At 36.0% G+C, this 1,153,433-nt stretch overlaps 1 protein-coding gene, 1 long non-coding RNA gene, 1 other non-coding gene and 2 pseudogenes across 4 annotated transcripts; 2 read left to right on the plus strand and 3 right to left on the minus strand.

Moving 5' to 3' along the window:
• Positions 1-251,976: 251,976 nt before the first annotated feature.
• GALNT13 (polypeptide N-acetylgalactosaminyltransferase 13) lies at positions 251,977-864,273 on the minus strand. Of its 2 annotated transcripts, none has more exons than XM_033231450.1 (13): positions 864,024-864,273; positions 836,090-836,161; positions 790,111-790,356; positions 594,489-594,657; positions 478,667-478,833; positions 477,980-478,187; positions 474,888-475,058; positions 461,523-461,640; positions 418,705-418,885; positions 311,100-311,239; positions 297,554-297,652; positions 267,235-267,369; positions 251,977-255,563 (listed from the first exon to the last, which is right to left on the minus strand). In XM_033231450.1, exons 3-13 carry the CDS (start codon positions 790,250-790,252, stop codon positions 255,423-255,425), a joined length of 1,671 nt encoding a protein of 556 aa, XP_033087341.1. In that variant the 5' UTR covers positions 790,253-790,356; positions 836,090-836,161; positions 864,024-864,273; the 3' UTR covers positions 251,977-255,422. The 2 variants fall into 2 exon arrangements, with proteins under 2 accessions (XP_033087341.1, XP_033087340.1); XM_033231449.1 differs by having other exon boundaries at positions 863,897-864,273.
• LOC117095210 lies at positions 425,332-432,720 on the minus strand (annotated as a pseudogene).
• On the minus strand, positions 815,128-815,234 carry LOC117095574. Its single transcript, XR_004442091.1, has one exon. It is a non-coding gene; the product is annotated as a U6 spliceosomal RNA (small nuclear RNA).
• Positions 864,274-977,004: 112,731 nt separating the features above from the next.
• Positions 977,005-980,973, plus strand: LOC117095396. Its single transcript, XR_004441956.1, has 2 exons — positions 977,005-977,062; positions 980,894-980,973. It is a non-coding gene; the product is annotated as an uncharacterized LOC117095396 (long non-coding RNA).
• Positions 980,974-988,429: 7,456 nt separating this feature from the next.
• On the plus strand, positions 988,430-989,618 carry LOC117095397 (annotated as a pseudogene).
• The last annotated feature ends 163,815 nt before the right edge of the window (positions 989,619-1,153,433 follow it).

Raw genomic sequence — 1,153,433 nt, forward strand, 5'->3', positions numbered from 1 at the left:
TCACCCAGCGGGAGAGGGCAGGAGGCGGCGCAGCGGGCGGTAGCGGCAGCCTGGCCTCGCACTCTGCGCTCACGGCTGTTTTCCTCGTTCCCACTTTTCCTGGTGTATCACGATGGGCGCCAATGCAGGTCCCCCAAGCTCCGCACCTCCCTGAGGGCACCGCGCTGTCCCTGCCAGAAAGATCCTTGGCGCACAGACCACAGAATGACTCGAGCGGGGGCTCGTGGGTTTCTTGGCGCTGTGCCCTCCTTCCAGGCGACAGCGGTGCTGCTGGACGGGGCTCGAGCCTTGGGCTGCCGGTCAGACTTTCAGGTTAAACAGTAGCGCCGCTCTAGCTTTTCCTCTGCCTCTTCCTTCTTCTGTCCCCCACTCCTTTTCAGCGCCTCGGTGGCCCCGGGTGGAAGATGCGAGGCGCAAGCTGGGGCAGCAGGAATGTGGTGTGTGTGGTGGTGCGTGTGATCAGCTGCAGAGCCGCGCTAGCCCCGCCTGTCCCTGCCTTCCCCCGCTGCTCCACCAGCCTGAATTGCACCTCCGAGCCTCAGTTGAGCCTGCAGTGTCTGGCAGCTCAGGAAAAGCGAGCCCCTCCAATGAGAAGCGGCTCTAAATCTGCTCCCAAACGCCCGCCAACTCTCCTTCCTCGCCCCCTGCATCAGTCAGAAAGCCCCCAGCAAAAAGCAAATGCTGCTCTCTGAAAGAAGAGAAGTACAATATGTCTCTATAACTGGGCACTTGTTTAAACGGATGCCTGGATTTGGGGTTGCATCATAAACAGAGATCCCAACTGGCTCTGAGGTAGGCATATTCAGAACTCAAAGTTGCAGGAAGCAGGAGGGGCCTTAGGATGAGAACAGAAAGGAGAGAGACACTAATAGAAATCCTTTCTGGAAATGGCTCTATTAGAAAGGCTCAGAATATCTAGAGTTAATGTGTGCCTGTAATTGAAGGAAGAAGGCTGGATTTTAATGGCCTCAGCCTGGCAGTTAACTTAATGGAGGGGCAAAGTGCAGAAATAGCTAATAGAGTGCCCATGAGTAAATACCAGCTTGTTTACCACATTTCACGTTTGCTTTAAAATGCCATGGTATCTTACGGCATATTTCAGTCAGCCCAGATACATGAAGTTGATTTTGTTGGAAATTCATCAGATCATGGCATTATAAAAGCAAAGGGCTGCTATAAGTTTCCCATGGAAAGGAAAATAAGTACATAATTTACTCTATTCATTCTCTGCCAATAGGTACTCCTCTCTACCTCTCTACTTATAAACCAACTGCAGGAAAGTGCATGTCAGGTTGTCAGCCATAAGCAGGGGACTCTTTCACTGTTATTTGGTTAAAACATCTATCCTCAGTTACAGATGCTTCTCCTGCTAGTTCGCTGATAAAAGGTCAGTAACTCTCTGTTCTCTTAAGATTACATAAGAAGGGAAAGTGACACCGTGGGAAGTGGAAACTTCTCTGGTCCTAGAATCATAAGACCTGATTTGAGTCGCATCTGTGCCATTTACAAGCTGTGTGACCTTGAGCAAGTAGCTGAACAACTTTGAGACCTAATTTTCTCCCCTGAAAAATTGGGAGTTTGAACATTTTCCTAGTGTTGGTATGAAAAAAGAGAGTAAATATGTTTTTTTATTTCTGCTATGACGGATGTTGTATAGTGGACTATAAAGTTGCAACGAGGCCAAGAAGAGATTACAAATGAGCTTTATGCTGTGAACTAACACCTATATTCTCATCTCATCCCTGACTACTCTCTCCCAAGCTCATTATGCCCTTGGCAGCCTGGCTTCTTTCAATTCCTGATACACACCAGAGCATAGCTCCAGCCCTGGACCTTTGCACTAGATCTGTTCCCTCTACCTGGAAAGTTCTTGCTCTGTCGCTCCATGTTGCTCACTCCTTCACTCATTCAACTCTCAATCTAAATGCATCCTTCTCAGGGAAGCCTTCCCTAGCATCTCAGGTATTCCCATCACATCAACCTTATCTATCTTCCTCATCAGGCTTTTTTTTACAGCTACTGCTTTCTTCATTTGTTTGTTGTCTTTCTCTTCCACCATTATCAGTTGTAGAATGTAAGCTGTACAAGAGGAAGGACCTTGTCTGTCTTGTTCTCTGCTATGTCTCCAACACCTAGAAGAGTATCACATACTAGGTCCACAATAAATATGTATTAGATCAATAACATGTGCCAATCTATATCACTGGAAACTCTACATGCATTGAAACTCTCTGAGTAATATGGAACTAAATAAAAGTAATCACTAAATCAGATCACTTATATGACAATAAAAAAAACACGTGGCCGGGCGCGGTGGCTCAAGCCTGTAATCCCAGCACTTGGGGAGGCCGAGACGGGCGGATCACGAGGTCAGGAGATCGAGACCATCCTGGCTAACACGGTGAAACCCCGTCTCTACTAAAAAATACAAAAAACTAGCCAGGCGAGGTGGCGGGCACCTGTAGTCCCAGCTACTCGGGAGGCTGAGGCAGGAGAATGGCGTAAACCCGAGAGGCGGAGCTTGCAGTGAGCTGAGATCCGGCCACTGTACTCCAGCCTGGGCGACACAGCGAGACTCCATCTCAAAAAAAAAAAAAACTTAAGTTTTTGTTTAAAAAGCGTAATACTTCCTATGCTCATTAGCTTTAGAAATGATAATCGGTTTCCAAGTCTTTTTTATTGTTATTGCTGCAATGTCTCTCATAATTTCCCCTCTTTAAAAAAATGTCATTACCCTTCTTCAAATTCTCATTTCAAGTTAGGCCCAACTTGAATAACTTTCTTGCCTTTATTCAGTTTTCCTCTCCTTCAGACTGCCCGGGATAGTAGTGCTAGATCTCTCGCCTTAAACCATGTGTTTAGCATTGCCATATAAAATAAAAGTTCTCCAGTTATTTCATCTGGAAGATTTTAAAACATTCCCACTTTTTGAAAAACACTTTTTCATGAAAAACCTTTGCCATTTTCTAGCAACCAAATTTATAAACAAATAAGTTTATACTTCAGGAGACTTCTGGTCTAATCCTCTCATTTTACAAGTGAGGAAATTGGGGATAGAAAGGCAAAATAACTTGTTCAATGTCACAGAGTTGATTAAGTGGAAACTGAGATTTGACCACAGAACAATATGACTGTAGAACCTGGATGCTCTGCCATCCCTTACCAAGTAGTGGCAGAGTAAGAAAGGGACCTAGGTTTCCTGATTCATAGCGAAGGTCTTCTTCCTTTATAGGGCTAGCTTCTCATACAGGTGAAATCTAAGATCCTCCAACATATGGCATAATCTAGCTTTCCAAATTATCTCCTATCTTCCTTTTAATGGGCACTTTGCTCTAGCCAACTTTCACTATTAGGTGTTTCTCAAACATGCCCTATATTATCTTCATTTGCTCGCTTTTTTTCTCATCACTTAGAATATCTTTTTTCTACACCTGCAAAGTCCAAATAATAGGCACTAGTATGTAAGGAAAGGGAAGGATTTCTTCATGTTTTATTTCAATTGCTATTGCTGTCATAAAGTTTTTCCTTATACTCTCACTAAGAGTAATGCATCCCTCCTCTGAACTCTCATTTCCCTAGATTTGCAATGTGGCATTTTTCACATTCTAACTTATATTTCAGCTTAGAATTTACCCAAATTCCCTCTGAGCACCCTGAGCATTGACTTCTTAATAATTTGGTACCATCCATTATTCTATGATCCAAACTGACCTTGTGCATGATAAACACTTGATAGAGTTTTAGAGAGAACCAAAATTTATTAAGAGCCTACTTTAATGTGCCAGGTAATGTGCTTAGAACTTTACAGGTTAGTATTTATATTACATAGATAGAAAGGCAGTGAAGCGGGCATGCCAAAGCACATCTGCTTATTGTCAAGATTTCTATTCTTTTAATGACACAGTCCTGCCAGGGAAATTAAATATTTTTAAGGATGCCGTTGTATCACACTTTAAATGTGACTGAGGCTTTGACCTATTTGTGACATTGAGTCCAACTCCTTGAAAATGTTCACAGATGAACCAAACGCATCTTTTCCTGTGAGGGCAGCTGCTTCCAGGATGAGGTTCTGGAGGGCAGCCAGCCCCGTGGTGCAGAGGCCAGGCGGATGTGTGGGGAATGGATGATAGAAGGCCTCCTAATCAGGTGCTGTCTGATGAACTGAAGTGAAACACTGCAAGCAGAATGGGTCAAAAGAGAGAGAGGCATACAATTTCAGGCCAAGTCACAAAGCCAGGAAAGATCTGGAAAATGTAACTGCAGAATACAAAATCATCTGGAGTCTAACATTTAAAGATAGGGTGGTAGATTATGAGAAAACTACCATACAGTTCATGAGGGTGGGGGGGATCAAAGCTATATTTAACAAACTCGGCTAGGAGCAAGCTACATATTTATTCTGCCTGGAAAGTACTTCTGGCAATGTCTTATTTGCTGTGTCCAAAATTAGTAATATCATGAATAACTATAACTTCAAAAATGAATATGATTCTGTGTTTTATACTAAAAAGGCATGACTTTGTACAAGCACTTATCCTATTATGTAACTGAATGGTATGGGGAAAAGAGTATATCTAATATGAAAGAAAAAACCTCTGCCCCTAAGAAGTCCAAATTCTAAAAATGACTTAATCGGCCAACTGTGACAAAAGCAAGGCTTTGAACATCTCAGTATCCCTGGAGTCTGTCTTCTCGTCATTCACTTATTGCCACTGTGACATACCATGTGACAGTCTGCATGGCCAGAAATATTAATTACTCTCTGGGAAGATGATATTATATTTAATACTCCTTTACTCCTAATCCTACCATTCTCCAAAAGTACAATGAAGAGATGGGCAGGCCTGGGGATCTAATGCTTTCATACTTCAAAAGGTGACACATTCCCATTGCTACCATAAGTTTTGCTATATCTGGGAAGAGGTCACTCTTTGAAATTCTATATGCAATTTTGGGAAATAGAATGGTGTTCCTTTTTTTTACCCTCCTAAAAAAGAATGCTGAAGTTATTTTCTCTCTTGCCAAAAAGAGAAGAAAAAAACGAGAAGGAGAAATCAGTTTGAGATTTGATTGCGCAGACGTGAGAACAGAGGCATTGCCATACCATGGCAGATGACTCATCCAGCCTTTAATCTTGGCTCCAAACCCTGGCCTCTGCCTGAGGATTCAGAGAAAGGCAATATGCCATTCTAACTTGTAGACCATTTATTTAGCAAGGTTTTCCTGACTTAAACCCTCTCTTTACTGCAAAGCTGTACATTGGAGTATTCTGATTTATGAAAGAATAAGGACTTTTAAAGTCTTCAACAGCTCGACATCTGTTTAAAAAGAAATAACTTTTATCAGACCTAAAGTTTTTCTGGCAGGGCTTCACAGAAAAATAACAATTTCCTATTCTCATCTATGTACATGGAAGTTATACTGAGGATGTCTCCCCTGAGAACACCAATGAAGTTGCAAATGTCAAAACATGTGTAAGAATTTTGCCTAATTCAGTACAATAAACACTTAATGTGCACAAACCATGTATCTAGCACTATGCCAAGGTTTGTGCAGATCAGAAATGAAGAAATTATGCCACAAAATATATTATGACAACATGTATTTTTTCAAAATAATAATCAATACAATGTGGTAAGTACCTAAAGGAAGAGGACTGCTTTATTTGCAGTCAGAGGAACTAGTAAGTCCCTTCAGGAAATATGGCTCTGTCTAATGGGAGTTCTCCAAACCTATCAAACTGGAATCACTTACATTTGGTTCAGCGTTAAATTCTCTCTGCTCAGACTACTTAATTTTAGAACTCTGAAAATGGATTTTTAATGACAACATTTTTAAGAGGTAAGATTTTTACACAATTAGAATAAAACAAGAAATAATTTGTAACCACATTATAGAACCTTTCAAACATGTATTAAAATTCTGGGAGAAAAATACAAACAGTAGATTTTAGAGGTGGTAAAATTTTCACTCTAATTTTCTGTGTGTATATATATATATATATATATATATATACAGAAAAGATTGAAATTATTTTTCAATAATTGGAAAACAGTAATACAACTTTTAAACAATGTTTAAAAATATTAAGGCAGATAATAATGTCAACACAGCTTATCTGGGAAGCAGATGCTGAGAGAAAGCTAAGAGGGGAAATTTCTCAGGGTTCAATGCCTAAGAAAGATAAAAGGGGGAAAAAGAAAATGAAGCAAAGACAGCCTTCAACTCTGATGCAGAGCTGACACCTGTGAAAGGAAAGATGGAGAGGTGTAGGAAGAATTGAGTAGAGAGGGACTCAGACTATGATGTAAATCAGATGTAAGTCAGATAAAGTCTTGGCTAACTCAGTCGGGAGCTCCCGAGCCCAGCTTGCCTGTTAGAAGAGTACCACATTGGGAAAAGATGGCCTGGTCCTAATGGCCCACCGAGTTGTCAGTGTCTGGGAGCTGCCCTCGTCAGTCCTTGTCTTTAGCTGAATGCTGCTTCAGATCTGGAAGGGTGCTGTAGCTGGAGGCCGTGAGCTAAGGGCCTCCAGCTGAAGGACAAGCTCTTCCTGAAGGAAGATCCAGTGGCATATCTCCATGGCTGCCAGACAGAGTAGAGAAATGGAACTTACGGGTATCTCTTCAGAAGTTTTGTTACGAATTTCCAGAAATGTTTCTATAATCTAATCAGCGGATTAAGAATGTATGCATTAGATTTTAGTTTTGGTGCAATCACATGAATTCCATTTTGTGGAGTGAAGGGTGACAGAGATATAGGGCATAACCCATAGCCATCCATGTTCATCTTTGTTTTGATTATAATTGGCTAGAAGATATACATGTATCTATGTAACTTCCTCTAGCATCCTCCAGTACAGAGGCGGAGAAGGGAGAAACAGAATAGTTGGACAATAGGATGTACGGGGAATAAGGGAGAAGCCAGAAAGGCAGGAAAGACCCTCAGTGACAAAGCAGTAGGGAACAGAACTCAAACATTTAATGGCAGGTAATACAGGTTAGAGTGGTAACCAGAATGGTGGATATAAAGGGAGAATGGTGAAATGAATGTTCTGAAATTAAATTGCTGTGTTTATAGTTTTTAGCCATGCATTGGAATCACCTCAGGACTCCACTCCCAATCAATTATACATCTGGGGGAGGACCAAGGCATTGGTATTTTTCAGAAGCTCCATTGGTGATTCTGACAACACAGCTAGGATTAAGAAACTGATCAATGGGAACGGCATGCCTGTTAGCAGAGGAGCTTCCCTGGGAAATGTCACACACAGAAACACCATCAATCTTCCTTCCTCACTGCTGAGAGCCCTCATTCTTTGGCAGCAGGAACAGATGAGATTAGTAAACCCTGGTTCCCTGCTCTCTCACAAATTGCAAGAGTCCAACGTGTGGATATAAACTTTCGTTCATGGGAGGATCTTCCCCTCAGTGGAAAAGCAACTGGGAAAAGCAGGACACACTGTACAGTGACTGCAGTTTCATCCAGTGCCACCACCCATGCAGGCATAAATAACGAACATGGATTGGGGAGTCTGGAGCCGCTGAATTGTAAAGACCATACATGTTTAAACTTTTTCCGTTAGTAATATTTCTGCTTTCTCTGTATGTGTGTGGAGAAGTTCTGTCTTTATAATTCCCACCACTATGCATCATACTTTCCAGGAGGAAGGAAGAACACAAAAATTAAAATTCTCACAAAGGCTACCGTTAAGCTGGAGGAAGACCACATCACTGTGTGTCCACAAAGATACAGAGCCAAGCCGGGTTCAGCCATGCTGGTCATCTGCTCTATATAATATGATTATTTAGATCTCTAAATAGTGGGTAAAAAACAACTACAGAAAAAAAAAATGCTAGAAACTAGAATGTCATTTTTACACACTCATTTGTAGAATTCCTCCCAGTTTTTACTCAAGGGAACTTTAAAATATTTTCATTTGAGGAAAGAACTGTTTTGAGTTTACCCTATAAAATGGCCACTAAAACTCACCCACTTTCATGATTACCCAGTCATCCTCAAATCATCTTCATGATTTTCCTGGAAATAACGGAAGAGGCCCTGGGGATGATTTTATTGGGAGAGTGGGAATGTATTAAAATTCTCTACTTCCTTGTTACATGGTCTTTCCTCCACCCTACAAGATGCGTGCTTGTAACTCAAATTTCCATTTGAGTAATTAACAATTATTATTTAAAAGTAACCTGAAAATAAAAATTGTATTCAATTCATTCATAGGGAGCATCTACCCATTTATTATTACCACATAGGTGATGTGACTCTAGAAACATCTTGGTATTCAAATAGCCAATTAAAATATAAAATGTAATGATTTTCAAAAGCTACTCTTTTTCCTTCTCTCATCTCTATCTACTAATTGGAAAGTCTATTCGCCAAACACAACAAAGATGATTGACAGAATTTTAAAAATACACACATTTCCCTATTAAAGAGGGTGAATGGATGTTAGCACTGTATCAGACACATAATAAGGAGACACCTATTGTTTAACATTAACATTCTGTGTAGTTAATGTTACAAACAGACATCAAAAAGTGAATAAAAACATGTCATGAAATTACCAAATAATGAATTAACTTCCTGGATAGAAGGAAGGTTCTGTTAGCAAGTTCTTTTTAATAAATCAAAGAATGGGGAAATGTGGAGGAAAGCATAAGGAATCTGGGAGAGGGAGGTCAAATCTCACTTTCAGTTATCAGTAAAGTGCACATTCTTTTTTGCATTCTGTGAGGCTGGAGGTGCTGCTGATAAAATGTCCTCACATATTCTGTCAATGTCAGGATGCAAACATCACTAAATAAACCCTCGTGTCAAAATGTCACCTAGTGATTATTTATGCTTCTTGACGACACCAATAAATGACAAGGCTGCCTCTATGTCTGTGAAAGGTTGCGTACCAATTGTTATAGGTAACACAGATGAAGTACAAAGTAGTTATCAGAATTCATTTAAACTGTGCTATTAAATTAGATATGTTTGCAGTAGCCATCACAGTAAATACTACTGTGATTCTCCTGAAGGAATATTGCCCAAACAATTTAATGCAGAACATTTCCTAATTACCATGCATTTCTGAATCTCTGCTACCATGAAGATATTCACACTGAAAGAGAAGTGTCATTTCTTTTTCTTCTTTAATTTGTCATTGTTTCCCAGTGTTCTTGCTTCTGGAATTGAATTTGGAGTCTACATTTTTTAAGGGTACTGCAATTATTAACGTAGTCTGGGATGATAATGTCTCAGCAAAATGTACACAACGTGAATAAGATAGTTAACGCCTTAGTTGTTCCAATTCCATATTGCTTCCTGTTCCAAATCTACTAATGAGTAATAAGAGATGTAGCACTACTCAATGGAACAAAAGCATGCATTATGAAAATACTCTATCAACTCCATCAGTAAAATTTGTAAGGTAATTATAAATTTGTTATCAGACATTTTAAATTGTTACGGTATAATTAAAAGATATTGTTTTATTTGGGATAACCTTCCACTCTGTTAATCATACTAAAACACTTGATGCTCAAAACACAATTGAAAATCGTCTTAATCAGTGTGAACTTCAAGATCTTCTTAAAAATGACTTCTGATACTACCCTGAGATTATTGGAGTGTAAATCCTTGCTTTGCACTTTCTGGCTGTGTGTACTTAGGCAAATGACTAACTTTTGATCAATGATCAAAAGTTGTCACTGAGGGTCTTTCCTGCCTTTCTGGCTTCTCCCTTATTCCCCGTACATCCTATTGTCCAACTATTCTGTTTCTCCCTTCTCCGCCTCTGTACTGGAGGATGCTAGAGGAAGTTACATAGATACATGTATATCTTGTATTTTCTCACTGTTAAAATGAAATAGAAATAGCACCTGCCTCTATGAGGTAGTTTGATAAAAGGATTACATGAGAAAATCTACATAAAGCATAGTGCCTAAGATCTGTCACACAATATTTTCAAGACACGTGAAAACAAATTCTAAAATTATCATTACTTGAAAATGAAATCCACATGAAGAACTTCTAATTTGCTAATAAGCCTACAGATGATTTTGTAGCTATAGAAATAAAGTGAAATTAAAGTAATAACTAAGTTCAAAAGAGTTCTGTGTCCTCCCTTCTTTATAACATTCTATATTTATAAACTGCAAACTATGTTTTCTCAGCTCAACTCAACAGAAATAAGAATGTGCTTGCTTTTTCTCTTTACGTTTTACTATTTTCCTGTTACTTTTAAAATGTTAGCTGTATCTGAAATTCTACTACTCTGACTTTACTATCTCTGGTTTAATAGATACATTAATTCATTCTTATTCATGATATTTTTGCATATTGATGAAAGGGAAAATCCACTTATGACCATATTCCACAACCTAGGAAATCCTTTCCTTTATATAAAGAAGTGGCTTAGCAACCCAACAAAACTATCACCCCCTCCAACTCTCAAGAACTACAAAACTACTACAAGAAGCAAAATAAAACTTTCCTTAAGTTTTTCCTGTAATGAAATGGTGAAAGACTTGTTCACCAGAACACTTAAGAGGCGAGCCTGGCCAGGCGTGGTGACTCACGCCTGTAATTCCAGCACTTTGGGAGGGCAAGATCAGGAGATTGAGACCAGCTGGCCAACATGGTGAAACCCCATCTCTACTATAAAGTACAAAAGTTAGTTGTGGTGGTGGCCACCTGTAATCCCAGCTACTCAGGAGGCTGAGGCAGGAGAATCGTTTGAAACGGGAGGGGGAGGTTGCAGTGAGCTGAGATCACGCCATTGCACTCCAGTCTGGGCAACAGAGTGAAACTCTGTCTCAAAAAAAAAAAAATAAACAACAACAAAAAAAACGGTGAGCCTGTCAGACTCTGGGACATTTGACAGCGGAGAGAACTGTCTCGGGGGAGACCTGAAGAACTGCCTTTTACTTCTGAGAGGAAGAAGGATAAGAGGAAGAGAGGAAGAGTTGGAAGAGGTGTCAGCACTAGGAGCGGAGGCCTGTCACTCTGGTAGGTGATTCTCCCTCATGATAGTCTTCAATATTCACAAAGCTAAACTGTCTCATGATTTTTCTGAAGCCAATGAATTACCTAGACTTCACATTCACCCTGATATGAGGCAAAGCTAAGGCAATATTTATAGGTACAACAGCTTAAAGGTAAGGAGTCACAGGAGGAAATAAACCCTAAAAACTCAAATACCTCTCTTTGAGGGTTTTAGATTGGATTAGGCCATAGATTCAAGTCGAGTTGGAATAGTTCTCTAAGAGACAAGGGGATTCCCAGATGACTCTTGCTTTATAAATTGATTTCAGGGTTTTGTTTGTTCGTTGCTGGTTGTTTGGTTGATTCATTTAGAAATATTTTCCTCACCAAGCCAGAGACCAGGCACTGTACCAAATCAACTTTTTCACCATTAGCCTTTCACTGTGCTCTATGTAGGTTACACAATAACACAATAGGAAAAACATTTTGAAATTAGGAGATAAAGGTGGACCTGGCTATTAAAATAACTATGCAGATAACAACCTAGCAACACTCACAGAGTATTTCAAATAATGACTTTAGAAACTAAGACCACCAAAGGTAATAATACACATTTAAATTGGTGCTATTTAAAGGCAAAATAACTGTAGTATAAAAAGTGTCACTGATACTTCAATTCTACGTGCCTTTCAAACAGTATGAAAAACTGTAACTATAGTGTATGCCTCAACAAAGCAAAGACTGTAGCAGTGATAAATACATTCAATCTCCTGAGAAAAATCTTTATACACATATTTTAGGGCAAGAGAATCTAATTTTCAAAAGTGTATTAGTCCATTTCACACTGCTATAAGGAACTACCAGAGACTGAGGAATTTATTTAAAAAGTGAGGTTTAACTGACTCATAGTTCTGTATGGCTGGGGAAGCCTCAGGAAACTTAACAATTGTGGTGAAAGCAGAAGCAGAAGCAAGTACTTTCTTCATAAGGGGGCAGGAGAGAAAGAGAAACTGTGCAGGGGAAACTGCCACATGTAAATTATCAGATATCATGAGAACTCCCTCACTATCATGAGATCAGCATGGGGGAAACTGCCCCTATGATCCAATCAATTTCCACCAGTTCCATCCCTCTACATGTGAGGATTACAATTTGAGATGAGATTTGGGTGGGGACACAGAGCCAAACCATATCAAAAGGCAAGGACACTTACAAGTAATGTTAGTTTTATGCAACTGTTAATAATGAAAGTTTAGGGAGAAGACAAATTTTACCCTGAAAGTATGTTCTCCTGAATTGCCTGATATTCACCATCTATTTGCAAAAAGTTAGGATTGACTACACTAATACCAGTTACAGCTAATAGCTATCAATGTTGAATAACTTACCACTCTGACCACTTTTTAGCACTGATTTGGGATTGGGAAATAATAAAATTCTTGGAACTCTTCCTTACAAAGGAAGCTCATGAGGGAGAAAAAAATAAAACAGATAAAAGCAGAGCTACTATTGTTGAAGCTGGGGCACAAAACGCCACCAACTTGTACCCTTTCTCCTTTCTCATGGTGGCCCCAAGGGAAAGCTAAAGAAACTAAAGGGTTCTGAGGGACAAAGTTCATCCTCTGTCATTTTCTGGAGTTCGGTAGATGGAATGGAAGTGGGATTGGGTTGAGGCAGAGATGCCAACTTCATCCCAAACTCTGCTCACTTACGGGATTCTCTCAAATTTGGATGAATGATGAGGCAGACTGCAAAAGTGAATTCCTTGAGGGACTTGAAAATCTCATGAAAGACCTAACTCATCCCCTTGAAGGGAAGAGAGAATAAGGCAGAGAAGCTAGTAACAAAGTCTAATCACACAGGGAAGCGCCTCGTGTTACTTGTTTTATTTTTTGTTACTTGTAGTTTGAAATATCTGTCATCTAGGCACTAATGGTCTAATATGATACATGAGTCTTGCAAATGTACAGATATTGGAAAGGATTGGTGGGATTCTAAATAAAAAGGGAAATGTTTCATTAAGATTTCTGTTAAAAAAAAAAAAAAAAAAAAAGACAAACGTTGAGCATAAGCAGCATGTGTTGGTTCCCCTGCGGAAAAGTATAGCAGTGCAGAGGAAAGGGTTGTTTTTTATAAAAAAGAAAAAAAAAAACAAAACCTGGGTGTCTGAGCATTTGGAATACCCAAAATATGCCTAGCCCAGCTGCTATGTGATGGAATGCACTTGATTTCAGTTTCAGAATGGTAAGAGTGGGAGCGGGGATATTATCACATCTGGAGCATGTGATGCCCAGTAAAGGTAGCTCCACACTTAATTCCTCAGGCAAGACCCAAGAGAAGCCAGAGAGCTGGAAGCATACAGAGGTTTCTTCTCTGTGTGGTATATTCCCTTCCCTTAGTGGGCAGAACAGGAAAAAAGTGAAAAAAAGGTTATGTTACTGGACCAGACATCAACTTATATATTAACAATAATGTGTGACCACCAGAAGATTTAAAAAAAAGTGATGGACAGTGGAAGTTACATTAATTAAAAAATAAAATGTTGGGATCAAGTGGCAATGAAAAGGAGCTTAGTAATATAGAACGGGATTGCATAACTTTTACTCTCTTAAATTTTGAGAAAAGAAATGTTTACATTCCTCCTCTACTCATTGCCACATCCTATCATTGCCCCTCTTGAAATTTTTCAGTCACTTCACATTTTGCTAAGTAGAGAGCCATGGTCCTCTGTAGTTCACACGTAGCGGGTGCCCTTCCCCCCCCCCCCCCCAGTTGCCTAACAAGAGAGTGAATGTGTAGATTTCCCCCTTTCTTTGGTAGGGAAAAAAAACCTGGCACAATGTTACGGGCAAATAAAGATGAGAAATTACTGTAGAATCACTGAGGGCAGCTCTGGTTAGATGGATAATACATCTTTAAATCACTGGGAGTTGCTCTCTTTAGTAATGGCTAAGAGGCCACGGCCTTGGTTTGTTAAAGGTTGTGGCCCCACGTGGATGACAGATGGGACACTAGGAGCTTGGTGTTCTGGGTTCATAAGGTGGCAGAGAGCTGGCTTCTGCCCTGACTTTGTGTTCATGGGACTAGATTTGTCTTCGTGGAGAGGGAGCTACATATATAATGAGACAATCTTACTCATCAGAGCTGGAACTTTGGGCAGAGAAAACTGTGTCCCAGATGTGTTCCAGATGCAACCATCAGGTGCTGGTTCAGGCAGTGCCTCCCTTTGAGCCACCTAATTCTCCCTGAGTGGCTGCAATGTGCCCTTTTGCTAGCATGCACCAGAGCCTGCATCTAGGTCCCTCATATTCATAAAGTGGCAGAGAATTAAAAGGACTTGAACCTTACAGGCATTAGCATCTTTGATGGAAGATTTTCCATTTTGAATATATTTTGAGTACGTGGTTTTTTTTTGTTTGGTTTTTTTTGTTGTTGTTGTTTGTTGTTGTTGTTTTTTTTTTTTTTTTTGAGTACTTTAGAGTTCCCTGATGTTACTCTCCTATTGCAGATGGGACAGGCTAGCTGCCTGTGACTCCTCCCTTGGCTTCCTGCCTTTGCCAGTACAACTCCTGCTCTCCATTCAAGAGAATCCTTGGGGTCCTTTATGAAAAGGCTCAGAGCCAGCTGCATCCCCCAAAATGCTTTGCCCAAACAAGCATAGCTTGTTCCACATGAAAGCCCTTTTCCCAGGCTTCCTCAGTACTCCACTCAGGCATAGCCCTTTCTCTTTACACTTTGCAAGCGTGATGCAAGTCCTTGTTTCAGTGGTCTTCAAGCTCCAGTGGACCCATATTAACAGCTCCAGAGTATTATCTTGAATTTTTTTCCATTTGGCTTTCTCTTCTTCTTCCTCCCATGGACAGTTGAGAGGAGGTCATATCACATTCTGTCAACTCTTTACAAAGCAATTCTCACTACAGAATTTTTAATCTCAGATAATTCTTTGTTTTCTTATATTCAGCTGGAAATGGCTAATGGAACAATGTTGACTAAGCCTATTTCACAATCTCTGAATATGTCTTAAAGACTTCTAGCACCTAATTTTAGAAGTGTAGGGACTTTGTCACATTGTTCGTGACTTTTGAGGTCCATGTTGAATGAAACGCAGATATAATGATAGTATTACCCATTAATCACTTTATATATTTATGACATTATATTCATATACTCATTATATTGGTCACATATTGTCTTAGCCCACTTTGTGTTGCTATAATAGAATACCACAGATTTGTCAATTCATAAACAATAGAAGTTTATTTGACTGAGAAATCCAAGACCATGGCATCAGCACTTGGTGAGGGCCTACACGCTTCATCTACCATAGCAGATGGTGGATAGGTAAGAGAGGTCAACAAACCCACTCTTCTGATAACTAACCCACTCCTGAGATAACATTAATCCATTAGTGAGGGCAGAGCATGTTAATAGATTAATGACTCAATCACCTCCTATTACATCTACCTCCCAACACTGTCACATCAGGGATTAAGTTTCCAACACATAAACTTTGGATGACACATTGAAACCATGGCACATATATTGATCACGTTAATAAATGATCAGTATGATAACACAATATGATGGGATGATAACACAATATGATGGGATAAAGTAAGAACGTTTGGAAAATAGTAATAGCTCAGAACACAATACCCTAAATTATGGCATTTTAGAATACTGTTTTCAACTGAAAAAAATAAGAAAACCACAGAAGCAGGAAGATGTCTCTCCAGGCCCTCTGCAGTGGGTCACAGAAACTAGAATTCTTCTACCCTGACCAAGCCATAAAACCTAAAAAGGTCATTGTCTGACTTCTTTCATCTCTTATCCCCTGAAGACCCTCATATTACAGATGTCCTGTTTCATACCCAAGAGGAAGGAATGGCACACAGAGATGCAAAAAAAGTCTGAACAAGCCGGGCGCAGTGGCTCACACCTGTAATCCCAGCACGTTGGAAGGCCGAGGCAGGTAGATCACGAGGTCAGGAGATCGAGACCATCCTGGCTAACACAGTGAAACCCTGTCTGTATTAGATACACAAAAAATTATCCAGGCATGTTGGCAGGTGCCTGTGGTCCCAGCTACTCAGGAATCTGAAGGAGGAGAATGGTGTGAACAAGAGAGCAGAGCTTGCAGTGAGCAGATATCATGCCACTGCACTCCAGCCTGGGTGACAGAGTGAGACTCTATCTCAAAAAAAAAAAAAAAAGTCTGAACAAACAGATACTGCTGAGTACTCCCAGTTTATTATCATTAAATCATACCCCTTTTTGTCTAATCCTATTTCTTCATAACTATCCATGTCCCATGACTTTCATCAAACTTAGCATACAAATACATGTATTTCCCTGAGTCTTTGAGTCTTTATTTCCAAATGTTCTTGTGTCACATAAAACTTCTAATAAATCAATGTATATGTGTTTCTCTTTACTATGACTTTTTCAGTTTTGTTTTCAGGCATACCCAGAGACACTAAGCGGATTGAGGAAACCTTTCTCCCCGTTTCTATTCCGTAGACAGAAATGATCTGTATGATATTAAAATGTGTTATATAACAAAAATAAGCTAACTACAGAAATGTCAGCTGAACAGATTACACACCCAGAAACCCACCTAATAACCTATTATGGTATAAACAAGTTACAAACTAGTGAGAAAAGAACAGGTTCATAATAAATGTTGATGCTGTTGCTATTGATGAGTAATGTTAGGTAAGGCAAAGACTTGTACAGTACCCCTTTATTAAAGAGCATAATCCAAGACAGTAAGAGTGAAGGGAAGGGGAATAAGGCAAAGAAAGAGAAAAACCAATAGAGGGAGCAAGAAAGAATGACTGAGTTGACTGACTGCTCCACCTTGGAAGACCACTTTCTAAGAGGCTATAAAAGCAACTGCTTCTCACCACACTCCACCTGGGGTCAGAAAGCAGAATTAATTTTTAGGCCCACTGTCTGTCACGGATTAGTCAACAGTGTGCCCCAAGGAGATTAATCAATCCAAACCCCTACCTCTGTCAAACACATTGTTACACAAAGAGAAATGGTGACCTCTCACTTCTCTACATCAATAGGGAAGCCTTAGAGTAGGAGGCAGGAGTCCCGTATTGGGAAGTTGGCCATAGGCTACCCCCAGTGGGTCCTGACAGTAGTCACTGGGGCCGAAACAAGTAAAACACGTGCAACAGAACAGTTGAGGCAGAACCGTTGTAAAGTGATGCCTGTCTGAGATAGATAAATTGAATTTGGATGGGAGTAGGGCATTAACTTAAAAGTATATGTGACATTATATTCAGAATAAATGCCAATGGTTATATATTTACATTTAGAAAAATGAAACTATTAAAAAGAAGCGCATTGCTTAATTGCACCTTTGCAATTTGCAATTGGTAAATTGATGCATATTTAATATCTCCAAAGAAGAGCTTCTAAGGACACCAGCAACAGAAGAGACTCCAAAAGAAAATGAGAAGGGAAATACAATCTCTGTGCTTCACTAAGGAATGCTTAGATGTACTTCTTGAAAGTTTTTTTTTTTTTTCACTATCATCCAGAATACTATTTCTCTCCTTGTTCCTCTTGTATGTTTTTGAATTGCTTTATCTTGGTCTCCTTCAAGGACTCCCCCCCAGTAGTTTGTACTATACATGTTAGTCCTAACCAGATCCCTGTCTTGTTTCTGTTTCTTCCTCATTCTGTATGCTCTCTTAATGTTCTTGATGCCACACTCCAGAATTAATTATCTATAGGCTAATGAGCTCCAAATCAATTTTGTCAATTCTGATCTTTTTTGAGTTCCATATCAATATTTCTATCTCTAACTGGATATGCCCATCTTTTTTCATTACAGGAATATCAAACTCTGTGAATTTGAAACTGAAATCAATACTTTCTTTTCTAGGATATATCATTGTCCCTTCCTTCCTGTCTTGCAAAGTATTGGAATTAACATCCATGTAGAAATATAAGGTAGAAATTTTAGAGTAATATCTTTGACACCCCTTTCTTCCTACCTTCCTTCCCCATATTCAACAAGTCAATTTCTCTTGGCAGTTCTTTCTCGGAATGTCTCTAAAATCTGGCCTGTCTTCAATTCCACTGCAAATGCCTTAGTTCAGAAACTCAGGATCACTTATCCGAAATATTGCAATAGCTTTCCATCTGTTCTTTCTCACACCAGGCCCTCCCAACTACAGTCTCTCCACCAGATTCCTGCCAAATTATCTTCCCAAAAGCATTTTTAATTGATCTTGCCCCTATCCTGCTTTGAAACCTCTTCTTGTTTCCATTCCTCATCGTCAGACTTTAGTTTTTGAAGCAATAGTTTTCTTTAACCTCATGTCTACCTAAAAGACAAATACATAACCTCAAACCCTTATACCACACTGTTTGGGCTTCTCTTAAACATCTAGGTCATAGTTTCACAATTTATCCATGTATGTGTCCAAAAATTCCAAACTGTGGGTTCTCTCACAGTAGAAACTCTGTTATTCACAGTTTTATGTCTCAGAGTGTAATACATTGCCTAGAGCTGTGTAGGAGTTCAAAAAAGGCTATTGTTGAATGAATTAATCATTAAAGACAGGATCTGTTAAATCAGCATTTTCCAAAACATATTCAACAAGTATGTTAAATAATGTAGTATACAATTGTGGCTTTATAGACAAACAACTCTGAGGCATTTTTGGAAAATAAATAAAACATTTTTTAAACTGGAGTACTTCCCAAAATCATTAATATTCTTTAATGCGTATTATGACTCTTTAAAAAAGCAATGTAGCATAAAATATGAAATGAACTTTTTGACTACTGAATGAGTTTTTGAAATGAGTAGTGCTCTAACAAAATGACTTTGGAAATGCTTTTATAAACAAATACACAAATTCACTGTATGAAGGTAATGAAGACACCTTTCTCTCATGTATATCTTTATTCTTCAGGATAATACATCATATGACCCAAGTATACAATTTTATTCTAATTAAATTTCGGATATTATGCAAGGGAAGTGAAAGCAGCTTAGGCAAGGTTATTTTTCCAATGGCATTCCAGGCAAACATTATGGATGATGCCCTATTCCACACAACAACAACAACAATAATAAATTAAATAAATAGTCATGTAATATTGCTTTTGGATTATATTCTCACTTTTAATGAAAATGTACATTTAAGTCCTTGAGAACCCAGGGCAATGCTGACACCAGAAAGCAGATAAATGGATTGTAATTCTGTACATAGTAAAGCAAACATTCCAAGGAAATAATTGTATCTGTTATATGATTTTTTTTTCTTCCAGAACAAATACAAACTATTCTCAACTTTTCGTAGGTGGAAAATGATTTGTTGTCCTCATTAAAAGACGCAAGTCCTGATTCCATCAATCTGTGTTGGTTGTACAAATACCTTGATATGCATTCACAGATAACAGTCTATTTAAAAGCTACATGGAGGAAAGAGGACAAATGGGCTATGATTGTTAATTTTATGTGTCACCTTGCCTGGGCCACAGTGTTCAGATATTTGGTCAGATATTTTTTGGATGTTTCTATGAGGATGTTTTGAACTAAATTTACACTTAAATTTCTGAACTTTGAGCAAAGAACATTGACCTTCACAACGTGAATGGGCTTCATCCAATCAGCTGAAGTCCCAAATAGAACAAAAGGCTGACCTCTCATGAGCAAGAGGAGATTCTTTAGCAGGCTACCTTTAGACTTTATCTGCAACATTGGCTCTTCTTGGCTTGCCAGTGGACTGGCTTTGGAACTAAATTGCAACTCTCCCGAGTCTCCAATGTTTTAGGCTCCTCCATCAGATTTTGGACTCACCAAGCCTCCACAATCATGTGAAACCATTTCTTCAAGTAAATCTCTGTCTATCTATCCAAGCCCCCTCCTTCCGATCCCCAGCTCCTGCCCTTCTGATCTCTCTCTCTCTACACACACACACAACACACACACACACACACAGAGACAGGAAACCATGGCAGTAATTGCATAATCACTCTAGTGCAAACATTTCCCAAGCTGGGTTATGGAATTTCTATTGATTCATTTGCAAGCACTATATAATATTCTGGGAACTCCTATCCCATTTATTCCTCTGCCTGTCCACTCTAACCTATATGTCTGGTTAAGTCAACCAGATTCTTTCTCCAGAACACTACAAATAAAGCAGAGGAAGTGATGTCTTCCTTGGGGCATGTGGAATACCCTAAAAGAATTCCAGATGTTTATAATATGAAGCCAGGGTTGAGAACCCAAGATACAGGACCTTATGTGCTGAGGACCCATGGTACAGGATCATCGATTTTAACCTTATTTCAAAATCAGTGGTTTTTTTTGTTTGTTTTGTTTTGTTTTTAATCCTAAGAGCTATAGGAAATCACTAAAAGCTACTAAATTTTAAGTGTTCTTACCAGGGTTGAGGTTTTTAAAATGCATATCATGGCAGCAGGGAGAGAATGAAATGAGTGAAGGGGACAGGTGTGGATATAAGAAGATTTAGTGACTTAGATCAGAAAAGTAGCAATAAGAAATGAAAAGCTGGTAGATCTGAGGTACATTAGGAGCTGGAACTGACAGGAAATTACCAATTGATTGTCCGGGTGTAGGCATTAGAAAGAATGAAAGGTCAGACTTCACTCCTAGGTGTCGAAAGCAACAGATGATGGCAACAAAATGCTGGCACTTACTAAACAGGAAACAGTGAAGAGGATCAAGTTTTGACTCCATTTTTGGCATTTGAGCTTGATGTGGAAGAAATTTTATATGTATGTCTAGAATACAAATATAAATTTGGCAGTAAGCATTAAAGTGATAAACTCAGTAATCTCTTCTTTGATAACACTTATGCTGGTTGCAAGGACTGTGAATTATTACAGAGATGAGATAAGGGCTGAATTCAGAAGTAAATATAAGATGTTGCAGTGGGAAAAGATTTGTGTGTGTGTTTACTTACTCAAAGTACAGGTAAGATGTGTCTCTTTTAACTACACTTAAAATAATAATCCTACTCTCTTTTCTGTCTCTATAACAGAATACCACAAACTGGGTAATTTGTAAAGAAAATAAGTTTATTTAGCTCACAGCTCTGGATGCTAGGAAGTCTAAGACCATGATGCCAGCATCTGGTGAGGGCTTTCTTGCTGTGTCATAATATGGCAGAGGGCATCACACGGTGAGAGGGCAAGTACATGCCAGCTTTCTCTCTTTTTGAAAAGCCGCCAGTCCCTTCATGGGGGCACCACCCTGATGACCTTATCCAATTCTAATTGCGTTCCAAAGGTCCCACTTCCAAATACTATCAACATGTGAACTGGAGGGGTAAGTTTCTAACACATGAAATTTGGAGGACACATTCAAAGCATAGCAGTAGTGCATGGCCTGGTCTGAAAAGGAGAAATTAAAAAGAGATGACTAACATTTAGAAACAATCTTTCAAACAGTTTTTTTTTTTAATGTTTTGTTTTGTTTTGTTTTGTTTTGTTTCAGAATTTAAGAGAGGCCACAATTAATAAACACTTGCTAGTAATACTTAAAGTCAATAATAATCTAGCTCTAATCATTTTGATAAAAGTTTATTTGATTAAGATATTAATACATCTCCATAGGCTGTTACGATTTATTCTTGATGCACCACAGAAATATGTCTACATGTTGTGTGACCTATCAAAAGGACTGATTTTCCTGACTCTAGGGTTTTAACTTCTGTGGTGAATCTGAAAACAGTGAGTATGCCATCAGGAAATTTTGGGTGCCTGGAAAGCAGTGGTCACCAATCGTTTTCCAGAAATTGTCAACAGTGCCTCTCCGAGAATTGTTGAGTTTCCCAACAAAATCAACATTCTCTTATGGCTTGGTGGATCTGGATCTCAGATATGGACCCTGTAATCACTCATCTATGAGTTTGATAGGGCTGCGAATTGGTGGATGGCAACCAAAGACATGGTGACTTTCTTTCAGCAAATGCATTCTCCCAAAAGGTAAAATAAAGTTATTGATATAGGAGCAACAGATGACAAACAAAACAAAAAAAGGAATAATTTATAATGGAAAAGTTTATCTGTTCTTACAGGTCAAAAAGCTAATATGTTTGAGAACCATGTATTTAAAGAACAGCAAGTTTGGACCAATAGTAAAGACCAACGGTGAAAGCAGGCAGCCCCAGAATAACTAGAAAATGCCAAAAGGAGGACCTCCTACTCACAAATGTCAAACCATTTGACAGCAACTTTCAACACTAGGTTTGCATTTTTTAAATAACTTTTCTTTAGGCTTTAAGACTCATCCATAACAACTCAAGGATTTCCTACAAAATGACCTAACCAGGGCTGTCATTCAGCCACAACTCACAGGTTAGTGACATCAGCTGGCAATCCATCTTCCAGCTTTGCTGGGGACATTATAATTGCCAGAAGTTCACAAAATAGCAGTTGTTAAATAATTTGAATATTTCTCCTAAGCCTACCTAAATCCTGGAGAAATAGGTATACCTTATCAAAAAGATATTGTTAATCCAAAGTGATACATGGTATAAAAAGTATTCACATTTGGCTTTGAAGTGTATTTTTGTACTAACATTTGAATGTGTGTCTGATGTTCTGAGAAACTACTTCAAAGAGATTAATGAAGCCATACAGTGAAGACCTGACTCAGGAAAGCTAGGAAATTGTCCAGCTTTTTCTTCATTCTGTTTCCCTGCTGAACTCCTCTTTGACACCCACTCTCTGACACCAACAAGGAATAGCTAAAATATCTTTTAAAATAATATCAATCCTTCCTTATAGAATGGAAGATGGCAGTTTGAATACTGCAGACTTTTTTTTTGTTACAGCAGACAATGCAGATTTTAAAAATGCATCTATAATCTATCTTTGTTGATTATATCTTTATTACGCACTTTCCTTTCATCCTTTTGAAAGAGGCTCTGGTTTTATTTAGAGATCCTAGTGCTTTCAGGAAAACTGGGTTCCATCTCAGCTTCAGGTGTGGAAAATGTGACCTGGGCATCCTCCAAGCTTGAAGTGTGGGAAATGTGACCTTGACACAGTGCATCCCATTTCCTTCATCATAGTCATTGGGTTCAGACCTGAATATTCATCCTAAGCTTACTTAATAACAGTAAATCCCAGAATTATTGAAGGATTGCAGCTAAGCTCTCTTTCTTTGGATGATGTCATACATAGATATGAAGCTTAGGCCTGCTGTAGACATTTTAATATAGTTATTGTGAAGATAAACCAATGTAAAAGATGCACAGAGCTGAGAAATACAGAGCTGGATCTCTCATAATACTGTAAACCTCTCTAAGAAATCATGCTTGAGCCCTTCCCCATCCATTAACACATGCACTTAACCAAATATTTTTTTCATTTTTTAAGTCAATTAAAGTTGAGTTTTCTGTTATTTGCAATTTATGGCCTCCTAATTGAAACAGTAAGTCAACAAACAGGTAATTAAACTGATTAGGAACTGTCAATTATGTGAAAATATAAATGCTTCCAATTAACATGAAAGAAAATTTCACCATAGATAATGACAAGTTGATAGACACATTTGCCTCTCTCTGTGTTGTGTCTTTCTCTATCTCTCTCTCAGCATTTATATGCAGGCACACACACATATCACCAATCTATGTTGCCTGCTATATTTTAATTCAGCTGAGCTGTATATTTTCAAAAATTAAATGATAAAAAAAAATCTCTATGTTATGAGCTAAAGTCCACTTGATCCTGGAAGAGTAGCTTGTGAAAAGGCCAATGTATATCAAATATCAGAATGTTTGGCACCAAAAGTTCCAGTAGCTTAAGCTTCTGTGTTTTAATCAGATGTAGATTGTATCTTTTTGTACAAAGAAGTAAATAAATTTTGACTAGAAGAAGGATAACCAGAAACGGTACTAGCAATAAATGAAAATAAGAAATCAAATACTATGAATTAGACTTTTTATCCAATCCTCGCATTGACATGACATCATTGTCAATATTTTAAAGTATTCAGAAGAGGCTAATGTACTTTATTATTACACAGTAATAATTTTCTTATGTATGTTAGAACCAAGGCAAAAAAAAGAAGTCAATAGTCAGCAAAATTAATGTAAAAATAATGCTTTATCACCTTTTAGAATATGGTGATGAATATAAATATATAATAAGAGTCTTGTATAAAATTTTGCTACAGCAGTTTTTTTAACCTATGATTCAGGGGTTGCACAAAAACAAATTTACTAGATAAAATCTTGTCAATATTATTGGGTATCTGCATAGAAGTAATTAAAAATTAATAAAGAGAGTGTCATAATCAAAGGTCATGTTGCTGTTGTTCAAGCCCTTATAGCTAGGTAATTGCTTTCTCTAAGAAAAAATCTTGGCAATGCATCATTAGCCTTTCCCTGTAGTCAGAACAACTGCAGCGAGGCTGTTCTTAAAAGTGCTCAATGATACATCCTGCCAGGGCAATGGCTTGTGTCGGCACTCTGCTTTCTGCTGCAGAGATGTATAGGACTAACCGACAGGCACATCATTAGCAATAACTGGGAAACAGGAATTACGACACAATGGAAAGATAAATGCATTCCACCCAAAGCAACCTGAGAGAAAGGTAGAAAGAAAAAGCTTAGTGATGGAATAGGTGGTTTGAGTGGCTTCAGTTACAACCATATAAGGTTGAGTTAGCAATTGAAATTGTCTTCAACAGAATCTGAGAGATATCAAGGGAAGTCCCTCACTAGCAAATCAACAGTTGATACTGGTACAAAAGAGCTCTGAAGAGAGAAGCTGTATTTACTCTACAATGAGACAAAAGAAAAAATGCTCTCACCTGTAGAGTCTTAATTTTTTTTTAATTCAAAAGAAAAGACATTTATGATACCATAGGATATTATGTCATGTCAATGTTATACTGATAATCAAAGAAATGGTTTAATATGATGGACTTTTTAAAAGTACCTGGAAACAATGTGATGCACCTGCCTTAGATTACTGCCTTCTCACTGTGTCCTCACGTGACCTGTTCTGTGTATGTGCACATGTCCCTGCTGTCTCTTCATCTTCTTAAAAGGAGGCCAGTCATATTGGATTGGGGTGCAGCCTCGCATTCACCTCATTTAATCTTAATTACCTCTCTGAAGGTACAAATACAGTCACATTCTAAGGTACTGAGGGTTAAGGCTTCACCATATGAATTTTTAGGAGACACAATTCAGTTTATAATAATAGCTATTCTAATGCACTACATAAACTACAACTTTGAAGAGAAGTTATTTATTTTAGTTTGATGAAATCAAAGCAAATAACTTATAAAACAGCACCACATGGCCAGGATAATATGTGTACTACAGAAACTCAGCATGGTATTTTTGAATATCAAGACCAAAATGTTAGATGAAGGCTGTTAAAATATTTTTATCAGGTAAAAACTACTTAAAATAACATCCAAATAAATTTATCAGAGTTAGGACTAGGGAAAAAAATCTGTTGTAAACTACCAAATGACGACCATATCTAGTGGAGGAAACAAAATTATCTATTTCTAAATAAAACTAAATATTTTTACTTCTTAGCAACTAGTTGGTAATTAAAAATAGGTGAATATTACATACAAATTTAAATTTATAATAAACTAAAAACCTAAAGTATAGAATTGGAAGCTTTTACTAGCTTATGAAGGAAAAGGCATGTTTTGTCTTCTGCATCATCACTACTCCAAAATAAATGATGCAATGAGAACTGTCTACATGAGGAGAAGCATAAACATTGACCACTATATTAGTTTGAAAAGATTTTTCTTTATCATATTTGTATATCTACAGTAACAGGTGTATTGAAGTTTTGAATTCGCTACAATATACAGAATTTATTTTTGCTGTTGTTCATATTCCTAAGAAAAATACGAACATAAGACCAGACAAGGCTAGTCTACTTATATAAGGCCTGATTTTTAATCCTTTTCAAGAATCATCTTCTTGTAAATATAAGACTATGAAAAGAAATGACTTTAGAACCCAAATGTTGCTGGTCACAAATTTTGAAGGGTCCAGGTCAAGTTTCTCTATTTGTTAAATTGGATAGAAATAGTATTTACTATTTTTATGAAGATTAAACAAGTTACTGTAAAGATTAAGTAAGATAACGCCTGTTAAGTACTTAACACCCACAACAGGATTTTTAAAAAGGGCTTTCACTCCTTCAGTTCCTTCTCATTTTCATTTTTATCTAAAAACTAGAGAGAGGTAATATTTCAAGTTTTGAAAACAAAAAAAAGTAGAAATCATATTTAAGTTCAAAATTACTATTATTGCCATTTTCATTATTATTTTCATTGTGTGCTTTTCTTTTTTATTGTAATATATACATTTACCTTGTACAACATGATGTTTTGATATGCATATTCATAGTAAAATTACTACAAGTAAACAACTTAACGTATTAATTACTTTGCATTGCTACCACTGTGTGTGGTCAGGTGGGGGGATAGGGAAGTACAACTCAAATCTACTCACTTAGTAAATTTTAAATATAAAATACAACATTTTAACTATAATCTTCCCGCTCTACATTAGGTCTCTAGACTTACCTATTCTACATAATTGCAAGTTTGTACCATTGGACTGACATCTCCCCATTTCTTGCCCCTCTTTCTCCCTTGCAACCACTAGTCTACTCTGTTTATATGTACTCAACTTCTTTTTTAAGATTCACATGTAAGTGAGATCATGCAATATTTTTCTTTCTGTGACTTATTTCACATAGCATAATATCCTCCAAGTTCATCCATATTGTTCCAAATGGCAATATATCCTTTTTTAAAGCTGAATAATTGTCCATTACACACACATACACACACACAATACTTTCTGCATTCATTAATTGATAGACATTTGTTTCTATATCTTGGCTATTGTAAATAATGCTGCAATGAACATGGCAGCTCAGATATCTCAGATATTTCCTTTGGGTACACACTCAGAAGAGGAATTGCTAGATCATATAGTAGTTTTATTTTTACTTTTTTGAAAAACCAACATATTGCCTTTTCTTTCTGTAAAAGCTGTCTCAATGCTTCCTGCAGGTTACAAAGTTTGTCTCTGGTGCAAAATCCATCAGAGAACCAGAAATACCATCTTTTAAAAAACTGCATCTACTTTTCAAGTGTACTATATTATTTTCCTGAACTTTCACATTCTATAATTCATCAGTTGATTTCAAAAATTGATCTGTCTCCTTTAAAATAAAAATATACTTGAAAGAGTAGGTTTTACAACCCAAATGTTGATCAATGATAGACTGGATTAAGAAAATGTGGCACATATACACCATGGAAAACTATGCAGCCATGAAAAAAGGATGAATTCATGTCCTTTGCAGGGACATGGATGAAGCTGGAAACCATCATTCTCAGCAAACTATCACAAGGACAGAAAACCAAACACCATATGTTCTCACTCATAGGTGGGAATCGAACAATGAGAACACTTGGACACAGGACGGGAACATCACACACCGGGGCCTGTCAGTGGATGGAGAGCTGAGGGAGGGATAGCATTAGGAGAAATACCTAATGTAAATGATGAGTCGATGGGTGCAGCAAACCAGCATGGCACATGTATACCTATGTATCAAAACCCTGCATGTTCTGCATACGTACCCTAGAACTTAAAGTATCATTTTAAAAAAATAAATAAATTTAAAAAAAAGAAAGAGTAGGTTTTAAACCCTTTACAGTGGTAGCACAATGCCTTCTCAAAAACAAAGCACTAATAACATTTGAAAATACAAAACAAGTAAAAACTGAGCTACTATGGTTGAAGCAGAGTCTGGAAACCAAGAGCTTAGAGCACAAAAGTAAAATAGCAATTTAGAAAATCATTAGCTTAGAGACTGTCAAGATTTCCAGTGAAAAAGTTTAGTAATTCATTTTACACAGATGCCATAATAATGTTGAGTGTAACCAAATTAGAAAGGCAACAGAAAATGAGGTGTCTTTGAAATTGAGGCTACTCCTGACTGGCCTGAGTCTTTTTTTCTGAGGATGCTCCTGTCTGTAGCTCAGCTACAGTTATAGGACGTAGGCAAACAGAGCTTATTTACTTTCCCACTAACCGGTCTGTTTTTCCTAGAAACATTTTATTGGTGTTTCCAGTCACTCACCAAACCATGTAGTTGTCCATCTTCAAAAAGTTCACTATCACACAGACTTATTTAGGATTATAGAATATTATAATTTGCACAAATAAATGTTTCAAATAGGCCTAGTGATTTTAAATGCTTAGGTGGTACTGTAGCACTTACACTAAGAAATTAACAGCCAACACTTCATTGATTGATCTGGAAATTATCTACTCAATTATAAGTCATGTAGCCATTTCCAGATGTTTGTTCATTAGTTAATGCTTATTCAGAAGATTGGCTATATTGGTCCTCATATATTTTTAGGTTTATTAGAGTGTGAACGAACATATACTGTAATTACAAGATGCAGATGAGCAACCATCTGCAGACAGTTCTCCTCTCAAGGACTTTTAGATCAAACTGAGTCATATTCCACTGATGAGTTTCCCCTGGATTAAAGCTTTACAGCACTGTAAATGACAATAATTATGGTGCTGAAAATATAATGTTTTTTTGGACTGGAAACTTCCTTTTCTGTTCTTTCATGCTTTTAAAATAACTTCTAAAATAAACAACTTCTTGTATGATATGTTAATAAGTCCTTTAGGTCAACATTTTTGTGAGGTTGTAAATGGACTATTATTGATAAAGGAACAATTTATTTTTAGGTCACAATTTGGGCTCCAGAAACTGTAAGTTAAATATTTGACAATAATTTTCAAAGATATATCTTCATCCATTAGTCATCTCATCATATTTCTTCCTTTTTAGTGCAAAGATTCATCCTATCTCAACTACGGTGTGTTTTTGTTTGATTTGTTATTTTAGGAAAATATTTATTGGACATGTCTACAGTGGAGAAGTTCTCTGGAGTTTCTCCAGGTATTTCTGCCATAAACTAACATTGCAAACGGAACATTCAAATTGTATTAGCAAATTTTTCTCATGCAAAGTTGATTCACAGAGATTGTTGGAAATACTGATATTTTTCTCACTGTGGTTTTTCCTTTGTCTTGCGGATTATACAGTCAGCGAACTATTATTTTAATATTATGAAGCAAAATAATACAGCTTTGTATGGTCTCTCTGAGAACAACAGATTTAGTTTTGGATTATACAAATATTAATAGGTTTTGGCAAGTAAATTCAGAGACTTTTAAAACTAGTATATCCAGTTTGAAAGATTTTCTCCCATTTTTAATGTTACATTACTCAACACATATTTCCTAAATGTCTAAAATAGGCAGAGCTCTATTGTATATTTGCTAGTTCCTGAATAAAGTAATAGAACATTTTTAATGTTGTGCTTACTAACTAGTAGGAGTTGATAGACGTAAAACTAGCCAACTGTAGTTGTAAGCAGAATTAAATTGATGCTAAAATATAGACTCGAGCAACATCCTGGAAGAAGAAAAATGAATGGAGAAAATGAACTCGAGCTGGTATTTTTCAGCCTCTGTTCTGCGAAGAGGCTGTCTTCTTATTTCCTGGCTTAGGTGTTTGTGCATTTATATGTTCTTTTCTATCATGTTTATGGATTGAATATAGGGAGTAGAAGACTGCAATGTAGACTGTATCTTAAAATCAGAAGGCCAAACAAATGAAAAACTCCTCACCATGCCCATGGAAATTCAGATTAAAACAAGAATGTTATGGCAAACAAAGAAAAAAAAAAAGGTTGACAAGTTTGATGAAGGTGTAAAGAAACTGGTACCCTTAATACTGCTGGTGAGAGTATACATTTGGGGTGGTAAAATTGGCGATATGTATCATAATTGAAATAATAATATCCTATTTTACAGCAATTCACCTTCTGCATATTTACATTGGCTAAACAGACATAATGTACACAGAAAACAATGTATAAGGGTGTTTGGTTTAGGCTTTTCTGAAAGAGCAAATAATAGAATCAACTTTACTGAGTGTTGATCAGCATGTGAAAAACTATCTTCTCCAAGAGTGAGGTAGATCTCATGTAAACACAAAATAAATTATTATGTGAAACAGTTTACCCTGATAAAGGAAAACATCGTTAGAGACAGTGGTAAAATTGGATTTTAGCTAATATCTGACATTTAACATATTATAAAAGTATAATACACACATATAAAAGGGCATGCCATAGTGTCCTGCTTGGTGGTTTTTTTTAAACTGAATACATCTCTGAAATACTGATACCCTACGAAACACTGATACCAGAGAAGTCTGTCTCATGTCCCATTCCAGTCATTAAATGTCCCTCAACAGTAACTTCTACGTGGTTTTCTAACAGCATAGATAAATGTGTCTGATTTGTATTTCAGTTAAATAGAATCATACAAAAAGTTCTTTTCTGTGTCTGCTTTCTTTTGCTCAACATTACGTTTCTAACATTTATCTTCAAGGACATATGTAGTTGCATTTTATTCATCTCTTTGCTGAATAGACATTTATTCCATGTGTGAATCTGCCACGTGTATTTATTCATACAATTAACACTTGCATAGGTCTCAGTTTGAGATGATCACATACAGCATTTGTATGAACACTTTAGGATTCATCTTCCGGTTAACATAATGCATGCATTTAAGGAGAGAGCATATACCAAGGTGTGCAATGGATGGGTCACAGTGCGTACATGTTTAGCTTTAGCACACCTTCTCAAATATTTGTCCAACCAATTAGTATTTCAATCAACTGTGTATAAAAGTTCTGGTTGCTCTACATCCTCACCAACATGTTTTCAGACTTTTCATTCTATTCATTCAGGTGGGTGTGCAGTTGCATCCTATTACCATTTCAATTTCTGTTTTCTTGATAAGCGATAGTTGAATAGCTATTAAAAAGCATTTTTAATAGGCTTATTTGTATTTGAAAAGACTCTTTTATGAACTCTCTGTTAGGATCTTCTGTTCGTTTTTCTCTTGTGTGTCCCTTCTTTTTGTTATTGGTTTTAAAGAGCTGTCTATATATTCTGGTTTTGTGCCCTTTATCAGAAATAGCACATATGTGCTACTCTGAGGGTTACAAATTCATTCTTGTGATTTTTGATGACAGAAGTCCTTAATTTTAATATAGTCCAATTTATCAATATTTTTTTCTTTTATAGTTAGTGATTTGTAGCCTCTATTTAATAAGTTTGCCTATTCTAAGGTCACAAAGATGATTTACTATGTTTTCCTTTGTATCATCTTTATTGTTTCATATTTTATGTTTAGATCTGTAATCCATCTAGAATTAAATTGTGTATGTGGTGCGAGGAAGGAGTCAAGACTCATTTTTTTTTTTTTTTTTTTTTTTTTGAGGCGGAGTCTCGCTCTGTCGCCCAGGCTGGAGTGCAGTGGCGCAATCTCGGCTCACTGCAAGCTCCGCCTCCCGGGTTCACGCCATTCTCCTGCCTCAGCCTCCCAAGTAGCTGGGACTACAGGCGCCCGCCACCTCGCCCGGCTAGTTTTTTGTATTTTTAGTAGAGACGGGGTTTCACCGTGTTAGCCAGGATGGTCTCGATCTCCTGACCTCGTGATCCGCCCGTCTCGGCCTCCCAAAGTGCTGGGATTACAGGCTTGAGCCACCATGCCCGGCCAAGACTCATTTTTTTCCAGATAAATATCCAATTGATTTAGCACCTCAAGAACACTGCATTGTTATAAATCAAACAATTGCGTGTGAAGGTATTTTCTTAGTCCATTCAAGTTGCTATAACAAAAATACTGTAAGTGGATGGCTTATAAATAAAACAAAGTTATTGCTAACAATTTTGGAGGCTAGGAAATCGAAGATCAAGTCTACAGCAGATTTGGTGTCTGGTGAGGGCCCTCTTTCCCATAGTCTGACATCCTTTTACTATAGTCTCACATGGAAGGAGCAAACAAGCTCCTTAAAGTCTTTTTCATGAGGGCACCAATACCATTCGTGAGGGTTCTGCCCTCACTTTCTGAAGGCCTCACCTCTTAATAATGCCTTGAAGATTAGGTTTTTTCACATAAATTTGAAGGGATACAAACATCCAGACAATAGCAAGTTATCTCTAGATTCTATTTTGTTCTGTTGGCCATTTGCCCCCTCCCAAACGTGTACCAAAACCAAATTGTCTTAATTACTATAGCTTTACAGTATGTCTTGGACCTTGGTTGTATAACACTTCCAGGTTTGTTGCACTTCTGCATGATGGCTTAGGTATCTTTGACCTTTGCATTTCCATGTGAATTTTAGAATTTCCATGAAAATACCTGTTCTAATTTATATTGGGATAGTATTAAATGTATTGATAATTTAGGGAGATTTGGCTTCTTCACAATATTGAGTCTTTCAATCCATAAAGTATATCCCTTTCCTACTTAGGTCTTCTATAATTTGTCTTAATATGTTTTATATATTTTAATATAAAGATATTTCATATGTTTTAGTATATATAGTTATAGGTATTTATGGGCTTAGCTGCTATTGTAAGTTATAATGTTATTTGTTTGAGGCTGTCATATGGAAATTTAATTGATTTTTTTCTTTTTTTTTGGGACAGGGTCTGACTGTGTCACTCAGACTGGAGTACAATGGCACAGTCACAGCCCATTGCAACTTCAACCTCCTAGCTCAAGTGATCCTCCTGCCTCAGCCTCCTAAGTAGTGGCATTCTAGCTGCATACCACCACACTCAGCTTAACAGATTTTTTTAACATTGACCTTGTATCCAGAAACCCTACTAACTCACTTAATAATTCCCATAGTTTGTAAACAATTAGAGATACAAACATGTCATTTTACAATAATGACAGTTAATCCCTTACTTCTAATTCATGTATTATTTATTTCTTTCGACTTTTTGCACTGGCTCAGACTTCCATAGGAAGTTATAGTGGGCTTACTCATCTTGTTGTCTCTGAGGGGAAATAATTCAATTCCTCATTATTACATACACTATTTTTATACATTTATTGGTAGACATTGTGTATCTATTTGCTAAAATTGGTTCATTTAGTAATATAATAAGTTTATGTTGAATTCCATTGAAACCTATTTTCTGTGACTATCAAGATGATCACATGGTTTTTCTGGTTTTTTTCCTAATAGCGTGAAATTCATTGATTGATTCTTGAATGTTAAACCAACCTTGAATTCCCAGAATATAAGATACCTAGTCATGACACAGTTTCCTTTTATAAGTATTCCTTGATTTGATTAGATAAAATGTTTAAATTAAATCTATTTAGTTAGGAAATTAATCCATAATTTTCATTTTTTTAACATTTTTGCTAAATTTTGAATAAAAGTTATGCTGGACTAATTAAAAATGATAGTATTCCAAATTTTCCTTTTCTCTGGAATATTAAAATTTTTGTTATTTCTTCCCTGAAAGTTTGGAATATATCACTGGTGAAGCCAGACTTTTGGTTTCTTTCGTTAAAATTTTCTTAAATAATTGATTCAATTTCCTTAATAAACACAAAATTCTTCAGACTTGTTTATCTACTTCGGATGTTTGTATTGTTTTTAGAAACTTGTCTTTTTTATACATATTTTCAAATTCATTGATATAAAGATGTTATTAATGCTTTCTTATTTACTTTTTGAAGTCTCTAAAATTTGTGGTAAATCTTTTTCAATTCTAGATATTGGTGATTTGTGTATTTTTATCTTTTTTAAAAAAATTCAGACTTGCTAGGGTCTATTTATTTTTTTCAAATAATCAACTCTGTTAATTTTTTCAATAAGAAATTTATTTTCTGTTTTATTGAATTCTGAACTTATTTGCATTATTTCTTTTCTACTGCTTTGCCTAAATTGGATGTATAATTGTTTTACAACCTTCATAAAAGAAGTGTCATTTTTTCCTTTCTAAGAGATGCATTCAAGCCTATACACTTCTGTGTAACGTTTCTTTAGCTGGACCTCACATGATTGATGTCTTGTGCCTTCATTAACTTTCAGTTCAAAATATTTTATAATTTTTGTTTTGATTTTGTGTTCAATCAGCAGATTATTTAACAGTATACTGTTTAATTTCCTGGTAGTTTTGATTTTCTAACTTCTCTTTTTGTTATTTATTTCTAGATTAAGTTCACTGTAGTAAAGAGAACATACTTAGTACATTAGGAGTGTGATTTATTTATTTTGGATTGGACTCTTTATGATTATGTATTATCTCTGTGTATAACTAGTAATGCCTCTTGACTGAAAGGCTATTTTATCTGATATTAGAGTACAAATGCCAATTTTCTTTTGGTTAATGTCTAGGTTATATATTTATTTCAACCATTTGCTTTCAAATATTTTTGTCCTATTTTTAAAGTGTGGCTTTTGTAAACAACATATATTTGAGTTTTATTTTCTTACCCAGTTTGACAATCTTAATCTTTGACTTAGAGTACTTAGTCTACTTACATGTAATATACTACCTAATATATTTTAGATTGTACCTACCATCTTAGCATCTAATTTTAATTTGGTCCACGTAGGCTGTGTCCTTTTCCTCTTCTTAATTGTTTTATTTGGATAAATCATTTTTTATTATTCCATTTTTAGTTTCTATTAATTTTTTAGTTATACATTATTATATACTAGGTTTTATGTATATATTATTTATATATTATACACTTTGATTTGAATATATATTTGATTTGATTTCAAATTTCAAATATTAACATTAATCAGAATTGCCTGGAGAGCTTCTTATATCACAGAGCTTTACTAAGCCTTATCATCAGAATTTTTTATTCAGTAGTTCTGGGATGAGGTCAAGAATATGCATTTCTATTATATTTTCAGTTTATGCTGATGCTGCTGGTCTGAGGACTATGAGTACCACTACTCTAGACATTACAGAATGCAACCTTATCGTGCTACAGTGTATTAGTCAGAGTTCTCCAGAGAAACAGGACTCATAGTGGATATAGATATAGATATAAATACATAAAAGGGAATTTGTTATGAAACTGCTCACACAATAATGGAAGCTGAGAAGTCTCACAATAGGCCATCTGTAAACTGGAGAAACTGGGAAGCCAGTAGCATCATTTGGCTCTCAAGTCTGGAGGCCTGAGAACTAGGTGAAACTCTCAGTCCAAGGCAAAAGGTCTGAGAAACTGGAATTCTGATATCCAAAGGCAGGAAAGGATATGTGTCCTAGCTCCAGAAAAGAAAGTGCAAATTCACCTTTCCTCTTTTCTTTTTTTTTTTTTTTTTTTTTTTTTTTTTTTTTTTTTTTTTTTTTTTTGAGACGGAGTCTCGCTCTGTCGCCCAGGCTGGAGTGCAGTGGCCGGATCTCAGCTCACTGCAAGCTCCGCCTCCCGGGTTCACGCCATTCTCCTGCCTCAGCCTCCCGAGTAGTAGCTGGGACTACAGGCGCCCGCCACCTCGCCCGGCTAGTTTTTTGTACTTTTTAGTAGAGACGGGGTTTCACCGTGTTAGCCAGGATGGTCTCGATCTCCTGACCTTGTGATCCGCCCGCCTCGGCCTCCCAATGTGCTGGGATTACAGGCTTGAGCCACCGCGCCCGGCCTCTTTTCTTTTTTTTCTACCTAAGCCCAATCTATTGGATGATGTACACCCACACTAGGTGATGGCAGATCTTCCTTACTCAGTTCATTGATTCAAATAGCAGTCTCTTCTGGAAACATCCTCATAGACATGCCAACAAATAATGCCTTACCAGCTATCTGGGTACCTCCTAGCCCTATGAAGTCAGCTTGTAAAGTTAATCATTACTTACTGTCTCATACAAAACACTGCTTTAACATTTCCCTGTTATCATTAGAAACTTAGACTCTTTTAACTTTACATTATTCTACTATTTGTATTATTATTACTATGCAGTTTGTTTCTGGATATATTTTAAATTTTAGAAAATATTAAAAATAATTGTATACTCTCAATATTCATTTATATTTATCTACACAGTTACCCTTTCTGTTGTTCTTACTTTCATTTGAAATTTCTGAACAGGATTTTTTTTCCTTTAAATAATTCCTCTTAGAATTTCTTTTTATTCAGGAATCTGGCATTTTGCTCAGTTTTTCTCTTTTTTTAAAAAAAGCTTTATTTTATATTTATTTTTGAAGCGTATTTTTTTTACCAAGTATTGAAATCTAAGTTGATTTTTAAGCCTTTTAAAGATACCATTTCATTTTCTTCAGGCTTCCAGTGTTTTTCTTGAGAAGCCAGCTGTCTGTTTTATTATTGCTCTTTAAGATCATGTGTCTTCTCTGGCTGGTTCTGAGATTTTCTCTTTGTCTTTGATTTTTAGCAATTTTACTATGATGTAACGGGGTGTGGTTTTCTTTGTGTTTATTCTACTTGGGGTTCATTAAGATTATTCAATCTGTGCGTATACATAATTTAACATTTGAGGAAAATTCTTAGTCATTTACATTTCCAATATTGCTTCTGCCTCATTTCCTCTCTGCTCTCTTTCCAAGAATCCAATTTTACATACAAAGTCTTTGAATAGATACCAAATTTCTTATACTGTGATTTTTCTTTTCGTTTTTTTCTCTCTTTGCTTCAGTTGGACAATATTTACTTAATTGTCTTCCAGTCTATTAATTCTGTCTATTGCTGTATCCAATCTGCACTTAAACATGTATATCAAGTTACTAACTTTACTAACATATTATTTTTCTAGAATGCATATTTGGTTATTTTTATAAATTTAACATATCTAGTAAAATTGTCCATTGTTTTATTCATTTTGTGCAACTTTCCACCCTTTACTTTTATATAATAAACACAGTGATTTTAATATTCATTTCCATTTTCACCAGTATCAAGGTCATCCATGATTTTACTTCATTTACCTTTATTTTTATGTTGATTATTTTTGTATTTTTATACATGTATATGAGATATATACATATGATATATTTATATATATGATATTATTCCAGAAAACAAGATATTTCTTTGCTCGGTTAAGCAGATAGGATTGATCAGCTCAATCATATTAGTAGTTGAGATGAGAAGGGGCTGTGCCATGTTATTCTCGTGATATCATTCCAGAAAGGAAGATATTTATTTGCTCTGTTAAGCAGATAAGATTGATCAGCTCAATATTAGTAGTTGAGCTGAGGAGGGGCTGTGCTACATTATAGTAAGGTTCTGTCTACCTCTAATTTCCTTCAGTTCCTAGGGTGCAGCTCTTCTGAGCTTTCTCCAGTCCTGAAAGACTATGGGAAATGCACTTCAGATGCCCTTCCCAGGTATGTGAACTTCTGAGTCCAGCCCTTCTACCTCCAGCCCCATGGAAGTTATCTGACTAACATTTTGAGTGAGTCTCATCATGGACTTAGACCAACTTATTTTCCCCAGAAGAATTTTTCCTAAATACCATGGAACTACAAGATAATTGCTTTTGTCATTCAGAAGCATTCAGGCTAACTTCCCAACTTCTCTTGAAGCCTCGTGACAAAGCAAGCATTCAGTGCTTAAAATCAACCATGCATTTCGGGCATTTGTGGCCCATCAAGATCAAATTGTTCACTTCAGTCTTATCCACCACTACACACTTTTCTGTTTTCTCTTGTTCTCAGTAGAGGCCCTTGACCTAAGTATGTAATCTCTAGTATTCTCAAAAGCAAAGTGCCAGGCAATCATCAGTTCTCCTCAGAAAAGTTCTCCCCCTATCTAGCATTTTTGTTGATATAGTCTACATTGATTTAACAGCTCTCTGATTTTTTTTTAAATATGGGATTTTTTTGTATAATTCTGTGTTTTTTTTTTTTGTTTTTTTTTGGTTTTTTTTTTTACAGGATGTAGAGTGAACATTTCTTTGATACAACACACTACATCCTACTAGAAAACAGAGATCCTGTGTGTAATATTTTAAGCTTATAAAGGATATTATTCTATGATTATTCTTTTGCAATTAGAAGTAAATACAAAATCCTATCTTAGGATAGATCACAAAGAGTGTGCAAGAATAAATGACATCTGAGCTATCCTTTAAAAAGTATGTAGGTTTTACAAACCCTGGAAAAAGTTTAAGGGTTATTGGAAGCTACATTTAATCGTTTGACCAGTCACTGAAGTATGAAAGTTGATGTAATAAGAGATAACCAATGTGATGAGATAATACTGTAATAAGAGATAATTTAGGTTTATATTTATCTCAAATTATGTTAATTTTGAGGAAGATGTTTTAATTCACCTACATAATTCTTTAAAGGTACAAGGTTTGTTAACATATTGCCAAACACTTTGGAAATCAAGTAAATACTTAGAAATATATTGAGTTCTTATAACCATTTTTGGATTAGTTTATGTACAAATTTTCACCTTCACATTTTTATTTAAGTTTCACATGACATACTATTGGTGATTATTCTTAGTTGGAAGGTCATCTGAGAGAGTCATGAATCCTATCTGTTACAAGATAAGAACTTTCCCACAAATGCCCTGAAAAATGTTATCCAACCAGCAAATAATTCATTGTTTGGATCTTACCAAAATGACCTATTTGTTCTATATTAGCAAGTTTTATGGCATACGAGATCCTGACAACTTTGCTACTTTTTTTTTTTTTTTTTTGAGACGGAGTCTAGCTCTGTCGCCCAGGCTGGAGTGCAGTGGCGGGATCTCAGCTCACTGCAAGCTCTGCCTCCCGGGTTTACGACATTCTCCTGCCTCAGCCTCCCGAGTAGCTGGGACTACAGGCGCCCACCACCTCGCCCGGCTAGTTTTTTGTATTTTTTTTAGTAGAGACGGGGTTTCACCATGTTAGCCAGCATGGTCTCCATCTCCTGACCTCGTGATCCGCCCGCCTCGGCCTCCCAAAGTGCTGGGATTACAGGCTTGAGCCACCGCGCCCGGCCAACTTTGCTACTTTCTTTCACTCATCTATAAAAGTAAAATCATTTATTCATAGTTACAAGGATAATTCAGGGAGGGAAAGAAATTCAAAAAGCATAAATGTGATAAGTATAAATAAAATAATTCACCACTCAGAAATGTATATTTCTCCTTGCAATATCCTTTCTAAATCAATTGGGTAAAATCAAAATTGATCTCAACGGTCAACACAAAAGTTATTTGATTGTGAACTTCGAGCAACTGAAACTATGATTGCAACGAAAATAAAGCCCCATGTGTCAAATGTGGAAGAGGTTGATAATCAAAATCTACCTAGTATATATTTTGCAAAAATGCTCTGGGATTATATGTAAATGACTGTTCTGCCAGTTAAGTAATCCATGTTTCAATAGTAAATAGAGAAAATAAATAGGTAGCTAGAATAAAACACAAAAACTCTTTCAGAGTTCAAATCATTTAGTCTAATTCCTTATCACTTCAAACATCATCTAATGTAATGGCCTGGCCTCCTGTGTGAATGTAGTCCTCTCAAATTTTCTTTAAATTCTATGAATACACACTTCACTCTATGGAACTTTTGCAGTCATCTCTCAAATCAAATCCAATTCTGCCTACTATTTTGAAACCCCATCATTTTACAGCTACCTACCCTGAATTGTTGGTCTGTCACCACGTTCCAGTTTATCCTCTTTCGGGAAGCTGGCATTAAGAGATATTGCTGGGTTGTGCATATGGTCATTTTTAGGTGATGTGTGTGAAATGGAAGAGAAAGGTGGTGAGTTGCTGAGGTTGGGGAAGGCAAAAAAATTGCTGTGAATGTCAGACAGTGAGATGTGAGAAAAATATTGAGTTTTCATTCCCCAGTGGTGGTTACATAGAGTTGCCAGAAGCAAATGCAGTGGCATCAGAAATACTATCATAGATAAGAGTTTAAGAGATCAAAAGCAGAAAGCTGTTCCCAGGGTAAAGAATGAGACACAGAGTCTTAGGTTCAGCATTCAGTTAGACACAGGAATAGAGAAAAAGATGATAAGAAATCGAAGTAAAGCAATGAGACTACAGTAATAAACAGATCTGCAATCCCCAGAGCTAGTTTTTAGTGGGAGTGGCACCATGTTGTGTAATTGTGATTTCCATGTGTGGGATTAGAGTGCATTGTCAATGTAGTGAAGATGAGTGTACAGCAGTAAAACTCTCCCTCTCCTGGTTCCTCCTCATTACAAAAACACTTAAAGACAATAAGGCTAAATGCACGTGAGTATCTGATTAACAAGATCAGATATCTAAACCCCATCCCCACAATTGCTAATGACAGATCCCTAATGTTTGCTTGACATACCTTTCCCTCTATTCACAACAGCCAAAATATGAAATCATCAACAAATGATCAACAGATGATTGAATAAAGAAAATATGTTATATATACACAATTGAATACTATTCAGACATGAAAAAGAAACAAAATCTTATGTGTAACAGCATGGATGAACCTGGAAGACATTATGTTAAGTGAAACAAGCCAGGCCCAGGAAGACAAATATCACATAATTTCACTTTTATGTGGAATCTGAAAAAAAATTGGTCTGATAGAAGTAGAGATCAGGATGGTGGTTATCAGAGTCTGACGATTACAGGGAAGGCAGGGTGAGGAAACAGTGGTCAAAGGATATATAATTACCGTTAGATGAGAGGAATAAATTAAAGAGATTTATTGTACAGCATGGTGGCTATAGTAATGATGATATATTGTATTCTTTAGAAATGCAAAGGGAGTAGATGTTAAACCTTCTCACCACAAGAATAACTGTGAGAGTTAATACATTTATTAATTAGCTAGATGTAACCATTCCACTATGTATATAGACTTCAACATAATGCTGCACATGATAAATCCATACAATTTTATCTGTCAATTTAAAACATAAAATAAAGAAAAGAATGGTGGTGGGCACCTGTAATCCCAGCTACTTGGGAGGCTGAGGCAGGAGAATCACTTGAACCCGGGAGGTGGAGGTTGTAGTGGGCCGAGATCGCATCACTGTACTCCAGCCTGGGTGACAGAAGGAGACTCCATCTCGTAAAAAAAAGAAAGAAAGAAAGAAAGAAAGAAAGAAAGAAAGAAAGAAAGAAATAACAGAAAAACTCTTTTTTTTCACCAGTTAGAGCTTTGAGACTCAAGGCACCAGTAAAATTTCTGATGTATCATTACACTGTAAAGAGAATTTTAAACCATCTCGTATCCTCTTTCATTGGTTGGTGAGCTCCTTGAAAGGTTACCCCACAAATCAGAATCTGACTTCTGCTCTTTGACTTGTTTCACTCTATTGGTAAATCTGAGATTTATTCAAGCCAGTAACTTCTTTTCTTTCCTTTTTTTCCACTGTTGCCCATTTTGGAAATTTTTTAGTGATATTCACATTAATATTCATGAGAAGGTGCACAAAATTTGAAATTCAGATCAAATATATGTGTAGCATTATAGCAGAGCTAGTAAGCATTTATGTGAAAAGGAGGATTTTTACAACTAAAATGAAGACATTGAATTTTTCAGAAGTTATATTCTCATTTTTTATAGTTTTTGTCCCATCTTTCCAAAGATATCCAAAAGATCACTCATTTGTAAAACTCATGACATTGATATTTATTTTTCTCTTAAATTCATTAGTAGTCATATCTGCATTCTCATGATGGACACAATCTATTGAATATAGTAGGAGCCCATTAAATATTTTTTAATCTAATGAGTTACAAATGAATGCATATACAAATTGGATCCACTCAAAACAAGAATATACATTTACCAACATTCTAAATTAACTGGTTAATTCATCCAGGATGACTCTAACTGCAATGACATATAATTGCATCTGATTTAATATCTGTGTTTTATCTTCTAATAAATGTTATAGCTATATTTTTGACCAAGGCCACCTTGTTAATTTCATTTTAAATTTAATGCTAAGCATCTCTAATGAGGGATTCTATACAGTCCTATAAATAATTTTATTTGGAAAACTAGCAGTCTGGTAAAACCTTAATTCTGGGAAGGCCGAGAAGCAAAGCCTTAGGACCTACAAAATCTCAGAATAAAGTACAAAAGTGCCAAACACTTGGAGTCTTCTCGAATGACCCAGAAATAAGGTGGACTAATGAACAGTTGTTCTCATTTATCCCCTCTCATCTTTTTTCTATCCTGGGAACTGGAACAAAACGGTGTCAGCTAGAGTGGAGAGAAGATAAAACACTATTTACCCAAGTTTACATTTGAATGGTTAAGTGCATAGGCTCGGGAATGGGAGAGAAATTTGGAGATGTAGATCTGCAAGTACTAAAAAATCTGGAGCAATACAGTTAATCTTTCTAAGTTTTCATTGTCTTAGCTGAAAATCAGAACAATAGTAGTACCTATTTTATGATTCTTCTATTAAATAAGATGATACATGTAAGGTATGTATCATCTCAATGTACTTTGGCCCAAAGCATGTGTTAGCTATTAAAATTATGTGGCATTTACCAGATTGTCTTTTTCCTTTTGTGATACCACTGTTCAGCTAGTACCCTTTTAATGTTAACTTTAGGTATAGTAAATGGTTTTATTTCACTTGTCTGTAAAATAGGAAAATGGCTCTCTCTACCTATGGTGGTTCAATTCTCTATAGATAAATGATAGATAAGATTTCTTTATTAAAAGTTTAATATTTAAAATGTGATTTAAGGCCGGGTGTGGTGGCTCATGCTTGTAATCCTACCACTTTGGGAGGCTGAGGCAGGCGGATTACCTGAGCTCAGGAGTTTGAGACCAGCCTGGGCAACATGGCGAAATCTCATCTCTAATAAAATACAAAAAATCAGCCAGGCATGGTGGCGTGTGGCTGTAGTCCCAGCTACTCAGCAGGCTGAGGCATGAGAATTACTTGAACCCCAGAGGCAGAGGTTGCGGTGAGCCGAGATCGTGCCACTGCACTCCAGCCTGGGAGACAAAGCAAGACTCTGTCTCAAAAAATAAAACTACATAAAATGTAATTTAAAATCCACAAGTAAAATGTGATTATTTTATTTTTACTCCAGTAGACAAAGAGGATCAGGTACCAAGAAAAAATGTATGTGTGTCACTGCTGTTTAAGCATTGTCTTCAACCACTCTTTTTAGCTACATTTCTTGATATTCAAGAAAAGAGGGTTCACTCCACTCTTAAATCTCAAAATAATGTTCTGTTCCCTGAATATTAAGAAAGGGTGAGGGAACAATAGTGGGCTGCTAGAGTATAATTTTATAAGTCCGAAGCAATATGAAATTCTTTATGTCTATTAGAACTGTAATATTGTGTGCTCTATCAGAATATACTAAATTCCATTCATTGCTGCATGAGATCCTAAGGCTCAATACCTCTGAAATAAGCCATACTAAAACTTACATTTGGATTATAGAGGCATTTTAGGAAATTACCCAACCAAGTAAAAAACTGAATTGCTTAGCCGTGTCTACAAGAACGGGATATTTGCTGAGAATGCATATTCAGAAAAAATAGTTCTTAAAGGAAGAATGATAAACATTAAAATTATCCCTAAGGCACACTTGTTGTTTTGCATTTCATAGTTTGCTAATGAAGGTAAAAGAAAGAATCCTTTTTAAGTGTTATCCAGTTTTATCTCAGGGCTCTTGGATCTGTTGACCTAAATGTCCTTCATTGTTAAACATTATGCCCATGTCATATTATGGCAGAGGCAACAAAATTCAGAACTATATAAAAAAAGAGAACACTTGAACAAAATTATCACCAATCAATCCACAATATCTCCAAGCACTTATCTTTCTGCATGTACTGTAATAATTAATCAACGGTGAACTACTACAAGTTTTTATTATTTTAAGAAAATTATGAACTTTTAGAAATGTGTATGGTCATACAAATTGAAAGTTAAAATGTCAGCCATAATAAACACAAATTTGCTTATAATACTTCCTGTAAATACTTTAAACAACTTCTGAAGAAGTTTTACATATTCTCTACAGATCCTTACCAAAACTAAAAGAGCTCAGTACCATCTGGTACCATGTCCAAATCCAAGTTATGAGGTCAAGAAAACTCTATATTTCTCTGTGTGTGTGTGTGTGTGTGTGTGTGTGTGAGAGAGAGAGAGAGAGAGAGAGTGAGACAGAGACAGACAGAGAGAGAGAGAGGGAGGAGAGAGAGAGGGGCCTATATTAGTAAGGGTAAGTGGTGGTAATACAGAAATATCTAGATTCTTCAAACAGGGATGGAGGACAGGGGATGTTTCGAGAATCTCTTAATATTCTTACCCTTTCATTCTATACTGATAACCCTAAGCCTTCTTTGCATTCATTTTCTCATCTATTAATTATGTGGTCAGTATATAACCATCCCATTCAATTAACGGTATTATTGCAATAATGAGTGTTTATTCTATGTACAAAGAAATTTTGCATCCATATAACACATTAAATATTATGTCATATTATAATTGTTTAGAAAAGTGTCAGACAGGTTCAGGATGTACAGTTTCCAAAGGCTTTACATCAGGAATGTCTTAATAGGAACTCTGGTTTTGGACATACTGATTTGATTATCTGGTATCTTATTGTAGCAGGAGCATAGCTGAAAGGGAAATGTCACAACTCTAGAGCTAGAACTTTCATGTATTAACACTGAAGCTCCAAATTCATTATACAATTTTACACAAATTGTATAGTACTTTAGCTTAAGTTTCTTTGTTTGATAATGGATAGGATAATTTTCATTCATATCATTAAATGTGTTTATAAAAAATACCTAGCTTACCAGAAAGCAGATGCTTAAAAAATATTGGTTGTATCTAGTGGTCTATTGAATAAAACATTACTTGCTTTATAAAAACACATAAAAATCTCTTTCTTGGTTAATTTAATAACTCTCATTTCAACCTATACATAAGAGAGCAAATTAGGAGAAAAAAATGCTTAGAAAAAAACAAAAACTTCCCACCTGATGATTCTTGCATGAGACTGGCGGTGTTGACCTTTCATTTTGTCACATCAAGGGTGAAATAAATTAACTGTTACACAATGTAGTTTTAGAATTGCATCTTTTCTCTACTCTGCTTTGTCTTTATATGTTCAAGGAAGGAAAAAAAAAAAATCCTAAATCTCTAAATATGACTTAAGGATCATAGAATCTTGGCAAGAAGTAAAATTACCATGCTGCAGGAGTACCATTTTTACTCCATTTATTTAACTGTAAATTTAAAAAACTGTAAAAATGGGTAACTAAATAAAATGTCCTCTTTCTAAAATAACAAATACACTAACCTCCAGCTAAACACTATATTTATAAAATAGGCATGTTCAGTTCAGGTAGTGTTATACTTTTAGTACATTCCAAAATAAAAATCAGGTTAAAGATAAACTGCCAAATATTTAGGAGAAGTACTTCAGATTCCATTTCTGACCATTTTTGGCAGTTTAGTAATCTTTGGAACCACTGTGTATAACAGTGTTTGCAAAAGCAAACCTACCAGCAAGATAACTATGATTAGTAAACTGTGTTTTCTATTATTCAGAGCTCTCCAAAAATTCTCCTGCTGGGCTGACATTTGCAAGGTTAGTGAAACAAAAAGCATTTCTCCTTTCAGAAGTTCAAAAAAATTAAACATAAATTTTACAGATACAAAAGAGAAGATAAAAACCTCATTTTCTATAAATTGGAAGCTTGTAACACTCCCTAATATGCACATCATATGTAGTTAATGACAGAAAGTGCTTTCAAGATATTTCAACTGCAAACTTAAGTTTAGTTTTGAATTTACATTTAAATTTTAAAACAGAAAAAATGTATTTATTAATAACATTAATTGAAATAATTTCTTTACATAATATGATGAAGCACATTAAAATTAGAATCCTAAGATGTATAAAAGGTAGTCATAACATTGTGTGTAAATACTAGATTATTTCCTCATGGTTGAAGTTACAAATAAAACAGACATGCACATCCATAGACACATTGTTTGATTAGGCTTGTTTAAAATCCCCTATGGTAAGAGTGAAGGGATATTTTTCTCAGGACATGTTAGAATTACTGGTGCAGCTTCAGAAGGCAGAACTGGAATCAATCGATGCCCATAACTGGGAGAGAGATTTAAGTTCGGCAGGAGACATTTTCTAACCATTAGAACTCTCTGACCTAGGATGAGTAACTTGGAAGCATTCACCAGGAGATTGAAATACCTTTTAAGGATGGTCGAGAGAGGATTCGTGCAGTAACACTAATCTAGAGTTCTCCTAAGGGGAGTTTCACTGCACATTTTCACTGAACAAACTGAAAATGAAGTTGGGCTTAATTTATTGGTAGGTGAGGAAGATTCATTTAAAAGCAAGGAGAGACTATGACTTTTTACAATTAAGACAATAATGTATAAAATATTATAATTAGGAAAACTCCATGGTAATAAAACTGTGTTCATGATTGCAAATAGCTATATGGTTTTTTACCTGCTGACATGTTTTATATAGTTGCATTAAGTACTACATTGTAATTTTTCCCAGTTATTATAACCATTTTGTGAATTTCTATCTGTTCTTTACAAAAGTGTGTGATAATATAATGATTATAAAAAATTACAAACATGAAGATGGTGATGAGGATCAATTATATCAATTGAGTGCTCCTTATATGCCAGGCACTGTTGGAAACATTTTGCAGTGTTTATCTTATTTAATCCTTACAACCCATTTGAAGATGGGCTTATCTAGGCAGAAACATGAAATATTTGTTCCAGTATAGTCCTATTATGTGATGTAAACCAGGCCTTTATACCAGGTATATTCTCCATGCTGTTATCCGAGAATTTCCTAAATAATGAAAACTTGCTATGGAGACCTAGCGGAAGCGACTAACCACTAGAATATGATGGGTGGAGAGGGAGATTTCTGATGTCAAATGTTATTTAAAGAGTACTTTTCCCTATCTTCAAAGAAATAAGAATGTAGGCATTTTTGTATAACACTACTTTCTAATAAACAGAATTAAAAGATGATAATCTAGATTTTAAGAATCTTCACCTTGACGTGCAGGAATTATTAACCTAGTATTCCACCCTAGGAACACCCTTGGAGCCAAGGTGTCAGAGACCCCAGATAGACCTAGAACATTTTCCAGGGTGGAAGGAATAGCACTGTGTGTCATAACATTTCAAACTTTCACAAGAATAAGGCAAGATTCTTCACTGAGAACTACAAGAGTAGATACCCGTGATGGCACAAGGTGAAATGAAGGGCTCTTTATTTGCCTCCAGACAGTGACAATTATAGGTTGGTATTTTTTATTACTATGGTAGTGGAAAGGGACTAAACTAGGACAAAGGTTGTCAAGTGTTACTGTGAAAGAATTGTTTAGAACTTAGAGAAAACTCTGCACCTAATCCAATGTAGCTAGGTGACTTCGTGGAGGTAATATATGCAGTTTTTCTTTGTCCTCAATATGATAACTGGTAATCCCAAGGACTGAAATTACAAAAGAGGATTGTTTCTAATTAGTTGGTTTGTTTACAGAGTTCGGGGGAGAAAAAGGAAATTTGTTTGCAAGCCTTTAGAAGTATTTTTATTTTACTTAAATGTATTTATTATTTTCCCAATGCATTTACACTATTCATACCCTAGAATAATGCCCCAAGATGTCATTAATTTGCTCCCACAGAAACAAAAATTTGTCTAGAAAGCTTTCTATCTGAGGCAAGATTTCCTCCATTTTCAAGACTTTGCTTTTCTTTGCTGTCTTTGTTTCTGAGCATTTTTTGACCTAGACTTAAATCCACAACTCTAAATTTAATTCCAAGTTCCTGGCTTGTGGACAAGTCTCTTGACTTGCTCTGAACACACCCTCCTGTGGATTCCTGCCTTTCTTTGAGGGGAAATGGTGAGACTAGGAATGGTCATGAAGGTAGTGAGTGTACATAAAAACCAGGTCACTGAGCTCTGAGACCACAGAGTACTTAGAGATTTGGGAAATAAGAAAGAACTAGCAAAACAGACCATTAAAGGTCAAGAAAGGATTCCAGAAGTAATAAACTAGAAAGAGAAGGGATATTGGTCTGAGGTTGAAATGCAATTCTTAGTAATGACAATATCTAGGTAAGATACAATCATAAAAGTGATCAGTGGATTCATGGTGGAGGACACAATCACTGGCAAAAACAAGGGCAAGTGTCTGAGAGGCCAGTATATTGGAAAAATAATATATATTAATTTTGCAGTACAAGAATTATTGACAGTGAACCAAGAAATCTTCAAGGAATGAGAGATCCTGACCACAGATGACTACAGGGGAGTAGAGGTGTTTCAATTTCAATAATGAAAGATGGGGGAATACGGAATAACTCTCTCACTGAGAAGAGTTAGAACTGCTCAAAATATTTAAAAACAACAACAACAAAACTTCTTAAAAAGCGTTAGAGAGCTACAAAGACAGTGAAGAATTATGAGCCAAGACCACCAGAGGTAGGAAGAAAACCAAGAGGTAACCCGGAACTTGGGATTGCTTTTCTCAAAGAGATACCATCAATATTTGAAAAAATGAAAAAAGAAATCCTAAGAGGATGAGTAAGGACTTATAATACTCCCAAGAGTATTTGGGAGTATAAGTATTTGTAACCTTTGTCGTAGGCTACAAATTTAAAATTAAATTCCACTAAGGATTGGAGGAGGTACTGAAAAACTTCCCAGGCTTTGGATAGGAGATTTCCGAGTCTCCTATCAGAACTATATTGGCTCTCACAGAGACAGATGCTCAGCTTTAAATTATCTCAATCCCTGATCTGATTAAAATTATCTTGGATTGCAAGTTCCTGTAGACCAGATGTCAGGACACTACAGATTTGTCTACAGGTAGATTCTGGCCTTCTACCTGTCTTTAAAAATTATGTATGCAGTGGCTTATGCCTGTAATCCCAGCACTTTGGGAGGCTGAGGCAGGTGGATTAGCCGAGGTCAGTTCAGGACGAGCCCGGCCAACATGGCGAAACCCCATCTCTACTAAAAAATACAAAAGTTAGCCAGGCATAGTGGCAGGTGCCTATTATCCCAGCTACTTGGGAGGTTGAGACAGGAGAATTTCTTGAACCCGGGAGGCAGAGGTTATAGTGAGCTGAGATCAGGCCATTGCACTCTAGCCTGGGCAACAAGAGCAAAATTTCGTCTCAAAAAATAATAATAAAATAAATAAATAATGTTTCACTGGATAACAGCCATATTCATTTTTTTTTTTTTTTGTATTGTCTATGGCTGTGTTCTTGGTACAGCTGTAGAATTGACCACATGGACTTCAAAGACTAAAATACTTACTACCTAGGCCTACACTGAAAAAGTTTGGCAGTATCTGCTTTAGACAAGTTTCCTTGCCAGCAGATAACTTAGATCATCTTTAAAGGAAGGTAACATCATTCACAACCTCAGTTTTTTTTTCTTGTATTTTTAAATATATAATGTCTAACTCTCAATCAAAATTAACTAAGTACAAAGGAAGAGGAAGCAAAGTTATATGGGTTTCTCTCAGAACCAGATCCTGAGAAAGTGCATCAAGTACAAATATTTTTGAGAGCACCCACCTGTTCCTAGAAAACTTTTTTAGAGTACTGAAAAGGTAAGAAAGAGGGAAAAAAGAAAACTCATGCCAGATGCATTACTGAAACAATTCCCTTTAAGGATAACTGGAGTTCAATCTCTCTGGGAAACTTAAGGAGATATTTTAAAACATGTCTCAGAGTCATCCCAACCAAGGGATGAGAAAGCTGTTGTATTTGTCCATCAACTTCCCAACAATCACTGGATGAGGGCTACTGCTACAGGCATTCCCTCTCCAATGTTTGCAGCTTGCACTGTGTATAAGCCAAGCATATACCAACTGGCAAAACAAAGGTGAAAAGCCTGGAGGAAGAGATGTTTGAAGAGTGCTTGGATATTTAGAGATAAATACCTAGGGGATATGGGCAGGGTATTGATAGCACCTGCCACACAAGAAAGACATATAATGGAGTTACCATAACTACTTAATATGCTCAAGGAAATAAAATATAAGATTTAGATGTCTGGAAGAAGCTGGGCCATAAAACATAACCAAATGCGAAGTGCATAACCAAAAAAACCACATTAACTGAAATTAAGGTCTCAAAACTACTGGTTTAACAGTGAACTCCAATGGCTGTAAAGAGATTATTGAACTAAAATACAGAGCAGAAGAAAATACTCATAATGATGCCCAAAGTGACAAAAGGATGAAGAATACCAAAAAAATAATAATAATAAAGTATGAGAGTAAGTGAAAATGTCTAACATAAGTGCGACTGAGGTCCCAGAAAGGAGATAAAACACAATGCTGGAGAAATAGACGAAGTGATAATGTCTAATAATTTTCTCAAACTGGTGAAAAACATGAAACCACAGACTTAAGAAGCAATATAACCACAAGCACAATAAATAAAATCGCATTAACAGCACAGCAAAATAACTGAACATAAATGCCAAGGGGAGAATCTTGAAAAGAATTGTATGTAAAAAGAGACACTATATTCAAAGGGGCAACCACAAAAGTGACAGCTGAGTTGTCAGCAGATAAAATGGAAGCTAGAATAGTATAGATTTATCTTCAAAGCACTGAAAGAAAAGAACTTGCAACCTAGAAACTGGTACTCAGAGAATGTAGTTTTCAAAAATGAAGATAAGTTCTGCTCATTGAAATGATGGGATAACAGAGCTAGACATAAACAAAAAAGTGGGAAAAATACATAAACAACTATTTTAAAACAACAAGCAACACACAGCACAGAACTGCAATCCTTGCAGGAAGAGACACAAATGTAATGAATCTTCTATTTGTTTCAGTTTTCGACCTGGTGGCAATTTCTGCAATGCAGAATAGTCTAGGGGAACCAAAACAGAACTAGGCAATCTTGACGTTTTGCAGAGACAGAGGTTGGAGCACTAGAGGTGGTTAAAATTTGCAGGGCAGTGTACTAGAAAGGAGGTAGCTAGTCAGACACAGAGCTCCAGAAATCTACATTTGGATTTATATTTGTTTTCTATTCTACATAATGAATTACCACAAATATAGTGGCTTACAACTATGCACATTTATTATCTCACAGGTTTTTTAAGTAGGAAATGCAGGCCCTGCTTCATGGTGTTACCAGGCTGCAATCAGGGACTACTGGGGCTGTGGCCTCATCCAAAGCTCAACTGGGGAAAAACATGCTTCAAATGGGTCTCAGGCTGTTGGCAGAATTTATTACCTTGTGGCCATAGAACTGAGGACCCTGGCCTCTTACGGGATGTTGGCTAGAAGTTACTCTCAGGCCCTAGAAGCCACCCGTAGTTCCCTTCCTGATGGCTCTCTGGATAAGGAGTTCCCCAGAACAGTTGTTGCCTTCTTTAAGAGCAGTAGGAGAATGAGTCTCTTCTCTAGCCTGCTAAGAGAAAGTCTTATGTAGCATAAATATTTGTGGGTTTGACATCTCATCACCTTTGCCATATTTTATTGGCTAGAATCCAGTCACAAGTCCTGCCCAAGCTCAAGGACAGGGGATAATAAGGGCTTAACACCAAGAAACAGAGATCATTAGGACCACAGAGTATTCTGTAGTTCATGGATGAATATTAACCTTCTTACATATAGAGTGAAAGCCTACAAGCCTGAGTAGAAAAGAACTTCAAGAGAAAGAAAAATAATGTAAGTCAAATAATTTCAAGAACTCACATAAGGTTAAGAGTCATTCAAGTTTCCACCAATCAGAGTGAAGAGATCTTGTTGGACACATGGGACATCCAGTAAAGATTTGATTAGGGTCATTCCTTGGGACTTAAACCAGCCTTAGAGTAAATGCTACTCTAGAGTCTACTAAAACTCTTAAAAACAAAGGTTGAAAGCATGACATCCATAACAAAGAATCTGACCATAAAGGCCAGGTATATGTGACTGGACCCAGATCTTTCCAGGGCCTCTGCCTGCCCAGCTTTTTAAAGTTTACTTGAGCAATAATAGTGACATATTGATTTTTGCCTCAATGCATTTACTTCATTTTATATAATTAACAAACATTAATTACTGTGAGCTCCTGGAAATTGGTACTTAGTATGAAAAGCACACTATGGGGATGAGTGTGCCATCTTAGGAGTAATATGAGCAACAAGGCTCAAGAAACCACTTAATAAATGTAAGTGATTCTGCCAAGCATGAAGAAAATGAATTGTTTCTGAGCTCCATCTCAAAGATGTGAATTAAAAAAGCAGTTACTGTTATAAAATTACCTTTCCTCTACTACAACCAATTTTCCATGTTCTTTTACCTTCCTTTTCTATTCCTTGTTCCCATCTCAAACACAAAATTTTATCAGATATTTCTTTAAAGGAAAAGCTTAAAATGAAAGTTGAACAAGTAGAAAAAAGAAACTGGGAAAAATATGTAATGAGACATCATCAGTTGGCAGTGCAATATTAAAGCCATAGTGAAATTCTCTACATGTAAAAATTCAATAATCATTATAACAGGAAATGTTCAGAACTCAATATGTACATGACATGATTCCTTGAGTAGATTACCTCTGACATAACTAAATGTATATCTTTATGTATTTCAAAACAAAGAACAAACTTTAGAGTTTGTTCATTAAACATCTTTGATGCAAATTCCCTTTGACACAGCAATGCCATATCGAGAAAATTACAAACATCTTTATATTCACATGTGTGAAATGACATAATGCAATAACACTGATGAATTGTTTATAATAAAATATTGGAAATAATCTAAACTGGGTGAATAACTTATGTGCATTTATTAGTAGAACACAAAGCAGCAGTGAAACAAAGTAAATTAGGAAACAATATAGTAATTTTAGCAGACTTCCATACAACAACCCAACATGTTATTATTATTTCCATTACACTGGGGAGAAAACTGAGGCGTATAGAGACTAAGCAACATTTCCAGACAGGTTATACCACCGGAAACAGTTGGAATGGAACTTTAGCCTAGGCAGTATTTGAAAATACCTTTGCCACCTAGGATGAACATACATGCCAGTTTGTCTGTAGTAACTGTTAATAGTACTTCAATTCATGATCAGATGTGTCCTGGTATACATGATAATTTTGGGTAACCTTATATACAGCATATACTTGGAATCTATTCCTAGGAGAGGAGAAATGACAGAAAAAGCAATTCTCCAAGTACGAAGTATTGGCTTTTATTTCAGTAGTTGTAATTGTTCTCATTACTATCTTTCTACCATACTAAAATGATATTTTCATCTTCCACCATAGCACTTCAATAACCATTCATTTATTCTAATCTTCCAGATAACATTTTAGATATTCCAAGTTCTCCAAGGTTGGTGGCTTTGGTTTATAATAATTACCTCATGTGTGTTTAAAATCAATCTCTAAATATTAATGTGTCTCTTCCCTTCTGTTCTCTAATAGTTATAGTGAATTTCGTATCTTGGAAAAGAAACCTTTAAAAATTTGCATCTTGCACAGAGCATGAAGCAAAGCTAAATGCATTCATTTGACTTTTAGAGACTATTCTGACTTTATAGTTGTTTTCTTTTAACATACGCATTATGACTTTTTTTTTTTTTTTTTTGGGATGGAGTCTTGCTCTGTCACCCAGGCTGGAGTGCAGTGGCGCGATCTCGGCTCACTACAAGCTCCGCCTCCTGGGTTTTTACGCCATTCTCCTGGCTCAGCCTCCCGAGTAGCTGAGACTACAGGTGCCCGCCACCACGCCCAGCTAATTTTTGTGTTTTCAGTAGAGACGGGGTTTCATCGTGTTAGCCAGGATGGTCTCGACCTCCTGACCTTGTGATCCGCCCACCTCAGCCTCCCAAAGTGCTGGGATTACAGGCGTGAGCTACTGCACCCCGCCGCATTATGACTTTTTTAAAGTATTTTATGTTTCTGTATTATAATATTGAACAGAAATCAATACTGTAACTACATGCTTATTATCACGTGAATGGAAACATTTGCTAAATAATTTTAAGACTTCCAATCGTGAGATATTGGAGTTCAAAGACTAAATCTGGTTGGTTTAAGGAAAACATCAAATAAAAAGTATAGCATATATAAAAATTAGAGATTACATTGTAAAGTTGAAGCTGAGTGAAAGACATCTTCTCTTATGGTTTTGATACAACAATCCGTGTGTTTATCATCTACTATATCAAAACTCTGATGTAAAAATATAGTACATAGTTCCATGAAATTAGCAATTCTGAGGGGTCGCCATTATTCAAGTCTTCCTTATAAATTATGATAAAGTGTACCTACTTTTTTCGTATTTTAATAACAAATTTGATTCTCCTAGTTATCTTTGTATTGCTAACTTCCAACTATTTTTCATCGACATTATGTCTGTGGGTGACAAACTAATTAATGATCTATGTTATATAAAATAACGCACTGTTTTTCTTGCTACTCTTATAATTCACTTTTGTAATGCATTTTTGGATTAGGACTGCTTACTGAGAAAGGTAGTTTTCAAGACGTAGGTACATCAACATATGATAAAAAGTGCTAATTTCTCATAGCATCTCAAAAATTATCACTTTTTACAGTTTCACAATTTCCTTTATTCTTGCTATATGTAATACATTTACAATTAGAATAAACTAATTTATTTTATTACCTACCTTCAATATTCAAGAAATTATTCACTTTGTCTGCCAAATCAGAAAGATAAACATTTGTTCAATATCTTCTCACAGTGGTCAAGAAATATAACATTTTTCACTTTTATTCTACTGTAAGAAGACATAATCACCTGTAATTATGATGAGTAATACACCTGAAAATAAAAATGTATATGTACAATCGCATGCAGTAAGTACTTACAGAGTTGCCACTTGGATCCCGAGATAGCAAACCACAAGACTTTATGAGAGGGATAAATTAATAACATTAATATTCTTCCACTTCTTTCTCAAAGCTTTAGAGAAGGTAAAAAACACACAGAGTGGATTCTATTACAATATACAAGGCAATGTGTAATAAAAGGATATGGGAAGAATTAGGCCACAAAAATTGATGTGTGCCTATGAAATGAAGAACAAATATTGAACATGTATAACAATATCTGTGTTAGTTCTCTTCAAATTGTTTGTTACTACATGCTCACATATGGCCAACTTACTGAGTAATACATGTTTTGAAGTGTTTGATTCTTTTTGAACCATCTGTATATAAGGTGGAATAGGGAGAAGAAAATTATTAAAAAGAGTAGTTTAAGACATTTACCTGGCTTAAAAAACATAAATCAAGCACAATCAATAGTAAGAACAATGTCCCTATTTGATATAAACATAATTTCTCTAAAACGTTTCACAAATAATTGGCTTCCTGACAGCCTCAGAATCACAGAAGAGCTAAAGTTATTGCAATCAGAGTTCCTGTCAAGCCAGAGGCAATATAGATTCATCTGTAACCAAGTTAGTGACATAAATTCAGATTTGCAGATTGGAAATACTAAAATGGTTTGGAAAATGTATCTTTTTCTTTATAGATGGCATCTAGAGTTTTTAACTTGCTTTTTTTTTTTAACATTTGCTAGCTGCTAGATATGAATAGTCATGATTCTTCAATAGTATTAGGTAGGCTGAATTTTGTGTTAGCTCTAAAAATTGCATAATTACTCCATTTTCAACTACATAAAGTAAAATTAACTAATAGATTGAGTTTAAGTAATACATTAATTTCTTCTCAGTTATTTTTATATATTTCCTGCCTTTGATTTAAAAATCAATTCAATTCTATGCAAAACATAAATAAAATATTAAGCCACTAGTATATGCCAAATAATATATATTCTTTAAAATCAGTGATATAGACACATTTTTGAATCATAGAACTCTGTGAAAATCTGTTTATGGTTACAGAGGCAGTGGGGTTGACAATGACATGTGCTTTCTCTTAGGGTTCATCTATGATGCAGAGTAGTTTATTTATTGTCAGATATCTCAGATACAGAGAAGAGCCTAGGCTTAGCCTTAGAATTGCCCACTGAGATAATAGGGGTACTTAGAAGGGGCCTGAGGGGTAATGAATATTCAATATAGCAGGTGAGCTGTTTGGTAACCTCCATTCGCTATTCAGACCAGGGGCAAATTGAAATACACTTATGCACCCATAACTATCTTTCTGTTAATGATGGATCACATATGCAGTGGTACTATACGATTATAATATTGTATTTTTACTGTACATGTTCTATGTTTAGATACACAAATACTTCCCATTATGTTACAATTGCCTATATAGTACAGTACCATAACGTACAGATCTGTAGCTTAGGAGCAAGATATTTTACCTAGATATGTAGTAGGTTACACCACCTTGGTTTGTGTAAGTACACTTTATGGTGTTCACACAACAACAAAATCACCTAAAGACACATTTCTCAGAATGTATCTCTGTTGCTAAGCAACACATGACTGTGGTAGGAATCAGAATTCAAGTTCCTAGGGAGAGGGCCAGAAGAAGTCTAGTTCTTAAAGGAGTTTGAGGAACAATAGAAGTTTTTTGAAACAGAATCTCAAAATAAAGTCTGAACCATGGACTAGAGGATATAGAAAAATTCAGGCTGGGAACGTGAAGGAGGGGCAAGGATGCCAGAGGAGCCTATCTTGGCCCCTCCTTCATGTTCCCAGCCTGAATTTGCAACTCAGGTAACAATGGAGGACTCAGTGGATAGCATTAGCATATTAAGTTACAAGTCAGAATTACACCAAAAAAAAAAAAAAATCCTTACTATGGGATTGAAAAAGGGCTCATCTTACTTGAAGTAAGGAAGTTAAGAGGCTGAGAAAAAGTTAGTGTGTTAAAAGGCTTGATTTGGGAACTGGCATGGTTTTGAACCTGTTGGTGAGGTTATCAGTAAATTCCTCTATAGGGGAGGATAGAGGCTGGTGACTGGCAATTAGTCAGTGTTGGTGCAACTGGTGACTGAGTGCATTATCAAAACTCATCTTCCCTACATCTTTGCAATCATACATACATATTTATGTTCTTTACACGTAAGTTCTCTCCAAGTTCTTGAGTCAATCCAAGCTCAGACTGGAACTTCCATCCCTCAGCAGGTGGGTTTGACATTACTGTTATCAACTACTGACCTCAAATATGGGGCTAAACCCTGGAAATCTCTCTGCAGGTCACACAGTGTCTTTCTCTTAACCTCAGCCATGTTGGCTGCTACTCCTTTTGTCAGCTGGGGTTCTGTCCAAACCATCTTAAACTTCAACCCATTTGTTGGGGTATCCAATAACTCACATAGTTTTTAAACTCCTGTTTCATTGGCGGTGAATGGTGGTGGAACACGATGACAGGAGTGTCAGAAATAAGAACAGACCCTAATTCTTTGATCTGGACTGAGTTCAAATCTTGATTTTATCATATGCTGGCGATATGGTCCTATGCAAAGTTGAGTATCTGTTGCATCGTAGTGTTAAAATGATTAACTATGATAACCCATGTAAAGAACTTTGCAAAATATCTAGGATTGAGACAGCACTTAACAAATGTGAAATATTATCTACAAATAGTGCTTGAAGTCTTGCTCTCAGAAAACCAATGTGGTGTCATGATGTTATTGTCCCACATACAGTCCTATTTCCTTTCTGCCCTAAACATTTTTTAATCCCTGAAAGAATCCCTAATGTTATATATAGAGTGCACACCAACACAACTGCATTTTAGTAACTGTTGGTAAGCATAAAGTGCACATTCTACTCTTTACAATACCAGTATGGTAGAGACTGTTGTTTGCTTATCTAAAAACCATTGCCTTTATTACTCCTTTCTAATATAATCAACATTTTATCCAGGAATCTACCCCTCCCAGTGCGTCCTATGTGACTCAAGAAAAGTTGACATCATTTTCATCTCTACTGTACATTATTTTCAGTAGGTCCTAATTATTCCCAATTATGTTAATCCTATACCACCTGTCAATGAGCTGAAATGGCCTTTCCCTAGTGATTGTTATTTGACCAAGGATGACTGGATTGTTTAATTGTTTCTATCCATCTGAAGGGAAGATTTTATTTTCATGGCTATGGGAGTGTTTCTGTATCTCTCTCTTCTCACACATACAATCCCAATTGCTTCTAGCAGCCATTTTTTACTGATAAGGGAAGCCAGACTGGGAAAGAGTTTAAAGTTGAAAAATCATTGTGACAAAAATTGGGAAGTTTAGGTAGGGACTCTCTCCCATTATAGATAATTCCTCTCATGATTAAGCCAGGTTAAATCAGGATTTTTGTTCATTGGATACAAAAACACCTCAGTTAAGAAAACCATTCTCTGCATTTCTTTCTAATCATATGATTAGATCAGATCATTCTGTTCACAGTCATTATTTTGTTCTTGATCTAAGTACCTCCTTGGTTGATATCATATATTCCTCCCCACTCTAATGACCCTCTTTGTGTTGACATATCCATGTCAGGTGTCACTACTGAGCACCGAATTCTTATTTGTCTTTTCTACTTCCAAAAATATTTGTTTTTTCTACTTCTGAAAATATTTCTGAATTTCCTCTCTGCCTTGTGTTATGTAACTCTATATGCCAAGATCTTTGTCATCAATCACATGGAGTGTGGCAATAACCTGTTGTTTGAACATCTAACCGTGATTTTTTTTTTCCCTTCTATCTATCTTTCAGTCACAATTGCTGCCGTGATCTTTCTAAATCAAAATGTTATTCACTCTTTTTGCCTACAGGATAATCATACTGCTCAGTATGTCTTCCACAGCTCTTCATAACCAGAACCTGTTCCACCTGTCTAAGCTGATTTTCTTCTACTACTATTCTTTCACACGTTTCTAGATTCTGACCACTTTGAATGTCTCACTGTTGTTACAAGCATGCCATGTTTCCTCTTGACTCCATGCAGTTATATATGTTTCTTCCTCTGCTTTAGTTGGCCTGGAAAACAGTTCCATTCTTTTGCCTAGAAAACAATTACTCATTTTCAACACCTAGCTCAGTAGCTTCTCTGAAAACCTCTCCACAGCAACAACTTCACCTCCCAGGCAGAATTCATCTCTCCTTGTATTGCATTCAAATCACATCGTTCTGTATCATACTATTATTTAGGCTTGTGATTCTAGATCTGTTCTTAAATCATGAATGCTCTGAAAAAGACAGAATGCATTATTCACCCGTGAATCTCTCACACCAGTTAACACAATAGTGTTTTAATAAAAATTTGTGAAAGAAAGGAGTTACAGAATCTCTCAGGGCACTATCCAGAGGGAGACCCACACTTTTTCAGGAAAGACTCAGATTTTGTATTGATTTTAGTTTGTGGACTACACTGGTACTTTATCATCACTCTATAAGACCTGGCAATCCTACTTCACCCTCCAGGTTATCCCCAAGGACAAATAACTTGGAAACTTCTCTTCCAGCCAAAACCTCAAAAAGTACATAGCTATCTCCTAGATCTAAAGGAAAAAATTAAGATAATCATGAACTCATTTCTAAAAAATAAACTATCACATCCTAAGGCTGTTAGAGGTGAAAATAAGTCAGCATATCTATGAAATGCAATGAAGGTTGAAATAAAATCAATAAAAATATAAATGGATAAAATGCCTTTTATGTCTCTCTGCTACAGCTGTATTGGGATATCTTTTTCCCAGAATAAAATTATTTTACAATAATGGGGACTGTTTGCCAGAGCAGAGTAGAGAAGGCAGAGCCAAACTTATCTTGACCCAAACACAGATCACCTCTCAGGAGCCTTCATAAAGAACAGTTACCATATGTGCTATAACACTTTGTGGGACACAGTGATATTCTGCTTCTAAGCTTCCTAACAGAGATGATGGTTTGCAGCCAAATATTACTTGCTGTACTTCTAAGTAGCTCTGTAATGGTGCTAAATTCTTTTGAAGTGTTGCTTTGCCCTTTCTTGCATGAAGGTCTTGGCACAAGGATCGGGAGCCTTTTTATGGTTTATGAGAATATAATTTGTGAGTTCCATGTAGGCCTGGCACATTTATGAAAATGATGAAATTAGCCTGATGGAAATGAAACCCAAATTGTTATCACGAGACAGTTCTGAATAAAACACATGTTCCCTCATGAATTGATGTTAGAATACAGCTGTAAAACTCCATAGCCTATACGAGGCATATTTATATATTGTAGCTAAATTCTAAACACTTTTAGTAAGAAAAATAATTTGGAAAATCTAGACTAGATTCTTTCTGCATTCATAATAATAATAATAATAGTAATAATAACTTATTAAATGCTTCCTATGTGTCCAGTAATGTATTATTTTAAGCACTTTGAATGGTAATGTTTGAATGTTAAATTTCATAAGAATCTTCAGAAATAAAACATTGCTACTATAGATATTTTAGAGAAAGGGAATTATGGAATATGTAAACAACTCATCCAAGGACACGCAGATAGTGTGTGACAGAACTAGTAATAGAATTCAATCTGGCTTCAGAGCCTACTGATTTGACCACTATGCAAATTGCCTCTTCTTTACTATTATCCAAGGAGAACTATTGACATTCTGAAAAAGGTGAAAAAATTCATTGTCCATTGCTGAAGTCAACACGTGGTCTCCAATTATGCAATGTATTTTAGCCTTTACTCATACCGTTTGCACTTGTGCATAACCATCTTAAATATTCAGAAACTATCTACATGTAAATTATATTTACCTAATTTCTATTAATTTAACATGATCTGATCATTGAATTATATATTCAAAATGACTTTTAAAAATACGCAAGAACAAAGACCTGAATGTCTAAAACAGTAAAATTTTGCACTTCCTAAAAATGATACATGAGTAAGTTATCAAAGGTTATTTTGAAGTCCAACAGAAATCCAACTTCATCAGTAAGTCATGGTCAGGTCGACAATATTTCATGATACAAATGAAACTGCAAGGAGTAGTTCCCAGAGAAGGCAGAAGTAGGTTATACAGTCACCACACAAGGGAGCCTGGAAGAGATTTATATGTGATTGAATCATCTAATTAAAAGTATAATTAATGTTTTTTAATGATCAGTTTGCCCCGATTTATATGAGCAATGAAGAGGTTACTCTGAGGAGTAAGCAGAAAATTTCATCGTAGGGGGTATGAATTAAAACACTATGCTTTCACTGCTAGAATATCTCCGTATCAAGTGAAGGAATCCTTGCCAACTCACCATGAGAGGGAATGCTATCCAGTTTTCAACTTCCTACAGGAGCTGAGAAGTAAAATATGTTCAGAAGGCAGAATGAAATCAACCTCTTAGCAACAAAAATTAATCTTTCGTTGGCAAATAAAAATCACATATCCTCATCCAATCTCAAAAGCTAAATAGTAAAAATCCCAGGAACTTAAGATAGAAAACATTCCATTAAAGTTTGAAAATCCCATTTATCAGTAAAAACAAGTTCAGAAATCCAACGCTTAATGCTTTCATAATTTATCAAGTCCAACTTCCACCTTCAGTTAACATATTAGGTAGGGAAAACCTCTTTATGTGAGTCATGCTGCAGAAGAGAATGAAACATCCATACAATAGAAAGCTTGATACAAAAGAAGAGAGGCTAGAAATTGAATCTCCTCACCAACACTGCAAGCAAGAGGAGAAGGCACTGTACCACAGAAACTTAAGTAGGTCCAAAAATTATGGGAAATACAGACACATTTTAGAACTGTTTAATACGCTATAATCTCTCCCCTTTGATTTGGCTAAACCACCAAAGGAGGCAATCTGGACTTTTTCAGAAGAAAAGAAAAGGAAAAGAAATACACACACACACAGAGAAACTATGTGTGTGTAAATATATATGCCTATACATATAATATGCCTATATTAATATATGCTATTAGGCATATATAAGTATATATATTTATATAATACATGCAGGCAATCTGGACATTTTCAGAAGAAAAAAGGAAAAGAAATATGCACAATATATATGTATTTATGGCATATATAATAGGCATATATAATGTGTGTATTTCTTTACCTTTTTATACATGACATATAGTAATATGTATAAAATATAGTATATAGTACTATATACTTATATATACTACATAAGTCATATGTATATACTTATATGTATATGCCATATATATTATGTGTATTTCTTTTCCTTTTATACATATTACTTAAATTGTAATCTGTATTACTTATATTGTAATATGTATAAAAGATAGTATATAGTACTATATAGTTACATATACTATACAAATAATATGTATACATTTTACATATGTGCGCATAGTCCATACAGTTTTAACTGCTATTTTAAAAGTCATATAAAGAATGCCAAATTGTTCACTAAGGCTTTCAGGTTTTGTAGTACCCATCACCATAAATATGAGATTCAAGGTGAAATTGGCTTTGTATGCTGTGATAGCTCATGAGGCAGGAGCCAAATGTGATGTGACAAATCTGTGCCTCAATATTTTACAGATTGGCATATTTTGTTACCTATTTTTTCAAGAGTATTGTTCACCTACGGTCTTTATATGAACGTTGTAACACACTACCTGCTCTGTGGTTGAGAGAGCCTTGGAACTGGAAATCACAGACATAAGCTCTGCTTTGCCACGTTCTATCATTTACCAACAGGGTATTTTTACTTTTAAATGGGGAAAATAGAACAAAAACAACATGTTTGTGGTGATAGTTAAGTGAGATTGCATGTGTGAAACCAACTTGTAAACTATTAAACGCTATGCAAAGAAATAAGAATAAAACCACTTTTTGGTTACCATTTGTCAGTTGTAACTTATAAGACATCACTACCTGGGTGTAAAACATGGCTTTTTAACAGTGAATTTATAATCAGAAAAAACAAATTACCTGTATATATGGTGTATTTTTGTACAGAAATATTGACTCCCTAGTTAATATGGTAGCAAGATTTTCCAGTTTTATTACTTGTCCTCTACACTTCCTTTAAAATGTCTGTGAATATATCCAAAAAGCCAAAACCAAATAGTAGCACTGGAATGAAAGATAAAATTAAAACCTTGTAACAATAGGCGGAAGGAAGTTCACTAACTTTATTGTTGATAATGTATTGAGAAGCAGTGGCTTGAGTTATGTATCAAGTATCCCATCTCTGGGAAACAAAAAAACAACAATAACAAAAAATCACACCCCAGAGGTTCTCAGAGTGTGCACCTAGAATCACAGGACCACCAGCAGCACCATCTCCTGGGAACTTGTTAGAAATGCAAATTCACCAGCTCACTTCAAACCCGCTGAATTAGAAACTGTTGGTGGGGCCCAGCCACCTGGGGTGGGTGGTGGTCTAACAAGTGCTCCAGGTGGTCCTTATGCCTGCAAACATTTGAGAATCACTGTCACAGACAAACTAACAGAAGATGGGAAAAATATTTTGATTGCTGCCCACCTTATGAAAAAACTTCAAAAGAAAACTTTACAGTGGTCCCAAGCAGATAAGTATTATTATTCCCACTTTCAGGTGAGAAAATTAAGAAATTTGACCCAACCCAGCACAATTAGGAAGAGTCAGAGGTCATGTTTTAGTTATTTGACCTTGAAGACCATCTCTTTCTTAACCATGGTTTTATAACGTTTCCTTAGTGTTGTAGCTAGTAGTTTTAAAAGTACTTACATGAAGTAAATAGGAAAAAAAAAAATTGGAGATTTCTGCATGATGCTCTCAAAACCATTGTAAAGCACATAGTCTAGGTAATGGTAAGATGAAAACAAAATTAAATGGGATTAGGGAGACTAAAAGAATGGGTGATGAAGCAAGGGTGTAGGAAATCCCAAAAGACAGTGGCAGAATTAAATTTACCTTAATAAGAGTAGAATAAAAGTACACAAACCGTTTCAGAGAGAAAACAGAAAAGAATATAAAAGTAAAGGACATGTTGAAACTATGACAGAGAAGATAAAAGATACAGAATTCTGAGATTTAAGACCTAAACAAGAACAACACTTGCTTGCAAGTAAGAAATCTAAAAACAGAAAGAGAAGCAACAATATGTGACATGCTATTGGAAAAAATGTATACAAATCAAGAGGAATCACAGAATTCCACACAAAACTAACGATAAAAGACCAATCTATAGCCGGACATATAATGATAATTTTATATGGTTCTAATTTCAAAACTCCACAAAGTATTCAGGTTCAAGACACATGTTACAACGAAAAGAAATGAAGATCACAAAATGGGAAGAGAACCTATTTATTCAGAGCGTCCTATATCAAAAGAGCCAGCCTTTGCCAGAGACTCAAAACAAAGGCAGTCAGGGAAGTGAGAATACAAAAAGGTTTTTGTTTTTATATTTGGATAGCTTTTCAGTTTTTCATTTTATTATTTTAAGTTTTACATTTCACTCAATCTCACTATAAATTTCCAATTGATAGAATATTATGCTGCCTCTTTTCATTGTTTCAAACAATGTGAAAAACCATAAGAAATTATTAATGTTACACTATTAGATGAAAATAAGTAAAACACAAAGATATTATGTAACTTTAATCTGTGTAAAGATTTGTAATGATAGATGTATGTATACATATAATCCTTTGATGATTAAAATTAATGTATTTTCATAAAGTATATATTCACATATTATTTATAATATATACACATTAAAATGTATACATAATTTTGATCTATTAAAACATATATATCTTGTTATATTAAAGTATATATATCATTCAGTATAACACTATGAGGATCAAAAACATAGAAATTCAATTTATGGAATTCATATTCATAAATATACAAAATAAACAGCTTAAATGATAACTAAAACAAAATGAGGTATAGTTTTTAGTTTGCAATTGATAATATGAGCACATTGTGAGATAAGCATTCTCTCAAATGTTGGTATAATCATAAATCAGAATATTTCTGGAAAGCAATTTGCCAAATAACACAGACTTTTAAAAAATGATCATATACCTTATTCTACAAATATACCTAGAAAATAATCAGAAATTTGTGCATAAGTATGTTTATGAAAATATGCAAGTTTTGTTTGTAAGAGCAAAGTTGGAAGCAATCTAAATAGAATTTCCAGTTGATGGAATATTATGCTACCACTTATTCAATTGTAAACGACTATGAGATCATGAGGAATTGCTAATCTTATTACTCAGGTGAAAATAAGTAGGGTATTAAGTCATAAATATAGTACAGTGTAGACTGGAAAAAGAGGGAGAGCAAGAAACGCATATACACAAATAATTGTAACTGCTCTGTTGTATGCTTTTCCAAATTTCCCAAATTTATTTGATAAAATCAGTTTCGAAATAGAAAAACAAAAATGCCAATAGTAGTTTAAATACATATTTATATGGAAATAATATCGCATATGGAGAAAATAGAATAGAAATGCAAAATATAATATATTCTTTGAAGCTATAGAAATATGTTTTTTCCTAAGAGGGAAAGTGTTTTTAATTTGAATTTGAATGTTTTTCCATCCAATGAGATACATTCCTACTTTTGAAAACAAATCTGGAAACAGCTTTCAAAATTAATATGATTAATATCCTTAATCACTATTCGCTTACAAACCAAAATAGCTAATGCATTTGATTTTTGGAAGCTGAATATTTCATGATGTTTAACTTATCCTTTTTTATTTGATGATGGTTTATTTATACCTGACTTTTATTATTAGTAATTTAATCAAGAGATTCATCTCTAGATAGAGTAATATGAAACAGATTTAAATGTTGATGGGAGGAGATGTAGACAACATTTCAGGATTAATCTCCAGACATTTCAGAAATAATTTTAAACCATACTTGCTCCAAGAAAAGCAATGACACATATTTTTATCCTTACCCAAGCTTTTACTTTTGCCAGAAATTTCCCTTCTGAAACTCTGTCTTCTTTTGTGCAGTGTACTATAAAATCCCTCCAGAAATTGTCATCTGTTCAACTACTTAATAAGAATGCAAGTGTAGATTAAGGCTAATTATAAACTGAAATAAAAAGAAATGCTGCTTAAATGAATGAAGACATCTTGAGTATAAAATGTAACATTAGAGATACTCACAAAGTGAAAATAAGTGACATTAGATCTGTCCACATTGAGAAAACCTGAAGACCTATTTGTCAAGACTTTCAGTAAAATATCTGATATTAAATGTTTAAAAAAATTATGGACATTTAAATATGTGGTTTTGCTTCTCTGATATTGTTACTGGTAATTTTAGAATGTCTCCTTGGATATTTTCCCTCAAAATAGAATTCCTTGACCTGGAAGAGAAAAGTGAAATATTATAAATTACCTTTATTATTTTTCAGGACTACATAGGTCATTCTATTCAGGAACAAAAAACTATTAAAATTTATTTTTCATATATTTCAAATTTTGAAAAGTCATAATAAAAGAATCAGACAAAATATGCACAGGTTTTCAAAATTTCCTCTTTTCTTCATTGTATACCCAAGATACTCAAGTTTTTAAATCAATATAACGTTTTTCAGGACATCTGACTTCCATCCATATACGAACCCCTTCATTTATCCATCCACATATTCTAATATGAAGTGTGTGTTTTCTGCCATATATTATGCTAGCTTTTGGATGTACTGGTGGAGCTGAGATGAGATGTGGTATAATCTCACTAGGCCATGCTGAGTGTGTGGCACTTCCTGATTGTCTTTGTGTAGAAGGAATAACTCCTTTGTCTTTCCAGAATAAATTTGTGTGCTGACAACAAGACTCTACTGCTGATTTGAACAGCCTTTTGACGATTTGACCATGACAGGTGGGTGGAAATTGTTGAAAAGGCCTAGAGGATTACAATGTACATTTTATCCACTTATTTATCATACCCAAGTTAAAGACCCTTAGTATGGTATTCATATTGTCAATTGCAATATTGTTTCTGTTTTTATCCTTAGCTTTCCCTTCATAATAAGAGATTGTTTCACATAAAATAATTAAGCAGAAGAACCCACTGATGCTGTTACAAGAAGGAAAACAAACACATATTGATTAGTGGTGAAAGTATAAAATTGTACTACCTTTCAAATGGGCAGTTTCAGAAAATGAATAAAATGCTTACTTAGAAGTATCCTTTGACCCAGTGATGAAAACCACTTCTAAAAATGTATCCTAAGATTGTCTTCTCAAACTTGACTTTCCTGCGTATCTATAAGACAGTGAGATGGCATACTAAAATACATTCAAATTATCAGCATCTTGATTTGATATAGAATTCATTTCTTTTCTTGACATCAAAAAAGTAGCATTTCTATAAACATAGATTGACAAATGTGGAACTTTCATATTAGTGAACCTGCAAAACGCAGTCAATATGAATTGGGCTAATGGCTAGTCTCCACTTCTTTGTGCAATTACTCTAGACTGTGTGATTTCTTAGTGAGTACTAAGAATTTACTAAAATTCATATTTTTATATATCCCTGTCATTTACAATCTTTCTCTGTGTGCTGATTCACCTCGCCCTGGCCCCGCCGCCAAAGAATCATATATTCAAGTAAACCAATTCAACCCCTTGTGAATGTTGCAATTTTTTACAGTTTTTACTTTTTGATTTTATTTTCTTAGAGACAGGGTCTAGCTCTGTTGTCTGCGCTGGAGTGCAGTGGCGTTGATAGGTCATGGCAGCCTAGAACTCCTAGACTCAAGTCATCCTCAGACCTCAGCTCCGGAGTAGCTGAGACTTTAGATGTGCACCACCACACCTGACCTTTTTTTTGTTGTTGTTAGATATGGTCTTGCCATGTTGCCTTGGCTGTTCTTTATCTCCTCACTGCATCCCACCTTGGCCTTCCAAAGTGCTGGTATTACAGGCCTGAGCCACTGCACCCAGCCTAGTTACACTTTATCTTTGAGTTACTTATTAATGGCAAAGATTAAAACATGTGAGGTTAGCAATTTTAATATCAATATTTATATCCATTTTAAAAGTATGATTTAATCGAGAAAGTAGATTTGTGGTTAAAAATAAAAATTGGATATATAACTGAAAACTCTGACGGAAAAGATAGGCAGGAAAATGCAGTACATAAAATCATAAATCTTGTCATCATTGTCTTGACCTGAGGCTTCTAGATAATGAACTTGACACTAAAGAACTGTGGAGTGATCGTTTTTATCCCAACCTTTATGTATCAGAATCCACCTCCTAATTTTTCATCAAATATATGTTGCATCAAAGTTTTTTTTTTTTTTTTAATTGTGCTCAATAGAAATAAACACAATGAAAAAATATGCTTTTTCTTTGGGGTAAAAAGTCTTGAATATTTATTTTAAAGTAATATTTAATTAAATGGAGAAAACTTTTAAGAATAATTTCTCCTAGGAAGCTATATGCTGATGTAATGTGAAAGAACGTTCTGATAAAAATGTTAAATTATCTGTTGTATTTTTTTTTATGAAAGAAAGAAAAGAACATTTAAAAAAAGAGAGAAAACATCTACTTAAGATCAATAAGCATTTTGCCAACCTTAATAAATTATAAGTATTGAATTAACTTATTTCATAAATTTTAAAGTTTTTTTGTTGAAATTGTGCATGTTAAAAGTGACAAATGCGTGGCTGTTTTTACTACACACGACAAAACACAATGAAAGCAAGTTTGATTTATAAGTGATAAATCTTGCAGATGGATATCATGAATTATTAGTGAATTTTGGCTTATTTGCATAGGGAAAAAAAAGAGAGAAGACTTTGGATTTTGAAATAGACTGACAAGTAGATCAGATATTCTTTTAATCCACCACAATACCCAAGTGTCTTCACATCCAACCAAGATGAGACCTATCAATGTTCTCAAAGAGTAAACCGAAAAGATCGTACTTTGTCCTTCAGCAGCAATCTGCCATTTCCCTTCATGATTATAAAAGAATAAAGTAATGAAAATATTATTGTCATTTGTACATACACATACATATGAGTTTAGTTTCTTGAAATATCATAACACAAAGAAGAATACAAAAGTTAGCAGGATGTTGGATTTTATAGGCCATGTAATTTGGTTCTGTTTTCAAAAATTTATAGACTCAATGCAATAATATCTTACTAATTACACAGTGAAGTCACAGGCAATCATTAGTATTTTTTGTAAAGTTTCAAATGTATTGTCAGAACACACAGATTATAAATTGAATTTCAAATTTATCTGCTTTTATTTAAAGAAAATATTACATATGTATGCACATATAACATGCATATAATGTAAATATAATATAGGTATATTATGTATGTGTGTATGAAATCCTCCATTATTATAAGAGCCACTTCAGGTGTGGCTGGCATTCTTCTATTCTCCTCTGCTTTAGGGATACACCAAGTAAACAACCTGTAGAACACTGCCCTTGGAAATGATCAAGGTAGTACACAAATACATAGTTTTCTGAATGATTATGCAATTGTTTTAATAAAAAAATCACACAAAACAGGTTAAAAAAAGTAAGAGTATTCAATTCCTATGATTAACTTCTATACAGTTTATAAAAATCGATGCAGATTTTTGTGAGAACATGTACATATTGACAATTTATTGAATTTGCAGGTGAATACAACAGGTTATAAATGGTATGTACTGTATAATTCTATTTTTATAAAGCTCTCTTTTACAGGGATGGATGATTGTATCCTATGTTGAGACTTGTCATCTATAATGCAGTACACATTACCAGCTTACCAATAGGTGGTTCTTCTCTACTTCTACAGTGGACTTAATAGTTAATGCCTGTTGGTGAATGAAATGGACACAATTCCCTCTTCAGAGAGCTTCTTATCTAATGGAAGTAATATGTTTATGAATTATAAAATATTTAGCACTTTGATGAGTTCTGGCAGATTAAGATATTATATGAAACAAGCAGAGTGTATAACAGCATCTTGCTCTAATACAGAGTCTCAATAGTCTCCCCTAGCTAAGTGCTCCTGGGGTGGACAGCAGAAAATAAGCAGAAGTTGAGTAGTAAAAGTAGAATGGGATGAGCTAATGTGATGCTGACAGAGAAGAGAATACCAAAAGACTCGAGACATATGAAAACATTGCATATTTGAAGAACTGAAAGACATCCAATATGGAAAAATGAAGAAAAAAAGATGACTAAATGTACCAAGATAGAAGTGGAGAAACAGATAGGAGTAGGAATAGATTAATTAGAGTCTAGCACGACCAGTTAACATAGCTGTTTTTTTTTCCCCAATGCGGTGTTTCAAGCAGAAAACGACATGAGCAATTGGAATTGTAGAGGATATCTCTGAGTACCATTTAAGAGGAGATTGGAAGAGAGTAACAGATTCAAGGAGACCCCCTTAGGAGGCTACTGCAATTTTCCAAGCAATATATGATTATGGATTGGACTATTATGGAGAAATGGATATAGACCATAGGTAAGACATTGAGGAATAAACTCAAACAAGAGTCAATAACATATTAAAGATGAGAAAGAGAGGACGGTTTCAAGAAATACTCTTTTTCTGACTGATGAGACACTGTGAATGGTGAGGATAATCAGTGAAAGAACGAGTAATGGAAGAGCATTGAGAGTCAAACTGAAAGGTAATCATAAGTTTAAGATGAATTTATACTCAGAATATGGCAATTAAAGCCCAGAAGCTGTTGTGCAAAAACAATTCAATTGAATCCCTCACTTTGCAGGTAAGGAGGTGAGGGCCAGAGATGATAAAAGTATGGCTTTTTAAGCATTATATAAAATATGAATACATATGTACATATATTTGCAAAAACCTAGAATCATATTACCAAATTGTCCACTTTAGAATGAATATGTACCTATAATCTGTTATTCTGAAATATTTGAAAATTCATGATCAAAGAAACAATTTATGATGTTTATATAATTTCCTAGAAAAAAATGTGTAATGGGAAAACAAACATCACAACCCCAAATTTAATAATTATTGAAAAATGGATGAAGGAGAAATAAAAATTATAAATTACAGAATTATAAAGCTCATTTTCCTGCTAGCTATCAATTGCCAGCACATAGGACAACACTGCTTAGATAGCCAACACATCAAGAATATTCCAATGGAAGATATTTTTGAACAGCAAGCACTAAATTTATATTTTCTGAAATCAAAATTGAAGCCAGGCATGGTGGCTCAGGCCTACAATCCCAGCACTTTGAAAGACGAAGGTTAGAGGACTATTTGAGGCCAGGAGCTCGAGACCAGCCTGAGCAACATAGTGAGGCCCCATCTCTAAAAAAAAATTTTAAATATTAGCCAGGTATGGTAGTGCCTGCCTGTAGTCCCAGTTACCTGGGGGACTGAGGTGGGAGAATCACCTGAACCTGGGAGCTGGGATCACACCACTGCACTCCCATTTGGATGATAGACCAAGACTCTGTCTCAAAAAGATAAATTTAAAATTAAAACTAAACAATTAAAATAGCAATTGTATAATTCTGATATTGATAAAGTTTGAAGGGAAATGGCTTACTTTATAATTTAAATGGTTAGTTAATATTAGAACATCAACACAAAGTTTATTTTTTAATATATATTGAGATATTTTAAAGCTTTTTGTTATATTAAACTCAAAAGAATTGAAAAAGTGAAGTTTATACTGGCAGGGATCTATTATACAAGTGTCAGTAAAGACAAATTATTTAGGTTAGCCATTCAATCAGTCCAAAAATGTAGAACAAATATTAAGATGAACTGAATTAACTTCCATATATATATGAATTTTCTCGCATATATATATATGTTCTGTCTACATATTTATATATAATATATAAATATATTATATATGTAAATATATATTAAAAATGTGTATATTATATTCATATATATGAATTTTCTCTCATATATGAATTTTCTGTCTACATATTTATATATAATATATAAATATATATTATAAATATATAGTATATGTAAATAAATATGTATTATAAAAATGTATATATTATATATTCTATTCATTTATATGAATTATATATATATGAGAAAAAATGTCTCACTCTGCTCACTCTGTCACCCAGGCTGGAGTGCAGTGGTGTAATCACAGCTCATTTCAGCCTAAATCTCTCCAGGCTCAGGTGATCTTCCTACCTCAGCCTCTCAAGTAGCTGGGACTACAGGCGTGTGTCACCACACCCAGCTAATTTTGTATTTTGGGGGGTTTTGCCAAGAGACGCGGTTTTGCCATGTTTCCCACGCTGGTCTCAAACTCTTGGGCTCAAGCTTCCCTTCTGCCTTTGCCTCCCAAAGTGCTGGGATTATGCTTTACAAGGGTAAGTCACCACGCCTGTGTCCCCTATGTAGCAGTGCATTTGATGCCACTGCTACATGGCAGACACACTGTATTGCACATTGTTAATTCCAATGGACATAATACAATGGTTATGATTCTTTAAAATTATGTGTATAGCTGGGCGTGGTGGCTCACACCTGCAATCCCAGCACTTTGGGAGGCCGGGGAGGGGACGGATCACGAGGTCAGGAGACGGAGACCATCCTGGCTAACACGGTGAAACCCCGTCTCCAAGAAAAATACAAAAAATTAGCCAGGCGTGGTGGCGGACGCCTGTAGTCCCAGCTACTCGGGAGGCTGAGGCAGGAGAATGGCGTGAACCTGGGAGGTGGAGCTTGCAATGAATCTAGGTGCTGCCACTGCACTCCAACCTGGGGGACAGAGCAAGACTCCATCTCAAAAAAAAAAAAAAAAAAAGATAAAATTATGTATACATAGTATCTGTATTACCTTCATTACAACACACAACAAAGCATTTACCAGGTGCCTTTAATGTGCCAGATCCTGTGCTACGGTATGTTAAAAATGAGAAAGCTATAACTTCTCTTCTCAGGAATTCTCGGTCTAGTGCACCTAAAAGTTATGAGACTCTAAAGACACAGGCTTGAAAAATGTAGACCATGAGGGTAAAACAGAGCCATGAAAAAGAAACCATAAGGAAGATTCACTTTAAACCTTTCCCACCAAAAGCAATATGTAAATTCCTTAGTAAGCTCTACAATTCTCTGAATGAGGAGTGTGTGTTTGTGTGTTTGCATGTGCCATAAACACCACTGGTGGTAGAACAAGAGAATTCCAGTTCATAAGTAGAAGCTGTGGAAATGAAGGAAAAGAAAAAACTACAGAAACTACAGAAGGCTAGACTTCACTTTCCATATTCCTATTTCTTGATACCTACCTGAGAGTCACGGTCAGAAATCACAGCTGTTCCGTAACACTCTGAGAGCATGATGGTCTCAGACCATGCAGAGTGTTACATGACAGATTCATCTAAGAGAGGATCCAGTACACGTTCTATACATGGAAGTTTAGCTTCACAAAGAGTAATTCGGAAGAGGAAAAGAAAAATTATGAGCAAATATTTATTGAAGACTAAAGAAAATAAAGAGAGAGACATTTATTATATAGCACATATTGAGAAATACACTTGAGAATAATTGTACCAGATGCCGACCTGCAGTATGCTCTAGGGTAAAAAGGAAAAAAAAAAAATGAAAATGGTTCTCCAAACCCAAGGTAAAAGTAAACACAAAGAGTAATAACACTAATAATATTTGTAAATAATGAACTCAATTACAGAATATTTTTACACTCAGAGTCCTGGTGCTCTAACATTTTTAGATATAAATTTGGTTAAATTTCTTTCTATTTTAAAAATGATGGCTTCTATAATCTACCTTAATATATAGTAATAGAACAGCTCAAAAGCTTCCTCACAGAAGGTTGCCACAGCAACAACCCTTCGATATACATGCACAAAAATTGAGGGGAAAAATACAGGTAAAATGCAATGGACTGTGAAATAAAAGTTGATTTTCAAGGGAGGAATAAGAAGTCAGAGGGAGATGGAGAAACAGGAAAGGATCAGATTGCAGCATAGATAAACTATTTTAGCACTGGTCGTTTCTGGTTCCATACAGCTGTGGATACACCTCCAAAAAAATCTAACACAGAGGAATGATACTCCTGAAAGATAGGCAAGGCTAATGGACACAATGATGATTTTTGAGGTAAGAGCAGGGGAAAAATTGCGTCCAAAGGGCTGGCCCATATCGAAACAGAGCTAAAATAAGATTGATACACACAAAAAAAGGAAGCTCAATCTACATTTGTTCCTAGTTGCCGTTGATGCCAAGTATTCATATGCCTTTGCCAACATTTTAATGTTTTGTACACTCCAGAAAATTTGACTTGAAGAAAGCTCTGCATTGAGTTTAGTTATTTCACTCTCTTTTTGAACCCTTTGCCCCTAGTGAAAGAAGACTTTTGTGGCACAATCAAGCCAGATTAAATGTGTAAATGAGGCAGTACTTGACTTAAATACTATTACTTCCCGCTGCTTCTGGTGACCTCTCCTGCCCTCACATTTCTACTCTCTGGTGCCTAATATCAGTGGATGCACACTGGGCAGCCTCCAAAATTCAAGATCTATCATTTTATCTCCTCCCTATAATTTTCTACCTGTATAATTTTCCGTTTTTCATTATTTGCCCTGGATTTCACATTAGTCTGTTTCTTTTCCTGAGGGTCATGGTAAATAACTTTAATCAATCGAACAAGAAGGGCTAACATTTACTGAGATACTATTGATGATTTATGCTAAGCCCTTTTATGATATTTAATACTTATAACTTTACTGTTATGTTGATGTTATTATCCCCACTTTTAAGGTAAAGAGTGGAGTGTGAGTGTTCAAGGTATTATATCACTTGAATAAAGTCACATAGTTAATATGTGAAAGTCAGGAATTGAGTCCACAGCATGACTCCAAAGTTTAATTTGCTAGTCTTCATACTCACTGCTTCCTACTGACTAACCCATTTGAAGATTTTCATCAGTTGTAATTCACAAGGGTGGCTTTCTCTTCTTCTGAACAATATTTTCTTTTTTTCAGAGGAATCTTCAGTGCATCAATAGAGAGAACTGATTATAAAGCAGATGTTGATTGAGATGTGTTTGACTCCGTCTCTCAAATTTCACTGTGTATGTGACTGTCCTTTCCATTTTCACTAGCATTTTTGAGTCTCTGCTCTCAGCTTATGTCAAGGATACCTCTCACTGAAATCCAAGCATCTGTCTGTCTCATAGAATCCAGGGCTCAGGTCTGTGTGTGGCTGAAGCTTTTCTGGGTGACATACTGCTCCCTCTGCTGGACTGTGGAGGACAAAGAAAAAAAGCATTTTCAAATTCTAAAGTTTTACATGGTGCCTAACTTACTTTATAATTATGGAAAAATTAAGAGAGGCAATGATCAAAAAAAAATATTCAAGGGTATTTTGGCCCCAGATAGCTGAGAAGTAATAAGGGATTCCAATGAGGTCTCTGCCTAGCACAAATATGTCTTCTGTGACTCGGTTTTATTTTTATGTAGGAGGCACAGCAAATGTATGTTTTCAACATCAACAGCAGAAGCTTGCAATTGTCATTGTGATCTGTTTTGCAGATAAAGCTGGCATTACTAGCCTAAACTTCTGCTATTTGTGAACCATTCCTGGCATGTAGACTGCACGTGCTTTAATCTCCTGGGAATGTTTTTACAATCTAGAAAAATATTAACATGAAAGAATATGTACTGACACGGTAAAGCAATTTATAGCAAAGATAATCTAGGTTTACTACAATATAGACAAGATACTGAATAACATGTAGTGCAAAAATATGGCAAGAGTAGTAGCTGAGTTATTTAAAACCTTAAAATACAGTTTAGCTCACATGAATTCAAGTAACATGGCAAGATTCATGATTTGTTAATTTTATTCATTTATTCATTCAACAAACACTTATAATGTTCTATGCGATAGTCTCAGAGTTGGGTGTAGAAAACATTTTTGTTTTTTTTACATATCCCTGAAAGCAAACCCTGACACTGAGATTTGTTTGCCAGTTATTTCCTTGGGAAGTGATCCAGGGAAGCACCTGGGTAGGGGAAGTGGAAAGCAAAGAGAAACAGGGAAAAGGTAACAACTGATGAAAGGTACATTATTAAGCATTACTGTAGGTCAACTAGAATTGAATCAGACTGATGAATTCTGGTAGCCAATGTAGAGCACGTTCATCCTAGTTATCCTGCCTGAGGAGCAAGAGGGCTGGAATATTTATATACCAATTTTTAGAAGTCATCATTTGAGAGCGGAACCTGGGTTGGGGAAGGGGGGGATTAATCATCTAGGATCTCCATATGCAGTGCATGTCAGTAGAGTGAGGTACTTGGGGTGCTAGAGCAACCCCAAGCAAAGAACGTCCAGTTTAGTCATTCAAACGGTAAGGCCCAGGGGATAGAAGGAGGCCATCTACACACCTGCTAGAGAAGACCAAAGTGGTTAGGACATAATCACTGACCTTGAAGAGCTCACAGTCTCTTAAGAGACGGAAGTCAGGAACACAGAAGATTGACCTGGGTTGACCTGGTTTGACCTGAAGAAAGAGAAGTACCCTGCACCATTTGTGATTAAAGGCAAGGAGAGAGAGATAGTTGAGAATCAGATAAGTTTGTAGTTAGAAGTGTAAGTCATTGATGAACTAAGGAACACAGGCCTGATCTACTAAGGACCTAGGTAATCACTGAGGGTCATGGAGAGAGTACAGAGAGAGATGCTCCAAGAATGAGAAAGGGAGACAATCAAAGACAATTAAAAACAAATCAAATGTAATGACAGATAAAGGAATGTAGAAAAGCTATTTGTAAAACTTTTATTAAACACATTTTGGGATTCTCTTGAATCATTACCATTATAAATTTTATTTTATATGACTGAAAGTTGCTTAATAAAAAAGTAAGTATAAATGAATTATAAAGTGAAAATTATTTTTGAAGCAATGTAATTTTTTAAGGAATGACAAAATACAAATATCCAAAGGGATACCCATCTCCTCCTGCCCATGGCTATATATAGAATAAAACCACTTCTCCTACTTATATTAGCTCCATGGCATCACAATCACTGTACTGCTATGTCCTTCACCAAACACCTTCATCATAGCAATGTGATTTACAGTCCTCAGGGAATCTACAACATAAATGTGTCTGCATTAGAGCATCATGAAGCAGTTTATTTCCCAAAACTACACACCTAAGAGTGGGACCCAGATTCGGTAAGACCCTGTTTGCCACTTTAAGCTTATCAATTTATCATATCCTCAGAATAATCCCAAAAGGTAAAACCCATTTCATGGAAACTAAGTAAACTTGCTAGTAAGAGAATGGGTCAGGATTCAAACATAGGTCTGTCTGAATTTAGAGTATACTACTATCAAAATACTTTATTATGACTTTTACTTTCTGCCTGAACAGATAATGGTATGAAAGAAAGAAAGAAGGAAGGAAGGAAGGGGGAGGGAAAGAAAGAGAAGGAAAGAAAGAATAAAAAAGAAAAGAGGAAGGAAGGAAGGAAGGAAGGAAGGAAGGAAGGAAGGAAGGAAGGAAGGAAGGAAGGGGGAGGGAAAGAAAGAGAAGGAAAGAAAGAATAAAAAAGAAAAGAGGAAGGAAGGAAGGAAGGAGAGAGGGAGGGAGGGAGGGAAGGAAGGAAGGAAGGGAGAAAGGGAGAAATGAAGAGAAAGAGAGATGTGGTGTTGTGAGAGTTAAGCTTTTGTGTCAGTTTGGATGAGCTAAGAGATGCCCACATGGCTGGTAAAACATTATTTCTGGGTGTGTCTAAGAGGGTGTTCTGGAAGAGATTAGCATTTGAATCAGTGGACTGAGTGAAGAAGATCTGCCCTCACCAATAGGCACCATTCAACCGATTGAGGGCCTGAAAAGAATAAAAAGGCAGAGAAAGGGCAAAGTTGCTCTCTCTGCTTAAACTGAGACATTCATATTCTCCTGCCCTCAGACATCAGTCCTCTTGGTTCTTGGGCCTTCAGACTCCAGCTCCCTGCTTCTCAGGATTTTGGCCTTTAAAACTGGGAGTACATCATCAGCTCCACTGCTTCTCAGGCCTCAGGTTTTAACTGGAACTACATCACCAGCTTTCCTGAGCCTCCAGCTTGCAGAAAATTGTGGGACTTCTCAGCCTCTGTAATCTTTCATGAGCCAGTTCCTCCTAGTACGTCTCTTCTTTATATCTTTATATCTTTATATATATATATATATATCCCATTATATATATATATATATGGGTTCTGTTTCTCTGGAGAACTCTAATACACACATGTATTAATACATATTCAATGAATGACTGATGACTAAAAATATGAAAAGCCTCACTATGGCAGTTCTAGCACAGACCATTAATTGTGTCACATCACTATTCTTATCATGCAATGTGATATTTCATTCTTAGGTGCCTGTAAAGAATAATTTATAAGTCTCTACAGGGCTTTTTTTTTTTTTTTTTTGCCAAGTCATAGGGAATTATTAAACTTGTACATGTCTATTTTCTATGGAAATAGAGACTAAGTCAGCTAGGTAGATGGCTCCAATAGCAAGGCTGAGGCACATGAGGAGGGGGGTAACAACTGACTATGCTGGCAGAACTAAAAGCAAAAAGATGAATGCAAACAAAAGCGCATATTAGCATTAAATGGTCTCAGCAAAGTAATCATATAACTAATAGAGTGAAAGCATCTCTCCTCTGCAGTTTGGGTGAAAAGGAATGTTAGCTAGTAGACGTCTCTAATTTGCGCATCTGCAAATCAGTATATGAAAGAAACAGTACATAGTCATTTACACTGAGATAATAAGTATAAATATAGCCACTGACAGAACATCTCATCACAAGAAAGTGTTGGTGACTAAAGGTAAATGGTTACTATTTTCCAAGGTCAGATGATTTCTTTCATCCTTTCACTGATGGTAATAACAGTTTCACAGGTCATGGATAGTGCAAAGAAGCATAACTTAAAACACGTGCTGTCCTTGTTTGTAAATTATTTTTTTAAAAAGTAAAATGGTCATAACAACAGTATTGTGGGTAATGAATGTTTCTTTTTCATTGATAGCAGTTAAAATTCTAAAGCTCCAGGACCCCAAATCTCACACCATAAGCTAATTCTCTTATTTTAGAAAATATAATGAAAACATTCTAGAAAACATAATAAGTAAACCTCTGTATCTTTCCAGCAAAAGCTATCATTTTCACAAATTATCCTTGCCTCCCTTTATACCAACGAGGACTTTGGTAATTTTTGTTACTGGTTTATCAGAGGACTGAGCAAAAAATTCTGCCAGTCTGATTAACATGGTTATGATTAAACCATATTCTTTAATTGTGGGTTCCTGGATGGCTAATCTTGCCACTTGCTATTTGTCAAGCTAACATAAAGGGAAATCAACCAAGTACTATACAATCTAATTTTCTTCTGGAATTCTGAGTAAATGTATATGGCCAAAACTGACTAAGATGCCTATAGGTAGAGTAGGTGATAATTAGAAAGATTGGAAAAAAAAAAAAAAAACCACTAAGAGAAAAAAGTAAAACAAAGAACTAGTAAAAATGCTGAAGTCTTTCTGGTAACCATCTTAATGGTGTGATAATTTTATTATAAGATTGTTTTAACATCTATATCTCTCAAATAAAATTTTAATCAATAGAACTACATGAAGATTTCGATATTGTTTTTTTACCTGAGAGTTACAAATTATAGATTCATTTTCAGAAAGGACGAGACAAAATTAAATGAACAGATCGTGATAGAATTTCTAGTCATTCACTAGCTAATGTCCAATTTAAGTTCTTCATGTTCTTATCAAATAGCCGTTTTTAGAGTATTAGTACTAAATGTCAAACAATATCAGTATAACACCAGATTCAAAAATTGTATATTTACCACATGCCATCATTACTATTCTATGTAATTATAATATAATTATAATTATAATGGAAATGCAACACTCATTCTTCTACTGCTTCTCTGAGCCATATACAAATCCTTCTAATAAATCAAGTTGTACTTATCAGCCAGAGTTTGTTTCTTCTACCTACAACTGTGAATCCTAACATACCTATCTGGCCAATTCCTTTGTTTCAGGTCACCCAGATAGCAAGTAGAAGAAAAAGAAATTGAGTGAGTCTATCTTTCCTTATATGAACTCTTGTACCCTTTTCACTAAGGCATTCTGCTTCCCCAAGAAAATATTACCCAACCCCTCCTTCACATTCAAACTCTTGCTCTTTGAACTCTTACTATCCCAAACCCTAGAACTGAATAGTTTTAGTTATATCCACTTCTATTCAAATTGTTTATCTAAATATTTATTATTCACACTAAAGATAACATTGATTTGGATAGACAGGGATATATGATAGAAAACAGACCTGTTCTACAACATTACCCAGATTAGGTAGCAAATGGATAGTTACCAAATAGATTTTCCGCATAGGGAGCAAATTTTGATATTAAGACTTATACAGCAACTGTAGAATAAAAGACATGTAAAAAATTGAGTGAAAGAACAGGGCAATATCCTCCCAAATAGCTTTTATTCCATCAAAATGTGTACTATATTCTCTAACAAAATAAACATTGTAAGTAACTGACCCCATCATAAGCTTCCCTAATATAATTTCTAACTCATTATGGAAAACTGCCTAAAAATCTGCAACCTATGATAAGATTCCTCTGCACCATAATTACAAGTTTGTGCTTTAGGATTTGTTTCCACATAAGAGGAGGAAGCATTCCACATTAATGCTTTTATTAAAAAGTCCATTTCCAATTAAGATAAAAATAAAATAACCTATTATTATATTGATAATCAAGATCATTTGACCTGGAAGGGGTCACAGTGATCATTTAGTTCAAGATTCATATATTTCCATATACTTATAAATGCGGAAGCAGATGACGAGGCTGAGAAAAGCCTTGTATAAGTTTATAGAGCTTATTAGGGGCATCTTCTGACTCTATGGTAAACATTTCTTCTATTACACTATACATATGGTTGATTAAAAAATGTACAACTCTATTCTGTTTTTGGTAATTGTAATGGTTACTTCTCAGGTTTCATTTATTTAATTTTATAAAACTTTATAATTCATAATCATGTTTTGACTCTCTGTGCCAGCGGTCCCCAAACTTTTTGGTATCAGGAACTGGTTTTGTGGAAGACAATTTTTCCACGATGGTCTGAGTGGGCAGGGGAGATGGTTTTGGGATGAAACTGTTCCATCCCACATCATCAGGCATTAGGTAGATTCTCATAAGGTGCACGCAACTTAGATTCTTCACATGCACAGTTCACAGTGGAGTTTGTGATCCTCCTAGAATCGAATGCCACCGCTGGTCTGACAGGAGGCAGAGCTCAGGCAGTAACACTATCTTGCCTGCTCACCTCACCTCCTGCTGTGCAGCCCAGTTGCTAACAGGCCACGCACCAGTACCAGTAGGCCCAGGGTTTGGGGATCCTTACTGTGTACTATACCATCCTATTATAAATAGTCATGGTTTCAGACACTTAGTGCTTTTGAGAGACCTATTTCCCTGAACAAGGCCAGGTTCCAAAAAGATAGCGTGGGCACCTAGAGTGACGGAGCAAATGAACCTGATGTAAGAAGCAATGCGGAAACCAAGTAAAATAGAAATATACTCCAAGCAAAAAGAAAATACATTAAGATTTAACTCTAAAAGAGAATAAAGTGGATTTCTATTTGACAGGGAGAGAAAATGCTCCATGGGAAACATTAAAAAAGAAATAATTCATGGCACTTCACTTTAGTCTTTATACATAAAAGATGTCGTTCATGTTCAGATAAGTGGAGAAGGCTACACCATGGGTAGGAGGGCAGGACGTCATTCTGAAATAGTGAAGAATAAAATGGCATAGATACATTCTTTATACCTGCAGGAACTACATTTTAATAATTTAAATTATTTGTGAGACCCTATCAAGTTAACATCAATTACTTTCGGTATTCGGAGAAGAAAGACAGATGTGAAATGCAGAAAAATTAAGGTAGATAAAAGGATGAAAGAAATGAAAACTTTAACTTTTCTGCCATCAAAACCCTTTTAAATAAAGTTTTCTTCTTGTTTTAAATGCTCAGGACACAGAAGACATGCTTTCTGTTGAATTTCAGGAAATACATAGATTGTAAAACTAAAACATTTGTTACACTAGCGTGAGATTTCATTAGAATTTCTTTGTGGCCCCACACATATACAGAGCTGGTAAGTCCCAATTGTTTTAATGCTATATTCCTGCATGAAGAGATGACATTTGCAGTAATCACTAGAATATTCTTTTTTTTATTGTTATCACTATACCACAACTTTTCACTCATAGAAAGTAATCAGATCATTCTTGGGTAACTGGAGATCAAAAATTAATTGTTTGTAAAATATTTACTCCATGGCTTCTGGGAGATATAGAGAGGATGATCACTCCATAATTTAAAATTTTCACCACTCTGACTACCTGGAATTTCAACACTTTGGTTCCTCCAAAAATGGAAGCTAGCTAGTGTCTGAAACAATACTCATCATTTTCATGGTCTTCTAATCTGTAGCTTCTGCCCCAGGTCCTAAGAACTTCTTGGAGCAGCCCTCACAATGTCAGTGCCCTCTCATGTGTATTATTTCAATGGGATAGTACAGAAATGGAGGTGGGAAAGTGCTACTTTTGAGATGTGATATAATCAGTGCATGGTCAAATGTCAAATAGGCAGCAAACTAGAAAATGCTGCTTCAAACAGTGTGCTCTTTTGAATAATCTTTAGAACCTTCAGATCGTTGTCAAAATACATTCCTATTGCTTGAGAAATGAATGTTTTTAACCCATTACTTCCAGTGAACACAAAGATAGAGCTTAGCTTCTTATATGAATCAGAAATGCTTCTGAGACTAGAAGACAGTTACACTTTGGTCAAAATAGATGAGTTTGAAACAGAAAGCTACTAATCGGAAGAAAATACTTAAAGTTCTCCTAGGGAGTTTCTGAGCAGCCACAGAACAGCATGTATGGACCAGATTCCTAATAGCATGATGGATGGCACTGGAAGGGCAGTTGAACAAGGGCCAATATTGAAATTTGCCAATGCCCAGTTCAAATTCCTGAGACTGTGTCGCAGTCTAAAGTAGTCTAAGCCTGAAGCTTTATAAATTTCATTAACGTCACTTATTCTTGCAGATAAACCTGATTCACATATGAACCCTATCATTTCTACACCAACATCATTCTTTAATTCATCCCTCTTCCCTATTGGATTCCATCTCTCATTGTCCAGCCAATTAGCTGATCTAACCTAGATCACTTCAAAGACTTCTAACAGGTTTTCCTGCTGCTAGTTTCTTACCCTTTTGCTCCTTCAATCCATTCTTTACACTCTTCCTTAGCAATTTGGTGGTCACGCTGATGCTCAAAAATTATTTGCTGACTCTCCATTAAAGGCCTGAAAAATTAATGCTCATATGCCTTACCATGGGTACAAACAATAAATTGTTTCATTTTATTTGCTACCACTGCCAGTGCCATAAAAATCTTCACTTTTTCTGATGAAGTCATATGCTTTTCCATTTATTTAAAAATCATATATGATCATACTTACATGCTCTAATTCATGCTACTTTTCCTTGTAATTTAGAGAAAATTTTATATTCATATTTTCTCTTCCTAAAACCACTTTAGATGTCTTTAGGTCTCACTCAAACACAACTCTATACAATCTTCCCTAATTTCCCCAAGACAGAAGTATTCTCTCTCTTCTGTCTGTCTTTGTTTGCAATGTGTTCACACTATGGTATAGCTCTTACTGCAGAGTACACTCTGCAATATTTTTGGTTGTGAATGAGGCTGTGAACTCTTTGAAACAAATGCCCATAGATTCCCAATTTGTTGACTGGAATTGGTGGTGGAATAAGAGGAAAGTTTGCTAGAGACATGAACCAACTAACTGGTCCCTATGCCACTGGGTGAAAGCTTCTCCCTGTTCTGGCATGAAAGGCTAGAGAGAAATGAAAAGGATATCTTAGTAAAGCCAAGAGATAAGGAACACTCTTGGAGGTTTCTGACTGAAACTTCTTTTTCTTACCTCTAGTATGAAAGACTGTACAAAGAATCATACTAACACAGCACATTGTCTTTTAAACTGAAACAATGCTAGGATAGATTAACATAGTTAAATCTACACCTTACCAGAGTTAGTCCATTTTCCATTTAGTTTAATTAGAGCTCGCTTTCCATTTGATCTTTTAAAGTATACATCAGATCCCATATTTCCTATGATAAAAATCCTTATTATAATATTATTAGAAATGAAAATAAACAAACAAAAATTCCCTTCCTTCCTTCTAAGGCCTATAAGATCTTTTTCCATCTGACCACTACTGTCTACATCTATCTCTTACCTTGCACCAGTCTCAGTTTAGTTCTTGTAGTTTCCTCTATCTGAAGACATCTTACATCAGACATTTGCTTGGCTGGCTTATTTTCCTATTCACGACGCAGCTGAAATGCATTCTTCTTAAAACGGCCTTGCCAGATTATCCTGGCTAATGTCATCCAGGATTTTTTTAATATCTAAAATTATTTTACTTATTAATTTGTATACATGATCATAACATATATAAGCACATAAAGATATAAACATATTTGTTTATATAAGCATATAAACAAGTGTGAATTTCCCTGATTAGAGTATAAATCCCTTGAGAGCAAACTGATTTTGTCTTTCTTGTTAACTGCGACATCCCATACACAGAACATAGGATGTAGCTGGAGCTCAAAAAACATCTGTCAGATCAATTGAAAGGATGAATGAATAAATGATATACTCAAAAATGTTTTTTGAAAATGTTTAGAAGGAATGGACCTCAGCATTCTAATGCAAGTGGAAATTAGAGCACTTCGTATATTAGCCTTTCCAAGCAACCTCCTGAATTAGAAACCTTCTGATTCAGGGAAACTTAGATATGAAGGGTATATATGTTGAATAGTTTTTCCTTGATAGAATTAAGTATACTGCTTTAGGATCTTTAAAAATATTGTGTATTTGATTCCAGCATGTAATCACAAGATATTTGAGGGTAAGATAATTAAAATTTTTCAAGAAATATTTTTTTCTTAGCTGCAATAGTTATATTTAAAGTAAATGATATGCATACTTTGTCTTAAAAGACTTATTTGGGGTTTTTAACTTGGAAATAATATAAGTAGAATATAAAAACTTCAGAAATAAAAACATTAAACTTTTCAATGTTTTCACAGATAACAGGAACCACATTTAATTTGGAACGAGTCCTTTTTTCTTAAAAACAAAGCTGAAATCATATAATTATTATTCTACTTACCTTTTAAACTACTTTCTTTTTGCCTTTTTTTCATTCTTTCCGTTGTTATCACAAATCTCCTTTAGGCTGGGCGCGGGTGGCTCACTCCTGTAATCCCAGCACTCTGGGAGGTCAAGGGGGGCAGATCACAAGGTGAAGAGATCCAGACCATCCTGGCTAACATGGTGAAACCCCGCCTCTACTAAAAATACAAAAAATTAGCCAGGCGTGGTGGCCTGTGCCTGTAGTCCCAGCTACTTGGGAGGCTGAGGCAGGAGAATGGTGTGAACCTAGGAGGCGGAGCTTGCAGTGAGCCTAGCTCATGCTAGTGCACTCCAGCCTGGGCGGCAGAGGGAGACTAGATCTCAAAAAAAAAAAAAAAAAATCTCCTTTATCTAGCGAGCTCCCAGGTACACCTGATTTGAGCAGTAACCAGCTTTTCAAATTATATTTTTACTGGAAGGAAAAATTTCTGCCAGGGAGTTATGTAAGCAGAGTCAAAGGCATTACTTCCCAAGCCCTTCAATTCCTGCAACAGTTTTATGTGGCTTATCACGACATACAGAATTGTAACAGGTAGAATAGATCCCAGATATTACTGAGAAACATAATTGCCTCATATCAAAGCTAAAAGGTTGCTTTTTTGTTTAAAAAAGAACATGGTTTCCATATAGGTAGATTTAAAATTACTATGCTCTCACTATTGAATCATGTTGACTTAGGAGGACAGAAGGATATAATTGGACTGCTAAATTATTGAATATGTAAAGGCTCTCATTACTGTGTTTTGTTTAAAACCTATACCTAAGTACTCAAAGTTTGATTTTTCTTAAAAAAGGAAAATAGTCGTGATTTTAGGTAATTCAGATAACACAATATCCAGCTGTAATTTGGGGCAGGAGTCAAGAGGCTACTTGAAGACACAGTGTCAAGACTTGGTCATAAATATGAATCCAAGAATACAAAAGTGAGATGCTAAAGAATTAAATATTTATGGGCAGGCACGGTAGCTCATGCCTGTAATCCCAGCACTTTGAGAGGTCAAGGCGGGTGGATCACACACAAATATTCTGTGTCTAAAGTGTGAAAGCCCAAAGTTATTTCTTTATTATTTCACTTTCTTAAGGTCAGGAGTTCAAAACCAGCCTGGTTAACATGGCAAAACTCCGTCTTTACTAAAAATACAAAAATTAGCTGGGTGTGGTGATAGACGCCTGTCATCTCAGTTACTTAGGAGGCTGAGGTAGGAGAATGGCTTGAACCCGGTAGGCAGAGGTTGTAGTGAGCTGAGATCGCAACACTGCACTCCAGCCTGGGTGACAAGAGTGAAACTCCATCCAAAAAAAAAGAATATTTAATAGCCTGGCCACTGAAGCCAAGAAATTTGTCGATTTATTTTTCAATGAGTTATTTGAATATGCCAAGTGCATATTTTGACATCATGTTGCTGAAGGACCTGATAATTAATATCTGTGGTAACAAACACAAGCATTTCCGGGTTAGGGGCAGCGATGTTAAAATGGCCTCACAGAGCAGGAATTGGCTGCCCCTTCAATGATACTTGACCATGTCTACTCAAAAAAGTAGTATAAGATGCAAATCTCTTAGAAAAGACAGAGAAATGTATTACTCATAAATTTAAAATTTTTAAAAAGCTGTAAAGGAAGCTAATATTCCTGAAGTAGCTAAAGAAGGGGGAAAGAATAAAAAAGACAAGTTATCAAACTTTTATTTCATTAACTCTGAAAAACAATATAATGAAATAATTTGATTAATTTTATTTTCAACCAGTATGTATTGGAAAGAATAAAAAAGTGTTGTTAAAAATAACTACTGAAGTTTTTCAATGCATATCAGCTACTGCTTTTTAGTTTCCCTAGAGCCGTCAGTGGAAACATTTTTGGGAGCAGAGTTGCTCCTGTTTTTAATAACTTATATGAACAAGTGGTATAGCAGTGAAGCTCTTGATGATAGCTCCTTATTTATGTATGCTGGGCATATAGAAGAATTGGGCAGCATGGATCTTATATCTATTCATCTGAATGTGGAGTGAGTTGATCATATGAGGAAATCTGACAGGATTTCAAGACTGTGCAGTAGAAAAGAAGAAATATATTAGTTGAAAAATACCAAAATGCTCTAAAAGTATTATTGTGGTAAAAAAAAAAAATGGCATAAACTATCAAAAGATTTTGAAAAGGCACACATTTACTGTCTTCTGCAAAGAGCAACATTCAATTTCAAAGAGTCTTAGGATGTTCATAACATGAGAAAAAGAAAAAGAAGCCCAATATATTTTATAGCTTAGTGTTTCAAACCCCACTTCTGGGGGCCTAAACACTGGTGATGGCATTTGTTGCTTAAAGCATTCTGAGCATATATTAGAAACAATTTCTGGCTAAATTAAATGTAAAATTGTAATACTTGGTACAACTTGTCAAGCACTGCCATGTATCTATTTATATTGATATGAATGTTATGGTTACGAACATATATTTAATAAAAACAATTCATTAAACTGTTTTGTAAATTTAAAATACAAGTTATTTTTTATTATTTGATTATTTTATGATTCCCACCATTTTAGGTACTAGCAACCTGATATAACTAGTTGCCAGTAATTTTCTTTTACCTTTTATACTGGGTTTCAGGAATTAATGCTTAATACATGTTTATTAATGAATAAAGAGTCTATAGGCAAATAACTGAATACCCAAATCTTCATCGTTTTGCCATAGAAATAACAGCCTCAGGTATTCTCTAAGAATTTTCTAGCAAAGTCTAATAGGTTTTTTTAGATAGATCTTAATACACTTTTTCATAAGGGTTCAGCTTTTTAATTGCTATTGTTATTTTGTTATTTTTGAAACAAATATTATGTTTCTACAGTTTGAAAGCCCAAGGTTATTTCTTCATTATTTCACTTTCTTAGGAGGCAATTGGTTACAGAAAATCAGTCTTCTCCCTTAGCATGGTCATATCTGATATACCTCAGCCTACTGAATTTTAAAACTTCAATCTACTCTCAAAGGAAATTATGCAATTGGAATGTACTTCAATTTAAGCTAGCTTAGTTAAATATTAGATTGCCAGTCAATAGGGAAATAGTGTAGACATCCATGGATAAGTTATCATTTGCTGCTTTAGGAAAGATTCTAAATCATCATTTCATACATACTAACAAGTGTCATATTGACATCTACACAATAAAATAAATATATAGATTTCTGTTAGGCTTTTGCATTTGGAAGACTTACTTTGCTATACTTGATATTGGTATAGCATTTGCATTTTGCTAAATTCTTGATATATTCTGGTGCTGTCTCTTTTTGCTAATAACTATATAACTTATTTAATCTTCTGGGGCTTCATTTAAAATCTCTGCAAGCAGATGTTGGACTGAAGGAGACAATTAGTCTGCTGAAAAAATGGAAATGTACTTTCAAGTAGGTTGACACCAGTTTTGCTAGAAATACCATGGTTAGTTACGATAAGGCAGGATGCAAATCTGAGGGCAACTTAAGGCCCTATGTTAGAAGCATAAATGGGGGAAAAGAAAAGTGAATGCATGACCTGAATTTGCTTGAAAACCTGCACCAACTCTGACAGCTATAATATGAATTGATGCAGAGTGCAGGAAAAATAACTTAATGGGCATATGCAGACTATTTTCTACTCTCATCAATAGTCTGATACTACCAAAACAAGAGCTCTCCCTTTTGTTCCTTCGTCAGTTTTATTTTTCTTAATTAAAAACACTGTGACACTTATCCCTGTATAATTGAAGTAGCTCTTTCTCTTCCCCCATCTTTTTTAATGCTCACATAACTCAGAAGGTACACTCTGCAGAAACATAAATCCCACCTTTCTGCTGACAGGTTTATTTTTTACTACATAGAATGTCATGACTACTTTTTAGGTATTTTATTTGCTTTGAAATATTTCCCTTTAAAATGTGAAGTGCTAAGCTGAGAAATGGCAAAACAAATAGCATAAAGGAAATATTTCTGTCTTTTTTACACAGGTAGAGTTCAATATTGAGTTTTGACTCCTAAATTCTGCCAATATCATTTCTGCCCTAAGCCACGCCTACAGTTATACAAAAAAACAGGATGGGGAAAATAATTTCCATTTAGCTATTTTTGAATTGAGAATTAAGCTAAGCAGCACAAATAATCCACAGGAAATTCTCAGACATCCTCAGGCACAGGGCTGATGAATGACAGGGTTCCCAGGTTCTAGTACAATATGGAGAGACATACGTGGCTCAACCACAACTGGACTCACTAGAGGGGGATCTCATACCCTGCTGCCTCTTACGTTTAGAAACACATGTTTACAAAGAGTTGGATTTGGCAGCGGGGACCCAATCAAGTTGGAAAACCTTGAGCTTTATGATCAATAGTTGGGCCTTACTAATATGAGAAACCTGCTATTCTAGAACCCTACTCATCTGGGAAATTTGGGTGTCAGAAGTGTTCCTCCTGGCTTGGCCACCTGATAGGAACTACTTGGGTCATACAGCCCACAGATACGTTTGTTTCTCTGTGGTTACACAACTGTGAGAATTCCTCGGGTGGTAAATAATTTCACAAAGAAACAAGGAGGCCTTAGTCAGTGTTCCCATAAATATTTGCTCTTCTCTCACTGCAAGAAAATTTCAGGGAAGAAGAGCCTAAGAATGATCAAGAGAGAAGCTATTTCCCTCCAGGAGATGGTGCTGGGTAGAAGACACTAAGTAAGGAGGCTGGCACGGTCCCAAGTAAAAGAGCCCATTGTAATTTATATCTCTGAATTTCTCTTACAGGTAACTCTAGAAGATCATCTATTGTATAATAGGAAAACGTGTTTAATTCACATGGCTACTATGGAGATTCCATAAATGTGGTATATAAAGTACCTGCTTCAAATCTTGGTAAATACTATCAGTTAAATATGTATACGTTTTTCTTTCTCCTGTACATGTTCAAAGCACTCTCTGCATCTTGACTTACATCTCCACATCTAAATTTTATCTAAATAAGGCTATGGGTTTAGGAGAGCAAATGAATCTCTATGGCCCTCCTTCAAATTATCCAGTTATCCAGAATTAAATCTTTGGGTTAGTATCTAAACCATACCATATCTCATAGCCACCTTTGAAAGAATACCTTGCATTGGCCAGGTGCGGTGGCTCATGCCTATAATCCCAGCACTTTGGAAGGCTAAGGCAGGCAGATCACAGGGTCAGGAAATCGAGATCATCCTGGTTGACACAGTGAAACCCTGCCTCTACTAAAAATACAAAAAATTAGCCAGGCGTGGTGGTGGATGCCTGTAGTCCCAGCTACTCAGGAGGCTGAGGCAGGAGAATGGCGTGAACCCAGGCGGGCAGAGCTTGCAGTGAGCCAAGATCTTGCCACTGCACTCCAGCCTGGGTGACAGAGCGAGACTCTTTCTCAAAAAAAAAAAAAAAAGAAAGAATATTTTACATTTAATATCCAGTAGATACTGGATAAATATCCTGTACATTATCAGAAAAGGTGTTATTTTACTTATGAGAGCAGACACTGCTTAGACCTAAGTGACAATCTAGGATCTTTTCTTCTCAGCTTAGCAATTTGCTAAGCAATTTTTATGACCTTAAGGATTTAAAAAAGCTTAAATTATTAAAACTATACTCTGTGACCCTTTCACCAATGAAATAAAAATAATTATAAGTGGGCTTTCGTTTTATTTTATACGACCTCAGTGATGCTAAAGAGAGACATGACAACTGCTGTCTGATTGTTTCTAGATCTCAGAAAACATGTAGAGATTCCTTCCACATAATTCACTTAAAAGGGCAGCAAAGCCAATTACTACTTCTCAAAACACAACAACAAAAATCACCATAATTTAGATCTTTAGAAGTATTCCATTGAAGAAAGATTTATTATAGTGACCTTTGAATAAATCATGCAAATCACCACATTCATATTTAAATATAGGAAATGAAATTAAACACATTTATAATTCTAGAATGTTCTTATTCTTTGTCATGAATTAAATGGGATATTTAATAAATACTTAGTGTTGGAAACAATGTTTTGACCTTTCAAAATAAAGCATACATTTAATTTCCTGAACATCATACATAATTTCTAAGTATAATTATGAATAAAATTATGTTTCTGGGGACCGTATCTTGGAAAGGAAGAACTGTATTACTCCTCAAATAATGTTCTTTTTGAAGTCACGATGACCCAGGTACTAGCAACACATCTTTTATCATATTAAGTAGATTTTTACTGAAAAAATGTTTTGATTTCCAAGCATGGCCACATGGATAAAAATGCCTTAGAGATAATGTAATGCCAAACCCAACCAAGTTCTGTATTTCTTTTGAAAAAAGATCAGGGCCGGGCGCGGTGGCTCAAGCCTGTAATCCCAGCACTTTGGGAGGCCAAGACGGGCGGATCATGAGGTCAGGAGATCGAGACCATCCTGGCTAACATGGTGAAACCCCATCTCTACCAAAAACTACAAAAAACTAGCCGGGCGACATGGCGGCGCCTGTAGTCCCAGCTACCCGGGAGGCTGAGGCAGGAGAATGGCGTGAACCCGGGAGGCGGAGCTTGCAGTGAGCTGAGATCCAGCCACAGCACTCCAGCCTGGGTGACAGAGTGAGACTCCGTCTCAAAAAAAAAAAAAAAAGAAAAAAGAAAAAAGATCAGTCCTAGCTATAATTCTGTAGCAGCAAGTTGTGGTGTTGTCCTGTCCTCCACAGTCCCTGGACTCATTCTTTTCCACAATTAGGACACAAGCAGCACAAATTATTCCTAAGAGATCAAGGAAAAACAAACTGAACACAGACCTTCACTTTTATGTTCCCTTTCTCAAAACCTCTCTAAATCTCATCTCATACCCTATTCATTGATGATAATTTATCTGGCAAACCAAGCTACTGTGTCAATGAATATTATTTAGTTACCAGCTAATCATCCTATTTTCATATGATATTTCCAGAAATTCTACCTCAAATAATTTGCTATCCCTCAAATTATTTTAATTAGTGGGATATCAATAATATAAGATACTGTGTCTGAGCTGACTGACTTCCCATTAATCATGGTCACCTAAAGTGCCTGGCAAGTTCACTGTAGTCAAATTTGTAGTTGATAGAATGGATATTTCTCTGATTTTCCTTGGGGAGCTGGTTTACTGCTTAGCTATATAAGCTGAGAGTAGAAAAACAAATGATCCAATGCCTACTGTGGCTCAGGGTTCCATACCAGAAAAAAAAAAAAGAAAAAAATCGAACATAGACAAATTCAAACAAAACAAAACTTCATGGGAAATTTTAGAGTCATTCTTAAAATGTTCTTCATTTGACCTCTAAAACTACTACTATTCTTGTTCTTCAACAATTATTTTAAGCATTAGGTAGAATATATAAGTCTAAGGGAGATTCTGGCTTCAAGATATTAAGCAATAGTATTTACAGTGGAAAGAATTCTAAAATACATTTCCAATAAAGACAACATAATAGAAAAGGATTTTAGGGGAGGTGGAGCAAGATGGCCGAATAGGAACAGCTCCAGTCTCCAACTCCCAGCACGAGCGACAAAGAAGACCGGTGATTTCTGCATTTTCAACTGAGGTACTGGGGTCATCTCACTAGGGAGTGCCGGACAATCGGTGCTGGTCAGCTGATGCAGCCCGACCAGCGAGAGCTGAAGCAGGGCGAGGCATCACCTCACATGGGAAGCACAAGGGGGAAGGGAATCCGTTTTCCTAGCCAGGGGAACTGAGACACACAGCACCTGGAAAATCGGGTAACTCCCACCCCAATACTGCGCTTTAAGCAAACGGGCACATCAGGAGATTATACCCACACCTGGCCGGGAGGGTCCCACGCCCACAGAGCCTCCCTCATTGCTAGCACAGCAGTCTGCGATCTAACCGCAAGGCAGCAGCGAGGCTGGGGGAGGGGTGCCTGCCATTGCTGAGGCTTAAATAGGTAAACAAAGCCGCTGGGAAGCTCGAACTGGGTGGAGCTCACAGCAGCTCAAGGAAACTGCCTGTCTCTGTAGAATCCACCTCTGGGGACAGGGCACAGCTAAATAACAACAACAAAAAAAGCACAGCAGAAACCTGTGCAGACACAAACGACTCTCTCTGACAGCTTTGAAGAGAGCAGTGGATCTCCCAACACGGAGGTTGAGACCTGAGAACGGACAGACTGCCTGCTCAAGTGGGTCCCTGACCCCTGAGTAGCCTAACTAGGAGACATCCCCCACTAGGGGCAGTCTGACACCCCACACCTCACAGGGTGGAGTACACACCTGAGAGGAAGCTTCCAAAGGAAGAATCAGACAGGTACACTCGCTGTTCAGCAATATTCTATATTCTGCAACCTCTGCTACTGATACCCAGGAAAACAGGGTCTGGAGTGGACCTCAAGCAATCTCCAACAGACCTACAGCTGAGGGTCCTGACTATTAGATGGAAAACTATCAAACAGGAAGGAGACCTATACCAAAACCCCATCAGTACGTCACCATCATCAAAGACCAGAGGCAGATAAAACCACAAAGATGGGGAAAAAGCAGGGCAGAAAAGCTGGAAATTCAAAAAATAAGAGCGCATCTCCCCTTGCAAAGGAGCGCAGCTCATCGCCAGCAATGGATCAAAGCTGGTCAGAGAATGACTTTGACGAGATGAGAGAAGAAGGCTTCAGTCCATCAAACTTCTCAGAGCTAAAGGAGGAATTACGTACCCAGCACAAAGAAACTAAAAATCTTGAAAAAAGAGTGGAAGAATTGATAGCTAGAATAATTAATGCAGAGAAGGTCATAAACAAAATGACAGAGATGAAAACCATGACACGAGAAATACGTGACAAATCCACAAGCTCCAGTAACCGACTCGATCAACTGGAAGAAAGAGTATCAGCGATTGAGGATCAAATGAATGAAATGAAGCGAGAAGAGAAACCTACAGAAAAAAGAAGAAAAAGAAATGAACAAAGCCTGCAAGAAGTATGGGATTATGTAAAAAGACCAAATCTACGTCCGATTGGGGTGCCTGAAAGTGAGGGGGAAAATGGAACCAAGTTGGAAAACACTCTTCAGGATATCATCCAGGAGAACTTCCTCAACCTAGCAGGGCAGGCCAACATTCAAATTCAGGAAATACAGAGAACACCACAAAGATACTCCTCCAGAAGAGCAACTCCAAGACACATAATTGCCAGATTCACCAAAGTTGAAATGAAGGAAAAAATCTTAAGGGCAGCCAGAGAGAAAGGTCGGGTTACCCACAAAGGGAAGCCCATCAGACTAACAGCAGACCTCTCGGCAGAAACTCTACAAGCCAGAAGAGAGTGGGGACCAATATTCAACGTTCTTAAAGAAAAGAATTTTAAACTCAGAATTTCATATCCAGCCAAACTAAGTTTCATCAGTGAAGGAGAAATAAGATCCTTTACAGATAAGCAAATGCTTAGAGATTTTGTCACCACCAGGCCTGCCTTACAAGAGACCCTGAAGGAAGCCCTAAACATGGAAAGGAACAACCGGTACCAGACATTGCAAAAACATGCCAAAATGTAAAGACCATCGAGGCTAGGAAGAAACTGCATCAACTAACGAGCAAAATAACCAGTTATATCATAATGGCAGGATCAAGTTCACACATAACAATATTAACCTTAAATGTCAATGGACTAAATGCTCCAATTAAAAGACACAGACTGGCAAACTGGATAAAGAGTCAAGACCCATCAGTCTGCTGTATTCAGGAGACCCATCTCACATGCAGAGACATACATAGGCTCAAAATAAAGGGATGGAGGAAGATCTACCAAGCAAATGGAGAACAAAAAAAAGCAGGGGTTGCAATCCTAGTCTCTGATAAAATAGACTTTAAACCATCAAAGATCAAAAGAGACAAAGAAGGCCATTATATAATGGTAAAGGGATCAATTCAACAGGAAGAGCTAACTATCCTAAATATATATACACCCAATACAGGAGCACCCAAATTCATAAAGCAAGTCCTTAGAGACTTACAAAGAGACTTAGACTCCCATACAATAATAATGGGAGACTTCAACACTCCACTGTCAACATTAGACAGATCAACGAGACAGAAAGTTAACAAAGATATCCAGAAATTGAACTCATCTCTGCACCAAGTGGACCTTATAGACATCTATAGAACTCTCCACCCCAAATCAACAGAATATACATTCTTCTCAGCACCACATCGCACTTATCCCAAAATTGACCACATAATTGGAAGTAAAGCACTCCTTAGCAAATGTAAAAGAACAGAAATTATAACAAACTGTCTCTCAGACCACAGTGCAATCAAACTAGAACTCAGGACTAAGAAACTCAATCAAAACCGCTCAACTACATGGAAACTGAACAACCTGCTCCTGAATGACTACTGGGTACATAACGAAATGAAAGCAGAAATAAAGATGTTCTTTGAAACCAATGAGAACAAAGATACAACATACCAGAATCTCTGGGACACATTTAAAGCAGTGTGTAGAGGGAAATTTATACCACTACATGCCCACAAGAGAAAGCTGGAAAGATCTAAAATTGACACTCTAACATCACAATTAAAAGAACTGGAGAAGCAAGAGCAAACACATTCAAAAGCTAGCAGAAGGCAAGAAATAACTAAGATCAGAGAAGAACTGAAGGAGATAGAGACACAAAAAACCCTCCAAAAACTCAATGAATCCAGGAGTTGGTTTTTGAAAAAATCAACAAAATTGACAGACCGCTAGCAAGACTAATAAGAAGAAAAGAGAGAAGAATCAAATAGATGCAATAAAAAATGATAAAGGGGATATCACCACCGACCCCACAGAAATACAACTACAATCAGAGAATACTATAAACACCTCTACGCAAATCAACTAGAAAATCTAGAAGAAATGGATAATTTCCTGGACACTTACACTCTTCCAAGACTAAACCAGGAAGAAGTTGAATCCCTGAATAGACCAATAGCTGGCTCTGAAATTGAGGCAATAATTAATAGCCTACCCACCAAAAAAAGTCCAGGACCAGATGGATTCACAGCTGAATTCTACCAGAGGTACAAGGAGGAGCTGGTACCATTCCTTCTGAAATTATTCCAATCAACGGGAAAAGAGGGAATCCTCCCTAACTCATTTTATGAGGCTGACATCATCCTGATACCAAAGCCTGGCGGAGACACAACAAAAAAAGAAAATTTTAGACCAATATCCCTGATGAACATCGATGCAAAAATCCTCAATAAAATACTGGCAAACCAGATTCAGCAGCACATCAAAAAGCTTATCCACCATGATCAAGTGGGCTTCATCCCTGGGATGCAAGGCTGGTTCAACATTCGCAAATCAATAAACGTAATCCAGCATATAAACAGAACCAAGACAAGAACCACATGATTATCTCAATAGATGCAGAAAAGGCTTTTGACAAAATTCAACAGCCCTTCATGCTAAAAACGCTCAATAAATTCGGTATTGATGGAACGTACTTCAAAATAATAAGAGCTATTTATGACAAACCCACAGCCAATATCATACTGAATGGGCAAAAACTGGAAGCATTCCCTTTGAAAACTGGCACAAGACAGGGATGCCCTCTCTCACCACTCCTATTCAACACAGTGTTGGAAGTTCGGGCTAGGGCACTCAGGCAAGAGAAGGAAATAAAGGGTATCCAATTAGGAAAAGAAGAGCTCGAATTGTCCCTGTTTGCAGATGACATGATTGTATATTCAGAAAACCCCATTTTCTCAGCCCAAAATCTCCTTAAGCTGATAAGCAACTTCAGCAAAGTCTCAGGATACAAAATCAATGTGCAAAAATCAAAAGCATTCTTATACACCAATAACGGAGAAAGAGAGAGCCAAATAATGAGTGAACTCCCATTCACAATTGCTTCAAAGAGAATAAAATACCTAGGAATCCAACTTACAAGGGATGTAAAGGACCTCTTCAAGGAGAACTACAAACCACTGCTCAGTGAAATAAAAGAGGACACAAACAAATGGAAGAACATACCATGCTCATGGATAGGAAGAATCAATATCGTGAAGATGGCCATACTGCCCAAGGTTATTTATAGATTCAATGCCATCCCCATCAAGCTACCAATGAGTTTCCTCACAGAATTGGAAAAAACTGCTTTAAAGTTCATATGGAACCAAAAAAGAGCCCACATTGCCAAGAGAATCCTAAGTCAAAAGAACAAAGCTGGAGGCATCACGCTACCTGACTTCAAACTATACTACAAGGCTAAAGTAACCAAAACAGCATGGTACTGGTACCAAAACAGAGATATAGACCAATGGAACAGAACAGAGTCCTCAGAAATAATACCACACATCTACAGCCATCGGATCTTTGACAAACCTGAGAGAAACAAGAAATGGGGAAAGGACTCCTTATTTAATAAATGGTGCTGGGAGAATTGGCTAGCCATAAGTAGAAAGCTGAAACTGGATCCTTCCCTTACTGCTTATACGAAAATTAATTCAAGATGGATTAGAGACTTAAATGTTAGACCTGATACCATAAAAACCCTAGAAGAAAACCTAGGTAGTACCATTCAGGACATAGGCATGGGCAAGGACTTCATGTCTAAAACACCAAAAGCAACGGCAGCAAAAGCCAAAATTGACACATGGGATCTCATTAAACTAAAGAGCTTCTGCACAGCAAAAGAAACTACCATCAGAGTGAACAGGCAACCTACAGAATGGGAGAAAATGTTTGCAATCTACTCATCTGACAAAGGGCTGATATCCAGAACCTACAAAGAACTCAAACAAATTTACAAGAAAAAAACAACCCCATCAAAAAGTAGGCAAAGGATATGAACAGACATTTCTCAAAAGAAGACATTCATACAGCCAACAGACACATGAAAAAATGCTCATCATCACTCGTCATCAGAGAAATGCAAATCAAAACCACAATGAGATACCATCTCACACCAGTTAGAATGGCAATCATTAAAAAGTCAGGAAACAACAGGTGCTGGAGAGGATGTGGAGAAATAGGAACACTTTTACACTGTTGGTGGGATTGTAAACTAGTTCAACCATTATGGAAAACAGTATGGCAATTCCTCATGGATCTAGAACTAGATGTACCATATGACCCAGCCATCCCACTACTGGGTATATACCCAAAGAATTATAAATCATGCTGCTATAAAGACACATGCACACGTATGTTGCGGCACTATTCACAATAGCAAAGACTTGGAATCAACCCAAATGTCCATCTGTGACAGACTGGATTAAGAAAATGTGGCACATATACACCATGGAATATTATGCAGCCATAAAAAAGGATGAGTTTGCATCCTTTGTAGGGACATGGATGCAGCTGGAAACCATCATTCTTAGCAAACTATCACAAGAACAGAAAACCAAACACCGCATGTTCTCACTCACAGGTGGGAACTGAACAATGAGATCACTTGGACTCGGGAAGGGAAACATCACACATCGGGGCCTATCATTTTGGGGGGGTGGAGGGATTGCGTTGGGAGTTATACCTGATATAAATGACGAATTGATGGGTGCTGACGAGTTGATGGGCAGCACACCAACATTGCACAAGTATACATATGTAACAAACCTGCACGTTATGCACATGTACCCTAGAACTTAAAGTATAATAAAAAAAATAAAAATAAAAAATGTACAAAACAGCAAAAAAAAAAAAAGGAAAGGATTTTAATCTTAAGATTTTACTATTTACCCTCATATACTAATGACATACATACACAAGTGTGTTTAACAATTTTTAGGATCTATACTCTCCTGAAAGTGTGTTTTTGCATATATTCTGGTATATATGTTAAATAAGACAGTACTAGTAATTGCATTAGCTACACAGCTTCAAATCTCCACAGCTTAGTATTATTAAAGTTTATTACTTGCTCATTTTAGAGTTCACTTAGAGACAAGGTATGTGACATGCTCTGTTAGTAATTCAGGAACTCAGATGGCTGGAGGCTTTGCCATCTTAAACACATCTCCCCATCCCCCATCCCTTGGTCAACCCGGGCATTGACATCCAAGCAGCCCACGGAGAAAGAGCAAGCCTGAGGATTGTATGGGAGATCAGGCTTGGCAGTCACATGCATAATATCCATGAACATTTTATTGGCATAACCTCGTAACAACTCTCTCAATAGAGGTAGGCTGGGAAATGCAGTCTAAGAAGAAAAGAAAGAACAGGAAAATAGTTCTGGTAAATAGCTAGCCAGTGTCATTTGTAGCCTCTTAATTCCATTAATACCCTATTAATTTACATTATAATTTCAATGTATGTTTCTTTAAAAATGTTTGTACCCAGGGCGTAATTTTTAAACCCATGTAAGAAACCAAAGAATATCCTTCCAAAATTATGTATATCTTCAGATTAATAAATTTCTTATAAATCAATTCATACAATTAAAAAATATTAAATACTATGAGAAATCATGGTTAACAATAAGATCAGTATTTGCTATAAGCAGTGTTCATGTAAAAGAGAGCTCACAAGGGAATAAAAGACGTAACATGTGATATTGGCTCCAGGATAAATCAACTGGGAACCTTTGTACTTGCTGAGTGTCCATCCCCACAGTGGTCACAAGGCTCATACCTGTAACTACCCAGCAACTTCAGAGGTTCACCCTTGGGCATTTGGTGCCACTTCTCTGGGAGTTGTCTTAGGGTTACACAGCCAAGGGTATATTCAATGACAGAGTAGTCGGAATTACAAAAGTCCAGCCTCCTTGCCTACAGTTGGAACATAACCTGCATTGCAATGTGAGCATCAAAGTTTCTGGATAAATCAGATGGAAGCTAGATGTCCCCTGACACCTTTCTCTTGTACTGCTGTTTCCCAATTCTCTCTAGTTCCCCTCACTTCCTTGCCGATTTTCCCTAAGATCACCCTTAATAGATATCTTTCATGCACACAAATTCTCACTTCAGTCTGTTTTTAAGAGAATAAATCATTTAAAAAATATTTTTTAAGTCTCTGGCATCTGTAAACATATTTAGTACAGGTAGTGAAGCTGCAGAGATTCTGCACTTATGTTCTAGAAAATATGTCTGTATTATGTCTTTACAAATCAGTCTTTTCTTGTTTTGCAACTTTGCTGAGAGCCTTTGCTTTCCTTTATACTCATCAGGAGCACATACAAAAAAGCTAGGAATAAATATAAATGAAAAGAATAAAGTTAGACAACCAAGATCCAAGGAAGAAAGTTGACCTCAGCAAGTTGGTGAATAGAAAAGATGATGATGTAGGTTTACCAGCAGGAACTATTTCAAGTTAACATTGAATCAGTAAGTGTATGTGTAACTGGAGTCAGATATATTTAATGTTCTAAAACAAATTGTGCATGTTCTGAACAAGTCTGACCTCCCCAAGGCTAGCCTGCTTTAAGAGAATTTGGTTTTCAAAATAGATGTAATTATTGAGAAATTTAAATGTACCTTCTAAATCCATGCAATTATTAAAGACAAAAATGTGTAGGTGCTAAAGTTTGTGAAATTAATATATGAATGTTATGCATTCAAAACAAATATCTCAGTAGGTAGAGCAAAAAATAACACAATCTTGAATAAGAACAGTTTTATCACTCTTGAATATTGAGATCTATTATAAAGCTCTAGTAAGTAAGACACTATGATGGAGAAATAGATCAATAAGATAAAATGGAGTTCATATACTAGATTATGCCCCCCAACCACTCTGTCCACATTTTAATTCCTGAGATTAGTACCATATATGTCAAAAGTGACTGTGGAGATGTGATTATGGCACAAACCTTCAAAGAGATTAATAATGGAAAGATATTCTCAAAATAAGAGTAGAAGGTTTAAAAATCTAGAGAAACAAGAATAGAATAGGCATTGAAAATGTACCATTTAGAGTCGAACATGGTGGCTCACGCCTGTAATCCCAGCAGTTTGGGAGGCTGAAGGGGGTGAATAACCTAAGGTCAGGAGTTCAAGACCAGCCTGACCAACATGGCAAAACCCTGTCTCTATTAAAAATACAAAAATTAGCTGGTTGTGGTGGTGCATGCCTGTAGTCCCACCTACTCTGGAGGCTGAGGCAGGAGAATGGCTTGAATCTGGGAGGTGGAGGTTGCAATGAGTCGAGATTGCACCACTGCACTCTAGCCTGGGCGACAGAGTGAGACTCCATCTCAAAAAGATAAAAATAAAAACAATAAAAGAAAATGTACCATTTAGATGTTGGAAATGTTATACATTTCCACCTTAAAATAGCAAAAGACAAAACAATCTCCATGAATATTTTGAAATGAAGAAATTTCAAACTTCTGTCATGAGTTTTAGATTGAAAGAAAGAGTATAGCACAAAGAGAAACTTGAAAAGGTAATGAGTGATCATTTTACAGAACTGAGAATATTAATGTTCAAACTGAAATGATCCAACAAAAGCCGCCTAGCGGAAACATATTTATATTTAGGGCATAAATATAAAAGTAAATAAAATAATGTACAAAAGGAAATAAAACATGAAAACTATTGATCAGAAAAGCCGGATTACTTAGAAGGGAAAAACCTCATAGTTAATAGCCTACATCCCAGAAAAAAAAGCCTCAAATGCCGAGGAAAAATAATTCTGAACTGAAATTTTATATCAAGCTAAACTAACATCAAGAATAAGGCTACTATAAAGATATTTTCAGACAATTAAGAGCTGCAAGCACTTAGTAACCCAGACATTTGTTGAGAAAATATTAAATAATATACTTTAGCAGATCAATATTGGTGAAACAGAGTGGTGAACTTGAGCTTTGATGCTGATGAGCTCCAGGGCCAATGCATGACAGAAGCCAAAGTCCAAGACCTGCCTAAGAAAGGGTCCAGTTGAGCCCCCCAGTCATCCAGGCAGCAACCTTAAAAAACATCTCCTATATTCTTATGCATAGGCAACACAAAAGCATAATCAGTTACATAAGGATACAGAAAACCATGAATAAGTGGGGATTAATCCAGTTCATTCAGATTGTTGGCAGAATTCCGTTCCTGGCAGGTTTATGATTGAGGTTTTTTGCTAGCTAACAGCACAAGCAGCTCTCAGCTTATTGAGGTCATTTTCATTTCTTGTCACATGGGACCTCTCCATCTTAAAGCTAGCAATAGCATATTAAATCATTTTGGTGTTAGGAATCTACCTTCCCTTTCTACCACTAGCCAGCAAAAATTCTCGGTTTTAAAGCGCTTACCTGGTTGGGTCAGGTTCACCCCAATCATCTCATCACCTGAAAGTCAATTGACTTGGGATTTGCATTATATCTGCAAAATCTCTTCACAGTAATGCCTAGATTAGTGTTTGATTGAATAACCAATGGTAGAGAATGTTGAGATCTCTGGGAATGATGTTAAAATATTCAAAGATATTTGTAACATCTGAGAAGAGTAATATATATTAACTACCATGAGAAAATATTAAGTTAAGCATGCATGTTTTAATTTCTACAATAAAAACAAAAATAAAAGGAGATATTATAACTTTGTACAAGCAGCAGAAGAAAAAAAGTAAAACTCAATATAAAAGAAAAATTTTGAATGGAGACAAGCACAGCTCCAGGGACAAATAGGGAACATATAATAAGATGGGTAACGCAAATGGAAATAGGTCATTCATGCCACCCATCTCAAAGACAAGAATGAATGGACTAGCTAAAAAAGCACAGAATATTTAATTTAAAAACAAAATTACATGTCCTTTGTGAGAAATATATATGAAACATTTTCATACAGAGAAGTTTAATGTGAAGAAATAGAAAATAACATTTGAAGACTGCTCAAATTAAAGCTTTTTTAGTTATATTAGTAAAAAAGAAAAATAGGTTTGATCCCAAAAAGCATAATTAGAGTTTAGAATGATACTACTAATTTAAAAAACTTTCAGTTCACCAAAGAGATATAACATTGCTAAATGTATATAAACATAATAAAATAGTTTCAAAATCAATGAAGCAGTTTACAGTACTATAAGTCTAAAGAAATGTTACCCATAAATTTATGTTATATACAAAGCTATATAAATTATACAAAGTCTATAAGGCCACAGTCATATAAAGCTTAAAAACAAATCCACAAAATTACTGAATAAACACATAACACACAACCACAAATCTGTGAATACCCAAATGCTACCCATAGAAAGAGTAAACAGATTTGTATATTTATGTGGTAGAATATGTACCACATGGTTTGGGTTTTTTTTTGTTTTTTTTTTTTTTGAGATGGACTATCACTCTGTCACCCAGGCTGAAGTGCAGTGGGGCAATTTCAGCTCACTGCAACCTCCACCTTCTAGGTTCAAGCTATTTTCCTGCCCCAGCTTCCCTAGTAGCTGGGATTATAGGCATATACCACCATGCCTGGCTAATTTTTGTATTTTTAGTAGAGACAGCGTTTCACCATGTTGGCCAGGCTATTCTCAAACTCCTAACCTCAAGTGATCAGTCCCCCTCGGACTCCCAAAGTGCTGGGATTATAGGAGTGAACCACATGTTCTTTATTCAATCTACCATTGATGGGCACCTAGGTTGATTCCATGTCTTTGTTGTTGTAAATACTGTGGCAATGAACCTATGCCTGCAAGTGTCATTTTGGTATAATAGTCTATTTTCCCTTGGGTATATATCCAGTGATGGCATTGCTGGGTCTAATGGTAGCTCTGTTTTAAGTTCTTTGAAAAATCTCCAAAATGCTTTCCAAGTGACTAAGCTATTTTACATTTCTACCAATAGTGTATAAGCATTCCCTTTTCTCTGCAGCCTTGTCAGCATCTGTCTTTTTATGACAGGCAAAAAAATATATATATATATTAATAAAGCATTCATCTCAAGAGTTAAAGCAGAAGAAAAATCCCAGCACACAAATCCTAAAAGAAACTAGAAGGAAGGACATAATAAAAATGAAAGTAGAAAATAATAAAATGGAAACAAACATATAATGAAGAATCCACAAAGCTAAAAGTTTATTTTTTTGACGTTATAAATAAGATTCACACCCCTGTGGTGAAACAAGGTGCCAGTTGCGGTGCTTCACTCCTGTAATCCCAGTACCTTGAGAGGCCAAGGCAGGCAGATCACTTGAGATCAGGAGATTGAGACCACCCTGCCCAAGACAGTGAAACCCCATTTCTAGTAAAAATACAAAAATTAGCCAGGCATGGTGGCACGTGCCTATAATCCCAGCTACTCCAGAGGTTGATGCAGGAGAATCACTTGAGTCCAAGAGGTGGAGGGTGCAGCAAGCTGAGATCACACCATTGCATTCCAGCCTGGGTCACAGAGTGAGACTCCATCTCAACCAAAAAAAAAAAAAAAAAAAAAAAAAGAGAGAGAGAGAGAAAAGGAAAGCAAGGAGAAAAAAAAGGGAAACATTATAAAACCATTTCAGAAAGGAAATGAGTAAATTACTATGGATTACATATTATATAGAATGTTTATACATATTTATATATACATATATTACAGATTATATATGGATTACAAACATATCAAAATATGATTTGAATGAACATTATACAAAGAAATTTGAAAATGTATATGAGTGAAATGGACAAATTTCCAGAAATATCCAACATATAAAAACTGACTTAAAGACAAATAGAAATCTTGAAGAAATCAAGGATTTACAGAACAATAGCTAGTCACTATTCTAGTCATTGCCCACAAGTATTCTGCGTAGTAACAGTGAGAGGTTTTTTTGTTTTTTGTTTTTTTTGGTTAAATGTGATTCATATCAGTCTGTTTTGACAATTCAATCTTTTGTGTAAACATGGTTTTATTTCTTCTAGAATAAAATACTAGATTTAAATGTCACTGAGGTGGATGGATCATAAGGTCAGGAGATTGAGGCTATCCTGGCCGACATGCTGAAACCCCTTCTCTACTAAAAATATAAAAATTAGCCGGCATGGTGGCGTATGCCTGTAGTCCCAGCTACTCAGGAGGCTGAGGCAGGAGAATCACTTGAACCTGGGAGCTGGAGGTTGCAGTGTGTCAAGATTGCACCACTGCACACCAACCTGGAGGACAGAGCACGACTCCATCTCAAAAAAAAAAAAAAGTAACCAAATATTAACAATAGCTTCTGAAGGGAATGGGTGCTTTACTTATAATATTTAGTGCTATAATTTCTACAATAACATTTTAAAATAATATCTTATGAGACATTAAGTAATCTCATTAACACACTCAAAACACTCCATTTTTAATTTAAGCACATTGAAAATTTATTTAGAAGAACTAATACTGCATAAAATTATTTAGCAACTTGTGTAATGTTTAGCGACTTGCAATTGTAAGAACTTTCAGTACAGCAAGTTGTGATGAATAACTCTCAAAACCTGAAAGTAAAAGTATATTACAGAAACATTTATTCAGAGCTGGTGTTTCCAAAATGTAAAGTGGTTTTCAAGGAAAAATCAGGGACACATTTAGAAAGCCATTGTCACATGTAATCATTATGCAGTGTCAACTGGTCTTTAGTGTTATAACATTAGTCAAGCACCAAGGATAGAGAATCATTTGTTTTATAAATGTCTCAATTTATAAGGCCAGGAGCTACTCTGGGGATTAAAAAAAAAAAAAAATCATTTAATGTACTGAAAACCAGCCTTCTCCTCACTCTTCTTATGTAAATGTTGTTTCATCATTTATACCCAGGAACTTGGTAAGGAAGTCTTTTTTTAAAACTTTTTAAAAAATTTTAAGGGAGGTTTATTGAGATATGATATATACAGTAAAATTCCCCCTTTTAAAGTATACAGTTAGATTGGTTTTGACACACAGACAGTTAGGTAACCACACCAGAATCAAGACATAGAATATCTCCATTACCCCAAAATTTCCCTTAGGCCACTGTGCAGTCAATCTCCTTCCCCCATCCCAGCCTCTGGCAACTACCGATTTAATTTCTGTCTCATTATTTTGCCTTTTCTAGGATACCATATAAATGGAATTACGCAGTATCTACCCTTTTGTGTTATTCCTCTTCTTTCAAAGAAAGTCTTTATGCAAAAATATATGTACATACAAAGATTTAAGTATAAAAATGAGGTCAATTTTGAATTTGCCATTTTAATTAATAACTTTTTTGTGTGTGTCTGACTAATAAATGTAAGCACTATATTTTGTTCAACCAACATAGATTTTTATTTCTTTGTTTCTTGAGCGACAAGTCAAACTGCAATATTATACAATGCTTCAAACACAATCCTAGACATCCTTCATATATACACATCATAATGACAATCGCACAACTTAAATTACCTTTTATTTAACAAAGTTAGTATAGCACAACTGAATTTTTTTCTGAAAACCACAAACTTGGCTTTTTGGAGAATTCCAATGCTATTCTCATCCCGCTTCAGAAATTGCCTATCTAGAAAGAAACTTATCTAGAAAGAAAATTCTTCATTATAGAAATATATAATGTTAAGCGTAAAACTGTCAAGTAAAATAATGACTTCACAGCTTTAAAAGAAATAGGCCACATATTTAAAAAGTTCTCAAAGAGGATTGAAAATATTGGGAAGCTAAGTCGCCCTTGTTCAATTGTTTATGTTTGTATAAACTGTCATAAGCTTTTTGGAGGGAAAGTTAGCAATATCTGTGAAATTCTGTATATACATGTCTTTGTCCCAGAAAGATTATTTAGGAATATATTCTACACAAATAGTCAATTATGCACAATAATACAAGTGTGCTCCTTGTCACATTGTTTCCAGTAGTAAAAATACAGAGATAGCTTCAAAGTTTATTAATAGGGAAATGGCATTAAATCATGTGAAATACCTAAGGTCATTCAATTTTTTTAAAAAGGTAAATAACTTTGCACAGGAAGAAAAAGATAGCTTAAATACACTGTTATACTTTCAAAAACCCTCTTTACCTTTTATTATCTTACGTCTTTGGGAAACAGATTACTCACACACTGGAAGGACAAGGAGAATACAACACCACAAGAAGAAAGTGCAAACAAAAGAGCAGAGAAAGGCATCAAGTTTTCCGTTTATATGTTGTCTCTGCTCTTAAAGAAACTAATTCTTACAAAGTATATTTTTAAACTATTTTCTAAGAGAGAAATGAGTCATTTAGGAAAGTTACTGTGTCCCAGTGACTTGCCTGATTTTACCATTCCCTATGAAGTATACTAGAGATTAATCTCACTGCATTCTACAATCTGCTACCCCTTACATTCGCAACTGCTCTCATCATAGTTAAGGTGTCTTATCAATGTCCTAATGGTTTCCCTACAGCTAAACACAATAATAATTGACTTGTTAATGCAAACTGAAGAGTTGAGGTGAAATCTACCTTATGTAAGCTTATCAAAATGTCATTTTAAAAAATGAAATAATATAGTATATATTATAGATCATTTTTATAGTATCTGAATAAAAAGATTTATGTTAATCTCAATTTGAAATTCATTCCTATTATATACGTTTATTCAAACAATAGATGTATTTTGGTTCAAATAATGTCCAAAGTCATTTTTCCCCATGAGCTGGTTATGACACATGACAGTGTACTTCCCCAAGTTTCTTTCTTACTGCAAAGGAGTATCTGTACAAGTTGCAATGAATACAAAATCAACAAGACTAGAATGAGAAATTTAGTTTAAAATATCTGTTTCTGGCTGGGCACTGTGGCTCACGACTGTACTCTCAGGACTTCAGGAGGCCAAGGCGGGTGGACTCCCTGAGGTCGGGGAAGACCAGCCTGACCAACATGGAGAAACCCCATCTCTACTAAAAATACATTAGTTAGGTGTGCTGGCGCATGCTTGTAACCCAGCTTCTCAAGAGGCTGAGGCAGGAGAGTTGCTTAAATCCGGGAGGCAGAGGTTGTGGTGAGCCGAGATTGTGCCATTGCACTCCCGCCTGGGCAACAAGAGGGAAACTCCATCTCAAAAAAAAAAAATCTGTATCTTAGGCTCCACAATTTAAATATGAACAATGCCGTCTCTCCTATTCACAAGTACCTCTTTTGACAATTTCAACTCTGTTGAATATCTAAACCCTCAATCAGGTTAAATGATTCAATGTTCCTTAAATCACTCATATAATCCATCTTAAATGATGCATGATTAGTTATTGTTACAATGAAAAGGGGGAATTGTAAGTAAATATTTATAAATTATAGTCAAGGTGTGATCACTCTGATAAAATTCATTTTTCCACAAAAAGTGATGAAATAGTCATCTCCATGTTGACAGCCTCTTTTGGATATAACACAATAACAAATAAATATTAAACTATCAAGATCCTAATGTATTCATCTGTGAGCTTAAATTGTTGCTCATAGTACAAGACACTTGTATGTAAAAACCTGCATTTTAAGGTGTTTTTTGGTTTTCTAAAAAAATCTTTTTTTATGATGTTATTGAATTCTCATAAAACTCTCTTAAATACATTATATAATCTTTATATTAGAGATGAGGAACCTAAACTTTGGATAGAACAAGGAGCTTATATGTACAAGACACTATGGTACAGATTAATAAATTATGGACATAGTAATGTAAGACATTAGACAAACAACAGATTAAAACATGAACAGAAATTAATAACAGAATAATGAAAATTCACAAATTTTTTTAGTGTTGTAACAAATATGAGTCACTTCAGGCTTCCCAGAATTCAAACACACCTTTCCCACGTTGGAGAAATATGAGAAGTAGATAAAGTGTAACTGCACGGTGGGTTTATTTTGCCCACTGCCCAGATAGAGGCATTTATCAAGACAAGAAAATTGCAACAGAGAAAGAGTTTAATTCACGCACGGTAGGCTGAATGAGAGACCTTATTATTACTCAAATCAGACTCCCACAAAAATCAGAGGCTAGAGGTTTCAAGAATAATTTGGCGGGCAAGGGAATATCTGTGTCTGATTGGTTGGCAATGCAATCATAGGGGTGTGGAAAACGGTCCGCATGTGCACTGAATCAGCCTCTGGGTGGGGTCACAGGATTTGCTGGTGGTCTGGGTGGAGCCATTGGTCATCAGAAATACAAAATCCTGAAAAGACATCTCAAAAGGCCAATCTTAAGTTCTACAATAGTGGTATTACCTGCAGGAGTAATTAGGGAAGTTGCAAGTCTGACAACTTCTGGAATAATGGCTGGTAATCCTTTATGTCTACACCTTAGCAGAATTCAGGCTCGTCTCATCCTCCTAACTTGGGAGGCCTTTCATTAGCTTTTCAAAGGTGGTTTAGTTTTGGGGAAGGGCTGTTATTTAAACTATAAACTAAATTTCTCCCAAAGCTAGCTTGGCCCAAGTTTAGTAATGATTAAGGGCAGTTTGGAGGCTATAGGTAAGTTGAGGGCTAGTTAGATCAGGTATATTCCACTGTCATCCTTTTCTCGTGCCTATAATTTGTGCAAAGGTGGTTTCAAAGGTTTTCTTATTTCTAAATAGAATTGCTTCCTCACTAACTTACTGGATGCTAGGCAATTTTCTTTTTCGTATCTGTGTGCTCAACATCTAGCAGAAGACTTGGCTCATAGTGAGACAGGAATAATACAGGGTGATCGCCAGAGAATAGAAAATTCTAGGCAGCAGTTTCACATGACTAGCAAAAGGAAACTGTTGAAATAGATTCACAAGCTAGGGGCCTATAAGATCCTGAAAAACAAGATATGGGCCAAGCTGGCTAACACCCACTGGACCCAACATGGCGTTGCATTTGACCTAGGTTTCATCTAGGACCTCATTACACAGTCATTTTTATGCTAAATTACCACACTCACCAGCATCATAACAGTTCTGGAAACATCTATAGTTGATGTAAAAATGGGCGGCATCACAGTTCCAAAAAATCTTCACCTTTTTCTAAGAATCTTCATCAATATTCCACCCCGGGTTGAAGAAACCCATAAAGGTAGGAAGTCTCGAACCCCCTTGTATGAGACTCTCTCTGAGTATACCCTCACTCCCTTTTCTTGAGTGTGTACTTTTCACTTTGCAATAAATCTTCATAGTTTCACTATTTTTTGACTCAGCCTGGAATTCGTTCCCATAATTGTGTCAAAAGCCTGAACACTAACTGGGGTCGAGGTCCCACTGGCATTTGGGGACCTTTTCAAGCCCACCAATATCAACAATAAGCACTCAAGCATGATTATTTAATTGATTAATTGCTACTCAATGTGATCCATCAAGACATTACTTATAATCTCAGAATAGGGGCTTACTAAACATAATTTTAATAGTCTATATAGTGGTGATTTGTTAGTGAAGAAGTTGTTTAAAGGTAAGTATATTTAATGTGTAAGACTTAGCTTTTTTATGTAACTGTCTATTTCTTAATACGTTATTATTAAGGTACTATTTTTCCTCTATTGGGAACACATTATTTGAGGAATACAGAGTGACTGTCAGAATATGTTATTTAGAGATGTAACAGAAATTCATTTAATTTGTAAATGAAACTAGGAAAAATTCGAAGAGTCACACATGTGAATTTTTTTTTTCCGTTTTATAAGCATACATGGCCCTTTCCCTGTCACAACCTTCCTATGTTCAAATGCCAGTGAAACATCTAAGCACAGTAAGATGACTTCCTGAATTAAAAATCAAAATGGTTTTGCAAAGCCAGGAAGACTTAGCTTTTTCTTTTGTAAACTTGCAGTAAGTATTCCATGGCATACTCAGGGAGATCAATATATCTTCAGCTTTGTTTTATACAGCTGTGCAGGCGCAATGGTGAGTGAAATCTCATCTGGGTTCTTAATTGAATATTCTCCTAGAGATGCACCAAAACAGATCAAAATGACTTGCTTTTAATTTCCTGAGGGGACAGCTTGCTGGCATGGCCAATGCTGAATTTCCATCTTGCCTCTTTCTCTTCTTTTTGAGTTTCTTCCTTTGAGCAACACTGTAATAGCTGCTGGCTATGCAATTAGGCATCTCTGCTTCCCCTTCAATCTTTTTCTCCTTGTTAAGCTAGTAGGAAAATGTTAAGCCCTTAGGCACCTGCATCTATTAATAGGAAAAGAAGATTAACTGTCGCTGTTGCATAGATTCATGATTAGTACACTGTTGACAGAGCTCTCTTTTATTTCCTCCTTTTTGGCAACAAGAAAGCCATAGGCATCATTGCAACATCATAAAGTAACTCTGCAGTAGGGTCTCTAATCTCCTGATGAGAGATTGTTGGTCCTCAATCCTGAATTGTTCATTTATGGGATTAAGACAAAGGGAAAGAGTAAACTTAGTCGAAGACTCTCATGTAACAGATAAAGAAATAGAGGTCATGTGATCTTGCACGGGGCATGAAGATAATTCATGACAAAACAGAAACAAGTAGAGTGTCAAGGTTGCCTGCTACTTCTAACTCATCATACTGAAATCGTTATATTCCCTAATATTTCAGAACCAGAAATTAAACTTTGTATATATCAAATAGTCAAATTCTTCTTTCTGGGATAAAAGAAAAAAATTCAGAACAGAATTGCCTGAATAGAATTACCAAAAAAAGGGTTAGCTGTAAAGAAAAGGCAATGAATTGTTCATGGTACAAGCCACTCCAAAAGATTTGCTTAATTAGAAAATGTTAGGCCGGGCGCCATGGCTCAGGCCTATAATCCCAGCACTTTGGGAGGCCAAGGCGGGCGGATCACGAGGTCGGGAGATCAAGACCATCCTGGCTAACACGGTGAAACTCCATCTCTACTAAAAATACAAAAAATTAGCCGGGCGTAGTGGCGAGCGCCCATAGTCCCAGCTGCTGGGGAGGCTGAGGCAGAAGAATGGTGTGAACACGGGAGGCGGAGCTTGCAGTGAGCCCAGATGGTGCCACTGCACTCCAGACTGGGCGATCTTAGAGCGAGACTCCGTCTCAAAACAAACAAACAAACAAACAAAGAAAATGTTTTCTTCAAAGCATCTGGAAATTCTCAGTGCATATCATTTATTTGGGTCTAGTTTTTATTTTTCTACAAAAAGGCTATTTTAAAACATAATTAGGTAAGCTAAAATTTATCAAACATAGAGAGGTCATATGTAGCATAATTAAGTGATCCTCAAAGTGTGATGCCTGGACCAGCAGCCACAGGATCACCTTGAAAATTTACGGAAATGCAAATTATTCAGCCCTATTGAATCTGAAATTCTTGGGAAGGCAGATACCTGTGTTTTAACAAGTTCTCCTGGTGATTTTGATGCATGCTACAGTTTCAGAACAATTGGCAGAGTCATTAAGAAAACTGTCTCTTAAGTCACTGAGTTTGAATCCAAGCCTGCTACTTAGGTGTGTGACTATAAGCACATCACTTAATTTTTCTATTCTTCAGTTTCTTCTTTTGTAAAATGTAGGCTACATTTTCATAATGTTGTCTCCCATCCAAGTACTAACCAGCCCCAGCTATGGTTAGCTTCCAAAGTCAGAGGAGATCAAGCACATTCAGGGTAGTGTGGCTGCATACGTATTTCATAATATTGTTATGAAGATTTAGCGAGTTGATATACATAAAGTGCTTAAGGGAGGAGACCACCCCCATATTGCCTTATGCCCAATTTCTGCCTCCAAAGAAAGAAGCAGCAAAAACTAAAAGGCAGAAATGAAATCCACAGGCAGACAGCCCGGTGCCGCACCCTGGGCCTGGTAGTTAAAGATCGACCCTTGACCTAATTGGTTCTGTTATCTGTAGATTACAGACATTGTATAGAAATGCACTGTGAAAACCCCTATCTTGTTTTGTTCTGATCTAATTACCGGTGCATGCAGCCCCCAGTCAAGTACCCCCTGCTTGCTCAATCAATCACGACCCCCTCACACACACCCCCTTAGAGTTGTGAGCCCTTAAAAGGGACAGGAATTGCTCACTGGGGGGAGCTCTTGAGACAGAAGTCTTGCAGATGCCCCGGGCCGAATAAACCCCTTCCTTCTTTAACTTGGTGTCTGAGGAGTTTTGTCTGCCACCCATCCTGCTACACTCAGAACAGGGCTTGGCATGTCATAAGATTTATGTGTATGATCACTTTTACTATTACCATTAACATTGTCACATGACAACTAATCTACCAGTTTAGCTAATTGGAATTTAGCTTCAAAATGGCCTTGAGGAACAAGACTGCTAGAAATAATGGGTTAAAAAATTATTTGAAAAAGGTTCCCATGAGGAAGATAAACTTCAGTTGAAGGACACACTGTAATACCTGAGAATTAAGGCTACTCGTGGACTTAGGGATCTCTGCACATACTAGTTGATATATTTGCCACAAAAATGCAATAGAAAACAAGTTTCATTGCAGCACATTTTTCCATGAGCTGTTTAAGGATATGCATCCATTCTATGGATAAGGGGCTTTATTTTCCACACATGCACCAATAATCTCAATTATTTCCATTTTTCTTTGCGAGAACCAATGGTTCACCTGTCCCTAGCCTACAGTCACTTCACAGGAATCAGTAAAGGAATCTGTAAAAGAAGGAAATATTGAGAAAGCCTTTGATTAAAAAACAAAGGATTGAAGCTTGTCATCTTATACTCTTTCCTCTTCTTTGACCAAGGATTCTCAAACTTGAATATGTATACAACTCACTTGGGGATCTTATTCAAATGCAAATTTTGATTTACTGGGTTTCCAGTAAGGCTAGTAATTCTACACGTCTAACAAGCTTCCAAGAGATGCTGATACTGGTAGCTCAACCTCCACACATGCTGTAGCAAGGATTTATATCACAGCTGATTATTAACAAATCCTGTTGAGTCTTTCTTCATGAACTTTTCCACATTTCTTCATTGCCATCCTGGTTCAGACACTTAACCATGCTTCTGTTCTTCAGTCTTCCTCACTTTAATTCACCTGTCCTACCACTGCCAAAGTCATTTTTTTCCAAGCAGTGTTTTGATCACATTTCTCCTGTGTTCAAAAACTTTCAGTAGATCCACTGCCTAAGATTCATGTACTGAACATCAACCACATGTTGGGAGCTCTGTTATATCCTGGCAATATAAACATAAATAAAATATTGACTCTATCTTTGAAAAGCTCAGAGAACTAAATAATTTTAAAACAATAAAAAAGGCAATAGTACATACATACCATGAAATACTGCAAAAGCATCAAGAAAAGGAGTTTAGGAATTGCTTACATAGGCAACACATTACTTTTACAGGATGAATGAGGACCTTTGAAAATTAAACCCAGTGAAAATGGCAAGGAAGATCATGGAAGAAAAGTGAACAAAGGAATAAAGTCAGTGGTGGGCTGCTAAATGTCTAACAATGGGCTCTGGGAAAGGAATGTGCACAGTTGGCTCTTGCAAGCAGGTGGACTGCAGCATATCACTGAGTAGAGATATGTAATAATGTGGAAAGGTGAGCAGGTAGTAGTTCGGTGCAATAGAATATGGAGTATAAATTTGGTTGTCGTTATTTAAGATTTTTTTAATAATATAAACATTCTAGACCTTCAAAAAGTCTTGTGATTTTTCTTTCCCACAGTCACCTTAGAAAAGTAGGGATACACCCCGTCTCTACTAAAAATACAAAAACTAGCCGGGCGAGATGGCGGGCGCCTGTAGTCCCAGCTACTCGGGAGGCTGAGGCAGGAGAATGGTGTAAACCCGGGAGGCAGAGCTTGCAGTGAGCTGAGATCCGGCCACTGCACTCCAGTCCGGGCAACAGAGCGAGACTCTGCCTCAAAAAAAAAAAAAAAGAAAAGAAAAGAAAAGTAGGGATACTAGGTCCTCAGCCATGCTAACTGGACAAAATATATAAACAATAGTGTGATTGAAGTTCACTTTTATTAGAGCAACCATTGCTACCAAAGCTGGGATTGTTGTCCTTTCAGCTGGCTCAGCTGCACTCAAAAAAACAAGCATAATAGGGTCAGTTAGTCCATAATAGTTGAGTCAGCTCTGGGGCTAGACAGATGTTCCTCTACTTGGAAGTGTGATCTTTGGAAAAGATTTAAGTCAGCTTGCACTGCTATAAAAAAGAATACCATAGACTAGGTAGCTTAAATATTTATTTCTTAAAGATCTGGAAGCTGGAAATGCAAGATCCAGTGTCTGGTGACGGCCTTCTTCCTGCTTTGCAGATGGCTGTCTTCTTTTATCCTCACATGAACCAACCAACCAAACAAACAACATCATCTCTCTCATGTCTCCTCTTAAGAGAGTGCTAATCCCATTCACAAGAGCTAATCCTAACACATTGTGGGTTAGGATTTCAGCATATAAATTTTAGGTGGGGATTTGGGGGAACATTCAGTCCACAACAATATTTAACAACATTGTACTATTTGTCACTGAAAAAGTGGGGACAGTAATTGTACCTTATCTTTCAGAGTTTCTGAAATTATTAAATCAAATATAATAGGACTAAAGTCCAGCCTAAGTGACAGGGATATATAGGGTTCTCAGTAAATATTAGTATGATAGTTGATTGTTTTGGCTACTTGACTAGGCCACAAGGTACCCGGGTATTTGATTAAATGTTATTCTGGGTATGTCTATGAGGGTGTGTCTGGGTGAGATTAACATTTGAATCAGTAGGCTAAGTACAGCAAATTATCTCCCTCAATGTGGATGTGCCTCACCCAATCTGTTGAAGGTCTGAAAAGGCCAAAAGACTAAGGGAGAATTTGCAGTCTTTGAGCTGAGAAATCAGTTTTCTCTGACCTTCAGACTCAGACTCAGACTAGAACTTTCAACATCAGCTCTCTTGCTTACTAGGCCTTTGGACTGTGACTGGAACTATACCATTGGTTTTTCTAGGTTTTCAGCTTACTGGAGCTGGAATCACATGAATCAATTTCTGATTGTAAATCTCTTTCTATAATATATGTATATACACCGACACCACATGCCCCTTCCCCTACAACACATTTCTTATTGGGTTCTGTTTCTTATTGTTCTGTTTCCCTGGAAAACCCTGATTTATACAATTAGTTATTATTGTTATCAGAAAGACAGCTCAGAGAAACTAAGATTCCAAATCATCTGTTCACAAAGTTGGTGGTCAGAGTGAATGCTGTAGAAAGTCAGGTTAGAACCCTAAGAGTCTTCAGTGATTATGATTAAGACTTCTCATTTTCCACAACCTTTTATGCCAGCTTGGACCCACATTTAGGATGGATGGCCATGAAGCTTAAAGGATTCATGCTTTGTTACCTTAGACCACAATGGATATTTAGAACTCTTTGGTGTCCATGTTGGTTATTCAACCCATGTTTCTGCAGTACTAACAGTGTGGCATTTGATTGCTAATAGGTGAACAAGATGAGTTTCCCTGAATGCCCCGAATGTTCTGCAAAGTGTAATATGGTCACTGAACAGGTGGAGAACTTCTGTGTACAGAATCATCGTTCTATTTCTCAAGCTTCTCATAGTTGAAGCCACTTATTTCATATTATATACATGAACCCCTGATAATGACTTGAGCATAAGTTTTCTGCTACAGAAAATAGCTTTCATTACCCCCCCAAAATTTTACATGTCCTTCAATGTCTAGCTTTAAACCAATTTCTCCATAAAGTCTTCTCTATATCAGGTTTTGAAGTGACCACTGGTTCTTCTTAATTCCCAGAGGATTATATGGCTAGACATTCAATGGGAGTTTATCACGTCTCATTATTTTAAAATGGTTTTATGAAGTTTTTAGAATATAAAAAGCAAAGATATTTTTGACATTTTTATGTAATCTGCAAACCCTCCATATGCTAGTTAGTATTTTACAAGCATTGCAATCAAGTTAGCAAATTAATAAGCACTTACTTATTGATGAAGATGATAATTATGGGGGTCAGCAATGGGATAAGGTCTTGCCTTTAGAGACCATATGCAAATGGGAGATTGTCAGGCTTCTGAGCCCAAGCTAAGCCATCATATCCCCTGTGACCTGCATGTACACATCCAGATGGCCAGTTCCTGCCTTAACTGATGACATTCCTCCACAAAATAAGTAAAAATGGCCCGTTCCTGCCTTAACTGATGACATTACCTTGTGAAATTCCTTCTCCTGGCTCCTCCTGGCTCAAAAGCTTCCCTGCTGAGCACCTTGTGACCCCCACCCCTGCCCACCAGAGAACAACCCCTTTTGACTGTAATTTTCCTTTACCTACCCAAATCCTATAAAATGGCCCCACTCCTATCTCCCTTTGCTGACTCTCTTTTCGGACTCAGCCCACCTGCACCCAGGTGAAATAAACAGACTTGTTGTTCACACAAAGCCTGTTTGGTGGTCTCTTCACACGGACACGAGTGAGCTTTTGGTGTTGTGACTCAGATCAGGGGACCTTTCTTGGGAGATCAATTGCCTGTCCTTCTGCTCTTTGCTCCGTGAGAAAGATCCACCTACGACCTCTGGTCTTCAGACTAAGGTAAACGGCCTCTCTTTACTCTCTTCTCCACAACCTCTCTCACTATCCCTCAACCTCTTTCTCCTTTCAATCTTGGCGCCACACTTCAATCTCTCCCTTCTCTTGAAAGAGATCAAATAAAAAGACTAAAAGGCAGACATGAAGTCCACAGGCAAACAGCCCGGGCGGTGCCCTGACAGCCCGGGTGGCGCCCTGAGCCTAGTTAAAGATCGACCCCGGACCTAACCGATTAGGTTATCTATAGACTCCAGACGCTGAAAGGACAAACGTTGTGAAAGTCTCTGTCCTGCTCTGTTCTGTTCTAATTACCAGTGTCTACCATATATCTTAGTCCTGGGCCCAGTACAAACATATTCCTCTATTTGTCCCAAACTTCCTGAGCCCAGTACAAACACATGCCCCCATACATCCTAGAAACACCACCTAGAGAGCCCCTGATAAGGTCACAACCGTTTGTAGTTTTACTAAATGCGCGGGAACAAATAGAAACTGTTAATTGTATAACTTAGAATATTAACCAATTACCAATTGTGATACTGTGACCAAAAGAATTTCTTTGTACCTCTGTAACCTTACCTATCCTATCCTGTATGCATCGAGCTATAAAAAGCAGGCGCATGCATCATTCGAGGCCCTCTTGTATGTTGTAGAACGGAGGGACCAAGTTCGAACTTGCATTAAAGATCCTTGCCACTTGGCTTTGACTCTGGACTCTGGTGGTCTTCTTCGGGGAACAAACGGTCTGGGCATAACACTCTTAATTTCAGTTCCTTTCCTTTTCTGGTAGAGACAAAGGAGATGCGTTTTATCCGTGGACCCAAAACTCCAGCGCCAGTCACGGACTCAGGAAGACAGTCTTCCCTTGGTGTTTAATCACGTGGGGATGCCTGCCTGATTATTCACCCACACTTAAATTGGTGATCAGCACCGGGATGCCTGCCTTGGTCATTCACCCACATTCCCCTGGCGGCAAGTCAATTGCAGGGATGCCTGCTTTGGCTGCTCACCCAACCCCTTCTCTCCATGTCTCTACCCTCTCTTCTCTCCACTTTCCTGATGGGCAAGCACCCCCCACCCTTCTCCACTTTCCTGGAGGGCAAAGAACGCCCACCCCTTCTCTCCATGTCTCTACCCTTCTCTTTAAACTTGCCTCTTTCACTGTGGGCAACCTTCCACCCTCCATTCCTCCTTCTTCTCCCTCAGCTTGTGTTCTCAAGAACTTAAAACCTCTTCAACTCTCACCTGACCTAAAATCTAAGCATCTTATTTTCTTCTGCAACACCACTTGACCCCAATACAAACTTGACAGTGGTTCCAAATAGCCAGAAAATGGCACTTTCAATTTTTCCATCCTACAAGATCTAGATAATTCTTGTCGTAAAATGGGCAAACGATCTGAGGTGTCTGACGTCCAGGCATTCTTTTACACATCAGTCCCTCCCTAGTCTCTGTTCCCAATGCAACTCGTCCCAAACCTTCCTTCTTTCCCTCCTGCCTGTGCCCCTCAGTCCCAACCCCAAGCCTCACTGAGTCTTTCCAATCTTCCTTTTCTGCAGACCCATCTGACCTCTCACCTCCCCAGGCTGCTCCTTGCCAGGCTGAGCTAGGTCTCAATTCTTCCTCAGCCTCTGCTCCCCCACCCTATAATCCTTTTATCACCTCCCCTCCTTACACCTGGTCCAGCTTACAGTTTTATTCTGTGACTAGCCCTCCTACACCTGCCCAGTAACTTCCCTTAAAAAGGTGGCTGGAGCTAAAGGCTTAGTCAAAGTTAATGTTCCTTTTCCTTTATCTCCAATCAGATCGCATTTAGGCTCTTTTTCATCAAATATAAAAACCCAGCCCAGTTCATGGCTCATTTGGCAGCAACCCTGAGACACTTTACAGCCCTAGATCCTAAAAAGTCAAAAGGCTATCTTATTCTCAATATACATTTTATTACCCAATCCGCTCCTGACATTAAATAAAGCTCCAAAAATTAAATTCCGGCCCTCAAACCCCACAACAGGACTTAATTAACCTCGCCTTCAAGGTGTACAATAATAGAGTAGAGGCAGCCAAGTAGCAATGTGTTTCTGAGTTGCAAGTCCTTGCCTCCACTGTGAGACAAACCCCAGCCACAACTCCAGCACACAAGAACTCCAAACGCCTGAACCGCAGCTGCCAGGGGTTCCTCCAGAACCTCCTCCCCCAGGAGATTGCTACAAGTGCTGGAAATCTGGCCACTGAGCCAAGGAATGCCCGCAGCCTGGGATTCCACCTAAGCCATGTCCCATCTGTGCGGGACCCCACTGAAAATCGGACTGTTCAACTCACCTGGCAGCCACTCCCAGAGCCCCTGGAACTCTGGGCCAAGGCTCTCTGATTGCCTTCTTCCCAGATCTTCCCGGCTTAGTGGCTGAAGACTGACACTGCCTGATCGCCTCAGAACCCTCCTGGACCATCACGGATGCTCTGGGTAACTCTCACAGTGGAAGGTAAGTTCGTCCCTTTCTTAATCGATATGGAGGCTACCAACTCCACATTACCTTCTTTTCAAGGGCCTGTTTCCCTTGCTTCCATAACTATTATGGGTATTGATGGCCAGGCTTCTAAACCTCTTAAAACTCCCGAACTCTGGTGCCCACGTGGACAATATTCTTTTATATACTCTTTTTTAGTTATCCCCACCTGCCCAATTCCCTTACTAGACTGAGACATTTTAACCAAATTATCTGCTTCCCTGATTATTCCTGGACTACAGCCACATCTCACTGCCCCACTTCTTCCCAACCCAAAGCCTCCTTCATGTCTTCCTCTAGTATCCCCTCACCTTAACCCACAAGTATGGAACACCTCTACTCCCTCCTTGGTGACTGATCATGCACCCCTTTCTATCCCATTAAAACTTAATCATCCTTACTCTGCTCAATGCCAGTATCCCATCCCACAGCATGCTTTAAAAGGATTAAAGCCTGTTATCACTCGCCTGTTACAGCATGGCCTTTTAAAGCCTATAAACTCCCCTGACAATTCCCCCATTTTACCTGTCCTAAAACCAGCCTTACTGGTTAGTTCAGGATCTGCACCTTATCAACCAAATTGTTTTGCCTATCCACCCCATGTTGTCAAACCCATATACTCTCCTATCCTCAATACTTCCCTCCACAACCCATTATTCTGTTCTGGATCTCAAATATGCTTTCCTTAGTATTCCTTTGCACCCTTCATCCCGGATTCTCTTTGCTTTTACTTGGACTGACCCTGACACCCATTAGGCTCAGCAAATTACCTGGGCTGTACTGCCACAAGGCTTCACAGACAGTCCCCATTACTTCAGTCAAGCCCAAATTTCTTCCTCGTCTGTTATCTGTCTCGGCATAATTCGTGTTCTCCCTGCTGATCGTGTCTGGCTAATCTCCCAAATCCCAATCCTTCTACAAAACGACAACTCCTTTCCTTCCTAGGCATGGTTAGTGTGGTCAGAATTCTTACACAAGAGCCAGGACTGCACCCTGTAGCCTTTTTGTCCAAACAACTTGACCTTACTGTTTTAGCAGAGCCCTCATGTTTGCATGCAGCAGCTGCCACTGCTTTAATACTTTTAAAGGCCCTCAAAATCACAAACTGTGCTCAATTCACTCTCTACAGTTCTCATAACTTCCAAAATCTATTTTCTTCCTCACACCTGATGCTTATGCTTTCTGCCCCCACCCCCCCCCCCATACCTCTTGGCAAGCCAAACTCATTGCCTTAACTCGAGCCCTCACTCTTACAAAAGGACTAAGCATCAATATTTACACTGACTCTAACTATGCCTTCCATATTCTGCACCACCATGCTGTTATATGGGCAGAAAGAGGTTTCCTCACTACGCAAGGGTCCTCCATCATTAATGCCTCTTTATTAAAAATGCTTCTCAAAGTCACTTTACTTCCAAAGGAAGCTGGAGTCATTCACTGCAAGGGCCATCTAAAGGCATCAGATCCCATCACTCAGGGCAACACTTATGCTGATAAGGTAGCTAAAAAAGCAGTCATCAAAAGGCATCAGATCCATCACTCAGGACAATGCTTATGCTGATAAGGTAGCTAAAAGAGCAGCTAGCATTCCAACTTCTATCCCTTGTGGCAGTTTTTCTCCTTCTCATTTGGCCACTCCCACCTACTCCCCCACTAAAATTTCCACCTATCAATTTCTTCCCACAGAAAGCAAATGGTTCTTGGGCCAAGGAAAATATCTCCTTCCAGCCTCACAGACCCATTCTGTTCTGTTGTCATTTCATAACCTCTTCCATGTAGGTTACAAGCTGATAGCCCATCTCTTAGAACCTCTCATTTCCTTTCCCTCATGGCAATCTATCCTCAAGGAAATCATTTCTCAGTGTTCTATCCGCTATTCTACTACTCCTCAGGAATTGTTCAGGCCCCCTCCCTTCCCTACACATTAAGCTTGGGGATTTGCCCCTGCCCAGATCTGGCAAATGGACTTTACTACATGCCTTGAGTCAGGAAACTAAAATATCTCTTGGTCTGGGTAGATACTTTCACTGGATGGGCAGAGGCCTTTCCCACAGGTTCTGAGAGGCCACCGTGGTCATTTCTTGCCTTCTGTCAGACATAATTCCTCGGTTTGGCCTTCCCACCTCTATACAGTCCAGTAACGGACCGGCCTTTACTAGTCAAATCACCCAAGCAGTTTCTCAGGCTCTTGGTATTCAGCGAAACCTTCATACCCCTTACAGTCGGTCCTCAATCTTTAGGAAAGGTAGAACAGACTAATGGTCTTTTAAAAACACACCTCACCAAACTCAGCCACCAACTTAAAAAGGACTAGACAATACTTTTACCATTTGCCCTTCTCAGAATTCAAGTCTGTTCTTGGAATGCTACAGGGTACAGTCCATTTAAGCTCCTGTATAGACACTCCTTTTTATTAGACCCCAGTCTGATTCCAGACACCAGACCAACTTGGACTGTGCCCCAAAATCTTGTCATCCCTACTATCTTCTGTCTAGTCATACTCCTATCCACCATTCTCAACTACTCATAAATGCCCTGCTGTTGTTTACACTGCCGGTTTACAGTTTCTCCAAGCCATCACAGCTGATATCTCCTGGTGCTATCCCCAAACTGCCACTCTTAACTCTTTTTTTTTTTTTTTTTCTGTTTTGAGACAGGGTCTCGCTCTGTCATCCAGGCTGGAGTGCAGTGGTGCAATCTCTGCTCACTTCAACCTCCGCCTCTCGGGTTCATGCCATTCTCCCGCCTCAGCCTCCTGAACAGCTGGGACTACAGGCACCCACCACCACTCCCGGCCAATTTTTTGGTATTTTTAGTAGAGATGGGATTTCACCGTGTCAGCCAGGATGGTCTCGATCTCCTGACCTTGTGATTTGCCTGCCTTGACCTCCCAAAGTGCTGGGATTACAGGCGTGAGCCACTGCGCCTGGCCCCGCCACTGTTAACTCTTACAGTAAATACATAATCTTTGCTGGCAGGGCTATGTTGAACCTCCTCAGGCACTCTCTAATTAGATGTCCTGGGTCCTCCCAATTCTTAGTCCTTTAATAACTGTTTTTCTCCTGCTCTTATTCTGTTTAGTTTTTCAATTCATATCATACAAAACCGTATCCAGGCCATCACCAATAATTCTATACAACAAATGTTTCTTCTAACAATGCCACAATATCACCCCTTACCACAAAATCTTCCTTCAGCTTAATCTCTCCCACTCTAGGCTCCCACGCCACCCCTAATCCTGCTCAAAGCAGCCCTGAGAAACATCGCCCATTATCTCTCCATACCACCCTGCAAAATTTTCACCGCCTCAACACTTTACCACTATTTTATTTTTCTTATTAATATAAGAAGACAGGAATTTCAGGTCTCTGAACCCAAGCTAAGGCATCATATCCCCTGTGATCTGCATGTACACATCCAGATGGCCATTTCCTGCCTTAACTGATAACATTACCTTGTGAAATTCCTTCTCGTGGCTCATCCTGGCTCAAAAGCTTCTCCGCTGAGCACCTTGAGACCCCCGCCCCTGCCCGCCAGAGAAAAACCCCCTTTGACTGTAATTTTCCTTTACCTACCCAAATCCTATAAAATGGCCCCACTCCTATCTCCCTTTGCTGACTCTTTTCGGACTCAGCCCACCTTCACCCAGGTGAAATAAACAGCCTTGTTGCTCACACAAAACCTATTTGGTGGTCTCTTCACACGGACACGAGTGAAAGAGATGTTCTTTATGGAAGTACAATCAAGGCTGTGGAAGTCCAGAAATGCACATAATTAATCTGGAGGAAAGCCATTTCTGGATAATGACTTGAAAAATATTTTCAAATATTGAACAACCCTCATGGGAAACTGATATTAGATTATTATCTGTGACAAAATATTTTGCTCTCTATTTTTGTCATTACTTCCACTAAGCCTGAAAGCATTATGGTATTTTGGTCATATGGGCAATTTTGGAAAGAGAAAGAAGACAGTACTTGTGGGAATCAAGTCTATGGGAACTGACTCGCTATCTAACCATGCTCAAGGCTCCATAACTTGTACTTTACCTTGCTGATATCAGAAGACTAACAAATTAGGACTGGCTCAGAAATGAGGCAGTACTGAATCTAGCACTCAGCCTCAGTGCCTATGACTGAACACAGCTAGAAAAGGCAAGGCCTAATATGAAAGAAATGGATATAAAGAAACATTCTGGTCTATTTTTTTTTAAAGTGCTTTTTCACTATTAAGAAAGGTTTCTTGCTTTTTGAAAAAGGGGATGAAATTTTATAACAGAATTTCTAATAAAACAAGATAAGCTTTCAGTAGAATACAAATACCAACAGGGTTTCCTAAACTGTTCACTTCCTCTCTACCCAAAAGTGATAAACAAAGAAGCACAGCACCTTGAAGGTAGAGAACCTCTGAGCATGGACCAAAGTTGATAGAAAATTTACTAGCAAGCAAAGGCATAATCTGCGATAAAGACTTACAAGTGAGGAAAGAGACACTCTCATATTGTTTAATATCATTTTATGCTCAGTACCTGTTTTAAGAAAAAAAAAAAAAAAGTCACTGAAGTAAAACCAAAGACAGGCAGCCTGGCACCAAGCCCGGAACCAGGCCTGGGTCTGCCTGGCCTAAACCCGGTAGTCAAAAATCAACCCATGACTTAGACGCCAATGTTCCTAACATTGTATAGAAGGACATTGTGCAACTCCCTGCCCTGTTCTGTTTCTCTCTGACTAGCAGTGCATGAAACCTGTCACGTATTCCCTAGATTGCTTACTCAATCACAACCCTTTCATGTGAAATCTTTAGTGTTGTGAGCCCTTAAAAGGGACAGAAATTATGCACTCGGGGAACTCGGATTTTAAGGCAGTAGCTTGCCGATGCTCCCAGCTGAAAAAAGCCCTTCCTTCTACAACTCGGTGTCTGACAGGTTTTGTCTGTAGCTCGTACTGCTACACAAGCACAACACTGAAAAATATTGAGGTTAATATCTGATACCTTTGATATATTTTCTAAAATAAACTTTCCTTTTAGAAAAGTTTTAGATTTACAGAAAAATTACAATAATTCCGAATTCCAATTTCCACAGTTTCCCTATTATTAACATCTAGAACCTTAGTATATATATTACAATTAAAGAACAATATTGAATTTTATTACTAAAGTCCTTATGTTATTCGGATTTTCCCAATTTTTCCCTGCTCTCCTTTGTCAGCTCCACGATTCCATCCAAGATGCCACAAGACATTAGTCATCATGTCTCTAGACTCCTTTAGACTGTGATGGTTTCTCAGACTTCCCATGTTTTTTATGATCTTGAAACATTTGAAGAATACTAACCAGCTATTTTGATACATTGCTAGATAAATGTTCTGATATGTTATCGAGGATTTTTACATCCATATTTATCAGATGTAAATATTGTCTTTCCTTTTCTCAGAATATCTCTATTAGGTTTTAGTATTAGGATAATGTTGGCCTCATAGAATGAATGTGAATATGTTCCCCCCACTTCTAACTTCTGGAAGAGATTTGGAGAATTGGTATTATTTAATCCTTAAGTGTATGGTAGAAATCACCAGTGAAACCATATGGGCCTGTTGCTTCCAGTTTTGAAAAGTTATTAATTTTTGACTCAATTTAACAGATATGGGTCTATTCAGAATATTTATTTCTTGATTCATGTATGTTATACCTTTTGTAAATGTTCCATAGTGCTTGAATATACTGTTATTTTCATTCTTCCCTTTGCATTTCAGTTTGGAGAGTTTCTATTGGCATATCTTCTTTTTTTTTTTTTTTTTGAGACGTAGTCTCACTTTGTCGCCCAGGCTGGAGTGGCCGGATCTCAGCTCACTGCAAGCTCCGCCTCCCGGGTTTACGCCATTCTCCTGCCTCAGCCTCCCGAGTAGCTGGGACTACAGGCGCCCGCCACCTCACCCGGCTAGTTTTTTGTATTTTTTTAGTAGAGACGGGGTTTCACCGTGTTGACCAGGATGGTCTCGATCTCCTGACATCGTGATCCGCCCGTCTCAGCCTCCCAAAGTGCTGGGATTACAGGCTGGAGCCACTGTGCCCAGCCTCTATTGGCATATCTTCCAGCTCACTGACTTTTTTGTCTTGTTCATGTCCAGGCTATTGATAAACCTGTCAAATACATTCTTCATTTCTATTACAGTATTTTTAAAATTTCTAGCATTTCCCTTTGATTCTTAGTTTCCATCATGTCTCTTCTCACATGACCCATGTGTTCTTGCATGTTGTTCACTCTTTCCATTAAAGCCCTTACCATATACATCATAATTTAAATTCACTGTTTGATAATTCCACATTTGTTTCCTATTCAAGTCTGTTTCTGATGTTTGCTTTTCTCTCCAGACTATTTTCCTTACCTTTAAAAATGGCTTGTAATTATTGGTTGAAAGCTGGATATAATAAACTGGGTAATTGGACTAAGATAAATAAGTATTCAGCATGAGGTTCTTATGTTAATCTGACAAAGAGACAGCCTATGGCTAATGTTTTCTGTAGCTGTCGGTGCCAATAATAAGAGACTTCAAATACCTGTAATGTCCTTGTTCTTTTTTTTTTTTTTTTTTTTTGAGACGGAGTCTCGCTCTGCCACCCAGGCTGGAGTGCAGTGGCCTGATCTCAGCTCACTGCAAGCTCCGCCTCCCAGGTTTACGCCATTCTCCTGCCTCAGCCTCCCGAGTAGCTGGGACTACAGGCGCCCGCCTCGTCGCCCGGCTAATTTTTTGTATTTTTAAGTAGAGACAGGGTTTCACCGTATTAGCCAGGATGGTCTCGAACTCCTGACCTCGTGATCCGCCCGTCTCGGCCTCCCAAAGTGCTGGGATTACAGGCTTGAGCCACCGCGCCCGGCCTCCTTGTTCTTATCTTCCCTATTGTTTCTGGGCTTTCCTTGGAAGTCCTGCTCAAATAGAGTATATGTGTAAAGTACTTTCAGTTGTAATCTACTGTTTTTATACTGAAGGCCTCTTAGTATAGCAGTAAGGTATGGGAGTGGGGAAGCACACTATAATCTTATAGTTAAATTTGACTCTTTCAATGGGCTTATCCCCCTTGGTTATGACCCTCACAAGTGTTTTTCAGCTTTGTCTTCTCCCCTTCCCCTTCTCTCTCCCATTTTGGGGAGACAAGAAGGCTAAAGGGCACTGGAGTTGGAGAAATTCCCTTCTGCAGCAATGGATAAGGCCCTGGTCAGGTCTTTTTCCCCGGCAAGTAGAACTGTTATTGAGAATGCTTTGGTCTATTTCTAATGGTTACTTTTCCACTCCACCTGCCAGAGTCACTGTGGGATTCTCTGTTCCTCCCCACAAGAAGCCACTGTGGCTGCTTCATCAGGTGCCCCCAGCAGTTTGTCACCGTCAGTCTAGTCCACACTCAGCCTCTAGGAGTCTAGTATCCTGTTTAAGTGTTGTTACCAGTTCGTGGCTTGTTTTAAAACATACAGTGTTAATTTTTTAAATGAGGTACAGTAACATATCAGGAGATGTTTGCCACTGACAAGACAGTTACAGTTCCCAAGAAGAGAGAGTGTGCCATGCCATAGGGGCCACATGAAGAAGAATTAGGGTCAGTCAAGGGGTAGCGGGAGAGGAGGAAACTATTGGCAAAAGACTTACTGTGTTTTTTCTGTGGAAAGGAACAGGAAACACAGAGCAAGCAGTTTTAGGATTGGCTAGTTTGAATAATTTCAGCAAACTCTGAACATAAAGGCTGTTCTTTCCTGTCTAGTATCCAGGCCTGTGGCAAACAGGGCAGGAGGATAGTCATTCTGTGTAAGAGACTTCAATTAAAGGGAGTGGTTGGGGCGTGGGCTCTGGATTGGTTGTTTTGTGTTTAAAAAGTGCAGTTGTTAACTGTCTAAAAAAGAGTTGTCAACTGTCTCTAGGAATTGATGAACCCTGAGGGTGGCAGTCCCTCCATGGCCAGCAAGGCCCCAGATGTCAAAGAATCAGAATACAGACAATAAAAACATATGGGTCCAGAGCAAGCCAACCTCAGCTGTGACTCTAGTCACCTGTCTTTCCAGATTTCAGGGCGGCGATTTTCCCTGTGACCACAGTCCCCTGACAGGTCCAGTAAAAGATGTTATTTTCAGTTTGTTCAGGTTTTTCTTTGGGCGTGATGACTTCTAAGCTTGTTACATGTCAGAAGTAAATCCAGAAGGCTCCAATCAATTTTTAATTGTTCTGTTGATTTTAGTTCTATGCCAAACCTAAAATATTTGCAGTAGCTTCCAGATTCTAAGGAATTACTCTGAGAAAATTATTCTAATGAACATTTTTGCTGAGCCTAAGACTGGGATGGCAGGTGGTTTATTCCTCTGGTACCATGTGCTTTTATTTTGCTTTAAGATTTAAGATAAAACAATAGATAAATATTATCTTATGTTTACTTTTTAAAGGAAACTGCCAGGAAATTATTCTCCCTAATAAATTAGTTATTTAAACATTATTTAGGGCAACTAAGAAAGAAATGACCCCATACTACAGTAACTTCTTCTGTTGTTGTATGTGACCAAAAGCACTGGACTAGGTATTTGAGATGCAGATTTGCATACTGATCATTAATTACCAGCTGGATCTCTTTAAAAGTAGTTCACACCCAAATTTCTCAGCATGTGATTTTGAATAATCATACTTGCCTATCTAATTTTCAGGGTAGTTAGGACTGTGAAAGGGCGTGTGAAACTTAATTTTGCCAAACACTACAGAAATGTAGAAAGGAAACATTAATAACTCCCATGTACATCCACCCAAGTGTGGTCAATTAAAAGAAGCAGAGAGTTTCTACTACTGGCTGAAAGAAACCCCATTCTCAGACCACATTCATGTTAAGAATGAGTAAATTGAGAGGCCAAACAAAACAGAACGCAGAGAGAAAGGGGACACAGGTTTTATATTCTTGACTCTCTTGCCTTCAGCTGGGCAACAAAGCCTAGATGACTCTGGTGAGAAAAATAAGTGGTGCATAAGCAAGTGTAGGATGACCAATAAGGCTCATCAAAATAAGCAACCGAGTGCCCAGTTTCTCCAAAAAGTTAACTAAATAAGGAGACTTAATTGTCTCTATGATAGCATACTCTTGTTGGTGGCTAATAAAGGCAAGTGGGGAATCCCAGCACATATTACCATGTCTGTTGGCCAGACCAATAGACAACTTATGTTCCTGGCTTGACAGTATGTCTTTTCCTTTAGTAAATCCAGCCAAAAATACTATAGGCAGAAAATGCTCATAGACTACATTTTGGTAATAACACTGGGTAGATAACTTAATTGACCAATAAACATTTAGCGTTGGAAAGGAATGAGGAAGGCACCCAGCATTTCTTGAGCACCTGCAATGTACCTAGCTCAGTAGAAGCGGATGCATGTTAGAGGGAAGTAGATGGCAAGGCAAGCTAACTTGGATTTGGATCCTTGATCACACATGCTATGTGAATTCAGGCTATGAGTTTACTCTCTCAGTACGTCGTTTTTCCTCCTCATGTGTAGACTGGGAATAATAAATGCAGTTTGCCTTAAAGGATTTTGGAAAATTGGTAAATCTAAAACACATGTCACTATCCCAGTGCAGAGATGCCAGCTATTTTTTTTATTTGCATATATTATTTCAGACCATCCTTTTTGGAGCTCTATCAATTAGGTATATTCCATTCCAATTTTATTCAAAAAAAAAAACAAAAAAGAAAGAAAAGTTAAGAAATGTGTTCATATGAGAAATATGGCAGAATTTGGTGAGGGTTTTTCCGGCTCCCGTATCTGGGCTTTTTTGTTCTCGTCTGGAATTTTGGAACGGCATTACTAATATAAAATATTATTATATATTTTATGTTATATAATATGTATTAACATAATGCAAAGGACATATATGTTCTTGTACTTTTAATTTTCTCTTTAATTTAAAATATTAGCTTTACTTATATCTTCCTTAAAGCCAAAAGTTTTGACCTTTAAGTGAAGTGGTAACTTCTCTCTCAATTACATTTCTTTCTTTGTGAAAAAAAATTCAGACTACAGTGAGAAAGGGTAAAAAGTTCAGCAATTACCAATTTGGTTTATGTGTTCTGACCTTATATGGATCATTGTATTGTATGAATCAAAAGGTGAATCGTTGAAACAAATTGCAAACAGATAGCAAATTAATAAAATACCCATCTGCATTGCAAATAAAATGTGGATTCGTTTTTGAAAAACTGATATCATTTCAATAAATTATAATTATTAATATTCATTTGATTGCTTTGTATTTTTTTTTGCATCACAAAATTATAACTAGATCTGAATATCAATCAATTTTCAAATACAAGGAAAATGTAGATCAGGAAATTAAATTCACTAAAGAAATAGCCTATATACTAAATTTTAGGGAAAAACAGTTTTCAAAAATTATCATTATACCTGGGGCTATAAGCTTAACTTTTAGAAAGAAACTGATTTTTTAAAAAGATGTAATTTCAAAAAATTGAAATAAATTGTTTGCTTTCATTTTGAAATTTGACTGCAAATTGAGTATAATCATACGAATTTTATTTAATTCCCATAACATGCTAAAAAAAAAAGTAAATGAATAGTATATGGAATGTTGTCATATTTTGAATATATAAATTAAAATTTTTGATATAGAGTTACTAAGGAATTTTCTCAGATGCTAATGTTTAACAGAGCAATACTAATTTTCTTTTTCTTGCCTTGATTAATTAATACTACTTTTATAGAATTTTTTAAAGATTCTTGCTTAAACTTTTATGAAGTCAGTTAGTTCCCAAAAGACAGTAATATGATATCAGCTGTTGAAAGATAGGTAAATGACTATTTCAGTAAAGCAAGCTATTTCTCATACATGGGCACTAACGATAGTAGAAAAACTACTACTACCTTTGAGGGTGGGATGAAAGACAGCTTAATGTGTGAGAAGATTTTGAAGACAATGGCTAAGATGAAAAGAATAATATACATTGTAAATTTACCTGCTTTGTATAAATATAATAAAATAAGAGCAATAATAAATGAGCTTATTTTTGTTTGCTTTCTAGAAGACAATTTCTAGTAATTTTCAATGTTTCAAATTTAAAAAAGCAAAGAACTGAACAGTTCATATGGTAGTTACATATTCCATATTAAAAAAATTATATAAATTAAGAATATAATAATTATAAGTATACAAAATATAGGCATACTTGTCCATTTTTGCAAACACACACTCACACACACACACACACACACTGGAAGTATACACCAAAAGCTAAAATAGACAACTACAGAGGGCAGGAGGAAGCGTGTGGTAAAGATAAGAAAGGAAAAGAGACTTCCCTAAATACAAGGTTTTATATAATTTTGACACACGTGTATGTCTTATGTACTCAAAAATATAAAGTTATATGAAAAACCAAATGCTAAAAATAAGAATAATGAATGGAAATAAACAATCCTAGCTACTTATCAACTTGGACACATTAATACAGAGGTGCAATCTCAGAAACATTATTTCAAGAGACTTTAAAATACTGTAGTCTGTATATTCTTGGTGACACATATGTTAAGGATTTAAAAAAAAAAAAAAAAAAAGAAAGAAAAGAAAATCCAGCAAAGAAGTCTTTAATCTAACTCAATAGGTATAATGCTAATAATATTATTACCATGGTAACTTTGAAACTATTCCAAATATACTACCTGTGTAAGATAAAGAAAACAAATAATTATGTTAATATATTATTATTAACCAAGGTTTTCAGTACAATGAAAAATAATGCAGGCTGGGCACGGTGGCTCATGCCTGTAATCCCAGCATTTTGGGAGGCTGAGGTGGGCGGATCACTTGAGGTCAGGAGTTCAAAACCAGCCTGGCCAACATAGTGAAACCCCATCTCAACTAAAAATACAAAAATTAGCTGGGTATGGTGGCACATGCCTGTACTGCCACCTACTCAGGAGGCTGAAGCAAAAGAATCATTTAAACCCAGGAGGCAGAGGTTGCAATGAGCCAAGATTACACCACCGTACTCCAGCCTGGGTGTCAGAGCAAGACTCCATCTCAAAAAAAAAAAAAAAAAAAAAGCAAATATAAAATCAACCAAATTAAGTAAAAAATATCAATACGATCACAAGGTGTTGATTTAAAATTTTTTCTAGCTCTGGTCTCTGAATGTAAAAATTGAAGTTATCTCAACAGCAATGAGCACCCCTTGTACATAAATCTTGTTTTGTTTGTTTTTTGTTTTTTGATGGAGTCTTGCTCTGCTGCCCAGGCTGGAGTGCAGTGGCATGATTTCGACTCACTGCAAGCTCTGCCTCCCAGTTCATGCCAGTCTCCTGCCTCAGCCTCCCAAGTAGCTGGGAATACAGGCGCCCGCCACCATGCCCAGCTAATTTTTTTGTATTTTTAGTAGAGACAGGGTTTCACCATGTTAGCTAGGATGAAATCTTGGTTTTAAATATTATTCTTAACTAAAACAAATCAGAGCTTCCTGGAGAAATTATTAGTATTCCATGTAAGGGGGGAAAAAAATACCTTAATTGTAGGACATCTTGTTATGCCAGAAAACAAGGAAAAGTTCAAAGACTGCTGATACTATATCAAATGGAACCAGGACCCAGGTGGAATTATTACTGGAATTGTCACTGGCCAATGTAGGTACAATATAAATATCAAATAAATAGCATCTACAATTGATATTTATACACTCGATCCTTAAAAACTCATAATGAAAGTCAGGAAGAAAGAGGAAAAAATTCATATGCCATTAATGAAATTATTACAGGATCTCCTTACACTGAAATTGAAAATTAAAGAAACAAAATCAACTATTTAGTCTGCATTTTCATAAGACTTTGGAGTTTACCACAGCAGCTGATGATCAAACTCTATCAGGTAACAATGTCAGCTAAAATGAAGGGGGAAAATGACAGAATTAGAAAAATCACAATTTTGTAACACCCAATGAAATAACCGATTCATACAAAAATCATTAATGGACGCTAAAACCATTAGGTGAAAGGTTGAGTGAAAGTGGATATTTGCAGAATATTATCCAGCAGATTATGTTCTAAATGCAAAAAAAAAAAAAAAAAACTTTCCAAAAAAATAATAATCTGGCTATCACTATCATAGTCAAGTGATCAAATCTGTTACCACTAATAGTGGGGTCACCTAACATTGTCTGCTATCTGATATGATATAATATGAAATATACAGTATGACCTATGAAATATTCTTGCCAAAAATATATTTTAAAAAATCAAGCTTTCAATTCTAATTTACGATGCCTGTGTAATATATTAGAGATGTAAGCTAAATGAAACCATGTGCAAACAATCACATGATTCCAATAATGTTATCACTGCAAGATAATTGACCTGTTCTCTTAAAAAATTATGATCATGAAAAAAAAAGTGAGAGCCATTCTAAAATGATAGAAATGGAAGCAAAATCATGGCCAAATTAAATGCATGAAACTTATAAGATTTATTGAAAAAAATTAATAAAAATTTTTTGTGCAATGGAGAAAATTTGAATATAAACCATGATTTAAATGATATTGTAATCAATTAAGATTATCTTATGTGACATAATGATGTATGATCGTATAAGAGCAAGTTCTTATTTTAGGAGTGGCAAAATGTAATTTTAGAAATTAAGTGTGATGTTTGCAACTTGCTTTGAAATGTTTCAGAAAAAATTATAGATATAAATAAAGCAAACGTGGCAAACTGTTAAAAATTGGATGTATGGGTGTTCATTACACTACTGTTTTAGTGTAAATAAATGTTTTTGAATATTAATATTAAAATATTTAGAAAATACTGAAAAAATAAATTATGAATAAAGCTTTCATTTTGAGTAATGTATAATTTTAGAAAAACGTTTTTTGTGTTACCTATCAGTTTCTTTTAGTGCTTGAAATGCCCTGATTTGAACTAATGAGAATCCCTTTGCATAGCATGAGTTAAACTCAGCTGATTTGGACTAATCATGGGCTTTGCTCCAGAAAAGCCTGAGATATGATAATCCCTTGGCCAATCTATGAATTGCATTAACCACAGATAAGTGATGCCCTTTAACTACAGGTCTGCAGGACATACCTGTCTGTCAGCATAATTTGGCAATGATAATTGGACTCATGTTTTGCACATGGTTTTAGTAGAGACTCAGGGGTTTTGATGGTTAAGGTTGATTATAGAATTGGAATGTACATATAAGACTTACTTGATATAAGAGATTCTTCTCACAAGCAGAACTGGGTTTCCTGCTACCAAGCTGCTTCTCAAGCATGCCACTCATGATCCAAAGTTGAAGATTTGTCTTGATTTGTCAGTGCTTCCTCCGCGACCCAGTGGTGGAAAAACAAAGAAGCCTAACCCTGAGATCTCCATATCCCTTTTCAATCCATATCCTTCCCCTGCAGTCGTTGTACTGCCTCCTTTGCCTATAAAGGCTATTCCATGAGTGAAACCACTGGAGTCCTGGGAGTCTTTTCAGGATCCAACACTTAAAGCAATTAACATGTAGTTAAACTTACTTCTATATGCTTTTGATATACTCCCTTATTCTTTGAGCATTTCCTTGCTTTTTGGCATAAGTTATCCACGTATATCTGTACCTTTCCTTCTCTAGATCTGGAATCAACTATTTCTTGAAGGAGTTCTAATTGCTTTCAATGGAATATTACGTTTAAAAAAACAAGATTGGGGCCCGAGGGATGCTTTACTGTTTCTAGGCCCTGTCAGTGACAAAACTAGAATATATATTTTTAAAAATAGAATAATGAGTTTACATCAGTATTTCCAATTCACTTTCAAACATCAAAATGATTTTTCTGAATTTTGTTGATTTTATATTAGCATATATGTATAAACATGTTAGCACAATGATATATTAGTGTACTAGTATATTAATATGTATTTTCTCTTTCTCTGAAACATTGTTTCCAAAATATCACAACATAATTTCTGCAATTTGCCTACAATATATGAATCAAATGGTTTAACTCTATGATATTAGTCATATTAAAAATAAGATACTATCTGAGGTTTAAGATTTCTTTGTTGTTTATGTCTTCAGGATATATTCCTCTAAGAATGTACAGAGTGCAGTCTTGAAATTTTTTCTCTGTGTGGTTATGTTACAAATGTGGTGTATTAGGCCATTCTTACACTGCCATAAAGAAATATCTGAGACTGAGGTTTAATTGACTTATGGTTCTGCAGGCTATATTGGAAGCATAGCAGCATCTGCTTCTGGGGAGTGCTCAGGAAGCTTACAATCACAGCAGAAGGCAAGTTGGGAGCAAGCACATCACATAGAGAAAGCAGGAGCAAGAGAGAGAGTGCTGGGGGAGGTGCCACATACTTTTAAATTATCACATCTCACAAGAACTCACTATCACAAAGACAGCAAGCATCAAGCCATGAGGGGTCCCCTCCATGATCCAAACACTTCCCACAAGGACCCCGGCCTCCAGCATAGGGAATTACCATTCAACACTAGATTTGACAGGGACAAATATCCTAACTATATCACATGGTAAATAGGCTATTCACTTATTCACAATTCTGAAACCTCAAAAGCTCTAAATCCAAAAGTTTGCTATTTTGTTATTTATAAATTTGAGATCAAAACTAGTGATTTGCTTCCTCTTGTATTCAATAGTATGGGGTTTGATTTGTTTTCTTTTTAAACTAAGTTTACTATTTAACTGAAAACAACATTTAAGTGGTTGTAGTCAAAGCTATATTGAAGTCTATAAAAAGAAGTATTGCATCCATTGCTATTCCACTTTGCCTACCCCCTCCCATGACATAGACAGGTGTTCCTTTTTGAAACTAAGTGAATTATGTGGGTCTATAGATTTCATTGTTTCCTTTTCTTTTTTTTTTTTTTTTTTTGAGGCAGTGTCTCGCTCTGTGGCCCGGACTGAAGTGCAGTGGCCAGATCTCAGCTCACTGCAAGCTCTGCCTCCCGGGTTTACGCCATTCTCCTGCCTCAGCCTCCCGAGTAGCTGGGACTACAGGCGCCCGCCACCTTGCCCGGCTACTTTTTGTATTTTTAGTAGAGACGGGGTTTCACCGTGTTCGCCAGGATGGTCTCGATCTCCTGACCTCGTGATCCGCCCGTCTCGGCCTCCCAAAGTGCTGGGATTACAGGCTTGAGCCACCGCGCCCGGCCTGTTTCCTTTTCTTCTGTTATCCAAAAGAAAGTATGGTGCATATATTATTCTACACTTTTCTTTCTCTCCCAGCAATATGTCTTAAAGATCTCACACATTCAATATATAAGATCTTTCTTCATAATTCTCATGGCTGCATTTAATCACAGTTAGAAAGCTTTTATCCACTCTCAGTCTATAAAATAATCCATTTTTGAAGTAATTGTTTGGCTTATTACAAGTGGAATTTCTGACTTAATTGGGTTTTATTCTAGTGTGTGGTATGAGGTATGTGTGTAGTCTGAAGTAAGGATCTAATTTTCCAATTTTTTTCCAATGGCCATCAAATTCCTCACTCCATTTATGTAAAAGTATGACTTTTCCCTAGTGATTTGAGATTCACATCATATCATACATGATATATTATATAATAAGCTTCCATCTCTACTTATTTGTATTGCTTTAGATTGTTTTAAAATAATTTTCCTTTTCTATTTACCACAGTCTGATTTCTCACTGTTTTTCTTTTCAGAACTAAGTACCCCTTTGAAATTTGTATATATTATTTCAATTTGTATTTTTATATTTTAATGCACTTATATGTATAAATTATTTTGTCTGATTTTAAGATTATATATAAATGTTAAACTGTGATAAGTATCTTTATCTTTATGTGACTTGCTTTCTTTCATCTAAACTATGGTTTTAGGCTCTATCAAAGTTGGTATATATTATCAACTTCATTTATTTTTAACTCATGTTTAGAAGGTCCCAAATCACTTATTCACAATTCTGAAACCTCAAAAGTTCTAAATCCAAAAGTTTGCTATTTTGTTGTATGTTTGTAAATTTGATATCAAAACTAATTTTTTAACAAAACTCCTGAATTACATTGATGGAATTTATTACCTTTATCAATAGTTATATATTTTACTGTATGTTAATGAGCTTGATTATAGAGAGCTATTCCAGATTCTGCTTGAGGTCTCAGGGGATATTTAACACATGCATTTCATCACTTTTCTAAAATGAAAAATTTCTGAATTTGAAGACACTTCTAACCCCAAGGGTAGATTGAAAAAAATAGCCGCAATAATTTGCAACTTCTCATATGAGAAGGTAGTGTGTATTTATCTACAACTTGAGTCTGGATTGGCTATTTGATTGCTTTGGCCAGTAGCATGTTAGTGATGGATCACAAGCAGAAGCTTGAAAGGTGCCCCCATATTGGATCCTGATTAGTAGCTGTTCATAGAAATCCTGTGACTACCACCATGACAAAAAGCCTGGGCTTGCCTGATTGCTGACAGAGACACACGGACTCTGCTACTCTCTCTCCAGAGCCAGCAGCCTGCCAACTTCCAGACTTGTGAACAAGGTCACACACCAGCAGCTGCCTGCAGATGCATGGTTGAGCCCAGTCACAACCAAAAAGAACTTTTCAGGTGAACCCAGTTTAAATTGCCTACCCACAGAAACATGAATTAAATAAATAGACATTGTTTTCAATGATTAAATTTTAATCATTGCTGTATTATGATGCAGCAAAAGCTAATACAGATAAGAATCAGATCCATATATGACTATGTAGGTATTTATTTCCTTATTGATGGATATTAAGCTGTGTCCAATTTGCCACCTCTAAATAATGCAATGAGCATGACTCCTTTGAGTACATGAATAAGAACTTCTCTGAAGTATATGCTTAGAAAGAAAACTGAGTTCTAAAAAATTTTAATTTCACTATATATACTTACATTGGCTCCCATAATTTCATTACATTAGCACCAATAATGCATAAAATTTCTATTTCTTCAAACTTTCCAATTTTAACCTGTTTTTTTTCCTACTTATGAGTCCTTGAAAATGAATATTTCAACAGTGTTTTAATTTTCATTTCTCTGATTACTGGTAAATTGGAATATATTTTTATATACTTTCACTTTATGAACTTACACATTTTCTTTTCTCTGAAATGTTAGCATGAAGAGTCCATGTTTCTATTTGTAGAAGGTGTTTTACATGTATGTTACATATTTACTTAAATATATTAAAAATAACTTTTGCTAGTCCCATGGTTCTCAACCTTGGTAATATTAAAACAATAGATTAATTTAGGAAACGTTAAAAGCTATCAATGCTCAACGCTGTTGATCTCACATAATAATCACAATCTTTTCATATTTCTTGCACAGGCCATTACTGCCCTGTTTTCTGTAAATTTCCTCTTAGGTTTGGACATTGCCACCAAAATGTTGCTTTTGAGCTCCCTTTTACCACCCACCTCCATCTTCTTTTAAGCTTGGAGTAAGTCTAAAACATTGGCCAAGATTACTGATATATGTCTTTTTCTACTTTTGGTCTATGTAAGTGTTTAACTTGTTGTATTATTGATTTTTGTTTAGACCACTAATCCTTTTTATTGTTTATATGCTTTACATTTCACTGTTTTTTTTTTTCCTGATGTTTTATGGAGAGATACCAAAATAACTGCAGGATGCTATGTTGACTGGGTCCTCTTCATTGTTAAACATAACAACTACCTAGATAATTAAAATCAGTAATGATTTTCAACCCTTATTTATTATTCAGTCATTGAGGTAATAAATACCTTTTTTTCCTATTTATTGTGTACTCTACTAGTCACTACTTGTAGGATGATAAAATCACCCTCTTGCCTCCCAACTCCCACCAAAAAAAGAAAAGAAAACCAAAGAACAAAATGCCTGCGGTGTAGCTCACAATCTGGTGGGGGAGCCAGTTATCAAATAATTTCATAAAATGTAAAATTACAACTTCAGTAAATATTAAGAAGTGAATATCATTGAAGCTATAATAATATAACATTTAGATAGCTGAATTGGCATCTTATGTTAGGTAAATGTTTTCTGAGTTATTGGTAGTTGACCTGAGATAAAAAATTGCATAGTGCAAGGAGTTAGTCAGCAAGATTTCAATTTAAAAGATACCCCGGATCACTCCCTCCTACAAAAATACAATTAGAAACTATTCAGGCCGGGCGCGGTGGCTCAAGCCTGTAATCCCAGCACTTTGGGAGGCCGAGACGGGCAGATCACGAGGTCTGGAGATCGAGACCATCCTGGCTAACACGGTGAAACCCCGTCTCTACTAAAAAATACAAAAAAAACTAGCCGGGCGAGGTGGCGGGTGCCTGTACTCCCAGCTACTTGGGAGGCTGAGGCAGGAGAATGGCATGAACCCGGGAGGCGGAGCTTGCAGTGAGCTGAGATCCGGCCATTGCGCTCCAGCCCGGGCGACAGAGCGAGACTCTGCCTCAAAAAAAAAAAAAAAAAAAAAAGGAAACTATTCAAATATAAGACTACCATGGGAATTCACTGGAATTTGGGGAGAAGTGAAGAAATCCCTGGGCCCACAGAATCAAGAGAAGCCATGAGGAGTAAGAGAAATGGTTATTTTAGACTGTGTCACCCTTCCTCAAAACTGGCATAATTCCACTCAGATTTTCCTAGACTGATAGTTTCTAAGCAAGAGGAGAGAATTAGAGGTGAATGTTTAATCTCCCCTCTGTTCTCGGAATATTCACAGGAAGCCTACTTCAGTCCTATTCCATTTGAACCATTGAAAGTGTCAGGAGGGCTGAACCAAGTGGGGTGAATTGGGGACAAAGAGTGGGGTGCTGAGCTAAGTGACTAAGATGTTGATGGCTACTTGCACTCTAATCAATGGAGATACAACTCTTTGAAGAGATTGGCCAGTGCTATTGCACTCCAGGGTCACAATCCATGAAAATACCTAATAGGATTTTCCACAATTCCCAGGTGCTCACATGGAGCCTTCTCAGGCCTGGAAACAACTGAAAGGTCAGGATAAAGTTCTAGTGTCCACTTAAGTCTTCCCAAGACTGGAAACAATGGCAGGGCAGCAATATAGTTCTAAGACAACATTTAGGTTCTGGTGCTCACTTTAAGTCTTTCCCAGAATGGGAAACAACAGAGATACAGTAATTTTGTTCTGGAGAAGTATTTAAGTTCCAGAGTTCCCTATAAGTCTTCCTCATATTGGAAAACAACATCATGGCAGCAAGTTAATTCCAGTGTAGTAGGGTTTAGTTCCAGCACTCACCATAAGTCCTGCCCATAACAGGAAGCAAGAACAGATCAGTGTTTAAGTTCTCACACTAAGCAGTAAAGCTCTAACACCACCCAAGAACACCTTCAAAAACTGGGAAAAATGGCTCTTTTCTCAAATGCATAGGCGTTAATGTAAAAATTCAAGGATTATGAAAACTCAGGGAAATAATTATACCACCAAAAGAAGCCAACAAAGCTCTAGCAATAGACCCAGAAGAATTGAAGATGCATGAAATATCTGACAGAAAATTCAGAATAATCCTCTTATAGAAGATCAGAGGCCGGGCGCGGTGGCTCAAGCCTGTAATCCCAGCACTTTGGGAGGCCGAGACGGGCGGATCACGAGTCAGGAGATCGAGACCATCCTGGCTAATACGGTGAAACCCGTCTCTACTAAAATACAAAAGTAGCCGGGCGAGGTGGCGGGCGCCTGTAGTCCCAGCTACTCGGAGGCTGAGGCAGGAGAATGGCGGAAACCCGGAGGCGGAGCTTGCAGTGAGCTGAGATCTGGCCACTGCACTCCAGTCCGGGCGACAGAGCGAGACTCTGCCTCAAAAAAAAAAAAAAAAAAAAAAAGAAGATCAGAGAATCACAGGAAATAGAATTAGAAAACAAAATAAAATTTAGAATGCAATTCAGGAGCAAAATGAAAACTTTGGTAAATAAATATAAATAATTTTCAAAAAAATAGAAATCATAAAAATAAAGAATAAAATAACTGAACTGAAAAACTCATTAGAAAGCTTCAATAGCATACTTGGTTAAACAGAGGAAAGAATTGGCATCTTTGAATCGGAACATATAAAATTAACCATAGAAGTGAAAAGTAGGCCGGGCATGAAAAGTAGGTGGCTCACACCTGTAATCTCAGCACTTTGGGAGACAGAGACAGGTAGATCACTAGGGCAAGAGATCAAGACCAACATGGCCAAGGTGGTGAAACCCTGTCTCTACTAAAAATACAAATATTAGCCAGGCATGGTGGAGGATGCCTGTAATCCCAGCTACTCGGGAGTCTGAGGCAGAGAATTGCTTGAACCCAGAAGGTGGAGGTTGCAGTGAGCTGAGATCGTGCCACCGAACTCCAGCCTGGGTGACAGAGACTCCATCTCAAAAAAAAAAAAAAAAAAAAAAGAATTTAAAAAAGTGAAGGCCTACGAGAATTATGGGACATTGTCAAGCAAATTAACCTCTGCATAATAGTAATTTTCACAGAAGATTAGAGCAAAAATGGCCTAGAAACATACTTAAGGAAATAGTGCAGAACATTTCCCAAATGTAGAAAAATACAGCAGCATACAAATATAGAAAGCTCCTAGGTCATCTATCAAATTCAACTCAAAGAATAATTCTCCAAGACGCATCATAATCAAAGTAGCAAAATTTGAAGGCAAAGAATACTCAAAAGGGCAACAGAAAAGAAACATGGTATTCAGCAGAGCACCAATATGGCTTTCAGTAGATTTCTTAACAGACAATTTGCTGACCAGGACAGAGTGGATTGCTATATTTAAAGGGCTGAAGGAAAATAACTGCCAACAAAGTATAGTCTGCGCAAAAAAACCAATCCTTCAAATATGAAGGAGAGCTAAAAACTTTCGCAGAAAAACAAAAGCTGAGGGAACTCATCAGCACCAACACTGGCTTACAAGCAATACTAATGTGAGTTCATCATTCTGAAAGAAATGAATACTGAAGCTTAACAAGAAAATAGCTGAAGGTATTAAACCCACTGGTAAAAGAAAGAAAACAGATAACTTTGTAAAACTCTAATACTGTAATTGGGGTAAGTAAATAACTTGTATCTTAAAGACTAAAATACAAAATTATTAAAAGCAATAATAACTACATTGGTTAAAAAGAGGCAATATAAAAATGTAAATAAAAACATCACAAAGGCAAAAGGTGGGGATAAACTAGTGTTAAAGCATAGAATTTGTGTTACTTTTCTTTGCAATCAAAGTTAAGTCATTTTCAGTTTAAAATAACTTGTTATAACTATGTACTTTTTTGTAACCATATAATAACCATGAGGCAAAAATCTATAATAGACACAAAAATAATGGCATGTAATCAAAACATACTGCTACAGAAAATTACTTAACTGTGGCCGGGCGCGGTGGCTCAAGCCTGTAATCCCAGCACTTTGGGAGGCTGAGACGGGCGGATCACGAGGTCAGGAGATCGAGACCATCCTGGCTAACACTGTGAAACCCCGTCTCTACTAAAAAATACAAAAAACTAGCCGGGCGAGGTGGCGGGCGCCTGTAGTCCCAGCTACTCAGGAGGCTGAGGCAGGAGAATGGCGTAAACCCGGGAGGCGGAGCTTGCAGTGAGCTGAGATCCGGCCACTGCACTCCAGCCCGGGCGACAGAGCGAGACTCCGTCTCAAAAAAAAAAAAAAAAAATTACTTAACTGCAAAGGAATATAGCAAGAAAGGAAAAAAGAAGAAAGGATCCACAAAGCAACCAGAAAACAAGTAACACAATGGCAGTAGTAAATCCTTACCTACCAAAAATAACTTTGGATACAAATGAAATAAATAATTCAATTAAAAGATATATGAAGGCTGAAAGGATTTCTTAAAAAAGGAAGGCCCAAGTATGTGCTTTCTTCAAGAAACTCACGTCACCTATAAAGACACATACAGATTGAAAGTGAAGAGATGGAAAAAGATAGCCATGTAAATGAAAAACAAAATGACAGAAGTAGCTATACTTATAACAGATAAAATAGACTTTAATTCAAGAACAAAAAAGGAAAAATAAGGCCATTATATAATAACACATAAATACAGCAAAATAATGTAACAATTGCAAATACACACACACACACACACACACACACACACACAGCCATAACATCAATACACCCAAATACATAAAACAAATATCAATAGACCTAAAGGGATAAATTGACTGCAGTATAATAGGGAACTTCAAAACCCCATTTTCAGCATTTTCAGCAATGGACAGCTCATTTACAAAGAAAATCAACAACAAAACATTGGACTCTATACAACTGTACTCTATAACAAATGGACCTAACAGACATTTATAGAACATTCCATCCAATAGCTGCAGAACAAACATTTTTCTCCATGTCACAATGAAACCTTTCCAGGAATACACCATATGTTTGTCTTCAAAACATGTCTTAACAAATTTTGAAAAAACAAAATAATATCATGTATTTTTCTGACAACAATGAAATAAAACTGGAAATCAATAAAAAAAAGTTGGAAATTGTATGAATTCATAGGTATTAAATAACTTGTTCCTGAACAACAAATGAGTTAATAAAGACATTTAAAAATATTTTTAAAAATTTCTTGAGACAAGAGAACATGGACACAAAAGCTACTGAAACCTATAGGATACAGAAAAAAAAAAGTTATAAAAGGGAAGTTTACAGCAATAAATGCCTATATTAAAAATTAGAAAGACTTCTAACAAAAAGCCTAACAATGCACCTCAAGAAACTAGAAAAGCAAGAACAAACCAAACCCAATATTAGTAGAAGGAAACAATAAAGATCAGAGCAGAAATGAATAAAATTAAGTCAAAAAAATACAAAAGATCAACAAAACAAAAAGTTGTTTTCTTAAAAAGAGATAAAATCGACAAAATATTAGATAGACTCAGAGAAAAGAGAGAAGACCCAAATAAATAAAATTAGAAATATAAAAATATATTACAATGAAACAACAGATAAATAAAGATCATTAGATATTATTATAAACGATACACCCACAAATTAGAAAAACCTAGAAGAAATGAATAAATTCCTGAATACATAGAACCTATCAAATTTGAACCACAAATAGAAAACCTGAACAGACCAATAATTATAAGTTTAAAGAAATTATAAAAAGTCTCCCATCAAAGAAAAGCCTAGGGAAGGACCAGATAATTTTACTAATTAATTCTACTTAACATTTAAAGAAGAACTAATACCAAATCTACTCAAACTATTTCAAAATTTGAAGAGAAGGGACTACTTTGAAATTCTTTCTATGAGGCCAGCATTACTCTGAAACAAAAGCTAGACAAGGATGAATTTTTAAAAAAAGAAAACTACAAATATCCCTGATGAACATAAAAGCAAACTTTCTCAGCAATATATTAGCAAACAAAATTCAACACAACATTAAAAATATCATTCATCATGATCAAGTGGGATTCATCCCAGGAATACTAGATGGTACAACATAAGCTATCAATAAGCATGAAATATCACATTATCAGAATCAGAAGAAAAACCATATAATTTTATTTCAATGTATGCTAAGAACGCATTCAATACAGTTTAATATCCCTTCATGATAAAAACTCTCAACGAACTCAGCATAGAAAGAACGAACTGCAAAATAATAAGGCCATATGTGATGAACTCAGAGTAATGCACTAAATGAGAAGAAATTAAAATTATTTCCTTTAAATTCTTGAACAAGAGAAGTTTGCACACTTTCACCATTTTTATTCAACACAGTACTGGAAGGCCTACCCAGAGAAAATAGGCAAGCAACGGAAATAAAGGGCATCCAAATTGCAAAGGAAGTCAGATTATTCTTGTTCATAGATGTCATGAGCCTATATTTAGAAAAATCTAAAGATGGCACCAAAAACCTGTTAAAACTGATAAATGAATTCAGTACGTTTGCAGGATACAAAGTCAACATACAAAAGCCAGTAGCATGTGTATACACCAACAACAAACAATCTGCAAAATGAATCAAGAAAGCAATCTCATTTACAATAGGTATGAAAAATACCTAGGAATATATTCAACTAAAAATGTAAAGATCTCTACAATGAAAACTATTGAACACTGATGAAGAATTGAAAAGAACATGAAACAATTGAAAGATATCCTATGCTCATGGATTGGAAGAATTAATATTTTTTAAATGTTCACACTATCCAAAGCAATCTGCAAACTCAATGCAATCTCTGTCAAAAGACCAATAACATTATTCATAGATATAGAAAAAAAAAATAGAAAATTCATATAGAAACACAAAAGACCCAGAATAGCTAAAGCAATCCTGAGAAAAATGAACAAAGCTGGAGGTATCACATTTTATCTTCAAAATACACTACAAAGCTATAGTAACCAAAACAGTATGATACTGTTATAAAAGCAGATGTATAAACCAATGGAACAGAATAGAGACTCCAGAACTAAATCCACGTATTTATTGCCAATTCATTTTCAACAAAGATGCAAACAGCATACAGTGGAAAAAATGGCAGTCTAATCCATAAATGGTGCTGGGAAACCTGACTATCCATATGCAGAAGAATGAAACTAGACCCATATTTCTCAAAATATACCCAAAAAATCACATCGAAATGAATTAAAGACTTAAATGTAAGACTTGAAGCTATGAAACTACTAGATGAAAGCTTTGGAGAAATGCTTAAGGACACAGTTCTGGTCAAAGATTTTTTTCAGTAAGACCTTGAAAGCACAAACAAAAGTAAATATATACAAATAACACTACATCAAGATAAAATGCTTTTGCACAGGAGGGAGGAAGGGAGGGAGGCAGGAAGGCAGGCAGGTCAGAATGAGAAACAACCTAGAGCATGTAGAGAATGGGAGAAAATATTTGCAAACTATCCACTGGCAAGGCATTAGTAACCAGAATATACAAGAAACTCAACTCAATTCCAAACAAAACAAAACAAAAAACCCCGAATAATCTAATTTTAAAATGGGCAAATGATCTGAATTGACATTTCTCAAAAGAAGACATACAGATGACCAACAGGAACATTTAACAATGCTCAACATCACTAATCATCAGGGAAATGCAAATCAAAATCTGTGACATATCTTCTCACCCCAGTTAAAATGGTATCAAAAAGAAAGAAAATAACAGTTGGTGATGGGGATGCAGACAGGGGGAACACTCACACTGTTGGTGGGAATGTAAATTCATACAGTCACTATATAGAACAGTATGGAGTTACTCAAAGAAATAGAAATATACCTACCATATGATCTAGCAATCACATTGTTGGGTATATATTCCAAAGAAAGACAATGAGTATTTGAAAAGATATCTGCATTGTTATGTTGCAGTACTATTCACAATAACCAAAATATGAAATCAACCTTAAGTGTCCACCAGTGAATAAACGGACAAAGAAAATATGGCACATATACATAATGGAATGTTATTCCACTATAAGAAAAGAAATGAAATTCTGTCATTTGCACCAACATGGATGGAACTAGAGCACATTGTGTTAAGTGAAATAAACCGAGCACAGAAAGACAAATTTTGCATGCTCTCACTCATATGTGAGAGCTAAAAAGGCTGACCTCATGCAGGTAGAAAGTAGAATGAAGGTTACCAGAGGCTGAGAAAAGTAAGGGGGGACAGGGAGATAAATAGAGGTTGATTAATTGACCCAAAAATACAGTTAGATAGAAGAAATACACTCTAGGGTTCAATAGCACAGTAGGGTGACTATACTTAACAATAATTTACTGTATATTTCAAGATAGCTAGAAGAGAAGATTTGGAATGCTCCTAACACAAAGAAATGATAAATGTTTGAGGAGATAGATACTCCAATTACCCTGATTTATTACACATTGTATGTATAGATCTATATCAAATTGTACAAAACAGCTAAGTTTCCCTTTATTTTTTGCTATCTTTAAAAGATGGTGTGGTACTGTGAAAAGGAACATACTATTGAAATAATCAAAGAATTATCCAATATTAAATAATTGACTTCCTATTATATCACCAATGATGTAATCAGTTATCTTTAATAACTTTAGCAGAATCCAAACATCTCATAATATATTCTTTCCTGTTCACAAAGCAATTATATAACAGACATGAACCTTAATTTTCAAGAGAATCCCAGGTATAATGCTACAGTAGGTGTATCATTCCATCTGAAAGTACTTGTGACCTATGCTTTTGAAGAAGTGCTAGCTACCTCTGACCTTGACCTACCTTTATCATCTAAAACTATCTCCTGCATTTTTATCGAATAGGAATATAGTTTTTTGTATTATTATACTTTAAGTTCTGGGATACCTGTGCAGAACTTGCAGGTTTGTTACGTAGGTATACACGTGCCATGGTGGTTTGCTGCATCCACCAACCTCTCATCTACATTAGGTATTTCTCCTAATGCTATCCCTCCCATAGACCCCAATGCCCTGACAGGCCCCAGTATGTGATTTTCCCCTCCCTGTGTCCAGAAGCAAGATCAAACAAATTCAAAAGCTAGCCAAAGACAAGAAATAACTAAGATCAGAGCAGAACTGAAGGAGACAAAGACATGAAAAATCCCTTCAAAAAAAATCAGTGAATCCAGGAGCTGGTTTTTGGAAAGATTAACAAAATAGATAGACCACTAGCCAGCCTAATACAGAAGAAAACAGAGAAGAATCAAATAGACACAATAAAAAATGGTAAAGGGGATATTATCACTGATCCCACAGAAATACAAACTACCATCAGAGAGTACTATAAACACCTGTATGCAAATAAACTAGAAAATCTAGAAGAAATGGACAAATTCCTGAACACATACACCCTCACAAGACTAAACCAGGAAGAAGTTGAATCCCTGAATAGACAAATAACAAGTTCTGAAATTGAGGCAGTAATTAACAGCCTACCAACCAAAGAGAGCCCGGGACCAGACGGATTTACAGACAAACTCTACCTGAGGTACAAAGAGGAGCAGGTACCAGACTATTTTATTTTATTTTATTTTATCTTATTTATTTTACTTGAGATGGAATTTCATTCTTGTTGCCCACACTGGAGTGCAATGGCGTGATCTCAGCTAACTGCAACCTCTGCCTCCCAGGTTCAAGCGATTCTCCTGCCTCAGGCTCCCAAGTAGCTGGGATTACAGGCATGCATCACTACACCTGGCTAATTTTGTATTTTTAGTAGAGATGGGGTTTCTCCATGTTGGTCAGGCAGGTCTCCAACTCCTGACCTCAGGTGATCCATCTGCCTTGGCCTCCCATACAGGCATGAGCCACTGCGCCTGGCGAAATGATACATTTTTTGATAAGGCCTTTCAAATGCTCTTAGTACCAAATAAGCACTTTGTTATTGAGACTCAATAATTGGGAAAAATTGTTGGAATGTTTAAAATTTTCTAGTACAACTCCTTAATGAAGATTCTCTTATAAATACATAATTAGAGATGCAGCCTATTTGAAAAAAATGTATTAAATTATATAAAAGTTAAAATAAGAAAAAATAATAATTTAATAGCAGAGAGTAGAGATGATATTACTTTTCTACAATAATATTTGGAATCCAAAACAAGTGGTAATTATCATTGGGCTACTTTTTTATTGCAGTTACTTAGTTCATCTATCAATAAGGGCAAAACTAAATAAGCACTTTGTATTGAGACTCAATAATTGGGAAAATATTGTTTGAATGTTTAAAATTTCCTAGTACAACTCCTTAATGAAGATTCTCTTATAAATAATCAGAGATGCAGCCTATTTGAAAAAGTATATTAAATTATATCAAAGTTACAATAAGAAAAAATAATGATGATTTAATATCTGACAGTAGAGATGATGTCACTTTTCTACAATAATATTTGGAATCCAAAACAAGTGGTAATTATCATAGGGTTACTTTTTTGTTGCAGTTACTTAGTGCATCTATCAATAAGAGCAAAACACAAGGTTTTTCAAATCTCACACACAGAAAATTCTGTGACTATTGTTCTGGCAGAAGAGGAATATTCATTCCCCCAAATTATGCAAAATGTAGACTACTCAATCATATGAATACATCTGTCTTTTATAGTTAAAACAAATCATTTGTAAGAAATGTCAGGAGAGTATAACATTCACATTTATCATGCAGATGCTAGCAACTTGCCAATATCCTATAAACATAACTCCAAAAACTAATTTGGGGGCAAGTTTCCTTATTTGCACCAGAAGCTAGAAGAACTGGAGACAGTTAACTTGATGCTGTATTGAAAAGAAAACCTAAGAAAATAAACACACTGGAAAGCAATAGAGAACATATGAGAAAATTAGAATTATAAAGGCAATTCAGTAGTCAAAAATTATAGACTTTGGTCTTTAAAGTGCAAGAGTGCAAGTGTACTTAGTGCTTGATCATACCCAGAAAATTCCAATCAGTCATTGGTTTCTCTTGTATACCCAGTCAACAGTGAGTATAACTTCAACTACATCCACACTTTTAGACAATAACAATTTCTTTTCACCTATATATGCATAATTATGTAACTTTCATAAAAACTTTAATGTCAATAAACTTCATGATTTCTTAATATAATAATCTTTTAATTTTCCTTCTTATTCCTCCATTGCACAAAGGAAGAATTTTGATTCATTCAGCATTTTGAGATGTTCCAAAGCATTAGGACAATTAATATTCAGATGAGCAATATAAAAAGTCCTCTATTCCATGGAAAATATTCTGTCTTTGCAGTCATTCAGATCACATTCTCAAGCAAGAATATCTTTATTTGTAGTGGATTATTTCTTTCGTTTTGTCTTTGTTTTGCTCTTTTGTAAGTTGGAGAAAATGAAATTAGTCATACTCTAAAATGATGTTTTTGAATTATGGTGAAAATTGAGAAGGCCTGAGTGCTTACCTACCTACCAAAATATGTTTTTCATAGATGTTCTGACATACTACACAAAAAGATCTATACCTCATGTTAATTTGCCGTTCATAATCATGCATAACATAACGGAAGTATAGAAAAATCAACTTGACTCCATTAAAATACAACCTTATGTGTTATTATATTAAACCAGATTTACTTCTCTAGCAACAGTTGCATAATTATTTACACTGTCATACATGATTATAGTAACCAGATAGCAGAGTTTGCCTGCTATTATTTACCCCCTTTTTACTCAAAATATTCTGGTTAGGAAAATTCTTTCAAAAACTCTCAAATTTCTAACAAAACAATAAATGATTCTGCTGGGGGATGCTTCAGCCAGAGATTTGGCAAGAATCTCATTGGACTATAAACAGGAGCACTTCACTCTTCATGTCAAGGGACTAGCAGGTAGAAAAGTCATCATTCTGAAATGATGTACTGATGTTGATAATTGGAGAACGTCTGGCTACTATTACACAATGGGAACATGAAAGAACATGGTTCACACTCAAGTGAACCACTTTAGGTGCCACTTTTACTCCCTTAGCAAAATTACTCCACTGCCCAATCATGTTCACTTTCCTTACTTTCCACAGATATTTCCCCCAAGAGCTCTGCATCACAAATTTCCTATTAGCTAAAAAGCAAATTAGGCAAAAAAAAATCAACTGTGAAAAAATGGAGAATTTACAGTGTATAGTCAACTCTTAATGATTAAAAGTAAGTTTATACATTGCTTTTATTCTACATACATGCTGTATATAATCGTTTAGTATCTTCGTTTTCATTTCTTTTATATTTTTGTATATCAGAGACAGGAAAGTTAAACATCCTTTCCCCAAAATCTGTTATTGCTAAAGTTCTGCATATTGTTTAATTTTCCTTAATGGTGGGAAAACCAAATGGGAGGCCTGTCTTCCAGTGAAGAGGTCATTTTCCAGAGACTGTGTCTGCTGTTGAGCACGGCTCAAGACATCTCAGGCCAAACCGAAAGAGCTCTGCAAGTTCACTTGCTCATGACTAGAGTAGAGGTAACCTAGGTAACCTATTAACAGGTGCTTCTTACTGCCTGTGCCTCATGTAGCCCAGAAAAACAACTGTGAATGGATTAAGATAGCACCCTTAATTATGAGCTGTTATAATACTGTAAGACTTGGGTTTTTCATATTTCAATCTTTAGGGTTTTTTTTTAACGGAGTTATTTGCATTTATTTTTTTCAATTTAAAAATTGAGTCTTATAAAACATCAATAAAAGAGTTTGTTTTGTTTTTCAAATTGCATCCAGAAAATGAAAGGCTGATATTTTTTTCTCATTGCCTGAATAAGCAAAGGGAGCCACCACAATTGGTTTGATCCATATAAAGCAATCCAAGACATCTTTAGAACATAAATTCCCAATCCCTGTGCCAAGTTCTCATCACCAAACTCTACAAAAATTTCCAGCAGACTTGTTATATGAAATTTTAAGAGCTTAAATTAACTAGTTTCTATTTTATGTATAAGATATGCTATTTAGAGGACTAGCACACACTTTATATATACATATAACTTAGGTTTTAAAATATATATTTCTTGAAGAGCTTCTGTGACACATCCGACTATTTAAAAATAGCTCTTATAACATTATTTCTTCTGCTAGGAGTCATTTGCTCAGTAGGATAATTCTAACACTTTAGGTTGAAGTATATGGTTCTTTGGGTAATGTGTATGATATTATAGTTCTGCACATATTTTAACAAACACTATACATTTGAAACAGATCTGTATATATGGAGTACATATTTTGGGAAAATGATATACAGTTTCAAATAATAAGCTTTCCAGTTATAAAAATCTATGAATTTCATCACCTTTATGCCATCTAACTCACATAAAACTCCATACTGTAATTCCTCAATTTAACCTCTTATACAGAAATCTTCCCTACCTCACTCCACACTCATCCGTGACCTTCTTTTGGCTTCTGGTATAATCTGAAAATAACAAAAACAAAGCAAGTTTATACAAATTTTGGGAAAAGATAAAACTCCTTAGAATTAATGGAGTTTTTAAAAGCAAATAAAATGATTTCTGAAGCTCCATATGGAATGCACTTTAATACAAGTTGATATCAACTACAAAAATATCATTGCTGAGATGAATATTGATCTTGAGTCATATATTCTTGGTAAATAGTTTGGCAAGAAGCTTTTCCTTTTTATAGCTAATTTTAGGATGGTGTTTTTAAAGTCCCATTTTTTGAAAATTTTACATGCCAAAGGGAAACATAGTTTTCTAGCAAAGCCATGCAAGCTGTAGACAAGAATGTGATAACTTACTAGGGCTGTCCCAAACCAACTTGTTATATAATAATAATAATAATAAAGCATAAGAAAAGCCTATATACAGGGAGTTAGAAATTCCAATTATTATAATTCCTGCTACGGTTTGAATATGCACTCCAAATTTCATGTGTGGGAAACTTAATCCCCATTATAATGACGTTAAAAGGTGGGGCCTTTGGGACATAATTAGAGTTAGATAAAGTCATCAAGGTGGAGCTCCCATAATGGGACTGATGGCTTTATAAATAAAGGAAGAGAAATCCGAAGTGGCAGGCTCCTGTCTTCTCATCCTGTGATGCCTCTTATCATGTTATGACAGAGCACAAGGCCCTTACAAGAAGCCTACCAGATGTGGCTTTCTGATCTTGGATTTTCCAGCCCCTAGAACTATAAGAAAAAAATACTCTTTTCTTATAAATTACCCTATCTCAGGTATTCTGTTATAGCAACAGAAAACAGACTAAGACATCTCCTAAAACTAACAGCTCTCTGCAGCAAGTTCTGTTTGAGAGTAATTCTCAAGGCCTTAACAACACTGTATGTCATTATTCAGATTTCACATCTGTTTTATATAACTCCTAAGTCTTCAAATTCCTTTTTTATCTTGTGTTATATCAGTCCAGGCTGGGGAAAAGAAACCACTCTAGGTATTTCCAACAAAAACATAGTTAATAGAAGAATTGACTATAAAAGTGTTAGGAGGTTTAGAGAGTGAAATAGAAAGTAGTATTACCTACAGCTCTTTTTTGTGGCTTCCTTGCCATCAGACTGCTTCCTAGCAGGCAGCTGTGAGCCCACACCATGATACTGCAGGAGCGTGAAGTCCAGTCTCCCGGAGATGCTGCTGGCTTTCCCCACTGTTGGAGCAAATGGCTACCTCCAGTATCCTGCTACGCAGAAACAATATGGCCTACACTTTTTATAAAGTTTCAGTCTAAAACAAATGCCTTGTTTTGGCAGAATCTAACCAGCAAACAGTTCACAAGGGAGTCCAAGAAATATAATTTAAAATTCTAACCACTTATAACACAGGAGAGTATGAGATTGAAGTCAGATAAATATTTGGCACATTTCTTTATGCAGTATTTCTAAAGAGATACTGTGCAATTATGTTTTCGGGTTTATTTTGGTGTATATATATATATATATATATATATCTGAGCCATAGTCTCACTTGGTCACCCTGGTTGGAATGCATTGTTGCAAATCTCAGCTCACTGCAACCTCCGCCTCCCGGGTTCAAGCAATTATCCTGCCTCAGCCTCCCAAGTAGGTGGGATTACAGGCACCCACCACCATCCTGCATCATTTTTTGTATTTTTAGTAGACAGGGTGTTTCACCATGCTGCCCAGGCTGGTCTTGAACTCCTGACCTTAGGTGATCCACCCGCCTTGGCCTCCCAAAGTGCTCGGGATATAGGTGTGAGCCACTGGGTCCAGCCTGGAAAAAATATTAAGATATGTAGGCATGTTATATAACATGAGAAGTGTGTGCTACACTAGTATGGTTATCAGAAGCAGCATTCTGAGAAGAGTAGGGTTAGATTGTTGTTGATGAACCCCCAGGCCCTTTCACCAGCTTGTATTTTATACTGGAATAATTTTACACATTTAAAACAGCAAATGATGCCATGAGCAAATATAGGTCCAGTAATAAGCGTTTGACTGATCCTTAAATATCTCATCACTATTTGGTTTGAGGCTGCCACAGGCACAATAGGACCTGTATATAAACTGTTAATGGTACTTCCATTAAGGTCTTATATTAAAAATAGCTTTTTGATCCCTGCTTGTGCTTTATACTGTAGTAGTTTCTAAAGCAGTAAACACTTGTGTATGATGAAATGGTCACTAGATTCATGAATTTCCAAATAAACTACTTCAAATAATATTTACATGTTTGGGTAGACAACTTGTGTATGCGCAAAAGTATATACGTGTGTATATAAATATTAATATGTTGTAAGGATGTTTACACATACATGTGTGTGTCTGTCTACACATACCCAAATACTTAGGTATATTAAAGTCAAGGTAGTCAAGGTTACAATGCTAAAAGAACAATACCCCAGAGAGAATATTGTTCAAAGAGAAATCTACTGTATATGCACTTTTCCTTACTTTACTGAATTGGCTAGGACACTTAGACTTTTTCCAGACTCACTAATTTAGAGAAAATGATCCTAACATTGTGACTCTAAGTATAATATTTCTCATATATTTCAGTCTATTGAGTTAGGACATGATTTTCTTTTTCTGACTTACTAGGTTATATCAAATATATTTTTATCTTTTATTGATATATTTTTTGTGTGTACTTTATGAATATAATTAAGTTTACCATATTACCTAGTGCTAAATCTCCTTGCATTTTCTAGAATAACTACATAGGTATGTTGTACTTGCCCCCTAGTCCTCTGCTAGATTGCATAAGCAATTGTGTATTTGGAATATTTATAATTATTTTGAATTAATTTGGGATATTATATTTCTAACATTCTTGTTTTATTGTGAGGAGTCAAGGATATTACACTGATAGAGCATGTTGAGAAACTATACTTTCTTTGTTTCAGAAAAAAAAAATATATACATAGAAACCATGTTACTTGATGTTGCCCGAGTCTAGCAACTCTTAAGGGCAAAACTAGGGATGGTGTGTTAGATTTGGTACCATTTATGTTTTGTTTGAAACTAGCAGAGAATTCAAGTTTTATGCTGTTTTACTAATCAAGTTTGGACATATTCATTTTATGAGATTTAGTGAATCATTCAAAAAATAACAAATTTTAATGTAATTTTATAAGATATTTAAATTATCCACATATGTGGTTCTAACCCTCCTCTAACACTTAATATAGTTTCCTAACATCTGTTGCCTCATGCTAGGGACTGAAATGTGTCCCTTACTCCCCCAAAAATTCACATGTTGAAGTTCCAACCCCTAGTACTTAATAGTATAACTATATTTGCATATTGTCACTTTAAAGAAGCAATTAAGTTAAAATGAGTATATTAGTCCATTCTCACACTGCTATAAAGAACTACTTGAGACTGGGTAATTTATGAAGAAAAGAGGTTTAATTGACTCACAGTCCTGACTTACAATCATGGTGGAAGGCAAAGGGGAAACAAGCATGTCTTACCATGGCAGCACAGGAGAGAGAGTGAAAGGGGAAGTGCCAAACACTTTTAAACCATCAGATCTCGTGAGAACTCATTCACTATCATGAGAACAGCAAGGGGGAAGTCCCACCCCATGATTCAATCACCTCTCACCAGGTCCCTCCTCCAACACATGGGGATTACAATTTGACATGAGATTCGGGAGGGTACACAGAGCCAAACCATATCAATGAGGCCATTCAAATGGGCCATAATCCAATCTGACTGGAATCCTTGTGAAAAGGGAAGATTCGTATATATAGGAAGAGACACCAGGAATATGGGCACACAGAGAAGAGGCCATGTGAGGATGCAGTGAGAAGACAGCCATTTGCAAAGCAAGAAGAGGAGCCTCAGGAGAAACCAAAACTAGTAACACACTGATCTTGGAACTTCCAGCCTCCAGAACTATGAGAAAACAAATTTCTATTGTTTAAACCACCTACTCTGTGATATTCTCTTATGGTAGTCCTAGCAAGCTAATATATCTGTATTGATCAGACATACCAAAGCCTTGTTATTTTATTGTTCCTTTCCCTAAAACCAACTTTTAGTTTTATTTATAAAATCTATTTTTACATTTTTAATCTTTAGGGTTTTTTTTGTTGTTTCTTGTATTTTAAATTTTATTTAATCTACCTTAGCTTCCCAAATCGAACTTTTTTTTTTAAACTCATATTTTCAAAAACATGTACAAGGCTCATTCCTTCAGTTTATGTATGCAGTCAGTGCTTTCCATTTATTTCTAAAATCTGTAATTTCAGTGGAAATTGTTTTTACCTTTAGAGTTAACTTATAAGGGGCTTAGTTGGATAGAGATGGATTTTGTTTGTTTCATTTCTCATTATCTTTTTGAGATAATTTCTAGAGTATTACATTGCTTACTAAAACACGTTTTATATTATTTCTAAGGAAATACTTTTCTTGTAGATAAAAACATGGTTTATTTTGAAATGTTCTATGAGTGCTTTATTCATTCACTCATTCATTCAGAAAACTTTTGTTGAGCAGTTTGTTTTTTTTTTTTTGTGCCAAGCTCTGGGAAAGAAAGGGAATAGCACCATGAACATAAAACAAGGTCACAGTGATACAGCTCACATTTTGGTTATGGAAGACAGACAAACTGTTTGCAGTAAAATAAGTAAGCAGTAAAATAAAATAATCTCAATTCATAACAAGCACTTAAAAAACAAACAAGAACTGAGCTAGAGAATAACAAAGAGGAGGCTACTCTAAGTAGGGTAGTCATGGAAGTCTTCCCCCAAAATATGACTCTAACTGAGATGTTGAATTACAGAAGAACTAATCAGGAGAATAGTGTTGGTTGTATATGAGAGAAAACAGAGCCTCACAGGAAGCCCAAAGCCAGTGGCCTTTTCCCCATATGGGAAAGTGAGGCTTGCCACAAGGAAACCTTTCTTCCAGTATTGAGGGTAGCTTATCTTTCACTCTAGGTATGATAACTTGCTTTCTGGTGGCCTAAGTAATCTGTGGCTCTCACTGTTCTTCCACTTTGGCCTCAGTGCCAACTCTGCAAGTCTCCTTGGTAACAACATCCTGGTTATTGGGAGAATTATATGCACAAATTTAATTGGAGAATGACAACAAATATTGAAGTTCTTCCACTTGTTCTACCCCTTTGGTCAGCCTACAGCACCTCTGATGATGTTCTGCCAGGGAAATGCAGCTTTTTAGGAGATTTCCATTTTCATTTTTATGAGGTAGCAGATTTCTCAGTTCTCTTGGGTTTCTCTCTCAAGTTGATAGCATCTGCTTTGTAACTTTCTGAATTCCCATCTATTCTAGCTTGCTGATGGCACCTTTCCAGCTTGCTGGTGCTATTTTTAATTTTTTCTCAAATCACATTTTTTCCTGTACTCTCAGTGGGATTTGGGAAAGGAATGGAAATAAATCCTTGGGATCAGTCAACTTTGTTTATACTAGAAGTCCTAGAATTTATTTCCAAAGCTAAAATTTATCTAAAAACATTTTTTCTTTTTTTATAATTTACAAGCAATTGTGAATCTGTTAGTATGTAAGATTATAAAAACCTTTGTGAATACACATGACCTTCTTTCACAAATTGATACGTCTTTCTTTCTTTCCATTTTCCCTCATTTTTCTCTTTCTCCATGATATTATTTTTCTCTTCAGTTCTGAAGAGGTAATTCAGTTAATTAATAAATAATTGAATGAATAATGCAGGATTACTTGATACTTCATATAAAGCATATAAACAAAATAAAAAGTAAGCAACATTTATTGTACCCCTACCAAATCTAGGCCACACACACATACACACACACACACACACACACACACCCACACACACACAATTTAGTCTTATAATAGCTCCAAATACACTGATTCACCTTAAGATCCCAAAGTGAGCAGCCAATATTGGGACTGTGTTTAATGATTCAAAATACTTACTCTCAATCCCCAGCAAAATCCAAAATCCATGGCAAATGAAAATGAATGATTTTGGATGAAATTATCACTGTTAAATAATGGGTCTGTGAACTCCAAAATACTTAGACTTGGAAAGACTACATTATATTCAGTAAGAATCAAAGAGGTAAGAGAATTAATATTTCCAGAATGGTATTTCTAACTAAACAAGGGTAGTTGTCACTTACTTCAATGAATATCACCCCACAACACCATTCCCATACCATGGCAGCTTATGAGCGAACACAATGGCTCGAGCATTTGTTGCTATGAGAACATTGATTACATTTATTTGTTTTCTATTTCAAGCTGCAGATTTCTCACTTCAGTACTTTAAATAGTCACAAAAGAATAATAGTCTCGTTCATCACTCGTTTTTTCCTTGGCATGCTATAAAAAAGCATTTGGTCAAAGTAATATTTTACAAGCTTGTTAAATTGCTTAATTTTTAGCAATAAATTTTGCCCAAAATATGAAATGTTGCCAAGGCAACATAGTCTCCTGAACCAAAGTAACTGGAATGTGCTGAAAGGGTAAAAATAAAAATAATAAAATTAGTACAGGAAAACAAAACTGACCTCCTTCCTTGATTTACATTTCTAAAATACATTTGATCCAATAAGAATGTTATTAAAATAGCACTAGGGAATTTCTAAACCTGATTTCCAAAATATCCTACATGAATAAGTGATGCACAAGTTAGGTAGGCATTTTGATAAAGGCAGTATCTTCTCAAGACCTGCTTTCTCCTACCTAACTGATGCTCTAAAGCACCAAATCAATCCAGAGCAACTATATAAACCAGAAAGCATTGTCAGAATGAGATAGAAATAGAGGAATTTCTAAAAAATAAACAGCACATACAAATGGATTCTCTATTTCTCTTTCTCTCTCTCTCTGTCACACACATGCACACATACACACACGTGTGAGCTTCTTCCCAAGAATTTCCAATGAATTTTGATACCAAGATTCAATAAAGGGAGAAGAATTATAACAAAAATCCTAGGAAACTGTAAAATGAACCCTGACAGGAATTCATTCCACAATTTCTAATTTGTATAGATTAGAGCATTGAAAGAATAAATAATAAACATATTCATATGTATAAAATTTACATATAGTACGTTTTGGTCCATTTTCATACTGCTATGAAGAAATACCCAAGACGGGGTAATTTATAAAGAAAAAAGAGATTTAGCCAAGTGCAGTGACTCATGCCTGTAACCCCAGCACTTTGGGAGGCCAAGGCAGGTAGACCACATGAGATTGGGAGTTCAAGACCAGCCTGACCAACATGGAAAAACCCTGTCTCTACTAAAAATACAAAATTAGCCAGGTATGGTGGCACATGCCTGTAATCCCAGCTACTCAGGAGACTGAGACAGGAGAATCACTTGAACCTAGGAGGTGGAGGTTGTGGTGAGTCTAGATTGTGCCATTGCACTCTAGCCTGAGCAACAAGAGCAAAAACTCCATCTCAAAAAAAAAAAAAAAAAAAAAAGGAAAGAAAAAGAAAAGAAAAAAGAAGTTTAATGAACTTGCAGTTCCACATGGCTGGGGAGGCCTCACAATCATAGCAGAAGGTGAAGGAAGAGCAAAGGTACCATGTCTTACATGGCAGCAAGGAAGAGAGCATGTGCAGGGGAACTGCCCTTTATAAAACCATCAGATTTCATGAGACATTCACTATCAAGAGAACATGGGAAAAACCCACTCCCATGATTCAATTACCTCCCACCAGGTCCCTCTCATGACATGTGGGGATTATGGGAGCTACAATTCAAGATGAGATTTGGGTGGCGAGACAGCAGAACCATATCATTCCACCCCTGACCCCTTCCAAATCTCATGTCCTCACATTTCAAAACCAATTATGCCTTCCCAACAGTCCCCCAAAGTCTTAACTCATTTCAGCATTAACTCAAAAGTCCAGAGTCCAAGGTCTCATCTGAGACAAGGCAAGTCTCTTCTACCTATATCATGTAAAATCAAAAGCAAGTTAGTTACTTCCTATATGCAATGGGGGTACAGGAAATGGGTAAATACATCCATTCCAAATTAGAGAAATTGGCCAAAACAAAGGAGCTACCAGTCCTATGTAAGTCTGAAATCTAATAGGACAGTCATCAAACCTTACAATTACAAAATGATCTGCTTTCAATCCATATCTTATATCCAGGTCACGCTGATGAAAGAGGTGGGCTCCCATGGCCTTAGGTAGATCTGCCCCTGTGGCTTTGCACGATACAGCCTGCCTTCCAGCTGCTTTTACACATTGAGTGCCTGCAACTTCTCCAGGCGCATGGTGCAAGGTGTTGGTGGATCTACCATTCTGGGGTCTGGAGGACGGTGGCCCTCTTCTCACAGCTCTACTAGGCAGTTCCCCTGTGTGGATTGTGTGTGGGGACTCTGACCCCACATTTCACTTCTGCACTGCCCTAGTAGTGGTTCTCCATGAGGGCTTTGCCCCTGCAGTGAAATTCCGTCTGGACATCTATGTATTATATGGAAATACATCCTCTGAAATCTAGGTAAAGGTTCCCCAAACTCAATTCTTGATTTCTGTGTACCCATAGGCTCAACACCACATGGAAGCTGCTAAGGCTTGGGGCTGGCACACTCTGAAGTCATGGCCTGAGCTATACCTTGACAACTTTTAGGCATGGCTGAAGTGGCTAGGACACAGGGCACTGAGTCCCTAGGCTGCACACAGCAGGGTGTACCTAGGTCCAGCCCATGACCTCCAGGTCTGTGATGGCAGGAGCTGCTGTGAAGGTCTCTGACATGCCCTGGAGACATTTCCCCCCATTTTCTTGGTGATTAACATTCAGATTCTCGTTACTTATGTATATGTATGCAGCCAGCCGTCGCGCTACACATTTTTCAAACTTTTATGCTGTCTTTCCTCTGGAATGTTTCGTCACTTAGAAATTTTTTCCACTATATACCCTAAGTCATCTCTCTCAAGTTCAAAGTTCCACAGATCTCTGGGGCAGCAGCAGAATGTCACCAGTCTCTTTGCATAGCAAGAGTGATCTTTACTCCAGTTGCTACAAGTTCCTCATCTCCATCTGAGACCACCTGAGCCTGGACTTTTTGGTTAAAACCATTCAAACAAGCCTCTAGGAAGCTCCAAACTTTCCTACATCTTCCTGTCTTCTTCTGAGCCCTGCAAACTGTTCTAACCTCTGTCTGTTACCAAATTCAAAGTTGCTTCCAAATTTTCAGGTATCTTAATAGCAGTACCTTACTCTACTAGTACCAATTTACTGTTTTAGTCCATTTTCATACTGCTGTGAAGAAAATCCAAGACTGGATTTATACAGAAAAAAGTTTAATGGACTCAGTTCCACACGTCTGGGGAGGCCTCTCACAATCATGGAGGAAGGTGAAGGAGTTGCAAAGGTACATGTTACATGGTGGCAGGCAAGAGAGTGTGTACAGTGGAACTGCCCTTTATAAAACCATCATATCTGGTGAGACTTATTTACTATCACAAGAATAGCACAGGAAAAACCTTTCACTGGGTCCCTCCCATGATACATGGGGATTACGGGAGCTACAGTTCAAAAAGAGATTTAGGTGGGGTCACAGCCAAACCACATCACAATGAAATGCACAGATCTTAAGAATTTCAATGAGTTTTGATACATGTAATTTCTCATGCAACCTATTAATCCATCAAAATCAGGAAAATTTCCATCACCCCAGTAAGTTTCCTTATGTTCCCTTTCAAACACTGCCACTCATTAACAACCGCTGCTCTGACTTCTATTTGCTGGTTCTTCATCATCGTAGAAACAGTATCCTGCCAGGGATTCTCTAATATGGGACTTTTACTCAACTCAGCATTATGTTTTTGAGATTTATCCATGTTATTTTTGTGTCAGCAGTACATTCCTGCTTACTATTGTCATCCTGTCATATCAATAACATATTTTGTTTTTACATTCCTCTGTTGATGCACAGGTGGGATGCTTTGAGTTTTATTGGTAGTTGTCTTTGTACATGGTTAAGGATTTTCTGCCTACAAAATTATGTCATTTGTGAGATTAGGCTATTTTACTTCATCCTGTCTGTATATTAAATTGTATTTATTTATCTTGTCCCCTACACTGTTAGTATGACCGGTACAAAATTAATAGAAATAGAACAGACAATCTTGTCCTTCTCTCTGTCTTAGGAGGATGACATTTAATATTTCATCATTAAATACAATATTAGCTATAAGATTTTGGTAAATGTTCTTTAGCAGGTTTTCTTCTATGCAGAGTTTGCTGAGGCATTTTATGTATTTTTTTAGAAAGCTTATTTTTGCTTCTAACTAAACGACCATATGAACTTTCTCCTTTAATCTGTAAATACATGAGTTATATTAATTTTTCTATATTAAACCCTGCATTGCTATTGTGAATGCAATTTTATCAGGTGTACTATCTTTTTTACATATTGTTGGACAATTTGATATTTTAAATTTTTTATGTCTATATAAATTAAGATATTAGTCTTAATTTATTTTTCTTCTTGGGATGTTTTTGATTTGTTTCGGTATCAGAGCTGTAGCGGTTTCCTAATATGAATTAGGAAGTATTCTTTTGGCCTCTTTTGTCTGAGTTTGTGTAGGAATGATATTTTGTCTTCCTTAAATGCTTTTAAAGATTCATCAATGAAGTCAAATGTGCCAAGGATTTTATTTGTAGAAAGTTTAATTATAAATTTAGTTTTTGTTTTTGTTTTTTTGAGGCAGAGTTTTGCTCTTGTTGCCCAGGGTGGAGTGCCATGGCATGATCTCGGCTCACTGCAATCTCCGCCTTCTGGTTTCAAGCGATTCTCCTGCCTCAGCCTCCCAAGTAGCTAGTATTACAGGTGTCTGCTACGACACCTGGCTAAGGCTAATTTTTGTAGTTTTAGTAGAGATGGAGTTTCACCATGTTGGCCAGACTGGTCTTGAACTCCTGACCTCGTGATCTGCTGGCCTCGACCTCCCAAAGTGCTGGGATTATGGGCATGAGCCACCGCGCCTGGCCTATAAATTCAATTTCTAAATATATGTATATATATAGAACTATTACATTTTAAAGGTTTATTAAATTCTTATAATTTCTGCTATTCAAGGAAAATCATTTAAGTTATAAAGTTGTTTATATCTTCTCATTCATAATTTATGTTGCTAAATTTTTCTTTTTATCTTATAACTCTCATTAAACTTTTATCATGTTTAGAAGTCTTTCAAAGAATCACATGATTTCTTTGATTTAGTCTATTGTTTCTACTTCATTGATTTATGTTCTGATTTTTATCATTTCCTTTTAAAATTAATTTTGTTTACTTTGCTCTTCTTTTGAGATTCTTAAGGCGGAAGCACAGTGCATTAGTTTTAAGCCTTTTATCTTTTAAGCATTTCAAACTTAAATGTCACTCTAAGGACTGCTTTGCCTATATCTCACATATTTTTAATGTTGTGTTCTCATTTTTTTAATCACAAAATATTTTTTCACATTTACCTCATAATTTTTCTTCAGTCCATGGATCATTTAGTAGCTCATTTTCAAATCTCCATATTTCAAAATCTCTAGAATTGTGTAAGTGTCTTCTTGTTATTGATTTCTAATTTAATTCTACTCTGGCTCAGCATTTGGTCAATCTTGGTGAATGAGCCACAGATAGTATTTTTGTTGGGTGTAGTGATCTAAAAATGTCAATTAGGGCAAGTTTGTTAGAAAAAAGTTAATTGATAGTATTGTTCAAGTCATATAGATCTACATGTTTTGGGAGGATCTACCTTTGCTATTTGAAAATGGAGTACATCGCTGATATTAATATAAATCTGTAGATATTTCACTTTTGTTCTGACATAATTTTCTTCATGAATTGGAAAGTTTTGTTATTGGTTTCATATCCATTTAATATTTATATTTTCTCGATTAGTTGACTCTCTTCACTGTGATAGAACCCTTTACTTGGCATTCCTCTTGAAGTCTTCTTTGATATTGGCAGTCACAACAGTTTTCTTAATACTTTCCATTACTTTACTTTCAACCTGTATGTGTTTTTTGTGTTTTGCGTGTGTTTTTTGTAGACCACAAATAGGTGGTTCTTGTTTTTTATAAATCCAATATGAAAAGCTTTTCCTTGACGTATTCAGTCTCCTTACATTTAATTTAAATATTGATGAGTTTGGATATAATTTCAGCATTTTAGCATTTGATTTCTATTTGTCGCAACTGCTTTTTTTCTTCTGTTTCCATGTCCCTGCCATTGTATGGAAAGAAAATATTTTTAATATTCCATTTTATCTCCTCTAATAACATATTAGCCATACCTTTTTGTATTTTGGGGTGTTTATTTAGAACATGGCTCTGTAACTTCCCACAGTCTACATTCGAAAATTATTCTATTACTTCACAAATAATGTAACAATGTAGAAATGGTGTTATATGTCCAATTAGCATTCCCCCACTTTGTTTATTTTATATACTTTAATTCTATACCTCCTCTCAAATACATTACTCAAATACATTACAGTACTTGTTATTACTCTAAAATAAATGTCTTTCATGAGATTAATATGTGTATATAGAAATAGAATAAAAGCTGTCCGGATAACATATGTACTATTTTTAGTCATCTTTGTTCGAGTAGAACTTGTTTTCCATCTATCATTCCCCTTTATCCTGAAAAACTTCCTTAAGTACTTTGTATAGAACAACTCTGCTTTTGATAATTTTTTTCAACTATTATCTGAAACAACTTTATTATTCATTTGTGAATAATATTTTTATTGAACATAGAATTCTAGTATAACAGGATTTTTTTTTTCCTCCAGTATTTGAAAGGTGCTCCATTCCAATCTGGCCCCACACTTTTCTTATGGGAAGTCAGCATCCTTTCTATAGCTGTTCCCTTACATGCAATATGTCCTGTTTATTTCCTGTAGCTGCATTAAAGATTTCCTCTTTGATTTGGAATGGAATTGAAGCAACTAGGTGTGTTTTCCTAGCATTTATCATGATTGGGATTCATTAAGCTTTTTGATATTCTTCACCAAATTTAGGAAATTTTAGACCACTGTTTCTTCAAATAGTTTTCTGTACCATTCTCTTTTCCTCCTGTGATTTAAATCATATGTATGTTATTAGTAAATTGCTCCTTATTACCCCTCATGTCTTTTAAGATTTGTTTTTCCTTTTTCTCTCCATTCCTCAGGTAGAATAAAGTATAATAATCTGTTTCTAAGTTTGCCAACTCTTTTTTCTATCTCCAATATCTAGTTCAGTTAATTTTTCATCACAGTTAATGTACTTTTCAGTGATAAAATTTTCATTTGATTAATAATTTCTATTTCTCTCCTGACATTTGCCAATCCTCATGTCCACTTATGAAGACAATCCTTGCCTGCAATTTCTTATTTTCCAATTACAATTCTGAGTCACAGTGGCTGTTTTTCTACCCATTGTTTTTCCCCTTGAATATTATGGGTCACATAACCTTGTTCCTGGCATGTTTAGTAATTTTCTCCTTGCTGTATCCTAATTATGGTGGATGACATATTGTACAGGCTATATTACATTATTGTCGTCTGAAATGTATAAATTCTGCTCTATTAAATTATGTACAGACCATGTTGAAATTTTGGAGACTTGATTTTATATTTTATTAATGCTTGTCTATTTCAGTTTAGCCCTTAGTCCAAGGTAAATCCCTTTGTTCTGTTACACAGTGTTTACTATTAACTTGTGACTTTTCATAAGTTTTCATTGCAAAGCCAAGACATTTACACACAGTCTCTAACTTGGCTGAAGTCATATTCTGAACTCTATGTCCCTTTAATTATGCAAAACATGAAATATATGTCTAAGTTTTTTTTTAATCCTCAAGCTACTGCTTTCTGTTGAGCTCCCTGGAGTTGTGCCTACATATGTATACTTAGGGGTCAGGCAAAGAGTGACTTTTTAAAAAATCATTTCTAAATCTCCCTTCTTGGAGACTACAGAGTGCTGTAGGGTAAAAGCCATATAAATGCAAAAGATCTAAGTGCTCTGCCCATCTTTGAAGGAACCAACTCCTGTAGTTTCTATCTGTTTTTACATTGTTCAGGGTCCTCAAAAAGTTACATACTCATACAGAGTTTATGCTCTTTTTGTGTGGGAGAATTAGTCCAACATAAGCTTCTCTATGTTGCTGGGACGAGAATTTTAATACAATCAGCTTTCACTTGAAAAGAAGTTCATACGATTCCACTCTTAACACCAAACAAGTGCTTTTAAGTATTTTAGTATAAGAAAAACAACTTGCTTGATAAAATATACCACATAGAAACGTATGGCAGCATGCGTTTAAATGGTAAAATATAAGAAACATTTTCATTAAAGAGTGCTTTGTAAAATATAACAATAGCTAACATAGTCATTTAGTAAGTTATTTGGATAGAGGACCAGCTAACAAAAATATTAAATTTTCTGTTATGTGAACAGATATAACACCTTAGAAAATATATTATTGGCCGGGCGCGGTGGCTCAAGCCTGTAATCCCAGCACTTTGGGAGGCCGAGACGGGCGGATCACGAGGTCAGGAGATCGAGACCATCCTGGCAAACACGGTGAAACCCCGTCTCTACTAAAAATACAAAAAAACTAGCCGGGCGAGGTGGCAGGCGCCTGTAGTCCCAACTACTCGGGAGGCTGAGGCAGGAGAATGGCGTAAACCTGGGAGACGGAGCTTGCAGTGAGCTGAGATCCGGCCACTGCACTCCAGTCCGGGCGACAGAGCGAGACTCTGCCTCAAAAAAAAAAAAAAAAAAAAAAAAAAAAAAAGAAAATATATTATTAATATTATTATTTTTGAAACAGAGTCCTCCTCTGTCACCCAGGCTGGAGTGCAGTGGCACGATCTTGGTTCACTGCAACCTCTGCTTCCTGAGTTCAAGCAACTCTCTAGTCTCAGCCTCTCAGGTAGCTGGAATTATAGGCGTGAACCATGAACCACCACGCCCCACTAAAAACAAACTTAAAAAGGGGAAGTGTAAGTAGAGGCATTAACTTTTTTTTTTTTCCTACTAGATAGGCAATATATTTTTGAAAGAGAGATGGTATCTGTCATTGATAAAGGTATGAAGAAATTAGCATATTTATATATAATCAATAGCAATAGCACTGTGAATTGTGACATACTTTGGATGGCAGTTGAGTCATTTATAATTTTAACTTGTAAATATTTCTTTTGTTTTTCTGAGACTGAGTCTTACACTCTGTAGCCCAAGCTGGAGTGCAGTGACACGATCTCGGCTCACTGCAACTTATAAATATTTCTATAAAATATGAGATTTCTTATGATCAAGCAATTCCTGTATCAATACATATTCTGGGGATGAGAACACTCAGAACACTGAGTCATCAGGGCAATGTTAGAAAGTACCTAACTTTTCATTAATAGGCACTTCTTACATAAATTACAGCAAAACATACCATACACTTTTTATTTTAATAAGGTATAGCTTTAAACATAGAAATTATTTCATGATATATTAGATGAATAAAAAGTCCTTATGATCAAATATAAATATTTTTGAGGCCTATTTTTTGTATAAACATTGATTTAAGCACAACACAGCTATAAATATTCATATTCCTCTTTTTTTCTTTTTTTTTGAGACAGAGTCTCGCTCTGCTGCCCAGGCTGGCCTGCAGTGGCATGATCTAGGCTCAGTGCAAACTCCGCCTCCCAGGTTCACGCCATTCTCCTGCCTCAGCCTCCCTAGTAGCTGGGACTAAAGGCGCCAGCCACCACGCCTGGCAAATTTTTTTTATATATTTAGTAGAGATGGGGTTTCACCATGTTAGCCAGGATGGTCTCCATCTCCTGACCTTGTGATCCACCTGCCTTGGTCTCCCAAAGTGCTGGGACGCCTGGCCTAAATATTCATATTCTTATAATTGCATAAAAATAGATCTGTTAATGGTGCTACTTCTGGGAGACAATTGAGAATAAAGAGAGAGTAAAGAACTTTTCAAACCAGTAGAAAATATCACTGAAATAAAATATAAAGAAGCAAAAGAGGGAAGTGCTCACTGCAAAGCTTGCTCTTCTTGGTAAATTGTATGCTCTGAGTGGCTATGTCATACAAAATTGACTTTATGATATATGCTCATTTTTCTGGGTAACTTGGTACTTTAGTTTGTCTTCCGTTGCTTATAACAGAATATCTGAAACCATAATTTGTAACAAAAAGGAATTTATTTAATATAGTTACAGAGGTTGAGAAATCCAAATGTTCTATAGTATGTAGGCCTATGTAAACCTACCCTCAAAGTCCAAATAAATATAATAAACCCACCCCCAAAGTCCAAATAAATATGATAAGTCTAAGAAAGCTGAGAGGCTGAAGAAAGAAGCTGACAAATCCAGTTTCTTAGAAAGAAACATTTAATAGGAATTTTTTTTTTTTTTTTTTTTTTTGGAGGCGGAGTCTTGCTCTGTCGCCCAGGCTGGAGTGCAGTGGCCGGATCTCAGCTCACTGCAAGCTCCGCCTCCCGGGTTCCCGCCATTCTCCTGCCTCAGCCTCCCAAGTAGCTGGGACTACAGGCGCCCGCCACCTCGCCCAGCTAGTTTTTTGTATTTTTAGTAGAGACGGGGTTTCACTGTGTTCGCCAGGATGGTCTCGATCTCCTGACCTCGTGATCCGCCCGTCTCGGCCTCCCAAAGTGCTGGGATTACAGGCTTGAGCCACCGTGCCCGGCCTTAATAGGAATTTATGAACAGAAGTCATGCTTGTGTCTTGGGCAGCAGAGAGAGATGGTGGATCCCCATGCCATTATGCCCCCAGACCCAGGGCTTATCTACCACAGGGAAAGGGTGACTCCGAAGGGATGTGTAGGACAACTGAAGTATGATAACATCAAATGTTGTTTGATCTGAGGGCAAGGTTTATGGTACATATGTGCTCTCACAGAAGGAGCAATACACAAACTGGAAATCTTACAGGCTTCCTGAAACAGGGGTTATCAAAAACAAACACAGCAGGTTAGCATGCAAAGCGGAGCTGCTTTAGTGTTAATATCAAGGTTGAGGATTTACATCTGGTGAGTGCCTTCTTGCTGTTGTGGACTCTGCAGAGTCCCAAGGTGGGGCAGGTCATCACATGGCAAAGGGGCTGAGTATGCTAACTCAGGTCTCTCTTCTTCTTCTTCTACTTCTTCTAAAGCCATCAGTCCCACTCCCAATGGCTTAATGCATTCATGAAGGTAGAGTCCTCATGACCCAATTACCTCTTAAAGGCTTCACCTCTCAATACTGCTACATTAAGGATTAAATGTCCACGAGTTTTGGAGGGGACAAATATTCAAACCATAGCACTTGGGCACTTCTGTGTGAAATATCTGAATATGCATTTGGGGAATAACCACATAAACCAATTAAAGTACCTGATGGAGGCTGAATTTATCCAGGTTAATTTAGGAAAAAGAATAGATAGCACCTGCTTTTAACTTACTGTTTACTTAAAAAGAGAGACTTTAAAAGATAGCATTTGCCCTGGATTCATCTCCTAATAAAATATGAAATTTCAAAACTTTATCTCATTCTATTAAATCTTAAGCATTGTCAAATGTCCACAGTCCTTTCCCTGCTGAAGAGAACTGGTTACTATAACAACCGCTGCAGCAGTATAACTAACTACATACACAAAAACAAAACCTGCCTTAAACTGTTGAATGTTTTTGTGTTCACAGCATAATCAGGTAATTTAGAAATCGACAGTAATATAAGGAAGAAAATGACAGGAACTTGAAAATAGAATATTAATCCAGGAAGCAAGTTAAACAAAATAAGGACAGAGGAAATTGACTAAACAGCTAGGGTAGCTCCCACCTTCTGCTTCTGGCTACCTAGCTCTCTTGGCTGGGGGATAGCAAGATGCTCCCATTTTCAGAGAAGCAATGTCTCAACCTCATTTCCCAGCTAATATTAGGGTGATGGATGATGTGAGGAGAGAGAACTATTGATGCCAGAAACAAAGCAATGAAGTATTTATATCCAGAAATAGACTCTGATTTCATAATAGACTTACTGGCAAAGGTAAGAGTGACTGAATAAAAGAAGTACGAATTTTGAAGCTTCTATTTGTATTTACCGTAAAACAGAAATAACATTTCTTCTGTTTTCCTTATTATTGTGAGAGTAAGATTACAAAATCGTCTTAGAATGTGATTTAAGAGCTATTAAGCTTTATAAACTATAAATAACATTATCAATAGAATTTAAGTGACCAAATATCCACAATTTACTAATAAACTGCTTTTTGTCATAAGATTTTTAACACTGACCTTTCTCCTTTGAATAACAAAAATGTTTATATTAAATCTGATAACCAAACAATATCCTTTTAATTCCCTTTAAATAAATGTAAGCCTCTGTGAATTAAAAAAATAAAAATATATTAAAAGGCATATGCACATATAGATGAATATAGTGAATTTTGAATAAAAGAGTATGACTCTGAGATGGTACAAAATATATTCTCAAGAAATAACCCTTATTGAAACTCTTCTTAGTATATGTATGTTCGTAGTCAATCAGCAACCTATTACTCTTCAGAATTTATCTATATTTAAAATGTCAACTTCTTGTTGCTGCTATGTATATTTCCCACTACCTAACAGCGTAGTGACCTAAAATGGTTTTACTCAATTAAGTGGAGCTATTTTAGTAGCTGTGAAAGAGTAAGTATAAAAATGACAATCTCCCATTTTAGTTCAGCTTTTCTGAATCTAACATGTAGTCAAAATAACCTGTTTTAAAGAGAAACAAAAGCTTGTGTGACCATCTTCTCTTGACAGAGTTCATGTACACCATATTTTAAACTATAACAGTATTTGTATTTTGCTAAGTGATAAACCTTTAAAAATAGAGACTTATAAAGACAAATTGTTGGTGAACTTTAAATACAGAGCTGAATGTATTCCTGTAAACACTTACTAGACTTTAAAAAAAAAATTCTAGATGATTGTTTGGTTTGTTAAAATAGAGAAGAAAAGAATTATACAATATGATAGAAAGCGTGTGAGTGTGTAGGTTTAGGAGTAGTGTTGATTTTGTTTGATGAAGTGATATCTATGATTAGTTTTATGAATCACCTATAATGTTAACAAAGTTAGAATCTATAGAAAACTAGCAGAAGGACCAGGCAAGGTGGCTCACACCTGTAATCCCAGCACTTTGGGAGGCCAAGACGGGTAAATCATGAGGTCAGGAGATGGAGACCATCCTGGCTAACATGGTGAAACCCTGTCTCTACTAAAAATACAAAAAGAAATTAGCCAGACGTGGTGGTGGGTGCCTGTAGTCCCAGCTACTCAGGAGGCTGAGACAGGAGAATGGTGTGAACCCAGGAGGCAGAGGTTGCAGTGAACCAAGATCGCGCCACGCCAGTGCAAGGTCTAATTAACTTTGCAATTCCACAAGAATTGCAGATTTTTTGCACACAACAATTATAGTCATAGTAACCAGCTACATTTATGAACCAGATATTATACTTACTGTGAAGGGAAGATGTAGAACTGAGTGTGAATCCAATTTCCACCATGTATTAGTTTTGAAGCTTTCATCAAGTTAGTCAATATATTGAAGGCTTCACAAATGTGTTCTCATTTATCTTCAACATAATCTTGCACAACAAGTTCTATTCCTAGCTCAATTTTACAATGAAAATAAGTGAAGACTAGACAGTTTTACCTAATGTCAAAAAACAAAATTGCAACAAACTTAGAGATCTAATTGGTTTTTATTTGCAATTCTAGAATTGGGCAGCATTTTATTCTACAAAATCGAATGAGTGCTCCACTGGTCATGGCAGAACAGTTGGTTTTTGTAAGATGGGAACACGGAAACAGAATAATAGAACAAATTGGATTGGTTAACATCAGTTTACTTCAGGTTACTTTTCTTGTAAGGGTTAGAGCAGAGAGAATTTCCTTATTATGATAACTCAGGTTGACTGTGCCTTTTCTAATCGATTGCTTTGAATCTCCTGTTTTTAGGGTAAACCAGTTTGTTCAGGGATTTAGCAGCTTTCTCAAGTTTCAGTTCAATTATGTAGCATTTTGCACAAGTAAACCCTATTTAGTTTTTTTTTTTTTTTTTTTTTTTTTTTTTTTTTTTGAGACGGAGTCTCGCTCTGTCGCCCAGGCTGGAGTGCAGTGGCCGGATCTCAGCTCACTGCAAGCTCCGCCTCCCGGGTTCACGCCATTCTCCTGCCTCAGCCTCCCGAGTAGCTGGGACTACAGGCGCCCACCACCTTGCCCGGCTAGTTTTTTTGTATTTTTTAGTAGAGACGGGGTTTCACCGTGTTAGTCAGGATGGTCTCGATCTCCTGACCTCGTGATCCGCCCGTCTCGGCCTCCCAAAGTGCTGGGATTACAGGCGTGAGCCACCGCGCCCGGCCAACCCTATTTAGTTTTGTCTGGTCTGCTGGGCCTGGTGCAGGAGCTCAGCTGAAAACAATGGCCCCCCCCAGTAAAATGTTTCACACTAAGGATAGTGGCTGGTAAATAAAGGATCCAGGATTTCCCTAAGAACACAAGCCCTGGTATTAGTCAGAGACAAGTGTAAACTTGCCCCCAAAAGACTGTTGAGTGTATGAGTGCCTGGCCTTATACCTGCAGGCAAAACAAATTTCAGGGTTATTTGGAGGCTAACAGTAGTGGGACCTTCATAATTACGTAAAAATCAGGCACCTTAACTCAAAGAAATTTTTAACACTAACAGAGGAAACTGTTAAAGGACTACTTCCTACTTGATCTACTGACAGCAAAGCTGAAAGCAAATCTGCCCTCCCTTACACTGATGAACTAGGTATTATTGGTTAAATATTTTATTGGTTAAATTCACTCTCAAGGTCTCCCAAATAAGTAAGGACATAACTTTGCTGAGCAGATTTGACAGTCAGCTAGCCACGTTACAAGGGGCATTTGTCTTCAACTAGAATTGGGCATTAGAAGTTGAATTTGGTTTCCAATTAATCATTCAAAATTAAGACAAAGTATAAAGAAGGTACAAGGAAAATTTTCATACACTCTTGCTCTATAATAGGTTTGCCCTTTTTAAGGTTGAATTTTTTGACAGGCTATGCCACAGAAAATCTGGAAGAAATAAAACTGGAGAGTTCTAAAAATATGAAATACATACATTGTTGATTTAAAAAAGCTTAAGCCTTAATTCAGCTAAGATGACCTAAATACAAACAAATGCCTCTTAATTATCAGGCCAGCCTGCCTAAGCTCTTATTCTTCTCACCAATTTCACTCCTCAAGGCAAGCACTTTCTGGTCTGTTTTGTCATAACTTTTCAGCAAGTGTTAAGTTGAGAGTCATTTATTACTTTCCTCCAGGGCAAAGCCAGCACTCTCTTCTAAGTGCTTATACATGTTGATGTCTTATTTGCACAGAAGTGGCCAGCCGGTGTGTTACACAGGCCAGCCAAAAACTAAGACCTGCTTTAAATCCTAGCTTTGCTGGTAACCAGTGGAATGGTCTTGCCTAAATCAGTCATTCTTAACCTCAGTTTTCTAATTTGTGAAATAAAAGTCTTATACTAGACCACAGCCAAGCATTTAACTCTTTAATTTTATACCACGAATCTACCTATCGTGCATAGCTTCCATAATAGCACTCTCCTTCTTATCTTCTTTTCCTTTCTAGCATTAATTTATTATTCATTACTGGCTATTAGCTACTATCATCCCTGAGGTAATTTTCAAGTCTTTATTTTTGCACTATTTTTACTCCCATTCTTTTTCCTTCTACATTCACTCATTCACAGGATTTCAACGGTCAATTATTAGAGACTGAAAACCAAATTTTCAGTTTCCTATTTCATAACCATGAGGCCATATAATTTTGCTAGGTCATTTATATCAGCAATAAAGATCACAGACTCTTCCAATAAAGCATTATCTGATCCTCCAAGTTCTTAAATTGACTCTTGGAGTCAATTTAGACTCTTTCAACCCTTTTCCAGTCAATTTGCAGCTAAGTCTTATTATTCTGTCTACAAACTTTCCTTTTGAGATTTGAAACCACTTTTATCAACAACTCAACTGTTAGGACTGAGAACTGAGGCCACCTATGTCAACAAGACTTAGCTGTTTGTTCAAGGAAATACTTGCCCAAGAACGTAAGACTATATATAACCCAGCAGACAACTTTATAGTGAGTTTCAGTAAGAAATTGTTTCATAGTGATTTTTTTTTTCCAAGTTCAAGCAATTCTGCCTCAGCCTCACGAGTAGCTGAGAATACAGGTGCATGCCACCATGCCCAGCTAATTTTTGTATTTTTTGTAGAGACGGGGTTTTGCCATATAGACCAACCTGGTCTCGAAACCCTGACTTCAAGTGATCCGCCTGCCTTGGCCTCCCAAAGTACTGAGATTACAGGTGTGAACGATCACACCCAACCAGATATGAAATTTTAATATCCAGTAAGAACATACTAATGTATATGACTGTTATGACTGTCAGCCTTCTCTCTCTACTCTTCACAGGGTTGCTAGACTAGACTAATTTTTCTTTTATTTTTTATTTTTTTTTTTTTTGAGTTTGGCCATGTACACAACTTCAGAATCCACTAGGAATTTTTTAAACTGAAGAGTCAAACTACTAATACATACAGTTAAAGCCCTTCTCATCAACCATCCTACCTTAACTGTTAGGTGACTGATTTTAAGCTACTTTTCTTATTATTTTCTTACCTGTATGAGAATCTTTTCCCATAGGAACTTAATTTGCAGCATTTAATAATCAACCTCTAACTTTCTGCTTTTACCAGGGGGTCTATCTATGAACACTAATCCATACTCAACATATTCTTTGCATCTTACCTCAATGGTCCTCATTTTTCAAGAAAGCTTCTAGCCATAATAATTCGTCAAGTAATTTAAATCACTCTTCCCGTCAGTCTTCCCAGAGTTTCTTTTATTATTTATTTGTTCTTACTTTAAGACATTTTGTGAAACTGTCTTTCAGGTTTTAATGTTTGTTCCTTCTCTACGGCAAAGTGAGTTGCCCTCATCAAACATTCCATCTTTAGCCTCACATATCCCTGCCTCTTTGCAGTTGGATAGACCCATGTGAATAGTTTTGGCTGGAAAATCAGTGAAATGTGTCACTTCTGAGCACAAGTATAGAAGAGTGGGAGCTCAACTCATAAGTTGTCTCTACCACTATAAGGCTTCCTGTGCCAGATGGCACAGCTCCAAGATGGTAGAGCCTCTGTTGGTGTGGGCACCCAAGTGATGCTATACAGCAAATCTTCAAAGTGGCCTACGCTGGACACATAGTGAGAGCAAAAGCAAACCTTTATGTGTTAAGGTGCTGAGGTTATCAATAATAGAGTCTTCAAAGTTAGTCAAGAGACTTTTGGTACGGGATTACTTATTCAGTTGATTTTATAGTTTTCACCTCAGTATACAGTGTAGTCTCTATAGAAGCATTGTAGTCAATAAATACTTTTGCCTATATTGTTTTATATTTATTTTTCCCTAAATATAATTGGCCCCAGAATTTTATTGCAATGGAAATAAAAATCAATGATAATGCTCTACAACTCTTCCTTATATCATTCTAAATGTTGCATTTCAGCTATTTTAAAAATCAGTTATAAAGTTTTTAAAGAAGATAGTTATATGGGTGTATCTGTCAGGGATTAATCAGAGAAGCTGAGCTCTGAAGAGTTATGGAATAAGGGATTTGTTATAGAAATTAGGCCTTACACAATTGGAGGAGGCAATGGATAAGGACAGTATTGAAGGAGAGAATAGAAGAATCAGAAGAGACGCCCATCAGTCAATGTAAGAAGTGAGCAAGTGCAGGCACTGAGGTGGAACTACAAAGGGTGAGCTGGTGGAGAAGTTCTTAAGAAACTGTTGACTCTATGGGTCTTCAACCAGGTGTCTAGTAAGGGACTTGGGGCCACTCTTGGTTAGAAGGATCAGCAGTTGTGTAGGAGCTGAACGTGGAGTGGAAGAGAGTGAGGACAGCAGGAATCTTGCCATTCATGAGTCTGTCTTGTAACCACAGCTAATAATAGAGATCTTCGGAAAGTAAAGATTACTACTTCATTTCCACCTTCCAAACTTCATGCAATTTCCCATTTCGCTAACAAAACCAAAACCATACAAAGGAGAGGATTTGATAAGCAGAAGGGGGCTGGGTCTGTCAAATGAGAGACGTTTAAGTGAGAGTAGTCAGCCTGAAAGGAAAGAGTAGTAAGTTAGAGACTACCACAAATTCTGTACTGCTTCTCCATCAATGAATGGAGACTATCTCCTCTTCCGCTGAATCTGAATTGGCTTTGAAGTGTGCTTTGGTTTTCAGCAGGAGTGAAGTTTTGCCTATTCACCTTTTTTCTGCACCAAACATAATATTGTCTTTTCCTGCACTTAACATAATATTCAACAGAACTACTACAAAGATACTACAAATTATATACAGCAGAATATACTTAATAAAATCAAAGTGAATTAAGGATTGAAACATGATAATCATCCGATAAAACCAGGACATACATTTGCATATTCTTTCATTAATTGTATTATTTTTTGTCTCCTCTTTTTACTTATACTTATTAGATTCCTTTTCATGAAAAGCAACTTTAGACTGAAGCTGACTGCAAATGTTTTTAAGAAAAATTTAGAACAATAACTATGGATAACAAAAGCTTATATATTTACTATAATCTATCATTTGATAATATTTTACATACAATTTAATAAGTTAATCATTTAATATCTCTACAAGATGAGAGACATTTAGTGAGGTTTCTCAGAAACCCAACTGGAAAATCCAAACATTAATTTTAGACCCTAAAGACTTAATTTAGGATATTAATCCTGGAGAAAGCTGCCAAAAATGTCAAAAGGTGTAAAACACTTAATCAAAACAGAATCACAGGTCATCGTAAAATAATAGCTATTTATTTAACTAGAGCAATAATCAAAAGACACAAAAACCTCAACCTTTAAAAGCTCAGTTATCCTAAATAATCAAAAAATCTAAATAAGACAACACAGGAATTATCTTGATAAAATGTAAAAATCTTTGTTTTTTATGCCAGTATCAAAAAGGTCAAGAAAACTTTCTGTATGGTGATTACGGCTCCTTAAGTGAAGCCCATTTGGATAACCTGGCAGTCAGGACTGATGAAAAGGATACTTGAATTTAATTAGACATAGAAAGACCAGGTTCAGGGTTACTAGTACACATTATATTTTAAAGGAATGTAAACAAGAAAACTAGTACCTTGAAATGGGAAATATATGGCTCTTAGTAATAGCTCGGGAAGTTACCTGGTTACATTGACCAATTTAGACATACCAAGCAAAGCCAGGTGCACAGATCAAGTTACATGTGAAGAAAACATTGCTTTTCTAGACCTTCAAAATAAACATTTCAGCATCAGGCCATGACAGCAAAGTTAGAACCAGAGGGAAAAAACTACAGGAACTGACAAAAACGTTGAAGGAGAGAGTTATCCTCCCAGTCAAGCAAACAAACAAAAGAACATATCTTTTTAAGAGGAGAAAGAACAGAAGGCAATGATGTATGCCTACAAATCACATGCAGTAAGGTACAGCAAAAATTGAACTTCTGAGATACGTACCTGAGAAGTTTCAAAAAGCAACAAATTACAAAATTTAAAGATGTAATTTTTTTATTTTTAATTAAAATGTAATTTTATTAAAAGCCAATCAATTTAAGAAAACCTTGTTGTTCTAACATAAGGGACCAAAATTTTTAGTTTCGTATTAGTGTATTTTTAATATTAATGTTCAATCTTTTTAGGAACTAGGGGAAGAGCAAGATGGCAGAAGAGCAGGCTCCACTGAATGTCCCTCCCACAAAGACACCAATTTAACAATTATCTACACACTGAAAAACCACCTTTATAAGAACCAAAAATCAAGTGAACACTCACAGTACCTGGTTTTAACTTCATGTCACTGAAGGAGACCCTGAGAGATAGGAAAACCAGTCTCGAATCACTGATGTGACCCCCTCCCCCATCCCCTTGCAGCTGCAGGGTGGTGCAGAGAACATTTCTGTGCACTGAGGATGGGGAGAACGCAGCAGTTGTGAAACCCTGAACATAGTGCTGCTCTGTTATAGCAGAAAACAAAACCAGACCAAACTCAGCTGATGTCCACCCACAAAGGGAACATTTAAGCTAGCCTTAGTCAGAGGGGAATCCCTGACCCCAGCATCTGAACTGGAGTTCCCACAGCTTCACCACCATGGGCTAAAGTGCTCTTGGGCTCTAAATAAACTTGAAAGGTAGTCTAGGCCACAAGGGCTGCAAAATCTAGGTAACTCCTAGAGCTGACCTGAGCCCAGAGAGAGTGGACTAGAGGACTTACTGAGATACCAGCTGTGGCAGGTGAGGGAGGGCTGGCCTTACCTTCCCCTAAACCCAAGCTGCACAGCTTGTGGTTCCAAAAGAGACCCCTTCCTTCTGTTCAAGGAGAGGAGAAAGAAAAGTGGGGAGGACTTGGTCTTGCATGTTGGATACCAGCTCAGCCACAGCAGGAGAGGGCATTGGTCAGAGCTATGAGGCCCCCTTTCCAGGCTCTACCTCCTGGACAACAAGTCCAGACATACCTTGGGCCAGAAGGGAAACCACTGCCTAGAAGGGAAGGACCCAGTCCTCACAGGATTAATTGCCTGCAAACTGAAGAGCCCTTAGGTCCTGAATAACCTGATGTGATACCCAAGTACTACATCAAATGCATTGGGTGAGACTGAGATTTTCTGGCTTCAGGTGAGACTAAGCACATTCCTAGCTGTGGTGGATATGGGACAATACTCCTTCAGCTTGAGAAAAGCAGAAGGAAAAGTAAAGGGACTTTGTATTGTACCTTAGATACTAGCTTGGCCCCAAAGGTGCAGCTAAGATACCAGCTTGAGGCCAAGAGCAGTAGAGCACCAAGCAGGCTCTTGGGGTCCCCAGTTCCAGGACTTGGCTCTTGAACAGCATTTCTGGACCTTCCCTGTGCTAGAGGAGAGCCCCCTGCCCTGAAGGATGAGTCCTAGGCTAGGCACCATTCACCACAAGCTGACTGATGATTTGAGACCTTGGGCCTTAAAAGGAGCATCAGCCATAGTCTGGCAGTACTCCCCTTGGGCCTATGGTGGGGGTGGCCACGGGGTAAAGCTTCTTTGCCTTTGGAAAGGGGAGGTAAGAGTGGGAAGGACTAGGCCTTGTGGTTTCAATGCCAGCCCAGCTGCAGTAAAATACAACACCACGTAGACTTTTAAGGATTTTGACTCTAGTCTCTGGCACCCAGGCAGCACCTCTGGACCCACTCTGGGGCCAGGGAGAACTTGTCTCCCTGAAAGGGAGGCCTGGCTGGTTTTGCCAATTGCAGACTCTAGAGCTTCAGAGCCCTGAGTGAACATAGGCAATAGCTAGGGAGTGGTTACAGTAGACCTTAGGTGAGATCCAGTGCAGCCCTAGTGCTGGTGGCCACAGGAGTGCTTCTGCCACTCCAACCCCAGGTCCAGGTGGCACAGAACAGAGGGAGAGAGACTCTGTTTTGGAGAAAGCAAGGGAATAAAACCAGAGTCTCTACCTGGTAATCCAGAGAATACTTTGGGATCTTGTCCGAGACCATCAAGGTGGTACCTCTATGAGTCTGTAAAAATCACAGCATTATTGGGGTTAGGGTGCCCCACTAAAGCAGATACAACTTATATCACAACACCCCAGTCTTTTTGAATATCTGAAAAGCCTTCCCAAGAAGGACGGGTACAAAACAGGTCCAGACTGTGAAAACTGCAATAAACAACCTAACTCTTCAATGCTGAGACACAGAAGAAAATCTACAAATATCCAGACCATCCAGGAAAACATGACATCACCAAATGAACTAAGTCAGGCATCAGGGACCAATCCCAGAGAAACAATGACAGGTCACCTTGCAGGAAGAGAATTCAAAATAGTTGTTTTGAGGAAACTCAAAGAAATTCAAGATAACACAGGGAAGGAATTCAGAATTCTATCAGATAAATTTAACAAAGAGGTTGAAATATTTAAAAGAATCAAGCAGAAACTCTGGAGCTGAAAAATACAGTTGGCATACTGAAGAATGCATCAGTCTTTTAATAGCAGAATTGACCAAGCAGAATAAAGAATTAGTGACCTTGAAGAAAGGCTATTTGAAAATACATAGAGCAGAAAAAAAAAAAAAGAATAAAAAACAATGAAGCATGCCTACAAGGTCTAGAAAATAGCCCCCAAATGGCAAATCTAAGAGTTATTGCCCTTAAAGAGGTGGTAGAAAAAGAAATAGGGGTAGAAAGTTTATTCAAAGGGAAAATAATACAAAACTTTCCAAACCCAGAGAAAGATATCGACAAGTGTAAGAAGGTTATGGAACACCAAGCAGATCTAACCCAAAGAAGACTACCTCAAGGGATTTAATATTCAAACTCCCAGAGGTCAAGGATAAATAAATAATTCTAAAAGCAGCAAGAGAAAAGAAACAAATAATATACTATGAAACTTCAATATATCTGGCAGCAGACTTTTCACAGTGGAAACCTTACAGACCAAGAGAGTTGTGTGACATAATTAAAATGCTGAAAGAGTCTGCAATCCCCGCACTTTGGGAGGCCAAGACGGGTGGGTCACCTGAACTCTGCAATTAGAGACCGGCCTGGGTAACATGGTGAAACCCCATCTCTACAAAAAATACAAAAATTAGCTGGGTGTGGTGGCAAACACCTGTAGTCCCAGCTACTCGGGAGGCAGAGGCAGGAGAATTGCTTGAGCTCTTGAGGTAGCGGTTGCAGAGAGCCATGATTGCATCACTGCACTCTAGCCTGGACAACAGGAGTGAAACCCTGTCTCCAAAAATAAAATAAAATAAAGTGCTGAAGGAAAAAAATATTTTACCCTAGAATAGTATACCTGGTGAAAATGTCCTTCAAACATAAAGAAGAAATAGAGACTTTCTCATATAAACAAAACTTGAGGCATTTCCTCAACACCAGACCTGCCCTACAAGAAAAGGATGTTAATGAGCAATAAGAAATCATCCCAAAGTACAAAACTTATTGGTGATAGTAAGTACACAGAAAATTACAATGCTGTAACTGTGTTGTATGAACTACTCTTATCTTATATACAAAGACTAAATGATGAACCAATCAAAGATCACAACTACAACAGCTTTTCAAGACAGACAGTAACATAAGATAAATACACACAACAAAAATTTAAAAAGCAGGGAGATGAAATTAAGGCATGGAGCTTTCATTAGTTTTCATTTCCTTGTTTATGTAAAAAGTGTTATTATTAGCTTAAACGCAGAGACTATAAGGTAGTATTTGCAAGCATCATCTTACACTCAAGTCAAAACACAAACAATACATAAACAAAAAATAAAAAACAAGAAACTAAATCACCAGAGAAAATAACCTTCACTAAAAGGAAGACAGAAAAAAAAGAACGAAGGAAGACAACAAAACAACCAGAAAACAAATTTTTAAATGGCTCGGAGTAAGCCCCTGCTTATCACCAATAACATTGAATGTAAGTGAACTAAACTCTGCATTAAAAAGACAGAGTGGTTGAATGAATTTTTTAAAAAGACACAATGATCTGTTATCACAAGAAACACCTCACCTATGAAGACACACACAGACTGAAAATAAAGGGACAGAAAAAATATTCTATGCCAATGGAAATCAAAAAAAGAAGTAGCTATACTTGTATCAGACAAAATAGATTTCAAGACCAAAACTATAAGAAGAGAAAAAAAGTCACTATATAATAATAAAGGAGTCAGTTCAGTAAGAGGATATAATAATTTTAAATAACTATGCATCCAATACTGGAGCACCCAGGTACATAAAGCAAAAATTATTAGAGCTAAAGAGATAGACCTCAATGTAAGAATAGTTGGAGACTTCAATAGCCAATATTTACCATTGGACAGGTCTTCCAGATAGAAAATCAACAAGAGCCGGGCGCGGTGGCTCACGCCTGTAATCCCAGCTCTCAGGGAGGCAGAGGCGGGAGGATAGCTTGAGCCCAGGAGTTCAAGACCTGCCTGAGTAATATAGCGAGACCCCGTTCTCCACAAAAAGGAAAAAAAAAAAAGACAAAAAAAAGAAAATCAACAAAGAAACATCAGATGTAATCTATACCATAGACCAAATTAACCTAATAGATATTTACAGAACAGTTCATCTAACAGCTGCAGAATACACATTCTTTTCCTCGGCACATGGATCATTCTCAAAGATAGACCATATATTAAGTCACAAAACAAGTTTTAAAACATTCAAAAAAATTAAAATGATATCAAGCATCTTCTCTGACCATGATAGAATAAAACTAGAAATTAATAACAAGAAGAACTGGGGAAAGTATACAAATGTATGAAAATTAAATATATGCTCCTAAATGACCAGTGGATCAATGAAGTAATTAAGATGGAAATTGAAAATTGTCTTGAAACAAATGACATGACAATGGAAATACAACATATCAAAACCTATTGGGATACAGCAAAGGCAGTACTAAGAGGGATGTTTACAACTAAAAGTTCCTATGTCAAAAAAGAAAAAAAAAAACAACTGCAAATAAACAACCTAACAATGCATTTTAAAGAACTAGAAAAACAAGAGCAAACTAAACCCAAATTAGTAGAAGAAAAGAAAGAATAAAGATCAGAGCAGAAATAAATGAAATTGAAATGAAGAAAGCGACACAAGAGATCAATTAAACACAAGGCTGGTTTTTAAAAGTCAAACAAAATTGGCAAACCCTTAGCCAGGCTAAGAAAAAAAGCAAGACAATCCAAATAAAATCAGAGATGAAAAAACAGATATAACGACTGATACTGCAGAAATTCAAAGAATTATTAGTGGCTACTATGAGCAACTATATGCCAATAAATTGAAAAATCTAGAAGAAATGGAGAAGTTCCTAGGCATATATAATCTACCAAGTTTGAACTGTGAAGAAATCCAAAACCTGAACAGACTAATAACAAGTAATGAAATCAAAGCTGTAATTAAAACTCTCTCAGTAAAGGCAAGCCCAAGGCCTGGTGCCTTCACGGCTGAATTCTACCAAACATTTAAAGAACACCTAATACCAAACCTACTCAAACTATTCTGAAAAGTAGAGGAGAAGGGAGTAATTCCAAACTTATTCTATGTGGCCAGTATTATTCTGGTACCAAAATTAAAGACACACCAAAAAAAAAAAAAAAAAAAGGCTAATATCTCTGACGAATAACGATGAAAAACTCCTCAACAAAACAGCAAATTGAATTCAATAATACTTTAAAAAGATCATTCATAACAACCAAGTGGGGTTTATCCCGGGGATGCAAAAAAGGTTCAGCATATGCAGTTCAATTAACATGATACATCATATTAACAGAATGAAGGACAAAAACCATATGATTATTTCAATTGATGCTGAAAATCATTTGACCAAATTCAACATCCCTTCTTGATTAAAACCCTCAAAAAACTGAGTATAGAAGGAATATACCTCAACATATTAAAAGCCATATATGAAAGACCCACAGCTAGTATCATACCAAATGGGGGAAAAGTCTGAAAGCCTTTCTTCTAAGATCTGGAACATGACAAGGATGTCCACTTTCACCATTGTTAATGAACATAGTACTAGAAGTCCTAGCTAGAGCAACCAGACAAGAGAAAGAAATGAAGAGCATCCAAACTGACTGGAAAGGAAGAAGTCAAATTATCCTTGTTGGCAGATAATACGATCTTATATATGGAAAAACTGAAAGACTCCACGAAAAGCCTATCAGATAAAGAAAATCAGTAAAGTTGCAAAACACAAGATCAACGTACAAAAACCAATAGCGTTTCTATATGCCAACACTGAAAAACCTGAAAAAGAAATAAAAAATAAACCTGTTTACAACAGCCACAGTTGAAGTTAATAACCTAGGAATTATTTTAACCAAAGAAGTGAAAGACGGTTGTAATAAAAACTATAAAACACTGACAAAAGAAATTGAATAGGATACAAAAAATTGGAAAGATACTCCATGTTCATAGATTGGAAAGCCAATATTACCCAAAACAATTTACAGATTCAATGGAACCCCTATCAAAATAGCAATGACATTGTTCATAGAAATAGAAAAAAAAATCCTAAAATTTATATGAAGCCACAAAAAACTCAGCATAACCAAAGCTATCCTAAACAAAAAAACAAAATTGGAGGAATCACATTATCTGACTTCAAATTATACTCCAGGTCTATATTAACTAAAGCAGCATGATACTGGCATAAAAAGAGACACATAGACCCATGGAACAGAATAGATAATCTGGAAACAAATCCACACACATATAATGAACTCATTTTTTACAAAGGTGCCAAGAACATACACTAGGGAAAAGATAGTCTCTTCAATAAATGTTGCTGGGAAAACTGGATATCCATATGCAAAAGAATAAAACTACCTCTCACCATATACAAAAATCAAAACAAAATGGATAAAATACTTAAATCTATGACCTCAAACTATGAAACTACCAAAAGAAAACATTGAGGAAACTCTCTAGGACATTGGTCTGGGCAAAAATTTCTTGAGTAATACATCACAATCACAGGCATCCAAAGCAAAAATAGACACATGAAATCACATCAAGTTAAAAAGCTTCTGCACAGCAAAGGAAATCGCCAACAAAGTGAAGCAAAAACTCACAGAATGGGAGAAAATATGTGCAAACTACCCATTGTGATAAGGATTAATCACCAGAATATATAAAAGGCTCAAACAACTCTGTAGGAAAAAATCTCATAATTTGATTTAAAAATGGGCTAAAGATTTGAATAGACATTTCTCAAAAGACATACAAATGGCAAATAGGCTTATGAAAAGATGCTCAACATCACTGACCATTAGATAAATCAAATCTACAATGAGATATCATATCACCCTAGCTAAAATGACTTATATCTAAAAGACAGGTAATATCTAAGGCTGGCGAGGATGTGGAGAAAAGGGAACCATGGTACACTGTTAGTGGGAATGTAAATTATTACAACCACCATCAAGAACAATTTGGAGGTTCCTCACAAAACCTAAAAGTGGAACTATCATATGATCCAGCAATTCCACTGCTGGGTACATACCCCAAAGAAAAGAAATCTGTGTTTCAAAGAGATATCTGCACTCCCATGTTTGTGGCAGCACTGTTCATAACAGCCAAGTGTCCATCAACAGATGAATGGCTTAAAAACTGGTATTTATACACAATGGAGTACTATTCAATAATAAAAAAGAATGAGGTCCTGTCATTTACAGTAACATGAATGGAACTGGAGATCATTATGTTAAGTGAAATAAGCCAGGCACAGAAAGACAAACATCCTATGTTCTCACTTATTTGTGGGATCAAAAAATCAAAACAATTGAACTTACAGAAATAGAGAATAGAAGAATGGTTATCAGAGGCTGGGAGAGTTAGTTGGGGTGGGAAAGGATAGGTGGAGATGGTTAACAGGTCCAAAAACAAAATATTAGAAAGAATGAATAAGACCTAATATTTGACAGCACAACAGGGACTACAGTCAATAATAATTTATTGCACGTTTTAATATAACTAGAACAGTGTAATTGAATTGTTTGTAACACAAATAATACATAGGTGATGGATATGCCATTTTCCATGATGTGATTATGATGTATGGCATGCCCATACCCAAATATCTCATGTACCCCATAAATATGTATACCTACTATGTACCCACCAAAATTAAAAACTGAAAAAAAAATCGTTAAAGAATAAAAAGAGAGAAAGAAATTACATTTAACAGTTAGGAGGTCACATGAAACTTCCAAGATTTCAAATTCGTAGAGTGAGAAATTCCATTTCAAGGAGTACGTAACCTACTAACCACAGTAAAATCTCTTAAAAAAGGATTTTGGAATTCAACATAAGCAGCTTTTTCATTTTCCACTTTCCTTATAATTTCTGACTGGTGGGAAATGGACAAATCTTTCAATTTCCCAGTTAGAATTCTGGGCCACTTTTGAAAAAGAAAGGATTATTTAAACCAGGAAAATGAGCCCATTGAAATGCTATGAAAATAATGACAATATCATTCGAGTGCTATCATTTGTCAGAAAATGCTTTCCATATACCATCTCATTTAATCTCTCCCAAAAGATGTAGAGCAGGCACTATATTAACCTCATTTTGCAGATGAGGGCTATGACTTACAAGGGTTAAATAAAATTACTCAGATTTACGCAACTGGGATTAGGCGATCCAAGTTTCAAACCCAGGCAAAATTTTGGCATCTGTATCCTTATATTTATAATTTAATGTTTTAAAAATGTATTTGCTTAGTTTTTTGAAAAAAGTTTTATAGTCATATGGTTCAAATTGCAAATGTTAGCAATCAATGTTAGTAGATTTTTTGCAATTTATATTGAGTATTTTTTTTTTTACTTTAAGTTCCGGGATACATGTGCAGAACTTGCAGGTTTGTTACATAGGTACACATGTGCCATGGTGGTTCACTGCACCTATCAACCTGTCATCTAGGTTTTAAGCCCTGCATGCATTAGGTATTCATCCTAATAATGTTAGCAGATTCTTATGTGCCCTAAAAGAAAAAAAAATGCATAAATAAGCAAATATGTATATCTATGGGCATATATAATCTCTCCTTTCTAAATACAAAGTATCATATAATATATATTCCTCTATAACTTGTTTTTGTAACTATTTTTCAACATAAGCTTAGAAAAAACTTTCTTTTATGGCTACCTACTCTTGCATAATATTGATGTATCATTAATTTGTTAGCCAGTCCACTATTGATGGGCATTTAGGTTATTAGTTGGAAATCAATAGGTTATTAATTTAGAAATTAATAATTTAGGTTATGCCCAATCATTTGTGATCATAACCAATGCTCTGACTAATAGCCTTGTACTTACCCCACCCTGCATTTGTCTCAAACCCTGTTGATTTATTCATTCTCCATACTATCTCTCTCAGGGACACAAATAATCATTCTTGGCAATTGTAACTTTCAGATCTTTTTTTTTTTTTTTAAAGACAAAAGAGCATTTTGAAACACATCAGTTTCTCACTATGGTATTTTCCATTAGGCAAAGTGGTCTAAACCTGAATGTTCAGCTCAGAGCGATTCTTAAACTGACAAAATGAATAGGGTCTGATGTTAGAAAGAAGGGTGAACAGGATGTGAAGACAATTAAAGTGGCAATCAAGAACAGCCTTCAAGAGCCTTTATTTTGTAATGAAGCTCTTGATGTTTTAGAACGACTGCAGCATTACTCTTTAGAAACTAACATCCCTCAGCCGGGCATGGTGGCTCATGTCTGTAATCCCAGCACTTTGGGAGGCCGAGGCACGCAGATCACCTGAGGTCAGGAGCTTGAGACCAGCCTGGCTAACATGGTGAAACTTCATTTCTACTAAAAATACAAAAAATTAGCCAGGTGTGGAGGCGCGCATCTATAATCCCAGTTACTCAGGAGGCTGAGGCAGGAGAATCACTTGAACCCAGAAGCTGGCAGGTGCAGTGAGCCGGGATCCCGCCATTGCACTCCAGCTTGGGCAATAAGAGCAGAACTCCGTCTCAAAAAAAGAAAAAAAAGAAACATCCCACAAATGTATAAACCAGCGCATGTTTTGCTAGCTAATTCTCTCACTAAATATTTGTCTGATGCCTAGTCATAGTTCAGAGCTCAGGAAGCTACTGGTTGTGTGTGTGTGTGTGTGTGTGTGTTTTTCCCTCACCCACTTTACTTATTTGGAGAGACAACTCATCAACCGAACAACTTTAGCAAATTCATTTTATTTCAAGCTTTTTGAAGGATACTTGTTTTATAAATCCACAGTGATATTATAAATGGTACTGTTCTTGTTATTAACAAGGTCTATAGAAATTTTAATGCTTCTTTGAAGATATTTATTAACTGTACCTGTTATGCTCTGAACATTTGCTCCTCCTGATTCCTTTTTCCTGATTATGCATATTTTATTCCAATGCAATCTTATCTCACTTCATTAAAAAGAATAAGCATTATTAAAATTCTTTAAGGGCAGGTCAGTAGTATGAAACCTTCATATATTAAAAGTCAGAGGCCTAGAAGATATTCAATAAATGTTATCGCTGTAATGATGATAAAATGACATTTACCCAAAGATAAGTGGGAATTAAGACACAGGAGCCTTTAGCCTCAGATTTCTCATTTTCTTTTAATTCCTGATGCTTGTGAGTTGAGCAGTCTAAATTATTTACTCAAACCACCAGTAATAAAGAGTTCATTGTTATATATTTTGGCTTAGAGATCTTCATGACATACAAATGACATTACAAAAATATCTGTCAGAGAGACCCATTTGCATCTAGCTATTGAATTCAATTGAATGATTATGAAGACATTGACTGAGTGAAGCTATAAACAAAGGAATAAAAGGAGAAGCTATTTCTAAAGTGTAGGTGAACATGGAAAATGTATGTTGTTTTATGCAAGAAAGCAGTATTATTCAGCTATAAATTAATCAATCAAATCTTGATTATGGGTCAATTTTGTGCCAGCTATCTCTAATAGAAGACACATATGTAAACAAATGAATGTAATAGAATACTATAGGTATTATATTAATAATAAAATAATTAACTGGAATGGCCAATAGGTTTTATTTCATCTGCCAAACTTCATAGGTTGATGGTAGCTTCTAGAGCATGATTTAGAAGGATTTGAAAAGGAGTCTGCAACATGATCAACTGGTGATGACTGTCTGGGATGGAGAGAGTCAGTCTGCATGTTGTCTATTTGCTGTCTCTGCTGTGTGGTGCAGAACAGGTGCACAATAAGGAGGCAGAGGTTTTCAAAGGATCATTGACATTTCTGAAGACCCTTGAAACTGGACCTAAATATGAAGAAGGTGGGTGGTAATGAGCAGTCAAAGTAGAGGGGAAAGTATGAAGAAAGGCACAGATCACGAAGTAACCTAAGTGTTGTGGTCAGTGCTTCCTATAAGTGTGAAGTTGGTTGGGAAGGAAGCAGGGTGGGTGCCAGGCTAGGGAGCTCCACAGGCATTAATCTGAGGAGCTGGGACATAATCCCTTTGTTCTGGAAATCTGTATCAGAATTACCTAAGGTGCTTGTTAACGCAACCAAATTAAAATATCTGGATGTGGGGTTAAGAGTCTGCATTTTTAACTAAGAATATGCATTTTTATCAAACTCTCCAGGTGATTCTTAAGCATAGTAAACATTGTAAGCCCACAGTCAGACTATTATATAGCAGGAAGAGAAAACTTTTCAGGAAGTTTTCATGCTGAGTGTTAACTCATGTTGTTTATATTTCTACTCTAGAAGTGGGTCAACTGGTGTTCATGTTAGTACCCACATCCAAAGCCTCCCAGAATCCCCTTCACAGGCCAAGCTGCTATAGCATTTCTAGCTCATTAATTTTAGTCAGGAAGGACTTTTAGCTTAGTGTGCTAATTATTACACTAGAGTTTAATTGTAATTGAAAATATATACTCAATTTAGTTTGAGCGTTTTTCAGTAAATTGGATCAAAGGGAGATATTTAATCCTAGAGTCAGAAACATGTTTTCAGTTGTGAAGATAAAAAGACTTAACAAGAGAATAACACACCCTTATTGTCATGATGGTCCAGATTATAGTTAGGAGTGCAAGAATTACCTACTCATAGCTGCAGACTTTTCCTAATTCACTATAGAAAACAAAGAAAAAATGCTACTGCTATTTAATGGAACCCCTTACTTCACTAAATGAATCCTTCCTATAGTTAAGTCGATCACAACTAATTAGGATCAGTTCCCTGTTTACATATATATACACATTAGTGTTATTTTTTTAAATACAGTGTTGTAAAAGAGACCGAATAGAGGAAACAAAATCCTGAAATTTGGATTCTATTAATAAAATTATTGTAATTTTATTGTATATATTATAGAAAATGTTTATTCATTTCAGAGTGTTTAATCAACATGGGTTTATTCATTAACTCATTTCTTCAAATAATTATTTCTTGCTAGGTACTAAGGACAATATTTATTGCTAGGTATTGAGGCAAGAAACAAACATATTTCCTGCCCTCATGGTGCTTCCTATCTAGCAGAAGTAATAGCTATTATATTAATCAACAGTCAACCAAATATCAGTCTAGTTTCAATGGTCATTTGTGCTTTGAAGCAAAAGTCACATAACTTCCATAAGAATATCAAGCAGGAGAAAACCCATGTTTTGAGAGTAACAGAAATTCCCTGGAGGGGATATTTGGTTTTGAGTTGTGAATTAAGAGAAACTAATTAAGAATTTGGGAGGTAGGGGTGGATTCTAGCTAAAGGAAACCTTATATTTGCAGACTAGGAGGATGACAAGTTTAGGAAATATAAAATGTAGATGGAGGTGAGGGAGACTTGAACAAGTGTATGAATTGAAGATGAAGAGTTTTGTAGGGGCTAGGCAATGCAAAGTCTTGTAGCCATGTAAAGTCTTTAGGTATTTTATTCAAATACGTAATAAGATCAGTTAACATTTACTAAGTATATACTATATGCCAGGTTCTGTGTGATTATTTTACAAGAATGACGAGGAAATGCTCTGGTGTTGCCCAGAACCCTGGTTTTAGGACTGAGCACCATTGCCCTAGGTGCTGGGAGTGTTGCTCACTGATGGGAAGCCTAGTACCTCCCCATGAATTTCCTTTGACCAAAACAGTCAAGGGAAATTATGCCTGTCCTAAATTACACCACTCTCTAAGGCAACCCTCATCCAATAACTGGATTTTGCTTGTGTAAATATCCCATCATTCCCCTCTGCTGGCCCCAACTGCTCTTCTATGGTGAAGTGAAAACATCAGGAAAATTATGATATATTGTTATATAAAATCTCTCATTGAATGAGCTCATCATACTAATTTTAGCCATGGAACTGAGTAAACATAATTAGAAAAATATAGACTATATAATAACATATACACATGTATACTGATTTCCCTCCTCATGAAATGGAAATAGTACAATATCAATAAGATCATTAGTTTTTTTAGTATAATTTGTCAAGTCTGTTGAAAGCAGCAAGCAGATTTGTGAAGATGGTTTCACTGATCAGTAACAATTCATAAACTACTAAATGTAAAAGTGAGTGTTTTTCTGTTCATTCCTACATCACTTGACACTATTTAAGTTTCCCTCCTCCTTTAAGTTCTCTATTCTCTTGCCTTAATGACAATCTACCTTCTGGTTGATCTGCAACTCTTCTGACCATTCCTTTTCTTTCTCTTTCAAGGACCCTTCTTCATGTGCCCACCCTTGAAAATTTACAAAGTCATACAATTCAAGACTCAGATCTTGTCCTGTTACTCTTCTCATTCTAAGTATTCTCATAATTTCACATATGTGTATGATTTACCCACTACAAAAATGATCATTTTCAAATTTCATTTAATCATAAACTTATTCTCCAGATTTAAAATTTGCATCTTCAGATATCTGCTGTAAAGTTCCAACTGGAAATCAAATTAAAAAACAAAAAGCAAAACAAAAACCCTAAACCGAAATCTTAGTTTTTCTTCCAATGTCATTGCTTCCTCTATCTTCTCTATCTCAAATATAGCTAAACTGATTTATGTCCTGTGAATTTTTTCTCCCAAGTATTCCTGAAATCAGTCCACTATCTTAGATTCCAGCCTCCACTTGGCAGAAGTGAGTTTTCTGTCTCTATCTCTCACACTTTTGCTTCTGAACTCAAATTCATTTTCATTCTACTGCCAGAAGGATCCATGGAAAATGCAAATTCAATGTGTCATTCCTCAGCTAAAAACCCTCCAATACCTTCTTATTTTCTACAAATAAATGCCCAAATCCTTAGCCTGTTATGCATATTTTTGAAGGTAGGACCTCTTATTACCTTTCTAATATTAGATCTTATCTTCATTTAAATGGCTCATGGTGCACTTTGTATGGTATTTAGTGGTGCTCAAAAAGTGTTCCAAAATGAATGAATGAATGAATGCTAGAAATGTGTTGTAATATATTATTCATGACTAGACAGATCTATCAACACAAAGGGAGGTTGTGAAGTAAAGTACCTACATTGTCAATAGCTAAGCAGTAGTGGTGGTTAATAAAAATGACTGATACAGCAATTGAAACACATGTACTGAACCAATGAGATAATTTTTGTGTACTCCGATTTATATATGTCCACTCTAGGACAGATACATGAAAACAAAGGAACCTCAGAAACAATTAGGCAAAATGCTTTGAAAAGCACATATACCATAACATTGTACGTATTTTGGTAGTCCTAATCTGATCTGAATTACAGACCACTCTTATGGCAATTAAATGAATGTTAAAACCACTTTTAGAAAAATAATGTGTGTATAAACTTACATTTATGAATTTGTATATAATATTTCAGTATTTTACTGAGTTTAGCTTAAAAATTTCTGCTATAATCAATCTCTAATTTCCTTTGTGCTTGGTTAAGTGGGTTTTAAAGTTACATCAAGAAAAATTTTGACAATATTATATATTCTATTAGAGTAGATGATATAGCCAAAAAGTAAAATTACTGGTTTAAGAATAGTAACAGATCATTTAAAAATTAGTTTTTGATGCAATGTACCAAATATTTCCTTTATTAAATTAAATATGTGTCTGTATGCTCATAGTTCTGGAGACGTATGTGCTGAACTAGATGATGTTTGAATATAGACCTACAACTGCTGAAACAAATGTAAGAGCCAAAAGAGGGGGTTATCCACATTTAATCTAAAATAATCCAGATGGTTGAGTGAGCCATTTGTGCTTTAATTTTTAAAATATATTTTTCTGGACATTAAATTTTATTTTTTATTTTTGCATTTTGGAATTGAGAATACACAGGCACAAATATAACAATGCTTTGGCATTACTCAAAGTATTTAATTAGTTTAAAGATGAATATTGTCTTTCAGTTTTTCAGCCCTGCAGGCAAAGCTTACATTATTTAAGGAAAAGAGAATGAAGAGCTGAGCAGTAAGTGGGTGATTCAGAGCTGTTATAAATACCTCTCCTGGAGTATTTAAACACTTATTCTTCATCAAGCTCAGGATTTAAAGTCAGAATTATATGGACAATTTCCCCATCTTGCCACTTTGCCATCTGTCCTAAAGTAATCATTATTTTTCTACAACAATTACGTTGTGGAATCTTCATTAAGGAACAAACTACTACTTGGAACAATTAGGCTGGCATTGAGGCTGTTGGCCCAGCAAAGCACACTATTCACAAATCCCACATGCTCCACATATGTTAGTCCTATTGCAGACAAAACTAGGAGTCTGTAATTTTACCCTGATTTGAGAGCTTAGAATAAAAAACTAGTAAATCAGGTAAATCAAGTCAAATATCAATTTTTAGATAAGGAGCAGAAGTCAAGATCTTTTGAAGCCTTCTTAATTGTAGGCAGTAATAGGACAATTGATACTTTCGCTTTATTGATGTGTTCATTGACCACAGTTCTGTTTAAAACTTCCCATTTGATTCTTATTTTTTTTGCTTCATACCCTGCAGTCAGCAATTACAGATATCTGTTGAAATGGCTTACAACCACTGAAATGGATGAGAGGTTTTGTGTGCTTGACCATCTATTAATGTTACGCCCTACTAACGTGCCCTAAGAATTGAAATAATTTGAAATAACATGTGTACTAGGTAAAAATATCAAACAGATTAGTGTTCTATGTATTCCTTTGTTCAATGGCATGCATTCAATACCCTCAGAAGCATATATGATCATTATGAAGAGGCCTTGAAAGAAAGGTTTAAGCAGTTGAGAGATAGTTATTCTTATGTGTTATACAATAATAGATGGGACCAAAATATATTTCATTAAGTTATTGATTTAATTTCTGGAGTATTATTTATTTCTCTCACTTTTTTTTTTTGCCTCTTTGGCAGTGAGTAAAAAACACAACAAAGTGCATTCTCTATATCTAAAATTTCCTATGAATTCTTTTTCTTAAAAGACTAAAAATACTTAATCACCAAGTTTTGTATTCTTCATGGCTGACAGAAACATCTGGGATATTTTTGGCAGACTGAAAAATAGAGAATACCAGGTCAATATCAAAGCAGTGGTGAGTTGACAGATATCACATTTGCACCTTTTTATCATCTATAAATTCCTTTCTATTTATATAAAAAGGCAAAGTGTTCTACTAAAGCAAATGTAGTATTTTAACAGAGGGTATCAGATGTTAGGAAGAAAGCTTTCCACCACATATTAGTGGAAAAAAAAAATGGAATCGCCTATCTTTCAAAGAAAAGTATTTGGAATCCTTGTGTACTGCTGGTGAGAATGTAAAATGGTGCAGCTTTTTTTGAAATCAGTATAGTAGTTCCTCAAGAAATTATAAACAGAACTTATTATGTAATGCAACAATTCTACTTCTGGCTATATCTTCAAAAGTGCTGAAACCAGGGACTACATCCAGGTTCACAGCAGCATTATTCAAAATAGCCGAAAGGTGGCAACCCAAGTGTTCATCAATGGATGAATGGATAAAGAAATACGGTATATACATACAATGAAATATTATTCAGACTTTAAAAGGAAGAACATTCTGACACATACTAACAAGGATAAATCTTTAAGACAGGATACAAAATACCTAAATAAATTTTCTTAATAGAGAAAGACATTGCCATTAAAAAGTTTAAATTTAGAGAAACTTTAAAAAAAATAAGTGAATGTGCTATATACATAAAGGAAATTGTCTGGAAAATAAAAAGCAAAATGTTGATGGTAGCTATTAATATTTGTTCTTTTTAATTGCATATATTTTCAGTTTTGTCCATAGTGTACATTGCATAATAAACAGTTAAGAAAGGAGGAGGTGGAGGAAGAGAAGGAAAAGACATTGTAGTTTTTTCTTTTTCTATTACAAGATGCTAATAACTTGATAAACAGATTGTTTTAAGATGACATCTGACTTAGGAATTTTATGATCTCATTTCCCAACTCAAAGAGTCTCTTTTATGAAAATATTGCCCTCTATTGGAGTTAATGAGCTTTAGTATCATCTGCTGATTTAATTAATGTATGTTTACCTTCTCTTTTGGGTGATTAATGTGAGAAATGTTAAATGTGAGGTCTCACACGGATTTCTTTAGCACTCCACTTGATAGCTCCCCTTCATTCATCAAAAATGATTACACTTTAACTTTTCTTTATCCCTTAGTTAGCTTTTAATCCATAGCTCTGTTTCAAAGGAGTATTGACAGGACTCCTTTGAAAGATAATGAGACCGTTTAACATCTTTGTATCTACTGTACAATCCCTCTTAAAAACGCATTATGTAGATGTCATACAAATACAAACACCACAGCCCTGTTGAATCTTTTTATGTTGTGTTTCTTATTCAGATATTAGGCCAGTCAGTAGACCCTTGTTGCGAGTATAGTCCTCTCTCGACAGGAAAGTCAGAATTCTAAGGGCGTTCTGAGGAGTGTAATGTACACAAAACCAGGAAGTGGACATTGCTCTGCTGCTTTAACTTCCCCGGGATGCCAGGCCCTGAACAGAATTACCCATGAGGAAGACTGATGCTGAACATTATAGAAAATCACAGTATCTACTAAACTGGCTTTGTTGAGTACAGCAATACACTGTGTATTAAAACTTAATTTTTAGAATCTGGACTGAGCAATACATAGTGGATTTAAACTTAATTTTTAGAATCTGCTTGTAATCACAAGGTTTTTGAGAATAAAGCCGTAATAAACAACCTGATTCATGCTTTTAATTCCTTGTATTTCTAAGTTTTTCACTAGGGTAGCAAGTAGGTTATTTCTGGTGTGAAAATAATCAATTCTATTAAATTCAGTATTTTTAAACCAAAGAATGATTTTATATTCCTAACGCTTCTTTTTAAACCCCAACATTATATAGTAGTTGTCACTGTCTTTAAAAACAGATACAACCAGGAAGTGTTTACCTTTTTAATTCCCACTGTTCATACTATACTCACATTTTTCAGGGTTCCCTCTGTGCTGATGTCTAGGATGAAAATCCATCTGCAACACCCTTTCCTTTCCTAATACTGCTCCTTGTTCTTTTAAGAGATCCCCTGTACAGACAGGAAGGACATTGTCATTTTGCCACACAGGCCCCGCTAGTCCTCCACCTAGCCATCTCTTTGTGTTCTATATCTTTGCCTCTTTTTTCAGTTTCCAATGGGAACATAACTTTTCTGTATCCCATTCTTTCAATATCATGCTTCATTAAAAACTAGCTAATCTGATGAACTCCAATGCTAATTGGTTCATGAGATTCCATTGTAAAATGTCATCTAGCTATGGTAAAACCTAATGTTGCCCTTAAGAACAATGAATTAAGGAATGTCTATTGCATATGAGATTTTAGACACTATTTTCAGGCTTAAGGGAAGATTTTATTTTACTTTTTTAAGTCAGTGGGTTGAGTGTCTGTTAAGTCTTTTCTTCTCAGTGTGGTTGAGTGTCTGCTAAGTCTTTTCTTCTCAGTGTGTGGACCTCAAACTAACATCAGCATCTTTTGGAAGCTTGTTAGAAATACAGACGCTCAGGTCCCTTCCCAGACCTAGCAAACAATAATCTGTACTTTAAAAACATTCCCAGGTATTTATGTGCACACTAAAATTTTATAATTGCACTTTTAAAATGTTTACCAATATGACGGCTGAAAAGTTTTATCTGATTGATTTATTTATGTAGCTACCAGCAAAATTAAATGTTTTCATATAATTATTAACCATTTATATTTTCATGTCTATAATTAACTATTTTTCCCTGTTTTCCATTTAAATGTTCATATTATTTGTAGGATTCATTGTGTATTGAATATTCTTTTCTCTAAAATATGTTACATTCTTTTTTTTTTTTTTTTTTTTTTTGAGACAGAGTCTCGCTCTGTCACCCAGGCTGGAGTGCAGTGGCGCAGTCTCGGCTCACTGCAAGCTCCGACTCCCAGGTTTACGCCATTCTCCTGCCTCAGCCTCCCGAGTAGCCGGGACTATAGGCGCCCGCCACCACGCCCGGCTAATTTTTTTGTATTTTTAGTAGAGACGGGGTTTCACTGTGTTAGCCAAGATGGTTTCGATCTCCTGACCTCGTGATCCGCCCGCCTCGGCCTCCCAAAGTGCTGGGATTACAGGCTTGAGCCACCGCGCCCGGCTTCTTACCCATTTGTTAACAGTATATATCTTATAAAAATACTTTAAATTTCAGAAAATATTAATCTGTAAATATTTTCTGTTCTCTTAAAACCCAAGGTACCGACTGGGCGCAGTGGCTCAGGCCTGTAAGTCCAGCACTTTGGGAGGCTGAGGCAGGCGGATCATGAGGTCACGTGTCAGGAGATCGAGACCATCCTGGCTAACACGGTGAAACCCCTTCTCTACTAAAAATAAGAAAAAATTAGCCGGGCATGGTGGCAGGCACCTGTAGTCCCAGCTACTAGGGAGGCTGAGGCAGGAGAATAGCGTGAACCTGGGAGGCAGTGCTTGCAGTGAGGCGAGATCATGCCACTGCACTCCAGCCTGGGCAACAGAGCAAGACTCTGTAAAAAAAAAAAAAAAAAAAAAAAAAAAAAAAAACCCAAGGTACCATATGCTGCGATTCATTTCATTTCTGAAAAATATCACATATGCATTTGTAAGCCAAAAATTACAGCCCAATGGCTTCATGTAATTTCTGATCATTCTGAATGTAGGTAGAAAAGTTTTTATTTATTGAAGCCTGTCCATTCCTCACTAATTAGGTCATATGAATAATGATAACTTTCTAATTTTTTTGTTGGAAGTTATTTTGAAGTGAGCGCCTTCTCATAATTTCATCTAGGCCTTAGAAACTATAAAGTAAAGAAGTAATTGCATTGTGTTCACAGATCTCTAATCTGGAGTACACGCTTTTGTTGTTCTGTTCTTTGAACTATACAATGTGATAAATCTCTACTAAAAAGTTATTATTTTATATAAACTCTCAGATTCAGGAAGATTCCATGTAGCTCTTGTGAGAAGAAAAGTAAATCTATGTCAGGCAAATCAGCTAAATCAACCACGATTATTAGTTGAGTGACAGATATTTTTGTCCAAGTGTCTTGCCTATTCAAAAAGAGAACAAATCCAAATACAAGCTCAGAGAATCTTGAAATATTTGCATTCAAAGAAACCTCAGTTGTTCTCTATTCCTAAAATCCCTTGCTAGAAATCATTATTTCAATTACGTAAATTTAGACAACTCTATCAGAAATGTAGTTTCTAGAAATAGAAATCGGAAATGGGAAAGTGTTCCAAGAAGTAGACATTTCTGTTTATATTTAGGGCAGGTTTGTAAAAAACAAAATTGCAATAGCTTTAGAAACAGAATATTTCCCTAGTGTTTTTAGTGCAGAGAAGAGGCCCTGGAGGCCCCTACAGGGCCATCTGTACTAGAACAAGTCAATTTCAGAAAAAAAATAACAGCAGAAACAATCCCCATTACAAATGTACTTAAGACTAATCAGCTACCTTACTGCTACCCCACTCTCAAACGACCACCAAATTACCCTGTTGATCAAGCAAAGCAAAGTTTATTCAAGTTTTTTCAAAAAGGATGAACAACATCTTGATAATGTCAATAGTACCTCAGAAAGGGAGGGCAAATAAAGATTTTTATAGGGTTTTGGGTTTGGTCTCAGTGGTTTAAGTTAAGTTTATTAAACTTTTGCTGGACAAAAGTTTATTAAACCTGTTTCCTCAGATGAGGAAATTATTTGTCTGGAAAAACTGATTTTCAGGAATTTTCTAAAGTCATTATTTTATATTGTCATTTTCCTGCATAAAAGAGAAATTCAAAAGAATTTTTTCTGCATAAAAAAGAAACCCAGCATTTCTTTCTCCTCAAATAAATGCTGGAGTCAAACTGACAGAGGTGGTTTTTATTCCACATTAAGCTCTGTGGATACAGTTGGTCTCAATTCCAAAATTTCTGAGGAGATTATCTGGGAGACAAGTCTTTCTGCCTTCCTACTTCCTTGCCAATCCACACATTGTAGTCATCCTAATCCTCAACAAGATTCTTTTAAATTGCTATAGTATACTTTCAGGGACCTACTGGCTCCTCAAAATACTTTGCCATATGCTTGAAGATATATCCACATTTCTGATTAGAAATGAAAGGTTTAAAAGACAAGTGATTGGTTGAGCTAAAGCATTGGTTGAACTCCTTGAAATGAAAAAAATGACCAGACTATTGATTAACAAGGTTAAAAAGATGAAATAAATGCTTTACCAGTTTTGAAAGGAGGAGGAGCCACAAAGAGAACACAAGGATTTTAACATCTAAAATGTGAAGGAGATGAGGAAGTGGACTTCAAAGGAGAAGCAAAAGATGCAGGTAGAACAAACAAAAACCATAGGATGGAGTGTTTGGGTCTAGCTAATGCAGACAACTCCAATTCTGTATAATGGGGAAATGTGAAAGATGAAATTGGTATATGAATAATTTAACCATTTAAAAATAAATCTGCAATTTTTAAATTTTTTTTTGAAGCATTTGAGATTGTCTATTTTTACCTAACTGTTCATTGACCAAGTCAAGCCAAATACTATATAACCCCACATTTGTAGGATGTGGGGACCAAGAGTGCTCTGTATTTGATCCAAGTCTATACCCAGATATAAAATAATTACCATCATATGTAACATGTTTTATAATTCCCTTCTTGTGTTTGTTTATAGAAGGCATTAAAAATTAAGACAAAAAGACATTAAAACACTGCCTGTAGTGAAATAAAAGCTATTAGATGTTAGTACCACATAATTTAATTTGTGGAAAGTATAACACAAATATGCTGTTTAGGTGTCATTTTTCCAGCATATGTTTTATCCTCCTAGCATTAGTTGTCTGACAAGAGGTGGTCACCTAAGAATACAGAATGACAGTTTCTTAGTAAGTAACTGTAAACATTTCTTCCTTGACTAGTGATGAAAGTAAACAATTAAGTCACAGCTTTCACATTAGCAGATTTGAAGAACAGCGTCCAAACTTATCTATTTATTTTATATAAAGTGATCTTAAATACTGTTTCTATTATCTATTTATTTTATATAACGTGATCTTAAATATGGTTTCTATGATGTATAATCAAGGCAGGATAACTCATTATGTTTTAAAGTATTTACAAATAATGTTAAACACAACCATTCTCTGCTTTGTTTATTGAGTTTATTAAATATTATGTATATACACCAGTGATTTTGAGATATCAGATGTTGTATTAGTCTGTTTTCAGGCTGCTGATAAAGTCATACCCAAGACTGGGAAGAAAATGAGGTTTAACTGGACTTAGAGTTCCACATGGCTGGGGAGGCCTCAGAATTATGGTGGGAGGTGAAAGGCACTTCTTACATGGTGGCAGCAAGAGAAGATGAGGAAGAAGCAAAAGCTGAAACCTCTGATAAACCCATCAGATCTCGTGAGATGTATTCACTATCAAGAGAATAACACAGGAAAGACTCGCCCCATGATTCAATTACCTGCACCTGGGTCCCTCCCACAATAAGAGGGATTTCTGGGAGATACAATTCAAGTTGAGATTTGGGTGGGGACACAGCCAAACCGTATCAGATGTAAGTCATTTCTTTCAATCATAGGTATATCTCTCTGATGTATTAAATTTATATGGAAACTTTCTGATCATAGCACATAAAATGGATAAGATGAATATTTTAAAATAATGATTATTGTTGATGATGTTGACATCAATCCCATTAGCTCCTGCTTTTATTTATTGAGTTTTGTTCTTATTTTTGAGACAAATCCCACTCTGTCACCTAGGGTGCAGTGCAGTGGTACAACTGCAGCTCACTACAGCCTCAACCTCCTGGGATCAAGTGATCCTCCCACCTCAGCCTCCTTAGTAGCTAGGACTTATAGGTGTGCACCAGCATGATTGCCTAATTAAAAAAAATTTTTTTTGTACAGATGGAGTCCCATTGTGTCACCTAGGCTGCTCTTGGACTCCTGGGCTCAAGCCCAGGATCCTCGCACGTCGGCCTCCCAAAGTGCTGAGATTACAGGTACCTGGCTAGTTTATGCTTTTAAAATAGTAATTAAGACGGTAAGCAAAACTATCTTTATAATTTTAAATGTTATGAAAAAGGCTCCACTACCCAGAATTAGTCTGAAAACTAAAACAATGGCTTAATTCTCCATCTTTTCCCATAATCATTATTTTCCTTTCACTTTATATTTTTGAGTCAAAAAATTGCATACTCAATAGTCTTTATATAATATTCTGTCTTATAAATTATTAGAGTATGCAAAGGGATGATTTTTTGGCTTTGTTACCAACACATATAAACTACATTAAAACAAATTTGCAACAGATAAGTTATTGTATTTTTCTGCTTCATTCTTTAATCAAATGTTAGTCTTTTAAAAAGGAGGTACTCTTTGTGGTTTCTGGCTAAGGTAAATTTAGAACAGATATGCCAAAGAACCCTTACATTCTTTGTTTTTTTTTTTTTTTATTTTATTTTAGATTCGGGGGTACATGTGCAAGTTTGTTACATGGATATATTGCATAATGGTGAGATTTGGGCTTGTATTGAACCCGTCGCCCAAATAGCATGCATAGTACTCAACAGGTAGTTTTTCAATCCTTGCCTCCCTCTCTTCCCCCTTTTAGAGTTCCCTGTGTCTATTGTTCCCAGCTTGACGTCCTTGTGTACCCAAGGTTTAGCTCCCACTTATAAGTGAGAATATGCTGTATTTGGTTTGTTGTTTCTGCATTAATTCACTTAGGATAATGACCTAGTTCCATTCATGTTGCTACAACGGACATGACTTTACTCTTCTTTAGGACTGCACAGTATTCCATGGTGTATATGTACCACATTTTCTTTATCCATCCCATCATTAGTGGACACCTAGGTTGATTTGATGTCTTTGCTATTGTGAACAGTGCTGCAATAAACATACGAGTGCAGGTGTCTTTTTGGTAGATATACAGTAATGGGTCAAATGGTAGCTCTACTTTTAGTTCTTCAAACTGCTTTCCACAGAAGCTGAATAAATTTGCATTGCTACTGACAGTATATAAGTATTCCCTGTTCTCCACAACCTCGCCAACATCTGTTATTTTTTGACTTTTTAATTATAGCTATTATGACTGGTGTGAGTTGGTATCACATTGTGGTTTTGATTTGCATGTCTCTGGAACCAAAAAAGAGCCTGAATTGCCAAAGCAATCCCAAGTGAAAAGAACAATGTGGGAGGCATTGCATTACCTGAATTCAAACTATGGTACAGGCTTCAGTAACCAAAACAGCATGGTTCGGGTACAAAAACAGACACATAGACGAAAGAAACAGAATAGAGAAGCCAAAAATAAAACCGCACACTACAACCAACTGATCTTCGACAAAGCTGACAAAAATAAACTATCTATCCAGAATCAATAAGGAACTTAGAAAAGTCAACAAGAAAAAAAACACATGACCCTATTAAAATGTGGGCAATGGATGTGAACACACACTTCTCAAAAGAAGACAACCAAACAGTCAATAAACATATGAACCCTCACTTTGTAAAGCAATAGTTAAAACTAGCCCTCTTTCCACCCTCCAGCTGCAGAAAGGCTCAGAGTCATCAGGAATGAAAATGTCTGGGGAAATTGTTTTGTGAAGATTGTCAAAGGGTTACTTCTTTCTTCCTGCCTTTCTGCTCAGAGAAGGGAATTATTATTGTCTTCCTCAGTTAAGTTGGGTGGTGTTCAAAAGAGAACCCCTAAGAGAACTTGGTATGTATTTCTTGAAATTGGGTGGCCACAAAAACTGATGCCTGACTCATATGTACACAATTTTTAAAGGTTAAATTCTAGTGGGAGTTGCCACTGTAATGAAGAGAAGCAATATATCTGTAATAGAAACATGTCAGCCTTCTACCTGGGAGGGCAGAGGTGACTGTTTTCTAAAAGTCAGCTGTGCTACCTGCAGAAGTGAGCTAGAATTGAATTACCTAGCTCATGCTAACATGCAAGACCTGACTGGATGGTTAGGTCAACCCAACAGAAAAAGCCTTCCTGCATGGAAGCCAGGAGCTGAGGAAGAAGCCATAAACAGCCATTTGGATGAATGTGTCACTGAAAACACGAAAGGCTGCTTTTGGAGGTAAAGTGTAGAAATGGGAGTATATCTTCTAACAAAGTACAAAATTACCACATGAGAAAGGTAGCATTTGAGCACTCACAAATAGAGAACTCCAAACACAAATATAAAGAACACCAGACAAATCAAAATTGGCTAAACTTCCACTTCCAACTGTTGTGGTAAGAGACAGAGAACTCCCTAGTAGCAAAGAAGACAGAGAGAAATAAATAGTGAGGCAACCTTTTATGGCCTTTCCCATGCAGGGTTCTGATCTCAACAAGCCTAGGTGTTTGGGGAGGGACTGGAGGAGGACCAAGCCTTCAATCAAATGAGAGAGTGGAGTTTGTATACTGATGTGGTTAATGTTTTAACACCTGGAAAAATGAGATTATTTGTTGACTCTTGAGAAAGTCTAGAAAACCTAAGGCATCTGAGAGATCCAGAAAATAGAAAAAGGATTTGATCAAGCTTTTAAGAAGAGTAATGGGGAAAAAAGTAACAAATTCATTTTCTGTTGGGTCCAGACTGTGTCCTTTTCATTTGGTAAATTGGTTATACATTTGTAGCTGCTCACGTTTGTATGGCATTTCATAGCTTATGGAATAATTTTCTATAATTATCAAATTTGACCATCACCAAAAACTTGCCTATACCAGAGCAGACGTCATGGATTTCTTCTATTCAGGTGAGAAAACTAAGGCTAAAAAAATGTGAACTTTCTTACCCAATGCTGGATAACTACCACCAACAAGGCAAGACTTCTCGTTAGCATTCTTTCCTCTGCTCTTTGCTCTCAAATGGAACTTGCCAGGGATAAGTAGATTAGAGAGTCACCCATTCATTCATTCATTCATAACTACCAACTACCCCATTTCTCTATCCTTGCTGTGGTGGTGGTCATTTAAGTTTTAGGCTAAATATACCTCTGCTAACTCAACTATTCTACTCCTAAGTAGAAACTTAGGCGGATATTCTTACTGCCCACATACAACTAGTGAAAATCTCCTGATTCTTTTTGTTGTTAAACTGCTTTACCAATGTCTAATTTACACAGAATAAACCACACAAACTTAAATGCACACTTTGATACATTTTGAAATATGTATCTAAGAAATCGTCACCACAGTAAAGATAATTAACATCCATCAAACCCATTCATTTTCTCCTGACCAATCCCATCCTCCTATACCTTCTAACCTTCTTCCCAGACAAGGACTAATCTACTTTTTGTTACTGTTGATTAATTTGCATATTCTAGCATTTTGCAAAAATAGAATCATATAGTATATTCTCTTTCTTTTCTTGGCTTCTAATACATGGCATGATTTGGGGCCAATTCATTCACAATGTTGTGTGTATCAATAGTGTGTTTGTTTTTGTGGGTTAGTACTATTGTAGCTTTTGCTTATCTGTTCTTGTGTTGAAGGTCATTGGGTTGTTTCGGGCTATTAAAATAAAGCTTCTATAAATATTTTTTGGAAAGTCTGTGGGTGAATACCCTCTTTGATAAATATCTAGGAGTGGAATGGCTGGACAATATAGTAGTTGTATATTTATTTATTTATTTATAAGAAACTGTCAACCTGTTTTCCAAAGTGGTTGTACCATCTCATATTCCTATCAGCAGCTTATGAGAGTTCCATTTTCTCCATATCCTTGCTAATATTTGATATAACCAGTTTTTTTATTTCAATTATCCCAATAAGCTTTTCAGGATAATACAGAGTGACTTTTAACATGAATTTGTCTAATAACAAATGAAATTGGATTTTCCAATCCAAATATCTTTAGTTAAAAGTATATTTAAGTTTTTTTGATTATTTTTATTAGCCCTTTTGTTTTTGTATTTGTGAGTTTGGACATCCTTCTTATATTCTGGATGTAATTCATGTTTTATAATTAGCAAATATTTTCTTCTAATCTGTTGCTTCTTTCTTGATTCTCTTAATAGTGTTTTTCTGAGAGCAGAAGATTTTAGTTTGGATGAAGTACAATTCATCATTTTTTCTTTAGTAAATTATACTTTCAGTGTCATAGCTAAGAAATCTTTGCCTAGCCCAGATCACAAATCATTCTCTTTTGCTTATTCCTAGAAATTCAAGTTTTAGACTTCACTTTTTAATCTAAATTTTTGTAAATGATATGAGCTGTGCTTTTTATCCTCTTTTTGCATATAGAGCTACAATTGTTGCTGCACCCTTTGTTAAAAAGAATATTCTTTCTCCAAATTGCCTTTGAAACAAATATCAATTGTCCAAATACATATGGATTTATTTCTAGATTTTCTATTCTGTTTTATTAATCTACTTATCAGCTTTGACACCGTACTCATGATTTCTGTCATTTTAGAATGTCTTGAATTTAGATAGGGTCAGTCCTCCAACTTTGTCATTCTTTTTAAAAAACGTTATAAAATTTATAAAAATTTTAGAATCCATTTGTCAATTTCTACAAAAAAGTCTGCTTGAATTTTAACTGAAATTGCTTTGAATCTGCAGATTTATTTGAGGAGAACTGACACCTTAAGAATACTGAGTCATTGGACTCAATGCAAAGACAATTTATTTGGGTCTTTTTTTTGTTGTTGTTGTTGTTTGTTTTTTATTATACTTTAAGTTCTAGGGCATATGTGCATAACGTGCAGGTTTGTTACATATGTATACTTGTGCCATGTTGGTGTGCTGCACCCATCAACTTGTCAGAACCCATCAACTCTTCATTTACATCAGGTATAACTCCCAATGCAATCCCTCCCCCCTCCTCCCTCCCCATGATAGGCCCCGGTGTGTGATGTTCCCCTTCCAGAGTCCAAGTGATCTCATTGTTCAGTTCCCACCTGAGTGAGAACATGCGGTGTTTGGTTTTCTGTTCTTGCGATAGTTTGCTGAGAATGATGGTTTCTAGCTGCATCCATGTCCCTACAAAGGACACAAACTCATTCTTTTTTATGGCTGCATCGTATTTCATGGTGTATATGTGCCACATTTTCTTAATCCAGTCTGTCACAGATGGACATTTGGGTTGATTCCAAGTCTTTGCTATTGTGAATAGTGCCGCAATAAACATACGTGTGCATGTGTCTTTATAGCAGCATGATTTATAATCCTTTGAGTATATACCCAGTAATGGGACGGCTGGGTCATATGGTGCTTCTAGTTCTAGGTCCTTGAGGAATCGCCACACTGTTTTCCATAATGGTTGAACTAGTTTACAATCCCACCAACAATGTAAAAGTGTTCCTATTTCTCCACATCCTCTCCAGCACCTGTTGTTTCCTGACTTTTTAATGATTGCCATTCTAACTGGTGTGAGATGGTATCTCATTGTGGTTTTGATTTGCATTTCTCTGATGGCCAGTGATGATGAGCATTTTCTCATGTGTCTGTTGGCTGTATGAATGTCTTCTTTTGAGAAATGTCTGTTCATATCCTTTGCCCACTTTTAGATGGGGTTGTTTGCTTTTTTCTTGTAAATTTGTTTGAGTTCTTTGTAGGTTCTGGATATTAGCCCTTTGTGAGATGAGTAGATTGCAAAAATTTTCTCCCATTCTGTGGGTTGCCTGTTCACTCTCATGGTAGTTTCTTTTGCTGTGCAGAAGCTCTTTAGTTTAATTAGATCCCATTTGTCAATTTTGGCTTTTGTTGCCATTGCTTTTGGTGTTTTAGACATGAAGTCCTTGCCCAAGCCTATGTCCTGAAGGGTATTGCCTAGGTTTTCTTCTAGGATTTTTATGGTATTAGGTCAGAGAAAGAAATAAAGGGTATTCAGTTAGGAAAAGAAGTCAAATTGTCCCTGTCTGCAGATGACATGATTGTATATTTAGAAAACCCCATTGTCTCAGCCAAAAATTTCCTTAAGCTGATAAGCAACTTCAGCAAAGTCTCAGGATACAAAATTAATGTGCAAAAATCACAAGCATTCTTATACACCAGTAACAGACAAACAGAGAGCCAAATCAGGAATGAACTTCCATTCACAATTGCTTCAAAGAGAATAAAATACCTAGGAACCCAACTTACATGTTAGATGTGAAGGACCTCTTCAAGGAGAACTACAAACCACTGCTCAGTGAAATAAAAGAGGACACTAACAAATGGAAGAATATACCATGCTCATGGATAGGAAGAATCAATATGGTGAAAATGGCCATACTGCCCAAGGTCATTTATAGATTCAATGCCATCCCCATCAAGCTACCAATAAGTTTCTTCACAGAATTGGAAAAAACTGCTTTAAAGTTCATATGGAACCAAAAAAGAGCCCGCATTGCCAAGACAATCCTAAGTCAAAAGAACAAAGCTGGAGGCATCACGCTACCTGACATCAAACTATACTACAAGGCTACAGTAACCAAAACAGCATGGTACTGGTACCAAAACAGAGATATAGACCAATGGAACAGAACAGAGTCCTCAGAAATAATACCACACATCTACAGCCATCTGATCTTTGATAAACCTGAGAAAAACAAGAAATGGGGAAAGGATTCCCTATTTAATAAATGGTGCTGGGAAAATTGGCTAGCCATAAGTAGAAAGCTGAAACTGGATCCTTTCCTTACTCCTTATATTTGGGTCTTATGAAATTTATCCCAGCAAATTTCTGTAGATTTTCATGTACAGAGCTGGGACATTAGTTAGATTTGTCCGTCTCTGACTGAGAGACCACATAAACAAATTTTCTGAGACACAAGAACTATACACTTCATTTCATAGAGAGGAAGGAAACACACTTAACCCCTCATACAAACAGTTGTGTATTAAATGAGGCAATGAAATCTCCTGTGGTTCATGTTGACATGGTTGCTAAGGGTAGGAATGATGGGTAGTAGTAGGATCATGGTTGCAGTGAGCTGTCTTAAGAAGGACTTTGGGTGAGACTAACATTCTCAGAGAGAATGAAGTCTAAGAATCTGCTAAGTTTTTTGTAGTGAAATTTAAAACTTTATTTTTAGACTTACCTAAAATGGCTACTTCCTTGCCCTTAACAAAGTCATAATGATATATTATTTATTTCAGTATCACAGAGCTCAACTGATTAGATGAAATAACTTCTTTAATGCTAATTAACATAAAGTCAGGTTCTGTTTAATATTAGCAAAATTCACTGTCTGGCAACCCTTAAAAACTGAACAGTCAATAATTTGTAGAGGATGGTATAGGCACTGACCTCCCTAGAGTCAAAAAGCTACATGACTTTAGAACTTCCTGTGAGACCTTAGGGCTCTATGTGCAACTAGATAATAATGTTAAATAAAAATTCACATGACTTTAACAAAGAAGACCATTTGAGTTCACACGCTTGGTGCATTTCTTTCCCTCTTGCACAATCCTGAATCATTTTAGACTGTGAGGAAAATATTGGTATTAAAATGCCTTGCAGCTATGTTAACTCCCTTGAGTGGCAGTTGACAGTTCTGAAAGGCTGTGGCCTTGTAGGCTGATGAGGTTTCTACCCATCCTGAATTCCAAACAGAGAGATTTATTTTTAACTTCGCTATCAGTGCACATGACTGTCCTTGCAGGGAAAATGAGCCAAAATGACATGATTCTATTGCTGAGGTGAAAGGAATTGAGGTGCAGTCTTAGTTTCACATGATCCTTAAGGATAGTGGATACCTTTTCAAAAAGAATGGTAACAAAAAAACATAATAAACAGTGATTTTAGTGGACTATTCAGGCATACCAGATGTTTACTACTGAGAAAATGAAAAGTTAAAGGGATTATTTTAGATTAATTCTATCTAATTCTAGATTATTCAACCTACACCTGATAATTCAAATGCTGATGTTTAATGGTGATAGTGCAAAGACTAATTTAAGGAGATTCCATGTCACTCATTTCACAGAAGACATGTTCAATCCTACCAACATATTTATCTCCGTGAGAACTTTATTCAACTCACATATCATTCAGCTCCTCATCAATCACTAAGCTGTCAAACTCAAACTTCAATTCACTTGATTCAACACTTACTGGGCAAATAGCATGTGCAAAGATTAAGTTGGAACTGGAGGAGACTCCAAGATAAATTGCACATAGTCTTCATTCTCCAGAGATCCACAGTCCAATAGGGAAGAGAAATACACATTCACAATTTTGAAACATGGGAAACTGGTATTTCTATTATTAAGTTGTAGGAGAGATGAATTCTGGCTATGTGCAGAAACACAGAACAAAGCACTCTCTTTTCCATTATTGATGACTTCTGCCACCTCTTTATAAATCTCAGCTTTTGCTCATTGTGTTATGACACATTATCAAGTAGAATGCTTTCAGTTGCAAGCACAATAATAATTAACACTGGCTTAAATGAGAGAAAGAAATCTCACACACACAAAAGATAATCTGGAAGTAAGTGGTTCTAATTGTTGTACAGAACATCATGATATCATTAAGAATCCAGACTCTAAGTCTCCACTCTGTTGGAGAACTTGACTTTTAATCAGTTATTATAGCTTGTTACCTCCTGGTTGCAAGATGCCTGCCTCAAGCATTACGTGCTATACAACTCATCCAAAGTAAGAAGAAAGGGGCAAGATTTCTCAGTATTTCTTTACATTCAGGGAAACTATTCTGCCCAGTAGGTCCCCAGAATACTTCTCTTACATCTCATTTGTCAGTACCAGGCCACCTTTACTTATAAATGAGCATTTAGCAAATGGAAAAACATTCACTTTACCTGTCTTTGGCCAATCATTATACATTTTCTGAAGCTGTGGAGGTTCATGCTTTCCCTGAGAGCATTACTGCTCAAACAAAACTGAGAATCTATAAATTAAAGGAGTTTATAGAAGGGAGACAGTTGACAACCAACAGTGTCTGTGCGAACACATTCACATTCATGTAACTAAGTACTTAGATTATGCAATCACCCAAACTGAAATGACTACAAGGTTGAGCTCAGAACTAATACTCCAAAATATGGTGCTTTAACTCACTGAACTGAAAAAAACCTCAAAGTCTGTCTGATCTTCTCTTTTCCTGTCTCTCATTTATCTCCTAAAGCACAGAATGAAGCTGTTCTCTGAAGTTCCCTTATATGATTAAAGTCTGGGCCTACCACAGAAGAAAACAATTAACCCTGGTACCTTCTCTGAATTTTCATTAACTGAACTCATATCCCTGAAAGAAAGACTGAAGTCTGTCAACACACAGGCTTGTCACAAACCATTGCCTGCTCTGTGGGCCCAACAGACTTTGTCCTAAGCCATTGAATGTTCTTCAAGCCCATTGGATTCCCCTAAAAATCACTTACTCCCTTCCCTAAAATCATCCATACTTCCCCATCTCCCTTTAGCCTAAGAAGAAGGGTGCATTAATCATCTGTACCCCTTTTTGTGATGGGGCAATTACTCTGTGATTTCTCCCCCTGCACATTAATAAATTTGCATGCCATTTCTCCTATTAATCTGCTTTTTGTCAGATTAATCTGCCTTTGATTTTCAGAGGCCTTCAGAGGGCAAAGATAAAACTTCCCCTTTGCCCCCACAAACCTTCACTACATCTGAAAATACATCTAAAATAATCCTAGCCAATAAGCCAATTATGGGGCCAAAGACCATCATGGCCCAGTTTGGGGACAGGTATTAGAGTATGTTATGGGACAGGCATACAGATATATGATGCTCAGTCCATATTCCAATCGCCTGAGTAGCTTTTCAAAATATTGATGCCCAGGTTCCTAGAGATTCGAATTTTCAGATTTAATTGGTCCACGGTAAGACCTGGAATTTATGTTTGTTTGTTTTGTTTTTTGGCAGGTTTGTTCATTTTACATTTCCTAGGCAATTTTTTAACGTAATTGACCCAAAAAGCCTAAGCTTGACTACATTAAACAGGTTTTTTTTGACGATAGGCGGCCAAACTCTTTTCTTGAGCATTTACTTTAGAATACTTACAAATGTAAATTTTTCTCTGTTTGAAATGTATGTAAATCTTTTGCTAGTTTTATAATTCAGAAAATGTCATCCTCAAGAATCTGGGAACCATCTCTTTGAAACCTGAACATAGGAGGAGATAGAATCTCAGACATTTTGGGAGAGTAGCAGCATATCTTCATGGAATAGTCACCAATTAGCCAACACAGAGGGCCTAATCACAGAGCCAACATTTGCAAACTCAGTTATAACTCAACGTATTCAATATATCCCATTGATCAACATCTTCCCTGAGGTCCTCCGGTACTTTTTCCCCAGCTCAGAGTTCAGCGCTAAACACTTAAAAACCCTCCTACCCTTTGCCTTGGCAGAGTTGGGTATGGATACTTGATCTATACTCTCTGCCCTATATCAGGCAATAGTATTGGAATAAAATCAATGTTTGCTCATCCTGTCCAGTGTAATTTTTTTTATCATAATCACAATTAAGAATTTCCAAATGTCTCTAGAGGACCTACTGTCAGTCTACTTAACCTCAACAGACCTTCATCTTCCCCTCTGTTAATAGACCTTCCTTATGAATTGGGCATGAGGACTCATTGAGATAGGCACACTTCCTGACCTAAGATGGTGGGCACCCAGTAGTTGCTTGTTTCTTTCTTCCCCCAAGGGACAATATGTGCACAGATAAAGGTTAAACAACCTGACTTCAAGAAGCTTCATTTTATTTATTATAGGTCTACAGTGTTACAGTGGTCTATGTGTTAATACAATCATCCAGAAAATAATTTCACTTCATGTGACTGCTCTAACTAATCTAGAGACGTTAATTATGTTTTAAGAGTACAGAGTAGACGAAGCACTGAAACCAAGAATTGATTTACATTTTCAGGACAATGAGAAGAGGTGATTGTAATCGGGGTTTCATCTCTCAAGCCAACAAAAGAATGTTCATGTAGGCTTATCATCTTTTTCATCACATCTCTCTAACCCAGCAGTCCTCTACTTTTTTGGCACCAAGGAATGGTTTCAAGGAAGACAATTTTTCCATGTTCGTGGGTAGGGGGAGATGGTTTCAGGATTAAACTGTTCCACCTCAGAACCTCAGACATTAGTTAGATTCTCATAAGGAGCCACAACCTAGATACCTCACATTCATGGTTCACAATAGGATTCGCACTCCAGTGAGAATCTAATGCCACTGTTGATCTGACAGAAGGTGGTGTTCAGGCAATAATGCTCGCTCACCTGCTGCTCACCTCCTGCTGTGTGGCCTGGCTCCTAACAGGCCACGTTCCAGACTGGTACTGTTGGGGGACACCCTGCTCTAACTTACATTTCTCTATGTCTGAATATAGAATTGAATTCTTTCTGTGGACTTCTTCCTCTACTCCACTACACCTGCGGCCCACCTTATTACTGGTTCTGGACTCTTATTTACTCTTCTTCTTAGTACTTAATTTTAAATGCATGTTTTTTGCATCCTCTCATTTGAGCTTCATACTAACCCTATGAGGAAGGCAGGCCACATAAACCCCTTTCATAGATAACTACACTGGAAAAGAAATGCGTTCCATTATCCAGGTAGATGGTAATTGGAGGAAACAAGACAAAATTCCCCATTTAAATCTAAGTTCAGTATATTTTCTATGTGACCATGTGACATATTTTAGGATATATAGTGTATAATATAAAATATGAAAGTATATATACTTTTATATGTTGAATTTTCATTAAAATATTAAAGTATAGATATCTGAGTTCTTTCACTGAACTCAATAGTAAGAAAATAAAAAACTCAATTTACAAATGGGCAAAGGATCTAAATAGACATTACTCAAGAAAAGACACACAAATGGCCAACAGGTATATGAAATGTTCAACTACTTATCAGATACATGCAAATTAAAGTCACAATCACATATCACTTCAAACCTCTTAGAATGGCTGTCATCAAAAAGACAAAAAATAGCAAGTGTTGGCAAATAAAGAAAAACTCGTATGCACTGTTGGTTGGAATGTAAATTAGTCCAACCATTATGGACAACAGTATGGAAACTCCTCAAAATATTTAAAATAGGACAATCACATGATACAGCAATTCCACTATTAGGTATATACCCCAAAGAAAGAAAGAAATTATTATATTAAAGAGATATTTGCACTCCTGGCTCCTTGCTTCATAAGAACCAAGATATGGAAACAACATAAGTGTCAGTCACTGGATGAGTAGATAGAGCAAATGTGATCTATACACAATGGAATACTATTCGGCCTTTAGAACGAAGAAAATCCCGTCATTTGTGACAACATACATGAACCTGGAGGACACTATATTGAGAGAAATAAGGCACAAAAGAACAAATGCTGCATGGTCTCACATGAGGAATCTAAAGAAGGTGAACTTGAAGTAGAGTAGAATAATGGTAAAAGAGGTTGGGGTGGTGAAAGGGAAATGTTAATCAAAGGATACAAGATTTCAGTTAGATTGAAGAAATAAATTCGAAGAGTCTATTATACGACATTGTGACTATAGTTAAGAACAATATATTCATGGAAATTGGGGAGAATAAATTTTAAATGCTCTCGCCACAGAAAATGTTAAGTGTGTGAGATAATGTATATGTAAATGAGCTCTATTTAGCCATGTCAAAATATATACATGTTTCAAATAAAAACATGTACATGATAAATATATACAATTTTCTCAATCATGAAATAAAATAATATTTTAGCTCCTATGGCTTATTCACTTCTCTTCTTTAAACTAACTGCCTGACTGAATTCCTGAATGTTCTTAGTACTGTTTGTTGCCTATTAAATGAATTTATACTTTTTAAATATCACTGAAGAAAACTCTTAATTAGACTAAGTTATTGCTGGACTCTGCCAGTTCTGGTCCACCTGCTTGGCTGAAAAGTTTCCAATATTCAACATTGTGGCGGCCTGCCTCCTATATAACAAAGCCTACCTGGGGTTTTTTTTCTTCTTACCTGTCTCTTTGTTTTAAAGCTTGACTCCAAATTTGGACATGTTATAATCTGTGATAGAGGCATATAAGGACTGGATAAATTCAATTGCCATAGAAAAGCTTTCCTGGCTGACAAAAAAAAAAAAATAGGGGGATGAATATTGTGATGGACTTGCCACAGTCCTGTCCAAACCATCTTTTTCATGGCCAAGCCCAAAAATGAGAGAGGAAGTTTGCCTTCTGATGGAAATCGAAGTCTCCATCATGGACCTCCAGCAATTAAAGGGCACAAATGATTTACTCCTCAAGGGAATCTGAGTAAAAGCAATTCCACTGACAGAAAATCTTAAGAGGTGGTGTAAAGGAAATTTAATATTTAATGAAATACATCTTTTTACTGCATGAAAAGCACTAAACCTCCCCAAAATAAAATTAGGCTTAAAATAAAAAGTTACTAGTAATTAAGAATTGATAAAGATAACCAGATGTTTGTTTCCTTAAATTTTGCTCAAATTTACTTTCCTTTGCCCTGGTGCTTTTATATTAAAAAAAAAATTATGATGCTAGGTTTCAAAATATAACATTTTACTGGATCCCACCCCTCATAACTAACACCTATCTTATTCCCTTTACTGAATGACCTCAGTGTTGCACAATCAGGTGAAATGATGAGATCCTAGTTTGGAAAGAGACTGTGTGACTCAAGTTTTGATTCTGTATGTGTCACTTCCTAGAAGAAATGAGCAAATGACTTTTCTCAATAACACCATTTTCACTTATTCTTCTATCTGAAATACATTTAAGCTAACAAATATTTCAAATGGAAATGTCTCCTGGCACCGTCTACCTTTCTTTATTGCTTACTGTGAATTATTAACATCAGATTCACACCTAGCTTGCTAAGGACTGAAGAGAAGGTTTCACTTTTAAAGGTTAAAAAATAATATGCAGCTACATGAACAGCCAGAAAGAAGCAGGGAACAATGTTTAAACACTGGGCACTAAGACAGTCCCAATTTTAACAAGGAAGAAAAATAACAGCAGGAGGAAAGGGAGTGACAGGTAAAATTAGTCTATTTTTAGGGTACTCCTGAAAATTCTTGCTACAGGCACTGTTGTCTAAGGTAAGACATTAAAATTAGTTTTAAATAAGTCAATTGCTTAAGTGCCAGTTTTCTGTATTTATATCCCATTCACTCCCTCTTTGTAGCAGAAAGGAGGAGGGGTAAAAGGGAAACAACTGACAAGACACTAGCATGCATGAGCCTTCCTTTTTTAGTCAGTGTGAGGACAGTATGTCTAGCATATGTGTTCAATAGAATTGGGTGCCTATAGGTAGGAATATGGACCAAATCTGCAGGAATGATTCCCCGGAGACTGTGAAAGTTCATGTCCCAGATAGGAATGTATGTCAAGAAGTTGGAGTAAACATCTACCTAGTCCTGTATGGAAATCAACACTGTTCCAGCATTTTGACTACTGGTACAGAGAGAGTGAGGGAAGGTAGGTGGGGAGGGCAACCCTTGGCACGGTAGTGACATTCTCATTTAGGTCACCACAATAGTGAAATCTCTCCAACAGGAAAAATGATCCAGGAGGGAGTCCGAGCAGAATGGGAAGAAGCTACATTGGTACAGAAGCCAGCAGACATAGTTGAAGGTACACAAGAGGTATCACTTTGGTAATGGCCAAGAAATAACCGGGGAGTTCCCAGTTGTGCCCTGGAACTTCTGAGGGTCTGTCAAGTCAGCAGATTCTGGGATAAAACAGTAATTAAATTACCAAAATAAACCAGCAAAAACAAAGATAGTTAAGAGCTCACATTTCATAGGCAGTGCAGAGACCATTGATCTTCTGCTAGTACTACTATTTCTCAGATGTCTATGCCTGGTTGAGTCATCAAGATGTTCTCCATGGAACTGTGGGCAGAGTATATTAGGTTGTAATAGGACTGCACTTACACATAAAACTCATGAGGCAACTTCCAGTATCACATAAGTTTTTAACCATGACCAAAAGACTGGTGGCTAATCACCAGTCTGTCACTTGAATTTATTGGTTTATCCATTCATTAAGTACCACTATAAACACAAACTCAGTGACATCCTGTACCCAAAATAAAAGATCTGTTTTTAGAGGAAAGGGCTGAAAAATTTCAGTGATGAGAAGTTTCCTGAAGACTAAAACATAGAACCAATACTATTTCCATATAAACTTTTATCTCCAAATGAACATGGGTAAATTACTGATGATGAACCCAGGAGCTATGTCTCCATCAAATCCAAAGCAAGTGTTCATTCATCAAATATTTACTGGGTGTCTACTTGGTGCCTAGCATTATAATGGACTGGAGAAATATTTGTGAGCCAAGGAACACAGTTAATGCTCTGACAGAAATGATAGTTTAATGGGTAGTTGGACAGTAATGAAATAACCACAGTAACAAATGTGAATTACTAGTGAAGAAAAGTGCCCTGAAAGAAAAGGATCCTAGTTCATTCATTGATGGAGAGGGGCACTTAGAGCAAGTTACCCGACCTTGACTGGGGACCAAGCACGAGATCCCTAAGAGGTGACAGGTAGAGAGAGAGGTCTGAAAGACTGAGTTAACCAGGTAAGATTAACTCAACGTTAACTTAAGCCAAGGTGACTAAATAACACATTAGAACCCCTGTAATTTGAAAATAAAAATCCATGGCAAGAGAGGCAGCTTAGCCTTCAGCCAGTTTGATCTTTACAATCACATAAAATGTGCAAGACCACAGTCACAAGGATAGGGAGAAGTAAAATGTTTTTAAAGTGGCAGACACAATCTTACAAATTTTGCTTACAGTCCAATCTTTTATATTAAATGCACATTTTCCCCCTGTTGTGAAGTCTGTTAGGTTTAGAGTCTCAGCCAGATACTCAATGCATACAGCACTAGTCTGGCTCATATACCTGCAGTGCCACAAAGATCGCGAGCCCCATTATTTATCATCTATGTTGCCATTACGTGTAGTGACAGATAATTCCCCATAAGTATGTAGTGCAATTTGAAGTATTCTTGGCCTCAAAATTTCATTAGTGTATTTAAAGAGCCAACTGTCAAGAAGTAGAAAGAGCAACGTAAAAATAAAAAAAAGATATAGACTTGACCTTGGGGATTTAACATACATGAGGCTTTTGTCTTCACCAGTTATTAAGTTTCTGTGACCCTGAGAAGTCACTTATTCACAGTTTACTAAACATTACTATCAAATATAACAAGAGGGGGTTGTTATTTAGCCCTTCTTCCAGGTTTTTTTTTTTTTTTTTAAAAGACAAGGTTTCACTAGCCGTCCAGGTGATAGTGATAAAAACCAGGGCCAAGTTCCCTGCTGTTTCCCATTTTAGGGTTAATAGGAAGTTTTATTTTCCCCTCTAGTATTGTGATTTATCTTGAAAAAAAGTTTTCAGTTCACTGTAGCATCTATTTCCTGGGCTCAAGTGATCCTCCCACCTCAACCTCCTGAGTAACTGGGACTACAGGCACACGCCACCACCCCTGGCTAATTTTTGTATTTTTTGTAGAGACAGAGTTTTGCAGTGTTGCCCAGGCAGGTCTCAATCTCCTGGGTTCAAGTGATCCGCCAGCCTCAGTCTCCCAAAGCATTGAGATTTCAGGTGTGAGCCACTGCACATGGCCTTCCTCTAGCTTTTAAGGGTAGAACAACACAACCTTAAATGCACCAATGCAAGAAAACCTTATTTGCTCTGTTCTAATTTTATAGTTTTTGAAAAAATAATATAGTACTTCCTTCTTAGTTTCATGAACTCTTATTCCCCAACCATATCAGAAAGTGAAGCTACTATTTTGTACCAATTTGAGGAAAAAATAAGATGATAGGTATAATTATAAACAATTTGAGTTCTACGAGAATGTAATAATCATCATTTTGAGCACTCGTGTTTCAGACTTTATTAGTAAACATGAATTATCTAATTTAACCTTCAAAACAATTATATGAAGTAGGTATTATTACTATCTCCATTTTACAGAGGAAAACACTGAGGCCTGAAGAGACTAAGTAACTTCTCAAGGTGGTATAGTTAGTAAGAGTCAGAATGGGATTTTCATCTTGAGTGTGTGCTCTGAATTTCCTCCTACCTATGCACAAAGCATGTAACCCTTTACCGATGGTTCCATTTTGAAAAAGGTGATTAAGCATGCTGAATTGGAAGGTAAATTCTTAGTGTACTCTTTTTCTCTATTTATAAACTCAAATATTTGCAGCAGCAAACTTCCCAGGTATCATTCTTTAATGCCCTCCCCTCGCTAGGAGTCATGAAGTACTGCAGGTAACAAGTCAACTCACCTGCTTTCTAGGTTATTCTTCCAGCCCCGCCATCTTGTATAGAATCTCCAAGCAGATATTCACTTCTTGCTTAGACCCAGACATGTTTCACTTTCTCTCCCAAAATTCAATATAGCATCCTGCAGGCCCGAATAAATTCATAAACCAGAAAGAAATTAGTAGTGCCATCGTTATCAGCACTTTGTGAGAAAACCATAGAGAATTTCCAGGGAGGCATAAAAATATCCCAAAGTCCACACCCACTTTCCTGCTTTTTAAACAAACTTCCTCAAGGGCATTTGAAACCATAGTTTCAGCTTGCTATGAGACGTATTAATAAACTTGAGAATGTTCTGAGAGAATGCATTTTCTTTTTAGTTTTGTCTTTCAAAGACTGCATTTCATGCTCTTGTGTAACTTTGGAAATAACAAAACTTGGTTTCTATGTCTGAAAATTCAAACCCAAAATTGTTTAAAGGATAGAGTATGTGTTAGTCTGTTATCGGGCTAGTAAAAACATACTCAAGACTGGGTAATTTATAAAGAAAAAGAGGTTTAATTGACTCACAGTTCCACATGGCTGGGGAGGCCTCACAATTATGGCAGAAGGTGAAAGAGGAGCAAAGTCCTATTTTACACGGCAGCAGGCAAGAGCGCTTGTACAGGGGAACTCCCCTTTATAAAACTGTCACATCTTGTGAGACTTATTCTCTATCACGAGAACAGCATGGGAAAGACCCATCCCCATGATTCAATTACCTCTCACTGGGTCTCCTCTCCCACAACACGTGGGAATTATGGAAGCTACAATTTAAGATGAGATTTGGGTGGGAACATAGCCAAACCGTATCAGAGCATAAGAAGATAATTTTTTAATTTGACCTTAAACAGTTCATTCCTTGGTAGCTAAAGTATGCAGATTCCATAATGACAAAGTAAGACTCTGAACACCAAATCCTTTCAGGTGATATGAAACTAGAGCTGAAAGTAACCATTTAGCTAATTTAGACAAAACTGGGAGGAGGAGGAGTATTCCAATAGTACTAACTCAGTAACACAAACAAGTGAAAAGTATTTCAAAAACCAATTTGTAAAATGTGTTTCTCATCCTCATTCACAAACTTCTTAGGTGAGCCTATTACGTGTCTAGATGCTGCTAATATATGGCACAGTCCTTGAATTTTCTCCGTACTCGGATATCTACAAGAGTATTGGTGCTTAGCATGGGTTTTCAGAGTAGAATAACAAAGAATGTGCATCTGGCTTGTCAATTCATTTTCTTGCTATTTATGTTACTTCAAACAAGGTAATTAACCTGTCTGAGCCTCATCTGCCCGTCTGTAATATAAGGGCAAATAGCACCCACTTTCAGTGTTGTTATCAAGCATTAAAAAAGGTAATGTACATTACACAGGAGAGAAACCCTCTCGCCTCCTTGTATTTCTTTGTATTCTCTGCAGTGCCTTAAGCACAATAACTTTCTATTCTGTCCCCGAGATCATCAAATCATTAACTGTCTTTTTTTTTTTTTTTGGAAACAGAGTCTTACTCTGTCGCCCAGGCTGGAGTGCAGTGGCGTGATCCCAGCTCACTACAACTTCCACCTCCCCAGCTGCTGGGACTACAGGCATGACCCATCATGCCCGGCTAATTTTTGTATTTTCAGTAGAGATGGGGTTTCACAATATTGGCCAGGCTGGTCTCGAACTCCTGACCTCGTGATCCACCTGCCTCGGCCTCCCAAAGCGATGGGATTACAGGTGTGAGCCACGGCGTCCAGCCCTCAACTGTCATTGCTAATAACTCACGCTAGTGTTGTTCTCAGAGCAATAATTTCATCATTGGCACAGTTCCTATTTATATAACATGAAAACCAGCATCACCAACCAATAATTATAATTTATAAGGTTCACAGACATAATTTTAGGATTTTACGGCCTTCTATCCAAGGTGCTGTGCAAAGCAGTTAATTTAAGAGTGCCTCATCATTGAAATCTCTTCTGAATTCACTGGCCTATGGATAACTTTGAAGGACTCAGCTCACCTGCCGTTGCCCCTATAGAGGCCTAACCTGATCAGTTCACTAAGGCTCTTGATTTTAACTAGCTCTAGCTGCGCTTTGATAGGATCCTTCTGAACCATTGGACCGAAAGGGATTCATCCATTCATTAAACAAATATTTGTGAAGCGCCTGCCATGTGCAGGAGCTGTGTTAAATATGAAAACCCTGTGCATGACACAGACTGTTAGAATTTTTTTTTTTTTGTATTAAAGCCCAATTGGCATTCGGTACCAATCAAATCACAGCAAATGAATCCAATTCTATGTCCTTAAGGGTGGTTTCTAAGGACTAAAAGAAAGAGAAAATTTTAAGTTCCTCCACTTTTTGGGAGCTGAGATTTAAAGCAGTAGGCAGAGACTGGAGGTGATAATCACTCTTTTCACTGCTGCACTCTGGAAGCAGAGACATATTTGAATATGAGTCACCCTCCTCAGCAAGCTTTAGTTAAAGGATAATTACATGTGTTGTCCTAGAATAGAACAAAGAGAATTAATGCGGCAGTTTTTTTCTATCTAAGTCTAATATGCTAGTATGGACATGTACACATACCTTTTTAGAAAACAGTTCAGAATTTCTCGATCAACTTTATACGGAGACTATATGAACATGAACGTGTTTACTTCCAATTTGATGAAGGAAAAGTACACTGGGTTAGAGGAATAAGATAAATGAAAATCAGTGCCAAGTTCCCTGCTGTTGCCATTTTAGGGTTAATAGGAAGTTTCATTTCCCCCTCTTGTGATTTATCTCGGGAGAAAAAAAGTTTTAAAATCACATTTCATGCTGTATGTTCTAGAAGGTCATACTGTCTGTTAATCATGTTGTCATTCCTTAACAAATGCTGTAGAAACTTCTTATATGCTGTATAGCGGAGGTTTAAAAAATTTTTCTTGACCTTTTCATTGTTAGTTCAGGGAAGAGTAAGAAATAAAAATGGGTAAAATGTCCTTTTGAGAGCTAAAGAAAGAGACATTCTTTTTCGACTTACTAACTGTCCCAGTGAAATATCTCTAAAGATCATACCTTCAGAAAGAGTTTCTGTCTTCCTTCTACTCTAATCAATATTGAAGAATGGAGATGTTCAACATTCACTGTTTGTAGCACTCAGTGTTCCTCGGAAATTATTCTTCATAATTCAGCCTCTAGAGATGACCTTGTTTTCCTTTTTATTCACATTACTATCTCTTCTACTCCTGCTTTACGAAAATTATCTCAATATAACATAAATAGATAAAATTATCTTGGATTTTTAATTGTCACTGATTCTTCATTATACCCTCGGTCTTCCGTATATCTCTCTTCCTCCCCATTGTATCTCCACGACTGATATGTTATATGTAAAACAGGTACTATTTGCGGAATAGACTGATGAATTTCATTTCCACAGGCATCACCTCCCACCCCCAAGACAAAGGAACTAAAAATCCTATCAGCGACATTTACTTCTTATGAATTATGTTAAAATACATGCTGCATGTAGTTGAAATTATTAACCCAAATAAAACAATAGAAAATGTACTGTGAGTACAATATTTAATGATAGAATTGGCATAATTTTTAGATCTGGCATGGAATAATTGCCAAGAATACTGGCTCTAGAATCAACCGGTTTGCATTGAAGTTCTGACTCAATCATTAATTACCTAGGTGATTTGTGCAATTCAATTAAAATTGTATGTGCTTTTCTTTTATCATGTATGCAAAGTGCTTCATAGAGTTTAGCAGTTTAAATAAGATTATCCATGTAAAGGGCTTTGGAACAGCATCTGATCCATAGGAAGCTGTTACCTACATTATGTCTTGCCCATCTTATGTTCTTATTTGCATAGAGGAATTAGTGTTTACTGTGAATACTGACAAAGCAGGTCCAACCTAAATTAATCGGCTCAAATACCCCTGTATCACCTTGGATCTAAGTGCCCCTGCCTCAGTCCTTTTTCAACTCTTGCATTTCCCATGAGTTTAGAAATGGCATAAAGAGTAAATATATAGAGAAGGAACAAATGCAAATTTAAGAGGAGAGGAATGGCTACTGCTCTACCTAAGTTGGAAAGCCAGATTCACATGCCCTAAGAGATGTTAATAGACTCACCTTCTCTCAATCTTACTGTTTTTCTGTTTTCGTTATTTAAGGGGTTCCAGTCCCTATATTGAGATTAATTGCTTTGAACAAATAAATTCCCTTCTCTGGACCTCCTGTAAGAGGGTAGATGAAATTAGCTCAGTGGTTCATTTCAGCTATAAAGTTGCTTTTATGTCTTCCCTCTCACACTTTCCTCAGAATGGAATACTTCGACACAATTTTTAACAGGTTAAATTTATTAAGTCAAACTTTTCGCTTTTTTAAAAAAAATAATTTCAAACTAGCACAGTAAATATTTTGTGTTAATTTATAAACAGTAAATAGCACCAACTAACTTGCTCATAAGTAAATATACTTCACAAATGGAAGCAAAATCATTCTTTTAATCATCTGCATCATCTTTACTGATTTCATTAGAATTCAAAAGCATTGCTTGAAGGGGTTTTTACATTAAATGATATTGCTGTTTACTGGCGGGGGGGTAGGGGGAATGAGATGTTTAAAGTCAACATAGGGTGAATGTTAGCTGCACCTTTGTGAGGACTTTGTGACCTCAAGCGGTCTTCCCACCTCAGCCTTCCAAAATGTTGGGGGTACAGGCAGAAGTCACCATGCCCAGCCATCTTCTGCATTTTAGTAACTCTTTTTTAATTATTAGAAATCTCCCTTGGCAGGAATGAAGTTATATTATTGGAAATATGTAAAATGCTTTGGATAGGAGTTTAGAAACATATATTCTAACCATTTCATTACTGATTATACTGAACTCTTAGTCTCAGGTACGTGAGCATCTGCAGAAAATGAAGGCTGTCTTGAAAATGACATATACATAAAGGCTTATTGTGTTTTCAGCTATGAATTAGAAAGGAAGTGTCTCAGCATTTCCAGGCGTCTCATTATTTTCTTAGTTTCAAGAAGATTCCAAGTGACCTTTAGAAACATTTTGAAAAATATTCCTTGATGCAAACTTTAGAGAAAAAAATAATGCCCTGAGCAATCAGACACAGCATGCTACTGTTTGCCAGCCATTAATATAACCTACGGATCCACAGCAGGAAGCAGAAGCCTGCAGGATGTATTTTCCAAACATTTGCAGGGTGCAAACTGCCCCACCTCTATGGGTATACTGTATTTGTGCAGCTGCCTTGGAAAACATTCCCTGATGTGGCTCTAGTGAATAGTGCTTCACTTTTTCAGCATTTATTTCTTTTAACTGTTAGTTGCTTAACCTTTTAGAGCAGTACTATGCATTCTGATGGCTAATTTTTCCCACACTAGTTTATTCATTCATTAATTCCTCACCCATTAAGTACAATGTTTTCAGGTTGGTTGGAGAACAAAAAGGGCAATTAGCAAGGCACGAATCCTGTACTTAAAAATAAATCATTAGGATACAGTCTCTTTTTAGAAAAATGGGTTTGCAGTTGGCTCTGTTAAGAAGTTTGATCTGGTCTCCCATTACCTATCACATATAAAGTGGAAACTCAAAATTTTAGGAAGAGTTTCCCAAACTCAATCAATCTTGAAATCATTATAGAATATTCCTACTATTCTAAGCTTGTAACCACCTGAAAGGTTATTCCTGCCTCTGCATATAGAAAGACCATGGCACTGTAGTAGAGAAAGAGTTTAATAGATGAGGATGGTCATGCCATATATAAGAGAAGGAGTTTGTACTTGAATCATCACCTTCAAAGCTCCTGGGTTAGCGGTTTTTCAAGGGCAGTTTGGAGGGAAGGGTGCGAGTGACCAGGTAACAGGTGCTTGCTGCTGATATGTTGGGGCAGAGGTAAAATCATAGGGGGTTGAAGCTGTTCTCTTGCAGGTGGAATTGCTTCTAGGTGGGGCCACAGGAGCGGGGATTTGTGGGGGTGTTGTGGGTCCAGGTGGAGCCATGGGAGTCAGATATACAAAAAACCGGAAAAGATATCTCAAAAGGCCGGTCTACAACAGTGGTGTTATTCGCAGGAGTAATTGAGGAAGTTGCATATTTTATAACCTCTGAAATAATAGCTGACCTTAGCAGGACTAAGGCTCCTCTCCTCCCCTCAGCCTGATGGCCTCCTATTGGCTTTGCAAAAGTGGCTGAGTGGTGGACAAAGTCTATTATCATTTACATTGTAAACTAAATGTCTGCCCAAGTTGGCTTGGCCCAATAGCCCAGGAGTAATTAAGGAAAAGGCAAGATGGGAGTTGGGTTAGCTTAGTTTACTGTTACAATTTTCTCACTGATAAGGCTTTTGCTAAGGCAGTTTCAAGCTCATGAAATAAAATGCACTCATTAAGAAGACACAGATCCTCAGAAATTAATTGCTAAAAGAAATTACCAAAAAAGGGGAAATAGTAAAAATCTGATTTTTTTGCTAAAACAAAAAACAAAATTAACTATAGTGTTATACCTGAAAAATAAGTAGTGTTTACAAGTAAGCTTTTAAAAGATTTTTGGAAAGCAAGATAAAGCAAAAGTCTTCCATTTTATAGTTTGTTATAAAATATGAATTTTAGAAACAATATCTTGAAACAGAAGAATGTCTTGCCCTTCCTTAAAGTAACTATACATTGGACACATATTAGAAATATTATTGCTGAGTTCTATTCTCATTGCAAGCGCAACATCCTCCTTATTCCAAACTTGCACTATAGAGTAACATACTTACCTTTTTTTGTGATATGATAATAAAGAAAGAGAAATAGGGAACCATGTAATTTTTAGGTTTTCAAAAAGCTTTTAATTAGAAAGCTCCTAAAAGAATTATTTCTTCAGCAATAATTTTGCTTCGATTTTTTAAGAAACTGAAATATACCATTGTGTGTGTGTGTGTGTGTGTGTGTTTTACAAATGTGCAGCTTTTTATTATGGAAATTTGCAAATATATGTAGAAGTAGAGAGACTAATCAAATAAACTCCCATGTGCCCCCTAACCAAGTTTTAATAATGATCAACTTTCTGTCCTAAATGTTTTATCAATCCTCAAAAAACATTATGTTTTTCTGGAATATTTTAAACCAAATCCTAGACATCACATATCTTTCCCTATAAATACTTCACGTAATATATATTACAGATAAGGGAATTTTATATATATTATGAAAATATAATTAAGAAAAATTTTATAGCAATATCTGATACATCTTTTTACAATTGGTTTATTAAGACTGTGGTCCAAACAAGGTCTACCCACATATTGCATGTGGCTGATATGTTTCTTACATCACTTTTAATGGTATAATTTTTCATTCTTATTCTCTCTCATTCATACACTCTCTCCCATTTATATGTTTACAAAAGTGAGCCATTTGTCCTATAAAAATTTCAACACATTCTGGATTGGATAGCTTATGTCCCTTTGGTATTGTTTAACATGTTTCTCTCTCTTATTGTATTTCTGAATTTTCTGTAAATAGGTTACTAATGAACATCCAATTAAGCATCTCACTGCATTTACAAAGAGATACATTGTATCTGATTGTTTGACTTTAGAACTGAAAAGATTCATCAATAGTAACAGTAATAGAAATCTTTAATGTCATTCGACCCTTATAGAGTTTCAAATATTCACCTAAGGGATTTAGCATTTCAAATATTCACCTAAAGGATTTAGCATTTGTTGATGTAACTGTCTAGTTACTTAGAAAAAAAAAAGAGAATTAATTGACTCACAGTTCCACTGGCTTAATAGGAAGCATGACTGGAGGCCTCAGGAAACTTAACAATCACAGCGGATGGTGAAGTGGGAGCATGCACATCTTCACAATTGCAAAGCAGGAGAGAGAAAGAGAGAGAAGGAGGAAGTGCCAAACTATTAAACGATCAGATCTCGTGAGAACTCATTCAGTGTCATGAGAACAGCAAGGGGAAAATCTGCCCCCATGATTCGATCACTTCCTACCAGTCACCTCCCCCGACATGTGGGGATCACGATTTGACATGAGGTTTGGGCGGGGACTCAAATCCATACTATATCATTCTACCTCAGGCCCCTCGAAAATCTCATGACCTCCTCACATTTCAAAACCAATCATGCCTTCCCAACAGTCCCCCAAAGCCTTAACTCATTCTAGCATTAACTCAAAAGTCCAAGTCCAAGTCCCAAGGCTTATCTGAGACAAGGTAAGTCCCTCTGCCTATGAGGCTATAAAATCAAAAACAAGTTAGTTACTTAGAAGTAACGAACTAAGTTACTTAAAAGTAACTAACTTGGGGGAACAGGCCTTAAATAAATGCTCCCATTCCAAAAGGGAGAAATTAGCCAAAACAAAGGGGCTACAGGCTCCATGGAAGTGCAAAACCAGGCAGGGCAGCCATTAAATCTTAAAGCTGCAAAATCTCATTTGACTCCACGTCTCACATCCAGGCCATACTGACATAAGGGGCAGACTCTCAAGTTCTTAGGCAGGTGCAAGCTGTCAGTAGATCTACCCTTCTGGGGTTTGGAGGATAGTGACCCTCTTCTCACAGCTCCACCAGGCAGTGTCCCAGTGAGGACTCTGTGAACTCTGTGTGTGGGCTCCAATCCCGCATTTCCCTTCTGCATTTCCCTATTAGAGGTTCTCTACGAGGGCTCCGCCCATGCAGCATAGGAAATGCCTGGGCTTACGGGCATTTCCATACATCCTCTGAAATCTACCCAGAGGTTCCCAAAACTCAGTTCTTGCTTTCTGCTAACCTGAAGCCCCAACACCACATGGAAGCTGCCAAGGGTTGGGGCTTGCACTCTCTGAAGCCATGGTCTGAGCTGTATCTTTGTCCCTTTTAGCCATGGCTAGAGCTGAAGTGGCTGGGATTCAGGTGCCATGTCCTGAGGCTGCACAGAGCCGAGGGCCCTGGGACCTAGTAGCAAAACCACTTTTATTCTCCTAGTCCTCTAGGCCTGTAATGGGTGAACATCTCTGAAATACCCTGGAGATATTTTCCCCATGGTTTTGGCTGCTCATTACTTATGCAAGTTTCTGCAGCTGGATTGAATTTCTACCTAGAAAATTGGTTTTTCTTTTCTACCACATAGCTGGGTTACAAATTTTCCAAAGTTTTATATTCTGCTTCCCTTTTAAACATAAGTTCCGTTTCACATAATCTCTTTGTTCATACATATAAGCATACAGTTTTACAAACAACCAGGTCACTTCTTGAATGCTTTGATGCTTACAAACGTCTTTTGCCAGATACCCTAAATCATTTCTCTCAAGTTCAAAGTTCCACTGATCTCTAGGGCAGGGGCAAAATGCTGCCAGTCTCTTTGCTAAAGGATAGAGGGAGTGATCTTTATTCCAGTTCCCAATAAGTTCCTCATCTCCATCTGAGACCACCTCAGCCCGGACTTCACTGTCCATCTCACTATCAGGAATTTGGTCATTCAACAAGTCTCTAGAAAGTTCCAAACTTTCACTCATCTTTCTGTCTTCTTCTGAGCCCTCCAAACTGTTCCAATCACTGCCCATTACCCAGTTCCAAAGTTGCTTTTACATTTTCAGGTATCTTTATAGCAGTGCCCCACTCCCAGTACCAATTTTCTGTATTAGTCTGTTCTCACACTGCTATTAAGAACTATCCAAGACTGGATAATTTATAAAGAAAAGAGGTTTAATTGACTCACAGTTCCACATGACTGGGGAGGCCTCAGGAAACTTATATAATCACGTCAGAAGATGAAGGGGAAGCAAGGCACGTTTCACCATGGTAGAGCAGGTGAGAGAGAGAAATAGCAAAGGGGAAAGTGCCACACTTTTAAACCATTAGATCTCATTAGAACTCACTGTGGCTAAAACAGCAAGGGGAGATCCGCCTCCATGATCCAATCACCTCCTGCTGGTCCCCTCCACAGACATCTGGGGATTACAATTAAACATGAAATTTGGGTGGGGACACAAATCCAAACTATATCAATTAGATATTGCAAAAAAGTGGCCTTCTAGTTTTATCTAGTTTTATCATTCTCCTGCATTTACTTGCTTTGATTCTTACATAAAGATCTTTTCTTCATCAACAGTTTGGTGATTCTGAAAGTCGATTGAAGAAAAGCTAAATAAATGCTTGATTCTTTCTCTCTCTCTCTTTTTTTTCTTTTTTTGATTTTTAAAATAATTAGTTTGTGCCTTAGTAAACCCCTAAGGAGACCTATAATTTGTGCTCTGTTTTGTTGTCTGTTTTATTTTCCTTGTGTTTTAGGCACCCACAGATGTTAACATAGTTGACAGTTTCAGTCCATGGCAGTCATTATTACTGGTGATTCTCAGGCTTTCCCATATTTGGCCAATGACTTGTTGTGCCCCCCTTTTTTAGATGGATTTCTTGCTTTCAAATACAACAGGATATTTCATCTTGTGCATTTTCTACTCCAGACTCTGGATTAGCCATTTGTCCAAGGAGTCCTGGTTCTTTACACTGAAAAGTTGCATTTAGAGATGACAGTCTGGGCACGAGGACTGCTCCTTGCTTCTAGGACTTGTTAAACTAAGTTTAGCCTAAATCTGCCTCCTTATGTATGTTAAGTTCTGCCTAAAAATTTCTCCGTACATTGTAAACTATAACAGGTGGAGGTGTAAACAGACCATAACCTAAACTTGTGCAAATAACCAAGTTTCGGTTAATCAAAGGCAGCCAACTGTTTGAACCATGTTCAAATAAGACCAACACCGAGCTGTAACCAATCCAGCTGTCCAATCCAGCTGTTTCTCTACCTCACTTCCATTTTCTGTACATCACTTTTCTTTTCTTTCCATGAATCTTTTTTTCATCACGTGGCTGTGCTGGGGACTCAGAGCCTGTTTTGGCTCAGGAGGCTGCCCAATTTGTGAATTGTCCGTGCTCAATTAAACTCCTTTAATTTTAATTCAGTTGAAGTTTTTCTTTTGTCAGATGGTGTCAGAAGTTGAATCCAAAGAAGAGCTTCTAACACCCCCCCGGAGCGCTGAGTGTGCTTCCCACTTGGCCCATTGTGCCCACTGCTCTCTTGGAGCTGCTGGGGATCGTAGTAAGTTCTCTGTCAGATTCTGAAGCTCCACGGATTTGTGTTTTGAGTCCTCTGAGTTTCTTTGAGCAAATTTCTGATTCAAACTGGGTTTGGGAGTCCTAACAGAAGCTGGAGTGGGTCTAGGATTGGATTGGTTCTAGTCATTAACTGGCTTGGATCCAACTAGAGGCCTCTTACATCTGACTGAGTCAGAAAAAAACTGATAATAAATGCCAATATTGCAGGGGGTATACAATTTGGCTTTTGGGAATTCATGGGGATTTTTGTGTCCCATTCCTTTTTTTTTTCACTTTTCTTGTGTGTGTAGATAGGAAAAAACTCACTGACTGAGGTGATCCAGGAAACCTGAGAGCAAAACTAATATTTGAGGTTAAAATGAGGTCCTTAATTTCTGATGAACTAAGCAGCAAACTCTTACAGAACTGGTGAAATCTTACTAAAGATAACTTACAGTGGAAAGTACCAAATGAACAACACTGCACAGACATGCATTTAAAAATGAGGGCTCCCAAATTAGTCTCATCTAGGGATACCTATTGATATGCAGAAACATCTAAGAAAATTTCAGTATTTTTATTTAAAGACTTTACAGAAGGCAAATAAAAAGCATAAATGACAAATTGATTAAAAACATTAAATCTGCTAACCTATTAGCTTAGTTACTATCCTGATTCAAAGGATATATACTGCAGCACCAATTGACTGACTTTGAATAAGTAATGGGGTACATTTTACCTCGGTAAAGGATGAGATTGGGTTAGATGCCCTCCCCTCAGAAAAGTACCTCTTGGTTAAAAATTGATTCGGCACTATGGGATGTTAACTGCTATTCTCTTTGGATTAATCTGCCTTGCACTCTTTGCTGATGATTGTGGGTGACAGGATTAGGTATGTATAGGATCACAGGACATGAGGAATTTTTTCTCCGCGAAGGGAGAAACTTGAGAGCTAATGGGACTCCTGGAAAAGATTCCTTTGCAACTGACAAGCGGCTGCCTGAAATTTTGATTCCATGTTGCTGCAAAGGGTGGGTCTTTCTCTGGCCTCCCTGAGCTCTTTCTCTTTCCCAGCCTGCTGCAGGCCTTGCTTTTCTCACTTCCCTTTCCTCTGTGCAAAGTGGTTGTAGGACTAGTAAAAATTACTATCTCTTACAACGTTTAATTAATGAGAACAAGGATTTGTGAGGCTAGTCTGAAGCTGTAGCAAATCTGGTGTACTGTATGCTATGAACTGGTCTTTCTACATCCTTCTGTCATAAAAAGATGTACCATAAGGTGGAATGTAGGCCCGGGCTCCCTAAGCTGGCTGTTCAAGACAGCTCAGCAAGGTGGTCAGTAACAAAACAAACAAACAAACAAACAAAACTGGATGAGATTTCCATCTTGTTTTGTTTTATGTCTTTGGGAGCTTGACCTTGTAATCACATGATGGTACTTTTTCTTGGTCTCTTACATCCAGGAAACAGGAATTTGGGGGCTCATACCGTAGTTAGCTCTAAAAATTATATAGATCAGTTAAAAGCCACTGCAAGCTCACAATTGACTGCTCTATGCCCCTTCTGGAAAGGACAGTGGAAACCACCCCATGCTGCAGCTCAGCAGCCAAGGCTCTGCCATTTTACAAAGGCAGTCCAGGTTCAGTCTTGGCTTCGGGTGTAAGTGCTTTCTGGGTGATATCTGTGTGACTTTTTCCATTTCTCAATACTATTCCCCTCCATATACAATTTCTGGCTTCCCTTCTTGAGTTTTCCTTTCTCTGAGCATCTGGGAAGTTATCTTTGGTAAAGTTCAAAAGCCAGAAATATTGGCCATTTGGCCTGGCTAAAGTTGGATAATAAGAGATTTAAAATATTTTTTAAAGAGTGTTATGGTTAAAAGCCAGCTTAATTGAAAGTGAAATTTCAAGCTTTAACAGCCTGGATTTCTTGGGAAAAACAGGAAATGCCACAGAGCCTGTTTTGGGAAAAATCTTTGTTTTCCTTATGAAACCCCAGGAATTGAAAGCAGACAGATCCCTCTCAAAATCTAAGGCAAATATACATTTAGGGATGACAAATGGCAGTTATGGGGACTCAGTTCTTTGCATGTTTGGATCAGAGAAGCATGTTCTTGGTCACCTAGAAAATATGGAAATGTCTCTACCCCTCACTGCAATAAGACTTCCGTGGGGGTGGGTTAATCTCAAAATGGGCTGATCAGCTTTGAGTTGCTTTGCAATGAAATGCAGGGTAAAATCATTGCACTGTCTTGTTCCATAGTGTTTCTCTTTTGGGGATCCAGGATCCAGTACAAAAATGCTACCCTGAATTTCAGGGGTACTATTTTGCTTTACAGCTGTAACTGCATGTTTTCCTAGCCCTGTTCCTCCAAAGACTCTGCCCTGAAGCCAGTAGCTGGATTAAGAAATTTAAAAACTGACCAATAAAAAACCTTACAACTATTGGATCTCCTTTAGTCTTTCTGTGTATTCATGTGTGTTATGTGTACACAGTTTAGATATGAAAGAGCTCTTATTAATTGGCTTGAAAATAATAAGCACTTAAATATATTATCAGAAAAATAAAACCTCTAATGCCTTTTAGTTCATGTGACTTTAGTAAGCTTTGAGAAATAAAGAGTTTTAAAGATTATTGGTAAAATAAAGACACTTGGTCTAAATTAGGCAGGTCAGATATTAGGTTTACCAAATGCTTTAAGGTAATAAACTGCTTCTTTGACTTTTGAAAATTTTTCAACTTAACTGCTTTGGAGCTATTCAATTCTAGGTAAGGCTTGGAGACATGTAGAGTTAGCCAAACCCCTTGGTTTTGCTGGAAAGAGTCAGACTTTATCTGCACTTCTGTCTGGTATCTTAGGCTCCACATCTAATAGATAGTCAAAATCAGTTACTAGATTTTTCACCAAAAATAAAAATTGCTAAGAATTAACATTGTAACATATAATTGAGATCACTGAAAAAAAAAACAGTTTACATGCCAGGTGTGTGAGGAAAGCAAAATGTGCTTTTAGTAAAAGACTGACTGTAAGGCATAGGAATGTACATTTTTGCCTAGTTTAGACAGTTAAAGGATTGTTTTACATTAGAATAAAGCTGAAGCTTTAAACAAATTGAGGAAGATTTTTAAAAAATAATCTTGTAAAAAAATTCTGTGTGTGAATATATTGGCTAAATTTAAAGGGTATTATTAAGTTTTTCCAGGAATTGAACATTGGAATAACAGCATAACAGGGTTTTCTTTGAGCACTGATCTGCTCTTAAACAAAGATTTTTGTAAAGGTTTATAAAGGGTTTATGAGAATCTCACTTTATGGCCAAACTGATTAATATTAAATTGATTTGTCTATAAGGTTTTATTATTAGAAATTCCATACAATTTTGGAACATATATTAATATCATTCTAAAATATAACCTGAAGAAGATTAAACATTATTTTTTATTTTGACAATGCTTCCCATGTAACTTAACATGTCAAATAATCCTGTTCACCTCTCTTTTGGATGCTTCAGGGTCCCTCTGTATTGTACCAAAGTTAGAGGTCAGAAAAGACCGTTCTAAAGTTGAAATTTGATTTTGGAAGCCTATCAAATACGTTAAAGGTTTAAAACACTTGACATTATAAAATAGAATTCCAGGTCACAGTAAGTCATTCCTTCAGCCAAAATGATAACCGGAAAGTTTTACACAGGCAAAAACATTTACTCATTGGTAGAGGGAAGACTTAGGTTTCCAAACAATCTATCTCTTGTCTTTTTCTTCTTTTTCCTGAGTTTATTCAAAAGGCAAACAAAAATCTTTCATTATCCTTTAATATTACATGAAAATCTTGATCAAGAGAGAAAACCAAATTTCACCTTTGCATAAGTTTATATATGTGCATTAGTTTCAAAATAAAATTATTTACATTTTAATTAAAATAAAATCAGATCTGATTTTTCTTTTTTAGAGTTTAGAATATGTACTTCCACTTTATTTTTAAATATCCCAAACTGAGGAATATGTACTTCCACCTTTTGAGTCAAAACATTGTGTTTTTTAAGGTCATTTGAAAAAACAGTTCTATGTCGGTTTATTTCATCAATTTTCCATATTTTATTTATTTATTTATTTGTTTGTTTGTTTTTTGAGACAGAGCGTCACTCTTGTTGCCCAGGCTGGAGTGCAATGGTGCAATCACGGGTCACTGCAACCTCCACCCCCCGGGTTCAAGTGATTCTCTTGCCTCAGCCTCCTGAGTAGCTGGGATTACAGGCATGCGCCACTACACCTGGTTAATTTTGTATTTTTAGTAGAGATGGGGCTTCTCCATGTTGGTCAGGCTGGTCTTGAACTCCCAACCTCAGGTGATCTGCCCACCTTGGCTTCCCAAAGTGCTAGGATTACATGCATAAGCCACCACGGCTGGCAAATTTTACATATTTTATACACTATAGAAACTGCTTATATATGAATTTATACTATATTCTTTGAATATGCTATATATGTGGGTATATGTACATGTGTTTATATATATATATTTACACTTATACAGACTTCTTATATACTGTTCCATTATAACAGAATACTTTGATTTTTGTTTACTTTTAATTTGGGTTATTAATTCATGAAGCATATTTACGTAATTCGAAAGTCAAAACTATGAACTAAAATACTTTCAGAGTTTCAAAGTTTGTATTCTGTTTCTTATTATTCTCTTTACACTAGGTAACTATTTTCACTAATTTTTAGATTATCTTTCACTTTTTATTTTAAAAACAGCACACAATAGAAACTCTTCTTGAATCTATTAGAATTTGATCAGAGAAGCAGAACCACTACAAGCAATGTTAAGAATTTATTATTGGAACACCCCTTACACAATTGAAAGAGCCAGTTAAGCTATGTGAGCCTGCTACCCCTAGAACTGGAGCTGACCTTGAAGTCTCTAAAACTAGGAAGGAATGAAGAGGGCAGGACCAAAATGGAACCTGTGAAGATAAACTTGGCATCCACATCTGTCTCTCATTTGAACTGGCAGTAGTATCTCAGCACCTTCAAGCCTCCAACTTTGATGATGTGGGTAACCTGCAAAAGAGCTGGAACAAATTGCCAAAACATTAGCCTCTGACATGAGCAGCTTTCAGAAAAGCTGAAGAAGGAGATCCATGGGCAGTTTGAGAAGCTGCCAACCAAGCTGCTGCACTATGCAGATCCACCACAATGTCATAAATGGTGTGAGCTGCAACAGTGTGTGACCCCACACAGGTCTGAGTGTAATCCTGGCAGCTGATTCCAGTTAGACTTTAAATTCCATGCAAATTTCACTTGTGGCAAATCTTAACTTAGAACTGAACATGGAAGAGAATACTGAGAAACTTAGTTCCAACTAACCTGACACTTTACAAAGCCACCACAGTCTATCTTTTGTGAGGTCGTCGTCCAATATATATCCCTCTTTTAATTATACTTAACTCCCAAATAAATACAATGGCAAAATCATGAATCTGCCTAATAGGATTCAACCATACTTTGTATAACCAAAACTCACTCCCCTTTCCCAAAAGAGGATTCAGAGTCTTTTTAGCCATCTTTGGCTGATGTTTATTCCTCTTCTTAATGAACCATGCTTTCTCAAATGCTGAGATATAATGCTTGTTACTATGAACACATGTTAGATGGTAGAGGTACGGGAGAGAGAATGAAAAAAATGACTTACATATGTATAAGTCAGAAAGAAAATGAGTTACACATGTGTATACACACATATAGGTATTTATATTCATATCAAAATAAGGAAGAAATATTAATAATTATCACTTCTTTTCTACAACTTGAAAAATTATCATAGCTGATACTTATCATAACCACCTTCCAGTATATCTTTTATATCCCCTATGACCTGGGTAAGCATCTTGATGGGTGATGCTTCCTTGCTTGGTAGGGTGACCTAAATCTTTATTTTTGAAGGTATAGTCATTAGAATTGCTGCCTCTATTGAGTCATTATAGTTTCTACTGACTTCAATGACTGGACATGGGAGTTCGAAGTAATACCCTATGGAATATCCTGAATTCAGGAATACCCTTCCTTATCCCTAATGTGTAGCAGTAACCCCATTTTTCATTGATATTCAGCATCAATCAATCCAGCAAATACAATAAATCTCATTTTTGCCTGTCGCTTTCTATTTGATGATTTGTTACTGTATGTCCTAGAAGACACATTTCTCCTTTTCTAATCTAAGACCTCTGTACCAGCAGAAGCTAGTGTTACAGACAGCAGAAGCAACCACACATCTGTGGGGTTATAGGGAGATTAGCCACTCTCATTTCCACTCCTTGATGCTCAGACTCATAAGTCCTAAATATGGGAGAAACAGTACCCATAGTCACTTATTCAGAGTCTATACTGCATCCTGAAGACTATACACCCCACCCACAAGGTGTGGCCAACCAACTGGCTCCATAACTGAGTCTTCAAAAGACTAATCCACCCTTCCCACAGGCCAGATACATCAGGGTAAAAAGGAACATGGTAAGACCAATGAATCCCATAAACATGAACCCATTGAAACATTTTCTACAAAGTGAGTTTCTTTGTCAGAAGTGATGCTATGTGAAACATTGTGAAGGAGAATAAAGCATGTTGTAAATGCAAGGATGGCGATATTGGAAGAAGAATTGTGAAAAAGTAATTCCATGTACAGAATGAGTGTCTATTCTAGTGAAAATAAAGTGCACTCTTTGCATGATGAATGTAGTCTAAAGTAATTGACATGGTGGCTGGCAGAAGCTAAGTCACTGTTTATAACCTAGTCTTGGAAGTAGCATGTATCACTATTGTTTTAGTTGAGACAGTCAAAAAGTCTCCCATGTTTCAAAGGGAGGGGACATATACTCCACTTATTAAAGGGGAAGTAACTGGGTTCTGAATAACATGTTGAATGTTGGATGAAAAAAATGTTACACAACTCCTGGAAAATGTAATCTGTCATTCTGCGACTTAATGTTTTTACCTAGTAATATGTCTTGGAGATTACTACAGAGTCATATAATCACACATCTTTCTCATTACTTTTACAGCTGAATAATATTCTATTGTGGGATTATATCATAGCTCAATCAGCCTGCTCCTTGATGAAGGTCATTTGAATTATTCTATAAAGCAATTTTGCTTTACAAAATTATTTGTTATACAAATAATGCTGTAATAAGTAGACTTGTTTATAAATTGTTCCTTTTTATTTTTATTTTTTGTATCTTCAGGGTAAAAATATGCATTTTTAAATATTCTATTTTTGCTTTTGTGATTCAGATACAGTTTAAATAATGAAATATTACATTCTTTCCTTGAGAAGAGCCCCTTTTCTTCAGAGATTCTTAGATGAATGCATGTGAAATGTAAATTAACATACAATAAAAATCAAACATCCCACATATATTTCAAAATTATAATACACATTACACAACAAAGAAGCAATCATTAAATAGACAACTGTATTAGAATGTTCATTCTGCAGTATTGTGTGGTGTGTACCCTGATGAGAGCAAATTAATCCTTCTAGCCGCTCAAGCGAACGTACAAAAAAAAGAAAGTCTTGAAAAACACCATTGATTTGTTAGATGCCAGCATGAAATTTTTATGATTACGTGGGATGCTGCTGAAAACAGTGATCCACACTTTTCAGGTCTATTTAAAAACAGAATTGAATTTTGATCCAACTGAGCCTCCGGGGATCTCCTATAACTCACACTCTCACTTCCTAGGTGAGAATGAGGTTTTTCCTATGATTCAAGTTAAAAACTGATTCAGTCTGTCTAATCTAGGTTCACATGGGCCAATTCTGTTAAAAATATCATTTATATAAGATAATTCAGCTAACTAAAACTTATGATTTTTCCTTGCTTTTTTTTACACTCCTAGTCACCCCATGGTGTTGTCATATAAGAAGTTCACAATACTTTACAAGTAGAGAATTCTTAAGTTGATATGAAAATAAGCTGAATATAAAATTTTGGAGCGATTGAAAATTCAAACATTACTAGGGAAAAAGAAATGGCTGTTGAGAAAAGATAGAGTTTTAGAGGATAGGACACTGCAGGAGTCCAAACTGTAAAGGATCAGTGTGCATGAAAGAAAGACATATTCTTCTAGGTGCAAGATAGTTAAGACAGAGTGGTTACTAAACCTAATGTTGTTCCTACCCAAATTTGACTCTCCATCACTCTTGTTGCATCAGAGATTTCTTCCTAAAGATAAATACAGGGCCGGGAGCAGTGGTTCACACCTGTAATCCCAGCACTTTGGGAGGCCAAGGCGGGCAGATAGCGAGATCAGGAGATCCAGATCATCCTGACTAACACGGTGAAACTCCGTCTCTACTAACAATACAAAAAAATTAGCTGGGCATGGTGGCGGGCGCCTGTAGTCCCAACTACTTGGGAGGCTGAGGTGGGAGAATGGCGTGAATCAGGGAGGGGCTTGCAGTGAGCTGAGATTGCGCCACGGCACTCCAGCCTGGGCAACAGGGTGAGAATCCCTCTCAAAAAAAAAAAAAAAAAAAAAAAAAAGATAAATACAGATGAATTTAAAATGGTGAGACCATTCTATGTGGATTTTACCTTCTCAGTCTCCCCTGTTTAGAATTATTTTCTCGTGCTCTCTCCTTACATGGTCCCCAGCTTTTGTTCTTAGCTTTCTAAGTTTCTCACTCTCTATCAGTGTTTTGAAAGATATTTTGACTTCTACTTATACTAAAAATATCTACTACTTATACTAAAAATATATCTTATATTATGATCCAGCGCACACAGCTATATAACTAAATGAAAGTTTTAAAAAACAATATTTTCCCCTGTTACATTCAATATACATCGATATTTTATCTGCTGTTCAACTCTAAGTACTGTGTTCTGTCACTGAAAAAACACAAATACTGCCCTTTATCTTGTAAGTTAATATTCTGTCTCATTTTGCACAATGGTTTAAAGCTCCTATTGAACATGAGTAATTTTCAAGTCTAAAACTCCATGCTAGATCTCATTCTTGAAGTATAGATGAGCATGTACATTATTTATTAGTTATTTCTCTCTGGATGTCTTATATGTGTCACAAATCCAACCAACCTAGGATTAAAATCTTTACCTCCTGTGTTGTCCAGCTTGATGAATAGAACCGACATCCACCTGGTCACTGAAAATAAGAACTTGGGAGTTGTGCTACAGGAAGGACAACAAAGGCATCGTAATGTGTTTTGATTACAAGTAATGGAAATCTCAGCTCAAACTGCTTTAAACAATATGGATATTTATTGGTGTACCACAGTTGGCTTAGTCCTAGCTTACCCTTATTTTTTTCTCCCAGCTTACTCTTAAGAGCAAGAAACTTTATTTCCCAGAAGCCTCTGGAAAAACTCTCCTGGCATCTCATTGGCCTGAATGGCATCACATGCCCACTTCTAAACCAACCTCTTTGTTTGTGGAAGTGACAGGGGCTGATGGGCTTAGGCCCAAGCTCTTGGACAATCCCTCTGCAAAGGAGATGAGTGACATTTTATGAATATCCATTGAAGTTGCCCTAGATGATCCCTTTTCCTAAAGAACATAAAATATAAAAGTGGCTGGCTGAAAAGAAACTGGAGATCTGGAAGGAAGAGAAAATTAGGAAATGGTGTCTAGTTATGCAGCCACAATGCCATTTTCACATGATGAGTGTGTTCCTTCTCCCTCCTCATGCCATGGCAACTGTGGTTAATTCATCACTTTCCTAATATGTACTCACATAGCCACAAAATGAGTCTGAACTGAGCACTCCAAGCAGGCACTTTGAATTCATCAGTTATCATTCTGTGTTGAAATCTATTTAGTATTCCTACCCTAGATTCTTCTTTCTAGTTCATCCTCATCACCTATTAAGCCGTACAATTTCATCCCTGTCTGACATAACTCAAAAATCATTCCTAAAGCCACAGCTCTATTTCAAGGTCTCATTCTTTCTATCTAAACTATTATGAAAGTCTCAAGCCCTCAAACCCGTGCTTCCTTCTGATTTTAAAGGGCAATTTCCAACATCAAAATATAATTATATCACCAGCAAGCTTCTAATTCTTCAATGATACTCCATTACCTATGGAAAAAAGTCCCAGGCCCTTATCTGGCATACAAAGTTGTCCCCGACAGCTTATTTCTTGCTTATTTCTCATTTCTGTCTACCTCCATGTGAGCCAGTTTATGGCATAGCAAACTTCATATAGTTCCTTAACCACATCATCATGATTCATAACTTTATGCCTTGCATCTCTTGCTTCTTCTGCTCAGAAAGTTCTCCCTCCTTGCTTACTAACTTCTGACACATCTTAGTGTTCACTACAATATGTGTTCTTTGCTGCAGCAGTTAATAAACCTAATTTTGGTTGACTATGGGTATGTTTCTGGTAGTCTCTGGGCACTGTTCTTTATCAGTGTAGAGCAATGCTTCATGTGACAGCACACATGGATAATTAAAATATGGTTTATAAGGCATGCTGGGCAAAGTAGGATGTTGCTTGGGCACCATTTGTCAGCAGGTGGTGTCACCTGTCTTCCAAAGATTGAAGGATATCAACATCTCAGCATAACTAACACAATATTTGGTTTGAGAGGTTCTAGTAAGGGATTTAGGGTGCATGATGACAAAGTGGAAAAAGAAAAGTATTTTTGTCAAGAAACCAATATACAACTGGGTAGGCGGTCCATCCTATTCTATTCACCAATGCCTTGTTCTCTATTAATGTATTTCTTGGATCCAACAAATGGTTCTCTCCTAGAATGAGGAGTGAAAAGGACAGCTTTCTTCATCTTAACACTTTCCCAGAGAAGCTTCTCCACTGCAAAATATTATAGTGTTTCTTATTTTGACATGACTTGCCCATCTATTAGTAGACTCCTGTCCATGTGGAAGTTGAAACTGCATAGGTGAGAGTTAGATGGAGTGGAAAGAAAGACATGTAAAAATAACATCATCTCCCTCTTATGTCTCTTTATAGGAAGCTCTTATTGCAGATCATTAGTATTTCTATCAAGGGGGTGGGCAGTAGGGGAGAGTATTACAAAGAAAAATAAACTCTGAATATAATGCAATATTTATGATTTTAGAAGAAAAGGGAGTGTGGTGTGAGAAGGCTAGAAATGTATAAAGTGTAGAAACATGAATAAGAATGGCGCAAAGTGAAGGTGCTGAAAGTTGCTCCAAGAATCCCTTTAGACTTCTATTTTTGTGGGTCAACCTTAAAGGAAGGCATAAGCCCCAAATGTTATGAGTTGAATTGTGTCCCTAAAAATGTGTATTGAGGTTCTAACCTCTAGTACCTCAGGAGGTAACATTATTTGGAAAGAAGGAAAGAAGGTCTTTATAGGAGTAATCAAGTTAAAATGAAGTCATTCGTGTGGACTCTAATCCACTATGATTGATATCCTCATAAAAGGGGTAATTTGGATGCACAGACGGACAGACACAGAGGGAAGATGATGTGACAACATCACAGAGAGGAGACGGCTACATGACTAGAATGATACATTCATACAAGTCAAGGAATGCCAAGGACTGCTGGCAAATGCCAAAAGCTGAAAGAGGCATAGGATTCTCCCCTAGAATCATCAGGGAGAGCATAGCCCTGTTGACACTTTGATTTCAGACATCTAGCCTCTAGAACTGTGAGACCGTTAACTTCTGTTGTTGTAAGCCTCCTTGTTTTTATTACCCTGTTACAACAACCCTAGGAAATGAATACACAGAGAAAGCATCACGAAGGCAGCTTGAGAGTGAACAGTAGGCTTGGAAAACAGCAGGGTTGGACCACCTCCATTAGAAAATCTTCACAGTAAGCACCACTGTTCTTCTTCATGCCTTCTGCTCTGCCTTTAGCAAATAACAACAGCTCCTTGAAGCCTTACTCTCAGAAGTCAGGGGTTTAACTGAAAACAGAATTCAGTTATCTAACTCTGAGCTCTATGCCTCTGCCATGAAACCTAAGGGAGTTTAGCAGGATATTTTTAGCTTGCTTCCAAGCCAGTAAGATGCCTATTTATCATGTTTTAAACAAGAATACTCCACATACACACATACAGGCGCGTGCGCGCGCGCGCGCACACACACACACACACACCCCAACACGTATACACAATAATGGATGAGTGATTTTGAAAGGTTTTCCTTCAAAAGGAGTTAAGAATGTTTTATAGCTTATAACTTCTTTAATTGATTTTAGGCCTATATTTTATTACTATTAGCAATCTTGATTTTAAATATTTACCAGAAACATCAGCCACAAAAACACTAGCTTATTGCTTTTTGTATCTGAGGGATTATCTTTGAGATTTTCCATTCTTGCTATCACAAAATTACTTCTGTTTCATCTTTTAAACACTGACCCAGTGCCACTCCTTCTTGAAGGCATTCTACCAAATGATATTACACTATTCCAATGTTACCTATAGTCCATTATACTAAATAAAATTACAGTTAAGTTAATATATTTTCAAATGGCACATCAAGATAGGCACAGGTGTTGATGATGTTGATGTTTGTTTCTAATGTCATTATTTTACCATCTTAACTCATAAGTTCCCAAAAAAGTAGGGTCTCAGTCTATTCAAATCATGCATAGAAAATGTAGCTTTAGTCTCTAGAATATAGGTACTTATAAATAATTTTGATTATGATGAATATATTCAATGAATTTTAATCAAATGCAAAGTAATTAACTTTTTCTTTTCAAATATAGGTCCCATCATCCCTCTGATTCAATCATATCCTTTGTCAGTCATTGCTAAAATGCATTTCTAGCTTTGTCCTGCCTCTACAAATACTTGTTTCACATGCTACCATTTGAAAACTTATTTTATGAGAGTTAGAAATATATCAGTTTTCTTGGCCAAGGCAATCCTTTAACAGGGAGGTAAAGTCCATAGGGGGAATAATAGTGCATAATCACTGTAACATAGATGCTATTCAGTAAGCACACTTTCACACTTTAACACATTATACTTGAAAAGTAACTAATATAATCTGTGTTTTTTTTTCCTGTATTAAAACTTAAAAAATAACCTCAATTGAGAAGGACTGTGTCACTAGGCCTACTTATTTTTTTACTATAATAAAGTATTAAAAATTAAGGCCCCTCACTTCCAAAAAAGCCACAGCCAGTTAGCTTAAACTCTAGGTATATTAGTGGTGTGTAAAGATTTCACTTGAGCATATAAGGTCTGCTAGACATGTTCTTTTACTATGGCATGTTGGAAATAAAACTGACATCAGGAAACTAATTTCCATTGAGCATCCCCTTGACTCATGCACAATTAGACTCTCTGCATAGATTACAATTGTACAAGACATCTATGATGACCTTTTTATTATTTACGTTTTTCAAGTGATGAAAAATGTTCAACTAGCTTAAATAATTGATTACCCAGTACACTTTCATCTGTGTGTGCTTAAACCCAACCTTGAACCAGTTTAAGCAAGAGAGGAGTTTTTTGAAAAACTATCTAAACAAAAGAAAGGATGAGGGCAGAACTGCACTGCATTTAGTTCTAGTTACCTAAACTTTAATTCTCGTTGTTTTTTTTTTTTTTTTCTTTCAATTTCTCTTTGTGAGTAGGAAACCTCACATGCTTGAGTTTGGGACATAGTCTTTTTTCTTTAATTCACCATGAGAGGAAATGGGGAGATTATCCTCCAGTTCCAAATAAGACACTTATAAAGCAGAAAAAAACAGAAATCTAATTAGCCTCCTTCTATCATAGGTCCATCTCTGGAGCAATCACTAGAGTCAGAGGTGCAAAGGGGTCCATCTCTGGAGCAATCACTAGAGTCAGAGGCGCAAAGGGGTCCATGGTTGGCTCATTCCTGATCATGTGTTCCCAGAAGGAAGGAGGTGGGGACGGGTGCAATGGTTAGCACATGAAAATCATAGCTTTCAAGAACTTTCTCATTGCTAGAATTGTCAGTTGGATCCTGATTCACCCATTTCAAGCCTGCCCTTTCTAATACATCTTGTTATTGTAAAACATATTTACTATAAATGTGGAGGTTTTAGGTTACCATTGAATTAAACCACACTTTGAAGGAATATTACAGACATTCTCTTTTGACTGTCACACTTGAACCTAGAAGACAGACTTCTTATTTTGGAAAAATAAATAGTGGATGTAATAGGCAGGAAGTCACAAAATGAGTCAACATCATAACAAATGTATGCGACTTTCGATCTGTCTACCCATCTGATCTCCACCTTAATATCCAAGCAGCAATCTGATTACAGAGCACCAGTCAGAAACTAGATTTATCTAATTGCTCTTGGCCCAAGAGCTTTAATTTGAAAAAGATTTTTTTCAAACCATATTCTCTAATCACAAAACATAGCATGTAAGCATAAGGATATATGTTAATATATCCTGCTTGGTTTCAATGCACTCAGATTAGCTGATGATAATCTTTTAAAAGCAATGCATGTTATTTTAGTCAGGATAACATTTCTTCACTGAGATTTATGGTAATTTCATTTTTTAAAAAAGATCTCACTTTTCTAATTATTTCCCATTAAACCCAATTCCTTTTGCCTCAGATCTTGGCAAATTCCCAGAGAATGCCAAAAGTACACAGCCTCCCTAAACATGTATCTGGCTGGCATATAGGTGGAGAGAGATAGGTCCCTCCCTTCCCACCGAGGAGGGAAATTGGGGTTGAAATATTCTGCCTTAGTAGGGAATGAAGAAAGCTCTTTTGCCTGACTGGCTCCCTTATTCTATTTGAAGATGACAATGTGATTAGTTAATTTGAATTTAACTGTTAAAATGCAAATAGATTGTTGTCTTCATCTTTCTTTAATTCTTACATGTTGACATTAGATAACTAATCACATAATAACCAATATTTGACGTTTAATCATAATGCACATCACAAGAACCACAACAAATCCTCATGTCCTGCATTGTCATCTCCAACTTGCATGGAAATTGTTTCTATACTGAGCCTTGTGGCAATATTCAGATTATTAAAAATTAAGAATTTCTTTCCTTGTAAAAGAATGTACCTGGGTGATGAAATAATCTGTACAACAAAGCCCCATGATGCAAGTTTACCTACGTAACAAACCTGCTCAAGTACCCCTGAACTTTAAATGTAAGTTAAAATACATAAATAAATAAAAATTAAAAAGAGAATCCAGAGTTTTACTTGAACCCAATAAGAGTTTTGAAAGCATGAACTTTACCTAAGATGTACTATTCATCTGTTGGCAAATGTTTCTGACTTAGCGATTTTCTCTATAAATAGGTTAAACATTTTTAAAAAATAGAAAATATGCTAATAAAGCACTATGTGAAAAATAAATAGTTCTAATTTTGAGTCCTTGAGAATAATTAAGGATAAAAATATCAACTAGTTCAATGCCATGGGCAACTTCAGCTCTTAAAGTCAAAAGTAAGTTACGTCATGACTCACGTACTGGCACATGTACATTAATTTGAGTTCTGCTGCTACTTGCATCTTTTGAAAAACAAAGCAGCGGTAAGTCAAACAGCATTGGAAATCCTTTCAAAATATTTTTCTATAAAGCACAGCTTTAAGGATCAACATAGCTTATCATAAACAAAGTTTTGGATGTCAGTATGGTAGCTACTGAAGAACGGTTAAAACTGTTTGCATTCTGGGCTTACTTCTGTAACTCTAAGGTGCTACTTTTCAGAAAAGCTGATTTCAAGAGCTTCTTACATAAATATCTGAAGTTCCAAAATGTATCTGCTATAGGGTTCTGTCTCCTCCACTGACTTGCAGGCCTAGAGGGACAAAACACAGGGTGTTTAGTCTGCTTATGATGCAAAACAGAAGCCAATTTCTATACATGATGGGAAAATAAGGGAAAAGAAAAACAAAATGCCTGGACATTTCTTATTCATTAAAAGCAGTTTTTGTGTCAGTTATTCCTCTACATGGAAGAATTACAATTAACGTAGAAGACTGAAGTAAACTTATGTAGCTAACATTTGGTGCAAGAGGCACTTTACCTGAATCATTGCTAACCCTCAAAAAAGCCCTTCAAGGTGGGCCTGAGGTGGGCACTGGCATTGATATGGACAAGTACAACTGTCAGCTTAGATAGTATGTGGCCCATGTGAGATGACAACCTTAGTTACCTAGCTTCAAAATCCATACTCTTCCTATGATACTCTAACCACAGGATAAAAAGGTCAGATTCTATTTCAAGGTAAATAAAACTGACCTGAGCAGTTACCTTAGCAAACATGGCTATTCTCCTACTTGATTGTTACTGAAAGAAATCTCTGTTAGATCTAAGCAGCTCTCTTCAAAGCCTGGTCCTGCAGTGCAGTTAAAAAGAACCTGTACTCCCACCTCTTGCCAATCATGATAGGATAGTTAGCACCTCATGGATCTGTCCATAGTAAATGGACGATAAGAGAATGTCATGTTTAGTGTACAGCTAACACCACCTAAGATTCTGACAAACATCAGAGAGAGAAACCCATCTCCACACCTGTCACCAGAGACTTGGGCACATAAATGGTGACCCTAATAAAAGACACAGGAGGGAGAATGTAATTTTCAGTATTTTATTTTAACTTGGAATCTATAAATTTATACTATACATTTCTTTTATATGTATCCTTAGGAATGTCTAAGTACATAGTTTTCAGAAATAAGCCTTAGAAAGATATTACAATAAATTTGTACAAATAGTCTACCGCAACTTTTTTTGTTTTTATGATCGCATCTCCAGCTGCCTTGTCATGCTAACATTCCATTATTCTATCCCCCAAAATCATGCTTCTGTTAGAGAAAAAAATACTCATCTGGGTGATACCAAATATAATTAGCCTAATAGTTGTATGATTATGGAATTGTCTCAAATTCCAAATGCATCCATTCCCTTAAAAAGTAATAGCCTTGCAATGAAGATAAATGACATAATCCTATTAGTAGGAGGACATTAAAAAGTGTAGTGGAGGGGCCGGGCGCGGTGGCTCAAGCCTGTAATCCCAGCACTTTGGGAGGCCGAGACGGGCGGATCACGAGGTCAGGAGATCGAGACCATCCTGGCTAACATGGTGAAACCCCGTCTCTACTAAAAAAAAATACAAAAAACTAGCCGGGCGAGGTGGCGGGCGCCTGTAGTCCCAGCTACTCGGGAGGCTGAGGCAGGAGAATGGCGTAAACTGGGGAGGGGGAGCTTGCAGTGAGCTGAGATCCGGCCACTGTACTCCAGCCTGGGCGATAAAGCCAGATTCCGTCTCAAAAAAAAAAAAAAAAAAAAAAAAAGTGTAACTAGTGGAGGTTAAACTGTGTCAATATAAAGAAGAACAAGAAAAATGTTAAAGTTCTCTCTCTGCCTCCAACCCTTTTCCTACCAACTCCCAAGTCCCTTGCGTGGAATACAATGCACCAATGGAATGGAAGGATGGAAATTCATTTGATACTCAACAGATGTGTATTGGGTGCCTAGAATGTGCCAGGTATTATTTTAGATACTTGCATTATATCACAAGGAAATCAAGATTCCTGTTTTGCGGTACCTGTTATTCAAGGGGCGAGGGTGCTTGGTAGGGGTGAGGAGTAGAGAGAAAGAGGCACTAAACAACTAAGCATTAAAAATGATAAATAAGTAAATTAGGCTACAGTATGACAAAGAGCAGATAGGGGATCTCATGGAGAATTTAGTTGTGATCAAAGCTAATGAGTTCCCATGTAGATATCTAAGAACAAGTATTCCGGTAGAGGCCCTAAACCAAGGACACGCCTGGCTTGTTCAGATCCACAGCAAGGACAGAGTGCTTGGGATGAAGTGAATAAGGGGAAACATTGTGTGGGAGAAAGTCAGAGAGTTAATAGGGGCCAGATCAGCATGCAGTGTTTTTGGCTCTTATAAGGATATAGCTTTTTACTTTATGCAAAACAGGAAGCCACTGGATGATTTTGAGCAGAAGAGAGACATATCTGGGTTACATTTTATAGCATTATTCTGGCTCTCTTTTAAACTTTTTTTTTTTAATATAAATTTAAGGCTCCCTTTGAGAATAGATTATGGAGGAGGCAAGTGTGCAAGCAACTGGGAAACCAGTCAGGAGACTCCGGCTATAGTTTGGTTGGTGGTTCAGACCAGTATGGGAATAGTTGAGGTGTTAAGTAGTGGTCAGATTCAGCAAACACTGTCAAGCTGGGATCAAGGAGATTTTCTAAAAGGAGAGAGATTTCAAGGATACCAAGATTATTGGCCTGAGCAACTGGCAAAATGGAGTTGCCATCAACTGAGATGGAAAATCTCTGGGTTGAACAGATTTGTAGGAGAAGGCAAAAAGGTCAGTTTTGGACACACCAAGTTTCAGATGTCAATGCAAATTGAGAAGTCCAAGGACTGCACCTCGAGGCACTCCAACATTAAGACAGGGAGAAAGAAGGGAAAGCTTAGCCAAGGAAACGGGAAATCATTGGCCAATGAGGTGGAAGGAAAACCAAAAAAGTGAAGAAAGTATATCCAAAGGAGGAGTTGGTGAGCTGCTGAGTCAAATGATTCTAAATCCACTAATGGAAACTAGAATTTTAAAAAGCTAAGTATGTAGGAAGAAATGGATTCTCCACCCATTTGAAGTGCTTTTATATATGCAACTTAACGTCATGTTGTTTAAAAGTCCAAACGTTTCACAGGTACATAGAGAAAGGAAGCTGCAGGCTCGGGGCTGAGAACACAGGTCCTGTTAGTCTTAAGGAAGCATATGCTAAATTCTGACCTCGATTGTTTAGACAATGTTGATCTCACAGCCTCCACCTTATATATATTATCATGTAGTAGATAGAGTGCTTGCTGCACCAAGTTCATGTGTTTTGTGTTGCAGAGAAAACTGTAAAATCTGTTTTAGATGTTTGCATGTTTACCTAGGTTTTTGCTTCAAAAAATTGGTGAAGAGACTTCTGTCAAAAGAATTTCAGTAGGCTACCTACCAACTCTTTCCCACAGTGGAAGCAGAGATTGGTGATTAATATCCTCTGTCTTGCAGGGGAAAAAAATTCATTATGTCGGAAAATGAGTGAGTCAGCAGAAAGTCTACCTGATAGTCTCCTTAGCTGAGGAGGAAGAGGAAAGCACAGTTCTGAGCATAAGAGCTCACATGCTGTTTCTACCAGGTGCTGATGAAAAGCAAGACAGGGTAAGTTATGGATCTATCAAAACCTGAAGTGGGTGGGGCTCTTTTACTAGGTTATACCTGAGTACCTGGTTACTGCTGGAAATGTATGCTGTGCGTGGACAAGAGTAACCAAAAAGAGAGTAACAGAGTTGGGTATCTGGAGTCACACTTAGTTTCCAGAAAGCCAAGAAGGGACATTTTGTGTGTAAGACACAAAATCTAGAAATGTCCTTTACACTTGCTGACAGTTATAAGCTGTGGAAAACTAACAAGGCGTTCATGTTTGCAAATCAATGGACGTCTGAACAGGAAATTTCAGATGAGTCTCTTCAGAATAAAATTATGAAAACAGATATTAGAATCTTCTCTCTTCCCTTCCCTCTCCACCCCTCCCCTTCCCTCTCCTTTCCTTTCCTTCTTTTCTTCTCTATTCTTGCTTCTCTCTTCCTTCCCTTCCTTCCTTTCTCCACCTTAGAAAATTAAATGCTCTTTTTGATTATCTTAGCGGTTAAGACTGAAGAGCTGATCCTGGGGAATCACTGTGCTGTGGAGTGGGCCGCTTCTCTCCATCTTCCTCTCACCAGACAGACTGTCTTTTAGGATTTCAGTCTCAGAACCCAGGTATTAGGTATGGCCTATATTCTGAAAAATAATTTTTATCATTGATATGAGACTTTTAAATTTTTCTATTATTAGTCATTTTTATAAAACAGAAAGAAAAAATCCACCTCAAATCATTTCAGAATCAAAAATAAATAAAAATAAATAATTTAAATCATGCATATTTTAGTGTTTCTATTTTATATATTTTGGTAACAAAATTATGCTGGGAACACAACATTTTCTTGGTGCTAGGAGATATTCTTAGGCACTTAACCATTTATTTAAATAATCTACAAACATGGAAGTTAAGCATAAAATACTGATGTTTATCTATTTGAAATGTTACCCATTTATTTTCAAAAAAGGCAATATATACCAAAGGAAAACTAAATTGGCATATTTTAATTCTACAAAAATGTATAAATATTTAAATTTACAGCAAAAGAACAAGTATATCATCTAGTAATGCTTACAGTATTTAAAATGTGTCATTATGCACAATCTACTTTTATAAATGTTAAAGCACTAGGTGCCAAGCATATATCTAAAACATTTTTGAAATTACTCCTTTCTAGCTGTGGCTACACTGACCAAAACAACAACAACAACAACAACAACAACAAAAGCTGAAATAGAAAAAAAAGAACACAAGAAACCAAAAACACATGTAATTATCCTTTTTCCCCCTTGTGCTATTTTTAGCTGAAATTTCAGTACAACTGGAACCAAGCAGCGGCTTACTTTCATTTTCACACCAATTGAATGCATGTTGAAAATCTCATTTTAAAAAAGTGTTATAGCCTTAATCATCTAATTTTCCATTCTCATTCTAACTCCTTAAAAACAAAATATTGAGTGATTTGTTCTCCCCAGCTAAAAACAAAAACAAAATAACTTTACATAATGTAACACAAATATCGCAGAAGTGGTCTTTATCTTAAAGGATCCTTAAGAAAAGAGCTGCCCTGAATTCACTAGTATTTCAGAGGGATTTTTCTTTTAAAACACATACAATGAAAAGTGTCTTTAGAATTTATTGACCAATATAAAAGAAATTGGGCTACAAATATACACAAATTATTTAAAACACATTGCTGGTGCTCATTCAACACCGTAAATTCATACACAGCTGATATTTAGTAGCAGTTCGAACATGGTGCAGTCACAACAGATGTGTCCATGTACTGTACATAAGAGGGGCTGATTTCACCTATTCCATATTTTTACATATTGGGGAAAATGGGCAGTGGTGGAATCCTGAAACGCAAACTGTCTTAAGATCTAATTGAATTTTTGCTGCCCAACTGAATTGGAAATTTATTCAAGATTTGCAGCAGATATCAGCTATGCAGGATGACAGCTATGGATGGTGACACATCCATGAAAAATCTGAATTTCTAAAATTCTTCAATTTGTGAAATCAGTACACTTTATAACTTAAGAATGCATACATGTTTTGCCTCCTCTGAGACTAGATTTAGCATCTGTAAATGAGATGCAAGTAAAATGGTTGTGAGCGGATACAATCATCATTTCTTAAGTGGTGAAACCATGTGTGGGGGGAGACAGTATTTTGAGGTTTACTGAACCAATTCAGAATATGTTCCTAACCTCCCACCACATTTTTTTAAAAGGTAAAAACAGCTCTGTTTTAGTGATTTTTTCTTTCTCTGTACACTTTTTCCCCTTTTATTTATTAGACTGTTTCTCAGCACCGTGGCAAAATCAAATTTATGCATTGTGTTTACTAGAGTTTACAGAGCTCCACTGGGAAGCCTAGACATCTCTGCTGATTTTGCTGCAGTCTTTGAAGCTCCATATCATAGAACCTACCCAATCTTCACAGTAATAGATGGTCTAATTCTCTGTGCAAGCTGTAGGCCAATCCTTACTTTTAACTTGAAGATAATTAGAAGGAAAAATGAAAGTGAGTATGGTCCATTAGTTACTACTGAAGAGGCTTTGCTTCCCTGAAACCCAGTTTGCCAAATAATGATTGGATGTTCCTGTAATCATGCTGTTTCTTGGTAGTTTATTTCTGCTGTAGGTCTTAGTGCTTGCATTATTTTAAAGAACTAATTTTATTTAAATTAGTAGTAAGAATTTAAATATTTCTAAAGAATCAATGTACTAGTTAGAAACTTTTTTTTTTTTTTTGAGACAGAGTCTTGAGGCTGAAGTGCACTGGTGTGATCCTGGCTCACTGCAGCCTCTGCCTCCCAGGTTCAAGCAATTCTCCACATCAGCCTCCTGAGTAGTTGGGATTACAGGCGTGTGCCACCACATCCAGCTACTTTTTGTACTTTTAGTAGAGACAGAGTTTCGTCATGTTGGCCAGGCTGGTCTCCAACTTCTGAACTCAAGTGAACCGCCCACCTCAGCCTCCCAAAGTGCTGGGATTACAGGTGTAAGCCACCGTGCCTGGCCCCATAACATGTCTAATGAAGATATTTTTCTCATTATTGTTCCATTTCTGTAATTTTTTGAGTGACAGTATTAGTTTACATTAACAATAAGGGGTCCAGGCAACACAACTTATAGATATATGATCTTTAGAAAAGTTATATCACGTATGTGGGTTTCAGTCTTATTATCTATAAACAGAGAAACTAAGACAACGTCGGCTGTAAACTCCTTTAAAAATCTCTGTAATTGTGTTTATTCCATTGACTGCACTTAGAAGATAAATTTAGTAATAGTTCTTATGAAATCAAGAAAATACATACTTTTTAGACAATGATATCTCTTCTTTAAAAATCAAAATCTTATACCTTCAGGTGGCCACTGGACACAAAAAATAAAAATTAAAACTATTTTTAGCTTAATGAAGCAACTTATATAATATAGCAGCATTTTAATAAAATATCATATTTCATTTCCATAAGGCAGGATATTTTATCCAGAAAATAACATATAGTCCACAGTTTAATGTGAAGAATATTACGAAGAAAATTATAACTTGAAGACAAAGTTATTGGAAATCCTGTCTAAATATATTAGCCTTTATTTTAAATTTTAAAATACAAAAAAAGTATGATACAGTAACACTTAGCAACTTTAACACACATTTTTCAGTTCATTAATTCAAGAAATATTTAAAGAATACATATGCCAGAAATACCAAATGAACAAAACTGACAAAGCCCCTGCCTTCATGGGACTTACCTTCTAGGGCATGTGATGGGCATGTTTGGGGCTGGAGAGGGGGAAGTGTAGACAGAAATAAAGCAGCAAACTTTTAGATTGTCAGGTACAGGGGATAGGGAGGGCAGATGGGAGAAGGGTTTGTCTTACTGATAAGATAATGTTCTAACCGAGATCACTAAGGGGAGCTCTCTGGGGCAGAGGGAACAAAACACTAAAGCGGGAACTTTCTTGGGAGCCATAGTGGGGTAAGTAAGAGGCAGAATAATAAGAGATAAGAGATGGCATTAGAAAAAGATGGAACTGTATCTGTGTGTGTGTGCATGTTTATGTATGTGTGGTGAGTGGTGTGGATGTGTAGAGGGGTAACACTCATGAAGGACCTTGAAGGCCACTGGAGGGAGAAGTCAATGGAAGATTGTGAGCAGGGAAATGACACAATCAAATTCATGGTTAACAGAATCACTATGGCTGGTGTACTGAGAAAAGATTGTTCAAGACAAGGACTAGGAAATTAGGGAACTAAATAATAAGCATATTGCGATTAAAAAGGTTAGAGGTAGTGACACCTAGTGGATGTGGCGGCAAGTCATTCTTTTCTAGTTACATTTCAAAGGTAGCATCAAGGGAATTTGCTGTTGGATTAGATGAAAGTTGAAACAGAAATAGAGGAGTCAAAAGCAACTTTCAGTTTTTGACCTGAGCATCTGGAAGGCTGAAGTTGCATTAACTGAGATGGAGAAGATCACAGAAGAGATTGGTTTGAAATATGTCAGTCTAGCTCCATAAATAAGGGATCTATAAGACAAATGTATTATGAATCCAGTCATGGTTTTAACTTTTTGTACTAAAGACAATAAACATTTTTGAAAATGAATTATATGTTAGTCATTGCTTTCTAGTGTTGGGTGTTTTATATTTTATGCCACTTTTTGTCAGATACTATAATGGCATGCGTTCAAGCCATCTGAAGATTCTTTAAAAATTCTTTTCTAGCATGAAACTCATGTAGTTTTAGTTTTCTCACCATGACCATAACGAACTTTCACATATTTAAAATGCTGCTAAAATGTTTCAAGTTCAGCTTTGATGGGGTAGCTGTATTTATAAAAATTTGCCATTGACCATTTTCTACATAACATGCATTTTGACTGACAAATCAATACGTGGAACATATGGTATACATGAGTCCTTGAGAGTTGAAGCTTTTTCAACTTAAGTAATAATGCTGTGCAGGGTCTTTTTACCTTAGTCAGGAGAAAAGGAATTGAGGGGAGAAGAGGAGTGTAAAAATGAAAGATGGGAATTTTACATGAGGCCTCAATGGACTTGAGAGGCTGCTAATAATTTAAGGCAATGGTTCACTGCCTCTTGTGAGTCATAGCCTTCTTTCCAAGTTTGCTGTGAGTGACATACTCCCACCTCAGAAAAAAATGCCCTGATATTCAACATTTTGCTTACAATTTTAGGAAAGTCACGGATTCCCAGAGAGCTCATGGTGAGGGGTGTCTATATTTAAAGGGCAAACCTGAAATGCTCCAGGTTGCAGATTCTTCCCTAGAGTTGTACCAATAAAAAGTCAAAAGAGGAAGGAATACCAGTTGCAAAAATCATTTAAGATTTTACTGATGATCAGAAAGCGTCCTCATTTTCATTATAAAGCAGTGTATGTGCAAGTCACAGACATAGAGAGTTTGTATGCAGTCAGAATGATTAATTCTTTCTATAAGAGCTTTTTAAGTAAAGATGAGGACCAAAGAAGTGGAATCTTCTGCTCCAGAAAACACTTCTTCCATTTTTCCTCTCGAATTTCTCTTAGCTGCTGAGTGCATTTATAATGAGTAACATACATATATAGGGTAACTCTATGAGCATTTTAAATGCTGTCAAATACAAAAACTTATTAGCAAAATTCTGATTTTTTTTTCCTTTTCATGGCCTCTGTTAATGTATTTTGAACATAAAGGGTTTTAAGATGAGAAAAGAAAATGTGAATCTAGCCTAATTATAACTATGTTCCTCAGGCCATAATATATGGCAAAAAATATATAGCAAACAATATACAGCAGTTTAATTACAATAAAAGTTTAATGAATGTGTGTTGAGTTTATTCCCCTGGTGATAAAATTTTTAGATATTGGAGCATAGCACTGAAAGGTATTCTTTAACATAGAAAATGAAAATGACAGTGGTGACCTAACTAAAATCTTTAAGTGCAATAGAGTTAAAAATTAAGTCTAAAATTCTCCCTTTCACCTACAATTCTGTACAGCATCAGTGGCATGCCACTGTCTATAGAGTGAAGAGAAAAGGGATGGTAGAGTTTGTGGAGACCAAGATTTTGGTTAAGAATTGAGTTTCCAACATAAACTCTGGAAGCAAGATTGTTTAGCTTCAGCTTGTGTTAGGAATAATTGCAACCCACTTTGAGTTCTCTCACAATGATTGAAGCGCTGCGGATTAGACTCGTCTTGTTCCCCTCAGTGCTTCACGGATTTCTTTTTTTTATGTACTTTAAATTGAATTTAAACATTTTCCTTCTCTTTTTTGGATTCACATTGGTTTAAATGTGATGCTTCTGTAAAGGCTTTATGAATTCAATATCCAACGTAATGTTTTTCTTTGTCCAAAACTTGGAACATTTTGTAGGATGAATTCACCGTTCAGAAATAATTTAATATTTGGCCCTGTTGTAGACATAGAATTCAAACATGTTTCCATGAAGGATCAGTAAAAAGGGTGAGTTTATAAAGCAACTGATAATATTTCATGATGAAGATGATTTTATAAGGCATTTACATGATCTCTTTCAATCACCATGACAACCAAAATTAAAATAACCTCCAATTAACCCTATGACATGAGTGCAATAAAGATTTTTCTTAAAGCAGTTTGTTTTACAAGTTGTTCTGTTGTTTAATAATAGTTTGCTATTATTTATATTTTTATGTGCTTTGATCAGATACAAATTTTAGTAGGGAAATAAGCAAACATTTCTAGAAACGAATTAGAAACAATTGTGTTTTAGAATACTAAAAGGATTTTTAAAACTTTCAATTCAGCAAAGTCAATATTTTCCCCCAATTGAAATAATGGAAAAACAAAAGTGTAGACACTTTCATGGCTTGGAGGACATGGTCTTCATGTGCCCAAGGTCATGTTCCTTAGCAACCACTGTTGGGATCTGCTTCCACTACAGTCCTGCATTGTAGGCACCATTTTGTCTTCTTCAGAAGGTTCATCGAGACATTGGTTACTGTTAACATGTCGCAACGTGAGTCTCTGTAAAAGATAACCAATAATCAGTGCAGCTTATTTCATCTTTAGCTTCACTAGCACATCAGATGAAATCTGTTCTCTAAAAAATCCTTTATGATTTTTTTAGTATAATACGCTGTGATAGGTTTGTAAAAGGAACTGTGCACAGGTGTCCCTGGATTAATTATTATACAACTTTGTTATGAAGTCATCATTGTCTAATATACCTTTATTTGCAGATGGTTAAAGAAACTGGCTGACATTTATCAAGCATTGCCAAGAATTCAGGCTCCTTTGCAAAAAGCCCATTTGTGAGCTCTGAGTTCAGTTGAGGACTGCAAATATTAACAAGCTTTTGTAAAAGCTTAGTTTTCTTAGGCATGTGTTATTCAGTAACCATTTGGTAAACATGCAAATAGATGGCACAGCTGTGACCCAAATGAACAAAACTGCTAGAGATGTTCCCATTTCAAAATACTAAACAAGCTATAGTATCTGTGACTGTAAGACATTCATTGTAGAAAGTGATTATCAGAGCAAAAATTAATCTGTCTTACTTGATAAAATCTTTACAATAGTTTGGTCTGTATTTTTAAGAGTCTTAAAAATATAACAAACAAAACCAGGGGCATGATGATCATATATTTTTAAACATTATATTTATATTTTGGTTTCTTCATAAATTCCAATAATTGTATGTTAACCAGTCATTATATATCTTTTCTTTGGCATCTTTACGTACATTGGAAATCACATTTTTGGACTTTTCAGATATACATTTTAAATCAACATGATTTATACATACTAATTATATATATTTCTGCTATTTCATGGGCAATATCTAGGACCATATCATATGAAAACCTCTCCAACCAGATGCGAAGTATTTGAATGTATGAGAGATGATTTGCAAATATATCTTGAAAATAGCACTCTACTTTTTTTTTGCAAATTACCAAAATTAAAGGTAAACAAAATGTTTTTTTTTTTTTTTTTTTTTGGCTCTTGATACTACATTGAAAATGGGATGAAAGTAAACATAAGGGGTGGGCAATAAAAATGGTAGAGAAATAGCAGCCAGACGATCGTAATTTGTTTAGATTAGGACTGAAAACATCGTGGCCTGCACCGTTGTAAGAAACGATGGAAGGGAGAATAGGTTTGTGGTGGAGGAGGCCTAAGAAACAGCAAGCAGGAAATTAAAAGAGCAAGGCAATTAGATGCAAAGGAGATTTCAAAATTGAGACCTTTGTTGTTGCTCTTTCAAAACATGGAATTAAGTTATTTACACTAAAAAACAAAGAAAGGAATAAATGGCCAAAGATAGGCAAGAAGATGGCTGATTTACACTTATGATGCCAGAAATTCACCCAGTAGCCAGGTTGAAAAAATAAAGATACATAACAAAAACAATATATATTTTTTCTAAACAGTTCTAGTTAAAAATCAACAAAATGGTTTAATTTTTGTTACGTACCTGTGGTCCTTCGTGTATGTATTCTCTTTCAAAAATATAACTCACCATTGCATACTTCTATTAGATCCCTTTTTTAAAAAGTACAATTTTTCATATATCAAATATGTTATTGCCCATTAAGCTACCCCAGAAAGCACTGTAAGTATCTTATTGCAGTCGATCACGTATCATAGTAGTTGAATGCTTTGATCAATTATCAGTTACCTTAGTTCAAAATATAGCACAGACTTGCGATTTTTCTTTAAGGATCATGTGAATAGATGTTGTCAACTGCACAAATAATAATTTTAAAAACAATAGTTTTTATTGTTCTTTCTAAACAATACATGATTTATTTGAAGGAATTCACTAGTAGTGAAAACCCACTGCTGCAGAGACAAAGAAACAACTAAACACTTCTTTATAATGTAGTGCAGTAGAAAACCAGACCTTTTAGGCTCAGGTAAATTCCTGTCCTTTATTTACTAGCTGTGAACACTCAGGTATGCTTTGAATTCTTCTGAGGAATCATATTCTTTGTCAGAAAATACTTAGACTTAAACATGCTTACAAATATCCTTTTTATCTTTTTTAAAAAAAATTTGACCTTCAGTCAACTATCTAACTGTAATCCCCTGGCAACCTCGAAGGGGTAAAAATGTTAACTACGTTTCTAGCCTACATTGTTTATGGTAAAAATGAATTCTGATTGATAAACTGCATCTGCAACTGATAAATTGCATATATATAGTAACACAAAAGCAAACTTTGGGCTTTTCTAAGTGCAGACTTCTAATTCTGTATGTTTTATTTGGTTCCTGGAAGCTAGACCTATGGAGTTGTTACAAGGAGAGATCATCTTCTGTGAGGCCAGTAAGCCAGGATGGTTTTGACATTTGCCTGATGTGGATCTCATCTCCTTGCAACAGACTGTCACCTGTGGAGAAGGCTATAAGAACTGCTAAGGGAACTGCCGCAATTTCTCCTATGGAGAGAAGCACTCTGTGGTCTCTGCTCTAGCACTCTATAGTAGACTTGTGAGAATAAATATTTAGTTAAACCTAAACCTCCTTTTTTGGCACTGCATATATCAGGTTTGATTGCTTTGAAAGCAACTAAGATAATAGACATAAATTGTTTTGTACACAAGTTCTCTTTGTGCAAAAGACCTAGACTTTTCCAGCTTTACCAACTCTTACATTTGGAATATCTTTGACTGGAATATAGTTCTAATTAAAATAGCACCCCATGTGTTGTCTCCTCTCCATAATTTCATTCCCAGCCTTGTTACAAGACTTCTGAGCTCAATTGTTTCCTCCACTAACAATATTTAAGTGGTTCATCTGAACCAGAAAAATGCCCCAATCTTCCTGTGTTCTCATAGTAAGGTAAGGGTCAAAGTAAAATCCTTTATTTTTTGGATAATAAACCCCTTAAAACTAAAAGGTAGGACATGTTCTTATTTGCACTCTTTAGAAGAATTCCCTATCAGTTGACCTGAATAATGATTCATTTTATTGCTTACTGAAAAGATAGTCACAAATCATACAAGTGAGAGATAAAAGATACAACTTAAAAAAGTGTTATTTCACTTAGGCAACCACAAAGAAATGCTTAGAAATAATTTTCTTTATAAAGGTATTGCAAAATCACATCTTAGTCTTTAATAATGCGCTTGCTTAGTGTTTTAATTAAAATGATAAGATACTTTAGAAAGGATATGCCATATTTGCATTTAACCAAAGTATCTGAATAAAAAGAAACAAAAATAAATGATTTTGTTGTTTTAGAAACAATCCTTTTTTGACCCTGTTAGTTTTTTACTTGATTTTTTTCAGATCTGATGATGCAGAACCTGTTGTCATATAAACATGGCTACAGTTCGCCTCAAAGAGAGTTAATATGTCATAATACAGTTCATCAAGTATATTTATGCACATATGTTTAAAATAAATAAAAAATCAAAAACATACCTACTCATTAAGGATAGACTAAACACAACTTAATATATGCAGTCCCCAAATTAATGAGTAACTAAGAAGTAAAAGACAGAGAGTTAACTCCATGGAGAAAAGGTACATAAAAATTTTTCTTAACCACATTTTAAAGGAGTTTCCAGATTTCAATAACTGAACATAACAAAAATACTAAAATTAATAAAATCTGCAACACAAACCTCCAAAAATCATTAGAGAATGTAATCAGTAGAATTCCCAAAAATATTTCTAAAAATTTCCATTCTTGTATAGTTTCTTAGTAGCCATTTTTGCAAAGTGCTATCATTACAGGTTTCCACAGTAGGATGCTGGGAGCCATCAGCTACTTTGTTCACTGAGAGACAAGACTGGGTGATTATATGAAGAAGAGTGTGGGTCTGTTTGACAAAGAAAATAATGAATAATGACGAAATCAAGTACAAAGACGGTAATAAATCAATCATCCTAGGCAACATGCAATTTCTACTGGATAAAGATGGAAGGCACATGTCACAATAATTGCATCCATGGAGCTGTGAGTCACATTTTTTTAGATGGCTTTAATATCAACCCTATAAGGAAGGAGTAAATGAAGATAAGACTGAGAATATGGAGAGGGGCTTAAGATTAAATGATGACATATTTTTGGCAAAAGGTTATTTTAGATATAAAAGATTATATTCTCAGCCTTCATCCTAGTAATACAATGCTTTTTAGTACCAGATGAGTTATTTGCGAGTGGATATTCAAAATAGTTGATTAGTCCAACTATGGTCCTTGGCCTCCTCATTCTTACACCCTAAAATTAAATAATATTAGGGACAAATTTGGAGGATAATTTAGCTTTAAGGCTTTACTTTGAACAATATGGTACTCAAATTGCTCCCACTTGTGTCTTTACAGGGCTAACCTGGTTGTGTTCCACATGTACATTGCCACCTTCGTTAGATGTCAATTAGAAAGGCAGGTAATGAAGGGAGGAAAAAGAAAAAGATCAACTCTTAATCTAATTTTCCAAACAGTTTCAATTAATTAATTTATCTGTCCGTTTCTTGCTCTCCATCTATTTCCTCCATAGGAACATAAGCTCCAGGAAAGCGACAGACTATGGCCACCTACATCTTGAAGCTCAGTGCCTGCCCATGGGATACACTAAGTAAGTCTGGTGATTCAAACACTTAGTACAAGACCAGTGCAGACAATAAATTCTGTTAAAACTAAGCTACTTCTCTCAGGCAGCTTAATGAACACAAATTATTGGATTAATGTTTTCAAGGATTTATCTTCTATAGTAAAATAGTATATAATTTGTAAAGAAAGACAAAATAACATTTTATTCATAGAATTGTTAACTATGTAGTTGATATTAAAACTGTAACTATAAATAATATTGTTAACTATATAGCTTGATTTTTTTTTAAGAAGACTAGTTTATATTTTTGTTTCTTTTTTTAACCAAACATGAATTTTTCCATCCATACTGTTTAATACTGCTAGGCTAGATCATCCTCTACCGTAGCTCAGTGATATTTCTTCTTGAAGTGAACTTTTCTTCGAAAATGCCATTTTAACATCAAAGATATTAGTGTAAATGATGTTAATTTCATTTGTAATATAAAAATTAATTTTTATGACATAAAACAAAAACAAAATGATTTTGCTTACCCTCTGGAAACATGACCCCAGGGCATAAATACAATATAGAATTTTCATTAAAAACATGACTGTAACATACTTCCCGAAAGGGTTTATCAAATGAACGGCCATGAAAAAATAGTCAAAGAACTTTAATTCCAGGTACTTATAAAAAGCCATAGCCCAGAAGACAAATTACAAATCTTGTCCTTATTGAGACAAAAATTATTTTTCATTTAAAAACACACAAAATTATTTAGTGTCTTCATTTGCTTGAAAACAAAGCATAGTTCATTTTTTTCTGAGTATACTGTTTGAAATGATAACAATTATTAATATTGTATGTATCTTCTAATAATTTTATGTATTTATATAATTGAGGTCATATAATCAAATATGCCTTTATTCGTGTTGTGAGCATTTTGTCTATCATTAAAATAATCTAAAAACATACTATTAAGAAACAAACTATTTCTCTAAAATGAATTTGCCAAAATCTATTTAACCTTTTTATTTGCAGGGAGTATCTTTCCAATTTGGAGCTATTGCAAATAACAAAAATATATTGTATTTCAGAGTTATTTGATCAATATATTGATGTTCAGAGATATTTGCCATTATTTATAACACATACAGATATAACTAAGGGTTGATATGTATGTATTAGAAATAATGGCAAATATCTCTGAACATCAATGTCTATATCTGTCATTATTTCTTTGGAAATGATTCTTAGAAGTGAAATTGCAAGGTCAAATACATGAACACTTTAAGACATATTAGCAAAGTTCTTTAAAATATATCTATAACAGTAATTTTGTAATAGCAGCAGCAGCTAACACTTCTTGTGCTTGCTATATGTCAGGATACTGTATGGGTATCACTGCATCTTCACCAATATTACAAGTTGCTGCTAAAAACATTTCTTGCCGTATTGATAAGATAAACAAGAAATGAATACAATAACACATAAATGATTTTTATTTATGTATGTTTTTTAAAAACTTTTTTCCATTTTCTTTGGCTATGTTTCTGCTATGCTGTTTATTCAAGTTCTTGCACATTTCTATATGTGGTATACTATTTTCCCTTCAAAAAGTACAGTAACTAAGGGTTGATATGCTCTTTATTAGGCATATCAACCCTTAGTTATATCTGTTTTTGTTGCACATGCCTAATTAGTCTACTTTTGTTTTGTTTTAGGAAATGGTCTCACTATATTGCCCAGGCTGGCCTCAAACTCCTGGACTCCAGCAATCCTCCCATCTCAACTTGCCAAGTAGCTGGTATTACAGGCCCATGCCACCGCATCCAGCCATATTAACTCAATTTTGAAGACAATGTGACATCCAGGCCGACATGCAACTTACTGCCAAATATATTTTCCTATAGTTTTATTTAAAATATTGACTAGAAAATAGGATCTAAACCCTAAGCTAGTATTGAGTTTTGTTTATAATATGGCATTACTTTATTGTTCTCCTCTAGAATGTAAAGCCTTGGTATTTCCTGCGATGTACGATATTTCAATCATAACGTAAAAATACATAAGAAAAACATTAATGATTCCTGCCTTTATATATATTTGCTTGTTTGACTAACATAAAATGTGGCATGGAGCATCTAAATTTACCCTTCCAAATATATAATTCCTACTTAAAGCCAACTGGAATCAGGCTAAACAATTTTGGTGACAAAATAAGAGCCATTAATATTGTAAAATTAGGCCATACCTTGGCATTAAAAGTACTAATTAAAAAAGTAGATACTTTAATGAACTGACTGCATAGTTAATTTAAGAGCCAATCGCACAGGTCTCAGTTTAAAAGTTGGTATACTAAAAGACTAAAATAAAACCCAATTAGGTTATTACATACAATAATATACAAAATAAGTATAAATTTGGACTATTATAGACATTTAATTTAATAGCAAAGATAATAGGATTTCTCCTGTTAATCAAGCATAGAATAACAATTAAAAATTAATATTAAAAAGTTATTACTCAAAACATTAGTCATGATCTCCAGACAAGGTAATCTATGCATTCAGTCAAATAGAAATATTATAAAATATGAAGTGTAATCATTTAACATATAGGAACTACAAATGTGACACTAATCTATTGAAATTCCTACTCACTACTTCTAATAAGAAATCACAGCTATGGGTCAATAGGAATATGGAAAGGTGATACCTGTGTAATGCACACAGCCTTCAAAAGGTAAATTAAGCCATTGTTTTTCTTAGGAATGCTACACAGGGGAATGGTTAAAGATCTTAAAGCACTTAAAGATCACTTACCTTGAAATTATAATCCCATTTACCTGCTCTCTAATAAAGGTAAATAAAAGATTGTAGTGTAAGTCAAGTCTAAATATTAATCTAACACATTTTACCTATGGAAAAGCATTCCTTATATTGTGACTCTGGAAATTATTTGATACAGATATATATAGAATTCACAACAAGTATTTTCTAAGTCCACTTGCTCAGTCACATGAAAAATAAGAGTTATTTTTAGCATCATATTTTTCTCCCCTTTTTCTTTGTTGCATAGTGTTTGTTGAACGTAAGTGTTCTGATCTAAAATTAGATTCTCACACTGTATGTAGCTGCCTAGTTATTCAAAAAGAAATGTAATTATGTGCACATATCATAGGAAAATATTCTAAATTGATTGGAACACAATTGTAATGTTCAAACATCAGAACACCTGAATAAAACAGAATGAAAGGATGACAGAACTTGATAAAAATAATTCTTAAAATGTTTCAGTGAGATGAATTTTTTTCTTTTCATTTAATCCTGGCAATAGGCATTTCATGGCATAGAAGGGTTTGTGCAATTTATTTAAGCTTCTAGACCACATAGGTATCCTATAATTTTGCTAATGATGCCCAGGATGCCCTCAATTCAAACAGGTTAGGCCATACATAAGATGACAGTGAACTAAATTCATGGTTATTTAAGAACTATTTAGTTAGGGGTGTGAGAAACTACATTTGAAATCAAAGTTGACCAAAGAAGTGCATTTATCACTAACATGTGCTTAGTTTCATTCAATTACAAGGATAAGCAATTATGAGTATGTATAGCTGAAGTTTGTAAGCAATTAGAGCAAAATGACAAAGTAGTTTTATGACTGCTTATTTAGCTAAATAGACTATATTTATTGTAGAACATCTTCCTACTATTAAAAAAATGAGAAATTTTATGTCAATAAAATTTGGTATAACAAATAACTGATAGCATTTAGTTATTCCATTTGAAATACTGTATATTATGCTTATTATATCATAACCATTGAAAGAATCAAATTATTTCTAGTTTTTCGATAACATTGAGAGGCAATGTAGTGTAGTAGAAAAATTGCTGGATTTACTGTAAGAATCTGGCTGTGCAAACTTAAACGAGGCATTTACCCTATGCTTCATTTTACTAATGTGAAAAATAGAATATCTGTCTTATAAGACTATTGTAAGAATTGCACGAGAAAACAGATAAATATGTAATGAACTTTATTCCTTCTCTTTTCCCCCACTCGCCTAAGAAGTAAACAAAACCAAAGTAGCTGGATAGATTCTAGGTTTTGAGGCTTCATGACACTGTTTCCATTTTTCTCTGGATATTCCAACAATCCTGCTCCTATTTATGACTTTCTTTTCTAAGATTGAAAGGACTATGGGAGATAAGGTGATGGAATATTTCTGCTGTTCACATGGTGAGATTTACAATTATACTGATAGCTAGCTTGCTAGGAATACTTTATTAGGACCTGAATTCTAGATCTGCTGCTAGCAGTGTAATATTTGTGCTTTAGTTTCCTCCTGATAAAGGCTTAAAGGAGAGAACTGCAAGGTACATTTCAGTTCTGTAATTCTGTGAACTCCGACAATTTTTATTCTGCCTTGAACCTGCACCACCTCAGAGATTTTTCAAAGAAAACTTTTGTCCTTGCTAGCAAAAGATAAAGAATTGAGTTAAAGTAGTAAGCAGCATGCATTTACTTTCCACAGGTTGGAATATGAGAAGAATAGAACCACTGAGCAATTATTCCTCCTTCTCATCTCAACACCTCTTATCCTTTTGCTCCCTTTCCCTCTCTTCGCTCCCCTCTGGAGGCCTTGCCATTTTCCAAATTGTATCCATGCCTTTTCCTAAATTTGTAATATTCTTTAATCAGTGTATAAAAAGACTATGGAACATACATAGATATTTGACCCTGTCCTTTTCAAATGTAAATGTGTATATGAATGATCGGAGATTTTGTTAAAATACAGATTTGGATTCAGTGTGTTTAGTATGGGCTCGGATCCTGCATTTCTAACAAGTTCCCAGTTGATGCTACTACTCCTGGAATCACCCTGTGGGTAGCAAGGGGTGGAACTCTTCTGTGACCTAAAGAAACCCTAAATGTAAAACTTAAAAGCATAGTAATATATGTTATATTTCAATTTCGTTTAAAAAAAATCCTTTTTAACAACCTTCTCAAAAATATAATCACATTTCAAAGCTGAAATTTCCAGAAAGGCAATGTATTATTCCGACAATTGTTCTATTCTCATGTCATTTACTAGACTATGATCCATTCATTTTTTAATTTAGCAAAGTGGTGTCATTAGATAATGTAAACATCACTAGTTAATTTTGAAAACATAAACATATATGAGAATTTATTTAAGCTATATAATTCAGATGATCAAATTATTTAAAATAAAAATTTCTCAATATTTATGGCATTTTATAAGCTTTTCTGTGTGTGTGTTCCAAAGTCAAAGTAAACATGACACAAAATGTTATAGTGCTCTGAAATACTATAACAAATAACTGCTAGTCATCCAAAAGAGTAAATTTATAGAAATCATTTATTTATCTTAGGTGAAGCTACCTATTTTTTTACTTTTTACTTAAAATTCCTTAGTATTCAATAGCATTGCTACTAGCTGACAGAAAATGTAAACAAAAATATACACGTAATTACTAACAGTAGTTATTTGAGAAATGAAAGAATTTGAGTTATGATATTGTTCACTCAAGAGTTATGGAAAAGTTTAAAGATTACAAGTGGTATTCTAAAATTCCACACTGCTTCATTTTATAAAAATGTATATGATCATTCCCCTTTCTTAATAAATATATTCTAGATTTTCTTATTTTTAGCATAAGCTCAGTAGAGTCCCAGGTTCCTGGTAGAAACTAAACAGTAACAACAACAAGTTTTATTTAAAAATAAGTATCACTTATAGGATTTCTACTGTATCTGCACATTTTACTGCATTTTCCTCATAGAAGAGATAGAGTACTGATGAAGGATTTACCTACATGTATTTCGCAAAGACACTGTTTTCTGTAGGCTTAATATCAAGGATGGCACCAATAAAGAATAGTTGAAGAGAAAAAAAGATTGGTGGTCAGACAAGGTGAGTAAGATATAGCGAAGGCAATAGCATCTTAACAGAACATATTGGGACAACATAGGAAGAATTCTCAGTGTTTGTCCTCAATTATGACCCAGAAGATGATTTTGTGTCCTAAGATCCTGGTAACATTGTATAAGTTTTAGACCCCAAATTAACCCTACATAACCAGTTTCAAATCCTATGATAATTCAGTAAGTTTTTCTAATATTCAACTTAAGAAACTACAGAATCATGTAAATATTAAAATGACATTCAAAAAGGTTTTTAAAAGGTCTTGTTAAAATATCAACAATGCCAAAACTCTGTAGATTGGTTTTTAAAATGTTATTCTTGTAGAAAATTTTAGGCTTGCATGGAATACTGCATCTGTGAAACCCATTTACCTCTATAGTAGCATTTATCTTAAGCAGAATGAACTTTAGTTTTCCTCTTAAATAAATCACCTACCACTTAATAATGTGGGAAATGTAACACAGACGACCAATTCATTTTGTTAATAATAAAAGAAAACTGAAAGAAATGAAGCTGTTTTCGAGAGTAAGTTTCTTTATGCAAAGGAAAATATTTCTTTTTTATTAGCTCCATCTGATGGCTGATCTGGTTTTTACACACTGCCTGGAGATACATTTCCAACAGCAATTTTGTTGTTTTCTCTCCCTCTCCTCTGTCAGAAAGGTGTGCTATATTGAGAAGAGGTACTCAGCTTTTTAGGTGACTAATTAGTTTACTGAATTCTGTGAAATATTTATAATTGTAAACAGTAAAGAAATCTTGTTAATCTTGTCAGATATTGTTCCTTCCAGTTGAGGAACATAAATGTCAGTGATTAGTGGCATAAAATTTAAAATTTGAAAATATAAACATATTGTCAATATTATCCTGTATACACATCTTCATACAAACCTCTCAGATAGCCTTAGCTTACCCCTTGCCTAATTTATGTTTGGCATGTACATGGAGATAACAAGTTATCATATACAAAACTGATTTTATCATCCTCATTCATATTTTATATTAATGGACCAATTTGGCAAAACCTGTTTATATGATATGCCATCCTAATGTTACCAGATATGAACCTGCATGCTTAAAATCTAATTCTGCCAATGTAGATAAAAACCAGCTTAAGATTTAAATGTCGAATGTTGAAATAAATAACTGAGCTCAAGCATCAAATAATAAGTAAATTAAGGAAAATATTATACCTCAGCATCATATTCCCATAACTGATTTCCTCTCATATGGTGGCATTTTAACATGATTACAGGTCCATTGAGTCTAGAAACATCCAAGCACAAGTCATCGGTTCGAATTTCTTTGTCAGCAGTGTATGAAAATACCTGAAAATATAAAATTCAGCTAATAAAACAATATGTACATTTTAAAACGTTACAATAGAGCAGATCTACCCATGGAAGCTTTCATATCAGATAAACTTGTGTTTTCAAATGATTGCTGGTACGTTATCTTGAGAAAGCTAATTCATCTCTTTGAGTCTTTTTCCTCCACTGTAAAGTAGGGCAAAGTCATCTGTTTTATGATGTTTTGGTGAGACCTCAGTTGAACAAAACAAACTTTAAAATACCCACTATTTGCTGGCACTGTATTTCTTGCATGATACTTGCACTATAAAGCTCACAATAGGTTAAAGAAAATATAGTTTGCAAACTGCACGGAGCTCAATGAAGGACAGTCCCTCTTCCTACCATCTTATGACCAGTTCTCCAATTCTACAATGTAACTTTTTCATATAGAAGTTTAAATCTTTCTTCTGATAACATAAGTACATTGTGTAAATTTTATTAAATATTGTCAGTGAGCTTCTGAAGGTTGTAGAAGTATCTTCTCTAGAGATCTCATTAAAGGTAGGCTCTACACTTATCTCTTTAATATGGTTTGCCTAGGCTTAATTACATCAATTCTTCTGAAAATATCCAAGAAATGTCATGGTGGATTATGGGCTCTTTGTTAGATAATTCAATTGAACTATAATAATCTTTATTATTTTGTTCTTGGTGTGAATAATTTATTTACAACATTGATTATTAAAGTTTCATGAGCTTTTTTATTTTTCTTATTTTTAGATGGAGTCTTGCTCTGTCATCAGGCTGGAGTGCAGTGGTGCAATTTCAGCTTACTGCAACTCTGCCTCCTGGGTTAAAGCGATTCTCCTGCCTCAGCCTCCTGAGTAGTTGGTATTACAGGCATGCGCCACCATGCCAGGCTAACGTTTTGTATTTTAGTAGAGATGGGGTTTCACTATGTTGGCCAGGATGGTCTCAATCTCCTGACCTCATGATCCTCCTGCCTCGGCCTCCCAAAGTGCTGGGATTACAGGTGTGAGCCACCGTGCCCAGCCTCATGAGGCTTATTAAGCACATAATTATAGAATGTGTTTTCTTCTTTTAGCTATGATAAGCATTGTTCAGTATTCTGTGGGTTTTTCTTTCTCTTTGCTATGTCAACAGAATAATGAGAAAGGTCATGTCAAGGTCTTTTTGTTTCTCAAAGATATCTGATGAAATTGGAGGAAGTCAGCTTTACAAATAATATAGACTCTGGAGCTCCATAAGCTGAATGAGTTAAGTCTTGGCAGAGTTGCCTCTGCAGCACTGCTTCTCAGGACTTCTATGAAAATCACAAGAAGCGGTGAGAGGAAGTGGAAAAATCAATGATGGAACACAAATACCCTCTTCTGTCAACCGCTTAAAAGGAAATTATTGGGGACTGGGTCGGTGACCCATGCCTGTAATCCCAACACTTTGGGAGGCTAAGGTGAGAGGATTGCTTGAGCCCAGGAGTTTAAGACCAGCCAGGGAAACATACAGAGATCTCATCTCTACAAACAATAATTAAGAGAAAATTATTTTCTCTTAAAATAGGACAACAGGTACATGCCTGTTGTCCCCACTACTTGGGAGGCTGAGGTGGGAGAGGCTGAGGTTGGCAGATTACTTGAGCCATGATCACACCACTGCACTCTGTCTGGATGACAGAGCAAGACCCAGTCTCAAAACAACAACAGCAGCAGCAACAACAATAACAACAACAACAACAAAAACTAGAAAATTCTTCACAAAGGTTATACATTTACTTAATATACAATTTTGAGAAATGTGAAGTACATTTTGAGAAACGTGAAGTACATTATGTAAAATATATCACAGACTTCATGTATTCAATTCACAAATATATTTTCTAGCTTCATTACTTTTTCATGCTCATATGTTTTTATGAAGAACATCTGGTCACCTAAGAAGAATAACATAAAAACCCATCAAACAGAAATATTCATATACTCCCCAAACAGTATTATTTTAAACACAATTACAAACTTATTTAATTACACAAGTGAGAATCTTAAGCTGAGAGAAGGAAATTTCTAGAGAAATTTCTTTTGTTCATGATAGGATTATTTCAATACTCAAGGATAGCCTTCTACATTAAAATTGCTTCCTTTTAAAGTGTACAAATGCCAGTGTAAAAGGAAACCTCATAACCTCCATTTCAGCCTTAATTTTCTAATGGCTCAGGCCATTTTTATACAGTATATTCTTCTCGAGTCTCTTAAGATAGTTTGGAAATGGTACCTGTTGAAAGTTTTAGAGAGCAGTCTACCACATCCCTTGATCCTCAATTTCTAATTTAGATTCATTTTGTGGTCATTAGAGCTATCTTAAGTAATTTACATTTAAGAAAGATATATTTGTAGAATAGGTTATGTACTTATATGTGTATATAAATTATATGTTAATTATTTTTTGGCCTTTGTACTTGAAAAAAATTAACGGATGCTAAAATATTTGGCTCACAAGCAATTTTTGTTAAAAACAATCTGTTGATAATGCTTGTTTTTCTTGGATTAATGTAAAATCAGGATTAATTTGTTTTTGTACCTGAGAAATAATCTCATTTTTATGCTTGTTTCTAGGATTTTTTTACTCTTTACAATAATAAAAATCAGTGCATGTCAGTATATACATATCATTCTTGAAACCTAATCTGGAAATTATTAGGTTTGAACTCAATTATTTATCATTTATATCCATTAGTTTTTGAACCCATAATTGTCATTATTAAATTTTTTTCATATCTACTACTGTAAAAGGTTCATGGAATTCACTTTGGGTATACTGAAAACATTATATGTGAAATACTTTGCAGAGATTCTGGCACACAGACAAAATTCAGTAGCTGATATTTAGAGTTATTATTCCCAGTGTTGGAGTTAATCCCAAATTGAGGATTTCTATCCAACACTACCAAGAAATTTTAGTATAAGGGTCCAGCAATGTTTGCTCTTGCCTGTCTGAGCTGAGCCCTTGGCTGCTGTACAAGTCCCGAGGGAGAGTTTATAATACCTGATGACAGATATTTCTGATAATTTAAGCATTGTATTATGACCCTCTAGATTAACTACTTATGAGTTCCTTTATGACTTTGGGGATAATCTCCAAATCTCATGCTGGATTTCCTAGGAACAGCTATTCCCTACAGCTGTTGCTTGTTTTTCCGTCTCACTACTCCACAGACACTCTCAGTATGTGTAAGGCCCAGCCTGTCCTTGCTATGGTTGAAACCTTTATGCCTATGTGAGTTAAAATATTTCAAACCTGAACACCAATGAAGCACTTTACTTTAAACTATCAGGTATGTTGATAACTACACTATACAAGATTGATTCATTCATTAGTAAAATCTCATTGTACATTCTCTTAAAATAATGGAAACTATTCTTCTTCCTTTTCTGATTATCACTCAAATTGCTTTATCATTGGTTACCAATACTTAGTAAAGCAGAACCGAGTTACATGAACCATAGATTTAGCATATGTTTCCATTTGTTCCAGTGCCAGCCTGACTTTAATGACAATTAATTGGTTCAAAGTCTAATCACTTTAATTAAGGTAAGGTGACTAGAAGCAGGGAAAAAAATCAATCTCTGTGGCTTTCCTTCCATTATAAAAGAGGAAACAGGGAGGAAGTTAACATTAATTGAACACTACCTTTTTTAAAAAAATGTGTTCTATGCTTCATATATATTACATTAAATAAATTTGCTCTATTCTGCTATTGTGCAATTGCATTTATATTTCTATGAATGTATACCAACTTACAGTATTGCAAAATGTAACAAGTAGAGCTCTTTGCATGAATCCTATGGATTTAGTAATTTACAGTGCTTTTAAAATTCTGTTTCACACTTAATGTTCATGTTGTCTAATCTGTAAAATTATGAGCTATCTAGTATCACATATATTCTTATGTAGTCCTTCAGTCAAGCTAGGTCTACAAACAACCACTAACATGGCCATTTTTTAAGTCAACTCTTTTAATCTCAGCTATATTATAAGATGATGATAATGATACAGGTAATAATGTCTATGCTCCAGTTTATGGACCTTGTTGATTATTATGCCTTTCAAAACTAATTACTCACTGTAATAACTCAGTTTTTATTGTTTACTGTTGTATTAGTTCACTACGGCTGCCATAACAAAGTACTATGGACTGGGTGGCCTAAGCAACAGAAATTTATTTCCTGACAGGTTTGGAGGCTGGAAGTCCAAGTTCACGACCTTAGCAGAGTTGGTTTCTGCTGAGGCCACTCTCTTTGGCTTCTAAGAGGGACCTTCTCCATGTGTCTTCACACGGTCTTCCTTCTCTGCATGTGTCCTAATCTCTTTTTATAAAAATACCAGTTACCTTGGATTAGGGCACCCTAATGACGCCATTTTAACTTTACCTCTTTAAAGACTCATCTCTAATATGGTTACATTCTAAGGAACTGGGGGTTAAGACTTCAACATATGAATTTCTAGAAGAACACAATTCAGGCCACACCACCACTAACCCTTTACAATGTACTGGAGTAGATAACGTATCTTTCCTTATTCCTAAGTGAAAAATATGGTGTGCATGATTTTTTTTTTTTTGGCTAACCTGTTTAGGTCACCTTGGGATTCAATTCTGAAATTAGAATATACTGTTTAGTATTACTAATCAAAACTCTAAATGTAATGCAATATCAAATAATTCCCCCTTCTCCACATTGGCCTTAATTCATGTTGGCAGCCTGCAGAGGCAAAGGCTTTTTCTGTTTTACGTCTTAAGCTTTTTTTTTTTCCCTCACTGTTCCTGCCCACTCCCAAATTCACCCAGTCTGCTAATCAGTTTTTTTTTTTTTTTAATTTTTTTATTCTTCCAGAGTGGCAAAGCTGTAAGAGAGGTCTTACTTGAACTGTTGTGTATAACTCCTTCCTGTTCTCTGGCCTGCCAGAGATTTAAAGCTCCCTGTTCTGAGATCATTTGGATTTTCTTAGAGATTCCCATCTCTGAGCACCTCTTAACTGAAGTGCAAAGAAAGAGGACAATGCATATTTTACAAGTGAGACACTTTTTGTGAAAACTCTGGGAGGCAGGCTAACATTAGGCAGTGTAGTCAGTTCCCTGTATTCAGTTGTCACAAGCCAGCCTTATCGTGTGTGAGTCAGGTCACAGCCTGCCATATACCAGAAGCATATAGCAAGCTCTCCAACTGGCATCCTACATAATTTGCAGGTCCCAGTGCAAAATGAAAATGCAGAACTTATTTTTATAAAATTATCAGGAATTCCAAGATTGTAGGGCTCTGTTTGATTGCATGGGTTGCACACTCAAGAACTTCCCTGCCTTGAATCCTCTTCTTACTGGAAGCTAGAATCCCAGCCCATCTTCTCTAGAGGCAGGGCAACTATTCTCTCCAGGCAAAATCTTACAATCTTCTCCATATTCCGATACCTTCCATTATGGGTTGAACTGTGGCTCCCCAGATGATAGATTGAAGTCCTAACCACTAGTACCGCAAAATGTGTACACTTACGGAGATAGTCCTTATGATGAAGTCATACTGGAGTAAGATGGGCCCTTAATCTAAAAGGACTGGTGTCCTTGTAAGAGAATAGAGACAGAGAAAAGACAGCCATGTGATGATGGAATTAGAGACTGGAATGATGCATCTACAAGCCATGGGACACCAAGGATTGTTGGCAAACACTGGAAGCTAGAAGCGGAAAAAGATGATTCTCCCTTAGGTATCAGAGGGAGTATGGCACTTCTGACACCTTGATTTCAGACTTCTAGCCTCCAGAACTGTAAGACAATAAATTTCTATGGTTTTAAGAAACCTAGTTTGCAGTAATTTTGTACAAAAGCTCCAGCAAACTAACATACATCCTTTTCCTCCTCATGCTGGTTGAAGTGTCTAATGTCACAGAATCAGATTTCCAAAGTGTTTTTTCAAATTTTGCACAGGAAAATCTGATTTTTGATTGCCATTGCAAATTTTGCATAGGGAAATCTGATTTTACATTTCATATTTATTGTATCTTGGTATCTGGGCTGAAATTTTAACATCCAGTTATACTTTCCACCAGCATAAAATCAACCATTTTCAAAATACTTTTCTATTATAGCTATATCTTCATAAAGGTGTTTTATAACATGACTAGGTGATTTTACTGATTTTATATATACTTTATTGGGGTCATAATGATTTCTGCCTCTGAATTTATCTTGTAATCAAATGAGTACTATCTATAATGGATGATACTATATATAAAGCCAATTCAAATCTCAATTCCTTTTAATCTCGACATTTTTCTTTTCATAGATGATGTTTTTGTTCATTCTCACACTGCTATAAGGACATACCCAAAACTGGGTAATTTATGAAGGAAAGAGGTTTAATGGATTCACAGTTCCACATGGCTGGGGAAGCTCACAATTGTGGTGGAAGTTGGAGGAGGAGCAAAGGCACATCTTATATGGTGGCAGGCAAGAGAGCATGTGCAGGGAAACTGCCCTTTGTAAAACCATCAAATCTCGTGAGACTTATTCACTATCATGAGAACAGCATGGGAAAAACCTGCCCCCATGATTCAATTATCTCCCACCAGGTCCCTCCCATGACATGTGGGGATTATGGGAGCTACAATTCAAGATGAGATTTTGGTGGAGACACAGTCAAATCATAGCAGATGGTAAGCATTCTTTATTTTTCACCTACATGTATGGTTTGTTCTAGATTTTTCTTTTTAGGGAGAATGTCCAAAGACATTTTAAGATTCTTCAAATACCTAAAACAACATCTAAATAATTTCAAGGACTTCTGTGAGAAGGATCTAAAATATTCTGTTAAATTAATTTAACATAATGAAAGACTAGGTGTCCACTTTTTTTTTTTTTTTTTTACCAATTGCATTATGTTTAAAATCCTAATGTATATATAGTTACTTCTTTTAAAATACTCTTTTTTCATGACCTTTTAGAAAAACTACAAACAAAAGTTTGCTCAAATCTCTAGCGTGAGCGTGTACTAATGAAACCTTGTTCCAGCAGTACAAGTTACAAAGCAAGAAAGGAAAGGCATTGCTGTATTATTGGGACCTGAATCTTGTCTCTTTCTGCAAAGGGCTCAGGAATTAAACACCCTCTACTTGCTCTATCTTGTCACAGGGTTTCTTTCTTTCCTTTTTTTATCCATAGATGAAGGGGGTGTGAGTGTGTATGTATGTACATGCGTATACACAGGCATACTTCAGAGTTTCTGTGGGTTCAGTTTCAGAACACTACAATAAAACAAGTATCAAATTTAAATCAAGACACATGTTTTTGTTTCCCCGTGCCTATGAGTTATGTTTACACTATATAGTAGCCATATTAAGTGTGCAGTAGTATTGTGTCTCAAAAAACAATGTATATTCCTTAATTAAAAATACTTTATTGCTAAAAATGCTAACAATTATCCTAGCCTTCGGTGAGTGGTAATCTTTCTGCTGATGGAGAGTCTTGCCTCAATGCTGATGGCTGCAGGTTGACCAGAGTGGTGACTGATGAAATTTAGGTGGATGTAGTAATGTTAAAAAATAAGACAACAATGAAGTTTATCACATAAATCAACTGTTCCTTTCACTAAAGATTTTTCTGTAGCATGCGATGCTATTTGATAGCATTTTACCCACAGTAGAACTTCTTTTAAAATTTTAATTAATCCTCTCAAAACCTGCCACTGCTTTATCAACTTGAGTTTATGTAATATTCTAAATACTTTGTTGTCATTTCAACAGTGTTCGCGGCATCTTCAATAGGAGATTATATCTCAAGAAACCACTTTCCTTGATCATTAATAAGAAGCAATGCTCATTCATTAAAGTTTTAACATGAGAGTGCAGCAATTCAGTCACATCTTCAGGCTCCACTCCTAATTCTAGTTCTCCTGCTATGTCTACCCTATCTGCAATTACTTCCTCCACTGATGTCTTGAACCCCTCAAAGTCATCTAAGAGGGTTGGGATTAGCTTTTTCCAAACTCCTGTTATTGTTGATATGTTGACCTCTTCCCATGAATCACAAATGTTATTTGTGGTATCTAGAATTGTGAATACTTTCCATAAAGTTTTCAATTTACTTTGCCCAGATCTATTACAGGAATCACTATGGCAGTTAGAGTCTTAGAAAATGTATTTCTTAAATAGTAAGACTTGAAAGTTGAACTTACTCCTTGATCTATGGTCTGCAGAATGAATATTGTGTTAGCAGACATTAAAACATTAATCTCCCTGTAATCCCAGCACTTTGGGAGGCCGAGACGGGCGGATCATGAGGTCAGGAGATCGAGACCCTCCTGGCTAATACAGTGAAACCCCGTCTCTACTAAAAATACAAAAACTAGCCGGGCGAGGTGGCGGGCGCCTGTAGTCCCAGCTACTCGGGAGGCTGAGGCAGGAGAATGGCGTAAACCCGGGAGGCGGAGCTTGCAGTGAGCTGAGATCCGGCCACTGCACTCCAGCCTGGGCGACAGAGCGAGACTCCGCCTCAAAAAAAAAAAAAAAAAAAAAAAAAAAAAAAAACATTAATCTCCTTGTACATCTCCATCAGAGGTCTTGAGTGACCGAGTAAATTATCAATGAAGAGTAATATTTTAAAAGGAATCTTTTTTTTCTCCCCGAGAAATAGGTCTCAACAGTGAGCTTAAAATATTTAGTACACCATGTTGTAAACAGATGTGCTGTAATCCAGGCCTTGTCGTTCCATTTACAGAGCACAGGCAGAGTAGATTCAGCGTAATTGTTAAGGGCCCTAGGATTTGGGGAATGGTAAATGAACATTGGTTTTGACTGGAAGTCACTCGCTATATTTTTCCTAACAAGAGAATCAGCCTGTCTTTTGAAGCTTTGAAACCAGGCATTGACTTCGCTTTTCTAGCTATGGAAGTCCCAGATGGCATCTTCTTCCAATCGAGTGCTGTTTTGTCTATGTTGAAAATCTGTTGTTTACTGTATTCACATTTATCAATGATCTCAGCTGGATCTTCTGGATAACTTGCTGCAGCTTCTCCCTCAGCACTTGCTACTTCACTTTGCACTTTAAAGTTATAGAGAGAACTTCTTTCCTTAAAACTCATAAACCAACCTCTGCTAGCTTCCAACTTTTCTTCTGCAGCTTTCTCGCCCATCATAGAATTAGAGTTAGGGCCCTGCTGTGGTGAAGCTTTGGCGTAAAGGCATTTCATAGCTTGTTTGATCTTCTATCCAAACCACTAAAACTGTCTCTATATAAGGAATAAGGTTGTCTGCTCTCTTTTCATTTATGTGTTTACTAGAGTAACATTTTCAATTTCCTTCAAGAATTTTTTGTTTGCCTTCACTATTTTGCCAGCTGTTTGGTGCAAGAAGCCTACTTTTTGGCCTATGTCGGCTTTTGACATACCTTCTCACTAAGCTTAATCTTTTTATAGCTTTTGATTTTAAGTGAGAAACATGTGACTTTTCCTTTCACTTGAACACAGATGCCATTGTAGGGTTATTAACCGGCCTAATTTCAATATTGTTGTGTTTTAGGAACAGGAAGGCCTGAAGAGCAAGAGAGAGGGAATGGCCAGTCTGTGGAGCAGTCAGAATACACACAACATTCATCAGTTAAGTTTGCTGTTGTTACATGGGTACGATTTGTAGCACCCCAAAACAATTACAATAGTCACATAAAAAATCACTGATCATAATCATAACAGATAAAATAATGATGAAAAAGTTTAACATATTGGGAGAATTACCAAAGTATGACACCAAGACATCAAGTGAGCCCATGCTGTTGGAAAAATGAGGCCAATAGACATGCTCCATGTAGGGTTGCCACAAACATTCCATTTGTTAAAAAGTGCAATATCTGTGAAGCACAATGAAGCAAAGAGTAATAAAACAATGTATTCCTAGATACAAATACAGGTATTCATTTTTGTTTTATTTTTTATTAAGGTATAGTTTACAAATGAATAGATATTTGAATTCAAAATGTCTACATGTATATTTGGTGCAGCTTTATCATATAGGTTTTGATTTTCCTACATTTAGTTTTAAATTATAAAATACTTTTGTTTGAGTTCCTCAGGACAATATTTGCTATAAAAGCTCAGAGTTTGATATATATCAAATTATGCCAACAGCTTCGCTTTCTAAATGAAACTGAAGCCAAAGAAGTTACAGGATTCACCCAGTATGTCCAAGCCGCTTAATGACAGAGGTCTCTCTGAACCTGAAGCTCTGCTATTTGCCACTACTTGTCCACGTGCTTCAATTTCTCTTTACACACCCATTATTTAGTCATTTTGGACCTTTGCATCCTCTGGGAGATCTCTTTAGGTATTTGGAACGTAGTCAATTTGAAAAGTATGTCAAAAAAAAAAATCCAGATATATAACTTAAAAGAAAATAAACTTGTCATAATGATTTTCTCTCTCATCTGTAAAAATAACCCAAGAAAATTTGTATTGAAATCAAAGGGAAAACTGTTTAGCAACAAAAATTATACCTTTAGCAATGCAAATTATTTTTTAAATATTATCTTCCTCCACATGTCACATCATCCTGAAGTCAGCGTGGAGAATTCATAGACGGAATTGAATTCACCAGTGGAGCTGCCAAGTTTATTCCCAGACAGCACCTTTTCCTATGCATGAATTGATTTCAGGTTTCATCTATAGGCTGTTAGCTCAGTGGTTTGTGCAGAGGAGGGTCAGGAGGAGTAAGTAACATCTGGCTGTATACTCTTAACTTACTCTTACACATCTAGATGGTATCACTTATTTTTTTATAGCTTTAATGCTCTAACATTCTATAACTAAAAACAGGATGTGGGTATGCACCTTATGTTCACTATTCTCATCTTGTCTTCAATATCATCTGTAAAGCGTTAACTCTTTCTGCTTTCACCTCAATATAACAAAGTGATGCTTTTTTGATTTGCACTCAGCAAGCCATCTCATTCTTCCATCCCTGACCAGGTATGTGCTGATCACATCACTAGGACTATCCTTCCCACTCCACTTTGCCAAGCAAAAGACTAGTCTCCTTAAAGTCTTCATACATTCTTCACTTTCTTCATTTAGCACTCTCTTAGCATTTTTACCCAGATGGCTTATCTGCCATTGTACTGCAGATATCATATCTGTATATATTTGGCATTGGATAATACTGGAAAAACGAGCTCTGGAAGATTACACAAACCTAAGTTTGAGAGCTATGACTCAGGACCAGAGTTACTGGGAGTCTCTGTCAAAATGTTGGATTCCTCATCTGAGAAAAGAGATAAATATATGCCTCCTCTTTCATGGGCTATTTTACAGATTGAATAACACAAATTCCTGTAAGCTCTGAACAAAGCATTTGCCTCAAGTAATATCTAAATATTAGTGATTTTCTGTGCAATATTCATGCATAATATCTACATTTGATTATATTCTATCTCGTCTTTTCCTATCAGTTTTTAGGTTCTTTAAAAAAAAATCTCGTGGATTCAGTAACAATGCTAAGGATATATTTTGAATCCCTGTGCAAACTGTTCTAGTAGGAGAGTAGTGTCCAATAATTACTAACTGAATTGAAATGAAAACAATTTGTCTTTGAGATTCCCTAGTCTTTATGGGAAACAGAGCAAGAGTGTAAGATAATACAATAAGCAATATGCAGTAATATAATAACAAAATGTGACTGACATGTCTCTTTTCTACTTCATTGTTAAATCTTCCCATTTTAAACATTACTGATGTTAAATTTTATGTATTTTTTTTAATACTTGACTCTGCCCTGAAGGGTTTTAAAGGAAGTCTACAATTTGGGAAATCTAATTTATAAATATTATGCTGCAGATACTCATATTTTACTATTGCAGTATTGAAGAATATAAATTGCAAATTTAAGCTGAGTTGGGAATCCCTTCCAAAATATATCCCACGAATTATGCTTGAATGTACAGAGGTTGCTTTTTTTTGTGACTGATGTATAATTTGCAGATGATCCAAGGTTTCTGTCCCCTGGTATACATGCCCTATATAACTTCCTTCCCTTAAGTGTGGGACAGACTGTGGCCATGACAGGACGGTCATTTCGAGATCACATTACATTATATTACAAAGATATTAGATACAACCTTGGGTTAGCACTGAAGAGAGGGAATCTCCAGCTGGCCTGATGATGAAAACTGCCATGATTTAGAGAGAGCTACATGGCACATAACTGAGGGCAGTCTCTAGCTGCTGGCAGAGAGCAACCCTGGCAGAGAACCAGACAACAAACAAAGATAGGAAGTCAATCTTACAGCTGCAAGGAACTGAATTTTGCCAGGAACCAGGGAGGTTGGAAGAGGAATCCCCTGGGGCTCAACTGAGATCACAGCTCTGGCCAACACCTGAATTTCAGCTGTGTGAGGCCCTGAGCAGACAACCCAGCCACATTGTGCCTGAATTCCTCTTACAAACTGTGAAATAATAATTTTGTGTTGTTTTAAGCCACTAAATTTGTAGCAATTTGTTATGAAACAATAGAAAACTAATACGGGACCATCAGGAAAAAGGAAACATGCAAAAGCTAGAATGGTTCTCACCATGTGAAACAACATTTTCCACGATGCATCTCCATCATTCTATTTCTCAGCTATTCAATCATCTATTTATTCAACATATTTTTCTGTGTGTTGAATGTGTCTGGTTTATCCAAATTACACATGACCTTCATGAACTGCTGAATTCAATACACATACATCTAACCCAGTGCTATCATTTCTGTAAGAATTTCTCCTACTATTCCAACCTCATTTGAACTCCGTTCTTTTCATAATGGTCTTCTAGCAACTTATCTTTCTCTTGATGGTATATTTGTCTATGTTTTTTTCAACTGTATCATTCCTTAAATATTTATTCTATGAAGAACTGGCTCTTGAACATATATTTCAAGGGAAGAATTACTTCCCTTGACTCCTAAATGAGCTATTGACTCATAAATGTTGACTCCTAAATGAGATATTCTTCTTTAGCAATGGGTAACATACATACATACATACATACATAGTTTTCCTTTATGCCTGTCTCATTAGTTGGTACCATTGTGCAGCAACATATCTGGTCTTTGAGGTTCTTACTGATCTAAGCCTGTGAATTTAAAATAGACACAACAACAATAATATATATCATTCACATGATACCTATATAAACTATTATATTAATTTTAGTGTTCGGTTTAATAGCTGAAAAATAATAAAAGAATTTTTGGTCTCCCATCTGAATGTCTTTTAGAGGTGTTTTTGTAACATTTCATATAATTTTAAAAGTTTTCGCTTATATCTTTAGACACTTCCTAAAACTCTGGTATATACTATACCAGATATATTCAAGCATGTAATTAGATAAAATAGTTACATATATAAAAAGACTGGAAAGCCAAATCATAATGTACTAAATGACATAATGATATACTTATGTATCGTTTACAACTCTCTATCTGTAAAGGGAAAGTACTCTTTACCAGATACAATATTCAAAATTTACCTTGCAGTTATTACCACAATGCTTGCATTGGGTGCAAATAATACCAAAGTTTTCTAGATGGTTTCAAGTTTAAAGAAATCTTATTTACTTACAGCATTCAGTATTGCTGCAAGCTAAGAGCAGGATCTATTTAGTTTGGGTTCCCCCAAATGCAGACACTGAGACAGTAATTCAAGTGCAAGTAGTTTATTAGGAATACAATCTCAGAAAAGACAAGTGTGGTGGTAGGGAAGAGAAAAAGGCTAATACATGGTAAATTTTCTAATTGTTTACACTATGGATAACTAGAGCTTAATTCTGTTGGGGATCCCTGGCAACCACTATAGAATAAGCATGTCAGAATTAGTCCCTCAAAGAGTGACAGGGCTGAGATATTTATACATCATCTGCCCTCACCTTTTGCTTGAGGTGAGCTTCCAGGGAGCAGAATTTAATGTGACTGATGGGCAAAGCAGCCTTTGGAGTGCAAACCTCCAGACAGAGGGTCAGAGGTGCTAGCCTTTTGATGTTGGGCTGGAAGCAAGGGGAGAAAGAACATTTTGGGAGCAACTGTTGTGTGTTAGGAAAGACAGCTGCCATTTAAAATACACTGTATATTAAATATGATATAGCACACACAGTGTTATTCCTCTTTTGAAAATTAGGATTATGAGGTTTGCAAAGGTTAAAGAAGCTCTACAAAGTCACTCCGTTTGCAAGTGGGAGAGCCAGTCTTGGAACCATGGTCTGTCAGGCTCTAAGTCCCATGTTCTTTCCATACACTTAGCATGTCACTTCTTGGTGATACTTTTATAAACTCCAGCATTTATTCAGATTTCTTTAGGTTTTTCCATCATGTTCCCCTACAAATTCAATCCATGCTCCTTTTTTTCCAAGATCCCATCCCACAATACATTTTTAGTCATCATATCCCCTCAGCCTACTCTGATAGATGCTCAGACTTTTATCTTTTTGATGATGGTTTTGAGAAATACTTATCAGGCACTTTATAGAGTATTTCTCAGTTTGATTTTTCTAATGTTTATCTCATGGTTGGATTAGGGGTCTAGGGTTGGGGGTGGAAGACCACAAGGGTACAGTGCCATTCTCATCACATCATATCAAGGGTGTATGGTATCCCTATGACTCACATTATAGAATCTTGATTACATACTCAAGGTAGTATTTGCCAATAGTTCTCCATTGTAAAGTTGCCACTATCCTTTTCCACATTGTAATCTTTGGAAGAAAGTCAACACAGCACACATGCCAGGGGAGGGGGAAGGTTATGTTGTACCTCCTAGAGCTGGCATGAGCTACAAAAATTATATGAGATTCCTCTGTACAAGGGATCCTAGAGATCAATTTTAACTTGTCTCTAAAAGCTTAAGTCGGAAACTGGGGGCCATGTCCGTATGTTAGATTTATATGTAATACCATATAAGATTCCTATATTTAAAAAATAAGTGCAGCTTGGAGAAGAAGTGGAGAAATAGGAACGCTTTTACACTGTTGGTGGGAGCGTACACTAGCTCAATCATTGTGGAAGACAGTGTGGCGATTCCTCAAGGTTCCAGAACTAGAAATACCATTTGACCCAGCCATCCCATTACTGGGTATATACCCAAAGGATTATAAATCATGCTACTATAAAGACACATGCACATGTATGTTTATTGTGGCACTATTCACAATAGCAAAGACTTGGAACCAACCCAAATGTCCACCAATGATAGACCAGATTAAGAAAATGTGGCACATACATACCATGGAATACAATGCAGCCATAAAAAAGGATGAGTTCATGGCCTTTGCAGGGACATGGATGAAGCTGGAAACCATCATTTTCAGTAAACTATCGCAAGGACAGAAAACCAAACACCACATGTTCTCACTCATAGGTGGGATTTGAACAATGAGAACACTTGGACACAGGGCAGGGAACATCACACACTGGGGGCTGTCGTGGGCTGGGGAGCTGGGGGAGGGATAGCATTAGGAGAAATACCTAATGTAAATGATGAGTGAATAGGTGCAGCACACCAACATGGCACATGTATACCTATGTAACAAACCTGCACATTGTGCACATGTACCCTAGAACTTAAAGTATAACAATAAAAAATAAGCCCAGCTCATGTGTCACTTGGTTTACTCACTGACTGAAGAAAAAAAAAATCAGGTCTCTTTGTTAGGTGGATTGGAACATGACAATTTCTGCCACCCAGAAGTGGCACTTGCTCTCAGTAATGTGTAAATCATGAATTGGACACTGGCCACAGGGAGCTATCAAGACCGCTTTGATCATTCCTTGGTGTCATGATCTTAAAATGCACATTTGAATTTTTTGGTTAAAAGAAAATCAAATTTTGCATGTTACAGTCATAAACACATATTTTACTTTTTTAAATTAAATGAATATTCCAAACCTTTTTAGAGAGTTAGAACTAGAGAGTTGGAGTAGAAATATGTTTATCTGGTAGGTTTTCATTAGAAGACCAAGATTTCTATTAGAAATTGGAATGGACACTAGGCTGTTTCCATGGTTACCTACTGAAGCCTTTTTCCTTTAACGGAAAGGTATCATTTCTGTATACACCACATGCAGCTTCATGCTTTGTATTGGATCAAATCCTTTGACAGCAGAATAAAAGAAATGAATTGAAAAAGGTTCTACACTCTGCCCCTGCTTGCTGTGAAATTACGCTTCAATACTAAATAACATGAATAAAAAGTCCTTTTCACATTTGGCTGAATTCACTGTGTCATTTTTAATAACAAAAGTGAATGTCCAAGTATTTTCATGATGCTTATTACACACTATCCTTTGACAACCTTTGTAGTCTGAAAGCTCATTGCTTTTGTCCCCTCAAGTCAAAATTCCCTTGCTTGACATTTACCGTCTATTGTAATCTTAGCTCCTCTACTTATAAAACTTAATTTTCCACTGTCCCACTCCAGACTTTCAATTCCATTTATCGCAGTGTCCTTGCTGTCCTTATTCACCCTCTGCTCTCTGTGCACGCCAAGTGCTTTGTGGAGTCTTTTAGACCCATTCCGTTCCTGTCCTTATCAGACCTTTTTTTGAATGCGTCCTGTAGAGCATATTATGAATGCTTGGTGTATTGCTAATGATTCTTTTGTATTCCCTATGAGATCGAGTATATGGTTTGTGTGCCTATTTATATTAAATCTTGTGTCCAAGTGGATTTAACCAGGGATATCTATCTCTCTAAAACAAGTATATATATATATATATTTTTATATGTTTAATTATATATGATGTAAGTAATTAAAAAGAAAAAAACCATCTCATACTAATACATGCTTCAAATTAGTGTAGAATGCAATAAAATCCTAGAAAACATATATAAAAACTTCTTGTGCAAAGAAAAATATATTAGACATATTTCAGTATAAAGATAACTTTTAATGGTAAGAATACATTTGGAAAATAAAAATTAGAAATAATTTTTCATCATTTATATAGAAAAATGACAATCTCATCTCTCAGATCCAATTCCTTTTTACTTGACATGAGTATATAATTAGGGCAAGTAAAATATATAATAGAAGATACTTTGCTGACATAGTATGACCACTATGTCTATATTCATGGCAAGGCAAAATATATATGGGATAGTTAACTTTAAATGACATATCCAAAACATTTTTTTTAGCCATATTGATGTGTAGCTTACATTTGATTAGTCTCCTCACATTGGGCTGCTTTCAATAGTATTTTATATTTGATGACTCCTTTTAAAAATTGGTAAGTTTTAAGCAAGGAATCCTTTAAAAATCTTATACAGAATATAAAATGTATTTTGTGCTATAAAATATTATATCAAATATTTTCATTTCACTTGCATATTTTTTCAGATGTTTTCTTTTTCTAAACTTAATGTTTTTCTTCCTGAGATAAAGTATTAGCATTGCCTAGTCAAATATTCGAATATGAATTTCTTGTCTAGTTTTATGTCATCTTGGCTTTATTGTGCTATCTTTTCATTTCTGAAAAAAATCAGTTTTCATATTTAAAAAGCAAAAAACTAGGAATACGCTTGCCTAATTTCTTCCAAAACTGTCATACTAGGATGGAATTGCAAATGCATTAAGATGAAGACAATCACAGATACAGCAAAGCAACTAATCATAAGTATGGATTCTGCTTGCCTTCTCAAGAATATAAAAGTGGGCTAGGCAACACTGTTAATTTAGAAATCATAGACATTATTTACCTTACCTAGAAAATAATGAACTGTTACTACATGGATTAAGCCAAGATAAAGTTATATTATCTATTATAAAATGCTTAAAATGGTTATGGTGAAAATAATTACGTCCTCAACAAAAAATAAGCATACAGCTAGTCGAAGGGTGATGGGGAATAGGAGAGTATTTCAAAAGACCTTAATATTCCTCACATAGACTCATGAATTCAAATCATTCCATTAAAAAATATTAAATATGATAAAATGTTGGCCAGAAGGTTACTTGAACAAGAATACATTTCACAGTAATGAGTAAGGTTATAGCCTCAAGTCAAAAGGAATTAGGCATAAAACAGGAGAAAAATATTTGAAGACAAGGTAGAGAAAGAATAAGGGTCAGAAGATTAAAAGAGCACACAGGAGTAATAAGTTCTGCTGGGAATAAATATCTAGTTTAATGGAGACAAGTCCATCTTGGTAAAGTTAGCAGAGAGCTTGCAGTCCATCTGTAAATAACAGGAGCTGTAGAGGAGATAAATTGGTGGGTAATGGGTACAAAGTGGATGCTGTTAGTAGCAAAACATTTTCCTTTTAGTAAAATTTTCAGGTAACAGCTTTCCATTTTCAGTAAGAAAAGCCGTCTTGACGGGTGAGGTACGCCTTTGTGTCTATGTGTATGTGTCTGTGTACGTATTGGGGTTTTATTAAACCAGGGTAGTAAACTTTCTGCTTTATAAACTTTCTGTGATATTTCACTTTAAGGGCAGTTTTTCCAAATATTCTTAGAATCCCATTCATAAAACTGATACACATTTATGTACATTAAAAAAAGAATATCATTTTAATGTTTAAGCCTTATAGAAATGTAATATTAATCTCTGTTATGCATTGGATGATGGTGATTAACCAATTAATCAACAGAATAAATTTTTTTTGTCCTACTATTTGCACTAACATACTTTGTTATTTTCTAAGATGCCTTCTTAGACACTGTCTTCTCCAATTTGGTCTGGTGTCCTTCCCTTGTTGGTGCCATAGTCCCTTTTCCATGTACTGCTTTTTCTTATCAAGAATCATAGTAGACATCCTTATGATTTTAACACCAGGAATATCTGAACTTTTATGAAGCTGTTTTTTAATGTTATTGACACAAGGAATCATATAACCAACTTTGTACTGATAGCTAGAAAGCAAAGAACCAAAGTTGTGACTTACTTAAATGAATGTAGGATTCCATGAAATTGATTTTAAATACTTTATGAAAATGGAAAAGATGTTTTCTAGATTGACTTGAATTGACAATTTTTCTAAGACTTTTGAAAAAATGTCTTACATGGTAGATGTCAACAATCAATAGGTAGAAACATAAAATTAGACTGTACAATACTTAAAAGATAAATCTGAAAAACAGCCAATACTAGTTTTCAATTTTTAGGAGACGTTAAGAAAAAAAAAACTTACGATTTTTGAGTAACTCTTGTCAGGGAAAGAAAAGGGTCAAACGTGACATATTTAACATTTCTATGCCAGAAAATACTGTGGCCAGGCAACACCTGGCAGGATCAAATCACAAGTTCCTACAAGTTTTTACCAACTCCAAGTTTTCACAGATGTTCCTCTAATATAAATGTAATTTTCTTGACTCAGGAAAATGTTATTTGTTGATTTTTTGCTCAATTATTGGATAAAACAATTTTAACACTCCTATGCAGGAATTATTAACTAATAACAGAAGGAGCCATTATCATTTAATATTTTAAGGATTTCATTTGAGTTATTTTATATTTTTATTAATATAGGATTTATAATTCGTTGACAATGTTGTTTACAATTACTATGATGGTAGAGAATATAAAAATTTGAGTTACAATAGAATCTCTAAAAACAAAAATTCTACAATTAAAACTTTCTGAAGAATCAGTACTATATAATTTAGGTCCATTCTTTCTAGCTATCATATCATTTTTAGAAGTATCAGGATGAAATCATGTATGTTTCCAACTTTGAGGAAGGTTTAGTATCTTAGAACCTTTTGTTCAAATAAGTGGGCTAGTTATGAACTCTGAGCTATAACTGTTTCTAGAATTTTCTTTGTGAGCCCTTAATTTCCTGTGGTTGATAAAACAAATTATCACAAACTTGGCAGCTTAAACAGGAATTTATTCTCTCACATTTCAGGAGGCCAGAAGTCCAAAATCAGCTTTACTGGGTGGGAATCGGGTATCAGCAGGGCCTCTTTCCCTCCAGAGGGTCTGGGGGAAAAATCCAGCCCTCGCTTCTTATAGGTGACTGCAACAATTCCTTGGCTTATTGGCCACATTACTCCAAGCTCTGCCATTATGGTCACATGATCTTTTCTTCTGTTTTCTTCTCCCTCTGCTTCCCTTTTATAAAGATACATGTGGTAGCATGGCTATCCAGATAACACAAGATTACCTCCATATCTCAAGATCTTTAACAAAATAATGTCAACAAAATCTTTTTTGCCATATAAGGCACAGGCTCCAGGGGTTAGAACATGGATATCTTTTGATATTCATTTTCAGTTACCACAGTCCCAAATCCACACATTTCTATAGGAACAATTTCATCCTCCAGGAAGATGATTTTACTTTATGTAGTCAGAATTTTGAAGCTATTTTTGTGATAACAGTAGGGTCTTGGGTAACTTTAAACATTTTTATAACAATTGTTTACTTGTTCATTCTTTTAATAAGTGTTTATTCCTATAGGGGGATTTTATTTTTTTAATAACAACAAATTCTTGCATCCAAAACAAGATTACAATTTATTTTTGCAGATAGGATAATGAAACATACATAATTGAATGACAACATAAGGATTAAAGAATATTATGAAATAATATATAAGTTAAAAACATGAAAAATAATTCTGCAGTGTAAGTTCAAAGGAAATATAAATGTATATTGAAAAGCAGAAAAAATACAGCACTATATAGAGATGGTGGATTTTGAAGAGCTACTAGATTGATAGAATTTATATAGTTATAGAAGTGGCCAGGTGCGGTGGCTCACATCTGTAAACCCAGCACTTTGGGATGCCAAGGTGGGTGGATCACCCGAGGTCAGGAGTTCCAGACCATCCTGGCCAACATGGTGAAACCCTGTCTCTACTAAAAATACAAAAATTAGCCGGCCATGGTTGTAGGTACCTGTAATCCCAGCTACTCTGGAGGCTGAGGCCAGAGAATCACTTGAACCCGGGAGGTGGAGGTTGCAGTGAGCCGAAATTGTGCCACTGCACTCTAGCCTGGGCAACAGAGCAAGACTCCTCAAAAAAATAAAAATAAAAATAATAAATAATAAAGCATGGAAAGGTCATGGCAAATGGGTTTAAGAAAAGGCAAAGCTATAAGAAAAACAACGACCAACAATAACAATTTTTTACAAGTCTGGTCAGGGTCAATAAAGTTGATGGAGTAGAGCAGAAAGGGGTCAAAGTTGTATAAACAATGCCAATTTTATTCTGTAATAACTAGGAACTTTTTCAGGGTTTTTTTGGTGCTTGTATGTTTTGCTAGTTGGGAGTCTGGGAGTGATAATTTAGGGGTCATCACTTAATTATTTAAGGAAGGTGGAATGAAGATAGGGACAGGCTGGAGTTTGGGGAAACTACACTGAAAATCATTGCAGTAATTCAAGTCTGGGGCAATCAAGGCTCAAATTTAGAAAGTTGAGTTATTAATGGAAGAAAAGAAGAAATCGATTTTAAAAAGACTAGGAGAATGAATCCCCAGGGCTTAGGGTCCAGTTTGTAGTGAGCATGGGGTGATGAAAGATGAGAGAGAAAAATGTAAAAGATGAAAGAAAGAGATTAGAGGACAAAAGCCTTGGGATAAAAGATAAGGTCATTATAGACACACCGAGTTTGAAACAATGGCTGCAAGCCCAGGAAATGGTACAACTTTGACACCTCCTTAAAGATAAACTTGAGGGGATTAATTTTCTAGAAAAATGAAATGTGAAGAATCAAGACTGAACAGAGTAGCAAGGAGACAAGAGAGTCACTGACATGTATCCTAAGGCTTTGTTGACACCTGACTGATCCAACGATTGCAGAGCCTATTGGATTTACTTGAAAGGAAACTTCAAACTTCATTGTTTGAAGAACTTGAGGGTAAAGAGATAACTCATGATCCCCTTAAAAAACTAGCCAAAGTGAAATGTTTCTTTTCTTTGGATATTTTCCCCTTAGTCATATACTACCTAGAGTGTTTATTATCGAGTAGGATAATCAGGTTTTGTTGGATGAATGATTGACTGAAATTATCATTTGTTGTGGTCTAAATGCTTGGGTCCCCCCTCCCAAATTAATGCATTGAAATCCAGTCCCCAGTGTGACAGTCTTAGAAGTCTGGGCCCTTAGAAGGTGATCAAGTCACGAAGTCTCTGCCCTGAGGAATAAGACTAGTGTCCTCATGAAAGAAACCCCAGAGATCTAGCTCTTCTCTTTCACCATGTGAGCAGGCAACAAGAAGGTTCAATGAACTTTGCCTTCATCAGACACCAAATCTGCTGGTGTCTTGATCTTAGACTTCTCAGCCTCCAGAACTGTGTACAATAAAATTCCATTGTTCTTAAACCACTCAGTTTATTGTATGTTTATTAGAGCAACCCAGACAGACTAAGACACAATTCCATCCCAAGTATAGTATAATCTCCTGACAGGAGGACAAAGCCAGCAAAGACCAGAGAAGTTCTCCCAGTCAAGCATCAATGATAATGAAAGGCTCTTGTAATAATTCCTGTTTCTATAGAAGTTGTGGTAACTCTGCTTTCTTCTAGCTTGCATGTATCCAACTCATTTAAACATTTAATGAATGGTAGATTTTCCTTCTTTCCTCATAGGCCATTCTACTTAACTTGCAAATTTACTTTGTGAAATCCCTGGTAAGTTTTAATTCCACTGTGCAAGCTACTAAAAAGGGACCAAATTAGTATTGAAATGGCTTCTAATAATTACAGTACGTATAAAAGTGCAAACTTTAAAATGAATACATATCTGTTGAATGAATGTATTCATTACAGTCTGTGACTACATTAGAACACACTACTAAAATAATTAAGCTTTCTCTAGGAGAGTATCTGTAATGATACAAAGTATTTGTTTACTCTCTAAATTTTTAATACACCTGTCATAAGGTTAGATTCAATTTAAGTAATCAGATGTTAGAGGAGGAGGAGACATTTGTATAAAAGTGTAGATAACACCTAATGATCTCTTCTTTAATCTTGGCAGAAAACAGCATTTTAATAAATGGCTAGCATAAGCTTCCTTAAAGGCTTGCTACCTTGAAAAATAGCTCTGAATCATTTACTGCAATAAACTATATGGAATGTTTCCATGTGCTTTCTTGCTCTCTCCAAATGAGTGGCTCTAGGGAGAAAAAGAAACATTATAAATGCATTCACTAGGTTGTGAATATTTTTCCATTACTTTACATTATTTGCCTTTAAAAGGAAAAGGTACAATGTGTATGGGGCTATTTTTATTCGTTTTTAATTAAAGATGTGCTGCTATTCAAAGGAAAACAGCATTGGATTTTTAAATTTTTATAGTGATTAATTTTAAAGTAAAATATTTATTTTATAAATGTTACATTAATTTAATTTTTACCTAATTATAAATATATTTTATGTATCAGAGTTTTTTTTTTTCTAGAGATGGAGTTTTGCTGCATTTCCCAGGCTGGACTCAAACTCCTACGTACAAGAGATCTTCCTGCCCTATCCTTCTGAATAGATGGTACTACAGATGCATGCCACCATGCCCAGCTATTTTATGTAAATTAAAAAAAAAAATTAGTGTCAGTTTGAGTAGATATAACATATTCCTAATGAGACTGTAATCTAGTTATCAATTTTGGTATTTATGCCTTTATGATGATATTAATGTTGTTTCAAAGCACTTTAAAAATGAATGGCATTGGCCGGGCGCGGTGGCTCAAGCCTGTAATCCCAGCACTTTGGGAGGCCGAGACGGGCGGATCACGAGGTCAGGAGATCGAGACCATCCTGGCTAACACTGTGAAACCCCGTCTCTACTAAAAATACAAAAAAAAAAAAACTAGCCGGGCGAGGTGGCGGCGCCTGTAATCCCAGCTACTCGGGAGGCTGAGGCAGGAGAATGGCGTAAACCCGGGAGGCGGAGCTTACAGTGAGCTGAGATCCGGCCACTGCACTCCAGCCTGGGTGACAGAGCGAGACTCCGTCTCAAAAAAAAAAAAAAAAGGAATGGCATTTCTTCACCAAAAAGAGAAAATATTAAGACAAACATTGTTTGCAGTATATGAACTGCTTAAAAGTCTGTATATAAAAACTGTAAACAAAAAGTCAGAAAAATGTTTGCAACATGCATGACAAGGGTAATAATATTTAACAAAGTACTCTTATACATGACAAGAGAAGAAAGAACCCCTTCAACCCTCAATGGAAACATAAGCAACAGTATCACTAGAAAATTTGCAATAACAATTTTTGAAATGCTTAAATGCCAGTTTTTCAAATCATTAAATGAATTGATAATGCTAGAAATGTGGTTGAAACAAGTTAAAATGTTTCTCCCATACTAAAACAGCAAAGATAAAAAACAAAAACAATAATACACACGGTTGGCCACTGTGATTATAATCCTGGAAAGTGTGGTTGGAAATCAATGCAAATACAGTGACTATAAACCTGGTTTGGAATCAGACTTAGGTTCACACTGGCTTTACCATTTCAGTCATGATACTAATCACTCAAGATTTCCATTAAATTCATAAGTAAAATCAAGATAATAACACTATCTACTTCAAAGATCATTGTCAGACTCAAAGAGGGTAATTCATATTAAATGTTTATCAGAGTCCTTTTTATTTTAGCTATTAGTCTTATTAATTTGCTGAAATCTTTAAGAAAAAAGAAAAATTGGCCGGGCGCGGTGGCTCAAGCCTGTAATCCCAGCACTTTGGGAGGCCGAGGCGGGCGGATCACGAGGTCAGGAGATCGAGACCATCCCGGCTAACCTGGTGAAACCCCGTCTCTACTAAAAAATACAAAAAACTAGCCGGGTGACGTGGCGGGCGCCTGTAGTCCCAGCTACTCGGGAGGCTGAGGCAGGAGAATGGCGTAAACCCGGGAGACGGAGCTTGCAGTGAGCTGAGATCCGGCCACTGCACTCCAGCCTGGGCGACAGAGCGAGACTCCGTCTCAAAAAAAAAAAAAAAAAAAAAAAAGAAAAAAGAAAAATTTGTCACTATACCTTAAAAGCCTTCTAATTTTGCATAACCTTTGATTGAGCAAATGTACTTCTAGACATATTTCTAAAGAAGTAAATATTAGTGATCACCAGATTTTAGCTACAAGGAAATTGATGGGCCTGGTTTATAATAATGAACATTTACAAATATTGTATGTTAAACAAAAAAAATGAATAAATAAATTATAGTTTATCCATTAAAACGTCTCCTGTTTAAGTTAAGGAGTTGCTAGTGAATAGCTAGCAAAAGAGAAGCCAAATTATTGAGTTTTCAACATTGAGTGTGTCTTAAAGTTTTTTAGTGGAGCAGAGTGTAGCCAACAGCTCAGTTTCAGAGAACAGTGTAAATGAACTGCTAGGATAGGAAAACACTGAAAGCATGCAAGGAAAGGGAAATTATCAGACATATGGCTAGAGCACAGGAGACTGATGGGACATCAAGGTAGATCAGGCTGGAAAGCCAGATGGCGATACAATTATGAGGGGTTTGTATACCATACAAAATAATTTGTCTTTTGTTCTTTGGGCAGTGGAAAGCTGCTGAAAATTTAATGAGATGTTAAACTAAGGTATGAATTATGAGTCATGAAAATAATAAGGTTTTAAATCCATATGGGTAAAAGTAGATATAGGCTAGAACAAAGGCAGAGATCCTGGTTATAAAAGGACTAAGACGTAGGGACGTTTTTCCGTAGAAATGTTGGGATTTGGTGACTAATCAGACTTCAGAAGTAAGTTTCTATGTTAGGTTTCCATTTTGGATGCTGTGTGAAAGGGAAGGAAATGAGTTCAGTTTGGAAATAGGTGGGTTTGAGATGTCCGCAGACAGTAACGATAATTAACTGGCTATAGATTCTAGAGCTCAGGAGAGAGGTTGGGGCTGTATATGTAAATTTGAGTCATTAACATTGTAGGGGACACAGAAGTGCTTCCAAGAATCCATGTCATCTTTCAGAAGTACAGAGAAGACAATCTCCTAACTTCTATACTTTATTTCAGTAAATTGTAAGTTCTTTCACTTGTAAAAGTTTATATTCAAGTTAATCAAATTCTTCTTATTCTTTTCAAAGTGTTAATGATCATGATGAACTTCCTTGATAAGGAAAATAAATCAATGCAAGAATAGATATAAATGGAGTGTTGAATTTTGTTATTCTTTGAGTAAGACGGTTTTTATTTATAAGGCTTTAAAAAGAACACTTCAAAATGGTCATGTTGAATTTAATAATAATTCTCCAGCTGTTATCTTTTGCAGTACTCCTGCTACAAAAACTTTCATTGACTCTATTTAGATTTTGCTGGAAATCTGAGTGTTTAAGAAAATTATTTCTAACAACTACTGAAAAGTAACTTTCCTCCTGATGTCTGCAAGGCCTTAAAAAACCCCCAAACTATCAAAACTCCTGTGCAAGGAGAAATGGTTAAGGTATAATTGTCCACAAACAAAAAAAAAATACCTTTTTTAAGAAAAGTAAGTTAAAAAAGGATTTTCACATTTGTTGTGATTTTTGTGTAAAAGCAAGAGAGAGAAGCTTGAGTAATTTTTATGGGTTGGGGGCTACTTATAAAACATCCAAAACCAAATAACCATAAAAATAAATGCTGCTTCCATGGTAACATAAAAGAACAGCAAAAAAACCAGGGAGGGTAGTTCTGAGAATAAAATTCTAAATCTGTTTTTTTATTAAAGTGAGAAAGACAAAAAGTGACACAGGTTCCTAGTATTAATTATCTTAGAAATATTGAATTCTATCAGAGCAGAATTCACAATAATTGAGTTTTATGTGATGGTTAAATTTTTCCGTAATATATATTTGTTAGAGTTACAGGAGAGGTTGTTCATTGTTTTGAGATCAACAATACCAAATGAAGTGTTGTGCTTTTATCTTGCTTTTAACATTAGCCACCAATGAACATTTTTTAACTTCAGAAGTAAGAGAATTAACAACATCAATAGAAATAATAAGGGGCTAATTAATGGCAATGGACCAATACATATGGCATGTCTAGTATGTGCCATGTTTAGTGTTAATTTTTTTTTAATGAATTTTCCTAGTCTTAGAAAAAATTTGAAGTATTTTGTTCATTTTATGGACAATCAATATCAAAACTCAAAAATATTATGTAACTTGCCATAAGTTACCCAATTAATCAGATTGGGGTAATGCAACACAACAATGTTCTTCTAGTCTCAATAGTTTAAATTTCTCCATTCTTATTTAATTATGAAGGAAATACATGTACTACTGTATGCAGAAAAATGTGGGATAAAAAGGAAAATTTCTTTTCCAACTCAGTCTTCTTTCCAGATATCTACTCATCAGATACGATCTATATTCCAGATAGATTTTTATAGATTTATAATAGATTACACAGCATCCATATAAATATATAGATACTATATACAGAAAAATGTTCACATATTTTTTCATAAATGAGATTATTGAAAATAAGTTGTCTGGATTGTTTTTCCCTTTTGAAGTTCTAATGACAAACATGCAGACCTCCCTCAGTCATTTTGACGGTATATAGCTTTCTATACTATGCGTACACCATGCTTTATTTAACCATTCCCCTCTTGGTAAATACTGAATTGTTTCCATTGTTTGTGTTATAACAAAAAGGGCTCCAAAAACATTTGTATGAGTGTGTGTGTATGTGCAATTCAGTATGTAGATGGAAAAATGGTTTTAATTTTTATCTTGTCATTAAATTGATCTTGTAAAGCACATTAGAATAAAAGTAGGGATAGATTTTATGCTTATTATTATTTGATCACTTTCTTTATGAATCCCTGAGCTGTTTTTATATACTTTTAGTTACTATGAAAATAACAGCTCATTATTTCTTGAAAATGTCTACAAAGTTCTAAGGTACAAATCTACTGTTCTGACCATACAATCTTTCATCTATTTACTTGCCCAGTATTCGTTAGGTGCTTACCATGTCCCAAGACTGTACCAAGTGCTGGGTATGAAAACAGGAATAAGATCTAGGACTGCCAACAAGAAGTTTGCAGTAGAGTGGGATAGCTTATTTCTGGGTATTTGAAAACGTGTAGATGAATAAAGTAATTTTTAACGCGGCACTGTAATGATTCTATGTAGATAATTCATCTGGGGTACCTTTCTCATTTTCATAAGCAATAGAATGAGAGAAATTTCATAAGTAGTGTTTCTTTAAATACTGTATGACATTATGGAGCAGATAATTAGTTGATTTTTTTTGCCATAAATTATTGAAAGAGATTATGGCTGACATTTCTAAATATCCCCCCAATATCTTGGCAAATGAACTGTGAGAAGCAGTTAATTGTGAGTGTGAGGTGTTTTGTTGTACTAGGGATGTCCAAGTAACACATTTCTACCCAAAGAGAGATACATTGACATGTGTTGAGCCTCTAGGAAGGCTTTTGCTTTTCCTAAAAGATAAACAGACATGGCTATTGCAGTTCTTCCCTGACTTTGATATTCCTGCCTTGAATGTGGAAATGATGTCTGGAATTTCAGCAGTCCTCTTCTGACCAGCTGATGATAAAAGTTAACTCTAAACACCAAAGAATGGAAAGATATAAAGTTTTGGGTTTCTTTATGAAATCATTGAGGTCCTAAACAAATGTTAGAATTCTTCTTATGTGAGAAAATTAAACTCTCACACATTTAGTCCTCTTGTAGTTAAGCATTTTGTTATTTCCAGCTGAATTCATTCAGACTCCGTTGATTTTTGGCAGTAGAGGCCCGTCATATTCATTATGAATCAGTGAAACAATAAATGGAATCATTTCTGAATGCTTTGCTACTAGTCTGCCTATGTTGTTTCTATCCTCTTCCTCCATAAGGTCAATTTCCCATGCTGTAATTTAGAAATTTTGTTTAAATATTTTCTTTCTCAAATTGACAGTTTGGAACACTAATTAGGATTTTTTAAATTAAGAATTTTTAAGAGAGAAACTTCCTTTTAATGTTCTCCATTGGATAACACAGACCATGTTTGAAATATGGTGCCAAAACTCAAGAGTTCATTTTCTTCCTTATAGTACAAGAATCAACAAATATTTTTGTAATAAATCTTGACATTTATAAATCTTGACACAAATATAACTATAATTGTGCTAGACAGGATAACTTTTGCAACCTCGGTTCACACTAACTCAGAAATTCTACCTCTGAATAAAAATCTTGCGGTTCCCCTAAACTTCTGTAGATAACTTGTTTACAGAGGATCAACTACCTCAAACTCTGCTTTGTTGGTATAGTTCCCAGGAACTCCAAATTCTACCTCTCAAAGTGGCCATGGCAGTAAAATAGCTCTGGCCTGAAGACTCACAGTCAAATAGCCTCCATGTGGCCCACCTTGCAAAGTTATTTTCCAATGCTTAAGGAGAGCACAAGAACTTGTCATACACAAGAAAAGCTGTCCAAGAGTTTTAGTCAGCCTTCAACATTGAAGTATGCACTTAAACATTTTATTAAACTTCAAAAGCTCTTAAAAATCATAAATACGCCAGGCGCGGTGGCTCAAGCCTGTAATCCCAGCACTTTGGGAGGCCGAGACGGGCAGATCACAAGGTCAGGAGATTGAGACCATCCTGGCTAACCCGGTGAAACCCTGTCTCTACGAAAAAATACAAAAAAAAAAAAAAAAAAAACAACTAGCCGGGCGAGGTGGCGGGCGCCTGTAGTCCCAGCTACTCGGGAGGCTGAGGCAGAATGGCGTGAACCCGGGAGGCGGAGCTAGCAGTGAGCTGAGATCCGGCCACCGCACTCCAGCCTGGGTGACAGAGCAAGACTCCATCTCAAAAAAAAAAAAAAAAAAAACCAAAAACCATAATATACATAAAAATTTGAAAAGAAATAGAGAATAATAACCATTGGGAAAGCATCACAGATGTGGAGGAATTCTTGTATATATTCAGTTAATAGAATACAATGTACTCCTCATTTGCTCATACATGATAAAATGAGATTGTCTAAAATATTTGGATATCTTCATTAACTGTAGGCACACTGAAAGTGTTGCTCTTTTTATTTAATTTTTCAGGGCTCTTTTAAGATCCTTGGGACAATTAAATAGCCAAATTAGTTATAGATTTGAATGCACACTTATTTACTAAGTTCAGTTTATAGTTATTAACATGTGAGCCATGGTCTCCACTGATAGTTTTAACAATATTTTTCCTCTAAAATATGAAGCTGATAAAAAGGGAGAGTTTACCTGATTTCCTCCCATACCATGACAGTTGAATATACCCACTTTTTCATTTTCCTTGCGGCCCATGTTGTCTAAACACTGATTGGTTTCAACATTTCTTATCTAAAGGAAACACACAAAAAGGAGGGGGGGACATAAATCAAACAGTTATTTAAGTCATCAAATCCTTCTTATGTTACTGTCTATTGTTAACTGAATAATACAACTTCATACGAAAATTTCTCCAAGAAAAACATACTGCTTACATATTTTTCTTTTTCTGTGTCCATTCTTAACCTGTATACATTTCTAAACTCCTCCTGAAGTTTTTGAACAGAATTGGCATTGGCATCTAATCAAGAGACATTCCCTGTTTATAGCATAGTATCATAGAAGAAGGAAGCAGCTACGTATTATGAATTAGGAGTTCTTCCCCAAATCCTCTAAAATTAGGACACAGTTTTCATATTCCACTCAAATAACCATTGACTATTCTTGAACTCCTATACTATTGCATGGAAGGAAATAAAAACAAATTGGCTAAATATTAAAATTTATGTTCTTTTAGATTGCTTCATTACTGTATGTTCTATTCTGTTAATAAAGATTACATTGTTTATATCTGTGACTAAAACATATTCATGCATCTTCTTTCATGCCTAATGCCAAACTTATTGAGAAGTGCTTAACCCTAAGGAAAGCTATTACAAGGCTAAACAATGATTTCACATTACAAATTCCTCAAAAGCAAGATTAAATTGCTGACTACAGACATAAAGTTCTTGGTTTACATTCAAACATGGCATTAATCCCATAATTAACATAAAGTTAATACATATTTGTGCCAAATGTAATTACAAAACCATTAATTGACTTTAAAGATACTAATCTGACTGAATCAAGAACAAATGAAAGCAGAAAAGAAAAAACCTTCTAATAAATGGGATACTTCAGATTTTTACTTAGTCTCAACCCCAAATATGTATTTATGCCTGTCCACTCTGCTTTTGAAAAGTTTGGCTCAAGCCTGTAATCCCAGCACTTTGGGAGGCCGAGACGGGCGGATCACGAGGTCAGGAGATCGAGACCATCCTGGCTAACACTGTGAAACCCCGTCTCTACTAAAAAAAAATACAAAAAACTAGCCGGGCGAGGTGGCGGGCGCCTGTAGTCCCAGCTACTCGGGAGGCTGAGGCAGGAGAATGGCGTGAACCCGGGAGGCGGAGCTTGCAGTGAGCTGAGATCCGGCCACTGCACTCCAGCCCTGGCGACAGAGCGAGACTCCGTCTCAAAAAAAAAAAAAAAAAAAAAAAGAAAAGTTTGTATCTCTGAGCCATAGACATGCATATTTTACTGTTCACTTGGGAGAATTATTGGACACGTCTATTTAGTTATCTATGCTTTGAGTACATGTTTCCTCACATCGGCAAATGAGTAAGATGGGAAACTTATTACATAAACATACAGAGGATGAATTTGGTTTACACAATTCACTTTTTCTGTGGTGCAGAACCTCATGGCCAAGTACTAGTACCTGGAGTTGGGGAAAGTGGTATGACTTGCATTAAGGCCCCCATCAGTAACTGAGAATAGTATAGATCAGAATTCCCACTTGGTAAACGTTAGAAAAAACTGGACATAGTCATCAAGCGCTGTTTCAAGGGGCCGAAATTTAGAGCAGAGTTATACGTGCTTTCATAAAAATCTGAGCAGCAACCCATTAAAAAGACAAAACACACACTGAATATTACAAGGAAAGGGCACGGGCTTCCAGAAGCAAAACCTGTACCGGTTCATATAGGGCTGAAATATATTCTCAATCTGATTTCAGGTGGTTCAGGCACTGGAAGGGATTGAACCTATAAGCAAAAGACCTTTTAGGAGCTGCAGCTGTAGAGGATTAAGGACAGTAACAATTGATAAATTGTCATATGATGTAGTAAATAGGTCGGTGTAGATTGCACATAGTCTGATCAAATTACATAAGTTGAATTATTTTTAAATCCCTTACATCAGATTTTCTTAACTTTTCATAAAAGGAAGATTTCTTGAAAATAGTAAGATGATACATTATTGCTATTTAGCTTCCTAAAAGAGTATAGAACAGTATAATGCCATAATACTTAGAGAAATAAACATCTCACAAAATGACTAATTGATTTTTAGACATAAGGTATGCAATCTGATTAGAAGAATCTCTGCTAGATGCATGGTACTTGCATAGACACTAATTAATAACTATAGGGGTTACAGCTTGAATTGTTTGTAAGGCTTTTTCTCTTTGCTGGAAAACAGAAAATTAAAAGCCATATTCAGCCTAGTACATACTCTGATAGTGGTATTGGAAAGGGACTTCTTGGAGATGCATGCCATCTTACTCTTTGACAAATTAAGAAGAATATTTAAAAATGACCCCAAGATATTTTGCCTTCAGTAACAACCTATTATTGATCTATTTTCTACAAAAGATAGCACTTTATGTTTTAGTATGTAACACCTCTTGTGAATTCCTTTATTCAATTGAGAAGTAGTATCAGGAAAATGTATATCTCATACCAGGTACTACCTGAGGTGCTGAGGATACAGAAAGCAACAAAATAAACACAGTCGCTTCCTTCATAAAGCTTATGTTTTAGAAGGGAAGAGAGCAACAAATAAATAGATTTGTAATATGTCAGAAAATCAAGAAATCCTGTGAAGAAATATAAAGAATAGTAAGGGTAGATAAAGCAAAGGCGATAGTATTGTTTTAGAAAGAAAAGGTCAATTTGAACAAATACACTTGAAAAGATGCTTAATGAAGAGGAGAGCAACCGTATTTTCATCTATGGAAGGACATTTTGGGCAGGGAAACAGCAAATGGATGCTCCCTGTAAGCTGGACAATACTGAGTGAAATAATGGACTAGCATTGTGCCAGCACTGCAGTGAGCAAGGGGCAGGTTAGAGAGGTATTCCAGACTAAGTAATAGTAAGGAATCATGAGATTTTTTAGCATAGGCATGGTATAATAGCTTATTGTGGCTGTTGTGCAGAGAGTAGATTAGAGGGAGGAAAGACTGGAAGCAGAGAAACAAGGAAGAAGGCCACTGTAGTCATGCCAGCAAGAGATGATGGTTGATTAAGAGACCAACAATGCGGGTGGAAGGTCCAATTTTGGATATATTTTGAAGGTACAGCCATTGGAACTTTCCATTGAATTGAATGTGAGTTATGACACAAATAAAGACATCAAGAAATATGTCAAGCTTTGGGCCTGAACAAGTGGGCAAATGCTATTTCTATTTCCCAGGAACAACAGTCTTGAGTTCTTGCATGTTGATAATTATATCTGTGGCTGCTATACTTGAAAATCACTTCGATAGGTCTGAAGTCCATGGCTCACCAAACTTGAATACCTTTTCAATGTTACTCCATTTACTTCCAGAGTAAAGGATTCCTTTGAAAACTCTGATTACAATCTGGGTTCCCCCCCTCCCCTTAATTCTTACAAGTATCTATTTCCCTGGAAACCAAACTGATTTTTTTATCTTTCAAGTTTGGGAGATTTACTAAAATATATCTTGACATTACTCATTAAGGATCACTCTCGCAGGGATGTAGTGCTCCTTTTCACAATATCATTTCAATTTTATTTTCAGGAAAGTTTCCCGGAATTATAGTTACTATTTTATTTTTCAAGACAGAGTCTCACTCTGTCGCTCAGGCTGGAGTGCAGTGGTGGCAATTCTTCTGCCTCAGCTTCCCAGGTAGCTGGGATTACAGGTGCTCACCATCACACCTGGTCAATTTTCATTTTTTATTTTTATTTTTAGAAGAGATGGAGTTATACCATATTGGTCAGGCTGGTCTCGAACTCCTGACCTCAGGTAATCCACCAGCCTCATCCTCCCAAAGTGCTGGGATTACAGGTGTGAGCCACTGCACCTGGCCTATAGTTATTAATATTCATTTTATTTCATTGGTTTTTCTGTTTAGGAAATCCTATTATTTTGGGTCTTGCTGCTTATCTTCTATGTGTGTCACTTTCAATTGAACAATTTAGTTTCCAATTTTTATTTTTTTTGGTTGTTCCTTTTCCTTTCTGAAATTCATATCGCATACTCTCTTGGTATTACTCACTCATGTGTTCTTACAAGTTTGACCTTCATTTCTGAAATTATTTAGTCTTTGATTTCTAATTCTTTCCTGCATTCTAGTCCCTCATTTCAGTTTTTCTAAATTTGATTTATGTTGTTCTTTCCTATATTCTATCATTTAGAGCATTTATTTTAGCATCTTTTGAAATATTAGATTACATTTTTCCTCTGTCTTATGAGCATAAAGCATTGGTGTGCTTGCATTGTTTGCAGAGATACCACTCTACTTCTATCTTTTTCTTACATCAGTCATGCTCTTCTAGTTCTTTTCTCTCTTCCTTTTTTTCTTTCTTCCTTCTTTCCTTTTCTGCATAAGATCAATTTTCCTAGTCTTTTAAGGGGAAAGGGTTGATCAAAAGACCATTTCTAATTTCACAAATATAGAACACTTTTCCTGTATTTTTTGAAGCGTTAAAAAAATTACCCTTCCATTTCTTGAGACCTCCTGACCCCATTTACCTCATCCATTTTAATCTGAACCATTCATTTCCTTTTCCTCCCACTCTAGTTGGGCTTTATTCTCTGAAGTGTCTTCTGAGAAGGAGCTTCGGCTAGTGAGTTTCAAGAATTCACAGACTGCACACTGTTCAGACCCTTTAGATATTAGAGAGGAGTTTTTTTTGCTCACCTGCAAGGTACTTCTCCCATTTTCAGCTACTATTATCCAACTGGCCTGAAACAATTTCTCATGAGTATCTCTTAGAAAATTGGGTGTTATCCTGACCTCATTTCTATCCGATACCTCATTGCTTTCCTCTGTTGTCTCTCGCAAAAATTGTAGTATCATCTGGGTCATGACAATGTCAGCTCATATCTGAGAATTTGTGAGAACACTTTGCCACCTAATTTTGTTGTCAAAATTGTTCATTATTTTTTTAAGTTTTGCTGCCCTATTTGTTCTTTTCTGTTTTAATGGGAAAATTCAGAGATTCACACACTATGTCATTGCTGCCACCAATTTTTCCAGAATTCCAGAACAGACTTCTCTTGGGGACTGCATGAAAAGAAGCCTATCCTATTTCTAGCACATTCTAACTACTCCACATTCAATGTGGTTTTGTAGTTTGTGGATGTGTAATATTACTTGTCCTTCAGAATGCAGCAGGTGCTAAGTGGATACAAAATAGGAATTGAAGTCAAGTCTGGCTGGATGTAGAATCTGGGAGAATAGCAATATACAGGAGTCAATGGTTTAGGAAACCTGCCACAGGGAGAAAAGAGAGACAACCACTACCACCTTCACTATGATGATAATAACAATATAAATGAGAAACTATTTGAATTGTATGTGCCAACCTATTACTCCCATTTTACAAACAAAAACATTAAGATACAGAGAGGTTAACTAATTTGCCAAAACAAGGAATGTAAAGGTATTCTATTGAGTCTGGGAATTTCCAGTCCTGACTTCCAGACAGGCAGGCAGTGTGTTTTAGAAAGGAGGCCTGGAAGGGGCAAGGGAAGACTCAGTTCTGCTTGAACAGAGCTAACTAGAGGTTATCTAGACAACTGGTGAAGACATATGAAACAAGATACACAAAGGCAGCCTGGAATTAGCCCTGGGGGACCAAGTCAAAAAGCCTAAAAACAAAACATTCTTTATGCTTAGTGCCAGCCTGACGAGCTGAGGTCAGGCAAATAATTTCTGTCTATGTCCAGGGTAACCTGAGAGATTAGCAGTGTGGAGGACAGAGTGTCAGGAAATCAGGATATCAATTGCCATCTTAAACAAATAAGAGGGACATATCACCAGGGATAGAGACAATATCTGAAAGGTTTTTTTTTTTGTTTGTTTTTCCTTTTTTGAGACGGAGTCTAGCTCTGTCACCCAGGCCGGAATGCAGTAGTGTGATCTCGGCTCACTGCAAACTCCAACTCCCAGGTTCAAGTGATTTTCATGCCTCAGCCTCTCAAGTAGCTGGGACTACAGGCATGGAATTACATCACAACTGGCTAAGTTTTGTATTTATGGTAGAGATGGGGTTTTACCATGCTGGCCAAGCTGTCTAAACTCCTGACCTCAAGTGATCCGCCTGACTCGGCCTCCCAAAGCGCTGGGTTACAGGCGTAAGCCACCATGTCCAGCCTAAAAATCTGAAAGGTTTTTATCACTACTAGGCCTATAACATTCAGATTTTTTTAAAGTCATGCGCACCTACAGGGCAGATAGAAGCACATAGATTGTTCTCAAGTGAGCGAGCCCAACCCTGTAGGCATCTGCTGTATTGTCTTCAAAATACAAAAATGGTCACTGGTGTTTTCTAACGATTCTCAGCAAACAAATCTTAATGCGTATCTCAATACTAGCATATGGGAGAGTTGAAACTATGCATCTCATCTTTTGAGATGTAAAGGATAATCAAATTTAGGATGATCATGTATAATTCTAAAATCAGAACTTTTCTAAGAACGCCTTGAGACCTCAAATATATACTCACAAAGAATGTTGTTTAAGGGAAGAAGTGAAATTTCAGAAAAGATGCAATTCTATCACTGGTACCATATTACCTGACAGTAACAATGCCTTGGTCATGTCATTAATCCTGAGAAAAATCAAAGCAACCAACAACTAAAGAACTTTATTAAAAATTCTTTACAAAGTCTGTTCTAGAACTTGAATCAAAATAGTAGAGCATACTGGTAGCTCTAAGATCTGGTAAACTCTTTTGACTCATTCTTTATGTTATGGTAGAGCTTTGAATGTATGGCACAAGGCCAAGATAGTTTTAACTTTAATTGGCTGTCTGCTTTGAAATTTCTGTGTTTACACATAATCTTTTAGTGCTTGAAAACAATTCTTAGTGACATAAACTTCAGGGCATTTTTCCCACTTGTGTTTTGATATTTGAAATCAGCAAGACTTTCTAAATGTTTCTGTGCATTGCAGCATCATTGGTAATGTTCTTACCACTTATATAATTTGTTCATTAGCTTTTGCTCCCTCTGCTGGAATGTAAAAGCAAGTAGCAATGAGAACTCCATTTCTAAAAGAGAGATACATACTCCCCATGCCCCCCGCCACCAATCTTTGCATTTTAAAAACTCTTTTAAATCCATTCTAAAGACTGTCAAACTAGCATTATTTTACTTTAATTACCCCAACATATGCTTATTCTTCAATTGCACGTTGTTACTTTTTATCACTATTTCACAAATGTCAACCTCATTTGTTTTCTCTTTTCTTTGTAAAGATGGAAATAAGCACATTTGCAGTGAATTCCACAGCTTAATGTTAATATTTCCATAATATGATTGCTCTTGTGGATATGCATTTAAAGTATATTTCTGTTTAATCTAATTGTGAATAAATCAGAAAGATGAGAACAAAATCTGTATATTGAAACAATTCAAGTTGACTTCACTTATGCAGACCTGGATTTAGAAGGTCTTTGATTAATGACTGTGAGATTTAAAAATTATTCTTATCTGATACGTGAAATCCCTTCCCCCCAAAAGTAAAGAACATAGAAAAATAAACAATTTAATTTATTTGGTTGGTAACAAAAACAGCGACAACCAAAATCCTGAGAGAATTCAGTAAATGACAAACTGGCATATGGTTTGTTGCAGCTGTTTGTGCCAATACACATTTAAGTAATAAAATTAGAATGAATTTTAGTTTATTAGAAATATGAAGTTAAAAAAATACAATATTTTCAGGTAATAAAAATAGCATGCTTTGTTCACAGGTGAGTTACCTAGCCCAACATACTTTAAGGTAGCCATCCAATAAAGGGTGACATATTCTCCCTAAACATACACATATTCAGAAATCCTGGTATAAAAATTAGCTACTGAGTCCCCAAGAATTTTGGAAATAAAATGAACAGAAAAATGTCCATATTTATATAAGTCACCTAATAAGGCTTTCTTGCTGGTCATCCTATTAAAGGGCCAAGAAGACTGTGAATCTATAAATAGATCTGATTATCAACAGAAAGGTAAACGTTTAAGCGTTTTAGCTTCTGCATTTGGCAGTAACTGATTTTACCCTTAATCTCTGCAGCCTAGCAGCATGGATGTCTATTTTTCATTACTTAAATTTGCCCTTCAGCAATATTTAAGGAATACAATAACAATATATGCAAGAACTTTAACTACTTACTATGGCTAAAGGATACAAGAGGAAAAAGAAATCCTGAGGTCAAGTACACAATACAAAATGCATACACTAATGTCAAAACATCTTCAAAGCAACATGCAAATGCAAATTTTAAGCACCAAGAGTTGTCACTTGGCTCCTGAAATCCTCATCTCCTTCATTTGCCCTCAGATTGTGTTCAATTTTAGTTCACAATGTATTTTTTTTTTCAGAAATCCTGTCATAACCCAAAAATTTGGGTTGAGACATTCTATTTTAGAATGCCATTTCTTTCAGTCTTACACTTACATTTACAAGATCAGAACCCAGCCTGTTAAATCTACATAAGCTTCAGGGCTAGTTAAGAGAGAATTTAATGCTGCAAAGAGCTCAACTTCCTTATTCCATTATGATCTGCTTACTGAGTCTAAAAGACACATGCTTCATTAACTTACTTAAAGGTTTTAGTTCAAAGCAATTGCACAGCTTTTAACTTCACATTGGAAACTGCATGTAATTCGTGGGCTGGATAAAGTAATATTTCAATTGCTTGAGTAAGATGCAAACATAAAATAAATTAAGATACAGATATCTGATATCAATAACTATTGACTTTGGTGATGGTATATAATGGAGAAACTGAATACCATATTTGCCTATATATATTCCTACACAGCAAGGAAAGTTATAAAAAGAAATTGACAAGGAAACATTTATATTCACCAATACACAGCAATATTAAATAGACTTTGAGAAACATTGAAGTGAAAAATATATGAATTGTTAAAGCCACACAATTTCATTTCAAATTCAGTGAGAAGTACAAATGAATATACTGCAAAGAAATATTGTTCTTGCTTTGATGACAAGTAGCTTGAACACTTGATATTGCTTTGGGACTCTAATTATTTAAGAGAAAGTGCCTTATACATAAGGAAAAATATCTTTTTACATTCTTCCAATAAAGGTTAATAACAGGCAGTAAGAAGGAAAAGGCTTTAGTAAATGACTGTTGTTCATTAACAGTTCAACTCTAACTCATTATCAAAATGTCCATCTTAAATTATGCATACATGGCCATGCAAAATTGAATTAGGAGGTAGTGCTTGGTGAATTTGTCCTTCTGTTTCCATGGAAACAGATGCTGGATTGCATTTCTTTAAGGCTAGTTTTAAAGTGGAAAACTACAGTACATTAATACTTCAAAAAGCACAGAACTTACTGTATTTTTTAAATGTATCAGGTTTTTTAAACAGCCGTTACAGCATATCATGTAAGTCATGCAGGGCATCTTTTACTTCTACTGAATTTCTTTACTTGTTTGATTCTCTCTTGCCCTACCCACCTCCGCATCCCTATTTTGGTAGAAAGGCTTAAGAGTAAAGGTCTTTCCTTATTTGACTTTGCATTTTCAACATATAACAAAAGGTTTAGTTTGATATGGTCTGAATGCATTTATCCAAAATTCATGTTGAAATCTAATCCCCATTGTAGTGGTATTAAGAGGCGGAGCCAAGAGGAATGGTGGCCCAAGAGATAACATGTCTAACTATGAATCATAAGATTCAAGAGGTGGAGCCTTTTGGGAAGTGTTTAAGTCATGAGGGCTTCATCCTTATGAATAGAATTAGTGACCTTATAAAAGAGGTTGAAGCGAGCTGTCTTGCCCCTTGTCCATGTGATGATATATCATTTGCCTCTTTTTCCATATGAGGACTTAGTGACAATGTGCCATCCTGGAAGCAGCCAGCCTTTCCCAGACACTAAATTGGCTGGCACCTTGATCTTGGACTTCCTAATCTCCAGAACTGTGAGAAATAAATTATTTATAAATTACCCAATCTAAGGTATTTTGGTATAGCAGCCCTAAGGGACTAAGACATAGCTCAAGTTCTTTTTTTATTTGTATTAAATAGAGATGGGTTCTCACTATGTTACCCAGCTGGTCTTGAACTCCTGGCTCAAGTCATACTACTGCCTCAGCCACCTGACTAGCTGGGACCACAGGCACATGCCAATACACTCAGCTTCATGCTCTTATTTAATAAAAATATTTGGAATGATTAAAATATAATAAAATCATCTATTTCTCCTTCTAGTTATAAGAAAAAGTGAGCCTTAGTGTTGGACTAGCATGTAATTTTTCCTAACTTCAATAGTTAACTAGCTATGTGACCTACAGGCCAAGCATACAAACTTTCTGTGTGTCAGTTTCCTTATTAATCCTGCAATAATAAAACCTAAGTCATGAAAGTTGTTCTAATGTTTACGTAATTCATCTAAAGCACCTAGAATAACTGTTGGCATAGGAAATCAATAAACGGTAGCTATAATAATTATAACTGTAACTACTGCTGTGCTACTTTTCTTGCTAGGCATTGGGCTATATGTTTTATGTCTTCAGTCATCACTATAACCCATTATTATTATCTTTATTCTGTTGACAGAGGTAGTAGAGAGGATACTTAACACCACTCAAAATGAAAGCTGTAAGGCTAGGATTTGAACCCTCCTATTCTTGGCTTCAGGGGCTGGAATGTTTTCAATACGCCATACTGCCTCTTTTAGATACTACGAAAGGCTCAATTCCTCTCTTTAAAATCTTTTCATAACGTATTTCTACAGATTAAAATATGGTCACCTGATCCATTGTAGAAGATAACTAATTGGAAATTAGTAGTTTGTACAAAGGAATTTGCCCACACTATATTTTATTTTTACAATTTAGAAAGTGAATTAGGTTTCCTTGATGTAGTGCAGGACAGCATAAAATTGGATTTTTAACTTGGAAGTAAACATCTAGTTCTGTTACAGAGCCCTGAGTCTTTCTCAGGAGTCACCTTGGTGGCCCCAGAGAATTTCCAAAAGTCTTCTTTGCTCATTTCTGTCCTGTTACAGCCCTTGGTCATTCCTCCTTTTAGAAAAAGAAATCGATGTTTACTAATGATTTGGGTCCACTGGCGACAGTGAAAGAAACATCTTATATTAAGAATATAAAACTTCCTTTCTTCTGAGGATACAGTCAGGTTCATCAATGTTCAAACAAATTTTCAATAAAGTGATAAGGATACTACAATATTTTATCAGAGATCTTCAGTCGTTTATAATAACTAACATGCAAGGACTGTTCTATTTTAAAAAGCACTGTCGTATGTTTTCTGCATTAAATGTAAACCCCTGTGAGATCAGTGCCAACATGAGGATGTTACATATTTGAAAATGATAGCAACAATACCCCCTTGACCAATTAAAAAAAAAATACTTTGAGGCACAGGACTAAGTGACTAGTCTAAAGTCATACACTTAGAAAGTGGTAACATCAATGTTATTACACATGAAATTTTTCACTACGTTATTCAGATTAAAGTTAAATATATGTAAATCAAGCTCTATAGAGAGATATTTACATGGCTAATAAGGAAGTGGAGACTTGGACAATAGGGCATGAAGATGGCACATAAATCAATCATTAAAAACGATTCAGCTAGGGCTCCAGTCACTTCAAATATATTTTTTCTTTACTTTTTTCTAGTTAATTGTAAGTAAGGTATGTTTATAAAGTTACAGAGCATTGGCCGGGCGCCGTGGCTCAAGCCTGTAATCCCAGCACTTTGGGAGGCCGAGACGGGCAGATTACGAGGTCAGGAGATCGAGACCATCCTGGCTAACATGGTGAAACCCCGTCTCTACTAAAAAAATACAAAAAACTAGCCGGGCGAGGTGGCGGCGCCTGTAGTCCCAGCTACTCGGGAGGCTGAGGCAGGAGAATGGCGTAAACCCGGGGGAGGGGGCAGAGCTTGCAGTGAGCTGAGATCCGGCCACTGCACTCCAGCCTGGGCGACAGAGCGAAACTCTGTCTCAAAAAAAAAAAAAAAGTTACAGAGCATTAAGGCAGATGACCCAAAAAAGTATTAGATTGTGCCGTATAAATTTTCAGATAGTCTACCATTATGACCTACAACAATGGAATTTTAAATCTAAGAACATGATTACTTGATAATTATTTCCGAAGTGCATTATTTATTGCTTTTCTTTTTTTAGATGGAATCTCGCTGTCGCCCAGGCTGGAGTGCAGTGGTGCTCTCTCAGCTCACTGCAAGCTCCGCCTATCGAGTTCACGCCATTCTCCTGCCTCAGCCTCTTGACTAGCTGGGACTACATGCACCCGCCACCACGCCCGGCTATTTTTTTTTGGTATTTTTAGTAGAGACGGGGTTTCACCGTGTTAGCCAGGATGGTCTCGATCTCCTGACTTTGTGATCCGCCTACCTTGGCCTCCCAACGTGCTGGGATTACAGGCGAGAGCCACTGCGCCCCATCTATTTATTGCTCTTGAAATGCTTTAATCACAACCAATATTAAAGTAGCTTTGATTCCTATTAAGTGGAAAATTATCCATATGGAGGATATAATTCATAAAGGAAATATAATTCTTATTTTGACCAGTTGAGATATATATATATATATGATATATAGAAATATATTATATATATTACATATAATCAATCTACGAGATGAATGCAGGATTATATATATCTGTATGTATGAAAATATTATAAATATATTATACATACATTATATATATGTTTGTATAGTTATAATGAAGTCACTTTTGTATTTTGAGATAAAATATATATGTAGAAAAGAATGGTGCAGATCAATGGTTCTCACAGTGTCTAAAAAGTCAACACCACTTTTGTTATAGTACCAAGATATTACTTTCAGTTTTCACTTTCACATTCTCCTGAGTATACAAGAGTTTTCTAGAGGCTATTGTAATAGACTGCCTTGTACTGCAATAGATTGAATACTGAAGCACATATGACAATCCAGCTATCTTCTATTAAGACAGACATTAATGCAATTTACAAAAATATAATCAATGGTAGTCTCTTATAATTACTTGATTTTGCTTGGAAAAAATATATTTACTTTTCAAAAATATGTTATTTACATTAACATGTAATTGCTTATTACATAATGTTTAGTAAAAAATGGGTTTTAAAGTTCTCAATTTTAATTTAAATACAGTAAATATTAATCATAGTTCTAACCCACATGAACAAAAGGTGTTTGGAGTACACAGTAAATTTTAAGAGTGTAAATGACACAAAAGTTTTAGTACTGTTGGAACAAAAAAATTTTTTTTGTTCAATCTTAAAATTTCTGCTCATTTTTATGATTCCTTATGATGAAGACTTTATGGTCCTTGAAATATGAGAAGTTACTTAAAATAGATCTAATTAAAAATCTCTTACAGCATTTTCATAACATAAAAAATACTGAGCTCCTTAGAAATTGCTCCATTTGCAAAATATATTTATAACTTAGCCGAAATAAATAATTCATACCTCACCAAGTGAGTAATAACGTCTTGGGATCTGGGAGTCCGGATAGATGTTTTCTAGGTACCAAGAAAAGGGCTTACACTTCAGATTTTCTCTTAGTGTTTTTCTGACTGACACATCTCCATAATCCACTTTGACAACACCTGGAATTTTTCAGAGAAACACAAATCAGTTTGTGCTATTTTTGTTTTAGTACTGTTTTACTCCATTTACTTTGCTCTCAGTTTTTTTCTTTATAATTCCAGCAAATTCAATTGCATATGCAGCTGCTACTACACTGGATTTTTACTACCATAGAATTAGTACGTTAAATAGATATAAATAACACTTCTCCCATTGGTTATGACTTTTCAAATGTAAATATTTATCACCAAGTACTTGTACTACTTAGATTGAATAATTAACTAAATGTAAATTGGTATTTAGTATCTCATAAAGCTTAACTGAACTGTGTAATATGTTTGTTTCTCCTTAATAAAAAATTCTAGTAGCTCCAATGTTTTTGTTAATATTCATACTTTCCCTAGAGTCACTTATTCACCACCTGTAGATTTTATGAGAAATTTATATAAAATATTCACATAATAGACTGCACATGTATTCTTTTTCTTGAACTTCTATCTAGTTACCATAAACTTATGTTTTATTGATTTATTGAGTTATTCTAAGCTACCCCAGTCCTTGAAAAGTTAGTAAACATGTAAGTGTAAAGAAACTAACAAATAAATGAACAGGAATATATTCACATGTATATATGAAAAATGATTAATTTTATTTCACATAATAGAATATTTGACATTTAAATGAATATTTCCACTGAAAATCATAAAAGAATGTTTTCTAGTTGAGAAATAATAATGCTACTAATTTTTATATAAAAACATATGACAACTTGATTTGCTCCTTATATTAAAACTGGCATTTGATTGAAATAACTAATAACTGTGACAATACAGCAATTATTTCTTAGATTATTCTGAAAATATTTCAATGTTTAACTCTCTTCCTTAAGGCCACTACGCAACATGCTGGCACAAAATGGCCTAGTATTTAGGATATTCTATCCCAACCAAGTAACAAAGACAATCAGTTGTTCTCTAAAATAAGACCAAGTGTTTAGACAATCTAAATGTCTGTAACTAATGCCATTACCAAGACACTATTTTCCAAAGCAGCAACACTCTCAAAACTCATCACTCACTAGTTCCAACCCCCTTGTCTCTTAAGAATTTTTGTGTTTTCAAAATTAAATACCATAGTATTATTAGAAAGCATTCTGATCCTGAAGCAGCCAAACCATTTCCTTCCAAGAGAAAATATTGATTTTCCTAGCTGGTGTTTGGATAGAAAACAACAAGGTCTTTGAGGTTTTTAAACAGATAAATATTTGCTTTCAAAATAATTCTATTCAGAACTTCCAATCAGGAATGCAACCTTCAAAATAAGAGGCTTAAAACAATTTAGTATTTACAAAGTAAATCACTAGAAGAATTTCTCATTATGTTAAGTATTATTGCAGTTGAAATAACTGAATACATAATCCTCAAAATCATATAAAGAGATGTCATTGTGCCTGGCGGGGAGGCGAAACACTGATCTTCAGAGGACTTAATTCAACAGTCAATTTTACTGTTCTGTTTTCATTTTTGAGGTGGGTGGATTTAATTGAGGTGGCTTATTTAATATCAACATCCTCCCTTTTTCATCTTGTTAAGATTTGGTAGTTCTGGCTCCGTAATATCTTCCTAGAAGGGTTTCTTTGTGCATGTGTTTTCCAATAAAAATTTATTTATGGACAATGAAATATGAATTTCACATAATTTTCACGTAATGATATATTACTCTTTTGACTTCTCCCCAACTACTTAAAATTAGATCTTGGGTATTTAAAAAAGGAACAGCGAGCTGGTTTTGGCACATGGGTCATAGTAGCCAACCCCTGCTCTAAAAGATAAAGTCCTAGAAGGTTTTTATGAGCAGTTATCTGATTGAAATGAAAATTTAAAGTTTCATTTGCATACCATTTTACATAAGGTCAGAGAAAACATTAATTGTCCACCGGATTTGGCAAAAAGTGGCTAGTGGAGAATTATAGAGATGATTGAATAAAGCAAAAGCCTTCTTATCCTGTCACCTCTAAGCCACCCCTTGGCATTTCCACCGCAACTTGCTTTTGTTCTATTCCTAGATAATTATGCTAAATTACCTTTAGAAATGCACAAAGAAATACTGTGGGCTATCTTAACATTTTGTGGAGGATGGCTTTTTCTCTCTGCATCCATATTTTTCTTCTTAGAAGTGAGACATATCAAGAGACAACAGTCCTCACAAACACTCTATGTACTCCCCCATATTTCTCAGGTCGCTGCAGTTAGGCAGGGACATCTAACTGGTCCTGGCCAATACACTGTGAGAAAAAGGGGTTATGTCACTTCTGAATTTAAAGATAGGAAAGAAAGTATGAGAGCTTTCTTTTCCTTTACCACAGGGACTGAAGAGGACTTGTATCCCAGTGGGTGCAGCTACAAAATGGAGAGACTTTTCTTATCCTGTATGATTTAGGGACTGTAGAGCCTGAATTAGATTACTCAGATCCATGGTTTGATACGTAATCGTACTTGTTCCCCAAACTCTTATCTCCAATTCAAACCTCTTCAAAGTAGGTTACTCACATTGTTTACCCAACAATTTTATTGGGATCTATACTAGGCATCTCAAATTTGACAAGTCAAAAATTTGATTCTCCAACTTGCTCCATCTCCAAGGTTCTTCATTTTGGCATCTAGCACAAATATCCACTGATTTTCTCAAGGAAAAACAAGTAATTTTCTTTCCCTCACACATATACATTTTTAACTCATAGGAATTCTTGTTGGCTCTCCTTCACAATATATCCTCAGCCACTCTACTGTTACCATCCTGTTCCTAACTTCTCCCATCTCTTGCTTACACTAGCATTGCAATAGTCTCCTAACTAGCTTGGAAACATTTTAAATTCCTCTACCTATATTTTATTCACTATTGCCTGTTCCTTAGTCAATATATTTAAAATACAAATCAAATCATGTTACTCCCCTGCCAAAAGTGTACCGTGATTTTCCATAATACTAAGAATAATTGAATGTCTCTTAACCATTGCCTGAAGATCCTTCAGAAAATAGCTCTTGACTAGCTTTTTGAATTCATTTATACTCACTTTGAAACCAGCCCAATTGTCCCATAGAAGTGATGTTTATGTTTTTTTTTTTTTTTTTTTTTTTTTAATAAACATGAAAGAATGGCCCTCCTGGTCTTGAAACTTGAGTAAATCACATTTGTCTTATCTAAGTTCCTTTCTCAGGAAACCAACCAGATAATATAAAGGAACTGAAACTTACCAGATGACCACGTCTGGACAGTGAGACACCAGACCCCCTCACCTGTCAGGTGATTGCCTAACCACCTGTTTCTTGTTGATCAATTTATCTTCCTTACCCTTCCCTAATTCCTGGTTTCTCATACATGGTTACATTTTTTCCTGCTATATCAACCCCTAATTTTAGTCGGTTGAGGAGATGAATTTGAGACTGATTTCCCATCTCCTTGGCTGCAGCAACCTATTAAAGCCTTCTTCCATGTCAATACTGATTGTCTTGGTGATTGGCTTCTGGTGCAGCAAGCAGCAGGATGTAGACAGAACCCCTGTGTTTCAGTAACATCTTCATTCTAGCCCCATATTTCGTTCTTTACATTTCTTCAAACATTCCAAATTCATAATTCATCATAATTCAACAATTCAAGGCTTTATACTTCTCTTTTTTCTGTCTGTAATGGTGTTACCCTGCAACTTTCATGAGTTGTCCTTCACTTGGTCCAAGTCTTTGCTCAAATCTTACTTCTTCAGGTTTATTCTGACCTTACTATCAAAATTGATCCCTTTCTCTCATCTTCCTGGGTCTTTATCATGCTTAATTTTTTTCCATGGCACTTATTATTATCCGATATCATATTATAGATCACTTTGCTCATTGCCTTCTCAACAAAAACTTTGGATGTGTTATCTCCTTTTTTGAAACATAAGGTATCCTACCTGATAATATCTTACAAGATATTGTGACTACTAAATAACTAATGCCTGGAAAATGCTTAGTACAATGACTAGAATATAATAATTACTTAATACACACTATATATTGCATTGGATAGCTGTTGTTTTGCATGCCTGACATCCATTCTGTCCTCTGGTAAAAGCACTTGAATTTTCTCTGGGAAATCACTCCCACTTCACTTCCAGCTTGGGTGGGGCTGGTTTCATTGCCTTCCCCACTCTTCCAGTTCCATCTGTGGGCACAGACTAAGGCACATCACCAGAAAATCTAGTTAAAATGCAAACTGATTCTGTTGGTCTTGAGTGAGGGCCTTAGGGCCCGTATTTCTAACAAGCTCCAAGGGATCCTGCTTTTGCTCAGTCCAGATTTTGATTAGCACCCAAAATAACAAGAGCATTCTACTTCTCAACTTTACACATAACCCAGATAACAATGACTGACTCACGAATGGGCAAATAAACCAGTCAGCCTAATAAAAGCATACCCTTGAGAATATACTAGGACTATTAGAAAGTTGAAACTATTTCCTGTGGAATTGGGTAGCTGTATAGATGAGTTAAGCCTGGAGTTTTTGGGACTACCATACAACAAAGGCCTATGAAAGTGACACCAATATAGAAGTAAGATAAATTCACATATGGAAAGATATAAAGTGTGAGAGTAAAACAGAAGACTGACTAAAGATAGAAAGCATAGGCCAAGCCAAGATTAGTAATAGATACTTATTCTGGTCAAGCTCTGTACAAGGGACTTTTCTAGGCACTTGGGATATATCTGTGAACAAAACAAAATTATCTTCCTCCATGGAGTTTATATTCTACTAGAGAAAGACCTAAATAAACAGTACGTACATTAGGAAGTGATACATGCTGTGGCAAAAATTTATAAGTTTTTAAGGCAAGTCTTTCAATGGGACTTGCAAAAGTCATGTAAAGGCTTTGACAATGAAGTAAAGATTCATAATGAGTACCAACAAAAGAGTATTTTAATTAACTCCAGATGTACAGGTTTCATTAATAGCTAAATGATAAAATTTATGGGTTGCTATATTTTTTAAAATAAGCTGTCTTTTCATGGAATCCAGCTAAATGCCCATCAATGATAGACTGGATAAAGAAAATGTTATATATATACACCATGGAATACTAGGCAGCCACAAAAAAGAACGAGATCATGTCCTTTGCAGGAACATGGATGGAGCTGAAAGCCATTATCCTTGGCAAATTAATACAAGAACAGAAAACCACATATTACGTGCTTTCACTTATAAGTGGGAGCTAACTCATGAGACCATGTGGACACATAGAGGGGAACAATACACACTGTAGTCTATTGGAGGATGGAGGGTGGGAGGAGAGAGAGGATCAGGAAAAATAACTAATGGGTACTAGGGTTAATACCTGGGTGATAAAATAATCTGTACAAGAAACCTCCTTGACACAAGTTTACCCATGTAACAAATTTGTACATGTACCCCTGAAAAGTAAAAAAAAAAAAGCTTTTATTCATAAGTCTATTGCACTATAGTATTAAATTCACTCTTTAGAGAAATCATGTGTTAAATTTTAAATAGATATTAGATGGAAGATCATAATGAAACTGGCCCAATTGTCACATAGAACTGATATTTATGTATTTTTATATAAAAATAGAAAGTCACTCTCTCAGTCTTAAAACTTGAGAAAATTGTATTTGTCTTATCTGAGTTCTTTTCTTAGGAAACCAACTATCAGGCCACCCAGACATTTTCAAAGAACTGAAACTTACCAGATCACTGCATATGGACAGTGAGACACCAGACCCCCTCACCCATCATGTTGCCTAAACCAACCAACTGCTTCCTGTTGACTAGCTCCTCTTTAATACCCCTCACTAATTCCTGTTTTCCCTACACATAATTACATTTTTTTGCTGCTATATAAATCTCTAATTTTAGTCACTTGAGAATATGGATTTGAGACTGCTCTCCCATCTGCTTGGTTGCAGCACCCAATTAAAACCTTCTTTCCTGGCAATACTCATTGTCTTAGGATTGGATTTCTGTGAGGCAAGCCTTAGACCAAACCCCTGGCATTTCAATGACTATAATTATTTCAGTTAAATTCTTCCCCTAGTAGATGCCTACTAAGTCTAATAGTTCTGTCTCTCTAAAATCAAAGTACCTGAAGAAAGAATACTCTAATTGCATGCTAAAGCTTACAATTTCATGTACAAGAATACATATTGCAGCGTAACTTAAAGGGGAAATTTTTCTTCAATAAATAATGCTTAAGTGGGCACGGTGGCTCATGTCTGTAATCCCAGTACTTTGAGAGGCTGAGGTGGGCAGTTCACTTGAGGCCAGTAGTTCAAGACCAGCGTGGTCAAGATGGTGAAATCCTATCTGTGCTAAAAACACCAAAAAAATTAGCTGGCCATGATGGTGGGTGCCTGTAATCCCAGCTATTTGGGAGGCTGAGGCAGGAGAATCGCTTGAACCCAGGAGGTGGAGGTTTCAGTGAGCCGAGATGGCACTACTGTACTCCAGCCTGGGTGACAGAGCAAGACCACATCTCAAAAAACCACACCCCCCAAAACAAAAATAAAACAAAACAAAAAGAACGCTTAAGTAAATCAAAGTTATATCTGGTTGACAAAGTACAACTCTTGTATTAAAATAATTATGTCTGTATAAGAATATGGAAAAATGTTAATAAGCCAAATGTATGTCTATTATACAGAATAATTAAAATATGTGAAATAATAAGAAAATTGAGATAAAGCCCTTTTTCCTTTAACAGTCAAAACAATGCAGTTGAATATAAATTCTGTTATGTATGTCATATTAATGATATATATTCACATTACAGGAGCAGACCAGTATATACAGTTTAAGCTAATAATTTATTTTTTGTGATATTTTCTAAATTCCAAATAGAAAGTGAACTTTGTTATTTACTCTCAATAATGGTAATTAAGAACTTCATGAATAAGAATCTGCATTTTTCTCCTTTTTAAAATAATAATAATATCATAAGCCATTGTTAATCCAGCTAGCAATTATTGTATTCTATTGCATCTAAATACCAAATCATAAATGGTATTGGGAAAGCTGGAGATCCACATGCAAAAGAAGAAATTAGATCTTATTCTTATCTTACACCAAATATAAAAAATCAAATAAAAATGTATTAACATTTTAAATTTTAAGATCTAAAACTGTAAAAATACTAAAAGAAAACACAGGGAAAATGGTTCATATTTGTCTGAACAAACATTGTTTCAATTTGACCGTAAAAGCACAGGCAACAAAAGCAAAAATGGACAAGTGTGATGGCTTCAAATAAAAAGCTTCTGCACAGCAAAGGAAACAATTAACAAAGTGAAGAGAAAGCCTACTAAATGGAAGAAAATATTTGTAAGCCATGGATCTGATAACGGATTAAAATCTAAAATATGTGAGAAACTCAAACAACTCAAAAACAAGAGAACACCTGATTAAAAATGGGCAAAGGTTGTGAACAAACATGCGTCAAAAGAAGACATTCAAATGGCCCATAAACACGTGAAAAAAAAATGCTTATATTATTAATCATTAGGAAAGTGCAAATTAAAGCCACAATAAGGTATCGCCTCACACCTGTTAGAGTGACTTTTATCAAAAATATAAAATACGTTTTGGAGACGATGTGGAGAAATGGGAATTCTTAGATATTGTTGATGGAAATATAAATTAGTACAGCCATTATAAAAATGGTATGGAGCTTCCTTGTAAAACTAAAAATAGAACTACCACATGATGCTGTAATTCCTCTTCTGGGTTTATATAAAGGAAATGAAATCAATATGTCAAAGGGATATCTGCAGTCACTTGTTCACTGCAGCATTATTCACAATAGCCAAGAAATGGAATCAACCTAAATATATATCAACAGATGAAAAAAGAGAATGTTGTATTCTACACAATGAAGCACTATTTAGCCTTAAAAAGGAAGAAAATCCCATCATTTTGATAATATGAATGAAGCTGGTGGACACTATGCTAAGTGAAATAAACCAGGCACAGAAAAACAAATACCACATGACCTCACTTATGTGTAGAATCTAATACAGTTGTACTCACAGAAGTAAAGAATAGAATTATGGTTACCAGAGGCTATAGGCATGAGGAGGGAGGAATGGGGAGTTGTTAATCAAAGAGTACAAAATTTCAGATAGACAGGAGAAATAGGTTTTGGGATCTATTGCTCATCGGGTGACTATAGTCAACAATGATGCATTGTGCATTTTAAAATAAGTAGGACATTAAGTTTCTAATGTTTTATCACTAAAAATAATAGGTAAACAAGGTTATGGATATGTTAATTAGCTTGATTTATTTATTCCATACTGTTTGGGTCTGTATATATAATCTCAAAAAATCACATTGTGCCTTATGAGTACTGCTAAAACTTCTCAATTAAAAATATGAGTAAGTCCGTAAGTACATAAATAAATACTGTATTGCTTCAGAGGTTTAGGAGATTTCTTGGAATTATCATTGCTGTTTTTAAATTTAAAACTATTCCCTTAATCTACCTTTTTATCTATTCCCTATGTGCATACAAATTACCCAAGCTCATAACTTCTCATTAGAATGTCAGTGGACATAACTACATTAACTGGCTGATGGCCCATTCCAGCTAATAATATATAGTGATTATCTGTTGAATTTATCATTTACTATTATTACTGCAATTTTATTTTAATGGCATAAAAATGAGATAATGAATTTTACAAAATCATAGCTTCTGCACAGAGCTGTCACACAGGAAGAGGATTATCAGACAACTTTCAATTTATTTAACTCTAATATCCACAGTCAAAAGTTAGAGCAGGTCTTGAGACTGAGTTTTCTAGGCAATTACCTCAAACTTCAGTTCGATTTGACAATAAAGATCTTGTATTCAAATGCTTGGTCCAAGATCAATGAGAACATGGAAAACAAAAGTGAATATTTGCAGTAGCCTTTTAAAATAAAGAACAATTTGATATCCATTGAGGCAAACATAGACTGAACAGTTTGTAGGCTATCAAAATTCTATCTAGAATTAACTTAGTCTAATATATAGCTGTATATTTCAGCATTATTTTGACCTCTATCAAGTCTAAATGAGGATTTGGAATTATGATATTGGTGTTCATTTGAAACTGGCTCAATTGTCCCACAGAACTGATGCTTATCATTTCTTCTGAATAAGCATAAAAACTGACCCTCCCAGTCTTGAAACTTGAGAAAGTTATATTTGTCTTATCTGAGTCCTTTCTCAGAAAACCAACCACCAGGCCACCCAGATAGTATCAAGGAACTGAAACTTACCAGATCATCACATGTGGACAATGAGATGACAGACAACTGACCCATCATGATTGCCTTATTTACCACCTGCTTCCTTTGGATCGACTCCTCTTTACCCCTTCCTCATTCTGTTTTCCCACACACGGTTACATTTTTTTTGCCTGCTATATAAATCCCTGATTTTAGTCAGTTGAGGAGATGAATTTGAGACTATCTCCCATCTCCTCAGCTGCATCACTGATTTCAAGTCTTCTTTCCTGGCAATACTAATTGTCTTGGTGATTGAATTTCTGTGCAGCGAGCAGCAGGACCTAAGACTGAATTTCTGGTGTCTTGGTAAGACATTGAGAGTCAGTACAAAAAAATAGTGACACCAAACTTGTTACTGTACCAGCATTTTGTGCTATGCTGAGGCCTTTGACTATCTTATCATACAAGTTGTTGCTATTATTTGCATTTTGTTTTTATTAGAAATCTCAAGAGTAATTTCTTTTGTGGACTCAGAAGCAGGAAAAGCTGTGTTTGTCCTTAGCAACTGACTCGCTATATCTGACAAACATTGCTAACTTTATAATTGATGAGGTATCCCTGTATATTCTTCCCATGTATCATAAGAATTTAGAATGTAGAAAGCCATACTGAATCATTATTGAAAGAGGACACTCATCTATCCAACCATGGAGTAGCATGGTTTAGTTAGGCACCAGAAGTATTGGAACAACAGATAAAGTATTAGTTAAGGGACTTCGTGTTCCAGACTACACAGTAAGCACTTTTGGATACACAGTCTCATTAAGTCGATATAGCATTTCTATCTGTTATCATTGTTTCCTGTTTGAAGGAGGAAAGAATTAAGACTTGGAATGGTTAAATAACTTTATTAAGTATACTTAAGAAAATAGCAGAAGTAGGATCAGATGTTGTTCACTTTTTTCTAATATCAAAATCCATGCTTTTGTTCACTCTACTATAATGAGGTCATTAAACTGGAGAAAGTTTGAAAAACCTATAAAGAGAAATATTTTCCTGGGTACAGAACATGGTAATTATCATCCCTTGAATGACAGGACTCACATGGCAAATTCTCCCTGATCTGACATCAATGTGATTGATCCAAGATCCCAAACAAACTTGAATTCATAGAAATAAAAAATCAATAATGATATACAATGAGTTACTTTATTGATTTGACAATTAAATACAAACCAGAAGATTTCAGTGTACAATTGACTGATAAACCAAAATATTTCCTAAAGTGCTTTACAAATTGTGTCCCATCCATCACTAGTACTGCAGGAAGCTAGTTAGATATAACTGTTTCTTCAGTTATATGTCACATACTATCTTATTTGAACCTTTCTGAAATAGTGCTATGTTTTATAATCAATGATATCTTACCATTGCTGTTGGTGAGAAAGCAACTTTATTGTAGTCGTCACTGCTTTAGCATGTGCAGATATGTTTTCCCATCTCTAAAATCAGTAGCCAATTGCAGTTTCAGTAGATAATTATGGCCATTTAAATTAAGGGACATTTTAATGCATCCTAATTATTGTTTGAAAAAGCTTCCTTTGATCCCTTGTGGTAAAATTAAAAAAGCACCAAGATAAAAATTTCCTGAATGGTTTCAGGGACTTGAAAAAATATCCCAGGCATAATAATGAAACATGATTTTAAGAAAGCCTGTCAATCATCTTGATGGCACTGAGAATGACAGTGGGTAGGAAACACAGGAACATCAGTTAATTTGCATTGAAAAGTGATTCAAAAGAGTTAACCTGCAAATATAAAGCTGCTTGATCAATTCATTTGCTTATATTTTTATTTTTATATATATACCTGAATGACATGTGATTTAAAAGCTGGTTTTGAATTAGTTAGGTCTAAATGAGTTTCTTTAATAGGGACAAAATAATTCTAGGTAAAAGGAAGTTTTGCATTATAGTTTAACAATTTTTTCTTAGAGGTATATAATGGTGATCTTTCAATTGATGGCAGCCTAAATTAGATGAAATATATTTATTCCTTAATCATTTCTGATCTGCTTATATTTTAATGGGAAGAATGAGTAAAAGTTAAATAGGTGTCTTTAAACAGGACTTAGAACTTTTACTATGGTAAAGTGCATTATGAATAACCAAAGCATTTTCCAGACTTATTTTCCCCTTTCCAGAATTTGAGACAACAGTGCTCCACTGAAAACATTTTGAGAAATGCACTTTTGTTGTATTTTCTATATTTAACCAAAAATATTAGTTACTAGCAAATTATAAATTGATCCCATTAGAGAACAATCTTTTTGAACAAAACATAATTCCTTCCATGTACTTTTCAAATTCTTCCATTAGTAAGTTTTAATCACAAAGTTTTAATTAAACCAAGGCAATGGTAGCAAACACATATTTGTTGATATGTGTATTTACATTCAGTTCCTAGAACAGTATCTGATGCCAGTAGACATTCTCTAAATATTAGCTGAACTATTTGCAGAGCTCTGTCATGTGCCCTCTCTTCTGTCTTATTCTCTCTCTCTCACATACATGTATGTTTTAGAAATATATCTCTATACATTTGCTTTTATGTCTTAGAATTACTACTTATACTTATTAAAAAGTGATTTGGACTTCTTTAGATATACATTTTATATTACTCTTGTAATATATAAATATAGCTATATAGATAGCAATAAGTTTATGAAAAATCGGCTTCGAAGTATTAGTTGGTCTCATTAATAAAAGAATATCATAAAAGTAATTTTTAATATTTATTAAAGTGCATTGGTCTAGTCTGTATTTAGTCAGCATTCTGTTTTGCAAAGCAGTAAGAAAATCTAATTATGTTTTAAAATTATGAGTTAGTAAAGAAAAAACACAGTATGACCCAGGAAGACTACCGTGAATTGTTGGTACAATTTAGTAACTCAAGGAGCATCGGAGATTATATTATGGTACATGTTAACTCAAACCAAGGAAATAATAACTACAAAATAGTCAATTGTTGACTATCTAGACAGACTGTAAACATAGGGCATACAATTTCTTTTTCAGCAGGAATGTTCTTTATAACATGTGTAGATTTCTATTTATACAGTGGTGCTAATAATAGCACCTTTTTCTGAGTGCTACTATGATTATGAAATGAGTTAACATATAAAACACTCAAACAGTGCATCATGCATAGTAAATGCTCACTAAATGTTACCCATTATGTCTATTGTTTTCTTGTGGATATGTACCTCAAGAGGCACATCATCTCCTAACAGAAGAGTAGGCTAGCTATTTTCTGGGATCGTGTACTTCTGTTGTGTATCAGATGGATGAAGTGGGAAATCAACCACTTCCTCTGGCTCCGATGCCTTTTTAATGAGAAGCATACCATACATCACCTCCAACATGTCTCACAATTGCACTCCTACAGGTATCACTTAAGGTCTCGGCCCAAGGATTTTTCTAACCCCAAAGTACTAATAAACACGACACTTATGCACCACACGTCTCTGCACTTGCCATTTCTCCTATCTACATTTGTGTACCAGGGTGATTTTGATACATAACGCCACACAGTAACAAAGAAAAATACAAATTCCATAACCATAGTCTCTCAGTTAAGACACACTACTAAGAACAGTAGAAACTGATATTTAAAAAAAAAAACAAAAAAACAAAAAAACTGTTTTAAGAGAACATGTTAATTTGTGGATTGAAAGAACAGTTGTAAAAATTATTCATGGCCTCAATTGTGAACCGATTTTCCCCTTCTGTCCTAAACTACTATAATGAGTAAGCTGGAACAGGCTACAGGAGGATCATTAGTCACCCCCGGGACACTGTGCACTGTTAACTGTGGAACAATCCATGAGCAAAATTTCAATAACCGTGAGTTTGACATATGACTTCAGAGAATGGTAGAGTAACCAAATACTGCTTCTGGGTTTCCCATGCAGTATTTATCCTCTAGCACTGCTCATGTCAAAGAATTGATACTGAAAACAATGCAAAGTTATTTATTGCATACCTAAGTTGCACTTCAAAAACTGAACTTAACACTGCTTGGTAAGAGAACTTCTCAGTAATCACTAAATAAGGGTAACATTCAGTCATGATGAAAGCAGGCCAAGCATGTCAGCTGTACTATTGTGATGCTAAAATATTCTTCTACATAATAGTCTAGTTCTCTATTACATAGAGAATTCTAACATGCCTCTCTTCTTTTTTAGAGCTTTATATTTGTCTCAAGATATCATTGGTCTAGGACTATGCTACCATTTAATTTAACAAACCCTCTGTGTCCATAGAGGGGATTGGGCAGCTGAAGGGGAAGGCAGGATGCCAACATCTTGAAAGGAAACAACATGTGTGTAATGTAGTTTGTTTTCTGGTGAGGTTTTCATTTGTCTAGGGGAAAGGAAAACATTTTGAATTATATCATAGCTGTGGCATTCAAATGCACAAACTCTGAAGAGCATCAGGAGTGTTTCTTAAAATATATGTAATTTACAAATGTTGATTTCAGCTTTTCACATTACTTCTCTTATCCTCTAACTTTGCCTGTTGCAAACTGTTTGGGCATACTTCAAAATCAGTGGTCAAAAGATGAAGGCAGCAGCTGCCAAAAGATTCTGGGGAAAAAATTTCAATACAGTAAAACTTTAACTATTAACAACAGTATAAAATCAAAAAATTGCATCAAAATTCTAACCGTTTGCATTAGAAAATGACCTTTCACACATGAATAACCTGAGACTTGGAAATACGATTGGATTTGGGTGAAACAGAAAAGCTAAGAAGTGGAAGAGTCCACACTGGAACCTAGGTTTCCTGACTTCCAGGTTAGTGTCCTTAACATCTGTTCCTTCACTCATGTTTTGTTGTGCATCTTGTGTTACACACTGTCCTAGGTGATGGGGATATAATTTTCCACAAAACCTCTATACAGTTTCTTTCCTCATCAGCTTAATTGAGATGTAATAAAATAGCCAACACAAAAATTAACAAATGTGAGATTACAAGTGTATTTGATTGATGTATAGAGAATAAATGCAAAGAATAGGCAACTGATTCACTGGTGGTCAGGAAGGGGTGGTCAGGGAAGACTTCTCTGAGGAAAGTGATCTTTGAGCTGAGATATAAAGGTAGGAGAGATGAGATAGAGAAGAGTGGGTGGGCATTACAGGAAATGCCTCCTGGTTTAATTGTTTGGGAATATATTGATAAAAAGTGGTTTTTATTTGGCTGTTTCCAAAGACTGTTTACTTGTTTGGTTCCGCATTATTTTCTGACTAAATAAGAAAACTCTAAAAGCAGACTCTAAAAAGGCTTACTATTACCCCTACTTCCTGATATTCACGTCTAGGTGTGACTCCTTGCCCTTGTGTGTAGGTAGAACCTATGACTTGCTTCTAATCCAGAAAATAGGACAAAAATGATGAGGTGTCGCTTTGATGATTACATTACATCTTGTTAGCAGGAACTCTATTTACTCTCTGCATTTCTGGCATTGGTGAAGCAAACTGCCATGTTGTAGGCTACCCTATGGAGAGGGCCACATAAGAAAATGCTGGCAAACAGACAAGGAACTACAGGTTTCAGCCTGATAATCTTCAAGGAACTAAATTCTGACATGTAAAATTGGAAGCAGACTCTTCCCCAGTTGAGCCACGAGATGAGATTGCAGCCCCTGTCAACACATTAATTGCAGGCATGTAAGAGACCCTGAAGCAGAGGCCACAGCTAGGCCATCCCTGGACTCTTGAGAAATAATAAATATGTCTGGATTTCAGCCACTAAGTTTGTGGCAATTTAGTACACATATTTGTAGATACTGATAGATAATACGTTGCCCCTTTGTGTCTTCAGATTTCATCTGGAATGTCTTTTGATGCTGATAGCATTAAGTCCTTTTTCATCTTATGAAAATCTCAGAAAATGAAGAGAAAAATTCTGGAAGTATGACTATAAAGTTGTTTAGATCATCATTTAATTTCTTTATATATCAAAAATATTTTAAGAGTTGAACTTTTGGAAATATTAACACAACTATTTAAGGCTACATAAAAAATGATATACTATCACCTTTTACCAAAATGTCATCCTAGAGTCTAAAAAGCATTAGGCAGAAAACCATGAAGCAATGGAGACTTAGATTATTCATTTCATTCATGTGAATGATCCCTCTGAGTATGAATTTCAGGTACATCATATGCTAGCTATATGACCCCTTAATAAGTTGCTTTACTTTTGAAGGGTAAAACAGATATAATTTTTAATACTTCATGGGATTATTATGAGGAAATAAATAGAATGATGTATACAAAGTATTTGGCATAGTGACAGTTAAAGAATGTTAACTCTTGTGTCCAAAAACTAATACATTTTGTTCAGTTATATAAACTTTACAGTAAAGTATTTCATAATCTAATAACTGGTTATTGTCTTATTTATTTCACTTTTTGAATTTTTAGATATAAATAGAAATATATAAGTTTAATTTTATTCCTTCTGCTAGATTAAAAAAATTTGAAAGTAATTTTCACTGATTTTAGTCATGGATTAAGATATTTGCTACTTCACATAACAGTCATTAAGATAAGTGTTTTATTAATATTTTCATGGGGTTCAGTAATCTTAATTCCTTTAACCTTTTTAAATGTAATACTTAATTTTGAATATTTTTCCTGCCCAGGATTCAGTATTTACTGAGTTAAGAGTTACTCTGCAGGGCAGTGTTGCAGAATTCATCGTAAATTTTAACAGCATTAAAATTGTACAGTTACTACATAGTATATAGATTTCTGTTTGACAATAAACCAATGCAGAGTTTCAATATTTAAGAACACAGACATTATAGGACTACTCATTAATTATTAAAACATCAGTATGTTTTTCCATTTTAAGTAGTTTCTAGATAATTTACTTTTAAAGTTTATTTTAAATACATAACATGAGAATTCAATGGCCTTCTAAGGAATTGAATAGGTAGGAGACTATTAGACAATGTTAACAGACCAAAAATGAATCACTTTGAAATTATTTGCACTTAAGCAATACCTTAATTTTCACTCACAGCTTCATAACCATGATCTCTACTATTAAAGATAGTCTGTAGTAAGATTAAGAAAATGTTAAGAATATTTGAAAAAACCTGGTTTATGAAATCTAGTTTAAGGCTCTAAAAATAAGTAGAGAAAGCTACATAGTATTTTGCAAGGTGAGTTTATTTTATTAAGACATATTGTTAGTCCTTAGTCAATATGACATGTCTTTATCATATGAAAATACAAAATTTTTAACCGTTTTACTAAGATGAGCGAATGACATAACATTTAGGGTTTTTTTTTTAAATATCATAGTTAATGTAGTTTTGTTTTCTGCTTTAAAAGGGCTAGGCATCATTTATTAAGCACACATTACGTATTTCTAGCCACATATTCTATGTCCTCTGAAATTCCTGCTGTTATTATGGCTTCATTTTACGTAGCATAACAGGAAATTTCCTTGAGACTGGGCCTGAAACATTTTAAAGTCACAGTTTATCAAATTTTAAATGAAGAGAAGAGTCTTGACAATCCAAGCCAAAGTACAGGCATCATGACAAAATGGTACAGATCAATTGTTCATTCAGAGAAACTTATCTTTAAAAATGTTTATATTATTTCCACTGACACATCGTAATTGTAAATACTTATGAGGTACTATTTGATGTTTTGATACTATATATGTGGTATAATGATCAAATCAGGGTTAATCTCACTCATATGTGGAATTAAAAAAAAAGATTTAATATAATAGAAGCAGAGCCGAAGAGTTGATACCAGAGGATCAGGAGGGGAGGAATGTGAGAGGTTGGTCAATGGGTACAAAGAAAAATTATCTGTGACTTAAACATTCATATTTGATACACACTTTTGTAAGACAGCACATTGTTGCAACCAATCTGTGGTTTGCATTGTTAAACATAGGCAGAATAAAATGCAATTGTGTACATGTGTAAACTATATTAAATTAGTTGCCTACAACAGAGAAGATGGATAATGGTTTTGAAATATATTTCCTAGAGCTCAAGCATTTCATAAGAGCAGGAGGTGTGGAAATAAGTCATTCTCTCTAACTCAAAATATTAGTTACATACTTCCTTATTGTCTCAAGTGAAGGCACAAGGCTGCACATCTCAAATCATTCCTAAGATAGTTAGCCAAGGAGTCTCAGTAACGTTTGTGATAAATGATCAATTCTTAATCTGAATATTGAGCAAGTATAGCAGAACAACCTCCTTCTGCAATCCCAGTGAAACTTTTGAATGTGGGTTGTACTTAAATATGGTGTGTAAGTGTGGGTCTCCCTTATAGAGAATTGGCATTTTCTGTGTTCGTTCTCCAGATAGGGAACTTAAGGTAAAATAGTCTGTGCGTCTGAAATTTGAATAGCATATATGAGGTTGGGGGCCCTCCATAAGGACAGGGGTCATAAAAATGTAGTCACAAGAAGAAGGCCAAGATAATCCAGCCAAAAAAGAATGCACTCCAAAAGGGTGGCATGTCTTTAGAGATTGAGCTTTGATTTCCTCTAGGTCACAGCATATGATCAAAACACTAAACTCTTTCTGTGAAGCCTTCTCTTTTGACTACCCTATCTAAAATGACTTTGCTTCTTCACCCAGTTCCTATTCATGATCTATTAATTTCCTCAGCTACTATCATAATCTATCTTATTTATTGTCTGTCTTCATACTAGAAGGTAAGTACAATGAAGAAAAAATATTTTATCTGTTTCATGTACTTCTAGATCTCTAGGACCTACAGGAGTGCCTGGGATATATTAGATAATAAATGATGAATGAATGAACTATTATTTTTAAGTCAGATTAACTACACCTATGTAACTTTTCGTTTTTATTTCCTTTGTGCTCTCCCCTAGGTTTTAGTAAAGTCTCATTTCAATAATTTGAGGTGAATGTATGGACTAAAGCCTATGAGTGGTTCTTCCTTTATTGTTATATTTAGAAATTCTGGGCTTGGTTTAGCTAGAGGAACAAATGCAAAGAAAAGGCTAATTCCTCCCTCCCTCCCTCCTAGTCTGCCTGCCTTCTTTCCATCCTCTCTTATCCTTCTTTCTTCTGTAAACACCAAGAAATTTTCACTTGTAAAAATGAAATAAACATTTCCATTGTCAATCAGCATGGGCCATAAATATGTGAAAAAGGTTGGTCACAAAAAAGACAATAAACAGAACCCAGACAACCCAAAGAGAAGATACCATTGAGTGAAAATATTTAGGTCCTTATCAAAGAGGAATTATCATATTATCTTCTGTAATTTACTATTTGTTGTATATACTTACCAAGCTAATATATATTTAAATATGAACAATTTACATTGCCTATTATTCTCAGCACATCATTTCACTGTTTTCAAAAGTACTATTTTAGGTAATCCTGCAGGTAGAATTATAAATATATACCTGAGCTAGGTAGATCCTAACATTGTATTATATTCCAGGTCCTGCTGCTAAGAATATTCAAAATAAATTCTACAGTAACCCTGACAAAAATCTGCTTTAGCAAGACAATCTTTTCTAGGTGTGGGATTATATATTTACTAATTTATAAAGGAAGGAATAAAGCTGTAGAGAACGCATCTGCAAATCCTTAGATATTTTATAGTTTAGGGGGCAAGTCTTAAGATTTTTCTGCTTTATTTCTTCAACCTCACTTTATAGAAACATGGAAAACCCACGAATATTACTGTCCTAGATATTGAGTTTGAATTAAAAAAAAATTCTCATGATTTTTAAATTTTGTCCTTTTTGCCATAATATTCTCATAGTTATAAGTTGACACTATTAACATGTAATTTGCTTGTTTTCTTTGGTATAAAAGGTAGTCAGTATAATTTTGATATTTTGACTTTTATATAAATTTAAGAGATTTCACTAAGACTCAGACACTAAAATATTGTACTCTGTGTACTTTTAAAATTTTTATTAACTAAATTTGTTTTAAATAAAAGCATTAAATTCTTACATTCTTTTAAAACATCCATCTGCTGGAAAAAAAGATTTTTTATGTGCTGACTTGAAAAAACATTATAGGAAAGAAATACAAGATTTAGCTCGAATGTATCCCGTCTACAAAATATGCCCAGGAACAGACCCGTATTCTTATCTATCTAATACAACATACTAGCAAAAATATATGTCATTAAACAGAATTAGCTGAACTCAAAATAGGGGGACTCTAATGAAGATGAGATTTGCGGCCGGGCACGGTGGCTCATGCCTGGAATCCCAGCACTTTGGGAGGCCGAGGCAGGCATATCATGAGGTCAGGAGATAGAGACCATCCTGGCTAACACGGTAAACCCCGTCTCTACTAAAAACACAAAAAAATTAGCCGGGCATGGTGGTGGGTGCCTGTAGTCCCAGCTATTTGGGAGGCTGAGGCAGGAGAATGGCGTGAACCTAGGAGGCGGAGCTTGCAGTGAGCCGAGGTGGCGCCACTGCACTCCAGCCTGGGCCACAGAGTGAGACTCCGTCTCAAAAAAAAAAAAGAAAAAAGAAAAAAAAAGATGAGATTTGTTCATTAAAAGTAATACAATTTTTAGAAAAGAAAAAAAGTGAGGTGACTGAAACACCCCATTCTGTTTCAACCATCTTCATATTCCAGTTAAAGCTATGTTTATTGTGGATTTTCTTAACAAACAGAATGTCTTTGTTGGGTATTTAACTGCTCCATGTAATTGTTTCCAAATGAAAAGAAGGGCAAATTATATATTCCTTTCGACTCCCTTTTGTGATATAATGTGGGTTTTGTATTTTGTAAAAGCTGAATGTATTCAGTAACAACTAGATTCTTCCAATAAAATGTATTTTAAAAGAATTGCAAAACATCTAAATGAACATATCAGGTTATGCGGTTATGCATCGCCGGCACAAAAGGAAATCTGATGTGGATTCTCATAGTCTTTATTACTCAAAGCATCCAGTAGATGGAAGCCTTTCCCTTTTAAAACTTAAAGCTGCTTCAAAACCATGCATGCAGTCGGATGTGCTCTTCCCTCGGTGGAAAAAAACAGTCGCTCTCCTAAGAGTGTATCAGAAAGACCACAATTTGCGTGATTTGTAAGTGGTTTGAAAATTGCATTATTAAAGTCAAGTTGTTTTGACCCCCATGAGGTGAATGAGAATGGGAAGAATAAATTGATTCCTGAATCTAGTCTCTTGGTGGCTGCATGAGTTTGTTTGTCTTCCTGCATTAGTGTCCACGTCCTTGTTCCCCTTTTTCAGTGATAAATTTCCCAGGCTAGTGGTTACATCTCTATCCGTCCATTATTGTTCCTTGGCAGCAAGTGCCCAATGAGCAGAGAAGGACATTCTAAATTAGATCCTCCTGGAATGAGCAAAGGAAAGTAGCCCAGGGTTTTTCCGGAGGGTGATGCTAAAGTGCAGACTGACTGTTTCCTCCTTGTTCCTATGTATAGTTCTATCTTTTTATGTTGAGCCTGTCCTCTCTGTCTTCTTACCAATCTTAAGAATTTTTTCTGGCCGGGCGTGGTGGCTCACGCCTGCAATTCCAGCACTTTGGGAGGCCGAGGCCGGCAGATCACGAGGCCAGGAGATCAAGACCATCCTGGCTAACATGGTGAAACCCCGTCTCTACTAAAAAATACAAAAAATTAGCCAGGCGTGGTGGCGGGCACCTGTAGTCCCAGCTACTTGGGAGGCTGAGGCAGGAGAATGGCGTGAACGCGGGAGGCAGAGCTTGCAGTGAGCTGAGATCTCGTGCCACCACACTCTATCCTTGGCGACAGAGCAAGACTCCTTCTCAAAAAAAACAAAACAAAACCAAAACAAAAAAATCATTTCTGTGAACGACTAGAGATTGTATTTACATTTCCCTGTCCAGGAAATGAATGACTGTATTCTAAATAACTGATCAGACTTAATCATTGCGGTTAATTAAATCACTATCTACGTGATTGGTTATTTAGCTCATTGTCTTTTTGAAAGATATTTAAAACAAGGGTAGTTAAAAAAACAAAAATCTGGGCTCATAGCATTTCAAAGTACAGTATAAGCTGGTTTTGTCAGTTCAAACCTCAATATGGAATCAACACTCCATCAGGGAAGCCACACTTCTCTTTAACTGCAAAAGGGGCAGTTGAATGATGTTTGCATGTGTTTACAAGTCGTAACTAATGAAACAATGTGCAATGACAACCTCTGCTGGTATAGCTAGAGTACTTGAAATCAACTTTACATACTTACCACTGAACTGCATCATAATTAGGTAGGTAATGGTTCTCCCATCCTTTTTTTCCTTACTCAATTCTGAAGTTTATAGTTCAGCTTTAATTTAGAGCCTTATCTCTGGTAATGGCTTCTAACTCTTCCAACAGCTCATTGGTGTTCCTTGTACTAAACAAGAGCCATCAGCTCACGTTTCATTGAAAACTCATTTAACTGTCTCCCCATATGCTTTTAAGGAATAAAAGGCAATAATGCTCAATTAAGATTTGAAAAACAACAACTACCACAACTTCTCCAGATTAATAATATATAAGTATTCCTTCTTCAATAAAAGGAGAGCTAGATAAAATATCTGAATGATGTTTACTAAATATTAGAAATTCACCCTATATCTCAATGGCTTTCAGCAATACAGGTAATAAAATCATATTACCAATTTGCAAAATGGAGCTTTCAGTCTCCCAGTCACATCAATTCTATACTGCACAAGAGTGAAGAAGGAAGGAAGTCGGGAAAGGAAGAAGGCTGGGAGTAAAGACAGTACTTCGTGTTACACTTGGTGAACTGTTTCAGTTGACAAGTCTGAAGGAGGCACTCACAAGTCTGAAGCAGGCTTTGAGGAATTGTAGCAAATTTTGAACACAACTTGACCCTCACATCTTGAGACCAAAAAATGGCACTCAGAAGTATGAAATCTTAAGTGAAATAAAGCAAAACAAACAAAACCCACAGAGCTCTGAGTATCTTTGTAATTGTTCACACTCTGTAAGAATCCTTAAAAGTCCTTAAAACAGTACTCCTGCCACACCTGTAAGCGGCTATTACAAGTCCAAGGGAAGACTTGTGCCCAATATGGGAAAATGTTTGTTGTTACTATTCTGCAGTCAAAACCTGTTTGTCTTTTGACTTAATGATGATATAAGTAAAGGCAATATAAAAAAGCAGTAGAAACATGGGATGCTGTTTTATTTTAAAAGCAGGTCTGTTTTTTATACAAGATCTTTTGAGGGCAAAAAGTCCAGTGATGAAGTTATCTGTTCTATCCCTTACTGTCTATATGGTCTTCAACAAATAATACATCTTTTTGGACATCATTTTTCTTAGCAGATTGAAGGTCTGAACTAGACAATCAGCTCTCAAGTTTTTGAATTTAAAATTATCTTCAAGGTTTTGAATGATCAAGACATGGACAGACAGAATCAAAGATGAAGGGAACAGAAAATCCTGGTGCCATTATGATTCAAGCCTCAATTTAAATGGTCAGTACATATATATAATACAATCTCAGTTTTGTTATAATATTTCTTATACTTAATTTGGTTACTAGCACAACTAAACTCAATGTATTTTTTCTTTTTTAATAGTGTTTCCTCACACTGTACCAGATGTCTTAATCTCAGCATCTGGAATAAATAAGTGTTGAAGGTTTACCATAAAATGTATGAAAACTGAGGAAATATTTTTGCATATGATTCATTTTTTATATGTTTCCATTACTCTAATTGATTTTGACGTTAAAATACTTATTAAAATATTTTGACTTTTTAAAACCAAAATATAATTTCAGTTATCTTAGCTCCTAGGAATAGTGTTCTTTAAAAAGGAAAGTGTTCTAAAAATTCTTCTGACAGAGTATTAATGATTAAATAAAAAATAGAGTTTATCTTTTAACTTATTTTAAAATTATCATATTGAAAAGGGAAAAAAGTAAATGGAGTTTATACAATTTTCATGATTTAAGTTTATCTGTAAAAGGAATTTTTTTTTTTCAAACAGAGCAACGTATGCACAGTTTGAACACTCAAATATGCTGAAAGGGAAAAAAAAAAGTAATAATCACAATTTCACTACCCAAAAATAAGCATACATAACATTACCTTTTTTGATATTTATTTTGTATGTATTTTTCAGCTAGCTGAAAACATACTATATTTTGTGTGTTTATATTTTACCTCACTTCCTAAGAAATTTCTTAATAAAATAAATGTGTAAATATTTCAGTGGCTGTATCATAATCAATCTAATAGAAGTATCATGATTTAGTTGATTAGTCCCCTATCGTTGTTAGATTTATCCCTGTGCAAGCATTATTACAAATGACATCGGGATGAATGCAAACTTATTTCTTAATAGGGCTCCAGGGACCAGAAATCTATTTTCTATTGCCTCTAGCTGTTAAAATTTGCAGCCGCACCAATCAATCAGTACATCAGGGGGATTAGAGGATTCTTCCATATGCTGAGGTCTTGACTTCTTTGGATTACCAACCTTAGCAAATTCTATTCCTCTCTTGAACTAGACAAATTTCAAAATAGTGTGACAATAAAATCTCACTCAATTTGGTGGATTTTGGAAGTTGACTTAAACCACTTTTTTTCTTTACAAATCCAGGTAACTTCTTTACAATTTGAAAAAAAGACTAATTTTTTATAAAGCCATTAAGCTTTAGAATCTTCAAAGCTTTCTGTACTATTCACTGAAAAGTAACATTTATTTCCCATTCTTGATGACAGCATCTCTTCTTCTCTAATATGTTGTAATAACTCATTGAGTATCAGTTTAGGCAATGAATTTTCATTTTACTTATGTATTTGTCTATGTCAGGTATAAGTGGTTAAACTTGTGTTCTTAAACATTGGAAGTTCTGTATTAAATAGATTAATGGATTGTTCATTCTTATTTAACTAAATAAAGGATAGGTGAGTATTTTTATGTGCATGTTGACTTACTTCCTGATCATGACTCCAAAAGACTAATGTTTCTATGGGAAATTAAGATTTAATTAAAGCACTAAAAAAAAAAAAAAAAAAAGCTTAAGGCCTCGTTTTCTACCTTTCCCTACTCAGAATCAGAATATAGGTGCAAACCAGGCAAGATGAGTTCTTTCAGTGGTGAAAATGAAAATGCCTACCCCTGTTACCATCAGATACGATTTCCAAAATTATGCAGAGTTTCTGTCCCCTCTGCCCTCCTCAAGGAATTTCCTTTTGCTATCGTTTCCTGTTAATCCTGAATCATCAGTTTCTCTCCCTCTATATAGGATTTTCCTCATGAATTCATAACATCCTCTTGTATTTCCTAAGAGAAACACAGTCGAAACTACAGTAATAACATATACTTTTCTTGCCACATTGTCACCTCTTTGCTTTCTGTCACATACACTCAAAAACTTCTAGAAACCTTTGTCTATAATAATAGTGATTCTTAATGTTGGCAGCAATATTATAATTACCTGGAAATTCATTAATAATATTGCAGCTTCAAAAATACTTTCAAGCTCATCCCTCTACTTCTGGTATGGGATCAGGCATTGGAAATTCTCTAAAGTTCCATGGGTGGATCTAGGGTTAAGGTACACTAGCCTATGTTGTCATTTTTCATTTCCACACTTCCTATTCTGCCTTCAATCTACACTCAGGTGGCTTCCATCAACACCACTCCAATGAAACTCCTCTAAGCAAAGTTACCAATGGCTTCCATGTAACCTGATCTCACAGTCTCTTTGTCTTATCTTACCTTCTAGCAACATTTCACACAGGTGCCTATTTCCTTCTTGTCAGCTTATCTTTTCTTGGCTTCCATAACACCACATTCTTCTGGTTTTCTATTTTTATAGCCATCTTTGGTTCTCTTTGTTGATGCCTCCCTCTTATGTTGGCCTTCTAAATGTTGTGCCCTGAGTGAGACTCAATTCTGAGACTGTTTTAATGGAAACTTTCTCCCTAGGGTATCTCATTTAGTTCAATTGATTTAAATACTAGCTATAACTTTCAAATTGTTATATGGATTTAAATATGATCTATAACTCTTAAGTTGTTAACACTAAGCCTGACTTAACTCAAGATTTATAAGTCTGCCTATTTTACACCTACACTTGAAAATCTAGTAGGGCACCTCAACAAATCTAAAAACAAAACTCTGGATTTAGCCCAACCCAACCCCAAAATGTTCTTCCTTCAATCTTCTCCATTTTAGCAAACGGCACCTTTAACCAACCAGCAGCTCATAACTAAAACTTAGAAGACTTTGTGCTTCTATTTATTTCAACATTCCCTTCCATTAACTCTACTCACAAACCCTGTTGACTCTATGTCATATCCTAGCCCATTTCACTTATGCCATCTCTCCTACTGCTGTCCTCACCCAAGTTATTTTCTGACTGTGAAATAGTCTTAACTGGTTTTCCTGTTTATGCTTCTTCCTCTTTACATCTAATATTCCACATAGCCACCATGGTAATTATTTTGAAAAATGCAAATCAGATTTTGTTAATGTTTTAAACCTGTTCAATGATTTTTGGATCTCTTAGGATAAAAATCAAACTCCTTAGACTAGTCTAGAAGACCTTCAAAATCTGTTCCCACACTACATTTCTACCTATATATAAATCAGCCCTTGGTAATTATGCCTTATTAGCTTCAATGACACTGATTTTTGTCCCCCACTAGATTTTGTATGTTGAAACACTAACCCTCAATATGACTATATTTGAAACTAGAGCCTTTCAGAGGAAAATTAAAAAATGAAATCTCAGGGTGGGGCTGGAATCCAATAGGATTCATGGCCATATCATTTCTAAAATGCATTATATATGTTAAGACTTCTAACAGTATGAATCAGGTGAGAATTATGAGATGAAAGGCAAGGTGATCTTTCAAGAGATTGGGCAGGAATTTAAATATCTAACTCTTTCTCCCTCTCTACACACACATGGTAAAGAATTCATGTGAGCACACAGCAAGAAGCCTACCAACCAAGAGAAGATGCTTTGGAATGAAAGCTCACTGACACCTTGATCTTGGTCTTCTCAGTCTCCTACACTCTGAGGAATAAATTTATGTTGTTTAAGTTACCTAGTCTATGGTATTTTGTTATAGCAGCCTGCTATGATTTGAATATCTGCCCCCACTAAACCTCATGTTGAAACTTAATCTCCGTTGTGTGGCACTTTAAGAAGAGACTGGCTCATGAGGGCTTTGCCCTTATGGACGGACTAAATTTCAACATGAACTTTGGAGGGGCCAAATATTCAAACCATAGAACCCAAGAGAACCCAGGACCTAAGAATTACTCAAATGGCTTGAGGAAGCTATGTGTGGTACTGACATGGTTATCAGCAAACATGCAATGCTTAAATAGGGGTCTTTGATTTTCCTTTCCTTTCCTGAGAGCTGACACTGAATAAAAGTATTTTGGTATTGTACATGCATTTCTTAATTTTCACAGAAATCAGGCACATATGTATTATGTCAGTCAAAACTGAAGCTCTATAAATGAACCTTGTCCCAGGTTACATGTAAGTGAGCAGGACTTAGCTCAGTCTGCTTACAAGGTTTGTGTTCTTTCTATAGTGCCATGCTGCCTCTCCCAAAGTACCTTGGAAATACAAGATACTTAGTGTCATCTGAAACCAATTCTATCTCAGGCTTTTAGGGCTCCATAAATTTTTTATGTGTCCCTAATATTACCATCATTATTTGAAACCTTTTTTCCCCCAGGATTATACTTATTTATTCACAACATGGGGAGCCTACATCACAAGAAATCTGTCTTGACTAAATTAAGTATAATCCTGGAAGGAAAAACCAACCAACCAACCAAACAAACAAAAAAAACAAAAACCCCCAAAAAACCAAAAACCAAAAAAACAAAACTTGGTGTCTTCTTAAAGCCTCTGCTAGATTCTTTACAATTCCGGAACACAATGGTGCATTTACTGATGACTTGTGGTTTAAGGCCGGCACAATCTGACCTTTGAAGGAAGTCAAGGAGAATGGTACCCCAGAAGGATCTTGTTGCCCCTTAACATCTCTTACCAGTTACCAAAAAGTTATGAAGAATTTGGGAGGATGTCATACTAAGGTAATAATTACAGTAGTCAACATTTACCAAGGGTTTCCTCTGTCCCAGGCCGTTCCTATAACTGCATGATGCAGATGTTAACTTCATTTCAGTAATGAGAAAACTTAGCCAGATAAATCAATTGCCTGTGCACCATCCAATAACAAGGCAATGGCATAAACAGAATTGAGAGATGACATACCTGACTGGTGAGCTGTGGCTCCCCATCTCTTCATGAGGTCAATTCCACCCACCTCCCTACCTGTGCACAATTCCTCTGAAGTTACCCTTTATGTTTTCCTCTACAAACAATGAAGGTAATATTAGGGAGACATTTGACCAGATATTCTCTATTAAAAAAGGCCTTCATGCCACAGAAGTTGCACCCGTGGTTGTTTGGGAAAGACAGGCCTGCATCTGGTCAGTCACACCCCCAGAGAGGGATTTGCTCTCCTCAGTGTTGGCAGGGGTTTCTATGCTGTGGTGAGCTTTGTCTGAGCCATACTGGCCTTTGTACTGCCTCATCTCACATGAGAAATTCAGTTAGAATATCAGAATAAAGGAAAAGGAAAAATATGTAGGTTTCTATGAAAAAGTAATTTCTGATAGCAAATCTGTGAAACTACCTTTTTGTCATCAGAGCCAGAGTTGGTTTTTTTGGTTTTGTTTTTTTTACATATTTTATCAAACTTATCATTGAATTATCTTTTAATGGAAGTGAATTCACTGGAGCTATATACAAATGTTTATTCTAAAAAAAAATACTTACATTTCAATGTCCGTTGTTGTGCCCAAACCCAAACTTTTCTAGTTGCATTAATTCATTGTTTTGGTTTTCAATCAACTACTACATATTTTTATTAAACTATAGCTCTGAAAATATTGTGAGAATCTCTATTATCATAAATCACTGTACTTTATCTTGAACTTTTTTTCCCTCACAGTATTCCCATTTCCCATGATAAATGTTTTCATCCTTAACTGCTTTTGTTCCATAAATTATTCTGCTTTGGAGAATTTTTTTATCTATGCCTGTCATTTAAAAATATGCTTATAGATCATATCCACACTTCCTACTCTTTATCAATAGAGAAATTGGCAAGATCATAAAAACAGTCTTTTTTTACATTATGATAAGAATTAATAGCTTCTAGATCTTTTTAGAGTCAGGCTCTGCCAAAAGATTTTATTCTTGTTTGCAATAGGAACTGTGAAAATGTGGAATTTTCTAAAATATCAGAATGAGAAGGCCAATTCTATTGTTATTTTATACTCTTGAATTGGTAAGTAATGAAATGGTATATAAGATTAGAGAAACAATGCTTCTTGGGCTTCAGAATGTAAAATTGTGCTCTCTCACAATTTGCTGGAAATGCCAGCTAGGATTTTCAAGTATGTTTTATGACTTCCCAGGCAAGGACATACATAACCTGTTCTATGTAACTAATGGCTAACAAAATTATGCTTTCTACTGCCTGGCCTACTTCTGGACCATTTGCTCACATCATCCTTTTCATTTTTTAATCGTTCATTTTTCTTTTTCATTTCTAGGAACTGAATCTAGAAAGGGGATTGATAGTTATCCATTTTTCCACATAGATAAGGGCTCTTAATATCTTGAACTCCCTTGTTCCCTGGTAGTTATTTTTAGAATGATCTTGCTTATGTTCGTATCACTTATGTTTTATCTCTTCATTTATGGTTTACATCTCAGCTGTTTTATAACCAGAAACTCTCTACACTGTATAAAGTGAATTCTATTTTTAACCTGTTGTATAATTTCAATTTTTTTTAAAAAGGAGTTTATTTAACTAAAATAAATGAACATAAACAGTAGCAACAATGAAACCTGTTCATTTCACAGTGTTCAACCTGGTCTAAGGGAGAGTATTCTATGGTATTTCTTCCTTTACATCATTCATAATCCAGTCTGATCAGTCCTTATATGCTGACCTTAAATGTTTGACACAGTTTGTTGGAGTCCCTGTACCTTAAGTGACATCTGGAATTGACTTATTTGCAATCACCTGATTAAAACTTGGACTTGCTTTTTTGTATAACTATTCTTTCCTCCTTCCCTCTTCTCCGGTGATCACTTTCCACACAGTAATCATTGCTGGACTCCAACTCTGTTTCTGTCCATCATACAGAGGAATTCTTCCCATGGTGCAGCAATTCCTGCTCACTTGACAGATAACCTTAGCTCTCACCCAAGAATTCTCACCTGATTAACACTGCTCAGAAGTTGTGACATGTGTGACACGTTAGAAATTAACGCTCACTTGGAGAAGATTTGAATTTGCTTTAACGGTTTAACTCATTGTACTTGATATCTCAGTCTAAAAGAGAGATGTTAGTTGGTTTACTCAATCTTGTTACGAGGTTCTGGTCATTTCTGTCACATTCTTCTCTAGACATGATTTATGTCTGAGGTTGTGCTATATATGCGAGGCATGATGCTCATGATTAAATATGTTAATCATATATATAGCGAGTAACATACATCCTTAATTTATAATATACATATATGCAATATACATATACATTATATTTTCTAAACTATATATTTTAGACAAAGATACAGAACTTTGAAAACTCTTTAAAAGATAGGAACCTTTTAAATGTAAATACCTGAATATCAGATTATGACTTTCTGCATCTGGGACATTTTTTAGGGGTAAGGAAGAAAAGAGTAACTTTGGCTGTGATATGATACTAAATCTTTCCTAATGGCTTTGGCATAAATCAATGTTAAATGATGTATGTGCACACAATCAGAAAAAAAAATGTATTATTAATTAAAATTACAGGAACACGTGAACAGGCTTTAGTTCTCATCAATGATATTTAGTTCTTAAGTACTCTAGTGGAAAGGATGAAAGTCTTTGATGATTGTCAATAGCATTGACTTCACACTAATGGCCAGAGGTCTAGGTCTCTTCACCAGGCTGATATTGGTTCAGGTTTCTGTAGAGGAAAATACTTATTACTCTTCACATTGAAGACATCATTCAGAAAATTTGGCTGCTAAGGGAGATATCCTTTTACAGAGATAGTTCGTCTTAGGCAGTAAGTAAGACTTGTTTAGTCAGTTAATCAATCTAATTACACTTACTGAGTATCTAACAGGAAAGAATGCAGACAATGGAACCCTAAGTCGATGACTGTTTCTACTTTCTCTGAATAGAGCTGAAGAAACATTTCCTTACTTTAGTCAAGTCTCAATTCATCTATAGGATGATCCTGTCACAGAAGTCCACCCTATTTTATGAAATAGTTCTAGTTTCCAAATTGAATCTTAATTTTAGTGGGAAAACTTACCCTTTAAAACAATTTTGGGATGAATCATAGTAATGCACAGATGAAACTGTGGGAACTTTTTATAATAAAAATGGCACATTCTAGCATAAGGTCAAAGTTTTTCATTCTCCTTTTAAAATATTGGCAATTTATAAATAGAGCACAAATGTATTTTTCCTTTTGTCTTTGATGGTAGGTAGCTGTATTTCTCTGGTTTAAATTGAAGGGTATACTTGGGAATTAGTTGTATGAAAATCATTTATATCCAACAATTGATTGTGACCTGCTTAGGAAAAAACTTACCTATTCTTAGAAACCCAGAGACTAAAGTAGCAACATACTTGGTAAAGGTGTTCAGTGACTAGGATAAGTGGATAAATAAAGCCTCTATGAAGTTAATGATTTTACTCATTTGAAAAGAAAAAAGCAGAATGGGAAGATCACCCCAACTAGGTGGGATTCTAATTTTCATGTGAAAATTGAACAACGTTGAACTAGTTTGTCTAGTAGTGGCTAAACGTTGAACTAGTTTGTCTAGTAAGAATGCAAATGTACATAAAAAGTGAAGGATAACTGCCTGGTGAGGTGGCTCATGCTTGTAATCCCAGCACTTTGGAAGGCTGCGGCAGGCGGATCACTTGGGGTCAGGAGTTCAAGACCAGCCTACCCAACATGGCGAAACCCTGTCTCTACTAAATATACAAAAATTAGCCAGGTATGGTGGCGGGAGCTTGTAATTCCAACTACTTGGGAGGTTGATGCAAGAAATCGCTTCAACCAAGGAGGTGGAGGTTGTGGTGAGCTGAGATCCGTGCCATTGCATTCCAGCCTGGGCGAGAGGGCAAGACTCCATCTCAAAACAACAACAACAACAACAACGAAAGTGAAAGGTAACAATACTCAACAGCCTTAGAAGAAAACAGATTAAAAGTTTATTTCTAAAATGCTGTGTTAGAATATAGCATTTTAAGAAAGGTCTGATTTCATTTTCACTGATATTCTTAGAAAGCAACCTAAGGATATTAATTTGCTATACTTTCTAACTGCCCATCACACTATTCTCAGTCTTGATGGAATTCACTGGAGTCGAGATATTCTCCCTTGAACTTGTAAAGCCAGTCTTCCATAATCATCAAATTTTGATGATTTCCTACAGGATAAGTGATAATACACAATCTGTTAATGCTTTATACAGTTAGGTTAAATATATTCTTGCTAACAAAAGGTTGCACTATTACACTCCCAAAAGTGAGATTAATTTAAAATTAAGTTTCTATTTTACCTCCATGAGATAAAAATAGAAATAACCTTTCTATAACTATAAGAGTTGTAAATTATTTCCTTGTATCAGTACCATATAGCTTGCCTACAAATAGAAATTACGATTTCATTTAAATTCTATAAGGATAATACAACAGTATCTTATCTCTGGTCAATATAATATACTTCTCATTTTATTCCATTCAATATATAACCTGTGTGATTTTTTAGCTCATTCAATTTTTAATTCAAAGATGATGGATTTTTAATGTTAACACCAAAAGATAATTATTGAAAAGTATATGATGGAGACTTACACTTTTTAGACCCCCTAGATAGTTTCATCTCATGGTTATACAGGAATTGAGACGTCTATGCCTACCCACTGAGCAGTTCTCAAATATGATTCTTTTGTAGATGGGATAAAGCACTTGGGTGATATTTTCAGATGAATAAAGACAATGACTTAAAAACACAATTGCATAAACATGATGTGGAAGGCATAGGTCTGGGGAGTCAATTCAACACTTCTATTTAACCCCAGTCTTTATCTTTTATATTTATTCCAAAAGAGCTTCACATAAAAACTCCTTACAGAAAAAGAATTTGCCCACATTTACATTTCAGCATATAGACATAACCATTTCATTTCATCATACTGCTTTTTGCTTTTTTTCATATTTTGGAGTGTGGTTTAATTTTCTTTCATCACCATAATGGGTCAGAGTGTACAGAATAGTGATTGCAGCAAAACTGCATTTGTAAGAAAAGGTCATACAATTAGCTGATGGATTGATGGAGATAACTGACAGGCAGAATCCTCACTGGTCCACTACAGAAATCCACAGAATAAATAATCAGAACATTTGCTGCTCCCCGCCCCCCACTCTACACACACACACACACAAAAGTTAAAACAAATGCTATAGACATAATTCAGAATACTGTTCTGAAAAGGCTGGCGGTAAGTCAAGGCTTGGGAACATCTAAGCCATACTGGGAAGGCAGGGAGGATGAAAGAGTAGTGATTCAAACTGGGGTGAGCTGGTTGGACAGGCATACATCTGGCTTACCAAGCCTATTGGGTTTTTAAGTCAACAAAGGTAATATAGTGTGAGAAAAAGTTAGAAAAACAAACAATGGATTCTGAAAATAACAAATCCCAGAGATCAGTAAAATCAGGTGAGAAAAAAAGTTTTGAATGCACTTAAGCTTAGAAAATATTTCTGGGTTAAAGTAAATGAGGAAGTAAAACAATAATGGACAATGAAACTTTAAAAGCTGTGTAAGGAATTTGTTAACTCAAAAATAAACTGACAATTTCATTTGTGATTTAAATCTGTTATAATGAAAACTCACATAATGACTAATACTTTAAAGGGTGTGAAAGGTTGACCTACACTAATTACTGAGCCATATAGTATCCTCAGTCATGAAAATGAAAGTGGGGAGAAATAATTTCTTCCTTAATGCAATAGCTAGTTGACCACTTGTAGGCAATATTTTAGAGGTGATTCATGCATGGCTAAGTATAGCAGTTACCCAAAACTTAGTGCATAAAACAATGACCACTTTTCTTTCTTTTCTTTTTTTTTTTTTTAAGCTCACAATTCTGTAAGTCAACAATTTAGCTGGGCTTAGCTGGGCTTTATTTTTTCTTCTTGTATATCAAGTTTCCTCTTGCACTTGGCAAGAGCTTTTGGGTTGGTGGGGGTTGGCTAATTTTAAATGACTTTGACCAGAAAGACTGGGATGAATGAGACCTCTCTACACATGGTCTTTCACCCACCAACAGGTTAAATTGGCTTGTTCATATGGTAAACATTCTCCGAGAAAGAGAGAAGAAAAGATGAAAGGAGAGGGGGCGGGGTAGAAAGAGATGAAATATAAAAATCTTCAGTCTGAGGATCAAAACTTACTCTATTTTATTCTATATCATGTATGTCAGAAAAGCAAGTAATAAGACTAGTCCAGACTTAAGAAGTGAGAAACTAGATAGACTCACTTCTTGATGTGGGGTGGGGTAGGGGTGGGGGTAGAATTTGTGATCATTTTTTGCACTCTGAAAATATGTGTTAGAATAGAAACTTCCAAGGACCATTCCAATTCTTAATGCCTGTTCTTTTGTGAAAATAGGGTGCCACCAGTTCCTGTGGACACTCAGTTGTTTATCTAGCTTAATTGCCTACTTTACTCTTCGTTTCTTTACTCCTCTACGTCTGAAGTGATAGCTTCGTTAGTGCTGACTCCATGGGACTGGGCTTAGTAGTAGCAGGATCTCTTTTTTTTTTTTTTTTATCTTTTTATTTATTTATTTATTTATTTATTTTATTATACTTTAAGTTCTAGGGTACATGTGCATAACGTTTATATCATGTATAACTCCCCAATGCAATCCCTCCCTCCTCCCCCCTCCCCATGATAGGCCCCAGTGTGTGATGTTCCCCTTCCCGAGTCCAAGTGATCTCATTGTTCAGTTCCCACCTATGAGTGAGAACATGCGGTGTTTGGTTTTCTCTTCTTGTGATAGTTTGCTAAGATGATGGTTTCCAGCTGCATCCATGTCCCTACAAAGGACGCAAACTCATCCTTTTTGATGGCTGCATAGTATTCCATGGTGTATATGTGCCACATTTTCTTAATCCAGTGTGTCACAGATGGACATTTGGGTTGATTCCAAGTCTTTGCTATTGTGAATAGTGCCGCAATAAACATACGTGTGCATGTGTCTTTGTAGTAGAGTAATTTATAATCCTTTGGGTATATACCCAGTAGTGGGATGGCTGGGTCATATGGTACATCTAGTTCTAGATCCTTGAGGAATCGCCATACTGTTTTTCATAATGGTTGAACTAGTTAACAATCCCACCAACAGTGTAAAAGTGTTCCTATTTCTCCACATCCTCTCCAACATCTATTGTTTCCTGACTTCTTAATGATTGCCATTCCAACTGGTGTGAGATGGTATCTCATTGTGGTTTTGATTTGCATTTCTCTGATGGCGAGTGATGACGAGCATTTTTTCATGTGTCTGTTGGCTGTATGGATGTCTTCTTTTGAGAAATGTCTGTTCATATCCTTTGCCCACTTTTTGATGGGGTTGTTTGTTTTTTTCTTGTAAATTTGTTTGAGTTCTTTGTAGGTTCTGGATATTAGCCCTTTGTCAGATGAGTAGGTTGCAAAAATTTTCTCCCATTCTGTAGGTTGCCTGTTCACTCTGATGGTAGTTTCTTTTGCTGTGCAGAATCTCTTTAGTTTAATTAGATCCCATTTGTCAATTTTGGCTTTTGCTGCCGTTGCTTTTGGTGTTTTAGACATGAAGTCCTTGCCCATGCCTATGTCCTGAATGGTACTACCTAGATTTTCTTCTAGGGTTTTTATGGTATTAGGTCTAACATTTAAGTCTCTAATCCATCTTGAATTAATTTTCGTATAAGGGGTAAGGAAAGGATCCAGTTTCAGCTTTCTACTTATGGCTAGCCAATTTTCCCAGAACCATTTATTAAATAGGGAATCCTTTCCCCATTTCTTGTTTTTCTCAGGTTTGTCAAAGATCAGATGGCTGTAGATGTGTGGTATTATTTCTGAGGACTCTGTTCTGTTCCATTGGTCTATTTCTCTGTTGTGGTACCAGTACCATGCTGTTTTGGTTACTTTAGCCTTGTAGTATAGTTTGAAGTCAGGTAGCGTGACGCCTCCAGCTTTGTCCTTTTGACCTAGGATTGTCTTGGCAATGCGGGCTCTTTTTTGTTCCATATGAACTTTAAAGCAGTTTTTTCCAATTCTGTGAAGAAAGTCATTGGTAGCTTGATGGGGATGGCATTGAATCTATAAATCACCTTGGGCAGTATGGCCATTTTCACGATATTGATTCTTCCTATCCATGAGCATGGTATGTTCTTCCATTTGTTTGTGTCCTCTTTTATTTCACTGAGCAGTGGTTTGTAGTTCTCCTTGAAGAGGTCCTTTACATCCCTTGTAAGCTGGATTCCTAGGTATTTTATTCTCTTTGAAGCAATTGTGAATGGAACTTCATTCCTGATTTGGCTCTCTGCTTGTCTGTTACTGGCATATAAGAATGCTTGGGATTTTTGCACATTAATTTTGTATTCTGAGACTTTGCTGAAGTTGCTTATCAGCTGAAGGAGATTTTGGGCTGAGACAATGGGGTTTTCTAAATATACAATCATGTCATCTGCAAACAGGGACAATTTGACTTCTTCTTTTCCTAACTGGATACCCTTGATTTCTTTCTCTTGCCTGATTGCCCTAGCCAGAACTTCCAACACTATGTTGAATAAGAGTGGTGAGAGAGGGCATCCCTGTCTTGTGCCAGTTTTCAAAGGGAATTTTTCCAGTTTTTGCCCATTCAGTATGATATTAGCTGTGGGTTTGTCATAAATAGCTCTTATTATTTTGAGGTACGTTCCATCAATACCGAATTTATTGAGCGTTTTTAGCATAAAGGGCTGTTGAATTTTGTCAAAAGCCTTTTCTGCATCTATTGAGATAATCATGTGGTTCTTGTCTTTGGTTCTGTTTATATGCTGGATTACGTTTATTGATTTGTGAATGTTGAACCAGCCTTGCATCCCAGGGATGAAGCCCACTTGATCATGGTGGATAAGCTTTTTGATGTGCTGCTGAATCCGGTTTGCAGTATTTTATTGAGAATTTTTGCATCGATGTTCATCAGGGATATTGGTCTAAAATTCTCTTTTTTGTTGTGTCTCTGCCAGGCTTTGGTATCAGGATGATGTTGGCCTCATAAAATGAGTTAGGGAGGATTCCCTCTTTTTCTATTGATTGGAATAGTTTCAGAAGGAATGGTACCAGCTCCTCCTTGTACCTCTGGTAGAATTCAGCTGTGAATCCATCTGGTCCTGGACTTTCTTTCGTGGGTAGGCTATTAATTGTTGCCTCAATTTCAGAGCCTGCTATTGGTCTATTCAGGGATTCAACTTCTTCCTGGTTCAGTCTTGGGAGAGTGTAAGTGTCCAGGAAATTATCCATTTCTTCTAGATTTTCTAGTTGATTTGCGTAGAGGCATTTATAGTATTCTCTGATGGTTGTTTGTATTTCTGTGGGGTCGGTGGTGATATCCCCTTTATCATTTTTTATTGCATCTATTTGATTCCTCTCTCTTTTCTTCTTTATTAGTCTTGCTAGCGGTCTGTCAATTTTGTTGATCTTTTCAAAAAACCAACTCCTGGATTCATTGATTTTTTGGAGGGTTTTTTGTGACTCTATCTCCTTCAGTTCTGCTCTGATCTTAGTTATTTCTTGCCTTCTGCTAGCTTTTGAATGTGTTTGCTCTTGCCTCTCTAGTTCTTTTAATTGTGATGTTAAAGTGTCAATTTTAGATCTTTCCTGCTTTCTCTTGTGGGCATTTAGTGCTATAAATTTCCCTCTACACACTGCTTTAAATGTGTCCCAGAGATTCTGGTATGTTGTATCTTTGTTCTCATTGGTTTCAAAGAACATCTTTATTTCTGCTTTCATTTCGTTATGTACCCAGTAGTCATTCAGGAGCAGGTTGTTCAGTTTCCATGTAGTTGAATGGTTTTGATTGAGTTTCTTAGTCCTGAGTTCTAGTTTGATTGCACTGTGGTCTGAGAGACAGTTTGTTATAATTTTTGTTCTTGTACATTTGCTGAGGAGTGCTTTACTTCCAATTATGTGGTCAATTTTGGAATAAGTGCGATGTGGTGCTGAGAAGAATGTATATTCTGTTGATTTGGGGTGGAGAGTTCTATAGATGTCTATTAGGTCTGCTTGGTGCAGAGATGAGTTCAATTCCTGGATATCCTTGTTAACTTTCTGTCTCGTTGCTCTAATGTTGACAGTGGAATGTTGAAGTCTCCCATTATTATTGTATGGGAGTCTAAGTCTTTTTGTAAGTCTCTAAGGAGTTGCTTTATGACTCTCGGTGCTCCTGTATTGGGTGCATATATATTTAGGAGAGTTAGCTCTTCCTGTTGAATTGATCCCTTTACCATTATGTAATGGCCTTCTTTGTCTCTTTTGATCTTTGATGGTTTAAAGTCTGTTTTATCAGAGACTAGGATTGCAACCCCTGCTTTTTTTTGTTCTCCATTTGCTTGGTAGATCTTCCTCCATCCCTTTATTTTGAGCCTATGTATGTCTCTGCATGTGAGATGGGTCTCCTGAATACAGCGAACTGATGGGCCTTGACTCTTTATCCAGTTTGCCAGTCTGTGTCTTTTAATTGGAGCATTTAGTCCATTGACATTTAAGGTTAATATTGTTATGTGTGAACTTGATCCTGTCATTATGATATTAACTGGTTATTTTGCTCATTAGTTGATGCAGTTTCTTCCTAGCCTCGATGGTCTTTACATTTTGGCATGTTTTTGCAATGGCTGGTACCGGTTGTTCCTTTCCATGTTTAGGGCTTCCTTCAGGGTCTCTTGTAAGGCAGGCCTGGTGGTGACAAAATCTCTAAGCATTTGCTTATCTGTAAAGGATTTTCTTTCTCCTTCACTGATGAAACTTAGTTTGGCTGGATATGAAATTCTGGGTTGAAAATTCTTTTCTTTAAGAACGTTGAATATTGGCCCCCACTCTCTTCTGGCTTGTAGAGTTTCTGCCGAGAGGTCTGCTGTTAGTCTGATGGGCTTCCCTTTGTGGGTAACCCGACCTTTCTCTCTGGCTGCCCTTAAGATTTTTTCCTTCATTTCAACTTTGGTGAATCTGGCAATTATGTGTCTTGGAGTTGCTCTTCTGGAGGAGTATCTTTGTGGCGTTCTCTGTATTTCCTGAATTTGAATGTTGGCCTGCCCTACTAGGTTGGGGAAGTTCTCCTGGATGATATCCTGAAGAGTGTTTTCCAACTTGGTTCCATTTTCCCCTCACTTTCAGGCACCCCAATCAGACGTAGATTTGGTCTTTTTACATAATCCCATACTTCTTGCAGGCTTTTTTCATTTCTTTTTCTTCTTTTTTCTTTTGGTTTTCTCTTCTCGCTTCATTTCATTCATTTGATCCTCAATCGCTGATACTCTTTCTTCCAGTTGATGAGTCGGTTACTGAAGCTTGTGCATTTGTCACGTATTTCTCGTGTCATGGTTTTCATCTCTGTCATTTCGTTTATGATCTTCTCTGCATTAATTAGTCTAGCTGTCAATTCTTCCACTCTTTTTTCAAGATTTTTAGTTTCTTTGCGCTGGGTACGTAATTCCTCCTTTAGCTCTGAGAAGTTTGATGGGCTGAAGCCTTCTTCTCTCATCTCGTCAAAGTCATTCTCTGACCAGCTTTGATCCGTTGCTGGCGATGGGCTGCGCTCCTTTGCAGGGGGAGATGCACTCTTATTTTTTGAATTTCCAGCTTTTCTGCCCTGCTTCTTCCCCATCTTTGTGGTTTTATCTGTCTCTGGTCTTTGATGACGGTGACGTACTGATGGGGTTTTGGTGTAGGTGTCCTTCCTGTTTGATCGTTTTCCGTCTGACAGTCAGAAGGACTGTCTGTAGGTCTGTTGGAGATTGCTTGAGGTCCACTCCAGACCCTGTTTGCCTGGGTATCAGCAGCAGAGGTTGCCGAAGATAGAATATTGCTGAACAGCGAGTGTACCTGTCTGATTCTTCCTTTGGATGTTTCCTCTCAGGGATGACTCCACCCTGTGAGGTGTGGGGTGTCAGACTGCCCCTAGTGGGGGATGTCTCCCAGCTAGGCTACTCAGGGGTCAGGGACCCACCTGAGCAGGCAGTCTGTCCGTTCTCGGATCTCAACCTCTGCGTTGGGAGATCCACGGCTCTCCCCAAAGCTGTCAGACAGGGTCGTTCGCCTCTGCACCGGCCCCCGCTGCTTTCCCTATTGGACCTCAGCTGTGGGCTGTCCCCAGAGGTGGAGTCTACAGAGACAGGCAGGTTTCCTTGAGCTGCTGTGAGCTCCACCCAGTTCGAGCTTCCCAGCGGCTTTGTTTACCTACTTAAGCCTCAGCAATGGCGGGCGCCCCTCCCCCAGCCTCACTGCTACCTTGCAGATAGATCGCCGCAGACTGCTGTGTTAGCAGTGAGGGAGGCTCCGTGGGCGTGGGACCCTCCCGGCCAGGTGTGGGATATATTCTCCTGGTGTGCCTGTTTCCTTAAAGCGCAGTATTGGGGTGGGAGTTACCCAATTTTCCAGGTGTTGTGTGTCTCAGTTCCCCTGGCTAGGAAAAGGGATTTCCTTCCCCCTTGCGCTTCCAGGTGAGGCGATGCCTTGCCCTGCTTCAGCTCACGCTGGTCAGGCTGCAGCAGCTGACCAGCACCGATTGTCCGGCACTCCCTAGAGAGATGACCCCAGTACCTCAGTTGAAAATGCAGAAATCACCGGTCTTCTGTGTCACTCGCGCTGGGAGTTGGAACCCAAAAGCATCTTAAGCTGATCAGTAGCAGGATCTCTTACCAAGAACTGTGGGCAAACTAAATCAAGTATAGCAGTCAAGGGCCAGTTACCTTGAGAGATGAATCATATTAGTTTTCTAAAATAAATAAGGCTTGGAAAGAGTGCCAGAAGCTAAACTATGCAGTCTTAGGAAAGCCAGAACTAAAATTCAAGCATGAGGAATCACTGGCCAAGGCTGAGGTGAATAATGTTGATTTAAAAAGCTGAGTCATGCTTATTAGAATAATACAGGCCTGGTTTTTGACATTCAAAGGCCCAGAAATTAAGTGGATATGATTCTTTTACTAATCAGTATGGAATCACACAATAGTAATAGGCAGCATCTGTTAAGTACTCACTATGTGACAGAAATGGGCTAAGCGCTTTATACTAAATCTAAAAGCAATCCTATGAGATAGACACTATTTTTAGTTTTATATAACAGGGATTTCAGGATTAGAGAGTACACTGTATTACAGCAAAATGATAGTTTATACAACGGGCAATCAGGAGAGCTAGGATTTCAATCCAGGAGAGTCTGATTCCAAATATTCTGCTTTGAATCACAAAGTTATAAGATCACTCCACAAGTTTTGGCTGAAAGAATTATAGACCATCTAGTTACATTTTAGAAAAGTTATAACTTAGCCAATGTTATATACTTAGACAGTATCAGAATTGGAACTACAGACTAATTTAGGTTACACATATACCAATCTTGAAGGAAATGTTTATGCTATATATGCATATAAACCATATATGGATACATTATAAAAATTAGACTACAATATGCCCCTATGCTTTGTAATACCAGCAGTGTTGATCACATTCTGCTCAATAAAATCTTTTTAACATAACTTAAACATCAGACAAAAACAAATAAGGTGTTCTTTTGAGTGCTTAGTCTGAAAAATATGTAGGGAAATTAGGCTGTCTATGCAAGATCACTTTTCTTCCCCACCACTCACTCCATGCTCCAATTGTTTTACATAACCCATCTTTCCAAATTGTGCTTTGAATTTTTATTTTTTGTTTTCAAATTTCCTAGGTTTTTAACCAACCCCATCTTCACCCCACTTCCCCATGCTTCTAAAGTATGATTTATCTTTATAATCCCAAGTCAAATGCTTCAACCCTTCTTGGCTGGATTAATCTCATCCTTCCTTCTCTGAATTCTTGTATAGGACTTATATTGCCTGAAAGCTATCATGGTGCCACATCAGACTGAGTTCCTTGAAAGCAGGAGCTCTTCTATTTCTTTAAATGTCTAGTATACAGTATACTACTTGGTACAAAATATGTGCTCAATAAAGATATACTGCATAGTCACATTTATGACTATAGACTTATGAGACATCCATCCACACATAGGTATACTGTTGCAAATTTGTATCACTCTAAAAACAGGCACAAGCTATCTGAGGAACAATTCCAGTGGAAAAACAAAAGCATACTCTTATTGGGAATATTTTTCACTTTTCTGCGACAGCAGCACCCTATATTGGGATAAAACAGTCTGTGGTACTTCCTCCGACACCTTTTTCTCCCCCATGGTTTTTCCGAAACTCCAAGATCTTTTTAAGAAGTTGAACAAAGAATTGCCTATTCCCTTAATATTTCAGGAACATGAATGGTTGGACTATTCTTTTTAAAGGAATGAACAAAGACTGAATATATAGCCAGTGGACTATAAATGGATTATAGTTTTCTTTACATTGTAAGCAACAGCAGTAAGCAAGGATATAAATGTTAATGATATTTCTTTTAAGAAAAGCTATCTGGCCGGGAGCGATTGCTCACGCCTGTAACCCCAGCACTTTGGGAGGCCAAGACGGGCGGATCACGAGGTCAGGAGATCGAGACCATCCTGGCTAACACAGTGAAACCCCGTCTCTACTGAAAATACAAAAAAAAAAATAAAAAAAATTAGCCGGGCGAGGTGGCTGGCGCCTGTAGTCCCAGCTACTTGGGAGGCTGAGGCAGGAGAATGGCGTGAACCCGGGAGCCGGAGCTTGCAGTGAGCCGAGATCACACCACTGCACTCCGGCCTGGGCAACAGAGCGGGACTCCACCTCAAAAAAAAAAAAAAAAAAGAAAAGCTATCCATCAGCACTGTTGCATTGTGAGCAGTGCAGTGATTAAACTACTGTAACATATGTATATGTGTATATTTACAAACAAGGAAGAAAAGCAGTGTAATACTGTATAACTCGAAAGAACTTTTTTTTTTTAGAAAAAAAAGAAAAGTCTATTGTCAAACATTTTTTCTAGGACATTTGCTAAAATGCCTTAACTCCATTTTCTTAGACATAATATTGTCTTTGCTCATTAAGTCATGTTGCTTTGGGAATGTTTCTTTTTGAGATCTAACGCTGCATTTTCAGTCAGTCTACCTTAACAGATTGCCTTAGACAGGATTCTATTACATTAAGTTAAAGAAAATAGCCATTCTAACTTATAATTCGTTTTACTGAGGAGCAGCAATCTAATTCACATTGATTTCGAGTAAACCTTTACATACCCATCTGCTCCATTTCAAGCAAAGCTTGTACAAATCAATGCATCTCCAGCATCAACATGCACTAATCAATGAGTAAGGAAAATCATTTACTGCTTGGTAATTGTGTTTATATTCAAGGAAAATATAATAAAATATACAAGGCCATTTTGGAGGAAGAACAAGTGGCCTATGGATCACAAGCAGATTGTCTTACATTGTATCAGACGATCTGAGAAATTTTACCAGGAAGGTAAGAGATGACCATAAGTCTAACCTTTGCCTCGTTTTACCTCTTAAGTAAGGTAGTTGTCCACATTTTCATGATCTTTCAATTCTAGGAAGCCTCCAGTTGGTGAACAGTAGTTCCAGGAACCATGGCTGCAGGCAGCAATCCTCCCTGCTGGATTATGATCAGCTCCAGTGCTGATCTGGTCTCTGCCCACCTGTTCACTCTTGGCTCTGAACCTTCACTTTAATTTTCTCTTGTCATTTGAACTTGGAGTATATATTTGGTTTCCTAGTGTTTGAATCTCAGTTTTCCCTAGTGGATAGCTGGGACTTGTCCCGCTGGTGCTCTATTTTCAAGACTACCTTGAATAGGACACCCAGTCTAGTTCCAACCTCATTTAGACTCCTATCTCTGATGCCACTAAATTCCTGCTTTAACTCCACTATGAAGGGCACGGGAAGGAAAGTCAAAACACAGGAATATACATAGAAGTAAATGAAATACCTTGTAGTTCTGATTCACCAAGCTTTATTAAGACAGCCCTACAAACAGCAGGACAGATAAGACTAGGTTCCTGCCTCCCAGCATAACTGAACAGATGGGCTGAGATGAAATTGCCCATCAAAATTTGTTTTGTCCTATTTTATTACAGTTATTCAGACAAGGAATGCAGATTGAAATAAAGAATGGCTGAAAACAGGTTCTATTTTTAGTGAATTTCAGTGAGTGAACAAATTCACAGTACTATGAATGCAAGTCACACACTTCTTCCATTGTAGTTTCTCATAAACTAAAAGAGCTAGAGACTGTACATGGCAAGTATCTGAGTATTTAAGTTAGGTGCATAAACATTGGAATGATGCAAAGAAAATGGGCAAGCATTTTGGCTGAAAGATCATATGCATTTGTAAATCAATTAGCAAATAAGGATATAATTTGAAAAACAGTAAGACTTATTGTTTGTAATCCTGAAAAGAAAAAAAAATCAAAAAAGCAAATAAAACCCATAAGGTTCAATTATGATTTTCCTTTGTAGTATTGTAAAGACCTCGCATTTTAGGAGTAAGTTATTATATTGCATAAAAACTTCAAATTAAGTGATTTTGAGTCTAGATAGTGCTTTAACATATAAGGAATTCTAAAATTTTATATGAAAGTGAATATATTCTATAAATGCATTTAAAGTTGGTTTAGACTGATACATGATTTCTGTTCATTGATGTTTAGCCAGAGCATTTAGTATTTGTAACCAACTCTGAGTTTGCATAGTGAAGAGTGGAAAAAATAGATTTCTGGAAATACAAAAATTCATCAAAAATATATCACCTTATAAAAAATGACAACACTTTCTAAGATGTGTGATTTGCTAAAAGATATTTAAGAGAAATGAAATATCAAAGATAACTGGATCACACTTCCACGGTCAGAGAACTTGCTGTTGGCAAAGTGGCTTTGTTTCAATGTATGTATGTATAGCACATGTGATTTGTGTAAGAGCAAAGCAAACCAGATGAGAATTTCAAGAAGTCAAGTGTTCCATAAGCAATGTGTAAAAATATTCACATTCTATAGAAGTATTATAGTTTAGAAGGGCATAGTCCACTCAAAGTTTGGATGTATACAAATTGTGCTGAGATGAGTAAGTTAGAAACTCAGTATAGAAGATCAAAAGAGATAATTTGCTGAGTTTAAATAAAGGAGAAAAAATTTTAAATGTGTAGTTTTATCTGACTTAGTCATTTAATTAGTAGGCTATTTTCTAAGACCCATTTGAACATAATAGCTGCAAACCATCATTATCCTCCATGAAGCATACACTGAAAGACCGATGTTACCTACTTCTGCCATCACTCCAGCTGAATGTCAAATGTGACTGATACTGGGGTATTAATGAGTATCATGACTATCCCAGTGAATGACCAGTCATCCCTTGACCCATATCCTTCACTAAATGAAGCTTTGTTTCAGGTGACAACATGGAGAATCAGAGTATTAGAGTAGCTTGCCAAATGTCATAGGAAAGATACAAGTCAGGTATTTTTGTAGTCGTCATCCACTATGCACAATGCCTCCTGATTACTACCTGCTAGTGACTAAACTCAGCTAGCTAAATATTTGCATGCCTTTTTACATGCCTTAAATGTCAGCAGCACCCCACTTCTTACACTGTGCATGTAGTCGAATGAGAAAGCACAAATAGAACAGGGACACCAGGCCAAACATCGAACTCTAATAAAGAGAAGACAACTCACATGAAATATGAAAATTAAAGGTTAATACTCATCAGTAATGCAAAATATATTTTTGTTACAAAATATAACAGTAATGCAGGTTAGAATACATATTGCCCCAAATAAGTCATCCAAGAGTGCTACAAAGAATTTTTGACTCTCCTAGAAAGTTAAGAGCTAAAAGAGATTTTCGAGATTATTTTAATGATTCTGTGTCTTTAATGTGTAGATGAAGCAACTGATCTGACCTTGGAAATGTATGTCTCCAAACCTGTATTGCAAGCAAGAGGTACAAAAGCAATTAGAAGATAGATCTTCTAATTCATGTAATACTAAATATAATGTTCTTTTTGATACACTAAGCTCCCACAGTTTTATTTCATTTCAATCAATCTTCAGGTTAATAAAAACAGGTATTATCAAATATCTATATTTATACAGATCATATAAGACAACCAAAAGCTTTTCCTAAACAGATACCTGTGGTATCTAGTCTAGTGGAAGACATAACTACAGGTAGTACATGGTTACGAATTTATGTGTTAACAGGAAAGTATTTATTTAATGTGTATTTGAAAAATATGCATCAACATATAGTTGCATAGTTTAAGGCTCAGTTAAAAGTGTAAGAAGATTGAAAATCAATTTAAAGAAACAAATATGGATTACAATATGGCAAAGGTAATAAAAAGGTAAGTAAATTAATGGCAGAGGTTTGGGAAAAACTGACCTAAAGTAGAATAGATTGGACATATAAAATTGAGGAGAGGTAGTTATTTACAAAAAGATGCCTCAGTGATGAAGTTTCCTAAGTAGAATAATTTAGTACATGATAAAGTACCTCATGTATGATATGAAATGAGTATTCACGTAGAATACTCTGTGACATCCACCCTGTACAATTTTCAAAACAATTTATTTCTCATGTATTGCTTTATTGCTATATTGATTTCAAGAACTGATTAAAAAGCACTTTTTCCATGTGTCTAGACTTCTCATAACTAAAATCCAATCTGAGCAAACTGAACACTAGCAATTCTCAGAATCTTAAATGAAAACACACAATTTTAGAGTCTGAGTTTAGGAAATTGGAATAATCCACCAGAGACACATTTCTTCAACAGTTTTTAAAAAAAGAGTTCTAAGGAAAACCTACTTAACAGTTAGATTTAAATTTACTTGATTAATAGGAAAAAGCTAATGGGCAAATCTGTAGATAACTTTGACAAAAAATAAAGCAAACAGATTTTAAGCCACTTCTGAGAAGTTTATCTCACCAATAGTAATAGAATAGCGATCAAAGAGGAATCATTTGAAATTGTGTTTAGCACAGGCTTAGTAATATCAGGCCTAAATTAAATCAAATTGAGGTGTTTGAAGCTATTTTAATATCAAAGAGTACCTGATGACAAATTTTGTCCTCAATAAGAACACATGGCAATTAAAGATACTGGCAGGAAGAAAGTCAGAAGGCACAGACTGAGATTCCTGTCACTAAGAAAATTTTAAATCCTCTTTCTTGGTACACTGGTAGCAAGACAAAAACATGACCTCACAGTCCATTATCAAAAACAATCCGACCTCAGAACACAGTGTCCAAAGTTCTAGAACATTATTATTGAGTGGATAATTTTGCCTAAATGGGTGTTGGAAAAGTACTCATCTTATGCAGCCTCTCAAACTAAAAACTGTCTTGTGGATGCTGTGAGAAATACTTAGTGCATTTATAAATAAACTCTGGGGTTATCAGTTACACATATTAGCAGTAATGATAATGAATGACTTACTTTTCCCAGCTCTACAATAAGTTTTATTATATCATATATGCATATATATATATACACACACATATATATATGATATTTTAAAAGGTGGATTGCACTGTAATATTTGAAATACATCCTGGGGTATCATTCAGCAAAATCTGAAATTTATCTCTTATGTTTATACTCAAACAATGCCAACTAGAGTTGCAATTCATCTCACATGGCTTAAGATAAATTACCTTGCCTAAAGAGAAAAGATAATTGACATTACATAAAATAGTCGGGATTTACTGTCAATCTATATGAATGATGCAGTTTCAAGGTATTTGCAGCCTTTGTCAATGGTACCGATAAATGAATCCTAAATACCTATTAGGTACCTACAATTAGACATGTCTTACCTAAAATCTTGGAACCCCTCCCCACCACCGTCAAGTTTTTAATTAAGGAAGATATGGTATTTTTTTCCAGGAACAATAATATAAATAACCAACTAAGCCAAAAAATTAAGTCCATGGTCGACTAGTAATTACTGTATTTCAAGGGTTATCAGAATACAGAGATGAATAAAACATAGTCCAAATACATATGAACATTTTGAGAATCAGCATTATAATAAAGAATGATCAGTTTATTTACATTTATGTAACCAGAAGTCTCTTGTATCCATTCCTATGCAGAAATCATGGTACCTTCACAATCTTTGGGAATTCTTACATACTTTATTACTTTAAATTATGTTTAAATAATTGAAATGCATTTTATTAGGAATTTGAGGGATTTTTAACTTCTAGGAAAATATCTGAAATACATGTTATTTTAAGTTGCTCAATTCATTAATGACAAGATGGATCAAAAATAATGATAAAATAAATATTAAAGACAAAATGGATAAACTACGGTATATTTGTACAATGGCATGCTACTATGGAATAGAGAGAAAAAGACTACTGAAACATACAGTGTCACAGATAAGTCTCAAAAACATTGGTGAGTAGAACAGGCCTTACAATATAGAGTACCTACTGTATGATTCTATTTGCATGAAGTTCTAGACCAGGCAAAACTAATCAATGGTACAAAAGCATCAGAGTTATGGCTGCCCTTCAGAAGGTGAAATTATCAGTTAAAGGGCATGGGGAAATGTTCAGGAGTGATGGTAATATATTGTATTATGAACAGGGTGTTTATACAATTGTATACATTTGTCAGAACTCAGCAAATATTCGTTTAAGATTTATATATTTCATTGTATATAAATTTCACTTGAAGAAACTTCTATAGAAATGTTAACTCTAGTTGGTGCTATAGATATTTAAGTATTAAATGTATTGAAGTATATTGATGTCTACAATTTGCTTTGAAATCTATATATAATATTAATAGCAGAATATAGGTGCTTGGGTATACAGTTGTTCACTGTGAAGTTCAGTCAACTGCTGTTTGAAAATTTTCAAGAAAAGTTTGAGGAAAATGTACTGTTTTATACACAGATAGGATAGCAGAAAGGTAACATCACTGTTAGGATGCTCCGAAAAATATTTAAGAGATCTTCAAAAATCTGAAAATCATTTAGGGCGTTTCTTCTCAATATGGAGAATATATGGACAGTTGGTTTGATACAGATTACAAACTTCTGTTTTCCTCAAACATCACACTTACCGACCAGGTTTTAGAAATTATTTGAATTCTGTAATGACATCCTAAAAGGAAGGTTAAAGGCACTCAGTGTTTTTCGTAAATTAAAGCATGAACACTATTTGTGTCGTACTTTTCCATGCATCTTTGATCACAACTTCAGTGAAAATGTGTTTGTACGAAAACTACTTTTCTTTCATGTTAAAAGTGAGCTTTGAACTTAATTAAAATATAATAATAATTTCCTGCATTTAGGAAGAAAACCTTTTGAGACTCTCAGTAATATTTAAGAAGTTCTAGGAAGTATTATCAGAGTCAATAAAAATACTTTAAAACTTCTTCTTTTTTTTTTTTTTTTGAGACAGGGTTTCACTCTGTTCTCCAGACTGGAGTAAAGTGGCATGATCTTGGCCCACTGCAACCTCCGCATCCCAGGTTCAAGCGATTCTCCTACCTCAGCTTCCCCAGTACCTGGGACTACAAGTACCTGCCACTACACCTGACTAAGTTTTATATTTTTAGTAGAGATGGAGTTTTGCCATGTTGGCCAGACTTGATTCGAATTCCTGACCTCAGGTGATCCACCCACCTCAGTCTCCCAAAGTGCTGGGATTACAGGCATGAGCCACTGCACCCAGCCAAAACTTTTAAATAAAGTGTCCCAGGCACAAGATGTCATTGATGTATTTGTCACTTTATCTATTTTGAGAAAATTAAAGTCCTAGGTGACATGAAATCTCAGAGGAAATAACCACAGAGTTGAATAGACACAACTAATGTTTGGGAATCCTTACTTTCAGGTTCCTATTTTTATTAGTATAGTAGATATACAAGTATTTTACATAATAAAAGTACAATACATATATACTACCCATTAAGTAGTGCCTGATTCATTGGTTCTTTTAATTTATGTAACAAGTCGTAAGATTTATTAAGCAGCTACTATGTGTCAAGCCTTGTACTAAGGATATATAGGTTACTACAATACAAAGTTCTATATGTTTTCACAAAGTGTTACCAGTCCTCATATTGAACGAGCAACTGAGTAAGTATTAATGGAAATAAGACTATATAAGAAGATCTAAGAAGCTTTTGAGCATGACCAGGAGTTTACCTTTAGAGTTCTATAAGAGAAATAACAAGCTGAACTGGGTTCATGCTGTGCCAGTTGAAATCAAGACACCATTAGTCCCTTGGAATCCTGTGCTTTGTGCCAGAAGAAAACGTAAGATGCTTTTCCTCATTTTAGTGTGGCAAATACAATATCAGAATGAAGTGTGACAAATATTTATATGTACCTGTGCTGATGCACTTCGTGAACTAAAACTATTTAAGAACTCATATCTTGTATATTCAAGGAAGGATTAGATTGAATCCTAAGAAATTGTTTTTGTAGGTCAAAGATATCCAAATATCAGCCATGTCATGTGGTTTATCTAAATATTATTTTTAAAAGGCAAGTCTCCATTATCTCATGTGACCTTTCACAGTTCTTCAACAGAATTACTGCAAAAATTAAATGAGATGGCACATCCAAAAGTACTTGGTCAGGTATGAATATCTACAGGCTATACAACCTGAGCTTGTGAAAAGGGAAAACGTGGCTGGGTGTGGGCGCAAAGCTGCTGTGTATTATTCTAATAGCAGTTGAGTGAGGTCTAAAGCTTAAGGTCATTTGTAAGTCCAAAATCAGTCCACAAAAGACAAGGTAAAAATTAAACGGATTATGATTCAATTCCAACTGAATCTAATTTCTGACTGGGAAGGGTTATGGCAGGCAAGGTAGAAATCCAGACAAGTAGAAAGTTAGTGTCAGAGAAAACAGTGGGAAATTCCATATATAGAAACACTGGCATTCAAGTAGAAGAATCCCGACATGAAGAAACAGTACAGAGAATTGCTGTGAGAAACTAAGGTTACAAATTATAATAATTTAAAATCACGAAGTATGATGTCTGGCAGATAAACAGAAACATCGACCAATGGAATAGAAGAGAACTTAGAAATAAATCCAGACATTTATGATCAGCTAATTTTCAACAAGGGCACCAAAAGAACACAATGGGGAAAATTCGACAAACGATGCTTGGAAAAGTGAGTTTCCACATTCCAAAAAAAAAAAAAAAAAAAAAAGGTTGAACCATCATTTTACACCACCCACAAAGAATAACTCAAAATGAACAAAGGACCTAGATGTAAGATCTGAAACCATAAAAGTCTTAGAAGGGAACATAGAGGAAAAACTCTGACATGGCCATGGCAATGATTTTTTAGATATCACACCAAAAGCTCAGCCAGAACAGCAAAAAATAAAAAAAATTGGACTACCTCAAACTAAAAGGCATCTGTTTGGCAAAGGAAATAACAAAGTTAAAAGGCAACCTGTGGAGTGGGAAAAATATTTGCAATCCACATATCTGATAAGGGATTGATATCCAAAACTTAAAACCCTCACAACTCAATAGCAGAGAAACAACCCAATTAAAAATGTGCAAAAGACCTGAACAGAAATTTCTCCAAAGAAGACATAAAAATGCCAACAGGTATATGAAAATGTATGTTTAATCATCAAGGATATGCAAATGAAAACTACTATAACATATCACCTCACACTCATTAGTATGGCTATTATCAATGAGACAAGTGATAGCATAAGGTGGTGAGGGTAGAGAGGAAAGAGAACCCTTATACACTGTTGGTGAAAATGTAGATTGGTGTAGCTATTACGGAAGTCAGTATGATGGTTCCTAAATATGTTAAAAATAGATTACCATATGACCCAGCAACCTATCTTCTTGATATATACCTGAAGGAGATGAAATCACCACCTTGTAAAGAAATCTGAATTACCATGTTCACTGCAGCATTGTTCACAATAGCCAAGATATAGAAACAACCAAAGTCAACTGGATAAAGGAGATGTGGTGTATATATATACATCCTACACAATGGAATATTATTCAGCAATAATAAAGGATATCCTGCCATCCGCCACAACATGGATGGACACGGAGGGCATTGTGCTAAGTGAAACAAGCCAGACACTGAAAGAAAAAATATTGTATGATCTCAATTACATGTGAAATTAAAATAAAAAGGTCAAACATACAGAAAAAATACCTGGGGTTACCAGGGTCCAGGGTAGAGGACAGAAAATGAGGAGATACCATTCAAAGAATATAAAGTAGCAGATGTGTAGGATGAACAAGTCTAGAGATGTAATGTACAACATGAGGATTATTAATAAATTTGTATTGTATTAGGGATCTTTCTTAAATACCTAGATTTTAGCTGCTTTTGTCACACCACACACAGGTAACTATGTGAGGTGATGGATATGTTAGTTTGCTTCACTGTAATAACCATTTTACTATCTATATGTATCCCATAACATCATGTGTAAACCTCAGATATACCCAATTTATTTTTTTAAGTGAATATAATGTTTTTAAAGTTATAAGAAGACAGGTTCATTGAGTGCTAACTATACAGGGGTTCCATGAATATAGAGATTCTCTATATTCATTATGTAATTTAAATTGACAAAAAGCCTAATGCGGTATATATTTTAATATCCATTATACAGATGATAAACTGAGGCTCAAAGAGATCAAATCACTTGATAAAAGCTGTACAACAGTAAATGGCTGAGCTAATGTTTGCATTCAGGTCATTGTAGTGTAAAGCTCATAACCTTCCTATGATTTTCTTCAAAGAACTACCAAGTCACTAGAGAAAAAACGCCAGTGCTCCACTTGTCAGTAACTGTCAGGTTAGACTCCAGCTTCCAGCAAACCACAGCAACAAGTTTGGAGGATACTACCAGTAAGCCTAACTTCATGCTGCCAAAAGTAGATGCTCTCAGACACTGCACTGGACCTGCCAAATTCCACAAAACCCAAGGAGAGGCTAAATTTCAGTAGTCAGAGCTGAAAGACAGTAAGTGAGGCCACTAACTAGGTACCCTAAGTGGGAGGCACATCAAAAGTACTTACCCTAGGAGGTACACTGAAGAAACTTACGTAGTGTGGGAAACATTTCTTATAATATTGACCACACTGTAAGAGGAATGTGGTGTTGGCAAGGTTATGAGCCATGGAGCCTGACTAACTTGCATTCAATTCAAGCTCGCTCTGTACAACTGCTTCTTCCATGGGTGACTTTGAAAAGTTATTTCACCTCTGAGCCTCAAATTTCTCCTCTGTAATCTGGGAGTAATGAAAGTACCTACCTCATGGGTTATGAGCCTTACATGCGATAATGCACAAACAGCACCTAGAACTATGTCTGACTAACAATATTAGCAAGCATTCAATAAATAGCTATGGACTTTACTTTCCTGAAGTAAAAGTAAATACCTGTTTTATCTACCTTAGACTCAAAGACAAGTTTGGAAGAAACCAGTCTTGGCATAATCTTATAAACTGTCCCAGAACAGAAACAGGTAGTGCAGAGCTGTGGAAGGGTCAACTGCAGTGGCATGTCCATGGTTCAGCTTTATTATTAGTGCATAGATGAGGCCGGTTCATGTAAAGAAATGAGATTGAGGCAGGTGCAGCAGTACTGGGTATTTCTATTTCCTTGAACTTCAGCTTATTAAAAGAGATACTAAATTTTTGGTAGTGTATTATCAACATTGCAACCAAATAAAATTGTGTAAGTACACTAAAAGAATTGGCCGGGCGTGGTGGCTCAAGCCTGTAATCCTAGCACTTTGGGAGGCCGAGACGGGTGGATCACGAGGTCAGGAGATCGAGACCATCCTGGCTAACACGGTGAAACCCCGTCTCTACTAAAAAAATACAAAAAACTAGCCGAGCGCGGTGGCGGGCGCCTGTAGTCCCAGCTACTCGGGAGGCTGAGGCAGGAGAATGGCGGGAACCCGGGAGGCGGAGCTTGCAGTGAGCTGAGATCCGGCCACTGCACTCCAGCCTGGGCGACAGAGCGAGACTCCGTCTCAAAAAAAAAAAAAAAAAAAAAAAAAAAGAATATATGAACTAGTTTGTATTATTATCAAATGACACTGAAAAAGTATGAATGAAAAATTTTCCTCATAGAACTAAAATGTAGCAAAACTTCACATGAAATTAGACTTCCTAAAAGATGGCACATCTAGTAGTTTGTTTCAAAGAAAAATGAACCCTATGAAGTTTTTATAATCTATGTTTGATTAATATGCTTTATTCTTCATTTTTATATGCATATATAAAACTACTTGCTTTATTGATCAAAGTGTTTAGAACCTATACTTTTCCTTGTGATAGATACACAGATCAATATGGTCTTATACAAAATTTATTGTGTACAAGTGACAGAGTGATCTCATAAAATAGAGCTCTGGTCTTTACTGCATTTTTTTTCAATTCAGTTCTTGAAGCTCACAAATGGAAACATCTACAAGATGCAAGAAGACTGTGGTAAAGTTAATTCATATTTCCAAATGAGAAATTCAGCTTTAGTCACTCAGATCCTTCAACATAATAAAATCAAGCTTTAAGACACCATTTCCAAAAGATATTCCATAGTCTCACCGTCAAAGCTTTGACTGAATAAGAGCCAAAGTGACGTCATTTCTTGTTGTTTCAAGTCCTTCAGGGCCTCCTGATGTGCTTCATGATGCAGACTAGAGCCCTTACATGGCACACGTGAACCTGTAAGCTTCTGTCTCTGCAGCTGCAAATCCTGTGTCCCCAACTACCTTGGCACCAGCTCCACTGCATTTCCCATATCTACCTTAATCTTCATCAGTATCAAACTATTTACTTTTCTCCAATAAAGCAGGCATTTTAAAACACACATTTTCTCTGCTCTAAATATTCTTCTCAAAGTAGAACTGCTAGTTTCTACTTATCACTGAAGACATACCTCAAGTGTGAAGTTCTCTGGAAAGTTTTTGCCTGGTCCCCACTGCCTTCCACTGCTGCTACACAATGCTAATTGCCCTCTGTTCACCCATTTGTCTCCTAGCTAGAATATGAGCATATGAGGGCTACTGTACCTTCCCCCGCCATACATTCCTGAAACTAGCATACTCATTTGCACATAGTAGGGAGTATATTAGTCAGAGTTCTCTAGAGGGACAGGACTAACAGGATAGATGTATACAGGAAAGTGAGTTAATTAAGGAGTATTGACTGACACAGTCACAAGGTGAAGTTCCACAATAGGCTGTCTGTAAGCTGAGGATCAACTAAGCCAGTCCAAGTCCCAAAATCTCAAAAGTAGGGAAGCTGACAGTGCAGCCTTCAATCTGTGGCTGAAGGCCTGAGACCCCCTGGCAAACCACTGGTGTAAGTCCAGGAATACAGAAGCTGAAGAACTTGGGAGTCCAACGTTGGAGGGCAGGAAGCATCCAGCACAGGAGAAAGATGAAGTCCAGAAGAGTCAGCCAGTCTAGTCCTTCCACGTTCTTCTGCCTGCTTTATTCTAGCTGTGCTGGCAGCTGATTGAAATGGTGCTCACTCAGATTGAGGGTGGGTCTGCCTCTCCCAGTTCACTGACTCAAATGTTAATCTCCTTTGGCAACACCCTCACAGACATAACCAGGAACAATACTTTGCATCCTTCAATCGATCAAGTTGACACTCAATATTAACCATCACAGGGAGTTAATGGATATTTGTTGAATGCACAAATGAATAAATTAGTCATACTTACTATTCTTACTCTGAACTAACATTTTATTTTTGATAAAAATTGCTTCTGGTTTATTCTTTTGTCCTTGAATGCCATAGACTTTAGGTTATCAAAACCCTGCCTTGCTCTTAGCAACACTTAGAATTGACGTCTATTTTTGAACTGCACAGTCTAATGGCCAGATTCCTGATACTTCCATTGGACTCCTCTAATATGGTCCTACTTCTGCTTTCCATCCAGCATTGCCAAGCTCAGCAAACATGTGCAAACCAGTGAGTTACTTAACACTGGACCCAATTTACATTGCCTGTGGGCCCGGATGGCACTTATTTATCAGTGTCCAGAGGTTTAGGTTATTAAGCCTGTTTACTGGCTTGGACATCATCCCAGCATCTGATTCTGGATATGCCCATCTCCTCCCTTCCTGGTTTCTTTCTCTGCACCTGTGTCAACCTAGGGTTTGGATTTACCTCCATTTTAGGGCCTTTCCCAATTTGAATGATATCATAGTAAATTGCCATGCTCATCCACATACTAAAAGATGACTCGTGGCAGCTTTAATGTTTGACCTAACAGCAATGTTGTTGGTGAATAATTTGATTTTATGCAACAGAACATTCTGACTTTTCCAGTTTCTAAGGAATATATTTATGATTCAAGACTTACAGCTTTGGTCAGGGAGGAGAAAAACCTAGAAATTAGTTTCTTTCATTAAAAAAGTGTTTTAAACTCTTTTAGGTGATACTTAGATGATCCTTGCAATGTTCTTGTAAGCCAGTTAAAACAGTTGTATTTTATCCACATTTCATGGATACGAAAATGTAACAGGGTAAATCTAATGACATATCCCATTAATTATGTGTCTAATTATTAATGATGATGACAATCAAATGTAGATCCTTAGGTTCTTGCTTTATAGTTCTCTCCTTGGATTATACGTGCCTGTTTACTGACAATTGCTCATGTGGACATTTGTGGAGACATTCTTGGTACTCTCTAAAATTACATTTGATTAATACAGCACACATGAGTTGTGATAGTCTTTTAAATGTTGTGGTAATTTTAAATAATTTGGTATTTAAGGTATTTTAGTGAACCTGCAACAAATGTTATCTTGAAATTTCAGTATTCATTTCTAAAAAGCTAGTGAGAAATGCAGAAAGGCAGAATTATCTGAAAGAATTCACTCGTCTTTTCATTTCCATGACCCTTTAAAAAGTTCTGGAAAGTCTGTTTGATTCTGACTATGCGCTTTCATCCTGAATGTTCACCTCTGAATAACGTGCAAACTCCGGAGCTCTAGATATTCAAGTGAATTTCCAGGACCTTGTAGAATCACAGTGACAAAGAGGGCTTTGTGAAGGTTTTCCTACCATCTAGTATAAAATGACATTGAGACTTCCTCAAATAGATTCCCCTGCTGGGACGCACCTTTGGGAAGCAAGTCATAGCACATTAGAGACGGGCCAGGCCTAAACATAAAATAGATGCTGTGGCTTTGTTATGAATATGACAGACTTCAGGGTCAGTGCTCCTGTCAGGAGGCAATGAACACGTTTTTCAAAGGAGTTGTAGGACATGCCAGGAAACCTAAGATTGTGTGGGTGTTTCTTCCCTTTTCACTCTAATCTCTGACTAATAGAAAGTATACTTAAAACAAGCAAACCAACCAACCAACCAACCAACCAAGCAACCAAGCACACTTTAACACCGAGAAACTATTAAGCACTATTAACACTATTCAAATGGAAGTGATTATATAACAAGTGCCTAATTTAACAAATATGCTAAAGAAGCTGTTTTGGTAGCCATTCATTTGGGTAGGTCCTTTCCACTTTCAAATGACTGGGAAGTCATTTATAGTATGATACAGTACATAGTAGTTTGAGGCAGGATTGTACAGTGGTTAAGGGCCAGGAGTTAGAACCAAGACCAAGGTTATAAGCCTCTCTCCAATGCTTGATAATTCTGTGACCTTGGGCCTCTGTTTCCTAATCTTTAACACAGGGATATAACACAATGCTATAGAATTATAGTCAATCTCAAATAAGATAAAGCATGACAGGTCTTAAGCAGGAACTGCTTCTTAAAGTTTGATAATTAGTGGTTATTACAGAATCATTATTATTAATATGAATGTACTTGATTTTTTAAAAACACTTTTGATAAGGTAAGTGGCTTTCCAAATATCATAGTCCAGGGAAGAGCATACTGACTTTGAGCCAATTGAACCTGGATAGGGAAGCCAGATCCACTAATTTCTAGCAGTGTGATCTTAGGACGTTACTTAGCCCCCATAGCCTCAGTTTCTTACCATGTAAATAAGAATACTACCTACTTCTGAGAGTTGTGCTGGACATGAAAGAAGGTCACACACACCACATGCCTACAGCACTATGTGGCTAGTCCCTTTTGCCTTCACTGAAAATCTATGATTAGAAACTTTGTCCATGATTTCAAGTTGGGCAGAATTGAAAAGACCAAACATTTTCCTTCTATGACTTTGTCTGACAATTTGAGCTCTTCATCGTATTTGCTCCAATATTATGAGCAAAGACAGTTGAGAAAAAAACAAAATCTATAGGTGACATATTGATATGGAGAGACCAAATCTGACAACTGGTCAAATTACTGGAGATCAGATAATTTACAAAATAAAAAAATTAGAGAGAAACATAATTGCAGATTTAAGTACATAAAAATTTAAAAATTAGATCCTCAAATTATGTTAAAAACTTTAAAAAGGCATTGGGAATAAAATATTATAACAAGCACGAAAGATCAAGTGGTATCGTCATCTTTTATACAGTATGTGCTCCCATGAATTGATAATCAATACACTAAGGTCCTGACAAATAAATGGGCAATAGCAAGGATACAGAGTGTATAGAAGAGGAAATACAACTACTGAACAAAGCAAAATCTCTAGAACTTATTAATCGAAGCACAGAAATTAAATTATAATAGCATTAATTCCTTGTTAATTATTTTAACAATTAATAATAATTATTGCTGGTGATGATACCCAACGAAATGCTAACTTGCTAGCATTGTATTTTCCCTAACTTTCAAATTTTCTGTATAAGGTTACATTATTTTTAACTGGAATTGCTACTTAAAATAATTAGATATTAGATTAACAGCTTTGGAGTAGCTGACAAAAATTTTCATACCAGGATGAGAACACATGAAACCCATGGTTGGTTACTGTGCACAATTATGTATCAGATCTATTTTGATAATATTTCTAGAAGATGTAATTTGCATGGCTATTTGACGAGGGTCTAGGAGAGAATCTAGATGGCATTAGGCAGTAAATACATGCAGTATTATATTTAAAAGAAGATTGTAAATATAGTGTTCTATGTGAATATAGGCTATTATTAGTGATATGTATTAGTCTGTTCTCATGCTGCTAATAAAGACATACCTGCGACTGGGTAATTTATAAAGGAAAGACATTTAACGGACTCACAGTTCCACATGGCTGGGGAGGCCTCACAATCATGGAGGAAGGCAAAAGGCACACCTTACATGGTGGCAGACAAGGGAAATGAGAGCCAAGCAAAAGAGGAAACTCCTTATAAAATCATCAGATCTGATGAGACTTATTCACTATCGTAAGAACCATGCCCATGATTGAATTATTTCCCACTGGCTCCCTCCCACAACATGGGGGAATTATGGGAGCTACAATTCAAGATGAGATTTGGGTAGGGACACAGCCAAACTATATAAGAAAATAACTTTAGAAATGGGAAGAAGGGTCAGTCTGTGAGAGAAAGGACAGATGGTTGACAGAGTATATTTGTTGACATTTTCCTAGCATTTTATTTATTTAGTTTTTGGAAAGCATTTATTTCTCTTATTTAAAACAAACACATAAATATATATCTTATTTAATTCCTTCAATAATTCTATAAAACACACACACACACACACACACACATATATTTTTTTCTCATTTCTCTTTTACAGATGAGAATATTAAGACTGACCGAGGTTAAATGGTTTCCCTAAATTCAGATGGCCAGTAAAGACTTGAGCTAGGCTTGAACCTGAGTCTCAGGACTAAAGGTTCTATACTTTGTATGATGCTGGACTGTAGGAAAAAATAACATATGAGCTTTAATTATAGAGGATAGAGTGTTACTATAGGCTAAAATGGAAATTTTGAATAGAGGTTTAGGAAAATTTGGATGGGGTAGAGAGAGGAAAAATAATATCTACAAATGTTTTCTTTAGTTTTTATTCTCTTGAGAATTCAAGTGTAGCTAGTAACTACTATATAGAACAGTGTAAATTTATAGAACATTTTCATTATCACAGAATGTTCTCTTGAGCAACAACTTTCCTAGATTATGGCTGCTTTTTCTAAGGAGGAAATCTTAACCTGGGGAACATGGAAAACAGCTGAACCATTTGGTGAGCTTGAATCCTTTTGGGAGGTTATTCTTGATCTCAGGGACCATCTGTCTTTGCTCCAGGTGTTTCAGGATTGTTATTAACTTTCCAGCTACCAAGAGGTCAAGAAAGAACAGCAGTGGCAAGAATGTATCACTCATTAATCAGCGGTATCTTTAGGAGTGAAACACCTGTTTATCTAAGGTCTTTTTGAAAGCCTTATTTCAGGAGATGTACAAAAGCTGCTAAGAATTTCTGCCCTTGTTGTCTCAATTCTCCATATAGTGGATCCTAAGGCATTTCTAATTAGAGATAAAGTTGTAAAGCATGTGGAGTTTGTTTAGCAACAGCCACATATTCTGAGTTTCTTGTATTGTTGCCCCTATGTTTAGCCACACAGTGCTTGGAGTCCTAAAGTGTCCTCCAGTGGTCACGGATCACATCAACAATTTCCAGTTAACTCTTCTAAAAGCTCATAATTAATCTTTCCTTCTCTCTCCCTCCATCTCGAATTCAAAATATACCTTTCCCAAATTATATTCTCTCTAGCAAATTGCACTAATTCTTATCTGTGCAATTTGTGATTAATAGTGGTGGCATAATGAGACGCTCTAGAAATAAGAGAATTTAGATTTTCTGTTTGTGGGGGTGGTAGTATTGCAAGATAGTGTCATTTAAAGGGAACAAAAACTAGAATAAGACCCAGGTCTGGTTGTTTCTCCACAATTTCTTAATTATGTATCCACAGGCATTATTAAACCACCTTGAGCCAGAATCTTCATAGGAAAAATTAAGACAACACTTACATCACAGGGTTTTTTGCAAAGATTAAATGGGATAATGGATTTAGATGTAAATCCATTTCAACAATTTTTCCCCATGATGTCAAGGTAATATCTTCACCAGTTTTATTTTATTCCTTTGTGAAGGCACTGATGTCAGCTCAGGGCTGTTTTCTGCAGAAAAATTCTGATGTCCTTTAACATTGTCAGACTGTTATTTGTTAGTTGGAAGAAAAAAGGATGACAGAACAACATCATAATGGTTTGCTGGAAGTCTTTGTCAGGCCAGTCAACAAGCAAGAACTCCTACTTGTTAACGATGGAGTATTAATTTTCTTTAAATTTTGAAAATTCCCACTATGTGATTATGCAATTTGCAAACAGTCTTTTGTGTTTAAAAAGCAGAAAATTTTAGATCTGAGCTTAATGACACTACCTAGTAAGGAATTTGTAAAGATCATAGAGACAGAATATATAAAATTCTTCTTAGAAACATATTGTATCAAGTAATGGGTCATAAGACTCACAAGGAGAGAGAAAACAGTGTTTTGAGCTGTATTCATATTTCCAAGCCACTAAGGTGCCACTCGCTGAAATATTCTATCTATAAATAGATAGAAGCGACAGAATCACATATCCTCTCAAAATGCAAAATGTTCTTCTCAGGGGTTCAATTAGTCACAGTAAAAACAATCAGAGCAGCTATCTTCCTAAGCTTGAATAGCTCATACAGTTTTTTTAAAAAAATATTTTCATAATGTATTACCTCATTTCATGCAACCAAAATGCCTGGAAGGACTCCTGTCCTTTTCTGATTATGTCAGTAATTAGGGATGAACTTGATTCACTGTACATATCAATGTTATAGCCATGATTTGCGATCACATATTCAAGAAGATCTGGGATCTTCAAGATCTCAACATAGGTAAGTTTCATTCAAGTCAAAAAACTGTGCAACAAAAGGCATGCTGGGCAGGGGCATGCCTGTAGTTTACTGACTGACTTGATGTAAGTTTCAAACATTAGTAATGAATACTCAAATATACGCTTTAAAAAAATAAAAGCTCTACCACTCTATTGTATAACAGTAGGCTTATGAGATCACAGCCTAATTGTATCTATTGCATAATGAAGTTGCTTGCTTGCCAGTTGGAAAATTTCTTAATGTGGCATTCACCGTTTTATCTCCAGTAACAACCACTTTCTTAAAATAAGTTTATGAATGAGCAAATCTATGTATTTACGAAGTCGTTCCCCTTTCCTCAACAGATAGCTCCAATCTCTTGAGGCAGGTAACAATTCCTTAACATTTTCTTTTTAAAACTAATTTCACTGAGTTTTCAAATCTAAATCTCAGAATATCCTCCAAGTCTCTGGTATCTTCCTTGAGACCTGGCTGGAAAGAGAGTTGATGCCCCACATGTTTAGCTCTACAGTGCAGGGCAGGGTTTGTGGTAAAGTAAAAGAGATCCCAGACGTAAAACCCAGATCCACCCAAGTTTGTATTTTCATAATGTCTTTGCTCTCTGTGACCCCTGACTTCTTTGTCTCTAAAATGGGCATGGCAAATTCATACTTTTTTTTTTTTTTTTTTTTTGAGACGGAGTCTCGCTCTGTCGCCCAGGCTGGAGTGCAGTGGCGCGATCTCCGCTCACTGCAAGCTCCGCCTCCCGGGTTTACGCCATTCTCCTGCCTCAGCCTCCCGAGTAGCTGGGACTACAGGCACCCGCCATCTCGCCCGGCTAGTTTTTTGTATTTTTTAGTAGAGACGGGGTTTCACCGTGTAGACCAGGATGGTCTCAATCTCCTGACCTCGTGATCCACCCGTCTCGGCCTCCCAAAGTGCTGGGATTACAGGCTTGAGCCACCGCGCCCGGCCAGCAAATTCATACTAAATATAATGCTTGCAGTGTACTTGGTAAACAGATGTTCAAATATGGTCCTAAGAACAGTGAGCTTATCTCAGGCAAATGAAGCAGTGAGCTCCATAAGAAAAAATGCTTTAAATATTTTAAAACTTAAATACCCTAAGAAATCTCACATGTGTACACACACACATACACACTCTTAATTATATAATATACTTTACTGTATATATAGATACAACTGTATAAAATTGTATAAACCAGTGGTTGACAAATTTGTCTGTGAAGGACCAGAGAGTAAATAGCCTTTGTGAGACATACAGTCTCTGTTGTACCTATTCAACTTTGCTGTTGTAGAGCTGAGACAGTCATACATAACACAGAAACAAATAAACGTGTGTTGTAATTAAAGGTTTTATGAACACTGAAATCTGAGTTTGATAGAATTTTGATATATTTCAGTTGATTTAAAAAAGTCATTTAGAAATGTACAATGTGAAAAGTTCTCAGTTCATAGGCCATAAAACAAAACAAACAAAAACAGCAGCCTGGATTTGTTCTACAGCCATAGTTAACCTCTGGTATAAACCAAGCCACATATACTGAAATTTAGAGGTAATTTAAGGAGTTTAATGTTTACAGTTTGTCTTATGTGCTGACTTAAGAACTCAATCACCTTTTGAGAGGTGAATTAACTCTTTTATTGTTAGTATCTTTGAATTACCTGAGTACTCAACCCTTATTAGATCATTTTTTTCCTACCTCCATTCTCTTGGTGAGCTCATCTATTGTGCCCTGATCTTAAAATTATGTAAACATTGATGGATTCCAAATGTGTATCTCCAGCCTGAACTTTTTTCCTAAACCCTGGACTCCATTTGAATGAAGATGTTGAGTTTTTATTATACAATTACATCTCAAACTGAACATATCCAAAACTAAACTCAATCTTCTTCCTAAACCAGACTCTTCCCCAAGTCTTTCCATCCCAATCTTCCTTCTATTTGTTCCGGCTCAAAACTTGGAGTCATATTTATACGTTTTGTCTTATAACACATATCCATTCCACCCGCAAACACTCTTGGTTCTATCTTTGGGAAATATATCTCAAACACAATCATTTCAAGACATCTGTTACTATTATAATCTCTCACCTAGATTATTGCAATAAGCTACCAACTGCTCTTGATGTTATACCCTCAGCTATTTACAGTCTATTTTCCATAGAAGATTCAGAGTGATTTCTTACAAGTTAGATCATGTCACTCCTTTGTCCAGAATAGGAAATGATTTTCTCAGAAAAATATGCCAGAGTACTTGCTGTGTCCTACAAAGCCCTATATATCAGTGGCCTATGTGCTTCTTTTCCTCTCCTCCTTTCTCAACTTGTCTGACCTCATGTTCCACAACTTCTTACTTTGCTGCAGCCACATGGGTCTCCTTGATATTTTTCAGGCATGACAGTCCCACCTATGTCTGGAATACACTACCTTTTTTTGTAATAAAGTTTTTTGTTTAACCATTATTTTCCCAATGAGGCATTCCCTGATTATGGATCTTTTAACACTGCATTCCACACCTCCATCTCAGCAGCTTCATTTTTCTCCATCATGTTGTCATCACGTAATGTATATTGCACCTTTTAGCTATTTAAATCATTGCCACTAGAATGTAAACTCTATATAAGAGCAGATTTTTTTTTTTTTTTTACCTGTTTCACTGTGGCTCTCTCTAGTAACAAAGAAAGGTACCTGACATAGTAAGAATTTAAAATACGTTTGCTGGATAAGTGAACATCTTTTGTTACTGGCATTGTGAGTGATCTTTTTTTCCTTTGTATATGCCTGCATCTTTTATTAGAAAGGGGAAAAAAACCTAGTGCAGACTTTAAAATCAAGATACACAAATGTTAGGTTCTAGCCCTTGATATGTTACTGTATATGTGTGTCTTCTTGGATCAGTTCAAAAGTCTATGACTTGAAATTTTTATCTCTATAACTAAAATATCTATGTATTATATATGAATATATGCATAAATGTACACATATACATGCACACACTACACACACATACATGCACACACACACACACACACACACACACACACAAGAACAAAGATATCTATGACTGCCTAACTTACCTATTATTGGAAGGATAAAATCTGATAAATGTGTTAAGGATATTTGGTAAACTATTAGTTGTTCAATGTGAGATTATTACCAAGGGAGGATATTACATATTTTTACACTAATCATTTTAGGCTAAGCAATAACTCAATTACATTTACATATTTATTTTTGTCCCATAGACTTTGTAATGTGAATTTAATGTGGGACTAGTTCTCAATCTAAATTTAGGATAATGGTATGATTTTTCTTCAGCTATGGAAGAAAAGGAAGAAGAGACTTGAAAAAAAATCCTTTTTACCATCAACAGCATTATATTACATCAGGGAACACAAGGAATAATAAATAAATGAATCAAAAAACCATTTTATTAAATTGAAGTCATCATCAAGAAAACTCAGTGTGAAGTGACATTAAGAGCCAAACAATTTTCCTGCATTGCATTTGGAGAATATATGTATGTTTTATCAATGAGAAGGGCCAGGCACAGTGGCATGCACTGTAGTTCCCAGCTACATGAAAGGCTGAAGTGGGATGATCATTTGAGCTCAGGAGTTCTAATCCTTCTGCGTAACATAGTGAGACCTTGTCTCTAAAAGGTAAATAGGTAAATAAATGAAGAGGGATGAGAAAAGAGGATTAAGGAAGATGCAAGTAGAACATAAAGAATGAGGGGAACTTATTTTAACCAAGTTAGAGAGTTGGAGCAATAGAGATCTGCACAGCCAATGGAAATACTATGCCTAGCTGTCTTAGGAAATGTCAGAGTCTATTATTTGAAAGCCATATACAACATTCTGATTCTTTCCATGTTTACCATTTTGAAGACAGAATTAGAATAGACAGTTTGTATAATATGACCAAATACTATATATTATATAATATAATATGACTGCAAAATACCTCTGTGGTAAAAAACAAAATATATATTTACAAAACATGCATTGCAGCTGAGAGTATATTTCACCTGCTGATAAACCTCTAGTAGTTTGAACATAAAATCCTTTCCAACCACTCACTGCAAAACAAGTCATCAATTTGAGAAAATCTGGCATATACAGAGAGAAAGCTCAGGTACCAAAACTGATCAAAATAAAATTTTTTAGTACTAAAATCAGTTCAAATGATTCCTTGGAAATCAAAATTTAAATCAATAATTAAAAAACCTAATGATTTAATATCCATTGTCACTAAAGTAGATACCCATTTTTGTGTGTGAACTCAACACAAGTCAATATTAAAACTCTTTGTAAAACTTCATAGCAAATGCTATTCCTTATATTCATTTAATTATTTCCAATCAAACATACTTCTATAAGAAGAACTATATTTTAAAATTCCTGCAGTTTCCTTCCAAATAATGAATACATTTCAAACACCACATTTGGCCAACACAGTCCTTATTAACAGAGGGTGGTAAGTACTAAAGTACATCATAGAGTTCTTAATTCTAGCCTAAAGTACACCCATTATTTTCTTGAGTCACCCAAAGAAAAATTTGTTACTTATTCCAAGTTCCTCCAAATTAGAAACAACCAATGATACAACAGTATTATTACAGTTAAGACTAAGGGAAACCGGGGGGCGGAGCAAGATGGCCGAATAGGAACAGCTCCAGTCTCCAACTCCCAGCGCGAGTGACACAGAAGACCGGTGATTTCTGCATTTTCAACTGAGGTACTGGGGTCATCTCACTAGGGACTGCCAGACAATCGGTGCTGGTCAGCTGCTGCAGCCTGACCAGCGAGAACTGAAGCAGGGCGAGGCATCGCCTCACCTGGGAAGTGCAAGGGGGAAGGAAATCCCTTTTCCTAGCCAGGGGAACTGAGACACACAACACCTGGAAAATTGGGTAACTCCCACCCCAATACTGCGCTTTAAGCAAACGGGCACACCAGAAGAATATATGCCACACCTGGCCGGGAGGGTCCCACGCCCACGGAGCCTCCCTCATTGCTAACACAGCAGTCTGCGGCAATCTATCCACAAGGCAGCAGCGAGGCTGGGGGAGGGGCGCCCGCCGTTGCTGAGGCTTAAGTAGGTAAACAAAGCCGCTGGGAAGCTCAAACTGGGTGGAGCTCATAGCAGCTCAAGGAAACCTGCCTGTCTCTGTAGACTCCACCTCTGGGGACAGGGCACAGCTAAAAAAAAACAACAGGGGAAGCAGCAGAGGCCTGTGCAGACGCCAACGACTCTGTCTGACAGCTTTGAAGAGAGATACACTCGCTGTTCAGCAATATTCTATCTTCTGCAAACTCTGCTGCTGATACCCAGGCAAACAGGGTCTGGAGTGGACCTCAAGCAATCTCCAACAGACCTATAGCTGAGGGTCCTGACTGTCAGAAGGAAAACTATCAAACAGGAAGGACACGTATACCAAAACCCCATCAGTACGTCACTATCATCAAAGGCCAGAGACAGATAAAACCACAAAGATGGGGAAGAAGCAGGGCAGAAAAGCTGGAAATTCAAAAAATAAGAGCGCATCTCCCCCTGCAAAGGAGCGCAGCCCATCGCCAGCAACGGATCAAAGCTGGTCAGAGAATGACTTTGACAAGATGAGAGAAGAAGGCTTCAGTCCATCAAACTTCTCAGAGCTAAAGGAGGAATTACGTACCCAGTGCAAAGAAACTAAAAATCTTGAAAAAAGAGTGGAAGAATTGACAGATAGACTAATTAATGCAGAGAAGGTCATAAACGAAATGACAGAGATGAAAACCATGACACAAGAAATACGTGACAAATGCACAAGCTTCAGTAACCGACTCGATCAACTGGAAGAAAGAGTATCAGTGATTGAGGATCAAATGAATGAAATGAAGCGAGAAGAGAAATCAAAAGAAAAAAGAAGACAAAGAAATGAATAAAGCATGCAAGAAGTATGGGATTATGTAAAAAGACCAAATCTACGTCTGATTGGGGTGCCTGAAAGTGAGGGGGAAAATGCAACCAAGTTGGAAAACACTCTTCAGGATATCATCCAGGAGAACTTCCCCAACCTAGTAGGGCAGGCCAACATTCAAATTCAGGAAATACAGAGAACGCCACAAAGATACTCCTCGAGATGAGCAACTCCAAGACACATAATTGCCAGATTCACCAAAGTTGAAATGAAGGAAAAAATCTTAAGGGCAGCCAGAGAGAAAGGTCGGGTTACCCACAAAGGGAAGCCCATCAGACTAACAGCAGATCTCTTGGCAGAAACTCTACAAGCCAGAAGAGAGTGGGGGCCAATATTCAACGTTCTTAAAGAAAAGAATTTTCAACCCAGAATTTCATATCCAGCCAAACTAAGTTTCATCAGTGAAGGAGAAATAAAATCCTTTACAGATAAGCAAATGCTTAGAGATTTTGTCACCACCAGGCCTGCCTTACAAGAGACCCTGAAGGAATTTTGTCACCACCAGGCCTGCCTTACAAGAGACCCTAAACATGGAAAGGAACAACCGGTACCAGCCATTGCAAAAACATGCCAAAATGTAAAGACCATCGAGGCTAGGAAGAAACTGCATCAGCTAACGAGCAAAATAACTAGTTAATATCATAATGACAGGATCAAGTTCACACATAACAATATTAACCTTAAATGTAAATGGACTAAATGCTCTAATTAAAAGACACAGACTGGCAAACTGGATAAAGAGTCAAGACCCATCAGTCTGCTGTATTCAGAAGACCCATCTCACATGCAGAGACATACACAGGCTCAAAAGAAAGGGATGGAGGAAGATCTACCAAGCAAATGGAGAACAAAAAAAAGCAGGGGTTGCAATCCTAGTCTCTGATAAAACAGACTTTAAATCATCAAAGATCAAAAGAGACAAAGGCGGCCATTACATAATGGTAAAGGGATCAATTCAACAGGAAGAGCTAACTATCCTAAATATATATGCACCCAATACAGGAGCACCCAGATTCATAAAGCAACTCCTTAGAGACTTACAAAAAGACTTAGACTCCCATACAATAATAATGGGAGACTTCAACACTCCACTGTCAACATTAGATCAACGAGACAGAAAGTTAACAAGGATATCCAGGAATTGAACTCATCTCTGCACCAAGCGGACCTAATAGACATCTATAGAACTCTCCATCCCAAATCAACAGAATATACATTCTTCTCAGCACCACATCGCACTTATTCCAAAATTGACCACATAATTGGAAGTAAAGCACTCCTTAGCAAATGCAAAAGAACAGAAATTATAACAAACTGTCTCTCAGACCACAGTGCAATCAAACTAGAACTCAGGACTAAGAAACTCAATCAAAACCGCTCAACTACATGGAAACTGAACAACCTGTTCCTGAATGACTACTGGGTACATAACGAAATGAAAGCAGAAATAAAGATGTTCTTTGAAACCAATGAGAACAAAGATACAACATACCAGAATCTCTGGGACACATTTAAAGCAGTGTGTAGAGGGAAATTTATAGCACTACATGCCCACAAGAGAAAGCTGGAAAGATCTAAAATTGACACTCTAACATCACAGTTAAAAGAACTAGAGAGGCAAGAGCAAACACATTCAAAAGCTAGCAGAAGGCAAGAAATAACTAAGATCAGAGCAGAACTGAAGGAGATAGAGACACAAAAAAACTCCAAAAAATCAATGAATCCAGGAGTTGGTTTTTTGAAAAGATCAACAAAATTGACAGACCGCTAGCAAGACTAATAAAGAAGAAAAGAGAGAGGAATCAAATAGACGCAATAAAAAATGATAAAGGGGCTATCACCACTGACCCTACAGAAATACAAACTACCATCAGAGAATACTATAAACACCTCTACGCAAATCAACTAGAAAATCTAGAAGAAATGGATAATTTCCTGGACACTTACACTCTCCCAAGACTAAACCAGGAAGAAGTTGAATTCCTGAATAGACCAATAGCAGGCTCTGAAATTGAGGCAACAATCAATAGCCTACCCACGAAAAAAAGTCCAGGACCAGATGGATTCACAGCTGAATTCTACCAGAGGTACAAGAAGGAGCTGGTACCATTCCTTCTGAAACTATTCCAATCAATAGAAAAAGAGGGAATCCTCCCTAACTCATTTTATGAGGCCAACATCATCCTGATACCAAAGCCTGGCAGAGACACAACAAAAAAAGAGAATTTTAGACCAATATCCCTGATGAACATCCATGCAAAAATCCTCAATAAAATGCTGGCAAACCAGATTCAGCAGCACATCAAAAAGCTTATCCACCATGATCAAGTGGGCTTCATCCCTGGGATGCAAGGCTGGTTCAACATTCGCAAATCAATAAACGTAATCCAGCATATAAACAGAACCAAAGACAAGAACCACATGATTATCTCAATAGATGCAGAAAAGGCTTTTGACAAAATTCAACAGCCCTTCATGCTAAAAACGGTCAATAAATTCGGTATTGATGGAACGTACCTCCAAATAATAAGAGCTATTTATGACAAACCCACAGCCAATATCATACTGAATGGGCAAAAACTGGAAGCATTCCCTTTGAAAACTGGCACAAGACAGGGATGCCCTCTCTCACCACTCCTATTCAACACAGTGTTGGAAGTTCTGGCTAGGGCAATCAGGCAAGAGAAAGAAATCAAGGGTATTCAGTTAGGAAAAGAAGAGCTCGAATTGTCCCTGTTTGCAGATGACATGATTGTATATTCAGAAAACCCCATTTTCTCAGCCCAAAATCTCCTTAAGCTGATAAGCAACTTCAGCAAAGTCTCAGGATGCAAAATCAATGTGCAAAAATCAAAAGCATTCTTATACACCAATAATGGACAAAGAGAGAGGCAAATAATGAGTGAACTCCCATTCACAATTGCTTCAAAGAGAATAAAATACCTAGGAATCCAACTTACAATGGATGTGAAGGACCTCTTCAAGGAGAACTACAAACCACTGCTCAATGAAATAAAAGAGGACACAGACAAATAGAAGAACATTCCATGCTCATGGATAGGAAGAATCAATATCGTGAAAATGGCCATACTGCCCAAGGTAATTTGTAGATTCATTGCCATCCCCATTAAGCTACCAATGACTTTCTTTACAGAATTGGAAAAAACATACTTTAAAGTTCATATGGAACCAAAAAAGAGCCCGCATTGCCAGGACAATCCTAAATCAAAAGAACAAAGCTGGAGGCATCATGCTACCTGACTTCAAACTATACTACAAGGCTACAGTAACCAAAACAGCATGGTACTGGTACCAAAACAGAGATATAGACCAATGGAACAGAACAGAGCCCTCAGAAATAATACTACAGATCTACAACCATCTGACCTTTGACAAATCTTAGAGAAACAAGAAATGGGGAAAGGATTCCCTATTTAATAAATGGTGCTGGGAAAATTGGCTAGCCATAAGTAGAAAGCTGAATCTGGATCTTTTCCTTACTCCTTATAGGAAGATTAATTCAAGATGGATTAGAGACTTAAATGTTAGACCTAATACCATAAAAACCCTAGAAGAAAATCTAGGTAGTACCATTCAGGACATAGGCATGGACAAGGACTTCATGTCTAAAACACCAAAAGCAACGGCAGCAAAAGCCAAAATTGACAAATGGGATCTAATTAAACTAAAGAACTTCTACACAGCAAAAGAAACTACCATCAGAGTGAACAGGCAACCTACAGAATGGGAGAAAATTTTTGCAACCTACTCATCTGACAAAGGGCTAATATCCAGAATCTACAAAGAACTCAAACAAATATACAAGAAAAAAACAAACAACCCCATCAAAAAGTGGGGAAAGGATATGAACAGACATTTCTCAAAAGAAGACATCCATACAGCCAACAGACATATGAAAAAATGCTCATCATCACTTGCCATCAGAGAAATGCAAATCAAAACCACAATGGGATACCATCTCACACCAGTTATAATGGCAATCATTAAAAAATCAGGAAACAACAGGTGTTGGAGAGCATGTGGAGAAATAGGAACACTTTTACACTGTTGGTGGGATTGTAAACTAGTTCAACCATTATGGAAAACAGTATGGCAATTCCTAAAGGATCTAGAACTAGATGTACCATATGACCCAGCCATCCCACTACTGGGTATATACCTAAAGGATTATAAATTACTCTACTACAAAGACACACGCACGCATATGTTTATTGCGGCACTATTCACAATAGCAAAGACTTGGAATCAACCCAAATGTCCATCTGTGACAGACTGGATTAAGAAAATGTGGCACATATACACCATGGAATACTATGCAGCCATAAAAAAGGATGAGTTTGCGTCCTTTGTAGGGACATGGATGCAGCTGGAAACCATCATTCTTAGCAAACTATCACAAGAAGAGAAAACCAAACACCGCATGTTCTCACTCATAGGTGGGAACTGAACAATGAGGAAACTTGGACTCGGGAAGGGGAACATCACACACTGGGCCTATCATGGGGAGGGGGCAGGGGGGAGAGATTGCACTGGGGAGTTATACATGATATAAATGATGACTTGATGGGTGCTGACGAGTTGATGTGTGCAGCACACGAACATGGCACAAGTATACATATGTAACAAACCTGCACGTTATGCACATGTACCCTAGAACTTAAAGTATAAAAAAAAAAAAAAAAAAAAAAAAGACTAAGGGAAACCTGAAAGTGGAGAAACCATCCTATATAGAAGACAGAAAATAATGATAGATATACCAACTGCATATTAGTTACTTTTGATTTTGAAATATTTTAATAGAAACTGAGAAATCCACACCAGTATAATGTATTTGAAAATGAAATTCAGAGTGTCAGTTAAATAAAAGGAGGATGTGGGTCTGATTTTGCCCATGATTGAATGCCTAGTATGTAGTAGATGCTTGGTAAACATTTGACTAATGAGTTAATAAACAATTTTTACAACCGTATTACCTTTGGTCTAATTTCTTTTCTCCAAAGTGCATTATGCACCTCTGCTCAGTATTTAAAAATATCGTATTTAAAACTAATTTGCATTAACCATGTCTTTCTATTTTCTATGTTCTGATACTTTGAGGTATAAGGCCCTGCAGACCCTTGTTAGCCAATTCCTAGATATAGTAGAAAACTCATGAGGGAGCCTGTCTTTCAAATGCAAACCAACCATGACAGAGGCCACACCTTAACTACCTTCTCTATAGGGCTCTCAAATTCTGGGCCATTATCCACCAGACCTAAATTTCCCAGGGCCTGGTACCAGACAACTAGGAACTGTCCTTATGCCTACAGAAATTATTCAAACTAGTTGCTCTTAAACCTGGTTATTGCTCATTTCTTCTCATGGAAACCATAATAGAGGCTCTTGCCCACATTTTACCACCTCTCTCTGCCTCCTGACTGACCCTGGGGCTGCTCCATGTGGCCCTGCATGGTGTGCCATTCCTCCTGTTTCCAGGAATCTGAGTACAGTAAAACTCCTCCTTCAAGACAGTAATTTCCATGTCTGCCTGTCTGGCCATCCCTAATTGAAACAAATCCTAGGTAGCCTTAAAACATAATTCCTCAGTGAAAATGTTTCTATTCATAATGCTGGCAACAAAACAACTCCACATATGGGAAAAAGGATGGAAAAAAAAGACTTTTCACCTATAAAGTTGACTAAAATTTTAAATTGGTTATTCTGTATATAATTTGGTACAAACTCTCTATAGAACACTTTGGTAATACTTAAACCAATATTGCAGCAATTAACACAGCTTCTAATTTAAAAAAAAAAAAAAAACCTAGCTAAAATGCCTAATGGAATAGTGTGCTGTTAAAAATATATTATGTGAAAGTTGATCACGCAAACTAGATTATTTTTTATCATACTCAAGTAAATCAGAGTCTAGAGGCCAGAGGGACAAGGTACTCAGGGCACACAGCATTGCTCTAGCAAAGAAATTCTCTGCAAGTCTGGCTGCGGAAACTGCCTGTTATAACCTGAGACCAGTTTTATCTATAACTACTGAGACAACTTGCTACAAGTCTAGGACTAATTTTGCTTGCTGTCGTCACCCACCAATTAAGCTTGCCAGTTCCCCTAAAACTTTACTAATACAAATGAGCTTTCTCTCAGATCACCACCAACATTCTTTTTTATAATACCCCCAATTTTCTCTTGTTCTTCAGACCACCTGGCCTCTACGTGTGCCTCAAATTGCAATTCTTTCTTCCCAAAAAGAATGTTAAATTTAGATTTGTGTTTACATTTTTATTTTGACTTGGGCAATTAATATATACTATATATGTTATATATGGCTTATGGAAAATGTAAAATATATTGCTCAAAAATATTTATAACAAAATGTACATTCAAATATTAATACAACAAAAGCTGAAATGCTAGGCACTAAAATGTTAATTATCGCTATGTGTTATGCTTATGGGTTTAAAATATTTTATTTTAAATTTTAAAACATTTCAAAAATGGAGAAATTAAACTATATACCCAAGATCTAGATGTAACAAAGTCAATCATTTGAACATATTAGCTTCAGTTTTCTGTCTTTTTAAAAAATAAAACATTTGAAATATAGCTAAAAGCTTCACTTAATCCTTTTCCTTCCTCATAATTTACCAATAAAGCAATTATCATTTATATGCACTTTTTAGAAAGGTTTCTACAGTGAACATGTATTACTCTGTAATCAGTAAGACCACATTTTAAGTTTACCTGGTGTGGTATTACAATGTCTCTTCATACTGAACTAACATTAGCCTGAATCACTATATTCCATTTTACAAATTATTAACTAAGCACTTTAATTTAAACCTTGCCCTTAACTTGGAATGCCTGTTATGTGGGGCCTGGCACTCTACCAGAGACTGCCAGGCATATCAGGCATATTTTAATAGGCATACATGTATATTTTTTGTAGAGAAATAATTTAACAATTTAAAAATTATATTAATAATTGGAGAAGGTATATTTGAAAAGTTACTATGATTATAATTTCTGCTTAGATGTTATTCAGAAAATTGAACCAGAAAAAAATCTAATATTCCAGACAAAATAGGATTCTTATCTCAGTGGTTTACCCAGTTGAGTACCAAAAGGACCTTGTAGTCAAGAAGTACCACTGCAGAGTGCTAAGTTAACTAGAAGTAATTTCACTGTAGATTTCCTTAATAATAAGTGTTAGGACATTAAAACTTTAAACAACCACAACCAAATTCCAAGTTATAATTACTATTACTACAAAAAGGTTTTACTCAGAAAATAAATTTGACCATTGTGAAACTAATTTTATAATTATAGTAAAAAAGACTTGTGGTTTTATTATTTGTTTAAAAGGACATTTTCCAGGATTTCTGAATTCAAAATTAAATTCTAAAAGCATTATTTAAATAGAACCATACTTTAAATAAAATGCTTTGCCAACACAGTAACTTTGCGTTTCTTTCCGTGCTTAATAAGAGATTCTAAATGAAATGAGTCCTACTGATTTGAAATTTAAATTGGCCCCTGTGGTCTCATGAATGAGCTGGAAGCCAAGAATATCTCTGATGTGAATGCAGTAATCTTCACTGATGGGCATGGTTTCTAATTGTCTGGATTGGGAAAGTCCTGTGGTGTTCCTGATGATCACTAAGTAGGTTAGGCTAGGACCACTTTCAAAAGACCAGTCTGTGGCTCTGGTCTTCATAAACTGCATTGATTATTTAAAATATCTCTGCCATTAACCATTTGGATTGCCCCCCACAATCTGTTCTTTTAATCCCAAACAAAGCAAGGAGCTTAATCAACTAAACTTGTAGGTGTGCTAGGAAGTTTTATATGTGGATGACACTGGATTCTTTCTCTAATCCACAATTCATGTGGATTCGGTCTTTTGGTATTCTGTATTTGTCACTAATCCTAATAGATATATGCATTTTTATATATTAGTCATTTTTTTTTTTTTTTTTTGAGACAGAGTCTTGCTCTGTCGCCCAGGCTGGAGTGTGGTGGCCAGATCTCAGCTCACTGCAAGCTCCGCCTCCCGGGTTTATGCCATTCTCCTGCCTCAGCCTCCCGAGTAGCTGGGACTACAGGCGCCCGCCACCTCGCCCGGCTAGCTTTTTGTATTTTTTAGTACAGACGGGGTTTCACCGTATTAGCCAGGATGGTCTTGATCTCCTGACCTCGTGATCCGCCCGTCTCGGCCTCCCAAAGTGCTGGGATTACAGGCTTAAGCCACCGCGCCCGGCCTATATATTAGTCACTTTTTAATTCCTAAAAGATTTCTAACGAAGTACCAAGTAAATACCTAATGTGTAAACACTAAAAAAAAAAAAAAAAATACATAAATTTAGACTTAGTGGAAATATAAGAGATAAAGTTGCCAAATCAAGAGAAAACTTGCTTCTTCTGGTTATATTTGTTACTTATTCCAGCAGTTTAACTTCTAGTAATTTACATATTAAGAATGGGCAAACATTTACTTTAAAAATAGTCATTGTTGGCAGGGTGCGGAGGCTCAAGCCTGTAATCCCAGCACTTTGGAAGGCCGAGACGGGCGGATCACAAGGTCAGGAGATCGAGACCATCCTGGCTAACACAGAGAAACCCCATCTCTACTAAAAAATACAAAAAAACTAGCCGGGCGAGGTGGCGGGCGCCTGTAGTCCCAGCTACTCGGGAGGCTGAGGCAGGAGAATGGTGTAAACCCGGGAGGTGGAGCTTGCAGTGAGCTGAGATCCGGCCACTGCACTCCAGTCTGGGTGACAGAGCGAGAGCAAGTCTCAAAAAAAAAAAAAAAAAAAAGCATTGTTTTGCTGTTTATAACAGATTTACATAGCTGAGAATCCTAGTAATGAGGGTTTGGATAACTAATTTTGATTAATCCATATATTATGTATAATTAATGAAGCATAAATATAACTTCTAACAAAAAATGTTCAATGTATATAAGTTGTTTTTTCCTCTACCTAGAGGAAAAACAAAGGGCCATTACAGAGACGGGTCCCAGGAGTCTATTGTATTTAATATCCTTAGTGTTTTGGCAGTGTAAAAACTCACCTATATAACAGGAAACTTACTTGTGAGAGAAAAGTGGATTTTATTTTTCCAGAAAGCAGAAAATTCTCCAGCCCCTGAAAAGGGGAGAAAACACATTTGGAACAATATAAAAGAATTACAATGCCTTTGTAATAATGACATTATTTTAGATAATTGGTTAAGGCTAAGGAGTTGAAAATCCTCAGCTGGAATAAAATTAGATAGTTCTGCTCATTTGTCAATAAATTTGAGTTATGATGAAATGTATATTAATAATGCCTTTTGCTGTCAAATCGTGACTCCATTCTTTTTTATCTTCAACAGTTGTTGAACAAAAGTTTATACCCCCACATCTTCTTTAATGCTACCACATAGAAGTAAATAAAGTCAAGTAAATAAGCAATTAGGATGCAGTTGAAAAGTAGGGTGTAGAATGAAAATGTGCAAGAGAACATATAGGAAGTCTTCTGAAAATACTTGTAGGAGCTCATAATAGTTTTTCTGAGTGAAGTGACTTTTATACTGAGCAGAAGTTAGCTAGAGTGAAAGAAGACTAGTGGGAAAATGTAGTTTTTCTGCCAGAAGGATCACAGTTTGTCCCTGCAGAGAATTAAGAGTATGATGCTGTCTAGGAACCAAAACTGAGAAATTTAGTATCATTGGAAGAATTAAGCAGCATCCTGAAATTTATCTCAAAGGGAAACTGGGTGTGAGTTAAGGAAGCAGGTGGAAAATGAATCACTCTGGCTGTTATATGGAAAAGGAATTGGAGTGGAGAGAAGATTAGAGGATGCAAGGTATATTATAATAAACCAAGCATAAAATGTTGATTGCCCCAATCTGTGTAGTGAGAATGGAGAGATATACACAAAGTCCAGGAATATTTTGGAGTTAGAAACAACAAACTGTAGTGATTGCTAGAAAGTTTGTAATTGAGAAGAATGATGGCAAGTTTTCTGATGCAAGCAAATAGTTACTGCCTTTGTCCGAAATGGGTACCCCACAAAACTCTTGATGTAGTGGAGGTTGGATGATCAGAACTAAAAACCACATCAGCTATTCAACATTACTCTCTCCATCATATTTACAGCTTAAAATTTCTGTAGTATTGATAATACTTTCAGTTCCAATTTAGTTTAAAGGTTGTCTATTGATTTCATAGACATAAAGGAGTTATCTTGGTGGATGCTATGTGAATTTATAATGAACTTATAGGGTGTCTAATGCTATTGCATCCTATAGTTTTTCATAAGGCAGGTAGAAAGAAATTATCAATGTAATAGTAAAACGTGAGTTCAAAATTTTTTTGAGACTAGCCTAAGGAATCATATCTCTCACATTATTTGAATGAACAAAGTATTGTATTTCTCTGTTACGGCAAAGAAAATCTTATGGGGTATCTTCTAGAATGTCAATTGTAAAGGAGATAGAATGGAACGTTTTAACATCATATAACAGAGAAAAAAAAAAGTCGTCCGTGAGGAAACATAACAGAGTTCAAAAGGAATATAAATGACTGCCTGTGTGATTGACAACTTCAACATAATGAACTCAGCTGTCTGTGAAGCTTTGCAAGTTACTACAATTGTAGAAATAGGCCAGTTTGATATAATCTTCCATGATTAGTATCCAAGCAAAGACACTGGATTATTTTCATTTGTTAAAACAAAAGCCTAGTCTCAAATGAAGCATGAGCTGCCACTTGCAGATTTAGTAGAACAACTATCATTTTCTCTTAACAGGGAGAAATAGCCATCATTTTAATTTGTCTAGGAGGAGGGATAAGCTGCCAACTCCCGTTACAATAGCAGGAGCTGTGCATTTATAACTGCTATTAGTCATTGCCCAACTGATACTCTGAAACATTTTTCACCATTTCTTTTATAGTTAAACAGGTATAAAGAATTCATTGCTATTTCAAGTGAATTAAAAGTTAATATAACATAGGGGAAAGACAAGTCATTGAAAATGTTTTGCACAATTGAAGATGTGCAATTTGTTTTTGCTTTCATCAATTACTTTGTTCAATAAATGGCAAATGAGAAACATTATTTCAAACCCAATAATGTAATTGAATTTCCTACTTTCAAAGAATAAAGCTTTCTAGATAAAACAGTTATACATGTTAATGCAGGACTAGAATCCCTGGCTACAGAATCACTTTGTATAATCAATAAAATAACTGTTTTAATAATTCATATTTCTTTTATAAAATGAACACATATCTATTTAGAAAATATTTATGTATTTTTTACATGTATGTATATAGTTATTTATATATAGTTACAAATACAACTATAACTCCAATATCAGTGATAATCACTGAAATTTCTTGTATTTATTTTCTAATCTCTAGGTTTCCTTAGGCTCTACTGAGTCACAGGTGCAGAGCTAGGGGCGTCCTGGCAATACAGAAAGGAAAAGACGGGGCGCCTAGAAATCTTTCCTTGTTTAGGGGGAAGGTAGGCTCATAAAAAGGTCATTATAAAGTCATGTGACATTTGAAAACCAAGGTAACTACAGAAGCATTCTCCAGAAGCATTGAGAATGAAGTGATTAATTCTACTTAGGAAAAGGAGATATGATGTGTAGGGAAGCTTCCAAGAGGCATACACCTATGGGCTTTTTGTATTACTACAAAACATTCAGATAACTGAAAGCAGTGAGAATACGTATATGAGAAGATAGATTTCTTATTCTTCATTTGCTTTTATCACATAAGAAAACTGATGGCTTTTTAGCATTTGCCTTTAGGATTGAGTTAAATATCATTTCATAACTCTGCTCAATTTCAACCAGTAACATTTCTCTGGGAAAGAGGAGGCACTGGCCACAGCTACTGGCAAGATTGCAAACAGGGCAACCAGCTCAGATAGCCAGAAGAGAGATTCAAGTTCTGGAGAGATCTGTTGCTGGGTAAAAAACTACAAGAGGTAGGTGTCTTATAAAGAGGTTCCTCAACTTGTTGGTTTGAGCATTCAGTGCATAGACAAATGGGTCCCATAAAGATTGTTTTTTAAAATTTCATTTTAAAACCATGCAGGAGGGCTTTATAGACCACATATCATGTCTTTTTAACATCTTACCTGATTAGATACTCAGTTTTTTATGTGGAATAGCAAGGGGCAGAATTGGTTTCCATTTTACCGATAGACGTTGCTGAGGAGACTCAGATTCAAGAATTTATCAAAACTAGGGAACTCTTGTAAAAACCAAGCTTTGGACATTCTGGCCTCAAGGTCAGCATTTATGTTTGTTATTTTTAGGCTCAGCAGAGGTAGAAAACACAATCTCTCTGTCTCTTATAAAACATATGTACTCAATGACAACCTCAGTTCTTTTCTCCTTCAGTTTTTCCTTTTTCCTTTTTTGAGATAAAAGGTCATAAAGGTATATAAAGATACAGACGCTAAGTGTGTCTAGATTGCTATCCATGTGTGAGAAGCATGGTATTTTGAATGCCAGAGGTAATAGCTTCAAATATTTTCCATAAATTATTCAACCCAGTACAACAGCATTCAAGCCTGAAATAGATCACATGGAGACAGCACATTGCTATTCAAATTATTCAAACCAATAAATGAATTTATTCCTTAATGAAGATTGCCTTGGGCATTTGCTTCCAGAGCTCTTGTGTCTTTCACAAATAACACATTTACAGTTTTCTATTTCTGTAGCAAGAAGTGGCTATCAGCTTATTCCAAGAGCTAGATGTATGGGGTTGTGGAGAAAAAAAAGTTTAAAAAACCATTTAAAATTAGTACTCACTACTCTGAGACAGATGCCCACATGTAATGTATCCTAGTTAATAAACTCACATATCAAAACTACATAAAATAGTATATTAACGTCACTTTGTCAAAATTAGATAGCTTTAGCTTCCTCTGAACTAACTCCCTAGAAATTTATTTTCATGAAAATTTCATGACAGGCACAGTGCCTCACACCTGTCATCGTAGCATTTTGGAAGGCTGAGGTAGAACTCATGACTAGGAGTTTGAGACCAGCCTGAGCAATATGGCAAGACCCTGGCTCTACATTAAAAAAAAAAAAAAAAAAAAAAAAAAATTGTGGGCATGGTGGCATACACCTGTGTTCCCAGCTACTGGGGAGGCTAAGGTGGGAGGATGGCTTGAGCCCAGGAGTTGAAGACTGCAGTGAGCTATGATAATTCTACCGCACTCCAAACCAGGCAACTTGTTACTTGCAATGAAGAGTGCTTTTAATAGAATATAGGGGATCAGTTTAAAAAAAAAAAAAAAAAAGGAGTTACTAATAGACTTTTTTCAGTGGAGATTATTTCAGATGATAATCTTTTCAACTTGTTGCCACATATTTCCCCCTTCTCTAAAGCTTGTATTACTTTTATCTCATGTATAGCCACTGCCTTGATTAAATTTTTATTTTGCATAGCATTTTAATAAGAATATGGCATAATATTGTAAAGGGGATGTTATAAAGGGAATATTTATAATAAGCTGTAAGTTTTTTTTTGAAGTCCTCATGTTTATAAACATATGAAACAGTGTCCAGGCATATTAATTACTCCAGGTCTACTCCTTCTATATCTTTTGTCCTTATCACTCTTCCAGCTGAGACTAGGGAAATCATAAATTATGAATGAAAATTAAGTTGTACTACAATTCCTTTGAATTTACATATCAAAGGGGATTTAAAAATAGTAGAAACTTATTAACGTGAGGAAGGGTTATGTTGTTTAAATTTAGAACATGATTCATTTTGTTATTTGAACCTGTACAGTTTCAGGTTCACGATATTGGACAGCATAATGGAACCCACTGTAAACTTGGGTTTAGAATAAACTATGAATTTTTGATCATTGGCATAGCATGGTCTGAGTGAAATGTTAATATCCTATTAAGATCTGTTTCAGAGATTTCTGGAAGAAAGTGCTGAATGGCCAAATCACTGGTCCTTGGATAATCAGAAGGAGCAGGGGAGGAGCATTATCAAGCTGGGAATCAGAGAAGCTTCTCTTAGTTAACCACAGCCTAGTCAGTTAAGAGAGAAAAGAGAAATCAGCTGTATATAAATTAGGGCGCAAGGTGATTACTATCTGTCTGTTTTACCCTATTTAGCTTTGGCCAACAGGTAAAGGAACATGAGAACACATATTTGTTTCATTGTCTTTGTGGTTCTCCCCTTCCCTGGCTGTGGAAGAAGGCATTGCAAATTTGACTGGTCTCAGTTCCCAAATATTCCTTGAGAGTGTTATACTAACAAATGGATTTCCTGGACTAGACAATCAGGAATGGAGGCTTTAGTCTCTCCAGCACTTTCTGCTCCCTTGTGGTTAGAAAACATGTGCTGGTCGTTCTCTATTTAAAATGCATTTTTAAAATTTACTAGCCTGGGTTCCTAGATGAGATTGTGTCTCCTTGCTTTGAGGATGGGTGCATATCATCTGCCTGGCTATCATAAGGTGATCTGTATTTCCCATTTGGCTATTATTTTCTTGTGTGTATAGGACTTCCACTGGGAACTAATTGGCTGATGTCTTAGTCTATTTAATGTTTCTATAAAGAAATACCTGAGGCTGGGTAATTTATAAAGAAAAGAGGTTTACTTGGCTCATGGTTCTGTGGGCTGTACCAGAGCATTACACCAGAATCTTTCTGGTGAGGGCCTCAGGCTGTTTTCGACCACAGCAGAAGGTGAAAGGGAGCCATTCTGTACAGAGATCACATGAAAGAGAGAAAGCAAGAGGCAGAGGTGTGGTGCCAGGCCCTTATTTAACAACCAGCTCTCTCAGGAACTAAGAGTGAGAACTCACTCACACCCCTCCCCTATGAAGGACATTCATCCATTCTTGAGGGATACACCCCCATGACCCAAACACCTCCCATTAGGCTCTACCTCCAACACTGGGATCAAATTTTAAGATGAAGTTTGAGGGGACAAATATCCCAACTATAGCAGCTTGGATATGAAGTGGGTTGCAGTATAAGAAATTCACCATGTCTTCTGTTTCCAAAATGTGAAAAACTAGATGTCCAGAGAAACCAAACTGGCAAAAGCAAAGCACATTCAAAAACCCAAAACACTGATAACCATGTAAAAAACTGATACATTTGACTATATTTTTAAAATAACTTTAATGAACAACATTCTAAAGAATAAAATTTCAGGCTGGGCGCGGTGGCTCACGCCTGTAATCCCAGCACTTTGTGAGGCTGACGTGGGTAGATCACCTGAGGTCAGGAGTTCAAGACCAGCCTGACCAATATGGTGAAATCCTGTCTCTACTAATACAAAAATTAGCCTGGCATGGTGGCAAACACCTGTAGTCCCAACTACTTGGGAGGTTGAGGCAGGAGAATCACTTGAGCCCAGGAGGCAAAGGTTGTAGTGAGCCAAGATTGCGCCATTGCACTTCAGCCTGGGTGACAGAGCTAGACTCATCTCAACAAAAAGAAAAAAAGAATCAAATTGCAAACCACAAACTGGGTAGAAACACTTTCAACACGTATAGCCAACAAAGTAGTAGTACAAAGAATATATAAAGAATACCTTAAAGTCAATAAGGAAAAGACAAAATACAAATAAAACGTGAACAAAATTATGAGCAGTCTTTTAAGAGAGGGAGAAATATTGATGGTCTGAAAAATAATTGATGCTTAATGTCATGAACAAGATGACTGCACAGAAGCACATCAATTACAGACAGAATTGATACAAACATTTTTAAAAAGATCATTTTCTCATTACACTTTTAAAGCCTGACAATGCCACTGTGGGAGAAAATGTTGGAGCAAGGAGGACTTTGTGGGTAGTAATGCCGACATAACTTTACAAAAACACTGGGCACTATCTTGTGAAATCAAACATGTTCAGCAATTCCACCTGTAGGTATATGCCATGGAATGATTGATTGAAATACAGATTTTGATTCAGTAGTTGTAGGGTGGGGCATTTTTTAACAAGATCCAGGTGATGCTGATGTTGCTAGTCCCTGGACTACACACTTTCAGTACCACGCCCCAGAGAATCTCTGGTAGCTATGCACCAGAAAACATGAAAAATAATGATCATAGCAGCATCATTTACAACATAGTTTGAGACAATGCAAATATCGATAATTGGTAGCACGGAAAAATAAATTATGATACAGTAACACCACAGAACATTACATGCCAGTGAAAATGAATCAGTGTGGTTGAGTATCAAAAATATTGAGTAAAAAATAAATCTCAGTGCACTATATAAGACCAGTTATATAAAAGATCAAAAGCAAGCAAACATATGCGTGATAAACTCAATAAGGAAAGAAAGCAAAAGAAAGTTTATTACAATCTTCAAGATAGCACTTAACCCTAGCAGCAGGATGATCAACATGATACAATTAAGATGCAGACAAGGTGCTTTTAAGGTACAATCAGTACCTAGTTTTTAAAACAGCATGCTGGGTACAAAGATATTCATTTTGTGTAATTCTTTAAACTGCATTTTAGCATATGAATGGTTTTATAATAGAAAACAGAAGTGCTATGCACTATGCTCCTCTTAAAATATAATATAAACAAATACAAGTGTATAAAATAGGAAAGTGAGGTTAACAAAATATAAAGTGAAAAGCAAAATGTATGAAATTATATCTTGTATGACAATTGATAAAATTTGAAGGGAAAACTTAAAAAGCTAATTTAGAAAGGAAGATTCTTCCAAGGGAATATCAAATTTATAGCTCTCTGGTATTCTAATTTGATTCAATGATTGTCTTTAAATGTACAGGAGTACATTGTTAGCAGTATATCCCTTAAACTCTTCTATAAGACTTTTGGTAGCAAATACAAATCAAATATCAGTAGTATTCCTGTGTAAGAGTTTAAATTGCAGTAATGTGATATTGTTGATTAAGGTCATTTATGCAAGTTCTGGAAACCAGGTAAGCGGGACAGGCTTCAGAATATATGATTAAAATTAAAGAGTGCTCCATCAAAATAAAAGTGCACTTCATATCCACATAGAGTTGGGCCCAAGGATGACCAATAAGAGGTTTCTTCAGGGAAGTGAATTAGTCCCCCTCTGGCACCAAATCTGTGTTTAACTGTAAATCCCCAACTTGGATCATAGCAGACAAATTTTATCTTAAAAACAAAAACTCAGAGCAGGTGTTACCAGTTAACCTCCAAGACCAGAGGGACCTTGTATTAGTCCGTTTCCATACTACTATAAGGAACTACTCAAGACTGGGTAATTTGCAAAGGAAAGAGGTTTAGTTGACTCACAGTTCAGCATTCTGGGCATGCATCAGGAAACTTTCAATCATGGTGGAAGGCAAAGGCGACTTTCACAAGATGACAGGAGGGAGAAATGCCGTATGAAGGAGGAAGAGCCCCTTATAAAACCGTCGATCTCGTGAGAACTCACTCACTATTACAGGATAGTGATAGTGAGAACAGCATGGGGGAAACTACCCCCATGATTCAATTACCTCCACCTGGTCCCTTCCGTGACCTGTGGGGATTATAGGGATTACAATTCAAGATGAGATCTAGGTGGGGAGACAAAGTCTAACCATATCAGACCTTTAGAAATAATCCAGCAGAAAGTATCAACTTTGCATCCATAGGAACTCCTCATGGACAAACCAAAATGACTTAGTTGCAAAATGTGCCCTCAACACCTGAACAATTTAACTTACTAGAAGAGAATTAGTTGATACTAATTTTTATGTGTTAGACAATGCTTTTCAAAAATGAATTTTGTTTTTGTCCTTCCCTCTTACTAGCTTCAGATAGCAGACTGTTTTGATTCTTAAGGTCAGTTCTTGTTTAAGATAATAAGACTAAGCTCGATTTTATCTTTTTAAGTATAAAAAGGGATATAGATTCTGGCTTATTAGAAGTAGAGATCAGAATTTCAGATTCCATTTTTTCCAAAGGAACTGAAAAATTGTTATGTAACAAGACAGGGCTGTTTTAGAAAATATTCATTTGATGTTGGCAGAAATTACCGGTTCTCCTAGGATATTATATATATATATATATATATGTAGAATTTCCAGATGTAGCAAATGAAAATATAGAATTCCTAGTTAAATTTGGATTTCACATCAAGTAATAATTTATTTATATAACTATGTTCCAAGTATCAAATGTTACATGAAACATACATACATTAAAATATTATTTGTTGTTGATCTGACATTCAGATTTAATTTTTTTTTTTTTTTTTGCAGAAATCCCCTTCTATATAAAGTAATCATATTTTGAAGCTCAGTGATTTTAGAATTAAAGGATTCAATGTTGGAAAAACCTGTGCACTTATTACAGAGGCCAGAAGGGCAATACCAGACCGGGCCAACCAGGGCAGATAGAAAATGAGAACAAGCAATTTTTATCAGATTAGTTTTTCTCAACTGTCCACAAGAATCACCAGAGATCTTGTTAAAATGTAGATTCTGATACTGTGGGCCTGGAATGGGGCCGTAGACTGTGCCTGACTAATAAGCACAGATGATGACAATACACACTGAATAGAAGGGGATGAGCGCAGTGGTTCTCCAAATTTAGTGCACTTGGAGAATCACCTGGTGGGCTCATTAAACACAGCTTCCTATGCCCCGCCCTCGGAGTGTGGGTCTAATAAGTTCCCAAGTGGTGCTCATTTTGCTAATGTGAGAACACAGAATCAGTGAATGAGTTACCCTCACAGCTGATCTCTATATGCCTAAGCTAGTTATGTACCATATTGAAAGAGTAAAATTAAAAAAGAAATATAAGTTTGATTATACATAATTAAATAAAAGTATCTAGTTTTAAATGAGTTACAATGCATGAGGTGATGGATGCCTCAATTACTCTTTTTTGTTTGTGACATACATTGTATATGTTAAAGCATCACACGTACCCCATAAATATATACAATTATTATGTGTCCATAATAATTAAAATTAAAAAAAGAAAAAAGGTTAAAAGAAAAATCTAAATACCTATAATGGGGGGGCAGAATACATGATTAATATAAGTAAAAAGTACAAGTACAAATGATATAACTCAGTTCCTAGATTGTAGTACCCCAGTAGCAGTAGTAGCAAGATCTATCCCATTCCAAGGCCTCACCTCATTTACCTTAACATATTCTAGTGTATTTGAGGGCCTTAATCTGGAGGAACCCGATCTAGTTCTTTTAATGTGGAAGTGGTGGAGAATTCTGGTAACAGAGCTTAAGATGGCTTTGAATAATCATTTCACATTGATAACAGGAGCAAAGTTTTCTGTTTGGGATGACCATGAAAACTGGTGGTATTTTCCTCTCCTGAGAGGAGGCCCTCATCATTTTTTAGGCATAGGTTTCGGTTCAGGGATAAGGATGTTCCTGTTCAAACTGGCTCCAGCTCTCTAATATGAAGATTTTCTTACTTTCTCATTGAGCCACTCACACAGGCAATTAAGATGCGCCAAGGTTTGGCCTCATGGAGATGAGATGATAGAGATTCCAGCTCCAGTGAAACAGTGCCACTGCATGCAGAGCTCAGGGAAGAATGAAGGCTGGGTCTCCCATGAACAAACAGAAAATAAAACGAGGCAAACTTTTTAACAGGGTGAGACATCTTACAAATAAGGTTGTCTCTTCATTGAAAAACACATACTACTTCCGGAGCTTCTCAGGACCATCTCCAGACCACTGTGGTGAGGCAGAAGAATTTCCACCTATTATAAATAGACCCACTGGCTGGTGCCAAGCAACCACACTCCTGCCGGTAAGCATCTGGTCCTGGAGGCTCTCATATAATCAGTGACCTCATCTTCTGCTCTGTGCACCAGGACCACTCTTTCTATTTCCACTTTTCTGATTTAGAGGCAAGATTGGCCCACTGGTTCTCCGTATTTTCTCCGCAACCTACTTTCCTTGTAGCTACCTAAATTTAACCTCTTAAACCTGGAACTTGGAGAGAAATGATTCCTTCTTTTCAGGAAAACCATGGACTCCTCATGTAAATCAACCTACCCTATCCCCATAGACCAAAGCTTCATAAAAGAGGTGGAGGTAGCATTTGCCAACTAATTCACAAGAAGCTTCTCAAAATTAGTAATTTAAATATATCACAATATACATATACAAAATCGCCACATGTTGTATTGGTGAATATCCTTCAGTGGACAAAGTTGAGATTTTATCTAGTAAAAAAATAATAAAACAAAATTATACCCTTTATATGTAATTTTAAAATTATTAGAAATGAGACATAGTTGAGGCTATTAAAGACAATGAAATAATAAAAAAGAACCAAAATGTTAAACAAAATAATTTAAAAACTCTAAAAATATGTTCTAAAAAAACTTCAAGAGCATGAACCAAAAGACAAAAAATCAATTTCAACAAAATCGAGGGATTCCCATTGTAACAATACAGAAGAAACAAATACCGGGTGTGGGAAAACAGTCCAGTAGGTAGAGATAGGATGGGACTCAGATTTCCAAATACTGACCTTGCTATATTGTTTTTACTTTGGCATCATGTGAATGTATTATATTGTTTTTACTTTGGCATCATGTGAATGTATTATATATCCAAAATAAGATAGGTATTTAAAATGTTTTAAAATGAATCTTGTTTAATAAAAGAAACACCATTGACAAAGTTAATTGGCACCTGGGAGATGATACTTGCTGGGATGCTACAAAACTGTCTGACAAACTTCTGTAACTCAGAAATTTTGCTCACAGAAAGAAATCCTCCTTCCCCATTCTTATGGACGTACGTCCATAAGAATATGTATGTTGCTTTTACCTAGAATAGTGCCTGAACACAGAAAATTATTGATGTTATTTGTTGAAGAAACTAATGGTAACAGGAAGTTGGAGATACTCTGGGTAACTATCACTGGAAGGGTGAATAGTTACAATGCAGTGGATTCCCACTACTGAGGACTTTGCAACACAAAGATGCACACTTAGAAACAAGGAATTAATTTTAACTACATAAAGTTGTATGATAAAGAGAAGAAAAGTAATAAGATATATAACTCAATGCCATTCATGTTAATCCAGAATAAATTAACCCCAAATATTATACATTTTTCAGTAAAACATTCAAACAAAATATACATATTAAATGAAATGCAATAGTTGTCTATGATGGGGGATAAAACAAACAAGTGAGCTATTTAAGGACCAAAATGTTAATGTGCAATAAACTGAGAAGTATGATTAACTCAACCCTCTTTACTCAAAGTTTTGGGGGAAAAACCCTGGTAGGTTAAAGATGGACACAAATACTTTGCTAATCCTCTCCTTTCTTATTTTTATTTTTTAAAGACTAGGCAGTGAGGTGCAGTGGCACAATTACAGCTCACCGTAGCCTCAAGCTCCTGAGCTCCAGAAATCCTCCTGCCTTAGCCTCTCAAGTATCTAGGATGACAGGCAGAAGTCATTATGCTCAGCTGCTACTCCTTCCTTTGAAACATGGGGTTTATAATCCATCTCCTTGAATCTGAGTCATTTTAGAATTTCCGAGATGAGCTCATAAAGAATTCTTGTAGCTCCTGTGCAGGCCCCTTGAAACATTTGCTCTAGGGGAAGCCAGGTTCCTTGAAAGTTATTTGAGTACTCTGAGATAACTATTCTGGAGAGGTCACAGATAAACATTTCAGTTGACCATCCTAGGTCAGCCAGGTCTTCCAGCCATCACATCAAAATGCCAGACAAGTAAGTAAAGCCATCTTGGATCCTGCAGAGCAGCCCATTTGCCAGCTGAATATCACTGAGGGACTTTAGTCAATGGCTTCAGAGGAATCATCTGGTCAAGTCCAGCCTAAGCTCCTTATGCACAGAATCCTGCCATATAGTAAAATGTTATTTTAAGCCACTAAGTTTTGGAGTAATTTGTTATATAGTGATAGAAAACTAGAACCAAGACAAACAACAGAACCTGACTACCACCAGTTTTAAAGACAAGGAGTCGGGGATTAAAAATACAAAAGACTAAAAGTCAAATATAAACAAAATGATGTTAATACATTTCAAAGCTGTTTCCCACTCTGAGTCAGATTCCTTCAAATCAAGGCTGCCACTGATATGTAGTTATACAGTTACATCCTAATTTAATTGTCCTTTTAGTCTCTGTGAGCAAGTCTCTTGTCTTTTCTACTTTTGGCTCTTGCCCCTAGTGCCATGTCCCAATTTAACGGCCAGAGTCAGAGGAAGATGCACTTCTTTAGTGAGTGCTCCTGAATCATCCCACTCATACTAGCATGATCAAGTGGGAGAAAATGGTCTTGCATTTCAAAAGGATTGGAGAAGTTAGTTATTTCATAAGAATATAGAAGGTGAAAAGTTGGAATTAGAATAATCCTTTAGAATCCTTGCCAATTTAAATGAAAATATTTAATGCCTGTGAGTCAGTATCCCAGAATAATAATAATAAAAAATACATCTTTTAGAAAGTAAACTCAAAACCAAAATTTCTCAATTACTTTCTTGCCTTTAGAGTTCTAGACCTTTGGTCTTAGACTCCTATGAATTCCATAAATGGGAACCAAAGCTTCCATGAATGCCAAATTTGTGTGAATCAAGTTGTGCATATATGTATATACGTAGGAATAATTTCACAGACTTTATCAGATTTTCAGTTTGTTATCCCTGCCCCAGGTTAAGAAACACTACCTTAAAGAAATCCAGAAATACAGGCTTATATAAATGAATTTGCCATTTTATTATGCACAATAATGTAACATATCTGTTACTTATCAATAACATTTTAAATAATGGCTTTTAAACATAATACAATATATACATATATATGTATCAAATATTTGGTCCTTAGCCAGTGCTTCCTTATTTTCTCCATATATTTTTTTTTTTTTTTTTTGAGGCGGAGTCTCGCTCTGTCGCCCAGACTGGAGTGCAGTGGCTGGATCTCAGCTCACTGCAAGTTCCGCCTCCTGGGTTTACGCCATTCTCCTGCCTCAGCCTCCCAAGTAGCTGGGACTACAGGCGCCCGCCACCTCGCCCGGCTAGTTTTTGTATTTTTAGTAGAGATGGGGTTTCACCGTGTTAGCCAGGATGGTCTTGATCTCCTGACCTCGTGATCCGCCCGTCTCGGCCTCCCAAAGTGCTGGGATTATAGGCTTGAGCCACCGCGCCCGGCCTCTCCAGATATTTTTAATATTATTATTTGCAATTCACTAAGTCTTCAGTGTGTCTCAGATATAGTTTCAATATCTTTACATACTTTATTTCATTAATACTCACAAATGTTCTCTGTGGCAAATATTAAAATTCCTACTTTGCAGAGGTAGAAACTAGAGTATAAAGATATTAGGTAACTTGTCCAAGGTTACATTGCTAGTATTGAATTATGACTTTATTTCTGTATTAATACATGCTTGATCAAAAAAGTTAAGTTTAATTTTTTTTTCTGTTAAAGTCTTAATTTACAGACAAAAGGATGAAAAGGAATAGCAGTTATTGGTTATATTTGAATAAACAGCATTTTTAAAAGATAGTAGAATGCAAATCGTTGGAAGCAGCTATGGGAATATAGGGATCACCTGACAAAGATTATAGGATAGGAGAAAGAAAGACAATGAGTCACATGACCAAAGCTCCACCTGTGAAAGACAGCTACTATTGTTCCAAATCTTAGTTCATCTAGGTTTAGTGTCCATCATGATGTAGCCAGGCTGACCCCTGAATTACAACACCATGGTCTCTTTTTCCTCCTGTACCTCCACTCCTCCCTGTTCTACTTTCCCTTAACTGCCTACTGCAGATCCTTGTATCCCCTCTCATCGTTCCATTTTCCTGGGCAACTCAGCAAAGTACCCTTGTGATGCCAGTTGCTAACACATTTCCCAAGATGTTTCCTATGTATTGCCTTTCCCACCTATATTTGAGGATTTTCCAGAATGAGGTCAATAAATAAAAAATCTGAACAAGTAACTCTTATTGGAAAAGTTACTACAGGGTGAAAAGAAGATCTTTTCAATGTTACTGTCCCTAGGAGTCGGATTTGGGATAAAGTTCATTGTCAATTAGCATTTTGGATGATTAGGTTTTTACAGAGAAAGATTTGGCTGTCAATACCAGAATAAGATGGCATCTGAAAGTAGAAAAAAGAAAGAGCCTTCTTCAGCCTCTCTGGTCCATGTGTAAGGCAGGCTAGAGTGGTCCCTGAAGATGATTAAGAAGGCCTGGGAGTGCGAGAATGGAGAAGGTCAGTCATGGAGGACATCAGTGACTCTACAATAAAGCACAACTTTTATGCTATCATTCATATACATCATGCACTGGAAATTTTTCCCACACAGCCACCACCCTTTACTACTCTTTACTGACAGCAATGGAAAAAAAAGACTTCTGTGGGCACAATGTAGCCCCTAACAAAAATAAACATTTCTGGGCAACATCCCTACTGAACACATACTCCGAAGACTGATGATAAGCCCATCAATTAATTGCTTACTTTTTCTGTTTACTTCCATGTTAATAATACATAAGGACTCTTAACATGGGAAAGTATAATGGAAGAAAATAGAACTTAGCAAATGTAATGTCTTAGGAGGTGGTTCTTTAGCCCATTAATACTGACTTCCAAGTTTCCTTATTTTCCCTTGACAATGAAGAAATGATATTTTATTGGTAAGCCATTAACTTTAACTTCAAAAGATAAATATGTTCTGATTGTACACTTTAATCATTTGGCAGAGTAAAACCTAACCTTGGCAAATAGCTACCCTTAAAAATGTCCATTTTTAAAGAGTCAGATCCACAGTATCAACAGAAACAATAGTCTGTTATTACATAAGTTACTCAAAATTAGGACTCATGATATATGAGGGAAATATATATATATACACATAATATATATAATATATAGGGATATATATATCAGCACTTAGTTTTAATTTTTCTTTTATGTCTGCTATAACTAAAGTCAGATAAGATTACATTTTTTATGAAGTGAAAGTTTAGATTACTATATATAAAAATGATGAAAAACTAACTACAAACAAAATAAATCAAAATATGTTACTGAATGAAAAGAGTAATATTTCTAGTTCAATATAATGCTTATTGTTAATGCTCAATTTAACTGATATTTCTAGAATAAAGTATTACCAAAGCAACATTTCAGTTAAAATGGGATCACATTATTAAGAATTTTTGTGCTTGTTTTTCAGACAGAGTCTTGCTTTGTCACCCAGGCTGGAGTGCAGTTGTGTGATCTCGGCTCACTGCACCTTCTGCCTCCTGGGTTCAAGCGATTCTCCTGCCTCAGCCTCCCAAGTAGCTGGGATTATAGGCACGTGCCACCATGCCCAGCTAATTTTTTATGTTTAGTGGAGACGGAGTTTCACCATGTTGCCCAGACTGGTCTTTTACTGATGATCTCAAGTGATCCACCCACCTCGGCCTCCCAAAATGGTGGGATTACAGGTGTAAACCACTATACCTGGGCTATATTAAGGACTGATCAAAAGGAATGCTAGTCATTTCTTCCAGTAACATTCACTATAGAATTATTCAGTAATTTGTATACTCATTTGTTTGAATTATGTATTAGTATTCATTTTCCCCATGCTTTTAAATGAGAAAAAGCTCTTGGTGTTCAAATGTCCATATACATTTATTTTATGTACTTTTAACTTCTCAGGTTCCTATTCTCTTAATTTCCCCATACTTTACACAGATAAGTTGTTTAAATAGAAACAATTAACATGGGTTATGTGTGGTTTCCATTGAGTCTTTATTTTTTTAATGTACCTCACTTGTACTTAAGTAAACAAAAACTGTGGTAAAAAGAAATAGCTCTATTTAGCCTTCATTTTGAACTTTACCAGTATAATGAATATTCAATTAGTCTTTACCTACCAGTTCATTGGATGATTATCATATGATATATGTGTGTGTGTGTGTGTGTGTGTGTGTGTGTATATACTTAAAATACAGATAAAATGTAGAGGCATGTACAACCATGTTTAACCATTGGGTGATTCCATGAATAACTGAATCCACTAATGTTGGCCCTTTTCTTTTTTTCAGATTATATTTTAATCCAATTTAATCTAATGATTACTTTTTTTTTGAGATGCAGTTTCATTCTGTCACCCAGACTGGAGTGCAATGGCGCGATCTTGGCTCACTGCAACCTCTGCCTCCTAGGTTCAAGCGATTCTCCTGCCTCAGCTTCCTAAGTAGCTGGGATTACAGGCATATGACACCATGCCTGGCTAATCTGTGTATTTTAGTAGAGATGGGGTTTTACTATGTTGGCCAGGTTGGTCTCGAACTCCTGACCTCAGGTGATCCACTGGCCTGGGCCTCCCAAAGTGCTGGGATTATAGGTGTGAGCCACTGCACCCAGCCTAATCTAATAATATCTAAATTTCTTTAAGCTACCACATCCTGTGGTTTAATCTGTGAAATTACTAATTCATCACTCCTTCCTTCTTTCTAATGGTATATCACGAACTAAATTGCATTGTAATATTCATTAAGTTTTTTAAGGTGTTTTGGAATATTTAAATTCCTGTAGAAATGTTTGTAGATACTTTGAGGTGTCACAAGCTTTAAACTTAGAAACATTAGCATTCATTTAGAACTTGAGTTTTTATTATCATAAAGCCAGGGATAATCAATCACACAAATTAATAAGAAAGTGAGAGCAAACGCATTTCCAAAAAAAATTTCAAAACTCAGTGATATAATTTTATCTTCAAAGAGATAGCTTATTTTTAATTAGTTACCTCTTTTTGGGTAGTATTTTAAAGAGGGCATTTGTCTTGGGTATCAAGAAATTTATTGAGGTAGAGCAGTTGTCTACAAACTGATAGTCCACAAAAGCCTAAATGACATATATAGATATTTAGATTTTCGTAGGACAAGAATTTGGATGAATAAGAGTCTATGTCCTGTTCAGTGTCAGAATGATTGTTATCCTTGGCAGTCCACTTAGTCCATTCTAGAGAGAGTTACCTCCAGGGTCAGTGTGCTCTATGCCTTATAAGTAGAATGACTATGTAATTTATTGTTCAAAAATCAGGATGCTGTGGTGAGTGAATGGAGGCGCTATATATAATTATCTCTAAACAAGCATAAACCAGGAGTCCCAGGGAAACAGGGATGTATAGCCACCTTCTTTCAAAGATTCCTGTGCCATGGCTGAAAAGCTTTTTATTAGAAGATTCTTATGCTGAGTCGAAATCCATTTTCTTTCCATTTTAATACAGTCTATTAGAAAAAATATAATGTGATTTTATTCATTGATATATAAGTTTCTATGATGGTAGAATTTTAGAGTTAGAAAGTTTGAATAAGAAATCAAATCCAGCTTCTTATTCAGTTCTCACTAGAACATCCCTAAAAGATCAACATCTAGCCTTTGAACATTTCTAGATATTACTAGATTTGTAGCTTACCGCACTAAAAATCAACCCGTATACAGCGTTTTCTGGAAAGCTTATTGATCTAGAATTTAAAATTGTATCTATTTTCTTACCTTCTCAATCTGTACAAACGTATAAGCTCTTCCCCATAACAGCTCCTTTTAATAAAAACACTACACTATTCTTTTTTTTTTTTTTTTTTTTTCTTAGAAGACGTCTCGCTTTGTCACCCATGCTGGAGTGCAGTGGCACAGTCTCAGCTTACTACAACTTCCACCTCACAGGTTCAAGAGATTCTCCTGCCTCAGCCTCCTGAGTAGCTGGGACTACAGGTGCATGCCACCATGCCCAGCTAATTTTTGTATTTTTAGTAGAGACGGAGTTTCACCATGTTGGTCAGACTGCTCTTAAACTCCTGACCTCAATTGATCTGCCTGCCTTGACCTCTCAAAGTGCTGGGATTACAGGCATGAGCCACTGAGCCTGGTCCACCTATATTTCCAAGTCAAAGCTCCATTCCTTTCACTGTTATTTATATAACATAGGCAAAGGCTGAATGTGTTAAATGTGTCACCCAAATTTCATCTGTTGGAAAATTAATCCACAAATTTATATGCTGATTGGTGGGAGGCCTGTGGTAGTTAAATATGATTAAATAAAGTCATCAGGGTGAGACCCCCCCACATTGGTACTTGTGGCAAAAGAAGAAGAAAAGAGACCTGAGCTGACAAGCATGTTGTTGCCCTCTGCCATGCTATGACACAGCAAGAAGGCCCTCAACAGAGGCCAACACTATGCGTTTGGACTTCCCAGAATCTCCATAACCATGAGCTAAATAAACTTCATTTCTTCATAATTTACCCACTCTCGGGTTTTGTGTTATAGCAAAAGAAAATGGACTGAGACAGCTAGTTTTATATTTAGTTATATTTGATTTTGTGTTCACTTTGAAAAATTGAAAACTTATTCAGGAACTTGGAATCTATATTCCTTAATTTGAATAAAAATTTTTGTGAAAACAGAATTAAATCATGCTAAAATGACAAAATTTTCTAAATTATTAAGTTGTACAAAATTCCTAGTTGATCACAATTTTCAAATGTATTATTCTGTTTTTGTTAACAACAGAGATGTTACACTAAGAATGTGCAAAGTTTATAAAAACAATTAGAAAGTCAAAATGGCATAATACAGCTCACTTACTAATGACCATTCTGACAGAATACCTTTCAGTAATAATAATAGTATCATTCTAACTTCATTTATCTTATTTTCAACCATATAAATTAGAAACATTTAACTGTTTGATTTTTTTTTTTTTTTTTTTTTTTTGAGATGGAATCTCACTCAGTCGCTCAGTCTGGAGTGCAGTGGTGCAGTCTTAGCTCACTGCAACACCTGCCTCCAGGGTTCAAGCGATTCTACTGCTTCAGCCTCCTGAGTAGCTGGGATTACAGGCGTGTGCCACCATGCCCAGCTAATTTTTGTATTTTTAGTAGAGATATGGTTTCACTATGTTGGTCAGTCTGGTCTCGAACTCCTGACCTTGTGATCTGGTTTGATACATTTTATCAGTGTCCCTGTGTGCTTAGAATATAACTTAATTCAGTGTGCAAATATTATATGTAATTTACAATTCACTTGCTGAACTGAAGTAACCAACAAGTCCTTCATTATTTTGAAACTTCAGTTAAATCAATTTGTAAAATATAACAATCATTTAATTTTGGTGCATGTTTCCTGCAATTAAAACATAAACATCTTTAGGCAATTGATATACAATTTGTACCTACCACACTGAGGATGTGTTAACGAATCATGTATATGTGTGTGTTTGTGTTCTTAAGTAGACCTTTCACACCAGATATTTCATAGCAAGGCAGTATCATCATGATAGCCACCAGCCTTTAGGCACCAAGAATTCCACATTAATAGTGCTTCTGACAAAATCAGGCAGAAGGCTTAATTGTTAAATAAACTTCCTATTTCAGAAATCGTTTCCCCTTCTGTTTTTAAAGCCATAGCCCAGCCTTCCTGATCCACCTTTTCATCGCAGCTTGGATCCATTGTCTAGTATTCTTTCCTATTGAAGATTTACTGCAATGCCCTCAAACTCATAATCCCACTTGATAAAGATATCTAATAAATATAGAATTTATTTTCTAGACAATTTGTATTAATATCCTGAGGAAGAACTGCTCCTAAGGGAATGTAAATTATTAGGGTCCTGAGATAATCTGTCACTGAGAGTTTAATGTCCTGTAAGAAAGTTTGTGGTGTGTTTATTTTGTTTTTATAAGTGACTAAAGAGACAATTTAGCACATCTGAGAAGTTTATCAATCTTATATTATTTTTTGGTAGAGAAAAGACTAGGTTTCTTAATTCTTTAAGCCATTCTTGGATCACTTTCCTGAGAGTTTATGTAGCTGGGTTATTCCAGATGTGAACTCAAATTATATTTAAAACAGCCAAAAAAAATGAGTATAACATAGGAATTTAGGCAAAGAAGAGTAGTTTCAACATTGGAATCCAGGCAAAGATGAGTGCTATAGTTTGGATATTTGGCACTCCAAACCTTATACTGAAATTTGATCCCCAGTGTTGGAGGTAGGGGCCTAACGGGAAGTGAAGGTATATCCTTCATGAATGGCTTGGTGCCATCCTTGCAGTAATGACTGACTTCTCGCTCTATTGGTTTCCAAAATAGTTTCCCTGAGAGCTAGTTGTTAAAAGGAAACTGGCACTTTCCATCTCCCTCACTCTTGCTTCCTTTCTTTCCCTACAAGATTTCTGCTCATGCTGGCTCCCCTTCACCTTCCACCCTGAGTCGAAGCAGCCTGAGCCCCTTACTAGAAACCAAGCAGATTCTGATGCCATGCTTCTTGTACAGCCTGCAGAGCTGTGAGCCAAATAAATCTTTTTTCTTTTTAAATTACTCATCCTCAGGTATTCCTTTATAGCAACACAATCAGACTAAAACAGTGAGTATTATCCAAGCAAATGCAAACCACCAGAATATCTAACTTGGGGGACTTAACTGAGAGTATTAGAGATAAGAAATCTGCAATGTGTAACCACCTACGCCTATAACATTATATATATGACTGCAGCTAAGTGTCAGAGTGATCTCAATTTTGTTAAGAAATTAGAATTGAAATTTAGTGTAATTACTCATATAATTTTAAGCTATTCAATTTCAATTACATTAGATTTAACTAGTAAAACTGAGATAATCTGAAGAACAGGTTGCAAGATGAAAGGAGTTATAATAAAGCCTCCATGTGTACTTGAATAATATTTAATTCAGATGTAGTACTCTTACATCAAACAAAAACTCAGCCAACTACTGACCAAAAATCCATGCATTTTTCGTAAGCGTTCTTGATCATTTGCACCAATTTGAAAAATTTTATAATTTCCTATCTTGACTAATTCAGCAGGTTTAGGGTAATGGAAGGTAATCATGACCCATCGAATCTAATTGGGGTAGAATTTATCATTATAAAATTTCAGACTTAGTTGCATATACAAAAGAAATGATTAGACTAGAGGCATCCATGTTTTATTTGAAGGAGAATCAGAAACAAGATATACAAATGATCATGGTATCTGAACCCTAGAAGGTAGTACTTATTCTGTGAATCAACATACACTAGGTCTGGGTGTGGTGGCTCACGCCTGTTATCCCAGCACATGGGGAGGCCGAGGTGGGCAGATCACGAGGCCAGGAAATCAACACCATCCTGGCCAACATGGTGAAACCCCATCTCTACTAAAAATACAAAAATTATCTGGGCGTGGTGGTGTGTGCCTGTAATCCCAGCTACTTGGGAGGCTGAGGCAGAAGAATCGCTTGAACCTGGGAGGTGGAGGTTGTAGTGAGCTGAGATCACATCACTGCTCTTCAGCCTGGTGTCAGAGTGAGACTCCATCTAAACATATGTATTTATATATATAGTGTATATATATCTCTAGTGTGTGTGTATATACACACATATATAAATATATATAGTGTATACAGATATGTGTATATATACACATATAAATATATATATATATCTAGTGTGTGTGTGTGTATATATATACACACACTAGAACTTAAGTTCTATTCACTTTAGAAATAGTTGGAAACTATCCAGATTTCATTATGATAAAATTATTTTGAGAACCTAATTATTCAAAATAATTGTTGAAATGCTAATCAAAGTCAATGAGGATGCAATGGTCTACCCTTCTGCAATTCAATATTTTTGTAATATTCAACAAATAATATTTATACCATCTGCTTATTAGTTCTATTCCATGAATACAACTCAAGATATTTAGGAAGAATTTCTATAATATAATCACATTAATAGATTTACTTAAAACTTTAATTTTAACTGTTAAGCTAATAATTTTATTTTTGTTCCATGTATACAAACAAACCCCCTTTTCATAAGGAAAGATATCTGATTCTGGTATTCTGTTCATGCTTATTGCCCAGAGAGACCACTGACTTCACGAAAATCAAACAAACAAGCAAAACATTAATTTCGTTCAACTCAAGTCTAAATCATTTAACAGATATTTCCGGGGCATATGAAATGTGCTATACTTAGGAGAGATTGTTTTAACAATGTATAAACCAAAAAAGCCATAAAGTCTAAGATAGACTTTACTTCAACAATTAGATTATTTTAAAATATCTTTTTGTATATCAGTTAAATTACAACATACATGTAATAACCTCAGAGAAAATCCTTGACAATGTATATAAGAGGCAAATAATTTATCACCGGAATACTTGAAGATCTATGAATACATAAAAGAAAGGCAAAAATATTCAATGGTAAAATGAACAAAGTATATGAATAAAAAGGATGACTAGTTTATTTACAGAAGAAATCCCAGTGTCAATAGAAACTTGCAAAATATGTTCATTGCTAGCAGCAATTGGGGGAAAAAAACAGATTATCTGTGCAATTATCTATATAACTATAAATAAATATGTACACATATGTCTATACACATATATATGCAAAAACAAAAAGATTGATAATCTACAATGTTGATAGTATACAGTAAGTGCTCAAGCATTGTTGGTGGGAGTGATAATAAAGTACTTCAAGAAGTTAAGAATTTTTGACAGTATCTACCAAGATATAAATCTACATATCCATTGATCTAATAAATTTAAGTAAACTTTGTTTATAGAATATTCTATGAATATATATGAATAATAATAACAGCTAATTTTTTGATACTTGCCAGACATTGTCTTAAGTGATTTATATATCTTATTTCACTTAACTCTCAAAAAACTTTATGTGGAAGGCCATATTTTTCTAATCCCCATTTTATAGTAAATAAACTAAGTGCAGAGATTAAGTAAAGAAAGATTAAGTAGAGTCAGGATTTGAATTCACTCAGGTAGTCTGCCTCCAGTGCTCTCATTCTTAGTGCTTGCACATCCCTCAGAAATATCCTCTCAGGTTCACAAAGAAGTTGTCACAGGAGGGTTTCTGTAACTCTTTTGTAGTAAGGGACAACTGAAACCTACCTAACTGCTTGTCAATATTGGTATGATTAAATAAGTTTTGATATATCCATGCAATGTGAAACTATTTCTCTACAAAATGGAATAACAATTCTAAGCAAATAGTATATAAAACACTGCAGGGCATAATATTAAGGTAGAAGTAAAGGAGTTACAACAGTACTGATTTTTAAATATATGAATATGTATCCATATATGTATGTAAAGGCATAAGAAAAAGATTTGAAGGATACATGGTAATGGTGATTGGGACTTATATATTTCATTTGCCTCTGACATAGGTTATAAAATAGTACAAATATAATAGATTGGAGCTCAGTAAGCTCTAAAGACAATATCAAACAAAAAACAATAAAACAGATATAGCCCCTTTATTCACATCATTTAGTGGGGTTAAGAAATACTTGAAACATGCATAAATGCTACATTAGGGAAATTACAGGAACCACTGGAGTCCCTGGGGGGAATTACATCAAACCTGATTGACAGGGGTGGATGATTATGGTACTTTAAGCAAAGGTGGCAGCATTCATTAACCACTCAAATACTCTTTTAGACATACAGAAAAACTTCACAGTAAAAGGGAGCATGTTAAGCTTGGAGACCCAATGAATGTAGTTCCACATGGCAGGTATGTGGAAGTCTTGGGAAGAAAGTGTACAAGAAAAGACTGGAAAGTTGGGCAAGGATTGGATCTCACAGGGCCTTGTTGGCCACGTTCATGGCTTTTGACTTTGTGTTAAGTCATTAAAAAGTTGTTAGGAAAATAAGAAACCAGTGATAATTTGGTTTGGGAAGGTCCTCCAGCAGTGCTGTAAGGATGGGTGAGGTGTAGGCAAGCTTTGAGACAGGGAGACTGCTGTGGTTTGGATGAGGTGTGTTTCTGCCCAAATTTATGTTGAATTTGATTCCCAATGTTGCAGTGTTGAAAGGCAGGACCTAGTGGGAGGTGTTTGGGTCATGGGAGTGGATTCCTCATGAATAGATCAATGCCATCTCTGGATGAGTTACTTCAAAAGTGGGTTGTGCCTTCTCATGTTTGGTCTCCTTGTACACACCCATTTCCCCTTCCACCTTCTGCCATGAGTTGAAGTGGCACAAGGCCCTCACCAGATGGGCTGCCTGATCTTGGACTTCCCAGTCTGCAGAATTGTGAGCCAAACTTCTTATCTTTATAAATTACCCAGCATCAGATATTCTGTTATAGCAACACAAGCAGACTAGAACAGAGCCCCATCAGGATAATCAGGAGGTTGTGTGGATGAAGGTGAGTCTGGAAATGAAGACAAATGAATGGATTTGAGAGCAATTAGAAGGTAGAAAAGAAAGGAGTTGGAGATTCACTTGAAGACTTTGAGGGAGAAGGAAGAATCTAGGAAAATGTAGGCAGTTCACATAAGAATCATATTAATTCTTGAAAATGTGTTTCCCATGTATTAAACATTTAATCTTATTTTTCATTTAAACTAATTACATGTGCTCATGTAGACAGTTCACTCTTTAATGGCAAAGACAACATTTTAAAAGTGTTCATAGTCCCTCCTACTTGACATAATGACAAACAAGTATTTAACAAGCACTTAACAAGTGAAGACAGAAGCAAGGCAGAATCCTTATTATGAAAATACAAATAAAAACCCATAAAATACCAATAAAAGGACCAATAATAAATGTTGACCTAATGCCTTAAAGAATTAAAGAATCCAAACTGTTTATCTATTGCAATTCCCCTGTCTTGATAAATCAGCTATGTCTGGGCGGTGGGCAAGGAGAACCTGCTGTGTGGTTACAGAATGATATAACACAGGAACAGAAAACCAAACACTGCATGTTCTCACTCATGAGTCGGAGGTGAACAATGAGAATACACGGACACGGGGAGGGGAACATCACACATCAGGGCCTGTTGGGGGGTTGGGGGCTAGGGGAGGGATAGCATTAGGAGAAATGCCTAATGTAGATGATGGGTTGATGAGCGCAGCAAACCACCATGGCACGTGTATACCTATGTAAACCTGCACATTCTGCACATGTATCCCAGAACTTAAAGTGTAATAATAAGAATAAAAGAGATTTATGAGGAAGGCCCTTCACTTCTTTTTTAACAGTGGGTCCTTATCCAGGGCTGGATCAGAGAGGTGGGATAAAGGCTTATTTGTCACAATTCTTGTGAAGAGTTTCCCTGGTATAAACCAGACACCCATGGATAATTCAGCAAAAAGAAAGAAAGAAAACTGGCTCTTTTTAAAAAGTTATTCATTCATTCATTCTTCTAGTTATTCAACAAATTTTTTTTAAACAAAATGACAGGAAAGTTGCTAGGCACTGTAAATAGTTGTCTCTGAACTACTTTGGATATAGAGACAAGTAATAAAAATTAAAACAATATGGTAAGAAGTGACGATGGTTTGCCCATGTTATCAAACTTCAGGGAATACAAAGAGAAAGAATAACCAGATAGTTCAAGACAGATAGAGCTGAAACATTCCTGAAGCTAACCAATAAAGTAGGCAGGTGAGATTTTATAGAGTATATTGGAAGTAAGTTATTGTCAGAATTAAAGTTATAAAGGCTTAGCACTTAGACTGAAGTTTGAGAAACTGTCTAAATGAAGAATACAATTTCAGAGTAGAAGCCCACATATAAAAAGCGGAAATCTCACAAAACATATTGGAAAAATTAACAAATATATAGAGGAATTTCTAGAAAGAACAAGTATTATTTATTTCACCATGTTAAGGAAGTTCTGGGAAGCTCAATATAAACTCATAAACTCTTTACAGTTTTTCATAAATATGCGTGTGTGTGTGTGTGTGTGTGTGTGTGTGCATGCATGTGTATTACAGTAAAGGATATAGTTTCTAACTGTGGATGTGAATGCATGTAGTTCCCACCCCTTCTTCCTGAACACATACACCAGATTCTCTCTTTACAAACTCACCCATTCCCCAAGGGATGAAAAACAGAAAATAAAAAATTCCAGAGGATAGCAAAGAAGTGTATGATTTTGACTTTAAATTAAAATGACCACCACTCTCTTAGCCTAAATTAACAATGGTTGAAATTGTTATCATAAAAATAATAGATTTCTGACTTCCTGAATACAACCTGTTTTATTTCTTTTTGGATGATCTGAAATCCTCCCAGGGCTCAAATTGTTTTAGACATCCAGCTCTAGTTTCCAGCCTGCGTCCATTCTTTCTTTTTCAGGGAGAAGCAATTCATTGTTTTATGTTTCAGGTTTGGGGTTTCCTCCCTCTGCCCACACTATTGCTGGTAGATTCTGTTTGGACGAACGGAGGCAAGATGGCGCACTTAAGGGTTCTTCATCACCAACTTTTCCTGCACAGGCGAAAATGTAGCCGGAGCCTGGGAAGGTGCAGATCAACCAGGCATGTGCCAGGTGACGTCAATCCGAAGAGACCGAGATTTACCTGGCCGCACCTACAGAACGACCCCCCCCCACGCCCGTGTCCCGCCTATTGCCCTCCCACTCCTAGAAAAGCCGCTCCTGGCCAGGGCCAACTTCCTCAGCCCCTACTCCTGTTGGGACTGCATCAGGAACTTCCTCCGAGAGCTCCAACGGGCGACTCTCTCGGCCTCCTTTGCCAGAGGCCGACAGACCTCACCCTCCACACCTTCTTCCATGAAGCTAGGTGACCAAAAAATAAATTTGCAGTTTTGCTCCTAGCCTTGCCTACTCGCTGGTTCTTTTGTACTCGCTCTGGTGGTCTTAGAAAAACAAATGACATTCTACCATTGCTTAGCTGCACCGACTGTCTCTGAGACACACGTAAGCATAAATGCCCTTTAGAAGTTCTTAGATATCGTCAACATATTCCCCAAAAGTCCTTGTTCTGCCTCCCAAACTACTTTTCTAGAGTTAAATAAATCCATTTTATAAGAACAATAACCCCAAATAATATTTATTGTAATGTAAAATCTGCACTTTCCAGGATATACAAGCAGTCCCCATTGTGCAACATAAAGTCATTAGTTCCAGATAGCAGGCATTTTTTTCCACCCTTTACATTCTAAAGTTAGTCATTTCATTACAGTTTGAGAGATGGTTCCATCATTTATCTGCCTTTTTCATTCAGTGGAAAATCATACAAAAGACTAGCACAGTACTTTTCACAAATATTCATCATGGACGAATATAATACACGTGATTACAATTATTCTCAATTACTCATATTCCTGAGTGTACGTTGCATGCAATCACACATATCACACTTTTTCCCTCCATTACTCCTTTATTCATATTTGAACTTATATATTTCTACAAGTAATGATTTGAATTCAAAAAGTATCATCAAAAGAAAATGAAAAGGTTATATAAATGTTACTGCCTTGCTGTGAATATTACATGCTCTTGCTGAATTCAACTCTGAACTTCTGGACTAGATTTCTACTGTAAAGAGAAATACATCTATGCATGAAATGGTGTTCCTGGTAATAATAGCTTTTTAACATAGAAGAGGCTTGAAAACGTGTGAAAAAGTCCTTTTCCTAATCACACACTTAAACATACAATGCCCTCATTCTTCTTCTCTATATAGGATGCTGGATCTTAATCAGAAACTTCATACTGCTCCTTCCGCTCCTTCTCTTCTAGGTACTTGTATATAAAAAAGTTTTGGCTGGTGCGGTGGATCAAGCCAGTAATCGCAGCACTTTGGGAGGCTGAGGGGCGGAGCACTGGAGGTCAGGAGTTGGTGACCAACCTGGTCAACATGGTGAAACCCTGTCTCTACTAAAAATACAAAAATTAGCCAGGCATGGTGACGGCCACCTGTAGTCCCAGCTACTGGAGAGGCTGAGGCAGGAGAATCACTTGAACCGGGAGGCAGAGGTTGCAGTGAACTGAGATCATGCCCCTGCACTCCAGCCTGGGCAACAGATGAGGTTACGTCTCAAAAAAAAAAAAAAAAAAAAAAAAGTTTGAATTTCCTTATGAGGACTAAACTTGGACCTTTTCCTCTCTTGTCCAAGTTCCTATCATGCTCTATAGACCATACAATCTCATCAGATGGGTTTATTTAATCCTGTGTAATGTGGGTTAGTTGCTGATATAGGAGTTAAGACGAAATTACTTAGGCAGACAGTGAGGGTACAGGAGTTCTTGGTAAGGTTTTCCTTTTTAATGAAAAGCAGCCCCAAAATCATTTTCTAACAAAGAGCAGTCTGTAAAATTGAACTGCAGATATAGATGCCCGCAGCTGGGCCAATCATGTTCAAAACAGCGACTCCATCTTCCCTTTTCTCTTTGGCAGCCACATGTACAGTAAGGAGCAGACAAGATGGGGCCAGTGGAATGGAAAGTCCATTTGCATAATAAGATTAGGGTGGGGTGGCCAGCCTTGCCGCACCCCGGACGTAAAGGGCATACCTGATCGAACCATTCTGTGGACCCTAGTAAATCAGCCTCCTCAAGGCTGCCTGTAAAATCCCGTGCATCCGACTCTGGTGGTCTTTCCCTTTCGGAAGTCCTCTTTCTCACCAGAGAGAGGGCTGTCCTCCTTTCTCTCTCTTCTGCCTATTTAACCTCTGCTCCTAAACTCCTCCTGCGTGTCCCTGTCCTAAATTTTCTTGGCATGAGGGGACAAACCCCTAGTATTTACCCCAGACAGCATAGCCGCTTCATTGCCAATCTGATTCTGGCATAAAAATATATGACAGATAAAGAAGGAACTCCAAAGTATATTTCTTTGCCATGTTTTGAAATGACCCTGCAAAGACATCTTTTGTGGGGGAAAATCTGCATCTAGACCTTTCCCCTTCCAGTCCCTCCCAAACCTGAGGAGATTAACTGAGAGTTTAGCTACCTTTTAAAGGTTTGAATAGGAAACACTTGCCAACTATTGCCTCTAAGGTGGCCACCTATGATACTTCATCTGCATAATAAGAACCTTTGTTTCCACAACCTCCTATCTTAACCAAGTCACTCTCCCATTGATTCTAGGTCTTTAGATAATAACTTGACCAAACCAATATATCCCTCATATGCATTCACCGATGTGTCTTATGTCTCTCTAAAATGTATAACATCAACCTATAACCCAACCGTCTTGGGCACATGTTCTCTGGAACTCTTGACACTGTGCCTTGGGTCAGGTTCACTCAAATTTGGTTCAGAATAAAGCTCTAAATGTTTTACAGAGTTTGACTCTTTTCACTGACACTTAAATATACCTTCAAAAACCAGAGCATGCCAATTAAAAACAAATAGGCTTTTCTAAGCCAGCTAATAGATTATATTACAGAAAGAGTATGCAGGCCTGGATTTTTGTTGTTGTCCTTATGGGTTACATAATAATGACAATAATGATGCTAATGACCATAAGACCTATACAAAAACTGAGTCCATCTGTATCCTTATTTTTCTCCCTTTTTAAATGCTTCAGCTTTCTTCTTTCTTTTTTTTTTTTTGTAATGTGGCTATTGCAGATATCTAGAAAACCATAACGAATGTAATTACTAATAATCCCACCACCCAGTAATAGGATTTTCTCATTTTTTCCTTTTTAATGACTTTCAATTCTTAAAATAAGTAATGTACGAATATTGAGAGAATTTAGAAAATATATAAAAATATAAGGAAAAGAATTACCTATAATCTTACCACCCACTGATAGCCTATACTTACTTCTATTTCAATACATACACTTCTCTGTAAATAAAGTATGAAAACATTTTAGTCTTATATTATTTTCCACACATATTTATTGATGAATAATTTGCTATGTTCTTCAGAAATATAAATTTGAATATCTGCCTAATTTTCTATCTTGTTTCTGTATGAAGTCATTTAACCTTCCCCTACTAAGATATTTTTAAAAATATTCTTAATTTGAGTTAATAATAAATATAGATCTCTCTGTACAGCTTGCTCCATTTTTCCAACATAATACTCAGGTTGAGACAAAAAATATAATATTTAGGTGTTTGAAATATAGTTCTTATTTTACATCAAAATTTACTTCATAGTACAACTGTCTCATATACAGTTTTCTGCAATATTATGGAAATAAACAATATTTTAACTAGTAGAATAACAGCAATAATGAAACACATGTTCAGCATGTTTCAATTTTATTTTCTCCTGTAGAGAAAGAAAAATGTCAGAATTGTGTACCTGGGGATATGATGTAGAAGAAATCTTTAAATTCATCCATCCAAACTTCTGCCAGTCTCCTGTTGTTCTTGTTGATGACATGACCAGTGCCACCAGGAAAAGTGTATGGAGTCGCCTTCCGAAAAACATGACCAACATGGGAGCAAGTAACAATCTCCAAGGAGCCTCCACATTGCCAAATCTGGGAAAAGGAACAATCATTGTAAATAATGCAATAATATTCTATGACACGAAGCAACTGAAACTTAGGCTAAATCTTCAGATCTTACATGTTTCAAGCAAATACCTGACACCAAATTTAGAACTAGTACACTATACTTACTTTTGGCAAAGGATGCGAATTTGGAAGATCTTGATATATTAAAATACTTGAAGCATTGGAATTATGGAGGTAAGATATAATTAATTTATATCTCTTTATTAGAATACCTAACTTCTAGTTTCTAGTAGTTAACCTAATTGGTAGTTAGTAGATTTGTTACTCAAATCTGCTATTAATGAATTTGTACATGTTATATGCTGTTATCAAAAACTAAATTTGATTTGGAGAAAAATCAGTTAGTTATTCTCTATCCACCTGGAATTACAAATGACCGTTCATTCTAAGCTGTTCATATACCTTGCATCTTCAGGCTTTGGATTTATTATTAAGATGTGTTAGGACGCCTTTATAGGTACTCAGCATCTACATATCCTTCAAAACTCATCTTCACCAAGATCATTTCTACTAGAAAGCTCTGGGGGGAGATTTAGTAATGTGTACCTTTTGTATTTTAAGCATTTTTTACTGAAGGACTGAACACAATTATTCACTTCCTTATCGCTCCTTTAAAACTATAAATTCTTAGAAAATATACCATATATTTCTTAGTATCCTAGAATTCACTATGTATTTGAGGCTAAGTATTATGTAAATTATCCATAAAATACTTATTTCTATGAAATTACATTGTATAGCCATAACTTATACTGTTTCTCTCTATATATGTGTTTACACACACAATACTATACATACAATTATATATATATATTTCTTACATATATGCTACATGTTTTCTTGTCACAATAAATAGAAGTCATAGTTACTGCTCTACAAAATTTGGAAGACATGGTTTTATATTGTAACTAACATTGTTTTTACTTGATACATCTGATTTAAGTAGAGTGACTTTTTTTGAAAGAAAAATATCTTTCTGGCCATTTCCGGCCAGCTGCGGTGGTTCACACCTGTAATCCCACCACTTTGGGAGGCTGAGGTGGGTGGATCACGTGAGGTCGGAAGTTTAAGACCAGCCTGGCCAACATGGGAAAACCCTGTCTCTACTAAAAATACAAAAATTAGCCAGATGTGGTGGCACACACCTGTAATCCCAGCTACTCAGGAGGCTGAGGTAAGAGAATTGCTTGAACTCGGGAGGCAGAGGTTGCAGTGAGCCAAGATCATGCACCATTGCACTCCAGCCTGGGTGACAAGAACAAAACTCTATCTCAAATAAAAAAAAAAAAAATGAGAGAAAAGAAAAGAAAAAAAAAAGAGAAAGAAAGAAAAAAGAAAAATATCCTTCCACCTGGCCCTTCAGATAACATTTAGCTTAGAAGAGAGCTGCTACTGGACTTAGGTAGCAGTAAGAGACATTCACTTTTTTATCAGAAGATAAAAGATGATAAATAATAAGTCATCATAATCAATAATGGTTTGTGCATTTCATGTAAATCTCTTCTTTTTTATTTTATAATTTTTAAACAGTGTGATGCTAGCAGAAAAATAGGTCCAACAAACACTGAAATACAGATGAATATGAGAGAATAGAAACCTTCTTCCCCCTTAAAAGACACGGAAGATCATTCTTAAATAATTAAAGTATTTCATTGATTGATAACTTCATCTTTCTAGCTTCAAGAAATATATGAACCTTCTTGTCATTATGCATATTTTTACATTCTTCCTTCCTGTTAAAATAGAGGCAGTTAATCCCTATCCTATCAAAGATAAATCAATACTTCTTTTTCAGCCCCCCATTATATCCCTTATTATATCCCTTGTATCTTTGTTAAGGATGTCACTAATTTAGTCATTCCCCTTGCTTTTCTCCTGAAATATTAATCATGTTTCTCATTATTAGATTATGCCTATCTTTGTATAATACCCTCTAAAGTTGTCTATCTTTCAAATAGCTTCAAAAATTTATAAAACACAACAAAAAGTCAATTGCTTAATATCTACATCCTAGATATCTCATTGTTTCCTTTTACCATTAAATAATATAAGATATATATTTAATCTACGTTTTATATTTTATATGTAATACATTTGTATCTCTAATATATATTTTATATTTTTGTCATGGTAAAATTATGAATTATGTCATTTTAGTGTATTAGTGATACATGTTCTTAGGAAACAACAGTGAAAGCAGAAAGACAATTAAGATTCTATTGAGTTGACAGACAAGAGATGCTGGGGATTAGGACAAGGATGGTGGCAGTGGAAACAGAGAGAGATGGTGCCATGTTCCTAAAGAACATGTATCACTAATATGGTAAAAATATATTTTAGTGGCAAGGTGCGGTGGCTCACGCCTGTAGTCCCAGCATTTTGGGAGGCCGAGGTGGGCAGATCACGAGGTCAGGAGATCGAGACCGTCCTGGCTAACACAGTGAAACCCCATCTCTACCAAAAATACAAAAAAATTAGCCAAGTGTGGTGGTGGGCGCCTGTAGTCCCAGCTACTTGGGAGGCTGAGGCAGGAGAATGTCATGAACCCAGGAGGCGGTGCTTGCAGGGAGCCGAGATTGCGCCACTGCACTCCAGCCTGGGCAACAGAGTGAGACTCCATCTCAACAACAACAACAACAATAACAACAAAATATTAATATATATATATATATAATACATAAATATATAAATATAACTTATATATTATACTTATATATTATAATATAAAAATATATTATGTTATATATTATAATATATAACATATAATAAATATATAATATAAATATAATATAATATATGTATATATTTATATAAATACATTATGTTTATATATTATGTTTATATATTTATATAAATATATATTATCTATAATATATATATATTTAGTGATACATGTTCTTTCCTTTCCTCAATTTTCATTTGTTTTTGACCTACTGTAAAAATTGCTGTTTATTTGTGTAGCTCCTCACAATTCCTCTGGTCAAAATAACAAATATCCCTTGATGCATTTATGATCTTGTTGACTCTTTTCTTGGAGTCTCCTGATTTTCCTCTTCTTATATGTTTATCCATTTTTACTTTAAATTTATATTTCAATGCTGGCCTTCATCTTTCTTTATACATTTAATGGGTGGTCTCATTTGTTACTATTAATTTGCATAGGACCTGCATGCTAACAATCTCAACATTTATATCTCAGTCCAGACCTCTTCTCTGGGATCCAGACTTGTGTATCCATACATCTACCTGATACCTCCTCTTGTATGTCCCAGAAACATACAAACAGAAATGTTCAAACTTGGTTTGTTGATTCACCCCTGTTCTGTCAGCCAGGTCTTATTTTTTCTAATTTTTTTTTTTTTTTCCAATTGATAGTATATGGTGCCAACATTCACCCAGATAGTCAAACCAATAAATACATAAGTAAAATAAATAAATAAAACTAGAACATATCATTGACTTATTTCTTTCATCACCTGTATGCATATGTAATCCATTATTAAATCCTAGTAGTGCTATGTGTAAAATAATTCTCCATATGGCCATCTGTCTTCGTTTGCTTGGGCTGCCATAACAAAATCCTGGGAGGCTTAAACAACAGAAATCTCTTTCTCACAGTTCTAGGGGCTGGGAAGTTAAAGACCAAGGTGCCAGCATGGTCAATTCCTCATAAAGCTGTTCTTCCTGACTTGTAGATGACTATCTTTTTGCTGGGTCCTTCCATCATGGAGAGAGCACATTGGTTTTTCTTTCTCTTCTTGTAAGGATATCAGTCCTATCAAATTAGGACCCCACCCTTATGACCTCATTTATCTTCAATTCTCTCCTCACAGGCCATAGTTGAGGAGGTAATTGAAGGCTTCAATACATGAGTTTTGTGGGAGCCTTCTGTTTCCACTGCCACCATCCTTGTCCTAATCACCAGCATCTCTTGTCTGTCAATTCAACAGACTCTTAATTGTCTTGCTGCTTTCACTGTTGCTTTCTACAATTTGTTTTGTACTGAGAAATCAAAGTGATCTTTTAAAAATTTAATTACTTAATTTTACTTCCCTGCTTAAATCCTTGAATGGTTTCTCATTGCACTGTGAATGTAAACACAATTCTTTAGCAGGGCCTCTAAGACCATACCTGATTTTCCCTCTCTGTCAAAAAACACTGGTGATACTGGCCCCCTGCCACATTCTAGAATAGCATACCACATAGCTTTTCACACACCAAATTCTCAAATCTCCTTCCCCTGTACCTGGAATACAATTCTGTCAGCCCTTCACCTTGGCTACCTCTTTCCCATACTTGTCATCTCAGCTGAAACATCACTTCATCAGAGAGGTCTTCTCCAGTTGCTATATTTAAAGTAGCCCCACCCCAGTTATTTTCTCTAAGGGAACCCTGTTTAGTTCCCTCTTTGCTTACCACAATCTGTAACTTGTTTATTTGTATTCCTATATACTTTCTTTCCTCACCTAGAATGTAGGCTCTAAAAAGGACAGTGGAGATGTCTGGTCATTTTTGTAACCCTAGAGCTAAGCCCAGTGCTACATACATAGTAGATGTTATTCTACGTTGGTCGAACGGACAAATGGACAATTCAAAATTAACTACCAAGGTTAACATTAAAAATAAAAGACATTCCTGGCACAGTGATGAGGTTTAAACTTTTTTTTTTTTTTGGCAATTTTAAATGGCATTGTTGTAGGCAATATCTTTAAAAGACTAGGTAAAGTAATCTAGTCAAATGATATGCAACTGCTTTTCCACATGTCTTGGGGACTGAGGAAGTTCTTCGGAGGTCACAGCATAACGAAGAAAAATTAGAAATGGTTGATAGTTTATGGCAAATGAGATTGCTCAATGATACAATCTTAATTTTTAATGTGCTATGAAATCTATTTAACTAAGATCACACAAATCTCTCTCTCTCTCAGACATGATTTAGTAGAGTACTCAACATTCATTCCGTGACCAGCTTTTGTAAAAGGTGCTCCAATTTCAGAAGAAATGACACATGACTTGTTATACATGAGAAGGAATTTAAGGTCTTCTCTTTATTGTGAGGAACACAAGGTGTTTGGTAAAGAGGCTTTTCCCTCCCTTCCTATGGAATATGCATAAATGAAGAGCTTCTTTCCTCCTTCACCCAAACAAGGGAGCTAACGGAATGAAGAAGAGACTGGCATTTCTTTCCCAGCTGGATAGTTGCACAGCAAATTAGCACGCTATCCTGGTGCTGCCTTTAGAACAGAGAAGAATGTGTTCAGAGAGCTACATGACCCTAGGAAAAGAGTCCACTCCCAATCTAGTGAATTCTGAAGCTATGATTGGGGTTTATTGTACAGGTTGTTTCAGCAGAATTGATAGGTCCAGTGATACAGCGAACCTGGAGCAAGTGGTCTTTAATAGCATCTGGACAAGACTGCAGTCATTTCTGGGCTCTATAGAGCATGGAACATAGAAAAGAAAGAATGAGCTATGGGACTAACAATATGGCAGATCAGCAAGGAGGCACACTTTGAGAAAGGCAGTTGGGTGAAATAGAGACTAAGCTCTCCCTCTCCAAAAAGGCCCTTGATAAAGAGAAGAAATAAAGGTTGAAGCTAAGCACAGTTTTAAGAAAACAATAAAACTATGTATGGAAGATAATCACCTGGGTAAGGCCACCAATAGCAAGTGGAACCATATGGAGCCAACAATGGCAAGTCATCATCAAACTTACCACAAAAGACCTGCCATTTTTCTAGCCTTCCTATTTGACCCTACCCACTGGGGAAGGCAACCCACAAACCCCTGCCCTCTTTCATTCCAAGCTCCTCTTTCATCATGGGCCTAGGGAGAGAAGAGAATGTGAGCGATATGTGCCTACACAAATCAAGGCTTTATAGTGTACGTTAGAGTTTTCTCTAATGGCTGGGCATGGTTCCTCACGCCTAGGCCTTGGGAGGCCCAGGTGGGCCAATCACCTGAGGTCAGGAGTTTGAAACCAGCCTAACTAACATGGTGAAACCTCGCCTCTACTAAAATTTAAAAAATATAAAAAATTAGCTGGGCATGGTGGCAGGTGCCTATAATCCCAGCTACTTGGGAGGCTGAGGGAGGAGAATCACTTGAACCCCGGAGGCAGAGGTTGCAGTGAGCCGAGGTCGTGCCACTGCACTCCAGTCTGGGTGACAGAGACTCCATTGCAAACATAAAAAATAAAATAAAATAAAAAGAATTTTCAATAACTAAAAGTTATTACAAAGCTATAACATCAGTGCTAAATAACATTAAGGACTGAAAATGAGTATTCTTCAGAGCATAAAAGGAATAATTGGGGAAAAAAACCATTTTAAATCTGCACTCCACTAAATTCAGACTGTTTAATATAAACCAGTGACTGTTTAATATAAACTAGTGACTGATTGTTGTCCTCAGGACTCTCCATTTGCCTTTTTACAAATATGAATTAGTACTGTGGTTGTGTGAGTTAGATGCACAGGGCTCTTTATTTCCACCCTGTTGCTTCTTGGTCCTCCCATAGCTTGTGGGTTTATTGGTTCTCTGCCAATATCAGGGCTCTGAACATAATACTCCAAAATATGTCAAGTTGGCAATTGAAAAAACTGCAGTAGCCAGGAGGCCACTCTGACCTTCTCCCACCTTTCTACCCTGAAGTATGGCCATAAAGAAATTCTCTGACTTACTCTGCCTGAAATAAGATCATAAGACTCTAATTTTAGAGGGGTTCTGCCCTATACCTGCAGGCCAAGAAGAATCTGAACAAACCAACCTTGCTAAGTGCCCTGCTTCCTTTAATTCCATTAGATCACACTTAATTTTTGTCCAATCATACTTCTATATGACTGTCCATTCTTCTTGGATCCTAAGGATAAAAGCATCATTGACTTATGAAACAGATGCCTAAGGATAAAAATTCTTGGATCTTTAGGTCTTCATTTCTGAAGGCTCTCATTTGACATAAAACTTGGGTTAAATAAATTTGTCATGATTTCCTTTTGTGAATCTGTCTGTCTTTTGTATAAGGGTGTCAGTTATAAACCTTGTGACAGGCAGGGAAAAGATATTGTTTTGTTTTCCCCTATATCCTGAACGTGCACACAGAACAGGAAATGAAATCTGGTTTGAAATCTTTTAAAGTAGGGTTCTAATGGTCTCACTCCTTTCCATCTTAATTGGCAAAGATAACGATATGAAAGTGCAGATTTTATACTGATTTTATACTCCTGACATGTAATGACATTTTGTATGTACATATACAGGTATAATGCTGCAAGGGTTGATATTTGTAAGACAAGAAAAACCTGTCTGACTTTGATTCTCACAGATAAAGGCATTTCTTAAATATATTGAGGATAGATACAAAGAAGTGGTGGCAACTGTTCCATAACTCAATGAACACTGGCTCATGTTTTGCCTGTATGCCATAGGCTACTGACTCTTGAAATAATGTGAGTGCTTCTCCCATCAGCCATCTGTGCTCACAGAATGTGCAGATAAATGCTGATATTGTATTTCCTAGGTAAAGCCTCTCCTCAAAATTCGTACAAAAATAAAAAGATTGAGGTAGAAATGCATAACACTGTGCATTAATTAGGCTAATATCTACTCATAGTAATACTAAGTTAATATAAGAATAAAACATTTAATTTATGAAATATTGACCAGATAAATGTCATATATTTAGACTCCGGGGTAATGTGAAAAAAATAAATGTTAAAGCAGAAAGAACTCAAATTGAGTGGAGTCCACGATGACTACCTCAATAATTTCCTTTAGTGTACCCTCAACATTTTAAAAGGAAGTGAGAAAAGAAAGAAGGAACATTATGACCCAGTCATTAAAAACTTGGGCTATGAAATAAGCAAACAGAATTTTTCTACTGGCTCTATCACGTACTATGTATACTTGTGAAAATTATTATTTAAGTCTTTAAGGCCTTAACTTTCCCAATGGAAAGTGGGAATAATAATGACTACTTCCAAGACCCTAATAAGATTTTATGTGTAAAGGAACAAGGAACTATGTCTGGCACTTGATATGGGATGAAGTAAAATGATACTTGGATATTATTTAACTTTTATTGCCATAATTTCTCAGGGAAATCAACATCTATAGATTATTAGCTCATTCTTGCTTTTTAAAAAGAATTTTATTCAGGTCTTAAAAATGTTGTGTTTCTTTAAAATTACAACATCAGTGTCCAGGAGTTATGTACACTGTGTGGAGTCTAAAAGAATAGTCTATTAGCTTCTAATTAGAATACTGCATTTTATTCCCTGAAATTATTTTACAATGTCTGAACAAACACTATAAGCTGAATAAAACATGATGTCTCATTCACATGAACAAGTGACATCTGAATTACTTTGTATCACTGAGTATATCCGATTATTATTTTCTAGGCTTTCAACAGATTAATATTTTATATTTTATCTCTTTCAAGTAAATTTGACCATGTATACAATATAAACTATCCTATCATCCACAGGGAATTAAAACTTGTCTTTGTTCCCAGATATTTTTATAAATGTCTTATGATGGAGAAGGTTCTTAATCAAAATGTAAAATGCCCATTGCTCATTTGATAATCTACTCTATTTTCCTTCCCCTGCTAGGAGACAATTAACTAACATACTTTATCCTTTTCATGGTTTTTGGCACCTACATCAGTGACATTTTAATTAAAGTTCATAAACTTCATAAGCTCCACTTTGCAATCTCTGTTCTAGTGCTACTATTGTTTCTAATTTTACAGCTGTTGTACCAAATTCATGCAGCTGCTTGTTTTTATATTAATCTTTATCTTTCCCCTAACCCATAAACATACTATGTCTGGCACAAAGTCATTCTTTTTTTTTTTTTTTTTTTGGAGACAGAGTCTTGCTCTGTCACCCAGGCTGGAGTACAGTGGCGTGATCACCGCTCACTGCAATCTCCGCCTCCTGGGTTCACGCCATTCTCCTGCCTCAGCCTCCCGAGTAGCTGGGACTACGGGTGCCCACCACCATGCACCATGCTCAGCTAATTTTTTTTGTATTTTTAGTAGAGACAGGGTTTCACCGTGGTCTTGATCACCTGACCTCGTGATCCACCTGCCTCAGCCTCCCAAAGTGCTGGGATTACAGGCATGAGCCACCGCGCCCAGCCCAAAGTCATTCTTTAATATAGTCATAATGAAAACAAACAACAATAATATACAATGGAGACCATATAGCACAATGATTATGAGTAAAGGCTATAGCTCCTGATATTATATCCTAGCTCTGCAACTTACTAGCTGGGTGACTTCAGTTATGTCATTTTTCTATGATTTGGGTCTCAGATAATAAAATTAAACTAGAATAATCTAGCCCAGCAATCCTAGTAAAAGAACATTGTTATGAGGATTAAGGCAACCTAATTCACATAAAGTTACTTAACTTTTATTTGGCAAATGAATTGGAATGGAGTAAACGAGTGATTTATTGAGGAGTTATGGCAACAATCTAGAATAGAGATGATAATGACTTTGCCCAAGGTGATGGCAATGAAATAGGCATTTAATAACTTGACACAATTTGGGAAATTAAAATTAAGAAATAATATATGAGGGTATGTCAGCAACATGGTGAAAGAGCAGGCTCTGGGCTACCCCTCATCCCACAGGCACATCTAGTATACACCTAAACATGAGTCAATTCTCTCCAAGAGAAAGCCAAAATCCAAATGAAAGAACCCTACATGCCAGACTACTGAGAAATAGTCACATCAAAATGGATACTGAAAGCAGAAATACACTCATACACTAGCTCCACCCTGACCACAGCGCCTTACAATGAGAAGAAAAATCTCAACTACCAGCTTCTTCCTGAGGGGTAAGGGGCTTGTACCACACATAAAGTGCCAATTTTTGCAGTCTCTACAGAGGGCTTGGCTCTTCAAGCCCCATGCTTGATGAACCACAGGGAGAGAGCATCAGAAGATTTATCTCAAGCATAAAAGAAAAAAAAAAAAAAAAAAAGGTTTGAAGCACATGAACCTTCCTAGCAGCTATAGCACTCAGGATTGGCCCAGCTTCTAAATCCCCCCAAATTTGGTCTCAGGCTTTCCCATCAGCTTCCTGTGGTTCTGGCCTTTTAACAAGCCAGTATCTGGGAACCTATATAGCAAATGAAGAATAAACCTTCTCCAGCTTAAACAGAAAGCAAGGCATGTCCTGTATGTACCTTCTTCTCGGGCTTGCTCCTAAGATAAATTCCTGTAATCTCAGTCTACTCCTACAAGAGAGGTGTAAAAGTTCTGCTTGCTTTAATAGCAGAGTGGGCACTCCCCTTGCTTCCTTCCTTGGCTTGCTTTTAAGATAAATTTCTGCAATCTCTCATTAGAGAGAGACTGGGGGACCTCTTCATTCCTGACTGGAAAAGTAGACATTCTCTGCACCTTCTTCCCTGCTTTGTTTCAGTGATAATTCTGGACTACATTCTTCCCCTGCTAGAAGGGTGTGAGACTTCCACTTGTTTGAATGGGAGAGTGGGCTCTCCCCGCATATTTTCCCCTGGTTTGCCCCAGCAGTAAATCTAGATATGCACACTCTCACTGGGAGTGGCTTCTGCATACATTGAGTGCCCCAACTTTTATAGCCTTTACCCAAGGGACTGGCTCCTAAATCACCTAGTTATAGGAGTTGACAGAGCTCTGCACTCCTAAGGCTCCTAGACCACAGGGAACAAGAAAAGACGTTTAAACTTGAAAATGTTCAGCATCTCTCACTAAACTCAAAGTGAGCATTCTGATTATGAGCAGAGGCAGCTGCTTCAGACTGTTTCCTTGGTGAAGGACAGAATAAGTGGGACATAAACTTTGGCTCTCAGCTTCTCTGCAAGAAAAGAAGAAACTGGAACACACATCTAACACCCTAGCCTCTCTAGCTGAATCCCAAGAGACTGTCTCCTATTCCAACTCTCTCAAGGCAATAGCACGACTTGGCAATCACTAATTTCTTGGGGATTTATATGCTTTGGCTGTGTCCCCACCCAAATCACATTTTGAATTGCAGCTCCCATGATTCCCATGTGTTGTGGGAAGAACCCAGTGGGAAGTAACTGAATCATGGGGTTGGGTCTTTCTCATGCTGTTCTCTTGAAAGTGAATAAGTCTCATGAGATCTGATGGTTTTATCAAGGGGAGTTGCCCTGCACAAACTCTCTTGCCTGCTGCCTTGTAAGATGTGCTTTTGCTCCTCCTTTGCCTTCTGCCATTTTGTGAGGCCTCCCAGTCATGTGGAACTGTGAGTTAATGAAACCCCTTTCCTTTATAAATTATCTAGTCTTGGGTATTTCTTTATTAGCAGCATGAGAATGGACTAATATAGTAAATTGGTATCATCACAAGCCTGGAGACTTAGGACAAAATTTTTTTTTCATAGGCCAGCCCAGGGCCTTGTTGCTTTGTGTAGTCTTGGGACTTGGTGCTCTGCATCCCAGCCATGGCTAAAAGGGGCCAGTGTAGAGTTCAGACTGTTGCTTTAGAGGGCGTAAGCCCCAAGCTTTGGTGGCTTACACATGGTGTTGGGCTTGTGGGTGCACAGAAGTCAAGAATTGAGGTTTGGGAACCTCTGAGTAGGTTTTAAAGGATGTGTAAAATTACAATAGTGGAGCTGCGCAAGACCAAGGGAACCTATCTCTTGCATCAGCAAGACCTGGATGTGAGACATGGAGTCAAAGGGAATCATTTTGGAGCTTTAAGATTTGACTGCCCCACTGGATCTCAGACTTGCATGAAGCCTGTAGGCCTATTCATTTGGGCCATTTTCTCCTATTTGGAACAGCTGTATTTTCTGAATGACTGTACCCCCATTGTATTTAGGAAGTATCTAACTTGCTTTTGATTTTACAGGCTCATAGGCAGAAAGGACTTGGCTTGTCTCAGATGAGACTTTGGACTGTGGACTTTTGAATTAATGAGTTGAAATGAGTTAAGACTCTGGGGGACTGTTGGGAAGGCATGACTGGTTTTGAAATGTGAGAACATGAGATTTGGGAGGGGCAGGGGTGGAACAATATGGTTTGGCTCTGTCTCCCCACAAATATCATCTTGAATTGTAGCTCCCATGATTCCCACATGTTGTGGGAGGAACCTGGTGGGAGGTACTTGAATCATGGGGGTGGTTACCCTCATGCTGCTGTTCTTGTGATAGTGAGTAATTCTCATGAGATCTGATGTTTTATAAAGGGGCATTATCCTACACAAGCTTTCTTGTCTGCCTCCATGTAAGAGATCACTTTCCTCCTCCTTTGCCTTCCATCATGATTGTGAGGCCTCCCCAGTCATGTGGAACTGTGAGTCAATTGAATCTCTTTCCTTTATAAATTACCCAGTCTTGGTTATATCTTTACTAGTAGTGTGAGAATGGAGAATGGAATAACACAGGGGCCAATGAAAGCAAAATGGATTAGACAAAGTCTTTTGAGGCACCTAGCATCTCCAGCCATGCTAATTGGGAGGAATATCTCCAACACAAGACCAATCTAGCAAGACTGGGAGAGATCGTTCTTTTATCTAAAGTACTGAATCCCACATAAAGTCAAGGAAAATAAAGAAATATGAAAACATATTTCAAATAAATGATAAGATAAATCTCTAGAAGCCAACCCTGATGAAATGGAGACATAGAATTTACTCGATAGGCAGTTCAAAAGAACAGTAATAAAGATGATCACTGAGGTGTGGAGAGAAACGTATGAACAAACTGAACTTTAAAATGGAGACAGGAAATATTAGATAACACCAAACAGGAATTATTGAGCTGAAGAATACAATAATAACAATTCAAAAGAGGGGTTCAATAGGCAAGTAGAACAAGCAGAAGAAGAATTGATGAACTAGAAAACAGGTCATTGGAAATAATCCAGTCTGGGTTGGGGCAAAAGGAAGGCATTGTTAAGAATCACTGGGCTGTGGCCCAGTTGACCCTCAGGGGTAAAGACAGGGTGGGCCCTCACTGCAACAGCTGGAGGAGCACAGAGCACGGACTGCCCCACAGGTAGGTAGGTGACGTTCCCAGAGTATGAGAGCTGGTATGTAATGTCTCGCAGTTTCCAGCTTACACAGCTCAATCAGGCTGTCCCCGCCGTGGCCAGTGAGTTGGGGATCAGCTCTGCTGCCTTGGAGTTGTCATTGGCAGAGATGATGGCTGCCTTTTTCTAATGCTCAGCCTTTTCCACCACAAATCTGGCCCTCTCTGCTTCCTGCTGAGCCACCTGTTTGGCTTCCACTGCTTCTGCAAACTCCTTCTCAAAAGTCAGATGTGTGAAGGACACATCATCCAGGATGAGCCCAAAGGTGTCTGCTTGCCCTGTAAGGTCACCACTCACCTACCTGGAGACCAGCTCTCTTTGGGTGGTCAGTTCTCCTGCAACAAAGTGAGCCACCACTAACTTGAGGGTTTTGGTAGTGAAGGACAGAAGCACACAGTCATTGTAGTCCTCTCCGATGCTGGTGAAGATGTGAGCAAACTGGCTAGCAACAGGCCAGAAGAGGATACAAAGTGTGATGTTGACATTCTGTAAATCTTTGCTACCAGTGATGACTGGCACATCACATGTTCGAGAACAGCAGTTAAAGAAAATTGGTTTCTGTACCCACGGGATGAGAAAGTGAGTCCCTTCCCCTACCACAATGTCCTGTATGCCACAGAATCAGTCAAAGATGGCAGCTCTGTGTCCAGCATCCACACTGTACAAGGCAGAGTTCACCATGCCTCCTACAACAGCTAAGGCCAGGCCAAACTTGCTAATGGACTCAAACACACTGGCAGCCATGTTTCCTTCTGCTGGACCCTCTCACACCTGCTTCCACTCTGACCATATTTTTATATATTTTTGTTTCTACCTAGTGGTACTTTTTCCTTCAGGTTGAAGAACTCCTTTTAGTATTTCTTGTAAGGCATGTCTAACAAAATGAATAACCCAAAGCACATGATCATCTGAGTAGAAGCAGAAAAAATTTTCAACAAATTCAATATCCCTTTATGTTAAAAACTCTCAAAAAACTAGGTGTAGAATAAATGTACCTCAATGCAATAAAAGCCGTGTATAATAAGGTCACAGCTAACATCAGACTCAACAGTGAAATGCTGAAAGCTTGTCCTGTAAGGTCAGCAACAAGAATGCCCAATCTTGCCACTTATATTCGGCATAGTACTTGAAGTCCTAGCCAGAGCATTTAGGCAAGAATAAGCTAAAGATATCATATATGAAAGGAAGAAGTGAAATTATCTCTGTTTGCTGATGATATGATCTTATATGGAGAAAACCGTAAAAGCTCCACCAAAAAATCTATTAGAACTGATAAACAAATTTGTAGGTTACAAAATCAAAATACAAAAATCACTAGTATTTCTACACACTAATAATGAGCTATCTTAAAAAGAAATGGAAAATAACAATCCCATTTACAATAACATAAAAAATACTTAGGAGTAAAGTTAGCCAAGGAGGTGAAAGATGTGTTTATTGAAAATTATAAAACATTGATTAAAAAACTGAAGACATAGATAAATAAAAATATATCTCATGGTCAGGTAATGTTGGTAGAATGTTCATACTACCTAAAGTGATCTACAGATTTCATGCAAAACCTATCAAAATTTCAATGTTATTTTCACAGGAATATAAAAGATAATCCTCAAGTTCATATGGAAGCAGAGAAGACTGAATATCCAAAGCAATTTTGAACAAAAAGAGCAAAGTTGGAGCATCACATTTCCTGATTTCAAAATATACTATAAAGCTATTATAAATCAAAAAAGCATGGGACTGGCATAAAAACAAACACATAGACCAGTAGAACAGAATCAAAAGCCCAGAAATAAACCCAAGTATTTACAAAATGATTTTCAACAGAGGTGGCAAGAACACATAATGAGGGAAAGAGAGTGTCTTTAATATGTGACATTGGGAAAACTTGATATCCACATGCAGAATAATGAAACTGTACTGTTTCACACCGTACACAAACATCAACTCAAACTGGATAAAATATAGACTTAAATATAAGACTTGAAACTGTAAAGTTACTCAAAGAAAACATGGGGAATAAACTCCATGATATTAGTCTGGGCAATGACATCTTGGCTAGGACTCCAAAAGTATAGGCAACAAAAGCAAAAAGAGACAAATTAAATTGCATCAAACTAAAAAGCTCTTCCATAACAAAGGAAGCAACAGAGTGAGGAGACAACTCATGGATTGGGAGAAGGTATATGCAAACCGTATGTCTGATAAAGAGCTAGTATCAAAAATAAGGACTTCAAAAAACTTAATAGCAAAAATACTAATAACCCAATTTAAAAATAGGCAAGTGATCTGAACAGATGATTCTCAAAAAAAGATAGGAATCGCTAACATATGTGAAAAAATGTGCAACATCACTAATCATTAAAGACATGGAAATTAAAACCACATGAGGTACCACCTCACATCTATTAGAAAGGCTATTATAAAAAGAATGATAATAAGTGTTATATTTCACAGTAATTCTCCGAATCCTCATTCTCCACATGAGGATGTGGAGAAAAGGGAACCCTTGTACACTGTTGCGGAAATGTAAATTTGTACAGCTATTTTGGGAGATAGTTTTGACGGTTCCTCAATAAGCTAAAACTGGAATTACCATATGATCCGGCAATCCCACTTCTGGGTATATATTCAAAGGAATTGAAATTCATATAGGAAGGAGATATCTGCATTCTCATGTGGATTTCAGCATTATTCAGAATAGCCAAGATACGGATGCAACCAAAGTACCCATCAATGGCTGGATGGATAAAGAAAACACACACACACACACACACACAAACACACAAACAATGGCATGTTATACAGCTGAAAAAAGGAAGGGAATTATGTTATTTGTGATAATATGGATGTAACTGGAGCACATTATGCTAAATGAAATAAGCCAGGCACTGAAAGATAAATATTTTATAAATTCACTTACAATGAATTGTAAGTGAGGAATCTAGAAGAGTCAATCTTATAGAAAGAGAAAGTAGATTACAGGGAATCAGGGAGAGATGGGGAAAGAGAACATGTTGGTTAAAGGATAAAAATTTCAGTTAGACTGGCAGAATAAATTTTAGTGATCTGTTGCACTGCAGGGTGACCACAGTTAATGATGATGTATTGTGTATTTCAAAATTGCTTAAATAGTATAATTTTAACATCTCACCACACGTATAAAAATAAGTTTGGGAGGTGATGGATATGTTAATTGACTTGATTGGCTCTTTCTATAATGTATACATAGATGTAACAATACAATGTATCTTACAAATATACACCGTTATTATGTGTTAATTACAAATAAACATAAAAACAAAAGAATATATGTACTTTTCCTTACCTATTATGTCCTCCCTATTAGGCACAGCCCACATTTGTTTTCTTCCTATAAACAGTTTCTGACTATGATAGTTTTCATTGATCTCAAGTTTTCACTGATTTATAGAACTTACTATCTATCTACCTCTATATCACCCCATTGAGTTCTCAATTCTACAGTTTGTCATCTAGACAAATGTTCATGTATATGTATGTGGATGTGAGGATGTGTGTATGTGTTTGTGTGTATATACACATACACATATATAGGTGTGTGTATGTGTGTGTGTATTTTGTATATATTAGGCTTACAGCCCCACTCACATTATCTCTTCAAGAAAAAGCATCAGGTTTCTACATTATGAAACTGAAGTATAACTTATATATAGTAAAAAAATCAGAAATTAAAGATACCATTCTCTCAGTGTTAGCTAAGTCTAAAAAAAGTTTAGCTCATATCAGTGCTCAATAATAATTGATCATTGATCTATTAATATTGATAAAGAAAAATCAGAAAAATTGCACAAGGCACACAAAATGTATCTACAATGTAGTGGAATCAGGAAAAACAGCTGTTATTTTCTCAATTTTGGTAAAGGGAAAACTTGAAGATACTGGTGACTTAATTTTCAAAATATTTTGTTCCACATTCCTGTTTGCTTCAAAAATAATAAATAAAAATCCCTGTCAGTATATCAACTCTCCACTTTCCATATATTCAAGTAGCCTGATGACAAATCCCATAAATCTTAGAATTGAAACAAAGCCTAAAAAGGCCTTCATTGAGATGCTGAAGGCACTATGATCCTTGATAAACTGGCATGCACAAACACAAAAGGCATGAAAGTCATTCAAATGGAACAGGCATAAAGGTTATAGTAGGCATTTTCTCTGCATTCTTGATATGAAACTTGCCACTTTTTCTTCATTGTCATTTTGATTGAGCGAATACCTTCTTGAGTTATTTGGTTGACACTTGACCTACTTTTAACTTCACAGTGTAATGTAGATTTATGTTACTTGGGAGTGGTGGCTAGAGTTGAAGTCTGATGTGATGATAACATCTCAAGATGAAGATTTTTCTACATCAAGTTATTGTGGCCTTTAAGTGGTCACCTGCCAGAAGCCACAGGGAGATTCAACACACCTGAGGATTCTGTCCAATACTTGATAATTTAATGTTTTTTTAAACAAAATATTTTGCATGGAAAATAAAGCATCACATTTAAAACTGGAAAGCTGGATTCTGTTCTTGAAATAGACACAAACTGATTGTAGAATTTGGAACAAGTCATTTAATCTGGAGAGTCCTTAGAAAACTCACATGCAGAAGAAGGAATGAGGTTGACGATGGTTTTGTGTTTTTTTGCCGTGTATTTATGATTTAGATTAGTCTTTTTACATAGGGTACAGGGGAATGATGGGAATGATAAAAACCCTCCAAAATTTAAATAAAACTTTTCCTACTTAGGCAAGCTTATTTTACTTTAGCTGTATTAAAAGAACATAATAAAATTGTGATTTTGTGAAAAAGTGAAAGCATAAAGGAGCTGACACTATAAAACTTATTATGAGGCAATAATTTTTTTTTTTTTTTGAGATAGAGTCTCACTCTGTTGCCCAGGCTGGAGTAAGGTGGCATGATCTCAGCTCACTACAAGCTCCACCTCCCAGGTTCCCGCCATTCTCCTGCCTCAGCCTCCCGAGTAGCTGGGACTACAGGTGCCCACCACCACACCTGGCTAATTTTTTGTATTTTTAGTAGAGACGGGGTTTCACCGTGTTAGCCAGGATGGTTTCAATCTCCTGACCTCATGATCCACCCGCCTCGGCCGCCCAAAGTGCTGCGATTACAGGCATGAGCCACCACGCCCGGCCAATAAATGTGTTTTTCCCCTTGAAATACGGGAATTCCTCTCGTTTAGAAAGCTCGCAGATGTTTTAACAACAAGAAAAAACAGAAGAACACTTTTGTTCCCTTTAGGATAATTTTTCAGGTCATAGCCATATTAGGATAATTTGGAGATGTTAAAGTTGGCATTAAACGGAGACAATGGGGAGTTGAATCCATCCCATGTATTTATCCCACCAATGTCAGTTTGCTTCTAAAATGTCCAATTAACAAGTATTTTCCCGTATCAAGGACTTTCTGTCTTAATTTAGTAATGAAGTTCCTGAAAGCCCCAAATTCAAAATGGTCCTTTCATACTCATTTTTTTTTTTTTTTTTTTTTTTTTTTTGAGACGGAGTCTCGCTCTGTCGCCCGGGCTGGAGTGCAGTGGCCGGATCTCAGCTCACTGCAAGCTCCGCCTCCCGGGTTTAAGCCATTCTCCTGCCTCAGCCTCCCAAGTAGCTGGGACTACAGGCGCCAGCCACCTCGCCCGGCTACATACTTACTCATTTTCTAAAGGAATTAGCAAATTGACCTTGAAGTAGGTTTTTTTAAAGGATGTCTCTCAATCACAGTTTATCTTTTGCTTTTCCAAAGGCCTAGCAACTGACTTTTGAGGGAGCAGCAGGTGGGGGCAGGGTAGGGGCATGGAAAGGGAGAGAAAAATGTAGAGTGAAAGAATGCAAAGGTATGTATATACTGAATGTAGAATTGAAGGAGAGGATGTGTTTAAGAACAAAATGTGCACAAATCGGTGTGTATGAGAGGTATGGTGAAGTGGTGTTGATCGTGGATGGAGACTTTAATCTCATCTCCTACCTCTCTCAAAACCAGAAACCCATTCCTAGCAGCTCAAAAACATAGTGAAGCTACCCCCAAAACACACATGCCAACATTTCATAATGTACAATCTACTGTCACTTTTTGCCTTTCAACAACTTTCTTTGCCTTGGAGTTTTCTGATTTTTAGGGTTGATCACCACACTTGATGCCTTCTGTATTTTCTGGGATCAGAAAAATTGTTATATGTCATTACTCCACAACTTATTAGGGCTGCTGATATTTCAGAAAATCCCAATTGTCCTTTAGATCAACAATACGCCACATGGTTCTGATTGTATTATGGCAAATCTTCCATAATAAACAAAATGTATGAATACAACAGGCAAGAAATAAAAAATGTAAAGCCATCTGTCAGATATTAAAAGTCCTGCACAATATAAGATGTTTCTGCTTAAGAAATTAATGTTTAGGTTTTTGCATTATAAACAAGTATTGCTTTTTAATGAGCACAGATTGTTTCAAACAGTAACTCATGAAAAAAGGAAACAAAAATATGATACAGTAACACTTTTTCATCTCTCGATAATTAACAATTTTAAGGTATAATACATCCTGGAGGCTCTGAAGGTACTTTACATTTAAGTGATTATTAAAACAAAAGTAGAATTACTGGAATTTTTGTTTTCCTTGTTGTATAATTAAGCCTATCAATTACTCTCAACTGAAAAAAATAGTATGTGGATGTGAATTTGAAAACTGAATGGAAAATGTGTGTGATTTCTTAAATGATATTTGGGTCAGATACTTTGCATTTTACATTGGTCTTCTCCCATATCTGATGACATGACTGCCTTTCAGATATCAGTAACATCTGCTGCTTCTAGCCACAGAGTGGCTCATGACAGCTGCGTGACGCTGCCCTAGAATTCATGCCAAACCAGTCCCCTTTGAATATCAGTAGGCCACCTGGGTACCCAGCTGCAATATATGGCATCTCCTGCTCTTTCACAGATGCCAGCAATACATAAAAAGAACTTGAGTGGAAAAGAAAACCTAGTAGCTCAGAAAAAGTTTTCCTTCAGTCTCTCCATCTGTAAATGTCCACCTCTCCTAATTGGAGTTACAGAATTTCAGTTTCAAATAAATTTCCTGTGTAATTTGTAAAGTGGTCATATGTGTCCCAAAGGCAGAGAATTGTGATAAATTTGAGGAAATAGGAAAACCTGTCTCCTCTCAAGAATTTTTTCTAAGATCCTGGCTGGCATATATTCAGCAAATATATATTAGTCAATTACTTTGTGCTTTGTCAAGCACAATGCTGGGCTCTGGGGCATAGAAAAATAATAATAATAATACATAGCTCTCTAGTAGCTCACAGGCCAATCTAGTTGTGAATGTCAAAACTGGGCATATCAAGGTTAAAGTCTAGTCATCAGTTTGCATTTGACAGTGAAATAAATAAATAAATAAACAGTCTCTCATGCCTACAAGAAGGGGACTTGAGAGGTTCTCACCCCCACCATCATCATAGACAGGATGCCTTTCTCCTAGCTTTTAATCAGCTAGAGTCATTTTGTTTCCTGTCAAGAACCTAGACATTATTTTTTAAAGCTGTAAGTTTTGCTTCAGATGAGTACTTTCCCTAGGGGGCATATCTAAAATTCTAATGCTGTCAATGGAAAACTATGAGTACTTCTCAAAACTCATCTTACAGGCACTTCTTTTTTCTTTTTTCTGTTTTTCTATATAGCGTTTGGCAAGAACCAATGTGAGACACCTAAAAATATCCATGTTAACGTCACTTCAAGTACTTATTCAAGAAACCCACAAAACTCCTAAGAAGGAAACTAATACTCTACTTTTGACAGTTTATTATTAAAAAATTAATTGGTACTAGTCAATGGAGGTTACATTACACTTTAGAAGAGTAAAGAAGTAACCCTGAAATAGCAACATTTGGCATATTACTTTGCTAACTTATCAGTCACAAACAAGGAGAGTAGAGTGCAAAGTTTATTTCTCTAGATATGACGCTTAAAGTCCAGTAAAGATAATTTCCTTGGTACACTAGTATTTCAAAATGCTATTCTTGTGAAATTTAAAAGTTGCTCCATAGAGAACATCAAATGTTCATTCAAATGCTTGTTGAAGAAGCTGTGATTAATCCAAACTTTTCACCACTTATCAAGCTCCATAAATTCCATCTTCTCTGAAAATAATCTTTTGCCTCCACTTTCCTTGAGATTAAGAAAAGCTGACCCGATTTGCTACTCATTTCTACCTATAAATGTCTCAAATATCCTTAGTTTCTTCTTTCCATTTTAGGAAAGAAAGTCAATCCTCTTCTCTAAAGTTCACCCTTGCCCTTGGTCTCCTGAACTCATATGAAGGGAGCACTAGACTTGGAGTCAAGAGATGCGAGTTTAATATTTAGCCCTGCCAATTTCTAGGCACATGACAATTTATCTGAGGCTCAGAACCTTCAACTATAGAATAAGATGATAATGAGAACTCATCCACTGTGTTCTGGTAAGGACATAGTAAAATAATGAGTGTGAAACTGCACGGTAAACTAAGTGTTACGCAGATATTATTTATTGCTATACCTTTCGTCCAATACCTGCAGGTATTTATCTCATCGATTATCCCTTCCTTTTTCTTTTTAGATATCACCTCATATTTAAAAATACTTCCTTATTCATTTTTAGATATATTACCTATCTAAAATATAGAGGATATTTTAAATTTATGATAAAATGAAATGATAGAAAATACAAAATAATTACTTTGTTCATATTTAACCTTAAAGTTACTATGACTTTTCCTTCTTATTTGCTGACAAATGTCTTAAAAAGATTATTCCCCCACTACATGTTTTCACAATCCAATTATCTTAACATTTTATATTCCACTATCTTGAATCCATCATCTGAAACTGCTCATGAAACTTTTTATGAGCTTACATTATTCTTACTTCCTGACTTCTCTGTAGCATTTGACACTGTTGACAATCACCATAACTTTCTAAGTTTTTGTGACATTTTATTTGTTCTTCACTGACAGTTTTGACTTAGCAATCACTTTTTCTTCTTTCTCCCACCCCTAAAGTAGGTGCTACCTAAGGACATGCCTTGTTCTTTTGCTCTCCCTATTTTCTTCCTTGGCAAATTAATCAATCCTCATACACCTATTTAATTCCTTATCCTTTGCCTCAACACTGCAACACATTTCCAGCTGCTTCAGGTACATCTTGAACTTTCCATAACTTTATAGAATCAAGAACTTCCATTTTGTTCCCAAAATATGAAAATAAATCTTGCAGTTCCTGAGGTCTTCTCTTGTAGGGTCAGAGAAATGATCAAGGAGCAGTAGTCTTCCATCAGGTCTAATTGACCATTTAAATCCAAACTGACCATTACAGGATTAGTGTGGGACACGGTAGGCTTAAAGTTTTGTACAGATTTTTATCTTAATTTAGGAATTCCATAAGTTATGATGTTTTTCTCCAACGCAAATAGCTTTTATTGGCCAATTAATAATATGGAATATAAAGTTGGTTGACCAACTAGAATTTGGTTGACCAATTAAAATAGAGAAAAATATATTTTGGTCAAGGATCACATATTACTAGGCTATAGGGTAAGTAAGTAAGTGGGAAAATGTTGCCAGAGCTTTCATAATAGAGTAGGGCATGCAGAAATATATTATCACATGCAGGTGCATCATGGTGGCAGTAGAGAAATGTTAATAATTCCACACCAAGAATGTTTATTTCAATTTTGGCATATTTGCAGTGTAACCACATGGTTAGCTTGGCAATTATAAAATATTTTTAGAATTTATAATGCATCAAATTTGGAATTTAGCAGATGTTGTAAATATTGTTTGGTTGAATATATTTTTTAAGGGTAATTTAAAATATCTATTGAAAATCAACAACTAGCTTTTCAGTTATACTTAATTTCTCAGTAGTAATTAAGTATTGGTACTTACCACTCAATTTTTGTACAGTTGGATGAAATTCTTCCCTCAACATTATCTCACACATTCAGAGTAAGTTCTACTATCTAGAATCTGTTATTGCAGAATTTGTTCAGTCTTATTTAAATAAATTTCATAATTGGTTTCCTTTTTTAACTACATTTCTGGTTGACTAGAACAACAGTGAAACGATTGGTAGTCATGTACTGAAGATAGACATCACTAAGTGTGACAATATAATCATAGCTTAAGATGTTGCACATTTATTGCAGTCGTTACCATAGAGATTTAAATTTGGCTCTTTAATAAAAAAACATAGATTTGATTTTGAATGCATTAATTTTGGCAAGCAAGGTGCAGTAGGTTTCCTGACTGAACATATACAAAAACAACAGATTTGGAATTTTGTCCTAGATGTCTTTAAGGGATCAGATATACGTATACAAAAATAATAGGTTCAGTTTATTGAATTTTTAATAAATACTTTATTAATTCTGCCATTTAAATCTTAGTTTTATAAGATACACATGTAATGCTTTAGTAATACTTCATTCATATAATCTTCCATAGGGAAAACAAAAAGTAGGAAATCAGATGTTCCACTCTAAGCTTGGATTATGCCTCAAAGCACAAAGTAGGAGTGTATTAGTCTGTTCTCATGCTGCTAATAAAGACATGCCCAAGACTGGGTAATTTATAAAGGAAAGAGGTTTAATTGACTCAGTTCAGCATGACTGGGAAGGCGTTAGGAAATGTACAATTGTGGTGGAAGGGGAAGCAAACACATCCTTCTTCACATGGTAGCAGCAAAAAGCATCCAGCAAAAGGGTGAAAAGCCCTTTGTAAAACCATCAGATCTTGTGAGAATCACTCACCATCATGAGAACAGCAGCACTCAACTAACCACCCCCATGATTAAATTACCTCCCACCAGATCTCTCCAACAGGTGGGGATTATGGGAACTGCAATTCAAGATGAGATTTGGGTGGGGACACACCCATATCTTATCATTGCACCTTTTCAAATCTCATGTCATCACATTTCAAAAGCAATCATGCCTTCCCAGTGAGGAGGCATCTTAACTCATTTCAGCATTAACTCAAAATCTTAACCTATTTCAGCGTTAACTCAAAAGTCCACAGTCCGGCAGGGCCCGGTGGTTCATGCCTTTAATACCAGCACTTTGGGAGGCAATGGTGGGTGGATCACCTGAGGTCAGGAGTTCAAGACCAGCCTGGCCAATATGGTGAAGATGCAGATGTTGCATTTTCCATTTCTACTCAAAATACAAAAAGTAACCAGATGTGGTGGCCCACACCTGTAGTCCCAGCTCCTTGGGAGGCTGAGTCATGACAATTGCTTGAACCCAGGAGGAGGAGGTTGCAGTGAGCTGAGAATGTGCCACTGTACGTCAACCTGTGCAACAGAGTGAGACTCTTGTCAAAAAAAAAAAAAAAGAGAAAATAAAAGAAAAGAAGAGAGAAAAGAAAAGGAAACAAAAGAAAACAAAGAAAAGAAAAGAAAAAGAAAAGCATCCATAGTCCACAGTCCACAGTCTTATCTGAGACAAGGCAAGTCCTTTCTGCCTATGAGCCTGTAAAATCAAAAGCAAGGTAGTTACCTCCTAGATACAATGGGGGTACAGGCATTGGGTAAATACACTCATTCCAAATGGGAAAAATTGGCCAAAACAAAGAAGCGACAGGCCCCATGCAAGTCCAAAATCCAACAGGGCAGTCATTAAACCTTAAGGTTACAAAATGATCTTCTCTGACTCCATGTCTCACATCCAGGTCAAACTGATACAAGAGGTGGGCTCCCAAGGCCTTGGGTAGCTCCATCCCTGTGGCTTTGCAGGGGACAGCCCCTCTCCTGTCTGCTTTCATGGGTTGCGGTTGAATGTCTGTGAATTTTCCAGGTACACGGTGGAGCTACCATTCTGGGGTCTAGAGGATGGTAGCCCTCTTCTCACAGATCCACTAGACAATGTCCGGGGGGGACTCTGTGTGGGGGCTTGCACCCCACATTTCCCTTCCATACTGCCCTAGCAACAGGTTCAGCATGATGGCTCAGCCCCTGCAGCAAACTTCTGCCTGGACATCCAGGCATTTTCATACAATGTCTGAAATCTAGGCAGAAGTCCCCCAACCTCAATTCTTGACTTCTGTGAACCCACAGGTCTAACACCATGTGGAAGTTGCCAAGGCTTGGGGCTTGCACCCCGTAAAAAATGGCCTGAAATGTATATTGGCTCCTTTTACCCATAGTTAGAGCATCTGGGATGGAGGGCACCAAGTCCCAAGGCTGCACACAGCAAGGAAGGCCCTGGGCTCAGCTCACTAAACTATTTTTCCTACCTAGGTCTCCAGGCCTGTGATGGGAAGGGCTGCTGTGAAGGTCTCCAACATGACCTGGAAACCTTTTCCCCATTGTCTTGGAGGTTAATATTTGGCTCCTTGTTACTTATGCAAATTTCTACAACAGGCTTGAATTTCTCCATAGAAAATGGGTTTTTCTTTTCTATTGCATCAACAGGCTACAAATTTTCCAAACTTTTATGCTCTGCTTCCTCTTAAATGCTTTGCTGCTTAGAAATTTCTTCTGCCAGATACCCTAAATTGTCTCTCTCAAATACAAAGTTCCACAGATCTCTAGGGCACGCACAAAATGCTGCCACACTCTTTGCATAGCAAGAGTGACCTTTACTACAGTTCCCAACAAGTTTCGCATCTCTGAGACCACCTCAGCCTGGACTTTATTGCCCATATCACTATTAGCATTTTGGTCAAAGCCATTCAACAAGTCTCTAGGAACTTCCAAACTTTCCCACATCCTCCTGTCTTCTGAGCTCTCCAAACTCTTCCAACCTCTGCATGTTACCCAGTTCCAAAGTCATTTCTACATTTTTGCGTATCTTTACAGAAGTGTCCCACTCCCAGTACCAATTTACTGTATTAGTCCATTCTCATGCTGCTAATAAAGACATACCCAAGACTGGGTAATTTATAAAGAAAGAGGTTTAGTTGACTCACTTTTCAGCAAGGCTTGTAAGGCTTCAAGAAACTTATAATCATGGTGGAAGGGGAAGCAAACATGACCTTCTTCACATGGTGGCAGCAAGGAGAAGTGCCAAGCAAGGAGAAGTGCCAAGAGCAGCATGGGGGTAACCACCCCCAGGATTAAATTACTTCCCACTGGATCCCTTCCATAACACATGGGGACTACAGGAACTACAATTCAAGATGAAATTTGGGTGGGGACACAGCCAAACTATATCAAGGAGCACAGGAGTGAGAACTTTGTAAACTGAGAGTACACAGATTTCCAGGCCCTGCTTTTCTGCTTCTTTTCACAAGACTACATATACCCTTACATTTTTTATTTATACATTCTTCCATGAATGTCGTACACCACAGCAATCTTTCCCTCCTTTGAACTTAATGCACTCTATATCTGCATGTTCAAATGATACCTAGAACTTAGCACATTATCAGGTGCTACCTGCTGTCTTACATAACCACACACTGAATGAAATCAAGAACCACACCTTGCATATTTGCCATCCACAGGGTCTATTGCAGGTTTAGGTGTGTATCTATTTATACTGACTGATAGGTAAAACGAGGGTTGATTTATAGCAAGCTGGCTGATACTTAGAGGTGATCTGAAGTATAATGCAAATGTTACAAAATGCATTCAAGATAAAAAACAAAATAATGAGAAAAAACCTCATATATTTAATCTATACTAGATCCATTATAACAATATTTATAAAATGATTTTATTATTTGTTTATTATGTATTATTCAAATGTAAGGCTTCATCAAAATATAAACTTTTAGAAAACATCTCTTGTACGTCTTTTGTAACTGTATTCGGTGTACATGCAACAGTGAAAGACTGGGATACAGTTTGGGGAATGCACCATTAGGTGATTTCATTATCATGGGAACATTACAGAATGTTCTTATACAAACCTAGATGGTATAGCTTACAAACTTGTAAAGCATGTGTCTGTAATGAATGCTGTGTGCAACTGTAACACAATGGTAAGTATTTGTGTGTCCCAAAATATCTACATATAGAAAAGGTTTGGTAAAAATACAGTAGTATACTATGGGACCACCATTGTATATGTGTCGTTGTTGACCAAAACATCATTATGTAGTGTGTGATTTTATGTGGCAAATAGGTACACATTAATTGCATGCTGAACATCAGTCAACTTAAGCATTATTCTGAGAGGATGACTTCTCTCTTAACCCTCTGAGTTTTTTAGGATATTTGTGATCCTATAGACTTGGAACAGGAGAATTGAGCTGCATAAAGCCTTTTGCATTTATCATTTTTTTCTATGCTGAATGTTGCCCCCTGCAAATCCTTGCATAGACAGATGCTTCCTGTCATCTTGGTATCAGCCCAAATGTCCTCTAGGAGGGTTTCTCTGACCACTCTAGGTAATGTAGTTCTCTACCCCTCACTCTCCACCTCTGTCATTCACAACATTTTATCTAATTTTATTTTCTTCTAGGCACTTGTCTTCATCTGAAATTAACAGAATAATATTTCTGCTTACTCATTTATTGTCTATCGTCTCCCTCTAGCATAAGTTCTAGGAGACCAGGGACTGAGTATGCCCAAGAACTGGCAAACATTTTAAAATTAACCAGTAAATTCCCTGAGTTAAACTTATTTGCACATTTCATTTGAATTTAATGGCAGTTGTAGCTCATTAATCAAACCCAATCTGTATAAATGTTTCTTAAGATTTTAAAGCTAATTTTTTACAAGTTATTTAACTTTTCCTTTCCATGTAAGAAAAATGAAACCCTAATTTGTAAAATAAATAGCTAAAAGTCAATTCATGGCAGCATATATTTAGATTTAAAAGACAGTTAAACATTTCTTTATTAGAATATTTCAGGGACATTTCACATTTAAATCAGCAGGATAATTGCCTTAATTTTCGGCACCATTTTGTTTGATTAAGCATGCTTAATGGGAGGCTCTAGTGAAATGTGGCCTTAAGGGGATATCAAAGTTTTCTGTTCAATAATTCTGAGCACATTAACATTCTTCATATAGCTGTTTTTATTGCCATAAATTCAAATGGCTGAATTTAAGTCCTTTATGTCTGGGATCAGAAAGATTATAAAGATTTTTTTTTTTTTTTTTATACTTTAAGTTCTAGGGTACATGTGCATGACGTTTATATCATGTATAACTCCCCAATGCAATCCCTCCCTCCTCCCCCCTCCCCATGATAGGCCCCAGTGTGTGATGTTCCCCTTCCCCAGTCCAAGTGATCTCATTGTTCAGTTCCCACCTATGAGTGAGAACATGCGGTGTTTGGTTTTCTCTTCTTGTGATAGTTTGCTAAGAATGATGGTTTCCAGCTGCATCCATGTCTCTACAAAGGACGCAAACTCATCCTTTTTGATGGCTGCATAGTATTCCATGGTGTATATGTGCCACATTTTCTTAATCCAGTCTGTCACAGATGGACATTTGGGTTGATTCCAAGTCTTTGCTATTGTGAATAGTGCCGCAATAAACATACGTGTGCATGTGTCTTTGTAGTAGAGTAATTTATAATCCTTTGGGTATATACCCAGTAGTGGGATGGCTGGGTCGTATGGTACATCTAGTTCTAGATCCCTGAGGAATCGCCATACTGTTTTCCATAATGGTTGAACTAGTTTACAATCCCACCAACAGTGTAAAAGTGTTCCTATTTCTCCACATCCTCTCCAACACCTGTTGTTTCCTGACTTCTTAATGATTGCCATTCTAACTGGTGTGAGATGGTATCTCATTGTGGTTTTGATTTGCATTTCTCTGATGGCGAGTGATGATGAGCATTTTTTCATGTGTCTGTTGGCTGTATGGATGTTTTCTTTTGAGAAATGTCTGTTCATATCCTTTCCCCACTTTTTGATGGGGTTGTTTGTTGCACATGGAATATCTGTTCATATGAGCAGAGAAGGGTCAGAATGCCACAGCAATGAAGTATGTTTCTCAAAGTTGACATTTTAGACATTTGTCTCTAATAAGAGTATTGGTTACTTAATGTACTGAAACTCACTAAAAAGCCAGGTATTCCTGTCTTATTGCTATATAAAGGGACATTCTGCTTAGCATGTTTAAAATATCCTTGTATTTGTTAAAGAACAATATTTTCAAAAATGCTTTTATCATAGTTCAGAACTTAATTGTTTATTTTTCTTGTGTGTATTTTTATTTCTATCTAATGGTATTATTCAAGAAGGCAGAAAAACTTTCTCAATTAGATTGCTTTTCCAACAAAACTTATTTCCATTGTGTATTTCTGGATAAGCCCTATAAAATATCATTCACTTCTTCTTTATTTATTAATGGAAATGAAAATGTATATTTTATACATTACTATTTTTGTATAATTTTCATTCAATTTCTTTTTCTTTTTATGCATTTAATTCCTGTCCATCTTTCGGGGTTCCATAATTTTATAATTCCCTTTACTATCCTAGTTCCAACTCATTCAGGATGCCTTGTGAGTACCATTCAGCATTTATTTTTATAGAGACAACTAATACTGTAATATTTTTATCCATATATCATTGTTACATTATAGCTTCTACAGTAACTACCGCTAGAGACTTACATTTTGGGACCTCATAAATATTGAGATTCTACACTAACATAGACTCACATACACATAAATTAGATAGATATAGATAGATGAATAAAATAAACAGATAGTATTCATGATTGGTTAGATAGCAGATGAGTATTTTTGCTGGTTTACCAATACAGTATATGCTTACAGTTCTCCAGAGAAACACTCATATGATGAGATTTTGTGAGGTCATAAAAGAGAAGAAATGAAAGTTATTAATGCAAGAGGGCTAGGTTTATGATCCATATTCTAATTCCTCATAGATGTGGTATTCTGTTCCTCTAATGTCTTTCTTATTATTCCTGAAATAGCTAACTTCTGTCAGTTCCTTAATACTCAGTTCAAACATCACCTATCTTCTCATAACTCTAATTAGGATTTGTCTTACCATCTTCTAAACCCTCATGAAATTGTCTAACAAAGCTCATATTTAACTTCTCCAAAATTTTTAGTTTGTTTAGTTCCAAGACAGCTGTTACAAGCTGGCATACATATTTCATTGGAAATGGTAATGGCCAATTATTTTATGGGTTGCACAGATAACAAATAGCATAACCAAAACTATCTAGACAATTTGTATCTTTATCACATTTTAATCTCTTTACCAAGTTGTATCTAAGCAAATCCATTCTCTAACAACATTATTCACAAGCAACTCTGTGAACCAAACCTGTGAAGAAATGTGATGGGTCTGAGTAGGAGAAAAAGTTTGTATCATAGTTTTCATGGCCAGCCACTAATGTTAGTATCTACATCCCTGCATCTTGTGTATGTGAGTTCTATTTTTATCAAGAGGAAAGAATGCTAAGATAATTCAAATGTGAATTCACCAACAGTTAAGCTTGACTGAATTTAGGTAAGTTTTATTTAGAGAAAAACCCCAAATGACACTCTATCTTCAAGATATATTCCTTTATGAAATCAAATCACTGGAAAGCAATAAAATTGATAATTTTCTCTTAGTGTACCCAAAAAACTTACCATCCATTTAAAGGCCTTAGTGGATGTTTGCTAAAACATGGTCTAAAATATCAACTATTTTGTGTCTACTGGACAATGTCTTTCAGAATCTAGTTCCTTTCATCTGAAGAAAAAAAATAAAAAGGTTCAGTGCAATTTTATTTGCTAACTTATTTATTTTCACTTTAGCTGTAGGAATATTTGTTTTTTTTTTTTTTTTTTTTTTTTTTTTTTTCAGACGGAGTCTGGCTCTGTCTCCCAGGCTGGAGTGCAGTGGCCGGATCTCAGCTCACTGCAAGCTCCACCTCCCGGGTTTACGCCATTCTCCTGCCTCAGCCTCCTAAGTAGCTGGGACTACAGGCGCCCGCCACCTCGCCCGGCTAGTTTTTGTATTTTTAGTAGAGATGGGGTTTCACCGTGTTAGCCAGGATGGTCTCGATCTCCTGACCTTGTGATCCGCCCGTCTCGGCCTCCCAAAGTGCTGGGATTACAGGCTTGAGCCACCGCGCCCGGCCGCTGTAGGAATATTTGAATAAAATTATTGATTATTCAATGTGACTATTTTATCCCATTTTCCTGTTCCTTTATTTCTCTTGCCCTTCATTTTCATCTTTCCTCTCAGTTGCTTTGTTTTGAATCATTTCAATGTGAATTTTTATGTTAGTAATCTCTTAGGATGATTATAGAAATAACAGAAAAGGTGTAAATAACTGGTTATGCTCTAAAAATAAATTATGGGTGGTACTGACCACCTCAAAATTATTTTCAAACAATTAAATAAATAATTAAATGAATATAAAAGAGAACCAGAGATTAACACCAAGTTTTAGTGTATCTAAATAACTTAAAATGCTTTATGTTTCTAAAACTATAAGCATGTCTCCAAATTGAATGTTTACAAGGTAAAGCATCATATCAAAGGCTAATATAAAACTCTTCTCATATTCCAGTTTTCTGTACCAAAAATGTTAATGGAGGAATGTAGTTATTCAAATTATGATGCCTTAAGCTATTATAATTTTTAGAGCTATACAAGTTTTGTTAATGTTTGCTAATGTTCTTCTAAAGTTTGATTAATGTCTAATTTACCTATTGCTCACTTACTTTTTCTAAAGGAGCATATGAAGCCAGTTATTTATAGCAGTTAATATTCAAAATAAAATTCTAACACATTTGTTTTGGATAAACAGAATTCTATTAGGAAACATAATGAAATATTATTCTGTGACACCTACTCGCCTGTGCTTTAGAAATATGTATAATAGATATGACAGTCTTTAGTAGCACTGTCTCATTGTACCTTATCTAGAAATATTTTATTCTGTGGTTTAAATTTTAAAAGCCCTTCTTTGAATGAAAATATATGTTTAAACAATGGTTCAAAGCAAAGTGGTGGCCAGATGACAGAAAAACTAGTTGCAGACACAGAAGTTAAAAATTTAAGCTATTTTTCCATATGTTTAAGGTTTAGCCTGCACCAAATAGGGAACAAGAGAAACATTTGCTGAACCAAATCATTAAGATTGGTTTGTATTCTTTGTGGAGACTATGCACACATGATATCAGTTTACGATTTCATAGGATTTTTTTAAAAGGCTAACAAATCTCTATATTATCATTAAGAGAGTGATTTATCATATTTAAAGAAAAGTATCCCACAAAACCATCTCCATATTTCTATTATAGTTTGGTTTCTATGACTGGTCCGCAAGAAAACAGTCAAGTTTTACACACTGACAAATAACCTACTTTCATCAGATTTGCACGATTAAGTTTACAAGAAGGCAAAGAACTCTAAAAGAAAGAAATCAGTTGGACTTTTGTCTAAAATGATTTCTAATAAATTATTATGTCTGATATTTTTACTTGTCAAAATTTGAATTGTGTGGACATTGCTTAGAAAATTCTTTACTTTCTTTTAGTACTTAAAAAAAGTCTGGATACTATAAGCTCCTAAAGGTTGACAAATTTCTTTGCCTCATTTACCATACTACTCTGTTCAATGGAAACCCCTGCTTTTCATTTTTCCACTATTATGTCAGCTCTCATTTCTTTTCCACTTAATTGCTTGTACAAGTTGGAAATAAATGGATTTCACATGGGAAGACACTTCACTTGGCTATATTTTTCAGGTAATATATACTACTGTTTTCATTGTGATTTGCAAGCAAAAGAAAACTGAGGTATTTGAAGTAAATTCCATCTTGTTAATTAAAATAATAGTTACTGACAAAAGAGCTTATTTTAAGGGTAATGATAATAAAAAATATTGCCATACAGTTTCTAAACAGCTTTAATAAGTACTACCTCATTTAATGAATACAGTTGTCCTGAGAGGTAGACTATTATAATCAGGTCAACAGGGGCATTTAAAAGTAGCTGGATTATGATATATTGAGAATCTCATCTAAAGTATAGAGGTTTACTGTTAAGTAGATATTTTGAACTACATTTTTCCTTCATTTGTTTCTCTTTGGAGTCTCTCTCGCTCTCTCCTCTCTCTCTGTGTTTTAATTCTTAATAGCTTTATTAAAGTATAATTAACATATAATGAACAGCATATATTTAAATTATACCACTCAATAAGAAGTTTTGTCATATGTGAAACTTGTGAGGCTGTCACCACAATCAAGATAATGAATAGATACATTACCCCTAAAAGTTTTCATGTGCCCCTTGGTAGTCTCTCCCTGCAATCCTCCCTTTGCCACCTCAATTTCATGTCCACAGACACGTTATCTGATTTCATAGATTAGTTTGCATTTACTAAAATTTTATACAAATGAAGTCATACAGTATAATCTCTTTGTATGAATATGCATTTTCCTTTCCACTGAGTAAATACTCAAGAGTGTTTAAAAAGTACTAAAACTAGTTTTTGGAGTTTAGTGTAGTATTTGTACATTCTCACCAGCATTGCAGGTGCAGTTCTTCCATATCATCACCAACATGGTCCACCTTCTTAACCTTTCTTTTTTTAATAAATGTGTAGTGTAATCTCATCGTTGTTTAAATTTCATTTCCCCACTAACTGCTGAGGATTTACTCATTTGCTTATTGGCCATTTGTAGACTTTTCTTAGTGAAGTGTCTATTCTAGTTATTTTGGCCATTTTTTATTGAGTTGAGTGTTTTCTTATTACCGAGTTTTGAGAGTTTTTTTTTTTCTAGATAAAAATCCATTATCAGATATATAATTCGCTAACTTCTTTTTTTCTGTCAGTGCTTTGACTTTTCATTCTCTTAATAGTTAGTGGCTTTGAAAAGCACAAGTTGTTTCTTTTTTTTTTGAGATGAAGTCTCACTCTGTTGCCCAGGCTGGAGTGCAGTGGCGCTATCTCAGCTCACTGCAATCTCCCCCTCCCGGGTTCAAGTGATTCTCCTGCCTTAGCCTCCTGAGTAGCTGGGATTACAGGCACCCGCGACCACACTTGACTAATTTTTGTATTTTTAGTAGAGATGGGCTGCACCATGTGGGCCAGGTTAGTCTCAAACTCCTGACCTTAAGTCATCTGACCACTTTGGCCTTCCAAAGTGCTGGGATTACAGGCATGAGCCACCATGCCCAGCCTGAAAAGCACAAGTTTTTAAATTTTGATGATATCTAATTTACCAAGCTGGGATTACAGGCACCTGCGACCACACTTGACTAATTTTTGTATTTTTAGTAGAGATGGGCTGCACCATGTGGGCCAGGCTAGTCTCAAACTCCTGACCTTAAGTCATCTGACCACTTTGGCCTTCCAAAGTGCTGGGATTACAGGCATGAGCCACCATGCCCAGCCTGAAAAGCACAAGTTTTTAAATTTTGATGATATCTAATTTACCAATCCATTCTCTTATGACTCATACTTTTGGTGTCAGATCTAAGAAATATTTGTCTAATCAATGGTCACAGAAGTTCTTCTATGTTTTCTTTTATAATTTTATATTTTTACATTTTGAATTAATATTTTCATGGTATAACTTATGGATTGGAGTTGTCTTTCCCCCTACATATTCAGTTGTTCTAATAATATTTATTGAAACTACTCTTCTTTCTCTACTAAACAGCCTTTGCATATTTATTAGAAATCAGTGGTCCATATATGTGTAAGTTTATTTCCAGATTTTCAGTTTTGTTGCTTTGTCTGTCTTTATGTCAATAACACACAGTCTTGATTATTACAGCTTTATAATAAATTCTGAATCCTATTTGGTTAATTCTTTTTTCTTTATTAATGCATGTTTAGCTATTATACATCCCTTGTATATCTATATTAATAGCATCAACTTGTCAATTTCTACCTAACAAAATAAGTTTTATTTACTATTGCATATCATTATAGATTCAATGCAACAGTAAATAAATACAATATACTTGATATTGCAGTGAATCTATATTGATCTGAGGGAGAATTGTCATCTTAATATCATATTGAGCCTACTAACTATTAATAAATAATAGTATTTATCCTCATTCACTTAGGTCTTCTTTAATTTCTCTCAGTAATATACAGTAGTTTTTAGCATAGATGTCTTGCACATCTTTTGTGAGATTTATAACTTTTTCATATTTTTTACATTATTTTAGATGCTAATATCAGTTTTCTGCTGTTTGTTGCTAGTGTAAAGAAATAAAGTTGACTTTCATACATTGTTCTTATATTCTACAACCTTGATAAGAAGACTGACTTATTTGTTTTAGCAATATTTATGTAGATTCCATTGGATTTTGTAGATAATCTTGTCTTCTGGAATTATAGTCTTAATTTTTCCTCCCTAATATGGATGGCTTAATTTATTCTTCTGACCTTATTGCTGTGCCTAAAACCTCCAGTATAATGTTAAGTAGATGTAGTAAGATCCAAAATCTTTATTTATTCCTGGATCTTAGAGGGAAAACATTCAATGTTTCAACATTAAGTATGTGCAAGTTTTTTTGTTCAAGCCCTTTGTCAGGGCTTTTTTTTTTCTTTTTTCTTCATAAATTCAGGAGTAGACTGAGTTTGTTATATACTTTTCTTGACTCTATTCAGATGACCAGTCAATTTTTTTTTTTAGTTTCTTGATATGGTGAATTACCTTGATGGATTTTTGAATGCTAAACCAACCTTGCATTTCTGCAATGAACTCTACTTAATCAGATATATTACTTATTTGACATATGGAGAAACTTGATTTGCTAATTTTATTTAGAATTTCTGCATCTCTATTTACCAGGAATATTAATTTTTAGTTTTGTATTCTTGTAACGACTTTGTCAAGTTTTGGTATCTGTGTAATTAATGCTGACCTCAGAGAATGAATTGGGAGGTACTACCTCCTTTCAATTTTGTGGAAGCATTTTGGTTTGTCTGTTTGTTTGCTTTGAGATAGAGTTTTGCTCTTCTTGCCTAGGCTGGAGTGCAATGGTGCACTCTTGGCTCACTGTAACCTCTCCATCTTGGGTTCAAGCAATTCTCCTGTCTCAGCCTCCCAAGTAGCTGGCATTACAGATGCCCGCCACCACACCCAGTTAATTTTTGTATTTTTAGTAGAGACAGGGTTTCACCATGTTGGCTAGGCTATTCTCAAACTCCTGACCTCAGGTGATCTGCCCACCTCGGTCTCACAAAGTTTTGGGAGTACAGGCATGAGCCACTGAGCTTGGCCTGAACTCTTCTTATTTCTACCCAAAACATTTGGTAGAATTCACCAGTTAAGTTATCTGGCCATGGAGTTTCCTTTGTAAAAAGTATTTTTAAAGTATTAAAAATTATAAATTTTTAGAATAAATTTCATTTATTTACTAGATACAGGGCTGTTTGGTTTATGTTTTTCTTTCTTTGAGTTTTGATAATTTCTATCTTTTAATGAAGTTGTCCATTTTATCTAAGTTGTCAAGTTTATTGGCATAATGAGAGTGATAACGTTCCATTCCAATCCTTTTAGTCATCTGTATCCATGGTGGTCATGTCACCTATCTGATTCCCAACATTGATAATTTGTGCTATCTCTCTATTTTTCCCCAATTTGGCTAAAATATCATCTATTTTATTGATCTCAAGGAAACAAATTTTGGCTTCATTGCTTTTCCATATATGTATATATATATCATATATGTATCATATATATGGAATATTATATATATTCCTTTTATATTTCATTTATTTCTGCTGTTATCTTTATTATTTCCTTTTCCTTAGATATTTTGGCATTAAAACTCTTCTTTTTTTAGTTTCTGAAGGTGGAAGCTACGGTCATTGATTTTATATCTCTTTTTTTATGTGGTTTTTTTCTTTTCTAATATAGATGTTTGGTGCTATAAATAATTCCTAAGTTTGCTTTAGTGTCACTACACATTTTTATATGCTAGTTTTCATTTTCATTACATTCCAAACAGTGGTAGTTTTACTTGTTCTTTAATCTACGGGTTTTGTTTGTTTGTTTGTTTTTGACAGAGTCTCCCTCTGTTGTCCAGGCTGCAGTGCAATGTTGTGGTCTCAGCTCACTGCAACCTCCACCTCCCAGGTTCAAATGATTCTTCTGCCTCAGCCTCCGGAGTAGCTGGCACTACAGGTGTTCACCACCATGCCTGGCTAATTTTTTTTTTTTTTTTTTTTGTATTTTTAGTAAAGACAGGGTTTCACCATGTTGACCAGGCTGGTCTCGAACTCCTAACCTCAGGTGATCCCCCTGCTCGACCTCTCAAAGTGCTGAGATTACAGACATGAGCCACCATGTCCAGCCTATCCATGGATTTTTAAGAAGTATGTTATGTAGTTTCTCAATATTTACTCTATCCCTTACCTCATGAATCAATCTGTCTTGAGGATACAGGTACAATTGACTGTCCTGAGTCATCACTGGGCAATGAGACCTCTAATTCTTTCTGAAAGTTCTTTCCTCAGACTTGGATTGTTTCCTCACACATGTGTGAAGACACAGCTGAATACTCCCACAGGAACCTCTGTACATCTCTTGAATGCTCTGCCCAGAATTCCATTACTCTGTTCACCAAATTCCAGCAGGCTTGGTCTCCCCAGACACTCAGCTTCATCTCCTCAAGTCATGGAGTCTGTTAGGATCTAGCCCTTTTATCACTAAAGCCTAGAAACTTTCACAAAGCAGTAAGCTGAGGCAATTGTGGGGCTTTCCTTCTTTGTTTCCCGTCTCTCAGGGTGACCTGCTGTTCAATGTCTTGAAAGTGTTATTTCATGTATTTTTGTCCATTTTTTAATTTATTCAGGTGAATGATGGGGAGAATGGTAACTCTAGTACTTGTTACTCCAAGTCTAGATGATACATACTTTTAAAAATCAACTCAACAACTGTTTCATTCCAACTGATTTATGAGTGTAGAAAAATGTTTTCCACCCTAGATTACTGGATGTCAGTAATTAACTCCAAGGATGTTGTGGAAGCATACACCAAATACAAAAAAGCATTTTTTGTGTGTGTTTTTTCTTTTCTTTTTAAAAATTTAATATATTTTTTGAGCAGGGGAGCCTTAGAAGTACATCTCAACTAGCACTTAGTATAATTATACTTTTATGCATATTGCATTTCTGGGTTTAAATGACTTTCTATGTACATTCTCTCTTGTGATTAACCATGATCAAAGCCGAATTATTAAAGGTAAGATTATTTTTAGGTGATTCCCAGGAATGTTATGACTTGCCCTGAGTTGCACAGCTTATAACAATCACCACAACAGCTGCCATTTATGACACACTTCATGTGTTGAGTGGAGTACTCAGCACTATATACATAGTCTCATTTAATCTTTCCCTAAAAATATGAGGAAAGTGCCATAATCTCTCCTGTTTTAGAGATGGACACACTAAAGCTTGGAAGATATGCTATCTTACCTAAGCTTACACAGATGGTAAGTGCCAGAGCTGGGTGCTGAATGCAGGCTATCTGAATCCTAGTCCATACTTGTAACCATTCATGGCAGTGAGGCAGATTTCTGTTTCCTTTGCTGTCATCAAGCTCTTTTATTTATTTTTTCCCATGCTCTCAGTTGATTGGATAGTAGCAGTTTTCTTCATTTTAGAATGGGCAAAATGATCTGTACCCTTGGGAATGCTGCCCCCCATGATATTGCTTATAAAAGACAAGGACTTTTGGTGTCCTTGTTGGCTGATACTTATCCTGAAACAGGGTTATTAAATAAATATAGAGGATACTTTTGATGATAATTCATAATTTTCTTGGTTCATTTTATCACTATTTTATTTCAGTATCAATTTCTCAGTTCCTGTCTAAAATTTCAACCCCTATCTATCCTCCAAAATCTAACATTTCATATAATCTTACCTTCCTTACATATTTTTCTTTAACATTTATAATTGATATTTTAATAAATTTTACTTATTTTGTTTATTGTCTGTCTCTTTTTCTAAAATATAAGTTCCATAAGAGCACAAAGTTTTATCTGTTCTGTTCATTACTGTATCCCCAGCACATACATAACACTGTCTAAACATAACTAATTAACACTTATGTTTAGACAGTGCTGTTAGAAGTTATGTTATTGCAGTGATTGTTGTGTAATGCAGTAAGGAGAAATATTTGAAACAACTTTTGGAAGCATTAAGATCTACCTCCTGTTCTCTGGTAGATATACCTGATATTCTCACTGCTATTGAATGTGTATCATCTTCCATTAGAGGCTATAGCCTATAAGAGGAAGATAAGATTATAGATGAGAGAACCATCTCAGAATTGTGGAGGAAGCTTGTATTTGCATGTTAGCTTCTTTCTTTCTCTTAATAATACGATCAGCTGTTAAGTTTGTTATGTTATGGAGAGATGAACCTTAATGAGGAGGTAAGAGTATGGTATTTAACAGCACAGTCCTTGGTGTCAGAATGCTGGGGTCAACCCTTAGCTATTCCACTTACTACCTAGTATAAATACTAATAGTCACTATTATTATATGCCGAGGGTCTTTCTCCTAAGGTTTCAAGAGATTTTTAAACCCTTTGAAAATGTATTTAAATCTGTCGTCTTTAAAAGGTTGGAGACATCTTTCTTAGGAAATCTACAGCTCTCATAAAATTTTCAAATGTCTTTAAGTACAACGATCAAGTGATATGTTACAAATAAATCTTTGCAATGTATTCCTTTGGTTTGGCTTAAAATTCCTTGGGGTCAGTCAGAATCTTAACATTTTGCAAGCCCTAAATATTTCTATCTTTTTAACTTCGACTAGAACCTATGTAGACCACAGCTTCAAAACCACAATAACTTCACTATTATTGTAATCACCTTTTTACAGTTGAGTTTACGTTCACCTATACTCACATGACAGAGACCAAAAAAACTCACATAAAAATTTATAAAGAAAATTATCACATTTTCTTGACAATAACACCTATGCATCTCTGTCACAGGAATGTAGTTCTTTCAGAGCAAAGAAGCATCATGCTTTATTCATCTTTGTTGCCTCATCCCCTGGAAACGTATAACCTGCTCAATGTATATTTGTTGTGTAATGATTGAGCTGGATATTAGATTCAAACCCTCTGATTATAAATGCTCAACATATTCTCATTTCATCAAGTCATGAAGTTAGTCTAAAGAGAGATGAGGGGTCTCAATTTTTTGCTAATGTGCTATTCTAGCATTTTTCCTTATTCAATGTCTTCCTCAGCTACAGCACAAACTATTAAGCAAACATATTCATGTCACAGAGAAGAAAGTAAAACATAAGAGTCTAATAAAAAGCAAAATACATCTTTTGTTTCTATTAAAGTCATATGGAAACTAAAGATAATACATTTTAAAACACTTGATATTGTTTTAAAACAGTCATTGATACGTATTTTATTTCTTAATAATCACAAAAATCAATTACAGAAACCCTCCTGTGTCATTTTTGAGGGATTTGATTATTCTTATGGCCCCTAGCTGCATTCCTTCTGTACCCCTGGTATCTGCCTCACCTATCATATCCTCAAGTCTTCCTTTTTATACATTTATACCTCTGTTACATTTCATGATCAGGTCCTCCTCGTTTATCATATTATCCCACTAAATTCTTTCTGAATTCTACTCTCAATCAGTTAGATAAAGAGCATCCCTCCAATCTGGGACATATGTGATAAAAGTAAAAGGAGTCCATTGGCAGAAAACCAAGCTTAATAGGTAGGGAGGAAAGAGGTGAATTCGAATTTTAGGAAGACAAGAGAAAAAGTAGCAAGAGGATCCTATATAGTAGCAATATTTCCGTGTTGATTTTATTTCTTACATAACCCAGCATAGCACCCAAAGAGTATCGGTTCATGAATGAGTAAATTCTCTCATTATTACATCTAAGAATAGAAGCACACTGTTTTTAAACTTTTGAATATACTGATTTTCTTTTCTTTTTCTGTCACCTCTTACTTCTTTCACTGTGAGAACTATACCAGGTAATAATTTTGGATTCTCAAATGTCCTCAAAATTTCTGCAAAGATTTACTGTCCATGGACCTGAAGGCAAGAAGATATTCCTGAGCGTGGTGCTAAGTTTGGTTTGGCAAGTTTCATGAGAATATAAGCAGATAGGCAAATGCAAAAATAATAAAATTCCATTAACTAAGGTTTGTTTCAGACATCTGGCTAAAAGGAAAGTTTACAGGCAAAATAGTAATATAACTCGGCCATCTTACTGATTTTAAAATAATTTATCCAAGATCCAGTGAATTCTACAGTAGAGAAATTCAAGGTAACTCATTCTCAAATTTTAACATTTTCTTACACAACATCACACATATTTATATTATGATAATGAAAAACAAACTTTACTTTTGAAATGAGAAATTAAAAGGCATACATTTTAAACTTCATAGATAAATATATCTAAACTCATAATTTTATTGTACAAATATTTTGGGCAAAATGATGGAATGTTTCATATATTTTACACTGAAGCTGGGTGTGCTGGCTCATGCCTGTAATCCCAACACTTTGAGAGCCAGAGGGCGGTGGATTGCTTGAGCCCAGGAATTTGAGACCACGCTGGGCAACATGGCAAAACCCTGTCTCTACAAAAAATAGAAAAAAAAAAAAAAAAAAAAAAAAAGAAAGAAAAAAACTAGCTAGGAGTAGTGTTGCGCACCTGTAGTCCCAGCCAGGGCAGCTGAGGTGGGGAGATCACCTGAGCCCTGGAGGTCTAGGCTGCATTGAGTCCTGATTGTGCCACTGTACCACTCCCGCCTAGGTGATGGAGACTCTGTCTCATAAAACAAAAACAACAACAACAACAAAACACACACAAATAGTTTACACTGAATTTTAGGTAGAAAAAAAAGCAGTGATTTGAAAAAACAAAACCACTATGTTAGTGCTTATCAATTTCTTAGCATGAAAGCAAACTTATGTCTTCATTTTTAAATTTTTTGAATATAAAAAATTATTTAAATATTATTTAAATTATTATGAAACATTTCCTAATAACATATTTGTAAGGACTTACTCCTCAATTTTTATTTACTTGGAAGGTCATTTATTAAATGAATTTGCTTTATTCAAACTGATTTATCCAACAATAATGTTAGTGAAAATGGTCATACTACTTGCAGAATTATCCAAATTCCTTTGACCACAGTTCATTCTTAAAGTTTTCTGAAAACAATCTCAGGCAGTAGTTGCAAATTCAGATTACATAAATACTTCCAAGTTTCAGTTCAAAAACACAAAGTGATTTTATAGAGTAACACTTTATTAAAAAATAAAACCCTTCTTTATTTCAGCAATTGAAAGTCCTAATGTATTTTTACTGTGAATAAAAACATTATTTTTGAAAACAAAAATTACCTATAATTTTCCATTTAACAGTAAATATTGCATGCAATAGGACTCTGTCAAATCTTCTAAATATGTATTAAGATGACCAATTGATCAGTAATTTGTATCACTTAGCAAAAATGATCTGACAGCAAATTACTGGGTCTGGTATGTGCATGCTACAGCATAGTATGTTCAGCGTCAAAAAATAAAATAAAATGCAATTACCCTAAAAGACATTTCAAGATTCTCTCCACCCCAGATATCCATTCCTGCATCGTAAGTTCCTATCTCTTCAAAGTAGTTTCTGTCAATAGAAAATAGGCCACCAGCCATAGTAGGGGTCCTAGTTGAAAAAAAACAAAAAGAAAAGAATATCTTTTGAAAACAATGTGTGGAATTTAATGAGACTGTAGCACATATTTTTGAGACATTCTAAATATTAAAAAAATCTCAAACTAGAAACATAAATCAAGGTGTAAGAAGTTTTAAAATTAATAAATAGCATTTTTTTCACATTTTCTGTAAAATTCAAATTAGTTTTTGTTTTTCTTACAGGTGATCAAATAGATACATGAAAGTGACACTGGCCATGGAAGACTGGGACTTCTATATTCCCTCTGAAAATCATAGTGAAGAGAAGTTTCTGCCCTTTGCACTGTCCTTGAAGTGGTTAGCTGGTCATGAAACTACCAGTTGTGAACTTAGGTCACACAATATAAATCATTTTTATGTAAACTCTAGAAAACTTTGGACATGGTTTTACCCTGAAGAGATCCATAGCCTATTTAAAAATGAAAAAAAAATAAATTCTATAAAATGTTTATAGAAAATAAGTATCTAGTGATAGTTACAAAGGTATTTTTTAACATAAGGGCTTTACATCTAATTGTTTATTCTTCTCTTTACTAATTAAAATGATAGAATTAATCATCTAATTGTATGGATAAACATAAATCCCATAGGATTTATGGAATTTCTGTTATTCAGAGGTTTGAAAGGACACTTCGAAGGGATTCTACTAAAACTTTTTCCTAGGAATAAATGCCTTTTGGTTTCACGTTCTTAATTCTTCTATAAGAGCTGAGAAGTCAGATGTGAATTTTTTAAAGGATTAGTTAATTGTCAATTTAAAAGATGAATTAAAGACAATGGTTAATAAGTGAGCTACACAAGTCTTTCTATATATAAGCAGTGTATATTAAAAGTTAAAAAGAAGATTGTAGTTGTTCACAAAATAGATCCATACTGGCAATGATGACTTTTGAACGTTAGTTGTAATATAGTGGTTTGCAACCTTCAAAGCACAATAACAGGACCTGAGGCACCTTTAAAAAAAAGATGGGCATGCTTAAGTACCACCCTCTACAGATTTAGATTTAATTGGCTGGGGGTGGGGGCCTGACTGTGGTATTATGTAAAGTTTCTATGTAATTCTAATGCACTGCCAAGGGTGAGAAACTGCTATAGAAACTGAGATTTGGAATGCTCATCTAAGTAGTCTGTGAGGCTGTTAAAAACCAAATATTTTGCTTTTGTCAAAATTATATTATCCTCTGCCAAAGGTTATGCTCATGTTTTAATTAAACAGAATTGTTCACTGAAAAACCACCAAATAATATTGTACTTGGACATCTACCATATTGCAGAGTTCTCTGTTTCTCCCAGTGCTCTCACTGTTTTATGCTCAGGTAATTAACTGTCCATCAGTTGGAGTAGCAGAGCCTTGCTTAGTCTCAGAGCTATTTTATTACTTTTCATCTTGCTGGGTTCCTATCATGAACAGTATCATTGACCTTCTGAGTTATAATGAGAAACACTAACAAAGCTAAGCAGATGGTAATCAGGAAGTAGCCATGACTCTCACCTGATGGGGGTTTTGGAACACTATGGCAATAACTATATAAGATATTACAGTGCTGGAGAGTCTATTTGATAAAATTAGGAACCAAAATTGCTGCAATTATCCTATCATAATGCAACCAAATGCTTAATATTGTTAAGTGATGCATTTTTAATGATCAGTTCAGAGTGCCTATCTACTTATCTACTTACTGATAAAGTACTGGCACATTTTGATTTAAATAACATGTATTGAATTTCATCTTACAGTTGGTCATAATTCTTATATGTGATAAATGTGTAAGTGTAAATGTGTAATTAAGCATAGTTTATTTTTATACTATTGAGAATGACTCAAATAATTTTTACTTATGCTTGAAAATAATAAAAATAATAAGATAAAATTACAATTCTTCAAGAAACTCCTGTATTTTCTGAAGACAGATACTCCTGGACAGATTTTTGGGTTTGCAGTATCAGTTAGCTCTCTCAGAAAGGAGATTGTGCCTTATAATATTTAATACCTATAGCCATAGCCAATGTTATACAACACGTTCTGTTCTAAGTTAACTGCCCCATAATATGCTTAATAAAATATTTACATATGCCTATGTAAACCTTAAGTGTTCAGAGCATCTAGAAAATGAAAAATCTTGATTATGGTTAAATTAGCTGAAATTATTTGCTTTTCAAGGTTGTGTCTATACAATGTCAAACCAAACAACCAATTTAATCAACTGAACAAGAGGGAAATAGTCAGCTCAATGACTGTGAACCTACCTACCACACATAGTAAGTAGGAAAGATGAACTGAGTTAACAGAAGTAAAGCACTTAACACAGTTCCCAACACCTAATCAACAGGGTAGGTAATTCATCTTTGTTGTTGTTATTGATGTTAATCATTTAAGCAAAATCCTTGCTGTCCTTCACTTAACTTGGGCTCCTCTCTCTATATATACCCTCACTTTAGATTGGAACTACCTCATATCCAAGATGTTTACTGAAATCTGCCTCAGAGCATAATTTCTTACTCTTTAACTCCTCCTGTTTTCATAAGAAGTCATTTTATTCTTCATCGGTGATTATGGTTCCTTAGTTAAGCACTAGTCTCACATCAATAACAACTTTCAGGAATTTCTTCTTCCCTTCTCCCAACCCATTTCCAAGGCTCTGCCATGTCAGCAAAACACTAGCTTAGGAATCTTGGTTCTCTGTGCTTGCTTTTCTGCAATTTCCAATTATCTCTCTTTTTTTTTTTTTCTTTAATTTTGGTGCTTGGGTGAATTTACCTTTCACTTCATTTACTTCTGCTATTAAGACACTGGAAAAGTAATAAGATGTGGTTAACTGGTTATAGGACAAGTCCACATTATTGATTCTCTGCTTAATTTACAAACTGCTAACAATGCTGCTATCTATGTTTATTTGTTTACCTGTCTTAGTTTTAACTGAGTTTTTTTTTTTTTTTTTTTTTTTTTTTTGAGTCAGGGTCTCACTCTGACACCCAGGCTAGAGCGAGTGGTGCAGCCTCGACTTCCCAGGCTCAGGTGATTCTCCAACCTCAGCCTCCAGAGTAGCTGGGACTACAGGCATGCACCACCACACTGAGCTATCTTTTTGTATTTTTTGTAGAGACTGGGTTTTGCTGTGTTGCTCAGGCTGTTCTTGAACTCTTGGGCTCAAATGACCTGCCCACCTTGGCCTCTCAAAGTGCTGGGATTACAGGTGTTAGTCACCACACTTGGCCTGAGTCTTTTCCAAAAGTTTTGGACTCTTCTCAACAACCTGGGGATGAAGAAAATGCAGGAAATCCAAACTCTTTCAATCATGCAATCTAAACTCCTTCAATCTCTAGCTCAATGTGTTTAAAAATGTGTCTTCCTCATGGCCTCCTCTCTCCTCTTGTCTCATGGAAAAGAATACCTCCTTTCCTCTCCTTGTCGGCTAGCATTCATGCTTGTAGCCTCAACAGACTCTCTCCTGACTACTCTTTCAGGCCCTTGCTCATTGACTATTAACATTTATGTTTTATGTCTTTGATTTCTAGATTGTTCCCTTGAGCTTATAAGCCTGCTGAATTAAGTTCTATCCTAAACCAAAAAACATTTTCATTCCACCTTACTACTCTTTTCAACTAGGGACATATATTTTCTATTCCCTTCACTGGTAACCTTCTTGAAAGGATAATTTCTACACACTCCCTTAACAACTTTTGACCTTCTAACTAAAAGCTAGATCCTGCTCCCACCTCTACAATAACTTCTTTCTGAAAGGTTCCCATTGATTCTGAACTCCAATAACCTGCCTTTAACTTTTTCCTCTGAAAGTATACAGTACAATTCATCAGCCTTCCTGCTTGAAATTATTTTCATTTCTAGTTCCCATTGCATTGTTCTATACAGGTTTCCCTTCTACTAATTTGACTGTTAATTTTATGATTCTTATTGATACCCCTTTCCTCTCCTTTTTCCTTCCTATCAGACTTTGGACAAGCTCTTAATTTCGTATCTATCAGGTGGGTCCAATATACCATCATAATATTATTTTGTGGATATATGCATTTAATAATTTCTTCTCTCATCTGAAATGTAGTCCTCCCAAGGGTCTCTCAGAGGCACTTTTCTCTGTCTATGCTCTTTGTCTGGGTAAGATCAGATCACTCATCACATACCTTTCACTGTCACCTCTGTGGTTCACTCTTAATCTGTGCTTTCATACTTGTTTCCTCTGCATAAGTTGTGCTTTTGCAGTTACTCACTAGATGATTCCTTCAAAAAACTCCATTGACTCTGTTCAGTGTATATATCATAGACCTGAAAATTTGCTACTCATCTGCTTCTCTTTTAATGTCTTATATTTCTTTCCAGTCTCTTAATATAAAATGAAAAACCACATTTTTTGCGCCTAATTCAATTATTTCCGAAATACTTCTTTTTCTTCTGAAGTATTTTTGAGTCATCTCTGTTATCATAGTGACTACTTTTATCTTCTATGTTTGCTAATAATGGGGTCCTCTTAGATGCTAAGATGCTTAGATGCTGAGAGGATCTGGATGCCTCTAGATTCTTCTGCTTCTAAAATTTGTCCTAAAAATCATAGCCAGAATAATTTCTCTAAATCAATGCTCCTCTAAAAATGTTAACCAGATGTTCAAAAATCTATGTTAAGGAAATAAATTCTAGCTTCTTATCCTGGCATCATTAATCTAGCACTACCCAATGAGCTCCTCCCAATCCCTTTTAACTATTTGCCTGCATGTAAACTGTTTAGCTGTTACTGGTAAATGCTTTACGTTTTTGTACCTCGGTATATTTGTTCACATCCATTGGTCACCTGGATTTTTCTTTGAAAACTCCCCTTGTATGTTCAAACTTGATTATTCTTAGGCTAATACAAATGTTATACATTCTAGGCAGCCTACCTTCAACAACACTGCCCCTGCCCCCCGCTCCCTCAATCAAGACATATTCTTCTCCTTCCACTTTATTCTATAAGCCCTTACCACTGTCTATCTCAAGGAACCGGCCAATTCTTATTGTATATAGTATTATATTTATTTCTGTGTACATTTCTCCACTTCTATAAGCATATCCAATACATGAGTTTAATAGTATTAGACTATTTGCCAGGCGTGGTGGCTCACGCCTGGAATCCCAGCACTTTGGGAGGCCAAGGCAGGTGGATTATGAGGTCAGGAGATCAACACCATCCTTGCTAACACGGTGAAACTCCATCTCTACTAAAAATTACCAAAAAAAAAAAAAAATTAGCCGGACCTGGTGGCTGATGACTGTAGTCCCGGCTACTCGGGAGGCTGAGGCAGGAGAATAGCTTGAACCCGGGAGGCAGAGCTTGCAGTGAGCCGAGATTGCGCCACTGCACTCCAGCCTGGGTGACAGAGGGAGACTCTGTCTCAAAAAATATATAATAATAATAAATAAATAACACAATAATAATAGTATTAGACTATTGATGGATATTTACTGAATAAATAAACAAATAAGTAATGTATCCCTATAGCCACAGAACAATCTATTTGAAAGTTAAAATTATCTGCAATTTTATTTCTGAAATTCCAAAAATGTTCTTTGCTCGCACCTGCTAAATTGATGAGTAACAAAGATGACTTCACTAATTCCAAGATTTTCAAAGGCTCTATCATTTAATAGGAGTTTTAGGGGTTGAGTTTGATAGCATTTTATTTATTTATGTACTTAGTTATACTTTGAGACTGGGTCTCACTATATTGCCCAGAATAATCTTGAACTCTTGACCTCCAGCAATCTTCCTGTCTCAGATAGGATGACAGGTGCGTGCCACAGTGCCCAGTTTCTGATAGTATTTTAGAATTTAAGATATGAAGATTTGTAACTATGTAAAATAGTAAAGGTCTCAAAAAAGTATGCATTTGACATGAAAAAATGCTGGAGTTTTTCACCAGAAGTTGGCAAATCAATAGAAATTGTGACAGAATACATTTAATTATTCAGGAATGCTAAAATGTAATGTCTGTATTTTCATCAAGAAGACAATATATCCTGTATTTCACGCTGGGATAATCACCCTGTATAGAGGGAAGGAGACCCCAAGAGGCAGCCAAATTTAGTTGTTAGAAGTCTGGATTTCATAGCTAGATATATGTAACACTCTTGAAACAATACCAGCACAAAGCTTATAGTATACATTTTAGATATTATCTATAAAAACAGGGGAAACATCTCTGTTTACCAAGATTATAAGTTGCTTCATTTTTATTGTTTTCCGGGTCCAAATAATTTTCAGATATGTAATATTTCAGAGCTCTAAAATCCCTACAGTTTTGGTCAAAAAATTTAGTTGCAATGTGTTTAAGTGACTTGTTCAAGGACCCCTAACTAATTGGTAGCGTGGATAAAAAAGTCATCTTTCTTTTATTTTCTTTCCTATCTATCTATCTATCTGTCTATCTGTCTGTCTATCTATCTATCTATCTATCTATCTATATCTATCTATCTATCTATCTATCTGTCTATCTATCTATCATCTTTCCATTCGTCCGTATACCTTATACAGCAAAAGATTTGGGGTAACTAGAAATACATTTTTCCTGGCTGGGTACGGTAGCTCACGCTTGTAATCCCAGCACTTTGAGAGGCCGAGGCGGGCGGATCACGAGGTCAGGAGATCAAGACCATCCTGGCTAACATGGTGAAACCCCGTCTGTATTAAAAATACAAAAAATTAGTCTGGCATGGTGGCGGGCGCCTGTGGTACCAGCTACTCCGGAGGCTGAGGCAGGAGAATGGTGGGAACCCGGGAGGCGGAGTTTGCAGTGAGCCGAGGTCGCGCTACTGCACTCCAGCCTGGGCGACAGAGCGAGACTCCGTCTCAAAACAACAACAACAACAACAACAACAAACAACAACATAAAATAATACATTTTTCCTGATTTCAGGCTCCATGTTTATGTACCATGTTTTCCCGTGAATTTTTGGACTGCCCTTCAGAAACAATTTCTCTTATAGTTTTGAAACATCATTCCTTCTATTTTTTTCTTTTGATACATCAGGATTCTGTTTAATCTTACTTGCAAATAATCAAGGGCCTTGGAGAAAAACTCCTAAGAATGTTTGAGAGACTACAGGTGAGTTCTAGGCTATTATTTATATGTTCAAATAACACAATATCTACACTGTTAGTATTTAGATCTGTGTTAATTACATTTTCCATAGATTACAAAATTAATAAAGTAATAAAAATGAGGTTTTTTTTTTTTTACATTCACAAATATGAGCATGAATAGCTGAAATCTTCACATACGTCTGATTTTTTTTTTAACTACAAAACCGAATGGCTTTATTGGGTTAACCATTTTGCAGGTTTAGGAACCCAAAGGAAATGAAATGCTAAGAGTTTCTCTTCTTTATTGCATATTCTATGCAGTATAACCAAAATAGAAAGCAGAGGAAAGAGAAAGGAAGCAGAGGCACAAATGCTCTTCTATCAGAGTGATGAATAATTAAATGCTGAATGTAATTAAAGGTTTTACAGCTAAAAATGGGAAGTTTGGTGGATACCACACACTATTACAATCATCTGAACCTATGTTTGGGTATGAAGATGTGGTTTTCTGTAGAGAAGAAACTTACTTTAAGAGTTTATGCTGGCTTAGGTTCTGGACATGGAAGCTTACTAAAATCCTGCAGAGTCTATGGAACACAAACAATTTGTGTTATTTTTAAGGTATAAGAAAAATATAATGTTCTGCTTAGTATGGGCAAATGATTTTTTTGCTGCCAAAGAACCCACTTACCAATAAGCATGGGAATCAAATACTTTAACCTGTGCCTGCTTTAATCTATATTTCCAATACAGGAGTAGTTATTTTTTTCCCCTAAGTCCTTTTTAATAATTCCTAGGACCTGATAAAACCCTAAGCCTCCACAAGGATGTACAGCAATTGGTGCAAATTTTAATCTTTCATTTTACTTTCATTTCATGCTCACGAGGGATCAAAATAAACAATGGGGCCAGCTGGGATCAGATGTCATAAAATATTTTGGTTAACGTGATAAAATTATTCAGTATATAAATGTAATATTTAACTTACCACTCTATTACCCTAGTTTTCTTATCCCAACATGTTGCTAAGAAAGTCTTGCAAATTATCCCCTAGGCTATTAGAAAGTAATATAATATAAAAGTACTCTTCTTTTTCATAGAATATAGATTCAAATATTTTTATTTGAGGAGAGAATTTTTTACTTCTCTCAATCAACATACAATAGATTTTAACAGGAGTAAGCAAGAGCGTTACTAGTTGAGCATTCCAAAGTTAGTTCTTTCTTTCAGTCTTTGCTCTGCTGACAATGTTGACCTTTCCCTGTGCTGTTGTTTTCATATCTTTCATTTTATAGAAGTGTTTTAAAGGCTTTCATGGTATCTATTTCTGTTCCTTTCCCCCAATTCAAACGTATATTATGGTTGGATTGAGAAAAGTGTAATACAATCTGATAAAAATTAAGAAGTAAATTTTATATTACTATTAAACATAAGAAACTTCATCTTATATTTGTGTAAGATTTTAAAGAGTAACATTTGTGTTTTTAATTTATTATACTTACTAGTGAAATTATAAATTGATTCAGTGATAATATTTTTGGGAAGGAATTAAATTGGCAGAAGGTATCGAGAATATTAAAATAAATTTCATGTTCAAATGCATAATTCTAAAGCAATCACTTTGTAGGCAAAAACTAGGTGAAGAAGAAATAATTGGTAAAAAAATTAAAGTGCAAACAAACTCTTGATGAACTTTAGTCAACAAAAAAAACAGGGAAACATCGTAAGTAATTGAGACATTAGCAGCCATTAAAACCTATGTGGGGAAAAAATTAATGGCATAGAAAAATATTGATGATATATCAACTTTTACATTGTAGAAAAATTGAATAGAAAAGCCTTCGAAGAAAATACAACCAAATTCTAAAAGAGGTGGCTCATTGGTGTTCTGCTTCTTTATCCTTTTAGGTACCTGTCACATTTATTTTGCAATATATATATGTTACATTATCAGATATAAATTTAAAATCTAATTCATATCAAGGACATTGCTCATTTCAATATTTTATAGCACTTCATGAGTTAAGCAAAGTAGGGAGAATAATTTTCCATTTTATAGTTGTGAAGACTAGGTAATTTCTTAATTGGAACAGCTTGAAATAAAACCAGATCCTCCAAGGCTGGCTTCAATGCTTCTTATATGATCACACTAGAATGACAGAGGAGATAATATACGTGAACATTCCATGAGTTTTTCACAATTATATTCAGAGATACTAATGATGTTACTTGATTTATTTGATCTTCATAAACTCCTAATTCTAATTGAGTGAAAAATAAATGCATGAAATAAAGTGAATGCTAATAAAAAGGAATATAAGATTAGGTATAATAGGTCTGAAATAAAAACCAATAACATTTACATTTGATTTATTACTATATCAGAATTAAAAGAACATCTAAAACTCTTTTGTTTTACTTTAGAAATATACTCAACATGGCACTCGAAGTAAAAATGAAGGCAGTCATATTAAAAATATTAATGATGATTAAATGTAAAAAAGTCCATAAGGTAAGATGTGAAGGGTAAAAAAAAAAGGTAAATTCACTTGGAAATTACCAGTAGGTTTTTAATTTAAAAAATCTATTTTAATCAGTGTGAAATTAAAGTGGAAATGAATATCTTTATAATTATTTGAGGTTCACTTACGGGGCATAATTAAGAGACTAAAGCAATCAATAAGACTTAAGCCAGGCTCATTTCTAGAGGTTCACATCACTTTAGTAGTAGACATAATTATTCCTGTACATCCACACTTGGATCATTTACACTAGACTCTTTCCCTCATCCAGCATACCTGTGGCCAGTGCCAGACAGTGAGCAACTTGACAGCATAGGTTGCCTTATCCATGTTTGTATGTGCAGAACTTAGCACAGTGCCTAACAGTTTGTATGCATGGAATACAAATAGAACAGTTTGTATGTTTGTTTTTGTATGGAATCAAACTTATTTCAATAGCCTAAACCAAATCACCTCCCATTTACATGTGTTAGGAAAAAATGCATAACTCATCCCCAAATTAATTAAATGATCTAGAGTATCATTTGCATTATCAGGTTACTTTACTACTAGCTGCCTATTCCATTAGGCAATGTATATGCATAGTTATACAGGGGTGATATGCTTGATGAGTTTCAAACTCAGCCATTTCCCAGGCAGTAGCCTCTAAGACCAGCGTCAAAACTTTAAAAGATTATAGCCAAATAAAGATAATTATATAAAGTGGATTTGTTGCAATAAATATATTTCCCCCCTTTCCTCAAGACACAGGTGCAGATAAATATTTCTTCAGTTTCAAGAATGATGACAAATACCAAATGACCCTCAGCCTCAGAGTCAGGAACATAATTAGAAGAAGTTGTGGAGATTGGGATAAGTTTTCATGCCATTTCTACATGGGCAGTTTCTACTAAACTCCACCTGATGGTGCCAGGTAAGAATCCTGGTCCATTGTAGTAAGACCTTCTGACTTATTAGTAGATGGAAATACAGATTTTTATTTAAAATATCTCATTTTTAAAGTGTTGGTAATTTTTGAAAATGTAAAACACTACGTATGCCAAATAAAACACTTCTATAGAGAATATTTGGCACAAAAGCTCCTAGTTTATGACCTCCAGTTTAAAAGGTACTATTTGTTGCACACATAATTGAAATATTCTTGAAAAGTCATATAACTTGATTATTAAATGTCAAGAAAAGTTTACTGATTAAAGAAAGTGATATATTCACAATTACGTATATCATTCCATAGTTATAATATGAACATTAACAAGTATTTCACAAACTCCATTTATTATGAAAATGAAAATACCAAAGCCCAGAAGTTGGCAATAGAAAAATAAGAATCACCATGTTAAGCTTTACTTTAGATGTAGTATAACCGATTTAGGTCACAAGTTCAACTTGGCTTTCAACATAAGCAGTTGCATGATTGTATTTCTAAATGATAACTAGCCAATTATGGTGACTACAAAGTTCTGTCATCACTGACATTTTAAATAAAGCATACCACTAAGAAAACTAAAATTTCAGTTTCATTTTCATCACTTTAGCTATTCAGAATTCTGTTAATCAAGTAGGAAAAAAATTGTCTTCAACATCTAGAATGATTTATCTGTTTGTATGACTGTGAGCAAAATGATCACAGCTTCAAGCAATAGATTACAAGTAGAAGGAACGTTCACATTAGAGCTATGCTGATGAAAATTACCTGCAGGCTGTTACAACCGAGCCCATGAATGAATTAACCTTTTGCCACAAAAAGCTAGAAACTTCAGCAAAGACTGAGGTTTCTCTGTTTCTCTTGCTTCAGCTTCCTCAGCGTGTTAGAAAATAAAATGATGTGCAGTTACTGAAGCAAACAAAATATACTGAGATTTTATCAGTTCTCATGCTACTGTAATACAATCACATAAATTATGTTTAAAATATAGCAAGTTAGATGATTCAACTTTTGTTTTAGTTAATGAAAGATGAGTAATAATGATTGATTTCTACATAGATCTTTATTTTATGAATGAGATCAGTAATTTCTTACTATGAATGTTGGCTACCTCTTAGTTATCTTCTGTTTGACTCTGTGAGAACATAAATAAAGCATGTCTTTTGCCAATGTGTTTTTTTAAATGAGTATAAACATGCCTTCTTATAAACAGCATTTTCAAATGAATAAAAACATTATCTATATGTAAGTGTATTGATCAAGCATTCTGATAGTTTTCACATGGGATCTAAAGTTTAAATATCAGCTAACACTAAATGAAAACAATTTGGGTAAACAGAATATCTAATAAATGATGGTAACATGAGCCACTATATTTTCCCAGTTTGTTAAAGGTTAAGTATCAATAAGACTTGGTGAATTTGAAGATCATACAAGACTTAAGACTACTAAGTTACATTTTAAATATTGACATGATAACTTACATGACTTTATACAAATGTTAGAAGTCACATTTTATTTTTCTCTTTGATGTAATAGATCTCCTTTAGAAGTTAACATCTCTAATATTTAATTGTTCAGTAACAAACAACTTTAGCCACTCTCTTCCATTAGCCAATTTTTAGAGTTTAATTTTAATTAATTCATTATATAATTAAGTAGGTGACAACAGATAAGTCATCCCTTCAGTAGGTTACCAGGCATTCTTGTTCAGATCATGGATTTTACATACAGTAAATCTTCACTTAATGCTATTGTGACTTTAAGTGAAATGACAAACAAAAGGTCCTCAAGTAACGTCCTTTAATTCAATGTTCCTCCATTATAAAATTGATGACAGTGTTTTTTGTTATTTTGTTTAAAGTTGCAGTTTCCAAGAACCCATTTACAATGCTAAGTGAGGACTTAAAGTGTATGGTTTTAGAATGTTAGGGTATTTCTCTCACATTCCAAAGGAAGGATGATTTGCCAAATTCATCTTTAAAGAACTAAACTAGTGAATACTTCCCCAAGTATTTTTCAGGAAATCAATTTTTAGTTTCAGGTAAGAGGTCCACAATGTGTTTAAGTACGAAGATGATACTTTTGTGCTAATAAAGTGGGTAATGCTTATACAGGCAATTCAAGATGTATATGATATTTTTTATTACAAGTAAGCCCATATTTCACTAATCAATATTTCCACTTAAGTAGTATTTGAAGTAATTTGGGGCAATAAACCCTTTGAAATTTTGAATACATTAAAATTTTCCAAATGGACCTATGGAATCTATAAGGAAGATAGCTGTTTAAAGGTGATATATTTAGAATATTTAGCAAAACATTTTTGGCTATTTCAGTTTTGAGAACATTTCTATTATAAGCCATATACTTTAAGGTAAGACATACATTTACTTGAAGTGTCAAGGCTAGCACATTTTATCACACAGAAAATTCACAGTAAATATATTTTGAATATAAGAAAACATAAACCTTCAAAAGATATTTAGCATTTTTGCCAATACTTAAGTTTGCTTATACTAATTTAAATTAGATTTAATATTGTCATTGATCCTTATATGATTATGTAAAGGGTCATAATGTATATGTATATTGAATAATAAGGATACGATTAAATAATTAAACATTAGAACAGAAATGTATAATATTCCTTAATTTTTATGGGAATATACATAATCTTCAAGAGACATGATATACATACCTGACAGGTAATGTTCTGTCTCCTTTCCTCCTGTCCATTTCTCTTTGGGGAACAGGATACCAGCGGAAATTCAGTTTCCAGTTAAAACCCCCATAAGTCATGTCTGACCCAGCCATATATTCAAAAGTATCATCACTAATCACATCAATGATAGGGCAGACAACCGTTTTCCTGCAGAAAAATTAAAACCAATTTATAGACACATGATAATTAAAATGTTACATTATCTTCTCCAAACTGATTATAGTTGATATGATGAAATGTAATTATTTTGTTACTTTAATATGCCTTAGCTTCATTTTATCCTATTAGTCCATGGAATTATTTCCTTTGAACATATATTCCTTACAGTTTACTTTGTGATATCATTTGAAATCTAATCAAATACACGAATTGACCTTCAAGTCTATTTCCAAATGCATTCTAAGCACTAACTTAGCAAGATGAGCAGGGTCTACTTTTCATCAAACCTCCACCCACAGCATGATTAGTAGAGCTGCTTTGAGATTAGGTATCATTTTAGCTATAACCCATTGAAATGCAATAGCATTCAGGGAGGAAGGAAGGGATGATGGCAAATTAGATCTGGTAGTTTGCATTTCAAGTAGGGTATGTTAGTTTAGAGAGTTCTGAGGACATCTTCATAGAGAAAACACCTACTAGGAAAAACAAACAAGAATCAACAAACAGCAACAATAAAAATCATAATCTGTCAGTATAAGCAAATGTTTCCTAAGAAAAATGATAGGGTCATGACAATTTCTGAGTAAAATGTCCTCAAATTGAGAATTTACATTTATAATCTAGACGATAGCTTAAGATAGGGAAAGATAAGCAACTTCAATCTCTGGTGTTTTATCCTTTTTTGTTGTTTTTCTTTTTGAGACAGAGCCTTGCCCTGTCACCCAGTCTGGAGTGCAGTGGGGAGATGTCAGCTCAGTGCAAACTCTGCCTCCCAGGTTCAAGTGATTCTCCTGCCTCAGCCTCCCGAGGCGCCTGCCATCACACCTGGCTAATTTTTGTATTTTTAGTAGAGACGGAGTTTCACCATGTTGGCCAGGTTGGTCTCGAACTCCTGACCTCAGGTGATCCACCCGCCTTGGCGTCCCAAATGCTGGGATTACAGATGTGAGCCACCGCACCTGGCCTATCCCATTTTTCTTGAAGTAAGAGCCAAAAGGTTGGTGTTCTTAATGGTAGCTTTCTATGGTAGAAAATTTCATTTAGGAAAATCATTAGGTACACTTTTAATCCATGTTGTGCCTTCTCTAATTCTTGATCTAACCCCTGTTCATTTATTTTATTATGGGATCAAACTTCTGTGATTTCCACAAGTAAACATTCAGTCCTACTCAAATTGTACTGGTTGTAGCTAATTCTGAAGACCAGAGTTGGTTTTTCATATTTGGTAGAAGGTAAATATACAAATAGGCTTCTGAATCATCTCCAGATATGAAAAGCACATAAATGTCCATTATTTACTTGTTTTGTAACACCAGTTTCACCAATACTCATTTTCAATTGAGGTCTTATATTCCACAAAATTGACCAGAGCTTCAACTTATCTGCAATCAACAAGACTCCTGTAGCCTTTGGAAAGCTTCTTGGTGACTCTGGACTCCAGAAAAATCAATATTTTTCTCACTTCCTTTATTAGATTTAATGATTTAACTTGTGAGGAGAAGAAATTAGGTCTAAAAACCTTGAACAGACTATCTATTTATGGTAGTTTTAAAATTTATAATCAGGACAAGATAATAGGGTTCATGATACGCAAATACAGTGTAATTATGTTGTTAGATCAAAAAAATAAATAGCCTATGCATGACCATATTGAAATATTAAAACCGCATTGAGTTGAATATAAAACATATGTGTAAAAAAAAACAGCATAATATAACAAAATTTGCCAGGAAATTCATTTTTAAGTTCATTTCACTTTGCCAGTCTTAAATTGTCCTGTGGGTACTGCACAATACACAGAGTGGAAAAATGTTATTAGCCATGTACAACACTCTATGGACTAAAAGGTTCCTACCGCTTTCTTCAACTGTTGTGCTTCATTTTACTGACAGCTTCCATCCATCTTTCTGGCAAGTACCAAATCCTGCTGTTTAAGTGATGTGGCTGGACTAGCTCAGACTAAGTAGTTCCTATCTTGAGTGTCTAATTAAAAACGTCAATTCTAGAAGGACTTTTCTACCATACATGAAATGACTATGCAAGTAAGGTGTTATGTAATGTGTTGTTATTGTATCAGATAGCATTCAGTGTTAGTTATCTTCATTAGGTATTTAGAAATTATACTCTCTTATCACCAGTGTTTATAAATAATTGCAAAAAAAACTTGTACTTCATCAACAACAGAAGGAATTGCAGGTATGTATAAGGATTCTTAATTTCTATAAAGTGCTATTTATTCAATTTTCCAGATTTCAAAATGTGTATGTATAAGGTGACAATATTGCTGAAATAATTAAACATATTCTTATAGCTGTGCTCTTATGTTTCCTTTTTTTAATTATAATTTTTTTCAGTGCTGTGTGTGTGCATGTATGTGTGTGCATTTTTAAGACATTCCAGGTGAATTTGAACTAGACTGACTAAGGGTGCTGGTGTAGTTTAGAGAACACTGGCAGAGAACTGGAAAGAGCTGAATTGTTCCCAGCACTTCCATTGACTGGAGCAAGTTAGATGTAGTTTCTTAGTTCCTCCCCATTATGAGTTATAGATAAGAATATCTACAGTACTTACCTCACAGGGTAGTTGTGAGAACACGAAAAGGTGCTTTGAAAATGTGCTTTATAACACAATTATACTATTTTAGATTATATTTAATTCCTTCACCTAAAAAGTAATTTAACATGTTTTTTATAACTTGAATTGTTTCACTATTTCTTAATCAACTATCTATGTCCAGCATGAATACAGCAGTCTTATTTACCAAGCAAGTGGGAAAACCTGCTTTTAAGAAAAGCTATAAAATAAGCCTTCTAAAAATAGGAACTTGGAAGACAAATTCTGATGGACATCTGGAACTGTCCTAAGAGGTTCAGTCATAACCCAGGGAGACATAACACATAAATTCTTACCTGTCTTCCTTTATTCTTGCCAGCAAAGGCTCCAGCCATCCTAACGTGCATTCACAGTGTGCATCAAGAAAAGTTATCACCTGCCCTTTTGAAGCGGCTGCTCCTCGAAGACGGGCACGTATTAACCCAGAGCGTTCTTCCATCCTAATAATTTTTACTGGCACTTCTAAATTTTTCACGTAATTCTCTAATGTCAACTTGAGAAAATCTGTAACATGTAAAAGAATTTATAAGAAACATTTTTGAAACTGTTTTAAGAAACAGCAGAGATACTACCAAGATGGAAATTCAACACACAGAAATGGTGGCCAATTCCTATCAGTATTTTTTGCCTTAGATATAAAATAATAGAGATTTCATTAGTTAATTAATGTCGTGTATCCATAAAATCATATGAATACTCAATAATATAATCAATTGAGTTGGAAAAAAAGATATATTTTTGAAAGTCATTTTGGCTGAATTTTTAGGTTAGTAAGAACCATATAGAATCATGAGAGAAAGTGAAAGAATTAGTTATTTGCTTCTAGAGTTGGCATTAATGAAGTTATTGATGAGAATTTGATAGGCTGTGGCAGGGCTAGTAAAATTATAATGCAAATATAGATAATTGCCTAGTTATCTTTTTGGCTATAATAAAGCTTTCTAATACAAAAAAAAAAGAAAAAAAAAAAAAACAGCTTGTACCTCTTTCACTGGCATCATCTACCAAGATGACCTCAGAGAGTAGATAGTGTGGGGAACGATTTATCACACTGTAAACAGTTCTAAGGAGAGTGCTCCAAGCTTCATTATGAAACACAATGACTACACTTGTGTTTGGAAGTTCATCAGGGTAGACTTTTGTCTTACATCTGAAAAAGAGGAAAGAAGAGGGATCTTAATAAATGCATTTTTTATCCTGATCATTATAAAAAGAAATATCCATAATAACACAACTTCAAACTTGAAAGCCCCTTACTAAGGAAATGTTTTATGAATATCTAAAATCATTTCCCTTTTATAAGTGCTATGAGTAATCAGTTGGCATTCTGCAAATTAAATATGCATAATTACTAATATTTTTATTTTAACTCCTGCAGGGAACAAAGCAGCATGATTTCTACAAGTCTAAGAAAAACCTAAGAAATATAAAATAACATTCTGAAACTTTTGATAAAAGACCTGGTACAACAGGTACAAAGGAGTTCATTTAGTGAATATAATTTTATTCTTTGTTAATAAAAATGTATAACTCAAGAAGTCATAGGAACATAAACAGACACGGGCCCAAAGGATTTTGAAGTATGTAAAACAGATTTTTCTGTTCTAAATCTAGTCATGTATGCTTTCAATTCCGTTTGAGGATGCTATAAACAATACCTACTTCCAAGGAAAGATTTAGGTTTCCTTTCGATTCAGAATCTACTAAATGCATCCTGGCCTCTAAAATTTCCTTATGTTTTGGAGATCAGGAAAGGGAATGAACTACCAGCATTTCTCAAACTTTAATGTGCACAGTCATTGATACGGAAGTGCTGGGAAGGTAAGAGCGTGTTCCCTTTAAATGACATGGAAGTGGGGAAGGGAAGTGCTGGGTAGAGGAAGGCGTGGTCCCTGGCTAGGGCTCCACCCCGACAGACCCTGGGTGAGGATGGCATTTTCTGACCAAATGTTGCATTTCCCAAGACCACCCTGGCCCGCCATCCTGTGCCTATAACCAGCCCCCACCCCCTCCATTTCAGCATCACCTAGAGATTCATTCAAATGCAGATTCTAATTCACTAGGTCTTGGGTGAAGTTTCTGCATTTCTGAAAAGCTCCGAGATGATTTAGAGGCTGCTGGTCCCTGGTGCACACTGATTAGTAAGGGGCTACATCATAATTATTACTAGTTTTAGAACTTAATATTTTGAAAAATGTTTTTGACACCCCCAGACTCTAGAAGGCAGACACACAAGCTGCGGGATGTCCAGAGGAACAGATCTGCCCAAGAAGACACAGACAGCTGGATGAAACAGACAGCTGGATGTGGAGAGGAGCAAGTCAGCGGAGGAACGCACCGGCAGCTGGACATTGACAGGCACCGGCAAGCCAGCAGGTCATTGACCAGTGGGGGCAGGCAGAATTTGGCTGGGGCAGTCAGAGGAGACAGCGCAGGCCGCTGAGCTGCTGAACTCCAGGGGAAAACCTTCTCACTCCATCCCCTTTCTGGCTTCCCCCATCTGCTTAGAGCTATCCTTTACTCAATAAAACCTTGCACTCATTCTCCAAGTGTAATCCGACTCTTCCGGTACACCAAGGCATGAGCCCCGGATACAGAAAGTCCTCTGTTCTTGTGACAAGGTAGTGACAAGGTAGAGGGTCTAATTGAGCTGGCTAACAGGAGCTGCCTATAGACGGCAAAATTAAAAGAGCACACGGTAGCACGCTCCCACTGGGGTGGAGCTGTAAACATCCACCCCTCAACACTGCTGTGGGGTCGGAGCCCCACAACCTGTCCAGTCCGCCCATATGCTGCCCTAGAGATTTGAGCAGAGGGGCACTGAAGCAGCAAGCCACAGCCCCATCAAACGCCCTGTGAGGGGGACAAGGCAACTTTTCCCATTTCAGCATCACCTGGAGATTCATTCAAATGCAGATTCTAATTCACTAGGTCTTGGGTGAAGTTTCTGCACTTCTGAAAAGCTCCGAGATGATTTAGAGGCTGCTGGTCCCTGGTGCACACTGATTAGTAAGGGGCTACGCCATAATTATTACTAGTTTTAGAACTTATATTTTGGAAAATGTTTTTGACTTTGCTTATAAATCCAGAGAAGTCCAGATTTTTCTTTTCAAGTAATCAGTCAGGGTATACTTGGATCAATGATATGTATGGTGCTGTAGGTGGTGAGCCCAAATTTAACAGGCAGGTGTTTGTTGCTCCCATCACCTTGTCAACATTTAGGCATTTCTGTCATGTCATTTTAAATCAATGTGATTACAGATTACAAAAAAAAAAAAAAAAAAAACTCAAAAGGTTTCTGGAGCAGTAACAGAAGTGTATTACCTGAGGTTATTTTTCATGTAAAATATTCTGAAGAGCTAGATAATTAACACAATAATATAAACTGAATCAGATACCTCTTGCTACTTATGACTGGCTTAATGCATGACACAATACAGCATTGTTGAAATTAGTTTCCTTCACAAGGGAGTGAAAAAAATACAATAAAATGTGGAAGATGAAGACATATAATAAATATTTGATCGTGTGCCAGTTAAGATCTTCATTATCTTTTAAAACCATCTAAAAGATCACCTAGTCAATAAAGTCTTCTGTAATATAGCCAGCTAAAAATGTCCATTTACCTCAATTACAACATTTTCCAGCATACATTTACTTCAAAAAGATTTATTAAGCATCTAGAATACAAAAGATACTGTGCATATAGGAAAATAAACATGTAAGGCATGGGAAAAGTGGTTGGATTTATTGCCATCTTTTTCCCTTCTGGTGGCAAGATTCAAAAGATTTCCAAGAACTTTATCATTTGACTTGTATCTCCAAGTAGCTCATCACTAAATAAACTTAGAAAGTCATCTTGGTAAATGAGAGGGTTTTCTCTACCATTTTTCTCAAATTTCCATTCTTCTGCCTCATTAAAAAACCTAATCACTTTCAGTATGCAAAGTCAAGAGTAAGGTAAAGATCATCATCCTCCTCAAAGAAGTATAGCTGGAAAAAACAGGCTGAAAGCAGTCTAACAGCCAACAACCAGTGGCTTCACTCAAGGATTACAGTCAATAAAGTCTACTCAGCATCATTTTTTAAAAAATATTTTTTCAATCAACATTTTTTGTATGTTACACTAAATGCCAACAATTATATAAATGATGTAAAATGTCAAACTAAAAGCAGATATTTCGATCCAGCATCTTAAAGTATTTTTATCAAGCTTTACTTTGTGATTAAAAAAAATTCACTCACAGGCCGGGCGCGGTAGCTCGCGCTTGTAATACCAGCACTTTGGGAGGCCAAGACAGGCGATCACGAGGTCAGGAGATTGAGACCATCTTGGCTAACACGGTGAAATCCCGTCTCTACTAAAAATACAAAAAAAAAAAAAAAAAAAAAAAAATAGCCGGGCCCAGTGGCAGGCGCCTGTAGTCCCAGCTACTACTCCGGAGGCTGATGCAGGAGAATGGCGTGAACCCAGCAGATGGAGTTTGCAGGGAGCCGAGATCGCACCACTGTACTCCAGCCTGGGCGATACAGCGAGACTCTGTCTCAAAAAAAAAAAAAAAAAAAAAAAAAATCCACTCACAAATGAATACAAAGTTAGTATTCATTTTATGTGTCAAACTTATAGTGAATTAGTTTGCTGTTAATGCAGCTATCATGTTTACTTACAGAAAACTTCCACTGTCATTATTTAACGTAGCATAAAAATAAAATAGGGCTAATATTTTAATTAATTCTTCCTCTTCTTCCTATGTAAACAATCATTCATCAAAGGGTAAAAAGGTTCAGTTATGGGGGATGAATAAGTTCTGGAGATCTAATGCACAGCATGGTGACTATAATTAATAATACTGTATTGTATACTGTAGTTGAAATATACTAAGATAATTGTTCTTAAGAGTTCTCACCACATCAAAAAAAATCATAAAATGTGAGGTGATAGACACGTTAACTTGATCATTTCACAATGTTTATGTGTATCAAAACATCAAGTTGTACACTTTAAGTATATATAACTTTTAGTTATCAAATATGCCTCAATAAAGTTGAAAAAATTCATTCAGCAAAGACTCCTGTACTATTAATCTAAAGTGATACAAATTAGTTATTTTCTATGTCAGTTTATCCAGTTATCCTAAATGCATAGATTTATGTAAGCAAGAGTTATGATCTTCATTACTTCTGAGGAATCTGTGGTGCAATGAACTGGTATCATTGTCTGTATTTTATCAAAGTTAATGTTCCATCTATGGGAAGATATACTATGATTTTATCTACTGTTAGGAAAGAAAAAAATGTGGTCAAATTATAGCACAATGCTTTCTTATCACTAGAATCTATTTCATACTTAAATAGAGCTTACAGAAAAAGTTTTTAAATGAATTTGGACATAGATTTCTATCAATATTGTCATGCTTGACTTATGAATCAGCCACATCATTTTCCTGTGGATTTGAAGTTTCTTCCATGTATTTAAACTTTCTCCAGCTTTAAATAGTATTGCTTATCATATGAGGGGCAACCATTTAGCATATAACTCAAGAAGTCTAAAACAGTATCAACCTCTTGTGGATATCTACCTTGGTACTATCAAGTCCTGCTTTTTAAAGTTTAAGGTGCAAATGAATTATGTGGGGATCTTGTTAAAACGCAGATTCTGATTCAGTAGATCTGGTATGAACTCATGATTCTACATTTATAACACCATCCTTGGTGGTGCCAACACTCCTGGTCCTTGGTTGACATGATAAGAAAAAAGCCATATAAATCAGTCAGCTGTTGATTAGCAGGCAAATGTAGGATTGTAATGATGCCTCCAGTAACAAATCTTTGTTTAATCATATGAAATTTAATTCCTGATGTTCTTTTGTATCTTGTTCTTTTCAGACAATAAGTTTTGGTTCTAATAGTGAACCATAACGTAATCTTTTTGAAAAAATAATGAATGACAATTAAACTCAATACACACAGTACAAAGAGTACACATACTTTAGTTGAAACAACAGCTATATGAATAGCTATGACCATGTTTGTAAAACTCATGCTAATTTCAGACACTTAAAATGAAAAAACTGCACATCTTAGCACATGTGAATATAATAATTTCTTTTGTTTAGATAAGAAAATGCATTTAAAGTTTTGTATAGTTAAAAAACCTTTAAAATAAACTATATGTTACACTACATAACATAAATAATATCTAATGTTATAATATTATATATATATATATATATATATAAAGCTGGCAGAGTTTTTAACTCACTGGTATTTCCAGAAACAATTCAAAACAAACAAGAACAACAACATAAACAAGGAACAAATGATGGAAGTGGGGATAAGTACTTCAAATAGAACAAATAGATAGAACTTGGCTAATAATCTATTCCCCCTGATACAAGACAATTTGTTCTTTGTGATATTAGAAGGATAATTTCACCACTTTTCACCTCAGTTTTTATATCTTTTGCATAATAAGATTAAGGTAGGCAAGCTCAAAGGTCTTATCTGAAATGTATGGTAGATATTGCTTGGTATACACTGCAGAGTAAAGCTCATAATCTCCACATGGTGGAACTGGAAAGGACTTTCAAAGTTGGCTAATTCAAAGTTTCATTTCACAGAACACAACTCTCAAGCTGCATACTTCTTTCAGTACTATAATAAAGTAATAATAATGTAACAAAAATAATTTAGTAATACTAATGATTTCTGCCTGAAATTCTTTTATATGCTATATCAAAAGTTTTAAATAACATTAATTGTAAAAAAATTAATTGGAAAAATTAGGAACAAATAAAGCATATTAAAATGTGCCAAAATCTTGCATTCAAATATATATATCATTATATCAGATAAGGAAATATCAATTTCTCTAGGATCACTTCATTAAAACTAAGCATAGAATGTCAGCTTTAATTGAAATTATGTACATTTAGACCAAATAACTCTTTTAGCAACATGTCTTATGAAATTATTATTTGTTTTCTTTTACATAAACATCTAAATGGGATTAGCAAGAATTGACATTATTGTGGTGCACAATGTATATGTAATTAACTTTGAGAGTGAAAGTGGCAGATGGCAATAGCAATTTTCATCAATTTGAAAGGAATATTTGATGTCCGAATCAAGAACCTGAAATCTGGTATTCCAGTGAAATCATAAGCTTTATCATGGCAACAGTTAACACTATATTGACATGCTGAATTTGTAATACTTGCAAGGAAGTGAAAGTTTATTTTTTTTTTTTAATTCTATGATAATATATCTGTGGTTCTTCATCTTGGCTGGACACTGGAATTATCTCACGAGCTCAAAAAACTATAGGTGTGAGAGTTTCTGTCACAGAGATTCTGATTAAAGTGTCTGAATGTGTCTATAGGTGAAGATACTTTTAAAAAATCTTTGGAAATTCAAATGCGTAGCCAAAGTTGAGAATGGTTACTCAAGTACTTTACCATAAGGATAGACTTTTTGAAATGTGTAAAAGCTTTAGGCTTATGTCAACATTTTAAAATATGATGCATGAAGTTAACATCTCTCTTTGTGTTTCTATCGTATAAAAGTAAGATTACTTTTATGTCATATAAAAGCAAGAAGACATTATTTACTGTCATGAAAGCAGGGAAAGTCATAAAATCTTCTCCACTTCTTTTACAATCTCTTCTGTCATCTGGATGTACACTAATGCTGTTCTAATGGTCTATTAGCTGTTGATTTATAAATATATAAAAATAAATCCAGCTGAGCTACTTTGGAGAGAATATGGAGGCAGAATCATGTTTCCAATGTCTGTAACATGGCAATACAGTGAAATAGTATTCCTGTTTATCACTTTTTCCCTAGGCTATGAATACATTAGGGAAACATAAACTGTTACAATTTGATTTTATCCTTTCAAAACAGTATTGATGTTTTCAGATAAGCTACTGAACACAACATGCCACATCAGAGAAATAAAAATTGACTGTAAGATGAGAATGTGAAATCACAAAGGATCCATGATTACACAGTGATTTAGTTAGACACAGTCCATTCAGGACTCCAGACAAAGGCTGTTAACACTGGAGTTTGAAGACTTGTTGGATTGCTGCTCATTGAGTCAGTGGTTGCCTTTTACTACCTCGGTCAATGATGATTAATAACAGTAATTAAAATAAATACTTGCAATACAAGTCCTCTCTCTCTCTCTCTCTCTCTATATATATATTTTTTTTGAGGCGGAGTCTCGCTCTGTCGCCCGGACTGGAGTGCACCTCTATATATTTTTAAGAGCTATGAGAATTGCAGAATTCTGTGTGGTTTCTGTGTTTCCCAATCATTAACATTCATATTCACAGAGAGAAATTTCATCATTCTCCCATGCATCCATGCAAAGAAAACTTGTGCAACCAAAAAGTGGTTCTTTCATAACAATTGAGCAGCTTGGGGCCTGAAGTAAAATAAAGCACTAAATTTTGCATGGGTTACTATGTGTTGGTTTATATTTACAATGTGTTAAATCTTCCAAAAGTAAGTTCCTGTGTCATAATTACTTGAGTAATTAAAATTTTTAAAAAAATCACATTGGTATTCTTCTGCTACAAACATCTTTATTTTAAAATCCAGGGAGATGCTGTACTTATCTTTGGTATATTTGATATCTGATCAATTCTTTGCTTCTTCTGTTTTCTTCTAATTATTGGTGGGGATGGAGTGAGAGGGTCATTGGGCAGGATGTACTTCCAATGCTCCCATACCTCCTGGCTTCTAATGGAAATATGTCATAGGAATCTCAGGTGGGACATAGCAGTGCTGGACAAAATAGGAACTGGAAGCCAAGGAATTTCTCTACTCTTCCCTAATCCTGTATTAGAATATACAGCCCCCTTCCCTGGCCTTGTACCGTGTATATACTATAATCTTTTACTTTTGTATACTCTTTCACAATAAATCTATTGAATCCAGTAGACTAGGGGATTCTTAAAGAGTAGAACAGAAGGAAGGTTCACCTTATTTATCTCTGCCTCTCCAAGATCTAGCATTCTGCATGTTACAAAAATATCGTTAATAAGTGGTTGAATGGATGAAAGTTTCACAATGAGGGGTCATATTGTATGAATTATCAGATCAACTCCCCAGTCATATCTCTGCATTATTACAAGATGAAATAGAGGTGTAGAAATATCTTTTTTAAAAACATTTTTTTTCATATCTTCAATTGATTTTGTTTTTCTATAAACAGAAATGAGCAAAAGACAGAGAAGGGAAAGGGAAAGAGTATATGAAAATGAGTTTGCTAGTCATCCAATTATAACACATTCCCCTCAAACCTCAGTAACATAATTACTATTTGGACATATTGGAGAAAGATCTGTGTCTGGAAAACCTGTAGTTGCCTCCCCATTCTGCCATTTAAAATCTGTGACTAAACTTTCTAAGCTTCAGTTTTGTCATCACCTAAATTAGAGTAAAACTGCTCAGATATCTACATTGCAGAAGTTTGGAGGAGAACGTATGAAATTATAATGAAATGATATGAATGAAATTTATTATTATAATATTTTTATAGTATGAAGCACTGTACAGAATATTATAGATAAGGTCTCTAAAATTATTTGGGTCAGCCATGCTGCAGGTAGGACTCTGATCATTGCCATGGTTCTAATATCTTGTATTTTATCTTTAATTTCTGTGGTCAAACTTTCATTTTATACTCACTATTTCCCCATACATTACAGTAATAGATCTGGTGACTAGACCATCTAGGCTCGAGGGAAGCTTTATCTGTTTGTCCAGTGTAGCAATATGGAGTTAGGGTCCTGCCTCTTTCCCTTTCAGCTCTTTTAAATCATGTGTAGCTCCTAATCCTAAAGTTATCTGGCCTGCTGGTAGAACTTTCTGCTTATTTACCTTAATCTCTGCTTACTTACCTTAATCTCTGTCTAATATTTTCAGCTGGAAGAACCCAGAGGATCATATTTTGCCTGCTTGCTGAGATCTCTGTTTCTTGCCTGCTCCTGATCATCCATGAGCTATCTGCCATATTGCACCCCTCCTACTAAGCACAACTGGGATTGTCCTCGACCACTTTCTCCACTCTATTGGTCTGTCTGGTTACCAAATTTTGCATCTTGCCAGAGTTAGGCTAGGTCTCCCATCTATCAAGCCCTGATTTAAGAAACATCATAATACAAGAGGCAGTCATAAATGGCTAATATTTATGGATATGTTAGTTATATAGCATGCATTGTACTATGTGTTCTATATGGATCATGTCATTTGTTCCTGAGAATGGAGACGTCCAGCAACCACACAGATTACCTATCAGAACTATGATAAGGCTTAAAAGTAATAAATAACTTCATTTCATGCATCAAGAACTACTAGGAAATAAATTTATTCAAACAATAAAACTGTTCAAATAGCCCCATTCTCAGGAGGGTAGGTTGCTCACGTGGGTAAACAGCCTGTTTCCTAGGACAATTATATATTGCCTAACTAGACAAGCTGGTTGCTTATTCATTAACCTCCAGAACCTCCTTATTATGTCTACCCATTCCAAACTATTATATTATGTACTTCACCCAATACATTAAAAGACCTCCTTAAACTGCTTAAGTCCAGATTCCTAATGTCTACAAATATGCACCTTGGCCTCTCCTTTCTATGACTACTAAGACATCTGTTAAGGTAGTGATCAGGAAATAAACTCAGTTTTCTTCTTCATCAGGTTATTCTGGTGGTCTTTTGTGGGGTTCACAGAAAAGATAATCCTCATAATATTCCTTAAGAACCAATTGTACTTTTTTTCTTTTCTTTTCTTTTCTTTTTTTTTTTTTTTTTTTTTGAGATGGGGTCACTCTGTCATCCAGGCTGCAGTGCAGTGGCATGATATTGGTTCACTGCCACCTCCGCCTCCTGGGCTCAAGCATCCTTCCATCTCAGCCACGTAAGTAGCTGGAACTACAGGCACACGCCACCACTCCCAACTTATTTTTGTATTTTTTGGTAGAGACAAAGTCTGACCGTGTTGCCCAGGCTTGTCTCAAACTCCTGAGTTCAAGCAACCTGCCCATCTTGGCTTCCCAAAATACTAGTATTACAGGCCACTGCACTAAACCTAATTATACTATTACTCCCATTTGATAAATAAAGAACCTGATGTTCCAATCAGTTAAGTAACTTGCTTCTATGTAGCAGAGCTGGGTTTCAAACCCATGCAGTCTGATTTAAAATGTTCTTTCCTGATGGGATAAAGTTTTTTACTAGTTCAGATAGTGTTTCTGATAACAATGGTAGTTATATCACCATCTTAACAAAGCCACATGGTAAATAAAGATGGTACATTATTTTTGTCGCAGTATACTTTAATGGAAATAATAGGACTTAGATATAAAGAAGTCTACAGTGATTATTAGAGTGATGATGATTTTAAAGTCTAAAGCAGTAACTGTCCATCAAGGCTTGGTGCCTTAAAAGCATGAAGGTTAAAAAATGGGAATAAACTTATGGACACCATGAGAGAAGCAGAACAGAGTAGAACATTGACAATTAGGGTCAATACTATTAACTTTAGAGACTGTAAATGTGCTACTACATATTTACTAGTTGTATGTTCATATCACAAAATATATTTAATAAGAGGGTAAATGAATGAAAGCTTCACAGTGAGGCAGGCATTGCATGAATTATTAGATCAACTCACCAATCACATTTCAGCATTGTTATAACTGGAATGTTATCTGAGATGGTCCAGGGCAGCACAGGCCTAGAGTTAGACTGGGCCTCTCTCTCTCTCTTTTCTTTTCTTTTCTTTTTTTTTTTTTTTTTTTTTAACACTCTGTGCTTCAGTTTCTTTGGTTGTAAAATTGGAATAATAATATTAACTACCTCGCAGAGTTGTGAGACAGGAGGCAGTAAATATAAAGTAGGCCAGTGCCTAGAATATAGTATAACATATATGTAAATTTATTACATGGTGCTTTTTTATTGTATATAGCCATAATTTTCTTATTTGAATTTTTAAAAATCTATAGAAAAATAAAACCAAACAAAATAGGTTAGATATTAAGTTAGTGCAAAAGTTATCACGGTTTTTGCCATTACTTTCAATGCCATTACTTTCAATAGCAAAAACTGTGATAACTTTTGCACCAACCTAATAGCATATGGCTTGGTGAATTCAACACTATTGGGAGGAAAAGCATTTTATCTTCCACTGCACCTTGTGGTTTTTACTAAAATTGTAGAAATAGAACTTCAAAAGGAACAGTCACCCCTTACAGACTTGTTTTGAAAAGTATTTTGGTGCTAATTGAAGTTCTTTAAAATAATAAAACTTTTTTTTATCATTTTTGAATAAATTAAGTGCCTCACCAGAGTAGTGATGAAAGAGCAACCCAAAATAAAAACCAAACAAAACAAAATCCATTTATAAGAGCAACATCATCAATAGAAACATGCCATCTTCTAAGGTGAGTGTTTTGAAGAGGCCCCCATGTCTTTAAATCATAAGTACAGATAGGTTATTTAAGAAAGTAAACATATTATTATTTTAACAACTAGCACTGGCAACCCACTTATGAAAGAAACTGCCTTTGACAGGAAGAATTTCTTTTAGGGAGGTATGTATTGCCAGGAAACCGAGGAAATAGCTGCTTTGAATGAGATAAGGGGAATATTTGCTTCATTCCAGGAGGGTAGGGGCTTAACGTGGGGAAAACTAAAGAAAGGAGTAAAAAGAGACTATGATGAGGAAAGGAGCAAGTCAAATGACGTGAAGCTAAAAAGGCCAATGAGCTCCTCAGTGCTGGTGTGATAGCTGGAGGAAATCGAAAAATGAGTGTGTCTAAAGTTAAGGTTTCACTACAATTTTGCAATACAAGCCCATCTCCTCTCTTATTGTCTACTAAGTTTAGCCTATTAATAAATGCATTATATTAGTAATGTCATGGCAATGTCATTAATTTGAGAAAAAAGCCAAATTTAGTATCTGGATTGAACTGTGAGGAGCAGAGAAAGCAGTAACAAAAGCAGTCACAAAACACTTAGGTCTACCAGGGAATTGAATAAATCTTGCACGGCTCTCTGAACATCCATAGATAATTCTTCTGGGGTTTCAGTGGACCTCATCTGGATTTTAACAGAGGGTACACTAGGCTGATGTCTAAGTTATTTTTAAAAATAAAATGTCATGAATATAATTTCTATTAAATAAACAACAATCATATATTACCACTGGAGTTATTTCCATAATGTCAATAATTTTAAAATAGCCTGTTTATCTAGGATATAAAAATGAAGGAGATAACTTACAGTATTACGCAAGCAAGTTTTATATTCTTTCTATTGTGAAGAACTTTCTCAAATTTTGGAAATAAATGACAATAAAAGTAAAATAACACCATTCAAGTAAATGTTGTGGCCTTTGTTGTTTTGGAACATGAATTTATGGGATTGTTCCCTTTATGTAACCACTGAATATAATTATTTCATGCTATTGGAAGTAGTTAACAATCAGTTGCCTAGAATAAATAAGTTTATTGCCTGTGATAAGTATAATTAAAATGACTTTGCAACAAACTTCCTCCTGCAATTCATAAGTTAAATTTTTACTTTTGTTAGTAAAAATAACACTGGATTTTGTTGTCAGCAGGTCTGGACTCTGGTCTGGGCTTTGCTTCTGCTCTCATTTATGGTCTTATCCCAGTCAACTGACCACCTAGGTGCTCATGATTTTTACCTCTCTGAGACAATGAAACCGCCATCCACCCAGGTTAAAAGCCAGAAACTTTGATGTTGACATTACAATGATGATGTTGACATCACGAATCAACAAATCCTTAAATTATTGCATGGAGTCAGTACAGTGCATCTATGGAGTATTCTTGATCCTCAAAATATCTTCTCCTCATGGCAGACAAAAATGCAAATCTAAAACATCCACTCCTTTATTCAAACGTTTTTGATGACTCTTCTTTCCTAATGATAAAGTCTAAAAGCTCCACAGGATCTGCATCAGCTTCACTTCATGTTATCTATTCCTTTCCCTATTGCCTTTAACTCTTCAGAAATGTTGAACATATCAATGCTTCTTCAGGGAACTTCTTCCTCTCATGCTTTTAACTCTTTCTAGCTATAGAATGCCTTCTATCTGGAATGCTTTCTTTCATGCAGAACTCATATATATTACCCAAGATAGGCCTCAAGTCACTCTTCCTCTCAGAAATCCTAATTTTCTCCAGTGGCATTCAACTATTCCCTCTCCTCATCTCTCAGTATATTTTATAAATTTATTCACCTTTCCTTCTTATATAAATAGGATATTGGCCAATTAAACGCACTGAGAGGATAAAGTCATTCTGAAGTGTGTAGAAAATTCCTGATCATACTGTAACTACTGTTTTCAGTGCAAAATCTGAATGATTCTCTGAGAAGATCTGTTTCCTCTTAATATGCTTCTAATGAGACTTTTCACCCATAGAAATTTTAAAATTATATATATACACATACACACACACACACTCAGCAAAGTTTGAGAATTTGTATATACTAAACATATGTTGGCTATGGGCCATACAATCTTGAAGAAAGATGTAGTTATTGATAATGAAACTCGAATTGTCAGCTGAAGCTCTGTATTCAGAGTATATTAGGATAAGATATGACTGGAAGGAAGAGAGATGTGTCTGGTATTTACACATCATTAGATTCAGAACTGATGTTGTGTCCTTAGTGCCAAGAAAAATACTAGGTTAAGAACAGCCCAGTGTTGGCAAAGGACAAGAGCCTTGCCTGTGGTATACAGCAGTGAGCACAATGAAGGGATACTATCAGATAAATTGATGGTATTTGTAGAGTTTGGTAGCAGGTAGTGAAACTGACCCAATAGTCCCATAAACTGTTCTATTTGATAAACATAGAAATTGACCTTTCTGATCTTAAAGCTTGAAACTTATATTTGTTTTATTTGAGTTCCTTCCTCAGGAAAGGACCTTCAGGCCTCTCAAAAAAAAAAAAAAAAAAAAAAAAAAAAAAAGCATCGAAGAACTGAAACACAGCAGATCACCACATCCTGAAAATGAGATTCCAGAACCCTCATTCATCATGCTTGTTTGCTTGCCCCTCCCTAGTTCTTGTTTTCCCACACATTGTCATATTTCTTCCCAGCTCTATAAACCCCTAGTTTTAGTCAGTTATAGAGGTAGATTTGAGACTGAGCTCCTTGGTGGCAACACCTGATTAAAGCCTTCTTCCTTGGCAATATTCATCTTTTCAGTCATTGGCTTTCTGCATGGTGAGCAGCAGGTCCTACAGCAAAACTCTAGTGTTTCAGTAACAATAGCAGGGACCACATCCAGGGGACGATTTCAGAAATAGATCATAGTCCCAGAGAAAATAATTCCTTCATGGAGAAACAGGGCTTCTGATTTGGTTGCAGCAAGATATTCATACAAAAGTGTATGACACAGAATCAGTTCATGGATCACAGTACAACATGCAAACTAGAGCTCAAGACCAAAGTAGTAACCTAAAGAGACAGGGTCAATTAAGGTGCAAAAAGGGCTTGTTAACCCTTTCCCGTTTAGGAAAAAAAAAGTGCAGATCTCTGCCAGTGCTCACTTAATTTTACATAAACACGCTCTTTGAGGCTGAGGCAAATCTGACTGATTTTCAACGTGAAAATGAAATATAAAAACTGTTCTTGGAGTTATTTCTAAACAGAACTAACATCAGAATCATCTGAATCATAAGAATCATCTATTTCAGAAAAATTGGATTCATCAAATGAATCTTCAGCCAACAAACTGTTTGAGAACAATGTTAACATCATACATACGAATGTTATGTTTTCTAGGATTTGACATTTACAGTGATTGAGAATTACTATATTTTGTAAATGGAAATACCACTACTAAAAACAGAATGCAATAAATAGAATGATGTCTATTGTTTCCAAAGTCAATATACTAGAGCCATGCAAATATTAATAATAAAAGTGAGATATTTCATGGCAAAGCTATCTCAGGGTAAATGCTACAGCCACAAGTGCCACTGGTGAGTATTGTAGGGGCAATTGGGAAATGGGTTAAGCTAGAATGAAGGCCACAACCAGCCTATTTTTGTGTGATTAGAAAAATGTGCCCCAGGTAGCCAGTGGAGTCCTGCTTCCACAAACCTAAAAGCAAATGAAGCCTTTGTATCCAGAAAAAGGCACCCTTTTCTCAGTGAGATAGCCCCTCCCCGCATCATCAGCAGAGTGCACCCACTCATTTCTTCAGCTGGTGTCTTTGTGCAGTAAACACACTGGATCACTCTGCATGGATGTACTGAGCCTAGGAGTCCTTAAATCACCCTGACTATGAGAAGTGATATGTTCTGTTGCCAGAGGAACAGTTGCATCTTTAGATGAAGTGGAGCAGAAAGTCAGGCAGATAATTGCACTTTATTTGAGCAGGGTCAATGAGGAGAGTCTCTCTACACACAGCAAAAAAATGTGGGCTTTGTGAGAATTTATTTTTTCTTTTGGCTAAGATACTTTTTCCATTTATTTCTATCTTTTTTAACTATATAGTACTATATACTAATGCCAGTAAATATAAAATCAATATAAATGGTGTTTAATAATACACTGAAATTGAATATCATGAATTTCTGACACTAAAGAAATGTTTTAAGGAACAACTATATTTTATTCTTGTGGCATAGAAACTTAAATACTAATTGATATATTTACAAAAATGTTTTAAATCCATCATTAAGAACAATTAATATCGGTGTTGTGTGTAAAATAAGTTAAAAAAAGTAAAGCAGAGAAATCATGTTGTTTTACCTACTAAAGTTTTAAAAATATTAAATAGTAATCGCAAGGTTTAATTGCTGCTAAATTAAGTATTAATTAAAAGACTATATGCATCATAAATTTCTCTTCTTGCATATTTCTCCATGCACCGTTTTAAAGAATAAACACATTATTTTTTCTGTTTGTATTTTATTCTCATTAAGTACAATCATTGTTATAAATGACAATTATAGGCACATCATTTTGGGAGGAAGGGAGATTTTTTATTACATTCAGGGAAGCATTTTTTGACAAGAATGCAACAGAAGTAATATTGTGTACTTAGTGCATCAGAGAAGTTGACAGAGAATGTTGATTTGTGCCATTACTAATGTTAACTTTGATCACTTAAGGTGAGAATTTACTAACTTTTCAATTTTTATCAAAATTTCACTCACTAGTTATATCATTATTGGAGCTCAGAAAATGATACACCAAAATAAAGGCTTCGTAAGAAAAGTTTTTCTCTGACCTTCTCCTGCCCTCGTGTCTCTGTTCACTCATTCTCCCCCAAGGCTAGCCAGAATCCCTCTTTTCCAAGGTGGGTCATAACAAACAGAACCCTGTTCCCTAAAGCCAGTCACAAAACCTAAAAATATTACTCTAACTCACCACCGTCAAACTTTCTGTATAAAAATTGTCCATCAAGAAAATATTTCACCTACCTTGTTTAGCTACAGGTCATAAGATTCCCATTCTGGAGAGGGTCCTGCCCCACACCCATAAGGAAGGACTGTTGCACAGAGAGGTAAAAATCTAGACAGACAACCCTTGTTGGGTTTCCCCACTCAGTGTATTAGCATTGTATCATACCCTTTTTTGTCCAGTAATATTCTACACAGCTGTTCATACTTTGTTGAATCTAAGCATAAAAATGGACAATTTCCCCCATATCTTTGGGGTTTTATCCTGAAGGCTTCCATGTCACGTAAAACTATGATAAAATAAAACTGTACGACTTTTTTTTCATATTAATCTGCCTTTGTCAGTGATTTCCAGCAAACCATCAAGAGGATAAAGAAGTTTTTCTCTTGTACCTACATCATCTATTGATAACTATTTCCTTTAACATATATCTTGTGCATGTATTTTTTCACATACTTGGAGCTGTATCTTGAGGGTAAATTCCTAGAAGTTGAATTGCTGAATCAAAGGTAAATGCATATACAGTTTTATTAGGTATTGCCAAATCTCTCACTATAAGGGTTGTTGCAGTTTACTTTCACATCGTCAATGTGTGAACAGTTTTGGTTTTTCCATAGACTTGCAAGCAGAATGTGCTATCATACATTTAAGTTTCCAGCAGACTGCTAGGTGAATAAAGGTCAACTCAGTATAGTTTTAACTTGCATTTTTAAAAATTAAGAATGAAGTCAAACATCTTTGAATATGTGAAACGTCAATTTTCTCTCAGTCTCTCTCTCTCTCTCTCTCTCCATATGTATTGTGAATGTTTTTTCTGGTCTTCCATTCATTATTGTGGTGGAGGGTTTTTGTTTATTTGCTTGTCTAGCTTTTAACACTATCAATTCTTTAGACATCTTTATAGTGTTATTAGCACTTTAGCTGTGATATATCTGGAAATATTTTCTATCAGTTTGATGTTTGTCCTTTCATTTAACTTATTGCTTTGCTATGTAAAATGTTGTATGTATCAATATTTTCTTCCGTTGCATATGCAGTATCACCACAGAGAGCATTTCCCTTCACCGACATTAAGAGGAATTTAGCTAGTTTTTTCAAAAACATTAGAAGGCTGATTTATGTGGAGCTTATTCTTTTCTTCTGATGTGAGATTTGTGTCAAATTATATCTTTTATCAAATGACAAACCAGTTGTTTCAGCACCAATTATTAGTGATAGGAGAGTGATTTATCATTTTTAATCACATATTAAACCTCAATTTATTTTTTTATTTATCTGTATATTTTCTATTCATTCATTTTGTCTATCTATGCTCCGCTATTACATTGTTTTAAATATAAAACTTTATACTATGTTTTAATATCCAGCAAGACTAGTTCTCCCTTGTAGTTTTTTTCTTTGCTTTCCTTGCTATTTTAGCATATTTTTTCTTGTGAGCCCCTTTATTCATTCTGATTCATCAAATGTTTTATGCTTATCAGAGTATAGGCACACTCCTCCCTCAATGTTGCCATGTGCTTTATTAACTAGAGTTTGATTTCCGTTTGAGTATTTTTAAGTAAAATTTATATACCATGAAATGCACATAGCTTAAATGTGTATTTCCTAAGTTTTGATAAATGCATACACTTGTGTAATCTAAACTCCTATCAAAATGTGAAGAATTATCATAGCTACATTTCTTCACAAGAAATTTTCTGTCCTACAAATCAACCACTTATTTGCTTTTTATCACCACATAATTATTTTGCTATGATATCACAAGGTATATACACTTTTATATAGGGCTTTTATAGTTTTCTCTATTTCTGTCTACACACATACACCATACAAATAAATAAATGAATAAATAAATAAATAATGTAAACTTCTCTTTTTTCCTAAAATTCTGAAGAATGACCTTATTACTGAGCATTTTTGAAGTGTAATGAATAACTAAAGTCAAAGCAATCTTCATATATCAATTCCTCCCTTCCCATCATGAACACCTCATAAATGCCCGGAGCTTCAATTGTAATTGCTAAATGTAATATAAAACATCATGCCTCACTGACTGCAAGCAATACCAAAATGTTAAATATAGCTATCCTTAATTTCAATGTAATACTAGTTAAGAGCAGCTATTACCATTGAAGAATGAAAATCCCGGGTGATAAATACTTTTGCCTGTGATAATTTCCAAATGATTTATTAAAAATAAAATAATAAATTTATTCAAGACCAGCCTGACCAACATGGAGAAACGCTGACTCTACTGAAAACAGAAAATTAGCCAGGCATGATGGCACATGTCTGTAATCCCTGCTACTCAGAAGGCTGAGGCAGGACAATCGCTTGAACCCAGGAGGCAGACGTTGCAGTGAGCGGAGATCCTGCCATTGCACTCTAGCCTGGGCAACAAGAGCGAAACTCTGTCTCAAAAAAAAAAAAAAAGAAGAAAAGAAAAGAAAAAATAAATAAATGAAAATCAACAAAATGGATCAGCTTTCCATCTACAATAACATAGTGAAAAGAAATAGTGAACTTAATTACTCCCAAATAGATACAGTAACTATCCAGAAGCCCTTATATATTACTGCTATCTCTTACATTTAGCTGTATGAAACACGGCATGTGTTTATTTAATTGTATTATTAAATAATTTCACATCTGTATTCTATGAAAAGGGCTGAAAAACAAATTGAAAATCAAAATAATAGATTTCTCCTTTAAAATCATATTGAAGATTTAAGATCACTTGATTACATACCTAAAGGTGGACCCTTTTATAGTTTTATATGCTAAAGAAATCCCAGATTATATCTTCAAATAATTTAAACAAGAGCTATATTTTTGGCTTAATAAATAGAAGTTACATGTTTAAATCAAGTATTCCTCTCTTGCTACAAGTATACTCTGAACTAGAGCTGGCATTTTTTTTCTTAATTTAGTCTTCTTTAGGATTTATTTAAACAGCATTTCTTACATTGTCCTTAAATCTTTTTGAAATAAAGTAGAATTTTAAAAGAATGTTTGTCTCTCTTTTGTTGACACCAATCACTCCTACCACTTCAATGATGCTTCTCTTTCTAATCCAACTTACTCCATGAACTCATTCATAAATCCTCAACCAGTCCATGATTGAGGAGGCAACATATGGGGAAAGTGCATCACAAACAGGGAAAATAATGGGACAAAAGTATTGCAAATAGCTGGAGGCTGTGCTTTGACCAGAAATCAAGTCTTTGAATTCTCTAAACAGGGACCTTGCCTCTTCAGGGTGTCTAGGAGCTACTGCAGGGGAAATGTACTCATAAAATGCAAAGATTCTATATAGTTCACCTTTTATGAAACAAATAACAGATTAAAAACAAAAGGAATAGGCCAGGTCAAAATTCATTCTGTGTTTTATCAATAATAATTTTATGGATTAAAATAATATAAGGTACTTTGTTTTATTTTTTTGTGAGGTCTATTCAGTTTTCTTATAAAAGCCTCTTTATCTTTCATGATATTGGCTGATCAGAATATAATTTCATTGAAAATAAAATAGTACTTACGAGGAAAAGTAGGGAAACATTTCAAAGATCTGCCTCATTGGCTAATAATCTGTATCATTAATTGTGGAAGATACTATAACTTTCTTTTAGGAATTAAATTTCATCTAGATTATTTAATTTCAGCAAGATTTCTTACACAGGATTTGTAGACAAAATACTCAATGCTTTCTTTTCTAAGGAGAGTACGATCAATCTGTAAATTGTGCAAAAAGAGCAAGCAGAAATGGAACAAAGGTATGTAGAGAATAAATGGTGAGAAAAAAAGATTTTTAAAAAGGTGCATTTTCTGAAATGCCAGAAAAATGCACCCACATATAGCATTTTAAGTTTTTTCTAATATAACAAATAGAGCTGGAATTCAAGCAACCATAAAAGAAATGAAAACTATTTTGGAGGAATGTTGGGGTGGTTTCACCATTTCTCTCTGAGAATTTCAGTGGTGTGGTGTCTTGGGAAAAAGGAAAGCCCACTCTGTGCCCCACTTCAAACATTAATAAACGGTAAAACAAATGAATTTTCATAATAAGATAAACAAGTAATGTTTTCTTTGAGGAAAAGAACAAACTTCATTTTACTGTCAATATCTGTGCTCTAAAAGAGAATTTCCATGTCAGAAGGAAGTTTTCAAGAGTAATGAATAGGGTTAGTATCTGAACTCTAACTCCTTTTTCCATATCCTGCAGAAAGGAATGAGTTGTCATTGGAATCTGTTACTAGAAACCTCAAATAGAATTGCCTTTCATTCTCTAAGGAGAACATACTGCACTTGTGATTGTCAAATTATTACAAATTCAAGGACACTGCTCTCTCAGATCTCAAATGTTACTCTATAATTATAGATTCTAATTATAGGGAACAAAATCAACCTCAAGCCAACAGTCAAAAGAAATACCTACCTACAAAACAAAACAATGTAATTAGTTGAATTACTAAGTCAAAGAGTTATTCAAATAAGAATTCTAATAACAATAGATGCTGGCTTTGAACACGGTGGTGAGGATCATTCACTTTAAAAAATTATTATTGTCTAATACAATATACATGATACAACAATGAAAAGTAAACATTACTATTTCTATTAATTATTTGTATGATAAGGAAAGCGGGCTCTCATTTTTCATTTTTCTGTTTGCATCAACAAGTACTGTAACAGCCTTTATTCAAGAAAGCTAAGTTAATTGACTGACAATACTAATTTGTGCATTTTATTACTAGAATATTCTGGCAGGTGGAAAGAACTGGTTAATATACTGGTAAGTGGTAAAAACCTATTAGATGCTTTTGGAGTCCAGAGAAAATGATTCCTTTATCTTTCTAAGACTCAGTGTACTATGTGCTTAAAATGTGAGTAAACAAATTAATATAATTCAATTTGGTCTGTCTATAAAATGCCATTATTTCTTTGTGCTCATCTAAAACAAAAAGGTGATAGTTTGGAGAATTAGGACAAGTATTTGGGCCAGAAACTAAAGCATAAGTTTCTTATTTAAACTTTACAAACTTCTGCAATCTTTCATTAATTAAATTTGATAAACAATGGGCCTTCTTAGCACGATGTCTTTAAAAACTAGGATTTAATAAGTATCACCTACCCCCTTGATTGTTATAAGATGATTCACTGTTGACTACTTATATTACAACTTGCTTTATTACTGGCATTGCAAAATAATATAACTCATCATAAAAAAAAATTGTACAAGATCAAGATTTTAACAGCTTCTATCCCAAGCTCATAATGTAAATATTTAAGTTAAAATAACTTTTCTTTTCTTCAGAAATATGTGTATGCATATGTGCACATGTATTTTTAAGATTTGAAGTGAAAATGAACAGAAAGTCAGGAAATTAATTTAAGAGCTTAAGATCTAGTAGAAAATGACTTTAGAATTGCTGAGAATGAATATACTGAAAAGTAAGCAATTAGTTCTTTGGTATGTCATCAGAATAACTAATTTCTCTTCAGTCTTTTGAAATCTAAGATTTTTACTAATCTTAACAACTATTTACAGGTTCTTTCTCTACTTTCTAATCTCTACAAATGACTTTAAGCTTTTCTTTTACTATACATCTAAATATTTCATTTATGGCTCATGGATAAAATTTGTGCTTGGAATATATGGGAACATTTACTCATGAGGGAAATTGCACCAACATAAATCTAGTACTCATTGAAGTGGACAGAGGTAGATGTCCATAAAGCCAAGGAATCTCAATCATTGGGGCCCATTGCTTGCATAGCCCATTCAGTACCCTGTATCCAACTTTGTATTCAGAGTTGATAGTTTTCTTAAAGAATATCCCCAATTAGTTTAAGTATGAGGCACGACATACCTGGATATGCCCTGGAAGTCACGTATGATATATATGAGATGCGTCCTTATTCTTCATTTATCAGAAATTAGGTTGCTCCCTGCTGAGGGTCTCCCTGTTTCTATGCATCAGACATCTGAGGTCATATATATCCACAGACTGAAGGTTTCAGTCCTTAAAGTTTCTGCAAATCATAAGCTCTGCTATGAATGATCACTTTCCAGGTGGAGACTGGCATTTTTCATCATCAGAGAATAGGACCTAACCATGGCACATTAAGGACTAGAAATCACAAAGATATTCTGGTACTTTAATAGCTCCAGTTCCCAAAAAGTACCCCTGGCCCATGCCTTCTGAAGACTGCTCAACTGGGAGCAGGATTGGGTTGATAAGTTATTACTTCATCATAAGCAAAGAGCTGAAGTGGTGAATTTGTAAGACACCTTTGAAATTAAAAAACAGAACTTGAAGCATGCCAGTGATGCACAATATACTATTAATGTGATTTCCAGATAGTATGAATATTGCTTGAAAATAATATGGGTAGAAAGATTTACATGTAGATTTAGGATTGAAGAATGGTAAGATCGGGAAAATGGAGAGAGGTAAGGAGATAAAGAGGCAGGCTTTGGCACCAGATTTGTCTGAATTCAAATCTTGACTCTAATTTACTTAGGGTGGAACATTGGTAGAGTGACTTAATCATCTTTTGACTAATTTCCTCATCTTTAAAATGTAATCACTAATAACACCTTCCTCATAAGAATGTAGGGAGATCAAATGAATGAATACATGTAAAGCACTTGTCACAGTGCCTGCATAGTCAGCACTCAATAAATGTTAGCTAATATTATTAAAATAGTTCTTATTTATTATCATTATTAAAATAGGCTAGGAAGCATATAAAAATTAAGAAAATATTTAAGAGATATTAGATTCTTGGTGATTAATTTTGACCTCTGGTGAAAGATATGGAGGAGTTGAGATTACTCCAGATTTTAAAGTATAATTAATAGAGATAAGAGATATTTAAAGAGGAATTGGTATGGGAGAGTCAAAGAGAGCACTTATGCGTAATTGCAGGGCACACCCTGACTTGGATAGATGCAAGACAATATGTCACACAAAAGATAAAATGTTTGACTTTGAAGCTCTGGAGTTAGTCAAATGTTGAGACAGATAATGGAAAATCAACAGACAATTGTTCACAAAATTAGGCATAATAGATAAGAAACATGTATCTGAAATGAATACTAATGTTTAAGGTATGAAAGGCAAAAGAGGAACTTATGGAGGAGCTTGAAAAGTAATGCTGAGAAAATATGGCTAAGATTGAAGATAAGATGATTTGACGGAGGCTTAGTCAGAAGTACACAGTAAGAGAAAGACTGAAAGGCCTGCTGGATTTCCCAACATGGAGGCCTTCTGTGACACTTGGGAGAGGAGCACCAATAATGATTTTGGAAAACAGGCACCAGATTACAGTGGGTAGAGTAATAAATTGGAAATGAGTGAGTAAAGACAATCAGTGAAGAGCTACTTCTATAATTTTGGCTCTTAAGAAAAGGTGAGGAATAGTACAACATCTGGAGGAGGATTGGAGGTGAAGGGAGGACATATTTCTTGTATGTAAGTTTGTTTGACTCTTTAGATGGCTGAAACAATGGGAGAATGTTCACAGGGAGCGAAGACTCGTCGGGAGCGAAGGAGGGTTTGGAGACTGAGGAAATGTAGTTACTGTTACATCTCTGTCAATGACTGATTCTAGGATATATAGGAAATATCTGTTCAAAGCCTTTGAGGAAACAGTAAATATAACACTGATTGAATGTTAATGCTCAGGTTGACTGCTAAGAAACGGATAAAAGTCAGACCATTCTCTGGGTTCATTTATCTGCATATTTGTCCTTTTATTGACTAGCTGTTTTGTCAAATTTCTATTATTATTTCCTGAAATCTGATATCAATCCAAAGCTAATGTGATATATTGGTCTCCTGGAAACTGAAATGTCCTCATGATCTCACAAGTACAGACTTGTTGGATATCTTGTAGAAGATAATCCTGATCTTTTCCTGTCATTTAAGCCTCCTAGACCCCTACTGTTTACCTAGATCTTATTCCGGACAACTTTTTAGATTGTCAACTAAGTTCAGAGGTGATTAAGTGCATATAAATTCTGTTCACACACCCTCTTTTGAAAATACATCTTAAAATATTTTCTGTGAGGACAGCATATTTTTCGTTTTACTTTCCACTTTATATACTTCTATGCAGTTTTAATTTATTTTCTTTTTATAACTATGAGCATGCATTACTCATGAAAAAAGAAAATTATTTTAATCTTAACATTGCATAATTCTTATATCACTGGAATGCTAATTCCTCAGTGAAGATTTTTTCCTTTTTTGATAAATATTTCCAAAGCTTTGTATACATAAGGGGATCAACAACATCAGCATGGTCTACAAAACTCATGAGGCTAACAAGTGCCAGAAGATGTACATAACATCATTTGATGTCATTGAAAACAAAAAGTATGTAAATTAGAATAGAACATATGATACATAAAGTTAAAACATAAACTTAAAAAAAAGTTGTTGATAACCTTTCTTTCCACTAATTTACACAATTTTATTTTCCCTTCAAACACATTAGGCAGGTTTCTAAATGAATGGCCAGATGTAGTCCCCTCCAGAAATAGTACTTTGCTCATTCATATGTTTCAAAATAAGAAGTTAAATGTGAATTATATACTGAGTAAAGATAATTTCATTGCTGGAATCTGGAGTTTACATTTTATTTGTTATTTGTCATGTTCTTCAGGAATCTTATTCATAAGAGGTAAGGTAAATGATAGGGTACATTTTTAAAACCCCCAATAATAGAGAATATAAAAGTCTTTTTGTAAGAAGCAACTTGAATAGTTTAATAAAAAGAGAAATGAAGCGAGTGAGGTGGCTCAGCCTGTTATCTTAGTGCTTTTGGAAGCTGAGCGGAAGGATTACTTGAAATCAAAGGTTTGACACAAGCCTGGGCAACACAGCAAGATCCCACCTCTAAAAAAATATATATATATATAAAATAGCTAGATGTGGTGGTCCATGCCTCCAGTCCTAGTTACCTGGGAGGCTGTGCCCAGGATTTTGAGGCAGCAATGAGCTATAATCATGCCACTGCACTTGGGCCTGGGTAACAGAGAAAGAACCTGTCTCAAAAAAAAAAAAAAAAAAAAGAGAGAGAGAGAGAGAAAGAAATGAAAGTAAATGAAAAGTGTTTGCCTTTTAAAATAATTTTAAAGAAGGGAGATTGAATCATTTTAATATTTTTTCTTAATTATTATATGCAGACAGATGGACATGAATAGAAATATATGTAAAGTGGTTATTCTGAAAGTTCTAACTTGTCTTAAATTAAGAACAAAGAAAAGTAAACTTACAGTGTTTTAGACCATCTTGGTTTAATCTCATTTTAATAAAAAGATGGGCAATATCTGAAGCATTTTTCGAGTGGAAGCCATGTACAATTCAAATTCATAATTTGTTATAATTGATAAAAAATTAATAAGACATTTGCTTCGTATTGAGAAAATGGGATCTATAAAACAACTACATCTTCACCAACATCTTAAATTTTGTTAAATAAAAATACTCAAAACCAATCAAATTTTATATGTAGAGAATGGTGGATAAAGAAGCATGTAAGGAAAATGGCTTTCTAGTGTTTCATTATGCATTATAAATAGGTTTTTAGTTTGTGAGGACAAAGGCCCTTCAGTCACACTCTCAGCTGTCAAAGTTCATGATAATACACTCTGAATTTAGTCTTAAATGTCAAATCTTCCTGGGGACTTTTCAAACCTAAATAAAGCATTAATATTTTAGACATCACTACATGTAAGACAGTGTTGTACAGGAAGCTCAAAAGGGTATGTGTGTATATATCAGAAATAAAATAATATGTAAGAAAGATGCCTAAATTCACTGTAATGTAAGTTAACAAATGGTAAAGAAAATATCAAATGTAAAATAATTAATTTGTTTTATATTTCTACAATATAATCAATTTTTTCATATAAATATTTAAAAATTTATTCTACCTACAAAATGTGTAAGAGTTTGTTTTCCCAAAACTGTAGACTCTGATGCCTAAGGTTAAATGAGCAAGGCTTCTGTAGCAGAGCAAAATATTCTAACATGCTCCCATTGAAAAGGCACTGTAAATTTATTATTTTAGCCTTTTAAAGATTGTTATTCATTTACTCCTCCAAGCATTCATTAGGTAAACATTTATTAATAGACCAAATGATCTGGTTAGAGCTGGAGATTCAGAAAAAAATTCTTCCCTTTATGGAAGTTTAAATGAAAGAAAGAGAAATAAATTCTATGGGGTCTCATAAAGGAATGTACTAAGAGCTACCGGATATGAAGAAGGGTTTTAAACATAAAACCTGATGAGTAAAGGAAAGCAAATAGTTACTACCTATTAATAGGCGGGAAAAGAAAGACATTTCAGGCAGAGCAAATAAATATAAGAATACTTAGAAGCATGAGTGGACAAATTTGTTGGAGGGAGAGTGCCAAGAGACAAAGTTGGAAAGGTAGGTCAAAGGTTAGATCATGAAGGTATCTGTCAGGTCACAGTGAGGCACTGTGTTTATCCCAAGGGCTCTATTATGCTTTAATAAAGCAGAGGGATTTGATAACCAGGTTTCTATGTTAGAAACATTTATCTGGTGGCAGTAAAAATTAGATTGGAAGGTCAATATATAGAAGTGGTATATTAAACATTTTGGCTACATATGACAGAGATTCAGTTCAAATTAGTTCAGGCACAAAAGGGGAAATTATTGGCGCATATAATTTCCCAAGTCAGGGGAGAGTGAGAGCTCTGTACACAGCTGGATCCATGTGTGCAAACAATGGTGCCAAGTGCCTGTCTTCTCATCTAGGTTTGATTTTCTTCTATGTGACTCTTCTCTTCACATGTGGTTGCAGAATTAACCACCAGAAACTTTTGGCTTACATATACTACACAGCTCAGCAATAGCTCTGAAAAATATTGTTTTCCCCAACAGCCCAAATCAAAGTTTGAGTGAGTGCTGTCATAGATCATCTTATTCATGTCATCTGTGAATCCAGCATTGTGCTAGAGAAACAGACTGCTCTTAAGGGTACAGCCAGCACAAGTCCACTCCAATTACACACACTGATAATAGGTGTATTAGTCTGTTCTCACACTGCTATAAATAACTGCCTAAGACTGGTAATTTAGAAAGGCAAGAGGCTTAATTTACTCAGTTCCACAGGGCTGAGGAGGTCTTGGGAAACTTACAATTAAGGCAGAAAGGGAAGCAAACATGTCCTTCTTCACACATGGCAGCAGGAAGAAGTGCCGAGTGAAGGGAGAAGCCCCTTATAAAACCATCAGATCTCATGAGAACTCACTCACTATCATGAGAACTCACTCACTATCATGAGAACTCACTCACTATCATGAGAACATCAGAGGAAAAATCACCTCCATGATTCAATTATCTCCACCTGATCCCACCCTTGACACACGGGGATTATTACAATTAAGGTGAGATTTGGATGGGGACCCAGAGCCAAACCATATCAATAGGGAAAGGCTGATTCCCCTAATTATGAACTTGAATGATGTTGTTTAAATAAGATGGGAATGAGAATGAGAGGCAAATACAACAATAGCACAACAAGCAAAGGTGGATCACTAGGTAGAATGTTTTAATATACCATGTAATAAATGAGGGTGGAAACTAAGGAGATGGAAAATCCATTTGGATTCAACACAAGTTTAGAACAAAGAGGAAGACTGGAGAGCATCTGATGAAGGATTGGTTATTGGTTGTAAGAAAGAGGAAAGGATTGACTATTGGTGGTTTGTGTTAGTGAGTAGACAATGGTAGAGTTAGTCACTAAGAAAGGATCTTACAGTGAATTCACAAGTGAAATTTATAAATTCTTATCAGTTATGATAATTTATCAATTATTCATTACATCATTGGTGAGTTATATAATGACGTTAGTGGAATATTCTAGTAAGCAGGTGGACCTCAGAAACAGATCTGGAAAACTGGATGTTAAAATAGTTTAAATGAGAATATAATGAAAAGTTTGTGTAGTTAAGAGGAAAAATACTGAGGAGCAGAACAGATGAAGAGAAGTACATGAGAATGACTATTGCTCTAACTCTTCTCAGATAATTATAAATAAACTCTAACATGATAATTGATTTTAGGTAAATATAAAATTAACAATAATGAATAAATATGTATTGGTCTCATCTCTCCTGTTATTGAAGCATTATCTACCCTGCTATAAAAACATGATTTCCCACTTCCTTCTTTCAGAAAAATGGCTTCCCAGATTTAGTTTCAGCCACCATCTCCTCTTGTGATATACACATCCAAAATCTTATTGTCTGCCTGTGTCTATTCCGTTTTTTTTTCACTCTCTAAGCAGAATTCTCTTCTTTCTCTCTTACGCGTTCCTCATATCCATCCAGTCCTTTCTATTTTCTGATCTGCTATCTTCCAGATATCTGTTATATTAATTTGGAATTGACTTCATAAATATGGTTTATAAATTCATATATACAATCTGCTTTCCATTAGTCTGTCTGCAACATTTGCTTTCAAATTCAAAGTAATTTGATCACCTTAACTTCAATATAAAGAAAACTGGGCTGGGCAGAGTGGCTCACACTTGTAGTCCCAGCAATTTGGGAGGCTGGGGCGAGCATACTGCTTGAGCCCAGGAGTTCAAGACCAGCCTGGGCAACATGGTAAAACCCTGTCTCTACAAAAGATACAAAAATTACTGGGGCGTTGTGGCATGCACCAGTAGTCCAGCCACTGAGGCTGAGTTTGGGGGTGGAGGTTGCAGTGAGCTGAGCTTGTGCCACTACACTCCAGCCTGGGTGACAGAGCCAGAGCCTTCTCAAAATCAAATGGACAAACAAAAACCTGACTTCCTTTTCTGCTAAGTTCATACTTCATCTTTTCGGCAAATACAGCCACTCTTCCTCTTTAAGTCGAATTCTAAAAGTGACCTTCAAATACTAACTCAGTCCTTTGATTTCAACATCCCAAATGAATGTTACATTTTCTGTATATTTTAAGGCCACATAACACTTAGAGATCTATCCTATTCTATTTCTACCATTGTGATTAATAAAATATGTGTATCAAAGTGAAAAAAATGCACAAGTCTGAAAAATAAATTTATTAAAGGGATTATATTACCTTCACTGGCAACATCCTTTTATTCCACCAGATTATTTCTCTAGGCATTTAAACTTGCTTTAGTAACCATTGTCTTAAAAGGAGAAGAAGGATGGGGGGAAGGAGGGGAACAGAGAGAGGAAGGAGAAAGGAAAGTGGGAGGAGAAGAGAAGGTGAGGAAGAGGGATAGGAGGAGGAGAAAGAAAAGGAGAAAAAGAATAGGAAGAAAAAGGAGCAAGAGGAAGAGAAAGAGAGAAATAATGTACATTTAAATTGCCTGGGCTGGGCGCTGTGGCTCACACTTGTAATCCCAGCACTTTGGGAGGCTGAAGCGCGTGGATCATCTGAGGTCAGGAGTTCAAGACCAGCCTGACCAACACAGTGAAACCCGTCTTTACTAAAAATACAAAAATTAGCCGGGCATGGTGGTGAGTACCTGTAGTCTCAGCTACTTGGGGGCTGAGGTAGGAGAATCGCTTGAACTCAGGGGGCAGAGGCTGAAGTAAGCCGAGATTTTGCCATTGCAGTTCAGCCTGGGCGACAGAGCAAGACTCCATCACAAAAACAAAACAAAACAACAACAAAAAAAAAAAAAAAAAGAAAGAAAGAAAAAAAAGAAAAGAAAACAAAAGAAAAAAAAAAGCCTGATTGAATTTCTTCAAAACGCTACCCTCCACCCCCTGCACCCCCACCACAAAACATTTTGTACACATTCAGAACAAAGATTCTTGAAAAGTTGCCTACACTTGCTATCTCCACTTCTTAACTTCTCATTCTCTTTCCAACACAATTCAATCTGGCTTCTCAACTTAATATGCTAGTAAAGTTTCTTTGGAGAGTATCACCAAAGACGCAATTTTCCAAACTCAAGTGACAATAGTCTTAGTTTTTTATTTGGTACATATCTCACAGATTGTCACTCCTTTCTCACAGCCTTCTTGATCTACCCTCATTTCTTAGTTTACTTTTTTGTTTTGTCTTTCTTCACCCATGCGCTAAACCTCTTCAAGGCTAATATTGAATTATCTTTTCTACTTTCATACTCACTTCTTGGGATATCTTATCTAGGACCATAGCTTTAAATGCCATTTCCAGTCATGTACCGCATAACAGCGTTTCTATCAAGGACAAACTGTATATAGGATAGTGGTCTCATAGGATTTTAATACGGTATTTTTACTGTACTTTTTTCTTTCTTTCTTTCTTTCTTTCTTTTTTTTTTTTTTTTTGAGATGGAGTTTCACTCTTGGTGTCCAGGCTGGAGTGCAATGGCGCAATCTTGGCTCACTGCAACCTCTGCCTCCCGGGTTCAAGCGATTATCCTGCCTCAGCCTCCCAAGTAGCTGAGATTACAGGCATGCACCACCACGCCTGGCTAATTTTTTGTATTTTTAGTAGAGACAGGGTTTTTCCATGTTGGTCAGGCTGGTGTCGAACTCCCGATCTCAAGTGATCTTACCGCCTCGGCCTTCCAAAGTACTAGTGAGAGATGACAAGGTACTAGCAGCTCTCACTCGCTCTTGGCGCCTCCTCGGCTTCGGTGTCCCCTCTGGCCGCGCTGGAGGAGCCTTTCAGCTCATCGCTGTGTGGGGCCCCTCTCTGGGGCTCCCAGGGCAGGAGCCAGCTCCTCTGCTCGCGGTGAGGTGTGGAGGGAGAGGCGCAGGCAGGAGCCTGGGCTGCGCGAGGCGCTCGCGGCAGGTGCGGGTTCAGGGTGGGCGCGGGCTCCGTCGCCCGCACTCAGCACGGCAGAAGGAGCCTGCTGGGCTTGATGGGAGGCTGGGTCAGGTGCGTGGACCGCAGTTCCCACTTTGCGGGGGTCGTTGGCCAGGATGGCAGGTCTCTGTCTCTTCTTCACTTCCCCTCTTTTCTCTTGGTTGTCTGGGAGGAGCTCCCTCTGGGCTGCCAGAGTGTCCAGGCTAGATGCCACAAAGTCCAGAAGGGAGTGCCACTCAGAGGTGAAGCTGGCTGGGCTTCTGGGATGGGTGGAGACTGGGAGAACTTTTGTGTGTAGCTAAAGGATTGTGAACACACCAACCAGCACTCTGTGTCTAGCTAAAGCTTTGTAAACACACCAATCAGCACTGTCAAAACGGACCAATCAGCTGTCTGTAAAGTGGGCCAATCAGCAGGATGTGGGTGGGACCAGATAACAATAAAAGCCAGCTACCCCAGCCAGCAGCAGTAATGGGGTCTGATCCACTTGCAAGCTGTGGAAGTTTTGTTATTTTGCTCTTTGCAATAAATCTTACTGTTGCTTACTCTTTGGGTCTGTGCCACCCTGATGAGGTGTAACACTCACCACGAAGGTTTGCAGCTTCACTCCTGAAGCCAGCAAGACCACGAACCCACTGAGAGGGGCAAACAACTCCACATGGGAGGAAAGAACAACTCCAGATGCTCCACCTTTATGAACTGTAACACTCACTGCGAAGGTCTGCAGCTTCACTCCTGAGGCCAGTGAGACAATACACCACCTTTCAGAGCTGTAATACTCACGGAGGTCTGTAGCTTCATTCTTGAAGTCAGCAAGACCAAGAACCCACCAATTCCGGACACACTGGGATTACCGGAGTGAGCCACTGAGCCAGGCCTACTGTACCTTTTTCTATGTGTAGATATGTTTAGATACACAAATAGTCACCACTGTGTTACAGTTGCCTACAGTAGTCACTACAGTAACATACTATACAGATCTGTAGCCTAGGAGCAATAGGCTATAGTATATAGCCTAGATGTGTAATAGGCTGTATGGTAAGTATACTCTCTGATGTTTGCACGACAAAATAACCTAAAGACACATTTCCCACTGTTAAGCAATGCATGAGTGTAGATATTGAAAACACACATTTCTATATATAGTCTCTACTCTGAACTATCAATTAGATATATCCACTTAAATGTCTCACAGGCATCTCAAAGTTCACATAGCCGAAATTGAACTACCAATTCTGCCTCTCTTCATGTTTTCAACATCTCTAACAATAATACACACATTCGGCTGGGCGCGGTGGCTCAAGCCTGTAATCCCAGCACTTTGGGAGGCCGAGACGGGCGGATCACGAGGTCAGGAGATCGAGACCATCCTGGCTAACACAGTGAAACCCCGTCTCTACTTAAAAAAAATATACAAAAAACTAGCCGGGCGACGAGGCGGGCGCCTGTAGTCCCAGCTACTCGGGAGGCTGAGGCAGGAGAATGGCGTAAACCCGGGAGGCGGAGCTTGTAGTGAGCTGAGATCCGGCCACTGCACTCCAGCCTGGGTGGCAGAGCAAGACTCCGTCTCAAAAAAAAAAAAAAAATAATAATAATAATAATACACACATTCATTAAATTATTTAAGCTAGACAACTAAGAGTCATTTCCAACATTGCTTCCACCTCCCAACTATCAAATCTACTCCCTAAATATATCTTGATTCCATCTTCTTTTATCCATCATTACTGTACTTTCTTAGCTAAAACCACCATAATTCTCTTATCAAAACTAGAAAAGTCATCTCCTAAACGCTTTATCTGCCACCATATTTGCCAGTTCCATTTTGTTTTTCCTAACCCCTTCAAAATGGTATTTTAAAAATAAAATTATGATCATATCAATCTCCAGTGTAAGACCATTAAGTGTCCCCCATTATATTGAAATGAAAGACAGCTCTTAAATAGGACCCTGTAGATTTTGTGATTTTGTGTAATACGGACCATGCCTTTCTATCAAACTACATTGTCTGACATTCTCCCAATAATTTATATGAGTAGGCACATTGGCTTCATTTAGTTCCTTAACTGCGTCAGGATCTTTCTGGCTTCAAGGCATATTTTTCTCGTTGACTGGAATTTTATGCTCCATTCTCATCTGACTAGCTGCTAGTCATTCTATTGACATCAGGTTAACTTCTCCAAAAAGTCATAAGCATATAATATCCCAAATATATATTCCTCACATAGGTGGGCCCCTGCACAAATTACTGTTTCTCACAATGCCCTGTCTCTTCTTCCATTCTACTTATCATAAATTATTATTACAGCTCTATCTATGGCTTAATGGTTTACTGTCAATCTTATTCTAAACTGTAGGCCTCACTGGAACAGAGACCCTTCTAGATCAATCACATCATATTCCAAGCACCTAGTAAGTTGCTGGGCACATACATTCAATAAAAAAATAAATGCATAAATGTCATAGTTTAAAATGCACTGTACACTTTATCACCAAATGTATGTGGCATCTCCCAATAACTAAAAATTCATAAAATATGGGGAAACACACAAAAAAGAGAAACAAGACTAGGGAATACTATTACTAAGATAGCTTCTTGGCCAGGCAAGGTGGCTCATGCCTGTAATCCCAGCACTTTGGGAGGCCAAGGCGGGAGGATCACTTGAGTCCAGCAGTTTGAGACCAGCTTGGACAGCCTGGTGAAACCCCGTCTCTACTAAATATACAAAAATTAGCCAGGTGTGGTGGCACACGCTTTTAATCCCAGTTACTCAGGAGGTTGAGGCACCAGAATTGCTCGAACCAGGGAGGTGGATCCTGCAGTGAGTTCACGCCACTGCACTACAGCCTGGGTGACAGAGTAAGATTATTTACCCCTCCCCCCCAAAAGATAGCTTTTTAAGCTTCTGCTCAGCAAAGAAAATGATAGAGTGAAGAGACAATCTGTGAATCAGAAGAAAATATTTGCAAATCATACATCTGACAAGTCATAAGAAACTCAAACAACCCAGTAGCAAATAAACAACCTGATTAAAAAAGGAGCAAAGGAATTTAATAGACATTTCTCAAAGAAGACATACTAATGGCCAACACCTATATAAAAATATGCTCTACATCACCCAACATTAGGGAAATGTAAATTAAAGCCACAATAACATATCACCTCACACGTGTCAGAATGGCTACTATGAAAAAAATGAATGGTAACAAGTGTTACTAGGATGGTAGAGAAAAGGGAACACAACATTGTTGTCCCTACAGTATTGGTGGGAATGTACATTAATACAGCCATTATGAGAAATTGTATAAAGGTTTCTCAAAAGTTACATATAGAACTACCATATAATCCAGCAATCCCACTTCTGGGTATATATCCAAAAGGTTTGAAATTAGCATGCTGAAGATATATCTGTATTCCCTTATTCACTGCCTCACTATTCACAACAGTTAACATACGGGATCAACCAAAGTGTCCATTAATAGATAAGTGGATAAGGAAAATGTGGTATAAATGTACAGTGGAATACTATTCAGACTTAAAAAAAATAAATTCTGTCATTTGTGACAACATGAATGAAACTGGAGGACATTATGCTAGTGAAATTAGCAAAGCACAGAAAGACAAATACCACATGATCTTGCTTATGAGTGGAATCTAAAACATTCAAACTCAGAGAGGAGAACAGTGGTCTCCAGAGGCTGAGAGGTGGTGGAAAAGGGGAGATGATGGACAAATGCTACAAAGTTGCAATTAGACAGGAGGGATAGTTTTTGTGAGATCTGTTGCACAGCATGGTGACTACAGTTAAATAGCATATATTTTAAAAATCCTAGGAGAGTAAATTTCAAATGTTCTTAACACAAAAATGACAAGTATTTTAGGTGATTTATATGTTAATTAGATTGATTTAATTATTCCACATAGGTACATATATCAAAAATCACAATTTACCTCACAAAAATATACATGATAATTTGTCAATTAACAATTTAAAAAGGGAACATGAAATAATCCCTCTGAGATAATGTTCAAATAATATAGTAGGCATGTGGGACAATTTTTAAAAGGCTGGATGTTTTCTAAAACTTTTAATGAAAAAAATGTCTAGCAGAGTTGGAGAGATGAAATACCATCAGCATTATGTAAATGACAGGAGGAGACATCAAGCAGTTAAGCAGTAAAACATGTTATAGCTTTAGAAGATACAAATCTTTAGCAGGAGATAGTGAAAACTGAATTCAGTTCAGTAAAGTGAATCCTAATTTATAGATTCAGACAGAAGTTATTAACCTAAGGTCCATCCTTTGGGCCCTATTCCCTGAAATTTTATGAAAAAAGTTTGTATTTATTTGCATGCAAGCATTTTGCTTGGAAGAAAAAATCCTTAGCTTTCATTACATTCTCCGCTGAGATTTGTGACCTAAAAATAGGTCAACAACTACCACCATCACAAAACCCCACTGTATCATCAGATTTAATTAAATTTGCTTTTAAGACGGATTTAGATATTCTCATTTTTTCTAGTTGGAAACATCATTTGATCTCATTTACTGGTACTCTTTCTCTTTTTTCCCCTGAATTTTAACAAACACTTTTTTTAAAAAAGAAAATTATAATTCTTCCTGTTTTTGTTGTTATAACCAAACACACTGAAGATGAGTCTTTGATCTGGAATTAGAACAGTATAGAAGGGATGTCTTCAATGTTTATAAAGCCATACAGAAATTGTAAAGGGGAAATACAGACCTACTTATTAAATCCTTAAATACTATGATTGTAGGTATCTCTTGCAGCAAGACAGAGACAAAGTTAATTGAAATAAAAAAATTTCTACTTATTTGTGCTTCAATGAAGGTAATAGACATGGATCTCATTATAAAAACAGTCTACAGGATTAAAATATATATAGTTTTAGAGATTGGGTAGCTGAAGTAGGATAACTGATTTAAAAAATATGATACTCATGGGCATTTGAGGTAATAAAAGTATATGATCCTTATCTAATGTTAGACCAGCACTGTTCTAGGCATAAAAGTTCAATTAGCTATACACACACACACACACACACACGCACACAAACGTGATTAAAATAAGACAAGGCAGTGCTTCAGATATCAGACTCCAGGGTCAAACAGATCTCTGTTGAATTTTGTGATTCTGCCACTGCATGACTCCAGGAAACAACCTGAGCTCCAGATCATTATGACAATTATATGTGAAAAAATAGATTCTCAGTAACTATTACCTAATATTAGATTTCACACATTACATTACATATTTGCAGCAACATGTATGAAGTGATTTTATACTTATTTTAATGTGAAATATATTTATTTGTATACATATTAGTTTTCTGACTCTAAATTCTGCTTTTCTCATAATGACTAGTTCAATTAGTTTCTGACTCTAAATTCTGATTTTCTCATAATGACTCAAAAAACCAGGAACTAGGTCTATACTATAACAATATATTATGCTTACTAAATAATATCATTAGTGTTGGACAAAAAGTGAGAACAAGTCAATTACTTAAATCATAACCAATTAAGTGATATGAGATTTTTCTTGCTCTTTTTTACAGCTTTTTCTAGAATGACCTTTTGGTTAATTTTGTTTTTACCAACTACATGATAGATTTCCTCTTTGATCTAACTTGAACTGATGAAAAATTGCTAACATCCTTATTAGTTGCTTAAAACAAATCCCCTAGGCATTCATTATTGAAATAGAAAAAAGCCAAATTAGCAGTACAGAATTATAGGAAGTAAATCAGGATAATGCTGAAGGGGGTACATTGAAAAGTCCTATTCCAAAGCCACATATGTTCCCTTTGTCCTATCTGACATCATCTAATACTTACTATGATCTCTGAGGGAACTTGCAATGAATATATGAAAAATGACTCCTCAGGAGACAGTATGTAAGCTAATTGAATGATCAAGGATTAGACCAGGGTAGAGGAATCAGTAGTTCCAGTTAGAGACTTCTGGTCTCAAGCTTGCTTTTTGAATTTTTTCCTTCTTAATTCAACCAGTTCTTCCCTGTCCCTTTTTCCTGGGATTCTAAATATAATTAATCACCTGATCTTTATTTACTATATACACATTACTGAGTGCTTAACAGTGTGGTAATAACAAATTGCTATTAATATTGATAATTACAATAATTATATTAAATGATATAAGTAACATTTAATGACTACTGATTATTTGCCAGGAGCATGTATTAACTCACTCCTCCTACAATGTAAGTAATGAGTCATTCTCATTTTTCTGATGAGGAAAACAAGCCACAGAGAATAAGGCAAGATCTCTGCCTTACAGAACAAGCAGTCTTGTCGGGTAATTTATAATAAACAGATTTATAATAAAATCGGGTATGGAAATGATACATAATTCAACAGATTATTAATAGAAGAGCAACAAAAAGAGTCAGCAAAGGAAAGCGGAGAAGAGCAGGTTATGGAGATGAGAATGAGGAACACAAGACTGGTGTTGCTAGAACATGTAGCAGGAGGTAGGGGAGGCATCAAACAAGACATGATATTGGAGGTAGCCAGATTTCAATTGCACAGGGGCATGTATACCCTAGCTAGGGATTTAGACTTTATCTCTGTATTTAATGGGGTCATAGTTAGTGATTAACAAAGGCTCTCACTTAGGAAAGTGATAGTTTTAAATTATAAATATTTAATCATCTCTCTGGTAGCAGTGTGGAACATGGATTTAATGCAGATAATACTGGAGAGAAGGATAACAGGAGATTGTTGAAATTATCATGGTAAAAAGTAGTAAAGCTCTAGAACAGGGTATGATATCAGAGATGAAAAAGATGATCAAATTTGATATATAAATCCTGATTGCTGATTTGCATGGTGAAATGCATGATGAAATGACCATGTTCTTGACCTTAGACTTATTCCTTAACCTCTCAAATCCCCTAAGTCCCCTTCCTGTTTTTTTCTTGTTTTCTTTCTTTTTTTTGTTTTTTGTTTTTTTTTGGAGACTCCCTCTGTCACCTAGGCTGGAGTGGAATGGCGCAATCTTGGCTCACTGCAAGCTCCGCCTCCTGGGTTCAAGCAATTCTCCTGCCTCAGCCTCCTGAGTAGCTGGGATTACAGGCACCCACTACCACACCCGGCTAATGTTTTTGTATTCTTAGTAGAGATGGGGTTTCACTATGTTGGTCAGGCTGGTCTCCAACTCCTGCCTTCAGCTGATCCACCCGCCTTGGCCTCTAGGATTTCAGGTGTGAGCCACTGTGCCCGGCCCCCCTTCCTCTTGTACCCCTAGATAACTGTGATTCCAAACCTAGAATGTTTACTAGGTAAATATTTGTAAGTAAGCAGATTCATTGAAAACCACAACTTCCAACTAAAAATTAAAGTGTCTTTGTCTCTCTCTCTATAGATAGATAGATAGATAAATAGATGGATATATGATTTCAAAAACAAAATTTTTCCTACAGAAATAAAAGTAAAATCATAATTGTTTCAAAACATGTATGTCAGAGCCTGTAAATAAAATACAATGCAAAATAAAACATCTAAATAAAGCAGAATGAAGTCAAATAAAGAAAACCAGAGAATTTTTTTTTCCCTGATACTAAAGTTGGACCTATTCCAAAATTAAAAATAAATTATCTTTTGGAATCCAGGGGAAGGCGGTTGAATTATAGGAAGGGTCTTTCCTGTGCTGTTCTTGTGATAGTGAATGAGTCTCATGAGATCTGACAGTTTTAAAAATGGGAGTTTCCCTGCATGAGCTCTCTCTTTGCCTGCCATCATCTCCATAAGATGTGACTTGCTTCTGCATGCCTTCCTCCTTGATTGTGAGGCCTCCCCAGTCATATGGAAATGTAAGTCCAACAAACCTTTCTTTTGTAAGTTGTCCAGTCTTGGGTATGTCTTTATCAGTTGCATGAAAATGAACTAATACAGTGTTTATGTGACAACATACCCAAATTATTAACATTTCAATATATAATTCATGTTAAGTTATTGCCTAGCTAATTTACATTCTTTTTTTCTGTTAAGTGTATATATTTTATACTTACAGCACACTTTGGCTTGGTCTAGAAACATTTCAAGTGCTCAGTACCCTCAAATAACTAGTGGCTACTAGTTACACAGGTGTGTGTTAGAGAACAAAGGTGTAGAAGACACACAAATGAAAAACTTTTTAAGACGAAGACAATGTTTCTTTAGGTAAAAGTATGCGAATACTCCTACTTTAGCCACTCTCTTAATAGTACTTTTATCATGGTATAGTGGATAAATAAGTACAGTTATTTTCTCCACTGCCTTAATAAGTAATAAAGGTATTTACCATGTTTAAAGCCCAGTGTCAAGGGAACACTTAGATGAATGGGAAAGGATCCTATTCACATGATGATTATGAATTAGTAGAAGACATCTTTCATATATTCATCTACCCATCCACCCATTCATCCACTCATTCAATTTACACATATGGGACGTATGCTGAGCACACTATGTTAGTCGTCAGGGCTAGCATAGCATATAAATAAATAATTACCATATGCTGTATTAAACACTAAGACAGAGACTTGTGAAAACAACTAACTGCCAATGAAGAGTGGAGAACTGACACTTGATGTGAACTTCAAAAGGAATAATGTACTAGTACTGGCAAAGGCATGGATCACAACATAACATGATATGTCTGAGACTACTCAAGTTTTATGTGGTTAGATAGCAGAGTACAAAGGGAAGAGGCAGAAAATAAAGCTAAAAATACAGATGGGGAATAAACTATAAAAAAGCCTTTAGACATTGCTCAGGACTTTTGACTTTAGCTTATGGATTTGGAGAATGGTAAGAAGTCCATCACCTTATTGGTTTAGAAATTTAACTCTGGCAACTCTGTGGAAGATGGAATGTGGTGAGATTCAACTGGGAAAAGGAGAATTGTTAGAATAATTGTGAGTCTTAAAAAATATTAAGGTCCTCTCATAATGCAGGAACTTTCAAATTGCAAAAATGAAAATCAATGATTCAAGTTATTGTGCCTTGAAATGCATTACTTTATTTATTCAGTTAATATTTATTGCATACTTACAATATATAAGGGACTTCTCTAGAGTTAGAAATATAGTAATAAGACAGACACATCTTATATTTTAGAGTGAAAAACTTGGATTAAATCACTATACAATTAAAAAATAAGTTCTATGAAACAATTAAATAGGGTAATATATTGAGAGAGGGAATAGAGTGGTGGCACTACAGTTAGGCTGAGCAGTGAAAGACTATCTGAGATGGCTGATGTTTGAACTTACACTTTATTAATGAGGAGGCAGTCTGGGATAAAATGTGTCAGAGGAAGGAGGGCAAAGGTCCAGAGTCAATGAGTCCCAATGTCCAAAGAACAGAATTATGGCCTGTGTGTTCCGATCAAAATGGGCTTGTGGGAATGTGATACTAGAGGTATAGTAAGAGGAGAGCAGAAGTCAGAGATTGATGGCATAGTAGGTAAGGTAAAGATTTTGCATCTTACTTAAGCAATTTGAATCTATTGGAGAATCACTATTGAAGGAGTGATCCTCTCCCACTTAGTTTTTATATAGTCTCCTCTTGCTACTGCATAAATAATGGATCGTAGGTAGACAACAGCAGAAACACAGGTAATGGCAGTGATTTGTTACAGGAAAGGAAGAGAAGTGAATTAATTCAGGCTACATTATAGAGCTGGATGAATAGGGCTTTCATGTAGCGGAAATTGAAAACTGTGGTATAAATCAAAGAAAAGTCAAGAAAGACTCTGGAATTTTCTCCAAAGCACCAGGTGGAAGGAGTCATCATTTACTGATACAGGGAAGACCGGAGGTGGAATGGACGAATGGGGGGTTCCCTGGAAATCAGGAGTTAGGGAGAGCCTCCAATCTTTTGGTCTGAATGGCTTTGAAAGGAATTACATGACTAGGAAGAGGTTTTATAGTGAAAAAAACTGCCATTAAAAATCTATCTATCTATCTATCTATCTATCTATCTATCTATCTATCTATCAAGAGACAGAGAGAGAGAGAGAGTGAGGGAGAGAAAAAGCAACATGAGACAGTTCATAGAAAAGACAATTCTGTTACAACTGGGGATGCCAATTCTGATAGCTTGACAGTAAGTCTTTCAACACTGATAATTGAGAGCTTCCTACTGCAGAATGTTAATAAGTTATTAATCATCCAGATGTTAAACATGAAAAGAGAACTGGAATTGAATAAGAGGAATACAAAACACTGACATTTATTCTCCCATAATTTTCTGCCAGAGTTGCTCAAGGCGAAAATGGCTAACTAGTTATAAGTGCTCATAATGAATTTCATTAATTTGTATCTTCCTCCTCCCCATGCCTCACACTGGGTTACAATAAGTTTTACATTCTGGGATACTTCTGCTTGGGGGCCAGTTATAGCCCCCGAAAACACAAGTACAGACCAGAACTTTAAAAAGTATATTTTCATTAGCAGGTGTATAAAATCTAGATTAATGGCTTCTAGGCCCCGTTTCATAAAATGACTGAATCAGATTTGCCTAAATTACATATTAAAAATCTTTATTATATTTTCCTAGCCCAGGCCTATTGCAGGGAAACATCCAATGTTAGGCTCAGAATTCTGTGTTATTAATTTCTCTGAGATAACGTGATGCACAGTTACCTTGGAATCACCGATGGTAGTCATTTTGGATAACTGTTACATACGCTGAAATGCTGAAGTATATGGTTTTAGCCTGTTTGGAATAGCAAAAGAGACTGGACCTAAACATAAACAAAGCTTCTTAATATTTTTTAATAGAACGCCATGGTGGCGAAAGATGGGCGAAGCTATGAGGAGATTAATAAATATATGTTTATAAAATCTTCATAGTGAAGAAAGCTTGGATCTTGGTGTTGGCCATCAGGTAACAAGTAAAATCTCCTAAATTTTCTCCAGTCTTCAAATGTATTATTTTCCTATATTGTTTTAAGTGACCCTGGCTCCCTGGCCCATGGCTAAAGAAAGAGGATACTAAGAATCATAATCATAATTTGTAAAGTGTCTACTTAAGAATATGTGCCTTAAAAAATGCTACCTCCATTCATGTTTCTACTAGTCTAAAAGTAGAAGTGCGCTCTCAAGGACTCTAAGTGCAGCAGCATTCCCTGAAAAACAGAACTTCATCAGGGAACATACAGTACTTACTATATGTAATTAAAATACATATATAATTCAAAATGTAGATCAAATATTACCTTACAGGGGTTTTCCTGACTACCCCAATCTAGCCCCTTCCCATGAAAGCAAAAGTTTTTATCTTTTCCACAATAGATGCTCTATTAACATCTTATATATTATTCTTCTATAATATAGTTATTTTTCTCCCATGCTAGACAGCAACCTTGCCTGCAGCCAGGCACAAAGCAGGTGTTTCACGCAAGTATTTCGGATTGAATTAAATCTAAGGGTAAGCAGTATAAATGCCAGAAAGTTACTTTGATCAATGTGTCTTAGTTGTAAAAATGTGGTTGTCAAGGGACAAGTTATAAATAGCAATAATAAAATTAGGTGACCCTCGCTGAGTCTTTAGGTGTCAAGGAAGAATCAAAGATGGTGCTCTGTCAATAATAGTCACTCTAATGGAACAAGGACTTAGGTGAAGGGCAAGCACTACCAGACACACATCAATCTTTTGGGACATACTTGCTCAACTAGATGCCTATTTTTTAAGCAAATAATTCCCAAAAACACATGCTTATGGCAAAAACATTTAAAATTAACTCTTACCATTATCAAAACAAAATGAAGATAAAAGAAGCCGTTGAAAAGAGGAGATAACCAAGGATTTTTTTTTAAAATGTGATCTAAAGAACAACATTTTATGGTCCGTGGTTTTGGTAGCCTCTGCATATTTAAACTGCAAAATTAGATTATAAATTACTCTACTACAAAGACACATGCACACGTATGTTTATTGCGGCACTATTCACAATAGCAAAGACTTGGAATCAACCCAAATGTCCATCTGTGACACACTGGATTAAGAAAATGTGGCACATATACACCATGGAATACTATGCAGCCACAAAAAAGGATGAGTTTGCGTCCTTGTAGGGACATGGATGCAGCTGGAAACCATCATTCTTAGCAAACTATCACAAGAAGAGAAAACCAAACACCGCATGTTCTCACTCATAGGTGGGAACTGAACAATGAGATCACTTGACTCGGGAAGGGGAACATCACACACTGGGGCCTATCAGGGGGAGGGGGGAGGAGGGAGGGATTGCATTGGGGAGTTATACATGATATAAACGTTATACACATGTACCCTAGAACTTAAAGTATAATAAAAAAATAAAAATAAAATAAAAAATAAACCTGTTTAAAATAGTTATCTAAGGGACCCAATCCCATGACACTTTAAATAAAGTAAGAAGGTGATGCTATGCATGTATGTTATTGTTACTAATGCCTTCTTGCCATGATTGCTAATAGGTATAAGACAGTCCTCAATGCCATGCTTCACAAAGCAGGTAACAGATGCGTTGGTCTCAGAGTTCCTCCCTAAATTGAATTTTTGTCAAGAAAGCAACAGCAACAAATCAAACAAAGCTTCTATGACATGCCAGGATTTCAAAGTGTAACTAGACAGAATTATTCTCCCATGCTGTCATCAATGCACATTCATGCAAGACTTTCTATTGTCTTTATTAACTACCAACAGTATAATTTCATCACTGTGCAGTCATTCAGATTACATTATTAATACACAAGACAACTCTTTGTAGGCTGACCACAATCTCTTCAGTTAGCTAGCTGAACTTGATAATAGCTCTTACAAACGAATACAAAGACTATTACATATACCACCTGATGTGACTACACACACATATACATACAAAGAGACTTCAAATGTAGGGACTGATATTATTCCCAAAGTATTTTCTTAAAATTCATTTAATTGCTGTAAAATAGAATTGCATTTTCTTGGAAAAACAAAATTATATAAGATAAACATTTTCTAGGCTAGCTTCCAAAACCTCTTTAGTTCAAAATAAATCTTAATAGATGAACTGTCTCATCATGTATGTTAGTCAAGTTTTACAGCTTAATCTCTGCCATAGTCAGAATGTGTCCTCTCCAAAATTCAGGTATTAAAATTTAATGGCCAATGTGATAGTAGCAAGAAGTGAGGCGTGTAAGAAGTGATTGGGTATGAGGGCTCCTCCCTTGTGAATGGGATTAAGGCTCTGGTAAAAGAGACTTCACAAAATACTTGGCCCTCTTGCCCTTCTACCCCCTGCCATGTGAGGACACAGCATTCTTTTCTTCCAGATAATGCAAAACAAGCTGCCATCTTGGAAGTGGAGACCAGGAGCTTCACAAGACATTGAACCTGCCAGTGCCTTGGTCTTTGACTTCCCAAGTTCCAAATGTGAGAAATAAATTTCTGTTATTTATAAATTAATCTATGATATTTTGTTATAGCTTTACAAACAGACTAAAACATTCTTCATGGGAAATTCATTAAAAGTAATGTAGTAGCATTTCTTCTATTCCTCTTGCTATACTCTTATCAGACCACAGTTCACACCTTTGGTGGGCTATTCCCCTTACTCACTACCCCATCTCCATAGTTAATGCAGTAATTCTATTGAAATTCTTTTCTTATCTCAAAAGAGATAAGAAAAATTATACATTACACAAGTTAAACGATAATCATACCTAGAGGATTGACTTGAATATGCAAAGACAAAATCTAATTCTGTGTTCACTACCCAATATATCTTCATGACTCCTAAAATAAAATCTTACAGGGATAACAATTTGTAGAAACTTTAATGCCTTAATATTTAAGAATTAATCCCCCCATCCCTGACAAATAAATAAATAAATTACTAGTGGAAGTTATTTTACTTATGTTGAAGATATGATTTCTGAGGAGTCTATGTGGAATGTGAAACTATGAATATCTCTGGAATTCTTGCTTGGTAATTATAAAATCAAGGATATAATGCATCTCTGAATAATTTATTATGCTTTCAATCCAAGCCTTGATTACTACAAGTCTTAGAAAATTCAAGAAAGAGTTCAGATAAAAGCTTACTTACCCTAGAGTCAAAAAATTCTGTATTTGGTATCCAAAAGAGACACATTCCAAAATCAGATTTTTAGAGAATTGCAGATTCCCTGCACTCTAATAGTATTACAATCTCCAGTTTTATGTCCCTAATCAAATTTTATGACATAATTATAAGACTGATGAATTTTTTTACTAATAGAGAAATTCTAATACATACATAAGCAATAATTACTCCACTGATACATATCTTTAGTTTCCACTGTCAAAGAACTATAAAACCCTCGTTAATTACCTTGCCTTGGAAGTGAATTGCATGAATATAAAAAATTAAATTAACACAACCATTTTTGGTGAGGTATTAAAAAAGGAAAATTTACTAAACCTCAAGTTTCCTAAGGTTGATTGTACCCATTTTGTGTTCTGTTTGATTATACAGAAAGACTTATACAGTGAAAACTTCTCCTGAAAATCAAGATTGAATTATGTTTCAAAGAATACTAAACCTAAAACATTTTTTTGCAGCATGTTTTATTCTACTTCCTAGACTTAAAATGCTTCCCCTTTCTTCCTGCATTCCATTTTTTACAGTAATACTATAAGTATACTACTGTCAATAATAATTAAAATTTAGATATAAATTTGAGAGAGATATTCAGAGCAGAACAGAATCAGTTTTCTAAACATACCATGATAATTATTTTTAATCAAAGAATACAAGCAAGTTACTTTAAAAAAAACAGAAGAAATTATCATTAAAAGCCACAATTTCCTGATCAACTTCCCCACCCCGAGTCCAGCTCCTTAGGTGCAAGCACTTGGACCTCTTTCTGCTCTTAATTCTCCATAGCTGTAAATCATATACTATTAACTTTTTATTTTGAACACATACATACATTTTTGTTGGAAAAGTCAGCATTAACCACTGACATTCTGCTATGCTAGATTTAGTTTAGTTATATCCTACTCCTTTTCCTGATATATTTATAATACTAAGGCTATATTACTCTAGTAATTGTATTTGTAAATTTTTAGGTAGCATATCTAAACCTCTATTTTGTATTACAACAACCACAGACAGTATATCTTAATTCTCCACTTTGTAAGATAACCTTATTAACTCCTTGACCCTTCAGTTCCCTCCTACCCATATTCTAATTTGTTACTGGGTCATGTTACTATTGATTTTGTCAGAAAGTTAATAACATTTATATTCTCTTCTGTAATCTCAGCCAGAAGGAGATTATATGCTGAAAGTACCCCTTATAGGGTACCTATAGGGACTCCAAGTCTTGTTCCCTGTAAGTTAAAGAAGTTCCAATGATTTTCAGTACCCTGTCCAACCAAATTTTCTGTTCCAGGACAGTAGTTACTTCCATAAGGGGAAGAAACTTATTTTAACTATTGAAAACATAATCATTATGAATGTACCTAATGCCACTGAATTGTACACATAAAATGACCAAAATAGTAAATTTTATGTTGTGCATATATACTATAATACAGTAAAAAAGTCACCAAGCAAAAACAAAACAAAAAATGACAAAGAAAGAGAAAATAAAAGATTTAAAACATGTGAGGTACAATTAAACCTCCTGGTCACTTATTCTGATGGCCCCATTTCACTGTCTCAATAGTTATTCACTGTTCTGAATTAAATGTGGTTTTTCTATGCATTGTTTCTACTTTGAATACATATGCATATACTCCTAAACAACATGTAAAATCATTTTACCTTTCTAATTTCTTAAAAAGGTAATTTCTTAAAAATGTAATTTAATTTATTTTACATGTATATATCTGCTGCTGTTTTTTCCTTCAATGTTATGTCTGGGAATATCTATTGATTTGCATCCTTGCCAACACTTGCTATTTTTCTCTGTTTTAATTTGTGCAAATCTGATGAATATAAAATTGGGTTTCATTACGGTTTTTAGTTGCATTTCTTTGATTACAATGAAGTTAAGCTTCTTTTCATATATTTTTTGACCATTTGTGTTTCTGTTATCTAGATACTTTTACACTAGATGAGTGTCTTTTAAGAATTACTTACTACACTTTTTATGTTCTGGATTAATCTGTCATCAGTTATATATGCTACACATATCTTCTGCTTATTCGTCGCTAGTTTTTTTTGTTTGCTTTTTGTTTTTGTTTTGTTTTGTTTTTTCTTTTTGTTTTTTACTGGATGCTGCCCAATGAATAGATGTGCTTAATTTTCAATTAATTTAAAATATCAGTCTTTTTCTTCAGAGCTTATGTTCTCTTCTGAGTTCTTTAAAAGTTTTTCTCTTTTATCCTGAAATGATAAAACATTCTCCTAAATATATTAATAATAGTTTTAGTGTTCTACTTTTTAGTTTGAAGTCTTTAATCATCTGGAATTGATCATGTGTATCAATAAATGACGTAGATGTACTCATTTATTTTCTTCTAATAGACCCTTTTGGAATAGGGAAAGTCAGCTTTACCAGTTCAGTTGATTGAAAAGTCCATTCTTTACCACCTGGAATGCAATGTGTGGTCATTGCCCTAGGCTTCTTTGGGCTTTTTTGTTTGGAGAAACATATTATCTATAAATAATGAATGTTTCTGGTCCTTATCCACCTTTCTTTTACATATTTTACTGTCATTCATGTCTTTGGCCTAAAGAAAATGTCTAATAGACAGTTTTTTTTTGTTTTTTGAGATGGAGTTTCGCTCTTGTTGCCCAGGCGGGAGTGCAATGACGCGATCTCGGCTCACCACAACCTCTGCCTGATATTTTTAAAAAATCAAATAACTTGAGGATGTTGGGGGAACTTACCCTGAGAAGATATTGGAGATTATTTAAAAATACATAAAAGTTATAAAGGACATCTTTGAACATCGAAAAGGCTTTCACGTGTACACGTAATTTCTATATGGCACTTAGGGAATGAGATACCAATCAGATGATTCATCTCTTGGGAGTAAGGAAGCATATAATAATAGTAAAATCCAATCAAAATTAGAACCCATGATGCTTAAGCATTGGATATATGACCACCTAGCAAAGATATTGCCAAAGGGCATTCAACAAAGAGGTCATGAAATGATAATTTTAGTAGAACCTAATTCTTGGAAATATGAATTCAAAGAACAACCAAAGAGCTTTGGATTGTGAAAGTCCACATCTATAATTACATTGTGACTACTGAAATATGGTTGACTATATAATTATCACAAAGTTTATACAACTGAAAATAAACTCACTTAACAGTGACCGGTAGTAGATTCCTATTAGAATCACCTACATATTCAAATACATATTAATGATCATGTTGATTGAATCAAAGCCTTTAAATAGGAATTAAATTTTGTTACAGTTTGTTTTTTATTTCTATCTTCATGCTGCCTCTGAATCTGTGATTACCTAATTATTTCACTTTTCTGTGTCTTTGGTATGACTAACACCAGTAGATTAATTAAAAAATTAAAGAAAACAAATAAAAGAACTTCTATAAAGACTTATAATTCAAGCATGAACTCTTCCGTTTCTCTCTTGGAATATAATTTAGAACTCTTTATGTTGTATATAGCCAAAAATCACAGATGACACAGACTTAAGCATAAAAAGGAATTAAAAAGCTCAGAGTTCTCTGACTATGGTTTGACTAAATTCTCACACATAATTCATGAGACTTTTTTTTTTTTTTTTTTTGAGTATCAGATCATTTCTAAGACTGGCTTTTCTCTTTTTATCAGAAATAGCTGCAACAGTTCTAGGCTTTACAATCTCGTATTTCAATGTCCGGAAGTAAAGGGGTAACACGGTGTTCATAGGTCTCAGTGTAAAGACGAGCTTTTTACCCAGAAGACATCACAAATATTTGCGATGTCACATTGGTTTGAACTGACTCACAGGCCCAGGCCTCATGCAATTAAGGTGAACAAAAGACCGGACTTCACAGTTTCTGTTTCTAGCTTGGGTGGGTCAATATCATCCTAATCATAGATCTATGAATAGGAGCAGTACAGTTCTGTAGAGTGGAGTTACCGTTCTGGTACCACGAGCAGGGGTTGGGGCACCAGAATAGAAGCTCCCCAGTAGCAAAATCACTTCACTGCAAGTGCTTGGCTGTGCAGGGTGTTTGGAAAATATCACTATCCAATGGTTTGAAACCTGAGACCGAGGAGTTCATTTAAGCCCCAGAGCTGAGATTTTTTTTTTTTTTTTCAAAATTTGAAGAGGCTCATCTTTAATTACCACAAAGAAGCTGTGAGCTCCTATATGTGTGGAAGGCCTTGACTAAAATTAGAAAGACCAAAGTGTTGGAAATCTGAAGAAGTATAAGGAGCAAAGACAATCAGGATAATATGATTAAAGTTGGATTTAGGGTGATATATTTCATCTGAACAATGTGAAATGAGCAGCAGCCTTTGAAACTTGCGAGATTTATGATTTCTTAGGAATTCTCTGTTTCACCTGGTTGAGTCATTTATTGATGTGGATTGTTTAATTATGTCTAGAGGAAAGAGGCCTGAAGGAAAGACGGCTGCATTTTTCCCATGGTACATTTTTAAAAGAAAATGAAAAACTGTTTTAATAGCACTGCAACTGGAAATGCTAAGAAAAGCAAATTTAATGAAAAAGGTAGAGTAGTGGACAAAACCTGCAGCTCAGGACAAAAGTCAGTAGAGAGAAAGAAATGCCCAGAAGAAGAATATTTATGTTTACCCAAAATAGTCATCTTTAAGAGGATGTATTTATTCTAAAGTGGGACGGGCTGAAGAGCTGCAGTTGCGGGAGGTAGCAGTACAGAGCAGTGGTTAAGAATACTGCTCTCGAGAACACATGGACACAGGGAGAGAAACATCACACATCAGGACCTGTCGGAGAGTGGAGGGCAAGGGGAGGGAGAGCATTATGACAAATACCTAATGCACACAGGGTTTAAAACCTAGATGATGGGTTGATGGGTGCAGTAAACCACCATGGCGTATGTATTCCTATGTAACAAACCTGTACGTTCTGCACATGAATCCCAGAACTTAAAATTAAAAAAAAAAAAAAAATATGGCTCTGGAGTCCAGGCTGAAATCCTGGCTATACCATTTATAAACTTTGCAGCTTTAGGCAAGTTGCTTAATCTCTCTGACTTCAGCCTCCTTATAGGTAAAATGATGATATTAATTAGTTCCTAATTGATGGCATTATTGAGATAAAATCATGTAAAGCCCCTAAAACAGTTTTTAATTCCCAGAGGGGCTTTAATAAATCTCAGCTAATAACAATATTGGGACAAACCTGAAAAAGTTTACCCTGACTATAGTGCAACTGTGCTCTAAAGGTGCAATGGAAATATTGGGGAAAACAAAGATACAACAAAATTCAGATCTACCATCTGTTCATGTAAACTCAACCTTTCACCAACAATCCCCCAGACTGTTCACTCTAAGGCTGAACTAAAATCTAGATTTCCCTTTCTGTCTACACTGTATTTTCATAGTTAAACTTCAACCCGGTGGGCTCTTCTTCCCAACCTCCACTTTTTAAAAATGGCATGTAAATGGCATAGGAAAATAATTGGTCTCAACCTCTCATTTGAGATTTCTACACAAATAATGACATTGAATAATGGTCTAGAGTCAGTAAAGCACAGAATGGTCACTGTTAGTATATGATTAACTTGTAATTAATAAAAACTGGACACCAATTAGAATGATAATATCTTCTTGCAGCAGTAAGACTTAAACTTTGCTGCAATATCAGAATCATCTTTGGAACTTTAAAAGAAAAAAAAGCATATGATGAGACTTACCTCTTGATGTTCTAATTCAGTAAGTTTAGGCTGGGACACAAGTAGCTTGATTTTTAAAATTTTCATTGGGTGATTCTGCTGTGCAGTCTAGAGCCACTGCTATAAAAATACACTTAACTTACGATGGTAATAATAACTGGTATCTATTGGTTGCTTACCATTTGCCAGGTCCTATTCAACTTGGTTTACAGGAATTAACACATCTTGCCCTCAACTCATCTAATCTTCATAGTAATCCTCCCAAATAGGCTGCTATTATTATTCCCATTTTACAGACTAGGAAATTGAGGTTATGGAGGCTAGGTAATTTTCCCAAAACAGTACAGATAGTCAGAAGTGGAGCTGGTATTAAAACCCAAGAAGCTTGCTGACACTTACTACCTATAAACATTGAAAGCAAAGTAAACTTTTGACAGTCACTCTCAAGCAACAAGAGAAGGTAAATTAGATGCGTTATTATTGCTGTGGTACAAGGGTGCAGCACTGAATCAAGAGTTTCTTGGAACATGGTGGTGGGTTTCATCAGCCCCTGTCAGGACAAGGGCTGTCACTGATCAGGCCAGGAATCTGGAGGGAATCAGGCTGCTGAAGAAAAGTTATAGAGAAAGAAAAACCTTCAACATTCAAGTGATGTTTAGTTATGGTCATGGTTCTTCACGAAACAAAACTGCAGACTGGTCAGTTCTGAGGGAGGTCATCTACTGTTCCCCGAGGAGAGATGACCTAATTCTGGAGATGCAACTGAACAACACAACTTGGATGCCTCCAGACCTGAGTCCATGAGTTCTATTTAATAAGAATGAAAAACAAAGCAGCTAGAGATATCAGTATCATTTGAGAGAAAGTTGAAGTGAATCATAAGAATAAACACATATAATATTTGTGCATACAACAGTTATATATTATTTATGGAATATTTTCAAATAAAATTATCTGTTGTAATTGTTCAGAAAGAGCCAGGGGGATTTGCACTCTTATCCTGAGCAGAAGCAAAACATATGCATGTGTATAGTTCCTTGCTAAGAAACACATGACTGTGTTGATCTGACATGCAAACACACACTACTAGTTTAGTCAAAATGTTTTAATTTACGTGACATTTACTCTTACTATTCTAATTATTTTTTAATAGTTTTTTACTCAAGAAATGGAACTTATAGCCAATTTAAAGGACTCAACAAATCTCAACTTTCAATGTTGTGAATGAGAATTATTAGTGTAGATTTTTAAGTCATGTGCTTCTGAAATATCTAGCTCTTGACAACAAAGAGATTTAACATCTTTTTCAAGCTACACATAAGCCTTAATTAAGTAAATCACAAGATAACAACCTTAAAACTTTTAGATTTTTACTTTGAAAACCTTTGTTCTTCAAGATCAGTCTTTAAATAACTAAATAATATTTCTAAAAATTTCATATATTTGACTAAAATAAACAAATTACTAGAAACATCTATAAAAATGGACCTAATTGCTGGCTAACAAAGATAAAAAACAAATTTTATAAAGATAAATCTGAAGTCTTATACCATGTTTGTTTGCATACACAAACGGACAAGTTAATTTATTTCATAATGCTGTTAAGTGTACATGTGTGTATATATATATATAATATGAGTGTTTGTGTGTATATATATATAAAGTGTATGCTATATAATTGGCCCCAGGCAGATTAAAAGTTTTTAAAAAATAAAGCTATATTGTTTGTTATTCAATCTATGTGAATGTAAATATAACCAAAATAAACCTGGGGACTTTGTGACCCACGTAGGTGATACAGGAGTGGGGCAGGAAAGTGCTGGGAGGAGAAGGGCGGGTCCTTGGGTACCCGCAGACCTAGGTGAGGACAGCGACTCCTGGCTCCACAAGCAAATCTTGGATTTCCCAAGACCACCCTGGCCTGTCACACACCCATTCTGTGCCTATAAAAATCCTGAGACCCTAGCGGGCAGGCACACAAGCGGCTGGACATGGAGAGGAACACACTGATGGAAGAAGATAAGTGGCTGGACGTACAGGGAAACGCACTGGCCTAAGGGCATACTGACAGGCACCTTCAAGCCATCGACTGTCGAAACGATGCACAGTTTGGCCGGGGCCCTTGGAGGAGAGCCCGGCTGCTGAGCAGCCCGACTCCAGGGGAAAACCACCTTTCCCACTCCATCTCCCTTCTGGCTTCCCCCATCTGCTGAGAGCTACCTCCACGCAATAAAACCTTGCACTCCTTCTCCAAGTCCACATGTGATCCGATTCTTCTGGCACACCAAGGCAAGAACCTCTGGGATACAGAAAGTCCTCTGTTCTTGGTATAAGGCAGGAGGTGTCTAACTGAGCTGATAAACACAAGCTGCCTGCGCACGGTAACACACGCCCACCGGGGCCTCAGGAGCTGTAACATTCACCCCTAGACACTGCCGTGGGTCAGAGCCTCACAACTTGTCCATCTGCCTGCTCTCCCAAGGGGTTTTGAGTGGCGGGGCACTGAAGAAGCAAGCCACACCCCACTGCACGCCCTATGAGGGGGATAAGGGAACTTTTCCCGTTTCATAGGTATCACGTTATATTCAGAAAACCATCAATTAAACATCTTTCCAAGTTGAAAAGTGGTTTAAACTTTACCAAAAACTATGGAGTGGATTATTCAGGTTGATTACATTCATATCGCACAACAAAATGTTACCCCTCTGAATTTCTCTTCCTAAAGTTGATGTTTTCAGTCTCTCCTATCACTCCGTTAAATCTCATCCAAAAACGACAATTTTCTTGCTTCTAACTGCAGCTTTCCAAGATCTTTTCTTAATCCATTACTCTGCTCAGGAAAAGAGAAGCCAGTGAGCCAAAAATTTAAGTGGTGTGTGTGTGCGTGTCGCACGCACATATGTGTAAGTGTGAGAGAGAATATTTGTGACTTTTCCCATTGCATAAAAAAAGAAAACCTATTTTTTAGATAGCCTTATCATATTGAAAAACACCTCATTAAAGCAGGTAGCCTTGTCTGTTCTTCTCAATCATTTCACATACTCTACTGTTTGCCACTTAAAGGTTCTGAAAATCCTTGAATTCAGAGAGAATATTTTATGATGTTAAGGATGGTAGATCTGCACTGTTCAATATGATAGAAAATATGTGGCTATTGAGCATTTGAAATATGACTATTTCAAACTAAGATGTCCATTAAGTATAAAATTCACATCAGATTTCAAAGATTTAGTATGAATAAAAGAATATAAAGTATCTCATCAGAAATGTTTTTTGTTAAGTGTTCAAAGCAATCATATTTTTGATATATTGGGTAAATTAAACATATATTAATACAATTAGGTTCACCTGTTTTCTTTTTTGAAGTGATTACTAGGAAAAAATACAATTACATATGTAACTAAAATTTCTGGCTCAAAATTACTCCTGGACAGGTTTGCACTATTTGAATTTTCATACTTCAGAGGTTGCAATGCTAAACAACCGCACTTACGGTGTTTGATTAGGTTAATGAGGAAAACCAAATTGTTTTTCATTGTTTCCCACAGAGCAGATGGTCACAGACAAAGCTGAGTTGGACTTTGCCTTCTCTGTAATTCTTAAACCTGGTAGAATTTTTGTTAAAAGACACTTGTTTAAACTGAATGTCAATTAAAGAAATACACTTTTCAAGTACCCCGACCTAAAATAAAAGTTCAAAGAATACACTTTTCATCTGTGCTATAATCATACTTTGTTCTTTTTAACCCAGCATGTTAATTACATAGTGCTGCGATTCTAAGAAGAGCTACATACCTATTTTCATCTTTTAGCTGTTCACAGAGACATATTTTCCTAGTGGGGCACAGAGAAAACCTTAACTCTGATCCTAGCAACAATTGGTTGGGTCAACAGCTGTAATCACAGTAGACATCAAGTTTTTGAGGCTTGACTTGCCAGGCAAAGGGGATTGCTCTACATGAATAGGTAATTTCATGCTTGAATAACCCTGCACTACTAAATCAGAAAATTGAGTTACAGTCCTCTCACATCATGGATCCTGCTGCAAGCAAACCTGCCTCTAAGGAGCATTTGAGGGAATTTTATTGAGAACAAGACACCGAAAAAAAAAACACACACAAGAAGGATACCAAATACGGTGTCTTTTATGACCTGACATTTTAGCTTTACAAAAAGTTTTAAATTCAGGATTTTATATGGTTTTAACAACCAACTGTATTTTACATATCAAAGCTGATAATAGAACAATTTAAGTAGCACTGTTACAGGTTTAAAATGTGAATTTTTTCCACTTTTTTCTATGAGGTGAGGCTATTTTTACTAATGTAGATCAAATAGCTTTACTTATTACTAATTCATTCTTATCCTACCCCACCATAGTAGGAGTGGATGGAGGAATAAAATGTGGTGACATATTTATTGAGATGGAAGCTGACAACACTGTTATGTTTACCATTTCAAATCATTCTTTTTTTTTCTATATTAACTTCTAATTTTCATCTGTCTTAGCTTCAACTGCCATAATAAAATACCATAGAAAACAGAAATTTATTTTCTCACAGTTCTGGAAATCCAAGATCAGGGTGCCAACACGGCTGGTCAGGTGAGGACTCTCTTCCTTGTTGCTGCATGCTCACATTCCTTTTTTTTTTTTTTCTTGCGTGCACATGAGAAGAGAGAAACTGAACAACCACTGTGGTGCCTCTTCTCATAAGGCTATTAACCCCATCAGACCAAGGTCCTGCCCTAATAACCTAATTACTTTTCAAAGGTTCCATCTCCAAATACAGTGACATTGGAAGTTAGGGCTTCCACATATGAATTTTGGGGACATAAACATTCAGTCCATAACATTATCCAACTTTTAAATTTTATATGTCCTATTTATAATTAAAAGCCTCTCCATTCCATCTCTATATGCTAGTCTGAATGGTCAGAGTACAACCATGTGAATAAGAACAGCTTTTTAATTATCTTAGTTCCAAATGTTTTCCCTAAATCACCTAATCCAAAATTTTTAATTGTTTTAGATTGGATTATCAAGGCTTTTTATGTTAGGAAACTGAGGCATAGTAAATTTAAATAATTGACTCAAGACTATTACAGTTATTAGGTTGTTGCAAAAGTGATTGCAGTTTTTGCCATTAAAAGTAATGGCAATCCCTTTTGTACCAACCTAATAGTAAGCTGTCAAACTACAGTCTTAAAAATATTACCTAGAGAAATGTGCAGAAAAAATGAAACACTGTATTTTGAGTATGAGATATGCTTTGAACTTTAAGAATGAAATAGCATATACTTTTCCCCATGATAATTTTTATTTCCAAAATAACATTAAAGTTAAAAAAAAAAAGGTCACATCCTACTCCATTTGTTATAAACAAGGACAAATGAAATATTCAGCAATCTAATTTTAAAATGGTCTGCTGTTCATCAAATATTCTTTGCTGCTTGGAAATTAATATGCTTATCTTTTTTTGCTTTAACGTTAATAAATACTAATTAATTTACATGCAAAGCTTCTGCTGGGCTCACAATCATAGCATCTTTTTGTGTTTTGTTTTCCCCAGCTGGCAGTTGGCCTAGTAATGGATTTCATTTTTATTCAACATGGATACATCTTATAACTGTAATTTATAATAACTTAATTGAACTGATTTTTAAAATCTTGTAACAATGAATCTCTATAGTGCAAACTTTTATTTTGTCTGCCTAGTAGACATCCCTTCTTCAGCTACAATAACCACTCTTTATTTGGGGATTGTTGACATCTTATACTCAGTCCATATAGTTCAAGTAGGGACTGCCCTTACTTTGACCTCTTTATCATTATTCCATGTGCCACAGAGAACTCATCTGACCAAAGGCAAATGAGTTCCGTTCCTGACATTTGGACATCTGTTCAGAGGAGTCATGTTACCCGAGATGGAAATCTTGGAGGTCATATTTCCACCATTTGGGGAAAGCTGCACTGCTGTGAGAAAAGAATGAAGCTAATATAGACACAAAAACAGAGATAGAGATAGAGATAGAGATAGAGATGAGAGAGAGAGAGAGAGAGAGAGAGAGAGAGAGAATGCCTGATGCCCAGCTACATCACTACTCTTTTCTTGGCTTACTTTTTCTGTGAAATCACCAAGGGAATTCTTCTCATCAATACTAATATAAAAGAATAATCTACATTACATATCTATTCTTGATGAACTAGTAGGGTTTGTATTTCTGTTACTTATGATAAAAAATACCCTAATAAAATGTCACAGAAACAACAAAAACCTATTTTAATTATAACATTTAAAAATGCCATTTTAATATCTTTTATGTATGCAGTAAATTAGTTGCCTTTCTTTTCCCCATCCCTAGTTTTTATTTTCTGTTATCTCGGGTAGTTGTTTCAGTCTACACCCAGTTTTGAGCTCACATGTCTCTCTAACTTCCTAGAATGCCTATAACTTTAATGAGTTATGCAGTGTAATAAGGATAAGTAATAAAATAATTACTTAAGCTTACATGTTAATAAATGTACCATTGAGCTGACTAGCCCAAATCTGCATATTCAAAAAAAGGAAATGTTCGAAACCATCATGAGGTGAACAGTGATATATTAACATGCTTGTTCTGGCTGATGCCCCTCAGAGTGGATTCCACCTGAGATTTCCAAACATGTTTAGAAGGGGTGTGTGTGTGTGTGGTGTGTGTGTGTGTGTGTGTGTGTGTGTTTCCTATCTCTTTCTTACTCATCACTTAGCTATTCCAAGAAGTTTCTGGAGAATATTTAAACAAAAAAGTTTCCAAAATTATACTAGACATAATTTTAAAAGTGCATTTATGTGTTTAAAATATTTTAAATTTAATTTAAAATACAGTGAAATCAGATATGTTTGACAAAAAGCACCAGGTTGAAGAGCTTTATCAGATCTTGATTAAGCAATATGAACTGGTAATCCAGAATTTACTTTTCTTCATATAACCATGATAGTTTTCTATAGAGCAATAAACTCACCAATTCAGACTGAGTCTACAAGAGTGATAAAACTAAAAATGTTGTAAGACTACTTTGATAGTATTTTATTTTCATAATAAACTTTTTTAAATTTTTTGTTCTGTTATTTTATCCTGCTTCTTATTTCTACTCAGACTTAATGGCATCTGATGAGAAAGATACTTTCTCAATCCATAGTTTGTTACCATATATAAACTTGAAGCAATGACGGAATGCTTCTTTGACATCTAGCTTCTTATATGATTTGGTTTAAGTGTGAAGGCAGAGTATAATCACAATTAATGCAACACATTCTTCTAAATTAGTCGTTTTGTGCGCTCAGGGTCAAAGTCATGGGCTTGACCTGTAAGTCTACTAGGATTGTGAGAAAACAATTTTACTTTAGCTCAACAATATAGGCATACGGTTTCAAGTAGAACCAAGCAAAGAAGTGTTGATGGATTATTGTAGAGTTTCTTCAAAGCAAAACTAAGATATTTGCCTTTGTCACAGAGTTGACATTTGTACTGATGATGTAAAATCAGTGGTGGGTAAGTTGCTAGCCTCTTAGAGAAATTCAGTTGGCAGCAAACTGTACTAGTGATCATTACATTGTGAGCAGCAACAACACATAACTTTTGAAAATTCTGTAAGATGAAATGGAGAGCATGCCCAAAGAACTTCTGCTACATACATAATTATAATGGCTGCCTCAAATAAGCAATCATGAGATTGTTTGAATTGCAATTTAATATATCTGTTTTGTTCATCTAATGACATTGTTACTGGAAAGGATGGATGACAGACAAACTATCATTTAACAATTGGGAATTTGCCTAATATTTTCTTCAAAATTAACAAAATAATGCTGCTATTCATGTAAACGGCTGACAGTCGATTTTTAAAAATAATAAAAATTCAAGATTTTAAACAAAAATTACAATTTTAGAATACTTGTATCATTTACCTTGAGCTTGACAGCATTACAATGTGTAAAAAAAAATTATCTGATGAGATTGGTGATGCTATTAGCGAATGTAATTTTATGACCTAAATCTACCAACTAGTGTAATATAAAATATGCTATATTTGGAAGACTGTAATAATTAAGTAAAAAATATTTTCCAAATGAACAGTAAATAATGCTACAAAGTTTAGCATAAGTGAAAATATCCACTTGAACTACAAGCTAGGCAATACATTTTAATATGGCAGAGTATAGAAAGTACCTTGATATAGAGTCAGATTCTTCATTGTAGGTAATCATGTAGAAACTATAACTTATAGATTACTAACCAAAATCAGGAAAACAATAAGTGAACAACATAATTTCAACAAGGAGGTAAAAATTATTTAAAAAATAGAGATTCTGAAGCTAAAAAATATAATGTCTGAACTGAAAAAAGTCAATGGATAACTTTAACAGCAGATTTAATCAAATATAAGAATCAGAGAACACAAAGACAGGTAATTTAAAATTATCCAGTCAAAGAAACAAAAAGTAAAAACCATAAAAAAGTGAAGAAAACCTATAGGGCTTATGGTACACTATCAAGTTAAATTAATATATATACTATGAGAATTTCGGAAGGGGTAGAGAAAGAGAAAGGTGTAGAAAACTTATTTAAATAATTAATGACAAAAAACTTTCAAATACAAATAGGGAAATGAATATATGGTTTGATAAGGCCCAAAGAATTCCAATTAGTTAAGAAAAAAGACATCTTCACTGAAACATATGATAATCAAATTGTCAAAAGTCAAGGACAAGGAGAATTTTTGAAAGCAGTAATAGAAAAGCAATTTATCACAAACAAGGGAAACCTCATAAAATTATCTGTAAATTTTTCAGCAAACACTCTGCATGTCAGGTGAAAGTGGAATGACATATTCAAAGTGCTTAAATAAAATAACTGCCCACTAGGAAAATGATAACCACTAAAGCTGTCAAATCAAAAGATAATGATTTTCTTCAACAAAAAAATCTAAGGTAGTTTATCATCGCTGGACCTGCCTTACTAGAAATGCTAAAGAAAGTTCTTCAAGTTAAAATGAAAAGATACTAATTAGCAACATGAAATCATATGCAGGCATAAAACTCACTGGCAAAGGTAAGTAAATCATCAAATTAAGAAAATTCTAATACTGTAATGGTAGTATATAAATCACTTTTAATTCTTTTTTTTTTTTTTGAGACGGAGTCTTGCTCTGTCGCCGGGGCTGGAGTGCAGTGGCCGGATCTCAGCTCACTGCAAGCTCCGCCTCCCGGGTTCACGCCATTCTCCTGCCTCAGCCTCCCGAGTAGCTGGGACTACAGACGCCCGCCACCTCGCCCGGCTAGTTTTTTTTGTATTTTTTAGTAGAGACGGGGTTTCACAGTGTTCGCCAGGATGGTCTCGATCTCCTGACCTCGTGATCCGCCCGTCTCGGCCTCCCAAAGTGCTGGGATTACAGGCTTGAGCCACCGCGCCCGGCCAATCACTTTTAATTCTAATATAAAAGTTAAGATAAAAGTATTACAAATAACTAGAGCTGCCATAACTTTATCAATGATATACTATATGAAAAAATGTAAATTGTGATGTCAATAACATAAAATTCAGAGAGTGTTTAATTTTTATGTATGATTGAAATTAACTTGTTATCACCTTAAAATAGAATGTCATAACTATAGGATATTTTATATAAGCCTCATGGTACTATAGTTCTGATGTTTGTCCCTTCCAAAACTCATGCTAAAATTTGATCCTCTACATTGAAGGTGGGGCCTAATCCAAAAGGGAGATGTTTGAGTTACGGGAGCAAATCACTGATGAATGGTTTGGCACTGTCCTTGCAGTAGTGAGTGAGTTCTTGCTCTATTAGCTCTGGTAAGAGCTCACTGTTAAAAAGGGCCTGGCACTTCTACTTCCTACTCTTGTTTTCTCTCTTGCCACACATCTTATATAGCCTGCATAATCATGAGCCAAATAAATCTCTTTTCTTTACAAATTACCATACCTCAGGTATTCTTAGCAACACTGAACAGACTAAGACACATGGTAATCACAAAGAAGAAACTGTAAATGATATAGGATAGGAAACAAAGTATATCACTATGAAAATAAAAAAAAAATCACAAAGGAAGACAACAAGATAGGAAAAAATAACAAAGGAATTAAAAAACAGAAAAGCAATTAACATGATAATAATAAATCCTTCTCAATCAATAATTATTTCAAGTATAAAGAAATTAAATTATTCAGCCAAAACACAGAGAGTCACTGAATGGATTAAAAACAGTATCCAGGAGACTCACTTTACTCTTAAGGACACACAAAGGTTGAAAGGAAAAGGTAAAACAGAATATTCTATGAGTTACAAAAAGTGAGAAGAGGCAGGTATATGTATATAAAAAATAGATTATAGGTCAAAACCTGTCACAACTGAGATAAAGAAGTTTATTCCACAATAATCTATGAGTAAATTAATATAATATATTTTACCCACATATTATTAAAAATTTATAAGTTCAAATATATTATAAATTTATAAATTCAAATAATATACGGGTTAATTCATGATCAAGTGAGAATCTCTTGAGCCTTGGACTTTGAGGGCAGCCTTGGCAACACAGCAAGACCCTGCATTTATTAAAAAATGCAGAGGCTGTAACAATTAATGTCTATATTAAGAATAAAGAAAAATTTCAAATAAACTTTTCATTTCAAAGAACTGGAAAAAGAATACTAATTTCAAAATTAGCAGAAGAAAAAACATAATAAAGATAATAGCAGAAATAAACAAAATAGATTAGAAAAACAATCAAAAGAACAATGAAACTAAGAATTGTTTTCTTTTTGAAAAGAGAATCAAAATTGACAAGTTTTTAAAATTTGTTTGTTTGTTTGAGACAGGCTCTCACTCTGTTGCCAAGGCTGGAGTGCAGTGGCATGATCATGGCTCACTGCAGCCTTTATTTCCTGGGCTCAAGTGATTCTCCTGCCTCAGTCCCCCAAGTATCTGGGACTAGAGGCATGCACTACCATACGAAGCTAATGCTTTTATTTTTTTGTAGAGGTGGGGTTTTGCTATGTTGCCCAGGTTTGTCTTGAACTTCTACGCTCAAGCAATCAACCACCTCAACCTTCCAAAGTGCTGGGATTACAGGCGTGAGCCGCCATGCTCAGTCTGCAAGCTTTTAGATAGACTAAACATGAGAAAAAGAGTGAGGACTCAAATAAACACAATTATAAATGAAAGAGAATATATTACAACAGATAGCACACAAGTAAAAAGGCTCATAAGAAACTACTATGACCAATTATACTCAAACAAATTGGATAACCTAAAAGAAAGAGATAAATTTCTATAAACATACAATTCACAAAGACTGAACCAGGAAGAAATAGAAAATCTCAACATACTAATTACAACTAAAAACATTGATTTGGTATTTATTCCCAACAAATAAAAGTCTAGGAACTAATGGCTTAACTGATGAATTCAAACAAATATTTAAAGAAGATTCAATGCCAATGCTTCTCAATCTCTTCCAAAAAATTAAATAGGGGGAACAATTATAAACTCACTCCACAAGACCAGCATTATTCTGATACCAAACCAAAACAATGATATTACAGGAAAAGAAAATTACAGACCAATATTGCTAATAAATATGAAAGCAAATATTCTGAACAAAATGCTAGCCAACTGGATTCAACAGCACATTAAGAAGATCATACACAATGATCAAGTGGGATTTGTCCCTGAGAAACAAATGGCTCAGACTGGTATTGTTATCTTAGGCTCAGTTGTTACCCTGGCTTTGGGCCTTCCAAAGTGCTGTGATTAGTCATGAGCTACTGTGCCAGGCCTACTCTTATTTTAAAGAGGGGTCAACACCAATATCAATAAATATATTTTCATATGTTATACAAATATAATAAATATATTATTCTATATTATATAAATATTAGATACCATATAATAAATACATATATATTTTTTCTGCTTTAATTTCTTATAAAACAAATATAATTAGTTATAACCTACATAAACAGTGTTTGATTTCCTCAATAATTTTTAAGATGAATGTTTGAGAACTCTTGGCTTATTATTCCACATGGATGGGGGAAAGAAAGATCCTTAATGACCACAAAATAGAACCAATACTATTGTACAGCTCAGACATATCTGATCAGAAAAAGAATGTATTTTATAGTTAAAACTTAAAAGGCTATACATATATATAATCTTGTAAAAATTTATCAAACTTGTTTTTCAAAAAGTAAAATGGCATTGCTTCATTTCAACTTTAAATTTTGGGGAAAATACATACTCACTTTAAATCAAGTGTTCTGCCAGGGAGAAAAAAATGTTAATGTAAATATGAGAAATGCTATAAATATAAGTATTAAATAAATGCCTTATTAGTAGCAAAGCTGGGGAGTGTTTTATCTTCAAGGACAAAGTATTTCTTTTAAGTGATGCATTTTTATTTTGTTAATTTCCTTGTAAATTCTTATCCTAGTGCTAAAATATATTCCCCGAAGTGTTACTGATAATCAACACTTTACTGTCAATATGGTCTACAAATCATAAAAATGACTAAATATACAACAATAAAGCATTTATTAAATTCAAAGCAATATAGTCATCCCTTGGTATCAGTGGGAAATTGATTCTAGGAATGTAGTGGATACCAAAATCTGCACATATTCAAGGCCATCGGTTGGCTCTGTGAAAATCATGGATACGAAAAGTTGGCTCTTTCCTATGGCAGGTTTTGCACCCTGACAATACCACTCACCCGTGGCTGTGGATGTGGAAACCACCAAGGGGAAGGGCTGATGGTTTTTATTTTTTTATTTTTTTTAATATCCTTGCATATGTGTAGACCAGTGCAGTTCAAACTCATGTTGTTCAAGGGTCAGCTATATTTTCAGTTAACACTTGGTTTATCACTAACATGCTTATAAAGATCTCAAGTTAATGACATTAAAAAACAGCAATGAAATTAAGCATATAGACCAGATTAGGAAAAATAAAATAAAATAAAACAGCTACCATAAAATATTTAACACACAGGTTAATTTAGATACACAGATAGAGATACCTCTGTAAGGACTTTAATTTAGAAAAAGAAGGTGACAATTATGAACAGCAACATTTTACTTTATTATGCATGGTGATTTTTAGAATTCTTATACATGGTTATGGATTTTTTAAAAAGTTTCTAAAATGCATTAATTACATTTATAATCAGAAAAAAACAAATCTATTTGTTTTAATAGTACTTAGAACTGTAGAAATGTACATCTTTCAGTAAGAAATTATAAATGTAAATTTAAATAGCAATATTTGTAATTTTGAAAAAATAAATGGTTTGGTTAACTGCCTGACAAAAAGATCTATAAAAGGCAAGGGAAAAAAAGACCTACCAAAATGTTTAACATACTAGCTATGTTAAAGTAAATGAAATAAAATAACAAAAATTATATACAATAAAATTTTCATTTTAATACTCAAAAACAATTTCTATACTGTTGAGTCTATTTATATTTTGAAATGGCATAAAAGAGTCACTGAACAAAAAGCACAAAAAATCTGAAATGATTATAGAAGGCTACAGATGTCACAAATTATTTTTCAGGCACTGATGCCTACAATGCCATCTGTATTATGTGAGTTTGGGTTGGTTTAAACAACTTGATGACACCTTCATAAATTGGTATTCATGCTGAGTGTGTGAACTGCATTACAAACTAAGCAGCATATTTCTGTAAAGTTTCCTGTGATATTTGTTTTAAAACCAAGCACATAATAAAATGCACTCTAAGTCAGCTATAGAGAAACGTGTGTCCAAAACATCTGCCTCCCTGAGTATCTGATTGGATATGCACTCAAGTAACAAACAGAATTATGTTTGAGTTAGCTGAAAACACTCCTTTTAAGATTTTTTTTTTTTTTTTCGTGGAAGAGGTTCCCCAAACCAGAAATACTGACACTTAAATTTCATTTCTTGAGAAGCTGCTTTGTCTGCTTATGAAATTGTACCTGAAGCTTCTTTCAGTTATAAAGGTCAGATGAAAAAACGAAAGCCCTTAAAGATGAGCATTTAGTATGTCTTTGTGGTCTGTTTCATAATAAAAATGAAAACCCAAGACATTATATTTCAAATGAATGCTAGTAAAGTTCTTTAATTCTCAAAGATACAACCCTGCAAAAATCAGCCTGCTTTCAGAGTTGATATTCCACATTTGACAGTTTCACCTCACACTTCCTGACTTTAAGAACATTTCGTGTATACTTTTAATTTTAAAATGAGTATGAGAGAATAAATAGTTAAATCATACATGCAATTTACCAGCAAATTTTCCTTTTCATAATTTAATTGTAATGAAATCAGTAAAATGGCATTATATATTTCACATGCAGATTCATTCACTCATTACTCATATCTATTTGTTCATGGAACACTTTTTGAATATTTACTATATGCTAAGAAAATAGACAAAAAATAGTCTCTGATTTATTCTCTAGATGAGGGAAACAGACATGTAAAATTAATTATAATAAACTGTATAATATTGGTATAAACAGAATGTTCTGGTAATGATTACTACTTACCATACCTGGGGTAGAGTTAAGAGAACAGAAGGAGTTTCAGAGAAAGGGATAATTTTGTTGGGATATGAAGGATAAGTGAGAGTTTATCAGGTAGATGTGGCAAGAAAGGAAATTTTAGCAAAGGGAACACCATGGTAAAATAATTTTATCAGTAAGAAAAAAACTGAGAGCTCTAAAACTCTCAGGCTGGTTCTGTGATTGGATCCCAGTCACCTTTGGGATTGAGGCTGCAGATAAACTTAGAAAGGTTGTCTGAAGGACTTTTAAATGATGCTAAAGCCATTAGTCTAGAATATCAGTGAAAGATGTTGGGAAGGGAGCCACAGGATTACTATTTTCATTTAGAAGACAATTCTGGCAGACTCGTGAAAGAAATTGGAGCTGGCTGAATGGGAAAGGACATTGACCATAATACTGGCAACAGGGAGATAAATTAAGAAGCTACTGCAAACCTTCAGGCAACAAATGATGAGGACAATGGTACTGGAAGAGTGACAGCAGACTTGAAGAATATGTTAATTGATACAGTTAAGGACTTGGTGACCAACTCCATATGCAGATTGCGTGAGAGGAAAACATTCTTAATTCTTAGTATTTTCTCACTAAGCAGTTCCCATGTTTTAGATAATATTTCTTCACACTAAATTGTAATTTCCATTTGAAAAATACCTGCCAAATCTATCAAATGAAAAAGTAACCAGAAACAATTTGGCATAGCCTGGTGATTCTGAGTACCTTCTTCCATTCAGTGCACTTGTACGACCTCCAGCAAGTTGCTACCTTATCTTAGCACCTATCTCATAGTGGCGAATAAGGGTTGGCATGGTTCCTGGCCCAACTGCAGCAATAACCACAAGTAAGCACAGTGGTAACAGAAGACGGTGGCAGTGGTATCCTCTCCCAGAGTTCTCAAGAGCAAATAATTTGCAATTACTGAATGAATTAATGCCAATTCTGCTCTTAAAACTTGCTTTTGCATTACTTGAGTCATAAAGGTTCAGAAGACAGGAGTACATAAATCAAATTCTTAAAATGGCAAGTTAGGCATTGAGGCAAGTTGGTGTGTCCTTGGCCCTTCAAAAGGGGGTAACTACTACTCAGCTGCAGAATGCTATTACAAAAAAATATAGTCCTGTGTTGCCAGATCTCTTTTCAAGTCTGGTCTCTCTCTGCCTCATATGGATGTATGTAGACACACATATATGTATGTACATATATATTAAATAGCATTATTTTTAGAGTTTTAGGTTTACAGAAAAATTGAAAGCACTCCCATATATTCCCTTTCCCCTAGCCCACTACTCCTACTACACAGTATCCCTGTTACTAACATCTTGCATTAATGTGCCACATTAGTTACAACGGTTGAGCCAATAGTGATGCATTATTATAAAGTCCATAGTTTACAATCAGGTTCACTCTTGATGGTATACTTTCTCTGGGTTTTGGCAAATGTATGGATTCACTGTTGGATAATGACATGTATCCACCATTATAGTATCACAAGAGTATTTTCAATACCCTAAAATCCTGTGTTCTACCTACTCATTTCCCCCTCCCCAGTTCCTGGCAACCATGGCTTTTTCACTGTCTCTGTAACTTGCCTTTTCCAGAATGTCATATAGTTGAAACCATAGAGTATATATATATATATATATCGCCTTTCTAAGCCTGTCTTCTTTAATTTAGCAATATGCCTTTTAGGTTCCTCCATGTCTTTTTGAGGTTTGAGAGCTCATTTCTTTTTATCATTGCATGATATGCCATTGTCTGGATGTACCAGAGCAGCTCCTTGTTTTGTCTGTTTCTTTTTTCTTGAGATTAGAATTCTGAATTCTTCTAATATAAAATCTTTCTAAGTTTAAATATTGGCAGTTAATTCAAGTTATTGTTGTTTGACATTTATGTACGGTTCTTAAAAGACTGATTCCTTAGCCATACTCCTCCAAATAATGACTCAGTAAATTTGGAGTGGAGAGGGGTCTCATGAATTTGCATATCTAATAAGTTCCCAGGCAGTTGCTGATGCTGCTGCTCCCTGGCCCACAATTTAAGTAACAATAGTTTAGATAACCAAAACCATAAATTTGGGCTAAGAAAATATTTAAATAAAATGAAGTCACTAAGTATTTTTATTAAGAATTTTCCCTTTGCTTTATTTGACATGTTAAATGAGATATATTAGACACCTTTTCAAAATCAGCATTTTAGGGGAATATGGATAGCACAATAGCCATAACAGAAACACTACAAACTAAATGAACATCTTAATCACCGTTTTCCTCTTCCTGGTTTTATGTAACATCATTCACACCATTATCCATAATAAATATGTACCTTAAACCAAATAGCTGCCTTTTTATTCTTTTGATATCAAGAATTCTTAAAATGAATATTTATTAATTAAATTATATGTTCTAGGCTGGGTGCAGCGGCTCATGCCTGCAATCCCAGCACTTTGGGAGGCTGAGGCAGGCAGATCACGAGGTCAGGAGATCGAGACCATCCTGGCTAACACGGTGAAACCCGTCTCTACTAAAAATACAAAAAATTAGCCAGGCATGGTGGTGGGCGCCTGTAGTTCCCGCTACTCAGAAGAACCCAGGAAGTGGAGGTTTCGGTGAGCCGAGATCACGCCATTGCACTCCAGCCTGGGCGACAGAGCAAGACTCTGTCTCAAAAATAAATAAATAAATAATAAATAAATAAATAAAATATATATGTTCTACTAGACCGTAAACGAAAATACTCTGCATCGTGCTGACTTCTAAGAGGCACAGATTTCCATAATGAAGAACCAGAAATTCTAGTACAAAATGGGTTATGTTCCATCTTTTATGTCTGTGTGTATATTTGATCTATGTAGCATAGTCTAATGTTATTGTTATCACTTCCGCCTCTCAGAGAAATCATTAACACAGGGTTTCTTTTCCATTTTTTTACTACCTTGACAGTGGTTCACGTTTAGAATTCATAAATTTGGATGGGGGAAAACATATTTCCTTAATTTCTAAGTAAGAAATGGCATTTACTTTAATTATGACTATAAGCAGCAAACCATAGACATACTGCAATAACTGTACTTTATCCATAATATAAATCATAGATTTTTCATAAGCACATTATAGTTGCAAGTATCTGGGATTATCAGCTATGCTTGTTACTATTTTGAAATTATGATAGTTATTAGAAGTACCTCAAGATAGAGATAATTTTCCAGTATATATTACCCTACTACACATTTATTTTAAACTATTTTAGTGACCATACTTCAATTTATATATTTTTTGGTATTTTGTACACTTAAAAACTAATTCTCAGAGGGTATCTATAGTTTCAATAAGATTTTCCAAGGAGCCTGTGGCATTTAAAGGTTAAGAATCCCCAAACAGCTTGGTAAAAATATCCTGCTTGTTCCCAATTAGCGCTAAGAATCCCATTTAGCTTCAATTATTCCCTCCAGAATAGTTTTCAGTTCTGCCACCTGAGTAACATCTTTGATACTGAATATCTGTATGGAAATGTGGCTTTTCAGACAGTAGAAAGGCTCATGTCTTTCTCCACAGAATGAGTGAATCTCACTACATTGAAAGTGTCATGTTATGTGATCTATGTGGATGTTTATAAATTGATTTGATCACAGTATCGATCAGGAGAACATCTGAAAAGAACAGATAAACTATGTCACGTACTGATGTGTTTATGGGATTAACTAAAATGTTCCAGAAAATGAAACAAGGATGCCAGAATTCCTCCAATTATGAGTTAAGTTCCTAACAGAGGTGTGTATTCATTGGGTAAGAATATGCAGATGTTGGCTCACTGGTTCTTTTGAAGATTAGAAAACCTGAATTTACAACCCGTCTAATCAAATTAACAAAATGATAGGGAATATTACACATTATTTGCTCAAGAAAAATATACTGGTTATTATAACCACATTGAAATGAAATATCAGCTCAAGTTTTCATAAGAACTTCTGGTAAATCTCTTTTTAATATGCAAAGGCTTTCTAATCAAGTATATGGAAAGCAATACAGTTATGTTGACAAGAAGATTTTCCTCATTTCCCAAGACTGAAAACATTTTTTATTATAATAGACATGCAGCTAGAAAAACGTGATAATATTCTATTGTAGTCATCAATGAAAAATGAGACATAGCAGAAACAAAAATCCCATATATGCAATTGATTTGAATTTTCATAAAGCTTCAGTCTTATTTCCCAATGAGAAATATAAAAAGTCAATTAACCAAATGTCAAGTTTCCTGTATATCCTTACATAGAAGAAAAGAAATAAAGGTTATATCATTAAGTAAACCCAATAAACTCAAACACTCCAAAACTCATCTTACTTAAAAACCTTCTTTGACTGGAAAGGATTATTGTAGACAAGTTAATGTTCACTTTTCAAAGGTCGTGTATCTATTTCATTAAATGCTTTCCAACTTGCTCATGGAATTGTTATGTTAGCTTAAAAAGTCCTCAGATTTATCTCCCTGAATTTCTTATTTAATATCACCCTCTACACCCCAGAATTCACTTGTTTCTTAGAGTCTTTGACTATATAGATCAGTATCTGCTTTTTATGTAGTTTCATAGACGTAGCGCCCTGGAGTAGAGCTGCTCACCCCAGCTGAAACTATAATTGCATCTGCCCTATTCACATTCCCTTAACAGGAATACCAGTATTTGATTAAGCATTTGCAAACACTCTGAGGTACTGTCTAGCTAAATCCACTTAGACCATCCAGCCAATCAGTGAAGGGGTTAGAGACTGCATAATTTTAATGTATCTTAAATTATCTTTGCAAACATAACAAATCGAGAAAATCATAAATTGCAAACTCATCACAATTAAATTATCTATATCTAATTTAAGTTCAAAGAATATTGATTTCCTTTCTTTTGGATATATACCCAGTAGAAAACTTGCTGGATCATATGCTGGTTTTCCTTTCAGTTTTTTGATGAACCTCCATACTATCATCCACAGCGGCTGTACTAATTTACATTCTGACCAACAGTGAGAGCATTCCCTTTTCTCCACATCTGTGTCAGCTTCCAGCTTCTATTATTGCTTGTCTTTCGATAAAGGCAATATTAACTAGAGTGAGATAATGTCTCATTATAGTTTTGCTTCACATTTCTCTGATGATTAGTGATGTTGAACATTTTTTCACATACCTGAGGGCCTTTTGTATGTCTTCTTTAGAGAAATGTCTATTCAGACCCTTTGTCAGATAATTTTTTTTTTGTTATTGAGTTGTTTGAGCTCCTTATATATTCTGGTTATGAATTCCTTGTCAGATAAATTGTTTGCTAACAGTTTCTCCCATTCTGTGGATTGTCACTTCAATTTGTTGATTGTTGTATTTGCTGTGCAGAAGTTTTTTAGCTTTGTTATCTCATTTGTCTATTTTTCTTTGGTTACTCGAGCTTCCAAAGTCTTACCCAGAAAATATCGTCCAGACCAATATCCTGGATCATTTCTCAAATGCTTTATTTAGTACTTTCATTGTTTCGGATCTTAGATTTAAGTCTTTAATCCATTTTGATTTGATTCTTGTCTATAGTGAGAAGTCGGGGTCTAGTTTCATTCTTCTGCAGACAGTTAACCAGTTTCCCCAGCGCCATTTATCAAAGAGACTGTTCATTCCCCAATGAATGTTCTCAACACCTTTGTTGAAAATAAGTTGGTTGCAAATATGTGGATTTATATCTGGGTCCTCTATTCTGTTCAATTTGTCCATATGTCTGTTTTAATGCCAATAGCATGCTGATTTGGTTACTATAGTTTTGCAGTAACTTTTGAAGTCAAATAATGTGATGCCTATAGCTTTACTCATGTTCTTTTTTGCTTATGATTGCTTTGTCTATTTGGGGTCTTTGTAGTTCTATATACATTTTAGGATTTTTTTCCCATGAATAATGCCATTGGTATTTCGATAGGGATTGCAGTGAATCCATAAATTGCTTTGGGTAGTGTTGTTATTTTAACAATATTAATTCTTCCAATCCACGAGCATAGAATATCTATCAATTCTTTGTGTACTCTTCAATTTCTTTCATCAATATTGCATAGTTTTTTCTTGTATAGATCTCTGTATGCCCATGTTTATTGCTGAACTATTCACAATAGTCAAAATACAGAATCAATGTAAGTGTCCATCAACAGATAAATGGATGAAGAAAATGTGCTCTGTATGTATGCACACACACACACACATACACACACACACTAGAATATTATTCAGCATATAAAGGAATGAAATCCTATCATTTGCAGCAATGTGAATGGAACTTGACGTCATTATGTTAAATGAAATAGGCCAATAACAAAAAGATAAATATCACGTGTTCTCACTCATAAGTAGGAGCTAAAAATGTGGATGTCATGAAGACAGAGAAAAGACTGGTGGTTACCAGAGGCCAGAAAGGATAGTGGGGAGGGAGGATAAAGAAAAGTTGATTAATGGGTACAAAAATCAGTATGATCAAAGGAACAACACCCAGTGTTAGATACACTAGTAGGGTAACAATAGTTTAAAATAATTTATAGTAGATTTCAAAATAGCTAGTAGAGAATTATTTGAAAGTTTATAGCACAAAGAAAAGACAAATATATAAGGTGATGGATTGACCTTTACAAATTATATGAATGTATTAAATTATCACATGTACCCCCAAACTATGTACATCTATTATGCATCTGTGAAAAACAAAAATAAATTTTAAAATAACATTTTTATCAGACATGGTCATTTGAAATTCACCCTCAAAAATATTTATTTGGCAAAGATAGTTAGAAACTCAGTTTTTCAGGAATCCAGATTCATATTTGAGGCTCAAACTGAAGGTCAAGTAAAAGTAAAACTTCATTATTGGCTTAGCCGTGTGTGTGTGTGTGTGGTGTGTGTGTGTGTGAGAGAGAGAGAGAGGAGAGAGAGAGAGAGAGAGAGAGAGAGATTTAATTTTTGCATCGAGCACAGATATTATGTTTACTGAACAAAACACAATTGGGATGGTAAGTGATGGCAAATAATTAATAATAATAAGCTCATAACAGAGTTATCACAACCCATAATTTACCACCATTTCCAAAATGGATTACATCATTAGTGACTCACAGCAGGCAGGAAGTACAAAACTCTCAAGTGGAAATAGCCTTGAAATAGCTGATAAAACAAGTTGTGATGCTGAGAAACAGTTTAGCACTTATGCTTTCATGCTTCACTGTGCCTGTCTTAATAACACATCCAGGAGCTCCTATTTCAGAGTCAGAGACTTCAGAGTATTCCAAAGTAGACAAAGCATTCACTTTAGAGCTAAGAAAACTGTGTTCATATCCTGCCTGTCTCTTCCAGTTATTAACTGTATTATTCAGGCAAGTCAACTAACCTCTTGGGATTTCATATTTCCCATCTGCAAAATGGGACTGATATCTGAATTGACAACTCATGCATTGTCTTGATTTTCAAGTGAGGTGTAATATATGAAACCATTTTTATAAACTGAAAACACACAAATTTATAGTATGCTTTTGTACATATTGTCATCCAAGCCATGAGGAGGAAATGTTGCTGGTGGAGTAGGTAGAAGGCAAGTGGAATTGAGAACAAGTTTCTAGAATAGTAGGTGGTATTAATCCCCTCCCATCCTTCCCCATAAATGAGAATTTTATTATTTGATAAGGAGAGTTTGAGGATGGAAGGTTCTCTGCTTTGAGGAGTTTGGAAGACAAGACTCCTTCCAAGTCTTCCATGTAGTTGTTTGGTCTCAAAAATATTCCTAACCTCAGTCACTTTCTTCAGCCAGGAGAGGGAAATTAACATTGCTGAGTGTCTAAGAAGGCCAGGAAGACACTATGGGCTTTAAAGATAATTCTTTAAAGAATTATCAAAATTCTTTTGATAATTTACAACCAATAATTGAGAGACCCAAGGCTTAGAAAGTTCAAGCAAATTACTCAAAAACAACTACTGCTTATAAGATTTTGGGTTTGAGCCAAGACTCCGCATTGAAAGCTTCTCCAGCAAACTACACAAGTTGTTCCAGAGCATTTATTTGTTTAAAAATCAGTCATTTCTTTCTTTTTATTATCGGAATTGGAAATTTTCATATTGGAATTCTACCGTAGGGACATTTTAATATTTACTCAATTGGGGGCAATATAAAATGCCATCACAAGGAAAATATAATAATACTTAGGTGCTATTCCAATAATTTAGTATGTATATTTTTGCGTATTTTATCCTATTTAATTCCCATGACAGTCTTAAAAGGTATTATTATGATTATTCCCAGGTTTCAGATGGCAGTGAAAGTTTGTGACATCTGGCAGTATGCTTGCTATTCTGCCTCTCTTGTAGAAGCAATCGTGTTAGGATAATAATGTAATTTATTGCTCAAATTGGGCTCTTTGGGGAGTAAAAGAGCAGTTATTATAGTTATTCCAGGCAGCAGGTGTAGACCTGAGTAAATCATATATATAGTCACTGTAAACAAAGTAGATAGCAGTCCAGCATCAAATCTCCTACCTTTCCCTTATTGAATACAGTTTTGGTGGGTGTGATGGTTAATTTTACGTGTCAACTTTACTGAATTAAGGTAAACTCAAATAGCTGGAAAAGCATTATTTCTGGGCATATCTGTGAGGGTGTTTCTGGAAGAAATTAGCATTTGACTCAGTGGACTGAGTAAGGAAGATCCACCCTCATCCAGTGTGGGCAGGCACCATCCAATTGGCTAAGGTCCCAGATAGAACAGGAAGGCAGGAAAAAGGCAAATTATCTTTCTTGTCTGCAGCCGGAAACACTGACTAAAACAGTAGGCCTATCAATTAAAAGTATATACTTTCTATGATGAAGGACTAGTTCCATGACTCAACTAAGCTGATAATAAGAAAATAATACTTTTAGAATTTGAGCTTTGGTCTGCCTGAAATTTAGTTGAAGTTCCTTCCTTGCAGCACTGTGCTTCTGCTCCCTAGAACTCCGCATGTAACTGGGTTCTCTTACTCTCTCTCTCTAAGAGAGAATATGAATATGGTGGGTGCTATGATGCTATGATGTGCTGCCTAGATCCTCATCCACCAATAAGTAACTTATTACCAAACTTACCGGGGTGCTGCCGGGGAACAGCTCCAGTTATCAGTCCAGCTTTGAAAACTGCCTAAATTGAAGAGAGTTGCCTTTCTCAAAGCTTGCCCCCTTCTGAAGGCAGCCTGTATTCAATGATAATGGATTCAGGGCATAGTAATCTGACTCACTAGTGCCAGTATGGGACAGTTTTGAAGGGTGTTGTGTCCCATTCTCAAAACCCTCCATAGGGCTGGAAGAAGATTCCATTCAGACTTTATCGTAACTCAAGTCAACTCAGTGGTATGCTGCTGCTGGCTAATACCTGCTCACAAGAGCTGGTTGTGTTCATACAATTCTTCTGTACTTTACATCCAGTGATATGAAGTTGATAGCTTAAAATCAGCCATAGTGAGACTACATATATCTCAGAGCCTACTTCCCAAATGTGATGGCTAATTTTATGTATCAACTTGAGTAGGCTAAAATACTCAGATATTTGTTGCTATAGTGTGGATATGGTTTGACCCCTCCCCTCCAAAACTCATGTTGAGATTTGATTTCCAGTGTTGGAGGTAGGCCTAATGGGAGATATTTGGGTCATGGGGGTGGATCCCTCATTATTAATGTCCCCTGTGGTGTTAGCCGGGAGTGAGGGAGTTGTTGCAGTATCAGTTCCTAAGAGAACAGGTTGTTAAAAGGAGCCTAGCACCTCCCTCCTTTCTCTCTCTCTGTCTTTTCTCTCATGATGTGATCTCTGCACAGACTGGCTCCCCTCCCCCTTGCACATTGAGTAGAGGTAGCCTGAGGCCCTCTCCAGATGCATATGCTGGCACCATGCTTTTTGTATGGACTACAGTACCATGAGCCAATAAATCTCTTTTCTTCCTCTTTTTTTTTTTTTTGACAGAGTCTCACACTGACACCCAGGCTGGAGTGTAGTGGTTCAATCTCAGCTCACTGCAACCTCTGACTCCTGGGTTCAAGTGATTCTCCTGCCTTATCCTCCTGAGTATCTGGGATTACAGGTGCCTGCCACTGTGCTTGGCTATTTCTTTCTCTTTTTTTTTTGTAGAGATGAGGTTTCACTTTGTTGGCCAGGCTGGCCTTGAGCTCCTGACCTTGTGATCTGCCTGCCTCAGTCTCCCAAAGGCTGGGATTACAGGTGTGAGCCACTACACCTGGCCAAATCTCTTTCCTTACAAATTACCTAGTCTCAAGTTTTCCTTTGTAGCAACACTAATGGGCCAAAACATTTGGTCAAACATTATTTTAGATGTTTCTATAGTGGTATTTTTTAGATGAAATTACCAGACTTTGAGTAAAGCAGATTACTTTCTATAATGTGGGTTCATCTCATCCAATAAGCTGAAGGCTTTAATAGATAAAGACTAACCTCTTCTGAAGAAGAGGGAATTCTGCTGGTAGGCTGCCTTCGAATTTAAAGTGCAGCATCATGTCTTCCCTGGGTCTCCAGTCTGCCAATATACCCTGCAGATTCTGCAGTTGTCAGCCTCTACAATCCTGTGAACCAGTTCCTTAAAATAAATCTCTCTCTGACATGCTACTCTGCACTACCTTGCCACTGGACCACTTCATATTGGCTAGGCTCCATACCACACTCTGCCTGGATCAGATACTGTATGGACAACACACCCACCCCACTTGGATTCCAGATCCTCAGGCCAAACCGCTTTCTTTTCATGCACTGAGGCCCTCCCCACATGACTTGGCTTTGGCACTCTAACTTCGCTGGGTGAAAGTACCTTTCCCATGTGAAAGTACCCTTTACTCTGGTCAGGCTCTTACATTGCATTTTGGAAAGTCCTCCTACAAGAATGCCTTCTTTACCCTGCTCAGGTTCTGACATGCCATACCATCCATAGGATTGCCAGTACCAATCTGCAGAGGTTCTAACTCTCCAAGCAAGGCTGCCTTTCTACCAGGACTCTATTCTCAACCTGCTTGGGCCCTGATGCCCATGTGGTTGCCCTATTTATACCCACATATGTGGTCACACATGGATGCCTTTCTCTCCCTACATTAAGTTCTGTCACTCTACTCACACTGACCATTGCCCTCCCTCTGTGTTCAGTGCCACCTAAGGGTTTTGGGCTGAAGTGGTAGGAAAAAAGGGGAATGGAAAGGAAAGGAATAAAAGAAAGGTTTTTGCTTAATTTTACATGCAAAGGAGATGTTTGCTGTTAGAGTGATCACTCCCAAAAGCTCATTCAAAGAAGAGGGTGCCTTTTTTTTAGCCTTTCAAATATTTGAATATCTGAAAGTTGCTTAATCAGCAAAGCTCACTTAGTAATAGAATTCCTCTATCAACCCTAGAAGGATACAATTTTAAAAGTGCTACATGTGCCTATTGGAGAAACAGATCAGTTGACCACCTTGTTTTCTAATATTCCAGGTGTTTTTTGTGTACTTTTCACTTTTCCTCAAATACAAGCTAAATTCTATGCCTTCCTCACATTTGCAATCACAGGGATCTGGCACAATTCCTGGAACCTGATAGGCCCTAAGAATATTTATTTATTTATTTATTTTTATTATTATATTTTTATTTTTATTATTATACTTTAAGTTCTAGGGTACATGTGCACAACGTGCAGGTTTGTTACATATGTATACATGTGCCATGTTGGTGTGCTCCACCCATCAACTCGTCATTTATGTTAGGTATATCACTATCCCTCCCTCCTCCCCCACCCCACAACAGGCCCCAGTGTGTGATGTTCCTCATCCTGTGTCCAAATGTTCTCATTGTTCAATTCCCACCTATGAGTGAGAACGTGTGGTGTTTGGTTTTCTGTCTTTGCGATAGTTTGCTGAGAATGATGGTTTCCAGCTGCATCCATGTCCCTACAAAAGACATGAACTCATCCTCTTTTATGGCTGCATAGTATTCCATGGTGTATATGTGCCACATTTTCTTAAGCCAGTCTATCATTGATGGGCATTTGGGTTGGTTCCAAGTATTTGCTATTATGAATAGTGCCACAATAAACATACGTGTGCATGTGTCTTTATAGCAGCATGATTTGTAATCCTTTGGGTATATACCCAGTAATGGGATGGCTGGGTCAAATGGTATTTCTAGTTCTAGATCCTTGAGGAATCACCACACTGTCTTCCACAATGGTTGAACTAGTTTACAGTCCCATCAACAGTATAAAAGTGTTTCTATTTCTCCACATCCTCTCCAGCACCTGTTGTTTCCTGACTTTTTAATGATCACCATTCTATCTGGTGTGAGATGGTATCTCATTGTGGTTTTGATTTATTGAGATGGAGTCTCACTTCGTTGCCCAGACTGGAGTGCAGTGGTGTGATCTCGGCTCACTGCAATCTCCGCCTCCTGGGTTCAAACAATTCTCCTGCCTCAGCCTCCTGAGTAGCTGGGATTACAGGCATGCACCACCACGCCCAGTTAATTTTTGTGTTTTCAGTAGAGACGGGGTTTCACCATGTTGGTCAGGCTGGTCTCCAACTCCCGACCTCAGGTAATCCACTTGCCTCGGCCTCCCAAAGTGCTAAGATTACAGGCGTTAAACACAGTGCCCAGCCAACAATATTTATTTAATGACTGAATTGAGTTCCTCTAGACATGTCTTTTGGAACAAATAAAAAGTTATTTTGTTTAGACATGTGAGACCTTAAGAAAAATTGACCAGTGTACCAGACACAGATCATGACATCCAAACTTCTTACACAGAGCTTTAAATAAACACCTTGTGCCCAAAGATGACAAGCAAAACGTGACCCTGTTCAATACTCTCTTGAATTCGTAATCAATCGAAAATCTTTTCCACCTGTGGAGTTTGACCCAGTGATATCCTTTCTACTGAGTTCAGCTAATAGCTTTCTCTTCGTGTAATTTTCTTCTCAGCTTGAAGTCCAGATCTTGGTCTAATTTCACTTTCTCCAACTCAAAACCACAATCAGTGCCCTTTGGTAACCCTTCTTTTAGACTTCCTCTTCTTCTAATAGAAAGATCCAGAATATCCTTTAAATTCTTTCACTATGAAGAATCAGAATGTTATGTTGCATCTATTCCTATTAAGTTAAATTGCAAGAATTCTAAGTGTTAATGAAAACCAATTTTAATATAAACACAAATAATAAAATGTTAATAAACATTCAAGCACATCTTAAGATGACTAAACTCCCAAATCAGTGGTTCATCCTTTCTAAAGCTAATTTTATTTGTATTTTGATAATATAATGAGGCTGTAAGTGTAAGCATGTACATATGTCTCAGTTAATTACCAATCTCTGAAAATGGTGATAATTACCTAATGTGTGAAGAAAACAAGAAAAATTTTAAAAAAGAAACTTTAAAAGGAAAGGACTTTCCTCAAAGGAAAACAGACAAACAAGATGGTTCCTTCGAATTATTGATTAATTTTGTCTTAAAAGACAGTGAAGAAGGTAAAAGTTCCCCATGCAAAAATATCAATCTTCTAATTGACATCTGTTAGATTATATTATTCTATTCTTTAGAGAAATATTTTGTTGATTTTTCTCTCACATTAGCACTCACTTAAAAATGAGAAAGTAGCATCTTACTATTTCCCTGTGATTTTCTCCTTTGAAATGCTTTTGAAATGCTCTTGGAACAGTGGACACATTTTGCATTTTGTGTTAGAGTTTCACTTGGATTTCAGTTTTTCAGTGTGTTTATTAATGTATATAAAGATATCATTATTCAGTAGAGACTATCTTTCAGATACTTTGCTAGATATTAGAATTGTATTAAGTAGGGGAGGGAAATAGACCCAACTGCTATCATCCTTAAACTTAAGACTTACTACAAACCAAAAAAGCGTTTTTTAGTTTTTATAAACATGGTTGATTTTTTGATTTTCTGAATTCTAAATTTGTATAGATTGTGCATGTGTGTGTCCTCAAATTCAAATATCCATCCTATAATCAAGTTCTAAATTTAAATTGCTAGTATTTGAGGCCGCCACATCACGTGCTTTCTTATGTTCCTTATAAAGAACTTTTCAATATTAAAACTAAATAAACTTTTTGAGTAGATAATTGAAAAAACCTTTTGACTGAACAATTCTCTGTTTCGTCAACAGACTTTGTTCTCCTGAATCTCACATCCTATATATGTTGTTTCTCTGGATACCAAGTGTAGATTTTGTGTGTTTTGTAATAAATCTATCATATCTTTCCTTGAAGGACAAGTATATCATGCTTCTATCACCTCTTGTCAAAAAATGTGTCTAGTGTTGAAATCATATAAATATTTTAAGAATTTAAGCTATAACTCCACATTTCAAATATAATTAATGTTACACAGAAATAGAATGCTATAGATGATCTGTGTATATTTCACTTATATTTAAGCCATTAATTGCCCAAAGATCACCTTTTGGGTGATCATCTACATGGTAATTTACCCCTATTACCAGTGTTGCCTGATAAAGATTGTGAATTTCTAGATTCACCCCTTTTTTTCTGTGTTCAATTCTGAACTACTTTTTCTGTCTCATTATGTTGGGACATTAGAATAATTCTATGTAATGCCTACACTATGCCTACATTGATGCCTACTAAAATGTTTTATAAATACTTCAGCATCTGTGATTCAGTATGATCTAAAGCTTTGCACTATTTGGCATGCCAAATGGTTCAGTAATCTTAATTGGGAAGAGTTTACATATTAAGACATCTTCATTTTAAGATGAAATCCTACAGCTAGAAGAAATCTTGGATGATATCAGTCAATACTATTATTTTATAAATAAAAAAACTAAGACCTATAAAATATAGAGTGAGCACTAAGGAAAATAGCTCATGACAGAGAAGCCATTTTTAGAAATGTTATCCTGAATTCTTGTCCATTTTTTTTTTAAACCCAGTTTACAACAGATATTTCTATGTGCCCCTACTTAAACTCCACCATTTCCACTAACTTCCCATTGTTATTTACTTATTCCTTAGGATGTTCATCTATATTCACTATCCCTGTCCTATAACAGCTTCAGGGTTGTTACCGTACAGATATGATTCTGATTATGCTAAAGAATATGAAGGGACACACAGCCATCCTCGATACTGTATGCCAAATAGCCAAATAGAAAACTGCTCCAATCAGCAGAGCTGCCATAGTCTGCGTGTCAAATGGACAACAGCAGTGAGATGAATAACAGAACACCGTACTAAAGAATGTGGATTGAGACAGAGTTTTGTTCTTTTTCGTAAGTGACTTACGTCAGAAAACTCAGCTTACTATTAAGACTTCCACTACCTCATCTACATAAAAAGAAGGTGTAAAATACATTTATATTTTTAAAAGTGGCACCAACTAACACTCTAGTTAGTACCATTTTACAATGGTAAAACTGACAATAATATTCTTAATTCTGCCAACAAATATTTTTGGTTGCTATTTTTAAGCACAGTGAAAATAAAAATCTTACGGTATTTAACTCTGTTTCTATCTAACATTGTTCTTTATAAGACACAAATATTCAGTGCATATAAGAAAAGAAACAAATGCACTTTTTTAGAAAGACCCTATCTCTGTTTACCTCCTATTTCATTCAAAATGAATATGAAGACATGGTGTTGTGTTCCCAGCCAAGTTCTTCTAGACTACATCTACCACACTCAGGCTATGACTGAAACTTGTGTATCTCATGTACATCTCATGTCTTTCAGCATTCTGTTTCCTGGGCTGCAATCTTGTGACACCATCTATTAAGCACAGAGTTGAAGCAATTACTTTGATTAAAATCACTCACAGCTGAATAGGCTCTCAGATTATCAAAACTGTTTATGAAAGGCACTCGATGACTTTTAAAAAATTATTATGTTATTTAAGAATTCTACATGACACAAATATTTAACAGTTAAATAGATATTTCCCCACATATACAAATTGGTGGTTCTTTTATCAACAACAATTTCTTTTCTTACCACATTCCAGTGTAATGACATTTTGTTTCTCATTCTAGTGGTTGTTTGTTGTTTGTTCGTTTCTGATACAGAGTATTTATGTTAGAATGTAAAATCACAACATAATTTTTCAAAAGAAAAAATACACTTGATTGGCCGGGTGCGATGGCTCACGCCTGTAATCCCAGCACTTTGGGAGGATGAGGCGGGCGGATCACGAGGTCAGGAGATCAAGACCATCCTGGCAAACACAGTGAAACCCCGTCTCTACTAAAAATACAAAAAAAAAAAAAAAGTTAGCCGGGCGTAGTGGCGGGTGCCTGTAGTCCCAGATACTCGGGAGGCTGAGGCAGGAGGATGGCGTGAACCCGGGAGGCGGAGCTTGCAGTGAGCGGAGATCTTACCACTGCACTCCAGCCTGGGCAACAGAGCAAGACTGTCTCAAAAAAAAAAAAAAAAAAAATACACTTGATTTTCTTATGTTGCTCAGCCTTATCTTTTCCTATAAACTAACCCTCTTGTTTATAAGAGGTTATAACAAAAACATTTAAAAATGATTTTCCAAGTGTTATTTGTTGTCATATCATTTAAATAATTAAAGTTAGTAAACATTTAAAGGTCTGATTTCATCCTTTATTCCCTGCGTTCTTGAGATAGAATTGTCTAATTTTTCCTTACTCGCCGATGCTACTCTCATCATTATTTATCCACCACCCTCTGCGTTTCTTTATTTGAGGTCCACACCATCTGTCTCAGCCACCCACTTAATCATTCCTGTTGTTCTCTCCTGTCCTCACTCCTACCACAATGCATACCAATTCTGAACTCCCTAAAATGATACCAGTGTGGGACTCACATTTATTTATTTTTTCTACTCTAGACTGCTTCAATCATCTTGATGCAACTGGCATGAACTTTCAGATCTCTTAAATGAAGAAATATCCATTCTAGCAGAACATTCATTAATAATATAGAACACATTTATTAGACAATGGGAATACAGTTGTTGAACCAAGAACACTCCAGCATTTCACAGATTTACATTCACTTTTATGGCCTTAGTATCCTGGCCATTTCCTCCTCATTGCATGCATATTTCAGTGTCTTTTACGCCCTCAAGAAATTCAAGTAGGCAACAGAAGAAAGAGTACAACTTTGGATTCAGAGAGACTTGTTCAATTCCTGACTTTGAGGCTTGTATACTATGTGATAACAGATAAATGTGGTTAAGTATCGGGATAAGAAAAATTCATTTTCTTGGAATTTTAGCAAGTATGAAAAGTGAGGCTAGTCAGTGATAAGTTATCCCCAAATTCTAAAAGAAGCTATGGGTAAGATAGCAGTACTGATACTGTAACAGTGAATCTATCATACATCTCTAATTTCTATGGGAGAAGATAAGAAATTTGAAGACGAGTTCAATGAAGCAAGGGAATTTAAAGGCATTGGGTACATGGTGGCATTTCCTATGTCTAGGAAAGGGAAGTAGTGTGCTTCTTATCTCTTGAGTCAAGTGACAGGAATCTTAAAATATCTATTTTCAGAGGTTGTAGCTGCTTTTAAGAGATTAGCATCTCACTCTTGCAAAAATATTTAATGGTCATAAAATTATAATCTCAAATAATGCTTTGGGTTATGACAGAATGTAATGGGATAGTAACATGACTTAGTTTCTTTAATGTTTGGAGACATGTAAGGCAGGAATCATCTTGAAAGAGATTGTAAGGGCTGAGTGGGGAAAATTAGTCAGTGGTTGAAGAAGTACCTCTGCAAATTTGGATGTGGTAAGGAGTCATGAATTCCTACAGCGAAGTGGATATGGTAAGAATTATTGCACTCAAGTCTCTCCTCTATAGGGCTGTCTGATGAGGTAAGAAAGCCTCAGAAGCGAGTTCTTGCATGGTGTTCTGTCTGAAGAAGGAACTGAGAGAGAGTGAAAGAAATTAGGTGAGAGTCATTGGTCTTTGGGAAATTTTACAGTAAAGTAGTCTCTGAAATGCTTCTCACAAAAAATGAAAATATAAATGCATGCCGCATTGGAGAGTATGAAGGCCAACCAGTATTAGCTAAAAACTAGGCTGCACCATAGTATCTAAAAATGAGACTTTTAAAATAGCTGGGTGAAAAACCTCAGATAAATCAAATAAAGCCTGGGAAGAGAAGTCTGGCAGCAAATTTAGAGGAAATTACAAGAGAAATCATTTCCAGTAGTTCAGCCCAAATAAAAATATCTCTCTTTCCTCAGTTCCCTTAATTATAAAATGGGAATAATGGAATTTACTTTTTAAGCATAATTTAAGGATTGAAGAGGAAGACTTAAGGTAGAAGACTTAGTACCTAGGGCACTCGGTAGTTGCTCAATAAATGGAAGCTATAAAAAGGACTTCCAACTTTAATTGTAACAATTTGTTAGTCTTCTTTTAGCTATCAATAAATTCCGACTATGTCAATTACACTCTGATTTTTTATAGTGCACACTGTAGTAATCCTCAACATTAGACTATTTTCAATTTCTCTTTTTTACTTATTCTGCTCCAGGCTAAACTGTCCTGCTGGGGGAAAAAAAAATAGATTAAAAAAACACTAACTCATCTCAATACAGATCTATACCTCTTTCATCATCTTAGTATGTCTCCAAAAACCCATTATCTTTTGATTACAAAATCAAAGTCAAGTTTTTCTGCCTGTCACATCTTCTGTGTGCAATCAGAATATATATCGTCATTTATTAATTTATAAATTCACCCAACAAATATTTATTGAGTGCCCACCATACAGATTAAAGTCCCCCAGAAAGACCTCTGCAATTGGTTGGGTACGGTGTCTCATGTCTGTAATTCCAGCACTTTGGGAGGCCATGGTGGGTGGATCACTTGAGGTTAGGAGTTCGAGACCAGCCTGGACAACATGGTAAAACCTCGTCTCTACTAAAAATACAAAAATCAGCCTGGCATGGTGGCACGTGCCTGTAATCCCAGCTACTGCGAGGTTGAGGCAGGAGAATTTCTTGAACCTGGGAGGAGGAGGTTGCTGTGAGTCAATATTGTGCCATTGCATTCCAGCCTGGGCAACAGAGTGAGACTGTCTCAAAAATAAATAAATAATAAAAAGAAAAACCACTGAAATCAATAAACTTATGTTTAGTGAGAAAAGAAATATGTTTTATTTCCTTATTCATAATAAAGAAGTAAAACATTCATTATGTTAGGTAGTCAGTAGTACAAAGCAGAAAAATATAGCAGAATAAGGGAGTAGGAAGTGTCACAGGTTGAAGTAATTTTATATAATATGACCAAAGAAGAACTTAGAGAGATGGCAAATGGGTTAACCCATTTATGCCTACTGTTCCATTATAGGAATGCTGTTATGTTGATCAGAGATGGAAGGGTGCTAAAGAAAATTTAAAACAACAACAACAACAAATAAAAACAAAACCAAAACAAACAAAAACACTTAGTAGATTGCTACAATGACTCAGGTAAAAATATCAGCAGCTTAGACTAAAATATTAACAGTAGCAGGGAAGATGATGATAAGCGTTAATATTTTTAATGAGATGATGAGTCAGATGTTGATAGTAAGAGAAAGAAATGGTGCAATGAGACTTCCTGGTTTGGCCTGAGCAAATGAAAGAATGGAGTTTTTGTTTTCTAAGAGGATTAACTTCCTGAAAAGATGAGGCTTTGTGGGGACTATCTGGCGCGGAGTTTGGACATCTTAAGATTTAGATGAGTGTTGGATAGTCAAGAGAAGATATCCAGAATACCATTAGATGTTCAATTCTGGATATCAGGGGAGATGTCTGGGCTGCAGATTAAAATGATATTGAACATTGACACACTATATGAAATTACCATGGGAATGAGTGCGGACAGAAAATTGGCCAGTTCATTACTCTTAGGCCTTACCCTTAGGACATACCCACACTTGGGTTTAGGGTGAAAAGGCATCAGCAAATAACAAAGGGAACGGATCGCCAGAAAAGTAGGAGAAAATTATATTCCAGTGTAGTGACTTAAAAGCCAGGTGAAAAATTTATTTCAAAAAGAAGCTCATAATCAACTGTGTCAAATTATGCTGATAAGTCAAGAAACATGAGAACTGAGAACTGACTGTTAAATATAGCACCACAGGAATCATTAGTGACCTCGGCAACAACAATTTTGTTTTATTGTGGGGATAAAAGTCAACTGCAGGGAACTCAAAACAAAATGGTGGTGGGGAGATGGCTCAAGAGAGTGACAGCCAACTCTTTCAAGAACTTTTTGGAATAAGAAAAGAAAAATGAACAAATCCATGATAAGCATTCGCTAGAGAAGTATTTTGTTTATACATTTGTTTTTAAGGGACATGTTTGCATAAACATGCATAAACAGCATGTTTGCATTCTGGTAAGAATAACCCAAGAGAGAAAACTGATGAAAGAAGTAAGCAGGATTCTGTAGTCCTAGTTATGTGGGAGGCTGAGGTAGGAGGATTGCTTGAGTCCAAGAGTTTAAATCCAGCCTGGGCAACATAGTGAGACACCATTTCTTAAAAAAAAGTAGGTATAATTGTGTGAACAGTGCATTTGAGCTTAAGCAGTTAAGAGGTAAGAGGAAAGAACACCTAGAGGATGGGCTGGTTGTAATTGGAAACATGGACAATGTATTCATAGTAATAGTGTAGAAGGCTGAGCTAAGGGGTACAAATTCAAGTAACTGGGTAGATGGGTAGACGCCATGGTGAGACTAGGGGGAGTTTTCTTTGCATCTATTTTTCTCAGTGAAACAGAAGGTAAGATAATGAGAATGAGGACTGAGAGGAAGTATTGTTGGTGTGAGGGAGGGGAGTGATGAATTTATAAAATAATAATTTACAAAGTGGAAAAAAGGATAGACAAGGGAATACCATATGACTGACGGACAGCATTAAAGCCTGCCTGAGAGTAGTGATTTAAGTATTTAACTTAAGAAAACTCAGCATGACTATATGAACCATCTCCCAAATAAACTCATTATTCTATTAGATCAGTCTCTTCAACACACTATTTAATCATTCTATTCTGTGCATGAGGAGATGGAATAACAGAGGGACTTTTGTCTTTCAACTTGGAACTTTTGTGTTCTCCCTTATATCTATATAAGTTCCAGCCTTTATTCAAGGACTAACCAATGCCTCATCTTTTCCATGAAGTTCCTAGTAATGTAACTCTCTATCTTGTCTTTTCCCCTTTTATATTCTTTCCTGTTCTATAGTGGTTGAGAGAAAATACTCACAATTAGACAGCCTTACTTCAAATGTCAGCTGCATGACCCTGAGGAAGTTCCTTAACCTTTCTGAGTATGTTTCCTAATCTATAAACAAATACATTAAAGCATATGATATACTTCATTGGGCTTTGATTGAAAATTCCATATCATAATTCAGCTCAACCACTTAATACATAGCTAATACATACTAAAAGTTCAAAAAATATTGATATTTAGCTACATTTACTATTATCACACAATTTATTAATTCATATGTTTAAGCTGTGTCATGGGGGAAAATATATCTTCCTAATCATTATGCTATGTAAGCTTATCAAGGATAGGAACTATGTGCTACATTTGCTTTTAAATTTTTCATAAAATATAGCTTAGAAATGAGACACTGGATGAATATAAAATGTAAATTTTACTTAAGAATTTATATTGTGGAGAGCAGTGGTTCTCCCAGCATGGAGGCTGAGATCTGAGAACGGACAGACAACCTGCTCAAGCGAGTCCCTGATCCCTGAGTAGCCTAGTCGGGAGACATCCCCCACTAGGTGCAGACGGACACATCACACCTCACACGGCTGGGTACACCCTGAGACGAGGCTTCCAGAGCAAGAATCAGACAGCAACACTTGCTGTTCAGCAATATTCTATCTTCTGCAGCCTCTGCTGCTGATACCAGGCAAACAGGGTCTGGAGTGGACTCCAAACAAACTCCAACAGACCTGCAGCTGAGGGTCCTGACTGTTAGAAGGAAAACTAACAAACAGAAAGGACACCCACACCAAAACCCCATCAGTACATCACCATAATCAAAGACCAAAGGCAGATAAAACCACAAAGATGGGGAAAAAGCAGTGCAGAAAAGCAAGAAATCCAAAAAATTGGAGGGCATCTCCCCCTACAAAGGAACACAGCTCATCGCCAGCAACGGATCAAAGCTGGACAGAGAATGACTTTGACGAGTTGAGAGAAGAAGCCTTCAGTCAATCAAACTTCTCAGAAACTATGTAACCAGTGCAAAGAAACTAAAAACCTTGAAAAAAGAATGGATGAATGGATAACTAGAATAATCAGTACAGAGAAGACCTTAAAAGAACTGATAGAGATGAAAACCATGACATGAGAACTACGTGACCAATGCACAAGCTTCAGTAACCAACTCCATCAACTGGAGAAAGAAAAAAGAGTGAAAAGAAATGAACAAAGCCTCCAAGAAATATGGGATTATGTGAAAAGACCAAATATACGTCTGATTGGTGTGCCTGAAAGTGACGGGGAAAATGGAACCAAGCTGGAAAACATTTTGCAGGATATCATCCAGGAGAACTTCCTGTAAGGCAAGCCAACATTCAAATTCAGGAAATACAGAGAACGCCACAAACATATTCCTCGAGAACAGCAACTCCAAGACACATAATTGTCAGATTCACCAAAGTTGAAATGAAGGAAAAAATGTTAAAGGCAGCCAGAGAGAAAGGTCAGGTTACCCGCCAAGGGAAGCCCATCAGACTAACAGCAGATCTCTCAGCAGAAACTCTACAAGTCAGAAGAGAGTGAGGGCCAATATGCAATGTTCTTAAAGAGAAGAATTTTCAACCCAGAATTTCATATCTAGCCAAACTAAGTTTCATAAGTGAAGGAGAAATAAAATCCTTTAGAGACAAGCAAATGCTTAGAGTTTTTGTCACCACCAGGCCTGCCCTACAAGGGATCCTGAAGGAAGCACTAAACATGGAAAGGAACAACAGGTATCAACCACTGCAAAAACATGCCAAAATGTAAAGTCCATCGATGCTAGGAAGAAACTGCATCAACTAATGAGCAAAATAACCAGCTAATATCACAATGACAGGATCAAGTTCACACATAACAATATTAACCTTAAATGCAAATGGACTAAATGCTCCAATTAAAAGACACAGACTTGCAAATTGGATAAAGAGTCAAGATCCATCAGTTTGCGGTATTCAGGAGACCATCTCACATGAAGAGACACACATAGGCTCAAAATAAAGGGATGGAGGAAGATCTACCAAGCAAATGGAAAAGAAAAAGAAAAGCAGGGGTTGCAATCCTAGTCTCTGATAAAACAGACTTTAAACCATTAAAGATCAAAAGAGACAAAGAAGGCCATTACATAATGTTTAGTAAAGGGATTAATTCATCAGGAAGAGCTAACTATCCTAAATATATATGCACCCAATACAGGAGAACCCAGATTCATACTACAAGTCCTTAGAGACTTACAAAGAGACTTAGAATCCCATAAAATAACACTGGGAGACTTCAACACCCCACTGTCAACATTAGATCAATGAGACAGAAAGTTAACAAGGATATCCAGGAATTGAACTCATCTCTGCACCAAGCAGACCTAATAGACATCTACAGAACTCTCCACCCCAAATCAACAGAATATACATTCTTCTCAGCACCACATCGCACTTATTCCAAAATTGACCACATAATTGGAAGTAAAGCACTCCTCAGCAAATGTCAAAGAACAGAAATTATAACAAACTGTCTCTCAGACCACAGTGTAATCAAACTAGAACTCAGGATAGAGAATCTCACTCAAAACTGCTCAACTATATGGAAACTGAACAACCTGCTTCTGAAAGACTATCGTGTACATAACAAAATGAAAGCAGAAATAAAGATGTTCTTTGAAATCAACGAGAAAAAAGATACAACATACCAGAATCTCTGGGACACATTTAAAGCAGTGTGTGGAGGGAAATTTATAGCACTAAATATAGCCCACAAGAGGAAGCTGGAAAGATTTTAAATGGACACCCTAACATTGAGAAGCAAGAGCAAACACATTCAAAAACTAGCAGAAGGCAAGAAATAACTAAGATCAGAGCAGAATTGAAGGAGATAGAGACACAAAAAACGCTCCAAAAAATCAATGAATCCAGGAGATGGTTTTTTGAAAAGATCAACAAAATTGACAGACTGCTAGCAAGATTAATAAAGAAGAAAAGACAGAAGAATCAAATAGAGGCAATAAAAATGATAAAGGGGATATCACCACCGACCCCACAGAAATACAAACTACCATCAGAGAATACTATAAATACCTCTAGGCAAGTAAACTAGAAAACCTAGAAGAAATGGATAATTTACTGGACACTTACACTCTCCCAAGACGACACCAGGAAGAAGTTGAATCCGTGAATAGACCAACAGCAGGCTCTAAAATTGAGGTAATAATTAATAGCCTAACAACCATAAAAAGTCCAGGACCAGACGGATTCACAGCCCAATTCTACAGGAGGAGCTGGTAGCATTCCTTCTGAAACTATTCCAATCAATAGAAAAAGAGGGAATCCTCCCTAACCCATTTTGTGAAGCCAACATCATCCTGATACCAAAGCCTGGTAGAGAAACGAAAAAAAAAGGAGAATTTTAGACCAATATCCCTGATGAACATCAGTGCAAAAATCCTCAATAAAATACTGGCAAACCGGATGCAGCAGCACATCAAAAAGCTTATCGACCATGATCAAGTGGGCTTCATCTCTGGGATGCAAGGCTGGTTCAACATATGCAAATCAATAAACATAATCCAGCATATAAACAGAACCAAAGACAAAAAACACATGATTATCTCAATAGATGCAGAAAAGGCCTTTGACAAAATTCAACAGCACTTCATGCTAAAAACTCTCAATAAATTCGGTATTGATGGAATGTATCTCAAAATAATAAGAGCTATTTATAACAAACCCACAGCCAATATCATACTGAATGGGCAAAAACTGGAAGCATTCCCCTTGAAAACTGGCACAAGACAGGGATGCCCTCTCTCACCACTCCTATTCAACATGGTGTTGGAAGTTCTGGCTAGGGCAATCAGGCAAGAGAAAGAAATCAAGGATATTCAGTTAGGAAAAGAAGAATTCAAATTGTCCCTGTTTGCAGATGACATGATTGTATATTTAGAAAACCCCATCGTCTCAGCCCAAAATCTCCTTAAGCTGATAAGAAACTTCAGCAAAGTCTCAGGATGCAAAATCAATGTGCAAAAATCACGAGCATTCTTATACCTCAAACAGACAAACAGAGAGCCAAATCATGAATGAACTCCCATTCACAATTGCTTCAAAGAGAATAAAATACCAAGGAATCCAACTTACAAGGGATGCAAAGCACCTCTTCAAGGAGAACTACAAACCACTGCTCAGTGAAATAAAAGAGGACACAAACAAATGGAAGAACATACATGCTCATGGATAGGAAGAATCAATATTTTGAAAATGGCCATACTGCCCAAGGTAATTTATAGATTCAATGCCATCCCCATCAAGCTACCAATGAGTTTCTTCACAGAATTGGAAAAAACTGCTTTAAAGTTCATATGGAACCAAAAAAGAGCCCGCATTGCCAAGACAATCCTAAGCCAAAAGAATAAAGCTGCAGACATCATGCTACCTGACTTCAAACTATACAACAAGGCTACAGTAACCATAACAGCATGGTACTGGTACCAAAACAGAGATATAGACCAATGAAACAGAACAGAGTACTCAGAAATAATGCCACACATCTACAATCATCTGATCTTTGACAAACCTGAGAAAAACAAGAAATGGGGAAAGGATTCCCTATTTAATAAATGGTGCTGGGAAAATTGGCTAGCCATAAGTAGAAAGCTGAAACTGGATCCTTTCCTTACTCCTTATATGAAAATTAATTCAAGATGTATTAGAGACTTAGATGTTAGACCTAAAATCATAAAAACACTACAGGAAAACCTAGGTAATACCATTCAGGACATAGGCATGGGCAAGGACTTCATGTCTAAAACACCAAAAGCAGCAGCAACAAAAGCCAAAATTGACAAATGGGATCTCATTAAACTAAAGAGCTTCTGCACAGCAAAAGAAACTACCATCAGAGTGAACAGGCAATCTACAGACTGGGAGAAAATGTTTGCAATCTACTCATCTGACAAAGGGCTAATATCCAGAACCTACAATGAACTCAAACAAATTTACAAGAAAAAAACAACCCCATCAAAAAGTGGGCAAAGGATATGTCTCAAAAGAAGACTTTCATACAGCCAACAGACACATGAAAAAATGCTCATCATCACTGGCCATCAGAGAAATGCCAATCAAAACCACAATGAGATACCATCTCGCACCAGTTAGAATGGCAATCATTAAAAAGTCAGGAAACAACAGGTGCTGGAGAGGATGTGGAGAAATAGGAACACTTTTACACTGTTGGTGGGATTGTAAACTAGTTCAACCATTATGGAAAACAGTATGGCGATTCCTCAAGGATCTAGAACTAGATGTACCATATGACCCAGCCATCCCCTTACTGAGTATATACCCAAAGGATTATAAATCATGCTGCTATAAAGACACATGCACACGTATGTTTATTGCGGCACTATTCACAGTAGCAAAGACTTGGAATCAACCCAAATGTCCATCTGTGACAGACTGGATTAAGAAAATGTGGCACATATACACCATTGAATACTATGCGGCCATAAAAAAGATGAGTTCGTGTCCTTTGTAAGGACATAGATTCAGCTGGAAACCATCATTCTCAGCAAACTATCGCAAGAACAGAAAACCAAACACCGCATGTTCTCACTCATAGGTGGGAATTGAACAATAAGTTCACTTAGACACAGGAAGGAGAACATCACACACTGGGGCCTACTGTGGGGAGGGGACGGAGGAAGGGATAGCATTAGGAGATATACCTAATGTAAATGACGAGTTAATGGGTGCAGAACAACAACATGGCACCTGTAAACATATGTAACAAACCTGTACATTGTGCTCATGTACCCTAGAACTTAAAGCATAATAATAAAAATAAAAAATAAAAATAAAAAAATTAACAAATTTGCAGGACATTTCTTAAGGGATTGTAAAAGTTTCATACAGAATTACAGGTTGCACATGTGCATTAAACTTCTAAACAGCAATACTTTATTTCTTATGAAGACATAATAATGTTCTTTACAAAGAACTAATTTAATCTGTGCAACTGAAGATGATAAATATTAACATTATGTTTGGGGAGGCTGTATTTTCTTATTATGTCAGGACAATTTTTGAAGATTTAGTTTAAAAATAAAAAATAAAAGAATTTATATTGTGGAATTCAACACCATTTTATATAGTATGATGATAAAACAATCACATTATACTTGATCTTTCCATTTCTATTTGAAGATAGAACACTATTTTAGAAAATTAACTATCTGGTCAAATATAACCAGAAAGTCTCCTGTGACATATTAGGGACAATGTGTCTATCTGTATCTATATGATAACTCATAAATAAAAAGAAATAAAAAATAATAGAAAGTGCTTTATGTTAAGGAAAAAACAAAATAAGACACTATAAATGCAATACATAAATATATGTAGAATACATATATGTTATGCAATACATAAGTATATGTAGAAAATATATTTGTACATATATAGGTTTATCCTAAAGTATAACCATTACTTATGTCCCATTTATTTCAAGTTAGACTTGGAATGTAACAAAATGCAACTTATTTTTGGCCTTGTTTTCAATATTCTTAATGAACAAAATTACATAGCAACATTAAATATTAAAATTCAAAGTCCAAATATAAATTTTCTAATTTAAACAGCAATTACTATACAGAAAGTATACTGGCTTCTATGGGGAGACTTTGCAAGCTGATGAGAATATTAATTATAATATACAATGAGAATTTTTAGACAGATGCTAACATCTCTCATGTCAACAAAACTATGTCTTACTATCATGAGCTAATTTAAATATAAAATCACATTCTTCCTCAGAAAAATATTAGTGTAAGCTGGCATTAGAACAATTCACCCTTCCCATAAGAAACTGATGTGTGCACAGAAAACATCGGGGGCAAAAAATAGTGAGAGGTAATTTAATACAAAGTCAAATATTCCTTCCACATAGGATTTTTCTAGGAATAACAAAACTACCTGCTTTCTTAAGTTGAATCGATCTGCAAATGTTTACTAAAAAAAAATCTTTGCTTTATAAATTAGATTTTTTTCCATGAGATGAGTAAAAAAAAAAAAACACTTTATTATTATTACTATTATTATTATTATACTTTAAGTTCTAGGGTACATGGGCATAACATGCAGGTTTGTTACATATGTACACTTGTGCCATGTTGGTGTGCTGCACTCATCAACTTGTCAGAACCCATCAACTCGTCATTTAAATAAGGCATAACTGCCAATGCAATCCCTCCCCCCTCCCCCCTCCCCATGATAGGCCCCAGTGTGTGATGTTCCCCTTTCTTAGTCCAAGTGATCTCATTGTTCAGTTCCCACCTATGAGTGAGAACATGCGGTGTTTGGTTTTCTGTTCTTGTGATAGTTTGCTGAGAATGGTGGTTTCCAGCTGCATCCATGTCCCTACAAAGGACACAAACTCATACATTTTATGGCTGCATAGTATTCCATGGTGTATATGTGCCACATTTTCTTAATCCAGTCTGTCACAGATGGACATCTGGGTTGATTCCAAGTCTTTGCTACTGTGAATAGTGCCGCAATGAACATATGTGTGCATGTGTCTTTATAGCAGCATGATTTATAATCCTTTGGGTATATACCCAGTAATGGGATGGCTGGGTCATATGGTACATCTAGTTCTAGATCCTTGAGGAATCACCATACTGTTTTCCACAAGGGTGGAACTAGTTTACAGTCCCACCAACAGTGTAAAGGTGTTCCTATTTCTCCACATGCTCTCCAGCACCTGTTGTTTCCTGACTTTTCAATGATTGCCATTCTAACTGGTGTGAAATGGTATCTCATTGTGGTTTTGATTGGCATTTCTCTGATGGCCAGTGATGATGAGCATTTTTTCATGTGTCCGTTGGCTGTATGAATGTCTTCTTTTCAGAAATGTCTGTTCATATCCTTTGCCCACTTTTTGATGGGGTTGTTTTTTTCCTGTAAATTTGTTTGAGTTCATTGTAGGTTCTGGATATTAGCCCTTTGTCAAATGAGTAGATTGCAAACATTTTCTCTCATTCTGTAGTTTGCCTGTAAACTCTGATGGTAGTTTCTTTTGCTATGCAGAAGCTCTTTAGTATAATGAGATCCCATTTGTCAATTTTGGCTTTTGTTGCTGCTGCTTTTGGTGTTTTAGACATGAAGTCCTTGCCCATGCCTATGTCCTGAATGGTATTACCTAGGTTTTCCTGCAGTGTTTTTATGATTTTAGGTCTAACATTTAAGTCTCTATTCCATCTTGAATTAATTTTTGTATAAGGAGTAAGGAAAGGATCCAGTTTCAGCTTTCTACTTATGGCTAGCCAATTTTCCCAGCACCATCTATTAAATAGGGAATCCTTTCCCCATTTCTTGTTTTTCTCAGGTTTGTCAAAGATCAGATGATGGTAGATGTGTGGTATTATTTCTGAGGGCTCTGTTCTGTTCCATTGGTCTATTATCTCTGTTTTGGTTCCAGTACCATGCTGTTTTGGTTACTGTAGCCTTGTAGTATAGTCTGAAGTCAGGTGGTGTGATGCGTCCAGTTTTGCTCCTTTGACTTAGGGTCTCTTGGCAATGCGGGCTCTTTTTTGGTTCCATATGAACTTTAAAGCAGTTTTTTCCAATTCTGTGAAGAAACTCATTGGTAGCTTGATGGGGATGGCATTGAATTTATAAATTACCTTGGGCAGTATGGCCATTTTCACAATATTGATTCTTCCTATCCATGAGCATGGTATGTTCTTCCATTTGTTTGTGTCCTCTTTTATTTCACTGAGCAGTGGTTTGTAGTTCTCCTTGAAGAGGTCCTTTACATCCCTGGTAAGTTGGATTACAAAGTATTTTATTCTCTTTGAAGCAATTGTGAATGGAAGTTCATTCATGATTTGACTCTCTCTTTGTCTGTTACTGGTGTATTAAAATGCTCGTGATTTTTGCACATTGATTTTGCATCCTGAGACTTTGCTGAAGTTTCTTATCAGCTTAAGGAGATTTTGGGCTGAGACGATGGGGTTTTCTAAATATACAATCATGTCATCTGCAAACAGGGACAATTTGACTTCTTCTTTTGAGTATCCTTGATTTCTTTCTCTTGCCTGATTACCCTAGCCAGAACTTCCAACACTATGTTGAATAGGAGTGGTGAGAGTGGGCATCCCTGTCTTGTGCCAGTTTTCAAAGGGAATTTTTCCAGTTTTTGCCCATTCAGTATGATATTGGCTGTGGGTTTGTCATAAGTAGCTATTATTACTTTGAGATATGTTCCATCAATACCGAATTTATTGAGAGTTTTTAGCATGAAGGGCTGTTGAATTTTGTCAAAAGCCTTTGCTGCATCTATTGAGAGAATCATGTGATTTTTGTCTTTGGTTCTGTTTATATGCTGGATTATGTTTATTGATTTGCATATGTTGAATCAGCCTTGCATCCCAGGGATGAAGCCCACTTGATCATGGTGGATAAGCTTTTTGATGTGCTGCTGCATCCGGTTTGCCAGTATTTTATTGAGGATTTTTGCATCGATGTTCATCAGGGATATTGATCTAAAATTCTCTTTTTTTGTTGTGTCTCTGTCAGGCTTTGGTATCAGGATGATGTTGGCCTCATAAAAAGAGTTAGGGAGGATTCCCTCTTTTTCTATTGATTGGAATAGTTTCAGAAGGAATGGTACCAGCCCCTCCTTGTACCTCTGGCAGAATTCAACTGTGAATCTACCTGGTCCTGGACTTTTATCGGTTGTTAGGCTATTAATTATTGCCTCAATTTCAGAGCCTGCTATTAGTCTATTCAGGGATTCAGCTTCTTCCTGGTTTACTCTTGTAAGAGTGTAAGTGTTCAGGAAATTATCCATTTCTTCTAGATTTTCTAGTTGATTTGCATAGTGGTGTTTATAGTATTTTCTGATGGTAGTTTGTATTTCTGTGTGGTCAGTGGTGATATCCCCTTTATCATTTTTTATTGTGTCTATTTGATTCTTCTCTCTTTTCTTCTTTATTAGTCTTGCTAGCAGTCTATCAATTTTGTTGATCTTTTCAAAACACCCACTCCTGGATTCATTCATTTTTTGGAGGGTTTTTTTGTGTCTCTATCTCCTTCAGTTCTGCTCTGATCTTAGTTATTTCTTGCCTTCTACTAGTTTTTGAATGCGTTTGCTCTTGCTTCTCTAGTTCTTTTAATTGTGATGTTAGAGTGCCCATTTTGGATCTTTCTCTTGTGGGCATTTAGTGCTATAAATTTCCCTCTACACACTGCTTTAAATGTGTCCCAGAGATTCTGGTATGTTGTGTCTTCTTTCTCATTGGTTTCAAAGAATATCTTTATTTCTGCCTTCATTTCGTTATGTACCCAGTAGTCATTCAGGAGCAGGTCATTCAGGTTCCATGTAGTTGAGCGGTTTTGATTGAGTTTCTTAGTCCTGAGTTCTAGTTTGATTGCACTGTGGTCTGAGAGACAGTTTGTTATAATTTCTGTTCTTTGACATTTGCTGAGGAGTGCTTACTTCCAATTATGTGGTCAATTTTGGAATAAGTGCGATGTGGTGCTGAGAAGAATGTATATTCTGTTGATTTGGGGTGGAGAGTTCTGTAGATGTCATTAGGTCTGCTTGGTGCAGAGATGAGTTCAATTCCTGGATATCCTTGTTAACTTTCTCTCTCATTGATCTAATGTTGACAGTGGGGTGTTGAAATCTCCCATTATTATTTTATGGGAGTCTATTTCTCTTTATAAGTCTCTAAGGACTTGCTTTATGAATCTGGGTGCTCCTGTATTGGGTGCATATATATTTAGGATAGTTAGCTCTTCCTGTTGAATTGATTCCCTTACTATTATGTAATAGCCTTCTTTGTCTCTTTTGATCGTTAATGGTTTAAATCTATTTTATCAGAGACTAGGATTGCAACTCCTGGTTTTTTTTGTTCCCCATTTGCTTGGTAGATCTTCCTCCATCCCTTTATTTTGAGCCTATGTACATCTCTGCATGTGAGATGGGTCTCCTGAATACAGCAAACTGATGGGACTTGACTCTTTATCCAGTTTGCCAGTCTGTGTCTTTTAATTGGAGCATTTAGTCCATTGACATTTAAGGTTAATATTGTTATGTGTGAACTTGATCATGCCATTATGATATTAACTGGTTATTTTGCTCATTAGTTGATGCAGTTTCTTCCTAGCCTCGATGGTCTTTACAATTTGGCATGTTTTTGCAATGGCTGGTACCGGTTGTTCCTTTCCATGTTTAGTGCTTTCTTCAGGGTCTCTTGTAAGGCAGGCCTGGTGGTGACAAAATCTCTAAGCATTTGCTCATGTAAAGGATTTTATTTCTCCTTCACTTATGAAACTTAGTTTGGCTAAATATGAAATTCTGGGTTGAAAATTCTTTTCTTTAAGAATGTTGAATATTGGTCCCCACTCTCTTCTGGCTTGTAGAGTTTCTGCCGAGAGATCTGCTGTTAGTCTGATGGGCTTCCCTTTGTGGGTAACCCGACCTTTCTCTCTGGCTGCCCTTAAGATTTTTTCCTTCATTTCAACTTTGGTGAATCTGGCAATTATGTGTCTTAGAGTTGCTCATCTCGAGGAATTTCTTTGTGGCGTTCTCTGTATTTCCTGAATTTGAATGTTGGCCTGCCCTAGTAGGTTGGGGAGGTTCTCCTGGATGATATCCTGAAGAGTGTTTTCCAACTTGGTTCCATTTTCCCCCTCACTTTCAGGCACCCCAAGCAGACGTAGATTTGGTCTTTTTACATAATCCCATACTTCTTGCAGGCTTTGTTCATTTCTTTTTCTTCTTTTTTCTTTAGATTTCTCTTCTTGCATCATTTCATTCATTTGATCCTCAATCGCTGATACTCTTTCTTCCAGTTGATCGAGTTGGTTACTGAACCTTGTGCATTGGTGACGTATTCTCGTGTCATGGTTTTCTTTTTTTTTTTTTTTTTTTTTTTTTTTTATTATACTTTAAGTTCTAGGGTACATGTGCATGACGTTTATATCATGTATAACTCCCCAATGCAATCCCTCCTCCTCCCCCCTCCCCATGATAGGCCCCAGTGTGTGATGTTCCCCTTCCCGAGTCCAAGTGATCTCATTGTTCAGTTCCCACCTATGAGTGAGAACATGCGGTGTTTGGTTTTCTCTTCTTGTGATAGTTTGCTAAGAATGATGGTTTCCAGCTGCATCCATGTCCCTACAAAGGACGCAAACTCATCCTTTTGATGGCTGCATAGTATTCCATGGTGTATATGTGCCACATTTTCTTAATCCAGTCTGTCACAGATGGACATTTGGGTTGATTCCAAGTCTTTGCTATTGTGAATAGTGCCGCAATAAACAAACGTGTGCATGTGTCTTTGTAGTAGAGTAATTTATAATCCTTTGGGTATATACCCAGTAGTGGGATGGCTGGGTCATATGGTACATCTAGTTCTAGATCCTTGAGGAATCGCCATACTGTTTTCCATAATGGTTGAACTAGTTTACAATCCCACCAACAGTGTAAAAGTGTTCCTATTTCTCCACATCCTCTCCAACACCTGTTGTTTCCTGACTTCTTAATGATTGCCATTCTAACTGGTGTGAGATGGTATCTCATTGTGGTTTTGATTTGCATTTCTCTGATGGCCAGTGATGATGAGCATTTTTTCATGTGTCTGTTGGCTGTATGGATGTCTTCTTTTGAGAAATGTCTGTTCATATCCTTTCCCCACTTTTTGATGGGGTTGTTTGCTTTTTTCTTGTATATTTGTTTGAGTTCTTGGTAGATTCTGGATATTAGCCCTTTGTCAGATGAGTAGGTTGCAAAAATTTTTTCCCATTCTGTAGGTTGCCTGTTCACTCTGATGGTAGTTTCTTTGGCTGTGCAAAAGCTCTTTAGTTTAATTAGATCCCATGTGTCAATTTTGCTTTTGCTGCCGTTGCTTTTGGTGTTTTAGACATGAAGTCCTTGCCCATGCCTATGTCCTGAATGGTACTACCTAGATCTTCTTCTAGGGTTTTTATGGTATTAGGTCTAACATTTAAGTCTCTAATCCATCTTGAATTAATTTTCGTATAAGGGGTAAGGAAAGGATCCAGTTTCAGCTTTTACTTATGGCTAGCCAATTTTCCCAGCACCATTTATTAAATAGGGAATCCTTTCCCCATTTCTTGTTTCTCTCAGGTTTGTCAAAGATCAGATGGCTGTAGATGTGTGGTATTATTTCGGAGGACTCTGTTCTGTTCCATTGGTCTATATCTCTGTTGTGGTACCAGTACCATGCTGTTTTGGTTACTGTAGCCTTGTAGTATAGTTGGAAGTCAGGTAGCGTGACGCCTCCAGCTTTGTCCTTTTGACTTAGGATTGTCTTGGCAATGCGGGCTCTTTTTTGGTTCCATATGAACTTTAAAGCCGTTTTTTCCAATTCTGTGAAGAAAGTCATTGGTAGCTTGATGGGGATGGCATTGAATCTATAAATAACCTTGGGCAGTATGGCCATTTTCACGATATTGATTCTTCCTATCCATGAGCATGGTATGTTCTTCCATTTGTTTGTGTCCTCTTTGATTTCACTGAGCAGTGGTTTGTAGTTCTCCTTGAAGAGGTCCTTGACATCCCTTGTAAGCTGGATTCCTAGGTATTTGATTCTCTTTGAAGCAATTGTGAATGGAAGTTGATTCCTGATTTGGCTCTCTGCTTGTCTGTTACTGGTGTATAAGAATGCTTGTGATTTTTGCACATTAATTTTGTATCCTGAGACTTTGCTGAAGTTGCTTATCAGCTTAAACAGATTTTGGGCTGAGACAATGGAGTTTTCTAAATATACAATCATGTCATCTGCAAACAGGGACAATTTGACTTCTTCTTTTCCTAACTGGATACCCTTGATTTCTTTCTCTTGCCTGATTGCCCTAGCCAGAACTTCCAACACTATGTTGAATAGGAGTGGTGAGAGAGGGCATCCCTGTCTTGTGCCAGTTTTCAAAGGGAATTTTTCCAGTTTTTGCCCATTCAGTATGATATTAGCTGTGGGTTTGTCATAAATAGCTCTTATTATTTTGAGGTACGTTCCATCAATACCAAATTTATTGAGCGTTTTTAGCATAAAGGGCTGTTGAATTTTGTCAAAAGCCTTTTCTGCATCTATTGAGATAATCATGTGGTTCTTGTCTTTGGTTCTGTTTATATGCTGGATTACTTTTATTGATTTGCGAATGTTGAACCAGCCTTGCATCCCAGGGATGAAGCCCACTTGATCATGGTGGATAAGCTTTTTGATGTGCTGCTGAATCCGGTTTGCCAGTATTTTATTGAGGATTTTTGCATCGATGTTCATCAGGGATATTGGTCTAAAATTCTCTCTTTTTGTTGTGTCTCTGCCAGGCTTTGGTATCAGGATGATGTTGGCCTCATAAAAAGAGTTAGGGAGGATTCCCTCTTTTTCTATTGATTGAAATAGTTTCAGAAGGAATGGTACCAGCTCCACCTTGTACCTCTGGTAGAATTCAGCTGTGAATCCATCTGGTCCTGGACTTTTTTTGGTGGGTAGGCTATTAATTGTTGCCTCAATTTCAGAGCCTGCTATTGGTCTATTCAGGGATTCAACTTCTTCCTGGTTAGTCTTGGGAGAGTGTAAGTGTCCAGGAAATTATCCATTTCTTCTAGATTTTCTAGTTGATTTGCGTAGAGGTGTTTATAGTATTCTCTGATGGTAGTTTGTATTTCTGTGGGGTCGGTGGTGATATCCCCTTTATCATTTTTTATTGCGTCTATTTGATTCCTCTCTCTTTTCTTCTTTATTAGTCTAGCTAGCGGTCTGTCAATTTTGTTGATCTTTTCAAAAAACCAACTCCTGGATTCATTGATTTTTTGGAGGGTTTTTTGTGTCTCTATCTGCTTCAGTTCTGCTCTGATCTTAGTTATTCTTGCCTTCTGCTAGCTTTTGAATGTGTTTGCTCTTGCCTCTCTAGTTCTTTTAATTGTGATGTTAGAGTGTCAATTTTAGATCTCTCCTGCTTTCTCTTGTGGGCATTTAGTGCTATAAATTCCCTCTACACACTGCTTTAAATGTGTCCCAGAGATTCTGGTATGTTGTATCTTTGTTCTCATTGGTTTCAAAGAACATCTTTATTTCTGCTTTCATTTCGTTATGTACCCAGTAGTCATTCAGGAGCAGGTTGTTCAGTTTCCATGTAGTTGAGCGGTTGGATTGAGTTTCTTAGTCCTGAGTTCTAGTTTGATGCACTGTGGTCTGAGAGACAGTTTGTTATAATTTCTGTTCTTGTACATTTGCTGAGGAGTGCTTTACTTCCAATTATGTGGTCAATTTGGAATAAGTGCGATGTGGTGCTGAGAAGAATGTATATTCTGTTGATTTGGGGTGGAGAGTTCTATAGATGTCTATTAGGTCCGCTTGGTGCAGAGATGAGTTCAATTCCTGGATATCCTTGTTAACTTTCTGTCTCGTTGATCTGTCTAATGTTGACAGTGGAGTGTTGAAGTCTCCCATTATTATTGTATGGGAGTCTAAGTCTCTTTGTAGGTCTCTAAGGACTTGCTTTATGAATCTGGGTGCTCCTGTATTGGGTGCATATATATTTAGGAGAGTTAGCTCTTCCTGTTGAATTGAACCCTTTACCATGATGTAATGGCCTTCTTGTCTCTTTTGATCTTTGATGGTTTAAAGTCTGTTTTATCAGAGACTAGGATTGCAACCCCTGCTTTTTTGTTCTCCATTGCTTGGTAGATCTTCCTCCATCCCTTTATTTTGAGCCTATGTATGTCTCTGCATGTGAGATGGGTCTCCTGAATACAGCAGACTGATGGGTCTTGACTCTTGATCCAGTTTGCCAGTCTGTGTCTTTTAATTGGAGCATTTAGTCCATTGACATTTAAGGTTAATATTGTTATGTGTGAACTTGATCCTGTCATTATGATATTAACTGGTTATTTTGCTCGTTAGTTGATGCAGTTCTTCCTAGCCTCGATGGTCTTTACATTTTGGCATGTTTTTGCAATGGCTGGTACCGCTTGTTCCTTTCCATGTTTAGGGCTTCCTTCAGGGTCTCTTGTAAGGCAGGCCTGGTGGTGACAAAATCTCTAAGCATTTGCTTATCTGTAAAGGATTTTATTTCTCCTTCACTGATGAAGCTTAGTTTGGCTGGATATGAAATTCTGGGTTGAAAATTCTTTTCTTTAAGAACGTTGAATATTGGCCCCCACTCTCTTCTGGCTTGTAGAGTTTCTGCCGAGAGGTCTGCTGTTATTCTGATGGGCTTCCCTTTGTGGGTAACCCGACCTTCTCTCTGGCTGCCCTTAAGATTTTTTCCTTCATTTCAACTTTGGTGAATCTGGCAATTATGTGTCTTGGAGTTGCTCTTCTGGAGGAGTATCTTTGTGGCGTTCTCTGTATTTCCTGAATTTGAATGTTGGCTGCCCTACTAGGTTGGGGAAGTTCTCCTGGATGATATCCTGAAGAGTGTTTTCCAACTTGGTTCCATTTTCCCCCTCACTTTCAGGCACCCCAAGCAGACGTAGATTTGGTCTTTTTACATAATCCCATACTTCTTGCAGGCTTTGTTCATTTCTTTTTCTTCTTTTTTCTTTTGGTTTCTCTTCTCGCTTCATTTCATTCATTTGATCCTCAATCGCTGATACTCTTTCTTCCAGTTGATCGAGTCGGTTACTGAAGCTTGTGCATTTGTCACGTATTTCTCGTGTCATGGTTTTCATCTCTGTCATTTCGTTTATGATCTTCTCTGCATTAATAATCTAGCTGTCAATTCTTCCACTTTTTTTCAAGATTTTTAGTTTCTTTGCGCTGGGTACGTAATTCCTCCTTTAGCTCTGAGAGGTTTGATGGACTGAAGCCTTCTTCTCTCATCTCGTCAAAGTCATTCTCTGACCAGCTTTGATCCGTTGCTGGCGATGGGCTGCGCTCCTTTGCAGGGGGAGATGCGCTCTTATTTTTGAATTTCCAGCTTTTCTGCCCTGCTTCTTCCCCATCTTTGTGGTTTTATCTGTCTCTGGACTTTGATGATGGTGACGTACGGATGGGGTTTTGGTATAGGTGTCCTTCCTGTTTGATAGTTTTCCATCTGACAGTCAGAAGGACTGTCTGTTGGTCTGTTGGAGATTGCTTGAGGTCCACTCCAGACCTGTTTGCCTGGGTATCAGCAGCAGAGGTTGCCGAAGATAGAATATTGCTGAACAGCGAGTGTACCTGTCTGATTCTTTCTTTGGAAGTTTCCTCTCAGGGGTGACGCCACCCTGTGAGGTGTGGGGTGTCAGACTGCCCCTAGTGGGGGATGTCTCCCAGCTAGGCTACTCAGGGGTCAGGGACCCACCTGAGCAGGCAGTCTGTCCGTTCTCGGATCTCAACCTCCGCGTTAGGAGATCCACGGCTCTCCCCAAAGCTGTCAGACAGAGTCGTTCGCGTCTGCACCGCCCCCGCTCTTTCCCCTAATGGGCTGCAGCTGTGCGCTGTCCGCAGAGGTAGAGTCTACAGAGACAGGCAGGCTTCCTTGAGCTGCTGTGAGCTCCACCCAGTTCGAGTTTCCCAGCGGCTTTGTTTACCTACTTAAGCCTCAGCAATGGCGGGCGCCCTCCCCCAGCCTCGCTGCTGCCTTGCGGATAGATCGCTGCAGACGGCTGTGTTAGCAGTGAGGGAGGCTCCGTGGGCGTGGGACCCTCCCGGCCAGGTGTGGGATATATTCTCCTGGTGTGCCTGTTTCCTTAAAGCGCAGTATTGGGGTGGGAGTTACCCGATTTTCCAGGTGTTGTGTGTCTCAGTTCCCCTGGCTAGGAAAAAGGGATTCCTTTCCCCCTTGCGCTTCCAGGTGAGGCGATGCCTCGCCCTGCTTCAGCTCACGCTGGTCAGGCTGCAGCAGCTGACCAGCACCGATTGTCCGGCACTCCCTAGCGAGATGACCCCAGTACCTCAGTTGAAAACGCAGAAATCACCGGTCTTCTGTGTCGCTCGCGCTGGGAGTTGGAGACTGGAGCTGCTCCTATTCGGCCATCTTGCTCCTCCCCGTGTCATGGTTTTCATCTGTCAGTTCGTTTATGGCCTTCTCTGCAATAATTATTCTAGTTATCAATTCTTCCACTCTTTTTTCAAGATTCTTAGTTTCTTTGCACTGGGTACGTAATTCCTCCTTTAGCTCTGAGAAGTTTGATGGACGGAAGCCTTCTTCTCTCATCTCGTCAAAGTCATTCTCCATCCAGCTTTGATCCGTTGCTGGTGATGAGCTGCGTTCCTTTGCAGGGGGAGATGTGCTCTTATTTTTTGAATTTCCAGCTTTTCTGCCCTGCTTTTCCCCATCTTTGTGGTTTTATCTGCCTCTGCTCTTTGATGATGGTGACGTACTGATGGGGTTTTGGTGTGGGTGTCCTTCCTGTTTGTTAGTTTTCCTTCTAACAGTCAGGACCCTCAGCTGTAGGTCTGTTGGAGATTGCTTGAGGTCCACTCCAGACTCTGTTTGCCTGGGTATCAGCAGCAGAGGCTGCAGAAGATAGAATATTGCTGAACAGCGAGTGTGCCTGTCTGATTCTTGCTTTGGAAGCTTCCTCTCAGGGGTGTACTCCACCGTGTGAGGTGTGGGGTGTTGGTCTGCCCCTAGTGGGGGATGTCTCTCAGTTAGGCTACTCAGGGGTCAGGGACCCACTTGAGCAGGCAGTCTGTCCCTTCTCAGATCTCACTCTCCGTGTTGGGAGATCCACTGCTCTCTTCTAAGCTGTCAGAGTTCTTTGAGTCTGTAGAGGTTTCTGCTGCTTTGTTGTTGTTGTTGTTGTTGATTAGCTGTGCCCTCTCCCCAGAGGTGGAGTCTACAGAGATAGGCAGGCCCCTTTGAGCTGCTGTGAGCTCCACCCAGTTGGAGCTTCCCAGTGGCTTTGTTTACCTAATTAAGCCTCAGCAATGGTGGGTGCCCCTCCCCCAGCCTGGCTGCTGCCTTGCTGTTAGATTGCAGACTGTCGTGCTAGCAATGAGGGAGACTTCCTGGGGGTGGGACCCTCCCGGCCAGGTGTGGGATATAATCTCCTGGTGTGTCCATTTGCTAAGACCCTTGGTAAAGTGTAGTATTGGGGTGGGAGTTACCCGATTTTCCAGGTGTTATGTGTCTCAGTTCGCCTGGCTAGGAAAAGGGATTCCCTTCCCCCTTGCGCTTCCCAGGTGAGGGATGCCTCGCCCTGCTTCAGCTCTGGCTGGTCGGGCTGCAGCAGCTGACCAGCACCAATTGTCCGGCACTCCCTAGTGAGATGAACCCAGTACCTCAGTTGAAAATGCAGAAATCACCTGTCTTTTGTGTTGCTCGCGCTGGGAGCTGGAGACTGGAGCCGTTCCTATTGGGCCATCTTGCTCCACCCCCCCACTTTTTTTTTTGAGACGGAGTTTTGCTCTGTCGCCCAGGCTGAAATGCAGTGGCTGGATCTCAGCTCACTGCAAGCTCCGCCTCCTGGGTTCACGCCATTCTCCTGCCTCAGCCTCCGGAGTAGCTGGGACTACAGGCGCCTGCCACTTCGCCAGGCTAGTTTTTTGTATTTTTTTAGTAGAGACGGGGTTTCACCGGGTTAGCCAGGATGGTCTCGATCTCCTGACCTCGTGATCCGCCCGTCTCGGCCTCCCAAACTGCTGGGATTACAGGCTTGAGCCACTGCGCCCGGCCAAAAATACACATTTTAACCATAAAGACTGACTTTCAAATACCCGATTTTAAAAATTATATTTTGAACAATTACTGTAATAATATATAGATAAAGGCAGCATTGATTTCATAAAGGTGAAATAGAAAGAAGGACATTAATTGAATTTCTGATCTCTGGTACACATCTTTTATTTTTAAGTTGAGAATTACTACATCTTTCATATGCTAGTAAAAATCTTGCCTCTAAAGATAACAATAATAGTTTCCATAATATTTTGATTTATCTAATGTTCTTAAGTGTGAATGTGAAGTAAATTCTACTATTCATATTAAAAGTGGCATTTATGTGACTCTTTGTATATGTATGTTTATACACACACACACACACACATACACAAACATAAACAATCAGCAATACCACAAATCTCCTAGTCACCCAATTTGAAACATTAAAGTCATATTTTGACTTCCCTTGTATCTAGTAAGTCACCAATTCTGGAAAACCACTTGAAAATATACTTAGGATAATTTTTACTTACAGTTCCTATCTCTTTCCTATTAATGCACATACACAAATACTTACATATACAAATAAAGTTGAAAATTCAACCACATTCCCATCCCTCCTGAAGCTATCTTAAATTTGGTGTGTTTTCTTTCTCTTCATTTTAATTAATTACTACATATTGCTTTAAGTTTCTAAGGCCGTTATCCTAGACAAGTTCCTCATCCAATCAGTTCTATGTGACTATAATAGCCAATAAGGAATCTTACTAAATTCAGGCTTCTCTTATCTGTAATACCTTTTATATATTACTGCAAGAATAACTCTTTCTAAATATAATTTCCATCACACCATGTTTTTGTTCTAAAACCTCCTTGTTGCCTACTATCATATGTCTAAATAAAATTATTTTTAAGACTCTTCATCATCCTCCGCAGGCCAATGACCTTGGATGAATAGTTAACAACTTTCTAATTGAGTTGTTTTGTCTTCTCACAAGGCCTCATATACTTTCTGTCTAAACTGTATCATCATTTTCTATTCCTTGGTTATCCAAACCTTCTGCATATTTTTTTTTTTTTTGAGACGGAGTCTTGCTCTGTCACCCAGGCTGGAGTGCAGTGGCCGGATCTCAGCTCACTGCAAGCTCCACCTCCCGGGTTTACGCCATTCTCCTGCCTCAGCCTCCCGAGTAGCTGGGAATACAGGCGCCCGCCACCACACCCGGCTAGTTTTTTTGTATTTTTTAGTAGAGACGGGGTTTCACTGTGTTAGCCAGGATGGTCTCGATCTCCTGACCTCGTGATCTGCCCGTCTCGGCCTCCCAAAGTGCTGGGATTACAGGCTTGAGCCACCGCGCCCGGCCCCTTCTGCATTTTAAAAATTACTTCTTTATTAAATTTTCTTATATTTTTGGAGAAAATCAGTCTGATTTAATTGCTGTGAACTCTAATTTTTACTGAGGTTTAAATAATTGAGTATGTTGCCTTAAGCCACATAGAACAAAAATATAGGGAACAAAACAAAATACTAGAAATATGAGAACACAATAAAAACCATGATAGTGGATAATATTTTAAAATCCCTTTCAGGCCTACATAACTCAAGTAGGAAAAACATAAGCAAAAACATGATTACCATGTAGATTTAGAAAATGAAAAATAGATTTTTCTGCTTTCTAAATTAGAATTTGCAAAAACAAACAAACTAATAGGTATTTGGTAAACGTGAATATATAAATTATTAAGAGTATAAATAAAATGATAGCCAGGCTCCATACCTGTTTACCTATGATTCATGTTCCTAACAAACAGTTTTATTTACCCTCCTCTACCCAGAACTGGCTTTCTTGTCTATACTATCCTTTCTGCTGTCTCGTTTCTGTCAGCCTAGTTCTACACAAATTCGTCTTACAAAGGTTGGTTCCAAATACACCTTCCTGTAAAACTGTCCTTCATCACACCTTGATACAATGGCACTTCTAAATTCACACTGCTACATACTAGGAGATATATAAATATATATGTGAATTATATATATATCATTTTGATTTATATATATCATTTAAAAAATACATATAATATATAATATATATTATATGTATATCATTCAAATATATATATATATATTCCATTCTCTAATGTAAAACCGTATCTCTTAGTTTTCATGGGTACACAATTACGTCCTGATAAATGCTGAAAATATCAAGTCAGAAAATCAGAACATAGAATGGTGGTTGCTAGGGGCTGGGAAAAGGTAGAGTTGCTCTTTAACAGCTATAGAGTTTCAGTTTTACAAAATAAAAATAATGCTGGCCGGGCGCGGTGGCTCAAGCCTGTAATCCCAGCACTTTGGGAGGCCATGGTGGTTGGATCACAAGGTCAGGAGATCGAGACCATCCTGGCTGACATGGTGAAACCCCGTCTCTACTAAAAATATAAAACATTAGCCGGGCGAGGTGGTGGGCGCCTGTAGTCCCAGCTACTCGGGAGTCTGAGGCAGGAGAATGGCGTGAACCAGGGAGGTGGAGCTTGTAGTGAGCCGAGATCGCGCCACTGCACTCCAGCCTGGGCGACAGAGCGAGACTCCGTTTCAAAAAATAATAATAATAATAATAATGCTAAAGATCCATTGCACAACAATGTAAATTCACTTATAGGGAACAGAAAAACCTTTCCTCTACCTCCTTAGGGTCTATAACTGGGGCTTGTGAATTAAACTAACAAAAAAACAGATTAACAGGAAAAAAAGGCATACACATTTTATTTGATTATAATCATTTGATTTTCACATAAACAGAGACCTTCATAGAAAAGAAATGAAGACCCAAACAAGTAGTTAAACTCAGTGGGTTTATACGGCATTTTAAAAAAGGGTGATAAATTGTGGAGAAGTGGCAAGACAAAGGAAAAGGTTTTGGGGCTTCTAGGGTGGGAAACTCTGTAATGTAGTAGGGAAACTAATGGATAATAAAGGTTATTTAGTAAAATTTGTTTATGCTGGCTTATCTCGGCAGCATTTCTATCTCTGCTAATAAAGCTTGCTCTTCTCCTCCTGGTATGAGAGTGGGGGATACTTTTATAAGTCAAATGTATGCCCTACTTTAGGTAGATGGGGAAGAGCAGAGAGGTTTCCTGTGCCTGCTTTTCCTTTATTGCCTTCAGCTCAAAAGAATCTTTATGCTAAACTGGCATATTTTAGGGTAGCATATTCTGATGCCCTTTATACTTAACACTACTTAACTATGTGCTTTAAAATAGTTAAAATGGTAAATTTTATGTTATGCATATAGTACCGCATTTTTCTCAGAAGTTGAAGGTAGTAGTGTCAGAAAATTAAATTACATAAGGAAACCATAGAGGGGTAGTTCAAGTGTAAATAAAGGTTATGTGGCATGTTTTCTGCATATGATGTACTTAAATGTGTCCCTGAGAACATGCCTAGACATGTGTTACTCTACTTTCTTATTTGAAAGAAAACTTACAGTGTAACAGTATTATTATCCCCCAAATGATAATAATACTTATATTCACATGCCTCAAGTGTGTGTATATATGTGTGTGTATGTGTATGTATGGGTGTGTACATATGTGTGTATGTATGTATGCGTGTGTGTGTATATATATACACACACATACCTCGTGCATATGTAAACGTGCAGGCATTCTAACATACCAGTTTTAATCTGGAGAGTGAAATTAATTCTACACATGAGCATATTACATAAATCAAATTATTAAAGAAATTATTATTATCTTCATAGGGAAGACTTTTACCAGCATATAAATGTTGCAATAATTCTCAAATTAAAAAGAAAAGATGTGGAACAGAGATTGGAAATCCAATTAATATTCTCATTTTCTATTTCTCCTTTGTGCAATCAATGCTACATTTATCATATTTTAATTTATGGGAAAGGCAAACCTTATAAACGAACATGTACTCATGAGTTTGAGCACAGAAAAAATATATACTATATCTTATTCCTACTTTATGTAGTAAATAAATTCTTTGTCCTTTGAGAGCAACTTATTCAAAATTCGTATGCTACAGCTCCTCTTCCACTAATAATGTAAGGCTGCTAGAGTCTTTTCCTCTTTATCGATTTGAAAGTGTGCATACATAAGAAGCAGTTATTTAGCCTAGGACATAAAAAGCTAAAATAAAATTTCTATTTTCTCAATTTTTTTCCTGATGAAAAATATTTAAATGCTCGCTGCATTATAATCTTCAAAAACTCAATACCAGCCCTTGAAGTGTTATTAAATGACTGAATTCAAGTAAATGCTAAATAACTTTAGGTTAAAAACCAAACAAAATGACATCCATTTATTTACTTTCTGACAACAGAAGTATTTAAACCCTGCTCTTATGAAATCCAAAATATATAAATTTACAAATATTAGCCCCATAGTTGATGAGAAACATGCTAACAAATCTCTAATGCTGAGCCATTAGTTAATAGTCATTTTCCCCAACATTCTGAATCAGATAGAACATTAAGTCATTCACTTTTTAAAATTTTATTTGTGGGGGAATGGACAAAGGAGAGAGGGCTGGTTACAGTTGTGTAAAATTTTATTTATCCAGATAAATAAAATTTCTGTGTAAACTTATATGTAAATTTTTAGTCTCTATGTATATATAAATATAATTTATGTTATATATTATATATTATATATAATACACATTTGTATGCAATCCTAATTTTTTTATATAAGATGCTAGTTACAAAAAAAATTATGTTACTTTTATATTTTAAGTACAATAAAGGGCAGATGCCTCTTTATGAAATGTTTTACCTTCTTGAAGGCCCTTCATTTCTGAGATTCTTATGTAGTCTCTCTCTCTGTGAGTGTGTGTGTATATATATTATATATATCATATAGGATTACATACAAATGTGTTGCATGTATTAAAACATTACATACTTTAAGTAATTTTTTATAAATATTTAAACATTCCTAGGGATAGATATTACAGAACAGAACTTCAGTTTGTCCTAATGGTTATTCACAACTGCCTCCAAAAAAAAATATTTTTACCTAGTCTGTTCCTGCGTAAACATAGGATATATGCTTAGATTTATTCCCTGAATACATTTTCCAATATTTGCAAATTGATATTAACATCAAACATAACATTAAACTTTTTGGACAATTTTCTGAATTTAGCCAAAATAGTTCAAAGGTATAATGCAGTAAAATATGATTAAATATTTGAATGAATTCACAGTTTGGATGATTCAGACACTTTCTAAGTATCAACTCAAGTTTTCCACTAAAATAAATTCAGCTTCTTCTTAAATTATTTATTTTAGAATCCTATTCTTTTTACATCTTTATATAATTTATATCAGTCATCATTTGTGCTAGCTTAATATATCTATATCTTTTTAGGATATAATTATCCAAAAACTGAACTGTAACTGACATACAACCAAATTATAAAAATATTTTCTAGATCAAATGAGTATTAACATTTCTACATCTTTTAAATAACAGTTTGGCTATGTGACTCATGGTAAGTTTTTCAACATTAGTTGTTCCAAGGCAGTCCCACAACTGAGTCATTCAAGATGACTTGCAAATGTCCTTGGTAAACCTCATACACTGTGACTTGTCTAGGAATTTTGCATGGTATTTCTGTTTTCTTTCTTACAACATACACTGTAGTTTTATATAAAAATAAAATGAAAAAATATTTCATTAATATTATTTCAGAAACTGTAAAATATGAGAATTCAAGCAATAGTAACCACAATAAATACAGGATTTTATGTACTTTTCATGCTAAGCAACTTGACTTATTCATTTATAATGTTGGATCTCTCCACAGTTTATGACTTACTCATAAACTTAGTATGGTAAGGGATCTTTTTTTTTTTTTTTAGATTAAGATAACAAACTAGAGCTAAGATATTCTCTCTTTTTTTTTTTTTTTTTGAGACAGAGACTCACTCTGTCACCCAGGCTGGAGTGCAGTGGCACAATCATGGCTCACCGCAACCTCTGCCTGCTGGGTTCAAGGGATTCTCCTGCTTCAGCCACCCGAGTAGCTGGGATTACAGGCATGGGCCACCACACCTGGGTAATTTTTGTATTTGTAGTAGAGACGGGGTTTCACATGTTGGCCAGGCTGGTCTCAAACCCGTGACCTCAGGTGATCTGCCCGCCTCAGCCTCCCAAAGTGCTGGAATTACAGGCATGAGCCACTGTGCCTGGCAGAGATTCTTAAAAGAAAAAAATATCACTGGCTATGAATATTTTAAACACTAGCTCAATGGAGTTTTTTTGTTTATTTTGTTTTTTTGAATTCATGGTTCTGATTTATTTGTATTCTGACGATTGAAAGTCAAGAATTTTTAAAAACTTGAAACAGTGTTTACCTAGTTTTCTGGAATATATAAGTATCATATCCACCCATTTTATCACACTACAGCAGAGGTCCCTGGGGCTAAGGACCAGTACTGGTCCTGGCCTGTTATAGGAACCCAGCCACACAGCAGGAGGTGAGCTGCCCGAGAGCAAGCATTATCACCTGAACTCAGTCTCCTGTCAGATCAGCCACTGCGTTAGATTTTCGTAGAAGCACAAACCCTATTGTGAAATACACATGCAATGGATCTAGGCTGTGTGCTCCTTATGAGAATCTAATGCCTGATGAACTGAGTTAGAACAGTTTCATCCTGAACTCACTCCCAACCCTCAACCCGCCACCTCCAAATCTGTAGAAAAATTGTCTTCCACAAAACTGGTCCCCAGTACCAAAAGGTTGGGGACCACTGCACTAAAGCATACTACAGCATATAAAACAAAGTAATAAATGCAACGTTAAAACATTATAAACTTAGCATCCAAAATGCTCAAAATTGCTTTGAAGACTACGCTTATTGTACATATTTTTTGTATATGCTTATTGTATATACTTTTAAATGTATCTATATACAAACAAATATATATATACATGCATAGGACTACACGTAAAACTATTTTTACATAGTAATTTGCAATGCACAAATTTAATATTAAATGTTGAACTATTTTCCAGGGGCCAAAAATGTCCACAATATGTAATTACTTGTGATTTTGTTGAGAGAGACATTTCAAAAGTATACAATGGTTGTGACAAAGCAGTTACTAAGCTACCAAATAAACCTCTGACAATTACGAGCCCTGGAATCTCAACAAGATTTTCTTTTTTTTTTTTGAGACAGAGTTTCGCTCTTGTTGCCCAGGCTGGAGTGCAATGGCAAAATCTCGGCCCACTGCAATCTCTGCCTCTCAGGTTCAAGCCATTCTTCTGTCTCAGCCTCCCAGGTAGCTGGGATTACAGGCGTGCACCACCACGCTCAGCTAATTTTGTATTTTTAGTAGAGATGGGGTTTCACCATATTGGTCAGGTTGGTCTTGAACTCCTGACCTCAGGTGATCTGCCTGTCTTGGCCTCCCAAAGTGCTAGGATTACAGGCATGAGCCTCCGAGCCCAGCCAAGGTTTTCATATTATATGAAGTAATTCGGAAAGAAAACAATAAGAGTTAGTAAATATGATGCTAATATCATGACACAGTATGTAATGTAGCCCATTAGAGGTGGCAATTTTTATTTGCATTAATTATGTTCTGTTGCATGTAGAGAAAAATCATTAAGTGCTCAAAAGAACAATTTATATTTACATGGAAGTGTGTCCTGGAGTATATTTGTAAACTTAGAGATTATCTAAAATCTCAAGACACATCTTTTATTAATGCCAAGAGTTTGCTTTACAAGGACTATATACTAGAATTACAATTCTGCCACTAAATTTCATTTTATTACATCTGTTTAAAATATGTTCAACTATCTAGAGAATAGCTTAAAGTTAATCACATAAAAATTGAATTTTTCAACATCATTTTTCATGTAATATTATTTTCCACGTGCATATTTCTTCTATAGCTGATAATCAAGCATTCTAATTATAAACAGTAGTATAAATTGCTGGAAACCATAATAAACTACTTTTATAGGATCAAAGAGTCATATAGACAATTAGCTATTTTTATGCTGGAATAACAATGCAGGTATATGGACCTTTTTATGCAGTAAGGCAAATACAGCCATGCATTGCACAATGACAGATCACATATATGATGATGGTCTCTTATAAGACTATAATGAATCAGAAAGATTCCTATTGCCTAATGATGTTTTGATGATACTGACCCTGAATATATCTAGGCTAATGTGTGTGTTTGTGTCTTTGTTTTTAACAGAAAAAATTAAAAATTACATTAAAAACAGAAAAAAACTAATAGAATAAGGATATAAAGAAAATATTTTATACAGCTGTACAATATGCTTGTGTTTTAAGCTAAGTATTAATACTAAATAGTTTAAAAGTGAAAAAAATTAAAGACTTTATGAATTAACAACATCACAGTAATGTAAGGTTAATTCATTATTGAAGAAAGAAATTTTAAAAATAAATTTAGCATAACCTAAGTGTATAGTGTTTATAAAGTCTACAGTAGGGTACAGTAATGCCCTAAGCCTTCACACTCACTGCACACTCACTGACTCACCCAGAGCAACTTTCAGTCCTGCAAGCTCCATTCATGCTACATGACCTATACAAATATACAAATTTTTATGTGTTACATCATGTTTTTACTATACCTTTTTTTATGTTTAGATACAAAAATACTTAACATAATATTACATTTATCTACAGTGTTCAATACAGTAATATGCTGTATAGCGTTACAGCCTAGAAACAATAGGCTACATTATACAACCTAGAAGTGTAGTAGTCTATACCATATAGGTTTGTGTAAATACACCTATGATGCTTACGCAATGACAAAATTGCCTAATGACAGATTTTCCGGGACATTTCTGCAGTGTTAGGCAATATATAACTGTAATCTATTAAAGAGAATATTTGCTCTACATCTGGTAGATAAAGAAAGCAAAACAAAAAGGCAACAACAAAAAACATCTCACAAATAAAAACCTGTTTGGTCTGAGTATTTTGCAGCGTCTTTGTAAGTAACATATTTTGCTTTGCCAGAAAAGAAAATAGCTAATCATTTTCAGCGGATGCATGCACAATAAATTCCTGCTATGTGATAGGTACTCAGAACCACACATTTCTAGAATTGATATAATCTCAGTTACTGGAAATTCTGAGATTCTGAAATATGGTGATTATGAATATAAAAGAGTATACAACAAATGTAAACTTACCCCTCTAATCTTACATCTGGCAGACTTCTATTAAGGGCAATCAAATCACTGGCCATCAGGTTAAACTGATTGATTTTAAACAGCTCTTTCATTTTCTCCTGGTCATCTTTAGGAATTAACACAGCTTTTCCCATTTCTCCTGGCCCTTCTTGGTTTCTTGAAATAACAGCTGTAAGACATACAGAGAAACAGACATACGTACAAACACACAGATAATGAACTAAATAAATAAACTTGTGTGTCTGATTAGATTCTGAAGCATATTATTTACATTCAGGTTTTATAATATAATGATCGAGATTTTACTACTTATAAACCACACACTATGCTAAAGAAAAACATCAATTCTGCATGTTGTCTTCCAAGTTTAGGTAAATTATATGATGACTAAACATTAAGACAATAATTCTAAACAGTACAAAATACCAAATCTTAAAACTTCTGTCATATATTTAATACACTTATTAGAGAAAAATGAAGTTGAACACTAGGCAGACAAAATAATGCAAAATAAGAGAACTTTAAAGAATATTAAGATTAATTTCTTTTCACATCCAATTAAATGTTTTGATATCTCACATATCTACTGCCATTACATCTTTATAAAGGCAAACAAAACTGATAAGGCTTAATGCCATAATAATTTAATTCCTTTGTCAAAACATTTTGAATTGTGTCAAAAGAGGCTTCACAGTGGTGACATATAACTTCAAATGTCAAGTTGAATTTGGATACTGTGTACTCTATAATTGAAACTTGACAATAATATTCTGGGATGAATATTCATTAAGAGAATGCAGGATTTGATATATAAGCGAATTTTCTTGCCACTTCTCCCAAGTTATCACTACACTGAAGTCCCTTCTAGATCTAAAGTATGTTTCAAAGTGTGTGTGGGTGTGTGTGTTGTCTACACATACCTGTATGCATGATAATATATAGTAGTAAGACAAAGTTCCAGTTGGCCCAAATATATCCTGAACTTCCTCTTCACAGTGATATCAAATTAGGTTAAAATGGAGGGGGGGCGGAGCAAGATGCCCAAATAGGAACAGCTCAGTCTCCAACTCCCGAAACGAGCGACACAGAAGGCCGGTGATTTCTGCATTTTCAACTGAGGTACTGGGGTCATCTCACTGGGGAGTGCCAGACAATCGGTGCTGGTCAGCTGCTGCAGCCCGACCAGAGAGAGCTGAAGCAGGGCGAGGAATTACCTCACCTGGGAAGCACAAGGGGGAAGGGAATCCCTTTTCCTAGCCAGGGGAACTGAGACACACAACACCTGGAAAATCGGGTAACTCCCACCCCAATACTGGGCTTTAAGCAAACGGGCACACCAGGAGATTATACCCACACCTGGCCGGGAGGGACCCACGGCCACTGAGCCTCCCTCATTGCTAGCACAGCAGTCTGCGATCTAACCGCAAGGCAGAAGCGAGGCTGGGGGAGGGGCGCTCACCATTGCTGAGGCTTAAGGAGGTAAACAAAGCCGCTGGGAAGCTCGAACTGGGTGGAGCTCACAGCAGCTCAAGGAAACCTGCCTGTCTCTGTAGACTCCACCTCTGGGGACAGGGCACAGCTAAAAAACAACAGGGGAAGCAGCAGAGGCCTGCGCAGACCCAAACGACTCTGTCTGACAGCTTTGAACAGAGCAGTGGATCTCCCAACACGGAGGTTGAGATCTGAGAACGGACAGATTGCCTGCTCAAGTGGGTCTCTGACCCCTGAGTAGCCTAACTGGGAGACATCCCCGACTAGGGGCAGACCAACACCTCACACCTCACAGGGTGGAGTACACCCCTGAGAGGAAGCTTCCAAAGTAAGAATCAGACAGGTACACTTGCTGTTCAGCAATATTCTATCTTCTGCAACCTCTGTTGCTGATACCCAGGCAAACAGGGTCTGGAGTGGACCTCAAGCAATCTCCAACAGACCTACAGCTGAGGGTCCTGACTATTAGAAGGAAAACTATCAAAAAGGAAGAACACTATACCAAAACCCCATCAGTATGTCACCATCATCAAAGACCAGAGGCAGATAAAACCACAAAGATGGGGAAGAAGCAGGGCAGAAAAGGTGGAAATTCAAAAAATAAGAGCGCATCTCCCCCTGCAAAGGAGCGCAGCTCATCACCAGCAACGGATCAAAGCTGGATGGAGAATGACTTTGACGAGATGAGAGAAGAAGGCTTCAGTCCATCAAACTTCTCAGAGCTAAAGGAGGAATTACGTACCCAGCGCAAAGAAACTAAGAATCTTGAAAAAAGAGTGGAAGAATTGATAGCTAGAATAATTAATGCAGAGAAGGTCATAAACGAAATGACAGAGATGAAAACCATGACACAAGAAATACGTGACAAATCCACAAGCTTCAGTAACAGACTTGATCAACTGGAAGAAAGAGTATCAGCGATTGAGGATCAAATGAATGAAATGAAGCGAGAAGAGAAACCAAAAGAAAAAAGAAGAAAAAGAAATGAACAAAGCCTGCAAGAAGTATGGGATTATGTAAAAAGACCAAATCTACGTCTGCTTGGGGTGCCTGAAAGTGAGGGGGAAAATGGAACCAAGTTGGAAAACACTCTTCAGGATATCATCCAGGAGAACTTCCCCAACCTAGAAGGGCAGGCCAACATTCAAATTCAGGAAATACAGAGAATGCCACAAAGATACTCCTCGAGATGAGCAACTCCAAGACACATAATTGCCAGATTCACCAAAGTTGAAATGAAGGAAAAAATCTTAAGGGCAGCCAGAGAGAAAGGTCGGGTTACCCACAAAGGGAAGCCCATCAGAATAACAGCAGATCTCTCGGCAGAAACTCTACAAGCCAGAAGACAGTGGGGGCCAATATTCAACATTCTTAAAGAAAAGAATTTTCAACCCAGAATTTCATATCCAGCCAAACTAAGTTTCATCAGTGAAGGAGAAATAAAATCCTTTACAGATAAGCAAATGCTTAGAGATTTTGTCACCACCAGGCCTGCCTTACAAGAGACCCTGAAGGAAGCACTAAACATGGAGGGGAACAACCGGTACCAGCCATTGCAAAAACATGCCAAAATGTAAAGACCATCGAGGCTAGGAAGAAACTGCATCAACTAACGAGCAAAATAACCAGTTCATATCATAATGGCAGGATCAAGTTCACACATGACAATATTAACCTTAAATGTCAATGGACTAAATGCTCCAATTAAAAGACACAGACTGGCAAACTGGATCAAGAGTCAAGACCCATCAGTCTGCTGTATTCAGGAGACCCATCTCACATGCAGAGACATACATAGGCTCCAAATAAAGGGATGGAGGAAGATCTACCAAGCAAATGGAGAACAAAAAAAACCAGGAGTTGCAATCCTAGTCTCTGATAAAATAGATTTAAACCATTAACGATCAAAAGAGACAAAGAAGGCCATTACATAATGGTAAAGGGATCAATTCAACAGGAAGAACTAACTATGCTAAATATATATGCACCCAATACAGGAGCACCCAAATTCATAAAGCAAGTCCTTAGAGACTTACAAAGAGACTTAGACTCCCATACAATAATAATGGGAGACTTCAACACTCCACTGTCAACATTAGACAGATCAACGAGACAGAAAGTTAACAAGGATATCCAGGAATTGAACTCATCTCTGCACCAAGCAGACCTAATAGACATCTATAGAACTCTCCACCCCAAATCAACAGAATATACATTCTTCTCAGCACCACATCACACTTATTCCAAAATTGACCACATAATTGGAAGTAAAGCACTCCTTAGCAAATGTACAAGAACAGAAATTATAACAAACTGTCTCTCAGACCACAGTGCAATCAAACTAGAACTCAGGACTAAGAAACTCAATGAAAACCACTCAACTACATGGAAACTGAACAACCTGCTCCTGAATGACTACTGGGTACATAACAAAATGAAAGCAGAAATAAAGATGTTCTTTGAAACCAATGAGAACAAAGATGCAACATACCAGAATCTCTGGGACACATTTAAAGCAGTGTGTAGAGGGAAATTTATAGCACTAAATGCCCACAAGAGAAAGCAGGAAAGATCTAAAATTGACACTCTAACATCAAAATTAAAAGAACTAGAGAAGCAAGAGCAAACACATTCAAAAGCTAGCAGAAGGCAAGAAATAACTAAGATCAGAGGAGAACTGAAGGAGATAGAGAACCAAAAAACTCTCCAAAAAATCAATGAATCCAGGAGTTGGTTTTTTGAAAAGATCAACAAAATTGACAGACCACTAGCAAGACTAATAAAGAAGAAAAGAGAGAGGAATCAAATAGATGCAATAAAAAATGATAAAGGGGATATCACCATGGACCCCACAGAAATACAGACTACCATCAGAGAATACTATAAACACCTCTACGCAAATCAACTAGAAAATCTAGAAGAAATAGACAATTTCCTGGACACTTAACACTCTTCCAAGACTAAACCAGGAAGAAGTTGAATCCCTGAATAGACCAATGTCAGGCTCTGAAAATGAGGCAATAATTAATAGCCAACCAACCAAAAAGAGTCCAGGACCCGATGGATTCACAGCTGAATTCTAACAGAGGTACAAAGAGGAGCTGGTACCATTCCTTCTGAAACTATTCCAATCAATTGAAAAAGAGGGAATCCTCCCTAACTCATTTTATGAGGCCAACATCATCCTGATACCAAAGCCTGGCAGAGACAAAACAAAAAAAGAAAATTTTAGACCAATATCCCTGATGAACATCCATGCAAAAATCCTCAATAAAATACTGGCAAACCAAAACCAGCAGCACATCAAAAAGTTTATCCACCATGATCAAGTGGGCTTCATCCCTGGGATGCAAGGCTGGTTCAACATTCACAAATCAATAAACGTAATCCAGCATATAAACAGAACCAAAGACAAGAACCACATGATTATCTCAATAGATGCAGAAAAGGCTTTTGACAAAATTCAACAGCCCTTCATGCTAAAAACGCTCAATAAATTCGGTATTGATGGAACGTACCTCAAAATAATAAGAGCTATTTATGACAAACCCACAGCTAATATCATACTGAATGGGCAAAAACTGGAAAAATTCCCTTTGAAAACTGGCACAAGACAGGGATGCCCTCTCTCACCACTCCTATTCAACATAGTGTTGGAAGTTCTGGCTAGGGCAATCAGGCAAGAGAAAGAAATCAAGGGTATCCAGTGAGGAAAAGAAGTCAAATTGTCCCTGTTTGCAGATGACATGATTGTATATTTAGAAAACCCCACTGTCTCAGCCCAAAATCTCCTTAAGCTGATAAGCAACTTCAGCAGTCTCAGGATACAAAATTAATGTGCAAAAATCACAAGCATTCTTATACACCAGTAACAGACAAACAGAGAGCCAAATCATGAATGAACTTCCATTCACAATTGCTTCAAAGAGAATAAAATACCTAGGAATCCAACTTACAAGGGATGTAAAGGACCTCTTCAAGGAGAACTACAAACCACTACTCAGTAAAATAAAAGAGGACACTAACAAATAGAGAACATACCATGCTCATAGATAGGAAGAATCAATATCGTGAAAATGGCCATACTGCCCAAGGTTATTTATAGATTCAATGCCATCCCCATCAAGCTACCAATGAGTTTCTTCACAGAACTGGAAAAAACTGCTTTAAAGTTCATATGGAACCAAAAAAGAGCCCGCATTGCCAAGACAATCCTAAGCCAAAAGAATAAAGCTGCAGACATCATGCTACCTGACTTCAAACTATACAACAAGGCTACAGTAACCATAACAGCATGGTACTGGTACCAAAACAGAGATATAGACCAATGAAACAGAACAGAGTACTCAGAAATAATACCACACATCTACAGCCATCTGATCTTTGACAAACCTGAGAGAAACAAGAAATGGGGAAAGGATTCCCTATTTAATAAATGGTGCTGGGAAAATTGGCTAGCCATAAGTAGAAAGCTGAAACTGGATCCTTTCCTCACTCCTTATATGAAAATTAATTCAAGATGGATTAGAGACTTAAATGTTAGACCTAATACCATAAAAACCCTAGAAGAAAACCTAGGCAGTACCATTCAGGACATAGGCATGGGCAAGGACTTCATGTCTAAAACACCAAAAGCAACGGCAGCAAAAGCCAAAATTGACAAATGGGATCGCATTAAACTAAAGAGTTTCGCACAACAAAAGAAACCACCATCAGAGTGAACAGGCAATCTACAGACTGGGAGAAAATGTTTGCAATCTACTCATCTGACAAAGGGCTAATATCCAGAATCTACAAAGAACTCAAACAAATTCACAAGAAAAAAACAAACAACCCCATCAAAAAGTGGGCAAAGGATATGAACAGACATTTCTCAAAAGAAGACATTCATACAGCCAACGGACACATGAAAAAATGCTCATCATCACTGGCCATCAGAGAAATGCCAATCAAAACCACAATGAGATACCATCTCACACCAGTTAGAATGGCAATCATTAAAAAGTCAGGAAACAACAGGTGCTGGAGAGGATGTGGAGAAATAGGAACACTTTTACACTGTTGGTGGGATTGTAAACTAGTTCAACCATTATGGAAAACAGTATGGCGATTCCTCAAGGATCTAGACCTAGATGTTCCATATGACCCAGCCATCCCACTACTGGGTATATACCCAAAGGATTATAAATCATGCTGCTATAAAGACACATGCACACGTATGTTTATTGCAGCACTATTCACAATAGCAAAGACTTGGAATCAACCCAAATGTCCATCTGTGACAGACTGGATTAAGAAAATGTGGCACATATACACCATGGAATACTATGCAGCCATAAAAAAGGATGAGTTTGCGTCCTTTGTAGGGACATGGATGCAGCTGGAAACCATCGTTCTTAGCAAACTATCACAAGAACAGAAAACCAAACACCGCATGTTCTCACTCATAGGTGGGAACTGAACAGTGACATCACTTGGACTCGGGAAGGGGAACATCACACATCGGGGCCTATCATGGGGGGGGAGGGATTGCATTGAGAGTTATACCTGATATAAATGACGAATTGATGGGTGCTGAGGAGTTGATGCGTGCAGCACACCAACATGGCACAAGTATACATATGTAACAAACCTGCACGTTATGCACATGTACCCTAGAACTTAAAGTATAATAATAATAATAATAATAAATTAGGTTAAAATGAAAGGAATGTGGTTCTGGTCTTTACTCTTCCAATGTTTTGTTATATTATAGTTCCTGACACATTAATCTTACTGAGTTTAATTTCCATATAAATTAAAAGGCACATATTTAGGCAGAGCATACCTTGAAATACTGAAAAAAAAAAGACTATAATGCATATGAAAATAATTTTTGAGTTAGAACATTTCATTAAAAATATAAATTCTAAAATAATGTATGCATAGGGTAAAATCTAGGATAGAACACACCCAGCAAATGTTCCTCTGAGCCGACCACCACAAAACATCAAAGCTGGTATTATTAGTATGAATACACATTTGACCATCCCGTTGATGACTTTGTAATGGCATGAGTCAAACTATATAAGAGAATAGGCATCTCTAAGGACCTTCAGATATGGGTTTAAAAAAGGTGATTGGCCTTGAAATCCTCTCACATATATAAAAATAGTTAGAACAGGAAACATTGTATATATAAAAAAAAAGTATTCAATTTCAAACTATTTAAAAAGTAGTCATCAAAATAAAGTTTACAAAGATTATCACTGACTTTAAAAAGCAAAAATAGAAATAATGGCAGAAATGTTATGAGAAGGTATATTTTTCTAAATTTAAGAAATAAAATCCCAATAAAAATAATTTTCTTTGGGTGTCAGTACATGTAATATACCTGAACTCAGATGACGTTATTGGATTTGGCTTTGGATGAATTTGTGATGTTGGTGAGACAATGACGTTAAGGTATCTTTCATTTCTAAGATTAAAAAAATGTTAAGTCTACCGAAAGTATTAAATGAATTTATATGTGGCTCCTTTGGGAGTCTTTCTGATTCTGAAATAAGAACATAATCAGGTCACATGGGTGCTCATATTAACCATAAATATTCAGTTTAGGGTTTTTTTTTTTTTTTTTTACCACATTTTGTACTGTAACTTTAATTCCATAAAAAAGAGATAACTTTTCCCTGGTATAAAAAATATCCTGATTTTTAACATTTTGAAAATTTGTGATTCTTTTGAATGGTTAAATAATTTGGGGTACATTTTTAAAAATAATTTTTAGAAATTAAGAAAGCAATTCCCTGTTTACAGTTGTTTACAACACCTTAGTAGGGGAACAAAACCTTCTTTATCCTCTTACATTCTGTGGTGATCTAAGAATTAAACTGGCATAATACAGATTAATAGAAGAAGAGCATACAATTGTATTTTTATGTGTACACAGGAGTCTTCAGAAGGAAAATGAAAGTCAAAGAACCTTTTAAGCCCAAAAGATTATATATCATTTTAAACAAAGAATAATAAATTGGCAGTAAGTGGTAATACAAAGGAGATTTAGGTAGGGAGCTAGGGGCAGTAAATTGTGGGTTAGTAACTAGGAAATAAATAGGGAAAACTATGAGGAGATTAGGGTTATTTTAGTAAGCTTATTTGCATAGGTCCATTCCAGTGTTGACTCCTAACTTCTGGTGATGAGAACAATTTTTGCTTTCTAATACAGTGGGAAGGTGTGGGGGAGATTTGCATCATGGGAGACTTTATGACCTTCTTTTAGGTAGAAAGGGGGAGATCAGCAACAGCTTCCTCCATGTGCTCTTTCTTAAGAACGAGCCTGCAGCTTAAAATAACCCATATGCCAAAGTGGCATATTTGGGGGTACATGTTCTGATCCCTTTCACCGTCTGTAAACTGGTAAAAAGACATGCTGCAGAGAAAGTTATCATAATCAACACAATGCTTCCAAGACTAGGAAGCAGATAGGATTAAAATTTCACTCTGTGGAAAAGACATGGGCTCAACTCTAACATCTTAAGGTATGAAGGTCAATTGAAAGCACACAGATGTATTTGATATTTGCAATATATTCAAAGGCATGACCATTTTATTTTCACATTATGTAAGTTATAGTTTTGTCAGTGGTAGCAGGAGTAATTGTGCCATGTTTTGGTATCATAATCAATAAAATTAAAATGGTCACAAACAGTGGCCATATACCTAGGACTACTTGAAACAACATGTAGTCATTCTCCTAATTATTCTCAGTTTCTTACTGGAGAATAGGTAACAACTTAAAGAATATCAGGTTAAGTGTCTTCTCCCCAAAGTTAAATACATTTTTCTGTAACAGCTTCTAATGAATATATATTTGACATTTTAAAAATGTGTGTGTGTGTGTGTGTGTGTGTGTGTGTGTTTCCTGTGTATAAGCAGACATACTGGTGTTTTTCACTTTGCTGAAGCAAAAAGAATGCTAAGTAATTATAGTGGGGAGCCAGCCTTTTACTTCTTCTGGCTTTTACCTGGAGGAAGGCATCTTACCAGAAGAAAACACTTTTCTAATTCTTCAAATAGCATAAATAACAAATGGGACAGAATAAGCAGTTGGGTTTTGTGACTTATCGCTTAAGCACCTTTAAATAGCAATTTCTATCCATTTTCCTCACCTGTTGATTTGCTCTACAAAGCACACACACAAAGAAACTCATGTACTCACAAAATACCATGCTTCCTCATAGTCAGAGAAAAAAAAAACACTTGCCATTTAAATATGTGTGCTACTTATCTACTCTAACAGGCAAATGTAATGCAGAAGGCAAGTAAATCTACATTGTGTTTTTTTATTGTTGTTTTGAAGATGGATGAAATGTTCAAATACCAAAGCTGGTGTAGAGTGCAAAGAGAGATTAATATATTATGCTATGAGCTATTTTCTTCCTAATTATATAGTGAAATTATTTTAAAAAGTAATTAATTTGACTCAAAATGACATTACAAAGCTGGTAGAATTATGATAAAACCAGAATCATTTTATATCTTTCATTTTCTTTAACACAGAACCCACTTTAAAACTTTAATTTACATTTATTTTAATCTTAGAATTCCCAATGATAAAGACGATCATATTATAAACAAACCAACTGATAAATCTACCAAAAAGAACACTATCTATCAATTGCATTATTTGCTTATGTATATTACATTATGAACATTTTCTTATTTGCAGAATCAGCCCTTTATTAATGAGCAGTGTCTCTTTGAAAAAAGAGAAATGAACTAGTTTATATCTAGGAAAAAGCTTGACGCAAAAACAAACAAAAAACATTTCAAGTTGATTGATTTTAAAGTAATGATTTTATTCTGTTAGAGAACATAGTAATATGTGATGAATAACGGTACAAGCATAACATTGAATCAAAATCTAAATAATATCCTATATGTCTTGCTTGTCAAAAAAAATCTTTCAAATTGTATTTCTATTCTTAGATCTACTTAGTTGTTAATTTCTATATATTTTCCTTTAAAATCTTTCTTTTCATTGGCATTGCAGATCTTTCACTTTCATTACTTCCAATTTTACAATTGTGATAAATTAGAAACACTGATTTTTAGTCCTTCTCATATTTGAATATTCATGCTCTGCTACCAATAAATCAATTTCCCTAAAACAATGCTTTTGGTCTTGTCAATCAATCATCTGTTTATAGAGGATGCAGAAGATAAGAAAACCACACTGGTTCTTCCACCACCCCTCCACCACAAAAAACACTTTACTCTCCACTCACCGTTCCCCAGATCATGCTCTTTTGCCAGTCCAAAGGCTCTAGTTTATCAAGGATAATTATTTGAGTAATTGCTTTTTTCATTGTTTTAAAAGAGATGGGGATTTCTTTATGTCACCTAGACTGAAGTGTAGTTTCACGATCACAGCTCACTGCAACCTTGAACTTCTGGGCTCAGGGGATCCTCCCTCCTTAGCCTCCTTCAGTAGCTGACACTACAAGAATCCACTATCACACGTGACTCAGGGTTAATTCTTAATAAAATAAGGGGATTCAGGCCGGGCGCGGTGGCTCAAGCCTGTAATCCTAGCACTTTGGGAGGCCGAGACGGGCGGATCACGAGGTCAGGAGATCGAGACCATCCTGACTAACACGGTGAAACCCCGTCTCTACTAAAAACTACAAAAAACTAGCCGGGCGAGGTGGCGGCGCCTGTAGTCCCAGCTACTCGGGAGGCTGAGGCAGGAGAATGGCGTGAACCCGGGAGGCGGAGCTTGCAGTGAGCTGAGATCCGGCCACAGCACTCCAGCCTGGGTGACAGCGCGAGACTCCGTCTCAAAAAAAAAAAAAAAAAAAAAAAAATAAGGGGATTCAGTATACACTTGCTTTGGGCCCATTTCTCTTAGAAACAAAAATAGACTTTACATATCAATATGATAGTTAACCTATAAATTAAACAACTAAATTTATTGTATTTAATGTATGACAAGTAGCAATTCATTTAGTATCCCTTTGAAAATAAACTATATACAATTTTTATAAATCTGACATATCTGACAATAAGATTTGTTTTTCATTTTTATGTAGACAGTTGTAAATAGCAAGCCCTGGCTGCATCAAGTCTAGCATATATTAGTTACTACTTCTCAGAAGGGTGTCATCTATTAGATAATCAATAAGGTAGCACTTCACATCAGTTAGGTAAGAGAGATTATCCACAGAAACAAGAGAACACTGATCACCAACTTTTGTTTTTACTCAAAATATACTATTTTTAGGATAAAAATAACGCATGCTCATTTAATGAAGGTAGGCAGGAAGGCAGGCAGGCAGGAAGGAAGAAAGGAAAGGAAGAAGCCACTATAGAAAAATAGTGAAAAATCAATTAAACTACTGCTTGAATGAACAGTCAGCAATGATCTGTATACAAACATACATATGTATTTAAAATAGGACTATTCATACGTGCTAAATTTTATAATTTTATTCAACATTATTGTACATGCCAATTTGTTGTTTGTTTGTTTTTTGAGATGGAGTCTCCCTCTGTTACCCAGGCTGGAGAGCAGTGGCCTGATCTCAGCTTGCTGCAACCTCCACCTCCTGGGTTCAAGCGATTCTTGTGCCTCAGCCTCTTGAGTAGCTGGAATTACAGGTGCCCGCCACCATGCCCAGCTAATTTTGTTTAGCCGGGTTTCGCCATGTTGGCCAGGCTGGTCTCGAACTGGTGACCTCATGTGATCTTCCGGCCTCGGTCTCCCAGAGTGCCGGGATTACAGGCATGAGCCACGACGCGCAGGTTATACATGCTAATTTGTATCATTTAAAAAACATTTGTGGAAACCTTTCCAAATAAATATGTGAATCCATACTTATTTTCTAATGGCTGCAAAATATTCCAAAGTTTGAATATATCATGATTTATTTAATCAATGCTTTTTCTTTGAATATTTACGTTGCTTTCAATCACCTCTATTATAAACAGCAATGCAATTAATATTCTTCCTTATGTATACATCTTTGTAAAATTGCCTGAAAATACCTTTTGAAAAAGTGGTGGAAATTTAATGGGTGAATTGCAAATTAAACATGCTGTATTAGAATTATTCCTTTTCTCATCTCTTGGACTTTCTGTGTATTTCTTTCGCCAGAAAGTTCCTTCAACTGCTGCTCACTCAAATAATCCCTGTTCATCTCTGAAGACCAATTTCAACTTTCAGATAACTCTCTTTTATAATTTTATAGCTCTTTTACATTATTCCATTATACTTTTCATAATGTTGCAATGCCATTTTTTGCATGCTATCACAGAGATTCTAACTGTTGAACTCATGTAGTTGTTATTCCTCCTGGACACATAGCTATGCAACATTTTCCAGCCTGCCCCACAGTTAGGTGTGGTCCTTAACCAAGAATAGAAATGATATGTGCCAATTCAAGGCCAGGCTCATGAAAACGTCCCATGTGTGGTTCTCTACGTACTTTCCCCTGCCGTAGCAACTTCGGAAGCCATGTGCGGAAAACAGCAGTCCACACTACCAGCAGTAACCTAGAAGTCTGAATCACTGCTTGGAAGACAGCTGCTTGCTCATGAAAAATATCGACTGCAAAATTTACATGAGAAAACAAAACAAAACAACAAATATATTTTGCTAAAACATTAGAATTTTGGGGTCTATTTGTTATACTTGTCAGTGCTATTTTTATTAATGTAATGATTTCATTCCCCCATTAGTCTGTGAAGCTCACCAAAGCATTGTGCATCAATTTTGGCTCATCCCAATACTTGGCACTGTTCATTCAATCACTGAATAATTTTTTTAAAGTAGAAGGCAATTTTTAGACAATCTAGTTCTATTATCAAAAGACTGATGAAAAAGCAATTAGAATAGAGGTTTTTAATATGGGTTTTCCCCATCTCAGATATATATAAAATGGTCTGTTATGTTATTGAAAAAAAGTTAGATGAATTGAGTTGAGATTACCATATGTATAGACATTCTAAATAAATTGATATGTGTTAATACAAGCTCAAAAATCTGTAATCGCGGCAACTCACAATGAAAATGTGTGGAGACTATGGTCTTAATGGGTTTAATTAGATCACAAATTAGATCATAAGCAGAGAGTTAACAAATCACCATTTAAATTTAAAAAGTCCATGATTAACTTATTTCAATGCTCCTATAGTAACTTTTAATAAAAACAACATTTTGTATAACTACTACAAAGGAGTCTCAACAATACCTCAACATAAACTGGGGCTTATTAAATATTGTCAGCTATTTGCTGTACAATCATTGACTACTTATTCTGCCTTTCTTGCTCACAGTCTCTTCCTAAATAAGATATTTAAATAATTTCACCATTTAGTTTAGATGGAAGGTTATATGTCAAAGCCAATAGGCACTACAGTAGATGCCCATATCACACCTTCCCATACTATTCTATACAAGCAAATGAATCATAGCTTGTAACTTATGACTCAGAAATTCCTTTTAAAAATATATTCTAAAATATATATAGATCTGTCCAAAGATTTACCTGCATATATGATTTTTTTGTTTGTTTGTTTGTTTTTGTAGACAGTCTTGCTCTGTCGCCCAGGCTGGAGTGCAAAGGCATGATCTTGCTCACTGCAATCTCCATCTCCCTGGTTCAAGCAATTCTCCTGCCTCAGCCTCCCAAGTAGCTGGGATTTTTTTTTTTTTTTTTTGTATTTTTAGTACAGACAGGGTTTCGTCATGCTGGCCAGCTTGGTCTTGAACTCCTGACCTCAGGTGACCCACCCGCCTTAGCCTCCTAAAGTGCTGGGATTACAGGCGTGAGCTACTGCACCCAGGTCTGCATACATGATTAAAGTAGCTTGTGTAGGCATGTGTGTTTGCGCATGGATCCCATTATAAATGTATATATCATCACCCCCACAAATATCTTACATATAGTACTGTATAAATTGTGTTGCATTCATATAAGAAAACTATACAGTGATTAAAATGATGCATAGAAGAATGTTTAATGATGTGGAAGATGTTCATGTTATACTAAGTAAAAAAAAAAGGTTTATAAAACAATGTTATAAAATAAGCCTATTTTTGGAAAAACAAAAGTTAAATGAAGTATATGCATATATCAACAATGAAGATTAGCAGTGGTTCATTTAATTAAAGGGTCTTTTACATCTTTCTTATACATTATCTATATTTTCTAAATCAGTACATTACCTACTATGATGGTTAATATTGAGTGTCAACTTGATTTGTTTGGATGAAGAATGCAAATTATTGGTCCTGGGTGTGTCTGTGAGGGTGTGGCCAAAGGAGATTAACTTTTGAATCAGTGGACTGGGAGAGGCAGACCCACCCTCAATCTGTGTGGGCACCATTTAATCAGCTGTCAGCGTGGTTAGGTAAAAGTAGGCAGAGAAATGTGGAAGGACTATACTGGCTGAGTCTTCCAGCTTTCATCTTTCTCCCGTACTGCATGCTTCCTGCCCTCGAACATGGTACTCCAAGCTCTCCAGCTTTTGGACTCTTGGACTTACATCAGTGGTTTGCAAGAGGCTCTCAGGCCTTTGGCCACAGACTGAAGGCTGCACTGTTGGCTTCCCTACTTTTGAGGTTTTGGGACTCAGACTGGATTCCTTGCTCCTCAGCTTGCAGACAGCCTATTGTGGGACTTCATCTTCTGATTATGTGAGTCAATATTCCTTAATAAATTCCTTTTTATATATGCATCTATCCCATTAATGCTGTCCCTCTAAAGAACCCTGACTAATGCACCCACGAGGGTAATTTTAGCTACGAATTAATAAAAAATCTGGCTTCAGTGAAAATGAATATAACCTGGCTTTTATAGTGACAGGTACAAAGTGGAATCAGTAGATTGTTGGGGTATGAAAAACAAAGGATCAGAGTTCTATGGAAAGACAGTTTCTTAATGGACATATGATGAGAAACGGGGAGAGGAGTACTCATAAAGAAATACGATTTGTTCTAGGAGATAAGTTTCTCACAGGAAATTCATTACAATTTACACATAAGGAAAATATTTAGTAGCTGAGCAAAAACATGTAGCAAGGTCCTTGTTTCCTTTTCAGGAAAAAGCACACTCCTATATTATTATAAAAATTTTTACCACTCCTTTCACAATCATCTTTACAATATATACTACTAATACACATTAAGTTCATACTCTTCTTATATACAGTAAGAGGTTGTTTGGCACATGCTACAATCACAAATGTTTCCTGGAAACCATTGATCCAACTTTTGAAGTGTTCACTAAGGTAATAAAATTATGCTGAAATACGAAATTATTTTCTTATGCATTAAGAATAAGCTTCCTCAATAAAAATATTTAAAAGGCCCTTATCTTGCAATGGTTCGAGTAACAGCCTTAGTTTCAGCTTTATACAGGAAATATCCTTATCTTCCCCATTCTTCCCATTTTGCCAAAAAAATTTTTTTTGAAATAACCATGAATTTTTTGGAAACAAAAAGCACTAATCTGGCAGCCGGATGTTTTCAGAAGCCCTTTAGAAGAGGACATCTCAAGTAAAACAAGGGCCATTTAAAACAAGCTGTTTACATAATCCAATATTCATTATGAGTTCTTCCGCAGATAGAAAATAATAAGCTTTGAGCAGCATACAGCATATCATCATGTTTGAAAAACATACTCACTTTTGTCATAAAGAAAAGAGTACTGCATTCATTGACTATACATCTAGTTAGGAAGTGGACCTATATTTTTAAAATAATTTCTGGATGTAACATTTTACATATTATAAACCTTCATAAAATATCTAACAAAGCTCCAAACATTAATTTAGTCACAGAAAACATGAGGCAAGTATTAGCAGGCTCTAACAAGTCCTTTTGGGAAGTAAATATATATATATTGCAAAAAAGTAAATATATATATATTTCACAAAAGTTTGCAATTACAAATTATCAATAAAATAATACTGGACTAAGTGTGAACAGAAAAATGGATCACCTCAAATACTCTCAAGTATTTTAAGTTATAAAATTAAATTTACTGCTGGACTGTGAAACTTTGTTGAGGGCAGTTGTGCTGAATGCTATTTATTTGGCTCCACGGGCCTGACCGCACCATCTCCAGCTCTGTGCTCTGGGTTGCTGACCTCTATGTCCATACCAGCCAGGGTCCCTTTCCCTTTGACTCCTGGTTGGTAGGCAATGACAGAGTATTAGGGGACAGAAGATGAATGAGGTCAAGGCGTTTATTTCCATAGTTCTTCTCTTATGGGGTTGCTGAGGTTGGCTCTCTCAACCACAACTATAATTTCATAGGGAGTACCTTATGACCAGTTAATAAAGGAAGAAATTGCAAGCTTAGATTAAATAAGAATTCACCGATATGCTAGCAACTGCTAGCAGCTGCTTCTTTATAACCCTACTCATGCATAGTCCTGCAAGTCAGTGAGTGAAAGGAAATCCTTCCATGAGGCAGAAATTCAGAGGCGAAATTTGAGCACTGTGTGAAGGGAGAGAAGAGATGGCTTGAGGTAGGGACCTGAACTAACCTGTGAGCAGCAGCTAACAGGTTGGCCAGCTGGCAAGGGAACTGCAAACAACACGATTGGAAAATTGATGATCAGGAGATCACATGCAGGAGTACATTAGCAATCCTCTCACAACAGTCCCCGTGTTCGTTAATCAATTAAAAATGTTGGAGTATGAATTTGGAATAAATTATGTTTGTTGGGAATTAACATAGGTATCACTTTAAATCAAAAATAGAAAATTAAAAGTAAGGTAAAATATAAAAATAAATATAAAGATGATATATATCTTTACATATTATATATAATATATAAGGATATAAAAATAAAATAGTGTTTCATTTTTTCCACTTCAATGAAGCATCTTCCCCATTTCCTGGGTTGCAAACCCCATACTTTGAAAATTGCTATAGGTAAAGTGATGGTAACATGCACTTTTACATGTCTCAAGACATTTTGCTGTTAGATTGCATTGATGGTTATATAGGTATTATTTTATTTTAGTACTCATCTATTCATGGTGGGCATGGGGTTGACTTTCTTATGGATTACTATTACTGGCACAATATCAAGAAGAAGAAAAAATTACTGGATGACATTTCTGAGGGCCAAAATAGGGATAAAGTTCAAATGACCAGTAGGCTTTGCTTTCTTTCCTGATAATCACATTGTCAGTTTTCATAGAATATGGTTTGCTAAGGTACTGTATCTATGTGTCTACACTGGTGTGTGTGGTAATTGGGATGGCGAGGATACAAAAACTATAAAAGGTAGTTTAGGATGGTGAGGCACATATAGTGGAATCCTAAAAGTACAATTTGATTGTTTTATTTTGTATGTTAACCAGAATCTATTGCTCGAGGTAGGGTAAAAATATCACTGATCTCCATGAAGCTAAAAATAAATAAATAAATAAAAATAAGGCTAATAAATGTAAGATTTGCATTTCTGAATGACTAGATGTAATTCTGAGAGGAAGTCCACATATTTCACCAGTAAATTCAGAAATATGAAATTATATCAATTATTCAATTTAGCTGTCAAATAATAGGCCTAAATGTCTCATGACCTAAATGATTACTTGATTTTTAAATCAGATATTTTTCAGATGCCCTGGCAGCCATTTCAGGTTATCAAAATAAACTGATGTATATATGCTGCAAGAGGCATTGTAATTTGAATTGCAGCATTTTGATAATTTCTTTCATGAAGAAAATTTCTAGTGGAAAAAAAGAGTTCAATGTTCTACCAAAACTAACAGTTAACGTCAGTGATCACATATCTAATCACTACCTGCCTCCTACCATCACCCCTTATGTTTATGTTTTGGGCATTCCAACATTTTATTGACCATCTGTATAAACCAGCTGCTGATCTTTGTATTTACTCACCGTCATTATAAATCTTGCTATTCATGATTAATTTATACTGGGTTTGTGTTTTTCATTGCCTCTGGACATTTTCTGTTAGTTAACACTAATAAAAAGAACCAGGATACTAATAATACACTATAAAAAGGAAAACTACTTTAACAATCAAAATAATTAAATTGAATGTGCTAAGTAAATAATGCAAGCATGCCATTAAAAATTAAGAAGTTGGTCATATACTATTCCTGATCCTTTTTCAAGTATTTAAATATTCTAGGAACTAAAAAATTCAAAACAATAAGTCAACACCTATTTAATAAGTATTTACTGAGTATGCCAAAGAAATATGCTAGTTCTAAAACTTAAATGCTGTTATAAACATCAACACAAGGCTAAATTACCAGTAGGTACATCTTTAAATGAACATGCTCTTCCTTACAAGTCATCAGACCTATATAGAAAATTGTCAAACATACCCTGGCCTTTATTATGTAAGCATTGCTTTAATAAAATAATTTTGGTTACATCATAAGGTCAAGGGCATATTGTGCATGCTTGCTTACCTAGAAAAGTTAAGATTACATTACAGAATAGTAAACCAATATGAAATAACATAGTGCTCTAAGGATAAGTAATAAAGTTCCCCTATTTATAGTTTCCTTTTAAAATCCTTAAAATTTTACCCAATTATATATAACAAATATATATTTATGTATATACATATATGCATGCATATTTATGCAGAAATATATGCAAATCCAAAAGTTTGTGTGTGTATATGTGTATATATATCCATATCCATATATGCACATATACACACATATCCATATCCACACACACGTTGTTTATATATGGACATATATATATATATATATGACTATATATATGACTATATATATCCATATACACACACACCCCCCCAAACTTCTTCCTATATTTTTAGAGGTTCTAAAATATCTTTATTGATACTCCTCTTTTTATTTTATAATATTTGATATTTCCTCTTCACCTCTTCACAACTACTTATGGAGGTACTTAATTTTCCTTACATAAACACTGCTAGTTTAAATTCTGTGCTACTTTAAACAAAATCAATGTGGTTTCAATTTACTTCCGAAGATTCTGCAATAATGTTTGACTTTCAAGATAACTATGAACCTTCTGAGGAATGTTTAGTGTGAATTTATTCAAACAAGAAAAAAAGTACTTTACTATGGCACAGTAGCCTTTCAATGTCTAGAAATCAGTTGAGATCTCTACAGAAATATGTATCAGTGGTCACTTTTTAAAACAGCTTTAATATTTCTTTATGCTATGGGTTAATACTACCCATTAGGTACCATTGTAATTTATGCTTAGTGGCTCTTTATTCATGCTATTGGGGAGGATAAACTCTAATACATATCATTATATTGTTATATTTTCAGTTATTTAATATTTCCTCCTTGCATCACTAAACTAATTTGATTTTTAAAAAAATTTTATAGTCCAGATAGGTAAAAATAGCTACTAAAAATTATCTTTTAAAGTGCAGGTGAGTATTCTTTTAGAAATCACCTTTAAGATTGCTTATTGATCAAATTTGGGTTCTTACTCCATTGCAGCATAATAAAAACATTATCATTATCTCTCAGATACTGTTTTTTTGCCTCATATCTCTATTTCTTCACTATGGCCTCTTTTTTCCCATATACTATGGTATTTCATGCACTCCCATATGGGACACCCCCAAGTGTATAAAACAAATCAACCTGAATTGGTATATGCATTGCATGTCAAGCCCACATTACCTTGCACTCTTCAAAAACGACATACAAATAAATCTTACAGTACTAGAAAATCATAAAATCTCAAGATTGTGGATTTATCAGTCATTAATTTCTTTCTTTCTCTTTTTCTTTTTTGAGACGGAGTCCTCGCTGAGGCTGGAGAGCAGTGGCTTGATCTGGGTTCACTACAAGCTCCGCCTCCTGGATTCACGCGATCTTCCTGCCGCAGCCTCCAGAGTAGCTGGGACTACAGGCGCCGACCACCACACCTGGCTAATTTTTTGTAATTTTAGTAGAGACGGGGTATCACCGTGTTAGCCAGGATGGCCTCAATCTCCTCACCTCGTGATCCGCCCGCCTCGGCCTCCCAAAGTGCTGGGATTACAGGTGTAAGGAACCGCGCCCAGCCCATTAATTTATTTCTATTGCCCAAACATGTTTTAAATATAAATTGTTTGGCACCAGTACTTTTTTTTTTTTTTTACCCTAGTTGTCCTTTAGTTACAAAATAAAGTTGAGTTTACCTTGCAATTCAGTACTGCAAATTCATCTCCATGATTTTAGTAATCATTTATGATAATTCAAAAAGTAAAATTATGTGGTCTTGGGAAAAAGTAGATTGATGAAAGAACAGGGAAGGGAGAGTGATGCAGTAAATTGCCTTTGTGTCTTGAGTAAGGGTACCCAACTAAACAGAACCACATGATAGTAGCAACTTAGTATAGTTTTGGCTATTAACAGACCTCATGTGCTCCCTCCCGAATGGATATTCACCCACTGTAAAACACTCATGAATTCCCAGGCTGAGGTATTACAGAAAGTAGATTGTATCCCTTGTAAGAAAGAATCTGAGGTCATTAAATGAAGGTCATCTACTCTTATAAAAAGATTTTTTCCTGGGACTTCAAAGCAAGCTATGAGTGGGGGTCGAAGGCAGAGTTATACAATTTAGTTTTCCTGTTGTTATTTACCAACTTCCATTCTTACTCGTCATCTTTTAGTGATTCAAATTTCAAAAAGGAAACGGAAGATGAAACCAAACTTCGTCAAAGTTAACAGTTAATTCAAGATTGAAAAAAAAATCTTTTTCTTTAGAGTTTTTCCATCCCTTCCTATTTTTTCCTAATGAGAATGACTTATTGTCACCTTCTCTTTGCTCTGTCGGATTCCAATGACTTATCAAGTCACTTTTTTGCGTTTTTGTACATGCAGATTATCTAATTAATAATTTCCTTTTAAGTTTGCAGTATCCTTTCAGTAAATAGTTCCAAGTTCTATTTTTATGTAACTTATACATTTTATTATAACTGTTCAGATATAACTGAACATTTAGTTTTGGGAAAGAGTAATTCAATTCAATTGAACAAGTGTTTGTTGACTATCTACTATTTGCCTGCCTCTATTTGGGATTCTTGGAGTATGCTCGTAAGAAAACTGACAAAACCTTTACCTTTATTTCTTGCATCTTAGCCTAAATATTAACATACTACAGAGTTCTACTTCACCTACCAAAAGTTTTCATTTTCTTCTCTGATATCCTTTCTCCCTAGTACCACTAGAAAATTTCAATAGCCAATTGCGTTACTATCCAACATATATAATAACGAAAAAGGTAACACTTACGCTGTGCTCATGAGCTAGACACCATTCTAAAAGGTTCCATATATTAACTCATTTAAGCTATATAACAAGTCTATGGGATGGGCATTATTTATAATCATCTCAATGTGATAAAAGAGAAAGCCCCTTGAACTCAGTCATCTTCCAAGCTTTCCCAGTTACTAAGTTACATTCTAATGAAACCCAGGCAGCTTACCCTCAGAGTTTGTGTTATTAATATTTACCACTAAATGTTCAAAATCTCTCCAGAAAGGCTTATGTAGTATTCCTTTTGATGTGGTTACTTTCATTATTTGTTCTACAGCAACCTAAAACTCAATTCAGAATCTCATCTAATCAAAACTATGGTATACATTTAAAATTAATTTAAGGGTATCACATTTCATCAAAGAATTTTCAGAGCACAATATATTCTTAATGAATTTAACTTAACCTCATGGTCATTGGTTTAAAACGTCTCTCTTTAATACTGAACTGATTATTTTTCATATTAAATCAAAGAATCCATATCTATTAAAAATAATTAAATTTTCCTTACAAGTGAGAGGTATATAATATTACAAGAATAGTGTATATATTTTACTACTTTTAAATTCCATGACTTTCCTTGGTTGGAATAGAAAACAGGTGGTCTAGGCATCAAAAAATCAAAATATTTCATTAAATGAAAACAAGTCATTTTTTAATAACTATAATTATTTCTGTAGGAAATGAAGTCCATTAAATACTGGCTTTATTTGCAGTATTACCTGTACACAGATCTATAACAAAATATAAATGAGCAAACATTACTACATCAGAGTAAGTCAATTTAATATAAAATAGGAAATATATTCAATTCAAATTCTGAATCCATTGTTCAAAGAGTGTCAACATATTCCTTCTGGCTAGGAACCTAAGGACATTTATCTCTCTTTCTAATTTCTTTTTTTTAAAATCACATCTGTAAAATAGATATACAACTTCCTTATCATCCATGGAAACCAGATTGGTCTCATCTGGATGATTAAATCCCTTTTAAGATAAAATGATGTAGCTTCTACTTATGTGCACCTTGAAGCAATATAGGGGAAAATATAGAACCCAGATATGTCACTAATTTAATGCTTATTCTTGGCCCTCTTAGTTAAGAAACATTTTTACAAACTACCTTTATTTAAAGTATTATTCAAATGCAATAAAATAAAACACATTTTATGTTTGCAGTTCAATGAGTTTAGAAAAATGTATATACCCATGTAAACACTGCTCCAATTAAAATGTAGAAAATATGCATTGTACTCTAAAGGACCCCTTGTGCTCCTTCTGTGTGAAGCCCATGCAAATTCTCAGACCTGCTGATATATGCCTTTCGTCACTATAAGTTGTATTTTTTTATTCTAGCATTTGTACAAATAGAATTATATGGCCTTTTTGTGCTTGATTCCCTTCCCTCACCATAATGTTTTTTGAGATTCATCTATATTTTGAGTGTATCAGTAGTCATTTTCTGGATTAAATGGTAGTACATTTCTTAACTTTCTAAGAAATGACAAACTCTTCTCTAAGTCACTTTTTCACTAGAAATGTGTCAGAGTTCCAGCTGCTCCACACACCTTTTACAGGGCAAGATATTATCATTCATTCTAATTTTAGACATGTTACTGAGTGTGTAGTTATATTCCCTTGTGCCTTTTTAAAAAGGTCTAATATGTATTTAATAATTTTCTATTGATTTTATAAATAGGAAATATTTAGACAAATAATTGGAGTGTCTATATTTGTCATCTTGATCCCCATCCTGCAAATATTTGAAGGTCATCCTAGAATGAACCATAGTAGTAGCATCAACAGGGAAACATTACGTGAACAGCTTTAGATATAACTTTATAGACATACATGCTATGTCCACATGAACAAAAAAAATATTTCTCAATGCTGACATCATGGTAGCATACCTACGCATCTCTGTGTTTCAGTTCACCATAGTCCCGTTCCCAAGTTCCTTGATGTCAGAAGTTTCTATAGATTACAAAATTTCTTATAGACAAGTCTGCTAGAAAAAATTCCTTCAGAAGCACTAAACATGGAAAGGAACAACTGGTACCAGTCATTGCAAAAACATGCCAAAATGTAAAGTCCATTGATGCTGGGAAGAAACTGCATCAACTAATGAGCAAAATAACCAGCTAATATCACGACAGGATGAAGTTCACAAATAATAATATCAGCCTTAAATGTAAATGGATTAAATGGTCCAATTAAAAGACACAGACTGGCAAATTGGATAAAGAGTCAAGACCCATCAGTTTGCTGTATTCAGGAGACCCATCTCACATGCAGAGACATACATAGGCTCAAAATACAGGGATGGAGGAAGACCTACCAAGCAAATGGAAAACAAACAAAAAGTAGGGGTTGCAATCCTAGTCTCTGATAAAAGTGACTTTAAACCATCAAAGATCAAAAGAGACAAAGAAGGCCATTACATAATGTTTAGTAAAGGGATCAATTAATCAGGAAGAGCTAACTATGTTAAATATATATGCACCCAATACAGGAGCACCCAGATTCATAAAGCAAGTCCTTAGAGACTAACAAAGAGACTTAGACTCCCATACAATAATAACGGGAGACTTCAACACCCCACGGTCAACATTAGACAGATCAACAAGACAGAATGTTAACAAGGATATCCAGGAATTGAACGCAACTCTGCACCAAGCAGGCCTAATAGACATCTACAGAACTCTCCACCCCAAATCAACAGAATATACATTCTTCTCAGCACCACATCACACTTATTCCAAAATTGACCACATAGTTGGAAGTAAAGCACTTCTCAGCAAATGTACAAGAACAGAAATTATAACAAACTGTCTCTCAGACCACAGTGCAATCAAACTAGAACTCAGGACTAAGAAAATCAATCAAAACCGTTCAACTACATGGAAACTGAACAACCTGCTCCTGAATGACTACTGGGTACATAACGAAATGAAGGCAGAAATAAAGATGTTCTTTGAAACCAATGAGAACAAAGATACAACATACCAGAATCTCTGGGACACATTTAAAGCAGTGGGTGGAGGGAAATTTATAGCACTAAATGCCCACAAGAGAAAACAGGAAAGATCTAAAATTGACACCCTAGCGTCACAATCAAAAGAACTACAGAAGCAAGAGCAAACACATTCAAAAACTAGCAGAAGGCAAGAAATAACTAAGATCAGGGCTGAACTGAAGAAGATACAGACACAAAAAATCCTCCAAAAAATCAGTGAATCCAGGAGCTGGTTTTTTGAAAAGATCAACAAAATTGATAGACCGCTAGCAAGAGTAATAAAGAAGAAATGAGAGAAGAATCAAATAGACACAATAAAAAATGTTAAAGGGGATATCACCACTGACCCTACAGAAATACAAACTACCATCAGAGAATACTATAAACACCTCTATGCAAATAAACAAGAAAATCTAGAAGAAATGGATAAATTCCTGGACACTTACACTCTCCCAAGACTAAACCAGGAAGAAGTTGAATCCCTGAATAGACCAATAGCAGGCTCTGAAATTGAGGCAATAATTAATAGCCTAAAAACCAAAAAAGTCCAGGATCAGACGGACTCACAGCCGAATTCTAGCAGAGGTATGAGGAGGAGCTGGTACCATTCCTTCTGAAACTATTTCAATCAATAGAAAAAGAGGGAATCCTCCCTAACCCATTTTATGAGGCCACCATCATCCTGATATTAAAGCCTGGCAGAGACACAACAAAAAAAGAGATTTTTAGGCCAATACCCCTGATGAACATCGATGCAAAAATCCTCAATAAAATATTGAAAACCTGAATCCAGCAGCACATCAAAAAACTTATCCACCATGATCAAGTGGGCTTCATCCCTGGGATGAAAGGCTGGTTCAACATATGCAAATCAATAAATGTAATCCAGCATATAAACAGAACCAAAGACAAAAACCACATGATTATCTCAATAGATGCAGAAAAGGCCTTTGACAAAATTCAACAGCCCTTCATGCTGAAAACTCTCAATAAATTTGGTATTGATGGAACATATCTCAAAATAATAAGAGCTATTTATGGCAAACCCACAGCCAATATCATACTGAATGGGCAAAAACTGGAAGCATTCCCTTTGAAAACTGGCACAAGACAGGGATGCCTACCCTCATCACTCCTATTCAACAGAGTGTTGGAAGTTCTGGCTAGGGCAATGAGGCAAAAGAAAGAAATAAAGGGTATCCATATAGGAAAAGAAGAAGTCAAATTGTCCCTGTTTGCAGATAACATGATTGTATATTTAGAAAACCCCATTTTCTCAGCCCAAAATCTCCTTAAGCTGATAAGAAACTTCAGGAAAGTCTCAGGATACAAAATCAATGTGCAAAAATCACAAGCATTCTTATACCCCAATAATAGACAAAAAGAGAGCCAAATCATGAATGAACTCCCATTCACAATACCTTCAAAGAGGATAAAATACCTAGGAATCCAACTTACAAGGGGTGTAAAGCACCTCTTCAAGAACTACAAACCACTGCTCAGTGAAAGAAAAGAAGACACAAACAAATGGAAGAACATACCATGTTCATGGATAGGAAGAATCAATACTGTGAAAATGGCCATACTGCCCAAGGTAATTTATAGATTCAATGCCATCCCCATTAAGCTACCAATGACTTTCTTCACAGAATTGGAAAAAACTACTTTAAAGTTCATATGGAACCAAAAAAGATCCCACATTGCCAAGACAATCCTAAGCCAAAATAACAAAGCTGGAGGCATCACACTACCTGACTTCAAACTATACTAGAAGGCTACAGTAACCAAAACAGCATGGTACTGGTACCAAAAGAGAGATCTAGACCAATGGAACAGAACAGAGTACTCAGAAATTATACCACACATCTACAGCCATATGATTTTTGACAAACCTGACAAAAACAAGAAATGGGGAAAGGATTCCCTATTTAATAAATAGTGCTGGGAAAATTGGCTAGCCATAAGTAGAAGGCTGAAACTAGATCCTTTCCTTACTCCTTATACGAAAATTAATTCAAGATGGATTAGAGACTTAAATGTTAGACCTAAAACCAGAAAAATCCTAGAGGAAAACCCAGGTAATACCATTCAGGACATAGGCATGGGCAAGGACTTCATATCTAAAACACCAAAAGCAATGGCAACAAAAGCCAAAATTGACAAATGGGATCTCATTAAACTAAAGAGCTTCTGCACAGCAAGAGAAAATACCATCAGAGTGAACAGGCAACCTACAGAATGGGAGAAAATTTTTGCAATCTACTCATCTGACAAAGGGCTAATATCCAGAATCTACAAAGAACTCAAACAAATTTACAAGAAAAAAACAAACAACCCCATCAAAAAGTGGGCAAAGGATATGAACAGACATTTCTCAAAAGAAGACATTCATACAGCCAACAGACACATGAAAAAATGCTCATCATCACTGGCCATCAGAGAAATGCCAATCAAAACCACAATGAGATACCATCTCACACCACTTAGAATGGCAATCATTAAAAAATCAGGAAACAACAGGTGCTGGAAAGGATATGGAGAAATGGGAACACTTTTACACTGTTGGTGCCACCGTAAACTAGTTCAACCATTGTGGAAAACAGTGTGGTGATTCCTCAAGGATCTAGAACTAGAAATACCGTTTGACCCAGCCATCCCATTACTGGGTATATACCCAAAGTAGTATAAATCATGCTGCTATAAAAACACATGCACATGTATGTTTATTGCAGCACTATTCACAATAGCAAAGACTTGGAATCAACCCAAAAGTCCATCAGTGACAGAATGGATTAAGAAAATGTGTCACATATACACCATAGAATACTATGCAGCCATAAAAAAGATGAGTTCGTGTCCTTTGCAAGGACATGGATGCAGCTGGAAACCATCATTCTCAGCAAACTATTGCAAGAACAGAAAACCAAACACCACATGTTCTCACTCATAGGTGGGAATTGAACAATAAGATCACTTGGACACCAGAAGGGGAACATCACACACCAGGGCCTATTGTGGGGAGGGGGCAGGGAGGAGGGATAGCATGAGGAGATATACCTAACGTAAATGACGAGTTAATGGGTGCAGCACACCAACATGGCACCTGTACATATGTAACAAACCTGCACGTTGTGCACATGTACCCTAGAACTTAAAGTATATTTTAAAAAAACTGGTAATGAGTGAAAAAAAAATTCCTTCAGGTTTTTCTTTAAAAGTGTATATTACTTCTTCATTTTGAAAGCTAGTTTTATTAGATATAAAATTATTCATTTTTCCTTCTATACGTCAATAATCCATTGCATTCTCTTCTTGCTCACATAGTTATCATTGAGAAAGTTGCTGTATTTCTTATCCATGTACAGGTGAGGTTACCTTTTCATTTATCCCCTACCCCTGGATGCCTTAAAGATTTTCAATTTGTCTCTAGTTTTCTGCAGTTTGAATATGAAGTGACTAAATGCACATTTTTAGTATTTATCTTGTTAGTGTTTCTTGCACTACTTAGATCTGTAGTTTGAGACAATCACTATTTCTACTGATGTTATAAACATCAAAAGGACAATAAAGAAATAGTATGAACAAGGCCATATCTATCAAGTTTATAACTTAGTTACAATGAAAAAAACTTCTTGAAATACACGAACTATCAAAGCCCACACAAGAACAAATACATAACCTGAATAATCCTATACCTAGTTTAGAAATTGAATCAATAATTATACTTCGAACAAGAAAGCATCAGGCCCATGTAGTTTCATTGGTGAATTCTACCAAATATTTAAGAAAAAAGAATACCAATTCCCCACAATTTTTCCAGAAAGTAGAAGTAGAGGAAATACTTCCTAAAATATTTTATGATATCATCATTACCTTAATACCAAATCAGAAAAAAATAGTACAAAAAGAAAAATTATGGATCAATACCTCTTATGAATATAGACACAGAAATCCTTGACAAAATGGTACTAAAACAGTGATCTAAACCAATTTGAATAAAAATTGAAGCTATTTTTAACTTAAATAGATTACTTAAATTTATTTATAATAAAAAAGATTATTTAAATGTATCCATAACAAAAATAAATAAATAAGCATGTAGCACACATTTAATCTAGGTATGTATGGCTGATTCAATATTTGAAACATCAATGAAATGCACCAAATAAGCAGGCAAAAAAAATTCGCATATAAATATATCAACTAATGCATACAATTTCAAAATCCAACAGCAATTCACCATAAAATCTTTCAGACAATAGAAATCAAGAATTACTATTGTAGAAATTCCTTGACTTGATAAAAATGTTTACAAAAACCTAAATCAACAAAATGAACATTAAAAGACTAGAAGGTTTCCTCCAAAAGATTGGAAAGAAGGCAAGAAATTCCTCTCCTACCACTTCTAGGCAACATCGTACTGGATCTCAGATCCATAAGGCAAGAAAAAAAAAAGACCAGTTTAATGGATTGGAAAGAAAGAAAGAAAATTGTCATTACTTGCACATGACATATTGCCTATGAATAAAATCACCATGTGTCTACAATAGAAAAAAAAAATTCCTGAAACCAATAAATGACTATACCAAAGTCATAAGATACACGGTTAATATACAAAACTCAAAATATGGCAATAAACATTTAGGAAATGTACTCTTAATATTTAACAATTAAATTTACAATAGCACCAAAAGTTAAACATTTAGGTGTAAATCTTATACAATATGTACAAAACGTGTATGTAGTAAACTACAAAATGCAGATAAAACAAGTCAAACATTCAAATAAGTTGAGAAATACTATGTTTTCATGGATTAGAAGAAAATACTGTTGAATAAATGATTCCCAACTTGATCTATAAATTCAACACAATTCCAATCAAAATGCCAGTGCACTATTGTAGATACATTAATACTGATACAAAAGATTAAATAAAGAGTGACATCAGCAAGATGGCAAAATAGAACGTCTCAAGTTCCACTACCCCACCCACAACAGAAAGTTCAACTAGCAACTTTCCACAGACCAAAACAAACTTCTGAAAATTTCAATACTTGGAAATAGGTCTGAAACATCCATGTGTTCCACAGAACAGAATTAAATCTGAATTAGAAGGATAAGAAGAATGGTCTTAGTTCAACTGACCCACTTTATTTCCTTCCCCAAGTTGGTACAATACCAGACAGGCAGGATTTTCCTGACCCACAGTTTCTACAAAGGAAGAAGAAAACGACAGGCAGTCATCCAGCTTGCCTACAATTCCAAGATATTTCCCAGGAAATCCATGCTAAATTCACCTCATGGAGAACACTAGGGAGAAGAGAATGGCAAGAATACACAGACTCAGACAGAAACAAAGAAAGGAGGTACAGGTCATAGTGACTAGCACATGAATCTTGGTGGTTGCTCTCTTTTCCTGCCAGTTGTGGCACCAGATTAGAGTTGCAAGTCAACTTCTCAGCCCACTTAATAAACTGACCTAGTTGCCTTCAAAAGTATGGTGGGAAGTTTAACTTACCTTGGGCCCCTAGGCAGCTAGTGCCCATGCTCTTGGATTGGCCAAGACAGGAAGACTCCCACCTCTGTACATTTTTTAAAAAGCACAAAGGCTAAACTGATTTGACCTGGGAAGTTATGCAGTAGCTCCACTCAGCACAAAAGCCCACCCAATGACCTTGCCTAGCTAGGGAGACTTCCACCTGCATACATTACAGAGAAATAAAGGGGCTACACTGGTTTGACCTGGAAAGTCAAACAGCCACTCAATTTAGCCAAAAGCTCACCCCATGGCTTCAACCTAACAGGAAAACCATTCTCAGTCTTCCAGTTCTAATGAGCATAGACTCTGGTCCTATTTGTCCCTCCAAGCAGCAGCGGCACCTAACTCAAAGCCCAGCCTGCAGTCCTGCCCAACTGTGGATAGCAAAGAGCAGAATTGCCCAGCCAGGGAATACAACCTGTGACCAGCCTGGCCAAAGGACATTGCAGTACCAAGACAGAAGCTATGCCTGATAGTAGAGCCCAACCAGAAGCTCCACCTGACATCACAGCAAAAGTAGCAGCCAAACCAACTGGAAAACTGACAGCAAGCTCTACCAGGCCAGGGTTATTACCAGACTGCCCTTCCAGAATCACAGGCTATATTAAATAGTTAAGATTTATCCCTGACAGAAAAAAAAAAAAAAACAACAACAACAACAAAAAACCCTACAAACAAAGGAGAGATGAGAGATGTCTCCTCAAACATACAGACAACAATGCAAAGAAACAAGAATTATGAGGAATTAGGGAGTCATAACATCTCCAAATGTACAATCAAACTACAATAATAAATCCAAAAGAAATAAATATCAATGAAATGACTGGAAAAGAAGTCAAAATTATGCTCATTTAAAAAGCTCAGTAAAGTACAAGAATATATGGATGAAAAATGTCATAAAGTTTGGAAAACAATACACAAAAATAATTAGTTTGACAAAGAAATAGAATCAATAAAAAAGAATCAGATAGAAATCCTAGAGATAAAAAATACACCAGAACTGAAAAACTCAACAGAAAGCTCAAACAGTGGAATAGATCAAACAAATGAAAGGATCAGTAAGCGGAAAACAGACAATTTCAAATAATACAGTCAGAGGAGCAAAAAGACAAAATAATAAAAAAGAATAAAGAAAGCCCATCAAAAATTCAGACACCTTCAATAGTACAAGTCTTTGCATAATGAGTTGCAGGAGGAGAAGAAAGGGAAGAGCAGCCAGAAACTATATTTAGAGAAATAATGGTTGAAAACTTCCCTAATCTAAGGACAGATGTAAACTCCCAGGTAGAAGAAGCACAGAGCTCAAAGTCAACCCAGAGAGGACTACAACAAGATGCATAATAATCAAACTGTCAAAAACAAAGAAACTATTCTGAGAGTAGCAAGAAACAAGACAAACATTTCACACAAATGAATGACAATAGAACTATCAACATATTTCTTAGAAGAAACCCTACAGGCCAGGAGAAGTTTGGATAATATATTCAAAGTGCTGAAGAAAAAAAAAACTGCTAATGAGGAATACTTTATCCAGTAAAACTGCCTTTTTAGAGTCATGAGGAAATAAGAACTTTTGTAGGCAAAGGAAAGCTAAGGGAGTTTAACACCACTAGACCTGCCCTACAGGAATCTTAATGGGAGTTATTAATATTTAAATTGCAACAATAACATACAAAAGCACAAAACCTAATGGTATAACTAAAACAGCATTTTCAGAGTACTCTAGGATTTTACTAATGTGTGTGTGTAAGGTGGGTAATGCAATTTTATTCCTAGTATGGGGATTAAAATTCAAAACAACAACTACAGCAAAAATAAATTATCAAGGGATACATAATAAAAATGTTATCAATTCTGGCATCAAAAACATAAACTGTGAAGGGAGGAGTAGCAGTCCAGAGTTATTGTTTACAATAAAATTTAAGTTGTTATCAGACTGAAACAGAATGCAGTAAGTACAGGATGTTCTAGAAAAACAACATGGTAATAAAAAAGCAAATATCTTTAGTAGAGCACAAACAACAACAACAACAAAAACCCAGAATGAATTCAAAGCATGAATCCCTGCATTCAAAGCAGGAATTACACACATGATTTAAAGCATGAACTACTACAGAAAACCATCAAACCACAAAGAAAGACAGCAAGAGAGAAAGAAAAAAAATCCTCCAAAATAATCAGAAAACAAAATGACAGTAGTAAGTCCTTACTCATCAGTAATTACCTGGAGTGTAAATTTATTACATTCTTCAACAAAAAGAAATAGAGTTACTGAATGTATTTAAAAAAATACCTACTTGCTACTAAAAAGAGATTGACTTTATTATTAAGGGCACACATAACTGAAAGTGAAGGAATATAAAAAGATATTCCACACAAATGAAACTCAAAAGAGAGACAGAATAGTTATACTTAAAAAAAATAGACTTTAAGTCAAAAACTGTAAAAACAAACAAACAAAAAGACAAAGAAGGACATAATATAATGATAAGAGGTCAATTCATCAAAAAGTTATATCAGTTGTAAATATATATGCACCCAAAATTGGAAAAGCTAAATATATATACAACAAACATTAAAAGAGCTGAAGAGAGAGATAAATCACAATCAAATAACAGTCTGGGACTTCAGTACCCTACTTTCAATATCCTACTTACAAACAGAAAATTAATAAGGGAGTAATTGTCTCAAAAACACTGTAGACAAAATGGATCTAACGGACATATATTGAATCTTCCAACCAACAGATAACAACAGAATACAAATTATTTTAAAGACAACAGGGAACATTCTCCAAAATAAATAATACATCATGAAATAAAACAAGCCTCAGCAAATTTCAGAAGATTAAATGAAGACATTATAGTTTCAGGTCTTAGATTTAAGTCCTTGATCCATTTTGAGTTGATTTCAAATAAGGTGACAGACAAGGATCTAGTTTCTTTCTCTTACATGTGGCTTGCTTTGATCCCAGCACCATTTTTTCAACAGGGAGTCCTTTCCCCACTTTATGATTTTGTTTGCTTTGTCGAGGATCAGTTGGCTGTAAATATTTGAGTTTATTTCTGGGTTCTCTATTCTGTTCCATTGGTCAATGTGCCTATTTACAATGGAATACTACTCAGCCATAAAAAGGTACAAATTAATGGCATTTGCAGCAACCTAAATGGAACTGGAGACTATTATTCTAAGTGAAGTAACTCAGGAATGGAAAACCAAATATCATACGTTCTCACTCATATGCTGGAGGTAAGCTATGAAGATGGAAAGGCATAAGAATGATACAATGAACTTTGGAGATGTAGGGTAAAGGGTGAGAGGAGGGTGAGGCATAAAGACTACAAATTAGGTTCAGCATATACTGCTCCAGAGATGGGTGCACCAAAATCTCATGAATCACCACTAAATAACTTACTCATGTAACCCAATACCACCTTGAGGTGATTAAGGATGACTGAATGTCAAGTTGATTGGATTGAAGGATGAAAAGTATTGATCCTGGGTGTGTCTGTGAGGGTACTGCCAAAGGAGATTAACATTTGAGTCAGTGGGCTGGGAAAGGCGAACCAAACTTAATCTCGGTGGGCACCATCTAATCAGTTGCCAGTGTGGCTAGAATATAAAGCAGGCAGAAACATGTGAAAAGAATAAACTGGCCTAGCCTCCCAGCTTACATTTTTCTCCTGTGCTGGATGCTTCCTTCCCTTGAACATTGGACTCCAAGTTCTTCAGTTTTGGGACTTGGATAGGCTCTCATTGCTCCTCAGCTTGCAGTTGGCCTATTGTGGGACATTGTGATTGTGTGAGTGAATACTTAATAAACTCCTCTTTATATCTATCTATCTTATTAGTTCTTTTCCTCTAGAGAACACTGACGAATATAGATTTTGGTACCAGGAGTGGTTCTAGAGAAACAGAATATTAAGGATGGCATTATTTCATTGGTTTGGGGGTTTCTGGAGTTGACTGCTTAATATGAATTAAACCAAAAATGCTAAGGACTCTACTTCTAATAGTAAGGAGAACACTGATAGTTTTTGTGTAAACTGTTTAGAGAGTTATACAAACTAAATGCATCTGACAGTCCTGATTCACTGCTCACGAGAGGCAAGGAGTTTAGTGACTCTAAACAATGAAGCTGGTTGGTTGTCCCTAGTTCAGTGGACAAAATGATGAAAGAAAATTATGAACTCAGGGATTCCAGCTCCCTGTTTCAGAAGCAGATACTAAGCCTCAAATCTGCTTAGATTGCCCTGAGTGAGAGTCTTACCTCCTATAGAGAAAGAGCTGTAATTGTGGAAAACAGGACACAAGCTCTTATCATGTGAGTGGCTGACCTGCAGCAAAAGATGCATGCACAGCCTCACCAGGTGTCTACTGTTAAAGTGAGGGCATTGATTGGAAAAGAATGGAACCCTAAAACTTGGAATGAGGACGTGTGGGAGGACCCTGATGAAGCTGGGAACACTGAGTTTATAAACATGATGAACCTTTTTGTTTGCCAGAAGAAATAGCTTCCCCATCCCTAGTAGTGGCAACATCCCCTCCCAGACCCATGCTGCCATCAGTCTTTCTACCTTTGTCTAAGGAGATAAACCCTGTTCTGTCCGAGGCAACAGTGATGTCCTCCCCTGAGGCAGTTGCCAGACAAGATAATGTTGATTCTCTTCACACGTCAACCTTATTACCCCTGTTTGCTTCTAGACCTGTAACTAGACTGGAGTCCCAGGGGGCTCCTAGAGGTGAGGTTCAGATTATGACCCATGAGGAGGAATGCTACACTTGAAAACAACTGCTTGAGTTTTCTAATATATATAAGCAGAAATCTGGGGAACAAGTATGGGAATGAATATTAAGGGTGTGGGATAATGGTGATGGAATATTGAGTTGGATCAGGCTGAATTGATTTATTTGGACCCACTAAGTAGGGACTCTGCATTTAATATTGCAGATTGGGGAGTTAAAAAAAAAATTCTAATAGGCCGGGCATGGTGGCTCACACCTGTAATCCCAGCACTTTGGGAGGCTGAGATGCGCAGATCACCTGAGGTCAGGAGTTCAAGACCAGACTAACCAACATGGCAAAATGCCATCTCTACTAAAAATACAAAAAGTAGCTATGTGTCAATGGCAGGCGCCTGTAATCCCAGCTACTCAGGAGGTTGAGGCAGGAGAATCACTTAAAGCTGGGAGGTGGAAGTTGCAGTAAGCTGAGATTTGTGCCACTGGACTCTAGCCTGGGCGACAGAGTGAGACTCTATCTCAAAAATAATATAAAATAAAATAAATAAAATAAAATAAAAATCCTAATAGTTTATTTGCTTAGTTAGCTAAAATATAGATTAAAAGATATCCCACACTGAGTGAGCTGGAAATGCCTGATCTCCCTTGTTTTAATGTAGAGGATGGGTTCCTAAGACTTAGGGAGACTGAGATGATGAAGTGGCATAGTCACTTTAGACATACTCATCCCAGCTGGGAGTGTCTAGAAGATATACCCTTGACCAATGTCTTGTGAAATAAGTTTGTGAGGGCAGCACCTGCATCTTTAAAAATACCTGTAATTGTTCTTCTCTGTATGTCAGATCTAAGAGTTGGAACCACAGTCACTCAATTACAAAATTTAAATACAATGGGAATAATTGGATCCCAGGCAGCAGAAGCCAAGTGGTGGCACTCAACCATCAAAATCAAGGTGAGTATAGCTACTGTAACAAACAGCAGAGGCAAAGCAGCAATTAAAATACTCCGACTTGTGTAGGGTTCGGGCATTGGCTAATTAATTACAGTGTTCCTAGAAGTAAAATTAATAGGAATCTACTGCATTCCTACTTAATTTATATAAGCAGAAAACTTCTAGGTCAAATGGACAAAAGACCAATTTGAATTATAAAAACAGAGAATCATGGCTCCTCAATCAATTTTCAGACTTGATCCAGTTTACAGACCCAGAACCCCTTGAATGAAGGGGAGGCTGAGACCCCTTGAGGAAGGACCCCACTACACTACTGACAATTTTTGCTGTTAATATTTTTCCCATTCTTCCCTAAGGAGATCTCTGGTGAAAGAGAAATGATCAGGCATTTCAGGGACTACTGGACACTGGCTCTGAGCTGATGTTGATTCCAGAAGGCCCAAAACGTCATTGTGGGCCTCCATTTAAAGTAGAAACTTGGGGACATCAGGTAATTAATGGAGTTTTAACTCAGGTCTGACTTGCAGTGGGTCCAGTGGGTCCCTGAACTCATCCTGTGGTCATTTCTCCAGTGCCAGAATACATAATTGGCATGGACATATTTAGCAGCTGGCAGAACACCCACACTGGCCAACTAACTGGTAGAGTGAGGGATATTATGGTGGGAAAGGCCAAATGGAAGCTATTAGAGCTGCCTCTACCTAGAAAAATAGTAAATAAAAAAACCAATATTGCACCTCTGGAGGGATTGCAGAGATTAGTGCCACCATCAATGACTTGAAAGATGCAGGGGTGGTGATTCCCAGCACATCCCCGTTCAACTCTCCCATTTGGCCTGTGCAGAAGACAGATGAATCTTGGAGAGTGACAGTGGATTACTGTAAGCTTAAACAATTAGTGATTCCAATTGCAGCTGCTGTACCAGAAGTGGTTTTATTGCTTGAGCAAATTAACACATCTCCTGGTATGCAGCCATTGACTTGGCAAATGCCTTTTTCTCCATTCCTGTCCATAAGGCCCACCAGAAGCAATTGGCCTTCAGCCGGCAAGGCCAGCAATGTCCTACTTTTACTGTCCTACTTCAGGGGTATATCAACTCTCTGGCTTTGTGTCATACTCCTATTTAGAAAGACCATGATCACTTCACTTCTGCAAGATATCACACTTGTCCATTATGTTGATGACATTATGCTGATTGGATCCAGTGGGCAAGAAGTAGCAAACACACTAGATTTATTGGTGAGACATTTGAGTGCCAGAGGATGGGAAATAAATGCAACTGAATTTCAGGAACCTTCTACCTCAGTAATTTCTAGCAGACCAGTGGTGTGGGGCCTCTTGAGATACTCCTCGTAAGGTGAAAGATAAGTTGCTACATTTGGCCCCTCCTACAAGCAAGAAAGAGGCACAAGGCCCAGTGAGTCTATTTGTATTTTAGAGGCACACATTTGTCACTTGGCTTTGTTACTCTGGACCACTTATCAAGTGACCTGAAAGGCTGCCAGTTTGGAGTGGTCCATGCAGGAGAAGGCTCTGCAACAGGTCCAGGCTGCTGTGCAAGCTGCTCTGCCACTTGGGCCATACCATCCGCAGATCCAGTGGTTCCTGAGGTGTCAGTGGCAGATAGGGATGCTTAATGGAGCCTTTGGCAGGCCTCCATAGGTAGATCAGAGCAGAGTCCTCTAGGATTTTAGAGCAAAGCCATGACATCTTCTGCAGATAGCTATTCTCCTTTTGAGAGACAGCTCTAGGCCTATTACTGGGCTTTGGTGGAAACTGAATGTTTGCCTACGGGTCCTCAAGGCACCATGCCACCTGAACTGCCTATCATGAACTGGGTGCTTTCTGACCCATTTAGCCATAAAGTGGGTTGTGTGCAGCAGCATTCCATCATTAAATAGAAGTGGTATATATGTGATCGGGCTCAAGCAGGTCCTGAAGGTACAAGTAAGTTACATAAGGAAGTGGCTCAAATGCCCATGGTCTGTACTCTGGCCACCCTGCCTTCTCTCCCCAAGCCTGCACCAATGGCCTTATGGGAAGTTCCCTATGATCAGCTGACAGAGGAAGCGAAAACTAGGACCTGCTTCACAGATGATTCTGCACGATATTCAGGCACCACCTGAAAGTGGACAGCTGCAGCACTACAGCCTCTTTCTACAACATCCTTGAAGGACAGTGGTGAAGGGAAATCTTCCCAGTGGGCAGAATATTAAGCAGTGCACCTGATTATACACTTTGCATGGAAAGAGAAATGGCCAGATGTATGATTATATACTGAATCATGGGCTGTCATTAATGGTTTGGCTGGATGGTCAAGGACACGGAAGAAGCATGATTGGAAAATTGGTGACAAAGAAATCTGGGGAAGAGGTATGTGGATGGACCTCTCTGATTGATCAAAAACTGTTAAGATATTTGTATGCCATGTGAGTGCTCACCAATGGGTGACTTCAGCAGAGGAGGATTTAAATAATCAAGTGAATAGGATGGCCCATTCTGTGGACACCACTCAGCCTCCTTCCCCAGCCACTCCTGTCATTGCCCAATGGGCCCATGAACAAAGTAGTCATGGTGGCAGGTACTGAGGTCATGCATGGGCTCAGCAACATGGACTTCCACTCACCAAGGCTGACCTAGCTACAGTGACTGCTGAGTGCCTAATTTGCCAGCAGCAGAGACCAAAACTGAGATTTCCATATGGCACCATTACTCAGGGTGATCAGCCAGCTACCTGGTGGTGGGTTGATTATATTGGACCTCTTCCATCATGGAAAGGGCAGAGGTTTGTCCTCACTGGAATAGATACTTACTCCAGATATGGGTTTGCCTATTCTACATGCAATGCTTCTGCCAAGACTACCATCCCTGGACACATGGAATGCCTTATCCACCATTACGGTATTCCACCCAGCATTGCCTCTGACCAAGACATTCACTTTACTGCTGAAGAAGTGTGGCAGTGGGCCCATACTCAAGAAATTCACTGGTCTTACCATGTTTCCCATCATCCTGAGGCACCTGGATTTATAGAACAGTGGAATGGCCTTTTGAAGTCACAATTACAATGCCAACTAGGTGACAATACTTTGCAGGGCTGGGGCAGAGTTCTCCAGAAGGCTGTGTATGCTCTGAATCAGCGTCCAATATATGGTGCTCTTTCTCCCATACCTGGGATTCATGGGTCCAGAAATCAAGGGGTGGAAGTGGAAGTGGCACCACTGACCATCACCCCTAGTGATCTACTAGCAAAATCTTTGCTTCCTGTTCCTGTGAACTTACGTTCTGCTGGACTAGAGGTCTTAGTTCCAGAGGGAGGAATGCTGCCACCAGGAAACACAATGATTCCATTAAACTGGAAGTTAACATTGGCACCTCAACACTTTGGGCTCCTCCTACCTTTAGGTCAACAGGCTGAGAAGAGAGTTACAATGTTGGCTGGGGTGACTGACCCAGACTATCAAGATGAAATCAGTTTACTACTCCACAACAGAGGTAAGGAAGTATATGCATGGTATACAGGAGATCCATCAGGGTGTCCCTTAGTATTACCATGCCCTGTGATTAAGGTCAATAGGAAACTACAACAGCCCAATCCAGGCAGGACTACAAATGTCCCAGACCCTTCAAGAATGAAAGTTTCGGTCACTCCACCAGGAAAAAAAAAAACACGACCTGCTGAGGTACTTGCTGAAGGCAAATGGAATACAGAATGAGTAGTAGGAGGAGGTAGTCATCAAAACCAACTACAAACACATGCCCAGCTACAAAAACAAGGACTGTAATTGTCATGAATATTTCCTCCTTTTGTTAAAAACATGTTTGTGTATACTCGTACTAGGAAAATATTTTCATTTTATGTTCTTTCTCCTTTATCATGTGATATAAGATTTATTGACTTCATATTGGCATTTAAGTATTGCTTACTTTCTGTAATAGTATTTGGGTTCAGGATTGATGCATTTCTGGATGTACAAGGTAGTATGTTAGGAGTAATTATGACCTTACTGTTTTCTTTATTTGAAGATTATGTATAACCTCAGGAGACGTGTATGAATTCACCTTGACAAGGGGTAGACTTGTGATGGTTAATACTGAGTGTCTACTTGATTGGATTGAAGGATGCAAAGTATTGATCCTGGGTGTGTCTGTGAGGGTGTTGCCAAAGGAGATTAACATTTGAGTCAGTGGGCTGGTCCAAGGCAGACCCACCCTTAATCAGGGTGAGCACCATATGATTAGCTGCCAGCTAGAATATAAAACTGGCAGAAAAATGTGGAAAGACTAGACTGGCCTAGCCTCCCAGCCTACATCTTTCTCCTGTGCTGGATGCTTTCTGCCCTTGAACATCGGACTCCTAGCTCTTCAGTTTTGAGACTCAGACTGGCTCTCCTTCCTCAGCTTGCAGACAGCCTATTGTGGGACCTTGTGACCACGTGAGTTAATACTTAAGAAACTCCTCCCTCTCTCTATAGATACAGATATAGATATAGATACATAGATATATAGATACATATCTCCTATTACTTCTGTCCCTCTAGAGAACCCTCACTAATCCACATCTGCTCCCCCAGTCCTTTGGAAATAAAAACTAAAACAACAACAACAACAAAAAGACAAAATCATGAAGACATACAAAATACAAACATATCAATAACAAATGAGATTGCATCAGTTCATCCATCAAAGAAAACTCCAGGACCTGATGCCTTCACTGCTGAATTCTACCAAACATTTAAAGAAGAAATAATATCAATGTTTCTCAAATTCTTCCAAAAAATTGAAAAGAAAGTAATACATCCAAACTCTTTTTAAGAGGCAAGAATTGTCTGTTACCAAAGCCAGAACAAGGACAAAATAGACACTCATGTGCACAAATTACAGGCTAATGTATTTGAAGAATATAGATGCAAAAATGTCATCAAAATAAATGTAAATCAAATCAACAACACACTAAAAGGATCATCCACCAAGATTATGTGAAATTTATCCATGGGATGCAAAGATGGTTCAGCTCACACAAATCAACAGATATGTTATATCAAATGAACAGAATAAAGAACAAAAAACACATGATTATTTAATTAAATGTAGAAAAAGCATTTGACAAAATTCAACAAGCTTTCATCACCAAAACCTCACTAAATTAGGTATAGAAGAAATGCATTTCAACACAACAATGAAGCCCATATATAAGAAGCTGACAGCTAACATTTATATTCAATGATGAATAATTGAAATCCTTCCTCTAAGATCTGGAACAAGACAATAAAAATCACTATTACCATTTCTATTAAATAAAGTACTCTAAACCCTTGCCAGAGCAATAAAATAAGAGAAAAAAAAGTTATCTGGATAGAAAAGGAAGAAGTAAAATTGTTGATGTTTGCTGATGATATGATCTTATGTATAGGAAATGACCACCAAAAACATTGTTAGAAATAGTATGTGAATACTGTAAAGTTACAGGATACAAATTCAACAGGCAAAAATCAGTAGCATTTCTAGACACTAAGAACAAACTACCTAAAAAAGAAATCAAGAAACAATTAAGGAGATAAAAAATCAGTATACTGAAACTTAAAATACTTTGATGAAAGATATTGATGACACAAATATATGAAAACATATTTGATGTTCAGGAATTGGAAGAGTTAATATTATTAAAATGCACATACTACCCAAAGTGATCTAAACACTTAATGCAATCTCTATCAAAATTCTAATATCATATTTCATATAAATACAATTCCTAAATTACATAGGAAACCAATAAAACGTTCAAATAACCAAGGTAATCATGAGTTAAAAAAAAGAAAGCTGAATTTATTACACTACCTACTTACAAACTACTGTATACCACAGAACTATGATAATTAAAACACCAGAAATGAACCCACACATGTATGATCTATTGCCTTTCAACAAACATGCCAAGAATACTCAATGGAAAGAAAATGTTTCTTCAATAAATGGTGTTGGAAAAGTTGAATACCCACATTCAGAGAAATGAAATTGGATCCTTACCTCATACTGTATACAAAACTCAACAAAACTCATACCCTAAAATGGATAGAAGATTTAAATGTAAGACCAGAAATTGTTCAACTACAAGAAGAAAAAAACAAAAAACAAACAAACAAACAAACAAAACATGAGGGAAAAACTACATGAGGAAGAGCTGGCCAATTATTTTTCTTGGATTTGACTCCAAAATCACAGGCAACCAAATAAAAACAGACAAATAAGATTACATCACATTACAAAGCTACTGAACAGTATAGAAAAAAATTAACAGTGTGAAAATCACACTGTTAATTTGTGCAAGGCATATATCTGAGAAGGATTCAATATCTAAAATATGTAAGAAATTGAAATAATTCAATAGCACAAAAACAAAAAAAAATTAAACATGGGCAAGAAAGTTGAATTGACACCTCACAAAAAAAGAAATACAAATAGCAAACAGAAATACAAAAACTGCTCAATATCACTAATTATGAAAAATGCAAATTAAAACCACAATAACATATTATCTCACACCTTTCAGAACTGGCAACTACCAAAGTTAAAAAATAACAAGCATTGCAGGGATGTGGAGAAAAGGGAACCCTTACATGCTCTTGGTGGGAATGTAAATTATTACAGTTATTATGGAAAACTTTACAGAGATTCTTCCACAAAAAAACAGAATTACAAATGATCAAGCAATCCTACTTCTGAGTATTTATCCAAAAGATGTGAATTTGTCAAAGGAATGTCAGCACCCCCATGTATGTTGCAGCACTATTAACAATAGACAGTCATGAAATCAACCCAAGTGTACATCAACACATAAATGAATAAAGAAATGTGGTATATATATACAATGACAAAATATTCATGCTTAAAAGGAAATAAATTTTGTTATTTTTGACTACATAAAATCGGAGAACATTATGCTAAGTAAAATAAGCCAGGCATAGATATACAATTACTACATGTTCTCTCTAACATATGGAATCTATAGAAATAAAACTCATAGAGGCAGAGAACAGAATGTTTTTACAGAAAAAAACAAAAAAACAAAAAAACATTGGAGCATGGAGGGAATTGGAGTTGATGGTCAAAGGGTAGAAAATCTCAGATGAACAGAAGGAATATGTGGGTTTTTAAAGAATATCTATTGCACCTCATGATAAATATGGTTAATTATAGAGTATTACATATTTGGAAATTCATGAGAGAGTATATTTCTTTCCTTCTTTTTTTTTTTTTTTTTAGATGTAGTCTCACTCTGTTGCCGAGCTGGAGTGGAGTGGCATGATCTCGGCTCACTGCAACCTCCACCGCCCTGGTTCAAGCGATTCTCCTGCCTCAGCCTTCCGAGTAGCTGGAACAACAAGCATGTGCCCGCCTCAGCCTCCCATAGTGCTGGGATCACAGGCGTGAGCCACAGTGCCCAGCTATTTCAATTTTTTAACACAACAAATGTATTTCAGTTAATAGATATTAGCCTTAATCTATTTTATGTTGTTATAAAGAAATACCTAAAGATGAATAATTTACGAAGAAAAGAGTTTTCTTAGGTTCATGATTCTGTAGGCTGCACAAGATACATGGTGTTAGCATCTGCTCAGCTTATGGTGATGCCTTAGGCTGCTTCCACTGGCAGTCGAAGGCAAAGGGGAGTAGACATGTGCAGAGGTCACATGGTAAAAGAAGAATCAAGAGATGGAAAAGTGCCAGGTTTTTTTTTTTAACAACCAGCTCTCCTGGGAACTAATAGAGTGAGAACTCACTCACTCCCTAAGGGAAGATATTAATCTATTCATGAAGGATCTGCATCTTTGACCAAAACACCTTCCATTAGTCCTCACCTAAAACATTGGGGGATCAAATTTCAACATGAGGTTTGAAAGGGATCTCCAAACCACATGTTAACTAGCTTAACTTATGTATCCCATTGAACTAATGAAGCATAACATCACATTGTACTCCATACATATATATAATTATAAATTGTCAATTTATAGTAAAACTTCTAGAAATTTAAACATGATTACATGGAAAGGCCCACAAAAAGGAACACAATATTAAAGGAAATAGAATGTAAGACTCACACTACCTGATTTCAAGAGTTACTATAAATCTTTAATAATCAATGCACTGTGGTATTAGGCAGAAGAGACACATAGGTTAAAGAAAGAAATATGGAATGCCAAATATACTCATGTAAATATATTCAACAGATTTTTTACAAAGAAGTCATATGAATTCAATGGAAAAAAAGATAGTCATTTCACAAATGGTGCTACAGAACTTGAACATACATATGCAAAAGAAAATAAACCTAGATAAAGATCTGACATGTTTTACCAAATGAATTCAAAATGTATCATAAACTTAAATATAAAAATGCAAAACTAAAAATTTTCTCAAAAAATAAGGTAAAATCATTATGATGTTTCATTTGGTCATAAGTTTGTGAATATACCAACAAAAGCATGATCCATGAAATAAGAAGTAAGTTGCACTTTATCACAATTAAAAACTTTTGCGCTACAAAAATACCATATGCTAAAAGAATAAAAAGATAGGCCACTGACAGTGAGGACATAACTGCAAAACCTATATCTGACAAAGGACATCTACCCAAAATATACAATGAATGATTAAATTAGCACTGAAAGGGGAAAATGAGAGCTGAGTGAGTGGCAGAGACTAACAGAAGTATCTTTAGTTTCTCTCAGTTTGTCATTTTTTTGCTTCCTTGACTTACCAATTATATAAGAGTGCCACAGCTAATTTTCAGAAATACACTATCCAGTTGTTGTCTGCTATGGTAGGTACTAGTCAAACTATTTTAATTTAAATTATTAATTGAAATAAAATAAAAATTTAGTCTCCACTGCATATTTCAAGTACTCAATATTCACATGGGGCTAGTGGCTACTGTATTGGAAAATACAAGTGTTAGAACATTTCTATCAATGCAAAATATTCTAAGGATAGCGCTGTCTTGATTCTCTAATGTGGTCCAAACAAACTTCTGTTTTCCTGTCAAAGTTCATTATAAGTAGAGTCATGCACCACTTAACAATGAGGATGCATTCTGAGAAATGTGTCATTAGGCAATTTTATCATTCTAGGAACATCATAGAGTGTACTTACATAAATCTAGATGGGATAGACTACTACACATCATGGCTGTATGGTATAACCTGTCACAACTAGGCTACCAGCCTGTACTTTACTACAACCATGTTACTTTGCTGAACACTGTAGGATATTGTAAGAAATGGTATTTATGTACATAAACATATATAATCATAATGAAAGTTTCAGAAAAACTATGGTATTATAATCTAATGGGACCAGTGTCATATATGCAGACCATTCTTGACTGAAATGTCCTTATGTGGTACATAACTGTTTTCAAAAATAAAGTTTTTTGAATTCAAAATCGCTAGCTACAGACACCAGATACAAACTCTCCTCAGAAAAATGTCAAGATCATAGGTGAACAATCATGGCCCTACTGGAAAGCTGGGGGCAGAGTGCCAAAACCAGTTGGAACACCCACAAGAAGCATCTGTGGTGCAGAAAAGGAAGGCAGCAAGAATATGGCAGAGACTGATCCCCAAGGAACATGGAGTGCCTCAAAAAGGGTAGGTGGAAGTGATTCTTTGGCCCCCTCACCCTGCAACAGCTTGCTGAGTACCAAATTGTCAGAGAACCCCTCTGCCCTCTCAAGTCTGGGCAACACTGTGGCAGTTTGAGAACTTCTTGGGGGCAGAGCACCAGATGACCTGCTTGCACACGTGTGGTTACACTCTACACAAGTCTGAACTGAGGTAGTGGGTGTCATACTGGTTGTGCACCCATTCTGGGCCACTGCTTTGACCAGGGAATCTTGGCCTTTGTGTTACTGCATCACTAAATCTCCCACAAACACACCCTAGAACACACTCTGACTTTGGCAAACACAGGGACCAGTAGGTCCTGGAGAGCTGTGGGATCCCGAAAGATCTAGTGCATGGCATGTGCCACCCCTATGGAAAATGAGAAGGCAAGCTGCCAAAGCACCTCCTAACACAGAGGAAACACAGATGCAGTCCAGGTCTTCGAAAGAGGGGAGCATTGTTTTGTCCCAGAGGATAGGCAGCACTGGCTGCCTGGAAAAGGAGGTGAAGGAGGGTCACCCCCTCTTCCCCTATCCATGCTATGGATGTAGCCAAGTTTCTTCCCTCTGGAGGCTGGCATGACTGCACTTGAAAACAATCTTCCCAGTGCTATTCACAATAGCTGCACGTTCACTAAAAGTGTGTCCACTGCCTGTGCTCACACAGAGGGCAAGGTTCACCTCTCCCTCTCTATACAGAGCAGAAGTGTCCTTGCATCAGAGGGCAGACCAGCTGCAAACCTATCTGTTTTGGACTGCCTGAAGAGGTTCTTCCCCTGGTCATTTTAGTGCTGCCAGATGTGTTCCCCTCCCCGCCATCCCCCACCCATGGAACTCAGTTGCATCGTGTCCTGAAGATAAAGGACAGTGTCTCTGTGAATGGAAGATGGCAAGCCCTTATACAGGAGCATGATAGAGAAGTGGATCATGTGTCTGTCTGCTCCCAAGCTGGTGTAGTCTCCTCTCCCACCCAGAATCCAGCACATCTCACCATGAACTTCCTACACTACTCCCATCAGGGGTCGGGCAGGTGCTTTTATTCATCATTGGGTTACCCAAGGGTGAGACAGCTCTTAATCTTTATTGTCAACAACTGAAATGGAGACTAAATGGGAACATAAAATAAAAAAACCTCATGACAGAAGGGAATCGTGCTAGAGTATGAAAGAAGCTTTGTGAGACATCCACACTCTCATCCCCACAGCAGGCGAGTAGGTTCACACACCAAATACATTGCCACAACAACCAGATTTGAGAAAACCACCGCACAAGATAATAACCAAGGAACCCAAACAGAACATTGGCTCTCTGAAAGCTCCTAGAAACAACGACAAATGCTCATCTATAACATACCCTACAGTGATATCCACAGGGGAGAAAAGAATAATAAATTTAAAAGTCCTATCAAATCAATACCAATTTCAAAAATAGGTGATTGCTTCTTCAGATGAAATACAGTCAGTCCAAGGAACTCCAGCAGTACAAAAAGGTAGAGTCTTTCAATATCTCCAAGGATGATGCAAGCTGTATAGCAATGGATCCCAACCAAAATATAAATTCTGAAATGATAGATAAAGAATTGACAAGGCCGGGCGCGGTGGCTCAAGCCTGTAATCCCAGCACTTTGGGAGGCCAAGGCGGGCGGATCACGAGGTCAGGAGATCGAGACCATCCTGGCTAATACGGTGAAACCCCGTCTCTACTAAAAAATACAAAAAACTAGCCGGGCGAGGTGGCGGGCACCTGTAGTCCCAGCTACTCGGGAGGCTGAGGCAGGAGAATGGCATAAACCCGGGAGGCGGAGCTTGCAGTGAGCTGAGATCCGGCCACTGCACTCCAGCCCGGGCAATAGAGCGAGACTCTGTCTCAAAAAAAAAAAAAAAAGTCAAAAAACAACAGATGTGGGTATGAATGCAGAGAAAATGGGACGTTTTTCATTGTAGGTGGGAATGTAAATTAGCATAACCTCTATGGGAAAGAGCATGCAGATTTCTCAAAGAACTAAAAAGAGAACTTCCATTTGACTCAGAAATTTCACTACTGTGTATCTACCCAAAGGAAAAAAAAAATCATTGTATAAATAATGACACCTGCACTCATTTGTTATCACAGTGCTACTCACAACACCAAAGTCATGGAATCAATCTGTCCTTCAAGGGATTACTAGATGAAGAAATCCCATGGAACACTACACAGCCATTAAAAAGAAAATCATGTCCTTTGCAGCAACATGAATGGAAATGAAAGTCATTATCCTAAGTGGAATATCTCAAACACAAAATCAAATACCACATGATCTCAGTTATAAGTGAAGCTAAACAATGGGTACACACAGATATAAAGACAGAAATAATAGGTACTGAAAAGTCCAAAGGAGGACAGCATGGAAGGAGAATAAGGGTTGAAAAATTACCTATTGGGTACAATGCTCACTATTGTAGATGGGTACACTAGAAGCTCAAATCTCACCATTAAATAATAGATCCACGTAATGAACATGCACATGGACCCCTGAATATAAAATAATGCTAAAAATAAGTAAACAAAACCATTTTAATTACAAAATAAGAGGGCTTAAACAAGTTCTAGAAGTTGAATAAAGTCAATTTAAAAGGTGAGAAAAGAGTACGAATAAAAAAAGTAATCCATTCAAAAGGTTTTATAATAGAAGGAGGAGGGAGATAATCAGGGGACAAAACATATCTTAGTTTACATGTCATATCTTGAAGAGATGTTAACCTCATAACCACGTGCCAAATCTGAATCCTCACTCAACTGGTAACACCATCATATGGTAATGGCATGTCAGTGCAGTTCAAAATATTTAATAATGCTTGACCACATTCCAGATACATTAAGGTTCAAAGTAAAAGCTGCTGACAAAAAAGACAAGCAGAGAAACACACTGAGCCCTAGAGCACTATTGCCTCCTAGGAAGGGTACTCAAGGGAGACTCCAGAGTTTGGTCACGTCTCCACTCTGCCACTGACTAGCTGTGACTCCCTCTGAGAACCAGATTTCTCAGCTTTAAAAATGCAGGATTAAATTAGTTGCTTTCCTTAGGTTACCTTCCTATTTTTAAATTACATATGGTAAAGAAATTGCTAATGAAAAAACTGAGGGAGATGAAAAAATTTACTGGGGTTATTGTTCTTTCTTACGATGTAAAATAAAAATATTTGTTTTGTCTTTCACATTCTAGTAATGGATTTTTCTTAAGGAGAAGTGAAAAGTTATTTTTCAGAAAACATTTTGTTAAACTCCTTATATATATATATATTATATATATATATATATATATATATTTTTTTTTTTTTTTTTTTTTCTGAGCCAAGGTCTAGTTTCAAAGGAGCTTTCAGTTTCAAAGGAGCTTTCAAAGGAGCTTTCAAAGGTTATTGGATCATGTATATTCACTAAAAATTAAGAGTACCACATTATCGGATGAAGTGTCATAATTAAATCATTACTCAAGTTTTAAGTTGCAAAATATTTCTGGAGAGATGTTTTAACAATTTTGTTTGTTTTAATAAACAGTGTTTATTATCTTTATGCTAGGTTTATCAAGATAAATACGAAACAGGCCTCATCTTAATTACAATTTATTTTAACATATTTCTTTTAAGCAGGATCTGTTGCTGAACAGAAAATTAACTTTTCTTCCCACCTATTGGTGTAGCATATCATTAACCTGATATTTGGCATAATTCTAGAGGTTTTGTATTATTGTGGGTTTTATTCATGTGTTCATCTTACCCACTAGATTATGAATTAAGTGAGGACAGAGACGTTCCTGGTCTTTGTTTCTCCATTAAAACCTAGGCTAATGCTTTGAACATAGTAAGCACTCAATAACACTTCATTGAAACAATAGCCTATATTAATTTGAAGGAAAAAATTGTATACATTTATGGCAAATCTTCTGTAAAAATAAAGATTTCTTAAAATTGGCAATAAATTCAGAATGTGATGTTATGTCTTTTAAGGCTTTAAAATATTTACTTACTTATTTTCTTATTCACTTAATAGTTTATTTTATATATAGAACTTTTATTTTATATTTTAGATATATTTTAGATATAGAATTTTTCCTCCCAAAGGACAAAAATAACCTATGTGATATTGGCTAAAATCTGCCTGATTCTCTGATTCAATTAACAGGGCAATTTTGCTCTCTTAATAAGCTATATCTTCCAACTTACTCTTTATCATTAATAAAAGCCACATTTTATTAAGACCTTTTCAGATATTTTAATTTTTTAGAACCTGTACAGGGAAGAAGGGTGCTATTTATTGGTGCTCTTCATAGTCATTACTACCAAGGATTTGATAACTATGCTACTAATGTTGAATTTGTCCTGGAGCCAACAAGAAGTTATTAATAGTATCTGGACTACATGGTGAAAGGATGGCATTTTATAACTAATCAGTAATAGCAAGGGAAATTGTTGTTTATGATAGAAATCAAAAAAGCAAGAACATCAGTTGAGAAGATTCTGTAAGAGATGATAAATTTATCTATGCATGCAAGTCTCTGAGTCTGTGTATACAAGAAATGAGAAGGCTTTGAGAATCATTTTAGTGTTGAGAAATATTTTTGTCATTTTTAACTGAGCATGAGATTCCTGTAAGCCATCTCAATGTCATGGTGGTTGGAAAGGTGGAATGCCTCTTATGAACCTCTTCTGGCTTGTAGGAAGACTATTTGTCTCTTTTCCCCACCCTACCAATTATGCCAGCTGGGTATGTCCCAGAGCCAGAAGCCCGAAGAGGAGTGGATATGTACCTAATATCTAATACCAAATATCAGTAACAGAGTTGGTGATTGGGATGAAGAAACACTTGCCAGGACTTGAGATTTTACTTTATTTGGATGTGTTAGGTACATTCCACTGGAAGACTTCAAATTCAATTTCAATTTCTTTGTGTAAAAATATGTATCATATTTAAAGTGATATATTAAGAATAAATATAAATATTCTTCCTTGTTATACATACATATACATTGGCATTATATAGAATACCTGTTGTCAGAGTTGAAAGAAACTTCAAATTGCTATTTTATCTAGCACTTTGCTAATAAGATGACAATACCATATTTTATAGGTGTGGTATCAAGAGATTAATCTACGTATTTTGTGGTTTACAGGAGCTGATGAGCACACTTTGAAAATGACAATATTGAACTTACAGAAGTTCATTATCAATACTGAAATCTTTAACACAGGACAAAATCAAAACCAGTGTATTCAAGATTTAAATATTAAAGCCAGTATATTTTATAATGTGTGAATTATTTAATGCCCTAAAATTCATCCAGATAAAACTATGCAATTCTCAGTTAACCTAGAAGTAATCCATGTTATTTATTAAGTTTAATAACTAGTATATTTGGAAGTAAAGACTGAATAAATATAGAAGTACATTCTATTCACATATTAAGAAAAAAACTATTGTTTCCTTTTACTCTTCTGTAGGGAAACCATAGGCATTAAGCATAATAAAAAAAGAGTTAAGAATAAGAATGAATTGGGGGTGATGTATGAACATTAGCTTGTTATTGGCAAATTTAAAATAGGGGTTTTTGACCTTTCTTTGTTCTATAGATCCCTTGGGCATTCCAGTGAAAATGTGTAGGGTTGCAAAAAACACCCAATCACACTGAACTACAGCTATAAAAAACATTTTTTAAACTCAAATTTGTGATACAGTAATACAAACTATTCTATGTAAATATCTCCTATAGCATCATCTAGTAGCAGATCTAATAATTCCGGTTATTTTAAAGTAGGGATGAGACTGAATGATACTCAAAGCTATTAAATCATCTGGACAATGAACTAACACCTGAAGGAATTACACAGAAGCTACGTGTCAGGACACCATTTAACTGGTTGTATGTGAACAACACATGCCAGATTTATTAAGCCATGGATATTTGCAGTAGGAATTCTTCCTTTGAAAACATTTCTAACATTAGTCAATTATGTATCAAGTAGAGCTGATGAAGACATTCATCTTTCATATGTAAGTATTTTCTCTATTAAAAAAAGAGTTCAGTTTTTTAAACTGGACCCGAATTCAATACAAAAATATAGGTATTGGGAACTTAATCAATAGAAGGCATTATATGGCGACAAGAATAATAATATACATTATATCATGTTCAAAAATTAATTTATTCATGTTTTCTCCTTAATTGAATACCTGATTTAGGACTTTATGAAGTAGGTTGCATAAGATTAAGAAATCTGAAAGTGGAAATACTCAAGATGAAGGTAAGCAAGATAACTAACTGGGAGATGAGTAGTTGATATTTAAACAAAGAGAATGTGTTAAATGAATAATATCTGCCTTCAAAAATAAAGTTAGTCTGCCAATTAAATATTATGTGTAAGTATTCAGTGCTAAATTAAATATAAAAATTTGTTTGGAAGGAGACAAAAATAGGAAAAGAGAAGGATTGATTAATTAGAATATTGAATATACATCAATTAAATGGTAAATCTTAATTTTTATTTGGACAAATACTTTTTTCTCACCAAAATATGTATTTAGAATTCATCTGAATTGTCCAATTTAAGGCAAGGATTACTTCTGGCAAATAATTTTTATTTATTTTATATCCTATTGTGTTATGAAATGACTGCCTTAGTAACTATAAGAGTTTGGAGTAATAAAGGATAGATGAGAATATATGTTGAATCTGTACAGGATTGCACCAAAGCTTACAGCTGAGCAAGCAACCTGAGAGGTGAACAGGACATGACCCAAATATTTCCTTTCATGATCTGCACCTATTGCTTTACTCATTGGACAGGAACTACACTTTGCTACCCTGGAAACGGCCTGGTGGCCTAGTTTCATAGGACCTTGTCCAGTTGGCTTTAATGGGCTGCTCAACTACACTAAGTATTAAACATAAGAAACAGGCCTGGGAAAAACAGTGATAACAACTTATCTGCATAAACCATGTTTTAAAAGTACTTTATATTTATAAACTCTGAGACAACTACGCAATATCTTGTGAAAATTAAATGCAAAACTCTAAACAATGACAGTCTCCACAGATAGGAAACAGGAACCAAAACCATCATACCAAAAGATCTTACTTGTATGAGAAGTCAGTAGGCAACTGCTTATTACATGACAGCTTTTATCAAGTTTAACAAGCAGATTGATGGGGGATGGGGAGGAGGGAGAATATACTTAGAGCAAGTATATTCAAACCTGGTTTTGAGTTATGTTCTTTAATATACTAGTTGTACACTGAATTATATGAACATTAGACAAGAGTGTTCACTGCATTACTACCAATTCTCTCATTTGCAAAATGAGAAAAACAACTATCCTGTGAAGCATCTGGGATTGCCGTAAGAGTCCAGTGGAAAAAAAAAAGAAATAAGGTGTGGCAAAATGCTTTAAACATTTTGGGTCATTTAATTAATAGTTTAACTTATTATTTTTTGTTTAGCTTTTTTATCTTTAATGTGGCAATTGTTGCAGGAAGTTTCCCCTAAACTCTCAGTTTAAACTGTTTTCCTGCTTTGTGGTGTCACAGCGTGCTGGGCACTCACCAAACACACATCACAACTATGCTCGATTCATTTTTGTGAAGGTAGAGTGTAGTGCAGGTACATTAGAGATGCTACATGAATATTGTTGAACTGTACTTAGCTCAAATTGAAAACTGAAAAAAATACTTATGGGCATTAATTACTCTTTACTCCAAACATTAATCATATGTTTGAATTTCTTTAAACACTTAGCAATCATTGGCATTTCCGTTACAGATATTACAAAAAATAATCATAGAAGAAGAAAGTAAAAGAGACTTCCCTATAATTAAATAATTTATAAAAAGATACAGTTTAAAACGAATATTCACCATTTACTACGTATTTCCCATCTCATTTTCTTTACTCAAATTATTTTATTTCTCCTACAATTGAGATTCTATTGAGACATAAGTAGGGCTACATTATTTTCATTTAATGGTACATGGAATCTTGAGTATTTCACTTTAAGTACTTAAATTTATATTTTAATTCTTTTTCTACTTAGTGCTTTAAAAGTAGACATGTTGTGCGTTTTACATTTATTTTTTGAACAAGCACTGGGATGCAATCCAGCTTCTTCCTTGGGCATGGCACAGAATCTAGAGTCATTTTTCTCTGTATGAAATCCTTTAAAGCAAAGAATTACCTTCAGCTGCCTTCACCCCACAATATTCCCTGTAGTCATACTTCATGCCTCTTAACTTCACAAGAACACTCAATATATTTTTCCTATTGTAAATAACGTGCTCCTTCACCTGATCTCACATCGGTCACCACTGTTCATGTTGATGATGGTGTAAATGTTTCTCTGCAAATGTAAATTTCTCTTAGGCTTGATACTGTTAACTAGCCCCTAAGTACATTCCTGGGTACACTTAAAGCCACTTCTTATTCTAGCAAGAATAATTGCACATTTTTAAGTATTTGGCTATGCCAGTGCAGTGCCAACAGTGACAATTTCCAGTTAATTAAGTTAATTGGGGAAGATATTTTCAGCATTAAAGGAGCTATATCCTACATGGAGTACACATTTCAAATTGGGTAGCTGCTTTTAAATTCCAAAAGATCCATATTATAACAGGCATTTTGCATATCTCATTTAGTCTAGCAAAATACCTTCAAAAATGACAGAGCCATTTAATGCATACAAAGTGTCAAACATTTGCCTCAGATTTTCTTCTTAATGATTTTAAATAGTTCTTATTTTAAAATAACATTAGCTTTAAAGAAAGCAATGTACAGTAATTCCTATCAATATACATGAGATCTATCAAATAACTACAGTTAACTTGGCTGGGATTTCATAATTTTTCACAAGAGGACTCATAGGTTTGAGCAGCTGGAACCTGTATTATCAAAAGCATCAACTTGAAATCGTCTGAACAAGCATACACAACTAAATTATAGCTTTTTTTTTTTTTTTTTTTTCCAGACATGAAGCATGAAATGCCTCTGCTGGCAGCAAGATTCTCTGTACTTAGCTTGAAGTAACAGGGTTGCCAGACGGGGCTTTTGCCTATCTAAATTTTTATAATAAACTCTCATGGTACAATAAAATATCTGATTAGTTTAAAGCAGTTCTGTAATTTAAATGCTCTATTTAGTTTTTGACTATAGAGCCTACCTTAACTAGTCATTGGGTTCATTTCATCAAAGTCATTAGTTAATATCTCTTATCTCAATGAATAGTTAAATTACCTCAGTATAGTGGAAAAAATAAAAGGCCTTTCAGTTTAACCATTATATGTTATCTTCTAACAGAAATGACTAATTCTGAATAAGTAGTTTACTAACATTTTTATAAATGAATTAAATGAGCAATTTAACACAATAATCCCCTATTACAGAAGACATTTAAAATGACATACACAATTTGATAAATACCTTCATTTCTAGTATTGAGAACTATCAAAGGCATACATTTAAGAATGAAATATATTCAGAAAGTATGATGTATGCTATAAAAATAATAAAAGATAATAACTCATCCTTTTAATTTAGTATATTTTATAATGGTTAATATAAATTATTTATATTGGTAAGGTTATTTTCTTTATCTTGTGAAAATTATTCCGAGTCTTGAGTTTTTAGCCATTATAATCAATATCCTTTCTAAATGGACCATGTTTTACACGTACGTAATAAACATGCCCTTTGCCTTCATTCAAGTCAGTAATAAGAACAGAACATTAAAAATTAAATATAAATCAAATTTCCTTATATAGCTATAAAATTACATAAATTTATACATATTAAAAATAAAATTTCATAACATAACATCATCCAGCTTATACTGCATTGTCTCCACTCCCAAATGGAGATCTTCTCATAAAGAATATTGGAAGAGCCTTCATCAAATATCTGAGCGCTAGACTTCAAATATAGCCCTAGTAGTAAAATACACAGAGTCAGTTACCACCCAGTGTTTATCTTGTTATTCATAGTTATCTTTCACAATGATACTATGTACTCACATCATTTTGTATTTTACACAAGTGATAATATTGTTTACACTTTTCCAGTTTCAATTTGTGCTTCTTGCAAGGAACATTCATGACAAAATCATCTTTCTCCTCTTAGTATCTTGTCCAGTTATTGACACATAAACATATGTATTCATTTAAACAAGATACAATAAATGATGTTCATAATGTAGGCAGCAAAGAGATGGTTTCTAGAATGATGGCAGAATCTAGAATCTGTGGACCTTCTCCACAGCAAAACAACCATAAGTGGTGAAGGTTATACTTAAAAAAAAAAAAAAAAAAAAAAAAAGCACTTTGGAAATTGTCCTAAGAGCAGACAGTAAAGGAAGAAACATTTATTTTAGAAATTCTGCTAAATCTTAGTAAGAGCAGCAAGAGTCTGTGGAATTTGAGCCACAAACACCCACAGCTCACCCACAGCTGAGCATGAGAGAAGCTCCACTCCAGATGGGTGCAGCCAAGAACATAGGGCTCCCTATCCATCCATTCCTAGTCAAGAAGGGTGGTATCTCCTCTTCAAGGGCAGAGCACCAGTGCTTCCCAGCCCCATTCCCAAATCTCTGTTTCAGAATCTTTTCCAGGCAACAACGGCTGAGAGGTCTAGGCTTTTTTCCTTTGTCTGACCCTCACTTCTATGGTGAAAGCTCTACTCCAGGTATGGCAAGCCAAGAAAACGAATGAGCAGGCCCTGATCACCCTGCCTCTACTCACTCACAGGGCAAAAGTTTCATGCTATAAGAGGAAAGTTTCAAGCTATAAAAGGAAGACGAGATGCTATGACTGCACCCAGTACTCTGCTTGAAAAGCCAGAATATCACTCTGAGAGAAGTAGACCACTGTCCAGAAGTCAACTACAGAGCAGGGAGACACAGGCATTTTGCCAGTGGACTAGGCAGGCCATAAGAACAGAGCTCCAAAGCTCTCTTCAAAGGAAATCATTTGTTTGGAACAAAGTCTGGGGAAGGTTAAACTTGAAGGCACTCTGAATAATAATAGAGATTTTGGAAGTGAGATTAAGATAGGATAGTAGCTCCATGAGAGTATCAAGCTAAACTGTAGGCCAGTTATTCATTCACCATAGAGAATCAGGTGAAGAGAAAGTCAAGATGAGCCCTCCTGTGTTCACAAAAAATCTCAGAGGTGATTGGTCCCTAAAACTGTCTGCAAAGGAGCCTAAAATTAATTAGATCAGACTCTGGATAAATTGATGCCCCAGGACAATTTTAAACACAATAATGCAATCAGCTGGCAACTGGTATCAAGAACAAAAACATAGCCCTGATACATTAGTGCAAACATGTTTTTCAAAATGGTCCTGATGTTTCCTTTTAAAATAAGCACTGACTGGATGCGGTGGTTTACACCTGTAATCCCAGCATTTTGGCAGGCCAAGGTGGGTGAATCGCCTGAGGTCAGGAGTTCGAGACCAGCCTGGCCAACATGGGGAAACCCCATCTCTACTAAAAACACAAAAAATTAGCTCGGTATGGTGGCGGGCATCTGTAATCCCAACTACTTGGGAGGCTGAAGTGGGAGAATCACTTGAACCTGGGAGGCGGAGGTTGCAGTGAGCCAAGATCGCGCCATTGCACTCCAGCCTGCGCAACAAGAGCGAAACTCCGTCTCTACATAAATAAGTAAATAAGCACTGTTACCTCTACTTTTTAACTGTACATAGAAACAATTAGCTGGATATATAGCACTTTTCTAGAAAGCATGTACGAATATTTTTTAAAATACAGAATATGGAGAGTTAGAGTGGGATTAGTGAACAAAAGGAAATCGCATCTGAATCTAGTTAAAGTACAGGATAGATTTTTTCTTCATATCGATTAATGCTAAAGACAAAACAAGAGAAAAGAACACTGCAATGTAACAGAAGAAATGAAGGCCTTAGTTTTCCAAAATCAATTAGAAATTCAAGGCTACTGAAAAGAATTACAGTGTATGAGACACAGCCTGTAGCCACTTCTTTATTAACACATTTTCAGTTATGGTAAAAGTTTTCACACTGTATTATAGCGGTCTATTTAGAAATATTTAATTAGTATCTACTTCATTCACAAAGGGTATCATGCAATTTGCGGAAACACATAACAAATTCTATTATTTAAAAAAAGCATTATTGGAAAGTGAGACATAGTAACATAAAGTCAGGAATTGCTACAAAAATACATTTGTATTCTGGCTTTCATAATTGTGTTAAACCTCATAGCTTTTTTTTTTGACAAAGAGAGAAATATGAATAGTTGTGAGCTTCCCATTTATATTCCAAGAAAATAGTATTGTTGCTCTGAAATTATACTATTCTGGCACTGAGGTCTAAGAGAAACATTGCTCATGTGTCAGGAAGATGAACCGCATATATAATGACGCCATTGCTTGAATGTATCAAATTCAAAAGTTATTGATTTTATACCGTTTTTCTCAATTATTTTAGGGGACACATGAGGAGATATAGTTGAAGTCTACTGATCAAGCTAACATAATTGTGCTTTATAAGAATAAAGCCTTTCAATTATTTACTGATAGGAAGTGGTGGTGGTAGACAAACTGATAGCATAGACTTAGTCAAGTAAGTGTATAATGGACTACGATGTCAAATCATAGCTAATTAAAAGAAAATGAATTTGGAGAAACTGCAAGATGGATTTGTAATTGTCAAAGTTAAAAACGTTTCAGTATAATTAAGATATAATAAGTGCTATGAATTCTACAAACATATCTTCAGTTAATGTGCAACATATTTTGAGACTCAATGTATCAGTGACTTTAAAAAAATAAGTATCATACTGTTTACCTAAAGTCTTACTGATTTCATATCTGCTCAAGTAATCTATAGAAGAGTCTGAAAAATTGGTCTAGGAGCCTGTTCTTTCTTTTTCCTGAAAGAAAATGAAACACAAGTTTTCAGAAGAACAAAAATATGCTATATGTAACATTGCTGGAAATGCCTTTCTTCTTTTGAGAAACAGTTAAGGTTTCTCGTTAGTGTAAAATCTGAGCATAGGAACAATTCACAACTCCTTTCGGAAGATAGAAATTTATCTTTTACCTTTTCCTACCAAAAATCTGAATTCACCCTTGCAAACATTTGATACAATAGCTGAATCATCTCATAAAAAGCAAATGATGACAACAGTGCATGTGGTGAACTAAATTTCATGTATTTCATCACAAGTGATATTTGTCTGTTCCATCTAGAAAGTTATATATAATGGTATGTTTATAAATTCACTTCATCTTTAACTAACATGTAACTTTATTAGGTCATCAATCTGGATCCTATCTTGTGTGTGTGTGTGTGTGTGTGTGTGTTTGTGTATGTGTGTGTGTGTATATATATATATATATATATATATGTATATGCTTACATATAACCTAAAAATATCAATTGATATGCTTTGCTTTAGTAAATATCATTTAGTTACCAAGTTGTAATTTGTAATTGGTTTTCTAAAAGTTAACCTATGATTTAAAGTATCACCAAAATGAAATCAAAGATAAATCCTCTTATGGACAGAAATTTACATTTATTGGAAGAAAAATAAGTCAGTGCCCCATATAAAAATGCATACAATCAAAAGTTTATGCAGATGAATATACAGAACCCTGCAAAAGTTTGTAAAATCATAATTACCCATACATATAATCTTAAGATTTATATTAAAAGATTTATATAAAATATATTTATATTTATATATAATATATATTACATATATATAATATGTAAATATATTTACATATTATATATTTATAAATATATGATTTGTATTATATATTTATATGTATATAAAATATTTACATATCATATATTTATATATTATACAAATGTAATATATAATTATATATTATATTATAAAAAACAAATAATATTATATATTATAATATATATAATATTATATATTATAATATATATAATATTATATATTATAATATATATATATATATATATAATATATATAATATTATATAACATATAATATGTAAATATATTGCTATAGTATATCAATATATTTACATATTATATAAATCATAGGTTAACTCTCAGAAAACCAATTATAAATTACAACTTGGTAACTAAATGATATTTACTAAAGCAAAGTATATCAACTGATATTTTTATATATTTAAAATATAATTAATGATATATAAAGATAATTATGTGATATATAATTGCTATATAATATGTGTAATATATAATTATGCATTTTGATTTCATGGGCAGGCAAGTGTGGGGAAGGAGGACTACCATGACTCAGTAGGAACATAAATATAGATCAGTTGTGTAGACTTGGGTTATCTGGCATATTCATTATAGAAAATCTTCCATAGAACATGCACAAGACCAATAACTAAGCATGACCTTGAAATTACTTGAAAGCAATTAAATTGCCTTACTGAACAAGAAAAAAGTAAACAGTGAAAGAAAATACAGCAATTTCATTCTTAAGAAATTAGAGGCAAATGTTCAAACTTGTTAATCATGATAAGTTACTCAAAATATAAAAAGATTCTTTTTTTTTTTTTTTTTTGAGACGGAGTCTCGCTCTGTCACCCAGGCTGGAGTGCAGTGGCCAGATCTCAGTTCACTGCAAGCTCCGCCTCCCAGGTTCACGCCATTCTCCTGCCTCAGCCTCCCGAGTAGCTGGGACTACAGGCGCTGCCACCTAGCCCGGCTAGTTTTTTTTGTGTGTGTATTTTTAGTAGAGATGGGGTTTCACCGTGTTAGCCAGGATGGTCTCGATCTCCTGACCTCGTGATCCGCCCGTCTCGGCCTCCCAAAGTGCTGGGATTACAGGCTTGAGCCACCGCGTCCGGCCTAAAAAGATTCTTAAACAATTTCAAATACAATGTCACTAAGGATTGGTCTGTGTTGGGCAATTAAAAAATAACTTTCAGAAAGAAGAAGGAAATCTTTATATAATATTTAAAGATATATATAATATATAAAAATATAAAGTTATTCTTAGGCAGCACTGTTAGCATGAAATCTTATCTGGGCACTAACAAGCTTCCCTGTTATTTTAACTAAGACACAGTATCTGTATTATAGTTGGCATGAAAGATGGATTTAATATGAGTTTTTCAGCATTTGTAATAGAGGCAAGTGAAAGCATTAGTATTGTCATAAGCAGTTTTACAGTATAAAATATCTCTCCAAGTAGACAAATAATTTAGGGATTACATTATACTCTACTTAAAATCAATTTCCTAAAATTTAGTAGGTTTACCTTAGAGTTGTAATATTGTTTCATGGCTCACAATTGAGTTTTAAAGGGTCTTTTCATACTCGAGATATAGCAACCTAATTTTTATAATTCAGGTCAAACTGGTATAGTAGAAACTATATAAACAAATAATCTTGTTAACCAGTTTGGTAACACATTTCCCATCATTAATTTATAATTAGAAAACTGTAGAGAGAATGGCCGGAAAAACAAATGTAAGAAACTTAATAAAAAATTATTTTGTAAAGTTATTTAACCTTTTACAATAAAAAGTGACATTTAGAGTTGAAATAATACATCTGGACCATTACTGTTTGGGACTCTAAAAGTAGCAACTCAGTGGTAGTGTTTAAGCTGCATCTCTTCTCCAGTAACAATTGAGAAGTACATTTATTTTAGTATTCCAGAGGTAGCCTATGTGGATACGGAGCCCAAGACATGAGCTCTTTCAGTCCTTGGGTTGCAGATATGATCATTCTCTCTTCCTATCAATGAAAACAGTAAGTTTGAATAATTCTTCATGACAGTTGATACTCATTTTCTAGGATTCCCCAACAGTGGCAAACTACTCTTATTACTAAAGTCTGTCATTATCACCCAATTCACAAACCATTACTTTCCTCAAAACTTCACTTTCTTCACTTCAGCAGGAACTAAAATAGAACTGCTACTACTGCCATATAAAAGGAAAGGTCAGGCAGGGACATGGTTATCTGGTGAGAAGACACAAAGACTTCATTTAATTATCAGTGTTGCAAGTCATAAAAAGGTTAGTTGCTACAAAGAAAACAAACTACCGAGGAATACACCTTACAAGGGATGTGAAGGACCTCTTCAAGAACTGCAAACCACTGTTCAAGGAAATAACAGAGGACCCAAACAGATGAAAAAACATTCGATGCTCATGGATAGGAAGAATCAATAGCATGAAAACAAATATACTGCCCAAAGTCATTTATAGATTCAATGCCATCCCCATCAAGCCACCATTGTCTTTCTTCACACAATTAGAAAAAACTACTTTAAGTTTCATATGGCACCAAAAAGAGCCCATATAGCCAAGACAATCCCAAGCAAAAAGAACAAAGCTGGAGGCACCACGCTATCTGACTTCAAACTCTACTACAAACCTACAGTTACCAAAACAGCATGGTACTGGTACCAAAACAGATATATAGACCAATGGAACAGACAAGAGGCCTCAGAAACAATGCCACACATCTACAACCATCTGCTCTTTGACAAACCTGAAAAAAACAGGCAATGGAAAAAGGACTCCCTATTTAATAAATGGTGTTGGGAAAACTGGCTAGCCATATGCAGAAAACTGAAACCGGACCCCTTCCTTACACCTTATACAAAAATTAACTCAGGATGGATTAAAGACTTAAACGTAAGACCTAAAACCACAAAAACCCTAGAAGAAAACCTAAGCAATACCATTCATGACATGGGCATGGGCAAAGACTTCATGACTAAAACACTAACAGCAATGGTAACAAAAGCCACAATCGGCAAATGGGATCTAATTAAACTAAAGAGCTTCTGCACAGCAAAAGAAACTGTCATCAGAGTGAACAGGCAACCTACAGAATAGGAGAAAATTTTTGCAATCTATCCATGTAACAAAGGGCTAGTATCCAGAATCTACATAGAACTTAAACAAATTTTCAAGGAAAAAAAAAAAGAATACATCAAAAAGTGGGCAAAGGATATGAACAGAAAAAAGGTGAGTCTGAAGCAGAGGTAGCCATGGAAAATGGAAGGAAGATGTCTTTCTCATCCTTCTAGTTCTGATTCAAAACCACTTCCTCAAGAAAGTCTGCTCTTTCTCCAATTCAGAAAGCTTAACAAAAAATAGTACTTATTTATTAAATGAAATATTTATCATTTGTTCCTTTCAGTGAAGAAACAGTTACATTTCATAATATTCATCACAATAGAGTTGCACATAAGGTATGCCCAAAACACCAGCATTCCTGCTAACTCAGAAAGTAGGAGCACTAAGGAATTTTAGACACCTTTATGTGCAACAACCTTAATCAACAGAATCAATAATCCAATTAATTTTCAATATTTATGAACTAAAAATTAAGAGATTTTTATTGTCATACAGAATTCTCAACTGCTCTGGCACATAAGACAGAGGAAAATACCTACTGTGAAGACACCACCACCAAGCCAAATCTCAACTCCATTGTATCTTTGTTTTCTGACCCTAGGTAAGATAAATTACTTCAGTTTCATTTGGTTTAAGATGAAAACAAAATTCATATAGATCATATTGTTTTAAAAAACAAAGGAGATAATTCATTTAAAAATATATATCATAAAACCATTGATAAAGTTATCTTTATATTTACACTGTAACCTTTGGATATAGGGTTATGTATCTAGGGAATCTATTTGGGTAGGGAATAATAAATTGGTTTCTAGATTTTAAACAGAAGCTAGGAACTAAAAGCTATGCTATTTTAGAAAAAATTTGTCATATTCACAAGATATTTGAAGAATCTATTGGTTGTATGGATAGGAAATTGCTTGAATTAGAGCCTAGAGACTATGAAAACCCAAGGCTCAAGCACTGTTTTATTGTGGTTTGACCACAAATGTCCATTAAAGATTGAGGCTACTTCAAGCTGTTAAACATTATACACATTATCAAAGCATAAATAAGGTTAATCAATGGTCATTTGACAATGGTCTACCTTCAAAGCAAACTACATTTGGATCTCTTGTAGCATTCATAGATATAGGAATTTCCTCAGTAGTATGGGGAAATACATTGTGCTATGGCATAAATGGGTACAATTTAGGTGGAAATATCAGTAGAAACTATTTTCAGGGTATGTTCACAGTATTTATGTCCTGAGTGTTGGGTAAGAGCATCTGTAGAATTGATAATGCTTGATCCATCATGGCCCAGTTTTCTACTGTCACTCCCTTATAGAAAGGACTAAAATTGAATTCTTCACATTGTCACATTGAGGGAAATGATGAGTAAGGAGTGATGTGATTGTTTGTTAAGAGGACACAAGGGGAGTGATGCAAGTTATTACAAGAAGTTAAGCTCTAAATAGTAGTAGCTTTGGAAAGGCAACAGAAGGTAGAAGGCTAAGAGAATACCTGATTCTCTCTCAAGAAGATGGCTCACATGTCAATGTTGTGGCATTTTAAATATGGAAAGAGTTTAAAAGAAAAATACAAGTGAAAAAGTTAAGGGAAGGGTACTAGGGTGGAGATTAGTCCAGAAATGAACCAGAGATTTACATAGAGTATGGTCTACAAGCTTCATGACTTCTCTGTGGAGTTTATGCTAAAATCATTTGGATTACAGGACTTCTAAGGAAAATTCAGGCACTAAGGACATAAAACTCAGTTTATATGTGAGGAGTACAAAGGAATCTTGGATGCATAGCAACCACAGTTTCAATGTGACTACGCAACATGGGGACTTATACTACAGGCCATGAAAAACTCAAAAAACAAAACTTTCTTTAAAACTAAACATTTCCTGTCCTCCCTCCTAGAAGCTAGATGGATAGCATGTTTAAGAATCCTGAATACAAGTCTTTGAGTTCCACCCAAGGAAACATAATATTTACTAGCAGTGACATGATGATGGCATACTTTAGCTAGCATAGGGTTACAATTCATGAAGAGAAATCACTGACATAATTGTGCATTGACAATACTATTTGAATAGTCAAAGGATTAGGGAGAAAGTGGATATGCAGGTGCCTCCAGAGTATGAAAAGGTGCATTGAACTCTGAATGTATACTGGAATTGGGCCACTGCTAGTATGTCAGAAGAATCTAAGGAGGGTGGCAATGTAGAAATCAAGTTTACACTCTTCAACTTGTCACCTTGTTTGAAAGAAATGTTTTTAAAGATCTCTAATGGAAAAATTCTAAAACTTATTTCCACTGAATGTTGGGTCTAGAATTTAATCATATTTACAGAGTAATTTCCTGCCCAAGTGCATTTCAAGTTTTTCTTATTGCTACTTGACTTTCTACTCCCTTTATTTACTTCATTAAATGTTAAAGAAAACATTTCAACTCTTTGGTCCTGAAGGTAATATTTAATCCTTCTTCTTTCTTCTCTTTCCTTTTACTTCTCCTTCTCCTTCTTCTTCTTGTTTTTTTTTTTTTTTTTGGATTTTTTTCATTATACTTTATGTTCTAATCCTTGCCTTAAATTGGACAATTCAGATGAATTCTAAATACATATTTTGGTGAGAAAAAAGTATTTATCCAAATAAAATTTAAGATTTACCATTTAATTGATGTATATTCAATATTCTAATTAATCAATCCTTCTCTTTTTCTGTTTTTGTCTCCTTCCAAACAAATTTTTATATTTAATTTAGCACTGAGTAGTTACACATAATATTTAATTGGCAGACTAACTTTATGTATTTATTTATTTTTTATTATACTTTAAGTTCTAGGGTACATGTGCACAACATGCAGGTTTGTTACATATGTATACATGTGCCATGTTGGTGTGCTGCACCCATTAACTCGTCATTTACATTAGGTATATCTCCTAATGCTATTCCTTCCCCCGGCCCCCTCCCCACAATAGGCCCCAGTGTGTGATGTTCCCCTTCCTGTGTCCAAGTGATCTCATTGTTCAATTCCCACCTATGAGTGAGAACATGCGGTGTTTGGTTTTCTGTTCTTGCAATAGTTTGCTGAGAATGATGGTTTCCAGCTGCATCCATGTTTCTACAAAGGCCATGAACCCATCCTTTTTTATGGCTGCATATTTTCCATGGTGTATATGTGCCACATTTTCTTCATCCAGTCTGTCACTGATGGACATTTGAGTTGGTTCCAAGTCTTTGCTATTGTGAATAGTGCCACAATAAACACATGTTTGCATGTGTCTTTATAGCAGCATGATTTATAATCCTTTGGGTATATACCCAGTAATGGGATGGCTGGGTCAAATGGTATTTCTAGTTCTAGATCCTTGAGGAATCACCACACTGTCTTCCACAATGGTTGAACTAGTTTACAGTCCCGGGCAAAGGATACGAAGACACTTCTCAGAAGAAGACATTTATGTAGCCAACAGACACATGTAAAAATACTCATCATCACTAGCCATCAGAGAAATGCAAATCAAAACCCTCTCCTCCTCCTTTTTCCATAGCTTCATTTGATCAACAGTAGGGAGAATGGGAAAAGAGTAGCTGTACTCCAGCTCATGGTCAGTGAATGTTTTGCAGAATGAATAAAGGATGCAACTAAAGAATCAAAATTGCCTAAATAAAGGTTTCCACGGTATACATTCCTCCCAGCAGCCTTTGTTGAAATAACACATGCACATATCTTCAACTCTATTAACAAAAATGTTGGGCTTTTAAAAATCTAAATCTCCTTTAAAATTAAACAAAAAATCCTTTAGAAAACAAGGGGTGGAAGAAGTTCAACGTATTAAATCACATTATACACAAATATACTCAACTTCAAAAATGCATTCCCAAAAACTATATCAAAGTTTTATTCTCTTGAGAATAAAATGTAATGTAAATTTTCCTTAATATTCCTTCTCAAATGGAGGGTTAAAGTAATATAATTTTACTTTGCTTTAATTTTCTATGTTCAATGATGATTATTAATAAGAAAAGTAGTAGTCATCATAATGCGTTACATTTGCAAATTACTTAAAAGGTTTTTTTTGTATTTCAAAAATATCCTTTGTATCATGGAAGAAAGCCTGAGATGAACATGCATGCAACTTCTTAATCACACTCTGCATGCTCATCTCTGGAGTGTAAGGAGGGCACCGTCCATGTGGTTGACTCACCATGAGGAAAGAATGAAGGGAAAGGGGTACAAGATGAAAGAAGGCCAGCATATAAAATTTGAGGTTCAAGGTTAAACAGGTCACTTGACCTCCAAGGTGCCTGTGTGGGTCTCTTCCAAGTGTACCTTCCTTTGTTTCCTGTTATAAAACTTTTAAATAAACTTCCATCCTGCTCTGAAATAAAAAAAATATGTTTATCAATTATCTAAATTAGAAAAAGGAAGCATTCAATTAAGAGACTACTTGCATAATATATCCTGTCTAGAACGAAAGGCCAGATTTTTTCCAGTTCACAAATATTTATCTTCATATTGTTTCGTGTACCCCATAAGAATTTCCTTTTCTAAAAGCTTTTTAATGATATCCCATACCATTTGTAAATTTTATCTCACTAATTATAAATTTATCAATAAACATTCTTGTTATCATGCATTTCTCTATATCCATAAATCTCTTGATGATTATCTGTACATATGACGATTTTCTTCTATATCCCTCCTTATACCAGTAGAGCTGCCAACAAACGATTCCCAGGTTTGAGTATGTGAACATATTCCTCAGAGCTACAGTTATGTGTTGTAATCACTATAGTCACTTAGCAAGGAAATTATCTTGAAATAATAATTGCTAAATGTGCCATGTGCCAGCATATTCTAAGTGTTTTGTAACCATTAACTCACTTCACCACTCCAAAGATGAATAGCATTATTTTCTTCGTGTTACACTTGAATTGAAGTCATTGAGGCACAGAGAAATTGAGTAACTTTCTTGAAGCCACATAGCAAAGCTGGGATTTAAACACAAGTAATCTGGCTCTAGAAGCTGCCTGTCAACTTCCACACTTACTGCCTTTCTGTGTGAACACAAACATATGTTCAGTAATTTATTCTCCATCATTTATTGAGTTCTTACATATATATTTTAGTTTAGAAAGATAGAAAAAAAGGAAATTATGACCCCTATCCTCAAAAAGTTCATCATATTTAATATGTAAAGCAAACAGGAAAATATAAGTACATTTAAATAACCATAGGCAAAACTCTTGTTTTCTCAATGAAGATGTCAGCAACCATGGTCTGTCAACTTTGAAATTATTCAGAGATAAAGAAAGATGAAGGAAGAACCTTCTTCCAACCTAAATTCACTCTAATTGGATTCTTGTAGTGGCTTACATATTTACTCTATCTATCTATCTATCTATCTATCTATCTATCTATATCTGTTATCTGTCATTACAATCTGAGAGAAATCCTTTATCAATAAGAAAATATGTGCATAAACAATAAGCAAATAATTTTAATTTTCTTTTTCCTATGGCATAAATTCAATGTATTAAGTACAATTTCTACTAGTAATACAAATGGCAATATCATACCTGTGGTAAATGAACTACATAGAAAAGTAATGTGTGGAGAATTTAAATGAAATTATGTGCTGTGGTATTTAGTAAATCTGATGGTAGTCAATAAGTTAAAATATACTCCTCCAAAGAAGCAACTTCTGGTAAATTTAAACTTTAATTTATTTCACTTTGTTTAATAACTGTTTTCTGATTATAATTATAAAATTGCAGAGTATTTGGAAAATATCCATAGTTTTGAAAAGGAAACATTACTCATTTTTCTACAACACAGTTTACAACTGCTGCTAATCTGATACATGTTTATATTTCCTTCTGTTTTTAAAAATTGTGACCATTCTCTGTTTAACAATTTTGCAGACTGCTATTTTCATCTAAGATTGAATAATTAAAATTTCCTAAGATATATTATTTGAAAGCATGATTTAAAAACAATGCTGTGTAACTTTCCCCAATGTCGACAGACATAATTCACTTAACCTTTCACTATTGCCTCTAGTTTTTCAACACTAAAAATAATTCTAGAAGATAAATTTTGCATTAAAATCTGTGAGTATTTCCAAAGCATAAATTCCTTGATGTCAATGACTAGGAACATGTATAAATTCTTGTTTGTTTTTTATTTTAAACTACTTTCCACAAAATGTGTTTCTATTTAAATTCTCACCAGTCATATAAAAGAATGCTCATTTGACCATTCCCTTACAACCATTCAATATTATATTTTAAAATCTTTGCCAATTTGATAGATGAAAATGTCATCCTATTTTATTTTCCACCCTTTAACTCACAAATAAGGTCACAAATGATATGGAATATGTTTTTGTGTCTTTATTATTATCTTGTATGTCTCTTGGGAATTACCTGATTATATTCAGACATCATGATCACTTCTCTATGGGAAATTTACATTTCACTTTTTTAAGTTTTCCAATTTCAAAGATTAGATATAAACCAAAGGAAATCCTGTAGAGAAAAGTTCTTCCCAGGCAATTAATGAGTCTGGTAAACCTATAAAAGCTTGCAAAACGAAACTCCCCTAAAAGTTCCTAGTATACAAACAAGCAATGTTAAAATTACAGAGATTTTATAGTTTGTATACTCAGCTGCATTTATAAATTCCTCCACTAATCACACAAAACAATAGGCATATAAGCTCAAGTCTAGAAGTCTTGCTTCTTTTCATTATTATACTAATAAGTTCCTAGGGTGTTTTATTATTTATGCTGCTTTATTCAAACTTTACAACTATTATTTGGCCTCCTTTAGAAATATTTGTTACTTCAAATGGTAGTTTAAAAGTGTAAAAATAGAGCAGATTTTAGAGACCATCTTGGGAAACGCTGTAAACATTAATAAGTTTCACTTACAGAATATAGCAAAGAAGCAAAACCAACTCAGAAGTTTAGTGTGCATTGGAGGGTATTATGTAACGTATTTTGCAGTGAAGCCTCTATAATAAGTGTTTCCTTGGTTGATACTCCTTAAACAAGCTTGCCAAAACCCTTAATTACTACACAATAGTATAATGTTTTATATAATTTGCCTCAAGATTTACCTCACATCTTGGTTTAATTGGGACAATCCCAGGTTAAAACTTGTTAATATATCCCACTGAGTTTAGCATTTATCCAAGGAAAAGGGTCCAACTTTGGACAATAATTTCCAGGGTTTTCATACTTATAAAATACTATGAGGTGCTACGTAACTTTTTCTGTATAAATTTTATCTTCTATCATTGGACCAGAGCACAATATTTGAAACCAGAGTGCTTGGACTTGCATCCCAGCTGCACCATTTATTAAATCTCTCAGTATGGGTGAGTTATTCAAACTCTCTGCATCTCAGTTTTCTCATCTACAAAATGTGGAAAATAATAGGATCTAGTGTTACAGATTATATCTTTGTTCTCAAATGTTTGCCACCCTCTTTGCAGAAGAATAATACTTTCTGTTGCTCACTGATACCATGAGTCTGTGATTTCCGATCCTCCTCCATATGAAGGAACTAAAAATCATAATCCCATTAAGGTGTGTTTATTTGAATTCTTTCGGTAAAAGCAATGTGCACTAAAATGATGGGAACCACTTACACACAGAAATGTTAAGGGTCATCCTGCGGTTAACCCTCCCCCTTTTCCATTTGCCATAAGATTTTTAAAATTCCAATAGGGATGAATTTTTCAGATTGGGTACTATAATGAAGAAGAGGGAGAACAGAGCTTCTGTTGGCCCACAGTAAATATGTAATGTGAGCAATAACAAAATCTTGTTGTTGTAGGCCTCTGGGATTTGAGTGTTGCTCGTTATATCAGCATATCTTCACCTAATCTGACCAGTACATTATTTCAAAGGGTTGTTTTCCGAATTAAATGTGTCAATATAAATATATATGTGTATATATGTAATGTGTATATATATACATGTGTGTACATATATATATATAAAACAGAGCAATGACTGACACATACCATTTCAATAGTGAATAACTTTTAAAAAGCAAATAGCCTATGATCACATGAAGCAATGTAAAGTTAGTGATACTAGAGATAAAAAAAAGAAACATTAAAACAAAAGTATTTACCCCAGTAGTGAACTGACAATAAATATCAAATTCGATTAATATTAACAGCACCAATATCTCTGCAGTACAATCTAGAGGTACATTTTAATAATTCTAGTTTTAATAATTTTGTGAAGGAAGTAATTATGGATATATTCAAAATTTATAATTGAATAGTGTATATTGCTACATCATTTACAATAACAAAATGTTGAAAATATATTTGATCAACAATAACAGGAATTAGTTAAATAACTTATGGTATAGCCATGCAGTTAAATTCTACTTAGTAACTAAAACTGTTATAGAGGAATATTTAATGATACTTTTTTACATGCATTAATTTTACAATGAAAAAGTAATATAAAAACCAACTACACTTGGTTTCTTGTAAGGTATAGATATAGCCTGAAACCTAAAGAAGAAAAGAAAGGAATCTTTGATATTACAAAGTGGTACAATAGAAATAGCAAGAACTGTGTTGTTTTCACAGTATCTTTTTTTTAACTCTTATTTTAGATTGAGAGGTACATGTGAAGGTTTCTAATATAGGTACATTGCATGTCACATGGGTTCAGTACCAATTATTTTGTCACTCAAGTAATAAGCATAGTACCCAAAAGGTGGTTTTTTGATCCTCTCACCTCTCATTTCATCCATGAAGAGAGATATCTTGTCTTCCTCTCTTCCTATTTGTTTGCATTTTCTTTCTTTCTCTTGCCTGATTGTTCTGGCTAGGCTCTCCAGTACTATGTTGAATAGAAGTGGCGAGAGTCAGCATACTTGTTTCGCTCCAGTTCTCAAGGGGAATGTTTTCAGTTTTTGCCCATTCAGTATGATGTTGGCCATGAGGTTTGTCATAGATGGCTCTTACTACTTGAGGTATGTTCCTTCAATGGCTAGTATGTTGAGTGTTTTTAATATGAAGTGATGTTGAATTTTATCAAAAGCCTTTTCTGCATTGAACCAACCTTACATCCTAGGGATAAAGCCAACTTAATCAAGGTGGATTAGCTTTTTGATGTGCTGCTGGATTCAATTTGCCAGTATTTCACTGAGGATTTTTACATATATGTTCCTCAAGAATATTGGCCTGAGCTTTCTGTTTTTGTTGTATCTTTACCAGATTTTGGTATCAAGAGAATGCTGGCCTCATAGAATGAATTAGTTAGGGAGGTGTCCCTTATCTTATTTTCAAATCTCTCCTTCTATGTTCAATAAAATTACCAAAATTCAGTGAGCTATGTTCTTGAAATCTACAAAATTATGGTAATAGTATCTACCTCAACAAGTTGTGTGAAAAGAAAGCAAAATCATGTTTGTAAAAACCTAATTGTCCTCAATAAATTTTACCATTTTAATCCACACTTGAAAATGAGTCCTTGTATCATGTTATACCAGTCAACTGGCTCTCCAAATCTCAAGCAAGTTATGAGATCTTCCTTTCGATTATCCTTTTTAACTACCATTTCACTTTTAAGCATAACTTATTTAAGATAATAATGAAATTTATACAATTGAGATATTTTCAAAATGTTGCATAGCAGCTCTCAAAATTTTTTATCTTAGGACACTTTTACCCTCTTAAAAATGATTAAGGGTACTGACGAGTTGATGGGTGCAGCAAACCTGCACGTTATGCACATGTACCCTAGAACTTAAAGTATAATAATAATAATAAAAAGATTAAGGCCTATAAGAGCATTTATTTGGGCTACATCTATAAACATTTTATTGTATTAAATTTAACAGTAAAATTTAAAAATATTTCTGAATTTTGAATGTAAAAATAATAAACCTAAAACATAAATATACATAAAATATATAAGTATCAAACACTTTTATTATCTAAAAACCAGTAAGGAAAATGGCATTTTGCTCCTTAAAAAAATTATTATCTGCCTTATTAGAAACTAGCCGGATTCTCAAGTCTGCCTTTGAATTCAATTTGCTATAGTATGTCGTTTTTGTTATGTTATTTTGTTTCACACATATATTCAGTTAGAAATTGGAATAGTATTCTGGCAGATTTTTCAGATAATTGAGATACTCTGCTTTGATACTACATCAAAACTCAGCAAGTAATAGTTCCTTACAGGTTACTTGCAATGTAAAAATAAAAACCCTAACAATAAATATTTCATACTCGAATAGGTTAAATCTGTTGATTTATCTTGCATTTTGAATGAATTTTTAAATGTCTTCATGATTTTGTAACATTCTGCCTTAGTCATTCGGAAAATACTGGTTATTTGGGCTATGCAGATTTTGCAAATTTTGACACATTTCAAATGCAATATGAAAATACATTTGTTTATAACTTTTCTCAGAAAAATCTTTATTGGAAAACTATCAGGGTCACAGTGAACATGGATACAAGTTTTCTAAAATTCAAATTGTCACTTGAAAGTTTGACTTACCATTGGCAATAGTTACTTGTTTTATTTGAATGACTCACTTCCTATATTTTCACAGAAAATGTCTGCAAAATACCCAAGTTTTAACATCCATAGATTCTCTTTCAGTTAAATTACCCATAGTAATTCTTTCAGTTAAAAATGATGTTCTACAAAAATCTAGCTACTTTATCTTGCAACTCAATCACACAAGTGCTTTTACTCTAGACATTCATCACATATCAGGATGAAGCCAGTATTGTTTACAGTTACTTTCCATTCCATTATAAATGATGTGTAGTCACTGTCTTCCTTCAAATGAAGGCATCAGAAATTTTAACCACTAGTTCCTGTCTCAATCAGTGCACATGTCAACAAAGTGAACAAGACAAAACCATCAAACTATTATTATTTTTAAAAAGTTTTCACCTATTAGACCTTCAGAAAGGGTTTAAAGGATACTCAGAGATCCAGGGACCAAAATTTGAGAATCACTGACATAGACCATATTAATATCCTGAAGTCATGAAAATGTTTGCATATCCCTATCCTCCTGAGGTAGGTAGAAATTATTACACTTTGTTTTATTATTTTAGAAGAAATTTCTCCTGTTTTCATTTAATTCTTTGTGTTCCTTACAATCAGTGAACTATTTTCCAATAGCAAATTTGGTAGCAGATCACAGTACCACCAGTCAATTTTATCTAATTCTTGTATTTGCAGCCCTACTACCAGTTGCTATAAGGAGTAGAAAGATAGGTACCATCAGTACTCTATTACATATAATTACGCAGCAATGTCCTAGGGGTTTTTTCAAAACATTTTGTAATCTTTTGGGTGACACATTGTAAAGGAAAGAGCATGAAACATGGAGGTATTAGTATGGACTCTGGAAAATCAGTAATAGTTATGAGCTATAAGGTTAGATTGATGTTTTGAGTCAAATCTTAAATACACTATAATGAAAAGAGAGTAAGTTGCAATTAGTTCCAATCTCTTTGATCATAAAAAAAAACTATAAGCTAAACATAAATGTGTTCCATCATAAACATAATTATACAGAAGTCAGAATTCTTTTTTAAATGTTTTTCGTAGCCTCCTATCTGCAGAATATGTCTCACCTGCAAGTTTATCATGCTCATGCTATCACCCTTTGAAATATGTGGGCTATGTAGCACTAGTCCAGAAAGATTTAGCATAGCATCTTTAAAATCCTGAATAACATGAGCATAAATCGCGTTGGCTATCAGCATAACAATAATGCTGTTCTCCACGTTTGGCTGTCATTTCATGAATCCACAGATTTAGCCACTTTTCCATGTTTTCCACAGTTTTATCATGTAGTCTGGATGTTAGTTTTGCACTTTACAAAGCAACTTCATATATAGCTCAGCAAATTTCCCCTTCCTTTTTCTGGATATTTGTGTTGTTGATTCATTAACACTGAACTCACAGCCAAAAGCACTATAACTCATGCTAAACAAAGCTTGTCCAACACTCATATTTTCTTATTGTAAGGCACATCATAGCCTTCCTGTGCTTCTTGTCTATTTCAGCATAAACCTCACTTCAGCACTGGTTGGGACCATCTTAAAAGTAAAATCACCAAGAAAAAGGACAAAAATTCAAAGCTCTTGGCACTAACTAGACCGCAAAAGGGACACTTGTTTATAACATGAGAACTGAAACAAGAGGGCAGAGTGCTGTTTTGCCTTGTTCTCACATGACTGGAATATGTGGTTTAAACAATTCACATTTTTCAATGTTCTGCACATGTCCATGAATTACAGCAAAGACACCATGAGTATTGACTTGGGGATTATCAACACATTTCATAGTGAGTATTTAAATTCACAAATATGAAATCCATGAATAATGAGGACTAACATAGTATTTAAAGTTCAAACATCTTTAGAATTATAAAAATACAATCCACAACAGAAAGATGAAATTGCAGGTATGTTTTTTCTGTCTGCAGTAAGAGCATTCGCTTACAAATTTCCTACATTTAAGGTCATGTGACCCTATTTTGGATTAAGGATATTGAAGTAGTTGTTACACATGCTGTAACATAAAGACCCAGAAATTCTTGAAAATTTTAATTCTGAGCTCTTTATCCAAATGGCATCAACCCCCAATATCAATCTCATGAAAATAAATAGATGTCAGTTATGCTAGTTTTCAGGATTAAATAAAATATTGGCAAAGAAGCCATGATGCTTGAATTAATAAAGGGAAAGCACCAACTTGCAAGAAATAAGTCATGAATCAGAAAAGATTTTTGAAACTTTCAATATTATTTTGAAAGTTCATTTTTAGCAAATTAGTATGGCCTGATTGATTAGTTCCAGAAGTTTTAGAAAAGACAATCAAATACAGAAATACAACTTATAGGAAAACCTTATTGTTATCCATTTTAAATCACCTGTATTTTATTGTGTCCTTATATATAGCTAAGGAATCCAACTTTTCTTCTTCTTTTTTTTTTTTTTCTTTTTTTTTTTTTTTTTTTAACAGGGTCTCACTCTGCTTTTTTTAACAGGGTCAACCAGGCTGGAGTGTAGCGGTGCAACCTCGGCTCACTGCAACCTCCATCTCCTGGGTTCAAGCAATTCTCTTGCCTCAGCCTCCCAAGGAGCTGGGATTAGAGGTGTCCACCACCACACCCAGCTAATTTTGTATTTTCAGTAGAGATGGGGTTTCACCATGTTGTGCAGGCTGGTCTTGAACTCCTGACCTCAAGTGATCTGCCTGCCTCGGCCTCCTAAAGTTCTGGGATTAAAGGGTGTGAGCCACCACACCTGGCCCAATTTTTCTTTTTAAAAACTTGAATCTCTATTTATCACAATATAAAAGAGGAGAAGATAGTAGACCATTTTATTATTTTTCTTTTTAGCAAATTTTAACATATTTTGTTTATTTTTTCAGGTTCCCTTCTGTTCTTCACTAAAAGACACTAGTTCTATAATATTTCATCCATATGTGTTTCTTCTATATCTGCTTTTTACACTAATTTAGATTAAAACTTCTCGAGTTAACTATTTAGAATGGTATTATCAATACATGGAACCATATGACAGTATGATATGTTAATACTGATAATATGTGGAACTATAGAAATTTGAAACTATAGAAATTTTAGAAATCACTTTATATAATGCAGTTTATCATGTTTAGTAACAAGGAAGCAACATGAAATACCACTTTTCCATTTCTTTTTCTTCCTGGCCCCTTCAACAGCAAATAGAGAACTCTACTTTGTGATAGGCTCAATAAATGAGTAACTATGAATTCCTAGACTGGAGGTCAGTTGTAAATCCCCTTAAATTTAAATCTAGGGCCACATATCAACCATCAGTAGGATCAGCACCCATTTATATTTCTTCAGTCCTCAAAAAGAAAACTTGCAGGATCCTAAACTGTGGATCAGTCTTATTGCTGTTATTAGTAGTGCATTCTTTAAATTTAATTTTTCTTTATTTTAGCAGTGCATTCTAATAAAACTTTCTCAGTAATGAAGTTTATGTTGTTACTGATTCATCAACTATTTATCCAATATCCATCATGTGCCTTGAAATGTGCTAGTTGCTTGGGAACAAACATGAATGCTACCATAGACATGTATTTTGTAAATTTCAAGTTAATTTGTATGTATGGAAAGAATAAATTACTATTTTCATGTAAACATTATCCTTTCCTCAATGTATAGGTGTTGGTCTATTCTATACTCTAGTTTATCCCACCTCTTGATGTGATCCTTGTGCCAATCCCAGTCATTTAACTATTCTAATTTTATAATGAATCCTAATAACTGGTAATATGTGTTCTTCTTCTTAAACATTATTCCAGCTATGTTTTGTCTTTTGAATTTCATATAAATATTAAAATTATTTAATGTCCACCAAAAGAAAAGAAACATGCTTAGATACAGATTAGAATCATAATAAATTTATAGATGATCTCCATTTATTTATCTGTTCATTAAATTCTCTAAGCAGTATTTTAATATTTTCAAAATAGAGGTCTCAAACATCTATTAAAATCTCTCTTAGTGTTTCATGATTTTATGCTATTATAAATAGCATTTTTAAGGGTTCGTTTTTACAATCGTTTGTAGATAGTCCCTAACAGTACAGTTTTTTTTTTTTTTTTTTTTTTTTACTATTAACTTTGTATCTATGGGTGAACATTCTGGAACTCTTCTCTTCTTTCTGTATACTATGTGCTTCCATTTACAAATATTTTCCTTCAAGCCAAAGAACTTTCTTCATGTTTCTTGTAATGAAGATTGCTATACATGCATTCAGTTTTGTCTAAATAGTATTTACTTTTGAAGAATATTTTTATCCATTATAGAATTCTACATTGACTTTTCTTTTTTTCCTTTTGGTCCTCTAAAGACATAATTTCATTGTTTTTTCTTTTTGCTTTTTAAATTTTTTTTGTAAGTATTTAGTAGGAGTATATATTTATGGGGCACATGAACTATTTTGATATAGGCACACAATGCATAATAATCACAACAGCATAAATGGAGTATCCAGTACCTCAAGCATTTATCTTTTCTTTGTATTACAAACAAACCGATTATACTAAATAACTAAAATACTGAATACTAAATAACTAAAAGTTATTTTAAAATGTACAATAAATTATTGTTGACTGTAGTCACCCTGTTTTGTTATCAAATACTAGAGATTATTCATTCTAACTAACTATATTTTTGTACTCATTAATCATCCCCACTTCCCACCAGCCCCACTACCCTTCCCAGCTGCTGGTAATCATCATTCCACTCTCTCTATAAGTTCCATTGTTGTAATTTCTAGCTAAGTAAGAATATGGGAAGCTTTTCTTTCATTGCCTGGCTTATTTCACTTAACATAATGATCTCCAGTTCATTTGCATAATAACCTCATTTACAAATGAAAAGATTTCACTTTTTTTATGGATGAATATTACTCCATTGTGTGTATATATACCATATTTTCTTTATCCATTCATCTGTTCGTGAGCACTTAGGTTGCTTCCAAACCCTGGCTGTTGTGAATAGTGCTGCAATAAACATGGGAGTGTGTCTATATCTTAGATATACTGATTGCCTTTCTTCTGGTATATACCTAGAAGTGGGATTGCAGGATCATATGGCAGATCCATTTTCAGTACTTTGAAGAATCTTCAAAGTGTTCTCCACAGTGCTTGTATTAATTTACATTCTGACCAACAGGGTATGAGGGCTGTCTTTTGTCCTCATCCTCATCAGAATTTACTATTGCCTGTCTTTTAGATAAAAGTAATTTTAACTGAGATGAGATGACATCTCATTACAATTGTGATTTGTATTTCTCTGATGATCAATGATTGTGCACTTTTTCATGTACTTATTTGCCATTTGTATGTTTTCTTTTCAGAAACATTAATTCAGATCTTTGGCCCATTTGTTAATTGGATTATTGGATTTCTTTCTATGTGGTTGTTTGTGTTCCTTATATACTTTGGTTTAGAATCCCTTGTCAGATGAATAGTTTGGAAATACTTCCTCCCATTCTGTGGATTGTCTTCCCACTTTGTTGATTATTTTCTTTGCTGTGCAGAAGATTTTAACTTGACACATCCCACTTGTCCCTTTTTGCTTTGGTTGCATGTGCTTGTGGTATATTACTCAAGAAATCTTAGCTCAGACCAACATCCTGAAGAGTTTGCCTAAATTTTTCTTTTAGCAATTTCATAGTTTCAGGTCTTAGCTTTAAACCTTTAATCCATTTTGAGTTGATTTTTGTATATGATGAGACATAATGCAGATTAAGTTCAATGTTTCTTTGTCTCTCCTTAGCTCTAATAATACTTCCTTTATATATTTGGCTGTGCCAGTGTTGCTTGCATGCAAATTTACAAATGTTATATCCTCTGGCTGATGCCCTGTTTATCATTAAATAATAACCTTCTTTGTCTCTTCTTATAGTTTCGTTTGAAATCTACTTTGTCTGATATAAGTATAGCTACTCCTGCTCTTTCTTAGTTATACTTTGCATGGAATATCATTTTTTATCTGTTTATTTTCAGTCTATGTGTCTTTATAGGAGAAGTGTGTTTCCTGTAGGGAACAGATAGGTGGGTCATTTTTTAAAATCCATTCAGCCATTCTATGCCTTTTGATTGGAGAGTTTAGTCCATTTATATTTAATGTTATTATTGATAAGTAGGATGTAATCCCACCATTTTGCCATTTTTTTTATAGTGGTTTTGTGGTCTTCTTTCTTCCATCCTTCCTTACTAGTGAAGATGATTTTGTCTGGTGATATATTTAATTTCTTGCTTACTTTTTATGTGTCTGTTGCATGTTTATAGATTTGAGGTTACCATTAGGCTTGCAAGTAATATCTTACAACCCACTTGATACTGCTTACATTAACAAAAACAAGCAAAGAAACAAACAGGAAAAGCAATAACTAATAAAAACACTGTACTTTAACTTTGTCTCCCACCTTTTTAACTTTTTATTGTTTCTCTTGATATCTTATTATACTGGTTATGTCTTGAAAAGTTGTTGTTATTACTTTTGAATGATTTATTTTTTATTTTTCTACTTAAGATATGCATTGTTGATATACCACAATTAAAGTGTTATCATAGTCTGTGTTTTTCTGTGTGCTTACTATTACCAGTGAGTTTTATATCTTCAGATGACTTTTTCTTGATCATTAACATCCTTTTCTTTCACATTAAATAACTCCCTTTAGCATTTCTTGTAGGACTGGTGTTGATGAAATTCCTCAACTTTTGTTTGTATTGAAAAATCTTTGTTTCTCCTTCATGTTTGAATAATATTTTTTGCTGGATATACTATTCTAGAGTAAAATGCTTTATCCTTCAGCACTTTAAATATGCCATTTCATTCTCTCCTGGCCTGTAAGGTTTCCACTGAAAAGTCAGCTGCCAGACTTGGAACTCCATTGTATGTTATTTGTTTCTTTTCTCTTGCTGTATTTAGGATCCTTTCTTTATCTTTCACCTTTGGGACTTTGATTATTAAATGTCTTGAGGTAGTCTTTTTGGGACTAACTCTGTTTGGTTTTCTCCAACATTTTTGTACTTGAATATTGATATCTTTTTCCATGTTTTGGAAGTTCTCTGTTATTATACCTTTAAAAACTCTTTCTACTTCTTTCTACCTTATCTTTAAAGCCAATAACTCTTAGATTTTTCCTTCTGAGGCTATTTTCTAGATCCTGTAGATGTGTTTCAATCTTTTTATTTTTCTTTTTTTTTGTCTCCTGTGATTGTGTATTTTCAAATAGCCTGCCTTCAAGCTAATCATTTCTGCTGTTTGATCAATTCTATTAAGAGACGCTGATGAATTCTTCAGCATATCAATTGCATTATTCAACTCCAGATTTTCTACTTGATTCTTTTTAATTATTTCAATCTCCTTGTTAAATTTATCTCATAGGATTTTAAATATTTTCTCTTTGTTATCTTGAATTGTGTTGCGTTTCCTCAAAAAAGCTCTTTTAAATTCTCTATCTGAAAAATCACATATCTCTCTCTCTCTGGGATTGGTCACTGGTGACTTACTTAAGTTCATCTGAGGAGGTCATGTTTTCCTGGATGGTCTTGATTCTTGTGGATATTTGTCAGTGTCTGTGCATGCAAAAATCCAGAATTAATTGTAGCCTTCACAGTCTGGGCTTGTTCATACCTGTCCTTCTAGGGAAGACTTCCTATGATTTTGAATGGACTTGTGTGTTATGATCTGAGTTTTGGTCACAGCAGCCATATCTGCATTAGGGAGACCCCAAACCTAGGAATGCTATGGCTCTTGTGGACTCACAGAGGTACCACCTTGGTGAGACTGCATAAGATCCATAAGAATTCTCTGGATTACTGGGCAGAGATGCTTGTTCTCTTCCATTACTTTCTACCAAGCAAATGGAATCTCTCTCTGTACTAAGCTGCCTGGAGCTGGGTGAGGGGTGGCACAGGCACCCCTGTGGGTACCGCCACTGGCAATGTATTGGGTCAGACTTGAAGTCAGCACAGCACTGGATCTCAGTTAAGCTCCACTATAACAACTATCTGGTTATCACCTATGTTTGCTCAAGGTCCAAAGGATCTACAATCAGCAGACAGCAAAGCCAGCCAGGCTTGTGCCTGGTGAGTTCCCCAGGCCCTGAGTAGGTTCAGAAATGACATCCAGAAACCAGGGTCTGGAGTCAGATATCATAGAAATCTACCTGGTGCTGCATTCTACTGCAGCTGAGCTGGCACCCACACCACAAGACAAATCCCTCCAGTCTTCCCTGTCCTTTCAACAAGCAAAGTAGTCTCTCCCTGTTGTCCCCACTGCAACAGACCCACAAGGAGTAGTGCCAGGCTACCACCAACGTTCACTGAAAGCCCAAGGGATCTTCAGTCAGCTTGTGTTGAATGCCAGTCTTAGGACTCACCCTTCAGGGCACTGGGCTCCCCTCTGGCTCAAGGCAGGTCCAGAAATGCCATCCAAGAGCCAAAGCCTAGAAGTGAGGACTACAAGATCCTGATTGGTGTTCTACCCCACTGTGGCTGAACCGGTACCTAAGATGCAAGACAAAGTCCCCTTAACTCTTCACTCTGCATTTCTCAAGCAGAAGGAATTTTTCCTCATAGTCACCACTGCTGGGAATTGCTGGATCACATCTGAAGCCAACATGTAGCAGTCTTACCCAAGGCCTACTGGGTGTATTACCTGGCTACAACTGCTGATTTTCAGGGTTTCACAGTTCTTTGGTCAGCAAGTGATGGATCCTACCACGACCGGGTCCTTCCTTTATAGGCAGTGAGTAATCTTCTGGCCCACGGTGTGTCTAGAAATGCCACCGGGTTCTAGGGTCTAGAATGGGACTCTGGCTGAGCTGGTATCCAAGTTGCAAGATAAAGCACTCTTTACTCTTCCCTCTCCTCTCTTAAGTGGAAGAAAGAAGTCTCTTTCAGAGCTGTGAGCTGTGCTGCCTGGAGTTATGAAAGGAGTGGTGCAAGCACTCCCAAGGTCCCCCTGGCTAGTGTCTCATTAGATCACATGCTCCCCAATTCCACTTGCTCTCAGCCCAGCACAGCACTAGAACTTGCCTAGGAATTGCAGTTATTGTTGCCTAGACTGCTTTTCATGCTTATTTAGGAATCAAGAGCACCTTAGGCCATAGTAGTGAGGTTTGCCAAACCCAAGTTCCAACCACTGGGATGGATGATTCTCCTCTGTCTAGGGCTGGTGTACATGCTCCTTCCATCAGCGTCAGCTAAGTTCTGCAAGTTTTTGCTTTCTGTTGTGACAGGGAAGTGCTGGGTTCTAATGCAATGTCCTATAATCACTGGGCTCTCCCTCCTGCAAGCACACAGATTCTCACTGCCACTGGACTGCTGCCAGCAGATGGGGGTAGACTGGTGTCCACAATTCAAGACTTTCTTTCCTACCCTCTTCTGTGCCTCCTTCAATGATATGAAGTTAAAATGAAGTACTATAATGGCTTACCTGACTTGTGGTTCTTATGAAGGTGCTGCTTTTTTGTGCAGATAGTTGTTAAATTTGGTGTCGTTGCAGGAAGGAAAATCAGTGGATGCATCTGTGCAGCCAAGTTGCTCTGCTTCCCATAAAAGTTGTTATTTTTCATATTTTACTGCAAAAAAACTCTTGCTTTTGAAACTAGACCTCTCATTTAATATTCATCATTTATGAGCATAAAATTGCATGATTATTTAAACAAAATAGCTTTAAATTAATTCTTGATCGCTCTAGTTCAAAATACAGATAAGTGGCAACCTCTGGTGTTGGACAATAATGATGGGGCCATTGATTCTGAATCTCCTTCACACCCTTACAAATAAATTATAAAATCAATAATAGCAAAATAATCCAAGCATAACCCAGGACTTCAATTTAACTAGGAGACCAAGAAAAATATGATCTTTACAAAAGGGAAGAAGAAACTTCTAGCAGAATTGCTACCAAGTCACCTAGTACTATAAATCTGTAGGTATGGAAGTTGTGAAAGAGAAGGCACAAGAAATGTCATGAAAAATGTGAGGACAGTAGAGGTTATCAATGAAATATAGACCAAATCAGTCCCTAAAAGAAAAACTGCAGCATTAAATGCTAAAATACTAAACATGGGTCAGCATTTGTTTGGTTATAACAATGGCTATGCAGAAGAGCCTTGATGGTATGCAGGATCAAAGTGGCGGCCTTCTAAGACCACTGCTTCCTTAAGAGAATGTGATATATATAAGGGATTGAAATGAGGCAGTGAAGAAAAATAAGGAAATACATATTTGCTGCAGATACAAAAAGGGTGACAAAAACACATCAACTCTTTCCTCTCCCCAACACCCTTCTTTAAAAAAGCATAAGAAAAAAGAAAACAGCAACAATAACAAAAAAGAATACTCTTGAATTAGGAATCCTGTTTATAATATAAATAATGCTAGAAAAAGCAGATCACATTGATGCTAAATGAATGTTACAATTATGACTAAAACAATTCCTCCTAATGAAAACTATCCTAAAAACAAACATAAAGTTAAAAAAAGGAGAAAAAAAATTCCATGTTGAATTAAATATCCTGAAACATTTGAGGACATTAAAAACACTTTCAATTGGAAGTATCAAAACTAACACTAGAAATGTTGAGATGGTTTGGCTCTGTGTCCCCATTCAAATCTCATGTCGAGTTGTAATTCTGTTGGGGGACAAATCTGGTAGGAGGTGATTAGATCATGGGGGCAGATTTTCCCCTTACTGTTCTCATGATACTGAGTGAGCTCTCATGAGATCTGGTTGTTTCAAAGTGTGTAGCACTTCCCACTTCGTTCTCTCTCTCTATTTCCTGCAGGGTAAGAGGTGTTTGCTTCCCCTTTGCCTTCCACATGATTTTAAGTTTCTAGAGGTCTCCCAGACATGCTTCCTATAGAGTCTGCAGAACTGTGAGTCAATTTAACTTCTTTTCTTCATAAATTACCCAGTCTCGGGTAGTTCTTTTTAGCGGAGTGAGAACAGACTAATACAAATGATCAAGTAGTTAGAAAACATAAGAGAATGTAATGGACTTCAGAAAGAAATAGAAGAAAAAGAATAACTCATATCAGAAATAAAAATAAAAGGAAAATATTACCAAGGGAAAATAGAATCAAATAAAAATTTATTACAACTATAATGAAATACATTCCCAAAATAAAAGAAGACTGGATTCCACCCATAGGAATGACACACCATTTCTATTGACTCAGAACACTAAACTCTGGCACATGTCTGGCAAACTATTAGAGTTTGAAGATACCATCCTCAGCACTGTTAGGCAAAGAGAGAAAATATCTTACAAATGCAAAATAATTTGAATTTCTTTTTTTCTTTTTTTTTTTTTATTATACTTTAAGTTCTAGGGTACATGTGCATGACGTTTATATCATGTATAACTCCCCAATGCAATCCCTCCCTCCTCCCCCCTCCCCATGATAGGCCCCAGTGTGTGATGTTCCCCTTCCCGAGTCCAAGTGGTCTCATTGTTCAGTTCCCACCTATGAGTGAGAACATGCAGTGTTTGGTTTTCTCTTCTTGTGATAGTTTGCTAAGAATGATGGTTTCCAGCTGCATCCATGTTCCTACAAAGGACGCAAACTCATCCTTTTTGATGGCTGCATAGTATTCCATGGTGTATATGTGCCACATTTTCTTAATCCAGTCTGTCACAGATGGACATTTGGGTTGATTCCAAGTCTTTGCTATTGTGAATAGTGCCGCAATAAACATACGTGTGCATGTGTCTTTGTAGTAGAGTAATTTATAATCCTTTGGGTATATACCCAGTAGTGGGATGGCTGGGTCATATGGTACATCTAGTTCTAGATCCTTGAGGAATCGCCATACTGTTTTCCATAATGGTTGAACTAGTTTACAATCCCACCAACAGTGTAAATTTCATCAAACTTCTCTGAAAAACAACATACAAAGCAAGGTACAAGTAGGGTGATATTTTCAAGAAAGTTAAAAAAATGGAAGTATGAGCCAAAGATACATTCAGTCAAACTGTCTTTCATGTATCAAGTCTATAAAAAGCAGAATATACAAAGGCCCAGGGATATTGTACACATATACTCTTAGTGAGGAACCTACTAGAGCATGAGCTTCATCCAACCAAGGGAGGAGTGAAAAAACTTTAAAAAAGGACTGATGGTGAGCATTCCATGTTTATTTTTAGAATTAAAGCTAAAACAGAGGAAGAATGATGACTAAAAAATAATATGCATAAAATTATAATTTCTGACAAAGGATTGAAGAGTCCAGCTCTGACCCAAAATCCTATGTGAGATCTTTCAGGCCTAACTATAGGCAATTACAAAGGCTTTTACCTAGCAGGTCACGTGGCGGAAAGCTACCATCCCCACACTAGACTTGGTATTTATAGCCAACGTATTGCAATTACTGAGCTGCAGTCAGAGACTCAGCCCAATGCCTCAACTGACAATGTTTTTATAATAGAATAACATAAAATATATTAGTAAGATAAAAAGAGACACAGAGCATATAATAAAGTATACGGAGTAAAATGCTAACAATAGGTGAATCTGGTTAAAAGGGATATGGATACTCTTTGTAATATTCTTATTCTGCCATTTTTTTGTAAGTTTGAAAATATTTTCTAATAAAAACTTCATATATATATATATATATTATATATATATAAGCTAAGAAGACTACTTAGGAGCACAACTAGGGGTGTTGGTTCATAACATTTGATATATTTGTTGATCTTGATGTAAATCAATTTTCCCTTTACAAATTATAAGTTCATGTTGGCTAGATATTTCTGTGTGTCTCTCCAAATCTACTCTTCAGGTCTCTACAGCTTGCTGTGTCCCCCTGGAGGCTGACCTGTAGGAACTGTATTAATTGGGTTACTTTTCCTAAGGTACTTTCTTGTGTTTAGCCAATGAGAAATGCAAGCAGAATCAGCATGTGTGAGCCCCGTTAGGTCAAACTCTGTTCCAGGATTTGTTCCTCTACCGAAGTTTACTGCTTCTTTTCAATGGTCTTCTAATACAGATACAGCTACATTTAAAGGTGTAACTGGCCTGGTGTGGTGGCTCATGTCTGTGGTCCTAGCACTTTGCTCCCAAAGTGCTGGGGTATCACTTGAGCTCAGAAGTTCGAGACCAGCCTGAGCAACATAGTGAAACTCTGTCTCTATTAAAAATACAAAAATTAGCCAGGCGTAGTGGCATGCACCCATAGTCCCAGCTACCCAGGTGGCTGAGGCAGGAGAAGCGTTTGAATCTGGGAGGTGGAGGTTGCAATGAGCTGAGATCATGCCACTGCACTTCAGCCTGGGAGACAGAGCAAAACTCTATCCTCAAAAAAAAAAAAATCAAAATTAAAAATAAAGATATAACTCTCTCTCCAGGTACCTGAAAAACCAAGACAGCAATCTTGGTCTTGTGAGCCTACTCGCTATCTTAATCAGCTCACACTGTTATAACAAAGTAGCATAGCCTGAGTGGCTTAAACAACAGATATTTATTTTCCAAAGTTCTGGAGGCTGGAAAATCCAGGATCAAGTAGCTAGCGATTCAATTCCTAGTGGCAGCCCTCTTCCTGGTTTGCAAATGTTCACTCATATAGGTGAAGGGCAGCAGGGGAGCTCTGTTTTGTCTTCCTCTTGTTATAAGAACACTAATCCCACTATAGGGTCCCTACCTTTATTACTTCATCTAAAGTAATTATATTCCAAAACCCCCATCTCGAAATACCATCACAATAGGGATTAGGATTTCAACATATGAATTTTGGAGGACCCAAAAATTCAGTCCCTACCAGCTCCCCAAGCTTCACCATCCCTTGCTGACTTTTCTTAACCTGGCCCACACCTTGGTAAATATTACCTTTATTAAACCTTCCTTAGTTACTCTTTTTGAATGTGTTATCTCTTTCCCTCAGGCATCTTGCCTGGTACATAACGCTAATAAGAAGGAAAACACTATGAAAAATGTAATGTATTTACATACTGGAAATATTTTTAAAACTATATATTACAAAAATCCAACTATTAGTAGAACTGCTTTGTGAATAAGTATGAAAAATTAATCATTTTGAAATACCTCCATGGGCTGTTTCGCAGATGAAAAATGGATGAAACTAATTTAATTGTGTGAAGATACCATCACACATTTTCTCAAAAGATTTTTGTAGAGTAGCTTAACATAATGGTGCATATACAATTTGGTAGGAATTAAATATTTATATATAGATACAGGAAGCATAGCCTTAAAAACAAAATGAAGTCCATGCTATTTCTGATCAAGCCTTTATATTATAAATTATTATCACTTGAATTTTATCACTCTCCTTGCAGCCATGGTCAAGAACTTAACGTTCATTCAAGAGAAATGAAGATTAAAATAGCTAAAAGCAACTTCAATATCATAACATGGCTATTTTCCCTAATTATTTTTATCTTCCCTTCATTTTTTCTCAAAATATTCTGTTCATATTCTACAACCAAAGCCACCTGAATTCTACCAGTGATTAACAACAGCAGGATAGGCGAACAGAGACAAATATTTTCCTTCATTCAGTTTGCTGTAACTGCAGTTTTTCAGTTGCTTAGGCTCCAAATCCTGGAGTCATCTTTGATTCTTCTATTTGTCTCATACCTCAAATCTTAACCATCAGTAAAAACACTTGGTTCTGATTTCAAAATACAGAATTTAATCACTTATCACCTCTACTGTTGCACCCTAGTCAGTATCACCATCTTCTTTTGCCTGGATTACTATAATAGCCTTTTAATTGGTATTGCTTCTGCCTGGCCCCCTCCTAAAATCTATTCATAACACAGTGGTCAGAGAAATCCCTTCACTATGTTACCCTTCTTCTTAAAATCCTACAGTGGTTCCTCTCTTCACTCAAAGTAAAACCTAAAATCTATAATAGCTTAAAAGGCCCTGAGGTATCTCACTCCTATTAAATTTCCAAACTTATTGCCTACTAATTTCCAATATCCCTCTTCTCCAGCCAAACTGGCCCCTTGCAATTCTTCAAACACAGCCGACATGATGCCACCTTAGGGCCAGGACCCTGGCTGGTCTCACTGCCTAGAATGTGTGCTTCCCAAATATCTACAGGACAAACTTCATGTGTTTGCTCAAATGTCACATTTTCAATTAGGCCTACTCAGACCTCCTACTTAATGTTGTAAGATGCCCTTTATCCCACCACTTCCTATTCCCTATCTTTTTTCCACTTTTCCAGTGTTCCACAAGTCATTGCCTTATAATATTCTACCTGTATTACACTTTATGTTAATAATGCAATTGTTATATTAACCTTACTTATGTATTCACTTATTATTTACGACTGTTTTAATCAGCTCAGGTTGTTATAACAAAATGCCACAGACTTGGTGGCTTTTATAACAGAAATTTGTTTTGCCACAGATCTGGAGTCTGGAAGTTAGAGATCAGAATGGCAGTATGATTGGGTTCTGGTAAGAGCTCTCTTCCTGACTTGCAGAAAGCCAGCTTCTGATGTCCTCACCTGGTTGAAAAAGAAAGAGTATGAGCTCTCTGGTGCCTCTTCTTATAAGCACACGACTCCTATTAGATCAAGACCCCACACTTATAATCTCATTTAACCTTAATTATCTTCATAAAGGTCCTATCTCCAAATACTAAAACATTGGGGGCAGGAGCCTACATAGAATTTTGGAAGGTCATAAACATTCAGTCCATAACAATATATTCCTGGGACTCAAGTGCAATAACTAGCACCATGCAGCTGTTCAATAAATATTTGTTGAATAAATTGATAAATAAATATATTTAACAAAAATGTATTGAATGTCACCAGAATTGCTGCATATTCTAAAAGTACTTTTCCTTCCCTAATAAACATTTAGTGTGTAGATTATCCATAAAGTCTAAATGATATTGAAATCATAACATGATACAATTATATAGGCACAAACAAAACGATTTCTAATTTCTGAGTAAATCTTAGTCAAATATGTCTATACAAACATTTCACATGTGCAAAAATGTAAGGAATTCCTTTGCCATTGCTGCCTCTTGTTGCGGCTCTCCACCCTCACCTCAGCTGTAGAGCTGGACTATGTGATTCTACTTCTCTTTGCTCTGCCTTTGCATTTAATACAGTCAATTTGGGTTATTTCTTAATGTGTCTCTATTCCGCAATCGATTATGAAATTTTCCAGGGCAATGGCTATTATATTCACCTTAGTTTCCCCAGCACTTAAAGTCAGTACTACATAAATATTTAATGCATAAAAAGTAGGAAAAAAAAGGGAATAAGACAGTGCCTTGAATCTCACAGTACATTTTGTTTTTGCTTCTTTGAATGGTTATACTTATATTTCCAATCTAAAATTGTTTTAAAATAAAAGGTTTAGGGCCGGGCGCGGTGGCTCATGCCTACAAGCCCAGCACTTTGGGAGGCCGAGGTGGGCAGATAACAAGGTCAGGAGATCGAGATCATCCTGGCTAACACGGTGAAACCACATCTCTACTAAAAATACAAAAAATTAGCCAGATGCGGTGTCACACGCCTGTAGTCCCAGCTACTCAGGAAGCTGAGGCAGGAGAATCGCTTGAACCCGAGAGGCGGAGGTTGCAGTGAGCCAAGATCGTGCCACTGTACTCCAGCCTGGGTGACAGAGCAAGCAAGACTCCATCTCAAAATATAAAATAAAATAAAATAAAAATAAAAAGTTTAAAAAAAGAATTAGGTTTCCTTCTTGCCTTATTCTTAATGTTTTCTTTAGTTGTAGGTAGTAAGAGAAATGAAAAAACATAAGTAGAAATTCTTGAGTCAAAGAAACTCAACCTAAAATTAAAATAAATTAATTTATATTATTCTTCAATTTTTCTAATATTAAATATTTTATTACAAGTAGGTAATTGACTGTTTCCAAAATGTCCATAAATATGTAAATGTTTGTATTGTTTTGGCACTCTGTTACCCATGGAACACCATGATACATATAAACTCTAACAAATTGGAGTTACTAACATACTCAGGGAACCTAGGTCATGATGTTTTTATCAAAGACACTGTCTGACTAAAATTTAAGCAGTTGTTACCAATATCAGCTATAAGTTTGAGGTCAAACTCCCATTCATTTAATGATGGCTCTACTGTCAATAACTTTAAGTACAGTAAAAAGACTGAAAATTAATTCAAGTCAAAGAATCAAAAACTCAAGGGTTTCCAAAGTACTATAAAAAGCACTTCATCCGTGAGTCTGAAGTTATCAGGGCATTTAAATTGATCAGCTAATGTATTAACTATATCCTAGGATACGCTGATCAATATTGTGCTTTAGATTAAAAATATAAGGATGCTACCAAAGTATTTCTATGATGAATATGATAAGCCTAGATGTCTAATATTACTTAAATTATTATAGCCAAATAAAATGCATTGTCGACTTAAGATTTTTAAAAAGTAAATGGAGGGCATATTTGGAGAATAGACTGACATTGACTTTTGGTTGAAATGCTTTCCAATTATCTTTTATCCAGAAAAAAAATAACTTATCGAGTTTCTTTTTTCCTTTTTAAATGGGCATATAAAAATTGCACAGCTCTAAGCAATAAAACTAAATCAGATGAAAACATTTTCTTACCTAAGCTTTTATCTTTATGAGAGATCAGTAATTCCGACATGAAGAAAAGCCTGTCAGAGAATTATAACTAAAAAGATAAAACTTCTTATTGGTTTACTTAACAATAAAATCTAGATTTCATTTAACCTCCTTTGCTTGCGAGAATAGCCAAATCTTGACCCAGGAGACAGTTATACTCTGTGCTAAAATTGGAGAGTGACCTTTAGATCATACCCTACTGCCTTTGCTCTGGTTAAGCCACAAGCCTCTAAAAGCCATACTTAAAAATGCAGTATTCCTAATGAGAATGAATCTAAATCTGTGGCAAGAAAACCATATAATTTAAGAAGATGTTTTTGAATACGGATACTAGCTTGCCTTTGAAATTTATCTGTACTAGCTTCTTATATTTTTAAGAGTGAACCTCCTTGGCTTTACTCAGACTCTTTTATTTACCTAGAACAGCATCTATCCTCTATCCACACGGCTTTCTCCCCTAAAATTATAGCTGTAGGATACTTTCTCCAGTTAGTCACTCCCATTCTTATAGCTGAAATTCAATGCAATCTTATAATAACCTGCTTACCTCTAACAGTTTTAATGATTATATATTTGTTTTGTCTCTGTAAAAGTGTAAATGTTGTAGGAGAAGGAATATGTTTAAATTTCTGTGAACACTGTGATTACATTATAAATATTAGGTGACACACTCTCATAAGAAGACATTGCATTTACTTCAATCTGCACTCAGTTGTAATTTATGAGCAATACTGATTCAATTAAGAAGAAAAAAAAAAGAACTACATGTTGGAAAACATGGCTGAAGGTGAAGGAACCCTGAAATGGAGAAACCCATCGAAGATATTATTCTATCTTCTCATAGACAGAACTGCTGCATCAAACTGATAGCTGTATCTACATAGGCAACATAGCAAAATAACAATGATAGGATAAAAATCCCTACTTATGAGGGAAATAATATGAATAAATAATTATGTACGATTTATTGAACCAGAGAGCCTAGATTCTTGATCAAACCTCCAATTAACTTTGCGTAAAGAGAATAATTTGTCATACATATGCAAAACGTTACAATGGAAATTCTTTCACCTAAAAAAAAGTCCCATAACCTTATTTTACCAACATAATTAGACACTGAACAAGTTGTGTAGCCCACTGACATCATACAGAACATTTAAAGACTGTTTTAAGGTGAGTTCATAATTCATAATTTCTCATTTTACTATGACTATAACCTTTATTTCATAAAGCTTCCTGTGAAGAAACGTATACCAATAATTTTGTTAACTTGATTGATCCTTTTTCCCTCCTACAAAGGTGTTGCTCTTTTGGCCACTAGAATGAATTCCTTAAGGGATGTTATGAACCAAAATTATGAAGTACCCTCCCTCCTGTTTGCATAGAAGAATGAGTCATTTAAAAAGGAGGATATTCAATTTTGTACATATTTATACAGAAAAATATAATTTGGTGAGACTGTGCATATACTTGCACACACAATTTATACCTTAATTTTTTTTAATGAAAATAAGCATTTTCCTATTTAACATAGATTTCTTAAGTAAAGGCAAAATATTTCATGAGTAAAACTCCTACATACTAGAATACATATTCACTTGGCAGTAACTTCTGTGGCAGAATTTATGTTCCTTTTATCAGTTTTATCTTTCTTCCTCATCTGAATAATAGCAGAGGAAAAGAATGTCATTCACAACATAAAAAATAAAAATGAATTATTTGAAATTCACAATCTGCTTGTTCAGAAAGTAGTCTGGAAAAAGTAAAGAGAAAGGTAGCATACAAAACATTCTGCAAGGGAAAAAAACTACAAACAAGGCAATCAAGAGAAAGAAGTGAACCTGTATCATAAAAATGAAACAATCATATATGAAAAACTTCCCATCAGCATAATGTAGACTCAAAAGATAAAATATTAACAGTAAATTTGTTTGCAAAAAAAAAATGTGTTATTCTGTGCAAGAATAACGTTTTATATTTATATGCAGAAGGTAAAAGCAAAAAAGAAAATATTGTGAGTATAAAATACAGGCAAAATGAATAAATTAGATTTCCTTAGGCAAAAGGTGATAAAAGGAGAAAGAGAAGTATCAAGAACCTGGTGTTTATTTGTAGATAAAATAATAGGAAAATCTATCCATTCTGTTAAAAGTGTTTAACCACCACGTAAAACACAGAACAGATGCACTTGAAAGGAAAATAAAAATCAACATAAAAGGGGCATTTCACAATTAAGAAGATTGACTCACCCTGCAAAAGGTGCTCAGTCCTGGCCTTTCACCCATCGTCAGCCCAGATTCTATAAGTTTCTTTAAATTTTGCTTCTTTAAAATCTAAGCAACAAAGCCATTCCAAAGTGGATTTGGAAGGTAGATGCTAGCAACATACCTAGATATTGCTAATCAATGATGTTTTTAAAAATACTCTATATATTTCATCATAGGAGCTTAAGGCACTATTGCTTAGTCTTCTATTTTTCAATATAAAGCAAATACAATTTCTTTCCAATTTTTGTATATGGGAAATCAAAGAAACTAATAAAGCAGGTTGAACTGATTTAATATAAAATCCAGGTCAGAAAAGTTTTAGGTCATAAAAGGTTAAAAGTCATTTAATAAATTTATTATTTTTAAAGGAGAGGGCAAGGAGGAAAAGGAAAAAGAAAAACAAAAGTTAAATGAAGGGAAATAATAATAGGAAAAGGATGAAAGGAGGCTTTATTGAGGTCTAGCTATCACCACATACCATATTATATTCTTTTGCATATGATGTTAATGTGAAGAATTGATTTTTATGTCAAATTTACTCAACCAGTTCACAGATATCCAGTTTTGGAACTCAAGACTCTTCCTCCAAGTTCAGTGTTCTTTCTTATCATAATATTACAAATCAAAAGTTGTTTGTCAGATATCTTTAAGAACTAAGTTCTACTGGATTTCTATCAAATTACATCAGCTGTGGGAAGTTTTTTAAGATATCTAGAGGGAAAAGTGACAATTAAAAAACAGTCATTTCTGGCTAGGAGAGGTGGCTCATGCCTGTAAACCCTGCACTTTGGGAGGCCAAGGCGGGCAGATCACAAAGTCAGGAGATCAAGACCCTCCTGGCTAACATGGTGAAACTCCGTCTCTACTAAAAATAAAAACAAAAAATTAGCAAGGCGTGGTGGTGGACGCCTGTAGTCCCAGCTACATGGGAGGCTGAGGCAGGAGAATGGCGCGAACCCGGGAGGCAGAGCTTGCAGTGAGCCGAGATCGCACTACTCCACTCACTCCAGCCTGGGCGAGAGAGTGAGACGTCGTGTCAAACAAAAACAAACAAACAAACAAAAATTCAATTCAGTAGTAAAGTGAACAAAGAAGTGTCCATTCAGTCAACAACCATATATTGAACTCCAACACAACACACCAACATGTACTGTACACCAACACACTTGAGGGTCCTATGCTGAGCACTGTTGAAGAAAGAAGAGTTAAGATACGCTCCTCTCTTACACTCACTCACCTCAAGGAGTTGGAAAAGGATACATTTAGTATCTGTGATTCAATGAAAAACGAAAAAAATTAGTAAAAGAAACACAAAATTCTAAGAGAGTTTGAGAAGAAAAAATCTAAATGAGGTGATAAGAAAAACTTTAGGAAGAGAGTACACTCGAACTGGTGATTCATACATGGAGATAATGGGGTCATCTGCAGGTGCAAGAAAAATAGTCTCATTGGACTAAAACACAGAATGTATCGAGATAAGTTGTGTAAGATGACCTCAGGAAAGTACACTGAAGACAGATAATATAGTACCTTGGTTATGATATTTTTTTCTTTCACAAATATTTCCTGATTACCTACTGTAGGACAGGCACAATAGCAAGCACTGATGATATTAGCCACAAGCACAATCGCAAAGTGTCTGCTGTCATGGAGGTTAGTCTAAGGATTAGGAATTTGGATTTTATTCAAGAGGTAATGATTATTAGTAAAGATTTTCAAGCAGTCAGTTTGAATTCGGGGAGCTTAAATGTTTACATGAGCAGCGGAGTATGAATATAACCACAGGAACAAGTTAAAAAAAAAATTCACCGCTTTCTCTTGCACCCTATATTTGATTTTGCTAACAAGTTTGCACGCTGAGAAATACAGTCTTTTACAAAGGAATATCATTTCTGAATATACATTGGAAAGCTCAGTTAGGATAAGACAGTACACTGAATGAAATATCTTGCTAAATAGGAGAATCACATTGTTTACTTAGAGAGAACATATAGCTGACATCAGGAGTGAATTTACACGTGTTCACCTAGAAAGGAAAGTATCTATAGATCATGTCATTGCTCCATTTAATCATAGTTGTACCAACAGAAATTTATACTCAGTTTAGAAGGAAAAATCTAAATGAATGAGATTATTTAACTTGATTCTAAGCCTGGTTAATAATTAATTGTTAAATGGCTTAAAATCCAAGAAGGAGAAAGATAATTATTACCAACTGCTTCTTTCAGTAATTGAGATTTAAACAGGGGTGAAATTTAACAAGTCATACTCTACAGTGCAGGATATTCTGAACGTTTGATGTCTCCTTGGCATTCTCTCCTGATTTCCACTAAGACAACCACTGATCCACGAGATGATAAGATGGATATTATTACTGAGCGTTACAACTACCGCTGGCTCTCATCTGAGCACTATCTCTCCGTATGACACAATGCTCCCAAAGTTTCCAAGAAGACTTTCTATTTCAGAGTTCATATTGTCCTAAGTCCTGGGAGGAGGAGGTCAAGTATTGTGTATGTGCTATAAAACAGACATAAACTACTCAGCTTTGGTTCGTGAAACAAACAGCATGTGGTTAATTTCTTTTAATCTTTTAAGCAATATATTTATGTATTTTCTAGTATAAGACGACAGACAGTATGCCTGAAGTGAAGGCTGATTGATTTTGAAGATGATGAGTGGGTAGAAAAAGGTAACAAAATATTCGGCACTACACTATTTTACTATATTTGTTTTATAAATAAAAATACAGATATGCATATGCTAAAACAGGGCAAAAACACTCTTTACCACATCTGATACCTAAAATATATTAAAATATGTATTTATATTTTAATATTATTTCCTCCCTTAAGTTGGCTACTGTTTTTCAGCATCAGAAGAAGAGATCCTTAAAGCCTTCTTAAAAGAAAAAAAAAAAAAAAAAATTGAAGAGTGGTATTTAATCATTCTCCAAAACTCTTGGCTGTCTTTATCAAGCTATCAAGGACTTTCCCAGGGGAAATTACACATCATAATAAGAAACCTCAAGTTCATTTTCTCAACAACAAAAGTGATAAAAGTTTATTCCACAGACACTGCGACATAGCATGAGACCACAGGGTCTGGGGTCAGAGGGGCTAGAACAAAGAACTATTTCCACTTTATTGCTTCACGTACTCAGCCACATTTTTTCCCATTCACAGTCTCACTTTCCTCACCGCCAAAATGTGATGATGTTAGAAGGTACATCCACATCACCCTATTACTATGAAATTTTAAAAAGTTATGTATGAAAACAATTATTCAAAGGTTCATTACTATTATGCTTTAAATTCCCTTGTTTCTCTTTCTCTCTATTCTAAATTTTAATGTTGACTGTATAAAACAATCAGGACAAAGAGAAAGAAAGTATAAATGACATAAATATTCAATCTAATTTTAAATGGTGTATTTAAAATAACATATTAATACAAAAATTAGCCCAATTAATAGTATAATAAACATTTAATACAATTTAGAAAGGAAGATATGTTTAGCTATATTCTGATTTTGGAAAGATCAAACAGAAACAGATTTTGGTCAAACAGAAAAAGCATCCAAAAAAATAAAAATAAAATAAATAATTTTTAAAATTCTCACACTGACGAAAACTGTAAGACATGGCATTCAAATTGTCAACAAAAGAAAACGATTTCTTAGAGACTACATAATCAATAACAGACAACCCATTCTTTTCCAGCTTCTCACCTTGCCAATAAAGGGTTATAGAAAACCTGCCCTTAGCATGAAAACATGATTTGTAACTATTAAGTATATGGAAAATCCCATTAGGCTATTAAATTACTATAATTGTATTTTTTAGTGGAGAAAGATGGCTAGATATCATTTATTATATGTGGTATATTCCCTGAATTCTGGATCTGTTTGCTTCCTACAATTCTTGACTTTCACACTGTAGTGAGATATATATAAATATAATACAGTATATATAATATATATACTGTAGTCATATTATATATTCATATACACATTTATATATTTATATTAAATAATATATATACTGTAGTCATATTATATATTCATATACACATTTATATATTTATATTAAATAATATATATAGAAATATGTAATAAATATATAAAAATATATATCATAATATATAACATTATATATTTTATGTTTTATATTATATATTTCAAATATAAATATATTTATATATTTAATAATATGTAAATATATAATTATATATTATTTAATATATGTAAATATATAATTATATATAAATATATTATATACACTAGTGTTAAACATATATTTATACATTAATATATATTAAGTATATATGATACGTATTATATATATTACACTTATATATTTTGTATATATAATATATAATATATAAAAGATATATAATATATATTATAAATATAATATATAATATATCAGATATAGAAACATAAATATAAACATGATGTTATAAATATATAATATATATTTATAATATATTATATATATATAAATATATTATAATAAATCAATAAATACATTTACATATAATATATCATATTTATATATTATATATAATATTATATATTATTATATATCATATACATATTTTAAAATATGAATATATTTATATATTCTTATATATAAATAATATAATATATAAATAAATATTTAAAATATATTTATATATTAATAGATATTTAAAATATATTTATATATTTCATATTACAGTGATATATACCATTATATCCATATATTCATATATCTATATATCATACAGTGATATATATTCTTTAAATTACATATATCCATATATACATATGCACACATATTAATATAAAACAGTATTTATTGTAAAATAAAATAAATACTAATTATTTAAGTATTTAAATACTTTAGGGTAAGTATTAAGACAAATTCCAGAGGCTGACAAAACGTACTTTAAGCATATTCCACACTGATCAGTGTATCAGTGTATCAGATGAGGCAATGCAACTTCCAAGCAGTGAAAGAGTAATGAATAGCAACTGACAGGCGTTAATCATTTTGATGTACTATAAAGGGATGACAGAGACAAGATGTCATTATACTTTGGAATTTATGTAAACATACTTATTTTTTAAAAAATTTCCTACTGAGTTCTTGAACCACAGTAAGTCCCATGTAATACCTTAATTTATAAAGATAATATATATCCACATGTACTTGACAGTGATGTGTCTTATTTCTCTAGGAAATACCTCTATGGTACTTTAAAAATTATCCATATACTTAATCTTTCTGTATCTTTAATCATGAAATATGACATCACACCTTCATGAATATTTAAATTTCTCCCTCCTACTCCCAATTCTACTTTAGACAAATCTCTACAGCACCATGAGAAATATAAGTAAGTAATTACAATTCCATTTCTGATAACATCTGAGTTATCTCCAATAAGCTGCAGGTATAACTTATTTCAGCTACTAGATGTTTTAATGAAAACATATTTGATCAGTTTTTAAGTCAATTGTGTTTTTCATGGCTATGCATTCTATTTTAGAGAATTAGACATATCAAGATATTCTGGCCTTATGACACAGTGAGATAAATTATGAGTTACACTGTAGATGACCTCTTTTAACAATATTTTTACAGAAAAGCTGTCTTACAAAATCCCAAGACTATCAGCCAAAATAAATGGAGCATCAGGTATAGCTCATGTAAGAAGCAGATTTTAGATATATTTTCCCAAACAGTATTTTATTCGTTAGTCAAATTTTTTTAGGGATTCTCAACTGGGGGTAGTTTTGCCCCCAGAGTACATTTGGCAACATCTGGTGATATGGTTTTGTTCAGAGTCCCCACCAAGTCTTATACAGAATTGTAATCCCCAGTGACAGAGGTGGGCGGCCCCTACCCCATGGGAGGTGATTGGATCATGGAGGTCCAATGGTTTAACACCATCCCTTAGTGCTGTTCTTGTGACAGTGAGTTATTGTGAGATCTGGTTTTTTAAAATTGTGTAGCAACTCTCCAATCTCTCTCTTCCTGCTGCTCTAGCCATGTGAAGTGTTTGCTCCCCCTTCGCCTTCTGCCATGATTCAAACTTTCCTGAGGTCTCCCTAGAAGTAGAAGCTACTGTGCTCCCTGTACAGCCTGCTGAATCATGAGCCAATTAAAACTCTTTTCCTTTTTTTTTTGGTTTATATTTATTTTTATTATACTTTAAGTTCTAGGGTACATGTGCACAACGTACAGCTTTGTTACATATGTATACATGTGCCATGTTGGTGTACTGCACCCATTAACTCGTTATTAGCATTAGATATATCTCCTAATGATATCCCTCCCCCGCCAACCCCACAAGAGGCCCCAGTACATGATGTTCCCCTTCCTGTGTCCAAGTGATCTCATTGTTCAATTCCCACCTATGAGTGAGAACATGCGGTATTTTGTTTTCTGTCCTTGCGATAGTTTGCTCAGAATGATGGTTTCCAGCTTCATCCGTGTCACTACAAAGGACATGGATTCATCCTTTTTTTATGGCCACATAACATTCCATGGTGTATATGTGCCACATTTTCTTAATCCAGTCTATCATTGATGGACATTTGGGTTGGTTCCAAGTCTTTGCTATTGTGAATACTGCCACAAAAAACATACGTGTGCATGTGTCTTTATAGCAGCATGATTTATAATCCTTTGGTTATATACCCAGTAATGGGATGGCTGGGTCAAACAGTATTTCTAGTTCTAGATCCTTGAGGAATCACCACACTGTCTTTCACAATGGTTGAACTAGTTTACAGTCCCACCAACAGTGTAAAAGTGTTCCTATTTCTCCACATCCTCTCCAGCACCTGTTGTTTCCTGACTTTTTAATGATTGCCATTCTAACTGGTGTGACAGGAGACCCATCTCACGTGGAGAGACACAAATAGGCTCAAAATAAAGAGATGGAGGAAGATCTACTAAGCAAATGGAAAACAAAAAAAGGCAGGGGTTGCAATCCTAGTCTCTGATAAAACAGACTTTAAACCAACAAAGATTAAAAGAGACAAGGCCATTACATAATGGTAAAGGGATCAATTCAACAAGAAGAGCTAACTATCCTAAATATATATGCACCCAATACAGGAGCACCCAGATTCATAAAGCAAGTCCTTAGAGACCTACAAAGAGACTTAGACTCCCACACAATAATAATGGGAGACTCTAACACCCCACTGTCAACAGACAGATCAACGAGACAGAAAGTTAACAAGGATATCCAGGAATTGAACTCATCTCTGCACCAGGAAGACCTAATAGATATCTACAGAACTCTCCACCCCAAATCAACAGAATATACATTCTTCTCAGCACCACACCACACTTATTCCAAAATTGACCACATAGTTGGAAGTAAAGCACTCCTCAGCAAATGTCAAAGAACAGAAATTATAACAAACTGTCTCTCAGACCACAGTGCCATCAAACTAGAACTCAGGATTAAGAAATTCAATCAAAATCGCTCAACTACATAGAAACTGAACAACCCGCTCCTGAATGACTACTGGGTACATAACGAAATGAAGGCAGAAATAAAGATGTTCTTTGAAACCAATGAGAACAAAGTCACAGCATACCAGAATCTCTGGGACACATTTAAAGCAGTGTGTAGAGGTAAATTAATAGCACTAAATGCCCACAAGAGAAAGCAGGAAAGATCTAAAATGGACACCCTAACATCACAATTAAAAGAACCAGAGAAGCAAGAGCAAACACAATCAAAAGCTAGCAGAAGACAAGAAACAACTAAGATCAGAGCAGAACTGAAGGAGATAGAGACACAAAAAACCCTTCAAAAAATCAATGAATCCAGGAGCTACTTTTTTGAAAACATCAACAAAATTGATAGACCACTAGCAAGACTAATAAAGAAGAAAAGAGAGAAGAATCAAATAGATACAATAAAAAATGATAAAGGGGATATCACCACTGACCCCACAGAAATACAAACTACCATCAGAGAATACTATAAACACCTCTACTCAAATAAAGTAGAAACTCTAGAAGAAATGGATAAATTCTTGGACACATACACCGTCCCAACACTAAACCAGGAAGAAGTTGAATCCCTGAATAGACCAATAAAAGGCTCTGAAATTGAGGCAATAATTAATAGCCTAGCAACCAAAAAAAGTCCAGGACCAGACAGATTCACAGCCGAATTCTACTGGAGGTACAAGGAGGAGCTGATACCATTCCTTCTGAAACTACTCCAGTCAATAGAAAAAGTGGGAATCCTCTCTAACTCATTTTATGAGGCCAGCATCATCTGATACCAAAGCCTGGCAGAGACACAACAACAACAACAAACATCTCTTTTCTTTATAAATTACCCAGTCTCCAGCATTTCTTTATAGCAATGTGAAAAATGGATGAATACATCTGCAGACACCTTCAGTTGTCACAACTTGGGTGGGGAGGCAGTGTGTTACTGGCATCTGTTAGGTAGACTTTATAGATGCTGTTAAACTCACAGATGCTAAACATGCTACATACACAGGAGAACACTCACAACAAAGAATTACCCAGCCCCAAATGTCAATAGAGCCAAAGGTGAGAAACCTGCTTTAATATCACAATAAAGTTCCAGTAGTAACAATATTAACCCAAGATGATGTTCAGGCCAGCAAGCAATAGAATTCAGAAAAATAATAACAATAGCCCAGATTTCGGGAGGATTTACCGTGAACCAGGTGCTGTTGTATTTATTAACTTACTCAATCTTCATCGCAGTACTATGAGTTGAACACAACTATTATTACTCTTGTTCTACAGATGAGGAAAATGAGGCTGTAATTTAATTAATTATCTCACTCGTTACCCAGCTTCCAAGATGCTGAGCCAGGATTTAAACCATAGCATATTAACTCAAGACCATATACTCTTAACTACATCACTATATTATATTCATGTTGATTAAAGAAGCCTGTTTCTGATAAAAGGTTTTAAAAAGCATCATACTTAAGATCTACAGAACCCCCTAATGATCAGTCTCTTTTGGAAAATTTTATTTTTAAAGATCATCGAATGTTCAAGCACACAGCAGATGTCACTAAATCATTATTTATTCATTTATTGAGATTTTCATTCCAGCTTTAGCAAATGTATTCAAAATTTCTAGAAAAATGAAAAGTGTATCTAAGTGAAACAGATCACACTAACAAGAAAATAAGAATAGAAAGCACTTAGCTTTGGTATAATATTACAAGTGTAAAAGCAAGTTAGGGTGAGAGAAGGGCTCATCAAATTATCAGAGGTCTCACATTTTCAGCACAGAAAAGTTTTGTGCTACTAAAAATTCACTCAGGGAAAATAAAAACTTACTCACCAGAAAGTACTGTATATTAAGTTTTCTATGACAGACAGAAAAATAAAAAACAGACTAAGTGGCCTAAATGACAGAAATATATTTTATCACAGTTTTGGAAACTAGACAGTCAAGATACAGGTGTCAGCAGGTTTGGTTTCTTCTCAGGCCTCTCTCCTTGGCTTGCAGAAGGCCACCTTCTTCCTGTAGCGTCAGATGGCTTTTATTCTTCCTTTTCTTCTTTCTTTCCTCCACAGTGCCTTTTCCTCTTATAAGAACACCAGTTTCACTGAATTAGGGCCCCACCCCGTTGGGCTCACAGTAAAGTAGTGACATCTTTAAAGACTTATATCCAAATATGGTTACATTCTAAGGTACTATGCTTTGGGGCTTCGTGATATGAATTTTGGAGAATCACAATTTAGACCACAACTTATAGGAAGGACAATTCTGCACAAGACATGGGGCTTAAAGTGTCCAGAACTTTTTTCTGGAGGACTGAAAGAGCAGTTTGTTAGGTATTAGACAAAAAATCTGTAAGATAGCTACATAATAAATAGCACCGTGTCTTTGCAACGTGGCACCACAAGTGGTGAACTCTAAAGGAAAACGGCCCACCAGACCCAACTTGAAATTTGTTCATATCTACAAATGGTTATCAGGGTCCTTTTCAATTTTAATTTTTTAAAGTCTGTCATCTAGGCTGTCCTCAGTGGCATGATCAGGGCTCACTGAAGCCTCAAACTCTTTGGCTAAATCAATCCTCCTGCCTCAGCCTCCAAAGTAGCTAGGACTACAGGTATATACGACCATGCCCATCTTCTTTTTTTTTTTTCCTTTTTTTTTTTAACTTTTGGTAGAGATGGGGTCTCACTATTTTGCCCAGGCTGCTCTCCAACTCCTGGTCTCAAGTGCTCCACCTGCCTCGTCCTCCCAAAACACTGGGATTACAGGCATGAACCACGACATCCAGCTCAGGGTCTCATTCATAGTCCTGCAATGTTCTCTCCACTAGATCAGAAAAAACAAACAAACAAACAAACAAGCCGAGAAAAAACTGTATTGAACAAGAAGAAAAGACTTACTAGATAGAGAAAGAAAAAGACTTTAATGGCAATTATGCCATGATAGTAAAAATGTGCTGAATCATTTCCTTTGTGAGTGAGAGTAAGTACATTCTGGATTTCCTCTGCTTTAAGTTAGGTTTCTGGTTTGCTGGTTTGTTATTGCTTGGTTTAGTGAGTAGAGGAAGCGTTTGTTTGTGTTTTCTTAAACTCACAGGAGCATCAGAACTGCTACATTGAATTAAGGAAGTTATTTTTCTAGAATTTAGAGGCTGCTTCTCCTTGCCTAGAAAAATGCAGCATTATAACTACAGGACATGCTTTTCTCCCATCTACTCCTGAAGCAAAAACACTTGCGTTCAGAGCTGTCAGCCTCCTCAGTAGGTCAGCAGAAACAAAGAGAAAAGAAACAAATGGAAAGATGACTAAAGCAAGGGTCACAAAGGAGTATCTTCTTCACAGCTAACTGGAAACAAGGTAAGATCCGGGATACAAGCAATAAAGAGCATTTTGTGTCAATAAATCACGAATACAATTATTGATCTAATTTGAGCCTACATTTCCATGTTGCTCTTATTCTTTGTCTCTTATATCACAGCTATCATGTACGTCTCCTATGTCTTCCAACCACAGTAACCAAAATTCACATAACTTGACTGAAATAAAGTCCTGTCCTCCAATGTCTACCCAATTATTCAACCTTAAGCAGTTCGTTCATTGTGCAATTTCATCTTCCTTTTCTAAAAGTTGCTTCAATTAAAAAGTGTAGCATCTCTTATTCTGTTACTTCCATCTATAAATTTGTCTCGCCTTACTGATCCATGATTCATCCTTATCACACATTACTCCAGCACATGCTGAGTTCAGTGATACCTGTCTTCTCCTTATTCCATGGACATGTCACCATGCAGCTCAGAAGCCCTCTCTTTTTCCCTAGTACTGACTGTAACACACCTCATCTTCCTAGGTCCAGCTAAAATCTAATCCATTACGATGCTATGGCTTCCAACTGGGTAACACCAAGGCTGGGCCTGACTACCCTCTAGATATCTCATCCTGTGTATCTCGATTAATTTGGATTAAATGCAAGTAACAATTAATTCATTATCTCTTCTAAAAAAATAAAAATTAAAAAAAGAAAAACCTTGTTGGCCCAGGGTTCCCCTTAGGTGTTCAATTAGCTAAGACAGACATAAGAATGATATTTCATTCTCCTTTCCCTTCATTCTACCTCCAATAGATCATTACATCCTATTGAATTGACTAAATATCTCTAAAATCTAGTTTCTCTCCTCACTTCCCTTTTCCTTTATATTCATCATCTCCCTCCAAGCCCTCTGTAATCATGTCCTAGCTCCCTTCTGTGTCACTCAGTACATTTTCAATGCACCAGACTACAACTCCATAGTGAGACAACCAGACCTATCCTGATCTAGCTCCTTTAGTAGTGGTCAGCCTCTACCATAGCTACATCTCCAAGCTAACATCATCTTGCTACATGATTGACACTGAATGATCCACACTTTCACACAGGGAGTGCCTCCATCTGAAATGCTCTTTCTTCCCTTATCCGGCAGATAATTGTCAAGGTATCTTTTTAAGCAAGGTCTCTGCTCTTGAGCTTTATCTTTCCATAAAATTTATATCTTTGTCAATTTTCCACATTTCATTAGTTCTTACTTCTATGGCTTGGGCTTCATGCCTTTGATTATTAGCAGCTCTCCCATTCACTTCACTTGTTTATTAATATTCATCATTTTCTTTTCTCAAAATTCAATTCAAACCTGATCCTCTACAAAGCCTTCTATATTTAACTAAGCCCAGATCTTCTTTTTTTTTTTTTCCCTTTTTTTTTGAGACAGAGTCTAACTCTGTCACCCAGGCTGGAGTGCAGTGGCGCCATCTCTGCTCACTGCAACCTCCACCTTCTGGGTTCAAGTGATATTCTGCCTCAGCCTCGTGAGTAGTTGGGACTACAGGCACATGCCATCACCACCACGCCTGGCTAATTTTTGTATTTTTTGTAAAGACTGGATTTCACCTCCCTCTACCCATCTGGGCCTGTTAATGTGCTGGGGTTATAGGCATAAGCCACCGCACCTGGCCAAGCCTAGATCTTACTCAGCTATTCCCTTTTATATTTGTGTAGGTCATGTTTGTTATGATGCTTTTCAAATGTATAAGTATCAGCTGATTTTTTGAAAATAGTCCTAGACCTTGTGTCTCTTCCTATGCGAGTCATACATTCAATGAATATTTTGACTTAATTATACATTTTGTATTTAATGTGACCTATTCTCTACTGATTATACTGTAGACGTGTTTTTAATTCACTTTGATGAATATTTATTTCTTTCTCTAAGTCCTATATGTATAAAAACAAGTGATTAGCAAATAACTGTTAGATTTTTAAATAGAGCCCTTATTTCTATTTGCAATACACGTTTTTATGTATGTATGTATATATGTATGTATAACATCCTTATAGTAGTGTTAACAGAAGAGATTTTGAAAATGTTGATATTTCAAAGTAACCCAGTTACATCAGAGGACAAAGACTATATGTATCACTATGTATCACTAACTTTTTTTTTACTCTTTTCCTTTTGTTTACATTGTTTCTCCTGTATACATTTTGCTTTCTGATATCAACTATTAATACAGACCAGCACAGTGTAAGTCAGCACAGTGACTTACAAGTTCTTTGTCCAGCATTTCAGCCATATCTCTCCCACTCTACCAAGTGCCCACCCATTACAGTTAATCCATACTGGTTTTCTTTCACTTTCTTAAAAGACTCCTGCTGCCATCACCACAGGGCCTTTGCACATGATGTTCTCAATGCTTTTGCCTGGTTAATTCAAACAGTTCAAATTTCAGCTCAAGAGAAACTTCCTTGAAAGTCTTCTAATTTCCCATATTAGGGAGATACCTTATTCTTTAACATAGTCGTATGCCACCCTTCACTATTTCTCCATAGCACTTACAATTGTTTGAAATTATAAAGCTGATCAATGTCTTCCCACCAGACTAAGATTAACAAAGTACTCCTAGGGGCAAATAGTATGTCTCTGGAACACAGTAGAAACAAACATCATTTAAATAAAATCTCCTATCTATACTGCCATGGCACAAGTATTTGTAAGTTTCCTTTCATTCATTTATTCAATAAATATTTAATGAAAACCATATATATATATATATATAGGCATAATGATTAGGACTAAAGAACTGAACAACATAGTATCTGCAGCCATAAGACTGATACTTTATTTGAAGGGAGACAGAAAAATAATAAACAAATAAGAAAGAAAATGTAGATAATGTTGTGCACTTTAAAAAAGATTATGATATTGCCTAGAAGGCTGCTTTAAAGTGGGTGATCACGAAATTCCTCTGAAGAGGTGATATTTAAGCTGTAATCAACAAATAAAACCAAATTATAATGTCATAACATATTACCTTGTAATAAAAGAGTCTGCTAGTTTTTTTTTGTTGTTGTTGTTGTTGTTTTTTCCCACTGACTATAAGGTATTGCTTTGAACGTAGGGAGTAAATCCTCAGTACAGTATTTAAAATTATGAGCAGCACACAATGAGGTACTCAGTACATATTTCTAAGGAGATTGGAAAAAAATTAAAAACTATGATTACGGGGGTAATGTCATCGTTTCCATTTTATGCACAAGGTATCAGACTCAGATAAGTTAAGTGAAAATGGATATTCAGGGTTCATCCTCTAGTGTTCTTTCCAGCCATCAAAATCTTGATGTTGCTCTTTATACTAAGCATACAATCTCTATGACTTGATAAAGACATAGATACTGTATAAAAAGAACATCACTTGTGATTTTTAAAAATCAATTATAAAACATTTTGGTTATAAATATTAGGTGAGATTCCATTCAATAAATATACTAAACACCTAAATTAATTATAGTTAATTTACTAAGCATCTAAATAAATTTACTAAGCACTAAGTTTACTAAAAATCATATCTCAGTTCAATCTTATTTTTGGTTGGTGTAACAGACTGCACAGAAATGAAGAAAAAAGAGCAGTAAAATATATACTTGTATATGATATCATTATAAACACTGTCTTCAACATCATGGCAATTTTGAAAGGCATTAGAAGTTCCCACATTTGAAGAAAGTAAATACAAATTACACTTCATATCATTAAAGAAAATTTCTATAGTATCTATATAAATTATTTTGTCTGTTTAAACATGTATATTCTTAACAGAATGCCCTACACTGAAGGAACTCTGAACTTCTCACATGTCAATAGGTTTCAAAGCCAGCTAGATAATTTATGTAAATTAATTGATGACACACCTATTTTCTTGTGTGTAAATGTAACCGTGTGTTTACATTGGTTTTGCTTGATTCTGTCTTAATATTTGTCCAGGAAAAAACCTCACAGAATATCTTCTAATATAAAAGAGTGAAGTTTAAAAGGAATCAAAAATTGCATATTTCTACCCTATATCTCAAACTATCAAGAGATTTTCTGTCTCTAAAAGATAAAGAGAAGATAAAGGCCAGATTTCTTAGAATCAAAGATTGGAAGTAATAACATAGTTATTGTGGAATACAAGAAAAATAATATAGTCTAAAAACTTCAATGAGTTCTTCATTTAAGATAGGTTGAGTAATTTCTGTAATAAAACATATTTAAACATAAAAGAACCTCTATTTCCTATGAGTCTTCAAGGCACTGAAATCTATAACACAAAGATTTTTACCAAAGAACAATATAATCCCTGAATTTCATATACTTATTCATCTGAAATGTGTGGTTTAGCTAATAATTGTTTCCTTTTTTTAATGAACAGTCAGACGAAACCAATATAATCCCATGCCTTAACTGCAGTACCAAATTTTTATATGTGTTTGCTATGTTTTTCTACTGAGGTTTCATAGCAACACTTCGTACAAAAACAGATGTTCTCTTTAAAAGTACCACATGGTATTAAATAGAGGATTCGAGCATCTAAGGAATAATAATGAATAGGTCTGAGCCATAAATCAGAAAAATAATATATTAATATTTTGATGCAAAATAAAAGTATTTTTACCTTTGTCAACTTTTTTCTATATCTTGCTGATGATATCATTTTCCCAGTTCAATAATTACCTTAAGAGTAAAATATTTTCAACTAACCATTCTGACATAGAAAAGGCAGAAAAATATCTTCTTCCCAAATACGCAATATTATTAAAGTAACTTTAAAATAATAGTGAATATTGTCTAATCCCTATGTGTAAGGACCACACTCAAAACATTTTGTAGGTATTACCTATTCATTCTCATAACAAGTCCAAGAAGTATTAGTGCTATTTGCTTACTTTATATATGAGGACACTGAAACCCAAAGGATAAAAACCTATCCATAATCATACAGCTTATTTGTTGAGGTGCAAAAAATTGAACCAAGAAAATATGATTTCAAAGCTTCTACCATGATCAATTTATACTACCTCCAAATGAAAACATTTCATAATCACGATGTATTCTACTCAGTGCACCAAAACTTCAATGCTTAAGATACATCAGAAAGATGCCTTAGATTTGAACAAATTTGGTTTGGACTTTAAAGAACTACACAATGACCTTCTCAATTGAGCATTTTCACATTTAACTTAGGTAATCCTGGACTTTTAGTTCACCCCACCCTTCAAAATACACATGTGCATGTGTGTGTGTAGCTTTCTTCTGCATTGGACAATAACTCACTGGAAACAGGAATCATGTCTCACATGACACTGTACATTCAATATTTAGTAAGTGTCTGACAGGCATGTAGTAGGCATTGAATAATTATTTAATAAAAATACATGAAGTGAGTTAACAGTAAATATGTCATTCAGTAAAGTGAACTTAAAAAACATACTTTGTAAACGTAAGAGGCCAGAGCAGGCTACAGATAACAGTACAAAATTATACCTGAATAATTATAGACACTATTTTTCTCTTTTATTTTTAGTTGACACATAATAATTGTATATATTTATGGAGCACAGAATATTATTAGCATATCCATCACCTCAAACATTTCTCATTTCCTTTGTAGGAAGCATTTAAAATCCTCTCTTCTAGGATTTTTAACATATACAATAAATTATTGTTAGGTATATTCTCCCCACAGTGCTGCAGAACACTAGAACTTATTCCTCCCATCTAGTTGTAATTCCTCATCCATTAAGTAACTTCTCCCTATCCTCTCCTCCCCACTTCTAGCAACCGTAATTCTACTCTCTATTTCTATAAACTCATATTTTTTAGCTTCCACTTGAGTGAGAACACGTAGTATTTATCTTTTTGTGCCTGATTTTTTTAACTTAACATAAGGTCTTCCAGATTCACCCATGTAGCTGAGGATGACCTAATTTCCTTCTTTTAATGGCTGAATAATATTCCATTGTGTATACATACCACATTTTTCTTGATCCATTTATCTGTTGAGGAGTACTTAGGTTGATTCTATGTCTTGACTATTGTGAATAGTGCTGCAATAACCATGGAGGTAAAGATAACTCTTTGATCTACTGATTTCTTTTCATTTGGATAAATATCCATTAGTGGAATTACTGGATCATATGGTAGTTCTGTTCTTAGTTTTTTTGGGGAACTTCCATACTGTTTTACATAATGGCTGTACTAATTGATGTTCCCAAGAATGGAGTATAAAACTTCATTTTTCTCTGCATCCTCGTCAGCCTTTGTTATTATTTGTCTTTTTGATAATAGCTATTCTAACTGAGGTTAGGTGATATCTCATTGTGGTTTTGATTTGCATTTTCTTGATGATGGGTGATTTTGAACATTTATTCATATGCCTATTGGCCATCTGTATATCTTCTATTGAGAAATGTCTACTCTGATTTTCTGTCTATTTTTAATAGAATCATTTATTTGGGGGAATATTGAGTTGTTTGAGTTCCTTACATATTCTGGATATTAGTCCCTCCTTGGATTAATAATTTGCAAATATTTTCTCCTATTCTGCAGGTTGTGTCTTGACTCGGTTGTTTCCTTTGCTGTGCAGAAGGGTTTTAGCTTTATAATGTCGTTTTTGTTTTGATGTCTATGCTTTCATAGTCCTACCCATAAAATATTTGCCTGGACTCATGTCTTGAAGCATTTACTCCTATGTTTTCTTCCAGTGATTTTATATTTTTAGGCCTTATATTTAAATATATAATACATTTTGAGTTGATATTTATATTTGACAAGTGGCAGGAGTCTACTTACATTGTCCTGCATATAGATATCTAGTTTTCCTAGCTTTTATTGAAAAGAGAGTCTATTCCCCAACGCACATTGTTGGCACCTTTCTTGTAATTCAGTTGGCTATACATATGTGAATTTACTTCTAGGTTTTCTATTGTGTTCTATTGGTCTATGTGTCTGTTTTTAGACCAATATCATGCTTCTTGGTTACTTATCCCTTTGTCATATATTTTGAATTCAGGTAATGTGATATCTCTGACTTTGTTATTTTTGCTTGGTATTGGCCATTCAAAGTGTTTTGTGGTTCAATTCAAATGTTAATAGTTTTTCTAATTCTGTGAAGTATGTCATTGATATTTTATTTTTTTATTTTTCTTATTTATTTATTTGTTTGAGATGGAGTCTCGCTCTGTCCCCCAGGTTGGAGTGCAGTGGTGCAATCTCGGCTCACTGCAAGCTCCGTCTCCCAGGTTCACACCATTCTCCTGCCTCGGCCTCCCGAGTAGCTGGGACTACAGGCGCCCGCCACCTCGCCCAGCTAATTTTTTGTATTTTTAGTAGAGACGGGTTTCACCGCGTTAGTCAGAATGGCCTCGATCTCCTGACATCGTGATCCGCCTGCCTTGGCCTCCCAAAGTGCTGGGATTACAGGTGTGATCCACCGCACCCGGCCTGTCATTAGTATTTTAATAGGGATTGCACTGAATCTGAAATTGCTTTGGGTAGTATGGTCATTGTAACAATATTAATTTTTTCAATCCATGAGCATGGGTTGTCTTACTATTTTTTCTTTCTTTTCTTATTATCAGGCTGGAGTGAGGTGGCACAATCATGGCTCACTGAAGCCTCAACCTCCCAGGTTCAAGCAATCCTCCCACCTCAGTGGCTGAGACTATAGGTGCATGACACCAGGCCTGACTAATTTTTTAAAATTTTTGTAGAGTTGGGGCCTTGCTATGTTGTGTGGTCTTGAACTCCTGAGCTTTAGCAATCTCCCTGCTTCAGCTTCCCAAAGTGCTGAGGTAACAGGCATGAGCCACTATGCCTAGCCATCTAACAATATTTTTGTGTCCTCTTTCATCAGCGTTTTATAGATTTAACTGTAGAGATCTTTCACCTCTATGGTTAAACGTGTTCCTAAGTACGTGATTTTTTGCTATGGCTATTATAAAAAAGATTACTTTCTTGACTTCTTTTCCAGCTAATTCATTGTTGATATATATGAATGATAATGATTTTTTTGTTGGGAACAGGTCCCCAAATCTGGCCATAAACTGGCCCCAAAACTGGCCATAAACAAAATCTCTGCAGCACTGTGACATGCTCGTGATGGCCATAATGTCCATGCTAGAAGGCTGTGGGTTTACCAGAATGAGGGCAAGGAACACCTGGCCCGCCCAGGGCAGAAAACCACTTAAAGGCGTTCTTAAACCACAAACAATAGCGTAAGTGATCTGTGCCTTAAGGACATGCTCCTGCTGCAGATAACTAGCCAAACCTATCCTTTTCTTTAGGCCTATCCTTTTGTTTCCCATAAGGAATACTTTTAGTTAATCTACAGTCTATAGAAACAATGCTTATCACTGGCTTGCTGTCAATAAATAATGTGGGTAAATCTCTGTTCTAGGCTGTCAGCTCTGAAGGCTGAGAGACCCCTGATTTCCCACTCCACCCGCTATATTTCTGTGTGTGAGTCTTTAATTCCTCTAGTGTCACTGGGTTAGGGTCTCCAAAACCAAGCTGGTCTCGGCAATTTTTATATGTTGATTTTGTATCCTACAACTTTACTGAATTCGTGTATCAGTTCCAAGAGTTTCTTGGTTGAATCTTTATGTTTTTCTGTATCTAATATCATGTCATGCTCAAAAATGGACAATTTGACTTCCTCTTTCCCAATCTGGATACCTTTATTTCTTTCTATTGCCTAATTGCTCTGACTAGGACTTCCAGTGCTATGTTGAATAAGACCAGTGAATAAGAACTAAACAGAAAACTGTCTAGCTCCAGTTTTTAGAGGGAATGCTTTCAACTTTTCCTGTTCAGTATTGGAAACCCATGTTAGCTATGGGTTTGTTACATACAGCCTTTATTACAAACACACCATTTAACTTTTGAAATGCCATAACATCTAGATTACCATGGGCAATAAGAAAGTAAGTCTTATAGGAGACCCAGCCAAGGCAATATATTTAAGAAGTGGCAGAACCACCACACACACTCATATTTTCTGACCCTTAAGTTGGGTGATTTTCTATTGCACACACTCCACAAGAAGAACAGGTTATACCTTAATTCAAAACCATTATGTTGAAGATTGCAGTTAAAAAAAAAAAAAAAAATATGGCACATAAAATCACCTTTAATTCCTTTTAAAATAACTTCCCTACCATACTTTTTTTAAACCATAAAAGGTTAAGAAAATGGTTGTTTCTGGTTTCAAAACACACACTAATCATTGTTTATTAGGCACTTTTATTGTTGTATTCTAGAGGAAGGATTTTCAGATTTTACTGCATATTAGGATCTTTTGGGGAGATTATTTTAAAATCCTGATATCCAATGTACATATAATAAATTTTTAATCAGAATTTCTGGGGTGGAACAAAGGTATCAATATATCTTTAAAATTCCACAAGTGTTTCCAATGGGCAGCCACACTTGTAGACAGGCCATCCTCAGTTTTCCTACACTCTTACAGGGTTTTGTTCCTTACCATTGGATGAAAGGGCAGATATTTGTTAGGTTGTACAGGTCAAAGTAACAATGCATGATGGTGTTAAGTAAAGAAAAAACATTTTAGTTAAAAAATAAAAGTATGTTAAAAAAAGGTGTGCATACATAAACGTACACACAGGTACACACACATTCACATTCATATAAACATACAGGTCAATAAGAATATAGCTTAAAATGGGATATTTTCTTACCATTAATAGTGTGTATCATAGGACTCAATGACAATTCAAGGCTGATTTACAGTTTAGAAATGGAGTCAGATACATAAAACGCTTGTGGTGAAACAATTATTCTCTCAGAAGCTTTGTTTTGTCATCATTCTATAAATTTTGCATTAGTTAAACAGCATTTACTATGATATTATCTGCAATGCAGAATTTGTGGTTTACATTCTAGGCAATTAGAATATATCAGGTATATCATGGGATCAATGTTGCTATTTTCAGAACAGATAAATTTAAACAAAGCAGATATAATGTGAAATACTCTCACTTTATGATTTAAGAAGTCATCTAGGGAAATCACTGTTGCTATAACAGTATTTCTTAACTTGGACACTAATTGCTGGCAAACTGTATCAATAAATGAAACAAAATTTTAATTTGTCTTAATAAATGATTCTTCAGAATATACACATTTATATATACCATGGGGAAAAATAACCAATCAGCTCTTATTAGAAACCAGTTAAAAATACTAAAGCAATGAAATCATCAGAAAAGCAGTACATAATAGAAAGCCAGGTTTATAAGTATATCTTTTTGTTGCCTACTATATTAGCCATGGAAATATCTTCATCTCAAAGATTATTTATTCTTTATTCCTCTCTCTCCTATTACTGAATGTTCAATTCATATTCATAATATAACAATGCTACAACCCCAAAATTCATGTTTATTCTAGATTTTCCTAAAGTGTATCTTAGAAAAATGGTTTTGTAATATTTAGTTATGATGTATTATTATTCCAAAGGTATTCAATAAATAATTCATAAAATATTAATCAGAGGTCTACTATGTTCCAAACATTGGTCCAGGCATTAATACATAACACAGTGATGAAAATATTTCTGCCCTTGCTAATCTAACATACTCTTTAAATGTATTTGAAAATCAAATAATAGTTAAAACTACTCTACTTTGAAATAATTTTCCACTTAAAAAATGACTAATTAATCATACATTATTCACTGTAGACAGCATGCTAGACATTTGCTACATACTCCCATTTGTAGCTCTGTGATGGAAAAACAACTTGCAGTGACATGAACCAGTGTGGAGAAAATATAACTTACTTCCGGGGTTAAAGTTCTATAGTATACTAAATTCCACCATCCATTTGATTTCTAATAAATGGTCTATTTTACACCACATAAAAATAATTAAGCTACAGGTTATTTGGATTCATTTATATGGCAAATAATATTTTAATCTAAAATGCTTACTAATAAAAGCATCACACAAACATACAAACACACATACTGTAAGAGATGAGCAATAAGAAATCCAAGTGTGTATGTACGTGTGTGTGTATACTCCACATTTACTTTATCCAATCATCCACTGATAAACACTTAGCTCCATATCTTTACTATTGTGAATAGTGCTGTGATAAATATAGAAGTGAATATACCCAGTACTAGATTGCTGTAGCAAATGATAGTTCTATTTTTTAGTTCTCTGAGACGGCATCATATTTTTTTCCACAGAGGTTGTATTAATTTACATTCCCACTAAGTGTGTATAAGTATTCCACTTCCTCCTTATCTTTGCTAACTTCTGTTTTTTTTTTTGACTTTTTAATAATAGCCATTCTGACTAGTGTAAGATGATTCCTCATGATGGTTTTAACTTGTAGTTATCTGTGATTAGTGGTGTTGAGCATTTTTTCAATGGACTACTATTTAGCTATAAAAAGATTGAAATCATATCTTTTGTATCAACAGAGATGAACTAGAAGCCAACTTCTTAAGTGAAATAACTCAGAAACAGGAAGACAAATGCCACATTTTCTCACTTATAAGTCAGAACTAAGCATGTGTACATTATTAAATGGACACAGAGTGTGGATAATGGACAGTGGAAAAGCTGAAAAGGATGGGAGGGTGAGAGCGTAGTGAGGGATGAGAAATTACTTAATGAGTACAACGTACACTATTCAAGTGATGGTTATACTAAAAGCTCAGACTTTACCATTATGCAGTATATCCACGTAACAAAATTGCTCTTGCATGCCTTAAATTTATACAAATAATAAAAAAAGAAAACCAAGTAAAACCAAAACTGTACCTATTGAATCTAATTTTATTCAAAATATTTTATTTACAAGATATTTTCCAATATATCATACAAATGGAAACACGTAACGTGTGTGTGTGTATCAATAGTTCATTCAGTTTTTAGGGTTGAGTGTCCATTGTAAGGTTATACCACCGTTTGTTTATGCATTCACTGGTTGAACGCATCATAATTGCTTCCAATTTTTGGTGATTATAAATAAAGCTACTAAAATATTTACGTACAAGATTTTGTGTGAAACTAAGTTTTCATTTCTCTTGAGTATATACCTCGTAGCGTGATGGCTGATTCATAAAGCAAGTTCAACTTCATAAGAAACTACCAAGCTGTTTCCCAAAGTGTCATGACAGCCATTTGCATTCTCACCAGCAATGTCTGAAGGTTCCAGTCACTCCAGATTCTCCCCAGCACTCATTCCTTTCAGGTTTTTTTGTTTTGTTTTGTTTTTTAACGGAATCTTGCACTGTTGCCAGGGCTGAAGTGCAGTGGTGTGATCTCGGCTCACTGCAACCTCCAATCCCTGGGTTCAAGCGATTATCTTGCCTCAGCCTCCCGAGTAGCTGGGATTACAGGCGCCCGCCACCATGCCCGGCTAAGTTTTTGTATTTTTAGTAGAGACGGGATTTCACTATGTTTGTCAGGCTGGTCTCAAACTCCTGACCTCATGACCCACCTGCCTCAGCATCCAAAAGTGCTGGAATTACAGGCGTAAGCCACTGCGCCCGGCCTCTTTCAGTTTTTTTAAAGTTATAATAATAGGTGTGTAGTGGTATCTCATTTTGTTTTATATTTCCATTTCCTAACAAGTAACGAGGTTAAGCATATTTTCATGTGCTTATTTGCCATCCATATGTCTTTTGTGGTGAAGTACCTGTTAATCTTTTACTCATTTGTTTTCATTAGATAGTTTTTATTATTATTGAGTTGTATGAGTTCTTTATATATTCTGAATATAAATCCTTTGTCAATTAATTGACTTGTAAATAAATATGTTCTCCCCGTCTGCGGTTTCTCTTTTCATTGTCTTAATGTTTTCACAAAACCAAAAATTTATATTGTTAAAGTTAAATATATTTATATTTTCTTTTATGGATGATGACTTTGGTATCGTATCTAAGAATTTTTTTTTTTTTTTTTGAAACGGAGTCTCACTCTGTTGCCCAGGCTGCAGTGCAGTGGCACCATTTCAGCTCACTGCAAGCTCTGCCTCCGGGGTTCACGCCATTCCCCTGCCTCAACCTCCCGACTAGCTGGGACTACAGGCGCCCGCCACCACGTCTGGCTAATTTTTTGTATTTCCAGTAGAGACGGGGTTTCACCGTGTTAGCCAGGATGGTCTCGATCTCCTGACCTCGTAGTCCGCCTGCCTCGGTCTCCCAAAGTGCTGGGATTACAGGCGTGAGCCACTGCACCTGGTCAACTTTGGTATCATATCTGAGAATTTGTTGAACTCCAAGTTACAAAAATTGTATTTCTTCAAAAGTTTTACATTTTGTTTTACATTCAGACTTATAATACATTTTGAATTAAATTTTATATAAGGTGTGAAACATGGGTCTATGCTCATTTTTTAGATATAGACGTCCAATTGCTTTCTGCACAATTTATTGAAAATACCGTTCTCTATTGAATTTTCTGCACCTTTTAAAGAAAATTAATTAATAGTAATGGTATAGGTTTGTTCTGTGACTGTGTATTTCCCACCAATATCTATTTACATGCAATAATGGTTTCTATGTAGAAAATCCCCAACAATCTATAAAACAAATCCTAAAACTAATAAGAGATTTTAGTAAGGTTGCACGCCACAAGGACAATGCAAAAAAAAAAAAGAAAAGGAAAAAAGGAACTATAATATGCTATATGTTCACCACCTCGTTCCTGATCTTAGCGGAAATGCACTCTTTCACTAATAAATATGATGCCAGTTATTTCTATAAGTGTCTTATTTAAGGTTAACTAATTATCTTCCTATTTTTAGTGTTTTCAGAAGTTTACCAGGAATAGATTTTGAATTTTGTCAAATGCTTTTTCTGCATTTATGAGATCATCATATAAATTTTCTTCTTTATTCTATTAATATAATTAATTACATTGTTTGATTTTCTAATGTTAAATCAATTTTGGATTTTCTGGAGATATACAATTTTCTTATAATATAATATCCTTTTAATATACTACTAGATGATTTTTTCTTAAAATTGTATTGAACATTCTTGTATCTATATTCATGAGAGGTATTGGTGTGTTGGCTGGCAATTTCTTTTCTTGGTGATGTCTGTGTCTAGTTTCAGTATGAGATAAATTAAAAGTGCTTCTTCTTCTTTCTGGAAGTGACTGGGTAGAATTTATATTATGCTTTTCTTAACAGGCTAACAGACTTCACTAGTAATCTATCTGAGCCTAGAGGCATCTTCATTAAATGACTTTTAAATACAAACAGGACTACTCGCAAAACTATATTTTTAGAGAAAGTTAGTGTTTTATATCTTTCAAAAATAGGTTTATTATATTTTAATGCCTTTTTTTCAAATATCAGCTTTTAATTTCATTCATTCTCTTGATTAGTCTGTTTCCAATTTATTTGGTTGCTGCGTCTATTAGTTTTACCTCCTGCTTGCCCTGGGTTTAATTTGCACTTACTTTTATAGTATCTTAGGATGGTAGATTAGATCATGAATTTGAATTTTTTTCTGTTCTAATACTATATAAGCATCAAATTGAAGAGTTGCTTTAGCTGCATTGTTGCTTAGACTGTTATTAAGTCAAATTGGTTGATTGAGTTTATTGTGTTGTTCAGGTCTTCTTTATACTTACTCATTTTCTATTTGGTTGTTTTATTAATTAGTGAGAAAGGACTGTTACAGCCTTCCAATATAATTATGGATTTATCTATTTATCCTTTCAAGTCTATTCATTTTTGCCTTATATATTTTGAATGTATGTTGTTAAGTACATATATATCTAAACACTTTTTTGGGACTGAAGATGTCTTCTTGGAAAATTGACTTCTTTGTCATTATTTAATGTTCATCTTTAACCTTGTTAATATATTTAATTTGAGCTCTAATGATATTAATATAGCAATTCCAGTTTTTTTGGCTGATGTTTTCATAATCTCTCTTTCTCTATTCTTTTACTTTTCTATACATATCCATACACATGAAGTGGGTTTCTTGTACATAGTATACCTTTGGATCTTGCTTTTATTATCCAATCTGTCATTCAGTTTTTAAATGAATGTGTTTAGACTATTTTCATTTAATGTAATTATTAATATTGTTAAATTAAAAATCTACCATCTTTCTGTCTGTTCTCTACTTGTTCCATATGTTGTTAATTTTTTCCTCTTCTCTTTTTTTGATTAAATATATTTTATAAAAAATAAATAAATATATAAATATATATTTTATGATACCATATTACCTCTGGTATTCACTTACAATACATAATTTTTCAAAATGTGTCTAATGTTTACTCTAGTTTAAGTTATTTATCTTTAGTCAACTCCCAAATGTTATATTGTTTAATATGTATTATAAGAATGTTGTAACAGTACATCCCAATACTTCTCCTACACAACATTTGTAGTATTTTGTCATATATTTTATTTTTACATGTAAGATAAATAAATATCGCATTGCTATTATTTTTTAATAAGTGGTCAGTTATCTTCTAGAGCAAATAAAAATATGAGAAACATGTGTTATTTTTACCTTCATTCATTTTATTTTCAGCACCCTTCACTTCTTTCTGTATAGCTATACTAGACTGTTTACACACTGCTGTAAAGGACAAACTGAGACTGGATAATTTATGAAGAAAGAGGCTTAATTGACTCACAGTTCCACAGGCTTAACAAGAAGCATGACTGGGAGGCCTCAGGAAACTTATAATCATGGCAGAAGGGGAAGGGGAAGCAGGGTACATCTTCCCACAGCACAGCAGGAGAGAGGGCAAGTGAAGGTGGGAGTGCTACAAACTTTTAAAAGCCAGATCTCATGAGATCTCACTCACTATCATGGGAACAGCAAGGGGAAATCTGCCCCCATGATTCAATAACTTTCCACCAGGTCCCTCCCCTGACATGTGGGAATTACAATTTGATGTGAGATTTCAGTGGGGACACAAAACCAAACCATATCAATGACCAAGTTTAACTCTGGTATTACATCCCATATCCCTAAAGAACCTCCTTTAATATTTCTTATATAGAAGCTCTGCTGACAATAAATTCTCCCCATTTTTATATGTCAAACAACATCTTCATTTCTCCTTCATCATGATAACTTTCAGTGGTTATAAAATTCTGGGTTGAGAGTAGCTATCTTCCATCAGTTTCAAGATGTCATCCTTTTGTCTTCTGACTTGTCTTGTTTCTGAAAACAAGTTCACTGTACCTAATATGTCTTTTTCTTGGGATGTCTTCCAAATTCTCTTTTTATCTTTGGTTTTTAGCAATTTGAGTATGGTTTCCTTTTTATATATGTGTTTATGTGTGTACCATTCTCTGAGCTTCTTCAATCTGTTTTGGTGTCTCTCATTGATTGTTTTTCTCATTAAATCCTTATTAATTTCTTTATCATTAATTTCAGAGAATTATTTGCCATTATTTCCTCAAATATTTCTTTGGTCTTGTTCTCTTTTTCTCCATCTGGGATTACAAGTACACATATTTAAGATTACTTCCCAGAAGATTGCAAATACACTATTGTACCTCAGCTCTCAAGTTACCTGTTTTCAAGTACGATAATTTTTTCCTCAGGTGTACCAAGCATATTGATGAGCCCATCAAATGCATTCTTCACTTTTGTTGCTATGTTTTTCAGTTCTAGTATTTCCAGTTGACTCTTTCTTATGGTTTCCAGTTGCCTGCTAAAATTACCTATGTGATGTGCATATTGTTCACTTTTCCCATTTGAGTCTTTAAAGTATTAATGACAGTAATTAAAAGTTTTCTGTCTGATAGTTTTATTTTGTAAGTCATATCCTTGGTTTTGCTAAATCCTTTTTGTTTTGGCAGTGTGCCAATTTTTTGTTGCCATTGTACACATCTTGTACATTTTGTTTAAAACTAAGTATCTTGTGTAGGACATTAAAGAATGAGTAAATAGTGTTTATGTCTTTAAATGAGAATGACTGTCCTTCTGCTAGGTCTGGGGTTTGAATCATTCTACTCAGGAGTTAAGCTAGGTTTGGGATTTGTTGTTACCAAGGTTACCTGGCATCAGAGGCTGCAAATTCCTCTAGTATTCTCTTGTGTTTAGGATGGGTAATACATGGATAGCCATTTCTTTTCTCAGTATCTGCTCCACTCTCAACTTTAGGTCTTCCTTTTACACTGTGTTTCAGAGAACAGCTGTCCTACACTTAGCAGTTTAAGGCTTTTCTTCTGCAGAGGGAAGGGGAGAAGGATCCAGGTTCTTCTGTAGGGGGAAGGGGAGAAGGATCCAGGTGATGATTCCTGCCTTTCTCAGAGTGATTCCTGTACTTCTTATGCTATGCCTGTATCAGAAGAGATGCTTTCAGAGGACTCTAGACAGTTTTTTGGTTTTTTTTTTTTTTTTTTTTTTTGAGTATACATTGAAGTCTATGGAGAAAAGCCTGCAGTGCAAATTCCCCTCATATCTGCAGTCAATAGGGTTACTATATTATCTTTCTAGTGCACAACTGGCTTTATCAATTCGATTTAAAAATTCAGCTAAATTCTTACTGCTATCTGGAGATATCTGCTCCAGGAAAACAAGTGCTTGTGTCTCCTCCTAAGTTTCAGGTTAGTTGGTTGCCCTATGACCTTAGTTCTCTGATTAGTTCAAGAAAAGCTGTGAATCTGCAAACTCTCTAGTTTTTTTGCTTGCTGTTCTACAGCTGGAAGTGATGCTCCTTCCCATTTTTTTTAATCGCCAAACAGGAGTTGGAAGTAAGTCTAAGTCTCCTGTTTTGTTATTAATTCATAGGTTGTATCATATATTTCCTTAAGAATACACAATTATGCCCCACAAAATGCAGCAGAATGAAAAGCCTTGATTAAAATATAAACAACTTCTAATAAAAATATGAGCCAAGTTAAACAATTTAAAAATTTATATACTTCTGCAACATCCCAATTCCATAATGAACTGGCTAAAATAATCACAGAAAAATTATTATTTATTAGAATTCATTGAATATTTTTGAGATTTTGGAAGATGAGAAGGACAAATACATTGCCTTTTTAAAAAGTGCATCTTTTAAGTAGAAAGAAGAGAATGGCACAATAATCCCCCAAGTGGAATATTTACCTAAAATTTTATGCTTGGCGAAATACCGAAGCAAATAACAAAAGAAAAAATCGACTTGCAAGATATATTGAAATTACAAGCTATTGAGAAAAAATAATATTCATGGCCTTGTGAAGAATAAATTTATCAGGATAAGCAAATTTATTTTCTTAGCAATATAGCAAAGGCAAAATAATAAGCCATAATGTGCTATGAGCTTATACAGGTTATGATTTTGCCCTCAAGGAAACAACTTTAAAAATAAAAGGAATATTGTTTAGGACAGTGTCAACATTTCCTTTAGTTCATATCACCATCAGTATGCTAAATGCCCTCGCCTGCTAGTAGGTTCAGTGCTACCAAAAACTTTACCATCCTCCTTTGGCAACAGTGCTCTACAGTTGCAGCTCTAACTATGTGAACATCAAGGCTTGTTTTTGAGAGTAAAAGCCAAAATTGCATATTTTACTTAGGCAATGTTTACCAAAAAAGCAAGTATATAATATTAACTTTATTTAAAAATATTCTTGATGTGCAATATGCAATAATATATGAGAAACATTTTTACAACAAATATTGTTTAACTTGTATTTTTACAATTCAAAATAATGCTACATTTAAGCCTTAGGAAACGTCTTTGTCATTAAGCTATTCTGTGAAAATACCTGCAGATGTATTCCCAGTTCCTATTTATTTATCCCCCATGATATTTATAGATATTATACAATTTATTTTGTAAATCTTTTCCTAACATTCTTTTCTTAACTCTAGGAATGAGTTTAATATCTTTCCTTCTGAAAATAACTTTTTAATTTATTTTTTATTTCTCCTAGGAAAGGTCATGCTTAAACAGTTCTAAGCTTATTTCTTTTGGATGATATATCTCACATGTCATTCAAATAACTCCAAATAGAGACCCATTATGGATTAGTGTCTGACGTGTGACTCATCTATGACATATTTTCATTGATTAGGTATATGTTGTCCATTTAGCAGTTTGCCCTGCTAATCTCATGCTATGAGATTAGCAGTCAGGGATCATTTTTAAAATATGATCAAACATTAAAAATATCAATCTACTGACTATGGAAAAGCAGACACAAAGTAATATTTCTATATTGTTAAGTAGTCCAATGTTATGTTATTGACATTGTTCACTACAAGCAATGTAACACAGAACAGTGGTAAACAAGACAGATGGAATAGCTAAAAAGAAACTAGAAACAAGGAAGAGGTGAGGAATGAGTGAATATCCCCAATACTATATGCTGTCAAGAACAAAAGACTGGGATCTGACTTGTTTAGATAGGTAAAATAGTTGCTCACTAATTTTCTTTGACTTCTACATATCATTTAATGCTGTTGAATCTTCCACTCTAGATGAAATTATCTGCTTCCTTACAAAATGCAGAGGCATCCTGCTTCCTGCTTGTCCTCCATCTCCCTGACCCTACCTTTTCAGTCTTTTTTGCTGTCTTCTCTTCTCCCGAGAACAACATAAATGCTTCAGTTCTGGACCCTTTTCCACTCTTTTTTTTTTTTTTTTTTTTTTTGAGGCGGAGTCTCGCTTTGTCGCCCGGACTGGAGTGCAGTGGCCGGATCTCAGCTCACTGCAAGCTCCACCTCCCGGGTTTACGCCATTCTCCTGCCTCAGCCTCCCAAGTAGCTGAGACTACAGGCGCCCGCCACCTCGCCCGGCTAGTTTTTGTATTTTTAGTAGAGACGGGGTTTCACCATGCTAGCCAGGATGGTCTCGATCTCCTGACCTCGTGATCCGCCCGTCTCGGCCTCCCAAAGTGCTGGGATTACAGGCTTGAGCCACCGCGCCCGGCCCTTTTCCACTCTTTCTCCAGATGCTTGATTGGGTGTACCTATCCAATCTCATGATGAGGCATACCCAACAATACTTCCAGTTTCTAGGTGTCACTAAATTCTAGATTTATGTCTAGCTGTTACAAACTGAAATATGCCTACTCTCCCAAATTCATTCATAGGTTGAAGCTCTAAACATTCTAAATGTATTTGGAGCTAGGGTTTGTAGGAGATAATTAAGGTTAAATGAGGTCATAAGAGTGGGGCCCTAATACAATAGGACTGTTACATCATAAGAAGAGAAAGGTGGAATGATAACTTACACTCTCTCCTGCATGTGAGAACACAGAGAGAAAGTGGCCACTGCAAGTCAGGAAAAAGACTGACCAGAACCTGCCCAAGCTGGCACTCTAATCTCAGACTTCCAGATCCTAAAATTGAGAAATTGAGAAAATAAATTTCTATTGTTTATACCACCCAGTCTGTGATATTCTTTTTATTATTATTATTATTATTATTATTATTATACTTTAAGTTCTAGGGTACATGTGCATAACGTGCAGGTTTGTTACTTATGTATACTTGTGCCATGTTGGTGTGCTGCACCCATCAACTCGTCAGCACCCATCAACTCATCATTTACATCAGGTATAACTCCAAATGCAATCCCTCTCCCCTCCCCCCTGCCCATAATAGGCCCCGGAGTGTGATGTTCCCCTTCCCAAGTCCAAGTGATCTCATTGTTCAGTTCCCACCTATGAGTGAGAACATGCAGTGTTTGGTTTTCTGTTCTTGCGATAGTTTGCTGAGAATGATGGTTTCCAGCTGCATCCATGTCCCCAGAAAGGGCACACACTCATCCTTTTTTATGGCTGCATAGTATTCCATGGTGGATATGTGCCACATTTTCTTAATCCAGTCTGTCACTGATGGCCATTTGGGTTGATTCCAAGGCTTTGCTATTGTGAATAGTGCCGCAATCAACACGTATGCATGTGTCTTTATAGCAGCATGATTTATAATCCTTTGGGTATACACCCAGTAATGGGATGGCTGGGTCAAATGGTATTTCTAGTTCTAGATCCTTGAGGAATCGCCACACTGTTTTCCACAATGGTGGAACTAGTTTACAGTCCCACCAAGAGTGTAAAAGTGTTCCTATTTCTCCACATCCTCTCCAGCACCTGTTGTTTCCTGACTTTTTGAGAAATGTCTTCTTTTGAGAAATGTGTGTTCATATCCTTTGCCCACTTTTTGATGGGGTTGTTTTTTTTTTTTGTAAATTTGTTTGAGTTCTTTGTAGGTTCTGGATGTTAGCCCTTTGTCAGATGAGTAGATTGTAAACATTTTCTCCCATTCTGTACGTTGCCTGTTCACTCTGATGGTAGTTTCTTTTGCTGTGCAGAAGCTCTTTAGTTTTAGTTTAATTAGATCCCATTTGTCAATTTTGGCTTTTGTTGCTGTTGCTTTTGGTGTTTTACACATGAAGTCCTTGCCCATGCCTATGTCCTGAATGGTATTACCTAGGTTTTCTTCTAGGGTTTTTATAGTATTAGGTCTAACATTTAAGTCTCTAATCCATCTTGAATTAATTTTCATATAAGGAGTAAGGAAAGGATTCAGTTTCAGCTTTCTACTTATGGCTAGCCAATTTTCCTAGCACCATTTATTAAATAGGGAATCCTTTCCCCATTTCTTGTTTTTCTCAGGTTTGTCAAAGATCAGATGGCTGTAGATGTGTGGTATTATTTCTGAGGACTCTGTTCTGTTCCATTGGTCTATATCTCTGTTTTGGTACCAGTACTATGTTGTTTTGGTTACTGTAGCCTTGTAGTATAGTTTGAAGTCAGGTATTGTGATGCCTCCAGCTTTGTTCTTTTGACTTACGATTGTCTTGGCAATGCGGGCTCTTTTTTGGTTCCATATGAACTTTAAAGTAGTTTTTTCCAATTCTGTGAAGAAACTCATTGGTAGCTTGATGGGGATGGCACTGAATCTATAAATTACCTTGGGCAGTATGGCCATTTTCACGATAACGATTCCTCCTATCCATGTGCATGGTATGTTATTCCATTTGTTTGTGTCCTCAGTCTGTGATATTCTGTGATGGCAGCACTAGCTGACAACTAGTCACCTCTACCTGGATGATCAACAGGGAACACAAGCCAAACACACCTAAATCCATACTTTCTACTGAACTTGTCTCTCCTCTTATATTCTATACCTCATAAAATAATAGCAAGCCAGAAGATTGAGAGCAATTTGAGTTTGTCCTTACCCTTCACCTTCTGACAGCCAAATAGTTGTCAAATATCATAAACTGCCTTCTCAATATAGCCATAACTTAATCTCTCTCCTCTAGTAGTGTAATATTAGATCTCATTTCCTATGTGGACTATTTCAGTAGATTTCTCACTTCAAGTAACTTTCCCACTTCAAGTTTTATGCCTGAGATATCAATCTTCTACTGTCATATAATCATTTAAAAATGCAAATCTACTACATTCTTACTCCCCTTCCCGCCATCAACATGCATATTTGAAATGTTCAGTGATATCCATTCCTTATATAATGGCAAGTAAGCCTTCACTCCCCTTCTCTCTCCTCCCTCCCCATGATCTGAGTCCTGCCTGCCTTTCTAATTTATCTCCTGCTACTTCACATGTATCCTCCTCTCATTCATTCATATATTGAGACTCAGTTCAAGATCCAGTTTCCCCCTAGGAAGTAGCTGCTTACCCCCTTTCCCTCAAAGAATTGAGTGACCTGAATTGAATGAAGGTATTGCTTACTAGTCTTTCTCACTGTAAAGCTACAATCCCCTCAAGACACACATCTTCCTGGTTAGTTGTGTCAAAATGTTTGGTACAGAGTGAGCACTTAATAAAGATTTGTTGACTAAATGAAGAAATAAAAAATCATAGCACTAATGAAGCTATAATTAGCACTGTGTAAATTAAAAATCCAGAATGATTATAAATACAATAATGGTTAATTAAGTGGGATAATACTGAATAAAAGCCATGTCTTCGAAACTTCATTTTGTTCAATAAAAATAACATAATGTAAAACTGTACATACTGTTGATTAGTGTCCAGAAAGAATGAATGTGTTGTGTGTGTGTGTGTATATACTGGCATGCACAGAAGATTATAAGAAAATGTACCAAAACATTAGTGAAAGCTACTTCCAGATGGTGAGATCAGAGGTAAATTTTATTTACTTTTTGTTAAATATGCGCATTTCTCTTGTGGTTATTTATTTATTTATGTATTTATTTATTTATTTTTGGTGGAGTCTTACTCTGGCCAGGCTGGAATGCAGTGGCACAATCTTGGCTCACTGCAACCTCCGCCTCCCAAGTTCAAGCGATCCTCCTGCCTTAGCCTCCTGAGTAGCTGGGACTATAGGCGCGCATCACCACACCAAGCTAATTTTTTGCATTTTTAGTAGAGACGGGGTTTCACCATATTGGCCAGAATGGTCTCGATCTCTTGACCTCGTGATTCGCCTGCCTTGGCCTCCCAAAGTGCTGGGATTACAGGTGTGAGCCACTGCGCCCGGTCATGTGTGCATTTTTCAAATACGCTAAAGAAATTATTATTTCTATCACAAAACAAGGTATTAAATGGCTTTAAATGTTCAAAAATCAAAACAATCCATTCAATTTTTAAATCATGATATTAGTAAAGCTTTGATTTAATTTGTATCTTGGTTAAGGTTCTTCGGGTTGAAAGAGTGAGGCAAAATAAATAAACAATATGGGTGGACCTCAAGGAAACCAAGAGCAGAGAGTGAAGTCAAAATTCTGACACTAGCATCAAGGAATAAAAAGAGGCATGAAGCCTCAGCGTCTTTCTATTTCTCTGAAGACAACTAATCTCTTGATTCTGCTCTTCATACATCTCTTTCCTACAGTCAATATCTCTCTCTCTCATTTATCTTTCTTCCTTCCTACTCCCTGTTATTTCTCTCTCTTCCCTCCCTTCATCTCTCCTGTTCCTTTCTTCTCCTCTTTTCAGGCTTCCCTCTTCCTCTATTTCCTCTCTCCTCATCTTGTCACTCTCCTCCTCCTCCTCCTCTCTCATCCTTTCTTTATCCTCCATCTCACCCTTCCTCATTCCCTGTCCTTCTCCCTCATTCTTTCTCCCTCATCCCCTTGCCCTCTTCATCATTCTCTCTCCCTCATCCTCTCACCCTATCCATCATTCTCTCTCCCTCTCCCTCAGCCCCCCACCCTCTTCATCATTTGCTCTCCCTCTCTCTTATCCCCTCACCCTTTTCTTCATTCTGTCTCCCTCTCCCCCGTCCTCTTATCTTCTCGCTGGTTTGGCATTCTCTGTTTCTCTTCCTATACACACAAGCTAAACAAGGTTGAACTCTTTCATCTTGAGTTTACAATAACTTAATTCAAATGACTGCAGAGACTAGTATCTGTGAGACCCAATTCCAAATTCTGAGAGAATCTAATTGGCCCAGCTTAGACAAGGTGTGGACAATCACTATGTCCAGGTAGCTGGAGGAAGTGGCTACTTTAATTGCATTTTGCAAAGGTGGTTCCTTCTCCTATGGTTTGGAGTGGCAGTTTACAGGATGGAATAAACCCTGACAATAAGTAGCAATTGGAATAGTAACAAAATAAATGGAAATGTAAAAAATGTTTCCATTCATATATTTACTTAGTATATGAGATTGCAGTTGGGAATGTACTGAGATTTCTGAAAAGATGATTCTCAAGTTGCTATTGCCTTTGAATTCCTAAATATAAAAAGAGCTAGGAATCACATCTGACAAGCTTACTTCATTCTACTGTGATGAAGATTATAGTGAATTAAAGGTGAATCGATTATAAAGCCACAAACTTTTGAAGGCATAAAAGTAAGCAAAGGATAGTAACAAAAAGTAAGCAGTGGACATGTCAACAGGGAACTATTTCCACCTAAACTGAAAATATAAATAGAACCTAAAGACAATACATGTCACAACTAAAACTCATTTCAGATCTTTAGAAGGTGGCTATAATACCTAAAATCCTCCATACGAATAACAAAAATAAACTCCACAATGTGCATATTAACTTGTAGTGATAAGCCATAAATAGGATGTTTCAAAAATAGTAAAAATTGATCTTTATTTCGAAAGAAAAAGTGTTATATTTCAGATATGAACTGGGTTTACTCATTTGGCAGGGAAATATGAATAACTTTATAGTTAATAATAAGTTGTAAATTAATTTGTGAGTGTTTTTTTTTTTTTTTTTTTTTTTGAGACGGAGTCTCGCTCTACCGCCCAGGCTGGAGTGCAGTGGCCAGATCTCAGCTCACTGCAAGCTCCGCCTCCCGGGTTTACGCCATTCTCCTGCCTCAGCCTCCCGAGTAGCTGGGACTACAGGCGCCTGCCACCTCGCCCGGCTAGTTTTTTGTATTTTTTAGTAGAGACGGGGTTTCACGGTGTTAGCCAGGATGGTCTTGATCTCCTGACCTCGTGATCCACCCGTCTCGGCCTCCCAAAGTGCTGGGATTACAGGCTTGAGCCACCGCGCCCGGCCAATTTGTGAGTGTTTTTAAGCAAGAAAAGAACATTCATTATATCCTTCCCAAATTCTTGAGAAAATATGTAAGTTTCTGAATGTTGCACTTATGAATAATACCCTAGTAATCTATAAAGAACAAAATTTTAAATAAGTACTAAAGTGGTGCACTTATCATGTAATTTTCAAAGAGTATTCTTCCTTTTACATTTTAATATCATATTAACCAATTATTTAGAAAGAGAGTGGATTTTGACAGTTTTTTCAAATAGTGAGTACATTATAGCTCCGAAGTTAGTACTGCCCATTCCGACTCATGTGAGGATGTTAAGAGTTATATGTGGATATGATTTTATTTTATAACTAATATAATGCCAATATTATCTATTATTATATTTCATATCATTTACAATTCTAAAGTATCTTCATGAAGTTCATATTAGTCAGATTAAAGAGAATGAACAATTCTCATTTTATAGATGAAAAAATGAAGTCTGAATTTCTCATCTAGTGCCCTTTCTGGGATACAGCTCCCTGTGGATACTCTGTTATTTGTTCTTCCCAAGATTGTGGGTTCCTCATTGGTCTTCTTTTGTCTATGTGTTAATCTTCTAGAGGGAAAAAAGACTGCTTTCTGCCCACATACTGCACTTCTCTATATCTCTTGTACTTTCTTACCCAACCCCTCAGAAAATTCTCAACTTCTTATTAATTCCACATTCTTGATTTCTTAAGCCCACAGCAATAACAATAAAAATCACTTGACTGATCACTCTTTTCAACAACGATCATTTGCATCACACCTTTTAACATTCAATTATTGATATATTTCTTTAAATATAAAAATTATTATTGTTCAGTTTTCTAGTTGTTTTATATAAATCCTCAAATCATCCTGTTGGCTTGATTTGTTGATTCAACAATCTAGGCCAGGCACGGTGGCTCATGCCTGTAATCCCAGCACTTTCGGAGGCCGAGGCAGGTGGATCATGAGGTCAGGAGTTCGAGACCAGCCTGGCCAATATGGTGAGACCCCCGTCTCTACTAAAAATACAAAAGTTAGCCAGGCATGGTGGCACGTGACGGTAGTCCCACCTACTTGGGAGGCTGAGGCATGAGAATCACTTGAACCTGGGAGGTGGAAGTTGCAGTGAGCCGAGATCGCATGACTGCACTCCAGCCTGGGGGACAGAGCCAGACTCTGCCAAAATAAATAAATAAATAAAAATCTAGCACCCTATAAATCTTTCAAATAGAGATTAGAGGCTACTGAGGGGGCAACCATCAAGACTTAAGTTTCAAACATAACCTTTAAAAATCACCCCTACATTTATGAATGAAGAATTCAAAATTCTAATTTTATACGCCACAAAGTCACTGAACCTCTATTTTGATTACTTGGTGTCATGTCCCAATTTAAAAAGTTTGGATGGAGGCTTCTAAAATGATACAGAATGTATTAAACTTAAGTTAGACATTAAATATTAAATACTTCTCTCCATTATCAATCAAGGGGTCATGTTTCCAAAATATTGCTTGCTAGTCTGACAGATATTTGTCCAAAGTGAAATACATGTGATTGTGCATCATTAATATAGTGAGACAAAGAATAAGCTTATTTGCTACCATCTGTGCTGGTAACTGCTCAACACAAGTAGATACTGATTAATTTCATTTTGTCTGGCACCTCTGAGTTTGTACCTAAAATATTCATATTTTCACAATACCTTTTAAGTGATTACAGTCATGTGTTCTTAGCTATGTAAAATATTAGGATAAAAATAATTTTAAAATTTAAAGAAAGAACACAGATTTTCTTTTTAGGCAGGAGAGTACAAAATCATGACATTGACAAGATAAATATTGGGGGGTGAAAACTAATTGCAATTAGGAACATTCAAAATATGTGACAGTAAGATACATCATGTAGATATTATCATCTGTTTTACATTTAAGTTTTTGTTCATTTCTTCCAAATATAGTATAATTAATGCAGGAGAAGGCAATGTAGTGAGTAATATAAATTTTCAAGTGGACAGAAAATAGTTTAAAAACTCAGAATAAAATGGGAAAAGTTGTCCACTAATAGCTGCATTTTCTCCCAGGAGAATATTGGAAAGCCACAGAGATTCCTAAGAGGACTAGGAATCAGTGACATCAACAAATATCAGTGTACCAGACACATCTTTTTGATATAGTGGCAGAATCCTACCTATTGATTGGATATACCTATATCGGCAAAGAGATTTTCTAAGTTCAACAATGATGTCATGCTTTAGGACTTATCAAGGACCGGGAAGTAACTAATTTAATTTTTTATTGTTAAATTTATAACAAATATTGGTTTTTTTTCAAATACAACTTAAAATAAATTCACTAAATCAGATGTATTCTGATGGCAGAAATTCATATTTTAAGTTGCTAACCAAAACAAAGTAAAATAAGAATGGAAGCACTTCAAACTCTGGTATTAGAAAAGAAGTACGGTATCTTTTTATTTTCCTTTTTTAACTTGTGCCCACACATATAAGGCATTGTTTCTTCCATTAAATATTTAGCTATAGAAAATTGATACATATTTTTCAGAAGATAATATGCATGTTTTGTTTTATTTTTCTATTCAATGTATATGTCAATAAGGGAAATTGTACATTTTCTCTATGGGTATATTTTGGGTGAGGAAGATAAAGAGAATTATCAGGAAGACAAAAAGTAGTTAAAAAAAAGAAAAAGAGGAAAAAGCCAAGATGGCTGACCTGACACAGCCAGGCTAAACATCTCTCACAGAGAGATTCAGGCATTGGGGATACTAGCACACTTCAAGCCGACCTTCAGAGGGAAGGCATTAAGAGTGGATGGAAGGAGGACGAAGATACTGGACTGAAGCGGGAAGAATCTGGAAATCCTGCATGGGGCTGTTGAGCCCTGGGACCCACTCCTGGTCCCCATGAATATTGGGGAAGGGGTGAGTTTAACAGGTGAGGAGTGGCCCATCCTTGCCACAGACCCCCATAATCCTAGTTGCAGGAGACCTCAGGACCCCCAGGAACAACTTGATCCGGCAGCAAGAGCTGCTTTGAGAGATGCCAGTGCCTGGACTCCAATCTGGGCATAGCTCAGACGGTTTGTCGGGGGAATGGCTGCAGTGGAGCATGGCCAAGAATGTCTATCCCCCAAGGCTCAACAAGCTCCTATAATTTAGACTTTTGCATTTGGGTGACAGTCGGATTGGGAGCAGGATGGTCCTGTCCATGTTTCAGAGCCATTTCTATCTAAGCAGCCTCTCCTGATGCCGGCTTCTCCTGGAGCCCCAGTGTGATCGCTCCCGCTTGCAATGCAGCATCAAATGCCCAACTAGGGTACTTCCCAGATGCCTTCATGATAGCTTCTTCGCTCGCAGTCCATGTCTAACCATCAGAGAAGTCCAGCAGACCGGACTCTGTCTACAAAACCAGCCCACCCACAATCTCTTCTCACTTGCAACCTCCCCTCACTGCTTTGCCAGTGTGTGTGCAAGGGCCGAACGACCTCGCCAACCCTCTTCCTACCAGGCATGTGAGTGTGCACCCCACTGCCCCACCGCTGCTGTCATGAGCACACTCTGCTGCCTTGCCCACCCCTGCCAGCCCTCGCTGAGGTGTGGGCAGCCCACCGCACAGCGGTGGGTGCGACTGCTTGCACAGATTCCAGAACCTCGCGTCCACCAGCAGCCCACCCCTGCTGTTCAGGTTCTACTCTGACGCAAGTGAGCGCAGTGTACACCGGCACGCCCACCCCTGTTAGCATCTCACCCCCACTAGTGCACCACCCCACTGACACAAAAGCACTCCGCTGCAAGGCCACAGTGACTGGCAAGCACAAGTGAGTGCTGATACCACTGCCAACAATCCTAAGGAGCGCTTCAGCTAGCATTCCCATTAAAGTTTTGGGGCTAGCTTATTAGGAACACTTCAGCACCTCTAGCGGTCAGGTTCATAACCTCAAGGGGCCAGAAGATACAGCTGGGGGCTTCCTGGGCCCCTGGAATCTTCCATAATCAAAACCAGTCGACTAAAGGCACCCTATACCACAATCAAACACTAAAGGGCTTCAAAGAAGATAAAAGCAAAAGGCTTCATTCAAAGGACAGCGGCTTCAAAGATTAAAGGAACATCAGCCCAGAAAGATGAGAAACAAACAGCATAAAAAGTCTGGTAACACAAAAAGCCAGTGTCTTCTTACCTCCAAATGCCCATACTAGATCCCCAGCAATGGTTCTGCACCAGGCTGAAATGACAGACATAGAATACAGAATATACATAGGAATGAAGGTCATCAAGATCCTGGAGAAAGTCAAAACCCAAGCCAAAGAATCCAGGAAATACAATAAAAAGATACAGGAGCTGAATGATACAGGCTGTTTTAAGATAGATACAAACAAATCTGATAGAGTTGAAAAACAATACAAATAATTCCATAATACAATCACAAAGTATAAACAGCAGAATAGACCAAGCTGAGGAAACAATCTCAGAGCTCAAAGACTAGTTCTCCAAATTAACTCAATCAGACATATAAACAAATAAAAAAGAACAAACAAAACCTCAGAGAAATGTAAGATTATGTGAAGAGACCAAATCTGTAACACATTGACATGGCAGAGAGAGAGAGAGAGGGAGAAATAGAGAGCAAGCAACCTGGAAAACATATTTGAGGATACAGTCCATAAAAATTTCTCTCATGTCACCAGATGGGCCAATATTCATATTCAAAAAATACAGAGAACTCCTGCAACATACTATGCAAGACAACCACCCCCAAGACACATACTTATCAGGTTTTCCAGGTTTGTAATGAAATAAAAAATAAAGGCAGCTAGAGAGAAGGGGCAGGTCACCTACAAAGGAAACCCCATCAGGCTAACAATGAAACTTTCAGCAGAAACCCTTCCAAACCAGAAAAGATGGGGGGCCATCAGCATTCTTAAAGAAATTCCAACCAAAAATTTCAGATCCAGCCACACTAAGCCTTATAAGTGAAGGAAAAATAAAATTCTTTTCAGACAAGCAAATACTAAGAGAATTCAGTAGCACTAGACCTGCCTTACACGAGGTCCCTAAGAAAGTCCTAAATAGGGAAATAAAACACCATTACTGGCTACCACAAAAACACAACTAAGTACATAGTCCACTCACACCATAAAGCACTTACACAATCCAGTCTGCATAATACTAAGCTAACAACATGATGACAGAATCAAATACCCACTTACCAACGTTAATCTTGAATGCAAACTGGGTAAATGCCCCAATTAAAAGGCATAAAGTAGCAAGCTGGACAAAAAACAAACACCCAACTATACAGTACTGTCTTAAAGAGACCTATCTCACAGGCAAGGAGACCCAGAGGCTCAAAGTAAAGAAATGAAGAAAAATCTACCAAGTAAATGTAAAATTAAAAATATCAGAAGTTGCTGTTCTAATTTAAGACAAAACAAACATTAAATCAAGAATGATCAAAAAGACAAGTAAGCACATTACATAATTACATATAGTTCAATTCAACAAGAAGATCTAACTATCCTAAATATATATGCACCCAACACAGGAGTAGACGGATTCATAAAACAAGTTTTTAGAGACCTACAAAAGACTTAGATAACCACACAGTAACAGTCAGATACTTCAACACCCCACTGCCAATATTAGACAGATCATCAAGGGAGAAAACTAACAAAAATATCCAGGAACTGAACTCAACACTTGACCAAATGCACCTAACAGATATCTATAGAACTCTTCTAAAACTCTTCCAAAACAACAGAATATACATTCTTCTCGTCCACAAATGAAATGTACTGTAAAAACAAACACATAATCAGCCAGGAAACAATCCTCAGCAAATTCAAAAAAACTGAAATCATACCAACCATACTCTCAGACCACAGTGCTATAAAAATAGCTATGAAGATCGCTCAGAACCATACAATTACATGAAAATTAAACAACCTGTTCCTAAATGACATTTGGGTAAACAATGAAATTAAGGCAGCAATCAAGAATTTTTTTGAAAACAGTGAGAACAAATACACAACATACCAGAATCTCTGGGTCACAGCTAAAACAGCATTAAGAGGAAAGTTTACAGCAGTAATCACTACATCAAAAAGTTAGAAAGATCTCAAATTAACAACCTAACCTAACAGCTCGAGGAACTGGAAAAACAACAGCAAACCAACCCAAAAACTAGCAGAAGAAAAGAAATTTTAAAAAATCAGATCTGAACTGAATGAAATTGAGAAAAAAATACAAAAGATCAAATAATGAAAAGTTTGTTTTTGCAAAATAAATAAGATTACTAGACTACTAGCTATATTAATAAAGAAAAAAATAGAGAAGATCCAAATAAACACAATCAGAAATGAGATAGGGGACATTATCACTGACCCCACAGAAATACACACACACACACACACACACACACAAACTCTCAGAGACTACTATGAATACTTCTATAGATGCAAACTAAAAAAGATAAAATATATAATATTCCATTGAAAAATATATTTTCAAGATTGAACCAGGAAGAAATTGAAACCCTGAAGAGATCAGTAATAAATATCAAAAATAAATGAGTAGTAAAAAGCCAAACAAACAGAAAAAGTCCTGGACCAGACTGATTGACAGCTGAATTCTACCAGATGTATGAACCAGAGCTGGTACCATTCCTGCAGAAATTGTTCCAAAAAACTGAGGAGAAGGAATTCTAACCTAATTCATTCCAAGAGGCTAACATCATCTTGATACCAAATGCCGGAAGAGACACAACAAAAAGAGAAGACTTCAGGCCAATAACCTTGATGAACATAGACACAAAAGTCCTCAATAAAATACTAGCAAACCAAATAGCAGCACATCAAAAAGCTAATCCACCCTGATCAAGTGGGCTTTACACTGTATTTGTTTGCTTAGCATTGTGTAAAGATTCATTCTCTTAGTAATCAATAACATATATTTGAAACATAACTGTGCTAAAATTAGGTTTCTCACCAATAGAAAAGTTTATTACCCTACCACTTCAAAGATTGGAGGTAACAGAGTAATGGCAGATCAATTTTTATGACACTGGTGACATAAGAGATGAGTGCTGATCTGCGGTACAACTGAGATACTAGCTGTCAATCAAAATGCTGAGAGATCAATCTACCATATGTAGTAAGAAAGACTGACTCATATTCATTTTAAGTTCCATGTTCTGTCAGAAGTGACCCTCTCCTTCAATGTACTAAATTTAGCACTGGCTAGACACGTGACTCACACCTGCAATCCCAGCACTTTGGGAGGCCAAAGCAGGCAGATCACGAGGTCAAGAGAACGAGACCATCCTGGCCAACATGGGGAAACCCCGTCTCTACTAAAAATACAAAAATTAGCTGGGTGTGGTAGTGTGTGCCTGTAGCCCAGCTACTCGGGAGGCTGAGGCAGGAGGATCCCTTGAGCCCAGGAGGTAGAAGTTGCAGTGAGCTGAGATCACGCCACTACACTCCAGCCTGAAGGCAGAGCAAGTCTCCGTCTCAAAAAAAGAAAAATAATGTAAAGGGAATTAAACACTTTATTTGGATATTCTATAGCAAAGTAATAACAATTAGTAATAATTCTATGGAGAAAAATTAAATGTATTAGAATTAGTCTATAATTCATTAAAGATCTAATGAAAGCTATTAGTATTAGTCCTTTAATTAGAAAAATTAAAGGTATGTATTAGTCTCTTTTTTCATTGCTATAAAAATTATCTGAGACTGGTAATTTATAAAGAAAAGTTTAACTGGCTCAGGGTTCTACAGGTTGTACAGGAAGCATAGTGACTTCTGCTTCTGGGGAGGCCTCAGGAAACTTAAAATAATGGTGGAAGGTGAAGAGGAAGCAGGCACATCTTACATGGTCACAGAAGGAGGAAGAGGAGGGGGAAGGTGCTATACACTTTTAAACAACCAGATCTCACAATTCTCCCACTCACTATCATGAGAAAAGCATCGAGAGATATTGCTAAACCATTCATGAGAAACCTCCCTTATGATCCGGTCACCTCCCACCAGGCCCAATCTCCAACACTGGGGATTACAATGGAACATGAGATTTGGGTAAGGGCACAGATACAAACCACATCAGTAGGCAACAAGACTTTGTATTCAACAATAATTAAAAGAAAATTAAGAGGAGTGATGTCAGGAAGACAGCAGGATAGAAGATCCCTCAGCATTACTCCCCTTAACAAAAGTACAACTAGAAACTATTCAAAGGCAAGAATGTCACCTTGAGTTCACAAGAACTTGGAAAAGAAGCACAAAAATACCCTGAGCCACAGAAATGACGGAAGCCACAGCTGGTAAACACTCACCTCTCCCAAGCAGGCATAACACTACTCTCAGAGAATTTTCTTAGACTCACAGTTTCTTGGGAAGAAATAAAGGTGGATGTTTAATCTCCTCACCAGTCTGGGAATCTTCATGGGGGCCCACACTGATTTCATTCCACAGGAAGCAATGGGAGGGCCAACAGGGCTCAATGATGTGGGGTAAATGGGAAATAAGACTGGGGACACTGATTGCAAGCATGAAAATCTTGGTATCTGCTCTATTTTCCCATCAGTTGGGAAGCCATACTGAGAATGCTGCCTCGTGTGTTGGTGCTAAAGGGAGCCTAGTATATGTGAAGGCCCAAAACCCTGGCTGGGTTCCTCTCAAAGCCTAAGTGTGTCAAGCAATCCCCTAACCTGCAAAACCTGAAAAGTTACCAATTAAATTCTGATGTGTGTTTAAGTTTTCTTCAGACTGCAATAAGTCATCCTCAGCATGGGAAACAGTGAAAGGGCAGTGAGTAAGTTCTGGTGCCATATTTTAGTTCTGATGCTCACTATAAGGCCTCCCTAGAATTCAAAGCAACAAATGGGCCCATGATTAAATTCTGGTAACAATTGGTGAAAGTCTAAAACCACCAAAGAACAACTGCAATAGATGGAAGAGGTGGCTATTTCAGCAAACGCACAGGAATGAATATAAAGACACAAGGGAAAATCAGGGAAACATGACTTCACCAAAAGAAATCAACAAAGCTCCAGTAATGGAGCCAGAAGAATTAAAGATATATAACATATCTAACAAAGAATTCAGAATAATGCCCAAAAAATGCAGAGAATCACAGGAAAACATGTATGGAAAATTAAGAAAAACTGCCTAGGAATAAAAAGAGAAATTTGACAAAAACAATAACAATAGAAATTTTATATTATAGAATATAATAAATGTATAGATGTATAGAATACAATAAATAAAATATTATAGAATACAATAAGTACAAAAAACCTCACCAGAAATCTTCAACAGCAGACTTGATCAAAAGAGAAAAGAATCAGTGAGCTTGAAGACAGAACATACAAATTTATCCAATGAGAAGAAGAAAAGAAAGACCAAGAAAGAGTGAAGAAGGCTTACGAACATTATGAAACACCATAAAGGGAATAAAGCTTTTTATTGCCGAAGGAGACAAAAGAGAAAACAGCCTAAAAAGATTATTTAAGAAAATAATGGCTGAAAACTTTCCAAATAAGGAGAATAACAACAACATCCAGGTATGGGAAGCTCTCAGAAGTCAACAATTAAATTCAATCCAAAGAGAAATTCACCAAGGTGCAGCATAATTAAATTATTAAAAATTGAAGACAAAGAAAGAATACTAAAAGCAGCAAGAGAAAAGAAGTATACCAAATGCAATAGAGCCCCAATAAAGCTTCCAGCAGATTTCTCAGCAGAAACCCTACCTTCGAAGAGAGAATGGGATAATATTTTAGAAGTGTTAGAACAAAACTCAAAAAAACAAACAACCTTTCAACAAAGAATATTATACCCACAAAAACTATCCTTCAAACATGAAGGGGAGATATTTTACCAGAAAAACAAAAGCTAAGGAAATATATCACTAACAGATAAGTCTTTCAATAAATGCTAAAAGGAGTCCTTTCATTTGAAAGGAAAAAATTCTAACATGCATCAAAAAAAAAACCTGAAAGCATAAAACTCTGTGGTAAAAGTGTATAAAATAAGAATACACCAATACTGTAATTGTGGCCTGTAAACCACTAATATCATTAGTATGAAGACTAAAACAAAAAAAAGTATTATAATAACTATAATAATTGTTTCAGAGATATGTAATATAAAATTATGTAAATAAAACACCAAAAAGTAAAAGAGTGGGGTATGGTGTTTGAACTGAGAGTGTGTTTCAGTTTCTTCTCTTTGCAATTAAAGCTAAGAAGGTATCAGTCTAAAATGACCTGTTATAACTATATGAGTTTTTGTAAGCTTCATGATAACCACAAAGCAAAAACTTATAATAGATGCATGAAAAATAACATAGAATCAAGATGTGCTAATACAGATAATCATTTAACCAAAAAGATAGTAAGAATCAAAAAAAAGAACAGAAAATGAGTAAAAATATGTTAGTAATAAACCCTTACCTGTCAACAACGACCTTGAATGTGGATGAATTAAATTGTCCAATTAAAAGATAGAGTGACAATATAACTTTTTTAAAAAGGTGCAGATAAATGATTCCTGCAAGAAATCTACTTCACCTTTAAAGATGCACAAAGACAGAAAGTGTGGCCGGGCGCGGTGGCTCAAGCCTGTAATCCCAGCACTTTGGGAGGCCGAGAAGGGTGGATCACGAGGTCAGGAGATCGAGACCATCCTGGCGAACACGGTGAAACCCCGTCTCTACTAAAAAAATACAAAAAACTAGCCGGGCGAGGTGGCGGGCGCCTGTAGTCCCAGCTACTCGGGAGGCTGAGGCAGGAGAATGGCATAAACCCGGGAGGCGGAGCTTGCAGTGAGCTGAGATCCGGCCACTGCACTCCAGCCTGGGCGACAGAGCGAGACTCCGTCTCAAAACAACAACAACAACAAAAAAAAAAAGACAGAAAGTGAAGTGACACAAAAAGATATTCTGCACAAATTGAAACTAAAAAAAAGAGTGTGAGTCGCTACATGTGTTTCAGATAAAATTAAGACAGGAATGACAACAATATCAAACTTAAGCCATTATATAATAATAAAGGTATCCATATAGCGAGAAAATATAACAATTGTAAACCTGTATGCATCCTACACCAGAGCACCCAAATATATACAGCAAATACACATAGACCTAAAGGGAGAGATTGGATGCAACATAATAATAGTAGAAGATGTCAACTCCCCATTTTTAGCAATGTAAAGATCATTCAGGTAGAAAATCAACAAAGAAACATTGGAGTTAAAATATGCTGTTTTCCAAATTGACTTAACAGACATTTACAGAATATTCCATCCCTCAGCTATGAAATATACGTTCTTCTTAACAGCACATGGAACATTCTCCAGTATAGACCATATTTTAGGTCACAGAACAAGTTTTAGCAATTTTTTTTAAAAAACTAAATTCATATCAATTATATTTTCTCACCACAATAGAGTAAAACTAGGACTAATGACAAAAGAAACATTAGAAACTCTAATACACAGACGTTCAACAACATGAATGAATCAATGAAGAATTATTTTTAGTGTAAAAATTCTTTAAGAGAAATGAAAATGGAAACACAACATACCAAAACCTATGAGATACAGCAAAAATAGTTCTAAGAGAAAATTTTAGAGCAATATAATCCTACATCAAAAAAGAAGAACAGTTTCAAATAAACAACTTAATGTTATAGCTCAAGAAAAAGGAAAAAGAACATAGTAAGCCCAAAATTAGTAGAAAGGAAGAAATAACAAATATCAGAGCAGAAATAAATGAGCTAGAAAGTAAAAAGTAAAAGAGACTGATGAATGGTGTTATTTTTTGAAAATATGAACAGATACAATTTTAACTAGACTAAAAAATAAGGAGTAAAAACTCAACTAAATAAAAATCAGAGACAAAAAAGAAGGTACTATAACCAATATACAGAATTATAACCAATATACAGAATTATAAGAGATAATTATAAATAACTATATACCAACAAATTGGAAAATTTAGAAGAAATGGATAAATTCCTGGATACATACAACCTTTCTCTTGCCTAACTGCTACCAAGATCAAATCATGAAGTAATGGAAGACCTGAGCCAATTAATAACAAATAACAAGATTAGGGCAGTCTGAAAGACTCTCCTATCAAAGAAAAGCCCAGGACATAACGGCTTCAGTGTTGAATTCTAACAAACATTAAAAAAAAAAAAAAAAGAACTAATACTAATTCTTCTTAAACTCATGCAAAAACTTTAAAAGGAGGGAATATTTTCAAGCTCATTCTACAAGGTCATCATTACTCTGATACCAAAACCAGATAACAATACAACAACAAAACAAACTACAGGTTAGTATCACTAATATATATAAATGCAAAAATCCTGAACAAAATGCTGGCAAACCAGAATCAACAATATATTACAAAGAACATACTCCATGATCAAGTGGGATTCATCCCAGGGATGAAAGGATGGTTCAACGTACACAAAGCAATAAACATTATAAATCACATTAACAAAATCAAGGCAAAAGAATCATAGACATGATACATTCAGAAAAAGCAAACACCAAAATTCAACATCCCCTCATAATAAAAATTCCCAATGAATTAGACATAGAAATATCATACCTCAAAACAGTAAGGATAAACCCACAGCTAATAACATACTGAATAGGGAAAAGTTTATAGTTTTTCCTCTAAGATCTGGAACAGGAAAAAGGTGCCCACTTTCACCACTTTTGGTTAACATACCATTGGGAGTCCTAGCCACAGCAATTTGGCCAGAGAAAGAAATAAATGGCATTCAAATTGGAAAAAAAAAAAAAAAAAAAGAAGTTCACATGGTTGTAGATGTGTTGTGTTATTTCTGAGGCCTCTGTTCTGTTCCATTAGTCTATATATTTGTTTTTGTACCAGTGCCATGCTGTTTTGCTTACTGTAAATTTGTAGTATAGTTTGAAGTCAAGGAGGATGATGCCTCAAGTTTTGTTCTTTTTGCTTAGGATTGTCTTGCCTATGTGGGCTCTTTTATGGTTCTCTATGCAATTTAAAGTAGTTTTTTCCAATTCTGTGAAGAAAATCAATGGTAGCTTGATGGCAATAGCATTGATTCTATAAATTACTTAGGGCATTTTGGCCATTTTCACAATATTGATTCTTCCTATCCATGAGCATGGAATGATTTTCCATTTGTTTGTGTTAAGGATTCCCTATTTAATAAATGGTGTTGGGAAAACTGGCTAGCCACATGCAGAAACTGAAACTGGACCCTTACCTTACAACTTACAAAAAATTAACTCGAGATGGATTACAGACTTAAACATAAGACCTAAAACCATAAAAACCCTAGAAGAAATCCTAAGCAATACCATCCAGGACATAGGTATGAGCAAAGACTTCATGACTAAACACCAAAAGCAATGGCAACAAAAGCCAAAATTGACAAATGGGATCTAATTAAACTAAGGAGCTTCCACACAGCAAAAGAAACTATCAACAGAGTGAACAGGCAACATACAGAACGGGTGAAAATTTTTGCAATCTATCCATCTGACAAAGGGCTAATCTCCAGAATCTATAAAGAACTTAAACAAATTTACAAGAATAAAACAAACCACCCCATCAAAAAAGTGGGCAAAGGATATGAACAGACACTTCTCAAAAGAAGACATTTATACTGCCAACAAACATACGAAAAAAAGCTCATCATCACTGGTATTAGAGAAATGTAAATCAAAACCACAATAAGATGCCATCTCATGGCAGTTAGAATGGCGATCATTAAGGTCAGGAAACAACAGATGCTGGAGAGGATGTGGAGAAATAGGAACACTTTTACACTGTTGGTGGGAGTGTAAATTACTTCAACCATTGTGGACGACAGTGTGGTGATTCCTCAAGGATCTAGAACCAAAAATACTATTTGACCCAGAGATCCCATTACTGGGTATTTACCCAAAGGATTATAAATCATTCTACTACAAAGACACATGCACACATTATGTTTATTGAGACACTGTTCACAATAGCAAAGACTTGGAACCAACCCAAATGCCCATCAATGATAGACTTGATAAAGAAAATGTGGCACATATATACCATGGAATACTATGCAGACATAAAAAAGGTTGGGTTCATGTCCTTTGCAGGGACATGGATGAAGCTGGAAACCATCATTCTCAGCAAACTAACACAAGAAAAGAAAACCAAACACCACATCTTCTCACAAATAAGTGGGAGCTGAACAATGAGAACACATGGATACAGGGAGGGGAACATCACACACCAGGGTCTGTCAGGGGGTCGGGGGCTAGGGAAGGGATAGCATTTGGAGAAAGATCTAATGTAGATAATGGGTTGATAGGTGCACAACCCACCATGGCACGTGTATACCTACATTACAAACCTGCACGTTCTGCATATGTATCCCGGAACTTAAAGTACAGTTAAATTTTTTTTTTTAAAAGGAAGCTAAATTGTCCCTATTTGCAGGTGACATAACCATATGTATAGAAAATACTAACAATACCACCACAAATCTGTCAGAACTAATAAGTGAATTCAGTAAAGTTTCAGTACAAAATAAACACAAAAAATCCAGAAGCATTTTTTCTAAGGCAATAGCAAACTATGTAAAAAAGAAATCAAGAAAGTAACCCCATTTATAATAGCCAAAAATATCCCCCTAAGAATAAAGTCAATCAAGGGGTAAAGGATCGCTACAATAAAAACTATAAAACAGTAATGAAAAAATGCTGATGATAAAATGAAGCAGACACAAATAAAAAGATATTACGAATTCATAGATTGGAAGACTTAATATTATTAATGTCCATATTACCCAAGGTGATATACAATTTCAATGCAATCTTTATCAAAATACCAATGTCATTCATTCAAAAAACAGAAAAAGCAATCCTAAATTTATATGAAACCACAAAAGACCCTGAATAGTCAAAGCAATCTTGAGCAAAAAGAAAAGGTAGAGGTATCCAATTACCTGATTTCAAAATATACTACAAACCCACAGTAATCAAAACAGCATGGTACTGACATAAAAACAGACACAAAGACCAACAGAACAGAATAGAGAGCCCAGAAACAAATCCATGCATCTCAGTAAACTGTCTTTTTACAAAGGTGCTAAGAACACACATTAGAGAAAGGACAGGCTATTCAATCAAAGAAAATTGGTCCCAGGAAAACTAAATATCCACATGCAGAAGAATGAAATTGGAGCCCTATCTCACATAAACAAAAATGAACTCAAAATGGATTAAAGATTCAAATATAAGACCCGTAACTACAAAACTATTACAAAAAAGCATATGGGAAACACTTCACAAAACTGATTCAAGAAGAATTTTTCAGATAGATCCTGAAAAGCACAGGCAATAAAAGAAAAATGGGCAGATGAAATTATGTAAAACTAAGAAACTTCTGCAAAGCAAAGGAAACAGTCAACATACTGAAATTACAACCTACATGATGAGAGACAATATTTGCAAACTATGCAACTGACAAAGGGTTAACATCCAGAATATATAAAGAACTCACACAATTCAATAGCAAAAAAAAAAAAAAAAAAAAATTCCCATCCAAAAATGGGCAAAGGGCATGAATAGACATTTATCAAAAGAAGACATGCAAATGACCAGTAGATATAGGATAAAAATGCTTAACACTCATCATCAAGGGAAATGCAAATCAAAACCATAATAAGGTATCACCTTATCCTAGTTAGAATAGCTATTATCAAAAATACGAAAAATAACAAATGTCGGCAAGGGTGTGGAAAAAGAAGAACTCTTTTACACTGTTAGAATATAAAATAATACAGCCATTACAGAAAAATAGTATAGAAGTTCCTCAAAAAATTAAACATGGAAGTACTGTATGATTCAGCAATTTCACCACTAGGTATTTATCCAAAGAAAATGAAATCAGTATGAAGAGATAACTGCATTCTCACGTTTATTGCAGCACTGGTCACAATAGTCAAGAGATGGAAGCAATTTAAGCATCCATCAAACAATGAATGGATAAAGAAAATGTGATATATTTACACACTGGAATGCTATTCGGCTATTAAAACCAGAAGGAAATGCTGTCATTTGTGGCAACACAGATAAATCTAGAGGATATAATGTCAAGTGAAATAAGCCAGGTACAGAAAGGCAAATACTGCACGATTTCACTCATAGACGGAATTTCTAAAAGTTGATCTCATAGAAGTGGAGAGTTGAATAGTGTTTAGGAAGACGCTGAGGAGGAAAGGGAGAAGGTGGGGGTGGTAGGGTAGAGGCTGGTTTATCAAAGTTATAGTTAGATAGGAAGAATAAGTTCTGATGTTCTATTACATAATAGGGTAAATTTAGCTAATAGCAATGTATTGCATATTTCAAAGTAGCTAGGAAAAAAATCTTGAAAGTTATCAGCACAGAGAAATGATCAAGGATTGAGGGATAGACATTGAAGGATAGATCAAAACTACACTGATCTGATCATCATGCAATGTATACACATACTGAAACAACACACTGTACCCTATAAACATGTAAAATTATGTGCCAAATATAAACAAAAAATTTAAAAAGAAAATTTAAATGATGGTCATGAAATAACTGAAAATATCTTTAAGTTGTCCCTAAGCTCCCGAGAGCAATGACAATGTCTTATTCTCATTAATTTACATACAATCCTTCTTTGGTTCCAAAATGAACAGGCGGTGGTATTTATTTTTATGTATAACACAGCACTGAGTCTAGAAAATTAAACATAAAATAAATGTTCTAATTAAAATGAACAGAGAGTTCAATTTTCTTTATTAAATAAGCAAATCAAAGGCATTGATTTTATGCATTTTAAACAAGTTATCAATATGTGGGTTTTACACTAAATACAAAAAGAAGCTGAAAACATGGAAAGTATTTAATATAGATATGCAAATGTTTATAACTAAACTATTTTAGAGTTGATCAACAATTTCTGTATATGCAAATAATTTGTGTCTATACTAATATAAGAATATCCATAACAATATTTTTTATCTTATTTAGAAATATATATCACCATTTTATTAAAGATTTAAGCTTTCTTAGATGATTTCATATGTTATAATACAACTAAGAAAGCAATTAAGTGTTCTGTTGAATATACAAGAGTTAATTCAAAAGAAAAATGATCTAAGTAGTTGAAGCATGATCACGGTTGCACAGGGGGCTTACATACATTTTTTGAAAAGTAAAAGAATAAAAGTCATTATTATCAAAATTTGGCATCCTTTTGCAAATAATCTGTCATTAGAATTTATCTTTTTTTTTTTTTTGAAACGGAGTCTCACTCTGTCACCCAGGCTGGAGAGCAGTGGTGTGATCTCGGCTCACTGCAAGCTTTGCCTCCCAAGTTCATATCATTCTCCTGCCTCAGCCTCCCGGGTAGCTGAGATTATAGGCGCCCACCACCACGCCCGGCTAATTTTTTTTGTATTTTTAGTAGAGATGGGGTTTCACTGTGTTAGCCAGGATGGTCTTGATCTCCTGACCTCGTGATCTGCCCGCCTCAGCCTCCCAAAGCGCTGGGATTACAGGCATGAGTCACCACACTTGGCTGAATTTATCATATTAATAATGCTTTCTAGTATGAATGTTGGAAGAAATCATTTTTTAATTCAGTATATTATTCTAAATACTACTACTACTTTATTCCGCTTTATTCAATGAATTTACAGTCACTTTATTTTTACACATCTATTCAGAATGAACTGGATTTTTAATTTATAGTAAATATCTACAGTTGTCAAACATAGCACTTAAAAACAATATACAATAGTTGTAAATGATTGGTGTTTATCTTGATAATTTTCTGTGATTTATAAGTTGATTTCACATACTTGGTAAAAATACAAAATATATTAGTCCTAAATATATCATCTTCTGAATTTTTTAATATTCCTTCATAAAAAACAGCTTGAACTAACCTTTCCTAATCAAATAAATGCTTCCCCGGAGTCTATCATGTCTAATTTCATAGTAAATTTTCTATTAAAGTAAACATTTGTAGGATTTTAAAGTTTTAATGATGAAAGAAAATTGGGTATTAGATATAAGATGTGCAAATAAAATGAATATTAGTTTACTTGTATAAGCATCAAGAAAAATAATTTGCCTAATAGGCATGGGTGATGAGGCAGCACTTACTAGCAGATCGACTTTTTCACTGTTAGTGCTGCCATTAGTTTTCTGCTTTTTTGTTCCATTTTATTTTCTAAATTTTTTTAAAAGGTTATCATTATGGTATTGTTTTCACAGACTAAAGTTATAACCCATGGCAAAATATCACAAATGAAATTTGTTGTTTAGAAATTACTAGAAGGGGATACACTTATTCCTGAATGACTTACCATTACTAGGGAATCAGCTTCATGAATCTAGATGCCCAGAAGCAAGTTATGCAATCAGATCATTCAGTGTTCAGGTTGAACTTTGTCCATACATGTATTTTTCAATGAATTATATGTAAAATGAAATATTTAGCATTAAATTACTGGGTCCTGCTCCATTTTAGGTCCAGATATGTTTTCCATACACTAAAGTTAAGTGCCCACATGCATTATAAATAGCATTAAACATTCCTAACATTCACTTTTATTTTATTTTCATCAAAGCACAATTTGTATCTGAACGTCTCCCTTAGAAATTAAATGAACAAGTGTATATAATCTTAGCACACTAATTATTAACATGCATATGATATATTAAAACACATTGAACTATTAATTACCATTGCATTTCTTATTATTTTACTTCGCAATACTGAAATATTTAAATCAAAACAATGGTTGTTATTTTTCTAGTGATTTGAAGAACTTATGGATTGAAAACATAACATAAGAACATAACAATGATAAGTCACTCTATTGTAAAACCCTAGGACAAAATTATCAGATATTATTATTTCCCCTAAAGGTTTATTCCACCTTTAAAAGGGTAACAATTATCAGATTAATGTCTCATTTTCATGATCCACTCTCCCATGATTTCAAAACACATTGTTGATACCAGCAGCAGCCTTCCACATTATTTATTTCTCTCTTTGGCATTAAGTTTGAGCTTGTCCTCAGTAAAATAGGAGTGATCATCAGATGATGACGACCTTCAACACCCTGATCCAAAACAACAGCCCAGTAACATTGGTAATATTATTTCCCCCTTTTAAGTAAGTATAAATAGATGTTAAAAAAAAACTAAACAATCTCTTGACGATGACACAACCAGGAATGGCAGAAATGAGAATTAAATATAGTCAAGCCTATCCCCTTAAACCATTTCATACTATTGTCTCTGTTTAAGAAAATATAGTATAATTATTTGCTTGGATGTCTATATTTACCAGTAGTTAATAAGCCCCTCACCACCATCCCTACATTAAGTTCATTCTTTTCTTGTGAAGTGGCCAAAGAGTGTTCTAATGATGGTTCATTATATATTTTTAAGAATCAAGGCCGAATCCCTAAAGAAGACATGTTGTGTATCCTCCTGCCCATACACTCCTCTCTCACTGGGACCTCTGGACAGTGTTTACTGTTTTCTCCTCCAAATCTTGCTTCCATCCTCCAGCACAGCCTCACCTCTGATAACCTATCTGACTCGGACCAAATTTCCAGACTCCTAGTCTCTCACTCCAGCTGTCTATTCAGGCTTATCTTTAGGCCCCTGCATCCTCAGTCCTTCGATTTGACCAGGTGTCAGCTCATTCTCACGTTTTTTGCTCCATCACAATCTAGCCCTGCCCAGCCAGTGCATTACTGGGATGTGTTAAACAGCATTCCTAACATTATGAGTGAATTATTCTGCTCTTCTCCAAGTTAGGCTTCGATTTCTTTGAAATTTATGCAATGCTGTGTTCTGGTGGAGAAGTTTTGCTGAGTGAAATGCTAAGGGTGGTTTTGTATAAAGCTGCCCAGCTTCTCTTTGCTCTACTTCCCAAAGGTCAGTTAAACATATGTCCCCAGAGATTCAGAAGTTACCACATGCGAGTTTCATCAGAACCATGGGCACCCATCCCAAATGAAAGCCAATTTGCTAGCTTCAGTTGTTTTCCCCTTCCTAGAGAGTACTTAAGCTTTAGGCTAATAGCTAATTTTGTGTTTCAATCTGCTCCTCAAATGTTGAAACAACAGCTATCACCATTTGTACACCAATTTTCTAAAATATTCATCTCAACTAGTTCACATTTGCAGAAGAAAGACTTTAGTTTTGCTTTGTAAGCTGTATGTCTAGGAAAGTGCATATTAAACTATTCATTTAGACTTGTTGCTAACACTGCTTTGGGATATTTATCATTCCATATTCTCAAACCTACCCTTTTGTTTTATTTTCAAAGTCACAGAGCACCATTCTACGTACTGAATGTTATGCCAGACTCTGAAACACATTCTCAAAATATGATTTAAAAAACCTAATTCCCTTTTAACAAGGATTTCTAAACTTTATCATTCTCCAATGACTTATTTTCATTTCTGCATTAAATGTGGAAAGACTTTATTCTAAAAAACTGAAAGTGCATATTCGTTACTCACTTATTTATTACACGTAGACCTTATACCACAGAGACAGGATGTTAACGTTGGCATTCCACATAATTAAGTGTGGGAAAGTCTTCTAAATACAAATAATAACACAAAGAACACACCGTTGGCAAATATATCTTCTCTGTTGCTCTTCTGTGACAACTTATCACCTTTCTTACATCTTTTTCTCTTCCTCGTCATTTTTAAAATGATAGCTGCCTGACTCAGAATGCCAACCCTACTATTTACTAATTGTCTGATTTTGAGCAAGTTATTTAATTTCTTCAGGTCTTCATTTTTCACATCTGATGAACAGAAATGAAAAAAGCACCAACCTACAGAGAGATTAAATGAAAAAATACTAATATTATATAGAACTATTATTCACAAGCTGCCTCCAATAAATGCTACTTATGTTACTCTATGACTCCTCTGGGACAAGAAAAATTACTTTGATATGTTGTTCTATTTCAACCAGCATATTGCCATATATTGTTGATCCTTTTAGTTTTGTTTTATCTCTGAAAGTAAATATCACCCATTTCATATTGGAGTTAATTCCATTGTCTTCTGACAAATTTATTTACCTCTGGACTTTTCTATACCAAAAACACCATGCATTCTGAGATCATATCAACATGTCTTAAAACATCATTTCAATCAAAATATTTTACTTCCTAGCATTTCCAACTAAATCTCTGTCATATGAGAGCAGGAAAAGGAATGTGCGTATTTGACTGCTATAGTATTTTGTAGTGTGCATAAATATGGCAAATGCTCAACAGTTATCTGTGATACTCACTTTCTTCCTGGAATTGCTCTGTACCTTGCTACACCCACATACCTTTCCTTACATAATCCACCTTGCCAAGAGTACTCTTTCACATCTTTGCAGATTTCTAAATTCTGCCTATAAGTTAGTGTCAAAGATAAAGAAGTACTCTTCACTTAATCTCCAGGATTCCTTGCACACAAACCCAAAAGAGGAAAATTGTATTGGCTGGCTTTTATCACCATATTTAGACCACATCTGTATCATGACTGGTGCTTTAAAGGAGGGAATATAGATAATTAACCAGGCAAACTAAGAACTCTCCACTCTCTCTTAATTTTTGGCCATAAAGGATGTGGCCTTTTCAAGCAGTAGAGGGATATGATTTTAGATTTAGGTTTATACTTAAGAGTTTGAAACATATACAATGCAGATCTATGATTGTTTGTTGATTCTAGATTATTAAGGCAAAAAAATAAGTTAATGCAAGTTTAACAAGATTAAATGTAGCTGCATAAAGTATTGCTTTACTCGGTTTTACATCATTATGTATTAATTCTTTAGAAATGCCCTTAAAAAGTTTGACTAGGAGAGGATACAAGCATTCTTAAGGCCTTGGAAAAAATGTTGTAACAATAATATGTAACTTTAATCCTTAATTGCACCTCTATCTATTATTACAAGTACGTGGCATGGCCAAGATTAACAATATTTGACATAAACTACCCCACTTTTAAGGTTCAATTTAAATTCAACATGATGAACCCCAATGAGAGAAGGAATTCTCTGTTTTTACTACCATCTCTGGCATTTACTATTTACTTGGCTCAATTTATTTCCTGAGTTATGCAAAAAATCATACTGTAGTCACCTGAACTTAGTATAAATAAATACTCCAAAGACTTAAAAATATGTCACTTTTATTGCATATTTAGGTCCTCATCATCCTCTTAAATTTTCACCAAGGGTTTAGGTAGATGCATATTACTCAAGAGGGCTATCAAGGCCCTTGCTTCCTACAACTTCATAACATCAGTTGCTTTACTCACTGCTAATGCTTTATTCCAATGTTGCTCATATTTTAAAACTTATGGTCCACGATCAACCTATGTGCCGATCAAAAGATAAATGGATAAGGAAAGCACAGTGTATATACACAATGGAATACTATTCAGCCTCAGAAAAAGAAAATTTTACTATTTTTGATAATGTGGGTTAACCTGGAGGACATTATGTTAAGTGACATAAGCAAGGCACAAAAAGACAAATACTGCATCATTTCACTAACATGTAGAATCTAAAAAAGGTGAACTCATGGAAGTAGAGAGTAGAATGGTGGTTACTAGGGACTGGGCAGGTGGAAGCTGGTGAGAGGGAATGAAAAGTTGTTGAGCAAAGGATACACAGTTTCTGATAGGAGGAATAAGTTTTAGATATATTGCACAGCAGGATGACTATAGTCAATGACAATGCACAGTATATTGCAAAATAACTAGGTGAATAAATTATAAACGTTTCACCATAAAACATGATAGATCAAAGAGGCAATGAATATGTTAATTAACTTGATTTAATCATTCTAAATTGTATATGTGTATGTGTGTATATACATATACACATATATATATTAAAAGGTCACCTTCTACCCCCAAATGTATACAATTATTTGTCAAAACAATATTAATTTAAAAATAGTTTTTAAAACATCCTGTTCTATGGTGCTCTTCTCTCCTGAATACTTATGGGATTAATCCTAACTGTAGGAATAGTTTTAGACCTTTTAATATTATAACTATTTTTATTTGATCAATACTATTAATACTGTTGCAAATAATGCAATAATTTTGGTCAGAAAACTAAATAAATCATTTCATAGCATCGTTCTCTGCCAAGATGCTTGAAGTCAATTATCTCCCAACTCAGGGTGAGTTATCCTATCTAGTGCCATGCCCAGGAAGTTAAGAGGCAAACTATCTTCCTTTTTTTGTCTATGTGGTCAAGTCTCTGAAGTCAATTGTCAGCACCTAATTTTGTAGTATAACTCCTCCAAAGATACCTTACACTAATATAATCCCTAGCTTCTCGCTCTTTCATGAGTTAATATGCCCAAATTCACTACAATAAACATAAGATTAGGCTTTACTATGGGAACATTTGACATATGTATACATATTTAATTTCTCCCATTGAAGTGTGAGATCATTCAAGACAATGATTCAGTCTAATAATATTTATCTACATTGTGTCTAAAGAGGTACCTTCTTCTTGCTTAACAGTTGTCTTGTTTCCAAGATAGAGGCAGTAAAAGCCCTTAAGCCCAGACTAGAATTTAACCACCTAGATGAATTATGAGCCTCTCAAATCCAACAGACAACAGTGAACTTGAGTTTCACAAGAACTCTATCTCTTTTTACTCCCAGCCAATTCTTCCTACAGACTTGCCCGATTTTATTTAAACGAAATCAGCATTTATACATTTGCTTAGGCCAGAGACCTGGCTCTCATCTTGATTCTTCCTACTCCTTTATCCTTTAGATCCAATCTAATACTAAGACATATTATTGTGTGTATAAATGGATATCAACTCTAGGCATTTGAATTCCCTGCTCCTACGTTCAAACCACCTTCGTCTCTCCTCTTTGGACTACTGTGACACCCTATTTACTGGCTCTTATGCTTCTCTTATTTCCCTCTAAACTAACTGCCAAACAACATCCAGCAAGAAAATTTCTAAAATGTATATCTGATTATATTATTTCTTTTCATTCCCTTCCTCTATTGTTAGTATTTTTCAGTGGCTTCCCACTGTACTTCAGATGAAATACAAGTTTTACTAGGATGTAGAAGACCCTGCACGAGCAGCCTTTTGCCCAGCTTTTCATAGTTCTCTCTTATAATTCTCCCCTTCATCCACTTTGTTACATCCAACATGACTCATTTCCTTAGGCATTCTGAGCTCTTTCAGAGGCTTTCAACAAACAAAGGCTGTTTTGCTAGTTAAAGCACTAGTAGAGAAAAGAGTCTTCTGCAGTGACATGAAAATCTTGTCACAGTGATTGGGATAATCTTGGGCTAAAAGGATTTGAGGGCAGGGGATTAAAAAATAACTACTCAAAGCAACTTCACAATTATGAAGTCCATAAATTCGAATTGAGAAACTGTTGCCCAAATCATAACTCCAGGTAGTGATTTTCAAAAGCATAACGATCACATCCCAGTATCAATATTGTGGATGTGTATTACATGACCAAGTATACTGTTGTAATCCTAGCACTCACTGATTACTGTGTGATATCTGATTTACCTAGGAACATCTCATTTAGAACAATATCTGTCTTTCTCTTTTGTTTTAAATGAGGGATATATATTTTTGAGTATGACACATTTTTCTTCTGATTTGGAAGTCTAAATTTTAAAAGAAAGTGTTGCATTTTCTATGTGAGATTCTTCCAGAATAAACCATCTCCATGTTAATGCATGTAGCATTTAATGGTTTGAAGTTAGCTTTTTAGTATATAAAGTAAATATGAGGTAATGATTTGAAAAGGAAGTAAAGTTACAGTCTTTTTACTGCTACAGTCAGATAGTTTCATGCCTGGTATTTCCGTACCTCATCACTGGTAATACTATCTAGCAATTTCACGTTTCTTGTAGACACGCTTATAAATCTGGCTAAGGGCCAGTTTCAGAACTACCACAAAAGGACAAAAGTGCTCTGACCTGAACAACTCTGCTGGGATCACGTAACAACTTACACCAAGGAAACTAAATACAGCCAAAGATTTCCAATAAAAATGCAACACTGCAAACTATCATCAAATTCAGCTTCCTACTGAATAGCATTTTAATAAATAATGAAACAGGAAAATTCATCAGGCAAATAGGCCTGGAACTCCTCTGGGAGACCTTCAGTCAAGACTTGTTTTCATGTGATGTCAAGCAGTGGTCGGGATCAGATCTTCATTTCCATAGTTGGCCAAGATACTTAAGAAGCAAGCCCATTAATGTGTTAAGCTGAAGGAGTCCACTAAAACTGTCGTAATGTGTTTTTTTTCCCTTGAATTTATTTATTTATTTATTTATTTATTTTTGTATTTTGCCTTCAGTATTAGGTAACTATTATGCCAGGTACTGAGTTTGGTGCTGAAAATAGAACAAATGATATGAAAATCTATTCTCTCCAGTCACTCACAGTCCTATGAAAAGGAATCCATATGTAAATTATCAAAGTAGAATGGAAAGCTTGATGTACAAGAGGCATACAACTGAACAGGAAGGAAATTCTTGACACAACTCAACTAACAATAGAAAAGGTATGTTCTATGTATTACAGTGAGGAGAAGAGTCTGGACACGATGCACCCAAATGGACTTCAAGAGAAATGGACATTTAAATTTTGGAGGGAAGAGGAATTAAGTAAGATGTAAGGGTCTTTTACTTAGGAACGTGATGTGCTTAGCTGAGAATTATAAATAATAGGCCTATTTAGTTTTTCTAAGAATTGGCATTTAATAAGTCATAAATGCTAACTGATAATAAAAATAATAGTTGGTACTTACAGAAAGTTTACTTTTTACTTTCAGGTGTTACATATAGATAGTTGTAGTTGATCTTACAACACACATGGAACTGTTTTCCCATTTTTCAGATGAAAGATTGCAAGGCATTGCATAATTAAGGAACTTCCTCAAATGAAAACATCAGCAACAGGATTTGACCCCCCAGTCATTTGAAAAAGTATGCATATTTTATCATAGAACTCTTTGTAGAGACGAAAAATACAATAGAAGTAAAGAACTAGATAGAATTCACAGCAGATTTGATACCGCAGAAGGTAAGATCAGTGAACCTAATAGTGTTGAAAACTATCCAAAATGAAAAAAATAGAGGAAATATAAAACAAATAGTAAAGAGAAGCTTCAGGAATATGTAGAACAATAAGTTATAGTTACTAAAAATAGATCAGTAAATTCCTGGACTTGGGGTGAGAGGAGGGCGTCATGTTGCTTATACAACTGTATATGCTTGTCAAAACACATCATAATACACATTTAAAATTGGTGAATATGATTGTTTGTAAATTACACTTCAATACAATTGATTAAAGGAAAAAATAACCAAATGGATGGCTCACAATTTGGCTTAAGAGATGGTTGGTACAACATAAAAATAAAAAATTTATATAATTCCAATAATATTTAAATAATATTAAAAGTAATAGAAATCTGGTCTCTCCAAATTTCACTGTTAACTTCTCTGGATACCTTTAGTATACCACAGTCTTCTGGAGCTAGTATCCTTTACTATATAGCTCCTAAATATACTTTCAAATACCAGGACAAGATTGCACACATAATGATTGTGTTGAAGATGCTAACTATTGCCAATAATCTAGTTAATTATAAAAATAATTTAAGCTTGCAATAAACCCAACCTATGATTTTTTCATTTCAAATTCTAAATAAATGTTAAGACACAAGAACTCAAAAAGAGATTGTATTATTGTAAAACCTCTATAATGACAATATAGCTCAAGAATTGGGTATTTCATTAAACTTCTAAAGTTGTAGCTTCTATAAATAAAAAAAGCACTGAATGGATTTCACATAAGAAGAATTTTATTATAGAAAAAGATTTTAAAATTAAAGATGACAGGTATAATCAAGTATGATAGATCTTTCCTTAAGCTAACGAGCAAAATTTATTGCAGTTCTGTGATATCATTAAACATTTACCTGTCTTGTTCTCACATTATCTTTGCTTTCTTTTAGGAAGAAGCATAGTATATTCTCTAGAAGGAACAAGGTAAGTGACACCTTTATTGAAAATGCAGGTATGGCACAATACAAAGGGCACAGAATGAAATATGTTCATTCCATTTAGACAAATACACATTGCCACATGTTAAACAGCATGTTTATGTAATGAGATAGAATGCCAAGGACATAAAGGGTTGCGATGAAATAAATTACACTCAAATTCTTTCTCACTACTTTATTATGCAAATGGAATCTCATTTTAGTTTTTCATTTTTGGAAATCAGAGTCTGAGAGAATATTTAAAGCTTAAATCTTTCATTACCACAAACAAAAAACCATCCATTTAACATTTCAGTATATGTCACAGATTCACTTTATCAGATAACTCCAACCAACCCAAAAATTAAAGAAAGAAAAGAGGTGGAAGAGAATTAAATTACATTATTTTAAATGCATAATCTAAGTTGTAGTTTCTAATACTTAGAGTTTATAAGTAAATATCAATTACCATTTATCACAACTTCTAGGTAGAAACTACTGAGATATGTTTTTTAAAATAAAAAAATTGAACCAATTGATGATAATATTTTCATACCATAAGTAATTATATTTTTCTAAGCTACTATAAGAGCCTGCATTGGATTTCTTTGAAAATTCTATCTCAGCCCAGAATTTGTAAAGATTAAAATAACATTTATATTTACTTAAAAAGAAAAATTCAGCAAACGTTGAAGAAACTATAGCAAATTCTGCTACTTGCTATTCACACCAAATTTCACTCTCTATGTAAGAGAGAAATAGTTTATAAACAGAATAGACTTATTTCAATATTGCTTTTTAGTTTTCTGATAGATTAACTTTATAAAATTGTTATTACTGTCTAATTTATCTCCAGATAGAAATGGTTCTTATTTCAATACATTAAGAAAGTTCAGTCCTTTTGTGTTTTTCTCTTCAAATTCTAACAAAAATTCTCAGCACCTGGTAACTTAAATATTCTCAGCACAATGGTAGAGAAAATACCAAAACTTCTTATTGCATATTCTTTTTTTCCCCCAGACAGATTAAATATGTCTGTCATTTGGGATTGTTTTTGTATAAAATATGTCCATCAATGACAGACTGGCTTAAGAAAATGTGGCACATACACACCATGGAATACTATGCAGCCATAAAAAAGGATGGGTTCATGGCCTTTGTAGGAACGTGGATGAAGCTGGAAACCATCATTCTCAGCAAACTATCGCAAGGACAGAAAACCAAACACCACATGTTCTCACGCATAGGTAGGAATTGAACAATGAGAACACTTGGACACAGGAAGGGGAACATCATACACCAGGGCCTGTCGTGTGGTGGAGGGAGGTGGGAGGGATAGCATTAGGAGATATACCTAATGCAAATGACAAGCTAATGGGTGCGGCACACCAACATGGCACATGTATAGATATGTAACAAACTTTCATGTTGTGCACGTGTACCCTAGAACTTAAAGTATAATAAAAAACAAAAAAATTGTCTTTGATAATTTATAAATCTTTTGAAAAATAAAAATAAAGTATCATGTTTGCTTAAGATTATTGAACATGTATCCAAACGTCAAATTAGAAGTTAGATCTTCATCATGGCACTTGTTAAAGGAAATAGAGTGGATCTTAGAATAGACCCTATATTACCTGTTAAAGATAGTTAAACTTCTCACCTATAAAACGAGGTAGCTATCTACGCTGACAGATGCTATGCAGAAACTAATCTGTCTCTGTCACTAATTTTCCTTACCTACACTGACTTCAACATACAAACTTGGTGATAGATGACTACTACAACTTACAATAAAATTTGCAGTTTTCAGCAACCTAGTCACAGATTTGTAAAGTGACATAGCATAATAGTGGTATTACAGTAGAAAATGCTTTGTATACATTTATAACCTCTACATTTTGAAATTCATTTCACTCTTCCACTGAAAACAGATCAATATTTAAATAAATTTAGTATTATTTACTTACTAAGATGAGCCAAGTACATTTCCATCCTTGCAAATGGATCATAAAGTTTTATTCCACAGTATAACTTCTTCGGAGCCTGTCACTTTGATTCCTAGTGTTTCACTTAACTAAAATGATAAATGTTGGCACTCTGTTTGTTCTTGTGGGTTGCAGTGAAATATGAGAGAAAAAAATATTAATTTCTCCTAACACACATTTGTTACAGTTAAGTGTCAGTTTGAAAGACCATCAGAAAGCTGAAATTACACCTTTCAGTTTCTGTAGCAGAAGGGCATTCTGTGTGTGGTAATTACTTGCCCCTCATAGCAAGAAAAAGGACAAGACTACTCACTAATGCTACAACTGACATTATAGTAATAGACATGATAATATATATAGTAAATAAATAATAATAATGGAGAAAAAATAACTAGCAAAAAATATACATATCAGGCTATTCTATGTCAGGGAGAGGACTGTTGGATATAGACAACAGATCTGTATACCATGAGCTAGAAAAAATTGTGAAAGCCAAAGGAGATAAACTGGTTCAATGAATTGCTGAACTCAGGTGACAAGGCAAAATTCAAAGTGTTAAACTGTGAATATAAGCAACTTTTGCCTTATTGTTTCTAAAAGTTATATTTCTAAAATATCACAAGGATGAACATAATTTTGCATGAGACCAAATGAGTAGTAGTTGCAATCTAGTATTTAGTCTTTAAAGAAATAATTTTGGAGATAAAACTTTCATGGCTTCATTCTCAAATAATTAGAGTATGAACTGAGACATCTCATTATTTAATAATGTACCAGAGAGTTTCCGGTCGTGAATAAAGAGATTTTAAAACTTTTTAAATGAATAAAATATCATTTGATATTGCAACTTCTATAAAAGTAAAGCTCCTTTAGTTGAAAAGGAAGAGCTTGGCTTCCTATACACAGATACCTCCTCAATATACAAGGTATTCTGCAGCCATGATACCATATGGCTTTAAGAAACAAAGCTTGCAAACCAGTGCATGACTAAATTATCTGGAAGCCTACTTCTATTTCATACTCAGATTTCAATAAACATGAGAAGACAAATTTAATAGGTTTATATGAGTAGAGAATTTTTTCCATTCATCTGTCTTAAAATAAGAATTTTCAGTTTTTAAAGTTGCCCCTTAGTTCTCTAAGATTCAGAAATATGTATCCAATTGCCTACTCAAAACTCTTACATGAATCTCTAAAGGGAACATCAAGTGCAACCTATCCAAGACTATACTCATTTTCTTAGCAAAGATCATTATCACCCACACGATACCTCATAAACAATTTCCAAAGATCCCTAAACTATGCCTATTACTCCTCCTAAATCTTTCTTTCTCGATTCAATCTACTCTTCCTATTCCCCATCTCTTTTTCACTAACCTTATTCAGGGTACCATTATGTACATTTCCAAGCTACTCTAATACCTCCTAACAGGTCTTCCTTCCCAACCACTTTTCATGTTCTCCAACACATTTTTTCACATAGCAATTAGTAATCCTTTTTAGTGCATATCTGACCTTAGTGTTTAAGGTTCCCTGTTTATAATCATTCGGTGGTGCTCCACTGCTTTTAGAATTAAAAACAAAACTCTTAATATTGTCTACAATGATTTGATCATGTCACTAGCCTCCTTGGTCCACCTATGCTCCAGCAGTATTAGCATTCTCCCTGTCTCTGAAATACTGTTAATTCCTCCTTGTCTAGGGCCTTCACAAAGGAGATCATATTCATGCTGTCATATATATCACAATTGTAATTCAACATGCAATTCTGTGTTTAACATTTATGTTTAATATTAGCTGAACTCTCTGGATTACTCTCATATCACAGCACATAACTTAATGTATCGCACTGAATAGAGCTCCTTCAGCCTCTATCCATTGAATTAGTAAATAATAATCTGGAATATGAGGAAGAATATAATCTACCTTTCATTTGGTTCTCATAGACTTTTGACGAGGCTTAAACATTTTCATCTTTTTTTGTCTCAGCAAAAAGCATACATATCAGCCTCACGTAGATGTTGAATCTGCCCTTCTCTACTCTTTGTCAGCTTCCTTAGATCTGTAATGAGGTTGAAGAATGTTTATAATCATACTTACAAATGTTTTATTTGTGCATATGATGTTATATACAAAGATTCTACTAGAGAATAATTATGATTCGCATGTGTATTTTAAAAGCTATTAGAATAAAGGGATCAACTCTTCAATGTCCTTTTATGCAACCAGGCATATCAATATCTATTGAAATTGATGAGCATTGCAGAAAAGGAGGATGGTAGAAGAGGAATATGTATTCAGGTCACTAAGTTTGCCAAAGAACATAATCTCAGATCCTTAACTCCATCAAGCATCAGTGAATCTATTTTTAATTCATTCCTGGATATTTAGTTGTAAGTGCCTCTAGTTCACTTACAGATATTGATCTGTTCAAAAGCAAGGAAGCCTTTATTGCCACATTAATTTTTGATCCTCTGCTCCTCAGCAACCCAGCATATTATTTAAATAAGTGTGGCTAGCTGAATCACTAAGATTTATGAAAAATACCCATCCTCAAAGTACAAAACTATTGATTTGGGGTAATTCATTATAAATAAATGTAAATTAAATAGTTTATTTTAAGAAATTGTGTGTGACCTTTCCTCAGATAGCTACAATAAAAGTAATCTAGATTTAAAATAATCAAATAATAATAATAACTATTATTATTAACCTTTCAGGGTATTTCTTATATATTAAGAACCATGGAAAATTTTCTATAGATGTAACATAATTTAATCCTAATAACAAACCTATGATGCAAGGAGCATATTACTGTATTATTATTATCTTTCCTTATTATTTATCTTTTTAAGAAACAGAGTCTAGCTCAGCTGCCCTGTCACCCAGGCTGGAGTGCAGTGGTGCAATGAGAGCTCACTGCAGCCTCAAACTCCTGGGCTCACAGGATCCTCCTACCCCAGCCTCCCAAGCAGCTGGGACTGCCTATGTGAGCCACCATACCCAGCTCAATTTAATAGATAAAGAAACAAGATATTTTATTAGTCCGTTTTCATGCTGCCAATAAAGACATACCCGAAACTGCAAAGAGAAAGAGGTTTAATTGGACTTATAGTTCCACATGGCTAGGGAAGCCACAGAATCCTGGCAGGAGGTAAAAGGCACTTCTTACATGGTGGTGGCAAGAGAAAAATGAGAGAGAGGCAAATGAGGAAACCCCTGATAAACCCATCAGATCTCATGAGGCTTATTCACTATCACAAGAATAGCATGGGAAAGACCAGCCCCCATGATTCAATTACCTCCCTGGGATCCCTCCCACAACACATGGTAATTCAAGGAAATACAATTCAAGTTGAGATTTTGGTGGGGACACAGTCAAACCATATCAGACTTAGAAAACTATGATACTTGACAAAGGTCACACAAAACAAAGAGGAAAGCAAGAATTCATACCCAGGCTGAATGCAAGTAGAGATGATGATTCAAGTATACCCTATTGGATTTCAATCATAATGAAAATGTAGGAAACCTCTTCAATTTTCTGTTCTTATGCTACTATCTTAGTCATGCAGGAAGTAGAAAGAAAGTTTCTGACCCTGAGGACCTGCAATCCCAGCATGAAAGCTGTAGTTTAGGGAGTAAATAGACAATATTCTATCTTCTTATCTCTGGGAAATTTACTTTGCATTAAATTCAGTACCTCATTTGTAATGTTTGGGAAAGGATGACTATAATTAATGAAACAACGCTTTTGGAAAAGCTATTAAATCTATTTTTCTAGGTGATAGCTGAGACATGTACAGCATCCCCAAAGAGGAAGATAATCTACAAATAGCTGTAATTGAAGGCACTTTTTGTTTTTAAAGCAGTAATTCCCAGGATTGAAAGATAACGTATTTCTCTAGCATATTCAAGGAAGACTTCAATAGGTAGTGGATATGAGTATGGTCTTGAGAAAAAGTTAGAATTTCAAAAATTAAAAAGTTAATGAAAAGGGCATTTTGGACCTTCTAAAATTTGAATGGTCATATGAGTAACTCAGATATTGTTAAAATACAGATTCTAATTAAGTGGGTTTGAGTGGGACTTGAGATTTTGCATTTCTCTAAAATGCTCTGAGATAATGATGATGATGCTGGTTTCAGAACCACACTTTGAATAGTGATATGGTTTGGCTGTGTCTCCACCCAAATCTCATCTTGAATTATAGTTCCCATAATCCCCACATGTTGTGGGAGGGACCAGGTGGAGGTCATTGAATCATGGTGGTGGTTTCCCCTATCCTTTTCTTATGATAATGAGTTAGTGATTTCACAGGATCTGATGGTTTTATATGGGGCTTCACCCTTTGCTGAGCACTCTCCCTTCCTGCCACCATGTGAAGAAGGATGTGTTTGCTTCCCTTTCTGCCTTAAGTTTCCTGAATTTTCCCCAGCATTGCAGAACTGTGAGTCAATTAAACCTCTTTCCTTTATAAATTGTCCAGTCTCAGGTATGTCTTTATTAGCAGCATGAGAACAAGTAGCATGGTAATGCTAGACATATAAAATAATATGAGCAAGTATATAGGCATAAAAGAATCATCTATGCTTTGAATAAGTCAGTAACACTCCTTCCTTGAGAGGCAATTGATGGAAAGATTTATTTAAGTCAAATTATAAAGGGTTTTGAATGACAACTTACTACATCTAGACTTTATTTCAAGCACATAAGTTGCTTTCATTGCTTTCTCAAAGAAAAATATTCCCTCATTGACAAGAGCAATGTTAAAAACAACTTAAAGTGATTTATCAGTTCAATCATGACTAGTATGCCCTCTATTATTAGAGGAGGTATAGTGCAAGTGCTTAAAAAAATCTTTAGATGGAATTATTTCAATTATTGTTTCCTAACTAAGCACAAATTTATTTTAAATGCATGCCCATATCACTAATTTTTTGCCAATTGTTACAAAAATATACAAATTTTCTAAAAATATCAAATGTGCTGTGGCAATTAATCACTTAGTAATATGGAATTAAATATATTTACTATGTTACTTATTATATAAGTAACCCAACATAATAGATTGACAAAAAATTCTGTTTCTACAAGAAAAGCTAAATGAACGGCTTTTGTTTTCCAAAATGAGCTATTACCTCAACCATTTATTATTGTTTCCAAATGTTTTATTCACTCAACCCATGATTCCAATATAGCTTGTTCTTTAGAGCAGAATTATTTTACCACTTTAACTGAAATAAAACAAATGTTATTCTGATAAACTAATATGTAATTGGGTTGGAAGAAAATTTAGTTTAGGAACAGAAGACATTCAAATTTTATTATAAGGCTTGAGATTTGTGAATTTTGAAGGACTGCTTTATAAAGATAAAATTGATTGAAAATGGTTCATGATTAAAATGGGTGCTAAACGTTAAACTTCAATATCTTCATGGTAGATAAGATTCAGTTGAGGAACTATAGAAACCATATTTAGTTGCATTATAAAACAGATTGATTAATTAATTGATTGATTATTGAGTACCCATTATGTTCTAGCCAATGCTAATCTAAGCACTCAGGGTAAAATGGCTAATGAGATACACAAATTTTCACCTTTATAGAACATACCTTTTAAAGGTTGTAAACACAGTAACACATACATACGTAAGACAAAATCAAAATATATAACAAGAGCTGTGATAAAATAAGGAAGATAGAGAATAATTTTGAAGTGGCAGTGTCAGCTGGAATGGCCAGGTGAGGTATGTTGGGATGTGATATTTATTTATTTTTCTTTTTTCCTCCAGCTTTATTGAAGTATAAATGACGAGAAAATTGCATATATTTAGGAGGTGCAATGTGATGTTTTAATATAGGTATACATTGTGAAATCATTATGACAATTTAACTAACATATTCATCTCTTTACAGTTACCATTTTTGTGTGTGTGTGGTATTGTGAGAACATTTAAGACCTACTCTCTTAGCAAATTTCAAGTATGCAACACAATTTTCTGAACTGTAGCCACCAAGCTATACATCATCTCCCCAAACTTTGTTTCTTTGGCCAACATCCCTCCATTGACTCCTGTAATGATGAGAGAGAAGCAGCCAAATTAAGAGGAATTGTTATTTTTTTTTTCAGTTTCATCCATGGTAGGGTGAATAGGTGATTAATTAACAAATAAGTGTTGAAGTGTTAAATGAATGCCTCTGTGGAAACGCATTTTGAGTAGTTAAGAGTAGAAAATGCAAAGGGCCTGATATGAGCATAACTTGCAATTTCGGTGACGAAAAGAAGGGCCTGAGTGCTGAGAAAGGCAAGTGGTGAAGAGAATGGTAGGTGATAAGGTTAGAGAGAGAGGCATGTGCCAGACCACCTAAGTCAGTAGTTCTCAGGTCAGGTTGCATATTAGAATCAACTGAGAAATTTGACAAAGCACCAATATAAAAGGAGCAGGGGTGGATGGTATCTAAGAAAAAGCACGTTTTCAAATCCTCCAGGTAAATGTAACATGTACCCATTGTTAGGAATGAATGATCACATACTTGAAGGTACGATAAGAAGGCCAAGAGATGCCACCATAGGGTTAATAATGAGAGTTAAAAACATTAATGTCAAAATTCATTTCCTTGAATTAAGAATAAAAGCTTTGCTGAAATTCTTTTACATTTTTTCCTACCTAATTTGCTTACCCAGACAAACATAAATAAAACAAAAAAGACAGTCATAGGCAAATCAATGAATGGGTATAAAATAATTTCCATTATTTTTAATGGTGATATCCATATAATACACTAACCAAGATTCTGAAAGTTTCCCACTTACCACTTAAGAAAAATAAAATTTAGATTTCCTTCCTCTAGACTATTTTACATCACAAAGACATAGGAAGACCAGACTGTCAAAACTAACTTTATTTTCCTTACACATGACTCCAATCTCCTAGGATCTACTGACAGAACAAATAATAGGAAGCTCGAATTAGTCTATATCTAAAAATCTTAATTCTTCTGGTAACCATGACTTCTGGAAATCAAGGCAGGAAGAATATTTCATTTATGCTAAGACTGATTTCCATCCTTCCCCTTCTCCAGAACTCTTCCTCCATTCCTAATACCCCTATATCCACTTATTTTTTCATAGCATTTACTGCTTTTTAGCCTACTCTATAGGTTATTTATTTGTTATATTTATTATCTCCTCCACCAGCATGCAAGCTCCAAAATAATTTTGTCTACTTTCTTTATTGACTCATTCAAATACCTAAGAAGTGACTAGCACATAAAAAAACACTCAATAGCTATTTATATTGAAGGAAGGAATAAAAAATCCATGCCGTCATTCTTATTTTCAAGATGAAAAAGCTGAGGCTCACAATAGCAAATGAATTTAACAAGGTCACACCTTCAGGGAATGACAGACTGATTAAAATACAAATCTGGCTCATACAAAAGTGCATTTGTTAACCACTATACAGTAAATATTTAGGAAAGTATTTGAAGCTAAGACTATGTCTAGCCAGACCATAGACAGTTTCTGGTGCCAAAGTAAGGAGTTATGACTTAGAGCTGCCATTAGTTGGAAATTATTGAAGGACACTGAGCAGGCAAGCAACAGCCACAAAATAGTGTTTCAGGAAGATTTATCTGCCATCAGTGTGGAGAAGAGATTGGTAAGGGAAGAACATCAAGGCAGCAAGAAGGTTCAAAGAAAAACATACAATGTCAAGATAATTTCAGGAACTAGTCCAAAGTAAAAGTCTATAAATCATTGGTAACATCAAATTGTTCTTCAGCTTGAGATGTGGACCTATTACAAATGATCATTCAGGAAATATTTATTGAGGGCATGCAATGTTCATAGCCATCATCAACAGACTCTACCAGACACTGCATGTCAATTGGTAAGACAAGATCATCTGTATATGGTCATGTTCATCTCATTCCATGAGGTACGCATGTGAATAACATAAAAAACTTACTTAAATATCTTCAAAGAACGTATAAAAAATAAAAGGAGGAAAGGATGTCCAAACTACATCAAAGTTTATTCATTCATGTTGGTTCTGTACCTGCTATATGAAAGACACTTTGTTAGATGCTTTCCTTAAATCACAGATCAATCAAAGGTTCTGAACTCAAACTGCCTTCAGTAAGGCAAAAAAAGCACATAAATAGCTGAAAATAATAAGATTATAATGGGAGACGTTTAGATAAGGTACTACATGAGTTGAGAAGAGAAATCGGTTACTGTAAATTTGGCATTGCAGAAACCTTCAATGAGTAGCTAGTAATTTAATTATAAAATATATTCCACCAAAGTACATCAAAAATAGTGTATCAATGGATTTGTGGTAATGCTTGGTAAACATCAGTAACTCTTAATGATATCTGGTACAGCAGATAGGATGATGTTGATATATTTCAGAAAAAGATATAAAATTAACAAGACCAAAAGCAGGGTTTTAAATTATAGAGGTATTTTCACAATCACTGTAATTTTTAAATAGAGCTCTAGGTCAGAATCCTCAAAGCTCTCAGTAGTTTTAGCTTGGCCTCTACTACTTCTCTAACTTTGATAATTGATGTACTTTCCTCGGATTTCCATTTCCTTGTTAGGAAAAAAAAGGGGCTATGAACCACTAACCCCTCTTTACATAGAAGAGTTAAATATTTTATCAATTAATAAATTGTATTTACATGAGATTTTATTTGAAAATGTATTCTATGTCATTGAGAATTTTCAGAAGTTTGAAAATAGCTTAGATGAATTCTAAGACTGTGACCAGTTCTAAAACTCAATGACTACCTTTATATCATTATTTTCATTTATTCTTTGTCACATGAGTACTAACTCTAAAGTGTTACATAATACAAATTCTATCAATGAGGCCACTTCATAGGTTATCCTGAATTATCTAAATTAGCAAGCTCTACTTCATTAAAGGAAGGAATTCCTTGACATATATGTCATAATATAGGCATATAACTCCATGTTAGGTGCAGGAAGTATCTGCATCATAAGCTAAAGCAATAAATGTCCTTATGTTAACATTAATACACTATTTTATATTAGGTACAGCAAGTACCTAATATAGAGTTATATGCCCGTATTATGACATCATCCCCAATTCATTTGTAGCATTTTTGTCATGAGAAGTAATGACTGCAAATTAGGAAATATAACCAGCAGCCTACATATAAGTTGGTAAATGTTATATATTCTCAATATGTAGTTATTGTTTTTCTAATAAGGCGACTTCCATAAAAATGCATTACATTTTTATAGAACTATATATTGTTTATCCTAATATTAAAGTTAAAAAGATGGAGAAGGATATTTGTGGTAGCATCTTGAACCAGGAATAAAGACTTCTTAATGTCACATCAATATCCTGACTGAATCACTTTGCGATTTGGGACAAGCCATGTTTTCACTCTTCCTGTATTTTTATGACTGTGGAACATTTGAAAAATTGTTATTAGTTGCTATATGTGTTTCCTAGGGCTGCCATAACAAATTACCACAAACTTAGTGGCAAAAAACAACAGAAACATATTCTCTCACACAGTTCTGGAGGCTAGAAGTGCAAAATCAGGAAGTCAGCAGGGCCACACTCCCTCCAAAGGCAGTAGGAGAAACTCCTTCCTTGTCTCGTTCATCTTCTCTGATGAACCCAAGCATTCCTTGGTATGTGACAACATAACTATACTCTCTGCCTTCATTTTGACATAAATTTCTCCCTTCTATGTATTTCTTTGCATTCTCTCCTCTTATGAGGACACTGGTCACTGGATTTAGGGCCTACTCTAATTGTGTACGATCTCATCTCAATCCTTGACTAATTACATCTGTGAAGACATTATTTCCAAATAATGCTACATTCTGAGAGTCCATGTAACATGATTTTTTTTCTGGGACACTATTCAACCCATTATAATGGTTACGATATATTTTATCAATTTGTATAAAATATGAAAAGATGTACAAGTTATAAGAATGCATGCATTTTTATCACTACTATAAAATTGTATCATAAAAGCAAATTTTGTGATGCTTTCAGTTGTTGGAAAACATATATTTGAAAACCTCATGCTTTCTTTATAAATTTTGCATGTTTATATAGTGTTTATATTGTATATAGATTTCAAGTTAAAGTCTTGAAATGAGTCTCTCTAGTGGTAAATTATTATTGGAACAAAAGTTGAATTATTGCTCTGCTGATTCTTCTATCATGACAGCGTTAAGTAAATATTCACTCAGTATTCCTTCCCTCATTCATACATCTGATGTGTATGATCTTCTAGAAGTGTAGGCACTTCTAGATACTGGGGATACAGCAGTAAAACAGAGTTACAGGACTGTGAGCGTGGCCATGTGGGCTATATTTTTATTTTACAAGACTTACTTATTCTAAAGTCAAAGTCTACTGTGACATTTGAGATAATGCCTGAAAAAGGTGAGGTAGAAAATTAAGACATGAAGTAAACTAGGGAAAGAACATTACACACAGAAGAGTTAGCAAGACAAAGGTCCTGAGGAAGAAAGATACCTGCCATATTACAAGAATAGCAAGAAAGCCAATGTGACTGGAACAGAATGAATAAGGGGAGAATACCAAGACTTAAAGTCAATGTGACTCCAGTGCTCAAGGCACAGAACTTGAGGAAGCCATCATAATAACTTATGTTTCTACTCTGAGTACTGGGGACCTAGCAGAAAGGTTGGAGCAGAGGAATGGCATGATCTGACTTAAGTTTGAATTCTAAATATACTTTAAAGAAAGTTTGCATATAATAATGCAAACAGGATGTGCTAATGTGAAATGGGAGAGAAAAGGAAAAGTTGAGAATATCTGAAATTTGGGATTGAAGCAGTTGGAGTGATGAAACTGCTAAAAATCAACAAAGAAAAGACTACAAAGAGAGAAATTCAGTTTTGGATATGGTAAGTTTAGATGTTTCTGAGAATCCAAAAAGATATATCAAGTAAGCCTTAGTCACAAGTGTCTAATGGCTATGGAAAGTTTGAAGTGATAAATTTCTGATAAGGAATATAAATGAACAATATATTCAAAGAGATCATTAAAGGAATAGGTACAGAAAAACAACAGGTAAATCTAATTCTGCTTCTTGGCCTATCTCAACTTTAGGAGGTAAAGTGAAGACAGGGAACCTGCAAAGGATATTGTGAAAGAGTTGTCAGTGAGGTAGAAAACCAGGAGGGTGTGACAGCCTCTAAGATAAGTAACAAAAGCAATACAAGGAGGAAGGGATGATGAACTGTTTCAGATGTTATTGATAGTCAAGTAAAATAAAGGTTGAGAATCACTGGACTTAGCAATATGAAAACAATAAGTGGTCTTAATAAAAGCATTTCTGGTGAAGTCATGGTGAAAAAGAAGCTGATTGTAGTATCTTTATGAAAGAAACTATGAACTGAATTCAGAGACCATGAGTACAGAAAATTTTGTCAAGATGATTCTCTCTGAACTTCTCCATAGTGATGTTTGAAAACTAAGTGATATAGCACTTGTGCTTTGAATTCATGGCATGGTACGTAGTAAACACCTAATAAGTGGTAGCTCTAATAATGGTGAATATGTTTATAATGCACATAAACCTTCAAATTCAACAAGAGTGCCAATTTCCTTAAGAACAATCTCTCACCTTCAGTAATCTATCTTTTCAGATCCAGCTCACATCTTGAATAATAAATAGTAAGTAGGATTGGGCATGCCCCAAGTAAGTAAAATAATAATGAAATAAATTATAACACACAGATTAAAGAAGAAAAGGAAAACACATGGAACCATACTATGTGGCAGAAAATAATTATAGTTATGAATGAGGAACTAGTAAAGAAAGATTTTTAAATTTTTATCACCCCTTGGAAAATCCAGAGGAAAATGTTTAAGCAAATTATGATAGGTGGAATAATGTACAGTCAGTAAAACTGTGATTTAAGAAAGATTTAATACTGTAAGAAAATGTCTAAAATATAAATTCAGACAATAAAAGCAGAATGTAAAAATGAAATAAAGCAAGATCTCTATTATAAATATAAAAAATAAACCAAGATTATAATTGTAACAATCTATATATGTTGGGCTTATAAGTTCTTTTATATTCTTCTTCTATTTTTCTACATTGAAAAAAAATGTTTAAATAGAGATCATGTGTTATTGTAACCTAAAAGCAGAATAAGTCTTCTAAAAAGGAAATCACATATTTTATTTAGGTAATTTTTCATTTAAAAAAAAATTTAAGTTTTTCTAATTAAAGGAATTAGATTTATTTTTAAACTATTAACTTCAAGTAAATTATGGGGCTTGTATATTAATATGTTTCTCTAGAGGCCTTTGTGATGCCTAATGCATTTTTTTAGTTTACCTCTTTAATCCTCAGAAAATGGAGGAAGTGAGATTATATCTGGATTAGACTTTGAAGTATACAGACCCTGGCATATATATAAAGATTTTCTACAAGTTAATTTTAACATTACAAATAAGTAATGAGAGCAAACACAATCCAATATATGTTACAAGTGAATCATTATCAAAAAATTAAAATACATCCTCATTACTGTAAATCAAAATATATGCAGATCAAATTATTCAATGTGAAAAAACTGAAAACAGAAAAACTCAAAGAATTTGTGATTATAAACTAACTTAGCTCACAAATGTGTTTAAATGAAATTGTAACTATTGTGGTAAGATGTATACACCTATACTGATGATGAGATAAGAAGATCAATAGCCTTGTTTTTAAACTATTAAAACAAATTATTGTTTTAAACTATTACAAACAAGGCTATTTAAAGCAGTGAAAGTTTCTATCAAGAGAATTAAGAGAATATTCATGTCTTTAAAAATTTAATCCAATACCAATAATCCAGTCTAAGAATATAATCAGAAACTACTTTTCAGAGGAAGGTGGAACAAAATGACCAAAATAACCCTCTAGAGATTGTTGTCCACAGGAACATCAAATTCAACAACTATCTACGCAAGGAAGTACATTCATAAAAATCAGATAAGCAGGTAAGGACCACATACCTGAGTTCAGCGTAGTAACAAAGAAAGAGGCATTGAGAGGATGGGAAGAACAGTTTAGCATTGCCTACAACACCCCTCTTCTAACTCCAGGACGCACAGTCTGGAGAAAACCTGGGTGCTTGGAGAAGGGACAGCAAAGAAAGTGTGGGACTTTGCATTGAAGGTCAGGGCCACTCTGTCACAGTAAAGCACAACACAGGGAAAAATTCTGCTGGTGCTCACAGAGGGAGCACTTAGACCACCACTGGGACTGAGAGGTATCCCCTGCCCAAGTGGGAGGAAACTGAATTCTAGTCAGCTCTACCAGTGACTGACTAAAATGGTCTAGGGCTCCAAATAACTTTCAGTGGCATACAGCCCACAGTAACTGCAGTCCTTGGTCCAGCTCTGGTGCTAGGCTGGTCTCAGAGGCAGTGGACTTGAGGTACGGCCCAGAGCAACACCAGCTGTGGTGGCCAAGTGAGTGCCTGTGTCATATCCTTCCTAACAGTAGGCAGTGCAGCACTGCGAGAGACTCTTTCAGCTTGGGTCAGGAGGGGAGATAGTACAGAGGACTTTGTCTTGCAACATGGATACCGGCTCACTCACAGCAAAGCAAAGCATCAGGAAGATTTCTGAAATGCCCAATTCCAGACCTTTGCTCCTGAAGGGCATTTCTAGACCCATCAGGGGCCAGAAGGGAATCCACTGCACTGACGGGTTGGACTGAGTATCAGCAGGAATCACCATGTGTTGTCTAAAGTGGCCTTGGGCCTTGACAAAAATACCCGTGGCAGAGAGACAGTAGTAGATGTGTTCCACGGGTGAGCACCACTAGTGTGCTGCTCTGGAAGGCAGGGGTTTCAGGTGTGACTCCTCATGATACCAGCTGTGATAGCCATGGCAGTACCCACACCACCCCTCCCTCAATTCCAGGCAGTTCCACATGGAGAAAAACTCCTTTTGCTTGGGGAAAAGACAGGGGAGAAAAGAAGAGGCTTTTCCTGGGAACACAAGGAATACTCTGTCTTCCCCAAATCCACCAAGATGGTGTATGTAACTAAGTGAAGAGCCACAATGTTCCTGGGCTTGTGGGGGCCACCTACCGCTAAAACAGCTGCAGGGACGACAAGCTTAAGTAAAAACACTCGATCCCCTTTGAATTCCTGGAAAGCCTTCTAAAGAAGGATGAGCACAAATATGCTCAGACTGCAAAGATTGTGATAAATACCTAACTTTTCAATGCCCAGATATCAACAAACATCTACAAGCATCAAGGACATTAGGAAAACATAGCCTCACCAAATTAACTAAATAAGGCACCAGTGACCAATCCTTGAGTGGCAAAGATGTGTGACCGGTCAGACAGAAAATTCAAAATACCTGTCTTTAGGAAGTTCAACAAATTTCAAGATAACACAGAGAAGGAATTCAGAATCCTCTCCTCTCAGAGAAATTTAACAAAGTGATTGAAATAATTTTTTTTAAATCAAGCAAAAATTCTAAAGATGAAGAATTCAAGTGACAAACTGAAAAATGCCTCGGAGTCTCTCAAAAGCAGAATTGATCAAGCAGAATAAAGAATTGGTAAACCTGAAGATAGACTGTATGAAAACACACAGTCAGAGGTGAAAAAAAAGAATGAAGTAATCTCACCAGATCTAGACAACAGCCTCAAAAGGGATAATCTAAGAGTTATTGATTAAAGAGGATATAGAGAAAGGGATCAAGGTAGAAAGTTTATTCTAAGAAATGACAACAGAGACCTTCCCAAACCTGGAAAAAACGTGAATAACCAGGTAGAAGAACATCAAAGAACACCAAGAAGGTTCAAAACAAATAAGATTACCTTAAAGCATATAATATTCAGATTCTCAAAGGTCAAGGATAAAAAGAATCCCAATAACAGCAACAAAAAAAGCAAATAGCATATTAAGAAACTCTGATACATCTAGGAGCAGACTTCTCAGTATAAACCGTATAAGCCAGGAGGGAATGGGATGACATATTCAACACGCTAAAGTAAAAAAAAAAAAAAAAAAAATCCAACCTAGAATATCAAGTATTGTTTCCAGAAAAGTTAGGAGAAATGAAGACTTTCCCAGACAAACAAAAGCTGAGGAATTTCAACATCAACACTTCTTACAAGACATGCGGCTGGGTGCGGTGGCTCACGCCTGTAATCCCAACACTTTGGGAGGCCGAGACGGGCGGATCACGAGGTCAGGAGATGGAGACCATCCTGGCTAACATGGTGAAACCCTGTCTCTACTAAAAATACAAAAAAATAAAATAAAATTAGCGGGGTATGGTGGCGGGCACCTGTAGTCCCAGCTACTTGGGAGGCTGAGGCAGGAGAATGGCTTGAACCCAGGAGGCGGAGCTTGCAATGAGTCAAGATCACGCCACTGCACTCCAGCCTGGGTGACTGAGCAAGACTCGGTGTCAGAAAAAAAAAAAAAAAGTTAAAATAAGTTCTTCAATCTGAAACAAAAGAACACTAATGGACAATACAATATGATATGAAGGTATAAAACTCACTGGCAAAAGTAAGTTCACAAAAAAATACAGAATATCCTGAAACTGTAACTTCAGACTGTGAACCACTCATATATGTAGTAGGAAAACTAAAAACCAACCTATTAAAAATAGTAACAACAACAATTTGTTATGAGATCGATAATATAAAATATATAAGTAGAGATAACAGAAGTCTTAAAGTTGGGGGGATGGAATGAAAGTGTGGCGTTTTTTAGTTTTCTTTTTGCTTATTTTTTCCTTTTCATTGTGACCAAAGTAAAGTTGTCATTGCTTTAAAATCACTGATTATAAGATAATATCTACAAGTCTTATGGTAACTACTACAAAGCATAACATAAAATAGATACACAAAAAACAAATAGCAGTAAATTAAAACTTTCTACCAAATAAAATTACGTATCCATAAAAAATATTAAGAAGAAAAGAAAGGATTTGTGAAACAACCAAAAAACAAGACCCTCCTGTTCTATACATGTAATCACAAACGGCAGAATTTGTCATTTGTCCCTTCGCAGATTCTCCTCTGACAGGAGGAGATTCTGTTAAATAAAACAAGCCAGGAACAGAAAAACAAGTATTAAATTTTCTCACTCACATTTGGGAGTTTAAAAAAAATTGATTCCATGAAGATAGAGTAGAATGATGGTTATCAGAAGCTGGAAAGGGTAATGTGGTAGGGGTAGAAAAGAATAATTGGTCAATGAATACAAAAATACACTTTTGATAGAAGGAGTAGTGTTTGATAGCACAATAGGACAACTATAGTTAGTAATAATTTATTATAAATTTAAAAATAACTAGAGAAGAAGAATTGGGATGATCCTAACACAAAGAAATTATAAATGCTTGAGGTGATACATATCTCCATTACCCTGATTTCATCACTACACGTTGTATACTTGTATCAAACTATCACATGTATCTCATAAACATGTAAAACTGTTATGTATCCATAAAAATCGTGAAATATACTTTCCATTACATAAAAAATGAGTCACATTCTCAAAGATAACTTCATAAAAATATTTATAATAACATCATTTAGTGGCAAAAAGTTGGGTGCAATCTACATGAAAATTCATAACAAATAGTTATGAATACTACCATATAGACATATGATAAAATATTATGTGACCATTAAAACTATATTTTAAAGAATACCTTATGAAAGACAAAATGCCCATAATATATTAATTTAAAAACTAAATTTCATTTTACTGTGAGGGCAATATCTAGGTGGAATTCAAATTTAATTTCCTCCTTTATTTTTATTTATATTTTAACTTTTTTACAATGAATATTTATTAATTTTATTAGGAAAAATAAATAGTACTATTTTTTAAAGAAATTCAACAAAATATATTTTTCATTATCCTTCAATGAAATACCTAGAGAAGATTCAGTCTGTAATTACATATTTTTCAAGTTATCTAATGAATTTTATATCATTACATATAATACATAATGAATTTTTAAAAATAAACCTCAGTATTCATAACTAAATTATCCATATTAGCAATAGAAAAACATATGAGAGAGTACTGAGAAATACATGAAAATGCTGTTCCTTTTTTTGCTTTGAGACAGAGTCTTGGTCTGTAGCCCAGGCAGGAGTGCAGTGGCATGATCTTGGCTCACTGCAACCTCCACTTCCCAGGTTCAAGTGATTCCTGTGCCTCAGACTCCCAAGTATCTGGAATTACAGGCACGCGCCACCATGGCTGGCTAATTTTTGTATTTTTTGTAGAGATGGGTTTTTGCCATGTTGCTGACCCAGGCTGGTCTCAAACTCCTGAGCTCAAGCAATCCCCTTGCCTCGGCCTCCCAAAGTGCTAGGATTACAGGCGTGAGTCACTGGGACCCAGCCAAAAATGCTGTTCTTATTTCTAAAACTCATGTCTTTCTTATCTTCAAGGGACATATATTTTTGAATGAATGGAGGGTTTCTTTTGGGAAAAAAAAAAGGAACTTTGACTCTCCTCACCCTCTACACCAAAATTAAATCAAATCTTAAAATCTAAAACCATAAATCTTCCAGAAAGAATTTTCATGGCCTTGGCATAGGAAAAGATTTCTTAGCTAGAACAATAAAGAAGCATAAAAATACGTTAGATTTCATCAGAGTTAAAAATGTCTGCTCTTTCATAGACCCCATTCAGAAAAGTAAAAAGGCAAGCCACAGGCAATCCAGTTTAAAAAATGAACAAAAGATTGAACAGATAGTTCATAAAACAAGTCTGGCCAAACACACACACACCCCACACACACAGAGAAAGAGAGAGAGAGAGATAGAAAGAGAGAAATTGATGCTCAGTATCAACAGTTATCAGGAAATCCAAGTTAAAGTCACAACGAGATACCACGATGAACTCAGTAAAATGGCTAAAATTTAAAATTCTGGCTATGATGTGTTGGCAAGGATGTTAAGTAACTAGATATTTCCTACATTGCCGATGGGAATAGAAAATAGTCTAACAACTTGGGAAAACAGACTGGCAGTATCTCACAAAATTAAACATACACTTGGCATATGACTCAGCACTTCTATCCTTTGGTATTTTCCCAAGAGTTGTGAAAACATATGTCCACACAAAGACTTGTGTATGAATGTAGCAGCTTTATTCATAATAATGAAAAGATGGAAACGACCTAACTGTCCACCAGCCAGCGCAAAAATAAAGATAATTGTACTCCATCCATATGGTATGGTCTAAATGTTTCCCCAAAATTCATATGTTGGAAACTTGACCCCCAGTATGGAGGTATAGGGAGGTGAAGACTTTTAGGTGTTTATGTAGTGAGACCTCTGTCCTAATTAATAGAATTAATGCTACTACTAAAAGGATTTATTGTGGCACATAAAGACAACAATGCTCCTCCTCTTTGGAGAACAAAGCAACAAAGCACCAACTTGGAACCAGAGAACAATCCTGCTTGCACCTTGATCTTGGCTTTCTAAGCCTCCAAAAGTGTAAGAAATAAATTTCTGTTCTTTAATAATTCCCCAGTCCCACGTGTTCTGTTATAGCAGCATGAAACAAAGAAACCATACCACAGAATATTTTTATGCAATAGAACCACTGATACACCCAATAATATGATCAATCTCAAAACACTTATGCTGAGTAGTACAATTCAATTTTTCAGATTTGCTAGAATAGATAAAAGTAATCAATAATCACAAAAACCAGATCAGTGGTTACCAGGCCTCACGTGGAGGAATGGGTTGCCTAGAGGTATGAGGGACATTATGCAGGGGGAGTCATGATTGTGAGATTAAATCTGGGATGCATTTATCCAAACTCATCAAACTGTAAAAGTAAAATGGAGCATTTTATAATATACCTTAATAAAGTTGATTTTGGAAATAAGTTCCTTAATTATTCCCAAAGCTATACTTACATGGAGTTTTACTTACTGGCTAACAAACCATGAGTTCTGCCCTACAGTGTGATCACCTTACTCTCAGTAGTTTTCCTTTTTGATTGAATTTTTCACTCTTAAAACTTTCCATTATTACTTTACTATTTGCTATTGTCTCCATTTATTAGCTGCTTTTTACACATAAGTCAAATATACCACCTATCTCCATCTTTTTCCAAGTTCCTCAATCTTATTTCATGAGTGCTCCCGCTGAGTCCTCCACGTACTGATTCATTCCACATACTCCACATGATACATCTATTCCATCTAGAATTCATTTTACTCTCTTGACTTACTGACTCCTACAATGTCAATATGCAGTGATCTTATGAAAACCTCTGTATATCGTGGAGACAGTGAAAGTATATACAATGTAACATAAAACAGGTTCTGAAGGAAAACATATCATCTCCAGGCTATAAATTTGCCCAATTTGGGCTACAAATCAAATTATATGCACCAAGAAGAGACACAAGAAAATATTCTACAATTTTTTAAGCCTATTTGAAGTTACATCAAGTTTCTTAATTATATACATAAACTGGCTACTCTATGATCATGAAAACAGAGTACCAAACTTATCATGCATTCCTTATTCAATCAGCAGTTGTTAAGTGAGCACCCACTATAAGCCAGACACTGTTTTAGGTGATGAAGATAGAAGTGGACAAAATTTTATTATAGCCAGTTGTCTCTGTACAACATAGTCCTTCAATTAAAAATAATTTCTACTGAATAGAGATAAAATTTGTCCATTCCCATTTTATTGGTAGACAATTTGGTAAACAGTTTTGCTACCCACTCTCTAATCAATCAATTCAAGCATTTGTGGAATTGAAAATTTGATCTTCAAGCTTGTAAATTTTGTTTTCTATAACTTTTATTTCCATTTGTTCAAGATTATCTATTAATTTTTGAAAGCATTTTGCTAAATACTCAGCTACAAAGTTGGGTCTGCTAATTTTTTCATTGTAATTCTTTTTTTTCCTAATTTTATATAAAGGCTGTTGTATATACATGTCTATAATTGTTCTGTCCTCTTGACAGACTGTTACCTTTATTATTATGTAGTACCTCCCTTCACACTAATACATTTGCCTTATATAAACATGAATGAAAATATCTGCCTGATATTTACATTGCCATATTAACTTATTAAGTATTTGCATAGAATATGTTGTTCAATATCACACACAAAAAAACAGTATCAGACATTGTCTTCAATGGACAGATAGCATCCTATTTATTTTTTGGTCTTAATTTCATATAGTCTCTCTCCTCCTAATAGTACAGCACTGATGCGTTGACATTTCATTCACTTAATTCCGAATTCCTTTCTTCCCTGCTAAACATGAAAACAAGAATATGTATTCTTTCTCTTTCTATCTCCAGGCTCTGTCACGATCAGTATTCAAGTAATGTTTCTTGAATAAGTTGTCTCGCCTTATACTACATGAGTAGTTACTTTTTTATACTTTATTGAGGTATCATTGATATACAAAAATATACATATTGATGTATACAATTTGATGAATTTGAACTTGAGTAGTTACCTTTAAAAATAATATCTAAACTCAATTTTACAGAATGAAAATCTTTATTTCTCTCACCAATTAATTTGTAAAGTAAAAACTTTAAATGACAGTATTCCATTTAGTTATTAATTTGAGTGGTTTTAATTAATGAAATAAACTTCAGTATGAAGTTTTATTTAAATAAATACTAAAATGTTTGAGTGCTATTGTATCATAAACATCAGCAAATAATCAATCTGAGATAGGAGGTAAGACTCAACTTACCTCCTATCCTCAGACATCACAGCAGATTGAGGACTAGCTAAAACAAGCCAGGGAAAAAGCAGCTTTCACTCAGACATTCCCACCACTGCCAATGTCAATTTACCATTGACATGGTGATACCCCCAGAGTTGCTGACCCTTTCCACGGCAATGACCCAATGATTACTACCCCTTCCCTGAATAAACTGTCCCTTAATCTCTTAATCTGCATGCAATTAAAAATGGGTGTAAATGTGACTGCAAAACTGCCCTGACTGCTACTCTCTGCCTATGGGATGGGCCTGCTCTGCAGGAGCAGTCACAGAACTGAAACACCACCAGAGCTATAACACTGCCTGTTCAATAAAGCTGTTTCCTTCTACCTCTGGCTTGCCCTTGAATTCTTTCCTGGGCAAAGTCAAGAATCCTCATGGATGAAGCTCAACTTTGGGGCTTTCCTGCCCTGCATCAGCTTGGCACCCAACATGGGACAAAGACAGAAGATGGCAATGGGTGACTAAATGAGGCAGCAGTCAGCAATCAGCGAAGCAGCAATTGGCAGGATTAAGGGAACAGTGATCAGCAGAGCCAGTGGTGGCAAAAAGTCATCAGAAGACTGAGGATCGGAGAGGCAGCAAAACAGAGTTGTAACGCTTGAGCTCTGGCACTACCAAAGGCTCTTTCCAGAGCCATTATTTTCCCTGGCAGGCAGCAGAGCTGATCAGATGAACAAGCAGCCATAGTGGGCTGCCTCATGTGACACCTGCCTCTCTGACCAGAAACCCAGTGGGTTACTGGCCATGCAGGCCCCTCCCACCGTGGCAGTTGAGCCCACTGGTGAGATGGCTGTGATGCTGTCTGCTTTGCGTGGGGCCCAAATCTCTGACAGGCAGCCCTGTCAGTTACCTGCCTATACAGGCCTCTCCCACCTCAGCAGCCAAGCCCATTGGTGGGGGGCAGCCATAGTGCCCTCTGGCTTCTGTGAAGCCTGCCTCTCTGATTAGTAATGGGCGGGTTACCAAACTGGTGCCGGCCTCTCCCCCTGAGGCACCCTGCTGAACTCCCCCAAGCTTTGGTATCCTGGAGAGCTCTTCATCAGGTCCCACAGTCTGTGCCATTTCTGCTGAATGGGTGGTATCCCCTCTGCCCTTCCTTTCATAGTATTTGGTAAAGTTAGGGAATAAAAGCCTTTGGCTAAGCTGTCAGTTCCTCACAGTTTTGGTGCCTTGAAACACATCCTTGTCACCCCTTCTCCAAGTCCTTTGTCTTCTAACTCCATTTTATTGCTCCACCATTTGTTTTATTTTCTTCAATGATTTATGCTTTAAAATGTGTGTTTCATGTGCCGTCTTAAATTTGCTTTAAACGTTCTGTTAATTGTGAGTGGACAATTAAGGCAGGACACTTGGTTGTTAGAGGTTCCCTGTTGTGTTGACTCTGGGATGCCAGAGTCACACTGTTCTGTGACCCCAGCTTGGTCTTGGGTTCACTGTTGGCTGCCCCCTGGCTGTCTCAAAGTTTTCAGCATTTGCTGAGGGGACCCTCGTTGGTTGTAACTCTGGGTTTTCAGCATTAGTATTTTTGGCCACCCTCGAGATGCTCTGGGATTTTCAGCACTGACATTCTCTCTGGTATGGTTGGTTATAGCCCCTCCCCTAGGGGAATATAGGTCTTGCCTTTTTCTGCCCTAGAGTTGGAAGTATTATTTTCCTAACAGCCAGCTGCACGTCCCTTCCTGTGTGCTAACAAGTGCCTTGCTCAAGCCTCTCTTGGTCAAAGGAACTGGGATTTCCTAGGCCCCTGGCCTGATAGACAGCCACTTACAGCAGTAGACAAGAGGCTATCCAAATATTTTTGGTTTTGGTTTCTCCACTATTGGAGGACACACCTGCAATTCAGGGCCTCTGAGGTCTCCCCTTGGGCAATGTTGTTTACCCTTTCCTTTCTCTCTTCCACAGCCATTTGTTTATCCTCCCTTTCTGTGTAACCCTCTCTCTAGAATTTAAGTTCAACATCCCACTGCCTTTTTGTAGCTTGTAATCTAATTTGTAACACCTTGCTACCTATGAAAAGTGGGAATGTAAAAGGGAAAAAGCAACTTGGTATTTACTTAACGTGGGCTAACCAAAACCCTCTGTAGAGATCCTTACTAGACATGGGTACAACAGCAAGCATCCCAGAGGACCCACCACTGGGGTATCTTTTAGGCCAATGGAGCAAATTCAAATTTGGCTAAAAGAAGAAGAAACTCATTTAGTATGGCAATAATATTTGCATTCAACACAAATTGACAAGCCAACACATTTGACCTAAACATGGTTCTATATGTTATAATGATACTTTACAATTAGACTTCTTTCCTAAAACAGAAAGAAAACGGGAAGAGGTCCCTTATATACAGGCTGTTATGGACCTTTACTGGCTCATGTTACTTCCAGGCACCAGAAATACATGCCTAAAGGATCCCCTCCCAGCTGCTTCCCCTAGGAGGCCTACTCCTTCCCCAGGGTCTCCTCAGTCCACCAACTCTGAGTGGGTTGGGGGGTACCACCAGTTCTCTAATGAAGGACTGTACCCCAAGGACATCAGGCACACCTCATCCTTATCCAACTAACCTCAGCCTATACCCCTTGCTGCCCTAGAAAGTAAGCCCAACCAGTACCACCAGGAGTCAGCCCCATACCAGCTCCTAAAGTCAAACCTGTGTCCATTGCAGGAGGTACCTAATAGAAGTGAGGGAATACTTAGAGTAAAAGTGCCATTTTCTATGTCTAATTTGACTTTATATGAGGAGAAAGGTGGAAAGTTTTCGGAAAATCCAGAAAAGTGTACAGAGGAGTTTGTTAAGTTAACCATGTTCTTTGATTTAACTCATCATGACTTACAAATAGTGTTACCTACTTGCTCTGCAGTGGGAAAAAAGGAAAGGAAAAAGTATACGGTTAAGTCAGTCAATTATGACACAGTTAGAGAACTATCTCAGGGCAATAGGAAAAAAAAAAGAAATAGCCAAGAAGTACAATTGTTAACGGTTGCCTAAGTCCCCTGCCCCCTAATGGTTACCTATCATGAGAAAATGTTATGAAATTGGCATCTGGGATGGGATGCCCAGACAAGAGCCCCCAACTTGCCAGCCCCTGGGCCAGAATCAGTGTACCTACTATAAGCAAGGGGGCCCTTGGCAATAAGCATGTCCTAACTGTCCCTGGTAAGAGATAGAAAAAAAAGCCCTCCATCAATTCTAGAGCTAACCTTCTTCCACTAGCCCCAACAAACTGCCTTGTTCAAGTAAGTTTACTGGGAGTCTTGGACCGTTGTCCCTGCAGATGGCTTCCCACAGTGGCAGACAAGCAGCTGCCTGAACATTTTTCTTCAGTGACTCCACTGCTGGCTGCGCTCTTTGGTAGCTCAGGGTCTCCCCTTGAGCAATGCTGTTCGCTACTTCCCTTTCTTATCTGATGCTATTGGATCCCCTTACCTGCTTCTTCCTGTTTTCATACCTATTGGGGCAAACAAAATTTGGCCAAGTAGATGGTCCCAATTTTGTAAATAACTTGAATCCAGTTGTCTTGTGTAGTTAACGTTATCTAGTGTGTTTGTTTAGGCATATAAAGATGTATTGTGATACGTGTCTTGTCTAGCATGCTATCAAATTGGTTTATAAATAATCTTCATAAATTAAATAAGACTAGTCAAAATTTATTAGTTTGAAAATAATGTTATGTCTTCTGAAATTTGACATTAAGATTTGTACCTTGGTAAATAACTAATGTTAATAGGCTTTGAAATGGTTAAAATGGCTTTAAATGGTGACTAGATTTGCATAGCAACTTGGTTCTTGGAGATAGTCTACATAAAACTGTTAAAAGTGAAAGAATGGAATAGATGCTTAAATAGTTTATTATGTGGTTTACAGTCTTAAAATGATAGAACGATTCTTATCTGTAGAATGCCAGTGTCTGGTGGGGAGTTTAGGATTTCTTCCTTGCTAGGTTTACATAAAATGTGCCAAAGAAATGTATTCTTCATTGGGAAAAATAATTTTGTCTAATTTGGTAGTTATTAAAAGGGAGGTTCAAAATATGAGGGAACCCGCGAGTAAAAAAGAGAGATGTAAAGAACATCATGAATAGAGGATTTATTATTATTTTGCAAGGAAGGATATAAAGAAAGAGTAATTTTGTAAGAGAAGGAATCTCATATAGTAAATTCTTGCCGTAGAGTAAAATGACTGGTTATTTAAGAAATAGGTAGCATAGAACAAGTCAGAACATTCTAGCATGTTATAGATGATCTGCATAAGTTTTGAAAAGTTTGTAAAGGAGAATATATGGATGTATTAAAATGAAATTGTGTGTAACAGGCTTTTTAGAAAATGGTCTCTACATCTGAACCAAATTTCCTTAAGGTATTAATTTGCTAAATTATAAGAAACTTTTATGTTCAATCCTGTGATCTACTTCTTTTGAAAGCTTCTCATATTCATGTAGCTCTCTCCGTTAGCTTTTCTGTCAGCTCCTTTGAGTTTTTCTCCTCTGATTATGACTGCTGTTGTGGCCTAATGCTAAAGTGTTTTGTCTTAGAGGTCTGAGGGAACAGTGTTTTCTCCCAACATAGCTTAATTCTATGCTATTGGTGTTCTTCAATGTGTAACCTCATTTAGGCTTTTGGTTTTTGCTTAGAAGTGTTTTGAGACTGGCAGGTGCTTGCCCAACTCCATTCCCTTTGGCCTATGGATTTTGGGTTTAGTTTTGTATCCCACCTTTTTCTGTCAGGGTGTGCTGAAGGCAGTGTCAATGGCCAAGCTGTTATTTTGTCCTGTACCAATGCTAGGGTAGTACACTGCTGGCTTTGGGTCCATCGTGTCCCTTGGTAGGGCCCCCAGAGCCACAGGACTTCAAGTCAGGGGAATTGTAGTCAGCTAGATGTTCTCAGCCAGATGAGAGTGGAGGTGGGCAAGCGCTCCTTGGCAGTCACAGAGCTCTAACCCCACCAGAGCTGTAACACTGTTCAATAAAACTGTTTTCTTCCACCTCTGGCTTGCCCTTGAATTCTTTCCTGGGCAAAACTGAGAACCTTTACAGGCTAAGACCCACTCTGTGGCTTGCTGGTCCTGCATCAAATCCACACTTTTTTAAGAGAAACCATCAATGATCCCTGTTCCTAAAGAACAAGGTTAAAATTCCTTTCCCTAGTATTCATTCCTTTAAAATCTTTCTCCTGATGTTCAACCTAAAATCTAGAAACTCTTTTATGACTGATTCTGCTCCTATCAATGAATTCTCTGATTTCTTATATCCGTATTTTGGGAAAGGCCACCTGCTTCTCCTGGTACTTCACTTCCTTCTGCTATCTCTTCCCTCCCAATTTTCACATGTCCATAAAACTCATATATTTCAAGGCCTCTTAACTCTTATGCAAGTGTATGTGGTGCTTCTCTTAGAGCAGGTACCACTTTCTGTTTTGTAATGTATTATTTATGAACACATCATACCTCTAGTACATCTACTGAATGAATGAATGGTATCAAATATTTTTATTAAGCTTTGGGGGAAAATTGGTGTTTCACTATTGCTTTCAATTTTTAACTATTTTTTTCTGAGACTTGTTAAGTTGACCCCACAACTCACCGCTGAGAAAAACTGCAGTCTAAATTAATCAGTGTGCTCTAGAGACTCAATAAATGCAAAATTGCTAGTCTAAAATAAGGCTAGGTGAGCCTGGCAAAGGTACTTTTCACTTTTCTATTAAATAAGATTTTTTTTACCCAAAGTCAGTGGCCACCTCTTTCTACATCCTCCAGAAATACTCCTGTTTATATAAATAGTTCATATATAGTATATAAATGTTATGATTACTTTGGCTAAAAGGAGTCTAGGCATGCCTGGGTCAGAGGCACAACACAGTCTACTGTTTCAACATATGGGCTCAAAATCTGACAAACCAGCTGTGAGTCCTTTCTTCCTTCTTACTAGAGGTTTGTAACCTTGGGGAATTTAAATAACTTTTCCATAGCCCAGTTTCTCATTTGTAAATGGGTATAATAATAGTACCTCCTTTTAATGCTGACTCAAAATAATGCTTGTAAAGTACCTAGCACAGTAAACCTAATAATTTGTTGCTATTTATTATAATAAATTATTATTATAACTATATTTATTAAAATAAACGAATTATGATATTGATTAAAATTAATTGTTATTCCTGACTTTTCTATGCCCGTGTAGAAGAGCAGAAGGGTCAGCGTGAATTGTGGATAAGAGCATGAAGGAGCAAAGCAAATATCAGAGGTCAAATTTTATAAGGCCTATTAATTTTTAGAAACTGTATATAGAACTGATTGAAAATTATCCAGGACATATATGCCCTTAATCCAAATCAATTGTGTTGTTATATTCCACTGTTCTATAATTATAAATATTATAATCTGAACATTCCAGTGGTCATTATAATTTATTAAGGGCAATTCCAATACTGACAATGCATTTTAATCAATCATACCCTCTACCTATCTTGCAAAAGATGAAGCCATACATTTTAAAACTTTGCTGTTAGTTTTATTGATTTAATTCACCAGTCTTTAGTTCTCCCCTATGTAAACACAGGAATTCTCCCCCAAAGCACCAAAGATTAATCAGACAAAATCAACAAATATTTGCTGTTTAATAAATGAGTGCATGGCTATAAGGAGGAGATAATTTAAAAAGCTAAAAAAGAAAAGGCTGACACAACAGCCTTTTGCCAAACATGTAAGAGAGCAAGGCCATATGTCTCCCTGTATTTAAGAGAAGAAACCTTAGCCTCTCTGGCAGCACCAAGAAGAATGTAGAGATTTTGAACTGAAATCATTGATCAGCAATTCCACTCATTTTCTTGATTTCCCCCAATTCAGAGCAGTATTGGGGAGGGACAAAAGTGAGTAAGAGTAACTTAAAATGCCAGAGAAGGTGATAACTGTCTTACTACTTATCTGCAAGCAGAATGATCACTAGTAAATATTTTCCTGGCTGAGATTTACACATCCTACAGGCTAGGGAGACCTGGAGGGTGTAGAATGTCTCTGAGAGTAAAGACAAAACATGGAATTTTCAGAATGTGCATCGTCACACTGGTATCCAAATGAAAACACAGTACTTGAATTCCAATGCAAACTGGTATTTACTGATGACAGAATCATTTTGTGAACTTATACTATAATAACCAAAGCTTGTTCCATTGGTTGTAAAAGTTCTGGCAGATCTCTTTACCCTCTCTTTGTCGCAGTTCCTCACATGTAAAATAATAATAATAATAATAATAATAATGCCAACTTTACAGATTTTTGTGAGAATTTACTAACATAGCACTTGTAAATAATTTAGAACAGTTAATACTTAAAATTATTATTGTGTTATTATTATTGATTAATGTATGTATCTTTTTTCCATAGAATCAGAAATTCTTGCTTTGCTATTTTTCCCTTTTTTCAAGTAAATTTCATTTCATTTCCTATGCATATGTCATATGTTTAAAGTTCAGAATAAGACAAAGAAAGGTAGCTTTCCTTCCCTTCTAGAATATCATGTGATAGTTAATATTGAGTGTCAACTTGAAGGTATTGATCCTGGGTGTATCTGTGAGGGTGTGGTCAAAGGAGATTAATATTTGAGTCAGTGGACTGGGAGAGGCAGACCCACCCTCAATCTGAGTAGGTACCATCTAATCACTGCCAGCATGATTAGGATAAAAGCAGGCAGAGGAACATGGAAGGACTAGATGGGCTAAGTCTTCTGTCCTTCATCTTTCTTCTGTGCTGGATGATCCCTGCCCTCGAACATTGAACTCCAAGTTCTTCAGCTTTTGGACTCTTGGACTTACACCAGTGGTTTGCCAGAGGCTGTTAGAACTTCAACCACAGATTGAAGGCTGCACTGTCGACTTTCCAACTTTTGAGGTTCGGGGAATTGGACTGGCTTCCTTGCTCCTCAGCTTGCAGACAGTCTGTTGTAGGACTTCACCTTGTGACTGTGTCAGTAAATACTCCTTAATAAAATCCCCTTCATATATACATCTATCATATTAGTTCTGTCCCTCTAGATAACTCTAATAGATATCATAACATCATATCCCTTTTGCCCTCTGTGATGATAAGAAACCTCTGGAGTTTCTAAGCAGATCCTTTCCCATTTTGTATTCTCTGTATGACTATTTCTCATCTCAAACTAAATATTATCTACAGACGAACCAAAAGCTAGATAATAAAATAGATGGTTTTCTATAGGTTTATTTTCTTAAAACTAGAAACATATAATCATTCACTTCGGACTGGCATGATTTTAAAAATCATGACTCATATTCATTTCATATTACTACTGAGGCCCAGAGAGACTAATCTACTTGCCTGAGAATATAGGCCATGAGTGGGAAGCCAGGACAAGGATCCACTATGCATGGATCCTTGCAAACTTACCTTGCATAATGCCCATGCAAACCTACCACACGTCCTCAAATTTCCACAAAGTGTTTGCAGGTGCACTGTGGCATCACCCTGCTTTTAAAACATCTATTCTCTCAAATACCTATTCTAACTTTGCCAAATTGAGAGTAGCAGCACTTAGTATTCCATACCATTTAGGAGTCAGAAATATTTTTACTGCACTTTAATTCCAGGTGGCATCAGAGTGTCACGAAAGGGTTAATAAAACAAGTATTTATGTTACCCAAGAGCAATCCTTTAAAAAACAGAAAAACAAATAGTGTTCATGGGTCTGTATCTAATATTGGAATCGGTCTACATGTTCCCATAAAGTCCCTGAAATCATTTATTTTTTACAGCATCATTCAATAATTGATGTGTAAAATGATAATACTAACTTTGTAACAAAGATTCCATTATAGCCCATAGACTTCACTTTTAAAAAAGGAGATGAGAATGTAATCCATTTTAGAAAAATGTCCATTAAAGTGACTGTTTTCTCAAGTTTGATATTTAGAGTGTAATGATGTAGCCAACTTCCTACTGAACAGTTCCTTTCAGAGTCCTAACAGGCATCCTAAATTCATCGTGTCCAAAATAAACTCAATGTCCACCCTCAAATCATCTCCTACATCCTTCCTTCTCTCAGGAAATTGGATCAAACAAATTCCTGCAAAAATCCAGAGACTTGACCTTGACACTCCCCTCTCCTACACCTGCCAGAATCAAGCACGCAATCCAACTCTCTTAATCTCATATATGAAATGCCTCTTGGTATTACCTACTCCTCTCACACCTCACTGTGCACTATTTGGCTATAAGCAGACATCATTTCCTACACAGACTACATGGAATAATGCCACAGACTCCTACCCAGACCTCCTGGAAAGAACAGCTCTTCTCTATTCCATTTTCTACATTGTATCCACAGCAATCCTTCTGTGACACAACTCGTATCCTGTTTGCTTTGGTTTTTAAGTTCATTCAGTGGCTTCCCACTTTTAATCCATTCAGTGTATCTTATTCACTCATTTAGTTATCCATATGATGAAAAAGACACATCAAACCCATATCCAAATCAAATCTAGGACTGTTGTAATACCCTACATTCAGTCAAAATGTTCACCCCCATCTCATACCCCAATCTCCCGCACACATGACAGACAACATCCTAATTCCCATATTCATAATTAGCATTGTTTGGCTTTTGAAAAGTTTTGTTGTATTTTTCTATATTTTTAAAGTCTACATTTTTAAAATTTTAGTTATTTTTAGTGTTTTAAGCAGTATTATATTGTATATAATCTTTGAAGGATATAACTGTTTTCTTTTTTTATAATTTTATTTTAGATTCGGGGTATATGTGCAAGTTTGTTACATGGATATACCATGTGATGCTCAGGTTTGGGGTACAAATTATCCCATCATTCAGGCTGTGAACATAGTACCCAATAGGTAGTTTTTGTACATAATTTGCTATTATATATGTTCAAGATTCAATCATGTTGATGGAAGTCAAAATGAACTGCATTAATTTTAACTACTAAACTACCATATAAGATTTCTTTGTATTGATATACCAACGTTTATTCATCAACTTTTCCACTAATAGATCTATGGGTTATTTTCAGGCTTTATTTTTATGAATTGTAGTGCTATGGATATTTTGTTTATGTGAAATAAATTATCTTGGGTATATGACTTTAAGTGCTGAGTTACATATGAATATTCAGATTTCAGAGCTAATGCCCAACTGTTATCTGAAGTTATTATAAAAATGTAGAGACACATCACCTTTAGCAATTGGTATTATCAGCCATTTATAGTGTTTGCCAACTGACTAAATACAAGTGATATATCACTGTAGCCCTGATCTGCAGTTTTCCAAGTAAAGCTCATGTTAATTATTTCTTCACAAATTTATTTGCTATATGTGTTTCATTTTCTATGAAGTGTCACTTCAGTTCTGTTGCCCACTTTTTCTATTGGATTATTTGGGTTTTTCTTATTAGTTATAGAAAATTTTTATATATACTTGATACATATAACAATCAAGTTACTTATATGTACTTAATAACTTGTCAATTGTGTTTTCTTTATATATATTCTATGATTTTTAACTTCTCTTTTTACCTTCTTTAAAGTACATTTGAATGAACTAACTTTCTCAAGTTTAACCTAGTCAAATTCTCAATACTTTGTGGTAATTTTTTTATGTTTTAAGAATTTTTTATTCCAAGGTCTTATAGATGTCTAAATATTTTTCTGCTGAAGTTTTAGCTTTGTTTTTGACATTTAAGTCCTAAATCCAAACTTCATGACATGAGTTAGGCATCCAATTTCGTCTCTTTCCACATGGATTGCCACTTTATTCTCAGTTCCATTTATTGAACAGCCTCTCTTTTCCACATTGATCTGCAGTGCCCCTTCTGTCATATACAGAATGTTCCAAACATATGTACATATATGGTTCGCCATCAGAGGGCTAATTCTCTTCCTTTGGACAATTTGTCTCCCCCGTGCTTCTCTGTTCCAACTATATAGCCTTAATTACTCTAAATTTTAAGACTTGTCACATCCCCACTCTGTATTTTTCCCCTTTAGAATTATCCTGGGCTTTCTGGAATCTTTGTCATTCCATTAGAATTTTAGTATTTTTTTGCTTTTTACTAGTTATTTCCTACTCTTATGCTATAAACCTCAATTTTAATGTTACAGCCCTTGTGAAGGTTCATTTTTTTTTTCACTTTTTTGAGATAAAGTCTCACTATATTGCCCAGCCTGGACTCAAACTCCTGAACTCAAGCAGTCCTCCCACCTCAGCTTTCTGAGTACCTGGGATTACAGGCACACACCACCATGCCTGGCTTGAGAAATGCTATCCAGTACTCCAGATCCAGTGTCCTCTTCTTCCTGATCCCAATATCAATTATGTTTTGTAATCATTTCTAACTTATTTTACCTTTTTAGTTGAATATATATTCAGTCATTCATTGCATAATGATGGGGAAGTGTTCTGAGAAGAGCATCACTAGATGATGTTATCATTGTGCAAACATCATAGAATGTACTTACACAAGACTAAATAGTATAGCCTACTGCACACTTAGGCTGTATGGTATAGTCTATTGCTCCTAGGCTACAAACATGTTTAACATGTTACTACGCTCAATACTATCGGAAATTATAACACAATTGTAAGTATTTGTGTATCTAAACATATCCAAACATAGAAAAGGTACAGTAAAATGTTATAATTTGTTTAACTTTTATTTTAAGTTCTGGGGCACATGTGCAGGTTTGTTCCATCAGTAAACATGTGTCATGTGGGTTTGTTGTACACACTTGTTCATCACCCAGGTATTAGGCCTAATACTCATTACTCATTAGTTATTTTTCCTGATCTTCTCTCTCCTTCTGCCCTCAACCCTAGTGTGTGTTGTTCCTGTCTATGTGTCTATGTGTCCTCATTGTTTAGCTCCCACTTATAAATGAGAACATGAGCTATTTGGTTTTCTGTTCCTGCATTAGTTTGCTAAGGCTAATTGCCTCCAGCTCCATCCATGTCCCTGCAAAGGACATGATCTCATTCTTTTTTATGGCTACATAGTATTCCATAGTATACATGTACCACATTTTCTTTATCTAGCCTATCACTGATGGGCATTTAGGTTGATTCCATGTATTTGCTAATATGAATAGTGTTGCAGTGAACATATGCATGAATGTCTCTTTATAATAGAACAATTTATATTCCTTAGGGTATTATACACTAATGGGATTGCTGGGTTGAATAGTATTTCTGTCTTTAGGTCTCTGATGAATCAATCGCCACACTGTCTTCCACAATAGCTGAACTAATTTACACTCCCACCAACAGGAAATAAGTGTTCCTTTTTATGCACAACCTTGCCAGCATATGTTGTTTTTTGACTTTTTAATAGTAGCCATTCTGATTGGCATGAGATGGAATCTCATTGTGGTTCTGATTTGCAATTATCTAATAATCAGTGATGTTGAGCTTTTTTTCTAGTCCCATTAAATTGCCATTAACATTCTTCACAGAAACAGAAAAGACTATTTTAAAATTCATATGAAGCCAAAAAAAAGCCCAAAAGCCAAAGCAATCCTAAGCAAAAAGAACAAAGCTAGAAGCATCATGCTACTCGACACCAAACTATACTACAGGGCTACAGTAACGAAAATAGCATGCTACTGGTACCAAAACAGACATACAGACCGATGGAACAGAATACAGAACCCAGAAATAAGATTGCACACCTACAACTATCTTATCTTTGACAAACCTGACCAAAATAGGCAATTGGGAAAGGATTCCCTATTAAATAAATGGTGCTCGGAGAACTGGCTAGCCATATGCAGAAAATGGAAACTGGACACCTTCCTTACATTATATAGAAAATTAACTCAAGATGGATTAAAGACTTGAATATAGTAAAACCCAAAACTATAATAACCCTGGAAGACAACCTAGGCAATACCATTCAGGACATGAACACAGACAAAGATTTCATGATGAAGACACCAAAAGCAATTGCAACAAAAGCAAAAATTGACAAATGTGATCTAATTAAACTAAAAAGCTTCTGCACAGCAAAAGAAACTAACAACAGAGTAAACAGACAACTTACAGAATGGGAGAAAATTTTTGCACTCTATGCATCTGACAAAGGTCTAATATCCTGCATCTATAAGGAACTTAAAATAAATTTACAAGAAAAAAAACACTAAAAAGTGGGCAAAAGACATGAACAGACACTCCTCAAAAGAAGACATACATGTGGCCAAAAATCATATGAAAAAAACTAACTCAATGTCGGTGATCATTACTAAAATATTATAGGATCACTATCAAATATGTAGTCAGTTGTTGACCAAAATATCATTATATGTCACATGATTACACACACACACACACACACAGTCACATAAATACATATAGAAAGAGAAAAATGTTTACTATATATTTGACTTTAAGCTCCATGACAGGTGGGAGCCTTGTTCCCTTATGTCCCAAACGTCAGGGACCTCAGTTATATCCCCAGAATTTGCCTACAGTAAGAACTTAATAAAAAATTAATTAATTGATGAATGAAGGAATGAATGAAAATATCTCAAAAATTAACTAATAGTGTATGCTAATATTGGGTCCTTATGAATTGTTTAAAATTTAGACATATAAGTGATCTTAGAAACTGCCTACTCCAAAACCTTTGCTTTAATAATGGAGATGCACAGGTTCAGAAGGATCTTTTTATAAGTAAAAAAGCTTGTTTTTAGCAGACTTAAAACACGAAAAATTCAGTTAGATACACTTTGCATAGCATCATCTGCTTACAAATAAAATATTTTGAAAACAAGATACACATTCCTAAAGTAAAATTCTGAAATAAGTGACAATTGAAAATGAAATTAAAACCCTCAAGTCTATTTTCCATTTATTCAAGACAAATAGTATTAATATAAAACTTGAAAGTAGTACAATGTACTGAATGTTTGTGTCTCTGCAAAATTCATATAGTGAAATGCTAACCTCAAAGTAATATTAGGAGATAGGGCCTTTCGGGGGTGGTTAAGTCATGAAGGTGGAACCTTCACGAATGCGATTAGTGCCCTTACAAAATATGCCCCAGAGAGATTTCTCAACTATTCTGCCTAGTGAGGTTAGTGAGAAGACAGCTGTTTATAAGGAACAGGCCCTTATCAGAAATTGCATCTGCTAGCACTTTCATCTTGGAATCCCCAGTCTCCAAAATTGTAAGAAATAAATGCCTGTTCTTTGTTAGCCACCAAGTCTATATTTTTTTTTTTTTTTTTTTTTTTTTGAGACGGAGTCTCGCTCTGTCGCCCAGGCTGGAGTACAGTGGCCGGATCTCAGCTCACTGCAAGCTCCGCCTCCTGGGTTCAGGCCATTCTCCTGCCTCAGCCTCCCAAGTAGCTGGGACTACAGGCGCCCGCCACCTCGCCCGGCTAGTTTTTTGTATTTTTAGTAGAGACGGGGTTTCACTGTGTTAGCCAGGATGGTCTCGATCTCCTGACCTTGTGATCCGCCCGTCTCGGCCTCCCAAAGTGCTGGGATTACAGGCTTGAGCCACCGCGCCCGGCCCAAGTCTATATTTTTTTTAACAACCTGAATGAAGTAAAACAACAAGTCTTATAAACAAAGAGAACAACAGTTTAATTACAATTTAAGTACAAGGAAAAGTTATTTTTGTCTTGCATTGTTAAATTTCACATTTTGAGATTTAAGACTTAAGGAGCATTAAGGACATAAATCAGCAAAACTGTACCTTTTTGTTACTTGTAGAAAAGCCTATCAATGTTTTGCTGAATCAGATTGTAACATTTTTGTGTGTGTGTGACCAACCTAGATGGTTTCCTTCAACAAATGACAGAGTGATCATTCCAAACTGATATAATCCATCAAAAACACTTTTCTACATTCAGCCAAGCAGCAACTCAACTGATTCTGACAAAGAAGCTGAAAAGGCCGATTAATTCTGGGGTTTTAACTAAAGATCAGCAAATCATTCCCCATGTTCATTTGTCAAAAACACGGACTTATAACGTTCCCCTCTCAGAGTAACTGTAGTATAAAGGCACAAAAAAATGCATGTAAACTACCTAAATGGGTCTAGCATCAGTCACTCCCAAAATTTTTTTAATTATTTATATTAGTCAAAATCTAAAATGAAAGATCCATTTTAAAAGACAAGGAAGCGATTCAGGATTTCCCTAAATGAACAAGAGTATTTTTGTAATCTAAAGCAAACTCAATATATCTAAAATACTCTTTGAACAAAAATTAAATTTTGGAAAAGCTCTTCTGTTTCCCTAAACTTCATATAAACTGAGAGTGTTAATGAAATTCTGCTTATTAAAATATTTTGTTCAATAAATATCTCAAAAATATCTATAACATTAAAAGCAGATCACATTCATTAAATAAATGTAAATCTCAACTTGATAATTTAGATTCACTTTTCCAAAAGGTACAAACATTTCATCAAACTTCAATTGAAGCTTGCTTTTTGTCATATTTATGCATAAAACTTTTGCCAAACAGAGAATATGTTCATTCAATGAGAACAAAACTAATTTTGAGTACTCTTACATATTTTAGAAGTATTGAATTTTCTAGGAATACTTCAGGAACATATTTATAGATCTTGAAGTCAACAAAAAAGAAAGCATAGAGAAAATTGGAATAACTTCACAGAAAACAAATTTCTGTGGCTTTACTTGATAAATAACCATTCATACAAATTATTATGTTTACATTCATATTTAGTCTTTGAAACTGGTCCCTCAAGAGGAAAATACTGAATTAAAGTAATTTTTATAGTATACTTGAAATTATCTTTTTCACTTAACATACAGCCTGCAATCTGGTAAATCTGCATACCACCATGTGTTTTGTTTTAAAAACTGGTTGTTTTATTTCAACTGTTTTGGAAGTCTTTAGTGGTGTCATTCATGCACAGTTCGTTTGCTAAAATCGCCACCTGTCTCACTTTAGTGGTTTTTCCGTTTTATGTTATGTGCTTGGTCTTTAAAGGCTTTTGGCTTCTAGGAGCCTAGATTTAAAATTCTGCCCAGTTTGAATGTTCACTAAACTGTTCTTTTCATACAGTCATAGAACACCAGAATTTATTAGGTTGAACGCTATCTTAGAGGTTAGCTAACTGTTCTCATTTCTTCCAAGAAGACATCTAAGACCAGGAAAAGTAAAGTAACTTCCCCATGGTTAAACATGCATTAACAGTGCTGCCAAAATGCTCTTCTAACTCACTAAGGCAAAACTCTTCTGATTCTGAAGTTTCTTATTTTGTCAAGGCATCTCTACAAAAATATTTGCTTCATAAGCACTTACCCCTCAATGCAGGCAGCAGAGATCTCTCCTTCTTATCATCACATTTGTTACATTCACTGAAGTACAGCAGTAAGAAGACATCAACAAGAACCCACATCAATGAAGTGGCTAGAACCACCTTGCAGTAAACAAATCTCCTCATGTCTTTCCTTGATTTCTATTTAACACACAGATTGAAGACAAATGCTACTGTGATAAATCCAAGCCACACAGGTGAACTCCAAGATAAAAGCAGGATACATTCCACTGTATTAAAAAAAAAAGAAGAAGAAAATTTCATTAACTGTACACATAGATTTTTGGATAAAGAACATATAACATGAAATGTAGGACTTATTTAATGCTCTCAAATATATCAGCACTCAAGCCTTTGAATCTAAAATTAAAAGCCTAAATAAATGAAAGTTGCTAGCAAGCTAGTTGGCTAACATTTTAATATCTAATACTAGATCTGCCACTACTCTGCTAGGCCCTTGACAAACTATTTGATTCCTTTAAGTTGTATTGTAATGACCTTAAAGTCATATCATGATATTCTTTATAGCACCAGGTTGTCAAATAGTGCAATTCTGAGTTTACTCTAATTCAGTACTTCTGACTAGTCAACAATACTGAAATAGAAATCATCCTAGGATACATTATATTATAGCATCTAAGATCTGGCCTTTATAGACAGACACGTCTAGGTCCATACACCTCCTGGGAACAGAAGACTTTCTAAGCCACAGTTTCCTCATATGTATAATGTGGATAGAAATGCCAAACCTAAACCTCATTTGTTATGAAGATTACGCAGAATCATACTTATAAAGCATCTTGCAGAACAGATAATTATTAAAACATAAAACAGAGCTGGGCATGGTGGCTCACACCTGTAATCCCAGCGCTTTGGGATATCGAGGCAGGTGGATCACCTGAGGTCAGGAGTTTGAGACCAGTCTGGCCAACATGGTAAAACCACGTTTGTACTAAAAATACAAAAATTAGCCAGGCATGGTGGCACATGCCTGTATCCCCAGCTACTTGGGAGGCTGAGGCAGGAGAATCACTTGAACCTGGGAGGTGGAGGGTGCAGTGAGCCGAGACTGCACCACTGCACTCCAGTCTGGGTGACAAGAGCGAAACTCTGTCTCAAAAAAAAAAAAAAAATACATACACACATAAAAATAAAATAAAATAAACATATAAAATAGCAAAAATTGTTCTCATATTCTTAAGTAGAGCAATTACAAGACACGATTAATAATTACATAGCCTCAAAATCCCAGCTGATCTGCATAGAAAGTATCTACAACAAATGTGTATTTAGAATAGATAGCATGCATCCAATTTATCAGAGGAAAAACATATTAATATAAATGATTTAAAATAATCAGAGCAAGAATTCTAACGGCTATAACAAAGATAGACACATAATTATTAAGAGACATTTTCCAAGGTAAGTGCAGAATGAATACCTTACACATATTTGTTTTATTTATACTACATTGAGCATTTTATGTATACTACTACATTTGTTTACCTGGTTAACCAACTTTTATCTATAAAGTAAGTAAATCAGACAAAACATAATCTGATGCCATTTGTTACATTTCAAATAATATCAAGTAAAATATAAACTTATTGATGTGAATAAGATAAGTGATGAAGTTTTGACAGAGCTATTTGGGGTGAACAGTATTAAATACAAAGACACTTGAAATATTTCATAAATGTATGTCTCAGAATAAAAACATCAAAGTATAATTTGATGAGCACAAGCTCTTTAAATTAACAGCAGCTGACAGCACCATAAAGCAACAGAAATTCTGTTGCCTGTTATAACCAACCTAAACTAGCAACAAATTCAAAATTCACATAAAGTGCCAGTTACAAAATAATTATTGTAACAGATTTTATTTTAGTAACTACAAAAAAATTACATTTACATTTATTCAGAATATATATATATATATATATACACACACACATATAAAATGGAGAGATATATGTAAATCCAAAGAATACATGACATTTGGGTGTTTTTTTCTTAGAAAAAGTAACATATTATTATCTACTTTGTTTCATTTCCACTTTAATTTTCTATAAAAATGATAGCTAAATATTGGAAATCAGCCTCTAAACCTGATAATAAAGGAATTATTGTCCCATACTTATTTCCTGTTACTGTATACATTCTTTTCTAAATGTGAGATATGAAACAATTCAAGCTATCAAATTTTCTGTATTCAGTCTTAAGATAGGGTAGATCCTTTCAGTTTATCGTAGAAAATAATTCCATGGAGAAGTACATATAACATTGATGGTCACTACACAGCCATCCCCAAGTTTATAAGGAGTACTTTATACATAAATGATCCTGGAAGATGTAAACAGCACCATGCCTGGCTCTGTCATCAAATAAAGGAATGACCTTAGGTAGGTATCTTGCTTTTCAGTGCTTCATTTGTTTTTAACATATTTTCTGTCCCATCAATCTCACAAAATATTGTGAAGCTTAAGCAAGATAAAGAATTTAAAATATTGTTTAAGAAAAGATGAAGAATATTATTATAATAGAAAATTTGAAATCACTCAGTATTAATTAAATATTAAAATATCTAAGCTAAGTCATTTCCTAATGAGCCTAACAGCTGAGGTTGAGAATTTAATTTAAACTTTAGTTATGATAAAAAGTCAAAATTACATATTATTGCCACTTCAAGCAGTATTCAAATTATCCTGATTTCATAGTCTGGTAGCACTATATATTAAGAAATTAGCACTGAAAGAATTCTAACTATACCATTTCATGTATAAGAATCTTCAAATAAGATTCTCCTTATTTTTTTAAGTTTTAAAATTTTATCTACATCTTGAAAACACCTAAGCCTTGAAAACAGGCTAAGCTTTATCATTCACAGAGATCTAATCCCCTTCACTTATAAAATAATAATCTTGTACATTGTATTTCAATATTCCTCTTAAGAGAAGAAAACTGAGCAGAAAAATGGTACTTTAAACACAGAATATTAACCAACATAAGCACAGTTGGTGGCCCAGGTTTATTTAAGAGAATCAGCATCTGCATTATGTTTCTATTCCAGGAAACCCCTATTTATTTGCAAATACTGTTTTGTTTCTCAAACAGTCAGAAAATCCAAATTCTTCAATATCCCTGGCTTGCCAAGCCAATGTAGTGCATGAGCAACTTGCCTCAACTACAGCCTTTTCTATCCAATACTATTACCCTTTTCCTAATTGTTTCAAAAACATTAAGTAATGGTATCAGCAAGATTGTCTATATTATAGGATTTTTACTTGAAAATGTGTACCATATTTCCTATCTTTATTAAAAATTGATTTTAAGGCTGGGCACAGTGGCTCATGCCTGTAATCCCAGAACTCTGGAAAGCCGAGATGGGCGGATCATCTGAGGTCAGAAGTTGGAGACCAGCCTGGCCAACATACTGAAACCCTGTCTCTACTAAAAATACAAAAATTAGCCGGGCATGGTGGCATGTGCCTGTAATCCCATCTACTCAGCAGGCTGAAGCAGCAGAATGGCTTGAACCTAGGAGGCAGAGGCTGCAATGAACAGAGATCACACCACTGTACACCAGCTGGGCAACAAGAGAGAAGCTCCATCTCAAAAAAAAAAAATTGATTTTAAATATAAGAAATAAATCTAGATAAAGTTTAGGGCTTTGTCACTATGTTGTTAAAAATAAAAAAGTTTTTGTTTTTGCTTTGGTTTGTTATTTGTTGTTCTTTTTTAATTAGGAAGTTATTACTTAGGGAATCTACTTGCTATTAGACATATTTGTATCTATAGTCATAAACTTTTTTTTGTAGAAAATTGTGTAATGGGAGCAAATTTTTTCAGTCTATTTTATGAGGCTATCCTTGAGGCTGCCAAGGGATCCTGGAAACTAGTGTAAGGCTGCTGGTAATCCTTCCAGAAGTTTCAGGCACTCAGCATACTTTAAATGTTTTAAATAGGCAGGAGCTTCTGTGAGCTAATGACCAAATAATTTTGCAGAGTTTGGTTTATAGGCTGATAAATGTAGTGAGTAAGCCCTGAAAAAATACCATAAATTAGCTTCAGGTCTGACTGATAGGGAAACAGATCTTTGCATGAATAAAGATAAAAAATTGGCCGGGCACGGTGGCTCACACCTATAATCCCAGAAATTTGGGAGGCCGAGGCACGTAGATCACCTAAAGTAAGGAGTTCGAAACCAGCCTGATCAACATGGCGAAACCCTGTCTCTATTAAAAATGTAAAAATTAGCTGGGCATGGTGGCGGACTCCTGTAATCCCAACTACTCAGGAGGCAAGAGGCAGGAGAATCACTTGAACCTGTGGGGCGGAGGCTGCAGTGAGCCGAGAGTGTGCCATTGCACCCCAGCCTAGGCAACAGAGCAAGACTCTGTCAAAACAAACAAACAAACAAACAAACAAAAAAGACAAAAACTTAAGTTAAACCCAGGAAATCCACTCACAGCCGAAACCAAAGTGTCCACTGTAATAACCACTTCACACTAAAGGTTAAACTAAGAGACAAAGAAGCCAAAAAATATAGTGCTAAATAAATGCTTTTTACTGAAAGATAGCAGAAGAGAAGAAATAAACAAAACTGAAGAAAAACAACAAAAAATGTCCTCATTTGTATATCAACTGAAGAAAGGCAGAATATTGATAACATAAAGTTCAATTCTTAGGAGGGAACCTAACATAGGCTTTAAAAGAAAACGTTTCAGTTATTTTGTCATAATTTGAGTCTGGGTTCCAACACTCACTAATTTTGCAACTTGATTCAAGTTCCTTAAATGTTTAAGGCCTTGGTTTTCCTATTCACAAAATGTGAATAGTAGTAGTTACCTTGTAAGACTAGGATGAGTACAGGGATGTAACATGTAACCTCTTATAACTGTGCCTGGCACACAAGAACTCATTATACATTAGTTATTATTACTAGTAGTAACACTTATATTGTTATCATCAGAAACATCATTGAAAGAGCCAGAGAAAATAATGAGGATTCTCCCTGCCCACCCTTGAGGAAACGTTGCATGCTCAGTGTGTAGGCGTTCAGGGGATTGGAGAACAAGAGCACCACATAGCAGAACTATTTTAGATGTAGTTTCTAACGTGGTATGAGTTACACAAGGTTTTACAATAGCAAAAACCTATTAAACTGTGCACTTAAGATCAATGCATTTCACTCTGTGTAAATTGTACCTCCCTTTTAAAGGTAAATAGGTACCATATGATTCCCTGATATCATCAACTTTTGAAGTAAATAAATTGTAGTCATAAGTTCACCAGATAAGAGAGCTTCTACTTAATGCCTTTCTGATCTCATTTCCTACCATGTTCACATCAGTCACTTAGGTCTCCTGGCTGTTCCTTAAATATGCCAATTACTAGCTTGCCTCAGCGCATGTGTGATTGTGCTTTCTCTGCCCAGTAGTAGGTTCATGGCTCCCTGCTCATGTTTCCTTCAGATCTTCCTTCCTTCCTGTTCAAATGTCACATTACCAAGAGCTTTCCTATCAGCCTATATAAAACAGCACACACACCTTACTCACTCTCTTATCTTCTCACCCCACTTAACTTTCCTTCTTAGCAATTATCACCCCCAATTTACTGAAAAATTGTGGGTTTTTTGTTTCTTATTGTCCCCCTTTCTTAAGTGGTAAGCTATATGAGAACAGGATTACACTTCTCTTACATACACCCTCTCTAACTCCAATATATTTAAATTTTAAAACTACAGCATTGGTTGTTATGGGCTGAATTGCCCTTGCCTGCCACATTCCAAAACTTCATGGGTTCAAGTCCTAACCCCCTTCATGGGTTCAAGTATCTTAGAATGGAACCATATTTGGAAATAGGGGATTTAAAAAGGTAATTAGATGAAATGAGGTGAGATGGGTGGACCCTCATCTAATCTGATTGGTACCCTTCAAGGAGGAGATTAGGACACAGGAAAACCACGTGAAGACACAGAGAGAAGGCAACCATTTGTCAATCACAAAAAGAGGCCTCAGAATAAAATCAACACTGCTGACATCTTGATTTTGGACTTCTAGCCTCCAGAACTGTGAGAGAAAATACATTTTTGTTGTTTAAGGCACCCAGTCTGTGGTATTAATTATAGCAGTCCCAGCAAAGGAATACACTGGCTAGTTAAACCCACTTTCCTGTACTCCACTTCTACATGCAAACAGGTGAACATGGCTGGCACGAAACTCCCAAATTATTCCACCTCTTCTCATTTTAAATCTATGCCCACATTGCAGTGGAGTCCAAATCAATCTCCATCTTTCAGACAACAATTTTGCAGTTTATTTGACTTCCTCATACTGTCATCTCCACACTTGCTTTTTCTCATGGCTGATCACTATGCATCTACATTTAACAGAGAACATATAAACAATCAGGAGAGAATTTTGCATACTACCATGTCAAATGTATCGCTTGCTTGTTTCTATTACCACCATACCAAATTTGGCAAGTCCAGCTGTTACCATGGTGAACTGTCCCTTTAAGCCCCCTGCCCTCACATATTCAAGGATTTGACTTTTCTGCATCAGTTTATCTTTTCTAACAAGTCATTATTACCAACATGCAAAGATGTTATATTTATAATAATCTTTAAATAAAGTAATTTCACCACACATCTCTCTTCAGGTGCCCCTACATCCATCTATTCACGTGTCATGTAAAACTCTTGAAAATAATTATGTATGTCTATATATCCCTATCCTCCCATTCTCTGTTAAACTTCACAGGCTTTAGGTCCTGCCACTATGTGGAAATCTTATGTGACAAGGTCAGGGTCAAATCCAATGATCAATTCTTAATCATTATCTTACAAAAATCCTCAGCAACATTTGGTACAGGTTGGCCAAAAACCGTGTACTCCTTTCTAGCAACTTGTTTCTTTCACATTGCATATTTGATTGTGCAGCAAATTCTGTTGGCTCCACTTTCAGATTTGTGCCACTTTTCACCAGTTCCACCACTACAACTATAGACCAAGCAGCCACCAGGATTCTGAAATGCTGCCTTAGATTGTTTTTAAAAAAGTTTTATTGAGATATAATTCATATATCTGATAATTCACTCATTGTATCATTCAAAGTATACAATGCCATATAGTCACACAGTTGTGTGTCTATTACCACAATCAATTTTAGAGCATTTCCTTTCCTCAAAAAGTAAACCACTCCCCTTTGCCAGAACCCTAAATCCTAGCATCATCCATAGACATAGGTAATCACTAATCTGATTTATTGTCTATGAATTTTCCTATTTTGAATGTTTCATATAAATTGAATCATACAATATGTTGCCTTCATGACTGTCTTCTCTCACTTAGCACAATGTGTTCAATGTTCATTCACGTTGTAGCATATGCGAGTACTTCATTTCTTTTTATTGCCAAATAATATTCCATTATACAGCTATATATTCATTTTATTTATCCATTCATCAGTGGATGCACATTTATGTTGCTTCTACCTTTTGACTATCATGAAAAATTTAAGCTGTGAACATTTACATACAAATTTTCTGTAGACATGTTTTCATTGTTCTTGGGTATATACCTAGGTGTAGAATTGCTTGATCATCTGCTATGCCTTAGCATCTTAAATGTACCCTCATTATAATCTATTCTTCACACAAAAGGCAGGTGGTTCCTGTTAAAATTTAAATTTAATGGCCGGGCGCAGTTGCTCACACCCATAATCCCAGCACTTTAGGAGGCCAAGGAGGCCAAGGTGGGCAGTTCACAAGGTCAGGAGATTGAGACCATCCTGTCTAACACAGTGAAAACCCGTCTCTACTGAAAATGCAAAAAATTAGCTGGGCCTGGTGGTGCACGCCTGTAGTCCCAGCTACTCAGGAGACTGAGGCAGGAGAATTGCTTGAACGTGCAGGTTGCACGTTGTAGGTGCAAGTTGCAGTGAGCCGAGATCATGCCACTGCACTCCAGCCTGGGTGACAGAGTGAGACTCTGTCTCAAAAAAAAAAAAATTTTAATTTAATTTAATTAGTTATCTTCCCTGTTCTGCTCATTATTGATCAACAGCTTTTATCACCTTTAAAATAAATTGTAAATCCTATCCTTGGCCTGAAACACAAGTATTGGTCAACACTAAGAAGGGATGGCAGGAATAAGAATATTTATGGCTCTCTTTGATAAAGGTGCCTACATCACCATCCTACCTGGTTTTAGGTTACAGGGCTGCTGTTTCAGGCCAATAAGTCACTTCCAGCCATACCACTATGGCCCATGAAACTAAAGTGGGTCATATTTGCTGGTTTCCAGACCCATCTACAGTCTGGCAATGTTGTGCCGTTTGTTGCAAAGGCCACCTAATAATATAATGATAGTCAAGGTATTAGATTTTCCAAACTCAATGCTCAAGTCTATTATATAAAATGGCATAGTATTTTTATATAACCTATGCACATATTCCTGTAGTCCTTAAGTCATTTCTAGATTATTCATAACACCTAATACAATGTAAGTGCTATGCAAATAGTTGTTATGCTAAATTGTTTTTATCTGTGATTTTATTGTTGTGTTTCTACTTTTACTGTGTTCGTTTGCAAATATTTTCAATCCAAGGTTACTTGAATCTGCGAATGCAGAAACTGCAAACACAGATGGCTAACATTACTGCTAACTGAATCCCTCTACCATGGCCTATGTGGGCAAACATGGGAGGTATAATGGGTCTCTATATATTTTGTAAAAATGTCTCTGTTCCCCTTGCATTTAACACTTTCATATGAAAGCTCTGGGTTAGATTAATAGAGGACTGGAGAGAAGAAAGGCAAAGTTATACTGAAATAGGGCACACAAAATTTCATGGCTGTGGAGAAAGCAATAATTCTGACATCTGGGGAAGAAATGGCTTGTACACCAAGAGTTGTGGGGAAAAGGATGGGTTAATTAATGCTGTGTTTGTCACCTAGATCCAGAATCAGAGCCTGGCAAAATAATCATATGGCCTGCCTGAGTGAAGTAGCATCTGTGGCTGACAATCCAGCCTGCTGTTCCATTTGTCATCTCTTCCAAGTGCTATGAAACAGAAAAACTCATGTGGGCATGGCCAGTCCTAAACTGCTCTGCTGTGCCTGATGCCATAAATGGCTGCTCCCAAAAAGATACCCTTCCTCCCACCTAAACAAACACAAGAACTTGCATAACATTTTTTCTATCTGGCTGATAGAAATTCACTTGCTTCTCCTGATATCTGAGCACTTTGGCTTATGCCATGTATACAATCCAGGCTACAACTCTTCAGTAACATGGCACATGCTTAATCAGACCAATGTAATGATGATCCAAATAAAGTTTAATAAACAATCCTGATTGGACAGACTTGTATCCCTTTGGGCTATATGTTTGTACATGGGCAGAGTGAGCCATGGACTATCTCTCCATGGAAATTCAGATTCTATTAAATCATCTATTGCAATGGTGAACAAAGATAAGCAGTTATATGTAAACTCCCTTGTATCATTTGTGCTGGATAATACATTGTTCTTAGACTACTACAGTTTGGCTTTATAGAATAAAACCTATTGATATCCTCTAAGACTTATTTACGGTGACTGAATACAGGACCATGGGGAAACATGAGTAAAGTCAAAACTCCAGGTTGGCCTAATCCTGTTGTTAGAAGTTCTGTTCGTAATAGCCTTATGTAAATACTGTATAAGGAAAAACTAAGTGAATCTGACCCCAGCCACTGTCACATTATTTAGGGTGTTCAATGGAGTGCCATACTCACATGAAAATTCACCAGAAGCCAACATTATAGAAGATCAAGAGTGGATATCATTGAGAGACATTCCTTCACTCTCATACATTCCTAATACTTCCTGCTGGGGATGCCAACAATGTAAGGCCCCAAACACTCCAGGCCACTTTTCATAATTGTGTGTGCAGTAAGGAATATTGAAAAAGGAGGTGAGAAAAAATGGCTACTGTTTGTCCCATCTGGGACAAACACAGGAAGCAAGTGGAACTCACACAAATACATATTGTACTTCTATAGCCATCCATCTTCATAGAATGGATATCCCTATACGCAAGCATGTGTGAAAGGACCAATATATGACAAACTGCATTGACACGTGACATCTGATGGCTCATGTACTTCCTGTGCCATGAGTAAAAAATGTCCTTTGCTCTAATACAGAAGTCTATTCTGCCAGCCAAAATCCATGAAATAATAACAAGCTAACTTTTAGCTTTTATGTGAGGTGAAATCAAATTCCAGGCCCTTCACAGACCTGAAATCATCACACACAGAAAAAGCAGGATATATGTATGTGTGTCTGTGTAAATTTTCATATTTCCAGAAAATTTCTAGAAAGATACACTCACTAAACTTAGTAATCTCTGAACAACAGAATTTGCAGTCTTCTGTAAGCTTGAATTTTTACTATAAGCATGTATTACTTTAAGAATAAAACAACCACTTTAATTATAAAAACTAAAATATTCCTTTCATTTATCCTACAGATACAATTTAGTGCCCACATAAGTGCCAACACTGTGCTAAGGCACTAAAGATAAATTCAGAAAAATCCTCTGAGATACTATAAAAGATGATCATCCCCAAGACATGCAGTCATCAGATTCTCCAAGGTCAACACACACAAAAAAATGTTAAAGGCAACTAGAGAGGAGGGGCAGGTCACCTACAAATGGAACACCATCAGGTTAATAATGGATCTTTCAGTAGAAACTTTATAAGCCAGAAGAGATTGTGGGACCTATATTCAGCATTCTTAAAGAAAAGAAAGTCCAACTAAGAATTTCCTATCCAGCCAAATGAAGCTTCGTAAGAGAAAGAAAAATAAAATCCTTTTCAGACAAGCTCATGGAATTTGTCATCACCAGACTCACCTTACAAGAGGTCTTTAAGGGAGTGCTAAACATGAAAATGAAAGACCATTACTTGACACACACACACACACACACAAACCCACTTAACTATAACCCACTGACACTATAAAATACCTACCATGATCAAGTTTACATAACAACAAGCTACTATAACAACATGATGACAGGATCAAATCTACACATATCAGTATTTACCTTAAACATAAAGAGGCTAAACATTCCCACTTAACAGGATAAACACCCCACTTAACAGGCACAAAGTGAAGATCTGGATAAAGAAGCAAGACTCAAGCATATGCTGACTTCAGGAGACGCATCTTACATGCAATGATACTCATAGGCTCAAAGTAAAGGTATGGACAATAATCTACCAAGCAAATGGAAAGTCAAAAAAATATTGAGCTGCTATTCTAATTTCAGACAAAACAAACTTTAAAGCAACAAAGATCAAAAAAGACAAAAGAAGGACATTATATTTGTTACCAACACTGGGACACAGAAATTCTCTTGAACCTACAAAGAGACTTAGAGAGACTTAACCACACAATAACAATGGGAGATTTCAACACGCAACCAACAGTGTTAGACAGATCATTTAGGCAGAAAACTAACAAAGAAATTTAGGACCTGAACTCAACATTTGACCAAATGTACCTAACAGATATATACAGAACTCTTCACCCCTTAAAAACAGAAGATATATCCTTTTCATCTGCACATGGCAAATACTCTAAAATCAATCACATGTTCACCCATAAAGCAACTATAAACAAATTTTTTTAAAAGCTGAAATCCTACCAACCACACTCTCAAAACACAGAGCAATAAAAATAGACATCAATTGGGCTAGGCACACTGGCTCATGCCTATAATCCCAGCATTTTGGGAAGCCAGCGTGAGGGGATCACCTGAGTCAGGAGTTTGAGACCAGCCTGGCCAATATGGTGAAACCCCATCTCTACTAAAAACACAAAAATCAGTCAGGCATGGTGGCAGGACCCTGTAATCTCAGCTACTGGGAAGGCTGAGGCAGGAGAATCACTTGAACCCAGGAAGCAGAGGTTGCAGTGAACCAAGATTGTGCCATTGCACTCAAGGCTGGGCAACAAGAGCAAGACTCCATCTCAAAAAAAGAAAAAAAAAAAAAAAAAAACGAAGAAGATCTGTCAAAAGCATACAGTTACATGGAAATTAACCTGCTCTTAAATGACTTTTGGGCAAACAATGAAATTAAGGTAGAAATCAAGAAATTCTTTGAAACTATGAAAAACAAAGATGTAACATACCAGAATCTCTGGGACATAGCTAAAGCAGTATTAAGAAGAAAGTTTATAACACACATGAAAAAGTTTAAAACATCTCAAATTAACAACATAACATCACTCCTAAAGGAATGAGTAAAACAAGGGCAAACTGACTTCAAAGCAAGCAGAAGGAAGGAAATAACCAGAAACAGAGCTAAACTAAACTAAATTTAGATGTGAAAAACCATAGCAAAGATCAATGAAGCCAAAAGTTGGTTCTTTGAAAAAATAAATAAGATTAATAAACCACTAATTAGAATAATAAAAAGGGAGAGAAAATTAAACACAATCATAAGTGACAAAGGAGACATTATCACTGAATGCACAGAAATACAAAAAACCCTCAGACACTATTGTAAACACCTCAAACTAGAAAACAGAAGAAATGGATAAATTCCTAGTTGAGTTCCAAAATTGAATAAGTAATAAAAAAACCTACCAACCAAATAAAGCCCTGGATGAGAGGGATTAACAGTCAAATTCTACCAGACATATAAAGAACTCGTGCCAATCTTACTGAATCTCTTCCCAAAAATTGAGGGGGAAGAAACCCTCCCTAACTTACTCTGTGAGGCCAGTATCATTATCATACCAAAACCTAAAAACAAACACAATGAAAAGAGAAAACATCAGGCCAATATCCATGATGACCATAGATGTAAAAATCTTCATAGAGGTTTAAAAGCAACATACTAGCAAACTGAATCCAGCAGCACATCGAAAAGTTAATGCACTGTGATCAAGTAGGCTTTATCCCTAGGATGCAAGGTTGGTTCAACATACGTGAATCAATAAATGTGCTTCAACACATAAACAGAACAAAAAATAAAAACCACATGATCATCTTGATAGACACAAAAAAGGCTTTCAATAAAATTCAATATGCCTTCATGTTAAGAACCTTCAACAAACTAGGCATGAAATGAATGCACCTTAAAATAAGCGCCACCTATGACAAAACCACGCTGAATAGGCAAAAGTTGGAAACATTCTCCTTAAGTTCTAAAAGAAGACAAGGAAGCCCACTCTCACTACTCATATTCAGCATCATACTGGAGTCCTAGTGAGAATAACCAAGCAAGAGAGAGAAATAAACTATCCAAATAGAAAGAGAGGAAATAAAACTATCTCTGTTTGTGGACAATAGGATTTTATACTAGAAAACCCTACAGTCTCTGCTAAAAGGCTACTAGGTCTGATGAACAACTTCAGCAAAGCTTCAGCATACAAAATCAATGTACAAAAATCAGTAGCACTTTTATATACCAATAATGTCAGAGCTGAGATCTAAATCAAAGAGGCAATCCCCACAACAGACACACACACACACACACACACACTCAGGAATACAGCAATACAGCTACCCAGGGCAATGAAATATCTCTACATTGAGAATTACAAAACACTGCTGAAAGAAATCAGAGATGACACAATGGTTAAACAGTCTATGCTCATGAATAGGAAGAATCAATACTGATAAAATGGCCATACTGCCCAAAGTCATGTACAGATTCAATACCAATCCCATCAAACCAGCAAGGACATTCATCACAGAATTAGAAAAAAAACCTATTCTAAGTTCATATGGAACCAAATAAGAGCCCAGATAGCCAAAGCAATACTAAGCAAGAAAAACAAAGCCAGAGGAATCACACTACCTGACTTCAAACTACACCACAAGACTAAAACAGCGTGGTACTTACTGGTAGGAAAACAGACATAGACCAGTGGAACAGAAGAAAGAACCCAGGAATAAAGCCTTACACTTACAGTCATCTGATCGTCAACAAAGTCAAAAAAACTAGCAATGAGGAATGGACTTCCTATTCAATAAATGATGCTGAGATAACTGGCTAGTCATATGCAGAAAATTGAAATTCCTTTCACCATATGTAAAAGTCAACTCCAGATAGACTATACTTAAATGCAAAACCTAAATCTATAAAAACTCTAGAAGATAACCTAGGAAATACTACTCTGGACATAGGTCCTGGCAAAGATTTCATGATGAAGATGCCAAAAGCAATTGCAACAAAAACAAAAATTGCCAAGTGGGACTTAACTAAAGAGCCTCTGCAAAGCAGACAACAAACAGACAGCCTTCACAACCCTCAGAAATGAAGAACATATCTACAAACTACGCATCCATCAGAGGTCTAATATTCAGAATCTATAAGGAACTTAAATAAACAAGCAAAAAACAAACCCCATTAAAAAGTGGACAAAGGACATGAACAGACACTTCTCAAAAAAAGGCATGCATGTGACCCACAAACATAAGAAAAAATGATAAACATCACTAATAATTAGAGAAATGCAAATCAAAACCACAATGAGATACCACTTTACACCAGTCAGAATGGCTATTAACAATTCAAAAATAACAGATGCTGGTGAAGTTGCAGAGAAAAGGGAACGTTTATACACTGCTAATGAGAATGTAAATTAGTTCTGCCAATGGGGAAAACATTTTGAAGATTTCTCAAGGAGTTTAAAACAGAACTACCATTTGACATAGCAATTTCATTAGTAGGTATACACCCAAAGGAATATAAATCATTTTACTATTAAGACATATATATGTGTATGTCCATTGCAGCACTGCTCACAAGAGCAATGACATGGAATCAACCTAGATGCCCATCACTGGTAGACTAAATAAAGAAAATGTGCTACATATACACCATGGAATACTATACAGCCATAAAAAGAATGAAACCATGTCTTTTGCAGCAACATGGATGGAGCTGGAGGCCATTGTCCTAAGAGAATTAACACAGGAACAGAAAAACCAAATACAGCATGTTGTCACTTATAAGCATAAGCTAAACATTGAGTACACATAGACATAAAGGAGAAAAAATAGACACAAGGGCCTGCCTGAAGGTGGAGGGTATGAGGAGGTTAAGAACTGAAAAACTACCTTTTGGGTACTATTCTCATTACCTGGGTGATGAAATAATCTGCACACCAAACCTCCACAACATGTAATTTACCCATGTAACAAATCTCCACCCGCCCCCGTAAACCTAAAATAAATGTTGGGAAGAAAAATAAAATAAAATGCAGATTTCAATAGAGTAGGGCTGGCATGTCTAACAAACTGGGGTGATGCCAGCGCTGTGGCCCACTCGACCTCACCATATCTGATAGGCAAGTTCTGTGATGTATTTTCAACTTTTCTCTGGAATTAAATAAAAATAAAAATAAATATGAGAATGAAATAAAACAGACAACAAGACACAATTCCCACCTTCTGTCTTAGGATCCAGGACGGGAGATAGACAAAAGCAGTGGATTAGGGATAAGAAAATGATGTATGAAACATATGGAGTAATTCCAATATGTAAAACTCTTAACAGATAGTTTTTATACATAAGTACTAATGTTGAGAGAATGAAGTGGCAAACAATACTTGGCTACAGAATGAGTGAAATAAGGGTGGAGTTAAATTTACAGAGAATGTTTAGAAAGCAGTAACATTTTTATAAGGCAGATGCCTTGTATATCAAGGCAATTTGTTACACATAGCTCCCTTCAGCCATGCTTGAATTTAGGGATATTCACTCTATGAAGATGCTATGGCTGTCAAAACCTAAAATATATGATAGTGGGGCTTTAAAAGGAATAGATAATTATTAAAATATAATGAAATTGAGAAGTCCTCATAAAGAAAGCTTTTAAAAAGGAATATATGAGCCTCAAAAACATAATGAAATTAAGTGATTTTAAAAATCCTATTCATCAACCTAAAAATTTCTCATGGTTCATTTGATATAGCATTTAATGACTGCTCAGTATTCATCTTATAACATGGCAAACCAATGGTTCAAGCTTGTTCATTAATAGTCGCCAAGAGGGGAAGGGAAAAATTCAGAATGTTCAAGTAGATATAAAACTAGAGATTTAAAACAACACTAGAGCATTTAGACGGTTCCCAGCAGACATCTGTCAGCTAGCTGGCTATCTTCTGCCATAAATCTCCTGATTAAAAAGAAAATAAATGTTTCCACTGAGACATCAAACCATTAGAAAATCTAAACCTCAGCTTCCTAGTTGGCCTTAAGGCTTCTGAATTCTTCATGACAAAATATGTAAGGAATGTATTACAAGCGTTCTTTCTTTGAAATGTGTAGAATAATGTGGTTATTTCTTATGTAGGCTTCTATTTCAAAACAGGGGCATTTATTTGTAGAAAATAATGAGGAATAATATTATATTATCTTGTAAAATTATGTCAAAGTCACTCCGACTAGTCTGGTTGACAATTATTGGGGGATAGAAAGTGAAATAAAGTCAAACAAAAGCACAGAACCCTAGACACAAAAGAACCCCTAGTAGCACACAGGAGAGATGAAGAAGGGGCTTTTACAGGGTACTCTAGAGGCATACTACAATTGCACAAATGTAAACAAAGTTTTATTTGTCTGCTCCTATATTTTAATGATTGATTTTTAATCACATCTTATCCACGGAATAAATGCACTCTTTTCTTAAACTAGATAATAAAGTATTAATAGGTGAAATAGTCATCCTCTCCCTCTGGGGAAAAAAACAAAACAACTCATTAAAGCTTATATGAACGTACTTCATAATTTGACTTGCAGCTTTGGTTTTTTTCCTGCAAACTTCCTGGTAAAGTTATTATTCATAAGTTAAGTGCCTTAAAAGACAGGCAATTAGAGGAAAGAAGTAAATAATTACATAAAGAACTAAATATTCCAAATATTGAATACTCGCCAATTAATTAACAGTAAAGTAAAAGTATCAAGTCACCATGGACTTAAAATTCATATTCTTATTAGCAAAGCAAACTTGTCATATAACATTGCTAAAGATGATAATTTGTTAATCAATATAAAGCAACTAATATAATGGAGTGTATAATCCATTAATAGAAAGCACAGAGAAGCTATAAAGTAAGAAAATCTGCCACAAATACAGGAGAAAAGGAAAAATGTAATGCAAGATGTAACAGGTAAGGAGAGATTACCATTATGTGTACAAGTCATGAAAATCCAACCTGTAAACAAAGCAACATTTCCCCTATCATCTGGCAAAACTTCTAATTAATTTAATTAATAATTGTGCATATTAAAGGACTATAAATTAAAATTAAACACTATTTGTAACAAAATTATATTTTGGCAAATATGGGATAAATGGGTCCTTTCTTTCTTTGCAGATGGAAATATAAATTGGTAAAAACGTTTTTGGAAAGAAATAGCACTTATTAAAAATAAGATTTTTGACCTATTTTCTTAAAAATTATCATATACTTTGAACTAGTAATTTCTCCACTGGACACTCTTTTAAATACCCCCTATTGAGAAAAGGCTTTAGGTAAGAGATATTATGACACTATTTTTTAAAATTACAATGTCTACTTATATATGCACTATGATTGTAACTGATTTTTAAATCATTCATATACAAGCACTGGAAAAAAAATGTGCAAATGTGGGAACTTTTGTTGTGTTTCTCTAATTCGTTTTGTGATTTTTACACAGTAGCTAGAAATAGTATCTGTTATCTGAATAATGGGGAAGATATGTGTTTTAATTTAAAGTAATAAGAAAATCACCAATAATAGTGATACGGACTAAATTTCTGACTCATTTGCTATTTGTGTTGATGTGCATGTGAGTATATGGCACCCACAGAGTCATGAAAACCATGCAAACATAGACCAACAGACCCAAAGAACTGTCAAGGGTTATTCATAAAACGAAATAAATGAGAAAGAAAAGGAAGACAGAATTCCCCGTTAAAACGAAGCCTGATTTAAGTAATCTGCTTCCAAAATTCTAACTTTCACTAGTCTCTAGTATTACAGACTCCGGAAAGATAAAAGTTTGCCTCAAATGTGAAATTATTTTAAAACTTCATATTCTTTTGAAGAAAATGGCTAACTTTTCAAACCTGGACTCGTAATCAAAATTCAGGAACTTTCTCTTTCTAGTTGTATATGTGGCTTTTGTTTCAAACAAATACAACCTTAAATCCATCAGGACCATATTTAAAAGTGATTATTGAAAGTGAAAAGACTACTCACTTCTAACTATTCTCATCATTGCCACCTGTATTTCCCTCAAATCCAGTTAAATCTTTAGAAAAGAAAAAACACCAATAAATCGTATATTCATCTCATGTAAATAAACTTTAATGTATTAAAATCATACATACTTGAACCCCAGAACATTATTTTTTTAATATGATTTAGATTAAAATCACATGCAACTTGAGGTATCTGAAACCCTTAGTGATTTTTGCTTTAGAAAAGCATTGTCTCCTATCAATGGTGTACAACAATTTGAAAAAAATCATGATTGACAGGCAAGAGAAAGAAATAAAGCGTATTAGAATAGGAAGAGAGGAAGTCAAACTATCTTCATTCGCAGGTAACATGATCCTATATCTAGAAAGCTCCATCATCTCAGCCCAAAAGATTCTTAATCTGATAAGCAACTTTAGCAAAGTTTAAGGATACAAAATCAATGTGCAAAAATTGCTAGCAATCCTATACACCAACAACAGGCATACAACCTAATCATGAATGAACTTCCATTCACAACTGCCACAAAAAGAATAAAATACTTAGAAATACCACCAACAAGGGAAGTGAAGGACCTCTTCAAGGAGAACTACAAAGCACTGCTAAAATAAATCAGAGATGACACAAACAAATGGAGAAACATTCCATGCTCACAGATAGGAAGAATCAATATCGTGAAAATGGTCATCCTGCCTAAAGCAATTTATAGATTCAATGCTATTTTCATTAAACTACCGTTGACATTCCTCACAGAATTAGGAAAAAGAATTTTAAAATTCATATGGAACGAAAAAAAGAGCCCAAATAGCCAAGACAATCCTAAGCAAAAACAAAAAAGCTGCAGGCTTCATGCTACCTGATGCCAAACTATACTACACAGCTCAAGTAACCAAAACAGCATGGTACTGGCACAAGAACAGACACCAGAAATAAGACTGCACACCTACAACTATCCGATCTTTGACAAACCTGACAAAAACGAACAATGGGGAAAGCATTCCCTATTTAATAAATAGTGCTGGGAGAACTGGTTAGTCATATGCAGAAAACTGAAACTGGACCCCTTCCTTACACCATATACAAAAATCAATTCAAGATGGATTAAAGATTTGAATACAAAACCAAAACTATAAAACCCCTAGGAGAAAATCTAGGCAATACCATTCAGGATGTAGGCACAGGCCAAGATTCCATTCCAAAGCAATTGCAACAAAAGCAAAAATTGACAAATGGGATCAAATTAAACTAAAGAGCTTCTGCACAAAAAAATAAATTATCAACAAAATAAACAGACAACCTACAGAATGGGAAAAAATTTTTGTTATCTAGCCATCTGACAAAAGCCTAATATCTAACATCTATAAGGAACTTAAGCAAATTTACAAGTCAAAAACAACACCATCAAAAATTGCACAAAGGACATGAACAGACATTTTCTTTTTTTTTCTATTATACTTTAAGTTCTAGGGAACATGTGCACAACGTGCAGGTTTGTTACATATGTTTACTTGTGCCATGTTGGTGTGCTGCACCCATCAACTCATCAGCACCCATCAACTCACCATTTACATCAGGTATAACTCTCAATGCCATCCCTCCCCCCTTCCCCTCCCCATAATAGGCCCCAGTCTGCGATGTTCCCTTTCCAGAATCTAAGTGATCTCATCATTCAATTCCCAACTATGAGTGAGAACATGCAGTGTTTGGTTTTCTGTTCTTGCGATAGTTTGCTGAGAATGATGGTTTCCAGCTGCATCTATGTCCCTACAAAGGACGCGAACGCATCCTTTTTTATGGCTGCATAGTATTCCACGGTGTATATATGCCACATTTTCTTAATCCAGTCTGTCACTGATGGACATTTGGGTTGATTCCAAGTCTTTGCTATTGCAAATAGTACCACAATAAACATACGTGTGCATGTGTCTTTATAGCAGCATGATTTATAATCCTTTGGGTACATACCCAGTAATGAGATGCTGGGTCATATGGTATTTATAGCTCTAGATCCTTGAGGAATCGCCATACTGTTTTCCACAATGGTTGAACCACTTTACAATCCCACCAACAGTGTAAAAGTGTTCCCATTTCTCCACATCCTCTCCAGTACCTATTGTTTCCTGACTTTTTAATGATTGCCATTCTAACTGGTGTGAGATGGTATGTCATTGTGGTTTTGATTGGCATTTCTCTGATGGCGAGTGATGACAAGCATTTTTTCATGTATATGTTGGTGTGTGCATGTCTTCTTTTGAGAAATGTCTGTTCATATCACTTGCCCACTTTTTGATGGGGTTGTTTTTTTCTTGTAAATTTGTTTGAGTTCTTTGTAGGTTCTGGATATTAGCCCTTTGTCAGATGAGTAGATTGCAAACATTTTCTCCCATTCTGTAGGTTGCCTGTTCACTCTGATGGTAGTTTCTTTTGCTGTCCAGAAGCTCTTTAGTTTAATTAGATCCCATTTGTCAATTTTGGCTTTTGTTGCCTTTGCTTTTGGTGTTTTAGACATGAAGTCCTTGCCCATGCCTATGTCCTGAATGGTATTACTTAGGTTTTCGTCTAGGGTTTTTATGGTTTTAGGTCTAACATTTAAGTCTCTAATCCATCTAGAATTAATTTTCGTATAAGGAGTAAGGAAAGGATCCAGTTTCAGCTTTTTACTTATGGCTAGCCAGTTTTCCCAGCACCATTTATTAAACAGGGAATCCTTTCCCCATTTCTTGTTTTTCTCAGGTTTGTCAAAGATCAGATGACTGTAGATGTGTGGTATTATTTCTGAGGGCTCTGTTCTGTTCCATTGGTCTATATCTCTGTTTTGGTACCAGTACCATGCTGTTTTGGTTACTGTAGCCTTATAGTATAGTTTGAAGTCAGGTAGCGTGATGCCTCCAGCTTTGTTTTTTGACATAGGATTGTCTTGGCAATGCGGGCTTTTTTTTGGTACCATATGAACTTTAAAGCAGTTTTTCCAATTCTATGAAGAAAGTCATTGGTAGCTTGATGGCAATGGCATTGAATCTATAAATTACCTTGGGCAGTATGGCTATTTTCACAGTATTGATTCTTCCTATCCATGAGCATGGTATGTTCTTCCATTTGTTTGTGTCCTCTTTGATTTCACTGAGCAGTGGTTTGTAGTTCTCCTTGAAGAGGTCCTTTACATTCCTTGTAAGTTGGATTCCTAGGTATTTTATTCTCTTTGAAGCAATTGTGAATGGAAGTTCATTCATGATTTGGCTCTCTGTTTGTCTGTTACTGGTGTATAAGAATGCTTGTGATTTTGCACATTAATTTTGTATCCTGAGACTGCTGACGTTGCTTACCAGTTTAAGGAGATTTTGGGCTGAGACGATGGGGTTTTCTAAATATACAATCGTGTCATCTCCAAACAGGGACAATTTGACTTCTTCTTTTCCTAACTGAATACCCTTGATTTCTTTCTCTTGCCTGATTGCCCTAGCCAGAACTTCCAACATTATGTTGAATACAAGTGGTGAGAGAGGGCATCCCTGTCTTGGGCCAGTTTTCAAAGGGAATGCTTCCAGTTTTTGTCCATTCAGTATGATATTGGCTGTGGGTTTGTCATAAATAGCTCTTATTATTTTGAGATATGTTCCATTAATACCTAGTTTACTAAGAGTTTTTAGCATGAAGGGCTGTTGAATTTTGTCAAAGGCCTTTGCTGCATCTATTGAGATAATCATGTGGTTTTTGTCTTTGGTTCTGTTTATATGCTGGATTACATTTATTGATTTGTGTATGTTGAACCAGCCTTGCATCCCAGGGATGAAGCCCACATGATCGTGGTGGATAAACTTTTTGATGTTCTGCTGGATTCAGTTTGCCAGTATTTTATTGAGGATTTTTGCATCGACGTTCATCAGGGATATTGGTCTGCCAGGCTTTGGTATCAGGATGATGTTGGCCTCAGAAAATGAGTTAGGGAGGATTCCCTCTTTTTTTATTGATTGGAATAGTTTCAGAAGGAATGGTACCAGCTCCTCCATGTACCTCTGGTAGAATTTGGCTGTGAATCCATCTGGTCCTGGACTTCTTTTGGTTGGTAGGCTATTAACTATTGCCTCAATTTCAGAGCCTGACATTGGTCTATTCAGGGATTCAATTTCTTCTTGGTTTAGTCTTCGGAGAGTGTAAGTGTCCAGGAAATTATCCATTTCTTCTAGTTTTTCTAGTTTATTTGCGTAGAGGTGTTTACAGTATTCTCTGATGGTAGTCTGTATTTCTGTGGGGTCAGTGGTGATATCCCCTTTATCATTTTTTATTGCGTCTATTTGATTCTTCTCTCTTTTCTTCTTTATTAGTCTTGCTAGCGGTCTATCAATTTTGTTGATCTTTTCAAAAAACCAACTCCTGGATTCATTGATTTTTGGAGGGTTTTTTGTGTCTCTATCTCCTTCAGTTCTGCTCTGATCTTAGTTATTTCTTGCCTTCTGCTAGCTTTTGAATGTGTTTGCTCTTGCTTCTCTAGTTCTTTTAACTGTGATGTTAGGGTGTCAATTTTAGATCTTTCCAGCTGTCTCTTGTGGGCATTTAGTGCTATAAATTTCCCTCTACACACTGCTTGAAATGTGTCCTAGAGATTCTAGTATGTTGTATCTTTGTTCTCATTGGTTTCAAAGAACATCTTTATTTCTGCCTTCATTTCGTTATGTACCCAGTAGTCATTCAGGAGCAGGTTGTTCAGTTCCCATGTAGTTGAGCAGTTTTGATTGAGTTTCTTAGTCCTGAGTTCTAGTTTGATTGCACTGTGGTCTGAGAGAGAGTTTGTTATAATTTCTGTTCTTTTATATTTGCTGAGGAGTGCTTTACTTCCAATTATGTGGTCAATTTTGGAATAAGTGCGATGTGGTGCTGAGAAGAAAGTATATTCTGTTAATTTGGAGTGGAGAGTTCTGTAGATGTCTATTAGGTCTGCTTGGTTCAGAGTTGAGTTCAATTCCTGGATATCCTTGTTAACTTTCTGTCTCATTGACCTGTCTAACATTGACAGTGGGGTGTTGAATTCTCCCATTATTATTGTATGGGAGTCTAAGTCTCTTTGTAAGTCTCTAAGGACTTGCTTTATGAATCTGGGTGCTCCTGTATTTGGCGCATATATATTTAGGATAGTTAGCTCTTCCTGTTGAATTGATCCCTTTACCATTATGTAATGGCCTTGTCTCTTTTGATCTTTGATGGTTTAAAGTCTGTTTTATCAGAGACTGAGATTGCAACCCCTGCTTTTTTTTGTTCTCCATTTGCTTGGTAGATCTTCCTCCATCCCTTTATTTTGAGCCTATGTGTGTCTCTGCATGTGAGATGGGTCTCCTGAATACAGCAAACTGATGGGTCTTGACTCTATCCAATTTGCCAGTCTGTGTCTTTTAATTGGACCATTTAGCCCATTTACATTTAAGGTTAATATTGATTTGTGTGAACTTGATCCTATCATTGTGATATTAGCTGGTTATTTTTCTCGTTAGTTGATGCAGTTTCTTCCTAGCATCAATGGTCTTTACATTTTGGCATGTTTTTGCAATGGCTGGTACCGGTCGTTCTTTTCCATGTTTAGTACTTCCTTTAGGATCTCTTGTAGGGCAGGCCTGGTGGTGACAAAATCTCTAAGCATTTGCTTGTCTGTAAAGGATTTTATTTCTCCTTCACTTATGAAACTTAGTTTGGCTGAATATGAAATTCTCTGTTGAAAATTCTTTTCTTTAAGAATGTTGAATATTGGCCCCCACTCTCTTCTGGCTTGTAGAGTTTCTGCCGAGAGATCTGCTGTTAGTCTGATGGGCTTCCCTATGTGCGTAACCCGACCTTTCTCTCTGGCTGCCCTTAACAATTTTTCCTTCATTTCAACTTTGGTGAATCTAACAATTATGTGTCTTGGTGTTGCTCTTCTCAAAGAGCATCTTTGTGGCGTTCTTTGTATTTCCTGAATTTGAATGTTGGCCTGCCTTATTAGGTTGGGGAAATTCTCCTGGATGATATTCTGAAGTGTTTTCCAACTTGGTTCCATTTTCCCCCTCACTTTCAGGCACACCAATCAGACATAGATTTGGTCTTTTCACATAATCCCATATTTCTTGGAGGCTTTGTTCATTTCTTTTTCCTTTTTTTTTTTCTCTAGACTTCTCTTCTCACTTCATTTCATTCATTTGATCTTCAATCATTGATACTCTTTCTTCCAGTTGATCGAGTCGGTTACTGAAGCTTGTGCATTTGTCACGTATCTCTCGTGTCACGGTTTTTATCTCTGTCCATTCGTTTATGGCCTTCTCTGCATTGATTATTCTAGTTATCCATTCTTCCATTCTTTTTTAAGATTTTTAGTTTCTTTGCACTGGCTACATAGTTCCTCCTTTAGGTCTAGAAGTTTGATCAACTGAAGCCTTCTCCTCTCAACTCGTCGAAGTCATTCTCTGTCCAGCTTTGATCCATTGCTGGCGATGAGCTGCATTCCTTTGGAGGGGGAGATGTGCTCTCATTTTTTGAATTTCCAGCTTTTCTGCCCTGCTTTTTCCCCGTCTTTGTGGTTTTATCTGCCTTTGGTCTTTGATGCTGGTGACTTACTGATGGGGTTTTGGTGTGCGTGTCCTTTCTGTTTGTTAGTTTTCCTTCTAACAGTCAGGACCCTCAGCTGTAGGTCTGCTGGAGATTGCTTGAGTTCCAGTCCAGACCCTGTTTGCCTGAGTATCAGCAGCAGAGGCTACAGAAGATAGAATATTGCTGAAAAAATATGGAACGCTTCACGAGTTTGCGTGTCATCCTTGTGCAGGAGCCATGCTAATCTTCTCTGTATCGTTCCAATTTTAGTAAATGTGCTCCCAAAGAGAGAACGACATTTTCAAAAGAAAACATACACATGGCCAACAAACATGAAAAAAAGCTCAACATCATTGATCATTAGAGAAATGCAAATCAAAACCACAATGAGATACCATCTCCCACCAATAAGAATAGCCATTATTAAAAAGTAAAATAACAACAGATGCTGACGAGGTTGTGGAGAAAAAGGGTCACTTATACACTGTTGGTGAGAATGTAAATTAGTTCAACCATTGTGGAAGACAGCGTGGCAATTCCTCTAAGACCTAGAGGGCAGAAATGCCATTCGCTCCAGCAATCTCATTATGGCGTATGTACCCAAAGGAATATAAACTGTTCTATTATAAATATACATACAGACATATGTTCACTGCAGAACGACATGGAATCAATCTAAATGTCCATCAACAACAGACTGGATAAAGAAAATGTGGTATATATACACCATAGAATATTATGCAGCCATAAAAAAGAATGAGATCATGTCGTGTGCAGGAATACGGATGGAGCTGGGGGCCATTATCCTTAGCAAACTAATGCAGAACAGAAAACCAAGTACCATGTGTTCTCATTTATAAGTGGGAGCTGAAGGATGAGAACACATAGACACATGGTGGCAAACAAAACACAGTAGGGCCTATCTGAGGCTAGGGGGTGGGAAGAAGGAGTGCATCAGGAAGAACAGCTAATGGATGCTGGGCTTAATACATAGGTGATGGGGTGATCTGTGCACCAAACCACCATGGAACACATTTACCTATGTAACAAACCTGTACATCCTGCGCATGTGCCCCTGAATTTAAAAATAAAAGTTGGAAATTTTTAAAAATCATGATTGAGATTTAACAAAAAATCATATTCCAAAATCAAATCAATATGAAGAAAATACTTTCCCTGTTAAAAGTGAGCAAGGTAGAGTATGATTTTATTCAAAAGCCAAAAAAGTACTTAACAAATATAGTAGCAGTATATAACTGATGTAATCGGTTCTATTATAATTTGCTATTAATCCAGCAGAACAGCAATCAATATTTTATTTTCCTTTTCGCTTCACATTTCTAGCAAAGATATGTACAAAAGCAGCAGTCTGAATTAATGAAGGCTATTAACTTATACATAAATTTTTTTTTCTGTTTTTAAATGTCTAATCTAAAAATGGTATTTCAGGCCAGGACCAGTGGCTCATGCCTGTAATTCTAGCACTTTGGGAGGCTGATGTGGGAGGATCACTTGAAGTTAGGAGTTTGAGACCAGCCTGTTGAGACCAGCCTGGTGAACACAGTGAAACCCCGTCTCTATTAAAAATACAAAAATTAGCCGAGCATGGTGGCGGGCGCCTATAATCCCAGCTACTCAGGAGGCTGAGGCAGGGGAATTGCGGAGGTTGCAGTGAGCCCAGATCATGCCACTGCACTCCAGCCTGGGCGACAGAGGGAGACTCTGTCTCAAAAAATAAAAAAATTAAAATTAAAAAATAAAAAATAAAAATAAAAACACTACTGCAAATGACCTTATTACTTTGATATAATTATTAAATAATATATCTCTGAGTCTCTAAAATATTCATTGCCATATATCAATTCATGGCAGTCATTGCTAATTAACGTGATTTCTGAAAACAGTTTTTCTTTACACATTATCCACCAGAAGTTAGCTGTGCAGAACATGGTAGTGGACTGGGAGAGGGTGGAAAGTAAGGGTTGGGGGAGGAATGATTATCACCTACCTAAGTTTACCTCAACTATAAAGTCTCCTTTCTTAAAATGAGTCTTTATAATTGGTATGATAGCAGAGAGAAGTGATTAGTTATTAACAGCTTTTCTAATTCTAGTTTATTTTTGAGACAAGGGTAAAATTCTAAAAGGAAACAGTCTATACATTTTCTGTAAAGATTATATATTTTTATAACTTAAATGGGAAAGGTATAAAGCTTCAAGATCAAAAGATCTGTTTAGTCCAAGGAAAAGCTTCCACTATTTATGTGGCTGAATGATTATGATATTTTCTTTTGGTTTTGAAAAGCATAGTAAATACATTCTAAAGACTGACATCAGAACAAATCAGTAGGTGTACTCCAGTTCAAAGTCTCTTATCTATTAATTTCTGTGAAATGAAAGTGTTCAAACTGAGAAGAAAATATTCTTATGATTCCCCTTCCTGCAAAAAGCTGTAATCAGTACAAAAATTCTCTGATTTCCCACATCCATTCAGCTCCACTCCAGCAGAATAGCAATCAACTTTTATTTTCCTTTTTGCTTCATATTTCTGGCAAAGATATGTACAAAGACAGCAATCTAAATAAATAAAGCCCACGAACCTGATACATGGATTTTTTTCTATATGTATTTTCAAAATTATAGATGTATTTTAACATATTTAAATTATGTTTATCCTTATGATATTTCTAATATCCCTTTTTATTCATCTTATTTCCTGTCCATAGTCTTTTTTCAATTATAAATGTCATCTGACCTGGATTTTTTATTTCAGTTTTTAATTGGCTCTGCAGGATATATTTGTTAGTTTTTTGTCCATTGTTTCTGCCACCTTTTTCAAATTTACTGTATTTTCTTCCTCTACTATAGAGAAAACACTGTATCTCTTGGCCATCCCAATATTTCCTTGTAATTTCCACTTGCATTCTATCTCCCTTACTCTTACATGAACTCTTAAGGCATTCTTTTTTTATTATTATTATAACTTCTATGTTAGGTTCAGGGGTACATGTGCAGGTTTGTTATACAGGTAAACTGCTTGTCACAGGGGACTGGTGTACAGATTATTTCATCACCCAAGAATAAACACAGTACTCCATAGGCATTTTTCTGATCCTCTCCCTCCTCCAAGACTCCACTCTCAAGTAGGTCTTGGTGCCTGTTGTTCCCCTCTTTGTGTCCACATGTTCTTGTTTAGCACCCACTTACAACTGAGAACATGCAGTATTTGGTTTCCTGTTCTTGTGTTATTTTACTTACTATAGAAGCCTCCAGCTCCATCCATGTTATTGATAAGGATATGATCTTCTTCTTTATGACTGTACAGTATTTCACAGTGTATATGTTTCATATTTTATTTATTCAGTCTACCATTGATGGGAATTTAGGTTGATTTCATGTCTGCTATTGTGAATGGTGCTGCAATGAATATATACGCCCATGTGTCTTTATGGTACAGTGATTTATATTCTTTTGGATATATACTCAAAAATGGGATTGCTGGGGTGAATGCTAATTCTGTTTCAAGTTATTTGACAAGTCATTACTGTTTTCCACAATGGTTGAACTAATTTACATGCTCATCAGCAATGTATAAGTGTTCCCTTTTCCCCACAACCTTCCAGCATCTGTTATTTTTTCACTTTTTAATAATAGTCATTCTGACTGTTGTAAGATGGGATCTCATTGTGGTTTTGATCTGCATTTCTCTAATCATCAGTGATGTTGAGCATGTTTTCATATTCTTGTTGGTCACATATATATCTTCTTTTGAAAATTGTCAGTTCATGCCCTTTGCCCACTTTTTAATGGGTTGTTTTTTACTTATAAATTTAAGTTCCTTAAAGATTCTGGATATTCTACCTTTGTTCGATGCATGGTTGGCAAATATTTTCTCATATTCTATAGATGGTCTGTTTGTTCTGTTAATAGTTTCCTTTGCTTTGCAGAAGTTCTTTAGTTTAATTAGGTCCCATTTGTCAATTTTCACTTTTGTTGCAGTGGCTTTGGGATCTTTGTCATAAAATCTTTGCCAGTTTCTGCGTCCAGCATGGTATTTCCTATGTTGTCTTCCAGGGTTTTTATAGTTTTGGGTTTTATATTAAAGTCTTTCATCCATCTTGAGTTGATATTTTTATGTAGTGTAAAGAAAAGGTCCAGTTTTAATCTTCTGAATATAGCTAGCCAGTTGTGCCGGCACCATTTATTGAATAGATTCCTTCCCCAATGCTTGTTTTTGTGAGCTTTGTGGAATATCAGATGGTTGTAGGTGAAGTGCCTTATTTCTGGGTTGTCTATTCTGTTCCACATTGGTCGATGTGTTGGTCTTTGTACTAGTACCATCCTGTTTTGATTACTGTAGCCTCTGAAGGCATATTCTAAGTTATTTTTTCAAGACAACTTAAACTTTAATCGTAATTGATGACACCTAAGTCATGTGCACCTACTGAGAATCCGAAGAGGCCTACTAATAGCAAAAACATCAGAACATGAATGTCTGTATCAAAGAACCAGGAATATAGAAGGTACTATTTTTTCTAAAAATTCATATATATATTTTATTATATTTAGTTATATATGTAATATACATAACATATATTATAATATATATAATATAACTGTATAATATATATAATGGGGTATTAGACAACTTTGATTCAAGTCCAACCCCTATAAACAATCAGTTTGAAGATATTGAAGAGGTTAATTTGCCCAGTTAACTTCAGTTGTTTCCATGTTTATAAAATAGTAATAAGAATTATATCTACTAATAGAATTATGGTAAAGATTATATATATGAAATGAGAATCAGAGGAACTGGCACAATGTAATTAATCAGTACATGTTGGCCATTACTATTACTGTAATCAGTATTAGGATGAGCAAAATAATTTGTAATCAATATTAGGATGAGCAACTTGGAAAAAGAAAATCCTTTAAGATTCATTCAAATATTAAGCTATTTATTTTATTTATTTCACAAATAATTTTTGAGTACATAATATGCTCCCAACCCTAGCCCAAATTAGGTGCTTGAGACACCTTACTTCACAGTTTATAATCTAGAAGTTCTACATAAAACCAAAGGTCTGCTCAAGATTAAAGTTTCTGGGGTCTGCATCATTGTTAAGAATATTAATTTTATTATTTTCATTTTGTTGTTTATATATACATCAATATCACATATTTTAATCAAGTTTATAATGGAAAAATAGTGGTATTCACAAATTTGCTGGTAGATGTTAATACTTTTTGAATCTCCTATGGGATATAGAAGCAGAGCTGCCTAGAAGGCAGGTGAGTATAGGGACTGAATAACAGAAGAGGTAAAGATGAGGGAGTCAGCAAGTCAGTGGAAATGGAAGACATGGAAATTGATAAAATTTGTTCAGTGAGAATCTAAGTATGAGAGAAAACGAGGGTGCCATAAAGAATCTTGTAGAATATGTATTTTAAGAAAGATAAGCACACAAATGAGATTAGGCAATGCTATCAAGGGAGGAGAAAAACAAGTGCAAATAATATAGATTTCATCAAAAAGTAATATTCTGAAATAGAAGGAATGATCAATAGTACAAAATTGTGCTAAGAGAGCAAAGAAGTATATTCTATATGCAATATAAGTCACGCAACTAACTGTGGTGACCTTGGAGCAGCTTCAGACAAGCAGACAAGGAAAGCCTCAGTGTGTTGAGGTGTGAATAAATGTGACACCGAATATTGACAAATCTTGGAGACATGTAGCTATGAATAGAGGTAATAGTTACAGTGTAGCTAAAAATTGACTTAAAATAAGGTGAAGATTTATGCATAAATGCATTTGTGGTTTTAAGGGGAAAGATATTTTGACGTTTAATGCCAAGAGGAAGGAATCAGGAGAAAGGGATAAGGTTGAATATGCAAAATGAAAATATTCATTTGAATTAGCGCCCTTAGAACATGCACAGATAGCTGTAGGATCCAGAGCATTAATGAAGGAATTGGTTTATAGAGGAAGAGGCATCAATAGAAGGGGATAATAAAAGGATTTATGGACACTGGTAAGTTAGTAGGAATCTCAAAAGTTTCTGTCTCACAGATGCTATTTTCTCTTTACATGATCTGTTAAGAAGGAAGGGAGAAGAGTGGTGGTGGGTTAGAGCATACGGGAGTAGCAGAGGTTGGATATGAAAATGAAACTGTGGGAAATGGAAGATACCTCTCTAGAAAACCACATTAAGAATTGCTTTGCAGAGTCGAGGGCTTACTTGACTTTGTCATCACAAATTCTCACACTGTTTAATTGGTGTATATTATCTCCACCGAAGTTCACCCAGAGAGAATTAGGAGCCTCTCCCTTTCCATTCCTTTTAGCCTCCAAGGATTTCAGTTCAAGTGGTAGATATTTTTACTTCGTATTCCCAATTTTTCAAACACAGTATTTCAATTTAAAAATCAGATTATTTTAAACATGGTTGAATCAAACATAATCCTGAATTAATAAAATCTCAATGAACTCCTAGTTAGCATGTTTTGAGTAAGCTAAAAATGCTTTTTAACGTCCTTCTCTCCAAAAAAGTAATGATGATACATCTTGCCAAAACTTTGCACTCACACATGTGTACATGCAGGAGAAAAACAGTGAAGGAACTAGAAATCCAAGTAATTTTGCTGTAAGTTAGCTGCATTTTACTAGAAAAAAAAACTGTTTGTGGTCATGATTAACACAGATAACTGCCTAATTGACATTCTGTCTCTTTTCTCCCTCTCTCTCTCTCTCTCCTTCTTTCCTCCCTCTCTATCAGTTGAACCCTTTTGTTTCCAAGATACCTTTTAGTTTGTAATTAATGTAATTACAACAATGTAATTAATCAGTACATGTTGGCCATTACTATTACTGTAATCAATAGTAAGGCTGCTCAATTGGGTGTCTCTCATACTGACTAAGGTTGCCTGGCAACATGACTGATAGAATACTCACAAGCCTGTGTGGTAGCTCTATTTTTTGGCTTACAGGTGGGAGATTTGGATAGAATTTTAAGAGATTTTTCACATTGCAATTCTGTTTTGTTTCAGTGGATGTATAATTAAATTTATTACTTATAACATTATCGTTATAGTTTATTGCACTTCTCAGTATTATTTAGAGGTTTTGGTTTTGTCATAATTGTTAATACTTCTAGAATATTCTTGAAGTTTGAATTATCCCTCAAAATACTACATACCTTTTTCGAATTATATTATCATAAGTCAAAATAAAAAAATAATAAAAACCAGAAGGACATTGATGGGAAAGAGATGTAAAGGGAAGTTATTGGGGGTGAGATATATTCTATATGTTCTTGATCTAGATAGCAGTAATTCAGGCATATAGCTATGTAAAAACTCATCAATCCATATATTTAATATTAGTGTACTATACACATCTTAATACATATATGATATATTTCAAGAGATTCTAAAGATGATGGCAATATGAATAAATATATACACACAGACACAAACAGAGACTAGGATATTTCTTTTGGCAAAAGAATCTGTCTTGGGCAAAAAGAAATGCACAGAATTATGGTGTTTTAAAGCTGTAAATAAGTAGTAGAGGTCATCTCATCAACCAATTGATTTGTCAGCTGAATAAACTGAGGCCCAGAGGCATATAATTTCTTTCATAAGTTTCACAACCTGCCAATGGCAAAGGTTAAAGAGAAACCTTTAAATTCTTATCTATTTCTTAGTTTGACATTATATAAAGTGCTCCTATCATAAACTTTAATTAACTTTGAGCAATCTTTCAGTTTAGTTCAAAGTATAGAAATTATACATCAAAGAAAAGAAATTGAGACTCAATCCCATCTAAAAGGTAAAGCTCTACTCAAGAGAAACAAGTTTAGTTGCTTTTGTACTCTATCAACCTTTATTAGTCATTTATAGACACCGTCCTCTCTTAAATAACTGAATTTATGCTAACATAAGATAGGTAAACTAGACATACCATTTCCCAGCCTCCCAAGTAACTGGGATTACAGGCACATACCACCATAACTGGCTAGTTTTTGTATTTTTAGTAGAGACGGTGTTTCACTGTGTTGACCAGACTGGTCTCGAACTCCTGACCTCATGGACATCATTCTTAATAGTAAAATGATGGAAAGTGTTCTCTTTGATTCGTGAATAAGAGCAGAATGTTCATTCCTCCTATGTTCATTCAGCATTGTTCTGGACATTCTAGTCAAGTCAATAAGACACATAACATACAATAAAGCTATAAGATTTTGAAAGTGTTAAGTAATACTATCTTTCTTCAGAGACAACATGGATATTTACATGGAAAATTCAAAATAATGCACCATAAAAATACTAGAATTAATGAGTTTACAATCTACTATATGCAAGGTCGATATTTAAACATGTATTTTTATACAAGGAACTAAGAGAAAATAATTTTTAAGATATATCTTGCCTGCCCCAAAATGGCCAACTAGACACAGCTAGGAGGAACATCTCCCTCCAAGGAACCAGAACATCAGAAAGGCTGGAGTCCTCTGAGCATATCTTCAGAGGCAAGGTATTGAGAACAGATGGAGGGAAGACACAGATGCTGTACTGAAGGGAGAAGACACTGGGCACCCTGCATAGGACTACTGTTCACCAGGATTTATTCCTGGCCCCAAAGAACCCCTGCAGAAACTAGGAGTTGATCACACAAGGAGCAAGCTGCTCTCATCACAGTCCTCTGGAATCCCAGCAGTAGGAAACCCCTCAACCACCACGGACCCTTCAGGTGGCAGGAAGAGGAACTCCAGCCAGTGCAGAGCCCAGAGGGTTTGGCGTTGGAGTGTCTGTAGTGGAACATGGCCAGGGATGCCCATTTACCTGGGCTCAACTTGTTTCCATAGGAGATTTTAGCCTTAGGGGAACTGTCCAACCTGAACTCTGAAGGGCTGTTTTGCCCATAAGACAGGACATGTGCACACAGACAAACCTTCCTTTCCCTTCCCTGCCACCACATGTGTGTGCATGCACCCTGCTGTGCCACTGTTGTTGGTGTGGGTGCATGCTGCCCCCAACCCCACCTGTCACATTGCCATTGCATCAGAGCATCAGCAGGCATGAAACCCACCTACCCTGCCACCACCAGCACCCACCCCTTGCACTGACACTGCTGCCAAAGTGAAACTAGGCAGGGAAAACAGACAGCTTGCCCACAACCTAGGCAGCCACAACCACCAGCGTGAACATGCATAGAGGGCATGCACAGTCCTGAGCCCACCAGCACCCCCACCACCATGCTAACACCAACACTGGCATAAACACATGGATAGTTGCCAGTGGAGGACACCTGCCTCCCTGAGTAACACTGCCATCACCATTGCTGCAAACACCTGCTGGCTACCCAGCACCCACTACCACCCTGCCACAGCTGACAAGTGTGCACTTGGCCATGCTGCCACTGCCACAGTTGCTAGCACATGTAAATGAGTATAGATTCCACTGCCACTGCCCTACAAAGAGCTTTGGCTAGCACCATGCATACAAGTATTGTGACCAGAAGTCCAGGAGCATTTCAGCCTATCCTTCACAACAGGTTCCTAACCATGAGGGGCCAGAAAACAAAGCCAGCGCCCAATAAGAGTTGCTCAGAATTAGAAAAACACAGTCCAGGAGTCCTGAGCTAAGCCTTGACTCCCTAAAATCTTCCAGAAATGAATCCAATTGACTGAATACACCTTATACCACAATTAAACCTCCAAGGTCATTAAACAGGATAAAAGGAAAAAAAATCTAAATGATAGGAAATTCAAATATTGAAGGAACAGCAGACCCAAAAAAATGAGAAAGAACCAGCACAAGAACTCTGACAACTCAAAAAAGCAAGAGTGTCTTCTTTTGTCCAAATGACCATGCTAGTTCTCCAAGAAGGGTTGTTAACTGAGCTCAGATGGCTGAAATGACAGAAATAGAATTCAGAATAAGGGTGAGAATGAAGATTTTCAAGATTCATGAAAACACTGAAACCCAATCTAAGGAAACTAAGAATCATAATAAAATGATACAGAATCTGACAGACAAAATAGCCAGTATAGAAAAGCAAGAAGCTGACCTTATAGAGCTGAAAAAAAAAAAACACTACAAGAATTTCATAATGCAATAACAAGTAAAAGCAACAGATTAGACCAAGCTCAGTAAAGAATTTCAGAGTCTGAATACCGACTTTCTGAAACAATACAGTCAGACAAGAATAAAGAAAACAGAATATAAAGGGACAAACCAAACCTCAGAGAAACATGGGAATCTATAAAGAGACCAAATCTATGACTTACTGACATCCCTGAAAGATATCTATGGATATCTTTGGATAGATATCTATCCAAATGGATCTGATAGATATCTATAGGACTCTCCATCCAAAAGAGATAAGGAGAATGAAAGCAACTTGGAAAGCATGATGCAGGTTATCATCCATAAGAATTTCCCCTATCTAGCCAAGAAGGCCAACATTCAAATTCAGGAAATGCAGAGAACCCCCACAAAATACTTCACAAGACCATCTCCAAGATACATAATCAGCATATTCTCCAAGGCTGAAATGAAAGAAAAAATGATAAAGGCAGCGAGAGACAAAGGACAGGTCACCCACAAAAGGAAGCCCATCAGACTAACAGCCAACTTCTCAGAAAGAACCCTACAAGCAAGAAGAGATTGGGGTCTATATACAACATTCTTACAAAAAGATAAATTCTGACCAAGAATTTCATATACAAACAAACTAAGCTTTATAAGCAAAGGAGAAATAAGATGCTTTCAGACAGGCAAATGCTAAGGGAAATCATTACCACCAAACATGCACATAAGAGCTCCTGAAAAAAGCACTGAATATAAAAAGGAAACACTGTTACCAGCCACTACAAAAACACATTTAAGTACACAGACCAGTGGCACTATAAAGTAACCATAAAAACATATCTGCATAATAACTGGCTAACAACACAGTGACAGGATCAAATTCACATATATCAATGCTAATATTAAATGTAAGAAGGCTAAATGCTCCAATTAAAAGGCACAGAGTGGCAAGGTGAATAAAGAAGCAAGACTCAGTGGTATGCTGTCTCCAAGAGACCTATCACACATACAATGACACTCACAGGCTCAAACTTAAGGAATGGGAAAACGTCTATCAAGCAAATGGAAAACATAAAAAACACAAGGGTTACAATCCCAATTTTAGGTGAAACAGACTTTAAATCAACAAAGATCAAAAAAGACAAAAAAAGGGCAATAAATGCAATTCATTACAAAAACAGAAGTAAAGTCAAAGGATTTAGGTCAACAAGACCTGACTCTTCTAAACATATATACACCCAACTCAGAAGCACCCAGATTCACAAAGCAAGTTCTTAGTGACCTTCAAGGAAACTTAGACTTCCATATGATAATAGTGAGAAATTTTAACACTCCACTGACAGTATTGGACAGATCATCAAGGCAGAAAGTTAGCAACGACATTTAGGACTTGACCTCAGAAAGACCAAATGGATCTGATAGATATCTATAGGACTCTCCATCCAAAAACAACAGAATATACATTCTTCTCATTACCACATGGCACATACACTAAAATCACCCACATAATATGACATATAACAATCAGCAAATGCAAAAGAACTGAAATCATAGCAACTACTCTCTCAGACAACAGCACAATAAAAAGAGAATTCAAGATAATCACTCAAAGTTATGCAATTATATGGAAATTAACCTGCCTCAGAATGATTTTGGGGTAAATATTGAAATTAAGACAGAAATCAGGAAGTTCTTTGAAACTGATGAGAACAAAGCTACAACATATTAGAATCTCTGGGACACAGATAAGGCAGTGAAAATGCCCACATCAAAAACTTAGAAGGATCTCAAATTAATAACCTAGAATCACAAATAAAAGAACTGGAGAAGCAAGAAGAAATCAACTCCAAAGCTAGCAGAAGACCAGAAATAACCATAATCAACACTGAACTGAAAGAGATTGACATAAAAAAACCATTTCAAAGATCAATGAATCCAGAAGTTGGCATTTTTAAAAAATTAAAAAGATGGATAGAAACTAGCTAGATTAATAAACAGAAAAAGACAGACGATAAACACAATCAGAAATGACAAAGGCAATAACCACTAACCCCACAGAAGCATACATATATAACCACCAGAGACTACTATGAAGACCTCTATTCACACAACTCAAAAATCAACATGAAATAGATAGATACCTGAGCACATATACCCACCCAAGACTACACCAGGAAGAAACTGAATCCATGAACAGACCAATAATGATTTCTGAAATTGAATCAGTAATAAATAGTCTACCAACCAAAAAAAAAGCCCAGCCAGGACCAGATGGATTCATAGGCAATGTCTACCAGACATACAAATAAGAGCTAGTACCATTCTTACTGCAATTATTTCCAAAAAAATGAGGAACAGGGACTCCTCCCCAACTCACTGTATGAGGCCAGCATCATCCTGATACCAAAACCTTGCAGTGACACAACCAAAAAAGAAAACTTCAGGCCAATATTCTTGATGAAGATGGATTTAAAAATCCTCAACAAAATACCAGCAAACCAAATCCAGCAGTGCCATCAAAAAGCTAATATACCATGATCAAGTAGGCTTTATTCCTGGAAAGCAAGGTTGGTTCAACATATGCAAATCAATAAATGCAATTCATTACAAAAACAGAAGTAAAGTCAAAACCACATGTTTATCTCAATAGAAGCTGAAAAGATGTTTGACAAAATTCAACATCCCTTCATGTTAAAAACTCTCAATAAGCTACATATTGAAGGAACATACCTCAAAATAGTAAAAGCTATCTATGACAAAACCACAGCAAACATCATAATAATGAGCAAAAGCAAAAGCATTACCCTTGAAAAGCCACACAAGACAAGGATGCCCGCTCTCACCACTCCTATTAAACATAGTATTGAAAGGCCTGGCCACAGACATCCAGCAAGAAAAAGAAATAAAGCATATACATATAGAAAGACAGGGAGTCAAACTATTCCTGTTTGCAGATAACATGTTTCTGTATCTAGAAAAAAATCACAATCTCAGCTTGAAAGCTCCTTAAACTGATAAACTTCAGCAAAGTTTCCGGATAAAGAGTCAATGTACAAATTTACTAGCAATATATGTACAAACTAGCAAAAAATGTACAAAAATCACATTTAAAAAAATCCTATATGGCAATGAGAGCCAAGCTGAGAACCAAGTCAGGAACACAATCCCATTCAAAACTGCCATAAAATGAATAAAATACCTAGGAATACAGTTAACCAGGGAGGTGAAAGATCTCTACAATGAGAATCACAAAACATGCTCAAAGCAATCAGAGATGACACAAACAAACAGAAAAATATTCCATGCTCATGGATCTCATGGATAGGAGAAATCAATATTGTTAAAATGGCCATACTGCCCAAAGCAATTTATAGATTCAATGCTATCCCTATCCAACTATAAATAATAATATTCATATAACTAGAAAAATCTATTTTAAAATTCATACGGAACCAAAAAAGAGCCCGAATATCCAAGGCAATTCTAAGCAAAAAGAACAAAGTTGGATGCATTATGTTACCAACTTCAAACTATACTACAGAGCTACAATAGACAAAATGGCATGGTACTGGTACAAAGGTAGATATATAGGCCAATGGAATAGAATAGAGAGCCCAGAATTAAGGCGGCACACCTACAACCATCTGGTCTTCCACAAAGTCAACAAAAGCAAGCAATGAGGAATGGACTCCCTATTCAATAGGAGTGTGCTTGGATAACTGGCTAGCCATACGCAGAAGATTGAAACTGGACTCCTTCCTTATACCACATAGAAAAATCAACTCCAGATGGATTAAAGACTTAAATGTAAAACTCAAAACTATAAAAACCCTGGAAGACAATCTAGAAAATACCATTCTGGATGTAGAACCTGTTAAAGGTTTCATGACAAAAACACCAAAAGCAATTGCAACAAAAGCAAAAATTGACAAATGGGATATAACTCAACTAAAGAGCTTCTGTGCAGCAAAAGAAACTATCAACAGAGTAAACAGACAACCTATAGAATGGGAAAAATATATGCCAACTATACATCTGACAAAGCTCCAATATTCAGCTTCTATAAGGAACTTAAACAAATTACAATGAAAAAGCAAACAACCCCATTAAACAATGGGCTGAGGACATGAACCAACACTTTTCATATATATGGCCAGCAATCACATGAAAAAGCTCACCATCACTGATCATTAGAGAAATGGAAACCATGAGATACCATCTTATACCAGTCAGAATGGCTATTGTGAAAAAGTCAAATAATAACAGATACAGGCAAGGTTGTGGAGAAAGGGAATGCTTTTACACTGATGGTGGAAGTGTAAATTAGTTCAACTATTGTGGAAAGCAATGTCATGATTCCTCAAAGAATTAGAAACAGAATTACCATTTAATTCAGCAATCCTATTACTGGGTATATACATAAAGGAATATAAACCATCCTACCACAAAGACACATGCACATGTATGTTAATTGCAGCACTATTCACAATGACAAAGATATGGAATCAACCTAAATGCCCATCAATGGTAGAATGGATAAAGAAAATATGGCACATATACACTACGGAAAACTATGCAGCCACACACACACAAAAACAAGATCGTATCCTTTGCAGTAACATGGATGGAGCAGGAGGCCGTCATCCTTAGCAAACCAAGGCAGGAATAGAAAACAAATACCACATGTTCTCATTTATAAGTAGAGGTTAAATGATTAGAACACATGGACACAAAGAAGGGAACAAGAGACACTGAAGTCTACCTTAGGGTAGAGGGTGGCAGGAGGTAGAGGAACAGGAAAAAATAACCATTGGGTACTAGGCTTAGTATTCAAGGGACAAAATAATCTGTACAACAAACCCCCATGACACAAGTTTACCTACATAAAAAACCTGCTCATGTACCCCTAAACCTAAAATAAAAGTTTAAAAAGTATATATAATATGTATGTGTTATTATGTATGTAATTATATGTATATATGATACATATGTATACAATTATATGTGTATATATATAATCTTAATATTAAACTGCATTAAACTTCTAGGCATAAATTAACCAAAATACATAAGAGACCTCTAAACAAAAAACCATACATGTGATTGAGAGAAATTAAAAGATCAAAATAAAAGTACAGTAGTCCCCCTTACTTATGGTTTTTCCTTCCATGGTTCCAGTTACTCATCGTCAACTGTGGTCCAAAAATATTAAATGGAAAATTCCAGAAATAAACAATTTATAATTTTAAATGGTGTGCTGTTCTGTGTAGCTTGATGAAATTTCCCACCACTCTGCTCTGTTCCTCCTAGGACTTTAATCATTCCTTTGTCCAGCAACCTCACGCTACATTCACAACCCACCCTATAGTCACTTAGTAGCCATCTTGGTTATCGAATTGATTGCCAAAGTATCAGAGTGCTTGTGTTCAAGTCTCCCTTATGTTACTTAATAATTGACCCAAATTACAAGAGTAATAATGTTGGCAATTTGAATATGCCAAAGAGAAGCCATAAAGTGTTTCCTTTAAGAAAAGAATAAAGAGAAAAATTTGTTTGCTCAGGTTGCTAAGCTCTATGGTAAGAATGCTTCTTCTATCCTTGAAATTGTGAAGAAAGAACAAGAGATTTATGTTACTTTTGCTGTTGCACCTCACACTATGAAAGTTATGACCAAAATCATTCACAAGACTTCATCTCATCATGTAGGCATTGTATCATCTCACATTATCACAAGAAGCAGGTTAAGTACAGTACAATAACATACTTTGAGAGACAAAGAGACTATATTCACATAACTTTTATTACAGTATATTGTTATAATTGTTCTATTTCATTATTAGTTGTTCTTAATCTCATCCTGTGCCTAAGTTTAAATTAAACTTTATCATAGGTATGTATGTATAGAAAAAAAACAGTCTATATAAGGTTTGGTACTATTTGCAGTTTCAGGCATCAACTGGGGATCTTGGAATGTGTCCCCAGTTAATAAGGAGGAAATGCGGTATATATTACGTTCATAAACGAAATAAGTTAATATTGTAATTACACCAGTTCTTTAAAAAATTTACTTAACAATAGATTGAATGCAATTCTAACTAAAATCTAAACAATTATTTTTGTTAACTTGACAAAGTAATTCTAAAATTTACATGAAAGAAGGCAAAGTCAAGAGGCCTTTGAATAACGTGGTAGAAAAACTTGTTTTAATGGATATTAAGAATATTTAAAAAGTAGCCGTAGTTAAATTAGTGTTATAAGTGGTAAGAAGAGACTAATAAACCAATTAAATAGAATCGTTGGCTCCTAAAAGACCCAAACACATACAGAAATTTAATTTGTAGTAAACATGACATTAAAGAACCATGGGCAAAGGAGGGAATTGTCCAGTATGATTCTATAACAACTGGATATCTAGAATTTGACTTCTACCTCAGATCACTCACAAAAACCAAAGGCAAGTGGAAAGATATAAACATAAAGAGGTGACATAATGATTAAAATTAAAATTAGGAACATCAGAGAAACCTCATTAAGAAATTGAAAAAGCAAATCATAGAAAGGGAGAAGACCTTCGCAGCATATTTAACTAGTGGGAGGCTCTTAATCCAGTGTACCTAACTTGTGAATATTAACAATTTTAAAAATCAACCCAATAGAAAAATACACATATGAAGAGGAAATTTATAGACAATAATATGCACATGGCTATTAAGCCACATGACACAATTATATTATTCATCAAGACAATGTAAACCAAACTCTCACCAGAATGGCTATAATTAAAAGAACTGATTATACTAATCTTTGGTAAAGATGAAACAATGGAAACTCTTATACACTAAGGAATGAAGTGAAATTAGTATATTTACTTTGGAATACCATCTGGCAGTATCTACTAAAGTTGAAAGATTGCATGCAATATGACTAAGAAATTCCACTGGTAAGTATATATTCAAGAGGAATATATGTATATATTTGGCTAAAAACATTTAAAAGAATGTTTATGGCAGCATTATTTATAATGGCTCAAACCTAGAAACAGCACGAATGTCCATCAACAATACAATGAACAAATATTCTGTAGTATTTCTATATGATGGAATATGATATAGGAATGAAAATTAATGAGCCACATAAAAACATTAAGGAAATTTACAAACATACATTCAGAAAAGGACACCATGCATAGAAGAATGTGTGTAATATGAATATTATGTACATTAATTTAAAAATCAGGCTAAACCAATATTTTGCATATAAGAATACATTATTTAATGTTAAAACTGTAATGAAAACAAGGAAGCAATTCCCACAAATATCAGGAATAATGTCATCCATGGGAAACTGATAGAAAGGAGGTAATGGCTGGCAGGCAGAAAAAGTAGGATTGGAGATGCAGCAATTGTTCTATTTCTTCACCTGTGTGATGGTTGCATGGGTCTTTGCTTCTGAAAATCACTGCTCTGTCTCCTTAATGCATAAAAATTCAAAGCAAAAAGCTTAAAAGAGCAATAATTATGTAATGAAATTAAAAAATAGAAAACTGTTACCTGAGATAAATTTTAACAAACATAACTTTTACTTAAAACTTATTGGTACCAAGAGCCATTGTAGGTGCTTTATCTCATTTGAGCTTTACAATATCCAGAAGACACAGTACTACTAATATCACATTTTGAAGGTACAGAGGCTGAGGCACAGAGAGCTTAAATAATTGACAGAAAGCCACACAGCAAATGGGCCTTACTTGGAACATGAATCAATGAAGCAGAATGGTCCTGGAGCCCATGGTCTTAGGCAGTACATTATTCTACTTCTCCAGTATATTAGATTGATACAAAAGTAATTGCGGTTTTACAAAGTAATGGCAAAAGTGCAATTACTCTTGCATCAACCTAACAGAAAAAAAGATACTCCATATGCTGAGAGTTATGTTTTTCTCTTGTCAAAATTAGTTTTGCAAGATAGGTAAACTAAGTCTAAAATAGTGGTCTTTTAGGGACCCAAGATATGAAATCTTTTACTTATCGCTCTATCCTTGTTTCATTTTTAAGTTCTGCTAAGGAAGGAAGACAAATCTGATTAAGACGATATATTTACTATCATAACTTACAATTGAATAATGTAATAAATTACTGTTCCTATTGCCCAACACACAAGTGAATGCATACAAGAGATTCATCACTAACCATAAGGGACATTTCTCCCTAAAGGTCAAGATTTTTCTGCATACCCAAAAACCTACCTAAAGAAAGGGTAAACTCTGAAAAAAAAATATGTTTCTCTGATTATTGGGAACATCATTTTCCAGCTCAGTCAACCTGGAAGCTTCAGGTTTTTTTTGTTTGTTTGTTTGTTTGTTTTGAGACGGAGTCTCGCTGTGTCGCCCAGGCTGGAGTGCAATGGCCGGATCTCAGCTCACTGCAAGCTCCGCCTCCCGGGTTCACGCCATTCTCCCACCTCAGCCTCCCAGTAGCTGGAACTACAGGCACCCGTCACCACGTGCGGCTAATTTTTTTGTATTTTTAGTAGAGACGAGGTTTCACCATGTTAGCCAGGATGGTCTTGATCTCCTGACCTCGTGATCCACCCGCCTCCGCCTCCCAAAGTGCTGGGATTACAGGCTTGAGCCACCATGCCGGCCGCTTCAGTTATTTTTTTAGAGAAATGATGGTACAGTGGTAAACTGCAATGACTCTGGAGCTTGACTAAATGGCCCCAAATGTCAGGCATGGTATGTTTTACTTTTGTGACCTGGGACCATTTGCTTAAATGATGCCTCTGTCAGTTTCCTCTTGCAAATGGGGATGACATTAGGCATTAACATTTAAAACAACCCTGGCACTCAGTAAATCCTGCACAAGCATTAAGTATAACTATTACTCCATGAACCTATTTACTTCCAAATAAATCTCACATGCTCCAAACCCTGCCAGTCCCTCCCCACTGCTATGACTTTAGGTCTTGCCCTCATCCCTTCATTCTTATTCCTCCACAAATGCTTAAAAATTGATCTTTTTGCAACAAGTCTTCCAACTGCCATCCATTTTGAAGATATTACCAGAATAACATTTAAAAATACCTTTCTGTTCACAGGATTAGCCCTCATGAAATATTAACTTTCTATTTTTAATTACATATCAATTAAATTCAAATTTCTTGAAGGGTTATCAGTATTTCCCACAACCTGGCACCAGCCTTATTTTCCAGTTATCTGTTTTTAGTCCAACATAAGAAATGTATTCTTGTGCCAAACTAATTAATTTGTCATTCATTGAGTGTGAAGTATGCCTCTTTACTTCTAAATGTTAGTATGCCATTTTCTTGACTATTCTGTTAACATTCTCCATCTGCATCAAGATCTAGCCCAAATTCAATTTCCATAAAACCTTGGACCAATATGGTTCAGAATTATATCTCCTTTCTGAGGTCTCCTATAATGGCTTCTTTTTTCACACATCTGTGCATTTTATTGTTTCTCAAATTATTTAAAATGGCTTTTAAATTGTATTAGTTTATATCATTCTCATGATGTAACTTACCACAGCCTCTGCTTTATTTATATGAGGAAATCTCTTATTTCCTCAAACTAACGACAAAGTTTCCTTGAGAGTTCTTTTTGTCTTTCTCTCCCACTTGCTCTAGTCCTAACTAACACCGTACCTCTCAATTTAGGAGCATCAACTATTAATTGAACCAAATGAAATAAAATTACTAAACAAAATCACTAGTTTTGTCTTCCAGAGGTCAAATCTAGAAATGGAGACTTCATCCCTTCATTCTCACTCCTCTGTAAATCCTTCAATCTCAAAACCAAAAGTAGTGTGGGAGCATGAACGATTTGATCCATTCAATTTTAGAGCAATAGTCTTTTAAATACCAAGAATTCCAAAAATGTCCCCAGATAAAATGTCGCTGATGGTTTGTTTCAAGAAATAAAGTGTACAGGGTTAGGACCAATGGGTGGCTAACGTGAAAGAATCTGAAGATCACCAGAGTCCAAAAGGGAAAGCATGAATGTGGCCAGTGTGATGTAAAGGATAGTACTATGAACATTACACATCTGAAGATAATAAGGAGGGAAGAGAATGGTAAGTCAAGCTCAACCTTTCATTCCAATCTTTTCTTCACTGCAGAAAGCAACTAAAAAGGACCACAAGAAAAGGGTGTGGTCAGCCACTGCCAATTCTGAAAAGTATAATAGAAGAGTAAGATATTGTCTCTGCCATTAGGGGAGGAGTTGTTATATATTTTTAAGTTTTCTCTAATCAAATAGCATTTTGTTCAAGGCAACTCATTTTGGGTTGCTGATTGGTTCTACTGATAGTTAATATAAGGCAATTGTTTTTTTTTTTTTATTTGAAATTCAGTCATAAAATACTCATTTACTCTGATGAGTAGTGTTGGCCAGAGCACTTCATCAGGGCAGAGGCATATTTCTCTACAACAATTTCCAGCCCGACAGCCAAACAAGAACACAATCCCACTCACAATAGCCCCCAAAAGAATAAAATACCTAGGAATACAGCTAACCAAGAAGGAGAAAGTTCTCTACAAAACACTGGTCAAAGAAGTTAGACATGACACAAATAGAAAAACATCCCCTGCTCATGGACAGGAAGAATCAAGGTTGATAAAATGGCCATGATGTCCAAAGCAATTTACAGATTCAATACTATTGCAATCAAACTACAAATGTTATCATTCATATAATTAGGAAAAACTATTTTATAATTCATAAACCAAAAAAGAGCCAAAATAGACAAGGCAATCCTAAGCATAAAGAAAAAACTAGAAGTATCATATTACCTGTCTTCAAACTATACCACAGGGTTGTAGTAACCAAAACAGCAAGGCACTAATACACACAGAACAATGGAACAGAATAAAGACCCCAGAGATAATGCTGCACACATACAACCTTCTGATCTTTAACAATGCTGACAAAAAATATCAAAGACTGTAAATGGAAATGGGTTCTTTTATGACTGTCTGCCAAATTAATCGAGCATGACTGCAATTGAGTAGAACAATAAAAATATTACTTACTGTATGTTGCACTTGGCAATTTCAAAATGATTTGCAAACATTCATCCTCAAAATGCTTCTACAAAAATGCATCTGTGGAGGAAGAAAAACATCCAAAAGAGTAAACAATTTGTCAAGGTCACAGAAAAACTAACACAGACCAACACACACTTAAACACAATACACTGTAACGTACTAAAATAGGTTTTGCAAAATGTAGACTATACATCTAGCAAAGTATAATAGGCTGATGAACAGAAATATTCCCAACTATATGCAAGTATTCCAAAACATCAATCAGGGAGGACACTCTGAAGAAAGAGGTAAGAGAAGTCTGCATACTAGCTTCATAATTATATGCAAGAAACACAGTTGGCAGAACGGCATAAAAGTAATTCAAAAATATGAAATGTTCAAATATACTTGGAGAGTTGAGGTGATTATTCAAATATTTCAAGTTTTTAAAAGGTACTATTATCTGATATGTGAGGATCACTGAGTTAGAAAAGAATTTTGCTTGATTTATCCAGAGAGTTGCACCAATTCACTTTGTAATTGCATTTCAATTCTAATTGAAAACCATGCACTGAGAAAAATGCAGGCATGCGACCTGCATACCTCACAAAAATACACAAACAGATCCATTCTCTGTGTTTCAGAATATCAATGTGATTATAAGGAGAAAGTGATTTAATCAAGCATTATTAATTAATTTGTTTGTTTTAGAGTAGGGTTTTGAAAGAGCATATTGATTTTGAATCTCAAAATATTTCAACTTAAATGGGTTTTATGCTACTGAGTATATACAGTGTTATAAAAGAACCGTTCAAAGAAATATAATAAAATACAACCTAATGAAAATTATCACCTGGCCAACATGGTGAAACCCTGTCTTTAATAAAAATATAAAAATTAGCCAGGTATGGTAGTGAGTGCCTGTAGCCCCAGCTACTCAGGAGGCTAAGGCAGGACCATCACTGAACCCAGGAGGCGGAAGTTGCAGTGAGCTGAGATGCCACTGCACCCCAGTCTGGGAGACAGAATGAGACTCCATCTCAAAAAACAAAAAAATATATATAGATAGATATAAAATATATATAAATATATATATATCCCTTTAAAAATACAATGTGTTCTTTCAGACAGCTCAGACACACTATAAACAATACAAATAAAAATTCCCTTAAGTACCAAACATATTTAAAGGAATATTAGTTCTCAGCAACAAACAGAATTTCTGCTCAGAGAGATCTGCATCTTGACGGTATTAAGCAGAAGTAGCAGTTTAATAATACAGAAGTTGTGCTTTTGTGTTCACCAAAACCAACTGTAACCAAATCAACAATTCAACATTCAGAATAAGCATTTTGAATAAAAAATCTAATTTATCTTCCTCTAGTATGTTAAAGACACTAGGAATGCACAGGTCTCTACCTGGCCCATGAATAAATGATTTTACTAATGTTTTACACAGAACCTCTCAAACAGAGAAAACTGGATATAGTTAGCAAGTTTATAGTTAAATGGAAAAAGTAAATCAAGAAATGTCCAAGAAATTTTGTATTTTCTAAGTTTAAAACTTAAAACATAATAAAAGATACATATATTCTTCTTCACATATAATTCAGTAGAATTATAAAGTTATAACAATTAGCAAATCTCTATATTTCTTCATACTTTAGCATATTCATCCTCATAGACAAGAATATGAGATGAACACTAATTACATGACTTGCTCAATCTGACACAGCCAATAGGAGGTAAGCCTGGGCTCAAAACCAGCTTTTCTGGCCTGGATTTCATCTTACTACAATATCTGCTAATTTCTAGGTTGCATCCAGAGCAGAGATTGAAAACTGGGGGTGTGAAAACCAAATCTGGCTTACTGATACATTTTGTTTGTCCCACACCATGGTTTTTAAAATATTACACAATATTCAAAAGCAGAAGATTTCTCATTAAAAATCCTCATATCTAGCTTTTTTGAAAAAGTGAAATTTTTTATAAGGCTGGACTCAGGCATGGAACAGAAAAATGGCTGCCCCTCTTAGCACGAGTTTTCATACTCATCTACTTCCTACTTTTACAAACCATCTTTCACTCTGACAATTTCAAATACTGGAGTGTTTTGCACCAGATCCAAGCTCTCCTTTATTAAGAATTGCCATCTTTTTTTTTTTTTTTTTTTTTTTTTTTTTTTTTTTTTTTGCTGTGAAACTGGAGGAAGGATTTACCTTTATTAGTCTCAAAAAACGTATTTTGTCAATTGAAATAACCACTTAAAATACTACATTTCACTGGATTCCTATAATCAGGTGCTATTGATTAGTTATCTTATTTTAATCTATATACATGTTTTAAAATTTTGTGGGTTTAAATATTTTTTATTTTTAAATATATATTTGATAATTTTCATAGCTAAGGGAAAATATTACAAACATAATTGATTAGTACATCATCAAGTGAAAGAATGAGTAACCTCAAAGAATAATTTTACATTTACCATGGACATGTATGTCTTCCAGTGAGTTATTTCCTGGATTGATAGGTATACTATGTAATAAAATAATTATGATACATTAAACACTTCAATTTCATTGGATAAACTGGATTAACAGAACACTAACAGCTAAAGGTAAAGCTATGCAATCCACAAATTTTGGTTAAATAATGGCATATTGCAATTGTCTTCAAATATCAATACATTTTGCAGAATGCATAGAAATATGGACTGGCATTCTGAGGAACTCGGGTAGTAAGAGCCACCTAAATCTCAAACTGTTCACATATGGTAAAAAATACATACACCTAATCAAAACAAATTAAAACACACGAATCCAAATCCTTCAGCACAACTGGAAGCTGGAGAATAATAAACATGTCAGATTATATGTAAACAGAAAATTAGACATCAATTTCTAATGCAGCTATCTTTCAAGCTGCCCCTATATACAGAGATATATGGTGTCCAGAAAAACTGTGAGAAAGAAGGTAAAGGAAACCAGAATTCCTAAGAGTGACATGAAAATCATTCACAGAAAATCCACTCAAACTATGGAAATTCTGAAAACCTATTCTGGCATATTAGAATATGGACACAGAGAAAAGACAAAAAAGCATAAAATTTGAGGTGACTTTTTTTTTGGAAGAAAAGCAAGTAAGGCATTTATAAAATGATGGGGATATGTCAAAAGGACACAGGTCCTAGCTTTAAGAGGCTTTTACTGGTTTAATCTGAGACAATTAGGAGATAAAAATAAATAATTATTGTAATGGATTAAAATTTATTACAGAAAATATAATAAAGTATGAAATTAAGAAGGGAAAACCCTTTCTTCGAGTATAATATCACCTAAAAAGTATAAACGGACTGATGGAGTTAGAAAACCACCATAATATTTTAGGTACCTGATTCAGTAAAGAAAACATTAGTGGATCAGCACCAGTGCACGAAAGTGTGATGATAAACAGGTATTTCCAGTGGAAAAGTATCTTCCCACAAATTACTTATTAATTACAATGGAGAAAATAGTAACTAGTTGTGGAGAAACTTGGCAGAGACCACCTTAACAAATTGATCAAAGACAACATCATCAATTATCAGACAAATACAACATGTCTCCAAGTATGATGCACTTGAGAAGAACACATCACTTTTGTGGTATGCCTGTCAAAAATGCAAAACCAGAATTAACCATTAGGAAACATTCAGTAAAGCCAAATTGAGAATACTGCACTCCATATCTGATCTGAACTCTTCAAATGTCCAAGTAATTAGACTGAGGAGATGTTCCAGATAAAAGGACTTTTAAAGATAAGACCAAAAACTACACCTGGGATCCTAGATACATACTGTGAGTTACACAATACAACTAATATTGTGTCAATATTGGATATCTTTAAAAATTATACTCTTGTTATAGAGGACAATGTCCTTATTCTTAGGAAATGTACCCTTAAACACTTCAGCTAAGGAAGCATGATGTCTGTAACTTATTCTCAAATGATTCAGAAAAAAATGTGGTGTGTGTGTGTGTGTGTGTGTGGTGTGTGCATGCACACACAGGAATATAGAGAGAAAATACACACAGAAATGAAGCAAAAGAGGCAAAATCGTAAACAACTGTTGAATCTGGACAAAAGGTATTCTTTAATACAATTCTTGTACATTTCTATACATTTGAAAGTACGTCAAAATTTAAAATTATGCAATAAGGTAAAAATAAATAAAAATAAAATGTTTTATTTTAATCTAGACATTTATATTTGGGAATCACAGAATAATAGTCAAACATACATCAAGAAAGTCTTTTTAAGAAGAGAACAACAGACACTGGGCCCTACTTGAGGCTGAAAGGTGGGAAGAAGGTGAGAATCGAAAAACTACCTATTGGGTACTATGCTTATTACCTGGTGACAAAATAATCTGTACACCAAACCCCTGTGACACATAATTAGCCTATATAACAAATCTGCACATATACACTTGAAGCTAAAATAAAAGTAAAAAATAAATAACTAATAACTAAATAAATAAATCAGAAAAATATTTAAAGGTTAAAAATAATTCAAAATCATCAATGTTTTTGTATGATTAGTATAGTAAGAAATCCAGAGTGATAGCTCACATACTATATATCATACAGTGTTTATGTATATATAATTTACATCTTTATAAATATTTAATATTTATATATTTAGATTAAATGAAAGATAAATTTATTCATAATTTATATATTGATATATACCCATTAAATATATAAAATACAGGAGAATGAGAAAAAATGTACAATCTACTTTAGAGTTTTAAAATAAACCACACAAACATTATATTATAGTCAGCAAATTAAGCAATATAAAGTTAAATAATGATAATCAAAAAATAAGTGAAAGTAGTTAGGACTTAAGAAAAAAGACAAAAGGTTATCAGTCTTTAAAGATTACCAATATAAGTGGTTTTTCCTTATACAATTAGTTTTCTAAATCAAAAGTTGCAAGTTTTTTTAATTTAGGAAAAAAATATAAAAATATAAAATCATCCTTAATTCCAGAAACAACTATCCTGCTCTTACTTGAAGACTATTATTTAAAGAATTATATAAACTATTTTACGATTATATTCTCTTTTTACTTAATTAATTGTGAATTTATTTGTGTGACAATATCATCATTTTTTCATCACACTGCAAGATCACTTCACTGATTAATATCCTATTGCTATGGCATGCCATCATTTATTTATTTTCTGCATATAAATTATCATCAAATATTTGTGGCAAAAATAAGATACTGTGAAGGTCCTTGGGCATATATCTTCTGCCACAGCATGATTGTTTCCTTAGGATAAAATGCCGAGAACTGGGATTTCTGGGTCAAGTAGCATGAGACTGTTAAAACTTGTCAAGCCGTATTTTATTAAACTGATATACCCAATTTTCCTATTTGACCATCTCCCAAATCAGGTTATCTTTTACAATTACTGTAAAATATAGTTGCAATCATGACAAAGTGTTTGTTGCCTGCTGATGCCCCAATTTGACCCTAGTTCTGCATATTGTCATGCGTTCATTTGAGTTGTATGCACTCGAGGTATTTTACATATGGAGTTTAATTGCCTTTTAAAATGTCTTCTAAAAGATTACACAAAAAGGTAATACTGAAATGAAAAAATTATTTAGATGGAAAGGCATGGAAACAAAACAACTTTAGTAAAACAATTATTCGTTTTGTTGAACTAATAAAAGAAAAATGCCCATGAATAGAGGAAGATGTGTTATAATCTTGAAACTCAGAACATAGGAAAAAAATGGTCATTCCAGGTTAACGGATGTAATTAAGGAAGGAAACACTACAGATCCCCCTGAACAACACAAACAACTATTTCAGGTCTCATCTCTATTTTATAGCAAGAATATTTCAAAACACCTCAGCGACACCAGATATTACCATTTTTAATGCCATTTTAATCAAAGGTTCTCATAGATGACCAACTTATTTCAGTCCCTCTTTTTTCATTACCATATTCACTTTAGATTCCTGCAAATTCACACAGATTTAGCAATTTTCCTAGTCTGCAGATTCCACATCTTGTATTATTAAATTATAGAGATTACTACAAACATCATTCAGTATAAGTCTCCAACAAACACTTTCAGAGTCTTGCTCTGTTTGCCCTACCAGGTCACTGATTCAGCGACAAGTAACAAGCTATGCCTCCCTTTATACAAGACTACATATTCTTTGCTGGTTGATCAGAACATCATGTCAGACAAAAACTAAACCTTACCGAAGTAAAGATACATGAACTTTTTGTTCTCTCATATTTAAGTTCTGTTATTGTGTCAGAGAAGATTACATTAACTCTCAGTGATTTACTTCTCTCAAACATGTTGGCTGTTACCCCATTTTTTTTTGCTCTTTGAAGTGTATGGAAATCAATCATCACTTTGTCTTTTATTTTCATACATATCAAAGTAAACTGATTAATCTATAACTTCTAAAGTCATCCCTAGTATGTCCTCCCTCTTCTCCTCCCTCCCTGTCACCCCCATCTCTCTCTCTAATTTGACCTTCAAGACCACTAACTCCCTTGCACATCTTCTTATTGTAAATACTACTTGATAATGACCTCATGATATTTTCGATCATAGGCATAACAAATCAGGATCCCCTGATTTATACACAACCAATATTTAAACATAACCTCTCTGTAGTCCATCAGCCAATTTATATCACTGCGTAATTCTATATCCAGTCTCTACATCATGGTTAGATCCCATGTTGTTGCATTTCCTAACAGAACACTGTATCATCCATGCCTCTTTTTTATTCATCCAATTGAGGAGATGCCAGAGACGTGTGGGTTCTCAAGTGGGGTCTCCAGAGATTCAAGTGGATTCTCTGTCAATTCTTTGTTCCCTTTGTTTTATTTCACTTTTTTTCATTGATTGTTAAAAGAAGTAGCCAAATGATTGTTCCAAGCAGTCAACAGTGAAGAGTGTTCAATGACAGCTCCTTCACCACTGGCCCCTCTCTACCTGAAGAAACAGGAGAAAATATTGGCTCTTCGCCCTTTTGGGATGAAAACTGGAACATTTGTGCTTTATTCACTGTACTCCATTCCCAGTAAACAGACATTAAAGCGTGGCATATTTTATACCCTTTGCTTCATTATTTCCTAGTTTCTGAAGAAATGTGGCCTTTTCCTTTGCATATCCTTACTTTTTGACCCATTCCACTTCCATCAAGTTATTCTAAGACATAATTAGATATACAGGCAAAATTTCATGTTCAAAGTACTTAATCAGTGTCATTTACGTTGGTATAATTTTAAATCCATAAAAGCAACAATTAGGGATCAACTAAGTAAATTATGGCTTGTCCATATGATGAAATGCCATATAGTGATAAAAATAATGTCCCAAATAATATTTACTTATATGTAGAAATTTAATCTTCAAAACAATATCAATAATTTCTAAAATAATATGGAGAATAAAGTTGTTTTGTAATTACATAATTTACATATATGTAAATATATGTGCCTATATATGTATATAAATTCAGTATAACAACTCACTATACAGTGAAATGTTAACGTTGTTATGTCTAAATGGTGTAAAAATGTAAGTAATTGTCATATTTTTAATGCTTTTTCTAATTTTCCAAATCTTCTACAAAAAATACATATCATGTTATAATCCAAAAAAATACTAGTTTAAAAGCTGAAAGTGAACAAAAGCAACAAAGTGCATAGGTAAGAACCAATTACACAGCTATAAACTAGGCAGAATTTCAACATTAAAAGAGCTGAAAAATAGTACAAAGTTGCAACACAAGTAAGAAACAAAATCAATTTTCCAAAGTTAAGAAAACATGATTTTTTGACGAATGTGGTTGAACCTGAAAGGTGCCTCATCCGTGTCTAATCTCTCCTTTCTTAGCTGCTGTTGGCACATTTATGCTTTTTGACCTTTGCCTGTTCAAAATGTAGTTACAATGATTGGAACTCTGACAGCTCTTTTGAGTGCAAGAATCCTAGAATGAATGCAAGAATCCAAGATCTCTGGTAACATTACAAAGGTCATCTTAGTAGACTACCAACATCAAGACTTCATATTTTGTGAGGGAAAAATAAAGTACCAATTTTTGGGGCCACTCTGGATACACACTGAGCACAATTCCTAAATGATACACATTATCTAAAAGTTTGCACATAAGATTAAAGAAAAATTTTTTGTCATGGGTTTAATAAGTATTTGGCTAGCATATATTACTAAATATTAGGGTTCACATGTCAAATCATATTTAAAATGAAGACAGAGGACAGAAATAGAAAGAATTAACAGCTGGAAAATTAGGATACATTAAAACTGACCCAGATAAAGAAATTTATATTTCATAAAAAGAAATGTTTAGTTTATTTTTAGTAATGTGAAAAATTATTTTTAAAATTATAAGAAACAGCTTTAACAGTACCGGGAGAGCTTATACTACACTGTAAAAATAAATTTCTAGAAATTAAAAATTGCTTAAATATTAATTTTGTCTTTTTGTGTTTTAAGTGAAGACATTTTTGAACATCTTTAAACCTAACTTTAAGTCTGGGGCCTTTAAAACAAAGATCCAACTAGAAGTGTACAATAAATATGGGATGGAAGAAATTTTTTTTTAGCGTACTTTTGGACCCATGATTTTGATAAATTTGTAGTGATTATCATTGTAAGGGATTATGTTAATATTTTTATATCCTCATCATATTCCAGAAAAAGATACAAGGCATGTCACAAAGACTCATTCAATAGAGCATCATTAAATTCATAGCCCTTCATCCTACTGCATTAATATTTAACAATTTTTCAAGACATTTATTGAATGAATGGTTATATTATGGACTTTGGTAGGTCTCAGAGGAACAATGAGAAACATGATGTCTCCATTGTGAAAAAGCTTATCATCTAAAATGGTAGACACGTGAGGGCACCACTAAGATAACAGGTTGAAAGTTAGCAACAGCAATAGGAACAAGGTTCTATGGGAACAGAGAAAATAGAATAAATTTGACTTGGGGATTTGGAGAAACCCTTTAAAAAGGATTTGCTCATGTGAGCTTATCTCTGAAATGAGCAGCTAGGTAATCAAAGGCTGCAAAGCAATGTGAGCAAAGAAACAATCATGGACTTCTATGATAAGTCCAGGTAACAGAGAAACAATTCAGTGAATCCTGAAAATAGATTAAGAGGGGGTAAAAAATGAGATGCAAGGCCAAAAAGGTCATTTGAAATAGATCTCTAAGAAGGACCTTAATGATATGCTAAAGAATTTGAAACTTAACTTGTAGAGCTTTTGAAGGTTTTTAACACCCAGGAGTTACATGCTAATTCAGAGAGATCCTTCTATTGACAATGTAGAGTATTTAACAAACCACATGATGAGGCGTAGTTTTATTTTAGAGAAACATGTTAGTCTTGGGTTTAGATTAACCTTGACTGAGGGCTGGCAGGAGTGACAGGATCAGGCCTTCAGATCCTTTTCAATCTTAAACCCTGTGACTTATGTCTCCGTCAAAGGAAACAAGTTCCAGGCAAATTCTTATAAATTACAGAAGTGGCAGAACTCTAAAGCCACTTGGGTGAAAATCATAAAGGCATTGTGATTTCAAATACCAAATGAGTTTGACAAGAAGCAAATAAAGTGCACAATCCCTTACTAGCTAACAACGGAATTTGAGAAGAAAAAAAAAAAAGAAAGTCACATGGAAGACATTCTTATAGCAAGTGAAAAGGCAGTTTCAACTATCCTACTGGGAAAGCCAGATAAAAATTTGACTGACCTAAATCCTTTTTAGCCTGCATCATTTCGCAAAGTAGCCTCTACTGCTCTGGAAGGCCCAAGGGACCTATCTGTGCATATGCAATCTAATTAAATGCATGTAGTTAAATGCATGTAGTAAGGACTTAATTGTGTAGAGCATTTTGCTAGGTACAGCACAAAAAGAATCCTGTTAGACCGCCTTCCTGGATATTCTAATCCACAAATAGCAAATAGATGTAGATATACATCTAGTTGAGGTAGAAGAAAGAATGTATTCAAGCATAGGAATAGGCAAAATTATATGTACCAACAATGAATGCTTCATGAGCATCAATCAATAAGTGGAACAACACCTCGATTAGCTCTATTTCAAGGGGAACCACAGTTAAGGGTCAGAGAATAAATGCCAGTGACCAGATCTCACTCCTGAGACCTACTGGAAGGGTAAAGAAAAGGTCTGCTCTATTCAGGTTTGACAGCTCTAAACGGCAAGGTCGACTCAAGCAGTCTGAGGCACAGCATGTCACAGGAGTGATGTGCTGAAGAAAGAAGAAACAAACCAGCCACGGCACAGCATGAATCTGGGGATACAAGCTCCTTTCCTTTCCTTTTGTTTTCTCCTCTGTTTTTGTTGCTGTTGTTTTTGTGCCATTCTAACAAGAGCATTTAGCCTTACAGAGGGAGACCCAGATATAGGTGTCAGCTAAAAGGCAGGAACTCATACAATTTCTACTAAATAGAAGGTGTGAATCTGGATTGAGGAAGCAACACGTGAAAAAGTTTTAAGTTGGGGTGCAGTGTGAATTTTATCCCTGAGACCAAGTACATGGTATATGAGATCAGAATCCTTAAGTCCCCTGAGTGATTGGTTTGATGGCAATCAGCCAAGTATAGCATGAGATCAGAACTGTCGATACTCACAGAACTCCCTGTCCTTGAGCCCCTGCACAGTGGTAAGTGAATCAGTGAGGCACATATTTTCCCATAAAACACAGCCGCAAATAACAATATGAACACATTTACTAAAAAACACAGAACAGGAAAAATAAAAATTCTACAAAATAACAACATGTAATTTATACATTTGTAATTCGTGATTCATACATTTGGAACATTGTTCATATAGACAAATGATTTTTACATTTGTTTATGGGACAAAGAGACCCTTTTGTGATAGAATACCCTTATGAAAACATGTAGCTCTATTTTGCAGATGTTATTCTTTCCTGATTAAGAAATAATTAACAGAAGCAGGAATAAGGAAACAATTCTCTTGATAGTATAAGACTTCAGTAGGGCAGACGCTTCACAGGAAGCAAGCAGAAGTGCAGACAAAACTACATTTTGGCTAGTCAATCCCCAGGGTTTTAGAATTGCAAAAAGCATTTGATAATTGCATGCCATGAGCATGAACCCACTGCTGAAAACCCACTGGTAAGTATGTATCAATAAATTGGAAGTGCCTGATCTTGCATTTACATAGTGCCTTAAACTATGCAGATCTCAAAATCACTGGCCAAATTTATTGATTATGTATACTGACTGTTTAAGCAGGAATCATTTCATGCACCAATGAAGTACAGTCATTTCTGTATCAAAATGTAGCAGCATTTTATTGGCCCACAATTTTATATAACACCCAGTTACTGTGAGATGTAGCCCTCTGGCCAAATAAAAGTGCATCGGTATTTAGTGAATTATAATAAAATGACAAGTGCATATAATACAACATGATTAAAATCACATAATAAAATGTTTCCATGGCAAGTAATAAATACATATGAGATTTTATAAAAAGCAAACAGACAGAAAATACCTCCCACTACATGTGGGAGTTTTAGAGTGTGTTAGTGTGGGGTGAGGAAGGATAAAAGGGTGTCAGGAAGGCTTTGAGGTTGGTTAAAAACTCAAAACTACTTAGTAGAACCTAACAAGAAAGTTATATTGAATGTTAAGGTTTGGGATAAGGAGTGTTTTTTAAAAAAAATTCCACCTGGCAAAATTTAATTTGATCTAATATAAGGTCAAAATAAACTCTAGAGTTAATGAAGTAACTGAAAGTCAAGAATGAATCTGAATTATAAAATAAGATCAGTAATTTATACTTAGCTTTAGTGGTATCCAAGGCCAGTATCTTGGAGGACCACACTTAAAAACTGCCAGGAAACTTACAAAAATGAAAAATCAACTTTCCATAGGAGTGCTTTGGAGAAAAGCACACACACAGGTAGTTTGCATCAGCTCTGCCCTGTGCTAGGAAACTATATCTTTGATTTCATGCTCGTGAAAAATACATTGCAAAATTAATCATATTGCTAAATATTTCATAACTACGGAAAATATCTTTAGTGACTTACTAACTTTCAAGGTGCTTGGTGTTGAATAAAATGAAGACTGGTCTGAAAGTGAACCTACAGGATTAATTATCAATTGACTATCACTCTATAAATAAAATAATTATAATTGGTGTAATATGTTGGCAGATAGATGCAACAATACAAGAAAATGAATCAACTGTCTGTCTATGGCTACATGTAACCTTGGCTGAAAATGGCTAACCTCATGCATGGTCCCCAGAATTGGCAGGAGTTAGTATTTGATTCTAAAAATATTTTATATAGAAATTGCTTACATAGTTATTGAAGCTTGTAACAAAATTTTGTTTTTAATTACTTTTACAATGTATTCAAGTAGCACACAAAACTTCAAGATGGAATAAAACCGGAACACTAAGGAAATACAAACTGAGGACCCAACATTATTTTAGGCAGCACTAGAAAATTGCTAGAATCACATGGGACAAGTTCTAATAAGTTTTAAAAATAATTTATTTACTTGCAATATGAAACATTTTTTAAACACAGATAAACACAATACTATTTAATAACCTATAATGTCCTCATATAATAAACTCACAAAACATAATGCAATTTATTCCTGTACCAGCAATTTTTAAAATAACTATTTTATCTTACTGAATATGTTTTTGGAGCTGAGGAAGTTGTAGGTTACATTTAAAAAATTAGTCTTTGTACATTTCAACATTCTGCAAATGATTTGGAAATAAATCAAAAAGAGTATGATGCATCATTAGATTCCCACCAGCAGTTTATTAATTTATGTATAATTATCATTTGCACAAATTATTATGAAGGAAATGACAAACTACCAGTGCTCAAAACATATTCTCCTTACTTGATAAGAAAAGAGAACTGTAATTCAAATATTTCTAAATGGGAAATCAATTACAATTTGTTATTTCAAATTATGCTTTCTTCCACATTAAAAAAGTAGAAAATCTCCAAATAAGTATGTATAAAAATAATTAAGAACTAGACATCTCATACTGAAAATAAAATCTGTGTCTTTAAAGCATAAAAAGTATACAATGTTTCATCTTTTTCATTCAGAAATGAAGGGTGGGATGGCAATGTTTTAAAATGTTCTCTATTTTCCTTACTTAACACACACAAAAAGCATTGATCTTTCAATTTCTCTAAGGCTCTTCCACAAGAAAAACAACATAGTCAAAGCAGATCAAATAACTAAGGGGGAAATGCAAGATGGCTGTCACTTAACGCAAAACACCTAACAAAACTCAACAGCGATATTGGAAATTCCCAAATAGAAGATGCTTACCATCCTTGTTCTCAGCTAGATACACTTTTTTTGCAAAGTGGTTTGTCATTGTTTAGCATTGTGTATAATGTGTATAATATTATAATATTTATCATGAAATGAACGCACCTTTGCCTTCACACATTTACCTTCCCTTCTCTCTTAAATAAGATTTCTCAGCATTTCACTAACACAGTTTTACTGTTTCTACTTCACTTGGCTTCAGTCCTATCTTTAACTCCTATTTATTTATTGGCACTCGGGGCCCAATTTTGCAGTAACTCCTTACAATAACTCTTCCAGGTCTGAGATTTTATTTCGAAAATCGGTTAAGCAGGCCAACTTTACTAGGCACCTGTCACACTAGATACCAAGAGAGGACCATCGAAGAGGAGATACACAAATAACAGCTCACATTTATTGAGCACCTGTTAAGTGCCAAGCACAACTATCAGTACATTACATGCATTGTCACCTCAACCCTCATGTCATTACAATTATAAGGTGGATGAGAAATCTAGCTCATAGTGCTGTGAGAATTAAACGAGTTAATATTATGTAAACCACTTAAAAGAGACCTTCTTGCCCAGTAAGAGACCTGGGTTGTATTCTTGTTAGCTACTATGACTATCATCTCCATTTTAAAGAAGAAGTAACTAAGTTCCATGCAGGCTATGTAACTGTCTTCTGTCATACTTCTAGTAATTAGATATAAGAATTTTTAAACTACATTTATGTGATTCCCGGCACCACAAAATTAAACTTGTGCCTTTAACACTTAATTGTGTTTTACTGTCTCCTCCTAACTTGAATCTCTATATTTATCTTATTTTAGAATGAAGAGGAAGTTAATATGCTAAAAGGTCCTAAATAATTGCCAAGAACTTCAACTTTTTAATATGTAACTTAATGGACCCCAGATTCATCAACCACATGAAATAACAGGACAAAAGAGCTCTAACTGCCCACAAGTTACTGTCCTTAAATCAAGATCACCCAGAATATGGTAAAATGAGGTGACCAAGAGAGACTGTAATCACAAACTGTCAACAGAAACCAGATATTCACAGCTTTAAAGACTGCCTCATTGTTAATTTTTGTTTTTCTTTCTCAGTTCAGGATCCCCTATCCTTTCATACTATAAAAGACTAGGTTTTACCATATGAATTAATTATTTTTTTCCTCAGTTTTCCACAATACCTTTTTGTGGTATATGTATCCTACACTATGGGGGGAAACTGGGAACCTTCCTCATTTCTCTCTCTCTCTCTCTCTCTCTCTTTCTCTGTCTCTCCATTTCTGTCTATAGAAAGCTAACTATGATTATTTTTTAGTTAGCTGATTCATGTTCATAGTTAAGAATGCTAAAGCATGAACATGTTACACAGCAACAATCAGCAGGTTAGTAAATTTTTTGTGGGAACTTTCACCCATATGCTCACATTAATTAGGAATAGCTAGTATCTTTACAGCAACTATTCTGATCAGCTACAAAATTAGTGTTAGCCCAAGGATACTAACGAGTGAACATTTCAAGAGCAGCTGCTGATCTAAGGTGGCAATATCTTCACATCTGTGAACGTTGAAATGGCCATCCTTCATTTACCAATTCTTCTGTAAATCTGCAGGCACATCAGGTAATCACAGTAACTGGTACAATGCAATAACAGAGAGAACTGTAAAATTTACTGCCTCTATCTGGAATCCACTACTAAATGTTGTTTCAAATTATTCCTCAGTGCTTTGAAAGTGTTTAGGAAAACAGAGGTGAAATGGTGATACGATCTTTTAAAGAATCATCTTCTAATGTGCATCTTTATATCAGCAAATAAATAAATAAATAAGCCATAGGAAAACAAGGCCTTAAAAAATGAAAAAAGTTATATTAAAACAATTATATTTAGGTTCCGTGTATACACATTCATAAAAGTAAAGATGTATTATTCTGATTTGATTGGTAAAGTCAGTTAGACACAAAGTAAAGAATCAAACTTAAAGGACACAGGACAGAGACTGAAGACCATTGTTGAGAAGGCAATGAACACCTTTACTCTAATGAAGACCCAGAGCAAGTAAGAGCTCTGTATCAGTCTCAGGATTTATACCTAGAAAAATTCTAATTCACTTTATTCTCAATAAAATGATAGACCTATCTTCACAAAATAAACAGACTACAAAGTGGTACTGGGTATTTTTAAATACCAGTTGCTTTATTTTTATTTATTTTCTTTTTCTTGAGACAAAGTTTTTCTCTTGTTGCCAGGCTGGAGTGCAATGGCGCAATCTCGGCCCACTGTAACCTCCACCTCCTGGGTTCAAGAGATTCTCCTCCTTCGGCCGCCTGAGTAGCTGGGACTACAAGCATGTGCCACAATGCTCGGTTATTATTTTTTTTTTTTTTTTGTATTTTTAGTAGAGACGGGGGTTTCACCATGTTGGTCAGGCTGGTCTTGAACACCTGACCTCAGATGATCCACCCGCCTTAGCCTCCCAAAGTCCTGGGATTACATACCCAGCACCAGTTGCTTTAAAGATGAGGAAGCTGACATTCAGAGAACTTAAATGACATGTTACAGACTTTTATTAATGGCTTTATCAGGACTAAATCCAATGCTCCCCTCAGTCCCATAATGTAGTACTATAGGGAATTACTGCTATGACGTTCAGTGACAGAAGTGCCAAGAATTTATATTTCTTTATATAGTAAAGCCCCTCAACCCCAACCAGTTCCTCTCCCCAGAGGAACTCACTTTTAATTGTTTATTAGCTCTATAATAGAACCTTTAAATCCCAGTATCTTTATGGATCATGATGACTCCACAGAGAGTGGCTGGAATATGTGGAAATCTGGGAAGCACACACTCATCAAAGCATAATTGCATTTTTTTCTCAAAAAAATTAAAGCATACTTTGACCAAGCAGACTCAAAGTAGTTTAGCCATTATCTAAGTCACTTCACATCATATTCAGAACTTCTCTGTATCTTTCCTCCTAATGTAGTCATTATTCCTCGTGTTGGTTATCTTTGTAACTTTAAGGACTGTATCAGTGCTATTTCTTATATCAACTATAGACATTATCTCTTGACTCCTATTTTGTTATATGCTACTCTTCCAATCCCTAACATTTCCTTCAACTCTCTCCAGTCTCCATATCTAATTCCTAACCTCAGCCACCTGTATGTTTATCGTGATATTGTCAGTCTTGATAATAACTGCATTTTGTTCTATCACCAAAATTATCTTCCACATTTTAAGTAAGATTGACTGAAAATCAATCAAAAGATGAAAGTCAGTAAATACCATGTATATTTAATTCAAAAATATTATTCATGTTGGAGCCAACTAAAGTCCTATGGTTATTTTGCTTTTTTGCATATTCTTTTGTTTTTCTTGACATTTCTACTTTTCTTCTTTGTACATTTTTTGTCTTTTTAAATACTGCTTAAACATTACATATTCTATAATCTCCCCTTTTTGTCCCAAATCCTCCCACCAACCAAACCCTCCATTTCCTTATACCAATCCTACACCAGGTTGAAACAACACAATTTGTTCACCTTCTTGGACTACTTCACATAGCTATTATGCCATGTCTTTCTCTTTTTCTTAACCATAGTTTGCTGGGGTTCAACCTCAAGTAACTTTTCAAGAAAGGTTTTTTTGCTTTCTTACTAGACTTTCAATTAGTAGGAAGTCATGCTTCATGGAGACTCACTGTGACTCATATTTTCCATCTTGTTTCATTTTTGTTAGAATTGACAGATTTTTCTCCATTTAAATTTACAAATTTTCCCTTAAAATATTTGAAAATATTCAATTTCCAAAAGTTTTTCCTGCTCATTTAGTGTTCCTTTTCTGTATTATCCACTTGTTTTATGAATGTAATATTTTCCTGGATCTTTTCAAGAATTATATATATATTATATATATGTATATTATATATATATTATATAACATTTGTCTCTTTTATGGTCTTCTAATTGTGTGTTTCTTGCAAAGTCATTTTGTTGTTATTGGTTTCTTTAATTTGGTCTCTTTTTTTTTCATGTTGCAGACATTTTAACATTTTTGTTCTTACGTTATTTCTTAAATGTCTGTGATCCTTGATTGCTGTTTTATATATTTAAGAATGAAGGAATACCAGCCTGGGCAGCATAGCAAGATCCCCCATTTCTACAAAAATATAAAAGTTAACTGGGTGTGGTGAGACGTTTCTGTAGCCCTACTTACTTTGGAGGCTGAGGCAGGAGGATTGCTTTAGCCCAGGAGTTTGAGGTTACATGTAGTGAGCTATGATCATGCCACTGTATTCCAGCCTGGGCAAGAGACCCTGGTTCAAGGAAAAAAAAGTAGAGAATATAAAGGAATAGAAAATGCAGATCTCTGTGAACCTGAGTGGGTCTTGTTGACTAGAAGACTTTGCTTTAGGGCAAGCAAAAAGCTGACCCATCAGGCTTACAGGCTGTAAGTGCCAAAATAAAAGGGGCATTGTTTTTCTAAGACCCATCCTTAGTTGCCCTTGCTGTCCCTTGGCAGTTAGTATATGTTAAGAGTGGATAGTTAGGTGAGCGAGTAAGAAAAACTTACTATAGAGATGTTTACACAGAAAGTAGAGTTGTGAATACAAGGCTATTTCATCTATACATGTTTGATAAGTTATTTTGTTTTAGCCCCAGACTCTCATTTCTGTTCTCTACTTTTTTCAACATTATTGAACCTCATCAAGCCTTTGGGGCCTTAATATGGGCAGAGTGAATCTCCTCAACTTCAAGCCACCAACCCACTTCCCCCACTCCGCCGACCTCCCACTACATTCTAGGCAGTTTCCTTTGCCTTGCTTTATTCTCTACAATTTGTAACAGCTTTATAATTTTTAATCCCTCAGTTTAATGCTTGAATTAATGAGTTTTCAGGAGGTAGTTTAGATAAAAATAGTTCTTATTCCTTCCTCTTAAAATGGATACTCATCTATTGAAAACTAAGAAGCTATACTTTAAAATGTCTAAAATGAAAAAAACCCAAGAGCCAACAAAATTATTACACTGTTGCCTATCACCATAATCACGACAGTAATAATGTTCTTCAGAATGATTCAAATAAGGATCTCTGTTGAGATAGATGTGAATTGCCCATCTGCACAGACCTTAAGGTACACAGGGTAAAATTGATGCTACTGATTTCATGTTCAAAATGCCTTATATTCTGTTCTGTTTGTGGGAAATGAGAAAACTGATGAACATTTGCAAAAAAAGATTAATTGAAGTTCAAAATTATTTGAGATAGTTGCAAATATTTTACATTTGTGGAAGTTAGTTTTCCTTACAAAAGGAATGGAAATGATGTATATGTTATCCCACTTGAATTAGAATTTTATACAGATAATAGGAATTTGTGCATTGTAGAAGCAAAAATGGGCCTATTGTTGTCTGCAACAGCAAATGATGTGTCTCATAACTAGCAATTCAATGTGTTAATTCAGCTGTGCCATCCAATTACCTACAATTCATCTCAACATTAGTGTACAACAATAAAAGTATTTTAAAAATCTTTGACAAAATGTCTACTCCAGGTCATGAAAATAGGGAAAATACTATACGTAAGTCTGACAGTGGGTACCACAGAATATAAATTGTTAAAATTATTTATCACAGTCTATCAATATCACAATGATGTTTGATGTGAAGTCAGTAATCTAGCGTTAATAATGAAACATACATTGTTTTATTTTTAAAAAGTCTGACCAAGTAATGTGAGAATCGTGTGGCAACTGAAATTGGCATCCCCTCAAATAACACGGCATTCCTTTGGAGCTATGGCCTGCCACCTGTCAACTGACCACAGGGCCCAAACACACAAATCTAAAAGGAGACAAAAGTAATGAGATGCAAATTTAGTATCCCCATCCTCCTGTTAAATGACCTAGATGCAAGAGCTATAGTATCGCTTACCTTTTCAGAAACTAAATGATGAACAGCCTTTTTTTATTTCCTTTTTTTTTGTTTGTTTTGTTTTGTTTTGTTTTACCAGAATCAAGGACATCAATACATAGTTCAGTCTGGCTACATGAAGATTTATTAAGTCATAAAAGAAAGACAACTTAAAGTGAAAAGCACCATGAAGAAGAATGGAAAGAAGAACAAAGAAAAAGATATGGGGCAAAGAAAAAGAACACTGAAAAATAATAAACACAATATTTACCTTAAGAAAAAAATAAAAAGGTATGCTTAAAATCTATAATATATGAATAAAATCTGCACCATATTCAGTGACAGACTGTTTCTAATATTTTTCAGGACAAGTGATATATAATCCTATTTGAGACTTAATGATCAAGAGAATCAAAGAAATATAAGCCTCAGGAATCCTGGTGAAATTTGCTACAAGAAAAAGAGAAAAGATGGTATTGAGTCTTGAAAGTAAAATAGTTAGTAACCCCATAAACCCTTAACTCATTTACAGAATTGGAAATCACATTGTTTCTAAATGCTGATTTTTAACTTTTTTTTAAACCACACAAGTGGAATGACTCATTATTGGGGGTTTAGAATTCAAATAATTTACATAATTTAATCAAACATCGGTCTAAAATAAAATTTATTTTAAAAAACACTAAAGAAAAGCCATATTACAAGATTATTTTAGTGCATTAAACAAAAATATTAAATAACAGAAAAGGAGAAAATGTACTTTCTTAAAGATTAATACATTGGTTTTCACAAATGATTATAAATTACAAATATTCCATTTTATACAAAGCTTACAAAATTATTGAGAAAAAATCCATAAATTTAAGTAGAATTTCCCCAATCCTGCCATAAACATGAGTATTTCCTAATGTAATTTACAGATCTTATGAGGAGCATTATAGGGAAATAAAATGTTTCTTATTTAGTATAGTTACAGATGTAAATCTTAGTTATGTATTGAAGTATATATGGTTATTCTGTTATGGGTTGAAACAAACAGCTATTTCTTTTCCAAATCTTTTAATATTCTTGTCTGCAACACTATGTAGTAGTGATTATTAATACTGGTTTGGTCTATGTCTAATTAGAGGCCAAGTCAATGATGACACTACCTGAGGAAAACCACTCTGATTTTTCCGTGTTTATTATCCCATTCATAATTATATTTATTTCTTCATCTGGTGCCACAACTTCTAAAACATAAACTTGTAAAAACATTTCCAACTCTAGAAATACCAGCTTTTATTCCTTCACTTTCAAAAGCAAAACTTACTCAAATAGGGAAAAGACACAGAAATCTGCATTCTATTTTCAATTCTGCTACTTCAAGTTTTGTGACTTAAAGCACGGCTGGGATCAGTGGTTGATGCCTGTAATCCCAGCACGTCGGGAGGCTGAGGCAGGAGGATTACTTGAGGCCAGGAGTTTAAGATCAGCCTGGGCAACATAGTGAGACTCTGTCTCTACCAAAAAAATAAAAAATAATAATTATCCAGACATGGCAGCACAATCCCGTAGTCCTAGTTACTTGGGAGGCTGCACCAAGGGGCTCAAGGCTGCAGTGAGCTATAATTTTGCAACTGCACTCCAGCATGGGTGACAGAGGGAGACTCTGTCTCAAAACACACACACACACACACACGTAGGTAGTTTTAATTATTTCATCAAAATTGGCATCATCCTTGCCCTTCCACTGATCTTCTTACACTGGCCAACTTACTTAACCTTTCTGTGCCTCACTTTCCTTGTCTCTAAAATAAGGATACTAATAAAATCAACTTTTGAAGGTCTTTATGATTAAATGAATCAGTATCTGCAAAGCACTTAGAACAGCTCTGGAGCATAGTAATTGCCATGTTTTGTTAAATAAATCTGTTAAGTGATATACTACAAGCAGATTAGTTGCTTGAAATGTCACTGCACCTCCGTATCACATAGGAAAATGTGTATAAAGAGATTCTGTGGATCTATCCCAGTTAAATGAGACTCTGTATCAGTGGGACCTGAACACCTGTAACTAAAATAAATAAATAAGCTCAAGGTAATTTGGATTTACAAACTGCTTTGGTAGAAATGAAATTAATGTCTTAGGTCAATTCAGCCACATTTCACACACTCCACCAGTATTCTTTTCCTCTTTGATGGCCCAAATAGAAACTATCTAAAGCAACCTGGGATATAAAACCAACCGCCAGTTTTACAAAAGCACTAAGTAAACTTGCTTTGCTTTCGCCAAGGCAAAGTAAAAATGGAGCAAACTGATCCCTACAGGTTGGGATGTGTATTTTGGAGGAAGGATGTAGAAATTAGCTCTGACAAGCTCTTTTTGTCATTCCCCAATATTCATTTCCAATCCCAGGACACACAGTGGCATCATCTTAGTGTCAGTAAATGGTGGTTAGCTACCCAGAAGGAACAAGTCATCCCTACAAACAAGTCATCCCTAGGAACAAGTCATCCCATTAGGAAAATGAGTACAATGTGGAAAAATGTACAGGGAGCTTAATTTATCCTCTTTAAATAACTTTTATGTTGAGATTCAGTTCTTCCATGTTATTTGGTGTTAAAATGTCCACTCTTATAAAATTGTGATGATCGAAGTAGACTTTTTAAATCATTCTTACTGTACAAAAGAAAATAATCACATAAAGTTTACCATTTGATTTTTTTTAATTATTAGTCAGTGAAAATGTTAGACTGAGAACTATTAGATTATTGGCTTCAAGGCAGAATAAACTAGTGTCATCCTTGACTCTCACACATGAGCTATGTGATTCTGAGAAGGTAAGGCCTCATTTATACAATGGGAACAGTAACATACTATTACTCATATTGTTGTTACAAAGATAAAACATGTTAAGATCTGCCAGATGTTTACTTACCACAGTACAAGTACAAAGTAAACAGCCAATAAATTTTAGCCACTTTACCAATTTACAACCCAATACACCATCTTAACTTCTTCATAAATAAGTTGGAATGGATATACCTTTACATATATTTCATTCCATTTTTCTTTCTTTAAACTAATGGTTGTATTTCATTGCGGTCTTGATAGTCATATAAATCTCACCCTCTCTATCTGAAACTAATTATATAATAATAATAATCTTAAGAGGAAATTAAGTCAGTTGTTATGCTTCTAAGCTACATAATCCTCCTCATATGTCAAAATCCACTTTATTAACCAAAAAGATGTGCTTTGCTTGTAATATCAAGGCAATTAATATAAGACAAGAGACTAAGTTGACATTTACTACTATCTTCGAGATGTTATTTGGATGATTTTTTATTGTGCTATGCTTTTAAATTCTTCTTTCTGTTTACAGTGGCTACTCACCACATGCATTATGTTCACCAAAGTGTCAACAAGCAGATTAATCACACTCTCCCGAAAATGTTGTGTAAGAGCTTAAATAAGATTTAAGTGACAATTCAATGTAGCGGAATATAAGAAACAGAGTCCCAATTAATTTCTCTTCATGTTAAAACCTTAACATGATATATCTTGGACAGCCCCCATCTATCTTAACAATGACCACATCTTTAAAAAATATGAAAGAAATCTAAGTATTTATTATGGACATTGTATTTAATTTTCTCACATAGTCTACAAGACGATAACAAATACATTCATATCTATGATAACAATAGTCATTCTTCTCCCTACATCCCTCTCAAACTATCTCGAGAGGATTAACCATTAACCTGGAACAATTTTTAATAACTGATATTTTGAATTGTATTTGAGTTTATTTCTGAAGGGCAGGTAATTATGGTACTGTAGACATTAAGAGAGGGCCTGACAGTTCATGAGGACTCTAATTACATGGACATTGAATGAAGTTGAGCCCTTAAAGGAAAAGCATGTCTTCCCAACTTTAACTTACAATTTAAATTTTAGATCCCATCAATCTCTGTAGTGACAACTTTTAAAAATTAAGAATTTCATTTAAATGTATAAGTCTAAAGACATACTAAAAACAGCTTGAAAAGCTCATAGCTAAAAATGAATTTAGGGACATGAGAGCACACAGTAATCAGAATCACACAGATGTCTTTAGCCACCTGTAATCATTTCTTGGTAATCAAGCTAAGACCAATTAAATGTATTATAATAGATATACTATACTGAAAACACAGACCAGGTCTAAATATGAAATCAAGAAGAAACAAATATCAAGTGATTAAAGTCTGTTCAGTTTATACTGCTCCTCCTAAAGACTAGAGATAATTGTTTATAATGCCTCAGATGGATGACTATTACTGAATTAAATGTATTCATTTTCATAAATTTCCTTGAAAAGCTAAATTTCACAATGAAAAACCAGACTTTTCAAACATAGGTATGCATATATTTGAATGGCAGAAGTCCTTCAACAATGTGCCTTCAGATAGAAATTGTAAACAGAAGTCTAATCTGATAAAATAATAAATGGTTTATCAAAGCAGAAAGTGCCAGATCTTTAAACGTGATTTATGTTTTCAAACATATGCTTAGCCACTGTGTGTGTGTGTGTGTGTGTGTGTGTGTGTGTGTGTGTGTGTGTAGTGTGTGGGGGGGTGCTGTTAGAAATGTCATTAAATAGGTTGTCAAAATAAACATGAGTATATATATGTAGGTCTTGATTTGATGTTTCACATGTGTTTATTTTGATGACAAGAGCAGACAGAAGGATTTAGAACCAAAGCCCAGTTTAAATCCTTTGATAATTAGGCATATGGTCATTCAGACTTCAAAGCGGTGATCCTGTTAGATCCCATTAGATTTAAGATGTCCACATGTTCCTACCAATAGGGACACAAATACAAGAAGGTAATGTACTAAGAGTCGCTGTCAAGTATGTGTTGTTTGTTGCAAGAGGTTTCTATTGAGAATATCATGTCTAATAAGGCAAATTAGTTAAAGGTCATAACTATATGAAGTGTCCATTTTTAAAAGGACAATGAACACCTAACAGAGATATGTAGCATCATAATTTATTTTACACAGTAAGACTTAATTCTATTCATACTTCATTCCCAATCATTTTCTCAACTATTCTTATTATTCACAAACACCAGGATTCTCTTCATCTGCCCATTCAGAAAGAATAAAAATACCCATTTGTTACTTCTTATCTCACCCCTTTCCTAAAATCCCGAAGTTTTTATAAGCTGTACAAGCTCTAGCTCTACTACATGAAAATGTTCCTGTTACAACTACTATTTCTAGAAATCAAGTTGGCATGATAAAAACATTTCACTCTGACATAATCATTCAAGTTGAAATGACTGCCCAGTAAGTTAAAAAGTTAAACGCATTAAGTTAAACCTGTAAAACAAATAGAAGGTATCTCAAACAGTATCAGATTTTCCACCTTCAATACATCTTTACTATTTTTAAATATAAAAATTGGGTAGAGTATCAGATGATTTGTAAATAATATTTTTAAAGGAAAATTGCTTTGAACATGCTCCTGCACCATACTCATGGTAAATTACCAACTATTTTAAGAGGTGACTAGCATATCATCAAAAAAGTAGTATTGCTGCCCATGAATTCCTATTATTACTTTGAATTAGGAGGCATTATGTTTCCAGGTACTTTCGGAAATTCTCATATTTGTGTAGTATCACACATCTCATATATATATATATATATATGTACACACACACACACACACACACACACACATATATGAAGCAGTAGGGGAATCCATAAACTACTTAGGGAAAGTGATCCAGCTTACAAATCAATATAGCCCCCAAGTATTTTAAGCTGATATATCTGTTCTTCATATTAAAAGAGAGAACTTTTCACTTATTAGAAACCACATGAAAGTATTCACCCAAAAATGATGCCATGTCCCAATTTACTTTCAGGTAAGGAGGTTAAGAGATGCCACATTTCAGGGTCTCTACACTCATTTCTTCAATTCCGCGATGACTGTGTTAAAGAACACCAGCCAAGTTGTAAACTTGCAAAAAGGGGCAAATTCAAGCAATAACATGAACTACAAAGAAACAGAAGACTCCTGTTTCAATAACCCTTCTACTAGTTCTCAATTATCATTCATAAAAAATCTAAATGAAACTTCCCGAAAAAGGAGTGGGGACGTGGAATTCAACTGTCGGCGCCTTAGCACAGCTGGTAACTTGGAAGCCTATGATTCACTGCATGCTAATCAATCAACCAACAAGTTTTTATTAAGCGCTTACTAGTTTCCCCACACTGTCCTAGGGACTACATATCTGAGACAGCCTCCATTCTCACATTCCCACTCGGGACTTTCTGAACTAGAATTAATCTATACCAACAGCACCCTATAATTCCTTTGGAAAAGCTTTCTATTCTTCCTCTCCAAAGCGGATCTGAGATATAGTGCTGGTACTTAAGCAAGTAGCTTAAACCCTGGAATGGGATAAGCATCACAGAAATGGTGAAATAAAAGCATTTATTTAAACTAGCAGGAGCAGCCACGAAAATACTCCATGGAATTGAAGGTGGATAGTGGCTAAAGGAAAGACGTGAAATCCTGGTTTGTAGCAAACAGTGCAGAAAAATGCACCTTTTTAATGTTCAAAGTCTGCCTTAGTCTATGCAAATTCTCCAAATCTATCCAATTCCTAAATCAAACGAACAGGGTTTCAATATGAAGGTTCTTACTCTGCAGGAATCGAGGGGAAAAAAAAAAAAAAAACATAGAGATCGCGGGAGGGGGGTGCGGGGGGGAATAAAGATTAGTAATGTAATGCAAAAGTCATTCATTGAGGAAAAGGAAAGGATGCGGGTAATACAAGGAGAATGATCCCGGAAGGTGAGAGGTCCAAAAGTAAATAACGAATAGGTAGACCTTACTTTTCAATATTCTTGAACCAGCAGGTTTCTTTAACACTAGAGGGCATGAACGCTAATGAGACAGAGAGAGAGATAGGGAGACAGCGAAAGAGAGACACAGAAAGAAAGAGAGAGAGAGAGAGAGAGACTGACGAAAGGCAGCTTTCACATAAAGCTAAAAATACTCAAGGAAATCAGAAATTTCAAGGGGACTTTGGCAGCCAAGTTCCTTTAGCCTTGCGAATAAAACCTCTACTGTTGTTATGCTGTTTCAGGGAAGGCTGACCACGATCTCTCCAAGGAAACCGCTTTCCTAAGCACTGAATACATAGTAGTTTAAGGCAGGCATACCTCAGTCCCCAAAAGCTCCTCTCCTCTGCTAGCAACACCTTTGCCTGAAGAAAGCTCCCACCCTTTCGAGCATCTATGTTAGCCTGTCCACTGTCCGTTCTCCTGCAGCTGGCTATAAAGGTTGGGGAGGTAGACTCTGCTCCTGGAAATTCAACTAACCATAGTCAAAGAATCGGGTATGCGGGAGGGGCTTGCGCAGCTTTCGCTGTCCAGAGTGCGCCTCAGTGCGCTCAGGTTCCCGGCAGCGCAGCGCCCTCAGACCCGGCGAGGGGAGCCTACCGCGGCACCCTCCACTCTACGCCTTGCGTCCCTCATTCAGGTCCACAACAGCCCAGACAAGGGCAGGCCATCTCCTCCGCGTCCCCGCTGACCCCAAACAGGAAAGTCTCTGCACCTGGAGATGCCCATTAGATGGGTCAGAGCTTGCTCCCCTAACCAAGACGCTTCAGGATCGGGGGCTCGTGCTCGGGAAGACGGGGCAGGCAGATGACAGAGGGAGACAGAGATAAGCTGCGAGAAGCAGACACAGAAAGAGAACAAATGCTGCAAGACGGAGAGATAAGCGGAAAGACAGATTAACAGGGGCACAGACATCCTAAGAAAGGGGGAAATATAGAATAAGGGAGAAAAAAAAAACAGCTACATGGCCGGAGAGTGTGGACTGAGGGGACCAAGGCTCAGAAAGAGAAACAGAGGCAGAGACACACTTGGTGAGAATGAGAGGCAGGAGGACTCTGAAAAAGCGAGGCAAAGGGGGCAAGATAGGAAGGTAACCGTCGAGGAAGACACCCAAGACCTAGGGAGGGAGCGCCTGGTGTCGGGTCGAGGAGAAACGCCCGAAACGCAGCCGGGGCTGCCTGCAGCTGGTGCGAGAAAGTTGCCTGGGCTTGGAGGGCCGAGTCACCGCCGCCGCGGAGCGTCACCAGAAGCCAGAGGGGGCCAGAGCCCCCCCAACTCATAGGGGTAGCCGGAAAAGCAGAGCAGAAGGTGGGCGGCGGCAGAAAGTTCCGCGCCACGAGGTCCTCCCGCAACACCTGCAGCCGAGGGCGAGCGCCCTCGGAGCTCCCGGGAGGCCGCCTCGCCAGGTCCGCCCGCGCCCCTGCCTTTGCCCTGGGACCGGCCCGGGGCGCTCGCCTCCGCGCCCTGGCACTCGCCGCCTGGACTTTGCGGTACCTAGCCCCGGGACTCCGGCAGCCCAGAGGGAGCTCCTCCCAGACAATCAAGAGGAAAAGAGAGGAAGCGAGAAAGAGACGGAGACCTGCTATCGTGGCCAACGATCCCGCGAAGAGGGAACGGCGGTCCACGCACGGGATTCAGCCTCCGATCAAGCCCAGCAGGCGCCGGCCGGCCGCGCCGAGTGCGGGGCGCGCCAAGCCCGCGCTCACCTGGAACCCGCGCCGGTCCGCGAGCGCCGTGCTCAGCCCCGGCTCCCGCTCGCGCCTCTCTCTTCACACTTCCCCGTGAGCAGAGGGAGCCGGCTCCGGCCTCGGCCAGCCCCAGAGAAGGGCCCTCATAGCGCAGCGGCGGGCTGAAAGGCTCCTCGAGCGCGGCCAGAGCGGACGCCCAGGCCGAGGAGGCGCCGAGAGCGAGCGAGGGCTGCTAGCACGTTGTCACCTCAGCAGAGCCGCCGCCGCCGCCGCCGCCGCCTGGTCACTTCGCCCCGGCCCCCGCCCCCCTCCCACCCCAGCCCGCCGCCTCCCGGTCCCTCCTCCTCGCGTGGTCCCTCCCCCTCTCGTAGCCCCAGCCTGGAGGCCTCTCACTGGGCTAGTATCATTTACGTAACCAGCACCCCCAGCCTCCTCCCTCCCTGCTCCCGCTCCTCCCCGGGCTGGGGCGGTGCGCACCGAGCGCGCTCCAGCTGCTCCTGGAGCTGGAGCTTCTGCGATGTGCACAAGTCCCGCGATACTTGGCAGGCACGGCCCCCAAGAGCAACCGTGGGGTCAACTCCTCTCTCCGGAGGGCGCCTCGCGACCCCTGGCCGCCTTGGGGCCCCACAACGTCTAAGCCGGCCTGCGTGCACCGCGTTCGCCCAAAGCACCAGGAAGCCTCTTAGAGGGGAGCTGGAGGATCAGAGATTGCCCTCGGGGAAAGCGCCGGCAACCCCACCCTTGCCGTCGGCTCTCCAGCGGAGAGATGCTGCGGGGTACTTGAGGCTTCGGCGCCCTCCGCAGAAAGGACGGAGGTTGGCCCCTTGTTGGTTACAGTATCTACACCCTGGCAGGATCCTAGTGTTCTGGTTGGCGGTGGCTACTGCCACCGAACGCACTGTAAGAGTACTGGGAACACAGAGCGCTTCCTTGTAGCTCTCAAATTTTTATGAAGCGGTAAAGAAAAAAGTGGGGCTTTGAATTCCTTTCTCAGGCAGTTAGGTATGGTATTAAACCACACTCACTCCGAAGTACCTGGACATTTGCATGTCTAAGTTAATGTGTAGTACCAGCACCCCCATGGTACTGAGTTTAAATACATGTGAAGATTTCGGAACAGTACCTGGCACAAGGCAGAGACCTAAGACACAGGCATTATCAGCATCTGAAAGACTTGGGAACTGTCCCTCACTGCCATGGGAGAGGAACTTTTCTAGGAAATTGGGATTGCCGAGTTCAAGTGCCTGCTTGGCATTTTATTCGCTGTGGCTCTTGGCTAGTTTTGGCCCTTCGGGTGTCAGTTTTCTTGTCTGTAAGAACGGCTGACAGGGGTCCTTTCTTCTCACAGTGTCACTTCACATGTCTTATAGGATGATTTTGGCAGAATTGGGGGAGGATATAACGGCTACATAAAAATATTAAGAGCCACGTTTGACAAACATATGATACTATTAATCATAATCTAGTATGTTAGTGGCATTCTTGATGATACTCATGAAAGGCAATTTCCAGAGATATTATCTTTATATCTTTTCATGAGTCAATTATCATTTAAATTTCTATGTTAATAACTGTATTAATGTCTCCTCCTACATTGTCCATCCTGCCGTACTGTCAATTATGGAGCATTTACCAGAGATGCTTCTGTGCATGTGTGAGTACACAAGGTCCCACTCATAACACTCTGGAATTTCTCTCTACTGCTCCCTCTAGTGAATTACAGTCCTAACATCAGGTCACTTACCTCTACATGGCATACTGAGAAAAACTGTGAAGCAGGTAAAAAGATTGAGGTTCTAATGCTGATACAGCTACTTACTAGTCATATGTTTTTTGAAGACAAATAAGCCCCCATTCTTACGTTTTTCATCTCTTAAAAAAAGGCGGCCGCGCGCGGTGGCTCACGCCTGTAATCCCAGCACTTTGGGAGGCCGAGGCGGGTGAATCACGACGTCAGGAGATCGCGACCATCCTCGATGGTCTCGGGCTAACACGGTGAAACCCCGTCTCTACTAAAAATACAAAAAAACTAGCCGGGCGTGGTGGCGGGCGCCTGTAGTCCCAGCTACTCAGGAGGCTGAGGCAGGAGAATGACGTGAACCCAAGAGACGGAGCTTGCAGTGAGCCGAGATCGCGCCACTGCACTCCAGCCTGGGTGACAGAGTGAGACTCCGCCAAAAAAAGAAAAAAAAAAAAGGCCCAATTCCATGTTGCAATCTTTGTGATAATATTTAACTTAGGCAAGAATCATAAACTTGGTAGAAGTTATTTGGGTAATTGGATATTTACATAGTCCCAAAGTATCACCCTAGAAAGTATTGGCTTTTGGTGCATAACACACCATTCCAAAACTTATTAGCCCCAACCCATAAACATCTATAATTTCTCAAAGCTCTATGGGTTATCAGGTTGGTGTCTTCCCTGGCTAGCTCAGTTTGGTTTAGAGACCTAGGATGGCCTCACTCACTTGTCTGATGTGGCATACTTATTAGTCTTGAGCGTGTGGGACTCAGCTGCAATGCTTTGTCTTTTGTTTAATCTAGGCCATCATCCTTCAATAGGCTAGCAGTAGTCGTAGTTGCAGGGCTCCAAAAAGCAACAAGGAAGTGCAAGCTCCAATGTGGAGCACTCTGAGAATCTGTGGACCTACATTTGCTATTGTCTCATTAGCCATGGAAGTTACATGACCCAAACATAGATAATATAGTCCATGTCTTGATGGGAGAAACTATAATGCCATATTTCAAGGAGAATGCATACACAAATAAAAATAACTTGAGGCCATTTTTATAACATACTATAGATCCTTAATTACAAGGGAATAATAAATTGCATGTAGTGAATAAATCTGGTAAACATCACCTTAACCAACTGACCAAGGTTAAAGTCACCAATAATGGGACCAAGTGATATCATGAACCTCATGATATGATGTACTGAGAAGTACGTAACATTATCTATTTAGGATTCCAGACCAAAAAAATAGATAATTGAATGTAATCATGAGAAAGCAAAGACAGGCTCAAATTAAGGAAAATTCTACAAAATATCTTGCCTATACTTTTCAAAAATGTCACTGTGATGAAAGTCAAAGAAAAGCTGAGGAAGTATTCCAGACTAATGGAGATTTAAAAACTATGACTACTAAATGCAATGTGTAATCCAGAATTGGATAGCAAACTGGGAATAATATCTATTAATATGAAGAACATTATTGAGATAATCTAATTCAAAATATTAATAAAAACTGTAACATCTGAACTGTAGGACTTTTATTTATAATAAAATTAGTTTTATATCAATATTAAATGTCCTAATTTAATTGTACTGTGATCATACATAAGAAAGCCCTTGATCTTTAAAAAGAATAATAAAATATTTTGAAATAAAAAGAACATAGAGGTTGTAAGGTCCAGAAATCCTTTAGAGAGAATGATGAAGCAAATGTGGCAACCTTTTGTAACACTATTGGTAAATTTTGGTGAAGGGTATATGTTAATTCTTCGTAGTAATTTTGCAATATTTCTTGAAGTTTCAATACTTTTTCAAAAATCAAGTAGTTATAATTACTTACCTCGCAAGAGTAATAACCATAACAATTTATCTGAATGAGTGTTGAAAGTTATTAAAAAGTCATATTTTTTCAAATAGAAAGTTAGAAATTTATCTTTAATCAAAGTGGAGCTATTGCAAGTATTTGCTTAGATAAATGGAAGACCAATATTGTACAATTCTTGGCTATAAGGTCAATATAATGGCTACCAGGCCAGTAATGTCTATTGGCCAATTCAAGGCCAAAAGGACTTAGCTACAGAGTATACTAAAGACAGGGATATGAGTTTAGTAGCTACAATTGTCTGTTATGTGATTAACCAAGGCCCTCATTCTAAAGGGAAATAAAGGGTGAGATAGTTTTATCTTGCTGAAATTAAATTACCAGGTTTTGGCAAAGTATTAGGAATAATGGATAAAGGAAAATGTATTATATAACTTGAAGAGATTAAGATTGGATGAGTAGGATGATGAAGATGTCATTATTAAGGGAAACTGAAAGCAATAACTTTAATTTCTAAAATGAAATCTAGTAATATTTTCTTCTAATTATTTCTTCTAATTATAACATTTCATTGATTTTAAGAAATTGTCTAAAATCTGTAACATGCCCTATAAGAACCTTTATACTCTGGGGCTCTGCTTACCTCCTTTGTACTTACAGTGAGCTAAGCACTGCAGTAGGTGTTGAAGACAAAGAGGAAAGTAAAGACAGCCTGCACAAAACTTAGGGTTCAGTCATTCATCCCATGAATATACATTGAGCGCTTACAGAATGACAGTTATTTACTAGGCACTGGGAATACAGCAGTGAGCTAAGGCTAAGGTTCACTGCTGTATTTCCAGTGCCTACCAGAGAGCAGAAGAAAATGCCTAGCACTGTCTAGCAGTAAGAAAAAAGATATAGATCCTGCCTTCATGAATTCTACATTTTGCTGAGGTATGTCCTAACCTAAAGGTCTGCAGACCCTGGACCACAGACCTATACTGGTCCATGGCCTGTTAGGAACTGGGCCTCACAGCAGGAGGTGAGGGGCGGGTAAGCCAGTGAAGCTTCATCTGTATTTATAGCCACTCCTCATTGCTCACATTACTTCCTGAGCTCCATCTCCTGTAAGATCAGCAGCAGCATTAGATTCTCTTAGGAGTGTGAACCCTATTGTGAACTGTACATGTGAGGGACCCAGGTTGTGATCCTTATAAGAATCCAATGCCTGATGATCTGTCACTATCTCCCATCACCCCCAGATGGGACCATCTAGTTGCAGGAAAACAAGCTGAGGGCAAGGACTCCCACTGATTCTACATTATGGTGAGTTAGATAATTATTTCATAATATATTTCAATGTAATAATAATAGAAATAAAGTACCCAATAAATGTAATGTGCTTAAATCATCCTGAAACCATCCCCTCTCCCAGTCTGTGGAAAATGTCTTCCACAAAACTGGTCCCTGGGGCCAAAAAGGTTGGGGAGTGCTGTCCTAACCAAATAAACAGGTAGGTGTGTATTTATGTCAGGTGCTAATAAATTCTAGATGAAAATTGAAACAGGCTAAGAGTTGAGCTTTTCAACTCATATACCACAAATAGTTTATAGATATGCCATAATATATCGATCACCACACCCATCAGCAGTAGCCAACTAGTGTAGCTTCAAGTTGCTAGGGCCCATAATTAGATAGCCTTGGTCATAAGAAATTTGATAAGGGCTTTTTAGAGAATGGCCTGCGTGTTCAGTTCAAAGTATAGCCCATTGTGGGTGGGAAAGCAAGGAGGTTGGGCAGGAACTGCTAGTGGGTATAGCTCCAGCTAATAACCCAAAGATTTAGCAACATAAAGATTAAGTAATTCTACTTCATATATAGTTGATTTGTTATTTTAGTGGTAGCCATGTCAGCTGCAGATTGACTGTTCTTATAATGCATGGGCATTCTTCATATTCAAGCTTTATCATTATGTTGAATAGATATTATAAAATCCATGTATAGCCACAAAAAATGTGAATCAATTAATGAAAGAAAAGTAGAGATGATATATTTTAAATAAGATTTTAACTGATGTAAATATTTGGTCATAGACGCAAATGTTTACAATCTTTCTCACCTATACTTGTGCAAACAAATTTTCTCATCATTTATGATGATAAACTATTATGCAATCATTTAAAATTTCACAATCAGTAAATAATATAGCTACTTCAAGCATAAAATCTTTTGTTAAACTGTTTAGTTTATGAAAGCAAGATCTCATTAAAAGTTTTAAAGTTTTATTTGGAAGTCTTATGATTCGATATATCTTCTTATTACTATAGGTTTGTAATAATAATTTCATAATGTGAAGAAAGTATAGTTTTAAGCTAAACCTTCTACTAATACACTCAAATTTGCTCTAGTTTATCTTATGATCCATAAAGCCTTATATCATTTGTCATTTGCACCAAACACAGTGGCAAATTTGCATTTTTCCATAACGGTGATTTGTATATATTTTCTCCACTATACAGTAGGATATATGAGAGCAAAAAAAAAGGTTTATTTGTTTATATGGGGAGGTGGTTATTGTACCTTTATTCAAAGCACAGTGCCTTTCGTACAGTAAGCTCTTGTTGAATGGATAAATGAATCCAACCATTTATTCATGAACAGTTAAATCTTTCTTTTAAGACTTTCTGTTTTTGATCTTTCCTTTCCCCCAACAGACCTTTTCTCTCCATATTTTGAATTCTTGATTGGGCAGTAATCACTCCTGTCAAAGAATTAGTAAAAAACAACTAATTTTCAGCCCACAATGGTATTTCAGTACCGCGGAGAGCAACAAATCACTGCCAACAAAAGTTGTGGTACTGCCAGCCTGACTACGTATGCTATTTAGTATTCGTTGACAGAGAAAAGTAACTACATAGAAAGTAGGACAATATGGAAAAGACTTATGTATAATAAGTCCAGAATTCATAAACAGAGATAAGTAAGTAGGCAGAAATCGGGACAATGTGGAAAAGTATTGGCATTCAGTTATGGCAATGTGGATTTGCTGCTTTGTAACTTCCATGTATTTCTGCAAATCAGAAGGCAAATGTGAAGTAAAATGTTAAGTGCCATCAGTAATCAATGTAAGAAGCAATTACACATACACAGTCTCTCAAGATTTTTTCACTTACATATACCATATGGTCATACCTCTTTTTGAATGTGAATCCTTGGAAGGCAGAGACTGTATCATTGCTTCACAGGACTGAGTACAATATCTGGCACATAGTACCTGGTTATTCTTTCATTAAATATATATATATATTAAATTGCATAATTATGTCAAACACGTTTCAATTGCTTATTAAAGCTTATGAATAATTCATTAGAATGGCAAAACTGTTTTCATGTTTAAGAATCCAATACTTCTCTATTTAAATTTTAAACATGAATGTTTATCAAAAATAGCTCAATAGATAATACATTTTATTGGTTTTCATTTGGACTTTATTTTAAAGCTATACTTAAAATATCTCCCTATTATATGAAGGACTTTCTAGTGTGTTTTAATTAGTTGTTTGAGGCTTTACTCTTAATTCCAGCATACTAACTGTAACAACCACATCTTCTGTCCAACAGATAGCTTATATCTGACTCATTCTAACTTGCTAAGACAATAATTTTACATTTGTGCATTGATGACTTATAGAGTTAGAGTGAGTCAGATATGGGGAACAAAGAAAAGTATGAAAGCCTCTTTTTAAATTTAAATATTTAAAAGGATTCCAAGAATCATATTGGATTTTCATCATAAACTTCATTTTGCTTCACCTATCTCATTCAAAGTAATTATTTATACGTAACATAATGTACTAAACAAAACTTATGTGTACCAGACAAGAACATTTTAAGTAGACAAACTAATACATTATTCAATTTTAACAGAGAAGAGGAAGTAGAAGGTATTAAGTGGAGTGTCACAAATTTTGGTCCTGCATCCCATCTAAATATCTGGTTAGGATATGGATAAAAAGGAGAACATCTGTTTCACTTTAAATTCACCTATGTGGCCAAATTGATGTGAAGAGGCAATTTTCTCAATATTAAATGAAAAAGGAATGACTCATCCAGCAGGAAAAGTTGACTACCATTAACTATGAAGAATTTTGTGAAACTTAGCTAAATAAATAAAGGGATATTCTTTATTTTAAAATATTAGACGTTCATATTACAGTACAGATTAAATATAAGAATATAATATATTAGAATTTTTCATTAGCCTAGAATGCATGAGTTCATTAATTCAGATATATGTAGTAATTATCTGATGATATGTATATGAAAAAGAACCATACAAATATATATATGCTATAAAATACATCATATGTATAATTCTTTAGAAAATATAAAGCATTTTACAAATGTAAGGTGTAGTAAAATAAGAACAGTATTAAAATTTAACACATAAAAAAGGAAAAATTATAAAATATTTAAATGATATGCCTCATTTATTAGTGTTAGGAAAGAAATATTAGGGTGGAATATGTAGCACTATTTTGAAGTACTATTGCCTTGAAATAGTAATCAGTATAATCCGAAAGCAATGAAATCTGTTAGCCATAAAGAACATAGTATTATTCTCTCCATGAAGAATTCCATAAACATGGGAATTCACCCTTCACAATTTATAGTATAGGATATTAAGAGTTACTCAAATTTATAAAGAAATAGAACTGAAAACATTTAAGTGTATTTTTGCTCCAGGATATATGGAACAGTTCTGCAACATTTTTTCCCAGGCCTTTAGTTATATCAACTTGAATGACACCTTTGTGCTGCTTCTCTGAACAAAAGGTTATTATATAAGCATGTGTGTAAGTGTGTGTGAATCTTTAAATTGTAGTACAATTTATTTTTAAGAAGCAAATACCCGGAGCTATCTTTTTAAGTGTGTAATTGCTATAAGATTATTGAATTTGAAAAGTTCACTTTTATAACCACCTCTCATAAAACATACAATAGGACTAAATATGTCATGTGACACATATGTTATTATATTATCTTTTGGGATAAGAGTGGTTAAAAGTAAAATCTGAAAATAGTACTTCCTCCCCACCAATCTGCAAACCATGTGAGCCACCATTTGCTAAATTTTAAAAATTGATATAAGATCTAGTGTCATGGCCTCTAGGCATCCATTAAAGAAAGGAGGCTGGGCACACTGGCTCACACCTGTAATCCCAGTGCTTTGGGATGTTGAGGCGGGCAGATCACTTGAGGTCTGGAGTTCGTGACCAGCCTGGCCAACATGGCGAAACCCCATCTCTACTAAAATCACAAAAATTAGCCGGGCCTGGTGGCAGGCACCTGTAATCCCAGCAACTCAGGAAGCTGAGGCAGGAGAATCGCTTAAATCTGGGAGGCAGAGATTGCAGTGAGCCAAGATCGTATGATTGCACCCCAGCCTGGGCAACAAGAGCGAAACTCCATATCGGAGAAAAAAAAAAAAAAAAAAAAAGGAAAGCATAGAAAAAGGTAAACTGTATTAGAATCAGCTTTTAAAAAGCAGATCTTCTACTTTTATTTTCATCACAAAGCATAGAAAATAGTAAATGAACAATTATTCTAATTTTCATTCACCAGTCTACACAAAGTTGTCATTTTATTGTCTAAATACCACATTCCTTCTCAGGTCAAGGGTCCACAAACTAACTGTAGACTTTAAAACAGACGTGGAATAAATATCCAGTTCTGCCATTTCACAGCTATTCAACATTGGGTATGTACCCCTCTGAGAAGTAGTTACTTTGTTGGTAAAATAAGTATACACTGCATATAATAATAGATGTTTTGAGAATTAAATGATGCAGTATATGGAGGTTCCCTAGTATGTTACCTTGCTTAGACTAAGTACTCAGTAAATGGTAGCTATTTCTAAGTCCTTGCATTTTTAAAAGGCACTGCTGTCATTTCTAAAATATAAAAGAGGCTTAAGTTGGATCCAGGAAGGTTTCATGCTCCTTGCTGTGGGGAAAATTTAGGAATAGCCGTCCAGGTGATCAAAACTCTTTGGATACATATCACTGCTCTCATTGCTTTATGCCTCCTCAAATCCTTAAACTCAGTAATGATCCTAACTTAAAATCAGAATAAACATTGGTACTATGAGAGCTCCTTCTCCTGCTCCTAGACCTAATTACTACTCCTATCATTTGCATTTGTCCTCTGTGTGAGTATCATACACACAATCATGCATCAGCACACATATGCACACAGATTCCCACTTAAAAATGTAAGCCCCAGGGATTTTTGTCACATTGGTCATGGAAATATCCCTAATAGAATGGAGTACCCACCACATAAATAGCATGGGTCATCACATAGTTCTATATTTTTGTCTCCTAAATAACCACTTCAATATCAGAAGAAACTGACTTTTCTCAAGCAGTATTTTCATTATCAAGATTTTTAATGATTTTATAGTTAGGAAGTGAATGCTCCTCTCTGTGGAGAAGACCGTCTTCCCAACAACTACCTGCTGAACCCTCCTTAAGTTTTGCATATAGTAAAAGAGGATAGAAGTCAACTGATTTGGTCCTAAATAGTAAAAGAGGATAGAAGTCAACTAATTTGGTCCTAAATAGTCAAGCAACTATATCCCCTATCCCTCGATTGTTCTGAACTTTGCTTAGCTCACTAGGGCAAGTACAAAGATGTCCTAAAGTGCCTAATATATGAAAGAGAAGGAAAAGAAGGAACAGGAATAGAACCATGATCTGTTCGTCAGGACTCAAAGCACTTTGATAATAACTTCAACAGTTTGAAAATTCAGAATTCTTCTTTACAAAGCATTATCTTATCGTAATATTTTGCCTTTTGGCAACCCAATTTCCAGAGTTTCAAAAGAAAGTACAAAACGTCTGAATAAATTCATGTGTTTGAAAGTAAGTTACTTTCAAACACATGAATACATGAAAGTAATTTAATAATAAATTCATGTGTTTGAAAGTAAGTTACTTTCAAACACATGAATACATGAAAGTAATTTACTTTCAAATTATCTTACTTTATTGAGAAGTGGATTATATAGGACTTCTTTATTCAACTTTAAAAAAATCTACCTTTTAATGATTGACATTTTTGTTATTAGTACCAGTGAAAAGAGGAACCAATTTTATACATGTAAATTTTGAATCTCACTTGTGATATACCTTCCTATAAAGTTATTTGGATAGGATTCTCAGCCAATTATTGTGACTATTAATGCTGAATGTATTATAGTATTTACTATAAGTCTTTGTAAAGTCTTCCATTAAAAAGTATAGAAGTGATGACTTCCAGATTTTTAAGTAAATATATATTCTTTACATCAAAATTTAGGTGGATATTTCAATTACATCTAGAAAGTTGTCTCCAATTTGTATTTCATAGCCACCATCTGTGGTTCAGGGTGAACACATGTTTTTACTTTTTTCCTCCCAATGTTAAAGAAAAGTTGGACAATGTAATACTTGTGTATTTATTTTTCTTATTTTTCTTATTTGTTTCCTATTTGTCTTTTCTACTAAGGGATATATTTGTCAAACAATTTGTTATATTTTAAGACTCAGGACAGAAAAATGAAAGCCAGCACCAAAAGGTATGAAGTAAGTAAGGAGAGAAATCAAGCCAGACCCTGGTTTGAGACTCATTTGTTTATGAAGAAAAGGCTTAATACAAAGACCAGTCAAAAGGCTTAGGAACAGAATTCTAGTAACATAATTGATTCCAGTTAAAAATCTGTAGATACAGATTGTGTATATGAGTATCTTCGCATGTTAGAAAACAAAATTAATCCAACATCAGAAAATTAGGATATTTATTTTTAAAATAAACTACATATTTGGTTTCTCTTAAAATTAGATCTGGAAAAATTGAACCTACTTTGCCAAATGCAAAAGAAGCTAACTGGACCAAGGGGCCATCATTTCTCACATGGATCATTCTATAGTAGTACACCCACTTCCCAGGGAAGAAGTTCCAAGACCTCCAATGGATGCATGAAACTGCAGGTAGTACTTAACCCTATGCCATATAAAAACCCATGATCTTGACCAGACACGTGGCTCATGCCTGTAATCCCAGCACTTTGGGAGGCCGAGGTGGGCAAATCACCTGAGACCAGGAGTTCGAGACCAGCCTGGCCAACATGACGAAATCCCATCTCTACTAAAAAATACAAAAATTAGTTGGGCATGGTGGCCGGCACCTGTAATCCCAGCTACTAGGGAGGCTGAGGCAGGAGAATTGCTTGAACCCAGGAGTCAGAGGTTGCAGTGAGCCAAGATCACACCACAGCACTCCAGTCTGGGCATCAAAGCGAGACTCTGTCTCAAATAATATTAATAAATAAATAAATAAATAAATAACCTATAAACTAGGTTTTTTTCTATACATGCATACCAATGATAAAGTTTAATTTATAAATTAAGAACATTAAGTGATTAACAGCAGAAACTGATAACTAGAACACTTATGAAAATACACTGAAATAAAAGTTATATAAATATGATCTCTCTCTGTCTCTCGGAATGGTCTTATTTTACTGTACTCACCTACTTTTGGACTGCAGTGAACCAGAGGTAACTGAAGGCATGTGCAACAGAAACCAAAAATAAGAGGGGACTACTGTAATCACCTTGTTTCTCTCCCGGCTCTCCTTGAATCTATTCTTAAACCCAAGTTAGATCTTGTTACCACTCTGCTTAAAACCCTGAACACCTCCACATTTCAGTCTGAGTAAATACCAGAGTCCTATCAGTGGCCTATCTCTGACCCTTTCTTGCTCTGCTTCAATCACACAGGCCTCCATGCTAGTTATCAGATCATTGGGGCCTACTTGTGCCTTAGGGCCTTTGCATTTTCTGTCACCTCTTCCTATGACGCACTTATCCCACATAGTTGCTCTTCATACAAGACTTGACTTACATGTCATCTTCTCAGTAAAAACTAACCACTTAATATCACCTAATTTATACCTTGATATGCCTATCTCTCCTTCCTAGTTGATTTTCCTCCATGGTTATTACCTCCTATAGATTTTACTTATATATCCTATTTATTCTCTGTGTTCCCCCTATTACAGAGACAGTTTTATATTAACATAATAGATCTTCATATATTATACTTCTTACTACATCCCCTGCTCTAAGACTCATACCTGGCACATAAGTCTTACTCTGAAAATTGGTCTCAATGAATAAGTTATGGGCATGATTATTTTCCCCATTTGGCTAATGAGGAAACTGGAAGCAAGAGTTATATAGTTTGCTCAGGATTATATACCTAAAAATATTAAAATCCTATATTTAAACGCTGGTAGTCTAACACTAGTTCTCAATCTTTTAATCACCAAGTTTCAAATATATCAAGAAGAGGTATGTGATTTTCAAGAAAAAATTTAAAAATATATATGTATGGAAGTGCAGAATATTCCTATGCGAATAAATATGCAAAGATGTTTCTATAACTCATCTGACCTCTGTAAAAACAAAAGATCATGACCTTTGATCTAAATGGTTAAAGCAGAGATTGAATCAATGGTTTTTTATGAGTGCTTTGGCCCTGTTGCTTCTCTTATAGCTGCCTACTTGGTTGTACTGCCCCCTTTTCCCTGGATTTGGGTTAGATGATGAGATACAGATGTTTTTTGAAATTACAGTGACTTTCATTATTTCTTTCCTTAAAACATGAATTAACTTATGTCTTGAACTATAACATAAATAGAGAAAAGTTCACAAATCACATGTGCATAAATCCTTGTATCAGTGGTACTCTGGTAAATATATAACAACCAGCTCCTCCACTGGAAAAGAAAAACACACCGCATTGAAAAAAATCAATTTTCACAGTGTGAATACTCCCAATATGGCTAATTTCAAGTTACCAAGTTGACATCGATCAGCCTGCAAAATTTGAAAACAACAATCCTTACACATTGATGCAAGCTGGCTATAGCGTATCACTAAAAACCAAGTCCCACCGTAAAATTCCCTTCACAGTTTCCCAAAGGTAACAGTATCCCAATTTCTAAACCTATTTTGAACTTAATATAAAGGAATTATTCACAGTCCTTTGCATATACTTGTTTTTTGCTCAATTCTGTGTTCATGAGATATATCCATATGTTGCAGTAGTTCATTTTCAGTGCAGTATACTATCCCATACAGTACTATAATTTATAGATCCACATTAGAGTTGACAATCATTTGGATTGTTTCTAGTATTGGTTATTATCAGTGATATTGTTATAAAAATTCTTATGCTTGTCCTTAGTTTAACACATGTACTCATTTATGTGGTGTAGATTCCTAGGAAAAGACCTGCCTAATCAAAGGATAAATCAATGTTATTAGAAACTGTCAACTATTGTTCAAAAGTAATTGCATAAATGTTTACTACTGTTCAGAGTGCATGAATTCTAGTTTCTCTATATCTTCACCTAGACAAGAAATTTTGTCTTTTCAGATTTTATGCATTCAGTTCTGATTTACCTAATTTTGATTTCAATTTGCATTTTCCTGATGACTGGTGAGATTGAGTGTATTTTCACATGCTTATTGAAACATTTGGATAGTCTCTTTTGTAAAATGGTCTATTCACATCTTAGATCCATGTTTTAATGTTGGTTGTTTGCAGTTTTTTATATATTCTGAATACTAGACCTTTACTGATGACGTGTGTTAAAAATATCTTCCACTCTGGGCCTTGTATTTTAATGTTCTTAGTGGAAATCCTTAATGAACAGAAGTTTCCCACTTTAAAACAACTGTCTATCTATTTACCTACCTGCCTACCAATCCATCTGTATTTCTGTCTACCTACATATCACAGCTTTATTGAGATACAATTTATAACACTTGCAACTCACCCATTTAAACTGTATAGCAAAATAGTTTTTAATATATTCACTGAGCTGTGTAACCATCACCATAACTATGTCTAGAACATTTCATCACCCCCAAATAAATTCCATATTCATCTGTAATCCCTCCCTATATCCTCCATGCCTCACAAGGCTTAGACAACAACAGATATTTTTTCTGTCTCTACATATTTGCCTATTCTGCACTTTTCATATAAATGGAATCATAACACTATGCGGTCATTTGTGAGGTTTCTTTAATATAATGTTTTCAAGGTTCATCCATGTTGCACTATGCATCAGCACTTATTCCATTTATAGATGAAAAATATTTAATCAGATAAATATACCACATTTTATTCATTCATTCAACATTTAGGTTATTTCCACTGTTTTGGTTGTTATGAAAAATGCTGCTATGAACATTCACATATAAGTATTTGTGTGGACGTATGTCTTCATTTTTCTTGGGTATCTGCCTAGGAGTGAAATTGCTGGGTTATATGGTAACTTCATTTAACATTCTGAAGAATTGCCAGACTCATTTCCAAAGCAGCTGTGTCATTTTATAGTCCCACCAGCAATGTATGAGGTTTACAATTTGTTTACATCCTGGACAATACTTATTATGATGTCCTTTTGACTATAGCCATCCTAATGGATGAAAAGTGGTGTCTCATTTGGCTTTGATGTGCATTTCTCTGACGACTAATGTTAAGCATTTGAGCATTTTTCCATGTGCTTATTGACGTTTGCAATCTTCTTTGGAGAAATGCCTAGCCAGGTATTTTGCCCATTTTTATTGTTGTTTTGTTTTTTACTTTGCCTGTTTTTAATCAGATTACTTTTCATTATTGAGTTATAAAAGTTCTCAATTCTTTGTTTTATGTTTAATGCAGTAGGTGTCCTTTAAAGAATATTTCCCCTACCTATAGGTTATAAATATGTTCTCCCATGTTAAATTTCTAGAAAGATTACTTATTTACCTTTGACACTTGAATCTGTAATAATTTGCAATTAATTTTTGTGTATGGTGTGTGTTAAGATTAACTTTTTCCACATGAATATTTAATTAATTCAGCAGCATCATTAGGAAACTATTCTATTTCTTACTGTTCCACATTTCCAACTTTGTCACAAATCTAGTATGTATATACATGTAGGCTTGTTTATGGAATCTATAACATTTATATACATGTAGGCTTGTTTATAAACACAGCTCATTTATGGAATTTATATCATTTCAAGATCAATTTTCTATGCTTGCTGCAATATCACATTCTCAAAATTAATGCAGAATGATAATGTTTTTGTTTCTGTAATGGAAGTTGTTCATTTCTCTTCTTCTCCAAAATTGAACTGACTATTTTGGCCCTTTGCATTTATGTATACATTTTAGAAGCAGTGTGTCAGTTTCCACCACAAAATTTGCTTGATTTTATTTATATTGAAACCATAAATTAATTTGTAGAGAGTTGATATATTTAAAATATTGACTCTTTTAACTTCACATAGTATATGTTTCCATTTATTATGTTTCCTTGCCTTAAATTAATTATATTTGAAGTTGTCTTTGAAAAGATGTCATTTTTTTTGGTTACATTCTGATACATTTTGGGGTTTTTTTTGAGATGGAGTGTTGCTCTTGTTGCCCAAGCTGGATGGCAATGGTGCGATCTCAGCTCACTGCAACCTCCAACTCCTGGGTTCAAGCAATTCTCCTGTCTCAGCCTCCCAACTAGCTGGGATTACAGGTGTGCACCCCCACGCCTGGCTAATTTTTTGTATTTTTAGTAGAAACAGGGTTTCACCATGTTAGCCAGGCTGGTGTCGAACTCCTGACCTCAGGTGATCCACCCACTTCTGCCTCTGCACCCGGCCTGATTTTTAAATAATATACATTATACTTTTTATATATAATATCTTAATTATTTCTGATTTACAGAAAGATTTGCTTTTTATATATGAATTTTTGTATCTGGCAACATTGTGTCTAGCAACATATCTCTAATAGTTCATCCATGGTTACTTTGGGTTTTTTAGGTTCTTAATTTTGGTATTAGCAATAATGACAATTGTATTTCTTTACAATGCTTACATTTTACAGTTATATTGAGGTATAATTAACATACTATGGACTTCACAGATTTAAAGTATATAACTTGATGAATCTGGCATATGTATATACCTATGGGCTGATGGATGGTAAATTCTGTGGGGTGATGGATGGATATGTTCATTACTCCAATCCATCAGCCCACAAAATTTCCTCATGTGTTTTCATAATTCCTCTCTTATACCCTTTTTCTAACCCTATTTACATTCCTAGGAAACCATTATTCTGCTTCCTGTCACTAGAACTGTATGTTCTAGAGTTTTATATAATTGAATCACACAGTGTATATTATATTTATATAATTGTATAACTATATTATGCAAATGTATAGTTTGTAACTATACAATTTGTAACTATATTGTATAATATACAATTATACAATATTATGCAATTGTATAATTATATTTATATAATTGAATCACACAATGTATATTACTTTTATCCAACCTATTTTACTCAGCATAATTTTTTGGAGATTCACTCATGTTGTTGCATGTATCTATGTATCTATGCATGTTCGTTTATTTTAATTTCTTAGAGATATTCCATCATCTCTATTTCTAGCTAGCTAGCTATCTAATCCATATATTCAGCTATATAATTTACATGACAATTTATTTATTCACATGTTGCTGGATACTTGAGTTGTTTCCAGTTTTTGACTATTATAAATAAGGATGCTGTTAACACTTGTGTACAAGTGTGGTGGTTAATATTGAGTGTTGACTTGATTAGATTGAAGGATACAAAGTATTGTTTCTGGGTGTGTCTGTGAGGGTGTTGCCAAAGGAGATTAACCTTTGAGTCAGTGAACTGGGAGACACAGACCCACCCCCAGTCTGGGTGGGCACAATCTAATCAGCTGTCAGCATGTCTAGAATAAAGCAGGCAGAAGAGCATGGAAGGACTAGACTGCCTGAATCTTTTGGCCTCCATCTTTCTCCTGTGCTAGATGCTTCCTGCCCTCAAAGATCAGACTCCAAGTTCTTCAGCTTTTGAACTCTTGGACCTACATCAGTGGTTTGCCAGGGGCTCTTGAGCCTTCAGCCACAGACTGAAGGCAGCATTGCTGGCTTCCCCACTTTTGAGGTGTTGGCACTCAAACTGACTTCCTTGCTCCTCAGCTTAGAGATGGCCTATTGTGGGCCTTTACCTTGTGATCCTGTGAGTCAATACGCCGTAGTAAACTCCCTTTCATTTATACATCTATCCTATTAGTCCTGTCCCTCAAGAGAACCCAAATTCAACAAGTGTTTGTATGGATATATACTTTCACTTCTCTTGACTAAATACCTAGCAGTTAAATAGCTAGGTTATATAGCTGTTATATGTTTAAAGCTTTAAGAAACTGTCACATTGTTTTCTTCAGTGGTTATACCACTTACATTGTGTATTATGCTGTTGTTGTATGGAGTGTTTGATTTTTTTAACCCACCCTGCTTGATAGTGTTCTTTAAGTCTTTTATACACTTACTGATTTTCCATATGTTCTATCAGTTATTGAGAGAGCATTATTGAAATATACAACTATTTGTAAATTTGTCTATTTCTCATTTAGTTCTATATATTTTTGCTTTATATATTTTGAATCTCTGTTATTAAACACATAAACATTTTAGGATTATGTCCTATAGATGAATTAACCTCATTATATCACTTACTATTCTTGAAAATATCATTAACTAAGAATTGTTACTTATTATCTTTGAAAATATCATTTACTAGGTAATCCACTTTATCTAATCCTGATGTAGGCAATGTAGCCTTCTTTTGATTGGCATATATTTAAAGTGGTTTCTTGTAGGCAGTATACAGTTGTTGGGTTTCGTGATGTTTTTAAATCCAATCTGGCAATCTCTGCCTTTAATTATTCAGGCCATTTACATTTAATGTAATTATAGATATGGGTTTAAATGTACTATCTTTTTTGTTTACTATTTGTCAAGTCTATTAAGTTTTTTTTTTACTTCTATTTCTGTCTACTTTCAATTTCCATAGTTTTATGCCTCCATTTTTTCTCATTTTTTGGATTATTAACTGCAACGCTCTGTTATTTTGGCAAATGATTTAAGGTTAATAGCATACATCATTAACTTATCATGTCTCACCTTCAAGTAATATTATACCAATTCACATATGGTATACAGCTTACAAAAGTATACTTCATTTCCCCCTCCCAGCCTTTGTGCTAGTCTTGTCATACATTTTGTTTCCTCAATGCTGTTAACTTCACAATACATTTTTGTTCCTTTAAACAGTCTATTATCTTAAGAGTTTTTTTAACTGAGAAAATGATCTTCAATATTTACCTATATATTTACAAATTCTGGTGCTATTCATTCATTTGTATAGATGTAATTTCTTTCTGTTCTTCTTCTGTCTTTGAAACAGGGTCGTGCTCTGTCAAGGAGGCTAAAGTGCAGGGGTGCAATCAGATCTCACTATAGCTTCAAACTCCTGGCCTCAAGCAATCCTCCTGCCTCAGCCTCCCAAGTAGCTGGGATTACAGGTGCATGCCATCACACCAAGCTACTTTTTTTTTTTCTTGGAAACATTAGGTCTCACTATGTTTTCCAGGATGGCCTAGGAACTCCTGGCCTCAAGTGATCCTTCAACCTTAGCCTTACAAAACATAGGGGTTACAGGTAAATGCAAAATTCTATCTGATATCATTTTCCTTCTACCTAAAAGACTTTCAATACCATTTTCTTTAGTGAAGGTCTTCTGGTAACTAATTGTTTTAGCTTTTCTGTGTCTCTAAAAATTATTATTTTGCCTACTTTTTTAAAAGGCATTTTCCTTGTAGAATTCAAGAATGACTGTTGTAAGTATTTTTAATATATTGCTTCACTTTCTTATGACTTGAATTGTTGCTGACAATTGTGTTGAAAGTTTGATCTTTATCCTTCTTTGTAATATGGCCTCTTTTTCCAGATACGTTTGAGATTTTTCTATCACTTAAACAATTTGATTATGATAAGTTATGGTATAGTTTTCTTCTCCTTTGTGCTTGAGGTTTTTGAGATTCTTAAACTATGGGCTCATAGTTTTCATCAAATTTGGTTAATCTTTCATTATTTCTTCAACGTTTTCTTTGCCATCTTATTTCTCTGGAGGTGACAGAAAAAAAGGGTGTTGGAACTATCACTCTTATTCAGTTTCTAATTACAGCAAGGCTACTTGAAGATGTCTCACATATCCTAATGCTCTTTTCAGTTTTCTTACCCTTTTACCTGTCTGTATCATTACTTTTAGTTTCTGTTGCTATTCTTCATCTTAACTAATCTTTTCTTCTATATTGTCTGCAGCTAATCTCATCCAGTGCCTTTCTCATCCCAGAACTTTTAGCTTCCGTCTCTAGATGGGATGTCTATTATATATTCTGTGTTTATTAAGCATGCGCAATCTTTACCATCTTAAATATATAGAATATAGTTCTAAAACTTGTTTCAGTGCCCATGTTTAGTAACTATCATTCATGTCTTTTCTATACTTGTTTTAACTGATCGATTGTTCAACACATTTAAATTATATTTTTCTGATTCTTTCTTGATAATTTTTGATTGATTGGCAGACATTGTTAATTCTACCTTTTGAGTTCTGAAAACTTCTTGTGTTTTTATAAATTGCCTTGGGCTATATTCTGAGACACAGTTAATTTGTTTGGAAATAGTTTGATCTTTTTGAGAGCTGCTTGTAGGCTTCAACAGGCAGGAACAAATCAGTCTTTATTCTAGGGTTTTCTCTTTATTACTGAGATGAAACCACCATTCTGATTATTCTATCCAGTGTTTACTGGTAGGAACAGAAACTATTCCTGGACTGGTGTGAGTGCCAAGTGTTGTTCTCTATGTTTCTTTTTAGTGGTTTTTATCCCAGCATCAGATAGTTTCTCAGCCACATATGCTCATATGTAACTCACCTGAATACTTAGGAACCCACTGCAAATTTCTGAAGATTTTTTTGCAGCTCTCTACTGTCCACATATCTGCTTTTCAAACTGTACCACCATGCCCTTCCTGGACTTCTTCTTCTGTCCCCTCTATTCAGGGAGACTGCTGGGTTCTACTGCAGAGAGAACTCCTGGTTCAATCCCCTCAACTCAGGGAGACACCTAGGTTATCCCTCCCTATACTCTCATGGCCACAAACTGGGGCAATTGCAGGAATTATCTTGTTTGTTTCCCCTTTTTCAGAATCATTGTATTCCATTGACCAATAATCACTATCTGAAAATTGTTGTTTCATACATTTTTTAGAAGAAGAATTTTAATTCTTTTTATTCTGTTTTGCTGCGTCATTGCTGCACCTTGCTAGGCAAGAATACAATATTGAATTCCGTTCATTATCGAGTATTAGAAATACAAAAGCAGACATTATAGTCTTATTTCTATTCTCTAAGGAAAAACTAGATATTTCACTATTAAGTATGTTTTTTGGTAGGATTTTATCTTTCAGTTTAAGATAGTTTATTCTATTCCTAGTTTTATCATTAAAATGCTTTAACTTTTCTCAAATGTGTTTTTTGCATGTATTGAAATGATAATGTGATTTTTACTCTCTTATTATTAGTTTTGTAAATTACATTGTTGAGTATTAAAACTTCCTTACATTTCTGAGATAAATCCAACTTAGTCTTAATGTAGTATCCTTCCATGTTTTATTAATTTGGATTAATTCTATTTAAATGCTTTTGCAGCTAGATTAATGAGAGAGGTTGATCTGTAATTTTCTTTTTTTTTTTTTTGTAAAGTCCTTGTCATTTTTTGGGATCAAGATATCACTGTATTATAAAATAATTTTCTATTCTCTGGAAGAGTTTTAAATGTTAGTGCAATTTACTTTATACATACATTGTAGAATTCACCAGTAAAACCATCTGGATTTATAATTTGTGGAAAGGTTTTCAATATTGAATCAAATATAGATTCAATTACTTAATTAACTATAAATGCTTCATATTGCCTATTTTGTCTTGTCTCCATATTTGGATTTTTTTAAAGTTTGTATATTTTTATAAATTTTCATATCAATAACATACATTTTTTCATTGATTTTTCATATTATCTTTCTATTACCTGAAGATCTATAGTGATATTCACCTTTTCTAAAATTTCTGATTTGAGAAATTTGTATTTCTTTTAATTTCTTGACAGACAACTTTACTACAGTAATTAGTATTTTCAAAGATGCAACTTTTGATATTGTTGGTTTTCTCTATTTTGTGTTTACCTCTGAGTAATTCATTTCTACTCATATTTATTATTTTCTGCTTTGTACTTCTTTGCATTTAATTTACTTTTATTTTTATGACTTCTTGAGACAGAATCTTAGAGACTGATTTTCAGCCTAACACTACCAAGTGAACACCTTTGAAGCCTTGTGTAAATTCCCTTGTACCCTTTTTAGCATGCTATGTGCTCAATTCCCAGTTTTTGTGTTCTTTGCTACTAACAGTGTGCAACTTCAAACTTCTTCAGAGTATTACCCACAGGGCACTAAAACTGCCTCACCAATATGAAAATCTGTAAGTGCTTGGAAGCTTAAATCCCCCCAGTATGGCACACAGATTCCCCCAAATACTTGTTTTCCAGTGTCTTTGGCCCATCCTCCAGCTTCTAACTTGTAGTTGGGGCTTTTTCAGAGAGTTGTCTTGGGAATACTTGAATGGCCTTGATTATTTGGAGAGAGCTCGAAGTGCCTGAACATTTCCATCTCCCTGGAACAGACAATTACTGACTGATTCAGAGTTCCATAAGCCAGCTCTCTTGCCTCAAGATGGAACTCAAATTGAGATGCAATTTTAGTTCTAGAGCTCTCCATGGGATCAAATTTTAGCTGAACCTTTCGGTAAAATTTCATATTTTTTGTACTTTCACACTTCACCAACTGTTATCTCCAATATTTTAGTTCTTTCTTTCTGAAGCATTTCTCAATACACTGTTGAATTAAGGAGTGCTTCTGGAATAAACCAACTTAGAACATTCTACGTGTTTTCCTCTAACCACTGCTCTAGCTGGGTAACATTATTTTGACATATGTCTTATTTTTATTACCACTTAACTCAAAATATTTTCTAATTTCCATTATAATTACATTTTTTTTACTCCTGGGTTATTTAGATGTGTGTTATTTAATTTCCAAATATTTAGGAATTTTCATGTTGTCTCTTTGCAATTGATTCCAAACTTATTCACAATTTGATTAGATAATTAACTCTGCATGCATTTTTTCTGGTTTTGTTTTAGAATTTGCTGAGACATTGCAATATGTTATATTTCCACTCTTTTTTAGCTTAGGGCGAAATATGGTGTGTGTGTGTGTGGTGTGTGTGTGTGTATGAGCATGTATATTTGTCAAACATGTTATTCCAATCTCTATATTCTGAATGACCTTTTTGTCTCTTATATGAGTTACTGAAAGATTTGTATTCAGAATCCTTTATTACTGCCCGTAGTTTTATCTACTTACTCAAATCTCATAATTCTTTTTACATAATTTGAAGAGAAGGTAATATTAGATGCATTAAAATTATAATTGTTATATAATATATCCTGATAAACAGACCCCTTTGTCATTGTGAAAGGTGTTCTTTGTCATGAGTAACGTTGTTTATCCTAGAAATCTGCTTTTTTCTTTATTAATTTGACTTCACTAGCTTTTTCCATTAGTTTTTGTAGGGAATACATTTTTCCACCCTTTTACTTTCAACTTTTAGGTGTCCTTATATTTAAATATAAGACACATCTTATATTTAAGATGTGTCTCTTATAAACAGCTTAAATTATATTTTATTTGTATGTTCATTCTAGAAATATTTATTGGAGAAAAAATATGTTTTAATTTGGACACCTCTTCAGGTTATCTGATTCTAGCCTTTTTCCTTTAGGCTATGTTGTAACTGTAAATTTATAGACAGGCAAATTATGCCCTGCTTGGTTTGGTGCAGATGCAATTGTCTTCCTTCATACCCTGTAGGAAAAATTTTTGCCTCTATCTACATATTCATTTCATTATTCCTGAATTATAAATGAGTCTGTTTTTTGGATTTTCTTTTGAACTAATTTGTAACATATGTCAAGTTCACTCATGAATTAAACAGTTTAACAAGTGTATATTTTCATATCTTTATGAGAGTCACAAATCTGCTTGCTCTGAATATTATCTTTTAATGTGATCTTTAAATTATATTAGTTAGAGCATTTACATTTAAATGTCATTTCTGCTTAAGTTTAAATCTAACATCTTACAAATATTTCCTAATTCCCCCAACTTGTTTGCCTTTTCTTTTAATTGAAGCAACAATATTTATCACTATTTTTAACCCTCGTTGGCTTAAAAATGTGCTCAGTATTTCTTGAATACCTATACCATTCAGTATACATTCTACTTTTGTCTCTTTCCTGAAAATGGCAGTGGCAGTATTTTTGGAAACTTTTCTCCCTTTACTTTCTCCCTTGTGTATATTACAGTCCTCTATTTAAATTCTACATATATTTAAACACCAGAAACAATTAGTATTAATGTTTTAAGTAGTATTAATGTTTTAAGTAATATTAATGTTTTAAGAACAATCCACTTTGTTTTCCAATATTTATCCTTTCTGTGTATTCAATTTATTTTTGTATCTTATGTTTTCTTTTTTTTTTTTTTTTTTCTTTTTTTATTTTTTATTATACTTTAAGTTCTAGGTACATGTGCATAACGTTATATCGTATAACTCCCCAATGCAATCCCTCCCTCCTCCCCCCTCCCCATGATAGGCCCCAGTGTGTGATGTTCCCCTCCCGAGTCCAAGTGATCTCATTGTTCAGTTCCCACCTATGAGTGAGAACATGCGGTGTTTGGTTTTCTGTTCTTGTGATAGTTTGCTAAGAATGATGGTTTCCAGCTGCATCCATGTCCCTACAAAGGACGCAAACTCATCCTTTTTGATGGCTGCATAGTATTCCATGGTGTATATGTGCCACATTTTCTTAATCCAGTCTGTCACAGATGGACATTTGGGTTGATTCCAAGTCTTTGCTATTGTGAATAGTGCCGCAATAAACATACGTGTGCATGTGTCTTTGTAGTAGAGTAATTTATAATCCTTTGGGTATATACCCAGTAGTGGGATGGCTGGGTCATATGGTACATCTAGTTCTAGATCCTTGAGGAATCGCCATACTGTTTTCCATAATGGTTGAACTAGTTTACAATCCCACCAACAGTGTAAAAGTGTTCCTATTTCTCCACATCCTCTCCAACATCTATTGTTTCCTGACTTCTTAATGATTGCCATTCTAACTGGTGTGAGATGGTATCTCATTGTGGTTTTGATTTGCATTTCTCTGATGGCGAGTGATGACGAGCATTTTTTCATGTGTCTGTTGGCTGTATGGATGTCTTCTTTTGAGAAATGTCTGTTCATATCCTTTCCCCACTTTTTGATGGGGTTGTTTGTTTTTTTCTTGTATATTTGTTTGAGTTCTTTGTAGATTCTGGATATTAGCCCTTTGTCAGATGAGTAGGTTGCAAAAATTTTCTCCCATTCTGTAGGTTGCCTGTTCACTCTGATGGTAGTTTCTTTTGCTGTGCAAAAGCTCTTTAGTTTAATGAGATCCCATTTGTCAATTTTGGCTTTTGCTGCCGTTGCTTTTGGTGTTTTAGACATGAAGTCCTTGCCCATGCCTATGTCCTGAATGGTACTACCTAGATTTTCTTCTAGGGTTTTTATGGTATTAGGTCTAACATTTAAGTCTCTAATCCATCTTGAATTAATTTTCGTATAAGGGGTAAGGAAAGGATCCAGTTTCAGCTTTCTACTTGTGGCTAGCCAATTTTCCCAGCACCATTTATTAATAGGGAATCCTTTCCCCATTTCTTGTTTTTGTCAGGTTTGTCAAAGATCAGATGGCTGTAGATGTGTGGTATTATTTCTGAGGACTCTGTTCTGTTCCACTGGTCTATTTCTCTGTTGTGGTACCAGTACCATGCTGTTTTGGTTACTGTAGCCTTGTAGTATAGTTTGAAGTCAGGTAGCGTGACGCCTCCAGCTTTGTCCTTTTGACCTAGGATTGTCTTGGCAATGCGGGCTCTTTTTTGGTTCCATATGAACTTTAAAGCAGTTTTTTCCAATTCTGTGAAGAAAGTCATTGGTAGCTTGATGGGGATGGCATTGAATCTATAAATCACCTTGGGCAGTATGGCCATTTTCACGATATTGATTCTTCCTATCCATGAGCATGGTATGTTCTTCCATTTGTTTGTGTCCTCTTTGATTTCACTGAGCAGTGGTTTGTAGTTCTCCTTGAAGAGGTCCTTTACATCCCTTGTAAGCTGGATTCCTAGGTATTTTATTCTCTTTGAAGCAATTGTGAATGGAAGTTCATTCCTGACTTGGCTCTCTGCTTGTCTGTTACTGGTGTATAAGAATGCTTGTGATTTTTGCACATTAATTTTGTATCCTGAGACTTTGCTGAAGTTGCTTATCAGCTTAAGGAGATTTTGGGCTGAGACGATGGTTTTTCTAAATATACAATCATGTCATCTGCAAACAGGGACAATTTGACTTCTTCTTTTCCTAACTGGATACCCTTGATTTCTTTCTCTTGCCTGATTGCCCTAGCCAGAACTTCCAACACTATGTTGAATAGGAGTGGTGAGAGAGGGCATCCCTGTCTTGTGCCAGTTTTCAAAGGGAATTTTTCCAGTTTTTGCCCATTCAGTATGATATTAGCTGTGGGTTTGTCGTAAATAGCTCTTATTATTTTGAGGTACGTTCCATCAATACCGAATTTATTGAGCGTTTTTAGCATAAAGGGCTGTTGAATTTTGTCAAAAGCCTTTTCTGCATCTATTGAGATAATCATGTGGTTCTTGTCTTTGGTTCTGTTTATATGCTGGATTACGTTTATTGATTTGCGAATGTTGAACCAGCCTTGCATCCCAGGGATGAAGCCCACTTGATCATGGTGGATAAGCTTTTTGATGTGCTGCTGAATCCGTTTGCCAGTATTTTATTGAGAATTTTTGCATCGATGTTCATCAGGGATATTGGTCTAAAATTCTCTTTTTTTGTTGTGTCTCTGCCAGGCTTTGGTATCAGGATGATGTTGGCCTCATAAAATGAGTTAGGGAGGATTCCCTCTTTTTCTATTGATTGGAATAGTTTCAGAAGGAATGGTACCAGCTCCTCCTTGTACCTCTGGTAGAATTCAGCTGTGAATCCATCTGGTCCTGGACTTTTTTTGGGGGTAGGCTATTAATTGTTGCCTCAATTTCAGAGCCTGTTATTGGTCTATTCAGGGATTCAACTTCTTCCTGGTTCAGTCTTGGGAGAGTGTAAGTGTCCAGGAAATTATCCATTTCTTCTAGATTTTCTAGTCGATTTGCGTAGAGGCATTTATAGTATTCTCTGATGGTTGTTTGTATTTCTGTGGGGTCGGTGGTGATATCCCCTTTATCATTTTTTATTGCGTCTATTTGATTCCTCTCTCTTTTCTTCTTTATTAGTCTTGCTAGCGGTCTGTCAATTTTGTTGATCTTTTCAAAAAACCAACTCCTGGATTCATTGATTTTTTGGAGGGTTTTTGTGACTCTATCTCCTTCAGTTCTGCTCTGATCTTAGTTATTTCTTGCCTTCTGCTAGCTTTTGAATGTGTTTGCTCTTGCCTCTCTAGTTCTTTTAATTGTGATGTTAAAGTGTCAATTTTAGATCTTTCCTGCTTTCTCTTGTGGGCATTTAGTGCTATAAATTTCCCTCTACACACTGCTTTAAATGTGTCCCAGAGATTCTGGTATGTTGTATCTTTGTTCTCATTGGTTTCAAAGAACATCTTTATTTCTGCTTTCATTTCGTTATGTACCCAGTAGTCATTCAGGAGCAGGTTATTCAGTTTCCATGTAGTTGAGCGGTTTTGATTGAGTTTCTTAGTCCTGAGTTCTAGTTTGATTGCACTGTGGTCTGAGAGACAGTTTGTTATAATTTCTGTTCTTGTACATTTGCTGAGGAGTGCTTTACTTCCAATTATGTGGTCAATTTTGGAATAAGTGCGATGTGGTGCTGAGAAGAATGTATATTCTGTTGATTTGGGGTGGAGAGTTCTATAGATGTCTATTAGGTCCGCTTGGTGCAGAGATGAGTTCAATTCCTGGATATCCTTGTTAACTTTCTGTCTCGTTGATCTGTCTAATGTTGACAGTGGAGTGTTGAAATCTCCCATTATTATTGTATGGGAGTCTAAGTCTCTTTGTAGGTCTCTAAGGACTTGCTTTATGAATCTGGGTGCTCCTGTATTGGGTGCATATATATTTAGGAGAGTTAGCTCTTCCTGTTGAATTGATCCCTTTACCATTATGTAATGGCCTTCTTTGTCTCTTTTGATCTTTGATGGTTTAAAGTCTGTTTTATCAGAGACTAGGATTGCAACCCCTGCTTTTTTTTGTTCTCCATTTGCTTGGTAGATCTTTCTCCATCCCTTTATTTTGAGCCTATGTATGTCTCTGCATGTGAGATGGGTCTCCTGAATACAGCAGACTGATGGGTCTTGACTCTTTATCCAGTTTGCCAGTCTGTGTCTTTTAATTGGAGCATTTAGTCCATTTACATTTAAGGTTAATATTGTTATGTGTGAACTTGATCCTGTCATTATGATATTAACTGGTTATTTTGCTCATTAGTTGATGCAGTTTCTTCCTAGCCTCGATGGTCTTTACATTTTGGCATGTTTTTGCAATGGCTGGTACCGGTTGTTCCTTTCCATGTTTAGGGCTTCCTTCAGGGTCTCTTGTAAGGCAGGCCTGGTGGTGACAAAATCTCTAAGCATTTGCTTATCTGTAAAGGATTTTATTTCTCCTTCACTGATGAAACTTAGTTTGGCTGGATATGAAATTCTGGGTTGAAAATTCTTTTCTTTAAGAACGTTGAATATTGGCCCCCACTCTCTTCTGGCTTGTAGAGTTTCTGCCGAGAGATCTGCTGTTAGTCTGATGGGCTTCCCTTTGTGGGTAACCCGACCTTTCTCTCTGGCTGCCCTTAAGATTTTTTCCTTCATTTCAACTTTGGTGAATCTGGCAATTATGTGTCTTGGAGTTGCTCTTCTGGAGGAGTATCTTTGTGGCGTTCTCTGTATTTCCTGAATTTGAATGTTGGCCTGCCCTACTAGGTTGGGGAAGTTCTCCTGGATGATATCCTGAAGAGTGTTTTCCAACTTGGTTCCATTTCCCCCTCACTTTCAGGCACCCCAATCAGACGTAGATTTGGTCTTTTTACATAATCCCATACTTCTTGCAGGCTTTGTTCATTTCTTTTTCTTCTTTTTCTTTTGGTTTCTCTTCTCGCTTCATTTCATTCATTTGATCCTCAATCGCTGATACTCTTTCTTCCAGTTGATCGAGTCGGTTACTGAAGCTTGTGCATTTGTCACGTATTTCTCGTGTCATGGTTTTCATCTCTGTCATTTCGTTTATGATCTTCTCTGCATTAATTAGTCTAGCTGTCAATTCTTCCACTTTTTTTTCAAGATTTTTAGTTTCTTTGCGCTGGGTACGTAATTCCTCCTTTAGCTCTGAGAAGTTTGATGGACTGAAGCCTTCTTCTCTCATCTCGTCAAAGTCATTCTCTGACCAGCTTTGATCCGTTGCTGGCGATGGGCTGCGCTCCTTTGCGGGGGGAGATGCGCTCTTATTTTTTGAATTTCCAGCTTTTCTGCCCTGCTTTTTCCCCATCTTTGTGGTTTTATCTGTCTCTGGTCTTGATGATGGTGACGTACTGATGGGGTTTTGTATAGGTGTCCTTCCTGTTTGATAGTTTTCCGTCTGACAGTCAGAAGGACTGTCTGTTGGTCTGTTGGAGATTGCTTGAGGTCCACTCCAGACCCTGTTTGCCTGGGTATCAGCAGCAGAGGTTGCCAAAGATAGAATATTGCTGAGCAGCGAGTGTACCTGTCTGATTCTTCCTTTGGAAGTTTCCTCTCAGGGATGACTCCACCCTGTGAGGTGTGGGGTGTCAGACTGCCCCTAGTGGGGGATGTCTCCCAGCTAGGCTACTCAGGGGTCAGGGACCCACCTGAGCAGGCAGTCTGTCTGTTCTCGGATCTCAACCTCTGCGTTGGGAGATCCACGGCTCTCCCCAAAGATGTCAGACAGAGTCGTTGGCCTCTGCACCGCCCCCGCTGCTTTCCCTATTGGAGCTCAGCTGTGGGCTGTCCCCAGAGGTGGAGTTCACAGAGACAGGCAGGTTTCCTTGAGCTGCTGTGAGCTCCACCCAGTTCGAGCTTCCCAGCGGCTTTGTTTACCTACTTAAGCCTCAGCAATGGCGGGCGCCCCTCCCGCAGCCTCGTTGCTGCCTTGCGGATAGATCGCCGCAGACGGCTGTGTTAGCAGTGAGGGAGGCTCCGTGGGCGTGGGACCCTCCCGGCCAGGTGTGGGATATATTCTCCTGGTGTGCCTGTTTCCTTAAAGCGCAGTATTGGGGTGGGAGTTACGCGATTTTCCAGGTGTTATGTGTCTCAGTTCCCCTGGCTAGGAAAACGGATTTCCTTCCCCTTGCGCTTCCAGGTGAGGCGATGCCTCGCCCTGCTTCAGCTCACGCTGGTCAGGCTGCAGCAGCTGACCAGCACGATTGTCCGGCACTCCCTAGAGAGATGACCCCAGTACCTCAGTTGAAAATGCAGAAATCACCGGTCTTCTGTGTTACTCGCGCTGGGAGTTGGAGACTGGAGCTGTTCCTATTCGGCCATCTTGCTCCGCCCTCTTATGTTTTCATAAGGAATCATTTTGCTTCTGCCTAACTACTTTCTTTGGTACTTCTTTTTACTGTTTACTGCTTATTTGCTAATAGAAAAGTATCAAATTGTTGTTATTCTGGAAAATACTTCACATTACTTTGACTTTACTTTTGTTGGACATAAAATTCTAGGTTAGCAGTTTCTCTCAGAACTTTAAAGATGTCATTTCACTATCTTAGTTTTTCCTTCATGTCTGTTGAGAAACCAGCTCTTGCTCTTATTATTATTTTTTTGAAAATAATACACATTTTTCCTGTTTACTTTTGCAATTTGTGTTTGGTATATACTTTTGTAATATACAAAAGTATGGTACTTTACATTTACCCTGCTTCATTTTTGAAGAAATTCATAAATTTGTGGTTTGACATCTATTGTCACTTTTGGAAAATATGTATCACCATGTCTTCAAATATTGCTTCTGCTCATTTTCTTTCTTCTCCTTCTGGGAACCCCTAAAATACTGAAGTTTTATCTTTCTTCATGTCTCTTGATATAGTTTAAATATCTGTTCCCATCCAAATCTCGTGTTAAAATATAATCACCAGGTGGGGCCTGGTGAGAGGTGTTTGGATCATGGGGATAGATCCCTTATGAATGGCTTGGGCCGTCCCCTTGGTGATAAGTGAGTTCTCACTCTGAGTTCAGTCACATAAGATCAGGTGATTTAAAAGAGTGTGGCACCTTCCCCCATTCCTTCTCTCTCTCTCTCTCTCTCTCCTGCTTTTACCATGTGATATGCCTGCTCCCCTTCACTTTCCACCATGATTGTAAGCTTTCTGAGGCCTCCCTAGAAGCTGAGCAGATATCAGCAGCATGCTTCCTGTAAAGCTTGCAGAACCATGAGCCAATTAATCCCCTATTCGTCATAAATTACCCATTCTCAGATATTTCTTCATGTATTTCTTTATACCAATGCAAGAATGACTTAATACAGAAAAATGGTACTGGGAGGGTGTTCTTGCTACAAAGATGCCTGAAAATATGGAAGCGACTTTGAAACTTGGTAACATGCCAAAGTTGAAAGACTTTCGAGGGCTTGGAAGAAGACAGGAAGATGAGGAAAAGTTTGAAATTCTTAGAGACTGGTTAAATGACTGTGACCAAAATGCTGATAATAATATGGTCAGTAAAATCCAGGCTGACAAGATCTCAGATAGAAATGAGGAACTTACTGGGAACTGGAGCAAGTGCCACATATGTTATGCCTTAGCATAGAGTTGGCTGCACACGTGTTCATGCCTAGAGATATTTGAAAGTTTGCAGTTGATAGTGATGACCAAGGGTACCTGGTGGAAAATATTTCTAAGTAGCAAAGCATTCAGGATGTGGCTGGCTGCTTCTAACAGCCTAAGCTCAGATGTAGGAGGAAAGAAATGACATAAGGCTAGAATTTGTGTTTAAACAGGAAGCAGAGAGGAAGGTTTGGAAAAGTTGCAGCCTAGCCATGTACAAAGAAAGGAAAAGCTTTTTCAGAAGAATACAAGCAGGCTATAAAACAACCACTTGATAGAGAAATTTGTACAACTAAAAAGGAACCAAGTACTCTTATCCAAGAATATGGGAAAAGGCTTTGAAGGCCTTTCAGAGACCTTTACTGCAGCCCCTTCCATTACAGACCCAAAGGCCTCGGTGGGGAAGAATGATTTTGTTGCCCTGGCCCAGGGCCCTGCTACCCTTTGCAGCCTCAGGACAATGCTCTCCACATTCTGGCTGCTCTGACTCCAGCCTTGGCTTAAAGGGGTCTATGTAGAGCTCGAACTGCCACTTCAGCTTCAGAGGGTGCAAGCTGTAAGCCTTAGCAGCTTCCATGTGGTGTTAAGTCTGCAGGTACACAGAATGCAAAAGTGAAGGAACAGCCTCTGCCTAGATTTTACAGGATGTATGAAAAAGTCTGGGTGTCCAGGCAGAAGCATGCTGCAGGGGAGAAGCCCCCACAGAGACACTCTACAAGGGCAATGTGGAGGGGCCATGTGGGATTGGAGCCCCCACAAAGAGTCCCCAGTGGAGCACTGCCTAGTGGAGCTGTATGAAGGGGACTGCTACCCTCCAGACACTAGAATGGTAGATACAAAGGGAGGTTGCACTTGTTCCTGGAAAAGCTGTAGGCACTAAACAACCTGTGAGGGCAACCACAGGTTATAGGGGGCCCCTGCAAAGCCACAGGGGTACAGCTGCCCAAGGCCTTGGGAGCCCTCACTTTACACTGGTATGCTCTGGATGTGGGACATGGAGCCTAAGCAAATTATTTAGGAGCGTTAAGATTTAATGATTGCACTTCTGGGTCAGCCATAAAACTTGCATGGGGCCTGTAGCCCTTTTCTTTTGGCCAATTTCTTACTTTTGGAATGGGATGTTTACCCAATGCCTATACCACATTGTATCTTGGAAGTATGTATCTTGCATCTGATTTTGCAGGCTTATAGGTGGAAGAAACTTACCTTGTTACACATGAAACCTTGGATTTATGTTTTTTGAGTTAATGCTGGACTAAGTTAAGACTTTGGGTGACTATTGGGAAGGCACGATTGTATTTTGCAGTGTGAGAAGGACATGAGATTTGTGGGGAGGGGCAGGGGTAGAATGATGTCATTTGGATATTTGTCTCTGTATAAATCTCGTGTTGAGATGTAATCACCAGTGTTAGAGGTGTAGCCTGGTGGGAGGTGTCTGGATCACGGTGGCAGATCCCTCAGGAATGGCTTGGGCCATCCCTTTGGTGATAAGTGAACTCTATCTCTGAGTTCACACAACATCTGGTCATTTAAAAGTGTGTGGTACTCCCCACCTCTCTTGCTCTTACATTTCTGATGTGACAAACCTGCTCCTTCTTCACCTTCTGCCATTATTACAAGTTTCCTCAGGCCTTTCTAGAAGCCCAGAAGATGTCAGCACCATGTTTCCTGTAAAACCTGCAGACCCATGAGCCAATTATACTTCTTTTCATTATAAATTACCCAGTCTCAGGTATTTCTTTGTAGCAATGCAAAAATAGCCTAATATGTCTCTTAAGCTTCTTAAAAATATATTTTCCGTCTTTTTTAATCCCCTATGCTTCAGTAAGGATATTTTCTATAATATATTTTTCCAGTTTGCAAATCCTCTCTTTCACTATATTTAATTTGCTGCTAAACACATGTATTAAATTCTTCATTTAATCTGAAACTATTATCTTTTTCTCGAGTTCTAGAATGTCAGTTATATACTATTTTATATAGGCCAGTTTCTTGATAAAACTGGAATCTTGTCAGATATGCTTCAATCTTGTCATATTTGTTCTAAGACATATTAATCTTAAAGTTCGTATGTGGTCATTACAGCATCTGGATTACCTGTTGGTCTGGTGTAGGCGTGTGTGTGTATGTGTGTGTGTGTGTGTGGTGTGTGTGTGTGTGTGTGTGTGTATGTGTGTTATACTTTTGTAATTTGCTCCATTGTCAGCATGCTTTAGTTTTTATTTTTGCATTCTAGCTCTTGTGTTTTTTTAAAAAATGAAGGATAAACTGAGATTCTGGATAGTTTAATTTTTCTTCAGAAAAAAAACCTATTTTTACTCTTTAGCAGACAGTGTGTGTAGAAATAGATGACCTTCATTTAGTTTAGGACTGAGTTGGTTTGAAGTTGTTTTTTAGTCTTTTGTAAGAGACTGTGTGTTTCTAGTTCACCTTTACTCTTAGGTGATGGCACTTCTAGGTTCTTAAATGTACATCTTGAGAATCATCCAGGACCTCTGCTCTTTGATACTCCCTAATCACCAATATTTTTGTCACCAGCCTGTGGGGCTTTCAAAATTTCTACTGTTTCTTATTTATCAAGTGCCTCTCTTTTGTTCAATGTTTTAGCCTCTCAACTCTGAGTGACATTAGTTGGCAAATAATTTTGAAAAGAAAGGGATGAAAAACGTTGGGTTCTTTTCAATATACTTCCTTTTCATCATATTCTGGCTCTCTTGGTAGTTCTCTGATGCTGTAGGAGAGATTATTCCTGCTCCCCGACCCCCACCCCTCCCCACCCCCAGTTTTATACTTTTTTCGGTAGCAGAATTGTTCCACAATATACAATTTCACCATTATGGGAAACAGGATCTCTCCCAACCCTCCACCATGCTTCCCAACACCCACTGTACTTTGTTTTGTATAGGAAAGAACATCCCTAAAATTTTAGCACTAGCCTCATTTGTCTTCCTTTTGACCAACAAACTTGAACTCTAACCCTGATAACTGCTAACAGTGCAAATCAGAAATGTAAACATCATCTTTTGTGCACTTTGCTTCGAGTGTTGGCTTGTACTTTTGGATACCAAAAATATATTGTTATAAACAGACCACTTAATAAAGAAGGATCTTATAATAATTATATACTTTCAGATGTTATACATTAAACTTGAGATCTAACCATAATACAGATGCTAGTGTGATTTTTCTCAAAACATGGGTACATTTTGTATAATAAAAACTATGAGAGTAGGGGAAGAGCAGAAATATTATGCTGTCTATTTCAGGAAGTACTTCAGTTTTGAGATGAGATGGATATGTGCTTAAATCCTGGTTTGACCACTTGCTATGTGACAAGAATGTAGTATCTTTCCTCCTCAATTTTCTTTTCTGTTAAATCATAATATTTATATATTATGATGATTGTGTATGTTTTAATGAAATATGTATATAAAATATTTAACTCGAAGTCAACTTTACCCAAAGTGCTTAGTCAGTATTAGCCACCCATTCATGTTCTTTATCAATAATTTCCTCAGTGAAGTAAAAGTTTCTAAAAATAAATTCAAATTATGCTGGAATGTTTGACTATAAAATTATAAAGGAATACATTCAGTTGAATAGCTACATATTTTTAAAGGTGGTAATTTTTTTACAAATAAAACATGATGAATTTCTATAGCGCAATAATATGAAGTTCAAAAGAATTCCTCTATAGAAAGAAAAATATTAAATAACTAAAGTTCTTTTTGAAGGGCATCTAAAAATTAAGAGTAATTGAAAGTAAATATTTAAATTGTTATGAGACTAAAATATTTTCCATTAAGTAATATAAAACCTTGCCAATTTTGACAAGACTGACTCTAATATATTTTTCAGAGAATCAGGGGGGTTTAGAACTGTAAGAGATCTTATTTAAAATCTTAGAATACTTACATCTGGAATACTTAAGTAACATTCCAAGGTTACATACCAAAAAAAAAAAAAAAGAAAAAAAAAAGCCTGAGAAATACCTGATTAGAATATGTGCTGAATATCTTCAATTTACGTCTTCAATTGCACTTGCCATACTTTTGCATCCTACGCTGTGCCCAAAAAGATTTCTGGTTGGGTTTGTCCAATGAGCAACATTAGCAGATTACAGGCAAGTTAGGGCATAGGGCATATAGTCCCCCTGTTGTCTCCCTCCAGGGTCATTCTAGCTTATTCCCTTTTTTCGCTTAAGGTTGTATTTTCTGCCAGGCAATTCTCACCACATAGCTTTTAAAGATGCTTTTATAATCATGAGGGTATTTTCTACTATCCTTTGTGGTTTACTTATGCTCTGCCTTTTATAATGCATTTCTTAAATTACCCAGTTGCATGTGCCATCTTTTTTTCTGCCAGGACCCTGAGGCACACAGAAACCGTATCTTTACTATGGGAAAAACTAAAGGAGCTCAGAATTTTGTGGTTTATTAGTCAACATTTTCTCCTTCTCAATATGATAAATATATTGTTGCTGCCCAGAAGGTTATTGCATTATTATGTAGATTAAAACAGAATGACCTGTTTCTCAAGTATGTTCATAAAGTCTATCATGCTTGCCATCATGTCATATATTAACATTTTGTCTCTTAAAATGTAGTTTTAAATGTAAAAGCAAATTATATAAATGAATATTTTAAGATTATAGAAATATAACACCCAATATTTTCAAAACCCAGAGGAAAAACAGTGTAACAAAACCTGTTCAATGATATGCTATTGCAGATGAATTTTATGTTGAACTATGTATTAGTTTGTTCATTTTTCTATTTGTAAACAAAGTTCTTCAATGCATCGGAGCAACATTACATAGAAAAATGTGCAATAACTACAATGTGCCAACCACATTAATTGGCAGTAAGAAAAATAAGTATAGTTCCCTACTAGGAGGACCTTTCTAGATCTCCTATCCTATTACCTTTTGAAAAAAATGTTCTAAGTCAGGTTATTATTAACCTGTATGGTTATTATTAAAAAGTCAAATGATAGTAAGTGTTGGTGAGGATTGGAGAAAAGGGAACACTTGTGCATTATTGAAACTATTATATAAATTGGTATAGCCATTATGGAAAAAAGTATGGAGATTCCTTAAAACACTAAAATTATCGCTACCATATGATCCAGCAAACCTATTTCTGGGAATATATGCAAAGAAAGTAAAATTAGTATCTAGAAGAGATTTCTGCATTCCCATGTGCATTGCAGCATTATTGCCAATAGCCGAGATGTAGAATCAACCTCAATAGTATCTATCATCTAATACAATTGCATTTTCTTGTGGTTAGAATACTTAAAATCTACTTTTAGCAAATTTCAAGTACACAATACATTATTAACTATTGTCATCATGCTACACATACGATCTTCAGAATATATTCATCTTATAACAGAAAATTTGTACTGTACGACAGAAATTCTCTTATTTCCTCTCCTGTCCCATAACCTGGCAACCATTGTTCTATTCTGTTTCTATGAGTTCAGCATTTTTAGATTCCATGTATTTAAATGAAATTATGCAGTATTTGCCTTTCTGTTTTTGGCTTGTTCCACTTAGCATAATGTTTCCTAGATATAGGTATATCAAAATATCAGGTTGTACATTTTAAATATATACAATAAAAATATTTTCTCCTTGTCTTATTACATCAATAAATTGCCCCATGTGTTATTTCACCTTCATTGCATTCAGATGTCAAAGACATAGCTAGATTGCATCTTTTCCAGATATATTTAGGTAATTTGCCAATTTGGGATTGACAGTCTAGGATTAAGGACTCCTAAAATTATTTTATCTTAACCATAGATCAGGGGACAAGATAAATTCATATTAGCTTCATAATATACAGCACATTAAGGCAAACTCAATGCTTTTGATAGGTTCACTATTCCCCCCAAAATGGCACAGCTAAAATGGACATATTCCTTAGAGAAGAGTAATCTGATATTCAGTCTTAGAGTGGCCAAATCACTCAAGTCATATGGAGCAAGTGAACTTATTACCCATCAAAATATAAGAGTTAATCTGCTGTTTTCCATAAATCCAAAATTTGTTATTGAAATGTATAAAGTATTGTAATATGACATGAAGTGATAGCACTAAAATAATCATGTAAATGTATGTGATAAGCAGATAAAATTCACTCTTTATATTATGAAACATAGACAAATTGGGTTTTATCAAAGTATTTCTATTATTTTAAAAGTAAGTTTTAAATTTATTAATTTCAATTTAAAGGAATTTTTTTAAAGCAAAACCCTCAAGATTCCAGTTTCCCAGAAACTATAACATTAAAACCATTTCATCATAGGACCAAAACCCCTTTCATTAAATTTGTATTTTTTAAATTACTGCATTCTTTATTCTAATTATTTTTTATTACTCAAACTATCACTGGTACCAAATATTGAATCAGATGCTTTGAATGACAGGTAACAACTATTTTAATCTTAAATGAATTAATAAGAAATTACATTGTTGGACATAAATAATTCTTATGTTTTGCAATTGTATCTATCTTGCATGTGAGTTTTCTTGGGACACAACATGTAAGATTAACCACCATGACCCTGTATTCACTATCTAAAGCAACCAGATATATGCTATAATGTTATATGCTTGGTTCGGGTTCTTTTAATTATCAAAAAAAAAAAAAATCCATCCAAGTCAGCTCAGGATAAGAAGTTCTGCTGTAAGGTGACAAGAGGAAAAAGTCTAGAACTAGAATGAAAAAGTACCACGAAAGGAGGCAACTCCAAGCACCAGACTCTCTTCTCTTCTTTTTCACAGACTTAATTACCTCTTCTTGAGTTTCTGTTTTTCTTTGCATGTCTTTTCTGCTGTTCTCTGAATTGATTTTCTGCCAATTGACTTAACTCTGCTTACTCATACTTTATGGTAGTTCAAATATTTAAGCTGAAAATATGTTTATCCCCATTGAAAAGCAAATATTTACAAGGCAAGGACTAGGTTCTAGGTACAGAGAGCTTCATCTTGCCATGGCTGCAACTCCACCTCATTTTTTGTCAGTTCCTTTCCTCTTATTATGCCTGTTATATAAGCCTATTATATGCCTCATTACCTTTCCAAATTCAAGTTCCCCAAAAAGAAAATCAATGTGTACTACAGAAGTTGTAAATGGTGGCTTAATAGTCATTTTAAACTTTCAGATATGTTTTAAGCATACATACTGTTGCCCCCCCTCCACTAAAGTTTTAAAAACTGAATTAACTCCCAATATTTATAAATTGGTAACTTTTACCAAAAATCCTAATTTTTGCTATCCCTTGAAAGAAACAAGAGCTGGCAACACTTGGCATTTTGTTCATGCTAACAATTACTTGGCGCTGATTAGCTACAGTCCCCTGGACAAAGCCTGTGCTCTCCAGGTTGCCACCATTCCCAACTCTGTCCTACAATAAGGCTGAGATTCTTTGGCTTTTATCTTTGTCTTTATGACCTGGCATATTTTAGAGAAGAGCTTTTAAGCAGAAGAAAGTGAACTACTGTTTAATCTGGCCTCCTTCAGTCTTTTATATTATCTTTCCAGTTTGCATATCTTCCAGTCTCATTTTAGCATGGTGACCAGCCTGTGGTAGGGCTTCCCTAAATTAAGCACATTCTCTGGGTCCTGTGAGTTAGAGGGCCTTAGAACAGAAAATATATCTACCTAACTATAAACGACTACAAGTGGTCCAAATTTCCTTACAAGGGGGTGAGGACAGGCAGGCCAGTATATTAACTTTTTCAATTTAATATGATAAAAACAAAATTGAGTATGCCTAAATCACAAAAAAAAATACCAAAATTTAATTTTTTATCAGTAACATTGCTAAGAAATCACACCACTCTTTCCGGAGTGATAACTCTGAAGACTGAAACGTATGGCTGTCCAATATTATACTAAGAAAGGAATCAAAAAGGAATAGAAAGCTTAGTGGCATAGAATCCCTAAGCTACCATTGTATTTTGATACCTGCAAAAATATAAATCTCCCCAAATGGTTCTACCTGGAGAACTGATTTTACAATTTCTGTTTCCAGTCTTCTAAAACAGGGGTTGGCAATATTCAATCTATGACCCAAATCTGGCCTGCTGCTTGTTTCGTATAAAGTAATTTTCCCTTATCTATGAAACATTCATTTCAAGATGCCTAGTGGATGCCTAAGAACATTGGTAGTACTGAACCATATGTACATCATGTTTTTCCCAATACATACATGCTTGTGATAATGTTTCAGTTAAATTTGATACACTAAGAGATGTATCAACAATTACTAATAATAAAATAAAACAAAACATTATACTGTAAGATTTCTTCACAATTTCACAGATAGAAGATTTGTTCTTACTGTACATCTTAGCAACCTCAGCATACAATTTTTGTTCTTATTAAGTCTAGAACTTTCATGTTTCTGCTTTTTAAAAAGTATATTATAACTTCTACTTATCGTATCAGAATTGCCACCATCACTATGCTTGCACTTTGGCAACATTATTAAGTAAAATAAGAATTACATGAATTCAAACACTGCAATACCAGGATAGGTGATCTGATAACCAAAAGAGCTACTAAATGACAAGGGGGCAGCGAGCATAGTCAGCATGGAGATGCTGGAGAAATAATTCGCATCCTGAACAATATGGAGAGGGACAATGTAAGATTTCATCAGGCTACTCAGAATGGTGGGCAACTTAAAACTCATGAATTGTTTATTTCTGGAATTTCCCTTTTAATATTTTCAGACCAAGCTTGACCACGGGCAATTGAAGCCATGGAAAGCAAAACAGAGGATAAAAGGGGACTACTATATAAAGTCTTGTTGGGACACATCCATGTCTATTTGTTTAGTATTACCTGTGGCTGCTTTTGCATTAAAAAGTCAGAATTGCATAGCTGTGACAGAGACTGACCAGCTTTAGAGCCTAAAATATTTACTGACACTTTACAGAAAAAGTTTGTCTATCCCTTTTCTAAAGAAAAACATAACTAGGTACCCAAAATACATTACAAAATGGCCCTTGTAGCAGAAGTGCTCCTTCTACCTGATCTAAAATCTCCTGCTGCAGCTTTAATTTAATTACTTCATTTTGACCTTGGTTGAAATGAAGTACTACAAAACAATATCATTAATAATATTTATTTATTCATATTGAAATCTGTTAGCAAACAATCGACTCTGCCATTTTGTAACTAAAACTACTAACTTTTATTTTATGTTGGTCACACTCCCAGGATTAGCATTAGAGTCAAAATAAAGATCTTTTACAACTACATACCTAATTCTCTGAACAACTTAAATCCCATAGTAACTCCATTTATTTTTGAACTTGTTTTGATTATGGCAAAATTGACCTATCAAGACTCTCATACTAAAATAATGAAATTTTATTTTATGCCTTCACAGATCATTACCCATAACATATGTAATTCCCTATGAATAGCATTTCTTTTGGAAATAATTTTTATTTTTAGCAATGTCTGCTGTGATCTTCCCTGTCCTTTGTTAGGCTCCACTATGCCTTCTTCATTTTTTCCCAGTGAAAGTCAATTGTGATACAGTCCGATTATTCAGTCATTGATGGAATAGGTAGGCTTCATTTATGCTATTAGCATAAGCTTTTAACATAGTTAAAAACATCTCTGGTGATTATGCTCCCAAATATACAGCTCTCTTCTTTCATTAAACTTCTGAAAAAATTAATTATTTAAAATCAACATGAAAATTAAAAGTTTTCCTTTATTCCAGCAACGACCTGCTCGAAGATATATGACAAAGCTAGTCCATACTCACAAACAACAAAACATAAAGTACCTCATAATTAACTAGAAGTGTGTTACACGAATATAGAACCAGAACTATAAATTTCTATTAACAAAGTTCAAAGAAGACAATAAATCAAGAGAGATGCTGTGCTTCCAGTTATTAGCAAGAGTCCACTCAGAAAAGCAAATGAACCCAATCAGGACGCAGAAGTAGGAAACTGCCAACTGGGTGACTCAAAAGAGAACTATAGAATCACAGAGATAGCAACAATGGAAGCAGTTAACACTGCTAAGGCTTAGGAAACTGAGGGAAGACGCTGGATTTATTGTTAATTTGAAGTCGAGGAGGGCCTCCCACAGAGTGAAGAGAGGGCATTGGCAATGGTGCTGGGTTTCTGGGTGCTGAGGCATGATGAGGCTGATTCTGTGAGGGTTGGGAAATCTGCAAAATGGATACAGTGACTGCTACAAGAAGGAATTGCTGCTACCAAAGGGAACAAGCATTCTAGGAAGATATGGGAACAGAAGAGCACATCTCCCACAGGAAGCCGATAAGAAGAAGCAAGCCCCATGATCCTGTCCTTGCCACCTCCTTCTAGCACTCCTTACTGGCAGACTCAGACAGAGACACTATTAAAGGAAATGTAGTTTTCAGAGCAGGGCACAGAAGAGCAGAATTGGGGGCCGAGAAACAGTAGCATAGCATATTAAACGTCCACTTTTCCTAAGTACGTTAATAGATATAAGTGGATTGGGGTGATAGAATAATGATAACTTAAGTTGAACTGAAATTTGAAGGAGAAAAAGAGGCAAAGTTTGTCAACAAGTATAATAACAGTAGTTTTATATTAAGGACATGAAAATGCATGAGAAATGATACTCCAAATCATAACAGGATTGTACTGTAAATTAATTAAATTATTGAAACAGACGATCATGTTTTTAAATTGTAAAATAATTTTCAACCAATGCTGCTAGAAATTTGAGACATTCTTTTCTTAGGTGTAACACTTCAAACCAATTTTATTTTCAGTGAATTAAGATTTCAAGTGTGTAAAATGAAGACAATAAAATATAAAAAATTAATAATGGTTATTATTTACTGAATTCAGCATGAGGAAAGAATATGAAAACACATATAAAGAGAAACATTAAAGGAAGAGTTACATTGATTAGATATAATGTATAATTCTGCAAGCTACGTTATTAAAGCAAAAATGAAAGGGATAATGATACCTAGGAACAAGTTTTGCAAATTTGTGCGAATAGAGATAACAGTTCTCAGCAGCCAAAAAAATTATAAATGAATACAAATGCAAATCTTTCTCCTTAGAAAAATGAGCAAAAGATTGGAGCAAACAGTAAAAGAGAAAGTTAAAGATAAAAAACATATAAAAATTAAACCTCTTTAGCAATTAGAGAGATATCAATAAAATAAAAATTCATCCTTTTTGGTATGAAATTGACAAAGGCAATACTACTTAATATTGGCAATATTAAAGGCATTCCCATGCTCCGCTGACAGTAGTAAGTGTGCACAGCTTGTTTAGTAGACAAAATAGCAATATATGTCCTAAACCCTTAAAAATTTTTGAGAATTAAAGAATTTCCCCATTTCTAGGAATCTAACCTAAGAAAATGAACAAAGGTACAGTCAAAGCCTTGAGGATGTGAAATTCAATGTCTGTATAATAATAAAGAAAATTGTCAATTTATTACATATCTAACAATAAGAAAGTTATGGAGAGCCATGTGATGAAATATTATGCAGGTTTTGAAATCATGTTCTAAAAATGTACATCTGATAAACTTGGAAACTTTTCAAAACATGCAAATTTTAAAACGCAAAATACAAAATAATGTTTCTTGTATGAGTCTAGGTAATATATAAAAATAATAATCATTTCAGAATAGTGAATGATTGTTTTACTTCTAAAAATACTTTTAAAATTTTCCGTTCATAAAGTGAAACACTAAGATATACAATTTGTAGTGCACATCTGTTTAAAGGACATACATACTCAGAACTTGAAAATCATTCTCAGAGCAAATAGATCTCCCCACTATTCCCCAAAAACAAAATGTAAAGACTGAGACTTCCATAGCAATAACAAATAAAATAAAGGAATTAAGTCTTTTCTAAATATCAGCTTCTAGTTCTGTTCAATTCAACATGCAAGCATTTTACAGCAAATAGAATTTGCCAAATATTAATTTTGAAATTTCATTTTTTAGGTTAAATAATCAGTTAAATGCCATTTATAGGTTAATTATTCTAAACTATATTTTCTGACCTCTTTCCTGAGCTCCAGATACACACAATTAACTGTCTACTTGGCATCTAACCATGGAAGTCAGATATGGTTTGACTGTGTTCCCACCCAAATCTCATCTTGAATTGTAACTCCCACAATCCTCATGTGTCATGGGAAGAACCCAGTGGGAAGTAATTGAATCATGGGGGCAGGTCTTTTCGGTGCTGTTCTTGTGATAGTGAATAAGTCTCATGAGATGTGATCATTTTAAAAATGAAAGTTTCCCTGCACAAGCTCTCATCTCTTTGCCAGCTGCTATCTATGTAAGATGAGACTTACTCCTTCTTGCCTTCTGCCATGATTGTGAGGCCTCCCCAGCCGTGTGGAACTCTGAGTCCATTAAACCTCTTTCTTTTGTAAATGGCCTGGTCTTGGGTATGTCTTTATCTGCAGTGTGAAAAAAGACTAATACAGTAAATTGGTACCAGTAGAGTGGGATGCTGCTGAAAAGATACCCTAAAATGTGGAAGTGACTTTTGAATTGGGTAACAGGCAGAGGTTGGAACAGTTTAGAGGGCTCAGAAAAAGACAGGAAAATGTGGGAAAGTTTGGAACTCCCTAGATACTTGTTGAATGGCTTTGACCAAAATGTTGATAATGATATGGACAATGAATTCCAGGCTGAGGTTGTCTCAGATGGAGATGAGGAACTTGCTGGGAACTGGAGAAAGGTGATTCTTGTTATGTTTTAGTAAAGAGACTGGTGACATTTTGGCCCTGCCCAAGAGATTTGTGGAACTTCAAACTTGAGAGGGATGATTTAGGGTATCTGGTGGAAGAAATGTCTAAGCAGCAAAGTATTAAAGAGATGACTTGGGTGCTATTAAAGGCATTCAGTTTTGTAATGAAGCAGAGCATAAAAATTCAGAAAATTTGAGGCCTGAAAATACAATAGAATAGAAAATTCCATTATCTGAGGAGAAATTCAAGCCCAGCTGCAGAAATTTGCATAAGTAACGAGGAGCCCAATATTAATCCCCAAACAATGGGGAAAATATCTCCAGGGCATATCAGAGCTCTTCACAGCAGCCCCTTTCTTCACACGCCTGGAGGCCTAGGAGGAAAACATGGTTTTGTTGACCAGGTTCAAGGTCTCCATGCTGTGTGTGGTCTAGGGACTTGGTACCCCGTGTCCCAGACACTCCAGCCATGGCTATAAGGGACCAAGGTACAGCTTGGGCCCTGGCTTCAGAGGGTGCAAACCCCAAGCCTTGGCAGCTTTCACATTGTATTGAGCCTGTGGATGCATGGAAGCTAAGATTTGAGCTTTGGGAACCTACACCTGTATTTCAGAGGATGTATGGAAACTCCTGGATGCCCAGGCAGAAGTTTGCTGCAGGGGTGGGGCTCTCATGGAGAACCTTTACTAGGGCAGTGCAGAAGGGAAATGTGGGGTTGGAACCCCAACACAGAGGCCCTACTGGGGCACAGCGGGGCTGTGAGAAGAGGCCCATTGCCATTCTCCAGACCCCAGAATGGTAGATCCACTGAGAACTTGCACTGCATGCCTGGAAAAGCTGCAGACTCTCAATGCCAGCACCTGAAGTCAGCTGGGAAGGAGGCTGTACCCTGCAAAGTGACAGGGGTGGGGCTTCCCAAGACTATGGGAACCTGCCTCTTGCATCAGCGTGACCTGGATGTGAGACATGGAGTCAAAGGAGATTCTTTTGGAGATTTAAGATTTGACTGCCCTGTTGGATTTCAGACTTGCACTGGGCCTGTAGCCCCCTTGTTTTGGTCAATTTCTCCCATTTGGAAAAGATGTATTTACCCAGTGCCTGTATACCCATTGTATCTAGAAGATAACTAACTTGCTTTTGATTTTACAGCTCATAGGTGAAAGGAACTTGCTTTGTCTCAGATTGGACTTTGAACTTTGGACCTTTGATTTAATGCTGAAATGAGTTAAGAATTTTGAGGACTCCTGGGAAGGAATGATTGGTTTTGAAATGTGAGGACATGAGATTTGGGAGGAGCTGGGGCAGAATGATATAGTTTGGCTGTGTTCTCACCCAAATTTTTATTTTATTTTATTTATTTTATTTTATTATTTTATTTTATGATGGAGTCTCGCTCTGTCACCCAGGCTGGAGTGCCGTGGCACGATCTCCTCTCACTGTAAGCTCTGCCTCCCGGGTTCACGCCATTCTCCCACTTCAGCGTCACGAGTAGCTGGGACTAGAGGCACCTGCCACCACGCCTGGCTAATTTTTTTGTATTTTTAGTAGAGATAGGGTTTCACCATGTTAGCCAGGATGGTCTCCATCTCCTGACCTCGTGGTCCGCCAGCCTCGGCCTCCCGAAGTGCTGGGATTACGGGCATTAGCCACTGCGCCCAGCCCCCACCCAAATCTTATCTTAAATTGTAACTCCCACAATTCCCATGTGTCATCAGAGGAACCCAGTGGGGGGTAACTGAATCATGGCAGTGTGTCTTTCCCTTGCTGTTCTCTTGATAGTGAATAAGTCTCAGGAGATCTGATGGTTTTAAAAGCGGGAGTTCCCCTGCACAAGCTCTCTCTCTTTGCCTGCTGATATCCACATAAGATATGACTTGCCTCTGTTTGCCTTCCACCATGATTTTAAGGCCTCTACAATCATGTGAGATACTAAGTCCATTAAACCTCTTTCTTTTGTAAATTGTCCAGTCTTGGGTATGTTTTTATCAGCAGTGTGAAAACAGACTAATACAAAGTCTGAGTTCACAAAATGAACATGTCAAAAAAAAAATTTTTGTTTTCCTTCTATTTCATTCTCTCTCTCTGGTACTCTGCGTCAGCAACTTTCTCCTCCTTATTTTCTCTAGAACACACCTAATTACTACTGCCAAAATCTGACACTTTTCTGTATCCCCAACTTTTGCATTAGTATATCTAGTTACTACCCCATCTGATGCTTCTACCTGAGTCCAAGCCCTCTGTATCTCTCTTGAATATTTCAAAGAATTTTTCGTCTAGTTTCTCTGATTACACTCTTTCCCAGACATTCAGTTGTCATAAAATGGCTATACGGGTCATTAAAAATATCAACTAGATCATGTCATTTCCTGGTTTAAAACTCTTTAAAGTTTTCTGTCTTACTTTGGGTTTCTCCAGAGGCAGACTTGATAAGGATTAAAGTATAAGACTTTATTTGACAGGTAATCCCAGGGAACACTTGTAGGGGAAGTAAGACAGTAAAAGGAATAAAGTCATAAATTGTACATTACCAAGTGGTAGAGTTTGAATGTTTGTCCTCTCCAAAACTCATGTTAAAACTTAATCCACAATGAGACAGCATTGAGAGGTGAGGCACTCAAGAGGTGTTAATAACTGGGTTATGAGAAGACATGACTCTGCCCTCAATAAGGGAGTAATGGGTTAATGGCTTACTGGCTTAATGGCTTATTGGGCTATAATCATGGCAGTAGGACTGGTGGACTTATAAGAAGAGGAAGAGAGGCCTGAGAGACTATGTTCAGTCCCCTCATCATGTGATACCATGCACCACCTTGGGACTCTGCAAGGAGTCTATACCAGAAAGAAGGCCCTCACCAGATGCAAGCCCTTGACCTGGGTCGTCCCAGCCTCTAGAAGTATAAAAAATACATTTTATGTATTTGGTAGTGTTGGATAGAAACTGAGTACACTAATGAAAGAGTTGGGGATAGAGAAGGGTGTCAGAATTTGGCATGAGTAATTAGACATGTTCTAGAGAAAATGAGAAGGAGAAAGCTGCTGATGCAGAGGTACCAGGGGGCTAGGATAAATACATTATCTAATTTCAAGTATCTGTGATAAGCAACAGAAAGTAGACTAAGACACCAAACAAGCCACCACTTTGAGGAAGTGGAAATGAATTTCATACAAAATGCTAGAAGCAGTGTAGAATATGTTATCTCAGTCATCTCACTGGAGGAGCAAAGAAGCCAGATCTTGTTAGTTGTTTTTTAGGCTGTTCTTGCAAAGGGTTTCATTGGGGGATTATAGGATATAATGCCAGGGTTAATTCCCTGGCATTTCTGGTCTGCCCAACACTGAGGTATAGCAGGCTTCAGTGGATACATACACACACACACACACACACACACACAGACACCACACACACACACACACATATACACACACAGAGCACTCATGGAAAGAGTCACAGGTACTAGCAATTGCAAGTCATACCTGCATTCCTAAAAAAGTTAAGTGGCCAGAGACCAAGGATGAGACATTGAGAGCTAACTGACAGTATAACTTTTGCACTGTGCTAATCTATTAATAACTTACTTAATTTCAAGATAGTGGCTTGTCGTAGCCTTTATATACACACATACAACAGGAGCCATTGCTGTAATTGATTCTAACACTGAAATTGTTATTTATAATCTCCTTCCTACCACTGTTTGTATATTCCCTTTAAAACTGGTTAGCATTTATGTTGATCTAAGAGTTATTCAACCTCAGTACTACTAACATTTTAAGCCATAAAATTATTTATTATTAGGGATGTCCTGTGCATTATAGAGCATTAAGCAGCATCTTTGACCTCAACCCACTGATGTGAGTAGCATAGTTCTCATTAAGTTCTGATCACCAAAAACATCTTCAAATATTGCCAAATATGTAATACCCCTTCACAGCAATACCCAGATTAGTGTTTGGTTGGATACCTGGGGGAAGATGTTATATTAGTCCATTCTCACACTGCTATAAAGAACTACCTGAGACTGGGTAGTTTATAAAGAAAAGAACTGGGTAATTTATAAAGAACTATCTGAGACTGGTAATTTATATATTTCCACAGGCTGTATAGAAGGCATGGCTGGGGAGGCCTCAGGAAACTCTCAATCATGGCTGAAAGCAAAGGAGAAGCAAGCACATCTTACATGGCTGGAGTAGGAGGGACAGAGAGGTAGAGGAGGTTCCACACGCTTTTAAACAATCAGATCTCTTGAGAAGTCTATCACAAGAACAGCACTAATAGGGGGAAATCTGCCCCCACGATCCAATTGCCTCCCACCAGGCCCCACTTTCAACATTAGGAATTACAACTGAACATGAGATTTGGATAAGAATACAGATTCAAATATCAGATATGAAAAAACACCAGGGACTGGAAATCTTGGGGATCCATCTTAGAATTTTGCCTCCCACATCATCCCAATGTTTACTCTGTCGATCCACTAGCTTTTTCATTATATCCTAGAAGACAGTAGTGGTGGACCCCATGGTCATATGCCCATTATCAAAACTCCCTGAACAAATGTGGATTCCTTGGTCCAAGGTGATATTATGCTGGATATAATTACCAAAAAGACAAGGGCATGTGTCTTTTTGGTAAAATGATTTATTTTGTTTGGGTATATACCCAGTAATGGGATTGCTAGGTAAAATGGTAGTCCTCTTTTAAGTTCTTTGAGAAATCTCCAAACTGCTTCCACAGTGATTGAACAAATTTATACTAGTTACTCACCAACTGTGTGTCTGTTATACACCAACAGTGAATAAGCCTTCCCTTTTCTCTGCAGCCTCACTAGCATCTGTTGTTTTTGGCTTTTTAATAACAGCCATTTTGACTGGTGTCAGATAATGTCTCATTGTGGTTTTGACTTACATTTTTCTGATGATTAGTGATGTGGAGCGTTCTTTTCATGTTTGTTATTCACTTGCATGCCTTCTTTTGAGAAGCATCTTTTTATATCCTTTGCCCACTTTTTAATGGGATTATTTGGTTTTTGTTTGTTGAATTGTTTAAGGTTCTTACTGATTCAAGATATTAAAACTTGTTGGGTTCATAGTTTGTGAAATTTTCTACAATGGTGTAGGCTGTCTGTTTACTCTGGTGACGGTTTATTTGGCTGTACAGAAGCTCTTTGGTTTAATTAGATCTCACTTGTCAATTTTTGTTTTTGTCATAATTTCTTTTGAGGACTTAGTCATACATTTGTGGCAAATCAAATGTCCAGAATGATATTAACTAGGTATTCTCAAAAATTTTTATAGTGGTATGTCTTACATTTAAGTATTTAATCCATATTGTGTTAATTTATGTATATCGTGAAAGGTGGGGGTCTAATTTGATTTTTCTGCATATGGCTAGCCAGTTATCCCAGCATCATTTATTGAATAGGGAGTCTTTTCCCCATTGTTTGTTTTTGTCAACTCTGTCAAGGATCAGAAGGTTGTAAGTGTGAGGGTTTGTATCTGGGTTCACTATCCTTTTTCACAGATCTATGTGTCTGTTTTGTACCAGTACCATGCTGTTTTGATTACTGTAGCATTGTAGCATAGCTTGAAGTTTGGTAATCTGCTGTCTCTGGTTTTAGTCTTTTCACTTTGGATTGCTTTGGCTATTCAGGCACTTTTTGAGTTCCATATGAATTTTGGCATATTTTTTCTATTTCTGTGAAAAATGATATTGGTAGCTTGATAGGAATAGCTTTGAATCTGTATATTGTCCTGGGCAATATGGCTATTTTAAAGATACTGATTTTTCCAATTCATGAGTTTGGAGAGGTTTTCCGTTTGTGCCATTTATGATTTCTTTCAGCAGTGTTTTATAATTATCCTTGTACAGAACTTTCACTTCCTTGGTTAGATGTATCCCTAAGTATTTTATTTTGTGTATGCGCCAATTGTAAATGGGAATATGTTCTTGAATTGACTCTCAGCTTGAACGTTATTGATGTATATAAATACTACTAATTTTTTCACATTTATTTTGTGATCAGAAACTTTACTGAAGTTGTTCATCAGTTCTAAGAGCCTTTTGGCAGAGTCTGTAGGGTTTTCTAGATATAGCATCATATCAACGAAGAGAGATAATTTGACTTCTTGTTTTCCTATTTGGGTGCCTTTTATTTATTTCTATTGCCTGATTGCTTGGCTGAGACTTCCAATATGATGTTGAATAGGAGTGGTGAGAGAGAGTATCCTTGTATTGTTTCAGTCCTTAAGGGAAATGCTTCCAGCTTTTGCCCATTCAGTGTTCCAGTCCTTAAGAGGAATGCCTCCAGCTTTTGTCCATTCAGTACATGCTGGCTTGAGTATGTCATATATGACTTTTATTATTTTAGGTATGTTCCTTTAATGCCTAGTTTGTTCAGGATTTTTATCATGAAGGGATTTGAGATTTTACCAAAAGTTTTTTATATGTCTATTGAAATAATCATATGGCCTTTATTTTTAATTCTGTTTATGTGGTGAGTCATATGTATTTATTTGTATATGTTGAACTAACCCTATATCCCCAGAATAAAGCCTACTTTATTATGGTGAATTAACTTATTGGTGTGCTGCTAGATTTGGCTTGCTAGTATTTTGTTGAGCATTTTGGCATCTATGTTAATCAATGATATTTGCCTGTTTTCTTTTATTGTTGTGTCTTTGCCAGATTTTGATACTAGAGGGATGATGGCTTTGTAGAATGGGTTACAGAAGAGCCTCTCCTCCTCAGTTTCTTAGAAGAGTTTCAGTAGGATTGGTACCAGCTCTTCCTTGTATGTCTGATAGAATTTGGCTGTGAATCCATCTGATCCAGAGCTCTGTTTGCCTGTTTTTTTTGTTGTTGTTGTTTGTTTTGTTTTGTTTTGTTTTGTTTTTGTCACTGATTCTATTTTGGAGCTGATACTGGTCTGTTCAGGGTTTAAATTTCTTCCTGATTCAGTCTTGAGAGGTTGTGTGTTTCCAGAAATGTATCCATTTTCTGTAGATTTTCTAGTTTGTGTGAACAGAGTTGAGTTCCTTAGCCTCTGAGGATCTTTTGTATTACTGTTGAATCAGTTGTAATGTCACCTTTGTCATTTCTGGTTGTTCTTATGTTCATTTTCTCTCTCTTTTTCATGGTTAATTTAGATCGTGGTCTGTCAGTCTTATTTAGCCTTTAAGAGAATCAGCTTTTGGTTTCATTCATCCTTTGTATGGATTTTTGGGTCACAATTCTGTTCAGCTCTGCTCTGATTTTAGTTATTTCTTTTCTTCTACTAGCTCTGGGGTTAGTTTGTTCTTGTTTTATTATTTCTTCTAGGTATAAGTTAGATTGTCAGACATCTTTCTAACCTCTTGACATAGGCATTTAGCATTTATAAGTTTCCTCTTAACATTGCTTTTGCTGCATCCCAGAGATTTTGGTATGCTGTGTCTCTATTTTCATTAACTTTGATGAAATTTTTGATTTCTGCCTTAATTTTTTTGCTTACCCAAAAGTCATTCAGGAGAAGTTTAATTTCCACATAATTGTGTGGTTTTGATATATCTTCTTGGTATTGATTTGTATTGTTTATTTTATAGCAATCCAAAAGTGTGGTTTGTATGATTTTGACTTTTTTGAACTCATTGACACTTGATTTATGGCCAAGCATGTGGTTGATCTTAGAGTATTTTCCAGGTGCAGATGAGAAGATGTATATTCTGTGGTTAATGGGTGGGGTGTTCTGTAGATATCTGAGGTCCAACTGGAAAAGTGTTGAATTTAAGTTCAGAATTTCTTGTTAGGTTTTTGCCTTGATGATCTGTCTAATGCTGTCAGTAGGTTGCTGAAGCTCCCCACTACCACTGTGTGGCTGTATGAATCTTTTCATAAGTCTAGAAGTATTTAAGAATCTGGGTGCTCCAATATTGGGTTCATATATATTTAGGATAGTTAAGTCTTCTGTTTGCATGATAGATCTTTCTCCAACTCTTTACTTTGATCATATGGGTGTCATTACATGTCAGATGGGTCTCTTGAAGACAGTGAATGGGTGGCTCTTGTTTTTTTATCTGACTCACTACTTTGTGCATTTTAAGTGGGATGTTAAGACTGTTTACATTCAAGGTTAATATTGATATATAAGGTTTTGATCCTTTTGTCATATTTGTAGCTGGTTGTTTTGTAAACTTGATTGTGTAGATGTTTTATAGGGTGTGTTGGCTATGTACTTAAGTGTGTTTTTGTGGTAGCAGGTATTATTATTTTGCTTTTATGTTTAGAACTCCCTTAAGAATTTCTTGTAAGGCTGGTGTAGTGGTAACATATTTTCTAAGTGTTTGCTTGCCTAGAAAGGATTCTATTTCTTCTTCACTTATGAAGCTTAGTTTGGTAGGATATAAATTTCTTTTGGTGTGTGTGAATGCTGAGAATAGGGCCTTAATCTCTTCTGTTTTGTCAGGTATCTGCTGAGAAGTCTGCCATTAGTCTAAGGGTGTTCTCTTTATATGGGATCTGATCTTTTTTCCAACTGTCCTTAAGATTTTTTCTTTGGCATTGACCTTAGTCTAGTGACTATTTGCATTAGTGATGTCCATTTTGTATATTATCAGGCAGGTGTTCTCTAGGTTTCTTGTATCTTGATATCTATCTCTCTAACCATATTAGGGAAATTTTCTTGAATTATTCTCTCAGATATGTTTTTCAAGTTGTTTACTTTTTCTCCTCTCCCAGGGATGCCAATAATTTGTATGTTTGGCACTTTAACTAATTCCATATTTCTTGAAGACTTCGTTCATTTAAAAAATTTTTTTTCTTGAATATTTGTTTTTCAAAGAGACCAGCCTTCAAGCTCTGAAATTGCTTCTTCTGCTTAGTCTAGCTTTCAACTGTATTTTGAAATTCCTTAAGTGAGTTTTTCAATTCCAGTAACTCTAGCTCTAATCAGCTTCTTTTTAAAATGTTTATCTCTTTCTTCATTCCTGGATTGCTTCAGAAGTTTCTTTGTGTAATTTTCAACGTTTTCTTTGATCTCATTGAGCTTTCTTGCAAGCCATGCTTTGAATTTTGTATCTGTCATTTCTGAGTTTCCATTTTGATTAGGATCCATTGCTGAAGAGCTAGAGTGATCCTTTGGTGGTGTTGCAACATTCAGATTCTTCATGATAACATAATTCCTATACTGGTTTCTTCCCATCTGGAGAGGAATGTGTTGGACAGGATCTTTGACTTTGCTTGTAAAGTCCTATGCACTTCTGCTGGCAGGATTTATATTAGGCTGTGTGGTTAGATGGACAGGCCAGTAGATGGTGCTTGCAGGAAATAACTAGCTGTGGGACAGCAGGTGGGTATATATCTGATCTTTTCTTTTTACTCTGAGGTGCTCTCTGCTGTTTCAGGTGAAGGGCTAGACAGTGTTGTACCATGTGGGTGAGGGGACAGAGCTGGGCAGAGCAAATGTCCTGACGGCAAGTGCAGGTACCAGCCCTGACAAGGGTGGCTTGGAGGAGGCCTTGGTGAAGTGCACTGAAGTCTCTGTGGGGAGTGAGGGAGCTGCACTGGTTCCCCTTCCTTGATAGGCAGCAACTTGATGTTTCCCTATCACATCCTTGTTCTAGGGCTTGTAATTCCTAGTTCATATGCACATTGTAGCATATCCCTGGACCATAATGTGATTGAGAGCCATGGGAAATTACTAATTTGCAACTCTCCATGGCTATGGTTTTAGGGCATTACCTCATCACTCAGCTCGATACAGATAGCTTTATGGTTTATCTGTTCTCAAATGTAGCAGTACTACTGCTTCTTTAAAGGGGGGCTCCACCTTTGCATCCATATAGGTTGGTAATGGTGTGGTGATATTGGATGGTTGAGTCGGCCTGAGCTCAGGCCCTGGGAGAAATGATCAGGTGCTAGCAGAGTTATAATGGGTAGAGAGATTCTCAGTCCCTAGCACACTATATGGCCCACTGGGCAATGTATATATGTGCTGAAGGAGCTGGAACCAAGTCTGGCTGGTTCAAAGTTCAGGTGCTGGCTATGATGGGGGAGGGGTGGATTCGTCCTCAGGTCACTGGCTGAACTTTCAAGCACTGTTAAGTAGGATGCTTAGGTAGTGGGAACCTGAGGGAATATTACAGACCGATGGGGTTGAGTTTTCAGAAGGGCTCTGGGATGCAGGTAAAATGCTCAGATGGGGTAGGGTGACTGTGCTGTAGGCCTTTAGCTATGCTAATAGAGACTAGTGGCTGCTAGGGATGTGACACACCTGCATTTCTCTCCCACTTCACTGTTGTGGACGCACAAAGGAGCTGCCAAGCCTTGCCTGTTATCTTGGAGTTTTGTACCAGAGGAAAGCAGAGCCACGACTGACCACAGTGTTCAGACAGGGGCAGAGTCACTATGCTGGGAGCCCAAGCCTACGAGCCCTGCCTGGAGAGGTGAAGCTGGGACAGGGGTCACACAGTCTGCTGTCTGGGCACTTCCTGGAAGAGCACAGGGCCAGAACCGCCCCCCAGTGTTCAGACAGAGGTAGGGTTGCTGCACAGGGAGCCTTGCCTGGTGAGAAACAGTGGGGTAGTCAGGGCAATCTGGCCACTCTTCAGCACTGTGGCTGTGGCCTCTATTGGGACTACAGCAGCTGGCACCAGGCTGCTCAGGGATCCAAGGCCTGTGGGGCTCCACATAGCGGAGACTGTACAAAGCTTCTAGGTGACTTTCTTTGTCGATCTGGAGTCCCTCAGGGGAAACCATGGGTCCTCCCATTCCCAAAATTGTGAAGATCCATGGTGGAAGTGTGGATATTCTGGGGTCTCTCACTCACCTAACCTTTTCCCTGTATTAGGGAGCTTCCCCTGGTTCCATGCCAGTTCTGAGTGGGCAGCTGCCCAGCTTTATTCCTCTCCATTCTCTGTGGGTCCTGTCACTTCCTTGGTAAATCCCAGCATGATCTCTTAGATGATACACCTGAAGAGGTGGTATTTACTCAAGGTCGTTGTTGCCTTTCCATGAGAGCAGTGCACATTAACTGCTTTTAGTCAGCCAGCTTGAACCTCCCCCTCCTTAATTTATTTTCATAGTTGAATAATATTCCATTTATGGTTATACCACATTTTCCTTATTAATCAGTTGGTGTAAATTTGGGTTGCTTATACTTTTTGGGTATTATAAATAATGCTACTATGAATATTTATGTACAAAATTTTATGTGGTGTTAAAGAAAATTCAATGACACTTGTTAAAGCATGTTAAGGAAGACTTTACTCAGGACCTTTGTAATAAATTTAGGGACCACTGTAACAGAGATATTTCAATGGGGCAAAAAGGTGCAGTCCAACTCCAAAAACAGTATCAGCAAGTGGGAATTTACAGCCAAAGAGCAGGAGGGGTCAGTGGATGGAAAATTACTAAGAGGAAACATCAGGAATAAGGGAGATTCTGGCTAAACCATACTAACAGGATTTTTGCTGAAGACAGGTCAGGGTGATCAGACATCACCTGGGAAATGGTGGGGGATGAGAAACCCAGTCAGATATGAAAGATTATCAGTTATCAAGGGTGGAGATTTCTTGCTAAACTGATTTATCAGGGTTCTTTGCTAAAACTGAATTTTATGAGAAAGTATGCAGATAGGCCTAGAAGGTTCAAAAGCCTGACTAAAGTTTGGCCAAGCAAAGAGTCTTTGTCAGTGGGTAAACCCACCTCTGAACTTGGTCAGGTTTTTCCTCCTCTATCAGATGGTCCTGATGAACATCCCATGAAAACTCACATGTAATTACACTGAGGAAGAGCGACTGGTGCAACAGATGTCATGAAGTTCTGAGCCGTTTGCTTAGGGCTGATCGTAAATGTAGCACTTCTTTTATATGACGCACCGTTGCTGTTTCTGCCACACCTTATTACTTGGTGGATGAAAATAGCTTAAAATGGGTGGCTCTGGTTACAGAGACATTTGATGTTCCATGGTCAGGCACTGTCTCTACGGGGACCCAATGCCATTCCAAGAGAGCTTTTTAAACAGTGAACATTTCTCTTCTGCATAACGTGTGACCTTGTTTCAGAACCCAAAGAGTCTGAACTGAAACTCACATATTGGTGCTGGCCTGAGATGTGACATATTGTCATTATTTACTATGGATACTTTTAGAATTCTGGAATTTGCTGGGTCATACGGACCAAGCAGTAAGACTGACCTATGATCTGACCTTGCCACAAATTTGTCTGTTGCTATAGATCCTACTCAAAAGTAGCAGCCTTCTAAGTAATCTGATGTGATAGTTAATTATCAATCGTTTCTAATCTATCTATCTAATCTATCCATCCATCCATCCTATTGGTTCTGTCTCTGTGGAGAACCCTAATACACCTGATAAATGGATCAGAAAATATTTCTTTTTTTTTTATACTTTAAGTTCTAGGGTACATGTGCACAACGTGCAGGGTTGTTACATATGTATACTTCTGCCATGTTGGTGTGCTGCACCCATCAACTCATCGTTTACATCAGGTATAACTCCCAGTGCCATCCCTCCCCGCTCCCCCCTCCCCATAATAGGCCCCGGTGTGTGATGTTCCCCTTCCCCAGTCCAAGTGATCTCATCGTTCAATTCCCACCTATGAGTGAGAACATGCGGTGTTTGGTTTTCTGTTCTTGCGATAGTTTGCTGAGAATGATGGTTTCTAGCTGCATCCATGTCCCTACAAAGGACACAAACTCATACATTTTATGGCTGCATAGTATTCCATGGTGTATATGTGCCACATTTTCTTAATCCAGTCTGTCACTGATGGACAATTGGGTTGATTCCAAGTCTTTGCTATTGTGAATAGTGTCGCAATGAACATACGTGTGCATGTGTCTTTATAGCAGCATGATTTATAATCCTTTGGGTATGTACCCAGTAATGGGATGGCTGGGTCATATGGGACTTCTAGTTCTAGATCCTTGAGGAATCGCCATACTGTTTTCCATAATGGTTGAACTAGTTTACAGTCCTACCAACAGTGTAAAAGTGTTCCTGTTTCTCCACATCCTCTCCAGCAGCTGTTGTTTCCTTACTTTTTAATGATTGCCATTCTAACTGGTGTGAGATAGTATCTCATTGTGGTTTTGATTTGCATTTCTCTGATGGCCAGTGATGACGAGCATTTTTTCATGTGTCTGTTGGCTGTATGCATGTCTTCTTTTGAGAAATGCCTGTTCATATCCTTTGCCCACTTTTTGATGGGGTTTTTTTTTTTTTTTTTTGGAAATTTATTTGAGTTCTTTGTAGGTTCTGGATATCAGCCCTTTGTCAGATGAGTAGATTGCAAACATTTTCTCCCATTCTGTAGGTTGCCTGTTCACTTTGATGGTAGTTTCTTTTGCTGTGCAGAAGCTCGTTAATTTTAGTTTAATTAGATCCCATTTGTCAATTTTGGTTTTTGTTTCTGTTGCTTTTGGTGTTTTACACATGAAGCCCTTGTCCATGCCTATGTCCTAAATGATATTTCCTAGGTTTTCTTCTAGAATTTTTATGGTATTAGGTCTAACATTTAAGTCTCTAATCCATCTTGAATTAATTTTCATATAAGGAGTAAGGAAAGGATCCAGTTTCAGCTTTCTACTTATGGCTAGCCAATTTTCCCAGCACCATTTATTAAATAGGGAATCCTTTCCCCATTTCTTGTTTTTCTCAGGTTTGTCAAGGATCAGATGGCTGTAAATGTGTGACATTATTTCTGAGGACTCTGTTCTGTTCCATTGGTCTATATCTCTGTTTTGGTACCAGTACCATGCTGTTTTGGTTACTGTAGCCTGTAGTATAGTTTGAAGTCAGGTAGCATGATGCCTCCAGCTTTGTTCTTTTGACTTAGGATTGTCTTGGCAATGCGGGCTCTTCTTTCATTCCATATAAACTTTAAAGCAGTTTTTTCCAATTCTGTGAAGAAACTCATTGGTAGCTTATGGGGACGGCATTGAATCTACAAATTACCTTGAGCAGTATGGCCATTTTCACGATATTGATTCTTCCTATCCATGAGCATGGTATGTTCTTCCATTTGTTTGTGTCCTCTTTTATTTCACTGAGCAGTGGTTTGTAGTTCTCCTTGAAGAGGTCCTTGACATCCCTTGTAAGTTGGATTCCTAGGTACTTTATTCTCTTTGAAGCAATTGTGAATGGAAGTTCATTCATGATATGGCTCTCTATTTGTCTGTTACTGGTGTATAAGAATGCTTGTGATTTTTGCACATTAATTTTGTATCCTGAGACTTTCCTGAAGTTGCTTATCAGCTTAAGGAGATTTTGGGCTGAGATGATGGGGTTTTCTAAATATACAATCATGTCATCTGCAAGCAGGCACAATTTGACTTCTTCTTTTCCTAACTGGATACCCTTTATTTCTTTCTCTTGCACGATTGCCCTGGCCAGAACTTCCAACACTATGTTGAATAGGAGTGGTGAGAGAGGGCATCCCTGTCTTGTGCCAGTTTTCAAGGGGAATGCTTCCAGTTTTTGCCCATTCATTATGATATTGGCTGTGGGTTTGTCATAAATAGCTCTTATTATTTTGAGATACGTCCCATCAATACCTAGTTTACTGAGAGATTTTAGCATGAAGCGCTGTTGAATTTGTCAAAGGCCTTTTCTGCATCTATTGAGATAATCATGTGGTTTTTGTCTTTGGTTCTGTTTATATGCTGTATTACATTTATTGATTTGCGTATGTTGAACCAGCCTTGCATCCCAGGGATGAAGCCCACTTGATCATGGTGGATAAACTTTTTGATGTGCTGCTGGATTCAGTTTGCCAGTATTTTATTAAGGATTTTTGCATCGATGTTCATCAGGGATATTGGTCTAAAATTCTCTTTTTTTGTTGTGTCTCTGCCAGGCTTTGGTATCAGGATGATGTTGACCTCATAAAATGAGTTAGGGAGGATTCACTCTTTTTCTGTTGATTGGAATAGTTTCAGAAGGAATGGTACTAGTTCCTCCTTGTAATTCTGGTAGAATTTGGCTGTGAATCCATCTGGTCCTGGACTTTTTTTGGTTGGTAGGCTATTAATTATTGCTTCAATTTCAGAGCCTGCTGTTGCTCTATTCAGGGATTCAACTTCTTCCTGGTTTAGTCTTGGGAGAGTGTAAGGGTCCAGAAAATTATCCATTTCTTCTAGATTTTCTAGGTTATTTGCATAGAGGTGTTTATTACTATAAACACCTGATGGTAGTTTGTATTTCTGTGGGGTCGGTGGTGATATCCCCTTTATCATTTTTTATTGCTTCTATTTGATTCTTCTCTTTTTTCTTCTTTATTAGTCTTGCTAGTGGTCTATTAATTTTGTTGATCTTTTCAAAAAACCAAGTCCTGGATTCATTGATTTTTTGAAGGGTTTTTTGTGTCTCTATCTCCTTCAGTTCTGCTCTGATCTTAGTTATTTCTTGCCTTCTGCTAGCTTTTGAATGTGTTTGCTCTTGCTTCTCTAGTTCTTTTAATTGTGATGTTAGAGTGTCAAATTTAGATCTTTCCAGCTTTCTCTTGTGGGCATTTAGTGCTATAAATTTCCCTCTACACACTGCTTGAAATGTGTCCCAGAGATTCTGGTATGTTGTATCTTTGTTCTCATTGGTTTCAAAGAACATCTTTATTTCTGCCTTCATTTCGTTATGTACCCAGTAGTCATTCAGGAGCAGGTTATTCAGTTTCCATGTAGTTGAGCAGTTTTGATTGAGTTTTTAGTCCTGAGTTCTAGTTTGATTGCACTGTGGTCTGAGAGACAGTTTGTTATAATTTCTGTTCTTTGACATTTGCTGAGGAGTGCTTTACTTCCAATTATGTGGTCAATTTTGGAATAAGTGCGATGTGGTGCTGAGAAGAATGTATATTCTGTTGATTTGGGGTGGAGAGCTCTGTAGATGTATATTAGGTCAGCTTGGTGCAGAGTTGAGTTCAATTCCTGGATATCCTTGTTAACTCTCTGTCTCGTTGATCTGTCTAATGTTGACAGTGGGGTGTTGAATTCTCCCATTATTATTGTATGGGAGTCTAAGTCTCTTTGTAAGTCTCTAAGGACTTGCTTTATGAATCTGGGTGCTCCTGTATTGGGTGCATATATATTTAGGATAGTTAACTCTTCCTGTTGAATTGATCCCTTTACCATTATATAATGACCTTCTTTGTCTCTTTTGATCTTTGCTGGTTTAAAGCCTGTTTTATCAGAGACTAGGATTGCAACCCCTCCTTTTTTTTGTTCTCCATTTGCTTGGTAGATCTTCCTCCATCCCTTTATTTTGAGCCTACATGTGTCTCTGCATATGAGATGGGTCTCCTGAATACAGCAAACTGATGGGTCTTGACTCTTTATCTAATTTGCCAGTCTGTGTCTTTTAATTGGACCATTTAGTTCATTTACATTTAAGGTTAATATTGTTATGTGTTAACTTGATCCTGTCATTATGATATTAGCTGGTTATTTTGCTCGTTAGTTGATGCAGTTTCTTCCTAGCATTGATGGTCTTTATATTTTGGCATGTTTTTTCAATGGCTGGTATAGGTTGTTCCTTTCCAGGTTTAGGGCTTCCTTCAGGGTCTCTTGTAGGGCAGGCCTGGTGGTGACAAAATCTCTAAGTATTTGCTTGTCTGTAAAGGATTTTATTTGTCCTTCACTGATGAAACTTAGTTTGGCTGGATATGAAATTCTGTGTTGAAAATTCTTTTCTTTAAGAATGTTGAATATTGGCCTCCACTCTCTTCTGTCTTATAGAGTTTCTGCCGAGAGATCTGCTGTTAGTCTGATGGGCTTCCCTTTGTGGGTAACCCGACCTTTCTCTCTGACTGCCCTTAACAGTTTTTCCTTCATTTCAACTTTAGTGAATCTGACAATTATGTGTCTTGGAGTTGCTCTTCTCGAGGAGTATCTTTGTGGCCTTCTCTGTATTTCCTGAATTTGAATGTTGTCCTGCCTTACTAGGTTGGGGAAGTTCTCCTGGATGATATTCTGAAAAGTGTTTTCCAACTTGGTTCCATTTTCCCCCTCACTTTCAGGCACTCCACTCAGACGTAGATTTGGTCTTTTTACATAATCCCATACTTCTTGCAGGCTTTGTTAATTTCTTTTTCTTCTTTTTTCTTTAGATTTCTCTTCTCGCCTCATTTCATTCATTTGATCCTCAATCGCTGATACTCTTTCTTCCAGTTGATCGAGTTGGTTACTGAAGCGTGTGCATTTGTCACGTATTTCTCGTGTCATGGTTCTTATCTCTGTCAGTTCATTTATGGCCTTCTCTGCATTGATTATTCTAGTTATCCATTCTTCCATTCTTTTTTCAAGATTTTTAGTTTCTTTGCACTGGGTACGTAATTCCTCCTTTAGCTCTGAGAAGTTTGATGGACTGAAGCCTTCTTCTCTCAACTCGTCAAAGTCATTCTCCGTCCAGCTTTGATCCATTGCTGGCGATGAGCTGCGTTCCTTTGGAGGGGGAAATGCGCTCTTATTTTTTGAATTTCCAGCTTTTCTGCCCTGCTTCTTCCCCATCTTTGTGGTTTTATCTGCCTTTAGTCTTTGATGATGGTGATGTACTGATGTGGTTTTGGTGTGGGTGTCCTTCCTGTTTGTTAATTTTCCTTCTAACAGTCAGGACCCTCAGCTGTAGGTCTGTTGGAGATTGCTTGAGGTCCACTCCAGACTCTGTTTGCCTGGGTATCAGCAGCAGAGGCTGCAGAAGATAGAATATTGCTGAACAGTGAGTGTACCTGTCTGATTCTTGCTTTGGAAGCTTCATCTCAGGGGTGTACCCTGCCGTGTGAGGTGTGGGGTGTCAGTCTGCCCCTAGTGGGGGATGTCTCCCAGTTAGGCTACTCAGACAGAGGTCAGGGACCCACTTGAGCAGGCAGTCTGTCCGTTCTCAGATATCAACCTCCGTGTTGGGAGATCCACTGCTCTTTCAAACCGTCAGACATGGTCGTTTGCATCTGCAGAGGTTTCTGCTGCTTTTTGTTTAGCTGTGCCCTGTCCCCAGAGCTGGAGTCTACAGAGACAGGCAGGCCTCCTTGAGCTGCTCTGGGCTCCACCCAGTTTGAGCTTCGCAGTGGCTTTGTTTACCTATTTGAGCCTCAGCAATGGTGGGCGCCCTTCCCCCAGCCTCACTGCTGCCTTGCAGTTAGATTGCAGACTGCTGTGCTAGCAATGAGGGAGGCTCCATGGGCATGGGACCCTCCCGGCCAGGTGTGGGATATAATCTCCTGGTGTGCCATTTGCTAAGACCCTTGGTAAAGCACAGTATTGGGGTGGGAGTTACCCGATTTTCCAGGTGTTGTGTGTCTCAGTTCCCCTGGCTAGGAAAAGGGATTCCCTTCCTCCTTGTGCTTCCCAGGTGAGGTGATGCCTCGTCCTGCTTCAGCTCTCGCTGGTCGGGCTGCAGCAGCTGACCAGCACTGATTGTGACACTCCCTAGTGAGACAAACCCAGTACCTCATTTGAAAATGCAGAAGTCACCCATCTTCTGTGTTGCTCACACTGGGAGCTGGAGACTCCAGAAAATATTTCTAAATGTGGCAGCAGCAGTGCCTGCTACAGTTTTCACTGCATTCAAGCTAAAAGCTAAATATGTCCAATGGCATGAAAATTATTCCATGAACTGCCCTTCCTCACTTATTTCTTCTGCTTTATCTCTTACCACTTCTCATTGCTCACCATAACTTTCCTGGTGCTTCTGGAACACACAAAATTTGATCCATCCTGAAGCCATGTTCTGCACCTCTGAGCTGAATACTCCACTCACACATCTCCTCAGACTGACTCCTGCCCAGGAGTCAGATATCTGTCCAAACATCATGACCTCAGATTCAGAGGGCTCTTCTCCCTGACTGCCTTTAAAGTAGTTCCTACCCCATTCACTTTTCCTTGCTTTTGATTACTTATTATAATTATGTTTCTCTATAGAACTTATAACTACAATCACAGTACATATTTATTTGTTTACATATTTATTTTCTTCCACAAGAATGTAAACCTCACAGAACATGAAACTGACCTTTCTGACTCTCAGATATAGACCCTCCATCAAGCATACTTGCTGAGTGAGTGAATTGAGAAACTGAAGGAATAATCACAGTTAGTCATCTTGTAGAAAGAAGAGACTGACATGTTAGCTGAATAAATATACATATCCTAGGATGTAGGTTTAAAACCTTGGGTGAGTATTAGAATGAAGAATTTCTGATGTGAAGACTTCTTAACACAAAAGAATAAACCTTGAGCACATTTTAATGAAACCAAACAATAGAAATTGAGACCTATAAGAAAACCTTTCCTCAAGATATTATGACAAGTGAGTATTTGAGACCATTTTCTAAATGATTTATTGCTTTTAGAAAAAAATATTAAGAATGGAAAAACTCTTACTGTAAGACATGCAGTTAATGATCCTGCCTAATGACTAGACCTGCACCTCCCCTCCCATTATGAAGTAGCTTACAGCTACAACCTAAAAGTGTTCAACATTTATATGTTTGGAGAGTAAGGATACCAAAGGAGTATATCTTAGGAAAATCAAAAATTGTAATTGTATCATCCAGAAATTTTCATCTGAAGATGTGCATATTTCTTAATTTGGTAATTGAGCTGTACCTGCATGGAATAAAGTGAGTTTACATTCCCCAAATGTTCCAGGGACTTCACCCGAGTTCATACACATCAGGTTTATATGCAACCATGTGAGTATATTAACCATAGAATGAGAGATAAATGAGTGAACAGAAAGTATGAACAAAATTTAAAGATTTTGTTTCATCACAGGCTCAAAATAAGACAGCAGTGGCAACAGATTTATAGTGTCCAGAACTAGAATATAAATGACATCATCTCTCCAAGTAAACTGTGTCTGCTTTAAGATGTATATTAGCCAAATGAAGTCCATCTGAAAAAGAATTGTTATACTAGCAAAAGGTTTGGAAACAATGACAGAAGACAGGGATGTTTAGCAAAAAGTAGGCAATAGCTTGTCTGAGAACACTGTAGCTGTATTTACCATTTAAATAGCTCTTACACATGGAACTAGGAAACAATAATATTTGCAGGGGTTTGAATTGTAGTTCTCTGTGTAGAAAGAATTTTTGACAGTTAAAGATGTCTCAACATGACATGAAGAGCATTATTTTCCTCCCTGCCTCGCTCTAGGATATGGAATTTTCTACCTCCAACACTTAAAAGAATGAGCAAAACTGTATTTCAGAATAATACACCTGTATATCAAATTCAGTTAGGCTAGAATTAGAAATCAGGATTACAGTTTATAAGGCCTGAGCTGGAAGAGAGCTGAAATGGGTGGAGGGAGCATCAGAATGAAAACAATCAGGAGCATTGATTGGCAGTAGGTAAGGGAGAGGAGGCAGTGTTGTGTGATACATTACTTTCTGGATGTGGTAGGGTATTTCCAAAGGTAGCTGCAATTGTAGCTCCCGTCCTACAACTTTTGGCAGTGAGGCTTTGTGGCCACTCTATTCAAAATGTGGAGTCTATTTCTGTTTCATCACGCCTCGAATCAGGGATGGTCATGAATTGTTTTAACTAATAGAGTATGAAAGAAGTGATCAGTGATGAGGTGACTGTTTTGAACCTAGATTTTCAGATGCCTGCTACTTTCTTGTTCTCTCTTGGAAGCCAGCTGTCATGCTACAAGGAGTTACAGATTCTCATGCTGAAGATAGAGCCACATAGAGCTTGAAGGATAAGACACTACAGAGAAAGAGAGAGATTATATCGGGTAGCACCAAAGTGCCAGGTATAAAGCCATCTTGAATCTTTGGGCCCTATTTGGCTGAGCGAGTGATCCTATTGGCAATATGCAAACTAGAAAAACAGCCCTATTAATTCTTGCCCAAATTCCTAACCTATATAATTGCAAGAAATAATAAATTATAGTTGTTAGACGTCATGATATGGTCTTATGCTACATCAATAGATTTCTGAAATGCTAGCTGCTTATGATCAGCATATGTGTCATATCAGATTGAGATTTCCAGCCACTGGCAGTATTGAAGAAGAGATTCTGTAATCATTTGTGGGAAGTTGTAGAAAATAAATGAGTATAGGATAGGTCAGGTCAGGTCAGATCGCCTCTGAGGTCTTTTCTAATAATTGAATACTATAGGAATACCTTTCCAGGTCCTCTGATTACAGAAAAAAATATGAGATAAGGTATATCTTCCTCCCATCCTCTCCATAACTCATAATGGGGAATTGGTCTGGGTGATCTGCTACTTTCTGATTCTAGAAGAGACCTATAGCTGCATAGCTACAAGACTTAGGAAAATTAATGACATGCATCAATCTGTAGTTGTTTTGATAGCCTAGCAATATTTAAAATATAATTTAAATAACTTACCAATGCAAATATTTTATATCTTAAGATTGTTTAATCATGCAAATTCAGTCCCAGGGAATCCTAAACAAGAGTATGTTGTACTTGCTCACTCTTCCCCAAACCCCTACCTCTACCTCAGTAATATTAGCTTACTCATTTCTAATAGAAAAGTGTATACTTAGATTCTGAATCACTGAAAACAGATAAGAATTCAAAACTCATGTACGGTCTCAAACCTAAGTGAAAAATGATAATGAAATGATGAACCCAACAAGAAATCGGATTTTTACTAAAAAATTGATAAGAAATGAAGCCTATAGATAAAAATAAAAGATAAAGTGAAGGCAAAACCACTTTGATGATTTTTATACATTTTAATCTCTCAGCAATATCAGTGAAAAAGATAACACAAAACCTGTATGTAGAATGGTTCAGATAATTTTGTAAGGAGAAGAAACCCTGGAGGATCTTTTACAGTCAACATTCCTATGAGATATCACCATTTACATAAGATTAGAAAGAAAACAGTTTGTGTGCATAGGGAAAGCAGGATATTTATGTAAAGAGAAATCACCAGTGTGGTTTAGATAATATCAGTGTTGGAAGAGCTCTGGGTATCCTTTCCCTCCACCTGAGATAAACAAAGGAAAGAGAGGAAAATATTAAAGGGAATGGAATATAAATTAGAATTTGGGAGAAATATAATCTGTAGGAATGGCCACAGCTAAATAAGCATTCTCTTCCCTCTATTGTGTTGTGGGTGAAAAATAAATAAGGTAAGAATGGGCCGTAAAGAAAAACTAAAATTTCTACTAGTTTTGTTATTATGAATAAATGTGTAGAGAAGTATTTTTTAATAGTAAGTGAAATTCTTCTATCCTCTAACTCTGGTATTTTAAGTATTTTAGTTTCCATTCTCTTTCCCTTGCAAGGCCTCCATATTTATCATATATTTTACATAAAGGATTAAGGAAATTAACAATAGAAACCTAGGAATGAAGGAAACAAAAACAAATTGCTTCCATAATTTTGCCTTTTCTTGCATCATATAGATTTATGTCCATTATAGAATGTACAAAGTAAAAAACAGCAAAATACAGGTACAAGAGAAAACATGGATAAATCTTAGATGTATTGAATAATAAAAAAAGAGGTCAGCGAGACACACAAAAATGTTCATACAATATGCATGATTTTATTTACAGAAAATTTAAGAACAGGCAAAACTAATTGTTGATGACAGAAGTCACAATACAAGTTACCTCCTGGAGGAGGTTGTATGGACAAGATAGGGCACAAAACAGCCTTATTGCATGCTGGAAATGTTCTATATCTTGATCTAGGTGATGGTTAAAAGAATGCAAACATATACAAATAATTCCTAAACTGCATCAGTAAGAGTAATGTACTTTATACAGTTTGCTATATGTTTATTACATCTCAATTTAAAAAGAGATAGAGATTGAGACAACATATAAGCTCTGAGGCAAACGTGTTAATTTTGGAGAACTCTAGTGTGAACACTTCAAAAGAAAGACTGTTGTCCCCCAGAGCAGCTGAGGCTTAGAAATCAAAAGAGGCTTGTGTGACTGACAATTGAAAGAATCATTCTGCATATATTAAGACATCACAGAGAAAACAAATAGTGGTTTCAATTGTGAGCTCTAAATAAGGAGCCACAAGGGTGGAAGCTCCAAACTGTAGGCTTTGGCTTGCAATTTCTCTACTTCTCACATGGGCAAACTCTATGTTGCAAGTCCCAACAAGAGTAGTAGCGGAGATTTATTTGTTCAACAATGCTGAGCAATTCTCCTAAGAAATTGAGGACAGTTAATACGAAAATATATGTAAAAAGTAATTACCAAGACAAATCAGAATACAAATAAGACATATATAAAGGAAATGAAGATAAAGTAAATAAAGACAGATAATTGCTATGATTATATTTTAAATTTGATTCAGTTTCTCAGCAGCCAGTAAACAGAGGTAAAGCTAATCAGTGTTTTAATTCCCATTGTCCGAAGAGAAGACAAATGTCAGTCTCCCAAGGGAAATAAATTTGTCTGGAATTGAATTTATGTTATAATCCACACTAAGTGATACCCACTTTGTCCAATAATATGGTAGAGAGATCATTAGATTGAAATAAAAAGACCTGGATTTTGATCTCAAGAACTCATCATTCTCCAGTTAGGTAGTTCTAACCTTTCTAAACCTCGGTTTCCCTGTTTTTAAAATAATAATGATAACAATAATAATAATAGCTAACACAAATACGCTTGCTATGTGCTGGGTACTGAATTAATTCAATTCTCACTACAGCCTTAGTAATAGGGGCATTGGTCTAAAAAAGGTTAAATGACTGGCCTGAAATCACAAATACAGTAAAACAATGATAATTATTCCTTTTTATTTTATCTCACGAAGTGATTGTACAAATCACATGTGATGTTTTGTTAGTTTTTCTGAAAATACTCTACAATTTGAAAACTTAAATTTGACAAATAAGTGTCTTGTACTTACTTGTAAGCACAGCATTTTGTTAGATAAATGAGGATCCACAAAAACGTATATGGTATTCTTCCTTGATTTAATAAAAGACTACCACTCTCTAAGGCCAATGGCCCTGACAGATCTTCAAATAAATATGTCTTCGCTTTAGCCCATCCTTTCCTATACTTTTCCAAACCTTTTGCTACTATTGTTTAGAGCTCCTTTATCTCTTTATTCTTCAATTCTCTCTCCCCAGCTTTATTTTTTTCTATTTGGTATTAATTGAAAGAATGGGTACAACTGTAAAATAACAAATGTATAAGCAACAAAATAAAGTTGATGGAACCTAAAAAAACACATTCATTCAGTGAACTTGTGATGAGAGTAAACCACAATAATTATAATAACTTTAATTAGATAAAACCTCTTAATATGTAATATAGATACCAGTAATTTAATCTGACTACGGAGAATAAGGAAAAAGTAGACAATGATTACACACAATACTTTGAAAAAATTTTGTTTCTCTGGCGTAATTGTAGGGTATTTTTAAGGCAAAAGAATTAGCTAAGAAATGTTGGCCTGGAGTGGTGGCTCACGGCTGTAATCCCAGTACTTTGGGAGGCCAAGATGGGCAGATCACGAGGTCAGGAGACCGAGACCATCCTGGCTAACACGGTTAAACTCCGTCTCTACTAAAAAATTACAAAAAAAAAAAAAAAAAAAAAAAAAAGCCAGGCGTGGTGGCAGGTGCCTGTAGTCCCAGCTACTCAGGAGGCTAAGACAGGAGAATGGCATGAACCCGGGAGGCGGAGCTTGCAGTGAGCCGAGATAGCGCCACTGCACTCCAGTCTGGGCTACAGAGTGAGACTCCATCTCAAAAAAAAAAAAGAAAAAAAAGATAAATGTTGCAGCATATTTGTATGTTAATGGCAACAATTGTTTGGAAAGGGAGAAATTGTTGATACAGAGAAAATAGGGGTTGAGAGACAAAATCGTTGCGCGAGCAAGAGAAGATGGAATCGAGTGCATAAGTGAAGTTGATCTTTAATAAAGTATAGAGACAAGTCATCCATTATAACAATAGAGAAAGCAAAATATAAAGGTATAGTATATAATATTGGCTGTCTCCAAAATTGCTATTTCTTCCTTTATCTTTTCTAAAATGATTCAAATTATGTTAATATATGCCTAGGATTAATAGACCCACTTCAATGGACTGGACCTAACCAATCGTATTTCCTTTTTGATTCTGATTGGTTTAGGGGTGGGCATATGATTAAAATTGCTCAAAGATATATAGGCAATAGTTTGTTCAAAAGTTTGGGAAATTGTTTTGTTCTTTGATTAAAAGGAGACACATGCAAAGAGAAATTTCTACTATCTATGTTTTGATGTATTAGGACATGATGTTGGAGTTGTGGCAACTATCTTATAGCCAAGAGAATCACAGAGAAGCCACCTAGAGCCGTAATATTTTTAAGCATGGAACTAATCAATACTGAAACCACACATCTTTGTTTTTCTTTAATGTGATATTTTAAAACCCATTTTAAAACCAATTTTCATAGTGTATTTTGCTGATTGTTGCATAAAACATCCTAAATGGTTCAATGAATAATGTGTGCATATTAATGGAGGCTGAAAGATTTGATGATAAAAAGACAAGAGCATTCTATTCTGGTGGCATCTGTGTTATCAGTGAAGCAAGAATAGATTTTACTGTCAGTGAAGAGAGCTTAAAGTGATTGAGAGAGAGAAAATATGAGAGTAATTTTGATGACAAAGCAAGTCAATTTTCTAGGGAAATATAAAACGAATGCTTAGCATTACTGAGTGCCCACTAAAGATTAGTGACTATAAATTTAAGGGTAAAAAAGTCAGGGTGGTTGTGCTTTTTCTCTACCCAATATTCAGATATTCAGGTATATGCACAGAATAAGCAGAATTATGAGTTTAAGCAGGCTTGGCATTTTGCCAGGCAAGTTTTGACAGCATTAAAGAAAGGCAAGGAGTTGAGGGCCTCTGCAAGAGAGTGGTTAAAGTGATTAATTATGGAGGCTAATATAGGTAAAGAGAAAATTAAGAAAAAGATAAGGCAGATGACAGTGAAAAATAGGTTGGGCCAAAGCACTGGATGTTTCAATGCGGGCAAAAGAGTTGATGGAGAGAAGAAGCTAATGTGAATTTGAAAGACAGCATGTAGTGGTCAGAGTAGGGATCTTATATATGAGATTTTCTGAGAAGCTAAGTACTGAAGACATCAACAAAAGAGACTGAAGTCACAAGAAATAATGACAAGAATAAAGTTAGAAAGGGAATGAGCTGGATATTAAGATAGCTAAAAACCCAGGGGAGAACCCTGGAGATTAGATGACAGCAAAAAGGAGAACTAATAGCAGATCTAGTCTGCAAGCAGGTATTTCAAAGAACCCAAGAGTTGAAGAGTAGAAAGTAAAAAAGGGCTGAAAATGGTAATGAGAAATAAGAAAGACAATTATACTACCTCTAGGCTTATGGTATGGGTATGGAATGTGGTATATAAAACAGGCACCAGTTGAAAATGTCGTGGGGAAAAAATAGCTTAATCTTACTTACTTCAGTTTGCTGAACTATAGAATATTGCTAATATTGACTTTTTAGTGTAGTTTGAGTATAAAATGAAATAATACAGAAAACCCCCAAAAGCTGCCAGTATTATAGAAGAGAAAACATAGTCACATTTCTGTAACGTATATTTTAAACTGCCTATCACAGTATTAACTACAGTGCTTTGGTCTATTGCATTGATTTTGCACTTTGTTCCATGTGCTCCTAAGTACACATTAAAGAGCCAGTGATTACAAAGTTTGAATTGAAGCTGATAATTCAGTTGAAAGTGGTTTCAGGTTAGTAACTTAGCTAGTCATCTATCAAAAGCATATGAAAATTACCATTAATAAAATAACCGAAGGCTTTAACCCATACCTAAAACTGAATTCCTATAAATAAAGATCCAAAAAGTTATGAACTCACAGTAAACAGAAAGTCACAAAATGCACAAGGAAAGAAAGTTTCATGGACAAATGAAATACAAGACAATATCCCAGTTTCTCAAGACTGTGGATATCAAAATTCTCAAACGTGGAATTAAAATAAATATAACACGTTTTTAAAAATTAATAAAAGCTTGAAGATATGAATACAAAACAAGAAACTTTGAGGATAATCAACCTGATACTGTAAAATAACTCAGGAAAGATGATGGGATAATGTCAGGTATACACAGCAAACTTCAAAGATATTGAGCTGTATTTTAAACTATGTGATGGGAGTTTCCATTTTATCACTGATCTTTATATTTTTCATATTTTTATAAACATTTTATATATATAAAATATCTAATAAAACAGTTAAATAATTTTATGGCCATTCTAAGAAATATCATATAGCCATTCAAAAGGATGAGGCAAAGGTAGTTATCTAATAGAAAATGTAGCTTAGATATATTTTTCAGTGAGAAAAGGAAGTCAAAGGATAATATATATAGGCTGATTGCATTTCTATAAAAATACATAAAAACTTTATTCAAGTTTATATTTATACATTATTGCATATGTACATGTATATATATATATGTCTATCTAATATAAAAGGTTAGAAAAATATCTGGGAGGCTATACATGAGTATGTCATAAGTGATAACTTATGAGAGAAGAGGGAAGGGGTTGCTAAAAGAGGAAATTAACTTTTTATTTTGTGCTGTTAATATACAGATTGGGCATGAATAATGATGATGGTAAGTACCCCTGTAACCAACACCCAGATCAAGAACATTGCCAGCCACCTCCGAAATCCTATTGCTTCCCAATCCCCATCACTTTTCCCCCTTCCCCATAAAGTAATTATGCTTTTAACTTTTATGATAATCATTTTTTTGTTTCATTATAGTTGTTTTTTTTTTTTTTTTCACCAACATGTACATCTTGAAACACTGTAGCTCTGTGGCACTAACTTTTTAAAATTTGGCGTGTTGTTAAGTTCCTTAATCTACAGGTTCCCTTCTATTTCTTTCCCTTACAATTTATCTGTTGAAGAATCTGAATCATTTGGCCTATAGCATTAAGGAGTCTAAAGTTTACTGATTTTATACTCATGGTAAAGCTTTGTATGTTCTTCTGCCTATTTTTTTTTTTTTTTTTTTACAAGTTGACAGGTAAATCCAGGCTGTTTATCAGACTCATGTTCAACCCCTTTGACATCATGATAATGATACTGATTTCTTTCCTAGACACCCTCATAATGTGTGGTTGCCTTTCTTTCTGTGACATTAGCAGCTGTGGATATTCAATGCTTGAATTGATTAATTCAATGGAGATTGCAAATTAGTGATATTTCATTTATATAATTTCTTGCCTATATTTTAGTTAGAATATTATTATAAAGAGACACGCTTCTCCTCTACTATTTAGTCACCCAGTAGCATAAGCTAAATGCTTTTTATTTCCCCTTATTGATCTGTTGTCAATATAGTATAGTAATAGATTTAAGTCAATTGCAATTATCCTTATTAAAGTACAAATTATTGTATCTTTAGCTAGTGGAAGCTTCTTCAAATGGTCTCCTTCTGACATAAATCTAGTAATTTTTAACATTACTCTAGCAAACTTTGATAGCTTTATTACCGATTGGTATAACAAGATATTTTAGACTTAGCTTGGACATTTGCTGCCACAGATATATCATCAGACTTTTTTTAAGCAACCCTAGTATGTTCATGAGAAATAGTATTTTAAGACTACCTGGATGTCAGATGCTAGGGATATACGTTGTTTCTGAGCTGGTCATTGTTTCTAGGCTCTTTGATAGGACAGCTAGGAATATACACACATACATACACTGTATATACACATACACACACTATATTATATATGTTTATATAGGTATAAATCAGGACACTCTTAATTCCATATTTATACTTCCATTTCAAATTTAGTACTAGAGGCTTTTCAAATTAATCACATGTATTACACTTGTATCTGCTTTCTTCTTCATGAAGAATCAGAATCCTACTTTCAAAGGACAATGAATTACAGAATTAGTAAATCTCATAAGTACTAGTTTTTCACACATTACAAATACCATAGTTTTAGACTAACAATATTAATACCACCACATCCACTGAGAACTCTCAAAACTATTTTTACATATATTATTCCTATAAACCCCACCTTGCTTTTTGCTATAGTTAAACTATATCTACAGGGTCTCAGCATATTATATTCTCTCCAACATAACTCTGACGTAGGATTCATTCTACAAGTAACTATATAGTTAATGTTCATCACTAGTTATGTCAAAGTCTCTCTAGTCATTTTGATTGTCTACTTATTCCCTTTAGTAGATTCCTCAGAAAAGGAAACAATTTACTGAGTTTTTACATGTCACAAAAAGTTTGTCTGTGACCTTTATGTTTGAAAATCAACTTTGCTAGACACAAAATTAGTGGCTCACATTTTAATTTCTTGAGTATTTTATTAGTCAATTTTCTTTTGGAATAAATTATTGGTGTTAAAATTTTTGATGAGAATATAATTCTTTTCATTATATGTTACTAATGTATTTTAGTATTTTTCTATACCCTTGCTTTGGTTTTTTTTTGTCTTCAGAGATTCATATTATCCAAATGTTGACTTTTCTTTGACTATCAATAGTTCTCATTTCCTCCTCAAACCTTTTCATTTCTTTATTTTTAATTTTTCTCATTTTATATTCTATTTCAAAATTTACATTATTTATATTCCACCTAATAATTCATATATATCAATCTATATATACCATAATTACATATATATTTCATAATGTATGCTCATTTACTCTTGTGTTTTATTTAATTTCTAAGTAATACTTTCTATGTAATAAATTTTTAGGCTCTGCCACTTATGTTCTAAACTTTTCTAATTCTTATTAACATTATTTCCTTTATTTTACAACCTTTTTGCCTTCTTACTAATTTAGAAAGGAAATGTAAAATTGCATATTTTATGTAAGCATGTCTGGTGTGCTTTCATTTTATGTAGACATCATTCTGCTCTTTATTTTCTTTAATTGTAATAAAATGTATAGGATTTTACATTACACTTAAGTGTCATTCATTTTTTCATGAAATCAGTTACAATTTGTTTGTGTAGTGATTTCCATGTTATTTACTCTGAACTTCTTCAGAGCAAAGAAAAAATAATTAAAGAGGTAAAAAATAAATGCACTATTCCTTTTCCCTTTTAATTAGTCATGAGGTTTTTTTTATGAAAATGAAGGAAAGAGAACAGGAAAGCCATCAGATATAATGTTTTCGCTAATAACTTCTGTCACCTTCCACTCATTCCCCTTTGCTAGAATTTTACCGGCCAGGTGCCGTGGCTCATGCTTATAATCCCGACACTTTGGGGTGCTGACTTGGGAGGATAGCTTGAGCCTAGGAATTTGAGACCAATCTGGGCAGCCTAGTGAAACTCCATCTCTACCAAAAAATTAAAACATAAAAAGAAAATTAGCTGATGATGGTACATGACTGTGATCCAGCTACTGGAAAGGCTGAGGTAGGAAGATCACTCGAGCCAGGAAGGTTAAAGCTACAGTGGGCCATGACCACACTGCTCCACTCGAGCCTCAGCCACAGGGCCAGACCCTGTCTCAAAAAGAAACAACAACAAAAATCTTACTTATATCTGTCTTGATTTTCTTTTTATTAGCCCTAATTTCTATTGCATTGTCATGTCTCAATCCCAACATTCCTTTTCTTCTTTTAATGCCATTTCATTGGTTTCAGAATGTCTAAAGAGGCTCTTGACAAATGCAGGTGTGGTCACTCCAGCAGCAGGTTAAGTGTTTGAGGGATGAAAGGGTAGGGATTAATTGTATTTGTTCATTTTGACTGCCATAATGAATACCACGGACTGGATGGCTTAAACAACAGAAATTTATTTCTCACAGTTATAAAGGCTGGAAGTCTAAGATTAAGGTGCTAGCAAGATAGGTTTCATTCTGAAGCCTTTTTTCTTGGCTTACAGGTGGCCCCCATTGTGCTGTGTGCTCATATGACCTCTTTGTGCTCATGGAGAGAGAGATCAATCTCTCTCTGTTCATTTTCTTATAAGGCCACCAATTCTATTGGATTATGATCAGACCCTTATTGACCTCATTTAAGCTTAATTACTTCCTGAAATGCTCTATCTTCAAATGTAATCATATTGGGGACTAGGGCTTCAACATATAAATTTTGGGGGACACAATTCAGTCTGTAGCATTAATATACTGAAATAAACCATTTGAAATAAAACAATGAAAATATCCATCTGAATTTGGGACATGGGGTAAGACGAGCTTGAGGCTCATAGACTGTGGTCCTGAGGGGAATACTGAGCTTACCAGTGCCACCCTGAAATTACAGGCATTAAAATAGAGGAATCCAGGATGGCATCAAAATAAGAATCTTCAGTTGGATGTAATGAATATTAAATCTAATTTGTGTTCTTGTTAAGGGCACTGAGTTGTGAAGATCACACAGCCAGAAAGTAGCAGAATCAAGATTTCCTCTAAAAATATCTGAGGCCAAATGCTATTTCTAATGCATCCTCTCTTCCTCTGTTGCCACTAAAAACTTCACAGTTTTTCTGAGGGCAGATGCTAAGGCATGAGCCTGAGCTTCTATTTTGACAGGATTCCATTCAGTAGTTTTAGAGGTATTTTGAGCTTTTGGTTTCCGTAATGCTGTGACTAAATGAAAGAGGCTTGCATTGGAATACAAATTTGTGGAAATTGATTGAACAGAAATGAAAGAATGTTGAAGCTATTCCTCCTCTGCAGGATGAATACCTTAAGTTTCAAAAATAACTCAGGATGTATTATTCTCAGGGATATTTCATGAAATTGGCATCCATATCCACTGATGTCTTAACAATTGTCAACCTGAAATGTGGTTGTAAGGATTAGATGGACTCATAAACACAGCAGAGTGAGCAGAGCCTTGGGATTATATAGAACTCTTTTTCTCTACTATAAGGTTTGCAAGAAAATGATAACAGAGAAAATGGAAAAGAATGACATCATTCATCTCCTATGACTAATACAGTGACTAATAGTAGAATGAACCAAACCAAATATCCTAAAATGAGAGATCAATGTGATTTTCATTATAATATGTATTTTAGTTAATAAAGAGAAAGCTTATTAGAAACACTCAGTTTTCTTTTAATTGTATTTTAACTTCTGATTGCATCTGGTTTCCTGAATAGAATCCATGGCACTAATACAATTATTCCATTTATAGGTGCTAACATTTTGAGAAAGTCTTGAAGAAAGATATTTTAATACTATTCGTGATTTCTAAGAAAACTTAAGAGCATGTGACATTTTACCTATCATGAAAATTGTTACCAAAATATTCTCCATGTAGTAAATGACATGCCACAACAGAGTCCTCAGATATACAACTATAATGGCTGACTAATGGCCAATAAACTGGACAGGCATGAACACGCTGCTCAGCCAGGATGATAAAATGACTAATTTTCTTGAGAATATTAATGAGAAATTTAGAGCACGGACAGTACGAATTAGAAGCAGAAAGACACAGGAGACCAAAAATAATAAAATCACATGAAAGAATACACGAAGCAATAGATACCATACATAAGTGGAAACAATGAATACAAAAAAGCCATATACAAGCATACCTTTGTTTATTATGCTTTTCAGATATTGTGTGTTTTATAAATTGACAGTTTGTGGCAACCCTGAGTCCAACAAGCCTATTGGCACTAATTTTCCAACAATATGTGCTCAGTTCATGTCTCTGTGTCACATTTTGTTTATTCTCACAATATTTGAAACTTTTCATTATTATTATATCTGTAATGGTGATCTGTGATTAGTAATCTTTGATGTTACTATCATAACTCTTTTGGGGTGCCATGAATTGTGCCCACGCAAGAGAACAACTTAATTGATAAATGTGTGTGTGTTCTGACTGCTCCACCAACCAGCTGTTCATTCATCTTTCTCACTCTCCTCAGGCCTCCCTATTCTCTGAGTAAAACAATACTGAAATTAGTCCAATTAATATCTCTACAATGGCCTCTTAGTGTTCAAGTGAAAGGAAGTGTCACACATCTCTCACTTTAAATCAAAAGAGAGAAATGATTAAGCATAGGGAAAAAAAGCATGTCAAAAGCAAGGTAGGCCAAAAACTAGGCATCTTGAGCCAAACAGCCAAGATGTGAATGTAAAGGAAAAAAAAATGGAAGAAAATTAAAACATCTACTCCAGAGAACACAGGAATGATAAGAAAGCACAATAGCCTTTTTGCTAATATCAAGAAAATTTGAGTGATCTGGATAGAAGATCAAACCAGACACAACATTCCTTTAAGCCAAAGCTTAATCCAGAACACACCCCTAACTCTTCTTAATTCTATGAAAGCTGAGAGAGATGAGAAGGCTGCCAAAGAAAAGTTGGAAGCTAGCAGAGACTGGTTCATGAGATTTAAGAAAAGAAGCCATCTCCATAACATAAAAGTACATGGTGAAGTAGCAAGTGCTGATGGAGAAGCCATAGCAAGTTATCTGGAATATATAGCTAAAATAAGTTGTAAAAGTAGACATACTTAACAACAGATTGTCAATGTAGAAGTAATAGCATTGTGACTTTGAGCGATTCAAGACTTCAGTGGAGGAAGTAACTGCAGATGTAATGGAAATAGCAAGTAGAATTAGGAGTAGACCTTGAAGATCTGACTGGATTGATGCAATGTCATAATAAAACTTCAATGAATGAGTTGCTTCTTTTGGATGAGCAAAGAAAGAGGTTTCTTGAGTTAGGTTCTACTCCTGGTGAAGATACTTGTGAACATCATTGAAATGACAACAAATGATGTCCTAATATTATATAAACTTACGTGATAATGTAGCTACAGGTTTTGAGAAGATTGACCCAAGTTTGAAGGAAATTCTACTGTGAGTAAAAGGCTTTTAAATAGCATCTCCTGTTACAGATAAATCTTTCATGAAAGAAAGTGTCAATCCATGTGGCAAACGTCATTATTGTCTTATTTTAAGAAATTTTCACAGCCACTCCAAGCTTCATAGCCACCACCCTGAGCAGTCAGCAGCCATCAATATCAAGGCAAGATCCTCTGCCAGCAGTATGATTACAACTCAATGAAGGCTCAGATGATCATTAGAAATTTTATTAAATTTTTTTAAGGTATGTGCATTTATAGGCTTAATACCGCACACATAAGAGAATACAGTGTAGGGTAAATATAATTTTTATATGTACTGAGAAAGCCCCCCTAATTTGTGTGACTTGATTTATTGCAATATTTGCTTTATTGCAGTGTGCAGTGGTCTGGAAACAAACCTGCAATTTCTCTGAGATATGCGTGTGTGTGTGGTGGGGTGGGGTGTAGACAGAGAGAGAGAGAGAGAGCAAACTAAATGGAATAAGCATAAAAGAAATCAGTTGATAGCAACATAGAATAGCTGATGACCACGCCAGTCATTCTAGGCAAGATAATGCTGCAGTAACCAATGGCACAAATGTTCAATGTCTAACAAGAACAAATGCTTATTTCTCCCTCAAATATATACCAGTGGCTCAGTTGTAGCTTTGTTCCATTCCTGCACTTCAGGACGCTGACTGAATGACAGGACTCTATGGTACATATCATTCCCATGGCTAAGGAAAAAGACAGGTAGCACTTAGAGGTTGTGTTTGGAAATGCCGTTTGTCACGTGTTTTGTCACATTTAATAGGCCAAACTAAGTCATAGAATCATACCTGATAGGGTGATATAGGCCAAGACAATGCAATTATTTCATAGGGATGGATAGCAAATAACTTCTGACAATAATATAACTGACTATAGTTACTCTAATGGCAGAGCATTTGAATAGGAAGCAACGGACACCTACTTGACAATTCTTGTGCTCTGGATGATTTTCCAGTCTCTGAGACCTGACATGGTGATTGCTGAGACTCCTGAGTATTTGTCCAATTCCTTTGCATTACTCCCAGTTTTATTAGCATATACAAACACTATCAGGGTATGCATGTAGATCAATGAATACAATTTCTATCAACTATAGGAGCCATTCTGGTTGAGGAGGCTAGGGAAGGTAGACAGGGCCTGAAGGCACTTGAAGAAGTGTTAAGAAGTTCCAAGAATCCCTGCTCTATGCAGCTGTCCTTTTCATTTTTCCAGGTCAATGAAGCAAGACGAATGTTTTACATTTAGCAAGAACACACAAAGAGAACAAACTTAACACTAACCACAGAAAAAAACAAATACTAAATCTTAGTGGAAAATATCCAAAAGGCATGATCTTTATTTATATCTGTGTTTCTTCTTATGGGGGTCACAATGCCCACTTTTTCTTCATATGAACACCTGTGAAGTCACCCAGTTAGGCAGCCTGTGAGCTTGCATTTCATCTCCCATAAAATTTTAATCCTTAAAATCTATTAGAACTAGTAAACAAATACAGAGTTTGTATCTAGATGATGTGAAAATAATATGTCAGTGTTTCTCAGGTACACATGCTTGTACACAAACATTTGTAACATCACCTAGAAAATATCAGCAATAATAGTGCTCAATGTTATGCAGATAGAAATGTGGGGAAAACAGTTTAACTACTTTTAAGTAAAGGGTAGTAAAACTTGGCAATTAATTAAACTATAACATGGAAAGACACCAGAAGTATGACAACTTTTTTAAGAGTTCAATTTGAAAATTAATGCATCTGTTATAACAACTTAGATAAAATAATTTCTCCACATACAACAGTAGAGTGAGCTTTTCTTATTAAAACTGGTTCTTCATGGGAGTTTTTATTTTAATTATTCCCTATTCATTAGGAAAGAGGAGGTAATTGGCTGTATCTTTACCAGGACATTTTTATGCTGTACCTGTTAAAATTCCTAGTTTGCATATAAATATTTTGTAATTCAATATGCAATTATTGTGTCAGTATAAGTCAACATTGCATTTATCTTAGTAGATGCACTCACATAAAACATCAAGGATTGGACAGTGATGCAAACACGAACATATATAGTAATAAACTCAGAAAGTATTCAATTCACTTATACATTTCTTTTTACCTCTAATTGCCCTACTCAAACTATATTATACATACAATAGTAAAAATTGTTCAAATATTTAATTGGAAACTAAATAACTTGTTTAAGTAAAAGCTAAACTGTTCCCTCATCAAATATTTTCTATTTATCCAGTGAAGAGGAAAAAGGTAGTAGGAGAGTAAGCACAGCAAATCCTGAACTGTAAGATCAAGAGAAGCTACCGGCTAGCACAAAAGAAGTTGTGTGTTGACTTCAATCAAATAGGGGCAATGTAGAGCAGGGCTTCTAAAATTTCAGCGTGCACACATATATTCTGGGGATATTTTTAAAATGCAGATTCTGCTTCAGTAGGTCTGAAATAACTTGAGATTCTTAATTTCTAACAAGCTTCCAAGTAATGCTGATGCTGTGGCCCATGAAAAGCTGGGTGCTAGATGATGGTAGGGCTTATGTCAGAGTTACTCCAGAAAAACACAGTAAAATATAGAAGGCATTCCACATCACCTTTGGACAAAAAGTCATTGTATTTCCAGCCCGCTTATGGGTATACTTCAGTGGGCATAGGCCAGCAATAGCATGGAGTGTGAGTCTCAGCAAGGTCAAACAGCAGGCTTCTGCACTGCCTGTCTTTATCATAATTTTATCTTTACTTCAAAGCTTCTTGTCTAAAGGTATAACTGAATCCCACAGGAGTACCAGCCTCTGATCGCAAGGGGAGGTTTCTAATTCTTTTACAACACACTTCCAGTGACCAAAAGAAACGTAGTTGATGGGTTCTTCAGGGAAACACATTAAGCCTCTGATCTCTACCCATGCAGACTGGAGGTGACATAGGAAGCAGAGTGACAGGAAATGTCCTCGAGGGATCCCTTGAGATTAAACATGTTGAGCCAATGTTATTAATTTCTAGAATGGTTGAGCTTCTATGGCCCATATAAAGTGAACGTTATTTTGTCAGTGCAGAGAGTAGTTCAAAAAGGGCCTTTGCTCACATTACAATACAACACCTTAAAGAAGACTAAGAGCATCACCAAGTCATTCTTTCTAACCATTTATGGAAATATGGCAGACCTCTTTCCAATAGTTATTTATAGCCTAATTGCAATGCTTCCGGATATTTGTTCTTTCAGATTGAAATTGAGTACTAGATGCTTTTACTGAATTTCAAAAAACTTCTGCCCATGACACATCTAACAGACTTGCCATTAGGCTCTCTGTTATTTACTTGTCTTCTACATCTGCTGATGATCGGCATTAATTGTGGCCCGAGTGCTAGCTTTCATGTTAATACTCATCAAATGCATTATTAACTCTTCCTTTGATAATACGGATCATATAAAATTAAAGCTTTAAACATTCTTTTCCATTTGCCAAAAAATGTGACTAAAGTGAAATTAATGATAAAAATAAACTCTTTAACTTACTGCATCAAACATGTGGGAGGAGATAAATTTTCTAATTTTCTCCCATTAATGATTTATATTTATCCATGGAAATTATAAAATACAGTTTTTTTGTCCATAACGGGAAAGCTGAGTTAACTCTAAACTGGCAGGAGAAGACCTGCCATTATATATATTTTTAAATTTATGACACCAAAGGAAGTATTGTGAAACAACACGTCTACTTTTGCCTTCCTGAGATGCTACATAAACTTCTATGGATAGGTACTTTACCACATTAGAAACAGAGAATATTTTGACCAAAGAATATATTTTATAGCAATATTGTTTATTTCTTGGATACATGTATTGAATTTCAAACATTCTATACTGCCAAGAATGCTTTCTTTAAATCTCAATGTAGTAAATTTGTGATATAATTTTTGTTATATGTTACTGTAATATTTATTTTTATAAAAGATTATTTACCATGGCAATTGATAAAATAGAGCTTCAAATTAGTTATTCCAATATGACATGATCATTTTTACCAAGTCATCTGATTGTTTTTGGAATTTAAACATTTGAGTTATGACAGATATAATACATTTTATTAAATAATGCATAATGCAGGATCCCAGCACAGGTCACCTTTTGCATATGTTGTGTGTGGCACACACTGCAGTAGGGAGAAAATGCTCCCCACTCTGTGTTTTCTCTTCTCTCTTCTTGCAATAATTGACACCACATTCTCCCAGTCTGTGCCATCCCAGAAGCCTGACCATGGGCAATGAGTCAAGTGGACAATACTGATGCGGTTGCATTATAATGGGTCTTTTCCTGTATTAAATACTTCATCTATATAAAACCCATCATCTGCACACAAAGACCATCATTGCTAAAGTAGCAAGTGCGTGGAAAAGAAGTAGAAGTGCACGCTTGAACTCTCTGACCTGGACTAAGAACACTCTACAGGGTGCAGGTGAGGGCATTCTTCTCGACTTGCATTCTGGCACAATTTGATCTGCAGGTGAAAACACTCAAGAATGGAGGCAAGAGCATGTACTAATTCTAAGAGAATACTCCAAGATACATACCATATTATGGGTGTAAAATATGCCACAGACAGCTTAAGTAAATAATTGTAAATGGACTGCCTGTGTTCACAGCTCTCTCTTCCTTGATATAGTAGGAGCATGTATGAAGCTTATCAAATTGAGAGTAATCTTTTACCATTGAAAACACAAACAAGTCAACAGAACTAATGGTAAAAATGTGAAATAATCTTTTTCAACAGTGAGTTTTCATGAATATCTGTCTTCAAGGAATCAATTGTAACCTAAAGTTGACTAGAATCCAAGAGTAAATTAAGCATCTTTTATGTAGAGGTCATAAAGTGAACTTACAAAGCTTGTTTTTTTATTTTTAAACAGGATACATTTTTCCCTCCAAAAGCTAAAGAAAAGGAACAAAAAAAGTACCTAGCTGGGATTTGTTTTTCGAAATAAATCACTTGATTTGGGCCCCGGAGGTCATCAGGTATTTTCATGTGGTCATTGGCAAGTATGTATCAGATCCAAGGTCCAGTAATTGAGCTCTGTTTTCACCACTGAGAATGTCCCTTTTAGCTTTGATGGAAGTAAACAGGGAGTGAATTTTCCACTACCTTAGTCAAGGAATGTCTACAAAATCATGTACGGTACAATTATTTTCCAAAACTTGACTCAATTTTCAGCAGATTTCCAATCAAATTAAATGCTTTAAATAATGTGAGAGCATTATTTTGTCTATAAAATTAGAATATTATAAATGAATTGTCAGTCGCTAGCAAGATGTTTCTAGTGCAATTATTTTAAAGAGAAATGAGTGCAAACTAACATGGTGAGGAAAAAGTCACAAATCTGGAGCACCCACAACCACCCTTCCTGGCTCAGCTGAAAGCCAAACCTGTGAGGCCTGTTTAGCTTTCTGTTTCTTTCTTTTTAATTAACTGTCACTTTTGTTTTGAAACTATGGCAAAGAAATAAATGGAACTAACTCTACTGGAGCATTATTTTGTCTATAAATAAAATATCTCTTTACCAGATATGAATGACAGTTCTTCTAACCATATTTATCATTGCTTAAATTTGTTTTATTTCTGCTACAAAAAATTGCTGAAGTATCACATTAATAAAACAGTTATCCAGGCTGGGTGCGGTGGCTCATGCCTGTAATCCCAGCACTTTGGGAGGCCGAGGCAGGTGGATCACAATGTCAGGAGTTTGAGACCAGGCCTGGCCAAGATGGTGAAACCTTATCTGTGCTAAAAATACAAAAATTAGTCAGGCGCAGTGGTGGGTGCCTGTAATTCCAGCTACTCGGGATGCTGAGGCAGGAGAATCAATTGAACCCGGGAGGTGGAGGTTGCAGTGAGTTGAGACCACACCACTGCATTCTAGCCTGGGTGACAGAGCAAGATCCCATCTCAAAAAAAAAAAATTATCCTAATTGACCAAACACAGTGTATTCTTGGAAAATAAGCCAACACTCATTTGTTTTAAAATTGTTAACCACAATTGTGTTTAGCTGCAGGTTGCTATATGAAATGCTCTTTTATGGTGCTGTACATTTTTCTGAATAACTAATAATAAACTAACTCTAAAAGATAATGACTTGGGAGAAAGAGACATTTTAAGGGAACCACTGGTAAAATTTCCTAAATTAAAAAAAAAGTAGAACACTAAAATAATACCTTACGTAATGACTTAATGTTTATACTTTTTAAATCAAAATTTTTCTATTTTTTAAATTTTAGGTGAAGTTTAATTTAAAAGTTTATTAACCTAGATCTCAAAAATAGACTTAAGTTATTTGTGATGAATAGTTTTGAATTTCAAGATTAAAACTGCCCATGCTTTGTTTCTTGGCTTTCAGACTTAAAATGGAACTAAACTCTTTGATATTAAAAGCTAAAATAGATACTTTATAGCAAACAGAACAATCCTTCTACCTTCTGAAAACTCAAAGTAGCCTGCCCTAAGAGGAACTACAATATACTGTATATAGCATTAACAAGACCAACCCCCTTACAAGAGAAAATCTACATACACTGTGGGAGATTACATCATTGTGACCACCAACTTTCTAGAGTATTTATTCATTTAACATGTGTTTCTGTTTTGCTTGCAGTATAATAGGTATTATAGAGGAAAATGAAATATTGTGTGGATACAGTATAAGAAAATGCTCTTTTCCTTTCATTTTACTCTTTCAGGGTGGATTACTAGTCCTTAAATCCAAAGATTTGCATTTTCCTTTGATACATAACATGTAATATGGGAAGGGTGTTTTCTAGTGTTTTTTATTTTTTTAAAAAAAGCAAAATAACAACAGTGTTATCTAACTTTAGAAGAGTGTTTTCTAACTGAAAATATTAGGTTTCAGTTCTATGACTCTGATTTCTGAAGCAAGAGAACAGAGACAAGGAGCAGTATGAAATAATATAGTTTGCCCATGTCATTTGAGGAGCTGTGGGTTGAGAAACTCTACTGAACCATTAAAGGATTAAGAAGCTAAGTTTTAGAGTATCTAATATTATGCTCAGTTTTTAAAAGATGTCCTGGGTTTGGACTGTAAAGACAAAGTGCAAGAACATTTTTATCTCAAAGAACAATATAAAAAATGCATAGCTTATCACAAAAGGTAGAAAAACCTGTATTTTTTTAAAAGCATATAAGAGCTATAAAATGTTACCAAAGGGCTGGGCACGGTGGCTCACACCTGTAATCCCAGCACTTTGGGAGGCCGAGGCAGGCAGATCACAAGGTCAAGAAATCCAGACCATCCCGGCCAACATGGTGAAACCCTGTCTCTACTAAAAATACAAAATAATCAGCTGGGCATGGTGGCACACGCCTATAGTCTCTGCTACCCTGGAGGCTGAGGCAGGAGAATCACTTGAACCCAGGAGGCAGAGGTTGCAGTGAGCTGAGATAGCACCACTACACTCTAGTCTGGGCGACAGAGTGAGACTCCATCTCAAAAAAAAAAAAAGTTACCTCAGAACACCAAAGTTGAATTAAATAAATGGAGAGACCTAGTATGTTTCTGTTAGGAAACATGCATTTTGTAAATATCCCAGTTCTTCCTAAATTGATAATACAACTTTTTAGGAGAACAATTTGATAATACAAATCAAATGCCTTAAGAATATTCCTATTCTCTTCTAGGAATTTCTCTCAGTGACAGAGGGTAAAATACAAATGAGGATTTCTATGATATAGGAAAATCACCTTCGTGGCCAATAGTGGCAGACAGATTACACCATTTAGAATATACCCGTACAAGTATTTATTACATAGCCGTTAAAAATCATGCCTGGAAAAAGGTGAAAAGGTGTAAAATTTTCAGCATGAATTTTAAGTGATAAAAGCAGGTTATCATACAATATAAAATATAATCCCAAATTAAATAATTTTAAAAAATCAAGAGCATTGGTCATTAGTTTCTTTAGGGAGTGGTTCCAGGAACCCCTATGAATACCAAAATCTATAAATGCTCAAGTCCCTTATGTAAAATTGTGTAGTATTTGCATATAACCCAAGCACATCCTCCTGTATACTTTAAGTTGTCTCTAGATTATTTATAATACACAAAACAATGTAAATGCTATATAAATAGTTGTTATATTGTTTGGAGAATGACAAGAAAAAAAGCCTGTACGTTTTCAGTATAAATGCAACCATGGAACTATCTTTTTTTAAAATGCTTTCAATCCTCAGTTGGCTGAATACATGGGTGTAGAACCCACCAAATACAGAGGACTGATGGTAATTACATACATATAGAAAACTACTGCAAAGATAAAGGCCAAAAGTTTATGGCAGTTACCAACATGTAGTAGGATTATAAACAATATTTTTTTTTCTATTTTTAACTTTTATTTTAGGTTTAGTGGTACATATGAACGTTTGTTATATAGATAAATTCTTGTCACTGGGGTTAGTTGTTTAGATTATTTCATCACCCAGGTACTAAGCTTAATACTCAATAGCTATTTTTTCTAATCCTCCCCCTCCTCCACCTTCCACCCTCAAGTAGGCTCCAGTATCACTTTGTGTCCATGTGTTCTCATCATTTGGCTCCCACTTATAAATGAGAACATGCGATATTTGATTTTCTATTCCTGTGTTAGTTTGCTAAAAATGATGGCCTTCAGCTCCATTCATGTTCCTGCAGAAGATATGATCTTGTCCTTTTTTATGGCTGCATAGTATTCCATGGTGTAGACATACCATATTTTCTTTATCCACTGTACCACTGATGGGCATTTAGGTTGATTCCACACTTTGCTATCGTAAATAGTGCCAGAATGAACATACACATGTATGTGTCTTTATGGTAGAAAAATTGATACTCCTTTGTGTATATACTCAGCAATAGGATTGCTGGGTAGAATAGTTCTAACTCTTTGAGGAATTGCCACGTTGGTTTCCACAATGGTTGAACAAATTTACACTCCAACCAACAGTGTATAAGTGTTCCCTTTCTCCACAACCTCACTAGCATCTGTTAATTTTTGACTTTTTAATATTAGGTTGGTGCAAAAATAATGGCAAAAACCGCAAGTACTTTTGCACCAACTTAATAGCCATTAAGACTGGTGTGAGATGGTATCACATTATGGTTTTGATTTGCACTTCTCTAATGATCAGGGATGTTGAGCTTTTATTTCATAATATTGTTGGCCACAGGTATGTCTTCTTTTGAGAAGTGGCTGTCCACGTTTTAATAGGGTTGTTTGCTTTTTTTCTTGTAAAATTGTTTGTTTCTTATAAATGCTGGTTATTAGACCATTGTCAGATGGATAGTTTGCAAATATTTTCTCCATTCTGTAGTATGCCTATTTACTCTGTTGATAAGTTATTTTGCCATGCAGAAAACAATTAGGTTTAATTAGATCCCCAATTTTTGCTTTTCTTGCCATTCTTTTGGTGTCTTCATCACAAAATCTTTCCATTTGTTTATCTCATCTCTTATTTCTTTGAGCAGTGTTTTGTAATTCTCATTTTAGAGATATTTCACCTCCCTAGTTAGCTGTATTCCTAGGTATTTTATTTCTTTTTGTGGCAATTGTGAATGGTATTGCATTCCTTATTTGGCACTCAGATTTATTTTTGTGGGTGTTTAGGAATGCCAGTGATTTTTGTGTGTTGATTTTGTATCCTGAAACCTTGTTGACATGTTTATCATTTTAAGGAGCTTTTGGACTGAGACTATTGTGTTTTCTGGTTAGAGAATCATGTCATCTGCAAACAGGAATATAGTTTGGCATCCTTTCTTCCTATTTAGATTCCTTTTATTTTTTTCTCTTGCCTGATTGCTCTGGCGTGGGCTTCCAATATTATGTTGAAAAGGAGTGGTGACAGACAGCATCCTTGTCTTGTGCCAGTTTTCAAAGGGAATACTTCCAGCCTTTGTGCATTCAGTATGATGTTGGCTGTGGGTTTGTAATAAATGGCTTTTATTATTTTGAGGTATGTTCCTTCAATACCTAGTTTATTGAGAGTTTTTTTTTAACATAAAGGGCATTCAATTTTATTGAAAGCCTTTTCTGCATCTATTGAGATGATCATGTAATATTTATCTTTAGTTCTGTTTATGTGATAAATCGCATTATTGATTTGTGTATGTTGAACCAACCTTGCATCCCAGGGATAGTCTAATTGATTGTGGTGGATTAGCATTTTGTTGTGCTGCTGGGTTCAGTTTGCAAGTATTTTCTTGAGAGTTTTTGCACAGATGTTCATCAAGTATATTGGCTTGAAGTTTTCCTTTTTGTTGTGTCTCTGCCAGGTTTGGGTATCAAGGTGATGCTGGCCTCATAGAATGAGTTGGGAAGCAGTCCCTCCTCATCAATTTTTTGAAAAAGTTTTAGTAGGAATATTACCAGCTCTTCTTTGTACATCTGGTAGAAGTTGACTGTTAATCTGCCTAGTCCTGGACCTTTTTTTGGTTGGTAGACTATTTATAATTGAGTCAATTTTGGAGCTCATTATTGGTCTGCTCAGGGAATCAATTTCTTTTTGCTTCAGGAGGGTGTATGTGTCCAGGTATTTATCCATCTTTGCTAGGTTTTCTAGTTTGTGTGCATAAAGGTGTTCATATCAGCCTTTAATGGTTATGCATTTTTCTGGGAGGTTAGTGGTAAAATCTCCTTTATCATTTCTGATTGTGTTTATTTGGATCTTCTCTCTTTTCTTCGTTAGTCTAGCAAGTGGCCTATCTATTAATTTTTTTCAAAATACCATCTCCTAGATTCGGTGAATTTTTGAATACACTCTTGTGCCTTGATCTTTGGTTCAGCTCTGACTTGGGTTATTTGTCATCTTCTGTTAGCTTTGGAGCTGGTTTGATCTTGGTTCTCTAGTTCTTCTACTTGTGATAGTAGGCTGTTAATTTGAGATCTGACTTTTTGATGTGGGCATTTAGTGCTGTAAATTTTCCTACTAATACTGCCTTAGCTATATCCCAGAGATTCTGGCAGGTTGCATTTTTGTTCTATAAGTTTCAAATAACTTCTTGATTTCTGCCTTAATTTAATTATTTACCCAAAACTCATCTGGATCAGGTTGTTTAATTTCCTGTAGTTGTATGGTTTTGATTAATTTTTTAGTCTTGAATTTATTTTCATTCTGCTGTGATATGAGAGTGTGTTCGGTGTCAGTTCGGTTCTTTTGCATTTGTTGAGGATTGTTTTATGTTTCATTGTGTGGTCAATTTTAGAGTACGTGTCATGTGGCAATAAGAAGAATATATATTCTGTTGTCTTGGGGTGGAGACTTCTGTAGACATCTATCATATCCATGTGGTCCAATGTTGAGTTCAGATCCTGAATATCTTTGTTAATTTTCTGCTTCAATGATCTAATATTGTCATTGGGGTGTTAAAGTCTCCTGCTATTATTGTGTGAGAATATAAGTGTCTTTGAAGGTCCTTAGAACTTACTTTATGAATCTGGGTGCTCTTGTGTTGGGTGTATATGTATTTTGGATAGTTAGCTCTTCCTGTTGAATTGACTCCTTTACCATTATGTAATGCCCTTTTTGCCTTTTTTTGATCTTTGTTAGTTTCAAGTCTGTTTTGTCTGAAGTTAGGATTGCAACCTCTGCTTTTTTTCTGATTCCCATTCCTTGGCAGATTTTCCTCTATCCCTTTGTTTTGAGCCGGGGTGTCATTGCATGTGAGTTAGATCTCTTGAAGACATCTTACCACTGGGTCTTGCTTCTTTATCCAGCTTGCCATTCTCTACCTATTAATTGGGGCTTTTAGCATGTTTACAGTAAAGGTTAATATTGATATGTATGGATTTGATCCTGTCATTGTGTTATTAGTTGTTTATTATGCCAACTTGTTTGTGTGGTTGCTTTATAGTATCACTGGTCTGTGTACTTAAGTGTGTTTTTGTAGTGGTTGGTAATGGTCCTTACTCTCAAGATTTAGTAATTTTTTAGAAGCTCTTATAAGGCAGATCTGGTGATAAAAACAATTCCCTCAGCATTTACTTGGCTGAAAAGGATCTAATTTTTTCTTCAGTTATGAAGTTTAGTTTGGCTGGATATGAAAGTTTTGGTGGGAGTTACTTTTCTTTTTAAGAATGCTGAATATAGGCCTGCAATCTCTTCTGTCTTACAGGGTTTCTGCTGAGAGGTCTGCTTTTAGTTCGATGAGCTTCCCTTTACAGATGACCTGTCCTTTCTCTCTTGCTGCCTTTATTTTTTTTTCTTTCCTTTTGACCTTGGGGAATTTGATGATTATGTGTCTTCAGGATGATCTGTTTTTTAATGGACCCAAGTCAGGGGTTTTCTGCATTTCCTGAATTTGAATATTGGCCTCCCTAGCTAGGTTTGGGAAGTTTTCATGGATAATATCCTGAAATGCATTTTTCAAGTTGTTTGCTTTCTCCCTGTCACTTTCAGGGATGCTAATGATTTGTAGATTTGGCTTCTTTACATAATCTCCTATTTCTCAGAGGTTTTGCTTGTTCCCTTTTGTTCTTTTTTCTTTATTTTTGTTGACTGTATTATTTCAGAGAGCCAACTTTCAAGTTCTGAGATTCTTCCTCAGCTTGGTTCACTCTGCTGTTAATATTTGCAATTGCATTGCAAAATTCTTGTAGTGTGTTTTCGGTTCTATCAGATAATTTAGGTTCTTTTTCATACTACCTATTTTGTCTGTCAGCTCCTGTATTGTTTTATTGTGATTCTTAGTTTCCTTGGAGTATGTTATAGTATTCTCCCAAATTTTGATGATTTTTATTCTTATCCATATTCTGAATTCCATTTCTGTATTTTCAGCAAACTTACCCAGTTAAGAATGCTTGTTGGAGAACTAGTGCAGTTGTTTGGAGGACATAAGACACTCTGGCCAATTAGTTGCTGGAGTTCTTGCATTGGTTTGTTTCTTATCTCTGAATTTGGGTATTTCTTTAACTGTTGTATACATTGAGCACAGTCAGTAGACTTATTTTCTGAATCTTCACAGGACTGAGACTTTGTACAGGGTCTTTATATGTAGCTGACTTATATTTGGTTTCACAGGGGGTTATGCTAATGAGGTAGTTTTGGTGTTGAAGCTTTGGGCTGTGATCCAGTAGGTGGCACTTAAGTGTAGCGGTCAGTTGGTAGGCTCTTGCTCAGTTGTGTGGCTCCCCTATATTTCCTCACATTTGCAGCTGTTCTCCCTCTTGATGCTCTGACAGTGTGAGCTCTCCACTCATTTGAGTGCTGGACATAGATCACAGCTTAGTACTCCTGGGCTTCCCATCATATCCCTGGTATAATCTCGGTGTTTATGTTTTCTCCCCAACTTCGAGGCAGCAGAGGAAGGGACCTTAGCAGTGGTTGTGGCTGAAGGTCTTTTACTTGTCTCCTGGGAGCTCCCCCCCCCAGGAAACTCAGGTTAGCAATCACTCAGTGTGATTAGCCCAAGATGGGGTTCCTGTGCTTTGGACACAGCCAGCAGTTCCCTGCCTATTTATGAACAGTGGGAGAGGGTGTTACCCATGGAAGATGGACCGGCCTCCTCTCCTTGGATCAACTGCTACTTGTTGGAAGTGTGGACAGATACTTATGGTCTTTGCTCCTTTGTTAGTCTGAGGGTAGCACGGGTAGTACTACTGCAGTGGCAGTGGAAGAGGGGCTTTCAATTGCCCCTGGGGGCTCCACCTCCAAGGAATTTGGAGCTGCTGTTACTGGGAGTGTTCAACCAGTGGGGTGGGGCAGCCGCACTGCTGGCATAAGCTTGGGGTCCTGCTTGTTGGGGAGCAGGGGATCAAAGGCTCACCAGGAGGAGAGACTCATCTCCTCTCAATATCGTAATTGTGGGTTGCTATAAGCTCAGTGTAGCCCTAGGTTCTTTGTTTCTTCCACAAGGGCAGCAGGGATTAAAGTGCTGCTATGGCAGTGGCAGAGGAGTTGTCAAATGCCTCTGGGAGTCTCTTCCCAGGAAAACTCTGGGCCACTAGAAGTGAGTATGCTCAGCTGTGTAGGGTGACTGTTCCACAGTCATGAGCCAGGAGTCCCAACTGGTGAAGAGGGGCTGGACTCCTCTCCATATGGTGGCTGCAGTGTGCTGGAGGTATCAGCATAGTTACTAGGCCCTTTGTTCTTTGTTCTTTCCCCAGCCCAAGGACTATTAGGGTAATACCACTGCAACTGCAGTGCCAGAAGGGTTGTTGGTTGACTCTGGGTTTCCTCTTTAGAGAAATACTGGGCTGCCTCTGATTGAAGTGCTGAGTTACAAGCAGGGTGGTTGTGATGGAGTCCCACATCAGGCAGCTCTGCCCAGTGAGAAGTGAGGACTCAGGCCTGCGTGGGGAACAATCTGACCACTTTTCTGTGAGGTGGGTGCTCTGTGCTGGAGGTCAGGACCAACCCCTGATCCCCAAAGCCTGGAGATCCCCAAAGCCTGGATCTCTGGAGCCTGGAGACAGCAAGGACCAGGGCTATGAAACAGCAAAGATGGCATCCCCCCCGCCCACACTGGGAGCTCTGTCACAAGGAGTTGCAGAGCTGCTACAGGCTCAATAGCCCCGGAGTGGGTGGCTGGAGACCCAGGCTGGTAGAACTCACCCAGTAAGGAGATACTGGATTGGGGACCCACATAACAAAGAGTCTGGCCACTTCCTTAGGGCTGCTGCAGTACACTGTAAGTCTGCTCCAGTCCATAGTCACCTCAGATTTTCCAGTACCTAAAGGCTATATCTACAGTGATGGCTATGAAACAGCAAAGATGGCAGCCTGCCCCTTCCTCTAGGAGCTCCACTCCAGGGAGGCACAAATCTGTCACCCACCTGAATCCACTGCCCAGGGTGGTTGGGGACCCCATTTGGCAGGTCCTGCCCAATGAGGAGAAACAGGATCAGGGACTTGCATAGAAAAGCAGTCTGGCCACTTTTTAGAGAGCAGTTGTGCTATGTTGAGGGTCCATTCCAGCCCCTAGTTGCCTCAGACTCTCCAAAGCCTTAAAGCAACAGCATCTAAGGCTAAGAAACAGCAAAGATGGAGCTTGGCCATTCCCTCTGGGAGCTCCATTCCAAGGTGGGTTTGGAACTGCTGCTGGCTGGAAAAAATTGATGAGGGTGGTTGTAGACCTCACCTCAGTCTAGAGACTTCACTCAGTGAAGAAAGCCAAGATCCAGGACTAGAGTTAAAAAGCAGTCTGACTGTCTCTCCACAGAGCTGCTGTACTGTGACAGGGGACCACTTCAGTCCCTAGTTGTCTCATATTCCCCAGAGCCCCAAGGCAACAATGGCTAAGTCAGTTAAACAGCAAAAAGAAAAAGAAAAAAACACCTGTCCCTCTTGGAGCTCCACCTCAGGGAGGTGTAATGCAGCTACCCATGGCTGGTTGGAGTTCCAAGCCAGTGTGTCTTATCTCGCAAGGTGTTGTGGAAGTGGGACCTACAGACGTCACTGTGCAGCCCCCTGGATTCAGCCTGACGGGTTTATACGTGGGTTTAGTCTTCTACTTTGCCAAAGTTGCAGTCTCTTTTGCTGGGAAGCCTGGGTATCTAAAGCTCCTGGGGCTCTGGGTGTGCCTGAGTGGCTGCTCTGCCTAGACTTCACATAGCTCTGCATGTCAGACTGAAGGCCCTGGTGGAGTGGGTTCATGAGGGGATCCCCTGACCTGAGCGTCACAAAGACTCATGGGAAAAGTGTGGGTCCCCAGGGTCATTCACCCACTCATGAATTCCCTGGGTTGGGGTGGCTCCTCCTGGTGGGCGGTGGTCATCCTGCCTTGCTTTCTTCCATTCTCCTGGTTCAAGTTGTTTCCTTGATGTATCCCAATGCTTGTAACTGGATGTTTCAGTTGGAGGTGCTATATTTTCTTGCCCCTTCTATTTCCCTCTATGAGAGTGGTACACACTAACTGCTTCTAGTCAGCCATTTTGGCCAGCCCACAATTTTTACTAAAAAAAAAAAAATGTTATGTGGCTTTTGAATATTCTTTTATTTTGGTTTAGTTTATAAGTTAAGAAATATTTCAAATATAGATATTATAGAAAATAACACAAATGGCATACCACTCAAATGTAACATATATTAGGTTTTTGGGATAGGAATTAGGAACAGCAAGCAAACTGTATGAAAGCTGTGATAGGAGATAGGAGGTGCCAAAGAAGAAGAATTACCCTGAGAAGATGATATACACTTGACAGGTATAAGGCTGGTATGTTAGTTCTCAGGCTGCTAATAAAGACATACAGGAGACTGGCTGATTTATAAAGGAAAGAAGTTTAATTGACTCATAGTTCAGCTGAGGATGCCTCAGGAAACTTACAATCATGGCAGAAGGGGAAACAAACATGTTCCTGTTCAAATGGCAGCAGCAAGAAGAATGCGAGCCGAGCAAAGGGGGAAGCCCCTTATAGAGCCATCAGATCTTGTGAGAACTCACTCTTATGAGAACAGTATGAGGGAAACTGCCCTCATGATTCAATTATCTCCACCTATTCCTGCCTTTAACACAGGACCCCATGATTCAATTGTCTCCACCTGGTCCTGCCTTTAACAAGTGGGGATTATTACAATTAAAGATGAGATATTGGGTGAGGACACAGCCAAACATATCATTCCACCTCTGACCCCTCCCAAATTTCATGTCCTCACATTTCAAATCACAATTCAACAGTCCCCCAAAGTCTTATTTCAGCATTAACTGAAAAGTCCACAGTCCAAAGTCTCATCTGAGACAAGTCCTTTCTACCTATGAGCCTGTAAAATCAAAAGCAAATTAGTTACTTCCTAAATACAATGGAGGTACAGGCATTGGGTAAATACACCGGTTCCAAATGGGAAAAACTGGCCTAAACGAAAGGGGCTACAGGCTCCATGCAAGTCCAAAATCCAGTGGGGCAGCCCAATCTTAAAGCTCCAAAATGATCTCCTTTGACTCTGTGTGTCACATCCAGGTCATGCTGATGCAAGAGGTATGTTCCCATGGCCTTGGGAAGCTCCACCCCTGTGGCTTTGCAGGGTACAGCCCGCCTCCTGGCTTTCACAGGCTGATGTTGAGTGTCTGTGGATAATCCAGGTGCACAGTGCAAGTTTTTGGTGAATCTACTATTCTGGGTTCTGGAAAATGGTGGCTCTCTTCTCACACCTCTACTAGGCAGTGCCCTAGTGGAGACTATGCATGGGGGCTCCAATCCTACATTTCCCTTCTGCACTGCCTTAGCAAAGGTTCTCCAAGGGGCCTCTGTGCATGCAACAGGCTTCCACCTGTACATCCAGGTATTTCTATACATCCTCTGAAATCTAAGCAGAGGTTCCGAAACCTTGATTCTTGACTTCTGTTAACCCACAGGCCCAACACTATGTAGAAGCTGCCAAGGCTTAGGGCTTGTACCCTCGGAAGCAATGGCCTGAGCTGTATCTTGGCTCCTTTTAGCCTTGGCTGGAGCTGAAGCAGCTAGGACTCTGGGGATCATGTCCCAAGGCTGCATAGACTAGGGAGACCCTGGGGCTAGCCCACAAAACCATGTTTCCCTCCTAGGCCTGTGGGCTTGTAATGAGAGGGGCTGTTGTGAAGGTCTCTGACATTCCCTGGAGACATTGTCCCCATTGTCTTGGTGATTAACATTTGGCTTCTCATTACTTGTGAAATTTCTGCAGCCAGCTTGATTTCTACCCCCAGAATGGGTTTTTCTTTTCTATTGCATCATTAACCTGCAAATTTTCTAAACGTTTATGCTCTGCTTCCTCTTGAATGCTTTGCTGCTTAGAAATTTCTTCTGCCAGATACCCTAAATCATCACTTTGAAGGTCAAAGTTCCACAGATCTCTAGGGCAGGGGCAAAATGCCACCAGTCTCTTTGCTAAAGCATAGCAAGAGCTACCTTTATTCCAGTTCTCAACAAGTTCCTCATCTCCATATGAGACCACCTTAGCCTGGACACATTACTATCAGCATTTTGCTCAAAGCCATTCAAAAAGTCTCTAGGAAGTTCCAAACTTTCCCACATCTTCCTATCTTCTTCTAAGCCCTCCAAACTCTTAAAATCTCTGCCTGTTACCCAGTTCCAAAGTTGTTTTGGAACATTTTTGGGTCACATTTTGAGTAGCCTTATAGCAGCACCCCACTCTCTGCAGTACCAGTTTACTGTATGAGTCAATTCTCATGCTGCTAATAAAGACATACCTGAGACTGGGTAATTTATAAAGAAAAGAGGTTTAATTGACTCACAGTCTAGCATGGCTGGGAAGGCCTCAGGAAACTTACAAACACAGTAGAAGGGGAAGCAAACATGTCCTTCTTCACATAGAGGCATCAAGGAGAAGAATGAGAGCTGAATGAAGGGGAAAACGCGTTATAAAGCCATCAGATCTCATGAGAACTCACTCGCTATCATGAGAACAGTGTGGGGGAAACTGTTCCCAAGAAGGAATTATCTCCACCTGGTCCCGCCCTTCACACATGGGGATTATTAAAATTCAAGATGAGATTCTGGGTGGAGACACAGTCAAACCCTATCAGCTTGGCCTTGGACAACTGATAAAGGAGTTTGAAGTCCAGGTTGAGATTAAAATGGAGTCTGAAAGAAATATGGTACCATTGAAGGTGACGGATGAAACATGGAAGGTGAGGAAAATGAGGTTTATTTCTGGTATACATTCTCATCTAGGAAAAACAAACAAAAATCAAAAACAAATATCTTAGATGATTCTTTTATTTTGTTAATTTTAAGATGAAGTCATTTTTCTTGGTTTCAAGATATAAGTAACCTCTGGGAGTTTTCTTTCCTTGGCTTCCTGCTGGTTCCTCTCTCCCAGTATAATACTAGAACTGCAAACTGCATATTTTCCAAAGTTTTATTACTGCCACATTGATTTTCATGATATGTATTTTCTAGCTCAGAAATGTAATGTATTCTCATAATTTAGATTTCTATATCAATATGAACTGGCTTCACTCTTAAACTTTAGACTTAAATATCCATCAGCCCTTTGGATGAATTCACTTCTACCTTTACAGTAAGCCCAAACCATCCTCAATTTTCACTCACTCTAGATTCCCTTTTGGGGCCTACCTGTTTCCAGTATGTCTGTAACCATTTCCCAAGGTTCGACTTGGGAGAGAAGTTTCTTTCAAGCACACTCACCTGGGTGTTGACAGGCCTCAAAAGAACCACTCACAAGCTCACTCACATGGTTGTTGGCAGATATATTAGTCTGCTTGGGTTGCTATAACAAGGTCCACAGACTGGGTAGTCTAAACAACAGAAATTTATTTTCTAATGATTCCCAAAGGCTAGAAGACCATGATCAAGGTGCTGGTAGGATTGGTTTCTTCTGAGAGCCATAAGAGAGGCATTTGTTCCAAGGCTCCATGGCTTGTAGATGGCCATTGTCTTCCTATATCTTCACATTGTCTTCTCTTTTTCTGTGTCCAAATTTTCTCTTCTTATAAAAACACCAGGTATATTAGATTAAACCCACCCTAATAACTTCATTTTAACTTAATTGGTCATTCACTGCATAACTACACTTTGGTCAACAACAGACCACATAAGCAACAGAGGTTCCACACAATTATAATATTGTATTTTATGGTATCTTTTTTATGTTTAGATGTGTATAGATACACAAATACCATTGTGTTACAATTTCCTACAGTACTCATTACAGGAACTGAACAGGAGGCTGTACAAGTTTGTACCCTAGGAGGAATAGGATATACCATATAGCCCGGGTGTTAGTAGGCTATATCATCTAGCTTGTGTAAGATACAACTGAGAAATGTGATCTAGCTTGTGTAAGATATATCTGAGAAATATTTGATCTATGATACATAGAAAGATCTATGATATTTACAAAATGACAAAATCACCTAATGAAGGCATTTCTCAGATGTGTCTCTATCATTAAGCCATATACGACTATATCTCAGTAAATACTCAGTCTCCAAATTCAGTCACATTCTGAGGTACTAGCAGTTAAGTCTTCAACATATGAATTTAAGGGGTGGTGGGATGAAATTCAACCCACAATAGCAGGCCTCAAGTTCTCTCTTGAGCTGTTGACTATAGACATTAGTTCTTTATTACGTGGGCCTGACCACAGGGCAGGTCAAAACATGGTGGCTGGTTTCGCTTAGAGTAAGTAAGAGAAATAATGAGGAGAGCAAGCACACAAAGTCAGCACTTTTTCATAACCTAATCTTGGAAGTGACATTTTCCATATTTTATTAATTGGAAGTGATATCTAATCCAAATCATTTGCAATTCTGTATAGAATTTAGAGCAATTCTCATCTCTTTTCCTCAACTTTGATTTTTGTTGACTAATTCTGGAACAACAGAAAATGTTAAATCTGCTATATTTAGATATCAGTGTTTTTTTTTAACTCAAAGACAAGTTTTTAATTTTAAAAAGTACCTCATCTTCAGTACTTTTTCTGAGATACATAAAAATAAAGAATATTTATATGTTGTATACACAAAAGCCCACTCTTCTAATGGCAGAGAGTTTTTCTTGCCATGGAGAGGGGAATTCACACTTCAGGGAGTAGCTGACTACTTATTCTTGTCCAGCATGCATATCAAAGCTTCATCATCCAGTGCATAGCGTACATCTCAACTAGAAAGAAAACAAATCAGTTCTCAACAGATGTGTTCATTCTAATTCTGTGACACCAAAAAGTATGTAAGCGCATTTTCTTGTAACAGGACAAGATGGCAGGGTGAGGATGAGCAAAATGAGGCAATAGAAAGTCACTTCACATCTCTGTACCTGCTCAGTGGCAAAGCTAATCTAACAATTTTATAGATTCTGACATCACAATTGTTTTCAATCCAATATGCTACATCTTAAAGTGGCAAAATGTAATATTAAGACTATGTGATAATTTCAGTATCTTATGCAACAAAACTTCAATTCAATGGAAGCAAATGAACCAAAATATTTAGTGCCTTCGCATATGATGTTCCCTCTGCCTAGATTGTTCACGTCTGTCACCCTCTCCCATAAGCCCACCACTTCACTCTGTTAATAACTAATTGCCTCTCAGGTCCAAGTTTATGTAATTGTCCTTTATAAACAGGCACACGACCATTCCATGCATTCACCAACAAATTATCATAGAGTTCATCACACAGCATTGTAACCCCATGTTTAATTATCCATCTTACCCATTAAACTGTAAGTAAGTCCTGGGGAGGCAGGAATCATATCTCTCTTAGCCATCACTCTATCCCTGGCACTTAACTCAGTGCTTGGCACATAATAATACCTCAATTTATTGCCGTAATGAGCAGGCAATATTTTTGCTGTTCTCAAATTTGAGTGGAAAGTAGGCTACTATTTTGGGCATATCATATATTTTGGGGCATATCTCCCCCCAAAAAATATTCATTGTGTATTCTGTAGTTCTCCCATGTGGATGTCTTATTTTGTAATACCTGCAATGGTACGATCTAGTGGTTAGTGTTAGAGCATGACTGTGTAAACATCAAGAAGATATTATGGGTAGATAGAGCAAGAGTTTCTTTCATATGAGTCTGCTAGCAAAAGCAAAGATTTCTACTAAATCCTTAGAACCAGAAACATGATTAAACTTGGAAATACACAACCAAGGGTTTGAAGTTGAGCAAGATTTGTAGTAATCAGAGATTAGGCATAAGCAAGGACTGCCCTGTGTGATTACAGTGAACGGCATTGAGGGATCAGCAGCCCACCCTGATAGTTTAAAGGACTTTAGTGTTTCCAGAAGTAGGTTAAACTGAGGCTTAAGAGGAATTATATTAAGGTCAAATGTACAGAATGATAGCTTCTGAGATATATATACACACACACATATATACATACATATACATATATATACATACATACACATACATATACGTGTGTGTGTGTGTATATCTTCAAATTCTTTCCAAAAGAAGATTATGTTACCTAGGATGGGATGATTTAAGATATAAGCTGTATGGAACCATTATATAATTGATCATTGGCATGAGAGAGAAAACGCACAGGCTACTTTATGAGTATATTCAGGAAGTCTAACTGAGATAAGAAGGCAGTTCACCCGAGCTATTATTGACTCTGATGGTGTCTTGCTGAATCATGCAAGGTGTCAGAAAAATAGAGAACTTTCTTGAATAAATGAATACATTACGTTCACCACACATGTTAAACTAGATGGAAATGAAGCTGAACAGTGAAGAAAATGTAAACAGTTCTTGATTTATTCTGAGACTTCAGAGACTGACAAAAAGAAAGAAAAGCTGAAAATCTTCATGTTGTGCTACATATGGATATTGTATTTACATCTAAGAAAAATTGGAACCAGTTTAGCTATTGTTATCCAGATGTTTTATGAAAACTGTGGTCTCTAGTAAAACCATCACTCATGAGAAATTACCTTTTTATTGTGAGTCTAGAAATACACAGATCTGCTTTGCCTTCCATATTATTTTTATAATATAAAAGTGGAACATAGCAATGCATTTGGGACTAACATTGAAATTCCTGCTTACAAGAATATGAAATAATAAATATACTATTTTAAAAATCTTGTAGATCACAGTAGTTGAAGTTAAAAGAGAGTTTATATGAATTCTATCTTACTTACTTTTACCAAAGTTTTAAAATCCAAGTATAATATGGAATATGCACTTTAATAATTAAACCACGACAGTGCATTGTTAAATGAGGTGCCTGAGAAGCAGAATCAATGTCTTTGTAGTAACTGTGTCAAGTCTGTAACTTGAAAACTGTGTTAGTGCCATTGGCTCTGCTTTTAATAGAAACACCACACAACTTCCAATACTTTAATTACTTATTAGCATCTCTTCACAGGCTCAGAATAAAAGTCAAACTTTCAACAAATAGCATAAATGAAATTACATGTTTTGCATCTAGAACAAGAGTTCTTCAAAGAAAAAAAAAGGAAAAATATATTGTCCTGGATATGTGCCCATCTCTGAAGTTAGTTCATTTATTCAGTACTTATTATATACTAGGCACTGGATTAGGAGCTCACAAACATTAATTGTTCTCTGCAAAACCTTAATAGATCACCCTAAATTTCAGCTGAGGAAGCTGAGTTTAAAGAGATTAAGTAATGGGTCGAAGACCACACAGCTAGTCAGTTTTAGAGCTGAGATTTGAATATGAATCTTACCGACTTCCTATTATTCTGCTTTTCTACCTTCTCGGTTTGCTGTATAAATTAACATCTGACTTTCAAAGAGGAGTACAGAAAAACAATGAAGAAAAACTATTTGGGTGATGGTTACACTAAAAGCCCAGACTTGACTAATACACAATATGCCCATGTAACAAAACTGCACTTGTACCACTTAAATTTGTACAAATTTTTTTAGAAGTTTAGAAGTTGAGATTATAATAGAGATTGAGAAGAGTTGGGATTATTTAGCAGAGAGAATAGGGCTAAAAGTCTTTTAATGTGATCATTTTTGTATTAAGTGTCTTCTATTATGAGTCATAAGATACTTGGAAATAGAGTTTAGTAGGTTAGATAAAAGAAGTAGACAATTCTACTGTTTCCATTATCTCTTCTCCTTATGAATGGAGAATTGCAGTTCCTCACCTCTTTAATTTAGCCTGTCATGTTGATACAGAAGTTCTGGGAAGGGAAGGGCATGGTCCCTTAAAATGGTGGAGAAGGGGTGAAGGGAAGTGCTGGGTAGAGGAGGGTGTGGTCCTTGGCTAGGGCTCCACCCCAGGCCTGTGTCTACAAACCTAGGTGAATACAGGCATTCCTGCCTTGGCGCCCAAATGCTGCATTTCCCAAAACCACCGTGGCCTGCCACGTCCCCATCCTGTACCTATAAATACTCTGAGACTCTAACAGGCAGACACACACATGGCTGGACGTCGGCAGGAGCACATCAGCAGAGGAACACACAGACAGCAAGACATCGAGAGGAACACACCAGCATAGAAGCATACCAGGATAGGAGCACACCGGCATAGGAGCATACCAGCATGCCACCAGGCCATTGACTGGTGGAACAAGGAAGAGTTTGGCCGGAACAGTCGGAGGAGAGATTGGGCAGCCAAGCAGCCCAACTCCAGGGGAAAACCATCTCCCTTCTGGCTGAGAACTACTTCCACTCAATAAAACCTTGCATTCATTCTCCAAGCCCATGTGTGATCCAAGTCTTCCAGTACACCAAGGCAAGAACCCGGGATGCAGAAAGCCCTCCATCCTTGCAACAAGGTAGAGGGTCTAATTGAGCTGACTAAGCCAAGCCACCTACAGATGGTTAAACTAAAAGAGCACCCCGTAACACACACTCACTGGGGCTCCAGGAGCTGTAAACATCCACCTCTAGATACTGCTGTGGGGTCAAAGCCCCAAAGCCTGCCCGTCTGTATGCTCCCCTAGAGGTGTGAACAGTGGGGCACTGAAGAAGCAAGCACACTCCCATTGCACACCCTGCGAGGGGGACAAGGGAGCGTTTCCCATTTCAGCATTACTGCATTGGCCAGTAAAATGTGAGTAGAAGAGAAATGTGTCAGTTTTGTACATGGGCACAATGAACTGTCTGTTCAATCCCCTAGCTCCCTCTTTTCTGCCATAATGATTGGTGGAGCCCTCATGACCTGATCACCAACCAACAGCCCCACCTCCTTAAACTATCGCATTGCTGATTAAGTTTCAACATATGGCTTTTTGAGGACCACAGACATTCAGACCATAGCGTCCTCTTTGAAATGCACTGCATCTAAGTCTTCTCTACTTCCCATCCCACCTCTCAAACAGATAACAGAAACACTGGAAAGTGTCTGCTGCCCTAAACAAAGATAATAGAAGTGACTTCTTATTCATTTGCTTTGTTTTGGTTTATTTCCTCCTCAAGCATCTACATTTCCCTGCAGGATTTTATTTCAATTTGAAACAATCTTGACTGTCCACAAACCATACAGAAGACACTAACATCTGATCTGCATATTATAACTATATCTTTTCAGTAGCTTTGTAGTTGTTACAAAATGTCAATCTACTTCATTAAGTTAAAAAAAAGGAAAAACACTTCCACAGGTGTGTTTAGTTCATCCAGAATGAGCCTTAAAAGACAAGAAATGGTAGAACCACTTTTCACCATGGGTTTCCGTGTTCACTGAGGGAAAACTTGATTCAGACACGTTGACAGGCTAAAAGCAGCCTTGGCCAAGGGAGAGAAACTTAGTGCCTTAATAATCAAAGTAGAGAAGTTCTAAAATAAGGAGTCAAGTAAATGTTTCATCTAGGAAAAGTACAAAGCCCGGCTGCACTAAGGTTGAAGCAATTACTGAAATGTCAGAGCTGCACAGAGAAGAGAAGCTACAAAGATTGTTATAGAAGGTGACAGTCTTTTTTTAAAAAAACATTCACTTTACAAATGTTTTCATAAATGTGTGCTTTATAGGTAGCTAGTTCAAAAATCTTTGGGGTAGAGAGCATCAGGAATGAAAGACATGGGCAACTGAGAAATTGAAAGAAGCTCCTTTAGGATGTTAATGCTTTGTTGGAATTGACATTTTGAAGCTATAAAAAATAACTTAATAGCTATAGTGAAGCACCAAAGATGTTTTGTCCTTGGAGAGAGCTAGGGTGCTATGGGAAGGATAAACAGGGAAATCTAAAGCATAGTGCTCTTTGGCCTTATTGAACACATTTCAAGGGAAATTTTATGGCCTCTCAAAGCTGAGTTAGAGTAAGAACACCAGCTTTGTACAGATGTATTCACAACCAACTGTGAAGGGTGAAGCATAAACAACTCTCCCTCTTTTGTGTCTTCGTTTTTTAAAACAATTCTGGATAAAATTTTCAAAAATATTTCACTTTCAACCACTTTTTAAAATGAACCACAAAGGAAAGAGCAGATTTCATTATTTTTTTTATCTATTTCTACAATAATATTTCACATCTGTGTCAAATCTCTGAGTTAAAAGAGTGCTTGAACAGATATAATAGGTTTTTCTTATTGTTTATTATACTATCTGCATTAAAATATTTCTTCGAAGTTTCCTATTGATTCATTTGTATTTGCAATGAGAAGATCACCACCTAATTTCAAAGGTGATTTTGTAATTTATTATGGACAAATTTTCTAATGAATAATCTTAGAATTTTAATAAAGGTACAAGTAGAAAGCACATTAAAAAAAGAAAGAATGAAATTTCAAACAAATCTTGGAGGAGTATATTTAGTATAAGCCTAATTTCTAGTAATTATACAAGACATAGTCATTCAATATTATTCAGTGTGTTGCACTGTGTTCAAAGAAGGCTCTAGAAAGATGATGTGATTCTTGCTCTTAAATAAGTGCACAACTTTGAATATTTTTAAGGCAGCATAAAGACATACTACTTATATTTACATATATTAGATTACTTAAATTACATAAGCTGAGTACGTGATGAAAAAGATACTAGACTTAGTGTCCCTAATCTTACTTGGGAATTATGTATCTTTTATAACGAAAAAAATTAAGAAAGTTTATAGAACATTTCAGTTACTTTTAGTAAGCGAATAGTTTGCATGATAACATGACTGATTTCCATTTAATAACTTGGCATTTTGCCCTCAATAGAAATCTGAAAAGTAAGTAGAATATATCAACATATGAATGAGGCAGTTAGGAGTTACTATGCAACCTCTATATCAATTCCGGCAATATATTGAAAAACTAAATTTCAAAATTGACTTAATAAGTGAATACATTTTTAATAATGTATTTTGTGTTAATATTTGACTTGGTTTTGCTTCTATCAATGTATTGTATCCAAATGAATGCCCTAAGTTTTAGAAAGTGAAAGTGTTTGTGATCTATTTTTGTAAGTCAGTATGACATTATTTTAGTGATATATTAGGTGTCCTAAAGAGCAAAGAAACTTCCTCCTCTGTCTCTAAGCCCTCCCCCATCCTCTCCTATCTACTTATTCTTAAAAAAGGAAAATTTGCATTACTTCTTGAGTCAAGGCAATATTTATCTTTCTATAATAAAGTGACAGAAAAAATAATTTTTACTTCTGTAATAATGACACGATTTGGATGTTTTCTACCATCAGAGAATGTGCTTGAGATGTGCAGTATTTGATCGGAAGTACAACGGCAGAAATTATTGTTCTAATTTTAATTTTTAGAGACAGGATCTCGTTCTGTTTCCCAGGCAGGAGCACAGCAGCATGATGATAGCTCACTCCAGCCTCGACTTCCTGGGTTCAAGCAATCCTCCTGCCTCAGTCACTTGAGTAACTAGGACTACAGGTCCATGCCACCATGCCTGCTTTTTGTTTTGTTTTGTTTTGTTTTTAAATGTTTGTAGAGATGAGGTTTCATTGTCACCCAGGCTGGTCTGAACTCCTGGAGTCAAACACTCCTCCTGCCTCAGCCTCTCAAACTTCTATGATTACAGGTGTGAGCCATCATGCCCAGCCTATCTTTGTTCTTCACTAAATTTCAACAAAAATAAGTTTACAAAAAAAAAGTTTTCTTGTCAAAAGTATTATGGGGAAGTATAAATATAGATTTTCTACCTATATAAATGGTTTGATGAATCAAGTAAACTCTGCATTTACTTGAACTCTGCATTCTCTCTTTATATAAAACCCAATGGATATATAATTTAGCTTCTACTTTTTTCATAATTGCAATGTCATCTTCTCCTATTATTTTTCTGATTATGAAATTAATTTGTACATATTAGAAAAATATGGAAAAAAGAGTAAAGGGAGAGAGAAAAGAAATGTCACTAATAAGCCCATAAATATCTAGCAATATTTACTAAGCATTTATTCTTGAGTTTTTCAAGATATTTATGATTTATATATTTATCATGTATTACATTTATTGATTACTTTAATCAATAAAAATTTTTTACATACATGATTAAAAGTCTGTAAATATACCATAGTTTCTATAATATAAAAACATGAATATGTATTTCAACTACTTTTCCAGAAAAATAGTTTCTTAAAATTCAAATTATACCCCATCAGCAAAGTATGACTCATTCTATACTAATCACCAATTGATTATATCAATATATATCAGTCAGAAATAAATGAATGCACATCAATGTACATTAATATAGTGTTCATGGTTAGAGTTACAGTTGAATTTGCAGGTAGAGTTAAGATTAGGGTCAGTTTTACAAACTGAGCTATATATAATTGTCTTGGGATAAGAGTTAAAGGAAAGAGACAGACCACGTATAGTTGTTTTAAACTGTGAGTTGTTTCTCCAGAGAGGTTAATCTCTTATATTACATTGACTGTAAATGCTATGACAACCATTCTTCTCTTGAAAAGTAAGGGAAAGAGAAAAAAAATCTAGAAAAAGAAGGGAAATTTTTTCCTCCTGACATCCAAAATGACTTCAATAAGGGACATCTATATTCTATTTCACATAGAGCTTAAATGCAAATACACAATACTACAAAAATCTCACTGATCTAAATTATTCAAATTAAAGTGGCATGTTACTGGCTTGGTATCCAATACTGTAGTAGAATTAGTTTGATAAATGAAGAGTGTCACCTGCCCAGAGAGGTAGACAACTTGCCACAGCACATTACAGCAAGTGCCAGAACTAGTTCTGTTACACTGGGAGCTTAAACAGTACTCAGCTCAGTCTCAAATCCTACCCTACCTAGGTAGGGAAGCAAACCTCAACCTATCATTTCTACTGAGCATAGAAACTGGTCCCATCCATCCCAAGCAGTGACTCTGCCTAGTTTCAGGGCCCAGTCTGCAACCTTGTCCAATTACAAATATCAAATAGCAGTACTACCTGGTCAAGGAATACCAGGCCAGACCCAGTGAGATCTGATTGGCCAGGTCCAAACAAGGGCATTTGCAGTAGACATCCAGCAGCTGTGGTCAATTGCAGAGCCACATTCTGTGGCCTGGCCCAATCAAAGGCAACTGCAGTGGCCATCCAGCAGCTCTCCTCAATTGCAGAACTCAGCCAGTGGTTTCACTGCAGAGGGAGTCCAGCGAACAGTCTCACCTAAAATCAGAGCAGGGGCAGCAGCCCAGCCATGTAGAGAGCCTAAAACAAGCCCTGCTTTCCCAGGGTTGTTACCATCTGGCCCATCTGGAATCATAGGCTAGACTAAATAGGCAAGGTCTATCTCTGCCAAAGAATACCTATAAAAGCCAGAGGAGTGGCTGTCTCTACAAATGCGACATTAGGACAAGGACGTGAAGACTATAAGGGATCAGGAGACCACAACGGCTCCAAAAAAAGCTAATAAAGTCTTTTTTTCCTCAGGATGGTGTACTAGAGGCTTTTAGCATGTCTCAACCACTTGGAAATAGCAAAACAGTGCATAAAGATAAACTCTCTGAACTTTAATTCAAGAAGGAAAATGAGAATTCACTGGAATAGTGAACAACAACCCAGATCTCAGGGAGGAGAAAGTGGGCAAGCAGCCTCCATGATGGCATTCAGCTGATAAAAGTGAGAGACGCTCCAGTACATGAGGAAGGAGAGTCTCCTGCTGTGATTCACCTTTCCACTAGGATTCCATGCAACCCAGGCCAAGAGAGAGCACCTAGTTCCTCTGAAGCCTGGGAGAAAACTTGAGGAGACAGCCAGAGGAAAAGATATTGAGAAAACTGTAGGCATTTTCCCATGCCCAGAACTGAGAGGAGGAAATCATTTTTAATCCAGGCTTATAGAAAGTCAGTCATTGTTTGGTAACTTGGAAGCGGCAGCCACTGCAGGCATTTTGGTCAAGGGCCAGAGATTGGAGTAGCTGCTCTGCATTGGAGGAATAATGCTCACAGCCAGAATTGAATGGCAAGTGTGGAGAGCACCTCAGCGGTAAGCACTGGAATCTGCTCTCTCCAGTCACAGGACTGCAGCAGGAAGAGTTGCTGAAGCCAAGATTTAATCTGGGATTTGCAGCCAGGGACAGGTTTGTCACTTGGAACCAGCCTGCATATGCCATTGCTAGGTATCCCGGGACTGCTCCCTTAGTCAACCAGGGGAGAGTGCCCCATCAGTCTTGAGGAGCAAGAGCAAGGCAGACCCTAGTCCTGCTCCCCTGAATTGGGAGTACGGTCCAATCAATCCTTCTCTTGCATCTGTGTGCAGAGAACCTCTCTCCACCTCACCCCCAGGCATATTCCCAGGCATTTGGATCACCCACTCACTGGGATAAGTAAGTTTTTGCTCTTTTTCTGTACAGAGATTTTGGGGCACTGGAGCCCTCTCTGCTTTATGCCTAGACATGTTTCCAGGCATTCAGCACACACCTGGTCACCTGGATTATCAGCCTGCAGTGCCCCTCCTTTTTCCTACAAAATCTTTGTTGTAGCAGTGATTACTTCCCTTCTCACAGAGGGACATTTTTCCAGGCAATCGAAGTAATCACTCACCTGGATTGGGAGACTGAGCTACCCTAGATTAGGAGACTATACAATCCCCTTTGCAGAAATCTTGGTGCAAAGCTAAACCTTTTGCTCCATACCCAGACATATCTCCAGGCTTTTGGTGTACATCCCTTCCTGGAATAGGAGCCTGAGGCACCATTTCCTTCCCATGCAAAGGACTTGGTGCAGTGGCACTTCTTCTGCTCCACACCTGGATGTAACTCCAAGCATTTAGCACACTCACTCTCACATATTAGGTGTTTGAGCTGCCCTGCCCTTCCTACACAAAGATCTTATGGTGGCAGTTTCTCTGCTCCTTCTCTGGACATATCACCCACCTTGAGACACATCTGCCCCCCAAATCAGATTAGGAACTTAAGTAGTTTCTCCCATCCCCTGCAAAGACCATGTAACAGCAGTTTTTCCAATAATTGCTGGGGCATATTTCCATGCATTAGGCACATCTACTTGCATGGATTAGGAGCCTGAGCTACCTTTCCTTTCAGTTCCAGAGATCTTAGTGCAGTGGCATTCTCTCCGCTTGACACTCAGACATATCTCCAGGTGTTTGGAGCACCAGCTCTTCTAGATTAGAAGTTTAGGCCACCCCCCTTCCCATGAAGAGAACTTAGGGAAGTGTGTGTTTTCCAATTCCATGCCTAGACACACCTCTAAGTGCTTGATGGCTATCCACAAGACCATACCTCCAAGATGGTGCCTATGCCTACCATTTGAGAACCTGTAGGTGGGTCTGCCCAGCTCAGCCCCAGTCATCTTGGTCCTTCCCTCCAGGGCTGAGCAGGGAGCTCAGACTACTGTGCATTACACAGATCAGCCCATTGTCTGATGAAATAGAATATTTCTCCCTGTTAACAAGGAATAAGTATATATACCTATATGTATCAGCTGTGACTGATGATGTAGATGGGTATGTACTTGATCCTTGATGCAAATGAATATATACTTGATCCTTGTTTACTGGAAGAAGTTCTCTGGCTCTTACCCATGAGCACCACCCACTGGCCTGGAGGAGGAACAGCACAACACAATAGGAAATCTTTTGAAACCAGTGCATAGCACTGGGTAGCAAGATAAGTTTCCTGATACCAATATCACCTCAGTCCCACAGGTGCCAGTGAATCTGCTCACATGCCTAGAACATGGCTACTACAACCAGAATTTAGAAAAGGCACTATAAAAAGGCTATCTATAACCAAGGACCTTAAAAACAGACTCTTGGTCACTGAAAGCAACCAGACCAAAGTCAAAGGACCATAGACAACATATATTATAGACACCTCCACAATGGGCGGTAGGGTGGGAAATTTCATCCAAACGAAATCAAATTCAAAAAATAAGAGGAGATAGATTATCCAGAGGAGAGGCAGCCGGGGGGATGGGGGGAGACTCTAAAAGTAGGAAAAAAATAAAGTGTCACAATGCCCTCAAGGCACTACATTAATTCTCCAGCAATGAATCTTAACCAAAATGAAATGTTTGAAATATCACATAAAAAACTCAAAATATGCATTTTAAAGAAGCTAAATGAGATCAAATAGAAAGCTGAAAACAATACAAATAGATCACAACAGCAATTCAGGATATAAAGAAGAGATTGACATCATTACAAAAAAAACTAAACAGAACTCCTAGAAATGAAAAATCCATTAAAGGAATTACAAAATACAATTGAAATATTTAACAATAGGCTAACTTGAGTGAAAGAATTTCAGAGCTGAAAGAGAGGCATTTTGAATTAACTCACTCAGACAAAAATGAAGAAGAATTTTAAAAACTGAGTAAATCTTTTGAGAAATATGGGATTGTGTAAAGTATTCAAACTTATGAGTTATAGGTATTCCAGATGGGGAGGAAGAAAAAAGTAAAAAGTATGGAAGATATATTTTAGAAAATAATTCAGGAAAAATCTTCTGATCTTTGGAAATATTTAAATATTCAGACACAAGAAGCTCAGAGAACTCCTGCAAGATACAATCCAAGAAGAACCACACCAAGACATATGGTAATCAAACTATCCAAAGTCAACAGGAAGGAAAAAATGCTAAGAGTGGCAATAGAGAAGCATCATCTGTAAAGGAAATTCTATCGGACTAATAGCAGGTTTCTCAGCAGAAACTCTATAAGCCAGAAGAGCTTAGAAGGCCATTTTTAGCACTGGGTGGTGGTGGGGGAAGCTAGCCAACAACTTTGTATCCTGCTACACTAACCTTCATAAATGAAAAATAAATAAAGTATTTTTCAGACAAACAAAAGCTAAGGGAATTTGTCACCACATGACTGGCTCAAAGAGATTGTAAAGATGGAAGTGAAGGGATAGTATTCACCATCATAAAAGAACACTAAAGTATAAAAATCACAAATCCTAGAAAACATTACATAACTGAAACATCAAAACAACTAGCTAACAACACTATGACAAGAACAAAATCCCACATAATAATATTAACCTGGAATGTAAATGGCCTCAATACTCCTAACAGATACAGAGTGGCAAATTGGGTTAAAAAATAAGTCTCCGCCGTTTGCTGTGTACAAGAGAAAGGCGTGATGACTAACGACAGCTACAGATTCAAAGTAAAAGGATAGAAAAATATATATAACACAAATGAAGAACAGAAGTGAGCCAGAGTAGACATTCTTACATTAGATAAAACAGATTTTAAATAATAGTAAAAACACACCAAAAAAATGCATTATATTGAAAGAGATCAAATGAAGAGACTAAGAGGCAGAAATGAAGTCCACAGGCAAACAGCCCGGGCGGCGCCCTGAGCCTAGTTAAAGATCGACCCTGGACCTAACCGATTAAGGTTATCTATAGACTCCAGACATTGTAAGGACAAACACATTAAGAAAAACAACACCTGGGGAAGCTCCAATAAGGTTACAACCGTTTGTAAAAGCACAGGAACCGATAAGAAGGCTGCTAAAAGCATAACTTAACATTAACATGTAAACCAATTGTAATGCTGTAGCCTAGAGAAATGCCTTGTTCCTCTGTAACCTGACAAGTCCTGTTTACCTCGAGCTATAAATAGCAAGCGCACGCATTGTTTGGGGCCCTCTTGTATGTTGTAGAACGGAGGGACCAAGTTCGAACTTGCATTAAAGATCCTTGCCGCTTGGCTTTGACTCTGGACTCTGGTGGTCTTCTTCGGGGAACAAACGGTCTGGGCATAACATTTAGGGGCTCTCCCGGGATTCCCCAAGCCCACCAGACCCCTGGTCAACGGATCTACTAGGATCGATCTGCTAATAGGTGAGCCGGCTCGTCTGTTTGTCTGTCTGTGTTCGTTCTGAATCAGCGGCTCTCTGAGGCTGTGGCTCGTCTGTTTGTCTGTCTGTGTTCGTTCTGAATCAGCGGCTCTCTGAGGCTGCGGCCGGCTCGTCTGTTTGTCTGTCTGTGTCCGTTCTGAACCTGCGGATCTCTAAGTCCGCTCTGAGGCTGTTAGCCTGTCTGAATCCGCGGCTCTCTAAGTCCGCTCTGAATCTGTGACTCGCGAGGTCTGAAGCTGAAAGCTGGCATAAGTCCTGGCGGACGCGCTATAGGACAGCCAGTGGAGACCGGTGGGAGACGTCCCCTGGCTCTCATCTGATTCTTGTCTGAATTTATTCTGACCCAGATTCTGGTGCGCGCCTGCGACTGATGTAAACTTGTTGTTGATATTCCAGCAACTCACTTTTCCCTTGCAGGATCTGTTGCAGACGCCACTCCGGGCGCTACTGTTCAGGATGGGTAATACCCAGAGCACTCCCCTATCTCTCCTTACAAGTAATTTCAAGGATGTTAGGGCAAGGGGCCATGATCTTGGTATGGATATCAGGAAGGAAAGCTAATTACTCTGTGCCGCTCCGAGTGGCCCGCCCTTAACGTAGGGTGGCCACCCGAAGGGACATTCTGTCTCCCTGTCATCACTAGGGTAAAGTCCAAGGTTTTCCAGCCTGGGCATGCTAATCACCCGGATCATATCCCATATATCCTCATATGGCAGGATATAGCTGGGAACCCGCCCCCTTGGCTGTCCCCTTTCCAATTAGCCTCTGAACCCTGTAAGGCACTGGTTGCTCGACCGCTAAAATCCAAGCAACCGACTGCCCCCCCCCATCCTGTTCTACCAGATAGCGAGGACCCACTGTCCACAGAACTCCCTCCGTACCTCTCCCGGCCGCAGGCCTCAGCCCCCGCCCAGGTTGAGCCGCGGGAGGGAGCAGGCGGACGGGAGGTGGCTAGCGCACCCGGACCCACTACAAGGGAAAGTAACTCTGAAGGGCCGGCGTGGGTCCTCTGTAAGCTGAGCGCTGGTCCCATGGGCCCCGCTTTTCTTTCTCTATACTCTGTCTCTGGGTCTTATTTCTTTTCTAAAGTCTCTCGTTCCACCTAACGAGAAACACCCACAGGTGTGGAGGGGCACGCCACCCCTTCATCTGGTGCCCAACTTGGAAGCTTTTCTCTAAGGTGAAGGTATGCTGGAGCTGGTCATTGAGGACAAGTCGACGAGAGACTCCCGAGTACGTCTACAGTCAGCCTTGCGGTAAGCTTGCGCGCTCGGAAGAACCTAGGGTAACAATGGAGCAAACTAAAAGTAAATATGCCTCATCGCAGCTTTATAAAAATTCTCTTAAAAAGAGGGGGAGTTAAAGTGTCTAGCAAAAATCTAAATACGCTCTTTCAAACAATAGAACAGTTTTGTCCATGGTTTCTGGAACAGAGAACTTTAGATCTAAAAGATTGGGAAAAAAATTGGCAAAGATTAAAACAAGCAAGTAGGGAAGGTAAAATCATCCCACTTACAGTATGGAATGATTGGGAGATTCTGGCAAAATCCTCACTTTCACCCTCTAATTTTTACAATTTAAGACTTGGTGGATTGATGGGGCACAAGTGCAGGTCCGAAGAAATAGGACTGCCAATCCTCCAATTAACATAGAGGCAGATCAACTATTAGGAATAGGTCAAAATTGGAGCACTGTTGACCAACAAGCAATAATGCCAAATGAGGCCATTGAGCAAATCAGGGCTATCTGCCTTAGGACCTGGGAGAAAAATCCAAGACCCAGGAACCGCCTGCCCCTCCTTTCACTGTCAGGAAACGAGAGGAGGGGCCGGCCTCAGGCCCCGCAACAAACTGGGGCATTTAAAATTCAATGCTTTGTTCCTCAGCGTTTTCAGGAACAACAACCTCCACTGTCACAAGTGTCTCAGGGAATAAGCCAGTTATCACAATATAGCAATTATCCCCCCACAAGTGGTAGTGCAGCAGTAGATCTATGTACTTTACAAGCAGTCTCTCTGCTTCCAGGGGAGCCTCCACGAAAAGTCCCCACAGGGGTATACGGCCCATTGCCTGAGGGGACTGTAGGACTAATCTTAGGAAGATCAAGTTTAAATCTAAAAGGAGTTCAAATTCATACTGGTGTGGTTGATTCAGACTATGAAGGCGAAATTCAATTGGTTATTAGTTCCTCAATTCCTTGGAGTGCCAGTCCAGGAGACAGGATCACTCAATTATTACTCCTACCTTATATTAAAGTTGGAAACAGTGAAATAAAAAGAACAGGAGGGTTTGGAAGCACTGATCTGGCAGGAAAGGCTGCATATTGGGCAAGTCTGGTCTCTGAGAGCAGACCTGTGTGTAAGGCCATTATTCAAGGAAAACAGTTTGAAGGGTTGGTAGAGACAGGAGCAGATATCTCTGCCATTGCTTTAAATCAGTGGCCAAAAAAAATTGGCCTAAACAAAAGGCTGTTACAAGACTTATCGGCGTAGGCACAGCTTCAGAAGTGTATGAAAGTACAATGATTTTACATTGTTTAGGGCCAGATAATCAAGAAAGTACTGTTCAGCCAATGATTACTTCAATTCCTGTTAATCTATGGGGTCAAAATTTGTTACAACAATGGGGTGCAGAAATCATTATGCCTGCTCCATTATACAGCCCCATGAGTCAAAAAATCATGACTAAGATGGGATATATACCAGGAAAGGGATTATGAAAAAATGAAAATGGCATTAAAGTCCCAATTGAGACTAAGAAAAATCAAAAAAGAAAAGGAATGGGGTATCCTTTTTAGGGGCGGCCACTGTAGAGCCTCCTAAACCCATTCCATTAACTTGGAAAACAGAAAAACTGGTATGGGTAAATCAGTGGCCGCTACCAAAGCAAAAACTGGAGGCTTTACACTTATTAGCAAAGAAACAATTAGAAAAGGGACACACTGAGCCTTCATTCTCACCCTGGAATTCTCCTGTATTTGTAATTCAGAAAAAAATCAGGCAAATGGCGTATGTTAATGGACTTAAGAGCCGTAAAGGCTGTAATTCTACCCGTGGGGCCTCTCCAACCTGGATTGCCCTCTCCGGCCATGATCCCAAAAGACTGGCTTTTAATTATAATTGGTCTAAAGGATTGCTTTTGTTTACCATTCCTCTGGCAGAGCAAGATTGTAAAAAATTTGCCTTTACTATACCAGCCATAAATAATAAAGAACCAGCTACCAGGTTTCAGTGAAAAGTTTTACCTCAGGGAATGCTTAATAGTCCAACTATTTGTCAAGCTTTCGTAGGTCAAGTCCTTCAACCAGTTAGAAACAAATTTTCAGATTGTTATATCATTCACTATATTGATGATATTTTATGTGCTGCAGAAACAAGAGACAAATTAATTGACTGTTACACATTTCTGCAAGCAGAGGTTGCCAACACAGGACTAACAATAGCATTTAAAAAGATCCAAACCTCTGCTCCTTTTCATTATTTAAGGATGCAAATAGATAATAGATTCTTTAGCCCCACTCCAACTTTTGATTTTCGCCACTGCGCGTTCTCCAAAAGGCATCATTTTCGAAATACTGATCTTGTAGAGTGGTCATTCCTTCCTCACAGTACAATTAAAACTTTTACATTGTACTTGGATCAAATGGCTACATTAATTGGTCAGACAAGATTACGAATAATAAAATTGTGTGGTAATGACCCAGACAAAATAGTTGTTCCTTTAACCAAGGAACAAGTTAAACGAGCCTTTATCAATTCTGGTGCATGGCAAATTGGCCTTGCAGATTTTGTAAGAATTATTGATAATCATTACCCAAAAACAAAAATCTTCCAGTTTTTAAAATTGACTACTTGGATTTTACCTAAAACTACCAGACATAAACCTTTAGAAAATGCTCTGACAGTATTCACTGATGGTCCCAGCAATGAAAAAGTGACTTACAGAGGGCCAAAAGAGCGAGTAATCAAAACTCAATATCAATCTGCTCAAGAGCAGAGTTGGTTGCAGTCATTACAGTGTTAAAAGATTTTAATCAACCTGTTAATATTATATCAGATTCTGCATATGTAGTACAGGCTACAAAGGATGTTAAGACAGCTCTAATTAAATACAGCATAGATAATCAGTTACACCAGCTGTTCACTTTGTTACAACAAAATAGGACATGAGAAATAGGGAAGGTGATAACCTGGGGAAGAAGTTTTGCTTGTGTTTCACTAGGAGAAAATCAGCTTCCTATTTGGATACCCACTAAACATTTGAAGTTCTACAATGGACCCATCGGAGATGCAAAGAAAAGCGCCTCCACGGAGACGGAAACACCGCCATCGAGCACCATTGACTCGCAGGATAAATCAAGTGGTGATATTAGAAGAACAGATAAAGTCACCACACACCAGGAAGGCAGAGCTGCCGACCTGAGCACAGTTAAAGAAGCTGACACTGTTAGCTGGAAAAAGCCTAGCCAGCGCAAAGGTGACACAAACCTCAGAAAAAAAAAATGCTGCTTGCAGCTTTAATGGTTGTATCAATGGTGGTAAGTCTCCCCATGCCTGCAGGAGCAGCTGCAGCTAACTATACCTACTGGGCTTATGTGCCTTTCCCGCCCTTAATTCGGGCAGTCACAAGGATGGATAATCCTATTAAAATATATGTAATAATAGTGTGTAGATACCTGGTCCCACAGATGATTGTTGCCCTGCCTAACCGGAAAAAAAAGAATTGATGATAAATATTTCCATTAGGTATTGTTTCCAGTTACAGTGTGACTGGAATACTTCAGATTTTTGTATTACACCCCAAGTTTATAATGAGTCTAAACATCACTGGGACATGGCAAAACGCCATCTACAGGGAAGAGGAAATTATCTCACTTTAGACATTTCTAAATTAGAACAACAATTTTGAAGCCTCTCAAAGTCATTTAAATATTGTGCCTGGAACTAAGGCATTAGATCAAGTAAAAAAAAAAAAAAAAAAAAAAAATTCTTTATGGATTAAACCCCACGACTTGGATTAAGTCTATTGAGAACTCTACTGCAGTAAATTTTGGAATTATGTGTCTCTGTTTAATTGGTTTGTTTTTAGTGTGCTGGACCAGTCAAAGAATCCTATGCCACAATCGAGAGAACGAACGAGCCTTCATCGCCATGGCACATTTATATAGAAAAAAAGGGAGAGAGAATGTTGCGGGGAGTCAGAGACCTTAAATGGAGGGACTGGCTGAAGCCACGGCAAAAAAATCATAAAATATGAAGGTTTCACGGACATTTTATTAGTTCTCTGAAATTAATACTTTTGTAATTTCTTATGTCTGTCTTTACTTTAATACTTTTGTAATTTCCTATGTCTTTGCTTTAATCTCTTAGTCCCATCATCTTCTTTGTAAGCTGAGGAGGATATATGTTACCTCAGGACCCTGTGATGATTGAGTTAACTGCACAAATGGTTTGTAGAGCATGTGTGTTTGAACAATATGGAATCTGGCCATCTTGAAAAAAGAACAGGATAACAGTGATGTTCAGGGAACAAGGGAGGTAACCTTGAACTGGCCGCCGATGAGCCGGACGGAACAGAGCCATATTTCTTCTCTTTTTGAATGCAAATAGGAGAAATATCGCTGAATTCTTTTTCTCAGCAAGGAATATCCCTGAGAAAGAGAATGCGCTCTGAGGGTAGGCCTATAAACGACCCCCTTGGAGGCGTGCCGCCTTTTACAGTTGAAGCCGAAGGGATGAAATAAGCCCCGGCCTCCTGTAGTGCTCTCAGGCTTATTAGGATGAGGAAATTCCCACCTAATAGATTTTGGTCAGTCAGGTTGTCTGCTCTCAAACCCTATTTCCTGATAAAATGTTATCAATGACTATGTGTGCCCAAAATTTCATTAGCAATTTTAATGTTAACACCATCCTGTGCTCTCATCCTGGCCCCACTTACTTTGTAATATTCTATTACTTTGTAAAGTTTGTAATCTCAGTGTCATGATGACAATGGTAAAATTCCTCTATGTTTCCCCTGTTAGCCCCCTTCCTTGGACCTCTGCTAAGTCTACTATTTCTGCTTACCGTAGGACCTTGTGTTATTAACAGAATTTTGCGGTTTGTCAGGGAAAGGTTTGACACCATACAGCACATGGTCCTCAGAGCCCAATACCAACCTGTAAACGCTGAAACAGAATCAGACTTATAAGACCCAAGATTGGCTCCAGAGGTACCTGAGAAAGGGGGGAATGAAAGAGATCAAATGAAGAGACTAAGAGGCAGAAATGAAGTCCACAGGCAAACAGCCCGGGCGGCGCCCTGAGCCTAGTTAAAGATCGACCCTGGACCTAACCGATTAAGGTTATCTATAGACTCCAGACATTGTAAGGACAAACACATTAAGAAAAACAACACCTGGGGAAGCTCCAATAAGGTTACAACCGTTTGTAAAAGCACAGGAACCGATAAGAAGGCTGCTAAAAGCATAACTTAACATTAACATGTAAACCAATTGTAATGCTGTAGCCTAGAGAAATGCCTTGTTCCTCTGTAACCTGACAAGTCCTGTTTACCTCGAGCTATAAATAGCAAGCGCACGCATTGTTTGGGGCCCTCTTGTATGTTGTAGAACGGAGGGACCAAGTTCGAACTTGCATTAAAGATCCTTGCCGCTTGGCTTTGACTCTGGACTCTGGTGGTCTTCTTCGGGGAACAAACGGTCTGGGCATAACAATATAATGATAAACGGTTCAATAGAACAAGAAGATTTAACTATTCTAAACATGTATGCATCTAATACAGGGGCACCCAGATTCAAAAAACAAATACTACTAGACCTAAGAAAACAAACTGATAGCAATACAATAACCGTATGGGACTTCAACACCCCAGTGATATCACTACACAGATCATCAAGGCAGAAAATCAACAGTGACATTCTGGATGTAAACTGGACTATAGAACAATGTACCTATAAGACATTTACAGAACATTGCATCCAACGACCACAGAATATACATTCTTTTCATCTGTGCATGGGACATTCTCCAAAATTAACCATATACTTGGCCATAAAGCAAGTCTTAATAAATTCGGAAAACTCTAAATTATAACAAATATTTTCTTGGACTAAGTTGTTGGTCTTTTGGATGGATAAAAAAATTGAAACCCAAAATGTATTAAAGACTTAAAAGTAAGACCTTAAACCATAAAAACATAGAAGAAAAACTGGGAAAAACTCTTCTGGACACTGCCCTAGACAAACAATTTGTGATGACACCCTACAAGCAAATGCAACAAAAACAAAAATAGACAAATGGGATTTAATTAAACCAAAAGTGTCTGCACAGCAAAAGAAATTATCAATAGAGTAAATAGACGACTTCAATAATCAGATAAAATAGTTGCAAACTATGCATTTGACAAGGAACTAATATCCAGAATCCACAAGGAGCTCAAACAACTAAACAGCAAAACAAAACAAAGCAAAACAAAAAAAAAACTCCATTAAAAAGTGGGCAAAGAACATGAACTACACTATTTTCAAATGAAGACATACAAGTGGTTAACAACCATATAAAAATATGCTCAACATTAGTAATGATCAGTTAAATGCAAATTAAGTCCACAATGAAATATCATGTAAAGCCATTCAAAATGGCTACTGCTAAACTGTAAAAAGACAGCATATGTTGTTACGGATGTGGAGAAAAGGGAACACTGATACACTGTTCATGGGAATGTAAATAGGTTCAACTTCTATGGAAAACAGTACAGAGATTTTTTTGTAGAACTAAAAATATAACTTCCATTTGACCCAGCAAACCTATGAGTGTGTATGCACCTAAAAGAAGAGAAATAATTATATTAAAAGGCGTCTGCACTCATACATTCATTGCAGTACAACTTACAATAGTGAAGTCATGAAGCCAATCTAAGTGTCCATCAAAGATTGACTGGATAAAGAAAAGATTGTATCTATACACCATGGAATACTACCCAGTCATAAAAAGAATAAAATCATGTCCTTTGCAGAAACATGGATAGAGCTAGAGGCCATTATTCTAAACAAAATAATGCAGAAACAGAAAACCAAATATCTCATGTTCTCACTTATAAGTAGACGCTAAACAATGGGTACACATGGATTGATGGATGGATAGATAGACAGATAGATAGAAAAATAGACACTAGGGACTCCAAAATAATAGACATGGAGTGAGTTTTGAAAAATTACCTTTTGGGTATAATGTTCAATATTTGGTTAATGAATGTACCAGAAGCCCAATCCCCACCAGTACACAATATACCTATGTAAAAAAGCATACAGATATAGCCCATAAATCTAAAATAAAGTACATTTAAAAAAAAATAAGAGAAATTTAACAATAAAATAAATAAAAAAGTGAAAAGAAACAAGAAAACTCCAACAATGACTCTAAAGAAATGGAGTTCTATGAAGTGGCAGACAAAGAATTAAGAATAATCCTCTTAAAGAAGTTTAAATAACTTCAAGAATACATGTAAAAAATAATAAAATATTAAGTGAAATTAAAAAGTAATAAATGAACAAAATGAGAACACTAACAAAGAAATTTCAAAAATTAAAAAACTAACAAATAGAAATCCTAGAGATAAATAATATAATGGATGTAAGGAAAAGTGCAATAGAAAGCTTCAACAGGGTTGATCAGGCAGAGAAAAGAATCAGTACGTTAGAAGACAGAATATCTGAAATTAACCATTAAAATAAGCCAAGAAAAAATAAGAATGAATAAAGTCTGTGAATATTACTGAACATCATTAAGAGGCTTAATCCATGCATAGTAGGACTTTAAGAAGGAGAAGATGGATAAAAGGGCCAGAAAGCATGTTTAAAGAAATAATAGTTGTAAATTTCCCAAATCTAAGTGACAATGCCAACAACTAATGTGCAAGGATCCCAAAATTCTCCAATTAAATTCAAACAAAAGAGGAGATCATCATGGCACATAAGAACCAACTATCAACTATCAAAGACATAGAAAAAAGTTATGAAAATAGCAAGAGATAAGAAACATATCACATACAAAAGAGTCTCAATATGGTTATAAGAGAATGGTTCAGCAGAAACCTCAAAGCCCGGCAAAACTGAAGTAATATATTCAAACAGCTAAAGGGAGAGAAAAAAAAAAAAAAACGCCAACAAAGAATATTTTATCCAACAAAGTTGTCTTTCAGAAATAAGACAAAAATAATGACTTCCAGATAAACAAAAGCCAAGTGTATTAGTCTGTTCTCATGCTGCTAATGAAGACATAACTGAGATTAGGTAATTTATAAAGAAAGGTGGTTTAAGTGACTCACAGTTCCACATGCTTGGGGAGGCCTCACAATTATGGCAGAAGGCAAAGGAGGAGCAAAGTCATGTCTTACATGGTGGCAGGCAAGATAATTTGTCAAGGGGGACTCACATTTATAAAACCATCAGCTCTCATGAGACTTATGGACTACAATTAGAATAATATGGAGGAAACCGCCCCTATGATTCAATTATCTCTATCTGGCCCCACCCTTGACATGAGGGGATTATTGCAATTCAAGGTGAGATTTGGATGAGGACACAACCTAACTATATCATTTTGCCCCTGACCGTTCCCAAATTTCATGTCCCTTTTCACATTTAAAAACACAATCATGCCTTCCCAACAGTCCCCCAAAGTCTTATCTCATTTCAACACTAACTCAAAAGTCCACAGTCCAAAGTCTCATCTGACATAAGGCAAGTCCCTTCTGCCTATGAGCCTGTAAAATAAAAAAAAATTACTTACTTCTTAGATACAACTGGGGTACAGTCATTGGGTAATTATACCTATTTCAAATAGGAGAAATTGGCCAAAATGAAGGGGCTACAGGTCCCATGCAAGTCCAAAATCCAATGGGGCAGTCATTACACCTTAAAGTTCCAAAATTATCTACTTTGACTCTTTGTCTTACATCCAGGTCACAATGGTGCAAGAGTTGGGCTCCCATGGGCTTAGGCAGTGCCACCCCTGTGGCTTTGCAGAGTACAGTCACCTCCCAGCTGCTTTCACAGGCTGGCATTGTCTGCAGCTTTTCCAGGTGCACAGTGAAAGCTGTCAGTGGCTCTACCATTCTGATGTCTGGAGGACAGTGGCCCTCTTCTCACAGCTCCATTAGGCAGTGCACCAATGGGGACTGTGTGGGGGCTCCCACCCCACTTTCCCTTCTGCACTGCTCTCACAAAGGTTCTTCATGAGGACTCTGTCCCTGCAGCACATCTCTTCCTGGACATCCAGGATTTCCATACATCTTCTGCACTCTAGGTGGAGATTTCCAAACCTCAATTCTTGACTTCTGTGCACCTGCAGGCCCAACACCATGAATAACTTGCCAAGGCATGGATGTTGCACTTGCACCCTCTAAAGCAATGGTCTGAGCCATATGTTGGCCCCTTTTTGCTATGGCTGGATGTGAAGCAGTTGGGATGCAGGGCACCAAGTCCCTAGGCTGCACACAGCAGGGGGACCTGGGCTCAACCCGCAAAACCATTTATTACTTCTAGGCCTCTGGACCTATGATGGGAGGGGCTGCAGGTGAAGGTCTCTGACATGCCCTGGAGACATTTTCCCCATTGTCTTGGATTGATTAACATTTGGCTCTTCCTTACTTATGCCAATTTCTGCAGCCAGATTGAATTTCTCCCATGAAAATGGGTCTTTTTCTATCACATCGTCAGGCTGCAAATTTTTCCAGCTTTTATCATTTATGCTTTTTTTAAATTTTATTTTATTTTTGAGATGGAATTTTGCTCTTGTTGCCCAGGCTGGAATGCAATGGTGTGATCTCAGCTCACTGCAACTTCCGCCTCCCAGATTCAAGCAATTCTCCTGCCTCAGCCTTCTGAGTAGCTGGGATTACAGGCATGTGTCAACACGCGTGGCTAATTTGTATTTTTACTAGAGACGGGGTTTCTCCATGTTGGTCAGGCTGGTCTCAAACTCCTAATCTCAGGTGATCTGCCCTCCTTGGCCTCCCAAAGTGCTGGGATTACAGGTATGAGCCGCTGTGTCTGGCCTCTGCTTTTTTTTTTTTAATGCTTTGCTGCTCAGAAATTTCTCCCACCAGATACCCTAAATCATCTCTCTCAAGTTCAATGTCCCACAGACTTGTAGGGCATGGGGAAAATGCCACCAATCTCTATGCACAGCAACAGTGACCTTTTACTCCAGTTCCCAACAAGTTCCTCATCTCCATCTGAGAACACCTCAGCCTGGACTTCATTGTTCATATTACTATCAGCATTTTGGTCAAAGGCATTCAACAAGTCTGTAGGAAGTTCTAAACTTTCCCATACCTTCCTCTTTTCTTCTGAGCCCTCCAAGTCTCTAGGAAGTTCCAAACTTTCCCACATCTTCCTCTCCTCTTCTGAGACCTCCAAGTCTCTAGGAAGCTCCAAACTTTCCCACATTTTCCTGTCTTCTTCGAAGCCCTCTGATGTATTTCAACCTCTTCCTGTTACCCAGTTCCAAAGTCTCTTCCACATTTTTGGGTATCCTTATAGTAGGACCCCACTACTTCCTGGTACCAATTTACTGTATTAAGTCTGTTCTCACACTGTTAATAAAGACATATGATGGACTGGGTAATTTATAAAGAAAAGAGATTTAATTGACTCACAGTTCCACATGGCTGGGGAGGCCTCACAATCATGGCAGAAGGCAAAGGAGGAGCAAAATCATGTCTTACATGGTGGCAGGCAAGAGAGCATGTGCAGGGGAACTCCCATTTATAAAACAATCAGATCTCATGAGACTTATTCACTATCATGAGAACAGTATGGGGAAAACTGCCACCATGATTCAATTATCTCCACCTGGCCCTGCTCTTGACACATGAGGATTATTACACTTCAAGTGAGATTTGGGTGAAGACATAGCCAAACCATATCACTAAGATAGTTCACTAACACTAAGCCTGCCCTACAGGAATGACTAGAGGACATTCTTTAAAATGCACCAAAGACCACTAATTATTAACTTAAACATACAAAAGCACAAAAAATTCATGGTATAAGTAATACAGAATCGTATTCAATATACTCTGATATGGTGATGTTTAAACCAATTTTATCTCAGTATGATAGTTAATAAAAATGCATCAAAACAACAATACGTAAAATTTAATTTTCAAGGAATACAAATTATAAAATGATGTAAGTTTTGACATCAAAAACATAAAATGTAGTGGGTAGAATAAAAGTGTAGAGTTTTGTAACTCTACAAAATCAAATGCAATCAAAGTTAAATTGTTATCAGCTTGAAATTGTTATAAGTGTGTTTTATGTAAGTCTTATAACAAAAAGGCAAAAATCTATACTAGATTTTAAAAATATAAATATAAACATATAAACAATTCACTACAGAAAACCATTAAGTCACAAATGGCAATAGAGGAAGAAAAAACGTGTATAAAAAACAAGCAGAAGACAAAAGACAAGGGCTTCAGTTCACCAGGCAGAACTTTCCAGAAGACTCAATAAGATGCAGAGAAGTGGCAGCTGCCTGAGCTTCAAAAAGCTACTACAGTCCTTTCTGCTTTCTCACACTGGTCTCATCCCCCTCACTAGCTGTAGCTGCAGAAAATGGTGAAATAAACCACTTTCCATGATTTTTTAGAGGGTCAAAGAAAGTACCACTAAGGAAGAATTGAAAAAGGCTTATAGGAAACTGGCCTTGAAGTACCACCTGATAAAAATCCAAATGGAGAGAAGTTTAAACAGATTTCTCAAGCTCACAAAATTATTTCTGATGCCAAGAAAAGGGAATTACATAACAAAGGAAGATAACAGGTAAATAAGAGGACCGAGCAAGTGGCAGTTCTGGGTCCCCTATGGACATCTTCGATATAATTATTTATGGAGGAAGAAGAATGCAGAGAGAAAAAAGGAGTAACATTGTTGTGCATCAGCTCTCAAAAACCTTAGAAAATGTTTGTGATAGTACAACAAGAAAATTGGCACTTCACAAGAATGTAATTTGTGACTAATGTGAAGGCAGAAGTGGGGAAAAAAAGAGGAGAGAAGTATATATAATGTCCCAATTGCCAAGTTACTGGACTGCAAATAAGAATTCATGCGATAGGGCCTGGGATGGTTCAGCATACTTAGTCTGTATGCATGCACGGAGTGCCAGGGTCATGGAGAATGAATCAGTCCTAAAGATAGATGTAAAAACTGAAATGGAAGAAAGACAGTTTGAAGAAAAAAGATTCTAGAAGTTCATGTTGACAAAGGCATGAAAGATGGTCAGAAGATAACATTTCAAAGTGAAGGAGACAAAGAACCAGGATTGGAACCAGGAGATACTATAATTGAGTTAGATGAAAAGGACCATGCTGTTTTTACTTGACAAGAAGACTAGTTTATGTCTATGGACAGACAACTGGTTAAAATATTGTGTGGTTTCCAAAAACCAATATCCACTCTTGACTACTGAACTAGTCGTCACCTCTCACCCAGGTCAGATTGTCAAACATGGTGATATCAAATGTGTGCTAAATGAAGTCATGCCAATTTTTCATAGACCATTTGAAAAGCATCACCTAATCATCAAATTCAAGGTAAACTTTCCTGAGAATGGTTTTCTCTCTCATGATAAGCTCTCTCAGTTGGGTAAACTTCTACCTGACAGGAAGGAAATAGAAGAGATTGATGAAATGGATCAAGTTAGAACTTTGATTCAAATCAGGAAAGACAGCACTGTTACAATGGAGAAACATATGAGGATGATAAACATCATCCCAGAGGTGGTGTTCAGTGCCAAAATTCATAAAAGGACCAATGAGTAACACTCACTCCTGGCACTTGATGAGCAGTAGTGAGTGAGTGAGTGAAGGATTGTAATCATAATGTATTCACTACCTGCTATTGTTTTTGTTTTAGAATTCAACTATAATAATGTTTTTAAAATTAAATAATAAACAAATATAAAAGCTCAAAAAATCAGAAAATAAATTACAAAATAGTAGTAGTAGGTTCTTACCTATCACTAATTACTCTGAATGTCAATGAATTAAATTGTCCAATAAAAAGACATAGAATACTGACTTGATTTAAAAAACAAGACCCAACTATATGCTACCCAAATAGACTCAACTCACATTTCAGGCCACACATAGACTGAACGTGAGGGGATGAAAAATAATATTCTATGTAAATGAAACCCAAAAGAGAGAGACCAAGGTTAGCCACACTTAAAGTAGGCTTTAAATCAAAAACAGTAAAAAAGATAAAGAAGGTTATTACATGATGTTTAAGGATAAATCTATCAAGAAGATGTAACAAGTGTAAATACATAATACACCCAACATTGGAACACCTAAATATATGAAGGAAATCTTAAAGGATCTGAAGGGAGATATTAAATGCAATACAATCAGAGTGAGGATTTCAGTTCCCTACTTTCAACAATGGACAAATCATTCAGACAGAAAATTAATAAGAAAACATTAGCTTTGAAATATTCTTAGACCAAGCAGATGTAATAGACATATACAGAACCTTTCATTTAACAGAATACATGTTCTTTTCAAGGGAACATGGAACATTCTCCAGGACAGATTACATGTTAGGCTACAAAACAAGTCTGAACAGATTGAAGAAATTGAAAATATATCAAATATTTTTTCTAATCACAAGTGTATGCAATTATAAATCAAAAACAGAAGAAATCTTGGAAAATTCACAAATATGTGAAAATTAAACAACATACTCTTGAACAATCAATGGGTCAAGAAAAAATCAAAAGGAACATTTTTAAAAATTTGCGACAAACAATAATGGAAGCACAACATACCAAAACTTACAGGATACAGCAAAATCAGTTCTATGTTTAAAAATCTCAAATGAAAAACTTAATGCTATACCTCAAAGAAAAGAAACAGAAAAAAAACCAAGCCCAAAATTAGAAGAAATAAGAAATTAAAGGTTAGAAGAGAAATAAATAAAATAGAGATTAGAAAAACAATAGAAGAAAATACATGAAATCAAGAATTTCTTTGAGAAGATAAACATAGTCAATGAAACTTCACCTAGGATAACAAAAAAGAGAGACAATTCAAATAACTAAAATCAGAAAAAAGAGAAAAATTACAACTGATAGTATAGCTATATAAGCATCATAAGAGATTACTTTGAATAATTGTATGCCAACCAATGAATAAATTAGAAGAAATGGATAAATTTGTAGATACATACAACCTATTCAGTCTGAATCATGAAGAAATAGAAAATATATAAAAAATAACCATTAAGGGGAGAATGAGTAATAAAAAGTCTCCCATGAAGTAAATGTTCAGGATCTGATGGTTTTACTTAATTCTACCACTTAAAGGAGAACTAATATAAATCCATCTCAAACTCTTACAAAAATGAGTATTCACAATTTTTTTAATGAGGGCAGAATCATCCTGGTACCAAAGCCAGACAAGGACATTATAAGAAAAAAAAATTACAGGCCAATATTCCAAATGAAAATAAATGCAAAAAATCCTCAACAAAATGTTAGCAATATCTAATCAACAGTGTACTAAATGAATCATTTAATGATTTAATATGATCAAGTAGAATTTATCCCAAGGATGTAAGGATGATTCAACATAGTCCAAATTTATAAGTGTGATACACTTCATTAATAGAATGAAGGGCAAAAACCATATAATCAATCTCATTAGAGGCAGAAAAAGGATTTGACAAAATTCAGCATCCTTTCGTGATAAAAATCTCCCAATGGATTAGCTACAGAAGGAGTGTAACTCAACACAATGAAAGCCATGCATGACAAGCCCACAGTTAACATTATACTTAATGATGAAAACAATGGCAACTTTCCCTATAAGATCAGGAACAAGACATAAATGTCTAATTTCATCTCTTCTATTCACTATAGTACTGAAAGTGACTATAGCACTCCTTGCCAGAAAAATTAGGTAAGAGAAAGAAATAAAATACTTCCAAATGGGAAAAGGTTAAGAAAATTGTTCATGTTTGGTGATGACATGATCTTATGTATGAAAACCTAAAGACTCCACAAAAAAACTGTTAGAACTAATTAATGAATACAGTAAACTTGCAGGATAAAAAAAATCAACATGTAAAAGTCAGTAGTGTTTCTGTGCACTAACAATGAACAATCTGAAACAGAAATCAAGAAAAAAATTTCATTTACAACAGTTACTAAGAATAAAAAGTACTTAGGAATACATTTAACCAAGGATGTGAAGGATTTGCAGACTAAAATTTTCAAAACTGATGAAATTGATGACACAAGTAAATGTAAAGATATTTTATGTTATAGGTTGGAAGAATTAATACTGTTAAAATGTCACTATTAGCCAGGTGTGATGGTTCATGCCTGTAATCCCAGAACTTTGGGAGGCAGAGATAGGTGGATCACTTGAGGACAGGAGTTCGAGACCAGCCTTGCCAACATATTAAACCCCATCTCTACTAAAAATACAAAAAATTAGCTGGGTGCAGGGGCACAGGCCTGTAATCCCAGCTACTTGGGAGGCTGAGGTATGAGAATTGCTTGAACCTGGGAGGCGAAGGTTGCAGTGAGCCAAGATCATGCCAATGCACTCCAGCCTGGGTGACAAAGTGAGACTCTGTCTCAGTAGATAAATAAATAAACAAACTGTCCCAAAGTGATTTCCCACTATTTCCCAAAGTGATTTACATATTGAATGAAAATTCTACCAAAATGTAAATTCATTTTTCACAGAAATGGAAAAATAACTAAAATTTATATAAAACCACAAAAAAGCACAAATTTCCAAGACAATCTTGCACACCAAAACAAACAAAGCAGCCGGGCGCGGTGGCTCAAGCCTGTAATCCCAGCACTTTGGGAGGCCGAGACGGGCGGATCACAAGGTCAGGAGATCGAGACCATCCTGGCGAACACAGTGAAACCCCGTCTCTACTAAAAATACAAAAAAAAAAAAACTAGCCGGGCGAGGTGGCGGGCGCCTGTAGTCCCAGCTACTCGGGAGGCTGAGGCAGGAGAATGGCGGGAACCCAGGAGGCGGAGCTTGCCGTGAGCTGAGATCTGGCCACTGCACTCCAGCCTGGGCGACAGAGCAAGACTCAGCCTCAAAAAAAAAAAAAAAAAAAAAAAAAAACAAAGCTGGAGGCATTACACTATCTGAATTCAAAATATATTACAAAATGATAATAATTAAAACAGCATGGTACTGGCATAAGAATAGACACATCCATCAACCAATGGAACAGAATAGAGAGCCAAAAAAGAAAAAACAAAACATTCATTTACTGTCAATTGATTTTTGATAAAGTTGTCTAAAACACAATATAGAAAAAAGCCTCTTCAATAAAGGAAATGGGGAAATTTGGATATTCACATGCAGAAGAATAAAACTGAACCCTCATCTCATGCCATATACAAAAATCGACTCAAAATGGGTTAAAAACTGATGTAAAAAGTGAAACTGTAAAACTACTAAAAGAGAAAAAGAACACGGGAAAACTATACAATAATTGTCTAGACAATTTTTTTTTAATTTGACCATGATAGCTCAGGGAACAAAACCAAAAATAGAGAAATAGAATTATATCACACTTAAAACTTATATAGGGTAAAGAAAAAAATTAACAGAATGAAGACACAGCCTATGAATTGAGAGAAAATATTTGCAAACCATACATCTAATAAGGAATTAGTATTCAAAATATGTATGAAATGCAAACAATTCAACAGAAAGCAAACAAATAACCTGATTTTTAAAATGGGCAAATGATCAGAGCAGATATTTCCTAAAAGAAGACATTCAAGGCCGGGCGCGGTGGCTCAAGCCTGTAATCCCAGCACTTTGGGAGGCCGAGACGGGCGGATCACGAGGTCAGGAGATCGAGACCATCCTGGCTAACACAGTGAAACCCCGTCTCTACTAAAAAAATAGAAAAAACTAGCCGGGCGAGGTGGCGGGCGCCTGTAGTCCCAGCTACTCTGGAGGCTGAGGCAGGAGAATGGCGTGAACCCAGGAGGCGGAGCTTGCAGTGAGCTGAGATTGTGCCACTGCACTCCAGCCTGGGCGACAGAGCGAGACTCCGCCAAAAAAAAAAAAAAAAAAAAAAGAAGACATTCAAATGGCCAACAGATACATTTAAAAAATGTTCAGCATCTCTAATCATTGGGGAAATGCCTATTAAAACCACAAAGAGGTATGTCCTTTCACTTATCAGTATAGCTATTATCAAAAAGATGAAAGATAACAAGTGTCAGGGAGGGTGTGGAGAAAGAGAACCCTACTATACTATTTTTGGGAATGTTATTTGGTACAACCATTGGTGAACACTGTATGAAGGTTCCTCAAAAAAGTAAAAATACAATTTCAGCAGTATATCTAAAGGATTTGAAATCAGTATGTCAAGGTGATGCCTGCACTTCCATGTTTATTGTAGCTTTATTTATAATTGTCAAGTTTTGGAATAAACCTTCATCAGTCAAGTAATGGACAAAAAATGTAGTATACACACAGAATAAAATTCTATTCAGCCTTCACAAAGAGGGAAATTATATCATTTGCAACAACATATATGAGCGTGGAGGACATTATGCTAAGTAAAATAAGCCAGCTATAAAAAGACAAATGCCACATGTTCTTGTATGTGGAAGCTAAGAAGCTAACATGGGAGAAAGCAGAACTGTGGTTACCAGAAACCAGTGACTGTGGGGGAGGGTGATAGGTGGATGTTGATAAAAGAGTACAGTGTTTCATTTAGACAAGAGAAATAAATAAGTTTTTGAGGTGATGGTTATGTTAATTAGCTCAATTCAATCATTCCACATTGTATACAGATATTATAGCATCACTTTGTATTCCATAACTGCATACAATTATAATTTGTCAATAGCTAACAAAAATAAATAAATTTTCTTTAAAAAATACTGTCTAAAAAAGGAAGAGATTCTACATTTGTGACACAAGTGTTTAGTGGGTGAAAGGTACACTGGTTGGATGAGAAAACAAACAAGAACACCTGAAAAAAATAGAATAGGAAAAAAAGCCTAGAGAACTGGAACAGGTAGTTTACATTTTGGCCAAGGAAAGCCCAGCTGTAGTTCCTGAAGATATAGAACTGATAAATTTCACTGAGGATTTTGAAGATACTAGTTTGGAGTGGAAAGTCTAGTCAATGGAACATTCTAAAATGGTAAACCTCGAAAGCAGAAAGGATGTTGAAATACATACCAAAAAAAAAAAAGTTTCTCATAATTAGAAGATAAAGGCACTCATGCCCAACATGAGTAGAAATAAAACAAGGCATTTGAAGCAAGTTTCATCTGTTTTTTTAAGAGCAATTTTAACATGTGATTTAAAAGCAAAAATCCAGTTTAAATCAATTGAACTGATAAAATGTGAGTTATTGGTCTTATGAAGTTCTACTACAAGGATACAAAAGTAAACTGAAATCTACGTTTGATTTATAAAATAGCTATGACAACTAGTTCTGTCTCCTTTAAATAGTTCATTTAGCAGAGCAATGCACAATTTATAAGCACTTATATTCACATATTTATTTACTTGGTTTATAAATATGTTTTCTTTGTCACTAAAGCATTTTTCTCTTTTTAATCTAAATAAGGTAAAATGTTTATTTTAATAATTGGCTTTTCCACAAATGATATCAAATTGATCCTAGCATAGTATTCATAAATGTGATCTTATATATAATTGCCCTCTGAAGACAATATTTTTTATTTGCATGCTTAAATGTTATTTATTTTCCAATCAAATCAGAGAAGGTAAGAAAGACAGAATGTATACTTACCAAACTTCTTCAATTGTACTAAATAATCTTATATATTATTTTTACCTTATAGATGAAGCACTTTTGTAGGAATATATTTTTCCAATAGCCTACTTAATGGCATTATTTGTTGAAAATGTTGCCGAGAATGACAGAAGTAACTTCTTGCAAAATCAATATGGCGTAAACATTAATCAGTAATAATCACTTAAGACTACAGAAAATGTCCATTACTTTTTGCCTGGTGAGGAGGGTATGTTCAAGATAAAGATTTGGGTACTTATCGTAATGATAATTTGGAGGACTAGTGAATATGTTGAAGGAGATATTTTAAATAACCAACCACAATAATGTAGTCTAGTTAAAGAAAAAATTAAAATACACAACAAAAGAAACAATTAATAGAGTGAAGAGACAAACAAGATTCAGGAAAAATTTCTGAAAGTCATGCATCAGATAAGGGGTTAATATACAAAATATATAAGTAACTCAAAACACTCTATAGAAAGAAAACAACATAATTTAAAACTGGACAAGGGACCTGAATAGGTATTTTTCAAAAGAAAACATACAAGTGGTCAATAGATAAATTAAAAAATGCCCAGCATCACTAATCATTAGAGAAATGCCCATTGAAACCACAAGTTATTATCTAGTACCTGTCAGAATGGGTATTTTGAAAAAGATGAAAGATAACAGTGTTGGCCAGGATGTGGACAAATGGGAAATTGATTACTCAGTTGATAGGAATACAAATTAGTACAGCCATTATGGAAAACTGTATAGAGTTCCTCAAAAAACTAAAAAGGAAGGAAAGGGATGGAGCAAGATTGCAGAAGAGAAACCTCTCCTGATTATCTCAACCACAAGGATACCAATTTAACAACTGTCTACACTAAAAAACAAACAAACACAAACAAACAAAAACCTTTATAAGAACAAAAAGTCAGATGAGCAATCACAGTACTACTTGGTTTTAACCTCATATAACTGAAAGAGGTACTGAAGAGGTAGAGAAAACAGTCTCAAATTACAGACACCACTCCTCCCTCACCCTCTGGCAGCAGCAGTGTGGTGTGGAGTGTTTCTGCACAATAGAGAGAGGGATAGTGTAGCAATTTTGAGGCATTGAACACAGTGCTATCCTGTTATAAAAGAAAGCAAAACTGGACCAAACTCAGCTGGCATTCACCCATGCAGGGAGCATTTAAGCATTTAAACAAGCCCTAGACAGAGGAAAATTGCCAATTCCAGCAGGCAAAATTTGGCTTCCTGAAAGCCTTGCCACTGTGGGCTAAACCTCTCCTCTGGGGCTCTGATAAACTTGAAAGGCAGCTTAGACAACAAGGATTACAACTTTTAAGTGAGTCCCAGTGTTGAACTGGGCCTAGAGCTAGAGGACTCAGGGGGCACACAAACTACTAAGACACCAGCCAGGGAAAGTAAGGCGGTGCTGACATCATCCCTCCTCTAACCCCAGGCTGCACAGCTCACAGCTCCAAAACAGACTCCTTTCTACTGCTCGAGCAGAGCAGCAGGAAGAGTGAGGGGACTGTCTTGGACTTTGGATACCAACTCAGCCACAGCATGATAGGCACTGGTGAAGACTTGCAAGGCCACCATTTCAGGCCTTAGTTCTTGTGCAACATTTCTAGACACTCTAGACAGAAGGGAACACAGTGTCTTGTAGGGAAGGATCCAGTCCTGGTAGGATTCATCACTTGCAAACTGAAGAGACCTTGGGCTCTGAATAACCAGCAATAATACCCAGGTACTACATTGAGGGTCAGAGACTTGCTGGTTTCAGGTGAGACTGAGCACATTCCCAGCTGTGTTGGCTTTGATGTGAGACTCCAGCTTGAGAAAAGCAGAGGGAATAGTGAACGAGACTTTGTCTTGCACCTTAGGTACTAGCCTGGCCACAAGTCGGTAGATACCAAGTTGGCTCTTGGGATCTGTGATTCCAGGACTTGGTATTGAATGACATTTCTGAATCTGCACTGGGCCAGAGGGGAGTCCACTGCCCTGAAGGGAGTGTCCCAGCCATCAGCATTTACCACAAGCTGACTGAAGAGCCCTTGGCACTGAAGGAAACATTGATGGTAGTCTTACAGTGGAACTGTGGTGTCATAGGCCATGAGGTGACTCTCCTCTGTTTTTAGAAAAGGGAAAGAAGACTGGGAAATGCTCTATCTTGTAGTTTGCATACAAGTTCAGCTGCAGTAAAATAGAATGCCAAATACATGTTTAAAGTTTTTGACTCTAGTCCCTAACTACTGGATGACACCTCTAAACCTGCCTGGGTCCTGCAAGACCTCACAGCCCTAAAGAGAAGGAAACAGGCATGGTAGGCTTTGCCACCTGCTGACTGTAGAGCCTCATGGCCTTGAGTGAACATAGGCAGTAGCCAGGAAGTGGTTACAGCAAGCCTTAGGCAAGACTCAGTCCTATTGGTAATGGCCACAGGGGTGCTCATGTCACTCCACCCCCCAGGATCAGGTGGGTCAGAACAGAGGGAGAGGGAGAGACTCCATTTGTTTGAGAGGAGGTAAGAGAAGAAAACAAGAATCTCTGCCTGGTAATCCAGAGAATTCTCCTGGGTCTAGTCCAAGACTATCAAGGTAGGACCTCAGTACATCTACAAGAATCACAGTGTTACTGGGCTTTGGATGCACCATAAAACAGATACATCTTAGGTCACAAAACTCAAGTCATTTCAAATATCTGGAAAGCTTTCCCAAGATGGACAGGTACAAACAAGCCCAGGCTGTGAAGACTATGATAAACACCTAACTCTTCAATGCCCAGTCACAGATGAACATCTATAAGTATTAAGACCATCCAGGAAAACATGACCTCATCAAATAAGCCAAATACAGCAACAGCCACCAATCCTGGAGAAACAGAATAATGTGACCAATTGTATAGGTAATTCAAGATACTTGTGTTGAGGAAACTTAAAGAAATTCAGGACAACAAAAAAGAAATTCATGATTCTATCAGATAAATTTAAGGAGGAGATTGAAATAATTAACAAGAAACAAACAGAAATTCAGGAGCTGAAAAATGCAACTGGCATACTGAAGAATGCATCAGAGTCCTTTAATAGTAGAATTGATAAAGCAGAAGAAAGAATTAATGAGCTTGAAGACAGGTTATTTGAAAATACACAAAGGAATTCAAAGGAAAAATAATAAAAAACAATGAAATATGCCTATAAGATCTAGAAAATGGCCTCAAAAGGCAAATCTAAGAGTTATTCGCCTTAAAGAGGAGGCAGAGAAAGAGATAGAGGTACAAAGTTTGTTCCAGTGTGTAATAACAAAGGACCCAAACCTAGAGAAAGATATCAATATCCTAGTACAAGAAGCTTATAGAACACCAGATTTCACCCAAGGAAGACTAACTGAAAGCATTTAATAATCAAACTCCCAAAAATAAAGTATAAAGAGAAGATTCTAAAAATAGCAAGAGAAAAGAAACAAATAACATACAATGAGGATCCAATATGTGTGGCAACAGACTTTTCAGTGGAAATCTTACTGGCCAGAAGAGAGAGAGTGGCATGATATATTTAAGTTGCTGAAGGGAAAAAGATCTTTTACCCTACAATTGTATATCTGGTGAAAATATTTTTAAAACATGAAGGAGAAGTAAAAACTTTCCCAGACAAACAAAATCTGAGGGATTTCATCAACACCAGACCTGCCTGTAAGAAATGTTACAGGTATTACTTTAATCATAAAGAAAAGGACATTAATGAACAATAAGTAGTTACCTAAAGGTACAAAACTCACTGGTAATAGCAAGTACACACACACACACACACAGAAATTATAATACAGTAACTGTGGTGTGTAAACTACTCTTATCCTAAGTAGAAAGACTAAATGATGAACCAATCAAGAATAATAATTGTAACATCTTGTCAAGACACAACTGTAAAATAAGATATGAATAGAAATAATAATTTAAAAGCAAGGGGATGAAGTTAAGGCATAGAGTTTTTATTAGTTTTGTTTGTTTTTTATGCAAATAGTGTTAAATTGTTATGTGGTTAAAATAATGGGTTATAAGACAGTATGGACAAGCCTTGACATGACCTGAAACCAAAAAACATACAATGAATACAGAAAAAATGAAAAGCAGGAAAGAAAACTATGTTACCAGAGAAAATCACCTCTACTAAAAAAAAGACAGGAAGGAAAGAAAGAAGGAAAAGAAAATCACATGACAACCAGAAAACAAATAAAAAAATGGCAGGAGTAAGTTCTTACATATATATAATAACATTGAATGTAAGTGGACTAAACTTTCCAGTCAAAAGATATCAACTAGCTGAGCAAATGAAATAAAACAAGACCCATTGATCTGTTGCCTACAGTAAACACACTTTACATGAAAAGACACACACAGACTAAAAGTAAAGGGATGGAAAAAGATATTCCATGCCAACAGAAACTAAAAAAGAACAGAAGTAGCTATACTTATGTCAGACATTATAGATTTCAAGACAAAATTGTAAGAAGAGACAAAGAAGGTCACTATATAATAATAATAGGGTCAATTCAGCAAAAGAATATAACAATTTTTAATATATATGCACCCAACATGGGAACACATAGATATATAAAGCAAATATTACTAAAGCCAAGGAGAGAGATAGGCCCCAGTACAATAATAGCTGGAGACTTCAACACCCCATACTCAATACTGGATAGATCTTCCAAACAGAACATCAGGAAAAAAAAAGAAAAATGAGGCTTAAACTGCATTAGAGACCAAATAGATCTAATAGATATTTACAGAACATTTCATCCAACAGCTGCACAATATGCATTCTTTTCCTCAGCACAAGGATCATTCTCAAGGATAGACCATATGTTGGGTCACAAAAGAAGTCCTAAAACTCACAAAAAATTGAAATAACATCAAGCATTTTCTCTAACCACCATGGAATAAAACTAGCAATTAATAACAATAGGAGTTTTGGAAATGATACAAATACATTGAAATTAGACTATGTGCTCCTGAATGACCAGTGGGTCAATGAAGAAATTAAGAAGGAAACTAAAAAATGTCTTGAAATAAATGACAATGGAAACAAAACATACCAAAACCTATGGAATACAGCAAAAGCAGTACTCAGAGGGAAGCTTATAGCTTTAAGTGCCTACAACAAATAAGATTAAAAACCTCAACACCTAATTCTAAACCTTAAAGAACTATAAAAGCAAGAGCAAACCAAACCCAAAATTAGAAGAAAATAAATAATAAAGATCAGAGCAGAAATAAATGAAATTGAAATAAAAAACAAAAAGAAAAAAATCAATGAAACACAAAGTTGTTTTTTAAAAAATTAAACAAAATTGACAAACTTTAGCCAAAGAAAAAATGGAAAAATGTCCAAATAAATAAAATCAGAAATGAAAATGGAGATGTTACAACTGCTATCCCAGAAATTCAAAGGATTATTTGTGGCCTCTATGAGCAACGTAAGTCCACAAAGTGAAAAATCTAGAAGAAATAGTAAAATTGCTAGACACATACAACCTACAAAGACTGAACCATAAAAAAAAAATCTAAAATGTGAACACACCAATAACAAGTAACTATATCAAAATGTAATAAAAATTCTCCCAGTAAACAAAAGCCCAGGACTTAGTTTCAATGCTGAAATTCTACGAAACATTTAAAGAAAAACTAATACTAGTCCTACTTAAATTATTCCAAAATATAGAGGAGGACAGAACACTTTAAAACTCATTCTATGAGACCAGTATTACCGTGATACCAAAACCAGACAAACACACATCAAAAAAAGAAAACTACCGGCCAATATCTCTAGTGAATATTGATGTAAAAGTCCTGAAGAAAACACTGGCAAACCAATTCATCAATACATTAGAAAGATCTTCCATCATGAACAAGGGGGATTATTCCTGTAATGCAAAGATGATTCAACATATGCAAATCAATCAATGTGATACATTGTATCAAGTGAATGAAGGATAAAAATCATATGATTCTTTCATTGCTTATTAAAAGCATCTGATAAAATTCAACTTTCTTTCATGATAAAATACCCTAAATAAAAAACTGAAGATAGAAGGAACATATCTCAACATAAAAGCCATATAAAACAGGCCCACAGCTAGTATCATAGATGGGGAAAAACTGAAAGCCTTTCCTCTAAGATCTGGGACATGACAAGAATGCACTTTCACCATTCTTATTCAATGTAGTGTTGATTGTCCTAGCTAAAACAATCAGATAAAAGAAATAAAGGGCATCCAAACTGCAATGGACAAAGTACAATTATCCTTGTTTGCAGATGATATGATCTTATATTTGGAAAAATCTAAAGATGCCACAAAAAAAGCATTAGAACTGAAAAACTTGCCAAAGTTGCCAGATACAAAATCAACATACAAAAATAAGTAGCATTTCTATATGCCAACAGTGAACAATCTGAAAAAGAAATAAAAAAGGAATCTCATTTACAATAGCCACATATAAAGTTAAATACCGAGCAATTAACTTAACCAAAGAAGTAAAAAATCTCTATAATGAAAAGTATAAAACACAGAAGAAAGAAATTGAAGAGGATAGCAAAAAATGAAAATATGTTCCATGTTCATGGATTGGAAGAATCAATATTGTTCAAATGTCCATATTATGCAAAGAAATCAACAAATTCAATACAGCCTCTATCAAAATATCAAGGACATTCTTCAAAGTAGAAAAAGCAAATGCCAAAATTTATATGGAACCATAAAAGACTCAGAATAATTTGAGTAAAAGCAATCCTGAGCAAAAAGAACAAAACTGGAGGAATTATATTACCTGACTTCAAATTATGCTACAGAGTTATAGTCATCAACACAGTGTGGTACTCTCATGAAAAAAGACACATAGACCAATGGAACATAATAGACAACTCAGAAAAAAAATCCATATACCCTACAGTCAACTCATTTTTGACCAAGATGTCAAGAAAATAAACTAGGGAAAAGTCAGTCTTTTCAATAAATAATGCTATGAAAACTGGATATTCATATGCAGAAGAATGAAACTAGAATTCTCCCCCTCACCATATACAAAAATCAAATCAAAATGAATTACAGCCTTAAGTCTAAGACCTCAAACGATGAAACTACTACAAGAAAACCCTGGGGAGAATATCCAGAACATTGGTCTAGGCAAATGTTCCTTTCTTTTTTTTTTTTTTTTTTTTTTTTTGGGACGGAGTCTCACTCTGTTGCCGGGGCTGGAGTGCAGTGGCCGGATCTCAGCTCACTGCAAGCTCCGCCTCCCAGGTTCACGCCATTCTCCTGCCTCAGCCTCCCGAGTAGCTGGACTACAGGCGCCGGCCACCTCGCCCAGCTAGTTTTTTGTATTTTTTAGTAGAGACGGGGTTTCACAGTGTTCGCCAGGATGGTCTCGATCTCCTGACCTCGTGATCCGCCCGTCTCGGCCTCCCAAAGTGCTGGGATTACAGGCTTGAGCCACCGCGCCCAGCCGCAAATGTTCCTTTCTTTTTCTTTTCTTTTTTTCAGTTATCATTGTAATAAGGGTGGAAAAAGTTTCTTGAGTAATGCCTCACAAGCACAGGCAACCAAAACATAAATGGACAAATGGGATCATATCAAGTTAAAAAGCTTCTGCACAGCAGGGGATACGATCAACAAGGTGAAGAGACAGTTCACAAAATGGAAGAAAATATTTGCAAACTAGTCATCTGATAAGGGATTAACAACCAGAGTATACAAGGAGCTCAAACAACTCTATAGAAAAAAATCTAATAATCCAATAAAAAATTGGCAAAATATTTGAATAGACATTTCTCAAAAGAAGACATACAAATATCATATTGGTATAGAAAAAGATACTTATCATTGATTATCAGAGAAATGCAAATCAAAACTATAATGAGACTTCATCTCACCTCAGTTAAAATGACTTGTCCAAAAGACAGATAATAACAAATGTTGGTGAGGATATGGAGAAAAGGGAACCCTTGTACACTTTTGGTGCGAATATAAATTATTACATCTACTATGGAAACCAATTTGGAGATTCCTAAAGGAACTAAAACTGTATCTACTATATGATCGAGCAATACCACTGCTGGGTATGAGCAATTTTTGAATACATTTAATAAACATTTTGAAAGTTGCTCACACAAGTTCTAAAGAATGAAAACTAGTTCTTTGAGGAATCTCCAGATTCATAATAGTGTTGAATCAGAAACCACTCAGATGTTCCTTAGGATAAATGAACTATGGAATATATACCAAATGAAATATTACACAACAAGATTAAATTGCCATTACTTTTAACGGCAAAAACCACAATTACTTTTGCACCAAACTAATATTTTATATATACTTATAATGTATATACCCGAAAGAAAGTAAATCAGTGTATCAAAAAGATATCTGCATTCCCATGTTTATTGCAGCACTATTTACATTAGCTAGGATTTGGAAGCAATCTAATTGCCTAACAACAGATACATAGATGCAATGGTACATATATAAAATGGAATACTATTCAGCCACAAAAAGAGTGAGATCCTGTCATTTGCAACAACATAGATGGAACTGGTGATCATTATGTTAAGTGAGATAAGCCAGGCACAGAAAGACAAACATGCCATGTTCTTACTTATTTGTGGGATCTAATAACCAAAACAATTGGGTAAGGTGCAGTGGCTTACGCCTGTAATCCCAGCACTTCGGGAGGCCGAGGCAGGAAATGACCTGAGGTCCGGCGTTCAAGACCAGCCTGACCAACATAGTGAAACCCTGCCTCTACTAAAAACACAAAAATTAGCTGGGCATGGTGGCGCACACCTGTAATCCCAGCTTCTAGTGAGTGTGAGGCAGAAGAATTGCTTGAACCTGGAAGGTGGAGGTTGCAGTGACCCAAGATTGCTCCACTGCACTCCAGCCTGGACGAGAGTGTGAAAGTGAGACTATATCTCAAAAAAAAAAAAAAAAAATGCACTTTTGGAGATTTGAGAATAGAGGAATGATTACTAGAGGCTGGGAAGGGTAGTGGGGGCTTCAGAGGGTGGGATGTGGCAAAAGTTAATGGGTACAAAAAAATAGAAGGAATGAATATGACCTACTATTTGACAGTAAAACAGGTTGACTATAGTCAATGATAATTGTACATTTTAAAATCACTATAGGAATGTGATCGGATAGTTTGTAATACAAAGGATAAAGGGTTGAGCAGATGGATACCCCATTCTCCATGAGGTGATTATTTCACATTTCATGCTTGTATCAAAACATCTCATGTATCCCATAAATATATACACTTACTATGAACCCACAAAGATTAAAAATTTTAAAAATTACAAAAAAATTAAAAGGCAACCCAGAAAGCTGGAGAAGATTTTCGTGCCACAAATAATCAACAAAGGACTCATATCAAATACATAAAAGACTCAACACCAATTTTAAAAAACAACAGGCAGCCAAACAGAAAAATGAACAAAAGGCTTGAGCAAATATTTTTAAATAAATTATATCCAAATATTTAATAAACATATTGAAAGTTGCTCAGTTTCATCAGCCATTAGAGAAATGAAAGTTTTCAGTACTCAGGCTCTAGAATGGCTAAAATTGTAATAATTGAAAGTAACAAATATTGGCAAGGATACAGAATAACTTAAACTCTCAAGACCTGCCTATTTGGCAGCTTCCACTAAAATTTAACATAAGTATAACCTATGGTCCAGAAATTCCACTGCACCCAATAGAAATACATGAGTTCTCCAAAAGACATGTACTAAAATGTTCATAGCAGCACCATTCAGAATAGTGCTGAATCAGAAACCATCCAGATATTCATTACTGTAAATGAACTGTGGAAAATATACCAAATAAAATATTACACAAGATTAAATGAACTATGAATCTCTTTAATATTATGGATGAATTTTAAAACAATATTGGGAGAAATAATTGGACACACTACACGATTCAATAATTGCATACATATCTCCATATATATTTCACAACAAAACCATTAATATTTCACAAAAAAACCAATCCATTAGCTAACTAATCCATGATACCACAAATTAGGATAGTGGTAACCTTTGATAACCTTTGATATCTTAGTGGTAACCTAAGATATACTTACTAGGGGCTGGTATTATTTGGTATTTTTGTTTTTAAAAAATAATTTGAGCTTTGGTTATATAGGTGTGTTCAGATTTGGGAAATATATTGAACTGTACACTTACGATATTTGCACTGCTATGCATGTATATCACAATTCAATGAGTAAAAAATGTCATTTATACAATGAGTGTACTAAGAAATTTTACTTTTATTCAGTGAAGCATAGCATATCACTATTGTAAGGCAGGTATATATATCTTTAAAAATGTACTTTCTATTACATTCTAGGAAACCAGTACCATATTATGGCCATGTATCATAAGTAGCAGTTTCAGGTTTTCTGATGTTAATAACAACTCTGATGAAATATTTAAACTGAAATATACAGAACAGTAGCTTCAGGCAAAGCCTGGTGGCTCAAGCCTGTAATCCCAGCACTTCGGGAGGTTGAGGTGGAACAATCACTTGATTATCCAGGAAGCCCAGGCTACAGTGAGCCATGTTTGCCCCACTGCACTCCAGTCCGGGTGACAGAGTGTGATTATGTTTCAAAAAACAAACAACCAAAAATAGGAGCTTCAAACAAACAAATAATTGTGATATTTTGGCCTATATTAACCTATGCTTAATATTTGAAGTTTAATGTTAAATAAACTTTTGCTTAATAAGAAGGAATCCAAACTAGAATTTCAGGCTCAATCAATCATTTGAGAATTTCTTTCAGTGAATTTAGAAATGGAAATTGCAGAAATAATAAAAATTACCTGCCAAGAACAAGAGGAAAAGAAAACTTCTGTGCAATTTTTTTTTATCCATTCACTTGTTGATGGGCACTTAGGTTGCTTCCATACTTGGTTATTTTGAATAGTGTTGCAATAAACATGGGAGTATAGACATCTATTCAATATACTGATTTTCTTTCTTTTGGCTATATACCCAGCAATGAGATTGCTGGATCATATGGTAACTCAATTTTTAGTTGTTTTGAGAAATCTCCAAACTGTTCTCTATAGTGGTTGTACTAATTTACATATTGTCCAAAATTCCAGCCTCACAGTTCCTTTGCAAAGTTGTGTAAAGCCCCCTTATATGCTAGTTGTAGGAAATATAGTTATTAAATGAGACTCCTAAACTATAACCTGTGAAAATTGCAGATTGTTTACTTGTATTGATTCGACTTCTAATTGGCAGCACAGTATTCTGCAGTGAGAGCAAGAGAAGGCGTATGGATCCCTGTGTCCAGGGACTGACCGTGGGAGGTTTCGCCATCTGTCCATATTTTGACTGAAGTATTACAAGACATTTTAAATGGATCCAAAAGATTCATTTTTACTTTAATTGCAGTGATTATGGAATTAATTGCAGTCACAGCTATGGCCGCTGTGGCAGGAGTTGCATTGCACTCTTCTTTTCGGACAGTAAACTTTGTAACGATTGGCAAAAGAATTCTACAAGATTGTGGAATTCATAATCTGGTATTGATCAAAAATTGGCAAATCTTAGACAAACTGTCATTTGGATGGGAGATAGGCTCATGAGCTTAGAACATTGTTTCCAGTTACAGTGTGACTGGAATACATCAGATTTTTGTATTAAACCCTGAGTTTATACTGAGTCTGAGCATCAGTGGGACATGGTTAGATGCCATCTACAGGGAAGAGAAGATAATCTCACATTAGACATTTCCAAATTAAAAGAACAAATTTTCAAAGCATCAAAAGCCCATTAAAATTTGATACCAGGAACTGAGGCAATAGCAGGAGTTCTGACGGTCTCACAAATCTTAACCCTGTCACTTGGGTTAAGACCATCGGAAGTACTACTATTGTAAATTTCATATTAATCCTCATGTGCCTGTTCTGTCTGTTGTTAGTCTGCAGGTGTACCCAGCAGCTCCGAAGAGACAGCGACCATCGAGAACGGGCCATGATGACGATGGCAATTTTGTCGAAAAGAAAAGGGGGAAATGTGGGGAAAAGAAAGAGAGATCAGACTGTTACTATGTCTATGTAGAAAGAAGTAGACATAAAAGACTCCATTTTGTTCTGTACTAAGAGAAGTTCTTCTGCCTTGAGATGCTGTTAATCTGTAACCCTAGCCCCAACCCTGTGCTCCCAGAGACTTGTGCTGTGTTGACTCAAGTTTAATGGATTTAGGGCTATGCAGAATATGCTTTGTTAAAAAAAGTGCTTGAAGGCAGTTTGCTTGTTAAAAGTCATCGCCATTCTCTAATCTCAAGTACCCAGGGACACAATACACTGTGGAAGGCCGCAGGCACCTCTGCCTAGGAAAGCCAGGTGTTGTCCAAGATTTCTCCCCCTGTGATAGCCTGAGCTATGGCCTCCTGGGAAGGGAAAGACCTGAGCGTCCCCCAGCTCTACACCCATAAAGGGTCTGTGCTGAGGAGGATTAGTGAAAGAGGAAGGCCTCTTTGCAGTTGAGATAAGAGGAAGGCATCTGTCTCCTGCTCCTCCCTGGGCAATGGAATGTCTCCGTATAAAACCCGATTGTATGTTCTATTTACTGAGATAGGAGAAAACTACCTTAGGGCTGGAGGTGAGACATGCTAGCGGCAATACTGCTCTTTAATGCAAAGAGATGTTTGAGATGTTTGCGTAAGTGCACATCAAGGCGCAGCACCTTTCCTTAAACTGATTTATGACACAGAGATCTTTGTTCACATGTTTTCCTGCTGAACCTCTCCCCACTATTACCCTATTGTCCTGCCACATCCCACTCTCTGAGACAGTAGAGATAATGATCAATAAATACTGAGGGAACTCAGAGACCAGTGGGTCCTCCATATGCTGAGCACCAGTCCTCTGGGATCACTTTTCTTTCTCTATTAAAAACAAATTGTACATATACATAATGGATTGGAGTATTCTTCAGCCGTAAAAATGAATACAATCCTGTTATTCACAGCAACATAGATGGAACCGGAGGTCATGATGCTAAGTGAAATAAGCCAGGCACAGGAAGACAGACATGGCATATTCTTACTTATTTGTGGGATCTAAAAACCAAAGGAATTGAACTCATGGAGATAGAGAGTAGAAAGATGCTTACCAGAGGCTGGAAAGGGTCATGGAGTGTTGTGGGGGTGGGAAGTGGGGAAGGTTAATGGATACGAAAAATAGAAAGAATGACTAAGATTTACTATTTGATTGCAAAACAGGGTGACTATAGTCAATAACTTAATTGTACATTTTAGAATAACTAAAATAATTGAATTGAATATTTTGAAACACAGAGGGTCAATATTTGAAGAGATGGATACCCCCTTTTCTATGGTGTGATTATTATCTTTGCATGCCTGTATCAAAATCTCTTATGTACCTCATAAATATATACCTCTACAATATGCCTGCAAAAAATAAAAATAGATAAATAAATCAAAAGCTTCAAAAAAAGTGCCCTTGAAATAAAGTCAGTTCAAAATAAAAAATTGAAATTAAAAAAACTAAAATAAAATTATATAATTAAGGAAACCCACTCCTGAGTATTAGCAACTAAGATGTATTAAGTACTTATATTCCCTGGTAATTAGGAATCAAGAAATACCAAGAAATGAAGGAAATAAACATAGATTATATGCAAAACCATTGTGTCAAAAATAGATTTAAAAACTGTAGGAATCAGAGTATAATTTTACATGACAGCGATTGAAGAAAAATCTCTTTTTTTTTTTTTTCTTTTTTTTTTGAGGCGGAGTCTCGCTCTGTCACCCGGACTGGAGTGCAGTGGCCAGATCTCAGCTCACTGCAAGCTCCGCCTCCCGGGTTTACGCCATTCTCCTGCCTCAGCCTCCCGAGGAGCTGGGACTACAGGCGCCCGCCACCTTGCCCGGCTAGTTTTTGTATTTTTAGTAGAGACGGGGTTTCACCGTGTTAGCCAGGATGGTCTCGATCTCCTGACCTCGTGATCCGCCCGTCTCGGCCTCCCAAAGTGCTGGGATTACAGGCTTGAGCCACTGCGCCCGGCGAAGAAAAATCTCTTAAAGAGCAGAGGAAAAGACAGATATGAAAGATTTAGAAAGGAGCTAATAGGATGGAAAAGCAAAGCATATTAATATATGGATAGTTGATATGACTGAAGAAGAAAATTGAAATAATGAAATAGAAAAGTATATTTGATAGAAAATACAGATAGTATTTATAAATAAATAGATTGAAATAGCTCACAGTGATCCAGAAAAAAAAAAAAAATGTGATAGTGAGACTTACATTGTTGAATTTACCAAATTTCAAAATCAAAGAAAGAATCTTAGGAAATATGGATAGAAGAAGCTAGAGAAATAAAAAGGATACTTGCATTCATTTATTAACCAACATTTAATGACAGAAAACAGTGGAGTAGGACTTCTGCTTCTAGTGTGGCTAACACTCCCACTTTTGTAACTTTTAGCTTACGTGCAGACACTACACAGAAAGGCTAAAACACTGTTAGAAAATTCACAGTTTAAGAGGTGAGCCACTGGAAAGTGAAAGAGGAATATTGCAAAGGAGAGAGCTGAAAGGGATCTGCCACAAATGATATGCATAAACTCTGCTCAACTATCTAATGGAAAATGAACAAAGCATATATGCAGAGCATTCACAAACTAGCCCAACCGTCAGCCAACTTTTGAGCTGTCACCCAGAAATCAGTGTTTGCAGTTTGAGTTAAATGAAGTTAACTGCCTTTTAAAACCACAGAAAACTCCAAAGGAATATTACCAGACCCAAGTCTCCACAAAAAAAAAGGAAACAGACAAACAAACAAAACATTCATAAGGTACAGGATAAAATCCAAAATTATACATATAATGGTTCAGAAAATTTTAATAAGGCTAGAGAGAAAAGATGAATGCCAAAATGAACTAATGTTGGAATTGGCACACAAAAATTTAAAAGCAGCCATTTAGTAATAGGAAACATGCTTGCAATTAATGAAAAAGTAAGAATTTTCAAGGTATGAGTAGAAATATGTAATAAAAATTTTAGAGCTTAAAAATATAATATCTAAAATTTAAAATTCACTGGATAGGTTTAATACCAGAATAGAGTAGAAGAGAAAATAACCAGTGACCTTGAATATTGGTCCAATATGAATAAAATAGAAACAACATTTATAAAGAATGAACAGTGCTTCAGGGACTTGTGTCATCAATATCAAACCACATAGTGTAGATGTAATCAGAGTCCGAGTAGAAGAGAAAAAAAGTAGCCAGGTTGAAAATATATTTGAAGATAATTTCATGAGTATAGCAAAAGACAAATTTAAAGATTCAAAAAGCTTGAAGAATTCTACACAAAGAATTCTTAGAACTTAAATAAAATAGACAATTCTTCGCAAAATACCAGAACTGACATAAGATCACATAGAAAATTGGAATACTTCTACATCCTATTGAAGAAATACAATTTTTATGAAGAAAAAACGTTTCCACAAATAAAACTCCAAGTACAAATGTTCTCATTGGTGAGTTCTATTAAATATTTAATAAATGAAAAATGACATTACTCAAACTGTATTAGAAGATAAATCTAGCTTAAACCTATAATCAAAACCTGATAAAGACACTACGCACAAGAGAATTATACACCAATATGCCTCATGACTACAGGTGTAAAAATTTTTAACAAAATATTAAGAAATCAAAATGAACAACATATATGAATTATCATTTATCATGATCAAGTAAAATTTATCCAAAGTAAGTTTATGTGATAACATTGATAAATCAATTAATGTAATGTACATTATTTAAAGACTAAAGCTCAAAAAATAAATAAATAAATAAAATAAAAATCTAATTCAAGAAGACCAAAGATGAAAGCACATAGTAATACTCACAACTAGCTGCATCTTCAAAGTATGGAAAATGAAGAAAACCTCACACACAAGGATACAGAGTACATAATTCCATTTTTCATGGAATCTAAAAAAATAGCATTAATATATATTTATACAAAAAAGCAGTTGTTAATTATAAGCTTAGGGGACTAGGATGTGAATTGACTTGGGAGAGGTATTAGGGAACTCTTTGTGATGGTAATAGTTATCTGTGTCTAAAGAGGAGTTTGGGTAACACAGATAAATCCACTTGCCAAAATGTTGCAAATACAGATTTAAGATTTATACATGTCATTGAATGTAATTTATTGATTTAAAAGTTATAGACACATTACAGTCCAGTTAGTTATATAAATGTAAAGTATTTGGAGAGAGAAATGCACTATTGAATTTATTTCAAAAGAATCACAAAATAAAATGGATGAATGAATGGATACACAGATGTATAGATGGATGCATGTGTGATCATGCACAGATGGTAAAGTGCTAATGGTAGAATATAACTGGTTAGTTTTGGGGTGTTCATTGTAAAATTCTTTTGACTTTGCTCTACATATGGACATTTTTATAATTTTAAAAATACTGAAGGAAAAAGAAGACAATGGAACAATTTCTATAATGTTTTAGGGTAGTGGGTGACTCCAGGATTGTATACTAAGATAAATTTATTATAACATGTATAGGCAGTAGATACATATGCTCAAATATTAAAGAGCCCAAGAACTCTATTGCTTATGTGTTTGTCCTAAAAAATCAACTCGAAGACATATTTCAACCAATAGAAAAAAAGGAAGTTGTGTAGATATCATATTTTTTACATTTTTTATTGTAAAATAACATATACATGCTAAAATTTTTGAAAAGCATAAACCTATGTAAATAAAAGAGCAGTACTAAGAGAGTAAAACAAAAAGCTCATTGTCTATTGTGAAGAAATCAGAGGTGGCACAGATAGAGAGAGTAGGAAGAAATATAAATTAATTTTTTAAATGGTTCATAAGGGAGGCAAGATTTCAGAAGCTGCTAAATAAAAAGTGTAAGTTTACACCCAAATATGTAAGGCTTTAAAAGTAATCATAAAATTAACAGATGTGAACTATACAACTTGCAAATTTCCATGTTGGGGCATGGGGAGCGTGGAGCTACTTTCAATAAAACATGGAAAATACAGTAAAAGTTTGAAATGGCAAGAAAGACCTAGTAAGAATAAAAACAGAAACTGTAAATTACAATGAAAATAGAAAGTTCAAAGTTTGTTATAAAAATAAGCACAGGTATATTCAATTCATGTATTAAAAGCAAAGAGTTTAACATGATTAGTAAACAAACCCACATAATGTTCTAAGTAAGAGGAAAAAAGATTCAGAAAAATAAAAATATTCACAAAGATATGCTGGAAAAATGAGAACCAAGAGAAAACAAAACAGAACAAGAGAGAAAGAGTAACATTAGATACAGTTAAACACAAGATAGACTATATTAAGTAGACCAGCAAACGATTAACATGGTTTGGCATATTTGTTAAATATATAATTCCCATAAACATATTACTTACATTTATTTCTGTAATAGAACTCAAGTAGCCTATATTAGAACTTGGACATTATTCTAGGAACTTTAAAACAATTCGATACAAATAAAAAACTCATGAGGTAATTATAATTATTATTTTACAGGTGAGGAAACTGTAGTTTAAGTAACACAATAGGTAAGTCTGACTCCTGTTTTCTGCTCTTAAACACTATGCTAAACTCTCACCAAACTTTACATGCTAAATAATATATTTTCATGATATATGAAACAAAATTACTAGATGATGAGGGAGATATCGAAATAGAATTGTTATGTAAGGAAGACTTTGATACATTTCCTAAGTTTTTAAAAATAGAGTAGATAACATAAGTAAGGAAGAAGAAAATCTGGATATTATAATGAATGTATGCAACCTAGGAGATATTTATATATATTACACAATGAAAACAGAAAATGTGCTTTATTTTAAAAATAACATAAGGAATGTCCAAAAATTGATAATACACAAGGCCAAGAAAATTTTAAAAAATTGGAAAACACAATTCCAATAAATATATACAAGACAGGTTGAAAAACAACATATTTGAACAAAGGTAACAAGACTAGAGAAAACAAGAATAAAAAAGCCTCAAAATCAAACCATTAAAAAATATAATAACACTTTCATAAAGACCTCTTAGATTCCGACTTTCCTGATCATTTAAAATTCTCTTTTTTGCTATTACCCTGTCTCCCTTTCCACCTGCCTGTGCTCCTTTCTTCCTCCCTGAATAATTAGGTTCATAAACCACCAGGCACACATGCTTGAAAGGCCCAGCATGGCCCAGTGTAGACTGCTGGAACATAAACAGGATGAAGTGGATGTGTGTGCCAGCCCGATGATAGAACAACATAGAATATTGGATCCCAAGTGGGCTTGCAGAGGACTGCCCTCCCAGAAGAGTGATGGTGGCAGTGGGAAAGGCAGTAGCAATTCTACAGAGAATGTCAGAGGTTGATGGAAAAGGGCAACTGCACTCGAAGTGGGTGGCAACATGAGGAGGGCATCCATTTGGTGGGGGTGGGAGGTGGTGGTAGCAGTCACAGGAGCTAGGTTGTATTCAGGGAGACTGAAGAAAATGAAAATAGACTGAATATAATGTCAAAGAAGGAAGGAAGAAACAAGAATATCTGGGAAGGTAAAATGTAAAATGAATTCTCTGGTATTAGATTCAGACTGGATGTATCAGTGTGAACCTAAAGTTTTAACAATAGATGATAGAGAACTAGATGGATAAATGATAGATATAGATAGATAGATAGATAGATAGATAGATAGATAGATAGATAATGATATAGAGAAAAACATGAAAATGTGGATATTTGGGTGCTAATATACATGAACATATACATGTTCCTAAGTATGGTGCATTGACAAGGCATAAGGAACTGCAATATGCCAACAACAATAAACAAATCTAGTGCCTAGATCTTTGTTTTTAAACAGAATTCACCATTAAAAGGAACCAAAGTTCTTGAGAGGAAGAAATACTTGATTACATTGGGGAAATAGGGAAAGCACAAGTGAACTTGCAAAATCTTAAAGATTGAAGCAGATGTCAAAAGGACACAGGAGCTATCCTGAAGGGCTCCCATTGGCCAAATATGAGATAATTTGGACATCAAAATAACAGTAGCAACAGACTAAAACCCATGGAGAAGAGTGAGAATCCATGAGTGCATGCTGATTTAAATGAATGGATGAATAAGTAAATGAGGAAGAAACAAAGCTTTCATCTACAATGGAGTGCCAACTGAAGAAATGTAGAAGAAATAATGAGGGAAACGAAGAATCATTGTCATTTGGTAACTGTCATGGTGACTGTTGTTTTAACTAAAAAAATATTATCTGATACTGGAATTAGTGGATAAAAGTTTGATAAGGAATGGAACGTTTACATAGTTTCAGAGTACCCTTTCACAAAACATTTATTCCAAAGAGGAAAAGAAAATAATCTTACAGAGGATAAACTTGGTAACTACCAACCTAAATCAAGTGATCAGTGATCAGAGTTAACATCACCAGTAATGGGACAAATTAAAATCATGCGCTACCTGGTAGAAAGCAATGGAATGAACCCAGCATCACTTCTGTGATATTCCTGTCCAAAATAAATGGCCCAAATCTAATCCTGAAAAGCAGACAAACCAGGTTGAGGGATATTCTGCAAAATTATTGCTCTGTGATCTTAAACAACAATGGGATCTTAAATGTCAATGAGGAACTGGGAATACCTTCTAGATTGAAGGAGCCTCAACAAATATGACAACGGAATGTGGCACATGATCCCGGATTGGATATGTTACCTATAAAGACCCTTGTTAGGACAACTGGGGAAGCTTGAGCAAGATCTGTGGAATTATAGTGGTAATCTAGCTTACCATAGTTATTACAAAAGCAAATTCATTGTGCCTGTCCATATCAAGATGGCCTAGCAGTATCATCATAACATGCTAAAAAGAATATTTACAAATTTTTTCAGTAATATCAATTTTACCTATTTTTCATTGCAACCCCTTAAAAAGGCAGCTTATTTTGTGTGTTACTCACTAAAAATCTATGTATGTGACAACTTAATGCCTTTGATGCAGGAAATCTTGTGGGAAAAGGTATATTCTCTCCGCTGAACAACAAACTAAAACCATTAAAAAAAAAAAACAGTAAGCCCTAGAGACAAAATTCAAAGTTCTTTTACTTTAAAAATTCAGTTGAATGAGACTGGCTCTTAGAAATAAAATAAGGTAGAGCATGCCCATGTATTTTAATTAAACTCTCTGAAAATAAAAATTTAGAAATGCAACTCCAAACAAGACATGGAACACTGCAGAGTGAAGCCCTGTAGCTGTGACTTAGGTTTTGTCCTTTGGGTAATATCAAGCAGTGGTTCTTTCACTTTGCCTGGCAGCCAGGAAGCTACAGGTTTTGAAGGAGTTGTCACTGTTCAAGGCTGCATTGTCAGGTACTCAGGGAGGTGCAAGAGAAAAGATAGCTCTACATCTTGATTGTGGCCCTCTAGGAGGTTACTCTCCAAAATGCAAAAGCTGGTATTTCCAGTTAAAAAACAGAATGCCAACAATTATGGGAAAATAATATAACTTATATCTCAAGATATTTAACTATGAATTAGGCCAAAATGTCAGTGTGATCAGAATATAATTTCTAACTTCAAAAGTATCACAGGATACACTTGCATCTAGCGTCACAGCCTAGGGAGGAATCAGTGCCATGCAGGTTTAAGCCACATTGCTTCTCCTAAAAGAAAAAGTAGCTCTGAGTTACAGGGCAGAATCCACCCCTTTTGCAGCCAATTGAAAATATTAGTATTACTTTTAATAGCAAATGTGCAATTATGTTTGTACCAACCTAATACATATGCATAACACTGAATAATTAGAGGGCCTGCAGTTTAAGAAGGCTGCTTGTATATGCAAATTTATCCCTGATCCCTTGTTTATGTTTCTTCAGATTCCACTCCATTCTTGTTTGCCTACACTAAATTCGGGTTAGACTTATCAGATCTCTGTTTTGGTAAGTCAACAAGTCAAAACAATTACAATTCAGGTGACTGCCTCTTTGTTTTTCCACTGAAAGCTATGATTTACTTAGTAAATACTATTACAAAGAGTTCACACATGAGAGAAAAGGTCAAAACAATCATGTGAGATATTCATTATAACACATGAAAACTGAAAAGCAAAACCTCTTCTGGTCAACGTCTTACAGTGTAGAAGAGAGGACCTCAAAGTGCAACAAGAAAAACAAGCACATCTGAGTGCACACGGCGGGCCCCATAAGCCAGAAAACTTAATTGAGTTGCATGGAGCATGGCTTCTGACCATATGTGTCTTAGGGCAGTCACCTGACATAATGATTTAAGCAATGAAATAGACAACCAACATGGTTCTGAGCTGTACCAGTGTTTCTGAGACAATCAAGCAAACTGACTGCTTTCCTGAGAAACACAATGTAGACACTGAAGAAATAAAAAGGGGATGGCTTTAAGATGAATTCAGCAATCTGAAAGAGAACACTGTTGCATAGCAGAGGGGATTTAGGTGTTTTAAAAGGACAGTCTGCTGGAAAATCCACTAAAGACCCTGAGTTCATACTCTTGCTTTATTCAAAATTATTTGACTTAGATTAAGTCTTACTCCACATGTTCACCTGCTATGAAATGAATACTACCACTACGTGCCTGCAGTGGCTTCCACTTTCCACCATCACGCTACTGCCAATAACCATTTGCCCAACAGCAGATTTAAATGCCTTACACAGAGAGGAAGCCACTTTAAGATCTAATAACATTCATTCTAAAAGTCTTTGCTAAAAAGGGCAGAATTACAAGGTTGCCGGAAATAGCCCTTTTATAGACAGTTCATCATGAAACATGGCATGATGAATGTGCAAATATGTGTGCATGGGGGTATTGCGAGAGACAATTAGGAAAAATAGGGGCTGTATCCAACTGATTTTTATCACTATGGCACAAAGAGAATCATTCTACATATATTTATTGAGGCTTTAAGAAACGTTGCTAGTAGCTGCATATGAATAAACAAATACAGCTGCCATCTTGAAGTGTTCAGAACAACTTGAGGGGCAGGCTAACTTCAGTAGCTTAATTTCTTCCATATTCTAATCTAGGTCAATGGACACATGATAAATGAAGTGAGATTATCTATAACCCAATTATGCCAATGTTTTCTTTGGTAGAAATACTTTCACCCATAATAACAAGCACATGGGTTTGTTTTTCAAACAAACAAACAAACAAGGGTTTATTTTTCCTTGCATTACAAGAAATATGAAGGTAAGTAGTAGTTGGCTTAGCTTATCTTCTCAATGATTCATCAAGATCTCAACATCTTTCTACTTTTCCACTCTGACATTTTTACATGTTGAATTTGTATCCTTAGATATGTTGCCTCATTTTTGTAATATGGTTATTTCAACTCATGGAAACACAGCTACCTTTGGGCTGGGCGCGGTGGCTCAAGCCTGTAATCCCAGCACTTTGGGAGGCCGAGACGGGCGGATCACGAGGTCAGGAGATTGAGACCATCCTGGCTAACACGGTGAAACCCCGTCTCTACTAAAAAATACAAAAAAACTAGCCAGGCAAGGTGGCGGGCGCCTGTAGTCCCAGCTACTCGGGAGGCTGAGGCAGGAGAATGGCGTGAACCCGGGAGGCGGAGCTTGCAGTGAGCTGAGATCCGGCCACTGCACTCCAGCCTGGGCGACAGACCGAGACTCTGTCTCAAAAAAAAAAAAGAAACACAGATACCTTCAAAGGCAGCAAGAAAAGCTAAGAGAGTAAGCAGTTCTTCTCTGCCTCTATTTTTATTACAAAACAAAACAAAACATCCCATAAGTTACTACTAACAAGCATTTCCTTATATTTTATTGGCTAGTATTGGATTACATACCTAGCTCTAGGGTAGAGGCCAAATCCACTTTTCTTGGGATCCAAAGTCTTCCAACTTGTTATCTAAAAAATAATCAGAGTTGGGTTAGTTAATAAGACAATACTTGGATAACCAATCATAGTTTCTGTACATGTTTTAATACTCATTTGCAGATTCTTCAACTTACATGAATATGTTCTTATTTGTTTTTACTTGAAATTATATGCTTAGTATAACAGATACATTTTTACCTTCTTACATGGGTCTTGACCTTTACTCAGCTGTTGTACACATTTTTAAGTCTTAAAGGTGCTAGGGTAGAGTTCATGGTTATATTACAACACAAAAGCTATCTGTTCTAACCAAAAATTAAATCCATGCCCTCTGCCTCATTAAACACGTATGAAAATCAACTGTGGTGGTAATTGATCCAAAACAAAATTATAATATATAATGTCTGTTCGTATTCTTTTAATATTATTAGTATTATACACTCACATGCTCACGAATTAGGCAAATACTAAAAATCACATCAGTTAGGCAAATGATTCAAAACTATTAAATGTGAACTCAAAAGACACGGAAACAAGAAGGTATCATTTTTTTTCTGTGAGACCCATCTCAAAATGTTAGAGATGTATCCTTGAACCCCACTTAATGATTTACTATGGATTTAGGATGTATAAATTTATCTAAATTTACATATAACCTAATGATAGTTTTAGTCCAGAAAATTTGTCTGAATGTTAAATTTTCTGAGATCCACTACTCATTGTATGGCTCCTGTAGAGTATCCGATAAATCAAAAACTCACAATGTAGATCCTTTTTCTAAATTGAGAAAAGAGAGGATTATATTTATTTCAAAAAAGCAGCACATGACTTTATCACTGTAAAGTCAGTCATTGTGACTATGTGCAGTATGTAGCATAACGAGCATCAGTCGTTGTGCTACACACCACAGTAGAACATATTACTTTATATAAAACAAACAACACAAAACACTTGTCTGCATTTAGTCTTATATCTGGCAAGGATCTGTTCTCCAGTTTTATTTAGAGAGCGTCTTTCTCAACAGTAGTTTATAGCAGCTCTGCCCTGCAGAAAAAAATGATGTCAAAATACAAAATTGGCAAATAGAAAATATTTCCTATGCCAATTTTTTGCTTGAAACCTTAGTTTTTCAATAACAATTAATACTTATCTAAAAAGTATATTTAATCAACCAATGCCTCCTATAAGGTAAAGTTTGAATCCTATGTTTATAGTCCTGTGCCATAGTTAATATGCATCAGTAATATCCTGCTTCACTGTTGGATGAGGATGTGGCAAAATGAGTTAATGGAGCCATGCACACTACACATTATTATTATATTATCATTAACAGATTCAGGGTGTACAAGTACAGTTTTGTTACAAGGATATATCATGTAAAGTCTGGGCTTTTAGAGTACCCATCATCCAAATGGTGTACGTTGTACCTAGTAGATAATTTCTCATCCCTTACCCACGTCCCACTTTTTGCAATCTCCGATGTGTATTATTCCACTCTGGATGTCCATGTGTACAGATCACTAGGCTTCCACTTATACATGAGAACATGTAGTATTTGATTTTCTGAGTTATTCTATTTGGGATTATGGCCTCCAGTTTCATCCATGTTGCTTCAAAAGGCAACATATATATGACAATATATTTTATATAATACATCATATATGTGAAATATAAATGACATATATAAATACACCATATATATGACACACACACAGACACAAACATATACACACCCTTATATATCCTTATATATATCATAGTTTCTTTATCCAATCATCTAATAATGGACATTTGGGTTGATTTCATGACTTTGCTATTGAGAATAGTACTGCAATAAATGTGTGAGATGCAGGATATATATATATATATATCCTGTATATATGTGTGTGTGTGTATATATATATACACATTCCTTTGACTAGATTCCCCGTAGTGAGATTTCTAGATCAAATAGTAGTTATAGTTTTAGCTCTTTAAGCAATCTCCATACTGTTTTCTATAGAGGTTGTTCTATTATAATTTACATTCTCACCAACAGTGTATGACAGTGCCCTTTTCTCTGAATCCTCATCAACATATGTTGTCTTTTGACTTTTATTAATAGTCATTCAGACTGGTGTAAGATAATGTCTCATTGTGGTTTGAACTTACATTTCTCCGATGATTAGTGATGGTGAGTATTTTTATTTGTTAGTCACTTGTATGTCTTCTTTTGAGAAATGTCTGTTTATGTTTTTTGCCAACTTTTTAATGGGCTTATTTGTTTTTTTTTCTTATTGAGTTGTTGGAGTTCCCTATAGATTCTGGAGAGCAGTTCTTTTTCAGATGCATAGTTTGCAAATATTTTATCCCTTCTGTAGATTGTAGGTTTATTTGTTGATAATTTCTTTTGTTGTGAAGAAGCTTTTTAATTAGGTCCTATTTGTCTATTTTGTTACATTTGCTTTTGAGATCTTAGTCATAAATTATTCCTATGATTTCTTATAGGATGTTTAAAGTTTCAAGTCTTATATTTAACTTGTTAATTCATTTGAGTTGATTTTTGTATATGGTGACAGAAAGCAGTCCAGTTTCAGTCTTCTACTTATGGCTATCCAATTTTTCTAGTACCAATTATTGAATAGAGTGTCCTTTCTCCAGTGTATATTTGTATTATTTTGTCAATTTTGTCAAAAATCAGTTGGTTATAGATGTGTGACTTTATTTCTAGATTCCCTACTCTGCAATTGATCTATGTATCTATTTTTAAACCAGTACCATGCTCTTTGGGTACTATATAGTCTTGTAGTATAATTTGAAGTCAGGTAATGTGATGTCTCCCACTTTGCTCTTTCTGCTTAAGATTGTTTTGATGATTCAGGCTTTTTTTCTGGTTCCAAATGAATTTTAGAATTATTTTTTCTAATCACGTGAAAAATGGCATTGGTAATTTGATAGGCGTTGCACTGAATCTGTAGACTGCTTTGGGCAGTGTGGTTATTTTAACAATATTGATTCTCCCACTCCACAAACATGGGATTTTTTCCCCATGTGTTTGTGTCATCTATACTTTCATTCATTGGTGTTTTGTAGTTCTCTTTCTGGATATTTTACTATTTTTGTAGCTATTGTAAATGGGATTGAGTTCTTAATTTGGTTCTCAGCTTGATTGTTTTTGGTGTATAGAATTGCTACTGATTTTTGAATGCTGGTTTTGCATACTGAAGCTTTACTGAAGTCATTTATCACATCCAGTTATCTTTTGGATGACTCTTTAGGATTTTTTAGGTATAAGATCATGTCATCAGAATACTTCCTGTTTTTTCTATCTGGATGATTTTTACATTTTCTCCTCTTTAATTGCTCTAGCTAGGACTTCCAGTTCTATGTTAAATAGGAATAGTGAAAGTGGGCAAAGAAAATCTTGACTCGAACCCTTATATCAAAATTGACTCCAGAGGGATTACAGATATAAATACAAAAGTAACAGTAGAAAGCTTTTAGTAAAAAACGCAGCACAATAACTTTGTGATGGAATAGGCAAGCATTTCTTAACATGACACAATAATCAGTATCTTAAAAAAATTTAAATGATAAATTAAATTATATTAAAATTAAAAGCATGTGTTTATTAACATACAGCATTAAGAGAATGAACATTTAATCCACAGAAGAAAAAATATTAAACATATGTACATCTGAAAAGACATTTATTCATATCTAAAATATCCAAATAACTTTCAAATCAATGAAAGTCAGAAATCCAATGGAAAAGGGGTTTTAAAGATACTCTACAAAGAGGACATCTCAATGATCTGGTTTTCAAAGGGAATGCTTCCAGCTTTTGCCCATTCAGTACAATATTGGCGATAAGTTAGGGAGTAGCCCGTCTTTTTCTATTGTTGGGAACAGTTTCAGAAGGAATGGTACCAGCTCCTCTTTGTACCTCTCAGAGAATTCAGCTATGAATCCATCTGGTCCTGGGCCTTTTTTTGGTTGGTAGGCTATGAATTACTGCCTCAATTTCATAACTTGTTATTAGTCTATTGAGGGATTTGACTTCTTCCTGGTTTATTCTTGGGAGGGTGAATGTGTCCAGGAATTTATCAATTTATTCTAGATTTTCTAGTTTACTTGCATAGAGGTGTTTGTAGTATTCTCTGATGGTAGTTTGTATTTCTGTGGGATCAGTGTTAAATAACCCCTTTATCACTATTATTATGTCTATTCGATTCTTCCCTCTTTTCTTATTAGTCTGACTAGTGATCCATTTTGGTAATCTTCAAAACACCAGCTCCAGGATTCATTGATTTTTTGAAGGGTTTTTCGTGTCTCTATCTCCTTCAGTTCTGCTCTGATCTTAGTTATTTCTTGTCTTCTGCTAGCTTTTGGATTTGTTTGCTCTTGTTTCTCCAGTTCTTTTGATTGTGATGTCAGGGTGTTGATTTTTGATCTTTCTGGCTTTCTGATATGGGCATTTAGCCCTACAGATTTCCCTGGTAACACTGCTTTTGTTGTGTTCCAGATTTCTGATACATTGTCTCTTTGTTCTTATTGGTTTCAAAGAACTTATTTTTAAAAAGTCAGGAAACATCACATGCTGATGAGGATGTTGAGAAGTAGAAACACTTTTACACAGTTGGTGGGAGTGTAAATTAGTTCAACCATTGTGGAAGACAGTGTGGTGATTCCTCAAGGATCTAGAACCAGAAATACCATTTGACTCAGCAATCCCATTACTAGGTATATACTCAAAGGATTATAAAACATTCTACTATGCAGACATATGCACGTGTATGTTTATTGCAGCACTATTTAGAAGAGCAAGGATTTGGAACCAACCCAAATGGCCATGAATAATAGACTGAATAAAGAAAATGTGACATATACACACCATGGAATACTATGCAACCAGAAAAAAAGAATGAGTTCATCTCCTTTGCAGGGACATGGATGGAAGTGGAAGCCATCATCCTCAGCAAACTAACACGGGAACAGAAAACCAAACACCACATGTTCTTACTCGTAAGAGGGAGTTGAACAATGAGAACACATGGACACAGGGAGGGGAACATCACACCAGGTACCCATCAGTGGGTGAGGGGAAAGTAGAGGGAAAGCATTAGGACAAACACCTAATGCATGCAGGCTTAAAACCTGAATGACAGATTGATTGGTGCAGCAAACCACCGTGGCACAAGTATACCTATGTAACAAACCTGCATGTTCAGCACATTTATCCCAGAACTTAAAGTGACAGTTAAAAAAAAAAAGAAAAAAAAGTGCTTGACTTGCTTGACTTCATCAGTTATTAAGAAACATAAGGTGAAATCACAGGCAATTGTTTTATACACTAAAAATTTAGCTAAAATAGAAAATGGAGAAAATAGCCAGTGTTAAGCTATAGACCAATTAGAACTCTTTTCTTTTCTTTTTGAAACAGAGTCTCACTCCGTCGCCCAGGCTGGAGTGCAGTGGCGTGATCTTGGCTCGGACTACAGGTGTGAGCCACTTCGCCTGGACAATTTTTTTGTATTTTTAGTAGAGATGGGGTTTCACCATCTTAGCCAGGATGGTCTCGATCTCCTGACCTCGTGATCCGCCCGCGTCGGCCTCCCAAAGTGTTGGAACTCATAAGCCACCACGCCCGGCCTAGACCAACTAGAACTCTTATAGATGAGTGGTATGGATGGTAATTGGTAAAGTCACTTTACAAGACTCTTTGACAGTAGCTACTAAAGATGACCATTCATACACTATATGATCTAGCAACTCTACCTCTCTCAGTTCTAACAGAAATGTGTACACTTGAATGTTCATGAAAGCACTATCTATTATAGCAAAGAATAAAAAAACTATACCAAATGCATCAACAGTAGAGTGGATAAATTGTGGCCTATTAACAAAACAAAATATACAACAATGAGAATGAATGATGTACAACTACAAACAAAAATGTGGACAAATCTCACAAACCTTTTATTAAACAAAATAAATCAGAAACCACACTAAACAATTCTATTCATGCAAAGCTCCCAAACAGGCAAAACCAATATATTATGTGAGAAATCAGAAAAACCTTGATTTTGTTATTTTTAATTACAACTTTCCAAAAGAGGTAAGCTTTAAAGTCTATATCCAATAACTGAAAATTATATAGTAATTAATGTTTTATAGGTTTCAATATTACTATGTGAAGTTATGATTGTGTGAATTCAGATCATCAGTTTGGACCCAATGGTTTACTGACACTCTGTCCCCCAGGCTGGAGTGCAGTGGCACAATCTCGGCTCACTGCAAGCTCTGCCTCCCGGGTTCAAGCCACTCTCCTGCCTCAGCCCCCTGAGTAGCTGGGACTAGAGGCGCCCACCACCATGCCCAGCTAATTTTTTGTATTTTTAGGAGAGAAGGGATTTCACTGTGTTAGCCAGGATGGTCTTGATCTCCTGACCTCACGATCCGCCCCCTCGACCTCCCAAAGTGCTGGGATTACAGGCGTGAACAACTGCGCCAGCCATACGTGTTTCTTAACAAGGAAAAAAAGGTACATGAGCTAAATGACGTGGTTTATTCATATATATATATCTTAGAAATAAAGAGATTTCTTATGTGGAAAATAAGCAGGTAGAAGTTTAGGCATTCATTGTCTGAAAGTGTTTTATTTGCCTATCAACACCTAGAATGGAGTATCTTTTATCAAATTTACTTTGCAGGAATTTTATTAAAATGTGCCTCTCAAAGTAATATTTTATTACATTCAAATTATGGGTACATGAAGGAATGGTTAAAGAAAAATTGACCTAAGGTACTGATTACACATGAAAAAAAACTTGCAATTTTTTAAAAAAGACACAAGTTGCATCTATGAGAGTTACTAAAGACAGCATTGACTTAACATTTCAGTCAATCATTTGAATTAAATTGTCCAAATGTATCAAATTATAATTTTGAATAACTAATATATAAAGCTCATTTATATAGTGGTGTCTACCACATTTCTGTAATTTTTCTATATATGCATGTGAATATGTGTATTTGTACCTCTAGAAAGGACTATAAAAGCCATTCCAAATACACATGAAAATGTTAAAGTTTTTTCAGAAGTCCCTATTTTAAGATTATGTTGGCATTAAAATACTCATCAATGGAATAATAACTTATATAATAATCAAATATCATTGTTAAAGAAGAAATAGCTACTCTATGAATTTCCTAGTAACACTTCATATGAAAAATTAAAAGTATAATTAAAAATGATTGTACTAATTAAGATCACTGTATACACACACAAAAGATAGTATAAAGAATGTTTTATAATTTATTTCACAAAGAGGGGGGAAAGATCATTTAAACATTCAGCACAATGTGAATATTCCATAAAGTGGAAACTCATAAAACACTTCCTTTTTCATATGATTAAGCTGTGCAGTACATTAGGAATGCCAATTAAAGTTTCAAATTATATTTTTGGAAGCAGCTGCCAGTGGCATCCATCTTCCTCAAAAGTAGCATCTGTGAAGCTGGCGGCATGGGACCAGATTTTTGGACACTATGGGGTAGAATATCATCAACTTTACATTTTTCCAAAAAATCTTAAAATTTTCTCAACTATTCCCTATCCATTTATCATTTGAAACCTTCCCATTATTTTATATTATTTTGGACTTTAAAAGAAGAACTCCTGCATCTTAGTCATATTAGCTTTTTTCAAAGGGACTTTGAACAAATATGGAAGCAAACACCTGATCAATTACAAATTGAAGCGGTACCTTTCAGTCAGTGTCAATGCAGCCCTCAGAAAAAGGTTATTTGTAAATTGAACATACAATTTAGTGAGTTAGAGGAGACTATAGACAAGTTAAGTCTCTTTATGTAGTAGGATTCAAACAGTTGGTAACTCCCAAGCCATAATTTCTACCTGATTTTCCTGGTCTTCCCTTTTCCAAGCTGCACATCCTCAGCTTCTTCAAGCCACTGTTGATCAGATGGTTGTTGTAATGAACTTAACAGTATCAACATTAAATGTGAAGACAGAAAACCAAGGCTTTAGGTGCCTTGCCATCATCATCAGAGATTCAGTGGATGAAGAGCAGAGTAGGGGTCTCAGTGGGAGTTAACCCAATAGAAATGACCAACAGAAAATCCTTCTCTGGACTTTCAGGGTAATATTCATGGCATTTCTTCTTATATAAACAGAGAACCCCCGTGTTTAATTAGACATGTAGTATAAAACCATATGGTGTGGATACAAACTTTAAATGCTCCATTCAATAGCAGCACATTGTACTTCTAAAATGCCTTTTAATTTTCAAAGTGTATTGTAAACCTGACCTTCACAACACTGTGAGGTCAGCAGAATGTGAATTGTTCTTAACAATACGTAGATGAGAAAGCTAGAGTTCATAGCAGTATTCTCTGTAAGTTCTCACAGCTGGTGAGGGTAGAAAAAAGCCCTCAATCCAAGAATTCTTCTAATGCTCCGTCCTGACACCAGCTGCTTCCTCGTGTCACTGCGTTAGAAGAATATGAAGATGGCTATGGGTGACTTGTGGGCCACCAGAAGCCCCATCAGCTGCAAATTTCACCTCTATTACTTTTATGAGCCTCAAACTCCAGAATAGGGATTTATTCCTGTTGAGTTTAAAGGCGTCCCAATGTTTAAAGAATAACTTGTAAAATTGAAAACAAAAGAAAACAAAAACATGAAAAAAAATCCTTTAAGCTTACCCCAGAAAACCTTTGAGCAGGAAAAGACACAGGTGATTAAGAGAGACACTAAAGGGCACCCAAGACAAATTTCACTACCTTACTTTGTGTCCTGGCTTTGGATCAATCTTAATTCTGTTTGTTTGTTTGTTTTCTGTGTTTTGCATTGGACCATTAAAAAACAGTTTCATCTCTCTTATGGTCCTAGCTTCTTTTTTAAGCATGTTTTTGGTTTATGTTCTAATAGTAACAATGATGAAACTGTATTTTTAATCTATCTTCAAAATTCTAAGAAGTGTGGACTTTTTAATTAAGTAAGAACACTAGTAAATCCTTTTTTGACATAGTTAAATTAAAAGAAGAGGTGAGCCATATTCTCAGAATTTTCAAATGGTTCCAGAGCAACATCAAAGGAGAGGGTTTGTGGACATCCTGTGGCTTTGAGTAAAAAAAAAACTTACTAATTTTTAGATATTTGTATTTATTTTCTCTACTAGGTTTGATAACTTGGTAAGCAAATTTAGCTGTAAATAATTGATGACCAAGCACCAAATGCTGAGAAAATTCTGACCTCATGGTTGAATAAGACTTCTGGCTAGTTGCTTTACAGCCTTTTAAATTTTTACTCAAAGTAATCTAGTTAACCAACTACTGTTAGATTGGTTTAACAGTCATTACAAAAGCCTCAGTCCTTAAAAATTCAGCATGTTATTGAAATATTAAACATTTGTGCTTCTTTCTTTTTTGCATGAAATGTACTACCAGTCCAGAAAGGATTAAAATATGTAGAAGATTTAAAATTAACTATAAACATAAAATACAAGAACTCAATTTGTGCTGTCTTATATAAGTAATAAAGTTGACATAATTTTTGAGTTGTGTTCATTCTCTACATAATACCTTGTACAAGGTTTTTTTCTGAAAAAAAAAAAATAAATTAGTAGTGATACCTCAGAAAATATTCCACCTACAAGTACATAAATTGGAATCCTGCAGGAGTTTAGAAGTTATTTCCTCCATAGATGCTTAAATCTCTACTAAAAATGCCACAGCAGTAGCAGAAAGTCTGCTTCACTTACTGTCTAAAAAAATACGAAAATGGAATGAAGTCCCTGCAGAATGGAAGTGAAACTTGCTAATATACGCTTTTATTTTCATTATGTGGCAACACTGCTAGCAATTAGGAACCACAAACAGCCAACAGAAGGGGGAAAAATGGCAAAGCAGAATGTTTATTATTTTGAGATGTTCATCAGGAAATGCTCTTATGTCAGGGGAATAAACACTGCCACCCAGGCAGGGAAGCTACAGTGCTTCCAAAGCACCCCAGCAATATTGAAAGGTTATGAAAACATCTCTTATCCCTTAGTCCTTCCTGCTATAGATGAAGTGAGAAGGGTGTGGTTATGAAAACATCTCTTATCCCTTAGTCCTTCCTGCTATAGATGAAGTGAGAAGGGTGTGGTTCAGAGCGTGCTAGATGACAGGCAGGCAAACTAACGTTGTTTAGAGTCAGTGGCTTTAGGAAGATTCAGGATTCCTCTTGAAAGGAACAGATTCTCTTTAAGAAGAACATGAAAATATTTCCCTTCTGTTTCATGCTTTGAGTAGGGGGCCTTTCCATTAGGTTGCTTTAGGAACCAAAAAGCTTAAAGTTGTTTATTTTTTAGCTTACTTTCTATGGGATTAAGAGCAGTTTTACCATTCACAGGCCTGTTTATTAGGAATAACTAGTTAGTTTGAAGCATTAAGTAGTTCAAAACTCAGCAAATCATTAGTGAACCATTGAAAGGTCTCTGGTGGTCATTGGAATGACCCCTAAATGCAAGATTACATTACAATATGACTACAACAACACAATTAAAATTTTTAATCTGAGATGTGTGCAATTCAGATTATTGCTTACTCATAGAGGTTTTTCTGAACTTCAGAATGAAATGTCATTACTAGCTGCCTTGGCTGCTTGGGAGCTATCATTTCCCACTGAGTGAGCTTTTCAGGGATGTCCAGTCTCAGGTTTCCTTGGGCCACACTGGAAGGAGAAGAATTGTCTTGAGTCACTCATAAAATACACTAACACTGATGATAGCTGATGAACAAACAAAACAAAAAGAATCACACACACAAAAATCACATAATGTTTTAAGAAAGTTTACAAATTTGTTTGGGCTGCATTCAAAGCCATCCTGGGCCATATGTGGCCTGTGGGCCGTGGGTTGGACAAGCTGGCAAGTATCTGAGATATTCAGTGTGACTAAAGCTCTTCCATGGAATTAAGTTTCATCCGATTTTCTCTCTGGCTCCCAAACTCACTCTTTTACTGTATAGTGATAGGCCCTGCTACAGATCAGAAAATAATCAGCTCAACTGATACTCAGACAAGCAAGGTTTTTGTTGTTATTGTATCTCTCTTAGTTCTTCATTCTCAAACTTTTGTTACCAATGAAACATTTATCATCACCCTTTCAACAATATGAAAACAAAAACAGAGCTCAGGATCCCAAAATCCTTAACCCAGAAAACTGTGTCCTGGCCCTCTTCCCTATATGTATGTAAAATGAAAAGACATCAGTTTGCTTTTGTGGCTGGTTACAGCGCTGACATCCAAGCCATGAATCAGAAAAAAAAAAAAGAAGAAGAAGAAGAAGAAGAAGAGTGAGCTAGCATGTAAACCCAAAAGAAAAGTGAACTGAGAATTGAGAATGTTAATATATGATAAGGAGAGAGCAACGGGTGGATTAAAGATGGAAGGGCCAGAGCCTAAATGGGAGGCAGAGAGAAGGCATACTCTGAGCCAAGCCTGTTGGAATGCTTTATATCAGCCATTTGCTTTTTGAAAAGTTGACAAGTAGTACATGCCAAAGACTAGAGATGGAATTATAGCCTTAATTTATGTATGTTTTCAAAGTGCTTTGTGTTTAAAGTAATACAAGGCACAGAAACCTGCTGGGAGAACTGCAAGGCTGCAAAGCCATTAGCATCTACCATTTAAAGCTGCTAAAAGGCAATGCACCAGTCACAGTTGAGAGAGCTGCTGACACACTGTGGAAGGGCCAAAGCCAGTTGAAACCCTCGGGAGCTAAGGAGACTGGAGGGCTGCAAAGCAATCAGCCACTACCTCTGAAGCTCTGGGTATTTCTGAAGACAGTTTGTTCTAGACTTCATTCCCAGATCCACTTACCACCTCAGCTACTGGTAGCAATTAACACTTAGTAGGCACACAAAAATACTCCTGATTACAATTAGCCCTAATAGGTCAGTATAAATAATACATTCTACACGTCCCAGTGAAGTTAATAACCAAGCTGTGTGAGGCCAGCAGGATTTTGAGGTGAGGTCAATGTGAAATCCTGATGCGTCCTATTCTTTGCAAGCTGATAGTTCACTAAGAATGACGCCCCCAGAGCCATGGTGCAATGGAACGACAGACACAGAGAGAGTGAACTACTTCAGACACATATTTTACATTGATGGATAAACTAAAGAAAAAGATTGTAAAATTTCCAAGTAGCATTTGAATTTTAATTAGCTCTCAACAGCTTATTGGCAGTATTCCCTAACACGGGCATGTCAGACTCTTTGAGACTCAAATGAATGAAAAGGAGGTAAGGGCTAAGTATGAAGTAATATTACTCTGTTTTCTTTTTCTCTGTACTCTAGATTCAGACTAATTATTAGAATGACATAACACACAAGCATTAGAACCCAAAGGGTGTAAATCTATGATTTTAGCTTTTGCCATTTTCATTTTGCCTTGCTTCATTTCGGCTGGTGGGAGCTCTTGGAAGCTTGAATAGGTACGTTGAGTACTTTGTGTTTTTAACACTTCATAATTGCTCATTTTTCCCTACCTTAATTATAACATTGCAAATTGTTTAAGCTTAACAGTTCCAGTGTTTCACCATGAAAAAAATTGGTCTGTAGCTATGATATATTCATTTAATTTAGAACAGTGAGAAATGTGGTTGGTAGAGCCTAAAGGTACATATTAGAAGATGGTTTTCTTGAATGTGGGGAGCATTTTTGAAAGCATGCAGTAAAATACGTGAGAAAGAGGTAGACTTTATTAAAATCAAAAACATGATATCCATATACGTGCCTTTTGTGTATTTTATTTAATTGTATATTTAAAAACTGACTTTGAGAACTCTTTGACATAGAACAGGTCTCTAGCTTTTTTTTCTTACATGTGGAGGAAATGTTTCTCCTCCTAGGAGAAAAAGTAATGATGATTATGGCAATGATAAATGTGTTCTGTCTCAGTGGGACTATCAATTCTAAATGAAAAAGACAACAAACATGTCTCTATCTCTGGACCTGGAATGTCCCAAGTTAGCAAGAACTCACCATGATGTAGGAAAGATTTGAGGAATTTGTGCAGGGAGATGTGATGCTTCAGTACAACACTAGGGTCATCCAATGCCCTCAGCACAGCTCCTGAGAACTTTCCCTAAGACTTTAGGATATTTAGTATTTAGTATTCTTTGCTAGAGAAGGTGGGGTCACTCTTTATACACTTCAGGGATGTTGGTACCCAGGGTATGAAAATGGCAGCAAATTGTATCATTTTGGGAGGATGGGGAGTTTGAGATCTAAGTGGCAGTAGAATAGTTGTCCGATGACAGTTTTTATTTGATTGATGTTTGATTTTTGTTTGATTTTAATGCTCCATAGGCATTAAAAGACATAGCCTGGCTGGGCACAGTGGCTCACGCCTATAATCCCAACATAACATTTTGGGAGGCCAAGGAAAGTGGATCACTTGAGGTCAGGAGTTCAAGACTGACCTGGCCAATATGGCAAAACCCTGTAACTTCTTAAAATACAAAAGTTAGTTGGATGTGGTGGCGTCCATCTGTAGTCTCAGCTACTCAGGAGGCTGAGGCAGGAGAATCGCTTGGCGGAGGCTGCAGCGAGCCAAGATTATGCCACTACTACCCAGCCTGGGCAACAGGCGAGACTCCATCTCAGAAAAAAAAAAAAAAAAGACATAGTCTACTTGTGGCAGAACATGGAACCATGAGAGTCACCAGTAGAAAAGAACTGACTTCAGCGAAATCATAATGTAAGAGACATCAGTGAGGAGGAAGGAAACCCTGGAATAGGGATGTTTGTAGCTTTAGTGACATTCCTGTGTCTGATAGCACTATGAGAGCTGTTTATGCTTTCTTGGCTCTCAAGCCAGTTTGTCCAGGAGAAATGAAAAAGGGTATTATTTATTTTATACAAAGGGAAGTGTCATAATGTATTTTCTCTTTTACCTAAAAAATAGAAGTATTTGTGGAGGTACTTGTACTAGTTTTAGGAATAATATTACTATTCCAGCTAATATTTAACATATATATATAAACTTCTCTACAATTTAAATTCCATATCTGCCATACGCTTTGTTTCAGGGCATTAACAGAATGCCTGAAGTGACTAACCTATATTTTGGCTTTGGAAGTAGTTTTTATACAGGTGGACAACAGGTTCCCACAGCATAGATTGCTTATTTGATTGGACTCCACTTATCCTTTTACAATGGCTGAAATAGAGCCATTCATTCAATATTCCCACGTAGGGCAGGGTATGACTAGATTTTCAAAATGGTGGACTGATACATGCTTTGATCTCTATGGGGCACAGGTGGTTTTGCCTGGATTGACTCTACAGGTCAGCTTCAGTGGTTAGATACTGACTACCTGCTCCAATGATGGCTTTCATAATGATGGTAGATGAGATGGCCATGGCTTGAAAGATGTCTCTGTGATACTTAAAAAGATCATTTCCATGTAGTATACCTCAAAGTTGCTTGTGAATTTGAAAAATAACCATTTAAGGGAGTAGCAGACCTTTTTTTTCTAGTCTCACCTCTGCAAGTCCAAGAGAAACAGGTTTTAACACAGATCACCAGGAAAAAAGCCCTAGACTTCTATGCTAGCATAGTGTCCTACCTATTTACTTGAAACCCAGTAACTTATTTGCTAACTTTTTTAAAAAATGAACTAAAAATTTAAGAATATACTGAGTTTCTTTTTCTTGCAGATGACAAGCTTATCCTGTTATACTGATTCTCCAATGTTGATAAGAACCTAGGGCAAGAGGGGACTGATATTGGCTAAGGGTTGAGAAAGGAGACAAAAAATATATATAATATCTTAAATCTCAGTGAGCTATTTCTTTGACAGACTAATAAATACGTAGCTTCTTTCAAAAGGCAAGCTGTAATCTCTAAGAATGTCACATCTAATAGCATAACTGTCATATTGAAATAATATAAACATTATACTTCTAATTGAAGCATATTTTTAACCTTGCTAAAAAGGATTAGAAATATAAGAACAAGTTTCCATAATTTTTCCAGGTGTTTCATGACTAGTTACCCTTGAAGTTTCTAAAGAAGGAATATGATTACAATTTCAGGTATAATTGTCTATTTTCATAAAAAAAAATCACAAACCCAAAACAATTTTATTCTTTATTTCAGGTTGTGTCAAAAGAACTAACATCTGGAGAGGTAGCATATTTTACTCAAAGTTTTGAAAAGACTGCTTTGATTATCATTTGTTTTCTTCTCAGAATGCGGTAGGATTCACCCTCTTGCAGGTAGGACTAGCCATTTGACTTGGCAAATTAAATGTGAATAAACGTGACGCTTTTAACAGCCAGCACACAATTCTCCATGTCCTCTTTCCCTGTTGCAGCAGCAACTGATAATAGAGAGGATGGACCCTTACTAACTTGCATTTTTGAGTAAGGAAAACATGGAAGAGAGCCCACAGCTGACCCATGATGGACATGTAGCACAAGTGAGCTACAGATCTTTGTTGTGAATTCAGCTTTATTTACTAACTAAACTTCTGATCCATATAATTACTTAAGTTCTTTGTATTAAGGCATTAGAACACACAGCTTTAATGTCAAACCTGGGTACAAATCCAGGTGACATTGGCAAGATTCTTAGCTTCTCTGAATTTCCATTTAGCTACCTATGAAATGGGGATTATCATAGCTGCTTCTAGACGTGGCCGCATGGATTACAATGAGAGATGTAAAGGGCTGGGCATAGTTTCTAGCAGGTGGTATTGAGCTATGCAATATACAGTAGCTTTTATTATAATTATCTCCTAGAGAAGCCTATAGCTTGAGCTATTTCAAGTTACTTATGATAACTTCAAGTTCTAACTTGAGGCCAGGTTTTAGTTAATGTTTCCACTAATGTAAACCCATATATACTATACATGTTATAAAGTCATAGATTTAGGCCAAATTACAATAGCAATTTTTATAAATTCATTTCAGCATTCTGAGCTTAGTAATTTTGATAAATGACTCTTTCAAAAACTTGGCTTTAGTAGTAACTGAAAATGGTTTGGAGAGCTGAATTTAGAGCTAAGTAATTGTACAACAAAGTTCCTATGGCAAGGCTCAAAGAAAAGGGGCTTAAAATGTTTTAAAGTCAAATGTTTTTACTTAGAGGGCAAGTGTTATTTGCTTATGTTTTTAAAAACATCAAATCATACAAAATTTTTATTCATAAAAAATAGGTTAATAATAAAAATATGCTGAAGGATAGTGACTTTTTGTGTTATACATTGCTTTTGTAAATTTGTACTGTCAAAGACCACTTGATGTTTAAAAATAATCAAATACACAATATCTGTAAGAAAGAAAATATATCAACTAGTTAGTGTCAATGACATATTCATTTATCAGTTAAATAGTTCCCAATGTATATGGTAATTACTTTACTGACAACTGGGTAATATTATAAAAAACAACATATGGAGGAAACAAACAAGGATTGTTGGATGGTTGTATGATTGTTCAGTAGAGAAAAAACTTAAAGATAAGCTCTCTAGGAGCTATATTCTAATAAGGAAATCAAAATATACATTCCTTCTCCTTTAAAGGTTAATGTATGCAGTTTGGATGGTAATTACATTTGGGTTCAGAAGAAAAATTACTTACACCAGTTGTTCTCAATATGTGGTTCAGGAACTCCTGAACTCTTGGAACTTACTGAGATCCTTCTGGGGATCCACAGGGTCAAAAATATTTTCATAATAGTATCAAGATATTATTTTACTTTTTCACTCTCATTTTCTGAGTGTCTGTGACGTTTTCCGGAAGTTACATTATGTGTGATGACATCATCCCTGTGACAGCTAATGGAAGGTTTACTTTTGTATTTTCATGTTTTAAAAGTTCTCAGCTTACTTTATTTTTATTGACAAATCGTAGTTGTATGGATTTTTTAGGTACAAAGTTATGTGTTGATTTTGAATACAATGTGGAATAATTAAATCAACTTAACTAATGTATCTATCACCTCACATACATATTATCTCTTGTGGTGACAGCATTTGAAATTTATCCTCATCGCAGTTTTGAAATGTATAATACATTATTATTGAATATATTCACCATGCTGTGCAATAGATCTAAGAAAAAAATTATTTCTTCTGCCTGAGGCTTTTACCCTATGACCATCATTTCCACATTCCATCCACCCCACAGCCTCGGGTAATCACTAATTTACTCTCTGCTTCCGTGAATTTGATTGTTTTAGATTCCATTTATAAGTGAGGACATGTGGTATTTGGCTTTCTGTGCCTAGGCTATTTCACTCAGCATACTGTCCTCCAGGTTCATCCATGTTGTCACAATGACAGAACTTATTTAAGGCTGAATATTATTTCATTACATATATATACCACATTTTCTTTATCCATTTGTTGATGGGCACTTAAGTTGATTTTATAACATGGCTATGGTGAATGGAGCTGCAATGAACATGGGAGTGCAGACATCTCTTCGACATACTTATTTCAAATCTTTTGGGTAAATACCCAGAAGTGAGATTGCTGAATCATATGGTAATTCTTGTTTTTATTTCTTTGAGTTACTTCCATAGAGTTTTCCATAATGGCTGCACTAATTTAATCCCCACCAACAGTGTACAAGAATTCCCTTTCCTCCACCTGCTGACGAACACTTGTTATAACTTGACTTTTTAATAATAGCTAATTCTGATAGATGTGAGGTGATATCTTGTTGTGGCTTCAATTTTGATTTCACTAATGATAAGTGATGTGGAACACTTTTTAATATATCTGTTAGCCATTTATATGTTTTCTTTTGAGAAAAGTCTATTCATATCTTTTGCCCTTCTTTTAGATGGGTTTTGTTTCTTTGTTTCATTTTTTGTTTTTTTTCTATTCATTTGTTTGAGTCCCTTAGATATTTTGCATTCAGATGTAAGTAGTTAGAAAATATTTTCTCCCAATTTGTAAATTGTTTCTTGATCCTGCTGTTTTCTTTGTTGTACAAATCTGTTTAGTTTTATTTAATCCATTTTTTCTAGGTTTCCTTTCATTTCCTGTGTTTTCAGGGTCAAATTTAAAAAATTATTGCCCAGACCTATGTCATGTAGTTTTTCCCCTGATTTCTTCCAGTAGCTTTAAAGGTTCAAGTTTTATGTTAAGTCTTTAATCTGTTTGGGGTTGTTTTTTTGCATATTTGGAATGATAAGGCCCAATTTCAGTCTTCTGCATTTGGATAAGCAGTGTTTCCCACACCAATTATTGAAGAGATTGTCCTTTCCCCTTTGGAATCTTTGCCAGAGTCAATGGACAGAACATATACGGGTTTATTTCTGGGTTCTCTATTATATTCCATTGGTCAACGTGCCTGTGTTTATAAAACAGCAGTACCATGCTGTTTTAATTACTACTGCTCTGTAGTATACAGTAGATTGAAATCAGGTTGTGTGATGCCTCCAGCTTTGTTGTTTTTGAGTTTTATTTTTAATTGTTAAATACAAATAGATATATCTATATAAACAAAATCTCTTTGAGTCCTCAAAATATTTCAGGACTGCAAGGGAATCCTGACAACCACCAATTTACACTAAAGCCACAGTCCTTTCAATTTTTTTAAGATTATCATAAGGTGATTAGTTTATCTGATAAAGTTTAAAGACTGATTGCCATGATAGGTTTTGAGATGCACATCTATAAAATAAAGCTAACCTGATACATAGCCAATCAAATGCATAATTATGACTATTCTGTATAACAGTTAAGAATAGAGGGTAGTTTTATTTTACACCCTGTCATAAACTTTCACTTGCTCTCTCACATACACACTCCACAGAAGTAGAATTGTCTGGGAGAAGGAAGCTGCTTTGAGGTCCCTATGAAGACTATGAGATTCATATTACTATAATTATCCAGACTTTTTATGTAAAGGGAACATACACTAGTAGTTTTCTTCTAGTCTACATCTCTCTTATGATGTAAAATACTTTTTTTTAATTTCCAAATGAAGATTGCCAAAGGTGTGCCCTATATAGAATACAGAAATTAGTGACGGAAATAAAAGTGAACCAGAGCTCACTCTGTGAGGGAAGACTTGTGGGTAGGGGGGATGGAAAGAACCGTTTTAACATGATGAATCCATTCTCCCTGTTCTTCCAAAGAATTTATGGACTCTTAATATCATTTAATGGAGTTCATAGGAAATTAATTTTCTCAGTCTAATTAACAAAAATAAGGTATAGTAGTTCCACTTGCTTGAGGTCATGCATTCCATCCAGAAGCCTTCTAGAACTACACTCAGATCAATAACCTCAGCGTGATCTAAATTATAGTCCTCCCTGGTCTAACACCCTCAGATTCCATACTCACACATATAATCCAGGTTTTATTTATGGATATGTTCCCCTCTCAAGTTTGAATTTGTAATTGGCCCCACAGAACATGATGGGCTATGACTCTAGTGACAGGTTTGGAGATAACGAGAGGTGGTAGAGGAGGAGCATGAAGAGAACTTGCTTCTCTTTGAAAGTGACTCTCTCAAGTGATCTTGTACAAGGCAGTACAGCAGTGGAGAGGCAAGGGGGTCAGAGATGGGTTAGCACATACATTGAACTACTGTGCTGTTCCATCTGATTGGTAGAATGGAGGTCACATGCTTGTATCCATGTACAAAGGAAGCTAGGAAATGGAATTCTGGCTTTTATCTGAGGAGGTGTGCATCAAAATACCTTTGCAAATATGGATGTTTCATAGAAACCACAAATATAATCAAGATTCTCTATAGGTTGGTTTGGTTTTTTTCAATATTATGATTAATGATGTGTATAATAATAAAGATCAAGCATATGGCATTTTTACCTTTGACCAATGGAAGGAACTATTCTAGAAACCAAGACATTTATTCTTACAACTCTACAATCCAGGTCTTTGTATTAGTCCGTTTTCATGCTGCTGATAAAGACATACCCGAGACTGGGCAATGTACAAAAGAAAGGGGTTTAATTGGACTTACAGTTCCACGTGGCTGGGGAAGCCTCACAATCATGGTGGAATGCAAGGAGGAGCAAGTCACATCTTATATGGATGGCAGCAGGCAAAGAAAGAGAAATTGTGTAAGGGAACTCCTCTTTCTAAAACCATCAAATCTCGTGAGGCTTCTTCACTATCATGAAAACAGCACAGGAAAGACTTGCCCCCATGGTTCAATTACCTCCCACAGGGTCCCTCCCTCAACACATACAAATTCAAAATGAGATTTGGGTGGGGAGACAGCCAAATCATATCAGTCTTGTTTTCCTCAACTTACTTTAAGGAAACCAGTTCAGAAAGTCTAGGTAGTTTATTCAGTTTTGAAGAAATAATAAGTGGCAGAGGACTTGATTCTACAACCTTTCTTGTTTTCCACTATGCCATATTGGAAAGGAACAATTGCAATTTGAAATGGAAGTTGAAAATAAGCACAGTAAAAATAATAGGGAAGAGAACAAAGAAAGGGGTTCAGCTAGACAGATATGAAATATATGTCCAGAAATGTGAAGGCCTATTTCATGATGCAACCAAATGAGTCTGTTCCTGCATATGCATGTGCATATTCATGTGCATACATGGATACTTTACTGGAAATGATTGAGGAGTGGGGCCTTGCTCTGTCCATTTCACTGATCGTGTAATGTTAAAATGAAGTCATATTATAAATTTAAATTGTCTAATACATTAATCTCTGGTTGAAATATTCCCACAGTTTTAATTTCAAGACAACTTTGTGGTGGGTTTTCATTTTTAAAGGTCATTCTTCACAGTGGTCTTGGAGATGGGGTAGTAGCCTTTTGAAATAGATTTAAATAATTGGCCGCAGTAAAAGATATAGTCCTCAGCCTGGCGCGATAGCTCACACCTGTAGTCCCAGCACTTTGGAAGGCCGAGGTGGGTGGATCACGAGGTGAGGAGATCCAGACCATCCTGGCCGACACGGTGAAACCCCGTCTCTACTAAAAATACAAAAATTAGCTGGGCATGGTGGGGTGTGCCTGTAGTCCCAGCTAATGTGGAGGCTGAGGCAGGAGAACTGCTTGAACCCAGGAGGCAAGGGTTGCACTAAGCCAAGATCGCATCACTGCACTGCAGCCTGGTGACAGAGTGAGGCTCTGTCTCAAAAAAAAAAAAAGAAAAAAAAAAAAATATATATATACACACACATTCCTCAATACAAAGCATATATGTTTTGCAAAAGGTAATTGAAGAGGAAGATACTCTGACAAATGCTATTTTAAACAGATTTCTAAGAAAAATGTTGAAGAGAAATAGTACTAAGCAAAATTCCTGCAATTGTTACCTGCATATTGTTCTCAATTCTTTCCTCTCCTCTGTATCCATGCCCTTTATCATGTGACTCTGCACTTCCTCCCATAAGAAGTAGAAAATACTTCTTTGTTCCATTGTGGATTGTCTGGAACATGTGACTTGCTTTGACAATACAATGTTAGCAGAAGTGCCAGGATCAAAGGCCTGAAATGTGTTTGTGCAACTGAATTTGTATTCTTGTGTGCCTAACTTTTCCCTTGAGAACAGTATGTTTCAGATAGCTGTTTGTCGAAGGACAATGAGAGACATGTGAAACCGACCTGAACTTAACCTATAGTTTGGAGCCAAACCCAACAAACCCAGCCTAGATCAGCTGAACTCCAGCCAACTGCAGATACATAAGAGAGAAATAAATAACTGTTTTTGTGACTCACTGAGTTTTCTAGCAGTTTGCTATCAAATGCAATTGTTTCATCACTTTTTTTTTAACAGTGGTACCTCCATCAATGAACAGAAACTTCTTTATAAAATCTCTTGAAAATGCTGCTGTGTCTCTCATTAAAAGCCTTATGACCTAGAGAGGGCAGAAAGTATTATCATCTTTATTTTACAGGAAAAAAAAAAGGAAACTCAGGAAGAAAAGTGACTTACTCAAGAATAGTCAGTGGAGCCATATTTCAAAAATCAACTTTTGTCTTCAAGTTTTTCTTTTAAATCCTATTATTTGTCAATTATCTGCATTATGTACATGGTACAAGTTTCTGCACCAAATCAACAGCTGCTGCTAAATCTACACACACAGCAAAATATTTAGTACAATCAAATATACTTGGCTGCTCTAAAGAACGCTGAGGTATGCAATGTTGTGGTGTTTGACATGACTATTCCAAAATTAACTATCAGTATAAATGAGGTTATTGAATTTTCCCCACATTTCTAGCTTTACTGTTAATATTTATCATAGGACTGAGGAGTGCATCTAAGAACTTACTTGATGTCAGTCCTCTGGGATCTGTTGATTACATTTATTAAAAATATTGGAAATGTAATGCTCTGTTCTCATGCTGCAATACATTCTTTGTGTTGTTAATCTGTGTGAAAATATTTGGGTTTCTACTAACCTAACTGCAAGATTTCAGCCTGCATTTTCTATCTGATTGGAAATAAGTCATGGGTTCAGATGACTCCGAAAGAAGGCAGCTGTTAGAAAGCAGAAAAATGAAAATATCATTCATTCCAAAACAGTTATCTAAAATTACATGCACACTCAAACAATAGCCACTTTTCTTATTTCATTATAATTGCAATAAGCTCTAAAGCTTTAAGAAGAAAGGTTTTCACTGTTGCATTGAAAACTGAGGTGCATTTGTACATTGAGAGAGAAGTATAGTATATTTTCAATGAGAAATTTATAGTTATGCCACTCACTTTGCAGTGAAAATTAGAATCAAATTAGAGGTAGTTTGAAAGTATTTCAGGAAAAGTTAATATGATGCTCAAATAATGTAGCCTTGCTTAGTGTCAATCAGTGAATGGTTTATTTTCCTTAATTATAATTTTTTTTTTTTTAGCACTTAATCATACATTTTTTGTAACTGGACCAAAAGTTGTTCTCTATGAGTCAAAATGTTGAGTGATATTTGTTTTTTAGTGTTCTGCTAATGAGAAAAAGAAAGTTTTGAATAATGTAATGCCTTATATATAAAGGTCACTCATTTTTTTTTCTAATTCTTACCATATTAACAAATCTATAGGGTAGATTTTTAACAAGAATAAAATGTACTGGTGTCTTCAAGATATATTGAAAAATATAATAAAACATTTGTGGAATTGGAAAAATAGAGTATTCTGTAGGACTGAGGAGTAAGTTAATGTTATTAGAAACATAGAAATTTTCATCTGGGAAGGTCTTTAAAAATAACCAAACTTTATATTTCTATTTTACTGTGAAGAAACTGCACCAAAGTGATTAAGATGACTTGACTGCTGTTCCACAACAGAAGTGATGCATGTTCTCTCCAGTATTTGACACAGCCTCTAAGCAGAGCATATACTGCTATCTATGAGCTATTTTTCCAATACTTGTTAAAAAAAGGAAATGCAGGCTGAAATTAATTTGATTCTACTTTCAGCTTGGTTTGATAAGGCTAAACATAAAGATCAGGCAAGACAGGGAAAGAAGGAACAGATATCAAGGACTATCTAACCACCCTACATTTAGGTAATAAAATCCTAACAAGAGATGTTCATGAACAAGCTATGCAAAACGAAGAGCAGCTCCTTGAAAGTACTAAGAAAGGAAGGCAGGAAAAATGACTGCAACTGAGGGAAGAAAGAAAGAGGAAAGGAAAGATGAAAAACCTATTTTAGAAAAAAACATAATCTCAAGGAAAACAGAAGAAATATTTACATAAGCGAAGTTTGTATTATCTAGAAATGGGAAAGAACCTGAATTTGAAACAAGAATAAAAGATTAAAGCGAATGAAACATAACACTTATACCCTTATGAAATAATAAATGAGATACAGTAAGAAACGGAATCAGTAACTTAAAATAAAAATTAAGATTATATTTTAATAATGAGACAAACGACAGACAGTAAAGCATTTGGAAAGATTAAATGTGTATGGAGAAAATACATCTATGATGTTTTAACTCAGACCATTTCATACAAACCGCTGTTAAGATGCTTCACATTGCAAAAGCTAAATGTCAATTCCCAAGCCTCATATTACTTGATTATCAGCATCCCTTGACTCATCTAATCACTCACCCCCTATAAACGCCTCCCTTACTTGGCTTCCAGAAGACCCCACTTCCCTTGCTTTTCTCTTACTTCAATGGCATCTGTTTCCAAGTCTCATTGCTAGGTCCTCCTCATTTTCCCAGCTTCTTAATATTAAAGTGCTAGGGCTTAATCCTTGGTCTTTTTATGCTGACCAAGTGATCTTACCTGGTTTCATACCTTTAGTTACCATCTATTTTTTGATTACCTCACAATGTATCTCCTTAACACAGATCTTAGTTCTAAATATCAGGCTCATATATTAACCTTCCTGCTTGGTTTTTCATCTCAAAATTAGCATGTCTAAAACCAAGCTTTTAATATCCACTCTCCCCACTGCTTCCTCGAAAGACTATGTTTTCAAGCTAATAGCAATTCTACTATTCCTGTTGTTCAAGCCAAAAACTTGAAGTCATCTTTGATTCATTTTCTTCTCCCATACACCACATCCAGTCCATCAATTGATCTTGTTGACTAAATCTTCAAACTATATACAGAAGCCCTTCTCCCCATCCTGGCCTAAGCTATTATTTTTTATGTACCATACTGGCCTAAGCTCTTATTTTTTATTTATTTATTTTATTTTACTTTAAGTTCTGGGATACATGTGCAGAACGTGCAGGTTTGTTATACAGGTATACGTGTGCCATGGTGGTTTACTGCATCTATTAACCTATCATCTCAGTTCCCTCCACTTGACCCTGACCCTCAACAGGCCCCAGTGTATGTTGCTCCCCTCCCTGTGTTCATGTGTTCTCATTGTTCAACTCCCACTTGTGAGTGAGAATATGTGGTGTTTGGTTTTCTGTTCCTGTGTTAGTTTGCTGATGATGATGATTTCCAGCTTCATCCATCCAGCTTTGCCAATCATCCCTGCAAAGAACATGATCTCATTCCTTTTTACAGTTGCATAGTATTCCATGGTGTATATTTACCATATTTTCTTTATGCAGTCTATCAGTGATCGGCATTTGTTTCCATGTCTTTGATATTGTGAATAGTGTTGCAATAAACATACATGTGCATGTGTATTTATAGTAGAATAATTTATATTCCCTTGGGTATATAACCGGTAATGGGATTGCTGGGTCAAATGGTATTTCTTGTTCTAGATCCTTGAGGAATAGCCACATTATCTTCCACAATGGTTGAACTAATTTAGATTCCCACCATCAGTATAAAAAGCATTCCTATTTCTCCACAGCCTTGCCAGCATCTTTTGTTTCTTGACTTTTTAATAATTGCCATTTTGACTGGCATGAGATGGTATCTCACTGTGGTTTTGATTTGCATTTCTCTAATGATTAGAGATGTTGAGGTTTTTTCATATGTTTGTTGACCATATACATGTCTTTTGAGAAGTGTGTGTTCATATCCTTTGCCCATTTTTTGATGGGGTTGTTTGTCCTTTCCTCATAAATTTAAGTTCCTTGTAGATTCTGGATATTAGACCTTTGTCAGCTTGCAAAAATGTTCTCCTGTTCAGTAGGTAGCCTGTTCCCTCTGTTGATAGTTTCTTTTGCTGTGCAGAAGCTCTTTAGTTTAATTAGATCCCATTTGTCAATTTTAGCTTTTGTTGCAACTGCTTTTGGCATTTTCTTCATGACATCCTTGCCCATGCCTATGTCCTGAATGGCACTGCCTAGGTTTTCTTCTAGGGTTTTTATAGTTTTGGGTTTTACATTTAAGTCTTTAAAACATCTTGAATTAAATTTTGTATAAAGTGTAAGGAAGTGGTCCAGTTTCAGTTTTCTGCATATGGCTAGCCAGTTTTCCCCGCACCATTTATTAAATAGGGAATCCTTTCCCCATTGCTTGTTTTTGTCAAATCTGTTGAAGATCAGCTAGTTGTAGATGTGTGGTGTTATTTCTGAGGTCTCTTTTCTGTTCCATTGGTGTTTATGTCTGTTTGGGTAACCAGCATCATGCTGTTTTGGTTACTGTAGCCTTGAGGTATAGTTTGAAGTCAGATAGCATGATGCCTTTAGCTTTGTTAATTTTGCTTAGGATTGTCTTCCCTATATGGGCTTTTTGTTGTTGTTGTTCCATATGAAATGTATAGCAGTTTTTTTTCTAATTCTGTTAAGCATGTCAATGGCAGTTTGATGAGAATAGCATTGAATCTATAAATTACTTTGGGCAGTATTGTCATTTTCACAATATTGATTCTTCCTACCCATGAGGATGGAATGTTTTTCCATTGGTTTGTGTTCTGTTTCCTTGAGCAGAGGTTTGTAGTTCTCCTTGAAGAGGTCCTTCGTGTCCCTTGTTAGGTATATTCCTAGGTAACTTATTCTCTTTGAAGCAATTGTGAATAGGAGTTCGTTCATGATTTGGCTCTCTGCTCGTCTATTTTTGGTATATAGGAATGCTTGTGATTTTTGCACATTGACTTTGTATCCTGAGACTTTGCTGGGGTTGCTTATATCAGCTTAGGGAGTTTTTGGGCTGAGATTATGGGGTTTTCTAAATATAGAACCATATCATCTGTAAACAGAGACAATTTGACTTCCTCTCTTCCTACATGAACACCCTTTATTTCTTTCCCTTGCTTGATTGCCCTGGCCAGAACTTCCAGTACTATGTCTAATAGGAGTGGTGAGAGAGGGCATCCTTGTCTAGTGCCAGTTTTCAAAGGGAATGCTTCCAGCTTTTGCTCATTCAGTATGATATTGGCTGTGGGTTTGTCATAAACAGCTGTTATTATTTTGAGTTGTGTTCCATCAATACCTAGTTTGAGAGTTTTTAACATGAAGAGATGTTGAATTTTATTGAAAGCCTTTTCTGCATCTATTGAGATAATCACACGGATTTTGTCATTGGTTCTGTTTATGTGATGGATTACATTTATAGATTTGCATATGTTGAACCAGCCTTGCATCTCAGGGATGAAGCCAACTTAATTGTGGTGGATGAGCATTTTGATGTGCTGCTGGTTTCAGTTTGCCAGTATTTTATTGAGGATTTTTGCATTGGTGTCCATCAGTGTTATTGGCCTAAAGTTTTGGGGGTTTTTTGTTGTGTCTCTGCCAAATTTTGGTGTCAGGATGATGCTGGCCTCATAAAATGAGTTAGAAAGGAGTCTCTCCTTTTCAATTGTTTTGAATAGTTTCAGAAGAAATGGTACTGGCTCCTCTTTGTATCTCTGGCAGAATTCGGCTGTGAATCCATCTAGTCTTCGGCTTTTTTGGTTGGTAGGCTATTAAACACTGCTTCAATTTCAGAACCTGTTATTGGTCTATTCAGGGATTCGACTTCTTCCTGGTTTAGTCTTGGGAGGGTGTGTGTGTCCAGGAATTTACCATTTCTTCTAGATTTTCTAGTTTATTTGCATAGAAGTGTTTATAGTATTCTCTGATGTTAGTTTGTATTTCTGTGGAGTCTGTGGTAATATCCCCTTTATCATTTTTTATTGTGTCTATTTGATTCTTCTCTCTTTTCTTCTTTATTAGTCTAGCTTGTGGTCTATTTTGTTAATTTTTTCAAAAATCCAGCTCCTGGATTCACTGATTTTTTAAAGGGTTTTTCATGCCTCTATCTCTGTGAGTTCTGCTCTTACCTTAGTTATTTCTTGTCTTCTGCTAGCTTCTGGATTTGTTTGCTCTTGCTTCTCTAATTCTTTTAATTGTGATGTTTGGGTGTCGAATTATGATGTTTCTAGATTTCTGACATGAGCATTTAGTGCTACAAATGTCCTTCTACACACTGCTTTAGCTGTGTCCCAGAGATACTGGTACGTTACCTCTTTGTTCTCATTCGTTTCAAAGAACTTTTTGATTTCTGCCTTAATTTCGTTATTTATCCAGGAGTCATTCAGGTGCAGATTGTTGAATTTCCATGTAGTTGTGTATTTTTGAGTGAATTTCTTTTTTCTTTTCTTTCTTTTCTTTTTTTTTTTTGCAACCTCTGCCTCCTGGTTCAAGCGACTCTCCTGCCTCAGCCTCCTGAGTAGCTGGGACTACAGGCACACACCACCATGCCCGGCTAATTTTTGTAATTTTTAGTAGAGGTGGGGTTTCACCATGTTGGCTAGGATGGTCTCGATCTCTTGACCTCGTTATCCTCCTGCCTCGGCCTCCCAAAGTGCTGGGATTACAGGCGTAGCCACCATGCCTGGCCCCTTGAATGAATTTCTTAATCCTGAGTACTAATTTGATTGCACTGTGGTCTGAGAGACTTTTTGTTATGATTTCAGTTCTTTTGCATTTGCTGAGGAATGTTTCACTTCCAATTATAATTGTAGTTGATTTTAGAATAAGTGCCATGTGGCACTGAGAAGAACGTATATTCTGTTGATTGGGGTGGAGAGTGCTGTAGATGTCTATTAAGCCCACTTGATCCAGCGCTGAGTTCAAGTCTTGATTACCCTTGTTAATTTTTTGTCTCACTGATCTAACATTGAGAGTGGGCTGTTAAAGTCTCCCACTATTATTGTTTGGGAGTCTGTCTCTTTTTAGGTCTCTAAGAGCTTGTTTTATGAATCTGGGTGCTCCTGTATTTGGTGCATATATATTTAGGATAGTTAGCACTTCTTGTTGAATTGATCCCTTTACCAGTATGTGATGCCAGTCTTTGTCTTTTTTGATCTTTGCTAGTTTAAAGTCTGTTTTGTCAGAGACTAGGATTGTGACACCTTTTTTTGTTTCTTTGCATTTGCTTGGTAAATTTTCCTCCCCATCCATTTATTTTGAGCCTATGTATGACTTTGTACATGAGATGGGTTTCCTGAATACAGCACACCAATGGGTCTTGAATCTTTGTCCAATATGCTGGCCTGTGTCTTTTAATTGGGGCATTTAGCCCATTTACATTTAAGGTTAATATTGTTATGTGTGAATTTTATTCTGTCATCATAATGTTATCTGGTTGTTTCACACACCAGTTGATGCAGTTTCTTCATAGTGTCATCTCTCTTTATATTTTGGTATGTTTTTGCAGTGGCTGGAATTGGATTTTCCTTTCCATATTTAGCGCTTTCTTCAGGAGCTCTTGCAAGGCTGGTGGTGACAAAATCCCTCAGCATTTGCTTGTCTGATAAGGATTTTATTTCTCTTTCACTTATGAAGCTTAGTTTGGCCGGATATGAAATTCTGGCTTTTAAATTCTTTCCTTTAAGAATGTTGACTATTGGCCTCTACTTTCTTCTTGGGCCTAAGTCATTATTATCTTTTACCTGGATTATGCCAATAAACTCCGAACTGCTTGTCTCAATGCCAGAGAGGCAAATGCAAGTCAGTGTTAAAATACAAGTCAGATCATGTCACCCCCAGGTTCAAAACTCTCCAGTACATTCACATGTCATTCAGATTGAAAGGCAGCATTCTTACTAGGACCTTTTCAATTGCTTTGTGATCAGCTTTCCCCTTCTACCCCATTACCTCTGACTTTATCACATATTACTCATAGCCTCAATTGCTAAGCTCCAGACACACGACATTATCACTGGTTCTTGAATATTACAGATAGTCTTCTGCCTCAAGAACCTACAGTTTAACTTCTTTCCTTGTTTAGAATATTTTTCTCTTACATATTCACACATCACACTCAGAAATATCTAGTTTTCCATTTTTTTCTGAGCCAATGGAGGTGACACATCCCAGGGCCCTTGAAATTTTGGGGGGCCATGTGACTAGTTATAGGAACAAAAAGGGATGTCACTTATGGAATAAGCCAGGATGCTCTTGTCTCTCTCTTATCTGGCTGTGGTAAATATGGAAATGTGTTCATCTGGGGAAGTGACAAGATTGCAGAATTCATAACCAAAGAAAACACAGACTAAATGTCTTATAAAGCAGACACCACAGAGGCATTGTATATAGAATTCAATATCAGGGATTAGGTGCTAGAGGATCAATAGACAGAAGAGACCACTGCTAGCTTTGAGGCTCAACACAGTCACTGTGGTATTAATAAGAAAGAAATTGCTGCAACTGTACTAGTCAGAACTGTGGGGAACTACCTCTGAAATCACAGATGCCCTGCAGCAATGGGGCAGGTTACCTGCAGGGAAACACAAAAAGTCTTCTGCAAACCCTCAGAGTTTCAGGAGCTCACAAAACTGTTATTACTTTTAGAAAATGGCTTTGACTCCTGTTTTTCTATAAGTTCCTTTGAGAGTGTATTTTCTTGGCAAAATGTGGCAGAATTTAGATTAGAAACAAGAGAGTCTGAGAAATGTAGATCTCACATTTACAACCCATCAAAAGAGGGAAGACAAGAAAGGGACAGGGTTTCCCAGAAAGAAAAGGTAGCATAGTTCCCTATGTTGGCTACTCAGCATCTATATTCTAACCATAAAATAGTGTCCACCCCTCCACTTATCTGCAGTTTTGCATTCTGCAGTTTCAGTTATTCATGGTCAACTGCAGTCCACATGTATTTTGATTGATAGAGAAGACAGAGTATGACTACATACTACAAAATACATGAGTAACTTTCATTACAATATATTGTTTTAATTATTCTATTTTATTATTAGTACTATTGGTAATCTCTTATTGTGCCTAATTTATAAATTAAACTTTTTTATAGACATGTATGTATAGGAAAAAACTTAGTAGGTGTGATGGTTAATATTGAGTGTTAATTTGATTGGATTGACGAATACAATGTATTGTTCCTGGGTGTGTCTGTGAGGGTGTTACCAAAGGAGATTAATATTTGAGTCAGTGGACTGAGAGAGGCAGACTCATCCTCATTCTAGGTGGGCACCATCTAATCAGCTGCCAGGTTGGCTAGAATAAAGCAGGCAGGAGAAGATGGAAGAGCAGACTTGCTAAGTCTTCTGGGCTTCATCTTTCTCCCATTTCAGCGACAGACTGAAGGCTGCACTGTTGGCTTCCCTACTTTCGAAGTTTTGGGACTTGGACTGACTTCCTTGCTCCTCAGCTTTCAGATGGCCTATTGTGGGACTTTACCTTGTAATTGTGTGAGTCAATACTCCTTAATAAATTCCCCTTATATATACATCTATCCTATTAGTTCTATCCCTCTGGAGAACCCTAATATAGTAGGTAGAGGATTCAATACTATCTGTGGTTTCAGGCATCCACTGGGGGTTTTAAAGCATATCTTCTGTGGATAAGGGGGTATTCTCCATTATCCTTGCAAAACAAAAATTATCTAGAACGATGTGTTTCTGCCTAACATGATACAGTTAACTCTTGTAAAATAAAAATGTGCTTACTTCTTCAAAAGGAGACTCCAATCTCATCCTCTGTGTAATGTTTATTTCTTCCAATTTAGTTACAATCAACATTTATAAAAATATAATTTAATCTATAGATTAAATCAACAATAATTTTATTAAAATGTTAGGGAGAGAATACCCACTACTGATTTCCTCCTTTCTGAAAGTGAAACTCATCATAAAGCCATAATTGATAGTTGTATCTTCTCTCCTCTGCATGTATTTAGGGTGTCCTTAACCTTTCATCCATCAATTCTGCTGGTCATGCTTCTTACTTAATGGGCCAAATCAAATAATCATTCCTGAAATATTAGAGCTTGTTGTGGACCTGCCTACATGTGGCTGCTGTGCAGAAGAAAAGTAACCTATCAGGCCTAAAACTTAGAAAGATTTACATTTAGAAAGGCCTACTCGCAAGTTAGGCCCTTGACTAGTATCTAGAAACTTGTATTTTCGAGAGGGTTCCCACCATTCCCTGATAAGAGTGAGTCACTTTGCCTAAATTATTTGTATAAACAATGTTGTTTATGCTGAATATCTAATTTTCTCTGCGAGTCTAGAATTTTGATACATGCCTACATGGTGCCTAAGTGAAAAGCTCCCAATTAAAACCCTGGGCACTGAGTCTCTGTTGAGCTTCTGCAGTAGGCAATATTTTACAGGTGTTGTTATAACTTGTCACTGGAAGAGTTTAGTTTATCTTCGTGACTTTCTGGGATAAGTCACTTGGAAACTTGTGCCTGGTTTTCTTTGGACTTCATTCCATGTACCTTTTCCCCTTTGCTGATTTTTCCTTGTATCCTTTTGTTATAATAAATGTAATTTTGTTATAATAAATGTAAGTAAAACTATATGCTGAGTCCTGTATATTCTCCTAGCAATTTATTTAATCTGGGAGTTGTTTTGGGGGCTCCCATACCAGTAGCTGTAATTTTTCCTTATTTTAAAACATACATTTTAAAACTTTATTGTCCAGACATAGTATCTTAGACATTCCCTTCACATAGAAGTGGAGAACAGATTTGTAAAAATTCTCTTATCTTGCATTATTATTTAAAAATTTTTTTACTTAAGCAAATCAAATTTGAAGTTGCAACTCAATGTCTTCTACCAAATATGTGCAACTCACCCAGAACAAAATATCGAATATTTCTAACACTGTAGATGGTTTTCTCATGTATCATTCTATTAAGACTCTTCCAAAGGTAAACACTATTCTGATTTCTAACACTGTAACTTAGTTGTGTCTGTTCCTAAAAGTCATGAAAATTGAATCATACATATGTCCTGTTTTGTGTCTTGCTTTTTTCATTCATTATATCTGTGAGATTTATCTATGTTATTATGTATAGTACTAGTTTTTCAATTGCTATATTTCATCATACATAATGAACCAGTCCTGAACTTTTTAGTTGTTCTATTCATTGATCACAGGAAATTCGTCATGATGTAATACATGTAGTTTGAGAGAATAGGCAAAATAGTGAACATAGATTCATGGATTCCTAGAGTCACCTATGCATACAGCCTCCTTGTACCTAGTGAAAGAAAAATAAAATCTCAGGACCCCAAACTCACTATGCCAAAGGGAAAGTTACACTTCGTAACTGAGTTACACAAAAAAACTACCTTCCATTTGTTCCCAAACGGGATAGCTGTAATTTCACATGATTTCTTTTTTTTTTTTTTTTTTTTTTTTTTTGAGATGGAGTCTCACTCTGTCACCCCGGCTGGAGTGCGGTGGCGCGATCTCGGCTCACAGCAAGCTCCGCCTCCCGGGTTCACGCCATTCTCCTGCCTCAGCCTCCCGAGTAGCTGGAACTACAGGCCCCCGCCACTACGCCCGGCTAATTTTTTTTATTTTTTATTTTTTATTTTTTTGTATTTTTAGTAGAGACGGGGTTTCACCAGGATGGTCTTGATCTCCCGACCTCGTGATCCTCCCACCTCGGCCTCCCAAAGTGCTGAAATTACAGGAGTGAGCCACCGCGCCCAGCCAATTGCTTTATTAGATGTAAAAGATAATTACTGAGTGTGAGATGAATGCATAATTGCCTTTTCCCCAAACTCCCTTCTTTCTGCATGTAAAATGTGGATTCACTGAACAGAGCTAATCAAAGCCTCACAAGAATGTAACCACCTGGCTCATCACCTACCCTCTCTCCCCATTTTCCCCCTTATCCTCCTGCTTGCTCTTTCCCCTCTAAATACTGAAGTTTCTAAATCCTTCTTCGGAAAAAGCACAGGCCACGGATTCTATTGTAACGTGTGTTTTTTTCCCCTGAGTCACATTCTTAACCTTGGCAAAATAAACCTTTAAATCAATTGAGATCTGCCTCAGTCACTTTTTGGTTTACAACCTTTAGATCCTGCTTAGCCCAATTTAAGATGATGTGATAAAGGAATACTGCTATATATACCTATTTTTATGATTTGATAAGAAGGGTAAAACCCATCGATAATAGACCCAGGGGTAAATCCAAATATGTTTCACAAAATGAGTAGTTCGTCAAAGAAGCCATGACTTTTTTTCAAAATTCAAAGGGTCTGTACTGTGATTCTACCTTTGGGGCTTGCAAGAAATCATAGACAACACTCCTAACTGCCACATAAATTTCAAGTGCCAGAGATCTGCTGGATTAAACTATTCCACTGCCAAGTAATCTATACTCTCTCTAGTACCAGCTTCAGAGTCTTTTCTTTCTCTGGGATGCTCTCAAAGCTGGATTAAATACAAAACGTATTGTAGAACACACTTGGTTCTGTTATTTATTACCTCTAGTATTAAAAAGTCCCACAAAGCTTTGAGCCTTTTTTTAATGGTGGGAGAACAATGTGAAATATTGGTTTTCATTTGGAAGTAATAAGTCAACATGAGCCTTTTATCTGGATTTCTAGAAATCTCCCCATAATAGCAACCCCATGAGTTTTCATGAGTCTTACTCTTCTCCACCTTCTGGTACATGAGTCTTATGAAGACATCCAGGAAACCTGTTTGTTTTCAAATAACAAAATAACATCAATATAGTGCACAATACATATGCCCTCAATATATGTGGAATGACAAGTTGATCAAGGTTGCTGTGTACTAGATTAAAACAAAGAACCAGAGGTAAGGCAATGAAAGTATGCTACTGCACTGCTAGGTGAAAGCAAATCACTTCTAGTGGTCATTGCTAATCAATAGAAAAAATAGCTTTCACCAGATCAATAACTGCCTAACAGGAACTAGAACCTGAGTTGATTTACTCCAACTAAAGAAACAATATCTGGAATAACAACAACTGAAGTCAAGACATGATTAATTTTATGATAACACACTGGCAGTTTCCAAGACCTGTTTGTCTTCTCTACTGACCAAAAGGAATAATCACACATGTATCTTTCAAGTCTTTGAAGATGGCACCAATTTCTATGATATTTTTAGGGATTCTTTTTTTTTAATTATACATAATTTCAATGCTCTTAAGTGTACAGCTTGATAAAATTTTAAGAACAAACACAAAATGTAACCAGCTTCCAAGTAAACAGAACAGTACTAGTGTCTCAGAAACCCCCTTTACTCTCCCTTCTAGTCACTACCAACCCCAAGCATGGACCCTAGCCTCATTTCTAACAATATGTTTATATAATTTATCTGAAAAGAATAATGTAGCATTTACTCCTTTGTGCTTGTTTCATTTGCTCAATATTTATTTGTGAGATTCATTCCTATCATTGTGTATGGAGATACAGATTGTTCATTTCCATACACATGTGGTATAGTATTACATTACATAAATATATTACATGTCATTTAGCCAGTGTTCTCCAGACTGGTGTTTGGGCTGTTTCCATTTCTCCCCAGTTCACACAATATTGCTTTGAACATTATAATTCATGTTTTTTAAGAATATCAGTATGATTTCTGTTGAGCATATTCCCAGGAATAACATTTTTTACAAAGCATGTATATATACACATTTATTTATTGCCAAAAATTATTTCCCAAAGTGGCTGTGCCCATTTTCAGTACCAGCAGTAGTGTATGAGAGTTCTAGTTGCTTCACATCCTTAACAAAATTTATTTCCTATTTTTTCGTGTATAGACCTCTGGTATGTGTATAGTGGTATCGCATTGTGGTTTTCAGATAACAAATAAAATCGAGGGTTTTTTTTTCTTGTGTTTATTGGTCTTCTGGCTAATTTTTTCATGAAGTGGCTATTAAACCTTTTGCCCATTTTTTTATTAATGGTTATCTGTCTTTTTCGGATTGATACATAGGAATTTTTATACATTCTTGTTACAAGTTATTTATTAGCAAAAAAAGGATCAAAATATATTCTCACACTGCCAGTGGACTTAAAACCTTTTAATGAAGTATCATATGCATAGGGAAAAAAGCATACATCAAAAGCCTACTAATTGTGCACATACTGAATATGACCATGTAAATAGTACCTAGATCAAGAAAGAGCATCCTGCATATCCCTCACACTATCTTGCAGTCTGTCTCCCCAGCAAAGGTAAATTAATTCTGATTTATAGCAAAAAAATATTTTTGTCAGTTTTTATACTTTATATAAGTGAAAATATACAATACATAATATTTTTTCTCTGACTTATTTGCCTCAACATTATGTTTGGAGATTCATTCATAAAATTGGGCATAGTTGCAGATTGGTCAATTCCATTGCTTACAGTACTCCACAAGCAATACTACAAGCCATGGATTGTAAATATACCAAAAGAGTGGAAAGCTAGTCAATCATGACTGAACTGGATCAGGGCTGGGTTACAAGTGCAGTAAGACTATCCAATTCTAGTCTACTCATCTTCCTCAGGCATGGCTCTCCTGGACATTTGATTGAGACTTAATGGATTGTTTGCTCTCTTTACCCCTGAATGACTGTAGGACCCTCCTACAGGTCTGGAGGGTATTATTCTGCCCTCCAAGTGCTTTCATGTTATGTCTTTAGCATCCTGCGGTATATGTCTGCACATTTTGGCAATGTCTTGAAAGGAAGCCAAGCCTGTTTTTGAGACTGGGTTCCTTTTTCAGGGGAATATTTGTTTCTCATTCACCACAACACCATGAGAGATTCGTCTCTGTATTTTAAAAGCTCTTATTTCATGGGATTTCTGCACCAAAGATATCCATTAAGTATTCAGGAACTAAAGAAAGAGTCACACAGTTTTGTGGATGTGTTAAGTCCACTGTAAGATAAGTTAATCTATAAATCTATCATCTGACCTTTGTAAGTCCCCACCACTCTGGTAGACCAGGGTAGCATTTGGGGTTCCTCCTGATCATAATTTCAAGCTTTAAATTGAGATTCTTGAAACCAGAAACAGACCATCTCTCACAAATCTTGAACCCAGCTTCAAACTGTGTTTATTCTATATTGGATCAGAGAGGCTTGACTATAAATACCAGCATGAAGACAATTAAATATTTTTGAAGAAAGATAGCATCATCAAATCCTCTATGAGTTTTTCAAAACAATATCCAGCAGTTATCAGGTATTTCAGGAAATAGTATAAGTGGCAAATAACAAGAATACAAGTAGACAATTGAAAGGCACAGAATATCTCAGTAATATATTCAGGAACTATGTGAAAATTTGAAGTATTTCAAAGCGATGAAATCCATAAGGAAATAATCAAATAAGCATAGTAGATTTGAAAAATACAACAGATGAAATTAAAAGATTCAATAGATAGCTTTAATTGTAGATTTTACATATCAGAAAACAGAATTAGAAAACTGCAAGACAGGTCAATCTAACAAATCCATGCTGAAACATAAATAGTAAAGAGGATAAAAATGGTTTAAAAGGCCCAGCACTTGTTAATTACAAGGACAACAAAAGAGAGAGGGAATAAGACAAAAAAAAAAAAAATCTGAAGAGATACAAAATGAATGTCCCTTTTAGAAAAAAGCAGATTCAAGATTCTCAATGAAAACTAAGCCCACCACCATTCCCACTCCTCACGGACACACATCTAAGCAAACTGTGGAAAAACTGGCAGAAATCAAAGACAAAGTGAAAGTCTTAAAGAGTAAGAGGAAAAAAAATACATATTATCTACAAAGGAAAAAAAATTAAGCATGACTGCTGACTTCATTAGAAATTATATAAAGGAAGAATCATTGGAATCACATTTAAAAGACTGAAAGATATGAAAATACCTGACACCACAAACAAAAATCTAATCCATAGTGTTATAGATTTAAATTTGAAGAACAAAATACGTAATATTGCTAGAAGATAAAAAAGTATATCTTCATGATTTTGAATTAGGCAAACACATATAAAATGGGATTTATTAAGGGCAAACCACAGAATGGAAAATGCTATTTATAATAATTATAACCAGCAAAGTACTTATGTCTAGAATAGATTATATAAAGAATGCCTTCAAATCCAGTAGAAAAATATAGATAATAGGAAAAAGGACTAAGTAATAGAATATATCCAAATAGCCTATATGCACATTAAGCATATATGACAATGTGCTTAATCTTGTATGTCATGTGGAAAATATAAATTAAATCCATATTATTTGACATACACATCTGAATGAAAATGGAAATACAAAGTTTTGGCATGAATATGGATTAACTGATATTTCATATCAGTAACATTTCTACCACTGATAGGAAGATTAATTGGTTCATTAACATTAGAAAATGGTTTAGCAATATCTACTAATACTAAACACACATGCGCACGTGCACACACACACACACCCCTCTACCTATAACCTAACAGTTGTACTTTGGTATACACTCAACAGGAACTCAGCAGAAGTTCACTAGAATACATGCTCAAGAAAGGTAACAACAATATTGATGATAGACACCAAAACTGGTAACAACCTAAATATTCATCAAGATAAAACAATTAATACATTGTATTATATCTATAAAATTGAACACAAGTCAGTAAAAGGTAAACAAACCACTGTTGCATGTAACAACATGAATGCGTGTTACAAACATCATGTTTAATGAAGAAGCCAGATATAAATAAGTAACATAATGTGTTATTCCTTTTATATGAAGTTTGATATCGGCAAACCTTATCCATGGAGAGTCAAGGCAGAATTTTAGAAGAGGGTATACCTTTGGGTGATAATGACTCAAAGAATAAGAGAAAACCCTATTTTGTAATACTATATATCTTAATCTGAAGAATACACAGATATGTTCACTAAGTAAAATTTCACTGAACTGTACACTATATACTAATGATGTGTGTACTTTCTGGAAACATTTCAAAAGAGGTTTTACTAAAATATCTTGTTTTAAAATATTAAGTAGTAAAAGTATTTAGTGATATTGAGAATCTAACAACTTGTAAAAGTCACACAGAACTTAGTAGCCTCTGAAGCTATTCGTATTCCATGAAAGTGTTCTCCCAAAAGAAGTTTCTAAAACCAGATTTGCAAACTTTTTCTGTAAAAGACCAGGTAGCAAATATTTTAGGCTTTGTAGGTCATGCAGTCTCTTATAAGTACTCAACTCTGTCACTGTAGTTTATAGCAGCCATAGACCATACGTAAATGAATAGACATGGCTATGTTCCAGTAAAAATTTATTTGCAAAAACAGGAAGTGGACCATGATTTGCTGACCTCTATTCTAAGTTAAAGTTCACAACCTAAAAATAATTCGAGAATCTTACTGAAATTAACAGCAACAATAACTGTGTAGTTACATTAACATATTATAAATATTTGAGGTTAATGCTAGTATTTACTTGTTTCCTATGGCATTTTGTAAATATGAAATATTGAATATTATTAATTTTCATAAATTAAAATGTGAAAGGCTAGATCTAAAGAAAATACCACAAACTGTCTTTTCTTGCTACTTTCTTTTTTTTTATTTTTGGTAACTTGTTAAGGCAGTCTGAAGTCTTTAATTCCTGAAGGTACTTACATTTGGGAGCTGACAGAAGGCTTCTTCAATATAGGCTATATCATCATTTTCTTTTGATGGGGTTGGTGTGTTCCACTTGGGTCTACGTTATTGTACAAGAGAGTTATTGAAGCTCCCTCAGGATCATAGATTTAGTAAATTACTATTAATTGTTATACTTGTGAAAACACTGTACTGACATGAATAAGTGACAGGCTAAATAAAAAATTTTAACAGATGGGAAAGAAATTAAATGCATTCTAGAGAAGAGATAAATATTTACTCTTCTATTCAAATAAACACAATCAGAAATGACAAGGAGGATATTATCACTGATTCCACATAAATACAAATACCATCAGAGGATATTATGAACACCTCCATGCATATAAACTAGAAAATCTAGAAGAAATGGCTTAATTCCTGGACATATACATTCCTCCCTAGACTGAACCAGGAAGAAATTGAATCCCTGAACAGACCAATAATGAGCTCTGAAACTGAGCAGTATTAAATAGCTTATCAACCAAAAAAAGCCCAGGTCCAGATGGATTCACAGCTGAATTCTATCAGGTGTACAAAGAAGAGCTGGTACCATTGCTACAGAAACTATTTCAAAAAATTGAGGAGGAGAGAGACCTCCCTAACTCATTTGATGAGGAAAGCATCATCCTGATACCAAACTTGCAGAGACACACGCACACAAAATAAAACTTCAGGCTAATATTCTTGATACACTTCAATGTAAAAAATCCTGTGCAAAATACTGGCAAACCAAATTCAACAACACATCAAAAGGCTTATCCACCATGATCAAGTAGGCTTTATCCCTGCATGCAAGGTTGGCTTAACATATAGCAAATTAATAAATGTGATTCATCACAAAAACAGAACTAAAAACAAAAATCATATAATTATCTCAATAGATGCAGAAAAAGCTTTTGATAAAATTGAACATCCATTCATGTTAAAAACTCTCAATAAGCTAGGTATTGAAGGAAACATACCTCAACATAATAAGCCATATATGACAAACTCGCAGCTAACATCATACTGAATGGGCAAAAGCCAGAAGCATTCCCCTTGAAAACCTGCACAAGACCAGGATGCCCTCTCTCACCACTCCCATTCAACATAGTATTGTACGTCCTGGCCAGGGCAATCAGACAAGAGAAATAAATAAAGGGCATTCAAATAGGAAGAGAAAATGCCAAACTATTCTTGTTTGTGGACAACATGTTCCTGTGTCTAGAAAAATCCATAGTCTGAGGCCAAAAGCTTCTTAAGCTGATAAATAACTTCAGCAAACTCTCAGGATATAAAATCAATGTGTAAAAATCACAAACATGCCTTGACAACAGTCAAGTTGAGAGCCAAATTAGGAATGAACTAGCATTCACAGTTGCCACAAAAATAATAAAATACCTAGGATTACAGCTAACTAGGGAGGTGAAAGATCTCTTCAAGGAGAACTACAAACCACCGCTTGAAGAAATCATAGATGACACAACCAAATGGAAAAACTTTCCATGCTCCTAGATAGGAAGAATCAATACTGTGAAAATGGTCATACTGCCCAAAGCAATTTGTAGATGTAATGCTATGATTATTAAACTACCATTGACAATCTTCACAGAACTAGAAAAAAAATCATTTTAAAATTCATAGGGAACCAAAAAAAGAGCCCGAACAGCCAAGAAAATCCTAAGCAAAAATAATAAAGCTGGAGACATCATGCTAACTGACTTCAAATTATACTACAGGGCTACAGTAACCAGTAACCGAAACAGCATGGTACTGATACAAAAACAGACACATAGACCAATGGAGCAGAACAGAGAACCCAGAAATAAGACCATACACTTACAACTGTCTGATCTTTGACAAACCTGATGAAAACAAGCAATGAGGAAAGTATTCCTTGTTCAACAAATGCTGCTGGCTAACTATATGCAGAAAATGGAAACTAGTCCCCTTCCTTATACCTTATAAAGGTGAATTGAAAACTGAAATGTAAAACCCCAAACCATACAAACCTTAGAAGACAAACTAGGCAATACCATTCAGGGCATAAGCATGGGCAAAGATATCCTGATGAAACTGCCGAAAGCAGTTGCAATGAAAGCAAAAATTGACAAATGGAATCTAATTAAACTGAAGAACTTCTACACAGCAAAGAAACTATCCACAGAATAACCAGGAAACATAAATAATGGGAGAGAATTTTTGCAAACTATGCATCCAACAAAGGTCTAATATCCAGCATCTATAAGGAACTTAAATTTACAAGAAAAATATAAACAACCCCATTTAAAATGAGCAAAAGACATAAACAGTCACTCTTCAAAAGAAGACATACATGTGGCCAGCAATCATATGGAAAAACCTCAACTTCACTGATCATTAAGAAATGCAAATCAAAACCACAATGAGATATCATCTCACGCTAGTCAGAATGGTTATTATTAAAAAGTCAAAAGATAGCAGATGCTATTGAGGTTGTGGAGGAAAAGGAGTATACAAGAAAAAACTTTTATACTGTTGGTGGGAATGTAATTTAGTTCAACCATGGTGGAAGACAGTGTGGCAATTCCTCAAAGACCTAAAGATAGAAATACTGTTTGACCCAACTATCCCATTACTGGGTATATACCCAAAGGAATATAAATCATTCTATTATAAAGAGATATGCATACATATGTTTGTTACAGCACTATTCACAATAGCAAAGACATGAATCAACCTAAATGATAGCCCAGTAATGATAGACTGGATAAAGAAAATCTGATACATAAACATCATGGGTACTATGCAGGCTTAATAAAAAGAGATCACATCCTTTGCAGGGACATGGATGGAGCTGGAGGCCATTCTCCTTAGCAAACTAACACAGGAACTGAAATACAAATACTGCGTGTTCACATTCACAAGTGGGAGCCAAATGATGAGAACACATGGACACATAGAGGGAACAACACACAATAGGGCCTTTTGGAAGATGCAGGGTGGGAGACAGTAGAGGATCAGGAAAAATAACTAATGGATACTAGGCTTAATACCTGGGTGATGAAATAATCTGTACGACAGGTCCCCAAGACACAAGTTTAGCTGTATAACAAACCTGCACATGTACCCCTGAACCTAAAAGTTAAAAAAAAAAATTAAAACAGAAAAAAAATTCTTCTTCTGACACCATCAACAAGGAAATCAATCAGGAATAAACAAATAATTTGAGGGAATCACTGTGGCCAAATGAATGTGTATTCTACTGGTATTTCACATCACCTGACACCATTCCCAACAGCTGAATGCTTAGTGGACCTCCCTGATATTCAAGTTAAATATTTTAATATGCAATGTGATGTGATTTCCAGGCAGAAAAAAATAGTTACATTATCCCTCTTGTAGCATACAGCTGGAATAAAAAACTGTTTTTTCTTAAGAAGCAATGAAGAGCTCATACATAATGACAGTTAAAGGAGGCAAAATGTAGACACTTTAACCCAGGAAACTATTATGGAAATAGGCTAGGAACAATATGGAAATAACATAAAGAAAATACATAAAAATTTATACCAATAATCGTCATAACAAATTTCATTCTTCTACTAATCTCACTTGTTATGTATTATTCACATCAAATTTTAATTTCTCCCAGACAACCTGTAAAACGATGTAGGATCTTTTAAGTAAATGCATTGACTATTCCCATGGCCTGGGATATATATGTATTCTCGTCATGAAGAGGAAATATTGATGCAGGACTTTAGTGAGAGCTGCTAATTTCCCTGAAATTCCCATCAGGTGAGTTTTTAATGCTGACTTCTAGTTGCTGAAGGACAGTGATAGCTGGCGATGAGAGGTCATTGTTTCCTGTCACACACTTTTATCCATTTATTTGCTTCTTTCTGTCATCACTGGTTTAAAATGAAAACACAAAAGTTCCTAGGAAATATCAAAGCATTTACTGTTGAAGCTAGACAGATCCTAGAAAAAGTAGTTACTCCCAAAAGATTAGAAATGATGGAAACTGGCAAAAGATATTTTTACCATTTAGTTCAAAGCCTATGTTAGCAGATTGTATCCAGGGGCAGAGAGAGACTCCTTGGGACATCAGTACAATTTGAGAGGCATCAAAAGTCCAAGGGCATGTCCCTCACTAGCCTTCACGTTAATCTCATCTACTAATTTCTTCCAATAAAATATGCTGTCTTAGATAGCTAACACTTAAGAATCATAATAGATTTTAATTATAACAAACATCAGACATTGTGTAGTACAATTAATCCCCTCAAAATCACTGAAAAGTTGTTGAGATGAAGTTAACCTTGAACTTTCTCAAGATAAATTTTTTAAAGAGAGGCTTTCCACTTAGGTATATGCAAACCACAATTTTTTATAAAAAATTTTGTTAAGTTAAAATCTGCTTTTCTAATTTCCATTCACTGATAATAATAACTTACAATTATTGCCATTTTATTATGTGCTAGGCACTGTGTCTAGCACTTTGCCTGTATTATTCATTTTAATTCTTTCAATCACTTTATGAAGTGCTGGAAACTGAAGGATGAGAGTTAAATCACTTGTTCAAATTTCACATGACTGTGGAACGTAATGGCCAAGATTTGAACCCAAGTTTGTCTGACATCAGAGTTCGAACATTAGTTATGTGCCACGTATCTTCCTGATCTGCACAAAATCCTTTTAAGTATCTTAATCAATGGAGCCGTATCCTATTTCTGCTTCAGGTATTCTCAATTTTGTTTTTCCTTTTTTTCCTAATCATTCACCTGGATTTCATAACATCCTTCTTTAAATTTGTAAAAGATCTCTACGTTTAGAAACAATAACTATAATAATCCAGATGCATTCTAATCCATTTAGCACCCAGAAAGGTATGCCTGGTCTGCTAGTCACTTCATTTCTAATTAAACTAAATAAAACAAGTAAATCTTGTTACTTTAGAACACTTAAGCCATGCAGTTCAGCCATTAGAACATTTTCTGTAGTTGGGTGTATGTGTTAGGACCAAGAGGAGGACTTAACTTTTTGCCCAAATATATTTCATATTACTATAAACATCAAATAATTTTGATCTACTAAATATTTCAAGATAACAACTAAGTCATCAAGTATGCTACACTATCTATTCATCTGCAAATTTCATGACAAAGTCACTTATGGTCTTATGTAATCATTGATGAAATGTTGAATATTCTTTTCCAAAGAACTACATTATCTGTTTTAGATTTGTTTATGTAAGGGCAGGTGTTATGACTGTCTTGTGAGGATAGAAAAGTGTGCATAGTTTGCAGAGGGAGTGATATATGCATGTGAATAAATTAAGTAAACAGTTGGAAGCCTGAGCTGGAGTTCAAGAATAAAGCCTTTTGTAAGATATTCATTTGGGAATCTGTAAACTTGAGGGCCAAAGTTACATGATAGGGAAAGGACAGTAAAATAAGAAGAAAATATGACTAGGATATTATAGAAGATGTCTGAGTAATTAAAATTAACATGGGGGTTTAAAGAAAAGAAATTGGAGACTCAAAAAAGGGAGTTGTAACCCTTTCAACTGATAGAAAAATGCCATAAATATGACAGAAGAGCAAAGTATACAGGGATAAATAATTTATGGGGCATCTATAGGCAAGCCACCAAATATGTACTCAGGTGATCTCAACAAAATTCTCCAAAGTCAAGTAGCATATGGTGCATAGTAGTATACAGTGTATGTCACGACATTGAACATTCAGGGCAATACTAGTTGCCAGCACAAGAATTGTGATAATTTTACTCGTTAGAAAGATTCACACCATCTATGCTTGGTACATAGGAGAAACAGCTTAAAGATGGTAATCAAGAATAATTTCCTGAAACTGAGTATTGAGTGATAGTAAATTTCTTCTGTGTATTTTCGTAAGAACTCTATGCTCTGTAGCACATTAAGCCTAGATCATTTTCTCTTGAGCAGCAAAACTCACACTATGCCTTTGGTACTTATGTTTTAAATCAGAACTATTTGAATAAGGCTATTCCCCATGGCCACTGCGGGGAAAATAATGTTGATTGATAAAAAAGTGTTTTTAAATAGGATTTTGAAAACAAGATACATGCAAAGTGTCAAATAATGGGTGATAAAGGGGAAGAATGAGGAAATAGAGACAGCAAAAGACTTCTCTGAGGAGAGAGATACTGATAGGAAATTGAGAATGGTGTGATAGCATAAAGAGAAAAGTTTGGTTGTCTTTCTGTTGCTTTTTAAAATTCTGTTCACATCTTTTAATGATAGAGAGTGAGGAGATAAACATATTTGTAGATTTAAAGGATGTTAGTATTCAAGATGGGAATATTAAACAGAGAAAATGGGTATTAAATATTAAAATAATTTTCCAGAAAAGATTAATGCTCACAAGAAAACTTCAGAGAAGTAGTTGTAGAAATGGTCCAGTTTACCAGATATGTTTGAGATTAATATTATCCTGACATAATCCAAGGTCACAATTGTGTCATTTCAGTATAGGATCTAATATCTATTTGGTTTGGGCTAACTACTGGAAGGTATCACATGTTAAGGAAATTTCATCAATTTATGGCAGGTGTAATTCCTGCAGGACTGGGGCTTTATCCTCATTTCTCCATTTACAATGTTTCATAGCCTTGCCAGACAAATTGGGGCATCTTTTCTAGCCTCATGGAGGAATTATTGCAGTGTGCAGGTGTCATTAGGGAATTTGGCAGACTTGGCATCATTTTGTTGGAGGACTCCTCTATAACCTTGTCTTCTCAGACCCAGAGGTAGGTCTTGGCCTACGGCCCTGAAGATAGAAAATAAGGCATTATCTAACTTCCTTAAGGCTATCCCTGAAAAACTAATAGTGATTGGTATCTGAGTTTTATGTACAGTGTACTTCTGATCTTGGTTTTAGTTATGTGAACTCATGATGAAAATAACAAAATAGTAAACTAGTCACACACAGTCACCTCTTAGAGCTCTTATAGTATGGACAAATATTATAGTCTTGAGTAAGAGAAAGGGACTGTGGCACAGGAACATACTGAATGTGGGCCATATGGACAGAGAGGTAGCAAAATAACACCCACAGTCAACTGTGAATTTTCATGGTCTTTCTTACTGACTCTGTAAGCAGGAGTTAGGAAATGCATTTATTCATGTTTAAATCAGATGTGATCAAGTTGAAGACAGCCTATGAGCAATTCAAAATTTCTTAAAGGTATATATTTGTTTGTACAAGTTTATGAGGGGAGTGGATCTAAAATTTCTGTATCTTATCGCTTATAAATTGAGTTTATTTTTATTCTCTTTTATGCAAACTCCAATTTGATCCTAGTTCCCACATATTTTTGTACAGTGATGCCTGCTATTTATTGTCTTCTGTTTTTGCAAACTCTAATCGTTTTTTTCTCCAGGTAGGGGAGAGGAAATTATTTTTTATTTCCCATAGGGTAGTAGAAATAGACTCATTTATTTTCTCTCTCTGTGGAACCAGAGATAAGATAGCCAGTATATTTACATAACTCCATTCTTCATTTGTCATATGGCATTACACAATATTTACCCACTTTACAATGTACTCCACTCATTTTTAAAATTTCTCTTCTTTATTCACATCTCCTATATTCATTCATTTATTCATTTATCTATTTATTCAACACATATTCATTTAGTGTCTTCCTAATGGAAGATGAAGCATGCTCTCTACCCTAGTCTTGTGGGATGAAGGTAGAAGGACAAGTGACAAATATACAAAACAATATAATGTAAAGAAGATTATAAATTTTATACTGAAGATAAAACTATGTTATGGAATTCAGAATAATGAAAAATGTTATTGAAATGAAATTGTTTTGCAGGTATGAAATAGTGCCAAGGAAAGTTTAAGCAGGATTCATTGAAGAAACTGACTTTGGACTGAGATTAAAGGATGGCCTCTGGAGAGAGGAGAAAATGGAGAAAGAATGCACATGAGATAATTTGTTATATCGTGTCCCAAATTCAAAGGATGCACATAATAATTTGCAGAATGAAAGTAATTTGTTAAGGTCTAAATTACTGGTAAAAGTGTGATGCAGTTGGCAGTTTTTTAAAAGGTGGAAGATTTGTGGGAGAAATTTTTAATTTATTTTTGGATATGATGTATTTAAGATTCAGGAAGGATAACAAGGTGGAGACATCCCCAGAAAAGGACTGTAATTGGACAGATTTGTCAAAACTCATGATAGAAAAAAGGAATGACATGTAGTATGCATAATGCATGTACATTTTTTAGATGGATTGAGTTTATGTTGTCATTTTTAAAATGAAGAAACTCAGGCAAAGACATTTGCCATGGTGTAGTGGGTGAATTAGACAGACAGAGGAGAAACATAAGTCCAGAATTCTCTTTATCAAACTACTATTATAAATTTTTGAAGTTGTATCAGTCAAGGTTTGATCAGAGAAACATAATCACTGTGAGTATTACAGAATAAGGAATTTATTATAGGAATTAGACTTTATGTACTTGTGGGAGCTGCTTAGGCAGTCTAGTGTAATGCTGTTATCTGTGTATCTGGTACTTTCCAGAAGTCAATAGGCTGGCTGTTGGGAAGGAAATATAGATATATGTAGTAGGAAGCAAGGAACAGCTGGAATCCATGAGGACAAACAAGAACCCCTGAAAACTAGCTAGTACTCATGCTTGCCTCTCACAACCTCAATCATGGTAACATAGGTAGGAGGCACAATAACCTGACTGCTCATGCTTCTGGCCCACAGAAGCTGAGGAAGGAGAGATCCAATGGAATAAAGACATGACTTCCATTTTCCATGCTCTCAACTATTATTGTTTTTTGTGGCCTACTGGGAAGCATATAGGGAGGGAATTCTGGGATATATAGTTCCAATTTAGCTAAGTTGACATGGTACAAACCTACCCCTGTCTGTCCCTTGACAACTTACTTGAATCATATTTAAACCATACTCTTTTAACCATCCTTAAAGCTTATAAATAAATACAATAGCCAACTGTGCTTCCATTTGACACAATGCAAGTCCATTTCCCCATCTTTTTTCCCCCTTTCCAACTTTTATATTAGGTTCAGAGGTACATGTGTAGGTTTGTTACCTGAGTAAATTGCATGGAGGTTTGGCATACAGATTATTTTGTCACCCAGGTAATGAGCATAGTCCTGATCAGTTTTTCAATCCTCACCCTCCTTCTACGCCTCACCTTCAAGTATGCCCCCATGTCTACTGTTTCCTTCTTTGTATCCATGTGTACTCAATGTTTAGCTCCTGCATATAAGTTAGGACATGCAGTATTTGGTTTTCTGTTCTTGCATTAATTCACGTACGATAATGGCCTCCAGTTCCATTCATGTTGCTGAGAAAGACATGATCTTGTTCTTTTTTAGAGCTACATAGAATTCCATGGGTATATGTACCACATTTTATCTATCTACTTTTCCACTGATGGACATCTATGTTGATTCCATGTCTTTGCTATTGTGAATAGTGCTGCAATGAACATATGTGTGCATGTGCCTTTACGGTAGAATCATTTATATTCCTTTCGATATATTGGAGATAAATATATATATATGTGTGTGTGTGTATATACACACACACACATATATATATTCCTTTGTCAGATGCATAGATGCAAATATTTTCTCCCATTCTGTAGGTTGTGTGTTTACTCTGTTCAGAGTTTCTTTTTTGTTTGTATGCTTCACAGAAGATCTTTAGTTTAATTTGCTCCCATTTGTCAATTAACGTTTTTGTTGCAAGTGATTTTGGAGCCTGTCATTAAATCTTTGTCGGGACCTATGTCCAGAATAGTATTTTCTAGGTTTTCTTCCAGGGTTTTATAGTTTAGGTTTTATGTTTAAGGCTTTAATGCATCTTGAGTTGATTGTTTTATATGGCAAAAGGAAGGGGTCCAGTTTCAATCTTATGTATATGACTATCCAGTTACACAATCACCATTTATTGAATAGGAAGTCCTTTCCACATTGTTTGTTTTTGATTCTGTTGAAGATCAGATGGTTGTAAGTGTGCAGCTTTATTGGTCTGTGTCTATTTTTGTAAGAGTACCATGCTGTTTGGGTTACTGTAGACCCGTAGCATAGTCTGAAGTTGAGTAACGTGATGTCTCCGGCTTCATCCACTTGCTTAGGATTGTCTTGGATATTCAGGAATTTTTTTGATTCCATATAAATTTTAAAATAATTTTTCTTTTCTAATTCTGTGAAGAATGCCATTGGTCGTTTTATAGGAATAGCAGTGAATCTGTAAATTGCTTTGGGTAGTATGACCATTCTAACAATATTGATTCTTTTTATTCATGAATATGTAATGTTTTTCCATTTGTTTGGGTCAATTCTGATTTATTTAAGCAGTGTTTTAAAATTCTCACTGTGGATATCTTTCGCCTCCTTAGTTAGCTGTAGTCATAGATATTATGTGTGTGTGTGTGTGTGTGTGTGTGTGTGTCTGTATGTCTATTGTGAATGGGATTGCATCCTTGATTTGGTTCCAAGCTCGAACGTTATTCATATGTAGAAATGCTACCTATTTTTATACATTGATTTTGTAGCCTGAAACTTTGGTGAAGTTGTTTACCACATCTAGGAGCCTTTGGGAAGAGACTATAGGGTTTTCTAGGTATAGAATTATATTGTTTTTGAAGAGAGATAGTTTGACTTCCTCTTTTCCAATTTAAAGGCCTTTTATTTCTTTATCTTGCCTGATTTCTCTGGCCAGGATTTCCAGTGCTATGCTAAATAGGAGTGATGAGAGTGGGCATACTTGTCTTGTTCCAGACTCCAGCAAATGTCTCTGACTTTTGCCCACTCAGTATGATTACAGCTGTATTTTTTCCATAGATGGTTTTTATTATTTTGAGTTATGTTCCTTCAATGCTTAGGTCATTGAGGATATTTAATATGAAAGGATGTTGAATTTTTATTTAAAGCCTTTTCTACATCTACTGAGATAAAGATGTGGTTTTTGTTTCTAGTTCTGTTAATGTGATGAATCACATCTATTCATTTGCATATGTTGAACCATCCTTGCATCCATGGATGAAGCCTACTTGATCAAGTATCCACTATGATCACAGTGGATTAGCTTTTTGATGTGCTGCTGGATTCAGTTTGTTACTATTTTGTTGAGGATTTTTGCCTCTATGTTTATCAGCAATATTGGCCTGATATTTTTCACTGTTGTGTTTCTGCCAGGTTTTGGTATCAGGATAATGCTGGCCTTATAGAATGAGCTAGGGAGGAATTCCTCCTCTTCAATTTTTTTGAAATGCTTTCAGCCGGAGTGGTATCTACTCTTCTTTATACATCTGGTAGAATTCAGTTATAAATCTTTCTGGTCCTGGACTTTTTTTGGTTGGTTTGCTTTGTCTTACTGATTCAATTTTGGAGTTCATTATTGGTCTGCTCAGGGTTTCAATTTCATCCTGGTTCAATCTTGGGAGGTTGTATATTTCCAGGAATATATACATTTCTTCTAGATTTTCTAATTTGTATGCATAAAGATGTTCATTATAATCTCTGAGGGTTTTTTGTATTTCTGGTGGGTTGATGGTAATGTCCTTTTGGTCATTTATGACTGTGTTTACTTGGTTCTTTTTACCTGTTTTCATTATTAATCTAGATAATGGTCTACAATCTTATTTGACCTTTCAAAAAACTAACTTTTGATTTCATTGATCTTTTCAAGTTTTTTGGGTCTCAGTTTCATGCAGTTCAGCTCTGATTATAGTTGTTACTTTTCTTCTGTTAGCTTTGAGACTGATTTGCTCCGTTTTTCTAGTTCCTCTAGGTGTGATATTAGGTTGTTAATATGAGATCTTTCTAACTTTTTGATGTGGGTGTTTAGCACTACACATTTTCCTCTTAACACTGCTTTAACCATGTCCCAAATATTTTGGTAAATTGTGTCTTTGATTTCATTAGTTTTGAAGAATTTCTTGATTTCTGCCCTAATTTCACTGTTTACCCAACAGTCATCCAGGAGCAGCTTGTTTAATTTCCATGTAATTGTATAGTTTTGAGATATAGTCTTCTTTTATTATTATTATACTTTAAGTTCTAGGGTACATGTGCACAACGTGCAGGTATGTTACATAGGTATACGTGTGCCATGTTGTTTTGCTCCACCCATCAACTCTCATTTACACTGGGTATTTCTCCTAACTCTATCCCTCCCCCAGCCCAGCACCCCTCAACAGCCCCCAGTGTGTGATGTTCCCCTCCCTGTGTCCATGTGTTCTCATTATCCAACTCCCACTAATGAATGAGAACGAGGAGTTTGATTTTCTGTCCTTGTAATAGTTTGCTGAGAATGATGGTTTCCAGTTGCATCCATGTCCCTGCAAAGGACATTAACTCATCCTTTTTTTATGGCTGCATAGTATTCCATGGTGTATATGTGCCACATTTTCTTAATCCAGTCTGTCACTGATGGACATGTGGGTTGATTCCAAATCTTTGCTATTGTGAACAGTGCAGCAATAAACATACATGTGCATGTGTTTTCATAGTAGTATGATTTATAATCCTTTGGGTATATACCCAGTAATGGGATGGCTGGGTCAAATGGTATTTCTAGTTCTAGATCCTTGAGGAATCACCACACAGTCTTCCACAATGGTTGAACTAATTTACACTCCCACAAACAGTGTAAAAGCGTTCCTATTTCTCCACATCCTCTCCAGCATCTGTTGTTTCCTGACTTTTTAATGATTGCCATTCTAACTTGCATGAGATGATATCTCATTCTGGTTTTGATTTGCATTTCTCTGATGACCAGTGATAATAAGCATTTTTTCATGTCTGTTGGCTGCAAAAATGTCTTCTTTGAGAAGTGTCTGTTCATATCCTTTTCAATTTTTGATGGAGTTGCTTTTTTTTCTTGTAAATTTATTTAAGTTCTTTGTAGATTATGGATATTAGCCCTTTGTCAGATGGACAGATTGTAAAAATTTTCTCCCACTCTGTAGGCTGCCTGTTCACTCTCATGATAGTTTCTTTTGCTGTGCAGAATCTCTTTAGTTTAATTAGATCCTATTTGTCAATTTTGGCTTTTGTTGCCATTGCTTTTGGTGTTTTAGTCATGAAGTCTTTGCCCATGACTATGTCCTGAATGGTATTGCCTAGGTTTTCTTCTAGGGTTTTATGGTTTTAGGTCTTACATTTCAGTCTTTAATCCATCTTGAGTTAATTTTTATATAGTGTAAGGAATGGATCCAGTTTCAGATTTCTACATTTGGCTAGCCAGTTTTTCCAGCACCATTTATTAAATAGAGAATCCTTTCTCCATTGCCTTTTTTGTCATGTTTGTCAAAGATCAGATGGTTGTAGATGTGTGGTGTTATTTCTTAGGCCTCTGTTCTGTTCCATTGGTCTATATATCTGTTTTGGTACCAGTACCATGCCGTTTTGGTTACTGTAGTCTTGTAGTATAATTTGAATTCAGGTAGCATGATGCCTTCAGCTTTGTTCTTTGGCTTAGGATTGTCTTGGCCATGTGGGGTCTTTTTTGGTTCCATATGAATTTTAAGCTAGTTTTTTCCAATTCTGTGAAGAAAGTCAGTGGTAGCTTGTTGGGAATAGCATTGAATCTATAAATTACTTTGGGCAGTATGGCCATTTTCATGATATTGATTCTTCCTATCCATGAGCATGGAATGTTCTTCTATTTGTTTGTATCCTCTTTTATTTCATTGAGCAGTGGTTTGTAGTTCTCCTTGAAGAGGACCTTCACATTCCTTTTAAGTTGGATTCCTAGGTATTTTATTCTCTTCATAGTAATTGTGAATGGGAGTTCACTCATGACTTGGCTCTCTGTTTGTCTGTTCTTGGTGTATAACAATGCTTTTGATTTTTGCACAGTGATTTTGTATCATGAGACTTTGCTGAAGTTGCTTATCAGCTTGAGATTTTAGGCTGAGACGATGGGGTTTTCTAAATATACAATCATGTCATCTGCATACAGGGACAATTTGACCTCCTCTTTTCCTAATTGAATAACCTTTATTTCTTTCTCTTGCCCGATTGCCCTAGCCAGAACTTCCAACACTAAGTTGAATACGAGTGGTGAGAGACGGCATCCTTGTCTTGTGCTGGTTTTCAAAGGGAATGCTTCTAGTTTTTGCCCATACAGTATGATATTGGCTGTCAGTTCGTCCTAAATACCTATGATTATTTTGAGATTCCTTCCATCAATACCTAGTTTATTGAGAGTTTTTAGCGTGAAAGGCTGTTGAATTTTGTCAAAGGTCTTTTCTGCATCTATTGAGACAATCATGTGGTTTTTGTTGTTGGTTCTGTTTATGTGATGGATTATGTTTATTGATTTGCATATGTTGAACTAGCCTTGCATCCCACGGATGAAGCTGTCTTGATCGTGGTGGATAAGGTTTTTGTTGTTCTGCTGGATTTGTTTTGTGTTGCCAGTATTTTATTGAGGATTTTTGCATTGATGTTCATCAGGGATATTGTTCTAAAATTCTCTTTTTTTGTTGTGTCTCTGCCAGGCTTTGGTATCAGGATGATACAGGCTTCATAAAATGAGTTAGGGAGGGTTCCCTCTTTTTCTATTCATTGGAGTAGTTTCAGAAGGAATGGTACCAGCTCTTCTTTGTACCTCTGGTAGAATTTGGCTGTGAATCCACCTGATCCTGGACTTTTTTTGGTTGGCAGGCTATTAATTCTTGCCTCAATTTCAGAGCCTGTTATTGGTCTATTCAGGGATTCAACTTCTTCCTGGTTTAGTCTTGGGAGGGTGTATGTGTCCAGGAATTTATCAATTTCTTCTATATTTTCTAGTTTATTTGCGTAGAGGTGATTATAGTATTCTCTGATGGTAGTTTATATTTCTGTGGGATGAGTAGTGATATCCCCTTAATCATTTTTTATTGTTTCTATTTGATTCTTCTCTCTTTTCTTCATTAGTCTTGCTAGTGGTCTATCAATTTTATTCATCTCTTCAAAAAAAAAAAAAAACAGCTCCTGAATTCATTAATTTTTTGTGTCTCTATCCCCTTCAGTTCTGCTCTGATCTTAGTTATTTCTTGTCTTCTGCTAGCTGTTGACTTTGTTTGCTCTTGCTTCTCTATTTCTTTTAATTATGATGTTAGGGTGTCAATTTTAGATCTTTCCAGCTTTCTCTTGTGGGCATTTAGTGCTACAAATTTCCCACTACACACTGCTTTAGCTGTGTCCTAGAGATTCTGGTGCTTTGTGCCTTTGTTCTCATTGGTTTCAAAGAACATCTTTATTTCCACCTTAATTTCATTATTTACCCAGTAGTCATTCAGGAGCAGGTTGTTCAGTTTCCATGTAGTTGTACAGTTTTGAGTGAGTTTCTTAATGCTGAGTTCTAATTTGATTGCACTGTGGTCTGAGAGAGAGTTTGTTGTGATTTCTGTTCTTTCACATTTGCTGAGGAGTGTTTTACTTCCAATTATGTGGTCAAGTTTAGAATAAGTGCAATGTGGTGCTGAGAAAAATGTATATTCTATTGATTTAGGGTAGAGAGTTCTGTAAATGTCTATTAGGTCCGCTTGGTCCATAGCTGAGTTCAACTCCTGGATATCCTTGTTAATTTTCTGTCTCTTTGATCTGTCTGATATTGACAGTGGGGTGTTAAAGTCTCCCATTATTATTGTGTGGGATTCTAAGTCTTTTTGTAGATCTCTACGAATTTGCTTTATGAATCTGGGTGCTCCTGTATTGGGTGCATATATATTTAGGATAGTTAGCTGTTCTTGTTGAATTGGTCCCTTTACCATTATGTAATGGCCTTCTTTGTCTCTTTTGATCTTTCTTGGTTTAAAGTCTGTTTTATCAGAGACTAGGATTGCAACCCCTGCTTTTTTTGTTTGTTTGTTTGTTTGTTTTTGCTTTCCATTTGCTTGGTAGATCTTCCTCCATTCCTTTATTTTGAGCCTATGTGTGTCTCTGCACGTGAGATAGGTCTCCTGAATACAGCACACCAATGGATCTTGACTCTTCCAATCTGCTAGTCTGTGTCTTTTAATTGGGGCATTTAGCCCATTTACATTTAAGGTTAATATTGTTATGTGTGAATTTGATCCTGTCATTATGATGCTAGCTGTTTATTTTTCCCATTAATTGATGCAGTTTCTTCATAGCATCAATGGTCTTTACAATTTGGCATGTTTTTGCAGTGGCTGGTACCTGTTGTTCCTTTCCATGTTTAGTGCTTCCTTCAGGAGCTCTTGTAGGGCAGGCCTGGTGGTGACAAAATCTCTCAACATTTGTTTGTAAAGGATTTTATTTCTCCTTCACTTATGAAGCCTAGTTTGGCTGGATATGAAACTCTGGGTTGAAAATTCCTTTCTTTAAGAATGTTGAATATTGGCCCCCACTCTCTTCTGCCTTGTAGGTTTTCTGCAGAGAGATCCACTGTTAGTCTGATGGGCTTCCCTTTGTGGGTAACCCAACCTTTCTCTCTGGCTGCTTTTAACACGTTTTCCTTCTTTTCAACCTCAGTGAAGCTAACAATTATGTGTCTTCGGGTTGCTCTTCTCAAGGAGTATCTTTGTGGTGTTCTCTGTATTTCCTGAATTTGAATGTTGGCCTGCCTTGCTAGGTTGGGGAAGTTCTCCTGGATAATATCCTGAAGAGTGTTTTCCAACTTGGTTCCATTCTCCCCATCACTTTCAGGTACAACAATCAGATGCAGATTTGGTCTTTTCACATAGTCCCATATTTCTTGGAGGCTTTGTTCATTTCTTTTCACTTTTTTCTCTATTCTTGTCTTCTTGCTTTATTTCATTAATTTGATCTTCAATCACTGATATCCTTTCTTCCACTTAATTGAATCAGCTATTGAAGCTTGTGTATGCTTCACAAATTTCTTGTACTGTGGTATTTAGCTCCATCAGGTCATTTAAGCTCTTCTCTACACTGGTTATTCTATTTAGCCATTCCTCTAACCTTCTTTCAAGGTTTTTAGCTTCCTTGCAATGGGTTAGAACATGCTTCTTTAGCTCAGAGAAGTCTGTTATTACAGACCTTCTGAAGCCTACTTCTGTCAACTCATCAAACTCATTCTCCATCCAGTTTTATTGTTTTGTTGGCGAGGAGTTGTGTTCCTTTGGAGAAGAGGTATTCTGCTTTTTAGAATTTTCAGCCTTTCTGCTCTGGTTTCTCCCCATCTTTGTGGTTTTATCTACCTTTGGTCTTTGATGTTGGTGACATATGGATGGGGTTTTGGTGTGGATCTCCTTTTTGTTGATGTTGATGCTATTCCTTTCTGTTTGTTAGTTTTCCTTCTAACAGACAGATCCCTCAGCTGCAGGTCTGTTGGAGTTTGCTGGAGGTCCACTCCATAATCTGTTTGCCTGGGTATCATCAGCAGAGGCTGCAAAACAGCAAATATTGCTGTCTGACCCTTCCTCTGGAAGCTTCGTCCCAGAGGGGAACCCGCCTGTATGAAGTGTCTGTCAGGCCCTACTGGGAGGTGTCTCCCAGCCAGGCTACACAGGGGGTCAGTGACCCACTTGAGGAGGCAGTTTGTCCATTATCGGAGATCAAACACCATGCTGGAAGAACCACTGCTCTCTTCAGGACTGTCAGGCAGGGACGTTCAAGTCTGCAGAAGCTGTCTGCTGCCTTTTGTTCAGATATGCCCTGCCCCCAGAGGTGGAATCTAGTGTGGCACTACGTCTTGCTGAACTGCGGTGGGCTCTGCCCAGTTTGAGTACCCCTGCCACTTTGTTTACTCTGTGAGCGTAGAATGACCTATTCAAGCCTCAGCAATGGCAGACACCCCTCACCCCTCCCCAAGCTCCAGAGTCCCAGGTTGATCTCAGACTGCTGCGCTAGCAGCAAGCAAGGCTCTGTGCATGGGGGACCTGCCGAGCCAGGCACGGGAGGGATCTCCTGGTCTGCTAGTTGGAAAGACCATGGGAAAAGTGCAGTATTTGGGCAGAATTGTACCATTCCTCCAGGTACAATCACTCATGGCTTCCCTTGGCTATGAAAGGGAAATCCCCTGACCCCTTGTGCTTCCTGGGTGAGGCAATGCCCCACCCTGCTTTGGCTCTCCCTCCATGGGCTATACCCGCTGTCCTACCAGTCCCAATGAGATGAACCAGGTACTGCAGTTAGAAATGCAGAAATCACCCGTCTTCTGCATCAATCTCACTGGGAGCTGTAGACTGGAGCCGTTCCTATTCGGCCATCTTGGAAACAACCCCTAGTCTTCTTTTTTCAATTTAATTTACTTATTTTAACTTCTATTTTAGTTTTAGGGATACATGTGCAGGTTTGCTATATAGGTAAATTCTGTGTCATGAGTGTTTGGTGTAAAGATCATTTCATCGCCAAAGTAATAAGCATAATACACAATAGACAGCAGTGTGTCTGTGGGGAGTAGTGCACTTACACTGGCAAGCAATGTCATGGTGGGGTGCACACACATGCATGAACTGGGGTGGTAGGGAAGGTGAGTTTGTGGTCATGTCAAATACGTTTTAAAAATATACCTATAATTTGACTTTCCAGGAAAAGAAAAAAAAATCATCTCTAGGATAGGGTATTTCTATATACTTTACAGAATCTAAATCATCAAAATAAAGATTTCTTGAATAAGTGAATAAAGAAATAAATGAGTTATAACTTAAACAGAAAATCTTAAAATAGGAGAAACTTTATAGGAACAGATGAAGACTTACACATTTTAAGAAGACAAATAAATGTAAGCAGTACTCCTTGTATTTAGCTAAGAAAATACAAGGTGATTAGGAAACTGTATATGGTCTAGATTAATAGGAGTATGGAAAATGTGAGGGGAATCAAAGACTATTAAGACAGTTAAAGAAAATATGACCATAGGCCTTTCAACAATCCTCCATCAAAAGTTATAATCTATATACCATCTTCTAGTAACATGGAAAGCTTGCAACTGCTTTGATCAATAGAGTACATAGAATTAATGATAGGTGATTTCCAAAGCCAGGTCATGAAAGAACATAAATTACTAGCTATTCCAAATGAGTCCATGGCATGAACTACTAGCTATTCCAAATGGGTCAAATTCAAATTAATAAAGACTTTACATTTAATCCCCACACTCATGTGTGTGATCAACCATATTGTCTACCTCAGAATTCTACTAAAGTACCATGCCAAGCCTCTGTTGTTCTGGCTTGTTCCTAGGAGAGCTCCATACACATGGTAGCATTTAATTCCTCTTGACAATGATTATAACTTGTGTCAGAAAATTAAGTTAGGTGACCTTGGACACACATGCCATTTAATTCCCTACAGTGACACTTCTCAAATATGACTTAAAACCCTATCCCCAGGCTCACGAAAGAAGTGAGTATTTGCATGATTTAGCTGAGCTTTAAGGAGGCTGTGCTGTTTTAAAACATCACACCTAATTTAATACAATTAAGCATGACTGACACTTTCTTTTCAGGAAGGAATTAGGAGCAAGCTGGCACTGAGAAAGAATAACTTCTCCTACTCGGAATAGACAGCTCTTCCCAGAGTGAAGTTGAGCTAATTAGCAAGGCACTATGTAGACAATAAAGGAGAACTCTAATGTCAGCTACTGCCATGGACTTTATCATAAGCGCATGATGTTCCCCAGTATGGAGCTGCAGAAAATTGTACTTTGGGGGTGGGAATATTCTTTAATTGGATGAGGTTTGTCACAGTCATATTTCAAACTGACACACAAAATGTCAATCACTGACTTTAAGGTAATGAAATCGATATACTGTATTTCTGTGCAGCATATGGAATAGCTTAAAGCTCAGTAAAGATTTTCTTTTCACTTTTTTTTCTGACATGGGCAAAATTAAATAGTGATTTATTAACAGCCATTACAAGGAAGCTTATCAACTTAAAGTATATTCTTTCAACATTGGCCTCCTCTTACCCACTTAAAGTAAATCTCAAAAAGCCTAGTTTTATAACATTAGAGTTATTATTCCATACTGCTTTGTTGATTTTACTGAGCACATTTCACATGCTTCTGGATACGTCTATTTTGTATTTTTTTTTTACATTTTTAAAGGTAATATTTGGTAGTTATAGAAGTTTTTTAAATTAAGTATGTCTACTGAAACATCAGATATTCTGACAAATTTACCACTGGATATTCAGCTACTCACAAAGAAAGCAACTGGAATTTATTTTTACTACTGCTTTCAAAAGAGTTTCTTCTTCCAATCCTTGTTATTTTCCTTTCTTCTTCCTTCCTCTTACAAGTCTCCTTTGTGGAGTCTGTATGTTGCATTCACAGAAGAGTAGGGGAGCACCTTGAAAAGGCTGCTACAGGAATGGATTGCCTGGAAAGTTCCTACATAATTGTCTAACACTGAGGAATGAATAGATTGAGGTTTTAGACAAAATGGTGGAAAACTAGCTGTGCATAGAAATTGAGAGTAATCTTAAAGACATTGACTTTTGGTTTTCCATACTTAGTAAACAGAACTTCTGGCTTCGTAAGTACTTTGTAAGCATGTTTGCTTCATTCACAGTAAACAGTAAACCCACAGTTCACTGAAGAAAAAAATTCATATCAAGTATTATATAAATGTCCTAGAGAGAGGAACTTTGATTGTAAACAAATTATTCACTGTAGTGGATTTTCATTATAGAAGACTCATTTCAATCAGACAAGTTGGTGCTGAGAAAATCTGTGTGATAGGATGCTTCATCCTATAGAAACTATCCTATGTTGATAAGTCTCAAGACTTATGCTGTTAGGTTTGACTCCGATTGCCAGAGAAAGTCTGAGCAGTAATTACCGAAATGAATCTGCCACCGTCACTGGATAGCAGAGATGGGGAGCAGAGATGGCAATGACTGGGATTAATGTGCAACAAGTCTATTGGAAAATAATCTTTGTATAAGCATATATGGGAGAATGAAGGAAACGGAAGTGGGCAGAAAGATAGGTTCAGTTTGGCTGCAGTTGCAACAAAAGCCTAGCCAATCGTATCAGGAGATCTGGAGATGGGATAGCCCTTTAGAGTTATCCCAATTTGGAGGAAAAATGAGACCTTTGTACCCTTGCATCAACCAATCTTTAGGAGTGGGATGCCCCCAAGAAAAGATTACAACCCAAGTACCAGAGAAGAATTCAGCTGAGAGATGTCGGACGTCAACATTCCTAGCAGTTTGGAAATGAATGCCACAAACCCAAAGGGAAGATCTGTGCAGTGCACCATCTACATCTACTATGCCAACAAAACTAAGAGTACACATTTTCTTGGCACAGCAATTGCACTTGAAAGAATCTATCATAAGATATAGAGACATGTGTAAAGATGCATGGGCAAATGTATTTCTATCAACATGCTTATGATGAAAATGTTATGAAGAAAATCTTAATGTCCTTTAACAGGTAAATGGTCAAAAAGTATTACAAATATACACACCATGAACAAATATAAAGGTACTGAAGATAAATTCAATCTATATATACTATGTTGGAAGGATATTGATGATATATTATGTGGAGAAATAAGTTGCAGAAAATATGTCTGTTCCAAACTCATTTGCATTATCCGTTTTGTATGAAGCAAGCAAGATTTAAATTATGCATTATATAAGTGGCCATATATGCCTGTATGTTCATGGAAAATAACATAGAATAAATCATACCAGGGAGTTGATATCAATTATTTAGATGGTGTTCGGAGACTACTAATTTTTCCTTTGTATTGTTTTTCTTCTTACAATTAGTATACTTTCACTAAAAAAAAAAAAAGATGGAATTGGAAAAAAGATTCATTAAACTTGCAGATGTGATATGCCTTGCAGGTGTGATTCTGGACATTTAAAGCTCACTGTGAATCTTAGAAATCATTTATTGTTTTTAAGTTATTTGTTATCTTCAAGTCTCAGTGATTTTGAGCAGCTAAGCATCCTTTCTCCAGAAAATGTACCTACTCAGATATCATATAAAATTTTTATATAGCATTAGGTGAACCCAGTGTTAACCAAGAACTCTTGAAAGCCAAGATAATATTCCATTATTCTAGTATAAACTTATTATTTTACTGATAAAAAGGATGCTCAAGTAGGTTAAGTGAACTGGACAGGATTACAAGTTTGCTAGCGGCAAAGCCAGGTTAGATACTAGATAATTCTTTCACCTGTAACCGGAATCCAGTGCTGGATATTTGTACTCTGCTGAAGACATTTTCATCAACAATTTTTCCCCCATTTATACCTATCCTGATAGATTATATCACCTCCAGCTATGCACTCTCTCCTCTGTGAAGTACTGTGCACATTAGCATGTTGCTGCTTCACTGGCAGTGCCTCCAATGCTGTCCCATTGCTATGCTTGGTCATGTGACTTGCCTTGGCCAAAGGCAATAAATGTGACTATGTCATATCTGGCAGAAACTTTAAGAACAATTTCAACATAAGGCTCTACCTCTTGCTCTTTTGTCTCTGCCATGAGGATAATACATCCCAAATAGGGGCTGCTCCTTCAATGTGGCCTTGGGTTAAAATGACAAACAGAGCACATCTACAGTGGTTGAACTGTAGCAGCTGACAGGTAACCTGAGTGAAAAATGGTCTTGTAAGCCATAGATATTTCAGGGGTTGTTTATATATATAATACATATAATATATATGTTTATATATTTTAATTATATATTATATAATTATAATATAATATATATCATATGTTATATTAATAATTATAAATATAATACCATATGTTATAATTCTAATATATCATATATATATTATATAATTCTAAATATAATACATATCATATATTATATGTAAATAGGAAGGGGAACAATAGGATTAGAGGATACATATAAAATATACTATTATAATATATATTATATATTACATTAATAATATATAATAATATATGTAATATATTTTTTACATATCCTCCAATCTTATTGCTCCCCTTCCTATTTATATTATATTCCTACTTATATTCCTATTTCTATATTTCTATTTCTATAATATATATATATTCTATTCTATTATATATATTCTATTCTATCATATACAATATATATCCTCCAATTCTATTGCTCCCCTTCCTATTCTTATTACATATATAATATGTATAATTATATATAATAAATATTTAGTATATAATATAATATATAGTTAATATATAATATAAATTTAATTTATATAATATACTATGTTTTATATTATAATTATATATTATATTATATATTTCTATTATACTATATTATATATAATATAATTATATATTATATATTATTATATTATCCATAATAAAATATAATCATATAATAATATATATTATATATTATATAATCTCCTCCTATCCTATTGCTCCCCTTCCTAAGCTTTTCTATCAACCCAGTCCACTTAGGCCAAAGTAATCTTTCAATACATAAATCATACAGTATCAGTTCCTTGCTCAAAATTTTTCAATGGTTGCTCATTATATTTCAGACGAGTTCCGAAGTCCTTATGCTGGTTAACAAATCCAGGTGTGATGTGCTTTCTTTTCCCACGATTCCTCTTCTTTCTCACTCTGGATCTTGTCACACTTCTCTGCATAGAGAATGTCAAGTCTGCCTGGCCCCTTGATAGTCACATTCTTGTTACCTCTCATCACTAGGACTCTGATCAAATATCATTTCCTCAAAGAGAAATTTAATGGACAACCTAACTAAGGTTGTCGTAAATACCTAAGGACAACTAACTAAGGTTGCTTTCAGTTCCTACTGGTCACTTTCTATTACGTTATGCTGTGTTATTTTCACCAAAGCATTTCTTTCCAGCTGAAATTATCATTCTTGCTTATCTGTCTTTGTCACTGTAATATAAGTACCAGGAAGAGGGAACCTTGACAGTATTATTTACAGCTGCATCTTCAGCATCCAGAATAGTGTAAGGCCCATGGAAGACAATCAATATTTTTAATAGATGATTGAATAACAATATATTTCATTTCTAACATATTGAAATGCCAATTAGAATACTTTAGACTATCTCCTGAGCTGGTTGTTGGCCTATTCATATTCTATCACAAGCCTCATCATCCCATTAGTAGAAAGCTGCTTTTCTTCTTCTCTTTTAAAACATTTATTATTATTTACTGCTCGTTGTGGAGCAGGGCTAACGCATAGGCAGTGGGCTCAGAGTCAGCAGAAAGTTGCTTTCCATTGTCTTTGTAGGGATATGCTTTCTTTGCATGTGATTGCAACTGATAATTTGAATGAGTCAGTTTGAATTGTGGTAAAACTAGTAGAGGTTTACTTTACAATTTTTGTGCACCCAGATAATTTTTTAGATGTCTTCTTTAAAGAACTTGTCATAGTGTATTTCATACTATACTTATTTGATTATGTGTTTTGCCCATCAACTAGATTTAGGAAAGTTTAAATAAGACTTAAGCTTTGAAGGAACAGGAAGAATTTAGATAGGCAAAGATATGAACACAGGCACAGAGAAGGTAAAGTATATTACTCATTTTTGTGTTATCTGCAGCACCCACCAGGAGGTCTTACTCAAAGCAGACATTTAATATATGCTGGTTGAATTGAACTGAAATCTAATCTCACGAGGTGGGGGGAAATGCAATGATCACACTTCTTTGAGTCTTCACGGAAATGTTCGATTCTTGCAGATATAGAATCTGGCAACTGCTATTAGGCCCTGAAAATTGTCTATATTAATACTTCTATAAATGAGACAGTAATTCATGCTATAATTGATGGTTGAATTTCCCAGAAGTACTGCATTTCTGTGCAGTACAAAATTGTTCATAAAATCTTGTTGAAATACATGTATGGAATAAAAATTTTGTAATAGTTCTCAGTTCTTTTTATTTTGTATTACATTATGGTTTATAGAAACAATAGTGTACGTTAATACATTCAATTATTTTTTCATGCTTGTGAGTACAATGTTCTAAATATTATATTGAAATGACAAATATATATACATTAGAAGGCACAAACGTGGGCTGATAAATGGGTCAACAGATGTGTTTACTTTTTCTTGCATAGTATTTAAAACTTGTTTCAGCAAATATTGAACATTGAATAAATTTTACAAGAAAATGTGAATTTCTGGATTGTCTTAAAGAAAAAAAAAAGGAAGCAAAGTCTGGCAGTTTTACACCTGCAGTCCTACACTGCAGTATTTTTTTTTTCCATTTTATACAACATATGTAATCTCCAAATGACTTGCTAAATCATTATCTATCTTTTCCCTGAGTTTAGAACTCCTATAATATGTTATATATACTACTGTACTTAATCATAAGAAAATAAGCATTATTTGATAATTTTTTAAAATGCTAAATAAATTAAAAGTACTGGTATATTTGCAGTGTGTGAAGTAAAATGGTATATGGTAATCAGAAATATAAATTAATGCTAAGGCCAAGACCTTGCTATAGTTTGGGAGTGTCTATCACCTACTGAACTAAAACTAACGTGGTCACATAAAAATATACTTAACCACATAAGGGAGTCAAAGATAGGCTTACTAATGAGTGCTACTTCTAATCAGTGCTATGGAAGTGAATAAGAAATAACACCAGAGCTCAGGAGTTGGCCCTTGGCAGAAGTGGGATGTGATGCTGGCTTTGAACAATGAATAGAATTCAGACAAGCAGTAAATCTAAGAAAAAGGAAGCATGGAAGTCAAGCATTTTAAAGAATAGAGGATAGCTTGGCCAGAAGGTAGAATGAATGGTTTATGTACAATAATAGGAAAGCTGTGGCTGCAGAGGTTTTATAACACAAAATTCTGAATGAGAATTCAGAACCCTAAGGAGGGGTCTTGAATGAGTCAGACATCTATTTTTTGGACCTTATTGTTGGTGATCCTATGTGAAAAGGTCCTAGAAATACAGCTGACTATAAACATGTTCTTTAAAAATTTGCTTCAACCCTGTGCTGCAGAAGGCAGACTTAGGTATATTAATAGATCGGCCTGGATTTTCTACATCAATTGAAGAATGTTGGCAGCAAAATGGAATCAATACCCAAAGTCAGCCAAAGACTGTGTCTAAGGCTCTAAAGGACACACATGGAAGGGATAATAAGAGCCAGGCTTGCTATATTATAGTGAAATCTGCCAAGTTATTCTCAAACATATGCCTAATTGGTTTATGCTACAAGAGGCTAATTGGAGATTTAAAAAGAAGTTGACTTAAACTTGAAAAACTTCATTCAAAGAGCTATTTTGTTCTAAAATGTATGAGAAATTTAATACTGGATGTAGAATTATATCTATAGAGATAATGTGGCCTGGTACGTGAGGGCTCAGTTTATACCCTCAGGCATTACTTCCTGACTCTACCCTCCTGCCTTCCAGCTTCTTTTTTTTTTTTTTTTTTTTTTATTATACTTTAAGTTCTAGGGTACATGTGCATGACGTTTATATCATGTATAACTCCCCAATGCAATCCCTCCCTCCTCCCCTCTCCCCATGATAGGCCCCAGTGTGTGATGTTCCCCTTCCCGAGTCCAAGTGATCTCATTGTTCAGTTCCCACCTACGAGTGAGAACATGCGGTGTTTGGTTTTCTCTCCTTAACAAGTCATGTAGTCTTCCTGTGTTTCAGATTCTTCAACTGTAAAATGGGGGTGAAATCAGTATCTAATTCATAAGATTATTGTAGATTAGATGTGGGTAAGACACATAAATGTTAAGTACTATGCCTGTCATATAGCAAAGGTTATCATTTCTACTATCTGTTGCAATAGTTCCCTACTGTTTTCTATCTTCATTCTCTTCCCTCTTCTGCTCATTCTGGACACTGCCATAATGCATACATATCATTTTCTAACTCTCCCATTCAGAACATTTAATAACTTCCCCCATACCTATAAATAACATCCTCCCTTCCTCACCTCGGATTTCCTATTGAAAAACTGTCTTTTCTTTGTATTGTCCCAGACTATCTCTTTGTTTGAGCCAGACTAAATGGATTTCACATTATCGCAATATGCCCTTTGTTTACTACGGTAGAGCCCAAAACTTCATAGAGATCTGTCTGATACTCACTGCTATGCCTAACCCCACTGTAAGACTCTTTCCATTTTTTTCCATTTCCTTATCATCATCTGGTCACTCAGCCAGCTGAAGATCTAGGATCCTGCTTTTGCCTTCTTAATTTTTCTTTCCCATTGCTATACGTGCCAAACCCCCAACTCCTAAAAGCTGGGTTGCACCTCCTATTCCTCTTGCACCTTAGTGCTTGTAACCTCACTTTTTAGACTTCATCCCAATGTGTGACTGTTTCCCACTTCCTCAAAAAATTTCAAACCAGATTTGATGTCCCAGTTCCCCTGCTCAGCTCTAGCCGACATGCTCACCTAGCACCTCCCAATAACAACTCTCCATGATAGAACTTTTTCTTGACATTTCTTTTCCCTAAAGGGAAAATAACATAGATGGCATTTACAACAAAAATAACCCAACCTTATTCCTCTAACGTCTTTGTCTTGAGGTTTAATGACTACAAGAACTTTATCACTATACTAACAACAATGTTTCCTTCTTTCTTTTACCTAAGATTCAACAAATGCTGAGTACCTACAACATCCCAGTTCTAGTGTTGGTTTCAAGAAAAACAGATAAAATAGCTGAAATAGTCTCTATTCTCAGGTGACTCACAGCTAAGTGTAGTATTTTTCAAACTTTTTTTTATTATCACAGTTGAAATAATTTCTACATAGTAATTTAGAATGCACGCACACATGCATGTGCACACACACACACACATATACATACACACACACTTCTATAAGTAAACCAAAAGTGATCAAACATATAACAAAGCAATCACAATGTACTGGGATAATCACCATAGTTTAAATGTGTGCTCATTGTCTTTTGTTTTATTCACTTTATTCCTCATTATCTGACAGTACATCTTCTATAGAATAGGTGCTAAGTAAATACATGCAGAATTAACAAGCCTATTGACAGCATTTTAAAATTAGATAGTACTAAGACATTTTGAGTTTAATTCATAAGCCAATTAAAATGTTTAATTATGGAGACATACCATTCACTGTTTGCATAACAAAGTGAGCAAGCTTTCAAATGATAAAAAGTGAAATACTAATAGGAATTTTTTATATGTGAAGACATTATACCTATTAAAGGATTTACTTTTAGATATGTTTCAGATCATATTATGTTTGTTGGCTATAAGTTTACTCACTTTGTAACATCTAACTTAGTCTCACTTTCTAATTTTCAACCACTCTTCCCCTCCCAAGCAATAACAAACAAGGAAATAAGGATTTCTCAAATATTCTAGTGATAATAGTGAGATTTTTTCTTACATGAAATAATTAAGCTATACAAGGTATATCAGTTTCTATATGTCCCAGCTTCTGTAAAATGCCAGATTTCAGTTTTCTTCTGAACATAAATGCGTAAATACTCTATTCTCATATTTTCAAGTTATCAAGAATTCCGAATGACTTTCATGACCTGCCCTGTCATCATGTGAACCATTCTTCTTGATAGTTAACAGTTTTCAAACCGATAGCTATCCACGATTCTCATGTTCATTGATTTGGATCTATTTTTTAGAAATCACAAATATGTATGTCTCTCAGTTTAGAGCATTTCAACATTATTTTGACAGAAAAAACCTCTATAAATCTCTTAAATCAAAGGATCAAAAGTGGTTGTCAGGGACACTAAAATTTAAGAACAATTTATACAGGGAGAATGTACCTGTAAAATCATGTTTTAGTTAAAAGTCATCAAACATTTTTAATAATGATGAAATTATCTGCTTGGTAGCACTGTTACATTCTATCAACTAAAAAACAGAAAAATGTTTAATATCTCAAGCATTTGGGGGTGGATAAATGATGTGTAATAAATAAATCAACTCTACAATCTAAACCTGTGTTTTTCCTTAAGAAAAATCAGAGCAGTGCTGACTAATGCAGAATTCAGAGAATTTGGTGTAAAAGGCAGTTACTTCAATAATACCACTCCTTAATCTAAAAGTTGATCAAAATTGATAATATGAATTTGCAAGTTATACTGGTTACATGTGTTTATTCATTTAAGAAACATTTACTTAATACTTAACATAAGTTAGGTGCTATGCTAGGGGATGAGGAACCGGAACAGCAAAATCTCTCTGACATCAGGAACTTATATCTAGTGTGGAAGTGGCAAGGATTCAGGTGCCACATAGACAGAGTTATTCTTTGATATCCATGGAGAATTGGCTCCAAGATCACCTACTCCCTATACCAATATCCACAAATTCTCAAGTCCTTTGTGTAAACGGCATAGTATTTGCATATGACTCACATACATGCTCCTGGATATTTTAAATAATTTCTAGATTACTTATAATAATGAATATAATGTGAATACTATATAAATAATTATGTTGTATTTTTATTTGTATTATTTTAATTGTTGTATTGTCAATTTTTTTCAAATATTTTTGATCCTCAGTTGGTTGAATCTTCAGATGTGGACTGTGTGGAAGGAGAGAACTATACTACACTAAAGTATTGCTGGTAGAAGTAAGCAAGATTATTTTAGGTGGTACACAATTTAAAAATGTGGATTTCTGTATATTATAAATACTTCACCCGCAAATAACTCAGTGTCCATTCCAAACAAAACCTTTTAACATAACCACAATGACATTATCTCACCTACAAAATTCATGATATTTTCATAATATCATCTAATACTTTTTCCATGATATGATTTTTCTATATAGTTGATTTGCTCAAATCAGAATCCAAGTAAGATCCACACAATTGCATTTGGTTAGTATGTCTTATAAGACTATTTAAATTTAAAATAAATTAAATTCTTCATCCTCATATTTTTCCCATCAATTATTTGTTGAAAAAAACTGTGTATTGTAATGTTTTCTGCATTTGTTTAGGATTTGGATTTGGCAGCTATTCATATTGTTTCTCTATCCGCCATATTTCCTACTCACAGTTAGATCAAGAGGCTTGAGACACTAATTTACATGGGGGGGTGCCATGTGTATCTTAATGCATCTTATCAAGAAGGTACATAATATATACGAATGTCCCAAAGGGACAAGTGGTTCAGTAGCTTCAACCTGGTTCATCAATTAGTTTTTACATCAATATTTTACCTAATGTTTAAGCATCCTTTGATGATCATTGCCTAAATCCATTATTTTATTAAGGGTTGTTAAAATTTTTCTATTCTAACATTTATTCTCTATTTATTACATGAAATTCTTGCATAAATTTTTTTCAAATATTTGATTACTCCAAAATATATTTGTATAAGATAGGCAGAAAAAGTGCTAGGGTGTTCCTTTTATTTATTTTCAAAGTAACCAATTAGATGTTAAAGCAACCACTTAATATGATGTTATTTTCAAATGTTATTATGAACTCATGTATACTCTATATTTTAGGTGTTTTGATACTTTGTTTTCTTTTTCTGGGGAGCCAGAGCATACTCAAATTGTCCCATCTTTGGTCATTGGATACTTGCAATTTGGTCCTTTTCTTGTTTTTGTTTTTTTAACTTTATGTCACACAACATCTAATTATATCCATTAATATTTTAGTAAGTATTCTAAAAAATGTGATTCCTTTTCAAACAGAAGCACAACCCTTAGAACAATTAAATAATCTTACAATAATTTCTCACTCAAGGTCATGGTTTTCCCAGGGAAGCCCATACCTGATGATTGAATGAGAAAGATTTGTGAAGGTCTTGCCATTTTAATCTCAGGGTAGGACTCTCTAAAGGGCAATTCTCTCTCGAAAGCTCCCTAGTGGATTAGCTGAAGCTTTGTTGAGCTTGAATCACTTGACTACTTCTTCTATCCAATTCTGCTTCCCTTCCTTCTCTTCACATGTGTTGATCCCTAACAAACATATTTTATCCCAATTGTTATTTCAGCATCTGTTCCAGAGAAACCAACTTATAGCAAAAATAGTAAATAAATTTGGAACTCAAATTACCTGACTGCCTGACTCAATTGCAAGCATAATCTCTCAAGATTATCTGCCACCTAAGGTATATATTTATTCTATACAAATCCATATATATATTCATATACATATGTGTGTGTATATATATATCTTATACTACCTCATTTTTATTTTGAAGAGCTACATCTAAGTTTTTTTTAAAAGGAAGAAAAGAAGGGAACATTTTTGTATTTTCTATGAACTTTTTACTGATTCACCTATAAATTATTTGATAATTTAGTAATAATCTGAATATAGCTGTTTTTATTTTAGAGCTGAGGCAGAAATTCTGCATCAGATGGTGAAGAAACTAGAAAGAATTTCTAAATACATATGAAGACAATTACATTTGGACAAACTGGTGAGATTTTGCGTTTTATTTTCAAACTAATGGCAAGGGTGGAGAGATGCATGTCAATCGTGGTTGTTGATCTTTCTGTCTCTAAATTTTTTTCTTTTTTTGAGACAGAGTCTCACTCTGTTGCCCAGACTGGAGTGCAGTGGCCCAATTTCAGCTCACCGCAACCTCCGCCTCCTGGGTTCAAGCGATTCTCCTGTCACAGCCTCACGAGTAGCTGGGATTACAGGCAGACACCACCACGCCCAACTAATTTTTATATTTTTAGTAGAGACGGGGTTTTGTCATGTTGGGCAGGCTGATCTCCTGACCTCAGGTGATCCTCCCACCTCAGCCTCCCAAAGTGCTGGGATTACAGGCATGAGCCACCGTCTGCAGCCTCTGCCACTAAATTTAAAAGTCCATTTGTTTCATAAAATTATCAAGTTTAAGTTAATTGTAAAATACTTTCACAACGTTTAGAATAGGTTCAAATATTAGCTGAATGTACTAATGTATTATAAAATATATTTGTTTAAACCCTAAGATATATTACTGAAATAAAAATTTAATTAGTCAAACTTTATGCATGACCTATGCAACATATACAAATAGTTTTATTTATATGTAGATTAGAGCGGACTAGATTAAGGTTAGGTGGAAAAAACTTTGGAAATGATGATGACTCTTGCTGCTCCATCCTGAGTTCTAACAGTCACTTATTTACCACTCAGAATTCCACCAGCTAGATAGTACCTGGGAAGCTTACAGTTCATTCACTTAAGAAACATCCACTGGTACTGAAAAATTCATGCAAACGTTATGTTGAAGTTGGTAACCAGAATTAGATATAAAAATAACAGATAGAACAAATATACCACATCCTCTTGCTTGATGAAAACTGTAAGATCATCACCTAATACATTTTAGGAAATGAATAGTGAATCCAATGGCATTTTGCTTTTCTGCTAATCTTATCAGGATCCTGCATTCCTAACACATCACCATTTCTCAACCTCTGCCCAGATCTGTTACTATAAGAAAAAATAATACATTATTAGAAACTGTACATTCCACCAGCACTATGGTCAGCTTCAATGCCAATCAACTACTGTGATGAAGATTTGTCCTTCCCATGCTTAGAATACTTTGTATTTCAAGAATATTGCCTACTTAGGAATGATAAAAAAAATTATTTAATTGCTGTGTGCAGGTGGGCTCAGGATATCTTCCACTAGAGAAGGAGAATGCAGCTGAGATATTGAAAGAACAATGGACATGATACTGTCTATTCTGCCCCAGGCCATTGAGCTACTTTTGTTCATTCAATCACAATGTTACAAGTAGCAACAGTTGCTTCATATAATTAGGTATGAACCCTGGCTTCTGGCTTCTTTCACCAAATTTGTTCTCATTCATATTTATCAATTATTTTCTCATCCTGGATTCAGACTTTATTCTATGACTTTGATTCTCTCTTCTGGTTCCTATCAATTCCCCAGACTCTTGTTTAATATTCTATACCTCAACACTTCTGCTTCTTCCCCAACCTCTCCTTTTCAAATGTTACTTTATTGTGGTAAGAACACTTAAAATGAGATCTACCCTCTTAAAGAACTTTAAGTATACAATGCAGTATTGCCAACTATAGGGACAATGCCATACAGTAAATCTCTATAAGCTATTCATCTTGAATAAGTTAGACTTTATGCCCATTGGTATGTGACCTTTTGCACTTACTTGTACCCTTGATTTTGTTATCTCACAGCAATCAGATAAACACTCCCACTGCAGACATCAGTAAAGCTAGTCCTAAAGTTATAGGTTTATTTATAAAAGATATGAATGTACATCACAGCCAAGTTTTAATCTTATACTTCCTAAACTTGGATGAAATGTGCATTTTGTTTAAAATAATTTAAAACAGTCATTAGTTAAAAAAAATTGTAACTTTAATACTTGCACAGAGTTCACAATTTTTTTTATCTTAGTTGCTGAACTTTTTCCTTCATAATTGGAGTAAATCACCATTTAATAGAAATGCAGATACAGATGTCTTCAAGGTCTTAAAACTATAATCTTAGTAAATAATATTAATATTTTTCAGGGGTCTCTAATATTCTTAAGATTACTTATAAAGGCTTTTGAACTTTGGGAAAATATTGTTTGTGTTCAGTTAGTGAGCTATTTGAAATTTCACTGTGTGTAGCAGGGTACAGAGGAAGAATAATAAATATAAAATCAGAATTCCTGAGTTAAGTTGTATCTTCACCATTTACTATAATATCCAAAAGAGCCTCAATCTACTCTATCTTTGCCATTATTACACCAAAATAGAAATAATGATATTAGTTTTTCTGCATACCTCACAAAGCAGGGGTCAAGTGAGATCATGTAAGCATGAACTCATTTTGTAAAATGTAAAACACTCTCCACAAATGTAAAATTTTAGTAACATTTTGTGTAAAATACTAGAATGGGTGCTGGTTGCCTAGCTACCTGGTATAACAACAGGTCTCCCTGCTGCTCTATAATCCCTTTTCACTACTTCATTTTTCGGCTGGGAAATAAAAAATTGCACAGGAAAAAGGAATGTAAAATTAAGATCCTGTGAAAGCTTGCCAGGAATATTTGGGAATAAGTGCATTGTGAAACAAGCATTTCTCCCACATAAAAAATGCTTTTTTTCTATTTTAGTTGTCCCTGAAAGCCTCTTGAGACATATTTCAAAATACACTTTCTCTAATCCAAGTTCATCTTAATATACAAAATCCATAAACCATGAGTGAAAAAACAGCTCTGTATGCACATGTAATGATAGACTTAACGAGTCAATAAAAAATATTCTATTTGCATAATTTTAATTTTTCTCTAAGCCAAAAGAAATGTATTATGTTTTAAACCATTTTATCTCAGAATTTTGTCAGAACTGGAAAAAATGACAGTGCCATTAAAGAAAAACCTTTTTAAAATTAATAAATAGTTAAATGTATACAGAAAAAAATCAACTATGTTCTAAACTATTATTTCTACAATACTAGGAAATTATGCTATTGGAAAAGAAAAAAATGCTGTTTGTTAAAGGCATATTACATTTAAAATGTCATTAAATTTTAATGTATAAAATTAAGTATATAACTCAAGGCTTGAGCAAAGCCACATCTAGTCTCTTGCTCAGCAGACAGCATTATACCATGAAGTGCACATTTTTCTTCATATTCTTATAAGATGTAATCTTAAGTAACCTTGCCTCTGACTCTTTGCAGTTAATTTTTATGAATGTTTTTAATTAGGGAAAATGTTTCACAATAGTGAGGATCTGGGGACTTGCCATATGCAGATAGTTTTCTCTTATATGAATTTTAAAAGAAGAAACACTGACAAATGTTTCACCGTAATGTTGAAATAGTAAAAACAAGACTGTAAGCACAGAGAAGGCATATGTAGGATATCATACTGACAGATTTTGCCCCATAGACATATTAGTTTGTGAAGCATAATGGACAGAAAGAACATATAAAAAGCCAAAGAAGAGAATCTTAATGGTGACAAATAGGTCCTATCATTAGCTCCGACCTATCTGAATCTAGAAAATGCATTTGTATAAGTTGTCGGAATTCCAATGTAGTAGGAGTTTACAATAAGACTGATAGTCAAAGTCAGTGAATCAAGAAGTAGGGTGGGTTGGTGGAGGGTAGGGGTAGGGGGAGGCTGGGGAGTGTCAGACAGTTCCATACCTTATAGCTAGAGTAGGGGCCAGGACAAGTAGTATGTCGAATATCCTGAATTATGGGAATCAATAATCACAAGAAAAAACAAAAATCTGAGATCCCTCTACTAGTACTGCTAACAGCTCCAGTTTCCTTCCCACAGTCCTGAGACAGCAATAACTGAACTGGTCTGATGATCTTACATTACCCAGCCGTTAAACTTCAGAGATGAGGGGAATATTTTAACAAAATCAAACTGAATGGTGAAAGGGCTACAGAAGAATGCATTTTCATTATTCAGGAGGAAAAATAGTTAAGGAACTCTCTTATTCAGAATATATTTTATTTCCTGTATTTTATATTTATTAGATAGGATGCTTTCAGCCTTAATGAACAAACATTTGCATTACTTATATATCAAATGTAATTTATTTTATATATTGTTCTTAGAGCCAGCATTTTTATTTCAATAATATATTTGTAGATACTTTGGTTTCCTCTTTAAGCAATCATATCACCTATCAATAGTGTTCCTCCTTTCTATTCATCATAGTTTTTATTACTTTTCTTGTTTTACTATACTAGTAAGATTTCCTGAGCAGTGTTGAAAAGAAATGATGACAGTTACATAGCCTTGCTTTCTTCCTGATATTAAAGAGAATGTTAAAGAGAATAGCTGATTTCAGGGAGCAAGATGGCCGAATAGGAGCAGCTCCAGTCTCCAACTCCCAGCGCGAGCGACACAGAAGACCGGTGATTTCTGCGTTTTCAACTGAGGTACTGGGGTCATCTCGCTAGGGAGTGCCGGACAATCGGTGCTGGTCAGCTGCTGCAGCCTGACCAGCGTGAGCTGAAGCAGGGCGAGGCATCGCCTCACCTGGAAGTGCAAGGGGGAAAGGAATCCCTTTTCCTAGCGAGGGGAACTGAGACACACAACACCTGGAAAATCGGGTAACTCCCACCCCAATACTGCGCTTTAAGGAAACAGGCACACCAGGAGAATATATCCCACACCTGGCCGGGAGGGTCCCATGCCCACGGAGCCTCCCTCACTGCTAACACAGCCGTCTGCGGCGATCTATCCGCAAGGCAGCAGCGAGGCTGGGGGAGGGGCGCCCGCCATTGCTGAGGCTTAAGTAGGTAAACAAAGCCGCTGGGAAGCTCGAACTGGGTGGAGCTCACAGCAGCTCAAGGAAGCCTGCCTGTCTCTGTAGACTCTACCGCTGTGGACAGCGCACAGCTGCAGCCCATTAGGGGAAAGAGCAGGGGCGGTGCAGAGGCAAACGACTCTGTCTGACAGCTTTGGGGAGAGCCGTGGATCTCCTAACGCGGAGGTTGAGATCCGAGAACGGACAGACTGCCTGCTCAGGTGGGTCCCTGACCCCTGAGTAGCCTAGCTGGGAGACATCCCCCACTAGGGGCAGTCTGACACCCCACACCTCACAGGGTGGCGTCACCCCTGAGAGGAAACTTCCAAAGAAAGAATCAGACAGGTACACTCGCTGTTCAGCAATATTCTATCTTCGGAAACCTCTGCTGCTGATACCCAGGCAAACAGGGTCTGGAGTGGACCTCAAGCAATCTCCAACAGACCAACAGACAGTCCTTCTGACTGTCAGACGGAAAACTATCAAACAGGAAGGACACCTATACCAAAACCCCATCCGTACGTCACCATCATCAAAGTCCAGAGACAGATAAAACCACAAAGATGGGGAAGAAGCAGGGCAAAAAAGCTGGAAATTCAAAAAATAAGAGCGCATCTCCCCCTGCAAAGGAGCGCAGCCCATCGCCAGCAACGGATCAAAGCTGGTCAGAGAATGACTTTGACGAGATGAGAGAAGAAGGCTTCAGTCCATCAAACCTCTCAGAGCTAAAGGAGGAATTACGTACCCAGCGCAAAGAAACTAAAAATCTTGAAAAAAAAGTGGAAGAATTGACAGCTAGATTAATTAATGCAGAGAAGATCATAAACGAAATGACAGAGATGAAAACCATGACACGAGAAATACGTGACAAATGCACAAGCTTCAGTAACCGACTCGATCAACTGGAAGAAAGAGTATCAGCGATTGAGGATCAAATGAATGAAATGAAGCGAGAAGAGAAACCAAAAGAAAAAAGAAGAAAAAGAATGAACAAAGCCTGCAAGAAGTATGGGATTATGTAAAAAGACCAAATCTACGTCTGATTGGGGTGCCTGAAAGTGAGGGGGAAAATGGAACCAAGTTGGAAAACACTCTTCAGGATATCATCCAGGAGAACTTCCCCAACCTAGTAGGGCAGGCCAACATTCAAATTCAGGAAATACAGAGAACGCCACAAAGATACTCCTCCAGAAGAGCAACTCCAAGACACATAATTGCCAGATTCACCAAAGTTGAAATGAAGGAAAAAATCTTAAGGGCAGCCAGAGAGAAAGGTCGGGTTACCCACAAAGGGAAGCCCATCAGAATAACAGCAGACCTCTCGGCAGAAACTCTACAAGCCAGAAGAGAGTGGGGGCCAATATTCAACGTTCTTAAAGAAAAGAATTTTCAACCGAGAATTTCATATCCAGCCAAACTAAGCTTCATCAGTGAAGGAGAAATAAAATCCTTTACAGATAAGCAAATGCTTAGAGATTTTGTCACCACCAGGCCTGCCTTACAAGAGACCCTGAAGGAAGCCCTAAACATGGAAAGGAACAAGCGGTACCAGCCATTGCAAAAACATGCCAAAATGTAAAGACCATCGAGGCTAGGAAGAAACTGCATCAACTAACGAGCAAAATAACCAGTTAATATCATAATGACAGGATCAAGTTCACACATAACAATATTAACCTTAAATGTCAATGGACTAAATGCTCCAATTAAAAGACACAGACTGGCAAACTGGATCAAGAGTCAAGACCCATCAGTCTGCTGTATTCAGGAGACCCATCTCACATGCAGAGACATACATAGGCTCAAAATAAAGGGATGGAGGAAGATCTACCAAGCAAATGGAGAACAAAAAAAAGCAGGGGTTGCAATCCTAGTCTCTGATAAAACAGACTTTAAACCATCAAAGATCAAAAGAGACAAAGAAGGCCATTACATCATGGTAAAGGGATCAATTCAACAGGAAGAGCTAACTCTCCTAAATATATATGCACCCAATACAGGAGCACCCAGATTCATAAAGCAAGTCCTTAGAGACCTACAAAGAGACTTAGACTCCCATACAATAATAATGGGAGACTTCAACACTCCACTGTCAACATTAGACAGATCAACGAGACAGAAAGTTAACAAGGATATCCAGGAATTGAACTCATCTCTGCACCAAGCGGACCTAATAGACATCTATAGAACTCTCCACCCCAAATCAACAGAATATACATTCTTCTCAGCACCACATCGCACTTATTCCAAAATTGACCACATAATTGGAAGTAAAGCACTCCTCAGCAAATGTACAAGAACAGAAATTATAACAAACTGTCTCTCAGACCACAGTGCAATCAAACTAGAACTCAGGACTAAGAAACTCAATCCAAACCGCTCAACTACATGGAAACTGAACAACCTGCTCCTGAATGACTACTGGGTACATAACGAAATGAAAGCAGAAATAAAGATGTTCTTTGAAACCAATGAGAACAAAGATACAACATACCAGAATCTCTGGGACACATTTAAAGCAGTGTGTAGAGGGAAATTTATAGCACTAAATGCCCACAAGAGAAAGCAGGAGAGATCTAAAATTGACACTCTAACATCACAATTAAAAGAACTAGAGAGGCAAGAGCAAACACATTCAAAAGCTAGCAGAAGGCAAGAAATAACTAAGATCAGAGCAGAACTGAAGGAGATAGAGACACAAAAAACCCTCCAAAAAATCAATGAATCCAGGAGTTGGTTTTTTGAAAAGATCAACAAAATTGACAGACCGCTAGCTAGACTAATAAAGAAGAAAAGAGAGAGGAATCAAATAGACGCAATAAAAAATGATAAAGGGGATATCACCACCGACCCCACAGAAATACAAACTACCATCAGAGAATACTATAAACACCTCTACGCAAATCAACTAGAAAATCTAGAAGAAATGGATAATTTCCTGGACACTTACACTCTCCCAAGACTAAACCAGGAAGAAGTTGAATCCCTGAATAGACCAATAGCAGGCTCTGAAATTGAGGCAACAATTAATAGCCTACCCACCAAAAAAAGTCCAGGACCAGATGGATTCACAGCTGAATTCTACCAGAGGTACAAGGAGGAGCTGGTACCATTCCTTCTGAAACTATTTCAATCAATAGAAAAAGAGGGAATCCTCCCTAACTCTTTTTATGAGGCCAACATCATCCTGATACCAAAGCCTGGCAGAGACACAACAAAAAGAGAGAATTTTAGACCAATATCCCTGATGAACATCGATGCAAAAATCCTCAATAAAATACTGGCAAACCGGATTCAGCAGCACATCAAAAAGCTTATCCACCATGATCAAGTGGGCTTCATCCCTGGGATGCAAGGCTGGTTCAACATTCGCAAATCAATAAACGTAATCCAGCATATAAACAGAACCAAAGACAAGAACCACATGATTATCTCAATAGATGCAGAAAAGGCTTTTGACAAAATTCAACAGCCCTTTATGCTAAAAACGCTCAATAAATTTGGTATTGATGGAACGTACCTCAAAATAATAAGAGCTATTTATGACAAACCCACAGCTAATATCATACTGAATGGGCAAAAACTGGAAAAATTCCCTTTGAAAACTGGCACAAGACAGGGATGCCCTCTCTCACCACTCCTATTCAACATAGTGTTGGAAGTTCTGGCTAGGGCAATCAGGCAAGAGAAAGAAATCAAGGGTATCCAGTTAGGAAAAGAAGAAGTCAAATTGTCCCTGTTTGCAGATGACATGATTGTATATTTAGAAAACCCCATTGTCTCAGCCCAAAATCTCCTTAAGCTGATAAGCAACTTCAGCAAAGTCTCAGGATACAAAATTAATGTGCAAAAATCACAAGCATTCTTATACACCAGTAACAGACAAGCAGAGAGCCAAATCAGGAATCAACTTCCATTCACAATTGCTTCAAAGAGAATCAAATACCTAGGAATCCAGCTTACAAGGGATGTAAAGGACCTCTTCAAGGAGAACTACAAACCACTGCTCAGTGAAATCAAAGAGGACACAAACAAATGGAAGAACATACCATGCTCATGGATAGGAAGAATCAATATCGTGAAAATGGCCATACTGCCCAAGGTGATTTATAGATTCAATGCCATCCCCATCAAGCTACCAATGACTTTCTTCACAGAATTGGAAAAAACGGCTTTAAAGTTCATATGGAACCAAAAAAGAGCCCGCATTGCCAAGACAATCCTAAGTCAAAAGGACAAAGCTGGAGGCGTCACGCTACCTGACTTCAAACTATACTACAAGGCTACAGTAACCAAAACAGCATGGTACTGGTACCACAACAGAGATATAGACCAATGGAACAGAACAGAGTCCTCAGAAATAATACCACACATCTACAGCCATCTGATCTTTGACAAACCTGAGAGAAACAAGAAATGGGGAAAGGATTCCCTATTTAATAAATGGTGCTGGGAAAATTGGCTAGCCATAAGTAGAAAGCTGAAACTGGATCCTTTCCTTACCCCTTATACGAAAATTAATTCAAGATGGATTAGAGACTTAAATGTTAGACCTAATACCATAAAAACCCTAGAAGAAAATCTAGGTAGTACCATTCAGGACATAGGCATGGGCAAGGACTTCATGTCTAAAACACCAAAAGCAACGGCAGCAAAAGCAAAAATTGACACATGGGATCTAATTAAACTAAAGAGCTTTTGCACAGCCAAAGAAACTACCATCAGAGTGAACAGGCAACCTACAGAATGGGAAAAAATTTTTGCAACCTACTCATCTGACAAAGGGCTAATATCCAGAATCTACCAAGAACTCAAACAAATATACAAGAAAAAAGCAAACAACCCCATCAAAAAGTGGGGAAAGGATATGAACAGACATTTCTCAAAAGAAGACATCCATACAGCCAACAGACACATGAAAAAATGCTCATCATCACTGGCCATCAGAGAAATGCAAATCAAAACCACAATGAGATACCATCTCACACCAGTTAGAATGGCAATCATTAAGAAGTCAGGAAACAACAGGTGTTGGAGAGGATGTGGAGAAATAGGAACACTTTTACACTGTTGGTGGGATTGTAAACTAGTTCAACCATTATGGAAAACAGTATGGCGATTCCTCAAGGATCTAGAACTAGATGTACCATATGACCCAGCCATCCCACTACTGGGTATATACCCAAAGGATTATAAATTACTCTACTACAAAGACACATGCACACGTTTGTTTATTGCGGCACTATTCACAATAGCAAAGACTTGGAATCAACCCAAATGTCCATCTGTGACAGACTGGATTAAGAAAATGTGGCACATATACACCATGGAATACTATGCAGCCATCAAAAAGGATGAGTTTGCGTCCTTTGTAGGGACATGGATGCAGCTGGAAACCATCATTCTTAGCAAACTATCACAAGAAGAGAAACCAAACACCGCATGTTCTCACTCATAGGTGGGAACTGAACAATGAGATCACTTGGACTCGGGAAGGGGAACATCACACACTGGGGCCTATCATGGGGAGGGGGGAGGAGGGAGGGATTGCATTGGGGAGTTATACATGATATAAACGTCATGCACATGTACCCTAGAACTTAAAGTATAATAAAAAAAAAAAAAAAAAAGAGAATAGCTAAGAATGATTGTTACAGATTTTTGGTATTCTTTATGAAGTTAAGAAAATTTCCATTGCCACTTTGCCAAAATTTTTTATAGCAAATGACTCTTTATCAAAAAGATTTTCTGCATAGATTGAGGTGACATGGTAATACAATAAATTACATTAAATGGTTTTATAATATCAAACCACCATTCCATTTTTAGGGTAAACTAAAATTTATTGTGATATATGTAGTTTCTGATATACTCTGAACACAGTTTGTGAATACTTTTAAATTTTTTCATCTACATTGCTAAATGAGATCAGACTTACACGTCTACTCTTTTTTTCTAACTGTTGTTAGATGATGATAATATCTTAGAATAATTCTTAGACTGTTACTATTTTTATAATATGGAAATTTTGTGGACATTGGATTAAATTATTTTTTGAGAATTTGGTAGAATATGAATCTGGTGGTTTATTTGAACTCAGATTTTAAATGAAATTCCATTTATTTAGTGTTTATAGAACTATTTTGAGTTTTACAAATCTAGAATTGGTTTTCTTAAATTATATTTTTCAGAAATTTTTCTATTTACTATTTTAATGTTTGTTGCCATGTGGCTATTTATTATATTCTTTTATTGATCCTTTATTTTCTGCTGTATATGCAGTTATAGCCATGTTTAAAACCCTAAAGTATTGCTTATTTTTGCTTTTTCTGTGTTTTGTACATCACATTTACTAGAAATTTGTATATTTTACTAGTCATTACAGAGAAATGTTTTCTCTTTGTGAATTCACTTTACATTGTTATATTCCATTTTACTAATTCTTGCTCTTGATTTTGCATATCTTCTCAGTTTTGCATTTATATTTTTCAAACTTTTGTATATTAACTATTTTTCTGATACAAAATTTAATATGTGTACATTTTTCTAAGGATACTACACCCCATAGGTTATATTAAGTGGCATTTAAATAACTAGTCAAGTATAATGATTTTTGTTTTCTTTATTAAATTGTCTTGACACATCAATTATTTAGATGTGTGTTTCTTAATTTAAAATATATGGGTTTTTATATATGTTTCAAGTTCTAATATAAATAAATTTTATTGAAGAACTGGTCTAATCACATCTACACTTTAAATTTGTTGAAAATTGCTTTATTACCTAGTTCACGGACAAATTTTGTAAAGGTTACAATAAAATCAGATGTGCTTTAATTGTGGGTTCAAATTTTATAATTTTTCAATTAAGGAAAGTTTGTTATTTTGTTGCTCGATAATTGCTGAGTTTTGCACTGTCAATAAATTGCAAAGTGCTATGAAGTCTCTCTTTATAATGGTGAATTTGTATTTTCTGCCTTCTGAATTTGTATTTGAAGCTCTGCTTTATGTGTTTTTTAAAATATAAATACACACAATTTTAGAATTTCTGTATCTTTTTGGGTAATTATACCTTTCATCAATATGTAGTAAAATGACTGTTGTTGATATTTATTTTGTCTGATTAAAATAGGTGCATCCTACTATTTTCATAGTATTTGTCTGTTATATCTATTTTTTTCTTTTTTAAACTTTTCCATGTTCTTATATATTAAATGTCTCTTACAAATAAAATATAGTATTAGAATAAAATGCTTTGAAAAGTAACTCACACACATGTGCACGAGTGCACCTGCACACACACAAGCAAAGAAGACCACCTGAATATATTAAGAACGTTGGAAAAGAATTAAATACTTATTAAGAATTAATAAAAATCAACACATTTTTAAGTAGCCTAGAATAAATAGACGAATATAGCAAAGAACATATCAGAAAATAATGACAATGAGTGAGGGCTCGAAAATCCAGGTTTTAAGGTAGAGTATGAAGATAAAATAATTTAAATAGCTTAGTACTTCCCCCAGACACAGTACCCTAATCTATTGAAGAAAATAGAAAATATATACCAAAAGCCTGGTAGTTAAAGATCGACCCCTGACCTAATTGGTTATGTTATCTATGGATTCCAGACATTGTATGGAAAAGCATTGTAAAAATCCCTGTCCTGTTCTGTTTCCTTCTGATTACCAGTACCTGCAGCCCCCAGTCACGTACCCCCTGCTTGCTCAGTCGATCACGACCCTCTCACACGGACCCCCTTAGAGTTGTGAGCCCTTAAAAGGGACAGGAATTGCTCACTTGGGGAGCTTGGCTCTTGAGACAGAGTCTTGTCAATGCTTCCGGCCCAATAAACCCCTTTGTTCTTTAACTTCGTGTCTGAGGAGTTTTGTCTGTGGCTCGTCCTGCTACATAACCACTTAAGAAATATTTCTAAAGGACCTACCAACTGTGAGACAGTGTTTGATACAGGATGTGGTATCATGAACAAGAGGGTGGCTCTTATGCTTACATTAGAGTAGATCCTTCATTTCCCAGCCTGTACAATAACTCATAGAATTAGGGAGAGATTTAAAGGAAATAATGTTTGAAGTGCCTATTATCATTGAGTAGTTTCATAAGGAATAGTTACTTTAATACAAGGTTAGATACAAGAAAAGATTTTTTCACCAAAGAATGCCTGAACGATTGCTGTTTTATATATTTCAGTTCCTATATTAAAACTACTGAAAGACATACCATTTAGACTCCACAAAGAGATTTCCCCTTCAGTCTTTGGTCTCCTGCCAAGATGAAGAACTGAAAACAAAATTCTATTTTATTATCTTTGTACCTTACAATTTCCCAAAATTAGTAAGAAAGTTGCCACTTTTTAAGCTAACATTATTCTCTACTATTTCCCAACGTGTGTCTCCACTACAGCAGACCACCTCCCATCTGACAAACTTTTTTTTTGAGACACAGTAACGAGGGAACCAGCCCCCAATATTCAATGTAGGTTCTTTTCTGTTTTCCCTAAGTGTTGGCCAGTCTGAGAAATAAAGGGAAAGAGTACAAAAGAGAGAAATTTTAAAGCTGGATGTCCGGGGGGACATCACATGTTGGCAGGTTCCATCATGCCCCCTGAGCTGCAAAACCAGCAAGTTTTTATTAGCAATTTTCAAAGGGGAGGGAGTGTACGAATAGGGTGTAGGTCACAAAGATCACATGCTTCAAGGGCAATAAAATATCACAAGGCAAATGGGGGCAGAGAGGGATCACAGGACCAGGGCGAAATTAGAATTGCTGATGAAGTTTCATGTCCCACTGGGCACACATTATCCTTGATAACATCTTATCAGGAGACAGGGTTTGAGAGCAGACAACTGGTTCAACTAAAATTTACTAGGCAGGAATTTCCTAATCCTAATAAGCTTGGGGGTGCTACAGGAGACAGGGGCTTATTTCATCCCTCCCTTATTTGCAACCATATAAGACAAACACTCCCAGATCGGCCATTTTAGAGACAGACCCCTGGGAATGCATTCTCTTTCTCAGGGCTGTCCTTGCTGAGAAAAAGAATTCAACGATATTTCTCCTATTCACTTTTGTAAGAAGAGAAATATGACTCTGTTCTGTCTGGCCCTGCAGGCAGTCATGCCCAATGGTTATCTCCCTTGTTGCCTGAAAATCGCAGCCATCCTGTTCCTTTTGGATGCCCAGATTTCATATTGTTCAAACACACATGCTCTACAAACAATTTGTGCAATGTGTGCAGATAACACAATCATCACAGGATCCTGAGGTGACATACATCCTCAGTTTATGAAGATGACGGGATTAAGAGATTAAAGACAGGCATAGGAAATTATAAGAGTATTGACTGGGGAAGTGATAAATGTCCATGAAATCTTCACAATTTATGTTCAGAGACTGCAGTAAAGACAGGCATAAGAAATTATAAAAGTATTAATTTGGGGAAATAATAAATGTCCATGAAATCTTCACAATTTATGTTCTTCTGCCACAGCTTCAGCAGGTCCCTCTGTTCGGGGTCCCTGACTTCCTGCAACAATACAGTCTCACTCTGTCACCTAGGCTGGAGTGCTGTGTCATTATCTGGGCTCACTGCACCCTTTGCCTCCCAGGCTCAGGTGAACCTCCCACCTCAGCCTCCTGAGAAGCTGAGACTACAGTCATGTGCCACCACATTCAGCTAATTTTTAAATTTTTTGTAGAAATGACGTCTCATTATATTGCCCAGGCTGGTTCTCGAACTCATGGGTTTAAGTGATCCTCCCAACTCACCCTTCCAAAGTGCTAGGATTATAGGTATGAGCCACTATGTCAGGCCCTGGCAAACTTTTTATACCCCGAGCAATGTCTTTGACTCTAGTCTCCTCATTGAATTATACTATATTTTTATGATCCAAATGTAGTGATCATTTGAGCTCAGTTGTAATTCCACAATAAAATCTTTCTCAATGACAGTATGGACCACCACTCTTTCTTAGATACTTCTCATACGGCCTCCGATCTCCACACTTGGAGTAATCAATTACCTCTGGATGAAATAGTCTTATGCTGACAACCAGGTTTCCATTGGAAGGAGCCAGGATGGAATACTGGTATTCTTTGAGCTTCAGTAAAAACTATCATTCTCCAGCTTACTCATCTTCCAGAGGTAGAGACAAAAAGGAGCCACAGAGATCTTGGTGCTTTATTTAAGACCAAACTTCTTTTTCCAACCTCCATGTCACCATTACTAGGTCAAGTCAGGCCTCCAGAAATGAATGGAATTGGCAACTGCCTCACCCTACCTTCCTACTAGCTCTCACAGCCCCTCTATGAGCATTTGCACAGAGACTATCAAGACAAATCCCATTATTCCCTTGATCCCTGAACATATCACTACAGGAAGCCGAGAATTTCCAGGTCATCCCTTATCATGAAGACTCTCCTCCTCAGATTGCCTTCTACATGAACTCTTCTGACTCCATTTCCAAAACCTGTCCAGCTCCTGAAACATTTTCACAGCTGTATGCTCTGAACTCATGATCAGTGATCAGTAAAATGTCCTACATTCTCAAATTCCTCAATACAATTTTCCTTCCCTTTAGTTTTTTAACTAAAATCAATTTAAAACTATAGTCTTCACAAGTGGAGAATGTTTACACTTGCATCCTCCTCTATCATGAGTTCTTGAGATGGAATGGATTGGTCCTCATTGGCACTTTCAGAGAATTCTTCCTTTCCTACTTTATCCTACCTTTGACTCTTTTGCCAATGATATCATAGTCACGTTCTTTCACTCACTGAATTATTGCACACTGCTATCACTCTTGTCAACAATACCCCTGTTTTATTCTTGGTGACTTTCATGTTTGTGTACATGGTCTTTCCAATTCTTGGCCACCCAGTTCCTTGAATTCCTCTTTTCCCAAAATTCTGATGTTCATTTTGCCATAGACACTCATAATTATATTCTTAAAAACCTTGGCATTATCAATTATTGTATTCCCTCCAAAATTATAATTTCTTGCATCTTAATCCTTCCACTCACCAGTTTCTTTCCTTCCAGCCCCCCATTTTGTTCTTTAACTTCAATAAATGTTTAATTACACCAATATATCAAACAATTAATCTTAACTCCTTTTCACTGAACCTAACATACCTCATACCTTTCCTTCTCTCTTCATCCATTAAAAAACATGTACCATCATGGCAATCACCCTCTTGTATTTATTGATCTCTTTACCATCCCTCTCTTCACAGCAGTGCCTGACCAAAAAAAAAATTCTAATTGAATCTAATTCTCCAACTATTCTTTATCTAGACCTATACAATTGAACATGACTGGAGAAAACCACATGTGTTCCCTGGTTGACATTTTATGAGCTCAAGGGACTCTTAGTCCTGCTCAGCAATCCTTCCTCATTGTTTTAGTCCATTTACTCTCCTATTCTCTTTAATAAAAATTGACACTTTTTTCATTTTCTTTAAATCACTAGGCTCTCTTGCCTATCTTCACTCTTAGCCAATGACATTTATTCCTCTTCCACTGAGAAAATGGAGGTATCAAAAGGGAACACACCCTCCGCGCCCCACCAAATTTCTATCAGTGTATCTACCTACCTACCTGTGACTGTGGCCATATAAATTAGATTTAAGGTCAGGATTAGGGTTGGGCTATGTACTATTCCTTGGCTATTGTTACTATGGAGAAACTCTTCATTTTCCTACTCACAATCACTCCCTCTCCTTGTGTACTAGATTGCATCCCCCTTCACCTATTCAAAGATATACTATTCTAGCAATTCTTCTATACCCCTACTTCATCAGTTCTTTATCAGCACTGCTGCATGTTCTACCTTTAAAATATATCCTTAACTGTAATACTTTTTTACTATTTATATTACTGTCCCTGGTATCCAGGCAACCAGTGTATCCTGCCTGGATTTTTGCAATATCTCCTGTGTCCCTCTGCTTCCCCTATTGCCCATTCTCAAGGGAGCATCCAAAGAAATTTTGTTTACAAGCAAGTCAGATTATGTTAATTTTCTGCTGAAATTCCTCCAGTGATTTGCTTTCCTGGAGATCCAATGAATATCTTTACAATGACATATAAGGTGCGAAATGATCTGCCTATCACTACCTCTCCGATCTCCTCTGATCCCAGCTCACTCTATTCCAGCCACCCCAAACGTACATTATACCTCCAGGATTTTGCCATTCCCCTCCCTCTTCTTGGAATGCCCTTTCCACTGTATCTGAAAGGTTTACTCCTTCAGCTTCTTTGGGAAATCAGTGAGGCCTCCTTGGCCACCTACATCAAATAAACCCTTTTCCACATCTCATGTTAATCCCTCCCGTGCTTAATTTGGTTTAATTGCCTTCATAGCACTCATCAACATATGACTCTCTATTTATTTGCCTATTTATTTATTGTCTGTCTTCTTATCCTCAACCCTTGCTAAAACTTCAGCTCCATAATGGGAAGAATTCACAGCTCTGTTTTCCATGTCTGGTACTTGGTAGGCACTGTACAAAGTTTTATTTCTACAGAAATAAATGAATAAACATAGTATTTGCTCAATTTGTGTTGAATGACTGAATCAATCATTTTCTCTTGTGAGCTTCTATAACACTTAAAGTCTGTATCATGTCAGTTGGCACCTAATTACATACAGTTATTTTTATCAATGGCTACTATAAACTCCACACATATACAGATTATATTCTAGATTTATTTCACACTCCACACAGTGCTTTAATAGCACACAATTTCTGACAGGTGTTCATAAAATTCTGCATATAGAATAAAATACTCATTGATAGCATGCATCTAAATGCTCCAAGAAAATGCAACAAACTTGCCAGTGTATTTCTCTCTCCTCCCTGTGTTCTTTTTTTAAAAACAAGCCTGATAAGAAGTAATAATGTTAGGAAACTTTGAATTCTCAGTTCTTCTTTATTCTATCCTGCTATCCAGAGATGTGCTTATCAGTAACAAAATGTAGATGAAGAATAACTGAAGAAAAAAGAAAAAAAAAGGCAGGAAAAGGAAGCCAGAATTGGAATGTCCACTGTATAAGAACAGCTTTTGGATTTCCCCTGAGGTATTGCCAGTTAATTAAAGATCATGTGATAGATTGCAGTATCTTGTGCTTCCTTCCAGTTAGAATATTCAATTCAATCGAAATGAGGCAATGTGGACTTCAAAGGGAATTAACACATCATATAGATATGCTCATTCATAAGATTTGAGCATTTTAGAAATTCAGGAGTTTGGTATATGACCAGAGATACACAATTACAAGCTTGAATAACCATAAATGATGTTATAATTAAATCAGGTAAAATGGAGCCTCAGAGCTTATTTTCTTTATTTCTTTGTAAAAGGACATTTCACCTTTTTTTGGTGTCTGTTATTGAATTTAATGCAGCCCCTGTCAATAAAAGTTATCTTATATTTGACCCAGTAGTTCGTCACTGTAATTCATACTATCACCTTGACAGAGATACAGAGTAACTCTTCACAGGATCATTTTACTTAAAGACATGTATCAAGTCACCTTCTAACCTTATCCTCTCCAGGCTAAACTATGTCAACTGATTTATCTTGCCTTCCCAGATTCTACTTTCTTACTGTAATAATTTCTTTAAGTCTTCTCTATTTTCCCCTAAATTCCTAGCAATGTAGGAGCAAATATTTGAACATGTTATTTAAGAGGGTTTAAATGGTACACAGCATTAGGAAAGCAGCAAGAGCCCTGGCCCTACTGAAAGGAAGAGAAGCCTGGATTCCAGCACTATTCTGATGATTGATCAGAGGTTTCTTGAGATTACAAAACTGAGCTTCAATTTCTCCAAATTTAAAAACCAGAAATATCCTATTTTATCTAACAAGGTCTTTGATTGGGGTAGGAGAATGTTTGAATTCAAAGCATTTTGTAACTACAACTATTATTGTTTTATTTCCTAACCATAGTCAAAAACGAAATTCTGCCTATTAAATAAAAACTAGAAGAAGCCTTTTTACACATTAATATCTATTGAGAATACCGCCTTTCTGTTTTCAAAAGAGTTGAAAACTATTAAATAAAGTATGATTCTGCACCTGTTTACTGGGACATATTTAATTTTTTAAAATGTAGAATGTGCTGTTCTGGTTGTCATTCAAGTCAGTAATAGGGAGCAGAGGGGAATATTAAAAAATAAGTAGGTAATTGTTGGTCTTAAACTGTTTTCCCCTTCAAAATGTGACTGCATTTTGAATGTGTGGAATTAAATATAAGTGGGTATGTAGTTAGCCTGGCGAAGAGGGGAATTAGACAGAAAACATCTTTTTATATAACGGGTGTTTTGTGTCTGATTTCTTTCCCAGCATGCTAAAAATGTAATCACCAAATGTGAAATAGAAATGCATGGAGTTTGGAATTTCCTCTTCACAGTGTTCTCCCCATCCCACATCAACAGACATACATCCTTCAAGTCTACACATTTAGTTTCTATTGAATATATCATTCAAACAAGGCATTTTCTCTTGTTTCTTTTTACCCCTGCCTCAAAGCATCTGAACTTTCAAAAATCCTTTTCTTAAACATGTACAAAAACAATATGATACTAGAAAGAACTTAAAACCTCAAACTAATCTGTGAAGTCTTTGAAGTTTACTGACTTACACTACAGGGAAACCACAGATGTGCAATATTTGAATATTTCCAGTCAGTAGCATAAAATTAGTAGAGTTACACAAAGCAGTTGTGGACACAGAACCACCTGACCTTCACATATCCAAAGATATGAATGAGTTCCAAGACAATGGGTGGTGCCTCTTCAACTCTGCAGAATTCATCCTAGGCTAAACACCTACTATCAACTTTTAAATATCTACATTTCCAACTTCTTGCCCTAATTTACTTTAGTATCATGAAATTTCTTACAGTCATCCAAATAATTGTTTTCTTAAATCTTGAAGACTGAAAGGTAAGTTAAAAACAAATATATATACACATATATATATATGTGTGTGTATATATATATATTTACTGTACTATGAGTAGAGAGTTCTAGAAAAAAAATCTGTTTAAAGTTTCTTGGTTGTAAATACCAGGAACTCCCTTCAAATTACCTGAAGCAAAAGAAAATGTATTGTGGAAAGGTAGTATACTATCTTTTATGATTGTCACTTGAGGGATAGCAAAATTTCTCGGAAAAAAATATGTGTCAGCTGGGCAGATAGCCTAAACTGGGTCTTCCAAAGTATCAAAGGAAAATAATAAAGCGTATGCTTTGCTTCAAGAGTCTCACCTCCACTTCCCTTTCTTAGAAAGCGTTTTCTTTTCCCCTGCTTTCAAGAACAAATTTCCTCTAAAGTAGTTGTCAGTTCCACACTTCTTAGAAACTATTGCCTTGTAAAATCACTCTGCTTTAGCACCTAATTTTTCTCAACTTCAGTTTTCACATTCCCAAATTGGAGATCAAGATGCCTGCCTCCCAGAGGTAAGACAGAACCACAAGATGAGACAAGCAATTAAAAAAAGAGAAAAAACTATAGCAGTGCTTAGTGTGTAATTTGTGCTCAATAAAGATTTTCAGCTGGGCATGGTGGTTCACGCCTGTAATCCCAGCACTTTGGGAGGCCAGGCAGGCGGATCATGAGGTCAGGAGTTTGAGACCAGCCTGACCAATATGGTGAAACCCCGTCTCTACTAAAAATACAAAAATTAGCCAGGTGTGGTGGTGCGCACCTGTAGTCCCAGCTACTTGGGAGGCCGAGGCAGAAGAATCATTTGGACCCAGGAGGTGGAGGTTGCAGTGAGCAGATCAGGCCACTGCACTCCAGCCTGGGTGACAGAGCAAGAGTCCACCTCAAAAAAAAAAAAAAATTCAACTTCTTTTTTTCAATAATTAAGTCAAACTCAAAAGTTAGTAACATAATGAACCACTTCTCCCAAGGATGTGTGGATGAAGAAGAGAGTCTCTAGGAGTAAGGGTTTCATGTCTTTACCTCTCAGAGTCGATGTCATCAAGAACAATTATAAAATGTCCCATCAGTGTATTATCAGAGAACGGTGTGAGTTGAATAGACATGTACTACATTCTATTACTTTCATGATTCATACGACTTTCAACAAAAATGCCCTTCTGAATATATGTGTAGGTTACATAAAAGTTAAGAGTTCTAATTTGGTTAATTACTTATGCTTATTTTCTTAGTTATGTTCAAGTGTTTTTTCTGCATAAAATCATAAAACTTAAAATTGTGTGTGACTCATTTACTAAATAATTTTCCTGGTGGTTCTGGACTACTGAGTCCCTGTATAACTTCTGTTTGTTTTCCTGACAATTCATCAATATGCCACACAAAGTTATGGAAATTCTTCTGCATTACAGCTGACATCTTTCAATGAGATGATGGAAAATGATGATCTTTAAGTCAACAGCACTCAAAAGGTAGCTAATCAGATTTTTAAATCTTTAGGGTCTGTAGAATTTAAAAGTCAGACATCGGAAATTATTAAAAGAAAAGATTGACAGTTCTGTTCACAGACTTTATTGATTATAATAAGATATTTATAAAACCATAATGCTAGAGAAAAAAGTACTATAAATGTTTCACTACGAAAAATTCAGAGGCTTTTATGCAGGATGCCAAAGGCATGGTAAAGGCTTTCATAAATCTCCAGCATCAGAGTTCCAAAGATTGGGGAATTCTGAAAATATGCTAGGAACACTATCCTTGGAAAGAGATCACTCACTGGACCCCTTAGCTAGCCACTCCTTAAAAACACGGCAAAGAGGAACAAGTTGGTAAACCACAACAGGTAATTCACCACCAGGTGATAAATGTCTCCTATGGTGAAAAATATTGTAGTAGACAAACAAAGAGAAGGCATTTCTTGGAAGAGGTGATGGTTTCAGAATGTCTATAAATAATATATGTCTAGAATCTATCTATATGAAACATTCTTAAAACCTCGAAAGGAAAAAACCTAATATTTACTCAACTTTATTATCATCTACAATGGTGAAAGGGAGTAAATTGAATGGAAAAAAAAAAGACTACCTGGTGAGATAATGTCTTATTTTATGTCTAGCTTAAGATATTTCTTTCTTCTAAGAAGAATACTTTATATCCTCAGCTGTGTAATTCGGAAATATGAATTGAACTGTACACAAATACAACCCGAGGGATAGGGGAAATATAGATTATATTTTCTATTTTGTATATGTTGGAAATTAAAAGTATGCTTAGCCATTTCCTTGAATTTCAGTTCCCCAAACTGGGAAGCAACCAAGATGCTTTGTATAGGTATAAAGGGATAAACAAACTATGGTATACCATGCAGTGAAATATTATTTATTAATATAAAAATAAATGGCGCTGGGTATGGTGGCTCACGCCTATAATCCCAGCACTTTGGGAGGCTGAGGCGGGTGGAATACTTGAGGTCAGGAGTTCGAGACCAGCCTGGCCAACATGGTGAAACCACATCTCTACTAAAAAAAGTACCAAACAACTGAGCTGGGCATGTTGATGTGTACCTGTAATCCCAGCTACTTGGGAGACTGAGACAGGAGAATTACTTGAACCCAGGAGGTGGAGGTTGCAATGAGCCGAGACTGCACCACTGCACTCTAGTCTGGGCAAAAAGAGTGAGACTCCATCTCAAAAATAAATAAATAAATAAAATAAAAAATAAATAAAGATAAATGAGTTATCAAATCATGAAAAAACACAGAAATCTTTAATGCATATTATCAAATAAAGGAAACCATTCTGAAAAGGCTACATACTATATGACTCAAACTGTATCCTATATATTTTATTTTATAAAAAAGGCAAAACTATTGAGACAGTAAAACTACAGAGGGAGTGCAAGAATCAGTAGTTTCCAGGGCATTAGGGGTGGGGTTTGGGAGGGATGAACAGGTGGAGCACAGGAAATTTTTCAGGCAGTGAAACTCTTGTATATGATACTGTGATGATGGATGAATTTGTGACATTTTGCATTTGGCATAGTCCATAAAACCCCACGACACTAAGGAATGTAAACTACAGACTTTAGTTAATAGCAGTCTATCAATATTAGTTTATCAATTGTAACAAATCTACCACGGTAATGTGAGTTGTTAGTAATGGGGAAGCTGAGGCGGGCTAGGGACAAAGTATATGGGAACTCTGTACTTTCTTCAGAATTGTTCTATAAGTTTAAAATTGATTTTTTTTAATGTCTATTAAATTTTTTTAATCACCAGGAAAATACTTGTAGTAAAGAATGTTAGGTTTCTTTAGCTTTTTACAGCAGGAAAAACATAACCCAGAGGAACTCTGGAAGCATATCGGTAAGAGGGACTTGGGAGAGGTTTCTTAGAGGATTCAGATTTGAGCTTGAAAATTCTTAAGAGGGATGAGGGATGCTGTTTTGCCTTGAATGCTGTCAAAGGTCAGAACAATGCATATCTGAATTTTTATCCTAAGAGGTGGGGGATTAAAGCAGGACTACTGATACTATTGGTTTAAAAGCCTAAAATTTGGTCAGACAGTGTTTAAGGCATGTTTATAGTTGAGAAGAGTCTCCTTCTGTCTTCCCAAACATGGCTGCACAATCGTATTGTCTGAGTATTATTCGGCTGGTGCAAAAGTAATTGCAGTTTTATGCCATTACTTTCGATGGTAAAAACCACAATTATTTTTGCACCAATTTATACTTTTACTTCATGATCATTTATGTTGAGTTGGGAACATTATGGCTTAGATTTTTCTAAGACTCTTTTTAACTTGTTTACCATAATAATATAGCAATTAAATAAATCATGCCAAGTCCACAGAAGAAGCTCGTTTGTCCAGTTGTCCTCTCATTTTCTAAGCAGTTTACAAACCCAAGACAGATATTTCAAAGAATATCTACTTATTCTACTTTGCAATCAAACTCTAAGGATGTTTTCACATGCAAGGAATATAAAATTTGAATCAATTGACTTAAAAATACCAGAAAATGTTAATATTATCACTTATAGAAAGATACATAATTATGATACTTCTAGTTTTGGAAATTCTGATGCTTAATGACATCACTAAGGACCAAGGCTTTTTCCACCTTTTCAGTATACAATCCTCAATGTGTTGGCTTTTACAATCAGGCTTGTCCCTTTATAGTCTCAAGATAGCTGCAAGCACCTTCAGGCATTACATTCCCACACAACAATGCCCAAAGACTAGCAAGGAGAAAAATGCTGCACTTCTTCCTTATCCCTTTTTGAAACTGAAAATAATTTTCCCAGAAGTTCCCAGCAAATTTCCTCTTACCATGTGCATTTTCCTGTTTATAATGTTGTTCTTTAATCTGAAATACTATTACATATGTTATTGCATAAATTCCACATGTCTGGGATTAAGTCCAGGAAATATTATTTGAATTCAAACCAGGGCTCAACAAAAATTGGCTATACAATGCCAGCAAGGACATATCTCAGGTTTTGCGGGCATCATAGAGTCTCTATTTCACATTCTTGTTTCTGTTTTGTTTTAATCATTCCTAGCTTAAGGGCTGTACAAAAACTGGGTGCATGTTGAAACTGGCACGCAGGCAGTAGCTTGTCAATCCCTGATTTAGCCAATTATTTTTCAGCAACAGTGACGATGCTAAACTATACAGTATTTAAAAGTTTGTATCGTAAGTCCAGTTCAATTCAACAAATATTTACTGAGCACCTCTTATGTGCCAGGCATGGAAAGTAGAGCTACAAATAAATAGTGCATGTTCGTATTCAGAGAAGAAGTGAACTGAGAAAAGATTATATAATCAGGGGCAGTCAAAAGATATAGTAAATCCTTACAGAAAGTTTCATTATAAAACACAACATAGCATCCAGAAATCCTGCATTCTTAAAAGCCCATATTCAGAAAAATACATTTTGTATTCATCTCTTCTTTTGAATTACTATTTTTCTTGATTATCTTCATATACAAGATTTTTTGAACATTTTTGTGTTGCTATTTAATATTTAGGTTGAGTTTCTCCTCTTTACGTTGGGTTCTTCCTCTTTCTACCTTTCACTTTATATGTACCCCATGAGTAAATGTATATTTCTTCATTGAGTTGGACAAAGCTTCTTGTCTGCATCTGGGAACCAATGGTTTATGTGAAAGTTAGAAACTGGATTATTAAATTGGAGCAGTGAAGGTGATATCTTTTACAGTATGAGGTATGCATCTTATATTCTTGAAAGAACTAATATTACACATTAATTTTAGTGCAAGTTTCATGATTTATAAAATGGAAAGAGTAATAGCAACTAGTAACAAGTTTGTGAATATTTAAAAGAAAAATTCTGCCTTGATCAGTTTTGAACAACTCAAACATTTCAGCAGGGAGCTGAAACGAACAATAACTTATTTCTCATTTGTATTACATGCAAGCTGTAGGTCAGCAATGGCTGATATGGGTCTGACCAGCCCTCCAACGTCTCCTCATTCTGAACACAGACTGAAGAACGAAGAATTATCCCGTCTGGGGTATTTTGTTCTTATGGCAGAGAACAGGAAAAAAAAAAAAAAAAAAAAGACTGAGATGAATCAAGCAACCATCATCAAGATTCTCCGTTTTTCTCTTCAGCAACAGTCAAGGAGGATAATAGAAAAGAAAGAACTTCTTGGAGCATGGAGCCAAAATGCGTGGGGAACAATGAACAGAACAGAACAGAGACTCCGTAAAATATCATTGCCTACTTTGTGGTAAGCAGTTCTTACAGCATTTTCCCCAATTTTCAAATTCTGTGGCATGTGTGACTTTTTTGAGCTTCAAATTCTTTCTTCTCTCTGTCAGTAACAGGAGTCCAAGGACTTACTGATATCTTAAACCGTCACAGTGTTTATGTTACAGGCTTTTGTTACTTCTGCTAACATAAATTTCTCAAAAAAGTGTTTATTTGTTTGTAATATTTATTATAGTCAGTACCATATGCAATCATTACCTCCACTGTTTGTATTTGAACATAGATAACTCTTAATTTTAGCTAATTCATCTATCAGGTTTTATGGAATTGTCCCATTCCCCCCGCTCTCCTCCAAGCCATTTTGTTCATCTGGAAGACCACCTTAATCTATGAGGAAATCTGGAGCATAGCATGGCTGTGTTTAATATTTACCTTGAGACTGTAGTTCAAAAGCCTTTCTAATTTAATTTTTTACTGACTAAAATTGAAAAATCATTTCATTTTTTAATTTTGCAAAGTTTAGAATTGCTAGGATCTCTATTTCCTTTCATTCCTACTTTCAAATACATCAATTCTTTTCTGACCTCAGTCTTCTCATAGTGCCTTCTCAAGTGCAACAAATAACAATCAACTCAAAATGCCAGTATTGTACTGTCTTGAAACTTTTTTGTCTGAAGCCACATTTTATAGTATATCAACTGTCTTCTGAACTATCTCAAACAAAATATTACAAAATGTTTTGTCACTCTATAAAAACAGTTTTCCAGTTTCAAAAAAAAAAAAAGTCTCTCTTCTTCCTGGTGCCTAGCAAAATCTTATTAGATATCTTTGTTAGAGCAGACCACAAGGTTTGAAAGCTATTTTCTAAAGTGGGTACTTTTATCGCTGTTACAACACATATAGATAGTGAATTGCCTCAAAAATTTCTCTTACACTACATGTAAGCTGTGCTCAGGCTGTGGCTGCTGAGACACTGTTGGACTCTACTTGGCTCTGTTGCATGTCTTCCCATTCTAGGACGCAGTGTGAAGGTGCTGTCTGGGACATGCTGTTTTTATGGTGGGGGCAAAAGCAAGAGGCCAAGGTGTATCAAGCGATCTCCTTCAAATATTCTGTTTGGATGTGATATATGTCACATTTGTTTGTATTCCATTATCCAAAAGGCAGGAAAATAGCCTCCACCAGAAAGAGGGACTACAGGTTACAGGACAATGCGTGGAGAGGTAAAGACCTCTTACTATGGAGGGAGTGACCACATGCCCAGTAATGCAGTTTAAGACAAATGTCGCACAGAAATAGTCTCCTAGAGATTACAGTTCATGAATCAGTTACTCTGGGATCATAATAAGCATTCAAGTAGGATATAAGGAATCAAATAAGTCTTTCCACTTTTCAGTTAACTTTGGAATCCTTAAGGATCATATATTCAAATAATCAACAAAGAGTCTGGATATCTCATTTTCTTCTTCCACTCTCATAACCAACTCCCTCACCCACTCTCTACACCATCTTTATTGTTAAAGAAAATATAGGCATGTTCATGGTTAGAACAAAAAGTTTGGGGCCTATGATGGGAAAGTGCTTTTCTAAACAACATGTGCATGAGATGGGCAGAAAATTTGGTATTTAAGCCAATTCGTTTGTTGTCTCCATGGAGTGTACCATCCCTAAAAAACATTCTTTAATTATTCACTTGTAAAACAAGTATCTGCTTACTTAAATAGGAATTCGGTGGTGAAGGTATAAAAAAAAAAGGAGGAAACTCAACATTTTTAATAATTTGTAAAATTTTACCTCTGATATATTTGTCCCTATAAATTTGAATGTTTTCATTTATATAAATTCTCAAGCTAAAAAATTTAAATAAACTGAAGCATTATATATATAAAATAAATATTTCACAATAGTCCCATAATAATTATATTTAGTTCCATTCTCTATGTATAGTTATGCCATTTTTATTGTATTTTAAAAGCTTAAAAAATATTTGCCATCATTTGGAGAGAACTTGCTTGGGTTTAGCTGTTATTAGAATAAAGGCAGTTTCTTCTTTTGTAGCAGAGCAAACTGCTTTCCACTTGTCCTTGCAAAGCACACTTATATAGAGCAGCATTTATAAAGATTTCAAAAGAAGATTTGATGCCAAGTGCCACAGTAAAGGAAACACCACCAAAACTACAATTGTGTACTTCAAGAAGCTAATAGGCCTTTAATAAAACACATTTCCCATTGAGATAAGTAGAGCTAAGTATTCTCATTCTACAGATGAGGGAAAGCAGGTTTAGGAAGGGTATAAAGTAATTTTCCCAATGTCAAAGGAGTCAGAAGTAGATCTTGGAATGGAGCTCTAATAGGTTACAGTGAAAAGAGAATTATAGAAATTATAAACCACTCACTCATATCATAGCATTTCTACTGCAGGAAAAACAGCCTCTGTCTCAGGAGTCTATTTCAATGGAGAACACAAAAATAAATAGCTAAGCATCAGAATTAATAAAGAAGAGTCACAATATCCATATCATTTCAATGCACATACAAAGCACAAAAACTAGAAAATGTGTATTATCACAGACCTTACAAGGCTACCCTAAGCTCCTCTATTTTCAACAAGGGTGGCTACAATCATTTGTTTATTCACCTAGAAATCATTCTCAGTCCAGAGAACATATGTGTTACATTTAAATATAGGGTTAATAATCCATATTATTATTTATCTACCACTTAATGTAATCATAATATTGGTAATAAAGATAAAAGCAAAACACAGTTACCAGTGAGCTCATTATGGAAGCTTGTAAAAATGATAAATGTTTCTTTCTTATTAAAAGTTAAATTTTATTAATACAAATTTGGTTGTTTTTAAAATTGTGTACAATTCTGGACGCACATAATAAATATTAACACGAACTGGGTAATAAAGGATATAATGTTTATAGTTTACTGAAATATTTGAACTCTTTTTCTAGAAAAAAATATGAAATGTCCATTTTCATATCTATTATGTGTGCCTGAGGAACCAATAATCACAGTTCCTTGCCCTCTGGCCAGACTGTAAATTAAATACACAAATCATCTTTGCCTTACCTCAACCTTGAGAGGGCAGACTCCCTCAATTTCTAAAGAAATGCCAAAAATGTGCTATTGTGGCTATTTTAATGCTTCAAGAAACTACTTTAGCAGATCTCAGGAATATCTCAAAATATAACCTTATTCCTGCCTCTTAGTTATAAATGAATATGACTAATTTCCTGTCAATATCACTTAAGATCTTTGTAAATAAAACCTTTTGATCTCTGTGAAATTTAAATTACATATAATATCAGTATATTTTATACAAAATATCAGTATAAAGTTCACTGGGTATGTGTGTGTGAGAGAGAACTATAATATAGTAAGAATTATTCATAGCTAACATGCTAGAACCTTCATATTTATGAAATGCTGTTATTCAAAGTTATCATCTTGGAACACTTTAAGAGCATTCCAATGATGTTACCTCTCAAAACACCATAGCTATCAGCATAAATACTTACCAGTTTGGGGCTTCCTTTATAGTCATACCTTATGTTTAAGAAAAAATAATATGACACAAAAGGATTACACATTTTTTTTACTGAACTAACTTCTAATTAATGTAAAGCTGCTTCTAAAAATTGAAGTCATTCTGCAAGTTTCCTCTGTATTACCATCCAAAATCAATGTGCCTTCTTCTGGACCTGCCCTCAGCCAGAGGGGAGGCCACTGACCTAAAGGGTGAGTCCCAGGCCAGGCAGCATCCAACACAAGCTGACTTGAAGGAGCTTGGGTCATAACACTGGTTGGTAATCTGGCAGTACTCTCTGTGGCTTAAGGTGGTGGTGGGTACTGGGTGGGCCCCTCTGCCTTTAGAAAGGTGAGGGAAGAGTGGGAAGGACTGTGTTGGGGTTTGAGTGTCACCTCAACTGCAATACAACAGAATACCAAATAGACTTCTAAGGTTTTTGACTGTTGTCCCTGACTCCCAGACAGCACCTTTGGGCCCATCCGGGGTCTGGGGAGCCTTGCTGCCCTGGAGGGAAGGACACAGGTATGGCTGGCTTTGCCATTTGCAGATTGTAGGGTTCCAGATACTTGAGTGAACATTGGCAGTAACCAGGGAGTGGTTACAGCAAACCTTGGGCAAGACCCCGTGCTGTGCTGGCTTCATATCTGACTCAATACAGTCATTGAGATGGTCCTTGTATAATCTTTTCAGGTCATATTATTTTTATTAAACGTAAAGTATGACTATAAAGAAAGTCCCAAACTGGTGAGTATTTGTACTAATAGCTGTAGTGTTTTGAGAGGTAACATCATTGGAATACACTTAAAGTTTTCCATGGGGATAACTGAGTAACAACATTTCATAAATATGTAGGTTTGAGCATGTTAGCTATAAATTAGGTGGCTCAGAAAAGAGAGAGAGAGGCAGAGAAAGAGAGACAGACTCTTTTTGTTTGGGATAAAGTACAAGAAGAGAATAAGTGTCTCTGGTAATCTAGAGAATTCTCTTGGATCTTGTCTAAGACCATCAAGATGATATCTCTACAAGTCTGCAAGAAACACAGTGTTACTGGCTTGGAATGTCCCATACAGCAATATAGCTTAGATCGCAACACCCACGTCTTTTCAAATATCTGGAAAGTCTTCCCAAGAAGGTTGGCTACAAATCAGCCCACCACAGTGAAGACTACATTAAGTGCCTAACTCTTCAAAGTCCAGACAGTGAAGAATATCTAATAACATCAACAACATCCAGGAAAACTTACCTTCATCAAATGAACTAAATAAGGCACCAGTGATCAATCCAGAAGAAACAGAGATATATGACTTTTCATAGAAAGAATTTAAAATAGCTGTGTTGAGGAAACTAAAAAAAATTCAAGATAAAACATACACAGAATTCAAAATTCTATCAGATAAATTTAACAGAAATTGAAATAATTAAAAAGAATCAAGCAGAAATTCTGGAGCTAAAAAATACAATTGGCAAACTGAAGAATGCCTCAGAGTCTTTTAATAGCAGAATTGATCAAGCAGAAGAAATAATTCGTAAGCTTGAATGCAGGCTATTTGAAAATAGAAAGTCAGAGAAGACAAAAGAAAAAAGAATAAAAAACAATTAAGAATGCCTACAGGGCTAGGCATGGTGGTTCACACCTGTAATCCCAGCATTTTGGGAGGCCGAGATGGGTGGATCGCTTGATACCAGGAGTTCAAGACCAGCCTGACCAACATGGTGAGATTCTATCTCTACTATAAATACAAAAAGTAGCCAGGTGTGGTGGTGCACTCCTATAATCCCAGCTACTCAGGAGGCTGAAGCACAAGAATCACTTGAACAAGGGAGGTGGAGGTTTCAGTAAGCCAAGATCATGCCACTGCACTCCAGTTTGGGTGACAGAATGAAACTCTGTCTCAAAAAATAAAAATAAATGCCTACAGGATATTAAAAAAATAGCCTCAAAAGGGAAAATCTAAGAGATATTTCCCTTAAAGAAGAGATAAAGATAAAGGACTAGGAAGTTTATTCCAAGGGATAATAATAGAGAACTTCCTAAATCTAGAGAAAGATATCAATATCTAATTACAAGAAGGTTATAGAACACCAAGCAGATTTAACCCAAAGAAAACTACCTGAAGGCATTTAATAATCAAACTCCCAAAGATCAATGATTTAAAAAAAAAAAGGTTGTAAAAGCAGCAAGAGAAAAGAAAGAAATAACCTACAATAGAGATCCAATATGTTTGGCAACAGACCTTTCCGTAAAAATCTTACAGGCCAGGAGAGGGTGGTATGACACATATAAAGTGCTGAAGAAAAAAGATTTCTACCTTAAAATAGTATATCTGGTGAAAATATCTTTCAAACATGAAGAAGAAATAAAGACACTCCCAGACAAACAAAAGCTGAAGGCTTTCATTAATACCAGATGGGATACTTCCAAAGTCATTCTACAAGGCCTGTCCTATAAGAAATGCTAAACGGGGTACTTTAATAAGAAAGAAAAGGACATTAATGAGCAATAAATAATCACTTGAAGGTAAAATCACTGGTAATGGTAAATACACAGAAAAAAACTCAGAATATTCTAACACTGTAACTGTGGTATATAACTACTCATACCCTAATTAGAAAGACTAATTGATGAACCAATGCAAAATAATAACTGCAACAACTTTTGAAGACATAAATAGAAACAATAAATAGTTTTAAAGCAGGAAGATGAATTTAAGGCATCGAGTTTTTACTAGAGTCTTTTTGCTTGTTTGTTTAAGCAAATAGTGTTAGCTCATTATCTGGTTAAAATAATGGGTTACAAAATAGTATTAATAAGCCTCATGGTAACCTCAAACCAAAAAACATACAATGGATACACAGAAAATAAAAAGCAAGAAACGAAATCATTTCACCAGAGAAATTCACCTTCCCTAGAAAAAGACAGGAAGGAAAGAAACAAGGAAGAGAAGACCACAAAATAACCAGAAATATAACAAAATGGTAAGATTAGCTCCATATTTACCAATAAAAACATTGAATGTAAATGGACTAAACTCTCCAATCAAAAGATAGAGACTGGCTAAATGGATGAAAAAACAAGAACCATTGATCTGTTGCCTACAAGAAACACACTTCACCTATAAAGACACACGATAGACTAAAAATAAAGGAACATAAAAATATATTCCATGCCAATTGAAACCAAAAAATGAGCAGAAGTTGCTACACTTATATCAAATAAAATAAGTTTCAAGACAAAAACTATAAAAAGTGACAAAGAAGATCATTATATAATAATAAAAGGGTCAATTCAGCAAAGAGACAAAATAGTTTTAAATATATATGCACCCAACACTGGAGCACTTAGCTATATAAAGGAAATATCATTAGAGCTAAAGAGAGAGGCACCAGAACAATAATTGCAGAAGACTTCAACATGCCACTTTCAGCATAGGACAGATCTTCCAGACAGAAAATCAACAAACACGCATTGGACTTAATCTTCACTATAGATTAAGTGACTCTAAGAGATATTTACAGAGCATTTTTTCCAAGAGCTGCAGAATACACATTATTTTCCTCAACACATGGATTATTCTTAAGGACAGATCATATGTTAGGTAATAAAATATGTCATAAAACATTGACAGAAAAGGATTAATGTCAAACATCTTCTATGACCACAATGTAGTAAAACCAGAAATTAATAACAGGAGGAACTTTGGAAACTATACAAATACATGGAAATAAGACCACATGCTTCTGAGTGACCAGTGGGTCAATGAAGAAATTAAGAAGGAAACTGAAAAATTCCTGAAACAAATGATAATGGGATCACAACATACCAAAGTCTATGGGATATAGCAAAAGCAGCACTCAGAGGGAAGTTTATAGGTAAAAGAGCCTACATCAAAAAAAGAGAAAAACCTTCAAATAAACAATCAACAATATATCTTAAAGAGCTAGAAAATCAAAAGCAAACCAAACCCAGAGTTAGTGGAAGAAAAGAAACACTAAAGATCACAGTAGAAATAAATGACATTGAAATAAAGAAAATAATACAGAGGATTAATTAAACAAAAAGTTGTTTTTTAAAAATGTAAACAAAATTGACAAACCCAAATAACTAAAATCAGAGATGAAAAAACATGAATAAGGAGACATTACAATTGATATCACAGAAATTCAAAGAATTGTTACTAGCTACTATGAGCAACTATACACCAATAAATTGAAAAATCTAGAAGAAATAGACAATTTTCTAGACACATACAGCCTACCAGTATTGAACTATGAAGAAATTCAAAACTTGAACTGACCAGTAACAGGTAACAAGATTGAAGCTTTAATAAATAATCTCCCAGGATAAAAAGCCTGGGACCCAATAGCTTTATTGCTGAATTTTACCAAATATTTAAAGAATTAATAGCAATCCTACCCAAACTATTCCAAAAATAAAAGAGGAAGGAATACTTTCAAACTGGTATGAGGCCAGTATTACTCTGATACCAAAACCAGACAAACACACATCAATAAAAGAAAACTACAAGCCAATATCTGATTAATACTGAAGCAATAATCATCAACAAAATACTAGAAAGCCAAATCCAACAATACATTAAAAGAACATTTATCATGACCAAATGGTATTTATCCCTGGGATGCAACAATGGTTCAATGTATGCAAATCAACCAAGGTAATATGTCATATCAACAGAATGAAAGATAAAACCATATGCTCATTTCAACAGAAGCTGAAAAGCTGTTGATAAAATTTATCATACCTTCATAATGAAAACCCTCAAAAAACTGGGTACAGAAGGAACATATCTCAACATAATAAAGGCCAATTATGACACACTCACAGTAGTATCATACTAAAGGGAGAAAAGCTGAAAGTCTTTTCTTTAAAATCTGGAACATGACAAGGTTGCCCACTGTCACCACTGTTATTCAGTGTAGCACAGGAAGTCCTAGCTAGAGAAATCAGAAAAGAGAAAGATAAGATATTTCTTACAGAAGATCTGTCCAATGCTGAAAGTGACATGTTTAAGTCTTCAGCCATTATTCTTTTGAGGCCTATCTCTCTCTTTAGCTGTAATGATATTTGCTTTATATATCTGGGTACTCCCATGTTGGGTGCATATATATTGGGTGCATATATAAAGGGCATCCAAATAGGAAAGAAAGAAGTCAAATTATCCTTGTTTGTAGATGATATAGAAATATATTTGGAAAAATCTAAAGACTCCACAAGCAAACTATTAGAACTGATAAACAAATTCATTCATATTGCAGAATATCATACCAAATACAAAAATCAGTAGAATTTCTGTATGTCAATAGTGAACAATCAGAAAGATAAACTTAAAATGTAATCCCATTTACAGTAGCCACAAATATAATTAAATATCTAGAAATTAACCAAAGAAGTAAAAGATCTCTACAACAAAAACTATAAAACACTGATAAAAGAAATTGAAGAGAAAACAAAAAAATGGAAAAATATTCCCTATTCATGAATTGGAAGAATCAATATTGTTAAAATGTTAATACCCAAAGCACTCTATAGATTCAATGAAACCCCTATCAAAATACCAATGACATCCTTCACAGAAATAGAAAAAGAATCCTAAAATGTATATGGAACCACATAAGACACAGAATAGCCAAAACAATCCTAAGCAAAAAGAACAAAACTGGAAAAATTACATTCTCTGACTTCAAATAATACTAGAGCTATAGTAACCAAAATAGCAGGTAGTGGCATAAAAACAGACACATAAACCAATGGAACAGAACAGACAACCCAGAAACAAATTCACATCCCTACAGTAAACTAAGAAGGTGCCAAGAACATACTCTTGGGAAAAGACTGGCTCTTCAACAAATGGCGCTAAGAAAACTGGATATCCACATGCAGAAACAAAAAAAAAAAAAAAGAGGAAACTAGACCCCTATCTCTCACCATATACAAAAATCTAATTAAAATGGATTAAAGACTTAAATATAAGACCTCAGCCTATGAAAATACTACAAGATAACCCTGCGGAATATCTCCAGGATATTGGTCTGAGCAAGAATGTATTGAAATACCCCACAAGCACAGGCAACAAAAGCAAAAATGGACAAATGGAATCACATCAAGTTGAAAAGCTTCTGCACAGCAAAGGAAACAACAAAGTAATGAGACAACCCATAGAACGGGAGAAAATATTTGCAAACTGGTCATCTGACAGGGATTAATAACCAGAATATATAAGGAGCTCAAACAACTCTATAGAAAAAAATCTAATAATTTGACTTTTTTAATGGACAAAAGATTTGAATAGACATTTCTCAAACAAAGACACACAAATGGAAAACAGGCATATGAAAAGGTGTTCAACGTCATTAGTCATTAGATAAATGCAGATCAAAGCTACAGTGAAATATTGTCTCACCTCTGTTAAAATGGCTTATATTCCAAAGACAGGCAATAAGAAAGCTGGTGAGGACATAAAGAAAAGACAACCCTTGTACATGGTTGGTGGGAATGTAAATTAGTATAACTTCTATAGAGAGCAGTTTGAAGGTTCCTCGAAAAACTAAAAATTGAGCTACCATTTGATCCAGGAATCTCACTACTGGGTATAGATGCAAAATAAAGGAAATCCATATATGGAAGAGATTATCTGCACTCCCACATTTGTTGCAGCACTGTTTACAATAGTTGAGATTTGAAAACAGCCTAAGTGTCTATCAATAGACACTTACGGATTAAGAAAATGGATTGGAATGAAGAAAATGTGGTACATACACACAATGGAGTACTACTCAGCCATAAAACAGAATAAGATCCAGTCATTTGCAACAACATGGATAGAACTGAAGATTATTAAGTCAAATAAGCCAAGCACAGAAAGACAAACATGGTGTGTTTTCACTTATGTGTGGGTTCTAGGAATCAAAGCAACTGAACTCATGGAGACAGAGGGTAGAAGGATAGTTACCAGATGCTGGGATTGATAGTGAAAAGGTGTTAGGGAGGTGGTGATGGTTAATGGCAACAAAAAATAGTTGGAAGGAATAAGACCTAGTATTTGATAACACAACAGGGTGACTATAGTCAATAATAATTGTATATTTTAAAATAAAGAGTGTAATTGGATTGTTTCTAACTAAAAGGATAAGTGCTTGAGGGGATGGATGCCCAATACTCCATGGTGTGCTTACTTTATATTGCATGCCTATATCAAAACATCTCATGTACCCCATAAATACATACCTACTATGTACCCACAACAATTAAAAATGAAAAATAAATCATAAAACCAAAATCAGTGTGTCTCACAGATTAATATGAATTCCACAATCGAAATTTTAAACATATTTTGAGAAGATAGCAATATCATTAATACAAAACTATAGGAAAGTAGAAAGAAAGTTCCAAATAGTCTTTGGTATCCCAGTCACTGTTCAAATTTTATACCTGTGCTTTAGCTCAGCTAAAGATAGGAAGCTGACCCACCTTCTCTGACTCAAAGAGTTGACTCACTTATGCTAGAGATGTTAGACCACCTCCCCAATGCTGTGGAGAAATCCAGTCATTACCTCTCCTACTGTAATCTTCATGAAATAATGATCATTATAATGGCAAGTCATATTAATAATAATTATAATCATACTAATAATATACCAAGAACCTTCAAAATGAAATATTTTCCTTAATCATTACAGTATTACAATTTAATTCTTACAACAATACTGTAAGGTAAATATTGTATAAGCTCCATTTTACTCATAATATCTTTAAAGATGAGCTGTGACTCACTCTAATGTTATTATTGATTTGGTGTGGGTAATCCCTAGAGTATTCCTAGACATTGGGTTTTTAGAGTTCACTGTCAAGAAAATATCATTCATTTATAATCTGCCTCTACCTAGAAGCCACTCAGTTTATAGTTCCTTCCAGTAATAGCATTCTTCAGTTTGGGAAATACTCAACAAAACACTTTTCTTATATCAGGATTCTTCATTTTATTTTCTAAAATATTGACATTTTATAATTCTGAGAAATTAGTAGTATATATTATGCTCCTGAGAACATTTGCACACAGAATCTGCCTCTTTAGAAAATATTTTGGTCTTATTATTCAAGGGGAAACTCTTTCTCTTCCTGTCTCATATAAAGCTCTAATACAATACAGTTATATGGATAGCACTTTTTGCATCTGACAGAAAGACAAATTCAAACATAATATCCAGAAAAAATGCACATATTTATGGAGCTCTCTAAAATAGGTAGCAAGCAAGGAGTAATTATATTAACTTACAGCAAAATTGTCTGTAAAATCTGGATACCCTGTTGATATACTAGGCCAAATTCGCAATCATCTCAAAAATCTCTTTGATCTCTTGCCCTCAAAATGCTTTAGAAAAATCTTAAATATGCACTGATTCTATTTTCTTCTTTAAAATTTCCTCTTCGATTGTATGGTCAAATTATTTTTTTCCACAAGTATCTCCCTGTCTGTATCAGTTAGGGTGCTTTCAGCTACAAGTAAAACAATGCCTATTCAAACAAAAGTCATAGGAATAATGAGGAGTTTATCTTCTTACATAAGAAAGGTAAAGGTAAGGTGAGTCCAGGACAGTTATTTGGCAGCTTAACAAAGTGAGGCCTTCAGTTTGGTCATTCTGTAATTTTTTTGTTTGTTTGTTTTCCTTTTATGGTAATGAAATGGTTGAAACAATTCCAAAAAATATTCTTACACCAAAACAAAGATAAAGAGAAATAAGGTTACAAAGAATCATACATTACCATATATATGTAATGAAAAGTATTAATACACAAATGTTATATTGTCATATTGTTTCTATAATCTGTCAATTTATTTTGATAATAGGTTGTTCTCACTTTAGCCATTATAAAGAATATATTTCTAAAAGCTTGTTTTTACTAATTGAATGGTACTTAATTTTGTGGATGTCAAAATAATTAACCACTTATACATTTTCCTGTGTGTTCTTTGCCTTTTTTTGTTTTCTGATTGATACAAACCTCGAATGTACTAGAGATGTCAACAATGTTTATATGATATATGTCTTGTAACTATTTTCTCAGTTTATCAGATGACTTTAGATTTTGTTTCCATTTTTTCACATTGAAAGGATTGTAATTTTCATGTAGTCAAATCCATCAAATTTTCCTTTTAGAACTCATCTTTGTTACTTTCAAAATGTAATGCTTGTAAATACTGCTGCAATAAACATATGTGTCATGTGTCTACATAGTACAATAGTACAACATATCCTTTGGGTATATACCCAGTAATGGGATTGCTGGGTCAAATGGTATTTCTGGTTCTAGATCCTTGAGGAATCGCCACACAGTCTCCCACAATGGTTGAACTAATTTACACTCCCATCAATAGTGTAAAACATTCCAATTTCTCCACATGCTTGATGATATCAGTTGTTTCCTGACTTTTTAATGATCACCATTCTGACTGGCATGAAACAATATCAAAGACTTGGAACCATCCCAAATGCTCATCAATGACAGACTGGAAAAAGAAAATGTGGCACATAGACACCATGGAATACTATGCCACCATAAAAAAAGATGAGTTCATGTTCTTTGCAGGGACATGGATAAAGCTGGAAACCAACAACCTCAGCAAACTAACACAGGAACAGAAAACCAAACACCACATGTTCTCACTCATAAGTGGGAGTTGAACAATGAGAAAACATGGACACAGGGAGGGGAACAGCACACACCAGGGACTGTTGGGAGTTCGGGGACAAGGGGAGGGAGAGCATTAAGACAAATACCTAATACATGAATGGCTTAAAACCTAGAAGACAGATTGATAGGTGCAGCAAACCACCGGCACGTGTATACCTATGCAACAAACCTGCACATTCAGCACATGTATTCCAGAACTTAAATAAAAGGTAAAAATGTGCTGCTTGGTCAGTCATGGTGGCTCACACCTGTAATCCCAGCACTTTGGGAGGCTGAGGAGGGCAGATCACTTGAGGTCACGAGTTCAAGACCAGCCTGGCCAACATGGTGAAACCCCATTGTTACTAAAAATCAGCCAGGCGTGGTGGCAGGTGCCTGTAGTCGCAGCTATTCAGGAGGCTGAGGCCGGAGAATTGCTTGAACCTGGGAGTCAGAGGTGGCTGTGAGCCAAGATCACACCACTGGACTCCAGCCTGAACTACAAAGCAAGACTCTGTCTCAAAGAAAAAGAGAGAGAAAAAAAAAAGGCAGGGTGGGGCCTTGCAGGTTTACTTGGTTCAAATCCTAGTCTGTCATGTATTAGGTATGCTGAGTTGGGCAATTTAATTAATTCTTTGTGACAATACATTTAAATTACTTAGAACCCAAATACTTGACTAGTCTAATACTTTTATTATACATAATAACTTTTTGAAATTTCAAACCATTTGCATTTAATTTCATACATTACAACTTATAGAGTGCACTTTAAATTTTCAAATGGTTAGCCAGTTGGCTCAAAGCCATTTAAGTCAAATAATTCTTTTTTGCTGATTGAAATGTGATCTTTATCATAACTATATTTCTTACCTGATTTGTGTGTTCCTAGGTTTTCTATTTTGTCACATTTCCTTGTATTTCCTATAATTTTATCTTTATTTTAATACTGTGGTTCTTGGTCCAAGAAATTATTGGTTGGACTTTAATATTTTAAAAAATTTCTTTCCTTCTTTCTTTCATTGAAACAATTTGCCTTGCCAATCAAAATTTTCTAATATTAATACAAATCATATCTTCTTATTGTTGGCACTTTCCTAATATATCTTTGTTCTCACTTTAGTTTTTTACCTTCCACATGTCTGAAATATTGTAGCTACATTTATTATATACAGCCTATAACTTGGGCTTTGGTTTTTAACCCAATCTGTTTTTTATTTTTATTTTTGGAGACAGAATCTCGTTCTATCCCCCAGGCTAGAGTGCAGTGGTGCAATCTTGGCTCACTGCAACCTCCGGCTCCTGGGTTCAAGCAATTCTCCTGCCTCAGCCTCCCAAGTAGCTGGGATTACAGGTGCCCACCATCAAGCCCGGCTAATTTTTGTACTTTCAGTAGAGACGGAGTTTTGCCATGTTGAACAGACTGGTCTCCAACTCTTGATCTCAGGTGATCCACCCACCTTGGCCTCCCAAAGTGCTGAGATTACAGGCGTGAGCCACAGCGCCCAGCCCAATCTATTTATTTTAATAAATATATGCATATAACCCATTTGCAAACACTGAAATGTTTCCTTGAGGTTCCTATTTTGCATCCTGTTTTCTGTTTTTAATTCTTTTTTCAATAAATGAAGCTTTTGCTTTGTTTTCTGTGTATTTGTATGTATACGTGCAAATGATAGTTTGTTGTTTCAGTTCTACTGGCTATATCACTAACTTTATATAATAAGCTAGAAATCCAATTTCTGTATTCACCACCTTTGGTAACGGCTGTTGATATGTCTTCTCTATGAATGATGGGATATGAGCACATTCTCTGGGACTTTCCTCCCAATCCTATTAGTCAACAGCCAGTAGAGCAGAAGGTTGGCCACACTTCTAGCTCCAGCACAGAGCCAACCCTTCCTCTGAGCTTATCTGTGTAGCGCACAAATAAACATACCAAGAAGGCTGCCAAGGTCCCGTTAGCTCACTTTCCTAGCTTAGGATGTCATGTGCTGCATTGTGACTTGGTTTCTACATAAAGGCTCAGTTTTATGCCTAGATAGTATATTGGTGTAAGACTCCAGCTGGTTTGAATCTGCTTATTCATTTGCTGTGCAGTTATACTAGATGTTTGCATTAGGGCTCTGTGAACAGAAAGGGCAGAAGAGTTAAAGCAATTATATTTGAGAGCAAATAAGGTTTGCTTCATTGTTATCATGTTTTGTATCTCTGTCAAAGGAAGTGGCTTACTTCAACAAGTGAATACCTAAAACTGCTCTCTAGTTGATAGGGTGGTTTAAATGAGAAACAAAGGGCTACTTTCATGAGGAAAGGATCTGGGGACAAAAGGAGACATTTTACTGGCTGAGGAAAGCCCTGATACAGAGTAAGTTCTCATATCAGAACAAATGTACTTTAAAAGTTACCTTTAAGCAGAGAAATGAGGGAAACGGGTGTAAGAGGAGCAGGGAAGTCAACAGGGGTGGCAGGGTTCTCTCAAACACTTAAAATAGTTATTGTCAGATATGTTCAGAAGTCATTATGAACTAAAATAATTATTATAGTTTAAAGCATTTTAGAGTTTAACATAGATACAAACATCCTTTGTCAGAAAAAGGTAGAGGTTGATTTAAAAAATTACACTTCAAAATACAAGATTAGAAGGAAAAAAATATTGACCAGGCATGGTGGCTCATGCCTATAATTGCAGCACTTTGGCGGGGGCTGAGGCAGGCAGATCACTTGAGCTCACAAGTTCAAGACCAGCCTGGGCAACATGCCCAGAAACCCCAGTTCTATAAAAAATACTAAAAAAAAATTAGCTGGGCATGGTAGTGCACACCTATAGTCCCAACTACTCTGGTGACTGAGTGGGGAGCTTGGCCTGAGCCCTGAAGGTGGAAGTTGCAGTGAGCCAAGATTTCGCCACTGCACTCCAGCCTGGGCAACAGAGGAGATCCTACTTCCAAAAAAAAAAAAAAAGGAAGTAAAAAAATTGTACTCTAAATTTTTGCTTCCACTATTTTATTCTGTATGGTATATATTATATGTAATAAAACATATAATTCATAGTTTATATATCAGATATAAAATTGTTTACTTATAAAAACATTTATATAATTTATATATACATTTAAATATTTACATATGAATATATTTTATAAATATATGATATATTTATATATTAGTTTGTCTATATATGTATGAAAGAGAACAATATGTGTATATATATGTATATATGTGTATATAATGAATAAGAAGGCACTAAAGCAACCATCTCCAAATCCTTTTGATATTATCAGGCAACAGCAGCTGTTAACAGCATAAAGCAATATTATCATGATGGATACTCATGTGCTATTTTAGAATTTTGTTAACTAAACCATACACGGTGGCGAGTGTACTTTAAAAAAGAAAACCAACAAAATATTTCTCTTTTTAATCTTCTATCTGTTTTGAAATTGCCACATAATCTTATTGCTTTCTCAACCCACTCTGCCACCGTGGGTGGGATATAAGAGAGAAAAGCTATGGGACTTAAAAAAAATGACACTTGTCCTCACGGCTCATATTAAGCCCTCAAAGAAACGAAACACCTTTAAATATGTTATTGTATCAGATATAAGCTTAAACACAGTTGGTTAGAAGATATTTAAAATGTGATTCATCCACTATTAATCTCTTAACCTCCTCTGCAGGGAGTTGTCACTGACAAAGAACAATCTGGAAGGCTTTCAGAGTCTGACACCTCTGCTGCAAACATTTCAGATTAAAGTCCCTGATGCGTATTCAGAAAAATTCTTGATCCTTCCAGTGGCCAGTTTTGGCACTTGAAAAACAGAGAGAAAGTTGGTGGTAGGCTACTGAAGGGAAACATTTTTAAAGGGGAAAAAATATATATTTTTTTTATACACACACACATATATACGCTACAAGCAAAAGAAAACTGTAGGGAATCTAGCTAACTATGTGTGGCTAGATGAAAATTTATCCTGATGAAAATTAAACAATGGCATTAAATTCTTCTTGTCTTCTTTTTCTGGTAAGTGTCCATGATTGTCTATTTCCGGAAGACTCTGTTAAGGGTGGGACAAACACCATCACCTCTTCTCACTAAAAGTACTTTATGGCTGAGTTTATTGAGTTTAAAAAAAAAAAAAAAAGAAAAACAGAACCTTGTTTATTTCAAGGTAAACACATACATTCAATTTAGCCTCTGTCTTCACTTTCGTACTTTCTATGAAAATTATAGTTTTTAAAAAAGATTTAGGTAAAAGTTATAATCTTTCAACTGAAATGGAAGATATTGATAATTGTGTTAGTCTTCTTTTGGAGGTATTAAAGGTTATGATTACAAAGGATTCGTAATTGAATACTTCCTCCCTTTACTGACACTTGAGTCCTTTCTGTATTTTTTATATTGTCTTAAACCACAGAATAATTCATTCAATATGGATTTTCTCTGATAACACATTTAGGAAACAAGACTACCTATATCATGATGGTGGTCAGCTTAGTGTCTGTCTGACTTTAACTTTTGTTTATTGTTTACCAAGTGCCTAGAATGGTTCTTTGCACGTAGAAGGCACCAATAAATATTATTCAACAATGAAAGGATGAAGGAATGCAGTCGTCCTCATATCTCTTCCGAGGAGCTTGCCTAACTTTTGTGTCACTCGCCAAGTAATTACTGGGCATCTACATACAATGTATCAGTCCAGGGTTTCAGTGGCAGAGAAGTCATGGTATTCGGGTTGCTGGGGATCCTAGCAGAAGAAATTTTGACAAACAACTTCAATGACTGCTCACACTGAGATAACACTGAGGGCTGTGGGATCAGGCTGAGGGGTATCTCACATAGTCTGGGGACTTTAAGGAACATTTTCCCAAAGAAAAGTGCATCTATATACTGAAATGTGAAAAGAGATGAAGAATGGAAGTGATTGATAGGGAGTGTGGAGATAGAGCATCAAACAGAGGAAAGTGTACATGACAAAAATAATCCTGAAGACATGACACAGAGCTTTTACGGAACTGAGAGAAACTCAGTAAGTCAGGAGAAGAGAATGTGGAGGAGAGAGGAGAGACAGGGGAGGCAAGCAGGGCCAGAATGCCACCTTTAGAAGGACATAAAAGGCTTCACTCTGGGCCATGTGGCTTGTCACACTACTTTAAGTTTCAAAATGGGAAATTCATCAGGGGCATGTAATTTGGCCTCAGAGTTCAAGGTTATGTCTTCTTGGTCTCCTAAGTATTATCATGGTTGAGGGCAGGTATGTCCAATCTTTTGGCCTCCCCGGGCCACACTGGAAGAAGGAGAATTGTCTTGAGCCACACATAAAATACACTAACACTAACAATAGCTGATGAGATTTAAAAATCACACAAAAAAAATGTTTTAAGAAGGTTTATGAATTTGTATTGGGTCGCATGTAGAGCCGTTCTGGGTCACATGCATCCTGTGGTCCGCAGATTGGACAATCTTTGTTTAGGGTTTATTAGCTAATGCTGCAGAGTTCTCATAAAGTCTATGTTTCTTATAGCCAGAAATAGGCTACAGAAATGACATCTTCAATGGGCCCCCAAGTTTTCAGCACATGCAGAGCACTATGTATGTGTATGTGTGTGTATATACATATATATACACATACAAATATATATACATACAAATAGATACACACACACACACATATATATATATATATATTTGATGATGATATATGTTTGTTAACCCTGCCCTGCTTTGGACCTAATGGGTACTTGCTGCTCTTGCATGAAATTCCTTCACTATCATTGTCCTCTATAGATGGATATACTAAAGAGTATAAATATGGGGAACTCAATATTACCTGGTTTGGAATCTAGCCTTCTGGTCTCCTTCTCCTCACTATTGCTCTAATCATGAGGACGCTCACAGCATCTCACAGACCCTCCCTGCCAAAATTCCTGATGTCCACAACAGACACTGCATGAAATCTCAGTATGAAAGCTAATTCGACTCCCTATTCTCTTCCGAGATTCTCCTTTCAAAATGGTTTAACTCAGAACATTTCACAGATTCTTCAAACATAGCAATGATATTTGCTTACATTATTTTCAAAACTCTGACCAACCCCTTTTGGAGACAGTTTTGCTTACATGTGTGGAAACAAGTCAGCTTATTTTTATACAACAGTAGAAGCAAGACCAAGAACTGATAACCATTTTCTTTTTACTCTGGGTAAAAGTAAAGTCTGACATGAGTTCACACACACTGCAAAAAATGAAGATAAGAAATGACAAGTAGCTCCAGAGGAATTGATTTTAGACTGTTTAAATCTGGACAAAAAAGAAAAAATTTCTACAAAAAAAATTTTCATCAAATATGCCATGGTCTCTCAAAGACATCCTTACATTTAAGAAGTTAAAGAATTGTTGTTGTTGTTGTTTTCTGAATGCTAATAGTTCACTGCAGTATGCTGAAGCAGTTCATAATAACAGAGAAAACAGGACATTTTAGAAGCAGGTATAATGGTCTTGGATAACTGAAAAGTCTCTGTTCATAAAGCCGATGAGCTTGCTTAGCAAGAGTGAGTTTAGTTTTGGTCTGGGGTCAATCAAGAAGTGATTACCAGCTCTGTGTAAAGAGCCTATCTATTACTTGCTACTGATAGCAAAAAGAACAGGATTTAGGCTTAGAATAGAAGGCCGCCAAAAAGCTATCTGGAATTTTCAGAAGGAAGGAAAATAGACTGAGCACATAGGCTTTTCATTTCCTGTGCTTTCCTTTAAAATAACCAGGTTGGATAGGGAGTGTCAGAAAGTTGTCAAACTGGAAATCAAACTGGACAGACAGATGGTCAGGAGATACAAATTTTGGTCCTGGCTGGATTTCAGTTGCATGATCCCAAAAAAGGCATTTACCTTCCCTGGGCCCTATATTTCTCACCCATCAATTGAATAATTGAACTAGATCGACACTATGCTCTAGTCTGTGAGCTTCAGGAAAATCAGAACTATGTGTTTCTTGTTAGCCTCAATAGCTAGCAGAGGGCATGGCACACAAAAAGCATCCAATAGGTATTCCTTCATGTAAATAGAAAAACAATTGGTTAAATTTCTCTTTATAAAATAAAGTCATATTCACAGATATGCACAGAGACTAAAATAATTCATAAAAGATAACAATGATACACATTGAGTGAGAAGAATATCTAGTTAGATAACTGAAGGAACCACACAGAACTCAAACTATTAAGCTTAATTAAAATAGCACTTTGACATATAATCCAACTAATAAGTATGTCCAATATTTTCCAGCAGATTTATCTAGATAGCAATTTAAATAGGATATTGCTCAGGAAGCAAGTTTTGTTTGAGTTGAAACCTTAATGATAAAAATGATTGAAAGCCAAATAACTGAGGGAGGAGACCAGATTATTGGCTGCAGTGAAATCTAATCGCATTTTTTAAAGGCCTCATCTAGACACTAGAAAGAGCTACAGAGACAGAGAGACGGAGATTGGCAACAGCTCTATTTCCGTAAAATTTCCACACGCCTGTGATTACCATGCCTTTTATTTTCCATGAAGTTACAGGTGACATTCACACCCCTTTCAAAGAGATGGGATACGGTATGGTTGAAAACACTTATGAAACTTGCTATCAACCAAAATGTTGTGGCCAGAGGGTGATAGCCCCAGAAGTTGTCAGAATATAACTTGGCAGGAGGAGACTATGGTGTAAGAAAAGAAAAAATCTTTGGAAATGCCACAGCTTCATTTAAGTGCTTTCCCTGGTTACCAATATCTCGACTAGCCATCTTTTTTTGTTGTTGTTGTTGTTGTTGTTGTTGTTGTTGTTGAGGCGGAGTCTCGCTCAGTCGCCCAGGCTGGAGTGCAGTGGCCGGATCTCAGCTCACTGCAAGCTCCGCCTCCCGGGTTTACACCATTCTCCTGCCTCAGCCTCCCGAGTAGCTGGGACTACAGGCGCCCGCCATCTCGCCCGGCTAATTTTTTGTATTTTTTTAGTAGAGACGGGGTTTCACCGTGTTCGCCAGGATGGTCTCGATCTCCTGACCTCGTGATCCGCCCGTCTCGGCCTCCCAAAGTGCTGGGATTACAGGCTTGAGCCACCGCGCCCGGCCTAGACTAGCCATCTTTACATTGTAAGTAATGCATTTCCATTCACCAGTCAACCATTTGATAAATGAAACAGAACACTGAAAACAAACACAGAAGGTATTTGTGGGGAAGGAGAAGCTCTCCTAACCAAGCTACAGCAGATAATGACATATACACAGAAAACATAAGGACTTCTTTTGAATTTTCCTATAGCCAGAGTTTTCAATATGAGCCTAGAAGTTAAAACAAAGACTCTTCAAGCCACATAGTAACTTTCTTGACAGCTAAGCCTTGGGCTCTTTTCAGGGGGTTTTACCATTTCTACATCATCAAGAAAATCTAATGTTGAACTTGTATTGTCCAAAATATTAAGATACCCTAAAGGGGAATTTTGTTTGTAAAACCTCAATAAAATATAACAAAAGACATATTCCTCTCTGTGCTAATAGGAAAAGTTGAGGATTAATTATTTTCACAGCAAAGTCTATAGTATCTTAAAACAGCAAACACTGAAAGTGAATGAAACCTTGAAAATTATTAGTCTGTAGATAATACTGTGGTCCCATCTTCTCCAACATGAAAAGAATAGAGCATTATCACCTTAAGTCAAATTACTGTTTGTTTCCAAACCAAATGATAAAGACAAGTATATGGTAACATCTGGGTATCTGTTCCAGAATGAATCGAATTCAATTAGAATTAGTCCTGATATAGTCTGTTTGCATATGGAAGTTCTGATTTATAAATTCCTTTGGGGCCTAGTTATTTTCCTGTTGTTTCTCTGACATGAGTGGCTGCTATTCCTGAGGTTACATGATGTTCCCAAATGGCTTCTTTTGCTCTAGTCATTATGCCCATATGGAAAAAAAAGAGAAAGTACTTCCCTCCTTAAAACATATTTCCCAGAAGATGCACGAGTACTTCTCATGTTCCATAACTGAAACTTAGTTATGAGATGATACCCGACAGCAAGAGAAGATGGAAAAATGTCTCTATTGTAAGCAGCTATATATCCTTGTCAATATATAGGATACAGTGGAATAGTAGAGGACTATAACACAACATTATTTTTTAGATGAATAGTCAATATATACTGTTGTTAAAAGTACAGAAGAAATATTAACCTCACAGCTGTTGCAATCAAGTTGTGTTGAATTGAGACCCATCTTGTATCTTCTCCCAAGTCACTATCATTTCTACTTTGGTTTGCTGGACAGTTAGGAAAACTTGCTGATCTTTACGGCTTACTTTTTTCCTTTCCCATTTCTCTGCCATTACCCCTGCCAGAGTCTATCTTCACATGGTGCCAGAGCAATTTATTAAAACCTAAGCAGATCATTCACTCCTATGATGGAAACTTTCCAATACCTCCTTCTTTTGCTCAAAGAATCATTCCCTACTATGATCTCCAAAGTCTTATGAAATCTGGTTGCCCTCATTTTCTAACTGTCTCCCTTTGCTCACTTCAGGCGAGCCAGAAATATTTTTATTTGCTATTCCTTTTTTACACCAAGAACTCTCTTAACCCAAGGATTCTGCACTTGTTTCTTCTCCCTTAACACGTCTTGCCCATATGTCCACATGGCTAATTCCCTCATCTTTTTCATGTCTCTCTCAAATCACTCCTTCCCAGTAGGGTATTATCTGATCTCCTAGTTAAACTTAACCACCCACCCCCACCCACACACACACACCAAACTAAATCTTGCTTTCTGGCTTTATTTTTCTCTAGAGTCCTTTTCACCAACTACCACTACTATTGACATGACATATTTGCTTTAATTTCTGTCTTTCACAAACACCGTGAAAGCAGGGATTTGGAGCATTTTTGCTCACTACAAACTTAGTGCCTAAAATAGTACTAACAATATAGTAGATGCATAATAAGTATTTGTTAAATAAATTAAAAACATGTTATATCTAAGCCTGGAAACATAAAGCATGATCCATGTGAACTCTTCTTATCTGCTATTTTGTTTGCTAAGCCAGATACACAATAGAGGCTTGTTGATCTTTACATCCCATTTGCTCTTAGATTTTCCCTATTTTTGTTCTATTTATGCGGTATCACAGATAAGTTGGATGAGAATCCACATTGGACTAAATATTTGCTCTTTTGAGAATTTGCCAGTTTAAGCATTTTAATTGGCCTATTACACATGGCTGAATGAGTCAAGTGATTCACCATGGCTAAATCCCATTTGACTACATGGGGATAATGCAGTATTTTAGCACTCTTTCTTTCTAGATATTTAAGATTTCTTGGTGTATATATTATCTTTGAATTTAAATTCTGCCTGCCATTTGGTAGTGTCTTTTTTAGCATTTTCCTTAGCGTGAGGAACATCTTCTTTTGTGTGTCCACGTGAGACTAAAAAGTCATAGAAGGCCTAGGTATACATAACATTTGTTTCCGTGTATCAAAATCATTTTCTGGTATTACAGTACATGTGGGGTCCTATTGTACAATATGCTTTCATTTCATTTATAACCACACTGAACAGGAGTGACAATGTGGAAATGAAAAGAGTTTGCCCTTGTTCAGCTTGAGAAATTGCATCTGACATGAAACGAAAGGAAATATGTGAGAATGTTGAAAAAAAAGAAAAATGGTGAAATTTGTCAGAGGGTAAAATAACATTCTTTGCTTCTCTCCTCAAGGAAAAATATTATCATATTCCTTACCAATTAAAAGTATTGGCATCATTTACAAGTTCTTTCTTATTATAGTTTGCTTTGTATAGTTTATGTTCATTATGTTGTAAAGTCTCAAATCACTGAAGACAATATTTTGCCATCATTACTAGTACAAACTGTGTTTCACGAATATGTAACATCAAATTATGAAAGAAAAACTCATCAATGATTAAGGCGCTTAAAATGGAAAATAAATTCAGAAAATAAGTTTCTAACCAATACCGTGCTTTAAATTGACAGGGCATAAAAAAGCATACTAAATAATGAAATTAAAACAATGTATGTATATTTGAATATACTGTGGTAAACATTTATTTTTCTCTTTAACCATGAACATCTTTGGTTAGTAATGTCTTGAATTTCTTTCCTGGAACCACTATTCCTCCAGTCATAATATACATATGAAATTAGATTTAACTCTTTCCCTGATTCTCATGTGTGTTTATGAGTTAGGACGTGCCTCTCTGTATATTTTGTCCTTCTGGCCACAATGATTGAATTAGGGAGGATTATTTCACATCATTCAAACCATTAAGTGCTAGACACAGATATATTTAGAACTCTCTCAGTCTATCTCAGCCAGGGATCCTCATCTGAATTACAGCACAGAAAATGATTTCAGCAACTGCTTTCCCCAAGATAGTACCCAAATTTTACCACCCAAAATACTGAGAAAGTTAATTCTTTACATAGCTGCATCTATGAATGTCTTAAGGCATCAGGATTTAAAGCTCTGAAATGAATCTCAGTTGTGAAAGACTGGAAGAGAAATTATGGAAAATATGGGGTTGGGAGGATGTAAAGCTTGATCAATTAGGATCTCATAGAAAGCAAGCACAAATGCACTAGTGCAGACCCACTGCACTAGTTGGAAAATGAACCCTTGCATAAGTATATAGATCATGCCCTCTCTCAATATGGCACTATCCTGTCATATTGAGTTATATAAGTCAAACACTTCCTTTTAAGCCTACATCCACTCCAGCTCGATTTTCTGACATTTGCAACAAAAGTGCTAATTGATATATTTAGATATTTACAAAAAGCAAAATGAATAATTTTTCAGCTAACTTAGGTGCAAAAGGTAGAGTGGGGTTTTGAAAAATAATAAAATTGCATGTTATATTTGAATAACAAAATATCATGTTTGGATAGCATGAAATAAGAAATGCTTTACTCAACAGTTAATCCAAGATAGACAAAAAAATGGGAGAAATGACAAACAGAGGCTGCATGTACATGGCATGAACTAAGCAAACGGATGACACACCTCTGCTCTGCCCCCTGGCCTCTATGGTTCTGGTCTTCCAGAGTTAGCTGAAAGGCAAATATATTTTTAAGTAACTAGGGCAGTTTCTCCAATCCTCTCTGCCTCGGGAGATTTGGATGGCAGTAGAGTGAAGATGAGGATAGGTGAACATTTGCATGAAGTCAGTTCTGCTGCCTTGTTAAGACTGGTGGAGTCATACCCAGCAGCCATCTTGATAATGTGGAAGTTCTTGACACAGCTTTGGTGGTTTAGTGGCAGCTCTGAGAAGAGGGGAAAAATATCTTACTCAAGAATATATTTACAAGTGATTTATGGAATAACAAGGAGATGCATAAATTATGCTTTCTCATTTATACCAGTCTAGGAACTAAAAACAACAGAGTCACAATAATGTAAATATCATACATTATGATAATACGTCCAGCTACTCCAAACCTTTCTCTGACTATATCCAGGTGTCTCTTGGGGAGCTGTGCCTTGCTCTTTATCTTCTCAAAATGTGGTAATGAATGTGGTGAAACAGCTATGAGGCCTGAGAGATTAGTAGTTATAAGGTCTGACCTTGGGTTCAAATCCCAGCCTCACCATCTACTAAATATACCCTCTTGGGTTAAGCAGTACAATGGACAAAATTTGCACTTACCGTATACAAAGTGATTGTTCTCATTCACAAGTGGCTGCTATAAACATGGATCTCAGGAAGATACACAGCAAAATGGTGCTTACCAGAGACCAAGAAAGGAAACGGGAGGGAAAGATGAAGAGAGATTGATTAATGGTTACAATTATACAGTTAGATAGAAGAAATAAGATCTGTTTTCATTAGATCAGTAGGATAACTATAGCTAACATTAACCTAGTATACATTCTGAAATAGCTAGAAGAGAAAAATTCAAATGTTGCTATCATAGAGATAAATAATTAATTTAAGATAATGGATATCCCAACTAGGCTGGAAACAAATTTTGAGGCTTTATACTCTGCCAGATGCGTGGCATACAGTCAATTACTATTTGCTATAACATTATCATAGTTGCTATTGATTCAAGCCTCACTGCTTTTGCTGCTTTTAAGTTTTAAGAACTAATATCACGGAAGATTGAGTTTCCTACAGGCTACTGACAGTACTATTCAAAAAGACATTGCTTAGACAGGAAATGGGTGTGGAAAAAAAAAGAAGACACAAATCTGAGCCACTAGATAGAGAACAGTGACTTAAGTCTGGCTATGAAAGTTTCCTGCCTTTCACTGAAAGAATTTTTGAGATACCACAATGTGCCACTCACAGAGGGCAAATCATCGAATAAAACCCTCTTTCTGCCCTTGGCGTCCTCACAGCCTATTTAAAAACAAAGAAATTTAAATAGATATTGCTAACATTCTCATAATGACATAACTCAGACAGGAATAAAGTATTATTGTATAGTTTGTCTTTTTTCTTAAAAATTTATAAAAAACTGATTTTACTCTGATTCAATCAGTAGTACTGTATACTTACAATGTGCCAGGCACTGTTGCAGGAGCTGTAGATATTGTTAGCAGTGGAAGAAACAGACAAAATCCTTGCCTTCATGAAACTGCCTTTAGTGGAAATGCAGGCATCATATAAATAAAAATAGAACATTTAGCATCATGTAGTGAAAAGTGCAATGAGAAAAAATAAAGCAGGAGAAGAGTAAGACAGGAGTTTGCTTTAGATAGGATGATAATTGAAGAAGAGACCCACCTGAATGAAGGGAGAGATGGAGCCATGCAAAGATCTGGGTAAAAGATTTTTGAAGAAGGGGAATGTAAATACAAAGGCCCTGAGGCAGGAAAGAACTTGCTGTCTTCAGGGAAAACAAGGATGTCAGAGTAGCTGCAGCAGCAGATCCAGATGGAGAATAGTAGGAGATTGGACTGGAGAAATTAGGCAGATATCTGGTCATATTAAAATTTATAGAAGGAAAGTTTGAATTTTATGCAAAGTGCAATAGGAAGCCATTAGAGGGCTTTGAGCACAACAGTGGTATTATCTGTTTTGGGTCTACATACACATACATGCACAGGTACTGGTACTTAACAGTTTTATACTTCATATTTATAAACTCTATATTTAACATTTTAAGAACCGTGGAGCTGTTTTTCTAAAGTAGCTGTACTATTTTACATTTATACTAATAGTATATGAGGGTTCTAATTTTTCCACAGCCTCGCCAATGCTTGCTATCGTCTTTTTTTACTATAGCCACCTTAGTAGATATCAAGTTATATCTCTTTATTTAATTTGAATTTCCCTAATGAATAATGTGTTAAACATCCTTCCATGTGCCTATTGGCCATTTCGTTACTTTTTTAGAGTTGCTCATTTTGAAATTGGGTTGTCTTTCTATTAGTGAGCTTTAAGAACATATATTCTGGATACAAGGTGCTTATCATATATATGATTTGCAAACATTTTCTCCCATTCTGTCTGTTTACTTTCTTGATAGTATCATTTGCAGCATAATTTTTCTTAATTATGATAAAGTCCAATTTATTCTTTTTTTGCTGTTTGTGCTTTTGGTATCATATCTAAGAAAACATTCTCTAACTCAAGCTCATAAAGATTTACTCCTCTGTTTCTTCTAAGAATTTTCCAAATTTAGCTCTTCATTTAGTTTTATAATTCATTTTGAGTGAATTTTTTTAAAGATGTAAGGCAAGTGTCTAACTTTATTATTATTATTGGGTTTTTTTGTATGTGGGTATCCAGTTGTCCAGTACCATTTGTTGAAAAGATCATGCTTTCTACCATTTAATGTCACGACACACTTGTCAGATGATTTATACTTTTAAAAGATATTGTGGGACAGGATCATCTTCATGCTTGTGTGATCTGTGCAGTTGCTCTGAGTCCTGTGCTTGGAAGTGCCCTGTACTAGGTTTAATGCTCTGCTGTGGCTGTACTGAAATACAAAATAATTTATTAACAAAAGTTCCACATTTTCATTTTGCACTGTGCCTGAAAATTACGTAGGCAGTCTGTTATGGGAAAAACAAAGGAGGCCAGAGTAGAAGCCTAGAAACTTTTTAATAAAAACTGTTGTAGAATCTAAATGAGAAAAGAATTCTTTGAATTTTTCTAAAATTTAGATTGCTGTCCTGTGCACAGCAAATATTTTTCTCATTTTTCTGTTTGTCATTGGATTTTGTTTATGGATATTTTCCATATAACAGATGTTTAAAATTTGTACCCCAATTTGCTTTTTAGTCTTCCTACATCATTTGTACTACTGCTTTGAAATAATTATATTTCAATATATCCTAGAATTCTAAAACAGAATTTTATTATTTTCCCACTGATCAGTCTTTATTTGCATGCATATGTACACACATACATAATGTGTATATATGTTAATCATTTTAATTACTGATTTTATTCTCAGCTTTCTTCCTTTTAGAGTTTTTTTCCAGCATTTATTATGTGCATATTTTTCTACATGAACTTTAATCCTGTCAAGTTAAAAACATGTTATTTTAATTAAACAGAGAGATTAAACTGAGGTTACAGATTTAGAAACTATTGCCATGTTTATAATATTGAATTTTCCTATCTAAGGAAAATATCTTTCCACTTAAATCTTTCCATTTAAAGATTTTTTTGGTGATCCTCAGCATGGTCTCCAACATTTTATACTTTAGATGTTGCAAATGTCATGCTAGGTTTATTACTAAGAGTAATAGATTGCGTTTTCAAAGGAAGCTGCAAAAAACATCTCTATATAACAAGCTCTTCTGTGAGTTGTCTTTATTAAGTTGTCTGCATTAAGAAGTGGAGTTTATGTCTCCACTTTCTGATGCTGGTTAGGCTCTGTGACTGATTTCATCAAAAGAATGTAACAAATTCATACTGTGTTGGTTATAGGCACAGACACATTATTTGGCTTAGCAGCTTCTACCTCTGTGATTTGGAACACTCACGCTTAGAACACTACCTCTCAGAACTCAACCACGACACTGTGAGGAGCTTATGAAATCTGAGATGTAAGCTTTCTGGCTGTTAGCCACAGCTAGGCTTCCAACCAATGGTCAGCTTCAACTGCCAGCCTTGTGAGTCTTGCCATCTTTCAGCCCAGCTGAGCCTTCAGATGGTTATACACCCAGCCAAGAACTCTTCTTACCTGGGTGAAGAAATGCATGCAAGAACCACTCAGCCGAGCCACTTAGGATCACAAAATATAATAAGAAATGTGTTCTTTTAAGCCATTCAATATTTATACCACTTATTTTAGTTACATGTCTAATTGCATTGTTTGGAACATTCAGAACAAGATTAAACTACAGAGGCAATATTGGGCACATATTTTGGCTGATTTTAATGAAAATGATTCTAGTGGTTCATCTGATTTTTAAACAAAGTCATGGTAGGACAATATTCATCTGTTCATATTTTATTTAGAGTTTTTCAAGGGCCTTTTTAAAAATAAGTAATAGATATTAAAGTTTAACAAATTTTTTAAGCATCTTGCTCATTTTGTAATAATTTTATTTCTGATGAACATTTTTATATCATATAATTAGTTTTTATTATAAAAATCACTGTAGCAAAATTTCCATTCATTCTTATTTTGATTAGAATTTAATGGCTTTATAAAATAAGGAATCAATACAAAGATTTAACAAATTTTTAAAGATCTTCCTTATATTGAAATAATTTTATTTCTGAGTTTTTTATAGTATAAAATTTTGTTTTGTTATACAAACTGAGTGCCTTTTTCTTTTAATAGATAATATTTTATTTCCATTTACTGTTATAAACAAACATGTGATTTAAATTAGATCATTTTGTTTTTTTAATTTTTAATCTTCATTTTTTCCTATTATTTGGCACATGGTCTCTATTATCTACTTTGAGTGTGATTTTTTCCCCATCAAATTACATTGAAGTTTTATTTTCTTCTTTTGATTTTGTAATGGATACTATTAACACTTCAAATCATATAAGTAAACCTTTATTTATTACCAACTCTGAAATATTTAAACCTAATACTACAAAAAGTACATTTTCTCCTATTTTTTTACTCTCTCCATGCCACATTATATGAACATTTTATATGTTGTCTAGAATTATGTCAGTTATATTTCTTATGGATCCAAGATTTTTAATAATTACTTAGATTTAGATTGAATTTTAGTGTTCTTTCACATGGCTTCATCATTCCTGAGACTGTAATTTTGATCTGTTTATTGGTTGGCTGAAATTTATAGCCAAATAGTTTTATTTTCCAAGGACTCATAAGTGCTATATACTTGAGATTTTTAATGCTTGAGAATGTATTTATTCTTAGCTGGATGAGGGCAGGAGCGATTAGCAAAACGGATAATGAAAGATTACATTTCATGTTGCTTTTAACTTATAAAACTATTGTATTTACAATTTGTACTTAGAAAAACAGTCAGGGGACCAGCTTGAGTAAAAAAATATAATGAGACAAGTTTTGAACAAATATATTTACCTTCAGCATATACTTGATATGTTCAAAAGGAAATATAGGTCTTCGGTTAAGAAATATCAGAACTGAAAGGTAAAGGTATTAGAGTTTCAGCATATAGGTGCACGTTGAATGTATTAGAAGAGATAAGATTACCAAAAAAAAAAACCATGAAGATAATTGAAAGATTTCAGTGCAATATGATCACTTAAAGGCAAGTGAAAGGGAGATCATGATTAGAAAACATAATCAGAACTAGGAAGAAATTCAGAAGATATCAGTGTCATGGAAGACAAGTCAAGAAAAAATGTTTCCAAAAACCAAGTACAATCACCTAAGGCAAATATTATATAAACAGTAATTAAGTCCTAGAATTTTTAATCAAAATATAAACCTTCTTTGGTTAGTTTTAGTCATTGGTAACCTTTATTAGAACAGTTTTAGGAGAGTGCTGTGGGCAAAATTGTGGCTTATAATGGGAATTAATATCTAGCAGCTGTGTGTATAAGAGAGCATGAGAAAAGTAAAATACATAAACATTCAGGGGAAATGCTTTTAACATTCATTTAACTTTTAGATTTCAGAAAATTACCAAAGAAAAGGTAAACGAAAAGTTTGGTTTGATTTTATAAAATTAACAATAATTACCCTAATTAATGTAAATTGTCTATCATTACTGGATAATTACCAAGTATAGAATATCTATGATGCATATTGTCAATGGGGTCAGATTATTTTCTGGTAAGTTATTGCGTTAAAAATAAGCCCTTTTCACGAAGCTTCAGTCTTCATTGACATCTGGAACATTACTCTCTGCACAAAATTTCACAGTAGAAAGGCCACCAGCTCCTAGGAGGGTTCTTATACCACAAAAAATGGGTCAGTGGTTTATCAAGTCCAATGATATTTTATGCTACATTTTAATGTAAACATTTGGTGTGGAACATTGAACATTAAAACACGGAAGCATAATTTTTCTTAGGAATTTATGGTGTAAGAATAAAATATATGATTCCTCTAGTGTATCTCCCACCACCCTGATACCATCTTTCCTAAACTGGTACACCTCATTCCACCATGTAGAGATTGCTTACAAAGATGGCAAATGAACAAGTTTGTTGAGATAGGAAGTACTTAGCAAAGAATCTCAAGAACAGCAACAGGATTATTAAGATTGTTGCCTTTTGTCTTCCCCTACCAGAGTGGGTAGGGAAGGACCATCAGGTTGAGGCAGGGCTAGGTGTGTCTGAGCTCAGACTCTCCTTGAATGGGTCTTGCTGTGGCTGCTGTGGGGGACAGGGGTGAGATTCCCAGGTCACTGGAGTTGTGTACCTGGGAGGATTATGGCTGCCTCTGCTGAGTCATGCAGGTTGTCAGGGAAGTGGGGAAAGCCAGCAGTTACAGGCCTCACTCAGCTCCCACACAAACCGAAGGGCTGGTCTCACTCTCACTGGGCACCCCCAACAGCCCCAAGTCTGTTTACAGGTAGTGGGTGAGATGGGCTTGAGAACTTGCCACAGGCTACCCACCTCCTAGTTGCGAAAGAAAAGGGCTGTAAAGTCTGCACACCGGATTTGCACCCTCCCCCGAGTTCTGGCCATGAGGTTTCTCACCCCGTTTTCACCCTGTTCAAATGTTTATGAAGTTCAGCTAGAGATTTCCTTCTTCCTGTGGAGTTTTACCCCCTGCTCCTCTGGCTTCCCTCCTGATGGATCCTTGTGATGCCAGGCAGGAGTGAAGTGAACTGTCTGGGGAACCAGTGAGTTCCCAGGGCCTCTCTGCTGCTTCTTCTGCCCCTGTATTTTACTCAGCTCTCTAAATTTACTCATCTCAAGGTAAGGTCAGAAGTTTCTCTTGCAAACAGACCTTCACTTTCTCCACTGGGAGTGTGTGTTTGGGAGAGGAGGGTCTCCCTTTCTCACTTCTGCAGTTGGGGCACTCACAGTATTTGGGTCTCTCCCAGGTCCTTCAGGAAAAGTCCATTTCCTTCAGAGGGTCTGTGGGTCCTCCTCCATTGTCTATCATTCCACCCTTTACATCCATGTTTGTACATTTTCTAGCACCCATTTATGAGTGAGAACATAGGATATTTGTATTTCTGTGTCTGGCTTGTTTCACTTAAAATAATGACCTCCAGTTCCACTCATGGTGCTGCAAAAGACATAATTTCATTCTTTTATGGCTGAATAGTAATCCATAGCGGATATATGCCACATTTTCTTTATCCAATCATACATTGATAAACACTTAGGTTGATTTCATTGATTTCATGTCTTTCCTACTGTGAATAGTGCTGTGATAAACATTCCAATGCAAGTATCATTTTAATATACTGATTGATTTTCCTTTGAGTAGAAGACAAGTAGTGAAATTGCTGGATTGAGTTATAGTTAATTTTTTTTGTTCTTTGAGAAATCTCTATAGTGTTTTGCATAGAGGTTGTACTAATTCACATTCCTCCCAGCAATATATGAGAGTTCCCTTTTCTCTGCATCCTCACCAACATCTGTTGTTTCTTGACTTTAATCCTAGCCATTCTTACTGTTATAAGATGATATTTCATTGTAGTTTTAATTTGCTTTAATTTGCTTTACTCTAGTAATTAGTAATGTTGAGCATTATATATATATATATAATCTGTTAACCATTTGTCAGTTTGCTTTTGAAAACATTCTATTCATGTCCTTTGCCCACTTTCTAAGGGTACTATTTGTTGTTGTTGTTGAGTTGTTTGAGTTTCTTGTAAATTCTGGATATTAGTCACCTATCTTGGGAACAGTTTGCAAATATTTTATCTCATTCTGCAGGTTATCTGTTTACCCTGTTGATTATTTCTTTTACTATGCAGAAGTTTTTTTAGTTTATTTAAGTCCCATTTGTCTATTTTTATTTTTATTGCCTGTGCTTTTGAAATCTTCATCATAAATTGTTTGCCTAATATCCAAAAGAGTTTTCCCTGTGTTTACTTCCAGCATTTTTATAGTTTGGGGTCTTACATTTAAATCTTTAATCCATATTGAGTTGATTTTTGTATATGGTGAGAGACAGGAATATAGCTTTATTCTTTCCCCATGACAATTTATTTTGTTCTGTCGATATGTGTTTATTTTATACCAGTGCCATGCTGTTTTGGTTATTATAGCTTTGCAATATAACTTGAAGTCAGGTAATGTAATGCCTCCAACTTTGTTTTTCTTGCTTGGGATTCCTTTGGCTATTTGGAATCCTTTTTGGTTCCATATAAGTGTTACATTTCTATTTTTCTAATTCTGAGGAAAAATGATAGTATTTTGACAGGGATTGCATTGAAGCTATTACTTTGGATGTTATGGTCATTTTGATGATACTAACTCTTCTGACTCATGAGCTTGGGATGTTTTTCAGTTTGTGTCACCTACTATTTCTTTCATCAATGTTTTGTAATTTTCCTCTTAGAGGTCTTTTATCTCCTTGGTTAAATATATTCCTAGGTAATTTTTTTATAGCTGTTGTAAATGTGATTGCTTTCTTGATCTTGTCAGCTAGATTACTGGTATGTAGAAACATTACTGACTTCTATATGTTAATTTTTATCTTGGAACTTTACTGAATTCAGTGATCAAAGCCAAGAGTTTTCTTGGTGAAATCATAGGGTTATTCTAGACATAAGATTATACCATCAGCAAACAAGAATAATCTGACCTTATCTTTTTCAACTTGGATGCCTTTTTTTTGTTTTCCTTACTGCATTTCTCTAAGACTTCTACTACAATGTTGAATAGGAGTGGTGAAAATTAATATCCTTGTCTCATTCTAGTTTCTAAAGGGAATGTTTTCAACTTTTCTCCATTCAGTGTTATATTGGCTATAGGTTTGTCATATACGGCAATTATTATTTTGAGATACGATCCTTCTATATCTGGTTTGCTAAGGGTTTTTATCACAAAGAGATGTTGAATTTTATCAAATACCTTTTTGCATCTATTGAGATGATTACATGGATTTGTCCTTCATTCTGTTGATTGATGTATGTACCAAATTTATTGATTTGCATATGTTTAACAATCCTTGCATTGCTGTATAAAACTTACTTTATTGTGTTTTTTTAAAATGTTTTGTTGAATTTGGTTTTCTAGTATTTTTTTGAGAAAGTTTGCATATATGTTCATCAGTGATATTGGTCTGTAGTTTTTGTTGTTGCTTCTCTGTCCTTGTCTGGTTTTTGTATCAGTGTAATACTGGCCTCATAGAATGAATTAGAATTCTGTCTTCCTTGATTTCTTAGAGCAGTCTCAAGAAAATTTGTATTAGTTCTCCTTTGTATATCTGGTAGAATTTGGCTGTAAATCCATTTGGTCATGGGCTTCACTTTGTTGGGAGATGTATTACTAATTCAGTCTCACTATTTGTTATCAGTCTCTTATAATTTTCTATTTACTTATGTTTCAATCTTGAGAGGTTGTATGTTCCCAGAAATTTATCAATTTCCTCTAAGTTTTCTAGTTTATAAGTGTATATATGTTCATAATAGTCTCTGATAATGTTTTCTATAATCAAACTAACAATTGTAATGCCTCCTTTTTATTTCTCATTGTAATTATTTGGGTCTTTTCTTGGTTACTCTAGTTAACCATTTATCAGTTTCATTTATGTATTTATTTATTTATTTATTTATTTTTGAGATGGAGTCTCACTGTGTCGCCCAGGCTGGAGTGCAGTGGCACAATCTCCGCTCACTGCAAGCTTCGCCTCCTGGGTTCACACCATTCTGCTGCCTCAGCCTCCAGCGTAGCTGGGACTGCAGGCATCCGCCACCATGCCTGGCTAATTTTTTGTATTTTTAGTAGAGACGGGGTTTCCCCATGTTGGCCAGAATGGTCTTGATCTCCTGACCTCGTGATCCACCCGCCTTGGCCTCCCAAAGTGCTGGGATTACAGGTGTGGCCACTGTGCCTGGGGATTTGATGCTTTTATAAGGAAGAGTGGCCCAGATTGCATGACTCCCCAGTGAGAAAGTGGACCACAAAAAGGCATTCATTCACCCTCTCCCATATCGGGAATCCATTCCCAGTTCCTGGACGACACACAAGCTGCTTGTTTTCTTTCTTCTTCCTAGATTTTAAAGTTTCTTTTTGCTTTTCTGTTGAGCTCCCATGTTCCTGCTTGAATAATGTATTCAAAGTGTGATTGTCTACACATTACTTTGGTTCTTCTAAGTGGATAACTTATCCTGAAAATTCTTCTAGTCAACCATCTTGGAAAAGAAAACCACGTCCTTCATTGATAAACAATTATAATTTCATTTCCATTATTTCTTAGCACACATGTTGAAACATTTGTTGCTCGGCCTGTAAGTTTTCTTTCTTCTTTCTTCCTGGATTAAAATCTTATTTATTCCTGGCATCTCAGCTTAAGTGATGCTTCCTCCTAGAAGTCCTCCTTGACCTCCATGCCAAGTGAAATCTCTCATGTGGATTATCATGTACACCTCCTTTATAGTATGTGTCACAGTTGCATTTACAATGTTTGTGATTAATTAATGCCTGACTTACCCACCAGACTAAGCAACACAAGAATAGAAACTTGCCTGTTTTTGCTTATCATTTTATCTCCAGTACCTAGCTCTACATCTATATGCCAAATAATTATTTATGTGCTGCATGAAGTGAATGATCCTAAAAAATAAAATATTTTCATATGTAATAAGGGCACTTTGCACTTGCAAACCTACAGCCAGTAATGTTACAATATAACATTTAAGAAGCTAGAGGCATCCCATAGACTAAAATCTCATAGTCCTTGAAAACGGATGCTTAATTTTTCAGGCCATTAATTTTTATTTCAAAGAGATGTATAACAGATCTGACTCTTTGAATAATAGTGGGTGAATTATAGATCCTGTTATCAAAGATAGGAGCTCTACAGGGACAAATAATTTTGAAAGAAGCAACCATAATTTTATAGATATTTTTAAAATAATTAAAATGGTAGAAAGCAAAAAACATTTTAATAGAATTTTAGTTCCTAAAATAAGGTTTTCATTGAATTAAAATGGGAGAGATATATATCTTTTGGCCAAAAGTTTAAATGACTTATGGCACCTGAAATCACTGAATTGCTGTATAACCAGAATTTTACGCATTACCAAGTTATAATCAATTCTTATAAACTAATATAAAAAACATTCAGCTCAGGTATTTGAATGATTCAACATTCAATAACACATATAACAGGATCATTTTTTACACGGATAAAAAATCCCTTAGAAATTACAAAGTAAGTCTGAATTTACTCTTGAGATTGTCATCAATACAGAATATTAATCAAGCCAAGTGAAAATTGAATGCAATTAATGGCTTAGGAATTACAAATATTTTCTCGACTAAACTGAAAAATGACTGATTCTGCATTTCCATGGTAAACATGCTATGAAATCAGTAATATTTTGGTAAATATCCAGAAACAACAAGCATTTTCCCAGATATTCAAGAAGTTCTTACCAAATAGACATGTAACAGAAGGTTTACAGAATGCACTTCCCTCTTCTTACAGGAATTGCTTGAATCTCTGCTTTGCCTTATAAGTGATGGTTGAAAAGAAGGTATAAGGTTACATCCAGGAATGCGTTTTGGAAACAATAAATTATAAGCATCATCCATTTACAAAGAGATGCATAAAGTTCAAAGGACCTTGATCATTAGTGTGTAGTCAAATAAGAAAAGAAATAAATGTAACCAAAATTATTGAATATCCCATTTTGGCAAAAGAGGAAGTGGCAGAGAATCAAAATGCTCTCTGAGAGCAAAATCTAGGTCTTTTGCATGCTTAAACTCCTCTATAAACAGTAAGACATCAGTAAATCTTTATTGAATAAGTAAACACATAGATTAATTAATTAATTAATGGCTATGTGTCTTTTTCCCCTTATACATCAAGTTTTACTCTTATCAAAAGAACATCCATACACTTCCTTATAACAATAGGCAGATTCAGTTCTTATGAGTACTACAGGATAAAATAGGCAAACACAAATGTGCACACATATATACACACACACAGAAGATAATAGCAAGGAAATTTTATAAACCAATGCCAATTTGAAAAAATATATATTAGGTGGCTTTTATTTTCATTTCGAAAATATTTGCATTCTACAAACTTGTAAATAAATATGAAGATGAAGACAAAGTAAAAATGAACACCCCATATTTGCTAATAAAATAACCATGAAAAAAAAGAAACAGATGAGATGAGAAAAAATAAAATATAACAATGGTGAACACACTAGAAGTAGCTGTGTGCTCGATCATTCTAGGTACTTAATCAATATTCATTGACTGAACAAATGAATATTTTGTTGGAGTCTGGGGTCAAGAAGGGAATTATTTTATAACTCAGGTGTCAGTCTAGAGAAAGAGTGCTTTTCCTCTATATTTAGTAATCCAATACTCACTTATAGGGCAATGAGTATACGTACCACATACTGTCCAAAACTAAGGTACAAGCAAGACATGAAGACAGGATATAAGACATGAAAAAGATAGAGACTTACAATTACATATAACACAATAAGTTGAGCACTATAATAGAACATGTATAAGTATCTTTAAGCAGGAGGAATCTGGATTATACCACTGAAGTCAAGAGAAGTATCATCTGGAATTTCATCTTGAAAAATGAATAGGAATTTTACATATGAACACCAATATCTAAAGATCAGGGGAAAAAATAATTGAAATAATTCCTTTATACACAACCAAGAATGTACCTGAGAGAGATGACTGGAGTATATGTTGGTACTTCAACTGCTATTACTTCTACAATGGACATTTCACTTTAGACCTTACGTTAAGAGTAATTTCTTTGCCAATAGTTGTTTCTTTTTAAGCAATTGTTATAAACATCTATATAATAGAGGCAAGTAATATTTTTTTACTCATAGTTTTTATATCCATGCTTGTTTCCCTCACAAGATAAAGCAAAACTCCTTTCCCCTACTTTCATAAATTTTCATTTCTTTCT

Source organism: Trachypithecus francoisi, unplaced genomic scaffold, assembly GCF_009764315.1.
Source record: "Trachypithecus francoisi isolate TF-2019V2 unplaced genomic scaffold, Tfra_2.0 Lachesis_group13, whole genome shotgun sequence".
Taxonomy (NCBI): domain Eukaryota; kingdom Metazoa; phylum Chordata; class Mammalia; order Primates; family Cercopithecidae; genus Trachypithecus; species Trachypithecus francoisi.

What these genes read in the sequence shown, in the direction of transcription:
- GALNT13 (XM_033231450.1), bottom strand. Translation starts at nt 790,252, where the DNA reads ATGAGGAGATTTGTTTACTGCAAGGTGGTTCTAGCCACTTCATTGATG. An exon ending in CCAGATGTAAGATTAGAGGG is followed by an intron (nt 478,834 to 594,488) that starts GTAAGTTTACAT and finishes CCTCTTTTTCAG; the next exon opens with ATGTAAGACAAAAGTCTACC. An exon ending in GCAAGAATAAAGGAAGACAG is followed by an intron (nt 475,059 to 477,979) that starts GTAAGAATTTAT and finishes ATTTTTCTGCAG; the next exon opens with GAAAACGGTTGTCTGCCCTA.